The sequence below is a fragment of the Elgaria multicarinata genome, chromosome 4 (genome assembly GCF_023053635.1).
Source record: "Elgaria multicarinata webbii isolate HBS135686 ecotype San Diego chromosome 4, rElgMul1.1.pri, whole genome shotgun sequence".
NCBI classification, from domain to species: domain Eukaryota; kingdom Metazoa; phylum Chordata; class Lepidosauria; order Squamata; family Anguidae; genus Elgaria; species Elgaria multicarinata.
In genome coordinates this window covers 141,529,387-142,507,836 of record NC_086174.1, presented here as the reverse complement: position 1 = coordinate 142,507,836, position 978,450 = coordinate 141,529,387, and the positions used below count along the sequence as shown (strand labels likewise).

The window sequence follows — 978,450 nt, the reverse complement described above, 5'->3', positions numbered from 1 at the left end:
AATCTTTAGAGGAACCGTTGTGCACCTGTCCTGTCCTGGAATATGAAGAGAAAATGGTCCCTGCTAAGGTTAATTCCTATACAAAGGTGATGCTCCTGCCCCTTGTTTCCATTCAACATATATTTTAACTGTGATAGAGATCAATTTTCAGTACCAGTTGGGCAGGAAAAACAAGAATGCCACATTTTGCTTAATTGGGAGTTCAAATGGGAGATTTCTGTTCTATACTGTACTTGTTTATGGTCAGAAAACCTACACTGCAGGTCAGTCAATCTGTATACACAAGCTAAATGTTTCAGAAGCTGGAAGGGTATACCTTATGCAAGTAGTTTGCTGGCTACACACATCAGCATTTCCACATTTTAAGGTAACCTTAGAGAAACTCTGTATAGATGGGAAAGTACAGCCTTCCCCCCTCCCCCCCACACACAAATGTGTTTGACTACAACACCCACCCATCCCCCAATAGCCATGCTGGCTGTGGATTATGGGACTTGTAATCCAGGACATCCAGAGGGCACCAAGTTGGGGTAATAAATAGTTTAAACACTTGTATACACATGCTAGTAGTTATTGTCAGTTGCCGAGGAATGGGGCTGAAATGGAGAATGGCAAATCTCTTCTTAGAGCACATGCTGTTTCCCCAATTTTGGCTCAAAACTTGAAACACAGTAATGAGTTTAAGCTTACAGATGGTACAAACCTTGAATTACAAACACTTGTAAGGATTAGAATGCAAATGATTTTGAAAATTGGAGAACAGAGCTGATTTTGACAAAAGCATATGCTCAAAAGCAAAAGGAAATCAAATGCACACATTTAATTAGTTAGTTAGTTATGATAGGGGGCTCGTATGCCTTGCTCTCCAAATGCCCACAGCAGCTGACAAGATTTAAAACCACCTCAACATAAAAAGTATGCAAAAGGGCACCACAAGCAGCAAAATCTGTAGGAGTAGCATAAAACAGGTCAAATGGAAGTAAAAGGCCTACAGCGGGGAAGAGGGGAAGAGGGGGGCCTTCACCAGGAGTGTGCCAAGAAGTTATCAAACTTAGGCACCAGGAAAGAATCTTGGGGGAGATCATTCCATAATCTGGGTGCCACCACCAAGAAGCCCCTTTTCTCCCCTGGCCATACCTCTCAGATGGTAAGGGCACCCAGAGAAGGAGCTCTGAAGAAGATTTGAGTGTGCTGACAGGCACATGTGGACACAGGCAGTCCTCAGGTGGGCACAGGCTGGTCCAGAAGAAAAGCAAATATCGCATCATACCAAAACTATTCGAAGCCAAACAAAGCTAGATACTTCTGAAATATTTCAGAGGGTGCTGGCTACTTTTGGACTGTTCCTAGGACTCCCTGGAGGAGGAGGGGATTAAAATGGGGGGAAATTGTCCCTGACCCTTGGGAAGCAAACACCCCTGCATACCATAGTCCCTGCCCCATTGCTCACTAGTGCCAGTACTCCGAGCTTCCCAGAATGGCTTGAGAACCATAACCAGGAGACGGTGTCCCACAGCTGCCTGTTCAGTGGGTGGCTGAAACTGATGGTCCTAACCTTGGTCACCTAGCGACTGCTGTTCTGTTGCTTGACCAGCCTCCGGAGCAACAGGATGCAGTGTCCCGACAGATCCCCACATCCTGAATAAAGCTGTGCTGCAGGACATTCACATCTATCTGTCTTGCAGCAGTTTTGCTGCCCTTGATGCTCTGGAGGAAATAACCATGTGATCTTCCTGTGTGTCTCTGTCAGTTCATGGATGGGGCCGCTGTAGCTGGGGTTAGCCCTGTCCCTCAAGCTGAGGACATGCTCACAAACAGTCCATCCTGCACCACTTTCAGCTGCTGCCTCTTGATAGGGAATTCTGGGGACTGTTTTAAAATGTGCATTTCCCCCCCCCCCAGCAAAAGTGCACATTTTTCCCGAATTAAAAAATCGATTTTGCATACAGGAATGTGGATGAGGTGAATGGAGCTTTAAGGAGGCATTCAAAGAACCTCAATCAGGTCAAACATCACAGGTTCCTCTATTCCTATCTCAGTTATAGGAATATAGGAAGCTGAGTATCATTGAGTACGATCATTGGTCCATCTAGCCCAGTATTGTCAACACTGACTGGCAGCAGCTCCGGGATAAAGCCCCATCTAGCTATGGACATAGAGTCTTGTGCACCAATAAGCATTCCAAGTTAATAGGTGCTGTTGATGGCAGGTGGTAAAATTCCCCAGATAGTCCACAAAACCGCAGGAGAGGCCATTTTCTCTTCTCCCAGGCACTTTTCTCCCAGGCATTTAACAACATATGCTGAGTTTTTTTCTTAACTGACCCCAGAAAAGTTGTTTTAAATGGATTGTTTTTTATGGTTTTAAATTTTGTATGTTTGTTTTTAATGGTCACTGTTTTTAATCTTTGTAAACCGCCCAGAGAGCTTCAGCTATTTGGCGGAATAATAATAATAATAAGAAGAAGAAGAAGAAGAAGAAGAGGAAGAAGAAGAAGAAGAAGAAGAAGCAGCAGCAGCAGCAGCAGCAGCAGCCACATAACACCCCTCTCCAAACTCTCTGTGTGTGGATTTTCTCATTATAGTCAGTGGAGAAGAAATTGAAGGCTTCAAAAAATGGAGGTGAGATGACCCTCTTGCCTCAGCTCCTGGGTTACCCCATTCATTTCTGGGCTCCATTTAAAGCCTGGCTTTGACCTTTAAATCCCTAAATGGCTTGGGACCAGGCTCTTTGGGGGACCGCCTGCACACATATGAAAATGCCCAGGCCTTAAGATTGGCCTCAGAGAACCTGGTCGGCAGGTATTCTGTCAAGGTCTAGGAGACTGTCAATCTTAGCCCCAGAGGCAAGGCAGCCGCCTGTCTGAGTTCCAGGAGTGAACCTCCAACATCCAGCCCAAATGCAAAGCTCTTAAATGCTTAGCATTCTTAGCCTTGGAGTACCTTTGATGCCTGAGAATGCCTCTCTATGCATCTATCCTATCTGAACATGACGCATGGGTGGTTTTGTTAAGTTGCTCTTGGCAACATTTTTTTTTATTGAGGTTCATTTTATAGAGCATCTTGTTAGTCTCAAGTTCCTGTATACTTGCTGTACTTCAGCCACTGCAGTCATAATTCACTAGGTTTGCAACTCGTACCCAGATCCTATCCAGATTTCCTTGGATGCAAGGCCCACTGATTTCAATGAAACTCAGGCCTGTAGCCAGGAGTGGGCTAGGGAGGCCTGGAGCCCTGCTAAAGAAATAAAAAAATAAATTCTGCCCCCCTCCCTATAATTTTATTTAATTTATTTTTTCATGAACAAATAATTTAAAATCAGTTTACAATTTTGTCCTTAAGGACTGGCAAACCAGATGAACTGCCACCCCCCTCCCCGGCACACAATATTTTTTAGACTTACTCCCAGTAAGCAGGAATAGGGTTGCAGCCTTAGTTTAGAGTACGGCTGTGCACGGACGCCACCCCCGCTCCGGATACGATCCACAACTTCCGAATTGGGTCCGCTCCACCCTGCCTATGGTCCGCTTCGCTGCGGAGCTTCAGATCCGCATCGGAGCTCCGTTTCCCCCCCCATAGACTTGCATTGAAATCCAAATGCCTATAACTTTTTTTTTGTTAACGTTAGAAACCTCAAAATTGGCACCATGAGAGCTTCTCCATGTATCCACATTCATGCCAAGCTTCAAGCAAATCTGAGCATCCAGTGATTTTTGGGAAATATTTGAAAATCTACCACCCCATTTTCAGAAATTGGATTTACTCTGACATTTTTACAGATACAAAATTGAAAGTAGGCACCCTCATAGACACCACCTAGATCCACATTCATGCCAAGTTTCAAGCCAATCCAAGCATGCCCTGATTTTTAGCGATTTTTTAAAAATGTTTTAAGCATCATCCCCTAACCCCAATTCACACCCCTTTCGATATCTCTGTCACTGTAAATGTTAGAAACCTCAAAATCACCACCATGAGAGCTTATCCATGTATCCACATTCATGCCCAGTTTGAAATCAATCCAAGCATCCAGTGATTTTTGGGGAATATTTGAAAATCCCCCACCCCATTTTCAAAAATGGGATTTACTCTGACATTTTTACAGATACAAACTTGGAAGTGGGCACCCTCACAGATGCCATCTAGATCCACATTCATGCCAAGTTTCAACACAATCCGAGCATGCCCTGATTTTTAGCGTTTTTTTTAACGTTTAACACTCAACCCCTAACAATCTTTTTCTAGATCTCCATCGGTTTTCACGTTAGAAACCTCAAAATCGCCACCATGAGAGCTTATCCATGAATCCACATTCATGCCCAATTTGAAGGAAATCCGAGCATCCAGTGATTTTGGGGAAAATATTTGAAAATCCCCCATCCCATTTTCAGAAATCCAAATATCTCAGGGATTTTTAAAGCTGCAGACAGCTAAATGGGCTTTCCTTATTCATGGCCATTTCAAAGGAAATCCCAACATGCCATGAATTGGAGAGTATTTAAAGATAAACCTTCCACACTTCAAAAATTTACTTGGAACTTCAAGAAGTCTAAACAGGGTGAGCGCAGGAAGGACTAATCTCCTGAGTCAAAGCAAGGCATGCACAAACCGTCCCTGTGAGGCGGGCACAGAGGAGGAGAGGCAGCAGGTGGCTATGCCCCTGTAGCACTGGGAGCAAGCATGCCAGAGGCTGGTGGAGTTGACTCACAAAGCCCATCATCTAGTACCTCTCCTAGGCGCCAGGAGGGCAGAGAGGCAGGCACACGATGTACAACTAAGCCACAGTTCTATGGGGAAGCAGGCACAGACAGGCAGGCAGAGAGGCGGGCACAGGAGGGCATTGGCAGACAGGCACAAAGGAGCTGGTACCTTGCACAGGTAAGCCATCGATCTCTGGGGAAGTCAGTCCCAGCAGATCCAGCTACCCCACAAGGAAGGCTCCCAGGCAGGCGGGCAAAGAGGCGGGCACAGGCAGGCAGGCAGACATTTCTGCAGTCACAAGTAAGTGAGCCAAGGATTGTTTCCATTCCAGGCCAGTATTGCAAACCAGCCCTGTTAGGCGGGAACAGCACAGACAGATGTCTTTCGCAACCCATAACTAATAGGGGGCTAGGAGGAGGAGAGTAAACCTTTGTCTTCCAGGCACCTACTGCCTTTTCTCATGATGAATAATTATTATAAATAATAATTATAATAATAGCAATAATAAATGTATTTATTATATATTTGAAAAATGAAAAGTTTATATAAATCAAAGTAAGGGAAAAATCAGAGCAAGCTAAGCTCTGTAAGTTCTTACTGTTCTTACTGTTAATAAGTTAGCTTACTGTTAAGCTAAGTTCTTACTGTTACTCTGTAACAGTAAGAAACAAACAAACACACAACCCAAGCTAAATCCTAATCCTAATCCTGTATCTCCTCCAAAGCACAGCTGCAGCACAGAATTAACTCCTATCTCCACGAAGTCCAACCCCACAAAGAGAGAAAGGAAAAACTGTGTCTGGGTGGGTCTGCCTTAGTCCCCGCTCCAACATTGGGATTGGAGGATGCTTCACATGAGGTGATCACTTCTCATCATGATTGGAAGTTGAATCTGCCTATCATCGCTTCAAAAAAAACGTTACCCCCTCCGGCTTTTAGCTATTCAAAGCAAAAAAAATTATATGCTAATCTTTTCCGCAATGCAATCTTATGGGGAAAAAATATCCAAAACAGTGGGCGGAGCGCTTTGCGAAAAGCAGATCGATCCGCTTCTGGTCGCTTCTCTTCGCTATGCTTTGCTAGCCACCCGACTCACTTCTCCTCCACCTATAATGGAGGTGAAGCACCCCGCTCCGCTATTGCTTCTAAGAACCGAAGAGAAGCGGAGCACAGCCCTAGTTTAGAGTCCTGTGGACACACGGCCACTCATTTCAAATTATGCAATCTTATTTTAATGCAACTTAAAGTGTGGGAAGCATCTGACAGCCTCCATGTCAGAGTGAGGGAAGCTGTGCAGAACAAATGGCCTTCAATCCTTGTCAACGGAAGATGCAACTGGTATGCTACGGCAGCACACCTTAAAGCCCTATAATTTAATGTTGAGATAGGAACAAACAAACAGAGTTTCTATCTGTAAACAGTTTTGTTTTGTTTGAGGGGGCGCTGAGTAACATGCCCTCTGGTGGGGCCCCTACTAAATCAGTTGGTGGTGGATAGCTGGGTCTAGCCACCATTCTAATTTCCCATAATGCCCTTGGCATAAGACCACCCCATGGCATTATAGGAAATTAGAATGTCAGCCTGGGAAAACATCAATAAAGGAGCTTGAGAGTGATAATCAGTGGTGAGGCTGCTGAGGCCCTGGTAGTTGTCCAAGAATATTGGATGCTGATGCCAGCCCTGCTTATCCTTCACTCTCAGTTCCCTGCTTGTCTTAGCTGCTCTATATTGCAGGGGACAGATGGGATGGGAAGAGCCTGATTAATTATTCTGCAGGTAGAACTTCCCCCATGATCAGCTCTAGCGTGGTCCTGCCAACAGTGGAAACAAATTCTCTGCTTCCTATTTTAGCTGTTGCTGGTTGCCATCCAGTTACCACCACACTCCAGTCGATAGTGTCTGAAATATGATCTTGGATACTACAGTAACAAACATCATAAAAGAAGGGTTGATCCAAACAGGCCCCACTACAGAATTGTGACGATTACGGCCCTGCCTTTCATTTACAGTGGAAGATGCCTTGCAGCAGAAAACTGACCTGGTATGTCCTCTGGCAGGGAGCCACCTTCATCCAAGCGAGCTAGTGGCTGTGCAACGTATTGACTTGGCAATTCAGTACTGTATTCACACTCATTATTCCCTTTGATGTCACTGCTCCACTTGTTGTGGAGGGGGTAGGTGAGAATCTGCATTGCTCACTAGAGAAATCAAACTTAACTTTAATTTGCATAAAAATTGCGATTACACAAATGTTGAAATAATTCCAGTAAGTTGATAACGTTCCAGCATTCCTCTCTCTCTCTCTCTCTCTCTCTCTCTCTCACACACACACACACACACACACACACACACAGAGGCCTTTATGGCTCAGCATGTCATGTGAACCATTCCTAACTACGGTGGCTACATAACCACAGTTTATACACGCTTACTAGCCACTTGCTTCAAAAGGGTTAGCGGCCTAACCATGGCTTAGCGGGTTGTCTGAACGGGCCCAACATGCACGGAGACATTCCATGCAATGTGCCAGTCTAGAGAATGCAATAAGGGCTGACATTTCTTTCCTATAAGATTTCCAGTCCAAGTCCATTGCCCTCTAACTGCCCTGTGCCTTGCATACTTGAGCTGGTTCCTTTCTTCTCTTTTATGGAGGAACTAAAGGAGAGGCTCAGCAAAAGAACAGAGGCTTTTGCAGAAGGTTAAATAGCCCTGTGTAACCAAGCCAGAAGTACAGCTGAACCTTGCCTTTGTACTACATTCCTTAACCATCCCAAACAACCTATGACCTGACTTCTCTTCTTCACAGTCAGGCTAAGCAGTCATCAAAAGATCAATTCTGGGTAGCAGTAGAGAACAATTACTGGTACGGAAAACTTAAATGCAAGCTGACTTCACAAGGTTGTTTAAACTGTGTAAAGTGAGAGAAAAGGCTTATACTGAGTCAGACCCTTGGTCCATCTAGCCCTGCATTGTCGACACTGATTGGCAGCAATGGCTCTCCAAGGTTTCAGGAGTTTTTTCAACCCTGCCTGGGGATGCAGAGGATCGAACCAGAGACCTACTGCATGCAAAGCAGGTGCTCTACCACTGAGCTTTTGGAGGGTGCTTCAAGGCCGAGTGCTCCAAGCATAATCAACCAAAAGGCATTGTACCGCTACCCCACCTTTTCTTCCTTAATGGGTTTTGCAGTTCAAGTAGACCAAAGAGGAACTGAGCACACTAACAGCCCCAACCAAAACATGTTTATCCAGAAGTTCCATTTTTGAATTTTGGGGGTTGGGGGTTTGTTTCAATTTTCCCATACACACACACACACACACACACACACACACACAGAGAGAGAGAGAGAGAGAGAGAGAGAGAGAGAGAGAGAAAGAGAGAGAACGAACATAAAAATACTAGTACAATCCTATGCATATTTACACAGAAGTAAACACACTGTGTTTAATGGGGCTTACTTCCAGATCTGTGTACATAGGACTGATTTCACAAGTGCCAATCTCTGAGACTTTTTCTGTTGTTTTATATGTGTGAAAGACAGAAATGCAGCTCTTAATGTATCTGTGTCACATTTAAAATGGATTGGTAGCCACCTGTGGCAGAGGGGGCAGGCGCAAAAAAGACCCTGGGACCTCAAGCAGCTGACAGCTGCACACATGTTCCCTATTCCTGCCATATACGAAAAGTAGGATTTACAATTGCATTTAAACCTTCTTGCATTTTTGTATCTCCTGTGAAGTCCATTTTAATGCCCAATCCACTTTTATCTCCTAGTAGAACCATATACATTTTCAAATAGTCTTTCCCACATTTATCTCATTTCCTTACACTGAAGAATTTCTGATCCCAGACTCACTTCACTGACTGTCTTCATTGCTCCCCCTCTCTTCTTCTCCACCAGTAAAACTGACAAAATCTGGGGGAAGCATCTGTCGGTTTCAAAGACGGTTGCTTTCTTCAAAAAGGGCCATCTATGTACTCCAGCTGTCCCCAACCTGGTGCCCTCCAGATGTCCAACACATCTGGATGACACCAGATTGGGGAAGGCTGATGCATATCAATACTGGTGCAGATAGTGACCCAGTTGAAAATGGGGGAGAATTTTGACCCACTGGAATCTAGGCCAAAAATGTGGTTTCCAATCAAGGCAGAATCACTTCCACATGGATCTAGGCCCTGCTCCATTACATTGTTTCCAGTCTGATTAGCAAATAATAGGTGGTGGGGCTGTTACTAACCCCTCCCACCCACCTTGGGACATCAAAGTGGTACCATCCTCCAGCTGACTCTCTTGTTTGCCAGTACTCACAGTGCAAGGGCTGGTGGAGCTCTGGAAAAGAGAAGAGTGGCTTTTATCCCAGGAATACTTTTACTGCACTGGAAAGTAGCAGGTGCAACAATGCCAGAGTGGGGAAACACAGTTATTTAAAGGATCCATAGTCAAAGTCTTTCTCCTGGGTTTTAGTAGCCTTCCCTTTCTCCTCCACCCTCTCCCTGCCACTTCAGGTAAATTAAGTAGCAAAAGGAGGAAGCAGGAAGGGAAGGGAGTGAAGAGAATGTCTGTGAATGAAAAAGGCTCAGAGTAGAAAGAATGGAGTAATCAATGGGATAACATTTGTTTGTTGTTTTATTTGCTTCAGTAATAATTCCCGAATCCTTTGATAACTTCTGTAATGTTGGAAATAAATTGCTACCCTAAGGTCTGCCTGTGCCTAGGATATGACACATGTTCAGCCTCTACAACCTTTAGTACGCTGGGAAGTTCTACTTAAACTGGGAACTTTATTTTCAAACAGAATTTGGGTCTGCATTTGTAACTGTAGATGAGATATTTGTTGTCATTGTTGTTAGCAGCAGCTGTTGCTGTTCTAGAGATAACTACACACACACACATGACATCTACATTCATCTAAACTGAGTTTCAAGATATACCTATATTTTGGCACTGCCCCAAATTTACCATTGTTATTCATGTTGACAGAGCTGAACACCTGCAGAAGGATTCCAAAATATAATGTGGGCTGTTTTAGCCTAACGCTTTACTTCCCTCTCAAAATCAGGCTGTCTGAAACTGTTGGATCAATTACATGTAGACAAACTAAAGGGGAAAGAGACCAATGCTGATGCCCTCAACATGTACAGTGTTGTCTGGCAGGAAGAGGTCTGGACTGCATCCACTTGCCACATCCTCTCACTTAGGGTGACCATATGGAAAGGAGGACAGGGCTCCTGTATCTTTAACAGTTGTATGGAAAAAGGAATTTCAGCAGGGGGCGTTTGTATGCATACAGCACCTAGTGAAATTCCCTCTTCATCACAACAGTTAAAGCTGCAGGAGCCCGGCCCTCTTGACCACATACAAAAGAGGGCAGGGCTCCTGCAGCTTTAGATGTTGTGATGAAGAGGGAATTTCACCAGGTGCTGCATGCATGCAAATGACCCCTCCTGAAATGCCCATTTCTATACAACTGTAAAAGATAGAGAAGACCCGTCCTCCTTTCCATATGGTCACTCTACTCTCACCATACCAGACACTCTGTGAGTTCCTATGCCCCATATGGACAAGGGACTGTGCATGAGCATTCTTCCCAATGCATGTAAGTTCCTGCAAAAATGGATGGTACAAATCCCAAGTTTGAGCCCGAGCATCTTCAAGTAGGGCTGGAGAAGACTCCTCTCTGAAACCTGGAATGCTGCTGCCAGTTTGTGTAAACAATACTGAGCTAGAGAGACCAAGAGACTAGCTCTGCATAAGGCAGCTTTATGCATACAGAGTTTTTAAATGGTTGAGCTCTCTCTCTCTCTCTCTCTCTCTCTCTCTCTCTCTCTCTCTCTCTCTCTCTCTCTTTAAGCATGTGAATTGTTTTAAACCGGGTGATAGGCAAACTGTCAGGTAATTAAGTTTACACTGTAGCTGCTCTTCTTCCAATTATGCTTTCAAAAGACCAGAACAATTCTGATGCAGGGAAGAGTACACTGGATCCACACTGTGGCTAAATAGCTGGGACCTGCAAAAACACATTTCAGGGTTTCAGCCATCCATCCATCCATCCATGTCCTCTTCCAGGATACTCCATTCCATTTCCCTTGCCTCCTCTCCCAACAGTCAGGCAACATTCCATGGCCACTGAGCATGCTCAATCCTCGTTGGGGCATTTTGGGGGTTTCCTTCCTACAGTATTACTACTATTATCATATTTCTATCCCGTAATTTCTCTTCTTGCAAGGAACCCAAGGTAGCTCACATATTCCTCCTCTCCATATTCTTCTCATAACAACCCCGTGAGGTGGATTAGGCTGACAGTCAATGACTGGCCCAAAGACACCCAGTTAGCCTCAGGGCCGAGTGGGGACTAGAACTTGGATCTCTTGAGTCCCAGTCTAGCATGCTAACCTCACCACCATACTGGCTCTCTAAATTGTTTTGTACTTCTGCAGTCCTTGGTGTCCCCCTCAGCCTATTAACGATCCACACTCAAAGAATGCCTTTGCTGTTAGGATATAGGCTAAGGCAGGGGGGGCGGGTTGAACCTCTTTCAGACCAAACTGTGTGTCAGAGATGCTCTCAGGGGCTGCATTCCAGTGGTGGATGGAGCTAAAGGCAACAGAAGGTTGGGCCACCATCCCCCAAATGCTATTTGTTTTAGCTTAAAGCTCTTACAGTCAGTCACTAAGCCTTAGAAGAGCCATTTCGGCTTTTTAGAATTGCGGGGGACGGGACTGCAGAAATGTCAGGAAACCACCAAATGTTCCAGAGTTGGGGGGAAAGGGGAAGGGTATTTGGTCCTCTGGGCAACTCCAGGTGATTGGATTTAGCCCCCAAACCTGAGTTTCTGCATCCTTGGGATAAGGCAATGAGCACTGATTTATGGGTTCTTTCCTTTTGCAAAATTAAAGCAAATGTCAACATCTCGCTGACTAGCAGCTTCCACGTGTGTCTCATCTTGTGTAAAAAAACACTTCCACTAATATTGGTCTATGAGCCCTATTTTAGCAAAGTATGACCCGGTAGAAAGACATCAACTGCATTGCTTTCCTGCTGTAAACTAAATGCAGAATTGCAATGAATTTTCTATACTTCGTGTGTGTGTGTGTAACACTTTTTGAAAACACACGTACATACACACTCCCTTGCACACCAGTAGGCATGACATACTGACGTGGGTGGGAAAGGGTCAGTGTCACTGTAGGATTTAAGCACTTTTGTACAATTACTTCAATCACTTAAAAAAATAAATAGGTAGGCTAAAAGGTATTTCAGCACTTAATGAAAAGAGTGTGTGAGGAGAGTAAACACCATGCTAAAATGGCACCAACCACAAAAGTAGCACTTTAAAAACAATCAATTTGTGCTAAAACACCGTTTCATGCATGCTAAGTAGGTGAAAAAGCATTTCAGCACAAATTAAAAGATAGCTTTTTAAAAAAGAAAGAAAGAAAACCAACCTTAACGCATCTGTGCCAGGGCCTCGTGTGCCCCCTTGATGGGCAGAGGTTCTTGACTAGTGGGCAGCCAGAAGAGGGCCCTGTCCTGGAGGGATTCCACCTGGCAAGGTGGTGCTGTCCAAGTGAGAGCCTTGGCAGAATCAAGCTTTCGGTGGTTTTAGGAAGGAATACAAGGAGAAGAGACAACATTCCCTTCACTTGCCTGGTGGAGAGAACATTACTCTAAAGGTGTAAGGGTGAAGGTTTCTTTCCCACTTCCTCATGCATTGGGGCATGTTAGATCAGACTTGCATTTAAGCACTGGCCTGTCAGCCATGTAGAATCAGGAATTCCATGCAAGCCATTGAGCAGGTGGTGGAAGAATGATGGGCGCGCTCCCTCCCACATCTGTGCCCAGCATAGAAACCAAGTAGGCTGCTAGAGGATGGATTTTAACTTAAATTTAAATTTTACTATTTTAACTCTGTACTTTAATCTTATATCAATTTTGCTGTGTGGTTTTATCCTGGTTGTGCTTTTTATATTGTATTTTGTATTTGTGTTTTTAACCTGTTGGTTGTTTTATTATGGTTTTAATTTTTGTGAACCGCCCAGAGAGCTTTGGCTATTGGGCGGTATAAAAAAGTAATAAATAAATAAAAAATGTAGGAATGCAGACTACAGCCCACTTCATCAGAAAACAAATAATAACAGAAAGCTGCTTTAGTCCATAATTCCCCCCTCCCCCAACATCCAGTGTCAGGCAAAAACTTTGTTAGGATCAACCAAATATGCACAAAATTGTCAGTAAGCTTTTGAGGTCTCAAGATCTCTTAATCAGGCAAGATGTCACAAAAGGCAACCGAACTGGGCGAGGGTCCAAATAAAAGTACTGCCTCAATAGATTTTGGGATTTTTCTATTTTTTGTGAGCCTTGTTCCAATCCGACGAAGAGCGTAGAGATCCATGCTTAGAGTGGGATATTAGTTCCACTCCTGAACAGCAGACTAATGTTCATGCCACAGTAATCTCTTTGTTTTGACTACTGCAATGCCTTCCTTGTATAACGAGCACTGCAGCCACACTCATAGTCTCGTCTGGAATCGCTGGGATCTCGCAGGCATTTTTGCAGACGGTGCTTGTAAATAACGCAAGCGTTATTTGATTTGAGTTCACCCAAGCAAGGATTTCGGTTGGCTCCTTATCTTGCAACATGCAAACATTCAAGAAACCATTGTTATGCGCCCCTCAATTCCAAGCAGTAAGAATTTCCAGGGTCAATGCGAGATGGCTTAGTTATGGGATAAGAGCACTAGAAACGTACTGTGCTAGTAGAACTGGGCCCCAGTGAGCTGACCAGGAAATGGAGGGTGAGGAGCAGCACCATGGCAGGTGGTGGTGTGTTTCAGGCAGTGTAGAAGAAAGGATATAGCCCACTTGGGGCACCACTAGACCAAGATCCCAGGGGACAATGACTGATCCAGTCCATATCCAGGTCCAGTGCAGTCAAGGCAAGCTCAGGTCAATTTTGAGAAAGGAGAGGGAACAGATATTGGGAGCGGATGTGCATGGCTGGATGCAGAAAAAGTCAGGTTCCAGCAGGACCTGCAATGGGGAAGGTACCAGAAGCTTGGATAGTCAAAGCAGAGGGAGAGCCTTGGGTGAGATAGCCAATACCCTGCAAGACAGAAACAAACTTCAAAGGGATCTTGATAGGCTGGAGCGCTGGGCTGAAAACAACAGAATGAAATTTAAGTTCTACACCTAGGAGAAAGAAACCAAATGTACAGTTACAAGATGGGGGATACTTGGCTCAGCAGTGCTACAAATGAGAAGGATCTTGGCATTGTTGTAGATCGCAAGCTGAATATGAGCCAACGATGTGATATGGCTGCAAAACAAATGCTATTTTGGGCTGCATTAATAGAAGTATAGCTTCCAAATCACGTGAGGTACTGGTTCCCTTCTATTCAGCCCTGGTTAGGACTCATCTTGAGTATTGCATCCAGTTCTGGGCACCACACTTCAATAAGGATGCAGACAAGCTGGAGCGTGTTCAGAGGAGGGCAATGAGGATGATCAAGGGTCTGAAAACAAAGCCCTATGAAGAGAGACTGAAAGAACTGGGCATGTTTAGCCTGGAGAAGAGAAGATTGAGGGAAGACATGATAGCACTCTTCAAATACTTAAAAGGTTGTGACACAGAAGAGGACCAGGATCTCTTGTCAATCATCCCAGAGTGCAGGACACAGAATAATGGGCTCAAGTTACAGGAAGCCAGATTCTGGCTGGACATCAGGAAAAACTGCCTGACTGTTAGAGCAGTATGACAATGGAACCAATTACCAAGGGAGGTTGTGGGCTCTCCCACACTAGAGGCATTCAAGAAGCAGCTGGACAACCATCTGTCGGGTATGCTTTGAGGTGGATTCCTGCATTGAGCGGGGGGTTGGACTTGATGGCCTTATAAGCCCCATCCAACTCTACTATTCTATGATTCTATGAGGTCAGGTCTCAGTTAGGCAGGAACCCACAAGGATGGGGAGCTTAAAGCTGAAGGCTTGTTCATGTGACACTGACCACAGTTTAGCATTATGTTCAGTGTTCTGCAGATGGAAATTGTTTTAACTATGTAAAGTTCAAGCACTTTGCAAGATACCGCCAGTTCTTAGCACAACATGGGAAAAGGCCATTTTTGTTGTGATTATACCTGGGAAGGAAAAGGTTAACATACACATATGTGGAGTCCCAATGAAAACTGCCCCCCCCCCCACACACACACTAAAGTTTTTTGTCTGTTTGTTTGTTTGTTTTTAAGAAAAAATACCTGAGAGATGATTAGTGTCATGTCTAGTTTGGTCGCACATTCTTGATTTATACTGCATTCATTTGGTCACTTAGAATTTGTGTTTTCTATTTGCATCTTAAATGGAGTTGTCGGAGGGAATTGCTTTTAGAGAGAATGAGAGAGAATCCAGGGATATAGTTAAGGATAAATGCTGCAGCTACACTACAAATGCTGCAGTGTCACGACGTAAAGTACTTTATCTCAAAGTTATATGAAGTGCACCTAAGACCCTCAGCTTTAATTTTAAATAAGCATTAATTTTAAATATGTTATTTCTGCTTGCAAAAAAGGGGCAGCCAAAATCGGATTATATTTGTCAAACCCTAAATCCTACTCTTGCTTCCCCCCCACCCCCAATCCTGGTTTCCCAACTTCCTCAGTCAGTAGCTACCCCCAGTCCTTACCAAAATTATCGGCTTTAAAGAAAACCAAATGTCCAACAGCAACATCCAATAAAATTGATGGATGCTTGCTTGAAACATATATAAATAAGAGCGAGCACCTAATTTATATTTCCTTGAAAGGAATTTGGATGCTTTCAGGATAGATTAGGAACAAATACACAACATCCATCGAAATGTGAAGGCTAGGAATTTGTATATAGCAATCAGAAAGAGTCCCATAGCGATGAGTCTTATAATCTTCGCTCCTTGTTACTGTGTGATTAGGAAATGTGTTAAAGGGCCATTAGCTGGAGCGCTTACATTGCAGTATGCCAATTCCCCCCCTCCCCCGGTCTAGTTTAAGCTGAGGCTTAATGAAGCATTGTTGATATTTGCAGTTAATATTTCATCCGAATGTTGAGCTTTCCACGTAAAGCATGGCTTGGTAGGAAATTGCCATTTGTTTTTCGGCCTGTCCCATGGGGCCCTTGTGAATGAGTGAGAGGATCTACTTCTTTTGCATGGCTGGTAGTGCGCTGATTTCATTTGCCATCTGGTCACACTGTGGCTCAAGCTCTGCCCTGGAGCCAACTGGCTGCACCAGGTGGCTATAGTGGGAAGAGCCAGACCTAAATGGGAACCTTCTCCCTCTGGTCCACTCCTAGGCCAAAGGAGACCTGGCCCAGGGATGAAATATTACCTTAGCCAATCGTTACCATGCTACAAAGGTTAGCTACTGGTTGATGGAGTCTGGAAGGAATTTTAATGGCATGCATGATTTGTCTCAGCAAAACAGAGCTTTTGCCTTCTTCATAGCAATATTGGATGGATTGGTAGATTGATTGCATTTATACCCTGCCTTTTTCCCTCTAAGGAACTCAAGGCGGCAATATTTGTGGTTTATCGTTTAATTGCACTGCTCTATATTTCCTTCAGAATTTAGCATTGTAACTGCTGGAGGTATTGAGTCAGATATGTAGCCAGGATCCCTATTATTATTATTATTATTATTAGTAGTAGTAGTAGTATCCCACCTTTTGCCCAATACTGGGCCTCAAGGCAGTGTTACAAAGTTTAAAACATACATTGGAAAAAAACATTTAAAATACACAACAAAATTAAAGTCATAAACATAGATGGAGGGCCAGATTATTCTTCAAAGGCCTGCTGGAACAAACATGTTTTAGCCTACTTCCGAAACCCATCAAGGAGGGATCCAGTCTAGCTTCCCTGGGAAGAGAGTTCCAAAGCATTGGAGCAGCCACCGAGAAGGCCCTCTCCCATGTTCCCACCAAGCGCGCTTGTGAAGATGGTGGGACTGAAAGAAGGGCTTCTCCAGAAGATCTCAAAGCACCGGCAGGCTCATAAGAGAGAATATGGTCTTTCAAATAACCTGGACCTGAGCCATAAGGCAACCTTCCCCAATATGGTGCTTCCTGATTTGCTTGAATACAGCTCCCATTATTTGCAGCCATTGGCCATGCTGGCTGAGAGTGAGGAGAGCTGCAGTCCACAGAACTCGGTTAGCTATGATCAATACAAGCTGTGGCCAGTTTTAACCCACTTCAGTCTGTGCATGGTTTGGGGTCCTGCACGTCACCCCATTGCATGCACAAGCTTAAAGCAGTCATAGCTGTGCTGAAGGAAGCATGGATTCATGACGATTAGCAGATGTTTGCATTTAAAAAAAAAACACCTATATATTTTTGGCAGTTTTTTACTTGGAGACGTGTGCTAAGCAACAAAAACTGCAGTTTTGAACACACTTGCTGCTAGAATCCTCCATCAAACATAGTGGGATTTATTTCTGTGCAAGCTTGTGTAGGATTGTTCTTTAAGTTGGGTGCCACAATGAAGAATACAAGAAGAGCCATGCTGGATCAGACCAAGGGTCCATCTAGTCCAGCATTCTGTTCACAGCTGCCCATGGGAATCCTCAAGTAGGGCATTTCTGCAATTGACAAATTGTCCATCCCTAATAGATCGTTGTACCAATTTCAAGTAAATAATACAAAAATAAAATGAACTCCACAATATCCACGCATTTCGAATGACACTAAAGCGTTCTAGTGGTCTTGGGGCCATTTGTAATTTTTTATGTCTCTCCCTCACAAATAAAACCACTGAGCTTGCAACAATGTTTAGGCAAAGATAATTTATGCTGTAGCTGATTGCAGGTTAAACCAGTTCGGTTATAGTGATTCGTCTACTTGTAGAGAAAAAGAAAATCAGCCTAAGAATGTGCATTAAACAGCAGCTTTTAAGGGTTGATTTACTGGAGAATTGTATAATGAATGAGTCAGACTGGCCTATTTTAAATTATTTCTGTTACAAAAGTAGAGGGGGGAAAGGAGCAGAGCGGAGTGAAAGATAACTTCCCAACCTTGCACTGCTAGGGTATTTGTGGCTTTGTTTAGCTTGACCGAATCTTCTTAAAAATACCATGAAATTCTATCATATATATAAAAAAAACAGGCAAACAGGAGAACTTCTGAGATTATTTTTACACATGATACTAAAAACCTGGTCCTCATTTTTTTTATGCCAAGTGTGAATGTCCACATAGGATTGAAAGCAAAATAAAAACAACAACGATCCCACCATTTTAAAATTGTGGCCTGACATCCCAGCAGGTTTGATATTTGCGTTGCAAGATTATTTAAAACCTATTGAAGCCTTGTGTGCGAAAATGGAGCAGCTTTCACGTTCTGGCCAGTGAAACACAACAGTCTAGTCACCATTTCAGAGTTCTGAATGTGCTCACCGCAACATAAATGATAGATGCTTTTCAGAAGGCACAGCTCTAACTAAATTCCTTTGCAAGGGCTTCCTCCATGCTGGCATTCTCCAGACCGAAAAATGGAAACAGACATGGCTTGACAACCTACCTGCTCAGAGCAAGAACCCCTCTCCGTGTGATTTGCAAAGCTGCACACTGGGTTGAAAGCATTGCTTAGTCCTCATCCCAACATACTGTTTTATTGTCCCTTTGGTTTTACCCAAGTGCACCAACAGAACTGTCTGGAGAATAGGGAACAGCCATCTGAGTGATGAAAACTAGACCTGGGGGGGGGGGGTCAAAAGTGTGGCACCTGGACCTTTCAAGACCTAGGGAAATGGGGCTTTTCTAGGAGGAAGAAATTCAACTTACCAGCCATTAGGTAGTATCAAGGATTCTGCAATATTTGCTTGTATTAATTTTGTACCTAGCAAAATCTTCATCTTGGCTAACATAAGGACTACTATGTTTCCTTCTACTTCTGTTTCCTGCCTTAAAGGAGACCTGATTAGTGCAAGAGTGCTGGTACTAACATTCAAAGCCCTAAACAGCTTGGGGCCAAGTTATTTGAAGGAACGCCTCCTCCCATATATACCTGCCCAGACCCTAAGGTCATCCTCAGGGGTCCTTCTCTGTGAGCCCCTGCCAAAGGAAGTGAGGCAGGTGGCTACTAGGAGGAGGGCTTTCTCTGCTGTGGCACCCCGGCTGTGGAATGAGCTCCCCAGAGATGTTCGCTTGACGCCTACACTGTACTCCTTCCATCGCCAACTGAAGACCTTTTTATTTTCTCAGTATTTTAACACCTAATTTAACTTAAATTTAAATTTTGCTGTTTTAATTCCATATTTTAACCTATATCAATTTCTGCTGTGTGGTTTTATCCTGGTTGTGCTTTTATATTGTATTTTGTATTTGTGTTTTTAGACTGTTGGTTGTTTTATTATGTTTTTTATGGTTTTAATTTTTGTGATCTGCCTGGAGAGCTTCAGCTATTGGGCGGTATAAAAATGTAATTAATAAATAAATAAGAGAGAGATCCTGGAATTGTGAGTTGTTATTTTTCCACAGATAGATCCTCTGGTTGCTTCTCTGTCCCAGCCTGCCTCTGTTTAATCTGAGTTTGTTTGCATAAGGCACAATTCTAGTTTAATAAATCTGCAAGATCTCCCATGTTTACCACGTTAAGGTTTGAAACAGGCAGGGCTAAACACTTATGCCCACTCTCAAAAGGTTTTTGAGATTTATTTATTTATTTTAATAACAATTTGTTATTTACTTGGAAAGTAACCAATTCATCCATGTGAGCTCAAACAAGAGTTCTCCTTTAATACAAGATTGCATCCCATGTGTACAGGGTTTTGTGCACATGCAATATCAAGGTGCTTCTTGGGTACTGTAGTTTGGCATTGCATAAGGCAGTCTGATGTCATGTTTCATCACATCGTGTGGCTTCATTCTGATTGGTTCTTTTCATGTGGCCTGCCTGCATGACAGTGACACGTGATGTTTATTCACCATTGTCAATTGCTGGTAGGAAAATGGACCCTCTTCCTCCCTGGAGCCAGAGCTGGGTCAGCTAAAGAGATTGCTTCAAGTAAGTTTTTTGGAAGGTCAAGTTAGTAGGGCAATGGGAAATTTAGAGTGGGGGAATCTGTATACTACTTTATTGCACATGCTCTAAAGCTTACTACCAATTCTGAACTTAACAGCAAATTTGTAATACGTCCATCCAGGCTTGCTACAACAGTGAGCATTATGAACAGATGGATTTCAAGAGGCAACTAATGAAGGTATTATTTTATTGTAACTAGAAATTATAAAAAGAGGTAAGTAAAATAGGGGTTAGTAGGCAAGTTGAGATAGGAAGGTATAGACAGTGAAAAGAGAAAGATGGCCCTTTATCCCCTCCCCCATCCATCTATAATCAGAGCCGGACTATGAGGCAAATTTCCATGTCCCCACTCGGCAGAATCAGAAAGAAGGCAATGAAAACACAGCAGAGCTGGTTTACCACATCTTGGAGTCAGTGAAGTCATATTCATGACCCTTCTAAGGAGTGAAGAGGGCAGGGGGGGACACAGTACATCCAGAGTCTACATTTATCTAACTGCACGACTATCTACACAGGAAAAGAACATCCCAGGCCAAAGGGGTGAACAAAGGATTTCCCCAGATATTAGAAATAACACTGGGCTTCTTTCTGCTTTGCAATCAATTGCATTTGATTGTTTTGAACAGGAGTGGGAAAACTCATCCTGAAGTGCAATTTGGCTATTTGTTATCTAGGGGATTTCCCCTTCCTCCTGGGAACCATCTGGAGAAACACATTCTCACAGCATCCCCTCAATCTGTCCAGAGAGACGTCTGCTTTTTGCACTTTGTGCATAGGAAGTCGCAGAAATCAAGCTGGAAGGTGGTACTGAAGTGAAAGAAAATGGAGGAGCCATTGCTACTTTCCATCCATCCCCTTTAGTCCTTGCATGTGTGACACCTGGAACTCACATGTGCAAGTGGAAAAGCTTGCATATATCAGAAAAGAAAACTCAGTATGTGTTTCTGTAAGACCTGCTATTAGAAGATGATGGAAAAGGAGGAACTGGAGGCCCTGTGATATGGGGTTGCCCAAGAATTACATGTTTCTGGGTCTGCAGCATTTGCAGCTATTGAATACTGCTAGTATGTGATGTAGCAATTCACTCCCCACAATTTAGCCATTTTGCAGAAAAGTATGGCTGGTCACCATACCAAAACCTTTCCCAAATCCAAACATTTCCCTGATAGGTCTCGGTAATGTTTAGGTTTATGGCAGGGAGGTCCCATCGCTGAATGCCAGGTCTCTGAGCTACCTCCTCCACCTTCTGTAGTTTTTACCACCATTCATCCTTCAGGTAAGTAAAAAGGGTCTATCATTTTCCTTGCCAGGTATATATGGGGCAGTTTGGCTAGCAGGGCTAGGCAAAGTGTTGCCTTGCTGGCTGAAGTTTATGGGAACTGTAGCCCAAAACATCTGGAGGGCACCAATGTGCCTACCCCTGGACTACAGAATACAGACCACCTTTTTAAGTATCAGTGAAGAGAATTTGGGTGAAGTAAAGTGATCAAAGGACATCTACACTGCATAAGCATATGACACCTATTTTCCTCTTTTGATGGCACAAGGGAATTCTCTTGGGGATGGCAGCAAAAGAAGACTCAAAGCATTCTTACCTAATGCATAATTTTGAGTACTTAAAAATTATACATTAAGGAAGAATTTTGAAAAGCGCATAGTTAAACTATGGAATTTGCTATTGCTAGATGTAGTGATGGCAACCAATTTTGAAGGCTCCAAAGAGGTATTAGACAAATTCGTGGAAGGTAAGGCTATCAATGTTTACTAGTCCTCATGGCTATGTGCTACCTCCAGTATTAAAGGCAGTGTGGTGCCTATGTACACTACTTCCTGAGGAAGATGGGGAGGGGGTGCTGCTGTACTCCTGTCCTACTTGTGGGTTTCCCCACAGGTGGCTATTTGTCCACTGTGGGACCAAAATGCTGGACTTAGATAGACCCTTGGTCTGATCCAGCATGGCTCCTGTGTTCTTATGAAGGCATGTCATGGATCTTCCCAGAGTGCAGGACACAAAATAACAGGCTCAAGTTACAGGAAGCCAGATTCCAGCTGGACAGCAGAAAAAACTTCCTGACTGTTAGAGCAGTACGACAATGGAATCAGTTACCAAGGGAGGTTGTGTACTCTCCCACACTAGAGGCATTCAAGAAGCAGCTGGACAACCATCTGTCAGGGATGCTTTAGGGCAGATTCCTGCATTGAGCAGGGGGTTGGACTCGATGGCCTTGTAGGCCCCTTCCAACTCTGCTATTCTATGATTCTGTGAAGGCTTAGAGGACATACCAGTCAGGAAGCTAGACAAGAACTTTGCTGTCTGTCTTCAACAGGAACAAGCCATCAACAGGAAATGCCCGACTCCACCCATATCTACCTATGTCCAGTGCCACTTAGTGGCTAAACTGTAATGGTGCTATACACACAATATAGGAGAGGAAAGTGATTATGTTACTAGAGGAAGGGGAGAGAAGATTTTAATAAAGCAGAGGGCAATGCAAGAGAATACATTGTGAGCACAGCAGTAGGGAGGGACAGAGTGAATTGAAGCAAGATTTACCTTTTTGAACATTACATAAATAACAACAACAAAATAAGAATCTTGAAGAAAGAAAGGTTCACACTTAACTGTCTAAATTATTAATGCTCTGCAGATTTCCAAGGCCATAAAATATACATTAAAGCTACACATACTTGTTAATTGCCATTGCTGCTCAACAAGAAAGATGGGACCTCATCTCTGAGGGGGGAAATCAATGCATTTGCTAGGCCTTCACTCCAGGCCCCTTCATTTGTCACTGTTCCACAAAAAGATGGATATCATCTTCATCCAATTTCTCCTAACGGTCTTTCCTGCAACGTTTCTGTTGCCATCTGTCTAGCCATACCTGTTGCGATGCAGTGACAGAAGCTGCAGTCTCCCAGAATTGAGGAAGGAGAGAAATGGGTGAATGACAGCAGCAATAAAGGTGTTCATTGAGCCTCCTTTCCTGCCACAGGCTTTGTAGGCAGCTAAATCCTGTCCCAGACATCCAGTATCAATACTCTGGCTGGGGAACATGGGCAGGAGGGTGCTGTTGCACCATGTCCTGCTTGTTCACCCCTGGCCAATGGCTGGTTGGTCAATGTGCAAACAGAGTGCTGGACTAGATGGACCCTTGGTCTGATCCAGCATCAGGGCACTTCTTAGGTTCTTATGCACTTGAACAACCACCTATTGACACTGCACTATAGACAGGGTCCGTAGCTCAGTGATAGAGCACCTGCCTTTCATGCAGAAGGTCCCAGGTTCAATCTCTGGCATCTCCAGGTAGGGCTAGGAAGGAATCCTAACTGAAACCCTGGAGAGCTACTGTTGCCATTCAGTGTCAACAATATTGAGCTAGATGGACTAAAGGTCTGACTCGGTATAAGGCAGCTTCCTATGTTCCTAGATCTGCAACAGATACAGGTAGGACCAAAGCAGATCATATGAAAAATAATGACTTGAAGACCTTGTTCTCCTGCATTAAGCTTTCACTGCTAGGCAGTGAAATCTGAATGTGGCTATTATGCCATCTGTGAAGTATTCTATGGACCAATCCAGAATGACCGTTCACATATATTCTTTTACATGGAGCCTGTTATTGCTGGGTGTCCATAGAGACATCCGTCAGGAGAATCTAATAGGCAAGCCAAAGTCTTGACACCTAGGGCTCAGTTACACTTTCTGTTTAAGCTTGCGCAGTGTGCAGGTGTTCAGTGTGAGACAGAAGACAGTTGAGGTTAAGAAATCTAGCCTCCTTGTGCAAAAGCACTTTAAATCACAAATCCTGGCTGTGCGATGCAGTAGCCAAGCTCTACTCAGTATCAAATAGAATTGGGAAATGGTGTCGAATGCCATGGATATAGGAAGCTTCTGTTACAGTCCTGATTATTTCTTGGAGTGGTAGACCATTAATAACACATATACATTCACGTCTGCTTTTAAAAGATCTTGTCTGAGCAACGGCAAACTGCTTATTTGGAGTCAGGATTTCATCTGAAGATGTGCATTGTCTTCATATATATAAAAATGTAACAGATATACTTGGCACGCACGCACACACACACACACACACACACACATCTTTCGATTCATATAACTTGAGACACACATGACATGGGAAGGAGCACCCTGACTCAGTTAGGACTTGCAGGAGTTGGTTTCTGCCAATCTTGCCTGCGTCCCTCACTCTGTGGAGAGAGAGAGAGGTATGGAGTTTAATTAATTAAATTAATTATTTACAATATTTATATAACACTCCCCATCCAAAAGATTTCAGAGCGACGCTCAACAAATAGAATAAAAGAATAAAAGCATATTAAAAATACTTCTAAAAAAGAAGAACAAAGTTCTGATAAGACCCCAGAACTAGTAACAGCTGGTCATTCAAAGAAAGCTTTCTGAAACAACAATGTTTTCAGGAGGTGCTGGAAGTAATACAACATTGGTGCCTGCCTGCCTGCCCTCCAAAGACAGGGAATTCCATAGGAAGGGGTCCATCACACTGAAGGCTCTTCTCCTGGTGGACTCCAACCAGACTGTAGGTCCATGTGGAACCACCAGGAACATGCCTTCACATGACCTCAGCGACTGGGAAGGTTGGTTGCCTCTCTCTGCATGGAGAAGTTTCTATTATTATTTTCAAGTGGACAGGGGTGGATGATGTCACAGGAGGATAGAGGCTTCGGGGTGAATATTTTCTTTGTGCACTTGGAATATTCAGATCCTGTGGAATGAAGACAGGGACGCACATGCATCCATACAAAAGGAACCCCACAGCTTAATTATACCAAATCATAGCCATTTCTTAACATAAAGAGAGAATCATAGCGTTGCTTTCTCACCTGAGTTTCTTCATCATATTCTTCCACATTAATAGAATGAAATCCCGCAGAAATATAGATTGCCCCTACCATTTGGCTGTGCTTCCTAAAAACATACACTACAGCATTCTCACTTTTTAAAAGTATGTTTAAACCGGGGGGGGGGGGGTTCATGGCACCGAGTTGGGCTGCCTCTCTCCTCAACCCCACACTTTATTTATTTATTACATTTTTATACCGCCCAATAGCCAAAGCTCTCTGGGCGGTTCACAAAAATTAAAACCAGGGTAGCGTCAGGTAATCCCAACACCAAGAAGGGAGCATGGGGTTTCTGGGCCCCCATACAGGTCCCAGAGCCACCTCACCCCTCTTCCTGGTGGAAGGCGACCAATTGCTGGTCACCGTCCCCCAGGCTCTCACCTGGGGTTGACCCCGGATTGGTCCTATAGTGACGTTATATGGCGGAACCAGTGTTGACGTCACTCCATTTGAAAAAGTTGGGGTAAATCCTTGACTTTTTCAAAATGCAGCATCGTGGAGAAGCCTTGTGGTGGCTGCAAACCTGTGCTTGCATTGTCTAACCAATGCGGCACAGATCCACACCCACTGCAGTGCTTTCTCTGCGGTTTTCTCACTTTCCCCCCTCACTTTTATTTTGAAGGAAAAGCAGCCATGCAGGGGCCCTGATTCAGAACATGCGCCCAATCTGACTAGGGCAAACAGTGGGAGAGGGTGTGCCCCAGCAAGAATTAGTCCATTAGAGTGGCCATGTGTTGTATTTTACAGAAGACAGTCCTCTGTTTGAATGGCTGTCAGTCATGTACTTGAAGCCATCCTTTATTTAAACGAAAACCAAAAGAAGGAAGCCCCACTGGAGTTGCCAAAGGAAAAAAGAACTAGGAGCGTAGGTGATTGGGTAGTTCTGTTCAGATAATGGCCAACCACACATCTCCTGTCAACAGTAAGCAGCTGGACATCAGACCATGTGGGTACACAAGTCACCTGGTTACAGTCTTTCATATTATGGTGTCATGTATTGTATTTCTATTTAAATTATAGTAATTGTTTCTACATTTGCGTATTTAGCTAAATAGCACATGCAACTCTATGTCCTCTCTTGCCCTCTTTTTTTGTGGGGGTGTTTTTTTATGCATTTCCTCTTTTTTCTTGATGCATAAGTGGCCATCCTATAGTACATCCCAGTGACATTTCACTTGAGCATATTCAAAATGTTGTTTTAAGTAGGGGTGTGCACGGACCCCCCGCTCCGCTTCACTTGCAGATCCGCCATTTTCCGGAGCGGGTCGCTCCGCTCCGCCCCCGCTCCGCCCACTTCCGCTCTGCTCCGCTCGGAGCTCCGGATCCGGATCCGGAGCTCCGTTTTTGCCCCCCATAGGGTTGCATTGAAAGCTAAAAAAGTAAACAACTTTTTTTCCGTTGAAGTTAGAAACCTCACGTTTGGCACCATGACACCTCATGGGCGTATACACACACACGCCAAGTTTCAAGGCAATCCCATCATCCCCTGATTTTTGGCGAATTTTTGAAAATCGGGCACCCCATTCACACCCCTTGGGATAGCTCCGTCAATTTGCATGTTAGAAACCTCAAACTCGGCACCAGGGCAGCTTATCCATGTGTCCACATGCACGCCAAGTTGCAAGCAAATCCCATCATCCCCTGATTTTTGGCGCGGCTCTACCCTCTAACGCACCACCCATAACCCTAATTCACACCCCTTTAGATAGCTCCGTCAATTTGCACGTTAGAAACCTCAAACTCAGCACCATGATAGCTTATCCACGTGTCCACATGCACGCCAAGTTTCAAGGCAATCCCATCATCCCCTGATTTTTGGCGAATTTTTGAAAATCGGGCACCCCATTCACACCCCTTGGGATAGCTCCGTCAATTTGCATGTTAGAAACCTCAAACTCGGCACCATGAGAGCTTATCCATGTGTCCACATGCACGCCAAGTTGCAAGCAAATCCCATCATCCCCTGATTTTTGGCATGGCTTAACTCACCCCAAATTGTCCCATTCTACAACTACGTCAATTTGCATGTTTGAAACCCCAAAGTCGGCACCATGATAGCTTATCCACGTGTCCACATGGACGCCAAGTTTCAAGGCAATCCCATCATCCCCTGATTTTTGGGGAATTTATGAAAATCGGGCACCCCATTCACACCCCTTGGGATAGCTCCGTCAATTTGCATGTTAGAAACCTCAAACTCGGCACCATGAGAGCTTATCCATGTGTCCACATGCATGCCAAGTTGCAAGCAAATCCCATCATCCCCTGATTTTTGGCGCGGCTTAAACTTTTTAACTCACCCCAAATCAAGTCCCATTCTACAACTACGTCAATTTGCACGTTAGAAACCTATCCTTTGGTCCCATGACAGCTTACCCATGTGTCCCCATGGACACCAAGTTTCAAGGCAATCCCATCATCCCCTGATGTTAGGGGAACTTTTGAAATTTGAACACTCCAGTATGTCAGGGATTTAAAGTTGCAATTGCAGACAGCTCAATGGGGCCAGTTCCAAGGCAATCCCAACATGCCACGAGATAACCCTAAATCTTCTGGCACATTTGAAAAAGGGATTATTGAACTTGATAAAGTCTAAGTGAGCGCAGGAAGGACTTCTCCCCTGAGTCAAAGCAAGACACATACACCATCGCTGCAAGGCGGGAAGGGGAGAAGGGAGGGAAAGCAGGCAGGCAGCATGCATTGTAGTGCCGCAAGGATGGCTTGAGCACTAACGCATAGCAAACCAACCCATAAGTGGGCGCAAAGTGAGGCAAAGATGGCTGGTTATTTCTTTCTAAGCCAGCAGTTACGCCTTGAGGGGCACAGAGGAGGACGATTGGGAGCAAACCAGGCACCAGGTGGGCAGAGAGGCAGGCAGAGTAGGCGAGGAGTCAGTCCTGGCAGATGCCCCACCACAGCAGCACCCCGGGGGAGGCGGGCAGGCGGGCAGGCAGGCAGGCAGGCTGCGGGCATTTCTGGGGGCACAAGGAAGTGATGGCTGGTTTCTAAGCCAGCATTGCAGTTAGTCACGCATTGCAAACGCAAACCATCCCAGCGAGTCGGTCACCGAGGAGGACAGGCTAGCAGAGGGGCAGGCAGAGTGACATGTCATAGATCTAGTATTGGGGAGGAGTCAGTCCCGGCAGATGCCCCAACACAGTAGCACCCTGGGTGGGCATTGGAAAACGCCATCTTGTGGGTCAATACTTCCCCCACCCCATGTCCTGCAGGGTTGCCTGCCTAACCCTTGTGGGGATGGGAGATGGAGAGCTTAGAGTGGCAGTGCCAGCAGCAGCCTTCGGCTTTCCCCTGGAACCAGTCGCCTTGCCCGCCTCTTTCCCCAGCAAGATCGCCTGGTGCTGCCTATGAAGATGCATCTTCATGCTGCTGGTTCCATAATGCCCTGTCGATGAACCCCTGCTTAGGCTGAGTTTGCAGTGGCGACAGACAGCAAAGCGGGGATCCGCTCCCAACTCAAAGTGGTCCCACACGATGCTTGTCTTTCGTTTCCGTGGTGACACCACCAATTGCCCGCCTGAGCTCTCTGGTGTTGCCACAGAAACAGGGGTGTGGGATGAGACTGGGGAGAGAGCCTCGGCCTGCTGCTGCTCCTCCTCAGCCCCCACATCCTGGAGGCCCACCGCCTCCTCCTCCTCCCCCCCCTCCACTGTGCTGAGGACCTCGTCTAGGTCCATCAGCGGGCTCGTGGGCTGAAAGGAGAATGAAGGAGTTGGGGATACTCCTCCTCCTCTAATGGCACTGCTGCCACGTGCCTCTTGCAAACGGGCACTTTTCCCATTCCCACCCTCAAAAAGAGAACGCCGGGCACAAGTTGCAGAAGAGAGTGGCTCTGCCTGCTGCTTGTCCTGCTTCTGTTTTGGAGCAGTCAGCCAAGGAGTTGCCCGTTTGAGTTTCACAGGAGGAGAGGAAGCCTGCTTACTGCTGGCAGACTGAGCCTTGCTGCTTTCAGCACGCCTGCTTCCTCTTTTCATGATGACTAACAAAATATTAATACTACTAATACTATGTATAAGGTACTACTAAGAATATGTATAAGAAGAATATAATATGTTTAAATGTAGGGAAATGGGACAAGAACAATAAAATATACTACTACTAATATGTATGAGAATATACTAATATATATATATATATATATACTACTAAGAATATCTACAAGAATATAATAATATGTTTAAGAATATTACTAATAAATGTAGGGAAATGGGACAAGAAATGGGACAACCACTACTATAACAAGAACAAAATATGAATACTACTACTAATATGTATGAGAATGTATACTAATAGACTACTAAGACTATGTCAAAGAATATAATATAATATGTTTAAGAATAGGGAAATGGTGTGCGTATGCTTTCCCCAAAATGCTCAATCTGTGGCTGCCTGTTGAACTTGACAAAAGCAGCCCACTCTGTCCAAGTTACACAGAGAAGAAAAAGAGAATCCAATTTTTTTGGTATATTTATTATTTGGTATATAGAAGATAGAAGGAAACACAATCAGGATTTAAGAGAGGGGAGGGGGGAAAAGAACCAACCACTACTATAAGAAGAACAAAATATGAATACTAATATAATATGTATGAGAATATATACTAATGGACTATGTGAAAGAATATAATAAAATATGTTTAAGAATATAAATGTAGGGAAATGGGACAAAAAGTGTGTGTATGCTTTCAAAAGAAAGCTTTCACAAAAGCAGAACAGTCAGGCTTTAATACAGGGAAGGGGGGGGGGAACCAACCCAACCAACCCAAACACACACTCCAAAATTCAAAAATAAAGTTTATATTAAATCAAAGTAAGGGGAAAACACAGGGCAAACTAAGCTACAAGTCAGAAAGAAGCAAACAAACACACACACGCGCCAAACTAAACCTATCCTAATCTATCTCCAAAGTCCAAAGCAGGAGCACTAACTAACTAAGTGTTCCCTCCACGAACGCCAACCCACAAAGAGACACAAAACAGAAAGTTCTCAGGGTGGGTCTGCCTTAGTCCCCCCTCCAACGCTGGGATTGGAGGAGGATGCTTTCTGAGGAGATCAATTCTCATCAGGATTGGGAGTTGAATGTGCCTGTCATCGCTTCCAAAAAAATAAAAAAATAAATAAAAAAAACCCAAACCCCGATTTTTAAAAAAATATTGCACGTGAATCACAGTACGCAGAAAGTTGAGAGTGGTCTCAAAATGACCCCCATCCACGACTCTCTGTGCACAAGAATTTTCAGAACGATAGCTTAACCCCCCCCCCCAGTTATCCCCGATTCTTTCCCTCAATGCAATCCTATGGGCGAAAAGCCGAAACGCAGTTTGAGCCGCGCGGTTGACCCGATTTTTAAAAAAATATTGCACGTGAACCACAGCACGCAGAAAGTTGAGAGTGGTCTCAAAATGACCCCCATCCACGACTCTCTGTGCACAAGAATTTTCAGAACGATAGCTTAAACCCCCCCCCCCAGTTATCCCCGATTCTTTCCCTCAATGCAATCCTATGGGCGAAAAGCCGAAACGCAGTTTGAGCCGCGCGGTTGACCCGATTTTTAAAAAAATATTGCACGTGAACCACAGCACGCAGAGAGGTGAGAGTGGTCTCAAAATGACCCCCATCCACGACTCTCTGTGCACAAGAATTTCCAGAACGATAGCTTCAAAAACAACGTAGTTATGCGCGATTATTTGCCGCAATGCAATCCTATGGCGAAATGTTTTCAAGATGGCGACCGGAGCGCTCCGCCTGAACTCGGAGCTCCGAAAAATGGTCGCTTCTCTTCGCCTTGCTTCTAGGGGGTCCGCGGTCCGCTCCTACTCCGCCTCTGGGTAAGGCGGAGCAGGCCAATCCGCTACTGCTTCTACGCTCCTAATCGGAGCGGAGCACATCCCTAGTTTTAAGTATGCAGTCACTGATTGCTCCCAGGGGACACATAGCTATCATTGGAGGCTGGTGGCTCTGATGTTGTTGGGGCTGCGAATCCATCCTGCGTTTATAACCAGTCAGAACTCTAAAGGAGCTATTCAAGGTGCTAAACCTATTTGGGGATAGGGTTCAGCACCTTGGATAGCTTCCCCCTTTTTTTACCATCCTGGCTGGTTTTGACTGAACTTCAGAATGGATTCATATTCTCACCAAAATCAGAGCCAACGGCTTCCACTGGTAGTTATTATTGCAATATTTATATCTCACTTTTCCATTTATATCTCGTTTCAAGGAAGAATACATGCATTCCCCACTACCTCCATGTTATCCCCACAACAACTCCATGAAATAGGTTAGAAACACTTATAACAGCTGAACTGACATGTCAATCCATGACCCATTTTTTGTAAGTATATAGTAGCAGCAAGTAAATATGATACCCATAGTTTAAGACTGGATTGGAATAGAGAATTGGAGTGCCCTGTCTTCCCTAACCAATGGATAGTTGCCCTAGCATCTCTATCTGAAACTTCTATGGATCTCAGCAAAAAAAAAAAAAAATGTTTCAGGTTTATTGGACTCCACAACGCCTTTTCAATAAGGGTTTGTCTAACTTGCACAATTGTTGGGGATGTAATGCATCTAAAACTTCTTTAACTTATACGTTTTGGCAATGCCCCTTGGTTGCCCCTTATTGGGAGGAGGTCATAATAAGGATGAACTTCGTACTGAAACAACCTATAATATGGAACAATGTGCATGCCCTCCCAACTTACCTACAGACTTGGAAGTTAACACATGGTCAGCACAGATGAATCTTCAGAGCCCTTATGACAGCTAAAAGACTTATCCTACCACACTGGAAGGACAAATCCATACCTTCCATAATGCAATGGATCAAGGACTTCATAACATTATCAACTTTTGAATGGGTGTTATATAGACACAACTTACGAGTGGATAAATACACAGATATCTGGTCTGCTTTTCTTTAACACCCCCCCTTTTTAATAAATGGTACACATGATGGGAAATGATGATAATCTTATATATGTAATGTATGGGGTTCGCCCCCCCCCCCCGGATTTCATGATGTATTTTCTGTTCTGTTTTGTTAAAATTCACAATAGAAAATAAAAAAATGGGGGAAATGAAGTAGGTTATCCTGACAGAAAGTGACTAGAAAAAGGTCAACCAGTGAGCTTTATGGCTCACTGAACGTTTGAACTAGGATCTCCTCAGACCTAGTTCAATATATTATCCACTGCATTGCAGTAGCTCTCCAGAGTTAAGACCTTGGCAGGGAATTCTTTGCATGTATATCCCAGTCGAAGGTCCCCTTGAGCAAAATGGGACTTACTCCTGGGTGTGCATAGGACTGCCACCCTAATTGTTTTGCATTCTATACTCCCAAGACATTCTTTACACTCTTAAATGAACAGAAAGTGTGAAAGGAACCTTTCACATTTTAAACTGTGACCTGGAAATCAATATCCATGCAAAGCTGTTAGAAAAGCCTTCCATCTTGGCAAGGGGGTATCGAATGCTGCGTTTCTTTCCCAGAGGTAACAATTAGAATTAGGGAAATGCCACATCTCATGCTTATTCAAGTCATAGTATGAATAGCAAAACTTTTAGGGCCAAACCCAGGCTGCCACCTTTCTGAATCAATTTATAGTGTTTATTTCATGGTTGAGATAATGAGACCCTGATCTCTAGTCAAAGAAATTCTACCTGCAATCCTTTGGTGACTAATACACCCTTAGTTCAAAGATTCCAGTTCCTGCCACACAAAGGTGATAGTGTCTTAAATAGTCCTGCAGCATAGATTTGCTGTACAAGGTCTGGAAACTTTTTTTTTCTCCTGATGTCTTGTACCATTAGCATTTTTTTGCCTTCTAAAAATATAGACCTAGTTTCTCTCACCTTTCCTTTTGATAAGAACTCTGGGCGCTCTGATATCACGTTGGCTGCTTTCCAGCATACCTGGATGTCACTAATGATGCTGTGTAACAAGAACTCCTCCCTTGGCACCCCAAAACGGTGTCTTCAATTTATATTTGGATGCCATGCTACTTTTAGATGATGATGCATCTTCACTTACCCTGCTAGGAATTTCAGTGTTGAAGCAAGAACAAAAGCTGAGGATCAAACTACAAGTTACGTTAAATGCCAGGGTGTTTTGTTTTGTTTTAAATTAATACTCTGTGTGTGTGTGTGTGTGTGTGTGTGTGTGTGTGTGTGTGTGTGTGTGTTGGGGTGTGTGTGTGTGTGTGTGATTTTCATGGGGACCACAATGCACAGGTAGGGGTTGTTTAAAGCAATCCCAACAAAAATTGCACCCATGGGTCCTGTTCAGACAACACGCTAAACCATGATGGTTAAGCATTTTGGGTTAAGGATTATGGCTTAGCATGCCATGTGAACCATGATTTAGTGTGTCGTGTGAAACATTCCTAACCATGGTGGCTACATAATCACTTTTTAAACATGCTCGCTAACCATTTGTTGCAAAAGGGTCAGTCTGAACAGGCCCATTAGTATTATTCAAAACAACGACAAGCTAGAAGTAGTACGCTGGTGATACCTGCCTTAAGGACAGAGACTGGCCATTGTGTCCTCATATTGATGATGCTCACTTGAAGGAGAGAGACTCAGCATTGTGACCTCACACTGATGCCACTCACTGGAAGGAGACAATGGTCATTGTGACCTCATGCTGATGTCACCTGTCTGAAGGAGAGAGACTGGCCATTGCCACCTTGTGAATATTTCATCTACCTAAAGGAGAAAGACAAGCCAATGTGACCTCATGCTGATGCTGAAGGAGAGAGAAAAATTGGCTGTGGATCCACCTTGCCTAGCACTTTCATCAGGAAGTGATGAAAGTGATCATAGACCAAGCAGGGGGTTCATTACTCTCTTTTTTTTTCATTCTTCCATTCTCTCAAATGCATTTCACCTCCTATTGGGTTAGCCAGCAGGTCCCACTGTCCACTGAGGGGTTTTAGAACTGCCTGCTGACTTCTGCAGGCTACCTGAAGGAGCTTCTCTCTGTGCTATGTACACCTGCTCCTTTCAGTAATGAATAGGAGCCTCTGGAGTTAGCAGCAGCCACTGTTTGAGAATGAGAAGGGATCAGAAAAGCAACATGAGAACGATTGTAGCTAATCCCATCAAGAATGATGGAAAAATAAAATTACTGGCGTCATGAGCAATTGAGCAGTAATGCTGGTGAGCAATGCTCTGCTCACCCCAAGCTTGCAAGTTGCCTGTGCCATCTTCTCTTCCCCTGCTCCAAAGCACTGAAACATATTTTGTGGGCAGCAGAAGGCTGTGGTGGACACTCCTTGGGCCTTGGAAATGGACTCTGGGAACACACATCTTAGCATCCCCAATGGTAAACCAATGGTATGCACATCGTTCCGACCAAGAGGAAGGCCAAGTTGATTGTGTCTATCTCTGACATTGCATCAAGGACAGAAATGTCTTTTGATTATTCACTGGCCTTCTAGCATATTTAGAATATGGAACAATGGGCATTAATATAGGTGTCAGTTGTAAATAAGTTCCCCCTTACGACGCCCCACTAATTGAACAATTTCCTGATCAGCTGCAATTCCCCCTGGTGAAAAGGTATGTTTCCAACATTCCCTAGTTGGTGGCAATGTACAGCATTGGCCATACAAGCATGTGAGGATACATACAAGCCTGTAGTATCTTCTTTTGTCATGAGAATTTTATCACTTCTCTGCTCCCACAGATTACTGTACAGGTATAGAGCTGTGAAAAAATCCACACCACATGGAAAATGTTGTAGAAAACAGGGTCCCCATTTGCTTCTATGGTTACCAGTGTATGTTAGAACACAGTATAGGGCTATCTGTATTCACCATTAATTTATGCTGAGACCCGAGAATCATAGAATAGCTGAGTTGGAAGAGGCCTACAAGGCCATCAAGTCCAACCCCCTGCTCAATGCAGGAATCCACCCTAAAGCATCCCTGACAGATGGTTGTCCAGCTGCCTCTTGAAGGCCTCTAGTGTGGGAGAGCCCACAACCTCCCTAGGTAACTGGTTCCATTGTCGTACTGCTCTAACAGTCAGGAAGTTTTTCCTGATGTCCAGCTGGAATCTGGCTTCCTTTAACTTGAGCCCGTTATTCCGTGTCCTGCACTCTGGGAGGATTGAGAAGAGATCCTGGCCCTACTCTGTGTGACAACCTTTTAAGTATTTGAAGAGTGCTATCATGTCTCCCCTCAATCTTCTCTTCTCCAGGCTAAACATGCCCAGTTCTTTCAGTCTCTCCTCATAGGGCTTTGTTTCCAGACCCTTGATCATCCTGGTTGCCCTCCTATGAACACGCCCTGTTAGGGCTGAATGTTTGTTTGTCTGGTCACCAGTGTATGTTAGAACACAGTATAGGGCTATCTGTATTCACCATTAATTTAAGCTGAGACCCGAGAATCATAGAATAGCAGAGTTGGAAGAGGCCTACAAGGCCATCGAGTCCAACCCCCTGCTCAATGCAGGAATCCACCCTAAAGCATCCCTGACAGATGGTTGTCCAGCTGCCTCTTGAAGGCCTCTAGTGTGGGAGAGCCCACAACCTCCCTAGGTAACTGGTTCCATTGTCCTACTGCTCTAACAGCCAGTAAATTTTTCCTGATGTCCAGCTGGAATCTGGCTTCCTTTAACTTGAGCCCGTTATTCCGTGTCCTGCACTCTGGGAGGATTGAGAAGAGATCCTGGCCCTCTTCTGTGTGACAACCTTTTAAGTATTTGAAGAGTGCTATCATGTCTCCCCTCAATCTTCTCTTCTCCAGGCTAAACATGCCCAGTTCTTTCAGTCTCTCCTCATAGGGCTTTGTTTCCAGACCCCTGATCATTCTGGTTGCCCTCCTATGAACACGCCCTGTTAGGGCTGAATGTTTGTTTGTCTGGGTTATCTTCTCAGATCTTGTTGGTGTTGGTTATATGAATCTTACAATGATTTCATCCCAATGAAGCAGTGCAGATTTTGGAACGCCCTTGCACAAGGCACCTTCAATGAGCCACCTCTGTCAGAGACTCCATCATCTCACCATCATTGTCACTAACTGTAATTGCTGCTGTTCCTCCTCCTGCTCCTCCTCCTCCTCCTCCTCTTCTTCCTCCTCCTCCTCCTCCTCCTCCCCATCACTAACACTGCTTGCTTGACATAGAGCCTGTAAGCAAGTAGTCAGTGGCATCTGCTCATCCACATCACCACTGTCTGGGTCAACATGAGAGGCAAGGGAACAATTGGTTTGCAATGGTGAGGAGGAGCAACTCCAGGGGGCTCTTGCTAGTGGGTCCCTGCTGGAGTGTGGGCCTTCAGCCCTGCAGAGGTGAGTCATGACCAAAGATGTATGGTACAGGTGTAGGGCCTCTGGTTCTTTCCCTGCAACTTGACCAGGTTTGCACAGATTTTGTCCCCACATGGTCTGTGTTGACTGTGCCATTGCCATCTGGCGAACAACACAAGTAACCATCCTTCTTCCCAACAGTGAAGCTGTGGAAGTGAGTGGGGACTATCCTTGCCCCTCCTCAGCCACAATGTTGGGTGGAAAGCTGAGGATTGTTTGGTTGCTTGGAGCCAAGCCACCAAGCTGAGCATCCAAGCTGGCAAGCTACCCACCTACCTTGCCTGCAGGAGATGTTGGTAGGGGGCTTTCTCAGTCATTGCTGGATAGAGGGACTCTGAGCCCTTCTGTCCAACAGCTCTTAACAGGAGTGGCCCATGCCGGGGCAGGGGGAGCTTTCTTGGAGAAGCCAGGTAGACCCTTGGCCATGATTGTTGGCTAGCAATAAGGATGAAAGGATCTGTTTTGCTTTCTTCCGCATTCAATTAAAAAAACCACCCTCATGTTCTTTCCCGAATATGAAGAACTTTACAAATTTGGGTAAATTCTTACTTTAAAAAGTGGAAGCAAATTTCTCATCCATCTGCATCATCCAAATCTAATAGGCTGTTAAAGATGAGGAGCCTGTCACAAAAAGGGGTGGTGGCAACACTAAATCAGCACCCCAAATATGGTTGCATACACAGAATTCAAGTCTAGATTTTAAGAGCTGGGCACTCAAAGCCCTCCGCCTAACAACATAAGAAGAGCCCTGCTGGATCAGACTAAAGTTCCATCTAGTCCAGCACTCTGTTCACACAGTGGCCAACCAGCTGTCAACTAGGAACCCACAATCCTGGCTGGACAAACCTGTCAGTTATATTTTCTTCTACATTTTCTTTTAAATCTCAAGCTCTTTTCATCCTGAATATGGAGATTTTGGAGGATTTGGGTCAATTCTGATTAGGGGTGTGATCCGCTCCGATTAGGAGCGTAGAAGCAGTAGCGGATTGGCCTGCTCCGCCTTACCCAGAGGCGGAGTAGGAGCGGACCGCGGACCCCTAGAAGCAAGGCAAAGAGAAGCGACCATTTTTCGGAGCTCCTAGTTCAGGCGGAGCGCTCCGGTCGCCATCTTGAAAACATTTCGCCATAGGATTGCATTGCGGCAAATAATCGCGCATAACTAGGTTGTTTTTGAAGCTATCGTTCTGGAAATTCTTGTGCTCAGAGAGTCGTGGATGGGGGTCATTTTGAGACCACTCTCACCTCTCTGCGTTGTGTGGGTCGCATGCTATATTTTTTTGAAAATCGGGTCAACCGTGCGGCTCAAACGCGTTTTCGGCTTTTCGCCCATAGGATTGCATTGAGGGAAAGAATCGGGGATAACTGGGGGGGGGTTTAAGCTATCGTTCTGAAAATTCTTGTGCACAGAGAGTCGTGGATGGGGGTCATTTTGAGACTACTCTCAACTTTCTGCGTCGTACGGGTCGCGCGCTAGAAGTTTTTAAAAAATCGGCGGGAAAAATACCTTTTTCAAAGGGCTGAGGGGCAGAGTCAGCTCCCGGTCATGATGATCCCAAAGTTAGAGGAGGGCATAGGCAAAACAGGTAACTTGGGATTCTGGGAAACTTCTCTTTCTTCATCTGAACGGGCTTTTCCCCGTGTTTTTTAACACAGTAGCCCCACCAAATGCACAAACACAACCTGAAATCATATACTAAGCCAAGAATAAGAGATAGAAACACAGCACTGCTCCCCACCCTAACTTTGGGGAACAACTGAAAAGATGTGGTGCAAGGGGATGAGCTCCCCTAGGGCATCTCATTGTGGACGTGCCCCCACTCTCTCCTGCACTGGAAGGCCATTAGAGCCTTCCAAAGAGAGTAAAATGGTGGAGCAATGCCTATCATGAGTTGAAGTGAATGTTCACTTTTTAGTGGTGGAGCGATGCCTGTTATGAGTTGAAGTGAGCGTTTACTTCTTAATCTCAGAGCTGTTGGTGGCTGTCAGTGTCTTGAACTGGCAGCTGCTTCCCCCTCCCCTGGGCACGTCCCCCTATTGCTGGTAAAAGATAGATATAGCCTTTTTTTAAAAAATCTTCTTGCTGTTTATTGAGCAACACTGCTGCTTTTAATTCCACCCCTCCTTTGTTTATTTATTGATTTATTCCATTTTATATGCATTACTGGCTTATCCTTGGCTCACTTCCTTATGCCCCCAGAAATGCCATCTGCATGCCTGCCTGCCTTCCCTCCCTCCTCCCCTGCCCACCTCGCAGGGATGTTGTGTGTGGCTTTGACTCAGGGGAGAAGTCCTTCCTGCGCTCACTTGGAGTTTTGGAAGTTCCAAATTTTGCAGGTTTAAGCCCCGCCAAAAAACAGGGGATGATGGGACTGCCTTGAGTCTCGGCGTGTGTATGTATCCCTGGATAAGCTTTCATGGTGGTGAGTTTGAGGGTTTTTTTTAACGTGCAAAATTGACGGAGCTATGGAAAGGGGTGTTGGATTTTCATAAATTCCCCAAAAATCAGGGGATGATGGGACTGCCTTGAGTCTCGGCGTGCGTATGTATCCCTGGATAAGCTTTCATGGTGGCGAGTTTGAGGTTTCTAACGTGCAAATTGACGGAGCTATGGAAAGGGGTGTGAATGGGGTGCCCGATTTTCAAAAATTCCCCAAAAATCAGGGGATGATGGGATTGCTTTGAAACTTGGCGTGCTTGTGTATACCCCCATGAGGTGTCATGGTGCCAAACGTGAGGTTTCTAACTTGAACAGAAAAAAAGTTGTATAATTTTTTAGCTTTCAATGCAAGCCTATGGGGGGGGAAACGGAGCTCCGGATCCAGATCCGGAACTCCGAGCGGAGCGGAGCGGAAGTGGGCGGAGCGGGGGCGGGGCGGAGCGGCCCGATCCGGAAAATGGCGGATCTGCAAGTGAAGCGGAGCGGGGGGTCCGTGCACACCCCTAATTCTGATCAAAGGGCTCATCTACACCAAGCAGGATATTCCACTATGAAAGCGGTATGAAAGTGGTATATAAAAGGCAGGAGCCACACTAGTGCTTTATAGTGGTATTGAAGTGCAATGACAACTGTTGGGGCCCATGACACATTTACACCAAGCAGGATATAGAACTATGAAAGTGGAATGAAAGTAGTATATGGTATGTGTCAATGGACCCCAACAGTTGTCAGTGCACTTCAATACCACTATAAAGCAGTAGTGGGGCTCCTGCCTTTTATGTACTGCTTTCATACCACTTTCATAGTGGAATATCTGCTTGGTGTAGATGAGCCCAAAATCAAACTGAAAGGAAATTCTCACCCATCCCTAGCTAGCCCCAGGTCATGAGTCCAGTGGTCACTATTCTCTTTCCAAAGTGCTGATTCCTTGACTTGGCTTGCAAACCACTCTTCTCCACTCTGAGTATGAGGGAGCCTGGAATTATGCACCACCAGGAGCCATAAATCATGGAGAAAAAGGGAGCGTATTTGGAAAGGCCCAGACAAACGTATGCGAACGACTTCTGGCACAAGTAATTTTTGTTACAGGAATACAGAAGAGACCCCTTTGGCACTGCCAGTAAATACTGGCAATAAGAGCAATGTGATACATCACGGAGACCCTACATGTTATACAGCTCCTGCTCGGGGTTTATGAGGGCTGCCCATTGACTGCTGCTGCAATTAATACAGCCATGTCTAGCTGTGGGATGCAGTATATATAATTCATGGCTGGAGGCCCCCAAGGATCTTCAATCTGGTCTCAGCCAAGTAATTGAAGTTGGTGTCTCAAAGGTCAGTGGAAAACCGAGCATCGCTACAAGTGAGAATTATGAGCCAGCAACATCAGACTGTGTTACATTTTCAACTTCACATCTATTGATTGTTGCTTTTGTTGTGCCTCTAGGAGGTAATCTAATAATACAACCAAGAAGCACCAGAAGAAGAAGAAGAAGAAGAAAAGTCTGTGCCATGTTGACTTAACATGAGCCATTGTCTTTTCAAGTAGGTCATTATCAGACTTTGGCTTCTGCATAGTGAAAAGAAGAGAAGAGGACCAAAATTGTTCCAGTCAGATGGGATAGGTACTGGCAATATTGATACGAGGCAGTTCCACGAAGCAAGCAAGCAAGCAGTTTATTTGTGTAGCAGAAGCCATTACAATAAAACCGAACACCTAAAAATAAGAGCAAAATACACATCAATTTAAAATAATGATAAAACCTAACAATAAGGGATTACTCATTGAGACAGTTCGATTTATCACAAACTTTCCTCCTTAAAATTGCTGCTCTAAAAGCAAAGCAGGCCACCTTTTCAGAAACTTGTGGCAATCTATCCCCCAATAAGAAAAAAAATCGATCAGATTAAATCCCTAAACGAGCCTGTTTTTAAATCTTCATAAATTGGGCAAACAAGCAGATAATGTTCTTCAGGCACATCGGCTACGCATGGTTAGATGGTTAGACTGTTCATAGGGAATCTGAGGGTAGCATTCTCAGATTATAGCAGAGCTCATGGACTGAACCTTGGATTTGCAATGAACATAAAAAGGTATTTTCTCCTTTGCACTTGGAGTAGCTTGTAGTTCATTTTCCCAGCAAACAGTGAATTGGGCTCTCGTTAGAAAACACAGCAGTAGGACCAGTTTGTGGGGTTCCACTGATGGTGTAAGATGTACTGGAGAATGATATATGACGGGAGTCGCTCACATCAAACTCCATTTACAATGCAATCCTATCCATGTCTACTTACAAATAAATCACCTTCAGTTCAGTGAGGTTTTCAGCCAGGTAGAGATGGGTAAAACTGTGAAGTTTGTTTTGTCAAGATCATCAATAATTTGATTTAAATTTAATTTCTTTTTTTATTATTATTTACTTCCTTTATTTTTCATTCTTGTTGTTGGTTTTGTTTTGGAAAACTAACAAAATCTTCTTTTAAAGTTCATTTTTAGCAAGCCCATCAGTTTCTCTCAGCAAAATTTGTTCCATCCCTTTCTGCATCCATTTGCGAACTGTTCAGGGTGGGGAAAAGCTGGCATGAAAATTCATGCCAGCTTTTGTTTTTTCCCTCCCCCGTTATGCACATGTAAAAAAATTAACATTTATACACAGACTGCCTCAGAGGCTAAAGCAATTTTATGTACACTTTGCCCTGACATGGACATTTTTCTTGATTTCACAGGGTTCCCCGTTTGTTTGTTTTTCTTTTTCTTTGTTTTTAGTGCCTGATCAGTGTTTGGAAAAATGTGGCTTTCAGCATGCATCTGCTTTCTGACCCCTGCTTTGGTTCAGGGAATGCAAATTGGGTATGGCCACACAAAAATAGGAACAGAAATAAATTCCCACTCTGTTTAGTCAACCTAGGATTGCAGCTTTCTTGGCTGATTTCTTGTGGGGATACCAACTACCAGGATATTTGATCAAGTAACTTGAAAGGAAGGAGAAAAAAAAGTTGAGCAGTGCAAGAGTTTCTCCATTAGTTCCTCAGGGGTAAGTTCAACTAACACTTTCTAAAGTGTCAGTGTCCAAATGTGTTTTTATTGCTATTATTTCCCACTAAAGGCCACAGCGGGTGGGAGGGAGAGAAGGAGAGAGGGGAGGGGAGAACCAAAGATCAGCTGAGAGTTGGACTATGTGACAGGCATAGTGAAGGAAGACGGGTTGAGATAAAAAGGAACGGGGAAGACAGCTTCAATTTTCAAGGTGTGAGTGAAATGGCAATGGCATACGCAAGGAGGCTAAATATAGGAAGGGAGTGGCGAGGAACAGGCTGTCATTTCCCTCTACAGCCCCCTCTTTTTTGCTCCTCCCACATGTTATGTATAACTTCCAGAGAAAACACTTCAGAGGCAGGTTCCAGCTCCTGTCCACAATTGCTGTAGCTGGCTGTAGTGGTAGACGGCTAACCCAACAAGAATTGGGGTCATTGCTAAAAATGGTCAATGCTTGATGGAAAACAAGAGTGGGGAACTTGTGTCCCGCCCCCAAGATAGTGTTGGACTTCAAGTCCCATCAGACCCAGTCAATGTGGGCCAGTGATCATGGGAGCTGTAGTCTGGCACCATCTAGGGGAAGGGCACAGGTTCCTCACCCCGGTGTAAAAGATAAGTGGGGCCCAATACAATAGTATATGAGAAGAGAGGACAAGCGTGTGGGAATGAATGTAGCTGGCAAAAATTCACTGGGTTCCATTTGCAGTGGATGCCATGTGAAATGCAATGGGAGAGGACATCTCAGGTTCAATCCCCGGTGTCTCCAGGTTGGGCTGGGAAAGAATGTTGCTTAAAACCCTAGAGAGCCATTGCTGCCAGTCAGTGTTGACAATACTGGGCTAAATGGACCAAAGGTCTGACTCAGTATAAGGCAACTTCTTACATTCCTAAGATTTGCAAATGGAAGGTTAGGTTTGCTCTTTCCCTGATATCCTTCCACTGGCAGGCAAAGCCCTTTTTATCCAAGCTGGCCTTTGGTGCGTAAGTGGGACTGCTGGGTTGGATGCTGTTTTTATTCTGTTATTATTGTGTTTTTAATTCTGTTTCAGTGAATTTGTTTTATTATTGTTTTTATAAAGTTGTAATTAATTATGTTTGTAAAGCCACTGTTCTTGGTAGAAAGGTGGGATGGAAGTTGACTCCAGAGGTGCAGAACACCAGCAGTGCTTTGTTCTTATTGGTTTCTCCCAAATTATCCCTTTGATGCTGGATGTCTAAGATCTCTTCCTAGGATTAGCAGGCTGTTTGGGGGGGGGGCAAATTTGGCAGCTGTGAGTGCAACGAGGCAGGTAAGTCTTGTTTGCAAAACGTCAGCCCTTTCTCAATATTAGATCAGGTCCTCTGAACATTCATCACCTGCCCTGCCAGTCAGGGCTCCTGGTCACATGGAGTGCTGCCTGTCTATGTATAAGAGGAACTGACAGACATGCATTTGAATGTGAATATGGTGGCTAGAAGCCCGTGGGCACACCTTGCCATATGAACAGGGCCGGTGCTACCATAGAGGCCACTCAGGCGGCTGCCTAGAGCGCCAAGCTAAGAGGGGTGCTGGGCACGGCGCAGCACTCGGCTGGCCCAAGGATTCAGCTGGGCCTGGGCAGGCGAGATGGCACCCTGCGCCCGCCCAGCCAAAGCGAAGCCAAGGACACTGGGGTGGGGCGGCTCCACATTCAGACTTCCGGAACGTGCCCGGAAGAGAGAGAGAGAGAGAGAGAATGTATGGGTGAATGGGTTGCAGGGGGTCTTTGAGTGAATGCATGTGTTCATGCGTGCGTTTGTTTGGAGTGAGTGAAGCTGAGTGTGTGCGCGTGTGTGTGTGTGTGAGTTGGGGAGGATGATTTGGAGGTGATATTCCTCTTAAATAATGCATTTTAGACCCATAGATGTTCCTTTCCAATTTGTTTGCTATAATCAGCATGACGTATTTCTGGCACTTTAAAATAAATTTAGCAGTTTCAAGTTTTGTGCTTCTTATTTTTTCCAGGAAACATATGTTCTTAAAAATCCAAGTTGGCATTTTTTTTGGCGGGGTGAAAGTAGCTCACCTTGCCTAGGGCACAAAATAGTCTGGCACCAGCCCTGCATATGAACATGTTATCTGCTCTTCCCAGTGGCAGCTCTGTTCCTTGCCCCAATTGTTTTGCATCTCTGAATTACAGCTAAAGTTGCCTGGTGTCCTATTTTACAGAGGACGGTCCTCTATTGGAATGTGTCTTCTGTTTAGAAGAGCTGTCCTGCACAATTCCAGTTTAAAGATAAGGAACAGTAAGAACTGTTGCCTATCAACACTTAGCACCTGAATAGCAGGCTGAACACCTGGTCACAGTCATGCATAGTATGGTGAAAGTATTGTAATCTCCATAGAAATAGAGTACATTATTTCTAAATTTGTTTAGAAATTTTCTAAATTAGCACATGAAAATATTATACAAATCAATTTCCTCTTTTGCCCTCATTTTGTGTGACGCATTTCCTAACTTTTTGGTGGTACATAAGTGACGGTCCTAATTAAATCTTACACTGGTGTCTATCAACTGCACAGTAGCGATCAGAGTGCTGGTCCTTGCCAGCACCCAGGACAAAACAAAACAAAGTATAGATATGAGGCATGGATCTTTACAGATCCTCATACTATTGACAAGAGATCAATCCCCAAACCAACACATAATCATAGGCCACACAGGGTCAGGGCCAGACTATTTTGCACCCTAGGCAAGGTGAGCTACTTTCACACACACACACACACACACACACACACACACCCAAAATGCCAACTTTGATTTTTAAGAACATATGTTTCCTGGAAAAAATAAGAAGCACAAAACTTGAAACTGCTAAATTTATTTTAAAGTGCAAGACATACGTCATGCCACTTGCAGCAAACAAATTGGAAAGGAACGTCTATGGGTCTAGAATGCATTATTTAATAGGAATATCACCTCCAAATCACCCCCAACTCACACACACACGCACAAACACACTCAGCATCACTCACTCCAAACAAACACACGCATGAACACATGCATTCACTCAAAGACCCCCTGCACCCCATTCACCCATACATTCTCTCTCTCTCTCTCTCTCCTGGGTGCATTCCAGAAGTCCGAACATGGAGCCGCACCACCCCTACCCCAGCGTCCCTGGCTTTGCTTTGGCTGGGCGGGTGTGGGGCGCCATATTGCCCACCCAGGCCCAGCTGAATCCTCGGACTGGGCCGGCTCGCAGCCAACACGTGTGAGTGCTGCACTGTGCCCGGCGCCCCTCTTAGCTTGGCACTCTAGGCGGCCACCTGAGTGGCCTCTATGGTAGCACCGGCCCTAAGGCCACTTCTGTGGCCAGCGACGTGTTCTGTGATTTGATGGTGAAATTGTTGGCATCCTGTGCAAAAGTCAAGGAGCCCTAGTGCCATGGCTTGTTGGTTCTGTCTGGTTTTGAAGCATCTGATAATGGTGGTTGCTAGGGATGTTGCAGAAATCCATAACAGAATCAAATGAGTTCAGAGTTCTAGGAATTCAACCCACAGTTCCACAGTGGACCGGCATTTTCTGAGTTGCATGGATTTTGCAGAATAGCGGACCTTTTTTTTAAAAAAAAAAACACTTTCTGAAATCTTGCAAAAAATAGTTGTAGAAAAATACGTAAAATAAAAACCCATCAAAAATGTGCATTTTCCTGTACACTAAAGCATTAAAATGTGTATTGGGAGGGGTGTGCATTTTGGGGGAATTTATGCATTTGGGGGAAGAGCAAATATTTGCAAGGACAAACTGTGTAAATGTGAATTTGCACAAATTTGGTAAATTAGGAAAAAATCCAATTCTGTCAATGAGCGGCCAATGGAACAAAACGCAAATGACAATCCACAAAACACAGATGCAATGGATTTTTACAAAAGCTGTTCATTCCTAGAAGTTGCTGAGCTGTACAGGGAGAGGGCCTGTCCCATACAGACCCTTCAGCAAAGAAACAATGAAGATCCTCGGGCAGAAAACGAGGCCATTTGTTTCACAACTAGCCTAAAACGTGTGGTGGTTTAAATTTTATTATTATTGTTATTTTTTTTATTGGACACTCAAACTTTCCTTCGGTGCCCATGATGAAAATGGAGGTGAGGAGATGTCAAACAATCTTTAGTCTAACTTTCTAAAGAGTGCTGCAGAACTTTGGGGAACCCCACAGCTCCGTGGTAGAGCCCCTGCTTTGCATGCAGGACATCCCCGGTTCCATCCCCGGCATCGCCAGGTAGGGCTAGAAAAAAATCCTGCTGGAAACCCTGGAGAGCAATTTCTGCCAGTCAGTGTTGACATTACTGGGCTGAATGGACCGAGAGTCTGACTTGGTACAAGGCAGTTGCCCACGTTCCTAAGTTAAGTGATGCCCTGTATATGTTTTCCTGACACCAGCTAACTCAAAAAGCTTCAGTATTTCATTAATACTGAATATCTGCCTGGTGTGTTCTCTCCCTCTCTCACGTCTATACACTGGATAAGTCAGCTGTCGCATGGTAATCTTAATGAGTGTTGAAGTGGGAGTTCTGAGGATGTTGCTGTAACCCTTGACACTCAAGCACTGGCGTCATGTCAGCATTTTTGTAATTAAAAGGAAAGCGGCTTTGATGGAGGGCGGAATCCCAGAATGGGTTTCTGCAGAAGGATGACAAACTGACATGTTTAATACCTTTCTCCCACCTACACGCCCATTATTGTCAGATCATCCAAGAAGTGTTTGGGCTCAGGCTGAGTGTGAACACTGGAGAGGGAGAAGCGTGGGAAAAGCTGGCAGCCCACAAAGTTGGCAACCAGGCCTTCCTCTGCGCTTACTCAGAAACACAGTGTTTATGTTGCTGTGGCACTCCCAGCTGCCATAGTTAAAAAAGAGGAGCTATTTAAGTCGAGGGTGTGTTTAAAGACATAAATAAAATGTGTGCTCTTTTTCTGACAAAGAGGAATTATTCCTGCTTCCTGAAGGCAGCTTTTGATGTCTGACTGGGAAGGAGGAATTGCCTTTGGGAAGTATTGTGAGGGAACTAGAAAGCAATAGGCAGAGGAGTCAAACAGAGAAGCTCTGGGACAGTCCCTGGCATGACCTGAGAAGCTACTCCACAAAGTCAGGGGAACTCCCAAGATCAGCTTCCTTCAGTGGCTCCAATGTCAGTCAGGCAGTGAATCCGTTCCAGGTTTCAGCCAGAAATGTAAAGGAGCTATCCAAGGTTCTGAAGCCAACCCCCACAAATATGTTCAGCCCCTTGGATAGCCGCTTCAGAGTTCTGACTGACACCCAGAGTGGATTAACAGCTCCATTGACATCAGAACTATCAGCTTCCACTGGCCTCTTTCACATCTCTGGAGCTATAGTCAGAGGGGAAACAACATCAAAGAGCCACGGTATGCTAGCACATATCTAGATACAGGGGTATCTAGAAGAGTATTATGGAAATACATGTGTATTTTGCTGGCATATACTAAATACAGAAGTATGTAGAAGCATATTTGTGTATACCCAGAGGAGTACTATGCACCACTCCACTACCAAAGTCAAGGCTTCCCCTGCTGCTAGGGAACAGTGGTGTAGTGGTGAATTTTGAAGTGCAGGTGCTCATCATAACAGTCCCCATAGCCACGACCCCAAGGAGAGTCCAAAAATCCAGGCTGCTGTGTTGTTCCTTATCAATAACTCCATTCTGGTAGTTTTATCTCCACTAGGAACAGATCTCTGTAAAGCTGATAGGTCTTCATTGCCCATTCAAGACCAACCCACCCAAAAATATTGTGCAGTACAACAGGGAACAACATAACATTGCTGGGGAAATTCATCCCCCACTGCAATTGGGCTGAGGATTGCAGCCAAGCTCAGATGGAAGAGGGAATTCTGAAGGTGGTGGCAGATTATGCCAGAGCCCCTGCTAATAACAAAGAAAGTGCCTGCGCTGCATCCCTGAGCACCCTGACTCCACTTTAGGGAATGACAGCAACCGCTCTTCTTCTTGCTCTTCTCTGACCATCACTATCCTCACCCCAATCCTTTTATTAAGTAGGCGGGCTCTTCTTGGCCCTCTGCTAGACTGGCAATCATTTTCTGGGGAGCACCAGCAGTACCTTAAGAACCCTGGAGGCCCTTGAGATGCCCATGAGAAGGGTGGACCACTGCCTCCAAAGAGACAAAACTCCACAACTCTGACCAGCATTCTTCACGGCTCCATCCTATAATCTCAACATTCTGCTTATTACAATTAATGAAGAATGAGTTTGAGAGTAAGAATTGAATACATTTTGTAGCCTCCACTCAAGACCATAGTCCTCCCAAGGCCGCATACTACATACAAACAATGCAAACATGTTTTATTAAACATGAACAACTTTAAATACAATCAGTTTCAATGAAGTACAGTGTCAAAACAGCCATCATCAGCAAGTAACATGAACGTTTTTAATTAAAAGCCCGGGAGAACAGATGAAATTTTAAAACATCCAAGGGAAAAGTGGGCCAGTTACATAACAAATTTAAAACTCAGCTTTGGCTATACTTGATTCTTAGACTGAGGATTTAGGATATGTGGGATAATGTCCCTATTTCAATATGTAGTTAACTTAGACTGCAGCCCTATACACACTCACCTGGGAGTAAGTCCAGCTACGTTGAGTGAGTCTTATTTCTGAGTAGACATGCACAGTTGTTTTGAAAACACCTTGAATCATAGAATCATAGAATAGCAGAGTTGGAAGGGGCCTACAAGGCCATCGAGTCCAAACCCCTGCTCAATGCAGGAATCCACCCTAAAGCATCCCTGACAGATGGTTGTCCAGCTGCTTCTTGAATGCCTCTAGTGTGGGAGAGCCCACAACCTCCCTAGGTAACTGGTTCCATTGTCGCACTGCTCTAACAGTCAGGAAGTTTTTCCTGATGTCCAGCCGGAATCTGACTTCCTGTAACTTGAGTCCTTTATTCTGTGTCCTGCACTCTGGGATGATCGAGAAGAGATCCTGGCCTTCCTCTGTGTGACAACCTTTTAAGTATTTGAAGAGTGCTATTATGTCTCCCCTCAATCTTCTCTTCTCTGGGCTAAACGTGCCCAGTTCTTTCAGTCTGTCTGCATAGGGCTTTGTAGCCTTGCACCCTACACGTCCTCATCTGAAGGCACAGGAACATAGTGTGTTTGCCAAGCAGTCCAGCCCATGGGTAAGGCCACCCTCCAGAGTGGGCCAGAGCATAAAATAAACTCCAGTTCCCAATTCAATATATTAAAGAACAAAACAGAGTGGCTTAAATTTGGGTCCTGACTGGAGAAATCCAGAAATAGATGCTTTTAAAATGAATCATCAAACCAGCTCCCTAAACCTTCCTTATTATCAGGATCCTAAGAGTAACTCCTGAAAGTTGCTTATAGGTTGCAGAAGGGATAAGGCCCACCTGGGTTCCAAAGTTGGCTTGGTCTGGTCTTCACTTTTTGCCAGCCAACTGGACACAAAGGAAGATATTTCTTTTACAACCAAAGGTATTCCGGGGTAGTGGTGGAGTCTGGGAAGATCCATGGGAGGAAAATTGAAAGTGACCAATGAATAACCTCGGAAGATCTGATGATGTACATGATTTCTACAATACCTACTAAGTCAGTCTGGGATGCAAAGGGTCATAACTAACTTCAGTCCCATTTATTTCAATGGCTCAACTCTAAGTAGGATTTTAGTTGGATTCTACCTACAGCAATGCAAATTTTGGGGTCTATCGTGGCCTGACTGTGCCTGGAATGTACCTTGTTCAAAAATAGTTGTAGAAAGGGGAGAGGTTAGGATTTCTTACCATGTATAGAAATGCAAGTTCAGAAAGATTTACTAGATAGAAATATATAGTAATTATAGACATGGAAATATAATAATCTCATCATAGTGGGGAAGACTGTGACCAGTGACATGTGGGCTCACTCAGTCCTGCTGTCCAGGTGCTAGCTATTGATGGGCAACTTCAAGCCCCCTGCTTGTTCTTTCTTCCTATGGTTATTTTACATTCAAATCTGGCTGGAGAGTCCTTCAAATAGGGGACAATTCAAACAGAGGACTCTCCTCTGTAAACACAAGGCCACCACAGAAGATGGGGATGGAGTATGCTGTTATTCAAGGTCAATAACACTACTGGAAAGCTGAGAAGAACTACACTATGAATGGTGAAACCAGTAGGTAAAAGGAGTATTTCATAAAATTATCTGAGACAACCAGAGCACAACCATAGTTGAAAACCAAGTGGAGTAAAGCAGAGATCCCTGAAGAGAAGTCAACATATGTAGTATGGCAGCACCAAAAAGCGCCGAGGATCGGGAAACCGAAGACCTTCCTACTAGGCATGTGCTCCGCTCCGATTAGAAGCGTAGAAGCAGGAGTGAATTGGCCTGCTCCGCCTTGCCCAGAGGCAGAGTAGAAGCAGACCGCAGACCCCTAGAAGCAAGGCGAAGAGAAGCGCCCATTTTCGGAGCGATCCTCTTTCCGCGGACCGATCCGATCGCCATTTTGAAACATTTCGCCCATAGGATTGCATTGCGGAAAAGAAAAGGGGATAACTGTGTTGTTTTTGAAGCTATCTTTCTGAAACTTCTTGTGCTTAGAGAGTCATGGCTGGGGGTCATTTTGAGCCTACTCTCAGCTCTCTGCATGGTGCGGTTCGCTTGGTAGAATTTTTTAAAAAACCGGCGGGAAAAATACCTTTTCCGAAGGGCTGAGGGGCAGAGTCAACTCCCGGTCATGATCACATGATCCCAAAGTTGGAGGAGGGGATAGGCAAAACGGGTAACTTGGGATTCTGGGAACTTCTCTTTCTTAGTCTGAACGGACTTTTCCCAGTGTTTTTTTTTAAACAGTAGCCCCACCAAATGCACAAACACAACCTGAAATCATATACTAAGCCAATAATAAGAGAGCACTGCTACCCACCCTAACTTTGGGGAACAACTGAAAAGATGTGGTGCAAGGGGATGAGCTCCCCTAGGGCATGCCATGTGGACGTGCCCTCACTCTCTCCTGTACTTGGAGGGCCATCAGAGCCCTCCAAAGAGAGTAACCCGGTGGAGCAATGCCTTTCAAGAGTTGAAGTGAGAGCGTTGCTTCTTAAAAGACTGGTCAGAGCCCTCCAGAGTAGCCTGGTGGAGCAATGCCTTTCATGAGTTGAACTGAAAGCATTGCTTCTTAAAAGACTGGTCACTAGGACCAGTCAAATTGACAGATGCTTCCCCCTCCCCTGGGCACGTCCCCCTCTTACTGGTAAAAGACAGATATAGCCTTTTTTTAAAAAGTTCTTCTTGTTGTTTATTCAGCAACACTGCTGCTTTTAATTCCACCCCTCCTTCGTTTATTTATTTATTTATTTATTTATTCCATTTTATATGCATTACTGGCTTATCCTTGGCTCACTTCCTTATGCCCCCAGAAATGTCTGCTGCCTGCCTGCATTCCCTCCCTCCTCCCCTGCCCACCTCGCAGGGATAGTTTGTGTCTGGCTTTGACTCACGGGAGAAGTCCTTCCTGCTCTCACTTGGAGTTTTGGAAGTTCCAAATCCATTTTTCAAGTGTGGAAGAAGATTCATATTAGGTTGATGATCTCTACTCCCCAATTCATGGCATCTTGGGATTTCCTTTGAAATGGCCCCATTGAGCTGTCTGCAGGTTTAAGCCCCACCAAAAATCAGGGGATGATGGGATTGCCTTATTATTATTATTATTATTTATTTATTTATTTATTTATATAGCACCATCAATGTGCATGGTGCTGTACAGAGTAAAACAGTAAATAGCAAGGCCCTGCCGCATAGGCTTACAATCTAATAAAATCATAGTAAAACAATAAGGAGGGGAAGAGAATGCAAACAGGTACAGGGTAGGGTAAGCAAGCACAGGGTAGGGTAAAACTAACAGTAGAAAGTAACAGTAGAAGTCTGCACAACATCAAGTGTTAAAAGCTTTAGGAAAAAGAAAAGTTTTTAGTTGAGCTTTAAAAGCTGCGGTTGAACTTGTAGTTCTCAAATGTTCTGGAAGAGCGTTCCAGGCGTAAGGGGCAGCAGACAAAAATGGACGAAGCCGAGCAAGGGAAGTAGAGGCCCTTGGGCAGGCGAGAAACATGGCATCAGAGGAGCGAAGAGCACGAGCGGGGCAATAGTGTGAGATGAGAGAGGAGAGATAGGAAGGAGCTAGACCGTGAAAAGCTTTGAAGGTTAACAGGAGAAGTTTATATTGGATTCTGAAGTGAATTGGAAGCCAATGAAGAGATTTCAGAAGCGGAGTAACATGGTCGGAGCGGCGAGCCAAGAAGATGATCTTTGCGGCAGAGTGGTGAACAGAAACCAACGGACTGATGTGAGAAGAAGGAAGGCCAGAGAGAAGAAGGTTGCAGTAGTCCAACCGAGAAATAACCAGTGCATGAACAAGCGTCTTGGCAGAAGAGACAGACAAAAATGATCGAATCCTGGCAATATTATACAGGAAAAATCGACAAGATTTAGCTACTGCCTCAATATGAGGAATAAAGGAGAGCGAGGAGTCGAATATAAAGCCAAGGCTACGAGCTTCCTTGACCGGAGTAAGCGTAACATCATTGACAGTAAGAGAGAATGAGAGATGAGGAGAAGGTTTAGGAGGAAAAACAAGCCATTCAGTCTTTGCCATGTTAAGTTTCAAGCGACGATGAAGCAGCCAAGCTGAGATATCTGAAAGACATGCTGAGATACGATCGTGAACATCAGGAGAAAGTTCCGGAGATGACAGATATAGTTGTGTATCATCGGCGTACAGATGATATTGGAGGCCATGAGATTGAATAAGCTTGCCCAAGGGCAACATGTATAAGGAAAACAACAACGGGCCAAGCACCGAGCCTTGCGGAACCCCTACTGAAAGGGGAAAGGAGGAAGACGAGCTGCCATTAGCCAACACGCTGAAAGAGCGACCCGCTAGATAGGAGGCAAACCAGTTATAGACAGAGCCACAAAATCCAAGGTCATGAAGGCAATCTAAGAGAAGATCATGATCAACTGTGTCAAAGGCTGCAGTTAGATCAAGGAGAATAAGAATGGAATAATGGCCTTTAGACTTGGCCATAAGGAGATCATTGGCGATCTTAGTAAGGGCTGTTTCGGTGGAATGCAGAGGACGGAATCCAGATTGAAATGGATCCAAAGCAGAGTTACTAGAAAGAAAGTCAAGACAACGAGAGTAGACCGCACTCTCCAGGATCTTTGAAACAAACGGCAACAAAGAGACAGGTCGGTAGTTAGACAGAGATAGCCTATCAAGAGTAGGTTTCTTGAGAATGGGAGAGACTGTAGCATGTTTAAAAGCAGAAGGAAATGAACCAGAGGACAGAGAAAGATTAATAATATGTAGCAAGGAAGTGAGGATAGCAGGAATAAGATTAATAAAGACGCGAGAAGGAATCGGATCACAAGAACAAGTGGAAGGCTTCGAAGAGCGCAGTATTGTAGACAGTTCATCCGCAGAGACCGAAGGAAACGCAGAGAAATTTGCAGGAGGAGCTGACAGATGAGGAACAGGAACTGGAAGAGGAGCAGAGCTGGCCAGATCAGAGCGGATAGTTTGGATTTTAGCATTGAAAAAAGAGACAAAGTTATTAGCAGACAGAGAGGCGGGGAGAGATGGCGGATTAGGCTTCAGAAGAGAATTGAAGGACGCAAAGAGCCGCTGAGGATGCCTAGCATTTGACTGGATCAGCGTTGAGTAGTACTGCTGTTTGGCCAGTGACATGGCAGAAGAGAAAGAGGAGAGTACAAATTTGTAATGGACAAAGTCTGCCCGGTCCCTGGTCTTACGCCAAAGGCGTTCAGCTGCCCGGGAACAAGAGCGAAGGTAGCGGAGGGAAGAGGTGAGCCACGGTTGGGGTTGAGAAGGGCGAACTATCCGAGTTGTAGATGGAGCAAGATTATCAAGAGTTGAAGATAAGGAGGAATTAAAGAAGGAGACAGCTGAGTCCAAGGAGACAGCCGAACAGACAGAAGGAAGGGAGGAGGCTAGAGACTGGGGAAAAGCCTCATAATTGATAGATTGCAAGTCACGACAAGAGCGAGAAGCGGGACGTGAAGGAGGAGGATTATGAGTAATATTGAAAGAAACTAGGTGATGATCTGACAACGGAAAGTGAGCAGTAGAAAAGTCCAACACAAAGCAATTCCGAGTGAGAACAAGATCCAGACAGTGTCCAAGGGAATGTGTGGGTGCATCAGACCAAAGCTTAAGATCATAAGAGGAAGATAATGAGCGAAATCGTAGAGCTGCAGCATCTTGAGGGTCATCCACATGAATATTGAAATCACCCAAGATAAGAGTAGGACAGTTATCAGAGAGGAAAAAGGACAGCCACGAATCAAAATCAGAGATAAATTTTGAGGACGAGCCTGGGGGGCGGTACAGAACTGCAATCCGCAATCGCAATGGAGCGAAGAGCCTCACCACATGTACCTCAAAGGAGGAGAAGCAATGTGAAGGTGGAATGGAAAGAGGCTGGAACTGGCACAAACTAGATAATAAAAGACCCACACCACCACCCCGACCCTCTGGGCGACTAGTGTGAGAGAAAGAGAGTCCTCCAAGAGAGAGGGCAGCAGAGATGGCGGTATCATGGGCAGGGAGCCAGGTTTCAGTGAGAGCAAGGAGGTGGAGAGACCTAAACAAGTCCTGGATGACAGGGGCCTTAGAAGCAAGAGAGCGACAGTTCCATAAGGAACACGAAAAAGGCAGCTGAGAAGAGGGGAGACACCGGATAGGAACTAAGTTAGGAGAGACGAGATTGGAACGAGCCATAAGGAACAGATATGAGGAGAAAAGAATTGAGAGGAGACAATGAGAAGATCGTATCCTGAATCAGAAAGTGGCAGCGGCCGGACCGTGGCTGGGGTTTTTCCTCTGGAGTAGAAGATCTGCTTGACCGGCTTCGTGCCCACGGCTGAGAGCCACAGGCCGAGAGCCCTTGTGCGCTCGCGCCTCCAGCAGACTGGAGGCTTGAAGTACCTGAAAAGGAGGGGGGGAGGAGCAGAAGCTGCAATTCAAACAGACCAATGGCAGTTAGTCAATGTTGCTCAATGTTGCTCAATGGCTTCTCAGAGAGCTAAGTTGCTTCTCCTCTTCAAGCTGCAAACTGCAGCAGACTGGAGGCTTGAAGTACCTGAAAGAGAGGGGAGGAGCAGAAGCTGCAATTCAAACAGACCTTGTACCTTGTACCTTGGCATGATTGTTGGTCTAGGTGGCATCTGTGAGTGTGCCCACTTCCCTTTTTTTATCTGTCCAAATGTCAGAGAACAGTCCACGTCTGCAAATGGGGTGCCCGATTTTCATAAATTCCCCAAAAATCAGGGGATGATGGGACTGCCTTGAGTCTTGGTGTGCGTGTGTATCCCTGGATAAGCTGTCATGGTGGTGAGTTTGAGGTTTCTAACGTGCAAATTGACGGAGCTATCGAAAGGGGTGTGAATGGGGTGCCCGATTTTCATAAATTCCCCAAAAATCAGGGGATGATGGGACTGTCTTGAGTCTTGGCATGCATGTGTATACATCCATGAGGTGTCATGGTGCCAAACTTGAGGTTTCTAACTTTCACAGAAAAAAAGTTGTATACTTTTTTAGCTTTCAATGCAAGCCTATGGGGGGGAAACAGAGCTCCGTTCCGGATCCGGAGCTCTGCAGCAGAGCGGAGCGGACATAGGCGGAGTGGGGGCGGAGCGAAGCGGTCCGATCCGCAAATCGTGGATCTGGAAGAGAAACAGGGCGGGAGGTCCGTGCACACCCCTACTTCCTACACCTAAGGATTAGCCCAGGAAAATGGAGGGATCGTCCCTGTCTGCTCCTGGGATCCCCTGTGTGACATTTGGATGCACAGGGATGATCCCTGGACGATTTCGGGAGAAAAAGCAGGTATAGAAAAGGCCCGAGTCTCCCTGCTCCCCAATGATTAGTGCTTTTTTCCTGTTGGATGATACTTGCAGGTATAGGGTCCCCTCAGGAAGGAGTTACACCTGCTCGATGTCAGAAAAATAGATGTAGGGTCATCATGTTATGTACCTTTCTCTATATTTTTCAAGGGAGCTGCCAAGAGTTGTTTTATATTGTGATGGTAATGTATGAATATTTGTAGGGATTGTTGTCCCTTCTGAGGGGATCAACTCTGCCAAATTTCAGACCAGTAAGTGCAGGGGTGGGTGTGTATAAAAGCTGTCTTGATATATTACTATGATAATTACACTCAGCCTAGAGGTATCTATAAATAACGAACCTACCAAGTTTCAGAAGGATAGATGCAACAATTCATGTGGAAGGGGAGCTCTCTAATTTTGAGGGGTGGGGAAAGTGATTCCCATGGTTTTCCTAACCAGAGTGGGGGTGGGTGGGGAACAGCTTCACTAACTAATTGTACAAAGACACTCAAACAAACACTCAGAGAGACGCAGTACAAAGAAACACAATTGGTTTCATGAATAATTATGAGAGAACAAGTGAATAGGAAAGGGGTTTCAAATGAAATCCTAACAAACAAAAGTTGAAGCCAAGCCTCAAGCCAGAATCAAGTCAATCCACCCATCCCCAACTATTCACAAACTAAGGATCCTTCCAAAAACTGCTAGACTGAGACACACCGGAAGCCCCTGTGGTTTTTTTTTAAAAGGAAAGGACACTAGAATCAGATCCTCCCCCAAAGCACATTGATTGGAGCTGCTGGTAAAATGTGCCGTAGGATTCGAAGATGGGCATGTCAGTCACCCAGCTGCACTCCCTCCTCCCGTTGCAGCATTTAGAGAATTGAAGCCAAACTAAGTTGTCATTTTTTTATTATTATTTCAGGAGACATGAAGTCTGGACAAGCACGAGGCTGTCTTCATGGGTGATTGGTTGCGGAGTAAGAGTGTTTTCCTAATTCTACTGACAATCCCTTTGGTTAGTCCTGAGTCTGTGTTTCACACCACAAGTGACTATAATTCAGGCAGGCTGAATGAGGACGAGGTCTTAAGCACATTTACTTGTAAGTATGTTCTACTGAAATATCTCCTGGGTGCCTAGAAGCAGTATGATGCAATACTATGTGCATCTACTCAAAAGTAAATTGGTTGGTAATCTCAATGAGCTTAATAAACTTTACGCCAAAGTAAGTGTGTTTAGGATTTCAGCCTGTGGTTACAATCCTATACACAGTTACCTGGGAGGAACTCCCATTTCACTCAATGGGTAAGGCTTCTGAGGAGACCAGTATAGGATTGCACTGTTGATCTTGTAATAGAAATTACTGGACTCCACTGAATTCTAAGAACACTTTTCCAGAAAAGCACATTTGCACCAGTTGTGAATTAATATGGAGTCATGTGATATTGCACATGTATGTACCCTATTTCTTCGATTCTAAGACACACTTTTCCCCCCATATAAACATCTCTAAAAATGGAGTGCGTCTTTGAATCGCGGGTGTGTCTTAGGGTTTTTTTTTCTGTTGGTGGTACTAAAATTAGTGTGCGTCTTACAATCGTGCAGCTGATTGAGCATGACATAAATCATCATGATTGTTATGATTCATATAACAATCATGTACTTTTTCATAAGGGCACCATATTGTAGACTAATACATGGTGATCATTTTCAACTATGGAGGCATGTGGTATTGCACATGGGTGTGCATGCAGAGCCAATTGAGAAGTTTCTATTTGAGTATGGTATAAGAGAGTGACCCTGTTCAGATGACACACTGAGCCATGGTGGTTAAGCATTTTGAGCTAAACATTATGGCTTAGCATGCCGTGTGAATCAATCTAACCATGGTGGTTACCATAACCACAGTTTAATCATGGTGGCCTAACCATGGCTTAGTGTTTTCTGAACATGCCCCATGACTCATACAAAAACTGGGCACTTTTTCATAAAAGCCTAAAATTTACACCATTCGTAGACTAATATATACTGATCCTTTTCAGGTATTGGGGCAAGTGATATTGCAAAGAAATACACAGCAATTTGATGTTTTCTGAAAAGTGCGTAATTGCTGTGAAAAGGTAAGCTATGCTATTGCATGAAGACAGTGTGTGTGTGCTTTAAAGCAAAGCTAAATTTTTACTCTGATCAATGAAGTCTCCCATTAGATATATACTGAAATCAATTAGCAACACCTGTCACAGCAGAGCTAGAAAACCTTTCAAACTTCCTTGGTTAAAGCTCTCCTGAAAAAGGCCAGTAAACTCCATGAATGTGTAGTGCCACTTTTCATTCTTTCCCATGGGAAACAGTCTGTCACAGGTGTCAGAATGGAAATATATTTGAGGTTCTCCAGAAGATTAGTATTAAAGCACAATGAACGATTTGTGAAATCTGTCATCACATTTATTGAAAGCACAAACACAATACATTGTCAGTTGACAATGTTGGAGGGAACTGCAATTTCTCAGCACTGGAAAGTATCAGGGAGAGGAATGCGTAATGTGTTCAAACTAGGAAAAATGCACATTTTAAGAAATGCACACGCTAAAGTTTTAAAATGTGGATGGGGTGAGTGACAGCTGTCCGATGTTATAGGCCAGGCACAACGAACAAAACAGGAAATGTTTCCCAACCCTGAAGAGTATAAAAATACAACAACTGTGACAGGTTAGCTGGTGATGATAAAGAATATATACAAGAATATCTGATAGTATAATTTTATCTGTGCTGGCTAAAAACCAATACTAAGAAAATTGAGAAAGATACAATCTTATTGCGCTGTAATGTCCTACAATACCAGAAGTAACCTGTTCTGAGTAAAATCAAACACATTTCAACACAATGTCTCTATCAGCGGTCTGTTTCATAAAAAATGGTCTAATATGTTAAAGGTATGTCAGAGAGTAAGAAAGCTCTTACACAGAGAGACACATTTTTCAGGACAAGTTCTTTGCAATTGCAAACAAAGGGCACGGCACCTGGGAATATAAAAACAATTTTGTACTTTAAAAGTTTAGTTTCAAAACAACGGCTACTGAAATATATATTAAAATACACAGGTATTGTTATATTAAAACTCATTAATGAATGGAGCTTGCCTGACCTAAACTGACATACATACATGTTAAAGCATATGCATTATGGAATAGAAAAGCTGAAATTCATTTTTGTGAACCGCCCAGAGAGCTCCGGCTATTGGGCGGTATAGAAATATAATAAATAAATAAATAAATAAATAAATAAGGGCCTGAAGTTCTACTATAGGTAAGTAGTGCTGAGAAAGGGGTGGCAACAAAAAACGTCCCAAAGAAAAAGAAAACCAAGAAGGCAAGATGGCTGTCTGCTGAGACACTGGAAGTAGCCCAAGAAAGAAGGAAAGCAAAAGGCAACAGTGATAGGGGGAGATATGCCCAATTAAATGCAAAATTCCAGAGGTTAGCCAGAAGTGATAAGGAATTATTTTTAAACAAGCAATGTGCGGAAGTGGAAGAAGACAATAGAATAGGAAGGAAAAGAGACCTCTTCCAGAAAATTAGAAACATCGGAGGTAAATTCCAGGCAAAAATGGGTATGATCAAAAACAAAGATGACACGGACCTAACAGAAACAGAAGAGATCAAGAAAAGGTGGCAAGAATATACGGAAGATCTGTATAGAAAGGATAATAATATCGGGGATAGCTCAGACGGTGTGGTCAGTGAGTTAGAGCCAGACATCCTGAAGAGTGAGGTTGAATGGGCCTTAAGCATTGCTAATAACAAGGCAGCAGGAGACGACGGTATCCCAGCTGAACTGTTTAAAATATTGCAAGATGATGCTGTCAAGGTGATGCATGCCATATGCCAGAAAATTTGGAAAACACAAGAATGGCCATCAGACTGGAAAAAATCAACTTATATCCCCATACCAAAAAAGGGAAACACTAAAGAATGTTCAAACTATCGGACAGTGGCACTTATTTCACATGCCAGCAAGGTAATGCTCAAGATCCTGCAACCAGCTTGATTGATAACTGGCAAATAGAGGGAGAAAACGTGGAGGCAGTGACAGACTTTGTATTTCTGGGCGCAAAGATTACTGCAGACGCTGACTGCTGCCAGGAAATCAGAAGACGTTTACTTCTTGGGAGGAGAGCAATGACAAATCTTGATAAAATAGTTAAGAGCAGAGACACCACACTGACAACAAAGGTTCGCATAGTTAAAGCAATGGTATTCCCCATAGTAACCTATGGCTGCGAGAGCTGGACCATAAGGAAAGCTGAGCGAAGGAAGATAGATGCTTTTGAACTGTGGTGTTGGAGGAAAATTCTGAGAGTGCCTTGGACTGCAAGAAGATCAAAGCAGTCCATACTTCAGGAAATAAAGCCAGACTGCTCACTTGAGGGAATGGTATTAAAGGCAAAACTGAAGTACTTTGGCCACATAATGAGAAGACAGGAAACCCTGGAGAAGAGGCTGATGCTAGGGAAAGTGGAAGGCAAAAGGAAGAGGGGCTGACCAAGGGCAAGATGGATGGATGATATTCTGGAGGTGACAGACTTGACCTTGGGGGAGCTAGGGGTGGCAACGGCCGACAGAAAGCTCTGGCGTGGGCTGGTCCATGAAGTCACGAAGAGTCGGAAATGACTGAACGAATAAACAACAACAAAAAACACAACTTCTAAAATATAAGAACTGCATCCTCACATTCAAAAGATTAACTTTAGTGTGACCATATGAAAAGGAGAACAGGGCTCCTGTATCTTTGTTGTATAGAAAGGGGAATTTCATCAGGTCTCATTGACATGCATGCAGCACCAGGTGAAATCCCCTCTTCATCACAGCAATCAAAGCTGCAGGAGTCTTGCCCTCTTTTGTATCTGGTCACTCTAGTATAGCTCCTGCAGCTTTAACTGTTGTGATGAAGAGGGAATTTCACCTGTTGCTGCATGCATACCAATGACACCTGCTGAAATTCCCTTTTCTATACAACTGTTAAACATACAAGAGCCCTGTCCTCCTTTCCATATGGTCATGCTAGTTAACCTAGAAGTTTACAAGGTGACTCCAGAAGCTACCCTGGCAGGGACCTTAAAACTCTTCTCACACACAGAGGAAACTTGGAAACTTCTATTAAATGCTAAAACTACAAACACAGATGTAGGGAATGGAGCCTAATAGAGCCACAGTTAGTTCCTTAAAGAGCACCCGTCCAAAAGAAACTATTATTAGAAGAGGTCTTAAGAACACCACGGGCTCACACACACATATATATCGCGAGCTCTGTTGTTACTGGTTAATCTTACTGCATAACTACCCAGTCCATCTCTTCATTTAAGCCAACCAGAGATTTAGCCTTTAGAATATAGATCCAGAACACTTCCCACTATAGATATCTGTGGTGCAGATGCTCTCTGTGGTGCACTTTGCTCCAACAAATGCCATTGCTGTCCAAACACTCGTGAGCACTTTTGCTTTGCAGGATTGCAGCCCGGAGGCATGGTGGCAGGTCAAACAGCTGCAGGACCCACATTGTTTCACTGCCACCCCCAAGGGGAGCTGTAGTCTTCCTCTCCCTCCCATGAGGGAGGACGCTGGGACATGAGCACTGACTGAGCTCCCAGTCACTGCTCACTCATTCTTCTCTTGCATTCCCTCACATACCATTAGTAGACATCCAGATCCAAGGATGATGTGCTCCAGCTGCTAACTGTTGTTCATTATTCCCTCTCTCCTGTTTTCCTTTGCTGTCTATAGGCCTCTCTCCCTCAACTATCTTTCACATTCCATTCTGTGCTGACTATGAGTGGGGCTGTGTGGGTCTTTTCTAGTTGTCTGTTTCCTCCTCCCTCTCCTCCAGGCTGAGCACACTGCTAGCATAGGGAAGAAGAAATTTACATGCGAACTGGCCACTTACACAAGTGGGGACAGAAACATAACACTGGTATGTGCACCACCACCACCACTATCATCATAAAATATACATTTATATTAGGGTGACCCTATGAAAAGGAGGACAGGGCTCCTGTATCTTTAACAGTTGTATAGACAAGGGAAATTCAGCAGGTATCATTTGTATATATGGGGAACCTGGTGAAATTTCCTCTTCATCACAACAGTTAAAGCTGCAGGAGCTATACTAGAGTGACCCCATTTAAAAGAGGGCAGGGCACCTGCAGCTTTAACTGGTGTGATGAAGAGGGAATTTCACCAGGTTCTCCATATATACAAATGACACCTGCTGAAATTCCTTTTTCAATACAGCTGTTAAAGATACAGGAGCCCTGTCCTCCTTTTCATAGGGTCACCCTATTTATATACTGTCTGTTTTCCTGTTGGAAGAAGCCCAAGACAGCTTACATGTTTTCCTTCCTCTCCATTTTATTCTTACAAGAGCCCTGTGGGGTACGCTAAGCTGGGAGTCAGCGACTGGCTCAAACTCACCCCCTAAGCTTCACGGCTGGGTGGGGACTAGAACGTGGATCTCCCAGGTCCCAGCCCAACACTCTTAACTATTGCACCATATTGGCTCGCTGAGCAGTGGGAAGTTCCAGCTTTGTTTTCCTTTGGAATAAGGTCACTGGAGGCTTATGGTGCTTTATAGTATTTGTGTTTATTTATATACATATATGTAGGATGAGGACAGATGGAGGGGCAAAGCTTAACACTCCAATAGGCAGGCAAAATCTGCTGCTCTCACATCAGCTTTGCTACGGGAACAGCCAACATCCAAAGATGTTTCCACAGCCAATTCTGTGCTCTCATCCTTTCCATTTGCCTTTCTCCAGAGTTGCTAGTCTTGGCTTCTACAGTACACACACAGACACCTTGAGGATATCGTCAGGGATGTGGGAAGGTAAGCCCTCTTCCCAAACTGTCCCTTGATATTTTATCATTCCCAGGAAAAGAAAAGAAAAGAAAAGGTGAAGACTAACACTTCATCCCTATGGCAAATGCTTGCCTTAGTTTGCATAAGAGTCAAATGCACTTGCCAGGAGGATAAAGTGAAAGCTATGACCGCAAGCCACTGTTGCTTTGTGACGCTGTTGGCTGGTAATTTGGTGTGCAGTGCCTGGCTGATTCTTTTCTTCTTCCAGTATTTGCACCCCAGGTCATATCCCCCTTTCGAATCTGCTCGTGTTTGTTGCACATTTTGTCTCTGTATTTCACTCTTTCTTTCTTGGTTTACCCAGGTGTTGTTCTGTTTTGACGGCAACGTTGGATTTTCATTTTAATCTGCTTTGTCTCAGCCTGTTTGTCTTGTGCATTCTCCTATCCTGTTCCTTCCAAATCTTCTCCTTTTCCCAGAAGCTGCTGTTCTTGAATGCTAAGCTCCTATTGCTGGGTTCCTTGAGCCTCTCCTGCTTGGGATTAATAGTGCACTGTCAGTAGACTGACCATGTCTACTCCTACCTGCATAGCCTCTCTCAGGTTGTGATTCCTATTCCTGGCTGCCCCCTGTCAGTCTTCCTCTCTTCTTGCTTCTCCATAAGGCCTAATGGTACTCCCAATGAGAAAACCCCCAACACCAACTTAAAAGAGGCCCTGGAGTCAACATATCAGAGCAAAGTTGTCATTCCTCACAGCAGTAGTAGGAAGGAAAAAGTTGATAATAACAACCCGCCCGCCAATGACAAGGCTTTGAGATTAAAGTGCTTAAAGAAAAAACAAATCAAAAAGGAGGAAAGAAAACAAAAATAAAAATAAAACGAGCATTGAATAATCGAACTAAATTAAAAATGAATTTTAATAGATTGTTCCGCATTCTAGACATTGAAGATCAGGGAAGAGAAAAACAACCCACTGCTACAAAGAAACAAAGTAATGGGAAGTCACGTCCCCTTGGCCGCGATGACATTGGAATCTACTAAACAGGATACCTTCTTTAAAGTAGTAGACACAGATGAAATACAAGATCCATGGGCATCCGCAGTGCAAGCTGCTCAAATAAAACAGGACATAATTGTAGCTGAGAAAGGGAATGGGGAAATCAATGGACCAACGTCCATACCCATGAGGAAAGGAATATGGAACTTGCAACTTCTTGCTTCACTTTTCTTTTTGCTGTGTCTATGTCCATAGTTGCCACCTGGCCTCTCTGTCTGTCTGTCTGTCCCTCCCCCCCCCCGGCCCCGTCTCCCTCCTAATCCCTCCACAAAACAAATCTATCTGTATCTATCAAAAATTATTTCTAGGCTGCCTTTATTTATTTATTTATTTATTTATTTATTTATTTATTTATTACATTTATATAACACCCCGTAGCTGAAGCTCTCTGAGTGGTTTACAAAAGTTAAAAACAGTGAACATTAAAAACAAATAGACAAAAAATTTAAACCATCAAAAACATAAAAACAACAATATCCATTTAAAACAACTATTCTGGGGTGAGTTTAAAAAAAACACACCTCAGAATATGTTGTTAACTGCCTGAGAAAAGAAAAAAGTCTTGACCTGGCACTGAAAAGCATTCCATAATTGGGGGGCCACCACAGAAAAGGCCCTCCTCCTTGTTCCCATCCTCCGAGCTTCCCTTTAAATGTGGAACCCTCCCAAGGTGGTACACAAGATAAAAACAACACAAAATGGATACATTTTTGAAAGAAAAAGAAATCCATAAAAATCAAATCTGTGAAAAATTAGATTGCCAATTAAAATCAATAAAAACAAAACATTTCAGCAAAAACCAACGGCCTAGCCTTAAGGGAAGGCCAGTGGGAACAGGTGGGCCTTCAGAGCTTTCATGAAGACCTGCAAAGAAGGGCCTGATGAAACCCTGATTGAAGTTGATTGCAGAGGTGGGGGGCACCACTGAGAAGGCCTTGTCCATTGTACTCACTACTCTAACTGCCCATGTTTCAAGATGAAACTCTGCTGTATCTGATAAAGGGATAGATCAGTCTATTTCTGGTCTGTGATCCTTTTACGTGTATTCATTCATACGTTTCTTCAATCCCATTTCCCCATTAATGTGTGAATTTTTAAAATTTGCTCAAAAATTTGAAGGACACATTTAAATATGGATTCACAAACATATTGACTCACAAAAGACACATTTCTGGATTTATTTTATCACAAAATACATATTTGTAACAGGATGCCATTGCTTTTTTTGAGCAGCAAAGTGCCTGGGAAATTGTACAGAAGGATTAGTGTGTTTGTCCAGGAGGTATGGATCAGATCAGTTCACATAAGACTACTCAAAGGTAATTCCTCAAGCATTCATAACCTGCCTTCACCCACTGCTGCTGTTCCTCCCACTTCCTTGAAGGCCACAAATGTAAGCGGTGAAGCCCTCCTTAGCTGAATGGTATGGCACTTGTATTTTTTCTCCCACTCTGGGTGCCAGCCACACCTGGAATGCTTGCTGAACATAAAAGCCTTGTAAAAGGTGGGATGCCTGTCTACCAGCCAGCCTTCTCCTCTCCTTTGCCTGCTGCTTCTCTGCCCACACTTTGATGCAGAGATGTCCTGGTGGCCCACTTCAACAAGAGAGAAAAAGACTAGGCTCACCTGTTCCTGCATATCCTCACTTCAATGAGAACGAGACCGGGACCACCAGATCCCTGCTGCTGCCTGCCTTGGAAAAAGAGAGGCACTCTGTCCTTGAGTAGGTCCTGCAACCTGCTTCAGAAGCAAGGGACTGACCAATGAAACAGCTGGGACTGACTACTGTCCACCTAGAAGAGAAAGACTAGCCCTAGTGACTTCATCTTGAAGCTGCCTGCGAGAAGACTGTCTTGACCTATGGACACTGATGCTCTCACCTGACAAAACTGGCCAACACACCCTCAGTTGATTTCCATCTGAATAGGATACACTGAGCTCAAGTTACAGGAAGCCAGATTCCGGCTGGACATCAGGAAAAACTTTCTGACTGTTACAGCAGTACGACAATGGAACCAGCTACCTAGGGAGGTTGTGGGCTCTCCCACACTAGAGGCCTTCAAGAGGCAGCTGGACAGCCATCTGTCAAGTATGCTTTAGGGTGGATTCCTGCATCGAGCAGAGGGTTGGACTCAATGGCCTTATAGGCCCCTTCCAACTCTACTATTCTATGATTCTGTGATTCTATGACCCTGTGCCCACAAGTGCCAGGAGAGGGAGGGAGAGAGAGGGAGGGGGGAATGAATAGGGTTGGCTGAACAAGTGTTTTATTGCTGTCAGCTGCCTTGTGAAGTATTCTGCCCTGAAAAGCGGCCAAGAAATATTTTAAATATATAAATAAATTCTCCAAACACTGCCTTGAAGCTTGGCTCACCTCATATCCAGTAATGGATGGTGTCTTTTTTCATTTCGTTCAAACAAGGGAAAGTGTGCATTTTGAAAAAGATTGCAACTAAATGGGTACTTCTTTCCCACAAAATAATGTCAAAATGGCATATTTTTGGGAAAATGCATTTTTATTTTTTTATTTTTAGCACAAATTCATGTTCAGGAATTTGCAAACATTCACATTCAGGGTTGTAAACAGGACATGTTTGCATGATTTACAAACATACTTTTTGTACATCCTCAAGAGAGAGGTTGCATTCCCAAATTGCTGCTGCCATCTTCGGAGAGAAAGAGGGAGAGACTGGCCATTTTGTCACCTGATGCTGATGCAGCCTGCCTAGAGAAAGTTTGACCATGCTGACCTCACACTGATGCTGCCTGCCTAAAGGAGAAAGACTGGCCATTGTGACCTCATGCAGCCTGCCTAAAGGAGATGATCCTCTTAAAACAAGCATGGTAGGACATCCAAGCAGTTTTCAGGAAAGGATTGTACCATTTTTATTCTGCCGCGGAGCATAAAAATAAGAACTGAGATTCACCTTAGCTGTGATGAAGACTTTGAAACCCCCTTTTTTGTTTCTCTTTCTCAGTGGCTACTAGTCCTGCTGGCTATTTGCTACCTCTAGTATCAGAGGCAGTAAGCCTATATACACCAGTTGCTGGGGAACATGGGTAGGAGGGTGTTGTTGCACCTGTATCCTGCTTGTTCATCCCTGGCTGATGGCTGGTTGGCCACTGTGTGAACAGAGGGTTGGACTAAATGAACTCTTGGTCTGATCCAGTAATGGCACTTCTTATGTCCGTTCTCGTTCTCTCTCTCTCTCTCTTTATGACTGGAAATTGCATAGACTCACCTCTCATCTGGCATATCTGTAAACTTGCCTGTCCTAATAACCCATGACTCAGGCATTGCTTTGTAGGTGTGACCTTATTGTAAACACAGTTTTAAAAAAAGGTCAGAAATGAATGCAGTCCCTGCTGTTGCCTCCCGAAGCAACTGAGCTGTAAATATGTACACTTCGAACCACAGAATATATTTCTGGGAAAGGACTGCATTGCAAACATCTTGGGGACTGCCTTTTTAAAAACACACACGCAAGGCCTAAGTAAACTTGGAAAAGAGTGCAGTTACCATTTTCAAATGTAAATTGCAGGTTATGCAGATAACTTGACAGAAGGGCTTGTCAGGTGCAACAGAGACATGTGTTTGAGAAAAAGCTGAAGACCAGACACATTATTTATTCAAAATACTACATACAGAGCTCCCCTGCTCTCCTCACTCAAACAAAGAGAGGAACACTGAAGCCTGTAGATGAGGCTTCACAACTCTGGCACAATGTAATAGAAATGCCCGTTTTTCTTTCTTCTTTGTCCGCCTGCTGATTATCAGCAACAGCAAACTGCATGCACACCCCAAGTACATCCCCAAGGGAACCACTGTAAATTAACTTGTAGTTGAGCAGTCTGGAACTGAGCTGAAAAGATTACTCATTAGATGTGCACACTCAACCAAGAACTCATTTGACTCCTAATCATGCTTATTTAATTTCTACCTCACCTTCCTGGCTGAAATTGAGTTTAAGGCAGTTTATACATGTCAGATGAAAAGACCTAAACAAAAAACACTAACAAAATATATATATATATAGAAAGCCCAACTTATTAAACGCCAGCATAAATTAAAATCAAGTACCACATCTGCAGAATAAGTGACTCCACTAAATAATTTTAAAGCCTCCGAAAACAGGAATGCTTTGGCTTCTTAGTAATGGTAAAAACATGAAGGAGAGAAACATGAAGGCATGCTGATGATGATGATGATTTACTGCATATACATATATTTGAAAATATACAAGAAATACAATAATAATAACCAACAAAGCAACACAAGAAACAAAAAAAGAGAAAGGAAAAAGAGAAAGGAAAAGCAGGGAGAGGGAAAAAAAGAAAAGAAAACAATATTCCACTAAAATTCAGACAGCATATGGAGATTTAGTACACAACGTGGTCATATAAGATAATGTAAAACAACAACAACAACTCTGAGGTAAAGTTGAGGTAAACTCTGAGGTAAAATGTAAACATGGACGTTACAGTGAAAGGAATGATTAGGTTTTATGTAGACCAAATATTCTTGAAAGCTTTCGGGACTCGATGTGTGTTACTGTCTTTATTCATATATGTAATAAAGGTCCCACACACAGTGGCAAATGTATCTCTTTTTTGTTGTTGTTCTTTTGCTATACATAGCTTTTGAGTTAATTTTTCTATTAGTGCTACTTCCCATACCTTATTATACCATTTAGTTATTGAGATTCCTTGTAGATTGCGTTTATATACTGCCCCATAGCCAAAGCTCTCTGGGCGGTTTACAAAAGTTTAAAACAGTAAACATTAAAAACAAATATACAAAGTTTAAAAACATAAAAAGCATAAAAACAACAGTATCCTTATCAAAACAGCTATTCTGGGGTCCGTTAAAAAACAAACACACTCAGCATATGTTGTTAAATGCTGTAGGTCTTATTGAACTCAATGGGACTTAGTAAACGTGCCTAGGATTGCACAGTCTACTCATTAGGTGAGATTTCAAGGGAGTCGTCAGCCCCACAGACAACAAAGCCAATTTGGAGAGATAGGCTATAATAATCAACACTAACTCACCTTACTGTATGACAGCCAACATATTCAGAAGAAATTGGCTCTCTCTCTCTCTCCCCCCCCCCCCCGCCCTATAGGACAGCGGCCTTACTAGTGCCTCAGCTAGTAATTACTACACATCCTGCAAAATTTGATCATCTACAGTTCTGTAATAGGAGAGCTCCTGCCTGTGGTATGAATCCACACAATGGTATTAAATCATGCATATCAGATAAAAAGATAAAGAAATGATTCAGTTATTCACTATGGCAATTGTTGATGATGAAAACGAAACGGCAAGTCTCCTTAGGTTGGGTAAGAGAAGAGAGATCATGTCTGTTTTGTGCTGGCACAAGGGCATAAAGTTAGATGCTCCTACTTGTATGGTCAGTTTTTTTCTGCCTATGAAATTGTGCAGTATCTTCCTAGTCCTTTATTGCTACAATGACTGAACGGTACTATGGTCTTCATTCTATCAATTATTGCGGCACTAAGAACCACTCTAATTCTTAGGTCTGCCACTATCAGGATCCATTACAACATTGTTATGGTTCAGTTAGTAAGTGCTATTTTAAAGAAAATGTATTGCATGCAATGAGGTAAGGCTCTACTGTTGCTGTTTTCCCAAGAGGTAATCCAGTTATATCAGAAAGTACTTGGATATTTGTCTTCTGTGTCCAGGCGGTACATCAGATTAAAAGATGAAAAGGAACACGATGCATGAATGAAAACGTTTGTTCCATTCTCCACCCATAAGTCCTATCCTAGTGGACTAATGCATAGCTGGCACTGGGAAATATCTCTATTGAGATCAATGGCACAGCCCACTTACACCAGTGGTTGTTGTTCTAGTAATAGGGTATAAATATCCAGGCTAGTTCAAAAGGATAATCCATTATCTGGCATAAGGTGTAGTGTTGGGCATTGGCACAGATGGTTCTGAAAAGGAAGTAATTAATAGGGAATAGGATTATCAACAGCTATGATGGCTAAATAGAATCTCCAGGAGTAGACACAGGGCATGTCTAGACAGGGTGATATCCTGGGGATTGTCCCGGGATCGTCCCTGTACATCCACATGACGCACAGGGGACCCTGGGAGCAGGGAGGGATGATCCTTTCCCTGGGATATGGCCCTACGCTTCTATCCCAATTTTCCCCACGGTCTCAGGATGATCCCAAGACTGGAGGAGGTGTGGCCGTCCATCCTGGTTTGTCCCAGCTTCTCATGAGTAAACGCAAGGAGCCGGGAATCGGGCAAGGGGCATGGAGCCCTTCAGGAGCTCTGTGCCCATTGGGGGTGGGGTGGGGTGATCAGGATCAGTTTATGGTGTTTTTTTTTTAAAAAAAAAATACTTTGGCATTCGAGCACTCGTGTGCTCATTTTCAGTAAAAAACAAGCAAAAAACCAACATGGTGGCTGCGATGCTTTCCGTCCTCCTGGGACTCCACACTCCGTGTCTGGACTGAGGGGGAGGATCTCACGAACAGCATTTCGCAAAATCCTCCCCCTTCCCTCCTGGAAAGCCAGGCGGTCTAGACCTGCCCACAGCGTGCCTCTGAATACCAGTTGATTGCAGGCAAAGAGAATGGAAACCCTACTGGTGTCAAGCGCTGCTTGTAGATCTACTAGAGAGGCATCTGTTTTGCCACTGCTAGAAACAGGACTATACGGGCCCTTGATCTGTTCTAACAGGACTCTTAAGCAATTGATTTATAGAATTAGATTTGTACCCATACCTGTAAATTAATCATTTAATGCTCGATGTTGTATAGTTGGTACTAAATTATGCTGCAGATATTTAAAACGTCAGTCAGTTTTATGTCTTTTCCTGGAAATGGTCCTCAGCCAGATTTTGCAATGTTCCTAATAAATATCTTAATAAAGATAACTTTTTGATTGACTGATGATCTCTGTGGATTTTGAACCTTCTGGGCAGTATCCAATACCGCCACTGTGCTTCCACTCATTTCGTTGTGCCAGGGGGACCCACTGCTGGCATAATGGGAAGGTAGTGCTTCCTGAAACAACCCTGGAAACTAGCGGAAACACTTGTTTTCAGATTGGGACCACTCCATAGAGCTCCCCGATGTGAGCTCAGCTGACCTGCCCCATTCCAGAAATGAGCATTTTTGCTTGTTTCCAGTTGCTTCAATAACTGCTAGCAACCCATTGTACTAGTGGTGTGTCCCACTGGTGCATGGGCAGCTTTATCCATTGCCCTTCACTTCCAATGAACCCATTCCACATCAACTTCGCCTGTTGAGAATCCCCTACAAGGTTGTCATAGTACTCATTAATCTATCTTGCAGGAGACTCTGGGCCAGGTTGCAGGTCTCCAGGGAGCAGTGCCAAGACCCAGTTATGTTACATCATTGTCCTCACATGAGCTGAGAGCATACTCTGGAATCCGACAGCTGTGCATTGTACAGGCAGCTTCCCAAATGGCATGGTGCTTGGACATTGGTCAATTAGGAGAGAAAATACAGATAGCGTTAAGAAATTTTATTTGGATCTGTGATGAAAGCACATAAATTACAAGTGGAAGGAACATCATGCCACAAAATTGCATAGGATTCTTACAAAAATGTGAGTTATGCATAAAGGCTGAGAAACCAAATTATGTACATGTTAAATGAGAGGTTTTCCCTAATTTAAAGCAAATCACTATTTCCAATCAGCCAATCACATACAGTGTTTATACCAATGTACAAGAGCAACATTAGTTTCAGAGGAAGGCAAGCCACGTCCCGTTAGGTCTCTTAAAGAAATCTCTTACAACCATGATAGATTCAAAATATCCGGTGTTCATGAGCTAAAATTCATCTTAAGCTAATAAAAGAAAATGATAATGTGAAGATATCAGAAGTGAACAATGGAGTTCAGTGTAATATAATGTAGCTGTATTTTCTAAAGCAGAAATGTCCACAGTATATTATTTCCACATGTCCAACACATAACAAGGCAAATACATAAAAGGCACAAGACTCTCACATCATTGACTCCTTTTTTCATTACCTTACTTTATTTCAAGTAATATTAATGGTAAATGATATATCACTGTAAGTTTGAACAACGCAAGATATACAATATTACACACTAAACTACAACTGCAAAAAAGGGCACTGTACAGATATATTTTTTAAAAAAGTAAGTACAGTCAATGGTCAAATACAAATGTACTGAAAACCAACAACAGCTGATAATATACTCTGTCAAACCATTAACTTTTATTTCATAAATTAAAAAGTTCATCAGTATTTCTCCTAGTCTATTTGAAGCTGCACTATACAAGCATGTCAAAGAGATAGTCTTATCATTTTTGTGAATACTGCTATTATTGTATCCTACTTAACTTAAAACAAGTTTATTTAACCTTTTTCTTATAAAATGCAGCATTAAACCTTGACCCTTCCAGGTTTTTTATATTTAATGATTAATAATATTGATCTTCAAAGTGCAAAAGTAGAGTAAATGATAAGAGTCATATTCTTAAAATCAAAATGAAAGTCTCAGTTTAGAATTACGGCCTCTAAATTACTCCATATATTGTAAGCAGAATACAGTTTATGTTTTAGATACTCTTTAAACAGTGTGCAACTGTAAATTAAGTGGGGGGAGGAGAGAAATACTGTTCAGCCAACGTTTTAATTTCCCTATGTACACTTAGCATTTAACTTGAAACTTAAGTTTGATCTCTATTTATTGCTTACGTTTAAATAAAATAAGTTATTTCTACTGAACTCCTGAGGGAAAGCAAACTACATATATGCTGTTATGTATTAAAAGACTTTACTATTATAACAAAATATTACCCAGGAAGTAATTATGTTGAGCTCAAGAGGGGCTGTAACCTTTCTAAGGTTAACTGTATAAATAAACTGCACGATCGGAACTCAAGTGTTCATTTACTGTGTCCTTCTGTATATTTTTTCCCCCTTTTCACAAACGTTCCAGCTCTGAAATGTCTATGTTTTATATACATTCTGGAGATGGTGTTTCCCATGTGCAGACCATATGTTTTCTAAAACTATGGAAGAGACGTCTGCATGTCAGATACTATAGTTTTAAATGTTATAATAATTAGATCACACATTGCAACCCAAAAATAATATCTGAAAATGATACTCTTGAACCCACGTATGTATATTTGAAAACAAGATACAATACAAAATTAATTTTTGTGTGATTTAACTACTGCTTTGTAGCAATACAGGTTATCACCGATCCAGAAATATTAGTCCTTAACCCTGGAATCTTTCATTTTGCCACAAGGGAAAGCTCAGCCAGAACTTGCATGCTCTGCTCGTACAAAGGGGTCTATGCATGTGTGTCTCTATACACATCTATGTGAACTCACATCACAGATGAAGCATATACAGACATAGGTCTATGGCCTTAGCTAGACCTAAGGTTTATCCCAGGATTGTCCTGGGGTCATCCCTGTGCATCTAAATGACACACAGGGGATCCCGGGAGTAGGCAGGGATGACCTGGGATGATCCCAGAATAAACCTTAGGTCTAGCTAAGGCCTGAGTCTTGAAGAGATTTCAACTTGAGAACTTATGCTAGTGACCACAGTTTTAACAGACCATCTTAAAGCAGATGATCCTCCAACACATTGTCAACAAAGCAAGCTACTGGTACTTCAAAGCGAAAAAAGAAGAAGAAATAAAAACAAAGAAAGGACTTTTTTAAAAAAAATCAGTGCAATTATTAAGATGATACAAGCTTTCAAGGTGCAGTTACAAAGGAGGAAACAAAGGGTTAAGGATGTTATGAAAATGGTGTTTAGAATATTTTTTTTCACTGCTACTTCTCATGGAGGTCTATGCACATTTACCTGCACAAAGCACGCTGGTCCCCATGGAAAGCTCCAGACTTGAAATCTACCCATGTGAAACTGGCCAGGGAAAGGGCAGCCCTGGCCTATTAATCTACTCCATTATGCTGATAAAATAAAGAAGGCCGACAAACAACACAGAATTTCCTCACCGACGTCTCCTTTCAGAAACATGTCCTGTCCCTCTGGATGCCTTCCATATCTGAAGCTGTCCAATGGCCATTTACAAAGAAGAGATGATCTGGGGAACAAGGTGGTGACTTGTTGTGCCACAGTAAGGTAGGTACGTGGCCTTGTAGGAGTTGCTAGAGGGGTGTATCAAACACCTTTCCTGGATGATCTTCCAGCTCTTCATTTTGTAGTGGTTTATGGTTCAGTTTTCCACCATCAGATGCCAGGGAAGAAGTGGTAGAACTGTGGTCTCCATCTTCACTAATTTTGCCTTTCATTGCTTCTTGAACAAATTCCAGAATTTCCAATGGGAGTCTTTTGAATTTGTCTTGATATTCTTGATCAAGTTCAGCCTGTAACTGGAAATAATACCAATACTGTCATAAATAACGCCATAGACAACGATTGACCACCTGTGTTCAAGTAACGGGGAAAAGGACAACTGAACTTCATCCACGGATGGTGAAAGCAGGGGAGGGGGGATTTTGCTGTTTTTCCAGGCATGAATTTCAGGTGTCAGCAAATTTAGCCCAATATCATTGTGTGCAGCAGCATTATAACGCAACGATCACAGGGTGAATGGCAGCCTCCCCTAACAGCTGGAGTTTCCCCCCACAAGGCACACCCCTCTGAGTGACAATATGTGATGACACAGGGCATGTCTACACCAGCCCTATATCCCGAGATCGTTCCTGTGCATTCAAATGCACAGGGGATCCCAGGAGCAGGCAGGGACGATCCCTCCATTTTCCTGGGATAACGCTTAGGTGTAGAAAGGGCCACAGTGTCACTCAGAGGAGCATTATGGGAAAAACATAATGCTGGCAGTGGCTGAGAAAGTGCTATGTGGGCCAGCAGAAACCCTGCTGTCCCCTCTGCCAGTTCAAAAGAGGGAATGACAGCAGTGGCAAGCAAAAGGGGTCTGTGGTTTAGTCCTATCCCAAATCCCCCAATATTTAGAAGGAACTTCACAACTTTCAGATCAGGTTTACCTAAAAAAAACCTCTTGATGTTTAATGCCATCATGGAAGCTTTTCATAACGGGGAGCATGTGGCTAAATCAAAAGTAAAGAACTTGTACACAGTGAGTAAAGAACTTGTATACAGTAAGCCAATGAAATATAGATGAGTTCCACATGCATATACAAGCACAAGTTTCTCAGTTCCCTCGTGGATGTGGATCCAGTGGCTTAAAGTACTTACTGAGGCATCAATATAACTCAAAAGGTTAGAAAAGTACTGTTACAATAGTTGACTAGAGTTCAAATGTATATGCCCTTAGAAGTCCCTTCAAACATTTGGCAAACTTTTATTCAAATGTTAGGTATACTCTGAACGTTTGCATATCCCAATTGCAGTTATTTGTAAGAAATCCATCCGTCGCTGCCCTGCAATTATATATGTCGCTATAGTTGTCATACTACTATAGTATGTCATACTATATAGTTGCTATACTACTTTCAGGTATGGGAGCTCTTTCCATGCTGTTTTGTTGGACAAGGGATCCCTGAGTGTTGCAGAAGATTCTGGGGCAAATTAGGAAAAACGTCAGGAAAAACGTCTTGACTGTTAGAGCAGTAGGACAATGGAACCAGTTACCTAGGGAGGTTGTGGGCTCTCCCACACTAGAGGCCTTCAAGAGGCAGCTGGACAAGCATCTGTCGGAGATGCTTTAAGGCAGGTTCCTGCACTGAGCAGGGGGTTGGACTCGATGGCCTTGTAGGCCGCTTCCAACTCTACGATTCTGTGATTCTACTGAAAGGCAATCAGTTCACAAGGAGAACGTCCCATTGCCCGTCGTGAACTGAGAGGGGGTCCTAGAATACATTCAACATTCCCCACAGACTGCTCGTTGTAGGGGAAGACCAATGCTGTCTTTTGGGGCACCTTGCCTGCCATTACAACATTTTATTGAGGAACTGAGGACAAGCTTTTAAAAAAAGGATGGGCTCTTCCACCTCAGCGTTAGTGTTTGTGGGTGCGGCCTCAGAAAACAACCCTTGTGCAAACACATGAAGATCGTCCTGTGGATCTGGACACGTGGATCATCCTGTTTATTCGCCAGAAACAGTTTTCCCAGATGCAAAGCAGTGATAAGCTGGGAAATCTTTCCAGTTACAATAGCTGTAAAGATTCTGGCTTCAGCTGATCGAAATTAACCCTCTGGTAGCATAAAGGAAATAAAGATTTTAAAGGTTTGGTCAACTAATTCTGTATTTGAGGCCTCAACTCCATTCCCCCCCACCCCTGTTGGTGTGTGAGCTACGCCTAGTGGGCAAGAGTCCATCCCATGGCACTTCACTCTTTCCCGCGCCACGGTGCCCCTTTATCTTTTTAGCTAAGTGATGTTAATTGAGTTTGGAAACGTTTGAGAAGCATTGCCTCTGTCCTGTGAGTTGTAAAAAGGTAAAAGCTCATTCAATATCTCAAGAGGCTGTGTTGCGATTTGCTCAATTTCAGTTTCCTATATAGCTGAGCTTAACATTATATATCAACTCTGGACAATACTGGTCTTTTCCTTTTGTTGTTGTAGGTGACAGGGATTGGCCGATGTCCAAAAATGGGCTATTTCTCACTCTTCCAGTTACACTGGCTTGTCAACAAAGTTTCTTTGTGTGGAGTGGAACAGTTAAGCCTGGTTTTTTGAGCAAACTGTGCACTCTCTGTTAGAAGCATCGAACCTGCCATGGGCATGCAGTGAGTAGTGCCCAGATATTACCTGACATGTTTCCCTTCTCACCTTTTTAAAAATAAATGAGTGAGAATTTTTATTCTTTTCACTTATAAACAAATAAGGGATGGCTGGAAAATTGCTTGGAGGGCCTTTTAAAAATGTATATATCCAGCATCACCCAAACAACAACTACAAGGCAAGGATGCATAAATCCTGCTCTTGAAAGTGCTGTTTTCCACCATCATCTGTGCACAGTTGACAGCCCAACAAGCCTTGTGTTTCAACAAACAGAAGCACATGAAAAAGAAATGGCATTCTATTTGCGGCAGTCAGTACTGGAATGCAGTTCACACACCTTTATTGTTTGATAGGAAGGCGAGGGGGACCATGGCCTCTACTCTTTAAATGCTGAACACATTTCTTTTTCCTGCAGCAGAAAACATGTTCTTGTCCTTATTTCTCTCTCTCTCCCCCCCATCCCCAGTTAAGGTATTGTTGCTCTTTAATGAAGATTAAGGTGCAACAACAAAGGAAAGAAGATTATCTTATTTTAGGTGGGGGGGACCCTTCAAATACTGCAGAGTGGAGCTATGAGAAGATACAAAGCTGAAGATATATATGAAGTCAGACTTCTGATCTACCTAGCCCCGCATTGCTGAAGTGGTCCTCCAGGGTCTTAGGCAAGAGTATTTACCAGTCCTGGAGATGCCAGGACAGCGTTCCCCAATGTGGTGCCCTCCAGACATGTTGGACGAGAACACTCATTGTCCCCAACCATCATGGCCAGTTGATGAAGGGACTTGTAGTCCAACCCATCTGGAGGGAACCAGGGGACTGAACATGGGCAAGCGTCCTCACCCAAATTATGTGTTCTATGACTGAGCTATTGCTGCTTCCTTGAAGACCCCACACTAAACAAAGTTCAACATCTGCCTAGCATCATTGTCACAGAAAAGAAGTTTTCAAGAGAATTCTTTGGGCCACCTTAGGGTTCATTTCAGAAATGACAAGTAGATTAAACTCCCCCATCGATACCACACTGATCAAGGCCCTAAAACTGACTGATCCACTGACAGCTACTGACTTCATGTGATAAATGAAGAGACCTAATGAAAAGCAAGGACATGTGAATCCCTTCTCTCCATCATCACTACCTCTTCATCCATTTTAGTGCTGATATCTGTCCATCAGCTGGCCCTATATTTTTATTTGATATGACAATGTTAGATTCCAGGGGCTGGAACCATTGAAGCAAGGCACACATTTTTCATCGAGATAACTAATGAGTTCAATCAATGCTTAGGATGATAGCGGTGAAAGAGACTCTGGTTGTGTGCGACTGTTCAAGGAACAGCCTCAAACCTGAAGGCTTTCCTCCAATATAGTGGCATTCTCAAGGGGCAGAGCTGGTTATTGCAGTGGCACCTGTGAAACCTCTTTTTCTCGTGTGTGTGTGTTGGTTCGGGCCATTATTACATCAGGTTGTTCTTCAGAGGATGGACCTACAAATTAGTCACAAGCTTGATGTATCATCAAGTACATAAAAGTTGCTGCATCTTGAGTGTGATAAAAACACACCCTGAAGGCTACTTCAGAAGTTAATTCTGATGTTGTACCTTGAGTGTGATACAAACATGGCCTGAAGTAGCCCTGAAGGCTACTTCAGAAGTTACTTTTTCTGACTGAGATTAATCGTGCCATACATGCCCTGGGATGCTGTGCGGCCATTCCAATATCATCGGAAAAGTTGAACATCTAAATGAGGCTGCAAAATACATTCCCAGATATAAATCTCCTTGTCTGAATAGGCAAAAAATGTGAAATATCTTGCAGAAGGATGTTTGGGCTCATCAACACCAAGCTAGATATTCCACTATGAAAGTGGTATGAAAGCAGTATATAAAAGGCAGGAGCCACACTACTGCTTTATAGCAGTATTCAAGTGCACTGACAACTCTTGGGGCCCATAACACATACCATATACCACTTTCATACTACTTTCATAGTGTTATATCCTGCTTGGTGTGGATGTGTCATGGGCCCCAACAGTTGTCAGTGCACTTCAATACCGCTATAAAGCAGAAGTGTGGCTCCTGCCTTTTATATGCTGCTTTCATACCACTTTCATAGTGGAATATTCTGCTTGGTGTAGATGAGCCCTTTGTCTCCAGGTTAGAGAGTTGTGGTCCAGCACATCAACACTGTGGGTGGGTGGGTGGGTGGGTGGGGGAAGTGTCTAGTTCAAATCTCTGAGTAATTATTTGGCTCTTCTTTGCCTATGCCCCCTTAACTGGCAATTGTAAAAGTTCAAATGTTTGTTACGCATGTATGTTAAAACGAAATTCATATTCTAAAGCAGAACACACCGTTTTGGCTGCCTTGTAAATATGCACAGTACATGACATAACATAACTGATCTTTAGAGGGACCTTGTGCACTTTGCTTTCACCAAGTAACATTAGTTAGTAAGGCTAATTTTTGCACAGATAACAATTAAAAGACAGTTTACAGCACTTTAGATTAAACCAATCTGATTAGGGGGAAAAACAAAACAGGGAGTGGACAGACAACATTGAAAAGCAACTGGGGTGATAAATCAAGCTCCCCATTGTAATATAACTGTAGTGTCCCGACGGGGCAGCTTACAAGATTTGCATCACTGGAAACCCTGCCAGAATGATGATTTAATATAACTGCCAAGATTTTCTGTTCATAATTGTAAAGCCATTGATTTCTTTTGTGCATTACTGAGATGTTCACTTTAGAAGCAGAGATGCAAGTGTATCACTGGAGATGCAAGTGTGGAGAGCAGAATTGTATATGTGGAGATATGAGGTCTCTAGGAGGTTAAAGATACTTCTTTGCTAGCTGTGGTTTTGATTGTTTCTCATGTTATAAAGCTAGAGTGAGTGTCCCCAAAACAGCAAATCCAACACAGCAAGGATGGGTTTATGGCCCCCTAGATGCGTTATCTACAGTTTTCATCCTCTCTCACCATTGGCTAGAGTTGCTAGCACTAGTAGGATGTGGTCAAAACATCTGGAGGGCCACAAGTTGCCCAGCCCTGAAATATAGATTTCTTCTTGAAATCCTCCCTCCAGTCCTTTTGAACCCTTGCTTCTGCAATGCACTCTACATAGGGCTACCTTTGTGCCAAGTCCAGAAACTTCAACTAGTTCAAAATATGGCAGACAGACTGGTCACTGGTACACCTAGGGGTGACCACATTACACCTGTTTTAAAATCTCTTCACTGGCTGCCGATTAGTTTCCGGGCGAAGTTAACATGTTGGATCGCCTTCTCCCATACAATCCGCCCCATACACTCAGGTCCTCTGGGAAGAACTTCCTTCAGCCAGCCAAAACTAGGCTGACAGGTATTACCCAGAGGACCTTTTCCTCTGCTGCTTCCAGACTGTGGAATGGCCTGCTGGAGGAGATTCGTCAACTTAAGTCTTTTAGCATTTAGGAAAGCTATAAAGACTGTTTTCTTCTGGCAGGCCTATCCAGTGGAATTTTAGGATACTTTTAGTATGCTATTAGTATGTTATTTTAGGAAGTTTTAACAATGTATACTAGGTGCATTTCAGACTTCCGGCAACAATGTATACTATGTTTTTAATCAATATTTTATGTATCTTATACTTATTGTTGTTCCCCGCCTCGATCAGGATGGAGAGGCGGGTAGGAAATAAATGAATTATTATTATTCTCAGTTCTACATCTTCACTTCGATTATCCATAGAGATTATTACACCACAATCCCTGCCCTATTCTGCAGTGGGACAAGTGTTTGCTATCATGTTGTAGGGAAAAGAAGGCTCATGGATATAATATTGGCAAGAAGGAATGTTGGGAACAAGTGCTCTTCAAGAAGACACTGACCATGCCCTGACTTCCAACAAAGTTCTTGGGGTGACTTCCAATTTAGCAGGTGCATGACAGACAGACATTATAAAGTTGGCATGATCAGGACCCTGCTTGTGACACTTTGCAAATACGCTAGCCAGAATTAAATAGCAATAAGAGCAGCTAAGCCCCAACAAACATGGGTGATAACAAAAGCCCTTTGTTTGGTATTAACCTGCATGCCTTAGATCTATTTTCATCAACATTTGGTCCAGAAATAACAGGCGGGTTGTGAAACACTTCTAACACATGATCTACTAAGGCCTTGTGTGTATATCCTGTTTAACTGTTAGCTGTTGTATCAAGAGAGCTTCTGTATATTTAAGTAGCTGCGAGCCCTACATTTAAGAAACAGATGACTCTAACGCACTAGAGTATGTGAAAACCTCAGCAGGCAAGTAGAGATCACTTCCACTGCCAGAATAAACCAGATGGAGCCCTTGCTGAAATCCCAAACCAGCTCTTTGGGGCGGTCCCTGGAAAACTCACCTTTAAGCACGAATACAGGCACAATCTAGCCCTGGGCTCTCTAACATGGTGCCTGTAGGCACCAAAGTGCCTGCAGATTCCTCTCATCCTGATTTTACTCCCTACCCTCCTGATTTTAATTTTATTTATTTATTCATTTAAGACCCTTTTCAATTAACAAAATACTAAGGGAGAAGTTGGCAAGCTGTAAAGTGAAGTGCTGCCACCCCCCACCCCCCAGCATCCTTATTATTTGGGTTCAACAGAGTGGTTTTGTGTTTTAGGCCTGAGTTAGATGGGTGAAATCCCAGGGCAATCCCTGGGAACGTCCCTGTGTATTCACACGATGCGCAGGGGATCCCGGGATCAGGGAGGGATAATCCCTCCATTGCCCAGGGATCTTGCCCTACCCTTTGGGCCCAGTTTTTCTGCGGTCCCGGGCTGAGCCCGAGACCACAGAATGTGTGGCTGGACACCAAGGTTTGTCCCGGTTACTCACGAGGAGCCAAGATGGCACAGGGTTTCTCAGAAGCACAGCGCCCATCGGGGGTGGGGGGGGAGCAGGGATTTTTTTTTTAAAAAAAAGTACTTGAGTTTTGCGCACGAGCATTTGTGTGCATCTTCCCCTTTAAGAAAAAACAAAACAAAATGGCGGGCGCAACACCTCTCTGAGATTGTCACGTCACGTGCCGCGTATGAACAGAGGGGAAAATCTTGTGATAAAAATATCATGAGATCTTCACCCCTCTGTCCCACTAGACGAAGTAGGTCTAGCTAATGCCTTAGAGTCCACACCCCATATCTGCCTTGTACTTAAGATTCCTGGGCAAATATTTTGTTAATTGAAAAGGGTTGTAAATAAAATTAAAATCAGGAGGGTAGGGGAGCCTAGCTGGTGACAAGAGAGGAAACTTTTAGTCTCCACCACTTGGCTTTCTGGGAAATGTGTGTTTTGTGACTACTCATGCCCACTATGGTAATTGTGTGAATGGCCAAGCCCCCTTCCCCCATGGTAGCCATTTTGTGAAAGCCCTCATAGCACTCTTTCAAAGAGGTTGCAGACCCCAGATCTAGCCTACGTTGAGCTGCTTTAAGTCCCACTGATTTCAGTGGGAGAGTTAAACCCTGAAAATGTCTCGCATTGGATTTGAAGGGACTTTATTAAAGCATTTAACTTGGGCGGAATAATACCCTAACTTTCTACTACTAATTGCAGAGATGTGTGATAACAAGCAATCCCTATTTGATGGGAAAGGAAGATAAAATAAGCTTCTCAGATTTCAAAAATAGGGTGAGTCTCAGATTTGCCACTGTCCACCACTTTCAACCATTCAAGAAATAGATTTTATTCTAAAATTCCTTCAGCTACAGGATCTGAAACACACACATTATTTTATGCGAGAGCATCCAATCATTCAAGCCTCTATAACTCAGATAAAGGGTGACCACTTCAGTGAGGCAAGTGTTGGTGTGCATGAGGGATGTACGAGAAAGTTGTTTGCACTCTCAAAAGAGCTGAGCATGTCCTGTTTGAAACCCTGAACGTGAACACAAACAGAAGAACATGTTCTCTGAAAATGCTCACAAATCCTTAAGCGGGCACTCAGGTTCAAAAATTGTGCAAATTTCAGAGAAAAAGCAGTCTGAAATTGCACAATTTTAAAAGAAGTGCAGTTTCACACTTCAGTCTACGAAGGAAAGTTGCTTAACTTTGAAAAATACGAATCTATTTGTGCAATTTCCCTGTTCAATTGCATTCGATTTGTGCCATTTCCCCACCTGCATAACTTGAACAGCGATCTCAAGCACTCTCAGAAATCAAAGGAGTATTGAGCATCAAGTTGATGCTTGGGGAATCTGGGCAAATGCGAACATCCCTTGTTCGCCTATCCCTAGCGAGCATGCTTCATGTGAAATACCCCAAGACTGCTTTCCAGCTATTCCTAACTTGTGTTCGTGTTGATGGACTGAAGCGAGGCTGTGGTTCATCAGTGTTGCCCTTCACCACATCCACTACAGCTCCTCTAATAGTGAAAGTACGAATGCCGTTAGACACAAGAAGGCCTTCCAGATGAGGAGGCTTGCATTGCACAATTGCCCTGCCTCATTCACGGAATTTTAAGGGGGCTTCAGATGTTGTTGCCATCCCTTTCTAATGCTCCCACCACTTCTTCTGTCTTTTTTCCTTTCTTGCAGGAGGGAAAGGCGGAATAGCTGCACAATTCCTTTTAGATGGGCAGCACTTCTTTTTGGAAGTAATCAAGGTATAACAACACAAATTTAAGCTTTTCCATGTTCAAAACAACATGCTGCTGACTTCTGGACACATTTTTAAAGGTTTGTTAAAGCTGTCCTTTCACTATGTTCTGAACCATTTTTTTTTTTAAAAAAAGTTATCCCGAAACGTAAGATGCACCCAGGCACTCAAAGCTACTCCACAGCACGTGACTTTATTGTTGTAACCCACAAAATGTACTCGGTTTCCATGAGCTTTGTTTAACATGCAGCTAACAGTTGCAGAGAAGAAGCAAACATTTGTCCCTACAGCTTTTCAGTCTCACGGCCTTGATTCCTTTACTTAGCTTGACATTGGAATGGAACAGCACCAATTTCAAAAGCATATAAACTGCACAAAGCACACTGAGGGCCTTGCTAGACCAGGGGTTAGCGCTTGCCCCTGTGCGTCATCTGGGCCCAGGGTATCTGGCTACAGTTGTAGCCCAGTATTTCCTGCTGTCTTGGGCTGAGGCTGAGACTGCAAGCATGTAGCCCGTTCTGGCGCTTTTCCCGGCTACTGCAATTACACGCAAGTAGCCAGGAAAAGTGCTCCGCAGGACTGCTGGGCCCATCGGAGCCGGGGGGAGATGGGAGGGAATATTGGAGCCGGGGGGGGAGATGGGGGGGAGATCAGAGCGAGAGGGGAATTGGAGCGACAACTTACCTTAAGCGGTGGTGCGCTCCTGCGCATCCGTCCCCTTTAAAATGTAAAAAGAATGGCAGACACAACGGGGTTTTCATGCAGCTCATTGCGTCTGACGTGTGGAAAGGAGCGACAGCCCGCACTACTTCTAGCGCGGGCTGGCTGCTCCTCACCACCGGATTATGTGGTAGGTCTAGCAAGGCCCTGAGTCTCACTGAAACCAAAAGCAGGAGCAGAAGCCAGGGAAAGACTTAGCAATTCTAATAGGAGATAGGTATGCCTCCACCTCAGCAAGAGGGCATGAACAGCCATCTACATAACTAGTAGAGGCCTAAGGTAGCATTATCTCAAAGGCTTCCCCCCACCTACGGCATTACACTTGCCTTTATGTAAAATCAGTATACAATACATGAGGATTGTGGAAGGTGTGTTCATGCCACACAACAGAAAACAGAGTGAACGGAACCTCACATCTTATGTGTTGAAAATGCCATATGCAATCTTCTGGGTTTAGAGCCACTGGCAAAGCTTCAGGGGCACATAATGCTTGCTTCAAAGAAGTGTAGAGCATTAGGATCCCCAAACTCCTCTCAAGCTGAAATCCAAAACCAAAGTAGAGAAGAATTCCTGGCTCACACTCAATCTGCTCCCAAAGCTCTTCCCCCTGGCCCACTAAGGGCTCCATCCGATGAGCGTTTTATTGTACGCTCGTTACTGGGCCCTCATGGAGTTTGCTCACATGACGTCGTCTGTCTCCCGTGCATCTTCCGCCCCTTCTGGCCTTCCTTTCATGACAAAAAAATCCCTTGGTTAAGTCCAATGTATTTTTAAGTGCGGAATTGCTGCTGTCTCCTGCTGTGTGCAGGAGAAGCAGTGCCATTAGAACAGCAGACTCAATGGGCCTCATGCTCGTTGTGTACTTCCTCTTTTGAAAAGAGGAAGTAACTGAGGAACGAAAACGTGGGTGGAGAAGCGACGGTAGGGAGCGTGTTTGCCCCCGGTGTGATGGAGCTCTAAGTTCCCCATCATCCAATCCACCTCCCCCTTTCCTTTTAAGACCCCAACTGATAGCCATAAGTAGCCATTAGAGAGTGAAGGGGGGAGTCCCTATTCATTTCCATGGGGAGGGAGAAGGCTGCATCCCCATAAAATGCTGGTGGAGGGACAAATGCCTTAGCCCCATGCAAATCAATGGGGACAGCCACATCACCACAGAACTACAGAGCTGGAAAAGTAGTAAACCTAAAAACTGCTGGGAGGAGGCAAATCACACACACCCAACTAAGGATGCTGGAACAAAAGGGCCTTTGGTGGTAGATGGGCCTTCATCCCTCACCAGCAGTTTTCAGGTGTGCTGCCTGAGAACATTTTTTTAGGCAGGATAAAAGAATGTGGGAGAGAGACATCGAATGAATGTACCTTTCAGGTAACATTGCTTTCCTATTGGGGAATATATATATATATATATATATATATATATATATATATATATATACACAAATCCCTTTTATATAACTCCATATTTATTTATTTTTATTTATTGTTGCATTTATATCCCACCTTTTTTTCCTCCAAGGAACCCAAGGCGGCATACATAATCCTCCTCCTCTCCATTTTATCCTCACAACAACAACCCTGTGAGATGGGTTGGGCTGAGAGTCTGTGACTGGCCGAAAATCACCCAGTGGGTTTCCATGGCTGAGTGGGGCCTAGAACCCAGACCTCCTGACTCCCAGTCCAACACTCTAGCCATTACACCACACTGACAGATTGATAGATCGTTAGGCACAGGATATGTATAGGTATAGAGTGTCTTTCCAACAACAGGCACAGGAGGAAGCAAAGCCTGTGCATTGCTGCTTGAATGCTAGAGTGGCATCTTAAAATTCTTTGCTGAATAAATAGGGGGAATCTAGGAGCACTGACAGTGAAAGACTTGTGAGATATCGAAGCTCTCTGCGATGCCAGGCCAGTGACAGATGGCAGAAGCACTTCTTTTAATTGACTAGCAAACTGCAATGCATCTTTTTAAAATGGTCGCTGTCATACAGAGACATCAAGTGCTTAAAGTATACTCCATCAGCACTCCCAACACATAACAAAGGAACAGATCAACAGTGGCCTGGACTCTGAAATGCATCATCATATCCTTGCAGGCTGCCTTAGAGAAGGCATGAGTAGCAAAGCAGAATCAATGGTACCCGGGTGGTGGTGGTGGTGGGGAGATGCGGCAAGAAACCTTTAGATCCCATAGCTCATGTTTGCCCAAATGTACAAGTCATCTCCCCTGTTAGGCTTCTTCTTTCAAACACACAGATAAAATTGCCAAGCGAGACTAAACAACCTGGGTTTCAATTTGCCCAGTAGTTCTCTGAAGGGTTCTCTAATACATCATTATATTGGCCAGCTTTGGGGTGTTGGGAAGAGGGTGAGAGCATCCAGGCTGCTTTGGGGACATCAAAACTGCCTCAGAAAAACTGCTTTCTAGTACCACAAATTATCTCCAGGTTTTGCCTCGACATTGATCAAACTTTGTGTGGGAAAATAACCAACCGCACTTGAGGATATCATCTTCCGCAGAGACCTACCCTAGTAGGCAGTTCATATATAGCCTACATGTGAGTTGACATGTTCTGTCTAAACATTCTGGGAAGTCTGCCCCGACACCATTCTTGCTTTATGTCACCGGCCCTGCAAGTCTCTTTGCAGGACTAATGGTGCGACATTCCATCCACAGGAAATGCAAGAAGGGGAGTGGGGTGGAGGGGAATAACCACACCATGAAGTGGGGTGGGGAAAACATTTCTGGCTTCATCCCATGTACCTGTTTCCCTCGAATTATCCCCTACAGCATTTAGCTGTCATTGTTGTCATCGTTAGCTAAATCATACCCCAAGCGGCAGCGCTCCTAAGATCCTTTGCATACCAGGAAATGGGTTTAAGTGGGGAAATGTAAAAAATCATAAAAAATCAACGGATGACCCAAGCCGAATCAAATTTGGTGTGCTTAAAGCTCTCCTTAATATCTATTGCTGTGCCAATTTCGATGCCTTTATCTTTAAAACTTACACAGATGTAAGCATTTGTTTAATTTTTCTTTAAACACATCAAATTCTGCTCCTGTGCCCCCAGTGGCCGCTCAGAAAACAACAAATAATTCGCTCCAAAAGTAGTACCAAAATAGCTCGGGTCTTTTGCCTTTGAAGCACAGTTAAAGCAGGATGCCTGGGAGTACTTCACAATAAAAGCAGATTACAAACTGAAAAAACTTCAGAGTCCTTCACAATAAAAGCAGAATATAAACTGGAAAACTTCGGAGTCCTTTGCACAGAATTCGCAGTGATAGCACAGTATAACGCTGGTGTGATAAAGCTCTTCGACTCAAGGACTGAATTAGTTCTGGGCAAGCATATCAAGGGCCACGCACTGCTGTCACGTGACGTCAACTTGACTGCCCACACCCCTTATTCACACACTCATATGTGTGCCAATACACACCCACACCCACCCTTCCCCCACTGCAATTAGGCTTTTAAAAAGCCTGAACCAACTCATGTCACGTTTGCAATAACAATGGTTGATAAGATGGCATGCTGCCTCCCCTGGTACAAGATATTGCAGTTTTTAGGCATTGGAGGGAAAATATCCCATAATAGAAGCAGCACCGAGAGAGAAGATATCTGGCAACAAATGAAATCGACTGCTTATCAAAGATGACTGTGGGGGAAGCCTGCCATTCAGCTTGCTCTGCACTGTTGGGCAATGCTAAGCCAGAAACACACAACCACAGCAGTGATGTAGCAGCTGTTTTACTTTCAGGGAAATCCTATGCATGAGTTCAATGGAGCTTACTCCCAGGTAGGTGGGTATCAGATTAGTCAGGTTTATCAAGTAATCATTGCACTTCTCACATCATGAGTGGAAACTGATCTCACATTTATTTACTAATTACTGATGTAGTAAAAGGGTCCCGTCCCTCCCATTGATGTTCTGCTATTGGTGTTACTGGAAACAGAAAACAAAACAGCTAGTAGTGGTGTATCACAGAGCAGAGATTTTAGAAACATCTTTTCCAACTGCAACACGAAAACACACACATACGTGAAACATTTCTGGTACACTGCTAGATGTCATGAGTATTTGATGCCTTCATTAAAAGTAGGGGAGGAGCACCACAAACTACGTCAAGGTAGCAAGTACCAAAGTGGGGCCAGGAAATCCCACATGAAAAAAATTAAACTTAAATATGTTCTTGTGGATTGCTTTATAGTTCAAGATTTTGCTCTTTAAATAAAATACTGCTGGTAAATTTGGGTTTTCCCATGTCTAATTCCCCCAACCTTTTCATAATGTCTAGCAATCTTTGCCCCATCATTTCACTGTGAATTTTCCCCTACCCCAAGTTTGGATTATTGGCTGCTGTCAGCAGGTGTGGGGAAATGAACAGCTTAGTGGCATCAGGACATGAGGTAAGATTGTAGTAAATGTTACAGGAGGAGAGAAGGTAAGCACAGTTTTTTGACAGCAGTCCTGTTTTCCATTAACAGGCCGTCCAGAAGCAGAGTCAAGCAGGAGTCCAAGGGCAGTAGCATGGAGGTTCAATTCTAAGGCAGGGTTAGGAAAACAGGATGCAAGGCAGTAGGAGCTGGTAAAACATTGGCTGAGTTCAGATGACACGCTAATCAACTGTGGGGGGGGGTAATAGGAACAGAATGGGAAACAACCGTTGATTAGCATCTCACCCAAACTCAGCCATTGCTTCTAGCACTGGCTAGGCAGACACTTGAGCATGCTGAGCCCCACCCAAGCTCAGCCGCAGTACATTAGGGCTCTCTGGCCAGAACCCTACTCATGAGGAGTCATTTTCTCCTGAGGAGTACTGTTTTTGCAAGCAGGCAAAAAATGACTTCACCTGGCCGTGGTCTGAGCCTGTACCATTAGGCACTGGTGTTCTTGGGGGCAGGGTGGTAGCTCAGCATCCCCTCCTGACTCAGAAGCAGAACTTGCCACCTTTTGAGGGGGGGATCTGGGGTTTTCACTCCTGAGGGCCTAGGACCTCCTTGATCAGTCCTAGGATCCCCTGAAGTGTTGTGTTCCCCAGGGACATTTGGCCCAGAAGGCTCTAGATCGTAATCCTAGGAGGATTCCTCCAGAGGGGGCGTAACAGCAGCTGTGTCATGTTGCTCCTTTGTCAGGGAAGCTGTGCTGGGCTAAGGGTCTTTAAGCCTTTCCCCCCTGCCACTTTTCCAGTCTAAGACCTCCCATGAAAATGCTATTAGCCCCATTGGGGGTGGGCGGAATAAGACAGGAATCACCTGCGTCATGTTTATTTCAGCCCTTAGTTCTGCCCTTACATAGTAGCTTTTCCTAAATGAATGCAGGAAAGGAAATCCATTAAAAAAACTCACCCATGAGCTGTTCTGGCAAATATGTATGTACATATAATCCCCCTTGTTGTTTCTGTGTCAAAGCCCACAAATTCTCCGCTTGGTACAGAAGTATGCAAGAATTTTGCATAAACGTCCTAAATGACAGCAATTTGGAGTGCTTTGTGCAGTTTAGGAATATATATATATATATATATATATATATATATAAAACGAGGGTGGCAAAATGTGAAAGAAGTGAGGCAGTAGGTAAGAATTAATGTTTGTTTTTAAGCAGGGCTAAAAGGGGGAAATGGATTAGCTAAAGGGATGGTGTCAGAGAATATAGACAGCTGGTCTAAAAAATATTGGCTGCTGAGTTTTCTACTAACACTGGCTGCATATTTGCACACTTCTATTGAAAAACCTACTTTTGAAAAGTGGAAATTGGATGCTGAAGCTCACAGCATTCTGAGCTTTGTGCCAGGGTGTATGATGCATGCACCAAATCTGAACAGCTGTATTGTCTCTGGAAGTAGGCATTTGACTATCACACACTCACAAACACCCTCCCTCCCTTTTTGAAGAGTACTGTTTCAACATTCAGATCCATTTCTTTTTCTGAAGCGAATATCAATTCATGAGGCTCAGCCAGTATTCCAGAAATAGTACTAATCCTCTTGCCTGCAACTTTGTAAGGAAGTCTCAAAAGGGTAATTGTACTCCTGGGCATCAAATTCTCCTTTGTGGAAGGGCAGAGGATTATTCAGATGGTGTTAGATAGCTTGTTGTGTTAAAAATCAGAGGGTATCAGGCACCTTGTATGCTGTAACTCCCTCCTTTTCTTTTCTTTTTTGATGAACGGCATATCTGATGGAAAATGGTATTCCTATATATGTAATGTTTCTTTGTTTTTCTTTTTCACAATGTATTTTTTTCTTCTGTTTTGTTAATATTCACAATAAAAACAACCGAACAAGCAAAAAACAACAACAACGCTGTAACAACTCTTTCTAGCCAACAGAAAATGCTACTGATATTTCACATCATGCAGACTTGCTTTTCAGGCTTAGCTGTCACTGAGGTGATAGACTGGTGTCTGGGCTGCACCAGGTTAGGTTGCAGGTGTTCCACCATACAAAATACTTCCCTCTACGACACCACGTTGTAACATAACCAATCAGATCTGGTTAAACGGCAGCATCATGAAAGGTAAACAAAGTCTCCCATTGCACTCTCTCTAAATGGGAAAGAGGGAACACGCATTCTCCTTGACCAAGCTATATCCCCTATTTTGCCACATTATGCTGGTGGTTTCATTGCCCAGCAACAATTGTGCAGCAAGACTATTCAGCTCGATTCAAGCACAGTTATGCCTGACTCGCTGATGGAGTGGAGATTTGCAGGCAAATCCCCATTCATATTCTTGCCCCCAAATTAAATTATGTCTGATTGATTTGGGGTGTGTGTGAATGTTGATCTGTTCAACGCCTTGGTTCCCTCTTTTCCTCAACAACAAACTCTTGCAAAGAATTTTTCTTTTGCAAAAGGGCTACGGAAAATCACCAAAATTAGGGGCATTTTCATGGAGAAGGAAGCCTGCCTGCACCACCTGGGCCCAGCACTTCTTAAGGCACTTCAAATGTTTTAATATGATAGCTGACTTTACTGGCGAGAGAACAGAGACTTCTAATAGCTTATTAAACCATAAAATAAAGGATAAGATTACTGTGTTTTAAAACTTTAATACCTCTCTAATAAGTGCCATTATGTTTTTGAAAAACTTGAGGTGCCATAGAGCTTTGCAAATGAAAACTGTTCACAGTAATAAGCACCTCTTCCACCTGCACGGCGTTTCTGAGCAAAGGACTTTAAAACGGAAATACCAAGGCTTTGGTTCAATAGACACATTCGCTTCAACCAAAATATCTCTGTGTTCAGGCTTTCCCATCCATTCATGGCATTTCTGTTAAACCTCCTTTTCTTCTTTTTTGGCCTGGGGGCTGAATTCCAATTTGGGAATGGTTTGGAGGGCTGCATTCCAGCAGTCGGTAGTGCCAAGGGCATGGGATAGGGCTAAAGACAGGGAAAGCAAACTGGGCACTGCCAGATTTAATTCTTACCAATTTGGGCATTTCCCCACAAAGCCTACAAAACACAGCTCAATCTTAAGCAAGTCTACTCATGAATAAGCCACAGGGCAACAGCTCCCGTGCCTGCAAAACACACAGCTCAGTTCTATGCAGTTGCTCCCATTCTTGCAAAATCATAGAATCATAGAACAGTAGAGTTGGAAGGGGCCTACAAGGCCATCGAGTCCAACCCCCTGCTCAATGCAGGAATCCACCTTAAAGCATAACTGACAGATGACTGTCCAGCTGCCTCTTGAATGCCTTCTAGTGTGGGAGAGGCCACAACCTCCCTAGGTAACTGGTTCCATTGTCGTACTGCTCTAACAGTCAGGAAGTTTTTCCTGATGTCCAGCTGGAATCTGGCTTGCTGTAACTTGAGCCCATTATTCCATGTCCTGCCCTCTGGGAGGACCGAGAAGAGATCCTGGCCCTCCTCTGTGTGACAACCTTTCAAGTATTTGAAGAGTGCTATCATGTCTCCCCTCAGTCTTCTCTTCTCCGGGCTAAACATGCTCAGTTCTTTCAGTCTCTCCTCATAGAGCTTTGTTTCCAGACCCCTGATCATGCTCGTTGCCCTCCTCTGAACATGGACAGCTCAACTCTATGCAACAGCTCCAATGGCTGCAAAAGGCATGGCTCAGTTCTTTGCAGGGTCTTTAAAGAGTAATTGCCTTTAAATGCCCTCTTATCTCCTATCGCTGAGAGATAGCAGCAAAATAAAGTTGTCTGATGGCAGGTTCCGTGTCCTCGATGTAAAGGGCATGGGCAGATTCCCACATACACACCGCTGTTCCCTCTATTGGGTTGTGCCCTCAATGCCTCTAAGCCCCCAAACACTAGCGTGACCATATGAAAAGGAAGACAGGGCTCCTGTATTTTTAACAGTTGTATAGAAAAGGGAATTTCAGCAGGTGTCATTTGTATGTGTGCAGCACCTGGTGGAATTCCCTCTTCATCACAACAGTTAAAGCTGTGGGAGCCCTGCCTAGTGTGACCAGATACAAAAGGAAATAAATAACTAAATAAAATCCCACAAGCACCTTCCTCCTTCCCTGGCAGTAAGTGAAATAATGATAAATAACTAGCCATTTGCTGCCCTTTCAAAACACCCAAAACTTGAAAGGGCAGCAAATTGTCCTTTTCAACTTCCTGAGCTGACCCACACTGCCTAATAGTACGGCTGGCTACTTATGTTTGTATCTGTCTGACTTCTGTCTCTCTCTGTCTACACACACTTATCATCTGCTTCTTTTCCAAGGGCTGAATAAACTTTCTTTGCTCACTTTGCTTCATATTAATTTTCACTGCATATAAATTTAAATACAGATTATTTCTACTGTGCAGCAATTAGCCATAGCCTAAAGACGTATTATTTCAAAGTAGATACTGTCAAGGAAGTTTAAGTAACAGCTGCAGAAAATGTTAAATAATTAATTTCACTTAATCATAGGTAATTTCTTCATTTTTTGGTTTTGTTAAGTAATATTACCCCTACAGTTCTAAGTAAACACTTCAATTTCACTGATTTCTGATCGTTACAAGAGGGTGCAGGAAATATTATCTTGCCATCCGATGTTCTAAAGATCAACACAACATAGGAACCTGGAATGTAACATCTATGAGCCAGGGCAAATTGGACGTGGTTATTGGTGAGATGTCAAGATTAAATATAGATATATTGGGTGTCAGTGAACTGAAATGGACTGGAATGGGCCACTTCACATCAGATCACCACCAGATCTACTACTGTGGACAAGAGGATCACAGAAGAAATGGAGTAGCCTTCATAATTAATAATAAAGTGGCTAAAGCAGTGCTTGGATACAATCCAAAAAACGATAGAATGATCTCAATTCGAACTCAGGGTAAGCCATTTAACATCACAGTGATCCAAATATATGCCCCAACCACAGATGCTGAAGAAGCAGAAGTAGATCAGTTCTATGAGGATCTGCAGCACCTACTGGATAATACACCAAAAAGAGATGTTATTTTCGTTACAGGAGACTGGAACGCTAAGGTGGGCAGTCAAATGACATCTGGAATTACAGGTAAGCATGGTCTAGGAGAACAAAATGAAGCGGGACATAGGCTGATAGAATTCTGCCAGGACAACTCACTGTGCATAACAAACACTCTCTTCCAACAACCAAAAAGACGGCTTTATACATGGACTTCACCAGATGGCCGACACCGAAATCAGATTGACTACATCCTTTGCAGCCAAAGGTGGCGGACATCTATACAGACAGTAAAAACAAGACCTGGAGCTGACTGTAGTTCAGATCATGAACTTCTTATTGCACAATTTAGAATCAAACTAAAGAGAACAGGGAAGACCCACAGATCAGTTAGATATGAGCTCACTAATATTCCTAATGAATATGCAGTGGAAGTGAAGAATAGATTTAAGGGACTAGATTTAGTAGATAGGGTCCTGGAAGAACTATGGACAGAAGTTCGCAACATTGTACAAGAGGTGGCAACAAAAAACGTCCCAAAGAAAAAGAAAACCAAGAAGGCAAGATGGCTGTCTGCTGAGACACTGGAAGTAGCCCAAGAAAGAAGGAAAGCAAAAGGCAACAGTGATAGGGGGAGATATGCCCAATTAAATGCAAAATTCCAGAGGTCAGCCAGAAGAGATAAGGAATTATTTTTAAACAAGCAATGTGCGGAAGTGGAAGAAGACAATAGAATAGGAAGGAAAAGAGACCTCTTCCAGAAAATTAGAAACATCGGAGGTAAATTCCAGGCAAAAATGGGTATGATCAAAAACAAAGATGGCAAGGACCTAACAGAAACAGAAGAGATCAAGAAAAGGTGGCAAGAATATACGGAAGATCTATATAGGAAGGATAATAATATCGGGGATAGCTCAGACGGTGTGGTCAGTGAGTTAGAGCCAGACATCCTGAAGAGTGAGGTCGAATGGGCCTTAAGAAGCATTGCTAATAACAAGGCAGCAGGAGACGACGGTATCCCAGCTGAACTGTTTAAAATATTGCAAGATGATGCTGTCAAGGTGATGCATGCCATATGCCAGAAAATTTGGAAAACACAAGAATGGCCATCAGACTAGAAAAAATCAACTTATATCCCCATACCAAAAAAGGGAAACACTAAAGAATGTTCAAACTATCGAACAGTGGCACATATTTCACATGCCAGCAAGGTAATGCTCAAGATCCTGCAAGGTAGACTGCAGCAATTCATGGAGCGAGAATTGCCAGATGTACAAGCTGGGTTTAGAAAAGGCAGAGGAACTAGAGACCAAATTGCCAATATCCGCTGGATAATGGAGAAAGTCAGGGAGTTCCAGAAAAACATCTATTTCTGTTTTATTGACTATTCTAAAGCCTTTGACTGTGTGGATCATAACAAACTGTGGCAAGTTCTCGGTGGTATGGGGATACCATGTCATCTTGTCTGTCTCCTGAGGAATCTGTATAACGAACAAGTAGCAACGGTAAGAACAGACCTTGGAACAACGGACTAGTTTAAGATTGGGAAAGGGGTACGGCAGGGTTGTATACTCTCACCTTACCTATTCAACTTGTATGCAGAACACATCATGCGACGTGCTGGGCTTGATGAATCCAAGGCTGGAGTTAAAATCACAGGAAGAAACATTAACAATCTCAGATATGCAGATGACACCACTGATGGCTGAAAGCGAGGAGGAGCTGAGGAGCCTTGTGACAAAGGTGAAAAAGAAAGTGCAAAAGCTGGGTTGCAGTTAAACCTCAAAAAAACCAAGGTTATGGGAACCAGCTTGATTGATAACTGGCAAATAGAGGGAGAAAACATGGAGGCAGTGACAAACTTTGTATTTCTGGGCGCAAAGATTACTGCAGACGCTGACTGCAGCCAGGAAATCAGAAGACGTTTACTTCTTGGGAGGAGAGCAACGACAAATCTTGATAAAATAGTTAAGAGAAGAGACACCACCCTGACAACAAAGGTCCGCATAGTTAAAGCAATGGTATTCCCCGTAGTAACCTATGGCTGCGAGAGCTGGACCATAAGGAAAGCTGAGCGAAGGAAGATAGATGCTTTTGAACTGTGGTGTTGGAGGAAAATTCTGAGAGTGCCTTGGACTGCAAGAAGATCAAAGCAGTCCATACTCCAGGAAATAAAGCCAGACTGCTCACTTGAGGGAATGGTATTAAAGGCAAAACTGAAGTACTTTGGCCACATAATGAGAAGACAGGATACCCTAGAGAAGAGGGCTGATGCTAGGGAAAGTGGAAGGCAAAAGGAAGAGGGGCCGACCAAGGGCAAGATGGATGGATGATATTCTGGAGGTGACAGACTTGACCTTGGGGGAGCTGGGGGTGGCGACAGCCGACAGAAAGCTCTGGCGTGGGCTGGTCCATGAAGTCACGAAGAGTCGGAAATGAATAAACAACAAAAATGATAATAGTTCCTTGATGAATGATCAAGGGAACTTTTGATGATCCCAATAATTACAAACTGAAAAAAAGAAACAGAAAAGGCCATTTATTCTTTCTTAAAAAGAAATATTACACCTGTAGATGAATAAAATGAAAACTCCTTAATCCCTCCAGGAATTTTTATCCTAATTTGCCATTATGAAAGGTATTGAATAGTAACATAATAGTCCCAGTATTTCTAATTAATCTAAATGCTCAACATTTTATATTTCTTTTAATTTTATTTTAGAGCCGTCCAATATATTAAAATTGAACAACTCTAGATGTTAAAATATCAAACTATTATAATATAACCATATTTCTATGAGAGTACACAGAGGCATCGTACATCAGTGAGAGAATATGTCCACGGATTTTTTCCTGACAGTAAATATATATTTTAAAGTTGTAACCGGGAATTAGTATATATACGTTTGCAACTTTGCACCAAAGGAAATTGATTCAACAGTTACTCCAGTCCTGTCAGGATCATGCATAACCAAAATACAAGAATGACTAAGGGATTTAAGACTGTAGCACCTACAGTGCATTGTGATTGCAAATAAAATTCACATGTAAAGCTATCCATGAACTCAAATTAGAGTGACCAATTGAAAAACAGCAAATGGCGGAAGCCTTGATTGAATTCTACACACACCACAGAACTGTTTATGGACATTTGATATAAAGGACTGCAATAAAGTTTCCACTGCAGGTTTTACCCACCCACTGTGGTATAATATTGCAATATCGTGGATTAGCTCTTAAACTAGCATCCTATTCCTCATCGTACGATTTTGTACACATATACCTACACAGCTTTATTGGCATATGCACATTTTTACTGATTGAAAAAAAGACCCTCACATTTGGGATTCTGAATGAGGTGAGCTGGACTTCAAGGAGGCATGTGGAGAACCTCAATATCACATGTTTGCCCATGCCTAATCTTGAGTGTGTGGCACACTTCTACTAGAAAGAAACTTTGGAGAGATCAAATGCACAGGTGTTACTTTGAAAAACAGCACGTTTTCTGTTCTATTTCACTAACGTCGACTGCTTCCTATAATTATACAGGAATACCCACCCACCCACACCTAGCAATGTATAGATTTCATTCCATCATCTGTTCATTCATGGAAACAGTTTTTCCTCTATTTTTGCAATTTGTGCAAATTCACATTTGTGGACTTCAGAAATACACACCTCTGTGAAAATGCACACGTTCTCTCAAAATGTGCATTTTCATGCTTTAGCCTATGAGAGAAATGTACATTTCTGGCCAGTGTTTTTCTTTTTTCTTCATTTTAAACATTTTTCTATGACTACATTTTCATGACATTCTGGAAAGTAAAAATAAACAGGTCCACCCTTTTTTTTTGGTGGCTTATAAAAAGGTCCACTGAGGAATCCACAGGTCAGATTCAGAGAAATCTGAACTCATTTGATTTCATTGCAGATTTCTGCGACAACACATAAAGTATTCAACAACTTGACATTGGAGAGAATTGTTAAGGATGTTCAGTGCACTGCACAAATGCTACTCTGGCAATGACAGCTAGTGAAGGAATCCAAGCACAGCCGTACATGACCTCAATTGCTTCGATTCAGTTCACTGGATGTTGCTCTAGAGAGTCTGTCAACTTTTAGTAATAGCTTTTCAGGGAAGGAGGAGTTATAAAAGGGAGCAGTTCTAGACATGAACCTACCTGTACACTGTGCTCACCATCTAAGGTCCTACTCTGAGGGAAGCTCGGAGGATGGCAACAAGGGATAGAACCTTTTCAGTGGTGGCCACCCAATTATGGAATGATCTCCCCGATGAGGCTCGCCTGGTACCAACATTGTTATCTTTTCGGCACCCGGTCAAGACCTTTCTCTTCTCCCAGGCATTTAACAGCATTTAACAACATATGCTAAGTTTGTTTGTTTTTTAATGGACCCCAGAACTGTTGCTGTTTAAAATGGATACTGTTTTATTCTGTTGTTTTTATATTTTTGATGATTTTAAATTTTGTATGCTTTTTTAAATGTTCACTGTTTTTAACTTTTGTAAAATGCCCAGAGAGCTTCGGCTATGGGGCAGTATATAAACTTAATAAATAAATAAATTTAATAAATAAACAGAATCTGTCAGGGATGCTTAGGCCCCTTCCAACTCTGCTATTCTATGATTCTATGAGAAAGGGGGTGGGTGGGATTTTCAGAAGCTCCATGGTATGGGTGGAAGCTTTCTGGAAACCCACTTCATAGAACAGGGGAGGAGATTGGCCTTTCACACATACCCATCCTCTCCTTAGAGCAGACCACTTATAAAATAATTGCTGGCCTGGGCTGTGGTTACTAATAACATCAGCAATGCACATGATCTAAACAAGGATATGGGGACCCAATTGCATGGCCACTTTTGAAGAGACGGATCTGCTCATTTTGCATATGAAAATTTGCCAGCTCAAGAGCTGTTTAACTATTTGGGTGAATTAAGAGTATAGGATTGCTGCTGCAAGGCATTCCTTTGTCTGCCAAGGTACTGTGAAAAGGATGATGAATGCACATGACTCAGTATCATGATGGCACAACCCACAAAATCAGAACATAGATTGTGTCAATTCCGTAAAACATGTGTGCGCGCGCAGGGCAGGGAGCAATTCAAAGTGCATGCGTAGGTGAGAGGAGAGTGCAGAAGACTTTGCCTACCCATGGCTTCCGCACCTCAAATGGCTTGTTTTCAGCAGTTTACTCCCAATGGGACTCTAACACTAGAGCAGCCTCCCACCCTGTGAAATATGGAAAGTCTCCAAACTTGGGTTGGTAGATCCTGTGTCTTTCTCCAACCTGATAACTACATGTGTTCATCAAGGTTATGTTTGGTTTTCAGGCAGGGTAGTGAATTTTGGGAGCATTCATGTCTTAAATTGTATTTAAAAGGCAACCCTCAGCCAGGTAGCAGTACACTCTGTTTAATTCCTCAAACATGTAGAGAAGTTGCTCTGTTACTTCTAATATTATATGCCCAAATCCTGAAAACTAATACTTATTCAATACCTATCATTCTAGGTTATGTCCAGCTATGGTGAATGGACTTTAAGAAAATTTAGTGACTCATTGGGATGCGATTGAAATAAGATTTAAATAAACTGAATTAAAGGCACATTAAATTCAGATTAAAATCACTGTAATGCAGGGTTGGGGAACCTCAGGCACAGGAGCCAAATCCAGCCTTCTGGGGTTCCCCAGATGGCCACACCCCCTTCCACTGTCCCCACCCCCTTTCCACCAACCACCAATCATTTGGTAGTTTTCAAGCTTTTGTGCAACTTTCCCCCATTCTAAAAGATTGAAATCATAGAATAGTAGAGATGGAAGGGGCCTATAAGGCCATAGATTCCAAGCCCCTGCTCAATGCAGGAATCCACCCTAAAGCATCCCTAGGTAGCTGGTTCCCTAGGTAGCTCCCTAGGTAGCTGGTTCCATTGTCATACTGCTCTAACAGTCAGGAAGTTTTTCCTGATGTCCAGCCGGAATCTGGCTTCCCGTAACTTGAATGCTACTTCCTGTAACTTGAATCCCATTCTTGTGAAATCATTGAATCATAGAACAGTAGAGTTGGAAGGGGCCTACAAGGCCATCGATTCCAAGCCCCTGCTCAATGCAGGAATCCACCCTAAAGCATCCCTGACAGATGGTTATCCAGCTGCCTCTTGAGTGCCTCTAGTGTGGGAGAGCCCACAACCTCCCTAGGTAGCTGGTTCCATTATCGTACTGCTCTCCTAAGCAGTACGAAAATGATTCTCCTAAGCTATAGTCATATTTCAGCTACAATATGCTGGGTCTTTCACCCTACCCACAAGCACAGTACAGCCCTCAAACCTTCTCTGAAACTGAATATGGCCTTTGAGCGGGAAGTGGTTTCCCATTAATGTCTTGCAAATTCTCTAATGCTCTAATATCTTACAAATTTTGATTTGGTTAGTTAGCTCAAGCAAAGAGAATTATAATAAACAGTATTTTAAGCAATGATTGTTTTGCTGTTGACATGAGCCTGTGTATCCAAAGGCACAAAACTCCCTTTGTCCAGTGACAAAAATGCAACCATGCAATGTAGGAAGGGGCACAAATTGATTGTTTGAATTTCACAGCTTTGCACTAAGTAGGGTAGTTTTAAACTCGGCCTCTAGAGTTTCATACCTACTGATAAGGTTAATAAATTAGTAAGTAGGTTATTCAGGAAAGTAAGGAACATGTCCTAATATAGCAAGAGATTCAACCACAGGAAACTATAGGGAAATGTAATACTTCCCAAAGCGTGCTGTTAGCCCTGCAGGATTTGAAGGAAACGCAATTAGCTCAAATGCTTGTGAGGCTCCTTGGATGGAAGTTCGAAAACTGACCTAAGGAAGCTGATGCTATCTGGAAGAGGAGCTGACCTGAACAAGGAGCAAAAAATAACTGCCCATCTTTTCATTTGATTGATTTAGGCCTTTTGTATTTCTGTTCTGAACTGTGTGCTACAGATGAACCCTATTCGGGCATTCTATATCTGTGTTAAGTCAACAAGACGGAAGAGAACAAAAATGACAAGCGTGCTAGCACTGCCCCCACCCATGGTCACCCTCCATGAACTGGAGGGATAACTTCTAAGTACTCTACTCCCTGGAAAATCAGGGATCCGTAGCATGTGGGGAGCAGCCATGAATGATGGGTGATGAGAATTCTGGCAAAGGGCCAAGCTAGAACTCTCGTCCTCCAGTGTTGATTTAACCCAGGAGTAGAATGCCAGAACAGAGTTATTGACCAACTTAAAAATAGATCTGGGGCATGTAGATAAGGATAAACATATTGTTGGTTTGTTTCCTTTTCCTATTTGTGTATGGCCTGTGGTCGAAGTGACGTAACCACATGCCAAGCTTCTTGCGTAAGATTAGAATAAAGAATGTTTTATTGCTTTAGACTCAGCTTGCCTGAGTTTCTGCACCATTAATAAAAGATCTCTTGGCAGTCAGTCCTAACTGGTAGAGCTGAGCGATACCTGTTGGGACAGTCCCAAAGGAACAAACAGATTTGCTGGAGATATGCAGCAATGATTGTCTTTGTAGGCTCAATCAACCTTGGAAACTATACTATGGGTAAATGAATGAGTGCCTCATGTGTGGGACTGTGGAGCTGATAGGCATCCCATAACTACAGGGGAAAGCAAAGGGCCGTGCCCACCTCTTTAGGAAAAGGCGGTAGCTGCAGAGGCAATTCTGTTCTGAGAGGGCATAGCCAAAAGGAGTTGGCATCAGGTGGTGCATGATTGAAAAGCTGCTGGCCCAAAACTGTTCGTTCTCATTCTCTCTCTGGCCTTAGCTAGACCTACCTGTTATTGCGTGACGGAGGGGTGAAGATCTCATGATGTTTTTATCGTAAGATCGCCTCTGTTTACATGCGGTGCATGACGACCTCAGAGGGAGAGGCGTCATGCCCACCAATTTTTTTTAAAAGGGGAAGATGTACACAAGCACTCATGCACAAAAGGTAAGGGTTTTTGTTTTGTTTTTAAATATTTTCCCTGCTCTCCCCACCCCACCCTCAATGGGCGCAATGCTCCTGAGGAGCTCTGTGCCCCATGCGCTGGTCCCAGCTCCTCGTGAGGAACCGGGACAAACCGCGACGCCAGGCCACACATTCCGTGGTCTCGGGCTAAGCCCGGGACAATGGAAAAACCGGGCTCAAAGGGTAGGGCAAGATCCTGGGGCAAGGGAGGGATCATCATGTGGATGCACAGAAACAATCCCGGGGATCGCCCCAGGGATTTTGCCCCATCTAGCTTGGCCTCTCTCTCTCTCTCTCTCTCTCTCTCTCTCTCTCTCTCTCTCTCTCACACACACACACACACACACACACACACACACACATGCACGAATGCCAGTAAGGAATGCAATTCAGTGAAATATGGGTTCCAAACCCTTTAGGTCATGCCAGGAGAGTGAGAAGCGCCATTACTGTGGAGATATGCTAAAAGGGATCTAAACTTCTTTGTTGGGGCAATGGGGACCAGAACAGGTAGCATGTGTCTGGGCACAGGGCATGTTCCAGGGGGAACGTTTTTAGTCATTTGTATTATTTATTTATTACATTTCTAAACCGCCAAACAGCCAAAGGTTTCTGGGTAGCTCACAACAGTTAAAACCATAAAATACAACCATCTGACAAAGCCCAGTATAAAACTTTTTTAAAAATCAAAACTACAGGGGGTGGGGGGAGAGAGAAGCAGCACTAGTGTAAAGATGTAAAATACAGTAACAGATTTAATACAATAAAAGCTGAAGAACTAAAATGCCTGGGAGAATAAAAAGGTCTTCACTGGTACCAAAATGACTACAACATAATGTGTCAGCCAATCCTCTCTGGGGAGAGCATTCCACAACCACAATGTCACAGCTGAAACTATCGTCTTCTGGTAGATGTCCACCTCACTTTATTTGGCAGGGGCACCCTGGAAGGGGGGGGTGCTCCTGAAAACAATCTTTGTGTCCAGGCAGGTATATATGAGAGGAGACAATCCTTCAGGTAACCTGTCCGCAAGCACTTTAGATCTTTGACTGTTATACCAGCACTTTGAATTGGGCCTGGACATGGACTGGAAGCCAGTGAAGATCACAAAGCACTGGTGTAATACATTCATACTGACCAGTCCCTGTTAACAATCTCACTCCCCTCTTTTGGGCCAGCTGAAGTTTCCAGACCATTTTCAAAGGCAGCCCCACATTTAACACATTACAGTGATCCAGATGAGAGGTTACCAGATCACAGATAACTGTAGCTAGGCTAGTTCTGTCCAGATAAGGACACTGTTGGTATATCAGGCTCAGCTAATAAAAGGTGCTCCATGCCACCAAGGCCACCTCTGCCTCCTGTGACAATGCTAGATCCAACAGAACCCAGATCTATGAACTTGAACCTTCAGGAGGAGTGCAACCCGCTCCAGAACAGGCTGGACATCACATAGCTAGGCAGATGAATCACCCACTAACAGTACCTCCATTTGATCTGGATTCAGTTTATGGCCTTCATCCAGTCCATTACCACACCCAGGCCCTGATTCTGAACATCCACTGCCTCACCTGGATTTGATGAAAAGAGGGGATAGAGCTGGGTCTCATTCACATATTGGTGACACCTCAGCCCACTCCTCTGGACAACCTTCCCCAGGGGAAGAGCAATAATCCCTCAGCACTAGCTTCTGGAATCCACCAGCCAAGTAAGGGCAGAAGCACTGCAACACCGTGCCTCCAACTCCCAGCCCAGGTAACCTATGCAGAAGGATACCACCATTGATGGTATCCAAAGCCACTGAAAGGTCCAAGAGAATCAACAGGGTCGCTCTCTCAGCACAGATCATCCCACAGGGCAACCCAGGCAGTTTCCGTTCCAAACCCTCTCTTGCTAAAGCATGTCAAGAATTTGAAGCTTTGACCACAAAGGTTTTCCCAAAGTTAGAGAAAAGGAAAGATAGCTGGTCTGCCTGGCAGGCGGCCCAGGAACTCACTGCTCTTTTTGTCAAGCAATGGACTTTATCAGTGCCCTACAGAAGCACATTTCAGAAGCAGAAGAAGGAAGGCCCCATAGGTCCCAGTCCTATGTGCATACAGCACAGAAAATTCAGTGTGATATGTCAGTGTGTCATATGGAGAGATAATATGTTGGCTAATTCTCCTTTATGACACTCTATTCTAAAATGAAGCCCATTTGTTCTAAGAGGTTGCACCCACTACCTAAAGAAGGGGGGGAGACCCTCACTGTCATGCCATAATGGGTTCCTGAAATGCTGACTTCTAGTGGAGAGCCACAGGAAAGGCCTGAAACACAGCACTATACAGATATTTTCCGTTTCTAAGCAAGCCCCACCTCCATAATTTGATTCCATTGCCTAGCTCTTCCAGGAAACAATATAAGAGGCCCAAAGACTTTTGGATCTTTTGAATCTTTTTGGATATCAGGATCCCCTGCAACCCAAACTATGAGGACAGAGCTCCTCATTGGCAAGGTGTTTGGAATCCACTGAAAATCTTTCACCCAAGGAAGACTTGGCGGAAGCAGTAGTAGACCAAAGACAGTGTGGGGATGCCTTGATGGGGCCCCTCAATAACCCCATTTGACTTTATCCAAAACCCTGACTCAATTCCTGACTCACCTGCCTTGTCCCCCAGGTCTCCAGAGCAAAGGTGGCAAATGCAGAACTGCCAGAGGAGTGTCCATCTGGTGGCCAGATGGCCCTATTGTCACGAGACTTTTCAGGAAGAGAAGGAGGGCACTGACGTAATTGTCAATGATGAACCAAAAATGGACCAGGAAGAGGAGGAGCTATGAGGGTGTTAAACCCTGAGTCTCCTGTGGCCCTTTGTTGTCTTAACAGCTTCTCTACAGCTCAAGCTTCTATCCCACATATGGGTCATGGACATCAGGTCAATGGCAGTTGTCTTCGGTTGTTCCTGACATGCAGACTGGCTCTCCCCCTCCCTTACTGTGACTTGTTCTTTGACCATGTGCATGTTGGTGCATTGAATTTGGCTTGGCTGACTAACTGATCTATATTCCTGGTTGCACCATTCTTATGTGCTCTACCTCACAGTTTCTACCTGCTTCAAACAGTGGCTGCTCCACAATGCTGTCCAAGGCAATGGATGGGTGGGAAATGATGCCTTTCAATGTGGACTTACCATATTTGCCCCTTCCTGATCCTGAACACAAACTGGAATGCACTTTGTCACCAAAATCAGTACCTTTCCAAAGTCTAAGATGCAGTTCACACACCAAAAAGTGCACAAAAATGTGTATTTTTTTTTTGGGGGGGGGGGAAATACACATAAGAACATCTTATTCGATGGGGGTGTACATTTGGAGAAAATGCATATAAAAGTGTACATGGGGAATTGTACAAAAGCAGATTAAAAAATGCAATCTGATGTGGTATTGGAATGGAACAAACTTAGCACTGGAACAATGAGAACCAGAACAAAATCAAGCTTGACAGATTTGCCCCTCACTACCCATAGTCAATGTGTTCCTAACTTGGCTGACAATGTAAAACATCTGAGCTTTTGCCATATCTTGCTTCCACACACATATTTGGGCCAGTTCTTGCTAGTTGAATGTCTCTCATCCTTCTCATGCCACAGTTCACATTAGCATAGAGCATGGCCTTCCTGATCAAGCTAGTGCTTCATTTGTCCCTGTTACAGACCAGGGCAGCCACAGTTTTCTGTCCCCTGATCCAAGTGAATCACTGCTCTGAGAATGTACTGGTTGGAAGGCTCAGATTCCCTTGGGGTGTCTATTCATCCTTTCACAAGGGAAGTCCTCCTTAGCATTGATTTATCTGGTATTCAAAGATACCCTCAACCACTCCTCAATCGAGGAACGGGACAAGGAGGAGATAGAATCATAGAATAGTAGAGTTGGAAGGGGCCTATATGACCATCAAGTTGGACCCCCTGCTCAAAGCAGGAATCTGCATTAAAGCATCCCTGACAGCTGCCGCCTGAAGGCTCTAGTGTGGGAGAGCCCACAACTTCCCTAGGTCATTAGTTCCACTGTTGCAGCATGTGTGTAGCTGTGTTCCTCCCTCCTGGCTTACATTTGCAAGTGCATGGTCTGCGTGTGGGGAAACATCAGCCACCTCATCTCAGCAGGCTCCAGTCTGGTCGGCAGGCAGGCCAGCAACCAAGCTGCAGTGACTGATGAGGAAGGGCTAGTAGCTGGATGGAGAAAGGCTAGTAACAGCAGCAGCAAGTACAGTGACAGCAGTTGCAGCTGCCTAACTTCAACAATGGAGAGCCAGCAGCTGGACAAGGAAGCCGGTGCTAGTAGGATGGCTGCTGGAGAACTGTCCTCTATTCTGAGGGCATCCTCTATTTGAAGGGCTGCTCAGTCCATGATCAGTATAAAGACAAAACACCATCACAAGGAAGAGCTGGGACTTGAACCTGCCCATCAAGAGCAGACCCAGCTAGCCATACAGGATATCTGGTCACACTAAGGTGAGATGTACTGTATTTCTATTTTAATTATTACAATTATTTCTAAATGTGAAACTATACATATACATTAGCATGTGTGCGTTTAATACAAATCGGTGCCCTCAATTTTGGTGATGCACATCCTTTTCTGGTGATTCGCAAAGCAAGGAAAGGATTAAACAAAAAGGTTAATGATGGCAAATGAACACTTTGGAAAAAGCTGCCTTTTCAAAGGCATTCAAAGGCATTTGACCTGGCCATTTTCAAAACAGCGTTTGTTTTGTTTTCAAAATTTAACCCCCCCCTTCCCCCAATTTGGACAAAAAATGCTGTATAGTTGCTGAGGTCTTAAGAAATAGGTACAACAGTCACATAAATGCTAGGGTTTGAAAGACAGCTGCTGACCTACATACAATGTGCTGTGGTTTCAGATATATTTGCATGATACTGTGAGCAGTAGGGCCCAAATGCTGAGAAGGTGTAAGTGTGTGCGAGGACAATTCAGAACCTGCTGAAATAATGGACTTTATTTCCCATGTGTCCTTTCCTTTCCTTTTCTTCTGTAAAAAAGAGACATTCAGAAGGTCCCTGTTTGCAAGATTAGCCAGCTTGGCATATTGTATGCCATGTGTTTTGCATCTTGCATTTTAACACTCACTGTATGAAAATAAAGATGTCAAAACACAATCTGCCAAGCAAAAGACGATTCCCTCTCATAAACGGTGCTACAATTAGATACAAAAGATGACAGCACACCAGACAGAATTCCAACTCCACAGAACATATATTGTCAAACAGGACAACGTGCCCCCAGACTAAATGATGACACACTTCCTAGTATTGGCTCATGGTATTTACTATGGCTCTTATTTAGGTCTCCTTACTTAGGCAAAGCTCAGCAGTACACCTAAGGATTATCCCAGGCAAATGGAGGGGTCATCCCTGCCTGCTCCCAGGATCCCCTGTGTGTCATTTGGATGCACAGGGATGATCCCTGGAAAAAAGGCTGGGGTAGAAACAGCTGTTGTGATCCAGTAAGGGCCAAACTACATATGCTGCTCTTTCGCTCCTAGATTTTTCTTTAGTTTATAAATGTATTTATATTATTTATTTAGAGTATTTTTTTATCCCGCACCTTGACCAAAAAGGCTCCCAGAGCGGCTTACAATTGATCAGTGAAGAAGACAGTCCTAGCCTCAGGCTTATATGACACACAAGGAAAAGGGGATGGGGATGGAAGAGGGAGAAAAGAAAAAGAAATTAAGGAGACCATTCAGCAGGGCTGGTGGGGAGGTCCTGCTCCCTCCTCTCATTTCCCATTGGAGGGGCAGACCAACAGCTGCTTCTTCTTTCCCACAATGTCATGATGACAGTTAGCCCTGTTCGGGGTGCTGCTGATGGTCTCTTCTTGATCCTGTCTCCCTCGCTTCTTTTTCCCCACAGGGTCAAGAAGACCGTTAGCCCTCTGTGTGTGTGTGTGTGAGTGTGTGCAACTGAAGCAGGCTCTGAGGGTCTCTCTTAGTTATATCTGTGGAGGCTGCAAATTGAAGTGGAAGGCCAATGGGTAGGTGGGTGCCATAACCATTTCCTTTTGTATCCTTGATAAAAGTAAAAAATAAATAAATTCCTCTCCTTGTTGCTATTTGTCAAAACAGTTTGGGGTTGGACACATGAATTTTAGCAGACAACAAGAAAAGGGGAACAATTAAGGATCCCTCCTAAGGTATCAGTCTTCTTCTCTAGTGTACAGGGTCTGTGGGTACATTTTATAAGACACTAAGACTTTAGGGGCAAATAACATGGGGCTAGCCATCATATATGGTTTGGCCTTAAGAAAAGCAGAATAAGGCACACGTACAAAACAGACCTCTCCAGCAGAATGTTCAAGTCTGTTTCCTCATTGCTAAATTCCAAACACCAAATAAATAAACAAAAATAGGGTGACCACATGAAAAGGAGGACAGGGCTCCTGTATTTTTAACAGATGCATAGAAAAGAGAATTTCAGCAGATGTCATTTGCTAGTGAAATTTCCACTTCATCACAACAGTTAAAGCTGCAGGAGCCTTTCCCTCTTTTGTATCTGGTCAAGAAGGCAAGGCTGATACAGCTTTAACTGTTGCGATGAAGAGGGAATTTCACCAGGTGCTACATGCATACAAATGACACCTGCTGAAATTCCCCCTTTCCGTGTAACTGTTAAAGATAGAGGAGCCCTGTCCTCCCTTTCATGTGGTCACCCTAAATAAAAATCCTCCTAGATCTTTAGACTGTTGTGCTTGTTAAATGGTGAACTTATGCAAAGAGGTTGTTGGTTTTTTAAAAAAAATCTAGTGCATTTTTATTTTGCTATTCCCATCAAGTCATTTTTTTTTTACAAAAGATTAAAAATAACAAACCCAACAGCAACAACAACAAAATGGTATACCAAGTGTATTAAACAGGTGCAAAATATTTTTCTCTGAGGAAATCATATGAAGGATTTGACAGAAGATAGCAAGTTAAACCCATTCCTCAACTGCCATACAGACATTTATAGAAAACCTTTTATAGAAAGTCCTTCTGTTCACTGTGAATATTGTTTGCATGACTGTAAAAAATTTCCTGTCTTCAGTTTTGCAGATGTCAGCTAAAATTTAGTAGTCTTCAATCTTTTCAGCCCTAGGACATACTTTTAGTCTAAACATGTATTTTGCAAACTGACACCTCTCTCTCTCTCTCTCTCTAATTTCATGCTGGCCAGGGAACACTGGGAGCTGTAGGACTTTTTCCTGTCTAAACATGCATAGGACTGCACCTTAACATATTTGTATGGTTGCAGTCCTGTTGTTGCACCCCATCTTAGGTCAGGCTGCAAGCTAGTAGTGGGTCCTACTACATCAGCTGAAGACAAACAAGCCATATAATTTTTAAAACAGTGCTGTTTATCAAGGATAGCCAAGGATTTGAATCTCAGAATTTTGAATTTTGAATCTCAGAAGCATGGATTCTAGAAGTGAACATATTACCACTCCTGATCATGATCTTATAATTTATGTTTATTTATTTAGTTTGACCAATACACTTACTACACTTAAGGAAGTAGGGCAAAAGACAGTCAACCTCTCATACAGTCTACGACGTATCTGGTTCCTGCCACCATTAAGGAAGGACAAGATATCGTCTTTGTATATTATCTGTTTTATGTTTTTATGGCTTTGAAATTTTGTATATTATCTGTTTTATGTTTTTATGGGTTTTAAATTTTGTATATCTGTTTTCTTAAATGTTCAATGTTTAAAATCTTTGTGAACTGCCCAGAGAGCTTCGGCTATGGGGCGGTATAGGAATATAATAAATAAGTAAATAAATGGGACCTACAACAAAATGTGGCAGGGTGGAATACTCCTGTTCAGGATTCCAGCCAGTTATCTTCCAAGATAATCCATTCCATCTTCCACCTGGGTTTTGTGTCCGACCCCCTAACAATCAGTCACCATTCCGTGCCCACTGAGCATGCTCAGTCATCCTCCAAAGATATTTCTGCAAGCCTTGGGGTCCCCTAAGCCTGCTGATACTTCCCTTTCATAGCAAATGTTGCTGTTTTGTCCACACAAGGGTCCATACAGTGTGGATTTCTCCTCCCCAAGTCTCTGGTAACCTTTAGGAGGAAGGCCTTGGGGAGAGGGGAGGGGATTGTACAGGGAACCCAAGGCTCTGCAGGCCAGCTTAGGCCTGCGAGCTATAGGTTCCTCATCACTGCTTTGATACATTTTGCTTAATACCATGAGGACATTTATGCCACACACCCCCACACACACATGCATGCTATAATTGGCAGTTTCCCCCATGTGGACCTATTTGGGAAGATGCTGCTGAGTTTGTGGAGATGTCTGCCAGACTGCTTATCTTCTTTGCATTTAACCACTTCTGCAAGCAAGGAGCTGAGCATGGCCCTTCACCATATTAGGATAACAGCTTTCAAGCAAGTACAAGAGACAGAAAAAAGTACTTCTTGGTACAATACGCAATTAACTTATGAAATTTGCTACAGCAAAATACGGTAGCATTGAATCACAGACTTTAACAGGGGGATTAGATGAATTCATGAGGATGGATCCAGACTTAGTTATATTTAGAGCATATCCCTGGGACTCAAGCCAAAACTATCTCAATTTTTATTGATTTCAATATCTCTACTCTATGTATAAATAAGTCTCGATTCAACTTATGCAACCTAAGTTTAACAATGGTTATTATAAGATCACACCAAGGTTCAGAATACCAGTTCTGGAAGCAGTAACCAGTAAACAAAATGAAGGGCTATTGCATTCGTGCCCTGCTTCTGGAATCTGGCTAGTCACAGTTGAACGTAGGATAATGAAGTAGACATACTAGGGCCATAGCTAGACCAAAGGTTTATCCCTGGATCGTCCAGGGGTCAAACCAGTTCATCTGAGGGGATCCAGTGCTCAGGCAGGGGTGAACCCTGGATGATCCCAGGATAAACCTTAGGTCTAGCTGTGGCCCCTGTGTCTCTCCAGATGCTGTTGGACTGCAACTCCAATCAGCCTAACCAGCATAGAGAATGGTGAGGGATCATGGAAGTTGGAGGCCAAAACATCTGGAGGGTCACATGTTCCTCATACCCAAGACATGGTCTGGTCCTGCAGAGCTCTTCTTAAGTTCACAAGTATGTGTTTTGATTGTAAAGAATGTGAGCACATTCCCCACACAAGCATCCCTTGTTCCAAGTGACTAAGAGATATGCCTGCCTCGCTTTGTCATTCTTAACCCATTTCTGTCACTTTGTCCTCCTCCTGTTGCCCTCCCGGGCCAGAAGCAAATCTAAAATGTTGTTACATTTTGCCTGGCAACAGGGAGAAGAAATCACAGTGCTGATTTTCCCATCTGGTTGCTAAAGTATTTCCTACAAATAGTTTGGCTCTCCTTTTGAGGATTCTGGCAGGTGCTTAGGATACCAGTAAATGCTCTAACAGCTCTTCAGGACTCTTTTGAGTTGCTAATAGGGTATAAATCAACCAAGGTCTCTAGCTAGGAGCCAGTTGGAATTCATAATACCGTAGCTGGATTTTTAAAAAAGTGATTTCCTACTCTGAAACCCTGTCTAAAGATATGTAAAATGGCCTATTCTGTCTGAAATGAAAAGCATTACCATTTCAAGAAAATCAGTATCTATTAAAAAAAATCTCACACAATTCTTTCCAGAATAAAATTATTACACCAGACAATTTTTCCTTTCCATACATTCTGGCAATTTCTATATATTTATTATGTAGGATTAAATAGTAAAACAAAGTTACTGAGTTGTATTGGACATTGTGCATCCACCAGCTGAATGGCTTCCACTAGTGGAATGGATTTTCCTCCCTTCTGCACCCCACCACTCCCCCCCCCCCCCAAAAAAAAACCTGCTATGGAGGAAGGAGAAGGGAAAGCAGCATTGCATGTGAAAATCACTTGTCTGTTCGCATTGAATTCAGTGGAACAGAATTAAACATATTCTTTACTTTCCCACTTAAAAGTGATTGACTTGGCTACAAGGGTTGGCATTAAGTGTGAAATAAACATACTTTGCATTAAAACACGTATTTTAGCAATACTTTCACATCTTTACGCCTCAGATTAGCAACCTTCCCAATTCATCTCTAAATCAGGGCTGAACCGAATTGACTAGAACCACTTCTCACCCATTTCACCAACCACGAAATCAGCTGTTTCATTTCAGCTGTAGTTTGGTGGGGAGGTGAAATTATTTTTGGGACGAGAGAATCACTCTGAGTTTGGACAACACACTAATCAACCGGTGTGTGTGTGTTAATAGGAACAAAATGGAAAGCAACTGTTGATTAGCGTGTTGTCCGAACTCAGCTGAAGAGTCCTTTTTGTTTTCCCAAGGAAAACCATTCTGAATTTATGTTTGAATTTTGGGAAATTCAAAATGGTTGCCCCTTTGCATTGGAGGGCTCCATTTCAGAGGATAACAGCTAACTATCTTATGAGTTTGTTTTTTAAAATGGTGAGTGGTGGATTGTTGCTGCAGCAGCTCATTTTATTCATCCTCCAAAGAATGGGCAGTGATTGAAGTTTGTTAAAAAAAATAAAAATAAAGCCATAGTGCAGACCCAAAGTTTAAAAGGTATCCCACACTGGAGGTTGGATAGCGGGAATCAGAGATTGACAGTGCAATCCTGTGCTTATCGAATCAGAAATAAGCCCCACTGAGTTCAATAGGATTTACTCCCAAGTAAATGTGCTGAAGAACCATCAAAAAGATTAGGAAAAAGAAGGTTCAAGGAGGGGCCATTTCGCTAAACAGTCATTCAAAGAGAAATACAGCCACATGCACACATTTTTGGTCAAATTACCGTTTCTCTAATTAGGACTATTCTAAAATTGCTCAGGATGTTCTGCTTCTGTTATTTCACAGGGTTGCAATTGTCAAACGCTTTGCAGTTTGGCCCCTTACGCTGACGGTGCTTCAAGAGCCTCAGCCAAAATTTGTTTTCATCACTCAATAAATAATAACTACATTTGGAAGTACTGTGAGGTAGTTGTAAGCGTACTTACTGACAAATCATCTGTCCTACACACACACATAATTAACATCCCACTTAATTGCCATGTTAATTATATGAGATGTGCCAGAATTCCCTCATCAGCTGGGGGGAAAGTATTGCTAGTGCTAGCTTGAGGCCTCCATGACATAAATCACTAATGCAATGGAACGCAGGAGCCTGAAAGCTCTAACTTCCTAAAACTTGACCTATTCTTGCTTAAGGACAAGGGGTGGGCAACTTGAGACCTGCCAGATGTTTTGGCCTACACTTCTAACAGAGCCAATAGTGAGGAATTATGGGAGTTACAGGTCAAAACATCTGGAGGGCCACAAGTTGCCCACCCCTGCTTTAGAGGATAGGGATTTCCAGTGACAATCAAGAAAATATTTGGGCTTGCAGAATGCAACCTGTTTTATTTATTTATTTATTTATTTACAGTAGTTATATACTGATCCATATCTAAAATAGATTCCAGAGCAGTGAACATAGGAATAAAATAGTCGAAAGATTAAACGATTAAAACAGCAATTTAAAATTGTTCAATTTAAAACAGACTATCAATAAAAATGCTGGCTGGTCAGCTGACAAGGACAAGGGTGGGCAACTTGAGACCTGTCAGATGTTTTGCCCTACACTTCTAACAGAGCCAATAGTGAGGAATTATGGGAATTATAGGTCAAAACATCTGGAGGGCCACAAGTTGCTGGAAGCAACTTTCCTGGAAAAGAGCTGTTTCAGGAGGCGCTGGAAGCGTCATTGTATTGGCGCCTGCCTGACCTCCAGGGGCAGGAAATTCTAAAGAGAATGAGCTACCATTCTAAAGACTCTTCTCCTGGTGGACTCCAATCAGGTCATCGGTACATGTGGAACCACCAGGCGTATGCCCTTTAAGGATCTCAGTGATCAGGCAGGTTGGTAAGGGAGAAGGCGCTCTCAGGGTTTCCTGGTCTCAAGTTGTTTAGGGCTTTGTACACTAGTACTAGAACCTTAAACCTGGCCTGATAGCGAATAGGCAGCCAGTGCAGTTCCCTCAGCAAAGGAGTTGTATGTTGAAAAGGAGTTGCATGCTGCGTTCTACCCTAGTTCCAGCTTCCGGAGCAGCCTTAAGGGCAGCCCCACATAGGACACATTGCAGTGAGGTCACTAACGCCTGTACCACTGTGGCCAAGCTATCCCTCTCCAGGAGAAGCTGTAGTTATTGAGCCAGTGAAGCTGGTAATGGGCACTCTGAGGCCACTTGGGCCTCCAGAGACAATGATGGATCTAGGAGTACCCCCAAACTATAAACCTGATCTCTCAATAATGATATAAGGAATTTCCTTTTATGGCGTCAGATCCTTGATCCACCTACCCCAATTTAAGGCAAGCTCCACGTGGCTGAATTGTATTTGATTTTACATATTTATAAAATGTTTTTCCATGGCTCAGTGGTGGTTTGGTACTTGAGAGCTTTCTCAGTGAGCATTTTTGTGGGGGTGGGGGCAATAAATAAATAAATCTGTTTTCCTGAGAGTTCCCTCCCAGCTTATAACACTGGTACAGGCATGCAGACGGTGCAAGTGCACATGCACATTAATGCATTGCCCTCTGAGAATTACAGTTGGGTTTGCTACCCCGTGTATGGCTCAGATATTAGCTCAGTTTGTTACTTTGTGCAGCACAGCATTATTTTGTAAATGTCATGTCCATGTAAAACGAATGCATCATTTCACTACAATCAAGGGGAGTTTCCCTGAGGGCGAGGGGTGAACGTTCAAGACCTCCCGTGCATGTGCCTACAAAAGCACTTATCATTGCACACCAGAATGCTGATTGCATACATGCAGAATGTCCTATAACAGACCTTTTCTGAGAGGGGCGTCTGAGAGAAATGTCAATTGATTCCATAAGACAGCCAAGCATTATGAGCTAAAGAAAGTTGTGAACCGAATCAGGCAGTTACGAACTTTGTCATCACTGCTTGTAATGGAGAAGTTTTACCTTTTACCAGTGGAACAATCAGGGATTGAGGATAGGGGAATATGTACATGCAAAATGTAGGCTCTATTGCTGAAAGGGCTCCTCTAAGGCAGGTTTAACTTTGGGGAATGGCAAACAGAGCATCTCTAGCAGTGTATTGCTAAAAGATGAATGATCCCAGGGGAGCCATTTTGTAATTATCTTTGACAAATAATGGCCATTCCATGTGTCATGGGCATACGTATCACAAGCGTTCGAAATCACTCAAAGCATTGGTTTCCTCTACAATGGGGTATGCCATGCTTGTTATCATGCAAATTACTTTGCGACACATAGAAATGTTAATTTATATTTTCCATGCAAGAGCAGTTTTGCAAGGAAATCAGCAGCCATCTGATGTAATTTTTTTCTAAATTGTGCTTAGCAGCTTATTTTTCCTAATTACAAACCAAGTTGTTGTTTGCCAGTTTCAAGATACAGCACAATTGAGCAGAATAAATTTGTTGTCTTTTTTAAAAAACCAAAAATCTAAAAAAAAAACTAAACAGAGGCCATAGCTAGACCTAAGGTTTATCCCTGGATCGTCCAGGGGTCAAACCTGTTCATCTAGGTGACACACAGGGGATCCAGTGCTCAGGCAGGGGCGAACCCTGGATGATCCCAGGATAAACCTTAGGTCTAGTTGTGGCCTAAGGCTAATTTAAACGTTGCTTTGAGAATTTCTCTTCTCCTCCTACAGTGAACCATTTGGGGGATTTCTCATATGTGAAACACTGACTTCTCGAACATCTTTGGGGTGGGGGGAAAGCCTGTTTCATGTGACTACTTCGCTTCTGCTATATAATATTTTTCTCTCCTGAGCCTTGTGGTTCCATTGGGTTTCTCCATTCCTTTATCTGCGTGTTTCCAAAATAGTTTATTAAGGTTGCAATCCTATATACCACTTTTTCCAAACTGTTGCCCTCCAGTTGATGAGGATTTCAACTCCCATTACCCCCAGCCAGAGTAGCCAATGATCAGGCATCCTGGGAGTTGTAGTCCCAAACATCTGGAAAGCATAGACTGGAGAAAACTGCTACATACACTCACCTAGGAGTAGGTCCCATTGAACATAGTGGGAATTAGTTCTGATTAAGCACGAATATGATTGCAACGTAAGTAGGGATGCAGGAGAAATTTGGCTGGTTCACATTTTAATGCAAACTTACTTAATGTTAATGCTTTCCAAACTAATATGCGAGCTGAAATGAAGGTAGGTTTTTATAGTTGTACTTCTATGAATTTTGCGATGCAATTTGCCAATCAAAAAGGTATACAAAAAAAGTGTCTGTTAGGAGACAGTGTGGCCCCCAATATGTATTATTAAAAATAACATTAGTAAAATTAAAAACCTCCCCTACAAACTAATGTGGACAAAATGAACTTAAGTTTGGAAAAATTAGAAACTCAGCCAAACAGAAATTGATAGAATTTCCATCTTTAACCATAAGTGAATCTCTTAATCCAAATCTACCTGTTAATTCTGCCAGTATTGGGCAAAAGGCAGAATAACATCATCATCAACAACAACAACAACAATAATAATAGTAATTCTACTAACAAGTAACTAGGGATTTGTTTTAAGCAAATGGTAGGATAGAAATATTTTAATAAATATGATTCTGTAATCCACTCCCAGCCTAAGTATTGGTTAATAGTTCAATTTGCTTGAATTTTACTTTCTACTATCATTACTAGTATGCAACCCTTCCCCCATGCTGAGCAAACTTTGAATGCTCAAATTGACTTTGAAACTCTAACCTCTGCTCAGGTTTTATGCTTACCTTTTTGCCGTCCCTTTTCCATATAACACTTTGAAGGCTGCAATCCTATACACACTTACCCATGAGAAAGCCACATGGAATGCAACGGTTTTACTTCGGAATAAACATGCCTAGTATTGTGCTTTAAAACTCTGATTGCAAGTTCAACAAGGTTCCCTACAGATGAGTTCACACAATCATTTTAAATATGCCAACACACACCTGACATGAACTCCCAGTTTGCTTTTCAGCAATTCAGGTAAATGCTGGAGGTGGGAAGAGAATCAAAAAGGGGCAGTCGATGACTGCGGTTTCATAGTAATGAAGAGACAGCTGCAATTATCCTATTATAGATGAGCTGATCCTGATAGTTATTTCAGTAGTTGACATGATACAGTATAAAATTGAGTAATGTTTTTGAAATCATTGTTACATGCACCACACAGCCCTCTTTATTCTTATTAATATCATTTATTTATACAGCTCATTGTTTCAAATGTGCGATTAATGGAAGGGTTGAAATTAGCAGGCAGTGGGACTTTCAGTAAAAGGTTCTTAACTGAAAAATAATGGAAAAGCTAGTGGTAGTATGTATTTAGTAATCAAAAGATAAAAATCAGGGATTAAAACATGCAAAGGTGTGGCAGGATGGGGATTGAATGAATTAATGACTATTACGTTAGAGTTCCTAACAATATGTAAAAAATGAGAGTTGTTAGTTTTACTAGAGAAGAAAGGCAAATGTTTCACTCACTTTCACTAGTCTCATACTCCATTTCTACTTCTGTTTTTCCTCCTCTACTTCTGGTTCTTCTATGCTCTTTAAAACAAAACCAAGGATCGTTTCAATTTAAGTGAATAGGAATTACTCTAAACTAGAATATGACATTTTTACACATAAAAGTCAGTATGTTTTCTTTTTTCATCATTTCACGTAATGAACAACAAAAAACTCATTGAATACATCTTAAAGCCAATTCTTCACCATTTCTCTGGTTGGCATATTTCAGGCAACGGAACCGCTCTGTGCCTTCTATCTCGTCAAAATGTGATGTTTTCTTCAAGTTACAAATCTATATTTGAGTGCAGATGGAATAGTTTCAACAGGAAAGAAAATATCCCCCCAGGAATAATGGCAATCTTCACAGCAGAAGGTACATCTATCCATCATTTGGGTTATAAAGTCACAGATTGTGCTCTCAAGTCAAGGACAACAAAGGTTGGGGAGTTCTTAGATAGAAAACCTTCGAAGTAAACAAAATGTCGCCAGAACACTGGAGCAGCTAAATGGGAATGCCAGGCCTCTTTACTCATTAGTACTTATTTAAGTGACAATAGCAATGAAAATCAACAGAAGACTACGGCCACAGCTAGACCTCAGGTTTATCCTGGGATCACCCAGGGTTCGCCCCTGCCTGAGAACTGGATCCCCTGTGTGTCACCTAGATGAACAGGTTTGACCCCTGGACGATCCAGGGATGTCTAGCTATGGCCGACACTTTTACATCTACTTTGACTACTTAGACATGAATCTCACAGTGGAAAAAAAAGGTATCAGAATGGAACCAAACTGGCTCCATAAGCATAAATAATAATTTGTATCTTAGCATTTGCTGTTTTAAGTTGCAATTTGGTAATAAAAGAGGAAATTATATACTTCTCTAAGAACCGTTTTTCTTTCTTTCTATATTATAGACAATGATAATTTATGTTTTTCCTAACTGGCTCGGGTTCTTCTGCTTCACTGTCCTAGCATACCATAACTTAGTAGATTTATTTTTTCCAAGGTGACCTGACTTGAAATGGGGCAAATGTGGTGTCAAGCCTTGCACATTTGCCTGGGCCCAAGTTCCACTGAACCAACTGGGCTTACTTCTGAATAGGGGTGGGCAAATCTGTCAATGTAGTTTCACTTCCCTTCTCCTTTTCCTGACTGTAGGTTTGTTTCATCCTGCTTCTACATCAGTTTGGGGGGGAAAACAAAACAAAACGAAAGGTCAGCATGAACATTCAAACACATTTTCGTGCACATTTCTCTTAGTATACATGTTCCTAAGTAAGAACTTTTTGCAAGTGGGTTTTCCCTAATATAATGCACTTTTGTATGTATGTTCCCCTAATAAAAATATGTGTGTGCACTTTCCCTTAATATATGCATTCATGTGCACATTTTTGAACTATGAACTTCATCACAACATTCTGAAAAATGTGGATAGTGCTCTTGTTCATGTATAGGTTTGGGAGGTGCACACTAGGTATGTTCATATAAAAATTAAAACAGGACAAATTCATCCTCCATTCCTGGGTAGATGTGCATAAAATTTGTCTAAGGCTCATCTTACATATTCATTTTCAATGGAGAAAGGCAAGACATACATGCAAACATAAATAAATAAAATAATTCTTTATATTGAATAAATTCAGTGGGCTGTTTCAAAGCCATTCACAATTAATAACTTGTTCAATGGAAATTAAAAGTGCAGATCTTCCTGCTCTACACACTACTTACTTCGAAAGAACCCAAGCATGCTGTGTGAACAGTTTCCACTCAGGATGTTTGACACTTGCTGCTTTGTCTCCATAGAATATTCTTCACTTCTGCCCTCTGGTCTTGCCTATCAACAGAAACTCTGCAGAGTGTTGTAGGGTGTAATCCTATTCAGATGCCCATCAGCCTCCAAACTTGGAGTCTGATGGACATCCTATGCAGAGCAGGAAAAGAGCAGACACTGGGGGATGGGTCATATCCCCACTTCCCCAGACCCTGCCCCTCCCTGCCCGCATAACCATCCCCTTTCCATCCTCTCCGAAATCATTTTTGTGAGCTCAGAGAGGCAACCTGTGTGATTCTCTCTGGACCAGCTGCAGAGAGCTGGTTTAAACAAGCCAAATTTCACACGCCAACAACAAAACATGGCTTTTCTTTGTGATTTATAGCTGGTTAACAAACCGTGGTTTATTTGCAGGGATTGGTTCAGGCACAACAACAAGCCTGATTTCAACAAACCACACCATGGTTTAGCAAACCAGGCCACTGTGTAACAAACAGCTTTTTGGCTGACATTTGTTAGACTTTGTATTCACATATCGATCCTGTTCAGGCTATATGCTAAGCCATGGTGGTCAAGCATTTTGAGCTAAACATTATGGCTTAGTGTGTCATGTGAACCATGGCTTAACATGTCATATGAACCATGCCTAACCATGGTGACTACATAACCACAGTTTAAACACCCTCATAACCATTTGCTCAAAATGTTTAGCAGCCTAACCATGGCTTAGTGTGTTGTCTGAACAGGCCCATCATATGGTTCTCTTAGGGCCTTGCTAGATGAGGTGTTAGCACGGTGCGAGGCCCAGCCACATCCCTGTGCGTCCAGATGATGCACAGGGGATCCTGGGCTCAGGCAGGGCACAAACTTCCCTGACCCCGGGCTAACCAGCACCGCTTTTGGCCCAGTTTTTCCACAGTCCTGGCCTGAGCCCGGGGCTGCAAAAGGTCTAACCTGTTCCGCTGCTTTTCCCGGCTACCGCATTTACTTGCGAGTAGCCAGGAGAAGCCGTGCACTGGGCACAGCACTCCACAGGAGCGCTATGCCCATCGGGCCAGGGGGAGGGAGATCAGGGCCGGGGGGGGGAAAGAGCGGACCCAGTGGGAGAGATGAGGGGGGGAAGAGTGGAGCCAGGGGACATCGGGGGGAATCACGGCCCAGGGGCAATGGGGGGGATCAGAGATTGCGGCCGGACGGGCGAGGGGGGCATTGGACATGGCGTGCGGGCGAGGGGGGCATTGGACATGGCAGGCGGGTGGGCAAGGGGGGCATCAGACATCGTGGGGGGAATCGGGGGCAGGGGGAGTGGGGAACCCTTTTTTAAAACAACAACAACAACCCTACCTTATCGTTGGTGCGCTCCTGTGCACATGGCCCCTTTAAGCTGAAAAAAAAAATGGTCGACGCGACGGGGTTTCCTTTACCCTATTGCGTGTTACATATAGCTAGGAGCGACAGCCCGTGCTATTTCTAGCATGGGCTGGCCCCTCTACAGGCCCGGATTCCCAGGTAGGTCTAGCAAAGCCCTTACTCTCAGCTTTAATGCTGAGGGCATATAAGGTGAACAACTGTTCAAGAATTTTTCCAGTCCCTCCCCCCATTCTATCTTGAAGGAAAATCAAGGGAAAATCCATACAGTTCAGTTATTCAAAGCTAGGAATCTCTGTGACTTTCCCAAATTCCTAAGACGTGTACACACATCTGGGTTTTTTCTGGGGAAAGTTGGGTGGGTGGGTTAGTCTTCTCAAAGGAAGAAGTACCACCAGTCTGCTTTGAGTTACCTTAAGAACATATTGCGCTCCGGACAGAATGATTCCTAATGTCTTCCAAAAGTCAACAGGAAAGAGGGCAGAGATATGCCTTTCTTGAGTGGCTCTACTTAGCAGTGCACAAAAAAGCCTTCATCCAAATGATAAAGTACTTCCAATTGTGCATACAGGCCTCCTGCCATTACCAGCATTAGGAAAATGGTAAGGGGGAAGAACACAAATTGTATGAGGTAGCATTTTAGATGCGCAAAAGTGTTATTTGTGGGAAATTGCATGCATGACATTATCACTAAATACAGTCATGAGTATGAAGATGGAGGTTCTTGACACAGTTACTCAAATAAGGAAAGGATAAATAATCCTAAGGAAAAGCAACACCTGTGGTGCTTCTAGAGGGTTTAAAGTGCTCTTGCTTGCCTTATTTATAGGACTTTGCAAGGGTTTCATAAATCATTATTGTCATCCTGAAATCCTTCCCTGCTTTCCACTCCCCCACCTCTCCCTGTCTTTTCTGATATCTCGTTTCTGCATGAATGTGTGATTTAAAAACAAAACAAATCCGCAGTAAAAATCATATAAATGTACATAAACACGTTTTAACGTGTTTTCTCACAAAATGCACATTTCTACATTATGTAAATGCACTAAAATGCTACCTCATACATTTTTACCCAAACATATACATTTTAAAATACATTTTCATTTTTTTATTTGAACCCAGACCTGCATCACAAAGTTTGGAGAAGTGCGAAATCCGAAGCATATTACATTCTTATCCTCACATTAGTTCAGGAGGTATATGGATCAGGGCACTTTGTGTCAGAATTCATGAAGGTTGGGTTCCTCAAACAGCCCTAGCTAAGATGAACTAGGATGACAAGGAAAGTTGCAGTTAATAAAAAGTGGCAGCAAAAGCTTCCAAACTCCTCACAACTAGACCTGGGCCTCAGTTCATTCTCATAATGCTGAACTATGGCAACCCGAGGTCACATGTGAATAAGTGCAATTGCATTCCACAGTTGCCATAGAAGATTAAGGGGGGCAGTACGGGAGGTAACACACCAAACAATTTGAAGACTTGTAACTACACAATTATAAGAGAACGCAGCATTTGTACTGCAAAATCTATTCAATGACTAATAAACAGCCTACCTATCCAGACTACGTCCATAACCATTCAGAAGTTTGGAGAGGATATTGTAGAACTGTCCTTCTGTATGTGTCTGTGTGGGCACACCCATGTTTGTCTCTGTGTTTAATATAATCTCTGGTCATACAAGTTTTGTAAGTTTCCGTAACTCTACATCAAGCAGTATCTGGAAATAGCCAAATCAATAGATGTGTGCATGATTTTCGCAGGCACCTACTGGACAGCGCCCAAGCCATCTCTAGTAATGTGGCAAACTCCCAGACTTGCCCTTATACTCAAAAACTTTCCCTTTTAAAACTGAAGGGAAAATATCTGCATAACCACTCATGTATCCCTTAAAAAGAAAAACAAATAAGTAAAGGCTACTCTGAAGTGCCTGTTTCCTGAAATTGACATTATGACAGTTGGAGCTGAAGGGATTATGACTAGTTTAGAAGTACAAACAATCTTGGACTTCCCTCTTTAGCTTCTTGACTTTAAAAGGTCTGACCTTGACATTTCAAAAACAGTCTGATAAATGGAAAACATGGTAGATGATTGTGTATATAAGAAAGCCTAAAATTGAGCACTGTCCTTATAATTAGTTTTGCTCTTTCAAAAAATAGTACGTAACTACAACACTTTTTCATGACAGCAGGGACTGTCAAGAAATACTTTTGTAAGCCACCGTGAGAGCCTTTTTTGGCTGAATGGCGGCATAAAAATCCTTAAATAAATAAATAAATAAATAAAGCTGTTTACAATAAAATCAAACTGAACAGTTCAATACAGGATTAGCAACCAAACCAAACAATACCTTCCAAAAATCAGCAATCAGGCCAGCTGTAGAAAACTGGGACGTAAACCCACCAAGCCCTGATGGAAAAGAACGTTTAATTTACAGCCAGAGCTGCTTAAAAAATCCTAACTAGATTTCTCACTGGAATTTGGGTTCCAGGACAGGATCTACACTACTGCTTTAAAACGGTTTATAACAGTAGTGACAACTGTTGGGGCCCAGGACACACGCCATATACAGTTTTCATATCCTGCTTGGTATAGATCTGCCCCAGGTTTGATTGGGTTTGATTTTCTGAGTAGCACTGACATGTTAGTAACTGGCCATTTTTCTGTTTTTTTTTAAAAAAATATATATCTAAAATTCATTGGGATCAGCGACCATTTATTTATTTACTAAATAAATAAATAAATTTGATCTATAAGGTTATATCCCTCACCTAGAAGGGTCTCAGGGTGATGTACAATAAAAACACTAAAACATCAGATAAACTTCAAAGGACAAAGAATCAAAACTATATAATAAAATGTATTACAATTAAAGAGCGGCAAAAACATTCAATATTAAAAGCCTGATGGAACTGGGCAGTCTTTCTGCCTTCCTAAAACAAGGAAGGACCAAATATCACCTCCATTTAGAAGAAGTTCCACTATCGCGGTACTACTGAAAAGGCCCTGTCTCAAGTACTGCCCAACCTAGCCCCTCTAGGTGGTGGGAGAAATAACAGGGCCTTTGAAGAGCACTGTAACAGGCAGGTTCAAATGGAATGTAATTATTATTATTATTATTATTATTATTATTATTATTATTATTATTATTATTATTTATTTATATAGCACCATGATAAATATGACACCCAGAATTGTTTTAAATTGATTCACTGTGTCTGTTAGGGGTGGGAGAGTGTAATTATTATTAAGGAAAGTGCCATATAAATCATGTAAACATAAATTATGCCAATTATTACTCAGGCTGAGTATCAGGTTCTGTCCTGCAGCACCACCTGGTGGCCGCAGTGCACCTTGCCGGCCGCAGAGTAGTGGCAGGATCCAGGCTCATTTCATCGAGCACTCACAGGTGGCCTGATGCAGAACAGCAGAGAGCAGCCAGGAAAGGGCTATATAAGAAAGGCATTTCCACTCCAGCTTTGCCACAGCAACATGCTCTCCTGTGCCTGCTGCAGCCCGTTCCTGGCTACCTGCAATCCTGGGCCTTCTGCTGACCATGCCTTTTGCCTCTGGCCCTGCCTGGACTCTGTTTGCCGATTCAACCGCCGTCCATCCCAGCCCCAGTGTTCCTGCACTGAGGCCTTGCTGCCCATGCCCCGGACCCTGACACTGAGCTTCATTAGAATCTTCATGACTACTGTAGTTGAATTCTGCAAAGCCACACTGTTAATTTACCAATTTATTAAAAATGACATTTTGTACTTTGACAATTGCTCAGATTACAAGGGAAATCTGGGAATCCTAAAATAAACTCAAGTGCATTTGAGGCAACATCACATAAATACTAAGAAAAACAAGTAATTACATATTTTCTTTCACATTAGATAAAAAATTTTAATGAGTCATTCTTGGTTCTTTTTCTTAGAGATGAACTAGAGTGCAATTTAAATAAGCATGTTTTAGTGGTTTTACTATGCACAGATGCAACAATTTCCACAAGACTTTCAACTCTACTACTCCTTTCTACCCAATTCCAGGGAAGCTGTTTCTGTGTTAAACCAGTGTCTGTCAGCAGTAATTGAAGCTTAATCCAGGCAAGACAGAGGTGCTCCAGGTCAGTTGAAAAGCAGATCAGGGAACAGGGATTCAGCTTGTGCTGAATGGGGTTACATTCCCCCTGAAGACACATGTCCACAGCTTGGGTGTACTTCTGGATTCAGCCCTGAGCCTGGATGCCCAGGTTTCAGCGGTGGCCAGGAGAGCATTTGCACAGTAACGCTAGTGCTCCAGCTGCACCCATTCCTAGAGATGTCGGACCTGGCCATGGTGACACATCCTTTAGTTACATCCCGATTGGATTACTCTAACATGCCTGCCTGTGATTTGAGATCGTCTGGGGAAGCCCTTCTTTCAGTCCCACCATGATCACAGGCACGCCTGGTGAGAACGCGGGAGAGGGCCTTCTCGCTGGAACTCTCTTCCCAGGGAAGCTAGACTGGCTCCCTCTGTGATGTGCTTTCAGAGGCAGCAAAAACTTTTTTGTTCTGGCAGGCTTTTGGTGAATAATCTGGACATCCGTCTGTGCCAAGTACTTTTAAAATTGCCAATAATTTAACCAAGTTAATTTTTTATCTTTTAAAACCTCTTCCAAATCCTCTCTTGTATTCATTTCTCTTAACCATTCCCTTAATTTTATTTTATTTTTTTCTATTAAAACTTTACTTAATCTACTCTTTAATTACTCCGGGAAATTCTTTAGCATTATTACCGGTGATAAAGGGGAGCTGCTCGAGAGCAACTCCCCTTTATATTTACTCCAAATTTCCCAGTGAAACCTCAAGAGCGGATTACCTATACTTTCAACCCATTTTTTTTCTCCTTCCCTAAAGAATACATTTTCCAACTTCATCTCTATATTACTTGTAGTTTTATCTTCCATCCAGTCTAAATCTCCTACTCCTATAATTGCTTCCACAATATGTCTTAACCTATTAGCTACATAATACAGGTTAATATTTGGGAGACCCAATCCTCCCTTTTTTTGACTTAAGTACCATTTATTCTTATTTACCCTCGCTTTCTTGTCCCCATTACAATAATTGTTTATGATATTTTGCCAGCTTTTTATCTCTGATTCTGAAATTTTTATTGGTAACATCCTGAACACAAAATTAATCTTTGCTAAAATCTTCATTTTTATTAATGCTATTCTTCCAAACAAGGATACATTTAATCTTTTATATTTTTCCAATTTTACTAAAATCTCTTTTTTTAAACTATTTAAATTCTCCTTCTCTAAACTCTCAAAATTTTGTGTAATTTTAATTCCCAAATATCTAATCTGTTCCTTAACTCTCATTTCTATTCCCTTTCCTTCCCATTCCTTCTCTTCCTTTTTAGTATAACTAAATAACATTATCTCTGATTTGGACCAATTTATTCTTAACCCAGTAATTTCCTCAAATTCTCTCAATTGCTGTTTAATTCTTTCCATCTTTCTTATTGGATTTTTAATAGTTAGCAAAGTATCATCCGCAAACATATTCAATTTTATTTTTTTAATACCACCTATTCCTTCTATCTCTCCATCATCTCTTATTGCATTCGCCAATAATTCCATAACCATTACAAACAGGACCGGCGAGAGTGGACATCCTTGTCTTGTCCCTCTGGCTAGTCATATCTTATCCGTAACTCTGTCGTTCACTACCACTACGGCTGTATTTTGAGAGTACAACTGTTCTATTATAGCTTTAAATTTATTTCCAAAACCCATTTTATTTAAAACCATCTTTAATGCCTGCCAGCTCACACAATCGAAAGCCTTAAAAATATCCAGTGCCAAAATTCCCGCTTTAATCTTAGACTTTTTTATCACCTGTATTACATTTAAAACTCTTCCCACTAAATTATGCATTTGTCTACCTGCTACAAATCCACATTGGTCTTCCCCTATGTATTCAGCTATAAATTTATTTAACCGTTTTGCCAAAATAGTTGAATTTTTTTTAGCATCTTGATTTATTAATGAAATAGGTCTATATGAATCAGGGACAGTCAAGTCTTTATCTGGTTTTGGAATTAAAATTATCAATGAATGTTCCCATGATTCTGGTGTCCTCTCTCCTTCCAATATGGCGTTGTACAACTTCAATAATTTCGGTACTAAAAACGTTTTAAAAACTTTATAATATTCCGGTCCTAAGCCGTCTACCCCAGGTGATTTACCCACTTTCAAATTCTCAATTACCTCTTCAACTTCTCTTTGAGTTATTACCTTCTCCATTAACTCTTTATGTTCTATTTTTATTCCCTTCTTTATATACTTTTCTATATAAGCTTCCAACTTCTCTTTTTGGATATCCTTTCCCTTATATAATTCTTGATAAAATTCTTGAAAGATTTTTATTTTACCCTTCATTATATGACAATAATTCCCTTGCTTATCTTTCAATATTCCTATCCCATTCCTAGCTTTTTCCTTTTGTGTGAGTCTGGCTAGCAATCTAGAGTTTTTATTACTATTTTCAAAATACTCCCTTTTCATATAAATTAGATTTTTCTGAACTTGCTCTAAATTTATGTTCTCTAATTCTTTTTTCTTTGCTTGTATTTCTATTAATTTATGTTTATTTTTAAATTGCCAATAATCTTTCTCCAAATTCTTAATCTCTACCTCCAACTTTTCCTGTGCTGCAAGCTGTTGCCTCCTTAAATTACACATTTCTCTAATACAAATCCCTCTTGCTACTGCCTTCATGGTATCCCAAACAACTGCCCTTGCCGTTCCTCCCTTTTCATTAATTTCCCAAGTCTCTGACAGTTCCCTCTGCATTTTTTCTACCACTTTATTATACTTCAATAATTTTGTATTCATTTTCCACCTATATGCTTCTTTGTAATTCTTCCTAACTGTAAACTCTAAACTTAGCAATGCATGATCTGTTACCTTTATTACCCCCGTTTCCATTTTACAAACCTTAGTCGCAAACTCTTTTGAAACAAATATATAGTCTATCCTAGAGTATGTATGATGAACTGGAGAGTAATAAGAAAAGCCAGGATTCGCCCCACTAAGTAAACGCCAACAATCCACATAATCTTTCTCTTTTACCAATTTGTTCAATATAGTAATATTATTTCTCTTTTCAACACTAGTGGGGTTTGACCTGTCCAATCTATTATCCATAACCATATTAAAGTCCCCAGCAAAGATAACATACCCCTCCTTAAACTCTTCTATTTCTTTAAATAATTCTGTATAAAACTCTCTATGTCTCTCATTAGGGGCATAAACATTGGCTAATGTATACTCTTTGCCTTCAATTTGACCCTTTATCATAAGATATCTACCATTATCATCCTTTTTTTATAGTTTCTAATATAAATTCCCTTTTTTTAAAAATCAAAATAGCCACTCCATTTTTTTTTTGAAGTCCCCAGTGACTTTTCATAATAAACTGACCATTTTATGCGTATTTCGTTTACCCCATCGGATCCCTGGTGTGTTTCTTGCAGCAGGACAATATCAGATCCTTCTCTATTTAACATTTGTTCAATTCTCCTCCTTTTCACGACTGCCCCCAGACCTTTTACATTAAGCGTTGACATTTTTATTTTCTTATCCATATTCAACTTTTTGATATTCCTTCCGATCCCATGTGTTCTGCAACGCAAATTCACATACATAAAACACAAAAACCATAAAACCCCTTTAAATCCCTCCCTCCCACCCAATCAGACCCCCACCCCACCCCCACCCCACCCCCACCTCTTCCCCCCCCAAATCCCTGTAAATCTATCACTCTGGCCGTTGTCTACCCTTAGGGGAGGGGGGAAGGCAGTGCTCCGCCTGACCGGCAAGACCTCTATATTTTAACAAAATTTATATACTATTATCTCATAGTCAATTTATCAAGTTTATTACATCCCAGACGCCCCAGCTTCACTTCCGTTCCCACCTGCTTCTTTCAAACTTACACCATTATACAAACCCAAACTCTTCAGCAACTCCTTGCCCTGATCCAAGGAGGTTACTCTGTATTGCTTCCCACCATGTGTAAACCTTAAAAAAACAGGGTAACCCCAGGCATACTTTATTACATTCTTTGTTAATATTTCAGTTATTGGTTTGACACTGCATCTCCATTTGAGTGTTTGCTGACAAAGATCGTTGTAAATTTGCACTGATTTGCCTTTTTATTGTATCAGAGCCATAGACCTCAATTTCTTCATAACTTGCTCTTTTTTGTAGTAGCTGCCAAATTTCAACAGGATGTCTTTAAATACTCCTCTGTAGTTTGATCCTCCCACTCTATGAATCTTGTCCACCGCACAGTCCTTTATTTCCAGATCAGGCATCATTTCTTTAAACCACTGCAAAATTACTTTTCTCAAGTCCTCTCCTGATACTTCAACAAAATTCTTAATTCGTAGCGTGGATCATCGATTCTGGTCTTCTAATTGGATCAGCCTCTTCTCTTGGTCCTGAAACTGTACATTACAGCTTTTTTCAAAGACATCTTGCCGTTTCTCCAATAAATTTACTCCTGCTTCTAATGTCTTTATACTCCTGTCATTCTGTGCAATCTTGCCAGCTAACACATCCATCCTCTTGTCTGCCTTTTCAGCATGCTCATCCATTTTTTAAAAAAGTGTAGCATTGTTTGCTAATATGAAGCTCTTAATTTCATCCATAGTAGCTGGCTCCTTGCCAGCTTTTCCCGCCATCTTGTCACTCTCACTACTATCTGCATCTTCTTCCAAGGACACCTTTTCAAGGCGGCCAATATTATGATTTGAGGGGCATTTACAACGTTGCCAAGCAGCTTTTTCAACTTTTTTTTTTTTTTTTTTGGTTTTCTAATGTTCGGCATAGGGCATAAATCAGTTGCTTAATATTCCAGGTAACAATCAACACAGTCTCTCATTCCATGCAAGTAAGCAACTTTTCTCTCTCACTGCTTTCTGATGGTTAAATTTATTACCAATTGCTCGATCTACACAGATAAGGAGTGATATATCACAGCAATTTAATTCAGCAGTCGCTGGAAGAAGTCCAACAATAACAAATCTCTGGTTTCGATTTAGACTCTTCACTCCGACAGACTGATTTGCTAAGCACAGAAGCTGCGCTGATTTCCCCACTCCATATACAGATTATACTTTCAAAAAACCCATCATCACCATCAGTAAAAGATCATAAGCATTTTCATTAATGTTCATTAGAGATTCATGCCCATTTAAAGATAATTGGATTTTTGGCTGTCCCGTCTGGGAGCCTCACAAGAAATCTTACCAGTACATGGCCGTCAGGCTCTGCCCCCCTATTTATAGTTTTTAAATGTATATGTTTTAAATTTTGTAATGCCGCCTTGAGCCCAGCATTGGGCAAAATGTGGGATATAAATAAACATAATAAATAATAATAAATAATTATTGCACAACAGATATTACTCATGTATTGTGTTCAGAATGGAATGTATAACTGGGATAGTAATACTACTAGTGTGGTTGCATGTTGTACAGACCCGTAAATCTTATGAATAAAAGACATATACAAAATAAAACAAAAAGGTCTATATTACTGAGGTGGAATTCTGCTGCTATTGCATAGGCAAACATCACCAATCCATAACATAGAACACTTAATTTCTATACCATTTTCAGACAAGAAGTATGCTAAATATGGATTACCTGATGTATTAGAAACATAAGAAGCTGACACTTTGTCCATCTAAGCCTAGACAAAGGGCGCCCAAGGCAGTTTCCGTTCCAAAACCAGGCCTGAAGCCGATTGAAATGGATCTAGATAATCTGTTTCATTCAAGAGTGCCTCTGTCTGTGTTGAAGAACTTGTTGAAAATAGCTAATGATGTGATGGGGTTGGAAAATTCAGTTTGTGGATATGTGTGTGTACATTTGTGCATAAACATGTGCCTGAGTGAGTGGATTTGTGTCCAGCTGAGATGCAGACTGCAGGCAAAATTCTCTGCTTTAATGAGCATAATAGGAATGGGAGAACCAGGATGCTCAAGCTCGCTAAAATTCTCCAAACTTTACTTCAAAGCTCAGTCCTGTCCTCATTTGCAAACTGTTTTTTTTCAGTTCATTTGAATGAGAAAAGTTGTGCATTATTCCAGTGTAGAATTTGCAAACAAGAATGCAATTTCAGGAATCTGCAAACATTTTCAGAGAACATGCCTTCTTGTTCTCATTTGGGGTTGCGAATAGGGCATTTTCAAGTGATTTGTAAAGTGAAAAAAAAATCTCATACATCCCTGCATAATGATGGTGAGTAGGAGAGATAATTAAAGGAAGATCTCGACCTAAAAAGAAATTTGCTTTAGTTTTGGCAGTCTGTATAAGAGGCTATACAGCCGAGGAATGAAGATGTGGCCTGGGTTTTAGAGACAGACCCATCACTTCTAGCTATTAACCTTCTTTCTGAAGCCTTCTTTTTGGTATTTGAAGCAAGTCTGATAGTTCTGCTTTGGGTCAAATATCAAACAATGGAAACCCTTTCATTGGTCTTAAGAACACTGTAAACACTTTTATTGAACATCATCAACAACAACTACAACATTAGCTTTATTGGCAGCAGTGAAACCATAATGGTAAATATGAAATCCCAAATCAATTAAATAATTTTAACTGAGTTCTATTTGAGTTCTACCTTGCTAAGTGGATTAAACCCCCCGATACCTTTCAAAATCTAGCTACTATTCTTTCCAGACATCATCACCTGACACATAAAATCCATACTAAATTCATTATTTTGTTACTCCCTGCTTTCCTTAAGCAGGACCATGTCTGCACACTTCGGCCATAGCCAGACCTAAGGTTTATGCCTGGATCATCCAGGGGCCAAACCTGTTCATCTAGGTGACACACAGGGGATCCAGTGCTCAGGCAGGGGCGAACCCTGGGTGATCCCAGGATAAACCTTAGGTCCATCTTTTCCTCCCAAATCCCCTTCAGTTTCTCTTCCTCATGTGCCCAGCATTTCACAGCTTAACCCATTTAAACAATTCAATCTTCTTGCTTCCACTTTCACAGGTATCCAAGTCAATACTAGTGGGAACGTAAATTATGTTGTGCTAGCATAAGAAGCCTCAAGCACAACACCAATAGTGTAAAGCTGACATGACTGGTCTCCCCAGAAAGTTCATCACACCAGTATATCCTATTGTGTTGAGATAGAAGTTGCTTATGCTAATGCAATGTAATTTCCCTTAGCACTAGTACCAACTTGGATATTGACAATTATCTGCCCTTTAATTACCTACCCTTTCTGAGCTATTAAAGACATGCATGCCCCAGACGCAGCACTTGTTTTGGGCAAACTACTTGCTATGTTTTTCTCCACAATCTTAAGGGTTACACCTCCACTTATAAGCAGAAAGAAAGTTCAAATTCTCTGAATTTAACTAAATATCCTAGCTACCAGATTGACTGGACATGTGTATCTCTGGTCAACAGAATTTCTGGAAATCAAAACAGTGGGATTTTATTTTTTTAAAAATCTCATTCTTACTATGTCCTAATAAATGCAGGTCACCTCTTATGGATTGCTCTCCATGGCCCAATCCTATCACCAAGGTCACCTTTCCAGAGTTCTATTTGCATCCAGCTGACATTGATTCATGCTGCCAGATGGCCAAAGATGAAGCACAATCACTCAACACAATGTCTGACCTACTTACACACCTTACAATCTGCTGCTTAATACTTGGTAAAAGCATAATGCTTTCGATTAAACATTGAACTTCTTTTCATAGTTAGCTTAGACGTAGCAAGTACGGTTTGCATTCTGAATTAATATGTTCCAGCAGTGTAAATATGAAAATTCCAACAGTTTTCTTTTTTAATTCAGGGGTATAAGAAAGCCTGGCAAGTGAGACTTCCTTATTAGCTCATTTGTTTTTCTAAACCAGAGATAAGGAACCTTCAGCTGGGAAGGCCAAATTTCCTTCCTCTGGGCCCACCCCCTTTTCCATGATCATTTGTCATTTCCCCAGTTTTCGTGTAGTTTTTTTCCCCATCCTAAAAGTTTGAAATCCCTCTCCCATGGCTCAGTTATTGGCAGAAAGGGCTTTTGGCTAAAATACGTCCCTTTCGCCTTTGGCTTCACCCACCACTGGAATGCGAAAGCTTCTCCAAAATGGAACTCCACCCTGAGGGTGAAAGAGGTTCTGCACCCTCCTCCTAAACAAACAGAAGGGAAAGTCTGAAAATCTCCAGCTATAACCCAAGGCTACTATGCATTTGTAAGACCAAAAGAAAAGAAAAGAAAAGAAAACTTTTATTTATAGGGAAACATAAATACAAACGAACAGAGGCAGAACAGATATTCCAGGATTTATTAACCATGTACAGACCTAGTATTTTCATGAGTTTAATACCCAGTTTTTAGTGGCTAAATGGAGCCCAAATTTAGCATGTCTGATTTAGCAAATTTAGCTCTGAACTCCAAAAGTAGCTGATGGGCTGCTACTGGTAACAGTGCCATTTCAAATGGGTCAAAGCATGGCCCCCAAAAACTAAGCCCAGAGAGCTTCGGCTATTGGGCAGTATAAAAATGTAATAAATAAATAAATAATATTTGGTATCAAGTCACTGCAAAGCCCTATCAACAAACCAGTGAACCTATAGGGAAGGGCCGAAGATTAGCAGGAGAGCAGATGCGTTGCATGCCGACGGTCCTAGATTCAATCCTCAACATTTCAAGGTGGCTGGGAATGGGACCTCTGTTTAGGGCCTTGGAATGTTGTCATCCATCAGGGCAGAGAAGATGAACTAGAAAAGCCTTCCTCAACCTGGGGTGCTCCCGATGTGTTGGACTGCATCTCCCAGAATTCTGGGAGTTGTAGTCCAACACATCGGGAGCGCCCCAGGTTGAAGAAGGCTGAACTAGATGGTTTTGATACAGCATAAGGCAGCTACCTACACTCACACAACTTGTGACCACCCAAGCAAAACACCGTCCATGTATGGCAGCCCACAAGGGTCTTGATAAACTAGCGTTTTTTTCTGCCTGTCTGGGTCTGCATTGTCATGCACCTGCCAGGCCATGATGCAGAAAACATGGGCTTTGCCCAAGCAAATATACCGTTTTCCATCATGGTACAAAGTAGACAAATAGCCTTATGTTTAGACGAGGAAAATTGCTTTCACAAACCATAAAGCTGGATCTAAACCGCTCTTGTGTGGAGCTGATTTTAATGCCAATTTTGCAACTTGTGAAAATAGCCATCATTTTGCTTCACAGTGTCCTCGTCTTTTGATAGATTTTGCTTTTAAATATTTTTCAGTGCTCCCTAATGGAGGGAGGGGGGGAAGAGTGTTTGTTTTGCTAAACAGAAAGTGATAGAGGGTGGGATGCAATTCTCAGTACAACTTCAGACAAAATGTCAAGTGAGAAAAGGAATACAGGATTGAAGAGTAACTTGTTAAGGAAGAGAATGACAAGCAAATCAAAATGTTTTGCATGTGTGTGCTAAAGCCACTAATTTTCTCCTCTGTTCAACTTAGCAACTAATTACCATTGTCAAAAAAAAAAGAAGAAAAAAAGCTCGCATCAACTTCAGCAAAACTGTTTTCGAAAAAGACAATTGCATGAAGCAAATTACTCCATGAAAATATGGATGGGAGGAAAACGGCTGAGCCCAATTTTTCATGAGGTTTGTTTTCACACCATAAAGGTAACATTTCAGGAAGTGTGAAATTTACCCTAAAAGCCTCCTTCTTCGCTTGGCAAAGCACTAGCCAAGAAAGGGAGAAGGATCCCATAGGACATCACACTGTGGATTGCCTCCTAAAATGGTGTCTTAGAGTAGAGATGGAGAGGAATTCATCATTGTGAATTCAGATACAAGCTGGCCTGATCTAGCTTAAAGTGCAGATCAGAGTTTAGGCTGCAATTCCTCACACACTCACCTGGGAGTAAGCCACACTGGATTCAATGTTACTTTTTTAGACAAGTATACAGTTGTGCTGTATATACATTTCTTTGTGTTGTATACCATCTTTCGCATTTCCCAATTATTCTGACTATTCAAAACTGTATATGTGTTTAAAAATGTGTAGTTTGAGTGTGTGTGAGAGAGAGGGGGGGAGAGAGAGAGACAGAGAATAGAACTGTGCATCTTGAGAGGTCATGTTTTAGAAGGGCATATTTAGATCTGCATTTAAATGCACATTTTTATTCATATGAAATATAAAAACATGGAATGGAAGGAACGCAGGAGTGAACACTGGAAATAGTCTGATTTGTTCATCTTTTCTTTAAAGGAGCTGATGTGCAGTGCAGCCCTTCCCTCTTTCAGGTAGGATGTTAGAGAAAGACCATAGCTCAGTGATAGAGCACCTGCTTCACATGCAGAAGGTCCCCGGTTCAATCCCTGGCTTCTCCAGGTAGATAGGGCTGGGGGGGGGGGGATCCTGCCTGAAACCCTGGAGAGCTGCTGCCAGTCAGTGTTGACAATATTGAGCTAGATGGACAAATGGTCTAACATATATGGCAGCTTCCTGTATTCTTGTGTTGATGTTTTTCTATGGAATAGCCTCACTTAAAGTGGATGCAGCTTACCTGAAGGAATATGCATTACATTCAGCTATACATCACACTGCAGATGAGGTGAATATTTTCACCCTGTTCTATTCCCCCCATCAACGATTACTTAAAGGGCGGTGGGGGTTCACACATACTTTGCAGGTTGGTTCAACAGAGGTGTCGGCACACTCCACTCCAGCAGATCAGGAAAAGCAATTATTATGGTATTCTTTTTTCTCTCCTAAAGCTGCTATAAAGTCAGTGAAGTGCTAACGAGCCTCATGAAGCCTGTTCAACTCCACTAATTAGCCTTTTTTTGGCAATTTCTTTACTTTAGAGGAAATCTAATGCTAAATAATTTTCATATAGAGACCACTGGCATAGCGTGGGGGGCCCCCTCAGGGGCGGTTGCCCTGAGCGCAAAATTCTTAGGGGCGCAAAAATTTCAAAAACAGAAAGAAAGCAGTAATAATAAATTTAAATCTGTGTAGATCCAATTGTGTAGACAGGGCAAATAAACGTTGCCACATAACATTTTACAGCATTTTTCTTGTTGCGCACAGGTCAGGAAGGCCTTGCAGGCTCCATTTCCTCCCAAACGGGCCTCTCTAGCACACGTGTTGCTGCTCTGGCTACCTTCTAAGTCATCCAGAAGGAGGACAGAGCAGTGAGGCGTGTGCTAGAGAGGCCCGTTTGGGAGGAAATGCAGCCTGCAAGGTGATCGGTTATCATATCAAAGGCATCATATCAGCCATGATGCTAAATAAAAAAGAATCAGGTGCACAATGCAATGAATACGCTTCACCAGCTATTTGCTTTCCTGCAAATCCAGACATTGCTCGATACTAAAAATGATGATCTTATCAATAAACAAATTCAGAACATATGTGCTAAGTACACAGAGTTGAATGCTGCAGCTATGATAGCCGAAATAAATCGCCTTCGGCGCCACATTGTCTTGTATAAGGATGTCAATCCTGATGAGCAGATTGCTAACTGGACAGCTTTAGATTTGCTTCGGTGGGTGTACAAGAGGAAGCTGCAAGAGAGTTTGACAAACTTTGTTGTGACATTAAGAATCTTTCTAACTATCACTGTTTCAACTGCCAGTTTCTCAAAACTTAAATTAATCAAACTTGAAAGAAGTTTCTCAAAACTTAAATTAATCAAAACGTATCAGAGTTCTACAATGACCCAAAAAAGACTGAGTAACCTAGCAATATTGTCAATTGAGAGAGATTTCAATGTAGATTTCAATACTGTTATTGAAAAATTTGCACATATTAAAACTAGGGATGTGCTCCGCTCCGCTTAGAATCGGAGAATCAGAAGCGAATTGGCCTGCCCAGAGGCGGAGTAGAAGTGAACTGGGAACCCTTAGAAGCATGGCGAAGAGAAGCAGCCATAGGAGAAGCGCTTCTCTTTTCGCGGAGCGATCCGACCGTCATTTTGGATAATTTCACCCATAGGATTGCATTGCGGAAAAGATTAGGGCATAACTGTGTTGTTTTTAAAGCTACCATTCTGAAATTTCTTGTGCTTAGAGAGTTGTGGCTGGGGGTCATTTTGAGCCTACTCTCAGCACTCTGCGTGGTGCGGTTCGCTTGCTATAATTTTTTTTAAAAAATCGGGTAAAAAAAGGGGGAGAGGTACCTTTTTGAAGTGCTGAGAGGCACATTCAACTCCCAGTCATGATCACCTGATGAAGCATCCTCCAATCCCAAAGTTGGAGGAGGGGGAAACTTCTCTTTCTTAGTCTGAACAGACTTTTCCCAGGGTTTTTTAAAACAGTAGCCCCACCAAATGCACAAACACAACCTGAAATCATATACTAAGCAAATAAATAACAGATAGCAAACACAGCACTGCTACCCACCCTAACCTTGGTGAACAACTGAATAGGTGTGGTGCAAGGGGATGAGGTCCCCTAAGGCATGTGGACGTGCCCAGTGCACACACTCTCCCACCCTGGAGGGTCATCAGAGCCCTCCAAAGAGTAACCCAGTGGAGAGACTGAAGCTAATGCCTGTCATGAATTGAAGTGACAGGTAGCTTCTTAAGACTGGTACGTACTTAGGGCCAGTCAAAAATTGGCATATCCCCCTGGGCACGTCCACTTTCCTCTTACTGGTAAAAGACAGACATAGCCTTTTAAAAAAAAATTCTTCTTGTTGTTTATTCAGCAACACTGCTGCTTTTAATTCCACCCCTCCTTTGTTTGTTTGTTTGTTTATTTATTTATTTATTCCATTTTATATTTACACCCCATAGCCCAAGCTCTCCTGGCTTTTCCTCTTCAGTGAAGACAGGCAGGCTTTCATTGTGGTTCAACTCCTTATTGTTGTTTTTGTTATTATTATTGCTATTAATTACAGGGAACACAGTTGTGTTCCCTGTAGTTAAGGACAGTCTGTAAAACGAACATTCCGCCATGTTAAATGGAGTTATTGGGGGGAGGGTCAACCTAGCACCCTAAAATGAAAAATATTCCAGCAATCTTTCTGAAACGCAGTACTGCCAGAAAGAAATGCTGGCTTTACATTCCCTGGCTTTACATTCCCAATCTCAGGGAGATTGCTGGAATATTGAGGGCTGGGTGGGAGTTTAAAGCTGAAAAGGGGAGGAAGTATGTCTGTCTCAATCTGATCAGACTTTACTTCCGGGTTGGCAATTTTTTTTTTGCGCACTTATAGCGCTCAATTGGAAGCCAACCCATGCAATCCATTAGTTGGATTGCATTCCCCTATCCAGTTCATTGATGGAATGGTCTTTCTTTTTTCGAGAGAGGAAGGTAAGTGATGCTGGGTGAGGGGGGGGGCCTTCCTTGGCCCCCGCCGCTTGCAGAGAGTGGGGGGGAATTCCCTGGCCCCCGCCGCGAAAGCGGTGGCAGGCCAGGCCAGGGTGGTGGGAGGGGGGGCGATTGAGCAGTGGGGGGGGGAGAGGAGGTACTTACCTCCTTCCTCGTTGCAGGCCCGTCGGGAAATGGAGTTCCCTGCGTAACCGGAAGTGACGCAATAGCCCTTTGTGTCACTTCCGGTTATGCTGGGGACGCCATTTCCCGATGGGCCTGCAACGAGGAAGGAGGTAAGTGCGGGTGCGGTGGGGCCTTCCCTGGACTCCGCCGCTGCTGCCGTAGATCCGGCGGCGGCACTAGGCCGAGGCGAGCTTGGGGGGGTTCTTCCCCGGCGGCGGTGGCGGCTGTAGTCAAGGGTGGGCCGCGCCGCGCCAGTGGGGTGGGAGCTTCCCTGGCCCCGCCGCTGCCGCCGTAGATCCAGCAGCGGCTGTAGGCCAGGGTAGGCTGGGCCGCGTCACGCCGGTGGGGTATGGGGGTAGGCTTCCGCATGGCCACTTACCCCCTGCCGGTCACCACCCACTCCAGGCTTCGAAGCCAAGATGGTGGGGTTGGAGGCGGAGGCTTTAGAGTGGCGCACCAGAAAGCCACTTCCTGGTGCGCCACTTTAAAGCCTCCGCCTCCAACCCCAGCATCCTCATATCGAACCCTGGAGCGGGCGGAGAGTGAAGGGAGGTAAGTGAGCGTGCAGCGGGGGGGACATTGGGGAGTGGGGGTGGGGGACCCTGCCCGGGGTGTGTGGGGGAGAGGGGGGACTTACCTCCTTCTTCTTTGCAGGTCTGGTGAGAAATGGCGTCCCTAGCTAAACAGGAAGTTACGCCTTGGCCTAACTTCCTGTTAAGCCAGGGCTCGATTTACCGCCGGGCCTGCTGTCGAAGAGGAAAGTAAGTGAAGGTGGTGGGTGGGAGTGGAAGATTGGGTTGGGTTGGGGTGGATTTGGCCCTCAGTGGTGGGCAGGATCGGTGGGGGGGGGTTGGGATGCCCCCCCACCGCCTGGGCCCACCGTGGGGTGGGGTGGGGGGCTTGGCGGGGTGGTGGTGGCACTCCTGTATCTGTTAAAGATACAGGAGCCCTGTCTTCCTTTGAATATGGTCACCCTAGCCATATGGAAAGGAGGACAGGGCTCTTGTATCTTTAACACTTGTATAGAAAAGGGAATTTCAGCAGGTGTCATTTGTATGCATGTAGCACCTGGTGAAATTCCCTCTTCGTCACAGCAGTGAAAGCCGCAGGAGCACTGACCTCTTTTGTCTCTGATTACTCTAGTATAGCTCCTGCAGCTTGCACTGTTGTGATGAAGATGCAATTCCACCAGGTTCTCCATATATACAAATGACACCTGCTGAAATTCCCTTTTCAATACAACTGTTAAAGATACAGGAGCACTCTCCTCCTTTCTATATGGCTAAGGTGACCATATTCAAAGGAGGACAGGGCTCCTGTATCTTTAACAGTTGTATAGAAAAGGGAATTTCAGCAGGTGTCATTTTTAGGCATGCAGCACCTGGTGAAATTCTCTCTTCATCACAACATTTAAAGCTGCAGGAGCCCTGCCATCTTGACCAGATACAAAAGAGGCAAGGCTCCTGTGACTTTAAATGTTGTGATGAAGAGAGAATTTCACCAGGTTATGCATGCATACAGATGACACCTGCTGAAATGTCCTTTTCTATGCAACTGTTAAAGATACAGGAGCCCTGTACTCCTTTGCATATGGTCACCGGGGGTGTGTGTGTGTGACTCCGATGTCAGTGGGTCTATGAATCTGTGGGTATATGAATCCTACAATCCTATGCAAGGTTAGACAGAAAATCCTACAATCCTATGCATATATCCTATGCAACCTGGTGCCCTCCAAAGGTGTTGGACTGCGACGATCCATCATTGCAAGTCAGTATAGTATGTCCCATGGTTAGGAATGCTGGGACAGCAGGATGGGGAATGTAGGGAGGCGGCCCCAGGCAAGCCCCCCCCCCACTTACCTGCTCTGTTGTCGCTGGGCCCGGGCTTGAACTGAGCGCCCTGGTGCACCCGGAAGCAAGGCCACACCTGCAGCCTTGCTTCTGGTTGGACCCAGGGGCTCTATTCAAGCCTGGGCCAGGTGATGACAGAGCAGGTAAGAACCCACACACACCTGGCCCCTTACCTGGACCTGCTGCCACCGCTGCACAAAGTGCAGCAGCTCCAGGCAACCCCACTCCTGCCTGGCCCCTTACCTGGAGCTGCCACTGCACAAACTGTTGCGGTGGCAGCTCTAGGCAAGCCCCCACCACACCCCATCATTTACCTTCTCCATCATGGCCTGGCCCGTGCTTGAATCAAGCCCCCGAGTCCACCCAGAAGCAAGGCTGCAGGTGTGGACTTGCTTCCGGGTGGACCAGGGTGCTCGATTCAAGCCCGGGCCCAGCGACGACGGAGCAGGTAAGTGGGGTGGGCTGGGGTGGGGGCTTGCCTGGAGCTGGCGCCGCAGTTCGCGCAGCAGCGGCAGCGGGTCCAGGTAAGGGCCAAGGTGGGGGGGGCGTTCTTACCTGCTCCATTGTCACCAGGCCCAGGCTTGAATTGAGCCTCTGTTCAAGCCCGGGCCCAGTGACTATGGAACACGTAAGTGGGTTGGGGCTTACCTGGCAGCAGGGCCAGGCAGGAGGGGGGGTTTCTTACCTGCTCCGTCGTCGCAGTCCAACACCTTTGGAGGGCACCAGGTTGGGAAAGGGCTGCTCTGAACAAAAAAAGAGAAGTAGGTGGCCCTAAATTCGTCATCAGTTTTCCACAACCCCACAGTCACCTCTGCATATCCTATTCTCTATCCTGTCCTCATGGTTTATCTGCTTTGGCAGAATGAGAATTTCACTGGTACTTTCTGCCTCCTTAGGGAGGATGTGGCGTTAAGGCTGGCGAGCCTTAACTCCCCATTTCCCCGCTTTTTGGTGCTTGGTGGAAAAGTGTACGTCCTTAACGTTGTTTTATAAACCGTAGGTTTTTTGTTCATTGAATATTAATTAGTACTGCTATTATTAACGTTACTATTGTTGTTGTTTAATAATGGCTGTGATCACAGTGCAGTCAATCAACTCTGAAGCAAGGATCACAAAGCTTTACTCTTATCCTCCTAGCCTCCTAAGTTATGGGATGCAAAAGAAAAGGCATCTCTCTGTGCTGCTCCCACCTCACAGGGATGGTTTGCATTACTGGCTTTGAAACTATCCTTGGCTCACTTCCTTGTGCCCCCAGAAATGTCTACTGCCTGCCTGCCTGCCCCCCGGGGTGCTGCTGTGGTGGGGCATCTGCCGGGACTGACTCCCCCATACTAGATCTATGGCATATCTCTGCCTGGCTCTCTGCCCGCCTGTCCTCCTCCTCTGTGACCACCTCGCAGGGATGGTTTGCAATGCGTTACTGCTGCCTTAGAAAGAAACAAGCCATCCTTTGCTCACTCCTTGTGCCTGCCTCGCAGGGTTGGTTTGCAATGCGTTACTGCTGGCTTAGAAAAAAACAAGCCATCCTTGCTGCACTTCCTTGTGCCCCCAGAAATGTCTGCTGCCTGCCTGCCTTCCCTCCCTCCTCCCCTGCCCGCTTCGCAGGGATGGTTTGTGTGTGTGTTGCTTTGACTCAGGGGATAAGTCCTTCCTGCGCTCACTTAGACTTTTTGAAGTTCCAAATCAATTTTTCAAGTGTGGAAGAAGATTCATATTTAGGGTTATCTACTCCCCAATTCATGGCATGTTGGGATTTCCTTTGAAATGGCCCCATTGAGCTGTCTGCAGCTTTAAATCCCTAAGATACTGGGGTGTCCGATTTTCAAAAATTCCCCAAAAATCAGAGGAGGCTTAGATTGGCTTGAGTCTTGGCATGCATGTGTATACGTGCATGAGGTGTTATGGTGTCTAACTTGAGGTTTCTAACATGAAAATTGATGGAGATATAGAAAGGGGTGTTTGAATTGGGGTTAGAGGTGCTGCGTTGGAGGTTAAAGCCCCCCCCAAAATCAGGGGATGATGGAATCTGCTTGAAACTTGCCATGAATGCGGATGTGCCTGCTTCCAAGTTTTTATCTGTCAAAATGTCGGAGAACAGTCCATGTCTGAAAATGGGGTGTCTGATTTTCAAAAACTCCCCAAAAATCAGGGGAGGCTTGGATTGGCTTGAGTCTTGGCATGCATGTGTATATGTACATGAGGTGTCATGGTGCCGAATTTGAGGTTTCTAACATAAAAATTGACGGAGATATAGAAAGGGGTGTGTGAATTGGGGTTAGGGGTGCTGCGTTGGAGGTTAAAGCCCCCCCCAAAATCAGGAGATGATGGAATCTGCTTGAAACTTGCCATGAATGTGGATATGCCTGCTTCCAAGTTTTTATCTGTCAAAATGTCGGAGAACAGTCCATGTCTGAAAATGGGGTGTCCAATTTTCAAAAATTCCCAAAAAATCAGGGGAGGCTTGGATTGGCTTGAGTCTTGGCGTGCATATGTATACATGCATGCGGTGTCATGGTGCCGAATTTAAGGTTTCTAACTTTAACAGAAAAAAAGTTGTAGGCTTTTTTGGATTTCAATGCAAGCCTATGGGGGGGGGAAAAGCGGAGCTCGGATCCAGAGCTTCGCAGCGAACTGGAGCGGACTATAGGCGGATCAGAGTGTAGCAGAGCGGACCCAATCTGGAAGTTGCGGATCTAGAAGAGAAGCGGATCGGGGGGGTCCATGCACACCCCTAATTAAAACCAGGCAATTTTAAATAAATGTACGTACCAGTATACTAGTATTAAATTAATTTTACTTTAAATAGATCAGTATTTCCTTAAAATATAATATATGTGCTTGGGGGGGGGTAAGGGGTTCAATACTTGACTGGTGGAAGGGACTCAGGGAGTGCTAAAGGTCCACGGATTAGGGGCGCAATACTTGACTTGCCCCGGGCGCCAGTAACCCATGCTACGCCACTGATAGAGACAGATGTTGCAAATAACAGCAGAGTAGAAAGACGACGGGCAAAGGGAACATGCTCAAGACCGAAGCACAACTGTGGAACTTACTCCCCCTGGATTTTGTGAAGGACAATAAAATTAATTGGCTCGAAAAGGGGGTCAGGTAAGTTAATGAATGATAGATTTATCAGCTTGTATTAACCAAGAAGGCAAAAGAATGTATTATTCATAGATGGTATCAGCTAGGGTCAAGAATAAGAAGCGAGAGCCATTCCGCTTCACTCACTAGGTTTAAAATACCAAGTAGGCTACATGATACTTGGACTTATATACTAATAATTTTACTTTCCATTTTTTAAAAAGAAAGCACTTTAAAGATAGTTGCAAGAACCTTTGGGACCAACATGGCAGCTACTTGCCAACTATTTACAAAATTAGCCTTGTTTGTGTTTTAATTCTCTGGTGGCTGAAAGCCTTTAGAGGAGTTAAACCACCTTGTAGTAAAATTTCTGGTTTTGTATCTTTGATATAGTTGATAATATTTATGTGATAGTCAGCACCTTGGTTCAGACATCATCTACTCCTAATATTATTTATTTATTTATTTAAGCATTTTTATGCCACCATTCAGCCAAAAAAGGCTCTCACTGCGGCTTACAAAAGTATTTCTTGACAGTCCCTGCCCACAGGCTTACAATCTAAAAGACAGGACATGAAAGGAAAGGAGATTGGGAGGGAGGGGGGAGGAGGGGGAAAAGGAAAGCAAATTCAGGCACTACAATCTTAGTTGCAAAGTTCAGCAGTTACAGTTGACAGTTGGCAGCAGGAGGGAGGGGGCTCTCAGCTGGAGCTGGACCCAGGCATGGTGGAGAGGTGCCTGGCTGCTGCTTCCCCCCCTCACTGGAAACATATCCCATTTATTGAATTTATTTTCACTTAGATTGCTTGAAATTATTTGCCAGTTATAAATGAAACAGCAGAGTAAGCAAACATATAGTTGGGACTTTGCTCATTGGGACTTACTCTCAAGTAAATGAGTATCCATAAACCTCCCATAACGCAATGGACTGAGGACTTAACAACACTATCAACATTTGAATGGATGGTATATAGGTGCCACTTGCAAGTGGAATAATACATGCATATTTGGTCAGCTTTTCTTGGAACCTATGCATAACTCCCCCCCCCCTTTTAAAGAATGGTCAGAGGCATATATTCTAACCTGCAGCCACCAGGCAGATTGTCACATTTTCGACCAATTGATGCTTCCAGACTGTCTCCAAACATAGGACCGCTTGTATATTGCAATACAGCTTGGAGGTAATCAAAGTGTGAGATATCAATGAAGAAGTGATGGTGCTTACACACTTGTTTCTATCCACCTCAGTGAGATACATTAAGTCAAAACCCAACAACCTTGTTAGACATGTTCACAATGGGATACAGTAAACCAATCAGTGAAGTAAAAACACATCAATACAGACTACATTTCTACATAAATGCAGGCTAGGGTTGTGCAGAAGGTAGCAGTTATGTTTTAGTTTTTTAATGTTACTTTTAGCTTCTTATTTTTCTCAATGGCTCAAGCTGGCTCTTCGATGCTTTCTTATCTCAGAGGTAGCTGGTACCCCTTCAATGGCTCCCGTTTATCAGAGAAGTGACTGGCAAGGAACAGACAAAAATCAGTGGACAGTCATCCCATGGCCTACAATGCATTGGTGGAGAGTAGGGCTTGCCTGATGGCTCAAGGAGAGCTAGGACTTGAATTGGAGAGGATGGGAGAGCAAGAAAGAAAGTTAGGAAAACCTTGTCCGGTATGGGCTGCAATGTGTGGACATAGCAATACGTGGGCTTTGGGGCCTCTCCTTTAGCTGGGCAACAGCTGTGGAAGGGTATATAAGCCAGTTTCTCCCTCTGTTAGGCATCAGCAAGAGAGTGAAATGGTCACTTTCACACCTTTAGGCATACAGCATCAGCATGATGTCATAATGACCAGTTTCTCTCCTTGAGGCAGGAAGCATTAGCATGAGGACACAATGGCCACTCTCTGTCTTTCAGGCAGGTGAGATCTTTCTAAGGTCACAATGGCCAGCCTCTCTCTTTCAGGGAAGCAGCATCAGCGTGAGGGCATAACGGCCAGACTCCGTCTCGCTGAAGCAGGCAGCATCATGTGAGCAGCATGGCTCTTCTCTCACTGAGGCAGACAGAAGAAGGAGTTCAGTGGGCACAGTCTCCTTCTCATTGAGGGAGCATGCTGATGCAAGAGTATGGAGGCACAATCTCTCTTTCTTTTAGCGAGGTGAGCAGTAGCCAGGTGTGCCCACAGGGCCTCTCTAATATCTCTCTCACTTAACTGAGAAGTAGCCTGAAGGCAGAGAAGCAGCAGGCAAAGGAGAGCTGGAGAAAAGGAAAGGAAAGCACCCCAGGTATTGTAGGGCTCTATTTACACGGAGCAGACCAGGGTGGGTTACATGAAGAGAGGGAGCGGTAATAGAGGCAGGCACAGAAACGATGGCAGTGGCATCCCAGATAGAATAGAGCACCCGGTGGCACAGTCTGCCAGAGCTGTGGCCTGAGATGCAAACCAATAGACTGCTAGGCTGGCAGAAGAAGAACAGACACTGGCATGACACTCCAGGTATAGCAGGTCTTCAGTGTTTGGAAAGTGCCTCGTAGGAAACAGATTATGAGAGAGACCACATGGCAGCGGAGGATAAATGGAGCAGTAGTAATGGGCAAAGACAGGCCTGTCTGTCACACCAAATACACCAGGGCTTCAAGTAAAAGCATGGCTTTTTAACAAAGCCTTGAATGGTTAAATTCACTAAGATGGCAGATGGTTTTAACTTAATTGTTTTTACTGCTTTTAAATTATATATTGTTTTAACTTGGTTCATGATTTAATTTGTTTTTAGCTGTGTATATTTATTGTTTTAAACTGTATGCTTTCATCTGTATGCCGTCCTGAGATCCTAATGATATAGAGTGGGATACAAATGTTTTAAATAAATAAATAAATAAATAAATAAATAAATAAATAAAATTTGTAGCATATGCCATGCCACGGGATTTAAAAAATCTTCATCCCCCCATCAGGTGACCCTCCCTGGCAAAACCGTAGTGGCAGACCCATTCATGATGTCGATTCTAATGGGGTGTGTTCTCCATGCATAGGCACAGAGACCTTCTACAATCCATTTTTTTAGTTACAGAAATGCATACATGCACATCCTTCCCCTTTAAAAAATAATCCAGGGACAGGGAAGAAGGGGCTAACTTGACCCATTTAAAACCCGAACGGCTTGCTAGTGCTCATTTAGTGTGGCCTTCTAAGACTTCTCAGGCTCGGAAGTGCTCACCTGCTTGCCCTAAGGTACTGTGTAGGAGGCAGTCTGCTTGCATGGTGTCTCTGTGGGGAAGACACAATGGACCTTCTCAGAAACCTTATTAACAGTGAAAATGGGTTTTTTTCCCCTTTGAGAAAGCTACATAAAGCCTTGTACTGTCAAGAGAGTAATCAGCCCGTCTCCAGAGTAAGAAATCCATTTGAAAGTGTCCCAAGAGATTAGGGAGGACAGCAGAGTTAATCAAGTAGGAACGAACAACGTCTCTTTTGTGTGCAATACATTATCAAACCTAGACAAAGGTAGTTGTCACTGCAAATTTCATTCCATTTACTAATGGAAACACTTCCCTTTATAAAATGTTTCATTTTCCTGAAGGCTTTAAGATTTTATAAAAAAAAAAAAGTAAAGACAAATGAAACAAATATGCCATTACATACCAAGTGCATATCATTTTAACAGCAGGCTGCGTTACTTTCTTTTTGAAAAAACTTTTTGTCCAAGGGCTGATTAAAAGAGGTTTAAATAATGTCAATTTAGGTGGCAATAATTCTATCTTTTCACCAGAGGGGTTCTAAGCTACTGGATTTGCCTTTTTCTCAGTGATCTGGTTCAGACAACACGCTAAACCATGCTGCTTAACCACAAAATGGTTAAGGGAAAGCATTAAGGTTAATGCATCTCTGCTGTGGCACCCTGGTTGTGGAATGAGCTCCCCAGAGAGGTCCGCCTGGCGCCTACACTGTACTCCTTTTGTCGCCAGCTGAAGACCTTTTTATTCTCTCAGTATTTTAACACTTAATTTTTACTTAAATTTAAATTTCACTGTTTTAACTCTGTATTTTAATTTTATATCAATTTTGCTGTATGGTTTTTATCCTGGTTGTGCTTTTTATACTGTATTTTGTATTTGTGCTTTTAACCTGTTGGTTGTTTTATTATGGTTTTAATTTTTGTGAACTGCCCAGAGAGCTTTGGCTATTGGGCGGTATAAAAATGTAATAAATATATAAATAAATAGTGTGCTGTATGAACCAGGCCAGTGTCAGTATTAGAGCTAGGGCAGGGGTGGGCAACTTAGGGCTTTCCAAATGTTTTGGACTACAATTCCCATCCTCCTCCACCATTGGCTATGCTAGCTGATGAAAGTTGTAGGCCAACACATCTGGGAGGCCACAAGTTGCCTGCCCTATGTGTGTTTTATCCTAGGAGTCAGCAGAGCCAATGAAGGTGTCTAATGGGTTTTCCCAAAAAAGCAATGTGTCAATAGTTCCTCATTTAGATGCTTTCGAATCCACCGATACTGTACACCTCTCATAATGGGAGTCATTTGGAAGCTACTAAGATGAGGAAAGAATAGAGGATTCCCTGTTCCCAGTAACCAACATCCTTCCAAAATCAAAGAGAGTCATCCCAAAATGCTGAAAGCCAATCTGGTGCCCTCCAGGTGTTTTGGACTTCCCATAAACTCTGACCATTGGCCATGCTGGTTGGGGCTGATGGGAGTTGTAGCCCCAAAATATTTAGAAGTCAGCAGGTTGCCTACCTTGACTCATTTCCAGGTACAAGTCAAAATGCTGGTGTGCTAACTTTTAAAGCCCTAAATGGATTTGGTCCAATGTAGCTTAGGGAACACTTTCTACTCCTTGAGATGCCTTTTTCAGAAAGATCTTTGGAGGAGGCTCAAGCACCACTCCCATCCTTTGCTGAAATTAGATGAAAAGAAACAAGACTTTCTAAATAGTTGCTCCTTCTTGACTGTCATGTTCCGGTCTGAGCAAGAGCCCCTATGGCTTGCAGCAAGGCAGGGTGGATGTTGTAGCATCCAGGTGAGCTACTGGAGAGCAACTTGCCCCATCAAGGGTTGAGCCCTGACTGAAGTCCTTTATGCTTCAGTCCAGAGCCTCTTCCAAACTCCACTGCTTCCCACAAAATGGAAGCCTTAAAGCCTAGCATGCCTCCCTCGCTCCAAGAACTCAGTCTGGCCATGCTGTTGGCACTGGTCCATCAGCTCCATGAAATGTGGAGCTCTTGGAAAAGGAAGTGCTGGCTCAGTGCAGGAGGCAGGTTTGAGGGCTGCAGATGTTGGTCCACGCTTGGGGATCTCTGGCATCTTGGACTCCAGGGTCTCTGGTTCTGCAGTGATGGTTGGGCTTGGAGACTCCTCTGTTGGCATTACTGGTTGTTCAGCCTCTGAGTCCATATCCAGGTCACTGCTGATCATGGCATAGATGGGAGTCCCTACTCAGAGGTATTTGACAGTTTCGCTTGCTCCTTGCTTTAAGAAAAAGACAAACTTCCATTTCCATGGACATTTGGGAAATCAAGCCAAGGTTTTAATTTCTGCTATTAATGTTTTAAGACTGAGACACACTATTTATAACTGTGCAGGTGTGTGCAGTTTTGTTACTGTTTTACCTTGTTGTCTGCTACCCTGAAGGCACCATTTTGATGGTACACATGTCAAAGTGGATGGATGGATGGATGGATGGATGGAGGAAATGAATGCATCAATAAATAAAACCTGCTAATTTATCTCCCTGGCAGGTTCCTCATCTAGAAACATTCACTCTAACTACTGAATATCTACTCTTATATTTTGCGCTGTACCTTAATTTTTGTGAACTGCCCAGAGAGCTTCGGCTATTGGGTGGTATAGGAATGAAATAAATAAATAATAAATGACTATATTTTGCTACTCTGTGTTCTGGACCTGCATAGCTTGGTCTCCTGGGAACCAGTAATTGGATGGACCTCCCTCCAACAAAGTCCTCTCCAAGCCTCTAGCTTGTAGTTATACTTGTGTGTAATTTGCTCTTTGTTTATGTTATACAAACAGGGAGCACCCAAATGCACACGCTTTCAGAGAGCCTACATAAATGCATTTTGTTCCATAAACCCTTTTCAATCGAGACTTATACTAGCTAAACAGAGAGAAGGTTACGGAGATTACAGATAAGTGTATGACTCACTGGCAAAGCTTCAGTCATTAATCTTTAGGGAAAACATGTTGAAAGCAGTTGGTGCTTTACCATAATGGACTAAACTTTCATCACTAAATCATATGCCATGAACAGCAAGGGGATATTTTGTTGAAATCCCCCATATACCAAGCACTTAGAGACTTGCTCTCCAAGAGCTAAATTATCCATCACCACAGAGTTCATTTTCGCCAAGGCTACAAAGGCCAAGGAGCTTGTTGCTTTCTTTCTTGACAACAGAGCCTCCAAGAGATAGGAGATGTATTGGCAGCATTCTGTACTATAACAATTTACACAGGGCTTGTCATTATGGAAAGAAAAGAACCTTCGTGAAACATGGTAAGTGAATTCATCTTCAACACAATGAAGGAGAGCAGCCCAGAGCTGAGGTAGCGCCCTGGTGAGGAGTGCAGGCAGATTCACATGTTAGCACACAGTTTCATGAAACCTGCTCATCTGAGAAGGCTTACCACACATTATACTCTCCATACAACAGGCTCTGAAAACAGGCTGTCTGCAGGGGTGTGGGTTCTCTCTCCCTCTCTCTCTTACATATATGATCTTTCATTGATGATCAAATTAACTATTCAACATGACATATCTTTAATAGCACAACAAAAATGACTTCATCTTCATTGCGATCCTTTCTGGTTTTGTGTAATCACCGGGACATAAACTTATACCTCACTTGACAGTAATGAACACACTCCCTTAGATTACACAAAATTAATCCAAATAAACCAAAGCAGAGGTGCTTAGAATGGTATTAAACGTAGCCCCTATTCTCCTGAAGCTTTACTTATTAGCCTAGATATGCTAATGGCGGGGTGGTAGTGGTATGGAACTGTGCCATGTTTGCTCCCCTTCCATAAAATCATGGGTGTGTGCTTCACTTTGACCTTTCTGCTGTGCTTTCACAAAGCTCAGTTGGGGCTTTGCTAGACCTGCCGGGATAAGCCGGCAGGGAGGCGGGGCGACAGCGTGCTGATGTTAGCGCGCGCCGCCTGGGCTTCCAGACGCGGGATGCGCAGGGACGTCGGATCCCTGCAGCGTCCGCCATTTTTTTTTTTTAAGTTTAAAGGGGCCACATGCGGCCCGAAGACTGCGGAGAAGGTAAGGGTTTTTTTTAGTTAACCCCCCCATCCGCTCCTGTGTCGTCTCTCCTTCTCCCTCCATGTGTGTGTGTCTGTGCTGTGTCGTCTCTTCTTCTCCCTCCGTGTGTGTGTGTCTGCTGTGTCGTCTCTCCTTCTCCCTCCGTGTGTGTGTGTCTGTGCTGTGTCGTCTCTCCTTCTCCCTCCGTGTGTGTGTGTCTGTGCTGTGTCGTCTCTCCTTCTCCCTCCGTGTGTGTGTGTCTGTGCTGTTTCGTCTCTCCTTCTCCCTACCGGGATCTCCCCCGGCCGATGGGCACAGCGCTCAGCGCTGTGGCCAGTCCGCAGCTTTTTGCGGCTACTCGCGAGTAAGCGAGTAGCCGCAAAAAGCCACGGAAGTAGCTAGACGTTCCCCAGCCCCCGCCTCAGGCCGGGGCTGGGGAAAAGGCGCGCCACAAGCGACTTCGCTTATGGCGCGTTAGAGGAGGCTTCAGTGCGGCCTGGAGCTGGATTCCCCTGTGCGTCATGTGGAAGCACAGAAGGGAAACCGGCTCTCAAGGCACGCTAAGGCCTCGTCTAGGAACGCCCTTGGTTTTCTGAAGTTAACTCTTGACTACACCTGTTTCAAAACTCATCACGTTCTCACCTTACCTCTGGGGGAATTCAAATCCACGCCTTCTGTAGTCAAGTTCTCTTTCTGAGATCTTTTCGACATGTTGCACCGAATAGATTGTTAGAATCCTAAATTGTAACACTTCAAACTCTAGGTAAAGAATGGCATTTCTGTATGTTCTTTTGCAAAAAATTAAAATTAAAATATCCTTCATCATGAAAGCCAGGACATCGGGGCGGGGGGGGGGGGAGGTTAAGCACTGGATTACCACTTGGGAAAAATAACCAGGCAGATAAATAAGGCAGTCTAGAGGTAGCACAGATGAAACAAGCATATCAATATAAATTCATGCAGTCATTTTCACTGGTGACCAAAACATGATCAGCAGAAATACTTCATCACTGACAAATGGCGAAATCCTAATCATGTTTAGACAGAAAAAAGTCCTACAACTTGCCAGCGAGATCACATCACATCAGTCCTTTTACAACTTCATTGGCTCCCAGTCCAGGTCTGGGCCCGATTCAAAGTGCTGGTATTGACATTCAAAGCCCTAAACAGCTTGGGGCCAGGTTATTTGAAGGAACGCCTCCTCCCACAGGGGTCCTTCTCCGTGAGCCCCTGCCAAAGGAAGTAAGGCAGGTGGCTACTACGAGGAGGGCTTTCTCCACTGTGGCACCCCGGTTGTGGAATGAGCTCCCCAGAGAGGTCCGCCTGGCGCCTACACTGTACTCCTTTCGTCACCAGCTGAAGACCTTTTTATTCTCTCAGTATTTTAACACTTAATTTTTACTTAGATTTAAATTTTACTGTTCTAACTTTGTATTTTAATCTTATATCAATTTTGCTGCGTGGTTTTATCCTGATTGTGCTTTTTATGCTGTATTTTGTAATTGTGTTTTAACGTGTTGGTTGTTTTATTATGGTTTTAATTTTTATGAACCGCCCAGAGAGCTTCAGCTATTTGGCAGTATAAAAATGTAATAAATAAATAAATAAATACAACTCCCAGCATGCCCCAGCCAGCCTGGCTCCTGGGAAATTGCTGGGAGTTGTAGGACTTCTTTTCTGTCAACATGCAGAGGACTGTGCCCTAAGTAACTAACAAGCAGCACCCAAAGGCAACCTGCCTCCCACAGCACTTTCAGTCAGACAACAGCTGGCATTCTCAGACTTGAGGAGAACCCGGTGAAAGGATTAGTGCCTTGTGGCCCATGTGGCCCCAACCATCATGACATACAATAAAGGATTATTTAAACCATAATTAGCAATTTCCTCTAACAGCTTGAGACCCATAGCCTGCTGTGCGGAAAGATTCCAAGCCTCCTGCTGCAGCTCAGATGGTTGTACGTGCTCATCTTCTGCCTGCAGCTGTCAAATGTTCAAGTGAGTCTTTCCCCTTAGAGAAGCCGTACTGTGTTTTCTTCATTAATTACCACAGGGCTCAACAGCTTACCTCTAGATGACAACAGGTCGCCAACCATTGATTCTTGGAGCACGTTTGCCCATAAAACCTAAGGCTTAAGAAGCAAATACCAGCCAAGGTTTAAATAGCATCACTGCCTCAACTAATATTCTTTAAAAAACAAAATTAAGGTTTGGCTTAATCAGCTTGAATCCTATAGAGCAACACATAAAGCACCTAGAACAGGAGTGGGGAACTGGGTTTTTTCCAGATGTTTTGGTCTACAACTCCCATCATTCCTCACCGCTGACTATGTGGACTGGGGCTGATGGGAATTGTAGGCCAAAACATCTGGCGGTCCACCAGTTGTCCACCCCTGCCCTAGAAGGTAGGACCTGACACAATGGGTTTATTGCAACCAAGGGGGTTTCAACTAAACCTTAGGAAGAAGTTCCTTGACAATATGAGCTGTTTAACGGGGAACAGACAGTCTTGGAAAATGGTGGGCCCTCTTTTATTAAGAGTTTTTAAGCAGAGGCTGGAGGGGTACTTATCAGGAATGTTGCAGCAGCAGAGTTCTTGCATTGGAAGGTGATTTGATGAGTTGCTAGATGATCGATAGGGTTCCTTTCAACTCAATGATTTGATGATGTCTTTACCTCACTGCACAATTTGAATCTTGCCATTTTCCCTCCTCTTACATTCAAATACTTAGTGCTTACCAATGTTACTCGATGGATATGCACAGATTATTATTTTAATTAGTACATTTTTTTCTTTAGGAATATGTCTGTTTTGTTAAGGTAATTTAAGTCTAGGATCTTTACATAACCGACAAAAACAGTAGTTTGCTAGCATCCAAAGTAAACGCCATGTCCTGGCTCAGGCATTAACCGAATGAGCAAATCCCCCAGGCACTCATGTATGAATAAGTATCAAGCAGGCAGAGGAATCTAATTATCATGCTGAATATCACTTCAGATTGTTACATGCATCTTTTGTGACCTGTTTGTCATTGGGATAAGAATGTAGGCAATGTTGGACCAAGGATAAATTAAAAAGGATGTAGCAAGACAAATCTAAACCAAGCAACAATCACACTCATTTACAACTTGTGAAAGCCTCTTCCCATTTTCAAGACAGGAATGACACAATTCCAAGCTTGTACATGTAGCTAACTGGAATAAGGTCAACTAAATGAAATAAGTTCTTCTTTCTGCTGGTATAAAAACACGCACACACACACGCACGCACACACAATCATAAGAGCATCCACCTTCCTTTCACCCACTCAGTACTGAGCGTATTGACTCATTTTTCAGTTTCTGAGAATATCTGCACACAGTGTGGGAAAGAAGGAAAGATTCTTACCCTGAAACAAATTACTAAAATGCATATAAATATAAATGCGAGCTTAAAAAAAAAAATAGGTGGAGTTCAGTTGCTCTAATGAAATCCTGTTAATATAGGAGGAGATATCAAATATTCCCATTTGTTATTTTCAGTTATTCATCATTGTTAAAGTTTTTTAAAAAGGAATTAGAAGCATGAAAACATCAATTTAATCTGCAGGCCTCAGCCTACAGAAATACTTTAAATATTCGACCTTAGGGCACCTTACCTATGAGGAAAGGGTTTTTGGGAATTGTGTTTAGAGGTTTTTTAGGGAGGTGTTTAGAAGTTTGGTTTTGGGGGGCATTGTTTAGAGAAAGTCAACTGGGGAGGGAGTGATAGAGTTTTTAAAAAATCACAACTGGTACAGAAAAAGGGAGTAATTTCCCCGCCCACTCTCTTGTAACATCAGAAATCACTATTACTCAAATAATTTGAGTGACAATATATTCAGGACAGACAGACAGACACACCCACACACATACAAAAGAGGGAAAAAAGGAGTGCTTCTTCCTGAAATGCATAATCCAGAGATCAAGCCCGTGCCCCCTAGACAGTATCTGAGGGGTTCTGACCCACTGAAGGGTCATAACCCGCTGAGAATGTTCCCTTTTGAGGCTATAGGCAGAAAGAGCTACAACCTTGGAGCTCTTTCTGGGGAGCTCCAAGCTTGTAGGGGATTTCTCACCACCCCTACCAGCTGCTTCAGAAAGCTCCACGGGGCTTCCTGTCCTGAGGTCTGAGCTCCGTCCTTGGGAAGAGGAAGGAGAGGGAGGGAGGGAATTGCTGGTGAGAAAGAACAGGCAGTGAATCTCCCAGATCCAAAGGCCTCTCAGTTCCCATCCCCAGCTAGGTAACGTAGGCAGGATCTATGCTACTGCTTTAGAACAGTTCATAACTGTAGTGACAATGAAAATGAAAGCTCTGTGTTTTGAGGCAAGCATACAAAGTGAACTTAATGCAATTGGCTCACTCAGCAATTGTCTGCTTTGCTGCTATTTCATCTATTTTAACTATAACTGGGTGTGTGTGGTGCTGGTGGGTAATGCAATAACACTTGAAGACTTTTTTATATATAAAAAAAACCTATCCCCCGGATAATTTGTGCTGCATTTCATTCTAGCCTTCATTGGCCATTGGCGTAATGTAAAGAGTTGGGTCATGAGGCTGGCTTCCGCGTACATCCAGCCAAAGATCCTGTGGGTGTGACGGAGGAGCAAGCATATGGCACACTTTTCGGTGACACACGCAAAGGATACCATGTGATGCAACACCTCCACTTGTAGAGCTGTGTGGGGCTCTGGGTACTTTTAGCAGAAGACCAGGGGCATGTCTAAGCCTCCTGGCGTTCCGGGAGGGAGGGGGGAGGATCTCGCGGTATTCTGCTCACGAGATCCTCCTCTTCAGTCCACACGTGGCACACGACATCCCGAGAGGAAGGAGGACATCGCACCCACCATTTTTTTTAAAGATTAGGAGCTGGAGCGTACCTGCACACCAGAGAAAAAGTAAGTAATGGGCACGGAGTACTTGAAGAGCTCTGTGCCCTGTGCCTGGTTCTCGGCTCCTCGCGTTTACTCGTGAGGAGCCGGAATAAAACCGGGATGGCTGCCCACACCTCCCACAGTCTCTGGACGATCCCAAGACCGCAGGAAAAGTCGGGATTAAAACTGTCCCGGTTATCCCGGGGAAATAGAGGGATCATCCCTCCCTGCCCCCAGGTTCCCCTGTGCATCATGTGGATGCACAGGTACGATCCCGGGGCAATCCCCAGGATAAGGCATGGTGTAGACATGCCCTAGGATACAAATAAAAGTACCCAGAGAGGCATACAGAATTGTCCACGGGCTTTAAGGTTCTTATGCAAGTCCACTCTACAATTTGCCCAATATGTCCTATTGCATATTACTTCTTTGATTATGGGGAACTGAATACAACAGACACTGCCATAGGCCAGGATCCAGATAAGTACTTTAGAAGTGCCCAAATGCCTGAACGTGCCCAATGGGATTTTTTTACCGGTAATTTTAGGGGTTGGGGGCCAGCAGAATTTCGTGCCAATTTTTGGAAGTTTAGAAGCAACTTGCCATGCAACATTTGGGGTTGCTGTTCAAGAAGTACAAGCCCCAAAGAGTTTCACACACATATCCCAGATGAGCTTGTGCAGTACTCTGCACCCTCAGCTGAGTATCAGTGGTTGAGCTTAGCTACAAATCCAGTTCTCCTAAATCTCTAAGTCCTAATGCTACCTGCTAAATTACACAGATTCCCTAACAGCTACATGCTTTCATGCTTCAGCCACCATTCAACATGCATTAAAATTAATTTCCAAAGAATTATGTATAACCAACAGTAGATTCTTTCCAAGCTTTAGACTGATAATCCTGTTAGCTACTTGCACAATCATCTCATTTTAAAAGGATGAGATTATGCAAATGCATAAAACGGGGAAAGTATTTGATTTGGCACAGAGGAGAAGAATTATGTCAACAGCCCTGAGGTCTAGAAAGAGATCAATATATTTTTTAAAATTCCATCACTTCTGCACTTGCCAATTATGAAGTTTAATGAAGATTCATGTCAAAAATCATCCCTTTCCCCTGAAGCCAATGGGGCATTAAATTGTAGGGTTCCTTAATTAGTTCTGAATCCTGTGTGCATGTCATCTGAAATGTTCATGACCTTTTCAGACACAAAACTAGCATAAATTATTGATAGCTACTGCAATTTATGTATACATCATGAATATCATGTATAAAACATGTCGAACTGGAAGGTAAGAAACACCCAAACCTCACCGGTGTAAACATCTGTTTCTTTAGCCTTGCATTCTATGATATGATGAACGCATTTGGATTTGCTCTAATGGTGTTTTTTTCTTGCTGGAGGGACACTTTTCCAGTTACCTCAATCTAAGAGCCAGCTAGGAAAGGCCCGCATAGAACGAAGCAGGCTCCCTGTCCTTCTCCTACAGCTTTGACTGGGGAACCAATGATGTCAGAGGGCACGGCCCCACTCCCAACATCATGGACACGCTCCTGCCTCCTGACATCATCCTGCCCCCAAAAACAGAGCTGTGCACAGTCCCCACCCCCCAGTTTGTTTGGGGGGCTGGTTTGGAAGATCCAAATTGTCCCCGATTTGACTCAGGGTGCTTCAGGCCCAGATTGACCCATTTCAGATCTGGACATCCAAAGTGGGTTGGCTATTGTGGTTTTCTGGGTTCAAGGCCAACCAGGAGCCCATTGGACTCCCCCATCCCCACCTGCACCTCCAAACGTGGAGCTGCTGTCCTCGCCAGTGGAGCCTTCTGGAAATCACCCTTTACAGGCACTATAGTTTGAGACCTTAGACCTAGTAAACTCCAGAGCTCTCATCTTTGTTTAAAATGGCAGCTCTCATTTAAGACAGGCAGCTGCAGAATGGCTCAGGTAAGTCCTGTGGGCAGGAAGGAGCAGCAGCTCATCATTGGCCCAAGTTGGGCTGAGGTGGCCCGAAGTGCTTCAGACTGCTTTGGCCCAATATGGTCCCAATATGGATTAACGCAGGCTGAATCAGCCCCTCTTGGCTCGGCCCTACCAAAAAGGTTTCCCACCCCAAAAAAAGTTTACACAATTTACAAAGAATTATTAATATTTTTCCAAACGAAGTGTAAGGCCAAAAGACTTGGCTTTTCTTTATGGCCTGATCACAGTTATGCACTCTGGAAAAATCTTAACAGCCGCATGCATCCTGTGCCTTCAAATACCACTCACCTAAATGATAAGCAAGTTCTTCTGCAAAGTTCAAATGAAACTAACAAGAAACAGAGGCCTTAGCTAGACCTAAGGTTTATCCCGGGGTCATCCCGGGGTCGTCCTTGCCTGCTCCCAGGATCCCCTATGTGTCATTTACATGAACAGGGATGACCCCGAGACGATCCCAGGATAAAACTTAGGTCTAGCTAAGGCCTAAGACTAAAATGGAAGGGAGCTAGAAATGGTGAAATGCAATGAGGGGTACCAATGGAATGTGTAGATTTCAGATGCTGGACGTTGCCTATGTCAGGGGCCAACAAGTCCAACCTCCCTCCCAATAGCAGGAACATTACCCAAACCTATTATGATCCCTCACTTCACTAAAGAACATCATTAGAAATCTGGCTGGAAGCGACATCTAGACACCTGCGTTTGACATTTTGTGGATTTCAGCTTACTATGGTTTATCTATTTATATTTTAATTGTAAATAGTCCTGGGAATATTATACCTATAATAAATAATAAATCCATTTAGTTGAAATTTGTGCCTTCGAATGATAAGTATGGAAACCAAGCCAGCCACCACCCTAGCTGTCTGTCAGAAAAACTGTGTCCCAGGGCCAGCCCTGACCTTCTGATCTGTACTGCACTATCTGGTCTGCTCCATAGGTCTGAGGGACCAGCGCATCTGAGAGGAGGGCAGTTCTCTGCTGAGAACTATCCCCAAAATAGGTTTTAATAGGAAAGACTTTACAGGTGGCAATTTCTACTTGGATGACATGGAAGACATATTCTGTATCATGGATTCCCGTTCCCTCCGGCATTCACATATGATGGCAAACTGACACAGGACACCCAATCAGATTTCCCTTTTATTCAGGGAAATCTCACAGTGAAAAGCTTAACGGTTACACACTTCAGAAATACTTAAAGCTGATTGATGGTCAGAAAGCTTTAGGCTCCAAGATAACATACAGTCAAAATGCTATTCACTACAATAACAACCTGGTTTCCCAGTTGCCATCTCAATGGTTCCAAAAACACATTCCAAACCTGACCAAGGGAGGGGAAAGGTTTCTGATATGAACCTTCAGGCATGGGGTGGGTAACAATCTCAGGCACAACATACTTTAGCAACGGGAACTCACTGCCACCTGAATCTGGCAGAGGAAAAGTCCAACAGTCAATCCCAGCTTGCTGTGATGCTGAGCTGACCACAAACACTCAATCCACAGGAAATGCAAGTTCAAGTCTATGAAAAGCCTCACAGTACTTTTCATGGCACAGTCCTTAGAAATCCAAAGTCCAAATAGAAGAGAATCAATGTACAGAGTGCTTTCAAAGTCCCAAATGATGATGGATCCAAACAGGGAGGGATTTCGGGCCATGAGTCCAAAGATGATCCTAGCAAAGGCTACTTGCCTTTGCTCCAGCTTATAAAGGGAGGTGTGGGCCTGTTCAAAACCACTTGACAGACAGGGGCTCTGGCCCGTAAATAATGCCTGTGTCCAAACAGGGTGGCACTGCTCAGACTACCAAGATGACGCTACAGTCTGAGTGACTCCTTAAACAAGCCCCCCTTTCTAAACACTCTATCAGTTTCCCACAGAAGTCGTACAGCCCCAAGACCAAAGGAGCGGGGACGAAACTACTCCATTCTATACTTCCCCTGAGAACCCTGACAGAGATAAGCTCACTCAGATTCTGACATTCCAAACTAGTTCTAATTAAATCTACGTACAACCTGCAAGGCCTCTCAGCCTTGCAGAACCCCTATACCTGACAGTTTGGAATGGAAAAAAATGGGAAGACAACTTGTGCAGGTTGGCGTAAGTCCGTGGAATCCATTTTTTAAAATGTCCACTTGACATTCTCCTGCAGCACTTTATCTCATGAATCATGGCACCTACATCCATTAAACCTGTGTCAAGCTATATGTTTGTGGGTGTAACAAAGCCAATGGTAACACCCTCAAAGCTGCATCAATGAACGTTCTGAGTAATACAGCAAGGTGCCATAAGAAATGTGTAATAAAAGTTTTTCCATCTGATCTCCCAGCATCTTCACGAGTATATGAAGTGATCAATATATGTAGCCCTAAAAATTTGAAACTATGTGATATAGGGTGCCTTTGCTTTCCAAGACATGATCTTGTAGGAGTATCCACCTGTATCATATATTACCCCATAGGCTGATATCAGAATGACCACACCAAAGGATCAGGCCATTCGTCATGCCCACAGCATCTGGCCATTTGCCATCAAAGTTCATGGAAGAGGATAAGTCTTTTATCCCCCTCGGCCGGCACGGCATGAGGGGGAGAAGCAGTAGTTGTGGTGGGGAGGAAGGGAATAAAGGCCTCACGTGTTGCACACGTGGCTCACGTGAGGCGGGGTGGAGCCAAACCTATAAAAGCTGGTCCCGCCCCTTTCTCGGCCTCTGTCTTTTCAGCTCCCACCCTCCCTCCCTCCATCTTCTAGTACGGGACTTAGCCAGTCACTCTCTTTGAGGGGAGGGCTGAGTAGGAATTTTTCCTTTATAAGGTTTTGCCTACTCCATACTGGAGGTTTTAAGGAGGGTGGGTAAATAGGTCAATTTGTCAGCAGGATGTGCAGGAATTTGCTATCCCAGAATAGGGATGGTGACCACTCTGGCACCTTTTAGGTGACTGGCATAGCCAGAGCTCCTGCTCCTCGTGAGTTTCACGGCTCACGTGTCTGGATATGGTATGCCTTTGGAGATCCTCCTGCCTCATCTGCTCAGGGTTTTACGACTCTGCGTGAGGATGATGTGGGGCGGTCTCCCCACACTCTCGGAGAGGGGCCGGGTTACCCGACTCCTGGCTTAAGAGAGTGGCTCGCCCTTAAACCAGGCAAGCAGCCTGAGATCAGTACATATTGATCCCCACACTTTTCACATGCAGTTCCCGGGAGGGGATGAATCTCCGTTGTTGTTAAATAAAGAGGCCCTAGTTTATCACAAGCTCTGGGGTCTGCGTCTTTAATTCCATACTTCCATACTTCCTTCTCCACTCGCAATTGGCTGTGTCTCAAATAGTCAGTAAGGCACAGAATGATATAGAGGGTGTTTGAAGGCAGGCTTCAACTCAAGAGGATGATATCCTTGTGTCCTCCTGGGTTAAATGCCAGACACTAATCTTACATTGCCAAAGTACCAGTAATACATTTTCAATTCCTACCACATATTCCTCCTTCTGTCCCACAACTAGTTATAGTGTATACTGTTCTGCATAAGTAGTTTAGTGTTTTGCCACAACTCAGACAGCCTGCATTTCCTTTCTTCTGTGATGGTCTCCCCCACAACCATGACATGGTTGCTGATATTTTGTAAGTCATATAAAGGAGTTTGATGGCTGGATTCCTATGAAATAGCATTCTTCAAATACTTAAAAGGTTGTCCCACAGAGGAGGGCCAGGATCTCTTCTCGATCCTCCCAGAGTGCAGGACACGGAATAACGGGCTCAAGTTACAGGAAGCCAGATTCCAGCTGGACATCAGGAAAAACTTCCTGAGTGTTAGAGCAGTATGACAATGGAACCAGTTACCTAGGGAGGTTGTGGGCTCTCCCACACTAGAGGCGTTCAAGATGCAGCTGGACAAGCATTTGTCAGGGATGCTTTAGGGTGGATTCCTGCAATGAGCTGGGGGTTGGACTCGATGGCCTTGTAGGCCCCTTCCAACTCTGCTATTCTATGATTCTATTTTTTCATACAGAGGTAGTTTTAAAGCACTGCATAAACAAGTAGCTCCATGGAAATTAAGGTATTGATGCTTCTGTGGAAATGGGATCTTTGGCATAAATCTCCATGAAATGCTAATCTTAGCTGAAGCAATACATTGTATCAAATGGACTGAATTTTGGATAGCAATAGACAGTAATGTATATTTGAAAGTTCTTCATGCAATTAGGCATTTGAGGACACGATTCAAGGCAAGCAGTGAACTAAGGCATGATTTCCAAAAGTTCTTGAAGGCTTGTCAGATGAAGTCATAAATGTGCACTTACTGGATCAGATTTTGTTGGACTTATAAAGAACCTCATTGCTTCAAGCAGGGAAGGTGACTGGAAAGGACACCTTCAGACTACAAATGGGGGAGAAATTTGTTCAGTTCACATATTAATATGAACTGACCAAATTCACACCTCCCAAACTAATACACCAACCAGAACACAATTATCTTTTAGTTTTCATAGTTCTACAAACTTTGAAACATTCTCCAATGAAAAATACGTACATTGAGGAACATTATGTCCAAAATGTGTACATTCGGGAAGGTAGCATACAAAAATGCATATAGTATGGAAATGTGTTTGCAGAAATGTATATATCAGGGGAAAATGAGCACAAAAATTCATACAAATTCTTAAAAACGCTTATGAATTTTCATGTGGATGTTTTAGAAAAACACTCACAAAACAGGAAAGAACAAGTTTGTGCTTGACACAACGCAAACATTACCCAAAGCTGAAACAAACACATTTTACCATCTCTACTTTTGATAATGCAAAGTATTCTTCCAGTCTTCCATGAATGTCACCGCATTAATTATCTATGGTACATACCATGGCAATTTAAAAATTGTACCAATTTAAAACTGACCATCTGGATGTTTATGAAAGTTATCAAGCAGACCTTTTCATTGTGAAGCAGACTTTTCAGTGCAGCCGCTCCTGAAATGAAGTTTTAGCAAGTGATACAGAAAATTGGGAAAACAAGACTGGTGAAGCATGTTTCTCAATGGGAGCAGGTCTATCATGCAGTTTTGGCTATCAGCAACACCTTTGAACTAGTTACATGTGCTGAAAAAGGCTACTTTCAAAAAGTAGTACCCCATGAGATTGGTGGGATATAAACCAAGTGTTGCATACAGGCATAATCAAGGATCATCAATACATGATTCAAAGAGGGAATATTTACACTGCACACCATGTAGCTAAACTGCACTCTTTTCTCAATAAGGAAGAAGTCCATTCAGACAAAGCTTTGAGACTCTTGCATTTCAGGGAAAATAGCACTATAGGTAACACTGAATCCCAAAATGATAGGCTGGTCAAATAAAGAACGGAAAAGCATTGGCCCAGTCAAGAACATAAAGTGTAGTTCCAAAGTTGCATCTGCTAGTGCTAAGAAAACTTCAAGCAAAATATATATGAAGAACACCTCTGCTCAGAAAATAATGGACATTGCAACAGCAGATTCACTTGCAGACAATCTAAAATTTGATCTGTTCCCAAACAACATTTTATTTGACTCTGATGCCTTCACAACAAAACCATCAAAACATCTAGTCATTCTGTTACTAGAATGACAGAAAATATGAGAGACCTTGGATTATTCATTGGCAAGTACATCTCCACTTTGAACATGCTTTGTTGTTGATTTTATGTCTAAATTTAAGCAGACAACAGTCAGACATTGTGTTTGAATACATGTTTTGAAACTGTGTGGCACTTAGGGAGAGGGAAGAAATGTGTTCAGTTCATATTTAATACAAAGATACGTAATTTGCACTTCCCAAACCAATACGCGGACTGAAACACAGTTTTGCTTAGATATATTGAGACATCTGAATTTTACAATGCAGTTCCGCAATTAAACATGCATACAAAAATGCATGTTTTAGTGAAAATAACATACAAAAATGCATTTGGTGTATATTAGGGAATAGTGCATACAAAAATATGTCTTAGGAAAAATGCGTACAAAAAGGCATATGAATTTTCATGCGGAATTTTAAACAAAATTGCAAACTGATACCAAACAGGGCAAAACAAACATAAGGCTGGAAAAACGAGAAGCTGAACAAATCTGAAATTGACAGATATGTTCATCTCTAGTGACGGTATTTGGGATATGCTGCAGATTGACTTCATCTCCGATAGCTGTGTTGAAAACGTCACCAAAGAATGGAAAAGGCAGAGGAAGTCTGATCCTGTCTAATCCTGTACAATTAGTGATCACTGAATGTGACACAGTCGTTCCTATCCAGCTTCAGAGATTTTGTAGATTGATGCCTCGGGAGGAATCTCTCCATTTGGGCAAGGTTTGAACTTAAACATGTTGGGTTCTTTAGCATTTTAAAGAAATTTTAAGCATTTTTTTTAAAGGTTAGCTTTAGCTTGCCTTTGAAATCATATTTCTTCTGTTTTTGTCATTTATTTAGTGCCGCCTAGAATTGTCATGAGTGGCCAATGGGGTCTGGGAGCTCTGTGGACTCCCCCACATCCGCCCCCTGACCCAGTCAGGTGCTCCTCTTGAGAGCGTGGACGCCCACCGAGTTGCTTGTGAGGCCCTGGCAAGCACCTGGCAAACACCCACCTATGCCCCCAAATTGTGCACCTCCCTGTTCCTGCGTCAAAGGCGGCAATTTTGGGAAGTGCGCAATTTTGGCACACATGCAGGGGGCTACCAAGAACTCACCAGGCCAAGCTAAGCCTCAGAAGAGGTGCAAGCCGGGTTGAATGGCAGAGGCGATGGGGTGAATGCCCCCTGAGCCTGGTATGGGTGAGTCTGCCCACCCCTAGCTGCCCCCGCCCCATTTTTCCCCCTAGCAATGAAGGCTAAGCTAGAAACATTTCTTTGGAAATTTGGAGAGGATAGCAATACTTTCAGATTTGGACTTCAATAGGAATACCTCATACCAATTATACGACATGAGACATTTGATGAGCTCTGATTCTTTTGATATGCAAACCAGAACGCCATCCCTCAGTGAGTTACCACCAACATCGCCCTCATAAAGTATCTTACAGCTCTGCTCATTTGTGTTATGACAAGTGTACAAATCTGCTGGATGAAACCTTTCGGCTACATTTCTCGATGGTATGAAGCTGATGTCATGCTCTCGCCCACAACGTATTAATACATCTTCCCATTCAACTGTTTGTAGCTGTATACAAAAGTGTATAAAAATGTATCTGTCATAGAATGGATGTCTGATGTGTTGTATTTTGCAAATGTGTCAACTGTAATTCATGTACTTACATCTATTTTCATTTACATATTCGTTGTTCATAATCCTGATAATCTACTAAGAATTCACTCTGTCTGCATTATTATTATTATTATTATTATTATTATTATTATTATTATTATATTATTTTGTTAATACACAATTTCCATATATATATATATATATATATATATATATATATATACACACACATACATACGCACACACATACACACACACACACACACACACACACACACATATTCTCCAGATTGCAGTGTTATACCTTGCTGTCAGTCCTGACTAGTTGCGAGACCTAGAGAAAGCAGACTGTTCTGGGCCACATCAGGACTTTGAATAACACACTGCAGGGAGTATTCTCCCATAAGGAACTGTTGTCCCAGCAAAAGACTGCAGTCAGTTGAGGTCTTAAGAAGGCTGGCAGAGCCTGGCCTTTCAGTGGCTCCACCCCTCCTGGATACTAACTGCAGTTCATAAAAGACCAATGTCTGTTTCTGCAGTCTCTTGCTCCTTCATGGCTCAGGGACAGGAGAAACTGTGATTCTCAGAATCAGATGAAGGCAAAGTGATGCCTTCAGGCCAGGACAGTATAGAAGGGGATGAAGAGAGCTCCCCTCAGAAGTGGGGTGAGCTGTGAACTATCTAAAACCAAATCCTGAGAACCAGGGGGTTCAAACAGATCAGTGATACTGCTTTTGGAGTACAGCCAAAATTATATACTTTGTCATATGTTTTATGGGTGGAGACACCATGGTTCATGAGGTAGGTGCTGCAGGAGGACCATGTGTTCCACAATATCCAAGTGGATATATTGTAAAAACAGGTCTAGGAGAGCAACTCCATCAAGCCTCCCTTGTGATGATTTTAATTGCCATTAAGCCAGCTTCCTATATGAAGAACTGTGGGGCAGGAGCAGCCCCCTGTACTCCTGACCCAGACATTATTAACTGCTTCTCTCCTGGATCTGGTCTAGTGGGTGGGTGCATCCCTTGCAGGGAGGGGGTTGTGCTTTGCCAAAACCTGAGCAGAAATTAAGGTCTTTGCCTCAATAAGTAAAGGGTAAAAATCTGTAAGAGGTAGGGGCATGCATTCAAGTCCTGCCCCAATGTCTGGGCATGAACTTGCTTGTCAGATTCAGCATGATCAGGAACCCTGAATAAGATGTAGGGTGTTCCTTTGTTCCAGGGTGGAACAAAGTGCATAGTTAAACTATGGAATTCACTACTACAAGATGTAGTGATGGCCACCAATTTGGATGGCTTTAAAAGGGGGTTGGATAAATTCCTGGAGGTGAAGACTATCAATGGCTCCTAGCCCTGATGGTTGTGTGCTATCTCCAGTATTCGAGGCAGTAAGCCTGTGTGTACCAGTTGCTGGGGAACATGGGTGGGAGGGTGCTATTGCACCATGTCCTGCTTGTTCATCCCTGGCCGATGGCTGGTTGGCCACTGTGTGAAAGTGCTGGACTAGACGCTTGGTCTGATCCAGCATCAGGGCACTTCTTATGTTCTTAAGGTCTACATGCCAAAACCTGCTCCTGCTGCTGCTGAAAACAACTTTATGTCTTTAATGTCACATTGTAATATGGAAATCATTTTGAGAATATTTTGTTGAAAAATGGTGTATAAATATTTTAAAACAAATGAACAAACCAGATGCTTGTTTAATTTGGTCTGTATCAACCCTAGTAATGGGTTCACAGTTTTAGAAAGCTTGTGCTCTACCACACTTACAATTTGAAGCCATTCCTAACATCTATTGGGGTCACAGTTTGAACCCATTGTGACTTCTTTTCCATAGCAGACAAGAACAGTGACTGGTTCCTATCCTACTTACATATCTTAGTTTATTAATTCTATGTATACACTCCATTTCAACTGCACAGTAGCCAAAGTGAATTATGACAAAATTTAAGCAATCCATGAGCTCTCGGAGTCAACAATGATAGCAAGTTCCATCAGAGTGAAAGGGAAGCAGGGTGGGAAGAGAAACTTCAAGGTATATCCAAGTTCAGAAAGAAATTAAGGCCTTGCTCTCACAAACAGCAGATGCGGTGATAAATGTGTTCCTGGGCAGCACATCACAGACTCCATTTGTGTATGTGAAGTCACCCATTTTCTTTTATCCAAATTAAACAAGCCCAACTCCTTCAGTCTTGTTATATATGATATTCTCCAGACCGCTGAGTAATTGTGTTTCTCTCCTCTGGATTATTTCCAGCTTCTATGTGTCTTTTTTTGTTGTTGGAGTTATGACAATGACATGCTACTGCAACAAATGCGTCACCAATGCCAAGGGGAAACATATCTCTCCTGCCTTACTTGTAATGCTTCTTTCCATGTGACATTTGCATTGCTCTATATTGCTGATCAATAACCAGCTTATCAGTTAGGACCTGCAGGTTTCCTTCCTAGCAAAGAGCAGTGTAGAAAAGAGGTTTCGAGTAGTAATGTCTTTGTTCTTAGCCATCTGCTGGACTTAGTATTTAGTGCTTATTAGATGCAATTATTATTATTATTATTTCTGTTCTCCCCCCCCCCCCAATTCGTTGAAATACATTTTACTTATGATCCTGGCCTGCAAAGTCCTTTCAATCTCTCCCAATTCAGCATTATCTACACAGATGTGTACATTCTACTCCTTTTTTTAAATTATAGTGCATATATTAAATAGCTCAAGACCAACATTTATATTTTCTGAAGTGTTCGCTTTGTCATGGGAATGAAGAAGAGCGTGTCCTCATGCTCCTTCAGGCATCTATAATAGGAAACGTCCTCCTGGATTATTGAATTTCTAATATCTGTACAAGTCGGGAAGCAATTACAATTAGAGGACACCTCTAGAATGCTGGACAGGTATGCTAAAAATAGGACAGATGAAATCTCTTCCCACTGATAGGAGCTGTCTTGACATCAAGCAGTGACAGGTGAAAGACATCTAAGGTAAAACATGGGTATGTCTAAATATGCCGAAACTGTTTTTAGTTAGTACATTTTCACAATAAACCAAATCATACTTGGAACAAGAATTTCAGAGAAATTTTCAGCTGTTGCCACACAACCGTGAATGCAACACAACTAAAGTAAGAGGAAAACTGTGTTTCAGTGTCCCATGTGTCCCATGGATGTTTTGGGCTCAGCCTCCAATCATTGGAGGGAGTAATCAGGAGTGAAGGATGGGTTGGTTTGGAGGGGGTGCTTGATCCTTTCCCTATGAGCTGTTTTTCTTCTGAAAATCACCCACCATGCTGCTTTACTCTGACTGGAGAAAAGTTATGGGAACCTATATCTTTTGTCTGGGATTACAGGGAGACCAGTCAGCACCCCGGCTGTGGAACAAGCTCCCCAGAAAGGTTCGCCTGACATCTACACTGTACTCCTTCTATCGCCAGCTGAAGGCCTTTTTATTTTCTCAGTATTTCAACACCTAATTTAACTTAAATTTAAACTTTGCTGTTTTAATTCCATATTTTAATCTATATCAATTTCTGCTGTGTGGTTTTATCCTGGTTGTGCTTTTTATATTGTATTTTGTATTTTTAGACCATTAATTGTTTTATTATGCTTTTCATGGTTTTAATTTTTGTGAACGGCCCAGAGAGCTTCGGCTATTGGTTGTTATAAAAATGTAATAAATAAATAAATAAAATAAAAGATAAATGTTTCACCGCTCTTCCCTACTGCCAGAACCTCAGTCCAAATCAGAACCCTCTGAAGCTGTACCGACCCTCAAAACACACAACCACCATTAGGGCATCTGATCATCGATCTCCTGCTGTCATTTGTCCAGCTGTCCTAAATCTAATCAATACACTAGAAAAGAAACAACAGACTCCTCAAGGATGTATAATACATATCTGATAGAGATTAGTAGCTGGAAAGAGGATATGAATTCCAAAGAAAGGGTGATTTTCATAGTGCAACCCAAATGCTACATGAATCAGTTTGCACCTGAAAAGTCTTAGCCATGTATGAAATTTAAAATGAAGTGTTCACACTATATACTATATCACTGAATTAGCTTTTGTTCGACTGTTGCAACCCCCGCCCACAAAACACATTTCACTTGAGACTGGCACAAACAAGAGCCAAATAAATGATATTGGTTACCTTCCTGCCCATCATCTTTATGTTTCTTGATTTTATTCTTATCATACTGTGCATGCAGATCTGTGCAGGGCTCTGAAATAAGTCCTCGGAGGAAGCATTTGTCATAAGGATTGCCTACACAAAGAAGCCTATGTAGAAAGGCTTTCCTAAAGCTATACCACATCGTTTTATGCTTTTTCAAAAGAACCTGTACTACATAGATGGAATGAGTGCTGGGTAATTTTGTGGCGTGATGCTGAGATGCAAAGTTGCAAGAATTCATCGCTCCGTAACTACTTTGCTGAAACATGTCCACAGCAGGTGATTAAAAGAGACTGATAAAGCGTTTGCCTAAAGATGCAGATTAAGTTATTACATTAGCAGTGGCAATTTTTGTGAACCTCAGATCTGCTAAAGAAGTACCACTCAAGATCTGGTAGCTTACAAAAAAATAATGAGGAGCGAGCTGGCTAAAAACATCTAGCTGGGGGATGTGTGAAACCTGCCCTTTTATTTCCAGTTTGCTGTCATATCATCTCGCAAGTCCAAGATGTGAGGCCTTGACCCAGTTCGGGGGGAAGCTATAGCCTCTGACTCTGATTCTGAGTCAGAAGGGGATGCTGCAGAATCAGGCCCAGATGTGGGCAGTCAGGAGCCTGAAAACTCAATTCTACCAGGCCTCCCACTACCTTCCCAGCCAGGAAGGGGGAGACACAGGACACTGATATGGCCTATATATCTCCACAGCTGGGAGACCTGACCTTGATGGAGGCCACTGTTTCCTGACCAGGGGAGCCTACCATGAAAACAGGGCAACAGGAGGACATCTCTCCAGGAGAGGCTGTTCCAGGAGTGTCTCTTTTAGTGCATTGTCAACTAAAGAGGTAGGAGCAGAGGCCTCCTGTGAGGTGCAGCGATTGCTATGGGGCAGGTTTCGTGGCCAGGATCAAATGTCTGATACTCGTCTTTAGTGGCCGCTCCCCCGTATTTAAGCTAGAGCCATAAACTGTAGACTGAGGGGAGACATGATAGCACTCTTCAAGTACTTGGAAGGTTGTCACACAGAGGAGGGCCAGGATCTCTTCTCAATCATCAGGACACGGAATAACGGGCTGAAGTTACAGGAAGCCAGATTCCGGCTGGACATCAGGAAAAACTTCCTGACTGTTAGAGCAGTGCAACAATGGAACCAGTTATATAGGGAGGTTGTGGGCTCTCCCACACTAGAGGCCTTCAAGAGGCAGCTGGACAAGCATCTGTCGGGGATGCTTTAGGGTGGATTCCTGCATTGGGCGGGGGGTTGGACTCGATGCCTTGTAGGCCCCTTCCAACTCTGCTATTCTATGATTCTATGACTTTGCTAGAAACAATGCTTGGATACCCTGCAAAGCTTCCCTATGTTGTGCTGGACTCTCTGAACTTATTGGGATTCATTCTGCCAGCTCGATACAGGGCTGCTTCGAGTTTTGTTTTGGTGCTCACAAACTGAACTGGATCAAAGTCTTCTGTTGCAAACCATGAGCTGTCTGTGCTCTTTACTGGCAGTTAAAGGCCTAAACCTATTTACTGGAATCGTGGCAATAAAAGGTCTGAGTGCAAATTGAGCTTTGTCTCTGGGAAGTCAGGTCCTGACACCAGGAAAACTTCAAGGGCTATCTTGGATATCTTTGCTTATAAAACAGACAAATGTTGATGTGTGGAATGCTCCTACGCAGACTCCATTGCATTCCCCCACCCACTTGGGTTTTTGTACCTCCTGCCCCAAGCCAGTTAGCAGACCCACTGGGCAAGCTCAGTCCTCACTGGGCTGATGGTGAGGTTCCCTGCACCTTGCGGCTTTCTTTCTAAAAAAAGAAAAGAAAGATATGTACTTCAGCAAACCTTGGGGCTTCCCCAAGGTCGCCAATCCCTCCTTGTGTATGGATGGTGCTGTTTTGGCTATATAAGGCCCGGCACTCAGACAATTTCCATTGCTCTTAGTATATAATGATATACACCAAAATGTGCATCCAAACTCATATGTTCTCCACTGCTTTCAGCAGGATCTGCATCTCCCATTTTAAACCACCAGCAAGCTTGTTCAAGAGTGTGAGCTGACAGCAGCTGCTTAGGGCTTTTCCCCCCTCCCCCAATGGAAATTTGGATAGAAGGTGAGTTTAAGGTAATTATCTCCATCTGTGAAACTACAGTATTGCAGCAGGGTTCCTAATCCAGACATAAGAAATCAGAAGAGAAGACTTGAGTCTATGATTTGATATTTATATTATTCCCCCTTCCTCTCCTGCTGCGACCATAAATTCTGTGAAATGTCTGGTACCTATGATAAATCTCCAGGTTGAAAACATCCAAAAGAAGGCGGTGTCTATTTTCATGGGGGATAAATGCATTTAATAGTTTTTAAAGCTTAGATCATCGTAAGGTCATCAAGAAAAGAAATGGTCTAAAACTTTGGTTAGATGTTCTGCTGCTTTTGTTGCCTGACCCAACAAAAATCGTCACAGAAAACCGTGAATTAATGTTATATATGTGCATGGCTGCCAGAATTCGGCATCTGAAATATTGGAAACTAAACACCTGCCCTTTCTATAGGAGAATGAGAAAACAAACACAGCAAACGTGTCATTATGTCAAAATGTGTATACCTATGCCATCTGTTCAGCTGAGATGCAGAATAGATGCGGTGTACGAAATGCGTCATCCTTGTTGTGAGAGATAGTTCATCGTGAGAGCTTTTTTTCTTTTTTCTTTGCAGTGTGCCATATTTCTTAGTATTTTGTTAATTTGATTAGATAATAAAATGCTTGACCTTCTGCATGCTACAAAAACCTTTCCCATATTCCAGATAAAACAGTTCACGTTTTGCACTGCTAAAAATTGGTCAGTGCATTGCACCCTCTTCTGGTCAAAGACACTCTTTACACACTGCTGATCTATAGCTTAACCACAATATGCATCTTTATTTGCTATTCCTTAGGTTACGTTCATAATCAACAGCCTAGTCAAAAATCAGCTTAACACCAAGCTAATTTTCACGAATGAAAAAGCATGCTAGAGTTCAAGTCTCCTTACCTTGGGCTTTTCATCCAGTATTTGCTGACGAACCTCCTTGTGTTTCTCCACAAGTCTTTCCTGCCTTTTAGTTTGAGCATCTTCTAGCTGTAATAAAACGAAACAGTGTATTGCATTCAGCATGTACATTTTAGTTCTGCAGTTCCATACTGAAGTAATTCTATTTGGCATAGTGCAGTATAATGCAATTAAACGTAGTAGAATGTTTTGATATTGAAGTATTATTGGTTATTAAAGCAATTAATATTCTTAATATGAGACTTCCATTCGGTCCAGGGAAAGGGCACATGGCCATCTGGGGAACATTGCAGGGGGGTAATTTGGACTGGGGGGTGGCCCTGGCCAGACATTCTGCACCCTGAAATTCTGGCTGTGTTCGGACAACATGATAGTCAATGGTGAGTCAAGTTAATTGTCATTAACTTGACAATTGTTTATCTAGAAGGTAATTGTCATTAACTTGACAATTGTTTATCTAGGGGGTACTCCTCACACAACATGATAATAATCAACCATGGTGTGGATTTGGATCCGTGTTGAGTCGACTATTAGTCCATGGTGTGTTGACTCATTCATCCCCCCTCAGTTCTCTTACTAGTATCCCATCAGCCAATGCTGGTAAAAATCTATCCTGCCTGCTGGACTAGAGCAGCAGACACCTCCACTTTGACTGTTCTTGCTTTGCGACTCTGTGGCTGATGAAATAAGCAACAGTGGCCAAGTAAATAGCCCACCTTGCCCTCCACATGACGCGATAACCAATGGTGGTTCAACTAGCCAACGCTGCACAGCGTTGTTTGTTTGCATTGGTTATTTCAGCCAAATAACCAAGCGTTGGTTTAAAAACTCCCTCTAAACAACACAATAACCCACCATCGACTATTTAAACCACCGTTAGTTATCATGTTGTCGTAACCCAGTTAGTGTCAAAAGGAGCCCCAGGCCTTAGCTAGACCTAAGGTTTATCCCAGGATCATCCTGGGGTCATCCCTGTTCATGTAAATGACACACAGGGGGTCCCAGGAGCAGGCAGGGACGACCCCAGGATAAACCTTAGGTCTAGCTAAGGCCCCAGTCTCCTCTCGGACAACAATGGACACTTTACTAGGGAGCTGTAGCACCTGTCACTCCTGTGCTGCTACCTCTGCTGTCTGCCTCACTGTTGTAGCTGGGACCTTTGGGACAAGGGAAGGAAGGGAATCGGGGCAGAAACAGACACTTGACTTTGAAATCATAACAGGCTATGAGCAAGGCCCTGCCCAACTCATGGAGAGTCAAACCAGGGTGCTTTCTTTTATGAGCATCCCTATTCAATTTCTCATGACATCTTACTGCAATATACTGTCAGTGTCTGTGAGGAGACTCTTCTCACATCTCTTAGAGCCACTTTGTGACATCACCTTACCTTGCAGAAAGAGGAACTTGATTTTTTAAGTTTCCCAGTACCTTCTATTCCTCTACAAACATCAGATCTGAAACAGATCAGTTCATGTCTCTCATGTTCCCTCACATTCCAGATGTGATATCGTTGTGAAGGAACATTTGGGACTGCCTGCACAGGAAGGTAACATCCAAAGTGGCTCTTGTCTTGATAATCAACAGAAGATGGCAAACCAAGTTTTCAAAAACTTGAGAGCACTCTACTCCTAAAGGTGGCCTAAAACATTGTTTTAAATAAATGATTCTAAGTAAATACAAGATTTCCTTGTAAACAAGATTCTCTGTAAAAGACAAACATCACTATTATATAGGTTTTCTGTTGCTCTAACATCATTACTCTACGCAAATCAGCATAAGGACTAAAATTTGCCTTGTTAGCTCGATGCCATATGCAACTACAGAAAGTTTTACTGAACTTGCATGCAGTGGACTCACCCTTTTAATGTATTGCACCACCTCCTGAATATATGACCGAATCATTTCTGTCTTCTCCCTGGGAGCAAGATTAAAAACGACTGATTCTATTCAATTAATTTTTACCTCAGGTTATCAGTGAATAATAATGCTGATTCTGACACAAAGATGCTGCTTACACACTATTTGTACATTAGTCTAGTTTAGTAAGGGGACGGGTAGGTAATGAAATGTGTATTCTCCATTAGAGCTTTTCAAATAGTTTAACCAAAAACCACTGGTGGACCACACAAACTAAGGACTGCTGTGGGGTGTACAGTGGTGGCCAAAATTGTGGACACTTTTTGAAATTTTCATGTTTTGCAACTTTGCATGCTTATAGAAAATGTTCTGTTTAACGAAATTCAAATGTTTATATATCAGTTGAAAGACCTGATTCACGTAATACAACAATCCTGCTTCTTTTCCTGGGTGTCCAATCAACTCTTTTCTTTGGTGCCATTGCTCTATTTATGATGCACATACGTACAGTTTTAATTTGAGAAATACTTCAAATATTCACACAATCTCCAGTTGTGCTTCAGTTATGGAACAAACAGCAAAACTAACTTTCCCCAACTTGAAACATGATGTATCGCGGCTACTGCCATGTGATTGGTCCCCAGAACAAGGACTGTGATTGGCCAGTAGGGTTTGCAATTCCAATCCGCTTCTTCACTCAATCACACCTGTGTTTGTTTTTAAACTAAAGTAAGCATAACTTTTTTTGTACTGCAGATAGTTGCATTCTGCTTCTTGTATTGAATTCAGCATTCAATTCTCTTTCAATTGATATATAAACATTTGAATTTCGTGAAACAGAACATTTTTTATAAGCATGCAAAGTTGCAAAACATGAAAAATTCAAAAAGTCTCCACAATTTTGGTCACCACTGTATATGTCTGTGTGAGAGAGATTATAACCTATTGTAACCCACCTTGAAGATCGCTTAACTAAAAGGTGCGATATAAATCTTCGAAACAAATACGTGTTGTGATGCATAATCATAGTGGGCCGCATACTACTGCCTACCTCGTGATGTGATGTGGGAAGAGGAGCAACCGAAAGCAAGTATAAACAGGACTTCACTGTTTTTATTGGTTATTCAGTACGTTCTGGGCAAAAATTCAAAGTAAGAGTTAAAGACAGTACATACTCATCCACTTGGCTTCGATCCTTTGATTTCGTTTCTGTGGTTTTCTCCTGCCTCTTTTTGTCCATCTTTTTCTTCAGCTCTTTCTTTTCTCTGCAAATAGAAAACTTTTTAAGTAAAAAGAACAGAAAACAGAACAACACTAAAACTGACAGTGTGTGCCTATGCATAAGGTGACCATGTGAAAAGGAGGACAGGGCTCCTGTATCTTTAACAGTTGTATTGAAAAGGGAATTTCAGCAGGTGTCATTTGTGGGAACAAATATATACAAATGACACCTGCTGAAATTCCATTTTCAATACAATAGTTAAAGATACAGGAACCCTGTCCTCCTTTTCATATGGTCACCCTACCTATGCATATTTATTTGGAAGTACATCTCACCATTTTCTGTGGGGCTTCCTCCCAGTAAGCTTGTTTAGGATTGTAGTCTTAAAGACAACAGTTTGGTTTAGGTTTCAGAGAACCTGCAGGAACCCACCCCGTGAGTTAGAGGCGCTAGCCTGCATGAGTCTTTGCTGTTCTCTCAGCAAAGCACACTTTCTGGGGCTTCCGAAAAGTGTGCAATTCCAGAAGGCCCTAGAAAGCGCACTGTGACAAAAATGATAACTTATGATATTGTTTATATATGTATGTTTAAGTGTTTGGTTCAGGTTTGGATTTGCTGTGGCCAATTCTTTTCTTTTCAGGAAATGGTAAGTAAGTGGGAGGGAGGGGTTAGAATGCTGAGCAGCGTGAATGGTGTCGTCTGATTGGTTGGTGGATTTGAATGGAGAGAGAGGAGGGGAAGTGAGAGACAGTTAAGGAGTTTTCGGGAAGTTAGAAAAGTCAGAGTTAGAAGTTTCAGGGTTAAGGAGTTAATGAGGGTAGGAGTGAGTGGGGTTTAGAAGAAGCTTGTTTCAGGATAGTATTAAGAAAGCGAGGTTATGGGATTTGGAGGTGGTTAGTATTCCCTGGGAGGTTGAAGGAGATAGATGTATGTGGATAAAGTAGAATAATCTTAAAGTGTCTTTTAAAATCTTTTTTTCTATATGAATAAACTTTATTCTTATTTTATTTAACAACCCTGTCTGCTCAGTCATATGCATTACTTCAGGCAAACAATACACACGCACACTCACACATAAAGATGTATTATTCCCTCATTCTTTTAAAAGATAAAGAATAGGGTGGTGGCAGCGAAGGCGAGGTTTGATAAAACGTCACAGAGGCTGGTGATGCCACATGCACTTTGCCTCCCACCCCATGCACCAATTGGGGCATGAAAGTCCCTCTTAATGCAAGGTTAAGAGGACCTTTAAGGCCCTGATTAGCGGGGTGGGGGGAAAGAAACGAAATTTCACCAAGGCTGAAGAAATTGCATATTTTATCCCTCTGCTCTGGCATCAGAGTGGCCGCCAGTCACACAGTGGGATGAAAGGACAAAGAGCATGTGTCAGGACAGACCCATGCCCAACTACTCTTGAAGGTTCAATAGCAGTTGGGTGCAGGCCTATCCTAGTGCTGGGCGGGTTTGCCTGGGCCCATGAGAGCTGGACGCAGGGGATTCCGCTACCCTCGTGGGCCCAGGCAGATTTTTGCTCCAACGCTAGTTTGGTTATTTACAATGCGCCTTACTGTGACAAACCCCTACTACTGACATAGTTCAACAATGCCTCCTAGAGCATCTGGTAAGTTAGCACCCTGTCAGGCATCCTGAATAAACATATCTTATCTTTTTGTCCTCATAAATGAAACCATTTTTGACTAGGTTAACTGGTTCAAACTAGCTGAGCCTTTTGAGTTGTATTAAGAAGGGTCATTATGAAGGTGAGTCCAGCCATTAAGTAATTTTGTTTTTCTTGTTGGACCACTGACATCAGAAATGGAGGCTATCACATTACTGAACAAAACAACAATCAGTCTCTAGGGGGCCGGCTTCTACTGAACTCAGATTCCCATAAAAAGTAAGTGTGAGCTTATTCCTTTTGGAATTGTCCATATACCATATAATCACAGGCCAAGATGCTCTCTCTCAGTCCATCCTCTCTGCATATGTTCTGGAACCCAAGACTTGACTCAAGTTAATAACATGTAATAAGATCAGTTAGACTGCGTTTATTTATTTTATTTGAAATTCTATGTCTCTGTGTGTCTTTGTGTGAGTGTGATTGTTGCCTTCCTTTAGTTCCCTCCCTTTTTCCTTTCTAAATAATATGAACATAAGAAGTGCCATGCTGGACTTGGCTGCATTTTTAAAGCGAATTCTCATTAAAAACTCCTCCTTATGTGAAGGATCATAGAATCATAGAAACATAGAATAGCAGAGTTGGAAGGGGCCTATACTGTAAGGCCATCGATTCCAAGCCCCTGCTCAATGCAGGAATCCACCCTCAAGCATCCCTGACAGATGGTTGTCCAGCTGCCTCTTGAATCAAATGGTTACAATACTACTGCTTGGCGTTCTCAGAGTTTGTTCAGTTGTAGGTTAAGGTTATTGCATTCTAGGCTTTGGGTCGGAAAATCTGAAGTGCCTTTCTTGTTACTTTTCACTAGAGCTGGGCTGAAGGGAGTGACCTTGTCAATAGCTGGAAGACTAGGGTGTCTCTGGAGGTTCATCTTGACTGGAGGCAGCCTCTAAGGAATTCTTTTTCCTGGGGAATCCTTGTAAAGAAGAGGTCCACCAGGAGGAAAAGCCATCCCACTCCCAGTCCCATAACACTTACCTTTCACAAATTTCTTTCAGTTTCTTTAACTGATTGCTCTGGCATTCCTCTGCTACATCTGTCAGCTTTTGAATAAGCTAAAGGGAGAAAAACAGGCATGATACAAACTGTATGAGCCACATTTCTTGTCTGAATTTTTGGACAGAGCTTAAGACGTTCACTGGCTCTACACCCGAGGCTTCAGGATGGGAAGGGCCATTTCTCTGCAACAGAGCACCTGCTTTCCATTCAAAAGGTCTGAGGCTTGATCCCCAGCATCCCCAGTTAGCGCTGGAGGAAACGCCTGCCTGGAAACCTATCAGCCACTGCTGATCTGTGCGGACAGTACTGAGTTAGATGAGCCAGTGGTCTGACTTGGCATAAGTCAGCTCTGTAAGACTCGATTTTAAAATAAAACACTCTGAGGGCAATTCTTCCTAGCGTGGGTATAATGTCATGGAGTCATCCCCCCACAGCATCCAAATGAACCTGTTTCTCCCCTCAGACCTTTTGCATGGCTAAGAAGCACACTACAACATTACAGGGAATGGAGATCTTGGTATGTTTCCTATATTGCCATTCGGCCCTCTCTCTGTGGGCAATTTTTATTATTATTATTACATTTCTATCCCACCTTCCCCCCACTCTTGCAAGGAACCCAAGGCGGCTTACATAATCCTTCTCCTCTCCATTTTATCCTCACAACAACCCTGTGAGGTAGGTTGGGCTGAGAGTTATGGACAGGCCCAAGGTCACCTAGTGAGTTTCATGGCCGACTGGGGACTTGAACCTGACTCTCTAGAGTCCCAGTCCAGCACTCTAACCACTACACCACAGTGGCTCTCAAGCAAGTTACACAACACGAAGTGGGGCTGGTTGGCAACAAGAGCCATATTCTCTGTCTCAGCCTTGGCATGGGCCCAGCGTTGGTCTAAGACATTTTATTACCTGAGACAAAAGACAAAATCTCCCTCCCTGCTCAGTTCCACATACTGAAGCAGTCTAGACGGTCAGTGTAATCTCACTTCAACACAGCCAATGGGACAGCACTCTCTGCTACATCCTTAGGGCAGGCAAGGCAGGTTGTGTGGCACACAGAGGTCTGTCCTGCAACACCTGGGCTGTGGCTCACACACTGCTGTTCCTGGTGCCCTGCTTGTGGCCTCCTCAAACAAATGATGTAGTGCAGCAGTGCCAGTGTCCATCACATGAGCAGGGTAAAGCAGGACGCCTGCTGGAGGACAGGGCCTATGCTGCCTGCTTCGCAGCCAGTTCGTTCAGTCAGGGGCTGTTCTCAATGGTGCAGTCAATGGCACTCTGGTGACTAGCAAGGCATCCAGCCAAGTGTCACTGCTGGTGCGGCATCAACTCAGGAGCACTTGAATGGTTGGAAGGCTCAGGAAGAATGGCTGCCCCCCCCTCCATACCTGCTGCCCGAAACGGCCGCCTCACTCTACCTCATAATAGAGCCAGCCCTGCACGTATATGAGGCAGAAAGAACTTGCACCAAAAGAAGCAGAGTTTCCATGTGAACGGATGAAGCTGCCTTATATTGGGAAAGGCCATTGGTCTCTCTAGCCTAGTACCATTGTCTCTGGATGCTCCCAAATGAGGTTTTGGAACCCTCCTGCTTTTCCCCACCACTTTGTTCATCTTTTTGCTTTTCCATTAAGGAGGAAAAGACAGAACATCTGCACAGTGTCTTCCGATTAGTATTGCTGGGAGCCCTCTGTCTGGAAGCTCCCTTTGACTGCCTATGATTCCCTGGGGTCTTAGGCAGATAACTTTGTTGCCTTGCTACCAGGGATCCTTTTAACTGGAGATACTGGGTCTCGGCCCTGGGATCTTCTAGATGTAATGCATGAGCACTCCCACTGAGCTACAAATCCCTCCAAAGGCCCCACAAGAGAAGTTCCAACAGAATGTATACTATTAAAAAGCCTGGACACTGAACTGGATTTTTGTTTCGTTTTGCTGAACACATTTCCATACATTACAAATATAGTATCATGATTAATTCTCACAGAAGTTAAAACAACTTTTTTCAAGATGATCCAGCAAATCACAGCGAAAGAGCAACAAACACCCATATGTTCTCTATAATCGGCCATCTGCCGATGAGATGCACAGCAAATCAAATCACTGTCTACAGAACGTAAGTCCTGGAAACAGACATGGCCAACATATTGCCCGGAAAATATACTCATTGCCAAACTTGTACAGAATAAAGGTGTTCCTGATGGATATGTAAGTGTGCAACAGTGCACAAGCTGTAAACAAACGAGTCAGCAGTAAGTTCTAAAGAAATGGGAAATCTGTAGTTGCACAAATCTGGTTGGGTTTGTTTTTAATTCCCATGCAAAATGAACACCGAGGTGTCTAGTTAACAGGCTATTCTTCCATTCTGCCAATTCCAAGCAAAAGGCATCTGTTTGCTTAAGGGGAAAAGAGAGATCACATTTCCAGATTGCAGTTCGGCTTTCACCCATGAAGTCTCATCAATAGTGATAGAGAAATTGCTACGCTAAGGGAGCAGGCAGAAACACATTGTCCTCAGCTAGGACTGAAATAATCTACAACAGTACTACCAGCCTCCCAGGGCACGATGTGAAGGCAGATGATGCAGTAACCTTACTGAGGCTTAGTACACCTAGGTCTGGTCAATACCTGGGTAGGATACCACCTGCGAAACCTGCATGCATCTACTTTCCGGGACCATTCGTGGGGCCAAGGGAATTGCACACTTTCTGGAGGCTCCAGAAAGTGCATTTTGCCTTCCCCAACCCCTGTGCTGATCGGGGCCTTAAAGGCCCTCTTAATCTTTAATGCCCTGATTGGATGGGTGTGTGTGTGTAGGGAAAAACACACAATTTCTCCAAGAATGGGGAAATTGCCTATTTCTCTCTCCCCCCTCCCACTTGATGGGGACCTTAAATGTCCTATTAATAGGGCCTTTAAGCCCCCCATTGGGGTTGGGGGGGGTGGATGAGAGAAACACACAATTTCCCCAAGGTTGCTCATTTTTTCCTTCCACTTTAATGGCATTAGAGTAGAGGAAGAAAATGTGCAATTTCCCCAGCCATTAATGGTGGCTGCCATTAATGCAGTGGGGGGAAAGGGACAAAGGGCATGGGTCAGGGGCAGACACATGTCTGACCTCTCAAAGGCTTGAGAGCAGTCAGGTACGAGCCTGTCTTACTGCTGGGGGTCGGGTGGGGTGGGTCCACTTACCTATAAACCTGACTTGGATTGAACAGTCCTTCAAAGAGAGGCCACTTCCAAATAGTGGAGTGTCTTCTGTAAAGTAAGACACTTGCCCCCTTCTGCAACCCCAATTGGGACCCCAAAATCCATGTCAGGAAGGGTGGTGAACCAAATCAGGCCCAGGAGCCTGCCAAACATGCCTGGCGCATCAAAGGCAGTTGCCCATCCCAGGAACCATATTTTGGTGCTGCAAAAAGGGACTTGCCGAAATGATGCTCCCAAATCTGGTGGCCAGACCCCAACCCTGTCTAGATTAACCCCATCGCTTAATGGAATGTATTTCCTGGAAAACTAGATAGCAGCAATCAGCTCTGCCGCCTCCCAGAGAAACTTGGGGGTCCAGTAAACGCCTTCCCGTTGACTCCAAGAAGGCGCTGAGAGTTCTCTTCTGACCAGCACCCGACAAATGCCTTGCATGTGGCGGCAGCACAACCTCGGGGGACGGGGAAGCACCAGCACCGCCTGGCCAATGTTATGATTGAGATCCGTTGCCCCTGAGGAAGCAACCAGTTGTTTCAACATGCTTGAGCTTAATCTTATGAACTGGAGCTCCCGGTACGAGCTCGTAAAGACCCATGCAGTAGCAAAGAAGAGACCAAGCTGTTCTACTGTAGTACACAGATGGAATACTTTGGTGACTTTGATCTTTTGTACAACGAAGTAACCAAGTGTGTTAGAGCGTGATAAGTACCTCTGACAGCATCCACATACTGGGGGCAGATTGGAATGATATAAGTACCATTCAACTGCCGCCTTCTTCTCTTTCCTCTTAGCATTCCAAAGCATCTATTAACCACCTGACTGGATTCCTGTTTCAGCCCAGAGGGCTGCCCCACACAGCATGCCTGACGCAGCCAACAGTAGGAGTTGCAGCTGTAATAATAAAAGCTGCTTTGGGACAAGATATGTATAATATCCCTTTGCTGTTTATAGCTCGTGCTCTGGTATCCATTTAGAGCCCGCATAGTTTCACAGGAGGTTGTCTGGCACAAACAAGAAGTAGTTCGAAGCCGTTTTCAGTGATCTCAGGGCCCTTGTTTCAAACTTTGCAGGCTACGCTAATCTAGCCGCTTGTTCTGGAATGGGCGCTGACCATTTAAAGGACATTATTATATTAGGCAAAGTATGTTGGTTTCAGCTTCAAATCCGGGGGAGCGCAAGATCCCCAAAGAGCAGCACTAATGTCAAAACAACAAATTATGGCCCAACGTTTGTAGTTAGTTGGAGCAAATGTGAAAGCTTTGCAAGATTGTCTCCTCAATACTCACTGTACTATCATGAAAATTAGGACATGGATGGAAACTAAAATGGTCAATATCCTAATAATGCCTGCAATGCAGCGGCATTTGGAATAGTATTTACACGTCTGGTCACCCCATCTCAAAAAGCAGTTCCATGCACTTTTCATACGACTTTCCCCCATACTATTGCAAACATTCCGTTATTTGCAGTTTGTAATAGTGATAGCCAGGTCCACATGGCGCTTTAAACATAGAGAAGCCTCCGCCCAGATATGACTCAAGGTAGGTCTCCATGCAATGTTGGCATCAGACACCCACACAGAAAGCAGAGAAGCGAGAATTCTGATACATACCAATTTAATATGTGCTTGCTTCTGGTACTTTTCACTGTAATATTGCTCCTGTCGAAGATTAAGCAGCTGTTGCTGTTGCTTTTCCTTAAGTTCTATTAACTTTTGGGTCATTTCTGAATCAAGGGAGGCCAACTCTTGTTCAATTGTTGAAGAGCTGTGATCTGGACTGCCAGTTTCACTTCTGCAGAACAATATGGAGTAACAAACATAAGTCATGCAAGTTGTAATGAAACAGGACACAAGACCTTGGGCACTATCCTTAAGGTGCTCACGAGCTAGCTGGACCTACTTGTAGGCTGTGCCACAAGTAGCTAGTTCCTGAAGAACTAGGTCAGCAGAGCTCATAGAAGGGAAATGAGACTTTCCACTCATTTCTGGGGTTGCTTTAGGAACCGCTAGTTCCTGTTAACTTGCACTAGTGGCGGTTTCTGCTGGTGCAACAGAACTAACAGAGGTGCAGCTGCACTCTTGATACTGCCCCATGTTTGGATGTCAGCCCCTCCATTCACATTGACTCATACTAAATTATCTCCATCACCATACCATGCACATGTGAAGTCCTACCTGCAGACTTCCAAATTCAAGTTAGCTCACCATCTAGACATGAGTTGAACCTTTCACATTTATCAGTTACCATCTATCTAACCTAGTCCTACATGAAACATTCACTTGGGTCACAAGACCCAAGTGAATGTGCATGCACCCACCCCCCTCAACTCCTTAATTTTCTGGCATTGCAGCGCTCGCGAGTAGTATTCACATATGTTCACCTGGATACTTTGTCCAAAAAGGGTTCTTTGTGAAAATATCAAGTATTATTGTTTTGAAGAGGCAAGAATGTAAAATGATCCAAATGGAAATCACACTTTGAAGTAGGCACAAACATACCTGTGTAGTATTGTTTTCATATTGTGGAATCAGTGATAAGCACACACAAAAAATGAGAAGACAAACTTGAATAAAGACTGGCATGAATGGTTATTCATGAAGGAATGGTTATTCATCCTCCCATATGTACCTGCCTGGACCCTAAGGTCATCCTCAGAGGTTCTTCTCTGTGAGCTCCTGCCAAAGGAATTGAGGCAGGTGGCTACCAGGAGGAGCAGGGCCTTCTCTGCTGTGGCACCCCGGCTGTGGAATGAGCTCCCTAAGGAGGTTCGCCTAGCACCTAAACTATACTTTTTTAGACGCCAGGTGAAGACCTTTTTATTCTCTCGGCATTTTAACAGTCTATAAACTTAATTTTAACTTTGCTGTTTTAAATTTGTATTTTAAATTATATTTCTGCACTGCTGCTGATTTTATCCTGGTTGTGCTTTTATATATTGTATTTTATATCATGTTTTTATACTGTTGGATTTATACTTTGAATGGTTTTAATTTTTGTGAACCGCCCAGGGAGCTTTGGCTATTGGGTGGTATAAAAATGCAATAAATATATAAATTAAGATTGATCTCTTCCGACAAGCCTACCCAGTGGAGTTTTAGGATGTTTTAATAATGTGTACTATGTTTTTAATCAATTTTATGTATTTATACTTATTGTTGTTCCCTGCCTTGATCCAAACAGAGATCCGGCTAAGAATTATTATTATTATCATCATCATCATCATCATCATCATCATCATCAAATGTGGGGGGTGGCGTGGGGGGTGGGCGGACACCTTAATGGAAATGGGAGGAAATAAGGCAAATGTGGAAGGAGTCTTGCCTCTCCCCAATGACACTTTTGTACACTCATGTTTTGGAAATCGTGGCTATTATTTCAAAGTCCATAAAAGCCTCTATATCAACCAGCTCAGCTTTATCCCCTTTAGAGCTTGCACACCCCAGTTGCTTGCATCCTGATGTGAAACTATTTAGTGGCCTCCAAAGTTCACAAAACTCAAAGGTCCGTCAAAGGAAACCAAGCCAAGCAGAACAACATACAAAAGCAAAGGGGAAAAAATAATTTTCACAAAATGGAATCCGAACAACAAACTCCCCAGGGAACGGCATGATATTTTTGGCCTTGGGAAAGAACTGCAACTATAAAGGGTGAGGTGAGAAGGGGGGGCAATGAATGGGGGCATGTGAAATAAACAGAGCAACAGCAAGCTAAACAGTAACAGTATTTCAAAAAATTTAAAACCAGGCCAACACAAATGAAAAAAGCATCAGTAGGCGCCCTGACAGATATTCAGAGGTGTTTACAGCTCTACCCAGGTGTTAAGCTAGTTGCCTAGGAAACCATAGAAAGAGAGGCTAAAAAGGAGAGTTTACTTAAGGCCAGAGCTATCGCTTGAGAAAGATCATCACCAAGCATGGAAGACCGAGTGACACTTGAGCAAACATGAGAATGTCAGGCAGAAATTCAAACCTAGAAGCCCAATTGCCACCTGTATACAGTTGTGCTGTCTTGAGATGGACAGTGTGGAAATGGGGATAGACTCCTACACAGGTGAGGGAATGGCTTCGGTTCATTACAGCCGATGACACCATAGAGATGTATGCTGTCGTATGGGCTGGATTCACACAACCCAAGAATCCAGAGTTTATAGGGTTGTGCGAACTTACCCACGTCCGACTCATTAGATGTTCATCCCGTGGCAACTGTCCCCACGTGTCGGGCTGTCTTTTGACACTCGGCTCAGCCCGACGAGCATTCAGCAGCTGTCTGCCTTGCTCCCAAAATTGCACACTTCCCCCGCTGCATCAATCGCGGCTGTAAAGGCCCCATTCACCCAAGGGTAAAGGTGCAAATGTTCCGTGCATACAATGGAAGCACCAGAAATGGCGCTATTGCCCATTGCATCAATGTTGGCCATAAAGGCCCTGTTTATGCAGCAGAGAGAAGTGCACAATTTTGGCAGAGAGGGCAGATGGCTGCTGAGCACTTGTAGGAGCCTTGCAAGTCCTCGAGCAGGGGCCTGCGCTCAAGCTGCATGCGCCTGACTGGATCCGAGGGGGCCAACACTGGGGAGTCCATTGGAGTCCTGGAATCAGTCAGGTGCTTACGATATCCTGTGCTGGTTGTCATTGAATCATGAGTTGTTGCTGAATTGTGGGTTGTTGTGCTGCGTGAACCCAGCCACGTTAATAAACCACAAACAACCCATGAAGAGAATCCACGGTTTGTTGTTGGGTTGCGAACCATGGTGTTTTTTTTTATTGAGGCTGGATTCACACAGGACAACAACCAAGAACTCAACAACAAATAATGATTCAATGGCAATCCACATGCAAGCCATACTCAATCCATACTCTGGCTTGTCATATTTTGTGAATCAGCTCTTGACCTTGTCCATTGGGATCGTCTTCTAGATGAAGTCCAAATCATATCTCCTTTAGTAAGCTGTGTATGGGACAAGGCAGGGCAGACTTCCCTCTCTTTGTCTTGGTAGATGTCTGCATTGCACATAGTGCCTTTGCAGAACATGATTGTGAAGCGGAACCTGAAAGTTACTTGCAAGCGCCCCAGCCTGGTATCTCAAAGGATTGGCTGTGGTGCTTATCCTAAGTACGTTTGTTAACTGGAGGGGGCAGGGTCCAAGGTGTTACTTGAAAGCGCAGTCTGAAATCATCACTCAAACAACAATATTCTGGAGTAGTCAATTTCAGTATTAAGTATGGATGTTAAGAAGGAGGAGCTGTTTCCCCTTCAGGAGTGAAAGTAACTAGACGAGAAGCTTCTTGGAAGAATGGTTGGAGCTTTGCAATGGCAAGTGGACAACTCCTTGTTGAGCAGATCTGGTAATGTATTGGCAGGTTGGGACACTTGCCTGGAATTGGATCTACTTCCAAGCAAGCACCCTAGCCTGCCATTTCAAGGGACAAACCAATGCTGGTGACCAATCTTCCTTGGAGGATGCCTGGACTGACAACTTGGGGAGCACTGTGGGGGAAACAAGTCCTTCTTTAAATCAAGTTATCACTTGAGCTACAAAGAAATCAAAACAAAAAACAAATCTGAAACACAGAGAAAACTGTTCCCTACTCCCCAACTTTGCAAGGATGAAAAGTTATCCTGTTTTCTCCCACTTGTTATACCCTTCTCCTGTCTGATGGAGGGGTGTGTGTCTCACCCTCCCCAGTTTTGAAAGGAGGGAATACCAGTAGAGAAGAGAGCAAATGAGAATCTTCAAAGATATAGCATTAGGAGGGGGCGAAGAGAGAAATCTACTCCAAAAACTCAGGTGTCGTAAGGTTCATGAGAAAAAAGGTGCTCCAGAAGGACACAATCCTATGAACCCTTAAGGTTGAAAGAGTACCCACACACACTGCAATGCTGGAATTGGGATTCAAACCTCACAGAGGGAACTGGAAGCCGAATCCAGCTTGGTGCTTGAGGATTGTGGCAGGGAGGCAACTTCACAGACAAGTCTGGGTGGGGTGGTAGGGGGTGAGGAATGGACCACTTTAAGTTTCATTCCAGTCACAAGGAGCCAGTGGCAGGTCAACATTCTTAGATGGACAGCTATGGTGACCAGCCATTTTCCACAATGAGAGGTTTACGATATTCGCTCTAGTAGTTCAGAAGGGAATAGAGAAGTGCGCCTCCACAAAGTTCAACAAAGAACACATTTCACAGAAGGCAATCTGGTGATGCTCAGAAATAACACAACACACAAACAAGCTCACAGAAGCCTGGCAAAGCACACACCAAGGACGCAAAAGCAAGGCAAAACACACAGTATGGCAAAAACAAACTAACAATCTCTCTCTCTCTCTCTCTCTCTCTCTCTCTCTCTCTCACACACACACACACACACACATACACGCACAGAGAGAGAGAGAGAGAGAGAGAGAGAGAACACACACACAGCACAGGCAAAACACCCCCTTGCTTCCCATCACTTAATCTAGCACACACACACACACACACACACCTGTCCTGATTTTGCCATTGCTATGAATTGACAGGAGTCCTTGCAATACAGACGCCCTGTATCCATTCATACCTTATATTGTATTCATCCATACTCCATTGTACTAGTATTTCACTAGTACAAGATTAAACTAAGTCAAAAGAGATGATTTAACATAAGAGAGTGTTCAATGGTTGCATTATAAGGAAATTGAGGCATGGAAAACGTAGTGAAGTCTGCACTATTAAGAAAAATGCAAGAAGGTATAAAAGAACTTTTAAATAATTCAACAGCCTTCCTGTTCAATAGTCTTCTTAGAAAGTTTCATTTGACTGACGGGCTTATCTGATTTTGAAATGCTCTTCTGTTGTAATCTTGCAATCTATTATATAAATCTGTATTGTTAATATATTATTTCAATATTTTGTAAAGCACTTTGGGAGGTTGTATTACTCCAAAAGCAGTACATAAAATGCTTTAACTAATTTGCTATGTAGCTAAAGGAGGAAATGAAAGGATTCTGTATTGCAGGTTAGGATTGAAGGCAGTTTTCAAGTCTGAAAATATTGAAGACGATTGTTCTGAGAAATCTGCCATGTTCATATCACCAGCCAAGCATTTTGCACTTTTGGCACTGCCATGGATTTCAAACCGAATGATTCGCAGAAGCAAAACCAAGAGCAAGATGAAACAGTGCATACTGTGTGACTCAACAGTATATGATGGGAGGTAATCTATCATTGCAAATCAGTAACAGCAAATCCAGCTATTCAGCATTATGACGTCAATTACAATCAACTCACAGGTAACAGTTTTTAGAACTGAAGCTTAAAATTTATATATTTATTTATTTATTTATTACATTTCTATACCGCCCAATAGCTGAAGCTCTCTGGGCGGTTCACAAACACCAGTGTAATGTTATTCCAGGCACTCAGTTTAAGAATGATGCTTCTGCTGCATTTTATACTTTATGGGCACAATCACTCAAATTCAAAATTGCTGCCATTACAGGATGATTAAACACCTCTCTTACAATCAGCTTTGCAAGACGAATTTGAATTGCTTACTACAGCAGAATGGCAGTACCCGCCATTGCAACATTTGTTAAAATCTAGATTCGGAACCATGGCTTTTACTGCCTTGGATCTCCTTTCCTATTGGAAACACATATTGAAGCTTACCAGGTATATCGACCCATGATCAGTGAATAAATATGATACACGGGGTCTTCAGCAGGAATGGAACAGGGAATTGGAATGTCCTATTTTGTTTACTCAATGGATTGTCATTTTTGGCATTATCTGATATATCTACGGATTTCTGGTTACGTCTTATTCAGCAAAAACTTTTGTTTTGGGCCTATAGGACACCACAACAACTTTTTAACAAAGGTTTGTCTAACTCGGCTAATTGTTGGAAGTGTCGTACGGTAATGCTTCTTTTATTCATATGTTTTCAAAATGCCCAATAGTTACTTCCTTTTGGGAAGAAGTCATCAGATGGATAAATGTTGTACTGGAAAGCTCTTCAATATTTTCTGATGTAAGCATTCTCTTAAATTAGGTACTACAATATTGGAAACATAAAAGCTCACCACCTATAATGCAATGGGTTGAAGACCTAAAACACTAGCAACATTTGAAAGACTGGTATATAGGCGCCATTTATGAATGGATGTATTTGGATATCTGGTCTATCGTTTCTGAAGTTTATGTGTAATTTATACCTTTTTCTTTCTTTTTAAGAATGTTGTAGTTACTCTTGAATTTTTTCTTTGTTTTGCTTTATTGAAAATTAATAAAAAACTGATTGAAAGAAAAACTGCCCCCCTCCCGGCTTCATCTGCAGTGCCCAATAGGTGTCCTGGCCCCCTGCCACCACTAAATTCCCAGCCCTGCTGACCATACTGCTCTCCTCTCTCTCCTCCAGAGATCCTTATACAGATCATCCTTTTCCCACACATGTATATGTGTGTGTGCATGTGTGTGCCTGTGCCTGCAAGCATGCACACAGCCCCCAACCCTGCATCACATGCGGCCCTCAGAACCAAAAATGATTTCACCCCTACTATGAACGGCTGTGCGTGAGTCACTGCCCCACAATATCAACTATTTCGCCATGGCAGGGATCTGGAAGGATACTTCCAGAGAGCAGGAGTGACATCGGCCTTCAGTTCTGCTCACTAAAATGACCGTGCTATTCCAATAAAAGCGGAGGGTAAAGTTTGTTGATAAGGAGAGGAGCAAACCCAGCACAACCTACTTTTTCTTACTGTCTCTCTTAGCTGTTTTCTCCAAGACTGCCCTCCGCCGCAGGTAGTCGTTTTGGATTTCGTTATACTTTGCAGTATGCTCTTTTATAAGATCCGTGGTTTTCTTGTGGTGTCGCTTCACAAGATCCTTCATTTCTTTGTAGTGTTTCTTCTGAAGTTTGACAAATGCTTTTTGTTGCTTCAGCTCCTCAATCGTTTGTGCTTCAACTTCTGCAATAATGAGACGAAACGCTTCATTGTCGTTGGTATATGACAGTATATATTCATTGGGAATACCAAGCTTTGATGGGCCCTAAAACGCCATGCTGGAGTAGGGAGCTGAGGGGCCTAACAGGAACTTTCTGATTGACAGTTCCTCTGCCCTCTCTCCTACCCCAGGCCTCCTGATGGTATCCCATCAGCCGTTGCTGCAAAAAATACAAATCCTGGCCCTCGCTCCTTTCGCTGCTCTTACCAGAGAACTCTGTAGCCATTGGGAAAAGTCCACACAACGCAGCAGGAAATTCCATGGATCCCTCCACATAACACAACAGTTGTGCAGGAACTCTCCTCTGTATGGAGTGTTTTCTAAAAAAAAAAAACCCACCTCCACTGTGGGGTGGAGTTTTCCCTCCAGACAACACATTTCTCAACGGTGCTATAAAAACTCCACTGCGGAGTTCTAAAACCACCGTTGAGAAATGTGTTGTTTGAACTGAGCCAGTATGAATGCCGTTTGTTCCTATTTTTGTGAAGGCAGATTTGCAATGTGAAGTGATATTGGTCTTTCCTGATTTTTATCTGAGGAAGAATGTGTGATTGCAAACTAAAGTGGCAAACCTGTGTATGCTCATATAGCACTCTAAGGGCCTGTTCAGACAAAACACTAAGCCATGGTTAGGCCACTAACCCTTTTGCAGCAAATGGTTAGTGAGCATGTTTAAACTGTGGTTATGTAGCCATGGTTAGGTAACCATTGTTAGGAATGGTTCACATGACACGCTAAGCCAAAACCCTTAGTAATCATGGCTTAGCATGTCTGAACAGGGTCTAAGAGTTTCTTTAAGCTAGGAGTACCCAAGGTTGTTGTGTTTGCCTGAAACTGAATGCCCTTGTTTATACAGTGAGCAAATTCTAACCACGTAATGTAAAACAGGGGTGGGAAATGGGAGGCCGTCAAGATGGTGTTGGACTGCAACTCCTATCAGCCCCTGCCGACAAAGCCAACAGTTAGGGATAATGGAAATTGTAGTCCAATAACATCTTGTGGGTCACACATTCTTCCACTGCTGGCCTAGAGAGTTATGATACTTGCTGGGAATTCTTAACTTTATAAAACTGTTACTTAACAGTGTCTGAACTGCTGCTTACATGTTGGCTTATTTTGAATTCAAGCAAATGTAAAAGCTCCTATTTGTATAGGGTGCCTCAGTTCAGCCTTAAAAATAACAAAACGTTTTGGACTAAGCAGTTCCTTTTTTCAAGATCTGCCTGTATCAGGCAATTCCAGGGTGATAAGGCCGTACATTCTTCTTCTGATGAGTCATAATTTTGAAAATGAAGTCTTGGCAGTCTTTTAGCATTTAAGAAAGCTATAAAGACTGATCTATTCCGGCAGGCCTATCCAGTGTAATTTTAGGATGTCTTTAGGATGTTTTAATCATGTATACTATGTTTTTAATTAATTTATGTATTTTATACTTATTGTTGTCCCCGCCTCGATCCAAACGGAGAGATGGGTAAGAAATAAAATTTATTATTATTATTATTAGCGCTGTAATAGGATGTGTTCAGTAACTATTCACTCATGCTTAAAATATCCATCGTATGGCCGCTAATTCTGCTCGCAATTAACACATGTGTGATAGTTTGTACTAATATTTTGAACAAGAAGAACTAGATAAAAAGGAAAAACCATCTTGCTGTTTATCAAGATTGCACTTTTTGACACACCAAAGCACTGAATCATTGTAGAGATGCAGCGGTTTAAGATCTATGCGTTTCTTACCTGTCAGGACACTCTGAATGAGATCTTCTGTTTTTGCTGGCACTTTCACAGAACCTAGATGTAAACAACATCAATGCTTTGAGATGAAAGGACAAGCGCATGGCCTCAAACTGTAAATACGCTGGTTGTCTTTTTAAGGTGAGAGAGAACCCTTAGATTATCTCAGCAAATCCTCCTGATTAATGCAAGCTGTCAATCCTGCTCTTACACAAAAAGGCACGGCAACACGTTTGATGGGTTAGGGCATACCACAGCAGGGCACCCACTTTTGTTCCAAATGATACAATTGATGAAATGACAAAGGCCGTCGAAACAATAGCAGCAGTGATGGTTGTTTTCCCTGTTTCTACCGACCACCATTATTTCTTACCCTTCTTTATTTTTTGGTATCACTGCTTCTTCCACATATCGCTCCCCACTCCTCTTTTGCCCCCGCCCCAAAGTTTTATTCAATGCAATTGCTAAAATTAAAAAGAACACAAACAAAACTCAGTTTTCATTTCAGCATTGCCTCACAGCTGCTTCTTACAAGGCTGGGCTGCAAAACTATGGAGCAATTGAAGCCAGAGAGGAAGGAGAGGATTTATTTATTTATTTATTATTTATTTATTTATTTATTACATTTTTGTACCGACCAATAGCCGAAGCTCTCTGGACGGTTCACAAAAATTAAAACCATGAAGAACATAATAAAGGGATGATGATGGGCACCCTGGCTGGCCAACTGGCATTGCAAGGCCACTAAGCAGTAGAGTGACACCAGAGAAAAACCCTGCCAATCCTTATCAATCATGAGAAACTCGACAACATCCAATAAAGGCACTATGACTATATGAAAAGGAGGGCAGGGAATTTCAGCAGGTGTCCTTTGTATGCATGCAGCACCTGGTGAAATTCCCTCTTCATTGAAACATTTAAAGCTGCAGGAGCCCTGCCTTTTTTTGTATCTAGTCACGCTAGGCAGGACTCCTGCAGCTTCAACTGCTTTGATGAAGAGTGAATTTCAGCAGATGCTGCAGCCATACACATGACACTTCCTGAAATTCTCTTTTCTATGCAGCTGTTAAAGATACAGAAGCCGGGTCCTCGGTTCCATATGGTCCCCCTCTAGACTGTGAAAGATGTTAAGACAGGGAACTTTTTCCTTGAGCTGCCTGTCTCCTGCAAAGTCTGTGCACAGAATGCCTGGGAGATTCCCTCTCTCTCCATGTTTGCTTCTCATGTCGAAACTTCATCCCAAACCCACTGATTTTTATATTGTGTGATTCCTTCTTTCCGCCTTAGTTTTACCTAGGTGTTGTTCTGCTTTTATTGCAATTTTTAATTTTCATTTAATCTTCTCCCCTTTCTCTGCCTGTTTATGCCAGATGGGGGACATGTGGCCCTCCAGATGTTGTTGGACTGCAACTCCCATCATCCCTCACCACTGGCTGCTGGGAGTTGCAGTCCAAAAACATCTGGAGGGCCACATGTTTACCACGCTTGGCTTTACCCTATCCCTTGTTCTTCCTAATACTTGCCCTTGCCTTGCAGCTGGTGATGCTGTACGTTAACCTTCCGCTGTTTGGGTTTACTGGGCAGCCGTGTAGCTGGGGTGAGGGGTGCACTGCAAAGGCCGGGCTGAGTATTTGTGCTCCTGCAAACACACCCTCTTCTCTCTCTGCTCCCCTCCCTCTTTTCTGCCCATTGCGAGTCTTCTCCTTTCTCAGATTCTATTATACTTTTGCTCCCCAACTGCCAACTGGTCTCTGTGGGGCAGATTTCGCCAGTTTAATCCCTGCTGTATCTGAGGTGCCAGACAGTTCATGCACTCCTCTGTTCCAGCATCACTTCCTGCCATCTCCTCTCTTTCTCTCTCTTTCTCTCTCTCTCTGGGCATGGTTAGATGGGAAGGGGGGGTTTGAGGAGGACAATCTTGTAATTTTATGATCATGAGATTGTCCCCCTCGTCTACACATGGCGTGCGTCGTCCCAGGAGGAAGAGGACATCGCGCCCACCATTTTATTTTGTTTTTAAAGGAAAAGGAGTGCACGAGCGCTCAAACAAAATTGTAAGGGTTTTAAAAACCTCCTGTTCCTCCCACCCCACCCCTGATGGGCACAGAGCTCCTGAGGAGCTCCGTGCCCAGTTCCTGCGCCTCACGTTTACTCACAAGGAGCCGGGACAAAACTGCAACGGTGGGCCACACATCCCGCGGTCTCAGGATCATCCCGAGACCACGGGGAAAATCAGAATGAAAGGGTAGGGCGATATCCCAGGCCATGGGAGGGATCGTCCCTCCCTGCTCCTGGGTTGCCCTGTGCGTCATGTGGATGCAAAGGGACGATCCCTGGGATATCGCCCCATCTAGACATGCCCTCTCTCTCCTTATCTAAAAGTGAAGCCATGCTAAATCTGCAGTGTCATGTCAGAGTCTGCCATCCGTCTGCCTGCCTGCAGCCTGACAGGCTGTCTCTCAAAGCATGCCCAGGTCTGGCAAACTGTAGAAACTGTACCCCTGTTGCATCTATAGACCTCTGCTTGCCCCTATTATCTCCACCTCTTTGGCCACCTTAGGAAACTCACTGTAACCATAAGTTCTATAAAATCTGGGGCTACCTGCGTGTCAACTCTCCTCTCCTTTGCTTGCTGCTTCTCTGCCTATACGGTGCTTAAGAAATCCTGGTGGCCACTTTGCCCAATTGCTGCTGCTGCTGCCCATCTCACTAAGAAAGGGTCTGTACCTGAATGCTCCTGCTTCTCTTTGCCCCAGTGAGAATGAATGAAAGAGAGAAAGATTTTTCCCACATCTCCTGCTGCTACTTGTTTCAATGAAAGACAAGAGATATTGGCCATTGTGACCTCATGCTGATGCTGCTCGCTTAAAGGAGACTGGCCATTGTGACCTCATGCTGATGCTGCTAACTGAAGAAGAGAGAGTGGCCACTGTGAGCTTATTCTGATGAAGAGGCTGGCCATTGTAGGTGAGTTCATGCTGATGCTGCCTGCTTCCCATTGTCCTAAGACTGGGTTGCAGGAAAGAGCTCCTGGTCCATGCCAGAACTAGGTGTTCCAGGTGCAAGAAATGTTTCCAAAAGGGGCCCAAACCTGCCTCCCTGACTATTAGAGGCAGCATTCAACACCAGTAAATGTTCCCCAACTACCCACAGAAGGCACAAGGCCTGCCCACCATCTTTATGACCCTTACCAACTTGCCCGGACACTTGAGGTCATCAGAGGGCATGCTCCTGGTGGTTCCACATGGACCTATGGCCCAAGGAGAAGAGCCTTCAGCATGATGGCTCCCTTTCTGTGGAACTTCCTACCCCTGGAGGTGAGGCAGGTGCCATCACTGTGCTGTTTCTGGCACCTCCTGAAAACAGTCTTATTCCAGGAAGTATTCCTTGACTTACAGCCATGATTTTAATTGGTATTTTGGTTTGGTTTGGTTTTTAGTATAATAATGGTATTCTAATTCTTTTATCTTTTACTGTTTTAATTCTAATGTTCACCTCTCTGGAATCTGTTCCAGATTTGGAGCAGTATATGAATGTTATAAATAAATACAAAAATATGTGTCCTTGTACAGCTTAAACCTATTTGCACCCTTAAACGTTCTGCCATGTTCTATAGTTGTGTCGCCTAACATTTAGGAGCCATTGTACCAAAGGCCAAAAAATACTGGCTCAAAACAGATCTGGGCAAAGGTCTAGAAAATGGACAGCCACCATATGTAAAGCAGTCATAGGTAAGGTATAAAGCTAAGGTGCAAAGTTTCTATCCCCTCTGGAATTCACACTTCAACTGCAATGATTAGCAGGGCTGGAAGCATGTAGAATGTTTTTAGAATGTTTTAGGATGTTTTAACAATGTATATTATGTTTTAATTCAGCTTTATGTATTTTATATTTACTGTTGTTCCCTGCCTCAATCAAAATGGAGAGGCAGTTAAGAAATGAATTATTATTATTGTTGTTATTATTATTATTATTATTTCCAGAACAGGCTCAACCCTCACTGCTTTCTAATGGGTTTCTTGGGCCCACTCTCGAAATAAACTGAGAGGTTGCAAGACAGTAAACAGGACGTGCTTTTGTACCCCTCTTTTTGTCTTGGAGGCCCTGGAGATATGAGGAAGGGGTCTAGCCTTGCCCTCCTCAAATCTCATAGAACAGAAAGGTCAGATCAAATGAGGAGTAAAAAAGAAGCCAAAGGCAAGGGCGGAACCAAGGAATCGTCTGCAATGATATTATTAGTAAAATGTTTATTGAAGTGCCAGGTGCCTATGCGTTTCGAACGCGGTTGAGTTCTTCCTCAGGGCTTTATAACGTTAGTGCAGTTGTCTGCAGAAGCTGCTAGGCTAGCATGATACAGAAAGAAGTGAGATATATAAGGAAAAGAGACCGTCAATCGTGTTCGAAACGTGTAGGCCCCCTGCACTTTAATAAACATTTTACTAATAATATTATTGCAGAAGATTCCTTGGTTCCACCCTTGCCTTTGGCTTATTTTTTACTCCCCTACGGGGTTTCCTTCTTTTCGCACAGATCAAATGAGGGGAAGGTAATAAAAATAATCCTTTCATTGGATCAGAGACCTTCACGTTTAAGAGTAAGTCTAGGTCAGCAATTGTAGGAGGGGGCGTGACAGGTCTTGATCCTGCACAGGGTGTGTTTTTATTATTACCTTCCCTATATGATTTAATGAGCTATGCAGAACACTCTGACTTCCACATTCTTCTCTTGGCCCAAACTCAGAAGAGTGAAACCTGGCTGTTCCACCCACCCTTATTCCTAGCTAGGCTTTGCTGCCAGATGAAAGGTTGGAGGTCCAAACAGCTGGCTGGATAACCAACAACAGGAGCTGGGACCTCAAGCAGGAGTTCAAAGGCTTCGCATATCAGTGCCCTCAGGTGCTTTGCCCTCCTTGAGGCACTTATGAACCCCACCTAGCGAAGAACCAAGCTTCTACCAGCTGACTTTCTTTATCAGCCAATGTAGGCAGAACTCCAGTTCACAAATGGTTGGCTGCAAACCTACAAGAACGAAATCTACTGAAAGAGTACCAGAGCAGAATAGGACCAGAGCAAAAACTGAATAAAGCTGGTACCCTCACCCACCCACAAGTTTTATTCACTTGTCATGTGCACATTCTAGCCTTCCTCCAAGGCCCTTAGACTGGCAGGCACATTTTATTCTCATGACAGCCCTGGGAAGAAGGTTAGGCTGAGAGATGGTGGCTTGCTTAAGGCCACACAACGAGCTTCATGTCTGGCAGAGATATCATGTTGGGTTGCAGTCCAGCTTCTTATGGCTGATAGAGAGCAATAACCTGAAATGTAAATAGCCTGCAACCACCAGACCATTCACCACTTGCAACAGCTCTTTTGCATGTGGGAAGGTAGCAAAGAAGAGAGAGGTCACAAACACAGATCTATTCATGTGTTTCATATATCAAAAAAGCAAGAGATAGCTGGTCTTAATTCCTGTTTGTTTATTTTATTTATTTATTACATTTTTATACCGCCCAATAGCCAAAGATCTCTGGGCGGTTCACAAAAATTAAAACCATCATAAAACAACCAACAGGTTAAAACACAAATACAAAATACAATATAAAAAGCACAACCAGGATAAAACCACGCAGCAAAATTGATATAAGGTTAAAATACAGAGTTAAAACAGTATAATTTAAATTTAAGTTAAAATTAAGTGTTAAAATACTGAGTGAATAAAAAGGTCTTCAGCTGGCGATGAAAGGAGTACAGTGTAGGTGCCAGGCGGACCTCTCTGGGGAGCTCATTCCACAACCGGGGTGCCACAGCGGAGAAAGCCCTCCTCCTAGTAGCCACCTGCCTTACTTCCTTTGGCAGGGGCTCACGGAGAAGAGCCCCTGTAGATGATCTTAAGGTCCGGGCAGGTACATATGGGAGGAGGCGTTCCTTCAAATAACCTGGCCCCAAACCGTTTAGGGCTTTAAATGTCAATACCAGCACTTTGAATCGGGCCCGGACCTGGACTGGCAGCCAATGAAGTTGTAAAAGGACTGGCGTAATGTGATCTCGCCAGCCAGTCCCTGTTAGTAAATGGGCTGCCCTGTTTTGTACCAGCTGAAGCTTCCGGACCGTTTTCAAAGGCAGCCCCACGTATAACGCATTGCAGTAATCCAAATGAGAGGTTATCAAAGCATGGATAACTGTAGCTAGGCTATCTCTGTCCAGATAAGGGCGCAGTTGGTATATCAGCCTAAGCTGATAAAAGGTGCTCTTTGCCACTGAGTTCACCTGTGCCTCCAGTGACAGTTCTGGATCGAAGAGCACCCCAAACTACGGACCCGATCCTTTAGGGAGAGTGCAACCCCGTCCAGGACAGGGCAAACATCACCTCGCCGGACAAATGAACCACCCGCTAACAGTACCTCCATCTTGTCTGGATTGAGTCTCAGTTTGTTAGCCCTCATCCAGTCCATTACCGTGCCCAGGCACTGGTTCAGAACAGTCACTGCCTCACCTGGGTTTGATGAAAAGGAAAGGTAGAGCTGGGTATCATCCGCATATTGATGACACCTCAGTCCACATCTCCGGATAACCTCCCCCAGCGGCTTCATGTATATGTTAAACAGCATAGGGGATAAGATAGGGGTTAAAAATAGGGGATAAGTTTGGGGATAAAAAATTATTGTTCTAATAATTTTTGTGTTCTAACAACAGGGCATCAATAAGTTTATTCAGTTGCATTTCCCCCCATTAGAATGGTATTGTAGAAACGATTCAATATAGTCCGATTCTTACCCGGTGCTGGTTGGCTGGGAACAACCTGAGTGGATGGTTTAGGGGTGAGGGAAGTGGTGTGGTTGACTCCATTTTCAGCTGGTGCAGGCTTAGGTTCATTGTGAGCTTCTGAAGGGATATCTCCTTGATCAGCCTAAAAATAGAAAACACCTCCCATCAATATGCAAGCAGGCTGCACTCTTGTGATCAGGGCACTTGTCCAACAACTTGAACAGGGGTTCTACTTCCAAAGATGAACAGCTCTCCACAACCAGCCAGTTGTAATCACATACTAGGATTTATTCCAGCTGTAATCTAGTTAGGGGTGAGGGTATTTGTTGAAGTACCTGGCACAGAAGGAAGCTTTGCTTCAGCTTCAGAACAAATAAAAATAAAAATATCTCTATCTGCCGTTACTGATTTTCAGCTCTGATTACTTACGGTGGGGAAAGTCTTTTGCAAAAATGAAACACTTGAATTAATAACTCAGCCACTGCAGTAAATAATACACTGCACTAGTATATCAGCTTTAAATGAACACCCCAGCCTGCAATATTGTTATATACATCTGCATAAACACAGATCCATTTTAAAAGGTATGTAAACCATAGATCATGTTTGTAACATAAAACACCTAATTGTATCCATCCATAATCACACTATTTATTAGTCCTGTCAATGGGATACTACAGTAGAAACGTTTTTTTGGGGGGGGGAATCGCTTGTATCTAGATCTTTCTTCAACTTCTCTATACCCTTTATTTTATATTCCACAATAGAAAACAATGCTTATGACATCCAACCAGTTCACATAATGCAATTTCTGAATTTAGTTCTCAGGACACTATGGTTATAACATAATAAATATGGAGATTCACATATATTCTAACAGTAGAAAAAAGTAGTAACCAATGAACAGAACATGATATAGAATGACTTCTCTCTCTCTCTCTCTCTCTCTCTCTCTCTCTCTCTCTCTCTCTCATTTTCCAGCTTAATGTCCCAGCAGTGTGATTACTAATTCACCCCCAAGGCGCATGAATCCCAGGACAGCTCACCCATAATTATATTCAATAAGATAAGCTTACGTGAACAGTACCTCCATCTTTGCCGCATGCTTGGGTGAGTATGTCTGTGATGCTCAACCTGTTTAAGCATTCCCTACAACCTTTCCTTCCTTGCCAGTTCCCAATGCCCATGTTTAGAGCGCATTCATTTTTGCTACATGCTCATCACCTTACAATCGCTCTATCAGTGGTCCTATTTATCAATGTGCGTTGTGAAGATTCCCACTACACGAATGCAACAGGGCGGGAGGCATGCAGTTCAAGAACACAGCTAGGTAGTTCGTCTCCTTGAGATATGAAAATTTCTACGAGAACAACCTGTTGCCATGGTACCTCGCTGGACTAATTTCTCAGGCAGCTTTCATTTTCACTCCTTCTTGGTAATAAATTGATGAGGGCGGGGAGAACCACTTCTCAAACGCGGCAGCCGTTCATATGGATTTATAGGTGCAGCAATAGGGCAGGGAGAGAGCTTAAAGGATTACGGCATGAATACATTACCTTGACAACTGGCTCAGCGTTCACACCCATGAACATGTCACGCTACAAACGGATTTCTGCTGCACCAATTTAACTCTTCAAAAGCTACAGAATGCAATTAGCGCCTGCACATTATATCCCTTACAAAACACCTCCTCTCTTGTATGCAGTCGGTGGAAAGAAAGTGATCATTTCTTTATGCTTGTTCTCTAGAGAATCTGTTTTATAAGGCATCTAATGAAGTTAAATGGATGGATAAATCTATACTTGCTTTTGTTTGCAAGCTACTGCTGTCCCTGTAATTGGATTTCTTTCCAATCATGCAGGGATGCTGGTGTTACCTCTCAATAGGGAAGTACAGAATAAAAGGGGCATTGCTGAGGTAAGTGGGGTCTGGAAACAAAGCCCTATGAGGAGAGACTGAAAGAACTGAGCATGTTTAGCCTGGAGAAGAGAAGATTGAGGGGAGACAAGATAGCACTCTTCAAATACTTGAAAGGTGGTCACACAGAGGAGGGCCAGGATCTCTTCTTGATCCTCCCAGAGTGCAGGACACGGAATAATGGGCTCAAGTTACAGGAAGCCAGATTCCAGCTGGACATCAGGAAAAACTTCCTGACTGTTAGAGCAGTACGACAATGGAACCAGTTACCAAAGGAGGTTGTGGGCTCTCCCACACTAAGAGGCATTCAAGAGGCAGCTGGACAACCATCTGTCAGGTATGCTTTAAGGCGGATTCCTGCATTGAGCAGGGGGTTGGACTTGATGGCCTTAGAGGCCCCTTCCAACTCTGTTATTCTATGATTCTAGTGTGAAGAAGCAGTTTTTCTCTTCCATCCTTCCTTCCTTCCGTTCTTCTTGCAAAAGCACTGTGCAACAAACTTCTCTCAAAGGCAAGAGAGAAGTTTATACAGATATTCCTGACAAGGAAGGTCAGCCGTAGGATAAATAATGCCCTCGCTGAGGGGTGCCTTTGGAACCCTCTATCCCTAATACTCAGTTTTGCAGGGGGGTTATGGGGTTTATGGGGCCTGGTGCAGGTGTGATGTCCATCGAGAATGTCATTGCTCAAAACCTTGATCTCTCAGCCACTGTGCTACAGTTAACGCAAGCCAAAGTTGAAAAAGCCACATTCTGAGCAGTGGCCGTGCACTATGCCACACAGCAGAACTATCATAGGTTTTACTTATACTATTTTTAGTTTTGTTGCAACTCCCGTCTTTTGGTAAGCATTCTTTATTTTGAAATATCCATTATTTTAATCTTTAAAAATAAGAAAGAAAAGTTACAAATAAAAAGTATCCAGCTGAACTCAAACGGCTTATAATAATAATAATATAGCACTTATAGTGTTTATAGTATTTGCAGTGCTAAGAGCTCCATAATATTCCCTAAAAGTAAAGCTGTGTTCCACTGATTTTTACCTAGTACAAATGACATCAGAGCAGAAATTGGAAAAGAAACATACTTTAAAGCTAATTGAAAGATGACCATTGTTGTAGTTAGCACACAAACAACCTGTAGAACCTTGAAGGAAAAGGTTACAGATATTTGCTTTTTGCCACCCTATCTCTCTGCAGGCTGTGGATTTTTTTAAAAAGCACAAAAAAACACCGTAGCCACTGCGCTCAGTTTGATGCCCCATTCATCTCAGCTTGGTGTCCTCCTCAGCTCAGCACCCTGGGTAACTGCCCAGCTGGCCCATCCCTAAGGCCAGCTCTGCTGACAAGACACTAAGGGCTTTATCACAGGGCAAACCCCAGGATCAGCCCTGTGCGTCCGCATGATCATCCCTCCCTTGCCCCGAGATAGAGCCCTCCACTTTGGGCCCGCTTTTTCCACGGTCTCGGGCTGTGGCCCGTTGCCGCGGTTTGACCCGGTTCCGTGCGATTCCGAGTGCTGCGTCCATCGGGGGTAGGGTGAGGGAGCAGGAAAATTAAGTTAATTTTTTTAAAAAAACTACCTTTAGTGCACGAGCGTTCGTGCGCTCCGTCTTCTTTAAAAATAAAAATAAAAATGGCGGGCGCGACGCCTCTCTTCCTGAGGTCATTGCGCCTCACGTGTAAACAGAGGAGGGATCTCATGTTAATCAGAACGCGAGGTCTTCCCTCCTCCGTCGCAGACTATCAGGTAGGTCTAGCTAAGGCCTTAGATAGTAACTGCCATTGCTCATCAGCTCACCTGAGGCTGCACCTGTCTCTGCCTTTGTTCAGTGAAAAAAAAACTTGCAGGAAGGGAAGGAACATGAAGCCTAGCAATGGACTAACCAACCGCTAGCAGCTGCAGAAGTGAGAAGGGATGAAAGGCCATGCGTCCTGCCACAATAATGTAATAGGAACTGGGCTTTTGGAGTCTCTCTCTCTCTGTGTGTGTGTGTGTGTGTGTTCTTCTTTCAGAGGGACAGACTTTGAAGGATCCAGAAGGCTCAACTCCAAAAACAAGGCCAGTATACATTCCAAAGTCAAATACAGGACAATCCCAAGCAAGGAAAATCCAGAACCTAGTGTCTGGAACTTGAAGGCTTTTATGTCTGGGCCTTCGGAGATCCACCTGGAACACGGATGCAGGCGGTTAGTGCCACTGGACAAAAGGTCTACTCATGAGTAAGTCACAATGCCCTTGCAAAGGAGGCTTGCCTGGTGCCAACATTGTGATCTTTATGGCACTGGGCAAAGACCTTTCTTTCCTCCCAGGCATTTTAGAGACTCGGTTCTAGATTTTTGTGACAGTTCTTCCTGTGCATTTGTTGTTTGTATTGTATTTTATTATTTTAAATATTTGCATTGTATTTTATGTTTTTAATGTTTTGTATTGCATTTTAGTTTTTTCACTATTTATAATCTGTCCAGAGAACATTTGTTATTGGGCAGATTAAAAATATAACAAATATTAAATTCCGTATTTCTTCGATTGTAAGACGCCATCGATTGTAAGACGCACACTAATTTCAGTACCACCAACAGGAAAAGAAAAACCCTAAGACACACCTGCGATTCTAAGACGCACCCCATTTTTAGAGATGTTTATATGGGGAAAAAAGTGTGTCTTAGAATTGAAGAAATAGGGTATACCTTTACTCGTGAGGAGTCTCTATTTGTCCGGGGGGGCACTTCTGTAAATGGCAGATGGGTGAGCCTTGACCTTCTGATGCTTGCATGGTCCCTGGGGCTTGGTGGCCACTTGTGTCTTCCTCTGACTCTGTTGTGAGGTTGGGCTCAACAGCTGCCTCCCCCTCTGGTCCAGCATTCCCCAATCCACCTGACATAGTCAGGACCTCTGTGATGCTTGGCTTGGAGGGCACCCAGCCATCCTCCAAAGAAAAGTCCTTTGGGGTTGGCTGGGGTGGGGTGGGGATAGGGCCTGATAGAGGATATGCTACCTCAGAGCAACGCTACACGTTAGTCGGGGTAGAAGCATGTATTTTACATAAGCTATCTTGGGGAACTTACTGAATCAAACAGTGGGATCGATTTAAAACAAAAACCAGATAGCTTTTCAGGGTAAATTACTCAGCTGATGGAGAGACGTAGCCATCTCTGTGGCTCTCACTAAAATAATTTTCCCTGGAACTAAAATGCAGCTTCCTCACAGAAGGATTTCTCATCTAATGTTGAGATGCAGCTGCCTGAGAGTTGGATCAATTGTTTGTAGAGGGATCCCTCACCTGGCACTGAAATACAACTGCATCTTGTGTAATGCTTTTATGCTATGTATATTCATGAAACAATAAAAATTTGAGGTGGGGGGAGAAAAGAAATACAACTGCATCTTGGACCGTGCAGTAGAGTTTTCATGCATTCTAGTGCACATAAAGCAGCATGATAGCGACTTGCGTAACAGCAGAAGTTAGAGTCGCTTGGGAAAGAAAACCTTTGCGTATATCAGGCTTACAGGCTTGTGTAACTCAAAATATATAATCAGAACTCAAACTTATTTGAGCCAAATTCACAGTGAGCAAACTGAACGTAACATTCCGCAATATGGTAGGTCTTTGTTTTCCACTCTACTGTCAGCTTGGTATGCGTGTTTGGGACATTTGCAAAAACAGATGTGAGATGACAAAAATTAAGCATGAAAACCATTTTAACAGAAGCCAGGAAAATATCCATTATCTAGCAATTAGAGCTTTTTTAAAAAAATGTATGAGCTTGGGTTGTTTTCATTAACAGTAGTGGTATTACATAGGATGGGCTGTGCAGTGTGGATCTGGATTTAATTCTCTTTGCCATACATGCAAACTAAATTTGATATTAATGTCTGTGTTCTTTTGGCGTCTGACCTCAATTTTTCTAGTTTTACTTGCTGCAACGCTTACAAAAAGTGTAGGCAATCTGGTGCCTTCCAGATGTTTAGGACAATAACTCCCACAAGCCCAAGCCAGCATAGCCAATAGTGAGGTACTATGGGAGCTGTAGTCCAAAACATCTGGAGGACACCAGATTGCTTACCCCTGGCTTACAAGATGCTGGAAGCTTTGGTCAAATACAGAAGGTGTATTGTTTGTTAAAATCAGAGTGTACTTCAAGGTGGAGCTACAGTTTGCTTACCCTGTCACTTCCAGAAACACTATTGTCCCAGCTGTAAGGTGGCGAAAGTGCTGGAGAAGGAACTGAGACATTTTCCAGGAACTGAAAATATGCTATTGATAGGCTCAGTGAGGACTGTTAAGACAGGTGCTTCTCTCAACTTTGAAACTGTGTTTTTATTTATAATTGGTGTAATCAACATGGAATGTGCATTTTCTTGTGCAAGGATATTTGCTATTCATTGTTCTTTGAGTTGATGGTTTCCTGTCTACTGTTCAAAGTTCTGAGTCTAGTGGTGTCAAAAACATGGAAGTGTGGGGGGCTGAGCTTGACGGCCATGGAAGGGTAAGAATTTCTCTGAGGCTGCCGGACGGCTTAGCCGAAAAATCCAATTATCTCATCTAAAAGGGCATAAATCTCTAATGAACATTTTGGAAAAGTACTGTGAATTATAACTGATGGTGATAAGGACTTTTGTGGAAGTGAAACTGATATAAGGAGTGGGGAAATCAGCACGGCTTCTGGGCTTGCAAATCAGTTTTCGGAGTGGAGAGGGAATGTAAAATTTAAGTGTTTTTTTTTACTGCCAGATCTCTCCCAGCGACTTCTGATTTGATTTACTGTGTATCTCACTCCTTATCTGTGTAGAGCGAGTTACTGGCAATAAATTTAACCATCGGAATGTACTGAGAGAGAAAAGCTGTTTACGGGCATGGAATGAGGGACTGTCTTGTTTACTATTCGGGACATTAAGAAATTGATTTATGCCATATGCCGAATATTGGGGAAACAAAAACAAAAGTGGGAAAGGTTAGCAGGTTACGTCGTAAACGCCCCAGTAATCATAATCTCCCCCGCCTTGAAAAGCTGTCTTCGGAAGAAGAATTGCTTAGCTCTTACAGTGAAAAAGAGATGGAAGGTCTTAAGATGGCGGGGAAAGCTGGCAAGGCGCCAGCCACCTTGGCTGAAATTAAAAGCATCATGCTAAAAAATAATGAAATCCTTATTAAAAAGATGGATCAACATGCTGAAAGGGCAGACAAGCGGATGGATGAGCTGGCTGACAGGATTGTTCAGAATGACAAGAGTATAAAGTTATTAGAGGCTGGAGTAAATCTGTTGGAGAAAAGGCAAAATTTTTCTGAAAAAAGATCTAATGTGCATTTCCAGGACCTTGAGTTAAGGCTGATCCAATTAGAAGACCAGAATTGACGTTCATCACTTCGAATTAAGTACTTTATTCAAAAACCAGGAGAAAATTTGAGAAAAGTAATTCTGCAGTGGTTTAAAGATATGATGTCTGATGTGGAATTAGAGGACTATGACCTGGATGGGATTCACAGAGTGGGAGGACTAAATTATAAAGGCGCAACTAGAGACATTCTGGTGAAATTTGGCAGCTACTACAAAAAAGAGCAAGTTATGAAGAAATTGAGGTCCATGGCTCTGATACAATATAAAGGCAAATCAGTGCAAATCTACAACGATCTTTGTCAGCAAACACTCAAATGGAGACGCAGCATCAAGTTAATAACTGAAATATTAACAAAGAATACAATAAAATATGCTTGGGGTTACCCTGTTTTCTTAAGATTTACAAATGGTGGGAGGCAACACAGAGTAACCTCCTTGGATCAGGGTAAGGAGTTACTGAAGAGTTTGGGTCTGTACAATGGTGCAAGTTTGAATGAAGCAGGTGGGAATGGAAGTGAAGCAGGGGTGTCTGAGATGTAATAAATTTGATAAATTGATCATGAGATAACAATATATAAATTTTGTTAAAGCAGAGAGGTCTTACCGGTCAGGCGTAGCACTGCCTCCCCCCCTCCCCTAAGGGTAGATAATGGCCGGAGTGATAAACTTACGGGGATTTGGGGGGGAAGAGGTGGGGGGTGGGTTGGGTTGGGGTGGGTGGGGGGGAGGGATTGGGTGTGAGGGAGGGATTTAAAGGGGTTTTTATGGTTTTTGTGTTTTTATGTATGTGAATTTCAGTTGTTGAACACATGGGATCGGAAGGAGTACCAAAAGGTAGAATAAAAGTATCAACGCTCAATGTAAAAGGTGTGGGGGCAGTCGTGAAAAGGAGGAGAATTGAACAAATGTTAAATAGAGAAGGATCTGATATTATTATGCTGCAAGAAACACATCAGAGGTTCGAAGGAGTAAATGAAATACGCACAAAGTGGTTAGTTTATTATGAAAAGTCATTGGGCACTTCAAAAAAAATGGCGTGGCTATTTTGATTTTAAAAAAAAGTGGATTTATATTAGAAACTATAAAAAAGGATGATAATGGTAGATATCTTATGATAAAAGGTCAAATTGAAGGTAAAGTATATACTTTAGTTAATGCTTATGCCCCTAATGAGAGACATAGAGAGTTTTATATAGAATTATTTAAAGAAATAGAAGAGTTTAAGGAGGGGTATGTTATCTTAGCTGGGGATTTTAATATGGTTATGGATAATAGATTGGACAGGTCAAATCCCACTAATGCTGAAAAGGGAAATAATATTACTATATTGAATAAATTGGTAAAAGAAAAAGATTATGTGGATTGTTGGCGTTTACTTAATGGGGTGAATCCTGGCTTTTCTTATTATTCTCCAGTTCATCATACATACTCCAGGATAGACTATATATTTGTTTCAAAGGATTTTGCAACTAAGGTTTGTAAAATGGAAACGGGGGTAATAAAAGTAACAGACCACGCATTGCTAAGTTTAGAGTTTACAGTTAGGAAGAATTATAAGGAAGCGTATAGGTGGAAAATGAATACAAAAATATTGAAATATAATAAAGTGGTAGAAAAAATGCAGAGGGAATTATCAGAGACTTGGGAAATTAATGAAAAGAGGGGAACGATAAGGGCAGTTGTTTGGGATACCATGAAGGCGGTAGCAAGAGGGATTTATATTAGAGAAACATGTAATTTAAGGAGGCAACAGCTTGCAGCGCAGGAAAAATTGGAGGGAGAGATTAGGGAGTTGGAGAAAGATTATTGGCAGCATAAAAATAAACATAAATTAATAGAAATACAAGCAAAGAAAAAAGAACTAGAGAATATAAATATAGAGCAAGTTCAGAAAAATCTAATTTATATGAAAAGGGAGTATTTCGAAAATAGTAATAGAAACTCTAGACTGCTTGCCAGGCTCACACAAAAGGAAAAAGCGAGGAATGGGATAGGAATATTGAAGGATAAACAAGGAAATTATTGTCATATAATGAAGGGGAAAATAAAAATCTTTCAAGAATTCTATCAAGAATTATATAAGGGAAAAGATACCCCAAAAAAGAAGTTGGAAGATTATATAGAAAAGTATATAAAGAAGGGAATAAAAACGGAACATAAAGAGTTAATGGAGAAGGTAATAACGCAAAGAGAAGTTGAAGAGGTTATTGAGAAGTTGAAAGTGGGTAAATCATCTGGGGTAGATGGCTTAGGATCGGAATATTATAAAGTTTTTAAAACGTTTTTAGTACCGAAATTACTGAAGCTGTACAATGCCATATTGGAAGGAGAGAAGACACCAGAATCATGGGAACATTCATTGATAATATTAATTCCAAAACCAGATAAAGACTTGACTGTCCCTGATTCATATAGACCTATTTCATTAATAAATCAAGATGCTAAAAATTTTTCAACTGTTTTAGCAAAACGGTTAAATAAGTTTATAGCTGAATATATAGGGGAAGACCAGTGTGGATTTGTAGCAGGTAGACAGATGCACAATTTAGTGGGTAGAGTTTTAAATGCAATACAGGTGATAAAAAAATCTAAGATTAAGGCGGGAATTTTGGCATTGGATATTTTTAAGGCTTTCGATTGTGTGAGCTGGCAGGCATTAAAGATGGTTTTAAATAAAATGGGTTTTGGAAATAAATTTAAAGCTATAATAGAACGGTTATACTCTCAAAATACAGCCGTAGCGGTAGTGAATGACGGAGTTACGGATAAGATACGACTAGCCAGAGGGACAAGACAAGGATGTCCACTCTCGCCGGTCCTGTTTGTAATGGTTATTGAAGTATTGGCGAATGCAATAAGAGATGATGGGGAGATAGAAGGAATTGGTGGTATTAAAAAAATAAAATTGAATATGTTTGCGGACGATACTTTATTGACTATAAAGAATCCAATAAGAAAGATGGAAAGAATTAAACAGCAATTGAGAGAATTTGAGGAAATTACTGGGTTAAGAATAAATTGGTCCAAATCAGAGATGATGTTGTTTAACTATGCTAAAAAGGAAGAAAAGGAATGGGAAGGAAAGGGAATAGAAATGAGAGTTAAGGAACAGATTAGATATTTGGGAATTAAAATTACAAAAAACTTAGAGAGTTTAGAGAAGGAGAATCTAAATAGCCTAAAAAAAGAGATTTTAGTAAAACTGGAAAAATATAAAAGATTAAAATTATCCTGGTTTGGAAGAATAGCATTAGTAAAAATGAAGATTTTAGCAAAGATTAATTTTGTGTTTAGGATGCTACCAATAAAAATCTCAGAATTAGAGATAAAAAGTTGGCAAAATATTATAAACAATTATTGTAATGGGGATAAGAAAGCGAGGGTAAATAAGAATAAATGGTACTTAAGCCAAAAGAAGGGAGGAATGGGTCTCCCAAATATTAACCTTTATTATGTAGCAAATAGGTTAAGGCATATTGTAGAAGCAATTATAGGAGTAGGAGATTTAGACTGGATGGAAGATAAAACTACAAGTAATATAGAGGTGAAGTTGGAAAATATATTTTTTAGGGAAGGAGGAAAAAAATGGGTTGAAAGTATTGGTAACCCGCTCTTGAGGTTTCACTGGGGAATTTGGAGTAAATATAAAGGGGAGTTGCTCCCGAGCAGCTCCCCTTTATCACCGGTAATAATGTTAAAGAATTTCCCAGAGGAATTAAAGAGTAGATTAAATAAAATTTTAAGGGAAAAAAATAAAATGAATTAAGGGAATGGCTGAGAGAAATGAATACAAGAGAGGATATGGAAGAGGTTTTAAAAGATAATAAATTAACTTGGTTAAATTATTGGCAATTAGAACAGTGGACCAAAAAGTGGGTAAGAGAAAATGGAGAATGTAGAGAATTGATGAAGTTTGAGGAATTAATAGTCAAAAGAGAAAAACATAAGGGAGAAAGATCAGTGTCAAAAGGGTTAATGAGTGAAATATATAAAATATTGTTGGAGAAAGGGTTGTCGGATAGCTCAGGAAAATTGGTTTGGGAGACAGATTTGAATGTACAAATAGGACAACAGAGCTGGGAGGGACTTTGGAAACAAAGAGCGTTGAGAAATATGTCAGTGAGAATAAAAGAGAATTATTTTAAAATTATATGGAGGTGGTACCTAACCCCGGTTAGATTGAATAAGATAAATAATCAGCACTCAGCAAATTGTTGGAGAGGTTGTGGGGGGAAAGGAACGTATTTACATATGTGGTGGGAATGCAAATATGTACAAAGATTGTGGAAGATGGTATTTTTGGAGATTGAAGAAATAGTGGGAATGAAGATAGAACGAACACCAAAAGTTGCATTACTGTCACTATTTGAAGATTTTAAATGTAAAAAAGAAATTAAGGAATTGATATCGAATTTGCTGACTGCGGCACGATTGATTGTAGCTAGGAACTGGAAGATTCAAGGGGATTATTGTATTGAAGAATGGTATAAAGAAGTTTGGGATATAGCTATTAATGATAAACTGACTTGTAATATTAAATTGAGAAGAGGTATAGCTAAAACAAATGATTTTGAAGGAATTTGGAAACAGTTCCTAATATTTGTGCTTTCTAAGGGGAGTGGGAAACCACCAGCAGAAGAAAGTATGAGATTTTGGAAACAGGAATGAGATCCTGAGGTGGGGGGTGCACTTATATGTTATGTTTGATTATATTATGTAGATATGATATTATGATATTCAACATTTATTCAACATTTATGTAGTATGTTGTTTTCTTTAATTGTAATGGTGTATGTTTAAGTATTGTAGAAAATAAATAAAAATGTTTTAAAAAAACAAAAAAACAAAAAAACAAAAAAACATGGAAGTGTGTGCATTATTCCTTGCCAATGTAACCCTCTGAAGAAAAGCAACCAAACTTCATGTGTAGCATCAAAAGTCTCTGAGTGTGTATGCCTGCCTGCCTCTTTTTGTAAGGAGAAAACCCTTATGCTCTGAGTCAGAAAGTCTTGGAACCATAACTCTATGTACTGTATCTTTTCTGATAAGAGCAAACTATATTGAATGGATTCTCATTCAAAATATCGTGCAGTTAAATTTTATCTGCAGGCTGCTGAAATTGCAGCTATGATTGTATTTACACTGAAGGACAGGGCCCTAGGGCCTAACTAGACCTGCTGGCTTACGCCGGCAGGGAGGCGGGGCCGAGGACGCTAATGTTAGCGCGCCTCTCCCAGGCTACCACACGTCGGACGCACAGGGACGTCGCGTCCCTGTGGCGTCCGCCATTTTTAAAAATTATTTTAAAGGGGCCGGGTGCGGCCCGAAGACGTCGGACTGGTAAGTCCGGTTGTTTTGATTATTTTTACGGGGGGGGGGGGGGGCGAAGGATGGCAGGGTGGGTGGCACGGGGGAGGGCGGGTAAGATCGTTCTGCGTGCCGCCCGAGCAAGCAGCCAAGCAGCACTTGCCCGGGCAATGCCTGGCATTTGCCTGGCATTGCCCAGGCAAGGGCCGCTCGACTGCTTGTTTGGGTGGCGCGCGGTGCAATCTCACCCTCCTTCCCCCGTGCCACCCACCCTGCCATCCTTCGCCCTCCCCTTTCTTCCCCCCCCCGCCGATGGGCACAGCGCTCCTATGAGCGCTGTGCCAGGCAGGTCCGCGGCTTTTCGCGGCTCCTTGCGAGTAAGCGAGGAGCCGCGAAAAGCCGCAGAAGTCACCACACTTCCCCCAGCCCCGGCCTGAGGCCGGAGCTGGGGAAAAAGCGCGCCATAAGCGCATTGGCTTATGGCGCGTAAGACCAGGCCTCAGCGCGGCCTGTCTCCGGATTCCCCTGTGCGTCATCTGGACGCAAAGCAGGGAAGCCGGGTCGGAAGGCGCGCTAAGGCCTCGTCTAGGAAGGCCCCTAGAAGAAGAGTCACTCCAAAAGCTATGGCTCCACCTCTGGCAATGCCCTGCTCTGGGATTTGAGATGCCCAAACTCCAACCTCTCTCTATATTTACATGTGTTGCCATCTGGGTAAACACTGAACATGGTGGACCTGCTTTCTGAGTGGATATGCATGGTGTGGTACTGCCAACTTGATCTTGTGGTATCATAATGCAGTGGTATGCGCCTTATGGCCCTACATTTGTTTTGGCCTACAACTCCCATGACCCCTCACCATCAGCTATGCTGACTAGGGCTGATGAGAGTTATAAGCCAAAACATCCAGAGGACCACAAGTTGCTCACTCTTGTCATAGCGCCTCATCCTTCATCAAGTGCTCAAAACATGGCTAATCCCAAGGTTCTGAACAGCTGCCTATTTAAGAAGGGAATATAGATTTTACTCATCCCTTTAAAACATCCGCACTAGGGATTACAGAACGTGTCCCAGCTAGAATACACGAATGACTCCAAATTGGTATAGCAAGACTTGGCACGTAGCCTTAATGGAGAAACGAACCAATACAGTGAGATTGGGAAGAGGAACAAGATCTAAAGACACATTTCATAGAATCATAGAATCATAGAATAGCAGAGTTGGAAGGGGCCTACAAGGCCATCGAGTCCAACCCCCTGCTCAATGCAGGAATCCACCCTAAAGCATCCCTGACAGATGGTTGTCCAGCTGCCTCTTGAATGCCTCTAGTGTGGGAGAGCCCACAACCTCCCTAGGTAGCTGATTCCACTGTCGCACTGCTCTAACAGTCAGGAAGTTTTTCCTGATGTCCAGCCGGAATCTGGCTTCCTTTAACTTGAGCCCGTTATTCCGTGTCCTGCACTCTGGGAGAATCGAGAAGAGATCCTGGCCCTCCTCTGTGTGACAACCTTTTAAGTATTTGAAGAGTGCTATCATGTCTCCCCTCAATCTTCTCTTCTCCAGGCTAAACATGCCCAGTTCTTTCAGTCTCTCTTCATAGGGCTTTGTTTCTAGACCTCTGATCATCCTCGTTGCCCTCTTCTGAACACGCTCCAGCTTGTCTGCGTCCTTCTTGAATTGTGGAGCCCAGAACTGGACGCAATACTCTAGATGAGGCCTAACCAGGGCTGAATAGAGAGGAACCAGTACCTCACGTGATTTGGAAGCTATACTTCTATTAATGCAGCCCAAAATAGCATTGGCCTTTCTTGCAGCCATATCGCACTGTTGGCTCATATTCAGCTTGTGATCTACAACAATTCCAAGATCTTTCTCATTTGTAGTATTGCTGAGCCAAGTGTCCCCCATCTTGTAACTGTGCATTTGGTTTCTATTCCCTAAATGTAGAACTTGGCATTTATCCCTATTAAATTTCATTCTGTTGTTTTCAGCCCAGCACTCCAGCCTATCAAGATCACTTTGAAGTTTGTTTCTGTCTTCCAGGGTATTAGCTATCCCACCCAATTTGGTGTCATCTGCAAATTTGATCAGCGTTCCCTGCACCTCCTCGTCCAAATCATTAATAAAAATGTTGAAGAGCACTGGGCCCAGGACTGAGCCCTGCGGCACCCCACTCGTTGCCTCTCCCCAGTTTGAGAAGGTTCCATTGATAAGTACTCTTTGAGTCCGATTCTGTAGCCAACTGTGGATCCACCTAATAGTTGTTCCATCTAGCCCACTTTTAGCTAGTTTGTTAATCAGAATGTCATGTGGTACTTTGTCAAAAGCTTTGCTGAAGTCAAGATATATGACATCCACAGCATTCCCACAGTCCACAAGGGAGGTTATCCTATCAAAAAATGAGATCAAATTAGTCTGACAGGATTTGTTCCTGACAAATCCATGTTGGCTTCTAGTAATCACTGCATTGATTTCAAGGTGTTTACAGATTGACTTCTTTATAATCTGCTCCAGAATTTTCCCAGGGATGGATGTCAGGCTGACTGGTCTGTAGTTCCCAGGTTCCTCCTTTTTGCCCTTTTTGAAGATAGGGACAACGTTAGCCCTCCTCCAGTCGTCCGGCACCTCACCCGTCTTCCATGATTTTGCAAAGATAATAGACAAAGGTTCTGAGAGTTCTTCCGCTAGCTCCTTCATTACTCTTGGATGCAGTTCATCGGGCCCTGGGGATTTGAACTCATTCAAGGAAATTAGGTGTTCTTTGACCATTTGTTTATCAATCTCAAACTGCAATCCTGCCCCCTCAACTTCTGCTTCACTTTTCCCAGGGGGGTCATAGATCCGCTTTTGGGAGAAGACCGAGGCAAAGTAGGAATTGAGCACTTCAGCCTTTTGTTTGTCGTCTGTTATCAATTTGCCATTTAATATGGACTGGCATTGCTTTATGGTATATACAACTTCGATGGAATGGAAGAACAAAATTCCAAAAGCATTTACATTTTTTTGGTTGGCATAATGAAATGTATCTCTCTTGTGGTTGGTTAACTTCCCTCTCCTCCCCACCCACCCCCGACCTATAAAGAAAGGAACAAAATGCTTAAGATCTGAGGAATGGTATCTTTTGTAATAGATATATTTTGTGATATTTAAAATAGGATCACTGATTTCCTATGAGATAGGGGGAGGAGAGTTTATTTTGTTTTCATTCCTGTATGAAAATTTAAAATAAATAAATAAACAATATACAGGAATGAGAATGAAAATAAAAAAATGAATAACTCCATATAATAGCGCTTTTGATCACCATTCCTGCAAAGGAGCTACTCTAAATGCATGGCATACAACAACAACAACAACAACAACAACAACAACAACGTGAAGATTGACCAGTGCAGACATACCTTTTATATGCTTCTTTTCACATTGACTGAGGGCATCATGCTACCTGCAGTGCATCAAAGACATCCTTTAGTTACCATGATAGTTCTTGTCAAACCCAGTTTCTCACCTCTTTCTTTATTTCTTCTTCATCCTCCAGAGTCAGGGCTGCCAGCTGTTTTGCTCTTTGCTCCATCAAGTTCACGTATCGGATTGGATTGGATAATGCTTCAATGACATCTGGAAGGGAGACAGGAATTTTGGACCAAACTTTGATTTGCTGTCTATAAGGTAGTACACATGTTTTACAGAAACTGAACTATCATCTCCACAACACAAAGGCTGTTTTTGCATTTCCCTAGGCTGTATTTCTAATGAGAAATCTACACTGGCTAGAATTGTTAAAGTTTAGTTGTTGTATGCTCTTACTCACCCCGCACAGGTTAATAGCAATTAATCCCACAAACTTCAATAAAACTAAAGTACATATAGGTTTGCAGTCTAAATTGACAAGTGACACAATATAGACCAGGAATGGGCAGGAGAGAAAGTAGATCTTCAAATGTTTTGGACTTCAGCTCTAGAAGCCCCTGGTCAGAAATGCTAGGAGCTGAAACATTTGGAGATTTACCTTCTGCCTTCCCCAGCTATAAACCAAGGCATAACTTATTTATTTATTTATTGCATTGTTATAACGCCCAATAGCTGAAGCTCCCTGGGCGGTTCACAAAATAGCACTGTTTATGAGAACCATATGGTTATTCATATTATAATGTCATTTTAAAGACAAGGATAAGGCCAAGAGAACACAACTCGAAACGAACACCCTCCAGGTTCTTTGACTAATCAGGGATTTGGACTGAGATCTTCCTAATCCAATGATCACCAATGGGTTTTTTCCTCCCATGTATAACCTGCCTTGCAGGCTTGAGATACTCAAGATAATCTTAAATATCATTATTAACAGATGTGATCAAATCAAATTAGAATCATTATTGAAAACACATACATATAAAAGAGGGCAGGGAAGCTACATCAATAGTCTGACAAGAAACAGCAGACCATGGAATCAAGGAACATTGTGTGGAATCCTTGATAAATATAGTAGTGACTGAACATCACTCTGGAAGGCTGACAGCAAATTCTTATAACACCCACAGTTACTTGGTGGCTATAGAATTTATTTATTTATTACATTTCTATACCGCCCAATAGCTGGTATATAGAAGATTAATGCTGCTTGTTGCTACTATTCAATGTCTGAGCTTTATTCAAATTCAGCCCGCATGAAATAATATTTTTCTGAAGTTAAATCTGAAGTTTATCCTTACAGATTTTATACTTACCTGCATAAGTATCAGGCACATAGTCTTTCACCTCTATGTATATAAATAAGGCTGGCAGCATCAAGGGCTGATTCCTTTCATTCCTCAGGCAAATATAGTGATAACCTGGAGAGGAAAGCAGGACACCTACATTATTTTTACAATTGACAACATCAGTGCAGAATGTACAAAGACAGATCATGAGAAACTGACCAGTTGAACTCAAGGCCATGAAAACTAATATAATATCAAGAAGGAGCAAGTCACTCCCTTGATCACTGCAGGTATCCACTACAACATCCCTCTAGACTCAGAACTTTGAGTGAACCCTACTTTCCAGGGCTGCCATTCCCATAGTATCCCCAGGCAGATGCTGGGGCCCAAATGCCCCAATAGAGCTCATTGGCACCAATGCCTATTTTGACCTCTCAGTCATCGCTTCTTCTAGCTCTAGGTTGATCTGGCAGCAGCAGCTGATTCTGGGAAGCCAAACAGGATGTTTAATTTCCCACAATGCCCTAGAGCAGGGGTCCCCAACATGGCACCTGTGGGCACCTCCAATGGTGCCCGCAGAAGGGTCCCCAACATGGTGGCCATAGGCACCTGCAAAAACGTTTTATTTTTTAAAAAATAAATGTACATTGATTTGTATATACATAACATTGAAGACATATGAAATGCATACAAGCTTCTACAATTATAGATATGCTTCAACAAAAGTGGACCAAATATCTAAATAAGAATCCATTTGAACGTGCTCTCTATATGCCACCTGTTTAAATATTGAAAGCGTTGTAAGGTCCTCAATTCACTGCATTATAGGATGTGAGCATTTATTTTTCCAATGCTGCAACATTAGTCTTTTAAGCAGTCAAAAGGATGTGGATAACCCATTTACCCTGACTTTTGTAAATTTCCACAAAGCAGCTAAATAATTTTAAAGAGCATGTACATCAGTGGATATTAAAGACTGGTTCAGTACAAAATTGATCTGTATAATAACCTCTTCCCAAAAAGAAGGAATTAGCAGACATTGCCAAAACATGTCGGCTTTTGAAACGTGCAGAGAACCTGCTAACAGAGCTCAGCCCATTCACTAGCATGAAGCCCAGATTACTCTACCGGGTCGAATTGCTGATACTGGCAATATCCGATGTCCAATGAACTTTCCTCCTTCTTCATAGACTGCTATCCTCATACATGCTAGTGAAGGCAGAACAACCTAAAGAAATATATAATTTATTTATTTATTAAAAAGGGTGTCTTATGATACACTTTATGCACAAACCAGGAGTCATGAGACACCCTGTACAACAAGCAAATACTGAGAATCACGTAGGTCATTTACAATGTTGCCACAGCTAGGTCTTTGGTGGATATGCAGTGACAGACTTTGTTTGGCTTATTCAATACAGTCCGTAAGTACTAATAAGATGATCAGAAGATCTTGTCCCACTTCTTAAATATCAGAATGAGCTATATGTGAGGAAAAAGAATTAGTTTCTACCTGGCATGTACTCTTGCGATCCCTCTCTCTCTCTCTCTCTCTCTCTCTCTCTCTCTTGTCTTTTGCGGGTGGATCTGTTCTGATATCAGCATCGTGTTTTTGCTCAGATGCTCTCATTTCTGAGTCTCAGCCCCAGTCACATATGGCCTTTTAATCCTTTGGCCTTACAGCTGACTGCTTACAGACAATGCAGAATTGAGAATGGAGGCACAGGAATCCATTGACTTTGAATTCCCTGTCTATGAGCAGTTCATGCCAGCACAGGACAGAAATATCGCCTACATGTCACAAGGCTTTCATATGAAACCTTGTGGGTGAAAAAAATCAGTCGAAGCATTCTGAGGATGACAGGCAATGTTTATAAAACAGGATAGTTCTGAGGACTTCAGCATTAAGAGTCTTAATTTTCACGTTTGCAAGTCAAAATTCAGTACTCGTTTGTAGCATTGGGGTGAAAATCCACGTTGTCCCAGTGCCAGGACAGGCCCGTGCCCAACTGCTTTCGAGAGCAGTCGGGGACATTTCCACCCTGATCTGCACCCCCTTTGTCCTTTTCCCCTGCTGTATTAATGGTAGCGACCACTAACGCAGTGGCGGGAAATACACAATTTCCCCAAGGATGTAGAAAATTGAATATTTTCTCCCATCACTCTAGTGGAGGGAGAAAAGCCACAATTTCCCCAGCCTTGGGGAAATTGCGTTTCTTTCCCCCTCACCCTGCACTGATGGGGGCCTTAAAGGCCCTATTAACAGGGCATTTAAGGCGCCCATCGGTGAGGCGGGGAGAAATGTGATTTCCCCAAGGCTGGGGAAGCTGCTTATTTTGTTCTTCCACTCTAATGGTGGCGTGGAAGGGGGAAATACGCAATTAGAGTGGAAGGGGAAAATACATGATTTCCCCAGCCTTGGGGAAATCACATTTCTCCCCCTGCCCGTGCCAATCATGGCCTTAAAGGCCCTCTTTACCCTGCTCGCCCCCTTTGAATCGCAGCTCTAATAGAGGAAGACGGATGGCAAAGGTAAATCCCATGGACAATGGCGGCAGCTCTGGGTGGAGAGGAAGGGGGAGGGAGGTGAGTCCAATGGTCTCACGGTTGGTCTCATGACAGCTTTCCTGAACAAGTGTGCAGGCTGAGGGAGTGGCCCACCATGCCCCGAATCGACCCAAGGTGCTTCGGAACCAATCTGCTTCACCTCAGGGTAACTTGGGCTGATCTGATACTGCCTTGTATTTGGGCCAAGGTGGGCCAACATTAGTCCAAGTCACCTTGGATTAAGGGGTTCGACCCGAGGCAGAGCAGAGCCCTAAAAATTGCTTTGAACACTTGAAAGTGATATATATATATATCCTAAGATCTGTTGTTATTATTTTAAATGTGATATGGATATAATCCACATGTGAAAATAAACGTGTTCAACAATGCAATCCTATACATGTTCAGTGGGACTTATTCCCAGATACATGGGTATAGCATTGCAACCCAAGTAACATAGAGGCTTCAAGAAACAAAATCAAATCTTCCTCACTTCATCAAATTTGGAGTTTATATAAGGAATATAATTAATAATAAACGCCTAAATATGGAGAGTCTTGCTTTTCAGTGCCAAGTTCCTCAGGCAAACGAGTAATGAGGCTAAATCAAACAGATCAAAGTTTGCACGCTAAGGCCTAATCCAGCATTAATGAAATGAAAATAAACGAACAAAACACTTTTCCTACCCAGATGAACCAGAACTAGGGCAATGAGTTGAGGGGGGAAAAGATGCAGTGTTCTGACTTATATAAGTGTGACAACTAATAATGGCTAACCTACCTTCTTAAATACTATGGTTCCATCATCCCATACAGGATTCACAGCATTTCCTTGAGATGTCTTGGTCTTGAGAGCTTTCCTCCTTGTGTCCACAGGGAGACCAAACATATCCACTTCTACATAAGTGCCAACCTTTTTGTCAGAAAGTAACTGTCCCGAAATAATCTAGAAATGCAAGATTTAAGCATTCAGGGTGATCAGTAGATGGATCACTAGGTAGACTTTGAAACAAAAGAAGTCAGTCTATCTATCTATCTATCTATCTAGGTTTTCAAGTTATAAAGAACTCTCCATCAGACAAAAGTAGCATATATACAATATAATAACATAAATAAATACTAGTTTTCTTTTATATGCATGCCAACAGCAATAATTAGATTAGATTGGTGAGCATGGGCCTTTTCAGTGGTGGGCCCTCATTTGTGGAACTCCCATCCCAAGGATATACAGTTACCCCTTCCCTGTTTATGTTCAGACTGTAAGGAAGGGTTAATGTTACTGGGAGTGGTTCATCTTTTAATATGTTAAATTTTATTATTATGGTTCCTAGGAACTGGGCGATAAGCGGCCAGCTGCATGGGGGCGTACTGGCACATCCAGGAACCGCTTGGGGCAAGGCCGGGAGGCCTTGAGAGAAAATTAACATCTCTGTCGGGAGGTGTGAAAAGATCTTCATATGGAAAGCCAAGGGGAGGGGGGAAGGAGCGAGGAAAAGAAACTATAAAGGCTATTCTTGGGGAGGGGGGTTGGTCTGAGCTGGCTGACTTCAAGGTTGGGTGATATATGAGTTGTAACTTAGTTTTTAGCTTGCTTCTTCTGGGTTCTTATATATATGCATGTTTTATAGTTTTTAGTATGCTAATCCCATGTAACCTACCACTTATCCTGAAATAAAAATTGGTCTTAAACCTCCAAATTGTGAGCTGTGTGCGTATGTTCTGGGGATCTGTGCAAAATCCAGTGAAAAAACCAGCTTTGCTGGGGCGTGCTTCCTTTACATGGTGGGCAGCGCTGGGATTCGACACAGATCCGGAGGAACGAAACGCTGGTAGGAAAGGGAGAGTGGTGAAGCATAGGTTTGAACCCAGACTAAGCAAGGTCAAGCAGGCCAACCAAGAATGGCTCAGAATCAGGGAGCGGCAGCTCCAGGAGCAGAGTTTTTGGGGGCAACCTCTCAGGAGGGAGCAGAAGGGGAGTCAAGTCTGGCTACTTTCGAATGGGGGCTGCAAGGGACACCCAGCTCCGAAGGGGGCCCCCGGAGACGACACGCCGCACAGCTCTGGATGCCAGGTGAAGAGCGGGAGAAGCGTGGTTCGAGGTCGAGCCGAAGATGTCGTTCCCGGCGGTAATGCTGGAAGGGGACACTTTGCAGATGCAAACCCCGCAGCTGCAAGGAACACCACGGCCAGCGGTGAGGCTGGAAGGGGACTCGCCAAAAATGCAGTTCCCGCGGCTGCAAGGGACACCGCTGCCACAACCCCCTCGCCCGCCAGGAGTGGCGGGCGGAAATGGCCCAGGCGTAAGGGCCGAAGGGGAAAGTGAGGAAAGGAAAGTTCAAAGGATTTACACTGAATGTTTGGAGCTGATGTCCCGCCATCTGAGGATTGTGGAGAGAGAAAGAGGGGGAGCACTGGGACTGCGGTTTGACCGACGGGCTTTCCCCATGTACCATGAGGGGGATGATGTGGGAGCTTTCCTGGCACTCTTTGAAGACACGTGTGATGAGCTAGGGGTTTTGCCAACCCAGAGGATGAGTTTGCTGCGACCACAGGTTACCGGGACTTTGTGAGAAATGATAGCAACCATCTCTCGGGAGTTGCGCCACGATTACACACATTTCAAAAATATAGCCAAGGAGCAGTTTGCCCTCACGGAGGAACAATGACCAGAAATCCGAAGGAGACTTTCGCTGCTTTTGCCACCCGAATTATGACGGCTATGGAGGCTTGGATGGATGCGGAGGGGGTTCGAGACCTGAAGGGAGCCAAGGACTTGGTGGCTAAAGAACAGCTGTACCATCAGTTTCCTGAGAAGTATGATGCTTGGGTGAGGGAAAAGAACCCCCCAACTCTAACGGAGGCGGCGAAGATGGCGGACCGGTTGCAGGCGTTCGAGCGGAAGGGAGTCGGAGGGACCCTGAGGCAGGTGGAGAAGGTCCAGGAGAGGCGTCCCAGAGGAGTGTCAGGAGAGAAGAAGGCGGCGTGGCCTGGGAAAGAGCGCCGAGAGAAGGGAGGCGGTGCAGCGGCGTCCAGTCCCCCGGCGAGTGGGGGGTGCTTCTATTGTAAGGAACCGGGGCACCTGAAGAGAGAATGTTCCAAGTTGGCGGCCAAGCAAGCGAGCGGAGGTGGGAGCGCAGCCCCACGACCGGTGGTCCAGGCGGCGGCAGCACCGACAGCGCCGGCCTCTCTGGCCTCCAACTGGAGCGACGACAGCAAAGGAGAAGTGGCTGACCTGGAGTGGGAGTATATGCGCACCGAGGCCGCAGGGGTGGCGCAGGCCACGGAGGGCCCCAGGAGCCCCGGCCCAACGACGGCTGTTTCGATGCGGCTGGTGACCCCGGCGCAGCTTCAGTGGAGTCGGCAAAAATTCTGTGAGTGTGTGGTGGTTGATGGGAGGACGGTTTGGGCTCAGAGGGACACCGGAGCGGACCTTAGCGGCGCCCAACTACGGTAAGGTTGGGAAGGACGAACCGCTCCTACCCCGGTTTCGGTTGTGAAGTATATGCAGAATTTACAGAATCTTTTGCGGGAGGTAGGAGAGGCGGCCCAAGAGAATTTAGTTCAGGCCCAGCAAACCCAGAAGAGGTGGTATGACCGGCAGGCTAGGCAGCGGGTGTTTCAGGAAGGAGATAAGGTGTTGGTGTTGAAGCCGTTGAAGCCAGAAAAATTAGCAGTTAAGTGGGAAGGGCCCCTTGTTGTGGAAAAGAAGCTAAACGAGGTTAATTATTTGTTGGGAGACCCGGAGCGCCAACGCCGTGCCAAGGTGTACCATGTAAATATGATGAAGCCGTTCTGGGAGTGGGGGGTGCGGGTTTGCCAAGTAGGGAGGGGGGAGCCTTTGAGTGAGGAAGCCGGGCTGGATGTCTTAGCCAGCTATAGGGGGAAGGAGGGGCTGGCGGACATTCAGGTCCCGGAGGAGTTGAGCTCCCAGTAGAAGAGGCAGTTGATGCAGTGTTTGGGGAAGTTTAAAAAGTTGTTTTCGGGATTGCCGGGGCGTACGTCGTTGACTACGCATTCCATTGACACCGGGAAGCATCCGCCCATCCAGTCTCCACCTCACCGGTCAAATGGGAGGCAATTGGAAATCGTAAACAAGGAAATTGAGGAGATGCTGGCCATGGGCGTGATTAAAAAGAGCCAGAGCCCCTGGTTCTCGCCTCTGGTGCTCGTGGCCAAAAAGGATGGGTCGGTCCGTTTTTGCGTAGACTTCCGGAAATTGAATAGTGTTTCTACAGTGGCGGCTTACCCCATGCCCCGCACCGATGATTTGATAGAAACCCTCGGGAGGGCTAAATTTATTTCCACACTCGATTTGACCAAGGGATATTGGCAGGTGCCCCTAGACGAGGATGCTGCATTGAAGTCCGCCTTTTCTACCCCTAGGGGGCACTACCAGTTTATGGTGTTGCCCTTCGGGCTCTCGAATGCACCAGGAGGCTTTCAGAAACTTATGGACCGGGTTCTGGAGGGCCTGGGGGCTTTTTCGTGTGTTTACCTGGATGACGTGGTGGTGTTCAGTGACACGTGGGAACAGCACTTATCACAGTTGTCTCAAGTTCTCAGCCGGCTGCAGGAGGCCGGGTTAACTGTGAAGGCTTCCAAGTGCCAGTTCGGGAGCGGGGAAGTCACTTATTTGGGCCATCGGGTGGGACGGGGAGTGCTAAAACCTATGGAGGCCAAGGTAGAGGCAATCCAGCAGTGGCCCATCCTGCGAACCAAGAAGCAGGTCCAATCCTTTCTAGGGCTGGCTGGGTATTATCGGAGGTTCGTTCCTAATTTCAGTCAGTTGGTGGCCCCCCGACCGAGTTGTGCCGAAAGAGGCAACCAATATGTGTACAGTGGACAGAGGCATGTCAGCGAGCGTTTGAAGGGTTGAAAGGCAGGTTAAGCGAGCTCCGGTGCTCAAGGTGCCTGACTTTGACCGCCCATTTGTAGTTCAGACAGACGCCTCTGAGGCCGGGTTAGGAGCGGTGTTGTTGCAGGAAGGTGAAGGGGGGCAGCTGCAGCCCGTTGCTTTTATTAGTAAAAAGCTCTTGCCACGGGAAAGGGTCTTAGCTACCAATGAGAAAGAGTGCTTGGCTATTGTTTGGGCAGTCGGGAAGTTGCGCCCGTATCTGTGGGGGTGGCCGTTTCAGATTCAAACCGATCATTCCCCGTTGTGCTGGCTGGCCCGGGTGAAAAACACCAACCAAAAGTTGCTGAGGTAGAGTTTGGCTCTGCAGGATTTCGACTTTACTATTTCCCACATCAAGGGCAAAGAGAACGTTGTGGCAGATGGGCTATCCCGGAGCTTCAGCCGAGAGGGGGTGGAAGGGGGTCGGGTGGAAAAAACCCTGCCCCTGCGTGGGCATCAAAAAAAAAAAAAAAAAAAAGTGAACAAAGGAAAGGGGTCAATGTGTAAATAATAAAAATCGTGGTGAGTAGATGGAAGCTGGGGGGAAGCTTCTTCATGGGGAAGCTGTAAGGAAGGGTTAATGTTACTGGGAATGGTTCATCTTTTAATATGTTAAATTTTATTATTATGGTTCCTAGGAACTGGGCGATAAGCGACCAGCTGCATGGGGGCGTACTGGCACATCCAGGAACCGCTTGGGGCAAGGCCGGCTGGCCTTGAGAGAAAATTAACATCTCTGTCGGGAGGTGTGAAAAGATCTTCGTATGGAAAGTCAAGGGGAGGGGGAAGGAGCGAGGCAAAGAAACTATAAAGGCTATTCTTGGGGAGGGGGGTTGGTCTGAGCTGGCTGACTTCAAGGTTGGGTCATGTATGAGTTGTAACTTAGTTTTTAGCTTGCTTCTTCTGGGTTCTTATATCTATATTTCCTGGGCAAGGTGCTTGAGCGGGTGGTTGCAGGACAACTCCAGGCACTCTTGAATGAAATGGATTATCTAGATCCATTTCAATCGGGTTTCAGGCCTGGTTTTGGAACAGAAACTGCCTTGGTCGCCCTGTGGGATGACCTCTGTCGGGAGAGAGACAGGGGGAGTGCGACCCTGTTGGTTCTCCAAGACCTCTCAGTGGCCTTCAATACCATCGACCATGGTATCCTTCTGGATAGGTTGTCTGAGCTGGGAGTTGGAGGTACTGCGTTGCAGTGGTTCCGCTCCTACTTGGATGGCCGATTCCAGAAGGTGGTGCTGGGGGATTATTGCTCTGTGCCGTGGCTCATAAGCCATGGGGTTCCGCAGGGCTCTATTTTATCCCCTATGCTGTTTAACATATACATGAAGCCGCTGGGGGAGGTTATCCGGAGATGTGGACTGAGGTGTCATCAATATGCGGATGATACCCAGCTCTACCTTTCCTTTTCATCAAACCCAGGTGAGGCAGTGACTGTTCTGAACCAGTGCCTGGGCACGGTAATGGACTGGATGAGGGCTAACAAACTGAGACTCAATCCAGACAAGATGGAGGTACTGTTAGCGGGTGGTTCATTTGTCCGGTGAGGTGATGTTTGCCCTGTCCTGGACAGGGTTGCACTCTCCCTAAAGGATCAGGTCTGTAGTTTGGGGGTGCTCTTCGATCCAGAACTGTCACTGGAGGCACAGGTGAACTCAGGGGCAAAGAGCACCTTTTATCAGCTTAGGCTGATATACCAACTGCATCCTTATCTGGACAGTGATAACCTAGCTACAGTTATCCATGCTCTGATAACCTCTCATTTGGATTACTGCAATGCGTTATACGTGGGGCTGCCTTTGAAAACGGTCCGGAAGCTTCAGCTGGTACAAAACAGGGCAGCCCGTTTACTAACAGGGACTGGCTGGTGAGATCACATTACGCCAGTCCTTTTACAACTTCATTGGCTGCCAGTCCAGGTCCGGGCCCGATTCAAAGTGCTGGTATTGACATTTAAAGCCCTAAACGGTTTGGGGCCAGGTTATTTGAAGGAACGCCTCCTCCCATATGTACCTACCCAGACCTATAGATCATCTACAGGGGCCCTTCTCCGTGAGCCCCTGCCAAAGGAAGTGAGGCAGGTGGCTACTAGGAGGAGGGCTTTCTCTGCTGTGGCACCCCGGTTGTGGAATGAGCTCCCCAGAGAGGTCTGCCTGGTGCCTACACTGTACTCCTTTCGTCGCCAGCTGAAGACCTTTTTATTCACTCAGTATTTTAACACTTAATTTTAACTTAAATTATACTGTTTTAACTCTGTATTTTTAACCTTATATCAATTTTGCCGCGTGGTTTTATCCTGGTTGTGCTTTTTATATTGTATTTTGTATTTGTGTTTTTAACTTGTTTATTATTATTATTATTATTATTATTATTATTTATTTATTTATTTATATAGCACCATCAATGTACATGGTGCTGTACAGAGTAAAACAGTAAATAGCAAGACCTTGCCGCATAGGCTTACATTCTAATAAAATCATAATAAAACAATAAGGAGGGGAAGAGAATGCAAACAGGCACAGGGTAGGGTAAACAGTCACTGGGTAGGGTAAAACTAACAGTATAAAGTCAGAACAAAATCAAGTTGTTGGTTGTTCTATGATGGTTTTAATTTTTGTGAACTGCCCAGAGAGCTTCGGCTATTGGGCGGTATAAAAATGTAATAAATAAATAAATAAAATGAATAAATATGCATGTTTTATAGTTTTTAGTATGCTAATCCCATGTAACCTACCACTTATCCTGAAATAAAAATTGGTCTTAAACCTCCAAATTGTGAGCTGTGTGCGTATGTTCTGGGGATCTGTGCAAAATCCAGTGAAAAAACCAGCTTTGCTGGGGCGTGCTTCCTTTACACAGACAAGTCCATAAAACTTTTTATTTGGGGTTGTCTTTTGCTAAGGCTGGATTTTAGTCTTTCATGCTGACATTTTCTCTCTCCATTATTTATCTGGCTGAGTTGAGTGTGTATTTATTTATTTTCCAATGTAGATGGTTATTTTTGTTACTGTTTTTGATTTTGTGATGTATTCTAATTTTTGCTCTGTTTTGTAAGTTGCTATGGAATTAAACAAACATCCTAAATGTATGAGAAATTTGTACATGTACACAAATTGTGCAGTTGGTTGCAGCGGCTGCTATCCAGAGAGGTATGTACGCGAGTTTTTTGTAAAGGGATCTATCAGTGTTCTATTCGTTCCAAAATATAATTTGCATTTGGAACAGTGCCTGCATAAAAAGGATGTATCTGTGTGTGTGTGTGTGTGTGTGTGTGTGTGTGAGAGAGAGAGAGAGAGAGAGAGAGAGAGAGAGAGAACTCATTGTCTATTTTCAATTGACATTCTCTTTAAACAGCTTTTAAAGCAAAACCGAGGATGCCCCCCTACTGAATTTGGAAGTATTTAAAATAAAGCTAGAACTTTCTGTGAAGTCAGTTGATTAAAAAGAATAAGAAGAAAACTGATGTAGAAACAAGTTCTCTGGATAAAGCCAAAATGTGCACAGATCTAGCTCTGGACAATGGCCAAAAGTCTGCATAGATCTAGCTACATCTCACTGAAAATTATCTGCCTTCCGTTTCTGCGTTTGCAATGCAAACACAAGCATGTGCGTAAGTAAACTGAACTGTAGCCAATTTGCTTGATTTATGCTAACTATTTTCCCAGCACCGTGACCTCTACACGTATCATCTATGATCATCACAATGTAAGCTTCAGAGGATAATGCAACACAGAGAAGGAGACATTCCTGAAAATGCCTTCATGACTTCTAATTTCTAATGCTTAAAAGGGTACCATATGTGTGGTTTATTTGTGGTCATGTGGTAGCAGCTAGGGAGCTGAGATTGAAGGACATGGTGCCCTTGTGTGCTCATCTATAGGGTAACGTATTCTGTCAGTGTTCCATGCATTGACTTGGCCTACTCCTTCCCAGTGCCACAGGTCATGTTGGTATCAAGCAGGGCTTAAGCTGGTGATGGTAGACCAGAGTAAAGACTCTTCCATTCTAGCCCACCTCCAATATGTAATGAAGGGGTCACGAAGTCTTGCTATGGCTTCTTTTCTTCCAGTGCCTTCTCTCCTCCTCCAGTTTTCGGGGTGATTGCTCACTTTAAACTAACGTTGGACTTACTTTGGTCATTGGTTCTAGAGTTGGCATTTTTATTTTTTATTGTATTTATTTATTTTGCTGGAGTACTAGATTGGCTAAGGTGGCTCAACGTTGTTCTTGTTGTTTTGCCTCCCTCAGAGAAATCCCTTGCTTTTCACATTTGTAAGATTATGCTTTGATTTGCACACAAAACTGGCACTTACGTTTTGGGCAGGAACCCAGCCTTAGGGGAGAAAACACTTTAGGGGATCTCCTTAGGAATCACCTGGGGTTTGGCCACCCGTTACCTGACCAGCAAGTAAAATAGGGTTCTGCTGCACCCCAAGGGCAATAGCTATTGACTGCAGGACCTACCTGTGTAAAGATGGTACCTGCTCCATTCCACCTTCTCATGCTATGCCAGCAGGTGAGCTGTAGGATAATGCCATTATCCCCACTTATCAAATATCAGATGAGTAAGTTAATCAAGCTGTATTTGCATTCTCTTACAACCTGTGTGTCAACTCTCTTTTCTCCACTCTGGGTGCCATTGCTGCTGTTCCATTTAATATTCACAGACGTGCAGTCCCAAGCCTTTCCTTATCCTTTCCATACATTTTAAAGGAAAAAGCAGCAACCTGCATACACATAGCCTTCATAACTGATGCAACATGTGTGTTTTTTACTTAGGAATCAGGATCCAAGTGCAAAACGTAGCCTGAGAAGCCATCCTGATGTTTAATGCAGCACGGTTACTAACAGGGACTGGCTGACGAGACCACATCACGCCAGTCCTTTCCCAGCTTCATTGGCTGCCAGTCCAGGTCCGGCCCCAACTCAAAGTGCTGGTATTAACATTTAAAGCCCTAAACAGCTTGGAGCCAGGCTATCTGAAGGAATGTCTCCTCCCATATGTACTTGCCCAGACTCTAAGGTCATCCTCAGGGGTCCTTCTCCGCGAGCCCCTGCCAAAGGAAGTGAGGCAGGTGGCTACCAGGAGGAGGGCCTTCTCTGCTGTGGCACCCCGGCTGTGGAATGAGCTCCCTAAGGAGGTTTGCTTGGCACCTACATTATATGCTTTTAGACGCCAGGTGAAGACCTTTTTATTCTCCCAGCATTTTAACAGTCTATAAATAAATTTTAACTTTACTGTTTTAAATTTGTATTTTTGCATTGCTGCTGTTTTTATCTTGGTTGTGCTTTTATATTGTATTTTATATTATGGTTTTATACTATTGTTTTGAATTGTCTTAAATTTGTAAACCACCCAGAGAGCTTTGGCTATTGAGCGGTATAGAAATGCAATAAATAAATAAATAATAAATAATAAATAAATAATGTTCAGGGCGCTTATATGGAAAAAAAATGAAGTTAGGAATTGGATACGTACCTTCACAGACAAAGTGTTTGCTACTATTCCATCTACGATACTTTCAGTAAAAGGATCAAAGTGCTTGTCTGGTCTCCTCATAAATTCTGGCTTTAGCCTGTACCCACTTTTGCCATTATATTCATACATCCCCATATTTATTTGCATAGACAAATCTAAGCAACAAATAATAACATATTTCAGTATTACATGTTGTGCAACAGAAGTCGTACAGAAATTTCTCTACAGTCCCTATTAACAGTTTTCTAGCACACCGACAAAATAAGAGCACTGACATTCCACTAGAGGTCTCCTGGTCTCTTTATATGCTCATGTTTAACTTGTTGAATTCTCGCTGTAAAAACGCTGGCAGGCTCTTCGTTCCATATGCAGTACTTTGAGCTACTTTTCAGGCCAGTTCACACAGGACTCCTAAGATTATAAATAAATAACACTCTATGGGTTGGATCCAACTGTGGTGTTCCGCTGAGGGGAGCAGTTTCATCAGGAGAACAGGGAGGGGGACAATTACACACACACACACACCGCCTCTGCATTTCTCTTCACATTCTCAAAATTTGAGAATTTGAGAATTTTGGTGTTTGAGCAGCACATGGGACTACAGTGGGGCGGAGAGAGGAAAAAAGTCCAATTTCTTCCGCTAGTGCAATGTTGGCTTTAAGCATACATATCTTTCTATTTATCTATCTATAAATTTAAATTAAAATATCATATGGGCTGGGTGCAACAGTGTCGTGTTTCTCAGAAAACTCTTGCTTTCGATGGGAGGCAAATGATGAGGCTTGCTAATTAATCCACAAAGCTTTTATTAAGCAACAAACGTCTCTTCTACCTGAAGAGAGTCTAACCCAGTGTTCCCAAAGTGGGTGGTACCGCCCCCTTGGGGGCAATCGGATTGCATTGGGGGCGTTAAGAGGCAAAGGGGAGGCAGGGGGCGCTCGAGGTGGTTTGTTCCGTACCAGGAGTTTTGGTTACAGAAGGACATTTCTGATGGCTCTCCCGCACTATGGAGAGGGGTTCAGAAGCGCCTGGTTGCATTTCCAACATCATATTTGGTGGAATGTGGCTTTAGTGTGGACTGCCTACTTCTCTCCAAGCAAAGAAATCGACTCCAGATTATTAAACATGGTGATTTAAGTCTCATGTTAAGTGACTTTAAACCAGACATTGGGAAACTGGTATCACTTCATCAAGCCCAACCATCACGTTAAGAATGTACAGAATAGTGAGGTACTCTACCTTAGTTACTAAATGTGATATCTAATATTCTTGCTAAATGACTATCAGACTTTGAAAAGATGATATCACTGGATCAAGTTCATCAATTATGTTTAATTGAATAAACTAAAAAAATGCAATTCGATTTTGAATAAATATTCAATTAATTGTTACTCTTTTTAATTTTATTGTTATTATCTTCCTTAGTGGGTTGTTGAAAACCGCTATTCTGATTAATGATTTTTATAGTGTAGGGTAGGGGGCACTGGGCATGAGTTTGTGGAACCAAGGGGGTGGTCACCTGAAAAAGTTTGGGAACCACTGGTTTATCCTCTTGGAAACATCCCCCTAGGCAAAACTATGCAAACTAAGCAAGACAATTCTCCACTGAAGAAGAATAGGAAGCCACTTCCCAAACGCCCGTAACCTGAGAGTGCCTGGTGCGGAGGCAGGTTCTGGCATAATCAAACCAACTTTCTCACACCTTCCTTCCATGCCGTGCGTTTGAGCTTCTGGCGGACCCTAGCATCAGCTAGCTTGTCAGGACGCTCACCTCCAGAAGAAACCTCACTTCCCACTGAGTGTGTAGGATTTGGCCTTGAGGAGATAAGCTCTGGAGAGGGCTGACTCCCGGCTGGGGAATCGCCCATGGGAGCTTCCTCCCTCACTGGTACAGGCTGGCTGGTGTCTGGTGCTGCGTCTTCTAGTTCTGAAACTGATTACCTGAAACATCTTCTCCCAAAACAGGGGCAGTAGGGTTAGATGTGACAAACAGCAGTTCTAATGATGCAAGCCTCTGAAGAGACATTGCTACTGTAGGAATCTTCCAGTTCACTCATTATATTGTCCATGTTGGCTAGGGTGACCATATGAAAAGGAGGACAGGGCTCCTGTATCTTTAAAGTTGTATAGGAAAAGGAATTTCAGCAAGTGTCATTTGAATGCATGTAGCAGCTGGTGAAATTTTGTCTTCATCAGAAGAGTTAAAGCTGCAGGAGCCCTGCCCTCTTGACCAGATACAAAAGAGAGGAGGGCACCTGCACCTTTAACTATTGCTATGAAAAGGGAATTTCACCAGATGCTGCCTGCATACAAATGACACCTGCTGAAAATCCTTTTTCTCTACAACTGTTAAAGCTACAGGAGCCCTGTCCTCCTTTTCATATGGTCACCCTAATGTTGGCAGGAGGTAGAGCAGCTTGACAACAACCAAAGCTGCTTGGCTGGACGAAAATGGGTTGGGTGCTCTTTGCTCATTCATTGCCTGACTACATTGACCCTGTTCAGACAACATGCTAAGCCAAAGTGGTTAAAACTTTTGAGCAAAACACTATGGCTTAGTGTGTCATGTGAACCATTCCTAACCATGGTGGCTACATAACCACGGTTTAAACATGCTCACTAACCGTTGCTGCAAAACGGTTAGCAGCCTAACCCTGGCTTAGTGTGTTGTCTGAACAGGCCCGTTAAAAGCTAAATGCTGGGTGGTGAGTATGTCTTTTTTAAAGTCACCATTACTCTCTGCTTTGCTTGAAACGGAAAAGGATACCGTATTACTGTAAAGCACAGAGAGGGCATTCTAAAATCAGAATGGCCTTTTGTTTTATGAAAACAATGTTCCCAACCATTTCATAAACATTAGTCGTATCTACTGAAATCACTGCCACACCTGTGCAATTTCAAGGTTAGAAGTTCTGGTTGCTTTGTGGTTGCTGCTTTATCACAGGAGGGGAACACGGTTTTTTTTCTCACTTCAAGACCAATTTTAATTTGGTTGTGGCGGGGGGGGGGCACAGTAACACCTGCCTCACTAACATGGTTGGTTGCTACAGTTAAGCAAAGGTTATGTGGTAAGCTGCCCCATGATGCTCCATGCAGATGCATCATCACACAGTTAATTTATAATTGCCCATTATTTAGGGTAACCATATGAAAAGGAGAACAGGGCTCCTGTATCTTTAAGAGTTGTATTGAAAAGGGAATTTCAGCAGGTGTCATTTGTATATGTGGAGAACCTGGTGAAATTTCCTCTTCATCACAACAGTTAAAGCTGCAGGTGCCCTGCCCTCTTTTAAATCCAGTCACTCTAGTATAGCTCCTGCACCTTTAACTGTGGTGATGAAGAGGGAATTTCACCAGGTTACCCATATATACAAATAACACCTGTTGAAATTCCCTTGTCTATACAACTGTTAAAGATGCAGGAGTCCTGTCCTCCTTTTCATATGGTCACCCTACATTATTCTGCCAATGGTTATCAAAATCCACTACCATTTTATAGAGTACCAAGTTTTTTGACGGTTGATTACACTCAATATGGACTTCTTTAAAGTCTGCATCCACAACCATGTTCAGTACTGAACATAATGGGATCTTGACAAAGACTTTGAATTACATGAGGAAAATGGGCTCTCTACATCTAGTCTCTGATTTTAGGATTAGTATGAATTGGGCCCAATCTACACCAAGCAGGATATAACACTTTAAAATCGTTATGAAAATGGTATATGTAATGTGTCCTGGGCCTGAACAGTTGTCATAGCCATTATAAACCATTATAAGCAGTAGTGTAGATCCTGCCCAAGAAACAGAACCAAATGAACTATCACTCTCCCAAATTAATTTCTTACCGTGCATATCCATAATGCTAATTTTATTTTCCTAATCAAATATTATGCTATTATTAATAGCTTTCCCCAGATTTAATATCACCACGGAGCTGGAATGACAACTAGTGTAATCTAGTGATACGCTTATTAAAAGAACAGGTACAATTGACAAGTTTGCTAAACAAACAACAAAATCTAAGGACTAAATAAATAAACACCCTATCTTTAAAGAGCTACATTTTCAGCACTTAGTTAAAATAAACGATAGTGGTAATTTGATTAGGGCACACAATGCTTTGCATTGGTTGTACCCAATATTAGAGTAGATCCATTGAAATTAATGGGGCATACAATAGACCAATACTGGATACAATCCCATATATACAGCATATTAAAACTAATAATTTTAAGAGGCTACTGCATGCAACTCTCTACTTTTCATTTCACAAACTCTGTTCTGTTATCATCAAATTTCTCCAGAAAACATATTCAAACATTTGAGAGAGCAGTACAGCAGGTGCTTACCTACAGTTTGGAAGTTAAGAGCAACCATTTGACAGCCTGCGTTCCAGAAGAGCTGAGGCATGTAATTTGAGGAATCAACACGTGTCCCTTTTGGATAAATTCGGCTCAGCTGCATTTTATTATACCTAAATTGTGCATGGTTAAGATAAAATACAACTGGAAAAGCTACCTGGCTTGAAGCTTTAAACACAATTACTGTTGGTACATATTACTTGCAATAACTGATGATGCGACTTAATTGGTGCATGGGATGTGTTCAACAGATGTTACTATCACCTGGTAGGTAGGAAGCCAATGGATTGTGCAGTTCTATGTACAGTAGAAATGTTTGTGAGGGAAGGAAGGAAGGAAAGGACTTTTGGTTGTTCTGCTGTCGATGGCCACTAGCTGGGCTGGGACCACCCACAGACCCTGCACAATTGGTGTGCAGAATCTCAGCTGACTCATGGCACACTAGTGATCACTAAGAAGCACCAAGTATATGGACTGGTGCTTCTGTAAAGAGGTGATACACATACAGGTGCTGCAATCTACGTAATTCCACTAGCTTGAAAAAAGGGTGCCCTCAATGCACAACACCAGTGGCCATATGTACAACCCCAAATGGATTTCCATTTTATGCAATCAGTAGGTTGCACTGAAAGAAACCAGGTGGGGCTGCCAAGCATCTGATTCAGGCCTTTGACATTTTGCCAGGGGTTAGAGATTTCGAACCTTCCTCCATATGATATGAAATAAGATCCCTTTAATAAATTTCTTGTTTAACAGTTCACCTTATCTCTAGTGTTGGTGGTGTCTAGCTCACGCCTAGCCTCTTATATCAGCTGCTAGGAGGTTTTAAAGTAGTCTAATAGAATGGGTAATAATGGGAAATGGTCAGCTTGTGGAACTTGGAGTTATAGTGGTAGAGAGTTCCTTATGCCCTGAAAAAATTAGCATTTGTTATATGTAAGAAATCCCAAGGGTGGGGGTTGCCAAATGAAGGAGCAACCGTTCCCCATAGATGGGAGCAGTGCTGGGGAGAGGACACCCCCCCCACTGAGCCACTGACTGATCGTCTCCTGAAGTACTGAAACACTACTGTTTTGGAGAAGGAAGAAAACAGAAGGCAGTATCAAGGAATCCACAATTCTGAAGACACATTGGGATTTATAGCTCTACAAGTTCAACTGCCCTGTAGGCCCATGGGAAAAGAACTAGTATGCAGCTAAAACACATGCAAACATAGCTGAAGACTTAATATGTGATCAGCAAAGCTGTGTGACCAACATAGGGCACAATCTAGAGAACATTAGATGTGGCCATGACATCAAAGTGGCAAGGACTTAATTGGAATCCTAAATCCTGTTTATTTCTGTGGTCCTTTTGTCTTATAGGGTCACCTCTTTAAAGCTGAAAAGAAAGGAAAATGACTTTGGGGTATAGTACAGTGTATATACTTATGAAAAAAATGCATGGACTAAGTGCTTAAACTGGTGCTATTTACCATGAGACATAGCTTTTTTGCGATTTGCGCACCCGTTCATACGTTTCTTGTCCTCCCAGTGCAATGTATGTCCATTATGTTGGGCCCTTTCATCTAGCTGATTACCTAAAGAACCTGTCGGTGGCTAAATGCCGCAGTGTTTTCTCTAAGGCCAGATGTAATGTTTACTCTACTGAATTACTTCGGGGAAGATTTGCTAGTGTCCCATTTCAAGAAAGATGGTGCCCCTGTAGGAATATGGAAGTGGAGACAATGGAGCATATTTTTCTGTCTTGTAGCTTTTATAATCAGGCTCGTTGTTCTATAATCACCCCATTGCTGTGTAAACTGCCCAGAAGTTCAGATAAATTCTATACTAAGTTTCTGCTGGAAGACAAGTCCCCAAAAGTGTCTTTGGCTGTTGCTAAATTTCTTATAAAGGCAGCCAGGATTAGAGCTCTGTGTGTATTAGATGAAAGCTGATAATAGTCTTAATTTGCCTTATGTTTTATGTCTGAGTTTTGCCCTTGATGGATCTATGGATTGTAATAAAGTGATGATGATGATGGTATATACTTATGAAAAAAAATGCATGGACTAAGTGCTTAAACAGGTGCTGTTTACCATGTTTCTTTATCCCAAATCGAGTCCCAGTGACCACCTTCAGCAATCTCTTTCCCCCAGCCATAACTAAGTTCTTACAAGATATTTTCTCAGTTTCAAAGATACTCCACAAACTCAACAGGAGATTTTGTGAGCTGCTCGAGTGCTTTGGTTTCCACAAAGGAAGACATTTCAAAACTCTTGTTCCGTTCTGTAATTGAAAAGAAAAAAGAGAGATATGAATGGTTCTCTCCAGTTCTACTACATTATTGGTTACATGATTTTTGCCATATGTTCTTTTCTTCCTGCCTTCCACTTTAACCTGGAGAATTCTCAATATGAATTTCAGATGGGGAGGCCTTTTAAGCACCCTAACATTATGCTAAGTCTATTCCAATGGCAATGGTTGTCATAGGGCATGTCTAGACCAGTCGTTATCTTGGGGATCATCCTGGGATCGTTCCTGTGCATCCAGATGACGCACAGGGGATCCAGAGAGCAGGGAAGGATGATCCTTCCATTTCCCTGGGACATCAGCAGGCCCTTTTAGCCTGATTCTCCCCATGGTCTTGGGATCGTCCCGAGACTGCGGGAGGTGTGGGCGCTTGTCCTGGTTTTGTCCCACCTCCTTGTGAGTAAATGCGAGGAGTCGGGAACCGGCACAGAGCTCTTCAGGCAATCTGTGCCCATTGGGGGTGGGGGGGAGCGTGGTTTTTTTAAAACCCTCACTTTTAGTTGGAGCGCACATGCACTCATCCTTCTGTAAAAAAAAAAATAGAAAATGGCGGGCACGACATCCCTCCTACCTCTCAGGATGTCGCATATACATCTGGACAAAGGGGAGGATCTTGCGAGCAGAATATCTTGAGATCCTCCCCCTCCACCCCTGGTCTAGATATGCCCACTGTTAACCTGCCTCACTTAATTTTCTATGTTAATCATCATCAGGACAGAGAGCTCAGAAATCAGTGTGATTGCAAATGAGCATTTTGCATTGTCAGTGTTCACAGTTCTGGACCTCAGCCAGGGTCGTTGATTTATTATTTTATTATGCTTTTCATTAATTTAAAAAATACAAGGCAAACCAAATAGAACAAGTCCATGCCAAGCAATGGCTCAGTGTGTCCTTCCTCTAAGTAAATCTTTCACTGCAGTGCAGCTATTCACAGGTTCTTGACCTTGTCTGAACTTCTGTACTATGTTACTAAGAAATCAAAAAAACGTAAAATAATAATGTTTAAAGAGAAATGAAATGTCATTGAATCAGCTGGTCACCAGTCAGAATACACCCACACACCCAGAGACAATAAGCTCATTTATGACCACCATGTTTTACCCTGCATTGAGCAGGGGGTTGGACTCGATGGCCTTGTAGGCCCCTTCCAACACTGCTATTCTATGATTCTACGTGTTATACATGGGGCTACTTTTGAATACCGTTCAGAAACCTCAGTTAGTGATGACAAGAGAGAGGGCCTCCTCCATTGAGGCTAGGGTTGTTCCATTCTAATTAAGCCCAAGAGGAATGGTCTATTACTGAGGAATGGTTTACTAACAAGCAGGGCCTTGGTCACAAAGGAGGGCCTTCTTAGTTGCGGCTCCCCACTTACGGAATTTCCTCCTAAACGAGGCTCACCTTGCACATTTCTTTTCTCCCGGGCATTTTAGAGACCTGGTTCTCCGCAATAGGGGACAATGACCCAGCTCATGATGGACTGCTATAATTTTTATCCAGATGTATTAACGGAACTGCAATTAATATATCTCATTGTGACTAAACTATGATAATATTCTGTTATATATTGTATTCTAAGATGTCTTTGGTTGATGCTGTGGTGGATGATATTGGCTAAGACCTATTTTGGCTACATAATAAAGATGATGACCTGGTTCTCAATTTTTATGGTTGTTTTATTAATTTCTGGGTTGTTTGTTCTTTTGTATTGTATTATATTCTTTTAAATATTTGTATTGTATTTTGTATATTTTAAACTTTTTGTATGGCATTTTAGTATTTTAACAGATTGTAATCCACCCAGAGAACAATGGCTATTGGGCAAAATAAATAAATCACTTTTTGCAGGCAAACAAGACACACAGGGAGCACACGCCTTGTTTGCAAGCAGAACCACGCTCCCAGAAGCCCCTTGGGTGCCTTGTTGCCTTGCAAAAACACTGCAATATTGACGACGCCACTTCTTGATGACGCCACTTCTGCGACAAATCTGGCAGTGGCAGCAGCCAACTTGGTGCAGTAGGCATGAAGGCAAGATGAGTGGAGCCTGTTCTTTCTTCTCCTTGCTGCTGTCACTGCTCAGTTGCTCAGAGAGGGCAGGTGAACAGTCAGCACGAAGCAGCAGCAATAGCTGCATCTTGAGTCTCTCGTGCTTGGCGGTGGTGCCAGCAGGTGTTTGATGGTGCCATCTCCTGATGCCATCTCTGCTGACATTAGCCACCTACAGCAGGAGTGGGCAATGCCCAGAGGTCAGGGAGCCATACCCTGCTGCCCCCACCAAATTCGCTGCAGTGATGGCCAAAAGGACATCAGTTTTGATGTAATCTGGAACTGCAGTTCTGCTGGCTAAACAAGTGTGCGCACCCAGAACACTTTCTTTTCATGCAATTTCAGTGGCCACAGTGGCAAAGGCTGAAAAAGCGGGTTGCCTGTTACCTACCCCTGACCTACAGGAATAAGCAGTGCTGGCATTCAAAATCTATGCCAGGTAGAACTGTCATAGGATGGCCATCAGTAATGGTAATATAGTACATTTATTTGGACCAGCTAGGAGGCCCAAGAAATAAGCAAGCTTTCAAGTTCATCAAAATGCTTAGTCAAGTCAGATGTTAAAGCAACCCTCACCCGAAATGGACAGAAAGAAGAAGGGTTGGAGAAAAGGAAGTCATTGGACAAGATTTTTAAAAAGCAGATTGTAAGAGTATGAAATATGAAATGAGGAAGGGGTTACATAATTCTAATTAAGTTAGGCTGTGTCTGGAGCAAAAAGATGAAGAAGTTGCACCAAAGGCTGTAAGGAGAGAAAAACATGGTTGCTCTCTCTTCGGAAACATAAATACCAGCAGTTATTTAATTCTGTCTCTAGCACTCATTGGAACACATGGGCCCCTTGTGAGGCAGAGAGCAAAACTAAAGAAAAAATTGGTATAGTATAGTAGCAAATGTGGAGATTAATTTTAGCTAACTCTACGTGTTATGTTGAAGACAAGGAAAAACCCATTATCCAGATGCTGTTTCCAAGATACGGGGGTAGCTATCCTTCATGACCAGTAGAAAAAAGTATTGCATTTTTCAATTTGTTCCTATCAGCATGGCATTGCTATTCTAGACCTGCCTGCAATGTAGTTAGTTTCATTCTTCCTAGCCTTGGGCATACTTCGTTACAGCGACACATATCCTGAGCAAGAAGAAGCAATGGAAGACGAACGCTAGGACTCCTTCACAAAACAAGCATGAAGTAGAGGAGACAATAGCAGTGTTAAGAATGGAACGACGGGCATACCTGGAATGAAACACTATGCACTTCACCTTCCCAAGATCGGAGACATTTTAAAAATGGCTTTGAGTGTGCATCAAATCCACATGCACACAACAGCTCAGGCTGATATACCAACTGCACCCTTATCTGGACAGAGATAGCCTAGCTACAGTTATCCATGTTCTCATAACCTCTCGTTATGAAACCTCTCGCCTTTGAAAATGGTCCGGAAACTTCAGCTGGTACAAAACAGGGCAGCCCGCCTACTAACAGGGACTGGCCGACGAAACCACATCAACCAGTCCTCTTCCAGCTTCATTGGCTGCCAGTCCAGGTCCGGGCCGATTCAAAGTGCTGGTATTAACATTTAAAGCCCTAAACGGCTTGGGGCCAGGCTATCTGAAGGAACGCCTCCTCCAGTATGTACCTGCCTGGACCCTATAAGGTCCTCCTCAGGGGTCCTCCCCCATGAGCCCCTGCCAAAGGAAGTGAGGCAGGTGGCTACCAGGAGGAGGGCCTTCTCTGCTGTGGCACCCCGGCTGTGGAATGAGCTCCCTAAGGAGGTTCGCTTGGCACCTACATTATATGCTTTTAGACGCCAGGTGAAGACCTTTTTATTCTCCCAGTATTTTAACAGTCTATAAATTATTTTAACTTTGCTGTTTTAAATTTGCATTTTAAATTTGTATTTTTGCATTGCTGCTGATTTTATCTTGATTGTGCTTTTATATTGTATTTTATATTATGGTTTTATACTGTTGTTTTATACTTTGAATGGTCTTAATTTTGTGAACCGCCCAGAGAGCTTCGGCTATTGGGCGGTATAGAAATGCAATAAATAAATAAATAAACAAATAACCCTGCTCCAATGTTAGGTCCAACACACTGGCCTTAGCTAGACCTAAGGTTTATCCCAGGATCGTCCCGAGGTCATCCCTGTTGACACACAGGGGATCCCGGGAGCAGGCAGGGACGACCCCGGGATAAACCTTAGGTCTAGCTAAGGCTTTTAAAAACTCCTGTGGCATCATTTAGATACTAACTCCTATCTTCATCTATTCCCACTCATGGTGCCATCTGCAGCAGGTTGCTTCACCTTGCTACATGGTAAGGATGGTCCTGCCTCCTCTAGCTTAATAAATCTAAATGGTTCTAAATGCAGCATTTAACAACAACACTTCACATCTAAAACCAGTAAGAGCTAAAACCAGCAACAATCAGATTCTTGACAGAAAAGGAATGGCTCCTGATATTAAAGACATTTAACTTAGAAACAAACCATATTGACTTCAACAGAATTTACTTCCATGTGGATTTGTCTGAGATGCTAAACCTGAGGCTGTAATCCTGCATCCATTATGTATTCATAAACCTATTGATTCTAAGAGGGCAAAGGGATAGTCTCCACACTGACTTAGCTGGATGTAGATTTGGAAGACATGAGAAAACAAAAGAAAAAAAAGCAGAAGAGATCTGGACGAGCTGCTGTGATTGGGGTGGGGGAGAGAGGGAGCGGTGTGGATTCTGCGGAATCCATAGAATTATCAGAGGAAGATGGTGGTGTATTTCTTTCTGCAATTGCAAGAGTGTTGCGGGCTGTTTTTTTTTTTTTTTACAGTAGTCTTACTATTGGGTCTTACTACTTTACTACTAAAACCTCTTTTAGGTTTTTCAGCCTCCAGTTTGCAGTTTGAAGAGCAGCTGCTATTAAGCTCAGCAGAGAAGCTGTTGAGCAACATTGATTGGTCTGTTTGAATTTCAGCATCTGCTCCGCCTCTTTTAGGTTTTTCAGCCTCCAGGTTGCAGTTTGTAGTTTGCAGTTTGAAGAGCAGCTGCTATTAAGCTCAGCAGAGAAGCTGTTGAGCAACATTGATTGGTCTGTTTGAATTTCAGCATCTACTCTGCCTCTTTTAGGTTTTTCAGCCTCCAGTTTGCTGGAGGCGCGAGCCGAAGGGCGAGAGCACAAGGGCTCTCAGCCTGAGGCTCTCTGCCGTGGGTGCGAAGCCGGTCAAACGGAACTTCTACTCCGGAGGAAAACCCCAGCCGCGGTCTGGTCGCTGCCACTTTCTGATTCAGGACACAATCTTCTCATTTTCTCCTCTCAATTCTTTTCTCCTCATATCTATTCCTTATGGCTCGTTCCAATCTCGTCTCTCCTTACTTAGTTCCTATTCGGTGTCTCCCCTCTTCTCAGCTGCCTTTTTCGTGTTCCTTATGGAACTGTCGCTCTGCTGCTTCTAAGGCCCCTGTCATTCAGGACTTGTTTATCTCTAGGTCTCTCCACCTCCTTGCTCTTACTGAGACCTGGCTTCCTGCCCATGATACCGCCATCTCTGCTGCCCTCTCTCTTGGAGGACTCTCTTCCTCTCACACTAGTTGCCCAGAGGGTCGGGGTGGTGGTGTGGGTCTTTTATTATCTAGTTTGTGCCAGTTCCAGCCTCTTTCCATTCCACCTTCACATTGCTTCTCCTCCTTTGAGGTACATGTGGTGAGGCTTTTCGCTCCATTGCGATTGCGGATTGCAGTTCTGTACCGCCCCCCAGGCTCGTCCTCAAAATTTATCTCTGATTTTGATTCGTGGCTGTCCTTTTTCCTCTCTGATAACTGTCCTACTCTTATTTTGGGTGATTTCAATATTCATGTGGATGACCCTCAAGACGCTGCAGCTCTACGATTTCACTCATTATCTTCCTCTTATGATCTTAAGCTTTGGTCTGATGTACCCACACATTCCCTTGGACACTGTCTGGATCTTGTTCTCACTCGGAATTGCTCTTTTGGACTTTTCTACTGCTCACTTTCCGTTGTCAGATCATCACCTAGTTTCTTTCAATATTACTCATAATCCTCCTCCTTCACGTCCCGCTTCTCGCTCTTGTCGTGACTTGCAATCTATCAATTATGAGGCTTTTTCTCAGTCTCTAGCCTCCTCTCTTCCTTCTGTCTTTTCGGCTGTCTCCTTGGACTCAGCTGTCTCCTTCTTTAATTCCTCCTTATCTTCAACTCTTGATAATCTTGCTCCATCTACAACTCGGATAGTTCGCCCTTCTCAACCCCAACCGTGGCTCACCTCTTCCCTCCGCTACCTTCGCTCTTGTTCCCAGGCAGCTGAACGCCTTTGGCGTAGGACCAGGGACTGGGCGGACTTTGTCCATTACAAATTTGTACTCTCCTCTTTCTCTTCTGCCATTTCATTGGCCAAACAGCAGTATTACTCAACATTGATCCAGTCAAATGCTAGGCATCCTCAGCGGCTCTTTGCATCCTTCAATTCTCTTCTGAAGCCTAATCCACCATCTCTCCCCACCTCTCTGTCTGCTAATAACTTTGCCTCTTTTTTCAATGCTAAAATCCAAACTATTCGCTCTGATCTGGCCAGCTCTGCTCCTCTTCCAGTTCCTGTTCCTCATCTGTCGGTTCCTCCTGCAAATTTCTCTGCGTTTCCTTCGGTCTCAGCTGATGAACTGTCTACAATACTGCGCTCTTCGAAGCCTTCCACTTGTTCTCATGATCCGATTCCTTCTCGCGTCTTTATTAATCTTATACCTGCTATCCTCCCTTCCTTGCTTCATATTATTAATTTTTCTCTATCCTCTGGTTCATTTCCTTCTGCTTTTAAACACGCTACAGTCTCTCCTATTCTCAAGAAACCTACTCTTGATAGGCTATCTCTGTCTAACTACCGACCTGTCTCTTTGTTGCCGTTTGTTTCAAAGATCCTGGAGCGTGTGGTCTACTCTCGTTGTCTTGATTTTCTTTTTAGTAACTCTGCTCTGGATCCTTTTCAATCTGGATTCCGTCCTTTGCATTCCACTGAAACAGCCCTTACTAAGATTACCAATGATTTTCTTACTGCCAAGTCTAAAGGCCATTATACCGTTCTTATTCTCCTTGATCTAACTGCAGCCTTTGACACGATTGATCATGATCTTCTTTTAGATTCCCTTCATGACCTTGGATTTTGTGGCTCTGTCTATAACTGGTTTGCCTCCTATCTAGCGGGTCGCTCTTTCAGCATGTTGGCTAATGGCAGCTCGTCTTCCTCTTTTCCCCTTTCAGTAGGGGTTCCGCAAGGCTCGGTGCTTGGTCCGTTGTTGTTTTCTTTATACATGTTGCCCTTGGGTAAGCTTATTCAATCTCATGGCCTCCAACATCATCTGTATGCCGATGATACACAATTATATCTCTCATCTCCGGATCTTTCTCCTGATGTTCACGATCGTATCTCGGCATGTCTTTCAGATATCTCAGCTTGGTTGCTTCATCGTCGTTTGAAACTTAATATGGCAAAGACTGAATGGCTTGTTTTTCCTCCTAAACCTTCTCCTCATCTCTCATTCTCTCTTACTGTCAATGATGTTACACTTACTCCAGTCAAGGAAGCTCGTAGTCTTGGCTTTATATTTGATTCCTCGCTCTCCTTTATTCCTCATATTGAGACAGTAGCTAAATCTTGTCATTTTTTCCTGTATAATATTGCCAAGATTCAATCATTTTTGTCTGTCTCTTCTGCCAAGACTCTTGTTCATGCACTGGTTATCTCTCGGTTGGACTACTGCAACCTTCTTCTCACTGGCCTTCCTTCTTCTCACATCAGTCCGTTGGTTTCTGTTCACCACTCTGCTGCTAAGATCATCTTCTTGGCTCGCCACTCTGACCATGTAACTCCACTTCTGAAATCTCTTCATTGGCTTCCAATTCACTTCAGAATCCAATATAAACTTCTCCTGTTGACCTACAAAGCTTTACACGGTCTAGCTCCTTCCTATCTCTCCTCTCTCATCTCACACTATTGCCCCGCTCGTGCTCTTCGCTCCTCTGATGCCATGTTTCTCGCCTGCCCAAGGGTCTCTACTTCCCTTGCTCGGCTTCGTCCATTTTCTTCTGCTGCCCCTTATGCCTGGAACGCTCTTCCAAAACATTTGAGAACTTCAAGTTCAACCACAGCTTTTAAAGCTCAGCTAAAAACTTTTCTTTTTCCTAAAGCTTTTAAAACTTGATTTGTTCTGACTTTATACTGTTAGTTTTACCCTACCCAGTGCCTGTTTACCCTACCCTGTGTGCCTGTTTGCATTCTCTTCCCCTCCTTATTGTTTTATTATGATTTTATTAGAATGTAAGCCTATGCGGCAGGGTCTTGCTATTTACTGTTTTACTCTGTACAGCACCATGTACATTGATGGTGCTATATAAATAAATAAATAAATAATAATAATAATAACATGATCCCTACAGTGCCTATGAATGTACTTAAGATTCAGCATTGCAATTCAAATGCTATAGGCTTCCTTTAACAGGCAGCAGCAGAGGTCATAGTTCTACCCTGTCAAAATGAAACGAAACAGGACAGGCTCTCTCAAAGGGGGTTCTGCTCTAAGTAAGGAAAAGGTGTCAGCTTGTTTGCTCAAGATGCTGCAAAGTGCATTCCCAGCAAGCCCCCTTCAGCAAAAACCAGCAGGCAATCATGAGTATGGATCATTAATTTCTAATAAACCAATCTACCACAGAGGAAAAACAATGAAATGTACGCAAGTAGATGGGTTTTGCATTCCTGTTCTATGTTAGGAATGTAAATGAAGGCATTTTGCCAACAGCAATAATAAAGAAAACAGCCCCAAACCTGTTTCTAGCACAATACTGCTCTTAAAAACCTGGAGCACAAATCCAACAGTCAACCACCTTATTTTACATTAGTTTGAGAGGAAGAGTTGAGCACATACTTACATCTTTTCTACTGAAATCAATGGGACTTGTAAGGGCTTGCCTTTGACTGATTGCACCACTAACCTTTTACATTCTCATCTCTTTTAACTTAAGGGCACATTGGTACGAGCCATTTTTGGCTCAAGCATCACTCCTGATGGATATTGCTGATGTGAATTTTAAAGTCAACCCAATTCTCTATCAAGTGACCAAATTCTGCTCCTCTCCATAGCCTTAGCTAGATGGGGCTTTATCAGGATTGTCCCAGTGAGTCCATATGACACACAGGGGATCCCGGGATCAGGGAGGGATGATCCCTCCCTTGCCCCAGGATCTCGCCTTACACTTTGGGCCCACTTTTTCTGCGGTCCTGGGCTGAGCCCGAGACCGGGGAACATGTGGCCCATTGCCGTGGGTTGACCCGGCTCTGCGCGATTCCTTGCACGATGCTGGGAGGAGCGCTGTGCCCATTGGGGGTAGGGTGGGGGGGAGTGAGAATTTAATTATTTTTTTTTAAAAAAAATGTTTATCTTTAGTGCACAAGTGTTCGTGCGCTCCTTCCTCTTTAAAAAAATAAAAAATGGCGGACGCAATGCCTCTCCTGCTAAGGTTGTCATGTGTAGACAGAGGAGGGATCTCGCGATAAACACTTCGTGGGATCTTCCCTCCTCCGTCGTGGGATAAAAGGAAGGTCTACCTAAGGCCAGCATCTAATCAAGGCAACACATGTTGTGTTCACAATCTGTTTAGCAACCTCACAAGAGGAAAGGCAGTCATGGCTTCTCCCACCCCAATTCCTCCCCCTTTTCTATCATTCACCATTCTGACTGCTATGGAGCAAAATGGGAATCTTGTTTTAAGGGACTGAATTCATCATTTATGGGGAACAATTCATGGGTCATAACAAATGTTGTAACATCCCACAGTTGCATAAGTTGTAATGTGCCTTTTTATATTGGTATACATGTAGACATCTCAAATTATAAACAGAGAAACTCCCCTGTTATCCTGAGCCCTTACGAAAAAAACAGACATCCTGAAATACCTGCCAAAACGGCAGGCTGAAACAACTTTTGGCTGATCGTAAAGCACTCTGAGAACAGACACAGAATTTTGCTTTGCTAAATCCTGAATCAGATTTTGAAGACCTGAACTAAAATTGCTGTCAATCTACTACTGTCCACATGCTTATTTCTGCAGCCTAGATATCTCTGTTCAAGTAAGTAAACAAATTCTTAAGAAGATCCCATAAGATTCCATTGCCATCTCCTTGGAAGAAAATTAAATCTCTACTGGTCAGAAAAACGGAGGGAACAGTTTCATGCATTGCCAAAATGTCTGCTTCTTCTCTGAAAGCCTCTATGTAATTTGAAGGAATAGGTAACTTCCACACTCTTAAACGAACAGATAGCAGCCCTGTTCTTAGCACAAAAGACTGATGCTACAGATTTCTTAAGGTAGAAGGCACAATCAAAACTAAATGGAACACAGACGATGTTGTCAATACTTTTCATACTCACTTTTAGATGTCTCAAATGACTCAAACTTCACAGGCTGTATGTAATTCACCAAGTTTGACATTTCCTCAGTAGCCATGGCCTCACTTCCAGCTGTCCCCTAGAACAGAGGTAGACTAACATGAGTAATAGTTCTGCCAGTAATGTTAACATCTCTATCTACAGCATGAAGTTAATTGCATAATGACAGCCACCAGATGCAAACATGGAGAATCTTTTCAAGGGCTTCCTATATTTTCCAACAATAGAATATGCTTTTCACTTAAAATCCAGTCTACTAAACCTTTACCAAGAGCAGAAGGCGGTGGTTCTGTCCATCACTACTACATAGTCCCATTCTACATAAGACTTGGAACTATTGCCATGCCATTGGGTATTTACTTCCAAGTCAAATAACATTTCTAAAAGCTATGATGATGTGGAAATATATAGGAACCAATTACTTTTTAAAAATCCTGCTCATCTGACATAAGTTCTCTCTCTAAGGGACTCATGGAAATTAATTTATTTTATTTATTACATTTATATCCCGCCTTTTTTTCTCCAAGAAACCCAAGGCGGTGTACATAATCCTCCTCCTCCTCTCCATGTTATCCTCACAACAACAACCCTGTGATGTAGGTTGGGCTGAGAGTCTGTGACTGGCAAAAAGTCACCCAGTGGGTTTCCATGGCCGAGTGGGGACTAGAACCCGGATCTCCCGACTCCCAGTCCAACACCTTAGCCACTACATCACACTGACTTCAATACACAACACTGGGATGGGTGCTAGACATAAACACAAATAAGAGTCAAATCCTCAGGCCTACAAACTCAGGCTGACAGATCCTCAGACTTAGGCCACAGCTAGACCTAAGGTTTATCCTGGGATCATCCCGGGTTTGCCCCTGCCTGAGCACTGGATCCCCTGTGTGTCACCTAGATGAACAGGTTTGACCCCTGGACGATCCAGGGGTAAACCTTAGGTCTAGCTATGGCCTTACAAAAAAGACACACACGAGAAGAGAAATGGAGGGAAAAGGTAGAGATCAGTTTGATAAGGACAGGACAAAGAAGTGAGTTGTTAACAAGCATTTGCATCCAGTTGGGGCCAGACTTATCTTCTTTTGCTGTTGTGCTTGCTACCATGGAAAAGTTAGAACTGTAGTTCTTTGGTCAGTAACAGAGGCCAAAGTGACTCTCATTACGGTAGTCACACAGCAACAGACAGTTCTAAATTAATGAACTGCATATTATTATCCTTACGTTGGCAAAAGAGAAAAAGGCAGAATTCCCTCTGGGAGGGAGGGAGGCAGCAACCTTTAGGAGCTACTCATTTTCTGAACTCATCTTCCTCCTGGGAGGAGAATGGGGTGCGATGTGTAAGTAACTCTTCATCCTCTGATAAGTGACTGAGGCAAACTGCCAGTGAATAGCCAGATGTATAACATGAAAATGATAGAAAGAAAAATGAATCTGAACAGCAGGTCTCCTTTGCTCTCAGATGTACACTTTTCAATCAAACATTCCGATTTACACTTTAAATTGTTTTATCATAAACATAACTTTAAGAAATGGATGACTGAGAATCCTTCTGGTTTGAGCTATGGATGAGCTGGAAAGAGGGTAGGATGCACTTTCCACACACAAAAATTGACAGTGGTGGAAAGCACTCACCTGCACCCACCCCACACCCACCCTTTTCAATGATTTCCCAGTATTGTACTGAAGCGTGTGTGAGAAAGTGTTTCCTCGTCCAGAAGGAAGACAATGCATTGCAAGAAACATTGCCTTCCTTCCCTATTGCTTTAATTTGCCCTGAATGGTGTCATTAGGTATCCGAATCTGGCAATATGGTGTCATGACATCATTATGTGATCCCTGATTGGCTAGGATCACTTGAGGAAGAAGAAAGCAAGGGAGAAAGCAGCAGCCGAAAAGAAAAACAATGGCCACAATCAGCCACAGAGAAAAAAGTTATAGTTAAGAATAGATGCCTGCAGGGAACAGTTCATCCCCCAACATTATTTTCAGCTTGAAAAACAAAGCAGATGAATATTTCCAGACCGCTGCTCTTAATCACATACATAAACCTCAGAAGTCTAGTATACATTTCCCATGAAATTTTGCTCAATATCATTCGTGCAACCTGGCTGCTGCCTGAGCGTTCACACCTTCCCGGCTGCAGTTTCAGAGCAGAACTGACACTGGAAACCACATAAGTTTAGCTCAAAGCCTCCAAAGCGTTGCCTATCACGTAGGGCATGGCTAGACAAGGGGGGCAGAGGGGGATGATCTCGTGATTTTATGATCGCGAGATCGTCCCCCTTGTCTACACATGGTGCACAAAGTCCCAGGTGGAAGAGGATGTCGCACCCGCCATTTTGGTTCTGTGTTTTTTAAAACTCAAGATGAGTGCTCGAACACGCCTTCACCAAAAGTAAGTAATTAAAAAAAAAAAAAACCTCCCGCTCCCACCGCCCCACCCCAAATGGGCACGGAGCTCCTGAATAGCTCCCTGCCCTGTCTCCCGGCTCCTTGCGGTTACTTGCAAGGAGCCAGGACAAAACCATGACATCGGGCCATACGTCCCACGGTCTCAGGAACATCTTGAGACCATGTCCTGAAGAAGCCGGTCTGAAACCAGCCACTTTTGCTTATCTCTTTGGGCAGAGTGCCCAGACTGGGAAGCACGCCAAGAAACAGCAAACACAGCAATTAAAGAAGTAACTAATAAGGTGTATTGGTCACACAGCTGAAACAGAAATACATAGAGCAATTGCTGGTTGCTTACGCAAAACACAAAGGCAGTCCATAAAGCATTCCAGATGTCAGTGAGGGTACGAGAGAGTCACGAAAATCCATAAGCCAGTCCAGATTCCAAAGGGCAGGAGAGAGTCACGAGGTCCAAGAAGTCCAGAGTCCAAAACGATACAACACGGCAGGAACACGGCACGGTCACGGGTACACGGTCCAGAGCTTCTCCCAGGCAAACCAGATAAGCTCTGACAATTTCCTGGTCTGCAGACTGCTATCTAAATACACCAGCTCAGCCTCACAGCTGTTCCTTGTTCAGCTGGCGTTTATTAGCAATCCGCTTAGATCGACGTAACGCCTCCTTCTCTGCCCTTTGCTGTTTGAACGAGGGCACGTGTAACAAGTCTGTTTGCTCCTCTTCTAAGTCTGCACTGGATGAGGCCTCTGCTGGCTGTTGATCAGCCAAGCTGGTACTGGGTCCCGCCTGTGGCTGCTCATCCCCAGAGTCCTCATCCTCAGACAACTCACCATTCCTTACACTACTCCCCTCTCCATAATCCCCTCCTGCCGCCCTAGCTGGGCCTGGCTTGGAAGGGTAGTTAAGGTGAAAGTCCTGCACCAAGAGAGGAGCATGCACATCCCCAGCATTCTCCCAGGAGCGCTCTTCTGGCCCATAACCCAGCCAGTCAATTAAGTACTGCAAACGCCCTTGATGTTTCCGTGAGTCCAAGACTTGTGCCACTTCATACTCCTCCTCCCCATCCACTAACACTGGGACTGGAGGAGCCTTTGACCCAGCATCCGGCCTCACCCCTGCTGCTGGAACCAATAGAGAACGGTGAAACACAGGGTGAATCCGGAAAGTCCGAGGCAGCTGTAAGCGGAACGCCACCGGATTAATCTGTGCTGTTACTAAAAATGGACCCATAAAGCGTGCATCCAACTTCCGGCAGGGTCGATGCCGTGGAAGATTCCGTGTTGATAACCACACCCGGTCACCAACCGTGATTGCCGGCCCCTCCTGCCTCCTCCGATCAGCGCCCACCTTGTAGGCCTCTTTGGCCACCTGCAGCTGCTCCTGCACCATGGATTGCACTGCCTGTAATTCCTGCAACCATTGATCTGCTGCAGGAACCTTGGTAGCGGGCACCACCGCCGGAAACCACCGTGGATGCATACCACTGGTTGCAAAGAACGGTGTCTGCTGCGTTGAGGCGTGCACAGAATTATTATAGGCGAATTCCGCCAAGGGAAGCAACCCCGCCCAATTGTCTTGTTGATAGTTAGAGTAACATCGGAGGTATTGCTCTAACGTGCCATTTGTCCGCTCTGTCTGGCCATCTGTTTGCGGATGAAAGGCTGATGACATATGCGCTTTGATGTCCAAAACCTGCATCACCGCCTTCCAAAAACGTGCCGTAAATTGCGCTCCCCGATCCGAGACAATCCCCTCCGGCAGTCCATGTAACCTGAACACATTGTCCACGAACAATCGAGCAGTCTCCTGGGCGGTTGGTAACCCTGGACACGGGACAAAATGTGCCATCTTTGAAAAAAGATCGACCACTACAAATATAGTGGTGTGTCCCGCAGACAATGGCAAGTCTGTAATAAAGTCCATTGAAATCACCCGCCATGGACCCACAGGTGTAGGCAACGGATGTAGCAAGCCTGCCGGTCGCCCCCTTATGTCCTTTGCCCGATGGCACACCGGACAGCTCTGGACGTACCGAGCCACATCTGCTTGCACCCTCGGCCACCAAAAGTCTCTAGATAGTAGGTGCAAAGTCTTGTATATGCCAAAATGTCCGGCCGGTCGGCTGTCATGGCACAGCTGTAACACTGAGTCCCTACACACCCCTGCTGGCACATACAAACGACCTCGGTGATATAGGAGCCCGTCTCTTATGTGAAACGGTGCCTTGGCCCCTCCTGCTGCCTGTTCCCGCACCAACGCGTCCTGCCCCTGCACCTGGCGAATCTGTTCCCTCAAAGTCGGGGGCACCTGCGCTGCTGCAAAATGTTCGGGTCGCAGGATCGTTGACCGCACCTCCCTCTCCGTCTGCGCTGCATACTCCGGCTTGCGGGACAAGGCATCAGCCTGGCGATTTTGGGCCCGAGGAACATATTTCAACCGAAAGTTGAAACGCCCAAAAAACAAAGCCCAGCGCTTCTGCCTTTGTGTCAGCTTCCGGGCTGTTTGTAGATACTCCAGATTCCGGTGATCGGTTCGAACCTCTACTGGATACTCCGCCCCCTCCAACAGATGACGCCACACCTCGAAGGCCGCCTTTACTGCCAAGAGCTCCTTCTCCCAGATGGTGTAGTTTCTTTCTGGTGGAGTAAGCTGCCTAGAAAAAAACGCACAAGGCAACCACCCACAGTCTGCTGTACTTGCCTGCAGCAGAACTGCACCTACGGCGACATCTGACGCATCCGTCTCCACCACAAACGGTTTACGTGGATCTGGATGCTGCAAAATTGGGGCTGCCGTAAACCGCTGCTTCAGCTGCTCGAAAGCTACCTGTGCTGCCGGTGTCCACCGAAACCCCGTCTTGCCCCTCAGCAACTGGGTGATGGGTTCCGCCAGAGTCGCGAACTCTGGAATAAAGCGCCGGTAAAAATTCGCGAAACCCAAAAAGCGCTGCACCTCCTTTCGAGTCCTAGGAGACTGCCAGGACAGGACCGCTTCGACCTTGGCGTGATCCATCGCCACTCCTTTTGCAGAGATCTTATAACCTAAAAAGTCCACTTCCGTGAGATCGAACGCACATTTGTCTAATTTTGCGTACAACCTGTGCTCACGAAGTCTCTGCAAGACTGCCTTAACATGAGCATCATGCGCCTCCTGATTGGGGGAAAAAATCAAAAAATCATCCAGATAAATAATAACAAAGCGATCCAGGTAGTCCCTGAAAATGTCATTAACAAAATGCTGAAATACGGCTGGGGCGTTGCATAATCCGAACGACATCACCGTATATTCATAGTGCCCATATCTGGTCTGAAAAGCAGTCTTCCACTCGTCCCCTTCCTTGATTCTCACCAAATTATAAGCCCCGCGAAGATCTAATTTGGTAAAAACCTTCGCATGTCGCAGGCGCTCCAAAAGTTCTGGAATTAATGGTAAGGGGTAGCGGTTACGCACTGTGATGCGGTTCAGACCTCTATAATCATTACAGAGACGCAAATCCCCTGTCTTTTTGCGTACAAAGAATACGGGTGCGCCTGCAGGCGACTTAGAAGGGCGAATAAACCCCTTCTGTATGTTGGTCTCCAAAAATTCCCGTAAAACCGCCAACTCTGGTTCTGAAAGGGAATAAATGCGCCCTGCTGGTATAGAGGCCCCTGGTAACAAATCAATGGTGCAGTCATATGGCCTATGCGGTGGAAGCCTATCCGCCTCCTTTTTGTCAAAAACATCCGCAAATTCAGCATACTTTGCTGGAAGATCTGCGGCCGCAGATCTTGGAACCACTGCCACGGCTGCCTGCACCTGCTCTGGCCAACAATGTTCTTGACAATAGGGTGAAGCAAAAAGTACTTCCCGCCGACCCCATGAAATATGGGGATCATGCTGCGTGAGCCATGGCATCCCCAAAACCACTGCAAAATGTGGTACTGCTGCCACATAGAAACGTAGGCGCTCCACATGCCCCTGGATCTCCAGCCTCAACAGAGTGGTCTGGTGTGTAACTGGCCCTGATTTTAAAAGTCGCCCATCAATTGTCTCCACCTGCCTCGGCTCTGCCAGCGGCTCTAGTGTGAAATTGTGTTGGGAAGCAAATGCCCAGTCCATAAAATTGCTGGATGCTCCAGAGTCAACCATAACTCCCACTGCACACCCCTGAGCCTGCTCCTCTGACAACGTTGCTGAGACCAGTAGAGGGTCTTTTCTAGGTTCTGCATGAGGCACACCTGCCTCTGCCCCCAAAATTCCCAGGCTAGCGACCCCTCCTAAGCCTGGGAAGTCCCGTTTCCCGACAAAGACCCCTTCTGTCCTTTGGCAGGGCAGACTCGAGCAAAATGCCCCCCATGTCCACAATATAAGCACACGCCAGCCGCTCTCCTTCGCTGCTTCTCCGCCGCAGAGAGATGTGCTCTTACAGCTCCCAGCTGCATGGGCTCCTCCCCAGTACAGGGCGAGACCACGACTGCAGGTGTTGCTGCTGGCTCCACCACTGGCTGTACTCTCCATCCTGTTGTTCCTTTTTGTGCCAAACGACGAGCTGATAAGCGAGCATCCATCCGGGTGGCCTGTTCAATGAGCAGAGCCAATGATGTAGGCGGTGCTGAGCGTGCCAATTCGTCCAACAGCTCCTCTGCCAGGCCATAACGAAACTGTGACTGAAGTGCACTGTCATTCCAAGTCAGGTCTTGTGCCAGGAGACGAAACTGAGTAGCATATTCAGCCGCTGACCCCTTTCCCTGACGCAACTCCCTTATGCAGTGCTCAGCTGTTTCTGCTTTCACCGGATCTCCCCAGATGGCTGTCATTTCTTTCAGAAACGCATCCAGGTTGTCAAGCAAAGGGCTATCCTGATTGAGATAAGGTGTAACCCATTTGCTTGCAGACCCAGACAATAAGGACACAATAAAAGCTACTTTGTGCCCATCTGTAACAAAATCCTCCGGGCGGACCTTGAAATGCAATTTGCAGTTTGCAAGAAAAGTGTCCAGCATTCCCCTTTCTCCGGAAAACCTCTCTGGCATGGTTGCAAAGCATTTACTCCTACGCGGCAGCGGCGGAGGCTGAGAAGCTGCAGCCGTTGCCTGATTCACTTGCGCTTGGAGCATGGTGATTAATTGCGTGAGCTGGATCACCTGAGTAGCTAACTGCTTCTGCTGCTCCAAAAGGTTTTCCATTCTTATTTTTCTTAACAGAAAAAGTGCTGGTAAAACGTTGGTCAGAGCTTATTCTGTCCTGAAGAAGCCGGTCTGAAACCAGCCACTTTTGCTTATCTCTTTGGGCAGAGTGCCCAGACTGGGAAGCACGCCAAGAAACAGCAAACACAGCAATTAAAGAAGTAACTAATAAGGTGTATTGGTCACACAGCTGAAACAGAAATACATAGAGCAATTGCTGGTTGCTTACGCAAAACACAAAGGCAGTCCATAAAGCATTCCAGATGTCAGTGAGGGTACGAGAGAGTCACGAAAATCCATAAGCCAGTCCAGATTCCAAAGGGCAGGAGAGAGTCACGAGGTCCAAGAAGTCCAGAGTCCAAAACGATACAACACGGCAGGAACACGGCACGGTCACGGGTACACGGTCCAGAGCTTCTCCCAGGCAAACCAGATAAGCTCTGACAATTTCCTGGTCTGCAGACTGCTATCTAAATACACCAGCTCAGCCTCACAGCTGTTCCTTGTTCAGCTGGCGTTTATTAGCAATCCGCTTAGATCGACGTAACGCCTCCTTCTCTGCCCTTTGCTGTTTGAACGAGGGCACGTGTAACAAGTCTGTTTGCTCCTCTTCTAAGTCTGCACTGGATGAGGCCTCTGCTGGCTGTTGATCAGCCAAGCTGGTACTGGGTCCCGCCTGTGGCTGCTCATCCCCAGAGTCCTCATCCTCAGACAACTCACCATTCCTTACAGACCATGCGAAAAATCAGAATTAAAGGGTAGGGTGAAATCCCGGGGCAAGGGAGGGATCATCCCTCCCTGCTCCCGGGATGCCCTTGGCGTCATGTAGACGCACAGGGATGATCCTGGGAAGATCCCTGGGATATCACCCTGTCTAGACATGCCCATAAAAACTGAGCAGGAGGCAGATACAGAATTCAATACGGATATATAGAATTCAACGTATAGAGCATCAAAGCAACGGAAGATCCCATATGCCTCCAAAAAGGCCTCCTCAAACACTGCATCTCTTCAGTAAAGCTTGACAAAGCCGTTAGCAAATATCTGAAATTTGTGGCTGAGTCCTCACTATCCAGAAGGTGGCAGTACAATACTGGGTCATATAGGCAAATATGCAAATACACTTTCAAAGTCAAGTCAGGGCAATTTGTACTTCAAAATGATTCATTCCTTACTTCATCCATTGATGATTTTTTGCAGTCATCGTCATAATCGTCGTCATCATCACTGTCAATCTCCGCTTCCCCTGCACCATTTTAATTGGAAAAAGAAAGATCAATGTAGATTATTCCTCCTGATTCACATGTTAACTATTACTACAACTACCACCAGAAAAGCTTCACTTCAAATGCAATGACAGTATCAGAGGCTCAAGGTGGTGTCTTAGGGTGTTGAAATGTTTTTTCAAGCGTTTATCTATGAGCCAGATAGTCAAAATACTCCCACCTACACATTAACACTATGACGTTATTTAGCCCTGCTCAGACACCCCCCCAAAAGGCATTAAGTGACGAGGTGATCGAATAAAAAAGGATGCTGAACTGACACAGAATGCGATTTATAGCTAGAAAACTTAAAACGTTCTTTTCATTTACAGATGGCTGAAAAGTTGGAAGTAAGGAAATGCCACTGCTTTTTTTGCCTCACTGTTGCTTCTCTCCTTCCCCCAGATCTCGGAGTTTCATGTTCACTTGCTGCAAATATGTATCTTGCCTCGGCATGTAGTGGCTATACGCTGAAGCAGCAATGTCAGGCAATTTATACTATACTTTGTTACGGGGCACTGCACTCCCAGTCTGATACTCTAGCTACTACAAAACATGACTGATGGACAGGCCCAGGGGGAATCTTATAAACCTGACATCATTAACAGCCTGCAACACTGCGCCTATAGAAACATGAACGTTCATTGCTTATTGCTTCCTTTTCCCACTTAAACTTGTCTTGTTTTTGTGTGTGGTTTTTTTTACGTATCGTTGTATGCTTGTGCTATTTGTGCCCATGTTATTTTAATTTTTGTACAGTTGCTAGAGATCTTAAAAACCATCATCACCACCTGGACAGGGAGAGTAAAGAAATGAAATAGGTGCTGGTTGTAAGAACAAAGAATGTATGAAGCGATGACCTTAGATTGATATTTCCTGCTCTGACTGGCAGCAGAGCTGGACTTATTTCTCAACCGGAATGAAGTGGCGGCTGGAGCAAACGGACACCACTGAATATTTGTGACAACGTTAGAAGCCCATTCAGAATGCACCCTCTTCTTGTCCAGCAAACTTTCTCTTTAGGATAAATCTATATTTTTTAGCTGAAATACAGAAAAGCATTTCCTTCTCATGTTGAGGGGGCCCTGCTATGGGACATAAAGAAACCAAGCTAATAGCCCAAGGTTTCACAGGGAATATTTGATCATGAAGCAAAGGGAACTAATTCTTCCTAGTCCCATATGCCTGGAAATAATGAGAATACCTTTCTGAGGAGTTGATGTTTAGGGAGCGGGTGAGGGGTGGGGGTGGATCTGGCCACAACAGACATTGATCTTGTGGTGTGCGGAGTGGCTCCCAGTGTTGTTAAAAGGCAGCATTTCCTGACAAGCTTTTGAAGGGATGCTAACTAGTGAGAACCCAAGAAAAATACTGGCATGTATGACATAAAAGGAAGGATGCTGCTGTCATGGAAACACACTACAAGGAGTGAGACACATTGATGTAAGGCAGACAGGAATCACGAGGGTCGCCTCACTGTCTCAAAAGTTCAGTCAGTCTCAAGTTGGGCTATGCTGAAGTGGCAACAGAGAGGATTTGCCCCATATTATTTTCCTACATCAGATAGGTGGGCAGCTCACAACCCATGCACAGGAATCAGTCCCAAAAGCAAACTTCTAATCTCTCAAATGGTAATCAACAGATGACCAGAGTTTCTCTTGTAAGAACAAAAACTGTTTTCAAGTTATAACAAAGATAAGCTGGTATTTTATTACATCCCTCCACTCTTTCGTAGTGTGTGTGTAAACACAGAAATATGTATATAATGATTAGGACTGTGCTCGGCTCAGTTTCAGGTCATAGAAGCGGGAGCGGAGCAGACCGATTCGCCTCCGCCAAAGGCGGATCCTAAACAGGTTGAGGGAGCTATGGATCAAGGCGAAGTGGTTCGCCTCCATCCGGAGCTCCGAACGCAGGTAAGTGTGGGGGAGAGGGGGCTCACCTGGCGATGGTGGAGGAGCCAGGTAAGGGGGCAGGGGGGGCTTACCTGTGTCCGTCACAGTCCGTCGCAGGCTTCAACTGAGGCCCAGGCCTCAAAGCGGAAGCAGACTGTGGCCTGCCTCCGCTTTGAGGCCTGGGCCTCAGTTGAAGCCTGTGTTAGACTGCGACAGGTTCAGGTAAGTGGGGGGAGGGGGCTTACCTGGCTCTGCCACCGCAGTCTGGGCCACGAAGCGATTCAGGGGGTCCGTGCACAGCCCTAATAATGATATGTCTAAATGTATGTGATTCTTCATACTTTAGCAGTACATGGCATATTATTATTATTATTATTATTATTATTATTATTATTATTATTATTATGGCTACTTGAGAGGCATTCATGAAGGAGGATGGCTAGATATACTTCTGGCTGCAGACCACTACCTGGAAAACAGAGTGTTTTCTTGCCCAATGAGAAACTAATGTAATATACTTTTCGATATTGACTTGTGCTTGCATCATGTGCAGTATTTTTTCTTATACACTTCTTATTTCTTTAAAAGTGATTGCAATTTATGATAATCATCCCGACTTTTTGGCCATCTCTGTATGTTACAGGAAAGATGTTTGTGTTTTCATGTATTTTTACCTGCTCCAGGAGAGGAAGGCTCAAACCCACTAGAAGCATCACTGCATGCATTTGAAGCTTGTTCAGACAGTTTCTTCTTTGTGCTCCCATCTACAGACTTGTGGGACTTCTTTTTATTCTTCACCAGAATTTTGTACATCAGGTCTGCTGGGCTTGGAAGTGGAACACCACGTTCAAGCTGATAAAGAAAGAGACATGGGTACCAAGGATGACCCTTTAAGCAACATTGACCTCCATTTTCACATTTGCATCACTTGCCCCTTCCCAGCTTCGAATAGCGGAATTAGTATAATGAAACCCATTGTCATGTCTAGCCTTGCTCCCCCTATTTTGGAAGGTATTTCAGGTAATCAATCAGAATCAGACATTGAAGTAGAGGAGTCAGTGTCAGACACAGGCCAGCCTGTACCAGTGGGGGAGAAAGCTCTCACAGGCTCCTCACCAGCTGGTGGTGAACTCTCTCCAGGGCTTATCTCGTCAAGGGCAAATAATACAGTCAGTGCGAAGCCAACATTCTTCTGAAGAAGAGAGCACCAACAGGTTAGCCAATCCTAGAGTACATCACAGGCTAAAATGGGTGGAGCTAAAGGAAGGCAAGAGAAAGTCAGCCCGGCTCGCATCTCATTAGAAGCTGCCTCAGAACTAGTCTCTCTGAAGTTAAGGCATCTTGGGAAAAGGCTTTCCATTATTCTTGAATGGACAATTGTCTCACTTAGTTTGCATAGTTTTGCCTAGGGGAAAGTTGCAAGAGATTAGACTCTCTTCAGGCAGGAAGAGATGTTCATTGCTTAAATAAAGCTTTGTGGATTACTTAGCAGGCCTCGTTATTGTCTCCCAAGAAGGCCGGAAGTTTTTGAGAAACACGACACCCATGCCCACATATTGATATCTACCTGAAATGCAGAAATATAACATGTTGCTCTTTCTGCAGATATCTTAGTTTGGATTCCTCTCGCCAAAATATGTGATGGACTGGCATAAGATGCCTTCTGCATGTTTGAAGCCACTAACATCTCAGTTGGTAAGAATGCACATTGTTTCTGTGACAAGATGTTCTGGTAGTGAAGATTTGTAGCAGCTCATGTAGTAGGTGGTTTATTTTGTTAGCACAATAGTGCAAGGAACACAATTATTTATTTATTTTATTTATTACCTTTCTATACCGCCCAATAGCCGGAGCTCTCTGGGCGGTTCACAAAAATTAAAACCATTCAAAGTATAAAACAACAGTATAAAACCATAATATAAAATACAATATAAAAGCTCAACGAGATAAAAACAGCAGCAATGCAAAATTACTAATTTAAAACCATGTTATTTAAAATTTATAGACTGTTAAAATGTTGGGAGAATAAAAAGGTCTTCACCTGGCGTCTAAAAGCATATAATGTAGGTGCCAAGTGAACCTCCTTAGGGAGCTCATTCCACAGCCGGGGTGCCACAGCAGAGAAGGCCCTCCACTTGGCCCACTTGCAAACACTAGTCTGCTCTTGGTTTTATTCTACTTGTGATACAAAGCTACCCTACTTTTTAAAAGTCTTCAAAACTACGTTTAGGCATCCTCACTAGAACATCTTACACTATGGTTTTTCCTGGACTTTTGCTGATTGAGTTTGGTTGGAGCAGGGATAAAAGAATGGTGCGGTGATAAATTCTGAAGTGCAGATGCTCTTCATGACACTCCCAAAGCCACATCTCTTCTACAAGTCTAGGATAAAAATGAACTTTTGAGCTCTTGCCTTGTTCTAAGTTCTTCGAATGTGACATTTGGAGGTGTCCCAGCAGCAACGCAGAAGCTGTAGCATAATCAGAATCAAGCCAGCTTCTCCCCAGCTTCAGGGTTTATGTTTTGCTCAGGCTGAAATCCTATACACATTTACCTGGGTTTACATCCCATTGAACTCAATGGAACTTTCTTCTGGTAGACATGCAAAGGATTGCACTGTTGAAAAGTTCTGTCTGGAGGATTTCGCCCAATGTTTTGAGAAAGGCCTATCCACCATTTCACAACCCAAATGGGGAGGCAATCTCAATCCATTTTCACCCATAAAAAATAAAGCACAATGTTCCCCCAAATCCACCACAGCCAGCCTTTGAAAACGAAAAACACACTAAATTAAATACCTGTCATCCAGATTTAAAAAAAAAAAAAATTTAAAGTAAGTGCCAATAGGGTGACCATATGAAAAGGAGGACAGGGCTCCTGTATCTTTAACGATTGTACAGAAAATGGCATTTCAGCAGGTGTCATTGGTATGGATGAATGACCTGGTGAAATTCCCTCTTCATCACAACAGTTAAAGCTGCAGGAGCCCTGCCCTCTTTTGTATCTGGTCACAGCAGGCAGGGCTCCTGCAGCTTTAACTGTTGTGATGAAGAGGGAATTTCACCAGGTGCTACATGCATCCAAATGACACCTGGTGAAATTCCCTTTTCTATACAACCGTTAAAGATACTGGAGCCCTGTCCTCCTTTCCATATGGTCACCCTAAGTACTAAGCCACCTTCTCCCCTGGGGGATGAACTTTGCTCAGGCTGTTATCCTTACACATTTACCCAGGAGTAAGTCCCACTGAAGTCCGAGTAAACCACAAGAAAAATAATTAAAACCAACAACAATCAAATCAGCTTCTTGGAAGAAATCTTACTCACTTCTGCACTTAGTATTTTTTTTCTTTACCAGGCAGTCCTCAATTCTAAACCCCACTGGAGGATCCAGCTGCAGCCAGTGATGCTAGTGCAGTGCTGGCATGCAATCCACAAATAAGCAACTTTTTTTTACACTGCACAGACTCACCATCAGCAGAGCAGAGAAGAAGGAAAGAGAGGAGGAAGAAGTGGTGGAGAAAGGTGGGGTGGGACCGGCTAAGAACTCTCTCAGCCAGCAGCAATGGTGGGCACTGTTGTCTCTCTCACTCAGTGGCTTGGCTTGCTGGTCACAGCTTGCAAAGCAAGGAGAAGGGAAAAGGGGCCATGCCGGTTGGTGATGTCACAATGTGAGCTATTGGGTAACCGCCAGGGTGTCATCCCAGTTAGCCACAGCAGCACTACAAGCTTGGAGAAGAGGTTGCTGCAAAATTATTTTTTTCAGGGTTTTCATTGAGAACTTAAACGCCCTTGAATCAACCCAGCCACAGCTTTTGGGAGAGTCCCTCTTCCTAGATAATACCAATGGAGTCATCCTTTTGAGAACAAATAAAACAGGCAGCAAAGCAACGTAACTGTAAGGATGGTCATATTTCCTAACCTCTTTCTTCTGTGAAAGTGTGTTTCCTTTAACATATTTGTTTTAAACACCCTTCATAGCATCTCTACAATTGCTATTAAAGAAACCATGCCCATAAAACACTTGCTCTAAAAGTAAAAAAAGCGGACCATTTAAGGAGGCAGTACATAAAAAAGAACAGACAGCAAAGAATTGTCAATCAATTCATTTTCTTTGAACGTGTGACCAAATAACAAAATCAACTTACTGGGTATTTCTCAAGGGGCTCCATCAGCAAAGCATCTCCAAATATTAATCTGCAATATTCCGCCATTTTTGCCTGCTGTTTAGGGCTGAAAAGGGAAGAAAGCAGAGAATTAAACAAGGCTTATTCATAACACTCCAAGTGCCAGTAACGGAAAATTTAATATCCTTGAACTACATGAAGAAGTATAATATTCTAATCCTATCATCCTACATTGTTCTCGGTGATCTACAGTCATTATGCCATTATTCTGACTTCTGCAAAGGCTCTTGTCTCACTTTTTTAAAAAAACATTAAATAGTGCAGTAAAGGCTTCCAGTCATTTGCAGTAGTAAACAGAAAGAAGTGACCCTGACCTGCACATATACAAGCAATAATACGTGCTTAAGAGAATACAACACAGAAACATGAGAGCTACACACTAATAAAAATATCTTTATTCACTATTCCACTGCTCTTCGTTCAGTTTACATGACATTTTGAGATTCCTGCCTTTGGTTTCACAGTTTCCTCTGTTATATATTTCTACTCAGGGTCAAGACTAGAAAGAAAGTGTAGGATAAAACAATGGTGTTGTTCCCCCCCACCCCCTCCAGTTTCCAAAACATGTCTTTTTTAACCTTGAGACTACTTGGATGCTTTACAACACATGTTTGAAGATTAGCAATATTTAACAAAAATCATAGTTAGCAGACAGGAGATTCACACAAAAAGAACATATAATATAAATGAATATGCATATTAATGTCACAAATATGCAAGCCAATATTGTGTGTGTTGGGGGTTACATATTCTGTGCAAATTTTGGCTGTTGGGGGGAAAGGGTGGAACTGCATTAGCTTGTTCATAGGGATGTGCTCCGCTCCGATTAGGAGCGTAGAAGCAGTAGCGGATTGGCCTGCTCCGCCTTACCCAGAGGCGGAGTAGGAGCGGACCGCGGACCCCTAGAAGCAAGGCGAAGAGAAGCGCCCATTTTTCGGAGCTCCGAGTTCTGGCAGAGCGCTCCGGTCGCCATCTTGAAAACATTTCGCCATAGGATTGCATTGCGGCAAATAATCGCGCATAACTACGTTGTTTTTGAAGCTATCGTTCTGGAAATTCTTGTGCACAGAGAGTCGTGGATGGGGGTCATTTTGAGACCACTCTCACCTCTCTGCGTTGTCTGGGTCGCGGGCTATATTTTTTTGAAAATCGGGTCAACCGCGCGGCTCAAACTGCGTTTTCGGCTTTTCGCCCATAGGATTGCATTGAGGGAAAGAATCGGGGATAACTGGGGGGGGGTTTAAGCTATCGTTCTGGAAATTCTTGTGCACAGAGAGTCGTGGATGGGGGTCATTTTGAGACCACTCTCAACTTTCTGCATCGTACGGGTCGCGGGCTAGACGTTTTTAAAAAATCGGCGGGAAAAATACCTTTTTCAAAGGGCTGAGGGGCAGAGTCAGCTCCCGGTCATGATGATCCCAAAGTTGGAGGAGGGCATAGGCAAAACAGGTAACTTGGGATTCTGGGAAACTTCTCTTTCTTCATCTGAACGGGCTTTTCCCCGTGTTTTTTAACACAGTAGCCCCACCAAATGCACAAACACAACCTGAAATCATATACTAAGCCAAGAATAAGAGATAGAAACACAGCACTGCTCCCCACCCTAACCTTGGTGAACAACTGAATCGATGTGGTGCAAGGGGATGAGCTCCCCTAGGGCATCTCATCGTGGACGTGCCCCCACTCTCTCCTGCACTGGAAGGCCATTAGAGCCTTCCAAAGAGAGTAAAACGGTGGAGCAATGCCTATCATGAGTTGAAGTGAATGGTCACTTTTCAGTGGTGGAGCAATGCCTGTTCTGAGTCGAAGTGAGCGTTTTACTTCTTCTCAGAGCTGTGGCTGTCAGTGTCTTGAACTGGCAGCTACTTCCCCCTCCCCCGGGCACGTCCCCCTATTGCTGGTAAAAGACAGATATAGCCTTTTAAAAAAGTTCTTCTTGTTGTTTATTGAGCAACACTGCTGCTTTTAATTCCACCCCTCCTTTGTTTATTGATTGATTTATTCCATTTTATATGCATTACTGGCTTATCCTTGGCTCACTTCCTTATGCCCCCAGAAATGCCAGCTGCATGCCTGCCTGCCTTCCCTCCCTCCTCCCCTGCCCACCTCGCAGGGATGGTGTGTGTGGGGTGCCCGATTTTCAAAAATTCGCCAAAAATCAGGGGATGATGGGATTGCTTTGAAACTTGGCATGCGTGTGTATATCCCCATGAGGTGTCATGGTGCCAAACATGAGGTTTCTAACTTGAACAGAAAAAAAGTTGTATAATTTTTTAGCTTTCAATGCAAGCCTATGGGGGGGGGAAACGGAGCTCCGGATCCGGATCCGGAGCTCCGGGCGGAGCGGAGCGGAAGTGGGCGGAGCGGGGGCGGAGCGGAGCGGCCCGATCCGGAAAATGGCAGATCTGCAAGTGAAGCGGAGCGGGGGGTCTGTGCACACCCCTACTTGTTCATCTGCAGCCCAAACCACAGCCTAATTTTTTGTATTGTCGGAAAAGCTCCTGGAGGCAGGGGCTTTAATGATGGTTTCTGGCTAATAGGTGGCATATTGTTTTATTAGATACTCTGAACACTCAAATTAATTTAAATAGATGCACTGTTATGTCTTTCTTTCTTTCTTTCTTTATAGTATTTTTATCCTGCACCTCAGCCAAAAAGGCTTCCAGAGCGGCTAACAATCAATCAGTAAAGAAGACAGCCCCTGCCCTCAGGCTTACATTCTAAAAAAGACATGACACACAAGGAAAGGGTATGGGGAGGGAAGAGGGAGAAAAGAAAAAGAAATTAAGGAGATCATTCAGCAGGGCTGGTGGGAAGGTCCTGCTTCCCCCTCTCATCTCCCAGTGCAAGGGCAGACCTACAGCTAGGGTGACCATATGACCGGATTTGCCCGGGCTTTTGATGACAAATCCAGGAGGGGGAGGGGAAATCTGGATTTCCCCCCAAAGAGCAGCTCTAATGGGAATTAACAAAAATGCTTATAACTACATCATTTTTTTAAGATAAAGACATGAAACTTGGCACAATAGTAGCTCTTAGGAAGGGCTTTAGTCATACTAAATTTGAAACAGATCCGTTCATCCATTGATTTTTTTAGGATTTTTTTTAAAATTGAGGTTTTAAAATTATTATTTTTAAAATCGCCATTTTTAAAGTTAAAGAGATGAAACTTTGCACCATGAAAGGATTTAGGTAGAGCTTTAGCCACACCAAATTTGAAACAGATCCGTTCATCCATTGATTTTTTAGGAATTTTTTAAAAATTGAGGTTTTAAAATTATTATTTTTAAAATCGTCATTTTTAAAGTTAAAGAGATGAAACTTTGTACCATGATAGGATTTAGGTAGAGCTTTAGCCACACCAAATTTGAAACAGATCCGTTCATTCATTGATTTTTTAGGAATTTTTTAAAAATTGAGGTTTTAAAATTATTATTTTTAAAATCGTCATTTTTAAAGTTAAAGAGATGAAACTTTGTACCGTGATAGGATTTCGGTAGAGCTTTAGCCACACCAAATTTGAAACAGATCCGTTCATCCATTGATTTTTTAGGAATTTTTTAAAAATTGAGGTTTTAAAATTATTATTTTTAAAATTGTCATTTTTAAAGATAAAGAGATGAAACTTCGTACCATGATAGGATTTAGGTAGAGCTTTAGCCACACCAAATTTGAAACAGATCCATTCATCCATTGATTTTTAGGATTTTTTTTTAAAAAATGAGGTTTTAAAATTATTATTTTTTAAACAGTCATTTTTAAAGATAAAGAGCTGAAAGTTGGCACCATGATAGCTTTTAGCTAGAGCTTTAGCCATACCAAATTTGAAATGATTCTGGGGCCAGTAGCAAAACCTGTTAACAACAACAGCAGCTTGCAATGAGTGAAGATACAGTCAGAAAAGATATTTGAGGAAAGGGGAGAATGTAACATACAGAGTATAGCAAAACCTACAAAAGTAGGAGTGAGTGAAGTTAATTTCAGATACATTGAATCTCTCACTTGTTCTTTATGTCAGTGATTTTAACATTAAGATGTTATGTAGAACAGATTTGTCTTAAATGTGTGCTGTAAAATCAGACATGTGACCAAAATATGGTCACATTCGGGTGGGCATGCCCCCTTGGTACTGGACATGCCCCCTTGGGGGCGACCATGTTGTCCTCCTTTTTGGTTTCCAAAATATGGTCACCCTACTACAGCTCCTCCTTCTTCCGCACAGGGTCATGATGTCAGTTAGCCCTGGGGGATGGGTCCAACTGGAGCAAGACCTGATGGTCTCCGCCTGCTCCTGTCTCCCTCGTTGCTTCTAGTAATCCTTCGAGTCAAGATGACTCGAAGGATTACTAGAACCCCCAGTAAAAAGATTCTGGTTACAGGTTTCCAAAATGGGATGAAAATTAAAAGTTATTCATTTCGATGCAGAATGCGCCAATATTCAAAATAAGTTTTGTCCCCAAACTATAAATCCAAAACTTACCCAAAATAATAACATACATACATCTCAAAGGATGGATATTCAGCGTGAATAGCATTGTTCCAGGTTTGCCTGTGTCTTGATTCAGGCATTTCAGTGACAGTTTCTACAAATGCACCAGTTCCTTAGGGGAAACTTATTCATACATTCTGAAGTGCTTGAAAGCTGTTTGAACACACATTGGGTTGTATGCAAGTCCCATTTATTTCATGTATGAGAACTTAGTTTCAGATAGTTTTTAAACTGGATTTGTCCAGTTTATGCCTTTCGGACAGAACATGGACTTGGAGACAAACTGAGGTTGACGTCCATACATTTCTGAGCTTACAATGTGATTTACAGACACACACACTCAAATTTGTTTGACAGCAAGTATACATTTGACAAATGTGCATAAAAAAAGGACTTTTGGAAAATACACAAGAAAAAATGCATACTTTTGAAAAATGTGCACATATATGCTTTAATCAATACAAGAATGCACACCTTTCAAAAATGTGCAAGACTGATGTGTACATATGGAAAAATATGCACAGCAACACAGAAGAATTTTCGTAGGAAAAGAAAAGAAAAGTTTGCCATCTGATATGACTTGAGCTGGAATGAGCCTGGAGGTGGAATTTGGAGAACTTCAGCAAGCTCAAGTTTTCCTGATTCACTCATTCCTAGTTCTACTCTAAGTAGGACTAATATTAGCTACAACCCATTTGCTGCCATGCAAACAAATGTTCCTCCATGAAGCGAAAGTGTGTCCAAACCATGTCTGCCACACTTTAGAACATCTGTCTTTATCCTTTGCTGAAAACTATGATAATTAAATAGTCTCAATACTCCACATCCCTTACAATAATTATTACAATGTATCCTTTATGGAAATATTTCAGTTACTTACGAATCCACATGATTTTCAAAAGAGAGGAGAATCGGGAAAGGAGATGTCTTAAATGCACATTCAGCAATAGCTTCTATTACTTCCTAGGGGGGGGAAAGCAATAATAACAGGCATTGAGAATGTGGGGTGGGGTAAAAAAAAAAACATTTCTCTTTCTGATAAAAATGATTTAACTCACAAACGAAAGTGGTTTGATGACTTCTCACAAATACACCCAGATTTCTGCGTTCTAAATAACTCTGAAGGACTAAGATAGTTCCGCTAGCAATAAGTTAGCCTCAGCTTGATTTGTTTTCTAATCTTCAAACCTGCTTAGATGTTCTCTCAGTTCTACATATGGGAGAACAAACGGCAGCTTACACTTAGAATTCTGTCTTTGTAGGGCACAACTGTATGCCTAAAGCTATGGCTTTTATCGATTATTTTGCATAATTAAAATAGTTGTGCATTGCCTGATGGCATTTTCAGCATCTCAAAAGGTCTCCTTTCAATACAGTTCTGTCACTTAAGTTAACACATTACAAGCTCGTGTCTGATGTAGGTAGATGACAAAAAGGAATGTTTACACAGTGGGTCAGTTTGCACAACCAAAATAAGCTTATTTTGGCTGATTTAAATCATGGCATGTACCAGATGTGTGCCAGGTGTGATTTCTATAATCACCACCCAGGTGTGACTTGTCATGTCAGCCAAGCCCAAGTAGCAGGGCTTGTTGGAGAGGGGAAACCCATGAGCCATGGGGTTATTTGAGGACTGCTCCCCCTCAAACAAAAGACTCTGCTTGGGTTCGAATGGCATGACGAACTGCACCCAGGTGGGTAATTGGGCAAACGGCACCCGTACCTTATTGTCATCATGCGAACCAGGTCAGAGTCCGTCAAAGGTCAATGTTTAGAACTTTTCCTAAAGGCTACCTCTATCTTTGACTAGGGTTGACATCTGTTTATCTAATAGAGTCATCCAAACCCTCCTCGCCTTCCAGCTATCCCACATGATTCAGAATGTTGTCGGTTCAGGCTGTTTGGTTATTCTGAACTGGTCCGTCACTTTGACTTGGCCTACAGTTCCACCAGATGGGTAGCTGGGGACTTGACAAAAAGAATATGAATAGTTCTCAATAGCTATGGATGTTTTTTCTCAATGGGCAGTTTGCTTATTTATTTCTCTAGAAAGTATTTGGGTTCCCCCTCCACTCAATGAGTGCTTGAGGTAATGTATAATAAAAGTACAAAGGTTAAAATTATAAAAACGCAGAAGTCTAAAACATGTTTTAAAACCAGAGATTAAATGTAACCACAGAGAAAGGCATTACCATTAAAAGCTTGATGGAACAATACTGTCTTCACCAGCCAATTAAAAGACACTAAGGAGGAGGCTAGCCTATTTTCCCTGGGGGGCTGCGTTCCATAGCTAAGGGGCTGATACACAAATAGCCTGTTAGGAGTGCCCGCCAACCTCTCCTCTCTAGGAAGTATAACATGCAATAAGGCCTCAGACGATGAATGCAATTTTTGGGCTGGTTCATAGGGGAGGAGATGGTCCCTGGCCCCAAGCCATTTAGGGCTTTTTAGGAAAGGACCAGCACCTTGAATTGAGCTCAGAAACAAACTGGAAGTGAAAACAGTGGGTGTGAAAACAGTCAGTCCAAGAATCCGATGCAGGGTTTGTGGCTGTGTTGTCTGTTTAGCAGCGTCTACTTGCCTCCACTCTGTTCTGCTTTTGCATCTGTAAATAAAGCAAATTGTACAAAGACACCATAGCTCTGCAGCTATGTGTTGCATTGCTTCAGTAATTTTCACCCTCAAGGAAGTGGGAATCACATAACAGTTCTGATACAGAAAATGGCTTCTTCCTTCCCAAGGAGTGGCTTAACCTGTATTGCTGTACAGAAGGCAGGCATTCTATTTTTCAGGATGGCAGGAGATTGATACTATTAATTTATTCACATCTGGGAACGTGGCGATTTCCCTGTAGGGTGTGATGAGGAAACAGCAACTGTATTCATTGTGGGAAATTTTCAACAGCTCAACTTAGATAGGAAGGTATGTATATTCTCCACATCTTCCTTTTTGGATGTTTTTAAAATGTGTTATAAGCCACCTTGGAGACCTATTGACTAAGAGACAGGACCGAAATGTAACAAAAAAGTGATAAAACCAAAAAAATGATACCATACAATTCCAAAATGTTATATTATATAAGAGCTTCCAGTGTATATGTTTCTAAGATATTCTCTGTATATAACTTCACTTCTGTGTTACAATAATTATTTCCCATCTCAGAATTGTTAGCATCTGCTGACAGCCTAAGAGGGGAGGACAGAGAATTAAATACATCATTTCTTGTGGTGGGGGAGAGCTTAGATGAGCTGCCAGAGTGGAGGTGGCCAATTGAGAGACAGAGATGGTTGAGGCCTCCTTGAAAGAGGACCGTGTTCTGGTTTTATTTACGTCTCTGGCATAATTGTTAATCCATCTCTCTAGAGCCATTGAAGTAAAAGGAGTGATAGGAGTGCACATTCTAATGGGACAACTGAGAGTCCCAGAAAAGGATAGTTACCTGTTCACTATCTCCTTGACCAGTGAGACATTCCATGGGCGGTGCATCCTGAGGTTTGGCTTCCTTCTGAAGGAGCCATCACTTTAGATTTGAGGCATTTTGTAATATTATGATTAACTTATAAATAGAACATGAGTGGAGCTTGTAAGGGATGGGTGAATGGAATTGGGAATGGCCTGTCTTTTAACATGTTAATTTTATTGTTATGGTTCATAGGAAAAGGGAGATAAGCGGCCCAGCTGCATGGGGGAGACTGGTGAAGCCAGGAACCGCTTGAGGCATGTCCACCCGGCCTTGAGAGACATTAACATCTCAGGCGGAGGTGTGAAAGATCTACGTATGAAAAGCCAAGGGGAGGGGGAAGGAGTTGGAGAAAAGGAACTATAAAATATACTTTGTGGGGGGAGTTCGGCGCGGCTGGCTGACTCCAAGGCTGGGTGATGTATGAACGGTAGTTTTTAGTTTTCTGGCTTGCTTTTTCTGGGTTCTTCTATATATGCACGTTTTAATAGTTTTAGTATGCTAATCCCATGTAACCTACCCGTTTCCAAACAAATAGTCTTAAACCTCCAAATTGTGAGCTGTGAGCGTTTGTTCTGGGGATCTGTCCAAGGGCCGGCTTTTGCTGGTGCGTGCTTCCTTTACATGGTGGGCAGCGCTGGGATTCGACACAGATCTGGAGGAACGAGACGCTGGTAGGAAAAGGGAGAGTGACGAAGCATAGGTTTGAACCCAGATCAAGCAAGGTCGAATAGGCCAGCCAAGGATGTCTCAGAATCGAGGAGCAGAAGCTCCAGGAGTAGAGTTGTTGGGGGCGACCTCTCAGGAGGGAGCGAAGGGGGAGTCCAGTCCGGCCACTGTCAAGTGGGGGATGCAGGGGACACCCGGCTCCGAGGAGAGGGCCCAGAGGCGACATGCTGCGCAGCTCTGGACGCCAGGCGAGGAGCGGGAGAGGGCATGGTTCGAGGTTCAACCGAAGATTTCATTTCCCACGGTGATGATGGAAGGAGACACCTCGAGCGTGCAGGGCTTGCACCCTCAAGGAACACCGCTGCTACAGACCCCTCGTCCGCAGGGAACGGCGGACGGAAACGGCCCGGGGCGTGAGGGCCGAAGGGGAGAGTGAGGAAAGGAAGGTGCAGCGCATGTATACTGAATGCTTGGAGCTGATGTCCTGCCACCTGAGGATCGTGGAGAGGGAGAGAGGGGGAGCGCCAGGGCAGCGGTTCGACCGACAGGCCTTCCCGATGTACCATGAGGGAGACGATGTGGGAGCCTTTCTGGCACTCTTTGAAGATGCGTGCGATGAGCTGGGAGTCTTGGAGAACCAGAGGATGAGTCTATTGTGGCCACAAGTCACTGGAACTTTGAGAGAAATGATAGCCACCATCCCACGGGAGTTACGCCACGACTATACGCATTTCAAGACTATAGCCAAAGAGCAGTTTGCACTCACGGCAGAACATTGCCGGCAAAAGTTTCGACAGCTGACCAGAAACCCCAAAGAGACATTCGCTGCTTTCGCTACTCGTATGATGACGGCTATGGAGGCTTGGATGGATGCGGAGGGGGTTAAAGACCTGAAAGGAGCCAAGGACCTGGTGGCCAAGGAACAGCTCTATTGGCAGTTCCCAGAAAAGTACGATGCTTGGGTAGGAGAGAAGAACCCCTCGACTCTGATGGAAGCAGCGAAGATGGCAGACCGTCTGCAGGCATTCGAGCGGAAGGGAGCCGGAGGGACCCCGCGGCCTATGGAGAAGAGCCAGGAGAGACGTCCTGGAGGAGTGTCAGGGGAAAAGAAGGTGGCGTGGCCTGGAAAGGAGCGCCGGGAGAAAGGGAATGCACCAGGCGGCACGGCGGCGACTGGGCCCCAGGCGAGTGGGGGGTGCTTCTACTGCAAGGAGCCAGGGCACCTGAAGAGAGAGTGTCCCAAGCTGGCAGCCAAGCACACGGGAGGAAGTGGTGGTCCGACCCCTCGGCCGGTGGTCTGGGCGGCGGCGGCCCCACCAGAACCGACATCTCCAGTGTCTAACTGGAGCGACGACAGCGAAGGAGAAGTGGCTGACCTGGAGTGGGAGTACATGCGCACCGAACCCGCCGGAGTGGCGCAAGCAATTCCCCAGGGAATCCCAGCTCCGCGACGGCTGTCTCCGTGCGGTTGGTGACCCTGGCCCAGCTCCAGTGGAGTCGCAGGAAATTCTGTGAGTGTGTGGTGGTCGATGGGAGGCTGGTTCGGGCTCAAAGAGATACCGGCGCGGACCTTAGCAGTGCCCACGTAGGTCTGCTTAAGCCAGGACAAAACTTGTGGGTCGAACCGTAACTGTGACCCCGTATGGGGCGCCTCCGTTCAAGGCACCGCTGGCTCGAGTGAACATTGAATATCGGGGGTGGAAGTGAGTTATCCTCACGCATACGGAAGGGCCAGCCTTCCTTTTGGGTAACGACTTATGTTTTAAAGTTACCCAGCTCGCTGTGACGACCCGGAGGAAGGCAGCCCAACAGAAGGAAGAACTGGGGGGGAAGATCTAGCGGGCCCTTTAACAGAACCTTCCAATACCGAATCTTCCAAAGAGGGAGGGGAAGGTAGGAACCCCGACCCCACAGGCTTGGACACGCCGGAGTTTCGCCAAGAGTTACAGCTGGATCCCACTCTACAGGAGTGTCGGGAAGTGGCGGGTGGCCCGACGGAAGGGAGAGGGAAAGTGGGGACGGCTGTGTTCACTTGGGAACGGGGAAGGCTCTACAGACAGTTCTCGCCCAAAGGAGGAGGGGAGGTGGAAAGGAAACAGCTGGTGGTGCCCCAGTCCTCACGGGGGAAGGTGTTGGAACCAGCCCATGAGTTGCTGTGGGGGGGGACATTTGGGAATTCGCTGAACGCTGGAACGAGTGAGCTGGGACTTTTATTGGCCCAGTGTTGCCCAAGAGGTGTGGGATTTTTGTTCCTCGTGCGACACCTGCCAGCGAGTCGGGTTCCCTAAAGATCATCCAAAGGCCCCCCTCCGGCCATCGCCCATTACAGAGGTACCGTTTGAAAAAATGGGGGTGGATATATTGGGACCCTTTAGCCCAGCCACCCAGTCGGGGAAGAAGTACACCCTGACGTTGGTAGATTATGCCACCTGGTACGTGGAAGCAGTGCCCCTCGCGGTGATTTCCACCCCACAATTGGCGAAAGCCATGATGATGATTTTTACCAGAGTGGGGGTCCCCAAGGTGTTGGTCCACGATCTGGGAGGAGGATTTATGTCTCAATTGCTGAAAGAGTTATGGAAGCTAGCCGGAGTGCAACAGTGCACCTCCGCAGCCTATCATCATGAGGGAAATGGGCTGGTGGAATGATTCAACCAGACTTTGGGGAGGATGTTGAAAGCATATGCCACAAAACATGCAACGGATTGGGATCAGGCCCTGCCCTACCTTCTCTTTGTGGCACGGGATGCTAAAAGTGATAGCTTGGGGTTCTCAGCCAATGAATTGGTTTTCGGGCAGGAGCTAAGAGGCCCATTAAAATTATTATGAGAGGGTTGGGAAGGACGGACTGCTCCTACTCCAGTCTCAGTGGTGGCCTATATGCAAAATTTACAAAATTTATTGCGAGAGGTGGGGGAGGCCGCCCAAGAGAATTTGGCTCAGGCGCAGCAAATCCAGAAGAGATGGTACGATAGGACGGCAAGGCAGCGGGTGTTCCAGGAGGGGGACAAGGTGTTGGTGTTGAAACCGCTGAAGCCGGAAAAGCTGGTGGTTTGGTGGGAGGGCCCATTGGTGGTAGAAAAGAAGCTAAATGAAGTTAAATATTTGCTAAGGGACCCCGACCGCCAGCGCTGTGCCAAGGTATATCATGTAAACATGATGAAACCGTTCCTCGAGCGAGGGGTGCGTGTGTGCCAAGTGGGGAAGGGGGATCCCCTGGATGAGGAGGCAGGGTTAGACGTCTTGGCTAACTATCAGGGAAAGGAGGGACTAGCAGACGTTCAGGTCCCGGAGGAACTGACCCCCCAGCAGAGGAAGCAGTTAAAGAGGTGTTTAGGAAAGTTCGAAGATTTGTTTTCGGGGTTGCCAGGGTGGACGTCGCTGACCACGCATTCCATTGACACAGGAAAGCATCCGCCAATTCAGTCCCCACCTCATCGGCTGAATGGAAAGCAGTTAGAGATAGTGAATAGAGAGATTGAGGAAATGCTGGCCATGGGAGTAATTAAGAAAAGCCAAAGCCCATGGTCCTCGCCTCTCGTGCTCGTGGCTAAAAAGGATGGGTCGGTCCGTTTTTGCGTGGACTTAAACAGTGTCTCCACAGTGGCGGCTTACCCCATGCCCCGCACGGATGACCTAATAGAAACACTTGGGAAAGCCAAATTCATCTCCACGCTTGATTTGACCAAGTGATATGGGCAAGTGCCCCTAGATGAGGATGCAGCTTTGAAGTCTGCCTTTTCCACCCCCAGGGGGGACTATCAGTTCATGGTACTTCCATTCGGGCTCTCGAATGCACCGGGGAGCTTTCAAAAACTTATGGACCGGGTTCTGGAGGGGCTGGGGGCTTTTTCGTGTGTTTACCTGGATGACATGGCGGTGTTCAGTGACACCTGGGAGCAGCACTTATTGCATTTATCCCAGGTGTTAAGCAGGCTACGGGAGGCCGGGTTAACCGTAAAGGCCTCCAAGTGTCAGTTTGGGAGGGGGGAGGTAACCTATCTGGCCCATAGAGTGGGGCAGGGAGCGTTAAAACCTATGGAGGTCAAAGTAGAGGCAATCCAACAATGGCCCGTTTCCCGGACTAAGAAACAGGTCCAGTCCTTCCTGGGACTGGCAGGGTACTATTGGAGGTTTGTCCCTAATTTTAGCCAGCTAGTAGCCCCCTTGACCGAGCTATGCCGAAAGAGACAACCGATACGAGTGCAGTGGATGGAAGCGTGTCAGCGGGCGTTTGAAGGGTTAAAGGGAAAGCTGAAACAGGCCCCAGTCCTCCGAGCGCCCAATTTCGATCGGCCGTTCGTAGTTCAAACGGATGCCTCGGAGGCAGGTTTAGGAGCGGTACTGCTGCAAGAAGGTGAGGGGGGACAGCTGCAGCCCGTGGCATTCATCAGTAAGAAGCTTTTGCCTCGAGAAAGAGCCCTAGCTACCATTGAAAACGAATGCCTGGCTATAGTATGGGCAGTGGGGAAACTACGCCCGTACCTGTGGGGGCACCCGTTTCAGATTCAAACCAATAACTCCCCGCTTTGCTGGCTAGCCCGGGTAAAAAACACCAACCAGAAACTGCTGCGGTGGAGCCTGGCACTACAAGATTTCGATTTTACCATTTCCCATATAAAAGGCAAAGAGAATGTTGTGGCAGATGGACTGTCTCAGAGCTTCAGCCGAGAGGGGGGGAGCGGGAATCAAGAGGATAAACCCCTGCCCCTGCGTGGGCACAAAAGAGAGAATAAAGCACAGGGGTCAATGTGTAAAAAATTAAAACAAGGTATGGGTAGGATGGAATTTTTTAGAAATTCCATCTTATTATTATTATTATTATTATTTATTTATATAGCACCATCAATGTACATGGTGCTGTACAGAGTAAAACAGTAAATAGCAAGACTCTGCCGCATAGGCTTAAATCTTAAGGGGGGAGATGTAAGGGATGGGTGAATGGAACTGAGAATGGCCTGTCTTTTAACGTGTTAATTTTATTGTTATGGTTCATAGGAAAAGGGAGATAAGCGGCCCAGCTGCATGGAGGAGACTGGTGAAGCCAGGAACCACTTTGAGGCATGTCCGCCCGGCCTTGAGAGACATTAACATCTCAGGCGGAGGTGTGAAAGATCTACGTATGAAAAGCCAAGGGGAGGGGGAAGGAGTTGGAGAAAAGAAACTATAAAATATACTTTGTGGGGGGAGTTCGGCGCGGCTGGCTGACTCCAAGGCTGGGTGATGTATGAACGGTAGTTTTTAGTTTTCTGGCTTGCTTTTTCTGGGTTCTTCTATATATGCATGTTTTAATAGTTTTAGTATGCTAATCCCATGTAACCTATCCGCTTCCAAATAAATGGTCTTAAACCTCCAAATTGTGAGCTGTGAGTGTTTGTTCTGGGGATCTGTGCTAAATCCAGTCCAAGGGCCGGCTTTTGCTGGTGCGTGCTTCCTTTACAGAGCTAAATGGCTTAGGCACCACTTTGTAGCAGATCCATTGTGCCCTCAGCAGAGAGCCACTTGCACCCCCCCCCAAAAAAAGCTGGCTTTAGCTTTCAGCTTACTCTCTTTTTGCTTCTCTCTGTACGTCGAAGGAATACAGTTGTGGGGCGGAACTCAAAGGGCTTTCGTTGGCTCTGCCTCCAGACTCCATTCCATCTTCCACCAGCTGTCCTACCTCACTGCATAATGAGTCAGGCCAGCTGGCAGAATTCTCATATTTTTTGCGTAAAACAAACAAAACAAAAACTCTGCAAATTACAGCCGCAACTTGCACCAATTTGCACAATCTGCGCAAATGGTGCCCATGGGCGCCACATCCAATGTGTACAAATGGCATCTGTGGGTGCCACATTGGGGAAATGAAGATTTTAGGGGGGGAAATTAAGTTCCTGGATTTTGGAGTGAAAGCTTGTGGCTCAGCGTGGAAATGCAAGCCCAGCTGGGGGCTACGGAGAAATCCAATGAGCCGGATTTCCCCACGACAGCCATCTTTAACTACAGCTTCAGCCTCATTGTTCCAAAGGTGACTGCTCCTGTTCTCTATTCCAAACCCCGCCCACTTCTATTGTTCTCTCATATATACATGAAGACCACTTCCTTTGGATACATCACTGTGTCATTACCCCACAGTTCTGTTCCTTTAGGTATGTCTGGCTTTGTATGTCTAGTGAGTGCAGAATGTTGGACTGAGTGGGAGTGGCTGATGATGCTGTGAAAGGGGGGAGGAGTATAAATGTGGGTTAGTTGGTTGGTTGGGAGTGGGCAGTGTCAGTGAAGATTGTCAGTGGTGTGGAGAGTGAAAGGAGATAAGATTTTGAGAGACTTAAGATTACTGTTGTTATTATTAAAACTAGTAGATTAAGTAGGTTAACTTGAATTTGAAGTAACTAAGGTCTGTTAAACAAAAATAAACATTTAATTTTGTTTTGTTACCTCAAGCCATGTGTCTGCTTGGCTTTATCACCTGCTCTACAGTCACTATCATAAACACGTTATATATATCCTTCAGCTTATTACATACACAGTAAAACCTTTTCAGATTCTAGCCTTTACCCTCTCACATGAGGGAAAGGTTGTGTTTTACCCTACCCTCGGGTTGTTCAAGTGGTGGTGCTTGGCTTGAGGAGGGTTTGTGTGTGACAAGGCCTGGTGCGTGAGGCCTGTGTCATGACAATCACCATTTCTAGTTCTCCACTCCATTAAGGAACTATCAAAATGAGCATTAACCTTCTTTTGCTAGGCCAGCGTTCAGAATTATACTAAACAGTGGGAGGGAACTATGGAATGGTATGGGGTGGTACAAGAAGAAATTTGTAGGAGACATATTCAAGGTGGCTCAGCTTCAGACTAATGGTGTGAGGTAGGCTTGGATTAAGTTTGAAGCTTCCAGTGCCTGCAAACATATTGGGGGTACCCAATATGCTGCTGCACCCCCACTGTTTCTATTGCACGAGTGGGACCCACTGCAAGTAGAACAGGAACCAGTGCTTCTGACAGGAAGCTTGGAAAAGAGAGGAAACGTTCATTTCCAGAATTGGACAGGTCAGCGAAAATCCCTTCTGTAAATTCTGCTGACCTAGCCCATCCCAAGAATGAGTATTTCCGATTGCTGCAGAATTTGCTAGCTTTTCGTCACATCACTGGTGGATCCAGCTAGCATGGGGACAGCACTGGACACAGGCTATTGCTATGGACCTACCTAAATCCAGAAAGGGAAGAAAAAGATCAAGTTCTAAAAAAAATCCAGATTGTGGCCATTTTATTTATTTATTTATTTTGAATTGACTAGATAAAATACAGAACTCTCCTTGTATTTTACAAGGAAAACATCAGGGGGTGGAAATAAATTCCTGGCTCTTCAGATCTCAACTTCCCATATTATCTCAGTTATGAAATAAGTAAAGAATCAGGAGAAGCAACATGTATTATAGTGAGATAGCATTAGGTTTGTATCTCTGCATATGTCAAGTCTAGTTGTCACAAAAAATAATAATACCCTAAGTGAATGCCTATTGCATGGGTGGCCATGGTCAACGTGTGTGCTGATGAATGACCATGCACTCAACAACCACTAATTGATTCACACACCCTATGATATGTTATTTCTCTGCCATTTTGCTGCTTCTGTATCAGTGTGTGTTGTCAAGCAGAAAAGCAAAGTGGCAGAGAAATAACATGTTTTTGAAGTAATATTTATGCCAGTGACATCAGAAGTGTAATGGGCTGAGTCAAAATATCCTGATATTCTCCGAGAGAAATGGGTTTTAAAAAAATCAGAGAGGGGCAAGTCCACAAATTTGTGCTGGAAAAAAATAATAAATAAATAAAATGACGACATATAAAATGCCTGAGGCTTGTTGGCATTATTTTTTCAGGAGCACTATGACCGTGTTCAGATGACACGCTAAGCTACAGTGGTTAAGCATTTTGAGCAAAACATTGTGGCTTAGCGTGTCATGTGAACCATGATTTAGCGTGCTGTGTAAACCGTTACGAACTAGGGATGGGTTGAAAATCTGCCAGAGCCTGCAAGCTCGCTGGCTGCCAGGCACTCAGCCCTCTTGGGCCCTGGCGAACACGGCTGGCAGATTTCTGCCCCATGGTTCCTTTGTTGAAACGGGGGTGCTAGTCCATCCCGGAGTGGCAGGAAATGCACAATTTCCCCAGCCTTGAGGAAATTGCATTAGTCCTCCCTGCCCTGCCAATGGGGGTCTTAAACCCCCTAAGGCTTTTGCACCCATCGATGCCTTGAAGAGCCTCTTAATTTTTGCATTAAGAGGCCCTTTCCGTCCCCAATTGGCACGGGAAGTAGTAGTAGAAGGGTTTCCCCTTTCCACTCTAATGATGGCCGCCATTAGAAGAGAAGAGAAACGCCCTTTTCCTCCTCCCCTGCACCCATCAGGGCATCTTAACCTAAGCATTAAAAGGCTCTTTTGAGCAGTGATGGGTGCGGGAGGCAGGTAAGGGTACTTTCCAGGCCTTCAGAAAGTGCACAGATTCCACTGGGCACACCGTTAGTGTGGCTGGGAGAATGTGCGCACTTTCCGGAGGAACAGAAAACTTTCCCGTGCCTGTGTTAAGAGGCCCTTTCAGGCCTGGATGGGCATGTGGGGAGGGAGGGAAAATGCATGTCCCAAGGCTCCAGAAAGTGTGCAATTCCCCCAGCACTCTAATAGCGTGCCATAGGGATTGTGCACTTTCCAGAAGCCTTGGATGCATGCAATGCTGAGCACTCGCTGGACTGCCTCAGCCAGGAGAGGGCCGGCCGGGCAGCATTCAGTGAGGCTGCAAGCTCCAGTATTCCTAACTATCGTGGCTATACAACCATAGTTTAAACATGCTCACTAACCATTTGCTGCAAAAGGGTTAGTGGACTAATTATTATTATTATTATTATTATTATTATTATTATTATTATTATTATTATTATTTTATATAGCACCATCAATGTACATGGTGCTGTACAGAGTAAAACAGTAAATAGCAAGACCCTGCCGCATAGGCTTACATTCTAATAAAACCATAATAAAACAATAAGGAGGGGAAGAGAAAGCAGGCAGGCACAGGGTAGGGTAAACAGGCACTGGGTAGGGTAAACTAACCATAGCTTAGCATGCCACCTGAACGGGGCCATTGAATCAATGACATATAAGCATTTTAAAGTACAAGTATGCTAAATTAAAACGCTAAACTACTCAGTAAATGTGGACCTAGTGATGAACATGTGATTATTTATTTATTTAAATTTACATCCCACAAACCTTCAGCACATAAGTACTAGGATTAACAAGGGAAGATAATATTACTTAAACAACTAGCTAAATAGCAGATAAAACATGATCTATGTTCTGTTTCCTCAGAAATTTTATATAACGCTGTTGTTTGTCATGTTTGAGGGCTTTGTTTTGTTTTAATTTGCTGTGGTTGTTAATCTTTTCCATTAAACAGATGTTAAAATTTAACCTCATTGTTCCAAATAATTGTTTAGTATAATTGTTTTTATTACTGTACTCCATAAATGCTTTTGAAATGTGGAGATATATTTGATGTTGCGAATGTAATGCTGGTTTCATTTGCACATGATGCTAATTCATAGTTTGGTGTAACTTCGATAGGCAGAAATGAACCTGAGCAAAGAGCCTTGCTCAACGATCCTCCCTCTCCTCCAGCACAAAATAAACAAGAATTCAGTTTTGCTTTAGCAGATTCCTGGATTGTCGTTTCATGCAAACCAAGAATTGTTCAAAATAAAGTCTAATACATTAAAAAAAATCCTGCAAAACAATCCAGGGTTTGTAGATGGTTTGTTTAGCAACTGACTAGAGTTAATTTTAAATTACAATTCTTGGTTCTCCTGCCATGACAAGCCAAGAATCTGCAAATAAGAAACTCAATCCTAGTTTATTCCTTTTCCTGGCCAATGTGTGTGGGGGGGGGGGGGAAGGGGAGGGAGGAACACCATGTAAGCTTGGTGGTTTGCTTGGTCTCCTTTCTGCTCATGCATGTATCCGTAACCTATGATTTACCGTTATGTGGGAGCCTCCCATTGTTGTCATGTATAATCCTCATTGTTAGGGATGTTGTGGGTGCCTGACTGAGTTCAGGAATCCAAGTGACTCCCCCCTGTTCACCCCTCAGACCTGGTCGGGTGCCCGCAATGCATTTGCAGGCCCATGGGTCGAGCACCCATGCAGTCTGACAAGTGCCTGGCAGCCGTCCACCTTCGTCTGGAGCCTCCATTGCACACAACAATGGAAGCTCTGGAAATGACATAATTTCCCCTGCTGTGAAAATGGGCCCTTTACGACTGCCATTTATGTAACGGGGGAAATGTGCAATTTTTGGAGTCTTCTATGTGTGCAGCAATGGAGTCTCTGAAAATTGCACATTTCCCCCGTTGCAAGCCCCCATTGATGCAAGTGTAATTTCGGGAGACTCCATTGTTGCACACAATGAAATCTCCCGACGGGGGTAGACAGGTTCGTGACACCGTTGGACGCTCACCAAGTCACAGAAGAAGCTTGTGCAGCACTGCAAATGGTTGTGGCGGAGGCGGCGCCAGCGTCTGACAAATCAGACCCGGTGAGTCCGCCCTCCCCTGCTCTTGTAAGACTTATATTTATGAATTCAGTTTAGCACCCCAATTTAGCTTTCCAGGAGTTTTTCTGATTAAAAAGTCACTGAGAAAGATTCATGTCAAAACGTGTTGGGGCAAATTATACGTCGTAAGACATTTTTATTTCTTTGAACACCAGTTGCAATCTCGCCTCTATTTTTTATTATTATTATTATTTTACTTTGCTTCTTTTTCTTCTGCAACTCCATGGCACTTACTACAATGAATCTCTCCTCTATTTGGAAAATTTTATGAAAACGAAAGAAGGACTGAAATAGTATACAAGTAAATACATATTTTTTTAAATATTATGTTTTTTAAGGAATCATCTATTTGTCTACGATCGAGGGAATCATGGACGGGACGTGCATTTTAATTCTGCAGCTAGCACCATAGCCAAACTATGGTTTGCCAGTAATAAAACAGGAATGCTTCTGCCCTGAGATCCTTGTGATATAAAGGGGGGGGGGATACAAAATGTCTTAGTAAAATATGTTCATTAAATACTTCTTACTTAAAATTACTGGTAATTTTCAAATCTCTACAATAGTGTCTCCAGACAGAAAGTAGACTATTTTGTTGTTGATTTATGTCAAAATAAAGTACAAACTCATTTTACCACATCTCCCACTTCTGGATTTTTTTCCATAATCAGGGCTTATATTCTACACTAAAGTATGCCTGTTTTATCCTTCACGTATTCTAGTGAGTACATATGCCTCTTAAAATGTCAGGACAAAGAGGAGTTAGTGATATTAATGACCTTGGGCAGATTTTGCTGATGGTGGCAAAGCAGAAAGCAAGATATCTGTGACTTGAACAACATCAAGGCATGACTCCTCTTATGTTCTTATTTAGAATTTGAACTTATGCAGTCAGATGAACACACTACTACGTTCAGTGGAGCTTACATGTACACACACACACACACACAGAGAGAAAGTGCTAGAGTGTCATGATGAGCTCCTGAACTTTAAATATACCAGTACACCATTGCTGTTGCACAGCTGCTTACGTTCCCTTCAATTCTGGAAGAAGTGGCATTTCTATCAAAGGAGAGTCTACGCCACGCAGTTATCCCGGGATCAGGTCAGGAGCATCCCTGTGCATCCACATGAAGCACATGGGATCCTGGGGGCAACCAAGGACAGGCAGAAACTTTCCCGTCATAACTGCGACCTCAGTTATCCTGATTTTCCCCACGGTCTTGGGAAGATCCCGAGCTACGCGGGGGTGTGGATGCCTGTCCCGGCTTCTTCCCACCTCCTATGGCTTTCAAACCAGGCATGGAGCTGTTGGGGGGGGGGCTCCATGCCCTTTTTGGTGGGGGGCCAGCAATTTCACCATCCTTAGGATGGTGGTGGTGGGGTTGGCCATGGAATTTTTTAAAAAGAAAATTTACCTTTTCCCCCGGATCAGGGGGAAAGCAGGTAAGTCCGCGATCCTCCCTCCCCTCCCACTACACACTTAGGGGTAAATGAGCCCTAAGTGGCTTTCTTTAGATTAGTCAAGGGTGATAGTACCATATTGAGCACAGTGACTCTTTGACATTAAATATATAGGGGGAGGAGGTTAGGCGATGAAGGGCTTCTCTACATTAAAATAAAGCATGCTGCCTTACTGGATCTATTTGTATTCACTTTTTTCTCCTGGATGTGATTGGTGTCAATACACATGCAGCCATGTGGTATGAAATTGAATACTTCCTGTTCCATGGGCTCAATTGACTTTACTGAGACAGCGCCATCTGGTGGCATAATTATAGCGCAATGCCGAGATTACACATTGGGAGATGGTGTGATTTCCTGGATGTTCCTACATTATATCTGGGGGCTAATCATGAGTGTGTTATAAATTGTTCATTTAGAGAAGCTCAAAACATTTAATATTCATCTCATGGATCCATTTGTGACCTTAGTGCTGTCCATTCCCACATCCCTATAAACCCACTTCATTGTTGCTACACTTACAGTTTTCATTTATTTAAAGGGTGTGCATGGACCTCCTTCCTGTGATTCCTAAAGAAAAGAGATGTACATGTGTGCCCCCCCTCCACATCCTGTGCATGGCAAGGTAATTCAATTACTCAAGTTCCCCAGGATTGTATATTGAACTGAAAGGTTCACCTTGTGTTTCTAACACATGCCATACAGTACTCTTGGATACATTCCCATATTTCCCTCTCCACCTTAGAATCATAGAATAGTAGAGTTGGAAGGGGCCTATAAGGCCATCAAGTCCAACTCCCTTCTCATTGCAGGAATCCACCCTAAAACATCCCTGACAGATGGCTGTCCAGCTGCCTCTTGAATGCCTCTAGTGTGGAGAGCCCACAACCTCCCTAGATAACTGGTTCCATTGTTGTACTGCTCTAACAGTCAGGAAGTTTTTCCTGATGTCCAGCCAGAATTTGGCTTCCTGTAACTTGAACCTTATGTTCTCTATACCAATCCCTGCCACAGGCACACACATCGCAACCAAAGTGCATAGTTTAGCCAATACAGTCATCGCTACAGGTATTTCATTCTGAAAATCAGTTTTCACTTAATCACATAAGGGCACCCTACAAAAGTACCTTAAAGGATATTTCAGTTGTCATGGTGAATCCATGTGTAATGACTGGCTCTTCTTCAGCTGTTCGGCCTTTCCAGCAGTCCAGCTCAACACAGCGGCAGCCAGACAATAGCACTTGGCGATACATCTCTACGGAAGAGTTACCAGCCAGCTGTCCAGCTGCAACAACATAATAAAGAGCATGAAACAAGGGAACACATTATGGGCATATGCACTAAGTGCACACAATCTAAGAATAATGAAAGCTGACATCAGGGGTCCTCAACCTTTTGGGGACAATGGGCACATTTGGAATGTTGAGTCAGTGTCGTGAGAGCTTTCACAAAAATGGCTGTCATGGTCACAGAACACATATTTTCTAGAAGGCAAACTGGTGAGGCCAAGAGAAAAGTAACTTGCTGGTGATCACCAAGGGAACTGTGTTGGAAACTTCAGGCTTACATCACCCATTACCCCAGTGGTAAGAAACAAGATGACAAATTTCTTTAAGATGCATATTCTTTAAGATCATATTGTAGCTGGTGTTGAATGTTTCTGTATTTTTAAAATGCCAAGAAATATGTATGACAGCTGTTACATTTCTTGAGATAACTTCAAAGTATAAATAAACAGGCTGAGAGAACTGCACACCTTAAGTGAAGAATTATGGGTACTATGAATTGTCTTGAAAGAGTTTAACTTCTGAAAAATGTGATCAGACTCACATCATTTAAAGTTCATGGAAGATAGTTGTGACAGAAAAACCTTTTCTGTCAAAGAAAATATTACAGTTTAGCACAAAGAAGAAGAAAAAACCCTGCAGTCTCTTGTACTCCTGATGGCACCTTAGGCCTCAGAGATGAGCCTTGACAATTTACTAAAGTGTTCACAGAATTTTATGTGACACACTTTACTTCTACTTAACGATTTCATAATGATAGATTACACACCCATTGGGCCCAATCCAGCCAGTGAACCACTTTTAAGTCTCATTGATTTTAATGGGAGAGACTTAACTACATACCCAACAACATAATCCTATATGTCTACTCGAATTTAAGTCCCATTGATTTCAATGGGGCGACCGACAGGTAAGAAGGTATACAGTATGATTGCAGCATTAAGTTTAGCTGGATTGGATGTGTTGGTGATGATTTTGATGATGATGATGATGATGATGAAGAAGAAGAAGAAGAAGAACAAGAACAAGAACAACAACAATAACAACAACAACTTAGAAATAAATGCCAACCTATCTGGGGAACTACAAGGACTGGAACAAACCCAAACCTATTTTTGGCTGTATTGTGCTTCTTTCAATCAATCAATTCTAGGATTGCAGTATGACCAACTATGAGATGAACATGATGGCCCCAGGGAGAGATTTCATCTCTCTGATGAATGTAATGTGCCAAGGGTTAAAAGATGGCTTCTCTGCCAAAGGGTGGCTACATGCCAGATTTGCATTCCTTAATGGTGGACATCACGTCCTAGCAGACAAAGGGAAAAACTTTTGACCAATAGAGCATCGAATGTAATCTATGACTCATTGAGATTGTGCACCTTAACTTGAAAATTGAATGTAACTTAACTTGCTAATCCAGAACTGACCAATAGAAGGGTTAGAAAGAGACTAACACCCTCTTGTAGTCAGGGCATATATATACTGTGAGATTCCTTTGTTCTGGGCGCCTCCATTTTATGGAACCGGAGAGCGCCCCCATACTGCAGCATCGGAAGTAAATGGATTAATTGTATTCTCCATCCTCGTGTGTTTGATTGGCTATTAACACGCTGGGGAAGTGGGCCTTTAAATCCCTGGTTAAGGGACAACAAACATTAGTTGACTGAAGTTAGCTAAACAGTTAATTGTTGCTTCTTCCCTTTCTCTTATACATATCTCCAATCAATCAATCAATAGACAGGTAGATGATAGATATATGGTTGGGGAACAAGTTATGTTTGAGTTCACTAAGATTCTCTGAACATCAACTCAATGCTCGTCTCTCCTCAATTTGCACTTGTGTTCGCGATCGCTGAATTGCACAAAATGAACCTAAAAGTTGCCCCCAAAATCTCAAATTTGGGGAAATTTTCAAAGTCGTGCATATTTTCCCCATAGACTAATGCATGAAAAGGATGAATTTTTAAAGTTGTGCAATTGCGAATTCTATTCTCGACAAAATTTGCATAGTTTTCAAACGTGAGCACTTGTATGAGAATTTACAAACATTTTCGGCTAACGCATTCTTTTGCTCGACCTCATGTTGGCATTGCGGACATTGTTTGCATGTTTTGCGAGCAGAAACAAAATCTTCATACATCTAGATATAGATATAAAATTGATATATCAAAATGATAAAGTAACTTCACTGTTGTATTTCTTAAATGTGTTGTATTGATAGATTATTTGGTTTGTATTGTTTTAGGGAAATACAAGCAGTCACATATATCTTTATCACTATATTATTCATTTGTCTACTGCATTTTTATCCCTTTTTCAGACAATTATTGTCTCCCAACACAGCTCATATCAATCCTGCCATCAGGATTGCAAACTAAAAAGTCAAGACACACAAGGGAAGGGAATTGGAAGGAAAAGAAAAATCCGTTTTTCAAGGCCAGAACAAGCTGGTGAGCTATAAGTGGACATTTAAATGCATTGCAGCCCAGGCTGATCTTCCCTTGCTGTTGTTCTTGCTTGAATAGCAATTGGTGGCTCTCATTCCTTTAGCCAATAGATGGGTCCAGAGCATTCTGTCCTCTTAACTTCTGAAGTCCCAGGGCAACTGGCAGTTGATACCAAGAGTTCTTTCTGACAGGGAGGGGGAAGTGAGCTCCCTGCAACTGCTTCTACTCTGGCCAATGGATGGGGTGGGTTGGTCTCCCCCCTCCCATGCCCCCAGCTTGGTGTCTTTCCTGCCGAGCAGGGAGTGCAGCCTCCCCGTGGCTCCATGTGCCCTGGCCTGTCTATGTACATATCTAGCTAAAATAGATCCAGGAGATCTAGTCCCCACTTGGCCATGGAAACCCACTGGGTGACTTTAGGCCAGTCACAGACTCTTAGCCCAAACTACCTCACAGGGTTGTTGTTGTTGTGAGGATATCATGGAGAGGAGGAGGATTATGTAAGCTGCCTTGGGTTCCTGGGAGGAAAAAGGCAGGATATAAATGTAATAAATAAATAAATAAAATGTAAAAAATCAAAAAGGATTCTGCACAATACATTTCCTTCATACTCTCTGTGGTTTAAATAATAAACCTTGGAAAAGAGAACCAAAAATACCTGCTAAAGCATGTAAGGTTTTTGAAAATACCCAGAATGCTGTTGATTGTATTGATTTGCACCATTTAAGGGGGGGAGGGGAGGGTTGGTTCAAATGTATCCATCAAATTTTAGAAAGCCACCAATGTGAAAAGAATAATGCTTGCTTCGAAATGAAAGATGTCTGCACTTCCATATTCTTTGTCTTTTGGGGGGCTTTAGCCTGTTTTTCTTTTGTACACGGGAGGGAGTGGACAGAGAAGGAGGCAGACAGTCAGCAGCCCTCCTTGCTTGAAGGAAGCCCCCACGTGTTTTAGTTCCCTGAGCTTCAGCATCGGTACACCAGGATCTTACAATAAGTAAGATCTCCTCCTACTTGCTTTGGACTCAACAGTGGGATCTCTGAGAAAATATGCCAATAATGAGATGAACACACATGGATCAACCACATCGGTGGGAAGCTTGGTAGGCAAGAGCCTAAGGGTCAAGGTTGCTTCGTGTGTTTGGGCCCCACATTTATGTACTGGAGCATATCCTTTAGGTAAGCAGGGCCAGAGTCTGGAGCTGAGTCTGCTTGTCCTTGGATGTAAAGAGGAAAAAGAGATGGATGCCCTGGTGGCCTAGTGCTGAGGCCCCAGGGACACTGTAGTCACCCCTTATATGCCCAGGTACTTTCTTCTTGGCCATCTCCATTCTGGTGTCTGCTGCATTCAAAGGCTACCTCCTGGTCTCTTTTTCTTCCAGGCCTCTTGCTAGCATCTCTCTCCTCTCCTCTCCTCTCCATGGGGGGAATCTTTAACTCCTTTCCAGAGCATGCAGGGATGCCTGTGCATCAGCACCAGGGCACATCTGGCATGCATCCATGCAAGCATCCTGCCACAGAGCCACAAAGAGGACACCAGCAAAGTGGTTCCCCAGAGGTGGCCACTTTAATGGGATGAACACAGAGCTCTGGCCTGGATGAGTTCTGGATGAAGCTTCCATAGACAGAGCTTTAGCAATAGGACTTTCCTACACACCTCCTTCAGACTTTAATAATAATAATAAAAAAGTCACACATGGTCACATTAATTGGAAAACTATCATCTGTCATTGTGGATATTTTGGGCTTCTGAAATCCTTGACCTCCACAGCCCTTTCCTAAATCACCACATGCACTATTTATAGCAAGAGACAGACTTGGTTTCATTCTGTGCTGAACTGCCTCAACCCTCTTCGGAAGGATTGCCAGAAAGGGTGAGAAAGTCATCCGTTTCTATCAGTATTTAATCCCCTGTCTCTCAGCGGAGGGCATTCAATCTGGATGCAAAAGAGCGCAGCACGTTTGAGTGGGTTTTGATGACTGATGCTCTCCCAAGAAATATAACAGAGCACATGCTCAATCAGATGAGTCTAACGTGTTTTATGACACTGACTGAATTCAAAACAAATGTCCCTAAACAAATCCTGCCAGAGATTAATTGCGAAATGCAGGTAGGAACAAAAACTCAGAGAGGAGAAGGCATCAACATTTGCTAGGAAACAGTTGATTGAAACAACCTGTTTCAGGTGTAAAAGTAAAACTTTAGGGAGTACTCTCTGAATACTTCGTTTATCCAAATATCTCTATGCCAACTTTCTAAACAACAACAACAACAAATAAGCATTCAAGACAGCTTATAAAATCATTAAAACAAGGAATATATGAAAGTATCTCAAGTACTATATAATCCTTTCATGGAGTGGTGCCCTTGGGCTGTCTCCTACGCACGCTGGTCTCCTTGAAGTACCAAGCCCAAAACACAGAAGGAACCAACCAACTAACTGTACTGTGGAGGATTTGCAATATGTATGCATAGTCTTGATGCACACCCAATTCACATTATGGTGATAGTACCACTTGCTTATGTACCTTATTATACCCTATATCAAAATGCCATGTCCCAGATCGCTAAGTTTTAGGAAGACCTAAAGAAGGTAGTGCACATGGTGGTAACTTCAAGGCTTGACTTCTGCAATGCGCTCTACATAAGGCTACCTTTCTGCCTAGTCCAGAAACTTCAATTAGTCCAAAATATGGCAGCCAGGCTGGTCACTGGTACACCTAGGGGTGACCACATTACACCAATTTTAAAATCTCTTCACTGGCTGCCAATTAGTTTCCAGGGGAAGTATAAAGTGTTGGTTATTACCTTTAAAGCCCTACATGGTTTGAGTCCAGGCTACCTGTGGGATCGCCTTCTCCCATACAATCCGCCCTGCACACTCAGGTCCTCCGGGAAGAATCTACTTCGGTCAACCAAAACTAGTCTGGTGGGTATTACCCAGAGGACCTTCTCATATGCTGCTTCCAGACTGTGGAACGGCCTGTCAGAGGAGATTCGTCAACTTGACAGAGTTTTAGCATTTAAAAAAGCAATAAAGGCTGATCTATTCCAGCATGCCTATCCAGTGAAATTTTAGAATGTTTTTAGGGTGTTTTTAGGATGTTTTAATCATGTATGCTATGTTTTTAATCAGTTTTTAATGTGTTCTATATTCACTGTTGTTCCCCGTCTCAATCCAAGTGGAGAGGCGGGTAAGAAATATATTATTATTATTATTATTATTATTATTATTATTATTATTATACATATGGAATTTTGAAAATGACATGAGGTATGTGATTTATTACAGTGGAGGTCATAAACTGTATTCAACATCAACAGAAGTGGCAACAAAGACCACCAATGCTAGGTGAGGTATTCTGTCTTTACCCCCCAACATTGTAACAGGAACGGGGGAAGCAGGTATCAAATAATTGCACATTATAGCCTTTCCCAACCTTGGGTCCCAGATGGGGTTAACCTAAAATTCCCATCTGCCCTAGCCAATATAGTCAATGGCCGGGGATGATGGGAGTTATATTTCAAGAACATCTGGGCACTCAGGGTTAGATAAGTTTCATATAGAGGTTTACTTCCACAGAATGGGGTAGGATGTATCACTTCATATGGAGGAGATGGGTTCACATATAACACTCCATACGAAAACATTCCCTGCACATAGAAAACTAAGGAATCAAAGAGAAGATGAAGCTAGAACTCTGCTCTCTGATATGCTCCTCTTGTGTGTGTAAACAGAATTTTGTGTGTGGAGGGTTTTGTGGGGTGGGTGGGAGGTGAAGTATGGAGGAGCATTCAATTATGTGAGCCCCTATCTGCAGTCCAAAGAGGGACACATAAATATCATGGGTTAGGCAATTCCTTCAAGCACTCATAAAAGCTTGAGGGCTTTTGCAGATAGTTGAAAAAACACCTTTCCAAGTCCTGCTGTCTGCCCTGCACCAGAGGTGCAGAATCATAACTCTGCCTAATAAATCCACTGAGACATTGTGTCTCCATAGATTTGAACAGGCAAAGCTAAAGATGCCGCAGCTCCAAAAATGGCTTATGTGGGGCAAAAACCCCTCAATCTGCTCCTGAAGATCATCTTGGCCCAAATGTCATGCCTAGCCTGAAGTGGTAAAGCCCAGACATGGGTCACAACCCACAGTGAGAGCTAGGACTGGGTTTATTAGTTTGCCAGGAGGCCAAAGAAGGAGGCTTGGAGAATTTCATGTACTAACTGCACCGTGAAAGAGATGCTTAGATACCCATCAACATCCTGGGAAAATATAAGAAATCGTTGGCACAAAGTTGGGTAACGAAAGCAATAAATAAATAAATGCCTGAATGTAAGCTAAATTGTTCTTGCATTGTTGTATATATTGAAAGGACAGAGCAGGAGTGACTAAGAATTAGAGGGGGGGGGGCCTCTTCTTACATAAGGGGAATTTGTAGCTTGCCAAAACAAAAGGAAAAAGGAGTCTTGTAGTTCAAGTAAAACTCTGATTTTGGGGTGTTGGATGTTGGCAGGGAGCAAATCTGAAGAATACTGAGAGATACAGGATATTTCCCATCAGGCCCAATTTCAGGTTACATTAGAGGAGTCAACAAACACTGAACAGGACTTGGGTGAGATACTTACAGAAGGTTACCGAGTTGCTACCCCATATACTAAACGTAAGAACCTAAGAAGTGCCCTGACGCTGGATCAGACCAAGGGTCCATCTTTACCAGCACTCTGTTCACACAGTGGCCAACCAGCCATCGGCCAGGCATGAACAAGCAGGACATGGTGCAACAGCACCCTCCCACCCATGTTCCCCAGCAACTGGTGCACACAGGCTTACTGATGTTACATGCCACTAAGGCCATGGCTAGACCTACTAGGTATAGCGTGATGGAGAGGGGAGGATCTTGCGATAAGGTTATTGCAAGATCTCTCCGCCCCCCCCTCCCCGTCTACACGGGGCACGCAACGTCCCAGAAGGAAGAGGCCGTCGTGCCCACCATTTTGTGTGTGTTTTTAAAAGGAGAAGGAGTGCACGAGCGCTCGTGCATAAAACATAAGTGTATTTTTTTTTAAAAAAATTCCCCACTCCCCCCATCCCACCCCTGATGGGCACAGAGCTCCTGGGGAGCTCTGTGCCCATGCCCAGCTCCTCGCGGATACTTGTGAGGAGCCGGGACAACCCACGACGCCAGGCCACACATTACGCAGTCTCAGGATCATCCTGAGACCGTGGAAAAAGTGGAGAGGGGGGCAAGAGTAGGGTGATATCCTGGGAAAAGGAAGGGATCATCCTGTGCGGCATGTGAACGCACAGGGATGATCCCGGGGCAATCTGCGGGATATCGCCCCATCTAGCGATGCCCTAAATCGGCATAAATGCTGTAATGGAGAGCCTATCAGAGCACTCTAGAGGGTGCCTCAAAGCAAGGCTTCCATTGCACCATTGCCCTGCCTCGTTTGCAGAATTTTACGGGGGCTCCCAACAAGGTCATTTCCCTCTCATAGCCCTCCTGTGTTTTTCCTACCAATTCTTTAATCTTTTTTGTTACCGCTGGAAATCCATTAAGGAGAGAAAGACAGAAGAGTAACACAATGCCTTCTGATTGGTAGCACCAGGAGTCCTCCGCCTGGAAGTACCCAGAATCAGTTGTGTGAAAAACGTGAAGAAACTGTCCCTATTTTATCAACAACGAGGGGAGTGTGGTCTATTACGCAGTGACCATGTTTTGCTTCTAAAGGGATGGCTGTGTGTCGTGCGTGTATCTATAAGTTTAGAAAAGGATGCCTTGTTAATCACAACAGATAAATGATCATTGTCCCTTAGCTTTTGGCACTGTACAATGAGGTGCTGTAGAGTTAATCCTTCAACCTGACAACCATAATAAACTAAGACTATTGCAAAGCTGAACTCCAAATGAAAGGCTGGAAGCTATTGGGCACACAAAAAAAAGAAAAAGAAAAAGTCTGGAAAAATATTATTTTTGTGCCACCAGGATGACACTTCTTCAAGTTTAGGATGGAATCTCTTGAAATTACTTTTCTTCTTCCCGTTGATGGATAGCAACCTTGGATTATAAATGTTACATTTCCCTAAAGGGGAAAAAAGAGCTATAACATCTAAATAAATAATCAGCACTTGATGTTCTGCCAAATATGTTTTCCTAAAGGCCAGGAAAGTGGTCACTGTACTAAGAATAAATTCATGCCATGTGTATGCTTCCTGTTGTAGAGTAATACGGTTTCTTTGGGGATGCCATTTTCTTTACTTAAAAATGAACTAAGGGCCCAATTCTGTATGAGCTATAACTGCAAGCATGCCTAAATTAAGAACTATCAGCATGAGCAACAGTACTCTTCCAATAGTCAAAGATTCATTCATTTGATTTCTAACCCGCATTTCTACCAAGAAAAATGGCACTCAAGGCACTACTCTATAAATCAAAGGTGGGGAACCCGTGGCCTTCCCAATGTTGCTGGACTTCAACTCCCAGCATTCTTAACCATTGGCCATGCTGGCTGGGGTTGGTAGAGTCCAACATCTGGAGGGCCTCAGGATCCCCCTTGCTATAAATCCTATTTAATTTCTGCAGAACCACACAGCATCCATAAATCATCTTAAATTGGGCTTCCTTTAGAACGGCTGACTTCTATTGCTATTTTAAGCTATAATTGAGCACACAGATGTTATCAAAGCTTCCACTCCACTCCCAAGACGTCATCTACTTTCATTCAACATTTTGCCGGGCTATCTAACCAGGTGAGATAACAATTCAGCAGCATGTGTTTATACATTCAGCCAAACTGGGCTGTAATTAAACTAATCATACCACTCTGTTTTACTGCTCCTTGTATTGCTTTTATAGAATGAATCTATCTGAAAATACAATTGTAGCTGCTGCCACTTGAAAATAAAATCTTGCCAGCGATGGTAATGCGTACATAAAATGTAATGATTCAATCCCATTCCAAGCCAGATGCTTCAGTGTTACATGGGGCCTTGCAAGACTTACCAGAAAATCCGTCTGGGAGGCGGGGCGACGGCGCGTTACAGCTAGCGCGCACCTTCGCCCTTTTCCACATGTCAACACGTGACGGGGCAAGGGAAAGCCCTGTCGCGTGCTCTGCTGTTTCCCCCATTAAAGGGCCATGTGCGCAAGAGCGCACCACTGGAAAGGTAAGAACTTTTTTTAAAAAATTAAGGGTTCCCCGCTCCCCCTGATTTCCCCCCCACGATGTGTGATGCCCCCCTGCCCACTCGCTCGCCCATCTTCCCCCGTCTGTCATGCCCACTCGCTCACCCATCCTTCTTCCCCCCATCCCCGATGCCCACTCGCTCGCCCGTCCTTCTTTCCCCATCCCCGATGCCCTGTCCCCATCCTTCTTCCCCGCCCCCCGTCCGCCATGCCCGTGCCCGTCCTTCTTCCCCCGCCCCCCGTCCACCATGGCCATCCCGTGCTCGTCTTTCTTCCCTTCCCTTGCCAGGTCCGGCTTTTCCCCCAGCCCCTATCCCCCCCCCGTGATTCCCCCCCCCGGCTGATGGGCACAGCGCTCCTATGGAATGCTGTGCCAAGTGCGTGGCTTCTCCCGGCTACTCGCGAGTAAGCAAGCAGCCGGGAAAAGCCACGGACCCTGCTAGACCTTCCGCAGCCCCGGCCTCAGGCTGGGGCTACGGAAAAGCCAGGCCATAAGCGAATCCGCTTATCCCGGGTTAAGGGAGGCCTTAGCCCGGCCTGACCCCAGGATCCCCTGTGTGTCATCTGGATGCACAGGAGGGAGACCGGGCCTCACACCGCACTAAGACCTCGTCTAGCAACGGCCATGGTGTATGCATACAGACACACATATTCAGTAAAAGGTGGGGCATGCATTTTTTTTTTTACCACCAAATCAATGTATTCACTTTCCCTCAAAATTGTATTCTTCTAGTTAATCATCTACATGGTGAACACTCTATAATTGCACCAAACCACAAATCTTATGAAAAACAATATTTAGAGCCATCTATTCTAGAGCCAACTTGGAAAATTATACATCTGACAAGAAACTGGCAGCTGCGAATCCGGGTGGGGTTCTCCGAAAGTTTGGCTTATGCCAATCAAGAACAACTAGATACATAAACGTCAGCTCCACCCACCACCCACAAAAATATTCCAAATTAACATCAACACAAACTTATGACACTGCGAAACTGAACAGTTGCCTGGGTTCACATAGTAGTTCTCTGTGTAACAGAGCCAAGAGACTTAATTACTATTCAGTGGATATTTCAAAACATCTTAGCCCAGATGGATACTCAACCCTTAAATATCATGACTTAAACATGAAATCTGGTTACAATAAGTATAATTGCATGTTGAATAATGTTATTTGCCTTCTAGTTCTTGAGCTGCCACCCCAAGCATATTTAAGTGGAAGCAGAACCCACTGACTTACTTCCATGTAAACATTGTAAAGAATAGTTTGCAATGTTTCAAAATATACCCTCTGCGCCCATACAAGCTAAGCACATATCTGAAATGCAAACGGGGAAATGGAGGATTAAAAAAAACCCTCCATAAGGTTTTATCAAGCATTCCTAGGTCAAGACTAATTTTGCTATCCGCCTGCTGTTGTGCAAACATTCTTAACAGCTGGCTCTTGCACAGTGCTCGTACGTGTGTGTTTGCGCATGTGTTTGTGCGCTGTTTCTTTTAGGTGACCTGGTGAAATATTTAAGGGAACACCATTGTCAGGTATAGGTATGAGGCCAGCCTTGTACCTAGTAGGTAGATTTATTAGGAAATGGTTTGAGAATGTCAGATGTCTCTGCAAGCGTATCTCTGTAAGAAGTTCTCACTAGGGGTGTGCATGGACCCCCCGATCCGCTTCTCTTCCAGATTTGCAATTTCTGGATCGGGTCCGCTCCGCTCCACCTGTGGTCTGCTCCGCTTCGCTGTGGAGCTCTGGATCCAGATCGGAGCTCCTCTTTTTCCCCCATAGACTTGCATTGAAATCCAAAAATGCCTACAACTTTTTTTCTGTTAATTTTAGAAACCTCAAACTCGGCACCATGACACCTGATCCATGTATACATATGCATGCCAAGCCTCAAGCAAATCCAAGCATCCCCTGATTTTGGGGGGATTTTTGAATATCTGACACCCCATTTTCAGAAATGGGATTTGCTCCGACATTTTTACAGATAAAAACTTTGAAGTGGGCACCCTCACAGATGCCATCTAGATTCACATTCATGGCAACTTTCATGCAAATCCCATCATCCCCTGATTTTTGGCGGGATTTTTCTCTTTTAACTCACCCCAATTCAAGTCCCATTCTAGAACTCCGTCAATTTTCAAGTTAGAAACCTCAAATTAGGCACCATGACAGCTGATCCATGTATACACATGCATGCCAAGCCTCAAGCAAATCCAAGCATCCCCTGATTTTGGGGGGATTTTTGAAAATCTGACACCCCATTTTCAGAAATGGGATTTACTCCGACATTTTTACAGATAAAAACTTTGAAGCAGGCACCTTCGCAGATGCCATCTAGATCCACATTCATGGCAAGTTTCAAGCAAATCCCATCATCCCCTGATTTTTTGCGGGGTTTTCCCCTTTTAACTCACCCCAATTCAAGTCCCATGCTAGAACTCCATCAATTTTCATGTTAGAAACCTCAAATTAGGCACCATGACAGCTGATCCATGTATACACATGCATGCCAAGTCACAAGCAAATACAAGCATCCCCTGATTTTGGGGGGATTTTTGAAAATCTGACACCCCAGTATCTCAGGGATTTTTAAAGCTGCAGACAGCTCAATGGTCTTTCTTTATTTATGGCCTTTTCAAAGGAAATCCCAACATGCCATGAATTGAGGAGTAGAAAAACCTAAATATGAATCTTCTTCCACACTTGAAAAATTTATTTGGAACTTCAAAAAGTCTAAGTGAGCGCAGGAAGGACTTATCCCCTGAGTCAAAGCAACACACACACAAACTATCCCTGCAAGGTGGGCACAGAGGAGGACAGGCAGCACTGGGAACAAGCATGCCAGAGGCTTGTGGAGTTGAACCACAAAGCCCATCATGTAATACAGCTCCCAGGCACCAGGCGGGCAGAGAGGCAGGCAGAGATATGCCATAGATCTATGGGGAAGTCAGTCCCAGCAGATGCCCCAAAACAATAGCACCCAGGCGGAGGTGGGAAGGCAGGCATGGAGCAGACATTTCTGGGGGCATAAGGAAGTAAGCCAAGGATTGTTTCAAAGCAAGTAATGCAAACCATCCCTGTGAGGTGGGAGCAGCACAGAGAGAGACCTTTTCTTTTGCATCCCATAACTAGGAGGCCAGGAGGATAAGAATAAAGCTTTGTGATCCTTGCTTCAGAGATGATTGACTGCATTGTGATCACAGCCATTATTAAACAACAACAAAATAATAACGTTAATAATAGCAGTACTAATTAATATTAATAGCAACAACAACAACAACAACAACAACAACAACAATGAGTTGAACCACAATAAAAGCCTGCCTGACTTCAGTGAAGAGAAAAAGCCAGGAGAGCTTGGGCTTTGGGGTGTATAAAATGTAATAAAAAAAATAAATAAACAAAGGAGGGGTGGAATTAAAAGCAGCAGTGTTGCTGAATAAACAACAACAAGAAGTTTTTTTTTAAAAGGCTATGTCTGTCTTTTACCAGTAAGAGGAAAGTGGATGTGCCCAGGGGGAGGGGGAACTATGCCAATTTGACTGGCCCTAAATAAGTACCAGTCTTTAAGAAGCTACCAGACACTTCAACTCATGACAGGCATAGCTTCTCCACTGGTTAATCTTTGGAGGGTTCTGATGACCCTCCAAGGACAGGAGTGTGTGCACTGGGCACGTCCACATGCCCTAGGGGACCTCATCCCCTTGCACCACATCTATTCAGTTGTTCACCAAGGTTAGGGTGGGTAGCAGTGCTGTGTTTCCTATCTGTTATTTATTTGCTTAGTATATTATTTCAGGTTGTGTTTGTGTGTTTGGTGGGGCTACTGTTTCAAAAAACACTGGGAAAAGTCCATTCAGAGACTAAGAAAGAAACGTTTCCTAGTATCCCAAGTTACTAAGTATCCCATTTTCCTTATTCCCCCCTCCAACTTTGGGATTGGAGGATGGTTCATTAGGTGATCATGATTAGGAGTTGAATCTGCCTCTCAGCACTTCAAAAAGGTACCTCTCCCGCTTTGTTTACCCTATTTTTTAAAAAAATATAGCAAGCAAACTGCAGCACACAAAGTGCTGAAAATAGGCTCAAAATGACCCCCACCCATGACTCTCTAAGCACAGCGAGTTTCAAATAGTTAGTTTGAAAAACAAAAAAGTTATCCACTAATCTTTTCCACAATGCAATCCTATGGGCGAAAAAACCCAAAATGGTGGGCGGAGCACTTTGTGAAAAGAAGAGCGATCTGCTTATGGTTGCTTCTCTTCGCCATGCTTCTCCAGCCCCCCCCCCGATCCACTTCTCCTCCGCCTGTAGCGGAGGCGGATCACCCCGATCCGCTTCTGCTTCTCCGATCCGAGGAGAAGCGGATCACACCCCTAGTTCTCACGGGATCTAGCTTGCTTACTCTCTGTTGCAGCTTTGAAAATGCTGATTCTCTGAGAACTTGAGAGTGTTTGGAAAGGAGGAGGTTACTCTTAGAAGCTGTCACTCAGCATGTAGCATCACTTTGGTGGGTTGTGCTGTCTTGCTCTGTTAGCACATGGGCATAGCTTACAGGTCAGAGGATCAGTCTGTTAAGTAGCTTTGAATCGGCTTTAAATGCTGGGGCAAAGCTGAAAAATCTTTGCTAGGTTTCATTTTTCACGCAATGCTTGACTCCTTTCATGCTTTGGGTTCTATCTCTGATTGGGACTTTGAAAGCACTCTGTACATGGATGCTTTGCTATTTAGAATTTGGATATCTAAGAACTGTGCTATGAAAAATACTGTGAGGTTTTTCATAGACTAAGGCCTTAGCTAGACTGGACGAAATCCCGGGGTGAATCCTGGGATCGTCCCTATGCGTCCACATGATGCACAGGGGATCCTGGGATCAGGGAGGGATGATCCCTCCCTTGCCCCGGGATCTCGCCCTCCCCTTTGGGCCCACTTTTTCCATGGTCCCAGGCTGAGCCCGAGACCGCGGAACGTGTGGCCTGTTGCCGCAGCTTGACCCGGCTCTGCGCAAGCAGGGAGCCACACACTGGGTGCAGCGCTCCTCAGAAGTGCTGCGCCCATCGGGGGAGCGGGGAAATATTTTTTTTTAAAAAAAGGAACTACCTTTGTGCACAACTGTTTGTGCGCTCCTATTTCTTTAAAAAAAATGGTGGGCTTGATGCCTCTCTTCCTGAGGTCGTCGCGCCTCACGTGTAAACAGAGGAGGGATCTTGCATTAATCACAATTCCCTCCTCCATCACGGAGTATAAGGTACGTCTAGCTAAGGCCTTAGACTTGTATTTGCTGTAGATTGGGTGTATGTAGCTTTAGGTAACAAGATTGCTCTCCCGGAGCTAACGTTACATGCAGGGGAGTTCTTGAGCCTGAAATGTTACTTTCTCTGTGGTCATAGTAACTAGGGTCAGTTCAGTTGTGGCAGGCTGAGACTGACTAGTGTGTGATTTATTTTCTCTGCTCAGCACTGGCGGCTCAGAGCATCTCTCTCTCTGGGATTTGGTTTTAGGCTGCGGTTATGTCTCTTGAGATGTTAGCGTAATCAACGTCTGGAGAAGCTCAAATCGGAGGGTGGCTAACCCTAAACACTCACCCACCCCCAAGTGATTGCTTTAAAGATCGTATCAGAAAAAGAGCCTAAAGCTTTCTAACCATCGTTCCGGTTTAAGTGGTGTTGTTTGGAGAATGTAACCATTACGCTGTTTACCGTGTGATTTCCTCAATAAAAGAAGTCTCACTGATGTGTCTCGGGTCAGCTTGTTAGCACATGTGAATGCCAGAGGAAACAGGCATGAACACGACAACCGTTAAGCTTGAACTGTAACCTTGAATCTTGCTCACTTCAAGTGCATTAGTTTGGCAAAGCAGCCCCTCTACACATATACACAGCTGACTTTACAGACAGCTGGAGTTGTCTAATTATTGAAGCATCTTGCCTGCATTACAGGTAGTGATCAGCATCTCTTAAAAACAATAAATAAATAAATAAATAAAATGTCATTTTTTGTTTTATTAACTTCAGCCTTTTTGAAAATGTGTGCGCTGGTTTTTGTCTCCTGCCAGCTACCCTCTCACAAAAGGGTTGCATTCACATTAAAGAGATGTTAATTACATACAAAGAGGATTTCCCCCATGAGAATATAGTAAATTGCCTTACACTGAGTTCAGATCAAAATGTCCACTCAACCTAGTACTACCTAAGAGTAGGGGTGGGCAAAATGGGTGAGCACTCACCCTGCGGGCACTCACCCCACCGCTGCAGGAATCGATGACCGGAGTTTAGAAATAAACAAGAATAGATCATCAGCATAAGGAATAATTTTAAATTCTAGGTCAGCATGTACACACCCGTGAATACTGCTATTCTGTCAAATCAATGGGGAAACCGTGCATCCTTGCCTACTACTTCGCTCAAGCATGAGAAACACCGACAACCAACCACTGCTCATAAATTTTGCTCTTGGAGTCAAATGTAAAATCCTAACCTACTGCAAAAAATTCTATTGGAAAGCCAAAAGGACTCAGTGTAGCAAGTACAAATTTCCAATGTATTTTGTCAAAGGCCGTCTCAGCATCTAAAGAGACAATGGCCGCCTGATCTGTTCTATCTCTATTTAAAGCTATGGAATCCACAACTAATCTCAAATTATCAGCACCCCCCGTCTGTTTTGAATAGATCCCACTTGATCTGGACCAACCAATGTTGTAATCTGTTGCACTCTATCAGCTAAAATTGCCGCTCATATTTTAATATCAACGTTTGTTAGTGAAATTGGTCGATAATTACCACAGTTACTGTGGTCCTTGCCAGGCTTAGGGATGACATCCATTCAACCTAAGAGTAGGGGTGGGCAAAATCGGTGAGCGCTTGCACTGCAGGCACTCACTCCACCGCTGCTGGCACCCGCCCCTCACAAGCCAGGCTGCGCGAGCCTCTGCCAAGCGCTCGTGAGGCTCGTGAGCACTTGGCAACGGCCCGCGGTGGTTTGCTGCATTAATGGCATCCGCCATTAATGTAGTAGGGAGAACTGTGCAATTTCTGGAGGCTCCAGAATGTGTGCTTTTCCCATCACTCCCTTAATGGCAGCCACCATTAGCATGGAAGGGGAAAATGCACACTTTCTAGAAGTTCCAGAAGCTGTGCTTTCTCCCCTGCTCCAGTGGGGGCCTTAAAAGCCCCATTAACACCTTTAAGGCCCCCGCTGGCACAGGGACACACACATGCAATTTGCCAGAGCCTTGAGAAATTGCACATTCCCCCTGCTGCGTTAATGGGAAAGAAGGGCTAGAAGACAGGGCAGAACTACACCCAAAAGCCCTCGGGGGACTCGTGAGTGCTCGGGCATGGGTCCACACTCACAATGAGTGGGTCCAACTGGGTCCCTGAGGGCCAGATGCAAGAGAGTGTGACTGCTGTCCTCATAGACCCAGTCGGACACTTGCACCATCCCTACCTAAGAGGCAGCAGCTTCAATATCAAGGACAGTGGTGTCAGGGTCAGAGGCGTGGCCAGCAAGGCCTCAGCACAGGAACACCAGGGCTGGGATGGACAGCGGTGGAACCAGCAAACAGAGTCCAAGCAGGGCAGGAGGCAGAAGGCAAGGTCCAGAGGCAAACAGAGTTCAGGCAGGGCTGGAGGCAAAAGGCATAGTCAGAAGAAGCAGGCAGGCAGGCAGGCAGGCAGGCAGGCAGGCAGGCAGGCAGGCAGGCAGGCAGGCAGGCAGGCAGGCAGGCAGGCAGGCAGGCAGGCAGGCAGGCAGGCAGGCAGGCAGGCAGGCAGGCAGGCAAGGCCCGGGATTCACAGGTAGGAGAGCATGCTGCTGTGGCAAAACTGGAGTGGAAATGCAGTTCTTAAATAGCCCTTTCCTGGCTGTTCCCAGCTGGCCTGCATCAGTCCACCTGTGAGTGCTTGATGTTATGAACCTGGATCCTGCAACTACTCTGTGGACAACAAGTTGCACTGTGCTCGCCAGGTGGTGCTGCAGACAGAACCTGACAAGTAGTGATTTAGAAGAAGACTGGCCAATTTGGGTTTCTACATGTGGAATGCACAAGTCATGATGTCACTGGAGGAATCTTCCTCAGAGGAAGAGCTAGAGCTCCCAGGAACCCCAGGGAACCCCAGAACAGTCACTGTCACCAGACCAGAGGGACCCTGGGTCCTTGGGGGGAGATAGCTGCAGATCTGTCCATGTCTGGTAAAGGGGAAGAGGCTGAGCTCCCATGAGAAGGCGTGCTTGTTTGCAATGAAGGACATTTTAGGAGAGAGCAACTCCTCACCAGAAAATTCTAAGGTACTGCAGCTGAGCCCTGGCTGGGGCATTAAGCTTTGGTGTTGGAAGTCTTCAGGGACTGCTTAGCTAGTGTTGGAAACAGCACCAGTCTTCCAGGCCCTGTGTCTTCTACCCTGCTTCCCGGACTTTGCCCTGTGGTCAGTGCACCATGCTACCGATCCTTGGACTCCTTCTTGACTCTGCTTCTGGACTGTGTTAACGTATCTGACTGCCTAACTGTGTATTGACCTCTGCCTGCCATCTTGACCACTCCTGCTTCAAAGTCGGAACGGGTTCTTGATCTTAAACATACTCCTGATCCGGAACAGGTACCCCCACAATTTCTGGCCCAAAACTGCTCCTCCTGGGCTGTTCTTTCTCCTGAGCGTGCAGCTTGCCATAAACAATGCCTTGGAGATAAATAACAGCCCAGGAGAAGGTGATGTTGGCAGGAAGCCAGACTGGGAGCATGTTCCAGATAGCGGACTCACAGTTGATTTTTCTTCAAAATAAAATTGGCCAGTTGAAGCATGTTGTTTTTTAAAAGTGTTTCATTAAAAAAGCATTTTTATAGCGCCACCTCGCCATTTCTGGCATCATGGCGCTTTGCAATAACACATAAAACAATTTCCATTAAAAACCCTCAACCCACACCCCTCCCCCAAAGAAAAACAACTTGCAGAGGCATTTAAAACAATTGACAGTACGAGCCTGTCTAATCTCTGGTGGCAAGTTGTTCCACAGCCGGGGACTAGCCACTGAAAAAGCCCTGGCTCCTGCACATTCCAAATTGTAGCAGGGGACCATCAGGGCACCCTGCTCCTGAGAGCGAGTCTGCCAATGGTGGGACACAGGAGTGAGGCGAGCGCTCAAGTAACCAGGGCCCAGGCAGTGCAGGGCTTTATACACAGTTAACAAAACCTTGTAGCGCACCCTAACAGCCACCGGCAGCCAGTGACACTCTTGAAGCACCGAAGTGATGGAAGACCACTTTGGAAGCCCCTTGGTCAACCTGGCTGCCACATTTTGAACTGGATTTGCTTCAAGAGAAGCCCTGTATACAACAAGTTGCAATAATCAAGCCTGGAGATGACCAGGGCATGAACTGCGGTGGTAAGATCAGCCTCTGACAAAAAGGGGCAAACTTGGCGGAACAGATGTAATTGATAAAAGCAGCTCCAGGCAACAGCCCCCACCTGTGATGTCATAGTCAGGGATTGGTCAAGAATGACACCCAGGTCTCATGCAGTTGTGTGGTTTCACTCAAAGTGCTTGGCCTTTTTAAGTTTAGAAAGTTGACATCTAAGCGGATGAATATAATAAAGAATTACACATTTATGAAATGGAGCAGATAGAGCCATGTTTATTTGTCCCTCTCAAAATATCAGAATGAAACTAGTCAGTAATAGATTCAGAACAGACAACAAGAAAATCTTTTGATATCATTTCCAAAAGGCATATTGGCCGCTGGTCTGGATTGCATTAAAAGCGATTACATATACATGAAGGATGGATGCATCAATAGTCACTAGACATATTAACTAAACAGAATCTCCATGTTCAGAGAGTTAGTAGACCTCTGAGCACTGGATGCAGAAGATAAGCAGAGGATGCTTCTGTCTAAGATAAGACAAGCAGAGAATGCTTCTGTCTAAGATAAGATAAGCAGAGGATGCTTGCCTATCCAGTGGAATTTTAGGATGCTTTTAGGATGCTTTTTAGAATGTTTTTTAGGAAGTTTTAACAATGTATACTATGTTTTTAATCAGTATTTTGTACTTGCTGTTGTTCTCCGCCTCGATCAAAATGGAGAGGCGGGTAAGAAATAATTTATTAATTATTATTATTATTATTATTATTGTTATTGTTATTGTTATTGTTATTATTTGTCCTCATCACAAGGTTCTCTGGAGTTTCTACTGGGATCAGATAGCTGGGTTAGGTGGACTTCTGACCAGATTGAGCTAGGCAATTTTATGGCCTTACTTTCAAGTAAGTGGGTATAGGATTGCAGCCTATCTTACCAAAAGAATTGTAACTCGAAAAAAGAAGAAGCCATTGTTTGGCTTTTATTATTAAACCTAGTGCAAACCATGACAAAATCATTATTGGAATTGTCCACTCAAACAATATGTAGTCAGAGCCAATATCTTTTCTGACCTTTCCTGCAGCTGTTCACCTTGGATTGATGTGATCATCTAGACATGACAATATAAACTGGCTTGCACCATGTAATACATGAAAAAATATCTGTCATTATATAGGGAACAGATGATTTGAAGAAGAAAAAGTCTTTCTAACTACAATGTTCGAGTTACATAGAAAATAATAACCTTGCTCCCTAATTATTGACATTATCCTGACTGCAACAGCAAATCATACTACTTCCATCTTCCATGTGTAGCTTGAATTTAGCAGCAATAGTTATTGCTTTCAGGATCAACCATTTGGGTATTATTATTTAAAAAAATAAATCCTTCAGTAATGTTATTTTTCTAATTACAGCCTAACACTGCCTGCTGGAATACAGTGCTTGCCTATGTATTTTCACATCAAACACAAAAGGTCAAAAAGACTGACAAACACATCCCTCCACACAGAGCTGGAAGCCATTTGCTTTTTGGGTTGTTTTTCAATGACAGGAATAAATGTCACAATCCCAAAAATAAAGGCCTCCTGACAGGGTAGGTTTTAGTTTGGGGAGGGGAAATTCAAACATGAAACTCCCCACATACAGCCTGAAATGATACACCCAGGAAAAATGCTTTGCCATTTGAGTCTATTGACTTTATAATGGGCATCAAAAGATGAAGGATCTAGCTTGCACCATACTATTATAATACCTTGCTATGCAATACCATATACTTAATTCTAGATTTTTATACCTGTTTTATTGAGTCCTGCGCTGTTGATTGTTTTGCAGTGTATTTGCATTGTATTTATATTTTTAACTGTTCTACGGCATTTTAGTCTTTTTTAACTGTTTGTAATCCTGCCAGAGAGCATTAGTTATGGGGCTGATTAGAGATGTAACAAATAAAAATATATAAATACAAGCCAAGAATCTATTGGTCACATTCCAGCCAGACTAAAAAACAAGGGAGGTCTACGCAAATGGGAACAAAATGTAGTCTTCAGGACTGTCGTTCTTCAAGAAGATCAAACTAGTCCATACTCCAGGAAATAAAGCCAGACTGCTCACTTGAGGGAGTGGTATTAAAGGCAAAACTGAAGTACTTTGGCCACATAATGAGAAGACAGGACACCCTGGAGAAGATGCTGATGCTAGGGAAAGTGGAAGGCAAAGGGAAGAGGGGCTGACCAAGGGCAAGATGGATGGATGATATTCTGGAGGTGATGGACTTGACTTTGGGGGAGCTAGGGGTGGTGACGGCCAACAGAAAGCTCTGGCGTGGGCTGGTCCATGAAGTCACGATGAGTCAGAAGCGACTGAACGAATAAACAACAAAAAACAACAAGGATAGCTTGGACAACCTTGTGTTGAGTGATGAGTGATACGTCCGATTCCATCTGTCCAAGCAGAGATAACCCTGTCACTACTGCTGGATGGGTGAGAAATGGGTCTTTCCACCCTTCTACTTGCTCAGACTGCTGCTGCATTCTGAATAAGGATGGTACTGTTCTTGTAATGAGGGGAAGGCTGGAATGGCAATCCCAAGGATTCTCACTGAGCCCCTTAAGTAACAGGCACAGGCACCTCTAAACTTCAGGCCTAATTCATAACAAGCTAAACTTGATGAGGAAGCACAGGAAATGTAGACCTAAGGCCTCCCAACTGAACTGAGATGAACTGGGAACTACATTTAATGTGCTTCCTGGAAGCAAAGACCTCCCTGATACTATGGCCTCTTCCAAGAATATGTGGGAATTGCCCCAGGCTCTATATGAAACAGGGACAAGTTCCAATGAGTTAATTCAGGTCCAGGGTGAATCAACCTAAGGATGAGCAATGTTTGAATTCATTGAAGTTCTCCAAATTCTTCCTCGAAGCTAGTTTCACTTCATTTGCATTCCCAAACATGAGAGGGTTTTTTTCCCCCAATTGGTAAAAATGCACATTTTGCTCAATTGAAAAATACACGTTTAAAAATAAGATATTTTCCCCCAGACCAAAAATGTACATTTTCCCTCATAGCCTGAAGTGTGAAAATGCAGATTTGAGGGTGTGTGTGTGTGTGTGTGTGTGTGTGTGTACAAAGGTGCACTTCTAAAATTGTCCATAGGCACACTTGCACTATCGCACATATGCGCATGTGCTTGTTTTCGGAAGTATTCCCTTGTGTAGGTGTGCACTTCAAACATGAATGCAAGTTCAGGAGATGGCAAATACAATAAAAATCATGAGAATTGCATTTCTGCTCACATTCATGTTCAGGCTTGTGAGAATTTCATACATCCCTAAACCAATCACATGTTAACTAGCTTGAATTGGGCCCATTTTCAATAGAGCCCCGGGGGGGGGGGGGTTGCTCCCCTCTAATGCTAAACAAAAAGCAAGAAAGCTGACAACAGCAACAAAGACATGGATATCACAAATTATCCGCTTTTCAGAGGGAATAATAATATAATAATAATAATAATAATATTTCTTACCCGCCTCTCCACTTTGATCGAGGGGGGAAACAACAATAAATGATAAAATACATAATACTCAATGAAAACATAATATACATTGTTAAAAACATCCTAAAAACATTTTAAAAACATCTTAAAATTCCACTGGATAGGCCTGCCAGAAGTGATCAGTCTTTATAGGGTAATCTCCTTACCCACCCAGCCTTTTGTGAGGATAAACACGTTCCATACGATTACAGCACATCAGTGTTATTTAAGAAGTCAAAACAACACTTTTTTGTTCATACTGCACCTGTGAGGTAGGTGTTGTGCGAGGAATTGATAAGATAGTGAGACAGAGGCTGGCTCATATCCTCATTCAAATCCAGTTTTTCAGGTGGAACCACTCCGTTTTCCTCTCCGCTCAAATACCTCATAAATCCGTCCACTGATATCTGCCCTGGAAGAAAAAGAAATTCAAGAGTCACATTTTTTAGCTCCAAGCACTCTACTTGCAGTGTACAGGTTCATTTGGATTCAACCTCATTCCTGGAGTGCAAAACCGTAACTTATTTATCGAATTAGCAGCCGAAGGTGTCAGCCTTGATCCTATGATTACTGAAACGTTTACCCATTCCGCGATTGTGCATGTTTAGCCTGGAGAAGAGAAGATTGAGGGGAGACATGATAGCACTCTTCAAATACTTAAAAGGGCCAAGATCTCTTCTCGATCCTCCCAGAGTGCAGGACACGGAATAACGGGCTCAAGTTAAAGGAAGCCAGATTCCAGCTGGACGTCAGGAAAAATTTCCTGACTATTAGAGCAGTACAACAATGGAATCAGTTACTTAGGGAAGTTGTGGCCTCTCCCACACTAGAGGCCTTCAAGAGGCAGCTGGACAACCATCTGTCAGGGATGCTTTAGGGTGGATTCCTGCATTGAGCAGGGGGTTGGACTCGATGGCCTTGTAGGCCCCTTCCAACTCTGCTATTCTATGATTTAGAACCTTAATGGAATAAAGAGATAGACAAAAGATAGGTGCAGGTATGTTTGGACCTAAGGAACAAAGTCCAGACCTGAGAGCACTGTCCACCCCCACCCCACTCTGACAATCACTACCCTATGAGCAGCAGGTGATGGGGCAGCTGCAAACAGGTTGACCAGCAAACTTAATTTTATTCCTGTAATCATGTTATGATTATGTGAGTTTAAAATGTGAAACTGCATATGCTCACAGTATCCCTCCTTTTTTAAAAATCAGGATTAGCAAACAGTTTTGTTGTGTCTTGCTCCAACATATCACGTGTAGGAAAGAGAATTGTGTCCTTCACAACTGAACAGTGGAGGCTGGTGGCTCTACTTTTAGTGGGGCTGTGAATCCATTCAGAGTTTCAGTCAGAACCAGCCAGAACTCTAAAGGAGCTGTCCAAGGTGCTGAACCCTATCCCAACATAGGTTCAACACCTCGGATAGCTGCTTTGGAGTTCTGGCTGGTTCTGACAGAAGTCCAGAATGGATTCATAGCCCCACCAGTATTGAAGCCCCCTGTCTCAACTGCAACTGAAGTAACACACAGGGCCATCTCAAGCACCACCTCTGCTCCCCACCAAGACCAGTAATGTGGGTCAGAACATTTTCCAAAACAAACATTCTCTGGGTTTTTCCCACGGACGTGCTTTATTTTTCCACGGAAGGTTTTCCACTTCATAAGTTCGTTAGCAACAATGAATGGATGCCAACTGCAACCACGATATAAGGCAAGATTGGCAGTTTTAAAGTTGCAATTAACATGTGTGTTTTCAGGCAATTATCCCTACCACATATGTGAGAGAATGCACCTGTGGCTCTGAGATACATATACAGCATGTCTCAGCACGAAATGGAACTAATAAGCAGTGACAATGAAACTGAAGGTGCCACAGCAGTCTCAGTGGAAGAGCATCAATCGCTGCTCAATTGGATGAGTATCAAGCACACTTCTTTGGGTTGCTGGAGGGCACCAGTTTGGGGAATGCTGAATTAGTGTCAACCGTTTTCAGTACCTTTGTTTCGTTCTTATTTTTAGACAATGTAAGGGAAGGGAAGTACATGCTTTCATTTTCCTTTTAAAAATCTATTTAAAGTTGTTTTATTTAGTTTCTATTGTAATCTATCTTGTACACTGCTCCAAAATGTTGAATGGGGAGTGGTACATATAAATATTGTAAATAATATTTAATTTTTGTGAACCACCCAGAGAGCTTTGGCTATTGGGCGGTATAAAAATGCAACAACAATAACAATAACAATAACAATAACAATAACAATAACAATAATAATAATAATAATAAAGAAATTACACCTGGAACGCTCTTCCAGAACATTTGCGAACTACAAGTTCAATCGCAGCTTTTAAAGCTCAGCTAAAAACTTTTCTTTTTTCTAAAGCTTTTAAAATTTGATTTTGATCTGACTTTTAAACTGTTAGTTTTACTCTACCCTGTGCCTGTTTGGTGCATTCCCTTCCCCTTCTTATTGTTTTATTATGATTCTATTGGAATGTAAGTCTATGTGGCAGGGTTTTGCTATTTTATTGTTTTACTCTGTACAGCACCATGTACATTGATGGTGCTATATAAATAAATAAATAATAATAACAATAATAATAAATAAATAAAATTGCAATTAATTTTTTTACAAGTATTCCAATAACATAATATAATATTTGGATCACATTAATTTTGCTTTAATTTTCTCCACCCAAAATTTCAGGTCAAATACCTCTGTTCTATTGGGACAAAAAATAATAATATGGATTATTTTAAAGCTTTGTTGTTTATTTTATTTTATTTATTAAACATGCTAAATGAAATCACTTTTTAATGCTTTTCCAATTATAACTTACATTGGGAAATTTTCCAGAATATTTCCCAGTTCAAAATTTTCTGGAAAACCTACAGCACTGCGTAAGGCTATTACATTCAAGGTCTAAAATTACACAGCTGCATCACTGTTAGCAGCTAGACTGGCCAAGAACATTCCTCCCATTGGTCTATTGCAAAATTCAACTTGGCTGTGTACAGGCCAGAAAGGCAAGTGGGCAAATTACTATGAAGGCATAGCTGAGCAGAGCAGAGAAAAGAATGCAATAAGAGCAGGATTTCGTACAGTGGATCTGTAACTAACAAATATATCCTGGGAAGGCAGGCAGGCAGGGAATGTGTAAGAGAAACTTACTTAAGTCCTATGTCAAGTCATGTTTGGAAGAAATGGCTATACCTCATCTCAAAATAATGGCTGTCCTCAGCAGGTGACAATTTCAAATTCCCATCTAGTAATTGGACTTCAACTAAGTCTTGATCGACATGTGATGAAGAACCTAGCAGTAGAATGGACTGCACCACTACAAACTGTAGGTAAGGTGTCACAATACTGAATTCTTAATGCAAAATGCAATAAAATAAATAATATTAAACATTCACTGTAAAAACAAACCTAGCAATGCCGGTAAATCAGTGTGCTAGAATTTTCCTCATTGGTATACTAGATTTCTATTTACTGGGAGCTTTTACATGGGCAAGCATTAAATAGGATATCGCCCAGATATCTCCCAGATGTGGTCTCTGAAAAGGTACCATCCATTCATCACACTGTGGGCATGTCTACACCAGGGGAGGGGGAGGACCTCTCAATATGCTAATCGCAAGAGCCTCCCCCTCAGTCCACATGGGCAGCATGACATCCCGGGCATCACGTCCATCGTGGTGGCCATTTTTTAAAACACACACACAAGAACAGCTGGAGCACATGAGAGCTCCAGTGAAAATGGCAAGGTAAAAAACAACAATGATCCCTCCCCACCCCGATGGGCACGGAGCGCCAGAAGAGCTCCATGCCCTGTGCCTGGCTTCTTACATTTACTCGCAAGGAGCCAGGATGAAACATGGATGGTTGCCCACCCCTCCTGTAGTCTCGGGGTGATCCCGAGACTGGGAAATATTGGGCTAAAAGCCGTCCCGGTAATCCTGGGGAAATGGAGGGATCATCCCTCCCTGCCCCTGGGATCCCCAGTGTGTCATGTGGACGCACAGGGATTATCCCGGGGTGATCCCCGGGATAACACATCTTCTAGACATGCCCTGTGTCATTGGTAAACCCAGCCTAATTCACCCAATGCTGAACAGGAGAGAGGAGGGCAAACCACAAGAGTGAACACTGCTGCGTTATACACACATATTATGGTGCTTTTTAGGGAATGCAGAGAATAACTGTCATTTTTATCTAAGTCCACCACTCTAACTCTGCTATATTTTCCTCTATCGCAATTAAGCAGCCAATTTCTCAGTGCTGCAAATGTCACAAAAGGTGAGGGTTTGATTGCAGAACAGGAACACCTGATGTCTTCATCAAGTTTCTTTAATAAATACCACCAGGAAGGTGGAACGAAAACGGAGAAGCTTCCCACGCATGCATGTCATATAAAAGGAACATTAATGATCATATATAGTGGTAAACAATCCTAACAAATGCTCATACTGAAGTTCTACTGATGAAGTATATTGGGGCGAATTCTTCTCAAGCATTACCATCCTATTACCATCCTACATGAGATGTTTGGTTACTTCTGAAGTCCCCGATTAGCTTTAATTTAATAAGTATCATATTGTAGCTGTCCACAGAGAATAGACAACTTACTGGGGAAGTTCTAGGATAGCTTTTCACGCTCTTTGTCAAAGAGAAAAGATACATTCCTCAAAATACATGATCGGCCGCTGCCTATCATGGTGCAGATCTAATGCACTGTTATGATTCCAGTAACATCCAGAGATTATGATGCTCTCAGTGATAACACTGAAATCCTAATGGCCTCCATATGCTCATATTATTAATAGAACTTCTCACAACTCCAGTTGGCTTCCTTCCAGACAGTCAACAGTGCTAATAATAATTTTAAAAAGTAACTGAATTATGCAAGGGGGAGGGTGAAAAATGTAAGATAATTCTCCACAGGTCGATCTGCTTTTATTGAATCTGATATTATAAACTAGCAAATGGATCTGGCTTTGCATGGGTTAGAATAGCCCTCAGTTTGATACAGGGAATCCTTCAAGCTGTTACACAGGTGTCAGAGTTGGACATATTGTGCCCAGCCTGTTGGAGTGAAGCCATGGTCAATAGCACCCCTAGGAATGGCTCCAGTCAAGGGGTTCCCCTACAGCCCCCCCGAGGGAGTGGTCTGCTCACTCCATTCCCCTGGGGGTGGGTGGGTGGCTGACCCACATCAGCAGATAAGGGGCAGGTATGGATGACTCCCCCAAGCTTCAAACTGTACTGACTGTGAAGCTATATGCTGTTAGGGAGGAGTGCCACTTAGTGACTGAAGATGTCTTTGTTTATTATTGAAGACAGATGATTATGCCAGTCTAAATGTCCCTATACTGATAGCTAATAAGAGCTTCAGTTCTTCAAGGGATTCCCTGGCGTTTATATTGGCACATTGTCTTCAAATCCTGATAAGCAGTTGAACAGAGCTTATTCAGGAATGCCATTTGATGAGGACATTCAGAAGAACCCCTGTGAAATGTTCATAGTAAAGATATGTGGGAAGGGCCCTACTTGAGCCTCTTCCTCCAGGAATTTCTTTTCAGGCATGCAATTTATACTACTTAAGAGTGGCTACATCACGTGGGAAGCCTCCATAAGAAGAGACAGCTCCCTGCTGCAGATGCTTTCAAAAAGGATATATAATACAACTTTACAAAATGGTTTCTGGCACAATTAAAGGCAAACTAACCAGCTGATCTTTATTTCTTTATACAAGTCTAACTTCACAAATTTGATTAGGCTGCTTCCAAACCAAAATGTTGAGTAGATTAACTTTCCTTCTCCTTCTGCTCCTAGTAAGCACTGGAAGGTGTAATATATTTCTTTTCAATAGGGAACGTAGAAAATATTTTATATTAGAACTGAAGAGAATGCACCTACATATTTGCCATCCTTATTTATAGAAAATACAGAAGGTGTTCCTTCTTCCAAATGAGGCAATCACACAAAAAATGTCAAAATGTTATGGAAACTTAATTTATGTTTATATGATTATTAGCTTTTATGGTTTTGCAAGTTTTAAAACAATGTTAGTAACTGTTACTTCCCTGTATGTAATATAATGAAGCCTTAGACAACAAATATTAAAAATAACATTGTTGTTAAACTGGGACTACCTACACTGTCTTAAAAGTTAATATTTATGAAATTTTGCACAGTGTAGAAGCTTTCTGTTGTACACTTGCTTATATGTCTGTGTAGACACTTTACACAGCCAGCCTGAGGAGCTCTGCGCCCCGTGCGCGGTTTCCAGCTCCTCGCGAGTAACCACAAGGAGGCGGGACAAACCGCAATGCCCACCGACACATTCCACAGTTTCGGGATCATCCCAAGACCACAGAAAAAGTGGGTTATAGCTGTAGAGGCAATCCCCAGGATATCGCCCCATCTAGCTATGGTCTCAGTCTCATAATCACTACCTTAGCCTTACCTCTGCTGGGCCCTATTACCTTTGCCAATAAAGAAAAAAAGAAAGAAAAAGAAATCTATTCTGCTTGGATTACAGAACCCAGTATAGTTGTCAGAAATTACAGCCTGCCCTCTTTCTGACACTGATCAGGCTGTCTGCTTGCTTATCCCGAACTTGAAATGGATTCTTACCTATATCCAAGGCCAGGCCTAAAAGTTTCAGTTAATACTCTTGTGAGATTGGGAATTTAGACAAGAGAGGGTTAATGGAACCAGAAATATTGCTGGAAGCTTCCTTTGGGGCACATCTGTTGTGAGGGAAATGATGGGTTCATCGCCGGGATACTCAGGTGATGTGTTTCTATGGGAACTAAATGGTTAGATAATTGCTTCTTAATACAGAACAATTATGTAATGCTCTGAATAGGAAAAATACACATCCACCCACAGTCCCAGTTAAGGATGAGATAAGAAGAAGAGCCATGCTGGATCAGACCAAGGGTCCATGGAGTCCAACATTATGTTCACACAGTCGCCAACCAACTTTCAACCAGGAACCCAGAAGCAGGACACAAGATGGCAGCATCACCCTCGAGCCAACATCCCCCAGCAAATGGCATACATAGGCTCACTGCTTCTGATGCCTAATCCAGGTGTGTCTGTGTGAAGAGAGGCAGCAATTTGAGAGAGCCTAAGAAACATACTTAGAGGGGGTTCTCATGACCACAGAGAAGGAAATAAGCCATGGTGGCTTATTTCTTCGGCTGTGCATGCTGGGGGGAAGGATTTACTTGCTTTCCATGTCATGTGAAACCATTGAGTGTGGGTTGTTGTCATAGTTAACAAGCCATCCAGAACCCATAGGCTAATTTAGGTGGTGACTTGTTTAACCATGGCAGCAAGCCAACTTGACTGGATTTGCAAAACATGGAAAGCTGTGCTGGCGATGGTGATTACGCAAATCACCCCTGCCTCATCCCATGGCAGGCAGGTACAACACGGCCCTCTCCCTGCTGGGAACAGCTGTACCTATTGAATTTAGCTAGTCCAGAGGGGTGAGAATTTTGTGTTTTTTATAAAAACTTACCCAAATTCACAAATTTCTTCATAAACAGATGGAGAGTAATTGAGATAGAAGAAGAAACTCAGTGGGGAGGGGGGAAGCAAAACTGACAGGTTCATCCATCCCTAGCTCAACCTGCATATTTGCAAATAAACTCAAATATTTCAAAATGCCAGAGCCCTAATGACCTCTTTCCAAAGAAAACAAAACTGAGTAAACACTGTGGCCCCGGAACCTCTTGCTGTTCAGAGAAGTGGAGGAAAATTAAATTAGTCAATCTAGTTGGTGTTTTGCTCTTACTGCAGTCGTCTATTTTCATTTTAAATTTTAAACTTTTCTGTGTCTTACTCTGCTTGTGTTTCCGTATTACTCTATCCTCTGTCCTTCCTAATCCGTTCCCTTCCCTATTACCAACAGTGTTCCTGAAGGTTAACCTCCCACTGCTAAGGTTGCCCGAGCTGCCCTGTAATTTGGGATGAGTGACACATGGCCAAGTCGAATTGAACAATTCTATTTTGGTCCAAATGCTCTGTCAGTCTCCCCCTCTCCTTTCTCCTTTCTCCTACTCCACTTTTCCTGTGCCCACCACCTGTATCTCCCTCCCCCAACCTGATCACTGTGTGTCACACATTGAAACCTGAAGCCTTCCTGCATCAGGTGTTACAGCAGTGCTTGCTGTTATTTTGCCAGCTTTCAGCCTGACAGTTTGCCTTTCAAAGCACGTGTCTCCAGCTGTTATCCTATGATAGCTAGCGGACTGTCAAGATTCTTCTGTCCTCCACCATGATCTCTACCTCTTCTGATACCAGGTGCACAGGAGATATTTGGTGTAAAGACTCTAGTACCTGAAATTGCTTTCCTCCACCCCCCCTCCCAATCCCCTTTCCTTTTGGGTCATGTTTTTTTTTTAGATCGTAAGCCTGTGGGCAGGGACTGTCTTAAGAAATGTTTTTGTAAGCTGCCTTGAGAGCCTATTTGGCTAAAGGGCGAGATAAAAGTGCTAGAATAAATAAATATAAATAAAGAGGAAGCCTTGCAATACCTGGAGGTGCCTTCCAACTCCCTTCCTCTCCTTGCCTGCTAGACCTCAGCCAATATGCTGCTGGCCATTTCAGTGAGGAAGACATCATGGGCCACTGAGACCTACATATTTCTGCTGCCCACCTCAGTAAGAGACAGAGGCACCATTCAGAAGACACCTTAAACCACGGCTTTAACCATGGTGGTTAAGCCAGAAAGCTGGGCTGTGTTCAGAAGACACCTAGCTTTAACCACAGTGGTTAAGCCAGAAAACCTTATTCACCTTGGTTAAAGCCATGGTTTAAGGTGTCTTCTGAACACGGCCTGGCTTTCTGGCTTAACCGCCATGGTTAAAGCCATGGTTTAAGGTGTCTTCTGAACACGGCCTGGCTTTCTGGCTTAACCGCCATGGTTAAAGCCATGGTTTAAGGTGTCTTCTGAACACGGCCTGGCTTTCTGGCTTAACCGCCATGGTTAAAGCCATGGTTTAAGGTGTCTTCTGAACACGGCCTGGCTTTCTGGCTTAACCGCCATGGTTTAAGGTGTCTTCTGTATGGGGCCATTCTGTGCCACATTAGTCCTTTGCTCTGCCCCTGTGAGAGAGAAATAGACATTGTGCATACACATTTATGACTGCCTGTTTCAGCCAAAGAAAGGCTGCCTATTGGGCCCCCCCACTTCTGTTGCTTACCTGAAGAAGAAAGACTAGCCATGGTGATCTCATGCTAATGCTACCTGCTTCAAGGAAGGAGACCAGCCATTGTTACATCATGCTGATGTTTTGAGGCTGACCATTGTGACCTCATGCTAATAGTGTCTGCCTGAAGGAGAGAGTAAAAATGGCCTCTGTGCCCACATGTTGCCAATCACATTCATGAGAAAGATGCATTTTTACTCTGCAAATGCAGGGAGCAAGGAATCCTACCTTGAAGAACAATATTATGGCATCATGGTTTCCATTCATTTCCTTTGTTGAAGATTCTCAAACTTTTGATAAAATTCCAATCAATTACAATTGCCTATATTTTTTTCTGATTAATATACACATACACACATAATGACATACATTTGCACACACTCCTTTTATATGTTGTATAACCTGTGTTTTTACTTTTATTGGGTATTGAGCTCCTATTGGGCCGTTTTACTGTAGATGTTCTATAAGCATATCTGTTATAGACTAAGATTTATGATTAGCGCAAATTCCTTTGTTTCTTTAGTGATTCTGATTTATTATGTTCTTGATATTGCCTTTACTTTTTAAATTGTATTTCAAAATAAACTACCATTCCATGGTAAAAGAAAAAAAAGGAAGATGCCTTTTCATGCACTCAGGATCAGACAGGATTTTCTTAACACACTTTCTTATCGTTCTATCCTCACAAATAAAAATTTTACTTCTCCCCACTGTTCACCAATGATTTTTAGGTCATAACCCATTGCCTGCCAGTGAAAGCATCTCTCTATGTAATGTCTGCCTCCCAGTCATTCCTCTAAAGAATGGAAGTAGCTGTAGCTAAATCCAAACTGAAGATAAAACGTTTAAAAAGTTCACAAATGTCAAAACTAAAAACAAAACAAAACTGTTACCTCTGGCAAACACACCAGAGCATCATAGTCAGGCTCTATAGCATCATTCTATAGGGAAAGGTGCAGAAAAGGGCAACTAAAACGATCAAGGGGCTGGAGCATCTCCCCTATGAGGGAAGATTACATCAACTGGGATTGTTTAGCTTGGAGAAAAGGAGGCTAAGGGGAGACATGATCGAGGTGTACAAAATGATGCATGGTATGGAGAATGTGGGCAGGGAGACATTTTTCTCCCTCTCTCAAAATGCTAGAACCCGGGGTCATCCCATGAAACTGGTGGGAGATCCAGGACAAAGGAAGGACTTCTTCACACAGTGCATAGTTAAATTATGGAACTCACTACCACAAGATGTAGTGATGGCCACCAGTCTGGATGGCTTTAAAAAAGGGGTGTATAAGTTCCTGGAGGCAAAGGCTATCAATGGCTACTAGACCTGATGGTTGTGTGCTATCTCCAGTATTCGAGGCAGTAAGCCTGTGTGCACCAGTTGCTGGGGAACATGGGCAGGAGGGTGCTGTTGCACCATTTCCTGCTTGCTGGTCCCTGGCCGATGGCTGGTGGCCACTGTGTGAACAGAGTGCTGGACTAGAGGGACCCTTGGTCTGATCCAGAATGGCACTTCTTAGGTTCTTATGTTCTTATTCCCCAACCTGGAACCTTCCAGCTGTTTTCAACTACAACCTCCTAGGATTCCTGACCAATGGACATGCTGCTTGGGGCTGATGGGAGTTGAAGTCCAAAACATCTGGAGAGCACCACTTTGAGAAATGCTGCTTTATAGGAATTAAGGGAGAAGGGAAAGGGTGATGATTTCATTCCAGGAGCTTTATGAAAACAGCTATAAATGAAACTGATGCTGCATCCAAGTGAAAAACCCTTCCATACAACTGTATTCAATTATTGATAAAGCGGCAGGAGGAGCAGTTTTGTTATTTATTTATTTTATTTATTTACAATATTTATATACCACTCCCCATTCAAAATTTCGGAGCAGCGTACAAGATAAAATAAAAACAAAATAAAACACTTTAAAATAGATTTTAAAAGAAGCAAAACATACAGTGAACCATGGCTGGTTATTAAGGAAAGGTTTCCTGGAATAATGACGTTTTCAGGAGGCGCTGAAACAAATACAAAGTTGGCGCCTGCCTGACCTCCAGAGGCAGGGAATTCCACAGGAGGGGCGCCACCACACTGAAGGCTCTTCCCCTGGTGGATTCCAATCAGAGGATGGGTCTATGGGGAACCACCAGGAGCAGGCCCTCGGATGACCTCAGTGACCGGCAGGTTGATAGGGGAGAAGGCAGAGCTCTTTCAGGTATGCTGTGACCCATCTACTTTCTAGAGAAAGGCAACTACATTTCTGGGAGAAATAGGCACAGCCTCTCAGCACACATCCCTGTTACTCAGTGTCAGAATTGCAAAATCCAGCCTTTAATCTGTATGCTTTCAAAACGCAACCCGCAATAAAAGTGAAGAAATATCACTAGCAAGTCAAGTTATACTCGCCTACTCTTGTACCATTATCTTCACAGCCCCCAAATCTATGCCTGTAGTTAACCCGTATCACTGATGCTTCATTTTTATATTTTGGATTTATCGTCCTGATGCATTTAATTAACAAACATGAAGTGGTTCCTTCAGCTTCTAACTCTTTGCTGAAAGAGAACTGCTATATAAACAGTGGGGAGGATTCCACATTACAACAAAATCTTCGTTGAAACTCATAGCCAAACCTCATTAACAGGAATTTGTTGTTTATTCATTCAGTCGTTTCCGACTCTTCGTGACTTCATGGACCAGCCCACGCCAGAGCTTTCTGTCGGCCGTTGCCACCCCTAGCTCCCCCAAGGTCAAGTCTGTCACCTCCCACCAGAATATCATCCACCCATCTTGCCCTTGGTCGGCCCCTCTTCCTTTTACCTTCCACTTTCCCTAGCATCAGCCCTCTTCTCCAGGGTTTCCTGTCTTCTCATTATGTGGCCAAAGTACTTCAGTTTTGCCTTTAATACCAATCCCTCAAGTGAGCAGTCTGGCTTTATTTCCTGGAGTATGGACTAGTTTGATCTTCTTGCAGTCCAAGGCACTCTCAGAATTTTCCTCCAACACCACAGTTCAAAAGCATCTATCTTCCTTCGCTCAGCTTTCCTTATGGTCCAGCTCTCGCAGCCATAGGTTACTACGGGGAATACCATTGCTTTAACTATGCGGACCTTTGTTGTCAGGGTGGTGTCTCTGCTCTTAACTATTTTATCAAGATTTGTCGTTGCTCTCCTCCCAAGAAGTAAACGTCTTCTGATTTCCTGGCTGCAGTCAGCGTCTGCAGTAATCTTTGCGCCCAGAAATACAAAGTCTGTCACTGCCTCCACGTTTTCTCCCTCTATTTGCCAGTTATCAATCAAGCTGGTTGCCATAATCTTGGTTTTTTTGAGGTTTAACTGCAACCCAGCTTTTGCACTTTCTTCTTTCACCTTCATCATAAGGCTCCTCAGCTCCTCCTCGCTTTCAGCCATCAAAGTGGTGTCATCTGCATATCTGAGATTGTTAATGTTTCTTCCTGCGATTTTAACTCCAGCCTTGGATTCGTTAAGTCCAGCATGTCGCATGATGTGTTCTGCATACAAGTTGAATAGGTAAGGTGAGAGTATACAATCCTGCCGTACTCCTTTCCCAATCTTAAACCAGTCCGTTGTTCCAAGGTCTGTTCTTACCGTTGCTACTTGTTCGTTATACAGATTCCTCAGGAGGCAGACAAGATGACTTGGTATCCCCATACCACCAAGAACTTGCCACAGGTTGTTATGATCCACACAGTCAAAGGCTTTAGAATAGTCAATAAAACAGAAATAGATGTTTTTCTGGAACTCCCTGGCTTTCTCCATTATCCAGCGGATATTGGCAATTTGGTCACTAATTCCTCTGCCTTTTCTAAACCCAGCTTGTACATCTGGCAATTCTCGCTCCATGAATTGCTGGAGTTTACCTTGCAGGATCTTGAGCATTACCTTGCTGGCATGTGAAATAAGTGCCACTGTCCGATAGTTTGAACATTCTTTAGTGTTTCCCTTTTTTGGTATGGGGATATAAATTGATTTTTTCCAGTCTGATGGCCATTCTTGTGTTTTCCAAATTTGCTGGCATATGGCATGCATCACCTTGACAGCATCATCTTGCAATATTTTAAACAGTTCAGCTGAGATACCGTCGTCTCCTGCTGCCTTGTTATTAGCAATGCTAATAACAGGAATACTGACAGCAAATAAACGAATGTTCGCAAAGGGACCAATTTTATAAAACTAGATCAAACACACATTCTAATTTACTTTCATTTTATTTACACTGACATAATAACATGTTTATAGATTAATTTTGGTGATGTTGAGCAAGTCTGCAGTGGAATTTAAAAGATTGGATTCCCAGGGACACAAGTGAAATGGATCTTTTTTCATCAAATACACTATTTTATTATGAATCCCATAGTAAGACAAAGCATGACTAGAAACATGACGAAATTTGAATGGATAATATCGGAACATATGGTTAATACAAAGGGATTAGTTTCTAAAATCTACTCATATCTTATTGAAATAGATGCAAATACGTTAAATGGGTATTTATGGGAAGAGGATGTTGGGCTATTTTTTTTTTTTTATAAATTTTTATTTTCTACAATACTTAAACATACACATTTACATTCACATAAAAACAACAACAACAACAACATACTACATAATGTTCAATTTGAATACAAAATCTTATCTTAATAACATAATCAAAATAACCTACAAGTGCAGGTTGGGAGGGAGGAGGATGTTGGGCTATTAATAGAACAAAATATATGGAATAAAATTTGGACAACCCAGTCAAAAAAAACTATATTGACAACACTCAGGGAGAACTCTTTAAAACTGCTACATAGATGGTATATGACACCAATACGAATAGCAAGAATAATGAATACAAGTAATACAAAATGCTGGAGAAAATGTAATCAGCAAGGTTCATATTTTCATATGTGGTGGTCCTGTCCTATAGTGTTACAGTTCTGGAATATGATATTTACAGAAATAGAAAATATCACACATCAAAATATAAATCTTAAACCAGCATCAGCATTATGAACGATTTGGAAGAAACAAAGTGTACATGTTAAGTCTAAAGAATTAATAGTATTCATGTTGGTGGCTGCTCAAGGGGTAATTGCCAGAAATGGGAAAACTGAGAAATTGTTAACTTTAGAATCCTGGTATATGGAATTGTGGCAAATAGCTACGGCAGAAAAGTTGACACATCAACTCAGACTAGCTAAGGGCGAAGCTAAGACTTCTGATTTTTACACTATATGGCACAACTTTATATTATTCACAAGTCAAGGGCATATGCAGCAGAATTTGTCACAGCCCTTTTTGAAACTATGGAAGAGAGACTAATTATAATGTACAGCTATGAAGAATTACATAATCTCCAATTAATTAATAGATTCTACTCCTAACTACACCCGTAAAGAAATAGATAAAATATGCCAGCAGTCAACAATGAAAATTCTTTGTTTGTAAGTTTTTGTTTGTCTATGTATTTTGAAATTAATAATAATAATAAAAAGATTTGATTCCCCTCGTAATAAACTAAAGAAACTTTTAAGGAGCTTTCAAATCATGTGTCGACTACCCAAGTTACTACAAGGTACACATACTCTCCTTCTGTTTGTTACAACTCAGAACATAGATCCCTACTGCAGTGTTTACTATAATTTAGAGACATTTCCATACACGAAACATAGGCAGTGGAGATACGATCCCTGGAGGAAGGGGACAGGGTCAGCAGCAGACTGAGACAGCCTCTAACAGAAGCTATTCTTACATAGATCTGTTTGGCAATAAACAACCATACTGATTTGTTTGGTGTGACCTTCATGTGAATTAACTAATGATGTTGGAGGAATCCATTTGGGAGACAGAACTAGGTGAATAAGTTTATTACGGTATAACAACCAGCACTGAACTAGGTGAGTGTTCGCCCACTTGGCACCCCCAGACTCTGTTCTGTCTTCCACCAGCTGGACAGTGAGTCAGGCCAAGTGACGGCTTCATTGTATTTTTTTAAAAATTGTGCAAATAATCATTTGGGCAGAAGTGCAGCTATAAATAATACAATTTGGAAGTGTCTGCACAAATTGCAGTCACATATTTTGCAAATTACACCATTTATGGCCACAATTTTGGGGCAAATTGTGCAATTTACAGCAGCATTCTTATGCAAATTGCACAATTTTTTTTTAAAAAAACAAACCCCAAAGTTCCCGGATTTTGGGAACCAAACCATGGCTTGACTCACAAATGCGATCTGAGTCGGAGCCTTAGGGGGATCCACCACCCCAAGAAAGGAGCTCCTGCTTTTTCACCCACCATAGGTCCATGTGGGGCCTCTCTTTGAGCCCAGGTAAGAAAAGTAGCACCCTAAAATATGATCCCCTCCCCCCAAAACTACTAGGATAGATGACTGGCGAGCAGGCCTAAAGTCAGCCCCTCACGAACCTGGACAGCTACCAGTGGGGGGCATTACCACCAGCTACCAGTGGGGGGCATTACCACCAGCTATCACCATCAACCACCGTTGCTGCCTTGAGCGCCATTTCCTTGGGGAAAAGGTAGGCTATAAATCAAATAATAGATGCAAATGGCCATTGCCTCTAGGTACCACCGCTAGGCCCCTGCGGCAGCAATGCAGCACTGGCCACTGTGGGAAGTGGGTGAGGGTTATCCCAGAGGGAGTGATGGACAGCTGCAGTGCTGCCAGGGGTCCCAAGTGATGTTGACCAGCAGAAGAAATGCTAGGGGGTGGCTGCAGCAGGGGCCATTGAGGCCAGAGGCCCCATGAGTGCAGTATACCATAGGCCCACCCAAGCCTAGCACCGGCCCTGATTTTTAGCTAGGTGGAAACAGGAGCAGTAGCAATACTAGTGGCTGCAGAAGTTTTAAAAAATCTGCTATCTAAAAATTATCTTTTAAGATATTGTCTAGGTTTGTGCAAATACTTCGCATTCCCCCCACCCCACCACAAAGATTTTACATTTGGCAAAATATATTGCTCATGATAACGTAATTCTGGGTTCTTCAGATCATAGCATTAGAGCACATTGACGGCCATTCAAAAGCACAAAGATTTTTTTTTTATTCATTTCATCTTTTGTTCTATGAAAGCACATAAGCACACACATTTCCACTTCTTTAAAAGAAATATTTTCAGAGATGAAGGGGAAATTGTGCATGGTATCCCATTTAAAACACTGCTTTTGATCAAGTTGCTATCGGGCTGGTGCTCTGATCAATAAAAAAGAAGAAGAGAGAGAATAAGAACAATAAAAGGAAATAATAATTAAAAACACACAAACTGGAATATAAACTGATGCTGGGATAATTCATAAAAAAATCAGCATCTGCACTCATCAGGAAACAATATAAGAAGCAGAACCTGTAAACAGGAAATGTCTAATTAATGGCACAGAAGCCCTGAAAAACAATACGTCAACAGGACTTCGCCTGTCCACGCTGAAGAGTCTAGTGCTGCAATAGCATTTTTAAAACAAAAATAATAATCACAAATCAAATCTGGGGGGAAAAATGGGAGAACGACAAAGAAATTTGACAACAACGTAATCTGGATGCACCATAAAAAGTGAGTGATCAAATGATGACAATCCCAAAGAAAAGAACTAGTGTGGAAGCAGCACAGGCTGAAGAAAGAATGAAAGCCAAAGGCAGAGGAGGGAGTCAAGATCATGTGAAGGACTTCTACTTTACATCAATTTAATCCTTTCATTCCAGGGTATGTGATCATGTGAACAGAGATTTCAGCCCCAGACTTTAACCCTTATAAGGCTCAATAGAGAGCCAGTGTGGTGTAGTGGCTAAAGTGTTGGGCTAGGAGTCAGGAAATCTTGGTTCTCATCCCTACTCGGCCATGGAAACCCACTGGGTAACTTTGGGCCAGTCACAGACTCTCAGCCCAATCTACTTCACAGGGTTGTTGTTGTGAGGATAGAAATGGAGAGAAGGAGGATTATGTATACCGCCTTGGGTTCTTTGGAGGAAAAAAGGCGGGATATAAATGCATTTATTTATTTATTTATTTATTTATTTATTTATTTATTTATTTATTTATTACATTTCTATACCACCCAATAGCCGGAGCTCTCTGGGCGGTTCACAAAATTAAAACATTCAAAGTATAAAACAACAGTATAAAACCATGATATAAAATACAATATAAAAGCTCAACCAGATAAAAACAGCAGCAATGCAAAATTACAAATTTAAAACACCAAGTTACCATTTATTTATAGACTGTTAAAATGCTGGGAGAATAAAAAGGTCTTCACCTGGCGTCTAAAAGCATATAATGTAGGTGCCAAGCGAACCTCCTTAGGGAGCTCATTCCACAGCCGGGGTGCCACAGCAGAGAAGGCCCTCCTCCTGGTAGCCACCTGCCTCACTTCCTTTGGCAGGGGCTCGCGGAGAAGGACCCCTGAGGATGACCTTAGGGTCCAGGCAGGTACATATGGGAGGAGGTGTTCCTTCAGATAACCTGGCCCCAAGCCGTTTAGGGCTTTAAATGTTAATACCAGCACTTTGAATCAGGCCCAGACCGGGACTGGCAGCCAATGAAGCTGGAAAAGGACTGGCGTGATGTGGTCTTGTCGGCCAGTCCCTGTTAGTAACCGTGCTGCCCTGTTTTGTACCAGTTTAATAATAAATTAAATAATAATAGAGACCAATTAAGCATGTCACCATAATTGTGGACTTGCTTATAGGGAGGGGCGACAGCCCTAGATATGCCTGATCACATTAACCAACCATTACAAATGCCAAATATTTCCTTCTACCTAACTTATTATCCTTTTTAGGCTCACAGCTACTCTGGCTCTGCCAATAATCACCAATTGCACTGCTCTGAGAAGACACCAAATTTCCTTTGCACCGGGGGCTCTGACTCTTTGCAAAATGTGCTTCCATCCACGTCCCGGTTAATACGAAGCATGACTTATGAGGGATGTGGTTTATGTCAGATGCTATATTTAAAATACTACTGCATTATTAAGGTGCCTTCAAAGTGGAAAAGCAGGGCCTCCCTTGCTTCGTACTTCTACTGCCAGTATGGTCTGTTGCCTAGGAGACAGACCCATCAAATTGTATACACTGGCCTTTGACAAGTGTTTTATTGCTCTTTAGCAAACAAAGATTTAAAACAGTGAGACCAAACTGTATAAAAAATGTGTTTAACATTTATTTATTTTATTTATTTTATTTTATTTATTACATTTTTATACCGCCCAATAGCCGAAGCTCTATTGGGGGAAGATGATTGGTAAACAAGGACCGAGACGTTATCACATCTCAATTTGTGTATTTTGATAGCCTTAGTTGTTGTTTTTTTAGAATAGTACTCGCCCCAGTTCAAAAATTTCCTGAAGGTTGTATGTTGTAACAATTGTATGTTGTAACAAAATGTCTCCCCAAATTTGCGAGGACATGTACATGTTTTGGGAAAGAAAGTCAGAACACGCTCCCAGATTTGTATTCGCTGAAGAAGAATGTGTCCGAAATTAAGCGTGGTGAAAACCCAAAGACGGGGAAAGGAGTCATAGATATAACAGCAAATGCAAGCAGTATTAGTCCATAAGAAAAACTCCAAAATCCACCGTTGGCGAATACCTATTAACTTAGGATCCAAGGCAATATATTGTAATCACCTATTAACACAGATTGGTTTATCATCATTTCATCAATGTGATTGTATTTACCTGTAATCAACTTTTGGGACCTGTTTTAAAATACGCCAACTTTTATTATAATTATAGCAAAATAGCCATCCAATGACGGGGTATATGTAGAAATCTGTCCATAAAGCTGACTAGGCAATGGAGGGGAGAGGCAGCCTCAGCCACACTGTTCCCTAGCGACTTTACTTCAGCTGCTTTTCCCTTGCCCCTGATTCATATTTCTGGTCATTTGTCAGTACCGGGGATGGGAGCTAAGCAGACATATATGAGAAGAGGAAAAAGAGGATTCATGCACTGACTGGTATTTTCACAATGGCTGAGCAGATGCGTAGGCTATTTGTAGAAATTGAACTTTCTGTAGCTAATCAACTACCCTTATTTGCAAAGGCTGCTAAAATGTTCAGAACAAAGCTCCAGAAAACTTTTGCTGTTGGTTGTGCACATGGCGAACGTGAACATCTGAGTGGCTTGTTCAATCTTTTTCTTTCTATGACTGTCTCTGTTGTTGTTGTGAGAAAATGATAAGAACCTATGTTTATATTGCAAGCTGACTATGAGCCAACAGTGCGATATGGCTGCAAGAAAGGCAAATGCTATTTTGGGCTGCATTAATAGAAGTATAGCTTCCAAATCACGTGAGGTACTGGTTCCTCTCTATTCGGCCCTGGTTAGGCCTCATCTAGAGTATTGCGTCCAGTTCTGGGCCCCACAATTCAAGAAGGATGCAGACAAGCTGGAGCGTGTTCAGAGGAGGGCAACCAGGATGATTAGGGGTCTGGAAACAAAGCCCTATGAAGAGAGACTGAAAGAACTGGGCATGTTTAGCCTGGAGAAGAGAAGATTGAGGGGAGACATGAGAGCACTCCTCAAATACTTAAAAGGTTGTCACACAGAGGAGGGCCAGGATCTCTTCTCGATCCTCCCAGAGTGCAGGACACGGAATAATGGACTCAAGTTAAAGGAAGCCAGATTCCAGATGGACATCAGGAAAAACTTCCTGACTGTTAGAGCAGTGCGACAATGGAATCAGTTACCTAGGGAGGTTGTGGGCTCTCCCACACTAGAGGCCTTCAAGAGGCAGCTGGACAAGCATCTGTCGGGGATGCTTTAGGATGGATTCCTGCATTGAGCAGGGGGTTGGACTCCATGGCCTTGTAGGCCCCTTCCAACTCTGCTATTCTATGATTCTATGATTCTATGAAATCAACTGAAAGTGTTAGCACAAATACTCTGAAGTCAGGCGTGCTCAATGTAATATGAGTCTGCAGCTACTGTCTTCTATATATCCCCATTGTCTCTTTTTCTTCCTTTCTTAAACTGTGGATTCTATTTTTAACAGTAGCCAACAAGCATGTGTGGAAAACAGTGTAGATGAAGAACCTCTATGGGTTGGATGAGGCCTGCTGGCCAGAGGTTCCCTCCCCTGCATTACACTGTACATATTTACTTTGAACAGGTTATACAGCCTACACCAGAATTGAGATGTTCATAGGATCTCTCTCCAATTGCTGAATGAGAGGTGATGGGACGGTAATTGCTTTTTCTTATTAGATGTATCACTGACAGTTTGCATTTGTCTTATTGACTTTCATCTGTGCTTTCTTCAAAAAGAAAAAAGAACCCTGCAAAGCATTTGAATCATTTAAAGAAAATTCAGTGTATTGTAAATAAAACGTCAAATAGGAAAATCTCCATTCATTCACCTGAGAAAATTGTAGGCTTAGAGAAAGATCTGGGATGCATATAATGGTATTGCATGGAGGGAGTTGGAAAAAGAGTCAGTAGCCATAGACTCACAGTCATATGGGTCTGCTCCAATATCTCACTCATTAAATAACACCTACCCAGATTAATATTAAGCCTAAAATGGCCCCATTCAGAAGACACCTTAAACCATGGCTTTAATCATGGTGACTAAGGCAAAAAGTCTTATTCACCGCAGTTAAAACCATGGTTTAAGGTGTCTTCTGAACACGGCCTGGCTTTCTGGCTTAACCACTGTGGTTAAAGCCATGGTTTAAGGTGTCTTCTGAACAGGGCCAATGTCTGTGATCAGGCAAGCTCATGTGGTGAGAATTGATTCTTGAGATTATGCTGTCCAAGAGCAACTATTTACTTTATTTATAACGTTTTAAATCCCATTCTTACTTTAATGAGCTGATGGTGGCACACCCAATTCCTTCCCCTTCTTTATTTGAACCCCACAACAATCCTATGAGGTAACTGTTAGGCTGAAGGGCAGCGACTTATGCAAGATCATCCAATGAGCTTCTTGGTTAAGTAAGGATTTAAACCCAGTCTCTTCCATCCAAGTGCAAGGCAAAATTCAATAGTAGGGTTTAATCTGCTGGCACCAGACATAATCCTGGAAGTTGCATTTTTGACGAACACAAGTTCTGCACCCTCTTGAAAGACAATCCATGTAGTGTGCCTGACAGTAAACTCCCCTGAAGAGACTAGGGCATGAATGACTGGGGGCAGGTCCGATTTCTCTCAAAAAAGCTGTACTCGGTTCACCACCCAAAGGAATCAACAAGTTCAAGACACTATGGAATTACACATTCTTATTAAACAGTCCAATTATTATACAGTCACTCCCACAATGCTTCTCTTTTTCTTAACAGACTATTTAATAAGCCTTCAATATTTTAGAATAGAAGTGTATATTTGCATGGACTTCACTGATCTTGCAAAACTTAACGAAGAGTGTTCAGGTTCTAGTATTTCCAAATTGATTTTTCTTTAACCTTTTTGTTAATTTCGTCCTCAGAGCAAATTCTCACTTTTTCAAGCCAGTCCTTCACATTTGGATATATATATATATATACACACACACACACACAGTATATTTGTCTCCAATATTTCACATGCAAGATCCTGGCCACAGTCATCACATAAGAAATTAATTCTAGCCGGGAAGAAAACTGGGGATGCCCGGCCACTTGTCCTGCAGTCTTAGGATGGGTTGGGATTAAAGTGTATGGCAATATCCTGGGAAAAGGGAGGGATCATCCCTCCCTATTCCTGGGATCCCCTGTGCCTCATGTGGATGCACAGGAATGATCCCAGGGTGATCCCCGGGATATCGGAAGGTCTAGACATGCCCAGAGTTAAAGCCCAGAAATAGATTTTCAAGTCAGGATCTCAACGGTACAGGATTCAAGGCAGACAAGAGTGCAGGATTAAAAAAAAGTCCAAGCAAGAATGTATTTCAGGTAATTCAGACATTGTTCCTACCAAAGGCTCTGTCAGTGCACTGGCCAAAACACAGGGAGGGGCTGCTAGATGATCTACCCTAACAGGGGAATCTGACCTATAAGCAAGCACTACATCTGAGAGGGTGTCTCTGTTCTGCCCTCTTTAGTTGAGGCCTTAAGCTGGGAGATACCTCCGAGGTCCCCCCTCACCTGCAGAATCTCCATCCTAATCAGTTCTACGGATGTCCGTCACTGTGGAATCTGGCTCCTTTGGGGCTTGACAGATTGCTGGAGAGCACCTGACTCAACTGGCATTTGAGGGCTGAGCTGCTGGGCTTTTCCCAAAATCCAGGAATTTTTCCTGTAGGTTTTTTTAAAAAAAAGTAAATAGAAATGTGCACAAATTATGAGGCGCGATTTATGTAATTAACGGCCAAAATTAGTGTGACTCCTGCAAATTGCGCCCCACAATTTATGCACCTTTCTATTTACACAAATGCATTCAACGCAGTTCAAGCTGGGCCAACTTGTGGGGAAACAAGCTGAAGTCCAGGGGACCGAAATGATGAAAGTTTGGCAAGCTCCACTCTCCAGACAGAATCTTCTGACACCCCTACTAAGTTCTCACAATCACCGGCTGTAAATCAGAGGCTTGCAGCTTTGGCTGATAGGTTGCATCCTCCTCCTTCAGCCTACTATTAATTTTATTTTAAATTTTTATTTTAAAAAATTTCTAACCCGCCTCTCCATCCTGATCGAGGTGGGGAACAACAACAACAGCATAAAACACATAAAACATTAATCAAAACACAATATACATTGTTAAAACTTCCTAAAAACATACTAAAAGCATCCTAAAAGCATCCTAACATTCCCCTGGATAGGCCTCCCGGAAGAGATCAGTCTTTACAGCTTTCTTAAATGCTAAAAGACTGTTAAGTTGACGAATCTCCTCCGGCAGGCCATTCCACAGTCTGGGAGCAGCAGAGGAAAAGGTCCTCTGGGTAATACCTGTCAGCCTATCAAATGGAATACTAGGCAAAGCTGTGCTCCCAGGGCCTGAGCTTCCCACGACTGGACTGGGTTGTAAATCCTCCTCCTCTAACTCTGAATCAGACTCTGGATCCAAAGCCATAGGGCCCACAGCAGTGCTGGGGCTAGGCCTGACACCCACCACTGTTCTAAGGAACAGGCATGGCAAACTTTCCAAAACTGTTCCCAAACCCACACAGGTATATTATCACCTGCGTCCTGAGCTCAACATACTATATGCTCATTTCTGTGTTCCATTTTTATTTATTTTACAACTTCATTGGCTGCCAGTCCAGGTCCGGGCCCAATTCAAAGTGCTGGTATTGACATTTAAAGCCCTAAAAAGTTTGGGGCCAGGTTGTTTGAAGGAACGCCTCCTCCCATATGTACCTGCCCTGACCTTAAGATCATCCACAGGGGCCCTTCTCCGTGAGCCCCTGCCAAAGGAAGTGGGGCAGGTGGCTACTAGGAGGAGGGCCTTCTCCACTGTGGCACCCCGGTTGTGGAATGAGCTCCCCAGAGAGGTCCGCCTGGCGCCCACACTGTACTCCTTTCATCGCCAGCTGAAGACCTTTTTATTCTCTCAGTATTTTAACACTTAATTTTAACTTAAATTTAAATTTTACTGTTCTCACTCTGTATTTTAATCTTATATCAATTTTGTTGCGTGGTTTTATCCTGGTTGTGCTTTTTATATTGTATTTTGTAATTGTGCTTTTAACATGTTCGTTGTTTTATTATGGTTTTAACTTTTGTGAACCGCCCAAAGAGCTTTGGCTATTGGGCGGTATTTTATTACATTTATATACTGCCCCATAGCCGAAGCTCTCTGAGCGGTTTACAAAAGTTAAAACAGTAAACATTTAAAAAGTATACAAAATTTAAGAATCATCAGAAACATAAAAACAACAATATAAAAACAACAGTATCCATTTAAAACAAGAGTTCTGAGGTCCATTAGAAAACAAATTTAGCGTTGTTAAATGCTGTTAAATGCCTGGGAGAAGAGAAAAGTCTTGACCTGGCGCCTGAAAGATATAACAGTGTTGGCGCCAGGCGAGCCTCGTCAGGGAGATCATTCCACAGTCGGGGGGGCCACCACTGAAAAGTCCTTCTCCCTTGTTGCCATTCTCCAAGCTTCCCTCAGAGTAGGCACTTGGAGGACGGCCTTAGAAGTTGAGCGCAGTGTATGGGTAGGTTCATGTCAGGAGAGGCGTTCCATCAGGTATTGTGGTCCCAAGCCATGTAAGGCTTTATAGGTTAAAACCAGCACCCTGAATTGGGCTCGGAAACATATAGGCAGCCAATGCAAGTGGGCCAGAATCGGTGTTATATGCTCAAACCTCCCTGTTCCAGCTATCCCATTCATATTACAATAGAATCATGTATATTTTAGAGAGGACTAATTCTCATTGGCACCAAGTAGTGGACACAAAGCATTACTCACAGAAACATGTGCAGAAATTTCCAGAAAGTAGGGGTGTCTTTTCTTATTCAAGTTTCCAGGGACTTGTGCAGTCCTTGAGCTAGCATACAAGGGCCAAACTACTTGATTCAACTGAGCACATGTCTTTCTTTATATATCCCTCCTGTAAGCCCTTCCCACCACACTCTAGAGAGAACAGCTTCCAAAAAGGGAGCCACATTACTCAGTTGCAGGAGCACGACAAAGTGCCGTAAAAGGGGTGGGGTGGCGAGAAGACCCCTTTGGGTGCATTCTGCATTTTTTAATTGGATTGTTCAGGTTGGCTGGAGGCTTCTGTGGTTTTTTTACAAAGGCACATAACTGCTAAGTGACTTACAAAGCTGCGTACAGGACTTGGAAATTCCTTTTGAGGCAGTCTGGAAAGCCACTGGAAGTGCTCAAGAAAGAAAACAAAGCTACAAATGAAGATTTCGTTCAACTCTAAGATTAAGCCATTCCATCTCAGTCAGTCTCAAGAGCTAAGGTCATGAAGTAGAAGAATCAGCCTTATGCCACTAACTCCGTATCAAAGTGTGTGTGTGTGTGTGTGTGTGTGTGTGTGTGTGTGTGTGTGTATCACAAGAAATCAGCTTTTTCATCTCCCATGCCTCTATAATACTGTCATGGCATGACCACTTTAAAAAGCAAGGAAGCCCATTGAATACTTGAATGAAAATGAAACAAGAGATCTGGATTAATACAATATTCAGCTAATACTCCAGGCTGTTGCAATGCTTATCTGAACAGAATTGAAGAGCACATTTTGGCAGGAAGCCCAGCTTTGCTAGTAACGTTACTAATAAAAATTCCCCCAAAAGAATCTTTCTCGATTATGGCACATCCATTTAGTCTGAAGCCACCTGGCATTAAAACCTTATCAGCATACAGAAGGCTGTGCCATTGCCACCACTGGCATGATCAAACAGCAACATGATTTTGTTTCAGCTCAACGACGTGAGGTTGTTTTCATGGGGCATCCCCCTGCCCCCATGTCACAGATTCCAAATTCAAGTAAAACAATTCTTGTCCTGGTGATTACATTTACGTGCCCTGAATGATCTGTCCTATAAAGTGAAAAGAAACAGAAAAACTAACCCAGCCAGAATTTAGAATTTAACTATTCAGAATTTAACTATTGCAAGGCTGCCCAATCTCAAGCCAGTCAGTTGGCAATGTGATTACCTTTGAACCAGTGTGTGCTACAGTATCTCTCTCTTCGCTGTAATTTGTTCATTGTTTGAAATCAAAAACAGCATATGAAAGATAATGAAAATTACTGACCTTTCTTAGCCAAACCATTATTGGGTTCATATTTTTCAATCAGCTGCTGAACTTGTTCCTGCTTCAAAGGCGGATAAAGAATTTCATTTAACCGTGGGTCTCGTTGCTTCAAGTTTATAAATTCCATCATTTGGTCAACAGTAAGATATGGTCTGCTCTTAGCACCACTGAAAAAAGTAAAAGAAATGAAATAGAGAAAAGAAAGATTTCATAATGCATTGGAGTGTGTGTGTGTGTTTCCAAGCACCTACCATTATTGTTTTCTTATATTTCTCTGTACATGCGCAGGTTTGAGCTGTCATGCAGGAAACAAGTTATTGCACTGATAGATTTGCATTAATAGATTAGGAAACAGATGTCTACCCATGTTTCACTCATCTGAGCTCCATTCAACACCCCCAACTCTAATTAAGACCAGAAGGAATGTAGAACACTGGCTAAGAACACTGCTCCCACGACTTCTTTTCTATCTCCAGGCCTTTAGGGTAAAAGACAGGAAGGGAGGGGGCGGAGCTCAGGGGCGGAGCTCCAGAGATATTCTAGTGAGCCATTGCTGCCAATCAGTGTTGACAATACTGGGCATGATGGACCAATGGCCTGATTCGGTATAAGACAGCTACCTATGTGCCCAGTGGTGCAGCTAGGTAATGGTGTGTGTGTGTTACAAAGCCATGTGCATTATTTCAGTTGTGAAGCACAGAACTGATATTTCTCTCCCCACTCTGCCTTCAACTGCCATTCCATACTTTAAAACCACTTCCGCATTCCTCTTGTATATGAACAACAAAGCTGTTTGCCAACCCTGTGTTGTCGTTTTTCTAAAAAAAGCACCCTGAGCATGTGCCATTTTTACCCATTAAACTCACTTAAATCATAGCACCATCATGACTACAGAAATAAAATGGCGCTCTCTGGGTGGCCATTAGGAGGCCTGCATGGTTGCGGAGCCCTAGACTTTGGCCCCAAGGTCCAGCCCCAGAGGCCATGCTTGCAGCTTTCCAATGTTAGAGAGCCCCGGCTCTTAAAGTAAAAACTGTGTGCTCAGAAACTGTGTGCTCAGCCAGACAGGGCAGCAGGTGTTCTTGTGAGCTGACAGCAGCACTTGACAGCTACGCGTACAGCTTGATGTAGCACAGTTTGCCAGTCAGCGCTTTACTACTTAGCCCTGGTTTATGTAAGCTTGCTCAGCTAAATATGTAATATGGCAGGGAGCCATCTCCCCATAATGATGAACACTAGCAAGTGATGCCGATTACAGCCAAAGGGACATCTAGGAATGTCCCCATCCTGCTCCTCTCTCAATGTGAGATCCGTGGCTTGACCAACACCAACTGGAACAGTGTGCTGGAGGATTAAAGTGTCCCAATATGGACACCGACTTCCTCTAATTGACCCAGCCTCCCCCATGCCCCGTTCATTCGTATTCATAGCAGAAGACATGAAGATGCTTTCTTGAAGATCAAGACACTCAGTGAATCACACAGAACAGCCATTATCACAATGTCGTGCCTGCAGGCTAAACTCACATTTGCATTAAGATGATTGAACATCCCATTAGCACATAGCATTTCTCTTTATCCCATTTTGGCCCGCTTTATGGTGAGAAGGAACACAGCTATAGAAGCGGTAACAACCAACTTCCTTTTGAGAAAAGGAAGCGGGGGGGGGGGAGATTATTGTAGTGAACAGAAGAACTGCTGAAATGCCAGGAAATCAAACACTGGAATTCTAAGTGGGTAACTACACATGAAAGGGAAATGTGTACAAGAAAGCCCTGACTGTAGTTTTTAACAATACAAGCAGCTCCTGGAGGGAGGATTTCAAATGAATGCACGGAGATGGTGTTCAGCTCCTTCCACACCCAAAGCTTCTCTACTCCAAATCACTCTCCTTGAAATGTCTTTCCTCTCCATTCTGTTTCAAACAGATGTTTGTGTGAACATCAATGATCTCCTACATGGGTTTGCAGTTAATGTGTTATTAGCCTCAATAACAGGGACATATATTAAAGCCAGAGGGAAAGGGATACAGAAAAGATTAAATTTGCAATTACATTGCTCCAGGTGTTCCAAGGCATTAGAGGATGAAATAACAAGTGCCCAGTTGTTTGCTAATTTAATTTGTGCTGAATGGAAGCACTGATAACATCTTCCATGAGTACTGCACTACACTGTATTTGTTTTCCTGACTTCTTTAGCCTTTTGGTGGTTAGAGAGGCTGTTATCTAATACATATTGCTCCTGGCATCCTCTCCCCTACCAGTTGCCTTGCTGCTAAATTACTTTAACTGGAGTTTAAACTAGCATATGCCAGAAAGAAGGAGAAGGCCTAGCAGTCATATTCCTCTAGGAATAATTTCCTGTTAAAGTTCAAGCGCTATAAAAAAAATAGCAGCTTAGAGAAAAGCATTTCTTCATCCCCAACACAGCGGATAGGTTAAATAATAGAACTGCAAGATCCAGAAATCTCTTCTGAACTATCACAGTGTGATGCTGGAACTTGAATAATGCACCTTGCCGCTGTGAGCATAGATAAGCAATAAATGAAAAAGTGCACAAAAATGCTGGTTTCCGTCATTTCTTACAGCTCTAGGAAGATGTGGTCTATTTCAGGCCGAGGACATAGGTTGCTCAAAAAGTCTCTGTAAACTTCTGGAGTGAAGTCATCTTGAGGAATTGAATCATTCTGTAGAGGGTAATTAAAATAAAACATGTCAAGCAGTGTTTTTCAGTCTCTATGATACCACAGCCCTTTCTAAACTAGGTACTCAACACTATGACAGTAGTGGATGTACTTATAATTTTGCCTACTTCTCTCCAATGCACATAAGAACATAAGAACACAAGAAGTGCCCTGATGCTGGATCAGACCAAGGGTCCCTCTAGTCCAGCACTCTGTTCGCACAGTGGCCAACCAGCCATCGGCCAGGGATGAACAAGCAGGAAATGGTGCAACAGCAACCTCCCACCCATGTTCCTCAGCAACTGGTGCACACAGGCTTATTGCCTCGAATACTGGAGATAGCACATGTGTCTTACATCTTTTGGTACTTCACTGAGAGCCCATATGTGTGTGAAGGGCTAACTCCAGACCCTGCTTCTACAAATCCTCACCCCCATATCCATCCCCCACCCAACTCCACCACCTCGCTGGTCTTCCAGCCTAGTAAGTTACCAGTGCCTGCAACAATCACAGGCATAGGATCACATCTCTCCCTTTTTGTTGATTTCAGAGGCCTGTCAAGCTACACTTGGAAACCTTGAGTTTATAGGTCTGTAGTCAAAAAGACATGCAAAACATATGTACAACCACTCCATTCGTCAAACAATCATCTCAACGGTAGAGTTGGATTCGGGATGATGTGTGCTGGAGTTATTTCAACATCTATCTTTTCTGCAATCACCCTCCAAAAAGTGTATCGCACTATCATTGGTAATCACACTCCACAACAAGATAGCAGCTTGTCAAATATATATATATATATATATCCGTGTTGTTGAAGAAAATTAAAGAAATCACTGGTCCAAAAGATTCCCAAGTGAAAAGCGCGAGCACAAACAAAAGACACTGACCAAACATTTGACCCAACATGGCCCACCCACCCCCAATGCTTCCCTGGATCAATAAAACTGAAGCTAGCCAGATGGACTCCAATCAATCCCCTTCCTGCCAAAGCTTGTAAATCACAAGCAACATTCCTGACCTGCCATATATCTGAAAGCAGGAAAGGAACATCCTTCATCTAGAAATAAACCCAATCAGATACCCCTCTCTGAACAATTTACAGTTTCGGGACCACTTTGTTACAATTAACATCCTTGGTGTCTCTTATCAGAGAGCCGGAGAGGCACCATTTATTGCTGTAAATTTGTAGAATGAATTGTTTATGTTACTAGTTAGGTTTTGATTTATAATGTAAGGTATATGGACAAAGGGGAAAGGAAAAGAGAGGAGGAAGAGAGCTGAGAGCTGCAAACAGCTCTCGAAAATTATAAGAAATTGCTGGTGACGAAAGATGCCAGTGAGTTCAGCCTTCAGCTTGCTGAGAGGCTGTCTCCTCCTACACGTGTAGTCTGAACAAAGCTTTTCTATCGGAAGCTGCCTGCCTGGACTTTTGCTTCATCTCGACTTCAGTTAATTTCCCTGACAATTTGGTGTCAGCAGTGGGATCCATGCAGCGGTGCATTGCCCCAGGAACATGAGAGGACGAGATAAGTGAGTGCATGGCCTTAGCTAGACCTAAGGTTTATTCCAGGATTGTCCCGGGGTCATCCCTGTTCATGTAAATGACACACAGGATATTCCGGGAGCAGGCAGGAATGATCCCAGGATAAACCTTAGGTCTAGCTAAGGCCAGTATCACCCTCTGCTCCTTTCTATGTCATCCTGGTCCTTCAGGTTGCCACAGCCAGAGACCATACCCACTGCTGCAGGACTCTGCACTCTGTGCCTTGCCCCAGGAGCTTACGAGAGACAATGTGAGTGAGTGTATATCGCCCTCTGTCTCTCTCTTGTGGCCCCGGTTCTTTGGTGCACTGTGGTCGGAAATCCTGCCTGCAGGCAACTCCTGGCACAGAAGCTTTCTGATCTGATCTAAATCTGTCTGGCTGCCTAGGCGAAGGATCTCTGCCTTAAACCTTTGATCAACTATACTGATCATTACTAGAGATCCTTCATCTGAATCTGACTAGGACAGTTTAAGGCCTTAGCTAGACCTAAGGTTTATCCCGGGATCATCCCAGGGTCATCCCTGCCTGCTCCCGGGATACCCTGTGTCATTTACATGAACAGGGATGACCCCGGGATGATCCCAGGATAAACCTTAGGTCTAGCTAAGGCCCTTGTGTCTTGAATTGTTCCCTGAATCTGATTACCAGTACTGCTCCGTTTTAACCTGTTTCCCTGCCTCAGTGATGCCAGATTCAAGTACCAAAAACAAAAGACTTGTGGCTATGGAAATCAACATAGACACAGGCCACCAAAATTAGGAATAGTCACAAACCAGGCACAGAGTCACCATGTGAACAGCTTCTATTTCTCTAGGGCCCAAATTCCATTATAGGAGCTAGCCACATCAGCGACACATTATATTCAAACCACTATATATGAATGTATGTTTTCTTTCCTTTGTGGATCTTTTACTCTCACTAGACAGTAAACTCCCTTCCTGTCCCCACCCTTTAACTTCCTGCTAAATAATTGTTGCTCCATTTCCTTTAGGAATCAGAAATTACTTTACAGGAATTTCCCAGTCTTCTATCCGACTACAGAAAACAGAGACGGTAACTGGTATTCCTCCAACAACCATCATATTAATCCGAGACCTGAGAATTATAATAAGTATCTCTGATTGGCTTTCTCATGACATGCCTTTGGGATATTGACTTGATCCAGTCCCTAGACTTCGCCCTTTGCCAATTGTGAATATTCTTCACATGATTCTGAATTCCTTAAAATAAGTGTCTTCTTTTTTAACTGCAATACTGTGCTTTAGATTTAGCCCTCAGTGTCCATCCCTGACCACTTTACTATGTTTTATTCTACTGATAAGGTGTTTATTTTCATTTTCAGATTGAGGCATCTCCAACTGCTTAAAGAAATTAATGACCAAATATAAACTTTAAGCATTATTTTTTAGTGGTGGCAGGTTTCGAGTGTTTTCTTGAATTTTTTATGGGAACCAACTGTGGAGCAAGTTTAGGAGGCTAGTAAACAATCATGAAGGGACATTTAAAAAATGTTCCACTTGAACTGGGACTGTGTTCAGAACAGATTGAAACAGCGGAACAAGTTTTATTAGAATGTAAGTTTTTACAATTATATTAGGGCCCATTTTATAACCGGGCATGCCGCAAAGGATTAAGATTATTCAAAAAGTATTGTTACTCTTCCTTTTGAATTTTAACATTTTTTATCTGTATTCAGCCCCTGAAGAAGGATTGTATATCCAAAACGTTGGGCTTTTTAGATCTGTCATTAAAGATACATGCTTTTCATAGCACCAGAGAAAATCTCTCTCCCTTTCTTTGCCTGAATTGGTGCTTTCTCCCTCTCATCACAGCCCATTTTATAACCCCAGTACTTATTTCACTGTTGGAAAGGACAGTTGGATTTTATGTTTGATATCTGTTGACTGGCATAAATAAAGGTGAAACAGAACATACAGCCAACAATTTTGCAGTTGTTAAGAAGAGACGGCAATTAATTAGGGTTGTCGGAGAAACCAGTTTTGGTGTGTTTGGAACCTGGTGAGCTTCCACTGGTTCAGCTCCAGATTTCAATCCATTTTCTGCCATGGAGCCCAACTCGGGCCTTAGCTAGACATACCTGTTGTTCCGGGGGAGAGGAGGGGAGACCTTTTGTTATGAATAACACGAGATCTCACCCTCATTTATACGTAAGGTACAACGACCTCAAGAAGAGAGGCCATTTTTTATTTTTAAAGGAGCCAGCAGCGCACGAGTGCTTGAGTGAATCCAGGTCGGTGGGTTTTTTTTTTTTTTATGATTTCCCCGTTTCCCGCCCCCGCAGCCCCGATGGACGCAGCGCTCCTGAGGATTGCTGTGCCCTGTGCTCGGTTCACAGCTCCACGTGAGTAATCGTGTGGAGCCAGGAAAAGCCGCAGAAACGGGCCACACACTCGTGGTCTTGGGCTCAACCCGAGACTGCAGGAAAAAACGGGCCCAAAGTGTAGGGCTGTATCCTGGGGCCAGGGAGGGATGATCCCTCCCCGATCCCGGGATCCCCTGTGCATCATCTGGATGCACAGGGGCGATCCCGGGTATCAGCCCGAGATAACCGCTGGTCTAGCTAAGGCCTCAGTGTGCAGTGAGTTGGGCCAGTTTGTGTTTTCCTATTTTTAAAATTTGTGCAAGTTACAACTGAATTTTGTGCAGAGGTAGAGTGTAGTCATCCCACGTCCTCAAAGGCATTGCTAGACAGTGGGGCCTGCTTGGTTGATGAGAGGTGAACGATGTGTCAAAGGGGCTGTAAGAGTAAGCAAGTTCAGAAACCAAATCTAACCCACCTCTTCAGGTGGACAAGATCAGCATGAGGTTCTAGTTCTGGATTTTTATGGCTGTTTTTATCTATTCCTTTGTTGTTTTGTATTGTCTCATTGTTTTAAATATCTGTATTGTGTTTTATATTTTTAACTGACTGTATGGTATTTTAGTCTTTTAACTGTTTCTAATCCACCCAAATAATGTTGGTTATTGGGCAGGTTAAAAATATAACAAATAAATAAGGTAAGAAAGGGCCAGTCTCTCTGCTTCAGGTAGGCAGCATCAGCATAGGCCAGAATGGCCAGTCTCTCTACTTGAGATGTCAGCAACAACATGAGGTCAAAATGGCCAGTCTCTCTCTTTCAGGCAGGCAACATCAGCATAATGTTCACAGTGGCCAGTTTCCTCAGACAGGCAGCATAAGCATGGTGGCACAAGGGTCAGTCTTTTTCTCTCTGAAGCCTACAGGAGAAAAACACCACAATGGCCGACCTCTCTGAGGCAGACAGAAGCAGATGCTCGAGGGCACAGTCTCTCTTGCTCGTACTGAAATGGGCAGCAGCAATGGCCATGGGCGCACTGGCCACCAGTATGTCACACATCAAAACGGGCAGCAGGATGCAAGCAGAGAAACAGCAAGTGAGGAGAGGAGCATTCCAGATGTTATTATTATTATTATTATTATTATTATTATTATTATTATTATTATTATATTCTGTCTGATTTTATTCAGAAATAAGTCTCTGACTGAAAGCTCTACAAAACAAAACATTTATTTATTCAATTATTTAATTATTGCATTTGTATCCTGCCTTTTTTCCTCCAAAGAACCCAAGGTGGTATACATAATCCTCCTTCTCTCCACGTTATCCTCACAACAACAACCCTGTGAGGTAGGTTGGGCTGAGAGTCTTTGACCGGCCCAAAGTCACCCAGTAGGTTTCCATGGCCAAGTGGGGACTAGAACCTGGATCTCCCAACTCCCAGTCCAACACTTTAGCCACTATACCACACTGGCTCTGTGTGGTGTAGATATGACACAGTGATATAACACAGTGACAGCCTGAAGAGCCTGTCAGAGCTGGTCTCCAGCTGAGAGAAAAGTGGCAGGCTAAAGGCAGGCGGAAGGAGAGAGGCACTGGGATGGCGTGCCAGATACAGCAAAGCTTCAGGTTTCGGTATGAGCCCCCCAGGGAAGGCAGGGAGAGAGCAGATGGTAGCAGGTGGGTGATGGAGCAGCATCAGTGGGCAGAGGTGGTCATTGTCTAGCAGCCCAGATACAGCCGTGCTTCAACCTGCAGCACTTGTCTCAGGGGTGCTGGGCAGATTAAGAGACATCAGATGTCAGCTGACGGATACAGGAGCAGCAGAAAATGTATGAGTTTCGGCTAATGGGCCGTATAGAAATGTGATAAATAAATAAATAAAATGAGGAGAGGCGCAAGCTCTCGTTTGGGGAGGACTAGAAATGCTCTGCCTTGATGTGGCAGCGTTCCAGGCACAGGGGCATTTATGGAACATTAGCTCCTAGGGAAGGGAACGTATGAAGAACATGAGACAGGCGAACACAGATGACAAATAGACGGAGGCAGGGAGAAATACCATTGTAGCTTCAACTACTCCCCAATTTTACTCCTGGTTGTTGCATGCACCAGACTTCTTTCACCACCCTCTGACTTGTTACTGATTGTTAAAGTCAGCGTTAGTACATGAGGGTTACCACCCTAACCCCCAACTCATTAGCTTACATAATTGCACTCTGAGTGGGGTCCAATTTGGTGATAAAGGCAAGTCATTTGATAAGAATTGGACAGTTGCTTAACCCATAGAATTTATTTAGGTATAGCAGTAGATCAGTCAGACTCTGGTCTGTGTCAGATTTGCATTTGCTCCATTCATAAATCCATTCCATCCCAACTGTAATTTAAAAACACACACCAAATCCTCAGAAAAACATGTCATTAAATCCATATTCCAAAACACATTTCCTTACAAAAATACGCTTGAGAAATTTTCATAAATGCATTACAATTCAAGTCCGTGCTTCTAAACATATGTTATCCTTCCACATGCATTTTGGCATGTTTCTTGAGCAGAGGACTGCACTGCAACATTCAGAGAAATGTGGAATCTGAAGGACAACTGCATCCCAAACTGCACATTCATCCTGGAGGTACAGATCAGGTCAGTTTGTATCGGGACTCACAAAGGACAAATTCCTCATGCATCCCTATATAGTAGCCAAGGTCAGTAAGATAAACTTTTAATTCACTAAAATACATGTTTTTAACTAGAGTAGCATGGACTGTTTTTTTTTAAAAAAAAATGCATTTCATGCTTTAGTCAATGGGGGGGGGGAGTTCACACTTTTGAAAAATGTGCACAGTTTTACCATTCTCATGAGCAGAAAAACAGGTTGGAAACTGGAGCAAGATGAATTTCTGAGAATTTTGTTCAGCTTGAAAATCAATGATTTCTCCATCCTTACCATACCCTCTCCCCACTATTTCCCGGTAAATCCCCCCCCACAGCTGATACATATTCCTTCCTTCTATTTTGCTATACCTACCTCTTGTTCTCGCCTCTTGTTCCACGCTGCATCCGACACCCATTCTTTCCTGGCTGGTCTGTTTTTGTCACCCAAGATAATGCTTGGAAATACATACCTGACAAAGTCCTTAGCTAGACCTAAGGTTTATCCCGGGATCGTCCCACGGTCATCCCTGCCTGCTCCCGGGATCCCCTGTGTGTCATTTACATGAACAGGGATGACCCCGGGACGATCCCGGGATAAACCTTAGGTCTAGCTAAGGCCAAAGACTGAGCCACTAAATAAACTGCCTGCCATAGTCTTTGGAGGAGAGTGGTTTTGCACTTCAAGAAAACATCGTCCCATTCCCAACCAGGCAACGGTGAGTAGCCATGGGGCAAAAATCTGCCTGGGCCCACAAGGGTGACAGATGCCCCCAACGGACATGTCCAGCATTTCTCCCAGGCACTTAACAGCATTTAATAACATGAGCTGAGTTTGTTTGTTTTTAATAGACCCCAGAATGGCTGTTTTTATAAGGATACTATTGTATTTATGCTTTCTATGTTTTTAAACTTTGTATATTTGTTTTTAATGTTTACCATTTTTAACTTTTGTAAACCACCCAGAGAGCTTTGGCTATGGGGTGGTATATAAATGCAATAAATAAATTTAAAAAACCAATGTATTTGAGAATTTGCGAGCATTTCTTTAAAAAAGCATTTCTGCTCATGTTCAACTTTGGGGTTGTGGATTGGACATATTTGTATGATTTGCAAAAAGAAATGAATTTTAAAATTGTTGATTGTTAGTAGGGATGTCTGCCACTTAGGAGTCTGGCACGTTTTGAGCTCAGTGGATTTCTGTCATGTTCCCTAGCCTTGACATGCTCCATTAATCCAACACCTGCTATGCCAGGGCCTTCCAGGCCAGGGGATGTGCCTATAGCTGATTCCTCAGATGCAGAGGGCACACCTTCATTGCAGCCTTCACCACCCCATCCTGTAGGAGCCAACGGCTAAAAATCAGGCAGTAGCTTCTCTGCAGGGGTGGAGTTAACTGCAAGGCTGAGCTGATGGCCTTCATAAGGCTTTAAAAAAACATTTGTCAACAGCTGCCCTTGATTGAGTCTCAGTTAACTTGGAGCTGGCCAGGGTCCTGGAAGACCCGGCCTGGTCTAACTTGCCTGGCTATTCAGCACCCTAAATTGGACTTGCCTGGACTGGATTGGACTGGACTTGCTTGCACTTTCTAAATCCTTGCCTGTATATGCCTAGCACCTTTGGGTGCCTTGAACCAAGTCTTCTTCTGCTCACTCAACTTGGCTTGCCTTTACAAGACAAGTTGAGGTTTCCCCTGAACTCTGGGGACTTTTCCTGGGTTTTGTTTGTTTGTTTTTGATGTCAGCTACAATTTGTGCAAATGGAGATTTGCACAAATTGCAGATGAAATTTGCACAATTTGTATAAATTGCACAACTGGCCTGACTCTCTGCAGACTGAGTTGGGCCAGTTAGCGGGAAATGGATTGAAATCCAGGGGCCTGAGCTGACAAAAAAAATCAAGCTCCAATCCCCCGAATGCATTCTACAACATCCCTAATTGTTAGCCATCTCAAGCATTTCAAGAGGCAAAACTCTGGTACTGTCTCCTGCTCTCTTTCTCTCTTGTATGATTTGAAATCAGAGACTCAAGTCTTGTGACTCCACGTTGCTTCATCAAGGATGAAGCAGGAAGCATGAGCTACAGAATACTATGAAGTTAACATTGCTCAGTACAACCTAAAACTCCATTAAGTGATTTAGGGTTTGCTAAATCAAGGAACAGCCTCCCAAATGGAAGGAACAAAAACCAAGGCTTCAACCCTATATAGCGATGGACAGATAAGTCTATTTCAGTCCATGTCAGTATTACATGTGTTCATCAGTTTGTTCTATCCTATTTCCACATTCTGTAATAGATCTACACCTAGATATATCTCCACAGCACACCCTCCTAGGGAGAAAGTCTTGGTGAATTTAGTGGGATTTACTTCTAAGCTTGCTGTAAGAATCTTTTCATACCTTATATTTTATCTACCCAATTGTTTATATTATAGGTTCAGGGGCAAAAACAATGAAGCCACTAAAACAGTATCCTGTGTAGAAGCTCCACAGTGTGTTTTATTTCATGCATTTGCGAGCAGAGAATGAACTCATGAAATAAGACGAAGACAGCAGAGCTTGGGATAAATTAGGGCCTCTTTATTTAATTAGGGAAATTCTCCCCTCCCTGGATCTGTATGTGAAAGTGAGGGAATCTTAACCGCTCTTACTACAGGCCACTACCCTGCAAATAAAGGGTGAGCCACTCCATTGAACACAGGATCGGGTAAACCCGGCCCCTTTTCCAAGGTACACTTCAGTGTATGGAGGGACCCCCCTGTGTCATCCCCACCTGGGGCTGCACAGCTCCAGGTAGATGAGACAGGAAAGTCCCCAAAGGCAAACCATATCCTGACACAAGAGATGCACAGCCCCCGAGGAGCAGGACCTCTGGATTGCCAGTCACCATCAAGGTGCCAGAGTGCTCACCGTCCCTATTCTGACCTCATGTAATTCCCGCACAACCCTGAAACCCATGAATTAACTTATTTATCCTCCAATGCTAATGATTAAGGCCAGTATGAAGTAGGCAAAAACCTGTGCATCACTAACGGCCAGGGAAAATTCCTACTCAGCCCTCCTGGCAAAAGGAGCGAATGGCTAGTCCCATACTAGCTGATAGGGAGGGGGGGCAGAACTCAAAAGAGGCAAAGAAACACGCAGGGACAACCTTTATAGCCTCGGCTCTGCCCAGGCTGAAGGATGCGTGCGTGTAATGCATGTGTGCAGCATCTATTTGATTCCTCCTTGCCCGCAAAGCTGTGCCGGCTAGCCAGGAATCGGACATTTCATTGGAAACCAAACCAGACTCATACAATATATACATACTTGGGAACTGACTCCAAGTACAAAAAGCATGCCTTCAAGACTGGTTTAAGTCACCAGGAGAAAAGAATAATATAAATAGTTGATCCAAATCAACTTTTTGATCTCTGTTTAAAGTACTCCCTAAATAAAAGTGTGAGTTTAATTGATTATAACCACCATTGATTTGTAAATGAATAAAGCTTTAAAATATACCCTACATAGCATACACTATATATGATAATATCTTTGCAATTTATAGTACATGATATACTGTTTATTTAACAGTTCACATAGCCTGCAATCCTATGACCCATTACTAAAAAAAAAAATCAGATCTATGGTGCACAAAAGGGGACTGCCTTCTAAGCAAAACATGCTTAGAATTATGCTGCGAGACTTCACGATTTGTTCTACGCTGCACTGGAGTGCTAACTAGACATTCAATACACGGCACAGAAGCGGAGTTTCTGTTTCAAAACACCGATTTCTGCTGTGTGCATTTTCCAAACACACGCAAGGATATGAAGCATGGCCATTTACTTGCAGAACAAGTTGCCAGACTTGTTTTTCCTATGAGATGGAAAGTACACATTCATATTGATTGGTTGGTATGTACAATTATGAATACTAGCAACTTGTGTACTGAATTACACAGCTGAGACATTTACAAGGCATGAAATAAGATTACTACTACTTTTGCTTGAATTAACTTGTAAAAACCTGACCTGAGGACCTTACCATCTAAATTTAGACTAAGGAAGTCAGGGAAAATAAAGTATACAAATACAATATAGGAATAATAAAGGTACAAAACATGAAAGCATCACAACAGAGGTCAGCAGCCCAACCAATTATTGAACAAAATATAAAAACCAAGCCGCCAAGTGGTAGTGTAATCACTTAGCATGCAACAGAACAACGAACTGCATCTAGGAAATGGTGAATGACCCCCCTGGGAGAGGGGCTGGGCCAGCCACTTTAAAGGAGACATAGAGTGTTGAGACTTCTCCTAGAGAAAACCTCCTTGCTTTACAAACCTTTTTGAGTAAAGTGATTGACTGGTGTAGGGATGTCTGTTTCAAGAAAATCTAATCCTTTGGGGGCTCGACAGTTTTCCCTGGAGCCCCCAGATCAGCTTGCATTCATAATCCGAGGCATGGTAGTTTTTTTCATGGAATCTGGGAAAATTCCGGGTTGGTGGTGGTGGTGGTGGTTTCCTCTAATATTGACAAGTTATGCAAATTGCAGGTAACAAAACGGGAGTCCCTACTTTTGCCAATATAGTAGCAGCTACAATAGCAGTCAAGCTTCTTTGTCTTCCCCACTCAACATGCATTCTTTCCACCACCACCACCACCACCTGAATGAGAGCAATGCACTACAGCAAGTATGGATTTCACTCTGAATTGGCTACATTTACTTATTTATTTATTGCATTTATATACTGCCCAATAGGTGAAGCTCTCTGGTCGACTCACAAAAATTAAAACCATAAAGTACAATTTAAAGTATAAAACTTAATCCACAAGGTAAACGCACAATATCAAAGTGCAATATCAAAGTTCAACCAGAATAAAACTGAGCAGCAATACAAAGATTTAAAATACAGCTCTATAACATATTATTTATTTATTTATTATTTATTACATTTCTATACCGCCCAATAGCCGGAGCTCTCTGGGCGGTTCACAAAAATTAAAACCATTCAAAGTATAAAACAACAGTATAACACCATAATATAAAATACAATATACAATTTATCTCAACCAGATAAAAACAGCAGCAATGCAAAATTACAAATTTAAAACACCATGTTAAAATGTATTTATAGATTGTTAAAATGTTGGGAGAATAAAAAGGTCTTCACCTGGCATCTAAAAGCATATAATGTAGGTGCCAAGCGAACCTCCTTAGGGAGTTCATTCCACAGCCGGGGTACCAAAGCAGAGAAGGCCCTCCTCCTGATAAACTTCGCTTATCATCATCCAAGAGAAATACCCGGTAAGCCAGCTGCACATCATTTTGGCTTAGAGATTAACTGTCTTCTTCCATCTGAACCCACCTGTCACCTGACATCATAGTCTGTGACACTTCGACTGTTGTTAGTTTCAGAAGTTAGGCAGGTGGCTATCAGTGACAGCATCTTGCCTATGGTAGAAGATGCTGCTGTTGTAATGCTCCCTAACTGGTTGGATTGGGCATGTTGAGAGCCGAAAGAACATGCCATAGCTATTGTACATACAGACAGCCTACTCCTTCCAATTACATTTTACATACCTGCCCCAATATCTGGAATGAAAGTTTTCAGCTGCTAATTTAAATTTATTTATTATTGGAGTTTGCTCCACTTAAATCAAATTTCCTGGGCAGCTTACATAATTTCAAAATACATGAAGGCAAATCAAAAACATGCAAAAATATACCACTTCTGAGAATTGACAATGTCTGCAGATCATTGTGAATGACGTACTCAATTCATTTAACACTCAGCTTTTTTGAACTGAGTAATATTCTTTGATGGGACGGGGGTGTCACCAGCTGTTACTCTGTCATTTATCTCTATTAACCTCAGAGATATTTGAACAGTTCATTCATCTTTATTTAAGAAAGATCACTAGAACAATACTTGAGAATTATTAAGCAATGAAGATAAAGAACTTTTGCTGAAATACTGAGCACAGCTTGTATTTCAGCAAAAAAAATAGGTATATAAGAAACACAATGAGGAACCAGGAGATTAAAAATTCAATGCAAAAATACAGGGAGCTGGGTGGTGAGTAGTTCATAATAGAAAACAATGTGCTTTTTGCCCATGGGAAGATATGTAACCAGAATACCACAGTAAATATTGTTGTGAACCACCCAGAGAGCTCCAGCTGTTGAATGGTATAGAAATAAATAAATAAAAATGGTGCTGATCAAATATAGAAAAATCGTTTTGTAAATCAGATACAAATTTGCATTGTTGAAATACTTCAAGCCTATACAACCCATAATAAATATTCTGATAGAAGAAATCATTGCATTTATTTAATCTGCTGTTTTGTACAGTTGCCAAGGAAACCGGAAGTGCCTCTTCCAGGGTGTTGTTCTCAGCTTCCTCTTTCTTTCTTTCTTTCTTTCTTTCTTTCTTTCTTTCTTTTTCTTTCTTTCTATTCTTCAATAGAAGGATTCTCCCCTCTCCCCGCTCACAGCTCCCCAGTTTCTTGAATGGTTGTACAAAAATCCCCAACAGCTATCAAAAGTCCCACTTGACTTCATCTGTCTCCACAGCTAGGTTAGATTGTTGCAATGAGCTACCTGTGACGCTGCCTATGAAAACTGTTTTTTAAAACTTCACTTGGCAGAGCATACAGCTGTGAAGCTTTCATCTGGGAGAAGGAGGAGCGAGCACATCTCACTAGCAGTCAAAGAACTTCTACCAGTTCGTTTATGGGCACAATCCAAAATGCTGATTTTAATCTGCAAGGCTCCAAACCATCTGGGATTGTAGCATCTTTAAGGACTGTCTTCCTCCTATATGAACATGTCCAGCAGTTAAAACCTTAGTTGGAAGCCTGGCCCTGAGTGCCCCCGTTTTCAAATCCGATAGGGGTGGTTCCCAGAGCTGCAGGGCCTTCTCAATGGTGGCGCCTCGGTTGCACAACTCAATGGTGACTACTTGGATGGCTTTTAGATGCAAGGTAAAAAATGCTTTGTTTAGTTAGGCACTTGGCAGCACTTTGTATTCTTTTGTATTGTTCAACACACACACACATATGCACGCCACCTTGAGGACAATGGCTAAAAAGGAAGAGTGGAAATATTTCCAATAAATACAGCACAACAAAATTTCTGATTTTGACTATTGCTTCTAACTAGTTGCTCACTGCTCATTTATTCCTCTGTAACACTTTGGTATCAGGAGGGATATTATGTCGCCAGCAGCTTACCGCTTAATTTTTAAATCTATTTTCCTTTCTATAAAGGAAAGAATGGAGTGCCCTAATTTTCTTTTTCAGCATCCAGAGTCTTTCCAACTATTAGACCACAAGCAGCAGCTAAAAAGGGTTCTTTAGTGAGAACACAGTTTAAGCATCAATTATGTGTTACTTATTTATTACTCTAGGCTCCCCAGAGGGTGACTCCAGTTTTTCAACATCTTTTCTCTTTATGTGCTTTATTAACATTGCCTCCATTTGCTACCAAACTCTTTACAGCACTTGATGAAGGCTGTGCTTTCTTTTCATTTCTAGTTGGACATGAACAGCATCAAAGAGCAGATCCTTAACCCTCTGGATTTGTTGCTGTGGCTCAATACCCAATGACGGAGGTTACCTGCAGGATTGCCTTCTCCCATACAGTCTGCCCCGCACACTCAGGTCCTCTGGGGTGAACTTACTTCAGTCAGCTAAAACTAGGCTGACATCAGTTTCCCAGAGGACCTTTTCTTCTGTCGCCCCCAGATTGTGGAATGGCCTGCCGGAGGAGATTCGTAACATTAACTCTCTGTGTGATTTTAAGGCAGCTTTAAAGACTAGCCTTTTCCGGCAGGCCTATCCAGATCAAAGTAAAATCAAGAATTTTTAAGATGTATTGATTCCTGTTCTAATGTTGTTCCCCGCCTTGATCCAAAGAGAGAAGCAGGTAAGAAATAAATATATTATTATTATTATTATTATTATTATTATTATTATTATTATTATCATCATCATCATCATCATCATCATCATCATCATCTGGAGACCCTGGTCTAAAAAGTGGCCCACATCCTCAGAAGTGGCGGCTGTGTTTTAATTGTCCATAGCCCCATCTGGTGTAGAGATCGACAGAGCCACGTAAGAGTAAGCATCTGATTGATAATCTTCCATGCCAAAATGAGGTGATACATCAGGCCAGACAGACTGCTCCACATCATGTTGTTACTCAAGAGGAGGTAGCAGAGTGACTGCTCGAACGTAGGGAACCAGAGTAGGAGTTCTTCAACTAGACACCAGGGGCGCAGCAGACACCAATGGCAAAATGTGTTGAGTTAGCCCTGAAACCAATCTAGGTACAGGCACGGCGGTGGTGGAGGCAAACACACCCTTTGCAGACGGGCGAGATAAAGAGGTCACTGATGTGTGCTGGTATCAAGGAGAGGTGGTTTTGAGGTATCTAAGATGAATACAATGGACTTCCTGACTGTTAGAGCAGTACGACAATGGAATCAGTTACCTAGGGAGGTTGTGGGCTCTCCCACACTAGAGGCCTTCAAGAGGCAGCTGGACTACCATCTGTCAGGGATGCTTTAGGGTGGATTCCTGCATTGAGCAGGGGGTTGGACTTGATGGCCTTGTAGGCCCCTTCCAACTCTGCTATTCTATGATTCTATGACTTTTCTATCACATCTGTAATGCCAATTCTCCCAATAATAATTTTGTCATGGTGGCAGAGACCATTCAGAGTGCTGATCTCAACCTGAGGTAGGAGATCGTGATCGACCCTGATGCTCTTTAGGTCAATGTGGTCCTTCCCTCCAATCTGACAGATAATACTCTGAGTCCAGAGAGTCCAGGGAACCTTTTCGATGAAGAGCACTTTGGCTTGGAGAATGGATCAATGGATGTTGAACTCCCTGATCTCAAGTCAGAGTGGGGTCTCTTATTTCACCCTTCAAATAGATGCATCCTGGATCAGGTCCTGTGTAGGTACTGACATGACAGGCCTCTTCGGTATCGGTGAGTCCAGCAGCAGCAGTGGAGTTGGAAAATGCTGGGACACTTTGTGGCAGGATTCTCTTCTCTGTAGGGACAGTGGGGAAAGGTTCCAACTGAAAAGTTCCTCAGTTTCCTGAAATGGGGCTCTGTACAGACAAAGAGCCCATATGTGTGGTATACAGAGACCACAAAGAAGATCCTGCAATATTTCAGAAGGTGCAACAATTTCTGTGGAATGGGAATTTTCAAATTAGAGGAAGAGGAAGAAATTCATTTCCATGGTTTCTGGCATTTCCAATACAGCTGAACTTCAAAGTAAATAGATGGATGCATATTATTTATTTATTTATTACATTTCTATACCGCTCAATAGCTGGAGCTCCCTGGGCGGTTCACAAAAATTAAAAACATTCAAAGTATAAAACAACAGTATAAAACCATAATATAAAATACAATATAGAAGCTCAACCAGATAAAAACAGCAGCAATGCAAAATTACAAATTTAAAACACCAAGTTAAAATTTATTTATAGGCTGTTAAAATGCTGGGAGAATAAAAAGGTCTTCACCTGGTGTCTAAAAGCATATAACGTAGGTGCCAAGCAAACCTCCTTAGGGAGCTCATTCCACAGCCAGGGTGCCACAGCAGAGAGGGCCCTCCTCCTGGTAGCCACCTGCCTCACTTCCTTTGGCAGGGGCTCGTGGAGAAGGACCCCTGAGGTTGACCTCAGGGGTCATCCTCAGATAGATAGATAGATAGATAGATAGATAGGATCCAGTCATATACTTTGTTCAGATTAATAAGGCAAAGCATTTTGAGAGGCGTGGGTATTTTTTACGTCAAATGGAGAGGTGTGGTTGTATGATATTTAGTTTATGTACATCTCATAAAAATCTAAATGTAAACGTAGAGTAGTTGTCAAAACAGTATTTTTTTTCCATGCAATTACTTTGGGTTCTTGCAGGCAAGGCTTTTGTTGTGCAATTGCCTTGCCTCATTCACAGAATTACACTTCTAACTCTCTATGTCTTCCCACTACTTTCCCCATCTTTTTTTCTTTCCACGAAAACAAACAAACAAAATCTGTTAAGGAGGAAAAGATGGAATAGTAGCAGAAGATATTTTGATCGGTACAGCTAGGAGCAGTCTTATATTGGCCCATTTAGATCAGTGGTTCCAAACTTCTGACAGGGGCTAACAACGTACTTCTGTATTTGTTTGGAATCCACTGGTCAGTTCTAGCCCTGGCACCACAAACTGGCACACATCAGCCCTTTGACTGCAGTGGTCACAACAATGATTTTCATTTGCTTGACCAGTGTCCCACCAATGGATCCAAGGAGCTTTAAATGGCTGATGGGATTCTTGACAAATTAGAATCACCTACTTGGGATATATTTCAAAACGTTCTGACGGCACATCATTTTGGAGATTTTCTAATATGCAAGAGTGCAATAGTATATATATATATATATATATATATATATATATATATATATATCCTTCCCTTATGAACTCCTGTTATGTTTATAATGTAAAAGTCAAAGTTACAAAACCACTTTTGTACTGTTAGTAAGCAGACGGAGCTTTACACTGAGCTAAAAAGCAAATTTTCTCTTCTCCGCCTTAACATAAGAGAAGCCCTGCTGGATCAAGCCAAAGGTCCATCTAGCCCAGCACTCTGTTCACACAGTGGCCGACCGGCTGTTGACCAGGGACCCACCAAGCAGGACACGGGTGCAGCAACAGGTGTATATAGGCTTACGGCCTCTGGTACTTAAATGCTAATTGTGAAGCAAAAAACAAAAAACAGAAAGATATATTCATACTTCTCATTTTACATTAATCTATGTTTAGCTTGAAAAAAAAAGTCAAGTAAGGGGATACATTTGAAATGAATAAAATTATGCATGGTGTGGAGAATGTGGATAAGGAGACATTTTTCTTCCTCTCTTATAATACTAGAACCCGGGGTCATCCCATGAAGCTGATTGGTGGGAGATCCAGGACAGATAAAAGAAAGAAGGCCTTCTTCACATAGTGCATAGTTAAGCTATGGAATTCGCTACCTCAAGACTTAGGGCCTTGCTAGACCTACCGATAATCCGGAGGAGAGGAGGGGAGATCTCGCATTAGGAATAACGCGAGATCTCGCCCTTATTCAGGCAGGAGCCACGACAAGCTCTGGAGGCAGCAGCAGCGCAGGACCCAGGACAGGTAAGTAGTTTTTTTGTTTTGTTTTTAATCTTCTCCCCTCCCCGGCCCATTCTCCTTCCCCCCCCCGCCCCCTGCGATGTCCAGTCCCCTGGCCCATTCTTCTTCCCCTGCGCCCCTCCCACGATGTGCAGTCCCCCACCCGCAATTTCCCCCCCCCCCCCGATGTCCCCGGCCTCTGTTTCCCACCCATCCCTGTCTCCGGCCTCTGTTTCCTGCCCCCCTCCCATGTCCTTGGCCTCTGTTTCCCCCCCCCCCATGTCCCCAGCCTCTGTTTCCCGCCCCCCCCATCTCCGGCCTCTGTTTCCCACCCCCCTCCCATGTCCTTGGCCTCTGTTTCCCCCCCCCCATGTCCCCAGCCTGTGATGGCCTCTGCTGTTGAGTCCCCGGCCTGTGATGGCCGGCGCTGCCATGTTCCCCGGCCGGGCACTCAGCGGCAGAGGCCAACACAGGCTGGGGACAGGGAAGGGGGTGGGAAACAGAAGCCGGGGACTCAGCAGCGGTGGGAGCGCTGCGGCCCGTCTGCCGCTTTCCCCAGCTACTCATGCATAAGTGCGGTAGCCAGGAAAAGCGGCGGACCGGTCCACATGCACGCGGTCCCGGCCTCAGCCCGACCAGAGGCCGGGACCGCGGGAAGAACCACACTACAGGCGGTTTTGGTTAGCGCGGTGCCAGGGCAGCTCGAGCCCTGGCTGAGGCCGGGATCCCCTGTGCGTCATTTGGACGCACAGGGACGAGCACGGGCCTCGCACCGTGCTAACCTGTGGTCTAGCAAGGCCCTTAGAGATGGCCACCAATTTGGATCACATTAAAAGGGAGTTAGATAAATTCCTAGTGGAGAAGGCTATCAATGGCTACTAGTCCGAATGGCTATATGCCTATGTGCATCTGTTGCTGAGGAACATGGGCAGGAGGGTGCCGATGCACTCATGTCCTGCTTGTGGGCTTCCTGAGGGCAGCTGCTTGGCCACTGTGTGAACAAAATGCTGGGCTAGATGGACCCTTGGTCTGATCTAGCATGGCTCATCTTATGTTCTTATCTTTGCTAACAAGAGTAAGTCAAACAGGCAAAACCAGAGTCTTCCTAACTCAAAGTTATTGATATGAACCATTATTTTGACCTCTATTTTCTTCCCTGATATAGACTTAATTTGTTTCTCTGTATGCATTTTAGTTTTCATTTTTTCCTAAATAAGCTTAACAACCACGGACAGATTGTAGCATGTGTAGAAACTACTCCCACCCCCAAACATTCTTTTTGGTCTGTTGGTCTTGCTTATCCATCCTTCCAAAAAGCTTGAAGTCAATAATCAGGATTTTCTTTTTTCAAACTCTGATTGCGGACTGCCAGCTATTTCCATCTGGTTCATCCCCTTTGCCTCCTTCACTGCACTCCAAGGGGATTTTCAAAAGGAAAAAGAGAAAACCTCACAGCACTTTTCAGGCTCAAGTTTCCTCTCTCTAGGCTGCAAACCGAAATATACTTACATGGGAGGAAGGTCCCAGTGAAAGAATAGGGCCTTCTGAGTATGCATGTTTAGGATTGCACTGTTAAAGCAGCTCTCTCCTAAATCCCAATAGAAGTATTTTCAGCTGCTGGGGAGGGGGGACTTTTCAGAGGAGAGCTTCCCATCTTGTAGGGACTTGACATGATATTCAGTCACTGAATACATTCCCCTGGAATATTTACAATCCTGCTGCTGTTTTGACATATTTCCACTTTTCTACCCCAAGGCTGCTCATTGCAATGGCAGCCAATATCTAATATGAGCCAGTTACTCAGAGGCACAGCAAGACCTGCCAACTCTGAGTCACATCAGAATGTCTGAGTGGCCATTATGTACCAAGGGCCCCCCCACACACACACACACTCACGAGCTGACAAACTGATTGGTTGCATGGGACAACAGTGGAGCCAACATTTCATATTGCTTACCCTGGCAGATGGAAGACTACAAGCTTCCAGTGCCGTCTCCACACGCTTTCTGTCTGAGGAGAAGAGGCGATAAATGCTGCAAAGTAGAGAAGAAACAAAAGCGGTGAAGACCTGCAGTGGGTGCAATTTAGAGTGCTGGTTGGTATTGACCTTCAAAGCTGTAAATGATTTGGGATCAGGTTATTTAAAGAGCTGCCTGCTTCCTTATCAATCTGCCCAGGTGCTGAGGCCTTCTTCAGTGGCATATGGATTTAAGATTAAATATTTTGTCAGATTCCTCAAACTTCTTTCTTGGCAAGCAATTTTGGGAGCAATTCACACATTACATAGCAACAAAGCGAAGTGTATATTTGACAAGGAGCTACAGCTAACCATAGCTCTCTGCTGTGAATCTGTAAGAGGTATATGTCATCAAACACCTTTTGGTCACATTCACACCTTACATTTTTAGATGTACATACGCTTACAAAAATATGTTAGTTTTGTGGACCTAGCATCTAATGTGGGAAGAGGAAATGTTCGGCACAAGAAATTCCCACACTTTCAGTCCAACACATGCGGATAAATGGTGAAGTCCACATTCAAAACAAGTAGATGATGTCCTAGAAAATGTCATTGTTCTGAAATCAGAGCTGAAGAATACTAGGGCTGTACATGGACCCCCCGAACTGCTTTGTGGCCTGATTCAGAACTTTCGGATCAGGCCCGAACCACTTTGGGTTGATCCGACCCTTCTCCGCTCTGCTCCGCGGAGCGAGATCCGGAGAGGCAGATCAAGATTTTGCCCCCCCCCTACTTACTTGCCTCTGCAGCGGACAGCAGAGGCAGGTAAGTGGGGAAGGGGGGACAAAATGGGGGCTGAATAAGCCCCCCTCCCCCCTAACCTGGTTCTGCCGCCAGCGCCACATGGACTGTGGCGCCGGCGCTAGCCCCAGGTGAGCCTTCCCCCCCACACTTACCTGTGTTTGGAACTCCAAATGGAGGTGAATTGCTTTGCCTCGACCCGCAGCTCCCCCCAACCTGATTCGGATCTGCCTTTGGCGGAGGCGGATCAGGTCGCTCCGCTCCAGATTCGCGATCCAAATTGGAGTGGAGCACAGCCCTAAAGAATACTGTGCTGCTCCGCGACTTTCTCTCTCTCTCTCTACCATATGAATCCAACCCAGGGAACTATTTCGTTGGCAGTGATCAAAGAAACAATGGGTTATATCCAACGTTAGTCCTACTTAGAGAAGATCCTCTGAAATGAATGGGAGATCAGCTAAGCTAACATTGGAAACAAGTCCGAATGACCACAGTCACCCAGGCCTTAGCTAGATCTAAAGTTTATCCTGGGATCGTCCCGGGGTCATCCCTGTTCATGTAAATGACACACAGGGGATCCCGGGAACAGGCAGGGACAACCCCGGGATGATCCCGGAATAAACCTTAGGTCTAGCTAAGGCCCCAGTCTGTGTAAAAGAAATCCCATTCACTCATGGGATCAAGTGAACTTAAGTTTTCATGGAGGATACACAGCACCACCCCTATAGCCTTACAGATTCTTAACTCCTGAAGCAGAGGTTTTGTGTCTGATGGGATTAAGCTCTGTGCCTGCATCACATCAGTTCATACTGTAGTTGGGAGCTTCTCTGTACAAAATATTTCCTCCACAGGCTGAAGGGTTCTAGCTTAGCCTTCTCCCTGACATGCTAGTTCAATTCTGGCTTGCCGGGGGAGAGACAAGCCAGAGTTCTGGATTTGGATGTCATGCTAAACAGCCCAGAGACCGAGCATCCCTGAGTTGTTCAGCTGCTTCTGCTGGCAGGAGGAGCTAAGCAGGAATGATTGAGCCATGTGGACTAGTCTACTGGCTTGTTCATATCAACCTTGTGTGAACCAGGCCTGCATGTATGTGTGTGTGTGTGATTTCTTTTGTATGGAGGAACATACAAACATGTGAGCCCCCACCCACAACCTGAGGTGGGACAGCCCAGACGTAGTTTGACCATTGTGGTGAGAAGGACTATGCCAGAGTGATGGCACTGTGTAGAACGAACTTTCAAAGACCGCTTCTCTGATTAAGGGGTGCATGGAGAAATTCTATCATACTGGTCCACAAAAATAAAACGACTTTCCTAGAAGCTTTTCATGCCAACACATGAATGCAACTTACTTTTTCAAAGGGATGCGTCCATCCGTAGTGACTTGCAATTTAAGTTTTGTGTATCTAGAGAAAAGGAAAAAATACACATATAAAAAATCCTTGCAACCATAATATCAGAGCTTGTTTTGTTTTCCACGGTGCTGACCATAAAATAACCCTGAACTTTGTTCCTTTGAAGAAAAAGATTATAATCTCTCAAGTTTCGCCATTTCCAAGAAAAGCTTAATGTCTTGAAACCTCAAGCAAATTATCTTTACTTATAATGACATCTCCAAGCGCAGATTTTGAGAGAGATCTCAAATGCCCTTGGGGAGGTAAATCAAAGATATAATTTTCCTCAAACAGGTTTGTTCTATGACCTTCTTCAAGCTATGTACAGTGCACACTAAAGACCATGGCTTGAATTGGGGGCCTGAGCATGGATGTTATGACGTTCTCTTCTGGTAAAGTTTTGCTGAAGTGAGCCACCAGTATCAGTGGTGCCTTCTGGACATTCTCTCAATGCATGGGAGCCACTTACATGTGAGAAGCTCTTATGCAGCTGGGAGAGTGTTAGACTGAGCCAAAAATGTTGGCAAATGCCAATCAGCCAGAGCTTTCTCACAGAATTGGTACTTTGTGCGTGTGCAGATTCCACGGGACAGACCTGCACAATATGCTCCCAACCTCATGCTTTGGTCGTCAGTGATAAGCAGATCTCACACAGCTTGGAGAACATCGAAAGGGCACTGCTGATTGGTCAGATCAAGATGGAGATCTTTAGGTAATCAATAAATACAATACATGTTCCCTGGAACGCAAGACACTACATTTTGTTATCACAGTGGATTCATATAACCAGCTACGGTGGCTTTAAGTCCTTCATTCACACATAAGCGATCCCTATTAATGGCTTATACAAAATCAAAGGGACATATATCTGACGTGCAGTTAACCTGAAAGTTTCAAGCAACCTAATTAAGATTATGCATAATATGGTGGTATGAACACTTTTCTTTATGTCTCAAGCCATCAGGCTGAAAAGGGGAGAAAAATTGGGTGGCTGGAAATAACACAGATAATGTACGTAATTGCTGGGGAACATGGGTGGGGGGGTGCTGTTGCGCCATGTCCATCCCTGGCCAATGGCTGGATGGCCACTGTGGGAACAGAGTGCTGGACTAGATGGACCCTTGGTCTGATCCAGCAGGGCTCTTCTTATGTTCTTAATGCCTTATGCCATGTACTTCAACTCATGCAATGTCATGATTTGGAGGAACTATGAGGAGGGATAGAGGGCAATGTGTTCCCAATATTCCCTCAAATCCAGAAGCCAGCTTAGGAGTGTGCAGAGAGAGAGGCAATGAGTCATAGATGCAAATAGAATTAGAATATTCAACACATTTCAAGTCCAATACTCTCCACTAACCTCCAGCATCAAGAGATGGAGCAAATCTGCCCTTACTACTCCCCTACATGGCATATACCAGAGAGAATGGGTCAGTGACCAAATAAAATAACAGTCACTGAATTACATGGAAGAATTACGTTAGCAATCTTCTTGGCAGAGAATCCTGTGTCTAATCCAGCCAAATCACTCGGCAGCTTGACAAATACGGGTAACACAAAAGCACCTATATTTTCCCAGTGGACCATAAACCTGAATATCACCTCTTTTGCTCTTTGTTTCATCAGGATGGTTTGTAACCCATTATACTAGTCCAGTAGATTTTTCAGAATGGATTTTCCAAGACTATGGAAAACATTATTTCAAAGCCCAGTGGCGTGTTGAGGCTGGCGCTTGGGAAGATTTAGTGTAGAGAAACAGTAGACAACCATAGAAGCATCTACATCAGTGAAGAGACAGCCTACTCTTGGTATTGGGAACAAAGAGAACAGAGAGTATTTTGGATGAATTGAAGAACACTTGAGTTTTTGTTGGGACTACAACATTTAAGGCTGTTCTGAAGAGTTTAGAAAGCTTAATAGGAAGAAAGAACTACATGGGAAAATACCTGAATATGCCAACTACTCTTTTCCAAACAATTTGCCAACAGGTTCAACTGAAACTATTTTTTCTTTATACGATTATCAAATGTTAATATTTAATAAAGAATAGACATAAAAATAAAAATGGCTGCATTCTTCAAACCTAGCATCATGCTATCAGCTAACAAACTTTTTTTAAATGTTTACTGTTTTTAACTTTTGTAAACTGCCCAGAGGGCTTTGGCTATGGGGCGGTATATAAATGTAATAAATAAATAAACAGAGAAAAGTTAAGCAAGCAAACACACACACTCCCCAATGGGCTGAGTTCCTTCTCCAGAATTTGCATGTAATGTGTACTTTACTCATCATTTTTAGTGTAATTCAGGACATCCCTGAGCATCAGTCACTTGTGTGACTTCAGATAAACTTAGATATATTTAAGTATTTCCTCTTTAATGTCAGTCGTGAGGGAAGCACCTACTATTTTTGTTCTAGGATATTCTCATCAACGCCCTTTGTACTTCTGTTCCAAAGCTTTCTGAATCAACACATCATGCCTACAAACTCCACATAAATAGATTTACAGTTTTTCTCCACTGAGGGCAAAAGCACAAATGATTAAGAAGGGGAAGTTGGAAACTTGTATCGCTTTATTGTTTGACTAATAATACATAGCACACCGAAACGCCAAAGGAGATAAGGCTGAAACCCGTTGTTTATCACCTTAAACAGCAGTGCCAAGATCTGAGGTCGTGCCCTCTACAGCAGCAGGAGGGATATCTTCCCAGGTCTACCACATTTATGACTCGAGCTAGCTTGTTCTCATGAAAATGCATTTGCGTAGAGATATGGCCACTGTCATTCATGCTGTGGCGACCTCCAGATCTGAATATTGTAATGCTCTTTAATTGGGCTCGACCTTGAAAACTGTTGAGAAACATCAGCAAGTGCGAAGTGCACCGGTTTGAATGTTGATGGCCCTAGGCTGATTTTCCCATAAAGTTCACCTGTTTAAAAACAGCTGCACTGGCTACTGTCTCTGGGCCTGACTGAAATTGCTGGTTTTATCCTTTAACGTTGCACTCCTATGGTAACTTGGAGGACAAACCAAGGGCCGTAGGATACTGCAGGCCTCCTATTCCACGCTCCTTGGATGAAAACAGAACTTTCTGCCACTATAATGGCTCCGCTGGCAGTAAGGGCAAAAAACGGGTGTTCTAGGAGTGTGTTAGGGTGGATCAGCGGAAGGTTTTGATTGGCCGGATCCAAAGCCTCTCTTTCCCTAGGACATGCCTCTGAAAGGGGAAAAAAACTACATTGGCCTTGGAATTGGGAAAGTGATTCCCCTCCCCTTGGAGGCAAAGGGAGGGAAATTCCACCCCAAAACAACATCACAAGGAAAGGGGGGGGGAATAAAGTCGCTCCTCCCCTCCTTCTATTCTGGTTGGTACAGGTCTGACAGGGCTTTGGACTTGGCAGTTCTTCCACCACAGATTCTTCCTCTTTGGTAGGAACGCAATGCTCTGCGCATGTGCCTTGGGCTCGTGTGCTCCCTCTCCCGTTCTTTTCCAGTGCAGCCGTGAGGGGGAGATCACTTCCATTTTCCACCAACCAGTTGAACCAAAAACTGCAGTTTGAAGTTGACGTGTTTCCTTCAACCATGATGAAGTGGGGAACTTCTGTTCCGCAGGATGGAAGCTGTCAGAGACCCCCTTCAGTCTGGCTCAGCAACCTATTCTCAGTTCTGCACCCTATCCTTGGCCTCATCCTATCCCCACTCCACTGACCCCACTGTTTGCTGCTGCCTAGCAGTGCCATTATTTATTTATTTATTTATTACATTTTTATACCGCCCAATAGCCAAAGCTCTCTGGGCGGTTCACAAAAATTAAAACCATAATAAAACAACCAACAAGTTAAAAGCACAAATACAAAATACAGTATAAAAAGCACAACCAGGATAAAAACCATGCAGCAAAATTGATATAAAATTAAAATACAGAGTTAGAACTGTAAAATTTAAATTTAAGTTAAAATTAAGTGTTAAAATACTGAGAGAATAAAAAGGTCTTCAGCTGGTGACGAAAGGAGTACAGTGTAGGCGCCAGGCGGACCTCCCTGGGGAGCTCATTCCACAGCCGGGGTGCCACAGCAGAGAAAGCCTTCCTCCTAGTAGCCACCTGCCTCACTTCCTTTGGCAGGGGCTCACGGAGAAGGGCCCCTGTAGATGATCCTAAGGTCCGCGCAGGTACATATTACCCAACTTTGAGGGGAAAGTCCATCACAGATGAGTGGCCAGGAGGGCCCCCCTTCACAAACCAGCCGCCCCACACACTGCCCCACAACACTGCCACATTCCTTGCTACCATAGAGGCAAACAGGGCCATCCCCAAGTAAATGGATGTAACACAGCCCTCTTTTCTCTCCGCATTTTGTTTCTCTGTTACCCAGGCACTTCCTTTTCCTCTTGAATAGCTGCCGTCCAAGCCTCTGCACAGAACTAATCTCACTGTATTCAGGGGGCCTTACTCCTAGGGAAATGTGCAGAGAGTTGCACTCTCATTTTGTGTTCCTCTCACTTCTTTGAATGCCTTTTCTCTTTCATCCTTTCTTCCATTTCTTCTCTTTCTGACATACACTCACTTCTCTTTGTTGGCTTGGTTTCTGGGTCAGATGTGTGTGTGTGTGTGTGTGTGTGTGTGAATGGATAGACTACGTGGATGGATGTTAGGTTTCTGGCCTCTGGCATATGGCCTCTGGCAGCTTAGCCATGAAGGAATGCAGCCCTTGGGGTTAAAAATTTTCCCTGCTCTTGCCTTAAACCATAGTTAAACAGTAACCATAGTTTGTTTGGTTATCTATTATTCATCATTATTATTATTATTATTATTATTATTATTTTCTTACCCGCCTCTCCCTCTGGATTGAGGCGGGGAACAACACTGAATACAAAAATATAAAATACATAAAACTGATTAAAAACATAAAACCAATACATTATTCAAATCCTAAAATCTTTTAAGACACTTTAAAATTTGACTGGGTTGGCCTGCAGGAATGAGTAACTGCAGTTACTTGAAAAGGGAAGTAAAAGCTCCTGTTCTCCTTGGGCCTGCACTTGAGAGAGGAGGGCAGGCACCCGAAATGTACTGCCGCTTGTACTTGTAATATTAAACTATGGTTCTACATCAAGTGCCAATGCAGCCACTGTGTTGAAGGCAAAAGCCAAAAAGCATTTGTGTTGACATATTTGAACTGAAGGGCACCTATAAAAGAACCACAAGGCTTTCTTCTCTCCCTTCAATTTCTAGCAAATGTATTTACTAATGCTTCCTGAAAATAAAGTAATTTCCTGTAATGAAATTATGTTAATACCTGGCATGAAATGCAAAGCTTAATTAATCAAGATTGTATATATAACTTGCTTAAATGCAAATACACTGACTGTTAGCTTGTAAATCTGCACAAAATGGTTGCTAACTGGATTAATATAATCCCCTATCAATAGTGTAGCCATATGAAAAGGAGCACAGGGTTTCTGTATCTTTAACAGTTGTATCAAAAAGGGAATTTCAGCAGGTATCATTGTTATGCATGCAGCACCTGGTGAAATTCCATTTCCAATACTACTGTTAAAGATACAGCAACCCTGTCCTCCTTTTCATATGGTCAGCCTACCTATTAAGCACTTGCATCTATCTATCCAATGGCAGTTGACACCAATAAGTTTAAAATGAATGAAATTCACTTTCGAATGAAAAGGGATGGCCAAAGGCATGTTGACACCTGAAGCAGAAAATCGTAGTTGCTGCTGTTGTTGTTGTTTAATTTAATTTCTGTAAGCCTTGTGGGCTGAAATACAGGATATAAATATTTAAACACGCATACACACACAGCACTTTCTGTAGAAACAACAACGCTCTTAACAATTTCCCACCCTTTAATAAGGCCCTAGATCTACTCATTGACACAACCACGTGACTTTGCTTCATAGCATTGCTGGCCCTGGAAATGACCTCCAATATTGTACAAAGTGACAGGAATAAAGTCCCAGTTCGTACAGATTGTTTGCTTGTTTAGTGATATCTAGAGAGAGTTTAAATACGATTCTTTGTTCTTTTCAAAACTCTGAGTGGCTTATTTCTCACTGAGGCAGCAAACCTGTGTTTGGCTGTACCATTCCAGCGAGGAGCTCCTTTGATTGAATCCTCCAGCATTGGGAAGGAGGGGAGTTCTTTGCACACTGAAAGCTAGCATGTCAGGAAAAACGCTAGGTTAGCAAGCCTTCTTTGTAATAAGATGAGTTTTCTATGTGGAAGGATGTATTACTGCTGTGATACTCCCCTCATGTGAGTCCCCACTTGCAGTCTGGAGTGAGATATTACCAGATGTCCTCATTCACGCATGCACGTGGATTTGCAGATGTACACATGCACTCAAGATATCAAAAAACGTTGCCATCTTTTTCACTGGCATGGTGCACGCGTGGTAGAGGGCGGACTGCATTTTTGTCAAAAGTGGGAAAATTTCCTCCAGACCGCTGACAATTGAAGGACAGATGTTTTATTTTAGCACAAATATTTACAGAAAGAAAAGGAACGATTAGTGTACCACCTGCCAGCACAGGACCAGCAGACTATTCCTAAGAGCAGGAGTTATGGTCACCAAATAAGGGCGCTATGAAAATGGAAAGGTGGTGTTTGGAAGACCTGAGTGCAACAGGAAGAACTCCCATTTCAGTAGCAGAGGGTGGTCGTGTGAAGGGTGGAACGGTTCCTTATGCTGCCGTAGGTCCCTTGTTCATGCAGCCTGTCCCAGAACAAAAGACACATGTTGGATGTAATAGACTAGGCGCTTGGGCAGTTGTCCCCAGCCCGGTTCCCTCCAGATGTGTTGGACTGCAACTCCCATCATTCCCCACCAGCATGCTGGCAAGGAATGATGGGAGTTGCAGTCCATCACATCTGGAGGGAACCGGGCTGGGAAAGGCTGTGTAAGGCGATGCCAACAAAACTACAAAATAGAAACTCCACGTGTTCTGAACTTCTTAGCAACAGCACACAGACACATGTTTACCCCTCTTAGTGAGAAGTAGGCCAGCGGGAAAGAGGAAAAAGCATGTTTATGAAGGCGGCAGTCCATCTTCATATAAACAATTGGTAGCAATCATTCCGAGAAAGAAAAAGGAAGCTGACACACAACAAAGAGAAGTGACAGTGTTAGCAAGACGTCCTTTGTCACTTACGCTTTTTCCAGAAAAGCATCTCTTGACATGTTCTGCGCCAGCAGGTTCGTTGCCAGACTGAAGATTTCCTCTGACCATTCCTAAACAGAGAGAAAGGAGCTGCCGGTTACATTCAAGCAAGCACAGGCCAGAGGCCCAATCCTTCGGGACTTCAGTTCCAAGAAAACAGAGAGTGGGGCAGGCACTGGGCTAAACCTACTTAGTTTATATGGAAACTACTGATAAGAGGAGGAAAGTCTCTAAAAACAGGCATAACAAATGCAGGTTTACTTACAGCAGAGGTGGGGGAACCTGCAGCCCTAGGTCTATGGGCAACCCTCGGACTAATTTCATGTGGCTCCCAGCCTAAATGCAAAAGTCCTCTGCATGCAGTCACTTGAGACCTCTGGCGAGAGTTATCTGTTCCTTACTAGGCAGGCTGCTGGGCAGGAAGAAAGAGGGAGAGAAAGGGAAAAGAGAAGCCGAAAAGGCAGAAAGAGAGAAGCCGTGATCTACCCCAGGTACGTGTGGAAGGGTGGGGAGGAAAAGATGGAAGGTATGACCTGTGTTAACAGTAAATGGGAGGGAATGCCAGAGCACATTAAAGTGGAACAGAAAAGCAGTGAAATAATACCATAAATTAGGGTGACCGTATGAAGAGGAGGACAGGGCTCCTGTATCTTTAACAGTTGTAGAGAAATGAGAATTTCAGCAGGGGTCATTTGTATATATGGGGAACCTGGTGAAATTCCCTCTTCATCACACCAGTTAAAGCTGCAGGAGCCCTGCCCTCTTTTGTAGAGTGACCATATGAAAAGGAGGACAGGACTGCTGCAACTTTAACTGTAGTGATGAAGAGAAAATTTCACCAGGTGTTGCATGCATACAAATCAGACTTGCTGAAATTCCCTTCTCTCTACAACTGTTAAAGATACAGGAGCCCTGTCCTCCTTTTCATATGGTCACACTACCAAAAGCATTTATATAGTGGTTTTGCATGTTCAAAGTGCTTCAAATACATTATCCTGTAATCTTTACAACAACCATGTAAGGTAGGGCAGGATTACTATACCCACTTTGCAGATGGGAGACTAAGGCCTTAGCTAGACCTAAGGTTTATCCCAGGATCGTCCCGGGGTCATCCCTGTTCATGTAAATGACACACAGGATATCCCGGGAGCAGGCAGGGACGACCCCGGGATGATCCCAGGATAAATCTTAGGTCTAGCTAAGGCCTAAGAGTGGTTTGCCTAAAGCTACTTAGTGAGGTCATGGGAGAGGTGACTTTTGAATCAAGGGCTACATAAGCCACTTATGTAGCCCTTGATTAGCTCTTAGCCACTTCGCTACACCAGCTCTCTTTTAATATCATTAGTAAAAGAAAATGATCAGGTTCAAACATTCCTCCAACAGGTTAATGAATATACTACTTGCTGATTTCTTTATGCATGTAGCATAACACACTGATTTCCATTTGAACATAAATTGTGCAAAAGGCACCCAACATATTTCAGCAGGGATTTTAAACATACTTCAAGTAAGCACACATCTGTCCTACATTGAATGTGGAGGTAGAGGGATTAATTCCCCTGGCAAATTGCTACTCCCTCTACCCATCAGAAATATATTTAAAGAACTAATCTTTCCTTTAATTTTATGCTGAAAGCCTTAATTGTGTTTGACCGCAAGGCAGCATACAGGAAAAATCAACGTATTCAGGAAGCACAGCAAGTGACCTGGTGATTTGAATGCCTTCGGAAGAACAATAAACCTTGCTGACTAGTTCAGCTAATCAGTTTTTTAAAAAACAACAACACAAAAATGAGTAATTAATAGAAGTTAAGGGACAGGGTTCTGGTTCAGATAATCAAGAACTGATTATATCCATTTGGACTCTATGGTCTAATAGTCACATGTAAAATCTCTTTGATCTAGTAGTAATCACAGGTTTTGATTAGAAGTTCCCACACTCTCGAGATATACTGCAGTTGCGCTGAACCCATCACCGACCTGCATGCAGCACGCTCTGCGCTTGCCTCTTACCCGTATTCCCACATCTCTGCTGACAGCTTGGAAAACCTCCCTGTCATCCAACCTTGAAATCTTGGAGTTATCTTTCATGTCTCCCCCGTCCCTGACAACAGGCAGTTTTACAAACATCATCATTTTGCCAAGCTGTCATTTCCCTCCTTCCCCTCCCTGAAAACCCACGCCAAAGCTGAATTTATGCCATAACCCTAAACAGAAGGACGCTCCCTTGAGTCAGTCTCCTTGACAAAGGACCCCCTTTTCCCAAACAGCTTTACATCTGGCATTCCCAATATTGTCAGAAATCCTCAGCCATAATTCAGAACCCTCCCACATGCCTGCACTTCACTTGAACACCGTTCATGTTTCAGGCCCAATACCACTTAACAGAGGTCTTAGCTAGACCTACTGTAAAGTCCGGGGGAGAGGAGGGGAGACCTCACATTGTGAATAACACAAAATCTCACGCCCGTTTACACGTAAGGTGCGATGACCTCAAGAAGAGAGGCATCGCGCCTGCCATTTTAAATTTTTTTTAAAGGGCCAGCTGCGCATGAGCGATCAAGCGACACAAAGTAAGTTCTTTTTTTAAAAAAAGGCCTAAGCTTCCAGCACCTCCCTTTCATCAATCCTCAGTCCCCTTCTACCTTTAAACATGCTCCATGATGTGACTCAAATCTCATCGCAGTGACAGTTCAAGAAAGAAGTCATCCTTTGCTACAGATGCTTCATTTCTCATTGTCCATTTTCACTTGGGTACTGTAAACATCTGTATCTTAGCTAACTCCATTTGCACCTGCACAACCAATAGGATTAATGGAGAACTGTCAGAATTTCAGGATAATTTTGCATATTGTTTTCTGATACAGAAATGGATTTCTGTTTGTGGGGTGGGGGAAGCACCCTCTGTACAATGAGAAGAATCAGAGGAAGCATGTTTTTCACCTCTGCTAAAAAGCATAAGGGAGCTGATATGCATTGAGCTTCCTGGTGCATGTCGTATAGAGACAGCAGTTACCAAAAACCTAGTGAATTACTATCACTGAAACAACATAAATGAGAAACAGATGTTATCTTATTAATCACATTCCTCCCTACTCTGACTAACTTTCATGTCATACAGGAGGGATGTCGCGTCTGTCATGACCGCCATTTTTTTTTTTAAAAAAAACAGGAACCGGAGTGCACTTGCGCTCCAGCACAAAAGTAAGTTCCCCCCCCAAAGAGCCCCGATCTCGCTGCCCACCCCACCCCCAATGGCCCTGGACTCCCCCAAGCCTGGCCCCTTTCCTCTGCTGACCCCCACTACTCATGGGGAGGAGGGAAGAAGCCAGGCCGGGTACCCACACCTCCTGCGGTCCTTGGGATCATCCCGGCACTGCGGGTAAAACCGGGATAACTGAGGTCTCGGTTATCCTGGGGAAATAGAGGGATCATGAAACCCTGCTCCAGGGATCTCCTGTGTGTCTTTTGGATGCACAGAGATGATCCAGGAATGATCCCTGGAAAAAAGGCTGGTGTAGAAAGGGCCGAAGACTTACATCTTTATAAAAGGCCCAACAGAAAAGTCTGATCTTCACCATTCATCATAGTGATGGATGTCAGGAGCTAAACTTACCACAACAGGGAAGGAGTTCCAAAGCTGGAGTGATACTGTGGAGAAGGCAAGATGTACCTTTTTCTCCCATTACAACCAAGATACATACTTGTCAAAGTGCTATATCACCTGGGCCTGGTTTTATTTTATTTCAGTGCAAAGGGACAGACACTCCCAATGAAAAACAAAGGAGGTGATCCCTTGGGATTCCGATTCTTATCAAAGAGCTGCAGCTCATCCAGCCTTTTAGACCATCCTGTCTAGTTTTTCCAGCTTCCCAACACTAACCAACCATTTAATTAACATTGCTGCATTCAAGAACTAATACGTTCTAACTCTTCTTGTGACCCTAAGTGCTACAAAGATTAATCATGGCATATGATAGCTCAAAATACTTTTAGGGCACAATCCTGTATGTGTTTAGGCAGAAAGCAGCCCTTCAACTCCCAGGATTCCCCAGCCACATTTTTTTAAAAAACACATATCCTACTGACAGTCATTACATGTGCTTCACGAGCCCAAGAATAATTTCATTTCTAATGTAGCCTCTGTCCATTTTGAAAAATTGGAGGATTTTTTTAAAGAAGTTCTCTTTGATAAAGCTTCTTATAATTCTGGCTGCCTATACAGCCAGATTTGGCAGTATTGCCACAGATGAACGTTAATTCCATGCAAGGAAGGAAAGGCCTTTAGTTTTTACTCATCAATGCAGTCTGGAGAACAAAGCCCTTGTTCATATATGTTCAGGGGCCCCTAAAACCCTCCAGCAGTGCTACCTAACACTGGTGACTCTAGGGTGGCCACTTAAGCATCGCTCAAAAGGAGGGAATGCACCAACACAAAGGTGGATTAGTGCACCGCCTGCCAGCACTGGACCAGCAGACTATTCCTAAGAGCAGAGACAGAGAAAGAAGAGACAGAGGTGGGAAGTTGTGGTCACCAAATAAGGGCGCTATGAAAATGGAAAGGTGGTGTTTGGAAGACCTGAGTGCAACAGGAAGAACTCCCATTTCAGTAGCAGAGGGTGGTCGTGTGAAGGGTGGAACGGTTCCTTATGCTGCCGTGGGTCCCTTGTTCATGCAGCCTGTCCCAGAACAAAAGACACATGTTGGATGTAATAGACTAGATGCTTGGGCAGTCATCCCGAGCCCGGTTCCCTCCAGATGTGTTGGACTACAACTCCCATCATTCCCACCAGCATGCTGGCAGGAAATGATGGGAGTTGCAGTTTATCACATCTGGAGGGAACCAGGCTGGGAAAATAGTAGTTCTAAGCTTCTTAGTAACAGTATATTGATTTGTATGTACGTAAGCAAATTTAGAAAGATTTACTATAATTTAAATAGAAATACAGTACATCTCCCCATAGCAGGGAAGACTGGGGCCAGGTGACCTCCTGTAGGCCTGCTCATTCTGCTGATGGGAAGCTTCTAGCTCCCTCTTTGCTCTCCCGTCTGATGGTTCTGCATCTTTAAACCCAATTCGGATTGGTCAGACTTTCAAACAGAGGATGCCTTCAAAACAGAGGACTGTCCTCTGATAGCCAATTGCTTCCTTCCCAAAATTATGCTTGTCCTTTTCTAACATTGTTTTGGATTGGCTTCTGCCTATCTCACAAAAGCTTCCAACATCTGGACACCACCAATACACACTGGGAAATGTGTTTAAATAAACATCCTCAAGCATTATTTAGGCCTTAGCTAGACGACGGGTTAGTCCGGGCTGATACCCGGGATGGCGCCTGTGCGTCCAGATGACACACAGGGGATCCCGGGCTCAGGCAGGGGTCTACCCTCCCTTGTCGGTAACGGGCACCACTTTTGGCTCAGTATTTCCTGCGGTCTCGGGCTGAGCCCGAGACCGCAAGCGTGTAGACCATTCCGCCGCTTTTCCCGGCTATCACAATTACTCACGAGTAGCCAAGAAAAGCAGCAGACAGGAGCTCTGTGGCCATCAGGGCTAGGGTGGGGGGAGCGGGGAAAGCCATTACATTTTTTTAAAAAAACACTTACCTGAGCGCACAAGCGTTCGTGCACATGGCCCCTTTAAGACAGAAAAAAATGGTGGACACGACGTGGTCCTTTCTTGACCTTGTCGCGCCTGAGGTGTAGACTACGTCAAGAGCCCACGATAGTTGCATCGCGGGCTCTCCCCTCCTCACCACCGGATTATCTGGTAGGTCTAGCAAAGGCCTTACAGTTTAGCCACTTCATGGGGGAGGGGGCATGATCCTAACAAGGTGGAAGGGCAAAATCTGTTGGATAGGTAGGGTCCAATCCACACATTAGTCTGAGAGGTGCTGATTGCGACATCTCATAGAGGAACTGTCAAGGATTAAATTTCTCAAGCATCCTTTAGCCCAGCTGGCTCACTCAGCACTACCCTGTGTCAGGCTTCAGTGCTAAGCCTTCTACAATTTCCCCTTCCTTTCAAGGGTTAGTTAAATTTGCCGACCTCAAGCCATCAAACAACCAAGCTTCAGAGATGTGTCAGAAAAGCAGAAACACCCCTGCCCCTGCCTAATAATAACTAATTGCATGCAGGGCAACATGTCAAGCCACCTGAGAATACTCTGAAAGATATGCAGCAATTAAGTCAACGAAAATATAGTGATGACTCTGGGAAGGTGACACCTACTTAGAGCATGGTTCTCAAAAAGCATTTGATCCCCCAGGGGAAGCTACTATTAAGATTTTATTTATAGGAAAGGCGATGTGCTTATTCACAACCAAACAAGGAGGGGGGGGGACGGGACCCTATGCTCTCAGGGAATGAAGAATTACTAGACCAGAAAGCCAAATGCTCCGAAATAGCATAAATGGACATCTGGGGTAGTGGTTTTGTGTGTTTATGTAAGGGGGGAATATTAGCTGGTGGGGGGAGAAAGGGACCAAACACCAAGGCAAATAGTAAAAGTAACTGAAATATATTGATCAAAACCACATTCTCATTCCCAAAATTTACATGCTTAAATTGCTGACTGGTTGTCCTGAAGGTTGTCCCACCTCAGATGTACTTTAGGACTATGTAGGAGGTAACACCTGAGTTTGAGCTAAGCTTTAATTTTATGGGTTTTTACAAATCTACCTTTTAATTATTATTTTACTTATCCAGTGTTCTATTTGGGAATAACTACAAACCTTCTCAAGTTGGCTCTCTGATGCTTTCTCATCCTCCCCAAAATGGCGGCTCTTTAGTGGCTCCCGTTCATTAGAACAGGGCTTAACAGGCAGCAGGCAGACATAGCACAGAAAGACAATCTCACCAGAAGAAAGCCAGCAGGAGTCAGAGACCAGTCACCCCATGTCCTAAAAAGCATTGGTGGACTGTAGAGTCTGCCTGGGCAGAGGGAAACTTGGACTTGAGAGGATGAGAAAGAAAGTTAAGAAAACTCTGTCCAATGTGGGAACGAAAGGGCACCTCTCTCACAAAACTGGTGGGCAAAATACAGACACAGAGGCCAGTTTCTCTCCTTCAGGTGGACAGCAAAGGCAAGAAGTCTCACTGGCCAGCAGCATCAGCATGAGATCACAAAGTGTCTCTCTTTGAAGACAGCATCATCATGAGGTCACAATGGCCCTTCCTACACCGAAGGGTTATCCCAGGAAAATGGAGGGATCGTCCCTGCCCGCTCCTGGGATCCCCTGCGTGACATTTGGATGCACAGGAACGATCCCACAACAATCCCAGGATATGGGGCTGGTGTAGACATGCCACATGTCTCTTTCACACAGAGGCAGACAGACAGAAGCAGGCGCAAGTGGACTCTCTCTCTCTCTCTCTCTCTCTGATGTAGGAATATGCAAGAATATGTGGGCATAGGTTTCTCTTTCTCTAGCCATGTCTACACCATGCCTATATCCCAGGATCATTCCTACAGGTGCATCCAAATGCCACACAGGGGGTCCCAGGTGCAGGCAGGGATGATCCCTCCATTTACCTGGGATAATCCTTAGGTGTAGAAAGGGCCTTTTATTCAGGTGAGCAGCAGCAGTGTGTGGCCACTAGCCAAATGGACACCAACATATAGGCAAATGAGAAGCTGCAAGCCAGGAGAGGAGGAGAATTGGCAGGTGAGTGCCAACCCTGCTATGACACGGTTTTCTTGCTTACTTACAGCAAGTACCCCACGGTGGACTGGCACCCAAAGAGACTGAATGGAGGCAAGCACAGGAATGCTGGCAGCAAGCCAGCCATAACAAAGCAACAGTCCACCAGAGCTAGACACAGTTTGAGAGACATACTGTGGCAGGATGCAGGAGGGCAGAAGAACGGTAGGCACTGACATGACACCACTGATGCAGTGGGGCTTCACCTTCCAGGGGACGATTAGGAGAGAGCAAGAGATCAGATGGCACCCAATAGATGTGGACGTTGTTTGTATTGTTTGATACATTGCGGCAGGTGGTGGGGTGGGCATAGGAGCAATAGAGGGGAGGAGAAAGAAGAAGAGAGGGAATCTTGCAGGGTCAGGCAGGATTTGGGCAGGAAGAATTGGGAGCATAGCTAGCTAGGTGGGCAGGTAAGGATGGGAGAACCAGGGATGCTTAAGCTCACCAAAATTCTCTGAATTTCAGTTCAAAGCTCAGTTTGACTTGCTCACGCTCTCATGGGCAACCTGTTTTTCCCCCTATTCAAATGGGAAACGTGTACATTTATCTCCCATTGACTAAGGTATGAAGATGCACATTTTTATAAGTGACCCTTTTAAAAAGTGTGCATTTTTAAAAAGTGCTGATTTTACAAACGTGTGTTCAGTGATTTGTGAATATTTTCAGAGAACATGCATCCCCGTTCATTTTGGATCGTGAATGGGGCATTTTTGAGAAACTTGCAAACTGAAACAAAATTCTTCTACGTTTCTATGAACAGGAGCAGAAATGCTCAGCCTGGACTTGGAAATGTGTGACTTATCCCAAGTCATGTGGGCAGTTCAGGTAATCCCAAAGAACTGTTACCAAGAAGTTCAGCTTTGTTCTTTTAAAGTACCATTCTAGCACCCTGGTTTCAGATCTCTATTTTGCTAACTACAACCAGGACAAGAAAGTTGCTGACTTCTAGCTACATCAGAGGTGGGCAGTTTTGGGTGGTCCAGGGGGCATTTCAGCCCTCTCCCTTGACTCCCCGCCCCATGGGCCCACCTTCCTCCTTTTGTAGTGCTGAAAAAAGAATTTTAAAAATAAAAATAGCATCCCGAGTGGCCACAGAGCACTCCATGCTGTCCACCCCTGAACAACATTAATCAGCAGGCGGGACTCTCACTAGGTACGCGTAGCAGTGCGAGAGCACGGGAACATGCAAATGGATTTTTCATTATCTAGTCTAATGAAGCCATCCAGGCACATCCTGAATTGGTCAGTCCAGAGGATGGGTGAGAGAAAACACCATGACTGAAGCAATGCCACTGCTGTTCAAAACATCACTACCCATTAATGTTAGAAAAATGGAGCACACGGAAACCTGTGTCGCATACCACCTGTGCCGTACACTCATCACCCAGGAAAAATAATAATCAGATGTTTAGCAAAGTTAGGGATTTATAGGGAACACACAGCTTAGCAGTGCCCATGTTCCTGCTTCTAGTCTTTGCCAGAGAAAAGGCTAGTTAAAGACCTTCAGCTCTGCATGCTTCCAGGCCTGCACCACAGAAGGAACCTCAGTGGACAAGGACAATCTCATTATCCACAGAATCCCTCAGAAGAAGAACCACTTCTCTTCCATTTTAGGAGAGATATTATCTGCTGCTCTTCTTCTTCTTCTTCTTCTTCTTCTTCTTCTTCTTCTTCTCCTCCTCCTCCTCCTCCTCCTCCTCCTCCTCCTCTTGGGATAGCCATGCAGTGCTCTTTACATTCAGATTTATCCCTCTCTAATCCAGGATTTGCATTCTGTCTGGTAACTATTGCCCTCAGTTACAAGCAACAAATAGGCATGGCTCAACTCACAGGAGGGTTTTCTAGCAATACATTAAGGTTCAAATACTTTATGAGGCAATACATGACCAGGACAATGTCAGGCATCTTTGCTGCTCCCGGGCATTCCATCTTCCTCATCTGGATTTGGGCCTGAAAGACCCAAGAAAGGTGTGGGTGCATGGAGCCTAAGTTGTAAACATGCACAATTTGTGACATTGCGCAATATCACTATTGATCATAGGGTACATCTGTTAAGGCATCAGCCTTAGTTTCCCATTTCCTGGCTTTGTGGAGCTTGAGCCAACATGAGACAGCCTTAACTCTGGTCTTAAACAAACATACGCATGCTCACATATATAAACAATAAGCAATTTGATTTGAGAATGAACCAGTTTGGTTGCCACACAACAAACTTCAACCCAGTCAAGTAAGCTCTAATGTCCACTGCCCTCCCCACTTTGGGGCCATGGCCTTTTCCCTCTAATTCACATTGTGCCATTCCCATTAACATTAGCAACAAATTATGAAGCAGCTTAATGCCTTGGTGAAGTACCAGATTTTGAGATCTGCTTCTTAGCGAACCTATTTCTCTCATCTACAATGTGTATCGCACGACATCCCTGAAGACATTTGTCTCAATATAAGAGATGAGAGCTTCTTTTCATGGGAAAAGACAGCACCTAAATGGTCCATGTTCTCTGAGGCACTTCACCCAAATTGAAACTGACTGTGTGAAGAAAATCCCACCTCCCTGTATTGTTTTTGGCTGGAGGGAAAGGGAGGGTCCATAGCTCAGTGGTAGAGCACACGTTTTGTATCCAGAAGACTTCATGCTCAACACTCAGCAACTCCTGTTAAAAGGATTTCAAACTGCAAGGCCTTAAGACCTTGGATGACTCCTGCGATGCAGAATAGATAGTACTGAGCTAGGTAGACCAAGGGATCTGACCCCTTATATGGTACAGAGTACCAGTATAATCTTATATATCCCCAAAACTCTCTGACAGTTGAGTAATCTTAATTTTAAGTTACCATCATACAATTTTAATAAATACTCAGGATACACATGTAATATTTTGAAGCTTTGATGGGTTTTGCCTGACTACAACCCCACTCCCTAGCACTAGTAACTACCCCAGTGTGTTGCCACAAGCCATCCATTTATGCATTAACCAACTCACTTCTGCATGCTGAGTAACACAAATCAAGCTGTGCTCATTTCTTCTACCAACCTCCTCTTTTTCTCTTTCCCATCTTCGGGAAAATTCAGACAACCTTCTGTAGTGCTGCTAGACTGTACTGTCCATCGTAGGCAAATAATTCCCCCTCCCCACACAGCAAGAAGGGCTTTCTAAAGGTGCATTCCGATTAACCAGTGTGCCCTTTATGTGTTGATTTCAGCAATGGCCACATGGTGGAATCTCATGGGACCTGTGCCATTACGTCAAGCTTGCTGAAAGCTCAAAGAATTAATACTTGTAAACTGTAATGACATCTGGGAAATCTAGGCCTGTTTTGGGAAGGACACACACACACACACACACACACACAAACGGCATGGGCTCTTCCTTAACTCTACATCTTTGTGTTTCATTTGGAAATTCAAGTTGTGGGGGGGAACCTTCTTTGTTATCACATAAAAAGAAGGTTCCGAATGAATGGTACATTTGCCACTTCCTCGTGACTTCTTTTCATGCTGTTGAAACAACATTATTATTTATTTAGCAAAAATATGGCTTGCCCCTCTGCTCAATGAGTGCTCGGCAACGCACAAGTAAACAAAAATAATTCAAAGAATAAAATAATACATCAAACTACAATAAAAAGAAAGGAGTGTAAATATCGCCTTCGTGAGAATAAAACCAGAGAGCAACAATGAAATCAAAGAGCAATATTAACCATTAAAAGCTTAGGAGAACAATGTCAGCTTCACCAGGAGCCAACATAGCCACTCCAAAGAGAAAGTTCTGGGGAGCAGGCCTTTCAAGACTTTGTACGTAAGAACCAGCACCTTGAACTGGGCTCAGAAACTTCCTGGAAGCCAATACAAATGTCTTGAGACTGCTGTTATGTGGTCTGTAAAACCCATGCTGGATAACAAGCTGGTTACTGGGTTTTGCACTAACTGTAGCCTATGAGCACTCTCCAAGGGCAGCTCCACACAGAGCCTCATTACAGTAAAGATGATTGGGTCAGTCTGGCCAGATCTGCCTTCCCTGGGAAGGGGCGTAGCTGGTGCAGAAGCTGAAGTGGGCAAACACACTCATGGCTGCTGCTGTCATGTGACCCTCCAAGAGCAGCACTAGATTCAAGAGCACCCTCAAGTTATATACTTGGGCCATAGCTAGACCTAAGGTTTATCCCTGGATCATCCAGGGGTCAAATCTGTTCATCTAGGTGACACACAGGGAATCCAGTGCTTAGGCAAGGGTGAACCCTGGATGATCCCAGGATAAACCTTAGGTCTACCTGTGGCCTTGGTTCTTCAGAAGGAGTACTACCCCATCCAGTAGAGGCTGTACTCCCATCTTGAGTTGGCCATCTTGTCTGGATTGAGGCTCAGTTCGTTCACCCACATCCAGTTCCTAAGTGTGTCCAGACAATAGTTCAAGACTTCCACAATTTCCTTGGCAACATTTCAAAAGGAAAGATAGGGCTGCATTATCTCAGCATAATGGTGAAATCCAATGCCAGAATTCTAAATGACCTCCTTCAGAGGCTTCCTGTTGGTGCTAAAAAACATGAAGGAGAAAACAGAACCCTGAGAAACCTCATAGGCCATAGTGCTGAGCAATAGTACCCAAACTTGAACATCTGGGTGTGCTCAGCCAAACAGGATCAGAAGCACTGATAAACAACTTTGTAGATGTTCCATAACACCCAAGTGCCCCAGAAAGATACCATAGTCAATAGTATCAAATGCCACTGAAAGTTCCAGCTCTTAGAGTAGGTTATCCGCTATAGTGACCAAGGCTGTTTCCATCCCAAAAGCAGGCCTGAACCCAGAATTAAAATGATCCAGATAATCAAAATCACCCAAGAAAGTTTAGAACTGCATCACCACCGCCCACTCTAAGAACTTACTTAAAGGGGGGATTAGAAACTGGCCAATAATTATTCGTAGTGGGTGCAAAAGCAGCCTTCTTTAATAAAGGTCTTAGCATTATAGCAATAACAGTAGTCCAGATGAATTGGACTACAACTCCCATCATCTCCACCCAATATGACCAATGGCAACCTGCATGGCACCAAGTTGGGGAAGACTGACATAGAAGAGTTATGAAGTAGGCTAGCAAGAACTTGGAAGGAAACCAAGATGATGATGATGATGATGATGATGATGATGATGATGATAGATGCCTGCATGCAGAGACATTCACCTATTGTGTTGGAATACAATCCACAATGCATCCTTTTTATTTCGGCAATTCGCCATCAACTGACTGACAGACAGATCTTTCCCTTGGACAAAAACTTCATGACGAGCTCTTCAAAAGATGTGAAGCCCATAAGGTACATAATGAATACCCCTTTTCTTAGGGAATAATGTGTTTATATTAACGGTGTGTGTGAGAGAGAGAGGGGGCGGGGAGTTGAGTGAATGTTTTGACACCCATCTATATTTACATGGTAGGTGCTGATAATTTCCTGGTTTACATGGAAGGCTGTTCTATGTAGTTCACCATAATCCATGTTGCAGAACCCAGAACCCACTGTACCCATCTTTCCAGTTTTCTTGGAGAAACATAATCTAAAGGGAAATTGACAGAGTGGGAATGGGTGACTAGATCTCCCCTTTCCCCCCCTCAAACTTGGTCTAACACATTACACAAAATACTTCTGCCTGCAGAGACGCTGCCTATTATTCTCCAATAACCACTTTAAGAGTATGCTGATCAATTTCCAAGGGCAACCTTAACCTTGCAAATGAGCAACCTTTCCAAATAGCAAAATGGTACATTTCAATTCACCGAAACGCTACATTAAAATTATTTTCTCACCAGTGCAAGATGCCTTCTATCGCAATTCTCAAACTTTTTTGTTTGCCGCTGCTGTAGAAGGTCATAGCTTCAAGGCTCACCACCTCATTAATTTTACCTCAAGTCTAGAAAGCAAAGGGAATACTCCGAACAGAACGGCCAGTGAAAGGCTCAGGAACTGAGGATGTTCTGAATTATTAACAGCCTGAACTCCAGAATCAAACCACAAGGAAATAATGGCTTCTACAACTTTTCTTCAAAGTGATCTTCAAACTATGCAAAACTCATTATTTTCAATGGTGCTTAGACTAACTGCAGTTGCTTATTACAGCTAAAAAACAACAGCCGACCATTATTAACAGGAGCAATAGAGGGTTTTTTTTAAAAAAAGCCTAATTTATGATTAAAGTCAAACAGCCAAGTGAGTAGGCCAGTTGCAGGGCAGCAATCTGCCAGTTAAGTCACTCTTAGAAGCAAATCTCAGTTATCAGGCCACACACATTTACGTTTCCAAGGGGAGAAGAGGAGAAGATAAATGGCTCCATAATACAGGCAAGGATGACCAGCTGCTTGCTCACCATGGGTACGTGAGTGTGTGTTGGGGGATGTCTCGATTTACTACCAAGCTAATTAAAAAGCAGGTTTTAATCTATAACTAGAAAACAAACAGTTCAGACAGAAAAAGCTGTAACAGCGAAGCCAGCAAAACACTACAATATTTATCTCCTCCTCCCACAGTATATCACAGGCCACCCTTCAACCGACTCAACGTCACTTGAGGTTGTCTTAGCGATGAGCCGAGAACCCTGAGCAAATGGTAGCAGTGGCCGCTTAACAACAGCAAAACAAGAAGACCAAAGAGGGCGCTGATTTGCATAAATCTCACGTGTGCTAATTGACATGTATAGATGCAAATGTAGAAATACACCAGTGTGGTGTAGTGGCTAAAGTGTTGGGCTGGGAGTCGGGAGACCCGGGTTCTAGTCCCTACTCGGCCATGGAAGCTCACTGAGTGATTTGCGAACTGAAAAGTTCTTATATATGCCTACATTCAATATCTCCATTCACACTGGAGAAACCCCCCAAACTGGGATGAGCATTGCAGGGTGGCTAGTGGAAGAGAAGTGTGCAATTTAGCTAGCAAACATTAAAAACGCCGCTGCAGGTGTCTCGTCAAGAGGATACAGCTGCTGTTTTACTGCTGCCTCTTTGAATTGCTCTTTTAGATTTTCTATCCAAACGTGTTATGATTTTGTTTGCACTGTCATGTTGTGAGCCACCCTTAGAAATAGTCACGTTGAAGAGGGGCATATCAATCCATTACAAAAATAGAATGTGAAAACCATTGAAGTTAAGGCATTCTGCACCTGCTCTAAGACCTTCTTTATTATTATTATTCCACATAATCGTGGCAATCTTTAAGAAATTCTCAAGGGATCCGAGCACAAATTGTATTGTGCCTAATCTCCTCTGACGTTTGTAAGCCTTTATCTCTAATTCAGGTCATGGATCCAGGAAATGAGGGAGGGGACTGTCGAATAGGGGGCCACAGCCCTCTCCATGCTAGGCCAAGGGGTGCATCTCCCCAGGGATTATCAGGCAAAAATGAAAAGGAAAAAGACAGGTGTTGTGGCCAAGGCTGACTGCTATTTTAGTGTTCTATAATTTGGACTCTGATCAATTATGATTTTTTTTAACTTTTTGTTTTATTATTCAAGCATATGTTTGATTGTGATAGACTCATTTTAACAATATGGAATGTGATAGCTTATAATGTTATTATTTACCTGTTAAATAAGCGGAGAGCCCCCAGCCCCCAGGCTAAATTCATCCAAGGAGTTTCCCAATCCTGCCTACTTTGTCCCCACCGCTCTTCCAAGTCCCTCCCGTTCCTCTGACAAAATTCTGCGTGCAGAAAAAGGCTTGGTGCTCCCTGCCTCTCTCTGCACAAAGAAGGGGGCTGTGTTCCTCCAAATGGCAGCTTCTGCAAGTTGTCGGCTGCCCTAATGGGGATGGCACACAAAGCACACAAAGGAGGCACCTGACTCAGCCGGCGCTGGGAAGAATGACTGGTGTTTTTATTCAGGTGTATGTACACCCAAGTTAATATATATTATTCCATAAGATGGAGGGTATTCATTATGTATCCAAAGGGCTTCATAACTTTTAAAGTGTTCTTCACTGCCAAAATAAAAAAAAAGGATGCATTGTGGATTGTATTCTAACACGGCAGATGAATGTCTGCAGGCAGGCATCTTGAATTATAGTAATAATAGTATACTACTTGATTTCCAACCTGGTTCTTGCTAGTTCCTTCATTCTTCTGTGTCAGTCTACCCCAACATGCTTTCCTGCAGATGGCCATTGGCCTTGGTGGCTGAACATGAGGGGAGGTGTAGTCCAAGACATGTGGACTTCTGCTGTTACTATAATGCTAAGACCTTTATTCAAGAAGGCTTTGTTGGCTCCCACTATCCTTGGTAATTACTGGCCAGTTTTTAGTCTTCCTTTTTAAGTAATGTCTTGGAGCGGGTGGTGGCATCATAACTCCAAACTTTTTTGGATGTCTCCCACTAAATAAATCCCTGAATTTTAAACTACAGAACCATGGGGTTCACCAAGCTTTACCTAGGAGGTTTACAAAAGGCATGTCTAGACGATGGGATATCCCGGGGGCAGGGAGAGATGATCCCTCCCTTGCCCCAGGATAACCGGGATGGCTTTAATCCTGTTTTTTCCCATGGTCTCAGGATTGTCCCGAGACCAGGGGAGGTGTGGGCCGCCATCCCAGTTTCGTCCTGGCTCCTCGCGAGTAACTCCATGCTCATCGGGAGTGGGGTGGAGGGAGTGGAAGTTGTTTTTTAAAAAATAAAAATAAAAATAACATTGTCGCTGGAGCGCTCCTGCGCACATTTTCCATAAAAACAAAAAACAAAATGGCGGGTGCGATGTCCTCTTCCTCCCGCGCTGCATGTAGACTGAGGGGGAGGATCTCTCAATCAGCATATCGCGAGATCCTCCCCCTCCACACACCCTGGTCTAGACATGCCCACAGTTTAAGGCAGGGATGGGAGAAACTTGTTGTTGTTGAGAGCTATTTACCCACAGGGGTAATTTGTTGGAAGCTACATATCCGCAGTGGCCAGAGCCAAGGGTAGGCCAGGACACTTTCCCTCTCTCTTCCGGCCACCCCTTTCTGTGGCAAAGAAATAAAACACTGGAAACTGATATATACACACATGCTCAGACCTTATTCATTTACTCACTCACTCACAGGAGTACCAAAATTGTTATGGAAATTCCCGATGAGGTAGAAACCTGAAACACCGTACATATATAGCCAGATCCAGATGACTAGAAAAGCCAAGAAACTAAAGATTTCTTTCCTTCCTCAAAATGGGGAACAAGAAGTTCATGAAACCTCATAACTGTTCACTACTGTTTATGAGAATGCTTTTACACACATTAACCAATAAATGGTTTGTCTAGAAATATACACTGCTAATTACTGCAAATAAAGAGGAAAATTCAGAAGCACGAGACGTATCTGAATGCTGTCACATCTGTACTGCTTAAGGCCTTAGCTAGACCTAAGGTTTATCCTGGGGTCATCCCGAGGGTCGTCCTTGTTCATGTAAATGACACACAGGGGATCCCAGGAGCAGGCAGGGCCGACCCCGGGACAATCCCAGGATAAACCTTAGGTCTAGCTAAGGCCAATTACTCCTTTTCGCAGATCAAAACCAAATGCACAATTTGTCATATACAGAATAATGCAGTTTTGAAATGTGTTACATGATTTCCAAAACTCAGGCTACAGCGTGCCTTAAGATCATGATCACTTCTTTTAAATTAGAATCAGTAATGTGCCCTGTCCCTGAAAATACCAATAGACCTATAAGCCTTATCCTTGTGCCTTCTCAACTGTCCCATTTCAGTCGAGAACAGAATGTAATGATCCTTTCCCAGTTGAACCATTATATCTTTGGGATGCCATACCTTTGCAATGTCTTCCTGAGCTGCTACTAAGTTCAAGTACGATATGTTAACCAGGTCAGGGCCATACACGATTGTAAGCATCCGGTTTTCCAGTCGTCCACCTACGTTCCCTCCATCCAGATGTTCACGTAACTTTGGATCCTGTAAGGAAAAAATATTGCAAGTCATTAAAGTGTCTGCCTGTACTTTCTGAAAAACCATTTCATGCCTGGGAAGCATGCTAAGCATTTTAAACAGCATGTTAAGCATTTGTCCAGAATGGTGTTTTGGTCAGATTCATTCTGTATTGCTCAAAACAGCCATGCCCTAGCCAGTGGCCTCATTCTGTTTCTGCACCGTTGCAAATGCACTGAGATTCTCAGATGCAAACCCTTCTTAAGTGAAACAAACCCTTCTGAGTTTAAGGAAACCCTTCTGAAATCATCTCAAACGTTCCCATGGGCTTGGATCCTAAAATGACTTAAGGAAGATCCCAGAAGGAAAGTTTCCCATTCCGTCTTCCCACTACAGTCACACACACCCTCCATTTCGCTGGGTGGTGGGGTCCTTCTGAACAATGTGGGGCAGGCCACTTGAGGATGGGGGGGGGATTGCCAAAAACCGGGGCGAAGTTTTTGAACATCCCTTTCTTTTCCTTTCAAAGTCGATATCCAAGATTAATTTTACTGTGCCACACCCACTCACATGTACACATTATATCATTTCCTCCTTTATCCTTTGAGACTTCACAATTTCTTTAAAAAAGAAGAAGACTGCACTAAGTTAATGCTAGCATATAACAGTAACCTTTTCGGTTTACTGCATATCAAGCTATCATTTACTCAACTCAATATCTGCATGCTGCTCTGAGATCCCAATGATGTAGGATGGGATACAAATGAATAAATAATATTTCCCTTCAAAATGGCATTCTTTCTTTAGAAATGTCTTAGGAAAACTAAAAGAAATTCCCCTCAGGTTTCAAAGAGTTGGCAACTATAGCCCTGTTAGGGATACACCTGAATGTGTGATGGCTCAACAGATGGAGGACTCTGTTTCAGACCTTGCTGGTTCAGCTTGGCAGGATTTGAACTGAGGGGAGGCAATAACAGTGCTGGTTGTTAACCAAAGCTCTAAATAGCTTGGGACCACTGTATTTAAAGGACTGCCTATTCCCTTTCCTTCTTGCACAGATTCTGAGGCCCAGCTCACAGGTCTACCAGTGAGGTCCATCAAGTTAGTCATCACAAGAGATCGGGACTTTTCTGTGGTGGCTCCACCACCGCTGTGAAACACCTACCTATGCAGAATTGGTTTATTCCCCTCATTTTATGCTTTTAAGCAGGTTTTTAAAACCTGACTTTCACATCTGCTTTTACCTGACTAATTTGAATTTTCGCAGGCTTTTAGGTGATTATCGTTTGAAACTATTGCTGCTTTTATTTTATTTTTTCGTGTTGTTTTAGACAGGAGCAGTATCCAACATGACTGTCCATAAGCAGACAGCCCCATCCATTCTGTGGTGCAAGCGGGGCCCACCGCTTGTGCAACAGGGATTTAGCACTTCTGGGGCAAGCCCTGAAATGAGAGAGGTCCCTTTTGTGAGCCCTTCTGACCTGCCCCATTCCAGAAACTAGCATTTCCACTCATTTCGGGTTGCCTTCAGAAGCACCAAACATTGCCTTTTTACATTTATAATATTTAAAATTTGTTTGGTACTTGTTGTATTTTATGGTTTGACTGCACTGCCCAGAGAGCCTTGACTAATGGGCAGTATAAAATGTAATGAATAAATAATAAATAAAATTAATAATAAATAAATCTCCATTGTGCAAGCAGTGGGCCTCATCTGTGCTATGGAATTGGCAGGGCTAGTGGCTATGGACAGTCACCATTGCATACTGCCCACGGATTGCTACTGGTGTAGTATTTTAGGATGTAATCCTATGTGTGTTTAGAACAAATAAAGTCCTACAATGCCTAGAATTCACTAGTCAACATGCATAGGATTGCACCCTTATTTGTTGTTTATAATGGTTTTAGCATGTGAACTGTCTTCGATAGGCAGTGCAAATATATGTAAGATAAATAATAGATTTTTATTTTTCCTGACAGGTGAGATCTTCCATCTATCCAATCCTCAAGTTTATCTGAAACAACCTCTCCTGCAAAAGTGGGAAGACGGCAGTACTGAATCTCCTCCAACGCTGTGAGCCACAATTCCTAGGGCAAACCAAGAACCTAATCATGGTTTACAGAAGTGGTTTGCGTGACACTGAGCTGCCCTCAACACATCCCCGTATGACCTTCTGAAGCTCTGTAATGTCCTGACCGTTGGCCAAGTCAGCCTCGTTCTATGTCAGCCATGATGATTAATAACCAAATTGCCTTGTTTATACAGACTAGAAAACAAAACGAATGGGGGAATTTATTAAAAGCTCCAGCAATGATTTATTTTTATGTACATTTGTTGTCAGCAAGCCAGGCAAAGAGTTCTCTTAGATGCGATGCAATACTCTTTTTTATTAACCTTGCCAAACGTCAGTAATGGCTTTACGAAAGGAGGATGGGAAGAGAAACGTCTCCTACATTGTTTCGCTATTTCTCAATAACTTGGAAATAAACCAGTTCTCTGAGTCTTATGATCCTTGCTACATTTGGTTATTATTTGACTGTTTTAGTACTTTCCAGTCAGAAATGGCAAGCTGGTCAACGAAAAGAGAAAGAATGCCCTTGAGCGATACAGTTGTGAACATTCATTTGCAAATGATGCATTTGCACAGGTGCTTGCTTCTTGAGGGGTGGGTCATGGACAACACAGATGTTTGAAAACCACATGTGAATGGGTGTTCAAAAGTCCCAATACTTTTCCACAGTGAGAAATGTAACCTATGAAATACTACCAAGACTAAATCAAGCTCCGTCTGTGCAAGTTCAAAGAATGAACGGACCTCTACAGTCATCATCATCATCATCAACAACAACAACACACATACAGAAACAAGCAAGTCAGGGTAAAGGGTTCTAGCCTAGCCTACTCTCTGACGGGCTAGTTTCCTGTGTGGAAGGATTTCAATTTATTTTTTAAGGAAGGACACTCAGGGCCTTGCTAGACCAGGCGTTAGCGCGGTGTGAGGCCCGGTTTCCCTCCTGTGCATCCAGATGACACACAGGGGAATCCGGGGTCAGGCCGCGCTGAAACCTGCCTTAAGCTGGCATAAGCCCCTGAGGCCGGGGCTGCAAAACGTCTAGCAGGGTCCGTGGCTTTTTGCGGCTGCTCGCTTACTCGCGAGTAGCCGGGAAAAGCCATGGACTGGGCACAGCGCTCATACGAGCACTGTGCCCATCAGGCCGGGGGGGATCCTGGGGGGGGAGAGAGAGGGGCGGGGGGAAGGCCGGACCCGCCAGGAGAGAGGGGGGGAGAAGGCCGGGCATCGGGGACAGGGGCGAGGGAAGGAGAGCAGCCATCGGGGCGAGGGACAGAAAGCCGGGGACAGGACATCGGGGATGGCACGGGGGGGGGGAAGCCGGGGACAGGACACTGGGGATGGTGCGGGGGGGGAAAGCCGGGGACAGGACATCGGGGATGGCACGGGGGGGGAAGCCGGGGACAGGACATCGGGGATGGCGCAGGGGGGGTAAGCCGGGAACAGGACATCGGGGATGGCGCTGGGGGGGAAGCCGGGGACAGGACATCGGGGATGGCGCTGGGGGGGAAGCCGGGGACACGACATCGGGAATGGCGCGGGGGGGAAGCCGGGGACAGGACATCGGGGATGGCGCTGGGGGGGAAGCCGGGGACACGACATCGGGGATGGCACGGGGGGGGGAAGCTGGGGACACGACATCGGGAATGGCACGGGGGGGGAAGCCGGGGACAGGACATCAGGGATGGCGCAGGGGGGGAAAGCCGGGGACACGACATCGGGGATGGGGGGAGGACGGGTGAGCGAGGGGGAAGGGGGTCATCGGGCATTGGGGGGGAATCAGGGGCGGGGGGGCTTTATTGTTTTTTTAAAAAGCACCTACCTTCTCCAGCGGCACATGGTCCCTTTAAACAACAACAACAAAAAATGGCTGGGGTGTGTGTGTGTGTGTGTGTGTGTGTGGAGGAAGGCCAGAAGGGGCGGGAGGCGCATGGGAGGCAGGCAACGTTGTGAGAGGGACCTTTGAAAATCCGTGAGTGCCCAGCAACAAGTGTGCAATAAAACATTTGTCTGATGGAGCTCTATATCCCCAAAACAAAACAAAACAAAAAATTCAATTGTCTGGCACTGCTCTAAAATGTATTAAAAGCCAAGATTAAGTGACACTCAGCACTTTGGACAGAGTCAACTTACTTACTGGACAGTCTATCTGTTCCATAATACGTTCATTTCCCACCATTCCACACCTTGTTTGTCTCTAACGTGCTTTCCATTGCAAGGGAGAATCCACCAAAATACTTTCCCCTTCCAATCTCCCCAAGATGATTTGTGATACATGCATTCTCTTTTGTTGCCCCATTTCAGAAGTTAAACTCAATTATATTGGGGATGGCAGTGCTGAAAACACACCCAAAGATTGCAATGTTTTATTCATCCTTCCCCGCCCCCAAATTCCTACCAGCTTGGTGAACTGCACATTCCAAGTCCTCCTCCTCACCCTTTACTCCCAATGCCCTTAAGCAGTTTCCACGCAGCTGTCATCTCATGGCTCACTTTCCTGAACGTTCCCCGCTACTTAAAAAATATCCTTGGTGATATGTACATCTTTCTCTCAGCATCCAATTCATGACTGATCTTATTAGAATGTATTCCAGGGAAGCCCACCAGTTGTAATTAATCGATTCTTTAAAACACACACTTAAACAGATACAGAATTCTGAGGCTCAATGGTTGCAACTTCTTAAGCTTCAAGGAAACCTCAGACACAGCCGTGCATATGTAGTGTGCATGAGGCATCTGGAGATCATGGGTAACACGGCTCTCTAGATGCACCAAGAATGGGCAGTGGTGCTAAAGTCCTAACCAAAGCTGAGGTCTTTCCAGCCTGGGTGTGAAACTTTTCACTGACCCTGGTCTTGGACCAGCAACGTAAAAGGGAGGGTGGTGACAGGAAGGGTTCAATTCTGGACAGGAAGACCAGACCATGGTTTCTCCCACACTAGAGGCATTCAAGAGGCAGCTGGACAACCATCTGTCAGGTATGCTTTAGGGTGGATTCCTGCATTGAGCAGGGGGTTGGACTCGATGGCCTTACAGTATAGGCCCCTTCCAACTGTACTATTTTATGATTCGATGATCTTCATGGAGCGGGGGAGCTTTAGGCTCCACTGAGTGCCTGCCAACATCTTGGGAAGGTGATAGTGTCTAGTGGCCTTTTTGGATTCAATATGGTGTCAGTGGCTTTGCTGAAATGAGGACGGAAAGAGCAGTTTCTCTCCTTGCCACCCCCAAGTCTGATAGTTGGAGCTGGAAAAGGCCTGGATCTGCCCCATCACTGCTGATACCTACTGTTTTAACAATGAAAAATCCACATAGGAACAGAGGAAGCTGCCTTATACTGAGTCAGACCCTTGGTCCATCTAGCCCAGTATTGTTGACACTGACTGGCAGCAATGGCTTTCCAGGGTTTCAGGCAGGAGATTTTCCTGCCCTAACTGGAGATGCCAGAGATTGAACCTGGGACCTTCTGCATGCAAAGCAGATGCTCTACCACTGAGACACAACATAATATAGCTGGAAAAAAAACAGAAGTTAAACTCTTTAACAAATTAAACATACATCAGTAGTTGTACTGTGCAATCTTTGTGGGCATGGTTACTGCCAACAGCTTTGTGTCCACTGAGCGTTCTCAATTGTATTCAGGAAACCAGCAGAGACTCTATTACTGTCACCACTGTATTCAGATATCATGGTTACAACTATTTGGGAGTCCCAGACCTGCTGGAATACTATAGAATGGATTTTTTTTTTTAAAAAAAATGGAAATGGTGGCTAGTTTTGTCCAAGGGAATGCCTGTTATTTGTCCACTGGGATAATCATCCGCATGACGATCTCAAGATAGAGCCAATAGTTCAGTGGATTCCTTAACAAAACTAGGAGTTTGTGCAAACCTGTGGAGGAACTAGAAGATGCAACTCTCGTAATAGAGATTTGCCTGGCCATGGTGCCAGTCCTGAAAGGAAGGGCAGCAGAAACAAATCGGCCAGTGTGCCTTAATATACTGAACCACTTGGTTGTCTCAGTGGGCTTCAAGGCATCCTACCGCTTTATGTCTCTCATGATTGTTCTGACTGTTTTGCAGTGCTGCTGAACTACCTCCTCAAACTTTGCCACGAAGACCACAGGGTGCTGGCACCAAGCAGTGCTGGAAGACTGTTACTTTGGTAGTCCCATTTTTATGTAGCATGTATCTGCCTTATTTTAAGTGGATGACTGACTCACTGAATTCATTATCACCCCAGCTGACAAAACGGTGCAGCTATTTGTTCTCTACTAGAGTCTCCGCACAAAAAAAGATGCTTGTGGAGACAAACCAAGGCAGGAGCTGCAGGTATTTTGAACTAAATTGTCATTTTCCTCCAGCCAGCCATCGGGAATAAGGTTGTTGGTAGTATTTGTTTGTAGCTGAAGTAAATGTTTACGGAACAGAGTGCACACGGAACACTGCTTACTTAAAACTGGTATCCACAGCAATACAGACGAACCTAGATGTCTTAGGCCGTAGCTAGACCTAAGGTTTATCCCAGGATCATCCCGGGTCCATCCCTGCCTGAGCGCTGGATGCCCTGTGTAGCACTTAGATGAACAGGTTTGACCCCAGGAAAATCCTGGGATAAACCTTAGGTCTAGCTACGGCCTTGGATTCTAAAATCATTTTTATGTTTATGAAATCTGTATTTGTCAATTACACGTGAAGCCAGTGTGGTGTAGTGGTGAGAGTGCTGGACTGGGACTCAGGAGATCTGGGTTCTAGTTCCCACTTGGCCATGAAACTCACTGGATGACTTTGGGCCAGTCACTGACTCTCAGCCCAAACTACCTCACAGGGTTGTTGTGAGGATATAATGGAGAGGAGGAGGATCATGTAAGCTGCCTTGGGTTCTTTTGAGGAAAAAAAGGTGGGATATAAATGTAGAAGTAGTTGTAGTCATAGCAGCAGCAGTAATAATAATAATGGTCACCATGCTCCTAACATCAGAAAGTATGGGGAAGCAGAGGAGGGCCTTTGATGAATGAATGTAGTCATGACGGCTAATGGATGCAATTTGGGCCAGAGGCAATATGGCTCTGAATATCAGTTGCTGGGGAACAATAACAGGAGAGAGCTATAGCCCTCATGTTCCATTTGTGGACTTCTGTGGCGTTACCCCACAATTGATTATATTGTATATGTAGGCTGACCATATGAAAAGGAGGACAGGGCTCCTGTATCTTTAACAGTTGTATTGAAAAGGAAATTTCAGCAGGGGTAATTTGTATATATGGGGAATCTGGGGAAATTTCCTCTTCATCGCACCAGTTAAAGCTGCAGGTGCCCTGCCCTCTTTTAAATCTGGTCACTGTAGTATAGCTCCTGCAGCTTTAACTGTGGTGATGAAGAGGGAATTTCACCAGGTTCCCCATATATACAAATGACACTTGCTGAAATTCCCTTTTCTATGCAACTGTTAAAGATACAGGAGCCCTGTCCTGCTTTTCATATGGTCATCCTAGTATATGGCCATAGGGTGACCATATGAAAAGGAGGACAGGGCTCCTGTATCTTTAACAGTTGCATAGTAAAGGGAATTCTGCAGTTGTCATTTGTACATATGGAGAACCTGGTGAAATTTCCTCTTCCTCATCACAGTTAAAGCTGCAGGAGCTATACTAGAGTGACCATTTTAAAAGAGGACAGCGCACCTGCAGCTTTAAATGTTGTGATGAAGAGGAAATTTCACCAGGTTCTCCGTATATACAAATGACACCTGCAGAAATTCCCTTTTCAATACAACTGTTAAAGATACAGGAGCCCTGTCCTCCTTTTCATATGGTCAGCCTACCATAGCTAGACCTAAGGTTTATCCCTGGATCGTCCAGGGGTCAAACCTGTTCATCTAGGTGACACACAGGGGATCCAGTGCTCAGGCAGGGGCGAACCCTGGATGATCCCAGGATAAACCTTAGGTCTAGCTGTGGCCTATGTCTGCCTTAGTATGTCTGGTAAGTTTGGAATGTTAGAGCTGAGTGGGTGTGGTTTATGATGTAATAGGTGGAGGGGAGGAGTAAATAAGGAGAGTGTTGGGAGTTTGTGAGGGCAAGTTGTTTATTTGTAGAGTATCATAGAATCATAGAATAGCAGAGTTGGAAGGGGCCTACAAGGCCATCGAGTCCAACCCCCCCTGCTCAATGCAGGAATCCACCTTAAAGCATCCCTGACAGATGGTTGTCCAGCTGCCTCCTGAAGACCTCTAGTGTGGGAGAGCCCACAAGAAGAGTTTGGATTCTAGGGACTTCGGATTGGTGTAAAGAGAGTGAAGTGGTTGGTGTGTAGAGCGTTTAGATCAGGCTGGATTGAAAGTATTATATTTTGATTTAAAGCTTTTAAATGACAATAAACTTATTATTATTTTGTTAGCTACCAAATACCACGTGTCAGCTGGGCATTATTTACCTGCCTTACAGTTATTAAACACCCACACCAGATTCCCACAGTATATTTAGAGAAGATCCTGAATTAAACCTGTTTCCCTCATAGCTAGGGGAAAGGTTTTAATTAAGCCTCCCTCAGGTTTTCAAGTGGTGGCGCTTGGCCTGAGGAGGGTTTAGGCGACGGGCCTAGTGTAGCGGTCTTTTACCTCACAACTTCCCATACACATCTGTTTGACCCTGGTGAGAAACAGGGTACTGAGCTCAAAAGGCCTTTGTTCTGATCCAGCAGGGCTGTTCTTATTTAATGTTCAAGGCAGGTTCATGAGGTTGCAGAAGATGCCTTCAGGTTCCCAGGTCCCAAATTGATTAGGGCTTTAAATTTTCCTTATAGCTCAAATACGGCCTGTCACATTTAAGTGGCTTTGTAATATGTTCTTACTGTCCCATGTATGACAATCAACATTTCAAACAACTCCTGTCAAAATGTTACAATAACTACAGATACAAACAAAATATTTCCAAAGTCCAAAAGCTAAACTTGAGATTGCAAGTAGCATACACATTAACACAGAGGGAAAATTAAGTTGGATAAATGTTATTTATATATCTGTTTGTTTCTTCCAAAACTACACAGAAAATAACGCTTTGCTTTCTATCTCCTGTTTTCACTGTAGTTTGACACAGGCCTCCATAGGGTTTTTAGTGCCATTGCAGAATCAGAGCTTACTAACACTATATATTCGGACAATTCATTGATATTTTTTTTTATAAACTTCTAAGAAGAGCTGTCATTAAAATTGTCCATAAAGTAAAATTCAAAGCAAACATTTGGGTTCCTCTCTGCAGGATTCAAGGTAAGAGACATGGCAGTTACCTCCCCCCCCTCATGTTATCCTTTTAACTACCCTGTGAAGAAGGTTAGGTTAGCAGAGTGTGACTGACCTAAGGTCATCCAATGAGCTTCATGGTGATGAGGAAAGGTTTTAACCCAGTCCTCCACAGTTCAAGCCCAACATCCACAGTTTTTTAAAATTTTGTATACTTTTTAATGCTAACTGTTTTAACTTTTGTGAACCGCCCAGAGAGCTTCAGCTGTGGGACGGTATATAAATGTAATAAATAAATAAATTATAATCAAGGAGGAGGTGTCAAACCAACCATAGCAACAGTATCAACTCTGGTACCTCCTATATGAAATCTGAAAGACAATGGACATGTCTACACCATGCCTTATCCCAGGGATCGTCCCGGGATCATCCCTGTGCATACAGATGATGCACAGTGGATCCCGAGGGCAGAGAGGAAAGATCCCTTCATTTCCCCGGGATAACTGGGATGACTTTTAGCCCGATATTTCCAGTGGTCTTGGGATCATCCTGAGACTGCGGGAAGTGTGGGCGGCCATCCCGGCTTCGTCTCGCCTCCTTGTGAGTAAATGCAAGGAGGTGGGAACCAGGCATGGGGCACGGAGCTCTTCAGGCGCTCCATACCCATTGAGGGGGAGGGAAGCAGGATCATTGGTTTTTTTTTTTTTTAAATGACCTTTTTGTTGGAGTGCACATGCACTCATCTTCAGTAAAAAGAAAAAGAAAAAAGAAAACGGTTGGCATGACATCCCTCATTCCTCCCAGGATGTTGCTCGTGACGTCTGTCCAAAGAGCAGGATCTCGTGATCAGAATATCATGAGATCCTCCCCCTTCCCTCCCAGAAAGCTGGGAAGTGTACACATGCCCAATTTGGCCCAGTGTATGTGAAGGTAAAGTATGTGGCCTGCTCCCTTGAAATTTAATAAGGACTTTTCTCATTTAAATACTAGGCCACCAACCATTTAATGACAAACAAAAAAGTCTGTGATTAACACAAGTAATGGATACTTGTCTGAAATTTTGAAGTCACGGCCTAGTTCACATGGAACAGTAACCCAGGTTGGTTTGTTGTTTTGAAAGCTAGGTTACCATGAGCAAGACACCATGCTGGTTCATGCAACCTGATCGGTCCCGCTTGGCTCCTCCTGCCAGCAGGAATGGTGAAACAAGAATCATTTTGTCCCTGGATTGGTTAATTTTATGTCTGAATGTGGAACTCTGGCTTCTCTCTCCCCTGACAAGCCAAAGTTGTAACCCAAGAACAAACCCTGGGTTTAAAAAACAACAACCAGAACACCAAGGCCTTAGCTAGACCTAAGGTTTATCCTGGGATCGTCCCGGGGTCATACCTGTTCATGTAAATGACACACAGGATATTCTGGGAGCAGGCAGGGACGACCCCGGGATAAACCTTAGGTCTAGCTAAGGCCCAAGTGAACAAGCCATTGAGTCAAAACAGCCAACCCCAAATGTGGGGTGGGAGAAACCTGCAAAGTTTATAAATGTATCAGTTATGTGAGCCAGTTTTCTCCTGTTCAACTGGTGTAACAGTCAAACACTTAACCAAGGTTGCACAAACATTGTACATTCTGTAATAAAAATCTTTAAAATGCCTGACTTTATAATTGAGCCTGGGGAAGCATTACCAGTTGTTCTAATCTTGCGCAAACATGTCATACAAATTGTTCTTTTTCAGATTGCTGCAGCTCATTCCAATATATAAATGTGACTGTTAGTTGTAACGCAAAAATCACTGTGTGATTTGCACACGTACTAATATCCCAATTTTGGATCATGACTGCGAAACTATAATATCCACAAAAGGTCTTCTGCCTTTTCCAAATCCCCTTTCCAGCTCTGCCAACATCATCATATAAGCATCCTCCTTGGTATTTCTGACACAATTTATGAAGCAATAAAGGAGTGAACGCTCTAAAATATGGTTGAAGTGGCTGAACCCACATTCATGAAAGATCTAAAGATGTACCTCAATACTTACCAAAATGTTGCTTATACCAGTGAGTTCATTAGAATACTTTGTTTATCTTATCAGTACAGAGCATAAAATTGGAAAGTTATTTAGCATAATTGCCCATTTCATCTACTGTTGGGATTGACTGAATCCGAAGGGTAGATTGGGGGCCATTTTACTTCAATTGCAAATAAGCAAATACATCAAGGCGATCATACAGACAGTGTTGCTAGTATTGTTTTCTTCATTATGCACTCAATTGTAGATGTTCATGGCCTGTAAAACAATTCAAAGCCATTTGTTTTGAGGGTCATGAATCTGTGTTCAAACCACTTTTACCACACTGTGTGTGTGTGTGTGTGTGTGTGCGTGCATGTGTATTCGCCCTCAAATAGGGTGACCATATTTGGGAAACCAAAAAAGAGGACACCTAGTGTGTGTGTGGGGGGGAAGCAGCTTTCTGAGTCCTGCAGAAAGTACGTTATTCCCCCACCACCTTAAAGAACCCGATTGGAGTGGAGGAGGGGAAAGGATTTCATTCTGCACCACCACCATCCACTCCAATTGGGGCCTTTTCTATAATGTCCACGAATGACCCACTTTCCCCTTTAAGACCTCAATTGGAGCTCGGAGTGGGGGAATGACGTGCCTCAAGAAAGCATGTCACTCCCTCCTGCCATGCTAATGGCAGCCTTAAAGAGGAAGGTGTGTCGTTCCAGGACATTATTGAAAATTATAGAAAATCCCCCCTGACACCATGGAAAGAACAAAAACCAGGACAAATCCGGGGAAATCCTGACAGTTGGTCACCCTACCTCAAATGAACGTCCTAATCATCTGTGAACACTTATCAAGATTAATTTATGGAAACTTGGGTCCCATTCATATTTTATGTAAATAAAGACTTTCTGCAGTTGAGATCACTGATTCATCACCTTTCATTTTGGAGATACCATTACTTGAAAAGAAGATTCAAATCCTTACATAGGGTGACCATAGGAAAAAGAGGACAGGGCTGCTGTTTCTTTAACAGTTGTATTGAAAAGGAAATTTCAGCAGGTGTCATTTGTATATATGGGGAACCTGGGAAAATTCCCCCTTCATCACAACAGTTAAAGCTTCAGGTGCCCTGCCCTCTTTTAAACCTGGTCACTCTAGTACAGCTCCTGCAGCTTTTACTGTTGTGATGAAGAGGGAATTTCACCAGGTTCTCCATATATACAAATGACATCTGCTGAAATTCCCTTTTCTATGCAACTGTTAAAGCTACAGGAGCCCTGTCCTCCTTTTCATATGGTTACCCTACCTTACATGCCAAACAATTTGTAAGTCATGCAACGTATTGTAAAATATATTGTGCAATTGTTCCAATAAGCTACTGTTGTTTTGTGTTGTTTAGACAGAAATAAATGTTTGTTTGCTTTTTACTTTAAAAAGAAAAAGAATATCAAGTCCTTTTCTTGCTAGCCCTGTTTAGGCATTCATACCCCACACAATTACAATCACATGCAGGGGAGAAAAGGACTAGGCTCATTGACCCCCTCCCCCTTCATTGCATTCCTGTTGCTCATCTCCATCATCCTCCATGCATGGGAAGGGGTAACATCTACACCACAGAGTCTGCTCTACTCATTTAGGCTTCCCACACAGGGGGGTACCCAAGCAGAGCAGAACTTCTACTGCAGAAGTTACCTCTCTAGTGTCTAGCAGACAGAGTTGCATGCCAGGAACACAAGGGAGGGAGAAGGCCAATGTGAATGCCTGAACAGGGCGTCTTCATACACTCATACCTAACAACATAAGTGTCATGTCTAACCCAACTGCCCCTGTTTTGGGAGAAGATGTTTCAGGTAATCAATCAGAATCAGATTCAGAACTAAAAGACGCAGCACCAGACACCAGCCAGCCTGTACCAGTGGGGGAGGAAGCTCTCATGGGCGATTCACCAGCTGGAAGTCAGCCCTCTCCAGAGCTTGTCTCCTCAAGGCCAAATCCTACACACTTGGTGGTAAGCGAGCCTTCTTCCGGAGGTGAGTGTCCCAAAAAGCTAGCTGATGCTAGGGTCCGCCGGAAGCTCAAACACACAGGGCAGAAGGAAGGTGTGAGAAAGTCGGTTTGATTCCGCCAGAACCTGCCTCCACACCAGGCGCTCTGAAGTTACGGGCGTTTGCGAAGTGGCTTCCTATTCTTCTTGAGCAGGCAACTGTCTTGCTTAGTTTGCATAGTTTTGCCTAGGGGGACGTTTCCAAGAGGTTAGACCCTATTCAGATAGAAGAGATGTTTGTTGCTTAATAAAAGCTTTGTGGATTACTTAGCAAGCCTCGTCATTTGCCTCCCATCGAAAGCAGGAGTATTCTGAGAAACACAACAGCAAGAACATGAGAAGTGCCCTGCTGGATCAGACCAAGGGTTCATCTAGTCCAGCACTCTGTTCACACAGTGGCCAATCAGCCATCGGCCAGGGATGAACAAGCAGGACATGGTGCAACAGCACCCTCCCACCCACGTTCCCCAGCAACTGGTGCACACAGGCTTACTGCCTCGAATACTGGAGATAGCACACAACCATCAGGGCTAGTAGCCATGGATAGCCTTCACCTCCAGGAACTTATCCAACCCCCTTTTAAAGCCATCCAGATTGGTGGCCATCACTACATCCTGGGCTAGTGAGTTCCATAATTTCACTATGCGCTGTGTGAAGAAGTACTTCCTTTTATTTGTCCTGGATCTCCCACCAATCAGCTTCATGGGATGACCACAATGGGTTCTAGTATTATGAGAGCGGGAGAAAAATGTCTCCCTATCCACATTCTCCATACCATGCATAATTTTGTACACCTCGATCTCCCCTTAGCCTCCTTTTTTCCAAGCTAAACAATCCCAGTTGGTGTAACCTTCCCTCATAGGGGAGATGCTCCAGCCCCTTGATCATGTTAGTTGCCCTTTTCTGCACTTTCCCCCACCCACCCCAGCTCTTTATATAATCTGCCAATGTAAGGATCCTTTAATGCAAAACAGTGGTGGGCTGTGTGTGTCTGAAAGCCAGGCTTACACTTGCTTTAACTGTATTTCATTACTTTACGTCAAGCTAAAACTAGCCAATCTTACAAAAATAGGTGCAGTTTTGAAACATTATGTGGTCATAAGAAGAGACAAATGTGTGCACAAGTTATATTTTATAGAATATGTAATATATTCATAGGCATACAGATGTATTATGCTGACCGGTTCCATGCAATTTAATAAATATTTAAGTGTGAGCAGCATAAATATTTACAGTACTTATTTACAGCTGCCAGCATTTCTTGCATACAATCCAACTAATTAAATTAGTTTGAAGTTCACTGACTATGCTTGAAAATTTCCATTCCTTAATTAATATCTCTAAAGGTTTAAACTTGAGGTTTAATTGTTTTTGGAAGGTAACACTAAAGGATTGCCAAGTTACTTGAAGACCTGGAAGAAACAAATGACAATCAGATGAGAAATGCCAGAGCCATATATGGTGGTCCACAAATTTCAAATTTATTATAAAAGAAATTGATATAAAATTTGTAGTAGATGATTCCTTGGCCCAGGAAGGGTTTGACCTATTTGCAGGAATAGGAAAGAGCCAGGATAGAAAATTGTGCAGCCTAGGGCATTCTAGACCTACCGGGTCTAGCGCAAAAGAGGGGGGAGGATCTCACGATATGGTTATCATGAGATCTCCAACTCTGTCTACACATGGCATGTCACGTCCCAGGAGGAAGAAGACGTCACGCCTGCCATTTTGTTTATTTTTTTAAAAAGGGGAAGGAGTGCATGAGCGCTCGATCACAAGATGTAAGTATTTTTTTAAATAAATAAATTTCCCCGCTCCCCCACCCTATCCCTGATGGGCACAGAGCTCCTGGGAAGCTCTGTGCCCAGGTCCCGGCTCCTCATGGTTACTCGCGAGGAGCTGGGACAACCCGTGATGCCCAGACAAACCTTCCACGGTCTTGGGATCACCCCGAGACTGTGGGAAAAGTGGGCTAAAAGGGTAGGGCAATATCCTGGCGAAAGGGAGGGATCATTCATCCCTGCTCCCAGGATCCCCTGTGCGTTATGTGAATGCACAGGGATGATCCCGGGGCGATCCCAGGGATATCGCCCCATCTAGCCATTACCCTAGAATCTTCTTTCATTTTGGAGAGTGTTCTGCAAATACGCCTTTGCATTCAGTAATGACAGTTCATTCAAAAACTTTTTTTTTTTTAGCCAATGGCCATTATAATATAAACACAGAAAACATATTTGTAGTAATAGCAATAAATATTACTGATGTAATTATCCCTGAAAGCCTCGGACTTTTGACTAAAACTTCTCATTATAGTTTGCTCCGTATTTAAGAATTAATATTGGTATTACCCAGATATACGAACATGGCTTAATTTAATAAAATGGAAATCTTCTCTATTGTCTGTCAAACTGCTTACATACACACATACATAAGCACATTATAGGAGGGGGGCAGTTCACTTAGATGTCTGTTAGCAAATAGCAGGCACTTTATTTTTCTAGCCCCACAAGCTACTTCAAGTACATCGACGAAAGCTAACAACACATTAGAAAACATTTATGCAGGCATCAATCAATATTTACACAGGCATCAATCAATACATCATCATAAACAGGGGACCTCAGAAGACTCCAGGACCATCTCTCCTATTCAAAGACAAAGTCTAGTCTTATTTTTTGTGCACCTGCTGCAGAAACTGATGTTGGATTTGATAGTCAAAAAATGTACTGCATCAGCCACAGCAAAAAAATCAAAAATATGTATGAACTTAACAATTCTATTCCATTTATGGAAATTAAAACTAGGGCTGTGCACACACCCCGCGAACCACTTCGTGGCCCGATCCAGAACTTTCAGATCGGGCCCGAACCACTTCAGGTCGATCCAACCCTCCCCTGCTCCACTCCGTGGAGTGAGATCTGGAGGGGTGGATTGAGATTTTGCCCCCCCTTCCCTACTTACTTGCCTCCATGGTGGATAGCGGAGGCAGGTAAGGGGGGAAGGGGGGACAAAATGGGGGCCGAATAAGCCCCCCTCCCCTCTTACCTGGCTCCACCACATTTGCCACATGGACTGCAGCGGCGGAGCCAGGTAAGCCCCCCCCCCCACTTACCTGCATTCGGAGCTCCGGATGGAGGCAAACCGCAACCCGATTCGGATCCGCCTTTGGCGGAGGCGGATCAGGTTGCTCCGCTCTGGATTTGCGATCTGAATTGGAGCAGAGCACAGCCCTAATTAAAACAATAAATACACCTTGTATATTGACTTTATATGAAGCCTCGTTTTTGCAATAGAATGAGCAATAGAATGTTTTGCAATAGAATGACCCCCATGTCACCACAGCTTGGGGCTGCTAAGACTCAAGGTCCTTAGGAGAAAAGGCCTTACTTAGTGCGGAGGTGGGGCTAAATAACCTGAAGGAGGTCCATCCCCCTACTTTTAAGGCTCAGCTGGGAACTGCTGCTTGCTGGAGATACAGACAGACAAGCTTGGCTACCTTCTAGCCCACACCTAGAGCTCTCTGTGGTGCTGTGCTCTTCCTGCCTCCCTGAGAAACCTGACTTGCCCAGGACCTTGGTGAAAACCAGGCATTACCAATGACACTAAGCCTTCCCCATGCCGGAAGTAGAACAGAACACCCATGAACTCATTAGGTGGCTTTAGGCAACCCACTATCCTCAGCCCCATATCTGTAATAATATTGAACTAACTTAGTTTTAAACATGAAATGTTTATGGACAGTTTCCCCCCCCATTCCTCACACAGGCCCTTTGCTCCTCCATTTGCAGTGTGGGCAAACAAACCAGGAAGTCTTAGGCCATAGCTACACCTAAGGTTTATCCCTGGATCGTCCAGGGGTCAAACCTGTTCATCTAGGTGACACACAGGTGATCCAGTGCTCAGGCAGGGGCGAACCCTGGATGATCCCAGGATAAACCTGAGGTCTAGCTGTGGCCCTAAATTAATATAGTTTCCCATATTGTCTAAACAGGAAACAGGATAACAGCTTCAGCACATGCCAGAAAATTAAACCAAGTTTAAACCATTGTTTAACATCCTGGTTTCTTCCAAAGTAATTAAGCATACTTTCCCAGTTTGGGCAAAATAGGAAACTATAGTTAACTGGATAATTTCAATTTTGTTCACTCAATTTTCTGAGTGGGAACACTAGCTGAGTGGGAAATAATGTTTCTCTAGATGCATTTTGAAATGTGTACCGTCTTCGCTGTGAGCTAATAAAATCTCCCTACAAGAATTTTTGCCAATGAAACTGGAATGAGTCCTGGGATATGGAGCTAGCCTGTAACTACATGGGTCTTTTGTGGTAGATTAGTTCTCTGGAAATTTATTCCAACGCAAGTATTGGGAATCCAGCATTAGACATACTTTTAGATCAAAAACCAATTTCAAAGCCACTTCAAAGTCTCCTTCTGCTATACACCAGTCAGACACAACAAAGGGATGAGGGCAACCTGTCAAAAGATGACCTTTCCCACAAATCGTATTTCTTCTTGACGTCTTTGTGACCTGTGCCCAAAGGTATAATTATGGTATTTTAATTTGTTACCAATTTGTTTTACCAATTAAAAAAAACCTTTTGTGCAGAGGACTTAACTGAGATAGCCTGTCCTAAATAAAACAAATAGATGTCTCTACAAAAATAAATATTAGATAAGTATCCTTCACGGACTGTGAAGATACACAAATAATGCCCCATAACATTTTCTTAAATAAAATGTATCTTGATTTATTAAAAAACCCCACTATAAAACATTTATCAATGTATTTTCACTTCATTGCTTCTATTCACTAACAGAACAACCCTATGAATATGTGTTCAGAAGTAAATCTCATTGTGTTCAATGGGGTTATTTCTAGGAAAGTAGTCATAGGATTGCAGTCTTACAGTGCACTTCTATATGTGTCTACTCAGCTCCATTGAGCTCAACAATGGTACTTACTTTCATGAAAGTGGCTATGGGATTGCAGTCTTAGGGGCTGTCTATACATGATGAAAGCCCCAGGTTGGGTGTGTGGTGGCGTGGGGTCGATTATATGATGCAGAAGCCACTGCACAGGCATCCTGAGGCTTCCACCGAAGCAAAAAAGTTGGGGATTTATCTCAACCTTTTTGTCTGGTGTGTAGCGAGGACAGCACATCGCCTTCTGTTGCTGCTGCTCTGGGGTCGCGCCAGAGGCATGGTGGGTGGGTGGGTGGCAACCCCTCATTGGCCACCATTCACCTGGGGTGGGGGAAGCCAGCAAGCTGAATGCCTGCTGGAACACACCTGCATTGCCTCCATGGGGAAAAGAGTCTCTCTTTTGCCGGAAAGTTCTTCCTTTCTCTGGCTTCAATCCCCATGAGAGTGGAGGCAGCGGTGGCTCCGCCTCCTAGATCCATATAACCCACACACATACTCCTTTGTGTGGGGATAACAGGGCACAACCCCACAGGAGCAAAAGCATGTGGTTTGGGGGGGAATGTGGTGCTAACTCAGTGCCATGAAGATACCCCATTAGACTCTAAACACACTTACAAGGGAGTAAGCACCACTGAATGCATATATACGACCACATTGCACAACACTTTTTAAAATAGTTATTACTTCTACTATAATTATAATTCCATCACTTCCAGTACTTTGTAATATAAATAGAAGTGTTTTCTAAAACATCTGCCTCATAATCCGGGGGATAATATATCAACTGTTATGGTAACAGGTATGTACAACAGGCACTCTGAAAACAACACCCTCATGATAAAGCACCAGAATACAATTTATGATACCAATACGTAAAATTGTTTCCCAGGGAAGCCTCCATTGCTGAGATCTACCTTGCAAATTTTATATCAGGTGCAATGAAGTTTAAGTGCATATACCATATAGTATCCAGTTCACTGGGCAGACATTGTAGCATCTTCTGAGAACATGTCAAGTTGCTTATCTAAAATTAAAGTGATGGCTAAACTCAGTTCAGCTCAATTTAAAATTGTATCAGCAATCATGAGCATCACTGAAGAACACTAGGGGGGTGGGGGTGGGGAAGAGATCATAGTTCCTTTTTACATTTTAAACTGACTTGTACCATATCATGGTGGGTTGGTTCAGTTGGGAAGTCTGGGGTTAAATTACAGGGCATTTGTACAATTTGTACAATGTTTTTTCACCCCTGCCAATGTCCTGATGCAGATTGAATCAATTTCATAGGCAAAGATGATAAATGCTTAGCCAAGCCCTGGGCAAGGGGGCTTCAGGTGGAATTATCTGGGAAGGCTCCGTGACGTCCATACTGTTCATCACCCAGGAGAATCGAAAGTGACTCCCACACTCATCTATTGATGCAGCATGTTACAGAAGCTACCTGCCTATGTTAGTAGTTAGGTCAAGTTCAGAAATTAGAGCAAGCGCTCATATTCATGTGAATTGACTACAATACTGTGTTCTGTATATTTCGTTAATAAATTGTACTGCTGGTGTGGTTTGATCCAAGGGAATTCTGAATATTGTATAGTATCTCACTGCATGTCCATGCTTTAGCCAAACTACTGAAGGGTCCTCCCGCAGCCAACAATCCATCTGAGCTATTCTACTGCCCAGTTAAAATGGCTTTCCATGTGTCTTGAAGGGGAAAGATTCTCTGAAGGACCCCAGGGTACTCCAAAGCAGGATGGAAATGATTTTAAATAAATATTAAACCCAAAACAAGCTGCAGAAACAGCAGTCCTTGGGTGATGAAACATTATACAATTCCTCTAGATTAACATATGAATAAATTCTGTGTTTCTAATTGCTGACTTTTCTAGAGAGCTGAAGTATACAGGGTTCATGAATAGGAACACCTGCTAGCCAGACTCCAATGCCTTACGTCCTGTGTCATTGAGGCAGCATGTTTGCGGGCTAAACTATGCTACCCAGAGACAAGTGCCACCTTGGAAGGTGAGCTATGACCATCAGGTTGCCAAAGTAATCAATGCAACCCCTCCTGACTCTATCAGATCTCAGCTGAGGGATCCACTTTTCTGTCTGAGCAACTTTCTCCCATCAGAAAATCCTGTCAGACTGATGGTCTTCTTGCAAACTTCCCTCACAATTGTTGTTGCCAATTGAAGCTGGCTATTTCCTTGACTGGGCTATGCTGCTTTTCTCTGGCCCATTGGTCTGCTATCTGCCACTTCTAGAACCTGACCTTCGCTTGTCTTAAACCACTTCTGCCCATACGTGGCTGACAGCTTGCTCCCTCCTGATCTTGTGGGCCCTTCCTGCTATCATTTGGGGTCATGAGCCGCAGTGAACCATGACAGAATGATCAGGGCCGGATCTACACTAGTCTTATAATGTTGCTAGTGTCCCTTTCTAACGAGGTTCTCTGTATCGGTTCTCTGTCGCTGCAACGTTACTGCAGGGCACATTGTTAAATCCTTTCGTTGCTGGGTTTGCTCCGGCCACTGCCTGCCTCATTCCTAGCCAGCAGTGCAGGGCAAGTCATAAGCACACACAAACTCCCTCCCTCCCTCCCAAAACATCTTAACACAAGTCCCAGGGACCTTGTTAATTTTCCTGCAGGGAGCTACAGCTCCTTTGCAAAGAGGGGGGAAATGTTTTTTAAAAAATCATAAAAAATCAACCGATGACCCAATTTGATTCAAATTTTAAGGCAGGATGCATGGGAGTACTTCACAATAAAAGCAGATTCTAAGGTGGAAAACTTCTGATTCCTTTGCATACAATTGTCAGTGATTGCACAGTATAAGGCTGGTGTGATTTATCTGCTGTAGCAGATAAGATAGCAAACGGGGCGAAGGAAGGAAAACAGGAAGTGGGCGGAGCAAACTCAGCAGCTCTGGGTTGCGAGAGGAGAATTACCGGTATAAGGAGGCACATGAATCTGCAGCCACGCTGGAACTAAGAAACAGAACGTGTAAGTATGACTCATTTACAACATGGGAGACCCAGGGTCACGTGACACTATGCGTCACAGTAACCCATTCAAAATGTTAGAATAACACCAGTGTAGATTCCCACCAGGACTGAAGAAGACAAATATCAAAGCTTAATATATGGCATTAAAACATTTTTAAATAAATAAATAAATCTAGCTTAGCAAGCCATTCAGAACTACACATTTTACTTATTTCCCAGAAACCTGGTATCAAGTAGTTCTGCCACGTAAATACCCACACTTCCAGATGACTTCACACAGTATTTGGTATCAGTTAGGGAAAGTTGCACTTACACAAATGCCCATCTATAACAGCTAATGGTGACCATGAGTTCATTGGTAGCATCTTTTCTAGTGTTGTTATTGCATTCTGGGTGAGTGTCACTCAATTTGCTACATGTCATTTCAAGCCAGTTGCACAATTTTTAATGTAATGTATGTTCCTGGGATGCCTGTCATCAAGACAAATTTATCAGCAGATTCGTACACATAGAAAAGCTGTACTGGCTTCAGTGTTTCATTGGGAGAATGAACCATTCAACAGAAAAGCACTTTAAACATGATCATATAAAACATGTGAAAACATCATTCAAATTAAGATTAAAATGTATTTATATCGTACTCAGATCCATATAATGAACAACAACAACAACAGCAACACATTTAGGAATGAGTCAAAGTAGATGATTAAGGAAAAATGCATTTAAATGGTTGGAAGTTAGAAACAATTATGGGAAAATCCTATGCAGCAGCATGCTTTAATAATATTCTGGTGTCAGTTTTTTCTGGGCAAACACTCAAAAGGACAAGAAATACAGAACTTTCAATGACATCAGGGGAACTGTGTGGTTGTAGATGTGAATCAATGACGGTGTGACATTTCTGAACAGGTACATGACAGAAATGGGAAAGTGCAAAACACATTAATCTGCACACAACAAAAATGGAGTTATGATGGAAATAAGCAATAAAAGCCTGCAGGCAGCAAAGCAGCATAGTAAATGGCAGAAGAGAACTGGGAAAGATGATAGAAAATTTGTATGGGAAGGTAATGATGGAAATTGTTTCAGTGGAAATGGATTGTGCTATTAGAGACGTTGCAGAGTAATAGAAATGGAATGCCAACCACAAGAAAAGGGAACAAACCAATGTGCCTCAGTAATAAAATTGGATATTGGGGACCAATTCAGTATACATGGACACAAATGACTAGTTTTAGATGTGTTCTAATTATCATTTGCTACCATGCTTCCATTTAGCAAAGTCTGGCAAAGCAACTACTCATTTGAATAATGCTTCTTGCATACAATTAGGTCAGTTCCATTTACAAATATGGACACAATGGTAGCATTGATTCTAATGTTCACATTTCTCTCTCAAGTTAATATAAAAATTAAATTCCAGAGAGGCCTCAATTGTTTATTAAATATACCACTGATATGGATATGGAGAAGCTTGTGGATCCATTGAATTTGTTGGAGTTCATGGCGTCTCACCTCTTTCTAATCCATGCAACACATTTTTAGCAAACACTGCACTGCAAGAGCAGATTACTGAGATGCCCAAATCCCAAATGTGCTTTCACAGAAGTTTTCCATTTCCCAGATTGTAGGAAGCACATTTTCAGTTCAATGTTCAACAGTTAAGTAACAGAAAGAGGAGATTGAAGCTATCATTGACTCATATGCAGCAATAGAGAAACAAGGCTGTACCTTTACTCTGCTTGGGGACCATTTGCCGACATCAATGGCAGCAAGATAATAACAGCTTCATGAAGTTGAATCAGTGCCCCATTGTGACACTCAGTAATGTCAGACGGTTTGTTCCAGTGGACAAGTGAGACAGACAGGAAAATATAGCACACCCTCTGCTGCATTGGATAGTGCATTATGGCACTCTGCCTGTGAACCATCACGCAGAGTTATTTAGGGATGGGCAAGCCATCTTTTTTTCTGATCTGTGTCACTTTTGCATGCTTTACCCATAATTGCATAACTGCATTAATCTGCCATTTTTTAAATAAAAGCTCTAAAATAGCATTTTCACATATTTCTCTCAAAATATCTATTTTAAACTAGTATTTTGATAGGTTTAAAATGTCAAGAATGTTGCAACGTTCAGGGAAGTGAATCTGGTGGATACATAAATTCCAATTTACACATCAGCCTTAAAGGTCTGGATCAGGGAATTTCATACAAGAATTCACAAAGACTGAATTCCTCATTCGTCCATAGGACCGTAAAATTTTAAATGTCCAAATCATGTTGGACATCGTATCATTTAACGGTCCTTATTCATTTGTAACTGCACATATGCTGTTCATGTCCATTTCATATCCAGATAAACACTTAAGGTCAGTTTCAGATGTTAAAGAAATGCCAAATATAAGCCTGTATACAATTTATCACTTACTGCAAAGAATGCCATGTGTACAAACACTTTTTGGGGAGCCATGTGCACATTGGTCCTAGGTCCTTGCAGGCCATGGAGAACACAGACACAGTAATGCAAGCATATGCCATGCTGAACACCCACTAAATTTTGTAATAAGCGACACAATGTGCCTGGCAGTGGAAATGCAATTGCAGTACTTTGCATGAGGGCAAACAAATAATAACCCTGCCTCCCATTTTATAGCTAGGCTGAAACATTAAACCTGAAGGACTGAGTACAATCCATAGAATGATAAGCTACTGTCACACATAAGAAACATCAACAAACAGTCTTGTGGCACTTTAATAATTTAATTCATTCCGTCATAAATTGGTTAATCTTTAAAGTGCCACAAGTCTCTTTGTTGATTTTCCTGAAATAGACTGTTGACTACTCTTTTGGACTTCATTACAGATTATGGGCAGAAGTGAGGCTGCAGCTCAGTAGTAGAACACCTGTTTTGTATGCAAAAGGTCTCAGATTCATTCCCCAGAAACTCAGGCAAGCTTGGGGAAAAAAACCTGCCTGAAACTCTGGAGAGCTACTGCCAGCCAGTGTTGACAGTACTGAACTAGGTGGACCAATGGTCTGACACAGTGTATGGCAGCTTCCTATGCTCCTACGCTGCCCGCACAACAGCCGGACTCACTGCTAGGGCAATGGGGAACTAGCAGTTTTTTTAAAGGAACTAGAAATTAATAGTTTCCAAAATGGGGCAGGTCAATGGAACTCACAGAAGGGAACTTCTCTAACCTGTCCTGATCCGGACTTGTGTTTCCACTTGTTTCTGGGGATGCTTTACGGAGTGCTAACTCCCCATTGTACTAGTGGTGGGTCCCACTGGCACAACGGAATGAGTAGGAGCAGAGTGGCGGTATTGGATACTGCCGTATGGATTCAACCCATATGAAAGGGGCAGCTATTTGAATGGTGGAAGACATGGCAACGACCAACCAATATAAAATATAGGAGAGCTTACAGGTGTAATGTTTCTATGCAACTGTCTGGTACCAATGAAGCTGCTTTGCCCGGCCATCCAAGAAAACAGAATGTAGTTTAACACAGAATATTGCGAGCAGCAATCTTAACAGAACCATTTATGTTAACACGTGTTTTTTTTTTCTAGATGCATTAACTGCTGTGATATGACAATGGGTGCCAGGAATGCTGGCTTGGGAAACACGGCTACTTGACTGGTTCCCCCCCCCCCCAGAATGGAATGGGAAGTAGCCATGCCCAATAGCAACCAGGCCATTCAGATGCTGCTGCCTATCAATTGCAGCACTGTTTGTGATGATGGGGCAACATCTGGGGGAGAATATGAACCATGGCACCATGATGCAGATATTATTTACTATTGCACTACCACAACTTAATCCAGCCTTCCTCAATGTGGTACTCTTCAGGTGTTTTGGACTACAACTCTCATCAGCCCCAGAAAGCTTGGGCAATGGTCAGGGATGATGGGAGTCATGAAGTCCAAAACGTCTGGAGGGTACCAGGTTCGGGAAAGCTGGCCTAGTCTTTTAAAAGTCTGTTCCATAGTTAGTATATACTGGTGCATGTCAAGCACCCTGTGCGCTCATCTACACCAAATAGGATATTCCACTACGAAAGTGGTGTGAAAGTGGTATATAAAAGGCAGGAGCCACAGTACTGCTTTATAGTGGTATTGAAGTGCCCTGACAACTGTTGGGGCCCATGACACATACCATATACTGCTTTCATACCACATTCATAGTGTTATATCCTGCTTCGTGTAGATGTGTCATGGGCCCAACAGTTGTCAGTGCACTTCAGTAGCGCTATAAAGAAGTAGCGTAGATCTTACAGTGCAGTTCAATGCCACTATAAAGCAGTAGTGTGGCTCCTGCCTTTTATATACCGCTTTCATAGTGGAACATCCAGCTTGGGGCCTTGCTAGATGATGGGGTAGCCAGGTGCGAGCCTTGGGCCGGCCCCTGTGTGTCCAGATGATGCACAGGGGATCCCGGGCTCAGGCAGGGGTAACCCTCCCCTGGCCCAGGATAACCGGCACCAGTTGTGGCTCGGTATTTCCTGTGGTCTTGGGCTGAACCTGAGAGTACAGACGTGTAGGCCGTTCCGCCGCTTTTCCTGGCTACCGCATTTACTCGTGAGTAGCCGGGAAAAGCGGCGCACAGCGCTCCACAGGAGCGCTGTGGCCATCAGGACAGGGTGGGGAGATGGGGGGAAACAGAGCCAGGGGTGATGGGGGGAATCGGAGATCGCGGGTGCATTGGGGGGGGTTTGGAGATCGCGGGCGGGCGGAGGGGGGATTGCGGCCAGGGGGGGAAATCGGGGGCAGGGGGGAGTAGGGAACCCTTTTTTAAAAACAAAACCCCCTACCTTTATCATTGGTGCGCTGCTGCGCACATGGCCCCTTTAAGATACGAAACAAAATGGCGGATGCGACGGGGCTTTCCTTTACCCCGCCACATCGACGTGTGGATGGGAGCGGCAGTCCGTGCTACTTCTAGCGTGGGCTGGCCCCTCCACACGCCCAGATTTTCAGGTAGGTCTAGCAAGGCCCTTGGTATAGATGAGCCCTGTGTTTGCTAACGCTACTCTCCCCGTTCAGTCACCTAGTACATTCCATAACTGGGCTTCTTTGCAGCAATGAAGCATGATGAGGCATCTAAGGCAAATAGTTCAAGCACCATTTTGGCAAATACCAAAAGTTACCTCTGATGCTCAGTAAGATTAACAGCAGAGGGCTTCAATAAACCCCTATCCTCTGCACAACAAATCCATTCAAGCAATCATTTTGCTTTGTCATGTTATTGACCTGAAGTTTCTCAAAGAAGTGTAACGGGGCTTTAGTTATTTATTTAAGTTTTCATTTAATAGAAACCATACTGTTGTGTGATGCCTCTTTTCTTCCAGATTTGGAAACCAAAATTGTCTTGCCCTTCAGTCACCTTTGCTCGGCTTCGTAAATCGAGGAAGCTTAGCGTGACGTGACTTTTTCCCAGCACTGAGGTATGTTTGTTAAATTGTGTGTGATCAAGAAAAGAAATGATCCTGACAATACAATTCCTGACTAGTGCCCCCTAGTACTTCACTTTTTTCACAATCTCTTCTGTTCTTTTCATGAAAACGTATTTGTAGATAAGTGCCAGAAGCAACCTAACTGTAGCCCTTGGTAGGTTTAAAGCCTCTGCCTGACTTTGCTTTACAGCACTCACAAGAACATCTACCACAGTCTTTTAATTTCGCTTTTCAGCAGCAGACATTGCCACAATAAATACACAGCTTTTGGGGAGAACTGACACCACCCCATTTGATTTGCTCTGTGTTTTCTAGTCATGTCCCTTCTGATTGGCCTGCTTCAAGGTAACACAGCCTGAAGGTTCTCGTTGGTCTGTGAGGCCATCTTTCATTCCTAATGGCCTCCTCTACTCTCAAGCCAGATTATGTTGTAGACGCTTCCAGCAATATAGCAACTTTTTATTATTGTTATTATCATTATTATTGTGGAAAACTGCCTACTTGAGTTATAGCAAGTCAGCCCTCTCTCAGCAATTAGCACTGAGGTAACATACAGTGGCACACACAGGGCCTGCAGCATGTAAACAGTGAGGATGTGATTCTTTACTGGGCTACCAGAGTAATCTCCTGGGAACATAAAAGCAGATAGAAGTATTTGCATCAACTGATTAGCTTCAGCTTGGTTCAAACATGTACCTAGGCAGTGATGCATTTGGCGGGGGGGGAGGGGAGGGGGGGCGGAATCAGCTGCAGGCTCCTCCCCTCCACCATGAACCTGAAGCATCATTTCATCAGGGGTTCCATATGGACGCTGGTATGTGCAATGGCTCAATTTTCATGACTCTTCCCCTCAAAAGAAGGAAATGGTCAATTCTCATGATTCTTCCTATCGAAGAAGTGCATCATGTTATTTCAGGTGTGTGGTAGAAGAAAAGCATTCTTCCACCATATAACTGGGGCCATAGCTAGACCTAAGGTTTATCCCAGGATTGTCCTGGGGTCAAACCTGTTCATCTAAGTGCCACACAGGGCATCCAGCACTCAGGCAGGGACAGACCCGGGATGATCCTGGGATAAATCCTAGGTCTAGCTACGGCCTGGGTTGTTGCATGAGGAAGCTGTCTGAATTGGATCTGTATTGAAATGTGTGTACTTATATTTATTTATTTATTTAAAACATTTGTATCCCTATATCATTAGGATCTCAGGGTGGTGTACAGATAAAAACATACAGTATAAAACAATAAATATACACAGTTAAAAGCAAATTAAACCATGAACCAAGTTAAAACAATCTATAATTTAAAACAGTAAAAGCAATTTAAACAGTAAAAACTATTTACTCTTTATTAATACAGCAGGAGGTGCTATTCCCCAACATGCGATTTCAAGACATAATGATTAAAAACGACCACCATTTCCCCATAATCTATATAAAGTAGAATCAGTTTTAGCTGTTACTGAAAGGGTAACTTGAAACCACTGCATAATCATGAACTACTAAACTTTGGTATTAGTAACTTTGAAATATATCGGGCTGAGTAAATAAGTTATTGGGGGAATCCCAGATGCTGCCAATCTACGTCTTCCCCACATTTCTCTTCAGTAACATCAGCAAAAGGAACGTGTTTTGCAACATTCCATTCAACCAGTAAATTTGAGCAAGGTGGGAAACCAGAGGAAACAATGACAGAACATCACACTTCTGAGAAATTATCAGAATTTCCCTGTGTTGGACAGAGACATCATAGAAGGGGATGAAGAGGACCCTAGTCTGATTACATTGAGGGATGTGCATCAGCTTTGGCCAAAGCCCAAACTGAATCAGGCCCCTTATGACACAGGTGCTACAATATTATGAACAGTATGGAAAATGTGGATAGGGAGACATTTTTCTCCCTCTCTCATAACACTAAAACCCAGGGTCATCCCATGTAGCTGATTAGTGGGAGATACAAGACAGATGAAAGGAAATACACCATCACAAAGAGCATAGATATCACTATGGAATTCACTACCAAAAAATGTAGTGATGGCGACCAATTTTGGATGGCTTTAAAAAGGGGTTGGATAAATTCCTGGAGAAGAAGGCTATCAATGGCTACTAGTCCTGATGGCTAGGTGCTACTTCCAGTATCAGAGACAGTAAGCCTATATACACTAGTTACAACGTGGGTGGGAGGATGCTGCTTCATCTGTGTCTTGCTTGTGGGTTCCTGGTTGACAGCTGGTTGGCCACTGTGTGAATAGGGTGCTGGACTAGATGGACCCTTGGCCTGATCCAGCATGGCTCTTATGTTCTTAACAGTCCTTGAGGAGAAGCAGGCTTCCTTCCAAAGCAACCAGGACTGAAGCTGGGCTCTGTATGAAACTTTGTCTGCAATTCAGGCTTTGGAAAGGCAGACAATCTGTCTTTCTGCAAAAATCATCACCACTGTGATGTGAGTTGGGGAGAGGTAGGAGGCATAGAGTGTGGTTAAGTGAATGACAGGTTCACCTTCTAAACATAGCATGTTTTACCAACATAGTGCTTTTTAGCTTTTACCAAGAGCTTTCCAATCATTGTGCTTTGAAGGCGTTGTTGTTAAATAAATCTCTTCTTTCCAGTTTCCTTTTCCTAGTTGCAAAGTTCTGTAGCAAGCAACTAGAAAGGAAGTCCAACTTTCTTTGTCGGTTGAGGCATGGGCTTCAACTTCTATTGATCAGTTATTAGATTTTCCTGCAGTAAAAATCTATCTTTCCAACACCACAATGCTTCATTATTAAAAATAAGCTCTTCAGCAGCCTCTGCAACTAGATTTCTGAAACTTCGCAGCTTTTTTGCCTGGAGACATCTCTATGATGTGTGCCACTTTCATACAAATTGACTAAAGAACCATGTGGGAATTGAATCACTCGCCCCACCCCAAGAAATGAGCACCCCTTTCAATATAGCAGTCTTCAAATACTTGAAAGGTTCTCACACAGAGGAGGGCCAGGATTTCTTCTTGATCATCCCAGAGTACAAAATCTGGAATAATGGGCACAAGAAGCCAGATTCCAGCTGGACATCAGAAAAAAATTCCTGACTGTTAGAGCAGTACGACAACGGAACCAGTTACCTAGGGAGGTTGTGGGCTCTCCCACACTAGAGGCATTCAAGACGCAGCAGGACAGCCATCTGTCAGGTATGCTTTAAGGTAGATTCCTGCAATAAGCAGGGAGTTGGACTTGATGGCCTTGTAGGCCCCGTCCAACTCTACTATTCTATGATTCTATGATCCAAAGCAAGAGTTGCATGCATAGAAAGATGTTTACTACACACAGAAAGAGCTTTTTTGTTCACAAAGAGATGGGCATAGCACTCTCAACAGACTGCTACTCAATCAGGCAAGAGCAAAATCAACAATTAATAGCAATTATTGTGCACACTTGCAGAGGTCCATTTGTATGTGTCTCAACCACGTGTACACTGCCACGGACACTCTCTGTGTTTGCTCATGTATACATTGACAAAGCTCAGGGGCATAGGAACGTGTTTGTCCTCTTCAGATTAAAGTGTCAGCTGCACTAAAGAAAATAAACTGACCATGGCTTACTTTCAGATCAGCCGCCAGATAACTTCTACTTTGACCTTAAACAAAAATAAAACAAACATTGAGCCAGACACATATGAGGAAATTCTCTGCAGTGCTCATGGGGAGATGGGGAGAGATACACTAGCTTAGGAAAGCTTGCAGGCAGTCATTTCTTTTGTAAGTGAAGAAAACATATTATTGCAAGTATGTGGCATATCACGAGAAGGAATTTCAATGTGTATCCAGGATTTAGGAAAAGGACAGGTGGAACCACACTGCTTCTGTTTCATCCATTCGGTGATAATACTGCAGCACTGTATTGATAAAATCTTTCGTTTAAGCCTTTACACAATACCAGTTAATTCTCTCACAGAATTTAACATTATACCACGCTCATCGCACAGTAATAGCGAGGAAGGTATACTCACCCTTTGCCATTACAGACAACGGAGATCTTGTAAACAGCAAGCTTAGACTGTATGTTTTACAGCCTCACACCATGCGTAATTTATTTGGAAATACTATGTTCAATGAGGCTTCCTTCCAATTAAGGCTGCAATCCTGGGAACTCAATGAAACTTTATTCTAAGTACGATTGCACTGCAACCATGCCTCACATTGCAGCCCTAAGCAGCCCTGAGTGTGGGCCACTGGAAACCCTGGCCGAACTCCCTATCAGCTTTGCACCATAACAGAGGTTTTAGAAACGAATCAATGTGGGATTTAACTTTAAATACATATCCCTTCTAATTCAGTACATCCAGGAAATGCTCTGCACATCACTTAAAATGTACTTTCATCTTTAATGAGCATGCAAACCTTAATTACGAAGTCAAGCAACGGGACTGAAAAGTTCTGACAGTGGCTTATAACTGGCTGTCAGGCACTTCAGCATGTATATGCAAAACAAACAGCAAAAGATTTGTTTAGTATTGACAACTTTAAGTGCTTCAGACATCATGAGTCAATCCCTTGAGTGATCACTGCTGGTAGGAAAACTGTGAGAACTTAAAACGTTTACTATTTTTTTTTTGCTTTCTGATCACCCAAGATTCATTTTCTGACTCTCCTGACACGTAAACTAGAGGTAGACTTTAGCTCAGCTAAAAACTTTTCTGCTCAGCTAAAAACTTTTCTTTTTCCTAAAGCTTTTAAAACCTGATTTTGTTCTGACTTTATACTGTTAGTTTTACCCTACCCAGTGCCTGTTTACCCTACCCTGTGCCTGTCTGCTTTCTCTTCCCCTCCTTATTGTTTTATTATGGTTTTATTAGAATGTAAGCCTATGTGGCAGGGTCTTGCTATTTACTATTTTACTCTGTACAGCACCATGTACATTGATGTTGCTATATAAATTAATAATAATAATAATAATAATAATAATAATAATAATAATAATAATAATAATAGACTTTAACACACACAAACACACAATTCTTCCATATTTGTTCATTAGAGCTGAGTGGCTAAGAGACTGAGGGCATATCTAGACCTACCGGCGGAGGGAAGGGTCTTACGATATAGTGATCGCGAGATCCTCCCCCTCAGTCCACATGCAGCATGTGACATCCCGGTAGCAAGAGGACATCACACCCGCCATTTTGGGTTGTTGTTGTTGTTGTTGTTGTTGTTGTTGAAAATGAGCGCACGAGCATTCCACCGAAAAGGTAGTAGTTGTTTTTTTAAAAAAGAATCCTGCTCCCCTTTCAATGGGCACAGAGCTCCTGAAGAGCTTTGTTCCCCATGCCCGGTTCCCGGCACCTCACATTTACTCATGAGGAGTTGGGACAAACCGGGACAGCTGCCCACATGTCCCGCGGTCTCGGGATCATCCCGGGACCACAGGAAAAACCGGGACAAAAGTGTAGGGCAATATCCCATGGAAATGCAGGGATCTTCCCTCCCTGCTCCCGGGATCCCCTGTGCATCATGTGGATGCACAGGGATGATCCCAGGACGATCTCCGGAATATCGCCCCGTCTAGACATTCCCTGAATCAGGAAGTCCCTGGTTTGATTTTCACCTCTGCAATGAACTCAGTAAACTGAGGGTGGCCAGAAAATGTATGTGCCGAACATGTAAAAGCACTATACCAGGGATGTGAAGCCTGCAGGCAGAAGAGCCTGACCATTCAGCCCATGGTCTCCCTTCTTGGCCCAGCCCCTAACCATGTTTCCCTGTCCAAGAATTAGGTTTTTATTTTCCCATTGTAGAAAGGGAGGTTTTTAACAGCTTAATTGCAACATGGGGGTGTCAGGTTCTGTTCTACAGCCTCACCTGGTGGCTGCAGTGCACCTTGCTGGCCGCAGAGTAGTTGCAGGATCCAGGCTAATATCAGCAAGCACTCCCAGATGAGCTGATGCAGACCAGCTGGGAGCAGCCAGGAAAGGGCTATATAAGAACTGCATTTCTACTACAGCAACAGGGTCTTCTGTAGCCTTTTCCTAACTTTGCCTCTGGCCCTGCTTGAACCCTGTTGCTCCTGGACTCTGAATCCTGCTCGTCTCTGGTCCATGCCTTTTGCCTCTGCTTAGACTCTGTTTTGCCTTTGGACTCTGAACTCTGTGTCTGGACCCTGCCTTTTGCCTCCCCCACCCCCGCATGGACTCTGTTTGCCAGTTCCACTGCCGTCCATCCTGACACTGGTGTTCCTGTGCTGAGGCCTTGCTGCCCACGCTGTGGATCCTGACAGAGGGTGTCGCTGCTGGGGAAGGAAGGACTGATCCTCCCTGAATGCTGTAACCATTTCTGTCAAAATCACTCTGCTATGCAGGACATCAGTAGAGGCAATCAGGGCAATCCATGGATGAGGTGGGGAGGTTCAGGGCAGGCTTGGATCCACAGGATGCAAAGTCTTCCCATTCTTCCCAGAACATTTAGTTCTCTGGTTTATTTTATTTTTTTAATTAAGCATGTTTATTTTATTTTTTAAATACTTTTAACCAAGGTTTTGGTATTTTAAATTCTATGTAGTAAACATCTTTGAGTTGTCTTTTTGATTCAGCCAATCATAATCACAATCACAATACTCCCCCTCCAAAGTGGCAGCAAATCTATGCCACTGCTAGAACTGGCATAGATTAATTCCCTCCCATTGAAATCAATTATTATTATTATTATTATTATTTATTTATTTATTTATATAGCACCATTAATGTACATGGTGCTGTACAGAGTAAAACAGTAAAAAGCAAGACCCTGCCGCATAGGCTTACATTCTAATAAAATCATAGTAAAGCAATAAGGAGGGGAAGAGAATGCAAACAGGCACAGGGTAGGGTAAACAGGCAATGGGTAGGGTAAAACTAACAGTATAAAGTCAGAACAAAATCAAGTTTTAAAAGCTATAGGAAAAAGAAAAGGTTTTAGCTGAGCTTTAAAAGCTGCGGTTGAACTTGTAGTTCTCAAATGTTCTGGAAGAGCGTTCCAGGCATAAGGGGCAGCAGAAGAAAATGGATGAAGCTGAGCAAGGGAAGTAGAGACCCTTGGGCAGGCGAGAAACATGGCATCAGAGGAGTGAAGAGCACGAGCGGGGCAATAGTGTGAGATGAGAGAGGAGAGATAGGAAGCAGCTAGACAGTGAAAAGCTTTGTAGGTCAACAGGAGAAGTTTATATTGGATTCTGAAGTGAATTGGAAGCCAATGAAGGGATTTCAGCAGTGGAGTAACATGGTCAGAGCGGCGAGCCAAGAAGATGATCTTAGCAGCAGAGTGGTGAACAGAAACCAACGGACTGATGTGAGAAGAAGGAAGGCCAGTGAGAAGAAGGTTGCAGTAGTCCAACCGAGAAATAACCAATGCATGAACAAGAGTCTTGGCAGAAGAGACAGACAAAAATGATCGAATCCTGGCAATATTATACAGGAAAAAACGACAGGATTTAGCTACTGCCTCAATATGAGGAATAAAGGAGAGTGAGGAATCAAATATAAAGCCAAGACTACGAGCTTCCTTGACTGGAGTAAGTGTAACATCATTGACAGTAAGAGAGAATGAGATGGAAGGGAAGTCAGAAGAAGAGGACATGACCAAAAGGGGGAGCCACCTACTGCTCTTCTCGATCTTCCACCAAGTTGGCGTGAGCTGGATAGGGCTTTGAATATGGTGGATCCTCTTAACTTCAGTTCTCCACCCACCCACCCACTGATTGTAGGATTGTCCTGTTAATATCTATCTTTACAGTCACCTCCATGGAAGTATAACTAGGCCCCCATCTATACAACAATGGGATTGCTCCTCATTGAAAATAAACCTGAATTGTCATTGATTCGAATCTAGGTAAAGAGTGTCACACTACAGCAGCAACAGTGATTTATCTCCAGATTTATTTATTTTTTGTAGTGCAGTTATTAATGTGCACATACGAAGCAATAGAGTAGAGACGAGCAAAGCTATACATTTTATATGCAGAGCTCTGCAGATTCATATAAGAGACAAACCAGGAGGGGTGGAAAGGAATGAGGCAGCAGAGGGGGATGCGAGAGGGGGACTGAACATGTCTCCTCCCTCTGGCTGCCCGTTCCCCCCTTTTCGTTTGAATAAGTTATATCTGCAGAGCTCCCCAGAGTCATAGAATTCAAACTGAAAACGGCACGAAGGAATGAGGCAGCTGATAGGCAGGACATCAGCCAATCACTTTCCCTTACCCACAAAGCTATGCCCATATGTCAAAATGTGATTTAACTCCCCCAACGACACATAACCATAACGCGGTGCAAACTCAGACGCTGAGCCAAAAGTCGTGGTAAATCGCAACTGCGAATCTGAGCATTGTCGCATTAAAAACGTGGCGCTTCAGCAAATGGATGGCTGCATCATGTGTCCCAAAATGCGAATCTGCGCAGTTACGTTGGGGTAAAGACGTTGTATAGACATCCCCCTAGAAGTGGCGACTACTCTTGTAATCTCACAGAGTTCCAATTGCCCCTGGATGGTCTTGTTACAGAGCTCAAGCAACCAGAATTGCTAATTATTTTTGCACTATTGTTTTCTTCCAGCCAGTTGCCTTTCTTCTCAACTGGAACAGGTGACAATTCCTTGTTCTGTTTGCTCAAACAGAGCATTAAGCCTTGATGGCTTCTGTTAACCATCTCCTTTATGTTGTCACTAGGCCACAATACCTTGCCTGTTATCTGAGTATGGCAGGCTTTTAATTATTGTCTAATTTTTCCAGTTCAATTAAGTGAGCATGGAGACAATGTGTTAGCTCAATGTCAGCTGTTTTAAAATCAGCATTTTAATGGCATCTAATAGATTAATGCATTTTTGCAACATTAGATGGAATGACAAGTATGAGTTTTCAACACCCTTAATCAAACTAAGTACTTGTTTCCTTATATGACCTCCCTTGCTTCATCGCAACTCTAATCAGCACTGAGTTTGCAAGATGCAGAACTGCAGCACTCGGAATAATGTTTTTCTAAATGCTTCCAAGCAGTTCATGTGTAAACGTTAAGGAACTGAAAGGATTCCCCTCAAATCACGAAGCTTTGTCACAGATTTTCCTTTCCATTTGTAATTTAATGAATCAGAAACACAGTAAGATGGCAAAAATATCCCATTAATTAAATTTACTCTCTAAGGGAATGATTTTATCGCCCCTAGACAGGATCTGAAGGGCCATAGGATAGTACAGATTACCAGATCCAAGGTCAGACACAGCACTCTGATATCAGAGCTGGGAAGTAGAGCTCTGACTCCACTCCCCTTCGCAGCCAGTGTGGAAAGAACCAGGCCAGCTGCTCTCTGAGATCAGAAATACAACCTTCAAGGATGAGGAATGGGGATGTTTAAGTGGGTGGGGACTAGACTGGAGATGCCAGGAGATGAGCTATCCTAAGGCCTCTCTAGCCTCTTCCACCCACCCACCCGAGATGTTTTTGCTAGTCAGGTAAAAATACCTGTTTAGTGAAACAGTAGGGTGGGAGGACAGGAGGGCAAAGACTGCCTCGGACCCTCCTCCCACCTTGCATAGGATGATTGTAAGCTTCCGAATTGAGTTTGTGGGGCAAGGTAAATACACTCAAGATGAATACTATACCTCGGATAGATTATGTTCTATATCTCCACCACAATTATCTTTGAAAAGGATGTAGCTTCCAATTAAAGAGTTTGGTTCTTATATATTACTTTATATCACCAGGATATGGTCTTTTCTGTTTAGACATTTTGGTCTTTTCCATTTAGATCAGACTTTCCATCTTGATCAGTTTTGGGAACCTCTCTCGAAATGGATGGCATTAGGTTCTAGGCATATTAGAATGGATAGGGCTCCTTCCGCAGTTACTGCTATTAGAGATAGGTGGCATATAATATCACATCAATTATAGTTTGATCCTTTTTCTCATGATAAATTGATGCTATAGGGAAATCCAAATTTAAAAATTGGGAAGAAAATGTTTTTGTGGCAGACATGGATAATAGATAAAGCAATTTTTACCTTGGATCAACAGGTGGGTTCTGATCATGAGTTTTTGTTGTTCCCTGTTTGGGGGCAGGGGATATGATTTACCAGCTACGGCTGAATGGCAATACTAGCAATTACAACAATTGTTAATAACTGGGTTTAGCCCTGAAGCTGTTACAACTTCAGCATCTCCCTCACTATTGGAAATGCTTATTGAGGCCAGTCAGGCAAATTGACCTGAGATACATATCTATAAATACTTATTTTTGGTGAATAAATACACAGGGTCTTAAGCAGTAACAGTATAGGGAACTGGATTGTCCCATTTTGTCTTATCAATGGATCACCACCTTGGTATCTGTATATAATGTATCTATGGATCTCAGGTTGCACGTATTCAAGAAAAACTATTGTTTTGTGTCTATTGGAGACCACAACATCCAATAGACACAAATTGGGATTGTCTGAGTTGGCTAATTGTTGGAGGTAAAATGCAGCTATGCTTCTTCTAAATATATATTTAGGCAATGTTTCTTGGAAATTAATGCATGGTCAGCACAAATGGATTCTCTGTGCCCTTATGACAGCTAAAAGATTGATATTACAACAATGAAAACACCTCCTATAATCCAATAGATTAAAGAACTTATGTTTTCAACATTTGAACAGGTTGTGTTGTATAGATGCCACCTTTGAATGGATACTTATTTGGATATTTGGTGTGTTTCTGTTGAAGTTTATGTACAGTTCTTAGAAACCTGTATTTTCTTGTGTGTCTATATTCTATATATATATATATATATGCATTGAAACTGTATGCATTGAAACTGATATATTCAAATCCACATTTTTCTTTCTTTTCTTTTGTTGAAATTTTATAATAAAAACAAATAAAATAAAATACTAAAAGACAGAACTAGAGCACTGCTTTGCCAAGAATAAAAGACAATTGAATTCAAGTTAGGACCAAGACAGATGTAAAACACTAAACCCTGGCAAGAGGAAAATTCAAAATATGAAAATGAATAGTGGGGCGCAGGTTATGCTCGAGCTCCATTGCAACAGAGGCAAGCATATTGTTTGAAGAAATGCATTAGCAAAATATCATAGGATAACAGGACAAGAGTTCTGTTCTTTGGCATTCGGTGTGCCTCAGCTAGAAAACAGGGACATCTGATTTCAGTCGCAGTGCTTTTTGTACCATTAAGGGCTAGGAAGACAATTCAATCATTCCTAATCTGTAAAAGTGGCCAGATTTTCCTCTAATGGAAAGCCACGTGCCTGCCTCAGAAGCCCCGCTGTCTCTCATCTCGGATATATCACCAGAAATGCACAAAGGTCCAGTATCATAGGGCTAATTAGTAAGTTACATTTTAGAATGCTTCTACGTCCCAGTGGATAAGGGAATGCTTTAACAGTCAGATCCATGCCCCGGAATTAACTCTGGAGGAAAGCAATTTGACCATGGGGAGACATCCATGTGTCAGACATTTGGACAAGACATCATTAGCAGGGATGTAAAGCTAATGATGGTCTTGAACAAGACATTATTGCATTTCCAATACCCTCTAATACGATTCAAACTGGTTTGAAGAAAGCTTTCAAGTGCATCTGCCAATTGTGAATCTCTGCCTTGCTGCTAGGTTTTATTTTATACTGTAGTTTTAAACTTTTAATTTTTTTTTATAATTTCTTTTATGCTGTATTTTGTGGTTTTAATTGTTGTGAGCTGCCCAGACAACTTCAGCTATTGGGCAGTATAGAAGTGCAATAATTAAATAAATAAATCATTGATTTAAATAAGATAATGAAGAGAGAACAAGGTGAAAGCAGATATATATTTGAAAATAAAACACTTGTTTTTAAAGCTTGCTAACCAATGCTGACCACTTGGAGGAAAAACCACTCTCAATGTTGGCATCATTCAACAGACGTGTCTTCTTCAGATGGTTGGAGGCGAGATGACAAGATGACAAAGAATACTGGGATCTTTGTTTATTTTAGCAATTGTGAGCAAGGAGTCTAGGCATCCCAGGTAAATATATTTCAACCAATCCAATGAGATCCAGAACTGTCACTTGAGGCACAGGTGAACTCAGTGGCAAAGAGCACCTTTTATCAGCTTAGGTTGATATACCAACTACGCCCTTATCTGGACAGAGATAGCCTAGCTACAGTTATCCATGCCCTCTCGTTTGGATTACTGCAATGCATTATACGTGGGGCTGCCTTTGAAAATGGTCCGGAAGCTTCAGCTGGTACAAAACAGAGCAGCCCGTTTACTAACAGGGACTGGCCGGTGAGATCACATTACGCCAGTCCTTTTACAACTTCATTGGCTGCCAGTCCAGGTCCAGGCCCAATTCAAAGTGCTGGTATTGACATTTAAAGCCCTAAACGGTTTGGGGCCAGGTTATTTGAAGGAACGCCTCCTCCCATATGTACCTGCCCTGACCTTAAGATCATCCACAGGGGCCCTTCTCCGTGAGCCCCTGCCAAAGGAAGTAAGGCAGGTGGCTACTAGGAGGAGGTCTTTCTCCGCTGTGTCACCCCGGTTGTGGAACGAGCTCCCCAGAGAGGTCCGCCTGGAGCCTACACTGTACTGCTTTCGTCGCCAGCTGAAGACCTTTTTATTCACTCAGTATTTTAACACTTAATTTTAACTTAAATTTAAATTTTACTATTTTAACTCTGTATTTTAATTTTATATCAATTTTGCTGCATGGTTTTTATCCTGGTTGTGCTTTTTATACTGTATTTTGTATTTGTGCTTTTAACCTGTTGGTTGTTTTATTATGGTTTTAATTTTTGTGAACCGCCCAGAGAGCTTCGGCTATTGGGCGGTATAAAAATGTAATAAATAAATAAATAAATAAATAAAATGAGTAGCAGATAGCCAAACAGGTGCATTTCTCACCTTTTGGGTCTAGGAGAATGGCTAAGACGGTATTAATTTAAAAAGGAGATGGCTCTGGCTGTCCCTGGCAGACTTCAAATATCACATTTTGTGGACCTGGAATCTGCAGGAAAGATATGCATTTGACTATGGATGCCACCTATTTTGGCCAAGGATGTTTGTAGTTTAAAAGAAAAAGGGAAGGAGAGTGCAGTGACGCCACCTCACACACAAGGCTTTGACGCGCATACCTCCCTCAGGCTAAGCACCACCACTTAAATACCTGAGGAAGGGGTAAAAAGAAAAGTATAACCTTTCCCTTATAGCAGAGGGAAAAGGCAAGGAGGTTTGGAAAAGGCTTTTCTGTGAATATAGAAAAAACCAACAGAACAGGAGACACAGCCAAACTAACACGTGGCTTTTTGGTAGCAAAATAAAGAAAATGTTGTGGTTTACAGTTCTTAGTTCCTTCAAATTCTATTCAAATCCTGCCTATTCTTAAGAATACTGGTAGTAACCAATCTAGTAATAACAATCCTTAGTCCTTATGATCTTATTTTCACTCACTCCTCACACAACTCCTGACAAGAAATCACACAGCTAAACACATCTACTCTCCAAACCCAATCACCAACCGAACCCCTCAGACCACTCAGCTCCCCCATATATATTCTCCTCCCCCCTTTCCACAGCATCACCAGCCTCACCCACTCAACCCAACATTCCACACTCTCTAGACATACTCATCCAGTCATATCTAACGGAGTAGAAATGCGGGTAATGCCACAGAGAGCTTTTCAGATATAGTTTTGTGTGATATTTTTCCTACCCTTACTGTTAACTCAGTCAGAAAAGTTTATGCAACCAAGCTTCACAGTAATTGCAAGCAATGGCTGTAACAGCTGTAGTATATGAGAAGGTTTTGGCATAAAAAAGAGACTTAATCCTGGTCAATACTGCCCAACTGTAATTCTGACATCAACCATCAAAGGGGCTACTAAGGCCTTAGCTAGACCAGGCTATATCCCAGGGCGAACCCAGGGATTGTCCCTGTGCATCCAGATGATGCATAGGGGATCCCGGGATCAGGGAGAGATAATCCCTCTCTTGCCCCAGGATATAGCCCTGCCCTTTGGGCCTGATTAGGAATGTCTGGCCTGTTTCCACGGCTTGACCCCGCTCCGTGTGATTACTCACACAGAGCCATGAGCTGTGCACAGGGCACAGCACTCCTCAGGAGCACTGCGCCCATCGAGGTTATGGTGGGGGAGCGGGGAAACCAAATTATTTTTTTAAAAAAACTTACCTTTAGCGCATGAGCATTCATGCACTACATCCTCTTTAAAAAATTAAAAAATGGCGGGCGCAACGCCTCTCTTCCTGAGTTTGTCGTGCCTTACATGTAAATGGGGCACAGATCTTGCATTAATCCCAATGTGAGATCTCCCCTCCTCTGCCCTGGAACAAAAGGTAGGTCTAGCTAAGGCCTAAAACTCTGAAATGCGGGGATCCATCTATAGCATCTTCTACCACTTAACTATTCTGCAAAAGCCAGTACTGTAGATGGCAAACACACAAACCTTTATTACTGTTGAGGAAGCAATGTCTCCAAGATGTTAGCAGTCAAATCGCTCAACATCCACCACCCCTCTCTGCAAGCAAACCAACAAACCCACTCCACTATTCCCCACAAAATGCTGGAAAGAATTCAGCCTTCTAAATAAAATCCTAGGAATCTTGAGATGTCTCTTCTTTCATAGTAAGATCGACAATATTGTAAGACATATGTTGTTTACAGAAAAACAAACAAACAAAAAGCAAAGTGGTTCCATGTGGATTGTTACAGACACTACAGATATTTGACTTTTAGCTTAGAGAGTATGTAGGTTGAAGGAAACACGGCCAGAAACCTGGCAGTGGTTGTCATTCTGAAGACTTTAATGCTGTGTTGTTGTTTTTGTCCTGTTTGTAACTCAAGAGTTCAGTTGCAGTGGCTCAAAGATGGATATACATGAATGCATTCCTATGGAAGCACTAAGTAACCCAACAGCAGAAGGACAGCATTAAAAATAATAAAATGACACCTCCGTGGCGTTTAAAACAACAACAACAACAACAACAAAAGACAAACTCGGGGGCTCAATACATTCATGATGTTTTCTAGCAAACATCACTAGTATGGGAAAACAAGAACTCACTAAACTATTGCATTGCCTAGGAAATAAATACCTGAAACAATCTATTGAGAATGCCAGCCTTCTTTCTGGTATAGAACTGAACCTCCTTAAGGCTTGGAAGTATGGATGGGTGACGGAGATTGCTTTTAATGTAATATTGATTTCTGAAAGCACAACCCTCTCAGTTGAACATTTTCTGGTTTTCTGGCTTAATATAAATTAGGCCGAATACAACGTGAAAGACGGGACTTTTTCACATCACATTTGGTTATTTGACTGAAATAACCAACACAAATAACCAGCGCTGTGCAGAGTTGATTATTTGTGTTGAAGTCCTGGATTAGGACTGGTTTTTGTACTTTCCATATTTCTGTACAAGTCTGTAAAACCTGGAAGAAACTGAAGACTCAGCATCAGTCAATCAGCTTAAAGGTCAAGTTTGCAGGTGGACTTTATTGAATTATTGGGATGATGCAAAAGTCTAATTGTCTCATGATTGCCAATTAGTGGTGTCATCATTTGTTCAGGGAAGTGTATATAGAGAGAGATTTTGGAGCATTGTAACCAGATTAAAATATTCTCTCTCTGCTGCTGTGAGCCCTGCTGTAACGTGTATGACCAAGTGTGTGAGTATGTTAGTGTAAATTTGTATTGCCATAAGCTGTGTTATTTCTATCAGTAAAATACTTTATTTTTGTACCAAACAAAACAGACTCTGTCTTGAAGTTAATTTGGTCTTTGCTGAATTTCATAGTTAAGAACTGCTGTTACTCTGCTAATTCACTGGTATAGTGAACAAAAGGGTTTAAAATAATACCCCTCAAGAATTTGAACAACTGTTGATTATTGTGTCATGTGTTGGGCACCGTTGACTTTGTTGTTGAACACAGTTGGCTTTTTTTGGCAGCTATGGAGTCCCCTGGCAAGAGCGACCAAAGCAGTGTCTGCTGCTCTAGTCCAGCTGGCAGAACTAGCAATGGCTGATGGGATATCAGTGGGGGGACTGAGGGTGGGGGTGGGGGTGGGGAGAGAGAGCAGGGGATGTATCAATCAAACATACCATTGACTATTTATTTATTTATTTATTTATTTATTTATTACATTTCTATACCGCCCAATAGCCGAAGCTCTCTGGGCGGTTCACAAAAATTAAAACCATAGTAAGACAACCAACAGGTTAAAAGCACAAATACACAATACAATATAAAAAGCACAACCAGAATAAAAACCACGCAGCAAAATTGATATAAAATTAAAATACAGAGTTAAAACAGTAAAATTTAAATTTAAGTTAAAATTAAGTGTTAAAATACTGAGAGAATAAAAAGGTCTTCAACTGGCGACGAAAGCAGTACAGTGTAGGCGCCAGGCGGACCTCTCTGGGGAGCTCATTCCACAACCGGGATGCCACAGCAGAGAAGGCCCTCCTCCTAGTAGCCACCTGCCTCACTTCCTTTGGCAGGGGCTCACGGAGAAGGGCCCCTGTAGATGATCTTAAGGTCCGGGCAGGTACATATGGGAGGAGGCGTTCCTTCAAATAACCTGTATAACTAATAGTATAACTGATAGTCGACTCAATGCTGCTCTTAATCCACACCATGGTTGATTATAATAATGTTGTGTGAGAAGTACCCCCCTCAATAACAACTATGGGGTTGACTAGTAACCCACCATTGACTATTGTGTTGTCTGAATGCAGCCACAGTGTCTCTTCGGGTGCATTTTTATGTAAGTTTATACTGAAAAAGGTCTTACAGCCAGCCATGCTTTCTGGGGAATGTTGGGAGTTGTAAGGCTCCCCCTACCCCCAGTATAAACATGCATGGGGTTGTTTCCTTGGAAGTTTGAAATCACATCTGCAGAATATTGTGTTTGGCTGCTTATTTGAATCTGTTAGCATTTTTGATAATCTGATGCTCACAGCATGGAAAAAAGATGAACTGATGCAATAGGCACGCTTGGTGGGAACACGGGAGAGGGCCTTCTCGGTGGCTTCTCCGGTGGTCTGGAACTCTCTTCCCGGGGAAGCTAGGCTGGCTCCCTCCTTGATGGGCTTTTGGAAGCAGGCTAAAACTTTTTTGTTCCAGCAGGCCTTTGGAGAATAATCCAGCCCTCCGTCTATGTTAATGTCTTATAATTTTGTTGTGTATTTTTTAATTGTTTATGGTTTTGTTTCCCCCCACCCCCATGTATATTTTAAACTTTGTAAGGCTGCCTTGAAGCCCAGCATTGGGCAAAAGGCGGGATACAAATAAATATAATAATAATAATAATAATAATAATAATAATAATAATAATCATCTATCTATACTTGTGGTTTGTTTTTTTGTTTTTAAGTCTTCATAACAATTTTAAATCATAAACATAATGCTGGATATTTCTATTTTACTGAGAGAGAGAAAACTCAAATAGCTTAATTAACAGTTTCAGCTCTCTGTGTTACCCTGTATAAGCAGCCAAGAGATTCCCAGATAGCCATCAGCTAAAGTGCTTAATCCTGCATTATGAATGTTGTTTACTTGAATATTCCCACCACCATTTCCTGTTGACTTCAGTAGAAACTTCAAGAATAAACCACTTATAAGATTGATTCGTAACGCTGTGGACTTTTAAAAGATGAAAACTAATTTGCAAGCTTTCCACTGAGACACATCTGAGTATTTAAAAATTAATTTGCTTTGAAGATTTGAAGATCTTTAATCCTTTGATGATTTCTTAAAATTTTAGATTGGGCTCATTTTGAATTGAAAGCATAGGAAACCTTATCAAACATCACATTTTAGGTGGGAAGATAGTCTCTCTAAAGTTATGACTTTAATCTAATGCTTCTGGAATATATTCATGTGTACAATTTGTATTCTATTGCATTAATTTTATTATATGCAGACATAAAAGCAATACAACACCCATCTTGAACATTGATGTGATTTTATATATGGCATTGAGAAAATCATTGTGCTTAAAATTACATGTACAAACATGAGAAAGAGCAATAAGGATGCTGGACATTAGTTAGATGCAGGCACCGTTTTGGCAAGAGCAGCTTTAGTGTGTGAATAACCACAGCTGGGTCTTAGGCCCTTTCTATACCTAACGATTATCCCAGGCAAATGGAGGGATCATCCCTGCCTGCTCCTGGGATCCCCTGCGTGGCATTTGGATGCACAGGAACAATCCCAGGACAATCCCGGGATATGGGGCTGGTGTAGACATGCCCCATGTCTCTTTCACACAGAGGCAGACAGAAAGAAGCAGGCACAAGTGGATAGTGTCTCTTTCTCTCTCTTTTTCCTGGGGGAAAAGGCAGGTGTAGAAATGGCCCTAGTCAAGCAAAGTACCCACAACATCCATCAAAATAAATGGAAGAAATGCTCAGTGTTCTTAAACAGAAGCAAGACTGCCAAGCCAAATTCATGCTGAGAAACAATGCGGCTGGATCATTCCTCTTCTCCCACTGCAGATACTCAAGTCAACTGTCATTTTTGTATTAAGTGGCTATCAAAATTGGCAACGACACAGACAATCTGTACAAGAAGACACAGGCCTTTGCTAGACCGGGCTACATCCTGGGGGGATACCCGGGATCGTCCCTGCGCGTCCAGATGACGCACAGGGGATCCCGGGCTCAGGCAGGGATCAACCCTCCCTGGCCCCAGGATATAGCCTACCCCTTCAAGACGGCTTTTCCCCGCTGTCTTGGGCTCAGCCCAAGACCTCGAGCGTGTGGCCTGTTTCCGCAGCTTTTCCAGGCTCCGCGTGATTACGCGCACAGAGCCAGGAGCACTGCGCCCATTGGGGCTAGGGTGGGAGGAGCAGGGAGACCCAATATTTTTTTTTTAAAAAAAAACAACAACTTACGTCGCTACACCTGACATGCATCGCGGGATCTCCCCTCCTCTGTCGCGGACTTACCAGTAGGTCTAGCTAAGGCCTTAGTTAGTTAGTCCTGGCTGCTGCTGCTACACAGAAATTGTTAACCACAAACAGTATTGGCAGTTGTATTTCTGCACCTACACAGGCTCAGTTCACACATCACACCACACCATCTTTTACGCGAAACACTGTTAGAACCCAGACCATAGTTTGAGCTTCCAAACGTGAGTTATTTATTTAATTATTTATACCAAAATTTATATCCTGCCTTTTAAAGCAATGCCATCTCAAAATGGCGCACAATAATTTAATGAAAAAATGTAACCAAAAGTCTGGATGACCGCACCCAACAATTTCATGTAAATAATTAACAGCATGGGAGACAAGACTGACCCCCGTGGAACCCCATACTGGAGAATCCATGGAGCCGAGCAATGTTCCCCAAGCACCACCTTCTGGAGCCAACCAGCCAAGTAGGAGCAGAACCAATGCAATGCAGTACCTCCCACTCCCAACTCAGCCAGTCGTTCCAGAAGAATACCATGGTCAATGGTATCGAAAGCCGCTGAGAGATCAAGGAAAATCAACAGTCACACTCCCCCTGTCTTTCTCTCAACATAGGTCATCATACAGGGTGACCAAGGCTGTTTCCGTACCAAAACCAGGCCTGAAGCCCGACTGAAGTGGATCCAGATAATCGGTCTTATCCATGAGTGCCTGGAGCTGGCCCGCAACCACCCGCTCAAGGGCCTTGCCCAGGAATGGAACATCAGCTGTGTTCCTGTTTTAGAATTAATTTCTTTAGTCCCTTGCAATTTCCTCTATTCACTCAACTATAACGGACAATCACACACCCCTCAAGCACTGAGACAATATATCTGCAATTTTTCTAATGAAAGGTCTCATTGAAAGCATTCTGGAAGGAGTATCAGTAATATATTAATGGCAGGGTGTAGTGTCAGCATGACAGGACTTTTCCCATTTCAGCCATAACAATTTCGTGAAAGGAAAATATAAGCTTTTGACTAATTAATAAAAGCTATGAGCAAGCATACAATTCCTTGTTAAAAGCTTTAGTCAGTACATTCATGTAGTTCCTGCAGTTTGCCATTGTTGATGGCAAACTTTTAGAAATGTAGAAAAAGTGTTAATTCAGTCTATAAACTAGTTACTTTTTCCAGGTAAAGGAGTAGAGAGCAAAAATAAGGGTAGCTGTTAGCTCAAGCCAGAGACTTCTCTTCCAAGCTTTGTTTCTCTGTTTACATTAGCCTGGGCCTAACAGGGCCGGCGCTGCATTAGAGGCAGCTCAGGTGGCAGCCTAGAGCAGCAAGGTAAGGGGGGCGCCAAACGGCATGCCCGGAAGCCACTCTCCCACAGCAGCTCTGAGAGGGCGGCTTCCGGGCGCGCCATTCCAAAGCCGCCCGCCTGCCCCACCACCCCAGTGTCCTGGCTTCAAAGCCAGGAGTGGCTCCTGGCTGGGCACTGTCTTCGAAGCCAGGACGCTGGGGTGGGGGAGTGGGCGGGCGGCTTCGGAATGGTGCGCCCGGCCAGAAGCCACTCTTGGAGAGCGGCTTCTGGGCGTGCCTTTCTGAAGCTGGCTGGCCTCCCGGTCCCCCAACCGCAGCATCCTGGCTTCGAAGCCAGGAGTGGCTTCCGGCTGGGCACTGTCTTTGAAGCCAGGACGCTGGGGTGGGGGAGTGGATGGGCAGCTTTGGAATGGCACGCCCGGCTGGAAGCCGCTCTGGGAGAGCAGCTTCCAGGTGCTCCTTTCTGAAGCCAGCCGGCCGGCCCCCCACCCCCAGCATCCTGGCTTCGCTTCAGCTGGGCAAGATGGTGCCCCGCGTCCAGGTATGCTGGGGTAGGTGGGTGGGTGAAAGCAGCTCACCTGCGTAGAGCGCAAAATAGTCTGGCACCAGCCCTGGGGCCTAATCTACACCAAGCAAGATATTGCACTATGAAAGTAGTATGAAAGCAGTATATAAGAGGCAGGAGCCACACCAAGCAGGATATAGCACTATGAAAGCAGTATATGGTATGTGTCAGTGGGACCCAACAGTTGTCAGTGCACTTCAATACTGCTATAAAGCAGAGGTGTGGGTCGTGCCTCTTATATACTGCTTCCATACCACTTTCATAGTGCTATATCCTGCTTGGTGTAGATTAAGCCCTGATTTTAGCTCCTCCTTTTTTGCTGTCTTTACTTTATTTTATCAGTTTGTTCTCAACATTTCTAAACCCCTCTTCATCCAAATGAATTACAAGGAAATTTACAATAATAGAAAAATACAACATATTTTTTTAAAAAAATCACAATACCCTTCATGCAAACAATAACACAGAGACGCAACAAAACTCTAAAGAAGAAAGGGGTCATGTGCCTGGGCAAATAAAATAAAGGGCCTGGGCAAATAAAAATGTTTTGACCTGGTGCCGAAAAGATAATAGCATTGGTGCTAATTGAACTTCCGAAGAGGAAGTTTCTCAGTAATCCCATCTATATACAGTGCTTCTCCTTAATTTGTCTATCCACTCTAGCAGTTATTATCCTTTTTTTTTACAGCTATAGAAATAAGCCAAATTTTCATGAGTTTTGATTTTTGTGTTGAAATCTATCTGTTCAATGAGAGAGAACGTTTCGTTGGAGAGTTAGGCCAACTGCACAACGATTGAAATCATTTTTCTACCTGTCAACAAAGTCAGGGATGGCACGCCAGCTCCCTGAAGCCTTCAAAATTTATTTGGTTGTTTCAGCCAGCATGTGAAAGGGGCAACCATCACTTTCAGCTGTGCAGGCTGAATGTTTCCTCTTTCATGTTCCATAAAACCAACAAAACCAACATACTGCTCAAAAGAAGAAATGCAGGTTGTTGCCATGGAATGCATTGAGTGACAGCTACAAATCCTGACATCCTATCAAAGAACACATTCAATAGAGGTGCATTAACATTAATTTGTTAGATTCCACACGCTCACCAGGTAGTTCATAATCAATATGACGTGTTAACATATGCTCCCACAACTGTAACCAACTTGGAACAAGAAAAGAATCACGTTTACGCAATGCATGTTTATTATTAGGGATGTGCTCCGCTCCGATTAGGAGCGTAGAAGCAGTAGCGGATTGGCCTGCTCCGCCTTACCCAGAGGCGGAGTAGGAGCGGACCGCGGACCCCCTAGAAGCAAGGCGAAGAGAAGCGACCATTTTTCGGAGCTCCGAGTTCAGTCGGAGCGCTCCGGTCGCCATCTTGAAAACATTTCGCCATAGGATTGCATTGCGGCAAATAATCGCGCATAACTACGTTGTTTTTGAAGCTATCGTTCTGGAAATTCTTGTGCACAGAGAGTCGTGGATGGGGGTCATTTTGAGACCACTCTCACCTCTCTGCGTGCTGTGGTTCACGTGCAATATTTTTTTAAAAATCGGGTCAACCGCGGGGCTCAAACTGCGTTTCGGCTTTTCGCCCATAGGATTGCATTGAGGGAAAGAATCGGGGATAACTGGGGGGGGGTTTAAGCTATCGTTCTGAAAATTCTTGTGCACAGAGAGTCGTGGATGGGGGTCATTTTGAGACCACTCTCAACTTTCTGCATCGTACGGGTCGCGGGCTAGAAGTTTTTTAAAAATAGGGTCAACCGCGGGGCTCCGTTTCGGCTTTTCGCCCATAGGATTGCATTGAGGGAAAGAATCGGGGATAACTGGGGGGGGGTTTAAGCTATCGTTCTGAAAATTCTTGTGCACAGAGAGTCGTGGATGGGGGTCATTTTGAGACCACTCTCAACTTTCTGCGTGCTGTGGTTCACGTGCAATATTTTTTTAAAAATCGGGGTTTGGGTTTTTTTTTTTTATTATTATTATTTTTTTGGAAGCGATGACAGGCACATTCAACTCCCAATCCTGATGAGAATTCATCTCCTCAGAAAGCATCCTCCTCCAATCCCAGCGTTGGAGGGGGGACTAAGGCAGACCCACCCTGAGAACTTTCTGTTTTGTGTCTCTTTGTGGGTTGGCGTTCGTGGAGGGAACACTTACTTAGCTAGTGCTCCTGCTTTGGAGATAGATTAATTTAATATAGGTTTAGTTTGGCGCGTGTGTGTGTTTGTTTGCTTCTTTCTGACTTGTAGCTTAGTTTGCCCTGTGTTTTCCCCTTACTTTGATTTAATATAAACTTTATTTTTGAATTTTGGAGTGTGTGGTTGGGTTGGTTGCCCCCCCCCTTCCCTGTATTAAAGCCTGACTGTTCTGCTTTTGTGAAAGCTTTCTTTTGAAAGCATACACACACTTTTTGTCCCATTTCCCTACATTTATATTCTTAAACATATTTTATTATATTCTTTCACATAGTCCATTAGTATATATTCTCATACATATTATATTAGTATTCATATTTTGTTCTTCTTATAGTAGTGGTTGGTTCTTTTTCCCCCTCCCCTCTCTTAAATCCTGATTGTGTTTCCTTCTATCTTCTATATACCAAATATACCAAAAAAATTGGATTCTCTTTTTCTTCTCTGTGTAACTTCGACGGAGTGGGCTGCTTTTGTCAAGTTCAACAGGCAGCCACAGATTGAGCATTTTGGGGAAAGCATACGCACACCATTTCCCTATTCTTAAACATATTATTATTATATTCTTTGACATAGTCTTAGTAGTCTATTAGTATACATTCTCATACATATTAGTAGTAGTATTCATATTTTGTTCTTCTTATAGTAGTGGTTGTCCCATTTCTTGTCCCATTTCCCTACATTTATTAGTAATATTCTAAAACATATTATTATATTCTTGTAGATATTCTTAGTAGTATATTCTCATACATATTAGTAGTAGTATATTTTATTGTTCTTGTCCCATTTCCCTACATTTAAACATATTATATTCTTCTTATACATATTCTTAGTAGTACCTTATACATAGTATTAGTAGTATTAATATTTTGTTAGTCATCATGAAAAGAGAAAGCAGGCGTGCTGAAAGCAGCAAGGCTCAGTCTGCCAGCAGGGCTTCCTCTCCTCCTGTGAAACTCAAACGGGCAACTCCTTGGCTGACTGCTCCAAAACAGAAGCAGGACAAGCAGCAGGCAGAGCCACTCTCTTCTGCAACTTGTGCCCGGCGTTCTCTTTTTGAGGGTGGGAATGGGAAAAGTGCCCGTTTGCAAGAGGCACGTGGCAGCAGTGCCATTAGAGGAGGAGGAGTATCCCCAACTCCTTCATTCTCCTTTCAGCCCACGAGCCCGCTGATGGACCTAGACGAGGTCCTCAGCACAGTGGAGGGGGGGGAGGAGGAGGAGGCGGTGGGCCTCCAGGATGTGGGGGCTGAGGAGGAGCAGCAGCAGGCCGAGGCTCTCTCCCCAGTCTCATCCCACACCCCTGTTTCTGTGGCAACACCAGAGAGCTCAGGCGGGCAATTGGTGGTGTCACCACAGAAACGAAAGACAAGCATCGTGTGGGACCACTTTGAGTTGGGAGCGGATCCCCGCTTTGCTGTCTGTCGCCACTGCAAACTCAGCCTAAGCAGGGGTTCATCGACAGGGCATTATGGAACCAGCAGCATGAAGATGCATCTTCATAGGCAGCACCAGGCGATCTTGCTGGGGAAAGAGGCGGGCAAGGCGACTGGTTCCAGGGGAAAGCCGAAGGCTGCTGCTGGCACTGCCACTCTAAGCTCTCCATCTCCCATCCCCACAAGGGTTAGGCAGGCAACCCTGCAGGACATGGGGTGGGGGAAGTATTGACCCACAAGATGGCGTTTTCCAATGCCCACCCAGGGTGCTACTGTGTTGGGGCATCTGCCGGGACTGACTCCTCCCCAATACTAGATCTATGACATGTCACTCTGCCTGCCCCTCTGCTAGCCTGTCCTCCTCGGTGACCGACTCGCTGGGATGGTTTGCGTTTGCAATGCGTGACTAACTGCAATGCTGGCTTAGAAACCAGCCATCACTTCCTTGTGCCCCCAGAAATGCCCGCAGCCTGCCTGCCTGCCTGCCCGCCTCCCCCGGGGTGCTGCTGTGGTGGGGCATCTGCCAGGACTGACTCCTCGCCTACTCTGCCTGCCTCTCTGCCCGCCTGGTGCCTGGTTTGCTCCCAATCGTCCTCCTCTGTGCCCCTCAAGGCGTAACTGCTGGCTTAGAAAGAAACAACCAGCCATCTTTGCCTCACTTTGCGCCCACTTATGGGTTGGTTTGCTATGCGTTAGTGCTCAAGCCATCCTTGCGGCACTACAATGCATGCTGCCTGCCTGCTTTCCATTGATGGTGCTATATAAATAAATAATAATAATAATAATAATTCTCCCCTTCCCGCCTTGCAGCGATGGTGTATGTGTCTTGCTTTGACTAAGGGGAGAAGTCCTTCCTGCGCTCACTTAGACTTTATCAAATTCAATAATCCCTTTTTCAAATGTGCCAGAAGATTTAGGGTTATCTCGTGGCATGTTGGGATTGCCTTGGAACTGGCCCCATTGAGCTGTCTGCAATTGCAACTTTAAATCCCTGACATACTGGAGTGTTCAAATTTCAAAAGTTCCCCTAACATCAGGGGATGATGGGATTGCCTTGAAACTTGGTGTCCATGGGGACACATGGGTAAGCTGTCATGGGACCAAAGGATAGGTTTCTAACGTGCAAATTGACGTAGTTGTAGAATGGGACTTGATTTGGGGTGAGTTAAAAAGTTTAAGCCGCGCCAAAAATCAGGGGATGATGGGATTTGCTTGCAACTTGGCGTGCATGTGGACACATGGATAAGCTCTCCTGGTGCCGAGTTTGAGGTTTCTAACATGCAAATTGACGGAGCTATCCCAAGGGGTGTGAATGGGGTGCCCGATTTTCATAAATTCCCCAAAAATCAGGGGATGATGGGATTGCCTTGAAACTTGGCGTGCATGTGGACACGTGGATAAGCTATCATGGTGCTGAGTTTGAGGTTTCTAACGTGCAAATTGACGTAGTTGTAGAATGGGACAATTTGGGGTGAGTTAAGCCATGCCAAAAATCAGGGGATGATGGGATTTGCTTGCAACTTGGCGTGCATGTGGACACATGGATAAGCTCTCCTGGTGCCGAGTTTGAGGTTTCTAACATGCAAATTGACGGAGCTATCCCAAGGGGTGTGAATGGGGTGCCCGATTTTCATAAATTCCCCAAAAATCAGGGGATGATGGGATTGCCTTGAAACTTGGCGTGCATGTGGACACGTGGATAAGCTATCATGGTGCTGAGTTTGAGGTTTCTAACGTGCAAATTGACGGAGCTATCTAAAGGGGTGTGAATTAGGGTTATGGGAGGTGCGTTAGAGGGTAGAGCCGCGCCAAAAATCAGGGGATGATGGGATTTGCTTGCAACTTGGCGTGCATGTGGACACATGGATAAGCTGCCCTGGTGCCGAGTTTGAGGTTTGTAACATGCAAATTGACGGAGCTATCCCAAGGGGTGTGAATGGGGTGCCCGATTTTCAAAAATTCGCCAAAAATCAGGGGATGATGGGATTGCCTTGAAACTTGGCGTGTGTGTGTATACGCCCATGAGGTGTCATGGTGCCAAACGTGAGGTTTCTAACTTCAACGGAAAAAAAGTTGTTTACTTTTTTAGCTTTCAATGCAAGCCTATGGGGGGGCAAAAACGGAGCTCCGGATCCGATCCGGAGCTCCGGGCGGAGCGGAGCGGAAGTGGGCGGAGCGGGGGCGGGGCGGAGCGACCCGCTCCGAAAAATGGCGGATCTGCAAGTGAAGCGGAGCGGGGGGTCCGTGCACACCCCTATTTATTATACACACACCCAATATATATTTATGCTCTGAAGGAAACAGAAAGCTCTTCCTTTCATGTCTCTGAATGTAACCTTCGCGAAGCTTCAGAGAACCACATCAATATCAGATCTGCATACTCTTGACTGGGGCTTGGTTGGCTTGTTATTCTGTCAACACAACTCCCCCCCCCCCAATCCCATTTTGGGTTGGGTGAAAGACACTTTGATAATGAGTATGTGAAAAAGGTGATTATTATGGACTTAACAGCAATTTGAAAAACTACTAATTAGATACTAATTAGAACAGAGTATAAACAATGCGGATGCAGATAAAGCTGTGGGTCCAAGCATTTTGGATGCCCATCTCTAACAGCAGAGAGCCAAAGCTAGAATCCCTTTCATAGAATCATAGAACAGCAGAGTTGGAAGGGGGCTATAAGACCATCAAGTCCAACCCCCTGCTCAATGCAGGAAGCCACATTAAAACATACCTGACAGATGGCTGTCCAGCTGCCTCTTGAAGGCCTCTAGTGTGGGAGAGCCCACAACCTACCTAGGTAATTGGTTCCATTGTTGTACAGCTCTAAAAGTCAGGAAGTTTTTCCTGATATCCAGCTGGAATCTGGCTTCCTGTAACTTGAACCCATTTGTATCCTGAATTCTGGGAGGATCGAGAAGAGATCCTGGCCCTCCTCTGTGTGACAACCTTTTAAGTATTTGAAGAGTGCTATCATGTCTCCCCTCAATCTTCTCTTCTCCAGGCTAAACATGCCCAGTTCTTTCAGTCTCTCCTCACAGAGCTTTGTTTCCAGACCCCTGATCATCCTCGCTGCCCTCCTCTGAACCCCCTCCAGCTTGTCTGCATTCTTCTTGAAGTGTGGTGCCCAGAACTGGACACAATACTCAAGATGAGGCCTAACCAGTGTCAAATATAGGGGAACCAGTACCCCACGTGATTTAGTAGCTATACTTCTATTAAAGCATCCCAAAATAGCATTTGCTTTTTTTGCAGCCACATCACACGGGGCTTATATTCAGCTTGTGATCTACAACCATTCCAAGATCCTTCTCATCTATAGTATTGCTGAGCCAAGTATCCCAGATCAGCTTTCTTTTTCCTAGGTACAGAAGTTGGCATTTATCCCTATCAAATTTCATTCTGCTGTTTTCAGCCCAGCGCTCCAGCCAATCAAGATCACTTTGAAGTTCGCTTCTGTCTTCCAAGGGATTTGCTATCCCACCCAATTTTGTGTCATCTGCAAATTTGATAAGCGTTCCCTGCACCTCCTCATCCAAGTCATTAATAAAAATGTTGAAGAGCACTGGGCCCAGGACTGAGCCTGCAATACCCCACTCATTATAGACATTAGAAGACCTTTGGCCTAGGGATGTATGAGAATTTAATTCCTGTTTGCAAATCATGGAAGCATGTCCCATTTGCAACGCTAAACATGAATGTGATCACGAACACAATTCCCAGGATTATTATTTTTTTTTGCAATTTCCTAAACCTGTATTTTTATTCAAAGCTGTGCACTTGCAAATGCATGCGCTTCCAAAAACGTGAACATTTCAGAAAATCCTACCCACCCACCCCCAGAATCTGCACTTCATACTTTAGCCTATGGGGGAGAAATCCAAATTTAAAATGCATATTTTTTTCCTAATCACAAATGCACATTTCTCCCAATCGGAAGAAAAAAACACCTCCTCGCACTCAGCAATGTAAATTAGATGAAACAAACCTCTACAAAGAAACTGGAGAACCTCAATGATCAAGAACATAGCGTGTTCATCCATCCCTGTTTTGGGCATTTGATGTGCAAGCCTAAGGTGCATAGTTTTAGATTTTATTCTGGTATTATTTGTTGATTATTAAATAGATGTAATCCTAGTTTAAGCACTTCTCAATTTTTTAAAATATGTTAACTATTTCCAAATTTGTTCAGCTTGGTTACACTAAAGATTCAAATCTGAAAAGAAAACCCTCCAATACCAACCAGTACTTTGCAACAATACAATCAGCAGCCGCAGAACAGAGGCAACACTTACACTAACTAAAAACAATACTTACACCAACTAATTCCAGCGAGTCCAGTTCCAGCCCATGTATTGCATGTTGCCCAGTCCTGAATTATCACATGGCAGGCACTTGGGTATTGCACCTTTCATCTCCAGTTATCCCTATAGAGGAGCCGCAGAGTTTAGGTGGTTGTTGATGTGCTGTTTTGCACAAACCCACCTCTAGCATTCTCAGTTAAGCTGACAGAAAGGACAAATATACCGTCTGTCAGTGGTCTTAAAAAGTGGGTCATGAGATCAGTCCAAATGGGTCGTGCCAAGCTGTTGCGGCCATGTTGGGCATGGAGAAAATTGTGGGGCCCATGTTGTAGGTTGGGAGACTGAGGCCTTAGCTAGACCAAAGGTTTATCCTGGGATTGTCCAGGGGTCGTCCCTGTCTGCTCCCGGGATATCCTGTGTGTTATTTACATGAACAGGGATGACCCCGGGATGATCCCGGGATAAACCTTAGGTCTAGCTAAGGCCTGAGATAGGTCTCAGGTCTGGAGCAGTTGAAGACCTCTGCTTAGATCATGCAGACAGAAGTGAGTACGGCCTAAAAACTACTCAGTTCACCTATGGTTATACTTCATTAAATGAGAAATTTGAAATGACAGAATTATGTGACCTATGTCACAGACGCATAGATATAGTTATTCCAGGTCAAGAGATGCTTGCATTTGTGGCCAACATGGCACACCAGGGGGCATCTTGAAAATGGGCTGTAGTTTTAAAAAGCCTTCCCTCCAGATCACCTTCTCAAAAGACCACAAGCTCCTTCTACATAGATGTTAAGACAGAACTAAAATGACTTAAAACACTTGGTCTATTCAAGCCATTTTTGCAATGTCTTATGATTGCATCAAAGCTTCTGAATTAAACTCTTAAGTACAATCATAAAAACTGATCAACACCAATACCATATTCATAATAGCCTTCCTACCTGGGTAAGCACTTTGCAGGATTGGGCCATGAATGGATAGCATTTTTGTAATCCAGGTGAAGCATGACAGTGTACAAGTATAGTATACTGGATTATTTTTCTTTTCACTCATTAGAATCAACAACTCTACCTAGTCTGCGATTCATATCAATCATCAGTTTCTTGTGCATCTCTTCCTCTTACACGTCTCCTAAAATGTTGAGGTCTTTTCTTACAGTTTAATGTAATATTTATGCTAGTTTAAATTACAGATTGACATAATTATTAATCATACAAAGAGTAACATGAGACCACGTAAGCGGCAGTACAATCTATCAGATTCATGGCACCATTTCTTAACTCAGCTCAAGAGAAAAGCAATTGAAACCTATTAGTTTATCTGACATGTAATTGGTTATTTCTGACTAAATGATTACTACAAGGAAAAGAAATGTCTGAAAAAGCAATTTCCCTGAAGGAACACTCACCCTGAGAAGTGATAACATTACTCATAATCCAGACTAACTTTCCTATAAAACTCTGTCTCACTCTCTCTCTCTCTTTTGTCTCAAAACTTTTTTCTAGATGTGGATCAATACTTAGGCTGCAGCATTACTATGGCCATAGGTAGACCTAAGATTTACCCCTGGATCGTCCAGGGGTCAAATCTGTTCATCTAGGTGACACACAGGGGATCCAGTTCTCAGGCAGGGGCGAACCCTGGATGATCCCAGGATAAACCTTCGGTCTAGCTGTGGCCTACATGTTTCTTATTACTGTTTCAGGTCCAAGGGGAGTTCTCGCTATGACCTGGTTTGTACTTAACGACAACCCAGGGCTCATCTACACCAAGCAGGATATTCCACTATGAAAGCGGCATGAAAGCAGTATATAAAAGGCAGGAGCCACACAACTGCTTTATAGAGATATTGAAGTGCACTGCAGGATCTACACTACTGCTTTATAGTGGTAATGGATTATCATTAAATATGGTTAAATCAAAAGGAAGTGTTCTCTCTGCCTAACTGGCTCTGTACAACTGGTTCAATTCCCTCCTTGAAACTTCTATTCCAGCCCCAACCCAATTAAACTGAGGTTCTCTTTCTCTCTCTCTTTCTCTCTCCCTTTGTAAAAATAGACTGTGGCCGTAGCTAGACCTAAGGTTTATCCCAGGATCATCCCGGGTTCGTCCCTGCCTGAGCACTGGATGCCCTGTGTGGCACTTAGATGAACAGGTTTGACCCCAGCACAATCCTGGGATAAACCTTAGAGCTACGGCCTGTGAAAGAACAGGACTAAAGGGGTGCAGTGAACCTCAGTAGGTATAAAAGTTATATAAAGGTGGCCCACTCTATTGAGTAATTCCAGGCACTCCACTTCTTCCCTCCCTTTGAAGTAAGGGTCAACTGCGATGCCAGGCATGCAAATAGTTAACAACAGGAAAGTAAGAGAAGGGTAGGAGAAGGAAGAGGGGACTTGAGGAAGTGGGCAGCAGAGATGGAAGCAAGACAAGAAAGCGGCAATAAGAAAAGGAATGAAAGGCGCGGAGTTTCACATTGATTTGAATCAGCCATCCGGTGCTTAGCCAATATATTGGTTGCAAGCATCTAGGCAATAACGTTTACCCTCACCCTAACCAAAAAACATGAAGAACCAATCTTTCAGCACAAAACATTTGTTAATTTTCACTACAAAAGGGAAAAGATAAATAAGTTAAACTATCCATACACTTAATAATAATACTGGACCTGTGTTAATGTATTGGATCCCCCCTTTTAACCTGTTACAGTTCTTTTTTAAAAAAAAAATTAACATGTTTTCAATTTTACTGTAGGTTTAATTCTATTTTAACTTTTGTAGTTTATATTTATGTTTTAATTGTACATGTTTTAATCTTGTAAACTGCCTTGAGTCCCAGTACTGGGGAAAAGGCAGGATATTATTATTATTATTATTATTATTATTATTATTATTATTATTATTAATAATAATAATAATAATAATAATAATAATAATTGTTCACATTGTACTAGTTTAACACTATTACTAGGAGCAACCTGGATGTGTTAATAATAGCAAGCTTAATTATTTATAGGTAGTGTTTTTATCAATTTTGCCAAAATGGTATTAGCAATTTGCTCCAGAAAATAAACGTAATCTCAAAGATTTAGACTCCTGATGATTATGCACAAGCCTAACAAAGGGTCTTATTTCTGAAATATAATAACATCATGTCTAATGTGATTTGATTCTATGGATGGGTATCTAACATGCAGCATTTCAGAGTATTAAATCTTTAATGCATATTGATAAGTTGCCTGGCCAATCCATTTTGTTCAAATGAAGAAGGCAGAGTGATTCCAAAGAAGTAGAGATGCCTTCAGAGTTAATGGGGTCAGATGCTCGACACCACTTTTCTCAGCTATCCTTAGCTTAATGTGGCAATCACACATCTTTCACATCCCAAAGGAGTATTTACTCGTCTTACTTTAAAACCCTAGAAGCTATACCTGCCACCTATCATTAGGAGACAGCTGACAGCAAGAGGAACCTAGCAAACACACCTGATGCCAGAGGAAAGAAAAGTACTGTTGTATATGAGATTGCATCTCAAACACCTAAACAGACAGTTCAAGTTAATTAACATCAGTTAGCCAAAGCTGTACATTCAAGAAGACAACCATGAATATTTCCACAAAGTCACAAATTATTATGCATAATCCTAGGATAAAAACACACGCCTTTATTTATTTATTTATTTATTTATTTAATTTATATACCACCCCATAGCCAAAGCTCTCTGGGTGGTTTACAAACATTAAAAACAGTAAACATTAAAAACAAAAACAGTCTTAAAATCTCTTCATTGGCTGCCAATTAGTTTCCGGGTGAAGTATAAAGTGTTGGTTATCACCTTTAAAGCCCTACATGGTTTGGGTCCAAGCTACTTGTGGGATCGCCTTCTCCTGTACAATCAGCCCCGCCCACACAGGTCCTTTGGGAAGAATTTACTCCAGCCAACAAAAGCAAGGCTGACAACTATTACCCAGAAGACATTTTCTTCTGCTGCTCCCAGTTTGTGGAATGGCCTGCTGGGAGAGATTCGTCAACTTAACAGTCTTTCAGAATTTAAGAAAGCCATAAAAGACTGATCTCTTCCGGCAGGCCTACCCAGCTGAATTTTAAGATGCCTTTTTTTAAAGGTGTGCTGCTTTTAATGATGCACTGGTTTAAAATGTTTGAATTAGTTTTATGTACTTAATGGTGTTTTTATTTGCGTTGTACCCCACCTTGATCCAGAGGGAGAGGCGGGTAACAAATAAATAAATATATTATTATTATTATTATTATTAAATATACAAAATTAAAAAGCATAAAAACAACAGTATCCTTGTAAAAACAGCTAATCTGGGGTCAGTTAGAAACAAACTCAGCCCATGTTGTTAACTGCCTAGGAGAAGAGAAAGGCCTTAACCTGGCGTCGAAAAGATAACAATGTTGGCGCCAGGTGAGCCTTGTTGAGATCATTCCATAATTGGGGAGCCACTACTGAAAAGGCCCTCTCCCTTGTTGTCATCCTCTGAGCTTCCCTCAGAGTAGGCACTTGGAGGAGAACCTTAGATTAGGTTGACCATTTGAAAAGGAGGACTGGGCTCCTGTATCTTTAACAGTTGTATTGAAAAGGACATTTCAGCAGCTGTCATTTGTATATATGGGAACCTGGTGAAATTTCCTCTTCATCACAACAGTTAAAGCTGCCCTCTTTTAAATCTGGTCACTCTAATATAGCTCCTGCAGCTTTAACTGTGGTGATGAAGAGGGAATTTCACCAGGTTCCCCATATATACAAAGGACACCTGCTGAAATTCCCTTTTCTATGCAACTGTTAAAGATACAGGAGCCCTGTCCTCCTTTTCATATGGTCACCCTACCTTAGATGTAGAGCGCAGTGAGCGGGTAGGTTCACGTCAGGAGAGGCGTTCCATCAGGTATTGTGGTCTCAACCCATGTAAGGCTTAATAGGTCAAAACCAACACCTTGAATTGGACTCAGAAATGTATAGGCAGCCAATGCAAGTGGGTTTGAGAAAAGGGTTAAGCCACTTACAAAACCCAGTCATGGATCAAAATCTTGGAAACTATACGCTAAGGCACTTGTCTTAATGTTTGTACTATATAAGCAGTAGACATCTTCCACAGTCTCACATATTGTACTTGATTACAACTTAGCCACCAATGCACCCACAATTTTCCCTTGGTCTTGAAGCTCCATAAAGGGAAAAAAGGTGGTCAATATACTGCTAGGTAGTCACTACCCCCACAGCATCCAAAGCTTCAGTACTCCGACCTACAGAGAAACACATTAGAGAAAGACCAACGGAAAATATATGGAGTCTGTATTGTATCTATACACAGTACGTGAGACTGGAGAATATGGGGCCATCTACAGGGCACTGCTTTCACTGCTGATCCCATCAAAAACCCGCAGCATCACAGTTGCGAAGCGACAACCACTGCAAATGAACATGGATCGAACATGGGATATCCTGCCCCAAAACTTCACAGGACTGGTTACTGTGCAGGAAATAGTGACTAACAATGAGTCTCTGAAAGTATTTCCCCTCCCCCTTCTGCTCAACTCTGTAGCAATGAAATGATGCCTCCGCACACCTCTGCAGTTTTGAATCAACGGACACCCACCCAATCTCAGGTCTCAGCTAGACCTACCAGATAATCCTGGATGGAGGAAAAGTGATCTCACATTGCGATTAATGCGAGATCTCGCCCTCGTTTACACATAAGGTGTGACAACCGCAGGAAGAGAGGCGTTGCACCCGCCATTTTTTTTAAAAGAGGACAGAGAGCATGAACACTCGTGTGATAAAGGTAAGGTTTGTTTTTTTAAAAAATAAACTACTTTCCCTGTTCCTCCCACCCTACCCCTGATGGGTGCAGTGCTCCCGGGTAGGGACACATGCTCCCTGGTCTCGGGCTCAGCCCGGGACTGCGGAAAAAGCGGGGCCAAAGGGTAGGGCTGATCCTCCCTGATCCCAGGATCCCCTGCGCGTCATGTGGACACACAGGGATGATCCCAGGGTTTGCCTCGGGATAAAGGCTGGTCTAGCTAAGGCCTCAGTTGTGCTTCTTCGTAGTTGCAAAGCTTTGAATCAACAGGCTTCCCCCCTCAATCACATGTTCATAACGTGCAATGAAGAAGTCACTTCTGAGTCGACATGCAAAGACACACCCCCTTGCCCACCTCTCACTCCCCACAGTGGCAGCTGCGCCCCTAAGCCTGGGTGAAGTAGGAAAGCCGGAAATACCCAATATTGAAAGTGCACAACTGCAAAACAGTGCAGCAGTAAACAATGGAAAGGCAGAGACTGAGCCCATGTTCATAACAGTGCAGTTTCAAAGCCGCAGGGCTGGCTCCACTCCCTACTCCTGTAGGGCAAAGTGTAATGGAAGGCAATGATTTAAATCCAGATAGCCATGTTTAGGCTTCTGCTTTCACCACGCTGACGCCCCATGCCACTTCCACTTTGGCCAATCAGCACCACTTACACCAGTCTGCACCAAAGCCAGCTGAAGTCACACAGACTCCCAAACTGCACTGAATCGTCAGTGACAGGAAAATCCATCATAAACTGAGATTCGGGGGAGGGGGTGAGGACATTTTTGGGCAAGAAATGTTGCACTAGCTATGGAGAAGGCTTTGTGTCATCTGGGGGCCTTGCTAGATGACGGGGTAGCCCAGTATGAGCCCCAGGCCAGCCCCTGTGCATCCAGATGATGCACAGGGGATCCCGGGCTCAGGCAGGGGTAACCCTCCTTTGGCCCGGGATGACCGGCACTGCTTCTGGCCCGGTATTTCCCGCCGTCTCGGGCTGAGCCCAAGACCGCGGGCGTGTAGCCTGTTCCACCGCTTTTCCTGGCTACCACATTTACTCATGAGTAGCCAGGGAAAGTGGCAGACTGCGGCCATCAAGGCAGGGTGGGGAGATGGGGGGAAACAGAGCCAGGGGGGATGGGGATCGGAGATCGCGGGTGGGCAAGTGGGGGGATCAGAGATCAGGGGGAAATCGGGGGCAGGGGGAGCGGGGAACCCTTTTTTAAAAAAAGCCTACCTTTATCGGTGTGCTCCCGCGCACATGGCCCTTTTAAACTAAAAAAAATGGCGGACGCGATGGGTCCTTCCTGCAGCCCGTCCCGTCTTATGTGTAGACAGGGGCAATGACCCGCGCTACTTTTAGCGTGGGCTGGCCCCTCCTCCCGCATGGATTTGCAGGTAGGTCTAGCAAGGCCCTGACACGATCAACTTGGGAATGGAGCAGAACCAGAGTAAAAGCTCCATGTAGATGTCCCCTGTATTAATGGGTGCTATGTGAGCACTAAAAGTGTGCAGTTTAACTTATCATTTCAATGCTTTTGGGCATACAAATAAAATTGTAAGCACATTAACTCTTCTCTTAAAAAGGAAATTTTTAACTTCAACATGGCTCTATAACAGTTATTCAGCCAATCTAACAATGCACTGAAAAAACTGCAGATGCAGACATGGCAGGTTTTATTTATTTGTTAATTCTATTTCCATACTGTTCCATAGCTGAAACTCTCTCCAAATGTTAAAAACCACTGCAAATGTAGTATTTACATGTAAAACCCACAGACAGTATACACTGAGACAACACGTATCTAAAAACAACTTTGAGCAATCAACCATAACCATAAGGCAAATCTCGGACCAGATAAAAAATCATCATATGCTGTCAAATGCCTGAGAAAAGGGAAAGGCACCCAAAAGATAACAGTGTTGGCAGCAGGCAGGCCTCATTGGGGAGATCATTCCATAATTGGGGGGGGGCACTACTGAGAAGGCCCTCTCCCTTGTTGCCACCTTCTGAGCCTCCCTTGGAGGAGACACCCAGAGGGGGATATTAAATGCTGAGTGTGTGTACGGGTAGGTTCATGTCAGGAGAGGCGCCTCCATCAGATATGGCAATCTCAAGCCGTGTAGGGCTTTACAGCTTAAAAACCAGCACCTTGAATCGAGCTTGGAAACAAAAAGGCAGCCAGTTTAGCCTTGTGTTACTCATGAAAAGACAGAACACTTTTGACACATCTCTCTTAACTATACGGGCACTTCTGCAAAATATAATAAGCATTTCAACCATAGTGCCACAGGTGTCTGTGGTACTAAGACTACATAAGCAATGGGCAGATTTTTTTTTTGGTTTGGGCATTGACTACATCAAGTCAAGGACAGAAAGGCCTGCCCAGAACATGAAATGATCCAGGCTAGGATGCTTTGAATTCATTCTCTAATCCAGAGCCACCACAGGCCATTGCAGATCCTGACATGCTGAGCCTGAATTCTAAGACGCACCGACCATAGTTTTAAGGGCATGCAGCGGTAGCCGGTGCTGCAATGTCTAAACCTAGCTTCATGCCAGCTGGGAAGTTCACCCACTGTGACCTACACAGGCTTGCAGGGGAGGTGCATGACAGGAAGGTCAGGGTCATGCTCTTCAGCAACTTCTCCCAGGTCCAGGCTGCATTTCAAATTCTCACCTTCTGCATCTAGTGTGGTGTAGTGGCTAAAGCCAGTGTGGTGTAGTGACTAAAGTGTTGTACTGGGAGTCGGGAGATCTGGTTCCTAGTCCCCACTCGGCCATGGAAACCCACTGGGTGACTTTGGCCAGTCACAGACTCTCAGCCCAACTTACCTCACAGGGTTGTTGTTGTGAGGATAAAATGGCGAGGAGGAGGATTATGTACACTGCCTTGGGTTCCTTGGAGGAATAAAGGTGGGATATAAATGAAACAAATAAACAGTTATATAGGGGGAAGCCTCTGAAATTTGCAGTAGAATCATAGAATAGTAGATTTGGAAGGTCATCAAGTCCAACAAGCTCAATGCAGGAATCCACATTAAAGTATACCTGACAGATGGTTGTCCAGCTGCCTCTTGAAGGCCTGTAGTGTGGGAGAGCCCACAACCTCCCTAGGTAACTGGTTCCATTGTCATACTGCTCTAACAGTGAGGAAGTTTTTCCTGATGTCCAGCTGAAACTGTAACTTGAGCCCATTATTCCGTGTCTTGCACTCTGTGATGAATCTACACCCCTCTCCAGGTAGTGAAGATGTAGTGACCTCTGGAGTAGTCTGCTCTTGACCACACTCCCCTCTTCTGACTGGTGCCCCTACTGTGGTTTTCATGTACCCACAAAAACTATTTCGTCAGTAGTATCAATATATGCATTCCTTTCCCAATTCTTCACCAATGATTTATTTAATCAGGATTCACCCACTCTCCATTCAGGCAAAGAATGTATTGCTCACCATCCTTTCACCTTATAAAAATAAGCATACAGTATTTAAGCTGAGGTGGTTATCCAATTCATACATCCCAGAAGCATTTCATATGATGCCTCCCAAATAAGCTCTTAAAATGGTAACAGCTTTGCTGGATTTAATCCTGCATTAGCCACATAGCAAAGCTTCAGGCAGAGAGAAGATGGATTTCACAGTCCAATGCTGATCATGGCAAACTGAGGAGAAGCAGTGGACAAAGTAGCCCCCTCCACCAACTTTAATTTAATGTTACTCGAGATGTTCAATGAAATACTAAAATATTCAGAACATGTTCCAAAAACCATATTAGTGTCATACCTTTTTTAAGCCAACCAAAAGATCACCAAAATAATGTGCAAGCTTTTGAGTTATCCAGAACTCTTCATCAGGCAAGATGTTAGAAAAAGCAGGTGGAAGAGGGGGAAGGCAGGGAGGAAACCAACTTGTTGAAGTAATGGTGTTTGCTTGATTACTTCAACTTGTGAACCACCCAGAGAGCTCCGGCTATTGGGCGGTATAGAAATGTAATAAATAAATAAAATAATGATCACAAACTCAAGATTTTCTTTCATATTTTGGTTAGGTCATTTTTTTTACTGAATAAGACTACCAGAATGGACCCACATTTTATCACCCTTCGGCAAGTTGAAGAAGGGAAACTTCTTTCTTGTCGCTAATAACTGGGGAGCAGTCTGTATTTTTGCCTTCTTACATCACGATCCCAGCAAGTTCTATTTTATTTATTTATTTATTTATTTATTTTATTTGTTACATTTATATACCGCCCCATAGCTGAAGCTCTCTGGGCGGTTTACAAAAGTTAAAACAGTAAACATTAAAAGTATACAAAATTTAAAAACATAATATATATATATATATAAAAACAGCACCATCCATTTAAAAACAACAGCTCTGGGAGTCCGTTAAAAAACAAACTTAGCGTTGTTAAATGGTGTTAAATGCCTGAGAGAAGAGAAAAGTCTTGACCTGGCGCCTAAAAGATAGCAGTGAAAGGCCCTCTCCCTTGTTGCCATCCTCCGAGCTTCCCTCGGAGTAGGCACTTGGAGGAGGACCTTAGATGTTGAGCGCACTGTACGGGTAGGTTCATGTCGGGAGAGGCGTTCCATCAGGTATTGTGGTCCCAAGCCATGTAAGGCTTTATAGGTTAAAACCAGCACCTTGAATTGGGCTCAGAAACGTATAGGCAGCCAATGCAAGCGGGCCAGAATCAGTGTTATATGTTCAAACCTCCTTGTTCCGGTTATCAATCTGGCCGCTGCATTTTGCACAAGCTGCAGCTTCCGAACCATCTTCAAAGGCTGCCCCATGTAGAGGGCATTGCAGTAATCTAATTTGGAGGTTACCAGAGTATGGACAACTGAAGCTAGGTTATCCCTGTCCAGATAGGGGCACAGCTGGGCCACCAACTGGAGTTGGTAGAAAGCACTCTGTGTCACCGAGGCCACCTGAGCCTCAAGTGACAAAGATGGTTCTAGGAGAACCCCCAAGCTACGAACCTGCTCCTTCAGGGGAGTGCAACTCCATCCAAAACTGGTTGAACACCCCCCCATCTGGTCAGAAGAACCACCCACCAACAGCATCTCAGTCTTGTCTGGATTGAGTGTCAGTTTATTAGCCCTCATCCAGTCCATTGTCGCAGCCAGGCATGGGTTCAGCACATCCACAGCCTGACCTGATGAAGATGAGAAGGAGAAGGAGAGCTGCGTGTCATCAGCGTACATCAAGTACATTGTTGGTGCAATATAAATAAATAAATAAATATAATAATTCTATTTAGTCTTGCCATGCACATTGTTTAGGGGTATGAGAATAGGAAGAGAGAGGTGGGTGGGGGGACAAGAAGCTGCCCATGAAACCACTTCGGAGACAAAGCACATTTTGGCCATGCCATGTTGTGAAGCTGTAACAGGGAAGAAGTGCATCTGAGGTCTTCTGTTAGACCCAGAGAAACAAGCTGTTTTTGTTATTCCTTTTACTGACCCCTGTCACAGGATAAGCCCTGAGAGAGCATAACTTACTTAAACGGGGGTCAATATGACAGCCGCTACAGGGGGTTGGTTTCAAGTGGACACAAGATGCTACTTGAGGGAATGCAAATCAACTAAGGCAGCAGATTGCCTTGAGTCCTGGAGCCGCGGCCCCTGATTGCTGCCACCGTGTGATTTAAGCACTTTGTCACGACGTATACTCCTTCCTTCATATTTATATGGCATTAATTCTTGTCCTTGTTTGGCTCAGTAGTACCTCTGAGGTTTAACTCAGGTGCCGTTTTTCCACGGTCACGGTTGCCAGAAGGTAACCAGAGCAAATAATTCCCCCACACCTGAGCCTGAACCACTGGCTCCGACCAAGAAGATGAAATGAACTGGCAACACTTTCTAATCCGTATGCAAGATGAAATCTGTGTGATGAATCACTCATTTCAGATCAACGGGAAAAGGAGATATAGCTGAACAATTCTTTCTAAAAAATCCCTTCAGGATAGCTATCAGTCTCCTTATACTGTAGGCATATGCACAGTGGAAAGAAAGGTCCCTCTTTCCCAGCGAGAATATGCTATATCTGTGACTGTCTCTAGCAATGGGGCCACTTCACTGGCAGGAATCTGCCACCTAACCTTTCCTGCCTCATAGATCTATCTAGATCTCAAAGGATCTTGTGAGATCTGTCCTCATTCTTTTGTGGATTACTGTGTGAGTACTGGTCTGGGGGTGGGGTGGGGGAAATCAACCAGCTAAAGGAGCTGATGGAAGAAGTAGAGAGGTGACTAGGGTGACTCCGGAATTCACAGAGAAACATGCTCATCCCATTGTTATCATTAAACCCCTCCAGGTACAATTAGGCTCTTGCCTGGCTCCAGGCTCAGCTTATCCCACAGTAGAGAAGCTTCTCGCCCAGGGCTGGCCCAAAACTTTAGGCTGGTCAAGTTGTTTTGGCCCTTGAGGCAAACCCCCCCCCTCACCTGCGCTTCTCTCACTGGGAGCAAAATTACACTAATAATATGTTAAATTATGTTTCACCCAAACACAATAAACACAAAGAATGGCCGTCGGAGGGTGGTACTTTACTACCATACTGCACGCATTTCCTAAAAGGAGCCCCAAGGACCATATGCCCTCATGGACGCTCACAAAATGCCAACACAGACTAAAGTCAACGAACAAAAATGAAAAGAAAGAAAACTAACAAACAAATTAGGTGGGAAAAGAATAGAATAAACGCTGTTTTAACCATCACTAATGACCAAAGGAGAAGCTTCCCTCATGAGGCTGCCACTATGGTGGTCAAAAGGGAACCGAGGGGATCGGGCGGGAACCATTAGGGCATGCGCAGTAGATGGTGGGGGAACGATCTTAGCTATATAAGTGTCCTGCAATGAGGCTCTGCGCAGGCGCAGAGCCCATTCGTGTGACCCACAGAGACCATGAAGAAGAACTAACAATTTGCTGCCCGACTGTGATACCTGGAAAGAGCTGCTGGATGTGGCCAAATCACCTGATCTAATGTTAGGGACAGCCCTGTGCTCACCTGACTCTAGGGGTAAGTCACTTGCCAGTGCTGTTTCCTCAGCCACAGCCCTGCTCCTCCTAATACTTTCTGGAGCTGCCATAATGCTGCCAAAACCACAGTCCAGATGAAATTCAGCTGCAGGCTGGAGTTTCCCCACTCCTTCTCCAAGATGTGACCTACTTAGAAACAGAATGGCATAGCCCTGTGTCACCAGAAGGGAATCAGATGCCTCTTCAAAATTAAGCTTCCCAAGGGTAATACTTAGGACCAAGTGCCAGAGCTGCTGTCTCCTTGCACCTGAGTCAACACCGTCCCATTAATCAGAATACATCCTTTGGCCAGCTTTCTCTTGGAAAGAGTTTGTTTCTAACCGTATCCAACTCTTGTAAGCAAACAGGCCACCCCATCTGAGCCCAGTCATCATACTCAATATGGATGAAGCATTTGGCTAATCCAATCATGGATGCATCCATAATCAAGGGCTGATCTCATACAGCAATACCCGTTGGATTCTCAGTAACACCAATGGTGCTTATTCATAAGGCATCCTGGTACAAAGATCGACCAATAATTATTTATTCACGAAAATAAATTTAAACCCATCCTTCATCCTTATGGATACCAGAGAAGTGTACAATGCCTATAAATGGTCATATAAATACAAAATACAACAACATAATCAACCACTGTGGAGCAGGAAACACACGGCATGTCTACACCATACTGGTGTAGAAGGAGGGAGTGGGGAGGATCTCACGATATGATGATCACGGGATACCCCCCTCTGTCTACATGCGGCGCTCAACGTCCCAGGAGGAATAGGACATTACACCCGCCATTTTGTGTTGTAGTTTTTAATCGGAAAAGAGCACAAAATGTAAGTTGTTTAAAAAAGGGGGGGAAGGTCCCACTCCCCCCACCCCACCCCCAATGGGCACAGAGCTCCTGAAGAGCTCCGTGCCCTGTGCCTGGATACCGGCTCCTCACGGTTACTCGCGAGGAGTCAGGATGAAAACGGGACGCTTGGCCACACGTCCTGCAGTCTTGGGATCAGCCCGGGACCACGGGAAAAAATGGGATTAAAGGGTAGGGCTTTAATTTTTGTGAACCGCCCAGAGAGCTTCGGCTATTGGGCGGTATAAAAATGTAATAAATAAATAAATAAATAAATAAATAGGGCGATATCCCGGGACAAGGGAGGGATCAGCCCTCTCTGCACCGGGATCTCCTGTGCATCATGTGGACGCACAGGGATGATCCCGTGGCAATCCCCAGGATATCGCCCCATCTAGCCATGGTCACAGTAAGACAGACTAACCCCACTTAAAATGTCGGGGCAAACAAAACCGGTTTAACCTGGCACCAAAAGGATTGTGGTATCAGCACCAGAACCTCCTTTAAAGGGAGGATGTTCCACAATCAGGATGCCACAGCAGGGAAGGCTCTGCCCCATGTAAAAGGTACTTGGAGAAGACCCTCCCTTGCAGATTTTAAGATCACATCAGACTGACAGAAGGAGAGGTACTGCTTCAAATATTTGGGTTCCAAGCAATTTAGGGCTTGAAAACTTAATGCTACTGCTGTGCCGAAAATTTCTTCCACATTTTTTTCGATGATTCTCATTCAATTTGGTAGGAAAGAACTTACTTTTGAAAAGAAATCCAAAGGATAAGAAAATTTCTCTGAAATGTTTGTAGGTTGGGTTCAGGGTTCTTGCACTTATCTTACTTAGGAGGCAGCTGAGAAGCGTGCAGAAGTCTCCTGTCTTTCATAGTATAATCATCTCTCTGGCAGCCTGTAGGCTTCTTGGCTTCCCATCCTTCAATTATTATTATTATTATTATTATTATTATTATTATTATTATTTATTTATTTATTTATTTATATAGCACCATCAGTGTACATGGTGCTGTACAGAGTAAAGCAGTAAATAGCAAGACCCTGCCGCATAGGCTTACAATCTAATAAAATCATAGTAAAACAATAAGGAGGGGAAGAGAATGCAAACAGGTACAGGGTAGGGTAAGCAGGCACAGGGTAGGGTAAAACTAACAGTAGAAAGTAACAGTAGAAGTCTGCACAACATCAAGTTTTAAAAGCTTTAGGAAAAAGAAAAGTTTTTAGTTGAGCTTTAAAAGCTGTGGTTGAACTTGTAGTTCTCAAATGTTCTGGAAGAGCGTTCCAGGCATAAGGGGCAGCAGAAGAGAATGGACGAAGCCGAGCAAGGGAAGTAGAGGCCCTTGGGCAGGCGAGAAACATGGCATCAGAGGAGTGAAGAGCACGAGCGGGGCAATAGTGTGAGATGAGAGAGGAGAGATAGGAAGGAGCTAGACCGTGAAAAGCTTTGAAGGTCGACAGGAGACGTTCATATTGGATTCTGAAGTGAATTGGAAGCCAATGAAGAGATTTCAGAAGCGGAGTAACATGGTCGGAGCGGCGAGCCAAGAAGATGATCTTTGCGGCAGAGTGGTGAACAGAAACCAACGGACTGATGTGAGAAGAAGGAAGGCCAGAGAGAAGAAGGTTGCAGTAGTCCAACCGTGAAATAACCAGTGCATGAACAAGCGTTTTGGCAGAAGAGACAGACAAAAATGATCGAATCCTGGCAATATTATACAGGAAAAATCGACAAGATTTAGCTACTGCCTCAATATGAGGAATAAAGGAGAGCGAGGAGTCGAATATAAAGCCAAGGCTACGAGCTTCCTTGACCGGAGTAAGCGTAACATCATTGACAGTAAGAGAGAATGAGAGATGAGGAGAAGGTTTAGGAGGAAAAACAAGCAATTCAGTCTTTGCCATGTTAAGTTTCAAGCGACGATGAAGCAGCCAAGCTGAGATATCTGAAAGACATGCCGAGATACGATCGTGAACATCAGGAGAAAGTTCCGGAGATGACAGATATAGTTGTGTATCATCGGCGTACAGATGATATTGGAGGCCATGAGATTGAGTAAGCTTGCCCAAGGGCAACATGTATAAGGAGAACAACAACGGGCCAAGCACTGAGCCTTGCGGAACCCCTACTGAAAGGGGAAAGGAGGAAGACGAGCTGCCATTAGTCAACACGCTGAAAGAGCGACCCGCTAGATAGGAGGCAAACCAGTTATAGACAGAGCCACAAAATCCAAGGTCATGAAGGCAATCTAAGAGAAGATCATGATCAACCGTGTCAAAGGCTGCAGTTAGATCAAGGAGAATAAGAACGGAATAATGGCCTTTAGACTTGGCAGTAAGGAGATCATTGGTGATCTTAGTAAGGACTGTTTCGGTGGAATGCAGAGGACGGAATCCAGATTGAAATGGATCCAAAGCAGAGTTACTAGAAAGAAAGTCAAGACAGCGAGAGTAGACCGCCCGCTCCAGGATCTTTGAAACAAAGGGCAACAAAGAGACAGGTCGGTAGTTAGACAGAGATAGCCTATCAAGAGTAGGTTTCTTGAGAATGGGAGAGACTGTAGCATGTTTAAAAGCAGAAGGAAATGAACCAGAGGACAGAGAAAGATTAATAATATGTAGCAAGGAAGGGAGGATAGCAGGAATAAGATTAATAAAGACGCGAGAAGGAATCGGATCACGAGAACAACCCAATTAAAACCCAGGGGAAGACATTGACCTAATCTACACCAAGCAGGATATTGCACTATGAAAGTGGTATAGAAAAGGCAGGAGCTACACCAAGCAGGATATAGTGGTATGAAAGCGGTAGATGGTATGTGTCAACAGGCCCCAACAGTTGTCAGTGCACTTCAGTACCACTATAAAGCAGTAGTGTGGCTCCTGCCTTTTTTATACCACTTTCATAGTGAAATATCCTGCTTGGTGTAGATTAGGCCATCGTGAGGTAATTCCTCCCATATGTTATTTTCATATAACAAAATGCCAGCAGTATAGGAGGCTGCAGAGCAATGAAACAATGTGTAATACAGCCTTCCTCAACCTGGGGTGCTCCAGATGTGTTGGACGGCATTCTGGGAGTTGTAGTCCAACACATCTGGAGCGCCCCAGGTTGAGGAAGGCTGGTGTAATACTTGGTACACTTGCAGTGATTTGGTAAGCTCAAAACCACCACCAAACCACATTCAAAATGACTTATAAAACACCCTCTCAGAGAATGTTTTTCTCAGAAAGGTTCTGAGATTTTTCTTAGAAAAAAAGCATTAGGAAAAAAGAAAGAAGTTGTGTCACTACACTGGACAATGGTGAGCCCTACCTGTGACAAACTGTTGGGAGAACGTCTGCTACACCTGGAGAAATTTAATTGTCCCCCTGATAAAATGTGGACCACAAAGAGGGTGGTACCGTATATTTCCAGAGGCCATTTGAGCATAGTTCTAGTCAATACCAGCACCTTAAACTGGGCTAGGAAGTGAAACAGGCAGCCAGAGCCTCTCCTTTAGAATTGGTGTAATCTGTTCCACATGGCTTGCACAGTTAAAAATCTGACAGCCCTTCAACACAGGTATTTTTTTTTATAACACATGTCAAATGTACTTGATAGTAAAGGCCAGAGAGATCAGAAACTAACATGATATAAAATGTCGAAACACGCACACACATACACTTCCTGTCACCAAAAGATTTCAAGTTTTAATCAGTATACATCTAAACATGACTGAGATTATTAGACCAGTTTTACCAAAGGGAAAGATAATAAAATCTAAGGAAAACTAGCAAAATGAGCTATTCTATTAATAACATCATCATAGAAAGCTGTCAAAATGGTTTTCATTTCCCTACTGTATTATCTAATTTTATGCATGTCATTAGAGTCTTTCCACTGGGATACCATGGGTGTGCACCATTGAACATGTGAATAAAGGGGCTTGCGGAATTGGTAAAATAAATATAAATGTATTCATTTACACTATGAACAGAACATCCTTCTGCAATCTCAATCAAAGCTGCTACTTTGCACATTTCCTGATAGCAATTTGACTCATTGTCTTTCATAACAGTTTCCTGTCTCCCAGGCAAATGGGTGTTGCAGGAAATAATCCCACTGGATGTTGTCTAAGAAATAATCCCACTTCAAAGGTAAATTCTCTGAATTCTCTGCACTGCAAGTGAGTTAATTTTTCACTCTAGCAGTTCAACAATTCTTAGTAACATACCTCTAGGCTAAACTGTAATTTAAAAAGCAAGAGCTATTTCCTATTTAAAATCTTGTCTTTCCTGTGCACATTTCCCACACACATTTGGAAGTAGACAGACATTAGCAAAAAACCTCCCCCTCCCCCCACCCCACCCCCGATGGGCCAGAGCTCCTGAGGAGCTCTTTGCTCCGTCCCCGTGTCCCAGCTCCTTGCAAGAAGCCGGGACAACCCACAATGCCCACCCAATGTTCCGCGGTGTCAGGATCATCCCTCCCTGCTCCCGGGATCCCCTGTGTGTCATGTGGATGCACAGGGATGACCCCAGGATGATCCCGGGATATAGGCCTGGTCTAGCCATGGCCAGTGTCTGCAATGAGTGAAATCTTGAAAAGCTGCTATGACTACTAATCCATACACAGGGAGTGCAATAGAATGCATCTTTATTCAGACATATGTCTCTCTGTTCAATGAGGCTTACTCACAGGTAAGTGTGTATAGGGTTGCAACCTTGGTCACACACGCAGGGACTGAATGAGACTACAGATTCAGTGTTGTAAGAGAGAATGGCTAGACGTGAACATAATAAAGGCTCACCAAGAAAAGAATACTTATTGCCCAGGGGCTGCTATCTTCTTAGGAGGCTTTCAGGAATGTCAACTTATCATTAAAAACAGAAAGTCAGGATTTGAACATTGCATCTTGCCAAGTGAATGCTTGAAGGATTGAACCAGACAGCCCTGTTTCAAGTTCCTCTTCTTATAATGTACATATAAACAAATAGGTGATGCGATGTCACCAAGCTGTGCATTCTCCATCCCTGTCCCCCTGGTGGCCAATAATGTAGAGGAGGGGCAGCGAAATGCACGGTATCATGTCGTCCGTATCTTTAACACACATTATGAAGGAGAGAAGAAACTCAACACGCATTTACTTTTTAATGGCAAAACCATGATTTTAGCTCCAGCCGAAGGCATTTAGGTTGTCTCTCTGGCGCCAAAACAAATTATGGGTGGGTATAAGTGAGCATATGTGCACAAGTGCACTGTATGAGAGAAACATGGATATCTATGTGCATGTAGCATTCCAGTGGATCTCTCTCTTTTAATAAAATCAACTGCTGCCATTTTGTATGAACACTCCTGTTGGTTTTCCTACAATGGGCAAGATGTCAGCCAAAGCTAGGGTGACCAACTGTCAGGATTTCCCTGGATTTGTCCTGGTTTTTGTTCTTTCCATGGTGTCAGGGGGGATTTTCTATAATTTTCAATAATGTCCTGGAATGACACACCTTCCCCTTTAAGGCTGCCATTAGCATGGCAGGAGGGAATGACATGCTTTCTTGAGGCACATCATTCCCCCACCCTGAGCTCCAATTGAGGTCTTAAAGGGGAAAGTGGGTCATTCGTGGACATTATAGAAAAGGCCCCAATTGGAGTGGATGGTGGTGGTGCAGAATGAAATCCTTTCCCCTCCTCCACTCCAATCGGGTTCCTTAAGGTGGCGGGGGAATAACGTACTTTCTGCAGGACTCAGAAAGCTGCTTCCCCACACACACACTAGGTGTCCTCTTTTTTGGTTTCCCAAATATGGTCACCCTAGCCAAAGCATAATTGTGGAACAATTACTGGCAGGTTCTTAAGTTAAAAGTAACGTATAGGCAGTATTCAATCAGATGCAAGCAATAACTTAAATTATATTTCACTAGCATAAAGGACCTCTAGTGCAATGTCAATAGTTTTAGCTGGCTCAACAGGAGTTCCGGGGAATCCCATCATGCTAGCTAATGCTATTGGAGTTGTGCCGGAGGTCCCTTATGCTACTGCAACATAATTGAGGTTAGTGCTAGCATCCAATTACATACTGCCCTGACCATTAGCTAAAAGAGCATTTTCAAACTTTCGGCCTTCAGGAAACCCCATCTGCATGAACTTCCCTGCTGAGAAATCCCTGCATAATATAGAAGATCCTGGGGAGTGTTTTAGTGTGCACATTCAATTCTTAAGGAGCAACAGCCAGGCCCATTAGACATTGCCACAGCTCTGGGTCAACTAAAAATGCATCCAAGACATCATTGGGAGAGATTGGTGATAGTCAGCAAGCTAATTTGGGGAAAACTTTCCCCAGTCCTCTGGATCTTATAATTCAGGAACACTTAATAAATGTCTGAGAAAGAGCCCCTCAGTTCCTCCAGTTCCATTTGAAAGCACTGAACTTATAAGAAGGCAGATGGGACTAAATCCAGGCTGGTTCTCAGTCTATGAGGAAGGGAGAAGGCTGCAGCCCCCATCCTAGCTCACCCCTACCTGTTTATCCAAGATCAGAAATAAGGAAAGAGAATCCCTAAGCTCTGTTCTCTGAAAGCAAATGCAGGGGGGTCTGGTGGGCCACCAGAAATCGCTTGGAAGGCCAAACATGGGCCTTTGCTAGACCTACAGGTAAATGCGTGACGGAGGAGGGGAGAGCCCGCGATGCAACTATTGTGGGCTGTCACACTAGTCTATACGTCAGGCACGACGAGGTCAAGAAGAGACCTGTCACACCCGACATTTTGTTCTTTTCCCTTAAAGGGCCGGCTGCACACGAGCGCACAAGCAAAAAGGTACGTTTAGTTTATTTTATTTTAAAAAAATAGATTCCCCCGCTCCCCACACCCTGCCCCCGATGGTCGCAGCACCCGGCTATGCGCGAGTAATTGCGCGGAGCCGGGAACAGCGGCGGAAACAGGCCACATGCTCGCAGTCTCAGGCTCAGCCCACGACCGTGGGAAAAACTGGGCACAAAGTGTAGGGCTGTATCCGGGGCCAGGCAGGTTTGATCCTTGCCTGAGCCCGGGATCCCCTGTGTGTTATCTGGATGCACAGGGATGATCCCCGGTATCAGCCCGGGATGACCTCTGGTCTAGCAGAGGCCATGGTCCAAAGACCACACCTTTGGCACCCCTGGTTAGATGTAAACTGCCCAGAGAACTTCGGCTACGGGGCGGTATATAAATGCAATAATCAATCAATCAATCAATCAATCAATCAATCATTCCACTGAAAGCTTATTCTCTCTGAATTGAGGGTGCAACACAGCACCGATGATTTTACAATAAAATTGGCAGCGAACCAACATTGTGGAGACGAACATAATGAGAATGGCAGTCAAATATAAAGAATGTGGAGACTATTAGCTTCCCATGTAGGGTGCAATTGCTCATTTCTATGGACCCTGTAACTGTTTCAATGAAGAATGCTGCTACAAGAAAGCCAAACCTAGATGTTTGTTTCAAATAGGGCCTATTCATACTTCATCAGAAAATCCAAGAGCTCCATCAAATGTGGCACTTTCCTCCCAGTTTTTGAACTATGGAGGTTGTGATGGATTTCTACTAAAAACAGTACAGGAAAGAGCCCACTGTGGATGATGACTCAGGGCTGGCCCTGCCATTAGGGAGATTGGATTGTAGTGACTGGCCTCCTGCTCACTGCTCACCCCCTCTAGCCATCTTGCCTCACAAAGCTGATATCAAAGAGCAAGGAAAAAAGGGAAAGGATAAACAAAACAAAACAATGCCTTGGTCTGAAGAAGGGCATGTCGTGGAGTGATCAGGCAAAATGGCCCCAGCTCAGCCATAAGACCACATCCGCCATCACTGCTTAAGGTTAATGCATTCTGTTAACCATTTTGTGGTTAAGCGGCATGGTTTAGCATGTTGTCTGAACGGGGCCAAAGTTTTTGCAGCAGAAGGGTAGCAGCAGTGGTGGCATTTCTGCGACTGTGTCCGGGGCTACCTTGGACCTTGTCCCCAAATGGCTCATTGAGGAAGGGCACATTTGTCCCTGCCCAAAATAATGCATTGTGAAGCACGATGCATAACAGACCCCAACTGTTCCATGACTGGAGTACTGGCTGCTACACTTCAATCCAAGATAAAGGCTGGCGGTTCCCTCGCAGTTTGCAGGAATATCTGGCTTTTGGGGGCAGGGAGCAACTGTAGCGGCAGGGGGACAGCCCAAAGACTGCCGCTGATAGTGGCACATGTGCTCTGGCATCCATCACAATTGGCTGCTTTACACAATGGACACTTCAATCAGGTTTAGCCAATGATAAGGCCAGCCCCGATTCATCATCTACAGAGGATACTTTCCTATGCTCTATTTTAATAGACAAATAAGTCAACTAAGAGGTTATATCACAAGTTTGAATTTTTACACAAATTTAGTAGGTGAAAAATTTAAACTTGTGATATAACCACTTAGTTGACTTATTTGCCTTTTAAATAACTTTTATTTGTGTTGTATAAAAACAATTTACTTTGTACGCAGTTGTGTGCTTTTCAGCATTGCTTGTTCTTGTGCTATGTTCAACTGCTGCCCTTTTGGCTTGTTATTCGATTTTAATAGAAATATACCACTACAACTGTGGCTCTAAAGTTCAGAGAAAATTGCCACACTGAAGGTGCAACTTGTACAATACCTTTCCGCTTGCTGCCCATTTTACCACAGCCTGCCTGCCAGGAGGGCTAGCATTTAGAGCAACACCAAAACCAAAAGCAATATTCAAATAGTGCTTGACTATCCAGGCGATGCTGTTTCAATCAAATGTATAGAATAAAATGAAATAGCAGGATTCTGAAGAAAGCTGTTTTTGAAGTTAACATGGGCTTTAGCTAGACCTACCTGGTCTAGCGCGATGGAGGGGTGAGGATTTCACGATGTTTTTATCGCAAAATCTCCCCCTCCGTTTACACGTGGCACGTGATGACCTCAGAGGGAGAGGACGTCACGGCTGCCATTTTCTTTTTTAAAAATCAGAAGAAGCGCATGAGCGCTCATGCGCTCAAAGATAGGTTGTTGTTGTTTTTTAAAAATAGTAATTTCCCCGCTCCCCCCACCACACCCCCGATGGGCACAGAGCTCCTGATGAGCTCTGCAGCCCATGCGTGGTTCCCGGCCAACTGCAAGGAGCCGGGACAAACCGCAACGCCCAGCCACACATTCTGGGGTCTTGGGAAAAATCAGGCGGCAAGGGTAGGGCAAAATCCCAGGGGAATGGAGGAATCATCCCTCCCTGTTCCCAGGATCTCCTGTGTGTCATGGACACACAAGGATGATCCCAAGGTGATCCCCGGGAGAAGCCCTCGTCTAGCTACAGCTATGGTTTCTGTTTGAAACTAATGTCTAGTTTTACTGTTTTTAATGGTCATTTTACAGCAGTAACATCCAATTAAGCAGTTGCATGCTCCTGAGAAATGACTGGCTGCACCCTGCATAGGAAGCTAATAGCAGATATATTCTTCTACTAGCATTGCCATAGAGCTTAGTTACACTGTTCTACAGGTGCCCATTTCATTCCACGGAGGAATGAAGTTTCACAGATGAAGCACATAAGCAGCTGCTTTTTCTTTTCTTTTTTACTTCTGAAATAATTCCGTGATTGCGTGATAACAAAGAACTGTGATCTCAAAGAATCCGTAGCAAGGGAAGACAGATAAAAGTGTTATTTTTAACAAAGTCAAAGAATTCTCAAACACGATTCACTGTCTTCAGCTATTATATATGATGGTATAAAAAGCCCCAAACCTCCACGCCACTGTGAAAACTTTATATATTTTCCTCTGCTAAACCTGGCTAACTGAAAACATTATTTTGACCAACAACCCCCTTTCTCTCTCTATTTATTCAAATTGCCTAAACCTAAACCATACTCTTCACTTTTAAGCAGTTAGAGGTTCCACAGGTTTAGTTTTCATTGCATTACTACCGAATTCAGTTTTCTTTGAGTGAGACTATCCTGAAGGCATATTGTATTTTTGGAATATTGGCAAAATGTGAAAGCAGCGCATATAGGAAGCAAGCAAACACCACAAGCAGATCGCCAGACAGCATTTAATCAATCATCAGTTTATGGATATCTCGGAGATACAGCCACTGTCAAATAAAGAGGATTGTGCGACACAAATGCAATTGATCAAATTGATAAATGTTTTTCTACGTTGCAGAGAAATGGAAAATAAGCCCTGTTAGATGGCTACCAATTGGCCCAGCACTAGCCCATTATTTTGAAAGCCTCATGGACAAAACAAGAAGGGTTTCTTAAAACCAGAAGTGGTATTTCTCTAGCATGGCTGGTAAGCTAAAAGATTTCACACCTTGGTTAGACTAGTTCAAGGGAACACTACTAAAAATGTGCAGCATCTAGAATGTTGCTTATAGTTTTTGATGGATTAGACATGGAGAAATGAAGTAGGAATGCTAATCTTGGGCCCCAGGGATCATTTACCTGTTTTGATGTGCATTGGGGCATGGGGGGATGAATTGGAATAGGAAAGCAGTGTTGTGCTGTTCCTGTGTTTGTTTATTTATTTATTTATTACATTTTTATACTGCCCAATAGCCGAAGCTCTCTGGGTGATTCACAAAAATTAAAACCATGAGGAACATAATAAGAAAACAACCAACAATCTAAAAACTCAAATACAAAATACAATATAAAAAGCACAACCAGGATAAAACCACACAGCAGAAATTGATATAGGATTAAAATACAGAATTAAAACAGCAAAATTTAAATTTAAGTTAAATTAGATGTTAAAATACTGAGAAAATAAAAAGGGCTTCAGCTGGCGATGAAAAGAATACAGTGTAGGCACCAAGCGGACCTCTCTGGGTAGCTCGTTCCACAGCCGGGGTGCCACAACAGAGAAGGCCCTCCTCCTGGTAGCCACCTGCCTCACTTTCTTTGGCAAGGGCTCACGGAGAAGGACCCGTGTGGATGATCTTAATGTCCAGGCAGATACATATGGGAGGAGGCGTTCCTTCAAATAACCTGGCCCCAAGCCATTTAGGGCTTTGTATGTTAGTACCAGCACTTTGAATTGGGCCCGGACCTGGACTGGCAGCCAATGAAGTTGTAAAAGGACTGGCGTGATGTGGTCTTCTTAAGATAAAAAGAGCATTCTGTTCGCACAGTGGCAAATCAGATGCCCATGGGAAGCCCACAACAGGACATGATTGCAATAGCAGTCATTCATGTTCCCCAGAAACAGGCATACAGAGGCAGTTTGCCTGTGATATTGGAGGTAATATATAGCCATCTCGACTAGTAGGCATTCATAGACTTGTCCTCCATGTTCCTTCCTAAAGTGATCATGCGGCAAAGCACCTGCTGTGATTTCTTCAGGAGAATCTATGCTACATCCAAGGCTGTTGAAGGAGCTAGTGGATGGACTCTCAGAGACACTTTGCCCTCGTCTCCATAGCGACATGGATGGGGCAGCTACAACAACAATGTCGATGGAGCCCTGCTGAGCTAGAGCGGCCAGGGTTTCTGCCACTCTTGCCTTGCAACTCTGTTGGCAAGGGAAATAATCAATGGAGCCCACCACACAACACGATAATCAATGGTTGTGCAGAAAAACAACTCTGCAAACCTTTGGTTATCTCTGTTGTTGTTTTTTTGTTGTTTTTGAAATAATCAACCAAGGCCTGGTTTTTGCCCAACAGACAACACGTTAGTCATTGGGGGACTATTTCATCAACAGTAGATTAAAAAGTCCACTGTTGACTAACGTGCCATCTGAACTGAGCCTATGTGTAGTTACCTTGACACTAATGCAGTGATCACTGCAAACCAACATGGATTTGTCAAGAACAAGTCCTGCCAGACTAATCTTATTCCATTTTTCAATTGGAGAACTTCCTTAGTATACCATGGACATGCCATGGACATAATATACAGTATCTTGATTTCAGCAAAGCATTTGTCAAAGTGCCCCATGATATTCCGATTAGCAAGCTAGTTAAGTGTGGGATGGATGGCACTACACCAGGGCCAGATCTACACCAAAGAAGATATAACACTATGAAAGCAGTTTGAAAATGGTATATGGTATGTGTCAATGGGCCCCAGCAGCTGTCAATGCACTTCAACACCATAAAGCTGTAGTGTAGATCCTGCCCTGGTGAATCTACAGCTGGCTGTACAGCAAACTCAAAGCATATGCTTCTGGCCAATGGTTCTTCATCAAACTGGAGGGAGGGATCGAGTGGGGTGCCACAGGGTTTGATCAAATTTACAGGTGACACAAAATTGTGTAGGATAACTAATACCATAAAAGACAGGAACAAAATTCAAAATGATCTTAACAGGTTCGAAAACTGGGCAGACAATAAGAGAATGAAATTGAACAGCAATAAGTGCAAAGTTCTTCATTTGGGAATGAGAAATCAAATGCCAGGCGGTTACCTGGCTTGATAGTAGCGTGTATGAAAACAATCTTGGAGTTGATCACAAGCTGAATATGAGTTAGCAGTGTTATGTGGCTGCAAAAAAAGAGAGGCAAAGGCAATTTTAATTTGCATCAAATAGAAGTATAGTTTCTAAATTGCAGGAAGTAATAATCCAACTCCGCTCTGTACTGCTCATGCCTCACCTCTAATATTGTGTCCTGTTCTGGACACCACACTTGAAGAAAGATTTTGATAAATTTGAACAAGTTCAGAATACAGTGGGGCCCCTGATCGCCTGGCCACGTGAATCTCTTCTGAGGCTCGACTTGGCCCAGTGAGCACTTGACAGCTGACCACCCAACCTGATGAACTTGTGAGCTCCTGCCCTCTACATTAATGGTGGCTGCCATAATCGCAGTGGGGTAAAGTACGCAATTTTCAGAGCCTCAGGAAATTATGCACTTTACCCAACTGTCTCAATTGTGGCTGTAAAGGCCCCATTAATGCAAGGGTAATTAATGGGGCCTTTACAGATGCCATTGATACAGTGGGGTGAAGTGCATGATTTCTGGAGCTCCTGATAGTGCGCATTCCCTCTGCTGTGTTAACGGCAGCTGCCATTAACACGGGGGGGACAGGGCGTGATGTCAGAAGCCAGGGTGGGCGGTTGCCAAGCACCCACGGGAGCCTCATGAGAGCTCAGCCATGAATCTGCACTTGTGCTGAGCACTTTTGACTGGGCTTTGTGGGGCAGACACAGGGGGCTCCGTTGGACACTCAGCCAGATACTCGCAACAACACTAGTTCAGAGAAGGGCCACAAAGATGATCAGGGGGCTGGAAACTAAGTCCTATGAGGAAAGATCAAATGAACTTGGTACGCTTAGCTTTGAGAAGAGAAGACTGGGGTGGGGTGGGGAGAGAGATGATAGCATGCTTCAAGTACCTAAGGGACGTCACACAAAAGACAGCCACAACCTGTTCTCTGTCACCCATGACTGTAGGGCACGAAATAATGAGTTTAAATTACAGGATGGCAGATTTTGGTTGAACACCAGGAAAACATCCTAAAGGACAGAGCACAGACAACAGAACCAACTTTCTATGGAGATAGTGAGTTCTTCATTGCTGAAGGTATTCAAACAAAGACCGGACAGCCAGCTGAAGGATATGCTTTATACTGGACTCTCGCACTGAACTGGGGCTTGAACTCGATGGCCTAAAATCGCCCCTTCCAACTGTATGATTCTGCACTATGCCCTTGCTGGAGCTTCTTAAAGTGTGCATATCCAAGGGGAATATTCTATTGAAGAATGGTATAAAGAAGTATGGGATATAGCTATTAATGATAAATTAACAAGTAATATTAAATGGAGAAGAGGTATAGCTAAATCAAATGATTTTGAAGGAATTTGGAAACAGTTCCTAATATTTGTGTTTTCTAAAGGAAGTGGGAAACCACCAGCAGAAGAAAGTATGAGATTCTGGAATCAGGAATGAGATCCCGAGGTGGGGGGTGCACTTGTATGTTAATTTTGATTATGTTATTAAGATAAGATATTATGTATTCAATATTCAACATTATGCAGTATGTTGTTGTTGTTGTTGTTGTTTTTATGTGAAATGTAAATGTGTATGTTTAAGTAATGTAGAAATATATATATATATATATATATATATATATATATATATATATATATATAAAAAAAGTGTGCATATCCCTATTTCTCCTCCACAGGAAGAGCACCCGCAGGCTACGGCCAGGTAATTATGTGAAACAGCTCCAAGATCAAATCTGAGACTAAGTAGCATATTTGATCCTTCCCTTGCAGTAACTGTGCCACAAGTGAAGGATTTAAATTCAGAAAAGCATTGCCTTTAAAAAAAAACACCAGCTATACAGTTTTTGGTGGTCTCCATCCCTCAGTTGATTGATTTGCTAGGTTGGGGATTAGGGGGGTATTTTCTGAAAGAACAGATGGTCTCTACTATTTTTTATTTATTTATTTATTTACATTTATATGCCGCCCCACAGCCAAAGCTCTCTGGGCGGTTTACAACAATTAAAAATAGTAAACATTAAAAGTATACAAAATTTAAAAAAACATAAAAAACGGTATAAAAACAACAGTATCCATTTAAAAACAACAATTCTGGGGTCCATTAAAAACAAACTTAACGTTGTTAAATGCTGGGGGGCTCATTGGTGGGGGGCTCTCACATGCTCTGCTCTTCCCCATTTAGGACTACTGTATACTGGTATCCCATTTCACAAATATAGAGTTGTAATTATAGACCCACGCAAACTGGTTAAAACATCACAGTATAAAATGCTCTGAAAACTTCTCCTCCCAAGGTAGTCCCTCAGCTCCTTGGACCCATGTTTGTACACCTTGTTTAAAACAAATTACATGCAAAGATAAGGAACCTCAAGACGTAATAGATGAACTGCCATTTAAAACAGTGTTAGTAGTACATCATCCTAATCAATCATGCCAATTACACAGTTAATCTCTTTAATTAAGTCGGATGTGTTGTGCACGCCAGAGAAGCTCTGCATCTCAGATACAGAACCAATACGTAAACCTGGCTATCTTGAACAGAGATGCATGCACAAGTCTCTGAAGTTCAAATAGCATTTGCCTATGACTGCAATCCTGTACTCACTTACCTGGGAGTAAGCCCTGTTCAACTTGAAGGGGCTTACTTCTCAATAGGCATGTATAGGATCACACTATTAGTCCAGAATCTTAGAGGTTCCATTTAGCCATCATTGTTAATAGCCATCGATAGACCCATTCTCCATGAACACAGCTTGAGCCATTTTCAGACACATCTAAGCCAGTGGCTATCACTACACCTTGTGGCCATGAGTTCCATACCTTTGTACAAAAGTACATACTTCTGCCTGTCTAGAATCTAGAGCCCATCAAATTCACTGTATGACACTGAATTATTACGTTACAGGTGAGGGGAAAAATCCATATCCACTTTCTGTACACCATACATAATCTTGAAAACCTCTGTCATACCTTCCGCCCATTTGACAAAGGAAACTTTAGTCATTGTTACCATGTCCTAGGAATGTATTTCATAAAGGGTATAGTATGAAAGGAATTATTCCCTTCCCCCAAGCATATCTCTAAGTGTATAAACGAATAAAAGACAAGTATCTCCTTGATAATTTCTAAGATATGTACTTAGTACATCTCTCAGACAGCACCCAGGAGTCCACCTACTAAAAGTGAGTTATTTCAAGCATTCAGGTTCCCCTCAAAGCTCTTTATAGAAATTCCAATGTTTCATCTTCACCACTGCATTGAAAAGCCAGGAGTCATACAAAAGTGAAAGGGGGCACATTTGCTATCGGTATGTTTAGAAACACCTTTGTTGGTTGGTTTGGTTTTTTTGCTATTATTCTGAAACCGGGGTTTTGAGCTTTGTTTCAAGGCAACCTAAAAGCTCCTGTGGTATTAGAAACCAATGCAGGCTAAAAACCTGCATGAATCAACATACTGACATTATAACTTCTAGGCTTGACTTCTGCAATGCGCTCTACATAGGGCTACCTTTGTGCCTAGTCCAGAAACTTCAACTAGTTCAAAATATGGCAGCCAGGCTGGTCACCGGTATACATAAGGGGGACCACATTACACCAGTTTTAAAATCTCTTCACTGGCTACCAATTAGTTTCTGGGAGAAGTATAAAGTTATTACCCTTAAAGCTCTACATGGTTTGGGTCCAGGCTACCTGCAGGATCGCCTTCTCCCGTACAATCTGCCTCGCACACTCAGGTCCTCTGGGAATAATCTATTTCAGTCAGTCAAAGTTAGGCTGACGGATATTACCCAGAGGACCTTCTCTTCTGCTTCTCCCAGACTGTGGAATGGCCTGCCGGAGGAGATTTGTCAATTTAGCAGTCTTTTAGCATTTAAGAAAGCTATAAAGACTGATCTCTTCCGGCAGACCTATCCAGTGGAATTTTAGGATGCTTTTAGCATGCTTTTAGGATGTTTTTTAAAGGAAGTTTTAACAATGTATACTATGTTTTTAATCAGTATTTTATGCATTTTCTATTTACTGTTGTTCCCTGCCTCGATCAAAATGTAGAGGCAGGTAAGAATTATTATTATTATTATTATTATTATTATTATTATTATTATTATTATTATCATTATCATTATCATTATCATTATTATTAAAACTCCATAGAAGAAATCAGTTTTGTTTTTTAAACCACTGTGACTTAGGTTCACACATGCCTGTACATTGATTATTCTCCACTGGATTACTGTACACTTGGTGACTGGCAGCTCTATGTCTGAACTGACTCCATTTAAAAGCATTGCACTTGAAGAAATGCAAAGAGTAATGGCAGTTCTCTCTGTGGGCATGCTGACTGTGTTGATTCATCTCCAACATAACAACAACAACATCATCAACAACAACAACAGACACACTAAGTTTCTAAATGTGCAGTGGCTGCGAAGAAGCTGAGAAGGAACTAGATTAAAACAAATGGAGGTAATTGCCAGAATATCCAGTTGTATTCATTTTTAACATCTACATATGATTTCTTTACATCTAAAGTTTCTTTCAATGAAATTATTTCTGCACTGCTGCCACTAAATATTTTAAACCAGCCTTCCCCAAGCTGGTGCCCTCCAGATATTTTGGACTACAACTCCCATTAGCCTCAGCCAATGTTGTAGTTCAAAATATCTAGAGGGCAGGAACCTGGGGAAGGGAGTGTTAAACTATCAGTCTGATTTGAAAATACCTGATGGCATGAAACAGTCCTTATTCCGCCTCATCTAGTGTCACATCCCAAAAGGCTCTGCAAAAACTGAAAGAACTAATCTGAAAATAAGTAATATAAGCACAGCCAAGATGAAAATTATCTGCAGCTCTATGACTTTTATTCAGACAAAACCAACAGTTCCTATTATTATTATTATTACTACTATTATTATTATTATTATTAATTGCATTTATATCCCGCCTTTTTTCCTCCAAAGAACCCAAGGCAATGTACATAATCCTTCTCCTCTCCACTTTATCCTCACAACAACAACCCTGTGAGGTAGGTTGGGCTGAGAGTCCATGACTGGCCCAAAGTCAGTTTGGTTTCCATGGCTGAGTGGGGACTAGAACCCGGATCTCCTGTCTCCCATTCCAACACTTTAGCTACTACACCACACTGGCGTAATATCCTACCCCCACTTAGGCTGCAATCCTATACCCATTTATCTATATTCCATTGAAGCCACTGGACTTACTTCAGAGTAGATATATATATATAGGGTTGCACTGTTAGATTTAATCTAGATCACCATGCGTGTTGCCAAGCACACGCACAGCTTCACATGTACATACTTCGGCACTATAGTATTCAATACTGTATTTGAGAAAGTTCACACCATTTTCTGTTAATGTTTTTCTATCATCATCATCATCATCATCATCATCATCATCATCATCATCATCAAAAGGGCACCCTAAATCTGATGTTACTCTCCTGAGAAAAGAGAAGCCTTGGGTTAACTCGCCTGTTAATAATTTTACTTTAAAAAAAAGTCTGTTTGAAGACAAGGTATCACTGTCAAAAACTGAGATAGGAGAATGAAATTTGGAATGCAGATACAGGACAGATGGTCTGCAGTTCTCAGGAAGGGGGCGGAGGATGAGAGGTGCAGTCTGTCCCAAGGAACATTAACAAGCTCAGTTCAGACTGAGCTCTTCTCTGAAAGGGCCATTGGCTCCCTGAGCTCTGTCCGGGGTCCTGAAAGACCGGTCTCGGACTGCTCCTGTTTTCTAACTCAACTTTGACTGTTCATTTCTTGCCTGACCTCTCGCTCCACTCCAGGAAACGTGCCAGACTAGCACCTTCCTGGCTCACTTGCGGGCTTCATTTTTTCAGGGCTGGACTCTGAGTTATGATCTAGCTCCTTCCTATCTCTCCTCTCTCATCTCACACTATTGCCCCGCTCGTGCTCTTCGCTCCTCTGATGCCATGTTTCTCACCTGCCCAAGGGCCTCTACTTCCCTTGCTCGGCTTCGTCCATTTTCTTCTGCTGCCCCTTATGCCTGGAACGCTCTTCCAGAACATTTGAGAACTACAAGTTCAACCACAGCTTTTAAAGCTCAGCTAAAAACTTTTCTTTTTCCTAAAGCTTTTAAAACTTGATTTTGTTCTGACTTTATACTGTTAGTTTTATCCTACCCAGTGCCTGTTTACCCTACCCTGTGCCTGTTTGCATTCTCTTCCCCTCCTTATTGTTTTATTATGATTTTATTAGAATGTAAGCCTATGCGGCAGGGTCTTGCTATTTACTGTTTTACTCTGTACAGCACCATGTACATTGATGGTGCTATATAAATAAATAAATAAATAAATAAATAAAAATAATAATAACAACAACAGGTTCCTGGTTCAAATTTTAGCTCTGCCCTGAATTCAGTAGGTAACTTTAGGCAATCCTCCCCATCACACAAACACACACACACACACACACCACACACACACAATATAAGAATAATAATCAGACCTACTTTACAGGGTTGTTGTAAGCACTATAACAATATAAGGTCTGTGAAACACTTTAAATATGAAAAAGCGTTATACGAATGTTACGATCACATTTTTAGGCTAGATGACATCACATATGGCAAAAATAGGAGAGAGGTTCTCTATGTTCTGGCTATTTTCCACTTCTATCATAACTAAAGAATGGTTGCTATGCAATGTGCCTATCAGATCTTATTTCAGCTCCGAGATTCTGCCTATTGCAGACCCTCTATATTTAGCACTCACAAAATATGTTCTTAATAATAATAAAAAAATCAAATTATCATTAAACTCTGATGCATGCTAGTAAGAAATAATGGAGAACTGCAGAGGCAAAGTCATCCTTGCAAGCGACGTTGGGGTGTTGTAGTCTGTGCAATTGCATGTGGATAAATTACAATTTATCTGGTTGAGCTTTTATATTGTATTTTATATTATGGTTTTATACTGTTGTTTTATACTTCGAATGTTTTTAATTTTTGTGAACCGCCCAGAGAGCTCCGGCTATTGGGCGGTATAGAAATGTAATAAATAAATAAAAGTAATAAATAAATGTGTACAAACCAAGCACTCAGCCAAAGTGCCTAGCAACACAGCTGTACAGCATACACAATCTGTTTATTACAAAAAAACTGAGAAGCTGGGAAGTATTTGAGAGGCAATGAGTGAAATGGATCCATATTGCTTGACAGCTCCCCTTACAGCAATGTTTGGAGGCTTGATGTCTCCAATAAAATCCTGTTCAGACTCCTTCGTGCCCTTATGTCAGCCTTCCCCAACCTGGTGCCCTCCAGGTATTTTGGACTTCAATGCCCATCAGCCCCAGCCAGCAGAACCAAAAGTATAAAATGCTGGGATGTGTAGTCTAAAACATCTAAAGGGAGCAGTATGTGATGGGTAAGGAGCAGTTGAATACATAATTCTAAGCATAGATATTTCAGGTCATGTCCCCTAGCCAGTAAGTCGCCCATAGTTGTGTACAGTTTGGGTGTGGTTACTGTAGTGAGGACCACTCGTAGTGAGGACACTTTGCTCCTGCTTAGATGCATTTGCGAGTGGAGAAGGAAATATGGAATAAAGACACAGACACCAGAGCTTTGGATAAACTAGGGCCTCTTTATTTAACAACAAAGGAGATTCAACCACTCCCTGGAACTGCATGTGAAAAGTGCTGGAATCAATATGTACTAATTGCAGGCCACTTGCCTGGTTTAAGCGTGAGCCACTCTTTTAAGTCAGGAGTTGGGTAACCTGGCCCCTTTCTTATGCGACACTTCAGGAGTGTGGGGAGAGCACCCCACGTCATCCCCACGCAGAGCTGTAAAACCCTGAGCAGATGAGGCAGGAGGATCTCCAAAGGCATACCATATCCAGACACGTGAGCCATGAAACTCATGAGGAACAGGAGCTCTGGCTATGCCAATCACCTAAAAGGTGCCAGAGTGGTCACCGTCCCTATTCTGGGATAGCAAATTCCCGCACATCCTGCTGACAAATTGACCTACTTATCTGCCCTCCTTAAAACCTCCAGTATGGAGTAGGCAAGACAGAGAGGCCGAGAAAGGGGCGGGTCCAGCTTTTATAGGCTTGGCCCTGCCCCTGCCTCACATGGCCCATGTGTGCAACGCGTGAAGCCTTTATTCCCCTCCTCCCCACCGCAACTACTGTTTCTCCCCCTCACGCCGTGCCTGCCGAGGAGGATAAAAGACTTTCCTTTATCACCAGGCTGAGTCCTGCTGAGGTCCGGTTGAAATTAAACCTGTTGCCTGTTTCTGAACTGCCTTTCACTAGATAGTTGTTAGTCTCCCAGAATCACGGTAGACATGACCATACAAAACTCACTTATTTCTATCACTAATCTTCTATCACTAATGATAACTTCTATCATTATAGTGATATTATATCATTATAATATTATTTATTTATTATTTATTTATTTAGAATATTTATATACCGCTCCCCATTGAAAAATTTCGGAGCGGTGTACAAGGTAAAATGAAAATAAAAACAGAATAAAACAGTTAAAACAACATTTAAAAGAAGCAAAAACAGAGATTCAAGGCTGCATATTAAAGAAAGGCTTCTTGGAATAAAGATGTTTTCAGGAGGCGCCGAAAGGAGTACAAGGTTGGCGCCTGCCTGACCTCCAGAGGCCGGGAATTCCACATTATAGTTATATAGTGATTATAGTGATAACTTCTATCACTAATTTCTATCACTAATCACTAATAAAAAAAAACTTCAGCTTACATAGAAAACATTCAGTAATCCAGAATATTATAAGTAACACAGCTTTTAAAGCAATCATGATCTCTGCATGACTACCAAATCACTGTACATAAAATAAAATCTCTCTCCCCAGAGAATGCATTAAGAATATCTTGAGATCTAAATGTCTATCTCTCTCACCCCGCCCACAAATGTGCAATTACCCATGAAATACTATACTTCACCTGACAAAAATAATCTCCAGTCAAGACCCTCTGGCATGGGTTACAGAAGGCCACCATAGTGCTGTATTATGATGACAGCTTGCATAGTTCTCTTAATCACTGAAATAGATGAGAAGTTATCAGCATAGAACGCATGTTTGCTTGGGTTGCTAAAATTAGTGTTTCAGCAGTTTTTAGTACCTGTTTTCTTCTTCAAGTTAAATAATGTAAGGGATGTACATACTATTGTCTTAAACTTTCACTCCAATGAAAAAAATTCCACTTATTATAACATTGAAATAACAGTAAGAGAGCAATCCTATGCTCTTAGGGGACACCAGATATTTGGGTTTCCTGGTTCTGAGCTCAGAGCCAGGAAAATGTGCTCCCTGCCCCCTCCCTTGTCCCATCGAAACCAGTGTGGAAAAAACTGGGCTGGGTGCTGCTATGAGTTTGCAAACACAAGTTCGTAGGGGATGAAAATTGGCATTCTGGGGGGCGGGGGAAGCCTGAGGATGTAGGGCTACAAGGTATCCCCAGCCTCTTTCTCCCTCCCTCCCTGAAGCCTCTGCTAGATAGTCAAAATCACCCGACTAGGTAAAATGCACAGTCTGGAAACTAACAAGTACCCAGGGCACGTCCCATGCAATTGTTCCTGAAGTGTTCTTTCATTATTTTATTCAAATATTTCAGGTAAAATAATTATGGTGTACTGAGACAAAAAAATAACATGGGGTGCTTTTTAAAAAACTTTGTGGTTTACTAATATAAACAGAATACCATGTTAACTGAGATCCCTCTTGGGCAGGTGTACACAACATCATTACATTAGAATACAGATTAAAACAAAACAAACCAGCCACATAGGCCAAACACCTACACATTGAAGATGCTGCCCACAAACACTGGAATCATTGGGGATACATTTATTATAGGTTTTTGTTTGTTTTTAATAAAAGAAGATTCCTTTGTTTCCTTTTTGCATAACTCATGCTGTTATTTTCACGCAATAACCAATTTAGAAGAAGTTAGAACTTTTCAACAGCGGTTGTCAGATTTCCCATCTACTAATTATCTAAAACCCATGAAATAGCATATATATATTTCCTGGGGAAACATGAGCAGACAAATGCCGTCTGTGATATGCAAACTGACAGCTGCACAGAATATTGTGCTGTGCTTTTAGAAGACCTGAATCCTACATGGAATGGCTTTGAATTACAGTGTGAGGAGCAATCCTTCAAACACCGCACTTGGCATTCAGAAACATTACAGATTTAACCTGAGCACACATATGTATTAAGAAAGATGGCTAAATTGCTCTCAAGAGTAGCATATAGATACCTCTTCCTGCCATCTCCTCCAGTCATCTCATAAATGGAAGTTTCTTTGAAGAGGGAGATATAATGCCACAGAGACAGTAGATTAAATTATGACAAAAGCAACAGGCTGGCGAGCACATTTATACTAATCTAAATGATGATAGTTTTAATAATACTCCAATATGAGAGATAGGATTTATACTCTAATCCAAAACATGGAAACTGTCAGATCTGCTATCACAGCACAGTGATATCACAGCACAGCAGGCAATGGAAAGTTTAGCAAAATTTTCCAATGGGGCTCTAGCGCTGCTGCTCAGCTGAACAAAAGCTAGTGGCAAGAGATGGGGACATGTTACATAATATAGCTTTTCTGCATTCCAACCACTTCAAATGAAGTTGTGAATTTCTTCTTGTCTCGGAAGGTGCATTTGCATTTTAATAAGCACGTATTGTTGGTCATATTAGCCTTCCTTTTCAACTAGCTATGGGGGATTACCTATCTGTGGTTCTCTCCTACTTCTAGAGGAATATTGTTCTGGTCTCACCTTAATTGACAAGTGAAAAACCAACATTTATTTTACATTTGTTAGAAAAACCCAAGAAGACATCTCAATTCCAGCAGCATTGCTATGCTTTACCAGCACAGAAGGATTCTCATATTATTTCTGCAAACTATGATTTATCTAGTTGTGCTTCTTCCACACACACCACCACTTTGACTGTTATTTCTTCCTTTTTGAAGCCTAAGCTCAAGACTTCTATCCAGGCTAGAATCTGTTACTGTGGTCATAGAATCATAGAATCATAGAATAGCAGAGTTGGAAGGGGCCTACAAGGCCATCGAGTCCAACCCCCTGCTCAATGCAGGAATCCACCCTAAAGCATCCCTGACAGATGCTTGTCCAGCTGCTTCTTGAAGGCCTCTAGTGTGGGAGAGCCCACAACCTCACCAGGCAACTGATTCCATTGTCGTACTGCTTTAACAGTCAGGAAGTTTTTCCTGATGTCCAGCTGGAATCTGGCTTCCTGTCACTTCAGCCCGTTATTCCGTGTCCTGCACTCTGGGGTGATCGAGAAGAGATCCTGGCCCTCCTCTGTGTGGCAACCTTTTAAGTATTTGACGAGTGCTATCATGTCTCCCCTCAATTTTCTCTTCTCCAGGCTAAACATGCCCAGTTCTTTCAGTCTCTCTTCATAGGGCTTTGTTTCCAGAGCCCTATGAAGGTCCTGACCCTTCAGTAATTAGCTCAAAGTTTCATAGACTCTGATTTATTTATTTATTAAAAAAATGTTTTCAATGGACTCTGATTCTTTTATTTATTTTCAATCAAGTTTTCTGGCATCAGCTCTGGCCTAAAGCTCTGAGATGATATCTTGCTACTTCATGCCATAACAGAACATAGAGCACTGATAGAAAAAGAAAGCTTGGCCTACTTGCACAGAGTCAATATTATTTCCTGTAAAAGTTCAACAATTCCAGCAGAATCATCATTGTCATCAGTAGCTCCAGGCTAGGAATGGTCCAACTCACCTGCACCAGACTTGCATGCTGCTTCCCAGACCCCCGCAGGCTGCTCCGACCCTGCTTGGAACATGGTGTGAACCACTGAACAAGGTGCTGACATTTTGCGGGAAATCACAGGTAAGCTTTTTTTTTTTTAATGTAAATTATGAGGTTGTACAAAATGGCAACTGTAAATAGGGCCATTTACACAAAATTACGCCTGCAATTTTGTATAAGTGGCCCTATTTACAGCCACCATTTTGCGTTAAATTGCCATGAATGTAAAATGCTTACCTGTAACTTTCCACCGAATGGTGGCTTGCAGTAAGTGAACTTTCCTGAGCTTACCCAATTCGATACATGCCAAGTCAGGCAAGCACAGGGGTCCAAGGACTGGAGTCTGGGGTGTGTGTGTGACCTGGGGAAGTCTGAAGGACTTCCTGGACTACCATGACATCCCAACTCTAGGTATGAACACTTTTCTCTTGATTTGGCTAGAATCACCCTGGAGTACAAACTTTACAATACATTTGATTTCTCCCAGAGTAGCTTCCTTCTTTCCTTACTTGCTGAGTGTTCTTCAGTTGCCACAGAAGATTATTGCCAGTATAAATGTGTGTGCATATATCATTCAAGTCAAGCAATCAAAGCAACATGAAGCAATAGAGTACAGCCAAAAGCTACAGATTCATCTTCAAGTGCAGAACACTTGTCAAACATTGTGTTAACAGCAACTAATAATGTTTCTCAGTTTTACTAAGTCTGACAGTATTTTACATTGTCTGACATAGATATCAATGAATACTTGACACAGGTTTGGTATTTTCACTAGCAGTTCTGTCTGCTCATTATGCCTGTCCAGACAGCCAAGTGGGACTTCTGGGATCCACATCTAAGGCCAAACGTTTTATTCAATATCAATGAGAATTTTCTTGGTGCTACAATTTAAATATAATTTCCATCAGTGTAATTTTACACAAAGACACAGAAATTATCACTTAAATGTGGTTCTCAAATTTATACATTTAGAAAAAGAATATATTAAAGGCCTTACTGTCAAGTTATGGATAGTATGAAACTTGCATTGTGTGTAAAAGTTATATTGATGAACATTAATGAGGTCTGATGAGGCTCGCCTGGCACCCAAAATGTTACCTTTTCAGTGCCATGTTAAGATCTTTCTATTCTCTCAGGCATTTGTCAGCATATGATGAGGTTAATCAGGTCCTGGATTTGTTTTATTGTTGATTGTTTGAAATTGTGTTAGTTATATGTTGCCTGTGTTGTTTGTTTATATATTTGTCTGTAAATGATTTTACACTCAGTAAAATGTATTTTAGATGGTTTTTAATATTTGTAACCACTCAGAGAGCTTGTAATAAATGAATGAATGAATGAATGAATGAATGAATGAATGAAACTTTTAGCTGGTGATTACAAGTTTGGCTCCAGTTTGATCCTGTGATGTCCAGCTGTAATGTGAGTTATGGCACAGGCTAGTATGTATATTTACGGTACAGGTTAAATGTATTGTAGAGCAGTTTGGTCCAGTGTACTTGTGAAGTAGTCTATATCAATTTAAAAAAGAAAGCATTGGTTCTACCCTGAAAAACAGAACAATGTATGGCTCATAATGAGAATTGGTTGAAGGAATTTTGCTGCTTGAGTAATGATGGTATACACACATGCCTATTCCAGTACTGAAGCCCAGAGACATTCTTAGAAATAAAGGTGGTACTCAAGGTGAACATGTTGCTTTGCAATTCACTAGCCTCCCAGTTTAAAAAAATAATAATCAAAATTAAAATATTAAACAAAAAAACATGAGGGACAGGGCACCTGTCATAGGAGATACTGCAGACACTAAAATAATCCACCAACACCCCTTTCCTAGAGAAAAGATGCACAAGTAAAATAAAAAAACAAGTTTCAAAAAGTGTAGACATGCTACAAAAAGCAAAAGGGACCACCAAAAAGGAATACTCTGTGTGTGAGAGAGAGAAGGAGAGGGAGAGAGAGAGAGAGAGATCTAACATTAATTTTATTTATTTAACAAACAGATTACTAAATGTAGGTGTTAAATGCATTATACTCTTTAGAATTACACCAGGTGCATATTGAAGACCACTTTCTAGTACATTTGAGAAGATCAATTTTATCATATGTTGATTCTGTTCATTATTTATCTTGATTTAATTGTTTTGACTTATTTTTAACTAGTGCATTGTAATTAAGACATACATGTAATTTGTTTTATGATAATTCAATCAAACAAATGTAAATTCTTAGGCACAATTCCACCATTATTTTCTTATCCATAGAAGTCCAGGAGACAAACTCTCACACTGTCATAGTAAGGCAAGGAAACAATTCTTCATGTCTCTCCATAGCTAAACAAGTTTGTTTTCCAGGCTATACTCACGCCGCTTCAGTGTGTAGGCCAGCAGGTCAAGAGGAAGAGATCCATATGGCTCCCATTCATTAAAGACATGCTTTAATGTCCCTGGAGAAGGGCTTAAAGGAGACACCAAGGATGGTCTACACCTTGTCCCTAACATCACTGCCATGCATTGCAAGGTAAGCTGCTGGATTTATACAGAGCTGGGAGGAGGGGATTCAGTCTCCTTCATAATTCCGAAGTGTGATGTCAGAAGTGTGGGACTTATGCTGTCACCCTAGTAACAGCACATGCCACCCTAGGGAAACACACCCACCCACCCACACACAGAGAGAGACACACAACTCTGTTATTTGATTCATGTCTTCATGCCACCCTCAGGTCTGGCTGTCTACTTAACCTTTATATTCATCCATTTTGGGGTCAATGCATCCTTGACCCACCATCCCTCCTGCAATATTAAGTAGCAAATTTGTAATCACTTGCTGCTGAGACCACAAAAGAATGTAAGCAACAACTTTATAAGTGGCACACTAATGATCTAAAAAAGAAGAAAAAAGAGAGAGCTAAATATCCAAGTTCAGGTTGGCAGGGGTGCAATCTTGATGGAAAATATATTGATGGTCCAACAGAACAGAGGCTTATCTACACCAAGCAGGATATTGCACTATGAAAGCAGTATGAAAGCGCTATATAAAAGGCAGGAGCCACACTACTGTTTTATAGAGATATTGAAGTGCACTGATAACTGTTGGGGCCCATAGACACATACCATATACCGCTTTCATACCTCTATATCCTGATTGGTGTAGGTGTGTTATGGGCCCCAACAGTTGTCAGTACACTTCAGTACAATTATAAAGCAATAGTGTGGTTCCTGCCTTTTATATACCACTTTCTTACTGCTTTCATAGTGGAATATTTATTTATTTATTTATTTGTTATTTAAAACATTTGTATCCTGCCTTATGTAACTAGGATCTCCTGCTTAGTGTAGATGAGCCCCAGGTGGCATCTGACTATGAATACAACTTAAAGCTGTGGTGCAGAACCTCAGAGCTAGGGCCAAATTTGGCACTCTGGGTGTCCCAATCTCACCCTCTAGAGTACCCCTGGAATCTATGCGCCTTGTCCCTGCCCCCCACAATTGTTTGGGGGTTTCCCAGCTTTTGTGCAGTTCTGTCCTCATTCAAAATGCTTGGAATGCCTCTCCTAAGTCATGCCTCTCCTAGTAAGAGCTAAAATATGCTGGATCTTTATTTTAGGCCCTGCTCTTCTGCCTTTGGCCTCACCCACTGCTGGACTGTCGCTCCATGGAATTTGGGCATCAGGATGAAAGGTGTTCTCCACCCCTGAACTAAAATGTATCCACGTAAACTAATGAATCCTCATAATATTGAAGGAACCAAAACCCTCATTTAAATCATGCAGAGAGATTCATTAACCAGAAGAGTAGAACTATGGCAGCTGCTATTTACTCCCATCCAGAGTTCTTATGAAAGTTGCATCCCTTGAATATTGTCCAAAGGACCTTAGTCTGGCTATTAGCTCAGGCCTATCCTCTAGGGCCACTGCACCTCTTCCTACATGCATCCTCAAATGATTGTTCATGGTCATCTAATAAAGCTGAATAGTGGGAGATTCAGGACACAATAAAAGGAACTACTTCTTCTTCACATAGCACATCATTAACGTATGGAATTGGTTACCCCAAGATGTGGTGATGGTCACCAACCTAAGAGGCTTTAAGGGGGATTAGAGAAATTTGTGGAGGATAAGGGTATCAATGGCTACTAGTCATGATGGCTATATAATTTCTCTATAACTACATTCTGCCTGCCCTTGCTCTAGAACAGTGTTCCCCAACCTGGTGCCAGTCAGATGTGTTCGGCTGCAACTCTCAACATGAGGAGATGCTCTAAAAAAAGAGAAGTAGGTGGCCTGAAGTTGTTCATGTTCAGTTTTCCACAACCCCACAGTCACCTCTTCATATGATAGCCTGCTGCCTATCATACATCTGGGCAGCAGGCTATCCAGATGGGCATCTGGGCATCTAGGCATCCAGATGTTTGAGATTACAAATCCCAGCATTCCTGACCATGGGACATACTGAATTACAATGATGGGGTTGTAGTCCAACACCTTTGCAGGGCACCAGGTTGGGGAAGGGCTGCTCTAAACAAAAAAAGAAGTAGGTGGCTCTAAGTTGTTCGTCATCAGTTTTCCACAACCCCACAGTCACCTCTGCATATCCTATTCTCCATCCTATCCTCATGGTTTATATCCGCTTTGGGAGAATGCGAATTTCACTGGCACTTTCTGCCTCCTTAGGGAGGATGTTGTGTTAAGGCTTCTTCTTCTTCTTCTTCTTCTTCTTCTTCTTCTTCTTCTTCTTCTTCTTCTTCTTATTATTATTATTATTATTATTATTATTATTATTATTTATATAGCCTTAACTCCCAATTTCTGCTTTTTGGTGCTTGGTTGAAAACTGTAGAGCCTTAACGTTGTTTTGTAAACCGTTGGTTTTTGGTTTAATGAATAGTATATTTGTTGCTAATGATTTGCCCAACAAGCATCAGACATAACCTCTAATGATACTTTTTTTTCTTTTCAAAATGATGTCTTCCTAGAACTGCTTTACTGCAGGACTTCTCCATAGAGAAACCTTGTTAGTGTTGATACTATTTTGTTTTTAAAATCCCTCCAAGTCAGAAAAAGAATAAAACTGTTTTGCGGGGGGTGGGGGGAACACACACACACACACACACACACACACACACACACACACAATCTGGAAACTATCTTGTTAAATATCACACTCTTTCTTAGGTGTCCTTTTGAGGGCAACAAAAGAATATGCTTCTCTGCTTGCATCCTAGAGTAAAAGAGCAGCATGTTTCAGCTTCAAAAGAGGAGAGAATGAAATGTTCCACCCTTCTCACCTCAGGGTTATCAGTAATGCTGTATCAACCTGATTCAATATCCAAAGTTCAAGAAGGAACAGAAGCTTTTATGGCTCTTGTTGCCTAAAATATTCTGTGGTGCCACATACACGTTCTTGAAGTTCCAAAAGGCTCCTCGTTGAGTTACCAAGCCAGCCCCCAAACCTGTTTAGTTACTCTTGAAGACATTCCAGTAGAATTGTAGTCAAATATCCATGTATGACTGCTGGTGCAAACCATTTTAATAACAATAAGGGCACAATTCTATGCATATTGAAGAGAGAAAGAAATCCTACCACCCACAGCACCCTCCAACCAGCAACACTGGCTGGGGAATGCTGGGAGTTGTAGACCTTTTTATGTCCAAACATGCATAGGATTGCACCCTTAGTATATGATCTACTTAAAACTTTGCTATTTGTAACATTTTACATCAAATGCTGCCTAAGACCCTTGTCCATGTATTGGTTATCTCCCATTTGGACTTTTGTCATCTTCTTTTGACTGGTCTTCCTTATGCTCATCTCTCCTCTTTGGTCTCTCTTCACCATTCTGCAGCCAAGATTATTTCCTTGGCTCGTCGTTTTGACGATGTTTCTCCTTTGATGAAATCTCTTCATTGGCTTCCGATCCCATATAGAATTCAGTATAAGCTTCTTTTGCTGACAGTCAAAGCGTGTCATGGTCTTGCACCTTCTTATCTTTCCTCTCTCATTTCACTCTACCATCCCCCTCGTAACCTCCGTTCTTCAAATATTATGTTGCTCTCCCGCCCAAGAGTCTCTATCTCTCTTGCCCGACTTCGCCCATTCTCTCTGGCTGCCCCGTTTGCTTGGAATGCTCTTCCAGAGCAACTACGTACCACGGGTTCCATTGTAGATTTTAAAACGCGTTTGAAAACTCATTTGTTTTCAACAGCTTTTGGTATTTTAGCTTGATTTACTGTTCTTATTACTTATTACTATGATTATTCTCTTATTTCTGCTTTGTGAACCACTTCCCCCCTTCATATGTTTTAATGTGATTTTAGATTGTAAGCCTCTAGGCAGGGTATCGCTGTTTTATTTGTATATTTTGTACAGCACCAAGTACATTGTTGGTGCTATATAAATAAATAAATAATAATAATAAGCGTGTAAAACCTAGTTATGGAACTTACTTTCAATGTACTGTAGACTGTCCCTCACAACAAGTGAAGAAGTAAAAAAAAGGCAACAAGCTTTGTATTCATTGATTCAATGATATTAGTGATCCCAGGCTTGACCAGAGAACATGAACACACACACACACACACACACACACACACACACACACACACCAGTTGGAATAGGACCCAAAAGACTTCTGCTTCAACTCTTCAGTATGGGAATGATCCATCTTACTATCCCCTCTTTCCAATCAAGCTATGCAACCCTGGCCACCCTGGCCCATAGGCAAGAAACAGTTGCACTACAAAACTATGTTTATAAAGCACTCAGGCTCTCTAGCATCTCCAACATGGTGCCAGTGAGCATCAATGTGCTCATGGAGACCTCACTCACTAGGCTCCCTGTCCTTCCTGATTTTAACTTTATTTCATATATACAGTATTTACTGGGAGGTTAAATGTTTTCTGAGTTAAATGATTTCTGACACCATAGCTGCTCAGACAGGCCTGTTAACAAAGGCCAGTGGGCATCATATGTTGAAGAGGATCACTGACCTTGGCAATATATCATGTTTCTTTTCATTATTATTTTTTATTGCCAGCACTTGTCCTCTGTCTGCTGACCGACATAATCTACAAATCATGTCAGATGCTTCATTTTATCTAACTGTTCCAGTTTCCTCTATCTGATATTACAGAAAAGCAGTGGACATAAACTTACATTTCTAATATAAGTAACATCGGGGTCTGCTCCTGCTGCACTCTTCCCCCCCCCCCACAGGGCAAACTGCCATCTTGGCCCTGTGGGGAAGAAGAAGGACCGAAGGGACAGGAGCAGGCAGAAGTAACATCGGGGCCTGCTCCTGCTGGACTCTTCCCCCCCACACACATACACAGGGCAAACTGCCATCTTGGCCCTGTGGGGAAGAAGAAGGACCGAGGGGACAGGAGCAGGCAGAAGTAACATCGGGGCCTGCTCCTGCTGGACTCTCCCCCCCCCCCAGGGCAAACTGCTATCTTGGCCCTGTGGGGAAGAAGAAAGACCGAGGGGACAGGAGCAGGCAGAAGTAACATCGGGGCCTGCTCCTGCTGGACTCTCTCTCTCTCTCTTTCTTTCTCTCTCCTCCCTCCCTCCCTCCTTGACTCCTTTTCCTTGTGTGTCATGTCTTTATTAGATTGTAAGCCTGAGGGCAGGGACTGTCTTCTTTGCTAAGTGTAAGCCGCTCCGAGAGCCTTTTTTGGCTGAGGAGCGGGGTATAAGTATGATAAATAAATAAATAATAAATAAATAAATTTCTCTAGAATTCTTCCACTAACCAAGGTTTTACTTGACTAACAGCCAAACCTGAAATGTTGCATTTATTTGTCTTGTGCTTAATTCAGCAATTGAATTAAGGAAAATATTTGAGTGCACAGTCCTTCCCTGATAGGGTGACCTGATATCCTCTTTTACAGAGGGCAGTCCTTTATGTGCTTACAGAGGACAGTTCTGTATTAGAAGGGCTGTCAGAGGACCGCCCTCCCCTTGAAGATGTTTTCTATTTAAAAGGCTGATTGGCCCAAGTCCATTTTAAAGATAATGAACCAGAAGCTCTGTTGCCCATCCACAGTGTCCCCTTGAACATTGGGCTGAATAAGTAGGCATGCAGGTCACCTGGGCAAGATCTACACTGCTGCTTTATAGGGGTATTGAAGTGCACTGCTAACTGTTGGGGCACATTACACATTCCATATACTGCTTTTGTAGGGTTATTTCATGCTTTTTATTCCACATTATACAAAATACTTCAACAAATGTTATTGTGTGTCCTACAAGGTATAACTCTGCAAGAGAGAGACAGCTTCACCATGAAAGGATCCTAATAATGTGACACAAGGTGTAGATCTGGCCCTGGTCACCATCTTCTGCACTATGGTGAAAGTTTACTGTATTTCTATTTAAACTGCAATTGCTATTTCTAAATTTGCATCAACGTTCCTCTTTTGTCCTCTTTTGGGGCGATGCGCTTCCTTTTTTGGTGTGATTCATATCATAAGTGGCCACCGTGTTTCCTGTCCAGGCACACCAACCACACACACATAATGCATAGTCCCGTTTTCCTCCCAGTCCCCTGGGTATGCACACACACACTGCCCTGTGAAAAATGGGAGGCTTCACTAAATGCTCATATCCCCATGCAACCCACTCCTCTGCTTAGTCAAGGAACATGAGCTTGGAGCTTCCACATACAGGAAGCTAACTTTGGGATGAACATGCAACCCCCCTCCCCAAATTCTAAATTGATACCACATCATATGAACTATAAGAACCTAAGAAGTGCCCTGATGCTGGATCAGACCAAGGGTCCCTCTAGTCCAGCACTCTGTTCACACAGTGGCCAACCAGCCATCTGCCACAGATGAACAAGCAGGACATTGTGCAACAGCACCCTCCCACCCATGTTCCCCAGCAACTGGTGCACACAGGCTTACTGCCTCAAATACTGGAGGCAGCACCCAACCATCAGGGCTAGTAGCCATTGATAGCCTTCGCCTCCAGGAATTTATCCAACCCCCTTTTAAAGCCATCCAGATTGGTGGCCACCACTACATCCTGGGGTAGTGAGTTCCATAATTTCACTATGCGCTGTGTGAAGAAGTACTTCCTTTTATTTGTCCTGGATCTCCCACCAATCAGCTTCATGGGATACCCCGGGTTCTAGTATTTTGAGAGGGAGAAAAATGTCTCCCTATCCACATTCTCCATAACATGCATCATTTTGTACACTTATATCATGTCTCCCCTTAGCCTCCTTTTTTCCAAGCTTAACAATCCCAGTTGATGTAACCCTCCCTCATAGGGGAGATGCTCCAGCCCCTAAATCATTATACTTGCCCTTTCCTGCACTTTTTCCAGTGCTATGCTCTATACTATTACTATGTGATTTCTCTCTCTTTTATTTATTTTCTTCTTTAGCAGTCATCAAACCATAACCAATCCATCTAATGGCTATAGAGAGTTGAATCTTAGAAGAATTTCAATCAATTATCCAGTAATTGTTGTTCAGCTGTATTTTAATAACCCAAGTATCATTTTGCTTGCTTCTGATAAAGCCTCACTGAAATATATAATTTGGATCCAGTCCTTTGCATAAAAGGCACTTAAAATTTGTATGGCAGCTGCAATTATCTTCTGACTGTTGGTCAAAACTTATTGTTAGACTGACTATATTTACATAAAGTGCCATACATAATTTGTGTTATTAATATCAGATGGGCACACACAGCTATCTCAATTACCAATATATACCATACTTAAGCAGTAAGGAGCACATCTTCAGTATTCATTTTAAAAATCCAGTCTTTTATTATTAAACCTATTGTCAGGCACCATCACATAAAATGAAACATCTGTCAAATTGCCCTGTTTTTACAAGTAAGAATTTCAAGTTGTCTCACATTAATGCATTATCACACAGCCCTTATTTGACACACAGGGGGATGATTACACAACACACTAAGCCACTGGGTGTAGGTTGTTTTAAACCATGGGTTATTTGTTGATGTTGTTATGATGTTGTCGAAACTCAGTCAGGGTAGCTTGCTAACCATGCAGTTGGGCTTATTTTTCTTGAACCAGCCACCTTGAGAAGCCATGGTTTGTTGTTTGGTTGTTCAGGGTGTCTAACAAGCCACACTGCATGGTTACTGTAGCTGAGTTCAGACAACACAATAGCTGTCATGTTTTTCAAAACTTCCTGCTTTCTTAGGAGACAATGACGCTTGCTAAGTTATCAACAAAGCCTTATTTAAGCAATAAACATCTCTTCCCACCTGAAGAGAGTCTAATCTCTAGGAACTTTTCCCTAGGCAAAACTATGCAAACTAAGCGAGACAATTGTCTTTTCAAGAAGGATGGAAAGTATTTTCTCAAGACACGTTAATTTCAGAGAGACTAGTTCTGAGGCAGCTTCTGATGAGATGTGAGCTGGGCCAACTTCCTCTCACCTTCCTTTCGCTCCACCCATTTTTGTCGGCGGCATACTCTAGGATCGGCTAACCTGTCCATGCTCTCTCCTTTGGAAGGATGTTGGCTTCCCACTGACTGTGTATTGTTTGCCCTTGAATCATAGAATCATAGAATAGTAGAGTTGGAAGGTGCCTATAAGGCCATTGGGTCCAACCCCCTGCTCAATGCAGGAATCCACCCTAAAGCATCCCTGACAGATGGTTGTCCAGGAGAGTCCCCAACCTCCCTAGGAAACTGGTTCCAGATAAGCTCTGGAGAGAGTTCACTCCTAGCAGGTGAAGAGCCCGTGAGAGCTTTCTTCCCCACTGGTACAGGCTGGCCTGTTTCTGGCACCAGCTCCTCTACTTCAGAGTCTGATTTTGATTGATCACCTGAAACACTTTCATCCAACCCAGGGGGAGCAGGGCTAGCCATGACAATAACCCACCCTACAGAAAATGTCCTGCATTCAGACAACATGCCAACCCATGGTTCAACAAACGCCCATGATTCAAAACAACCTACACTCAACCACTGAATGTGGGTTACCGTATTTCTTCGATTGTAAGACACCATCGATTCTAAGGCGCACACTAATTTCAGTGCCACCAACAGGGAAAAAAGCATAAAACTCTCGTCTTGAGCAAGATCGCATGCGCTTGGACGACATCGCACGCCCCCCCCCGCCACACACGCTTTCCAAAGAGGCCTCAAACTTGTGCCGCGCTCTCTATGCTCCGCCGTGCGCCCTTCTGTCCCTTGTCCTCTCTATGCCTTGGCCTCACATCCCCCCCCGTTCTAGCCTTCGCCGCGGCTCTGTAGTTTGAGGCGGCGCTTCCTTCTCGCGCTCCGCCTCTCCCTCGTGAGCCGAGGGAGGCACTTTCTGAAGCGGCGCTAGGAGAGCCTGGCTGAGGGTGAAGAAGGCGCAGGAGCTTGAGGGTTGGAAGCGTGAGGTACGGAACTGGGGTGTTCCCCGGAGGGCAGGCGGAGAAAGGAGGAGTAAGCGGCCCGGCCTGGCAAAGCGGGGGCGGCCGGGTGGGCGGTGAGGTGGGGAAGAGGAAACGCGGAGGCATCGCCCTGGCAACAAAACGCTTGGCTGTTTTTTGGTGAGGCTTTTGAGAGAGCCTTTCTTAGGTTTTCTGTTGGTAGTGGAAGCTGGTTGGCGCCGAAGGGGTGGGAAGAAGGGGTAGATACCGTATTTCTTCAATTCTAAGACGCCATCGAGTCTAAGGCGCACCCCATTTCTAGAGCTGTTACTTTAGGGGAAAAAGTGTGTCTTAGAATCGAAGAAATACAGTAGTGAGTTGCAGCAAACAGGCCCATATGTGCACATCTCTAGATTTCTCTACACAGAATTGCTGCAGTCTAAATGATTGCCAGATTAATGTGCAAACCGAGGATAGATTTATCAGTGGCTATTAGCTATGATAGCTTGATTTAGGCTCCATGTTCAGAGGCCCCATGCCACTAAATAAGAGTTTGCTTTTGGTAGACTATTGCTTTCACGCCCACCTTATAGGAAAATTGAAATCCTTTGGCTGAGTCTAGCTGGAAACTAGAGGGAGGACTAGATGGAGCTCTGAGCTGATTCAGTGGGAATATTATTATATTATTTGGTCCACATGGGTTGGAGAAAACATGAAGCAGAATGTAACACCTGTGTTGATCTGAATGCACAAAAGGAGGGGGGCCTTCAAATGAAACTGCAGGTGTGAAGTGAACCAAGGATTCTTAATGATGGTGTATACATGCATTTCAGTTCCAACAATGACGGCTGCTCCTGGCATAATAATAATAAAAAAAGTTGTGAGCACATTGCTAATTAGGCATGTGACTTTTGAGCCGAGTATCGCGCTCAACAAAAAGTCACTCAAGTGGATTTGTTCTGTATACCTCTCAGCCTCCCCCGCACCACTTTTGTACAAAGGAACTGTGAGTGGGATGAGAAAGTTTAAAGCGCATGGGGACTACAGGAACAACAAAACGGAAAGTTCAAACCACTGCAAATTCACATGCCTTTATGAATGTAATGACAGCAGAGAACAGAAGCTATTTTGACACACACCTGGCCTTATTGTCTGCTTAACTCAATTTTACTTAGCTTCTCTGTGTGAGTACTAAAGGAGAGACATCTTTAGAGATTCAGAAAATATCATACATTTCAAAATAATAAGACATCCCTGTTAAGGTTTGGGTTAAGCACAAAGAGCCCCAAAGTAAGTCATTATTTCCAATGTACATGGCAATGCGATGAAATGGCCTCAAAGAACCGTTATTCAACATTTTATCTGCCTGGCATCAGGCGTAAAATATGACCCATATGCTTGATTTGAAATTCCCTTTGCAACATTTTACTTCTTTATTTATTTAAACTACTTATATGCCACTTCACATTGCAAGTAGTTTACATAAAGACATAAATACAATAAAAAAGCCAATGTAAAAAAACGATATAAAAATAAATACATTGCAAACAACAAAAATGGTAAAACAGAGCAGTGTAATTACACATCAGGGAAAGCCTGAGTAAACAGGAGTTGTCTTCAAGAGGTGTCTAGAGTTCGGTACAGTTTCTATCTCTTGGTCCGCACATGTGACTGCATTCCAGGGCGTGAGTGACACAATGTGTCAGAGCTTACACTGACAATATAATATTAACATTTAATTGGCAGATAGTAAATACTGGCCTGGTTTGGATGAAACCCTCTGAGATCTCACCCCTACACATAGCAAAGGAGTAAGACTGACATTCTTCCCCACCAATGCACCTATCCCATGGTGACCTATTGTCTAAAGAGCATCACTGATATCTCAGATAAAACTGACCATTCAATCGAAGTCTACATGCTGGATTTTTCAAATACATACCCTATTGTCACGTTATACCCATGAAAAGGTATTGAGTCGCCTTATAGGTAAGACAGGCACCTTGGTAAAGACAAGGTGCAACCTTGTTCCTCTAATATGTCTAGGAGTGTGACCAGAACGGAGTGCGGAAAGCAGAAATACAACTGCTATCTATCGTAATCACTACACTTTTATACGCTGCAACACCTCACAGGGGGAAAATAGAATTCTGGTAATACACGTGTATAAAATTCAAGGCGGAAACGGGATCCAAATATTATCTTACATGAAGTTTTGAAACAATGAGACGAATATTACAGAATAAATCCATTAATTATTAATTTGGCATCTGCTGCTGTGAATGAATGTAATTGGGGGGGGGGAATCCATTCCAACTTGTTGCTACAGTATCATACCAAGATTGCAGTTTTTTTTAAAAAAAAAGCTACTGTGGATAGCTTTGCATTTTATCATTCACCGCCTAACTCATTTCATTAACCTGAATAAAATGCTAACTGAAGCACCCTTCTATTGTTCAATGGAGACAGAGAGCAATAGGGAAAGAGGACTCAGTTCAGACCATGTTTTCCATCTGTTTTCCCCACTTCTGAATAATCTCCTCTCTCAAACCCATGAAATCTGAGACACTTGCTTGAAGGGCAGAACTGCTACCATATAATATGAATCCTGCAGGCAATGGATAAGTAAATAAATAAAGTTTATAGGTATGTGGTATTATGTTACTTTGTTATATTATGATTTATTGCCTTTTTTATTTATTCCATGTTTCATTGTTTTGTGAGGGTTACCCTAAAAGGCTGGGTATATATAAATAGACTAAATACTAGTTTCAGAACCTAGCATATATTGGGATCATGAATGCTGGGGAAATAAAGCAACCATTTGGCCATGATTTCTAATGAAAGTCCTCAGAACAGATGTGTCCTTGGTGAAGTGTTACCAATTCTGCTTACGTACTTCACTGATGCCCTATCTAAAAAACAAGTGGCCCAAAGATCACTTGTACATAACAAAGAGCAAAAAATATATGTAACCAATGCCTATTCAATATCACCCTTGTCTACCCAAAAGATCCTCTTCAGCCATAGTCCCCAAAACACACACACACACACACACACTTAAATCCACAAGGAGCATCTATCAGGATTCTCATTTCAGGAAGTAATGGCTAGCTTTAATTGCCACTTTCCTCAACATCCTCTGCCTCCTGCTACTTGCCTCATTGGCCAGTGACATTTTTGATGTCAACAATCCTCCCTGTCAACCTTATGGGCCTTATGTCATAATAATAAGGGTTGTTGAGCATAATTGTCTTCTGCTCTTGCTGTTGCCTGGGGAAACGCTGCAGACTCCCTGGTGGACAGACCCTTGCCTTGGCATGCAGAAGGGGACTTCACCTTGCATGTAAGTTACTGGATCCGGGATCTCTTAAGTGTAAATGCCTAGCTAGACAATATTGTTCTGTTTGTTTTTGAAAGGAACCAACTTCCTCTCCTTTTCGATTGATACTTGGGAAAGGCTAGTGCTTTATAGACCCAGATTCTGTCATGCTCACATGCTTAACATTGCTGTCAGGGCTTGGCTGCCTTACCACACTTCAACCCCTAGGAATGTGTGTGTGTATCTGAGAGAATAAGTGTGTGTGTGTGTGTGTGTGTGTGTGTGTGTGTGTGTGTGTGTGTGAGAGAGAGAGAGAGAGAGAGAGAGAGAGAGAGAGAGAGAGAGAGAGAGAGAGAGAGAGGTATCTGGCCAGGGATTAGTGCTCCGCTGCCAAAGACAGCCTGGAGGGGAGTTCCCATGAGGATGAGGGATTGAGGGAGCTCTTTCTTTGCTCAGGAAATGGGACCCTGGCGAAAGGGTGGTTTCTTTTTGCTATTTGAGAGTGGGCTGCTTGAAGTGCCTTCTGGAGTTTTCCTTTCCCCTTTTCTTGTTGTGAGTTTGATGTGGATGAGGTATATTATTGTTAGGTCTCTTAACATGAACTGCTCAGTGGATTATTGTATGCAAGTATATGTTATTATGGGCACTGGGTATTTTTAACTGACCTACTGGTATGCCTTGTGCTTATTTACATTTTGATGTGTTTTAAATGAACTGTAATTGAGTAAATGTTGTATTATAATTATCACGAGTGTGTCTGTTTGGTCTGTGAACCACTTTGAGCACAATGTATCATGGAAAATGTGGTATACACAAATACATTAACTTTGATTAACCTACTGCCCACACTTCATGTTTTCAAAGAGACACTAAGTACATCCCTCCCTGGCACATAACCAGAGCAGTTCAGCTAGTGACAAAGGAAACCATATATCCCACTATCTTGGGTGAGTGAGGAAAGAGTGATATTAGAGGACATACTTCGAGGACATACTTGGAGAGCCCTGGCTATGGGAGCGGTATATAAGTGCAATCAATCAATCAATCAATCAATCAATCAGATTGCCTGTAAACATCACCATTGACCAAAGAAGATCAGATGTTGAGAATGGGATTTGACCCCCATCTCGAAAACAGCAAACTATATTGGGAGAATTATACTAGCATCATTTTTTTAAAGGTGGGGGGAGCGCTATCATTAATAAAAGTTGTCTTACTCTTAGTGAACCTCCATAGTAATAATTCAATTTTGTGGACCGATCCGGATGCTCGCAACCACCCTAGATGTGAGGATGTTTTACTTTTTTTTCTTTCTTTTTTTTTTACAAGAAAACTTTTCAGAGTGACTTGGAATTCAGAAATGTTCACGTGAAACTATCTAGCATAAAAAGCTTTGTTTGTCTGTCTTTCTTATATGGGTTCGAGGTGTTCATGCTACTAAAGTTTCCAGGCCTCTATAATTGAAAGGATAGTCAAGCATTACCTTGGCCTATTTGCCTTCTTTAAAGTGGGCTCTCACACAAATTTAGGTTTGTAATATTTATTTATTATTTATTTATTATTTTTATATTCTGCCTTTTTTCCTCAAAGGAAATGGATGATTCATTAACCAAGGGGTGGTGGTCAGAATTATTGTTGTTGTTGTTGCATTTATATCCCACTTTTTTTCCTCCAAGGAGCCCAAGGCGGTGTGTACATAATCCTCCTCCTCTCCATTTTATCCTCACAACAACCCTGTGAGGTAGGTTGGGCTGAGAGTCTGTGACTTGCCCAAAGTCACCCAGTGGGCTTCTATGGCAAAGTGGGGACTAGAACCCGGATCTCCCGATTGCCAGTCCAACATTTAGCCACTACACCACACTGGCTCTCATACACCACACTGGCTCTCAATTATCTGAGATATATATATATATATATATATATATATATATATATATATATATATTTATATATTATATAGACACATTGGCCCAATATTTTTCTCTCATGCCTGTCAGAAATCAATTGCAGAGTAGACTGGCTCAGATTATCATCAGAGGAAAAGAAGCTACCATGGGCGACTTTTCCCTGCCCCGCAACTCCTGCTTCACTGCCTGCTATTTCCATAAAAACCCGCACTGCAGGGAAGGTTGCCATGTTATTCAAACCCAATGAGGTGCAAGTGGGAGTGGCTTCCAAACTCCCCCACAATACATGGCTTGTCATACAGTTTACAGGATGGTTTGGACGCCACCCCTGTCATGCACCTCAGCAGGTTTGGACGACCATGCCGCTGCACAGGTAATTAGGGAAATGGAGGGCATGGGAGTGGCACATGCGAGTGGACAGGGGAAAAGAAGTCACAGTGGCTTCTTTTCCTCTGATGATAATCTGAGCCAGTCTACTATGTGATTGATTTCTGACAGGCATGAGAGCAAAATATTGGGCCAAATCATCTCTGCCTATATAATTCTGACCACTTGGTTAATGGATCATCCACCTCAAATATTAAAACCCTAAATGTGTATGAGAGCCCACTTTAAAGAAGGCAAATAGGGCAAGGTCATGCTTGACTATCCTTTCAATTACAGAGGCCTGGAAACTTTAGTAGCATGAACAGAAGCTGAAAATCAGCCACAGAAACTTAAATTGAAAATTTAATCTTGTGCAACTTCATGACTTCTTATAATAGAGTTCTGAAGAATTGTGTTGCCTGTATTTTAAAACTCCTGGCTTGATCCTGAGAGAGGCATGTGAAAAGTCCATTAGACCATTAAAATGGCTCCTATGACAATTATACATGCACCCAGATGTAAATATCATAGAATCATAGAATCATAGAATCATAGAATAGCAGAGTTGGAAGGGGCCTACAAGGCCATCGAGTCCAACCCCCTGCTCAATGCAGGAATCCACCCTAAAGCATCCCTGACAGATGGTTGTCCAGCTGCCTCTTGAATGCCTCTAGTGTGGGAGAGCCCACAACCTCCCTAGGTAGCTGATTCCACTGTCGCACTGCTCTAACAGTCAGGAAGTTTTTCCTGATGTCCAGCCGGAATCTACTAAAATAAATGAAAAGTGTCCATTATTTGCATTGCTTCAAAGGCTTCGGCCTTGGAAATGTAAAGCACTGGAGTCCTGAGGTCACTATTGCAACCCAGGTCTAGGGAAGCAAGAGGAGTGTATTCTTCTCAGCTTTGCCTATGGTAATCACTGTGCCTCTCCAACGTCAAAGCTGCCACTGACGTGCCATGCGAGAATCAAAGAGAAAACCTGATAACAGTACCCTCTTTTCCAGTCTTTTACACTCCAGCGAGGGAGTCTGCTTGTTAGAGCAACTCAGCTAATCATTCCTATTTCAACCCTTCAAATTGGTTGGTGAAATATAACAGCTTTTGCCACGACACAGGCTCTGAACACGAGACCTCACGTCTGCCACCACTTATTATGGGGCAACACAGGCTCTGAACAACAGACCCGGCCGAGGCTACTCCCTGCTCAAGCCAAGCACCACCGCTTGATACGCCTGAGGCAAGGGATAAAGCCCACCTTCCTCCAAACTACGTGGAGAAAGGGGTTAAAATGGAGAAGGATTTTTAATATATATAATAATGCGCTGTGAGTTATATCTGCTTAGGTGAATGATTGTCAGAGTGGGTGTTATATGTGTAAACTTAAGATGATAAATGCCAAACAGACACGTGGGATTTTTGTGGTAGTTTTAAAAACAAAACAATCAAAATTTATTTTTAAAAGTTCATAAGCTTTGTTTCAAATAACAACATTTAAAAACCTTTTTGAAACCTTCCATACAATCCTGTCACTCTCACATTCGCGCTTTCCTTTCTCTCACACAATCACTCTTGAACTTTCTTTACTCTCAGTATTGATTAATATACTTCCACTACGTGCACACCACACTCTAAAGACACCACTCACTACACTGACTCTCAAATTTCCCAAAACTTAAGTACCATAAATCAGAGAGCACTACAGACTCTAAGAGTCCCTAACAAGTCTCCCTGGAAAGAACTCTCCATCCCCTCCGTCCTTCCCTTATATATCACTCCTCCCCGCTCCCAAGACATTCTAACTCCGCCCACTCAGGCCAACATTCTACAAACCACAGACTTACAAACTGCAGGCATACCTTTGGGAATTGACTTGTGGGGTGTAACGCCACATATTCCCCCCCTTTTTTAAAAAACCCGAGTATGGGACTGGTTTAATACCTGGACCTGTACATAGGGTTTGGGGAAATAAAATGGTTAAACATTTATACATACAATTAATAGCAATCACAATATATATACACATACAAACCTCTATGCAAATCAACGAGTTAAATGAACCACATTTTTATTAGTCCGCTTTTTGGCTCCAATTTTAAAGTCCAGGAGCATCACAATGTCCACAACAAAGTCTCACGTTATTGGTGAATTCGACGATTCTTGACGAGACAGTCCATCCGCGATGATGTTCTCCCGACCTGCCACATGCTGGATCTCCGCGTTGAAATCTTGGATCTGCCACGACCACTGCTGCAAAAGTTGGTTGTGGATTTCCAGGGGTTGCAGCCACAACAGCGCCCGACGATATGCTCGCATGATGAACCGCTGTCCCTCTACGCATGGCTTGACCCTGTCTACAGCCCAAACGATGGCCAGACACTTCTCTTGGACAGCAGAACAGCCTCTCTCTCTCTCTGCCAACCCTCCTCTGGAGTAGGCCACGAGATGTTTCACACTGTCCACTGTCTGCATCAGCATGGCTCCAACTGTGACCTCCGAAGCGTCTGAAGTCAGAACAAACTTCTCTTTTACTGCCTTTGGTACTCTTCTATCCACCCTATAAGCAGATGACTTAATAGGGGGATGGGTTCCAGTCTTATCTTGAATAAGGTAAGGTCCCTCCCAAACAGCATCGAACTGACTATTCTTCTTGGGAAAGAAGACCACGACTTCAACTCCTATTCCAAAGTTCCGGTCTTTAGCCTCTTCATCACACCAAGTTTTCTGCCTGGTTTGGGCTCCAGCCAAACCTGTGTGTGCCAGCTCTATAACTTCTTTCTTGTCATTGAATTTTTCAACTAGCCCATTTGTTTGGGGGTGGAAAGCAGTGGATGTTATATATTTGATACCGCAACACCTCCACAAACATCTCATTATATCCCAGAGAAAAGCTGAGCTTTGATCACTCCAAATTTTATGGATAAAACCCAAGCGACAAAAGATTTTAATAGGGCTTCTGCCACTGACAAGACATCAACTTTTTGAAGGGCTTCAGCATTTGGGAACTTTGTGGCAAAATCTATTATGGTCACTTGAAACTTTTTCCTTGTCTGTGTAGGTCTAGGGAAGGGTCCTACTAAGGTCCAGTTTTATTTTTAAAAAGGGTTGGTTGGTAAGGGGTAAGGGATTTAGGGGAGCCTTGACCTTGTCTCTACTTTTCTCCACCCTCTGGTAACTCTCACAGGACTTGTAAAACTCTGTGCCTTCCCTAAAAATATTTGGCAAGTAATAATTAGTCATCAACCTTTTCTGGGTTTTACCTATCTCCATGTGGCCTGCCAAAAAGGAGTCGTGAGCTAATTTCAGCAGTTGGTCCCTATATGGTATTGGTACCATAAGCTGCTTTTCAGCCCCCCAACTTCTTTGTTTCTTCTTGGGCAACCACTTTTGGTATAGGAGTCCCTGATCCCAGAAAACCTGTTCTTTCTGAATGTCACTAAAAGAGGTTTCTTGTGCTTCAGCTTTGGATCTTAAAACTTCCAAGCTGGGATCATTTCCTGTGTTTAAAGCTAACGTGGTATCAGTTTTTGCAACGTTGTTTCTTGGCTCAACAAGAAACAGCTGGGTTGCTAGGCAACTGCAGAGGCATGCCCTCAGCCTCTCCAGATTCGCTACAATTGTCTGACAAGCCTTCCACTGCTGCTTGCGAGCGTGTAATAATAAAAACTTTTCTACCTTCTAACCCCATGATATCAGTACCTAGGATTAAAGGTTCTTTTTGCCAAGAATTAACACCTAAAATACATTTCCCTGGACTCCCCTCCATGTAACCTCCATCTCGGCTACCGGAATTTCAATTATGGGCCCTGTCACAGGTTTGATGTTAATTTTTCTGTGAGGAATAATCTCCTCCCTCCTCACAAGGTCTGCTCTAATCAGAGACAAACAAGCTCCAGTATCCAGAATAGCTTTATGCTTTTTTCCATTTATTAAAACATTTTCCCACACTAATGTGGAACACTGGGAACTTTGGGTATGTTCAGCATCTTTATTTATATCCACTCTCCTTACTGAGGTACTTTTCTCTTCCCTCAGCCTGGCACAGTGTGGTCTAATATGCCCCACCAACCCACAATGATGGCATGTGAGGTCTGTATTTCCAAACATAGGTTTGGTGGTGTTTCCCGCCTTTTCTGTTGGCAACTGATTTTTATTTACCTCAGCTTCTTTCTTACCCCCATTAGGTTTATACCCTGGTTTAATATTATTTTCTTTAGGAGACTTACTGGTCATATGATAGCCCCAGTTTAAGGGAAATTGATCAGCCAAGGAAGCTGCATCTTGAGAAGTTTTTGGGTCTCTATCTCTCACCAGCAATCTTATATCTTGAGGGATTTGAAAAATTAATTGATCTTTAATCATCAGATCAACTAAATCTTGTTTGGTTTTCACCTCAGCACAGGTGATCCATTTCTCAAAATGATCCGCTAATTTGTGTCCCAACTCCACAAAAGATTTGGATGACACAGCATTAAGGCTTCTAAATTTCTTCCGGAAATACTCAGGCCCATAGCGAAATCTTTTATAAACTGCTGTTTTAAATGAGGCAAAATCTAAAGCTTCCCCCACAGGAAAACTGTTATAAATTTCAGCCAGGTCTCCCTTGATCAAGTTAGGGATAAACTTCATATAATCTTGTGGCTTTACTTCCCACATCATGGCTGCCTTTTCAAAGGTATTGAAGAAAATTTGGGGATCTTGTCCTTCAACATAAGGGGTAAAGTCTTTAGGAGATAATTTGGGAGGTCTAGCCCCTTCCTCAATTCTCCTCTGATCTTCCCGCTCAAATTTTCTCTTTTCCAAAGCAAGTTGTTCTAGCTCTAGCTCTCTATCTTTTTCTCTTAATCTTATTTCTGCCTCACAATCTTTTTTCCTCAGCCTTTCTTGTTGTTCTATCTCAGCTCTCTTCAATTCTCTATCTGCCTCTTGCTGTTCCAACTCAGCTCTCTTCAATTCTCTATCAGCCTCTTGCTGTTTTATCTTTTCTAATTCAAGTTGTCTATCAGCTTTTCGTTGTTCTAATTTCTCCCTTTCTAGCTGCAAGTATTGAGGAGACATTTCTACAGGCACTTGCCTCAGAGGATTTGCCTCAGTTTCAACTGCAGCATGAACTCTGTAATATTCTATAAGAGCCCATTTCATTTCATCAACTGACTTTCCTTCAGTTGGCAAATTTAAACTTTTACATCTGTCTGAAAGGGCATCTTTCTTCAAAGCTAAGATTTCCATTTTTATCAGACAGAGACTTAACCTTAATAAATAAAATGGTACTGGGAGTTTTCAATTGAGATCAGGAGTGGTAAACTTGATATTTTATAATATGTATCTCACCCCAGACAAAAATATCCTGTCAGAGAATTGTATCAGCGCAACCTCTGACTTAGGTAATATGTAACTTTCACAGCTAAGGACCTCAGAGGTGCTTTACAGTAACCACCCTCTGTCCTGTTTACAAATAAAATCCTTTTTGACTTCTGTCACTATAAATGAACAGAGTCTACTTCGGATCCCGACGCTGCCACCACTTATTATGCCAAGACACAGGCTCTGAACACGAGACCTCAAGTCTGCCACCACTTATTATGGGGCGACACAGGCTCTGAACAACAGACCCAGCCGAGGCTACTCCCTGCTCAAGCCAAGCACCACCGCTTGATACACCTGAGGCAAGGGATAAAAACCACCTTCCTCCAAACTACGTGGAGAAAGGGGTTAAAATGGAGAAGGATTTTTAATATATATAATAATGCGCTGTGAGTTATATCTGCTTAGGTGAATGATTGTCAGAGTGGGTGTTATATGTGTAAACTTAAGATGATAAATGCCAAACAGACACGTGGGATTTTTGTGGTAGTTTTAAAAACAAAATAATCAAAATTTATTTTTAAAAGTTCATAAGCTTTGTTTCCAATAACAACATTTAAAAACCTTTTTGAAACCTTCCATACAATCCTGTCACTCTCACATTCGCGCTTTCCTTTCTCTCACACAATCACTCTTGAACTTTCTTTATTCTCAGTATTGATTAATATACTTCTACTACGTGCACACCACACTCTAAAGACACCACTCACTACACTGACTCTCAAATTTCCCAAAACTTAAGTACCATAAATACAGAGAGCACTACAGACTCTAAGAGTACCTAACAAGTCTCCCTGGAAAGAACTCTCCATCCCCTCCGTCCTTCCCTTATATATCACTCCTCCCCCCTCCCAAGACATTCTAACTCCGCCCACTCAGGCCAACATTCTACAAACCACAGACTTACAAACTGCAGGCATACCTTTGGGAATTGACTTGTGGGGCGTAACGCCACAGCTTTCCCCAAACACACACACACACACACACTTTAGTGTTTCATGCACCAAGGTTCCCTGCAATACTAACAGTTGCATATAAGAGAAACCATTGTGGATGTCCCCAATTTTAGGGCTACAACGACAGAAAGCCACAACTGGCAGTTATGTCCATTTCCCCCTTCTATACCTGTTAACAGTTGGAAAGTTGAAGCGTGTGAGCTTGGCAACTCCTGACTCGCTTGGCTTCCCAGCCCTACAGATTACCTTGTGTGTCCATTTCTTTCCTATCAACAGTTCACAGAGTCTGATGTCTCAAAGCCAGGCAGGGGGAAACCTCCAGAATGTAAATTTCAACGTAAGCCCTATAGAGGAGCAGGGTTTTGTCCTTGGTTGCTCAGTTCTTCAAGTCCACGCTTCAAGATTGCTGTTTTCAGTACGGTTTGCTTGCTCAGCACTCATGCAGGTCCATCATTCCCCAAGCACACATGCTCCTTAGGACCTATCCAAGGGCATGTCTAGACCAGGGTGTGTGTGGAGGGGGATGGTCTCGCGATATGCTGCTCGCGAGATCCTCCTCCTTCAGTCTACACGCGGCGCGCGACGTCCCAGGAGGAAGAGGACGTCGCACCCACCATTTTGTTTTTGTTTTTTTTATCGAAAGCGAGCACAGGAGCGCTTCAACTGAAAAGGTATGTTTTTTAAAAACAAGCAAACAAAAAAACCCTCCTGTTCCCCCCACGCCACCCCTGATGGGCATGGAGCTCCTGAGGAGCTCCATGACCCATGCCCAGCTCTTCACGATTACTTGCAAGGAGGCAAGATGAAACCGGAATGGCAGCCACACCTCCCGTGGTCTCGGGATCATCCCGAGACCATGGGAAAAGTCGGGATAAAAGTGGTGCCCATTATACCATAGAAAGGGAGGGATCATCCCTCCCTGCCCCCGGGATCATCCCTGTGCATCATGTGGACCCACAGGGATGATCCCGGGGCGATCCCTGGGATAAACACTCGTCTAGACATGCCCTAAATGTCCACCTCCTCCTTATACTAGCCCCTTCCACAATCTCCTCTTCCCTTTCAGGTATCTATGTATCTTGCCTTTAGGTATCTATCTATCTTGCCTTATACAGTTCACAGTCTGGTCTATCAACTTCCTCCAGCCACTCTGCCATTTTTCGTTCTTGCTCCATCGCTTCATTACCCCAGGGATCTTTTCCCTCAGAGATTTCCAATTCTCAGCCTGTCTGTACCTTGCCAAAACATCTCCCCCTTTTCCTATGATTTACATGAAGCCCCACTTGATATAGAAGGATGTATTTTTATTTTTTTGTGATACTTATAGAGCCAACCAGATTTTCTACAAGGTTGGAGAGGCAGAGACTTGAGTATACCAGTGAGATACACTTTGGTGTGTTCGGTTCTCTTTCCACATTTTTTCCAGGCAGTGTTTAACTGAGAGAGGTCGGAACTCAAGTCTCCCTGGAAATCACAGCTTCTAACTCATGAGTGGTTGCAGTAGGGTCTAAGGAAATAAGAGGAGAGTGGTCAGGTTCCTCACTGCAGCACATGAGAGGTTTTTTTGCCCTCGTCATCAACCCAGATGCCATTTTTTTTAGGAGCTAAAAGCAACTGAGCTCTTGGATTTTTGCACCCCAGGATATTAACATCCTATTTCCTCAGCAGACAGAATATGTTTCAGCGTCACATCTGCTTAGTGCAACAGTGACGAAGATTTCATAAAATGAAATCCTCAAAGAACAATTTTCTATAGCCTGTGGGAATATCAAGTGGATGCATGGACAGGATGAGATTGCGGCTTGCTACTTGTCCAGTTATAAATTAAAATGTAAAAATATTCTACAAATGAGAAATTATATGCAGAATCAATGTGATCAAAGCTCTGTATGTCCCCGTTGCGGGAAATCAACAAACAGCTATAACCTTTTACTTTCTGATAGTGATGGGTGAACTTACCCCAAGTGAGACCATTATTTACTCAGAAAATAATGAACTCACCCATGGAGCCTCGGATGAGAGCTCTCCCTCAAATCGAACTCTGGTTCAATTTAAATGAGCTTTTGTGCACAGGCCAGAGTGGATAAAAAACAATGATTTTTTTTTAAAAAAATAAAAAATTATCTATCTAAAGATAGTTTCCTATTTAAGATACATTATAGTCCAAAGGTTATTCATCATGCAATAAAGATTAGTTTTTAATTATGTAGGATGAGGCTGTATATTCATGCAATGTTTATTTTATTTTTTTGGTAAATGAATTCCATTAATCCAGAGGTTTCTGTAAGATTATTGGGCAATTTTTCTATCTAGAAGATATTATCACAGATGCTTGGTTTTACAGTTCTCAAAACTGTGAAATTGTGTCTGCAGAGATCACAATCCCATTGTTCCTTTGCAAATCTATGTGCACAGAATCAACCCCTTACCTCTTAAGTGCTAAGTTTCAAAAAATTCAATGAATAGTGCACTTCTTTTGGGGGGGGGGGGGAGTCACATGATTAAATAGAGTCTTTCTGAGTAGTGATTTAAATTTTGATTTAAATCATGATTTTTTAAAAAACTGATTTAAATCAAATCCACCCTGGCGCAGGCAATATCAAAGTGGAACTTTGGAGCTGTGCTTTGGAGTTGCATAGTGCCTCCTTGGAGTCAGAGTTGCAGCGGTGGCAGCAATGACAAGGGAAGATGCTAAAAGAGCAAAGAGCACAACTGAAAACGTTCGAGGGATGAAAACGAGTCCTCCTGCTGCTCACAGAGCCAGAGCTGCAGTGCTGGTGATGGGGAGACTAAAAATCGGGGGGCGTAGGCGTGGCGGGAGTGGGAAACAACACCTGATTAGGCAAGGAAAGTGTTAATCTAACCAACGCAGTGTACGCACAGAAACGGCACTGCACATACTTAGAAGTTCACAATCAACTTTGAATTTAACAGTGGATTTGTAACTCGTTAAAAGGGTGAGCATTACAAAACAGGTGTGGTTCGACCAACAATTGCAAAATTCAGCAGCAGCACTACTTTTTGAAGAAGAAAAAAATGGATGAAAATTGCTAGATTAGTAATCCCTTCTAAGGGCTCATTCACATGCTGTGATAAATGCGTAGCATGCTACCGATTTTTATTTTATTTTTAACTTTAGTGTAAGTTTGTGGAACCCTGATCTGGACCAGAACTACCATGCAAAGGTAGTTTTGTACCCATCTGCAAAACACAGGAACTGAGATGCAGAGAAATCTAACAAACCCACACTGGTCTTTGGGAGGCTTAACACTTTAAATCCAAAGTGTCCTTCTGCATAAGGGAGGGCTGTTTTACACCTGAAGCTGGGTGCCCCCCCCCAGATGTTTTGGCATTCAACTCCCAACAGCCCTAATCAACATGGTTAATGGTGAAGAAAAGCTGTAATCCTTACAAGAACCCTGAAAGCTAAACCAGTATTAATCCACCACCCACTACCCACATTTTGCAGATGTAGATGGGGATTGAGGATGAAAGAGAGGATGGCTTGCCACAGGCCACCTAGTGCAGTCATTCCCAACCTTTTGTCACCCGTGTGCATATCTGGATATTTGAGAACCTGCTGTGGGCACTACCACAAAATGGCTCTCATGGAAGATGTGGCTAGTCGCATAATGGCTGCCATAGGGGCCTGTCTTGTCAAAAGAGGTCGGAGGGTGAGAAATAGTGAGGCTAGAGGCTGGGAGGGAAGGGGAATAGCAAGGCAAAGGGGTACAGGGGAGAGAAAGAGTGAGGCCAAGAGTGGGGAGAAGCAGTGAGGTAAAGAGGTGTGGGGGACAGAAAGAGTGGGGATAGAGGCTGGGAATATAGGGAACCTCAAGGGAGTGGGAGATGAGTGGGAGAAAAAGAGCAAGGCTAAGGGCTAGGAAGGGAGAGAAAGAATGCAGCTGGGGATGGAGAAGAGAAATAGCAAGGAAAGGGGTTGGGTTGAGAGAGGTTGGGAGTGGGGGGAGAGAGAGAGGGCAAAGGGGAAGTTCTAGTGCACGGAAGAAGATAGGGTGGGACAAGGAAGCAAAGTTTTCCTTTTCTTCTTGATCAGCAGCAGGTTCAGGAACAGGAAGGAAAACCTGGAGCTGTAATATTTTTCAAGGTTTTTCTTAAAAAGTATATTTTGAAGGGAGCAGAGAGTGGAGAGCTTCATGGGCACTGTTCTAGGTCCCCACGGACACTCGATTGGGGGGGGGGGCTGACCTAGTGAGTTCATGAAAGAGGTGAGGTTCAACTGGAGACTTCCTGGTCCACAACTCAGTCCCTTAGCCACTACGCTGCACAAACCCTCAATTTAAAATTGAATTGAAACAGACTATACTCCATACGTTGGAATAAAATATGTTATAATAAGGTTGAAGAAGGAGTTTAAGCTGTGGGAATAATGTTTGGCTATGGATACCCCTGGCTCATTGCAGAGGGATGGACTAAATGATCTTCAGAGGAATTCCAGCTCTAAAGCATTAGATCCATTTATGGAAACTAACTGTGTTATCCACAGTCGAAGCCTGAGACCTCTTACCCTCTGCTCTGCAGAAGTTAATGCTATTCCCAGGCAGGAGTATTGATATACTTTCGCATTTTAGACAAGATTATTTAAAATTACATCAGGAGTAATTTTATTGAAGTGAATGGGGAAACTGCATTAACAGGCATTTATTACTCATGGAAGTCTACAGTAAACCAATTACTAAAGATTGCACTTCTAGTGACATCTAAAAGATGCATGACAAAAAACCCAAAAGCTGGTAATGGAACATTGAAATCTCAAAATAGCCTTTATACGGAGGAATGTAGAAAAACCTAAAAAGGCTAATGTCCAATCTGAATTTACTATATTACAACAGATTAGATTGCTCCATTTCTGACTGAAAAAGAGTGTGCAGTGATGGCTATAGGCAGTATGCAAATACCTGCTTTTGCTCAACCTATGCTATCTGTGCTCAGAAATTAGTAGAGCTTACTTGCTTGCAAAACAGAGCAAGCCAGAAGTATCTAATTACATTTCCTGGATTTCATCATTATGTCTGTTCCTAAATCAGCATCATCACAGAACAGGTAAACATCATAACTGAGCAATTAAGATCAGTAGTTATTTGCAAGGAGCATAAGCAGAGGGGTAATTTTATTCAGAATCCTCATTTCTACATGTTCTGGCTGCAGAATGCTGTAGTTCCATGTACAGTATGTTACCAACAACATTGGCATCTTGTATCCTAGGATTATTATTGCTCCTTCTTAGTAAATTGGTTTATTCCATAGTTCTCACTGATTTTGCCCATAGTGAAAATGGCGCACACCATTTTGTTTTCATTTTCTTAAAGTAGAAGAGTGCATGAACACTCGTGCGCAAAAGGTTAGGGTTTTTTATTTAAAACTATTTTTCCCACTCCCAGCGAGGAACTGAGACAAACCGTGACTCCCGAGACCGTGGAAAAAGCAGGCTACAACTGTAGGGCCATATCCTGGGGAAAGGAAGGAATGATCCCTCCCTGCTCCTGGGATCCCCTGTGCATCATGTGGACACACAGGGACGATCCTGGGGCGATCCCCGAGATATCGCCCCGTCTAGCTATGGCCTAATACTGTCAAATCAAAAAAGTTTTTTAAAAAAACACAATAGGCAAGAGCCCTTTGCCTCTTCCTTGAATATTTCCATTTTCACTTTCACAGGAAAATCTGATTTCTCACTAGAGACACAGGATGCATCACACCCTACCTAACTGCTTCTAATAAGGACACAGAATCTCAGGTTATCTACCTATGCTTTGTCCATTTAAAAAACAACTATTTTTCTCAATGGCATTGCTAGCCTCCTAAACAGTGATGGTCCCATCCAAAATGTATCCTGTTTTATGCCTTCAGATTTTCATTTAAAAAACAAGCAAATCTGGGTTGTATCTAATAACTTCAGTCCCATTCATTTCAGTGCTTTTACACTAAATCATATTAAACACTGGGTACAACCCCCTCTAATTTAAGATTTGGTAGGTGTCTTGCAGAACATGGCTCATAGTGGATGATTCTAGTTAAGACCTATGAGAAGCCACATAAATCACAAATGATAATGGGTGGGGTGGGAAGAAAACCATATTTTAAGGTTTCATCTTATACAAACTCCCTTTTACCCGCATCCACTAATCCAAAGTAAGTGTAAATACAATTAATAAAAAACTAGCAAGTGCAACCACTGTGGCACATAATAATAGACAGCATCCCATCACAAAACGCAAAACAGTTACGCCATTCATACTGCTCATCTATAACTATGTTTCAATAATGAGAGCACTCGAGTTGTAGGCCTCACCGTTTCACCACTGTAACGTTGATTCTCAAGTGGAAGTTGAAGAAGGAGTTTATCTTCAACAAGTAATTAAAAAAAAGGTACAAATATCTCACTTCCAAATTAATATTTAACTAGCCTTCATATTCCTGCACTTTAGCGAGTTAAGCAAGCATGGAGTGGCAAGTATTTTAACGCACTGACAAAATAAACCCCAGCTTGGTACCTTATTATTGGATATTGCAAGCAGGCAAGAGAAAGTTCAATCTGATAGATTTTGCAAAGCTTGCATTTCGATGGCAGCACCAAATAACTGAAGACAGAAACATTGCAGTGAATAACTTTTAGCCCAGTAATTATCAGCCACAAGCTATTCCAGGGCATCCAATGAGCTTTCTACTTATCTGGAACTAGTGAAATATCAGCAAAGGCAAACAGACCATGAACTGCAGAACTGGAACAAGGGCTAAAACAGACAAACAAAACTCAGTATTTCAGGAGGTTTAATTGTTCAATAGACAATATCATGGGGAAAGACTAGCTTCATTTCCTTTAGGATCATCTGCCCAGAACAGGGGTAATAGTTAAAACGTTCTTACTATCTGATAGCAAAGAAACATCTGTCCACAAGGCATGAACACAGTATGTTATGCTAACCATCTTCCTGCCCTGTTGCTCAGATCTGCTATTTTTGTAAATATCAGGATTTGTTTGTTTTTAACTGCATCCTCGAGCAACTTTCTAGACCTCCTTCTTCCAAGCGGCATCATGCTCTCCTATAGATGCTACATGGAGCCATCTACATATAAGGACTTAGACACACCACTGGCTCCTTCTCTAAGCCCCAAAGGTATTTAGGCCTGGCTTATGAAAAACAAGAAGCAGACCATCAGCCCTACCCTTGTCCTAGGTTAATTTTATGATAGGGTGACCATATGAAAAGGAGGACGGGGCTCCCGTATCTTTAACAGTTGAATTGAAAGGAGAATTTCAGCAGGTGTCATTTGTATATATGGGGAACCTGGTGAAATTTCCTCCTCATCACAACCGCCCAGAGAGCTCCGGCTATTGGGCGGTATAGAAATGTAATAAATAAATAAATAAATAAATAAATAAATAAATAAAAGTTGCAGGTGCCCTGCCCTCTTTTAAATCTGGTCACAGAATAGTTGCAGTATAGCTCCTGCAGCTTTAACTGTTGTGATGAAGAGGAAATTTCACCAGGTGCTGCATGCATACAAACATCACCTGCTGGAATTCCCTTTTCTATGCAACTGTTAAAGATACAGGAGCCCTGTCCTCCTTTGAATATGGTCACCCTATTTTACGATGACCGTTCTTCATTGTAGCCATCATACTTCACTTACATATTTGGGCCTTTAACCTTTCATCAGATCATGTCTGCACACTGGTATTTCAAAAATACATGCAGGGTAGCATCAAGGGAGGGTGCTACTGGCACTTTAGATTGCATACCCACAACCAGCCTGTGATGGCTTCTCTGCACTCATAGGGATGTGTGCACTCAGATTAGAATGCTAATGAAATAGCAGAGCCAATATAGGGACAATAGCAAATAATCTGATTTAATCAAGATTAAATTTATTTTACAATGAAGAAAATCAAGTACAATTAGAAAGTGATTCTAGTTTGTTTCCTGACATACCGTAGTTAAATACAGTGAGCCGATTTGCACGTAACAAGAAGCAACGATGGGTGAATTTCCCTGTGGGGTTTCTTGTTGCAGTGCTGGCTGCCATTTTGAAAATTCAAGCCACCATGGGCCATGGGGTGTGGGTGGCTTGTTAACCTCCCCAACAACACACCCTGGCCAGGTTCTCATGTTGTGTGTTCATGGTGTGCCCCCACCACAGCTTGAACTTTGAAAATGCAAAACAGCAAGCCCTATGGGGAAATTCACCCATGGTGGCTTGTCGTTATATGTGAACCAGGTCAATGGTTAGTGTGTTTGATTTAGACCAGGAATCCTGGGTCCAGTTCCCCACTCATTGTGAAGCTCAATGAGTAACTGTGGGACAATCACAACTTCTCATCCTAACCAACTGTTTCAAGGATAAAATGGGGCAAAAAAAGCCCCCCCACCAACATTTCCTGTTACTGTAAAGAAGTGATGGAAAGAATTTATTTATTTAATGCATTTCTATACCACCCAATAGCCAAAGCTCTCTGGGTGGTTCACAAAAATTAAAACCATGAAGTACAATTCAAAGTATAAAACAAGCAACAGTATAAAAACACAATATAAAAAGTACAATATAAAAGCACAACCAGGATAAAACCAAGCAGCAATGCAGAGATTAATACAGATTTTAAAATGCAGATTTTAAACAGCAAAGTTAAAAGACTAAGATGATAAACTGTTAAAATGCTGGGAAAATAAAATGCTGGCATTGAAAACAGCATAACATAGATGCCAGGTGAACCTCTCTAGGGTCCACATTCCACAGCCGGGGTGCCACAGCAGAGAAGAATATAAAGCCTTTGCTAGACCTTCTGTTAAGTCCGCGACGGAGGAGGGGAGATCCCGCAATGTGATTATTGCGAGATCTTGCCCTCATTTACACCTCAAGAAGAGAGGCGTTGCACCCGCCATTTAATTTTTTTTTTAAAGGGCCGGCTGCGCATGATCACTTGAGCAACTAAAGGTAAGTTGTTTTTTAAAAAAAATTGCTTTCCCCTCTCCCCTCACTCTAGCCCTGGTGGGCACAACACTCCTGAGGAGCGCTGCACCCCGTGCACGGCTACCGGCTCTGCGTAAGTAATTGCATGGAGCTGGGAAAAGCCATGGCAATGGGCCTGAGACCACGGGAAAAACCGGACCCAAAGTGTAGGGCTTTATCCTGGGGCCAGGGAGGGATCCCTCCCTGGGGATCCCTCCCTGAGCCCGGGATGCACAGGGGCAATCCCCGGTATTAGCCTGGGATAACCACTGGTCTAGCAAAGGCCTAAGTGCATGGTAGAAAAAGAAACAAATTAATATATGTATTTCCCTCAATCTGACTTGACTGTGTACTCCAGTATTATTATTTTTATGCCAATTCCATTGGAAAAGTTAATGCAAAGATGTTTTTTACATGTAGAATCTATCTTCAAATAAAACTCAGGATCTGATCTTCAGCCCAAGTTTCACTTACTGCTCACGAATGCTAAAGCTCATAACATCTTGGGTAGATGAGGTACAAGATACCATCAATATAAGCAATCTATTCCAACAGCCTCTTTCATTCATTCTAAATTTTCCCATACCACACACAGGCATTTATACAGCCTTGTATCTTAAGAATATTTCCGCTTCATAGAACTCTAATGACAGCCTTCAAGCCAGTACTGAAAGTCAAGAATAAATATAAGAATCTGCCATAGTTGAGGGGTATCATTTAGCTAAGCAAATGTTGGATTGAAGATAGCTGGAGGATAGATCTACCAGCCATATGGCCAGAAATGTCATGTACTTAAGCGAAAGCTGCTCCCATTCAAATCTTCCCGCACACATTTTCAGTTTATTCCCTGCTCTGGGTATTTCACCCTGCTGAAGTTATACTGTTGGTGCTTTTCTTATGGAATTCTTCACTTGAGGAGCCCAAATAGACCAGTTTCCTCTTCACCTTTTGAAGATTAGCCAATATTGTTTTGTTCAAAAGGCCCTTTGAAGAAGATGACTAATTAAAGGTTTTGCAGCTACGGATTATACACTGTTCAGTGCTTGGCTTGTATTTTTGTTACTGTTGATGGATTTTTAATACTGCTGGTTTTAGTCTTCGTAATATTGTTATTTTTGTTTACTGAGAGCTGTCTTCAGGAGTGCTTGCTACGTTGACCTGATCTGTGTTGTCTTATCAATTATACTTTCTTGATGGTCAACACTGCTAATTTATTTCTAATATAAAAATAAAGAACTTCTGTTGTGTGAATTTGAAAATTCACTTCTATTAATCTTCAGTCACAATGCAATTGGTTTCCATTAGGAGAGTTTGATTAGCTTGATGCCTAAGAATATTTCAGCTTGACTTTCTGGATATTAATGGAATTTAAATAGACAGAACTAATGATATATTCTGTACCCTGTATCGGTGAACATCCACATTCAAATCATTACCACTTTGATCCTAGTTTTTTTGACTCGTAGTTCCCCATTGGTGTCTGAAATGGAAAACTGTGGTTTGCTGTTGGTTTACTACAGTTTCAGATCCAGGGTTTCAGCCCCTAGTTAGTAAACTGACGTTAAAGCAGACTGTTAATACATCTTTATTGCAAAACCACCATTTAGACTCTGCTACTGTGTGATGCACACCCTCCTTTTCATTGATGTTACAATAACTCCGTCTTTCCCACCCCCTTTGATCTCTCCTGGTCACATTAACCCAGTGTGTCATTTATAACCAACAGGCAGATATTAACATGAGATTTTCTGCAATGAGATGAAAGCAGCCTGGTAATTTAACAAGGAATTCCCCTCCTCCACTGGCATTCTCAGGACAGTTGCATAGTACAGCCAGTAGTTTCTGATTAATCAATTCACTAATCATGCACAGATTGGAAGGCATAATTCTGAAACCACTGCAGCTGTTGCAGGTCTTAATTTACCTCAGAGCCAGCAGATTCCCAATAAAAAAGAAATGTATATTCAAGTGTTCAGTGTAGGCTTCAATGACTGCAGAAGATGAAATTAACTTTTTACTCTCTCTCTCTCTTTTTGCTTCTATCTGCAAGAACTGATGTTGGATTGTAATGCAAATTCCTCTTCCCATCCAGCATACAGGGGAAGAGAGGTTGGATAGAGAGAAAGAGGGAGAACATGAGAGAAAAAAACATATTTTCTCCAATAATTACTACTAGTTTTATTTGATAGCTATCAAATAAACTGGGGAAAAAATTACCAAGAATGTGAAACATGAAGAGGGATGAACTGAAAATTTTCCTCAGGAGACTAAAAGATGTAGTGGTATTTCACACAATGTTGATTTATTCATGTTTATTGCTCTTTAGGCACCCTATCTTATTAAACACAGCAGCTCCCAAAGAGGAATATCTTTGCCTTTCCTCCCCAGATGACTCCTGTACTGCATCGACCCCACACACAATCAAGAGGAATAGTTGTGCTGGATCAGACCCATGACCCACTGAGTTCAGCACAAACATTTTACACAAGTGCCACAGGAAAATCTCACGACCAGGTCATAAGAGCAATATTTGACTTCACTTTCCCAGCATGGTATTCCCTGCAGACAACTGTAAATTCTATAAAAAGGAGCTGACAGAGAAAATATGAGTAAACGTGTCACTTTTCTTTTGTTATGGAAATTGTAGACAAGCAATTAATACAAATAATATATGTGTCCGTAGTTACACTTAAAATTATGTAAGAAAAGTAAAGCAGTAAAATATGAGTATTCTCTTCTTCTCCTATACATTTCCTGTATAATGTGCACATTTTGACTCACTTTACCTTTCTCCTCTTCCTCCTGAAGTGCAAATTGTATACAGAGCTCACCAATCCCAGCACGAAGAAGATGGCTAACCAGTGTCTGGAGATGTCAGACTGCAGATGGGGGCTTCCATGATTAAATGTCCCCAACACAAAAACATTTCCCTTCAAGAAATGACTAAGCCAGGGTGAGGTTCTAGCTGCACCTTCTCCTTGACATATTCATCTCCTACAAACAGGGATTTTGGCTGTAGCTAGACCTAAGGTTTATCCCTGGATCGTCCTGGGGTCAAACCTGTTCATCTAAGCGCCACACAGGGCATCCAGCGCTCAGGCAGGGATGATCCTGGGATAACCCTTAGGTCTAGCTACGGCCCAAGTTTTTAAATGAAGAGGGAAGCACTGAGTCACACAAGTCCCCACTTATACCCTGAAGTGGTATAGCTCAGACAAAGGGCTGGTTCGCAGAGAGCACCAATTTATGGTTAATTTAACAAACCAGCTTCACAACCCATGGTTTGAATTTAGCTTGTTGAGGGAACAATCCTTTAAAAGTAAAATTCTTTAAAAGTGAAATAAACACTGCTGAAATTCTACTCCTGACCACATGGGAGGAGGAAAGACGAAGCAAAAAACACAAGGCTGACAGTTTGCTCAGGTTCCTTAAGGTTTGTCTTTATAGTGTTAAACTATATTTTACATGTGAACCCTCTCAAAGGCTTACTACCTCTGTGATAATTAGGCCTTACTCATTGTCAGGATGAAGGCCGATCTCCCTGGTGTGGATTCCGAATCAGAATCAGAGGCTGAAGAAAGAGAAGACCAGCCGAAACAGGAAGCCCGGCTTCCTGTTTCAGCTGGTCTCAAGCAGTCAAGGAGGAATCTTCCCAGGAGCTTATCAAACAGGAGGCCTAGGCTCAGATATTATCTTTCCCCTCCCAACTGAGGAAGTCCATGTTTGTCAGAGGGAGAGGGGGCATCAGAATTGACAGATCCCAGAGTCCTCCACAGGGTCAAGCAGGGGAGTTGAGAGGCAGTAGGAGGTAGTCTGCCAGACTAGCCACACACCAGAAGTTACAGCTTAAAGATCCTCCCTGAAGGAGGGGTCCAGTAAAAGCCTATTGGGCACAGCGGGAAACCGTCCATTTAGTTGATAGGCAACTACCTTGCTTTGTTAGGCTAATTCAGCTTAGAGGATAGCACCTAGCATTTACACTCCTCTCAGGTGTGAAGAGGTGTCTATTTCCTGAATCAAGGTTTTGTGGATTGCACAGCAGACCTCTTTATTGTCTCACAACTCAGTGGGAGGGCTTGGAATCACCCTTCCTGCTACTAACTCTTTATAATGTCAAAGGTTGCCCTAAAATATTCAGTCAGTGATTATGGAATGTGGTTTTTTTGCAATGTTCTTGGTATGGCTAGTAGCTACTGATCTGCCTTCACTTCATCTAATCAATTAACATGATACATGCCACTTCCTAATATCCCTTCCCTCTCAAACCATGAACTGCATGGATTGATTGTGGAGAGAGAATCTGCCACACTTTCAGGGCTCACCCTGCCATTTACTTTTCAGAATGAATATGTTTTTCCCTGTCTCACCATCTCACCATTATTTGTTATCTAATACAATTCTATGGGTTATTTTTCAAGCAGGCCTTTGGAATGTAAGTGGGTCTCCTGGGTTGGACGCTGGTTTTATTCAGCTATTGTTGTGCTTTGAATTATGTTTGAATGCATCTATTTTATTATTGTTTGAATCAAGTTTTATTTGTGATTGTAAAGTGCCTTGAGAGCCATTTTTCTTGGACAGAAAGGTGGGGTACAAATAAAATAAATAAAAACATAAATATCCAACATTAGTCTAACACAAGTCCCGTTCATTTCAATAGATCGATTCTAAGTAGGACTAACATTGGAGACAACTCTACGCAGTCCTCCTTTCTAATCTACTAAAGTCCTCTCAATATTTCCTTTCCCCCCATTCTTGCACTACTCAAGTGTTGGCAACAAACTTAAGATTGCCTTCCTGAGGTCAATATCCTAGACTTGCCAATTCTGTTGCAGAAATGGCTCCCTCGCATAAGTTATAGCAGGATGCTAAGGTTGTGGAAATGGTTGGTATAATAAGCAACGGGCATTAAAAGGTCACCATGATAAAATAGCTTAAAGGTACAGAATACACAAGACTCGAGGTACGCTACCAAAACCTGATTGGTGTTGAAGAATACCCCATGACCTGCATAGCCTCAATTACACATTTTATCTGCTATTCAAAAGCAAAAGGAGAAAAAAAACACTATATGTTATGTCTTCCTTTCAGAAGCTGCCAGTATGCTATCTAGATGGATCCCTGGGTATTCATCAGTGTTTTTTTTAACTTCCTCAAGAATTATCTGAACCAAAAGATCTATATTCAAGTGACACTGGGATATCAGATATATTTCCTTTGGCGCAGTAACTACATAATGGCCAAAGCCATGGTTACCTAACAAAGCTTTGAAATAAGCTTTTGTTCGCTTAATGTAGCTGATTATGTCACAGCTGGAGTATTTCATCCAGTTTGGGGGCATGTCTTTTTGAGTTAATAAGCAAGATTTGGGGGGTAGCTAAATTATTTGAATTTAAGAGCCTTTGAAATCCAGGCATGTGAAGCAGAAAGAACTGGTTATATGAATCCCAAAGAAAGGTGTAAAAACCTTCAATAGCTTTATGTATGTTGCGAACTAATTATCCCATGAACCACAGACTTAAGGCAAAGTAGCCAACTTAAAACCAAGTCTGCAGAAGTACTACCAACTTCCCAAGAAGAAACCATGTGTAAGATGAGAATATTGAACCAAAATGTTGTCTCAGATTCCGCAATGGAGGATGTTTATGGCCAGCATAGCTCCTAAAAAGTCTGGGGAAATCTCTATAGTATTATTTATTTATTTATTTATTTATTGCATTTTTATACTGCCCAATAGCCAAAGCTCCTTGGGCGGTTCACAAAAATTAAAACCATTCAAAGTATAAAACAAACAGTATAAAAACAAGATATAAAATACAATATAAAAGCACAACCAGGATAAAAGTAGAGATGTCACAAATGTTTTCCCTAGTCCAGTTTCAGAAAAGGACTCCGGAAGCCTTACCTCAAGGAGTAGGCAAGACAAGCTTTAGAAGGCCAGAAATTTTCTTCCCCTTTGAATTAAAATCCAAGCAGCTGAAAAAATGCTGAATCAGCTTTGTTCTAATGAATGTAATGGAGCTATGTCATTCTATATTTTGTGTATGGTTGTAAGCCTCCTTGGGATGGCTTCTGCCCTGAAAGGAAGCTAAGAAATGTTTTAAATAAAATAAATAGTAAATTTCATAGGGAGAAATTAAAGGCTTTTCTACACAAGGCTGTTAATCCGCTGAATCTACTTTCGGTTTCATCACAGAATTGAGATCCAAGCACAACACCAAGAGCTTTTCCTTTCCTGTTTTTCTGCTACTTAAGCTCTAGGTGGCACTGCAGTATATCAGAATAGTGCAAATACACAAGAGGAAAAACCATTTTCTTTTGCCATTAGAAATACTGCATTTTCTCTGCTCTAAAAAAGACTTGTGGAAAATGATGCCTACAAATAGAAACAAAACTGGAGGGTCATGTTGTCCTCTAAAGATCCTGTAAACAACCACGAATGGGGAATGACAAGCACACAAAAAAAGAGAGCTCATTCCCCAAAGGACCTAGAGAGTCCTCACCAGTGTCTTTACACTGACCCTACCCTCTGATTTTGACCATGAAATTTTTTTACCGCACCCCAGGCAAACTAATGACTCCATTAAGGATGGGTAAAATGCACTGCGGAGGCAAATCATGGGGTGGGGGTAAGGGGCTGGAAAAGGTGCAAAAAGGGGGGAGCACAATTATCAAGGGGCTAGATCAACTGCCCTATAAGAAAAGGTCACCATATTTGGGGCTTTTTAGCTTGGGGGGGAAGACAAGTAAGGGGGAGACTTGACAAGTAAGGGGGGTTCTCCCTCTCTCGAACTTGGGGTTGGCCAAAGAAGCTGGAAGCTGGAAGATTCAGGAGAGATAAAAGAAAGAACTTCATCACAAAGCACCTGGTTAAACTATGGAATTCACTGTCACAAAATGTAATGAAAGATGAAAACACAGAATAGCTGCACAATGTCTTTTGATTGTTAGTGTTAGGGGCCCTATTGCTGGAAGCCCCTTAGTCAAAGAACCCTAACCAGGACAGAAAGATCCTAAATGTGAGTTGGTGGTGCACAGATCTCTCACAAGTACTGATAATTTGGGTAAAGGTTCTACAACAATATCTACTGGAAAGGCATCTGAAAATGTGTGGATGGCTATTCTGTGGTCCAGCCTGGATCTTAGGTTCTCAGACGATGGAACTTTGTAAGACAGAGAAATCCAAGCAAATCTCAAGTTGCTGTTTATTGCAGGAAGACTACTGGCTCGGTTTAGACCAAATCTTGGTCAAGAAGTGTAACTGTGGTTTAGTGAGATGTCTGAATTGCCAAACTCATGTTTTGCAAGAGACCAGCATACTAAAAAACTGGAAACTATAGTTTGATCCTTTCTGGACACTTTCTAATGCTCCTTGAATTTTACCAGCATGAATAATTACGGCCATCAGTAATTTTGGCCACCTCACTGCTCAACCCTAACTCCAGATCATTTATGTACAAGTTTAAACGTGCTGGTCCCAATGCAGATCCAAGGGGACCCCACTTCTTACATCACTCCAATGTGAGAACGATCCATTTATTCCTACTCTTTCCTTACTGATTCGTTACTGATCCATAATAGGATTCATTGTCTTATCCCATGACTATTACGTTTGTTCAGGAATATTTGATGAGGCCATCAGTAACTTTGGCCACCTCACTGCTCTATTTATTTATTTATTTATTTATTACATTTATATACCGCTCCATAGCCGAAGCTCTCTGGGCGGTTGACAAAAGTTTAAAACAGTAAACATTAAAAGTATACAAAATTTAAAAACGTAAAAACAACAGTGTAAAAACAACAGTATCCATTTAAAAACAACAGTTCTGGGGGTCCGTTAAAAAACAAACTTAGCATTGTTAAATGGTGTTAAATGCCTGGGGGAAGAGAAAAGTCTTGACCTGCTCAACCCTAACTCCAGATCATTTATGGACAAGTTTAAAAGTGCTGGTCCTTCAGAAAGTCTAAAGTATGCAATATCTACTAGATTACCTCAAGCACATGTTCGTTGATATTCTCAAAGCAATCTAAAGGGTTAGTGAGGCAGGACTTCCTTTAAAAATGCTTCCCACTGATTTACAGGAAATAAATGACCAGCAAGCTGGTCTGTACACGCCCTGGATCTATTTCAGTGTTGCACTGGCTGCTTTCAAGTCCTCTGGTAGAGAGGGTGATTTTATAGACAAGTTACACATTTTGGTTGGACAATTTTACATTTTAGATATTTAAGAATTCTTGGGTGAATGCTTTCCAAACCTGGTGATTTGTTTTTTAAAATATTATTTGTTGATAAGCCCTAGAATGCAGGAAGAAAAGCAGCAGAAGTTAGCAAGAAGTATTGCTATACCTCACCATCCCCACCTGCTGCTCTTCACTAATTGGGCTGGGGCCCTTGGCCTCCTTCAGAGGTGCCATTGGAGCCAACTGCCCAACTATCACCATCACGAACTCTTTAAATAGGCTATTGAAAGATCACATGCCTTTGTACTGTTTCCTGTTGTCGATATTGATCTTATGTAAGGTGCTCTAGGAACCTTGGCAGCTGAAGGGCAGGGTAAAAATACTCTAAATAAATGACTAATGAAGCTTCATCTCATCACCTCTATTTGATTCAGTTCTTCCAAATCTTCCCAAAAGTCAGTTCAGGCATGAGTCTCTGTCCCATATTGTTTGCACAGAAGCTGCTTCTCTGCAATCTCGTTATCCTCATTGACCAAGCTTTTCAGTCCCTTGTCATCTAATGATCCAACATGCTCCCCAGCCAGTTAACTGCATCTGATGTATTTAAAGAAATGCTTAACGTTGTTCTTAATGTTTTAAGCAATACATTCAAAACATGTTTCCCTTGCTTTATTCTCAACATTTAGTTTGTGTTTTCTGTAAGCTCCCCTGTTATGCTTTTTTCTTAAATAAACCTCTTGCCTTTTATAGTTTGGTTAAACGTGCTGGCATTTCCTGAGACTTGGTGGTACCTTTTCTAACCTGTGGCATACAGTCCATGTGATATTCTATTATTATGGTTTTAAATAACCTCCACACGTTTTGGTGAGATTTGACCCTTGATTCTCTCTTTCAGCTTCTTTTTATTAGTTTCCTTATTTTTAAGAAGCTTCCACTTTTGCAGTGAAAAGAAAAAGTACATATTCACAGCAGGAGCCCCACATACCCAATAAATAAATAACCATTGTTGCAGACTGGCAAAATATTCCTCTTATTTACCTGCCTGCCATTATTAAGTAGAAAAGAATAATCAATGATCACAGCTTGCATCTACTTGAAAAATGGACCTACAAGGGAACATTCTGCTCACACAGAAGGTACATCTGATGGTGGAACTGATATCTTCTGAAGCTGTAATACATTGATTTTTAGTCTTGGCTAGACAGCCTGGCATTCCAGGGGTGCATACACATAAGTTCCAGGATAACATCCTTGAGTAGGGGAGAAAAAGCAACACTAACCAAGATTTTAAATACAAACATACCAACTGTTTGTCATTGAAACAGTATGTCAGGTGTAAGCACTGTTTCTCAAAGAATTATATCTGGATAATACATTCTGGACCGATGTGAAGTGCCTTAACTTTCAGTGATAGCTGCCAGCCTATTCTCCCCATCTGGAGATAGCTGTCAATGGCCCCATTCAGAAGACACCTTAAACCACAGCTTTAACTATGGTGGCTAAGCCAGAAAGCCAGGCCATGTCCAGAAGACACTTTAAACCATGGCTTTAACCAAGGTGAATAAGGCTTTCTGGCTTAACCACTGTAGTTAAAGTCATGGTTTAAGGTGTCTTCTGAATGGGGCCACTGACAGGTTTAAACCTCTCTCTGCCCCCCCGGTCCATCAATGGAAACTATTGATCCTGAAACGTTGACTATTCAAGGCATCTTCAACAGCTGATTTCATCCCTTGTCCAGATAGCAACAAGCAAGATCAAATACTATCATCACACACAGTACATATTTATTTATTGAATTTATATTTATTAATTTAAATCCTTGACCACCTTTCAGGGCAAAAACCCTCCCAAGGTTTGCATGCAACAATAAAATGAACATAATAAAAGCACAGAAATATTCCAAAAACAACAACATACCACTGTAGCTACAACCCACCGCAATAAAACATAATCAGGGGACGGCCCAAATCTATATAAATAAAAATGTAAATGTCCGTTCGAAACAGACGTTATATCTCCAAAAGTTCTTCACCGATTGCTTTGAAATTTTGACACAACGTTGCATTCGAATATGCGAGCGTTGTTATGTAACTATGTTCTATATGGGGTCAAAGGTTTGTCTTAAAATCGAAGAAATAGGCCTCCTCAAAACCAGTCCTGCTGATCATTGTGACATCGCCAACCAGTAGGCCAATCCGCTGCCTCTGACTCCTCTCCTATTTGCATGTTTTCTCACAATTGGCTGAGTGAATATAGATGTCACACCTGTGACAGTTACACGTTCTGAAGAAAGGTAACTGCCAGGAGTTTCCGCTATCCACCTCACCGTAAAAACATCCTTTTTAAAAAACCAAACAATCTGCTTTACTTCATCCAAATAATGCCTCACAGAAGATCACACTTAGGTCGTCGTACTCGCGGAGCGGAAGCACTGCGACGAGAAATTGCAAATCAGACTGAGGAAGAACGGGCATCAGCAAACGAGAAAAAAAGAAAAAGAATGCCTCAAATACGTGCCAAGGAACCAGGCAAGCAACGTTCAGTCAGACTTGAGGATGCACGATTGCGAGCACAGCAATCGCGTTCTACAGCTTCAGATCTGCTTTGTTCTCAACAGAATGAACGCGACAGGCTGAGAGTGGCTGAAAGATGGCAACGAGAAACAGCACATCAGCGTCAAACACGACTCCGTGGTAAACAATCACATGATTACAATCGCCTTGCATTCCGGTACAACCCAGCTGATGATTATAGTTTGAGGCGGCATGTTCTCATCGGCACTGTGACTGAAGTGTGTCCTTATTGCAAGGCTCTTAAATTTAATGGAGAAACAAAAGGAATGTGTTGCGCTGCTGGAAAAATTAAACTGCCTCAACTTGGAGAACCACCAGAGCCATTACAAACTTTGCTTGCCGGATATACCGCAGAATCAAAGCATTTCCTATCTAACATCAGGAAATACAACTCATGCTTCCAAATGATGTCGTTCGGTGCAGAAATCATCACAGCTCCATTTATGCCAACTTTCAAAGTCAAAGGACAAATTTATCATAAAGCCGGCTCCTTCCTTCCGTTTCAAGATAGTCAACATAAATTCCTACAAATGTATTTCATTGGTGATGGCAATGATGAATTGAATGCACGCTGCGGAATTTATACCGGCATAAAAAGGTCCATCGTTTCAAAACTGCAACAGCTACTTCACGAAAAAAACAATTTAGTACATTTGTTCAAAACAGCAATTGACATGATGCCATCTGATACACACAAGATTGTTATTCGTGCTGGCAAAACGCCTGCTGGAGAACATGTGCGAAGATTCAATGCTCCAACTATAGACGAAGTGGCAATTGTTATAGTCGGAGATCAATTATGCGTGTCCAGCTGCAAAATGATCGATCAGCTGAGATATTCTCATGTCAATTGCTGGAAATTGAGAACGGAAAGGTGGCGGTTGATCTGACCTCAGGACGAATTTTATTACTTCATAACTTCTGTAATTTAGTGACGTCAAAAGAAGAATTGGTTGAAAAAGTATTTCCAAATATTCAAACCAATTATAAGAATCATCATTGGCTGAGTGAACGAGCTATTCTTGCGGCCAAGAACAAAAATGTCTACGAACTTAACAATATTATTCAATCTAACATTCAAAGCGAGGCAGTCACATACAAGTCTATCGACACTGTTGTGGAAGCAGATGAAGCATTTAATTATCCAACAGAATTTTTGAATTCACTCGATCTGCCAGGGATGCCACCGCACGTACTGCAATTGAAAATCGGCATGCCAATTATCATGTTGCGAAATATCAACCAGCCAAAACTTTGCAATGGCACGCGGCTTGCAGTAAAAAAATTAATGAGCAACGTCATAGAAGGAACAATCTTGACAGGACCTTTCAAAGGTGAAGATGTCCTCATTCCTCGCATTCCTATGATTCCAACAGATATGCCATTTCAATTTAAGAGATTGCAATTCCCAATTCGATTGGCGTTTGCAATCACCATCAACAAAGCTCAGGGCCAATCTTTAGAATTGTGCGGTTTAGATCTAGACACAGATTGCTTCTCACATGGACAATTATATGTTGCGTGTTCTAGAGTCGGCAAACCAGACAATCTCTATATCTACACAGACAATGGAACAACTAAAAATATTGTATATCCACAAGCATTGTGAAATTAAACATATTAGAAACATCCGCTTTGTCTTTTCTTTCTTTTTAATTTAACCAGACTGAGCCACAGCAACGCGTGGCAGGGTACAGCTAGTAAGCAAATAAATTTTTAGGGCCTTCCTAAAAGCCTGCAATGATGGGGCCTGGTGGACCCCTGATGGCAACACATTTCAGAAGTGGGGGAGCCACTGTGGAAAAGCCCCTCTCAAATGTAGTCACCCACTTAAATGTCATCCAATTTGGGCAAGTGAGCAGTGCTGGGCTTTTGAGAAATTCTGGGAAGCATTCTAAAGATAAGAATAAGAAAACCACGGTTTTAATCGCACACTGATTAGAAGCTATAGGAAACATCAACATGTGCCGAATTAATCTACATGTTGGCACACTTGGGAAGAGTAGGGTATAAAATTCAAACACCATTAAAACAAATTGGATTAAGCTAATGTTTGAGAAACTATTTTAATGTACTGTACTAAAGTATACATGAAGGGAGAGAGGAGCTCTCCAAATAGCCTGTCTAAACAAAATGAGTGAAACTTGGTGTAATCCAGCCAGAGGTAAGCACTTTAAGATCAACTAGTGTCAAGCGAAGAATTAACATTTCCATAATTTTTTTAAAAAAATCATTTGAAATCCTGATGCCCATTTCATTTTTCACTCTCAGCTTGTTGTTTCCCCACCCCTCTACCAGTAATGATCTGACGTCTGGAAGAACTGTTGCTGGACAAGTACGGATGGCAGCTACTGCAGACAAAGTTTTTGAATCCCACATCAAAATATATGTACCCCAACTGTTTTTATAGCACTTTGCTACTATCTATATTCCTAGATAGCAGGAATATAGCAGGTGCACGGGGAAGCCAATGTGGTGTTTTGTTCAAGGTGTAGAACTAAGACCAGGGAGACCCCAGCACAAATCTGCAATAGCCATGGAAATCACTGGATGACCTCTGCCTGGTCACTCTCTCTCGCTCTCAGGGGCTTGCTAGACCTACCTGAAAATCAGTGCTTCAGGCGCGGCAAGGCCGTGCTACAATTAGCATGGGCCGTCGCAACTATCTACACGTCAGACGCAATGAAGCCCCGTTGCGTCCGCCATTGTTTTTTTGTTAAAGGGGCTGGTGTGCGAAGGAGCGCACCACCAGAAAGGTAAGTTTTTCTTAAAAAAAATAGGGTCCCCCCCATCCCCATCCCCATCCCCCGATTTCCCCCCCACAACCTCCCCAGGCCTGCGATCCCCCCCGTCCCCACCTCCTGTATCCTGCCGCCGCCGCGCCGCCGATGTCCCCAGCCGCTCTGTCCCACTTCCGCCGCTACTGTCCCCAGCCGGCATTTCCTGTTGTCGCCATGTCCGGCCTGTGATGCCTGCTGTCGCCATGTCCTGTGATGCCTGTGATGCCTGCTGTCACCATGGTGACAATAGGAAATGCCAGCTGGGGACAGTGACGGCGGCAGAACACAGGAGGTGGGGACGGGGGGGTGAGACATGGATGTGGGGACAGGGGGGGGATCGGAGGCCAGGGGAGGTCGTGGGGGGAATCGGGGGAAGGGGGCAGGAGTGCTGTGGCCCGTCTGCCGCTTTTCCCGGCTACTCGCGCATAAGTGTGGTAGCCGGGAAAAGCAGCGGGATGGTCCACATGCCCGCGGTCCCGGACTCAGCCCGACCTGAGACCAGGACTGCAGGAAAAAACGGGCTAAATGGGGTTTCATTTACCCCATGCCCAGGGACGTTTCACCCCTGCCTGACTCCGGGATCCCCTGTGCGTCATCTGGATGCACATGGGCGAGCCCAGGGCGAGCACTGGGCTAAACCTCCATCTAGCAAGGCCCTCAGTCTAACCTGCATCACAGGACTGAAATGAGAATGAACTGGGTGGGGGTAGGGGAAATCCAGGCATGCTACCTTGAACTCCTTGAATGAAAGGCAATACTCTATTACAGTAAAGTTTCACTAAATATATATTATTTTATATATATATATATATATATATATATATATATATATATATATAAAATAAATATATATACCTTTTACTTTTGCCTACATATTTTGATTGCAGCCTAAATGCAGTCTCAGTTCCTTCCTGTTCTCCTTCCAAATATGTCTTGGACCAGTTTGGCAATCTTTTGGAATTATCAGCGTGGGACAAGCCAACCTTTTGCTTGTCAGAGTTATGGGGATTTCAAACACAAAAAGAGTTATTAGCAAGATCAAGGGATCAATCAATTGGTTTCCAATTTCAGACACACTGAAGCCTGCACGGCCATTGCCCCACCTCCATGTAAGTTCTTTGGGTGGATGTTCTGTCCCAGTTGAAAGGTCATCAGTTCCACAAACACAGCCTATCTTCACCCAGCAGCATTAGGGAAGCAGTACTAGTGAAACAGTTCATGGTTTTGTGAGGTTTATTTTTTATTGCAATTCTTTACTGGTTGAGTAGCAGCAAGCAGCACCCTTGGCAACAGCTGAAGCGCCCTCACTACATTTTCCAACCAGAAATGTCCAACAAAGTTTTATAGCCGCACTTGATCAAGATCACAGAAGTCGGAAAACTGAGTGCGCTGAAAATGTGAGGGGGGTATTTTCCTTCTTCTTCGCTTTTCTGTTTCTTTGTGGTGTGCACTTTCATGATAGCTTCAAGGTCGCTCCCTCTCCCTCTGCAGCTGTAAGGGGCAAAACATTCCGAAGCCTTTTTTTAAGCTCAAAACTGCACAGCATATGATTTGATTGTCACCCCTACTTGAAAGCACCTGCTATAGTCACACAAGCAGTGACTATATCAGTTGGAGGGGAGGAAATGGGAAAGAGAGCGGGGGGGGGGAGGGACGGGGGGGGACGGGGGATGAAGCAATTAAGACAATGATGTAAAGAGAAAGGAGGGGCTCATTGACATTAGATTCTAAGCCAAATGAGCAAAGAATTTTGGCTCATTTGCATTAGATTCTAAGCCAAATTAGCAAAGATCACCGAAGCCACCAGAATTTGAGTAAATATGTAGCTAGCTAATAGGCAGAATCTCAAGTGACATTTCTTAGGGCATTTTGCACATCTAAGCCACATTTTCACCAGCAGTCTTGCTTCAAAAGGCACACTATTCCAGCTCATTAAAGGAACTGTAAGAAAGCCAGAATACATCTTTATAGAACAAAGCCAGGTTAGAAAACAATAAATGTTTGCTTTTTTTAGTGAGTCACTGGCAATTTGAACCAGTTTGACAATGAGGCAGTACCAGCTTTGACTCTTATCATACTGTGAATAATTTGAGGGAGGAATACGCCTTTTGGAGGTAAGGTTATCAGTACGGAATTGACACAAGCACTAAGCTTACCTGTTTGTCATCTTGTTTACTCTTTAAAACAAAATTGTAAAATGAAAAGACATAATGGCAATAAACCGGTTCCCTTTCAATAAGAAGCAGAACCAAAAGCAGAGGACTTTTTGATTGACTGATGGATGGTATTGCTATACCATTTTTCTGGGGTCAACCAAAAGGCGGTTTATAGAAAGTTCAAAAAATAAAAACCCGAATCAAATAAAAACAGAGTAAAACACTGACTGAAATCTTTATTGCTAAAAGCGATAAGCCATCACTATTTAACATAGTTAGAAAAATAAAATACAAGTTAAAAGTGGAATAAAAATAGATGATTTAAAATAAAATAAAAAGATAAACAAAAATATAAGAATATAAAAATACACAATTGCATTTACATAAATTAAGAGCTCCACAGTGGGGAACTAGAACAACACATTTTACCTTCTTCTGGTAAAACATTAAAAAAAAAAACCTTTAAAACCAACAATTTAAAAAGTGAAATTAAAAAGATGTGACTTGACCCCCTTTCCTAAACATTGAGAAAGTGGGGCCCTATGGCAACTCTAACAAACCTAGTTCTTAGATGCCAAGCCTAGTTCTGGGAGGTGCCGCTTCAGGGGGAGAAACACTGTTCCAACCAAGTTATTATTATTTTTTTCTTATCTGTTCTGTTTTACTGTAAACTTGTATTCAGTATATATTTTTGAATATTATTGTGATATTGTTGATTAGTTTATTGTTAAATATTGTTGTAGTTTTAATTTTTGTAAACCGCCCAGAGAGCTTCGGCTATTGGGCGGTATAAAAATGCAATGAATGAATGAATGTTCATCAAAACTTTTGCACCTCTGCAAAAGTATGTAAGATGCCTAAACCAACCTCTCCTGGTCAGTACGATGCTTCAATTCAATTTTTCTTCTACACTCAAGTTTTTGTCTCTAGATACTATACCTGTGTGCACCTTTGGAGATATGTTCCACAGTTTCCTTCGACCTTATTTCTTTCACCAACTTTAAAATCACTTCACTGGCTGCCAATTAGTTTCTGGGTTAACCAATAAAGACAGGTTGCTTACCTGTAACTGTAGTTCTTCGAGTGGTCATCTGTGCAGTCACGCATATGGGGGCTCTGCGCCTGCGCAGGGCCAGCTTCGGAAACTTCTCTAGCTGAAAGTCTTTTAGGCGGGAACCCCTCCCCCACCGTCCACTGAGCATGCTCAGGGGTTCCCACCTAATCCCCTCAGTTCTTGAAACCGCCTAAACAGTCTCACTGAGGTGAACCACCAGGTAATCAAAAAATGACACCATAGTGGGGACGGTGGGAGGGTTGTGTGACTGCACAGATGACCACTCGAAGAACTACAGTTACAGGTAAGCAACCTGTCTTTCTTCTTCGTGGTCTCTGTGCATCACACATATGGACGAATAACAAGCTGACTACCCGGAGGTGGGTGGTGTCAGGTGATGGATGAAAATTCAACGGATTGCTGATAAGACGGCACACCCAAAGGCACAGTCTCTACGCGCTCTGATGTCCAGACGGTAGTGACTGGCAAAAGTCAGAGGTGTCAACCAGGTATCCGCTTTGCAGAGGTCCGGTATGGCAATACCTCTTTCAAAAGCTGTAGCAGTGGCCCCTCCTCTGGTGGAGTGAGAGCGCACTTTCCCCTTCAGCGGGGGGCCAGCAAGTTCATAGGCTAATTTAATAGTCTGAAAAACCCAAGCAGATATTCTCTGCGGAGATGCTTGGAGTCCCTTTTGTTTGACCCATAACAAACAAAAAATCTTAGGGATCTCCGGAGAGTCACAGTTCTGTCCAGCGTATGCAGTGTCGACTCAAGAAGAGTTGTCGGCGCAAGGAAAAAGCTTGGCAGAGTAAAATCCTGCCCAAGGTGAAAGGAGAAACAACCTTTGGAAGAAAGCTGGGTCCGGTCTAAGGACCACTTTGTCGGCATGAAAAACCGTATAAGGTGAGTCCATACGGAGTGCCGCTAACTCTAATGCACGTCTAGCAGACGTTATGGCAACAAGGAATACCACCTTAAAGCCGGTAAACGCAAATCTGTCTTTGCCAACGGTTCGAAAGGCTTGGCAGACAGTGCTTTGAGCACCACGGAAAGGATCCATTGCGGAACAAAGGAATGAAGGGGTGGAACTGAATCTTTCATCCCTTTCATAAAGCGCTTAACCAGTGGATGAGTGAAGACCGAACAGCCCTGAATCCATAAATGTGAGGCAGAAATCGCTGCCAGATAAACTCTAAGTGAGGAAACTTAAGGCCTCTTTTAACAAGGAAAAAAGAAAAGTGAGGATGGTGGAAATAGGCTCTGAAAGGGGTTTCTCATTCCTGCTTAGTGCAAAGGAGGAGTGAGCTTCCCATTTGGTAGCATATGACTTTCTAGTCGCTTGTTTCTTAGCTGCTAGAATTATGTCCCATATATCAGGGGGTAAGGATTGACAGTCTAACATTGTGGTTTCTACTATGAGGTCCAGAGACCTCAATAAATTGAGGATTACACCCACTGCCTTCGATAGCATCCTCTTCTAAGATGCTACTAGAAGCCAGTTGTCTAAATATAGGTAGACTTTCACCCTGTGTAGGCAATGAACTGCCATATATTTTGCAAACATTTGGTGGGCTGTGCTTAGGCCCATAGACGCACCCAAACTGGGACATATCGGTACCTATGATAAACCCAAGGTATCTCTGGCGAGTGTTCTGAATGGCTATATGGAAGTATGCATACTTATGTGTATGGGGCAAAACATACTCCCTTCTGAGAAGCAGCATTAAGAAGGACAGTGTGTCATCTGTAATTTGCTGGTTCTGATGCAGGAAACGAGATGAGCAATGAGATTGAACAATCCTTCACCATCGGATGGTAGGTCCTCAATCTAGTTCACAGAGTGAGACCTGCTAATCCTAGGTATGCATGCAAAGTGCCAGAGCGTGCACCATCGCTCTCAACTCACAGTGAAGTGATGACGGGTCATGTAAAGTTGCTGACAAGAGGAAAAGTTGTATCTGGACATCATAACTAGATAGTGTATGACTCTGGGGCCCAAAGCAGATGAGTATGTTCTGAAAACTCCCCTTGGGGCTAACTGAACTAATATAGAATTGGAACACGGGTGCATAAAGAAAAAGCCCCATGTCCATTACTGGACCTTATGTAAAGATTCTGCACTTTCCAATGTCAGGGCCATCAAGAAGGGCCCTTCCAGGAATTTTTAACTGTCAGAAGCAGTGCTGGGAGGAAAAATATCGACACTGGAGTTGGCTTCTCAGTACATACTGCATGAGATACAATATCCTGCACTTTATTTACCTAGTTATGTGTCTCAATACCAAGGCTGATCATCCTCAATGACCGGGAAGTGGTATAAGTCCTCCAAAGGAGGTTCTGCCCTGTGTGGGTGATGCAGAAGAGAGCAATGTTGAGACCGACTGATAGTCCTCAAAGGATTGACGGGAATCAGGTCTATTCTTATGCTCTAACTCATCTTCCCCAAGTTGATCTCCTGATGTCCCATAGAATGGGGTGGAATGGCGAAGAGCTAAGTAATTGTGCTGACGCATTGTGGCTGTAACAGCTGAGCCCTGTGTATCGGTTGCAATGACAGTGATCTCGGTTGTACGTATCCCCATCACGGTACTGAAGCCAGTATCCATGCTTGTATGGTATTCTCAGGAGACGTGGCCCATTTAACATTGTGTCCCCTCCTCTTCCAAGGGAGGGCCCCCCAAAAATGATGACATCAGACATCATGGTAATAAAACGCTCTCCATTGAAAGCAAAGCACTCAGAGCGTAGGGACTCTGGAATGGGGACCTTGCAATTGGTGGTTAGCCTGCAAGGTTTACACTCCCTGATGTGGTGGACAGATGTCCATTGGCCTTGGAGGGGAGAGATATTACATCTCACCCTCTGACATTGAAGCTGCATGCGAGATGCCCTCTTGGTATCAAGAGTCTCAGCGTTTGTACCAAAGAAGCTATTAATGTTATTGCCAATCTCGGTATCAAGGGTTCCAGCCTTGATACCGAAAAAACCAGTTATGTTATTGTCATTTTCAGTACCAAAAATTCCAGTCTTGGTACCGAAGAAGCCAGTTATGTTATTGCCAGTCTCAGCATTAAGAATTCCAGCGTCTGTATTGAAGATGCTAGTTATGTAATTGCCACTCTTGGTATCGAGGGTTCCAGTCTGTACCAAAGAAGCTATATTGTTGCCAGTCTCGGCATTGAGAGATTCATTCTCGGTACCGAAGAAGCTAGTTATATTGTTGCCAGTCTCGGTACCAAGAGGTTTCAGGCTAGGCACTGAAGAAGCTAGTTATATTGTTGCCAGTCTTGGTACCGAGAGGTTTCAGGCTAGGCACTGAAGAAGCTAGTTATATTGTTGCCAGTCTCGGTACCAAGAGGTTTCAGGCTAGGCACTGAAGAAGCTAGTTATATTGTTGCAAGTCTCGGTATCGAGAGTTTCAGTGTACTGAAGAAGCTAGTTATTATTGCTACCGGGGAGGCCAGCCATGGGGACTCTAACAGTAGTGGTTAGATCTGGCTTCCATCGAACAGCAGGTCCTCTATGCGGGTGCGTGCCTGCTGGGACAGCCCTGCGGACCTTAGCTACGCATGCCTTCGTAGCGCAATGGAAACTACCATGGCTTTGAGGCGCAATCCGTAGCGTGGCGTGCTGTATTAAGCTATTGTCGAGAAAGTCTCATAGCCTCAGTACAAAAACATCTGCCAGTTCCCTTTGGTCATCTGGCAAGAATCCGGAGAGAGATGTAATCTCCTCCCATAAAGAGAGCTTATGTTTTGCCATTGTGGCTTGGTAATTACGCACACGAAGGGATAAAGCTGTAGAAGAGTATACTCTTCTCCCCAGGCCATGCAACCTATGGCCTTCTTTGTCCACTGGTGCATTATTTGAGTATTATTGAGTTAGGTTTGGGGTGTGTAAATAGGAACGGGACAATTTAGTCTTGCATCTTATAAATATATGTTGTCTAGACTCCTCGACGTTGTGGCATAGAGGAGGGCAGCTTCCATGATTGTTGCGCTGTGCGCAGCAGCACAGGCAAATATGGAATAGCCACTGGGGTTGATGACCCACAGTATACATCATCATAAACTGGGTCATTAAATTTCTCTATAGGTTGGGATATTTGAGTCCCTAGGGATGTTGCCATTCTTTGTACCTGATCAGTAAAGTTTGCTAAGTCATCTGAAGGGGACACCACGTCTGCAGTGACCACGAGGTCATCTGGTGGTGATGTATCTTGTGAGGAGTCCGATTGGTAATCCTCCTCCGATGGAACATCCAGTCCCATGTCTGATGTAGGCAACATCTGCAATGTTTGCGACTGTACCGAGCGGTTGGTACTGCGGTTTGCGTCGGTTGCGGAGCGCGCCTCGGTACTGATGGTAGAGGCGGAGGTGGCATGGCCATGACATCCTCTGGGAGAGGTGAACGAGAGATCGTCGGAGGGTGGTTGTGGGTACTGATAATAGTAATCTAGGTGCCTTCTGTGTCTCCAATCCTCGTAATAATACAGAGAATACTGGGGAGGTTGCCAATCAGCGTAATAATCACGCATTCTTGGAGGGGACATAGGTCGTTCACCATTGGTGGCATACTGGCGACCTGAATGAGTTAAAGCCGGTGAATGGTCCTGGACTTAACCATAAGGCGACGCGTGTCGGTATCGATAACCTTTGGTATCGACTGACGGTTGCTGTGGCATTTATCAGTACTGACATCCGTCGGTATCGATGGGTTGTGGCTCTTCTCGGTATCGAGGGGGAAAAGGGCCCTGATCAGCCGAGGTATTATCCATGGATGAACCTCTAATTTCACCTTTCGAGACCGATGCCCTTATGGTAGGGTCATCAGCCGGTACCGTGATGATCCGTAATGGAGACGGTGCCGGCGAGTCAGCAATACGCTCTGTTTGCTGCAGAGGGTTCAGTACCGGTGGCGAGGATGGAGTTGCCCGTCTTGGTATCGAGTATGGTCTCGGAAGCAATAGCCTCGGTACCAGGCTTTGGAGCGATAGCCTCGGTATCGGCTTATTGGTAGTGAAATCGATAGCCTCCATATCGGGCTTATTGGTAGCGGCGGAGACCTTTGCAGTGAAAGGCTCGACATAGGGCTCCTATGCCCTGCCGCATGCCTCGGTACCAATGTGTTCGGTACCGGGCTCCTCGGTATCGACAAATCAGTATCGACGACTTTTTCCTCGCATTTATATTCTTGAGTTTTGCTCTTATTCCTCTGAGGGTCGTGTGCCTCAGAACACTCTCCCGCTCTCTTAGAAAATCTTTTGCCGCCCTTGCAGATGCGGACTGAGAGGAGGAGGAGGGGGGAACCGGTAAGGCTCACTCCGTGCTGGAGGAAGTTGGGGCATAGACTCCATTACGATAGGAGATTTGGAGTGTTGAGATGGTCTCAGTTTCTCCACTGCCTCCAACGCCTTATCCCAGAGTATCACCCGAAGGCGGTCTGAGCGGTTCTTTCTCGTTTGCCTCGAGAACTTAAACAAACACACAAGATTCCACAATGTGTGTTTCCCCCAAGCAGAGCAAACAAAGTGAGTGTCCGTCGGTTTGCGTGATCTTCAGCCCGCAAACGGGGCACTTCTTGAAGAGGCCTTGATGTGCCATAAGCCACAAGGCTAAGTAACAACAAACAAATCCTTTTTTTCTTTTTTCTTTTTTTTAATAACTAAATAGAAAAGGTTATAAAAACTGGAGAGAAAAGACAATAAGGAAAATAGAATATTTTCAGCTGAGGTAAAGTATACCACACACGAGAAGTCTCCAAACGCTATTGACCCCACAGGCGGTTGAAGAGAACTGAGGGGATTAGGCGGGAACCCCTGAGCATGCTCAGTGGACGGTGGGGGAGGGGTTCCCGCCTAAAAGACTTTCAGCTAGAGAAGTTTCCAAAGCTGGCCCTGCACAGGCGCAGAGCCCCCATATGTGTGATGCAGAGAGACCACGAAGAAGAACGTGTTGGTTATTACCGTATTTCTTCAATTGTAAGACGCCATCGATTGTAAGACGCACACTAATTTCAGTACCACCAACAGAAAAAAAAAACCCCTAAGACACACCCGCGATTCTAAAACGCACCCCATTTTTAGAGATGTTTATATGGGGGGAAAAGTGTGTCTTAGAATCGAAGAAATAGGGTACCTTTAAAACGCTACATGGTTTAGATCCAGGTTACCTGTGGGATCACCTTCTCCCATACAATCCGCCCAGCACACTCAGGTCCTCTGGGAAGGGTTGACTCCAGTCAGCCACAACTAGGCTGGCAACTGTTACCCAGAGGACCTTTTCTTCTGCCACTCCCAGACTGTGGAATGGTCGGCCGGAGGAGATTTGTCAGCTTAATGCTCCCTCTGAGTTTAAGACAGCTGTGAAGACTAGTCTTCTCCGGCAGGCCTATCCAGATTAATTTTAAACCTAAGAATTTTAAGATGTTGTGATTGTTATTTTAATATTGTATTGGTTTTATATGCTCTTTTAACTAATTTTATGTATATTTTATTTGATGTTGTTCCCGCCTCGATCCAGAGGGAAAGGTGGGTAATAAATACATGATGATGACGATGATGATGTCAGATCCTAACATCCCCTTCCATTGCTGCAATGGTTTCCTCCTTATGTCATAAAAGCTACATATATATACTCACACAGTTGTTTTGTATAAGCATGCACATTTGTGGAAAAACTAAGCCTGCACCAGAAGTTTAAAGAACAGCCGATTAAGTAAGAGAATCCATACACAGTTGCTTCTCTCTGAATTAACCTGAATGCAAAAGGAAAACTAAGAGGTGTGTTTGTGGTGGTGGTAGGGAGATAAAAATGTCAATGGCAGAACACTGATGAAGGCATGCCTTATCAGTCAAATGAACAGCTGGATTATTTGCAGCCTCACATACCATAAAATATACAGACACTTGAAGTGCTCACAGTTCCTGTATCAGCCTGATGTGTCCTGATGATGCTGTTATGGCAGACACCCACTACAGATAAACTGTTTCCAATTCAAGAGGCAACACAGCAATTCTTTGTTTATGGATTGCTCAACGTTGGCCCCGTTTTGCAAATGCTGGCTCAAGTAGAGTCTAACTCCATGGGAACCAAATACGAGTTTACTATCTGAATGGATTGCACTATGTTTTATGTCACAGAAAAACACAAGGCATCTGGCACTCTGCAATCAACAATGTCATGTTTATAAAAATATAATTTAGAAGGAATGCCAGCAGGAACTTAGCAGAAGTTAAATAAATCAGCTTCAAAGTGGTGCTCTGACACAATGGTGTCACAACGTGTATTCCCCTCCCCCATTCCCCATTATTTCCTACTGGTTTGGCTCTGTCAAATTTTATTGGGAAGGAAGAAGTTTTGGAAACAGTGAATATTTACATGGACAGTTCATAAAGGGCAACATTAGCAAGCCAACATTCATTCATTTACTGCAGGGTCAGGGTAAAGGCAAGCTGTGGCCACAGCTAGACCTAAGGTTTATCCTGAGATCATCCAGGGTTCGCCCCTGCCTGAGCACTGGATCCCCTGTGTGTCACCTAGATGAGCAGGTTTGACCCCTGGATGATCCAGGCATAAACCTTAGGTCTAGCTATGGCCTGTGTCTTCACTGATCAGAGACTACAGAATGTAATCCAACTTCTCTAACCTTTGGCAGAATCAGGTCAACATCAACTTTCTCAGCTTACGTTGCTGCACATTTGAGGGGGCTACAGTTAAATAGGCATGTCATACTACCATCTTGCTGAGAGAGAAAAACCACGATCAGCAACAGCTGAGCTGAAGCAATTAAGGCTATTTAACTATGTCAAGAGAAATTTAAGACTCCTCCAAGACCATCTCACAGATTCAAATAGTCTGGAAAACCCAAGAGTGTTGTGAAGACCAGTGATGTGGCAAGATGGGAATGTTGGGAAGTAGTGACTTGAATCATGATTAGAGCGATGTGTAATGCTAGAAATTCATTTGGGGAGAAATGAAGACATGCAGGCAGCTGATAGGGGTCACTTGTGCTGGTCCTGTCTCAGATCTCCATGCATACATGAGCCATTTTGCAAGGAGCCAACACACAAAGACCCCAATGGGCCTATATTTTGAATGTACAATCTTGACTGTGTGGTCAGGCAAGCAGGCATGACCCTTAACAGCCCCATCAGTATGCCCATTTTGACCCAAGCCTTCAGTATGGATGGTTTTGATGGCAGTATATTTTACATGTCAATAATAGCAGTTTAATTTTATTATTTCAGTTCTATTCAATTTGGAATTATAAGAATATCAGAAAAGCCCTTCTGGATGAGACTAAAGCTCCATCTAGTTCACTATTTCGTTCCCAATTGTAGTCAGATAGATGCTTCTTGCAAGTCCACAAGCAGGACACCACGGCCCTACCACCAAAATCAACAATTATGTTGGGAAGGCATGGGCATCTTTGTCCATTGCTGATGCAATTACGGTGTCCAGAAATGGCCATTGGCTGAGGAATACATCTAAACATGACTTGAGTGGTGGTTACACCACAGACTGGAACAGCTGGGCATCTTGGCAAGTGCTCCAGGATTAATATACTCAGAACAGGCCAATGAATTAGCCAGCTGTGTCCCTCCTGATCTTTTGTTGGCCTGCAGTATCTCAAGCCTACAAAAGCATGGAGTAGGATGAAGGAGGGGACGGATGCTTAGCATGGCAGTTGCTAAGCAAACTCAGGTGAATTCTCTCAATGAAGATCATAGAATCATAGAATAACAGAGTTGAAAGGGGCCTACAAGGCCAAGATGGGTGAGGAAAGGTGGCATAAGAGGATATATCATGTCATGTCTAACAGCGGCGGTAGGACACAAGGACCCAACATCAGTAGGAGAACTGTGGCCCTTGAGGTAAGCACAAGGTAATGCAGGACGTAACATTTTAGTTTAGTTTTGTTCTAAACTTAGTTTTAGTTTCCTCTTATTCTCTATGGAAGTAACCACAACCCTCCTTGTTGGTTGTCAGTTGTTTTCACATCCCGAAACACTACCTACTAAGTCTATAGTGGCTCCCATTCATTAGTCAACAGATTGGCAGGCAGGAGGTGGACACACAACACAGAGAAATGTTATCATCATTGGCAGCCAGCAGACGTGGCCTTTTCCCAGGTCATAAAAAATGTTAGTGGACAGAGAGAATTGCCTGTCTGCCTAAGGAGAAGTGAAACTTGCATATGAGAAGATGGGAGAGTAAAGGGGGGGGATCCAGAGTCTAATCCAAGGTGCAAAAGTTACCTTTCTCATGAAAGTGGTTGGCAATATGTGGGCAGCATCAGCATGAGGTCACAATGGCCCATCTCCCTCCTTCAGGCAGGCAGCATCACCATTGAGATCACAATAGTCAGTTTCTTTCTTTGAATTGGACAGAAGAAGGAGCATGTAGGCACAACCTCTTCCTTACTGAGATAAAGCATGCACAGGAACCTGCAGGCACAGCCTTTTATTGAGGTGGGCAGTAGTACCAAATGGGCAAAATGGCCGTCTCATTCTCTCTTGGCAACAAGGTGTGGGCAGAGAAGCAACAGGCAAGGAGAGCTCACAAGTGAGTTACCAAGCTACTACGGTGCTTCTACTGATAGTAAGAGCACTGTGAACAATTTGCTTCATTCTTTGCAGATGAAGTAACTCAGATCTGCCGTGACTTGGACTCCAATACTTGGGCAGGTCAGGTTGTTGTAACTTTGGCAACCAATTATCCAGTTGTCTTGGATTCATTTTAGCTTGAGAGATCTCAAGGATTTGGACTGGGTGTCTATAATGGTGATGGCTACCACCTGTTTACTTGACCCTTGTCCCTCCTGACTGATTAAATCAGCCAAACTATGACTGTTAACATGTTTAATGGATGGTATTAATGCCTCTTTGTAGAAGGGGATTGCTCGCTCTTGCTTAAAAGAGACAGAAAAAAGATCTTTATTAAAGAAACCTTCCCTTGATCCAGCAGAGTTATTTGACTATAGGCCAGTCTCAAATGTACCATTTCTGGACAACTCCAGACACTTCTGGGTGATTCTGATTTCAATCGGGCTTTCAGACAGGATATGAGGATTGAAACTGCTTTGGTTGACTTGGTGGATGATTTACACCAGTAATGTGGTTCTGAGTAGACTGGAAGAATGGGAGACTCTTGGTGTTTTTGTTTTTCTTTGAAAACGAACAGTAGGTATGTGGTTTTTCCCCTAGGTAGCAGTGGCCTAAAACAATTCATGATATGGGGAAGGAATTCAGTTAGTGTCTAGCTTTAAGTTTCTTGGAATATATTCTGACAATAAATCAACATGGAAAGCTCATCTTGATTCTGGGTCCCAGAAATGTAAGATGGAGTCTTCAGGCTGCAGGCTGCAGGTTCCTCCCAGACTTCACTTAGAGAGGAGTTCTCCATGGAGTCCCTGGTTTCTCCAGGGTCTGTGTCAGACAGGGCCCTGACTAACAAAAGATTAGGAAGGGAATCGAATAACACAAAAAGAAGCAGACTTGGAGAAGATTAAATGAAAATGAAAATCTGCAATTTAAACAAAATAACACTAGATAAAGCTAAGGAGGAATGAAGCACAGAGGGAAAAATGTTCACCCATTCAAGGCAAGGATAGTACTTGTATTTGAGGAGTGGGGGAAGAGAGAGAAGTGGCATAAATGGTATTGAAACAGCTTCCCCCAAAGGACAATATTGTGGAAAAGCATGAAACTGAACATGAGCATGTGGGAGATCTTTCTGGGAACAATTACGTCCCCATGAAAACCTCCTTTCACTGTGAAGATGTGTACTTCCAAAACTTGGGTGTGCTGCTCTTAGCCTTTCAGCTGCTCACTTCCACCAGCTTTGTAAGTCGATGATATGCCTTAGATAACCATATCAGGATGAAAGTTGATCAGTTTGGCACTGTAGGGCAAAGCCTATCACACACAGCCTTCCCCATTCTCATGCCCTCGAGATGTTTTGGACTACACCTCCCAGCATTCCATTGGCCATGCTGGCTGGGGCTGATGGGAGCTGAGATACAAAACAACTGGAGGACACCACACTTTCCCAGTAGAGTAATCCAGCTGTGGATAGTGACAATCTTACCCTGATCTGTATAGAGGTCTAGCATTGTCCAAGCCCCATGTGTGTGGTCTGCAAACACTGGATGTATTAGAGCATTTGATCCCCAAAATTAACAATGTGCAGACATGCTCTTCTTTTATAAATGAGGCACAAAAAAGCTTCCGTTTTAGCTTGTGTGTGTTTGAGTGTTTTATGACAAAGTTTGAAAGCAAGATATGTACTTAACACAGCACGAAAAGAAAAAAGGGGAGTAGCCTTCACGTAGAGTCGGTAAGAAAAAGGACCTAAGGGAAACACCCTTGGCAGAAACACCAGTACAGGTTTCATCTTAATGGAGTCATTGGCTTCCTTTGCTTTTCACCCACCAGAATCAAGCTATGCCTTGCAAGTAGGAGACAGAAAGCTCTTCCTAAAATAGAGAAAAGGTGCTGCTCCTTTTTCTTTCTTTTTTTTAAAGGAGCAAAGGTACAGGAAGCTTTGACATTTCTGTTCAACGTTTATGTCCTTGAAACACAATGGATTCTTCTCCAACTCACTGAACAGTCTAAATCTCTCTGTTTCTTGGTCAAAGGCCCTGTAACAAAACTCAGACTGAGTTGAAAAAGTTCTAAGGATCTGGTTGCCTTGTCTCCAGTGCCTCACCCGAATGTAGCAATTAGCCTGCCACCTTTAGCTTTTTCCCAGCTTTCCAAACAATGCCATCGACTGAATTGCTCCCAAGCACATCAGCCACTTAAGCTCCACAATAGGTATTTTCTTTTCCCCAAAGGGAAAGAAGTCAGATCAGCTGACTGTTTGAAAAGTATAATTATCTTCCATTAGCAGAAGAAAAGGGTTAAGACTGATGCTCATGAAGGGTTTCCCAAAGTCTTTCCCCCCACTCCTTTGGTAAAAATATCTGGCAGCAATGAAGAAGGACACACACACACACACACACACACACACACACACACATACGCACCATAGCACAGCATGGTAATGGATTTCTAAATGCAGTCAAGAAAAAAATGCTTTCCTATGAGTCCAACCATTAAATACACCCCTTGCTTTTTACCTCCAAACAGTAGCATTCAACCCTTCTTGCACAACCATTATATTTCACCAAATACCATACTGGCAGTGCAATTCAGAAGCAAGGAGGAAATCTAAATATATTTTAGGTTTCTCCCTCCCGCCCCCCTCCGCTGCCCCAATTTCAGTGATGCCAAATAATAGCATAGGAAAATAGAAGTCAATGACAGGGTTTGTACGATCAGCGCAGCCCACCGTGGGTTACTTAATGTCAGTGTTAAAAAGAAGTTCATACTATTCTGCTGAGAAAAACTATCATAATCACAGATCTAAAGGAAATATTATCATTGCTGTCAGCTGGAACACACACCCTGATTATCTGTTTTGTGATGATTCAAGTAGCATTTCCTTGATTACATTTTTTAAATTTGTTTTTTCTCATCAGCCTGCATCTCCCCACACTCCCCAGAAGTCATATATTCAGCAACAACCGCCTCACGAAACGTAGATCTGAAATAGAAGGCTACTGCAGATCTAATCCTTTCGTGCATACTTTTTTTTTTCCAATATGCCCATCTACACTAGATAAACATGCTGGACTTATTCCACCATCTGCTTCCTCTAAAACGTTTTCATTTCTAAATACTTGGAAAAAACCTGAGTCAGCCATTAGGAAATATACCACCCACCTTGAATTAGAGGTAGAAAATACTTTTTTTTCTTTGACTCAGTTTTTTCATCTCCTCCCCCCTCAATCACATTTTCAGGCACTGTTCAGAAACCATGATGCTTTTACATTTGGAGGCGGGGCGCTTCAAATGTGGGGTGGGATATAAATGCAATAAATAAGTTAATAAATAAATACAATAATCATGGAACTACATGGAACATGTGGTTTCACTGTAGCCTTAGCTAGACCTAAGGTTTATCCCGGGGTCTTCCTTGCCTGTTCCCGAGATATCCTGTGTGTCATTTACATGAACAGGGATGACCCCGAGATGATTTCATTTTTGTGAACTGCCCAGAGAGCTCCGGCTATTGGGCGGTATAGAAATTTAATAAATAAATAAACCTTAGGTCTAGCTAAGGCCTGTGTTTCATGGCCAGCTCTTTCTCCACTCAAAGGAGAAGTAGTGGTATGGATAAAGGAGGGGGTGTTATTTAACCCTTTCTCTGCCTACTGTTTGCCTGCTCAGCCCTCCCAGCTCATTTTCTACCCTACAGGAAAAACGTACAACAAACCTGCATCTTTACCCCAAAAGCTTTCTCCACTTTCTGTCCAAGTCCTGGATGGGAATCGCAGCTCAGGCAGAGTAGTGCAAGAGCGCTCAAAGACTTAGGCCATAGCTAGACCTAAGGTTTATCCCAGGATTGTCCTGGGGTCAAACCTGTTCATCTAAGTGCCACACAGGGCATCCAGCGCTCAGGCAGGGACGGACCCGGGATGATCCTGGGATAAACCTTAGGTCTAGCTACAGCCTTAGTTTTAAGGCAACAGGAACAGGAACTGTGCAGACTTTGATCTATTTATTTATTTATTTCATTTTTATACTGCCCAATAGCCGAAGCTCTCTGGGCGGTTCACACATCTAACATACAGGGCACAGCTTAGGAAAGCGCCTCGGTCTTGGGGAAACAGGAGCTGTGCAATCCCTCACCAAGCTCGGGGAAGGTCTACAACCTGAGCAAAGTTTAGGCAGAACAGAGGTCCTTTACATATTTTCTGCAAGCCCTCCCCCAGCTCATGTTACTGAAGGTAACAAGGATTCATGAACATCCTGCAGATCGCTGTGAAAGGGTGTGTGTGAGCTTTTGCCAACATTTGGTTTGATAATTCAAAAACAGGCTTGAAGGTGCTTGCAAAAGTGTCCTCCTTCGCTTCTTTCTTCCCCTGTCCCAAAAGTCAAAGGAGTTACCTCTGAAGCCTTCTCCCCACCAGAAAGGATAGGAACAGCATCGTTTATCACTAACTAGAGATTTGGGGGCTGCTCCCCTGGGGCCTTCAGAGTGCCTTCAACTAGTTGTCTCCTTCTGATGCCAGAAGGGAACCTATTGATTGGTAGATCAGGGGCGGAGCCTGTTCAGATGGGGCAGAGCCTACCAGTGCCTGGTGCAGGCAGAGAGGATGGAGCATGGTTATTCAGAGGAAGATTCTGAGGAGTGGAGCATGACTGATATGCTGTTGGGAACAAGAAACACAGTTTTTCAACGTGCATTGATCCAAATGGGAAAATCTGTCAAGCCAATCTGTCAATCTACTCTGAGATAAAACTTCTGGTCAAACCTGGAGACCCGAACTCAAGCTAAGAATCACATCTAGATTTCCTTTCCTTGATCCAGCTAAGTTGCACACCAGAGAGGGGTCTAACCTATGCTTACACCTCCTCAGAAACTGCCCATGCTTCCTTAGGGAGGCCTGATATATACTTCGAGAATTATGGGCTTGGAACGTTGTTATTTGACACATTACTGGCAGGGTAGGGCTTTTCTATCCCTGCTGCCTTTGAGCTGTGATGTCCCATTTATCATGCACACTGTTAAATACTTAGGTCTTGAATTATGCAATGTTTAGTGCAAGCAATTTACTGATGCACTGCTTTGCTGGCATGCCATTAAACTGCATCAAACAAGACCTAATGTTTCATTCCTGTAAAAATCTAGGCTGGGCAGCCTTAAGCCAAACCCACAAGGAAAACAAACAAGGGAAATAGCTTCTCTCTCAGGGTGCTAATGAAATCCTCTCCAACCAAATTCCTCTCCAGATTTTGGGGGGTTGAATTGCCTGAATTAGTTTTCAGGATAGCCACAACATGTTAGCAATCTGCAATTCTTCCGTTTTTGATTTCTGGACTTTGATGCAGTTTTCAGTTTGCATCTTTTGATCCTTCATTCTTTCAGATTGGAGATACTCTTTGGTAAAATCATATTGCAAAAAGAAAAAAGGGGGATCCTGATAGGATCTCACAATCATATCACCATCCTGTGTGTGTGTGTTGTGAGTAATGTGCATGAGACTCCAACACATGCAGACTACATAGGTGCCCTCATATAATTTATTTTGGAATCTACATTTTTTAAAGCTACATTTTGAAGGTTTGGTCAAATCAGGAAGATTTCTCCCTCTCTCTTTCTTTCAGTTAACTATGATCTGGTTTGCACATCTCAAACACCAAAGTGTTGCTGTTTTTTTAAAATCTTGGGTTGTTGTGAAAGCAGCAGAAAGCTAATGAACACCACCCAAACACTCCCTCTGCAAGCAAAAGTGGCTAAACAAGCCAAGAACATCCCCCAAGTTGTTACCATGATGTGTGAACCAGGAACTCTGGCTTGTTGTGGAAGAGACAAGCCAAAGTTGGAAGTCAGAGTTTAACTGCGAGCATCCTGGGTTGTTTAGCCACTCCCACTTGCAGCAGGAGCAATTAAGTGTACGTCATCATGCTGCCACATTCACAAAAAACAAGGAATTTAAAAAAAAACACCAACTGGACTGTTGTGACGTGCAAACCAGGCTGTGCTTCAGCTGCCAATTGTACTTTTTCTTGCAGAACAAGCAGAACTAGTGAAAGATTCCACATAAGATTCCACTGAGGTCATCCGAGGATCTGCTCCTGGTGGTTCCACATAGATCCATCCTCCAATTGGAGTCCACCAGGGGAAGAGCCTTCAGCGTGGTGGCTCCCCTCCTGTGGAATTCCCTGCCTCTGGAGGACAGGCAGGCACCAACTTTGTACTCCTTTCGGCACCTCCTGAAAACATCTTTATTCCAAGAAGCCTTTCCTTAATATGCAGTCTTGTATCTCTGTATTTGCTTCTTTTAAAATTTGTTTTAACTGTTTTATTCTGTTTTTATTTTCATTTTATCTTGTATAATTTTTCAATGGGGAGCGGTATATAAATATTATAAATAAATAAATAAGCTCCCAGGAATGAAAAGGAGTAAGCTTATTGGGTATGAGAAAGCAGCTTAGACAAAAAGAACACCAATATAAACGACTTTCAAACATTTTCTTGATTCTCAGCTATGAAATTGGAGCCTAAATATATATTATAATTATGTTCTGAAGAATATTACATAAACACTGAAACATCTGTCAAGTACACAGTGTTTTTAGCTTGACTGACAATGGTAGCAATAATTATTCACATTGCACTATCAGTACACACAGAATTTGGAAAGGAAGTCTGGGCCATATTACTCTAGCTGTAAAATTGGCAAAAGTCAATTTTTGGCATCGCTTTGGGATCATACAATCATTTTCCATATCATTAATTCAAGTCTGAACTGAAGTCCAAAACATCTGGAGGACATCAAGTTTGGAAAGGCTGCTTTAGTCGCATAGAGCCCAAGCTCTTAGCCCGTGTTTGGTTGAATACCTTGTGAGTCTTCTACCACTTGTCCCCCTAGCTGTCAGCCCAATAATTTCATTGCCTCAACTCCTCCTTAACTCAAGGACTGGTATGGGCTCTAAAGTTCAAGTAAGGGTGTCTAGGAGCTATGGGTTGAGTGCCTGAGCCATCTTTCTGTTGAAAACACTGACCAGGGCTTGCGTAGGACAGTATCGGAAGGCTTGCCATACAACATATCAGCATATGCTGGAGCTGCCCCTTTCCAGCATGTAACTCCTCTGCTGAGGGAACTGCACTGGCTGCCTATTTGCTACCAGGCCAGGTTTAAGGTTCTTGTACTTGTGTACAAAGCCCTAAACGACTTGGGACCAGGATACCCGAGAGAGTGCCTTCTCCCCTACCAACCTGCCTGGTCAGTGAGGTCATCCGAGGGCTTGCTCCTGGTGGTTCCACATGGGCCTATAGCCTGATTGGAGTCCACCAGGAGAAGAGACTTTAGAATGGTAGCTCCTTCTCTTTAGAACTTCCTGCCCATGGAGGTCAAGCAGGAGCCAACTTGGTATTCCTTTCAGCGCCTCCTGAAAATGTCATTATTGCAGGAAGCCTTTCCTTAATGACCAGCCACGGTTCACTGTACATTTTCCTTCTTTTAAAATCTATTTTAAAGTGTTTTATTCTGTTTTTATTTTATTTTATCTTGTACACCACTCCAAAATTTTGAATGAGGAGTGGTATATAAATATTGTAAATAAAAAAATAAAAAATATCAGGTCATGACAAGGGAGTCTGTATAGTCTTCCCAACCACAAATCAAATTCCTCCTGTCCAGTACAAAAAGCCATGTCAACTGTACCTCCTCCTCCCAAGTGTGTTGGACCAGATATAAGTTGAATCAGGCCCATGGTTGCCATGGGGACAATGAAATTCCAAGATGCACAGGTGGAAGGGATGCATCACACCATCTCTTATTTATTGAAGCACTCATGCTTCATTTTATTTTTACATTTATATCCTCTCTTTTCTTCATTTTCCAAGGAACTCAAGGTGGTTTACATAATCCCTCCTCCTCCTCTCCATTTTATTTCATTTTAGCTGTGACATGGGATTCTGTTCTTGGAAAGGTCTGACAACCCAAATTATCTGAGCAATGTGCAATACTATGGATTTGGGTTTACGCCAACATTTTATTTACCAAGAACACCATCAGATGATTGTTTTATCACACGCTCACTACTGCGAACTTAGGGATGTTTGCTCATCTTTTAGACATCGTCTGCCTCCCACACGCCTCTTGCTCATTTTTCCGTCACAAAATAGACCCCTTTTAATCTGACTTTTTTTTAATGGAATGTGCCACCATTTGCTACTGTGTGCAGGAAAAGTGGTGTGATATAAACAGCCCCTGAAAGGGCCACGTGGTCACTGCTGCTTCCTCTTTCACTCTCCATGTAAAAAGAGCATCACTATTGTGGGACAGCATCAGGAGGACATAGCAATGCTAGCAAAATGCAAAAATCCACCCATCTGATGATCCTCCATGTCTTCCAAAGTTTCCCCCAGCTCTGCTAATATGACTACACCTAATACAATGCATGACCACTGCATGATTTGTTGTCCTGATGTTATTGGAGATGGAAAACTACGTATTGTCAGGCTGAGATCTTAAAGACATTTACTAAAGTTTTAAATGTTTCACTGATAGCTTCATCACACCAGCGTTATACTGTGCAATCACTGCGAATTGCGAAGGACTCCAAAGTTTTCCAGCTTATAATCTGTTTTTACTGTGTAGTACTCCCGTGCATCCTGCTTTAATTGTGCTTCTTAACCAAAAGAACCGACGTATTTTGGACTCCTTTAAGAACAAATCTTTTTTTGTTCTCCAAGCGGCCACTGGGGGCACAGGAGGAGGATTTCATGTTTTTAAAATTCAAATTAAACAAATGCTTACATCTGTATAAGTTTTAAAGATAAAGACATTAAAATTGGCACAGTAATAGACATTAAGGAGGGCTTTCAGCAAAATGGATGAACCAATTTGAATCAGATTGGTTCATCCATTGATTTTTTAATGATTTTTTACATTTCTCCCGCTTAAACCCTTTTCCTGGTATGCAAAGGATCTTAGGAGCGCCACCGCATGGGGTGTGATTTAGCTAACAACAACAACAACAGCTTTATGCTATGGGGATAATTCGAGAGAAACGGGTACATGGGATGAAGCTCTGACTATAGTGAGACATACTCCTGCATAGGATTGTGCTATTTGGATAGCAGAGTCAACTTTTAAAGACAAATTTCTTTCCCTTTTATGTCATCTTAATAATCTGCTTAATGTCTGCCTGTTTTAGTTTATCCAGACAATGTGGTCTGCATGACCAAGGTAATTCAATTTTAAAAATGTATTTATTGCAGCTGTGTCCATGCAGAGAAATCTTTATTAACTGGTTTTCCTTAGAAGTCCAAGATAGCGCTTTCAGCATTTCTTTTTAAGAAAAACCTGAAAATGTGAACATCATGTACGCATGCAAATCTGGAGCATCTGCTGAGAATAATTTGGCTATTCCACAATTGAAAATCTTTTCCTTTTAGTTAAGTTCTTGTTTCTGTTCATTAATTGTGATGAGGGACATTCTACTCAGCAGGCATGGGAGCAGTGCTAATTTTGGCTCATTTATAGGTAGCTCTTTTAGGAAGAACATGTAGTTCAACGGCCAGGATAATCAGCTCTTAATAATATTTAATGGACACTGATTGTTTTGGTTGAGTATCCTCCTGCTAAACTAAGAAAGAAAGAACTGGTCTCACTTGTTAGAGAATTTACATCTTCTATGCTTGTGCGCTGGGAATTCACATAATGCAAATAGCTGTAACAGTAAGCCTACAGACACGTGAATCTCCATATACTGTGCTTGTACCAAATGTGGCTGACCAAGAATTACATTGCACTTTTCGTTTCTTTCCTACTGCTTATTGATTATGGCTTCATATGTGTGTTGCATGGGGGAGGAGGGAGGAATTAGTCCTTCACTAATGATGCATGCACCAGTTTCATGATTTACCCTTTACTACACTTCAGCCTTCTTGGACACTCACAAGCTTGGTGGTTTGAGAGCGCTTGCAAGCTTGACAGTGAAATGGGGATTCCAGTCCACACTCTTGCTCGTAACCAGGCGTGCTTCCAGAAGGTGGCTTAATGTGGAATTGCCACACTGTTGTTTGCTCACTGTTTAAGAGTGTCATCAGACGAGCATTTTATCGCACGCTCGTGACTGTCCACTCATGGTTTTTCACATGTCCTGTAGACAATGACATCTGCCTCCCACACATCTCCCGCTCCTTCTGCCTTCTTTCCATCACAACACAGAACCTGGTAAATGCGTTTTATTTATTTCTAAATGAAATGTTCTGCCATTTCCTGTTGTGTGCAGGAAAAGCTGTGCGATGAAAAAGGCCACCTAGCCATTGTTTACTTCCTCTTTTTTCCTCTGTGTGAAGAATGAGGAAGCATCATGGGACAGAAGCAGGGAGGAAAGCTCTAATCACCCTAATTGTTCTCTCACACACATGCCCCCCCCCATCTAATGATGCTCTAAGTGGGCAGCCACACAAGGTCATTATTGAGTCAAGAGCCTCCTTGCTTTCGATCTCTCCACTCCACCCTGATCACCCCACCCCCAATGGCCTGGACTCCTCCTGTCCCAGGTCCTTCCCTCTGCTGACCCCCACTACTCGTAGGGAGGAGGGAAGAAGCCGGGATGGGCGCCCACACTGCCCACGGTCCTCAGGACTGTGTCCCAGGACCACAGGTAAAAACGGGAGATCTGACATCTCAATTATCCCGGGAAAATGGAGGGATCATCCCTCCCTGCTCCTAGGATCCCCTGTGTGTCATTTGGATGCACAGGGATGAACCAGGGATGATCCCTGGAAAAAGGGCCGGTGTAGAAAGGGCCAAAGTGAATGCTGCCCTGAGATCTTATTGATATAGGGGGGGATATAAATGTTTTAAATAAATAACAAATAAATAAATAAATAAATAAATAAAGAAAGAAAGAAAGAAAGTGGCAGGAAGAAGGGAGACTGAAGAGCTCTTCACCCCTGGCTCTTCTCCACTCCTACCCTTCCCCTCATTTTTTTAAAAACCTGCACAAAAGTGTTTAGCCCTCCCCCAATTCAGATCTCCTTTGTGAACAGTTCTGCTTCAGAGAAGGAAGCAGGGAAGGGTGTTCATGCTAATGGGTATAACAGGCATATAGCAGGAGTAAGGAGCCTTTTTTGGGAAGAGCACCAAATTACCTCTGGACAATCACGTTGAGTGGCACACCACAGCAGTGGGTGGGGCCACCACCACCCCATCGCCAGCCCTGGATTCTTGCCCAGACAGAGGGGCTGTCTGCATGGGGGCACCTCCTTCCTCAACCTTGCGTTTCCCTCTCCCGGGGCAGTGTCAGATAATCCCAACAACAAGGAGTGAGCGTGGAGTTTCTGGGCGGCAATCACTGGTTGCCTTCCACCAGGCTCCACCCCAAGATTGGCCCCCATAGAGCAACTTTACATGGTACAGCCCCATGTTGATGTTGCTCTCTTTGAAAAACTTGGAGATAAATCCCCAACTTTTTCAAATCGGAGCATCATGGGGAAAGTCCCGCAGTGCCAGTGAAGCAGCACCTGCGTGGTCTAACTGACTGGGCACAAATACACAGACACTGCGGGGGCTTTCCCCGCATGCAGACAACCCAGAGACAGGCATGCCATTGACGTAAGCTCATGAAAAGATGGCTCTCTTCCCCCATGGGCAATTCACTGCCCTTTCTTATGGTGTGTGTGCGCATGTGTGCACAAGAGAGAGGACAAATAGGGTGATAAGAGCTATCAGCCTTCACATGCTGCAGGGTGACAAAGGGTTTCTCTTTGTCACTGAACGGCATGGAAAGGCAGCTGAAAAAGAGGGGTCTGGTGGGAGGGGGCATGGGGAAGATGCTGGTGGGCTGGATGCAGGGTGCTACAGGCCAGGAGGGGATCTACACTAGTCAAGTTAGAACGTGTCTTACCATTTTTAAGTGTGCGTTTGGTAGTATTTCACCACATGACGTTCAGTTCGTGACGTTTTATTGTTGGCTGTTCTCCGGTTTTTATTTTGAACTTCTCTGAAATAAGTTGTTCTATTTGGTATGATGTGGCTGATTTCATAGTATTAAATGGGTTTCCTGTAGTTCTTAATTAGCCAATCGCATTCCTGGGGGGCATGTTTATATAATTTCCATGCCCAAAGTTGGAGCTGTTTATTTTTCTTTCAAGTCTCTTTTTTGCAGACACTTTTGGTTTCACTTTTGGGAGGCTGTTGCTGGATCGTTTGTAAGTGGAGGATTCTCAGAGAGAAGAGGAAGTGGGAGGGGAAATTGGAAGATGGGGAAAAAGAACAAACAGATTTCTTTTCTTAGTGTGGCCAAAAGAAATGCATTCCAACGGAAAGAGAAAAGTAAGTAAACGTTTTAAAAACTGCTCCGTTTTAAATCATTCAAAAACAAAACGTTCAATGACTGTAAAAACATTTCATATACTAGTGTAGATCCCCTCCAGATGATCCCCATAATTGACTTACAAAGAGCTACTCCTCCTACACACAGAGAGAGAGAGAGAGTTAATATTGCTAATACAAAAAAGTGCTACAGCATAATTAATTGGATTTTTTTAAAAAAAAATTAAGTGGGAAAAGTTTTTTAAAAAATATGTCTCTGGTAAATTGGACCTTTACCTTTCATGCCCACACAGCTATGCCAAACCCTCTAGTGTGGATGGAACATAACATTATCTTGACAAAGAATAAGTGCAACGTCCCAAATAGTGTGGAAGGTCTACTGCATTCCCCTTACAGCAGAAAAACAATGGCTAGTTACCATTAGGTGCTCTCCATCCAGAAGTATCCTAAGGACAGAAGTTACTATCTGATTTACTATCAGTTCAATTTTTAAAAAGAAAAAAAAAGAAAGAGAAAAAGTGGGCTTGAGGCATCAAGCACCAGGTAATTGAAGCAAACGGTGCAGAAAGCTGATAATTTATCATCTGATTGGGAGAAATACTGCTAGGTCCATCATAGCAATATGGATATTTTACTGCTTAAAAAGAGCCAGAGGATATGGCTTAATTATTTTGTGAGATACTTCAAAGTTAGTCCTATTTTCCAGCAGAAAAAAAAGATGTACCAGGATTTAATAACATTGTTCCATTATGAAGTAAAACTCATGCTATCAGAAAATGCAAGCAGGTATCAAGTTTCTGGCTTGCAAATAAATGTGGATTTTCCAACCTACATTTTCTGTGTACATTTCTCTATAGACATTTTTCCATGGAATTAAAAGGTTGTGGAAGATTTGACCCTAAGGACAATTTTCAAATGTTGATGCTAATCTTATACTACACCAACATGCTATTTGTGCGTTATGGACTATAGACCAGAATAAACTGATTGGTTGGTTGATTAATTGATTGCTTGACTTTGATAGCTCTGAAAAAGGTTGGACCAGCTTGATCTTCAGGAGGTTAATCTTCAATGTGGTTGAAGGCTTTCAGTACTGAGAACCAAGATAACCTGTGGTTGTGTGTTGTTTTGTATCTTATGAATAAGGTTCACTGTGCAATGAATTAGAAGCACAGGAAATTGCCTTATCCTGACTCAGACCCATGGTCCGTCTAGCCCAGTATTGTCCACATGGGGTCTGTTTGCACAATCACGGGGAGGGGGAGCCACAGTGGCTGATTTTCCCCTCCGTAACCATGCGAACTTCGGTCATTGACTGGTAGTGTCTCTAAAACAGCCTATAGGTTCTGGATGGCTTGTTACCATGGCAACAAGTCACCTTTGATGGATTTGTACAATACAGCAAGTTGCACTGGCAAGGGTAAGTATGCAAATCCCCCCAGCATGCATCATGGAGACAATAAGCTACCGTGTGTCAGGATCTGTCCTGCAGCCCCACCTGGTGGCTGCAGTGCACCTTGCCAGCTGCAGAGTAGTTGCAGGACCCAGGCCCATATCAGCAAGCACTCCTAGAAAGGCTGATGCAAACCAGCTGGGAGCAGCCAGGGAAGGGCTATATAAGAACAGCATTTCCACTGCAGCCTTTGCCACAGCAACACGGTCTCCTGTAGCCTGTTCCTGACTCCAGACCTTGCCTTGCCTGACCTTCTGCTTCGCCTGACCATGCCTTTTGCCCTGCTTGAACCCTGCTTGTCTCTGGACCATGCCTTTTGCCTCTGGCCCTGCTTGGACTCTGTTTTGCCTTTGGACTCTGAACCCTGCCTGCTTATTTATTTATTTATTGCATTTTTATACTGCCCAATAGCTGAAGCTCTCTGGGCAGTTCACAAAAATTAAAACCATAATAAAACAACTAACAGGTTAAAAACACAAATACCAAATACAGTATAAAAAGCACAACCAGGATAAAACCATGCAGCAAAACTGATATAAGACTAAAATACAGAGTTAGAACAGTAAAATTTAAATTTAAGTTAAAATTAAGTGTTAAAATGCTGAGAGAATAAAAAGGTCTTCAGCTGGTGATGAAAAGCGTACAGTGTAGGTGCCAGGCGGACCTCTCTGGGGAGCTCATTCCACAGCCGGGGTGCCACAGCAGAGAAGGCCCTCCTCCTAGTAGCCACCTGCCTCACTTGCTTCTGGACCTTGCCTTTGCCTCTGGCCCTGCCTGGACTCTGTTGCTGGTTCCACTGCTTTCCATCCCGGCCCCGGTGTTCCTGCGCTGAGACCTTGCCACCCAGACCCTGACACCATGGCTTATTTCCTCCTCTGTGATCATGTGAACCCAGACACTGACTGACAGTGACTCTCCAAGTTTTCAGGCTGCAGTTCTTCCTACCCTATCTGAAGATTCCAGGGCACATGCTCTACGATGGCCTTTCCTCAGTTATCAGCCTGGTATGTATATGGAGAAAGAATATTTTTACCTTTGGAGTTGAGTGTTGTTACGTTTGAGTCACACAAAACCCACTGCAATATTCAGCAAGACTGGATTTTTCTGTGCCTCTCACAAGACATTACAAAATCATTTAACAGCCCTAAATAATACACATTACAGCCTTTTGTGAGTGTTCTCCTCCATGCGATGGTAATTGCATGGAGGGGGAGAAAAGAGCCACCCCTATTGTCCCACCCCCTGCTGGCCCCATGGCCCCATCCACAAGGGGGGGGACATGTTAAGTGAGCCTGTTGAACACATGTGGCTTCTCCCTGTGATCTGGAAACCCTTTACAGGTGCCCCTTCCAATGCATGGACAGATGGCAGTGGGGGCAAAACCTGATTTTATCCTATAATGATCATGTAGAAGAGAAAGCCCCCCAAAGGGTTTATGTTTCAATCCTTCTACTAGCAATCTTCACAATAACGTGGTCCCAGAAACTATTTTTGATCTCAAGTCTTATAAACCCAATACCCCCAACTGCAAAATTGCCAATCCTCAGACCTGGACACTTATAGACTATTTGGGTTCAGAGAGCAAAGACGTCTGGGTCATTTCTTGCTACAGCTTGCCAAATCTCATCAATTGTACCCTCCTTCACGTGACTTCTTTTCTCCTGCTCAGACACAATCAACTAAAAACGTTAGGGCTGCTGCAGGAAACGATATTGTTTCAGATGTCACATCCAACTCACGACTTTGGCTCCTCTACAAACTCCAAGCAAGGATTTAAAGGAGCTTTCCAAGTTACCCTAACATGACCCTTGGCCTTGAAATGGCAAAGTCACTGCAAGCGGCACTGATGTGCCTGAGGCCAGTCAGTAAAATGTAGCTGTTTCTCAGCTTCCCTGATTCTTGCTGCAAACAGGAAATTTGACTACAATGGGCAATTGTTCAAAGTAGTGTGCGTCTCCAGCACTTCACCGTATTTGTGTGTTGTTACGAAACAGCCACTTTCAACAAATTCTTCACTGGCAATAAGAGACTGTAAACATCGCCGCACAAAAAATTGGACTCAAGTATCATGTCGAGAACTTCCCGTCAGCAGCTGTGAATGCCTTCAACTTAGGCAAGAGCAGATCCATTATACTTGTGCCCAGCATCGCAGTATTTATTCATCACCCATCATTCCTTATTTGCTTTAAAACTACATCGCTTTACATATACAGGGCAGCTTGATATCAAACGGATTATCAGGATCAGGTCCCCACTTATCTACAGGCCAAACTGTTCTCTCACAGGCAGGACCAATTCTCAGCTGTAGGCAAGAACACGCCCAATATCGAGCAGAGCATCAATGACTTTCAGCAGTCCACACAGAAGAGCAACTATTGACACCTGTAACCTTTCCATTGTTATTTCACATTGAGTCATTGAATTGCAGATGGGATCCCAACCTTTCTCAGACTTTAGAGAATATCTTCACATCATAATTACAATGGAGTTAAGTCCTGTGTATACAGGAAATCGTCTTTTCCCTCCGCTGTGCAGCTGTAATGGTACATCGGGCCAGGAGCCATGGGGAAATAATCAAGACAAGCATTCTCTTGTGTCTAAGCAAAGTATCAAAATATTAAACAACTTGAGTGCTCACGTCACTGCAAGAGCCATTACGAACAATAAATCAATACTGGTGTATGTGACAAAATCAGAAGCTTAGAACAACTCAGGCTGTGAGTTAATCAATTTTAATTGATTAATGTTAGATGAATTGATCGAAAACATTTTGATTGGTTAAAAGGCACCTCCAATTAATCAGGCAACAGCTTTTCTTTTTAAATCATTAATTATTTTTAATGAAAATACTTACGTAAAAGTCTTGGTGGAAGGCACCATCTTAGAAGAGGTGTTCTTCTTTCACACACAGGAGGGGATGCCTCTTCTAAGGAGGTGTCTGCTGTGACTTATTCAAGCATCATCAGTCAGGTGATTGCCCTAACGTGAACAACTGGCACAATTTCCCCAGCGTTAGTATAGCCTGGCCTAATGGTCCACACCATGAGCACAGTCTGAAAACTGGATTATGGTGCAGTAGCTATTTGCGTGAACATGGTATATTTCCTGGTTTATTTGCTTACTGAGAAAATTAGCTTCTGCCTGAATGGATCGAGCAAAAGCACCATATGTCGCTTGACAGGTGATGCATTCATGAGTTCTTTTGACTACAGCGTACAGCCCTCTCTTTAGAATCTGCCCATTTGGCGTCTCTGCTGCTGAACTGCAATAGCTCAATGGAAACATTTTCATCCGGCCCTTCAAATGACACAATTTTATAGGGCCTCTTTGCTAAATCGACACAGTAAGAACGGAATAACGTTTCAGTAATTTCTTTTAGAGATTCAAGTGCCTTGGTGACTTTTTGTACACTTTCACCGCATTTATTCCCAGTTATTGCATATGGCTGCAATTCAATCACTTTACCAAGCTGTCACTGTTGTACAGTTAAAATTAACCCAACGGGGTTGCTGGATGAGCCCAAGACAAAAATATATATATATAATAATTCCTTGCCATTTCCATTAACAGTGGGAGGAAAATAAAAACAAAGGCGTGTGTCCTGGTTCAATATAAAGCTTCCAAAGGTTTAAAGTGGTGGGGTTTTGATTGAAACTGCTGTTTCAACAGTAATGGATTCTCAAATAAAAAAAGTAGATCATTTACTTTCAATTAATGTGGGAAGTGCTGGATGAAAACTTTCAAGTTATATTGAATGTTGTGTAGTAATATTAGTAATTATTAGGGGTGTGCACGGACCCCCCCTCTCCGCTTCTCTTCCAGATCCGCGATTTGCAGATTGGGCCACTTTGCTCTGTCCCCGCTCCGCCTATGTCAGCTCCGCTCCACTGCGGAGCTCCGGATCCGGTTCGGAGCTCCGTTTCCCCCCCCCATAGGCTTGCATTAAGCTAAAAAAGTATACAACTTTTTTTCTGTTAAAGTTAGAAACCTCAAGATTGCCACCATGACACCTCATGGAGGTATACACACACACGCCAAGACTCAAAGCAATCCCATCATCCCCTGATTTTTGGGGAATTTATGAAAATCAGGCACCCCATTCACACCCCTTTCGATAGCTCCGTCAATGTGCACGTTAAAAACCTCAAACTCACCACCATGATAGCTTATCCAGGGATACACATGCACGCCAAGACTCAAGGCAGTCCCATCATCCTCTGATTTTTGGGGAATTTATGAAAATCGGGCACCCCATTCACACCCCTTTCGATAGCTCCGTCAATGTGTACGTTAAAAACCTCAAACTCACCACCATGATAGCTTATCCAGGGATACACATGCACGCCAAGACTCAAGGCAGTCCCATCATCCTCTGATTTTTGGGGAATTTATGAAAATCGGGCACCCCATTCACACCCCTTTCGATAGCTCCGTCAATGTGTATGTTAAAAACCTCAAACTCACCACCATGACAGCTTATCCAGGGATACACATGCACGCCAAGACTCAAGGCAGTCCCATCATCCTCTGATTTTTGGGGAATTTATGAAAATCGGGCACCCCATTCACACCCCTTTCGATAGCTCCGTCAATGTGTACGTTAAAAACCTCAAACTCACCACCATGATAGCTTATCCAGGGATACACATGCATGCCCAGACTCAAGGCAGTCCCATCATCCCCTGATTTTTGGGGAATTTATGAAAATCGGGCACCCCATTTGCAGACGTGGACTGTTCTCTGACATTTGGACAGATAAAAAAAGGGAAGTGGGCACACTCACAGATGCCACCTAGACCCACAATCATGCCAAGGTACAAGGCAATCCCATCATCCCCTGATTTTTGGCGGGGCTTAAACCTGCAGACAGCTCAATGGGGCCATTTCAAAGGAAATCCCAACATGCCATGAATTGGGGAGTAGAGATCAACCTAAATGAATCTTCTTCCACACTTGAAAAATGGATTTGGAACTTCCAAAACTCTAAGTGAGCGCAGGAAGGACTTCTCCCCTGAGTCAAAGCCAGACACAAACCATCCCTGCGAGGCGGGCAGGGGAGGAGGGAGGGAAGGCAGGCAGGCAGGCAGCAGACATTTCTGGGGGCATAAGGAAGTGAGCCAAGGATAAGCCAGTAACGCATATAAAATGGAATAAATAAATAAATAAATAAACAAAGGAGGGGTGGAATTAAAAGCAGCAGTGTTACTGAATAAACAACAAGAAGAACTTTTTTAAAAAAGGCTATATCTGTCTTTTACCAGTAATAAGGGGGTGAGAGAGTGAGGGCACGTCCACATGCCCTAGGGGAGCTCATCCCCTTGCACCACATCTTTTCAGTTGTTCCCCAAAGTTAGGGTGGGTAGCAGTGCTCTCTTATTCTTGGCTTAGTATATGATTTCAGGTTGTGTTTGTGCATTTGGTGGCGCTACTGTTTTAAAAAAATACTGGGAAAACTCCGTTCAGAGTAGAAAGAAAAGTTTCCCAGAATCCCAAGTTACCCGTTTTGCCTATCCCCTCCTCCAACTTTGGGATCATGTGATCATGACCAGGAGTTAACTCTGCCCCTCAGCAATCGAAAAGGTAATCTTTTCCCCGCCTTTACCCTACTTTTTAAAAAATTCTAGCAAGCGAACCGCACCATGCAGAGAGCTGAGAGTAGGCTCAAAATGACCCCCAGCCATGACTCTCTAAGCACAGGAAGTTTCAGAAAGATAGCTTCAAAAACAACACAGTTATCCCCTTTTCTTTTCCGCAATGCAATCCTATGGGCGAAATGTTTCAAAATGGCGATTGGATCGGTCCGTGGAAAAAGAAGCGCTCCAAAAATGGGTGCTTCACCTTGCTTCTAGGGGTCCCTGGTCCGCTGGGCAAGGCGGAGCAGGCCAATTCGCTTCTGCTTCTACGCTTCTAATCGGAGAGGAGTACATCCCTAGTAATTATGCCATATGTTTATCTTTCAAAAAACAGTAATTCATGTGGTCAAGCTATTTTACATGGCTTCTACAGTTTCTCTCTCACCCAGATAGGGTTTTATGCAGAGTGGATTTGACTTAAATCAATTTGATTTAAATCATGATTTAAATCACTATTCAGAAAGACTTGATTTAATCATGTGACTTCCCTGCCCCCCCCCCAAAGTGCACTCTTCCTCGCTATAAGCTTAATACATATTTTACAGAACTCAGAGTTACCAAAGACTCCTTCTTGCTGGTATAATCTTAATATTTAGAAACAGATGAAGATTTCATTTTTAGAATAACAACTTTTCAGATAGTTTTACAGTTACATCAAAAAAATACTGATTTGGTTATAGTAGAGCCTTGTGTGGCGCAGAGTGGTAAGTGGCAGTTACTGCAGCAGAAACTCTCCCCACGGCCTGAGTTCGATCCCAGCGGAAGCTGGTTTCAGGCAGCCGGCTCGGGTCAACTCAGCCTTCCATCCTCCCGAGGTCAGTAAAATGAGTACCCAGCTAGCTGGGGGAAAGGTAACTGCGACTGGGGAAGGCAATGGCAAACCATCCCGCTACAAAGTCTGCCAAGAAAATGTCAGCAAAAGCAGGCGTCCCTCTAGGAGTCAGCAATGACTCAAGTGCTTGCACGAGAGGTTCCGTTCCTTTCCTTTCCTTGTGTTTCCTATTAGAAACACATCATAGATAGATAATTATGAAATTATTGCGAGGTGAACGATCTCCAGTTTAAAAGGTTAATCATTCATATTTGGACAACTTTTCTGCTGTACTTTATTGGAAGGAGAAAAATAATCATTACCTGAATGGATTAATGGAATTCATTTACCAAAAAAATTAAACATTGCATTGAATATAAAGCCTAATGCTACGTAATTAAAAACTAATCCTTATTTCATGATGAATAACCTTTGGACTATAATGTATCTTAAATAGAAAACTATTTTTAGATAGATTTTTCCTCAAAAAGCATTTTATTAAAAAAAATTAAAAAATCCGATTTAAATTAAAAAAAAACTGATTTAAATAAAATAAAACCAATTTAAATTAAAAAAATCCATTTTAAAATAATAATAATAAATCATTGATTTTTATTCACCCTGGTTTTAGGTTTAGATTATATGGCAAACATGGCCCATGTTAAACTTCATTTAAGGTTGGAATCTTATGCATGTTTAGACAGAAAAAAGACCTACAACTCCCAGCATTAATGCAACGTAGGTAACACAGAAGTTCATTATTCAATATAAAGGCAGGAAATGAATAATGAATACATTTAAGTTATTTTAAGCATTGGGGGATTTTTACAAGAAATCGTCCATGTGTTCTTTTCTGTTAAGCAAAGATTATTAAAAACTCTTAATAATCTAACTACAGAAGGCAAAAGAATAATTCTGATTCTTGCTTCTTTAAATGCAGTCAGTTGACCTGTGTGCTGACATTGAAAGAGGCATTTGTGGAGGGTACAGATTCGTATTGCTTATTTTCCGCACCAGAGGTTATTAAGGGCACAGTCCAGCCTGAGTGAAGTATGCTTTAGACCGGGGCAGCAGGACATTGCCCAAACAAACAAACAAAATCAGTGCTTAATTTTTCCACAGCAAATCTTCCATTCATAAGTTCATTAGAACCAATGAATGGATACCAACTGCATGGCAGTTTCAATGTTATAAATTAATATTCTTTAGGGAATCTATCCTTAGCAAGTATGTGAGAGAATACATTGATGTCATTGAAATACATATATGACCCTGTGTGAAATATTATTATTAATTACTATTATTATTTACATCATTTATATACCAGTCCGTATCTAAACAGATTCTGGAGCAGTGAACAATAAGAAATAAAATAGTACAAAGAGAACTAATGTGAAGTGAGGAGGAGAAAAGCCGTAGGTACTTTAATTTAATTAGGAATTTGGTGGCAAACAATTTTCAAGCTGCTGTTCTTCCTTGAAGTCAGAATAAACACTTGGAAAAGTTTCCACCCCAAACTCAGTAAGAAGCTTCTATATCCTGGCAAAGATAGGCCATTCGGAAGACCACATAGCTTTTCTAAAACGGTTTCCTCGGTTTATTACAGCATTTTAGATTAAACCTTTTACTGGATTTGATTCTGCTCCCAGAGAAAGAGCACCAGCTCGAAACATCCCATTAATTAACCGTTAGCACCCAGTCACACTCCACATGAATGCATCCTGGCTGTAAGCCCGACAGGAACTCTGCCTACTCCTCGGGGGCCTGTATAGGAGGCCAATTTGAGGTATAATCAAACCCTCATTTTAGGCTTGAGCACAACAGTTTATAAGGGCCTCCAGAAGTTAGATTGGCATAGTCATGGCTCAGCGATGATGTTTACAGTGTATGCTCTTTTCTCTCTAAGTTAACTTTAAAAACAAATAAGGAAATAAATAAAAATTCAACGTCGTCTTGATATTAACACAGGAAGACAGTCCTGATAGCACAGGTAGTATTCTTGGCTCCAGGACATCAAACATCACAGAGGGACTCTTGAGCATAAGGAGGTGAATGCCCAGAAGCTGTCACTGTAGGGAAGGTGGGGAAGCCACATCCCTTCCTCAGCTCGTAAAACAGGAAACAAAACTGGAACGCCACAAGAAGTAAACAATTGGTTCTTAAGATTCACAAAGGAGTCTTTGGAAAGGTAATTTCCTTGGCTGTAGGTTTCCCTGTTCCCACCTTACACAAACAAGGACCTTATTAAGCAGAGTTTCCATTGGAAAGCCAAGCTTTTCCCCCCAAAATGGAGCTGCTGTGTTGTACGTTGGAGAGAGCTGCTTCTGAAAACTTAGAGAAACAGACAGTTGGCAGATACAGCTTCTCATATCTAGGACTTGATAAAATATGTCACTGCCCCTGAGCACCCGAAGAGCTTCTCCACATGAGCGATGTGTTGCACGCTCTTGATCAGTCACTCACAGAAGTTTGCGGTTCCTTTTCATGATGTCATCAGCCTCCGATGCCTCTCCTGCCGTTTTCAAGTGGGAATCCGCCATTTTATAAAACCCCGAAACTGTTGTAATAAATTGGAGTCGTGATAAAGCAGCACCATCTGCTGGCGGTATAATTGAAACATATGGGAAGAAACCAGCAAAAGAAGGTGGGGGAAGCCTGTGTATTGTGCCAATTTTTAAACCCGTGAAGTCTCTGGAAGACAAAGCCTCAGTAAGGCTGCAGGATTTTGCTAAAAGTAGAGTAGCCCAAAAGGACAGAAGCTCTGTCATGGATTAAAAAAAATGGCAACCCCATTTTGAAGGGTTTAGCAAGAGATCAAATACAAATCTGAGATTATTTTTAAAGAGAGACTTCCCTAGCCATTTCTGATACAAAATAAACACCCATATTAACCATATCTGCCTCATAAGCAGCAGCTCATGTTGAAATATTGCTCAAAGCAATTGTCTTGTTAATAGCTTGAGCAAATGATGTCCTTTGGTACATTTTACTTTTTACTTAGGTAATCTTTGGAACGCTCCCCAGTACTTTCACTGCACAACTACTATAATGAAACAGTTTCTCCGTTGACCCACTGGTTTAAAACCTGCAAGATGCAAGTATGCTTAATTAATTGCTTTGGGGTCGCAGGACTTCACAAGATTGGACATGTCTGCATTTGACATTTGACACTGAGCTGAGATGTATCCCCCAGTAATCAACAGCATGCCCCTCAGGATTCAACAACATTGATACAACGGCAACTATAAGACCGTGACTTTCCAGCATCTTCTGACATGCTCCGAGCCATCCTAAGACATATGTCGATGGACTGAAACCAATCAGTTTGGCAGAGGAAAGACTGTGCCCCTGACAGCCTTGTTTTGGGAGGCGGGCCAGCTTGCTTCCAGAAAGATAAGCATCCCTTCCCCATTATAGCTGCACAGATGGGACAACCATTTCTAATGCCTCTCCACCTCCACCCCTAACCAAGAAACTGGGCTCAAGACAAAGAAAGCAAAGCATCCTTTACCTGCATCGAGCTGTGGAAAGCTGTGGTTGTCACGTTACCACATTTGATATTTATTTATATTTATTTATATTTATTTATTTAAAGCATTTTTTATAGCTCCGCCTCACCATTTCTGGCATCGAGGCACTTTACAATAACATATAAAACAATTCCATTAAAACCCTCAACCCACATTAAGACAGTTCCATTAAAACCCTCACCCTCAAACCATTAAAAGCCCTCAACCCCAATTTAAACCACCCCCTCCCCAAACTCTTGTGAAAATAAAAACGCCTTACAAAGGCGTTTAAAGCAGTTGAGAGTGGGAGCCTGTCTAATCTCCAGGAGCACATTATTCCATAACCGGGAGCCAGCCACTGAAAAAGCCCTGGCCCCCACACATTCCAATTTGTAGTGGGGGACCATCAGGGCACCCTGCTCCTGAGAGCGAGTCTGCCAATGGTGAGACACAGGAGAAAGGCGAGTGCTCAGGTATCCAAGACCCAAGCAATGCAGGGCTTTATACATGGTCAACAAGACCTTGTAGCGCACCCTAGCAGCCACCGGCAGCCAATGGAGCTCTTGAAGCACCAAAGTGATAGAAGACCACTTTGGGAGCCCCTTGACCAACCTGGCTGCTGCATTTTGAACTGGATTTGCTTCAAGGGAAGCCCTGTATACAACAGGTTGCAATAGTCCAGTCTGGAAAGAACCAGGGCCTGGACTGGGGTGGTAAGATCAGCCTCTGACAGAAAGGGGCGAACTTGGCGGAGCACATGGAGTTGATAAAAGCAACTCCGAACCATGGCCCCCACCTGTGATGACATAGGTAGGGACTGGTCAAGAATAACACCCAGGTCCCACATCTCAGTCACAATCCTTGGTCGGATTCCTGAAATAGGCAGATCTACGAGCTCCTACCTCAAATGACATAACACTGGCAAGCAATGGCTTAAACAAGAGGCACCAGTATTCCCCCACCAGCACGATTTTCTCATCCATCACCGAAGCCAATGATCAAGCTGAAGCAAGGCACAAGGCTAGACCTGATGCTCCAGGTGGGATGTGCCCACCGGGATGTGCCCAGCTGTGGATGCGAATATGGTGGGGGCAGAAATTAGCAAGCTGAGAGGATGGGAGAAGCTGCAATGCATTGGTGGGGAGATGGGTCAAGGCAAGCAAAATGACGTGGAAAGGACAGGGTGAGAGTCATGGGGCATGTCTACACTAGGACCTGGAGGGGGGAGGATCTCACGATATGCTGATCACGAGATCCTCCCCCTCAGTCTACATGCAGCACACAATTTCCCAGGAGGAAGAGGACGTCATGCCCGCCATTTTTGTTTGTTTTATTGGAAATGAGCACAGGAGTGCTCCAACGCAAAAGGTAATTCTTTTTTAAAAAAACCTCCTGCTCCCCCCACCTCACCCCCGATGGGCATGGAGCACCAAAGGAGCTCTGTGCCCAGTTCCTGCCTCCTCGCAGTTACTCGCAAGGAGCCATGACAAACTGGGACGGCCGCCCACACGTCCCACAGTCTCGGGACGATCCCAGGACCATGGGAAAAGCTGGGATTAAAGCTGTCCCGACTATCCCGGGGAAAGGGAGGGATCATCCCATGGATGGGGTAGGGCTGAAAGCCCTGAAATATCACACTCTCTCACACACACACACACACACACACACACACAGAGAGAGAACATAAGCACATAAGAATCATGCTGTATCAGACCAAGGGTCCATCTAGTCCACTACTCTGTTCACCCAGTGGCCAACCAGCTGCCAACCAGGACATCGGTGCAACAGCACCCTAATGCCCATGTTCCCTAGCAACTGATGTAGATAGGCTTACTGCCTCTGATATTGTAGGCACCTTTACCATTCATGAAATGAATGAGTGTATGGCGTCTGATACTATGCACATTTCTTTCTGGGCTCCCCGAGATTAAACAAAAATCACTTTTGTTGATATTATTTGTGGTTCTCCCCTCACTGATGTTCTCCCCCCACCCCCACTCCACACCGCTGCTTCTTTTTCTGTCTGAGAAGTAACTCCTCGTAGCATTTCAATCACGATGAGAAAATACGCCACTGAGAATTGTATCCCCTTGCCAACTGCCCATTCATGGCGTGACAGAACTGAAAGACTATAGTTCAAACAGTTGGCAGGTTTCTCTCCCTAGCTGCTGTGTGCTAAAATGCAGCTCATCACTGGATGCCCATTTAACGCCCCTGAAATTCTCGAGATCCATTCTTATAGCAGCAGAAAGCCCCAGTCTGATTGCAATGCTTAAGTTTCCATAGATGTGTAATCCGCAGGGGGCTAAATGCATGAACCAAAGGCACCACATCTCGGCAAGGCTTCAGTACTTTCTCTTTTTAAAATAACTCTGTTTTAATGTATATTTTGACCTTCTCTGAATCCCTCTCAGTACACTAGTACTGGGGTTTGGTACATGTTTCCTTGGGCTCATCTACACCAAGCAGGATATTCCACTATGAAAGCGGTATATAAAAGGCAGGAGCCACACCAAGCAGGATGTAGCAGTATGAAAGTGGCATATGGTATGGGTCAATGAGCCCCAACAGTTTTCCGTGCACTTCAATACCGCTGTAAAGCAGTTGTGTGGCTCCTGCCTTTCATATACCGCTTTCATAGTGGAATATCCTGCTTGGTGTAGATGAGCTCCTTATCATTCTATAAGCGGCTGTATCCATGGTATTCCCATGTGGATATCTGAACATATTAAGCTGCTTTATATTGGGCCAGAGCCCATTGGTTTGGCTTGCCAGTACTAGGGATGTCAAATTTCCAGAAAGTCTGAGGCCATGAAGGAAGTGAAATTCCCTCCCACCCCTCAAATGTGAATTGTTAATGATTTTGGACTTTCCGGTATAGCACAGTCATTTGAGGCTTGTTGGTACATCTGATTTTGATGTGTGGTTTGCAACATGCTGGGTATTGCTTCTCTAAACTACCCACCTTTCTTTCCGCCATTATCTGTCTTGCAATGCTACTCCTCTGCTATGGAGCTACTGGGTTGGAGAAACAGGGGGAAATGGAGTGAGTCCTGCCCACAACTTCAAGCGAAGTGAGTAAAATTGTCAAAAGGGTTTGCCTTGAAACTGGCGCAGGATCCTTTGAAGAATGAATGCCTTGATAATTTTATCACTTAAATTATTATTATTATTTATTAATAATAATTTATTTATTTATTATTTAATAATTATTTAAAAATTATTTAAAATTATTTTAAAAATTATTTATTATTATTAATTATTATTACTTATGAGAAATATGTACTGTGTGCTGCCTAAGTCTGAGTGTGGTTCAGGTGTGCACTAATATCTGGTGTGCACAGATATTTTGACACAAAACATACAAACAAGCCCTGGGAAATTCTCACTCCCGCCACCAATTCTAACAGCAGGTAGCGTGTTGGACTAGAAGTTCCCAGTCAGAACCATGTGCGCTGCCTTGGAGGAAGAGTGGGATTATAAAAGGAAAGAAAGAAAAGTTCTCTGGAGAAAGGGGTGGGTGGGTGAAATCCCAGCAGCAGCAGCAGCAGCGAATGGCTGGATGTGTGATGCTTCCAGGGCAACCACAGTGATGGGCACTCTAGCTGTCAGGCAGAAAAGTGGGCAGGGTTAAGGACTACAGAACTCTAGTGATGCAAATATCTTTGAAGGGAGGCTAACCCTTTATTGAAACAACGCAAAAACCAGTGTTCAACACGTTGCTTTATGAGCAACATCACACCTACATTTTTGTCCTGGTTTGCCCCCGCGTTATCCACCTTCGTTTCATTAGCGCATCAAGCACTGGTCACTTTCACCTGTGCATGTTGTTGTGCTATTTCAGCTCGTGCATCTTTTCACCTGGGCTGGCTTGCACTTCCTTGTATTGCTACTATTCCAGCAAAATCTCCTCTCCCTATTGCATCCTGCCCTGCCACCTCCCTTCTCCTTCACCCTGCAGTTCATTGGTGGTTGTGGTTGTGAGGGACATTGTGATGGACGTGAGCGCACTCCCTCCCCACCCTCTCAATTCTGTTTCTTCAGTCTAATATGTAAGGGATTTGGGGTTTTATCGCCAGTTTCTGGCATTTGAGTTGCGCGGGGTGCAACATCTTTCATTACACCAGCTGCTCGCAAACTGGCGCCTGGTGGCAGAAACCATTTTTTAAAAAAAATTCTGCGCAAATACAACAGTATGCAATCACAGCAGCCTGAAATGATGCAATTATGGAAAAGCAACATACAATACTTTCTCCTAGGATCGTATTAAACACTATAAGTGAAAGGGGTTGTTATTAGCAATCAGCAATTGGTGATGGATGCTTTTGGGGAACTACACAATAAATGGAAAGGAGATTTTTAATAGGAGACAGCATTGGCGATTTGGGGCTTTATCGGGTGCACCTGTTTTTGCCATTTGAGCTGCGCAGGGTGTTTATGCGCCCATGCTCCCTCCCCCTTTCTGGTGGTTGAGCGATTGGATAGACATCAGGGTGGATAGGCGTCAGGGTGTAGTTGCGCAATTCCACCTGAGCATCCGTACAGCAGGTAGAAAAAAGAGGAAAGCTGAAAGAGAGAGGGAGTTGGAGCAGTGAAAGTACGGTTGACTGTTCGTTTGTTCCACCAACTCAGCATGCGTCCCCAAGCAGAATGAGGAAAGGAATTCAAATGGTGCACTGAAGAACCACCCCATCCTCCTCTTTCATCAGTGAAACTGCCCTTCAACACACATGCCCCTAACAAAAAAAACCGGGATGTGCCGATAGCACAAGGACAGCTTTACACAGGGACGGAGGAGTGGTTTTATTGTGCATGGAGGGGGGAAAACCTGACTTTCTCCGCTCCAAAATAAGATGGAAAAAGAGGGGAAGAGGTGAGATGAATGCAGGACAGGGACGACGTCATGTGACTACTGTGCTGCAAAACCACATACCAGGCCTGGCGAGAGTGCGATAAATCGCTGGTGTGATGGAGTTCTACGTCTGAAATTATGGGTTGGATCCAGATGACTTAGAATAGACCCATTGAAATCAATGGGGCTTAAGTTAGTAATGAATAATTTGTCCCTTTATTTCAATGGATCTACTCTAAGCATGTCTAAGTCTGGATCCAAGGACCAAGTCCCCTTGGAAAAGAATGAAGTTTGGCCCTTATTTGCCAGACACCACTTGTATTAATTGTTATGTCTATCACCTAGGCTGCAGCTGCCACAAGGGTCCACAAGAAATAACATAGGAGCAGAGATAGTCAGAGATAGTCCAGCACAGGGCCCCAAAATAGGACTGAACCTCAGAACTTAAAAGCACAGGTGTTGCTTCGGAAGGAGTTTGGAGGCAACTGAGCTGTGCTTACAAGCCAAGAGAGAAAAGGCATAGTCTTGCGTGACAGAGTCCTGAAAGCCTAGGTAATAATAACCAGCAGTGAGAAGCATCTAACCTGAGACCACTGGTGTGGACCACTCTTTGGTGCTACCTGGGTGGGTTGGACTGAAAGTTGTTACACAAAGCATCAGGCCAGGCAAAAGAGTTAATCCTATTGATGTACAACCAATGTCATTGTGATGTCAATATCTTACAGTTGTATATTCCTTTTCAACCATAGGCTTGTCTATATCATTCCATCTCATCCCTGACATTCATCTCAAAAAGACTGCAGCTCAATTTTCTCATTGCCTTTTAGTTTGACAGTAGCTGATGAAGAAAACAGATTACGTTTGCCCCTTTCAGTTTTAATGCTGTAATCAAAGCACTCCATCAGTACGAGTCCTGTTTCCCCCAATGTTACAGCAACGAAGCTTCAAAATCCCTCGCATCATTAGCAAACTTGAATTCTCCACAGGCACAAATTCATTTGGGGGGGAGGGGGGCATACATCATCCAAAACAAGTGCGCTTCCAAGGAACCCCAGTCAGAGTTCTTATTTTAACAGGAAATGTGGAACCAGATTACAAAATGAATCATGCCTGCTTCTGCCCTTGAGTTTTATTCGGTTTGCTTCTGAATGAAATAAATCCTCAGGAGAAGTCTCTCAGTATTCATGAAACTGATGTACATTTTAACATTTACATCTTGCAAGATAAATCAAATAGAGACTTTGCTGCTGTGAGGCTTTCCCTTTGTTAGGGCTACTAGGATGCTTCACACGGCAAGCATACATCTCCTTTAAATTCAAAGAAGGGTTATGAGGATTTCAAAAAAAGTAACCCAGGCAGCATCAGAATTCAATAACATCTGTCCAATACATCAATTTGAGTTTAACTAATTGATGTCAATAGTCAAGAAGCAAATCTTGGCGAGAAAAAATACTGGACACATGTTAGCTTCCCTCTGAATCACAGCTCCATGTGTTTAGAATATAACAATACTAAGACTGTTCTGCTAGTCATAAGTGGAACCCTAATGACACTAGCCCTTTATTATCTCTACCACTAACATGGTACTATGGACTTTTAATACGTTTCAGGTCTGTTGAAAATAAATGCCAAGTGCTTCCAAGTGTAGCATGGTGATGACTTGCCTCTTCTTCTTCTTCTTCATCCAGGGAGCTGAAATTTATCAGTTTGAAAAGATATTCTTCTTTTTGTTGATATTCAGGGTCATACATGTATATTCTTTTTAGTCCTGCCCCCAAATAGTACATTGTTTGAAGATGGTAAAGGATGACATTATGAAAATTGTAGGAGATGGGCTCTCCTTGGACCCACTAATATTTTTATTTAGTTATGTTAAACTGAGAGTTCCAACTGATGATGTGGAAATGACCATTGACTGGCAGCTGCTAAAGGTGGAAAAGAGTTAATCCTCCAACAATTGATGATTGGTGTATGAGGGTTTGGGATATGGCCTCCATGATGAAGTTAAGTAATACAATTAGAGAGGAACGAGCAGTAATTAATTACCTTATAGAAAAAGGGAGTCTCTATTTTATATTGCAGTGATAAAGTTCAGGATTCAGTCCAATCTTATTTACTATCAGGGGCAATTTAACTGGTATGAGTTTGATTATGTTGATAGCTCTGCTTTGTTATCATTTGTATTTATGAATCAATGTAAGAAAAAACGCTTTTCTTTGTTTATCTACTGGGAGTTTCCTCTGTAATTGCAAATGAATAAAGAAATGATGGGGTTGTTACTATGGTCTTTGCTAGACCTACGGATATCTCAGGATGGAGGAGGGGTGATCTTGTGTTGTCAATAACATGAGATCCCGCCCTCGTCTACACGTAACACAAGGCAACTCAAGAAGAGAGCCATCGCGTCCGCCATTTTTTTAAAAAAGGAATAAGCACACAAATGCTCGGGTGCCAAGCTAAAGGTGTTGTTGTTTTTTTAAAAAAAATGGCTTTCCCCACTCCCCCCACCCTGTGCCCCATATGCAGCTCCCGGCTCTTTGTGAGTAATTGCGTGGAGCTGGGGAAAGCCGTGAAAAAGGGCCACATGCTCACGGTCTCAGGCTCAGCCCAAGACTGCGAGAAAAAGTGGGCTCAAAGGGGTAGGCTTTATCTCGGGGCCAGGGAGGGTTGATCCCTGCCTGAGCCTGGGATCCCCTGTGAGTCATCTGGATGCACAGGGGCGATCCCAGGTATCGGCCCGGGATAACCCCTCGTCTAGCTAAGGCCTACATAGAAAAATGTATATAACTTTAAATCAAATTACATAGCTCTGATTTCCTATTTGATCAACTTACTCTGGAACTTACTCCACTTTAGTTCAAGCATGCACTAAGGAAAAGTCCCTTTTCTTTTGATACTATACTATTTTGTGTATATTGTTCAACGTGAGCCATTAGCAGTTCAACTGTACTGCAGATGTGATGACATTAAAAGCATTTAGCTAACGTCTGACCATTTCTAAAGTAGTTCACTATGTTTAGTTCACTGTTCGCCAGAAAAGAGTTACAATCCTGAGTTACTTGGTGTCCTTGTTTTTACCAGGACAGCCATTCTTCATTCTGTAAAGCAGACAACATTAAGGTGCATAACCTCACTCCATTCCCATTCACAAAGCCCTATGTTGGCTTCTGGGATGAATTGAAGAATTCTTCTATTTACATTTCTGGGCATGAATGTGTGTAGTGCAGAACAGACTGAATTTTTCCAGTCATTTATTAAAGGATGGATCAGTTGCCTGCATTTTCCTGAATATCTCCTGGTTATTTTGTATTGTTCCAAATAAGTCTTTTAAAAAAGTCAAGTACATTGGGTTGGGACAACCAGAACAAATTGAATCTAGCTGGTGGTTGCAGCTAGATTCCCTTGCAGTCCATTGTGATGTAGGACATAAACTGGGGGAAGAAACCAAGGGGAAGTCCACTCGTGTGACGTTGGATGGAGCCCCAAACACCCGTACTTTAAAAACTGTTCAGTGTTGCATCCAGCAAAGACAAGAATAACTGCAGTGTCTTGTCATCCAGCAAAGCTATTCTGGGCAAACCCACATTTCACTTGTACACAAGTAAGCAATCCTTATAACAACTCCAGAAATGCACAGTTTCGGGTACAAGAAATATTCCAAAGTGGGCTTGGATTGGAACAGTGGAACGGCCAAATGGGGGGAAATGGGGTGATGGGGAAAACAGCTCAAGGAAGCAAAAATCCCCAATAATCCTTGACAGGGTCTGAAGGCTCCCTATGAGAGCACCCCACCACCCCAATTTCACCCCATCCCACCCAACTATTAGGGAATAATAGCTCCTACCCCCCTTCCCCCCATTATGCCCACAGTTCCATGAGGAAACAAAAATCCCAAGTTATCCAGGGGGCTGTCTATACGCGATGAAAGCCCTGGGGTGGGTGTGCAGTGGCACGGGGTTGATTATATGACACAGAAGACACCACCAGGCATCCCAGGGCTTCCCTCCGAAACTCCAAAGCAAAGAGTTGGGGACTTACCCAACTTTTTGTTCGGAGTGCAGAGAGGATGGCACATCGCAGCAGAGGCGGGGCTGGGTGGATGGCGACCCCTGATTGGTCGCTGTCTGCCCAGGGAGAGAGGAGGGGATGAGCTGGCAAACCAGTGAGCCGAATGGCTCACAGAACACCCCTGCACTCCAGGTGGGGAAAAGAGTCTGCCTTTTGCTGGGGGGGGGGCGGTGTTCTCCCAACCCTTGGCTTCCATCCTAGTGAGGTAAGGGGGGGAAGGCAGGGAGGGACAGACAGCAGTGCCCCCCCATCCTCCATATAAACCCCGCACTCGCTCCTTGGCATGGGAATAATGTGTAGCAACCCTGCAGGAGTGAAACTGTGAGGTTTGGGGGCATCATGGCACCAATGCGCAATCATCAAGAAAGCCCCTAGGGCAGGATCTGAAGGCTTGGTTAGGGTTTCTGTTATGTTGTATGAATGAGGAAGGGAAAGAACATGCAGCAGATCTCTCTTTTTACAAACCAGAGATGTGCCGTTGTGCATCAGCAAAGAATAAAAGCGCCCTTCAGAAACGCCCAGTTTCAGATATAAATTGTGGTGGACTAACACAGCATCGGAGAAACGAATCACCACAACGTCAGAGAAGCAACATAAGGCAGCATCAGAGGAGTCAAATAACAACAGAAAAGGCTAGGAAAAGCAGTGATGGGGAAGGAGATGCAGCCCCAGTTGGTGAGCATATCACAGGTATGCTCAGGATTTAATTCGGAGGAACAGAGGCTCATTGCTGAGCATGTGCATGGGACCCGCTTCAACTAAAAAGAATGCAGTAAAACTGTGATTTTCGAGGTGGAGTCAGTTGGTTAAATGCACTCTGGCCGCAATGTCCTTTATCGCAAAGGACCCAACCCTCAGGGAAAAAATCCATGTAGACAGCCCTCAAGAGGAGCCTGTGAAAAGCAGCTGGAAACAATAAAATTCATGCTTATGCTCTACGCAGGGGGAAATACTCTTCTTTTAGGAAATACTGCTATTAGATTATGCTGCTTTTTATTTTATTTTTATTTGGGTGGGGGGGCTTGCCTTTTATCAATACAAAATGCTCCTCAACAGAATGATTCCTTTCAAAAGATGCCATCATTCAAATAGCAATTTCAAGAAAGCTTTTGGGAAACTGCTCTGCTTTGCATGCATTCTGCACTTTATTGATTCTTTGCTGCAACAAGTTAACTTTAGTATAAATCACGTAAGTGTTTCTAATCAAGCTAGAGAAGCCAAAGCAAAAAAAATATTTTAAAAAGGCTTGAATATATCAAAGGATAGAAATAGTTATTGTGGCAAATAAAAGAAAGAGCTCAGGCCAAATCTCACAGTAAGGCAAAGCTGGGTATTCTTTATTGTAATGCCAGAAGGCTGCTCTCTTTAAATGCGGTTATTTTTACTAGGTCATGATGGCATGTGAGCCCTCCTAATTAAAAGTTAAATACATAGAATCGTGCATATCCACAACTCCACTGAACTAAAGAATGAGGAAATGCTTGAACATCCTCAGTGCTAAATTTCTGTTCCCAACTGACAAGTAATAAAGAAATAAAGAAATAAAAATAGAAAAGCCAAGGCTGTAGGCTTTTAGCCATCAAAAAGTGGCAATACAATCAAAATCTTTATTCAGATTAAAATTTCCCACCCCTAATTAGCAAAGCTGACAGCAAATGAAATCTCATAGTTGGCACTTGAGAAGGACCTGCTACTTTATTGATACTTTATTGGTTTCATTTTCCAGGTTACATACAAAGCTAATGCCAGTGTGGTGTAGTGGCTAGAGTGTCGGACTGGGAGTCGGGAGATCCGGGTTCTCGTCCCCACTCGGCCACGGAAAGCCACTGGGTGACTTTGGGCCAGTCACAGACTCAGCCCAACCTACCTCACAGGGTTGTTGTTGTGAGGATAAAGTGGAGAAGAGGGTTATGTAGGCCGCTTTGGGATCCTTGCAGGGAAAAAGGTGGGATATAAATGCAATAAATAAATAAATAAATAAATAATGCATGCTTGGAATATCTGGACAAAAATACCTAGAAGCTTTGCTTCTAACTGTACAACACACACACACCCCCAGCCAAATATACAAACTGCAGACACTTTACCTCTCACATCGGCATCTTATGCCATTGAAATCATGCAAACAATATGCACAGCACTTTACATAGGCTGACCATATGAAAAGGAGGACAAGGCTCCTGTATCTTTAATGGTTGTATTGAAAAGGGAATTTCATCAGGTGTCATTTGTATGAATGCAGCACCAGGTGAAATTCCTTCTTCATCACAACAGTTTATTATTGTTGTTATTATTATTAATAATAATATTTATTTATAAAGCACCATCAATTTTCATGGCGCTGTACAGAATAAAACAAAACAAGACAATCTGCCATATGGCTAACAATCTAAAATCACCGTAACAGACAGGGGAGGGAGGGGAAAAACAAATAGGGGTAGGGGACATTAAAACTAAATATAGACTAGTATGACCACGCTACGGTTAAAAAGCTTTCGAGAAAAGAAATGTTTTCAAGTGAGATTTAAAAACAGAAATTGATGTCGTGGTCCGCAAATGCACTGGAAGAGAATTCCAGGCATAGGGGGCAGCGAGCGAGAATGACCAAAGACGAGCGAGAGATGTGGAAACTCTTGGGCAGGTAGGAGACATTGTGTTATTGGAGGGGAGGGCACGGGCAGGGCGATGGAGTGAAATAAGGGACGAAAGGTAGGGAGGAGCCAGATTATGACAGGCTTTAAAAGTAAGAAGAAACTTGTATTGGATTCTATAAGAGATAGGAAGCCAGTGGAGGGATTTTAAAAGAGGGGTGACATGATCAAAATGATGAGCCAAGAAAATAATCCTAGCCGCAGGAGCCCTGCCCTCTTTTGTATCTGGTCACAGCTGGCAGGATTCCTGCAACTTTAATTATTGTGATGAAGAGGGAATTTTACCAGGTGTTGCATGCACACAAATGACACCTGCTGAAATTTCCTTTTCAATACAACCATTAAAGATACAGGAGCCCTGTCCTCCTTTCCATATGGTCATCTAACTTTACAGAGTTAGAAAAATAAAAATGGGAAACTATCCTCCCAATTCAAATAGCAACTACGGAGGGTTGCCAGATAGGGACTACGGCAGAGGCAAATGGTTAAAGCCTCTGCCTGCTGCTATTTACTTTAAAGCAGGGGAGGAAAGATAAGAACATAAGAAGAGCTATGCTGGATCAGACAGAGGGTCCATCTAGTCCAGCACTCTGTTCATACAGTGGCCAACCAGCTGTTTACCAGTGATCAACGAAACAGGACATGGTGCAACAGCACCCTACCACCCATGTCCCCAGCAACTGGTGCACACAGGCTTACTGCCTCGGATACTGGAGGTAGCACATAACCATCAGGGCTAGTAGGTGTTGCTAGCCCTCTCCAGGAATTTAACCAAACCCCTTTTAAAGCCATCCAAATTGGGGGCCATCACTACATCTTGTGGTAGCCAATTCGATAGTTTAACTATGTGCTGTGTGAAGAAGTGCTTCCTTTTATCTGCCCTGAATCTCCCACCAATCAGCTTCATGGGTTCTAGTATTTTGAGAGAGGGAGAAAAATGCCTCCCTATCCACCTTCTCCACACCATGCATCATTTTGTGCACCAAAAGGGAAAGCACTTTTGGTCCGGGGACCAAATGTTTTAAAGAAAACATTCATGCCATTGCTAATCGTGTGAACATTGTCTTGCCAGGTGTGGCTCTTGGTTTTAGTGGGTCAGCAGTTCCCCCATTCTGAGCTATGATGGAAATGCTGACAAGACTGTTGAGGTGGAGACAGAAAGCCTGGTGGGAAGAGGAATGGAATGGAGCATCACAAATGAGGGTATGGCCAATTTACTGACTGACTGGAAGAGTAACAAGTGACATTTTGCTGTCGGTCAATAAATGTATTACTTTAATAAGTAAGCCTGCATCTATTGGCCACAAACACAACATATGCAAATATCCCCACATGTTGTGGACGAAAAACCAAAGATATCGGAAGGCAAAGGCTCTTGAATCATGCCCCTATATAAGATTTGGGATTCCACGTCCAAAACAACCTGTTATTTAGAACACGAAATGTAGCCAGGATTACACTCTGCCTGACTTCTTCTTCCAATGATTCATGTTGATATATTTAGAAGGAGTAGAGGGCTCCCCAAAATTACATTTCTGGGCCTATCCCACTTCCCAAACAACAACCTTCTTTGCCGTAGATTCTTTACAAAGTATTTGGAGGTGGGGGGGAGCAGATACATAACAATCCTTTCAGAGTATTGGTAAAAAAAATGTTTTTAATATCACAGTGTGCCTTCTGCTTTGCATATGGCTTGAGAAGTCCATGAGCAGTGTTGTTATTTTTTTGTAAAGCCCTTCCTGTTGAAAAATGTATGACGACTGAGCAGAAATAATAAAACGCATAGCACATTTAAAAATGAATGTTCACCATGGGGAATGTGCCCTACACCCAACTAATGCCACTATTTCGGCTTGTTAGCACAATCCTCGGAGCTATATAAAGATTCTAGTTTCCATAGAAACTGTTGTGTGAAACTTCAGGATGTTAAGCATCCATGTTAATTTGAATTTTGATTTGCTAACTGCATATACACAGTGAATTCCAGTTTTGCAATATAAAAGGCTTAAGTCATGAGCTACAGCCTTTTGTTGCACTGACATGCCCACTCTGTACCTTGCCTCCTCCAAACGCTGGTTCACCCCAGATATACCTGGGCGCCAGGATATGCTATCCTCCAGTGGCTGGCAGAGAAGGGGTTGTGGCGGAGACTGCATGGCTTACATCAGCCCTGCAAGGTAGCCCACTGTTGTTATACACATACAGGCCGGTGAGTGGGAAGGCTGATAGAGAATAATGTATAACAGCCCTGCTATGTGTTCCTGCGTTCTTATCAAATCTCCTGGTGACTTTTTTGTTAACTTTGGGGCGTGGGGGAGCACTGTGAAATTGACTGCAGCACTGGACATTTCTAAAGAAAAGAAGTAGCAGCAAAACTTTCCAGCTGGTTTAGTGCAAACACAATTGATTGTAAACCCATTTGAATGTAAGGACCACAGTGTGTGTGTGTGTGTGTGTGTGTGTATGTGTTTAAAGTCAACCCTAAACCAGGGCAAGTGGGTGTTTTTTTAAAAAATAAATAAATAAGCACAGGCTATTCTTTCCTGGATTTAATTTATGGCTCATCCTCCTCTGCTTTTGCTTTAGGAACATGAGAACCAGAAATCTAATTCCGTTTTCGAAAGCAGCTGAGATTTCCACTTATCACATAATTGCAGGAGCAGAACCTTTTAGAAAATAAAATGTTATGACATTCACAGTAACCTGACATTTGGCCAACAAATATTCTTATAGGACTACTTAAAAACAATTTGCAGATGTAGGCATGAACGACATTTTAAGATGAGGGATAAAATCAGATGTTCATAACTCTTCTCGCTCTCTCTCTTGAAATATGCCTCACTGTTTGCTCAACTATGCTCAATAATGCAGAGACAAAACTATATTTATTTATTTATTTATTTATTTATTGCATTTTTATACTGCCCATCAGCAGAAGCTCTCTGGGCAGTGCACAACTAAAAGCCATAAAACAAGTATAGATAAATTTAAAAACATTAAAAGTTTTTTAAAAAAGCAATATAAAAACCAACCAAGTTAAAAACCAGGGAAAGCCTGTGTGAAAAGGTATGTTTTCAGGAGGCGTTTAAAAGATGTTACGTTTTCTGCCTCCAGAACCACACGAGGGAGTGTTTTCCAGAGGGTGGGTGCCGCTGCAGAGAAGGCCCGCTGCCGAGGTTCTTCATGGAGGCATTCTGTTCGTTTCGCTATTGCCAGCAGGGCCTCATCTGAGGATCGTAGTTGTCGTCCGAGTGTATATAAGGGAAGGCAGACTGCTAGGTTTGCTTTTCCCAAGCTCTTTAGGGCTTTACCATATATTTTACATGTTAAAAGTTCATTGTTTTTTAGAGGGTTGAAATTAATATGGAGACAAAGATTTTAAAGAAAAACTATGATCCTTTGCTAGTATATTTAAAAAGAGTATTTAGTCATTGTGATCCTTCACTAATATGAGTGATGCTACTTTTTGTGACAAAATAGCAAAATAGACCAATTTCCTGGATTAAGTTTTTCAGATTGTGAATATGCTCCTACAATTTGTTCCCTTGACTAAAATATCAATACTAGCAATCTTTATAGATCTGCGCAGACCTGGGGCTTCTGAGACCTGGGGTTTCCAATATGGTGCTTGTGGGCCCAAACATGCCAGCAGACATCTCTCTTTTAATTCTATTTCTTAAGCTTTTTTTATTTATTTATTTACTTGGAAACCAGCATATTGCAAAACGAAATGCTGAAATCCATCACCTATTTTATTTGGGCCTAATGAAGGGATTTCGTATTTTGGAACTCACACCCTGACTTTCTCTCTACATAGGTTCTTAAGCAAGTTTCTTTTCTTTTAGTCTCCCTATTTGCCTTCCGGGAAATGGGTGCTTTCTGACTGGGCACACCCATCATGGCAACCACATTCTGAATGGATAAGCTCACTGCCCCTCCTACCGTAGCTAATTTGTGAGTGCACCCAAGGGGCTCTCCCAAAATTTGAAATTTGCCCACCAACCCAAAGATGTCAGGGGGAAGTAACCAGCACTGTCCAAGCCCCAGCAGAACCCATCACATGTGCAATAGGGATTTAGCACTTAGGATAGGAACTGGACACTAGCAGAAATGCTCGCTTCTGGAATGGGGCAGGTTGCATAATGGAGGTCTGCCCACCTATCTCAATCCTGAAATGAACATTTCTGCTTGTTTCAGAACTTGCTCTTTGAAGCACCACAGTCCTGTTGCGCAAGTGGTGGGTCTCAACAGAATTGGCAGGAGAGCAGCGCCCCATTGGATACTACCCTAAATGAAAACGATGGCTTAATTCTCACTGAGGTCATTTCAACTGCACCTCTTCAGAATGTAAGTGAAGCCTCACATAACTAAATGTGCTCCACAGTAAACAAGCAAACAAAATGTCAGGGGTAGACATTCTCCCTGTCCTCCCTGTTTACTTTGTGGAGAGAATTTGCTTTGTGTAGAGGAGTCCCACCTGCACCCCGAAGCGACACAACCCAGCCACAAACTGACCATCTCCATAAGAACTAGGCCTCTCTGCCTGGTCTTTCTGGTTTTTCTGCAGCTACCTCCTAATCCCCCTCCTTAAAACACCCTCAAGTTCCTTCTCTTCTTGGCTGCCCTCCTATTGCTTCTGGCAGAGGTTCCACGTCAGTGCCCAAACTAGGACATTTACCCCCAAGTTGTTTATTCAGAAGGCAACTGGAACCAGTGGAAAGGCTATTATTGGCTCTGGACTGGCTCCACAGAGAATGTGTGACAGATTTTCAGCTGTACAAGAGACAGCGCAGATAATTAATATGTACTTGAATAACCCCTGGGGCCTCAAATAACCCCTGGGGCAGGGTTGCAAAAATCCCGTAGTAACTGGCATCTTTAAAATTGAGCCCGGCAACTTGGTAAGGGCAGCAATGAATACTAGAACTGTTTAGATGAGAGTAGGAAAGAACGGCAACTTCGATGTGCTCCCATATCTCCTCTTCATTTGTACTCATGTGTACAGTACACACAAACTTGCATTTTCTCCCTCGCTGGGTAATTCTCTCTCTTTTGCAAGTTAGCCGTGCTGGACCTTCCTGTGTTCAAAGAGTTTGCCTCTTCCGAGATGCTCTTTACTGGCTCTATTAGCATCTCCTGGCTCCTGTGGTTAAACACAGGGAGAAAGGGAAGGGGAATTGCAAAAAAGAAAAAGAGGAATGGTAAAGAAAACACACAGCAGGACGACAATAGGGAGACGGAAAGGAGGAGGGTAGGAAGGAGAGAAATTAGGAAGAAGGGGGGCAGATGGCAAAGCCATGAACAACCAAAACCAGAAACTGCCCAAGTTCTTCAACATGAATCAATCATTAACTTAATTTTAAATGTACTGGAAGAATCTTTGTTTTTTAAGAATGAGATTAAGGCCTCAGCTAGATCAGGGGGTTGTTCTGCAACGATCTCGCGATTTTATGATCGCGAGATCATTGCACTGGTCTACACGTGGCGCGTGATTTCGCAGCCGCCATTTTTTTTATTTTAAAGAAGAAGGAGCACACGAGCGCTTGTGTGCAGAAGGTAAATCTTTTTTTAAAAAAATAAATTCCCCACTCCCCCCCCACCCCATCCCCAATGGGCACAGAGCTCCTGAGGAGCTTTGCGCCCTGTGCGGGGGTCCCAGCTCCTCTCGAGGAACCGCAAGGAACCGGGACAAACCACGACGCCCGCACACACATTCCACAATCTCGGGATCAGCCCGAGACTGCGAAAAAGCAGGCTCAAAGGTGAGGGCAAGATCCCGGGGCAAGGGAGGGATCATCCCTCCCATCATCCCTCCCTGATCCCAGGATCCCCTGTGTGTCATGTGAACGCACAGGGACAATCCCAGGGATCGCCCTGAGATATCACCCCGTCTAGCTATGGCCTAAGATTCTTGAACCCTCCCAGCTTAGGTTGGTATCAACTCAGCTGGCACTGAACAACCATGGAGCAACTTAAGTCCTCTCTTTAATTCACTAGTAGTGGAAGACCCTAGGATGCAAGATAAAGTGCTAACAACTGAAGCACAAAATATTTGTTATTGGCTTCTACTCCTATGGGAAGCCATGAATTCCTGAGCAATCCCCAACAAGGTGGCCTTTCAAAAGGTGGAGGCCTTTCTATTTTCCCAGGCAGTTTAAGAACTCTTTTTAGTGCCTTTATTCTGCTGCTGGTTTTAATTGCTGGTTTTATGATGCTGTAATGGTTTGATGCTTTGCTAATGGGTTTATCTTGGTTTTATTTTTGCACTATGCTTTTTTAAATTTTGTTTTAATGTTTGTACATTGTTTTTAATGCATTGTGCACTGCCCAGAGAATTTGGATTTATTGGGACATTTAATAATATAGTACATTAAATAAATAAATGAATAAATAATGCATCCGATGTTATGCTGCCCAATAATAATTTAAAAATTACACACACATCTGAAGCTGAACAATCAAAGGTGCAGGGTTTTCTTTTCACCATGAAACAGCTATGGAAAAAATGTAATCTGGAGTATCCCTGTATGATGGCTGGAAGGAACCCCTGTCACCCCATTGATCGCCAGGGCTGATTCGGCTGATCTGGCTGGCTAGGCGGGTGTCCCCTTCCTCCCTCACCGCTCCATGTGTGTCCCTCCCAAAGCTGCACGCTTGGTGGAAGAGGACGACCATCCCAGATAGAAGGAGTTCTTCGTTCTTCGGTCAAGGGTATACGATATACTGTAAGGGATGCAGCACACCTAAGGGCATTTACTTAGTTATTTTTGCACGTGTGCATGGTGCTTTAAAAGAGTAACAAAGGAAAGTTATCTGCCCCCAAAAGCTTACAATCAAAAGTTTGACAAAATCAGGAAGATACAGAAGAGTGGAAAAGAGGGAGGGGTGAGAGGAAAAGGGGGGGTCATGTGTACTTATGCTTTATTTAATTAGTAAACGAAGACTAAAGGGTTGTGCCAAAGTCCTCACAAAATGATGGGTCTGGAGGAAGGATTTAAAGGAAGGAAGGAAGGAAGGAAGGAAGGAAGTGTTCTAAGAGGAAATTCCGGGTATTAGAGAAATGGCAGAATAATTTAAGGCAATGGAAGTTTTGGCCGTCCTGATGTTGTTGAACTACAACTCCAAGGATCCCAGACAGTTAGCAATACTGGCTGAGCTGTTGGGAGTTGGAAGTCCCATAGTATTGGTGAGGGGGACAGGTTTCCAACTGCTGGTTGAAAGGATCACCCCTCTCAGAGCTGCAGAGTTCACAGCATTAGAAATCATCATACCATGAGCCATGATCCTGTCCATAAGAGGCCAAGGGTGCTTTCCCTTTCTCCCCAATATTACTGGATACAAACAACAAGCTAACGCACATAGCTGAGGCACAGCACCATCACACAAACAAAGCATCTCACAGCTAATGCTGTCTGCCACTGAATGGCTGAGAACAATGATAAGAAAGGCATCTGTGCAGCTAAATAAAAACAAAATCCACTGAGAAAATAGCTATATATGCATCTTAGGAAAGCACATTTTAATACATAAAGACTTCTTTCTCCCCCACAAAATCTCTCTCTCTCTCTCTCTCTCTCTCTCACACACACACACACACACATGAGCAGCTTTTGAAAATAATGTTCTATCCACTTTTAATGTTCTCGTGATATATCACGAAGATAATAATCAGGGAGAACTAATTTGATATTTATGTGAGTCCCATAAACTGCTACTGAGAGTTTTCAATTAAAATTCTAGACTTTTAGAAAGCTTCTGGCACTCAACTGGGCTCTCAGAAAGAGACTTAAAATGTTTTAGAAAAAGCAATTACTCAGGCACACGGGTACCTGCACATGGTAGCTGCCATTTTTAATTGAGAATGGCCAAGGATGGCAACTTGTTTATATAAAACACAGGTTGATGAGACTTGGGGATTTTCCAAAGTACCACTAGGCATATCTTTTAATCTGGAATGCATACTTGCGAACGTTAATGAAAAGTTGAAAATGTAAAACAGCCATTGTCTAGGGTACATTCAAATCAACAATGTAGGTTTTCATTCAATTTGCAGATGCAGAAAATACAAAAACTATTTTAAGCAGTGCTTGTGCAAATCATCAGTGACTCATGAGATCTATAACTATTTCCTAAAAACAAATGTAATTAATATTACATTCTGATTCAGTTACTGGCGGGTGTACATCTGGGGCCTCCAATGTGGTGACTGTTGTTGACAGCAGGCTCTCTGCCCCTCCTGGTTTTTATTTTATTTCTTAAGATTGTTTAAACTATGGTTTTTTGAACTGGGAGGCTAGCATGTTGCAAAGTGAAGTCCTACCCTCCAGTGCCATCTTTATTTGGGTTCAAAAAAGTCATTTTGTGTCTTAGCACTCAGGGCCCACCTCTGCCTTTTGCATAGGTATCTGGACAGCTACTTTTCTTTTAGTCTCACCCATTTGCCTTCTGGGAAATGGGTGTTTTGTGACCATCCATGACCACCACAGTAGCCATGCCGCATGTCAGCCATTTTGTGAAAGTGCCGACAAATTCTCTCAACAATCCAAATGTGCCCCCTGACCCAGAAAGAGACCTGATTTAGACATTCTAGCTAGCTAACTGGAATGCATGTACTTGTATTGTTTCGTAGTTGCTTCCATCATGACACGCAGAAGGTTAAACGTAATATACTTTCCAACTAACTGCAAAATCAAGTTTGAACTGTATGGTTCTCTGTCCTGGATAGTTCTTAGGGCTAGCATTATAAACAAGGGAGAGGGCCTTCTCAGTGGTTGCCCCTCGACTGTGGAATGATCTTCCCGATGAGGCTCGCCTGGCGCCAACGTTGTTATCTTTTCAGCGCCAGGTCAAGACTTTTCTCTTCTCCCAAGCATTTTAACAGCATTTAACAACGTTAAATTTGTTTTTAAATGGACCCCAGAATTGTTGTTTTTAAATGGATACTGTTGTTTTTATACTGTTTTTATGTTTTTTTTAACTTTTGTATACTTTTAATGTTTACTATTTTTAATTGTTGTAAACCGCCCAGAGAGCTTTGGCTGTGGGGCGGTATATAAATGTAATAAATAAATAAATAAATAAATAAAATAAATAAACGGTAGATGAGCATATGCTTAGGGTATGTGAAGATACACAAACAGTTGCTGAGAACAAGCCCTGAATATGTATGAATAAAAAAAACAGACCCAAAGCAAATTTCTCTGTAACACAGACTGGAAAAACGAGGAAATCAAGCCCAGGTGGTGTTTGAGGAAAATCTCCAGAGGATATAGATTGACTTTCATCCCTCTAGGAAGTAGCTACCCTCATGGTTCCTGAAGCATTAAAATGCAGCTCCCTGATGATTCCATTGCCCCTAGAAAAACTGCATTCTTTTCTGCCATATCTTGCATTTTTGGTCAGAATTGCATTATTAAAAGTATTTTCCCCCAGGTGAAGTTCCTCTACCAACCAAGAGTAGTAAGAGAAATATGTGTTTGTTTATTTATATAACTCTTAACCAGCAATCCTGAGGAAGCTTACTGGTAAGTTATGTTTAGCAGAAGTCTTTGAGGCCTAGTCCAAGGTAAATGGGCTTACAATTGGAATATTAATCTGTAAAATGCTCTTTTAGTTTCTTTGTCCTCACTGCAGAGGCGATAGAACTGAAATATTTCAAGTCCATCACATCAGCCAACAGTCCACGTTGTCTTTGGTCTGGTTCTCACTGAGATAGGCCTTAGTTAGACCTAAGGTTTATCCCGGGATCATCCTGGGGTCATCCCTGTTCATGTAAAGACACACAGGATATCCCAGGAGCAGGCAGGTATGACCCTGGGATGATCCCAGCATAAACCTTAGGTCTAGCTAAGGCCATAGTCAACCCAAATCTGCTTAACCACATCAGACAACAGGAGGGGATCATACGATGGAATGCTCTTCCATACAAAAAGACACCATGTTGGGCAGAAGGCTAGATTAGAACTTATGTGGAGATAATATCTTTGCACCAACGAGCAATCGGTCATGTGGCCCTGAAGGAGTTGGGGATTCTTGAAAATTTCATTCGGTCCAAATGTTTAAGCAAACTGACCCAATTCGTACTTACAGGACTAATATCTCATTTAGAATGCAGTTATGCCTCTGCTTTCATTTTCCAAATTTTGAAATATAGTTCTCAGCTTGCAAAAAAATGTACCAAAATGTGTAAACAGAATGCACATTTTAGGATAAAATATATACCAAAACAATGTAAATTTTTGTGCAGTTTTTTTAAAACTAATAATAATTGGAAATTAATGGATAGAAAAAACTTATGAATGGACACATGTGAAATTAACATGGACCAAAAATAGATTGATCTCTCCATTCCTGAAGGTAACACAGGCCAACTCTACACCAAGCAGGATACGACACTTTGAAAATGCTTTGTAAACTTGTATATGGAATGTGTCCTGGGTCCCAACAATTGTTAATACCGTTATAAACTGTTTTAAAGCGGTAATGTAGATCCTGCCACAGTCTTAATGAGAACTAGACCATTGTTTCAGCAAGCCGGTGACACACCAAGCCTTCTGGAACACTGGACAAAACAATTTGCAGTAAGTCAGGGGCATTTACAGCTACTGAGTGAAGCTTATTATACAGCTGCATGAACAATAAGGCCCTGTTCAGAAGACATCTTAAGCCACAGCTTTAACCACTGTGGTTAAGCCAGAAAGCCAAGCTGTGTTCGGAAGACACCTTAAACCATGGCTTTAACCAAAGTGAATAAGGCTTTCTGGCATAACTACCATGATTAAAGCCATGGTTTAAAGTGTCTTCTGAACACAGCCCAGCTTTCTGGCTTAACCACCATGGTTAAAGCCGTGGTTTAAGGTGTCTTCTGAATGGGGCCTTTGTAACTTAGGCCATAGCTAGACCTAAGGTTTATCCCTGGATCGTCCAGGGGTCAAACCTGTTCATCTAGGTGACACGCAGGGGATCCAGTACTCAGGCAGGGGCGAACCCTGGATGATCCCAGGATAAACCTTAGGTCTAGCTGTGACCTTAGTAGGCTTGCTGCTTTAAAAAGGTTCTCTAAAACTTCAAAGTTGCACAAAAAGGTAGTATTTCATTCCTGCAACAATGAAAATTGTTGTTATTGTTTCTAATGGAAGCATGAGGAGGGTTTGCATGCCTAGGGCAAGGTATTTTGGTTTCTTTCTTTTTTATTATTTTTCCTCCAACAGCATGAAGACAAATCACACCTAGTACATACAAACAAAGGTATACATATAACAACTACAATTACACTAAAAATATTTAAGGGTGAGGTTAAGGTATATTTTTCTTTTGCCCTCTTCATGCCAAAAATGCCCGTTGATTTCTTAATTACCATTTATATATCCATCCAATTCAATTTTTCTTATAATTTATCTAAGTCTCATACATTGGATTCACAGAGTTATGCTTCTTTCCCCCCTTTCCCCATCTTAATACTAAAATCCACAAACAAATACATCCTTTTTCTCTGCCTCTTTCAAATGTTCTATCAAAGGTTTCCATTCCAACATAAACATAGCTGTTGACCTTTCTCTCATTATCACTGTGAGTTTTGCCATCTCTGCAATATCCATTCATCCATTGTTGGTGTTGTTTCATTTTTCCAGTTCTGTGCAAATAGCAACCTTGCTGCCGTCACCATATACAAAAACAAAATTCCCCCCTTCTCTTTTATTTGTTTGTCCATTAGTCCAAGTAAGAAAGCTTCCAGTTTCATTTCTATGTTTGTCTTTAATATTTTAATATTCATTGTAATACCGTACACTATCACGACAGCATCTAGAATGTACATAGAATAATTTCTTACCTTGGGAGCTCGGGCATGTTTCCCACAACGTGCATCCTTGACAAGGCTGACATCTAACAGCTCTGACTCCTGCACCTGATAGAGAGCGGGGAAAACACATGTTTTACTGCACTGGATGAATCACGTAATTAAATCGGTTACACCGCATTTTGGTATACAAAATCACATACAACCCAGCTCTTCTTCATATTCATAACCATTTTAAGCAGACTCTAGAGCAGCCTTGTGCCCTCCAGATGTTTTGGATGTCAACTCCCATCAGCCCCAGCTAGCATGGCCAATCGTCAGGAATGCTGGGAGTTGTAGTCCAAAACACGAGGTTGGGGACAGCTGCTCTGCATTTAAAACAAACAGGTATACTTGTTTTCAGTAATCATGAGTTATGATTACTATGGATCTGCAGGGATGACAAGATAATAGGAACATAGGAAGCTGCCTTATACTGAGTCAAACAATTGGTCCATCTAGCCCAGTATTGTTGACACTGACTGGCAACAGCTCTCCAAGGTTTCAGGCAGGAGTTTTTCCTGCCCTACCTGGAGATGCCGAGGACCGAACTGGGGGCCTTCAGCATGCATGAAGCAATCTTAGTGCCCCCATCCCTAGTATCATCTTCATATAATAGGGTGGTTCCATTGCTTCCTGTCTGGGTTTAGACCCAGAAATAATAACTTTGGGCTCAGAATCGTCAGACAAGGAAGCTCAGCAAGAGAAGGCGCACAGGTACCATCAGTTCCCACGGAGGAGAACCACAAGTATGATTTCCCCTGTTAGCCCTGCCCCCTCCCCCCATTCCCATCCCACAGCAATGCCAAGTACCCAATATCTTCCACTGAGATGAGTTGACAAATGTCCACCCCAGCTTGTAGTGTCGCCTCTATAATAATGCAAGCCACAATAGAACCCATTAAGTACCACTCCTTTAAGATTGGAGAGTTGTTCTTCTTTAGGCTGGGCTCCCCCTGAGGTGTTATAGTCTCATTGAAAATATAAATTACCCATAGATCAAATTAATTTTTAAAGCAAGTCTCAAACATGGCATTTGAATTGCAATTTTTCTAAAAAATGTAACAGCACTATACTCATTGGGGAGGGGATGTCTTATGCAGCTATACAGATTTTCTCATTAGTTCAGTAACTCTCCAAAGATCAGAGTTGTTTAAATCAAATGTGTTCTGGTATACTCTAACAATCCAGCGCTGGCAATGTTTATGGAACTGAGCATTTCCTTATGCTAATATGGACAATTAGTGCAGCTTATTTGCTCTAAATCCAAATCTGATACACAGGAGAAACATAGTAGTCAGTGCCAAATCTCATCCAATTTACTTGCCTGCATGTCGTGAAGCAGGGCTCTCTTATTGGTTGAGAAACACATTGAAGGTGAAAAGGATGTGCAGCTAGTGATGCATAGTCCCTTTCCAGGCAACCTGGTGCCCTCCAGATGTTTTGGACTTCAACTCACATAATCCATGACCATCGGCCATACGAGCTAAGTCTTCTGGAATTGGCAATCCAAAACATCTGGAGAGCACCAGGTTGCCTGGAAGGGGATGGGCACCACTAGACTGTGCTCTAGATCCTCTACATGTGCTACTTTCAAGAAGACTGCACATGGCTCAAAATATGTGATTCCCCCATGGAGTCTTGAGTCGCCATCTTGAAAGTTGCTGGACAAACATTCTTGACTGTCTTTTAAAAATTAGAACATAACATGGTCGCTCAGACTGATTTCAGAGAAAATGGATAGAACTCAGGGGTATCCAAACTTTTCCCCACCCCACCCCTGGAAGGAGGAGGAGGAGGAGGAGGAGGAGGAGGAGGAACTGAATTCCTTTAAAAATCTTTATTTTTCTTGAGGAGCCCCCCAAAAATTGGTTTGGGAGGACTTTTCAATGATCACTCTAGGATAATCATTTCAATATATATCAAAAGCAAGAAAAAGCCAAACTAACTTGGCATTAGACTCATTATTTAGCCTTTGACAAATTGTACAGTAAAGAATGCTACAAGATTCACTCAGTACAAGAAAGTTGCATATGGAAGTTCATTAGTGCTTTTAATTTCAGTGGGGTTCCCCTGAAAACTGTATTGGAAATCAAGCGAGATTATGCAGAATCAGTGTCTGGTTTGTTGTCCCAATTATTTCAATACCAGTACACCTATTTTGACATATAGCCATGTTGTTTTATAATGCCCTTTCTAACAGAACACAAAGAGAAGGTCCTTTTCCTCCAATTACCAAACATTGCCTATATCACAACGAACCTTGTTAAATCATTCCTGCATTTTAAACTAAGCTGCTCTTGTCATCTTTTGGTGACTCCCCTGAAACTTAATACACACACAGAAAACAAATTAGCCATCAGACAGTTAAAACAAAAAAACCAGAACTTCAAAATCATTCATTATGGATTTATTCAAGGGCAAGTCCAACTGAAATTGTACCACCTCATCAATTCACAACTTATTTCTTTCAGCTCATACTAGAGTTGCAATGTCGTCTTCCAATTTGGCTGACTAGGAATCTGTAATGGCAATAATGAGCTAAACATCAAAATCAATACTATCCACTGTAACTGACAGCTACCCATGCTCGGATCACATCCAGATTGAATTGGCAAGACATGAATATTTAAAATACTACTTCTACTACTACTACAACTAAATAAAAGAGCTGAGGTGTAGAAATGTTTCATTCTAAACTGAAAGTTTGTCGCCCATTTATATTTGCAGCAGAATTTCCCTCTCTATTTCTTCTCCTATTTTGTTCCTCTTCCTTTTTATACTTCTTTCTTTTTCTTTCTTTGCTATATGTTTTTTTTCTCTCCCTTAGCTCATGAGGAAAGTTGGGTGAAGGCATGTTGTTTTACTACCTATGTGGTGTACATTTGTAAAAAAATCCAAATAAAATCCAAATAAAAATCCAAATAAATCCAAATAAAAAAGTCAGTGGCCCCGTTCAGAAGATGCCTTAAACCATAGTTAACCACAGCGGTTAAACCAGAAAGCTGGGCCATGTTCTGAAGGCACCTTTTTGCCTTAGTCACTGCAGTTAAAGCCATGGTTTAAGGTGTCTTCTGAACACAGTCCAGCTTTCTTACTTAACCACTGTGGTTAAAGCCATGGTTTAAGATATCTTCTGAATGGGGCCATTGAAACTATTACTGTTTCTGATATGTTAGCACATGGCCCCTTCAGCTCTGTGAACTTGCACTGGTCTTGGCTACATAACACCATAAAGAAGAGCAGCAACTTTGCTTGAAATTGCTGGTACACCAGGCGGTTTCTTTTCTTGTAAGGGGCAGCAGAGATGAGAAGTTTGATGAATGTTGAAAGAGGTAAAGCAGATCCTACATCACCCTTTCAAAAAAAGAAAAAGAAAAAAAAGAAAAAAAAGGCCCAAATATTTGCACTGCAGAACACGTCCTGTTATATAAAGGAAGAAGTGATGAAACACTGAATTCTAAATGCTGGTTTAAAAATAAAAGCCTCCACTGTGCACTACAGAGCAAACAAAACGCAAGAGAAGACCTGTCATTGCTACCTCTAAAGCTTTAGCTTCCCGCACGGTGCTTACGTTAGCCCTTGTGCCTGGAGTTTTTGCAACAATATCCTGTAAGACATCAAGTGAAGTACTTTCTAAAGCCAGCTACTCAACGGAGCTTATAAAGTTTTGCTTTGGAGTTTTATAAATGTGTTTTGATGAGTGGTTATTGTTGGGTTTTTTATAGAGAGAGAGTTTTTAAGGCACTTTGAGCAAATGAGGATGCAATCCAATAAAAAGATTATTAAATAACAAACAACACTGACATAATGTCAAATATCATATGCAGCTCTCAGGGGCAAAAAGATTCCCAACACCACCCTACATGCAAACCTATATCCCTGCAGGGCTTCTTTTTCTCTCTTTTTTTGTTTTTTAATAAACCTTCTTCTTTCAAACTCCAGCTAAATATTCTTTTCCTATAAGAGCATTGCACAGTCCAGCCATCATATCCCTTCCCAATACTGGCTTTTCCTTTCGAGGCTGACATACCACATACGCACCACACTTGCATGTGCTGGCTACTCTTTTTTCCCTTTGCTAAAGAATCCTCTCCAAAGCGACTCAAAATCTTCCTTCTACTACCACCTGCCAAGAAGAGAGAGATTTGCTACCTAGAGAAGTTCAGGAGGAAAGAAGCAACTGCATATCAAATTAAGCTTCCTTTTTCTTCCATAAAGAGCACCATTGCTGATTTTGTACACCTAGAGTTTGTCATGCACTAAAAGCAATCTAGTCTGGCCTGAACAGGACAATTGAGATTGGGTCATGTCCCAAGGTTACTAAACAAAGGCCATTATAAGTCCCACTTAGCCTTGCTTACACAATGTATATGCATAAATAAAGTCCCTTAATCATATTCACCTCTGTGTCTACATATTGGAACAGCTGACCAGTCCTTACCTTGTTTATGATGGGGAGGAGGGAGTTAGGACACTTACGCTACAGTAGCACAAATAATATTCTGTAGGAGTGCAACAACAGCAGTTTCTTTCCTAACGGCTGAAATGAGCATCTTAAGTGATGCAGCTATGCCAGAACCACATCATTTTGCCCCCCGGTATTCTAAGCAGTCCTAATATCTCTGATTAAAACTGAAACACCATTTTTGGTCAATGAAATATTGTACCAGCGCTAGGGTGAACCAGTTTGATGGTCCATAGTGTGTAACAAACCCACCTCACAGGGTTGTTGTTGTGAGGATAACATGGAGAGGAGGATTATGTATGCTGCCTTGGGTTCCTTGAAGGAAAAAAGGCGGGGTATAAATGCAATCTATATAAATAAAAATGTAAATGTCCGTTCAAAACAGACGTTATATCTCGGAAAGTTCTTCACCGATTGCTTTGAAATTTTGACACAACGTTGCATTCGAATATGCGAGCGTTGTTATGTAACTATGTTCAATATGGGGTCAAAGGTTTGTCTTAAAATCGAAGAAATAGGCCTCCTCAAAACCAGTCCTGCTGATCATTGTGACATCGCCAACCAGTAGGCCAATCCGCTGCCTCTGACTCCTCTCCTATTTGCATGTTTTCTCACAATTGGCTGAGTGAATATAGATGTCACACCTGTGACAGTTACACGTTCTGAAGAAAGGTAACTGCCAGGAGTTTCCGCTAACCCTCTCACCGTAAAAACATCCTTTTTAAAAAACCAAACAATCTGCTTTACTTCATCCAAATAATGCCTCGCAGAAGATCACACTTACGTCGTCGTACTCGCGGAGCGGAAGCACTGCGACGAGACATTGCAAATCAGACTGAGGAAGAACGGGCATCAGCAAACGAGAAAAAAAGAAAAAGAATGCCTCAAATACGTGCCAAGGAACCAGCCAAGCAACGTTCAGCCAGACTTGAGGATGCACGGTTGCGAGCACGGCAATCGCGTTCTACAGCTTCAGATCTGCTTTGTTCTCAACAGAATGAACGCGACAGGCTGAGAGTGGCTGAAAGACGGCAACGAGAAACAGCACATCAGCGTCAAACACGACTCCGTGGTAAACAATCACACGATTACAATCGCCTTGCATTCCGGTACAACCCAGCTGATGATTATAGTTTGAGGCGGCATGTTCTCATTGGCACTGTGACTGAAGTGTGTCCTTATTGCAAGGCTCTTAAATTTAAACAAAAGGAATGTGTTGCACTGCTGGAAAAATTAAACTGCCTCAACTTGGAGGACCACCAGAGCCATTACAAACTTTGCTTGCCGGATATACCGCAGAATCAAAGCATTTCCTATCTAACATCAGGAAATACAACTCATGCTTTCAAATGACGTCGTTCGGTGCAGAAATCATCACAGCTCCATTTATGCCAACTTTCAAAGTCAAACGACAAATTTATCATAAAGCCAGCTCCTTCCTTCCGTTTCAAGATAGTCAACATAAATTCCTACAAATGTATTTCATTGGTGATGGCAATGATGAATTGAATGCACGCTGCGGAATTTATACCGGCATAAAAAGGTCCGGCGTTTCAAAACTGCAACAGCTACTTCACGAAAAAAAAAATTTAGTACATTTGTTCAAAACAGCAATTGACATGATGCCATCTGATACACACAAGATTGTTATTCATGCTGACAAAACGCCTGCTGGAGAACATGTGCGAAGATTCAATGCTCCAACTATAGACGAAGTGGCAATTGTTATAGTCAGAGATCAATCTTGACAGGACCTTTCAAAGGTGAAGATGTCCTCATTCCTCGCATTCCTATGATTCCAACAGATATGCCATTTCAATTTAAGAGATTGCAATTCCCAATTCGATTGGCGTTTGCAATCACCATCAACAAAGCTCAGGGCCAATCTTTAGAATTGTGCGGTTTAGATCTAGACACAGATTGCTTCTCACATGGACAATTATATGTTGCGTGTTCTAGAGTCGGCAAACCAGACAATCTCTATATCTACACAGACAATGGAACAACTAAAAATATTGTATATCCACAAGCATTGTGAAATTAAACATATTAGAAACATCCGCTTTGTCTTTTCTTTCTTTTCAATTTAACCAGACTGAGCCACAGCAACGTGTGGCAGGGTACAGCTAGTCTATATAAATAAAAATGTAAATGTCCGTTCGAAACAGACGTTATATCTCCAAAAGTTCTTCACCGATTGCTTTGAAATTTTGACACAACGTTGCATTCGAATATGCGAGCGTTGTTATGTAACTATGTTCTATATGGGGACAAAAGTTTGTCTTAAAATCGAAGAAATAGGCCTCCTCAAAACCAGTCCTGCTGATCATTGTGACATCGCCAACCAGTAGGCCAATCCACTGCCTCTGCCTTCTCTCCTATTTGCATGTTCTCTCCTATTTACTCTTATAGGTCATTGTGACATCGCCATCCAGTAGGCCAATCCACTGCCTCTGCCTCCTCTCCTATTTGCATGTTCTCTCACAAACTTTGCAATGGCACGCGGCTTGCAGTAAAAAAATTACTGAGCACCGTCATAGAAGGAACAATCTTGACAGGACCTTTCAAAGGTGAAGATGTCCTCATTCCTCGCATTCCTATGATTCCAACAGATATGCCATTTCAATTTAAGAGATTGCAATTCCCAATTCGATTGGCGTTTGCAATCACCATCAACAAAGCTCAGGGCCAATCTTTAGAACTGTGCGGTTTAGATCTAGACACAGATTGCTTCTCACATGGACAATTATATGTTGCGTGTTCTAGAGTTGGCAAACCAGACAATCTCTATATCTACACAGACAATGGAACAACTAAAAATATTGTATATCCACAAGCATTGTGAAATTAAACATATTAGAAACATCCGCTTTGTCTTTTCTTTCTTTTCAATTTAACCAGACTGAGCCACAGCAACGCGTGGCAGGGTACAGCTGGTAATAAATAAAATAAATAACTGTTATCATCCTTGTTTGTCATCCCAGTCTTGACCAATGAAGCTTATTGCACACATCTTTGATGTAAAGACATGAATTCAAAAGTCCATGGTGGTTTTAGGAGGTCTCACATTTCTCAATAAAACCAGTGTTCCAAAACAGGCTCCTGAGATAACAGCATCATTGTGAGATGCAGTTAAAGTTAAGTTGCAGTTCCCACCATCCCAAGTCCATGGAAGGGAGGAGGGGAACCAGTGGACTGGACTCATTATCCCTATAAAAAAAAAGAGGAAAGGTCCTGTGTTCAGTTTGTTAACTAAATATAATCCCATTTGTTTTAAGAGGTATCGGCTTCAATCCTAAGGTCAGTGAATGAAGGGAAGTTCAGAGATGATTCCCACCTCATCCGCACCCCCTGCACTCTACGTGGGGCTGCCCTTGAAGACGACTCAGAAGTTGCAGCTAGTGCAAAATGCAGCAGCTAGACTGCTGGCGGGTACATCTTACAGGGACCACATAACACCGGTCTTAAAGGAATTGCACTAGCTGCCTATATGCTTCCGGTGTTGGTAATGACATTTAAAGCCCTAAATGGCTTGGGACCTCGATACTTGAAGCAGCGCCTCTCCTTATACATGCCTGCCCGAGACTTGAGATCTGTTGGAGGAGCCCTTCTCCGCATCCCACCAGTGCAACACATTCACTATGATGGGACAAGGGAGAGGGCTTTCTCTGTTGTGGCCCCCCGACTGTGGAATGCCCTCCCCTTGGAGGCCCGACTGGCACCAACGCTGATTTTATTCTGGCGCTGAGTGAAAACATGGCTTTTTAACAAAGCTTTTAATGGTTGAATTCACTAAGATGGCACATTGTTTTACCTGTTTTGATAGTTTTACTGCTTTTAAATTATATATTGTTTGAACTTGGTGTACGGTTTAATTTGTTTTTAGCTGTGAATATTTACTGTTTTATACTGTATGCTTTTATCTGTATGACACCCTGAGATCTTATTGATATAGGGTGGGATATAAATGTTATAAATAAATAAATAAATAAATAGTTGGCTGTGGTCTCCTGAAAAGCCTGCCCAGAGGGTCCTGAACAATGTGGGAGGGGGCTGTTAGGGGAGAGAGGAGCCACCTATAACTGTATGGACTTCCACCCAATTTGGAGCAATTTCTCTTCTCCACCAGCATCCCCCATTGTTCAGGAGTGTCAGGGCTGGACTGTGGCCAGCATTCTGTGGTGTGTCAGGAGCCATAGACAAGCCTGTAGTCAGGACTGAAGTGCAATTCAGGAGTCAGGACAGAAGGGCAACTAAAGAATACAGGAACATGCCACAGCTCAGGAACCGCCCGTTGGTTGAGCAAGGCTGAACTGGAACAGGAAGTCCTCTTATAGTACTTTCTGTCAAAGAGGATCCAATAGCTACCCTGGGTGGGCGGAGTCAGTGCAGAGCCTGTGGTTAGTAAGCTGCCTACGCAGAGCTGCAACATGAAGTTTAGTGGCTCATCATACAGGACAGCCACCCACCCACCCACCCACACAAAGTCTCCTAGTTTGAGCCACTGCAGCTCCAGACCCTTGACCCTCCAGTGAGACTTTTGAGGAAGTATGCAGGGGAGGAGGAGATGGGAAACTTGCCTTCCATGAACTCCCCTCCATTCACTTATCTTCAGATCCAAGCCACTGCATCCAACACAGGCAATAGATTGTTGTAGAATCAGTAGGATTCCGCATAGCAATTCAGCTCCCATTGCCAAAGGGAATGGGCAATCATCACTGCCATTCTCACAATGGTGACTGAGAGCTCCATCACACCAGTGATTTATTGCACTCTTGCCATACCTGGTATGTGGTTTTGCAGTGCAGTACTCACATGACGTTGTCCCTGTCCTGCACTCATCTTTCCTCTTCCCCTCCCTTTTCCATCTTATTTTGGAGCAGGGAAAGTCTGGTTTTCCCCCCTTCATGCTGAATAAAGCAGCTCCTCCAACCCATATACTGCTGTCCTTGTGCTATATCAAACCATCCCATTTTTTGCTGGAGGCATGTGTATTGAAGGGCGGCCTCGCTGACAAAAGAAGAGGGTGGGGCGGTTCTCCATTCAACTGCTCAATTGTGAAGGAGGAGAGAGAGAGGGCTCCTGAACACCCCATGGAGAAGGTGAGTGAGGTCGCCACCAACCGTGCCCAGACTTGGTCCCATTCAACCCTTTGGTTCTTACTCCTGAGTAGGCATGTCTAGGTTTCCTGACCAGAACAATGTCAGCTTCCTGTTGCCATGCCAACATTGACCACAAACTTTCCCAAAACCTAATTGTAATACTTTGTCTTCACTTATACTGTTTAATATGATCTTAGGGGAAAGCATAGTGTGTTGTTTTACCATAATTGCGCAGTTTCAGGCTGCTGTACTATTGTATTTGTGCAGAATTTATACACACACACACACACACACACACACACACACATCGGGGAAAGGAGACCTTAGGGGGTGGGGCAGGAGATTTCACCAGCACAGTAGTGAAACAGGTGGAAAGATGCATGAGCTGAAAAAGCGCAACAACACAGAGATGTGAAAGTGCCCAGCATTACACTTGCTAAGGAAACGGAGGTGCAAGCCACAGACACAAAGCAGGAAAAAAAGTAGGTGTGATGGAGCTCTGACTTGCCAACCTCAAACTCTTGAAACATTCCATGACAGAGGTCAACATTCTCGAACCCTCGAGGAGCACATGAACCTCTCTGGAAAGCCAGGAAAGTCAATACGTGATATAAAAAATAATGTTCACTGAGCCGCCATCTAAAATACGTCCAGTTTTTTGTGTATCTGCCAGATGTTTTGGCTTTATGCAAAGATTCCATTCCAGAATTCCCAGCACGAGTACACAGGGATAAATAGACAGATGTGATCTTCATAGAACAGTGTGAATGTCTTCTTAAGAGTGATGTATGAAACTAAACTGTGACTCCCTGGGGAACGGGATCATGTGCGTGTCCCGGAACAGCCCTAATCTGAACATAACTATCTATATACATCTGTACATGTAGAGAACACCTGAGGCCTGCTCCTGTTCCAGCTGGACTGTCCCCCACCCCGTAGCCATCTACCATCAGCTATCCTTACAGAGAACAACACAATCTGACGTAGAGAGCAATCCTATGGTGTTTGAACAGAGCCTCTGAAATTGGAGGCTCCACTCCACCCTATGTTCCTGTCAGCTTGCCAGCAGGGCAGAAGTATGGTAGAAGACGGGGCTTCCTGTATTTTTCCTCTGTTCACAGATGGAGGGAAAGAAATCAGTCCCTCCCATTGTTGCCAATGGCAAGGATGTGCTCTTGAGCGCATCTAAATGTTTCTGGGGGATCTGGCTAATGGTTGTGAGAGGCTGATTTTCCTCTTTTGCAAGGTTGGAAGAGGCAGCCATCACAGAGGTTTCCACAGCGGCTGGGAAGGGCTTGGAAGGGTGAGGATCCACAGCTGGACCTCCACTTCCGAAGTCTCTGTCTCCAGCCTTGGAGAATGAGATCCACTGTAACCTTTGGCCCCTGGCATGATGTCTAGGGCCATAGGATTGCTGTCTTAATCAGCAATTTTCTCCAGCCAGGTTAACTCTGAAAGAGATATAGGGCCACTGATTAAAATTTGACAAATACCAAAACAGTACTTGTCCACAATCATGCACAATACGCAGTGCAAGCACCAACGTAAAACAAAAGTAACTTGGGCCATAGCTAGACAGGGTGAAGTCCCAGGGTGATCCCTGGGATTGTCCCTGTGCGTTCACGTGATGCACAGGGGATCCCGGGATCAGGGAGGGATGATCCCTCCCTTGTCCCAGGATCTCGCCCTACCTTTTAGACCTGTTTTTTCCACAGTCTGAGACCGCGGAACGTGTGGCCGGGCGTTGCGGTTTGTCCCAGTTCCTCAGGAGCACTGCACCCATCGGGGGGGGGGGGGGAGCGGGGATTTTTTTAAAAAAAAATCTTACCTTTTGCGTACGAGCGCTCGTGCGCACCTTCTCCTTTAAGAAAACAAAAAAATAGCAGGCGCGACGCCTCTCCTTCTGAGGCCATCGGGCACCACATGTAAACAGAGGGGGGATCTTGTGATAAAAACATCGCGAGATCGTCACCCCTCCGTTGTGCAATAACAGGTAGGTCTAGCTAAGGCCTCGTTCATCCTTAATTTTGGACTTCATTGAAATTTGTTCTGTTACGACACTAAGCTGGCTGAAAGCCCTCTCCTATGCTTTCACTGTTCTTCCTATGGAAGACATGCAATCTAAGAAGAGGTCAATTTCTGACGAGCAACATCCATCTTCCTTGAACACAAAGTGGCTCTCTTGACCTTTGTTTTCCCCCTTGCTACCTCTTTGGCAGATTGCTCCTGGAGGAGGCCACTGATGCTGGCATTTGCTGTTGCATTCGGAAAAATCAATAGGGCGCTTTAAAGTCTAATGTTATTTAACTCAACATGCTGCTTGGTGTGAAGGGTCCTCATTCTGAAAAAAGAAATGAACGGCAAGCAGCTATAAACAAACCCAGAAAGTCAACGAGCATTCTGAATCACTAAGCAAAACCTTCCGAGGGCCTTTTCACAGAGCCGTTCTCAGAAGTCTCCTCCACGCCCTGCGTCAGCACCTGCATGGCAGACGTCCTACGAGAGCTGGTGGTTTTACAGCTATTTCCATTACTAGAATGGCACAAAAGTGGGAGGGGGGAATGCTACGTGGGGGTCTAAAAATTCAGATGCCTAATCACCAATGGAGACAATGGGCATGTGTGTACACCAGCCATTTATCCTGGGATCGTCCTGGGATCATCCCTCTGCATGCAAATGACACACAGGGGATCCCGGGAGCAGGCAGGGACAATCCCTCCATTTTCCTGGGATAATCCTTAGGTGTAGAAAGGGCCAAAAAGAAATGATCCAGGGAACCAGCGCTTGGATTACTACTGCTTAGTATGGTATCCGATGACTCTTCACCTTCACTTTCTACTTGCTTCTTTTCCCAGCCCAGGAAGGACCCTCAGTGCCCCTAATCTTTGAGCATGCCTTGGCTTAGCGTGCTCAGAGCCAGATGTGAGCTAGCAGCAAAGGGAATCCCCACCTCTTCCGTTTGTCCCTATCTTCCTCTTCTTCCCCAGCCAAATCCCAGCAGGAACAGTAATTACAGAGGGAGAGGATAACTTCTGAAATAACAGAGCCACACGGGCACTGAAGTAGCCCTGACCTCGGTAGGCTGAGCATTATCTTAAAAGGGGGGGGGGGGTCTAATGTACTACCATTTCTGCTTTAGGCAGTCATGTTCTTCCCTGCTTCCCCCCTCCAAAAACATTCCTTTGGATAGTGGGATTTTTCTCTTCAATCATTTCTTTTCCTATACCAATCCAATCTCATTCACCACTTTTTTAACCAGCTAATGAAAATGGGAGTTTGAAAAGTTGTTCTTTTTTTTAAAGAGGGGAAGCAATAACAGCAGGTCAAAGAAGCAATAACAGCCAGTCAGACAGTCCGCATGACCTGCATAGCCACATTCTATAAAACTCACTCAATCTACACCACTGTGGCCTTAGCTAGACCGAAGGTTTATCCCGGGATCGTCCTGAGGTCATCCCTGCCTGCTCTCGGGATATCTTGTGTGTCATTTACATGAACAGTGATCACCCCCAAGACGATCCCGGGATAAACCTTAGGTCTAGCTAAGGCCTGAGAAAGCGGTATGAAAATGGTATATAAGAGGCAGGAGCCACACTACTGTTTTATAGTGATATTGAAGTGCACTGCAGTATCTACACGACTGCTTTATAATGGTACTGGAGTGCACTGACAACTCTTGGGGCCCATTGACACATCTACACCAAGCAGGATATAACATATCCAGGATATACGATATGTGTCTTATGGGCCCCAACAGTTGTCAGTACACTTCAACACCGCTATAAAGCAGTAGTGTGGCTCCTACTAAAAAGGTTTTCATTAGAAGTTGCCCACAAATATGTAGAAGTTCATTTTAATACAAAGAATTAAAAGAAGAGACACTAAGAATTTAATTAAAAGGTCCATAAATGTACAGCTTTTCCCCATTTTATCTTTAATCGCCCCAATTAAATTTCTTCTCTTTTTTGATTGTGCGGATCTAGCCAGCCACTTAAAATTCTTATTACTATATTCATATTCAAAGAAATTTCATTTTAAATATATTAGATTCCTCTGTACTTCCTCAATACTTTTTTCATCCCATTCCTTCCTCTTTGCCTGTAATTGCACGTAACTTTGCTTGTCTCTATTTTTAATATACTTCTCCGATTCTTTAATCTCTTTCTCCAACTTCTTTACTTTTTCTTCCTGTTACCTCTTCATTGTGCATGTCTCCCGTATGAAAATCCACCTCATAACTGCCTTCATCGTGTCCCATAAAGTTGCTTGAGTACATTGTCCCGTATCATTAATTGTCCAAATCTCTTTCATTTCTTTCTCAATCTTTCCAACTTTCTCTCTATAATTAAGCAATCTAGTATCCAATCTCCATCTTCTAGCAACTCTATAATATCTCTGTCTTTTGATATCTACACTAACTGAGGCATTGTGCATAATTTTAATTAACCCTATTTCAGTATTTAATAACTTCGACACTAAATTTTCCGATACTAAAATGTAATCTATTCTGGAATAGTTTTTATGCACTGGTGAGAAATATGTGTACCTTTGTTCACGCCCCATAATCCATCTCCACACATCAACCATTTCATTTCTTTTCATAATTCTATATAACTCTGTAATATTTTTACGTCTTTCTTGTGCCGTAGGTTTCGATTTGTTTTTTGATTTATCTAAAACCATATTAAAATTCCCAGCAATAATCACTGATCCATTTTGTATTCCCCTCATCTCTTTAAATACTTGCTCAAAAAATCCCACCTGGTTCTCATTCAGAGCATATACATTTACCAAGATGTATCTTTCTTGTCCCACCTTGAATCATTATAAATCTCCCCTTTACATCTTTTTTAACCTGCAGTACATTAAAACCACATTTTTTTGATATAAGTATTATTATTATTATTATTTATTTATTTATTTATTTATTTATATAGCACCATCAATGTACATGGTGCTGTACAGCGTAAAACAGTAAATAGCAAGACCCTGCCGCATAGGCTTACATTCTACTAAAATCATAGCAAAGCAATAAGGAGGGGAAGGGAATGCAAACAGGCACTGGGTAGGGTAAACAGGCACAGGGTAGGGTAAAACTAACAGTATAAAGTCCGAGCAACATCAAGTTTTAAGCTTTAGGAAAAAGAAAAGTTTTTAGCTGAGCTTTAAAAGTTGCGATTGAGCTTGTAGATCTCAAATGTTGTGGAAGAGCGTTCCAGGCGTAAGGGGCAGCAGAAGAGAAGGGACGAAGCCAAGCAAGGGAAGTAGAGACCCTTGGGCAGGCGAGAAACATGGCATCAGAGGAGCGAAGAGCACGAGCGGGGCAATAGTGTGAGATGAGAGAGGAGAGATAGGAAGGAGCTAGACCGTGAAAAGCTTTGAAGGTCAGCAGGAGAAGTTTATATTGGATTTTGAAGTGGATTGGAAGCCAATGAAGAGATTTCAGCAGTGGAGTGACATGGTCAGAGCGGCGAGCCAAGAAGATGATCTTAGCGGCAGACTGGTGGACAGAGACCAACGGACTGATGTGAGAAGAAGGAAGGCCAGAGAGAAGAAGGTTGCAGTAGTCCAACCGAGAAATAACCAGTGCATGAACAAGCGTCTTTGCAGAAGAGACAGACAAAAATGATCGAATCCTGGCAATATTATACAGGAAAAAACAACAGGATTTAGCTACTGCCTCAATATGAGGAATAAAGGAGAGAGAGGAGTCAAATATAAAGCCAAGACTACGAGCTTCATTGACCGGAGTAAGCGTAACATCATTGACAGTAAGAGAGAATGAGAGATGAGGAGAAGGTTTAGGAGGAAAAACAAGCAATTCAGTCTTTGCCATATTAAGTTTCAAACGACGATGAAGCAGCCAGGCTGAGATATCTGAGAGACATGCCGAGATACGATCGTGAACATCAGGAGAAAGTTCCGGAGATGAAAGATATAATTGTGTATCATCGGCATACAGATGATATTGGAGGCCATGAGATTGAATAAGCTTACCCAAGGGCAACATGTATAAAGAAAACAACAACGGGCCAAGCACCGAGCCTTGCGGAACCCCTACTGAAAGGGGAAAGGAGGAAGACGAGCTGCCATTAGCCAACACGCTGAAAGAGCGACCCGCTAGATAGGAGGCAAACCAGTTATAGACAGAGCCACAAAGTCCAAGGTCATGAAGGGAATCTAAGAGAAGATCATGATCAACCGTGTCAAAGTTAATACTACTGATATGTTAAATTCATTAATTACTTTCATCCAGGTGCCATCTTGTCACATGTCCCACTAGTTTGTATGCTGAACTCAATGTACAATCTTGATCCTTAGCTGCCACATTCCCCCCCCCCTTTAAACTGACCTGCCAATGGGCAATTGACTTCAAGAATGTTTTCAGCATGTGCTTTACTGGTCCTGTCAAAGAGTGACAGAACTCACTGAAGAAGAATTAAGTTGCCATCATGCAAACGACTGTTCAAACACATTTTATGAAAATCTGTCTTCATTACTCCCCTCTAAGATGCACTGTTATCAAGTGGCATATAGATTGCTATAGTGTTTTTGTACCAAAACTACACCTCAGATTTATCCATTAGGAAGTCACAGGCTCTCTCTTTTTTTTCTCATCCCAAAGTTAAAACTTTGAAAGTTGCCATCTAGATATCCATACCTTTATATTTGCAAGGTTTGCAACTAACGTTTTCCTCCCAAAATTACATGTGTTACAATTCACTCTTTAACATGCCTGAAGAAAGCCTGCCATCAATGAAACTAGCTAAGGAGGCTTTCAATGTGAAGTGTGTGGTGGTGTGTGTGTGTTTTAAAGACACCTGCACAATACATTTGAAGGCATTTTTAAATTATATTTATCGTTTGCAATAGGGCACAATATTCTCACATCCAAGGTTTGTGTATTAGGAAAACAGGAAGCTGCCTTATACTGAGTCCATCTAGGCCAGTGCTGTCGACACTGACTGGTAGTGGCTCTCCAAGGTTTCAGACAGGATTTCCTACATGGACATGCCAGGGATCAAACCTGGGACCTTCCGCATGCAAAGCACGTACTCTACCACAGAGCCAAAGCCCCTCCCCTTATTTTCCATGCCCAGTTGCAAACAACCATTAGGTAAAAGTAGCTATGCTTAACGTCCTGCTCTTTTAGTTGGTTTTATTAACCAGAAGTGTACCTGGCATTAGAGACTGGCATGAAACGTCCAAAGGCATCTGGCTTTTGTTCCCCTGGTGTAATGCCTAGAGAAAGAGGCACTATTTCTCTCCTGCAGAGAGACGCATGGGTATCAGCCTACCAGGGAGATTACTTGTTGAATGTTTGGGGTTCAGTTCCATTTCATCACTGTTTCATAAAGTCCACGTTTGACAGTAACATTAAAAATGGTTCATAGCCAGCCTCAGGGTTTTCAATCATTGTAAGCCAGTTCAGGTAACGGCAAAGATTAATGTCACAAGCTCTTACATTTGTAAGAGTTGGCAGAGTGTAGCACCTAAGAGCATGAGCTGCCTAGTTCCTCTTTTGCATTTCATCTCAGCTAGAGTGACCATATGAAAAGGAGGACAGGGCTCCTGTATCTTTAACAGCTGCATAGAAAATAGGGTGACCATATGAAAAGGAGGACAGGGCTCCTATATCTTTAACAGTTGTATAGAAAAGGGAATTTCAGCAGGTGTCATTTGTATGCATGCAGCACCTGATGAAATTCCCTCTTCATTACAACAATTAAAGCTGCAGGAACTATACTAGAGTTACCAGATACAAAAGAGGGCAGGGCTCCTGCAGCTTTAACTGTTGTTAAATTTCACCAGGTGCTGAATGCATACAAATGACAACTGCTGAAATTTCCTTTTCTATGCAACTGTTAAAGATACAGGAGCCCTGTCTTCCTTTTCATATGGCCACTCTAATCTCAGCCATCAAGTCACTATTCTCTCAACCTCACTCAGCTCCCTTGTTCCTGCAATACGAGCATGAGGATGATAATGGATGAGGATGATCTTCTTGCAAAGACCACGATGACAATGCACAGGAAGCACTTTGAACACTGTTAAGTTGCAACACAGAGCCCCTTCCTCACAAACCCCCAAAAGAGACTATCATGGCACTGGACTATTGAGAATACACTCTTCTAAACTGGTGGCTTGCTTTTGTTTTGAAAGGTCTGGTTCTTGTTCAGATCCACGTCAACTGAGAACATTTTGGACCATGTTCAACTTCAGTTCATTAAAAAAGAAAGAAAGAAAAACTAATTCAATTTCAAGATTTCAGATGACTCAGTACAGTTCACTGCTGGGGAAAGACGGAGACTTTCTTCTTTAAGTATTATTCCACAGGTACTTAAAAAAAAGAGGCAAAGGTGCCCATCACTGAAGGTGCTAGTGGCCCCTCCAAGGCAGCACCTCCTTGAATATGTGTATGTCTCAGAGTTAGCTTTAAAATGAAGTTCTCACCAAAACTGGACTGGCATCTGCTGTGAAGGTGCACTAGCTGAATTTAATGGGATATTCTGTTTCCTATTTTATATACTAATCTGAACCACATTCTGTACTTGGAGACTTGAACACCCTGTTCTCCCACATCATTTATTCCCGTTACTTTGTGTCAACTAAAGAAGAAGAAGAAGAAAGGCCACAGTTTAGAGTTTTAATACAAACTTTCAAATGCAAGGTGACCCCTATTAACAGCACTGATTTCCATAGTTTCCATATTTCAGATCTTGGCTTTTGTTGCAGGCTTCCAACTTTCAGCCTACAGGATTTTTTTAATTCCCACTCTCCATTCTATGCCTACTATTCAGCACTCCCTCCTCCGTATGTAGCACAATGCCGCTACTTGGCTACTTAGAGAGAATTATATGGTTAAGAGTTAAAATTCTATCTTAAAAGCATGCAAGATGCCATTCAAAAGAGCTTTCGCACTCAATACAACAATGCTGATCTTTGTGTTTACAAGTCATGAGCCAGGTTCTTCTTACACCAATTGCAACAATTAATTTCTCGATTGTTGCTGTGAAAGATCTCTTCTCACTGCTTATGAGTCCATGTTTTCCAAGTTTCTCTTCATAGTGGGGGTTGCAAAGAATCATTCGAATCAAATCTCAACCAGGACCATATGACTTGAGAAAATGGAGTGTAGAGATGACTAAAAACTTTGGTCAAAGTGAGCAGACTGTTGCCAGACTTAGGCCTTAGCTAGACCTACCTGTAAATCCGGGCTAGAGGAGGGGAGATCCCGCGATGCAACTATCGCGGGATCTCGCCCTTGTTCACACGTGAGGCATGATGAGCTCTGGAGGAGAGCCGTCGCACCCGCCATTTTAAAAAAAAGTTTTGAAGGGCTAGCAGCGCAGGAGCGCTCCAGCGACGGCAGATAGTTTTTTTTTTTAATTATTTCCCCACTCCCCCCCCACCCTATCCCAGATGGGTGCAGCACTCCTGGGGAGCGCTGCGCCCCATGCGCAGCTCCCAGCTATGCGCAAGTAATCGCACGAAGCCAGGGAGAAGCCGCTTCAACGGGCCACATGCTCACAGTCTTGTGCTCAGCCCGAGACCGTGGGAAAAACTGGGCCCAAAGTGGTGCCCATTACCCCGAAGCAAGGTAGGGTTGATCCCTGCCTGAGCCTGGGATCCCCTGTATGTCATCTGGACACACAGGGGCGGTCCCGGGTATCAGCCCGGGATAACCCCTCATCTAGCTAAGGCCTAAGAGAGGATGGAAGTGGAACCTGCAACAAAATGCTGCACAGTGCTTCCAGGATATGTGTGTACAGTTTATCACAGAGACAATAAAACCTCTGGAATTAAAGCTTCCAACTGAGCTTTTGAATGACTGTCTGATAAGTATGTTGTGCAGCCAAGACCATGCTCCTAGGTATCCTGACTTTGAAGTAATGCTCTTACTTCCAAGTAAGAATGCCTAGGATGGAGGGCGGATATCTGAGTGGAGAACCACCATGGGCTGTCCTCTCAGCAGCATTTTCTTGACCAATCGGTGTTTTCATCACCTTCTGATATCTTACGGGGCTCCATTCTGGCTCACAGAATCGAGAAAAGGAAGACAAGCACAAGCAGGCATGTAGGCTGTCTAACAGATAGGTCTCCCCTGTCTCACATTCTATGCCTGCCCTTGTGACGGGGGAGGTATCAAGAAGCCAGGTAGGGTAGTCAAACTATGCTCATCTACTGCCCAACTCAGATTCCACCACTCCGTTTAGTTTTGGCTTCCCCAACCCCGCCCCATAACTGCATCCTGAGGCTGAGAGGACAATGGCAGAGTGAAGAACCCATGATGGCACCTATCCATTTTGTTCCTGTGTGTGTGTGTGTTTAGTGAGGGGGGGTTGTAAGGTGACACCCAACTTCATCAGTCAGTGCTGTTCACAGCTGCCTTCACTTCATTTCTTTTTTTTAGCCACTCCGAGAGCCGTTTTTGGCTGAGGAGCGGGGAATAAATAGGATAAATATTTAAATAAATTTCTCTCTGTACACATTTCTGCATTTTCCATCTTCATTAGCCTACAATTTGAAAGAATAAGGGGGGAGTAGCACATTAAAAGGGGGGCTTCCACAAGCCCACATCAGAGCAAAGAGAAACAGCTGAGGAGCAGAGTAAGGTGTGTATACCTGCATCCTTCTTTGGGTACATTTGCACCAGTGGGAAGGGTGATTTTGGGAAATATGTCCTTCTGCGTTCTTTGGGCCTCCCCATGGCATATAGCAAACACCCCTTTGTTGGTAGTCCAGCTTTGCTTACAAATTGATCCACACAGGGACCCTCTCTTTGCTATCAGAGGGAATGATACTCATGCCTCCATGGCAGGATCTACATTACTGCTTTAAAACAGTTTATAACAGTAGTGACAACTGTTAGGGCCCAGGACACACTCCATATACAGATTTCAAACTGTTTTCAAAGTATCATCTCCTGCTCGGTGGTGTAGGTCTGGCCCATGTCATTTATGAAACATCTCTCTCTAGTGGTAAAATGATAAACAAAGTGACAGCCCCATGTGGTAGTCTATCAGCTGTGACCCCCTATATGCACTGTTACAACCATAGACACCCATAGCACTTTCAAATTCAGAGGAGCGACAGCAAAATTAGTCTTACCCAAACAGTCTGGCACAGCAGGGCCATTTCACTATCAGCATCCTCATCCCAGAAAACTTGGGTACGTCATGGTGCAGAGTGTCAAATGCCAATACATCAGATATGCTAAGAAACAAGGTTTCTCTGGGGCTCAACATTTCACTGAAGGGGTAATCCAGAGTGAAACAGGTACTGATTCCAGTTTTTTAAATTGCATTTAACTTTGGAAGAATTATGATTCTTTTAAGTGCATTTCATCAGCTGGGGGGAGCTGAAACAAGGGGGATAAACTAATTTTTTAGTTTATTTGAGTGCAATATGGGCAGCATTATGAAGCAGTTATGACATTTCTGCCTTTTCAGGTGAAACACTATGTATTTCTTCAGTTCAGATCAGATTTTCCCCTGCCTCATCTGATAATCAGATCCATATACCATTAAGTACTTTCTGTTCAGTTTTAACATTGCAAAAAGTAAAAGTTAACCCAAATATACATAATTAAGACATCCACACAAATTAAATTTATAAACATATGTTGTAGTCATTTAGCAGTGAAACACCTGCAGAAATCTGCTTTCCTCTGCAAAAAAACAAGAGAAAATTCTAATTAAAACAAAAGAGATCCACAAGATATTATAGCTAAAGATTATCATTCTGAAAAATGATAATTGTTTAGGTCCTAGCTGCAGCTAATACAGGAAAGGTTGCCTAGTAAACAACTCTTTGGCCCTTCTCATTTAATATGTTAGGGCTGAGTTTTTTTCAGAATTCCACCAGGAAAATCCTGCCTGAACACTGGAGTCAGGAGATCTTCTCTTGAGCTTTTTGCACTGCCCCTCAGATCAGAATGTAAATCCTTCACCACTTCACAAATGCAGAACTTTAGAGCCATAGTCTAAACCATGATAATATCCTTTCCAAGACAGTTAAGCACTCTCAAGATTCAGATTTTCCCTGCAAGTTGAACTTTGGCCTTTGAATAGAGTGGCCATATGAAAAAGAGGACAGGGCTCCTGTATTTTAACAGTTGCATAGAAAAGGATTTTTTAGCAGGTGTCATTTGTATGCATGCAGCACCTGGTGAAATTCCCTATTCATCATAACAGTTAAAGCTGCAAGAGCCCTGCCCTCTTTGTATCTGGTAACTTTAGTTCCTGCAGCTTTAATTGTTGTAATGAAGAGGGAATTTCATCAGGTGCTGCATGCAAAAAAATGACACCTGCTGAAATTCCCTTTTTTATACATCTGTTAAAGATACAAGTGCCCGGTCCTCCTTTTCATATGGTCACTCTACCTTTTACTCCACCATTTATCAGAAGTTGGAAACTTCTCTTTTTCTCTCCCCTGCAGATCAAGGACTACCTGGTATGTGTGTTGTTGTTTTTTTAAAAAATCTACATAGGAATTTTATCCAGCTACAGTAGCCCAGACAGAGATACAATACCGACTACCGATAGCAGTGACCTTTGGGAAGTGTTTGTATTGAAATTTCATTTTCTATTTTACAGAGAACACTTGCAAGCAAAGGCAAAGGCATGACACATATTGTATTTACTCTACTGAATAATATCCCAGCACCTACTAAGATTAGATATCTCATAGGTTAATTCCCAAGGGAGTGCAGATATAGTTACATTCACATTAAGTAGGTGATATGTAAAGCACAGCCGTAGCAGATTTTCCACTTTCTGCCATGGGTTGGGGCTGCTTCTATCAAACTATACATGTGGCCATGTCTTGAGTAGCTAATATCCAACTTCCTTCTAGAATCAAATCTGGATCCTCATTTCCCTCTAGCACCAATAACTATATCTGTGTTGACATGATTGCATCTCATTATCGGATCCCATCTTTAAGAGATACTCCCTTATCACACCTTTGCTAGAGCAAGCAGCCTTGGCTTTGTAATTATAGTAGCATCTGAGGTCAGTATAGGTTGGCAACCATCAATACCAATGTTAGATCTGTATTTCCTTAACTTACATGGTGTGTTGGCAACATGAGGTTGTGAAGCTACTTTACTAAGAGCTTCTCCATATGAGCGATTTATTGGTGATTGGTCACTCATGGAAGTTTGTGGGCCCTTTTCATGACATCATCAACCTCTGATACTTCTCATGCCATTTTCAAGCAGGAATCCACCCTTTTATAAAACCATGAAAATGCTGAAATAAATTGAAATCGTGCAATAAAGCAGTGCCATCTGCTGGCGGTATAATTGAAACATATGGGAAGGAGCCAGCAAAAACAAGGGGCAGGGGAGCACATGTACTGTGCCAATGGTTAAACCTGGGAAGACTCCGGAAGACAAAGCCCCAGTAAGGCTGTGGGATTTTTGCTAAATGTGAGGAAGCCCCAAATGAACATATTGAAGAATTATGCACAGTGACTGATCGTTGTTGCTGCAATCGTAAACATGCTAATAAGGAAGGAAGCCCCAAGTAAGCATACCTAGGATTGTACCACACTACTTCTAGTGTCTTTAATTCCGAAGAGTTTTCACAATATGTTGTTTAGGGAGTTTGATGCATGCTTGTCAAACTTTTGCTGCCCGGGGGGTTGTTTTCTCTCAATAAGGAAAAATCTCTCCACAAAGTCTCAACTTCTGCTTCAAAGCACTGCCACCACCAACATTCATCGAGTGTGACACTTCCTGTCTAGCTACGATAGGAAGCAGTTGGCTATAGTTTGCCAAGTCCTGTTTGAGGTTTCTAAAGGAATTCTGAACCTTGCTTTTATCCATTTCAGGCTTTGCATCCGTTGTTCCGCTTGCTTTGTTATAAGCACCGCGTTGTCGCCAGACACTGCAGTGCTTTCAAAACAAGCCAAAAGTGTTGACATGCGAGAGCAAAGCAAAAGAAAAATGGTTTCGGCAGTTTTGCTTCCAGGAGGTAATTGCTGAAAAAAGTTACTCTTCAGGGTTCGCCGGATATGGGGTGGAAATCTTCAAAAACAGATCATCAACACTCTTCTGGAAGAAACTTCCTAGTCCAAAACCATTTAAAACTACTAGAGAACAAAGAGCACGCTATCAGCACCACCAGGAAGATGAAGGGGGACACAGAGTGGACAAGACAAATTGAAACTTGCCTGCCTCCAAACGGAATTTTAATGGAAACAATCACAAAGAATACCAAGCAAAAGAGTCAACCCACATTCCTCTTATGCAGTCTGTTTTGCAGAGAATGGGGCTTGGTTGTTGTTTTTTACAACAGTTCAATATAACCTAGCCTGTTCTTCAGAAGAGCCATAAACTGTACCCATAACACTGGCTATACCTGCAGGTGGGCAATAGAGAACGTTTTTCACTTCCCTAGTACCAGAGCAGTCCACTGCGATCTCTGTGTGCCATTCGACACCTATAGCAGGGATGCATAATCCTTCCAGTCCTGAGGGCTGCATGTGATGCAGGGTCAGGGGCTAAATGAACACATGTACACACCCCAGCAATCTTAATACAGCTCTGGTTTGCTGCTAGCAGCAGCAAAGATAGGGCCATCTGTACGAGGATCTCTGGGCGAAGTTGTGGAGAGCCTTCTCTCCATCCATTCCCCCAGCGATACTGTCACAGATCATTCTTTCCTCACTGCTGCTGCCAGCAGGGAAAGAGCAACCAGTATCAGGATCACTGGGGGAGGGCACTGGGTGGTGGAGCAGTCGGGAATGCAATTAAGGCCTTCATTGTGCAATCCTGACCTACAGGGCAAAATAACCCAACAACATTCCATTACTACGTTGATTTCTTTTCAGAATGTAACACAGTGCCACCTTGTCAATGCAATTAACAGGAGGGTGAAGTCACGTTGCAAAGACAAAGTCCCACTCCAAACAGTAAATCTTGTGTAGACCATCCTGTCTGGGAGGGCCAAATGGGCAGTTTGATCAGGCAAGGTCCCTCCTCATGTGGAAAAATCCTATGTGCATATCGCTGAACATGAGCAGAACTCTTTCAGATATCTGAAAGTGCAGACGTTCAGCATAGGGAGGCAGGGTTAGTTCACACAGCCTCTGACACCCTCTCTCCCCTTGTCCACACACAGAGGGAGCCACTCACAACTTTAATTTGGCTTTTCCAACAGAATATTGAGTAACCATATTGGCTTCAGCTCAGACTTTCCATTATATGGCGCAATAAGGAATTGCAGGAATTATTGAATCTATTGTAAAAACGGAATATTAACATAACATCTCGCTGCACTTTGAAGCTGTGAACCAAAGTTAGCAAACATCACCAAAGTTATTCAACATGAACAGAAATATTTCTGTTGTCATATGGACATAGCAACAGCAATCAAAGTATATCAAGTTCTCACGGACGCTCTTGTAGAGCTCCCAGTTGTTAATCCAAAAATATGCCAAAGCACCAGAAGGAGCTCGCAAATCCTGTCCTACCTCCTGCTTTTAGGTACATGAGAATATACCACACAGCTGGTTAGGAGAGGCTACAAACTATGTTGGGTGGTTGAGTAGCCTTGGACTAAGTGGCATCTTAGGGTATACAGCAGCCTTCCCCATAGTGGCACTCGATCATCCCAGAGTGCAGGACACAGAATAATGGGCTCAAGTTACAGGAAGCCAGATTCCGGTTGGACATCAGGAAAAACTTCCTAACTGTTAGAGCAGTACGACAATGGAACCAGTGACCTAGGGAGGTTGTGGGCTTTCCCACACTAGAGGCATTCAAGGGGCAGCTGGACAACCATCTGTCAGGGATACTTTAGGGTGGATTACTGCATTGAGCAGGGGGGTGGACTCGATGGCCTTTTAGGCCCCTTCCAACTCTACTATTCTATGATTCTATGATCCCCTTCAGTTGTTTTGGATTGCAACACCCAGCACTATTGGCCACGTTGCTGGAGCTGATGGAAACTGAAGTCCAAAACATCTGGTGGGCACTAGGTTGGGGATGTCTAGTGTAAGGGTGGCCTTGAAGCTCCAATCCAGTTCCAGGTCCTGCAGCTCAGCCAGTTAGGCACTGCACAGAAATATTGCTTTGCACAACAAGGAAGATGCAGACTGTGTTGCTGGGGGAGGGACAGAAGCCCCATGCATTCAAGTGACACCAGTATATTTTTGTATTTAAAACCACAAGGTCCAGAACATAGCTGGGCATTGCGAGAGCTGGACCATAAGAAAAGCTGAGTGAAGGAAGATAGATGCTTTTGAACTGTGGTGTTGGAGGAAAATTCTGAGAGTGCCTTGGACTGCAAGAAGATCAAAGCAGTCCATACTCCAGGAAATAAAGCCAGACTGCTCACTTGAGGGAATGGTATTAAAGGCAAAACTGAAGTACTTTGGCCACATAATGAGAAGACAGGACACCCTGGAGAAGATGCTGATGCTAGGGAAAGTGGAAGGCAAAAGGAAGAGGGGCTGACCAAGGGAAAGATGGATGGATGACATTCTGGAGATGACAGACTTGACCTTGGGGGAGCTGGGGGTGGCAACGGCCGACAGAAAGCTCTGGCGTGGGCTGGTCCATGAAGTCACGAAGAGTCGGAAGCAACTGAATGAATAAACAACAACATGTGTTGGGGACGTCTAGAGCGGGCTTTTAAAAGGGCTGTTTCTGCTGCAGCGGCAGCCCAGCAATCGTAGCAATAAATACACAATTTGAGAAACTTGCGGCAGTGAGCAATATGGCAGAAGCCTGAAATTATTAATAATCCAGGCTCAGGAACTTGCATTTTGGTCAAGAGAAATTTTCATTTATATTTTACAACAACAAAATAACCCATCATAATTGGTGATCCTTTTACCTTAGTAATTATTGTCAAACTCAGACAACATTTATTCCTTATGAGGGCCAGTTGTTTGCTAATTAATGAAAACTCCACTAGAAATAGCAATTTGAAGTCTGCAAACTTTAATCTCTCTCAGCTATGCTTTGTGTACTAACACTTTTGCTTCATTAGCCTTGTATACAGCTTGACACTGATTTTTCATGCTCATTAGAAATATATGACTGTCAATGTAGTAGTCTCATTATAAAGTTATAAAGCACCAATAATGTTTCATTTTAATAAAAGGGCATATTGCTTATGGCATATTCAAAGGCCAGCACATCATTAATTCCTGTATGGTTTGTTTCTTACTATTGTACAGAGTATGAACTCTTTACTTAAAACAAAAGAAGTTCATAAACTTAGGTATGTGCGCAAAGACACATAATATTTGACAGATATAGATCCAGTGGAGGGAAAGTAAGAAATACCCCAGTTTTAAAATCTCTTCACTGGCTGCCAATTAGTTTCCAAGCAAAGTATAAAGTGTTGGCCATCACCTTTAAAGCCCCACATGGTTTGGGTCTAGGCTACCTGCGGGATCGCCTTCTCCCATACAATCCGCCCCGCACACTCAGGTCCTCTGGGAAGAATCTATTTCAGCTAGCAAAAACGAGATTAACAACTGTTACCCAGAGGACCTTCTCTTCTGCTGCTCCCAGACTGTGCAATGGCCTGCTGGAGGAGACTCATCAACTTAACAGTCTCCTAGCATTCAAGAAAGCTATAAAGACTGATCTCTTCCGGCAGGCCTATCCAGTGGAATTTTAAGATGTTTTTAGAATGTTTTTAGGATGTTTTTTAGGATGTTTTAACAATGTATATTATGTTTTAATTCAGTTTTATGTATTTTACCATTTATTGTTGTTCCCCGCCTTGATCAAAATGGAGAGGCAGGTAAGAACTAAAAAAATTATTATTATTATTAAATACAACATCAAAAAGATTTACAACAGATATCAGAATTATATGAAGGGCAGAGGGAGAATATAGCAATGAAAGAAAACCATTCTTAAGATTTTGCATTAAGTGGCATTATAAGCTCCATCCAGTGAGCGTTTTATTGCACGCTCGTTATCGTTACTGGGCACGAACGGAGCTTGCTCAGGTCCCTCACCTGACGTCGTTTGCCTCCTGCCCCCCTTCCAGCCCTTCTGGCCTACCTTGCGCCACAATGAAAAGCCCTCATTAAGTCCGATGTTTTTTTAAACTCGGAATTGCTGCTTTCTCCTGCCGTGTGCAGGAAAAGCAGCGCCATTAGAGCAGCGGACTCAATGGGCCTCGTGCTCGTTGTGTACTTCCCCTTCTTGAAAAGAGGAAATAACTGAGAAACAAAAACACTGGCGGAGAGGCAAAGGTAGGGAGCATGTTAACCCCCGGTGTGTTGGAGCTTTATATCTCAGATATAATAAAATAAATGGCGACACCTTCCAAAATATGCTGGAGATGTGAAAAGGATGGCCTCTCTCTCTCTCTCTCTCTCTCTCTCTCACACACACACACACACACACACACACACACACACACTCACATGACAGCAGTGCATCTGTATTAAAAATATTGATAGGAACCCACCCAAGTAATCATAACTTACAAAATCCTAATAAGCTCACAACAAGTCCTGTTAGGATGTGTCAAGTATGAAGAATGAGCATAGAGACCTTGGAGGGGATTTGATAACTGCAGCAAGACTCTCACAAAATTGGAAGAAAAATAATGGAGAAGCAGCCAGTGTAATGGTTTGGAGGAGGGGGTGGAGGGTATGTATTGATGATCCATGAGGAATCAGCTCACTCACTTTAAAGATTTGCAGAATATATACCCTATCTCACAGGATCCCTCACAGAAAAGTGGCAGCTATCCATCCAATGCTGGAACAAAATCAAGCCACAGGACAATGCCAGGTAATATGTGACTATATGAAGCCACTGCTGGTCCATCTAACCAAGTACTGTATACTGTGACTGCCGGTGACTTTCTATGGTTTCAGGCAGAAGCCCCTCCCAGCTCTGCTACCTGAACAGAGATCCCTTGTTACTGGAGATGCCCAGGACTAAACCGAGGGCATTTTGCAGGCAAAGCATCTGCTCTACCACAGACGTAAAGGCCCTCCCTAGTGTTGGCAGTGTGGTGGAAAACCAGAGGATGAAAATACTCCAGTGAAGTAATATTTAATTAAGGGAAAACACAACAAGACATTGTACAAAGAAGCATTTTTATTTAGATTCACTGGGCTTTGGAAATGTAATTTGGGATGGGAGAGTGCCATGTTCACAGTGTTTGGGGATGTCCAATTAATTTCTTTTTCTCTCTCTTCCTTTTCCTTTTACAACTGCATTGTATACTAACAAAATGCATTTCTGTGTGTGTGTGTGTGTGTGTGTGTGTGAGAGAGAGAGAGAGAGAGAGAGAGAGGGCACCTGTAAATGAGGGCTGAGCTATTCAGCGTCAGAAGTAGAGAGCAGTTTTTACCCCCATCACAGCACTGTCCCCACACTGCAGCACTTTGCTTGTCCACATCGAAGTGGAGGTTAACCATTGACTTAATATAAATAAAAGGGGCGCATCTGGTGATGCCAGTGTCTAGGATGAGCTGAAGGTCAATTTTCCTCTCAACTGTGTTCTAGATTTAAAAAAAAAACCAAAAGTTTTTAAAAAACAACAACACCTTGTCCCAGATGGAGATTCTCAATTACTCTAGAGCAGCCTTCTCCACCTTGTGCCCTCCAGATGTTTGGGAGTTCAGCTCCAATCAGCCCCAACCATGGTCAGGAATTGTAGTCCAAAACATCTGGAGGGCATCAGGGTGGGGAAGTCTGTGCTAGGCTGACAGAATACTGGCTTAGCTCCAGCCCTCTACATTTAGGGTGAGCAAATGCACCAGTTGGTGGCGGGTTAGGGGGCAGGGTTGTGTTTTTGCTGGCAGGTCCCACACCCAGCTTAAACACATTTATTTCAAGACCAGGACAGAGTATCCTCATACAGTGCTCTGTGTGTCATTGTGTGTGTGGAGAGCACCATACCTACATAGGCTCTGTTCAAATTTCACAAACTTAACATATGCAAACTGGGGATATAGGCCATGGCTAGACCAGGCCTATATCCTGGGATCGTCCCGGGGTCATTCCTGTGCATCTAAATGCATCTTATCCATTTGCCTGGGATAAACCTTAGGTCTAGCTATGGCCATAGTCTGAGGCCATGATCCTGCTTCCCCACCCTCTTATCGCATGTATCCACCCTAAAAGATGGTCTGAAGACAGGATATGAAAATCAAACATGAATTAAGTATGACAGAGGGGATTTTCAATGGCTGTGTTGCTGCCCACTGATGATATCACAGGTGCTAACTAATCGATGCCTCCAATACTCCTTCAACAATTCATGTGTTAAAATATTTCTGCAAAAGCACTACCTTGATGAAATCTGAATCCACCTCTCATCAGAAACTGTACATTTGTTCTGAAAAGTAATCTGGAAAGCCATATATTAAAACCCCTGCCTTTAGGTGCCAATCCTCCTCCTCGCATACATCACCTCTATCTCTGGGGTCCTTGTATTTACAGGGGCTATATTAGCTGCATAAAGAATAGAGGCATAGACGTGTCTGAATTAAAATGTTAGAGGAGTTCAGTGTGAGAGAAGAATGATGCTTTGCAATACAAGCGTCAAATTGATTTACATATTTAGCCCCTCAAACCTTCTTACCTAGGACCTTCTATCCTATGAATTCTACAGAGGGAAGACCTGCAGTGTACATTTAAATGAGCCTCATGCCCTGCCCTATGGAATTGGTTCTCCAGCATAGATGTGGGCATCTGGAAAGATATGTGTACAAGTTTGTTTTCTAAACTGAAGATAAGAGGGTAGCTTTGAAACCTACTCTGAATTCAGAGTAGCTTTCAAAGCCAGCCTCTTACCTTCAGTAAAGAAAACAAACACATACACGTATCTTTCCAGATGCCCACATCTATGCTGGAGAACCAATTCCATAGGGCAGGGCATGAGGCTCATTTAAATGTACACTGCAGGTCTTCCCTCTGTGTGAAGCTTTGCCACATATTTTAGCTAACTAGCTCAGCTGAGAAAGACTGGACACAGCAACTTATTTTATGAAGTCCCAATGCCTTCTTCCAGCATCCATTCTAGGAGGAATAAACATTTGGAGGAGGACAGATAGCTGATGCATCCACAAGCCCTGCCACCAACCTCCACACATTGGTCAGAACAAGTGCTCAGAGCATGCGTGTGTATAACGAAAGGCAGGTAAGAAAAATGGGGAAAGTATCCCCTGGAAAGACAGAAGGTATAAATTGCGACCTTTGGTCTGATCATGTTCTACAGTTCATGCTAAAAACAGTCACCTAATTTCAGGTTGTCACTCATCTCTATTCCCTAGCAGCAGCTTTGACCCCCCCCCCCTTCTTTTCCAGCATCAAACCAAGCTGTGAATTACGTGCATAACAGTGGTCTCCCCATCAGAAGAATCTCCTCTATTTGACCCAAACCACAAATCTCACAACCTTACACAATTTGAGAGAGAAAGTGTGCACATGTCATTTATACTGAATGGGAGTCTTGGTTCAAGTTTATGAGAATTGCAGCACATTCATTTTCAGGGACAGCAAAGACAGCTGGGGGATGCTGGGAGTTGTAGTCTAACAGATCTGGAGGGCACCCAGTTGGGGAAGTCTTCTGTAGAGGAAGTGCTGTTTAGTAACATTCAAGCCTCAGAGGTATCGCCTCTTGAGAACTATTTATCTGGCACCTTCAGCCAGAACTAACCTCCTTTCAAAAGGAGCATGAAATCTATTTGTAGCTTGTCAAGTGTGAGAGCTCCTTATATGCATACTATGCCAAAGAAGATGTCATTGCTGCAGCTGATGTACCTGCAGTCAGAAGTACTGACAACCCAGCTGTATGCTGCTCTACTCACACAATCTGCTGAGCTCAAGCACTGCCATCAGCCTCCCCTCTCAGTGCCAAATGAGAGGATGCCCCAAAGCCCTATGTATGTACGTAAAGGAGGGTTAGACAACCTGATATCCTCCAGATGTTTGGATGACAACTCTCATAAGCCATTGCCAATATGGCCAGTGGTCAGAGATGATGGGAGGGCACATCTGAAGGGCACTAGGTTGCCGACCTCTGATGCTTGTCATCTTCTCATTCAGCCCTGGGAATGTTCTTCAGCCACTGGTGCAGGAGAAGGAATGAGTGGTGATGTCATAGTTGGGATCAAAGATGGCCCAAGATTTTTTGCTCCGCTATGTGAATTAATTATTGTTGTTGCCTGGCCCATATCTTATTGTATGTTGAGCAGCATAGCAACAGCATAGCAAATGATAAAGAGTTGATTGGGATACTAGTCCCACATTCTTATTTTTCTGTGACATTTCTTTACTTCAGGGGTGGCCAATCTGCAGTCCTCCAGATGTTTTGCCTAGCAACTATGCTATGGGGGTCCACAGGGCTCTGTTTTACCCCCTATGCTGTTCAACATCTACATGAAACTGCTGGGAGAGGTTATTAGGAGGTGTGGGCTGAGATGTCATCAATAGATGGATGGTACCCAGCTCTACCTCTCTTTTTCATCAAATCCAGGTGAGGCAGTGGCTGTTCTGAGTCAGAACCTAGGCACCATACTGTACTAGATGGGGACCAATAAACTAGGGTGACCAGATGACCCAGAAAACCCTGGAGACCTCCAGAAAAACGAGGCTTCTCCAGGTCAACTGGGGCTTGGGCCCAATTTACCAGGGAAAGGCGCGATCACGCCAGCCAAGGAAAAGGCCTGGATTGGTGCTGGGAGGGCCTGGAAGGACACATTCCCAGACTTCCGGGAACACGTCCTCCAGCCCCTCCCAGTGCCAATCTACCATTCTCCTTAGGTGTAGACATGCCCTGTGTCTATGCTCTGAGCAACTGATCGAGATCAGAAAACTTTTGGATCATGTGCCCTGGAATCCAGCATATTATCACCCTACTGCCAAGCTTCTGAAGTTGCTTGGGTGCACCGCCTCTAAAGATGTGTGTAGTGACATGCTCTAAATGTCATTTACATAACTGAAGCAGCTGGCCCAGGAATGTTGATACCTGCCTTAGTTTGTTCTTCCACCCTTGGGTAAGGTGAGGGATGATGGGGTCTAATAGCTTTTCCTCTGCAGCTGAAAACACTACTTTGACAGGGAGATCTTTACTTGTTTTCTGAATTTACCTTTTAATCCCATCTTTTCTCCAAGGAGCTTAGGCTAGCAAACATGGTGCCACTCTCCCCCGTACCCACCCAGCCTGCACTCACACAGAGAGACACACACACCGCTGGATCCTTGTAACAACCCTACAAAATAAGTCAGGTTGACAGAGAATGACTGGCCTACAGTCACCCCGTGAGCAGGGATTTGAATGCAGGTTTCCCCAGTCCAAATCCAATACCATAGTCCGTATACTACTCTGGCTCCTTCAGGAATTTCACCATAGCTGCCTTCTTCCAATTGGACGGGGTCTGCCACGGCTGCCTTGGGTTTAAAACAAAAACGAACTTACAAAAGAGGAAAAGTCATGGGATGCCACCCAACTGGTAGCGTCAGCCTTAGTCAACTAGTATGCCTGCCAAGGAAACAGGATTTATTAATCTATTAAGCTCTTACTTAACTTCAAATATTTCCCTATAAGGCAGAGAGAGATGACATCTTTGTACTTCACCCATAAATCATTTTTATGGCTGCCACTACATTTAACATGCAAAACACAACAAGGTTCACCTACTCCAGCTTTTGCAGTTGAGGTTTGCATACTAACCAAGAGGTAAACAGAACACCATTAAGCATTTTAAATAGGATTGTGTGTTTTAAATGGTCAAACACATCTTTTCCAGGTCAATATTTAACAGCAATTTGCATTCAGGAACTTGAGAAAGAGAAAGTAAGACTTTGCCAGCATAAGGGAAAATCTTGCAAATCGTTCCAAAGATACCTGGCTCCAATGTTGCACGCGATGTTGCACAGTCTGATTTTTTCAAAGTAACAATGAACAGTAACAAATTTAAGCACACCACATGTGAGTCAGTTTCTTTACACTCTTTCTAATCACTCAGGCTATCTATTTCTTACAAGCAAGATTATCTGATAAAGTTATCACTCATCATCCTAACCGATTACACCATACAGTTCAGTGTTTCTTAGGAGGTTTTCAGTATTAGTGAATTCAATAAATGGTTACCATTTATTATATAAAAAAAGTCTCTACTTCTATTTGGAGTTTTTGTACCTCAGGACGTTTAGTGAATTTCTCCATTAGTGCAAGGTCCCAAATTAAGATATATTGAGAGATAATTGGTAAGGTAAGGTCCAGTTCCATGGCAAGATGAGGGGGTTGGAGGGCGACAATCTCATGGCCGCCATTTTTTGTTGTTGTTTTAAAGTAAAAGTTGCTCACGAGCACTCGAACGAAAGGTAAGGTTTTTTTAAACAAACAAACAAACAAACACCTCCCCCTCCCTCCACCCCCGATGGGCACACAGCTCCTGAGGAGCTACGTGCCCGGTTCCCAGATCCTCACGGTTACTCGTGAGGAGCCGGGACAACCCGCGATGCCCGGCCACACATTCCGCGGTCTCGGGGTCATCCCGAGACCATGGAAAAAGCGGGGAAAAGGGTAGGGTGAAATCCTGGGCCAAGGGAGGGATCATCCCTCCCTGCTCCCGGGATGCCCTGTGTGTCTTGTGAAGGCACAGTGTTGATCCCGGGGCGATCACCGGGATATCTCCTGGTCTAGCCATGGCCTGAGATTCTACCACCCAAAGTTCAGCATCAAAGTGTAACTGCCTAACAAGGGCCATTTAACAATGCTGATCAGGAGACCTGATTATAGAGAACAACATAAGTAAAAAAGATAGATTCGTTCATCAGAGTGTGAACTCCTTTGGACAGGGAAGACATGCTGTTGCATGTTCCTAAGCTTAGTTTCTGCAGAGTATGAGGATTTGGAGTTTCTTAACTCATCTTTGCTGGGTTCTCTTTCTACACTTTTAAGAGCCTGTATGTGATTAGATAAAACCATAGATAGACTGTTTTTTTCTCTCTCTTAACTTATCCAAAGTTAAACCAGTGGGATGTTGTTGATTTTACCAACATTGTGGTGATTAGTACAACACAGCAGATAAAAGCATAACGTGCCAAGTAAGAATCACCTACCAATAAATAGTATTTTTAAGTCTCTCTGATGCACACACACCAGTCAGGATGAGTTATGTCACCAGGAACATAAAAAACTGCTAGTTTTGATGGGTCAGACCCCTGTTACAGCATTGTTGATTAGAAGCCTCTTTTGTGAAGCAAATTGTACAATCTCAAGTGCTACAGGAATGATAACTCAACTACCAGTACCTAGGTTGTAAACCTTTAGACAGGGCACTTGCCTCGTCAACTTAACAGTCTTTTAGCATTTAAGAAAGCTATAAAGACTGATTTATTTTGGCAGGCCTATCTAGTGGAATTTATATTTTTAGAACATAAAAACATGTTTTTAGGACATGTAAACAACAGCTGGACATCAGGAAAAACTTCCTGACTGTTAGAGCAGTACGACAATGGAACCAGTTACCTAGGGAGGTTGTGGGCTCTCCCACACTAGAGGCCTTCAAGAGGCAGCTGGACAACCATCTGCCAGGGATGCTTTAGGGCGGATTCCTGCATTGAGCAGGGGGTTGGACTCGATGGCCTTGTAGGCCCCTTCCAACTCTGCTATTCTATGATGTTTTAATAATGTATACTATGTTTTTAATTCAGTTTTATGTATTTTATACTTATTGTTGTTCCTCGCCTCGATCCAAATGGAGAGGCGGATAAGAAATACATTTATTGTTATTATTATTAAACTTGTGAACACTACATAGTGGTTGCATTGACAAACTTAATAAGCGTTACAACTGATTTTCATTTAATAACCAGAAAATGAGTAGGTTTCAGGCCTGTACCAAGTCCTTAGGTAGGACATGCAGACACAATACACATACATTAAACTCACTCTAAGAGGTATGATAGGCAGTTGAGCACATCATTCTCAGCAGCACTGGTTTAAAGTACGTAAGCTGGGGAGTATGTGTGTCCGTGACTGAAGTTTCTTTAGATGGCCGGGCACTGCAGACTTCTATTGGGTCACCCAATAAACGTGATTGGCAATAGATTAAGGACAAGCAGTCAAAAATGCACTTCATACTTCACGTAATTATATTAGGGCACAATTCTATGCATGGCGGGCTGGGGAATGCCAGGAGTTGTAGGACTTTTTTTCCCTGAAATAAACATGCATAGGATTGTGCCCTTCTGGAATTCGATGCCACAAGAGGTGATAGTGGCTACTTAGGGCTCATCTACACCAAAAGGATATTCCACTATGAAAGTGGTATGAAAGCAGCATATAAAAGGCAGGAGCCAAATTACTGCTATATAGTGGTATTGAAGTGCACTGCAGGATCTACACTACTGCTTTATAGCGGTACTGAAGTGCACTGACAACTGGTGGGGCCCATGACACAACTACACCAAGCAGGATATGGCACTATGAAAGTGGTATGAAAGCAGTATATGGTATGCGTCATGGGTCCCAACAGTTGTCAGTGTACTTCAATACCACTATAAAGCAGTAGTGTGGCTCCAGCCTTTTATATTCCGCTTTCATACCACTTTCATAGTGGAATATCTGCTTGGTGTAGATGAGCCCTAGATGGTTTTTAAGGGGCATCAAACAAATTAATGGAGAATAGGTCCTGCTATGGCTATTGTTCTTGATAGCTATATAAAGCATACAGTTTCAGAACAGAATCTCAGATGCTGGTGGGGGGCGGGGGACACAAATGGGGAAGGTGAGATTCCAGAAACATCTGGCTGGCTACTGCTGGAAATAGTGTTCCATTAACCTGGTCCAACAGGGCTCTTATGTTCCTACATTTACCATTATGTGCTCAGAAGACATTGCTGCTTCCCTGGTATATGGGGGGCGGGGGGAACGTAGCCATCTCAATATTAGAGTGTGCCAACATCACATTTTTTCATTCAACAGAGTGATGACAATACATTCCTGGGAAACAGTACATAAAGATAATAATTTCTACCAATGGATTTCAATTGCACATGTTCCGTCTCCAGATATGGTGGTTTTGGAAACTCATTCACCATCATGTTATATTTTAGAGAAAACTATCTTAAAACAAGGCATTTCACTTGTCAACCTCATGTAAGTGGCTGTTTTCTCCCTCTACCTGCCTTCCAAGTTTGTTTGTTTTTAAAAATAACTAACCCTAATGAAGTTATTAGAGACTCATTTAGCAAGTCAGTGTGGTTGACATGCAACAGGCACATCGTTTGATGGACTGTAACCTGGGAATAACAAGGAGGAAAGCAGACACGGCAGAGTATAAGACTAGACAGAGTATAAGACTCTCACAGGGCATGTCTACACAAGGGCTTATCCCGGGGATCGCCCCGGGATCATCTCTGTGTGCCCACATGATGCACAGGGGTTTCAGGGGCAGGGAGGGATGAATCCTCCCTTTCCCTGGAATAACCGGGACAGCTTTAATCCCGATTTTTCCAGTGATCTCAGGATCGTCCTGAGACCGCAGGATGTGTGGGCCACTATCCCAGTTTCATCCTGGCTCCTCGTGAGTAAACACGAGGAGCCAGGAACCAGGCATGGGGCACGGAGCTCTTCAGGAGCTCTGTACCCATCGGGGGTAGGAGGCGGGAGCGGGATCTTTTTTTGAAAAACACACACCACCTTTTTGATAGAGCGCTTGTGCGCCCATCTTCAATAGGGGAAAAAATCCAAAAACGCGGGCGCGACGTCCTCCTTCCTCCCAGGATGTTGCGCACCATGTGTGGACGGGGGGGGGAGGATCTCACAAGATCCTCCCCCTCCCCCTCCTAGGTCTAGACATGACCACACTCAAGAATGATCTGTGTATCTCCACAACCTCAGAAGCAGTCGCTCTTGGGATGGTGCACTTCCTGGATATACACCTGCATATCTACATGGAAACTTACGATAGGATCTAACTGTGAAATTACGGTCTGGCAAAATTAGCTTAAGGCTAACTGTTTATTTCTCCTGCATGGCATACTACTATTGACTGGTGCTGGCAGCTTTCCTGATGTGCCCAAAAGTCCATTGTGTCTAAGTACTGAAACATTGGAGAACTTCTGACAGTAAAAGGTGATTCCTAATCCTGCACTTTGGGTTTCTTTCACTGGAGACTTCACTCTCCAAGCAACCACCACAAAGAGGCAGATGGAGTATTCCTTTTTGGAAACAGCACTATTCCACTGTGGACTAACCCACCCTGCTCTGTAACATCATTGTGTGTTGTGCCAACCCATAGTGCACAGCACCTTGATTCACAATGCATTGTTGTCAGAATTAAAACAATTTCTTTGTCGACTCCAGGTCTCAACACTTCATGTTCAGAATATCCACATTTCAAAATTGAAGTTTTAAACTTTTAAACTTTTATATTACACTTTATTTGAATTGTTGCGAATCGCCCAAAGAGCTTTAGCTATTTTGCCTCACTAGGTAACCCGGCATTTTCCCCAAGCTTATTCAAAATGTTTTACAAACTGTATGTGGGTAGCATGCTGATCTTTTACAAGAACAAGTCTCAAAGAGGTTTTGTTATATTTATATTCATTAACCATGAATGTGTTTGTAATTTCACCATGCGATAGCCTTTTCTGTGGCACACTGTACGGCCACAGGGAGAATAGAAGGAAATGTTCTCATTCTGGCAAAAAAGAAAAGAAAACAGAAAACAACAACAAGCAATTCATTATAAATAGACAGAGAGAATTCCATAAAATATGCTGCAACCGAAGAGAATGTCTGGAAGCCAGTCTAACATGATAAATAGCAACATAAAAATCTTGCCCCTTCCATTCCCTGTAGAGAACAAAACAGTGAGATGGGGTGCCAGAGAAGATATGTCCATCAACAAAGACAACTCAGCTCCCCCCGACCTTTTTTTAAAAAGATGTAGAGGCTCAGAAAAGCTGCTCTTTGATGTGTGTTTACTGTCCCATTTTCAAAGACGGCAAATGAGTTTTTGAAGTACGTTCGTGCTCTGTAAAAATTGGTATTGCAGGAGGAGGCCACATTTGTTAGCCCTTCATGGATGGCACATTCCTTTTTTTTTTCTTTACTTTTTAAAAGCTCAAGTTTCCTTAATCTGGCAGTGAAGAATGTAGATACATCCTCTCTGGGTCTAGGACACCTTTAAAACCATTGGATAGATGCCAAACAGGACAGCCTATTCACACTGCTTCAGAACATGGGTATTTCAAGAGTTATTTCCCCTCGCTGTGAACTTATACCTTGAGAGTGTGGTGTTCAAATGTTAGCAGGACACTCTACACATCTCAGAATATCTAATCCAAATGTTGGCTTTGATGAACAGAACTCCATTCATTCAACACTCCTACAGGAGGAAGGGGCAGAGATCATTTTTCACCCGTTCTTCTTGCTCCCTCCAGCCCTCTGAAAAGCTGCTTGGAGGATTGGGGGAACAGTGCTTGAGATGGAGGGGGCACAGGGAGAAGGGGGAATTGGAAAAAATTACATCACCCACTCATCCAGTGGAAGCTTTGGCTGGATCTCAATCACTTCCACGAACAGAAGGAATACCCGGCATCCAACCACATACTTCTGCTGGGAGTGCAGCAGAAGGACATCCAAATACAAAATGGGGCTTCCTTTGATTCTATCCATTGTATAAAAGCATTTTTACAATAAATATCCTTAAAAAGTTGTCCATAGTCAAACTTAAAGTGTTCATATAGCTGTCATTTGCTCCATCAGCTTCAATACCTTTTGCTAATGCCTACATGCAGGTTATACCACTGTTGCCTCTCTTCGGAAAGGACCATGCCACAATATGCAGGAACCGGGGAGGGGGGGTATTGTCATGACCAACTGTCATTACTCCTTTTGGTTTGGTTTACAAGCAGGGATAGTGCCAACGTATGCACTTATCTGTTTTGATATAAAAATTTAAGCCATTCATAACATCTTGGTTGTGTTACAAATCAAGCACCGTTTGTATCCACTCCTCCTGCTTGGAACATTGTTTTATTTATTTATTTATTGCATTTCTATACCGCCCAATAGCTGGAGCTCTCTGGGCAGTTCACACACACACACACAAAAAAAGAGATTGAATGACAATCTCTTCATGGAAGTCATGAGCAGACCATCCAGTTGCTTTGTAGGTACACATACAAAAGATTTTAATGTTCACTTCTTCATGAAACTTGGAGGAGGTATTCAGCCAGTATTAGATGTGATTGCAACCACTCCACCCCACCCAGAAGCAAGGGATTCACAACTTTTGCCAAGGATGCTTTTTACCAACCCCATTTGGTTCACCAGCTTCATCCTTTTCCAGAGAAATCAGAGCTAGTCCCTGGCCATGTCTAGATGAGGGCTTATCCCGGGGATCGCCCCAGGATCATCCCTGTGCATCCAGATGATGCACAGGGGATCCTGTGGGCAGGGAGGGATGATCACTCCATTTCCCCAGATTTTGCCCTACCCTTCTAGCCTGGCTTTTCCGCGGTCCTGGGCTGATCCTGAGACCGCGGAACGTGTGGCCGAGCGTCGTGGTTTGTCCCGGCTCCTCACGAGTAACCGCAAGGAGCCGGGAGCTGGACATGGGGCACAGAGCTCCTCAAGAACTCTGTGCCCATCAGGGGTGGGGTGGGGGGAGCAGGGAAATTATTATTTTTAAAGAAACTTACTGTTTCACAGACAAGCGCTCGTGCGCTCCTTCTCCTTTAGAAACTGAAACAAAATGGCGTCCATGATGTTGCGTGCCATGTGTCAATGAGGGCGATGATCTCGCGATCATAAAATCGTGAAATCGTCACCCTTTCACCTCCTCGTCTAGCTGGGGCCTCAGTTATTCATGTCTTTAGTCACTTCCAGGATGAGCTACTGTGATTCACTTTACATGGGACTATCTTCAAAGGTACCCAGAAACTTCAGGCCCTTTCTACACTGGCCTTTTCCCCCCAGGGATCATCCCTGGATCATCCCTGGGAGCAGGGAGGGATGATCCCTTCATTCCCCAGGATAACTGAGATGTTAGTTATCCCAGTTTTACCCACAGTCCTGGGATGATCCCGAGGACCACAGGAGGTGTGGGTGCCCATCTCGGCTTCTTCCCTCCTTCCCACGAGTAGTGGGGGTCAGTAGAAGGAAGGAGCCAGGACAGGAGGAGTCCAGGCCCATTGAGGGTGGAGTGGGGGGCAAGATCAGGGCTTCTTTCTTCTTCTTATCTTGTTCTTACTTTTTTTGTTCTTTCTTTTGGGCCACATGGCCACTGCTGCTTCCTCTTTTCCTCCCCGTGTAAAGAGACCGTTGCTATTGTGGGACAGAAGCAGGAGGCCATAGCAATGGTAGGGAAACGTGAAAATCCCCCCGTCTGATGACGCTCTAAGTCGCCTCAAATGTGCTTATCACAAAAAAGTGGGATAAAAATGCTAATACAATGTTAATATAAAAATGCTAATATAAACCAATAAATGATGCCCTTCCCAGGGAGACTCACCTGGTGCCAAATCTGATGTCTTTCTGACACCAGGCAAAGACCTTCCTTTGCTTAGGCCTTCCAGCCAATCTGGTTTTAATTGCTAGTTTTATTTGCCTGCAGGCTGTTGTGCTTAGGTTTTGCTCTGTTCTGCTTCTGTTGGTTATGCTGATTTTAACATTGAGTTTACTGTACTATTGTTTTATTATCTGTGAGCCATCCTGGGAATTAATGCTATTATTTTATTTATATAATTATATTTATGAAGCCTGTAGATTAAAAGAAATGTCTAAGCCATGTAGAAAAACTACAGTATAAGATAATAATTAAATGCTATATATTATCCCTGCATACAGAAAAGAATATTACTTTCCTGGGAATACTTGTAGGAAAACATTTATTTTCAGTAGGCACCAGAAACCCAGAAGGGTTGGCACCTCTCTAAGCTCTAGTGGTAGGAAGTTCCATAGAGAAGGCACTGCAACACTAATTTTAAAAACCAAAGAGCTACACAGAAGTGTTTTAAACAAACAAAAAAGAAACACAATTCTTCATTTTGTGGAGTCATTTCGATTACACTAAGTTCTTTTCCCACTGAGTTTGCATGTTATGCTGGGCCATAATGGTGTTATTATGGTGGCCGCAGAAAAGCTTAGCATGATGACTGAAAACCAGAGAGGGTTTCCCATCATGGGTAGTTTTGCACGAACAAGTCACCCTGAGAACCCATGTCTTGTAGTATGGTTGTATGGGGTGGCTTGTTCTTGGGGTGGCTTTTTGTTAGATTTCAACCCTATGTAGAGATTTTTTCATGGGTTGTTGGGAAAGGCTGGAGAGCCCTCCAGCAAGAGCACTGATGAACCCTGCCACTCCTCCTGATCTCCCTAGTGCCACCCCTATTCTCCCTCATCCCTTCTCAGTCCCAGAGTGAATTGTTTCATTTCTTTTTATAGGAATCTTGGAGAAAGGACACCGGAGAGTGTCCTGGACATGTTTGCAATTTTTTAATTTATTTTCAGCCCTGTGAAAATGCACAGGAGTGAATGGCTGCTGCTAGCATATTTTTGCAATTTTTCTCCCCGTTTTACAGCTCGGCCTTGGAATTTGCAGTTTTCCCTTCCATTGTACTACTTTGCCTTGAAATCTGCACAATTTTCTCCCCCTTTTTATTAAATTCTGCATAATTTTTGCAAACCTACCCACTGCTATGTAACCCTCATGGACATCTGACAGCTAGAGGAGGAGCTTTAGGGGTGGATGTGCTTACTTCAGGTCCAGGTTACCTGAGGAATCACCTTCTCCCATACAATCCACCCCGCACACCCAGGTCCTCTGGGAAGGGTTTACTCCAGTCAGCCACGACTAGGCTGACAACTGTTACCCAGAGGACCTTTTCTTTTGCCGCCCCCAGACTGTGAAATGGAGTGCTGGAGGAGATTCATCAGCTTAAAGCTCTCTCTGAGTTTAAGAAAGCCATAAAGACTGGTCTCTTCCGGCAGGCATACCCAGATGATTTTTAAACCTAAGAATTTTAAGATGCTGTGATAGTTATCTTAATATTGTACTGGTTTTATATGCTCTTTTAACTAGTATATGTATTATATTGTATTTAATGGTATTCCCCACCTCGATCCAGAGGGAGTACACCACTCTGAGATCTTAATGATATAGGGTGGGATATAAATGGTTTTTTTTAATAATAATAATAATAATAATAATAATAATAATAATAATAATAATAATAATATGTGAAGCATCCTTTAAAAGCCAAAAGGTGTTTGCTAGCAAGGGAAGTGCCCTTCTTGTAATTGGTCTGCTTTAGTTGCCAACTGATGATAGAACCCTGCCCCCCACACACACCTATATCAGGTTGTAAAAAGGAAATAAAAGCAGCATTTATAAATATAAGGTGTTTGATAAGAAGGGAAGTGATGAAACTGTGGATGAAATTGTCATGGACATTGACAAGAGAGGAATCTGAATATGCTTGGCTAAATAGCAGACAGATGGTCTTTCACTCTTGTACAATAATGCAAGAGAGCTTGAAAAAAGTTTTTTTAAAAAAGCTTGCAAATACATTCCCATGTTTATAATAGCTTGGGAATTTATTTCCTTTTGTGATCTGATGAGTGTTGGGAGGAGTTTCCCGCGTCAGCAGGCAACCACAGCAGACCAATCACAGAAAGGGAGCTGATATAGGAATAAGGATTTCCGCCACAAAGGCTCCTGGGATATGTCCTTCACTGCCTATAAAAAAAGACTGAGAGGGACTGAGAAGAGAACAAGCCACAGGAAGCTGCTGTGGGGGTGATCGTCTGTCAGGAGTAAGGGGCAAACAACCACCCGTAATGTCTTCTCAGAGTGGCTTAGTGTGACGCGTGAATACGCCCATTCTCTCCCCTTCCACTAGCTTTTATTTCCATTGTGCCCTTCACCGAAACTATACTGGTATTTTCAAATATTCTTATTCTCCTTTCAAAGTTCTTAGTGGCACATCCCTGCACTGAACATCAAACCTGAAATTTCTCCCTCTTTTCCTCGTATTGTGCCTGTAGTTCGCAATGCACCATCATTGCACAAGGCTATCACCATCCATAGATTCTTTCTTATTGGTGCTACACTCATCACCGAGTGGACGGCTAGCACCGAGATTCTTATGCTGATTTTTCTTGACACAACCACCAAACCCAAACACTCAAAGAAAAATGCTGCTACGCTTACAGCTTGGTAATCTAACAGTACAGTTCTTCCTTGTTATAGCACCATTATTGCAAGGCACTGAAAGAAGTGGAATCTTATCTTATCTTTAAGGTACTGAATTCAGGTTGCAATCTAGTAAGGCCATTCTCATGGCCTCTTTCGTTTCAAATAACCTTACCACCTTCAGGACAACTGAAAAGAACTATTGTACATGTAATTGCCATGGGATATCCGCTTTTAAAACAAACTCCTAGCCAGTTGCCTAGAAAACCTTGCACAATGCTATGAAAGTATCTAGGTCTATCAAGCTGTCATGAGAATAGTTAATTATGGTTGAGTCCAGGACAGATGTCTAATTGCATTGCATTTACTTTTTGTTCCTCACTGATTTGCTGCTATTCTGTACATCTCACTCACATTTAAGGTTCCTTCTACCTCCATGGTAGGCACATGTTTTGAAACTTCCCTCAATGACTTCCTTTCAGTATTTCTTCACACAGCGCATAGTTAAACTATGGAATTCACTACCACAAGATGTAGTGACGGCCACCAATTTGGATGGCTTTAAAAGGGGGTTGGATATATTCCTGGAGGCGAAGGCTATCGACGACTACTAGCCCTGATGGCTAAGTGCTACCTCCAGTATCCGAGGCAGGAAGCCTACATGCACCAGTGGTTGGGGAACATGGGTAGGAGGGTGCTGATTTGCTTTGTTGGTCCCTGGCCAACAGCTGGTGTGAACAGAGTGCTGGACTAGATAGACCCTCGGTCTAATGTAGCATGGCACATCTTATGTTCTTATGACTAGGTCCACAAATATGTTTGCCACTGCTAATAGAAAGGATTCTATCACAGACACTGCTTCTTCCTTTTTCAAAAAGCCACCTGCAACACAGGGAGGTTTCGCAAAGACACCTAGAGAGTTTCATGGTCAAGTGCGGATTAGAACCCTGATCTTCCAAGTCCCAGTCGAATACTCTTAACCATTACAGCAGTAGTCGTACGAAAACCAAGCTTTGACTGCGGAGACTTCTGAAGCCACCCTGGTAGCAAAGACTTGAGGTTATAATTGGCAAACAGAGAGGGAAGCAAGGGACACTGGCAGCCTCCCTCCATTCTAGTGTGATTTATCTCTGCTTATTGTGTACTTCGGTTTAAAAAAGGTTAAACAATTGTTAACTTTGTATCTGCCTGTTTCGAGGCATTTTCAACGATTGCACAGCAGCTGGGCCAAAATTGCCCAAGGAAGATGGGGATGAAATGTTTAATTTGGGGGTGGGGGTGGGGGGAGGTTGGATTCCCTTTCAGACAAGATGGAATATGTTTCTTCTCTTTTTAAAGACAAGTCCAACCCACCTCCTGGCCAATGCTTTCAGTTCCAGCAGACCTGCTCAGGCAGCAAAGTAGCATTTGTCTTCATTTCCAGATGCCCAATGGGGACAACGGCATGTCATTCCCCCATTGGGCATTTGTTCGGCTGCCTGAGCAGCCCCAATGTGGCTTGAAGAGGCAGCAAAAAAACAGCCCTCTGCTGCCTCTTCTGAAAGGTACCCCTTAAAAATATTTTACCCCCACCCTCAAAACGTTTCAGAACATGCTTCCCACCTTTGCAGGCTGTGTAGATAGAAGGCACTTTTGGCACAGCTTTAAATGTGTATCCTGCCTTTCCACCAAGCTGTCCAGTAACCATACAATACAAAGTAAAACACAAAATGAGATTCACAAACATTAATCAGACCATCATCGTTTCTCCTCTGGCAGCTAACCATGCGTAGGATGGAGAGGGGAAGAGCAGGTAAGGCCAGCCACTAAATGAAGAGATACACAGGTGATGGAGAAATGAGGCCAACAGGTCCTACTACCCAGTGCAATTGCCTACGGTCCCCTCTGGCCTCCTCTCCCCATCTCTGGAATGTGGGTGCATTCTCAGCAGTCAGAGCCTGGCTTAGACATGCCCTATGCTGACAATTTCCATAATGCCTTATTTGAAAAAATACTTTGGTTGCCGCTCCCGCCTTTTCCCATCATATCTGCACTGATAGCCAATTATCATCAAAGCAGCTGAGCCATATCATCAAACGCACACTTGAATTCCAATCTAAGCCTTCTATAAAACAATCATCAATCCAAAGTACTTTTTTAAAAAATGCAAACAAGAGGCATCGAGTGCAACCACATGCACAAATATATACTGGCAGTGGAGACACTTCATACCCCTTACACAGCAGATTCATGTACAGTTTAGCCTTGATCCCCTACAAGTTTAGTCCTGCAATATTTAAGTAAGACTCTTAAATATTCATCGCAACCTGCCCCTTTGAAACGGGTAGCTGTGCCCTCCAGCTCTCGGGAGGGGAAAAAAAACTCAAGAGAGAAGAAGAAGAAGAAGAAGAAGAAGAAGAAGAAGAAGAAGAAGAAGAAGAAGAAGAAGAAGAAGAAGAAGAAGAAGAAGAAGAAGAAGAAGAAGAGCCAAGAAAACATTCACTTGAGTGCCATGCTGGCTTCCAGTGAGTTCCAAAATATCCTCCAACCCTACACTCCCCATGTAACAGAATACAGTACTGTTTCTATTTTAAACATGTAATGATCCATCCAATGTGCCCGCTGGGTGGGAATGAAATAGTACCAATGGCCTGTGTATTTATAAACATCACTGGGAACTGAAGGGGGTGGGAATCTGGAACAAGAAAGGCTTTTAAAAGGCTAAATCAAGTTATGAAGGTAACTTTCTAGGTCTGAGAGGGAGAAAAAGATCTGAACTGATACAGATAGGAGCTTCCTGCCCTAACACATTAACATTACAGCAGTACAAGACATCTGTCTCTTCGAAACATCAGGAGGCAAGTACACTGAACATAAGAAAACAAGAACAAAAGAAGAGCCGTGCTGGATCAGACCAAGGGTCCATCTAGTCCAGCATTCTTTTTTCACATTGGCCCCGTTCAGACAACACACTAAACCATGCTGCTTAACCACAAAATGGTTAATGGAATGCATGTGGTTAAGTAGCATGATTTAGCATGTTGTCTGAACGGGGCCATAGTGGCTAAACAACCTGCCCATGGGAAACCTACAAGCAGGACACAAGTAGAAAAGCACCCACCAGCCTATGTTCCACAGTAAGTGGGGTATATAGGCATATTGCCTCTGATAAATGTAATAAATAATATTGGAGGCAGCATTTAGTCATCAGGATTAGAAGCCATTCATTGCTGAATCCACCATGAATTTGTCTAATCCCTTTCAAAGCCATCCAGGTTAGTGGCCATTACTACATGTTACGGTAGTGAATTCCATAGTTTAACTATGGACTGTGAAAAAGTCGTTCCTTTTCTCTGTCCAGAATCTTTGCTGAGAACCAAGAAACAAAGAGTAAGTGACTTGCATCTGGATGTCAAGTTGTCTATCCCAAAGAATGGATATCTTTATCCCTTGTTCAGACATATATGGAAATTTATTGTCAACTAAGATGAGATCCAGGCATATTTATCGTTATTTGTCTTCAAGTCTATCTCATTAAACCATGATTTGTAGTTAATATTTTTAGGTGTTCCGGGTGCAGAAAATCGAGCTGGCATGTTACCAATGCAGCCTCACTGTCCCTGGCTTCCAGAAAACCAAAACTAGACATTCTAAGATGATCGAAACCACTCAGCACATCAGTAGCTGTATAGTTAATATAACATGGACTCTGAAGAAAGGAAATGTACAAACATATTTGTTTTAGTTTTCAGTTCAGGCTCCCCATGGAGAAGCAGTGGATCCTAGATTGTGAGGTAAATATAGTAAGGGGGGGCAGGTAGAATACAGCAAATCTAATCTGGGGATGTACTAGAACACAGAAGGACGAAGACATAATTAAATGTTCAAAAATCCTTATTCATAGGAGGCTAACTATCACCAACTGACTTGTTCCAACATTCTGTGCCTGTTCTACCATTCTACGAGCTCACAGAGGAAGCATTATGACACATGTTTACTAGGTCACATGTACTTCTTACCTGCCTGCAGGGTGTTTTTGACATGGGGGGAGCATTCCACCATGTCATTCCCCACCTATATTCTGAAAATGTATATCCTCCAAGCGCATCTGGATTAACTGTCAATGGACAGCTTGGTTGTTTCCCTTCCTAAATATTCACTTGAACCTCAGAGATCTCAGATGCGGGCCTAATTCTCAGTAAAGTGATGAACCAGTGGCTGAGCTACAGCAGTTCAAACTGCAGTGCTGGCTTTCTGGACGGTATGTTCCTCCATACAAAAGAAAACCTCCCCCTTCCAATGGATGTCAAGGAGAAGGGTTCTGGTTCTTGACATGCTAGCTTTCTAAGTGAAGGGATCTATTTCCTTGTATGGAGGAACACTCCATCATAGATAGAATCATAGAGTTGGAAGGGGCCTACAAGGCCATCGAGTCCAACCCCCTGCTCAATGCAGGAATCAACGTACATGGGGTTCCCAGGTAGTCACCCTTCCAGAAACTGACCAGGCCTAGACCCGCTTAGCTTCATCAAGGTTGCAGCCTCCCATGAATCTTAGGTAGCTCTTCCCTACAGTACTACATTGCAGATATTGATTCACTTTCACCACATCAGCAACAATTACATCCATCATCAAGGATATTTTGGGCATTTTTAACATTAAAGACAACAGACATACGAAAAGTGCGTCTTAAAATTACACAGAAGTGAAAAGCTATCAAATTTGTATCCCCAGTCTGGATTTGCCTCATGTTTCTCTTTAGTATGTTTGACACTTAAATTCCTCGCCTATCCCAGAGGCTTAGAGCAGTTCCCAACGTGTTATTAGGAATGTAATACATTTTAAATAATTTCCCAAGTACTTAACCTCACTCACCAGATGCCTATCCTAAGAATGGGGGGGGGGCGGTGACTGCCTACTAATTTATTACGTATAAAGTGTGGGTTGGCACTTAGTTATATGAATCTATTTATTTACTATAAAGATATTTCACTGGGATATATCTATCATCTAAAAAGTCAAACATTATTTCACTTTAATATGAAAATGCCAGATATATGAATATAATAAGATGTACAAAGCGATGAAACCTTTGCAATGCATTATATATTACTAGTGCAAATCCCCTGTCACTACCAAGGCTAGTAATCTGAGAAGGCTTGGATAAAAATATGTTTGCAACTTGAATAACTTTATGCCTTTAAAATAAATGTATTACAAATAAACTGGCAAAGGTGAAAACAAAAAAGCTGTTCTTTAAAAAAAGAAGAAGAAGACCATTTACCATTTGAAGTTTGAGGTTGAAAATACAGGATGTAAGATTTTTCTGTCTCTTCTCCCTCTTGTGTCCTTCCAGGTTTTTCTCCTCAGCTACTCTTCCTCCTCCTCTAACTATCACCAACTGACTTTTCCTCAGCTTGTTTCTCAACATTCTGTGCCTGTCCTTCCATTGGCCCAGCAGGACAAAGCATTATGACACGGGCGCACACACACACTGTGTCACATGTTACATTACATGCACAGTGTGGGCCACAAGCATTAACCTCCCCTTTGCCTCATCCCTCCCCCTTCTCTCTTCCCAAACTGCTCAAAGCCCAAGCTTTGAACTTTTTTGAAGTGTTACGATTTTCTCAATGTCTACAATGTTTAAGCTTCAGTTTAAAATAAAAATGATCAATATCGGCCTGGTAGATCTTGAGTAATAAGGTTTATATTTTGTATCCTTATATAATATACTAGCTGTACCCTGCCACGCGTTGCTGTGGCTCAGTCTGGTTAAATAGAAAAGAAAAAAAAGACAAAGCGGATGTTTCTAATATGTTTAATTTCACAATGCTTGTGGATATACAATATTTTTAGTTGTTCCATTCTCTGTGTAGATATAGAGATTGTCTGGTTTGCCGACTCTAGAACACGCAACATATAATTGTCCATGTGAGAAGCAATCTGTGTCTAGATCTAAACCGCACAATTCTAAAGATCGGCCCTGAGCTTTGTTGATGGTGATTGCAAACGCCAATCGAATTGGGAATTGCAATCTCTTAAATTGAAATGGCATATCTGTTGGAATCATAGGAATGCGAGGAATGAGGACATCTTCACCTTTGAAAGGTCCTGTCAAGATTGTTCCTTCTATGACCTATAAGAGCAAATAGGAGAGAACATGCAAATAGGAGAGGAGGCAGAGGCAGTGGATTGGCCTACTGTTTGGTTTTAAAAAAAAGGATGTTTTTACGGTGAGGAGGTTAGTGGAAACTCCTGGCAGTTACCTTTCTTCAGAACATGCAACTGTCACAGGTGTGACATCTATATTCACTCAGCCAATTGTGAGAGAATATGCAAATAGGAGAGGAGGCAGAGGCAGTGGATTGGCCTACTGGTTGGTGATATCACAATGACTTATAAGAGCAAATAGGAGAGAACATGCAAATAGGAGAGAAAGCAGAGGCAGTGGATTGGTCTACTGGTTGGCGTTGTCACAATGACCTATAAGAGCAAATAGGAGAGAACATGCAAATAGGAGAGGAGGCAGAGGCAGTGGATTGGCCTACTGGTTGGTGATGTCACAATGATCAGCAGGACTGGTTTTGAGGAGGCCTATTTCTTCGATTTTAAGACAAACCTTTGACCCCATAGAGAACATAGTTGCATAACAACGCTCGCATATTTGAACGCAACGCTGTGTCAAAATTTCAAAGCAATCGGTGAAGAACTTTCGGAGATATAACGACAGTAACGAACGGTCTTTTTCATTTTTATTTATATAGATAACATCAACTACATTCACAATCTTAAAGTACTTAAAACGTTTCAGATTAACTATGGATCCAAATATCCTTCCATCAACAATTACTCTTCTTCACGCTATCTACATTGATATTGATTTATATTTAAAAGGTTTATCCTTCCATCCATCCTCCTCTGGGCACTGCTTTGAAGTAAACAAAAAATATAGCCAATGGCCATGGCATTTGAAGCTGATGAATACGTCCTTCTATAGCAACAATGGGTTGTATCCAATTCGTGTACCTTTGCTGATGGAAGGCTATTGGGTTGAGCAGAACAAGGAAGAGCGTGGTTTCCAGCAATTCTCTCCTCCCCCTGCAGTCTCACCCACACCATCCCAAAATATGCTGCAGGGGATTTGGAGACCTGCCAGAACAGTGTGGGAGATGGCGTAAGGTGGAACGGGGAGGGCAAAAAATCACCTCCCTGCCTGTTCCTCTGATGGAACGTCTCTACTGGGTCGAAGAGTCTTCTGTCAGCAGAGAGACATCAGTTAAATACAACCCCTTGTCCCCTATTTTCAAAACCACTTTTTAGCACCATTTTTATTAACCTCCATTCATAAAGCAACATGCAACTAGAATTTGAAGTAAATGCTAAATGACCTCAGAGACAAGAGTGCTCAGTGATAGCACACAAGCTTTGCAAGTGCAAAGCACTAAGAGCAATCTCTAGTTTAAATAGGGTGACCCTATAGAAAGGAGGACAGGGCTCCTGTATCTTTAACAGTTGCATTGAAAAGGGAATTTCAGCAGGTGTCATTTGTATATATGGAGAACCTGGTGAAATTCCCTCTTCATCACAACAATTAATGCTGCAGGTGCCCTGTCCACTTTTAAATCTGGTCACAGTATAGCTGCAGTATAGCTCCTGCAGCTCTAACTGTTGTGATGAAGAGGAAATTACACCAGGTGAGACATGCATTTTAAATTATATATTGTTTTAACTTGGATCAGGGTTTAATTTGTTTTTAACTGTGCATATTTATTGTTTTATACTGTATGTTTTTATCTGTATGCCGCTCTGAGATCTTAATGATATAGGGCAGAATATAAATGTTTTAAATAAATAAATAAATAAATGCATACAAAGGACACCTGCTGAAATTCCCTTTTCTATGCAACTGCTAAAGATACAGGAGCCCTGTCCTCCTTTCCATCTGGTCACCCTAGTTTAAAAGCTCTCAGGTTACTACTACCACTCACAGTAGAAAATATTGGGCTGGACGGACTAACGTTCTTACCCAGTTAAAGGCATTTTCCTGCGCGTAACGTAATTTAGAACACTGCAATGGTTACTCCAATATATTCCAACATACAGTTATTCTTACATTTTCTAGCCTCCTATGAATATGCCTTCAATTTTAAGACGCACACTAATTTCAGTACCACCAAAAAAAAAAAACACCCTAACACCTGAGATTCTAAGACACACCCCATTTTTAGAGATGTTTATATGGGGGAAAAGCGTGTCTTAGAATCGAAGAAATAGGGCAACTGAAGAGAAATTCAGGTCTTTGTTGTAGATTAAAAATGATACATAGATACTGTACATAAATACAGAACTAAAGTTTGGGGGTTTACTAGCAAGTGCTCTGCATGCGATACAAAATCTCCATGTTAATCCAGAAAAACTTCAGGATTACTGAGGTCCATTGTACATTTAAAAAAAGGAAGAAAAGAAAGCTGTCACAACATCATTTCTTTACAACTCTTCAACTGAGGCTAAGCCTGGTAAAGACCACTTTTGGACCTGCCCAAACACGGTGTGTTGTTGGACTACATCAAGGCCACTGACCTCCAGAGGAGGCAACATGTTGGCATGTTTCGGGTGCATGTACATGGCACCATTTCCTCAGCTGTCTGTACCAAATCGGATTAAGTGGCCAAATGCACTCACACAGGTTTCTAGCTATTCTGCAAAATGGCAAGAACTACAAAACAAAGTGTAGGGCAAACATAAAGCGTTTGGCTACGGGCCCTGCCATCGCCGTTTTGTTTTCAAAGCAAGGTGACAAGTCTCAAGGTAATCTAACCTTGCCACTTGAGGTTTCATGTCAAATGTTTGGTTTCCAAACCACAGCAGTCCAATTATGGCAACGAAATGAAACGTTCGACACACATACTTCTTTCAGCTGCTGATAAAACCATTAGGACAAATATTCAGCACAGTCAGATGGCATGCATTGCTCCAATTCAGTATACCTTCCCTGTGACATATACACTTGTTATGGATTTCTTGTTATAAACAGGAGTATTAGCCAGTGTTTTCAAAGGAAACCCATGTTTAACAGACCGCCGGTCTAACAGCTTCTTCGTTTGGTGTGTTTGGGGGGTGGGGAAAGGGAACAGCTAATATTTACATTGTACATCTAGTAAGTATACCGAGAGATATCCTGAGCACCTGACTGGGTCTCCCGCCTCTACGTCCACAGACCCAGTCAGGCGCACTCGGCGCGAGCGTGGACACATGCTCGAGTGCCCGAGAGGCCCCTGCAAGTGCTTGGCAGCCGCCCGCCCTCGCTGCCAATTTCACACACTCCCCCCCCCCCCCGGTGTTAATGGCAACCACCATTAATGCAGCGGTGGGGAAGAACGCAATTTCTGGCGGCTCTGGAAATCACGCACTTCCCCCCGCTGTGGCGATAGCGGCCATAAAGGCGCTATTAACGCAAGGGTAAAGCCTTTACCCCTCCACCAATGGGGCCTTAATGGCCACCATTGTTCCAGCAGGAGGGGAAGTGCACGATTTCCAGAGCCTCCAGAAAGTGTGCACTGCCCCCTGTTGCTTTAATGGCGGCTGCCATTAAAGAGGGGAAGTGTGTGATTTCAGCGGTCAGGGTGGGCAGGCAGCTGGCAAGCATTCTCTGGGCCAAGCCTAGCCTCAAAAGAGGCTTTCACAGGCCAGCGAGCAAGGGCGGACAGCGGCGGGGCGAGTGTCCGCCAAGGGTAAGTTTGCTCACCACTAGTATACCTGACATATACTCTACATTTGGTGGAGTCAAAGCATTTTAAAAGCACTGGCCTGGTTTGCACATCACAGTTAACCCATGACTTATTTAGCCCATGGTTTGTTGCCCTACCCAGGATTTGTCCAGCAGACAATCAAACAAACATTGGTTTGCTTTCTCAGTCCCTGGTTTTTTGTCTTCATATTTTTTTTTCAATTTTTTGGAAAAAAACCCAAAAAGGCTTCGGAAAAAATGGGGGAAAGCGGTTCCCCCCCCCCAAATTTTTCCGTTATTTTTCCAGGCCTTTACATCTCTAATCTCGACCACCCTTGGCTTAGCCTGCCGCCACGTACCTGACTGCTTGCCTGTGCTTTGACTTTTGTCTGCTCTCTTGACCTTAACCTGAACCAACCTCTGGATTGAAACCTGAATACTTGAACATTTATCTGTTTTGTTACCTTGCTTTTTGGTCAGTCCCTTCACTCAGGTCTGCAGCAGCCAATGCAGGACAGCTTAATTCCTTGTATCTGGTGACTTTCCAGTTTATTGAAGCATTCATCCTGAACCCCAACTGATATGTAATTATGAATTATTATTTATTTATTATTTATTTTATTACATTTATATACCGCCCCACAGCCGAAGCTCTCTGGGCTAAATACTGAGTTTTTAAAAAAATCTTCAATACAATGCTGGTGTCTTCCACACAACATTAGAAAATTTAAAACTTTGCATATCTTGCATTAGAAAAAAGGAACATGAGATTCACTACACTGCACTCTAATGCAGTAAAAAAGCGTTTAATAGAGTGTAATATGGGGAAAGGCCCATACGTTACCCAGTAAGAGCATTTTATAAAGCTGAAGCGTGACTCACTGACATTTATTTTCATTAGGATATACTTATTCTCTTGGATGTGCTCTGGACCTAACAGTCTTTCTTGGTTAAGCACATCCTAATTAAAAGATGTTCCAATTAAGGGAATCAGGTGACACTAAGGTAACGGGCACAATTCCCAATTACTGCAGATTCACACATTTTACTTTCAGATTGATGGGACTAGCAATGGACTAACTCCCCTTTGTGAGCTTTTGAGGAGATAGTTTGTTCTCCAAGACTTTTCTCCCAGCTTGTTACGTTGACACATGCAAGCAAACGGTGCCATGTATGTATGTCTTGTCTACAATTACCAAGGGGGCAATACGAAAACAACTACATAACACTGCCAACTGCGATCATTCTGATGTATGATCTGGCCATGATCACATGTACTTTAATTACATCCCATTTGATCTACTGTAACACACTCTATGTGGGGCCAGTTTTTGAAGTTTCTGGAGGGAGAACTCTTCAGAGACTTCAAAAACTGCTCCAGAATGCTGTGGCCAGAGGGTTAACCTGCACCAGTTACAGGGAGCACGTGACTCCCTTGTTACAACTGCTACACTGTCTACTGGTCTGTTTCTGGGCAGAATTGAAAGTTCTGGTTATGACCTATAAAGTCCTACACAGCTTGAGAGCAGGCTACCTGAAAGACCGCCTTCTCCCATATAACCCTGCCTGGGTCTTAGGATTCCCAGGAGACGTCCTTCCTTCAAGGCTGCCACCTTAAGAGGCGCATTTGGTGGCTACACAAAAGAGGGCATTCTTGGTGGCCACTCTCAGGCTGTGAAATTTCCTGCTGAGTTAGGTTCTCTCTTTCTCTCTCTCTGTTGTCTTTCTACTGGCAGGGAAACACCTTTTTATTCAAGTGGGCCTTTGTGTGTAAGCAGGGGGCTGTCTATACTCACAGAAAGCCCCAGGGTAGGTGTGCAGTGGCGCTGTATCAATTATATGATGCAGCAGCCACCTCCTAGCCATCATAGGGCTTTCCTGTGAAGCTGCGAAGAAAAAAAAGTCAGGGACTTACCCTAACTTTATTCTCCGGAGCGAGGCAAGTACAGCACATTCGCCATCTAGGAGTTGTACCTGAGCAGACAGCAACCCCTGATGGGTTACCATCTGCCCGGGTAGGAGGTGGGCCCAGCCACCAGAACCACCCCCACCCCCCACTTTTTCTGCCTCATCGTGATTAGCCACCATGACCCCATAGCAGCAAAAGCATGGGGGTTTGGTTTCCTCGCAGTGGCAACCAGCCACCTTATAGGCAGCTATAAAACCTTATAGGGTTTTATTTGTGTTTCAATGTTTTTGTTTTATTGTTTCAATCAAGTTTTGTTTGTGACTGAAAGCCACCTTGAGTGCCTTTTTTTTCTTGGTAGAAAGGCCAGGCATAAGTCTAACAAAGAAATACGTAAATAAAACAACATTTGCAAGAACACAGGATTTATGTAGAGAAAACACACTATCAGGAAAGGCTGTTCAGTCAGGTGATGTGGTCATGCAGTTCCCATCAAATCACTGAGAGTTTAAGCAATATTAAGAGCTCAACAATAAAGAACATCTGTGGATAGAGATGTAAAATTGTTTGAAGTAAATATATGAACACCTTGTCTTAAAATGTTTATTCATCATGCTAAAATAAAACATTTCATTTTCTTCATTTTGTTTTTTCAATTGTTCCAATTTTTTTAGAGGGGGGAACAAAAAAGGCTTCGGAAAACAACAGGGGCAAAGCTGTTTTTCCCCCCTGATTTTTTTCTGGTTCTCCCCCCCCCCCCCCAGGCCTTCACATCTCTATGCATGCACCCATGAACCAGTTGACTTCTGGTCTGACTGGTATTCTAGTTGAAGAACCTTTGGGAGAAATGCTGCTACATTTGTAATACAACTATACATTATGGGCTGGGCACATACATAAACCAAGGCAGGATCTACACGACTGCTTTATAACACTTTATAACGGTATTGACAACAATTGGGCTCATGACACATTCCACATACCGTTTTCAAACTGCCTGCTTAGCGTGGACCTGGCCCAAGACTGGTAATTCTGAACTCTGGAAACATCACTAGCAATGCCCCCTTTCCCCTATGCCAGAGCAAATGTTGCAGAAATCCTTCAAAGGACTGCTTTCCAGAGTGTCCATGAAGACTACTTCAGTGGAAGACGCACTCTATATCCCATTCTATGATAGCTCAGCTGCCCATCATGGAAAATGCCAGTGCAAAACGACTCCACAGACAGCCCCAGTCACAGCATTATGAACTCGTCCAAGCCACCAAGACAGCCCTTGCCTTTGATCACAGAGCAATATTAACGCAGCTACTATTTCCTCCATATATCCATCTCTGGTGAAGGCAAATATGTACCCTCTGTTTCCAAGACGACAGAGGAGGATGACATGTTGCAGGAAGGAAAAGCCAGTGTTCCAGCGTTTCGGTCTGGGATGCTGGTTGTGCATTCAAATGCGTCTTCAAAGTTAAAGCTTGGCTAAATGTTTCATCCATGAAATCATGTCCAAATTAGCAATCCCCAGTCTCTGGCTGCTTAGAATTCAGAAAGCTGGAAGAGATTGTAGACCTAAAGCTCCACCACACCTACATTTTTGTCCTGGTTTGCCCTCACGTTATCCGCCTTCGTTTCATTAGCGTATTAAGCGCCAGTCACTTTCACCTGTGCGCGTTGTTGCGCTATTTCAGCTCGCGCATCTTTTCGTATGGGCTGGCTTGAGCTTCCTCATATCGCTACTATTCCAGCAAAATCTCCTCTCGCTTGTTTTCTCTCCCGATATTGTGCCCGCCCCACCACCTCCCTTTTCCTTCACCCTACAGTTCATTCATGGTTGTGATTACGAGGGACAATGTGATGGACGTGAGCGCACTCCCCCCCCCCCGTTCTGGTTTTTCAGTCTAATATTTAAGGGATTTGGGGTTTTATCGCCCGTTTCTGGCATTTGAGCTGCACAGGATGCAGCATCTTTCATCACACCAGGTGCTCGCTAATTGGCTCCTGGTGGGCAGAAACCATTTTTTAAAATTTCTGCACAAATACAATAGTATGCAATCAAGGCAGCCTAAAACTGCGCAATTACGGAAAAACAACACACAACACTTTCCCCTAGGATCGTATTAAACAATATAAGTGAAAGAGGGGTTGTTAGCAATCAGCAATTGGTGATGGATGCCTTTGGGGCAAATATGTATACAATAAAGGGAAAGGAGTTTTTTAACAGGAGACAGCATGGATTATTTGGGGCTTTATCGGGTGCGCCTGTTTCTGCCATGTGAGCTGCGCAGGGTGTTCGTGCACTCAAGCTCCCTCCCCCTTTCGGTGGTTGAGCGATCGGATAGACATCAGGGTGGATAGGCATCAGAGCGTAGTTGCGCAAATCCACCTGAGCACCTGTACAGTGGGCAGAAAAAAGATGGAAGCCAAAAGAGAGAGGGAGTTGCAGCAGCGAAAGTACGGTCGACTGTTTGTTCATTCCACCGACACCACACACATCCCCAAACAGAATGAAGAAAAGAATTCAAATGGTGCACTGCAGGAGAACCGCCCCACCCTCCTCTTTCGTCACTGAGACCACCCCTCAACACACACATCATCAACAAAAACCCCAGGATGTGCCGATAGTGCGAGGACAGCTTTACACAATGACGGAGGAGCAGTTTTATTGCACATGGAGGAAAACAACCAGATTTTCTCCCTCCAAAATAAGACGGAAAAAGAGGGGAAGAGTCAAGATGAGTGCAAGACAGGGACAACGTCATATATGTACCACGCTGCAAAACCACATACCAGCATGGCGAGAGTGTGATAAATCGCTGGTATGATGGAGCTCCTAATCTCCACCTTTCTTCATCCATTGTTTACTGATACCTCTATAGTGACTGTCACTTCTCTAGCCCTGCCCCCAACACAAACACACACACACACTAGGGACAATTAGATGCTAATGGAGAGATAATATAAGCATACTATAAGCAGAAATATATCAGGAAAAAAGGTGGGCAGTGGCTCTGTTTTCCTGTACGTTTGCCTCTTTTTGCAGAAGCTTCAGAATTCTCAGCAGTCAGAGACTCGCTTATATGTGGCTACTTTTGATATTAATAATGTAATGTGAAGCCAGTCTGTCAATACGGATGCCTTCCATTATAGGCAATCACACAACAGGAACAGTCTTAATTTGAAATAAGATAGTATACCAACTCCACTATTTGAATTTTCATATGACACAGTGCATAGTTAAATTATGGAACTCACTGCCACAAGATGTAGTGATGGCCACCAATTTGGATGGATTTAAAAGAGGGCTGGATAAATTCCTGGAGGCGAAGGCTATCTATGGCTACTAGCCCTGATGGTGGTGTGCTATCTCCAGTTTCCGAGGCAGTAAGCCCATGTGCACCAGTTGCTGGGGAACATGGGTGGGAGGGTGCTGTTACACCATGTCCTGCTTGTTCATCCCTGGCCAATGGCTGGTTAGCCACTGTGTGAACAGAGTGCTGGAGGGGATCTACACTAGTCAAGTTAGAACATGTCTTACCATTTTTAAGTGTGTGTTTGGTAGTATTTCGCCACATGATGTTCAGTTTGTGACGTTTTATTGTTGTCTGTTCTCCAGTTTTTATTTTGAACTTCTCTGAAATAAGTTGTTCTGTTTGGTATGATGTGGCCAATTTCATCGTATTGAATGGGTTTCCTGTAGTTCTTAATTAGCCAATCGCATTCCTGTGGGGGCATGTTTATGTAATTTCCGCGCCCAAAGTTGGAGCCGTTTTTTTTTTCCTTTCAAGTCTCTTTTTTGCAGACACTTTTAGTTTCACTTTTGGGAGGCTGCTGGCTGGATCGTTTGTAAGTGGAGGACTCTCGGAGATAAGAGGAAATGGGAGGGGAAATTGGCAGACAGGGGAAAAGAACAAATGGATTTCTTTTCTTAGTGTGGCCAGAAGGAATGCATTCCCACAGAAAGAGAAAAGTAAGTAAACGTTTTAAAAACTGCTATGTTTTAAATCATTCAAAAACAAAACGTTCAATGACTGTAAAAACAACATTTCATATACTAGTGTAGATCCCCTCCTGGACTAGATGGCTGGAACATGGTTGACTGAGGCGTGCTAGGAGTTGTGAGACTTTTTTTTGGTCTAAATATGCGCAAGACTTCATCCTTCAAGGAAAGCTGTCCCAGGTGCTACCCAACTAGCATCAAAGACTTAGAGCCATACCACAGAGTTTGGAAACTCTCCGCAATAGAATAATTAGGCAAGTTAAATGGCATTGAAGAAGGAAGAGTTCAATGTCATTTGCAGACCACTCAAAGGCACAACATCACAGGCAGGATCTAAAAGGATTACACCCATTTATTTTCTATTTTAAGCACTTATATACCATTTTTCAGGTATACAACCTCCGATGGAGTTTACAGAAGTCTGAAATGATGCAGTATCAATACAACACCACAGACAGCGGCTGCAATAAAAAGAGTGTTTAAAAAGCCAGATGAAGCCATCGGTCAAACAAAACATCTTAAAAAGCCTGGACCAGTGTTGTGCACCAACATTTAAATGTCAGTTGGTATGCTAGCACTCCACAGTGTGTGAAAGAGAGATGGGCCATGGGTGTGTGTGTGTCGTATGAGCGCTATGAGAATGCAACATCCCTGCAAAAGAAACAGCATCTTGGGTAAAGATAACTAGTCAGCCCACAGAAACCAAGTGACATCTGCAAATATGTTGACCATCACAACTGTGCTTTGTATTGTCTAAAGTACAATAATCAGGGAAAGTACTGAGTCATGAGAAACCAAGAGATCCCTTCAAATTGCAGTCAGACCTGTGTGCTAGTGAACTATACACTTCTATATTGTTTGTATTACTTGCAATAACTGGTGTGTGTTTTTTAAAAAATAATCCAGCATTATGAAAGCATTGGATGCCGTTAACGATGAAATCTCTGATTTGATAGGCAGTTCGTTGACAAGCAAAACAAGTTACATACAAACCCATATTGAGCAGCCAGAGAGGTGCAAAGACTACACAAACCAAAACATTTATTTTGGGCTAGTGCAGGTGAAAAAAAAATACTTTCTTGGTTCCCCATCAACTAACAAGCCTATTTGCATTCTAAAATCTCCTAACTGTTTGTAGCTTAGTAGTATTAATTTACGGACATACTTTATATTCATTTCCTGAAGGGATATTCCCACTGACACAGCTGCACCCAGCTGAAGCACAGAATGTGCCCTTTTAAAACCAATAAAATTACACAAGAAAATGTTAAATGCCTGTGTTTTTCCTGTTTTGTATTTCTGTGAAAATGTTTATGTGGGTGGGTAATGAGCCTTAATACAATGCCACCATTTAACATTTGAAGCGCTTCCAATTCAAGAAGCAACACCAGGCTGAGAACACCAGGGCAGGAAAACAACAAGTGTGGAAAAAGCAGTTCTATCCAAATAGCCTAAAAGCCAATATTGCTTTGCATATATCAAGAACACGTAGGCTGCAATCCTATACCCACTTACCTGGGAATAAGCCCCATTGAACTACATGGGACTTACTTCTGAGTATCTAAAATTGTACTGCTAGGCCTATCTCTTGTGCCCAGGCTGTACCACTACAGATGCTAGGTGGGGGCAAACGTGGTGAAATGCTTCCATGTGGGAAGAACACATTCCTCCAGAACAAAATATATTATTATTATTATTATTATTATTATTATTATTATTATTATTATTGCTGGGTCTCAAGGAGGCATTATGAAATTTAAAACATATTTACTTATTTATTTAAAACATTTATATCCTGCCCTATATCGTTAAGATCTCAGAGCAGCATACAGATAAAAACATACAGTATAAAACAATAAATAGGCACAGTTAAAAACAAATTAAGCCATGATCCAAGTTAAAACTATATATAATTTAAAAGCAGTTAAAACAGTTAAAACAATGTGCCAGTGAGTTTAACCATCAAAGGCTTTGTTAAAAAGCCATGTTTTTACTTGGCGTCGAAATGCAATCAATGTTGGCGCCAATCACATTTAAAACCTATAAATAGAAATATGCAATATTAAAAATATATTACATATATTCCAATATTAAAATATTTAAACATTGTAAGCCTATGCGGCAGGGTCTTGCTATTTACTGTTTTACTCTGTACAGCACCATGTACATTGATGGTGCTATATAAATAAATAAATAAATAATAATAATAATAAATGTCCTCGCCATAGACAGTGGTCCCGATTATTCGCCAAAGGCCTGCCGGAACTGAAAAGTCTTTGTCTGCCACCTCTAAAGCACATCAGGAGGGAGCCAGCCTAGAAGAACAGCCAAGCTAGAACCAGTCTTCCTAGAATCTAGCTTTATATGTAGAAAGGTGGGGGGGGGGGAGTTGTATGAAGCAAAATTCTATTGTGTAAAAATATATATGTAAATTTGGGGGGGGTATTGGGGGAAATACTTGAATGAAATATTTTATCTTTCGGGATAAGTAAAATGCTTTAGAAGACAAAATTTTACTCACTCAAAATATGTAGGACAACGATTTTTTATTTAAGGTGATCAACAGCATTAGAAAATTATCATTTCTCTATAAACTGCAGACTTCAGTGATTTCCATTCTTTTAAAAGAGTAACTTGACATCCAGATATAATGCTAGCCCTTAATATCGTACAAGATTGTTTCTATCTTACCTTAAATTGGTTTTTATTTTCAACTTTTATTCTTTCCTGTTTCTCAGATGGCAATAAGCAAGGTTGCAAACCTATATCCACTTTTTATTTATTTATTTGGAGTAATTTTTCCCTGCTCTTACCCAGAATGCTTACCCATCTATAGCTGCTGTTTTTATCTGGTTGAGCTTTTATATTGTATTTTATATTACGGTTTTATACTGTTGTTTTATACTTTGAATGTTTTTAATTTTTGTGAACCACCCAGAGAGCTCCGGCTATTGGGTGGTATAGAAATGTAATAAATAAATAAATAAATAAATAGTAAATAGAGTGTCTGTTACTGCTGAGTATTCACGCATAGGATTCTTTTATGTAAATTCGATTCGGCCTATAAAAATATTTAAATAAAATTGCACATTTCATAAATATGCTATCTAGTTATATATGTTGAATTGTAAATGATGAATTTTATGTTGCTGAAGCAATAAAATAAGTTTAGAGTTAATAAAAAAGTAAATACTGCATGTATTTCAATTTCTTTAAGCATGAACTAGTTCTTCTTTCCCCAGTAAGTAGCATGATGATGTCTTGGTTTACACAGCAATAGCATTTTTGCACTTGAGCTATATAATGGCTCCGATTCCTCGTACAAGGAAGATAGAACACCTATCACTTGCCTTCTTCCACAATTAATGCAACCGCTACTTAGAGCCAAACAGACCCAATAGCTGCCATGGGAAAAATGGGAAGAACAGATACATTTTAATTCTTTCAAATGAGCTTATGTTGCTTTTGCCTTTAAATTGATAGTAGACATTACAGATAGGATTGCCAGCCAGCCATAAATAACTTGACTTTCCCACTAAATCTATGTGTCCAGTCTGTCCCGTAAAACAATGAAAAACCAGAAGCTCACTCAATGGTTTCCTTATTTACCTACTTCTTACCAAAAAAGAAAAGTTGTTCCCCCTCGATAGTAGCACTCAAAGGAACTGAGCTAACTGAAATCAGAGCATACCCTAAGCAAATGCCTTGTAGTCAAAGTGCCAAAAGGTGTCCTCCAGTATTGCCTCAAGTTTTTGTGATGTTCTGTTTTCAATGTGAAACTTGCTGTTTTGAAAAGTAAGGAAGAGCTGGCAAAAAATCTGCCTACCTTACATTCCATCTCACTTTTTTTTTGCACCTGTTCATAGCAACTGCACTCCACCTTTGATACAACACCCTTTTTTTAAAAAAAGCAGATGAAAGAGCTTCTTAATTATGTGAACCCAGCCAATGGACTGGATGGGAGCTAATAAATCGAAACTCAATCCAGACAAGACTGAGATGCTGTTAGTGAGTGGTTCTGCTGACTGGATGGGAGGTGTTCAACCGGTTCTGGATGGGGTTACACTCTGCCTGAAGGAGCAGGTTCGTAGCTTGGGGCCTACCCAGCTGAATTTTAAGACGCCTTTTTAATGGTGTGCTGCTTTTAATGATGCACTGGTTTTAAACATTTGAATTAGTTTTATGTATTTTATGGTGTTTTTATTTGTGTTGTACGCCACCTCAATCCAGAGGAAGAGGCAGGTAACAAATAAATATATTATTATTATTATTATTATTATTATTATTATTATTATTATTACTACTATTTATCCTAGAATCATCTCTTGAGGTTCAGGTGGCCTCAGTGGCATGGAGTGCCTTTTACCAACTTCGGTTGGTGGCCCAGCTATGCCCCTACCTGGACAGAGATAACCTGGTTGCAGTTGTCTACGCTCTGCTACCTCTAAATTAGATTACTGCAATGCACTCTATGTGGGGCTGCCTTTGAAGATGGTTCAGAAGCTGCAGCTTGTGCAAAATGCAACGGACAGATTGATAACTGGGACTAGAAGGTTCAAGCATATAAGACCGACTCTGGCCTGTTTGCATTGGCTGCCTGTACTGTGTGTTTCCGAGACCAATTCAAGGTGCTGGTTTTAACCTACAAAGCCTTACACAGCTTGGGACCACAATACCTGATGGAATGCCTTCCCGACATGAACCTACCCAAACTCCACGTTCAACATCTAAGGTCCTCCTCTGGGTGCCTACTCCGAGGGAAGCTCAGAGGGTGGTGACAAGAGAGAGGGCCTTCTCCATGGTGGCCCTCCAACTGTGGAACAATCTCCCTGACAAGGCCCGCCTGGTGCCGACATTGTCATCTTTTTGGCGCCAGATCAAGGCTTTTCTCTTCTCCCAGGCATTTCGCAATATGTAATGACCGTGGGTCTGTTTTTTGGTTCATTGTTTTTAAAGTTGTTATAGTGGTTTTAAATGTATTTGTATTTTGCTTGTTTTTGTGGTTTTTAATCTTTGTATATTGTTTTTAAGTGTTTTTATCTTATGTGAACTGCCCAGAGATCTTCGGCTATGGGGCGGTATACAAATGCAATAAATAAATAAATAAATAAATAATAATAATAATAATCAGAAATCATATAGTGCATACAATGACATGAACCCATCTAGTCAAATTCAAGTTGCATTGCCAACACTCTTTTTTCAGCTCTGTGCGTGCTAATGAGCATAAATTCCTGGGTTAAAACATAACTAAATAAAGACATGTTTAACAATCGCCTCTGATCAAATCACTGAAAATTGGGATTTGATTTCGAGTGCTGCAATAATGCTTGCAAAACTGAACTCCCTGGTCCAACTCCACACTAGTGTCTTCAGCTGGCCATTTGTTCAATGGGGTCATTCCTGCCATTCCAGCTCTGGCAAATCTGCCTTAGATGCAACCTTAGATGCTAGTTTCGTCTGCTAATCAGCACCATGGAAACAGACATGCCGGAGCGGAGTTAAGTACAATCAGCAAACACCAGATGAGCAGTGAATTAAAGGCTGAAGACCACAGCTGTCAACAGATTGCCTGCATTGTTTCTTATTGGATCACCTACATTACGACTAAGCTATGGTAGTTAAGCATGCTCATGCATTGGTTGGTTCATTAATGTACTACTACATTAATGTCTGGTATTAACCAATGTGTTCCTCTCCCCTCTGCTGCCTTAGCTCCCTTTGCCTGGTCCTTCTGCACAAACAACAGTATACAACCCATACCGGACATGGCTTTTTGCCAATCCACATCTTTTATTCATCTCTCATTCCCTGGATGCTGCATCTCCTCCAGCTTTTCCTCAGGCTTCTGCTTTGTCTGTGGTATTTCTAAGCGTATCCCTATTAAACACAATTCTATTTCGCTGCCTTCCCAATCACATCCCTTGGAGTGGCTTCAAGAATTCTAAAGAAGCACCGACAAAGGAAGAGTTAATTGAATTGCACTTCTCAGAGCAATTCTCAACTAATTTGCAGAAATGAACTTGGGGAAGAGAGAATGTGCAAGTCTTTGCTCAACTTCTATTGTTGCTTCCTCAAAACATGCCAAGCGGCTCTCAGCTAGACACTCTAGGTTTACAATTCTGCATCCCTTCCCAATTTTTGGCTGTTTAGGGAGGAGGAGGGGTTAAGCACAGTGTGAACTACATTTTTGGGATTGTCAAGTCCACCCAAAATGTTTCAGTGTAGAAATAGTTGGCATAGCGGGCAGTTCCTGTTACAAATGAACAACGTTTGTGAGCATGAAAGTGCCGTTAATTTGCTATTAAAGCAATCTCATTCTCAGTCTATTTCAAAGGAGAGAGAAAAATCCATTATCTCTTAGGCCAGGGGGTGGGTGGCTGTAGCGTCATGCAACTATAAAAGCTGTTTCATCACAATCACAAGATTTTTATAGACTTCATAGTCAAATCCATTACAGTTGATGCCTTATATCAGGTCTGATTTTCAGCAGTGCTATAATCACACCATTTAAAAGCCCATCTTTAAACAAGGCAAATTCTAATTTTGGATTCTAATGATCCGAAACTACTTTTTTTCTTCTTCTAGAGGAATATAAAGGCATGGGGTGGAGGGGGGATAATGAATAACAAACTTATCACAGTAATGAGTAATTACTTTGGACCTAACAATGTCAAATTGCTGGCACGTACTGCCCACTACAGAGATTTAAAATGTTCATATAGCTGAATACTCTTGGGTCAAGGATGGCTTTTTGCCCATCCTGGAACATGAAATAGCAATCTAATTTATGGTTTAAATGAGAGATGGTTTAAGCACAAGGGTCGCTATAAAAATCAATGGTTTAAGCATATTATACACACCAATTAATATATTTTATTCAACTGCTTGTATACTCCTAAAATTAGAGAGGGGTCTGGATACAAAGCCCTATGAAGAGAGACTGAAACAACTGGGCATGTTTAGCCTGGAGAAGAGAAGATTGAGGGGAGACATGATAGCGCTCTTCAAATACTTAAAAGGTTGTCACCCAGAGGAGGGCCAGAATCGCTTCTCGATCCTCCCAGAGTGCAGGACACGGAATAATGGGCTCAAGTTACAGGAAGCCAGATTCCGGCTGGACATCAGAAAAAACTTCCTGACTGTTAGAGCAGTACAACAATGGAATCAGTTACCTAGGGAGGTTGTGGGCTCTCCCACATTAGAGGCATTCAAGAGGCAGCTGGACAACCATCTGTCAGGGATACTTTAGGGTGGATTCCTGCATTGAGCAGGGGGTTGGACTGGATGGCCCTGTAGGCCCCTTCCAACTCTACTATTCTATGATTCTACATATAAGTATTTACTGAATGAAAAATTTACCCTGGTGTTTACATAACCACTTGGGGGCCCTTCACACATTATTCAAGTGAAGGGGCCACACCACTAACTTTGCCAACATCTTGCCACTTCCCCATCCCTTGCACAAGTCTATAGATGAAACATCCACGTGTCCACTCTGCACATGTAGGTTTCCACACAATCTGAAACCCCAAATGATCAGGGTTCCAGTTCACATAGGCTTCCCCCATGCAGACGTCCAAACACAATGGACTTGTTCAGGCACCATGCTAAGCCATGATTAGGCCACTAACTCTTTTGCAGCAAATGGTTAATGAGCGTGTTTAAACCGTGGTTACATAGCCAACATGGTTAGGCACAGTTCACACAACACGTTAAGCCAAAATGTTTAGCTTAAAATGCTTAACCACCATGGCTTAGCATGTCATCTGAACAGGGTCAATGTGTGGATGTTGGGGTGGGTGGGAGATGCATGGCATCAGCAATGGAGCCAGAGAAGCCGTCCTGCTGCCCCATCTATATGCTAAGCCTTCCTTCAGATGATATTACATGAAGGAAGCTACGTTGAACCAGTATTCTGCGCAAATTATCTTGGAGGAAGCATACTTTTACCACATATCACATGCAAATTTGTGACAAAGTGTGTGACTAAACTGTCATCTGTTATCTACTCTGTAGTGAAAGCAGATAAGGAATAAATACCACACACCTAGAAGAGGCACAGATGGCTTCTTTAATAGCCAAGCATTATTTCTGTAGATGTACCATCATTTTAATTTTCTAGTTTTGGCAGAGACATTTACCACCTCAGTAAGAACTATGCCTACATTAAATGGAATTACATTGCAAGTCTGCCTACCTTTACAGAACTTCTGAGAGCATCTCAGACATCTTAGTAATTTGTGCAATCGTATTAGCTAAGTGACTATCATGTGATCAATATGTAATTCTAGCTTTAATGTTGAATCTCAGACTTAATTGTCTGAACTAACTGTATCAGCACAGTGCAAAACGGACTATTACGTACATCGACCTCAGCAGTGAACAGCTCTCTATTCACATTACAAAATTTCCGATGCCATTTGTTTCCTCTAAAAGGAAGGAATTAAACAGTGAATGGTCCAAGTGCTAAATGCCAACTGCCTCCACTGCGAAGGAAAACTAAGTAGGCAAACATGAATACCTACCATAACTTATTGAAGTCATTAGATAAATAACATGCTCTACCCACAAATGACCTGAAGTAAGTGCTTCAAAATGCTGCATCCTTTGCTTATAAAGAAAAAGCAGTTTATATGTTACACCATTTTTCTTTCCATCAAATAAATTCAGCACTTAGACATCCTAATTTCATTTTAGAAAACCTCAATTAAATTGAAACTCACCAAAATAGGGGCAAAATCAGGAGTTCCAGTTTCAAATCGAGACAGGTCAACAAGAGTTAAAGTCACATCTGTTTGCAGGTCCTGGCATTAATGCAATTGTAGTATTATTAAGCCATCAGAAACTACTTCAGAAGGGGTAATGTGTTTAGGAATCCTGTCATACTGAAGGAATAACGGCTAAGGTGTACTACGCAGGCATAATTACTAAAGAGATGGAGCAAGCCGATACAATGACAAAAGTCTCTGTTTAGGAAAGGGAGGGTAGAAACCAGAACTATAAGTAAAGGTGAGGTTGCTAAATGTACTGAACCGTGTAAGGCTGCCTAGCCTAGCACTGCAAAAACCAATTCCAGTAAGACAGAGGCAACCCAAATGCACTTCAATGCAGAATGTATAAAGACCTATACAAAACATTACCTATACAAGACCTATACAAAACATTACAAAACAAATCTCAGGCTCTTACCACTTAGCATTTTGTTTCTGGAAATAAAAACACACCTCGGGCACAAAATATCACCAGAATCTATTGATTCTGCCACCGGGATGTCATTATATCCCCCAAATCATGAAACATTTGGGGGGTATAAAATGACCCCATGGATTTTTCCAAAGAAAACTGTTCTAGAGAAGCAGGCTTAAGTACTCATAGTGTTGGTAGATTGGCCAAAAAACAACAACCATGGGGGTCCATTGGTGGACATTTACTTCACCAGAGACAGATTTGACATAGGGCTAGAAAAATACCCACAAGATCAAAAGCATTAGTTCTTAGTAATAATAAAGATTTACTTAAAGTTTTACCTTGACATTTTATTTATTTATTTAGAATATTTATGTACCGCTCCCCATTGAAAAATTTCAGAGCGGTGTACAAGATAAAATGAAAATAAAAACAGAATAAAACAGTTAAAACAAATTTTAAAAGAAGCAAATACAGAGATTCAAGGCTGCATATTAAGGAAAGGCTTCTTGGAATAAAGATGTTTTCAGGAGGCACCGAAAGGACTACAAGGTTGGAGCCTGCCTGACCTCCAGAGGCAGGGAATTCCACAGGAGGTGCGCCGCCACGCTGAAGGATCTTCCCCTGGTGGATTCCACTCGGAGGATGGAGCTATGTGGAACCACCAGGAGCAGGCCCTCGGATGACCTCAGTGACCAGGCAGGTTGGTAAGGGAGAAGGCGCTCTCTCAGGTATCCTGGTCCCAAATTGTTTAGGGCTTTGTACACAAGTACAAGAACCTTAAACCTGGCCCGGTAGCGAATAGGCAGCCAGTGCAGTTACATGCTGGAAAGGGGCAGCTCCAGACAACAGCTGAGCTGCAGTGTTCTGCACTAGCTCCAGCTTCCGGAGCAGCTTCAAGGGCAGCCCCACATAGAGCGCATTGCAGTAATCCAATCTTGAGGTTACCAATGCCTATACCACCATGGCCAAGCTATCCCTGTCCAGGAGAGGCCGTAGTTGGCGAACCAACCGAAGATGGTAAAAGGCACTCCGAGCCGTGGCGGCTACTTGAGCCTCCAACGACAGAAATGGGTCTAACCCCCAAACTACGAACCTATTATTTTATAATATTTTTCTCAAATTTTGAGTTGGAAATATTGTTCTTTTGATACCACAGTTACATAGCTCTTCGTGGGTCATTGATTTTACCACTCCAGGATACAATGGAAAATGCCTTGGGGTAGTAAAATGTTCCCACAAATACGTCTGTTGCTTTTTCTTATGTGGAGAGCTTTTCTTACATAGTAGGCATTAAAAAAATGGCACACACCAGCTGTGAAAGCTGGTGTAGTGGCTAAAGTGTTGGACTGGGAGTCGGGAGATCCGGGTTCTAGTCCCCACTCAGCCATGGAAACCCACTGAGTGATTTTGGGCCAATCACACACTCTCAGCCCAACCCACCTCACAGGGTTGTTGTGAGGATAAAATGGAGAGGAGGAGGAGGATTATGTACTCCGCCTTGCGTTCCTTGTAGGAAAAAAGGCGGGATATAAATGCAATAATAAATAAATAAAATGAAGCAGACCACTCCCATCTCAGGATTCTACCTCAGCATTATGTTGCATAAGTAGAGCAGGTCTAAGATACATGCTTGCCTCCCCCATGGAGAAACTTCAAAAAAGCAGGCATAGGCAGTTGAAAGGAAACAGTTTGAAATTAAATCTTCAGCCTGAGATAAGTTGCTTGCTTTGTGCTTGAACAACTATAATGGAGCATTTCTGCAGTCAGTAGGCAGTTCCCTTACATCATTTAAGAAGTTTACTCATCCAAGTCCTTCTGGCAACTTACCATCAAACAACTAATTTTAGTTTATTGTTTCCCTATGGTTTAGGTGCTGAAGATAATGACTGTGTGTGCATGCTTACGGAAGAGTAGCCCCAAGGGATAGAAACCAACCAGGATAACAGTAAGTAAAGTGGTACAATTCCTCTTTTTGCCTTCACATGGTTATTTAAGCATTTTAGAATACACATTAGGAAACAGATGCTTTACTTACCTGCGTGCACACATTTTTCCAAAATCGATTTGTCATGTCACACTAGAAAGCAATGGGGATGCTGCGGAAATTCGAGACGGACAAAAATGAGTTTGGATTTCCAAGAATCTGACCTGCAAAATCGATCACAAATCAGCCTCCCCAGGCCACACGGAGTCCTTCCCCAGGCCATGCTTTTGGGTTCATTTTTACTTTCTCAAAATTTGCACAGATTTATTCACAGGAAAATAGAGATGCTTCTGAGACATACGCCATGCTGGAAAATACTTGCTGGAGAAGTTGAATGGACAAGACACTAAATGTTGCATACTAACAGAAATTATGTAAATTGTTGCAAACTTTTTTATGGAGTTATTTATGTATTTTTCCACATAAAGGGGGTGGGGTGGAATTGAATGTGTCTGTGAATGAAAAACACTTCTCAATCCATGAAACACAAGCAGGATGGATTTCCCAAAATCTGGACATCCCTAATAAGCAACCACTAGTAGGGTGACCATCTGAAAAAGAGGACAGGGCTCCTGTATCTTTTACAGTGGAATAGAAAAGGGAATTTCAGCAGGGGTCATTTGTATGCCTGCAGTACCTGATGAAATTCCCTTTTCATCACAACAGTTAAAGCTATAGGAGCCCTGCCCTCTTGACCAGTTCTGAAAGAGGGCAGGATTCCTGCAGCTTTAACTGTTGTGATGAACAGGGCATTTCATCAAGTGCTGCAGGCGTACAAAGGACACCTGCAGAAATACCCTTTTCTATACAATTGTTAAAGATACAGGAGCCTTGTCCTCCTTTCCATGTGGTCACCCTAACCAGTAGGTATAAAGACTGAGGTCTACACAAAGAGGACATTGCAGAAGCCATGGGCAGAATCAAACAATGCCCTTGAGCATGCAGCCAGCCCCGTCAATTCTGGTCCGCTTCCAGAAGCAAGCCGAAACTAGCAGAAATGCTACTTTCTGGAAGGGGACAAGTTAGCGGAGCTTGCATAAGGGACTCGGGCGACCTGCTCCCTTCCAGACACAAGCATTTCCACTCATTTTGGAGCTGGCCTCCAATAACGCTAAATTGTCATTCCACAAGTGATGAGCTTTCAGACCAGGATCGGTGGGGCTGGACATAGGCAAAGTGGAATCAGCAGCCGGCTCCACTAGAGGACGGGCAGCACTGGATTCTGCTCAGTTCCCCCAAACAGTGGGGCCCTGGGGGAATCACGTCCAGAACCTCATGCTTAAAAGGGGATGACGTCAATGTATGGCAGTTCTGAGCTGAGCAGCGGAACGTTTTTTAATGAAGTGTCTGCAAGGCACTGGTGTGGAAATCCTGCATGGCATCTTGAAGAACTGCACAGTGAGACATGTTACAAGAGCAGCATGGAAAAGACTTCCCAGGAATACTTGTTCTAGCCAGTTCCACATGCTGAGTGGAACGATTACATCGAACTGAAGTGGCATAAAGCGACTTGCTAGCACAGGTCGCATAAAAGGCATTTCCAACTGAGGCTGGGAAAAGCTCCTGTCTGAAACCTTGAAGATCTCCTGCCAGTCGGTGTAGACAACAGTGCATTAGATGGACCAAAGATTTGACTTGATATAAAGGCAGCTTTCTAAGTTTCCTGCTCAGGATTTAGAGTTATGTGGGCTTAAAGGGTTAGAATCATAGAATAGTAGAGTTGGAAGGGGCCTATAAGGCCATCGAGTCCAACCCCCTGATCAATGCAGGAATCCACCTTAAAGCATACCTGACAGATGGTTGTCCAGCTGCCCCTTAAATGCCTCTTAGTGTGGGAGAGCCCACAACCTTCCTAGGTAACTGGTTCCATTGTCAAACTGCTCTAACAGTCAGGAAGTTTTTTCTGATGTCCTGCCGGAACCTGGCTTCCTGTAACTTGAGCCCATTATTCCATGTCCTGCACTCTGGGAGGATCGAGAAGCGATTCTGGCCCTCCTCTGGGTGACAACCTTTTAAGTATTTGAAGAGCGCTATCATGTCTCCCCTAAACCTTCTCTTCTCAAGGCTAAACATGCCAGATCTTTCAGTCTCTCCTCATAGGGCTTTGCTTCCAGACCCCTGATCATCCTCATTGCCCTATGATAACTATGGTACGTGCAAAAAACATGTGCCTGAGTCCTGGAGCCATTATTTTAAAAGTGAAAAGCCACTTTGGGAGGAGATAAATTAGAGCAAGGGAGAGAGGGGGCATTTTAACCCTTCCTCTGCTTGCTATTTAGCCACTCCAAAATTGCCCCCTGCAATTTTGCTTTCCTTCCCCTGCCCCAAAAGGTTTTTTTAAAAACATTTTTATTGGAACCCCCTCTGACTTAAGTTCATGAAGCTGCTCTATTGTTACAGAGCGCCTGGCCTCAAGGCTTAATGCTGAGGGTAACTGGGAGAGCTAAATGTGAATGTTTAGTCCTTCAGTCGGAGTTTTGCCGAAAGGTTATAGGGGCCCTCAGTGGAAAGACAGTCGTCACACAAGCAGCACACTTGCTGTTTACGGGCAGTATCCAACTGTGCCATTCCATTAGGGCAAATGATGTTGTGCTAAGTGGAAACAAGGTTCTGATCTATGCACAAGAGAAGAAACCAACTAAAGTTACATTCTGCCAGCAGTTTTGCATTATCCTTGTGTGACCCGTTGTGCAGAATTCTGCATTCTGCTTCCGCAACCAGTTACATAACTGGTCACACTCATTGTGCAACCCACACATTGTGCAACGTGTTGGGCAACCATTTCAGTAACTCTTTGCACAACCAGTTGCGCGGGCATAATGGCCACTTGCTTGCGCAACAGAAAGATTCAGCAGAGACCGGCTAGCACTATTTGAGTTTGCAGAATGTCACAAGTGCATACTGCCAAGGTCTAAGAAATACATGATGACTTAAGCCACAGTCTCCTAGCTAAGATGCTGAAAGTCCTCTCTATAGATCATTACTACTCCCAAGAGAAACTTGGTCCATTTCAGACAAACCTTTGTTCTCTCAGCCAGAGAGCAAAATAACCTCTGTCAGAGCACAAGCATGCTGCGTTCTCTAAAGGTGACGGCCAAATTGCTGCTTTCTGAAAGGAAAGCAGTACCCTTCTTTTGGAATGTATCCAGATGGCCTCACAGCCATGTGGCCTTTGCAAACCAATTAAAGCGTTGGGTTACATTTTAAACTAGATAAAGAACATTAGGGGTGAGTCATCACATGCAGAGAGAGCTCACAGTTGGCTATGCAGGGCTAACAGCATATATAATATGGTGTTAGCCCCCCCCCCCAGCCCCATGCTGCTATTACATGTGTGTACATAAACAGATTTCAACAGCCCACTTCCATTCCACACCTGAACCTCCCCACCTCCTCCAAACATATTTATTTATAGATATTTTTATAGCACAAGAGAATGGATGTGGGATTAGATTATCAGATGTAAACAAGCAGATATGGGGTTGTGTTGAATGTTACTCCTACCTTGAGTAGACCCATTGAAATGACTGGGATTTAAGTTAGACTAGCATTGGATAAAACCTATCGACGATACCCTGCAGGCTCAGATGACACACTACGGCTCACAACCAGCCACAGTGCCCGCGTAACACTAAAATAGACCATGTGTTGTGTGAGGGTTGTTTAACCCTCGCATATCTTACACTCGCTGGGTCTGCATGACACGACATCCGGAAGCAGGGATTGCGTAACCCACAGGATGGCCACACTCACCCAGCACGCATCGCAGCCTCTTAATGGGTTAAATAACCCGCACAGGCTGCCATGTCATGTGATAAGCTACATAGTTTGTGAGCTACCGAACAAAAGGAGTAATCAATGTATAAACTTACAGCCCAGAGAAAGATGGCACGGTTAACACAATACACCATCATTTCCCTATCTATTCATTAGGATCCAGCAAAAGGAAGAATGAGTCAAGGCAAGACAGCACATTTCCCTTATAGTCCGGACTAAATCTAATGCTGATAGTTTTTCCTACACTTTCACCTTTGTCTCAGGAGTTGCTTCCCACGCTGAGATGCCAACAGGCTTCCACAAATCACTGCTCACACAATTTTGCATGAGTTCATCATAACAATTTTACAGTGATCACATGAAAACAGACGGCGCTATGGGGTGAGATTTGCCAAAATGAGCTGACTGTTCAACATGGGAAGTGAGTAGAGAAGTGTGAGTTCTCCAAAGATTGCCTTGGATTAACTTAGATATTTTGTTTTTTCTGCAGCAGCAGCAGCATCAAAAGCCCACACAAAGAAGAAAGTTTTTGGAGCCAGTACAAGGGCTGGGAAAAATTATCCCCTACCCCACCTGTCCTGGCAAGCCCCCTCTTGCTACCAAAGGATACAGAGGAGAGTAAAGCAGCTGCAGGGGCAGATTCCTAGGATGGTGTCATCATGGCTTCAGACTCAAACTCAGAAACAGAGGAGGATGAGTCAGGAATAGGACTAGGTTCCTGATACTGAACCTAAGCCTGAGTCAGAAACCTGAGCCAGGACCCTCGTGGACACTTCCCCCGAAGCCTGATTTATCTAAGGAGCAAAGCAGCTCTTGCTCCAGCACACCTGTCCAATGACACAGAGAATGTGCCAAGAGGGAGGCCACAGAAAGGACAAGCACTCAATTCAGCCCAGGGAGTTGCCTCTTTAACAATTCACTCTCTTCAGACAGCAGGGTTGGAGCCTAGGCAGGGTTGACTGGATGGAGGAACCCATAAGACAAGGATGGGCATCTTGTGGCCCTCCAAATGTTTTGGACTATAATTCCCAGCAGCTCTATCCAGTATAGTCAGTGGTGAGGGATGACGGGAGCTGTAGGCTAAAACGTAGCCATATGCTACAACCAGTATCAGAGGCGGTGTGCCAATGTACATGGGTTGCTGGAGAACATGAGCAGGAGGATGCTGTTATAACCATGTCCTAATTATGGGCTGCTCATAGGCATCTCGGTGGCCACTGGGTGGACAAAATTCCGGACTGCTCAATTAGGTTCTATGGGGGAGAATAGAAAGGAGATTTCAGGACAAATTCTGAAGCTGATGGTGAGGCACCCAGTCTCACAGCGTGATGACTGGAAACTGGGCATCCCAGCTCCACCTTCAGAATTGCCCCCTGTACCCTCTTTACCCTCCTCCATAGGACCTAACTGTGTAGACAGATGGAGGAGCATTCTCTACTGGCTCAGATCAACATCCAAGCTGGGGAGAGTTTGGAAGCTTGTAAAAACTTGAGCCTGGTTTGGGCAATGTTCACTGACATCTCTAGAACTGATTCACGAAATTTGCAAAGGACAAGCTGGGCTTATGCCCACATTCAAAACATGTATTGTATTGTATACATTGTATTTAATTTATTTACTCCCCTTCAAGCTTCAGACTAAGGCCATAGCTAGATGGGGCGAAATCCTGGGGTGATCCCCGGGATCGTCCCTGTGCATTCACATGTTGCACAGGGGATCCTGGGATCAGGGAGGGGTGATGCCCCGGGATCTCGCCCTACCCTTTAGGACCAGTTTTTCCAGTGGTCCCAGGATGATCCCAAGACCGTGGGACATGTGGCTGGGTGCCGCGGTTTGTCCCGGCTCCTCACGATTCCTCGCGAGGAGCCGGAACCCACGCGCAGGGCACAGAGCTGCTCAGGAGCTCTACACCCATTGGGGGTGGGGTGGGGTGAGCAGGGAAAGTAATTGTTTTTTAAAAAAATCACTTACCTTTTGCACATGAGTGTTTGTGCACTGCTGTCCCTTTAACAAACAAAAATGGTGGGCGCAACACCTTTCCATCTGAGATCGTCGCATGCCGCATGTGAACTGAGGGGGAGATCTCACGATGAAAAAAACGTGAGACCTTCACCGTTCCATCCCACTAGACCGCTAGGTCTAGCTGATGCATAAGACATCTGTGCAACACAGAAGCTCTTATTAACCATTTTGAACACTAAATGGTTGTAACAACAACTGTGGCAATTGGTTCCTGTTAAGTACGCTAAAGTATATCTCCCTGGGACACAGCTCTGAAAGTTACTGCTTGAAATAGGCTGGCATTGCATATATGTATGACCTTATGTTAGAAAACATATACACACACCAGTATTGCTACCTTTCCTCTCCATCCCTCCTCTTTGGGCCTGCTTCAGCCATTTTATTATGACAGTGGAGTCCGCATGCAAACTACTCCATTATTTTTAATAGCTTGCTTCTTGGGGAGATGGCAAATGAAACACGCGATTATGACAGCCACCTCCAACTTGCACGGAACAAAAGGACTTCATCGGCTGTATTTGCAATTACTAGCAATGACGCCCTGCTTCCTAACTAAGAGCTTGAGTTAATACTCAGGAAGAGATTCAGTTTATGTAGAGTGATGCCAGCTTAGCTAGTAAACTGTATATACTGCAAAACAAAAACAAGCTCTATTTCCAAATACTTGCTATCCGATTAAGAGTCAAACATTGGCTCATTCAAAGAGTGGAAGTTAATTTTTTTACAAAAGGCACAGGCAGGTGAGGGGAGAGGATTTCTGTACCCTTACTCATCCTTACCTCCATCCTTGCAGGCACTTAAGCCCAGCTCCAACACCAGAAGTGAACCCGATGGAGGAGAAAAGTCATTGACACAATACCTAACAGTGAGACAACGTGGGGGGCAGGTTCAGTTCCCCTCACTCACATGCCCCTTGCATGGTAAAACTTAGATCCATCATCCCTACTTTATACATGTATTTATTTATTTATTTATTACTGCCCAATAGCCGAAACTCTCTGGGCGCTTCACCAAAATTAAAACCGTCCAAAGTATAAAACAAACAGTATAAAAGCATGATATAAAATACAGCAGAAAAACACAACCGGGATAAAATCAGCAGCAGCACAGAAATGCAAATACAAAGTCAAAGCAGCGAAGTTAAAATTAATGTATAGACTGTTAAAATGCTGAGGGAATAAAAAGCTCTTCACCTGGCGTCTGAAAGAGTATAGCGTTGGTGAACAGGGTAGACATTGAACAAGTAATGCCCCCGACACTTCTATAATATTATTTTATTATTTATTTATTTATTTATTTAAAGCATTTTCATAGCGCCACCTCACCATTTCTGGCGCTTTACAGTAGCATATAAAACAATTCCATTAATACGTCCCTAGGAGACCATGCAACTTGGACCAAGGAGTTCAAAGCCCTGGACTGCCATGAAGATTACTGGTTGGCATAGTGTCACTCACTGTCTTCAACTTAAGAGTTAAGAGGATAAAACTTGATTGCTCTGTGTTCGCTCTATCCAAAAAGAGTTCAGCATGTTTTCACTTGAACAAGTTTCACCATATTTCTTTACGAGGGCTCTTACTCAAATTAAGCGCTGATGCTTTCTTTAGCTTCAGCACATTTAGGCAGAACTCTGCAAGAAATGTTGAAACATCAGTTTAACCAAGCAAAAACTAGCTGCATTTCATGTCAAAGCAGGGTAGGCCATTCAGTCAGCAAAATTCCACCTTTTAAGACCAGATTGCTCAAAATACTGGGTCGAAATACTCACATTTCACAACTTTTCCCCCCATATTCAATTCCAATGAACAAATTTGGGCTTAATTTCAGTGCCCTCTTTTTTCTTTTTTCTTTTTTACAATGAAGAGTACAATTAGTCCAGTTCATAAACTGGGGAAGAAAATAATTATTAGTAGGCTTACTTATAGGCTACTATCAATGTAAGGAATGATAATAACACTCAGACTTGCAAAGTTTTTTGAGGCTGCTGTGAGTTGCTGTCTTTTTTTCCTCTGCTGCTGATTTTTACAGCATATTTAGGTATTACTGTTTTCCCTTTTATGTATTGCTTAACTTCACTAGTAGATAGCACATAAATGCCTCAAAATAAATAACAATTGTGTTGCTATTTCAGGTGAAATATGTTAAGCAAGGTTAGAAATTAGTAGGGACTTAGGGCAGTATTCAGTATTCAACATCCAATGTCCTCCTCTGGGTGCCTACTTCAAGGGAAGCTCGGAGGACAGCAACAAGAGAGAGGGCTTTTTCTGTGGTGGCCCCCCAATTGTGGAACAATCTCTCTGACGAGGCCCGCCTGGCCCAACCTTGTTATCTTTTCAGCACCAGGTCAAGACTTCTCTCTTCTCCCAGGCATTTGGCAATATGTAATTAGCCTGGGTTTGTTTTTGTATCTTTCTGTGGTTTAAAATTGTATGTTTTTGTGATTTTAAATTTTTGTATATTGTTTTTAAGTGCTTTTATCCTATGTAAATCTCCCAGAGAACCTGAGCTATGGGGCGGTATACAAATGTCAATAATAATAATAATAATCTTATATAAATAAAAATGAAAAAGACCGTTCATTACTGTCGTTATATCTCTGAAAGTTCTTCACCGATTGCTTTGAAATTTTGACACAGCGTTGCATTCGAATATGCGAGTGTTGTTATGTAACTATGTTCTATATGGGGTCAAAGGTTCGTCTTAAAATTGAAGAAATAGGCCTCCTCAAAACCAGTCCTGCTGATCATTGTGACATCACCAACCAGTAGGCCAATCCACTGCCTCTGCCTCCTCTCCTATTTGCATGTTCTCTCACAATTGGCTGAGTGAATATAGATGTCATACCTGTGACAGTTACACGTTCTGAAGAAAGGTAACTGCCAGGAGTTTCCGCTAACCCTCTCACCGTAAAAACATCCTTTTTAAAAAACCAAACAATCTGCTTTACTTCATCCAAATAATGCCTCGCAGAAGATCACACTTAGGTCGTCGTACTCGCGGAGCGGAAGCACTGCGACGAGAAATTGCAAATCAGACTGAGGAAGAACGGGCATCAGCAAACGAGAAAAAAAGAAAAAGAATGCCTCAAATACGTGCCAAGGAACCAGCCAAGCAACGTTCAGCCAGACTTGAGGATGCACGGCTACAAGCACGGCAATCGCGTTCTACAGCTTCAGATCTGCTTTGTTCTCAACAGAATGAATGTGACAGGCTGAGAGTGGCTGAAAGACGTCAACGAGAAACAGCACATCAGTGTCAAACATGACTCCGTGGTAAACAATCACACGATTACAATCGCCTTGCATTCCGGTACAACCCAGCTGATGATTATAGTTTGAGGCGGCATGTTCTCATCGGCACTGTGACTGAAGTGTGTCCTTATTGCAAGGCTCTTAAATTTAATGGAGAAACAAAAGGAATGTGTTGCGCTGCTGGAAAAATTAAACTGCCTCAACTTGGAGGACCAACCAGAGCCATTACAAACTTTGCTTGCCGGATATACCGCAGAATCAAAGCATTTCCTATCTAACATCAGGAAATACAACTCATGCTTCCAAATGACGTCGTTCAGCACAGAAATCATCACAGCTCCATTTATGCCAACTTTCAAAGTCAAAGGACAAATTTATCATAAAGCCAGCTCCTTCCTTCCGTTTCAAGATAGTCAACATAAATTCCTACAAATGTATTTCATTGGTGATGGCAATGATGAATTGAATGCACGCTGCGGAATTTATACCGGCATAAAAAAGTCCGTCGTTTCAAAACTGCAACAGCTACTTCATGAAAAAAACAATTTAGTACATTTGTTCAAAACAGCAATTGACATGATGCCATCTGATACACACAAGATTGTTATTCGTGCTGACAAAACGCCTGCTGGAGAACATGTGCGAAGATTCAATGCTCCAACTATAGACGAAGTGGCAATTGTTATAGTCGGAGATCAATCTTGACAGGACCTTTCAAAGGTGAAGATGTCCTCATTCCTCGCATTCCTATGATTCCAACAGATATGCCATTTCAATTTAAGAGATTGCAATTCCCAATTCGATTGGCGTTTGCAATCACCATCAACAAAGCTCAGGGGCAATCTTTAGAATTGTGTGGTTTAGATCTAGACACAGATTGCTTCTCACATGGACAATTATATGTTGTGTGTTCTAGAGTCGGCAAACCAGACAATCTCTATATCTACACAGACAATGGAACAACTAAAAATATTGTATATCCACAAGCATTGTGAAATTAAACATATTAGAAACATCCGCTTTGTCTTTTCTTTTTTTTCAATTTAACCAGACTGAGCCACAGCAATGCGTGGCAGGGTACAGCTAGTAATAATAATAAAGTTCTTCTAGCTGTTCAAAGTGCTTCACATCCATCACCTTGTTGTAATCTTTATAACGGTTCTGCAAGGTAGGGGATGGTTATTACCGGCATATTGCAGATATGGGGTACTAAGACTAGAACAGTGAATAGATTGTTCATAGCCTTTACCAAATTTGGGTCCCCAGATATTGTTGGACTACAACTCCCATTGGTTCTGCTGGACTGGGAGCCCAAATTCGAGAAAGGAAAATGACTTGGTGAGTTGATGGTAGAGGTGAGATTTCATCCCCATTTTCAGTGCTGGGAAGGGTACTTTAAAAAGTGTGAATTCCAAGGGTATTATCTGGATTAAAAAACACACAAACAGCAAACAGCTTTTTTAAAAAGCATGTGCATCGGTGTAGAGAAAATGGGCTGGAAGAAAAAGTGCGAGCAATGTAGTTGCCCTCACTGACGTCAATCCAATTGGCTACGTGAGTCCATTATGCTAACATGTTCACTATGTGATTCTGGATTCATTTGGCTCTCACATCATGAAAAAGCTTTTTGAGTAATAAAATAAAATAAAGAGAAGCAAAGCAGCAATTGACTGAGGAGTGATGGCTGTGAGCAGTGCTAAAAGAAATATGTGAAGGAGTGTGGAAAGTAGGGTTGTTGGTTTTTGTAAATGAACCTTTCAAAACGACAACTTTCACATCAAAAACTGAATGAGATGGGGGGGAAATTGGTGGATGCAGCCACATATGTAAAATTCCAAAAGAAAAACCCTAGTTCTCTGCATTATAATAATAAAAAAACAATTGCTTTTTATTCATGCAAGCTTATCTTTTCTACAACTCTTGCTCAATCAGTGCTTTAGCATAAAACGACAAGAGTTGTGACTTGTCACTCACACTCACGCAACCTTCCCCCAAAGACTGGTCAACAGTCTGGCAAATTGATCAAGCTCAAGACACACCACATTCCATTCCATGGTGGAGAGGGGGAAGATACCACAATACACAAGTATGGAAGAAATTACTCAGCTGAAAAATAGCACCCCATTCTAAGGTTTTAAAAGCAATTGTTTTGTGACCATCACTTGATTTAGATTGTGGCATTGCAGTATTTATTCGTCAGGACCAAAAGTTTACAAACTGCAAATTAAGGGTGTCCTGTGCCAAGAACTGGCTTAGCGAATGCCACGTCTTTGGAGGCTCAGAGCCTGGGAGAGGAGGCTCAGAGCTCCAGAGTGATGCTGGCAGAGTAAGAATAGAGGCCAAACAGAAGAATGGCTCCTCAAGGTGCTAGAACTGGCAGAGATGGCTAAATTAATGGCATTTAGTAAAAGAAAGAGCAATAGCTTCTTATGAAATGGTCTGGAAACCTCTTATTGACTACCAACAAGAATTGCAAAAAGATGGTTTATTTGTATGTGGATTTTTTTATATAGACTGTGTTTTTGTCTTTATTATATGCAGTTGCTTGCTACTAATGTTCTTCCGATATGGCTAACTAGAAATGATTGAGGTTTGTCGTCTGACATGAAGATTGCTCTAAACAGAAGGAAAGGAACCTCTTGTGCAAGCACTGAGTCTTTACTGACTCTTGAAGGGACGCCAGCTTTCGCTGACATTTTCTTGGCAGGCCTTTTAGCGGGGTGGTTTGCCGTTGCCTTCCCCGGCCAGCTAACTGGGTACTCATTTTACCGACCTCGGGAGGATGGAAGGCTGAGTCAACCCGAGCAGGCTGCCTGAAACCAGCTTCCGCTGGGATCGAACTCAGGCCATGGGGAGAGTTTCAGCTGCAGAAACTGCTGCTTTACCACTCTGCGCCACACGAGGCTCTTCTAAATGGAAAATAGCCTTATGTATTTGTGGTTATTTTAGTAGTTGTATGCGTTGTGATGTAGTTTGTATAGTTTGTATTATTATTTTTATCTTTCCCAGTGTGTCTTGTTTTTGTAGAAAATAAATAAAAGTATTGAGAAAAAAAGAATAGAGGCCAGTTGGTGCAGGGAATGGCACCTGGTTGGTTAAGGGAAATGCTTGACTACACATGATGCCTCAGGGTGGATCATGAGGGACACGGGAGAGCAAAGCAAATACAACATCTCTGGAGCTAAAGAGAAAATAGTCTTATCCACCATTTATTCCTAGAGACCTGAGGTGGTGGCTAAAACCATGAAAAATCTGGTCAAACCTTGAGACCTGGCAAACCCTAAAACTAGCCCACTTGCAAACCAAGGCCTTAGCTAGACCTAAGGTTTATCTCGGGGTCGTCCCTGCCTGTTCCCGGGATATTTACATGAACAGGGATGACCCCGAACGATCCCGGGATAAACCTTAGGTCTAGCTAAGGCCAAAATCTGAACACTGAAAACCTTTCAGAGGTATATCAGTGTATATCGTAAGCATTATTTGCTTGCTTCTTCTCCGTTTTCAACTTTTCCTGTCGATATTAACTTGCTAAGCACACCCATTACCACTCAAGCCAGTCTATTCTAGGCTATTTTGCAACATTCAACATTCCTAAAAATTCTTAACTCCATCTCAAGCCAAGCTGAGAAATTTGAATAATTGCAATACTTTGATTATTAAGCATCTCTTACCTTTTCCCATCATAGTATTTGTGTTTATTCCATATCAGATAGTTTTCTGATTTGGCTTGTTAGCACTATGATCAGTTCAAATGTCAGCAGAGATCATTACAAATCTGTCTGGACCATGGGTTCTCAACAAGGGGGGGGATTTTAGGGTTCCTGGGAGGGAATAGGGACCACTACTCAGCAAAGTATGATGTCCTGTAGATTATGTCTTCCTACACATGTATTTAATTTTTGTGAACCGCCCAGAGAGCTTCGGCTATTGGGCGGTATAGAAATGTAATAAATAAATAAATAAATAAATAAATATTAAAAACGTCCCAGAAAAGTGTCATGTCGTCTGCAAAAGCCAGGCCTTTGCTCTCTTTTCCCTCCCTCCCTCCCAATCCTAGAAGTTTCAAGCTTCCCATTTAAAGGGGCAACACAAAGCATGGGAGCAGAGAATGTAAAAGGGGCCATGCTTTGCGTTGCCCCTTTAAATGGGACTAATATAGAAAAATATAAAAGATTTTCAATATTATATGTATATTATTTGGAATGCACCTTTTGAGTTAGACTATCTTGGGAAGGGGGGAATTATATTCTGAACAATGGTGAAAGGGGGGAATGGAGCAAAAAAGGCTGAGAACCACTGGTCTGGACTTTGCAGGAAGGTGTACTGCCAGTTGGTTCAAGAGGAGCAACCATCTCACACTACTGAAACTGGAAGTTACCTTTCCTTTACGCATGTGTATCTAACCTGTGTCTATAGCTGCAAAAGGAACATCCAAGATACCATATACTGTATTAAGATAAGCTGTACAGCTATTGCTTGTTAAACATTTTCCACCTTGGAAATACAAGATGGAAATTATTTCCAAGAAGCAGAAATACAATGAGTGCTACTTGAAGGAGCTTCAGGCCACAGCTAGACCTAAGGTTTATCCTGGGATCATCCAGGGTTCACCCCTGCCTGAGCACTGGATCCCCTGTGTGTCACCTAGATGAACAGGTTTGACCCCTGGACGATCCAGGGATAAACCTTAGGTCTAGCTATGGCCTCAGTCTAATTATAAAGCCATGCTTCTTTTCCTCCATGCAATTTATAAGCTTATGTCAGTGCTGACACATTTCTTTGTTATGCAATTGGACGGCAGGATGTGTATTACTAGGACACCTACATAAATATTAAATTGGGACACTAATCTTATTTCTGCTGCAGTGTATTTCCTGAAGTGGCAGGATCAGATTGTGCACGTGTGCGTGTTTTAAAAAGAGAGCCTTATTTTAGTATGAGAGAAGGCTTTGAGACATTAATTCTGATTCATTCTGATTTGCCATCGGCTGACATTACCAAAGGAAATGAGTTATAATTTTGACACTACTGCTCAACTGGTGTATAGCCTAAGGTTTCCGGGAAGGTTAGAATGATGCATTTTGTCCACCTCAGTAATACAGATCAGCTTAAAGACCACTAAGTGAAAGACCAAGCGTTATCCCTATAGTATTGGTCTGCCTAATTAATGGCAGCCAAATATAGGGAATTGGTCATTGTGACAGCTAAAAACTAGCCCACCTAATTGCCAAATTGCCACTATGCCCAATTAGAAGCTAGCTATTTGGTTACCATAAATTGCCGAAGCCACAACTGCTGCTCCTAGTATTTGAAGCCACAGAAGTCGAAGTCAGAGGCACCAGTCAATCAGGCTAGCTAATTTCACCCAAACAGGAGGTACATGCTTTAGCAATATTGCTAATGTTTTGTACCATGAAAACCTAATTTCCAAAAGAAAACCATGTGCGCTGTTTTACACCGGCATGCTCTAATTCTTGCTTCCAAAACCACGGCAAGCTCTTGCCTTCCTCTAGTTCAGCCTACCCAAGTTACTGCTCACAAGCTCAGAAGCTTTCCTCTAAGTAGTAATTATTCATTTTAGCAAGGCAATGCTGACATTTCCTTTTTATTACATTTTCTATGTATTTGGTGCTGTAGCCACTCTGGCCCATTTTATTGTGGGCCCACACAATAAAATGGGCTAAACAAATTCAGCCAAACAAAACTAATTAGCCATAACTATTTAAATAATTATGGGGTTGTTGTTATTGTTGTTGTTGTTGTTATTGCACTGGCCTTATTTTTTTAATAGCTGATTCTTATTTATGGGTAATTTTGTTTGAAAGGCTTTTGCCCTTAAAAGCAGCCTATACATTAAAAAAAAAGAAAAGAAATAATTATGTCCCAGGTAAACCCACTATGCCTATTCAATGTGTTGTTCAACCCTTCTGACGTATTCAGTGTCATATTGTTGGGGGGCCAACCATCTGGGATTCCACCTCCCTGGACTGTTTCCAGAAAAGAAGTATCAAGCCAAAATACAAATGGTGTGTCAGCTGGTTCCCTTAAGGGCACATGTTTGTAGGCACTCTGCCCAGCTGCTGGACGTTGATGTTGCTTTTAATGCAAGTCCTACACTCTAAATTCCTACAGTGCCATTTAATTGAATTGGCTCTGCTACTTGCCAAAACAAAAATATGCACAAGTTCCAGATACTATACCGTGCACTGTACCTATGAGGACATCAAAGTGTGTTCCGCTAATTAACGTAGACTTTACAGTAAGCATTTTCTGTCTTAAGGTGAAATGGTATACTCTGTGCCTAGGCACTCTTTAGCACCAATTACCCAACTAATGCTTAATTGAACTATCAAATGCTCCCAGCAGCAGGAGAAATCCCCACATTTCAGTTGTAAATATTCAATTTCATTCAAGAATACTGGACATAAGTTGTGCAAAAGGACATGAGATGCGGTATTATGTATTTATTTAAAATATTTCTAGGCTGTCTTTCAGGGTAGGAGCCCTTCTAAGGTGGCATTCAATAATAAGATATAAACATCATCATCATCATCAATGTGGTAGTAACAGCCAACTTTCCATAAAACAACACATGCCACCATAAGGCAAAACTATAACAAGATTGCAGCTGCAATCCAATCTGATAAAATATAATCAGGGAAGGCTAGAGCGAAATAGTAGGTTTTCAGGGCCTTCCTAAAAGCCTGCAATGATGGGGCCTGGCAGAGCCCCAATGGGACACTGCTTAAAATGCCTTCTTTCGTGTATTCACCCACCTAACTGCCCTCAAAGGTGGACTAGTGAGAAGGGCCTATCTTGCTGATCTTTAAGTGTAAGCAAGCAGGAGGACCCAAAAAAGGGGGTAGTAGTAAAGTTGTGTACGTATATGTAAATGATAAATCAGTATATTTACAGATGTACACACGTCCAAATAAATTGGCATATGCAATTTCCTCTCCTTCCTGTACATTGATCTTAATGTGTGGGCAGGCTTATATATATGAATGAAGGTGGTCCTCCATATAATTTGCTCCCAAACCATTTAAGTCTTTGAAGGTCAAACCAGCACTTTAAATTGGGCTCGAAAACACACAGGTAGCCAATACAGCTGGCACAATATAGGCATCATGTTATTTGATTGCCTTATCCTCCCCAGTGCATTACAGTAGTCCAGCTTGGATGTCACTAGGACATGGATAATGAAGGGAGGAGACTTCCGGGAAAATGGCGTTGGAGGCTGCAGTGCTGTGTGAGTCTCCGCGACTCAATAGAATTTAGTTTAGAAGTTTTACTGTTTTATTGACCTATTTTAAGCAGTTTTATTGTTTTATTGTTTTACTCTTTCAATTGTTTTTAATTGCTCTTACTGCCTCTGCATTTCCAGCTTGCAGTTTTGCAGCTCTTGACGTGCTGCCTCCTTCCTTGAACTGCAAACTGCTTTTTACCAAGAATTTAATTAACACTTGGCAGCTTTCGAGTATTAGTTGCCACTCCCTGAAAGGGGTTTTAAACTTTTTAGTAGGGTGGACTTTTTTAGCTTGCTTACCTCTTGGTCATTTGACTGACCATGAGAAGGAAACGAGTTTTATCACCTCCACAAAATGCAAGTAACGTGCCTCGTGCCAAACAGTGCAGGCTCGACAGTTTTATTGCTCGTCAGCCTCCTCATGCCGTCTCTGCTGCTTCTCCGAGAGATGAAATCACGTTGTCTAACAGATATGCTCCTCTGGCCGAGGGAGGTGAAGTTACCGGTGAGTCTATCTTAGGGGACGCTGGCGTTTCTCAAACAAACCAGCCAACTGGCAAATCCACGGAAAACTCCCAAAGTGAAGCCTCTTCCTTTGAATTACTGGCTGAGCAATGTTTTCTAACAGCGAGGACACTCCAATCGATTAGTTCTAACTTAGAAACTGTGCTTAGCTCTTTAAATAAACTGTTGACGTGGCTCCCAGAAAAGCTTCTCTGCCAAGGCATCCAGGCTCAACCTCCACCACGCCCTCCCCGCTTAGATCTGGTCTTCAAACCTCACTGCAATAATGGAGGCTGTTTATCTACAGCCTCCAATAGTGGACCAGATATTGGAATAATAGAGCGAAAAAATGGTGGCCTAGTTCTTCAGCCCTGCTCGATGGTTATAGATGTACATCCCTATGGAGGACAACACCCATTCTGGGCATCAGTTCAAAGTGCTAACTTAAACCTCAAATGGCTGCTAAATATTCAGCCATCATATTTGTTGGCTGTGGAACTACTTTTCTCTTCACCTGTTTATAAGAGGTACCTATTGAAGTTTACTAAACCTACCACCCCAAATTTACTAATGAAGGAAAAACTTTTTCTGCACACTGTGGGGATCTACCCATCACGGCTTTTTAAAGATCTCCAGGTTAAACCATTAATATCCATCAAAAGCCGCTCTAATTCTACCCTCCAGCTGCAGTGTAATGCCCCCAAACTGAGTAGCAGCAAATCCATGGCTTTTTCAACTGCGGTGACTGAAGAAGTAGATTTACCACACAAAAGCTTTATACCATCCTCCTGCCTACTGTGTGAAGACCAACCTCAAAGCATTCAGCAATCTCCGAGCAGGCCCTCCGACTCCCTTATCTTGGAACAGGAACTGTCTCCTGATTCACCTCATTCGGGGGTGGAGGGCGATTTCTTTTGCGCTCAGCCCTTGGTCGAAGGGCAACATACCATCTCTACCCTGCAAGATCTGATAACTTTTGGCCAAGACACTCCTGTGAAAGTTGACAATGTTCGTCCGACGTCGTGCCTCTATCCAGGAGTGCTGCATGCATCGGTGGGGAGCAAGACGTCATCCATCCCATCCTGCCAACTGCCACAGCTGTCTGGAGGGCCACCCAATGCTAATCAAGTAGGGCCGACATCAGAGTTAATATCGCCCAGTATCATCGATTCCGACCCACAGCTTCCATCGAACCACATGACAGCAAAAAGGAATGGCTGCATTCAGAGGGACATGGATGGATCACTGATCGGGATTACCCCACTGGATTGATGCCAGTGGCCCCAGGGTGATTCCTACCTCAGGATCATATCCTGGAATATTGCAGGCTGGGCAAACAAACGTTGGGATAGCTGCTTCTGTCAATATATCTCTTGCTTTGATGTGATCTTGCTTCAGGAAACTTGGGCCATGGACACTGTTGTTGTTAATGGATTTTCCTCCTACTCTTTGAATGCTCACCGGGTAAATAAGAAAGGCCGTCCAAGGGGTGGCCTTGCCATTCTGGTGTCCTCTTCACTGATAGCTAAGGTTACTGAATTAGAAAACTGTGAACAACTGGTGTTTGGAATTTGCTTGGAAATTAATGCTAGTCACTTTATTTTTGTGAATGTTTATATCCCTCCTGCTAAATCCAATGAGCAGATCAAGAAACTCTGGCATAAAGTAGAGAGCTATTTATCCACTCAAATTATTAGGTTCCCTGATGCATATTTATATATTCTGGGTGACTTTAATGCCAGGATTGGCTCCAATAACAACGATCTAGAAGCAAGATACCCTATCTTGAGTGAACTTAGGGAAAATCGAAATTTTCCACACAGAAACTCAAAAGATCAGTTTCTGAATTATGCTGGCTTTTGCCTGGCTCAACTTCAGCTCAGTCTGGATTTAATTATTTTAAATGGGGTGGACCTTTGGGAAGGCTCAGGTGAATTTACCTTCTCAAATTTATTTGGTTCAAGCACAATAGATTATGGGCTGGCATCTAGAAATGCCTTCCAGTTAGTTTATCATTTTTATATAGGTACCAGAACCTGTAGCGATCATCAGCCTTTAACCCTTACTTTATGTGCCCCAACTCCTAATTTAAGACTACCCCATACCCATTTAACTGATGTCCTGTTTGAGTGCCCACACAGAATAAGGGTAAAATGGTCTGATAAATTAAGCAGTCTTCTAGAGGAAAGATTAAACTCCAATTCAATAATTCGATTAAGATCAGCAATTTTGTGCAAGGAATCGGCTGCATCCTCTATAAAAGCATATGATGATTTAATCGACTCCTTCCAAGATGCTTTAACTCATGCAGGCAGGTCAGCCCCAGACAATACTGCCCCTACGATCTATAAGGGCCCTACTTGGTTTGATAGAGAATGTTACCTGAAGAAAAATGAGTTAAGGGAGTCTTATATAACCTACAGAAAATCGGGCTACAATTATCTCCCTTCGACCTATTTTCAGCTAAAAAAGCAATATAAGTCCCTCATAGCCCAAAAAAGACGCCAAGCTGAACGAAACTCCTGGTCCCTGCTGTTAAATGCCTCCTTAAATAATGATTCAAAAATGTTTTGGCAGATTGTGTCGGGCGCCTTACGATCCAACTGCCAAGCACCCAGTTGTACAATTCCAGCTCCGGTCTGGGAGGATCATTTCAGAGCCATTTTTACCGACCCAGACACTATACAATCAGCTCAGGTTGATATGCAGGATGTCACTTTCTCTTCCCTCCCCCCCTGGAATTCAGTCTCTAAGGAGGAAGTGATTGAACTAATCCAACAACTTAAAGGGGGTAAGGCACCCGGCATAGATTTTATCCCTGCTGAATTTATTAAAATCAATCAGGATTGGTGGGCCCCTCTGTTAGCCGCTCTTTTTACCGTTATAAATCAATCTGGCAAAATCCCTGACAGTTGGAGACACGCAATTGTGGTTCCGATATACAAAAAGGGACATCCAAAGGATCCTGGGAATTTTAGACCTATCAGCCTCCTCTCAATAATAGGCAAGCTCTATGCTCGATTTCTATCTAATAGACTAACTGACATCCTCGAGGCCAATAATGTTGTCACGGAGGCCCAAGCTGCCTTTAGAAAGAATCACTCCACTTTTGATCATGGTCTGATTCTTTTTCACTTAGCCGAGAAACATCTTAAGTTTCTACGTAGCAAACTGTTTGTCGCCTTCATGGATCTGAAGTCCGCTTTCGACTCCATCCCTAGAACTAAACTATGGGAGAAATTAGATAAAATCCTGGTGGACAAAAGACTTCTTAATCTTATTATGGTTCTATACAGCGACAGCAGGATGCAAGTTAGATGTGGCACACAGGGACAGCTTTCAAATGAAATTCCTATGTCTAGAGGAGTAAGACAGGGCTGTATCCTCGCACCTACACTATTTAACCTATACATAAATGATATTGAGGAGGCCCTGTCTGACCATGAAGGACACTTGCCCAAACTTGGCGCAAGGAAAATTCCTATTTTACTTTACGCAGACGATGCTGTTATTCTCTCCCGCTCTAGACCTGGTTTGAAACATCTTTTAATGAAATTCTCCAACTTTTGTTTGACCAACGATCTGAAAATTAATTTTGAGAAATCTAAAGTCATGGTCTTTGAAAATAGATTTTCTCAACGTCGGTGGTCCCTTGATGGGCATATCCTGGAACAGGTGAAAATTTTCTCTTACCTGGGGCTGCTATTCCACCATACCCTGTCCTGGAGTGCCCATAGATCGGCCACCCTTAATAAAGCTTCAGTCAGTTCAGCTGTAATAACACGCTTTTTCTTTACTAAAGGGGGAATGTTTATACCGTCTGCCATCAAAGTGTTTAATGCCAAGTCTGCAGCCCAGCTTTTATATGCCTCCAATATCTGGATAGGGGGATTAACATCTGAGATAGATAGGCTGCAGACAAGGTTTTTGAGGACCCTTCTTCAACTCCCAAAGTGTGTCCCTAATTCGGTACTTTTGTTGGAAACCGGGGAAAGCTCTCTTTCGCTTAGGGCTTGGTGGTCTGCCTTAAAATTTTGGATGGAAGTTAGTCTTTTTGGGAGGGGCTCAGGTCTGCTTCCCTGTCTGGCTCAGGACAACTACGTGAACAGCTGGTCCAAGCTTCTTGCCAGGAAGGCAGCTTCAATAGGTCTCTCCTCTTCCCTCCTCCTTAATCTGGGCTTGAATTTTGCTTTTAAAGCTATCAAACAAAGACTGTGGGATATAGCCTTCTGCGACTTACGTGCTCGCTCTCATGTCTCTTGCTCTCCCAGTGCATTGCACATTCATTACGTTGGGCCTCTTCAGCTGGCTGACTATCTAAAGAACTTGTCGGTCGCTAAATATCGTATTGCCTTCTCCAAGGCCAGATGCAATGTTTACTCTATTGAATTACTTCAGGGCAGATATGCTGGTATCCCTTATCAGGAACGACGGTGCCCCTGTAGGAATACGGAAGTGGAGACGATGGAGCATATCCTTCTGTCTTGTAGCTTTTATAATCAGGCCCGTCATCTTATGATTACCCCATTGTTGAGCAAACTGTCCAGAACTTCAGGCAAATTTTATGTTAAGTTTCTGTTGGAAGATAAGTCTTCAAGTGTAACTTTGGCTGTTGCTAAATTTCTTACAGTGGCGGCCAAGATTAGAGCTCTTTGTGTATTAGACTAAAGTTGATAATAGCTCTAATTGTATGATTTCATGTCTGATTCTTGTGTTTGGTTGTTTGTTGTTTGTTTGTTTTCTTTTTATGGATCTATAGATCGCAATAAAGAAAGTAAGTAAGATAATGAAGGGAAGGTCTGTCTTCTTCAGATAGGGCTGCAACTGGCATATGAGCCCAAGCTGGTAAAATAAACCCCCGGATACCACAACATCATGAGATTCCCCAGTTAGTGAAGAGTCCATGAGGAGTCCCAGATTACTCACTTGGGTTTTTTTTAGGGAATGCAACCCCATCTAAGACCAGTTGTAAGCCTTCATCTAGAGTCATTGGTTTCCCATCCCACAATATGTCTGCCTGGTTTGGATTAAGTTTCCTCTTGTTCACCCTCATCCACCTCAAAACAGCTGCCAGGCAGTGGTTCAAGAATTTCACAGCCTCCCTGGGATGAGTAGATGGAAATGAGACACAGAGCTGAACATCATCCACATACTGCTGACCCTTCAGCCCAAACCTCTTGAGGACTTCCTCCAGGAGTTTCATGTAGATGTGAAAAGGCATGGGAAACAGAATGGGACCTTGTGGCATCCCACAGGCTAGAGACTATGGAGTGGAACAGAAGTCTCCCAGCACAACCTTCTGAGACCACTCCTAAAGGAAGGACCAGAACCACTTTAACACCATGTCTTCTAAGCCCAAATCAGATAAACAATCCTTAAGGATACCAAGGTTAATGGTATCAAAAGCTACTGAGAATCCAGAAGTACCAACAAGGTTGCACTCCCCCATCCATTACCCAGCATAAGTTCCATAACCAGGTCTAAAACCTGATCAGAGTGGTTCTAAATTATCAATATCATCCATTACTGCTTGGAGTTGTGAGGCTATCGCACATTCCAGCATCTTGCCCAAGAATGGTAAATTTGACACAGGGTGGTATTATTATTATTTTATATTATTATTATTATTATTATTATTATTTCTATACCACTCAATAACCAAAGCTCTCTCAGCAGTTTACAAAAGATTAAAACCATAAAAAAGCAATATAAAACACAGTATAAAAACCATTTAGAAAAGCAATTTAAGAACCTCAACAATAACATTTTTGGTAGTTATCCAAAACCACAGGATCTAAATTTGGTTTTCTTTCAAAGCTATGGGAACTTCACCATCCCTCAACGAGGCATTTACCACGTCAGAGGTCCAGGTATCCAGTCCAGCTCTGGCAGTTTTCACAAACCAAGATGGACCACCACCTAAAGATGAAGTAGTAGGCCTCAGTTCTCCAAGCAGTTTGTTCATGTCCTCAGGTTGCACAAGCTTAAAGGTATCCATCTCACGACTAGATGGTGCACTAGCCCCATCCATCTCAGACTCTGTCAGAACAATGGCATCCAAGTCAGCACGAATACAAGCAACTCTATTAGCAAGATGTCTAGCAAATTGTTCTTAGAGGGCCTAGGAGAGTTCAAGTTATTCTATTCTAGAGTCTGCACTGGAGTCTTTTTGTCACCCAAAAGAGCTCTGCTGGACAACACTGGGCAGATGCAATGGTAGTGGTGAAGTACAATCTCTTTGTCATTATCATTGCCACAGAATAAGGTTGCTTCCTTGTGTTCAACTGTATTCACTACAATTCTTCCACCATTTGTACTCTAATCATCGACACACTTTTCATCATCTTCAGCTCCTCAGAATACCAAGGACATGACATGATTCTATAACTAGATTGAGGACATTTGGGAGTGATCATATCAATATCCCAGGTCACTCCATTACTCCAAGTGCTGACCAGGGCTTAATCTACACCAAGCAGGATATTGCATTATGAAAGTGGTATGAAAATGGTATATAAAAGGCAGGAGCCACACGACTGTTTTATAGTGGTATTGAAGTGCACTGACAACTGTTGGGGCCATTGACACATACCATGCTTTCCTACCGGTATATCCTGCTTGGTGTGGCTCTTGCCTTTTATATACCACTTTCATGCCGCTTTCATGGTGCAATATTTTGCTTGGTGTAGATTAGGCCCAGGCCTTGGCAAGACTGCCACCTAAGCCTGCAGGAGAATCCCCAAAAGATCTCAGGAATCCATCCAGATTCATCAGCATCCAGAAACAGATGACCAAACTTTGTCCCCCACTCCTCTGGTAAAACAGAAACGGTGCAATAATTTCAATTTTGTTTTGTTTTTTATGTCAGCTGGGTCAAACAGTGGCTTGTTTAGAAGGTGTATTGGAATTACTTCCTTAAGAATCAAATACAACATAAAAGCAATACAAGAAAGAAAACAATAAAAGTAGCAGATAAAACCTTAAAACAGATTAATAGTTCCTTGTCTGACTATATTAGTCAGACAATTAGTCATTAAATATGTTAATAAATTACAAGTTATCTTGCTTGTAAGGCTTACAGTAAACTTGTAAAATATGTACTAATTACCAGGCAGGAAGTGGTGTAAGCCTGTTGCAGGAAAAACAACAAAGCATCTTGTAGCACCATAAAGACTAACAATTTTGTCATGGAATAAACATTCATAGACTGCTACAGCCCATCCTGAGTTCCAGCATTGCTGGAAGTTGTAGGACTTTTTTCTTATCTAAACATACATAGAATTGTGCCTTAAACAACAAAATTGGGGTGGGGGAGAGATAGGGTCCAATATAGGGTGACCATATGGAAAGGAGCACCAGGCTCCTGTACCTTTAACAGTTGCATAGAAAAGGGAATTTCAGCAGATGCCATTTGTGTGCGTGCAGCACCTGGGCCGGATCTACACTAGTCTTATACCGTTGCTAGTGTCCCTCTCCAACGGGGTTCTCTGTATCGGTTCTCTGTATCACGGGGCACACTAGCGTTACTTACGTTTAGCTGCAACAGTACTTCAGGGCACATTGTTCAATCCTTTCTGTTCTTCCTCTTCTCTGAGAGTAAGCAGAGCTGCTCGGTTTGCTCCGCCCACTTCCTGTCTCGTTCCTAGCCAGCAATAGTCATAAGCATACACAAACTCCCTCCCAAAACATCTTAACACAAGTCCCAGGGAATAGCCTGAATGCATAGGAGCCAGCTACTTTGCTGAAGCTAAAATGGGATGGGTCTGGTCAGGGTTTGGATGGGTGACCAAGTTGAAAAGTTTTAGCAGCAGCCCCAGCTGTTGAGATTATTTCAAACACACCACTTAAGCCCCGCTGATCATGAGTTTTGGACTGGGAGCAGAGACCCTTGTTAATTTTCCTGCATGGAGCTACAGCGATGCTTTGAGCACTGCTCAGCTCCTTTGCAAAGAGGGGGGAAATGTTTAAAAAAGAAATCATAAAAAATCAACCGATGACCCAATTCGATTAAAATTTGGTATTTGAATTACTGTGCCAATTTTGGTGTCCTTATCTATAAAGCTTATGCAGATGTAAGCATTTGTTTAAAATCCTGCTCCTGCGCCCACAGCAGCGGCTCGGGCAAATCTTTTGCAAAAGGAGCACAATTAAGGCAGGATGCATGGGAGTATTTCACAATAAAAGCAGATTCTAAGGTAGAAAACTTCTGAGTCCTTTGCATGCAATTGTCAGTGTTTGCACAGTATAACGCTGGTGTGATTTATCTGCTGTAGCAGATAAGATAGCAAATGGGGCGAAGGAAGGAGAACAGGAAGTGGGCAGAGCAAACACAGCAGCTCTGCTACTCTCAGAGAAGAGGAAGAGGAAAATTACCGGCAGAAGGAGGCACATGAATCCGTAGCTGTGCTGCAACTAAGAAATAGAACCAGTAAGTACAACTCATTTACAACATTGGAGACCCAAGGTCATGTGACGCTGTGCGTCACAGTAACCCATTCAAAACGTTAGAATAACATCAGTGTAGATTCCCACCTGGTGGAATTCCCTCTTCATCACAACAGTTAAAGCTGCAGGAGCTATACTAGAGTGACCAGATTTAAAAGAGGGCAGGGCACCTGCAGCTTTAACTGTTGTGCTGAAGAGGAAATTTCTCCAGGTTCTCTAAAGCAGTGAAATTGTCTAAATTCTGATTCCAACTAACAAGGTTTTTTTAAAAAAGACACCCACCCACTGCAACACACACACACCACTGTAGCAACACAATAGTATACTAACAGTGCAACCCTGTAAATATGTACCCAGGAATAATCTCCACTATGGGACCTACTCCCAATTAATGGGACGTATTCCCATACGATTGCAGCCTAAAGCTTGTTAACATCAAATCAATGCATATGTGAAGGAACACATCCCAACTCCGGCTTGCTATAATTTCTTTACAACAAAGCAATGTTTATTCTCTTTATATTGCTGCAATTTAGTATATTTGTCTTTCCCTGTCCTTTCAGTTAACTTCATAGGCTAACTGGGGAATCTCATAGGCTTTCAAAAAACGCAATATTCCTGAATTACTTTGTGACCTTGCTATTTAGATGAATAAGCTTCAGATCAGGGTCTATGTCAGCAAACAGAGCTTTTGAACAGTACTGCCAAAGGATGTCAATTGGCCATGCCTCAAAATGCATTTCTTGTTTTCTTCCATATATTACCTTGTTTATCTTTCTATGATTAATAAAAGCAATAAAACAATAATAATAATTCAGAACATTTTCATTACGTCTTAGCTATACTCCAATCCACACTACAAAATAAACTTTGAACTGTTACAGTGTTGACCATACCCCTCTCACCTGTTTGCTCAATATGTGCAAGTCCTATGGACATAAAAGCTCCACCAAGTGTCCCCCAAGGGCAAACTTTGACTTGTACATAAGGAACAGCATGTGTCAGTAGGTCTGTTATGTTCACTATGAAGGAATTACTCCATTCAGAGCAAATGTCTGTAACTGTTCCAAGATGTAGGGATGGTTTTTTGTTTTTTTGGCCCAACCGGTTGGCCATATATGAGTCAGAAAACAAGCCATTTGTCACATGGTGCTGGCAACCTAGTACCTGTGCTATTTTAACTACCTTTATGTTTCTCTCTATTATTATGCTTAGTGTGACACACACAGGAAAATTCTGCCTGTTGGTAACCAATTTGTTAACCCAATTACTCCATTCTGATCTTCTAAAATCTCTCCAACTCTGGTACTTTGCCCTGCCTTCCCTCTTCTTGACAGCTCAGAGAACTAAGGCTGCTTCCTAGATGAGTCAGCAGCAAATGTATTTTTGACACATCACGTATATGCTATGTATCAGGGAGCAACAGCCAATCCCAATTCTTTGGCATGTGCACTTGTTTGCTGCATGTGGTGGAAACATGTGTGCGCCAGCTGCACGCAAAACATAGTGTGTTTCAGCAGTATTGTAACGTGTCAAGCAACCCTAAATGTGAGAAATGTAGCTTGAAACCCTGTGATTTCAGCCAAGCAACCACGGCATGAACATATTAATAAAGATTTCAAAATTCAAAAAACTATTACCATAAAACACATCAACTACTCTATATGTTTCAATACAGAAAACATTTTGTTCCAGGGCACGCTTGCACAGAAGGCTTCATCGTCTATTAGGACAACTGGAAAGTCAATGAATTTTAAATACTGCAGGTGACTTTAAAATACAACATTTGCAATAATTAGCATGTAGCAAGCTGAACCTCCTGTTTAAATGTCTATTTTCCAAAGAGCCATTAACTCAACACTTTTGGATAGGAAGTGCAGCTTGTCAAAGGTATCCACAGGGTTCCAATGAATGAATCATTCAGCATTTTAATCACCAAGTAACATTCTTGAGGCTATCTGATGACCTTGCTCTCCAGTAGAATATCCACTGAAACATTATTGCAGTCATTAAAAATAATTCATTTAATTAAAATTGCTAATTTATCAGATGAGACAGTTGTGCAAGTCTTGAAAGGATTGAAATTAGCTTTAAAGAGGAAGTTATCCACATGCCCATTAAGTGAAACTTTTTAGAATAGGTTCTGCCAATAAATCATAAACAAGGACAGAAGACCAAGTACTTTGTGCAACTCATTTACTTGTAAAACAAATCTTGGGCTGAATTGCAGTAACGACTTTAACAATATGGTTATTTTTGCAATTGCTACACTTGCTTGAAAGTATTAACTCAAAAAAGAGAGAGAGAAAGGGAAAGAGAATATATACAGGGTCCAACATAAAAAGGCATCAGACACAATGGGCTCTGTATATGCAGTGTTGCTGTAGCATGTGTTGTGTGAACCCAGCCATACTAACAAACTGTGATTTGTTAACCATGAACAATCTGCAGTTCACAACCCAACAACAAACCACGGGCTCGTTAGCATGGTTTGTTAGCATGAGTGAGTTCACATAACACAAAAAAGCAACAATTCAACAACAACGTATGGTTCAGTATCAACCTGGGCCTGATCTACACCAAGCAGGATATAACAAGTTGAAAGCAGTTGAAATGGTATAAGGAATGTGTCATGGGCCCCAACAGTTGTCAATAATGTTAAAAACCATTATAAAGCAGTAGTACAGATCCCACACTGTTCTCTGACTTGTCGCATTGTGTGACTCCAACCACTGCATAAAATCACGGAAAGTTCCCCTTTACTCTCATAGGGGCTAGTTCAGATGATCAAATCTTGGGTAGTAAGCCAAAGTATGGACAAGACTTTTCTCCACTCATGCAGCCCCTTTGCTCCATGTTTCATACAATCCATGATTAAACCAGGAGGACTCCAGTTAACCATAGTTTCCCATTTTGCCTGAACCAACTTCAAAACAAGCCTGGATATTAAATCAACTTCAAACCATGATTTAATATCCTGGCTTGCTCCAATGCCGGTAATCACAGTTCACTGGATTTTATGAAACAGGAAACTATGGCCATAGCTAGACCTAAGGTTTATCCCTGGATCGTCCAGGGGTCAAACCTGTTCATCTAGGTGACACCCAGGGGATCCAGTGCTCAGGCAGGGGCGAACCCTGGATGATCCCAGGATAGACCTTAGGTCTAGCTGTGGCCTTAGATTAATTGTAGACTTCCAGCTTTGCTTGCCCCACACCACAAGGGGAAGTCCAAAGGGACTGCATGCATGGCAAAAGGCTTGTTCATATGTTGTCTAATTAAGCTGCGAGATTATCATTCAAACACAGTCATAGTGTAGTGTCTGCTAAAATGATTTGCTGTAATAGGAAGCCCTGGTTGTCTGAATCCACCCTTTCTGCCCTACAAGGCTCCTTTCTTCTTGGCTGCTTATTCCAGGGTTTTCACATGATTAAAGACATGATATGAATCAATTAGTTGGTTAAATCTGCTTAATATATGTATGTGAATTGCAAAAAAGCAATAATCCTGAAGCAAATAAAAGCACACACCTTGTTTTTTTAGATAATGCACACAACACCTGGCAGCAGGCATTATTTTAGAAGATGTCAATCTTAGACGAGGCCTTCCTGCATGAGAAAGAAGGGGGAATGCCTCTTCTAAAATGACACGTGACATCCACAATATCTGTTAGTATTTATATTAAAAATAAAATGAAATGTGTTGCCTGATTAATTCAAAATATAAAGTGACTGACTGACAAAACATCACAATCCTAACTTTCTCAACAGTAAGGAGTACTTCCATATATAAAGCCACAGCTGGTATTTCTAAACAATTAAAGCCAGTTAAGTTAATCCAATACAAAACACTGACCATCAATATCTACATTATCATTTAGTTTTAGAGAGGGAGAGAGAGAGAAAACTATTTTGGTACTTATGGGTATTTTTAAACTTTATTTAACTTCCCACTCAACTATAAATTTAGAGTGTGGAGTTCTTTGCCTCCTTCTGTATTCCAGTCTTAAGGAATTTCAACAGAATGTAACTTTCTTTCTTTCCTAAGGTTAGTGCAGATGGCCTTAGAATTGCCATTTCAAGCTACAGACAGATGGCTAACTATCCTTTTTCTGGGTAGAGGAGTGCCTACAGCTGCAAATTACGTGAATCCTCTGATATCACAATTCAAACTATCATACACTTTGTCCAAAGCAACTGATTGGCTCATTTTAACAATAACTAAGGAATAAACCAACCGAATTCATCTCCAAAGTATCATATACTACAGGGTGAGGACTTGGCCCTCCACATGCTACTGGACTCCAATGTCCATCAGCCTCATCAGGGATGATGTGAATTGTAGTCCAACAACATCAGAAGGGTCAAGATTCCCCATCCTGATATAGTATATGCATTGCCTGGGATAGCCAATAACATTTTAAACATTAATTAACTTTTAATAGATAATTTGATTCAATTTGATATTCATACTTTAAAAACTTAATGAACTTAACCTGAGAACAGCTAATACTTTTTTTAAAGAGAGAGAGAGAGAGAGAGAGAGAGAGAGAGAGAGAGAGAACTTATTCTCTTTCCCCACATACCCCATTGACATGGATTATTTCTTATCGAGACATTGTACATTCAAGAAAGCTTAAAAATGTAAGTCTCATTGGTACTGTGAAAGGTGTTTAGTTTAAATGCCATGTTGACATTCATTTCAACTGAGCATCACCAGCTTCAGTCTCCCATGGCTCTTACCTGGAAGGAAAGCCATGGCAGGTTCATTCTGAAAGGCAAGCTATGAGCTTGCTTTGACTACCAACTAAATAAAACTTATTTACATTTTTAAATCATCAGATATAAGGCTGCGAAGGCATGTTTGTGTGGCTGGCAGGGCCCTAGCGGGGGCCCTGAAGAGTTCCAAGCAGAGTGCTTTCATGTTCTCCCTTCTGTCAATTAAAGGCAGAGGATTTTCAATCTTTGATTAATTCAACCTTGCTGCCCTCTTCATAACCGGCAAGATTTATGCATGGATCTCAAGAGTGGCAAGTGAAGCAATGAAAGGGATGGGAGCAAAGCCAATCCACAACTCATCGCAAAGATGGCAGTGGCTCTTCCAACAGCGTATGCATTGCCTTTTAAAGCTCTTTTCATGAGGCTGCTCTGTTGCTAACTCCAATAATTTTAAGAGCTAAATATTACTGAGTGATGGTGGTAAGCTCACAGGAGTTACAATGTATTTTTTTTTTTTTTTTTACATACCCATTCGCGTGACAGGAGAGGTTCTCTCTTTTTGGAGTGAGTTGGAAAGGCCAGGGTATATCAGCTTTAACTGCCTGGCTGCTGTTCTATTTCTATTTCCAAAAATAGTTAAGCTGTTCAAAGGGATTCACAAAAGCACCCTCATATTAACACCTTTCAATGTTTGTCAGAGGCTGACATATGAAAGATGGCTCGAGAGAAAAACTAATCCAACACGAATGTAACACCAATAAAAAGGCATGGAATGATCTGTATGTTTGCAGACAAGCGAAAAGAAAGCGGAGCAAGAAGAGTCACGTAAAAGGATGTTATGAACAAGAAGATATTAGCCCAGTTCAGTTGTAACAACAAACCACTGACCTGGTTCGCATGTTCAAAGAACCCATGTTTAATTAACCATAGGTTGTTTGTGAGTATGCGGGAGCGAATGAGTGGGAGCGAGCGGGCTTCCACCTACTTGCCCACCACTGCTTTGTTAAACAAGCCAGTTTGGGTTAAAACTCTCGGTTGTTTCTCCCTCTAAGCTGTCTGCAATTCTTTGAAGAACTATGGCTTCACATTTAAAGCAGGTTAAACTGAACTGATATGAACAGGGCTTGATTGGGCTGAACTGCCTGAATAATCTATAATAATATAAGAGTATGTGTGTCTGTCTATCTGTCACTGCCATAGTTCCAAGACTGTGAAACCTAGACACAAAAATTTGGCATGGATAGTAAGGGGACCCTTGGCAAGTGCATATCAACATTATTATTTTTTTTAAAACATATTCATTTTAATTAACATTAATGCATCCACGTGTTTAAAGCCTGCAATAAAATCTCCAAACACTAGGGCCAGACTTCCCTAACCAGCACAAAGTTTTATAGTAGACCAAGGGACAGTGTTATAGGCCTGCCCCTCCTGCTAGCTGAGGGGCGTCCCCCCCTCTGGGAAACAGTGTAGGAAGATCCCTCTCTCAGGGGCTACAGGAGTACACCACGGAAGGCGCTGTGTTAGGGGTGCCAGCAGGTATGACCTCACTCACACATGCAGTACAATGTGTCCAACTCTGATAATCCCGTACATTTGCTTGCAGCCTTCACTGTATCAATGCCAGGGCTATTCTCATCCATGCAAAGCCCTGTCCATTCACCAGTATATAATAATAAATACTTAATATTTATGCGGTGTGTTTGAAGGTAATTTGAGTTATTTTGTTATAAACCACATCATAAGTCAGTAATATTATTCCAAGGGGGTGGGAGGGGAGCTAAGACTGAGAGAAAGAGTTGCTTGCCAATGAGACAAGTAACTGCTTGTTTTCCAAACTTGAACAGGTGTATCTGAGATTCACCAGATCAAGAGAGAAAACGACGGTTTTAAAGGACAGGCCCCACTCAGTGACGGTTTTGCAAATCTTTATCAAGTGCTTTGGGCTTCAAGAATTAAACTATATGGGACGTGGTCCCTGAAACTTCCCTCAAGTTAGACAACACAAATATGGTAGCAAAGAATATTTATTTATCAAACAGTCTATGGGAATAACAAGCTTTAGGTAAAATGAGGCAGATCACAAACATTCTTAAACTTGCGTGTAAGTTACAATCATTAAAAGTACAATGAAGATAGTAGTAAGCATATTGATAACATAGTAAACACTAGGTTCCTCTCAATCGAACAGTCAACATCAAAGTTTCATATTTACCTAAATGGAAAGCATGATGGGGGCAGCCAGCCTAAGCATGTATGATGGGTTTCTCATTCTCCCAGGATCTCTCTCCCTAACTGATGAAACCCCGGTCTTTTATAACCCTTTTGATGTCAATGACCTCCTCCTAATTTTCAGACCTGGTCATACCACCATTCCCATTTTTTTTCAATGTAGCCTGGTCAGCCACTGATACCCAGTAACACCCAGACAGAAGTTTCCCTGCTAAGTTAAGCTACATGCTGTTTCCAGCACTTGACCAATGCATTCATGGCACCAAGGGTCTCTTTAAGGGTAGTCACTTTAAGGACTTCCTAATACATAGCTCTGTCTCTTGTCCACTATGCTACAGCAACACTGTAGGCTGTAGCCAAAAGGTGGGTGAGTGGGGAGGTGGGTGGAAAGAGTCAGGGATAAGTTGAGCCATAGCTAGACCTAAGGTTTATCCCTGGATCGTCCAGGGGTCAAACCTGTTCATCTAGGTGACACCCAGGGGATCCAGTGCTCAGGCAGGGGCGAACCCTGGATGATCCCAGGATAAACCTTAGGTCTAGCTGTGGCCTTGTACTTCGAGACAGTGCACCCTTAATTCAAGTATGTAAACACAACACATACACCATGTGAGTTTTCTGTTCTGATCAGCAGCACAATATTGGTGCACTAAAAATAATATTAAATTGTTTGCTTTCAGATCATAATCCACCCACCCACCCCGGCCTGGGAAGTATATTTGTTTGCTCTATTCAATCAAACTAAAAACAACTTCCTCAGTGATCCATCCGGCAAAGACAACTCAGCATGATGGCTTTGCATAACCACTAATGACCCTAACAGGATATTGCTGTTAATAACTACTGCTGGATTTTTAGGAACCAGGTGAGAGAAATACATTTATTTCCATTGTGTATGCAAGGCTTTTTTCGAAAGTCTGCTGCTAAGAACTGTCAAGGCTTTTTGTCTGTCATGAACTGAAATCAATTAGTCTGCCCAGACATTAATTTGCCCTATCTCCCAGGTGGGTGTATTAATCAGTGCTTCAGCTTCAAGATAGCAAAACAATGAACCTAACCTAGTTGTGACATTTACACGGCATGCACAGAAACTCTGCCTGCAAGCTTAAGTATCCATATAAGAACGGGATCATAAGAAAGAGAAACATCCAGCACCTACCAAAATTCCCATTATTAACTCACATTTTACATTCCCTGCGCTCCCTTATAACCAATTAAACAGAAAACTTTATATATGTTCATTAAAATACCATTTTGATCTTCTTCAGGGCTGGCCGTAGCATGAGACATATTGTTTCAGATGGCAGTTTGGGAGGGGCAGCAAAACAAGCATGAACCCATCACCCCCACCTGCCTAAGACCTTTCCGCATACCTGCAGAATAATCACATTCCACCCCCACCACAGTGCTGCCAACTGCTGCTGCTTGAGCTTCTGCCACCAGCAAATCCTTGGCTGGTCACATCTTGCCACATCATGGACCACTGTTATCATACTGCTATTGTAGTATCCCTCAGGCATAGGGACCATACGGGTGAGCTTACCTGCTCAGCCTGCCACTTGCCCCTAGACTACCAGGCAATAACTTCAGAGTCTTTTCCTTGCTGGATTCCTTTATTACTGAAACCTCCTAGAACAGTGACACTCCAAAACCCTGTAGCAAGGCCCACACCACCAAGTGGCTGAAACAGAGGCCCCACCCAGGCCTTCGATGAGGACCTGGAGACTAGCTGCTACAGGCCTCTTAAAGGTACATACATCCACATATCACAGCTATAGCCATGCCACCAGCAGCAGCCTTGTTGGGCAACCGATGGCCAGGACAGCACAACTGCTGCTCTCAATGGTGAGAGCAGCAGTCATGCCCAACCAGGCACCCCATGACTGACATCTGGCTACACCAGATGGCAACTGGAGCACCAGACTGAACAACAGCTGCCCAGACAGACAAGACCACATGGGGAGAAGCCTTATATAAGCCTCCCCCCAAGCCTTGCTTGACCAAGTGTTGTGAGACATAGCAAAAACCTCTCAAGACTTCACCAAATCTCATGACACTTAGCCGCGAACCTGGCAAAGTCTCGTGAGACGTTGGTGAAGCCTCACAGGAACGGTGGAGAGTTGTGACTCAGGCAGCAGAATGTCTTGGGCTAACCCTACCCATAACACATTTTGGAAGAGCCAATAGCATTCTTCATTAAAAGTATATCAGATTAAGGACGGGGGTGGGGGATAGAGAAAACTTGCCTGAAACTATGGAGAGTGACTACTAGTCACAACAGACATTATTGGGTTAGATGGACCCAGATGAAAATAAAGCAGTTTCATGTGTGCATTTCATAAAAGATATCATTGGACTGCAATAGGGGTATACAAGGATTTTGTTCCTTTTCACAACTCATGTGAACATGTTCTGTTTACAACCCCAAATGCGAACATGAGCTGCAATGGGGGGGGGGGAAATGCAATTTTGCGAATTTGCGTCTGTATTCAAAAGTACGCACTTCCACGAATCCACATTTTCATGTTTTAGTCTAACGGGGGAAATGCACATTTTCAGTTGGGGGGAAAAAGTATTTTTAAAAACACGTATTTTTCCAATTGGAAAAATTTACACACTTTTAAAAATGAGAGTTTTTCCTGATTAGCAAAAAAAAAAAAAAAAGACATCCACATCTGTGAATGCAAACAAAGCAAAACATGCCTCAAGGAAGAATCCAGACAATTCCTATCCCTACTTGAAAACAGATTCCCCCCCCCCCCCGCCCATCTTAAGCAGCATATGTCTGATTTTCTGGTTTTGGTTTTGGTGTTGGTAGTCTTAGCAAAAACTTTTAACAGTTCCAAGGTAGTTCCCATATGGTTACTGGATGCCAAGCCTACCATGAGTTTTAAGCTTTTTGGTATGACCCTCAGAAGACCACTTTTAAGCCCATTCCATCTACATACATCCTTAATGCATCCAAAATAGCCTGCTAGAGGCCTTTGCTAGACCTACAGCATATTCCGGGATAGAGGAGGGGCGATCTTGCATTGTGAATAATGCGAGATCCCGCCCTTGTTTACACGTCAGGCAAGGTGACCTCAACAAGAGAGCCGTCACGCCCGCCATTTTTTAAAAACTTTTAAAGGGCCGGCTGCACACGAGCAACGGAAAGTAAGTTGTTGGGTTTTTTTTTTAAAAAAATTGATTCCCCTCCTCCCCCCACCCTGCCCCTGATGGGCGCAGCTCCCGGCTCTGTGCGAGTAATCGCTCGGCGCTGGGAAAAGCCGCGGAAATGGGCCACACGCTCATGGTCTCGAGCCGCAGGGAAAAGCAGGGCCAAAGAGGTAGGCTATATCCCGGGGCCAGGGAAGGTTGATCCCTACCTGAGCCCATCTGGACGCACAGGGACGATCCCGGGTATCACCCTGGGATATAGCCTGGTCTAGCAAACACTATAGAAAAACAATAGTAGGCAACATATGACGCAAGGCAAAAACATGATGGTGCGTGTGAGTGGGTATATCAGCCTTCCCTAACCTGGTGCCCTCCAGGTGTTTTGGACTACAAATTCCACCATCCCTGACTTTTGGCCATGCTGGTGGGGCTGATGGGAGTTGTAGTCCAAAACATCTGGAGGGCACCAAGTTGGGGAAGGCTATTGTGCGTATGTGTGTAGATGAAGATATAGATAGCCATCACTATGTTTGACTTGACAACTAATTTATTCCTTGAATCGTGACCCATTCCTTAATAAAATTTTGCAACACTAGGGATCCCATGGCAACAACCTACTTATTGTCTGTCTGGAATGTAATAGGGCCAGTGCACATCAAGTCACCTCCATTATAAATGCAGAAAATGGATTTATAAAAAGCAAACGGAACTCCCCGATAAAAGTGATGGATGAAAGAAGCAGTCAGGGTGAAAGGCGATTAGTTATCCATGTAGCTGCTGCTGGCATAGTAAGTAGCACTTTTGTTAACACTAAAAACAACAACACCAAAAATAAAATCAACCCCAAATCGTGCAGATGTCACAATCTGCTAAAACCAATCTGGAAGAGGCCAACTGGTGGACACATGCCTTTAGGCTCTGAGTGAAACAACTCAGCTTCCGCTTCTACTATCCCATGTTGCCACAGTAAGCTTTTTGAGAAAAAGTATTTAGCATCTGCTAAAGCCCCAGAGAAGACAAGGAGAAACGGGATTTTTAAGGTAACAGGAACTGACAGAGCCTGCATCCGTCCTCCACCTGCCAACATCTCATGAGTTTACTTCCCCCTGCCAGTTAAGACAGAGTACCTCGCCGAACTTGAATGGCATTTTCAAATGAGATGCTACTAATTCTGCCGCCAATGCTGGAATAGTAGCACCCTAACTGAAAATTGTAATTAGTTTTGAATTACACCATTTGTGTTTCTGGTTTGCATCAAATCAAGGTTCCTTACCCTTAGGCTGAAAGAAGCTGCGATATGTTTTTTAAAAAGGACTCACAGCACATACTGTACTCTGAGCCTGCCTGCGCAATGGAAGACAGTCACACCAAATGTAACAGCCCATCAATCTTGCCTCTCTCCGCCCATGATGTATCTCTCCTCCACCACAGGCTAGGGGAAGGGAACCATGTACCCCAAAGCAGGGGGCCTGAGAGAAGAGGCTGCTCTGCTTTCGTCTCAGGCACCAAGGCCATAGCTAGACCTAAGGTTTATCCCAGGATCATCCCGGGTTCGTCTCTGCCTGAGCGCTGGATGCTGTGTGTGGCACTTATTTATTTTATTTATTTATTTATTTTATTACATTTACATACTGCCAAACAGCCGAAGCTCTCTGGGCGGTTTAGAACAATTAAAAATGGTAAACATTAAAAGTATACAAAATTTAAAAACCATCAAAAACATAAAAAACAGTATAAAAACAACAGTATCCATTTAAAAACAACAATTCTGGGGTCCATTAAAAACAAACTTAACGTTGTTAAGTGCTGTTTAAATGCCTGGAAGAAAAGAAAAGTCTTGACCTGGCGCCGAAAAGATAACAAAGTTGGCGCCAGGCGAGCCTCATCGGGGAGATCATTCCACAGTCAGGGGGCCACCACTGAAAAGGCCCCCTCCCTCGTTGCCATCCTCCGAGCTTCCCTCGGAGGAGGCACTCGGAGGAGGACTTTAGATGTTGAGCGCAGTGTATGGGTAGGTTCATGTCGGGAGAGGTGTTCCATCAGGTATTGCAGTCCCAAGCCATGTTAGATGAACAGGTTTGACCCCAGGACAATCCTGGGACAAACCTTAGGTCTAGCTACGGCCCAAAAGATTCCTTCATTTTCATGAGCTGGTAGAGGTGGAAGGAGTAACACTTGTGCCAGGGCTGATGGACAGAAGGAAAAGGTGGATCAGCAGGTCCAGGCAGGTTTTTGGGTAGTCTGTTGCAGCTAAGCAATAATAAGTTGGCCAGGAAATGCTGGGAATTGTAGGGCTTTTTTCTGTCTCAACATCAGGGCCGGCGCTTCCATAGAGGCCAGTTAGGCGGCCGCCTAGAGCGCCAAGGTAAGGGTGCGCTGAACGGCGCACCCGGAAGTCGCCCTCCCACTCCCAGAGCTGCTCTGGCCGAGTGAGGGCACCTTCCTGGTGCGCCGTTCCGAAGCCTTCCGCCCTGCTCCCCAACGTCCCTGGCTTGGCTTCAGCTGGGCGCCTGCCCAGCAGCCAAAGCCAACCTGGGACACTGGAGGGCGGGGATGGGCAGCTCCATGTTCTGACATCCGGCGCGTGCCGGACGTCAGAACATGGAGCCATCTGACCACCCTCCCCCAGCTTCCCGGCTTGGCTTCAGCTAGGGGCTCCCAGCCAAACCCAAGCCTGGATGCTGGGGGAGGGGAAGGAACGGCTCCACGTTCTAACTTCCGGCGCACGCCGGACATCAGAATGTGGAGCCGTCTGATTGCCCTCCCCCAGCTTCCTGGCTTGGCTTCGGCTGAGGGCTCCCAGCCAAACCCAAGCTGGGACGCGGGGGGGGGGGGGGAGGAACGGCTCCACGTTCTGACTTCCGGCGCACGCTGGACGTCAGAACATGGAGCTGTCTGACTGCCCTCCCCCAGCTTCCTGGCTTGGCTTTGGCTGGGGGCTCCCAGCCAAAGACAAGCCGGGACGCTGGGGGGGGGGGGCGGTGAACGGTCAGAATTGGAGCTGACCGCCCACCCCACCGCAGCGTTCCGCCAAGCCAGGAGGACTTCAGGCGAGGGACAGGTAACCTGTCTCTGCCTACCTGGGTTGGGGGGGATACGGTGGGGTGTGTGTGTGAAAGCAGCTCACCTTGCCTAGGGCGCAAAAAAGCCTGGCACCAGCCCTGCTCAACATGCATAGGACTGCATCCTTAAGAGATGTAGGCAGCATGGGATCGAAGGGCCTTCCCCAACCTGGAGAAAGCTGGGCTAGGAGTAATCAAAAATCTATTTTAAGATGTCATCAAGAACTTGATGGGCCCAAAATATTAAGGATATATACAGAGTACCCCAAACCTCAACACGTTTTTTGGAATAGAAGCTCTATTGATTTATTGAATTAAACTTTGTTCCCAGTTATAGCACTTACAATTAAGATGATCAGGGCAATACATCCATAACTTTTGATGCCTTTCAAATTAAACTGGGGACACTGAGTTATTCTTAATCTCCTGCCTTAATCCTCTTTTTCTGGGTTTCCATGGAGTCTAAAACCTATAACGAAACTCTTATCTGCCACCCCTCTGAGTATTTCCAGGCCCTAAAATGTCTGTTTCATTCAAACACTTATGTTGTAGTAGTAGTAGTAGTAGTAGTAGTAGTAGTAGTAATAATAATAATAATACATTTATTTGTTACCCGCCTCTCCCTCCGGATCGAGGCAGGGCACAACACAAATGCAACATCATACAACTATTTAAAACATTTTAAACCAATACATCACTAAAAGCAGCACATCATTAAAAGGCAACCAAAAAAAGCTGTAAAATTCCAGCAGCATATTAACCAAAGCAGGCATAGGTGGGTGGAGTGAGAGTGGGACTTAAAAGCACCTGATTACAGTTATAAAGCAAAAAAAACCAAAAATGTATTTAAAAGAAACCAGAGGTTACATGGTACTAAAAAAATTATTCCAAAAATGGCAAAATGCTCACTTTTTATACTACCAAAGTCTTTTTTTGCCAGGAGGGACCCCAACTAAGCAGCAGAAAATATTCCCTCATTGATCTTATTCTCAAAAATGGAGTCAAGGGCCTTAGCTAGACCTAAGGTTTATCCCGGGATCATCCCGGGGTCATCCCTGCCTGCTCACTAGATCCCCTGTGTGTCATTTACATGAACAGGGATGAACCTGGGACGATCCCGGGATAAACCTTAGGTCTAGCTAAGGCCAAGGACAAATCCTCTCGAAACAAAGATATAGGAAGTTCATGCCATGATTGTCAAACACCAACTGGGACTTCTTTAGACAAAGGCTGCATCTGCAAGTGACTTCCGCTCACGAATCATGGCTTAATATCACACAATGCACTGTGCTAAGCATGCAACCAGTTCATTCCTCCCTTCAAGAGAGCAGGTAAAGAAACAGAAAAGGGATAGATTTATGTGATGTGTGAACCTCAGATTATGGTACCCAAACAAGCCAGAATCATAAGCCAGCTTCATACCAAGGTTTGTTGTTTGGCTACAAATCCTGGCTTATTGGGTGCAGTTAACCCTAATACTAGATCTGGATGACATGCAAAGGGTACTTCACATATCCTAGCCTACAGCATAATCTGCCAGGATGTAGCAACATCTTCTAAATACACTCACATGTGTCTCTACATTCTGGAAATTCTCTAAACTGAATTAGTAGCATGTAAATAACAGGATGCTGGAGGGATTGGAGGGTTTTGCTGTCAAGTGACAGAAGTTGATCCACAAAGGAAATTAAATACACTCACATACAATCAAAGCAGACTGATGAAAAATAGACTTTTTAAACCCTTAGAAAGATGGAGCCAGACCAGCTAAGTTGACAAACTTTATACAAGTCCAGCCAATTTCCTTCACACGGCTAAATGCTTGAAACCACAACAGAAAATGCTTCCATCTGTTGGAGGCCTCTGCTTTTGCCATTCTCCCCTGGACCATCCAAAGGCATAACCAAACTATTTATACTATTGATCAAAATTTTGGAATATGTTCTAGAATACATTTAAACCTCACCTAGTTAGAAGAGACAAACAATTATCTCCCTACTATCTCCTTTTCTACAAACAAATGTCTAACATGGGCTACACTTTTCTCATGGAAGTCTACTTTATATATCATGAATTAAGTGGGTATACTGTGCTTAAAGCAACTGAACCTATTTCACCATGTACACACAGCCGAATAGAGTAGTCCCTTCAAGCATACAGTATTCAACAGAATTGTCTAAAGTAACTCTTGGTTGTTTTAGTAGTGCTTTGCTGAAATCTTTTCTTTTTGATGAGAAATTAATCATGCTAACACAATAAAGTATTATTCGTTTCTAACGTATTCTTTACGCCCAATGGCAGCTGAGAAAATGTTTATTGCAAGCTTCGCTGAACAGCTGTACTAGGGATAGAGAAATAACTAAGTTGCAGACTGACAAATACCAAATGGCCTGCTTGCATTGGCTGCCTGTACGTTTCCAAGCCCGATTCAAGGTGCTGGTTTTAACCTAATAATAATAATAATAATAATAATAATAATAATAATAATAATAATAATAATAATTTATTTGTTACCCGCCTCTCCACTTGGATCCAGGCGGGGAACAACAGTGAATATAAAACACATAAAAACTGATTAAAAACATAGTATACATGATTAAAACATCCTAAAAACATTCTAAAATTTCACTGGATAGGCCTGCCGGAATAGATCAGTCTTTATTCCTTTTTTAAATGCTAAAAGACTGTCAAGTTGACAAATGTCCTCTGGCAGGCCATTCTACAGTCTGGGAGCAGCAGAAGAGAAGGTCCTCTGGATAATACCTGTCAGCCTAGTTTTGGCTGACTGAAGTAGATTTTTCCCAGAAGACCTGAGTGTGCGGGATGGATTGTATGGGAGAAGGTGATCCCGCAGGTAACCTGGACCCAAACCACGTAGGTCTTTAAAGGTGATAACCAACACTTTATACTTCGCCCGGAAACGAATTGGCAACCAGTGAAGAGATTTTAAAACTGGTGTAATTTGGTCATCCCTAGATGTACCGGTGACCAGCCTAGCTGCCATATTTTGGACAATTGGAATTTCTGGACTAGGCACAAAGGTAGCCACATGTAGAGTGCATTGCAGAAGTCAAGCCTCGAAGTTACCAGCAAGTGCACTACGGTCTTTAGGTCTTCCGGTCTTACATGGCTTGGGACCACAATACCTGATGGAACGTCTCTCCCGACATGAACCTGTCTGAACACTATGCTCAACATCTACGGTCCTCCTCCGGGTGCCTACTCCAAGGGAAGCTCGGAGGATGGCAATGAAGGAGAGGGACTTTACAGTGGTGCCCGCCCCCAATTATGGAACAATCTCCCCAGCGAGGCTCACCTGCTGCCAACATTGCTAACTTTTTGGCACCAGGTCGACTTTTCTCTTCTCCCAGGCATTTAATAGCATATGTTGAGTTTTTTAACTGACCCCAGAATAGTTGTTTTAAATAGATATCGCCTATCCTGGTATGTAATCTGTTTTTATGCTTTCTATGGTTTTAAATTTTGTATATTGTTTTGTACTTTGTATAATGTTCAGTGTTTTAATCTTTGTAAACCGTTCAGAGAGCTTCGGCTATGGGGTGGTATATAAATATTATTATTATTATTATTAATAATAATAATAATAATATTAAAATTTTAGGCAATATAATTTTCTCCAAAAGCAGTTTCACATTTCTAATATGAATTTGCCCATGCTGCATACAACTTCTTTCTCCAATATAAGGTTAAGTGGTGTGTGTGTTTTGGGGTTTTTTAATGGCATTCTAAACCAGTTACTTCTGGTTTATTCTTGCATAAATCCTCCAGTTCCTAATTTCTCCTAGACTGGATCAAACCTGAGGGCCCAAATTGCCAATAACAGAACTGTTTTATCTAATAAATCTCGTTAGCCATGACATTATAAATATTTTAATGCATTTATGGTGTTTCAGATATTTCACTAGAAAATATCAGTCCATTAAATGCCAAATGGAATAAAGGGTTAGGTTTTGTTGTCCGTAACCATATGGTCCACAGCCAAGAGTCCTCACCACTGTTGATTTTGTATTTTCCAAACCACTTCAAATCACTTCCACGTGATTGCTGCTCCAAGCTGTGCACTTGAAATGTAGAGCTGCTTAGCATTTAATTGCCACCCATTTTGTTGAGTTTCCATGCTACCACATGATAAGCGGCATAGAAATAACCTGTACAATGTACACACTGAATTCGTCATTGTTACAGTAACTGAGTACAGCAGCCACCATGGAAGTAGTGTTTAAAGTGGCTTTTGTAGAGAATTTATTATGTTCTTTATGATCCCAGAGATTTACTAATCTTACCCTAATTGCATGCTTCTCTCAAAATTCCCAAGCCATTTTGCCAGCAGGAACCTCCATAATGACTTGAATTTTGCTTTAGGCACCAAATGTTGCTTTAGGCGAAATTCAGCATCCGCTCTAGACTATTGTGGCTAAGCCAGATTCCTCAAAAATGTCTACGAACATGTGGTCCATCTGCCTAGAGCGTAGCCTTGTGTTTTAACCTATGGTAGAACTCAGGTGACTGAAACTGTCTCTATATTTGTCCCATTAACACATTACCTATATTTGTCCCATTAACACAACCTTCTGGATAGGTTGTCTGAGCTGGGAGTTGGAGGTACTGCGTTGCAGTGGTTCCGCTCCTACTTGGATGGCCGATTCCAGAAGGTGGTGCTGGGGGATTATTGCTCTGTGCCGTGGCTCCTAAGCCATGGGGTTCCGCAGGGCTCTATCTTATCCCCTATGCTGTTTAACATATACATGAAGCCGCTGGGGGAGGTTATCCGGAGATGTGGACTGAGGTGTCATCAATATGCGGATGATACCCAGCTCTACCTTTCCTTTTCATCAAACCCAGGTGAGGCAGTGACTGTTCTGAACCAGTGCCTGGGCACGGTAATGGACTGGATGAGGGCTAACAAACTGAGACTCAATCCAGACAAGACAGAGGTACTGTTAGCGGGTGGTTCATTTGTCCGGCGAGGTGATGTTTGCCCTGTCCTGGACGGGGTTGCACTCTCCCTAAAGGATCGGGTCCGTAGTTTGGGGGTGCTCTTCGATCCAGAACTGTCACTTGAGGCACAGGTGAACTCAGTGGCAAAGAGCACCTTTTATCAGCTTAGGCTGATATACCAACTGCACCCTTATCTGGACAGTGATAGCCTAGCTACAGTTACCCATGCTCTGATAACCTCTCGTTTGGATTACTGCAATGCGTTATACGTGGGGCTGCCTTTGAAAACGGTCCGGAAGCTTCAGCTGGTACAAAACAGGGCAGCCCGTTTACTAACAGGGACTGGCTGGCGAGATCACATTACGCCAGTCCTTTTACAACTTCATTGGCTGCCAGTCCAGGTCCGGGCCCGATTCAAAGTGCTGGTATTGACATTTAAAGCCCTAAACGGTTTGGGGCCAGGTTATTTGAAGGAACGCCTCCTCCCATATGTACCTACCTGGACCTTAAGATCATCTACAGGGGCCCTTCTCCGTGAGCCCCTGCCAAAGGAAGTGAGGCAGGTGGCTACTAGGAGGAGGGCTTTCTCCGTTGTGGCACCCCGGTTGTGGAATGAGCTCCCCAGAGAGGTCCGCCTGGCTCCTACACTGTACTCCTTTCGTCGCCAGCTGAAGACCTTTTTATTCACTCAGTATTTTAACACTTAATTTTAACTCAAATTTAAATTATACTGTTTTAACTCTGTATTTTAACCTTATATCAATTGTGCTGCGTGGTTTTATCCTGGTTGTGCTTTTTATATTGTATTTTGTATTTGTATTTTTAACTTGTTGGTTGTTTTATGATGGTTTTAATTTTTGTGAACCGCCCAGAGACCTTCGGCTATTGGGCGGTATAAAAATGTAATAAATAATAAATAAATAAATAAAATAAACCACCTGCAGCTTTAACTGTTGTGATGAAGAGGAAATTTCACCAGGTTCTCCATATATACAAATGACACCTGCTGAAATTTCCTTTTCAATACAACTGTTAAAGATACAGGAGTCGTCCTCCTTTTCATATGGTCACCCTAGTTAAAAAAACTCCTGCCACACAACACGATAACCTCCGATGGGTTAAATAACCAACCGTCGACTATTTAAACCACCACTGGTTATCGTGTTGTCTGAACCCTGTCGCTGTCTCAGAAAGCCACATCTTTCTTTGTGTAGCATTCTCAAAAACCTTCAGAAACCCTGCCTTGTTTTTTCTAGTAAGTACTTCTGCAAAGCCAGCTGGGCATTTAAACTCATTTCTTTCCCCTCTGTTGGTAGTAGCAGAGGATTGATCGATCGCTGAGCCAAGTTTCCAAGAGTGTTGATTTTCATGTTAAAGTCAGCATTCTCACAGGAAACTTTTCACTGGTCAGCTAAGCCAACGGCACGAAGAACAGCTCAAGCAGAACTGGCTGAAGTTCCCAAAGGTTGATTTTGACGTTTTCAGGATCTGTGACGTCCAGGACACAGCTCAGGGAAGCTACTGAGCCTTGGGAATAAAAAATGTTGTACAGTCTCTGAGCTTGTCTGACTAAACTCAGGGAAGCTCACTGACTCAACTAAACACACACATTTTATTTATTTAAAGCATTTATAGACCCCGCTCTTCAGCCACAAAGGCTCCCAGAGTGGCTTACAAATCAATAAAAATCAAACAATCCCTGCCCTCAGGCTTATAGTGTAAAAGACACAGCACCAAAGGAAAAGGGGAGGGGAAGGGAAAAGGAAAACAAGAATACCCAGGCACCAATTATATACTAGCCACTATAATGCGGATGTAATACTGCATGGCTGCAAAACAACCAGAAGTTGTTGGTCACCATGCAACTGGTAACAGGCTGCAGGCCTGCCTAGCTTCACCCCCTAGAGTCCTGCTTTACGGGGGAGAGCTTACAATGAATACTTAAAGGGACGAGGACCAAGTTTTAACTTTAGCTTGGGGAGCATCCCTAATTTTGGTTAGACAAGCTCAGGGATTGCAAAATTCCTTTGTTCTCAGATCTCAAGAGCTTCCTTGAACTGTGCTAACTCAGCCATAAAAACTAGCTTGTAGACTTGTACCTTATGTCCAGGACTTGGATGAAAAATGGACAGAAATTTCAAGGGAGCAATGAAACAGCGGTACTTTAACAAAGGCTAACAGGATGCCAAAAAACACTGTTTTGAGCTCAGCTGTAAGTAGTCCAAGATACACAGATGACTACTTTATGCGGCTGAAATAGAACATGAGGTTTTACTATTGGCTTTTTCAAGCTCATGCAACTACTGTAAGCAAGCAATGTTTTCAGCTGCCATTAGTGAAGATTCTTAAATACAGTATAACACATATATTATATGGAATATTGTCTTTTAGGATACTATTTATAAAACTCGTTAGCCAGCATTCTTATATACATTAAATATGTTTTATGGCAGCATGTAATTTGAGTTACATTTTTTTAAGTCAAAGAGAGTTAAAAATAGCAGCCATTTTCTAGTGCATGTCTAGATTTGCCATACAGTTATTCCACTTATATAGCAAGTTCTCTGAAGTTCTGTTAGCAATTATGGATTGTTAGCTTATACTAGAGGGCTTGCTTTATGGATTTTAAAGCAAAGTGAACCAGTGGCACCATTTAACTCGATATTACATAGTCATTCAGTTCCATCAGAAGGAGGCTATTTAAACTTGAAGACGATTACAAATAATTGTGACAACGGACTTCCTAACCTGGAAGAGGTCTTATGACATTGATCCAGTTTGTACATAATGACTAACTATGGGTTAAACAAGCTACAGTTAGGGCTCATCTACACCAAGCAGATATTCCACTGTGAAAGTGGTATGAAAGCGGTATATAAAAGGCAGGAGCCACACTACTGCTTTATTGAAGTGCACTGACAACTGTTGGGACTCATGACACATACCATATCATGCTTTCATACCACTTTCATAGTGTTATATCCTGCTTGGTGTAGATGTGTCATGGGCCCCAACAGTTGTCATTACCACTATAAAGCAGTAGTGTAGATCCTGCAGTGCACTTCAATATCACTATAAAGCAGTAGTGAGGCTCCTGCCTTTTATATACCACTTTCATACCACTTTCATAGGCCACAGCTAGACCTAAGGTTTATCCTGGGATCATCCAGGGTTCACCTCTGCCTGAGCACTGGATATCTGTGTGTCACCTAGATGAATAGGTTTCACCCCTGGATTATCCAGGGATAAACCTTACGTCTAACTATGGCCATAGTGGAATATCCTGCTTGGTGTAGATGTGTCAATGGGCTCCAACAGTTGTCAGTGCACTTCATTACCACTATAAAGCAGTAGTGTGGCTCCTGCCTTTTATATGCCACTTTCATAGTGGAATATCCTGCTTGGTGTAGATGACCCCCATGTTGGGGCAGTACAGCAGAGTTCTGAGTTTACATGTTGCATCAAACAACCTAGGAACAGGGCATTCCTGGATTGTTTACATGTGAACCCAGTCAATCTGTCTTTAGCTGCTTACATTTCAGTTGAATTGGGAGTATTAGAAGCACTAGCATATACACACAGAATGTGGCAGAAAAAAATATGACAGCAAAGAGCCAAGTAAGTAGAATAACTGTCCTTGGTTGAGACTAAGGCCTTAGCTAGACCTAAGATTTATCCCGGGATCATCCCGGGGTTGTCCCTGCCTGCTCCCGGAATATCCTGTGTGTCATTTACATGAACAGGGATGACCCCAGGATGATCTCGGGATAAACCTTAGGTCTAGCTAAGGCCTAAATCTACAAACTTGTTGGCAAAGGCAAACCTTGACAGATAACAGCTAAATGAGGTGCAACTCACCAAAAGGATCAAGAGGCCCAGTCCAGGCAAAGAAAGCACATTACTAAGAAACATACTGCATTCGTCTGCACACCAGAACAGCCAGTTTGTGACGAAATGGGCTGAAATAGTTTCAAAGGCTGAAGCGAACCTATATCCAGCTCCTTCACAGTAGCCAGCCATGACACCAGACCAAACATGAGGCCTCGGTGGCCAACCCTCTCAGCAGTATCTTTCTGCAATTGCTAAGTGAGCTATACCAGACCCGGGAAATCACTAACCAGTTAGCCTTTTGCACTGCCTCCCACCCAGGACGAATGACATACCCTGAAATGCTCTCAGCACTTAAGCAACTCCATTAGAGCGGGGGTGATAGTGGTGTGGAAATCTGGTTTTTGTCAGAACTCATGAGTGTCTTCAGTCATGCCCTGGATCCCGTTATTTATCACAATATGGTCCACGTTAAGCACATTGTTTGCTGCTCCAATACTTGGCTACAGAGCCAGCTGCCCTCTATCACTATTTAACAAATAAACCCGCCAAACGTTTCTCAGGCTACATCATGCTACAGTAAATGAAAAAGCTGCTAGCAACAAACGAACAAAACCCACCAAGCAAGTACTGCTTTTCCTGTAACACAGAGTAGCAGGGATAGGGGACCTCAAGTCTGGGGACCCAAATCTGGCCCTCCATGGTTCCCCAGATAGACACGCCCTTTCCCCCAGCCCCACCCCTTTCCACCAACCACTGTTTGTAGGGGAGGGGGTGTTCCCAGCTCTTGTGAAGCCCCCCCCCCCGGGTGAAGGACAGGGGTGCAAACTTGTGCCTCTAAACCTCTTGTTGCTATGGGGTGGTAAAATCTGTGCCTATGTATGATCTATGGCCTGTTGTTTTAAATTGGCTGTGTCAGGCTTGGGCGGGGAAGGAGAAAGTTGGTGGCTGCCAGCCAAGGTCATCCCTGCCTCGAACCAGGCTCACTCCCACCAGCACCTGGAGATTATCAGGGCGATGGACAAGCTAACAGGATTCAGCTGTGGGAAAAAGAGGGGGGCTGGCCCCTCTGGGAGGGGGTGGGCAAAAGTCCGGGAAGGGCACGGGTTGGTTTGTTAGGGTCATGGGACCAAGGGTCCCAAAAAGAGATGAAAAGGTCTATGAAGAAAGCCCTGCATCTTCCTTGGAGGTGTGCCCGTATGTCAAATTGGAAGATCAGGTCCGAGGTAACCAAGAGAGGGGTTACTCGGAGTTAGAAAGGTTTTTTATGTTTTAAACGTGCGTGGGTATCCTGGAGAAGGCCAGCCATTGTTTCAGCTGGGTGTGGGGACGTATGACTGTTTCTTGGGGTAATGGCTAGAGACTAGAGCTTTTCCTCCCCTTCTTTCCTCACTCCCTCTTTTCCTCATCTCCCTTTCCCCTTTCTTCCCCTTTCCCTTGTTAAGAGGCTGTTTTACTGACCAAGGCCTTACGTGTGAGTTTTAGTGATTGCAATAAAATTGCTTTGGTCCCTAAATGCGAGTTTGTATGTTATTCCCTGAATCTCTGACTCGTCCCGGTTGTGGACAAGGTTTGGGAGGTGGATTGCTGAGAGTTTAGGACATTTGATCCAGGAGCCTACCCTGCAGGGTTGTCAGGTGGACCCTGACATCTGTTACATCCCCCATTCTAAAAGCTTGAAATGCCTCTCCTAATGTTTAGTTACTGGCGGGAAAAGTGTTAAGCTAAAACCTGCTGACATTTTTTGTATTTGGAGCTCCTCCACTTTGCCTTTGGCTCCGCCCACCACTGAAATATGGTACCCAAGACCTTCTCCTAAATCGAACTCAGCCCTTGAGTTGAAAAAGGTTCCCCCGCCCCTGCTGTAGAAGTGGTAGAAGAAGTGCTCACGATCTCAGGACATCTTGTATTCCTCTCTTCAAAGTAGAACAACCCATCTGCAGGCAGTTTTCTTAAGCCAACTCAGAGGATCAAGAAGCTAGAAGGCATCCTTCCAGGATCAGCATATTTCAGTTCCAGAGAACAGGCAGCTGTCCGACGATGTATTGTTAAGGCATTAAAAAAAGGTATTAGAATTAAATGTTGAGTCCCTTACACGGGAGGGAGGGGAAATGTAATATCCCACCTTAAATGACTCACAGCTTCAGTCAGTAATGCTAATTAACATCTGCATTCTCTAGAGGAAAATTAAATGTGTCATGGAGGTGACAGCCTTGCTACAGTGATGCACAGCTGGCGCATGGTGTTATAAAGAGGAATCTCATCCAGTTTACAGTGTCACACAATTTAAGGAGACTTGCTATTCTTGCTTTCCCATATTACAAGTTGTCAGGCACTGAAAGAAGCCACACAATATTCTTCTACGGATAGATTGCTGTTCCATAGTTGGTGCAAAACTAGCCTTTCACTTGCTTGCCATCCCCAGTTCAGCTAGCAAGGTTCACCACACCTTGATTAAATGGGTCTCCTCCTCCCCCATTTTGCCACCCCTTTTGGAGGAAGATAATTTGGTTCAAGCATTTGAAGGAGGAGCAAAAGGTAGGTGAAACTGACCAGCACTGCACCTTCTGGCAGCTCACTGTGCTATGTTATTATTAGCATTATGGCAAGGGGCCTTCTGGGTAAAAAAAAAATGGCAGGTGCCAGCAGCCACTGGGAGCACTGCCATCCCAGAGCAAAACAACTGCAAAACACATAGTAGCAAAAGAAAGGGGGAAGTTTTCTGGAAAGTTCCCAGAATACTGGGAAGTTCCCACCCTTAACCCTAAGGGGCAGGAAACTCCAGAACAGTCCAGTGAGAACTGAGTGTGCTGAACCACTGCCCACAGCAATGGAAAACCAGATAGGAGGGGGTTTGAAATAGAGTATCCTGGAAGAAGGCATGACCGACTGAGTGGAACACTGAAAAGGAGCACTCCACAGTGCAACATTTTGTTGTCCCATTTCCTGCCTCGGTCTTTCATACTGCGTAATGCGCCAACCCTTTTATAATTCTGGAACTACTTGTAATGCACAAGCGTTCCACAGCCGTTAAGACTCCATCAGAGTCAGTTACAATGAGTTACAAAAGAGAAGTTAGAGTAGGATGCGCGAGAATATAGGGCAGCGGGGAGATACACTTTTTAGTTGTTTATAGCCTCAGGGTTTATTATTATTATTAAAATGTTGTGAGGATGATTGGTTAATAAGATACATGTTTATTGTTCAGTAACACAATTTTTATTTACAAGTTCTCAAAACAACCAGCTTTGTTCCTTCCATGCGTCTGAAGTAAAAATTTCTAGCCAAAACTCTCATGCAAATCTTGACAAGTGCAAGATGTTCAGGACCAAGACATAGTTGGAGCCAGCTGTTCTCCGGGCTTTCAAAAGCTCATTGGTACAGAGCACAGCTAATTCTCAGTCCTCCCTCCATCACCAATTTATTCCTATACCTCCAGACTTTATTTATAAACATTTACTTTTTTAGCCATAAAGCAGTCATTCACTGGATGGATGCCCAACTGACTGATCATGAGAATTACGGGAGGTGAATAACTTCCACAATTCCTTTAATTACAGAGGGAAGTATCCAATTCTGCCACTGTCCTCATGGGAATGACCACAGGAATGACCACTAACACGCTTACTATCACTTGCAAGTACAACCCAAGAAACTACCTGAAACTACCACATCCAGAATGGGACAACTGAGCAGAAGTAGTGGAACAGAACTCCACTGAGATGTCCCATTCCAGAAGTGGTCATTTCAGGAAGTTTCTTACTAGAAAGCACTACTTTCATGTCAAGCTAATGGTCATTCGCACTAGTGCAACATGTTTAGAGCTGGCGGACAGCCATCACTGATTGCTTCTCAGACCCCTTAACAAGCTTTGTGTTTTACACTGACAAATAAGCAGTCAGCTTTAGGTGTTCCGATTAAGCATACAATGAATACATCCAAAGGGAATGAGGACAAGCTCTAACCCTCTCCATTTCCATCTTCATCGCCCTCCAAGTGTTGAGGATGAACTTCTTTTTATGCACCTAAATAATTTAGATCCCTGGAAAATCAGGTTTCTGAATGATGTAAGGAGCCCACATGAATACAAAAGGCTCCCAGCTGCAAAAGTTCATCCTGGGAGGCAGGGGAACTAGCATGTGTTCACTGCACATTGTCGTGTTTCTCAGAAAGCTCCTGCTTTTGATGGGAGGCAAATGACGAGGCTTGCTAAGTAATCCACAAAGCTTTTATTAAGCAACAAACATCTCTTCTGCCTGAAGAGAGTCTAATCTCTTGGAAACTTCCCTTTAGGCAAAAATATGCAAACTAAGCAAGACAATTGTCCATGCAAGAAGAATAGGAAGCCTGTTCTCAAACGCCCGTAACTTCAGAGAGCCTGGTGCGGAGGCAGGTTCTGGCGCAATCCTAGTCGGACCGACTTTCTCATGCCTTCCTTCCACTCCAGGCATTTGAGCTTCCGGTGGACCCTAGCATCAGCTAGCTTATTGGGACACTCTCCTCTGGAAGAAAGCTCACTTCCCACTGAGTCTGCAGGATTTGGCCTTGAGGAGATAAGCTCTGGAGAGGGCTGACTCTCAGCTGGGGAATCGCCCGTGAGAGCTTCCCCCCCCCCCGCACTGGTACAGGCTGGCTGGTGTCTGGCGCTGTCTCCTTTAGCTCTGAATCTGATTCTGATTGATTACCTGAAACACCTTCTCCCAAAACAGGGGCAGTAGGGTTAGACACGACACACATTTAACCAGAATGTCTGGGTGCAGAAACCATACACAATCCCCTGTGAAGTACTGTAAGCTTACTCACAGGCCATTTCCAGAGGGTTAGCTTTGCTAGTCTTTTGCAGCAAAAACAACAAAGTACCATGTGACGTCTTAAAGACAAACAGATTTGTAACGGCATAAGCTTTCGTGGACACTGCCCACTCCATCAAAAGCACAATGTTTATTTAATAATAATAATAATTTATTTATTACCCGCCTCTCCACTTGGATCGAGGCGGGGAACAACAGTGAATATAAAACACATAAAAACTTATTTAAAACATAGTATACATGATTAAAACATCCTTAAAACATTCTAAAATTCCACTGGATAGGCCTGCCGGAATAGATCAGTTTTTGTTTTGTTTTTAAGTGCTAAAAGATTGTCAAGTCAAGTTTAGCATTTTATTTATTTATTTATTTATTTATTTAATACATTTATGTACCGACCCATAACTGAAGCTTTCTGGGCAGTTTACAAAAGTTAAAAACAGTGAACATTAAAAAGTATACAAAATTTAAAAACCATCGAAAGCATAAAAACAACAATATCCATTTGATAAAACAACATTTTAACCTGAAGTTGGCAGATTTCTATATACATGTCGTGAGGAGCGGGCGGAGATATAAACTGTGTTGTCAGACGGAATTGAAATGTAAAAAATACAGGGAGTGTTGATCATCTTAACAGTTGCAATTCACAATGATAGGAATCATTGCACTGGCAAGATGATTAACATGTGCAGGGTAAAAACAGCAACAACACTTTGTTCTTTTTCAAACCACAGGAAAGTTGAATCTGCTGATGAATTCCAAGACTGTTAATACTGCACCAAACCCCACATGTAGGGACTTCTGTAGCTAGAAGCATGAGACTGCTTTCATGTTAACACTCATCCCATGAAACGTGGAAACGTATAAGCCAGGCTCCAAATGCTGAGAATTCAGAAGCTCCCTCAAGAAACAAGCAGGGAAAGCAGGATGGGATCATAAGCATACACACAGGGAAGCAAGAGCTCTTGGCTGCCTTTCTCTACCCAACTTTTATTATCTCTGCTGCATCTTAACTCTCCTTTACTGGATGTTTGGTCCTAAAGGTTAAGAGGGGAAGAACAATAAAAACACAAAGAGAAGCAGTAAGGATCAAATGGATGGATGGATGGATGGATGGATGGATGGATGGATGGGGAAAGGCTACTTATCATAGAATCATAGAATAGCAGAGTTGGAAGGGGCCTACAAGGCCATCAAGTCCAACCCCCTGTTCAATGCAGGAATCCACCTTAAAGCATCCCTGAAAGATGGTTGTCCAGCTGCCTCTTGAAGGCCTCTAATGTGGGAGAGGCCACAACCTCACCAGGCAACTGATTCCGTTGTCGTACTGCTCTAACAGTCAGGAAGTTTTTCCTGATGTCCATCTGGAATCTGGCTTCCTTTAACTTGAGCCCATTATTCCGTGTCCTGCACTCTGGGAGGATCGAGAAGAGATCCTGGCCCTCCTCTGTGTGACAACCTTTTAAGTATTTGAAGAGTGCTATCATGTCTCCCCTCAATCTTCTCTTCTCCAGGCTAAACATGCCCAGTTCTTTCAGTCTCTCTTCATAGGGCTTTGTTTCCAGACCCCTGATCATCCTGGTTGCCCTCCTCTGAACACGCTCCAGCTTGTCTGCGTCCTTCTTGAATTGTGGAGCCCAGAACTGGACACAATACTCTAGATGAGGCCTAACCAGGGCCGAATAGAGAGGAACCAGTACCTCACGTAATTTGGAAGCTATACTTCTATTAATGCAGCCCAAAATAGCATTTGCCTTTCTTGCAGCCATATCGCACTGTTGGCTCATATTCAGCTTGCAGTCTACAACAATTCCAAGATCCTTCTCATTTGTAGTATTGCTGAGCCAAGTATCCCCCATCTTGTAACTGTGCCTTTGGTTTCTATTTCCTAAATGTAGAACTTGGCATTTATCCCTATTAAATTTCATCCTGTTGTTTTCAGCCCAGCACTCCAGCCTATCAAGATCACTTTGAAGTTTATTTCTGTCTTCCAGGGTATTAGCTATCCCACCCAATTTTGTGTCATCTGCAAATTTGATCAGCGTTCCCTGCACCTCCTCGTCCACATCATTAATAAAAATGTTGAAGAGCACTGGGCCCAGGACTGACCCCTGCGGCACCCCACTCGTTGCCTCTCCCCAGTTTGAGAAGGTTCCATTGATAAGTATTCTTTGAGTCCGATTCTGTAGCCAGCTGTGGATCCACCTAATAGTTGTTAAATCTAGCCCACTTTTAGCTAGTTTGTTAATCAGAATGTCATGTGGTACTTTGTCAAAAGCTTTGCTGAAGTCAAGATATATGACGTCTACAGCGTTCCCATGGTCCACAAGGGAGGTTACCTTATCAAAAAATGAGATCAAATTTGTCTGACAGGACTTGTTCTTGACAAATCCATGTTGGCTTCTAGTGATCACCACATTGATTTCAAGGTGTTTACAGACTGACTTCTTTATAATCTGCTCCAGAATTTTCCCAGGGATGGATGTCAGACTGACTGGTCTGTAGTTCCCAGGTTCCTCCTTTTTGCCCTTTTTGAAGATAGGGACAACGTTAGCCCTCCTCCAGTCATCCGGCACCTCACCCATCTTCCATGATTTTGCAAAGATAATAGACAAAGGTTCTGAGAGTTCTTCCGCTAGCTCCTTCATTACTCTAGGATTTATGGCTCCATAATCCCTCCTCATAGCTTACATGTGTTTAATTTGGATGTGATGAATGTAAGAAGAAACCAGCCTCTCAGATCAGGATAAGGGACTGGGATACCCCTGGGAACTTTGCTGGTACAACACTCACCCAGGCAGAAGTCACAAAAGCTTCATCTACCTCAGCAATGGGGAACCTACAGCCCAGGGGCTTAATCCAGCTGGAAGAGGTTCCCCATCTGGTCTGTGGATCCTCCCTGGATTCCTCCAGGGGTTGGGGAATTGACCAAGCCCTGCCCCATGAAGGAATCCCTGCTGTTATCTCCAATCTTTTCCATCTCACTTATACTTTAAGCATTTTTTGCCCTTGCATGCTGGGGTCATGGGAACAATGAAAGGGTGTTCATTGTCAGTGATGTCCTGACAATGATGTCAGTGAAGTCCTGGGAGCCCTAACCCGTTGCTATTTCTCCCATGATTTTCTATTATTTTCTCATTTTTAAAATTATTTTCCTTGTATTTTTAACTTCTTTTTTTAACTTGGCATGCTGAGGGTGTGGGAACAATCATGGAGTAGCGGTGATATCCCAGAAGCCCCCTTAATTTTAAATTAAGTCTTTATTATTTTAACCTAGTTTCTTTAAATTTGCCAGAGTAGAAAAATGTGGGTTCACAGGAGAGCTTTAGCACTGTTGTATCAGTCAGTCCACCCTCTCAATCCTGTGCTTTGCATTCATGATCCTGAAGCCACATGTCTCTGAAGTTCATCTGCCTGCCACTGGCTCTGCCTACTGTGAATCCTGGCTCCACCTACAGTTGTTGTTGTTGTTGTTGTTGTTGTTATTATTATTATTATTATTATTATTATTATTATTATTATAGCACCATCAATGTACATGGTGCTGTACAGAGTAAAACAGTAAATAGCAAGACCCTGCCGCATAGGCTTACATTCTAATAAAATCATAATAAAACAATAAGGAGGGGAAGAGAATGCAAACAGGCACTGGGTAGGGTAAACAGGCACTGGGTAGGGTAAACAGGCACTGGGTAGGGTAAACAGGCACTGGGTAGGGTAAAGGCAGTTAGCTGCCTTGCCCTTTGCCCCACCCACTAACCACTACTGCTCCCCTGCTTATGTCACTCTGGCAGCCATAAGGTGCATGAGGAGTGTGGTGAAACTGTGTGGCCTTTGAAAACTCTCCTCCCTAAGATCCAGCTAAGTTTTTAACAGCATCAAGGACAAAGGACAATTTATTTATTTAACATATTTCTTGGCCACCTTTCAGGGCAGGAACCCTCCCAATGGATTGGATGTCCCAAAGAAGCTGGTCAGAGTCCAAGTACTAATCCTTGAAAGAACATTTGTATAATATTGTTTGTGTTAAAGGCCTTTTACTTAAATTGAAGATTGCTAAATGTTAACAGTATTGGCTGAAGTGTGCATAAATGTACTAAGGTGTCACCATGCACACTCCTAAAGGTACGGCACAACAATTGTTGTGTTAATAAAACTGATCAAGCCCCAAACATTTATCAGAAAATGCCCTTGTTCTAAACAACTAGGTAAACTTGTCAGTGTGATGCGTCCTGCCCCCCTGTGTCGTCTCAACTTCACCTGAGACACCCACAAGCTACCTGACAGGACTATCCACAGCACTAGCACCCAGGACCACTTTAATCCCCCCCTGTGCTAATGACACGTGTGAGGGTTTTGGCCTACTGTTGCTGCTCCTGTCTCGCCTTTATTCTTCAGGCTCCACAGCCCAGCAACCTAGCCCTCAGTTTCCCATTCCGCTGCCACCATTAATTGTTTTCTCCTCAGACACTCCTCCACAAACCACACCAGTTATTTGTACATATAATTTGAACTTATTAACTTAAGTAAATGCTTGTACAAGTTTAATTGTTTCCTCAGTGCAAATGCGTATGGTTACAAGGTTCTCAGCGTATTGGTTTCTGACACCTCTTTATTACAACGTTCCACTATAGAGTCCTAAAATCATCTACTTCACAGAATTCTAACCTACACACTGTACCTCTCACTCTCACTCTCACATACCATCTCATACCACCCCCTTCTCTCACTCACTTAACTATATATAGATACTTTTCTCTAGTTCCTCCCACTCTTACTCAGCCAATCAGCACTCCCCCTCAACCATCCAAACAACACTCAGGCATTCAAACTCCCCCCTTTTTACAAATTGGAAGTACCTTGAGGCCTACTTATTTCCTGGAGCCTTATACATAATATAAACAATAACTTTGTATATATATTTACGTTTGTAGCATATAAGGCAGCTGAACATCACAGTCAGTTCCTTAACAATTTCCAATTTCTTTTATAATTTACTGTTTAAAGTAGGCATACAGGGCTGAGCTATATAATATACATCCTCTCCTTAATGCCCAGTGTTCAACAAACACAAGAGACACACGCTAGCCATATGTAGGCATTCAACCTGCTCACACGAGAGCTAAAAGTGGTAACGGGACTTGGGTTCACCCACAAGAACCACCCCAAACATCCTTGTCTCCAACTTTCCCATACTGAGTAGAAAGAACTAGAGACACCCCCTGCAGACCTTCCACCGCAACACAGTAGGGATAGGGGCTGTGATGTTGTGGGTGGAGTTTGCATGCATGCCTACGCCCCTTCCCCGTGGTTTAGCTCTCACATCAACAGGATGAACACATTCATCAGACATACACTTCTGCATTAGAAGAGGAGACCTGATACGTCAAGCCCTAGTGAAGCAACCTAGGGATGTATGAGAATTTTGCTTCCATTCACAAATCACTAGCAAATGCCCCTTTCACAAATGCAAATGTGAAGAATGGGAGTGCATGTTCTCCAAAAACATTCCCAAATTCCCAAACTTGCATTTGCAACATGCACACTTTTTAAAATGTGCAATCTTAAAAATGTGCAACCTTACAAAACTTTAAAAGTGAGGAACTTTAAAGTGTGCGTTTAAAATAATACACCATTTTTAAAATGCACACTTTAATTGTACATTTTTAAAGTGGAACATTTTTAAAAGTATGAATCAAATTGTGTATTTTCATGCTGTAGTCAATTGGGGGTGGTGGTAAATGCACACTTTTCCCATTTGAACAAACCAAAAAAAGGAAAAAAAACAGGTTGTAAATGAGAATGGGAAAGAGTCAAACTGAGCTTTGAAGTAAAGTTCTGAGAATTTCAGCAAGCCCGAGCGCCCTTGGTTCTCCCATCCCTAGCAACCTCTGTTGCACAGATTTTGGTGGATGAAGAGGAAGGTGAACCTCGATCACACTTCCTCTGTCCACTGCTCCTGAGAATGTTTCTTTGCCAACATCCTCAAATATTGATGACCCCTCCCTCCCCAGAAACTCCCTCATCCCCCTTTCACCATCACACCAACACCAAGGGCAACAGAAGATATACCAGCCACATCACAATGCACACCCTAGTGTTGCCCCTTTAACGGGGGGTGGATCTCCTCCAAGGAAGAGGGTCCTTAAATACACTCCTCCATGCAGAAGTATTTCAGCCCACAAGTGGAGCAACATCCCAGGTTCCCTTCTCTCTGACCTGGGCCCTGCTGATTACTCCTGGCTCTAGTTTCCAGAGTGCTGTCCCAGGTCCTGATGCTGGGTTAGCCCTGCATGATCCTGCCTGCCAAGCTCTGCAAAGTATCCATAGCCAGGACTGCAGCTACTCCACAACCTGGCCGCTAGACAGTGGCTTCATTCAAACAGGAGACACACATATATTCAGTGCTAGCTAACTACCCACCTTGCCACTTCTCCCATCCTGGCCAACAGTCAGGGATGATGGTGGTTGTAGTTCAACAATATCTGCTCCACTGCATGCTTAGGGGGGCATCTTTCCAGTTAAGGAGAAGACAAAAATGTCCTTCCTATCTCTAGCTTTTCAAAGAAAAAACAAATGCCTATAACTTACATATTGTGCACAGCTTACTTTTTTGTAGAAATGGTCAATCGCTTAAACAATAGGTGTTTGGATTTGCAATCCACTGACTATTGTATCTGAATTGACCATGGCTGCAACAATCCTAATACATATTTGTTGTCTCTAAGCTTTTCAGCTTATCTGAAGAAAAATGAATAGCTATCATTTGTTTTGTTTTTTAAAAAAGAAATTAAGCTGACATTTAAAATGCACTTTGTTTCAAATATTATAAACGTCCTTGCAAAAGCCAACTCACTGCTGACATTTACTCTGCTGTAGAACAATTTGAAAGGATCATGACATGGGAGGAATAGTTCCAGTACTTTCATTGGTCAATGGTTAAGAGGTGCCCTTCATTAATGCGCTGGTTCACTGGCAAGATTGGTGTCAAGCACAAGGCTAAATTTGCAGTCTCAGTGATGGACTTGCCCTCTGGTAAATAAAAGCACACATTGCATCAGTCTCTTAGTGACCAGGATACAGACCTTAACCTTATTATGTACTGTCTGTCAAATACTATGAAGAGCAGATTGCTTCAAGGTATTAGGACAACGTGCCAAATGTCAACATCACCAGCCTGAAATTCCAGTTTAGGCAAAAACATTTAAGGCACATTTTAAGCTAGGATTGGTTGCAACATACATACTGGAACATGCCAGTGAAGACCAAGCCATCCCAACCATATGAAAACCCCAAAGATTTCCTCTTGCTGTATCTTAACCATATATTTTCTGCTAAAATGCAACTCTGAATCATCCTACCCGTGTGTTCCTTCCTAGGGTTGTATGACAATTTGGGGTTTGCTCACAAAACATGCAAGCACGCCCTATTCGAAGTGCCAAACACAAACACATGTCAGCTGAAAATAGTCACAAATTGTTGGACATCATCATCTTATTCCCAATTCTCAGTTAAATTTGCACAAATTTCCTTAGTAGACTGAATCAGATCCATTTTAGTCTATGGAGGAAATTTGCACGAATTTTGGGAGATTTGCACATATATCCTGTTCAATTGTTGCTTGATTTGCAGACGTTTCCCATTCACACAATGCAAGCAGTGATCACACACGCAAAAAGGAATCGGGCACAAAACAAGCAGCAAGGCGATGTTCAGTGAATCCTAGTGATCTTGAACATTTCTCATTTGTTCACCTTTGTTTCTTTCTACCTTCTATTACTAAGTCATACCATTCCAACTGTCACTACACACCACTCATCTCTGAGTAGCATAAGCTAGGCATCAATTGGGGAAGCTATCACCTCCATACCTTGCTTGCAATTTCCCAGAGGTATCTGGCTGACTGATGTTCAAAATAGCATAATGGGCTAGATGAATATCATTCTGAGCTATCAAACCATTAAAAAAAATGCACCCCAGTCCCACATGGCAAATTCAGAATGCATGCATATTATTTATAGTTTAGGCCAAACACTGTATAATCTGTGAAATCTGTTCTAAAAGCACTATTTGGGTTGCAATTGCTTGGTGCAGAGGTTATGTTTCCTTGGGGAAGAATGAAACTGTACAAAGAGCCATACCACAGATCAACCTAATTCAGCATCCTACCCAGAATAGCCAACCAGTTGCCTCCATGAAAATTACAAGCAGGCCCTGGAAATAAAAATAATGCCCTGACATCTTTGCCTCTGAACAACAGGTATGCAGAGGTACACTGCCTCTGAAGCCTGAGGTTCCATTTTGCTATCATGACTAGTAATTGTTTCCTCTGAATTCATCTAATACCCTTGCTAAGCTCAGCTAAGCTGATGGCCATCATATTGAGTGGCTGCAACTAATTCCATTAGGGTGCAACCCTGTGCTCCATGGGAGAGCATCCCAGGGTCCATAGGATATTGCCAGACCTTTCTCCTTCAACCGCAGACACATGAGAACTGCCAACAGAAGCCTCGTCATTTGGGTGGCAGAAAGTTCCAACACTTCTATTAGGCTCTGACAGCTGCAAAGGGAGGATCAGGTGAGGCCATGAATCCACTGGATCCAAGTCCCTCCCATTCCCCAACAAGTGGACGAAACTGCTCCAGCAATGGGAAGGAGGTAATTTTGGGAAGTCAGGCACAGCCGACAATAAAGAAAAGAATTCACAGTAAAGAATTCACTGCCCTAGGTGGGCAATGAATTTGGCAGAAATTCTGCTGTGGGTATTCTCCAACCCCTCCCCCATTATGGATTGCCCTGCCTCTTAAGAATGCGCACTGTGAAAACTTTCTCTTTTGTCTACCTCTAATCTACTGACCATTAATTTTATTGGTTTATACCACAGTGCAAAACAAAAAAACAGCCAATGAGCACACCACGAAACACTCAACTGCATCCATGCCTTGGCTGTTTTGCAGTGTATATAACCTTCACGTTAATATTCCACATATCCAAGCATAATCCAAACTGCCATCTTGGTCCTGTGGGGAAGACGAAGGACCGAGCGGACAGGAGCAGGCAGAGGTAACATCGGGGCCTGCTCCTGCTGGACTCTTCCCCCCCCCCACAGGGCAAACTGCCATCTTGGTCCTGTGGGGAAGAAGAAGGACCGAGGGGACAGGAGCAGGCAGAAGTAACATTGGGGCCTGCTCCTGCTGGACTCTTCCCCCACACACACAGGGCAAACTGCCATCTTGGTCCTGTGGGGAAGAAGAAGGACCGAGGGGACAGGAGCAGGCAGAAGTAACATCAGGGCCTGCTCCTGCTGGACTCTCTCTCTCTCTCTCTCTCTCTCTCTCTCTCTCTCTCTCTCTTTCTTTCTCTCTCCTCCCTCCCTCCCTCCTGGACTCCTTTTCCTTGTGTGTCATGTCTTTATTAAATTGTAAGCCTGAGGGCAGGGACTGTCTTTTTTGCTAAGTGTAAGCCGCTCCGAGAGCCTTTTTTGGCTGAGGAGCGGGGTATAAGTATGATAAATAAATAAAAATAAAAATAAAATAATATTACTTCATCAAAAGATTTTATGTTTGACTTCTTCTTCTTACCTTTGGCACTTTTTCAAGACCTAAAGCAGGGATTCCAGTCTGTACAGTTTGGAAAAAGAGTCTCCAGATGTAATTTGAATTTGAACAATGTGATTTCTGTTTTGGCACAGAATCTCTTGCACAGAATTCTACCAGCTCTGCTATTATTCTAATTTTGGTGCAACTAGTCCTACAAAGTGCTGTCAGACCTGGGTTGTTTCTTCTTTGATGCTCCCATTGTTGTGAACTGTCCAGAGAGCTTCAGCTATTGGGCTGTATAGTAATGCAATAAATAAATAAATAAATAAATAAATAAATAAATAAATAAATAAATAAATAAATTACAAAGCATTGCCAAAACATTCAAAAAGCATCAGCTTCACTGGCTTCCAGTCAATTTCTGAGCACAATTCAAGATGCTGGTTATGACATCTAAAGCCCTATAAGGCTTGGATCCTGGGTACTTGAAGGCCACCTTTTCCAACCTGAATGGCTGACTTGGTACTTCACCTCTTAAACCATAAAACAGCTAGTAATCTCCAACTTAGTACAAAATTGCTTTAGAGTGAATATGGCCATTCATATTGTCTATTACTCACAGAAATACCATGCTGACTATTTATGACATGTTGGATTTATTACTGTAGGTTCATCATCTGTGTTTTATTGGAGCAACCTTTTCCCTCCAGGATGTTTTGGGAAACTAATGAAATGCAGCTGCAGAGGCTTTTACAGAAATCATGGTTTAATGTGGTCCTTGAATATTGATACGGGTTTCATAAGAGAATGATTATTTAGCTTCTGTCCTATAGCAACTGTTAGTAAAGCAAACCAATTTAAAAGTTAGCAGCCTAGCCTAATTGTCCAGCTTTGGGGCATTATAACTTTGGTTACTTTGGATGAGCCCTTATTCTCAAAAGGAGTACAGTTGATCACAATAGATTTGCAAAATCCTTATGAAAATGCAAACAGCTACACGCATCCTTATCTTACAAATTTTCCTATTTGCATAAGAATTTGAAAGAGAGAGTGAAACTTAAACAGCAATAAAGAACTAGGTAAGACAGTACTGAGATGCTTCAAGAAACATTAGTCAAATAATAGATCTTAGAGAAGAAGTTGGAGGAAGGTGGGAACTGCCCCACACTTCGAGAGTAACTCAACAAGGCACAACATGAGGGAGAAAACTAATCAGTTATACCAAATAGGGAGACCAAGAAGAGGCCAAAGGTGAGAGAAGAGCAAACAGGGCAAAGAAAATTAATAGTTTTGAAGCAAAACAGGTTGTATGCATTTGGTTGTACTTTGCTATGCACAGGCTTTAGGAAAGGTTATTACAAATGGGCATAGTACTGACAATGGAACTGCAATAATGGAACCAATACTGACAATACCAAGCTCTACGCCATTCTGTGACAAATGCCACAATCGCCATTTAGATGTAAAGTTAAAAGGCTTATTTCCTGGCTGATGAAATCCCACAGCTTCCAAATTCACTATATAATATTTAGTTGCCATAAATATATAGTTGCTTTGTAGAATTTAAAACCAAACTACTAGATTGAAGGATTCATCATGAAAAAACAGCACCGGATTCCTTAAGACGTATTCATAAAACATAACTACTTGTTCAGCTCTCCTAGCCAAACTGTCTTGTGCTGCCAAAAGGGACTCATGCAATACTAATACCTTCTGTTCTCTTATAGTTGATATCATCACGCCATCCTGAAATGAGCTTGATCACAAACTACTTATTTATTTATTTATTTATTACATTTTTATACCGCCCAATAGCTGAAGCTCTCTGGGCGGTTCACAAAAATTAAAACCATAATAAAACAACCAACAGGTTAAAAGCACAAATACAAAATACAGTATAAAAAGCACAACCAGGATAAAACCACACAGCAAAATACAGAGTTAAAACAGTAAAATTTAAATTTAAGTTAAAATTAAGTGTTAAAATACTGAGAGAAGAAAAAGGTCTTCAGCTGGCGACGAAAGCAGTACAGTGTAGGTGCCAGGCGGACCTCTCTGGGGAGCTCATTCCACAACCAAGGTGCCACAGCGGAGAAAGCCCTTCTCCTAGTAGCCACCTGCCTCACTTCCTTTGGCAGGGGCTCACGGAGAAGGGCCCCTGTAGATGATCTTAAGGTCCGGGCAGGTACATATGGGAGGAGGCGTTCCTTCAAATAACCTCACCCCAAATCGTTTAGGGCTTTAAATGTCAATACCAGCACTTTGAATCGGGCCCAGGCCTGGACTGGCAGCCAATGAAGCTGGAAAAGGACTGGCGTAATGTGATCTCGCCGGCCAGTCCCTATTAGTAAACGGGCTGCTCTGTTTTGTACCTGCTGAAGCTTCTGGACCATTTTCAAAGGCAGCCCCACGTATTACGTATTGCAGTAATCCAAATGAGAGGTTATCAGAGCATGGATAACTGTAGCTAGGCTATCTCTGTCCAGATAAGGGCGCAGTTGGTATATCAGCCTAAGCTGATAAAAGGTGCTCTTTGCCACTGAGTTCACCTGTGCCTCAAGTGACAGTTCTGGATCCAAGAGCACCCCCAAACTACTATGTACACTTACCATACATGGTGAGGCTTAGCGGTCTCAGCCATAGTGGGGAGCCTATATTTGGTTATGTGAAAGGATAGGCAAAGTTTACCTCTGCACTTCAAAGAGCTATGGTTTAGCAAGTACCATGTTTAGTATGCTGTAGCTTCATGCCCTGACACAAAGGGCTTAAAACCAACTAGTCAGGCCAAATCATCCTCTGGCTGTTGCAAATTGGGTGGCAAGCAGAGGGGTTGTGCCCTACCATCTCCCCCCTTTGAATTGCATATACATCCAACCCCATTTTCTCAACTCCAAGTCGATTCTAGCAGCAGTCCAGCAAGCAGACCAAAACAGCACCATGGGAGGAGAATTATACTGCTGATGGTGGGGTGCATGTAAACATGCATTAGATATTGAGTATCACAGAGAGCAGGCCTGTAGCCAAGATCAAGGGTCTGTGCTGTATGCTCTGAAACACCTACTGATTGCTGGAAGAAAGACCACTTTTCATTTAATCTGAGGCAATGCCACTGGCACACTACCAAGTTTCCGTCTATAATCAGGATGGGTGGAAAACAGATTTTTCTAACAAAAACAACCACTAAGATTCTCAGGGCATTGCAATCAGAAGCAGACGCTGAATTTCATGCTGGCAAAGTTACTCATACACATAATATGCAACATTAAAGACAGCTTCGACAGTTAACACAATCCAAGCATCAACCTGAATCCAGCATCAAATGAAACCATGAATGATTTCAACATGTCCCCGATACAGAACGGAGAATAGCCCAGATGTTGATATGAGCAACAAAGAAGATAAACATAGAAATACACATAGGATATCTATAGCTTCAAGGCTGGCTCTCAAAGAAACTGAAAACAAATATAAATGATCAACCAGGCCATCCTGACTCAAGACTGACATCAACTGGGCCACTCTCATAAACCAAAGCTTTTAGATTAAGTCCTTTAAATTATTATTAAATTTCAAACTCAGGTGTAAATGCCAACTTTACTTAATTGGAGTTTAAAAGAGCCATCCAGTCCATTCAACATAATCACCAATACACTTGCATTTTATTTGCTAGGTGCTGCTTTGGGTTCAAGAGAAAGATAAAAGCAATTAATTTTAAAAATAAATAAATATAAATATAAACAATTAAAAATAAAATAATAAACTTCTACAATCCAGACCACTATTCTGTTACTCCATTCAGAGGCAAAACAAACACAGCGTATTAAAACAGATCTGAAGATAAGGAAGGACCAAGTTCAGGCAATGTTGAGTTGGTTGGCAGTGAAACAGCACAGCAGGCCCACCACTGTCCTGAAGATGATGGAAAATGTTGTAGACTTTTGAGGACTCATTAGGCAAAACAAAAGGTAAGATTTCTTCTTAGACAGAGGGTGTTTGGAGGTTACAAATTTAGGAAGTAGTCAAGTAAAAAGATGGCATATCCATTAAAGTCCTTATACAACTGTCTAATCCTTTTGGTCGACACACCAACTTCACAACAATACAAATCTGGGAGAAGTAATTGCTAAAATCTCACAGAACGGTTAAATAGCCTATTAAATAAATCAATACACTGCCGTTTCCACCTAAGTCATTGGAAGCAACATGGTTTGGGGATTTCAATTCAAGTACTATTCCTCTTGGATGTATGAGCTCAGATGTTGCCATTTTTGTTATTTTTATTCTTTCTGATGTAATTTTTTTTTATCTGGTTGGCTAAATAAAGTGCCTTCTGTAGAAGATTTACATGTTGCTGGCCAAAAAGGCTGTTTATTCCACAAGCAACTTTTGCTTGTTGAGTTCTGTGAAGTTTAGTCCAACAGAAGTTCCCATCTATCCTACTTGTTTGTTTTCCTGCCTTTCTGCCTCAAAGAAGGTAATAAAATCAGGATCAAAAACAAAATCTTTTAAAATGTAACATAAAAAAACAAATAGATTAAAAGCAGAATTAAAAAGACAACAGCAAAAGCATTAAGCAGCACCATCCCATTAGAAAACCCTTCAGTCACAAATCAGCCTAAATGCTAAAGGTGTGCTTGAATAAAAGCATCTTTACCATCCTAACCCCCTTTGGCAAGGAGTTCCAGACCCTGGGAGTATCCACAGAGAAGACCCTATGCCTATGCCTCATTTATTTACTTCAACAGAATAGAAGCCTCTCTTCTTTAGGCTTACCACTTAGGCCATAGCTAGACCTAAGGTTTATCCCTGGATCATCCAGGGGGTCAAACCTGTTCATCTAGGTGACACACAGGGGATCCAGTGCTCAGGCAGGGGCGAACCCTGGGTGATCCCAGGATAAACCTTAGGTCTAGCTATGCCCCTAGTGTGTTACATCCAAAGTATGCCACCTGTAAATTTTAGTAGTGCTGACACTAACTATAGGTTATGGAATTGCCTATGGATATATGGACTGTTTTATGTCCATCAATATGAAACACTTCAGGCTGGCCTCAGAGATGTGGGGGAGAGGATTTTTGTCAAAAATGTTTGCCTTAACGAATTGCTATTAGCCAGTGTGTTTCACTATATTGCCAGAGGATTAAGCAAAGATGACGCAGCTTAGAACCTAGAATTTTCACCCACTGCATCACTGTCAAGTCTCCACCAGGGAATCTTATTTTTAATTTGCAACTTGCCAAGGACACAGTTGCTGAATGAACTTTTTGCCAAACACATTATTCCTCTTCATCTCACATTTTTTGAACTGCAAAGCCACCTTAAATCAACACACTAAGTGATCTGGGGGGGGGGAATCAGAAAGGATGTATTCCTCTATCAAGCGAGAAAGAGTTTATTTACTATACATGTTCATAAAGTGCAAAATCTAGCAATTGTTCCATTTTGGGCTGACATTAGTTTCCAGTTATGCTATCAGCACTGGAAGGCTGAGTTAATGTTTAAACCAGCTGCCACACATATATGCATACTCAAGCTGTCAAACATTACCCACAGCTAAATTATGCTTCCTATTCACCTCCAGAAACCAGAAGTAGTAGATGCCTTATGGAAGGGAAGCACTGGTGATAGAGCTAATGATTACTCAGGCCTGGCTGATTTATTGAAGCAATAAAGTTAAACAATACAGCACAAACCCTGTATCATTCACTATCACAGCCAACACCTGCTTATATGGACCTATGCCAGCTCTCAGCTGTTCAACCTGTCACTGCAGCATCTGTTGCATGCAGACCATGTGGTCCACAATGACGCCACCCCATACATGAGAAGCTCCATCCATTTTAGGAGGCCACTTACCATTTGAGAACAGGAGGTTGGGGAACGCTTGGTCCTCCAGTCTCTGTCTGAGTCCCCAGATCTGGCAAAGCCCTCTCTATTTATTTATTTATTTATTACATTTATATACTGCCTAATAGCTGAGGCTCTCTGGGCAGTTCATAATCAAAACCATAAGATAAAGCAAATCAAAACATAATCTAAAGCTTTCAGAGTTTAAAATACCATGTAAAACCAAAATAAACCCAGCAGCAGTTACAGCCCAAGAACAGCCTGTGTGAAAAGCTGTGTTTTCAAGCCACGTTTTCTTAAGGGATATTACATTATTTATTTTTATTTATTTATTTATTTATTACATTTTTATACCGCCCAATAGCCGAAGCTCTCTGGGCGGTTCACAATCCCGAACCGCGCAGGCGAGGGTGTTCCAAAGGGTGGGTGCCATCAAGGTTCTTCACGGCTACAGAGAAGGTCCGCTGTCAAGGTTCTTCATGGCGACATTCCATTTGTTTCAGAATAACCAGCAAGACTTCCTCTGAAGATCTTAAATATCATCTGGGTATATATAAGGGAAGATGGTCTGCTAAGTATCCTGGTTCCAAGTTGTTTAGGGCTTTGAAGGATAATAACATAACCGTGCATGGGCTCAGTATCTAACATTCCAGAAGTGGCTTCCATTGGATCCCAGTACTGCCCAGTTCTAGCCATGCATTATTTTGGCCATGCAGTTAAGTGAGTGGCCAAAATAAAATAGTATTAAACTGTTTTAGTTTAACTTGCAAATGCTGAAGCTCCAATCTTAAGAATCTCAAGTGTAGTTCTCTCTGATGATTATCGTAAATGGGGGAGGGGGGCATACATATTCCGCACATTCAACATAGAAGGGCCACCAACCAAAGACATAAACCTATGAAAGATACAGTGAGGACATCCTGCACCGTTAACTACTAATCCTGTTGTCACTGCACCAACATTGCTATTCTACGAAGACAGTTATTATTATTGTTGTTGTTGTTGTTGTTGTTGTTGTTGTTGTTGTTGTTATACACATTTGTTCTTCTTTGGGCACCTAGAGATGGAGCAAATAATAAATTTATTATTCAAGGCAGCAGGCCTTGAACACAGTAAAAAAAAGGGGGACTCTCAGGGTGTGATGGAGATATCCTATTTGGTTGCACAAAACAGCTATATAAAATTATAAATTGTCCTCAGATTGCCACAAGAGCATGCTGATAATCCAATTCTACAAAACGTCAATGCTGCAAGGCAGCCTTACCCAACCTGGTGCCCTCCAGTTGTTTGGGATTTCAATGCCCATCAGCCCCAGCCTACATGGCCAATGTTCAGGAATGCTGGGAGTTTATTTATTTATTTATTACATTTTTATACCGCCCAATAGCCGAAGCTCTCTGGGTGGTTCACAACAATTAAAAACCATGAAGAGCATAAAAACAACCAACAAATTTAAAACACACATACCAAATCTATCTAAATAAAAATGAAAAAGACCATTCGTTACTGTCGTTATATCTCCGAAAGTTCTTCACCAATTGCTTTGAAATTTTGACACAGCGTTGCGTTCGAATACGCGAGCGTTGTTATGTAACTATGTTCTATATGGGGTCAAAGGTTTGTCTTAAAATCGAAGAAATAGGCCTCCTCAAAACCAGTCCTGCTGATCATTGTGACATCACCAACCAGTAGGCCAATCCGCTGCCTCTGCCTCCTCTCCTATTTGCATGTACTCTCGCAATTGGCTGAGTGAATATAGATGTCACACCTGTGACAGTTACACGTTCTGAAGAAAGGTAACTGCCAGGAGTTTCCAGTAACCTCCTCACCGAAAAAACATGCTTTTATATCTCCGAAAGTTCTTCACCGATTGCGTTGAAATTTTGACACAGCGTTGCGTTCGAATACGCGAGCGTTGTTATGTAACTATGTTCTCTATGGGGTCAAAGGTTTGTCTTAAAATCGAAGAAATAGGCCTCCTCAAAACCAGTCCTGCTGATCATTGTGACATCACCAACCAGTAGGCCAATCCGCTCCCTCTGCCTCCTCTCCTATTTGCATGTACTCTCACAATTGGCTGAGTGAATATAGATGTCACACCTGTGACAGTTACACGTTCAGAAGAAAGGTAACTGCCATGAGTTTCCACTAACCTCCTCAACGTAAAAAAAAACCTTTTTTTAAAAACAAACAAACTGCTTTACTTCATCCAAATAATGCCTCGCAGAAGATCACACTTAGGTCGTCGTACTTGCGGAGCGGAAGCACTGCGACGAGAAATTGCAAATCAGACTCAGGAAGAACGGGCTTCAGCAAATGAGAAAAAAGAAGAAAAATGGCTCAAATATGTGCCAAGGAATCAACCAAGCAACGTTCAGCCAGACTTGAGGATGCACGGTTGCGAGCACGGCAATCGCGTACTACAGCTACAGATCTGCTTTGTTCTCAACATAATGAACGCAAAAGGCTGAGAGTGGCTGAAAGACGTCAACGAGAAACAGCACATCAGCGTCAAACACGACTCCGTGGTAAACAATCACACGATTACAATCGCCTTGCATTCTGGTACAACCCAGCTGATGATTATAGTTTGAGGCGGCATGTTCTCATTGGCACTGTGACTGAAGTGTGTCCTTATTGCAAGGCTCTTAAATTTAATGGAGAAACAAAAGGAATGTGTTGTGCTGCTGGAAAAATTAAACTGCCTCAACTTGGAGAACCACCAGAGCCATTACAAACTTTGCTTGCCGGATATACCGCAGAATCAAAGCATTTCCTATCTAACATCAGGAAATACAACTCATGCTTCCAAATGACGTCGTTCGGCGCAGAAATCATCACAGCTCCATTTATGCCAACTTTCAAAGTCAAAGGACAAATTTATCATAAAGCCGGCTCCTTCCTTCCGTTTCAAGGTAGTCAACATAAATTCCTACAAATGTATTTCATTGGTGATGGCAATGATGAATTGAATGCACGCTGCGGAATTTATACCGGCATAAAAAGGTCCATCGTTTCAAAACTGCAACAGCTACTTTACGAAAAAAACAATTTAGTACATTTGTTCAAAACAGCAATTGACATGATGCCATCTGATACACACAAGATTGTTATTCATGCTGACAAAACGCCTGCTGGAGAACATGTGCGAAGAATCAATGCTCCAACTATAGACGAAGTGGCAATTGTTATAGTCGGAGATCAATCTTGACAGGACCTTTCAAAGGTGAAGATGTCCTCATTCCTCGCATTCCTGTGATTCCAACAGATATGCCATTTCAATTTAAGAGATTGCAATTCCCAATTCGATTGGCGTTTGCAATCACCATCAACAAAGCTCAGGGCCAATCTTTAGAATTGTGCGGTTTAGATCTAGACACAGATTGCTTCTCACATGGACAATTATATGTTGTGTGTTCTAGAGTCGGCAAACCAGACAATCTCTATATCTACACAGACAATGGAACAACTAAAAATATTGTATATCCACAAGCATTGTGAAATTAAACATATTAGAAACATCCGCTTTGTCTTTTCTTTCTTTTCAATTTAACCAGACTGAGCCACAGCAACGTGTGGCAGGGTACAGCTAGTACAATATAAAAAGCATAACCAGAATAAAACCACACAGCAAAAATTAATATAGGTTAAAATATGAGATTAAAACAGCAAAGTTTAAATTTAAGTTAAATTAGGTGTTAAAATACTGAGAAAATAAAAAGGTCTTCAGCTGGCGACGGAAAGAAAACAATGTAGGTGCCAAGCAAACCTCTCTGGGGAGCTCGTTCCACAGCCGGGGTGCCACAGCAGAGAAAGCCCTCCTCCTAGTTGTAGTCCAAAACAACTGGAGGGCACCAGGTTGGGGAAGGCTGCTCCAAAAGAAGAGTGGAGAAGACCTATTATGTATATATTCACCCTGTTTTTACCTAGACTTTCAAAAAATAGCAAGTTGTTGCTCCTCATGGACGCTACATTATAAAATCCAGATGTCATCAAACCAAAATGTACACACATATACTGCAACCAAAATGTACATGTGTATACTGCAACCAAAATGTACACACATATACTGCAACCAAAATGTACACACATATACTGCAATCAAAATGTACACACGTATACTGCAGCAGCACTGCTAAAGCTTCTGAGGGCTTGGCTTTCCTGGAGTACAACTTAAAATGCTATGAAAATCAACAAATCCATCTCATTTGGGACAGTGCTAGGACACAACATCAGTGTGTGTACCATGAGCAACAATGCCTTCAACAGTACCACCTGCACATTTCTGAACAGGTTGCATTTGTCTGTATACTGCCTCAGTATAGCTGGCAAAATATTGCGTGCAGCTCAATGGACTTGGAAGGCAACTCTCCTTATTTCAAGCTCATAGCTGTGTTTGAAATCTAATCTGTCTGCCTGGGTTTATACAAAGACCACAAAATGAAAAGCTACCTAAGCATGATGCTAGTCCCTGGAGTTCCAGGCTTCCTGAAGAGGCAGCATCTCTCCAAATACCGCCTGGAGATCCATGCCCTACTTGGGAGCTGCCACGAATGTCCGATTGGCTGCTATCGGAAACGGAACAAATGGTGGACTAGGTGAATCTTGACCAGCTTTTATTATGGATTACTTGCAAACTGGCAAGTTCTTGAGATTTGCTGTGCTGTACTTTGAGACTGTTAAGATATTCCATGCATGTGCATTACCTATTCTATTTGCCTTTCATCTGTGTTTACTGCCTTCAAGTCACCTGAGTAACACCAAAGCAGATTTTACAGCAGAAAGACTCTTGACTGCCTTACCTAAAGACTAACTGGATTAGGGCAGTCATCCCCAACCTTGTAATCCAAAATTTCTGAAGAGCACAAGTCTCAGCATTCCTGACCACTGGCCATGCTGGCTGATGGGAGTTCAAGGCCAAAACATCTGGAAGGCACTAGGCTGGGGAACCCTGTACTTCAGAAACAAAGGCTAAGCTTGGTGAATGCCTTCTCTAGTACGAACATGCTAACTAACCCCATGATGTTTTGCAACATTCATTTGTTCTCCAACGGTGCACACCTTGAATTCTATTTTGTTACGAAGGAGGGTCCAACTGGTACAACTCTCATTTTATGGTGATTTGTTTCTTTTGTACTCTGAAGAAAAGCACACAACCCATTACACAGAAATCAGTCTTTCCTCACATGGAAATTTAGGGCAATTATTACATTTTTTCTCATGATGCAACAAATTACAAGGTTCTTTGCTTTTTTATTATTATTATTAAAGCTGTTCCTTAAATGCACGGAGCTTAGTAAAGAATTTTCTGAACAACTCATGCATTTCAATAGAACTCATTGTTAATAAAAATGAACGCTTGAAGTACAATAGAACTCCACATTTAATCTCCATCTTGTTCTTCACTTCTGCATTATAATGGAAAACCTTTCTAGCATCAACTTGTCCAGGTGCAATTTTCTTGTGTTCATTTTATTCTCTAAAAGCTCCCCTATCATCACGCAGTGTATTTAACACACCATGTAGCCTAGATATAGTGGATTTCATTCTTTTGCCCTAACATTTAATTACACAAGTGCAAATGCTCAGAGCTTTCTCTCCTATAACCATCTTAACTTTCCCACCTCCTCCCTTTATTCTAACAGGTAAGTCACTTAGGAGCCTGACCCAATCTTTGTCATCAAAAGCCATCTAGGCAGAGTATAATTTGCTGAAATGGACCACCATCCTCTTTCAGATGGAATTCTGAGGCAGAACACAAAACATTTTCACTGAAGAACAATGTTCTTATGCTAACATGCCACTAGCCTGAAGCTTGAGAGTTATTTTACAGACTTATTTTAATGTTTTCAGGAGCTATGTCAACTGCCACCCTAGGCAGGTCTTTGCAATCATTCCATTTGACATATTTCAACTAGGTTTCTAAGCAGCTAAACATCATTTTGCTGTTCTCATGAGGTAAGACAAAGGCCTTAGCTAGACCTACCTGTTATCCCGCGACGGGGGAAGGAAGGTCTCGCATTGTATTTAACGCGAAATCCCTCCTCTGTTTACATGCGACAACCTCAGAAGGAGAGGTGTTGCGCCCGCCATTTTTTCTTAAAGGGCCAGCAGAGCATGAACGCTCGTGCACAAAAGGTAAGTGTTTTTTTAAAATTTAAATTAATTTCCCCACTCCCCCACCCTACCCCCGATGGGCGCAGTGGTCCTGAGGAGCGCTGCGCCCCATGCGTGGCTCCTCGCGAGGAATCGCATGGAGCCGGGTCAATCCGCGGCAACCGACCACACATTCCATGGTCTTGGGCTCAGTCCAGGACCGCAGAAAAACCAGGGCCGAAGGGGAGGGCGAGATCTTGGGGCAAGTGAGGGATCATCCCTCCCTGATCACGGGATCCCCTGTGCGCCATGTGGATGCACAGGGACGATCCCGGTGTTCGCCCCAGGATAAAGCCCTGTCTAGCTATGGCCAAAGAGGCTGTCTGCATGTTGCCCTTACTACATGGACACCACCATTCCCTCCTCTTCTTCATTTCCTATCTCTGTATACAAGCCATTGGTTTCATTTCCTATCTCTGTATACAGACCATTGACTATCAGGCCAGCTGGTGAGCATAATATTTTCTCTTTAAATATTAACAGTCATCACTAGTGGTGGTGCATGTTACAGTTGTGTGTGTGTGTGTGTGTGTACAACACATAAATTTCCATGTACCTCTGCTAGGCTGTTCTTCATCACTAGCCAAAGAGTACCATAATATTATTTCAAGCTACTATTTGAAATTATTGCAGTAGAGCTCTTGAGCCACTTCTCAACAGAGAAGCTGTTGATGTCAATAGCTTCTCAATGCACTTAGTCTATGCTTCACAGGTTCACAGACAAGGTAAAATGCAGTTGGGACAAACTCTGACCAATCTTAGGTGGGATTCTTAAAAGCCTGTCACCAGCCTTCCCCAACTTGGTGCCTTCAGGATCTTCTGGACTACAACTCCCAGCATTCTCGACCATTGGCCATGTCATGGAAATTAAACTGGTTCTTTTACCTAATGCCCACAGATATAAGAAAATAGATTTATAACACATACATCATAAAGTTTATATCTTCTTGCTTAATTAAAACCTATTTTTCTATTGTTACACTTGCTGCACTAGCTGCTGTTGAAATAACATGTCATAAGATAGTTAAACCGTTGTGAGATATTTTGTAAGGAAAGCTAACTACAATTAGGAAACAGATGGAGATGTAGTTCCTGTAGCTATTACAATACCCATTATGGTATTTTAGTCAGCGAAGTACCTGAACTCTGTATATGTCTAGGTGCTTTGCTATCTCATTGGTTGTTGTGTTGCTGAGCTGCATTATATATGATGATTTGGTGTATCATGATTGGTAGGAAGGTTCTGCCATTATATCTGAAGGAACCTGACCCTATAAAAATGTTAACCTTTCCTGAAATTGTTGGGCAGTTCCTCAAACTGCCACCCTGCAGCGCTGCTTGTAATAAACCTTCTAAAGAGAGAGAAATTGTGTCTTGAGAGTCTGTGACCACCACTCAGCGAACCACAGGGACCCGTGGTTTCGGGTTCCACCACAATTTGGCGACGAGGATGGGATGAGTGGTACACTGGAAAGCCTCTGCTTCATGGAGACCTGGCACAGGAAATCCTCCAACATGCGCACAGATCAGGTGAGTAGGAACCACATTAAAATCCTACAAGAGGAGGGCTTTCCTTGGTTAACTCTCCCTGTGGCTCGAGATTTCTAGCGGTAAGTGTCATGTAAAGTCAGTGACACCTGTTTTAAGGCATTCTCTTTCATTAGAAGAAGAAAAAAAAACTTGGGAATCAGAGATAGGTTGCTTGAATGTTAATGGCGAATGGTGGCACTGGGAAAACCCGTCACTCATAGTGCGAGCCCCACTGGGCCGTGACCGCTATGACATTGTGCGGCAGGTCCAGTTGCCACGGAGAGAACGGATGAAGGATGAGCAAGTCAAATACTTGGGAACTTGTGTTTTGATAAGACCTCGTGGAGACGAGGCAGGACAAATTTGAAGTCAGTTATCCAAAAGGACAGACTGGCTGGTGTAAAAACGCTCTAAGACCTAGGCATGCGGGGGTTCCTCTGATAAGGGTCCTAAAAGGTTATTGTGGTCCACAGTGGACCCGGTTTGGGTAAGCCCTCTAAGGAGGCACCAGGAAAGACCTGGTTTGTGTAAGCCCTCTAAAGAGGCACCGCCTGGTAGCGGCCAAGAAAATAGAAAAAGAGGAAACAGAGAGAAGAAGAAAAAACGAGAAAAGAAAGAAAAAGAAAAAAGGGGGGAAAAGAAATAATTAGCTGAAAGAGCTCTCAGATAAACAGATCTTAATAGCAGAGACACACATTCCACACAGGAACATTTTATGTCTGTTTGTTTGTCCTTTTTCCCTACCCCAATTCCCATCATGAGCCTGGGAAATAACAGGACTCCTATATAAGCCATACCTGTGTTATGTGTAATGTGACATGTCTGAATGAGTTGCCCTGAATGAGTGGACCTCCTTTCCTATTATCCTCCACTTATGAGCTGTGCCAATCAAAACTCTGTCTATTGTGCCTTCCCTTGCAAAGGGACAGTGTCGTTAGGGGGGTGAGAAAGGCACAGACACCCTATTTTAAGTCAGTCCTGTTGTGAAAACCCTGTGAGTTTGGGCCAAAGCCCAGAAGTTGCCACGTACGAAAGCCCTTCATGTGCTTGAGTGTGGTAGTAAGAAACAGTGTGGTTAGATTAGAACAGAAGAAATAGCTGGGGGGGGGGGGTTGTAAGTAACCTCAGAGTGTAGAACAAAAGAGATAATGGGAAGCTCCGGGTCAAAAACAGGCAGCCCAGAATCTGAAAAAAACCCGTTAGGGAAAATGTGCAAGATCTACAAAGATCGTATGCCATCTAAGTTGAATTTAAAAAGATTAGTGGCTCTGAGCCAAGACAAGTGGGCAATTTTTACTAGAGATCAACCTTCATTGCAGTGGCCTGTAATAGGAACATTTGAACCTGAAAGACTAATGCACTTGAGGCATTAATTAAAAAGAAAAAACCCTCCCAGATGGATTACTGGTTTCTTTGGGATGATCAAAGATCAAGATTGCAAGTAGAGAGTGTAATAGCCAGCCAGAAAAATAGCTTGAATCTGCTTAAACAGAAGTTGGGACTGTCAGCCAGCCAGATAGCATCAGCCCCTTTGATGCCGCCTCAGTATGACCAAGCGCTGTTTGCAAGCACTTCTCACATTATGCCTGGACGGCAGAGTCCACAAAGTCTACATGGCATTGGTTATGATGCCCTTTTAGATCCTTCAGAAGAAAATAGAAGCAATCCCAGTAAAATGCTCCCTGTGCGCACTTATCCAAATTTTGCTGATCCAAACCAAGCTCCAATCAGAGCTTACCAGCCCTGGAGCTCCTCTGATATTTTGAATTTCAAACAGAGATTGCCAGCCCTTAGGGAAGACCCTGAAAGATTTATTGAAGAGCTTCAAAATTTAGCAACATTGTATAACGCTACAGCGTTAGATCTTGAAGATCTGTTGAGAGTGGTCATACCTAAACATGATTTTGATAGAATTATAGCTGTGGTCAGGAACCCTATTAACAATGCACTTACAGCCTGGCCAGCAAATCCACAAGCAGGAGAAGTAGCTTTGACAGATGCAGACCTCCAGCGAATGAGACAGGAAAGCGAAACATTGTGGCAAGCAATTCGACAAATTTGTGGCAAACACATAAATATGATTGCCATTCGAGACACAAAACAACTTAAAGATGAAAGCCCCAGAGCTTATCAAGCCCGTCTAGAATGTGCTATTAGAAAGCATTCTAATCTAGACCCAAGCGATCCACAAAACGCCTGGCAAATCACTGATTTGCTCCTAAATGGGTTTCTCAGCGAAATTTCAGGGAAAATTAGGACTGCAGTCATTGGGTATAGAGAGGCGTCGCCAGAGGAAATCTTGCGTGCCGCCACTCAATACTGGGATGACATGCAAGAAAGAAAACTGATGAAAGAAAATTTAGAAACAAAGTTGCTCACGTTACAAATAGAACAGCTCCAGAATCAAATCCTACCTTCAGAGGATGTAAAGGAAACACTTTAGCCTTGATGAAGTAGCTTGTAAAGAGAAGCCACAATATATATATATATATATATATATATATATATATATATATATAAACCGCAATTAGTCATTAACCAAAACTCATGCATTGGGCTTGCTTACGCAACCACTAAAGCCAAAAATAAAAGCCAGTAGCATATTACTCTGCACAGCTGCACAAGGATTTCCACTTTGCTTCCGAGCAGTGGCTGCTACCGCCCTGCTTGTAGAAAAAGCAGCTGATTCGGAATTAGGACACAATTTGTGAGTTAGAGTTCTGAATGCACACCTAGACAAAGTGTGCATTGTCTGGACAGAACTGAACTGAGCATCTAAAGTGTTGGACTTGGAGTTGGGAGATCTGGGTTCTAGTCCCCACTTGGCCATGGAAGCACACTGAGGCCTTAGCTAGACCTAAGGTTTATCCCGGGATTGTCCCGGGGTCATCCCTGTTCATGTAAATGACACACACGATATCCCGGGAGCAGGCAGGGACAATCCCGGGATAAACCTTAGGTCTAGCTAAGGCCTGGGTGACTTTGGGCCAATCACAGACTCTCAGCCCAACCTACCTCACAGGGTTGTTGTTGTGAGGATAAAATGGAGAGAAGGAGGATTATGTACTCCACCTTGGGTTCCTTGGAGGAAAAAAGGCGGGATATAAATGCAATAATAAATAAAAATAAATGTTGGGAAAGCACCTGACTAACATATGACATTTCTACAAGTTTCTAGTTAGCAGTGAGGGGCTTTGGAAAAGATCTACCTGTTTTGGCGATCAATTAAAAGCAGAGCAGAAACTAGGTACTTTATTCAAGCAAGACGGTCAGTAGAAGTTGTCATAGAACTAGAGCAAGTGTGGGGAAAGCAATGACCCTACAGATGTTTTTGGATTCCAAATCCCATTGACCATGCTATCTAAGGCTGATGGGAGTTGGAATCCAGCAACATCCAGAGAGGCACAGGTTCCCCGCCCTGTACTAGAGACCTGCAGTCCAAGATATGGCAGAGTAGCCTAATTCTATTCATGATACGAAGATCCATCTTCCCTAGTTCTCTCAATGCCTTTCTAAACATTTTGCCCCTACAGATTCCCAGTTCTAGTTCCACTGCCTACAAAGTTGATTTGCTTGTGGGCTCCCTTCTTGGTGACTGCATCATTGCCTCTTCCCCATTTATATGACAACACCTGTTTAGCTTTTTTTCCCCATTTCACATGCTCCAAGATTGCCAACATTTTTATTGCTAGGATAATAAAACGAGTCAATGCTTACTTCCTAAATAGATGCATCAGGAACCAGGCTGCTAGCAAGATTTTGTGGAAGCTCTAATCCCTAGCGTGACCTGTTGGGTCAGGTCATGATCACCTACTAGTTTATCTACAAGAAACATTTACTGCAGCTCTAGCCATTGAGAGGTGTGTGGGTGTGGGTGTGTGGGTGTGGGTGTGATCTCGTACTAATCACCAGTGATGTCACAATCAACGTCCAGTAAATGCTCAAGACACTTGTTCACAGTCTATTAAAACACTGCTGTGTGATATTTTTGCCTACCCGTCTCACCTGAATACTGTTTAAAGGGATACAGAAACTGACAAAAAATATTTTTAACACAGCCCCAGACAGGCAGCACAACCTCTGGGTCTCTGAAAAGTTAAGCACTTGCCCAAGAATTATAAGCAACCAATATCCACTCGATGCATAACCCACCAAACTGGCCTGACATTCTAGTGGTAAATGCTGTTACCTTTAGGGATGCTAAAGGATTTTATTTGCTCTACGTTTTTAAGCAAACTGATATGGTCCTACTTCCTAGACTAAAACATGGATCAGAAAAAGGTTATCCTTCCATTTTTGCATTTCTGATTTTTACTACAGATCTCAGCTCAAAACGCATATTAAAATGTGTAATTTAGGTTAGAATGTGTATAAAAACAGATATTTTAGAACACATTAGAAACTAATATACATTTTAATGGTTTTTTATTATTATTATTCACAGGAACAGGATGGGAAAGCCTTATGAATGAACACATGTGAAACTGATATGGACATGAAACAGACTCATCCATCCATCCTTAGCTGCCAGTAGCAAGTACTAAAATGTGCCAGTGGAGAATAAGTGGCTATGAGCTGGGAATTCCACCTTGACCATGAACTCAGGTGGTGTTCTTTGGCCAGCAAAATGACCGAGAGTCAGGAATTTCCTAGATGACGCCATGTTCCACCAGGGTCAGGAGGTACTCTTTCTCATCGATATGAATTAAGGATCACTGAAATAATGTATGAAGCACTGTGAACACTTGCAAGAATTGTTATGTTGCCAGAGAAGATTAATCTGGATATAGGTAGCACAGAGTGTCATTGGGTATGCTTTGGAAATGGATTCTATTATTTTGTGATCTACAGCTTACACTAGTTTATTGATAGGCAAAAAGAAGCTTGACTTGACTGGGGACCATGGCTGGCAGTTTCTCATACATGGTAGTTTAGATCTACAGCACATTTCATTGGGTCAGAGGGGATGGCTGTGCCATCAGCCCAACACGGCTGTGTTGTAGGTAATAAAGCCCTCATTGGGACAACGTACCATCCAGTTTTTCCATCCTCAGTTGCTTATACTGTTGTTTTATATTATGAATGGTTTTAATTTTTGTGAACCACCCAGAGAGCTCTGGCTATTGGGCGGTATAGAAATGTAATAAATAAATAAATAAATTATTGTGAAGCCTACAGCTGCATATTGTGAACACAGTCTCATTACGGCAAATTTTTAGAAATTGACTCATATGGATGTTCCTGGGTGACTGGTTATAAATAAAATGTAACCTATACTGTCATGTTCCTGTAGTCAGTACTGGGGGATGGCAGTTTTTGCATCAGCATACAGCCTCAAGCAAATTCTTCTTCTAGCCATTAATTACTGCAATACATCACCCTAAATATAAGCTAACAGACACATTAGACTTAGTGACAACAATGCAGTTTGTATTGGGATAAGCAGTTTGCACATAGGGAGCTGCTTCGGCGGGAGTTTCACAAATGCAAAAACCAGCCTCTCCAGCCTCTCAGCCCAAATGTAACAATTTACAGAAGGGTAATAGCCATGTTATTTTGTTGTAGCAAAAACAACAACAATGAAGAGTCTGGTGGCATGTCAAAGACGCATTTGTTCGTTTTCAAGGTGCCCTAAGACTCTTTGTTATTTTAACCCCAAATGAAGTCTAAAAGTACTAGCATTTCAAATATATTTCAGAATAAACCCAAGCCAGCAAACTTTGCTTACTGACTGCAACCTGGCTTTTGGGGTGTGTTACAGAGATCGGAGTGGGAAAATGTCAGCAATAAGTCTATCACCTGAATAAATAATTTAAATTGATTGTGCTGCCCTTTTAATTGATCCATTTTTTTTAAAAAAATCAAAATATTGAATGGCACATGTGAAAACATATAGTGTAAAAAGTGAAAGGGACTTCATCACTGAGTGAAACCTGCTGACGTGTTGTTTTGTTCCACAGTCTACTTTCCTCTCTGTGGAGGGACCTTACTGTCCTTGGGCTAAAAATTCTCCACAGGGTTTCCTCCAGTTCACCCCACCTCACGGATTAGAATGCATTTAAAAGTACGAAACAAAAACAGTTTTGCTTACTCTGATAGTTTAGGTGCTTCAGGCTATACTTCCACTTTTTTACCTCATTGAGGGTCAAAAGCTCTCAAAGTGACAAGTGACATTGTGGAAGGAAACACAGGAAAAATGCATCAAAAAGAGCTCGAAAGGAGCATAACATACAAAGAAATATCATTGTTTTTCAGATTTTGCATAGAAATGAAGATGTTGATGGAAATAGAAATTTTAACCTAAGGGATTTCCTCATTTGTCCTGTGATAAATCAGCCTTAATTCATTTTATTGTGGTAGCAGTTTCGGCATAAAACTATGAGTGACATCTAGCTTTGTGGGAGCAGACTTTTGTTTGTATAACAAAACTTTTCCTTCCACTCCTCCAACCTGAAACACACACACACACACATACTTGAAAACTGCTGAAGAACCCTCTGGAGCAGTTTTTTTGGAGGGTGGCTGGGTGGGCAGATTGTCTATTCTGCTAATGGATGCTATAGCAGACACCATTGGATATGGACACACTTCCCTGTTGGTTTATCAGTTCATTGGCAGTTCAATTTCATGAAGAGCAAATATATGTGAGGACTGTATCGCAGCCATCACTAACGGGGCACAGGACGTTCACCTGCTCCCGTGGTGATCTTAGCTCCACCTCTCAGTTTTCCCAGAATATTCCTGACTGCTGTTGTCGCGGCTTTTCTGCCTCTCTCACTTCCATTCCAAAGAACGTTTGCGGTGTGCTGACCCCTTTGTGAGGTTGTTGCTGTTTGCAGCAGGTTCCGGGCTCAGCGGACAGTCAATCAGCTATGAGGAGCGTGTACATGGGTTTTGGAGGTGTGTGGGTGTGGACCTGTCCACCACTTTCCACCATATGTTTTGGATGGGTATTGGTGTGTTTTACCACTGAGTGTGCTTGGCTTTTTTACAAACATATCTCTGCGCAGGAGTGTATATTCGACAGAGTTCATATACCTCCCATGTGTTGGTGCATGTCTGTATTCATGCACATCCCTCAAGAATCATTAAAAAAATCTCTGCCCTGCCCACTTCTACTGATATATTTTTATTTATTTATTTATTTATTACATTTCTATACCACCCAATAGCCGGAGCTCTCTGGGCGGTTCACAAAAATTAAAAACATTCAAAGTATAAAACAACAGTATAAAACCATACTATAAAATACAATATAAAAGCTCAACCAGATCAAAACAGCAGCAATGCAAAATTACAAATTTAAAACACCAAGTTAAAATTTATTTATAGACTGTTAAAATGCTGGGAGAATAAAAAGGTCTTCACCTGGCGTCTAAAAGCACATAATGTAGGTGCCAAGCAAACCTCCTTAGGGAGCTCATTCCACAGCCGGGGTGCCATAGCAGAGAAGGCCCTCCTCCTGGTAGCCACCTGCCTCACTTCCTTTGGCAGGGGCTCACGGAGAAGGACCCCTGAGGATGACCTTAGGGTCCGGGCAGGTACATATGGGAGGAGGCGTTCCTTCAGATAGCCTGGCCCCAAGCCGTTTAGGGCTTTAAATGTTAATACCAGCACTTTGAATCGGGCCCACACCTGGACTGGCAGCCAATGAAGCTGGAAAAAGACTGGCGTCCTTTTCCATATATATGTGCAAGCACCATAATGGGGCAAACGTGCTCCCACAACAGCACTCCTGTAATTGCAGTAAACATCAGTTGCATGTGCCCCGTGAGCTCCGATAGCGGAAGCGTGGAAAATTCAGAAGCAGCCCTCTTCCACTGCGAAAAGGCTGCAGGTGTAGATTAGGCCTCTGTCTAAATGGTCCATGCAGTGTTGCTGACTAGCCAACTACAACAGAATAAAAAACCTGCTGCTGGTTCTACCATGCTCCTCCGAATCCAGGAATGCTAAATTTAGAGCTTTTCTGAGGCTGTAGCTAGACCTAAGGTTTATCCCAGGATTATCCAGGGTTCGTCCCTGCCTGAGCGCTGGATGCCTTGTGTGGCACTTAGACTAACAGGTTTGACCCCAGGACAATCCTGGGATAAACCTTAGGTCTAGCTACAGCCAGTATGTGGACATCCTCTTATTCCACTTCTGACAAGCTTCATCAAACTTTAGATGTTCCCATGACAATGTGAGAAAGGATCTCAAAGAACAATGGGTTTCTATATTGGCTGAAGGGACTGCAAATAGACAGGGAGAGGGCCACGGCAATAATCCTACAGGTCTTGTGTTGGGCAGGCTTGCCCCAAAATATACTATCAAATGTCTTGTATTAAAAAGGTATTTTCCATGGATTTGTTGAGTTTTAGCAAATTATTGCTTGGCCAAATGTCAGGATGACTTGTTCCAAGTTCTACCTGATCCGCTTTATATTGTGAAATGGTGGCCATGACACAGTTGCTGGAAAGTAATGGATATCAAGTTTTGGAACAGTATGAAAATTTGCTCATCCAGGAAGTGTACATTAGCTTTCACTGACAACATCCATAAAAAATTATGCCAGTTCAGTTCAGTGCTACTCCTGTCTCCCAAATTGTATTTATCATTAAATAGCCCTGAGAGTTACGATGACATTGACATGCTCCTTTAAATATTGAATATGGCTGTCATGGTGTATGAGCAATTATTTTTCTATCCGTTTTAATCTGCCTGTTCATTGTGTTGTTGGGAATTAAAAACAAACTTCCCATGGAGACATTAAAAATAACCTCCAACTCTTGTGTATGGTGTACACTCCTGTTCCATAATATTGCCACTAGAGATGGACAAGTCTGTCCAATTCCTGTCAGTGACACTTTTACATGTGTTCACTCATAAATCTGTGTTGTTCTGTTCTATCTGCGATTTTCAAAATCTGTATAAAAATGCACAGTTAAATATGCATGCCTAAACAATTTCTTTTCAAAACATACATTTTAAATGCATTTTGATACTTATTTTAATCTTTTCAGGAACTGCGAAACCCAATAGATAACTAAAGTTCCAATCCCCATATGATCTTAGCACATGCAGAACAGATCAATTCATACTGGAATTCACAAAGATCAAATTCCTCAAACATCCCTAGATGCCACTAAACGATATATGCTATTTTCACAAGAAACACATGCCGACATCCTTATTTCAAAATGGATTATATTCCCATAAATTTGTGCCCTATTTGTATTGATCAGAGATTCTAATTCCGTCAGGTCCTAATCAAATTAGACTTTGATTACCAAGATGAAACAAAGCCATGTGCAAACGATGATATTTTGGATTCAGAATATATATACAGTTGACAAAGCAGCTCTCTGTTCACACTGTCAATACTCTGCCTTCCCCCTGCAGAGTACAAGAAGTAGTTCCCCCAGGACTGGCAAAAATTCTCCAAGCTGGCCATGTGCATATTGCCCCTTGGAGCGAGACCAAAGCATAAAGCCTGCTGGATGCCCCCCTCCAGCTCATGAGCTGACAGGCAAAGTCTCTCCCCCCTATCAGGAGCTTACAGGCCAAAACACACATATCCAGGAGAGGGGGGTCTCTTTCACAAAGTTGCTTGAAGAATCACAGGCTGGGAAATCAATCACCTCTTCTCTGAGACTAAGGCCTCAACATTCCAGCTCCTGAGATGGGGAGATTCTCTGCTCTTCAATGAGAATCAAGGTGTGACACCCTTATCTCTTTCACTTCATGGGGTAATTGGGCAAAGGCTTAGCAATGTGGAATTGTTGACATATAGAATTGTACTTGCTTGGAACTAATTAAGCAGGCCGTGTCAAAAGCCTACTTAATTAACCATAAAGCTGTCGATTAAGCCAAAATACACAGGTCTCTAACAGCACATAGGAATGCTGTGAAGTCCACCTTTTTGCTTTCCAACCAACTCACTACACATCTATTTTGTACTGAGTTAATTTAGAGTGTAAGAAACGGTGAATTTGAGCACTAATCACCCAATGAGAACATGGAATGTTTTGTCAACATACCATCGTTCCGAAGGGATTCTGGGTAATAAGAATGGCAGCCATTGGGAGGAGCACTGCTGTCACCACCATCGGTAAGTTTTGCACACGCTCTCCCTTTCACCCATACCTTAAAAGAATCACCAGCACCTCTACTTTTGCAACTTGAAAAGTTTGAGCAGGGGAGATTTTGGACCATCCCCCAAAAGATATGACTCTTTACTGAAACCCAAATGAGAAAAAATTGACATACAACTAGGGATGTAGTGAGCACCCGAAATGGGGGTGGAGTCTAACAGACTCCATCCTGCTCCCTACCCTCCTGATGCCAGTCAATGAGCACCGCCTGGTTCAGTGCCCCGAAGCTGCCCATTCCTCGATGCAAGCTGCCATTTTTACACAAGATGGTGACTCCGTAATTTAATATTTTTAATGTTGTGCAAAATAGCTGCCGTAAAGGACCATTTCTGCAACATTAGAGGCATAAAGGGCCCTCCACACTTCTACAAAAGTGGAAATGGCCCTGTACGGAAGCCATTTTGTGCAACATTAAAAATACAAAAATTACGGAGCTGTCACCTTGCATAAAAATGGTGACGCACATCAAGGAGTGGGTGGCTGCGGGGCACTCCCAGACTGCTCACGAAGCCCTCCAAGGACCTGTGCAGCCCGGTGAGCAGGGGAGGATGGCAGCAGCAACTCCATGAGCCAAGTGCAAGCGCAGGTGGGTTGATCCATCCCTACATAGAACATGCAGTAGACTGGGCCACAGCTCCATAAACAGCTTTACACATAAACAAAATCAGAAACACAAGGATATTGTTATGCAGGCTATAACTGTCTACTTTGTACTGCCTTCACTGGATTTTTGGTTGTAGTTTCCTCCACTCATTATTTCTGCACATTGTGGATCCCTTCCAGTCATATTGAAGGTTCTTGGCTCCAAATGAGTAAAAAATATGTGCCTTATAGCCCCAAGCATTTCAATCACCAGGGTGCAAAAAACAGGATTCTGACAAACAAACAAAAAACTTCAATAAATGTTGCATAGAATTTTTAGCCCAAAGTCAATCAGATTACTGACTACATAAATCAATGGAGGAAAAATTAATTCCTCTGTGGAATACAAATCATTTTCTCTGCACATTTTTCCAGCTCGCCCAGCGGCCTATCAGTAGGAAAGGACATCTTCTACATTTTCTTGAATATCTGAGTAGAATAACTAGAAACTCCTCTAGTTATAAATCAGTATCTAATGACAGTAATGGACTGGATGAGGGCAAACTGCCTAAAAACAGGCCAGGAGCCAGTGAAGCTGCTGTAACAAGGGAGTCACGTGCTCCCTGAAACCGGCTCTGGTCAACAGTCTGGCTGCAGCATTCTGGACCAGCTGAAGTTTCTGAACAGTTTTCAAAGCCACCCCCATGTCGAACACATTACAGCAGTCTAAATGGGATGTAACTAAGGTCATAGCTAGACGGGGCGCTATCCCAAGGATCGCCCTGGGATTGTCCCTGTGCATCCACATGATGCACAGGGGAGCCCAGGAGCAGGGAGGGATGATCCCTCCCTTTCCCTGGGATCTCACCCTACACTTCTAGTCTGCTTGGGCTGATCCCGAGAATGCGGAACGTGTGGGCGGGCGTCGCGGTGTGTCCCGGCTCCTCGCAAGTGACCACAAGGAGCCAGGAGCTGGGCACGGGGCTCTCCTCAGGAGCTCTGTACCCATCGGGGGTGGGGTGGGGGGAGCTGGGAAATTATTATTTTTTTAAAAAAAAAACTCACCTTTTCCACACAAGTGGTCCGTCCCCTTTAAAAACAAAAAAACAAAATGGTGGGCATGATGTCATGCACCGCATGTAAACTGGGGTGACAATCTCGCGATCATAAAATCGTGAGATCGGCACCCTACTACCCCCCTCGTCTAGCTGAGGCCTAACACATGTATAACTGTGGCCAGATCAGATGTCTCTAGGAATGGGTGCAGTAGGCGCACTAGCCTCTGCTGTGCAAACACTCCTGGATCAGGTTCAGAGCTGAGTCCAAGAGTACATCCAAACTGAGAGTATGAGTCTTCAGGGAGAGTGTAACTCCACCCAGCACAGGTTAAAGCCCTATTCTCTGATCTGACTTTCGCCTGATCGAAAGCACCTTTGTCTTGTCTGGATTAAACTTCAATTTGTTTGCCCTCATCCAATGCCTTTGCACTGATTAATATATCCACCCAACACCCACATCAATTAATCAAAGGAACTTGTCCGCAGGTTCCCTCACCTGCACAGAAATACATGTCCATGAATAAATAGTCCACTAATACTGAGCCTGAGCAGGAAGCAGCTGGGAGTCATCATGGCAGCTTGCTTGGGGCCCAGCTTCCTGGTATGCACCACACATGGGTGAGAGCATCCAGAGCCTTAGTGAAGCCTGGAGCCAAGCGATAGCTTGAACGTCATTAAGTTAAGGAAGTAGTCCCATATTGTATGAAACTGCAGTGACTCTCAAAAGAATCTAAATATCTCATTCCTAAGCATCCCCTTAATGGCTCTTTTGGCACACCATCAAGGTCCCTTCTGGATACTAGTATAGACTTTGTGCCCCCATTTGCCCAGAACGTTTCCCTTTGTTTATCAAGGCTTAGGGCCAAACTATACGAGATGTGATCCATGATCAGATCGTTCGATGTTTCTGTATTTACAAAAATGCAGCTGCAGGGGGTTCTGCTTTTAATCAGAGCAACGGCATTCAAGGAGAAGAGTTTAAGCCTTTTCCCCTGCAGTTTTCTTGATATGTGACCCCAGCCCCCCAGAAGTTGCCAGTAGCCCCACAGGAGAAAAATAATACAAGTATCTCATAATAGGTACTTCAGAGAGCAATTTAGGCTAGGAGCACTGTACAGGGGGAAGAATTAGCCCTCCACCCTCCATCAGTGCCGCTGCTCCAAGCCAAATCAACCCTCTCCCTGCTCCACCTCTAATGGCTTCTTATAATTAAAAATAGAAACATTGGGAGAGCCAGTTACCGATTTTTCTTATCATTTATATCCCACTCTCCTCCTGGAGTCCAGTGGTAGAGCACCTGCTTGGCAAGCAGAAGGCCCCAGGTTCGATCCCTGGCATCTCCACATAGGGCTGGGGGCGGGGGAGGGGGAGAGAATCCTACCCAAAACCCTGGAGAGCCTCTGCCAGTCACTGTCACCAGTACTGAGCTAGATGGACCAATGGTCTGACTCAGTACAAGGCAGCTTCCTGCATTCCTTGTGCTACCAGGTCTCCAGTATCTTGTGTAGTTTAGCACTTATATTGAACACAAAGGCAATCGAGAAATAGGAGATAGGGACATTAAAAGCATTGAGAAATGTGTTTCAGACATGCAGGAACATGCAACCTGGAGGCCAAGATCATCCTATTCTATATGGGTTGAATATGAGAATTCCAAATCCAGAAATGCTACCCAATGTTTGTTCATCAACACGCGCCAAGTTTGTACCCAGCAATGCCGTGCCGTCTTCTTGTCACACTTATTTAACTTAGCTTTCGGGAGACACCAAACTGAAGCTTAACGTTTAAATCCGTAGCTCAATAATGTTTCCTTCCCTTTCTATAAAGCCATGGACGTTGTTTACCCAGCTGTGAAATTGCTTTCTTTATGGTGAGGGGACAAAACAAAGCCATGTTCCTTATCCTGAGTTCGCCTACCTCCTCCAGGTATGATGAGCTAAGAACCAACACAGATAAATATTTATATCAAGATGCCTCTCATGCCTCAGCTTTCCCCCCACCCCAATAAGTTACATTATAAGCAAATGCTGGCAAAAGTACAAATTCTTCCTACAAGCCTTTTCCCCCCCCAACTAATCTTTCAATAGCTGTCACCACTGATTGTAAATAAACATTCAGTTTCTAAGCAAAGTTTTCAGGCAGCTGATCTTTTCTTGTTTTTCTAAACAAAGCCTTTTAGGATACATTTCAGCAAATACTTCTAAAGCCATCGTTATCACCTAAAGAGCAAATACCTTCCTTGACCCTTATAGACTGGGCTGTTTTGCACAGTGATGATCCGATTGAGATTCCTGTATGCCAAAGCCCTGAACATACACCCACACTTTTAGGTATTTAAGCATTAGTCAGGAATATGACAACGGTACTATAAATACACATACTTTATAGCATTGGTTATACTTCTTCTTTTTTACAGACACAAGGAAATGCAAAGGAATGTTTTAATACCAGACTATGTACACACCTGAAGACTTTCACAATGTTCATAACTAGTGCCCAACCTTTATCACCCCATGCTACCTTCAAAAAGCCAACTTATGTGGTTACAGGTATTGTGAGATCCTTCTCACTTATCAGCTACCGTCTGTGTTTTGAACCTGGCTTGTTCTACTGCAGCCTTCCCCAACCTGGTGTCCTCCAGTTGTGTTGGACTACAAGTCCTATCATCCCACACAGCACATCCAACGGTCATGCTGGCTAAGGGTGATGTCCATTGTAGTCCAACGTTGCAAAGGCTGCACTAGAGTATCAATAGCCAAAAGGTCTTTTTATCCAGCTAGTTCCATTTAACAGCTAAGTTCCAATTAGCTGTTAATTGGAACTGAGTGGGACTCTGGAAACATCCTTACGCACTGTGAAAATGATCAGAACTCCCTAAACGGCGTTCTTAACCCTACAAAGAAAAAGCACAGGGTTGTCAGTTATGCCAGCAAACATATTTGATCAGAAAGAGGAGCCGCTACAGAGGGACCTCAAATATGTTAATGTATTTACCTTATTTTGGTCAGTCCAGTACAAGAAAAATCCATGTGGGTCTGTCCGGAGAAAAACGGATGTCACACCAGTGGAATCCTGGCACAGAAAGAAAGCACAAAGGATTAATGCATGACACGATTCCTAGCATGACCCATTTGGAGTTCGAGCCATTCTAATTTAATAGGAGTTTGCGTAACTCATGCAACAAAGCTAGGTAAAAAAAATGGTACCCTTCAAATACACAACTACAGCAATGCACTTTACTAGCTCTGTTTCCCCTTCTCCCCCCATCCATTTCTGAAGATAAAACCTTTGTCAGCATTTATTTTGAATCTTACTCTAGATGCTCCCAATACCAACTGAATATACGATGGCTAAATTACTTTTCTCTCCGCTGCCATTCCACCCTCCCCAAACCAGATGTACTGTATCTTGCAATATGAAAGTATTTATTGTGTGCTTTAAAACCTTCCAGCTCTTCACAACTGCTGGACAAGATCAGCTGTCAATGGCACTGCAACCCAACACCTCAGAAGCCAAGCATATTTCAAAGCCAAACATTTACGTTTCCTTTCCTTTTGGGGATGCAGTCTCAGACCTGTAAACATTTGGTGAACCCCCTACTTGTTCCATTTATTTTAGAGCTGATTTCTACAAAGCAACTGTTTTGTTATTATCTCCCAGCTCTAATCTCCTTGAAGCATACAGCAAGTTACGTACGTGTTTTCAGATTTTTTCTTCATATGCATCCTTATGCTACACTTTTTGCAGTTATGCCTACAGTCTGCTGCCCGTTATATACATCGTTTAAGCAGTACCATTTCGCAACTGCTTGGATCCTGGATTCCAGAGCTGGTATACAGCCTTCTTAAGGGACAGGAGAAGCTCAAGTATATCCCTATTTCGAACGTCTGTCTTGGGCCCCCCCAGTACAGCTCTAGAAAGCCACAGAGCCATAGAACTGCCACAGGTCTTCCCAATAGCCAAGTGGGGACATTCCCACTTGGCTCTTATATTTAACATGTACATGTTATATACCAGATGTGCTATTTGACATATACATGAAACTGCGGAGAGAGACTATCTGGAGTTTTGGGGCTCGATGCCACTAGTATGCTGATGACAGCCAACTCTAGCTCTCCTTTCCATCTAAATCCAAGGAAACTCTTCTAGTTCTAAATCGGTGCCTGAAGTTGGTAATGGACTGGATGAGGGCAAAGAAATTGAAGCTTTATCCAGCCAAGTATTCCTGGTTAGTCAAAAGACAGTTCATGGAGGAGTGCTGGATCGGGTTACACTCAGGCTCACCGTTTGGGTGTGCTCTTGGACTTGGCCCTGAACCTGAATACCCAGGTCTCGGCAGTGGCCAGGGGTGCATTTGCATAGCTGAGACTAGTGTGCCAACTGCCCCACTACTTAGAGACATCTGCTCTGGCCATGGCCACACATGCTTTAGTTACATCCCATCAGGACCACGGTACTGCACTCTATGTGGAACTACCTTCGAAAATCATTCAGAAACTTCAGCTGGTCTGGAATTCTGTGGCCAGAGTGCTGACTGGGGCTAGTTAGAGGGCCACACAACTCCCTTGTTATAAAAGCTTCACTGGCTACCAGTCTGTTTCCAGACAGCATTCAAAGTGTTGGTTATGACCTATAAAGCTTTCTACGGCTTGGGAACAGGCTACCTGAAAGACCAGCTTCTCCCAAAGGAGCCCGCCCAGCTCCTAAGATCTTCTTTTGAGACCATTGCCTTCAGAGGCATGTTTGGTGGTGACCTGAGAGAGGGCCTTTTCCTTGACAGCTCCCAGGCTGTGGAACTCCCTCCCAAGAGAGGCTACATTTTCTCCCTCTCTGTTGTCCTTCCGCCAGAAGCCAAAGACAACTTTATTTAAGAAGGCCTTTAGCCTGCAAGTGGGTCTGATGGCGTGGGTAATGTTTTTAATCATATTGTTTCTGCAATTGTTATGTTGTTAATGTTTTGTAATGTATTGTTTTAATTGATTTTAATTGGTTCTGAGAGCCACCTTTAGTACAATTTTCTGGTAGAAAGGCAGATAAAATAAAAGAAATAAATAATGACATTCTGGGAATAGTTCTGGATCTATTGGCCTCAGATCTGTTGCCTCCTCACTCCCCCAGAAAGCTCCAGAATTGAGCCTGGTAACTGCAACAGTGTGGAGTTGATGTAGGTAATCCCCCCTGCCACGCCATGGATGGTTTCAAGGGACAGGAAATTCAGAATTTTGCAAATCCACCGGGCATGTTTTCAGGAAACACCCCTGCCCCCCTCCTACCCTAGCAAACCAGCAGGACATTCAAAGTGGTGGATTGTCCACCATTCCTTCCACCCACTTAGGATTGATCTGTTATTGAGTTTTCCTAGCAGGTAATATACAAAACAAAACAGAACATTCCGTCCATCCCTGTAAATAACAAAAATACTTTAAAAATACCCTCTTCCTCCTTGGCTGCCAATTTTTATTTTTGTTCACTTAGCATTTAAAAAAAGCACAATGGAAAGCAGTATTTTCTGAGACAATTTGCACAAATATATAGTTCTGTACTTATTTGTCCCAGTTCACACAGGTTCCTTTTCCAAATATTTGATGACGATTATCGGCCAGCAGTCTTCCTTAATTGCTGCATGAATTTGTCCACTATTAATACATCTCCCAATTTTAGCTCCCTTCTATAGGTGTTTTGATACATTTCAATGTTTTACCCTGTCATTAAGTAAGCAGCTGTTAAACAAAATATGAATTAAGTACTCATAGAAACATTTCACAGCCTAAGCATTAATATACCCCGAAAATTGTTTAAAGGGTCAAAATATAACTTGTATTTTGTGGTTTTAATAATACGAGTTTGCACCAGCTTGCATCTGCATCTTAATACCTCCCTACCAATGATGAATGCATTTATGTTCCTAGTTCTAAAGCATCACTTCCAAAGCCCAGTTCCTGATATGATGACAAATACATACACACTGTGGTATCCAATTAATCTCTCCTGCCAAAGGAGCAGCTTCCATCAGCAGGAATGAAGGTGATTTCCCCTTCTGCTTTGCGCCCCCCCATGCCCTAAAAACCTGCACTGGGGGACCTTCCGAAGCAGATTGGAGGGAGGCCAGAGGAGTAAGAGGAGGAGAAAGTCCTGTTTCATGAGCAGAAATCTCCTCGCTCCACATTGGATTTCACCCTTAACCTTAACTGAGATCAAAAAGTGTTAGGATTAACTATTTTTAAAACACACACACATATTCCTTAACATTTACATAAATCAAGCTGCTTAGGGTGCATCACCATATTATTATAGTGGGGCCCCAATTATGGAATGATCTCCCCGACAAGGCTCACCTGGCGTCAACATTGTTATCTTTTCGGCGCCAGGTTAAGACTTTTCTCTTCTCCCAGGCAGGTAACAACATATGCTGAGGTTCTTCTTTTTTTATCTGACCCCAGAATAGTTGTTTTAAATGGATATTGTTGTTTTTATGCTTTTGATGGTTTTAAATTTCTGTGTATTTGTTTTTAATGTTCACTGTTTTAACCTTTGTAAACCACCCAGAGAGCTTTGGCTATGGGGCATTATACAAATGTAATAAATAAGTAAATACTATCCAATCCTCTTCTGCAATTTCTGTTCCATATATTCAATTTGGACATTTACATTTTTTTATTATTATTTTACTATTCCTGGAGTAATGTCCAGTCTATCTGTAAAACCAGTTCTCTATTCTCTGAATTAGCCTCTTTCAATAAGCATTCAAATGAGATTACTGGCCTAGTTACCTGGAGGAGGAATAATAATAATAATAATAATAATAATAATAATAATAATAAATTATTTTTCTTCAAGTGGCTTTGTATCTGCAAGTACTTTAGCCAAGATAGAGGGGTATTTGATGATGACTGTTGTAGCCTGTCCAGTGGTAGAAAATCATGGTTATGGTATAGGTTTATAAAGAGTTTTACGATCCCCTTTAATCTAGAATGGAGGTTGGTTAAATGAAAGCTCACACTGAAAGATTCAGTCCAATATGAACCAGGCTAGTGATGATGTTCCTGGGAGAGGGGCTTATGGCATGTATCCCATATCTAAAGTGTAGTGGCTATATCTGGGTGTTTATTCAGATCCACAGGTCTGCTTTGCAATCCATAAAATAGTTTTCCAATGAATAAAAGAGGCCAGATTTTGCTCAATTTGAATCCAACTTCAGAGAGAAGAGATCCATCCCCATTTTATTGTACGTGCCAGCTATGAGGCTATATGATAGTACAGGAGATTTGGCACTGCTGCTATTCTGTGTTTTGTTTTTCTACATAAATGTTTGCACTTGAACCTCATCCATTTTTCCATTCCAGATAAAGTTTAGAAAATAATTCTGCCATATTCCCAATTGCTTTTCTGCAGTATATTCTGGGAGTGTTAGAAATAAATATAGAAAACATGATACGACTATCTAAAGTAATGCTGCTCTCTCAAACCAAGGAAATATCCTTCCTTGTCCATTATGTCAAAACATTTAGCATCTTTTTCGAGGGTGGTGTGATGTTGGTTTGATACACCTGTGTAGGTAATACTGACTCCAAAAATATTTCAGCACGATGAGAGACATACATCTTGAAAAAATCTGACTTCTCTCTCTCTCCCTCTCTCTCTCTCTCTGTATATGTGTTTGTATGTGTGTGTGTGTGTGTGTATATATATATATATATATGAACACTTAATGAAGCTTATACAACTGCTCCTTTGAAACGGTTTTACTGCCTCTTTTCCCTTTGAACCATCTAGATTTTCTCTGTGCTGCTGCCATACAATGTGTCTGCTGTCTCCTGATTGGCTATACACCCCCTTAAGAGAAATTCCAAACTTTGAGAGAAGTGCTCATTCTTTATTAATGTCATGTCTAACCCTACTGCCCCTGTTTTGGGAGAAGGTGTTTCAGGTAATCAATCAAAATCAGATTCGGACCTAGAGGAGGAGGCACCAGACAACAGCCAGCTTGTACCACTGGGGGAGGAAGCTCTCATGGGCAATTCACCAGCTGGAAGTCAGCCCTCTCCAGAGTTTACCTCCTCAAGGCCAAATCCTACACACTCAGTGGGAAGTGAGCTTTCTTCCGGAGGAGAGCATCCCGACAAGCTAGCTGATGCTAGGGTCTGCTGGAAGCTAAAACGCACAGAGCGGAAGGAAGGTGTGAGAAAGTTGGTCCAACTAGGATTGCACCAGAACCTGCCTCCGCACCAGGCTCTCTGAAGTTACGGGCATTTGGGAAGGGGCTTCCTGTTCTCCTTGGTCGGACAATTGTCTCACTTAGTTTGCATAGTTTTGCCTAGGTGGAAGTTTCCAAGAGATTCGACTCTCTTCAGGTAGAAGAGATGTTTGCTGCTTAATAAAAGATTTGTGGATTACATAGCAGGCCTCGTCATTTGTTTCCCATCGAAAGCAGCAGCTTTCTGAGAAATACGACAATTAAGCTTTCTAGAAAACAGGCAGCTTAAAAAGGGAATCCCCACTTATAGTTTTCCGATTTCCTGTAAGGAAGAATGTGGTTTCAGGTCTTGTTGTTATTGAAGCCTTTCCAGGGACAGATCTTGGAAAATCACCTTAGGTTGCTCATCAGACATGATTACTGCTTTAATTCTGTTTTGTTTTAGTATGAACTCCTTGTCCTTATGGTTCCAAAATTTTACAATTATATCCCATCGAGTGCCAGGTGCTTGCTACTCTCAAGTAAAAACTAAGTCTGAGCACACTCAATCCAGGTGGCTCTTGAGGGTAACTCCAGATCAAACACAGAAGTAAGCCATTCTGCTATGAAAGCCTCTACTGACATATCTTGCTCTGAGCCATCTTTAAATCTGCCAAAATGCAGGCTACAACATCTAGAGGGGTTTTCAGCCTAATCCAGTTTGTCCTTGAGACATTGATTTGTTCTATGGAGCTTTTGGAAGCACTTTTCTGTAGCTATTTCATTGTATAAATTATGTTCTGCACATTTTCCAAGACTCTCACCTTTTCATTTAAGTCCTCCACTGCCTGCTTAATTGGAGTTAACAGAGCTTTTAGCCCACCCAGGTGAGCGTAATTCCAGTTCTGACCTAGAGAGGGCAACAAAGCCTCCTTTTGGTCTCTCCTTGCTCTATTCAGTGCCTCCAGGCACCATTTTTGATTCACCCCTTCCAAGAGCCTCACAATATTGGCCCTTCCAGCAGATGCTGCTCTAGAGGTCATGCCAGTACATTTGGGGGCATATTTGCAGGACTTGGGCAATTTAAGACATGCTGGAGCAGAGCTGTGGATTCAGCCCTTTATCCAATTACAGAGATGTCATTTCCTCCCACCCATCCCTACATCCATCTTGAATGAGTTGTGCTACCCTCTAATGCCTCTTCAAATGTTTTCGGAAAGCTAAAAGCCCATGCTACTCTCAGCTTCTTCTCCTTACACCTTCCCTCTCATGCCCAAGGATGCGAAACTGGGTGGTGTTTGGTGACCAATCTGGCATATCTGAACTAGACAGGGAGGCTCCACCATTACAGCCTCAATTGAATCCTACCTTTAGAAAACCAATCTGATGCAAGACTTGAGAAGGAAACATTTTGAAATAGGGCCAATGACTGCTACAACATACTGCTGTCAGGCCAACTACTTTTTCATTTTCAATTTTATTTTAAGTATGGAGCTTATACCACTTGTGTAACTGTAAGAACATAACATAAGCACATAAGACGAGCCACGCTGGATCAGACCAAGGCCTTTGCTAGACCTGGTGGAAAATCTGGGGGAGAGGAGGGGAGGCCTCGCGTTAAGAATAATGCGAGATCTCGCCCTTATTCACACGGGAGCCGTGAGGAGCTCTGGAGGAGAGCCGTCACAGCTGCTGTTTTTTTTTTTTTTACTTTTAAAGCGGCGGCAGCAATGCAGGAGCCAGGAACGGTAAGCAGGGTGTTTTTTGTGTTTTTTTTTTTTTAAAAAAAATCTCCTTCCCCCCCCCCAAATCCACGATCTCTGATCCCCGCCTGCCCACCCGCCCACCATGTCCGATGCCCGCCCGCCATGTCCGATTCCCCCCTCCCACCCACCCGTGATGTCCGATCCCCATCCCCCCCTGGCTCCATTTCCCTCCCCCCATCTCCCCACCCTGCCTTGATGGCCGCAGCGCTCCTGTGGAGCGCTGTGCGCCTCCACTGCTTTTCCCGGTTACTTGTGAGTAAATGCGATAGCCGGGAAAAGCGGCGGAACGGGCTACACACCCGCGGTCTTGGGCTCAGCCCGAGACCGCGGGAAATACTGGGCCAGAAGCGGTGCCGGTCATCCTGGGCCAAGGGAGGATTACCTCTGCCTGAGCCCAGGATCCCCTGTGTGTTTTCTGGACACACAGGGGCCGGCCTGGGCCTCGCACCAGGCTAAACCCTGGTCTAGCAAGGCCTGAAGGGTCCATATAGTCTCACACCACACAGAGGCCAACCAGCTATTGATCAGAAACTTACAAGCAGGACATGAATGTAACAGCACCCTCCTGCCCACGTTCCCCAGCAACTGGTGTACATAGGCTGGAGGTAGCACATAGCCATCGGGAGGAGGAGCTATTGACAGCCTTCCCTTCCAGGAATTTATCCAACCCCTTTTTAAAGCCATCCAAATTGGTGGCCATCACTACATCTTGTGGTAGCGAATGCCATCGTTTAACTATGTGCTTTGTGAAGAAGTACTTTTATCTGTTCTGAATCTCCCACCAATCAGCTTCATGGGATGACCCCAGGTTTTAGTATTTTGAGAGAAAAATGCCTCTCTATCCACTATACTGAATGTGAACTTAAAATTAAGCTATATTTCATGTGTGTTCTGAGTAAATCCCTGACACAGCTAGGTCTCATTATACTGAGCTATAAACTGCACTGAAAATCAGCTAAATGTCTAAGCCTCATGGAAAACTTCCATATATAAACTAAGTATTCTTAGCTTAAAACTTCAAAGACCCTTAAGAATGATGTACACTGGACTCGGAATCCCACTATTTTGTTCTGTAGAAATTTGTAGACAAGCCCATCCCCATGGACTTTTCCCCATCAATCCCAATCAAAACAAGAACAGGCCAACTCTGAAGCTGAAAGCCGCATATTCCATACAATACCTAGGTTGCTTTTCAATTGATTGCATGAGATCAGTGGTAGCAGCAGGTCAGATTTCTAGATAAATCTCCTGTTGTTGTTTTTTTAAATATGGCACCTCAGGCAGCCCAAAATATTGAAGTTTATGCACTCATTCTAATAAAACTGTCCCCTGCACCTGTTGGATTTGTGTTCCTTTTTCTATTTAAAATAGGGGGGAAATGCCCAACTGCCCAACATAGTATATTAGACCTGTAAGTAATACATAATTTCTAAGTTTGTTTCTTGTTCTCCATCAGCTAAATGACCCAGAGAAAAAGAACGTTGGCTTTTTAACCCAAGAGTGATTTTGCAACTTATTTACCATACACGTAAGTCCCCATTTGTCACTCAGGAGTTAGCTATCAAATGTTTGTGTTATATTTAAGAAATATGCCTTCATTCTTAAAATAAATCATGGAATACGTCCTAACGTATAACTGTTTCTGGCTGCATTTAAATGCATTACTTTGCACATGTCAATCTGCCCATCTACATTACCATGTTGAAGGCATTGCTATAGGAAGCCAGTACAATCTAAGGTCTGCAAACCGAATGAGACTTCCTCCCTTGGATAACTGCAAATATTTGCTCTTAGTGTCTCTTTCCAACCCCTTTATGGAACATTGAAATCTGCCAAGCCCATCAAAACTGAGAATGGAGGTGGGAGAATGCCTGCGTTACAACATATGCCCAACTTTTGCAATCACAGCCAATAAAAAGTCAGGTCAGTCAGTTGAAGTCCGGTTCTCCCAAGCGTATCGCAGTATTCAAGGCTGCCAGGTGTTGTTGGTTTTTTTCATTCTGTTGTACTCAGCCAGCCATGCTGCAATGCTCACATGTCTCAGACACTCCTTCACTAGTTTGAACTACTAGAAAAGTTAAGGCCTTGTTGCCACTCATCCGAAAAATAAGTTAAAGGAGGAGGAGGGCAGAAATGGAAGGGGCATTAACAGTAAAAAAAAATAGCTGTAGGAAAAATAATTTATGGATAATCAATTTAATTAATCACACCTCTTGCTAGCTTGACAGGCTCCTACTACCTGTCTATAACTGGGTCCATACAGATGTGTTTTTTCTGATACTGAGAAAAACTTGGTCATTTTACACTCAACATAGGGCTGGTGTTAATAAATGTTTGGAATATAATTTATGAGTATCTATTTATAAAGTAACTATTGGCTCATCTACACCAAGCAGGATATTCCACTATGAAAACGGTATGAAAGCAGTATATAAAAGCAGGAGCCACACTACTGCTTTATAGTGGTATTGAAGTGCACTGCAGGATCTACTTCTACTTCTACTTTGTAGTGATACTGAAGTGCACTGACAACTGTTGGGGCCCAATGATATATCTACACCAAGCTGGATATAACACTATGAAAGTGGTATGAAAGCGGTATATGGTATGTGTTATGAATACCAACAGTTGTCAGTGCACTTCAATACCAATATAATGCAGTAGTGTAGATCCTGCAGTGCACTTCAATACCAATATAAAGCAATAGTGTGGCTCCTGCCTTTTATATACCACTTTCATACCGATTTCATAGTGGAATAACTGCTTGGTGTAGATGAGCCAATAGTTACTTTATAAATAGATACTCATAAATTATATTCCAAACATTTATTAACACCAATCAAGTGTATTTAAGATAATTATAGACAGAATTTGATACCATGATATTCTTTGACAAAGGTTACTACAAGAAAATAAAAGAAAAGAAAAGAAAACCTACTATATACATTACTGATACAAATGTCTGCTAGCACACAAAAACATCCAAGAATGAGTTAAAAATAAAACAAACAGATTAGATAGTACATAAGACCAAGTTTCATATATTTTCAAAAGTCAATGATTTATTAAATAGTAAAATAAAAATATATGTTAATTTCTCTATCATGATTACTTTTTCCAGTATTCAATAAAAGGTTTCCATTCCTCCATAAATTTGGGGATCTGTTGTTGTCTGCCATCCCTCAATCTGATTACTTCACTGATTTTAAATAATTGTGCAATTTGCCAAACTTTAATAAACCATTCTTTAAATACAATTGGCTTTCTACTTTTCCAGTTCTTAGCTATTATCATCTTTGCTGCTGTCAACAAATCTGATATCATCGGCTGATGAATTTTTGGAACCTCGGATTGAAAAAGCTCTAACATTGTTTTAGAGTTAAGAGATAAATTATATCCTGTTATTTTAAGAACTTCCCTCTTAACTTGTTTCCAAAAATCTTGGTCTTTTGGACACATCCACCACACATGCCAAGGGCATCCTGCATACACAATTACCTTTTCTCTATATTTTATTTAATCTATGACATGTTAGATTCCAGTAGTAAATTAGTTTATAGCCATTTTCTTTTAAGTTAGCACAGACTGAGTTGGTCATTCATCTTGTGAAAACTATTCTCCATTCTTCTTCATCTACACCAAGCAGGATATTCCACTATGAAAGCGGCATATAAAAGGCAGGAGCCACACTACTGCTTTATAGCAGTATGGAAGTTCACTGCAGGGTCTACACTACTGCAGAATATAACACCATTCTCCATTCTTCTTCATCAATTCTTGCTTCTATCACTGGGTTCATCTACACCAAGCAGAATATAACACTATGAAAGTGGTATGAAAACGGTATATGGTATGGGTCAATGGGGCCCCAACAGTTGTCAGTGCACTTGAATACCGCTATAAAGCAGTAGGGTGGCTCCTGCCTTTTATATATCACTTTCATACCTCTTTCATAGTGGAATATCCTGCTTGGTGTAGATGAGCCCATTGACTCCCAAAGGGTTTTAGAGCACTCACCCTTCTTTAAATCTTGATCTAACAGTAAAGCAGGGTGACCATATGAAAAGGAGGACAGGGCTCCTGTATCTTTAACAGTTGTATTGAAAAGGGAATTTCAGCAGGTGTCATTTGTATATATGGAGAAGCTGGTGAAATTTCCTCATCACAACAGCTAAAGCTGCAGGTGCCCTGCCCTCTTTTAAATCTGGTCACTCTAGTATAGCTCCTGCACTTTAACTGTTGTGATGAGGAGGGAATTTCACCAGGTTTTCCATATATACAAATGACACCTACTGAAATTCCCTTTTCTATGCAAGTTAAAGATACAGGAGCCCTGTCCTCCTTTTCATATGGTCACCCTAAGTAAAGTATATATTTTTTGACAGTAAACCCTTAAAACTTGTTCTCTCAATCAGTTTTTTTAAAAATTTAGATAATTCCATTCTTAAGGTACCTGTCCTAAACTGAGTATTTATTCTAAAGTAAAAATGGAGGGCAGGAGAACTGACATAACAACTAGACACACATTTAAAGTAATGTCCAGTTTGGCCTCAGATGAGATGCACACCTGTGGTGATACAGAGAAATGGTACACACTATTGAGTCAAGAGAGGAAAAGGAAGGGTGTTTTAGCAGAGCTGTTCAGATAGCTGCGGAGGCACACAAAGAGATCATGCTGTGAGCTACAAATAGAAAAGGGAGTTAGCAGATTGGTTAAAAAGAAATCATTGCATTAAGGTCCTAACAATAAGTCTGTTCCAAATTAACATAGCTGTATGAGCTTCCTGCGTTAGTAAAATTATAGAAGTAAGCCCTTGGAGAGATTTGGAGTTGTACATAGCTGCCTGGTTAGCTGCAAGCGTGCTCATTTAGGGGGTGTTTCCACAGTGGAATAACCCCTTTGTGTGGTGTTTGGTCTATATGGACCCGCCTCATGTGGTGCAGAGCGGTAAAGCAGCAGTTTCTGCAGCTGAAACTCTCCCCACCACGGCCTGAGTTTGATCCCAGCGGAAGCTGGTTTCAGGCAGCCGGCTCAGCCTTCCATCCTCCCGAGGTCGGTAAAATGAGTACCCAGTTAGCTGGGGGAAAGGTAATAATGGCCGGGGAAAGCAACAGCAAACCACCCCGCTATAAGACCTGCCAAGAAAACATCAGCGAAAGCTGGCGTCCCTCCAAGAGTCAGTAATGACTCAGTGCTTGCACGAGAGGTTCCTTTCCTTCCTTTGGTCTAGAAGAGCATACAAGCGGCAAGCCAAAGAAAGGGGCTGATAATGCCAAAGGAAGGAGTTTACCTCACATCCCTCATGGTAATAGCTGATAGTTGGCATTGGCATGTTTAGTTAAGTTACCCAGCACCCATTTTCAACCCCACAGTTTCAAACAAGCTGCAGCCTGAACATTTGTATTGCAAAAGGCACAGGACGAAACCAGGTAGCAATTAGATTTGCCAGGTCTTGCAGAGTACTGTCTGTACACGGTCTGCTTCATGCAAACACACTGAGTATAACCTGACAAGCTAAGCAGTGGGGATCAGCATGCATCCTATGTGGGTTTCCAATGCGTCGTACTCCGTAGTTTTGGACAAGTAGCTCCTCCCAAAGACTGCTTCACATGTTTTCCAAGCAGAACACGTCCAAACTTATGCAAGGACTTTCCCAATCTGTGGGCAAAAGATCTAAAGTTGCCTGCACCCTTCCACCCTATCCAAGCGCAAAACGATTTGCCTGGATCGGAGACATTATGCACGAAGCAGCCCTATTGTTAAAATGAATATTAATATGAAATGTCTGCTTGACATGCAAGCTGCCTCATTCGTGGTCCTACAGTCTCTCCTCCTGCTGGCCTGTTCTCCGCTTTGTTAGTTAATAAATACACATCCTTTGCCTTCTGCCGGAGCTGCCGCCAGCATTCCCCTGCAACAGCTGTTTTGCAATCAGCTGAAATTAGTCATCTGCAATATGCTTCCTTTTGCCCACCACGGTTTGTTGCCCTGTGCTATCTGGCACGAAAGATGCTACAGACACGATCTTCCTTTGCTTCACAGTATGAATGATACTGTTGATAACGTATGCTTCCATGATAGAATAAACATGTTCCTTTAAATGGTAAGAGTCTGCAAGCTAACCGCTTGGACTTGAGCTCTGGGCTGAAGCAAACGTTATTTCAGCAAATACGTAATCCCAAACCCACGTTTCCAAAATTAACAAGGATACCGGGGGGTGGGGTGCTTATGTGAGAGGTGTGTTTCAACTGTTGTGTTCCCCACTCCCGGTTCACTGCTCTTTCCTCAGCCCAGCTTCTGGTTTCAAAGCCCTTCTGAGGAAAAGTATCCATTAAAAATGGTCTTAGGGTGGTTGTGGAGGGGTCATTTGTAAGAGAACATCGGCAGGAAGGGGAAGGGTTAACCATTGCCTCAATTCTCTCCTGCAAATGCCCCCCCACACACACACACACAGGCCTCAGCTAGATTTAGCAGTCTAGCAGAACAGAGGGGTGAAGATCCCACAATATTTTTATTGCGAGATCTCCCCCTCTGTTCACACACAGCGCGCGATGACCTCAGAGGGAGAGACGTTGCACCCATCATTATTATTTTTTAAGAGGCAGCAGTGCACGAGTGCTCATGCACAAAAGGTAAGTCCTTTTTTTATATATATAAAAAATCCTGCTCCCCCACACACATACCCCGATGGGCGCAGGTCCCAGCACACGGAAGAACCGCGAGGAGCCGGGACAAACCGCGACACCCGGCCACATGTTCCGCAGTCTTGAGCTCAGCCCAAGACTGTGGAAAAACCAGGCCTAAAGTGGAGGGTGAGATCCCGGGGCAAGGGAGGGATGATCCCTGGACTTCTGTGCGTCATGTGGACGCACAGGGACAATCCTGGGGATTGCACAGGATAAAGCCCCTTCTATCTAAGGCCACACACACACACACACACACACACACACACTTGTGTTATGAGAGCACCATGGAGTGAGGAACCCCATGTTTTCCCACATAAAATCTAGCTCTATCTTCAGTATCAATATTTATTTATTACATATTATTTATTAAAATTTTCCTACACCGCCTTTTACTCAGATTCTCAAAAGTACCAGAATATATGGATCCCTGAGGGCCATTTAGCTGAGCAAAATTTGTGGACTGTTTTATTTAACACCTGAGGGTAGCAAGGACAAGAGGCAAAGCTGGAAGAACGTCCCTGAAGTCAGAGTATTTCAAAGCACATACACACTCCATTTAGCTATTATTATTATTTCATTTTTCCTTACCTTTCCAGACTTTAAATAAGATCAAGTCACCTGACTGAACAAAATATGTCTACGACTATTTTTAAAGAGCAGTTCCATGATTTTTGCATAGTTCCACCCTCAGAGTTGGGTGTTATCGCTATCTAAGAGAGAGGGAGAAATTTGGGCAAATAGCAGTAATCCCTTGAAGTACTCATTCCCATAGATTTCAGTGGCAGAACATTAATTGCCTTGGCCTCATGAGTGCACACTGGGAGTTGCAACATGTCCTCAGGGATGCTCCATGCGTTAATCAATGGTGCTTTGAGCACAAGTTGCTCAACACAACACAATTACAGTACAATAACATTGTGTTTTAGATTCCCTGGAGCTCAACTATTAAAGAAACTATTCTACAGTTATAAGTTTAAAACACGATTGAAGTCTTTCCGGCAGAGAACAAATGAGAATGAGGTGGTGTACAGAAAGTCTAGAAAAGCATGGACCCCCATCATAAACCTTCCAATCTGTTGCCTGTATTGTCCCTGTTCAGAAGACCCCTTAAACCATGGCTTAAAGCATGGTGAATAAGGCAAAAAAGATGCCCAGTTCTCACTAAGGTGGTTAAACCTGTGACTGGACTGTACCACTTCATCATATAGGTTGTTGTTGTTGTTGTTATATAGGTGAGAGCAGGGTTCCCATGATAGGAATGCTCCTCCATGCACAATGTCCTCCCTCCACTTAGAAAGCAAGCATTTTTGGAAAAAAGGCCTCCCCCCAACACACCCTGCAAATGTGCTTTTCCACACAGAATTCATTTCTTTTACAATGGAACAGCATTCCATCATGTAAGCCTCAAGGAGTTTGCACTTGAAAGCCCCAAGTAACAGAGCTACTTGTGGGTAAAGGGCTTCTTGAGATCAGAAACTACATGCTTGTATTTGGATCTTGGTGGGACCAGAAGACGAAACTACATAAGCTTTCACTTGAGGTCTGGTAGCTGCTGAGACAACACATGTTGTTCATCTTCCAGACTCCTGCAAACTGGCTTACCTGACTGCTCTACTTGATGACTGATCTAGCATGCTGCTGACTCCTGCTTGTCGGACTATGCTTGTTTCAGGACAATTTCACTGTGCTTGACCATGGCTTCACTCAAGACCTTGCTCTTAAGTGTACCCTTGTTTTTGATTGATACCATTGTGTTTCTGGCTGTAGTCTGCTTTTGACCGTCTGTTGATTTGCTGTCCAAGGACTGAATTTTGACCTGGCCATAGCAGAACAAATGCATATTTTTAGATACATGCCCCCCATATCCTTATGTAAACACACTTTCATATACACACACACACACACACACACACACACACACACACTACATGGAGTTGGAGATCTGAGTAGCAACAGTAAGGCATAGGAAGTAACTTACAGATGTATTCATCTCAACTCAATAGCTTATGGCTAAATTTAATTTGGCTGCAGCTGTGTTGTTATGGCTCCCAAAGATGCAACTATCCAGATACCTCTAAACAACTTTTAAGAAATATCTAATCCTTAGTGTCCATTAATTGACATTTGTATTTGTTGACAGTCAATTTCATCTGTATATTAAGTGAACAAAGGAGTTGATAGTACAATTACTGAACTAGTTGGAGAAAAATCTTACCTTTAATTTCAACCACAGTCAAAATATTCAACTCTTTGTTATATTTTAAACATGAAATCAGTTTATAGAAAATATCTTCCAGACACAAATCCAATTTCTTCATCTTCAGAGCAATTTTATACACTTTTACTCAGAAGTAAGTCTCATTTTGTACAGAAGGGCTCACTTACTAGTAAGTGTGTTTAGAATTGCAGCCTTAGTGTATTGAGCAAGCAGCAAATTGAAACTGGTATACACCGATAAGGAACTAGAAGAATAGCTAAGAGTCAATGTATCTGTTCTTTGTAGGCCCCAGGTTCAAACTTCAGAGGTGTTTAACAGGACCATAATGTTTGACGTATTTGCAGTAAGCATCTGCTCACCTAAGAAAATACTGAGATTTAAACTATATTTCTACTTTTAATCTACATCATCAAAACCAAATTATATCCCAACCCCTTACCCAGGACAAGCATTTGACCTACAGACTCCAGCTCTCTCTTGGAAAATGAGTACCTTGGTGTATATTATTTACTAATATTGTATTTTATTCCGCCTCATGGGTCTTTTTCTCTGCTGAAAAACAAACATTGCTCAGAACTCAAACTCCAAATCCAAGCAGTAACTACATTAATCTTGGAGTGGGGGGATGGAAGGAAGAAAATCCGAATAGGGAATCTAAAGCGCACCAGATACCTTGGAATAGAAAGAACTTGGTTTGTTCCCAATGGTAGCAAGCCAACCCATAACAGTATAATGCCATATCCACAAAACATGCCATTGTTGTGAGAACATTTCCCACTTGTTGAACATGTCCTGCTCCTTTCCCATGTGCAACGTACCAGTAGATGTATTAATACTTACCCAATAAGGCTGCAACGTTTGCTGCAGATACTACAGTACCCCAGGATACTGTAGTATCTGGCCCCTTGCCCAGGCCCCTTGCTCCTCCTTTTTTTTAAAAAAAAGAAATCCCCCCTTTAGTAAAAGAATAAATGCAAAGACTCAAACGAAGAAAAGAAAACCACATCAAGGTTAAGTCTAGTTGTTGACAGAGGGTGGTACATTTAACTTCTCCTCCCCTTTACTCACCACACTGTTGTTTGTTTTGTTTTTACGTTACAGGCAAAAAAATGGGTGGAATACATTGGCTGCTTAGAGATTTTTTTAATGGTTTCTCATAATAGCACATTATATTTCGAATTTAATTCCACTCAGAAGTAAGAACCACTGAGTTCAATGGGACTTGCTCCCAGGTAAGTGTGTAAAGCACTGCAGTCTTAAGACGCAGTCCTATGCATGGTTAGACAGGGGGGAAAAGTTCTACAACTCCCAGGATTCCTCAGCCAGCCTGATGTCTGGGAATGCTGGGTGTTGTAGGATTTGTTTTTGTCTAAACATAGTCTCTTTTCCATAGAGCTTCTTCAGGCGGGGAGGAATCGTGTTTCCCTCCCATCGCTTTGCCTCATGCTGCTCTCTCATGAGAGAGACGAGCAGCTTTCTCTTCCTTCACACGCTGAAGAAAGAGGAAGTAAACAAAGACCACGTGACCCATTGAAGAGGGTGTTTTTATCACGCTGCTCTCCCTGCACACAGCAGGGTGCTCCTCCCTGTAGGAGGAAAAAGCAGATTTTCCGGGGTCTTTTTTATTTTTAAGGAGCAGGAGTTGCAGAGAAGGCGGATGGCATCGTGAAAAGGGTTGCGGAAATCCGTGAGCACCCAGTAAGAAGCGTGCTATAAAACAGTCGTCTGATGATCCTCATAATCTGAGGCAAGGCTTTGATAGATGTTGCTGCATGTTCCTGATTTGTATATGAAATAAAACCCTGACTTGTATAAAAATCAGACGTTTTAACTTCGCCTTTAGCTAATTTTAGTTGATACATTAATTTTTCTGCCATGGTTATTTGCCACACCACGGTGTACCAGGTTCAATGTTAATGGTTCTGCAGTTTCCAATGTTTAGCTATTAACCCTATGAACTGCCATCAGCAGGAACATGATTAATTCCTTAGATGTCACTTCTGCATTTTGTTTTTCACATACTTTTAATAGAATCAATGCTGGTTAAAAAAAAAAGAAAAAAAAGGTTACCTTGGGTGTCTAGAAACCTCCAGCCAAGCAGTCCTTCGCCTTCCCCTTGCACAGAACGCCTCTCAGCCCCACATGGGCCCAGAGCAGTCTTCAAAGGAAAGGAAGAGGGTGGGGGAGCTGTGTGTGTGTGGCAACGTGGAATGTGGCTTTGGGTGTCTTTGTGGGTAGTGAGGGTATGTGCGTGTGTTTGGGGGGAAATTATCTGAATCTTCCTGCTTTGGAAAAATAAATTGTGGGGAATTCATTCCCAAAGAAAGTATTTAGTGTCGATGTGGGGAAATTGCCTTGCCCCTCACACACATGAACACACAGCAGCCATTCTGCGATGGTGCCCAAGACCCTTTATCGAAATATGTCCAAGAGCCCAAAAAGGTTGGAGTTCCCTGCAACAGGACATGGAATGCTGGCATACTTCTCATAAACAGATCCATTAGCCCCATTTTAAGTTGAAAGCTTGCTGGAATATGTTTCTTGTTATATCTGTCCTGACATAACGAGAAACACTACGGCAAATACGCAGTGCTTTTGCAGGGATTTCTCGTTCCTCTCGGGAAATCTCCAACTAGACCAGCTGACTCCATATGGAGAAAGGCATGTACTAGGGCAAACATCTGCCCAGGAGACCTTTTTTTTCAGATTAAGGATCAGTGCCTCATCTAAATAAACTCACTTATATATTACACTTGAGGTGTAAGGTTCAAAAGGCTAACAACAGGCATCCCCAACATGATTTACTATTAACTGGGAATCTGCGATAGACATCATGAAAGGGAGCAGCACAGGATGTAGTAATACTTGAGCAGGGTGCAGGTGTAAATTGTTCCCTACGTACCTTGCATCTTGTACACTGGCTTTTCCATCAAAGCTAATCAACTGTCAGGTCTTGAAAGTGCTATAACAAAATGCAATTCAGGTATTATAGCATTAACACCCCTGGTACTTTCCAATTCCAAGTATGGAATGGGGCGGGGCGGGGTGTTCAATACGCTCAGTGCTGTTGCACCATGTCCTGCTTAAGGCTCCTAGTTGACAGCTGGTTGGCCACTATGTGACCAGAGTGCTGGACTAGATGGACCCCTGGTCTGATCCAGCAGGGCTTTTATGTTCCTGCCAGCCAGCCAGACAGACAGACAGACCCTCTTCCAGGAGACTTGATTCTATTCCTTCTCCCTCCAGTTTTCTGTCCCAAGCCACCACAACCCAGACACTCAGCATTTTGTGACCCCTAAACATATTCGGTTCTCATTGGGCTGTTTTTGTGTTTCCCCCCACTGTTAGGCTTTTTCCTAAAGATGTTTTTGTTCTTCAGCAAAGCTTGGGGCTTTCCCAAGCTTGTTGATACCTTCAACTTGTCATTTTGGCTACCTAAGCATGCACACTTATAATGAGTTTGTAGTTAGTGTACGTGATAAGCTTATTATAAAGCCCCCTAGACCAGGCCTAAATCCCGGGATCCTCCTGGGATCATTCCTGCGCATCCAAATGACACACAGGGGATCCCAGGAGCAGGCAGGGACGACCCCTCCATTTGTCTGGGATAATCCTTAGGTCTAGCTAAGGCCCTAGACCTAAGGTTTATCCCAGGATCATCCCTGTTCATGTAAATGACACACAGGATATCCCGGGAGCAGGCAGGGACAACCTCGGGATAAACCTTAGGTCTAGCTAAGGCCTAAGAGAGGATGAAAAACCACATTACAAATCTTGAGTTGTTTGTATTGCAGTTGAAAACATGTCCAGTTGTTGTATGTAGTGTACAGGTAGGGTTTTTTTTGTAAGAGTTTTGAGAAGAGTCAAGTCTATTTGAGGTGAGGCCCTTGAATATGTGAAGCCTTTTCTGTATGCTTACTTACTTTAAAAAGAGAAAACAAAAGATGGGAGCACTCAACGTTCTCAGGAAGCATTTCCCCTTGATGCAACGTGGTGATTTTCTGTAGTTACTCAGTGGTGACTGAAATGTACTGTCGAGGCACTCAGGGGCATCTATTCTTACTTCATTTGTTCCAGCATTAAGCTCTGGCATTGAAAATAGATTCTGAGGCAGAGCCCTGGCATAAATCACATTGGCCGTTCTGCTACTTTTGACCTGCACAAGGTCCACTGCTGCTAAGAACAAACACTGTGCTATTCACACCTTGCAGCATGCTTTTAAATATCCCCAAACAGGGTATCCTTACTCTGTGCCCAATGTGCAGGAAATGCGTTCACATTTCATTTTATGTGCTGATTTACATGGGAATTTAAAATAAACTCCCTCCCTTTTTGCTTCTGTCTCAAATTTCAGGAAAGGGTTTTGCAGAACTACCAGGGTAAATCTCCTGTTCCTTCCGTTACTGTTTAACTTCCTATTAACTTTGCCTTACTGACCACTCCTCTCTCTCCACCAAAGCATAACACATGAAATGCTCAAGCAACAATCTTTTCCCATCTGCGTTTTGTACACTGTGCTCAGCATATTTCTTAAGAAGAACGCTTCCAAAAAGATTTTGTCTTGGATGAAGGGCACCTATGCCGTAGCTAGGCCTAAGGTTTATCCCAGGATCATCCCGGGTTCATCTCTGCCTGAGCACTGGATGCCCTGTGTGGCACTTAGATGAACAGGTTTGACCCTAGGACAATCCTGGGATAAACCTTAGGTCTAGCTACTGCCTTAGTTACTCTTATACGATTTCCACTACACCACCCTACCCCAAGCTGATGCCCTCCAAATGTGTTATGCTACAACTCCCATCGTAGCCATGCCAGCTGGCAATGATGGGAGTTGTTGTCCAACATTCTGGATGGCACCAGGTTTGGGAGGGCTGCATATGACACCCATTCCACACCACCCCAAACAAGACATGATCGTAAACAGATCTGTCTATCCCCCCTTCCCCTACTATTCAAATAGCAACTATGGGGAGGAATTATGCTCCCTCCACCCCACGCTTTTTTCCCACCACCAAACGTGCCTCAAAGGTGCCATGTACTGCAATGGGACTTTCTAGGGCAAAGAGCAACTTCAGAGGAAGATGATTTGGGGCACAAAACTAGCATGGGAGAAAGGATTAAATCCTCCTCCCTACACACCACAGCCCCAATCCCAGATCAGCGGGGGAGGGGGGCACGGCTGTTACTTTAGTAGAGGAAAATCTAAGAAAGACGTGACATGTTCAAAGTCATGTCTAGTTCAGCCTTCCGACCATGGCTACAAGTTATATTTGTCAAATAAAAATTAGCCATTAGGCTCTGACTGTTGAGAACTTTGATGCTCCTCCTGAGACAGACAGAGAATGCTGCAGTTGACTGTACAGCTGCTGGCCATCTTATCTCTTATCTCCTTTAATAGTTAAATTGTCCTTAGGGGTTGAGACTGGGAGAAGCAAGGATAATTAGCTGCTAAAGGAGAGGGACAACAAGGCAGAAAAATGTGGCCAGCAGCTCTATGATTCCCCGCCGATGTCTCTGCCTGTCTCTCGGGGAACATCAGAATTCTTAACAATCCGTGCCTGGCTTACATCTGGCTACTTCTGATGTAACCTTCAGCCATGCTCCCTCACTGTGCTTGGTGTGAGGAGAGCAGTACTACTATATATGGCCCAGTTGCTGTTGCGTATGCTACAGTCCTGGCTTGCATTGGTTTGTGACTTCTCCCTGCAGCCTCCTCCTTCTAAACAAGGCCCACCAAAAGCCATCGTGAGCTCTACATTGGTCATTTTGATACAACTTCACCAATACCCCAAATCCAGCAGCCCAATGACATGCTCAATATCTGTGCTCACTAGCCTGTCCATTTATCTTCCATCTCTTTGGGTAGAAAGGATGCATAATAGCTTCTAGCACACTTGCTGTAAGACTGAGGCCGTTGCTAGACCTACCTGATAATCCGGTGGTGAGGAGGGGCCACCCCGTGCTAGAAGAAGCGTGGGCTGTTGCTCCAATCCACACATCAGACGTGACAGGCTGCAGGAAAGCCCTGTTGTGTCCGCCATTTTGTTTGTAGTGTTAAAGGGCTGGGTGCGCAGGAGCGCACCAGCAGCAAAGGTAGGTCTTTTTTTTTAAAAAAAAAACCGTTCTCCCCGCCTCCCCCCTGCCCCGACCTCTCCCTGCCCCCCCTGGCCCAATATCCCTGCCCTGACCTGATGGCCAAAGCGCTCCTGTGGAGCGCTGTGCCCTGTCCGCCGCTTTTCCCAGCTACTTGTGAGTAATTGTGGTAGCCAGGGAAAGCGGTGGAACGGTCTACACGCTCGCAGTCTTGGGCTCAGCCCGAGACCGCGGGAATTACTGGGCTACAACTGTAGCCAAATACCCCGAGGCAAGGGAGGGTTACCCCTGCCTGACCCCGGGATCCCCTGTGCGTCATCTGGAGCCCGGGGTTCACCCCAGGCTAAACCCTGGTCTAGCAACGGCCTGATTCTCCCTTATCACACTTGTTGTGGATTTTTAAGCACGTGCAGTTATAGAAGGACCACCATAGTAATTCTGCACAATCTACACAATGAGATCAATGTACTATGCTAGCTGTTGGGAGAAACAAACTGAAGGAGGGGGAGGTAAGGCACTGCACACAATCCCACTTGGAAGACAACCAAGTGTGGATATGGCACAAGGCATGTTTGCAGGCAAAAGGTCACCAGTTCAATCCCAGCATTGCCCTTTAAAAAGGTCACAGGCAGCAAGGTTGCAAACAGAGCCAGTGTCAATGAAGACAAAGCTGGATGAGATAAATTAATAATTTAATTTATTGGGAGGAGCCATCTCAGTGGTAAAGCACATATGGGAGGTCCCAGGTCTAATCCCCTGCCACCTACGATGAAAGAATGTTAGGTAGCAAGCGTTCAGAAAGACCTTAGGCCAAGACCACAGAGAGCTGCTGCCAACCAGAGTAGGCAACACTGGGTTAGATAAACCAATGGTGTGACTTGTATAAAGCAGCTCTAGAGGTTCATATGAAAACTGATCTGCAGCCACAATGCTCAGATCTACTGTTTTGAAATTGTAATTGTTCAGAGATACTATTTCTGTGTAGCACTAGTGACCTTAGGGTTATTTAGCTGTGAAGAGGTGAATTTGCATTCTAAGCAATATCACATATTTTATTCAGTGTCTTTGGAACTCAACAAGGAACATTTCTCATGTAGCATAATGATTTCTCATGAAGCCTTCTGCTCTTCATCCCACCAGAATGATGCTGTAACATGTGGGAGGTTGTGCCCTCTTGTTAACAGATGGAGGGAGCAGCTAGCTAGCTCTTATATTACAGACATCAGTTCAGTACATTTCCCCATTGGAACATAAATTCCTACAGCTGCACAAGGAGGGGAACACAAAAGCAAAATGAGTGAAGACAGGCAACTATGATGGTAAAGCAGAGGAGTATCTTAAAGTACTGGGGGCAACAACAACCTATTAGACAGAAGAGGAGTCTAACCAAGGCCAGATCTACTCCAAGTAGGATATAGCACAATGAAAGTGGTATGAAAGCGGTATATGGAGGCAGGATCTACACTACTGCTTTTATAGCAGTATTGAAGTGCACTGGAAATTGTTCGTCCATGACACATGCCATATACCACTTTCATACCGCTTTCATAGTGTTATATCCTGCTTGTAAATGTGTCGTGGGACCCACCAGTTGTTAGCGCACTTCAATATTGCCATAAAGCAGTAGTGTAGATCCTATCCAAGTTTGGACAATGGGGACATAAACCTCTCAGGACTGGTTGTCTAGCTCCTGTGCCCAGTTCCTCTGAAGGTTACAAGAGAACTCAAGGTTACATTTCCATAAGCATATAGCGGTCACTCCAAATCGTCTAAATGTTGCACTTATTACTGAACACATGGGGTTCACAGTTTTTGTGAACCGCCCAGAGAGCTCCGGCTATTGGGCGGTATAGAAATGCAATAAATAAATAAATAAATAAATAAATAAATAAATAAATAAGAATATCAGGTATATCACAGAAATCCTAATATAAGATCAACTATACCTGATACTTAGGTTTAGCAGATCAGATTTTACATTAACCCACCCACCCAATCTCAACATGCCTTATGGACCATGGCACCCAACTCGGACTCCCCTTCAGAATCTAACTGGTGAGAGTTTACAGAACACAAAAGGGCTACATCTTGTGTTGGCCTTTACACCAGAGTAGCCCCTAAAGATGCATGTTTAAGGCTGCAATGCTTACTTGCAGCCTCTCTCTCTCTCTTTCTCTCTAAATGATTAGAAGTTCTACTCTCTCAGAGAGGGCATGGACCAGAAGCTCACTGTTGTTCTATCCAGACACTGCTCATGACTGGCTCCAGCAATCTCTCAAGATCTTAACACTGCAAAGAGATACAGGAAAATAAGGGTGTGATCTGAGGGCACATGATGCAGCCATCTTGCTGAATCTATGCAGGCTTGGCTTGGGTCTGGTCATCAGTGGCTAGATGGAAGACCACTTAGAAACCCTATATTTGCTGCCAAAATAGAAGAGGCAGGAAAAGCAAAGGACCTCTGAATTATCCAAAGAAATGGGGGAAGGATCTGGGCATTTCCATCACAGAAAAAGTGTGGTGTTGGATAGGAGAAAACAGGTAAAGTATTGATGGCAGACAATTTGAAAGAGAACTCCTGTTAAGACAGTGCATCAATGGTATTTGACACCATATAAATTGGAGATGATTTACAATTTGATCCAAGATCATTGCTGTTATATGTGGAAAAATTCATGCAGATTATATGCATGTGTTTCAGAACTGTGATAACTGCCTTTGGCAGAAAATATTGTATTAAATTGAACAAATTACAGGCTATAATATTCCAAAGGAATCATTAAGAATATTATCAAATTATTTGGAAGGATGCATTTTAAGATGTCTGGCTGTTATTTTAATAATGTATTCGTTTTATATGTTTTAATCAGTTTTATGTATTTTATAATATTTTTGTATTCTATGTTGTTCCCCGCCTCAATCCAGAGTGAGAGGCGAGTAAGAAATAAATTTATTATTGTTGTTGTTGTTATATAGATAATGTTGAGATGACTACAAACAACAGCATCTAAAATGTCAATTGCTATTTATTTATTTATTTATTGCATTTTTTATACCGCCCAATAGCCGAAGCTCTCTGGGCAGTTCACAAAAATTAAAACCATTCAATGTATAAAACAAACAATATAAAAGCATGACATAAAAAACAATATAAAAAACACCACTTCTCTCAGATTGGTCCCATAAGATTTAGGACATTGCTATAATGCATAAACTTACATATTATGTTCAGGCTCATGAAAATCAAATGTATGAAAATCCATTTATATTGAAGTGGTCAACGTTTATTAGTTTCTAGAATAATAAAATTGAAGATGATATACATCTCTACTCATTGTTTACATTAGTATAAGGAACCAATGTCCTTGGTAGTTCCTTTGCTTTGTTTTTGTTTTTTTAATTTAAAATAAAGTTGCAGCAAAGTGACCGGCACCAATGCAGCACATTTACAGGAATGCATGTATTTAATACCAGCTACTTTATTTAGGGTGACCATATGAAAAGGAGGACAGGGCTGCTGTATCTTTAACAATTGCATAGAAAAGGGAATTTCAGCAGGTGTCATTTGCATATATGGAGAACCTGGTGAAATTTCCTCTTCATCACAACAATTAAAGTTGCAAGAGCTGTACTAGAGTGACCAGATTTAAAAGAGGGCACCTGCAGCTTTAACTGTGGTGATGAAGAGGAAATTTCACCAGGTTCTCCTTATATTCAAATGACAAGTGCTGAAATTCCCTTTTCAATACAACTGTTAAAGATTCAGGAGCCCTGTCCTCCTTTGCATATGGTCACCCTTTATTGCCACGTCTGTTCGTGTCATTTTACAATGTGTAATCATTTCAAGATTATATGTGTGTGTGAGAGTGATGCCGTTTTGTAAATATTTTCTTTCTAAAGATACATTAATAAATTTGTTTAAAAAATAATTTAAAAATTCTACTAAATAAATAAGTCAAACATTCTCAGACATGATCTAAAATTTTAAACACGTTCCCCCCCTCATAGCAATGGGCTTGCAATCTGGTCTGGCTCCCGTCAGACCCTGTTAAGTTTACTCATTACCACCACCTCAAACACTCACCCATTTTCGAACCCTGAATCTGACCATGTCACACTGTGAGGCATTTAGGCACTGTGAGGCAAAACACAGTTTGAACTCAGAGATAAAGGAAGAGGCCCATCACCGGAGAGGAAGAGGAGGGGCAGTCACCATGGCAATTAGGTTTTTGAGGCCTTGGGTTATCATAAATGTCAAAAGCAACTTCCTCCAGGCGCTTTGCAACTTCTACAAGTTTAATATGTTGAAGATACCATTTTATATTCAAGGGGCTCTTCAAACTTCTTCAGGCATTCCTCCATGTGTTCATTGAACGGGGAGGAATAAGGCCAGCAAATGCAATCCCCCCTCCCCTTCTAAATGTTCACGGACTGTGCACGGACCCCCCATTCCGCTCCGCAACCTATCCACAAATTCCAGATCGGGTCCGGTCCGCCCCGCGTCAATCCGCCTATGGTCCGCTCCGCTCCTCTGCGGAGCTCCAGATCCGAATTGGAGCTCTGCAGCAGCGGCGACAGCAACAGCTAAGTCCCCCCTCCCTCCTTACCTGCGTCTGCCACGGTCCGACAGCTGCTTCAACTGAACCCGAGGACTCAGGTCTTCCAGTTTGAGTCCTCGGGCTCAGTTGAAGCCGCTGGCAGAATGCGACGGACTCAGGTAAGACCCTTCCCCCCTGCCCCCTTACCTGGCTCCACCACCGTTCCAGCATGGACTGCGGTGGCGGCGTCAGCTCCAGGTAAGGCCCCCCTCCCTCCTCCTCCCTTGCGTGCGTCCGTCGCTTTCCGGCAGTGGCTTCACCTGAGGCCGAGGCTCAAAGCAGAAGGGCAGGCCGCAGTTGCGGCCTGGTCTTCCAGTTTGAGCCTCAGCTGAAGCTGCCGCTGGACCATGACAGAGGCAGGTAAGCCCCCCTCCCCTCTGCCCCCTTACCTGGCTCTGCTGCCGGCGCCACACTGACTGTGGCAGCACCAGGTAAGCCCCCACTTACCTTTTTTTCGGAGCCCTGGATCAAGGAAAAGGATCCACTTGGGTCTCAATCCTCTTCGCCTCGATCCGCAGCCCCCCCGACCCGCTTCGTCTCCACCTTTGTCGGAGGCGAATCAGGCCGCCTTGCTATTGCTTCTACACTCCGAAGCGAAGCAAAGCACAGCCCTAGTGAATATATCAAGAAGGGTTTTGCATTGTCTGCTCCTTTTTTCCTGATTAGGTGTCGCCTCCCACAACTAACTCATCTTTCATTTCTCATTTCAGTGTTGCAAGGTTAGCTTTGTTATACTTTGAGCAGATGGTGTTTACTTGTGCTACCTTTCTGCATAGATTTTAGTCTCTTGTGCGATTGCAATCACTTCCCCCTCCCCAACCCTGCATAAAATACCATTAATAGCCATTGTTAGCCCTACCTTCCATGAACTTGTCTAATCCCTTTTTAAAGCCTCCTAAAGGGCTGCTCATCACCACATCTAGTGGCAACAAATTTCATGAAATGTAAACATTACTTTAATCTACCTCTAATCAATCCGTTTTCAAAGAATGATCCAAGTGCTAGGATTATGAGAGGGGAAGAAGAAAAAACCACTTTCCCTATCAATTTTCTACACACCTATTATAAAACCTTCATCCTGTCCCCACTCAGTTGTCTTTAAAAAAAAAAAAACTAAAAAGCTTAAACACTTTAGCCTTTCCTCATTGGGAAGGGGCTCCAACCCCCTGATAAGAAGATTGTATCCTGAAGCACCATCTTCTAACTTGCATTTGCCTTAAGAGTAGTTAAAATTACTTTGTTACGTTCTTCTTCCTGCTCCCTCTGGTTTTGCTACTTTCCCAGAACCTGATCGTTATCAGGCATGTTTATCCCTTCTAAGTTTCTATTTTCTCTTGGCATCTCTTAGGATATAGTAGCATGACAAAGTCACTGGCTGGGTTCGGATGACACGATAAGCGACGAGGGGTGGGGTTAAGAGTCAACCATCAGTTGAGTTGCTGATTGTGCCATCTGTCGAGCAACACACAACTGGCAGTTGACTATTTTGCCGGAATAGTCTATGGAGAAAAACAACAGGATGTTCTGTTGAGTATCCCGGCAACCGTTGCCTGGGGGGCTCCATTGATTATTCTCCCCTGTCCACAGATTTGCAAGGCAAGAGTGGCAGAAATCTGGCTGCTCTAGCCCCACAAGGCTCTATGGGAAAGAGAAAATAATCCTGTGCCAGAGAGCGCTTCAGGAGCCCCAATCCCAAGGGGATAGTCTACCTCAAGGGGATAGAAGGAGCCCTTTCCATCCCCTCCAGGCAATTCCCAAATGGAGTCCCTTGGTGGGGCGATCAGGGCTCCCAAAGTGTTCACTGGCTCTGGAACATGCCATTCCTGGGTTGGGCGCCACCAATTGCGCCACCCCACATGTTGCCAGGGGCGTGTATGTTCCAAGCCCCCCCCCCAATCCAACTGGAGATCACCTCAAGGGGATAGAAGGAGCCCTTTCCATCCCCTCCAGGCAATTCCCAAATGGATCAGGGGAGCAGGAGCTGCAGGAAGCCTAGCAGCTTCCTGCAGGACATAAGCCATCCAACCATGGGAGGCAGCCGTCTATCCAGATCAGCATGTCAGAGGAGCATGCAGCGGTGGGAGCTGCTAGTGTCACCAGCAGCTCCGGTTCCTGTGCGCTCCTCTTTTGCGCCAACCTCCATCGGAACAGGGTAAGGGGTGATGTTTTTGCACCCACTCCTTGCCCTGTCCCTATGGAGATCACTGTGGAGAAGGTGTTGTGGGGGGGGAGGCCAGTCCCAAACCTCCTGCTTCTGCAGCAGGGAGGCTTGGGACCGGCCTCCTTGTGTGTCAGGGGCTGTGATCCCAGCCCTGGCGAAGGCTCCACCGCCAGGCAACCCCAGGCACCTCGCCTCCCCTCACAGGGGAGACGCAGCATCCTGGTTGCCTAGCAATGGCAGCATATGAATCACTTCTTCCTCTTCCTCCAGCCCTGTCTCCTGTTGACAGGCAATGGAATTCAGCTGCCACCAGGAGCCTTGTCTCTCCTTCGATCTCTGCTCCTCCCCCCTTCATGGTAGCGCTGGTAAGGTAAGGACTAACCAGCGCCGCCATTCGGTGGGGAGGAACTGCCGGTGCGGGTGGCGGGGGGAGAGATGACAAGTCAACTGAGAGGAAACATTCCTTTTCACGGAGCGGCACTTCCATGTCGCCCAAAGGCACACACGGATTTCCTGCCTGTCAAGTGGACTATTTCCTCTCCGTTGACTAACATTTTGTCTGTTTCTATCCTGTTTTGGGATGCCTGCTTCTGCTGTTCATTGACATTAAGGATAAAGGCTGGATTGAGGGCCAGATATAGAGGTAAGCGACAGAGAAGGAGAGAGGAGTAGGCAAGCACACGGGCAGGGAATCTGCAACCCTCCAAGTGTTGGAATACAAATCCCATAATCCCTGACCACTGGTCATGGTGACTGGGGCCGATGAGAGTCCAACAATATCTGGAGGGCAGCGGCTTCCGCCCCCTGCACTAAAAGAAGAGCATTGTCAAGACACCTCTTACACAGAGGTTAGCTTCATTTCTCTCTAGCGCAACTGGGATGTAAACAAACATATCAGACTCCAACCAAGTTTGGCAATTATTTATTGAATGGTTGATTTGATTTGTACCCTGCTTTTCTAGCCAAAATGGTACTCAAGGCAGCTTACAGTCACTGATAAAAACAACAATAAACAAAATTAAAAACACAACAATTGAGCAAAACACCATTCAGCTCAACAGACCCACTCAAAATTGGCTTGAAATAGATCTAGTGCCAATTTGACATAGCTACCACCAGTTGGTTTCAGATTTGATAAACCACGGATGCATACGCTTCATATGGACCTGAATGTTGTCTTTTAGCCCTTAAGAGCCAAACTAGACATGACAGATAGGGAACTGTGTTTGAATCTTACAGGGTGGGTGGGTCATATTTGGTTAGGACAGCAGTGCAGGTAACGGGGCAGGTAACACCCACAACTGCTTCCCCAATTTCTCCTGTTCCCTCCAGGTAAGTATTAGATGTAAAGGGCAAAACAGAGAAAGGTATGATACTGGTACCAGTGTTTCTCTCTCCACCACCACCCGCCCCTCCCCACACCACCCCTACAGGGTTAACAGCAGCTGGAGGGTGTTAAACTATGGGTGAAAGCACAGGAGGAAGAGGTTAAGTTGTCCTCACTTCTCCCCCATGTTTGCTTTTAACCAAAGAAACAGATAGCAGGAGGTGCTTTCACAGACCTGCAACTCGAGTTTGGCCTTAAGATGAGAATGAGAGAATCGTTACATATACATCAATTGCTTTTATTTATTTGAGAGCTTGAAACTATTTGTCTAGTTCCCAGGGCCACTTGTATCCAAAGCTCTTTACATTTTGAGAGGGGCTGGATTTTGTTCTTTGACCATACGAAGTGAGGCAACACTTCCAGGATTTAACATCAACACAGCTTCTTCCATTGCTTGATGCTGTGCCAACAGCATATACAGAATGAGGTGAGGCAATTTAGGCATACTGTTTCTAAACCTTCTTTTCAAACAACGACTAGCCTGTGACCTGCCTGCAATATCTGAAGCTGGTGTACTCAGTGATGGAACAGCTGTCTGCAGACATTAGAAGATTCATCCACAGAAGACTTTGATCTAACCTTACTCAAGTCCATGACAATCTGCTGTAACTCCTTGAAGGAACAGTAATTGCTTAGACACTATTGTGCATATAGAATGAGTCTGCACGTCTATATATTCCCAAGTTTAGGTATTGATATAATTGAGGGCAACCTCATTTTAATAATAATAATAATAATAATAATAATAATGATAATAACCTGCCTGCAAACAGAGAGACTTATTGAGGCAGCGTCTTCGTGATACCGAACAATGGAAAAATTTGTTTGCTACAAGAAAATTACACCATTGGTATGACTGCTTTCCACCTAGCCCTCCAAATATATCAGCATTCTAGTTGCAAGATCTAACAATTCCCAAATACAGAAGAGCTTTTTCAAGTGCACAATTTAATGTACTATTCTTAGCATTATTGAGGGTTGCATCAAGAGAATGCCACTAGAAAATCGTGTATGTCCACATGAACATGGCATTAAAACACCCACTCATGGACACTTGTTTTGCTCCTTTTGTAGAGATTTACAGAATTAATCACTCCACTATAAGTATCTTTATCAGGATCCTCACCCTTGTATGTATCATTCCTCCTTGTGACCCGAGATAAACTGATGACAGCAAAGTCCACAAGATTTTTGTCCGCCACCATTAAAATAAGGTCTATTATGGTGCCGTGACTCTTAATCTTTTTGTTTTTATAAATGTTAGTTAGGCAATCTTATTTGCTCAGTAGTATTTTATATTTGATGCATTTTATAGTTGGTATAAATACATTTTATAAGCACAAAAAACAAGGCACTAACCTTAACCAAAAACAGATAATTAAAAGAAAAGAAGTTAAGGATATGATTATAAATTATAAATTAATACAAATGAATTTAAATTATTAATACTTCCAAAGAGCCCTCTTTGTCATTTACAGATAAAGTAATAAACTAAAAACAGTGCTCATTTGACACTGGCCATACGCGTTTCGACGTTTGTCTTCGTCAGTGGCCCAATCACTAAAAATATACAGAAAGACATTTACTAGTGCCATAGATAGAAGCAGAGGAATTTTATCTTATTTTCTTTTCCTGTTTAAGTAACATAAAGGGGTTTGTTTTGTGTGTGTTTTTGGACCTACCTAAGCTGTAGAGCACTCAGAACTATTTTTTTGAAATAGCTCATTTTGGGGGGGAAATAGTTCTGAGTACTCTACAGCTTAGGCACGTCCAAAAAAAACTTTGTGTTATTTAAACAGGAAAAGAAAATTCGATAAAATTCCTTTGCTTCTATCTAAGGCACTAATAAATGTCGAAGACAAACATCAAAACGCGTATGGCCAGAGTCAAATGAGCACTGTTGTTAGTTTATTACTTTATCTGTAAATGTCTAAGAGTGCTTTTTGGAAGTATTAATAATTTAACTTCATTCGTATTACATTTTAATTTACAATCATATCCTTAACTTCTTTTCTTTTAATTGTAAATACATTTTATAATTCGTAGTTTGACGATTTTATTTGTTCTGCTTTTTTCTGCATGATTTATGAATAGCAATTGATTTCAGGTGGGGTGTGTGTGAGTGTTTCTGTGTGTTTTACATGGAATCATGTTTTGGTCCAGAAGGCCCCAGTCCTTAGTATCCAATGTGTAGGTACAAGTTACTTTTAGTGAGGGAAATGTTCAAATGTTCTCAATAAAGCTCTGACCTCTACCAAAACATGCATTCTGTTCACTAACTTCTCAATTCTTGAAGTAAACAACATGCTTGATTTGCTCTTCTTATTTTTATTTATTTATTTATTTATTTATTTCATTTCTATACCGCCCAATAGCCGAAGCTCTCTGGGCAGTTCACACCATACACCAGGGTGGATAGACTTCAGGCTTATTGGGTCTACTTGGATTTTTAGTAGAACCCCAAGATCCACCAACCAGAGCCAGGTACAAAAGACACGCACCCCATCCTTTCATTCGAAGTGTCACATTCTGAGCTTTGAAATTAGTTTTCTGTATAAGAACTGAACTGAGTTGAGCTCACAGTCCTCTCACACAAAAGTCTATTCATGGTTACCCCAAGCTTTCTTCATTCCAGCAGCCTAATTTAGCAGGCAAAAGTCATTTTGTTGTTGCTATGGTTGAATGGTTGGAAATCAGAAACCCAATCTACTGAAAACCAGCGAGAAATCTACCAGTAGATGCTACTCTGCGCACAATGAAAGGGCAAAATGCTACACACGGAAAGGGCAAAATGTATTTGAGTACTGCTAAATGGTTGACGTATCATTTCTACCCTTCCTATAGTCAAGTAAATTATTATGATTAAATCCATTAAGACAAGATTGGGCAAACTCAGACCAATGATCTCATCCACTGAAGAGACATTCCAGTAGTACTGGCGTCTAGGGCTGGGTCCAAACCACTCTGGATCGATTCAGACCTCTTCCGAACCGATCCAGAGGTCTGGATTTCCCCCATAGACTTACATTGGAAAAGAAAAACACCTATAACTTTTTTGTTTTTCAAGATACACGCATGTAACTGGGCACCATGATAGTTTCTACATAGATCCTTATTCATGCCAATTTTGAAGTAAATCGAATCATCCCCTGATTTTTAGATCCGAATTTAGGGGGTCCGGATCGGCCCGATCCACTCCGGATTCGGGGATCTGGAGCAGAGCACAGCCCTAGTGGAGTCTAACTTAAGTACAAACTCAATCACAGCTTTTAAAACTCAGCTAAAAACTTTTCTTTTCCCTATAGCTTTTAAATATTGAGTTTGTTCTGACCCTATACTGTTAGCTTCACCCCACCCGGTGCCTGTTTACACTTCCCTGTGCCTGTTTGCATTCTCTTTCCCTCCTTATTGTTTACTACAACTTTATTAGATTGTAAGCCTATGCGGCAGGGTCTTGCTATTTACTGTGTAATCTGTACAGCACCATGTACATTGATGGTGCTATATAAATAAATAATAATAATAATACACAGCAGATGGAAACTGGTGCTCATTACTCCCTGACCAGGATGAATGCAAGGTGCTTTAAAAATCTTCGTTAAGGGAACATATCCTTCCTTGACACCTATAGTAGATAAGAAATTAACTATTTCACTGATCACCAGTAATTTTGTTCAGAATCTACATCTTACAGTGCTTGCGATGCAATGTTCTTCTCAAACAGTTATACATTTGTGTACCTTAAGCGAACGCTCAATTCGTAAGCCTTATTGAAATTGCAAGTTCTCTCTCAGATTCCCCCCCCCCAACATAAATACCAGTTAGAAATACGAAACTAGTGCAATATCTTCCCCTGTTAAAAGGGCCTATCAGCGCTAAAGCCCCAACGGAAATCCTTTTGATCTTAAGCATTTTAACTGCTGCCTGTGCGCCTGACTGCTTTGCATTATCACATCAAGCCAGCAAGACCAAAGATACAGAATCAGAGCGTTACTGGGAACAGCCAGTCTAAGATTAAACTGAGCTGCATACTTTGTGCCTTTCCTCCTATGTATGTGGAAGAATATTTGTACCACTGTTGAACCCAGAAAACCCTCGGAAACAGGTCATGAGGAACGAAACTGAAGCGCCTGTTGCCTTCCGAATTTCAGCTATAAGTGGAAAAGAGTGTCTATTCTCTCTTTTTTCTTCTTTTTTTGCCTGAGGATCTCTACTGACAGATCCAAATTCTGGAGATATAATAGTGTAGGGGGGAAATCCAAGTTCAAGAGCAAGCTCTCTTCACCACAAGGAATAATTGTGTAATCGATAGTATCCAGCGGGGCCAGCCTCTCTACAAAGCTATGCGCATAGAAATCTCGGATGTCAGACAGGTTAGGCGAGAACACTTCTTCCTAACATGCGGGTTTTCTAGGTGGAGGATTTGGAGGTGGGGTGAAACAGAGGGAGATTCAGTCATGTGAGCGAGCCCCCGACTTGCAGCCTGAAGTGATACAGCACAGACACAGGTTGCCTATGTCAGTGCGAACACAGCTGCAGTGTATTCCTGCCTGTTCCTAAGCCAATTAAACAAGGATCATGTATGGTACATGGGGTGAGGAGTGAGGGGAAGATTAACATTGCAAATAGCTGCTAGATACTTGAATCAGAGATGCACTCCCTACAAGTATTATTTTCTATCCTTAACTTTAGCAAGATCTGATGGCAAGATGCAGAGACACACGCTTCTTAGAGAAATAATTTCACCTTGCAACGTTTACCTTGCTGGGGGAAAATATGGAAGGTAATGGCAAGAAATAAATGAGACTAAACCAGATTTTAAGTATGCTGTCAAATATTCCTCACGCACCCTTCTCCCCCCACCCTTGCCGCCAATTCCTCCATTGCCTATCTTAAATTGTATGCTCCTTTGGAGCAGGGATCTATCTAGTTTTGCCTATGGAAATCTAGAGCGCTCCATACACACTGCTGGCACAGCATGTATCCACAAATAAAATAAGCTGGAAATTCTATCAAACAAAAAGTATAAGGCTAACTTATGAAATCAGCTTTCGGCAACCCGGGACTCTTCAGATTTAGGAAGCTAGGAAGCTGCCCTATACGGAGACTGACAATTGGTCCAGCTAGCCCAGTATTGTCAGTACTGACACTAACTGGCAGTCGGGTCTTGAAGTTTTCAAGCAGAATTTTTTTTGCAGCCCTACTTGGAGATGCGCAGGATCGAACCTAGGACCTCCGACATGCAAAGCAGGTCCTCCACCACGGAGCGGCGGTCCACTGAGCTACTGCAGTCCAATACACCTGGCGCGCACCTAGTTGGGGAAGGCTGAGCCAAATCTTGTGCTGAAGAACACAAAAGCTGTTTTATGGCGATCACGCAGTGTTGGGATGACATTTGTCAGTTCTAGATGGAAGTTTCACATTATTCACTTTGATGCATTTATATCCCCCCCCCCAAACACACACACACACACACACACTCAAGTATGGCACATGCTTTCCTTCAACACAGTTCTCAGCCGCTCCTCTCTATCCATGTAAATGCATTGAGTCGCTTGTTGCCAAGGGTAACTTCACGGGAGCCAATGCCAGTGTTTCACTACAGAAACCCGTCCAGCTCCACCTTCTTGTTCCACTCCCAACTTTTAAGGCTGCCGGCACCCACATTCCCCATCCCATCCACTCCCCGGAGCCTCGACTAGTCAAGGTTAAACCCATGTGTCACCCCGGCAGCCCGGCTCCTTCTCCTCCGAGTCATCCATCCATCTTTTTAGAAAAACGGATATTGCCAGATCCCCACCCCGGCTGCAGCCTTGAAGGCACCTTAGAACCTCTGCCTTCCCAGAAGCAGGTGCAATTTATGGGCATGGGAAGCTTGCCTTCTGCCAAGTCCGGCCATCTATCTCGCCCAGTGTTGCTTGTTAGCCCAACTGGCAGCAACACCGATCCCAGACCTCTCCGGAAAAGGTCTAGTTCCCAGCCCGGCTAGCCCAGCACTTCTTAACCGGAGGTGACCAGGATACGACCTGGCATCTCCCTGCATGCTGAGCCACTGAGCCACGGCCACTTTGGAACCTCGGCTTGCCCAGAGCCGGCTGGATCCAAGGGATCTCTGCCCAACCGGAGGCGCAAACCCTCAGGACACGGATGCCCACAAATCGGCGGCGTGCGCTCTTCCTCGCAAGGCATCACCCCGCACATGCCGCAAGCATCGAAATCCAGCCTTCCCCGAACCTCGCGCTCTCCAGATGGGTCGAACTACGCCTCCCCACCACCCCGGGCCGGGGGGGGGGGGCTGGGAAGGGTAGGAACTGTAGTCCAAGGCATCTGGCAGGGGAAGGTTGCGCCGATCCATGAGTTCTGCCCCTTGCGCAATTCTGCCTGCCTCCCCACCGCACCCACCCCGTTCCCATGAAAGGTGAGGCGGGCAAGGCGGAAAGCGAGAAGGAGGTCCGCGCTCCATAAACTTACATCGTCCCACTTGACGAAGGTGGTGCCCTTCTTGAGGTTGTCAGAGACGCGGACCGGCAGGAGCTGGAGAGCGTGGACCCCTGGCTGTGCCCCAGCCATTGGCAGCAGCACATGGAGGCTTCCCGCCGGAGAGGGAAGCAGGCGCGGGGGGTGCGGGCTTGGAGAGAGGCAGGCAGGCAGGCAGGCAGGCAGGCAGGCAGCGGAGGAGGAGGAGGAGGAGGAGGAGAAGGAGCCGGGAAGGACCAGAGCCTGCCGGGATAGTTGCCCAGCTCGCTTGTGCCGCCGAGGAGGAGACACGGAAGAGCAGCCGCAGCCGCTGCTACGACTGCAAAGCGCCGTCGGCGAGGCGAGGCGAGGCGAGGGCGAGAGACGCACGCGGTGCCTACAGCGAGGAGCCGACCGTTCCGTGGCACATCCTATATAGCGAGAGGGGGGACACGCGGGCGGGCGGGCGGGCAGGCGCGCTCACACACACACACACCCGCAGGCGCGCGCGCGCGCTCTCGCTCAAGCTCCCTCCCTCCCTCCTCACTCCCATACACGCTTCCCGCTGCTCATGCAAATGCCGCCGCCCTCGCTTTCCTTTCCCGGCTGGCTGAGCCGTCCCAACTTTTCTCCGCGCTCACGGGGTCCGCGACGGAGGCAAGAGAGCAGCGCCACCTGCCGGCCGAAGGCGCAGCCTGCGCCTGGCAAGCTGCGGCAGCTTCTTCGAAGGCTCTCGCCCCCTCTCCCCTCCGCTCCCCTCCCCGTTGGAAAGGACGAGCGCTCCCCGAAAGGAGAAAAGAGCCGCTGGGCTGGACAGAGGGATAGCCCGCGATGCACAGCCCGCTTTCAAGATATTGTATCACTTCCTCTGTCATATATCTCACACCATCTCCTATTGCACATGGAGGCTGGTGGTTCAGGTTTCGGTAAGGCTGTGCATTCACTCTAGGTTTCAATCAGAACAAGCCAGAACTCTGAAGGGGCTGTCCAAGATACTGAACCCATTTGGGGAGGGGGGTGTTTCAGCGTTCTGTTAGCGTTCTGGCTGGTTCTGAGTGAAAGCAAGGATGGAGTCACAGCCCCACCAAAATCGGAGCCACCAACCTCCACTGTTATATGCTAGACCATGCTGAGCTCCAGCCTCACTCGTCTCACACACTGCATTACAGAAGACACAGCCTCTAAACAGAAAGAGCCAGTGTGGTGTAGCAGCTAGAGTTTCAGTCTGGGAGTCGGGAGATCCGGGTTCTAGTCCACACCCGGGCATGGAAACCCGCTGGGTGACTTTGGGCAAGTCACAGACTCTCAGCCCAACCCACCTCACAGGGTTGTTGTTGTGAAGATAAAATGGAGAGGAGGAGGATTATGTACACCGCCTTGGGTTCCTTGGAGGGGAAAAAGGCAGGATATAAATGAAATAATAAATAATAAATAAAATACAAAGAGCCCTGTGGCACCCCACAGTTATTGTCTGTGGTGTACATTTTCTTGCAACGCCATGACTTTTGTGGGCTTGTGTGTTGCCTTATGTGGAAGCAGATCAAACGGGCCAAGGATTTTCATGTAGCCATTTTCAGTAATGTGGCCATCAAGATTTTGTTATTGCCTTTAATAGATCTGTGCACATTACCAAAACTGATTATTTCAGTCAGGTACTGATATAGAACAATTTAATTCCTTGCTTTTTTTCTCTGTTGTGTGTTTTTCCTCCCCCTATCTTTAGAGGGACCTATACATTTTAGCCTGCAGGGCAAATGGCAGCTTCCCAGTCCATAGCAGGGACAAATTTGGATCAGGAAAACTAAGATGCCAGGGTCTGCATCTCAAAGTCGGGCTCTTAGCTGCCACCCACTTGGTGCCTTACCTCCTACACCAAGCCTGCTCTGTTTTTATGGCAAGTCTAGTGGCCTGGGCACCACCTAGGCTGCAGTACCAGCCTGCCCGAGCCTCCAGTCAGCTGACTCACCAAGGGCCCATCCCAGGGCAACAGCCACTGGCAATTCTTATTTAGCTCCCACTCTTCAGCTTTTCCCCTTTCTGACCATTGCCTTGGATCTTGACCTCTCTGTGACTTTGACTACACAGTAGCTTGTGTCCCTCTTCTTTATCATGTTCTCCAGCCTTGACCTATCCTCTGGCTCCAAAGAGGCCTCAGAGGCAGAGGAGACTCACTCCATTAGCCCACCGCCTGCTAGGCCAGAGCCTTCGATGCCAGAGGATATGCTGACTCCTCAGATACAGAGGATGCTTCCCCATTACAGCCTTCACCACTCCCACCCTGTAGAATACAGTGGCTCTCTTTCTCGGAGAAGAAACAAACTGCTTCTCTGAGGAGGTGGAGCTAACTGCAGGACTTGAGCTTCTTCAGAGAGCCTTTGACTGTCTCTGAGTCAAGAGCTTAACTCAACTGTGGCCACAGCTAGACCTAAGGTTTATCCTGGGAATCATCCAGGGTTCGCACCTGCCTGAGCACTGGATCCCCTGTGTGTCACCTAGATAAACAGGTTTGACCCCTGGACGATCCAGGGATAAACCTTAGGTCTAGCTATGGCCTGTGTCTCATCTACCTTGGAGCTGGCCAAGGTCCTGAAAGACCCTGACTCATTAACCTGCCTTGCTATTCAGCACACCAAACCTGAATTGACCCAACCCGACGCCACAGGATTTGATCCCACTTGTCCTGACTTGATGCAATGGGACTTGACCCTACTTGACCTGACCTGATTGGTTGTGACCAGACTTGCTCCAGTGGAGGTCTTCCATTGACTCTCCGTTCTTGTATGTGCCTTGCTGGTTTCAACACCTCTGCGTGCCTTGAACCAAGATGGGTCAGGACATTATCCTTGTTTGCTACTCCAGAACACAACCCTTGCCTGTTTTGGACCACACACCCACTTCCTACCCTTGTCTAACAAAAATAACAGGGAAAGGAAGGGTTAAAAATTCATAGTGAGAATGTCCTCATCCAATTCAGGGGGCCCTGCAGCTGCATTTACCATCCTAGTGAAAGATCTCTGTGTAACATCCCATTTGGCCCTAAGGCTGTGATCCTATACAGACTTACCTGGGAATAAATCCCATTGCAATCCATGGTACGTACATCCCCATAAATGTGCATAAGATACCACTGTCAGGGAGGGAGACTTTTTGGTGGTGGCCCCCAATTATGGAATGCTCTCCTTGCTGAGTTCCACCTGGTGCCAACTTTGCCATCTTTTTGGTGCTAGGTTAAGCCATTCCTCCAGTCCCAAGCATCTGATAGCCTATGATGAGGCTTTAAATGTCTGTGTTTTATCAGACCTTGGTATTTTATTGTAACAGTTTTCAATTTTTGTATGTTAAAGATTTGAAATTACATTCCTATGTATTTTAGATTGTATTTTTTGTGGACCGCCCACAGAGCTTTGGCTATTGTGCAATACAGAAATTCAATGAATAAATGAATGACTGTCAGTCCATATATCCTGAGTATAGAAAGTCCACAAAAAGCTAATGCCACAGGAAGGGTGCTGTCCTACATGTGTTTAGACAGGAAAAAGTCCTAAAACTTCCCCCATTTAGAAATGGAGGTGGGGCTGCACACAAGTAGGGAAACCAAATGATTGGTGTTTGGGGAAAGGGGGCGTGGCCTTCTGGGTAACCCTGGGGGGAAAGTTTTGGGCCCCCAGCCTGAGGTTTTACACCCCTTTTGAAGTCCAACATATCTGGAGAAGGCTGTTAAGAATGGATCTATGTACTACTAGCTACAAATGCCAAAGTCTCAGATCCTTTTCTCCCGCATGAGAGAAGTTGTTTGCCCTGTGTTTTATTTCAGTTGCAATAATGACTATGGTCATTATCACAAGCTATTAAACAAACAATAGCATTAAAAGAAATACCCCCATCCCCAATTTATTTCCAAGACTTGTTCCTGGAATTTGATTTTTTCCACCTTCTCTTCTACCGTGCTGCCATGTGTCTGTGCTAAGGATGGCACTCCACAGATGAGTGCACTGAAAATAAGCAACCCCTTCCCCTTTTTCTCCTGTAGATCTTCAGTGTCTTCTTAAACAAATGGTCCAAATAGCATATCAGCAAAACTTCACCTAGGTATATTACAACTCCTCTCACGGCCTTCAGAAGATACATCATGCAATACCAGTTGCTGCCAAGCACAAATCAATGCTGTAGGTTGTTTGCAAGGTAGCCACATATGCTACAACCCAAATGAAAATCCATGCCTTCCATTCGAGGCACAGGCTTGTTCATTCTCTTCAAGCTCATTAAGGGGGGAAATGTTTGCCTGACTTCAGCAACATATCATAATCCATTTTATATCCATGTAAGGAGGGGGGAAAGGTGCATTGAAGGTACTCCCATTACTTCTTTCATATAATCAATAACTGCAGCAATAATGTCTACATAACATGAACACATAAACACATCTTATGGTTTTGCACAAAGAAAAAGGTGAGCATTTTAGTTCTGTGTTGGAAAATACTAGTGCTGATTTTTTTAAAAAAAAAAGTATTGCAAACACAACACAGCAAAGCAACAGCAACTTACTGTTACCATTTTTGGGGTCATACAGCTTTTCTTACCCTCCCAATGCCCAAGCTAAGACCTTTTTTGAAAGATCTTGCTATACTAAAGATTAGACGTGTGCTCCGTTCCGATTAGAATCGGAGAATCAGAAGCGAATTGGCCTGCTCCGCCTTGCCCAGAGGCGGAGTAGAAGCGGACCGTGGACCCTTAGAAGCACGGCGAAGAGAAGCGCCCATAGGCGGAGCACTTCTCTTTTCGCAGTGCGATCTGATCGCCATTTTGGAAAATTTCATCCATAGGATTGCATTGTGGAAAAGAATAGAGGATAACTGTGTTGTTTTTTAAGCTATCTTTCTGAAACTTCTTGTGCTTAGAGTCATGGCTGGGGGTCATTTTGAGCCTACTCTCAGCTCTCTGCGTGGTGTGGTTCGCTAGCTATAATTTTTTTAAAAATCGGGTAAAAAAACCAGGAGAGGTACCTTTTTGAAGTGCTGAGAGGCAGAGTCATGATCACATGATCCCAAAGTTGGAGGAGGGGGTAGGCAAAACAGGTAACTTCGGATACTGGGAAACTTCTCTTTCTTAGTCTGAACTGACTTTTCCCAGTGTTTTTTAAAACAGTAGCCCCACCAAATGCACAAACACAACCTGAAATCATATACTAAGCAAATAAATAACAGATAGGAAACACAGCACTGCTACCCACCCTAACCTTGGTGAACAACTGAATAGATGTGGTGCAAGGGGATGAGGTCCCCTAGAGCATGTGGACGTGCCCAATGCACACACACTGTGTCCTGCCCTGGAGGGTCATCAGAGCCCTCCAATGGTTAACCAGTGTAGAAGCAAGCTAATGCCTATCATGAGTTGAAGTGGCAGGTCACTTCTTAAAGACTGGTCCCTAGACAGGGCCAGTCAAATCGGCACAGTTCCCCCTCCCCCTGGGCACGTCCACTTCCCTCTTACTGGTAAAAGACAGATATAGCCTTTTTTAAAAAAAATTCTTCCTGTTGTTTATTCAGCAACACTGCTACCCCTCCTTTGTTTGTTTATTTATTTAATTATTCCATTTTATATTTACACCCCATAGCCCAAGTTCTCCTGGCTTTTCCTCTTCAGTGAAGTCAGGCAGACTTTCATTGTGGTTCAACTCCTTCTTCTTCTTCTTCTTCTTCTTCTTCTTCTTCTTCTTCTTCTTCTTCTTGTTGCTATTAATATTAATTAGTACTGCTATTAACATTATTATTTTGTTGTTTAGAAATGGCTGTGATCACAGTGCAGTCAATCAACTCTGAAGCAAGGAGCTGTCTGCAGCTTTAAATCCCTGAGATACTGGGTGTCCGATTTTCATAAATTCCCCCAAAATCAGGGGATGATGGGATTGGCTTGAGTCTTGGCATGCTTGTGTATCCATGGATAATCTATCATGGTGCCAAGTTTGAGGTTTCTAACATGAAAATTGACGGAGATATCGAAAGGGGTGTGAATTGGGGTTATGGGTGGTACGTTAGAGGTTTAAGCCCCGCCAAAAATCAGGGGATGATGGGATTTGCTTGAAACTTGGCATGAATGTGGATCTAGATGGCATCTGTGAGGGTGCCTGCTTCCATTATTTTTATCTGTCAAAATGTCAGAGAACAGTCCATGTCTGAAAATGGGGTGTCTGATTTTCATAAATTCCCCAAAAATCAGGGGATGATGGGATTAGCTTGAGTCTTGGCATGCATGTGTATCCATGGATAATCTATCATGGTGCCAAGTTTGAGGTTTCTAACATGAAAATTGATGGAGATATCGAAAGGGGTGTGAATTGGGGTTATGGGTTGTGCGTTAGAGGTTAAAGCCCCGCCAAAAATCAGGAGATAATGGGATTTGCTTGAAACTTGGCATGAATGTGGATCTAGGTGGCATCTGTGAGGGTGCCCACTTCCAATTTTTTTATCTGTCAAAATGTCGGAGAACAGTCCATGTCTGAAAATGGGGTGTCCAATTTTCAAAAATTCCCCAAAAATCAGGAGACACTTGGATTGGCTTGAGTCTTGGCATGCGTATGTATACATCCATGAGGTGTCATGGTGCCAAACTTGAGGTTTCTAACTTTAACAGAAAAAAAGTTGTAGACTTTTTTGGATTTCAATGCAAGCCTATGGGGGGGGGAAAGCGGAGCTCCGATCCGGATCCGGAGCTCCGCAGCGGAGCGGAGTGGACTATAGGCGGAGCGGAGCAGAGCGAAGTGGCCCGATCCGCAAATTGTGGATCTGGAAGAGAAGCGTATCGGGGGTTCTGTGCACACCCCTACTGGGTATGTTCAGTGATGACTAAAGGCACTACATGCAATGTCATTTGACACTCTTTCTTATAGGTTCATTGTTGCTTTGGCTTGCAAGTTGGCCTGGACATTTGTTTTAAGTCAACTTTGTGCCACCAGCATGTCCATTAGAGTTACAGGGTAGCTACCACAAATTACTATGCATACTTGGGCGCATCACTGGTAACTTTTGAAAAAATGCTTACAATCATTGCAGTCTATTGCTCCATATTAGCACCTTGATTATTCATCACTTTTCCAGGGAGGGGATGAAGTAAATAATGCAAAGTATATACATACATAACTATATATTTTTAAAGGCACAGTGGTAAATGAGTGCAATTTATGCGCCTAGCATACCAGTTACAACACACCAGTGCATTTTCCTTGTGTGTGTGTGTGTGTGTGTGTGTGTGTACGCTTTGTTACTTAGAATCACATGTCATGACATTTAGACATCTACTCAGAGTGGCAGAATATCCTGGGAATTTGACAGCACTAATACAGAAGAGTGTTAGAGTCAGGCTTCACACAAATGTCTAGCAAAACTTTATTTGGAGTAAGAGATGTTTAAATAAACAACTAAGAATAAGTAGGGGGGAAACGAGATGCACAAAGACTGTACAGTGGTCTTAAGAATGTCATATTTCCTGACATTGTCACCCTTATCACAACATTGACAACTTCATATAGCTTCCCATGTTCTACATTATTTCCTTCATCTTGGAAACACTGGTGAACACACTGTGGAAAGTGGTAGTGGAGTTCTAGTAGCCTTCTATTTAACGATTATATCTGCAATCAATATTAAGAAAACTAAGCTGTGGTCAGCAAATAGAAGTTAATAGGCAAGACGTAATGAAATGCCATTCCAGTCACTATGTTGAGATCTGCAGCTTTAGCTTTACGGATGGCACATAAATGATGTTATTTTCATCTACCCAATGAGTTTCTGAAGTGAGCACTAAAATATCCTAGCCAGAAGCAGCACTCTTTACTGAGCAAGCATTGTGCTTCCGCTATTAAGAAGAGGGGCCATTAATCAGCAAATCCTACTGAAAAATAGATATCCTTGCACACAGTATCTCCTGGTTCTGAATTTCATTTGCATTCAGATCTTAAATCAGTTGGGTAGAATTCAGTTCATGCAGTGTTGACTTCTCTCTTAACCTCTTTTAGTTTAATATTTTATACTACTCCCACATGTCTGTTAATAATGGGATATTTTCCCAACCTTCCTCCTCCTCTCAAGAATAAGGCCCAAAGCATCAATTCATCCAATGTTATCAGACATATAAAGCAAGGGCTGGGGTGAAGGAGTTTGCTTCATTTATAGATCAGCCATGGCTGGACTCCAAGGCCTTGCTAGACGATGGAGTAGCCCACTGAGAGCCCCGGCCTGGCCCCTGTGCATCCAGATGCCACACAGGGGATCCCGGGCTCAGGCAGGGGTAACCCTCCCTTGGCCCAGGATAACCGGCACCATTTGTGGCCTGGTATTTCCCGCGGTCTCGGGCTGAGCCTGAGAACACGGCCGTGTAGCCTGTTCTGCCACTTTCCCAGGCTACCGCATTTACTCACGAGTAGCCGGGAAATGCGACGGGCGGCGCGCAGCACTCCACAGGAGTGCTGCAGCCATCAGGGCAGGGTGGGGAGATGGGGGGGAAACTGGAGCCAGGGGGATGGGGGGGAATCGGAGATCGCGGGGGATGGGGGGAATTGGAAATCACGGGGGATGAGGGGATCAGAGATCGTGGGGGATGGGGGGATTGGAGATCATGGGTGGGCAGGGGGATCGTGGCCAGGGGGGAAATCGGGGGCAGGTTTTTTATATATATATAAAAAACCCCTACCTGCCGTCGCTGGAGTGCTCCTGTGCTGCTGGCCCCTTTAAAACTTTTTTTAAAATGGTGGGCGTGATGGCTCTCCTCCAGAGCTCATCGCGCCTTGCGTGTGAACGAGGGCGAGATCCCGTGATAGTTGCATCACAGGATTTCCCCTCCTTTAGCCCGGATTTACAAGTCGGTCTAGCTAAGGCCCAAGACAAAATTTGGCTTCTTCCAGGGACTTGGCTTCTTCAGTTGCTATTCCCCTCACTTCTTTTGTTCCTCCCTTCCCAAAGCAACTGAGGGAATTGTGGGAAAGAACAGGAGTATCCATATTGAGAAGAAAATGAGGAAATAATACTAAGCATTACAGCTGTGACCGGTTTTATCTCTAGCTTTGAACTCTACCTTTATTTCAGCTGTTAGAGAAAATACTTGGAAAACAGCGTGTAATATTCACAGTGCTATGTATGCACCACTCTTTGTAAGCTCAACGCTTGTGGGTTGTATCTAGTCCCATGCATTTCAATGGGTCTACTCTAAGTATGACTGCATTGGATACAACCCTACGGTGATTCAGAATGATGAGGCCTGGGCCAGATCTATACCAAGCAGAATATAGCACTATAAAAGCAGTATATAAGAGGCAGGAGCCACACCAAGCAGGATATAGCACTGTAAAAATGGTACATGGTATTTGTCAATGGGCCCCAACAGTTGTCAGTACACTTCAATACCACTATAAAGCAATAGTGTGGCTCCTGCCCTTTATGTACTGCTTTCAAACCGCTTTCATAGTGCAATATCCTGCTTGGTGTAGATCTGGCCCTGGTCTTCTGTAAACCTGAACAGGAAATCTGCCAATCACATGGCAAAGGCTCATGCTTTGTCCTTGACAGTTTACACCAAGTGTAAAAAGCCTGTATGCTTTCACTATGCAAAGTGTTAATGCAACTTTCAGATCCATAAAGTCAGATTTGGCTTGAATGGTGTGTCCCCCACGCCACTTCAGCACAAAGTGGTCAAGCACCACTGATTAAGCCATATGTCTGATATTTATTGAAGCTATTTCAAATATTTCTCCAAAGTCAAATGCTTTAAGCTTGTGTACATTTCCAAAGCTGTATGACAGCGTGGTAGGGCCATCATTACCTGCATTGCATTGCATATATGCAAGGATCCAAGGTCAAAGTTCCATGCTTCACGATGAGCCTGGGGAACACTCTATCCTTCCTCCCACAAAGGGAACAAAGGCCAAATCTTGTATGGCTTTTGTAGCACCTATTGGCTAGTGCACACATGGGGTCAAATGATACTTTCTCCTCTATCTCCAGACACTTTAAGACCACACAGGCTTTTAAAGGGAGAACAAAGAACTGTTTAAGCACCAACACTCCATAGCAACATTCTACAGCTTTGCAGTGGCTCTCATATTTCTTAAGAACTATTCACTCAGCACAGTCTCTTTTCCACAGCTTACATCCCCTGGATTTATTTTGAAAAAAATATTTATTAGTCTTTGCTCTTAGATTTTCTGCAATGGTCCAGTATTGAAGTCCAATTGTGCATTCTGGGTTTGATGCCTCTTTCAGGTTTAATGAGTCCTTCTCTATATTACCATATCACAATTTGTTAAGGAAATGCACATTTTCAACTTCTCCAAATAGGACATGAAAGCAAAAAAAACCTAATTAAGAGTAGCTTCAGGCAGTGTCTTATAGCTTCCAAACAAGTTAAGGATGTATGCACATGTGCAAAATCCCTGACCTATTTACAAACTTTGGATTCATAATTTGGTCTAGTACATTTTGCCATCATACATCAGTGATGTCCAAACGTGAACACAGACCTCTACCTACATGGAGCTTCAACAGATCTCTGCTAAGGCCCACTGGCAGCAGTATGCTACAGCTCCACTGTGTGGGTGTGTTCTGGTCATGCTGTTTGCCATCACATAAAATCACCCCCACTCATGCAACTAGTCCACTGTAACGATGGCCGTAGCTAGACCTAAGGTTTATCCCGGGATCGTCCCGGAGTCATCCATGTTCATGTAAATGACACACAGGGGATCCAGGGAGCAGGCAGGGATGACCCCAGGACAATCCTGGGATAAACCTTAGGTCTAGCCCAAGTATCAACAGGAGTTCTCCCTGCCTAGAGGTCATGACCTCTTTATCACCAGCCTGTGAGCACAACTGGCTGATTTCTCATTCTGAATCGTTTTGCCAGTCCAAGCAGAAGAGGTACCACCAGAAAGCCCCTCTGTAACCTACCACTTTAGAACAATTCCCCCAGGTGTCTGTGCCCCTTCTGGACTCCAAATGCCCAAAATATTGGTGTACTACTTCAGCACCTAGGGCCATGTTCAGTATCTAGAAGTTATTTTCCATCTTTCATATTTAGTTCTGGGTTGAGCCTCCATCCAGAAAAAACTAGGACAACAATTTGAATGTCTGGGTAGCAGTCTTTCCCCTGGGCTAGACGGACCAATGGTCTGACTCTATATAAGGCAGCTTCCTATGTTCTTAAGAGTTTTATTCCAGCACATCTGGAGGCTGCAGTGTTGGAAAAGGCTGGTGTAAGTAAACACCTCTCCTTCTTTGTAAGGAGAGAGAGAAATGATTCGGATGCATTGGGGCCAGATTCCACCCTTTGGATTTGTTGGGGCACAGATTCCACAGAATTTCAAATTGGTGGCCCTTTGCCAGAGTCTCCCATGGAAACGTTTTTGTCAGGGTCTGATAGCATTAAGGTTTGCTACACAATGGGCCCATTCAGATAGCACACTAAACCATGCTGCTTAACCACAAAATGGTTAATGGAATGCATGCATTCCATTAACCATTTTGTGGTTAAGCAGCATGGTTTAGCGTGTCGTCTGAACGGGGCCAATCTCTTGGAAGACAAAAAGCTACGAAGAAATATTTCCTCCCTCTGGTGCCTCCTCACTCTACTGACCTGGTGCAAACACACTTTTGTGAACCAAGCAAGCAGCAGTGCACACAGTAAGAAAACAATGTGAATTTAGGAATGAATGAGAGATGACAAAGAAACAACCAGGAATCACCAGTAAAAATGCTTGCACTGTCCTTTATAGGGGCAAAGATTGCCATGCCTATCAGACAGAGCACAGAAGGATCATGAATGCACGTGGGCAAAAGCCAGTGCAATTGCTGCTTGGACAGGCAACTAAGTGATTGAGGATTTGGAAAAGTAGGAATAATTTCCCCAGGGGTTGCAGTAAACAATGGGGGGAAGTGAAGAAAACAAAACAAGGACTCACCCCATCCTCAGGCCATGTTTCCATATACATTTCCCTTGCACATATTTGTCCTGGCAAAGTGATGGAAGGGTAGGACGCTAGGCCTTCATCGCCCGGTGCCTTGACCCCTGATATTTTAGGAAGCAGAATGCTTTGTTGTCTTAGAGTGAATTGTTAGATACACTAGTGGTTTAGTAGCTGTAAGAAAGCTAATTTTTAAAAAAAGAAAAATTAGCGTAGCAAAAATGGCTCCTATTGAACACTAACATTAAGCGTTTTTGCAGCACACAGAACACAGTTTGGGACATGCTGCATTACTCATGTACACTGGAGGCTTGGGGCATTTAAATACTTTAATAGATGTTATAATATGCAATATTTATATTTATATGTCATATTTTAATATGTATTATATTAAATATAATACAAATACATAAGCAGAACATAGTGTAGGTGTACAAGCAGACAGCACAGCTGTTAATTATGCTTCAGATTGCCACAGAGAGGGGAAAGCCCCTGTGCCCCAAATTCAAACTAACTGCAACTAAACTCTTGGTTCTCGTCTCCTCTATGATTAATTATTTCCAAGCTACAGTATCTCTCTCCTTCTCTCCCTCACCTTGTACAACATTGGTATGAGGCACGACCTCTGTAGGTGAATTTCCCATTCACAAAACATCTATGGTTATGAAACATTAGCATTATTTTGTCAATATCCTGACCATTCATTCACTGTAGTCCAGTTGGTGTATCCTTGTGTAATAATATCACTCTGTCGGTAGGGATGAGAGAAACAGCAATTTTCAAGCTTGCCAAAATCCTCCACTTCAAAGTTTGTTTTGTCTTGCTCCCATTTTCATCTTCAACCTGTTTTTCAGTTCAATCATGTGGGGGAAATGCATATTTTGAACTGGAAAAGTGCTAATTTCTCTGGATATTTTTCAAAAGGGTGCACTTAGAATCATAGAATAGTAGAGTTGGAAGGGGCCTACAAGGCCATTGAGTCCAACCCCTGCTCAATGCAGGAATCCACCCTAAAGCATCCCCGACAGATGCTTGTCCAGCTGCCTCTTGAAGGCCTCTAGTGTGGGAGAGGCCACAACCTCCCTAGGTAGCTGGTAACCTTTCCCCCATTGACTAAGGCATGAATTTTTTTTTTTTTTTTAAAAAAGAAGAAGTGCATTTCAAAGTGTGCATTTTTTTACAAAAATGATTTTTAAAGATGTGATTGCAAATTCAGGACAACTGCAAACATTTCTTGAAAAAAAGGTGCTCCTGATTGCATTCGTGTTTGGAAACAGAAAAAAAAATCATGTACATCCCTACCTGTCAGTAGCAGGTATATGGACAAGGTCACTTCACCAGTGGGATAATCTTTTTTATTAGAGAATATTTGAAGTGATGAGCTAAGATATAGACAGTGAAGGAGTTTATTCCCAGGAAACACAGATGCATGCATACAATATTTTGTTGGGCAGCAATAACAACTAGTATAAAGTATGGCATACAAGGCCTTTTTGTGGGGGTGGAGTGACAGATCTAGCGAGTCTGTTCAGTCAGTGTCCAAAGACAGAGAGTGGGTCAGGCTCATTCTCGCCTTGTGTGTGGCCAGTAGGGCTGAGACAGTCTGGTAGTGTGTCCTTGATGGCAGGGGCTCTTCTTCAAGGATCCTCTGAAGATAATTCTCTGCATTGGTCTACATGTCAGGGTTCCAGAATGCAAGAATGGTATATAATCATGGTTCTTGAAGCACAAGGTTACACACAGAGCAAAACGTAGAATAAAAATGGTGTGCTGTGGATAACAGTGGGAGGCAAGATGGAGTAGAAACTTTGGGTGTGTAAGTCCTTTTCTGGAGTTCTGCATTGACAGGTAAGAATTAGGGGTGTGCACAGACCCCCCACTCCGCTTCACTTTAAGATCCGCCATTTTCGGATCGGCCCGCTCCGCCCCGCCCCCACTCTGCCTGTGCCCACTCCGCTCCGCTCGGAGCTCCGGATCCGGATCGGAGCTCCGGTCCCCCCCCATAGGGGGGGGTTACCGGGCCCTGCCACCATCGCCGCCCATGCGGCGACGGCGGCAGAGCCCGGTAAGGAGGAGGGGGGCCTTACCTGCCTCCGTCCGTGGTCCGTCGCTGTCTTCAATTGAGCCCGTGGTTCCACCAGGAAGTCTGGTCCACAAGTGCTGCCCAGACTTCCTGCTGGAACCACGGGCTCAATTGGAGACGCTGACGGACCGCAGACGGAGGCAGGTAAGGGAGAGGAGGGCGGGGGGGTTACCAGGCCCTGCTGCCGTCGCCGCATGGGCGACAGCGACAGCGGCAGGGCCCGGTAAACCCTACTTACCTTTCCGGTGGAGCTCCGGATCGAGGCGAAGGATCCGCCTTCACCTCGATCCTCTTCGCCACGCTCCGCCGGCCCCCCAATCCTCTTCGCCTCCGCCTTAAGGGCAGGCGAAGCCCCCCGCTCCGCTACTGCTTCTCCGGTCCGATTAGAAGTGGAGCACATCCCTAGTAAGAATGCATTCACTTGGATGGGGAGTTGGACATCTCCCAGGCTTCTCCTGTAGGTGGGGGGGGCATCCTTTAAGTATCTCTGAGCCCTCCAGCTTCTTTGCTATCTCAGGGTCCAGGAGGACTCAGCATCCACCTCTGGGGAAATTCATTGGGCTTGTCTGCAACTGTGGGTTGTCTCTGGACTCCATCCTGTTTGTGGGTGGTCAAAGGCTGAGACTCATTTCTTCTTGGGGTAGGAGGGAGCAGGCTGTGGGTTGCCCCCTCTGGGAATAGTGAGACAAGCCTGTGGGTGCCTACAACAGGTCTTATCTTTCAGACTGACAGGTTGGTACTGATGCCAACTCTTGAAACTGCCCGTTTGCCCCACAATGGACCTTCACGTTGGACTGTTTCAAGGGATAACTCAGAAGCCACCCAGGATTTATCTAGTGTTTTGTTGCACAGATGTTCAGAGACTTTTCGTTGCTGATGATGCTCTGAAAGGCCTTCACTGGCATACATTTGCTTTAAAGTGTTGTGTGTGGGTGTGGGTGGGTGTACGTTCCTCTCTCCTAAAGACGTTGATCCTCCTGGGCAGTCTTGTGAAGGCTGAATTCTTACACTTTTTCTTGAGAGCCTAAATGAAAGGTGAGGTCTCAAACACACACGGTGTCAATCATAAAGGCCCAGCTCAAGCCCCTTGAGTTCAGCTACCGCATGTTTACCTGCTGGTAGGCTGTCAAAGAGAGCTTGAAGTCTGATATTTCTAGTTCAGCTGGGATTTCAGGAGGCCAGAAATATTTTCAAATTGTTAGAAGAGTCAGGGGAGTTGACTCTATCAAGACTGCCTGAGGCGTTCTATCAGCTTGTAAGGCTTGCTAAATTGGTGAGCCACATTCAAATACCACAGGCATTGCAACAGATGTGTTACCTCCAAATTAGTCCCAAGATCTAATTAAGGCCAAGGAAGTCTTAATGTAAGGCTATCAATCATTGGGCCCTTTGCAGTCTCCAGTATGGCCCATAGCACCTCTACCCCACCCCCCACACAAATTACTAAAGCCTCTTCAGAGCTAGGAAGTGGATGATAGGATAGGGTGACCATATAAAAAGGAAGATAGGGCTCCTGTATCTTTAACAGTTGCATAGAAAAGGGAATTTCATCAGGTGTCATTTGTATATATGGGGAACCTGGTGAAATTCTGGCTTCATCACAACAGTTAAAGGTGCAGGAGCTATATTAGAGTGACCAGATTTAAAGGAGGGCAGGGCACCTGCAGCTTTAACTGTTGTGACAAAGAGGAAATTTCACCAGGTTCCCCATATATACAAATGACACCTGCTGAAGTTTCCTTTACAATACAACTGTTAAAGATACAGGAGCCCTGTCCTCCTTTTCATATGGTCACCATATGATAGGACAAAGGGACTGATCTGGCATGCTTCAGTCTGTTCTACTGATCCCTTTAAATTTGCAGCACAGAAATCAAGGCAAACTTAGGGAGGAGGCTGTCTTTTGGAGTAGAGAAGAGTGGAATTTTGAGTTTGCCAAACTTTGAAGGGGTAAGTAGAAAGGGGACTTGGATGAAAAGGGACCTGCAGCTTTGGGGTGGGTGTTTGCACCAGCAGAGGGAGCAAGTGACAGGGTAGAATTTTGGTAAAGGAACTGCAGGACTTAAGAAATGGAAGAGGGGCATTTGGGGACTTGTTGGTGAGACTATTTTTCATTTGTCATGTATTCATTTGAAGCATATTCTTATCTTGCCGAAAAGTCTCCCTGAGTGGCTTACAAACAATAAATAAAACAAGACAGTCTTTGGAGGGGAGGAAGGTTAGTGTAGGGTGGGTGGGTGGGTAATACTAGGGTGATCATGTGGAAAAGAGGACAGGGCTCCTCTATCTTTAATGGTTTTATTGAAAAGGTAATTTCAGCAGGTGTCATTTGTATGCATGCAGCACCTGGTGAAATTTCCTTCACAACAGTTAAAGCTTCAGAAGCCCTACCCTCTTGACCAGATACAAAAGAGGGCAGGGCTCTTGCAGTTTTAACTGTTGCGATGAAGAGGGAATTTTACCAGGTGCTGCATGCATAACAATGACACCTGCTGAAATTCCCTATTCAATACAACTGTTAAAGATACAGAAGCCTTGTCCTCCTTTCCATATGGTCACGCTATGTTTTGCACTTCAACTCCATTGAGTTTCATGCTTCTGGTAGCAACATGCCCACAATACAGTATCCTTCTATTTTTCAGCTCTGATATACAGAACTGCTGGGTATTCCACATCCCTAATTTCAACTACTTGACAGAGATCCCTGCCTTAATAACAGTTTGCTTTTTCCATGGAAGTAGCCTAAAGGTCAGCACCAAGGCAACAAACTTTGAGTGTTCTTTTTCACATGAGTCACACATTCTCTAGGGCTCATACTTAACTATTTTAATTTTTTAAAAGCAGGAGAGAGAGGCATTATCCCTTTGTGTAAAAGCGTGAAGCTCTCACTGCCCTAACAAGTTTGAGTTAGTTCATGGAAAGGTTAGCCGAGCTCTTATTTTAAGGAATCCAGTTCCCAAATGAAAAACCCAGTAGTACAAGTGACCAAAAGACTTTTGCGGCTTTTAGCATTTCAGCCATCCTCTTCAGAGATTATTTTGCCCTTCCTAAGGAGGCATGTGAGGCAGAGACTAAGGATGCTTCTGGCCAGAGGACTGCTCTATGCAGAAATCATTGTGTAAACATTCTGTCTTTTCCTCTTTAATGGATCTTCTGTGGTAAGAAAAAAGGTGAAGTGGCAAAAAACATGGCAGGGGTACCAATGGTAAACAACGGCATCTGGACCCCAGGTAAAAGTCAGCAAATGAAGCAGGGTGCACTGGGTGATAGGACACAAAAAGCCTCATTTGCAAATATCCAGAGTGTCTGGCCTAGGTTTACGCTGTAAGCATAACAGCTGAGCAAGGAGTTAAACCATGGTTTCCCTGGGCCTAGTGCAGCCCTCTTAATGACTAAACCATGCAGGCTCTCATTAAAATTAGCTGGGGTCTGTTTAAGGTAACCTGCAAACATTCAAGCTCAAATTAGACATTAATATAAGAAAAAAGGTTAACATGGCTCTCTCTCACTTTTAAGCCAAAGATCAGCCCAGGCATGTGGGGAGACTGTGGGGCTATGGGGGGCTCCTCTAAACAAGCGATTTATTGCATGCCCATGATTGTCCACTCACGGAGGTTTTCAGGTTGATTTCATGACATTGTTAACAACCGGGATGTCTCCCACTGAATCCTCCAAAAATCCCAGGATAAAAAGAACCAATTTTAATGTGGTAATAGCTGGGAAACAGCAGGATCTTCCACCACTAGATGGCATTGTCTTAATAGAATTCATTGGAACTGAATGGAAGGGAAGTATTCAAACCCCTTGTTGCTTCTTTCCTCCCATGTGATTCAGCCCATAACAATCACTAGGGGTGTGCACAGACCCCCCACTCCGCTTCACTTTAAGATCTGCCATTTTCGGATCGGCCCGCTCCGCCCCGCCCCCACTCCGCCTGTGCCCACTCCGCTCCGCTCGGAGCTCCGGATCCGGATCGGAGCTCCAGTCCCCCCCCATAGGGGGGGTTACCGGGCCCTGCCGCCATCGCCGCCCATGCGGCGACGGCGGCAGAGCCCGGTAAGGGGGAGGGGGGCCTTACCTGCCTCTGTCCGTGGTCCGTCGCTGTCTTCAATTGAGCCCGTGGTTCCACCAGGAAGTCTGCTGGAACCACGGGCTCAATTGGAGACGCTGACGGACCGCGGACGGAGGCAGGTAAGGGAGAGGAGGGCGGGGGCCGTTACCGGGCCCTGCTGCCGTCACCGCATGGGCGACAGCGACAGCAGCAGGGCCCGGTAAACCCCACTTACCTTTCCGGCGGAGCTCCGGATCGAGGCAAAGGCTCCGCCTTCACCACGATCCTCTTCGCCTCCGCCTGAAGGGCAGGCAAAGCCCCCCGCTCCGCTACTGCTTCTCCGGTCCGATTAGAAGCGGAGCACATCCCTAACAATCACACCAAAGAACCAGAAGCACAAAAGCCCCAAGTAAACAATGTGATTTCCCTTATTTTATTTTATTTCGTTGCATTTATATCCCGCCTTTTTTCCTCCAAGGAACCCAAGTTGGCATACATAATCCTCCTCCTCCTCCTCCTCCTCCTCCTCCATTTTATCCTCACAACAATAACCCTCTGGGGTAGGTTGGGCTGAGAGTCTGTGACTGGCCCAAAGTCACCCAATGAGCTTCCATGGCTGAGTGGGGACTAGAACCCGGATCTCCCAACTCCCAGTCCAACACTTTAGACGCTCTGTGAGTCAACACAGAGGAAGTGCATGTGTAGAGGAGCTACTTAACCCTTTATTCTGTTCCTTTTCAGCTCATTCCCCAGCTGCTTTTTCACCCACACGAGTAGAGAGATACCTTTTCTCCCAATGATGGAAAAGTAACACAGGGAGGGTAATTTTAGAGCTGGAAAATGGTTGAATGCAAAAAAGGTAATGAGGATTTCTCTTTCTGCCCTTCTTAGCTCAGACCCAGTCTGACTAAAAACAACAATCATATACACTCACTGACATAGAGGGAGACATATGCATACAAAACTGAAACATGGAACTCTACATTGTTCTGGTTCAAAAGGAATGCAAAGATTATCTGCTTTGGTAAGCTGAGGTATTAGAAAACCTGGTTGCCACATTTATGCAGTGCCCTGCTCACTTGCCTGCCCGCCTGCCTGCCTCTTAAGAAGAAAGCAATTGTAAAATGGTTGCAGGCTTTCAACCTTTTTAAATGAAAACAGTACTTTGTTCATTTACCCCTTAACAATGATAATGCAGGACGTATCTGATCATAAGATCCGAGATATTGTGTTTGGTGAAGATGCCAAAAGAGATTCTGAATAAATAAAAAACTGTAAATTTGCTATTTGGTGTACCAAAATCAAAACATATCATAAAAGGGCTACTTATTTGCGAGAATTAACATTTTTCCCTGTAAGGCATGCTTTTACCCAGCTCAGATTTCAAACAATGCCCACTGAGTATCTGGCTGGAAGATTTTCTAATAGACCTTAAAAAAAAGAGTGCTTTTTCATATGCAAAGCAGGACATATTGAAGATCATACATTACATCCTATACCATCCATTATATAATTCACCCAGGGCTAAATTAATTCTCCCTTTCCAGACCACCTTAGAAGGCCAATCAGACAATTTTAAAAATTAGATGGCTGTTGGCTGATGTGAACAAATTCGTCAGCTATAGGATAGCTTTATTTGCGCTAGCTGCAATAAAAATAAGAGCAGCCTTTCTAAAACCATACCACTGTCAAATCCTAAGGGGGTTAAACAGAAGGAATGTTTTAAATCCTGATCATTTTATTATATTATTGTATCAAATGTTTTTCTCTTTTATACTAGTATGCTTTGTGTTTGTATTGTGATGGTCACTGGCTATAGACAATAAAATCTTAAGAGAGGCTTTGTGCATTTAAAATAAAAGGAAGTAGAGTTGCCCGAACATAAGAGCATATGCCTCTAGTATAGTAAAATGCAGCACATTGCACCAAACACATTGGCAGTAGTGGCCGAAGGAGGCAATACACTTTTAAGTGTATTTGGTTATGTTTCAAGCCTAATGCTGCAGTTGGGTAAAGGTGTGTGTGTACGCGTGTGATTTCCCCCCACTTCCCAGCACACAGAAACTGTCAAACTAGATTGTGTCATTCTGGAATTATTATTCCTTTCCCAAAATATACCTGTTATCATCCAGGATCAGCAGTTTTAAAAGTAGCAGAAGGTTATTTTGCCCTAATGGAAAAAGGCAAGTCTGAATAAATGAAGGACCTGAGTTTGCACTGTTATTATACTGCAAAGGTGATTCTAGAATGGCTTAGGAAAAATATATCCTACAATCTATATAAATAAAAATGTAAATGTTTGTTTGTTCCTAATCTAAAATCTCCGAAAGTTCTTCACCGATTACTTTGAAATTTTGACACAACATTGCATTCGAATATGCGCGTGTTTTTATGTAACTATATCATACATGGGAACAAAAGTGTGTCTTAGAATCAAAGAAATAGGGTATATAAAAGCCCAGAGGCCTCCTCCAAGCCAATTATGCAAATAAGAGAGAAGTCATTGTGACATCACCAACCAGTAGGCCAATCCACTGCCTTTGCCTTCTCTCCCATTTCCATGTTCTCTCCTATTTGGCGCTATCTAGCAATGTTTCTCGGAACTGCAGCCTTCTATGGAAGTTCCAAGTTCTGAAGAAAGGTAACTGCCAGGAGATTCCGGCCTCGCAGAGGGGCTAAAACCCACTAACCTCCTCACCACACCTGTGACAGGTAAAAACATGCTTTTTTGAAAAACAGCGCCATCTGTTGGACTTAAAAGCAACACATGCTGGTCAGGCTGGAAGATACATAAGCAGCAATGAAGCTGTATGGCGAATTCTTTCATTTCCCATACATGAACGAAGTCCAGCTGTTGTTCACTTAGCAGTACATCTAGAAAATGGACAACGCGTTTATTTCACAGCTGCAAATGTGCAACAAATAGCCCTGAATCCACTGGCTACAACGTTAACTGCTTTCTTCACGTTATGTCAAAATGACGCGTTTGCGAAAACACTGCTGTATTCGGAAGTGCCTACGCATTACACATGGAATGCGAGTAGAAAATCATTTGAAAGACGCAAACGAGGAGAGCGAGTCGACGGACAACCTGGCATATTCTACCCTGTGCCTGTTTGGTGCATTCTCTTCCCCTTCTTATTGTTTTATTATGATTTTATTAGAATGTAAGCCTATGCGGCAGGGTCTTGCTATTTTGTTGCTTTACTCTCTACAGCACCATGTACATTGATGGTGCTATATAAATAAATAATAATAATAATATTCAAAGAAACTATGATAGGCAGACTGTACACCATGCATCCCAACCAAGATGAATGCTTTTTTCTTCGCATGCTGTTGGTAAATGTGCCTGGTCCAACGTCTTTCCAGCAATTGAGAATTGTCAACGGCGTTACACATGCCACTTTCCGCAGTGCATGTCAAGCTCTGAATTTCTTGGAGACCGACCGACATTGGGATGTATGCATTAATGACGCATACAACGCGTCACATCCAAATCAAATTTGTGCATTGTTTGCAATCATATTGACCGCCTGCTCTCCTTCATCTCCAACACAGTTATGGGAGAAATATAAATCGCACATGGCTGAAGATATTTTCCGTCAAATACGCAAGGAAAATTCAAATATGAACATGGATTTCACAGCAGAAATCTACAATGAACTGTTGATAATGATTGAAGATTTGTGCTTAGAAATCGTGAACAAAGTTCTCAAACAATTGGGAATGCCATCACCGAATCGATCTGCTCCTGCTTCGTTCGATGTAGAATTGCGTCGTGAACAAAATTACAACACGGGTGATCTTTTGTCGTATGTGCAATCAAATATTCCTAAGCTAACGCTTGAGCAAAATGGCATTTACGATCAAATAATGCAAACTGTCAATAACGGGGTTGGAGAAATGTTCTTCTTAGATGCGCCAGGAGGAACTGGTAAAACGTTCCTAATTAGATTGCTTCTGGCAGCAATTCGATCCCAAAATGACATAGCCTTAGCTCTTGCGTTGTCTGGAATAGCTGCGACATTGCTACCAGGTGGAAGAACTGCTCATTCCACTTTGAAATTGCCATTGAACATGCAATTCATTGAAACTCCCACGTGCAACATTTCCAAAGCATCCAGCATGCAAAAAGTATTGCGGAAATGCAAACTTATTGTTTGGGATGAATGCACAATGGCGCACAAAAAATCGCTCAAGGTTCTTGATCGATCATTGCAAGATTTGCGTGGAAACATCAGACCATTTGGGAACGCATTAATATTGCTTGCAAGAGATTTCAGGCAAACATTACCTGTAATTCCTCAATCGACACCAGTGGATGAAATAAATGCTTGCCTGAAATATTCTACTTTGTGGCGACACGTAAAGACGTTAAAATTAACTACAAATATGCGTGTCCAGATGCAAAACGATCGATCAGCTGAGATATTCTCACGTCAATTGCTGGAAATTGGGAACGGAAAGGTGCCGGTTGATCTGATCTCAGGACGAATTGCATTGCCTCATAACTTCTGCAATTTAGTGACATCAAAAGAAGAATTGGTTCAAAAAGTATTTCCCAGTATTCAAACCAATTATAAGAATCACGATTGGCTGAGTGAATGAGCTATTCTTGCAGCCAAGAACAAAGACGTCTACGAACTTAACAATATTATTCAGTCTAACATTCAAAGCGAGGCAGTCACATACAAGTCCATCGACACTGTTGTGGAAGCAGATGAAGCGGTTAATTATCCAACAGAATTTTTGAATTCACTCGATCTGCCAGGGATGCCACCGCACGTACTGCAATTGAAAATCGGCGTGCCAATTATCATGTTGCGAAATATCAACCAGCCAAAGCTTTGCAACGGCACGCGGCTTGCAGTAAAAAAATTACTGAGCAACGTCGTAGAAGCAACAATCTTGACAGGACCTTTCAAAGGTGAAGATGTCCTCATTCCTCGCATTCCTATGATTCCAACGGATATGCCATTTCAATTTAAGAGATTGCAATTTCCAATTCGATTGGCGTTTGCAATCACCATCAACAAAGCTCAGGGCCAATCTTTAGAATTGTGCGGTTTAGATCTAGACACGAATTGGTTCTCACATGGACAATTATATGTTGCGTGTTCTAGAGTCGGCAAACCAGACAATCTCTATATCTTCACAGACAATGGAACAACAAAAAATATTGTATACCCACAACCATTCTGAAATTAAACATATTAGAAACGTGCGCTTTCTCTTTTCTTTCTTTTCTATTTAACCAGACTGAGCCACAGCAACGCGTGGCCGGGTACAGCTAGTATAGAATATAATCCTCCCAGAGTGCAGGACACGGAATAACGGGCTCAAGTTAAAGGAAGCCAGATTCCAGCTGGACATCAGGAAAAACTTCCTGACTGTTAGAGCAGTACGACAATGGAATCAGTTACCTAGGGAGGTTGTGGGCTCTCCCACACTAGAGGCCTTCAAGAGGCAGCTGGACTACCATCTGTCAGGGATGCTTTAGGGTGGATTCCTGCATTGAGCAGGAGGTTGGACTCGATGGCCTTGCAGGCCCTTCCAACTCTGCTATTCTATGATTCTATGAATGTGTTTGAACAACAACAACAATGAATTGGGAACAGTTTCAAAATATCTGCTTTGGGCAAAAGAAAATTGGATGGAAAAGGGAGCAGATTATTATTGTTGTTGTTGTTGTTGTGAAATGTCTTAGGCGTATGGAACAAAAACACAAAAAAACAAATCCTAACATTTCAGCGTGGGAATAATTTTTATGGCTCCATTAGGAGTTTTAGTAGGGGCTGATTTGGAACTCTTATCAGCTAACAAACCCTATTTTATACTTAAGCATTAGAACTTCATGCATGGAGCTGTGGAGGTTGGGGTTCCCTGAGGCTACAGACACCTCCACTTTCTCTTAGGCTTGGCCTCTTGGCCATCAAAATGGGACTTATGCTTTCAATAAGACTTGTTGCACAAAGTCAAGTACCCTAAAGCTTACTGTAATTAGCTGCACAAGTTTGATGCGCCTATTCAGTACTTGATTTATTTGGCTCGTTGCTGCGACATGTCTACCTAGGGAAACCTGCTAAGGCAACTGAACAATCCAGTGGGCTGCTGAATTTCATGTTCTTGCCAACTGCTTTGCAAAGCTAATCTTGTAATCGCATGTAAATCCAGGCAACAATGACACAGGGTGATGCAACATAAATATCAGGAGTCAATGGGAAAATAAACGCTTTGCTTTACAGTAGTACTAGCCAGGTAGCTGTGGCAATTGCTCAACTGGGGAGGAACAGTAAATTGGAATGCTCTGTGTGTGTGTGCGTGTGTGTGTGTGCGTGTGTGTGCACATGTATGTATGTCTGCTATAGAGAATAACAAATTAAACGATTCAGACAGGAATCCTAGACAGAATGAAATGGACCTACCATCTAATAGTAGGATGTTGTCAAAAGGGAAAACAATATATCTTGCCCTCAGCCTTCCCCAAAGTGATACCCTTCGCATGTTTTGGACTACACCTCCCAACAACCCTGACCATTGACTATGCTGTCTGAGGCTGCTGGGGGTTACAGCCCAAAACACATTTGACTTCTATTGACTCCGTGCCTAGGGCAGTGGTCTTCACTATTTTTTCAAGCAAGGGACACTTTAGCTCCAAGCACTGCCACTAAGGGGCTTTTCTTTGGCCAGGAGGGGTGGTGGACTTTCCTCCCTCCCCCAGTCACCTGTGCACCAGGCTTCACGTCCCCACCCCCTTCCATGTCATACAAGTAAGCCAGTCAGTCGCCAGGTAAATTCCAACTGGCTCAAATGGTTCTCATCACTGCTCTACTCAGTGCTGCAAAATCTCCCAGTGCAGATCCACGTTGCGCACTCTCACTCATGCACTCAATTTCCCCTCCAGCACCTGCACAGTGCACTACAGCAGCTAGCCAATCATGTTGCTCTTTGTCTCGTGGGCTCCACCCCCACCACAGCTAATTGGTTGATTGCCCCTACATGCTCCTGCATCTTCCTTCCCGCTCACCCCCACCACCTTACAGCTGACAATCCGCAAGTCTCTTCACTCAACCACCACAGCCTCATCTGGAAGTCCATATCACAGCACCTGGCCCACCACTGAAGTGAACAAGGCAAAGGTAGAGAGCTCCTGCTGTAGTAGAGGTGGGTGGCTCTGATTTTGGTGGGACTGTGAATCCACTCTGGGTTTTAGTCTGATCCAGCTAGAACTCTAAAGGATCTATCCAAGGTGCTGGACCTATTTTGGGGGGTTGGGTTTAGTGCCTTGGATAGGTCCTCTAGAACTCTGGCTGGTTCTGACTGAAACCAAGAATGGATTCATAGACCCACCAAAATCAGAGGCACCAACCTCCACTTCCCTGCTGAGAGTGTGTAGCTACTACACACACAGAGAGAGAATGAGAACACTGGCCTAGTGCATCATCTATAATTAATCTCCAGCTTTGCTCATATAAGAGCTACCATGTTTTCTCTTCACTTCTGCTCTGCCTTAGGGACCCATGTGTTCTGATTGCTGCCGGAGACAGATATGAATAATTACTGGCATCTATGCTTCAAAAGGGAGGGTGTCTTGTAGCTTCTTTATACCAGTCTGCTTTGGTGCAACCCCCGGCCTTTTGTACTTGGCACAAACAAATTTGATTAGTCTGCATAGAGCTTCCCAAGTCACCATCCTAAGACTGCTGCCATGCACACGCACATATTCCAAACAGGGCTTCCACATACCTCTTAACAGCAACATATTAGCTTCTTCGCCATCTTCCCCACTCCTTCTGTTCAACATCCAGCCTGAAGAAGAGTTCTGTGAAATGCAAAGACTCTTGCTACTTTGTGACTATCAGTTGGCCCCATTACTTATTATGCCAATGCTGCATTTTGAATTTTATTAAATATGCAGTTGATTTGTATTTATTTGTTCCTTGATTTATATTCCGCCTTTTCCCCTCTTGCAAGGAACCCAAGGTGTCTTCCATGGTCCACCTCCTCTCTGTTTTTATCTTCACAACAACCCTGGGAAGTAGGTTAAGCTGACAGTCAGTGACTGGCCAAAGTCATGCCGTGTGCTTCATGGCCATGTGGGGATTAGAACCCAGATCTCATGAGTCCCAGTCCAATGCTCTAACCACTATACCACACTGGCTCTCAGAGTGCCCCCAAATAACCCCAAAACTATGTGTTCTGCATCATCCTAGGCCAGATCAATACCAAGCAGGATATAACACTTTGAAAGCAGTTTGAAAGCGGTATATGGGATGTGTTATGGGCCCCAACAGTTGTCAATGCACTTCTATAGCATTATAAAGGAGTAGCGTAGATCCAGCCCAAGTCTCTCCCTTCCTGCTTGTCCATTCTCAGGGTTTCTCCCTACCCACTGTTCCCACCGTCACCTTGCCATCGGTATCTTCTTCTCCAGATTCTAAACCTTTTGGTCACTTCAGTGCTGTAAACCAGTCTTCTCCAACCTGATGACCTCCAGATGTGCTGTCTCAGACAGACAGCATGGCCAACGGCTAACTGACTTAAGTAGGGTGGCAACAGCAGGACTACCACCATACAGATACATGGTTAAAAAAACTGGATCCCAAAATGCATATTTGGGCTAAAGGTGGGTCCTAGGTCTGAAAAGGTTGATGACTCCTGCACCGGTACATTGTGCTAAGTGAATTTGTATCAGTGGTAGCCAAAAGGGCTGGGATAGAGTTGCTTCAGAGCTGGCAGGGGGAGAGGTAGAAATGACTGTATGGAACAACTGGTAGAACTGGGTATATTTTGGGAAAATTCGAATTGTATGTTGCCTAGAGCAAAAGGAATGAGTCATATGGGGCAGAGTGAAATAAGCTATAGAAAAATCATGAATGCCATTACTTGTGGTGGAGGCTGTGGCAGACAGCAATTTAATAAACAGCTAAATTGAACAACGCAGAAGATATTCCTGGCCTAACTTGCCCGAATTCAAATCAGAAATGAGTATTCCGCTCCAGCAGTGTAATTGCATCAGTCAACATTTTTATATTATTGAAATGAAAACATTCATGAAACTAACAGGATGAATATATATGGAGAAGAGGCTAAAAATAAAGATAACAGAATAGAGCTACTATACAAAGGGAAGATGCCGTCTGAAGACTGGAATGTCTGTCCATAGTGGGGAGGGAAGGCATCAGCTGGCAGATACTGGGAGCAGCCTACTAGAGTTGGATGCAACTCTCTCAACCACTTTCAGTTTGTGCATGGGTTCTGGAAAAGAAGGAGATGGCACAGTCACCTCCATTGCCACTTCAAAGTGAGATACTGGGCCTGCTCCTGCCTTTTCTGGTGAATGAAGAGTGATGACATCTGGTCCTCACAAGTGTGGGACACTATGGGTCTGGCTAGACGAGGGGGATGATCTCACGATATGATGATACTGATATCCTCCGCCTCAGTCTATAGGCGGCGCGCGACGTCCCAGGAGGAAGAGGACATTGATGGTGCTATATAAATAAATAATAATAATAATTTTGGTTTTTTAATCGAAGAAGAGCACAGGAGCACTCCTGCACAAAAGTGAGTATACTGTTAAAAAAAACACCTCCCGCTCACCCCACCCCACCCCCGATGGGTACGGAGCTCCCAGTTACTTACGAGGAGCCGGGACGAAACCAGGACACTGGCCACATGTCCCGTGGTCTCGGGATCATCCCAAGACTGCAGGAAAAGTCGAGATAGAAGGGTAGGGCTGTATTCCTGGGAAAGGGAGGGATCATCCCTCCCTGCTCCTGGAATCCCCTGAGCGTCATGTGGATGCACAGGGATGATCCCCGGGATATCGACCCGTCTAGACATGCGCCATGAGGAATGGATGAGTCATGCTCCTCACCTCCATTACCAGGGCCAACGTCAAGGGTAGGCATGGCCAGGCACCTGCTGAGGGCCCACACCTTGACAGGGGCCCACTGACAAGAACCCCCTGGAGTTGTTCCTCCTCTTCACCATTTCAGCCTGCTTTTTCTCCTGCCTCTCTCTCTCTCTGGCTCAGACAGTGGTGGTGGTGAGAAGGAAGGAGGAACAGCAAAAGGCCTACTTGCTCACTGGCTCTGTGCCTGTCAAGCCGGCCAGTGGTAGCAGTGATGAGAAAATGGATGAGGAGCAAGAGCAACTGGTAGCAATGATGGTGAGAAGGCAGTCTTGCTGAGGGAGGAAGCCCACTGAAGGTACTTCGCCCAAAGGAGCCTGCACTGCTGGTTACCTTGTCCTGTGCCCACAGAGAGAGGAAGAAGGAGCCTCTTCCACACACCAGCATTTTATAAAGAAGCTTTGAAAGATAAACATGTGGCTGTAAACAAAAGGGAAAGCAAAAGCAAAAGGAGAAGTGCATCCAAGGCAGGTCAGGAAAAAGGAGAAACAAGTTCTTAGGATGCAAATGTTTTTATTACAAAGCCCAACACGTTTCAGCCTGTGTTCTCTCAAAGGCCTTCTTCAGGGGGCTGCAATATTAAAATAGAATAGAATAATCACAGGGCAACACACACCCTTAAAATGAGTTTGTATATGAAAAGTTAATTAGGTACAGGGGCCTATGCCAATAAGTAAGTTCTAAAAAAGTATTGTTGTTGTTATTATAATTATTATTTGAAGACACTGTATACATATCAAATTACTGCCTTCCCTTATGTGCACCTGGATGACAGCTATGATCCTTAGAGGAGGTCCGGCTGCCCATTCCAAAATGAACAGAATGTCTCCATGAAGAACCTTGGAGGCAGGGCCTTCTCTGTAGCGGCACCCACCCTCCGGAAAACCCTCCCTCGTGTGGTTCGGGAGGTGGAAAATGTAAGATTTTTTAAATGCCTCCTGAAAACATAACTTTTTACACAGGCTTTCCTCTGGATTTTAACTTAGCTGGTTTTATATTGCATATTTTTTTTAACTTTTAATGTTTTAAATTTATCTGACACTTGTATTTTGTGGTTTTAATTGTGCACTGCCCAGAAAGCCTCAGCTAATGGGCAGTAAAAAAATGTAACAAATAAATAAATGATAAATAAAAGGGTCCTCAAATGAGTGGGAAGGATGTGGGGGAATCCTCCTGAGAAATTTCACTCCTTACCATAATATTTGCTTTTCCCTTCCATTAGTTTGCTGTAAGGAACCCTTGCTGGCAACTTGAGCAGGATAGACGGGACAAAATCAATAAACACGGTGAAACGGCAGGAAGCCCTGAGCCCAAGCAGCAGGAGGGCAAGTCATTCCTTTTAGCCACTGTATCTCTAGTCCCCACGCTCCGATTCCTTGGTATTTTCTTTTAATGCTGGCTTTGATGTAATAAAGCTAGTATCCACATAGCCTAGCTGCTCAATTTGTATTTGAACACCTGCAGAAAAGGGCCCCCATGAAGTTGGAAGCTCTGTACGGCAGACGACTTCCTGTTGCCAGAGGCTAGTAAAAGTGATAAATGCAGTTTGAGAAGGACGAAGAAATCTAGATATATTTTCCATGCACCAGAAAGTCCAGTTCCTTCTAAATTACTTCTAGGAGATTGCACAGCCTGTAGGCCTATATTACTGTCAGGAAAGGGATGCATGCGTATTACAGCCCTGATTCAGGGGAAACCACAGACTTTGTTTATCTGGCTATGAGGAGACTGACAAGGCATTTCCCGGAGTGCCAGAAGCAATTTAGCCTTTCGAGAAGTTAGCATTTGTTTTCACAATTCGTTTTGCCTCCCATCTGCAGCGTAGCATAGGACAGCCTTCCTCAACCTGGGCAGGATCTACACTACTGCTTTAAAACAGTTTATAATAGTGACAACTGTTGGGGCCCAGGACACACTCCATAGACAGTTTACAAACCGTTTTCAAAACGTCATATCCTGCTTGGTGTAGATCTGGCCCTGGCACTCTCCAGATGTTTGACAACAGCTCCTTGTAGCCCCCAACCAGGGGAAGAGAAAGACTGGCTTAGAATGTGCATCCTTAGAGGGGAGCCAAACAGTGGTAAGAGACAGAGGCCACGGCTAGACCTGCTGGGTCTACTGCGACGGAGGAGGGAGGATCTCGCGATATGGTTACCTTGAAAAGATGCCTCTTTACACCATTTCTCAATGCCAAGAGAATGGGGGCCAACCTTAGTATTTGAGGAAGTGCATTTGGTGGGCGGTGCCATTTTGTCTTTCACCTCAGGCAGCAAGACATCTTAGGTCAGCCGTGGCCACTGCCCTCTAGGAGGCCCCATGTCTGTGAGGGGCTCTGGCAGGGGAGGCTGGTGGCGCTGGTTTCAGTGGGGCTATGAATCCATTCTGGGTTTCAGTCAGGAGCTAAAGGAGCTTTCTAAGGTGCCGAACCCTATCTCTCAAATAGGTCCAGCACTTTAGATAGCTCCTTTAGGGTTCTGGCTGAAACCCAGAATGGATTCCCAGCCTAACCAAAATCGGGAAGGGGCACCAGTTTCCACTGCATTGTGGTGAACATTTTGCAGGAAAGGTACAGGGACCAATGGTACACACAGGAGCTGAGGCAACCCCTTGCTTCGTGAGGGGGAGCAGGGCAAATTGCTTCAGTTGCCTCACCTCTGGGCAACGCTGTGCTGTGTAGGAGACTTAAAACCCACCAGTAGTAAACTTTTATCTCTTGTCGCATATGGATAGAAGCCCTCAAGGTGGACATATAAAACATCTGTGCTTTGTTTCTTTTGTCTCGGAGTGTATCTTCATAATTAGGTTAAATTGCAATAAAATTATTATATCCCAGAAGCTTCCTGCCAAATTTTGGCAGGCTTATTAGACTTCTGGCACCAGGCTGGAAAAAATTAGGGAGGACTTCGTGTTCTCACTCAGCACCAGTGTTTAATCTACCGAGTGAGAGGAGTCAAGCTTTATAGACACCTGACAGGGAAAAATGGGTAAATGAGACAGGTATAATTTACCAGCAAATGTACAAGGAAATATAATCATACAGCAACTGCCGGCATAGGAGTATCAGAAGGAGTTGGATCAATTACAGGATGAGTTCTGGCAAAGGACTTGTGAGTATGTGGACTGGAGAAATCTGGGTTCAAATCCCTGCTCTGTCACAAAACTGACCTTAAGCCTAAAGTGTCTTTACTAAAGGGTTGTTATGAGCATAAAATGAAAACACAGAGTAAGTCCACCCTGAACTCTTTGAAGAAAAGGCAGAATATAAAGGTGATCAATAAAATAGTGCAGCTGGATCTTTGTACGTTGTATTTATGTACAGTGTACACAGGAGGAACCATAGTTCAGTGGTGGGCACCTGCATTTCATAGAGAAGAGTCCCTTGCATCTCTGCATTTAAAAAGTGAACCCAGGTGACTGTGGGAGACCCCGGACATTCACTGTTGTCATGGATCAGCAGCGCCTTGTTCCATGAGTGGAAGAGAATACAGGGAAAATAGTGTGCCCCACTCTTCAAGGCTGGCCCTCAGGGCTGGTGCTATCATAGAGGCCACTCAGGCAGCCGCCTAGAGCGCCAAGCTAAGAGGGGTGCCGTGTAGCACAGCACTCACGCATGTTGTTGGCTGTGAGCTGGCCCGGGCTGGCCTGAGGATTCAGCTGGGCCTAGGCGGGTGAGATGGCGCCCTGCACCAGCCAGGGACGCTGGGGTGGGGGTGGGCGGCTCCATGTTCGGACTTCCGCCCGGAAGCCGCCCTCCCAGAGCTGGGAGGCCGCCGCTGCCAGAAGAAGAAAAAGCACGTGGCAAGCTTGACCCTGGCTCAAGCCAGCCTCTGCCTTACTCCCGAGGAAAGAGCACCGGGTCACCTCGCCTCTCTCCTCAAACAGGCCGCGATGTCCAGGAAGGTGGGCAAGTGGGACTCCCTCTCCCTTCCCCCAGGAAAGCTAGGGACTTGTGGACTCCTCGCAAGGCAAACTCTCCTGCTTCCCGATCCTGTGCGCTTGGATCAATGGGACTTGCATCCGAGAAAGCGTTGCACCGGGAGGCACCAGTGTGGCCCGATCTGCCTATGCATCCTTACTCAGAAGCCTTATTCCGAGTAAACATGCGGAGGGGATCAGGACACCAGGATGCATAGAGGGTTGCGTTCGCACGGAAGTAAGTCCCAGTGAATTCCAGATGGCTCGGTCCCAAATCGAAGTGAGCCAGTCCCAGCTCTCCACTTGGCACACACGTTTGGACTTCCGCGCAATTGGGGGGGGGGAAGTAGCTCACCTTGCCTAGGGTGCAAAATAGCCTGGCACCGACCCTGCCATTGGGCAGAGTGAAGCAACTGCCTCAGGCAGCAGTAACTAGGAGACGGCAATGACAGCTTCCCAAGCCATTCCCCCATTATTCCCATATATAACCACAATGTGGATAGATTAAATATAACTGTTCCCTGTGACTGAATCTGAGGAGTAAAGGGAACCAGCCACTAGGGAAAGCCAAGAGACCAACTAAGAGCTAGACAGTGGCAACACGGGATGAACCTGTGGACATAATACATAGGGTGACCATATGAAAAGGAGGACAGGGCTCCTGTATCTTTAGCAGTTGTATTGAAAAGGAAATTTCAGCAGGTGTCATTTGTACATATGTAGAACCTGGGGAAATTTCATCACAACAGTTGGTGCTCTGCCCTCTTTTAAATCTGGTCACTCTAGTACAACTCCTGCAGCTTTAACTGTTGTGATGCAACAGTTAAAGATACAGGAGCCCTGTCCTCCTTTTCATATGGTCACCCTATAATCTGGACTCAAGTTTTTGTTTCTTCTTGGACAGTGCATAGATCTCTGAAGAAGGGGAACAGTTCTCAGAGATCTTGCTGTTCCTCTTCAGGGTTTTGTGCAAAGGTCTGCACATTCATCACACACAAATGAATGGGAGGACAGTGAGGGGCCAAAGGAGAATAAAATATCGACCAGACGGGTAGTCTTCCTTCACAGCCTGTAGGTGTTCAGCCTTCAAAAAGCTTTGCCATCAAAATGACTGCAGCTGACCCTACCTACCCTTTGCAATCATGAAAAAGCATGGAGATATAGGTGCTTCCGGGATGCTTGCATGCATAAGAATCTAGAGACTGTTTTCTTGGTTTATAACTTAGTTCAGCCATCCGCAGCCTGGGTGCCCTCCAGATGGGGTGGACTACAACTCCCAGTATTCCCCAGCCTGATGCTGGGGCTTGTAATTCAACAAATCTGGAGGGCACCAGACTGGGGAAGTCTGGCTTAATTGGTGCAAAGTGATTTAGGATGCAATCCTATGCATGTTTAGACAGAAAAAAAATCCTACAACTCCTAGCATTTCCCAGCCAGCGGAATTGTAGGATCTTTTTCTGCCTAAACATGCATAGGATTGCACCCTTATTCTGCAATTCCATGCAGAATTACCTGAGAGTAATCCCCATTGAACCGAATGGGTTTTACATCCAAGTAGACAGGATTGTGTTGGTATAATCATAATTATGCGCAAAGTAAACTGTGCATTTAAAAGCGCTGGCACAGCTCCGCCAAATAATCGTCCCTTCTTTGCCAGAACCTGTGTTTACGCTGGAAGGAAGTAATTCCAAGTATTACTTAGAAGCAAGCCCCACGGTATTATGGATCCAACACCTTGGAAAGAGTACTGGGGGTTACGGCCCTAGCCGCCTCCCCATTTGCTCATTGACGCCTGAAATCGCAAAAGCAATGGACGAACCCCGAAATCTTGGGGTTGCTTTGAGCAGAACTTGCGCTCCAGAATTCTTCAGGACACAACATTTAGTTGAAGCTTAATACGGTAATCAACTTTTCGAAGCTGCGATTGTATTCTGAGCAGAACAAACTCGCCCGCACCCCAACTTCTCTGTTAAGAGTCTTAATAGATCCTTGGTGCGTCCATGTGCAGCGCAAAAGTAGTGCGACAGATAAGAATCCATACAAATACTCAAAATTCGATAGTATTGGAGCTGCTTTTGCTAGTGTGGAGGGGATGCTGGGAATTGCAGTCCATCTGATCTGGAGGGCACCAGGGTTGTGGAAAAGGGGTTAGCATATATCCTTTATTGCACGTGCTTTGCAAAGGTGCTAGGATAAACTTTTTTGTTTGTTTGCTCTGTACTTTTTGAATGGTGTCTTTTATTCAAGAGTATATAGATCAAGCTACAAAGGGGTTAAGTAGGATGACCATATGAAAAGGAGGATGGGGCTCCCGTATCTCTAACAGTTGAATTGAAAGGAGAATTTCAGCAGGTGTCATTTGTATATATGGGGAACCTGGTGAAATTTTCTCCTCATCACAACCGCCCAGAGAGCTCCGGCTATTGGGCGGTATAGAAATGTAATAAATAAATAAATAAATAAATAAATAAATAAAAGTTGCAGGTGCCCTGCCCTCTTTTAAATCTGGTCACTCTAGTATAACTCCTGCAGCTTTAACTGTTGTGATGAAGAGAAAATTTCACCAGGTGCTGCATGCATACAAACATCACCTGCTGGAATTCCCTTTTCTATGCAACTGTTAAAGATACAGGAGCCCTGTCCTCCTTTGAATATGGTCACCCTAGGTTAAGAAAAAATATTGCGAGGAGGTTTAGGTCCTATACTTTGTGGCTGGCAGAAATTCAACAGGTATAACCACCCCACCCGTAAAATAGCTTTGCTTTTTCTTTTCTTCTAATCTCCTTGAATTGTCCCTAATAAAAGTTGTTACGTGTGTGTTGCTTTTTAACGCAGGAGCCCTGCTTTTCATTTCAAAGTGCCTTGCACTCAATTCCTACACAAAGCAACGGTCGCCATAAATCCTGGCGAACTCGAAAGCTTGCAGCCTATTGGGTGAGACGCTGGTTTAGCCCTAATAATAAAAAAATATTGCCCAGCCCTAATATAGATGTTGGGATGGATTCCTAGAGCTTTTGACCACTCTCCTCGTCCCCGCACATGGCGGAAGCCACCTCATGGGAACCGGAAGAAAAGGGTGCTGCGTGGCTAGAGCGGGACTTTGGCCCCCTTCTTCCTTCTCGCGCTTCTTTTCCTGGCCTCCCAAGATGGCGGCGGCTCCTCTTCAAAGCGAGGCGGGCGGGACGTCGCCTGGTTCTCGCCGCGCGGGTTGGGAGAGGAAGCGGCCGAGGAGGAGGATGACAGCTCCGCTGCTGGTGCTGTGGGGGGCCGCGGCCGCCGCCTGGGCGTCCCTTGCCACGGCTTCGGCTTCCCTGGAGCCCGAGGAGGCGGAGAGCCGAGTGAGGGAGCTGAGTGGGAGCAACTGGAGTCTCCTGCTGCAGGGCCAATGGATGGTGGAATTGTGAGTAAGCCCGGCCAGGCCAGGCCCTTGGGCGCTGCGGGTGCACTTTAAACGTGCGCAGGAGATACAATTCCTCCTCGTGAAGACCCCTCAAGAAAGCCTCCCAGCCCAGTGGATTCCGGCTATATGTCTTACTTGAAAAAACGAAGGAGGAAGCAAAGTTCTACCTGCTATTTTCTGTCAACGACTTGATTTAAATTCGGTGCTGTTTTGGTTTGTCTTGGGTGGGTGGGGGGAATGCATAACATTTATGAAAATTAACTAAAAGTGCACAGGAGGGTAGGTTGCGTGCATGAATTGGTGCAGAGCCTAAATCCAGATTCATGGTGCACTGGGGACTCATAGAATCAGAATAGCAGAGTTGGAAGGGGCCTACAAGGCCATCGAGTCCAACCCCCTGCTCAATGCAGGAATCCACCCCAAAGCATCCCTGACTCTGAACTCTCCCACAGGTCTTGGGTGTGGCTGCAACGCTTTCGGGTGTATTTGGGCTCATGTTTGTGTCTATTAGTCACTAGTAGCTGCTGATTAGATGCTTGATTCATTTGACTTGATTGTGTGTGTGTGTGTGCATTTGTTCTTCACCTAGTACTGTGATACAGCTGCTGCCTCTTGCTTTCTTAAGCCCTTTTGGCCCTGGTTTGTAAAGGAAAACAATGTTTTTTCCTTCTATTTGTACTTGGGGTGTAATTAGGGTGACCATATGAAAAGTTGGACAGGGCTCCTGTATCTTTAACAGTTGTATTGAAAAAGGAATTTCAGCAGGTGTCATTTGTATATATGGGGAACCTGGTGAAATTCCCTCTTCATCACCACAGTTAAAGCTGCCCTCTTTTAAATCTGGTCACTCTAGTATAGCTCATGCAGCTTTAACTGTTGGGATGAAGAGGGAATTTCACCAGGTTCTCCATATATACAAACGGCACCTGCTGAAATTACCTTTTCAACACAACTGTTAAAGATACAGGAGCTCTGTCCTCCTTTTCATATGGTCACGGTAGGTGTAATGGCATTTAGAGCTTTGATAGTCCTTTGGAGTACTCGAAAGTGCTTTAGATATGTTCTCTCCCTCTCCCTCTCTCTTTTAATCCTTATGACAAACCTGTAGTGTAGATCACTATTATTATTCCTGTATTGCACATCAGAGGTGGGTTAGCTGAGGAAGGTGGTGGTTTGCAAAAGGTCACCTATTCAATTCGTGACGGAGATTAGATTCAAACCAGGGGCTTCCTGATTCTTAGTTCAATCTCTGCCACTGTGCTACATCAGGTGATCTGTGCAACTTTCCATGTAAATGATCCCTTCCTGCATCTGACAGAATAGGTTAGGGCCAATGAGAGTGCTACATGGTGATCATATTGAGAAGGCCTCCTTAGTGCAAGCAGCGGAGGTACAGCTAACTCATTGAAAACAGAGCAATGGACAGTTTTTGAATGCTAACAAATTTACAATAGGATGCTTGTTATGTAGTAACTGTCAACCTTACCTCAATGTGTCAAATGCAGTTTATATATTTATATGTAATTGAAGCATTTTTTTTACCCTTTTCAACTGAAAAAAGTCCTCAGAGTGTCTTAGAGAATCGGTAACTAGACACTCCCCAGACTCAGGCTGAAATCCTAAAATATACAATAGAAAAGGGATATTGAAGGGGAAAAGAAACCCAGGCACTAGACCTTACTTCTAAAGTTATAGCAACCAACTACAGTGCGATCAGAGGATGAGTCAAAAGTAGCATGTCTCTCAGCACGGCTTGTGGAGTGGCTCTATTTCCTTTATCTTCCTCTGCTGCAGCCTGATGGAATAATTATTGCCAGATGACAGTTAATGAAGGAAGGAGAGAATTGAGTTTGTATGAAAGCTCTGCTGAAGTATTGTAAAACCAACCATCAAAATTGGAGGACTGTGTAAATCTGGTTTCCATTCCTTTAAAAAAAATATTGGTCACAACTGAACAAACATTCAGAGAAATAACTGTTGCAGTGTAAATACAAAAGCCTTGCATGAAGAGCGAAAGTCTTGTGTGCATTCAATATTTTTTTTTACCCAGGAGGCAGATGCTCTTTTGACACAGGTCTGTAGCAATAATGGTCTGTGAGTGTAGAAGGTACACAACTTAAGCCATGTTCTTGATTCCTTCGATCAGGGACTATGAATAAAATCTAGTTGGACTGGCCGGATTTGAGTTTTCACAGAGCAATATTTTAAAGTATTGGCAGTGGCTGTAAATTAGAATCCTAGGCTTATAGCAATGATGGATGCAGGTGGGTTTTTTTTAAAAAAAATACAGTATTTATTCCTGGATAATTCCTAGAAAGTTGGTACAATACAAAAGCTGGTATTAAATGTCAGTAAATCCTTTGGTAAACTTGAACTCCTGTTAGTTTACTTAGCACATAAAGAAAATAAGAGTGTTGACAGGCATGTTCCTAGTTGTAAGGTGTAGTATTTCCTTAATCGCTTTTTATTTCATTATGTCAAAACTGAATAATTGACCTTTGGGAATCCAGTGGGGCTTTCTAATGAACTTTTTAGGTATTGTTAACCTCCAGCAGCATAATTTTCTGACCCTATGTAATGGAGCTGCACATGTTAATAATTTTGTCAGAAAACAGAAGGTGTGCACTGCAGATGGAGAACATATAATTTAAGACCATTACCCTCGAGCTGAAATGTTAAAATAGGGGATATAGTCTAAAGACTTGTAAAGTAACAAAAGTTTCCTTGGGGCGACTAGCAAATGTGTGCTTCTCACATGATAAAATTAAACCTGGAATTGCTCCTAATTCATTATAGCTGTGTGAGTGTCATTACTGAAGCTGCAATCCTATGCACATTTTGTTGGGAATAAGTCCCATTGAACTCAGTGTGGCTTACTTCTGAGTAGGCATGTATCCCCTCTGTAGATACGTAGTGGTAAACTAGATAGTGCATTCTCTTTGAAAACTACCTCCTATAGTGGTACTCCTACCTAATCAGATTCAGCATTGTTGACACAAAATGGTTAACTATGCTTGAAGGTCAATCTAGGCAAGAGTGGAATACTTCAGTTCTTCTTGAGATACACAGACACATCCTCAAACATTTATTCCAAAGTAGAAGCCCCTACTGTGACCAAAACATGTTACAGGGGACATACATAGACCTGTATCTCTCTAGTAATATGTAGTTGAGAGAATGTACACTCTCTTTTTTTGTTTGCTTCCTATTTCACTCCACCCTGTTAGGAGCACATCATGCATTATTCAGCTGCATGTTACTGAGAAAATGAACATGTCTGGCCCTGTATCATGGAGCTGGGACCTGGATTATAAACTTTGCTAGAAAGATGAGTCCCTTTATATCTTGGCCTTCCCTCCTAACAAAGTTGTCTTGCTTATCTTAAAAGTGAATATGCTGTATAAGTTTGAATTGCTTTTGGTGGAACAGAGTAAGATGTTTGTGTTCTATTTTCCCCCTTTAAATTCTAGGAATACATAAGGTAAAACTAGCAGATTGCATAAGTGGTTGGGGGCATGGAGGAGAGAGAAGGACTGGGTTCAGACAACACAATTGTCAGCAGTTGATTAAATAGCCAACCATTGACGATTATGTTGTCTGGCAAGCCTTTTCCACACCATGGTTGGTTATTTCCATGAAATAACTAGCACAAATATGGTGTGCATTGGTTGATTATTGTGTTGTGGGCTCCATTGACTATTTCACATGCCTACAGAGTTGCGGGGCAAGAGCGGCAGAAACCCCTGCCACTCTTGCCAGTGGGGCTCTATAGGCATGTGTCAGCCATCCTGGGAAGTGATTGTGGCAGCCCTTGGGTGGTGCACTGTGATCAACCCCTCCACACGTGCTTCCTGGGACATGCATGTCCCGTCCCTGGGTGGGGCACCGAGAACCGAGAGGGGGAGGTGCAAGGATCTTGCCTGTGTCTGTCAAGATGCTTGCACCCTCCCTGTTCTCCCCAAAGTGGGGGAGAATGAGGAGGGGGTGCAAGGATCTCTCCTGCAGCTTGAAACCAGCTGATATAAGAAGACCTTTACTAACCATCTGAAGGTGGGTAAAGAGGGAGCCAAGTGGATATCCACAAGGAGGGAGTGCCCCAGTCTTGGTCCCACCATTGAGAAGCACCACTTTGTACTCACCCACCTGATCTCTTATATGGGTGGGACAGAGAGGACGGCCACCAAGGCTGATCTTAAAGGTAACCTGCTCCTAAACCATTTAAGGCTTTAAAGGTCAACTACAGCACTTTAAACTGAGCCTGGAAACAAATGGCCAATAAATATAAATATTTTAAGATCTGAATTATGTGCTTCAGATGTCAGGTGGCAACCTGGAAGCAGTATTTTACGCCTGTTGAAGTTCTGGGGCTGTTTTTAAAAACAGTCCTATGAAGAGAACATCCAGTCTAGAAGTAATATTGAAATAGTTCAAGAAACTATAGGTTCTTGATATTGAACTTTCCTCTCTTGTGTCTCACTTAAATTATTCTAATATATTGATGCTGCTTTTAAATCAACTCTTTTAATGTATTTCAGAATTAGTTTTATTGTATTTGCTTTTATTATGTTTGTTGCTTGAAGGGTTTTGGCTATAGGGCGGCTTAATTGAATGAATAACAGACTTAACAGATAAGGAAGTGTATGTTACACTTACGTCACCTTGTCATTTTCCTTAGCTATGCCCCGTGGTGTCCTGCATGTCAGCAGATGGAATCAGCGTGGGAGGCTTTTGCAAAAAATAGCAAACACCTTGAACTCAGTTTGGGCAAGGTGGATGTCACTCAAGAACCTGGTGAGTAAAAATTAGGTTTTTCATTTATAACTGATGAATAATAGAGGAAGGAGGGTATAATATGCCCTTCTGAGACAATATTGCCACACTTACCTAGCTTTTTAAGCTACAGGCAGCTGTTAAAATTACCGTAGTTAAATCTTTGTAGATTAAAAACTGAGCTGGGAGCACGGGTGGCTACTATATTGCTATAGGAGTTCTCAATAACTGTCACTAGTTCCTAGCTGTTGCTCTTACAGTGTTTGTATTATCCATAGAACTTGAATATAAGGTATACTAAATAGCCTGCCTGAGGAGACTCATTAGCTTGACAGTCTTTTAGCATTCAAGAAAGCTATCAAGACTGATCTCTTTTGGCAGGCCTATCCAGTACAATTTTAGGATACTTTTAGGATGTTTTTAACAGTGTATGCTATGTTTTTAATCAGTATTTTATGCTTGCTGTTGTTCCCCGCCTCGATCCAATCGGAGAGGCGGGTAAGAAATTATTATTATTATTATTACTAGCTGTACCCGGCCACGCGTTGCTGTGGCTCAGTCTGGTGAAATGGAAAAGAAAGAAAAGCGAAAGCGCACGTTTCTAATATGTTTAATTTCACAATGGTTGTGGGTATACAATATTTTTTGTTGTTCCATTGTCTATGCAGATATAGAGATTGTCTGGTTTGCCGACTCTAGAACACGCAACATATAATTGTCCATGTGAGAACCAATCCGTGTCTAGATCTAAACCGCACAATTCTGAAGATTGGCCCTGAGCTTTGTTGATGTTGATTGCAAACGCCAATCGAATTGGGAATTGCAATCTTTTAATCTCTTTGCAGTTGGACACGCATATTTGTAGTTAATTTTAACGTCTTTACGTGTCGCCCCAAAGTAGAGTATGTCAGGCAAGCATTTATTTCGTCCGCTGGTGTCGAACGAGGAATTACAGGTAATGTTTGCCTGAAATCTCCTGCAAGCAATATTAATGCGTTCCCAAATGGTCTGATGTTTCCACGTAAATCTTGCAATGATCGATCAAGAGCCTCGAGCGATTTTTTGTGCGCCATTGTGCATTCATCCCAAACAATAAGTTTGCATTTCTGCAATACTTTTCGCATGCCGGATGCTTTGGAAATGTTGCACGTGAGAGTTTCAATGAATTGCATGTTCAATGGCAATTTCAAAGCGGAATGAGCAGTTCTTCCACCTGGTAGCAATGTCGCAGCTATTCCGGATGACGCAAGAGCTAAGGCTATATCATTTTGGGATCGAATTGCTGCCAGAAGCAATCTAATTAGGAACGTTTTACCAGTTCCTCCTGGCGCATCTAAGAAGAAGATTTCTCCAACCCCGTTATTGACAGTTTGCATTATTTGATCGTAAATGCCATTTTGCTCAAGCGTTAGCTTAGGAATATTTGGTTGCACAAATGACAAAAGATCACCCGTGTTTTAATTTTGTTCACGACGCAATTCTACATCGGACGAAGCAGGAGCAGATCGATTCGGTGATGGCATTCCCAATTGATTGAGAACTTTGTTCACGATTTCTAAGCACAAATCTTCAATCGTTATCAACGCTCCATTGTAGATTTCTGCTGTGGAATCCATGTTCATATTTGAATTTTCCTTGCGTATTCGACGGAAAATATCTTCAGCCATGTGCGATTTATATTTCTCCCATAACTGTGTTGGAGATGAAGGAGAGCAGGCGGTCAATATGATTGCAAACAATGCACAAATTTGATTTGGATGTGACGTGTTGTACGCGTCATTAATGCATACATCCCAGTGTCGGTCGGTCTCCAAGAAATTCAGAGCTTGACATGCACTGCGGAAAGTGGCATGTGTAACGCCGTTGACAATTCTCAATTGCTGGAAAGACGTTGGACCGGGCACATTTACCAACAGCATGCGAAGAAAGAAGCATTCCTCTTAATTGGGATGCACAGTGTACAGTCTGCCTATCGTAGTTTCTTTGAATATGCCAGGTTGTCCGTCGACTCGCTCTCCTCGTTTGCGTCGTTCAAATGATTTTCTACTCGCATTCCATGTGTAATACGTAGGCACTTCCGAATACAGCAGTGTTTTCGCAAATGTGTCATTTTGACATAACGTGAAGAAAGTAGTTAACGTTGTAGCCAGTGGATTCAGGGCTATTTGTTGCACATTTGTAGCTGTGAAATAAACGCGTTGTCCATTTTCTAGATGTACTGCTAAGTGAACAACAGCTGGACTTCATTCATGTATGGGAAATGAAAGAATTCGCCATACAGCTTCATTGCTGCTTATGTATCTTCCAGCCTGACCAGCATGTGTTGCTTTTACGTCCAACAGATGGCGCTGTTTTTCAAAAAAAGCATGATTTTACCTGTCACAGGTGTGACATCTATATAATATAGGTCGAGAAACATCGCTAGATGGCGCCAAATAGGAGAGAACATGGAAATAGGAGAGAAGGCAGAGGCAGTGGATTGGCCTACTGGTTGGTGATGTCACAATGACTTCTCTCCTATTTGCGTAAGTGGCTTGGAGGAGGCCTCTGGGCTTTTATATACCCTATTTCTTCGATTCTAAGACACACTTTTGTCCCCATCTATAATATAGTTACATAAAAACACGCGCGTATTCGAATACAACGTTGTGTCAAAATTTCAAAGCAATCAGTGAAGAACTTTCGGAGATTTTAGATTGGGAACAAACGAACATTTACATTTTTATTTATATAGATGATGATGATGATGATGATTATACTCAATAGGCTAGAAATCAAAATGGACCATTACGTTTGGGGATTAGTTCCATATATAACATTTATTTATTTATTACATTTTTATACCGCCCAATAGCTGAAGCTCTCTGGGCAGTTCACAAAACATAAAGTGGTTTTATTGTAAAGTTCATTTATTAATAAGTTATGTTATAAGTGGTTTGTTAAATGGTTGTTGGAGATTATGTCTAGAAAAGCAAAATAATTTATATAGAGAAACTCCACTGAAAAAAGCTCTTTCCTCTCTAGGTGTAAGTGGTCGATTCTTTGTTACTACACTTCCCACTATTTACCAGTAAGTATCTTATTACTACTTCCTGAAAGTGGAAATTATTTGCTATTGTAGTAGAAAATCTGTGTATGATGGGTATGAGAGGGGTATTGTTAGGGTAAACCAGGTAACAAAGTAATGAAAAAAATTGGCCCTCCATTAATTTAACCGTCTTAGAGAATTTAGCAAATTGAGATAATGGGACTGTTTGCATGACATGAGAGCCCACTGTGGGTTATTTAACCCATTATTTTTTGTTATTGGTTATACCTATATGCCCCCACCATGAACCATTTAGAATATTCTACCCCCAATTCAGGGTTGCCGTGTTGTGCAAACCTGGCAAGCATGACTTACGTGAGAATTAAATAACCCTCATGTAACTCATGATCCGTTTTAGAGTATATGAGGACTGTTTAACCTTCGAATAACCCACACTCACTGGGTTTGCATGACACAGCAACCCACAAGTGGGAGTTGCATAAGCAACCTGCAGCCCACGGGTGCCACAGCTTGTCAGGGGTTAAATAACCCAAAAGAAGCCATGGCATGGTCACTGTCTTTGTGGAATTATAGCTAACGCTTTGGGTCAAGATTTTTTTTTGTATGCAGATCGAGAGGTATTTCCACTGCTGTTTGAGACTGATAGCAAAAGAAACTTTTAAAATAAAGTAAGTGGGAAGAGATGAGGCAACAATGAATTCAAGCAGTGTGCTATAGTGAGGGAGTAGCAACCTGCCACTGGAACCACAAGTTCTCATGCTCTGCCTACAGGGAGTGACAGTTATAGCAATTGGATCCCTTTGGGATTTATTTATCAGATTCCTTGACTAGTCATAAAAATGGGTAGGATAATTTACCTAGGATCTGAATTTCAGGTTGGAACATGAACTGGTGGGAAAGATGATTAAGTTTTCATAAGAAAACAAAGGGCTGTTCCTTCCCCTCACACGTGGTGGTAGGATAGCGAGACGGCTTTGCGGGCTCATGTCTGTCCCTTGTATGTTGCTAGAATGCATAGAGAGGTATGGAGAATGGAGGTATGGAGTATAAATAAGAGGACTTGCTCGTCTGCCCTCCCCTCTCAAGATTATACTTAAAAACTATTAACAGTGTACTTGCAACAGCATGACAGTTCCTTCTATATAAGAGGATTAGGTGTTTCACTTTTAGACTCTGCAAAATAATTGTGCTGTTATCTGTTTTCAGTGCAAAGGATGGAGTTTTTCGCAGATACCGTGGCTCAAGGACTGTGGAGGAACTAGAGGTTTATATCCTGGAGAAAAAGTGGGAAGCTGTGGAACCTGTGGCAGGATGGAAATCCCCATCATCTATAGTGTAATTACATTACAGTGCTTTGTCTTAGGCTGGAATTACATGTCATGATAACTGTGGCCATGTTTGAGAACTGCAGCCATCCACTTCATTTCCTTAATATTTAGGACTGCTTCCTCCAATCTGGTGCCCTTCAGAAATGTTTTGAACATCAGCTTCCATCAGTCCCAGTCAGCATGGGCAATGTCCAGGAATGCTGGAAATTGTAGTCCAAAGCATTTGGATGGCACCCAGTTAAGGAAGGTTGATTTAGCATGACTTACTATGGCTTTGTGCATTTTTCCGGCCCCACATATTAGCTACCATTGGTAGGGAATGTGCAGTGCTTCTGATATTATGAATAGCTAAATGACCTTTGACATTATGGGGCGAGGGGGATTTAAACATGTAGTCATTTTGGGCAGTAGGAGTTAAATATATTAATCTCAGGCAATCAGTTTTGGACGATAAAATATGATGGAATATGCATGAGTAATGACATACGAAGCAATTTTAAGATCCGAGAAACTGGTTGTGAACTATTTGTGAGGATTTATAATACACTGTATGAAACAGTGTTCACAGTTTGATAAGAAATTTCTGTTAAAGGCCCATGAAGTATTAACATATAATCAGATGACTTAGCCTGGTATTTGGAGCACGAGTGCTTCCAGATGGAAGCTTCTTAGTGCTACCAATTAAAAGACATTGTGGAAGTGTTCTGTCCTTGCCTCCTTAACAGATTTTTTGGTGGAAAGAAAAAAGACTGTAGAAGCGGTGGGAAAGCAGGACAGTTACAAATAGGAGATTATGCCTGGGCACGGTAATGGACTGGATGAAGGCTATTAAACTGAAACTCAATCCAGACAAGACGGAGGTACTGTTAGCGGGTGGTTCATCTGTCCGGCGAGGTGATGTTTGCCCTGTCCTGGATGGGGTTGCACTCCCCCTAAAGGATCGGGTCTGTAGTTTGGGGGTGCTCTTGGATCCAGAACTGTCACTTGAGGCACAGGTGAACTCAGTGGCAAAGAGCACCTTTTATCAGCTTAGGCTGATATACCAGCTGCGCCCTTATCTGGACAGAGATAGCCTAGCTACAGTTATCCATGCTCTGATAACCTCTCGTTTGGATTACTGCAATGCTTTATACGTGGGGGCTGCCTTTGAAAACGGTTTGGAAACTTCAACTGGTACAAAACAGGGCAGCACGTTTACTAACAGGGACTGGCCGACGAGAACACATTACATCAGTCCTTTTCCAGCTTCATTGGCTGCCAGTCCAGGTCCGGGCCTGATTCAAAGTGCTGGTATTGACATTTAAAGTCCTAAACGGCTTGGGGCCAGGCTATCGGAAGGAACGCCTCCTCCCATATGTACCTGCCCGGACCCTAAGGTCATCCTCAGGGGTCCTTCTCCGCGAGCCCCTGCCAAAGGAAGTGAGGCAGGTGGCTACCAGGAGGAGGGCCTTCTCTGCTGTGGCACCCCGGCTGTGGAATGAGCTCCCTAAGGAGGTTCGCTTGGCACCTACATTATATGCTTTTAGATGCCAGGTGAAGACCTTTTTATTCTCCCAGCATTTTAACAGTCTATAAATAAATTTTAACTTGGTGTTTTAAATTTGTAATTTTGTATTTCTGCTGTTTTTATCTGGTTGAGCTTTTATATTGTATTTTATATTATGGTTTTATACTGTTTTATACTTTGAATGTTTTTAATTTTTGTGAACCGCCCAGAGAGCTCCGGCTATTGGGCGGTATAGAAATGTAATAAATAAATAAATGTCTGGAGCCTCCCTAAAATTCCATGAATTACGCAGGGTGACTGTACAATATCATGAGAAATGATGCAATATTTGTCATGGAACATGCAAGAACACTTAATTTGTTGAACTTTAAACATTATTTAGCATTGATATAAATTAGATGGTTGTTCTTTATTAGGATGCATGGAATGGCAGGACTCTTCCATTTTTCTGGATGGATCAGGGTGAGTAAACAAAATGATTGACATGTAAAAGTTTTATGGGTGATGTGTATAAGACCGCTTTTGAAAGGTCCCACATGTTCCCCAGTAATCCTACAGCATAAGAAGCTTGTGCTAAAATTAAGGGTTTAGATCAGTGTTTAATGGTGATGAAATGTGAGCTAGAGCTCCAACCCATTGAAATATTTTTGTAGTGTCCGAAACTTGATTCATACTTAGTAAAACTAATTTCCCTGGTGTATCAGGTGGTAACTCTTGATGGAGGCGTGATTTGAACATAGAGTTACCATGTCCAAAACCCTATACTCTAGCTGTTGAATGGCACTGACTTGAATGGCACAGCTAAAGTGGCTAGATTTTATGTAGCAGCCATAAACCATCATAGAGAGGTGATAAATTAACATTGTTAAATGCTCTACAGATGGGTTTCTCCTGTTTATGCTTGTATATTTTGACTTTTAATCTCTCAATTTTAACTCTATTTTACTATTGTTGCTTGTATCTGTTTTATTGTTCATTTGTTCTGACAAGCTGGCTGTTTGCTGTAATAAACGATTGATTGGTCTAAAAAAAATTTAACACAGAAAAATTAAAATAATGTAAACAACTAAAAGCTATTCAAGTAAGCAATATATTCCCTACTAGACCCGTTCAAAAACAGCAGACATGTATCATTAAATGCCTGGGAGTAGAGACTGGTCTTTACTTGGTGCTGAAAAGATGCCAGTGTCGGCGTTAGGCAGGCCTCAGTGGTGAGCTCATACCATAGTCGGGGTTCACCATTGAGAAGACCCTCTCCCTTGTTGCCACCTTCTGAGCCTCCCTTGAAGATGGCACTTGGAGAGAGGCCCCAGATGTTGATCGTAGTGTCCAGGTATGTTCAGGTCAGGAGAGGCGCTGCGTCAGGTATTGTGGTCCCAAATTGTGTAAGTCTTCATAGGTTAAAGCCAGCAGCTTGAATCAAGCTTGCAAATGTACAGCAGCCGGTGCAAGTGGGCCAGAATTGGCCTTACATACTCAGAGCTTCTGGTCCCAGTTATTAATCTGGCAGTCACACACCTTTTGCACAAGCTGCAGTTTCTGAACAGTATTCAAGGGCAGCCCCAGGTAGAGTGCATTGCAGTACTCTAATTTAGAGGTTACCAGAACATAGCTAAGGGTGTAACTGTGCCACCAGCCAAAGCTGGTAGAAGTCACTCTGTGCCACTGAGGCCACCTGAGCCTGAAGTGACAGATGGCTCCAAGAAAACTCTCAAGCTATGAACTTACTCCTTCAAGGGGAGCGCAATACCATCCAGAACAGGTTGAACACACTCCATCTGATCAGAAGAACCAGCCACTAACAGCATCTCAGTCTTGTTTGGATTGAGCTTCAAGTTTGTTAGCCTTCATTCTGTCCATTGTCTATTAGATGTATTAAGTGGGCAGTACAATTTCCAATCTGATTTGACAGCGTGGTGGCACTAATGTAGTGCAAAAAGCTGCATATATTTTATTTATCATTTATATCCTGCGCCTTCAACATAAAGCTATGCATTCCAATGGTGAGTAAGAAAGTAGTAAAGAACATTAAAACTACAATAAAACATGGAAAATAATAAAATAAAGCATAAAAACAAACACAACAAAGTAAAGAGGCCACGGTCCCTTTATAAACAAACAAAAAATCAAAACTGAAATTTTTTAACCTTAATGATTTTTATAAGCTGGAGAAAACAGAAATGTGTTTTCCTGGCACCTATATGAGAATAATGATAGTGAAGCATATATTTCCCATGTTTAAGCAGCATGGTCTAGCATTGCACAGTTTGGTTATTTATTAACAACCCTACCACGTATAACATATACAGAATGTGCGCTTTACCAATACCACATGTAATTGCAGCCTTAAAACTGGGAAGTCTCTGAACTATTAAAGCTAGATGAGAAACATGGTTCCAACTTCCTTAAAAAGAAAAGAGTGCAGTCTCTCCTGTGTTAAAATGTAATATATCAGTGAATGTGTATACTTTGCAAGCATCTATGAAATATTTGCCAGCTTTGGTTGAATGGTTGGCTGTAAAACTACAAGTGAAGGAAAGTGTAAGGCAGTCTTCCCCAACCTGGGGCCCTCCAGATGTTTTGGACTTCAACTCTCATCAGCTCCAGCCAGCAGTGCCAATGGCCAGAGGTATGAGAGCTGTAGTCCAAAACTTCTGGAGGATGCCATGTTGGAAAAAACTGGTGCATAGACAGTTCACCACAGAGATACCACTTTATACCTGTAGAATATTAACGAATAATAGTTTTCAACTTACAACGGATCATGCTGAGTGCAACTTTGTAATGCTTTGCAGAGAGGATTGAGGGGAGAGATGATAGCACTCTTCAAATACTTAAAAGGTTGTCACACAGAGGAGGGCCAGGATCTCTTCTCGTTCCTCCAAGAGTGCAGGACACGGAATAACGGGCTCAAGTTAAAGGAAGCAAGATTCCAGCTCGACATCAGGAAAAACTTCCTGACTGTTAGAGCAGTACGACAATGGAATCAGTTACCTAGGGAGGTCATGGGCTCTCCCACACTAGAGGCCTTCAAGAGGCAGCTGGACTACCATCTGTCAGGGATGCTTTAGGGTGGATTCCTGCATTGAGCAGGGGGTTGGACTCGATGGCCTTGTAGGCCCCTTCCAACTCTGCTATTCTATAATTCTATGAGGTAAGCCTGTTAGTCTGTTGCAGAATAAATGAACACAATTCTGCCATCAGAAATGGTAAAACTTTTTTTTTTAAAAAAGTGGGAGAACATTTCAGCTTTCCAGGACACTCTGTCACATACTTTCAAGTAGTAAAGAAACTTCCAAGTGACATTAGGTTGAAAGACTGCTGTGTTACAATTCATCAAGGTATTCAATTCTATTTCCTTGGCTTGAATTGGATTAAAGATTTTTTTTAATCCTGTGTATATTGGCTTATCCAATGCTAGGACGTTGTGTAATCAGTAACGACTTTTTTGTGAATTATCATTGTTAATAACTTGATTGTCACTGACTGCTTTCTGCATTTTATTTCTCTCTCACCTCACCATTTACAACCCCCATTTGTATATACACACTTGTAACTCAGGATAGCATTTTGTGCAACTGATGAGGTGGACTGCAGTCTGCAAAAACATATGCCATAAGTGTTAGTTTATAAGGTGCCACATAACACTTTGTCTTAAAAGTTCATGAAGAGCATCAATTGTCCGAATGTCATATCATGCAGTAGGAGTTAGAGGTATTCAAATTACAGTTTTCAATGCAAGCTATTTATTTGTCTTCTTTACAGCAAGTCCACAACTACTTAACAGGCACACTTGGAATTCACGTCTGGGGTTCTTATGCAGTCTTCTTACTAGCCACCATATTGATTGGTCTGATCCTGGGTCTGGTAAGAATGTAATTTTTATACTAATGAAAAGAACTACAGAGAACTGTTACTGTAGATAATCTAGGATCTCTAAAGTCTTCATGTAAAATCCAGTGCCACTCTTGGCTCCGTTAGTGCAGTGACCACAACAGGCAATCCAAACAGACAGTGCTATAATAAATGACTGTTGGCCTTTAATATTTGCTTTGTACTCAAATGGGGTATTGGGTTGTCTGTAAATATCTGGATGTTTGTAACTACTTCATCTATTCATGACTCCGTAACATTAAGGCTCTCTTTTCATCCAGCCGTTCATCACAGCGAACAAGTTGCGCAGAAGATGCATGGGAGGTAGAATGCTGACATTTGAGTGGGGAGGGAGAAGGGGCAGAGGAAGAGTAGCCCTTGGGGGCTGTGGAGGGGGGGGGGAAATAGAAGTAGAAGTCTCTATGGCTTATTTCTCTGCACCCAGCCCATGATGACACAGGAAATGCCAGAAAAGCAAGTGCAAATGCTGGCTCAGCACAAAGCCAAGGCACTTGTCCATTCTGTTCTTATGACAATAGATAGACTACTCCAGACAAGAATACCTTTTAATATGTTACAATCCAATTCTTTACATGTTCTCAGATGTCCCACTGGCTATAGTTGGACTTACTTGAAAGTAAACATAAGATTGTAGCCTAATGAACTTGTGGATTGCAAACCCAATTAAATCTGAGTAACCCTTTAAGAGATCATTTAAGCCAGAAACTGCTTGGTACTCTATCATGCACTGCTCAGGGGGAGCTTTATAAATTCTTATGGGAACAATCTACCCTCTCCTTTTCCCCTTCCTCACTACTGGAGGGGTTGGGCATGTTTTACCAAGTTAACTAGGGTTGAGGGACTGCTGACTGGCTTTGTCCCTCTTCTCCAACTCCCAGACTCCTTGTGGGGTCAATTCATTCTATATATATTAAATGTACTTTTGTTAATCTCAAATCCTAATGTCTGATCCATTTAAAACCTTGGCTAGCTTGACTAAAACATATAGTTCTTGCACTTAATACAAATAAACATCTTATGGGTTTTCTGTGGCATTACCTCTTACTGTAAGCAATTTGTCATTACGTTATTTCCTGTGATCTGTAGTTTACTGTTGAGCTCCTTCATTCTTTTAGTAGGGATGTGCTTCGCTCCGATTAGAAGCGGAGAATCAGAAGTGAATTGGCCTGCTCCGCCTTGCCCAGAGGCGGAGTAGAAGCGGACCGGGGACCTGTAGAAGCACGGCGAAGAGAAGCGGCCATACGTGGAGCGCTTTTCTTTTCGCGGACCGATCCGATCGCCATTTTGAAAAATTTCGCCCATAGGATTGCATTGTGGAAAAGAATAGAGGATAACTGTGTTGTTTTTTAAGCTATCTTTCTGAAACTTCTTGTGCTTAGAGAGTTGTGGCTGGGGGTCATTTTGAGCCTACTCTCAGCTCTCTGCGTGCTGCGGTTCGCTTGCTAGATTTTTTTGGAAAAATCGGGTACAACAGCGGGAAAATACCTTTTTCGAAGGGCTGAGGGGCAGAGTCAACTCCCGGTCATGATCACATGATCCCAAAGTTGGAGGAGGGGATAGGCAAAACGGGTAACTTGGGATTCTGGGAACTTCTCTTTCTTAGTCTGAACGGACTTTTCTCAGTGTTTTTTAAAACAGTAGCCCCACCAAATGCACAAACACAACCTGAAATCATATACTAAGCCAATAATAAGAGATAGAAAAAGCACAGCACTGCTACCCACTCTAACTTTGGGGAAAAACTGAATAGATGTGGTGCAAGGGGATGAGCTCCCCTAGGGCAAGGATGTGCCCTTGTGCACTCTCCTGTCCTTGGAGGGCCATCAGAGCCCTCCAAAGGTAAATCACTGGAGTGAATGCCTATCATGAGTTGAAGTGATCGTTTGCTTCTTAAAGACTGGTACCTAGACAGGACCAGTCAAATTGGCAGATGATTCCCCCTCCTCTTGGGCATGTCCACTCCCCTCTTACTGGTAAAAGACAGATATAGTCTTTTAAAAAAAATTCTTCTTGTTGTTTATTCAGCAACACTGCTGCTTTTAATTCCACCCCTCCTTTGTTTGTTTATTTATTTATTCCATTTTATATGCATTACTGGCTTTGAAACTATCCTTGGCTCACTTCCTTGTGCCCCCAGTCTGCTGCCTGCTTGCCTTCCATCCCTCCCCCCCTGCCCACCTTGCAGGGATGGTTTTTGTGTGTCTTGCTTTGACTCAGGGGAGAAGTCCTTCCTGTGCTCAAGTTCCAAATCAATTTTTCAAGTGTGGAAGAAGATTCATATTTAGGTTTATCTCTACTCCCCAATTCATGGCATGTTGGGATTTCCTTTGAAATGGGCCCATTGAGCTGTCTGCAGATACTGGGGTGTCCGACTTTCATAAATTCCGCAAAAATCCGGGGATGATGGGATTGGCTTGAAACTTGGTGTCCATGTGGACACATGGGTAAGCTGTCATGGGACCGAAGGTGAGGTTTCTGACATGCAAATTGACGTAGTTGTAAAATGGGACTTGATTTGGGGTGAGTTAAAAGGTTAGAGCCCTGCCAAAAATCAGGGGATGATGGGATTGCCTTGAGTCTTGGCATGCATGTGTATCCCTAGATAAGCTATCATGGTGCCGAGTTTGAGGTTTCTAACATGCAAATTGACGGAGCTATCGAAAGGGGTGTGAATAGGGTGCCCGATTTTCAAAAATTCCCCAAAAATCAGGGGATGATGGGATTGGCTTGAAACTTGGCGTCCATGTGGACACATGGATTAGCTGTCATGGTACCGAAGGTGAGGTTTCTGACGTGCAAATTGACGTAGTTGTAAAATGGGACTTGATTTGGGGTGAGTTAAAAGGTTTAAGCCCCGCCAAAAATCAGGGGATGATGGGATTGCCTTGAGTCTTGGCGTGCATGTGTATCCCTGGATAAGCTATCATGGTGCCGAGTTTGAGGTTTCTAACATGCAAATTGACGGAGCTATCGAAAGGGGTGTGAATGGGGTGCCCGATTTCCAAAAATTCCCCCAAAATCAGGGGATGATGGGATTGGCTTGAAACTTGGCATCCATGTGGACACATGGATAAGCTATCATGGTAGCGATTTTGAGGTTTCTAACGTGCAAATTGACAGAGCTATCGAAAGGGGTGTGAATTGGGGTTATGGGTGGTGCGTTAGAGGTTAGAGCCCCGCCAAAAATCAGGGGATGATGGGATTGCCTTGATTCTTGGCGTGCATGTGTATCCCTGGATAAGCTATCATGGTGCCGAGTTTGAGGTTTCTAACATGCAAATTGACGGAGCTATGGAAAGGGGTGTGAATGGGGTTCCCCGATTTTCAAAAATTCCCCAAAAATCAGGGGATGATGGGATTGGCTTGAAACTTGGCATGCATGTATACGTCCATGAGGTGTCATGGTGCCAAACTTGAGGTTTCTAACTGTAACAGAAAAAAAGTTGTATACTTTTTTAGCTTTCAATGCAAGCCTATGGGGGGAAAAAACGGAGCTCCGATCCGGATCCGGAGCTCCGCAGCAGAGCGGAGCGGACATAGGCGGGGCGGGGGCGGAGCGGAGCGGCGCGGCCCGATCCGCAAATTGCGGATCTGGAAGAGAAGCGGAGCGGGGGGTCCGTGCACACCCCTATCTTTTAGGCATTCTAGAGTTTCTCTTGAAGATACTGTAAAATGCTTTTTGCAAGTGTCAGTTTTTAATTACTGTTGCGGAAGTTGGGATGTCTAATTCAAGTGAGCTTTTTGAAGGCTAAAATTAGTTGATCTATTGAATTTTGATTTTTCTGTCATTTGTGCTTAATTTAGGAAGGGAGGAAGCTCAGCTTTCCTCTCATTTTTGCTCACATGGAATGACATGTAGAGATCTGAAACCCTGCACCAAAAAAAAAGAAAAAAAAAGAACAATTCTAGAGCTGGGGAAGTGACTGGAAATCACCTTTCCTTGCATACAAGGGGTGGGGGTATGCAAGCCTGGAGCTTGTCATGGTGTATTCTAACATTCTTGTAACACTAAACCATGGGTTAGTGTTGCATCTGAATACAGCCACTAAATTTATATAATGTTTTGGGGTATTCAAAGTTGGTTAACATGTATTATCAATATAATCATTACAACAATCCTGTAAGATAGTCAGGAGTATTATCCCTATATTGTAGTTAGGGGGTGAAAGTCACTTAGAATCATAGAATAGAAGAGTTGGAAGGGCCCTATAAGACCATTGAGTACAACCCACTGCTCAATGCAGGAATTCACATTAAAGCAGTATTTAACAGCATATGCTGAGTTTTTAACTGACCCGAGAATTGTTGTTTTAAATGGATATTGTTTTTATACTTTTGGCGGTTTTAAATTTTGTATATCTGTTTTTGATGTTCATTGTTTTAAACTTTTGTAAACCACCCGGAATGCTTCGGCTATGGGGTGGAATATAAATGAAATGAATAAATGAAATAAATAAGGCATACCTGACAGATGGCTGTCCAGCTGCCTCTTGAATGCCTCTAGTGTGGGACAGCCCACAACCTCTCTAGATAATTGGTTCCATTGTCATACTGCTTCAATAGTCAGGAAGTTTTTCTTGATGTCCAGCTGGAATCTGGCTTCCTATAACTTAAGCCCATTATTCTGTGTCCTGCACTCTGGGATGACCGAGAAGAGATCCTGGCTCTCCTCTGGGTGAGAACCTTTTAAGTACTTGAAGAGTGCTATCATGTCTCCCCTCAGACTTCTCTTCTCAAGGTTAAACATGCCCAGTTGTTTCAGTCTCTCATCATAGGGCTTTGTTTCCAGACCCCTATATGATATTCGTTGACCTCCTCTGAACCCCATCTAGCTTGTCTGCTTGCCTAAGGCTACCTTGTGAGTTTTCTGTATTGGACTGTAGACTAGATATCCTGATTTGTACCTTCGCCACTATGCTGTATCATTTCTTGCTCACACAATGCTTTGCTTTGCTAATCTATTGCAAATAAAGATTGGATGCCAAGACTTACTGAGAATTGGAACAAGCAAGGGCTTGATTTCAGAACAATTCCATCAGTATTCCGTATTTTAAACTTCACAAGAGAAGAAGGATTGATAGAATTATGCAGAGCAGTTTTGTTTCAGTATAAGATATAATTGGATGTAATTGAGAAGTAACTAAGTTTAATGTTCAAGAGAACTGATTGCATGTAACTGAAGAGTTAGAGAGGTTAAAATGCTACTTGCTAACTTAAACTTTGAAGGCGTTACCTGCAAAGCATGTTAACCTTTGGGCTTGTAAAGCCTTTTATTGGTTAATAACTTCTGGTGGAACTGACCATAAATTTAGACAAGAAAATCGTTGTGCCTTTTGTAGCTGTTCACCTTTTCATCTGACGAGCCAGAGCAAGAGTTGAACTTGTTAAACAAAATTAAGGTATGAATATATAGGCATCTAGGTTGGAAACTTAACGCTGTAATCATATGCATGTCTACTTCCTATGACCCAGGTAACCTAAATATATAGTAACCTTCTCAAGCATTTCCTTTGGGAAATATGGTACTAGCTAACTTGAGGAAAGTTTAAGCGAAGCTTGGCCAAGCAGAACATGCCACTGTGTGCGCAATTTGAAGCATTTATCTTCACAAGAACTAGCAACAGCACAGGATAACATTCATAATTGGCAATTGCTATAAAAGCTCAAGCATCTGAACAGGTTTGAATTATTTAAGATTAAACTAAAACTGTGCTCAAAAATATGGCCCTCATAACTTTGGTGAAATTATGGATATGTATCACTAAGGTATAGAAGCCATAACAACTGAAAGGATAGCATCTAGGGTTGAAGAATTTTGACTCTAATTGGGGAGCTTATGGGCTGTCTTTGTAATTCTTTCTTTCTTACTTTCTTTCAGATATTGGTTTTACTTACAGACTGCATTTATCCACCCAGGTCCAATGAAGAAGCTTCTGGTAAGTGTATGATCAAGAGCTGAAGCTCAGTTTACAATTTGGGGAGTTATGTCATTGTGAACAAGATCATTCATCATGACAGGCAACCTAAAAGTAATGTCTTCAGCTGATTTGGTAAAGTTTAGTAAGTTAGGCACAGTTTTGTTTTGTTTTAATGAAAGCTATAGTACTACATGAGAAGCTGGGTATCAACTCATCATACCACATGTGATGTTGGGCCCTTGGAGAGGTATCACTTTACTATTACAACCAAGCCTAGAGAGGAACTGGATGGGCAGAAGATATTTTAAAAATACCCTTGGTATCATGGGAGTAGTAGTGGCTCTCCCACACTAGAGGCATTCAAGAGGCAGCTGGACAACCATTGTCAAGTATGCTTTAGGGTGGATTCCTGCATTGAGCAGGGGCTTGGACTCGATGGCCTTATCGGCCCCTTCCAACTCTGTGATTCTATGATTCTACGATGGCAAAAACACACTGGAAATGTTTGAAGAGCACATCCTACCAAGTGTGAAGTGGTGTGGGTTTTCATATGTTTGAGATGAGTTAGAGGTAAAGAATTTGTTTAGACAATTGGGATATTTAAAATTTGTGGCAGATCAGCACTCTTCTCCTAGGGCATTACCACCATTTCACCTCTGATCCACAAAAAACATAATATGTTACCATTGTAACTTATTGCCACCCCAAAAAAGTGAGCTGAAAACTACAGCCCTATTTTTTACTACGAGAGATTGGTGGTTGTCTAACTAAAGAGGAACCAGCAACGTTTCAGGAACCTAAACATTTCAAGGCTAAAAAGATTATTCTTTTTACATTCTTTATTGTGATAATTGATACTTAAAAGTGTGTGTGAGATGGGGGAGAGGTTGGGGTTTAATGTAAAGCAACATGTAAAGCAATGCTGTTAACCTATAATCCATTAGCAAATACAGAAAACATACAATTTGCTTCCGTGCAGAAAAAAATAAGACTTAAAAATATATAGGAGAACTGCTAGCAGTAGTACAATGTAGGCTGTTGAAGGAATGAGCTGGAATTAAAATCTGATAGAGGTTATAGATTAATAAAATGTTTCATTTGACATACAGTACGATTGTGTTGAGTTTATTCTTTTACCACTAGAACCAAATGATGATAAGACAGAAGAGCAACAGGAAATATTAGAACTTACAGCAGGAGAATCTACTGCAGAAAAGGGTTTGTTTGATGGAGAAGATGAGGAAGATGGAGAAAATGAGTCTCGGGACAACTCCTCAAATGACTCTGCAGTTGAAGGATCTGAGACAGACGATGACTTGGAGCACAAAGATAAAGTAGAGGAAAGCTCTATAAGGCAGCGTAAAAGCCAGGTGGAGGCTGGTGGACTATAGTGCAATTAGCTATGTATGTACTTTATCTGGACCAAAGAAGCATTGAGGACCCTCCTTGATTGCAGCTGAAGCCAAACACTTGACCTGTAAACTGTAAACACTTACAGCTTAGATCCATGTTTTGTGCCAGAAGGCGACTGTCTTTGATTTTGAGGCCAGTATTTTTTAAAGTTCGTTCTGGAAGATTAAAATTTTATGTTGAGTTTATACACATGACAATCATACGCAATTTGTATTTTATACTGGATGTAGGGGTTGATGAGATGCTTTATCTTTAAGCAATGGCATAAGCAAGGTGAAATGTGCATTCTGTTTCTGTGTTTCAGTATTAGGTGCTGACAAATCTTAGTGAATCTAATACATACACTGCTTTTTATTGGTGCAAGCTAATCAGGTATAGAATTGAGGCTTTTCATTAAAAATCCATGGTAGTTCCTCAGTAGGATTAAGGCTTCACTCTTGAGTGTACATGCATATACGTGCAGTGTTACATCACATTTGAAATGGCTAAGTGCATCAGTTGTATAAAAGACGTACATCTGTCTCTTGCTGTGTTAGTATATAATTGGCTTCCATATGGATTGCCCAAACAATTGTCTGAAAGGTGAATATCTTATTCCCTAGTTTGCTAAGCACGCTTAAGGCTCTTCAGGTTACTCAAGGCATCTTGGATCATGTTGATGCTCAACAAGCATTCCAGTGCAAGTGGATCACCAAAGTGCAGAGAAAAGAAATAACAACACTTGGTTACTTATTCCTTAATTAAAAGAATTGCTGATATCTAAAGTGGGTTCTAGATCACTTATTCCTGATGACCAAAATACTCAATTGATCCCAAAGGGTTTAAAAAGGCTGTTGCAACTACCTGTTTAAAGCTTTTGTTTTTGTTTGACATATTTAAAAGATGACTATTAGTTTCTAAATGGTTAAGAATGTTTACTAACTTTATACATCCCATACATTTTTCAGTACAGTATAGATTTGTAAAATACACTTTGAATGTAGCAGTATCTCTTGTTACCCCATGTACAGACTGTCTTCAATGCATTGGGGTTAATTAAGTTTACAATGTGAAACAAAAGTTCAAAACAGTGTTAACATCTCTATATAGTGGCACAGAATTGGATAGCCAAGAGAGTAAAGAATCTAGAAATTGAATGGCAGCTCATTGTTGGTGGTCAACTTCCATGGTAAGAGATTAAGGCTAAACAAACAATAGGCTTAAAAGTAAATAGTAGTAGTAAAACAGTATACTTGCAGTATTCTGCATAGTGTCATAAGGCTCCTTTTGTGGCTCTTTACCAGTAGATGACCTTAATTTAAAGTATTTTGTAACTTTTCATTGCACTAAACTATGGAAACTTCATAAGCCCTATGCTCTATCTGCAGTATACAGTTGGCTCAGTAGAAGATGACTTTAAAATAAGTTGAAGTAAATGTACTAGTTGCATCTTTAATATTGCTCAAATAAATCCACTGAGAAGATGCATTCCTAAGAAACTATTAAACTGCCTTTATGCACATGCTTAATCTGTTACAAATATGCTAATAACTTCAGTTGATTCTTCAAAACAGAACATAGTTAAAGGAGTTCACTGAGAAGTTTAAATAACTTATGAATGTTTGCGTTGTACATTAAGTGCACTTTTCATGTTACTAAAAGTGCCAGTGAACTAACATGGCCACTCTTCTTGATTTGATTCTGCAAGCATCCTAACACAATGCCTCAGTGGTGTGACCAAGCTTATTTTCTAGGTACATGATGAAAGATTTGAGCACTGGATGCTCCCATGTTCCTACGAAGGAAAGATAGAACATAGCTAATCCACTCCTATTGCTTTGAGTCTGTCTTATGTGCAGTCTTACCTCATAAATAATAAAATGCTGTGCATACATTAACAGAATTTTCATGTCTTGTAAGACCAGTCACAAAGGCAATACTAAAATTGTTTACTAGTAGTTGTAATCTTAAGAAGGCATGTTTGTAAGTAAGTCGCATTGAATTCAATGAGGCTAAGTTCCAAGTGAACTAGTCAAGGATTAAATTGCCATGATGATCCTTCATGCAGTATATTTGTCACTGCCATCTTCATGAAGGCATTCTCAAGTTTGTTGCAACTTGGGGTATTAGGCTTGGAATTGTAGCCCTGTCCTCGTGATTATTTCCATTACAGTGAAGAAAACTTGCTTCATCGGTTCTTCAACACTGCTGTTCTTCGTTAGAAAGTTTGCTGTCAGGATACAGATATGGGGATTTATAGTATGTTAGTTTAGGACAAAAATGGCACTCCCCCAAAGAATGCTATTGAAGTAGCACTGTTCAATGCATGTGCATGTACACACACAAGGTGAAGTGTTGTTGAAATTATGGTCATATTAACCACTATGTATAAATGCATGTGGTCCACAGGGTTGCTTCAGAGGGTTTAGCTTGCATGGATGACTTATTTCTAAAGGTGCCAAGCTTTCAACAAGTGAAGAGGACTAATTCATTTAGAAATGTTTATGAGTTGGTGTCGGGCAATCGAACTACTTTGCTGTTATTTGGAAACAAATTATTCTGGAAAAAATGCAATATTATCAATTGTGCTTTTGAATGTTTAGTTGAAACAGTTTAGTTTGTGACATGGTTTTTATGCAAAACAGTTTATACTAAAAATGCTATTTCCTTGTTAACTATAAAAATATTTATTACATGTCATGTGTCCATTTAATTTAATGGTGTTAAAAATATACCTTAACATCACTTTATTTAATTTTTATTTGAGGGATTTTCATTCTGTTCAACTATGTCCCAGTTTATCTTCAACAATGTCCCAGTTTATCCTGAACAAAAAAATGTTTAATGTAGGTAATATATAGTTCTAATTATGATGGCTATTGATAACTTGATCACACAATTCTAGATTACACAATTCTAGCTAATACAATTATAACATAATATTTTGTTATTTCTCTGTATAGCAACTCTGCTTGGCTCCAATAGAATCCACTTTGCTCGCCAAGTGTAATTTGCACTCTTGAAATGAGTTTGTTTGCTTGTGCCCTGAGGATTCCAGATAGGAGATTGAGACCCCAATGTATCCAACACTGCAGACAGACATATCTACAAGCGCCTACATTGGTGAAACTGGTGAATACACCGAAACTATCCTTTTGTTTTGAAGGCAAATGGAAAGGGTTCTGTTTCAGCCTTTGTGTGAAGCCAGCAAAGATTCAAAGGACACTTGGGGTGTAGTTCCTCAGATCCAAAGGTTTCATAGCAGGTTGCTGCACTTGCAGGGAAACTTGGCACAGCGACCTAAGTCAGGAATATTTAGCAAAAACTCTTGATGAAGGTGGCTGTATCAAGAAGGCTGACCCTACCTGTGCTGGGAAAAGACTTTTAGACACTTCATAGAGGAGGATCTTGAGTTTAAAGTTCCACAAGTGTTGGTTTGCTTGATTATAAACTGGGTTCGGTTTCCCTCAAAATATGCCTAACAATGCAACAGACTCCATTTTGTTGCTGCTGAGTTTTTGGTCTTGCACAGCTAGTTAGTTTCTTTAGTTAAGCCTGTATTGTCACTTGGGGCCATGTAGTAGTTTTTTGCTTAAAACAAGCAGGTATGTGACAGAGCTGTCTCCGCTTATTAACGTGGTTGTAATACTGTACTTGGTTTGGCCAGTGTGTCTGCTAATGACCCATCCTGATCGAGTGTAGCAAACTCCATTCCAGATGATTGACACGTTATAATTCAATGGGTGCTCAAGAATGTTTATGAAGCCCTTTGGTTTTTATCATGTGGTGCTTTCAGTGGTAGTCAAAGTTATTGCAAAGCCCACAGTTGTTTGGCTTCTGATAGCAGATAGCAAGTACTGCTAATCCATATTCTGCATGTTACTCCAGTTGCTTACACCAACTGAACAATATTCAAAGAAAAGCTCCATTGAATTCAATGGGACTTGCTCCCAGTTAAGTGTGTGTTGGATAGAATACAGCCTTAGTGTGACTATACCCCTCAGCTCAGTGTTGCCATTTAACTCAAGTTTCTCTGTAACACAGTTCGCTCCTAATGTGTAGCCGTATCCCAGTGCCTCTTATTTTATTTTAAAGCAAAGCTTCTTCCAGACGATGGAATTTTAGAATTGTAGTGGGGATACTTAAATGTTTCCTTGTTCCCAGTCTCCCTACCCCCTGCACCCCACCTACCCAACCCCCAGTGGTATCTCCACCCACAGAATTTCAGGTGAGTTTTTATCCTTGTATGCTTTGAAACCTGTGACGAAGGGAGCCACTTGGGGCTGATTTGAAGGTATGGGATAGCTGCTGACTAAAGACTTGAGCACTGCCTCCTCCTCCCCCTCCTTGCCCCACCACTTCTTGGCTTTAAACACTCTTCTAGAATAGCTCTGCTTCTTAAATGTGTGAGAACACAGCTATACATGGACATACATAATATTTACTTAGCCCCTAAGAAACTGGAAACTGAGAAAAAGTAGGTGAAGGAAAAATAGGCTTGAGGGGGAAATGGCAGAGGTGAGTGAAGGAGTTGGGACAAGCTCTAGAAGAATCTTGCTATGCTTAATATCAGGAGGACATGTATGCGCTAGAAGCTAGTGAGGCAGGGTAAAAGAAAGGTGGGCAAAGGAAACGAGACCAAGAGAAGTGGTGTGATGAGATGCAGGGTCCTGAGGAAACAGATTTGGGAGTGCAGGAAGGAGTCGGAGCTGGAAGTATGGAGGAGCCAAAGGAGAAACCTGGCCTGTGTCAAATGTTCGTAAACTCTGGGTCTTATACATGTTTTGCAAGTAGGGAAGGGACAGATGATGAAGGGATGTTTGGAGAACTTGGGTTTGTGGACAAAAGTTCCTGGATCTAGAGCAAGAGTGGCTAACCTTGGGTTGGGGAACACCTTGCCTCACAACCACTTTGCCCCTGCTGCTTCTGGGTTTGCCACCGCAACCAAATTTGTGGCAATTTTTAAGGGAAACCAGGTGTGTGGAAAGCACACATCTTGTTTGCAAGCAGAATTGTGCTTCCGGGAGCATGTTTCTGCTTGCAAACCAGGCATGTGCTTCCTATGCCTCTTGTTTACTTGCAAAATTGCAGTGATTTTTGTCACGAATGTCATGAAACGGATGGAGACCAGCCTTTCCAAACTGGCTCCCTGGGTGGTGACAGACTACAATACCTACCATCTCCAGCCAGCACGGCTAATGGCTAGGGATAGTGGAAGTTGTAGTCCCACAAGGCTGGGAAAAGCTCAGGCTGTTCTACCTTTTACAAGCTGCATTAGTACATGTCATTCTGTGGGGTTGTGGCTTTTGGGTCTCCCTTCAGCACTGTGACATGACAACATGAAGGGAGCAATGAGGGCCCAGGAAGGGTGGTAGAGAGAGTGGCTGAATTTCACATTGATTTGAACTAACCAGCATACAGGGTTGATGCCAAGGTACCTGCTGAGGCCCCCTGGCAACAGCCCCCTGGACTTTGCCCCTTCTGTTCACCATTGCAACCTGCTTGTTCACCTGCCTCTCACTCTGGCCCAGACAACTGTGTTGGTGATGGTGGTGAGAAGGAGCAGCAGCAGATACTACTGCTTATTTGCTCCTTGACTCTCTGTCAAGTGAACAAATGGTAGTGTGAGAAAGGGATGAATATATTACTTTTTCAATATTGCAATGCTTGGCATAAGGAAAAACATAATTAATGGCTAATAAGAAATGCTATATGGAAATATAATTAATGGCTAATAAGAAATGCTATAAGGAAATATAATTAATGGCTGATACATTACTAAAGGTCAGCCCCAGCCCAAAGCAACATTACCGCTACCGAAGCATAACCAAGAGGCAGGAAAATACAGCAGGTGCAAGGACTGTTAGGACTGTTCAGTTGAAGAGAACAGCACAGAACTTGTGGTTGGACTTGTGGTAAGGAGAGGTGATAAATAGAACAAAACCGAAACAGCAGTTGAGACACATCTGTTGTTTTTGAACTTATGACTTTGTGGTTACATGATGGGAGGAGGGCATAATTAAGAGTGATTAAGAGGGTGTGCTTATAGGAAATAAAAGCCTAATATGGACACAAGTAAATAGAAATGGGTGGACTATCAAATAAGAGGGGCAGAGGAGTAAACAGAGGAGGAGCTATCAGGCATACCGGGATAGGCTGTAACCCCTGGAGTCTCTGACCAATGAAGAGACGGGAAGGACCACTTCGGCCGAGCTTAGGGTATAAAATGGCTTCGCATCAGCTTGTGGATGTGCCTACTTTGCTTGAGCACCCAGACTTGCAAGTTTGTTCAATAAAAACAGAGTGTTAATTTTCACCATTTTGTCCTTGAATCTTCATTTCAAATCGTGTTTCTAACAATTTGGGGGCTTGTCCGGGATCCAGCCATCACGGCCGCTGACAACCGGTGCCAGACACAGGGAGGACCCGTCTTGCCAACCTCTGGCAGTCCCCCTGGGGACACCGGGGGTCAGTAGGGTGACTGGCAAAAGTCCTGGATCATTTGGACTGGTGAAACCACTCAGGGAATCAACAGTAGGTACCGCGGTGACCAAGCAACTTCGTGCACGAACCAAGGTAAGAAAATTGACTATTAAGTATTGCCTTGGTGGTTGGGAGTGGAGTGTGTTGACTGATGTTTGAGATGTGCCCAAGGGGTATGAAGTGAGTGGGAGTCTCAATCCGCGGTTCCGTTTGTCTGTGAGGAAAACGGCCGGAGACAGACGAAGTGATTGAGAATTTGACTGTTGAGTGACACATTCACGTCTTGGGTTGATGGTTTGCGGTTCACGCTTAGCCCCAAATATTGGGTTGACGGTTTGCAGTTCGCGCTTAGCCCCAAGTTAAATCCACAGCCCGGGTAGACGGTTTGCAATAATTACTTAGCCCCGGGGTCCATAATGGGAAATAAAATGGCCAAAAATGGGAAAGGACCATGTAATAATGAGTCCTTGGCCCGTGACTTCCCTCCTGATAGTCCGTTGGGGAGGATGTTGAGATCCTGGGAATATTTATCTTGTACAAGAGGGAACGATAAAAAGAAAATGATTAAGTATTGTTGTTTTGAATGGCCAAAGAAAACTATAAAGCCACCTACTATTTTTTGGCCAAAATATGGGTCTGATGAAGCCTGGTTGTGTCAGACTTTAAACATCATGTTAACAATAAAATTCCAGGATCACAAGAAGAGTCTGAATATGTTGGATGGACAGTGATAATAATGTGCAATTGATGTCCCTAAAAATCCACAAGAAAGAGACCTATCAAAATACCAAAGACACCTGAATTTAGATGGGAACCCTTAAATTGTCTGCCTCCTCCTTATGTACCTCCACCTAATCAAGCTGGGGGCATAGTGGCAAATGCACTTCCCCCTAATCAAGCTGGGGGTATAGTGGCATATGCACTTCCACCTAATCAAGCTGGGGGCATAGTGGCAAATGTACCTCCACCTAATCAAGCTGGGGGTATAGTGGCATATGCACTTCCACCTAATCAAGCTGGGGGCATAGTGGCAAATGCACTTCCACCTAATCAAGCTGGGGGCATAGTGGCAAATGTACCTCCACCTAATCAAACTGGGGCCATAGTGGCAAATGACCCAGAGGAGGAGGAAGACAATGAAACATATTTAATAGAATTCCCGGAACTAATAAGAGAACCAAAGACCCAACCCAAAACTCTAAGTAAACAGGAACATAAGTCCTTGAGTAAAGAATTAGAACAGTTAAAGACAGATGTACAGAATCTTCCCTTTCCAAATGGGTTTCAGGACGGTCAAAGTGTCAGATGAAAAGATACAGTCAAAGAATTTCCTCTAAGGGAAGTCCCAATTAGAAATGGAGAGATTGGGTATGTAAATAGTCCTCTCACAAGTACAGAAGTAAGAAATTTTAAAAAGGATATGAAATGTTTATTAAGTGACCCAGAAGGATTAGCGGAACAACTAGACCAATTCCTGGGTCCTAATATTTACACTTGGACAGAATTAATGTCCATTTTGAGTATCCTGTTTACAAGAGAAGAAAGAGGACTAATCCGAACAGCCGCTATGAGACTCTAGGAAACAGAACACCTTCCAGGGGTAGGCATAGTGAGAGCAGAGGATAAATTCCCAAATGTAAATCCTACATGGAATAATAATGTTGTAGTTGACAGAGGTCATATGTTAGACTTGAGAAATCTGATAATAAAAGGAATAAAGAATGCCACACCTAAAAACCAGAATTTCTTGAAAGCATTCGAGATACAACAAGAGAAGGAAGAAACTCCTGTTTTCCTCCAGCGCCTAAGAGAAAGAATGACGCAATATTCTGGATTATCTCCAGATGATCCAGTGGCACAGGGTCTTTTAAAAATTAATTTTGTCACTAAGAGTTGGCCAGACGTGGCTAAGAAATTACAGAAAGTTGAAGGATGGAATGAGAAACCTCTCGAGGAATTATTAAGGGAAGATGGAATACCAACTAGGAGAATCCATTCCCCATCTAGGTGGATAACAGAGGGAAGAAAAGGGTGGACCACTAATATTAAATTAGGACCACCCAAAGGTATGATCATAGTAATGAAAAGAAAATGCATTCAAAATTGTGCTAACAAACAATGTAACCCAGTCCTACTAACTATAAAGAACCAAGCAAGAGTGACGAATAGTAATTGGACTTTTGGAATGGGAATCAATGGGGGTCCCGAGGGCTGTTGTTTCAACATACAAATTGGAGGTCTAAAACAGTTAGCTGGAATTACTATGCCAGTTATACAACCATTTAAACCTCCAACATATAAACCAGAAGAAATAAAGTTAGTAGAGATTAATGACTTACGTCAAACATTTGAAATAGAAACAGGATATGGAGAAGTAAGTGCCTGGTTGGAATGGGTCAAGTACACAGCACACAATTTAAACAGAAGTAATTGTTATGCTTGTGCATCAGGAAGACCAGTGGCTCAGATGGTCTCTTTCCCTTTTGGATGGAGTGTTAACCAACAAAGCATGGAATGTCTAATGGCTCTTTTTCAAGAGAAAGAGGCTTGGGGAAACAAATCCTGCAAAACTCTCAGCCTCCTCTTCCCGATGGTCAGGCCAAAGGATTATAAGAATCCGCCAATATTCTCTGCCACCTCTGGCAATCACACTGCCTGTCTCTCTAGATGGGTGGGAGAGAATGCCAAGAGTGTGGGGACACTTAAGTCCTGCACTGAAGTACTTAATGTAACAAACCATACCAATAGCCAAAATTACTCCAGTTTAAGATTAATTAGAGCAGATGTTTGGTGGTTCTGTGGAGGGAGACTCCTGAGACCCAGTCTGCCTCCCAATTGGTCTGGAACTTGTGCTGTGGTACAATTAGTAATCCCTTTCACCCTGGCATTTGAGAAGCCACCCAGAACAATAAACAGAAACAAGAAAGATACAATAGCAACATCATTTGACCAAGGGATATACATAGATGCTATTGGAGTACCCCGAGGAGTCCCAGATGAATTTAAAGCCCGAAATCAAATAGCAGCAGGTTGGGAATCTATTCTTTTGTTCATCACTGTCAATAAGTGTGTATGATGATGTGGGAGGATTGAGTGTTGACAGTATGTCAACAGACGGTGATCCTGAGGACAGTAAGAGTGTGAATGTTCCAACCGAGGACAGTGAGGGTGACTACATAAAAATAAGAAGTGTTCCAATCACATGTGTCCCAATTAAGAAAAGACCTTTATATACTGGAGTGAAAAAGACAACACAGAATAAATAAAGAGGAGGGATTGTGAGAAATGGATGAATATATTACTTTTTCAATATTCCAATGCTTGGCATAAGGAAAAAAATCATATAATTAATGGCTAATAAGAAATGCTATATGGAAATATAATTAATGACTAATAAGAAATGCTATAAGGAAATATAATTAATGGCTGATACATTACTAAAGGTCAGCCCCAGCCCAAAGCAACGTTACCGCTACTGAAGCATAACCAAGAGGCAGGAAAATACAGCAGGTGCAAGGACTGTTAGGACTGTTCAGTTGAAGAGAACAACACGGAACTTGTGGTTGGACTTGTGGTAAGGAGAGGTGATAAATAGAACAAAACTGAAACAGTAGTTGAGACACATCTGTTGCTTTTGAACTTATGACTTTGTGGTTACATGATGGGAGGAGGGCATAATTAAGAGTGATTAAGAGGGTGTGCTTATAGGAAATAAAAGCCTAATATGGACACAAGTAAATAGAAATGGGTGGACTATCAAATAAGAGGGGCAGAGGAGTAAACAGAGGAGGAGCTATCAGGCGTACCAGGGTAGGCTGTAACCCCTGGAGTCTCTGACCAATAAAGAGACAGGGGAGGGACCGCTTCGGCCAAGCTTAGGGTATAAAATGGCTTCGCATCAGCTTGTGGGTGTGCCTACTTTGCTTGAGCACCCAGACTTGCAAGTTTGTTCAATAAAAACAGAGTGTTAACTTTCACCATTTTGTCCTTGAATCTTCATTTCAAATCGTGTTTCTAACAGTAGCAACATTAAGAAAGTGGATGAGGAGCAATAGCAGCTTGTGACAATGAGGGTGAAAATTAGGGGTGTGCACGGACACCCCACTCCGCCCCGCAGGCCAATCCGAAAATTTCGGATCGGCCCGCTCCACTTCGCGCCACTCCGCTCCTCTTCGCCGCGGAGCTCCGGCTCCAAATCGGAGCTCCGCAGTGGAGGGGAGTGGTGCCAGGTAAGGCCGGGAGAGAAGGGCGGGGGGGGGGGGGTTTACCGGGCAGAGCCCGGTAAGGGACCAAGGGAGAGGGGGGCCTTAACTGCCTCCGCGGTCCGTTGGCTTCTTCAATTGAGCCCGCGGTTCAACCAGGAAGTCTGGGCCGCAAGTGCGGCCCTGACTTCCTGGTTGAACCGCGGGCTCAATTGAAGAAGCCAACGGACCGCGGATGGAGGCAGGTAAGGGAGAGGAGGGCGGGGGGGTTACCGGGCCCTGCCGCCGTCGCCGCCCGTGCGGGCAAGGGACCAAGGGGGAGGGGGGCCTTACCTGCCTCCGTCTGCAGTCTGTCGGCTTCTTCAATTGAGCCCGCAGTTCAGCCAGGAAGTCTGGGCCGCAAGTGAACCGTGGGCTCAATTGAAGAAGCCGAGGGACCGCGGACGGAGGCAGGTAAGGGAGAGGAGGGGGGTTTACCGGGCCCTGCCGCTGTCGCCGCATGGGCGACAGCGACAGCGGCAGGGCCCTGTAAACCCCACTTACCTTTCCGGCGGAGCTCCGGATTGAGGCGAAGGATCCACCTTCACCTCGATCCTCTTCGCCACGCTCCGCCGGCCCCCCAATCCTCTTCGCCTCCGCTCCGCTTCTAATTCGCTGGTCCGATTAGAAGCGGAGCACATCCCTATTTTTGACTACAACTTTCATTCCTGATTATTGACCTTGCTGGCTGGGGCCCATGGGACTTGGAGTCCAAAAAATCTGGAAGGGCACCAGGTTGGGCAAGGCAGAACTAGAATTTTTCTCCCTGATGTGCTAGTTTCCTATCTGAAGGAATTTTAAAGGGACAGTATTCAAATTGATTTTCCCCTGCCCCCACCCCAAGACTGAAATGCTACAGTCCATTCTATCGCCTCTATATTCTGCTCCATGTGCAAACCCAACCACAGATAAGTCCATCTGTCTGATGGATTGCTTAAGCTCATGTCACCTAAACTTCAGATGTGTTGCAGTTATTGGGACGTATCAACTGTCCAAATGTACTTTTATGGTTTTTTACTTTGCTCTTTGTTCCTTTGGTTGATGATCTGCACTAGGCACATGCGCTCTTTTGACGAATATAGGACATGTCAAAGTCCAAAGCAGTTGTCCAGAAATGTCAATAGGGGGCTTATATATTACTTGGTTTACTTTATGTAAAAAAAAAGGGGGGGTCGAAACAAGAAAAAAGAGGCTCCTGAACTTTGCTTTCATTTAATTATTAACAGGCAAAAAAACAAGGAAGTCTAAATGATCTAAGAAGTAAAACAAAACTCAACCTGCATCATGTCTGAAAGACCAATATGCATTGCTGACTTTGAACAGCTTGCAAAAAAAAATCTTCGAAAATCTGTGTATGATTACTACAAGTCTGGGGCTGATGATCAACAGACACTGGCTGAAAATGTAGCTGCATTTTCAAGGTATGTAAAGGTACAAAAGTTATCTATTTCATAATTGCGTTACAACTTAATTTAAAGTGGAAACAAGGAATATCAAGCATTGAAGTGCATCTGTGATGGTGAGTTACAGTAAAAGTAAATGGCCTGTGGGCAACTTTACTGTCTGTATGGGTGATGCCCAGCCATGGTGCTTTGTCGGTCTGGGTGAAACTGAATTAACTTTCATCTTGAATCTTAGCCTTCATCATGTCAGTACAATCAAGCTGCATGTGCCTGTGATTGGAGACCAAAGTTCTGACAACTGTGCTTTGTTCAAAAAGCAATTGTGCGACTGGCCTGTTTCCCTTGCATCCATCTAACCAAACAAATTACTGAGTCCAGATGGTATTCTTTTGAGAGTTCTTAACTCAAATGTGAAATTGCTGTTCTTCTAACAAAACAAAAAAATGTAACAGGTTCCTAAGACCAGTCTCTCTACTAGAAGACTCGAAAGTGGCTAACGTAATGCCTTAAAAGGGGGGGGGGGTCCAGGGGAGATACAGGGAAATACAGATCAGAACTTAACTGTGATGGGTAAATTGGTGAAAAACATTAGTGAAGATAATCGCGCATGTAGAAGGATAAGTCTTGCTGAAAAAGAATCAATATGGCTTTGGCAAAAGTCGATCCTATCTGACTAACTTTGTGGAGTTCTTTATTATTCATTTATTTCGTTTCTATATTCCTTAATAGCTGAAGCACTCTTCTTTGAGCGTTTCAATAAACATGTGGGTGGGTGATCCAGCAGACATTATTTAGATGGATTTGAAAAGATGTATGACACAGTCCCTCACTAAAAACTCCTCACCAAACTTAACAATCATGAAGTAAGGAGATAGGTCCTTTATGGATCAGCAGCTGGTTAAAAAACAATTATTTTTAAAAAGCAAATAGCTTCCCAGTCTGCTATTGGTTTTCCCTTTTTTGCGGTTGCAGCTGTGGGTGAACGGCCAACCCTTAACTCTCTTGTCACCCATCTTCAAGCTCCAGCATCATGCCTTCCTCCCTCTTTAGCAGAGTTGAGAGCAAGCCCAAAGCAGAGAGCCACAGCACTCAACTGTTGCAGCCAAAACCAGGTGCCTGCTATTCAGCTGAAACCTCAGAACGAGCCACAGCTGCAGTAGGGACAGCTCATTTTCTCAAAAGTGCCCACTCATAGCTGCTGACAGCAAGTTAGCTTGAGAAGAGATGGTGGAGGAGGAGGAGGAATTAATAGAAATCACATGTAAGGGAAAGCTTTGGAGGTCAACCTATGGGCAAAGGGAGCTGAGAGCAATCAAATGGAATATGATACTCTTGTTGGAGGGATCTTCCTCCAAGTTGCTAAAGCTCCCTGAGACAGATGCAGTCATGAAGCCACCTCTGTCAGGAGACCTGGGGAAGCCTGGACCCTCACGGTAGAGGAACATGGTTTCCCCTCTTCCCTGTTCTTCTCTTTGCTTATTCTGATGAAAAGAAATATAGATATGCTGATCTGTAGGTTCTTCTATTGCTTCAATATAGCCCACTACAAAGAAGATGGGGGAAGATGCTGATTTTAACAAGCACAGAGTCAACGCAGATGTATATACAAGGATGAAATCATGACATGCTGTGTCTGTCAAATCTTGCATTCCTGCAAATACCATTTCTTAAACTTACACTTAAATTGTTGCACTTTGGTTAGCCCCAACAAATAAGTGTGCATTTTTAGAGGACTCAGGCCAACCAGTAATCAATTGTTGCTTGCCTGAGATGACTTGATTTGGTAGGCCGTGGGCTTCGATTCTTAGTAGAGCAGTGCACCAGTTCAGGTCTGGATTTGAATTCTGAACTGAAGCGGGATAATTTGGGTCTGGATCGGTCCAGATCCTAAGTGGCTGTGGATTGGTCTGAAGCGGGTTGGATCAGGTTCGAATTGCTTTAAATCACTTTGGACTGATCTGGATGATTCAGAAGCCCAACCACCGGCAGGCTGGATGGCTGGCCTCATGCTTGCTGAGCAGCTTCCTCCATTTGCAACCCACACCCCAGATACATCCACTGAGTGCGCAAAGTGGGTCAGACTGGGTTGGAATTGGCTGAGGTGGATCAGGGCTGATTTGGAAACTCTGAACTGGCCTCCGACGTGGTTGGGGGAGGTCTGTGCACAGTCCTAATAATCAGTAATGATATCTCATTCCACATGAAGGACTAATGGTGCCTGAGGCTCCATGGTTTCTTCAATGCCCTAGCATTGCAGGAGACTGAAAGCTACATGGTCTACTGACACATTCCTCATTCTTCTGCCCAACAGACTGCTTGTACTGCTTCTGAGTTCTGTCACACCCTGTGAGAAATGATTAAGGAAGTGTATCCTACAGTCAAGGCCCAGATTGCTCGTTGTCTGTCTGGCAAGTTAATTGCCTTAAGAGTTGGAACGTTGCAAATATGGAAAGTGAGAAAATCACATGCTTCTGTCTCCCCACCCCGGCCCAATTTCTCCGGAAGTTTAATTGGCAAATCGCAGCCACAGAGACAGTTGCAAAACAGAGATCTACAGATTTAATGTGCTCTGTCTGTGTTTTGGGGATTGTCAGGCATCTCTAACTCTGTCATATAACATGGTGCACCCCCAGATTAAATGATCAGGTTGAACTGGGTGAACTATAGAATGCTGGATAAAGAAAAAACGTTCAACAGCTTAGCTGATGATATTTCGCTGCCCATCCTTTGAGCACTCCCTGGCAGAGTCAAATAACTTACTTTGGCAGTACTGTAGTGGCATTTCCCCCAAAAGCTCAGGCTGTCATTTCAATTAAAAGCTTCAAATACGTTTATGAAGATAAAGGATTCATGGGGCTGAGTTAATGGCAGCTGAATCATAACGTTCACTGCCTATTCCTTCCACCCTGGATTTCATTATTGGCAAGCCCACAAAATGGCATGAAAGAGGTACTAAATGATCTGTTATCGGGTATGATTGATTACTATTTCTTCTGTGCTCTTTCATTGCTTGCCCACACATACAGATCAGCAATTACATTTAATATGAATTGGGATGGTCAGGTCTGTGGTTTATGCATGCAATTAAGAAATACTTCTTTATATTGTTGATGATTTAGCCTTGACTGCAATGAGCTCAATGAATACATTTTTTGAGCACTCTCTTTCCCTCCCTCCCTCCCTCCCTTATTAATACTTTTTATTTTTTTGTGAACTAGCTGCAATATAAATACCATAGATAGCATTGGCTGCCAGCTTTGGTGGCTTTAAATGGGGGTTGGAGAAATTCATGGAGGATAAGGTGATATCAGTGCGTACTCTGATATGGATTATAGATCTCCTCCGGTATTGGTACCAGTATTATGTCTGAACAATACCAGTTGCTGGGAAACACGAGTGTGATGCTGCCACTGTCTCCATGTCCTGCTTGTGGGTGTCTCACAGGCATTTGGTTGGCCACTGTTTGAACAGAATGCCAAACTGGATAGGCTTTTGGTCTGACCCAACAGGGCTCTGATGTTCTTACACTGTAAGTACAAAAACCTATATATCCTTATTAACATACTAAATACTAGCAAAACAACTGTTATTCTATTTTAACTAATAGGATAACTAATAACTAAGAAAACATTAAATCAATATAACACACGAAGACTAAATAAATAAATCAACTAAAACTATTGAACGTGCTCTCTCTCTACCACACATTCTACATTAAATATAGCTATTTTGCATTCATAATTCCTGTAAGACAGGAAGGCAGAAGGTAGACTGGGATCTATTAGTAGATCTCTGGGTGACTTGCAGTAGCTCAACAAGGATTTCTGACTCCCAATTGTCTAACAATAGCAATGGTTAAAATTTGGTTGCTGAAAAAGAATGCTTGAGGGGAAATCGGAAGGGAATTTGGGTGTGGAGGACTTGTGAGTATGCTTCTGGTACTGATCACAAAACACTGTTCCTTAATTATGTTATGACTGCCTGCACCCGTTTTGCACCTGGCTCTGAGTGGTGGCTTCTGGGTTCTAGACAAAACAAAATAGATCCCACATGCCTGAAGTCTGTCTACTGTTATAAGATACTTCAGCCAAGTGTTAAATGAATGAAACTGATAGATGTTCAAGTTGTACTTAAACATTTGGGGTACTACCACAGAAAAGGCCCTGTCCCATGTTTCCACCCAATTACTGTCTCTTGGTGGTGCGACATACACCAGAGCTTCTAAAGCACAGTAAATGATGGACATTTAGGGCAGGGAACCTGTGATCTGTTGTGCCTCCCAATCCAGCCCGTGGCCTCTCCTCTGCTCCCTTCCTACACACACAACACTGCTGCTGATTTTATCCTGGTTGTGCTTTTGTATTGTATTTTATATTATGGTTTTATACTGTTGTTTTATACTTTGAATGGTTTTAATTTTTGTGAACCGCCCAGAGAGCTTCGGCTATTGGGCGGTATAGAAATGCAATAAACAAACAAACACAAATTAGGCATTCAAAAAGCTTCTGTTGACACCAATGAAGACTTTTTCAACGCTTAATTGCCTCATGGGGGGCATTTTGGTGTGTGTCTGTGTTTATGTGTAGGATGACTCCGCCCACCTCTGGTATGTGACCCCTGGAAGGTTCAAAAAAGGGAATGTGACTTTCAGGCCAAAAAAAATAAAGGTTCCCCACTCCTGGTTTAGGGCTTTATAGGTAAGAATGAGGCCCTTGAGTTGAGCCCAGAAACAAACTGGAAGCCAGTGCTATTGATATAATGCCTGTGTAATATAGCCTACAAAATGCACCATAGAATGCAACCTAGCTGCAGCATTTTCTGTCAGCTGCTGTTTTCGAATACTTTTCATGTCAGCCCCATGCAAAGTGCCTTGCAGTAATCTAAATGGAAAGTAATTAAAGCATGAATCACTGTGGCTAGACCAGTCTTCTCTAGGAAGTGGCACACTAGCCAAAGCTGGGCAAACCTGTCCTGATCACATCAACCACCTAGACACCCAGCAGCAATGCCAAAGCCTGGAGGACCCCCAAGCTGCAGACCTGACCCTTCAGAACAGACTGTTATCTCAATCTTGGATTGCTTTGTCTACTGAGCATAAGAACCTCCTCCACCTTGCCAGGACCGTGCCTGGACTGGGCCTCAGTTTATTAGTTCACATCCAAGCTATCATTGTGTTCAGACAATAGTTCTGGACTTCCAAAACTTCATTGGCATCAGTTGGAAAAGAGAACCCCATAAGCCAGCAGGCCAATCAGTAATTCTCCAACATCACTTACTAAGAATATTAGGACTGGACAGGCCAAATAGGACTGGAACTGCTGCAAAATGGTACTCTTGAGTCCCATGTTATTGGCTAAACATCGCAGAAGAGTACCATGGTCAAAGCATGGTACCACTGAGTGATCCAACAGTACCAATATGGACACACTCCCCACTGTCCAGTTCCTCCCTGTGGTCCAATTCTCAGGGTAGGTCATCCACCAAGGCTGTTTCCATCCCTAAACTAGGCTTTGAACCCAAATTGGAAAGGATTAAAATAATTCACTCCACCCAAGAAAAATTAGAGTTGATTTGCAACCACCCCACTCTAGGACAACAATGAGGAGGAGGAGATGATGATGATGATGATGATGATGATGATGATGATGATAATATTTGGAGATTGGCCAGTAATTATCTAGGATGGTGGGATCTAATGATATGATGTCCCACTTGGGGGCTGAAAAAGAATCCTAGAGGTGTAGATGGGGTCTGTTTTTCAGGTAATAATGCTTCTCTCCCAAAACAAGAGATGATCACTTTGCTGTATTATCTCCAAATTAGTGTGAAGGAAACTAAAAGAAGACATCCCTCCAATATTCTTGGCAGGTAGAATTTTCCTCCAAAGTCACATTCAGCCAGATCCCTTGTTAGAAAATACATTTCATGATGAGGTCATGGTACTGTGTGTGGCCTGACAACGCTCCAGGAAATCAATTTAAAATCTCTTCTTTCAGCGTTTTAAATTGGAGTGAGAGAAAATAATCAAACCTCTGATAACCAGTTCTGACACATTGTATCCCTGACTTCCCAAAAGCCATCAGAAAATAAACTGCCCTTCACTGACGCAACACAGGGCCAATGACAGCTTGTTTACCAAAGTTGATCACGCAAAGCATGTCATAGCTTCCCTGCAGCTGGATGCCAACAAGGTCATTGAAATGAGACTTGCCTAGCTTTTAGGGTGGTGGAGGGGAGGATGCTGAAGTTCCTGAAAGCATCTTATGAACAATTGTTGCATCAAGAAGGCATGGTTGGGTTTAGCTGTTAACTAAAATGAATACAAAAAGGTGCTGATGGATGCTTTGTTGATAGCAACATAGCAGCGTTCAATTATTTACACATTTTTGTATGTTTCAACATAGGTCACTATGGTTCCACTACTTAGAATGTCATCGTAAAGCTTAGACATAGGTCCTTTCTACACCTAAGGATTATCCCAGGAAAATGGAGGGATTGTCTCTGCCTGCTCCTGGGATCCCCTGCATGTCATTTGCATGCACAGGGATGATCGGGGGGGGGGGGGGGAAGGCAGGTGTAGAAATAGCCATAGAGTAGGCCAACACTACCAATGAGGCCATAGATGAAACGGTCTTTGGGGGACCTAGTCCAGCTGTCTTGGCACCCAGGGCTGTGGAGTCGGCACATAAAACCTCCGACTCCACGACTCCGACTCCGCAGCCTTGTTAGCACCAATGCTCTCTAATGTAATTGTCCAGTTCCAAGAAGTGTGATAGGTTATTCAGAGTGGGAAAGTTGGAGCTCTGTTGGTTCTCTGGACTACCCAAGTCGGCAAGCTTGGGTAGTCTGTGAGCCATTCAGTAGATGTGCTGCCTCTGTGGTACACGGAGTGAAGCATTAGATCAGAGAGGTTGAATGCCTTTCAGCCCAAGTACTGGATTCAATTCTGGAGAAGCTCCCTGGGGCTACATTCCAGTGGCGGGAGGGGCTGAAGGCAAAATGGGGTGGGGCCAAAGGAAAAATTAGCATATTTCAGCTTAAAAGGTCTTCTTGCCAGTAACCAAGCCTTAGGAGAAGCATCACAACCTTTTAGAATGGGGGAAAAGCCACACAGAAGTCAGGAAAGTGCCAAACAGTCAGTGGTTGTGGAGAAGCAGTGGGCCTATTTGAGGATGCCAGGAGGGCCAGATTTGGCCTGTGGTCCTGCACCCCTGCATTAGAACCTGGCCATTTGAAAGTCCAGTTGAAGATCTCTGGTATCTGGCAGCATTTAGCACTGCTCCATATAACTTGCTTTCACTCTAGACAAAAGCTGGAAATGGTGCATTGGCAATGCTTCTTAAAACTTCCAGATTCATGCACTTCCCATCCAAGTTTTTTAAACATATGCTTTGGATAACTTTACATGACCTGAACGTTTTATGTAAGAACTGGTTTAAATTAAAACTGAGGCCACCAGATTAGGGTGTTTGCAATGTGAGTCTTGTATGCTGCACAAACTTTAATTTTATGATGACTGTCCAGCTGTTGAGCTCTCCATTTCCATTCATGCCAGGTTGAGACTGTACCCCCGGATGCTGAGGAATGTGTCTGCCCTGGACCTGTCAGCTTCTGTGTTGGGGCAGAGAGTCAGCATGCCAATATGTGTTGCAGCCACTGCAATGCAACGCATGGCTCATGCAGATGGAGAAACCGCTACTGCCAGAGGTGAGTCGTGACAACAGAAAGATTTCTAAGAAATGAACAAGAGTGGGTATTATTCAGTGAAGAACCCAGAAATGAATTCTTTCTGGCTGAAAACACCTTATGCTCTGCAGATTGATTTGACTGTTAGAGACAATTAAGCCTTAGTTCTAGCCAAACATTGTTTAGCTAATTAATGCTGTTTGTTCCAAGTATACAAAGGGAAGCCATTGCTAACTTGCATGTGCACTTAGTCATCAGTAAGGCCTGAATTTCTGTATTTTTATTTGGCATGTTACACGGTACTTCCCTTGGAAAGAAATTAAAGGATATTATTTCATAGCAATTAAGGCCCATTGGCTAATTTCCCACTGCCCACTTCTATTTGTTGATGTTTCACATGAACGATGATGGATAATGGATAATGTACAGAGAAGTGTGTGGAGTTCACGTACAATTAATACTGCAGATAAATGGAATAGTTTAGTTCTGTGCTGGAATAATAATTGTTGTCATATAAGGTTGGATAGAATCTTAGAAGAGGATGACAATTCTGGTTCTTTTTCATAACAGATTTGATTGTCTTTGTTAGAAAAGGAATGGGGGGTGTTGTTTGTAAAATAGCAGTGTGATGCACATACACACACACACACCAGTGGCAGCTGATGCTCCCCCAAAGCATCACTGCTCTAAATTCTCCACATCTGAACTGTCTAACTCGGTTTACTCCCTGTGGCTCAGGGTGGATTTTTCACGCTAATGATCCTACTGTGAGCGCTGCAGAGGGCTTCAAAGAGGTAATCTGAGAAATTCTCACTTCAGGACATTGGTTATTTTAAGCAGGCAAAAGCTTCTGAATGTACTTCCCTTTCAACATACCGATAGCATCATTCTGATGCTATCACTAACATTAAAAACAGAGAGACGTAAATCAGCAGAGATATAAAATGTGTTGGTTATGAGGAAATAACCAACGGCTCCCCCCTCCCCTGTCCATTTCTTTGACTCCCACAGACCTAGAAGACAACATGACTCCAAAGAGCCCGCTGCCAACCCTGGCCTTGCACAATCCCAAGGTTACTCAGTCATGTTCACTGAGCTCGCTGTCCTCATTTCGCTACTTCAACCACAGGAATCCGTTTCGAAACCCTCAACCCCTTTTTGGACCCCTTTGTTTGATCCACAGGAATTTTGAGTGCCTGACGAGCTAGTTCCCTCTGGTGGTCAACCGAAGTCACAGTACTACCGTTGTAAAATTGCAATTGTAATGACTGATGCTTTAGCAGAAGTGAACAAATCTTCTAGGAAGCCTGCATGAATGTTATGTTCAGTACTGGTTCCATGGGTTTGAGGGCCCTTGGATAAGATATCCTCAGTGGGCTCCTTTCCCTCATTAAGTCTACCTTCCCAACATCATTATCACCAGCTGTTTCTTGCTCCTCTTCTTTACCATCATTGCTAATGCTTGCTTGCCAAGCAGAGAGACGGTACTTAGGTAAGCAGTGGCATGTACTGCTCTTCACCACCACTTTGTCTGGGCCACAGCAAGAATATGCAGGTTGCAAAGGTGCAGAGGAGGAACAAATCCAGGAAGCTCTTCTCAGTGGGCCTCTGCTCGGATCTGAGCCCTCAGGAGGCGCCCAGAGATAGCTGCCTTTTACTTTGGTCCTAGTTATGTTGTTATCAGCCACAAGGCAATGAGGGACAGGGCCTTTTCGGTGGTGGCCCCCAGACTATGGAATGATCTCCCTGATGAGGCTCGCCTGGCACCAACGCTGCTATCTTTCTGGCTCCAGGTTAAGACTTTCCTCTTTGCCCAGGCATATGGTGGCACATCTTAATCACCCACATGTTTAGTTTTTTTAATGGTTTTTATTGTTTTATGTGTGTATGTTCTATGTTTTAAAATTTTAAATTTTGTATACTCGTTTTAATCTTAATTTTAGAATTTCTCTAAACCGCCCAGAGAGCCCTGGTTATGGGAGCGGTATATAAATGCAATAAAGAAATAAATAATAAATAAATAAGGTGAATGGGGTATGACATATATTTGTCCTTGATATATATTTGTAGACAGAACAATTGGAAAAATCACAAGTGCAGTTGTACTGGTACAGGCCCTCATCTTTCGAGAAGTGGGAAGTTCTGGAGGCAGCAATGCAGTGTCGAATTTCCTTTGCATGAGAGAGCACAGAAGCACTATGGCATGAGAGAGCAGATGTTTTGCAGGCACAAGGTTCCAGGTTCAGTCCTTGGCATCCCTGGGTAGGGTTAGGAAAGGTTCTTGAAGAAGCCTCTGCCGGTCAGTGTCAACTATACCAGGTTGAATGGGCCAATGGTTTCACTCAGTATAATGTTCCATATATTTATTTCTTAAAACAGGCAGCAAATCCCCAGAGGGAGAGCCATTAGCCACTACACCCCATAGTACTTTGCCTTCACTTAATTCACAGTTCTTCCCCATCTAAACAATCTATCTCCAAAGTGCTGTTTCTCTCTTGCACAAACTCTTGTGTGTGCATATGTGCGCTTGGCTGTGTAAATGCTAGCTGAATGGGCCTTCCATGGCCCTGCTGATAGCATTGCCAGGATTTCTGCAATGCTGATTTTTTTTTACTTGAAAAACATCCCTAGCAGGAGACTCTTCTCTAGCCTGGCAGCCCTTCTTGAACTCCCATGAGACCACATGACCTGACCCTCTCCAATAGGCATTCAGGAGAAACTCCTGGGTTGCAGAAGCTTCTTTGTCAAAAGCTTCTTTGCAAAGAACAAATGGGATTTTGGAGGGTTTAGGAAAAATGCTTTTCTTGCTTGCTCTGTGCTGTTGCAAGGAAGAACAGTTTTTCTAAACCTCTAGAAGCCCCAATTGCTTGTGCTTTGCAAAGAAGCTTCTGCAGCCCTGGAATCTTTCTTGAATGCCTATTGGAAAAGATGAGGTCTCCTGGGAGTTCAGAAAGAGTTTCCATGCTTGAGAAGAGTCCTGGGCTACTGCAAGTGCAGGGAGTGTTTAAAAAATAATAATTAGAACAATCCCTCAGCTACCACCTATACTTAAAACGGTAAGCTGAAATCCTGTCCTCAATTCCAACGAAAAAGTTATTCAAAATTCTCCCCTTCCCAGCCTCTTTTGCCAGAGTTGTCATTTCCCTCCGCCCCCCTCCCAAAATGAAAATGGAAGAATCAAAATGTTCAGCAGAGCACTAGGATCTCAGGGTAAAGGGCCAGAAGTAATGAGCAGCTAATTCTCCACACAGCCCATTCCCAGCCTTCTCTGTCATTGTAAAGTTCACACCATTCCCTTTCCCCAGGATGTTCTTCCAGTCCTAGCATCTTTCTCTGAGAGTAACAGAGATGGGCTGCAATAAAGACATCATCATCATCATCATCATCATCATCATCCCCTCTATTAGTGAACCTGGATGGTCTTGTGCCAATAAGTTTGGAAGCAAAACAGGACCAAACCAAAGTAAGATAGGAGTTACTGTTTACTCAGGGGAATCCTTATTAATGAAAAAGCAAATGAATTTGTAGATGTGTAAATTTTAAAAGACAACAAGCCAAGACAAATATGCCAACCAGGTCCAGTGTGCAGTGAGTTTTGGGAGGTACGGAGTATTGGGGCTTTCAGTTAGAGAAATGTCCAATCTTCTCCTCTTCTTGTACTAACTTTCATTTTCTACTGTTCCTGTGCCCACCAGCCACTGCCTGGTCTCTCTCTTAATTTGACCCTTCTGGGACACATGCTGCAAGTTGAGGTCTGACTGCATCTTGGTTGTGGTGCTATCAGGTGATTCATGACCAGTGCCTCTCCACCACTCCCCTGCTGTGTGTGTATGCTTCCCGTCCTCTCAATCTCCCTACTGTGGAGCAGTTGCTGAAAATGGAAGCCCCATGGTATCTGGGATGCCATACCCGCTGTTCTTTGGTTTGCCCGTCAGGCAGGGTCTACTAGGTGTTGCCCTGATGAATCTAGGGAGCTGCCAACATTGCTGTGCCCCGATATTGTGGCACCAGCACACTCTAGGGCGCTTGCTTTAAGTAGAATGCTCAAAATAGTTGGGGTGCCCACCTACCAGTCCTCCTTCCTTGCTTGCCTTTTCTCTGCCTACATGCTGCCTGGTTCACTGAGAGAGAGACTGGCCAATATGCTCCTATATTGATGTTGCTTGCCTGAAGGAGAGAGACTGGCCATTGTGACCTCATGGTGCTGCTGTGTTGCCTGCCTGAAGGAGAGAGACTGGCCATTGTGACCTCATGCTGCTGCTACTTGCCTGAAGGTGAAACAAACTGGGCAATGCATCCTCCCTTGAAAAAGTGTGCTTTGGTGCCTGGTCCAGACAGGGGGGTTCTTAGTTTTTCTACTTACTCTCCTTATCAATCCTTTCAAAGTCATGGTTCACATCTCCTCAGGGCAAAAGAAATCATTGTCCTCTAATGCATTTTTAGGAGATAGGATGGAGTTAGTTATTCCCTTTGTGAGAAGTGAAAATAAAATGTTAAAATGTTAGCACCTGCACACCCCTACTCAGCACTTCAGGTCCAATTTGAGAAGGAAGTGATGGTAAGGACTGCTAATAAAATCCAAATACTCCTGATAATTAGGATAATTCCAAGCCTGCCAACCAGTGTGTGAATTGTGATTTCTGTATACAGTGGGCTACATGAGAACTCTTGCAAGATTTAGTGTGGGTTCTTTACTGTTTACTCGTTCAGGTCTCAGTCAAAAATTGATAGGGTCTATAAGGATTCTTAGCCTTTCTCTACTGATGAGCTCCTTCGATGGCGTGCGCACATACACATATTTTCAAGCCCTCGTTCTGAGCAGTTACTTAGATAGTGTGGAAAGAGTATTATGTATGATCTATGAAAAATAATTGAGGGTCAAGTAATGCTTAACCCGTATTAGAAATCATTGCTGCAGACAAAAAAGTGCCTATGCCACACACACACACACACACACAGAGGAAGTTGTTAGAAATGACCATGTGTCAGTGGCTCCTCTCACCATGTGGACGTCTCTGGTTGATGGTTCAGAATCTCTGCCCCAGGCAGCCTCCAGGAATGTGTTTTGGGAGGTTTTCCTCCTTGCAGTTGTTAGGAGTGTTGCATGTGCTGAGGGGATTTCAAATGCTCTGCCCCCTGCTTGGAGCCACTACCATGTAGAGGAATTTCCAGAAGGTGTCTATGGGTGTGCTGGAATAGGAGCAACTGGGCATGTTTAGCTGGAGAAGAGAAGATTGAGGGGAGACATGTTAGTACTCTTCAAATACTTAAAAGGTTGTCACACAGAGGAGGGCCAGGATCTCTTCTCGATCCTCCCAGAGTGCAGGACACGGAATAATGGGCTGAAGTTACAGGAAGTCAGATTCTGGCTGGACATCAGGAAAAACTTCCTGACTGTTAGAGCAGTATGACAATGGAATTAGTTACCTAGGGAGGCTGTGGGCTCTCCCACACTAGAGGCCTTCAAGAGGCAGCTGGACAACCATCTGTCAGGTATGCTTTAGGGTGGATTCCTGCATTGAGCAGGGGGTTGGACTCGATGGCCCTATAGGCCCCTTCCAACTCTACTATTCTATGATTCTATATGTTGTATGTAAAGAAACATGCATAGATTTCTCCCCAAAGAAAATAAGTTGCTGGTAGGGGGTACAAGCCCATGATTTAATTTAGGAAATGAATTAGCCATAAAACAGTTCCTATCATTAAGCAGATGTTCCACATGGTGGAGCTCTAATACCTTTAATAGAAAACCGTCATCCTCATCAACTCAAGGGTTATTATAATGACCATCATTTGGGTTAGATAGTTCTGGTTAAGTGGCAGAGTTGTGTGATTTCTGCCCAACAGGGAGATAAGAAGTTCCCGAAAAACTGTAAGTGGGATGGATGAATGACTGGGATAAAAAGGAGGTGAAAATAAATGTGGGGAAAGTCCTACCTCAATGTTCTAATCCCAAATGTCTCTTCACCACATGGAGGCCACTGTGTTTGGCTCTCTGAGCAGGGACTGCGATGCTGCAAATGTGCTTACCATGTGGATGGTTGCAATTGTGAGGCAGATTCCTTTGAAGATGTGTACTCTTTGGATCATGTTGGTTAATGAAAGTAAAAACTTTCTACCTCCACACAGAAGATGCTCAGGGAGCAAGAGCATAAAGCATTTTTCTGCCAGAAACATGATGGGCATCCACAGGATCTGGATGGATATCTGAGTACCTTGTCCATCTTGCCCAGTAGGGGTAGCCCTAGGTCAGGGACGATGGCATTCTGTAGTGAAACTTTGGCTTCGCTACCTAACAAATCCTAGCTGCTTTTGGTGGGACAGTGACTACATATAAGAGTGGAGTTTTGTGTGAAAGGACTTGTGAGCTTGGTTCTGATACTGTTTTTAAAAAACCCACCCTGTTCCTTAATTCTTAGTGTTATGTCTATCTGAGCCCGTTTTGCACTTGGTGCTCTAGGTTGCAGTCAAAAACAAAGCAGATCCCACTAGTCTGAAGCCTGCCCCCTTGTGCCCTGAATTGTCCCTGGAAGATGCAAGGAAGCCTGTTAGACTGATCATGTGGTCCAGAAATCTGCCTTCTCCTGGAAGTGGGATTTTATGCGTTTGGTTAACAGTTTTCTCGTGCATGGGCAGAGTTGATAAACTTACTTCTGTGTATAGTGGAGGACTAGAATTTTGCCAAGACGTTGAAGGTGCTCTGACATGGATGTAATAGGACCCATCCTTGTGTGCCTTCAGCTTATATATATTTGCAGGCAAGGCAAAGTATGGACAGGAGCAGGACTAGCGTAGCATCACGCCATGGCAAAGCCAAATCTTCCAATTTATTCCATGAAGCCGTGGAGGTGTTCAGTTTGTAGCTCCATTGCTAGTCAACCTTGCAGAAAATATTAAGGCTGACTTAAACAGACCAGCATAAATATTTAAAAGGGCTTCCCCCACTTTTTAATTTCTTTTATAGGGGAGTATCAATTACTAGAGTAAAGTCATGGGCTTCCCTTATTTATGATTCCATGGCCACCTTGTATTGACAGTAGCAGTTTCTATTTACAAGGAAAGTTTTGATGAATGCTTATAACTGCTGAAATCAAGGCAAGGCCAACTGAAAACCGCTCTGCCAGTACAAAGACAGTAACACTTTTAATTGCTATATACACACAGAATGGCGTAATTGAAAAGTTCAGGGGATATATCTTTTTTCCAGCTTTTAAAAGAAACTTAGGTACACAGGAAGCTGCCTTATACTGAGTCCGAACCTTGGTCCATCTAGCCCAGTAATGTCAACACTGGCTGGCAGCAATGGCTCTCCAGGGTTTCAGCCTAGATTTTTTTCATTCCTACCTGGAAAAGCTGGGGATTGAATTTGGGACTTTCTGCACTCAAGGCAGGGGCTCTACCATTGATCCACAGTGGTAGCTCTCTGCTGATTCTGTATCTGGTTCTCTGCTGGGGTCCTGTGTTTAGTTTGCAGGAGCTAATTTAATCTCTGCACTTCAGCTTGCAGATCAATGGGAACGGGGATGATGCTGAGTTCATGGTCGACGTCGTCTATAGAAGAAGTCGCTCAGGCAGCTCCAAAGGCAATTCGTTGGTTGCAGCTGTATATCTATAAGGACCGTGAGGTCACCAGGTCCTTAGTGCAGCGTGCAGAGAAAACTGGCTACAAAGGCATTTTTGTGACTGTGGACACACCATTTCTTGGGAAACGCCTGGATGACGTACGCAACAAGTTTCAGCTCCCTTCGCATCTCAGGTATTTATGGGCATTGGTCATTTTTCACTATTTTTCAGTAGTTCTGCTCTAATCCCACACCTAAACACCATGGAGATGCAATAGGCCACTCAGTATGGCTTTGTTTACTTTCCCCCGCTGCCACCAATCTTCTCTGCTAAAAGTAGGTGACAACCAAAAATATCCAGGAAAGGATGACTTTACATTAAAGCATATAAAGAGGTTTTGTTTTTTTAAAAACCAGTTTCAAACAGGTAGTTTGTAAGATGGCAATCTTACAAACTATCCTTAATGACTCAAACTCCTTAAAACTGTGCCTCCACTGTGGTTGTGGAGTGATTCCTTTAAGAATGATGGATCTTGGGTTCCCTCTGTCAGCCATGAAACCTTTGAATTGCTAGCCATGAGAGATGGCTCTAAGGCAGCGGTGTTTCAGCCCAAGGGGGTCAAAGGCAAAAAGCATGGGGCAAAATAAAATAAAAATACCAGTACATTTTTGCTTCAGGGTGTAATCCTATGCATGTTTCTACAGAAAAAAAGTCCTACATCTCCCAGCTTTACACATGTGCTGGATTGTTTGGCAAACGTGCTAACCTGGTTGCTAAGAAGTTTAAAGGAGACTCTGTCTTTATTCATATTTAAAAACTATGACCTGGACACCCATGTATCTACTGCATATTAATATTCCATAAGAATTAACAATAATTATATATAATAATAATAATAATAATAATAATAATAATAATAATAATAATATATGATCCAGTGTTATCTCTGAGGAATATACACAAAAGGGTGTCTTGTATCCCCTTCTACCTTGCAGAGTTGGAGCTGCCACAGATTATATATAAAAACTGGCTTTTTTAGGCATTCATGAGCGTTGCTTTTTGGGTGGGATGGGGAAATTAAAGCTATGTTCAGTTTAAAATTAATACTGTCTTGTCCAGCTGAGTTCTCTTAAAGGGTTTTGTTTTCCTCCCCTAAACTTTAGAATGAAAAATTTTGAAACAAATGACCTGGCGTTTTCATCCGAGAAAGGCTATGGCGAAAACAGTGGCCTCTCTGTTTATGTAGCGGAGGCAATTGACCCATCGATCAACTGGGAGGATTTGAAGTGGCTGAGAGGACTGACATCACTGCCTATTGTCGCTAAAGGCATCCTCAGAGGTTTGTTCAACTGCAGTTAGAAGTGTAACTGCTGAGGCCTATTGGAGGAGGCTTATTTAGAACTGGGACGCAGAGCCTCAGGCCTGGGGGGCGCGGATCCAACCCTCCTGGGGTCGCAAACTGGCCTTTATGCCATGTGGTAGTTTTCTTGCTTTTGTGCAGTTCCCCCTCCCCATTTTAAAAGGTTGAAATGCCTCTCTCAAGATTCCGTTACTGGCAGCAAGAGCTTGAAATTAAAATAAGCTGGTATTTTTGGCCACTCCCCTTTTGTCTCAGGCCCCACCCACCTTGGAATGTGGCCCTCTAGAGCTTCTCCAAAATGGGATTTGGCACCTTTCATTGAAAGCGGTTCTGCTCTCTTGCCGTAGAAGGTCACAAGACAATGCAGAGGTGATTTTTGATGGCAAACAGAAGCTAGTGTGTATTTGCACCATGTTCTTTTTCTATCTAATTGCATTAGATCCTTCCCATGGGCTCTGTTGTCAGAAGGCATCTGCTACTTCCACTTTGTGTCCCCCACGCTTCTTGGCTCAAAATACCTCCATTTTGTTTGGAAAGGGTAGCTAGCAAAGATCTAGCAAGCCAGGACAACATGCACTTGAGGTTTCCTACCAAAACACTCCATTATAACTTCCCCTCAGCATTCCTGACCATTGGGCATGCTGTCTGGGGCCGAAGGGAGTTTATTTATTTGATAGGTTTATATACAGCTGACTATATATATATATTTTTTTAAAAATCTCTGGTTTTAACCACTTGGAGGGAACCAGGTTGGTTGCTCTGTTGAAATGGATTTACTCCACACTGTAAATGCTGGTGTGGGAATTCCCAAAACATTAATGCCTCACCTTCCTCCTGTTCCTAATCCAGTCAAAGCAATATTTGATCACCAATGGCTCAGAGCTCTGAGATTTCGGATGTGCTCTATCAGAAGTGCTTTAAATATGACTGAAAGCTCAGACCCGCTTCCTTTATTAAGCAGGAAGAGATTATAGTCTTTCTTTTGTTCACCTGAAAATCAATATTCTAGAACAAGACTACTCTACTGATTATACCACTTCAAGGCTGGCATTCTATACCTGCTTACCTGGGAACTCAATGGGACCTACATCTGAGTAGACATATATAGCGTAGCCCTGTAACTGTTTGAGATTCCTTGAACTGAGTGTGTCTTCTAAAGGTTTCCCATCTGTCCTCCATAGGTTGCTGGCAGACGCTCTGCCTGATTAAGTTTTCAGAGCTCCCATCTGGATGCCTGTTTTTGCATCTCTAGACCCCTGAATTCTAGGCGATTCTAGAAGAGGTCTTGCTGGAATGAACGTAGCCAGACCGTGTCAGGAATCTTCGCTTTGGGTGCCCTTCCCCCCGCCCCCCAATACTCCCACTTCTAGTATACTCCACCCAGCATAGCCTTGGTATGGCCGAGGAAAGTCCCTTTTTGCTGGTTTGCCTGCGGGGATCTACACTACTGCTTTTGAAGCGCTTTAATACAGGTTTTGAAACCTGTATATGGAGTGTGTCCTGGGCCCCAACAGTTGTCAAAACTGTTATAAAGCGCTTTAAAGCAGTAGTGTAGATCCCCCCTTGGATTCATGTGAAGGATTCCTGTTCTGGTGTTTTGGATGGAGCATAAACCCTAACTCTCTCTCCTGCCGGCCTTTCATTGTCACTTCTTCAGCCACCTCAGTTTCTCCACCAAATGCCAAAACTTCACCTTGCAGCCTCTTTGGCTTGCTGCTCTGTCACTTCTCCCCCTCCCATCTCTGGGACAGCCTTCACCATTAACTAATGGACTGCCTTTTGTTTTCTTTTCTTAATAAAGCCCCTTTCCTTGAAAGGCTGTGTTTGGGTCTGTGCTGCTTCCTCCCAAGTACCTTAGAAGGGCCCTCTGCTATCTGGACTCTGGACTGTTCTCCTATCTATTTGGGCTAGTTTCTGAGCCAGCTCTACTGGCAGAGAGCAGCCTGTCCCTTGTCAGAACCGATCTAGACCCACAGTGGGGAAAATTCCACCCAGCACGTGAACTAAATCTCCCGACCCCCCACCCCCGGCGAGTTGTCCGTACTTCAGAAAAAGAAATGTACAGTTTTTGTTAAATCTGGTCTGTCTGTGTCTCACAGATTGTCGGGCGTCTTTTGTTCCATTGTCTACTCCTTGATGGAATCAGATTGTTTTACCAGAATTTCATTCTACTTGTGCTAATGTGCACATGTACATTATTTAATGTGAATTAGCACTAATGTGCATTAGTTCAAATCTGCTCCAAAAGTGAAAAACTGGTCCACTGGTCCATAGAACCTCTGTGTCTCTGAAATAGGGTGACCATATGACCAAATTTGCCCAGATTTGCCCGGGTTTTTGATGACAGATCCGGGAGGGGGAGAGGAAATCCGGATTCCCCCCCGCCCCAAAGAACAGCTCTAATGGGAATTAACAAAAATGCTTATAACTCTGTCATTTTTTTAAGATAAAGACATAAAACTTGGCACAATGGTAGCTCTTAGGAAGGGCTTTAGTCATACCAAATTTGAAACAGATCCGTTCATCCATTGGTTTTTTAGGAATTTTTTAAAAATTGAAGTTTTAAAATTATTATTTTTAAAATCATCATTTTTAAAGATAAAGAGATGAAACTTTGTACCATGATAGGATTTACGTAGAGCTTTAGCACACCAAATTTGAAACAGATCTGGGGCCAGTAGCAAACCCTGTTAACAACAACAGCAGCTTGCAATGAGTGAAGATACAGTCAGAGAAGATATTTGAGGGAAGGGGAGAATGTAACACACAGAGTATAGCAAAAGCTTCAAAGTACAGCAAAACCTACAAAAGTAGGAGTGAGTGAAATTAATTTCAGATACATTGAATCTCTCACTTGTTCTTTATTTCAGTGATTTTAACATTAAGATGTTATGTAGAACAGATTTGTCTTAAATGTGTGCTGTAAAATCAGACATGTGACCAAGGCTATGTTCGGGTGGGCACGCCCCCTTGGTGCTGGACACGCCCCCTTGGGGGCGACCATGTTGTCCTCCTTTTTGGTTTCCAAAATATGGTCACCCTACTCTGAAAAAGCCAGTCTGTTGCGGAAGGTGGAGGTCGGATTCATAGAAATCAGAACTCATTTCAGTCCGTTGTGGATCTCTCTGACATCCATGTTCAGGAAGGCTTTGTGACCTTGAACACAGAGTAGTGTGCACACGTGCTTAGAGACATGCGACCTGAGCAAGCATGGTATCAGCTCTGAGATGTTTATAGCTGTTTTCCTAAATGGTTTGATGGATTAAAAAAAAGGCCAAATGGAATAAAATGACATTGTAAACATAGGCTGTGGCTAGACCTACCAAGTCTAGTGCGACGGAGGGGGGAGGATCTCGCGATATGGTTATCGTGAGATCTCCCCCTCTGTCTACACCTGGCGCACAACATCCTAGGAGGAAGAGGACGTCGCACCCGCCATTTTGTTATTTTTTTTAAAAGGAGAAGGAGCACACGAGCGCTCAAACGCCAAACATGAGGTGGTGTGTTTTTTTAAAAAAATCCCACTCCCCTCACCCACCCCCGATGGGCACAGAGCTCCTGTGCCACATGCCCAGGTCCTGACTCTTCGTGGTTACTCACGAGGAGCCGGGACAACCTGTGATGCCTGGCCACACGTTCCATGGTCTCGGGATCATCCCGGGACCATTGAAAAAGCAGGCTGAAAGGGTAGGGCGATGTCCCAGGTCAAGGGAGGGATCATCCCTCCCTGCTCCCGGGATCCCCTGTGCATCATGTGTGAACGCACAGGGACGATCCCAGGGCATTCCCTGGGATATCGCCCTGTCTAACCATGCCCATAATATGTATTTTTAAAAAATCTAAATATCCAAGCTACACAATAACCGGTCCAAAATAAATAAATAAATAAATAAATAAATAATAAGTAAATAAATAAATAAAAAGGACAGGGCTTTTTTTGCAGAAAGCCACCTGTGAAATGCCTATTTGTTAAAGAGGTACCAAAGGCTGGACCAGGGAAGGAGCAAAATGTTGATATAAATGGCAGTTGTGCCTCCTTGGCTTTAAAGATGCAAACTGAGTAGTAAATGAACGTTTTACCAGCCTCATTGTCACTCTCAGTATTGGAAAGTGTAAAAAAAAAAAACACCAGTCAAGAGCTCATATAGATGTATTCAGGAAATTTCAGTGCCCCAAGGAAGAGGACTATTTATAGGCAGAAGGCATTGAGCAGCAGTTTTGGTTTCCCCCACTAACAGATTTTCTGCAGTAAGAAAAAAGATGGAAGCTGTGGGAAAACACGGGAGGGATATGAGTTGAAGGATGTCCTCACCTGGACCCCCTGTAAAATCCTGTGAATGAGACAGGCTGATAGCAGTATAATTAGCCTCATTTGGAACCATTCCAGATAGATGGGGGGGGGAAATGGATTTGCCCACCAACAATATAGGCTGTCTCTACACAATCAATTTAGTGCATGCTCATGATTGTCCACTCACGGATGTTTGCGGGTCCCTTACATTAAGTCATTAACTTTCAGGATGTCTCTTGTGCTTTCCCCCAGTAAATCTGTTCTTAAAAGAAAACACCCCTGGATATCTCGATTCTTCTGAAATATTGCAGGATTTCCTAATGTGTGCGGCCAAAGTTGCACTACAAAGCACTCACTAGAGAGGGCGATGTCCCATTCAAGTATATGAGCACCAAGAAGAGGGGAAGTTTTCAATTACAAACCACATAGTCAGCAATTCAAACCACATGGTCTCCCTTCTCTTCCCATATAATACAGCCCATTACAAAAAAAGCAGGAAGCATAAAGCCCTAGTAAGGCAACATGATTTAAAGAAAGCCTGGGTAGAGACACCCATGGTTTTCCTTGTTCTAAAGTATTTTGAGATGGCTTGATCATTGCAAAAGTCCTGCTCCTAATAGATGAAAAATACTGGAACTGGATTGTTGATATGGATTAATGCAGGTGCCTGCAGTTTTGGACTCTCCTTCGGGATGTGGGCTGTCATGATGAGTGCCTGGACTTAAAAAAAATTCAGCGTACCACTGTGTGTGTGCTGTGTTAAACACACACATGCATATAACACAGAGCCTATTCAGGCAATACACATGCATAGCAAAAATGTTCCCTGTTATCCCTTTTTTAAAAACCAGGAACAGCGTGGTCTTCAGCAGTTTCATGCTTCAATATAGCCTTCCCCAACCTGGTCCCCTCCAGATGTTTTGGGTTACAATTCCCAGAATTCTTGATCAGTAGCCATGGGGGCTGATGGGAGTAGAAGTCCAAACAAGCTGCTTCAATGCATTGAAAGGGATGCTTTGTTTTATAGCATGATATCACTCTTTCTAAAGGGTTATGGTTTGTTTTTTGAGAGGGATGGGTGGGTGGGGGCAGGCTAGAGTACATCTCCTTGCCTGAAATGAAATATAAGGTTACCTTAACACTGGCTAAGGTTTGGCCCAGACTGCTATAATAAATACATAGGAAATTTCATTCTTTTTAAAGCAGATTTAAGAACTGACATTGGCTTGCAACTAAAGTTGAGAGCAGATGTGATAGGATATGGGTATGTTTGAACTTGCTCCACGCACTGTATGTACAGACCCATGCATTCTTCTCTGGATTGCATATGATCTATGGAATTACAAGGCCTCTTTCTTTCTCTGTAATTAATCCAAAGCCATTCGAACATCATGAAGTGATTAGATTAAGTGCACGGATGATTGCAGTTACCATTAATTTGTGTCTGCAATAAATCTCTCCACCAAAGAGCTGGTTTCGATGGAGATGTGAACCATGGGATGGATGCTTATCAGCTCTTCCAAGGAGGGTCTTATTTAGAGCAATGCATGATACCCTTGACTTGGGAGACAATCAAACTATTAACTTTCACTTGGTTCTAGGTGTCACTATTTAACATAGCCCTGAATAGCACTCCTTATGTAACCTCCTTCTGAAAAGCTGGTCTCCATTCCGTGTGTCAATTGAAGATTTTTACGGATGTTTCCACAATGACAGCTGCAACTTGTAAAGGCCCAATGCTTGTTTTTCTCCCCCAGCTGACGATGCTAGAGAAGCCATGAAGCGTGGTGTAAATGGAATCTTGGTGTCTAATCACGGCGCGCGCCAGTTGGACGGGGTTCCAGCCACTGTAAGTACTGGAGGAACGATTTAGAGTTGGTCATGGAGACTGACAATTATTTAAATACAGCAATGGCAATTAAGCCATTTTTATTTTACTAAAGCGAGAAAATATGTGTGGCTTTCAAGGGTGCTTTAGTGCTCACATTATAGATGTGTAACTAGCCTATGTTTTTTGGAAAACCAGCTGAAAGCAGAAACATTTGCTGTGTTGTGTTGGCTTTTGTTCTCTGGGCATTTTTCTTATAACTGCAGAAATTTCTCTTTATTTATTTATTATTTATTTATTTAAAACATTTATATCCTGCCCTATATCATTAAGATCTCAGAGCGGCGTACAGATAAAAACATATAGTATAAAACAAATATACACAGTTAAAAACATTAAACCATGATCCAGGTTAAAACAATATATAATTTAAAAGCAATAAAAGCAGTTAAAACAGTTAAAACAATGTCCCAGTGAGTTTAACCATCAAAGGCTTTGTTAAAAAGCCATGTTTTTACTTGGCATCAAAATGCAATCAATGTTGGCTCCAATTGGGCCTCCAGGGGGAGGGCATTCCACAGTCGGGGTGCCACAACAGAGAAAGCCCTCTCCCTTGTCCCATCATAGCGTATATGTTGCGCTGGTGGGATGCGCAGAAGGGCTCCTCCAACAGATCTGAGGTCTCGGGCAGGCATATATAAGGAGAGGCGCTCTCTCAAGTATCGAGGTCCCAAGCCGTTTAGGGATTTAAACATCATTACCAGCACCTTGAATTCCGACCGGAAGCATATAGGCAGCCGGTGTAGTTCCTTTAGGACTGGTGTTATGTGGTCTCTATAAGATGTACCCGCCAGCAGTCTAGCTGCTGCATTTTATATAAATAAGGATTGTTTCCTGATTAGCTCTTAGCTAATAAAGGGAAATACTATTAAACTTTGGGTATATTTTTTAGCAGTGTTAACCTGAATTATCTTTTTTAATGACATACTAATCCAGTCTGTCTTACTATGCGTCCGTTACAAGGCATAAAGCAGACAGTGTGGCTGGATTTGGTTCAACCTGGCTAAAGATAGCAGAGCTATTTCAAATAGTTTGTGCAGAGGAGATGCAAACATTAATGATAAACACACTAAACCTATCCAGAATCTCGGACCTGATTCCTGTTGATTCTTTAATATTCATACTGCTTTGCTTTTGAAAAATTGAGATTTGATTAGCTCCTATAAAATGCTTTCAAGCACAGTCTTTTATTTATTTATTTATTTATTAAATTTATATACCACCCCATAGCCGAAACTCTCTGGGCGGTTTACAAAAGTTAAAAACAGTGAATATTAAAAGGTATACAAAATTTTAAACCATCAAAAATATAAAAACAACAGTATGAAACAACAGTATCCATTTAAACAACAACAGTTCTGGGATCCATTAAAAAAAAAACTTAGCATATGTTGCTAAATACTGTTAAATGCCTGGGAGAAGAGAGGGGGAAAAACAGCATTCAATGTACAATTTAAAACTATAATAAATACAAATTAAAATGCGCACCCAATAGTTGGTCTTTTTGTTTGTTTGTTTTTTAAAAAACAATCATCTGCTCACTTGAGCATATTTCTATAACTTAATTCATCCTATAATCCATAGCTATTTCTAATGCAATCCACAAGAGAAACAGTGCAATGGACAATGGTCTTTCTGTTGCCCATGCTTCTCATGTGCCTAAGGAGGAACTTTTGTGTTTTGCTTGATGGGGAGATGTGGAACGTCTTCATCCAAGGGAAGTTTCTGCATTGCCCTGCTCAGAGGCTGTGCAGGGGGTGGAATTTAGTCTCATTCTGAGTAGCGTAGGCAAGGATGAAGACAAGGCCAGCGCTACCATAGAGGCCACTCAGGCGGCCGCCTAGAGCGCAAGGTAAGGGGTCATCGAATACCACACCCAGAAGCTGCTCTCCCACAGCAGCTCTGAGAAGGTGGCTTCTGGGCGCACCGTTCCGAAGCTGCCCGCCCGCCCCAGCGTCCTGGCTTTGCTTTGGCTGGGAGCCCACCCAGCCGAAATGAAGCCATGCCCTCCCCCCCACTCCAGTGTCCTGGCTTCGCTTTGGCTGGCTGGGTGCCCAGCCAAAGCGAAGCCAGGATGCTGGGGCGGGTGGGCGGCTTCGGAATGGCACGCCCGGAAGTCACTCTCCCAGAGCGGCTTCTGGCCGGGCGTGCCATTCCAAAGCCACCCCACCCCAGCATCCTGGCTTCGCTTCGGCTGGGCAGGTGAGATGGTGCCCCGCGCCCTGGTACGCTGGGGTGGGTGTAGGTGGGTGAAAGCAGCTCACCTGCCTAGGTCGTAAAATAGTCTGGCACCGGCCCTGGATGAAGAGTTACACACTAAATACCTGGAGAGTCAAACTGATGGATTATATACAACTATGTAAGCCAGTGTGAAGGTAGAGATGGATGGATCCGAAACTTGTTTCTGAAACAAGTTGTTTCAGAAACATCTTGTTTCTGATGCATGTAAATTTTGCATAGAATCATAGAATAGTAGAGTTGCAAGGGGCCCATAAGGCCATCGAGTCCAACCCCCTGCTCAATGCAGGAATCCACCCTACAGCATCCCTGACAGATGGTTGTCCAGCTGCCTCTTGAAGGCCTCCAGTGTGGGAGAGGCCACGACCTCCTTAGGCACGTGTTCTTCAATAAATCCATTCCATTCTGCCATCCTGTTTTTGTATTAATTTGAATTTTAAACGTCTGCACAAAAATTAGTATTTCAGTACATATTCTTTTCTCAGAAAATACACACTTCTAAAACTGTTTTCTCTCATAATACACACCAGAAACCCCATTTGTCCTGAGATCCACTATCCCTCACACCTTGCAAGGGCTGTGACCTTATAGTGCAACTTCCTTCTCCCTGGTCACGGCAACCTCTCCGCTTTTCCAGACAGGTGTTGCTGCAGCCAGTGGCCCCTTTCTGGCTCCTTTGCAAGAGAGAAATTCTTGAAGTGAGAAGCAAGCACAGATCTGCCTGAGACGGAGGTTATGAAATAGAAAATATTTGCATGGCTTTATGAAAGCCATAAAATAAAACACTGTAGACAATTTTGGGGCTTGCCAATCAAGCAGCACAATTCTCTACATGTTTACTTGGAAATTCAGCTCCACTGTGTTCAAGGGGACTTGCTCCCGAATAAAGGTTCATAGGTTTTTAGCCCAGTACATTTGATTCTTAAACTACTAGGCCTTGGAATGCTAACCCTTTACATTTTTAGGTAAAATGTCTGAAACCTGCTCTGAAATGAAAGGACACAGTAGGCCATAAATATATATTTTTAAAGAATGAAACACTGGAACAAAATCAAGCTTCATAACTTCTTCATGTGGCTAGAGAGACCCAAACCTGTTGCAATTCTTCAAATGTCACCTTTAAGCTCATTTCGATTCATTTCAGATTGCAAGCTTCATTCCCCCACCCCCGCCCATTGTGCCTATTCATGCCTGTTTCCTCAAATGTACACCTCATCTGTGCAGTTTTGAAATGTCCTCATTCTTTTGCCGTTGATTAAAGTAATTTTGTGCACATTTTTCAAAAGTGTGCATTTTCCAAGCGCATTACCTTTTGGTTCCGTGAATCCCATCACAGGCTGAGAAATGTATGGACTTTTGCGCGTAGATTGTGTTTGGGTTCATGTTTGCTTCCAGGAAGAGTGAACTGGGTAAATTCTGGTCAAAGAGGAATTGAAATGAATTTTTCTTACATCCCTACATAGAATGATGAGCTATTATATAATGCTTAACCCAGAACTGTCTGCTCTGGCTAACAGCAGCTCTCCAGGGCTTAAAGGAAGAGATGTTTCCCATCAACTGCTAACTAAGATTGTCCTTTAAAATGTAGATGCCAGTTAGAACCTGGGACCTGGCGCATGCAAAACATGTGCTCTATCACTGCGCTAACCAAGTTTTGTAATAAAAGTAGCTATTTGGAGACTGAGTGAAACTCTTTGGTTCTTGAAACCCGACTAAATGACTTAACTTAATTTTGTTTTTTGAGAACAAATTGAGTCCAAACGAGTGAATGTTTCCTAGTGTCTAGTTAGATTGATGAAATGTGTCCCTTAATTATGGCTTGTTGTCATACTCATGTAACAGCACTTGGCACAAGATGTCTGGATGGGAAAGTGAGCCCTACATATGCTGAAGTGGAACCAAAGTATTTCTGGCAGCCAAGCAAAACCCAAAGAGGAAAAACAACCCCTTTTATTGTGTGCCAGATGACTAGAAAAACCTCAGTTGGAATATACAAGCAAATTGGACTTGCAAGTTTTGATTTTGCCTTCAAAGAAATGAGTCTTGTCCCTGCTTGTCTCTTATAGCATCACTTTCTGGGTATAAAACATCACTTTGTGTACACACATGTTCCTTTGCTGTCTTACACATCAACATATTAGGCTTTGGCGAAATTGTGGCCATCTGATTTAAGACTTGTAACTCATCTGTCATTGCTTTGTGTCATGTCCAATTATGATCCTGAGCAAGTAGCTGAATTGTTTGACATGTGCTGAATTGTTTGACATAGGTTTTAGTGTGCAAAATAAGCTGATTTCATTGGCCAACTAGAATGGTTCAACAATGCCCATTCTCCTAGGAGGTGATTATTTTGCCTTGTTCCAGAGAGGATATTTGTTATTCTAATCTGTGGAAGTTTAGAATCGAAGGCTTTTTCAGTTTGTTCGGGCGATACGTGGAGTAGCTTTGTATGTATTATCTTTGTTTGAGCTATGGTGTAGTTCAGCCTTTCTCAACCTGGTGCTTTCCATATGATTTGGACTACAACTCCAAGCATCTCTTACCATTGACCATGCTGGCTGGGGTTGATAGGACTTGCAGTCAAACACATCTGGAGGGCACCCTATGTAATATTCTCTCTCAAGAACTACAAGTCCCAGAGTTCCTTAGTCCACACTAGCATGCACACGGGGGAGGAGCCAACAGGGTGTGGCAACTGATTGGTAGCAAGAGAGAAGGATGAACACTGTCATAATCAAGGATGTTGAGAATTAAGGGACCACAGTGAGAGTCAGTAGTGCTGTTACATGCCATCAGAATGCAGCTAGGGAAATGGGTGATCAGCCAGAGTATGTGCAGAAGTGCTTTCTGCTCACCCATGCCGTGGGTCTTTTTGGATGTCTGTAACTGGAGCTTTAAATGTGTAGCTTTTAAATTAACATTGGATTTAAATCAGCTTTCCTCAACCTGGTGCCCTCCAGATGTTTTAGACCAACACCCATCAGCCTCAGCAAAGATGGCCATTGGTCAGGAGTGGTGGAAGTTGTCATCCGAAACATCTGAAGGACACTAGATTAGTGAAGGATGGCTTAAAGGTTCACATACAGCACGTGAACACAAAAAGGACAGTTGTTAAACCATTCAACTTCTTGCCTAGTGTTTAGAAAATGTTTACAAGGTGTTCCTTCTCTTTCTCTCTCTCTCTCACCCCCCCCATTTTACAGATTGAGGTCTTGCCCGAAATAGTAGAAGCTGTAGAAGGAAAGGTGGAGGTGTTCGTAGATGGTGGAATAAGAAAAGGCACAGATGTCCTCAAAGCCCTGGCCCTCGGAGCCAGAGCAGTGTTTGTAGGGAGACCTGTGCTCTGGGGTCTTGCCTCTCAGGTAATTGAATAAGTACTGCCGTGGTTACTGGAAACAAGAGCAGATCTGTGCATTCATTTTTCAGTCAGGAGGTTTCCTTGAAGGTACGGTGCCAGATCTGTTGTTGCATACTATGCGTAACTACACATGCTGAGTTGAAACAAGGGTCATCACCATTTTGTAAAATGGAAGTTACTATTTTGTGAAACGATTCTCCCTTTGCAACCCCTCCTCACATTTGGGCAGTCTTCAGAGTACTACTGGACAAAGGCAAAGTTCACAACCTTTTAAAGTAGCAATTGCCCCATTAATTGAAACCTTGATCAAAAGTGGAACTCCAAACTTATAAAAATCCTCCCCAATATTTTCCTTATGTGTTCATTCAATACGATGGGGGGACACTGAGGATTGAACACTAGTGTTCAGTCAATGCTGCACCCAGCTCATGTTTGACTTCCTGTTTGAGACATAAATTGAAGAAGCATGAGAAACAACCTCTTTCATCACTCTAGAATAATCCCTATTATCTATATACCATACAGGTTACATCTATAGGGGCCCCATTCAGACAACACGCTAAAGCATGCTGCTTAACCACAAAATGGTTAATGGAATGCATTCCGTTAATCATTTTGTGGATAAGCAGCGTGGTTTAGCATGTTGTCTGAATGGGGTCATAGCTTAACTTCAATATCATACGAGTGGACTTACCCTTGCTTCCCTTCTCCCTGCAGCCCTCCTTTGAATCTCCCTAATCTGTTCCCAGAGCAGATTGAAGGGGTGCACAGGATTTTGCAGGGTGGTGGTGGTGTAGTTCTGCTTGTATTCTCTTCTTACATTAAAACTCTAGGTTGTTTCTCCCTCTACACCCAAGAGTTCCAGGTTTTGCACATCATGGACAACAACCCAGGAAGTGGGTGAGTGTTTGGGAGCCAATATGTTCGCTTGCTTCTATGTGCTCCTGGACAATCCATAGTTAACAAACTGTGGGTTTGTTTATTCTGTGCGAACCGGGTCAGTATGTTTTACAGCATCCATATGCTTTTGTATGGTGCCATTCTAGCCAACTTAATCTGTATGTACTAAAATATGGTAATATAGGGTAACTGATGCTCAGTATATGCCTTGGAGAAGAGAAGTCATTACTAGTGCTATGCCAAATATTTCCTTTCTTCCACTTTTGGCATTTCATGGGGAGAGCGGTGGGGGTGAAATGAATACTCTTGCAAAAGAGGCTGGGAAGGTGAGAATTTTGAAAAACTTTCTCCTTGGGGAGGAGAACAGAATTTCTGCTTACCTTTTTAAGTGTGGCTGAGGAGTCTTCTTTCTATTTTTATTTTTACTTTAAAAGCACCCCATGTACTTTGAACAGGACAGACCTCTTTATAGAGAAGTTTCTCTAGTCTGGCAGCTCTTTCTGAACTCCCATGAGACTATGTGACCTTGCCCTCTCCTATTGGCATTCAGAAAGTGCTTCTGGGCTGAAGAAGCTTCTCTGCGAAGCAAGAGCAAATGCAGCTTTTAGAGCTTTAGAAAAACTCTGTTCTTTCTTGCAGCAAAAAACAACAACAACAAAAGCTTTTCTAAAGCTCAAAAAATCCTTTTTGTTCTTGTTTGGAGCAGCCCAAGAAGACTCTTTGCAAAGAAATTTCTGCAGCCTGAGTTCTTCCTAAATACCTATAGGAGATGGTAAGGTCACGTGGTCTCATGGGAATACAAAAAGTACTGCCAGGCTGGAGAACTCTGTCTGTAAAGAATCTTGTCTTGGGGACATTCTTTTTTTTAAAAAAATTATAAAATGCTGGAGGAATTTTTCAAGTAAAAAAAGCACACGCATATACAAAATTAGAAGTTCCTTCAGCTACCTCGCAAACTGAAAAAGGTATGTTTAAAACCTGTCTCCTTCCCAAAAGAGAAAAAATATTCAAAATTCTACCCCTCCCTGCGAAAGAGGCATTAAAAACAACACCTGTTTAACAGGACGAGAGAAAAAATCTCAAAGTTGGGGGGGGGCATGATTTGGCATAGCACTAGTAATTGCACCTTGAACCAGGACCATTAACCAACTTGTGGGCACCCAGACATATTGTTCCGTGACCCAAGTGGAGCGCCCAATGGAATTAAACATCGAACCTAGGAAGGTTCATTCCTGGCTGCACCTTCAAAACCAGCGACAGTAGCAGCTGAAATTTTCAGTAGGCTGGATTTAAAAACAAACAAGTTTGTCCCATTGGTGTTTACTAGATATGTCTGATACCTTATCGAGGGTGTTGCCTGCCTTAAAATTGGAACCACAAAATCTATGTTTATGTAAAATGTTTTCACTTAATTAGGGTGAAGAAGGTGTGAAGGAAGTCCTTCAGATATTGAAAGAAGAGTTCCGCTTAGCAATGGCACTCTCTGGTAAGTTGCAAAATATATACCTGGATTTTTAAAAGTATTTTTATTTTTATTTATAATATTTATATACCACTCCCCATTCAAAATTTTGGAGTGGTGTACAAGATAAAACAGAATAAAACACTTTAAAATAGATTTTAAAAGCAGCAACATGTACAGTGAAGCATGGCTGGTCGTTAAGGAAAGGCTTCCTGGAATAATGACGTTTTCAGGAGGCACCGAAAGGAATACAAAGTTGGTGCCTGCCTGACCTCCAGAGGCAGGGGGGGCCACCACGCTGAAGGCTCTTCCCCTGGTGGACTCCAATCGGAGGATGGGGCTATGTGGAACCACCAGGAGCATGCCCTCGGATGACCTCAGGTTGGTAGGTGAGAAGGCGCTCTCTCAGGTATCCTGGTCCCAAGTTGTTTAGGGCTTGTTTTCTCTCCTTTTGTATGTCATATTGGGATGCTCCTTGAAATGCAGGGACAGCCCATAACATGGAAATTAGAGTCTTGCACAGTGGAACGTTACATAAACTGCCTGTACTACTTAATGATTTGTGCCTCATGCAAAGTTCTTTCCTATCATCTGATCCTTCTAACTGGAAATGCTAGATATTGAACCCAGGACCTTTTCCATGGAACACCTATGCTTTGCTACTGAGCTGTGGCCCATCCCCTTTGCACACTTCCTTTCCATTCAATGGAAGCCAGTGGCTCCAAATCCATTCTGGGTTTCCGTCAGAACCAAGCAAAACTCTAAAGGAGTTCTGAACCCGATCCCTAAAACAGTTCAGCACCTTGGATAGTTGATTTAGAGTTCTTGCTGGTTCTGAATTAATTGCTGGGTAAAGGGGAATAACACCAATGGAAAATGGAGAAAAAAGAGGCGAGCTCTGGTGCTATGTACGAATGAGCAATGAACTTTTTATTATTTCACGATGTAAAAAGCTCTGAATTAAAATCAGAATGGATTTACAGCCCCACTGAAGTTGAATCCACCAGCCGTTACCATTTCCATTATAATAGAACTTCAAGACACTTTCAAAAAAGTCATTAAAAAAACCCATCTTCAATAAAATCACAGAACATCACAAATGAAGGGTCAAACTACCATATTTCTTCGATTCTAAGACACACTTTTTTCCTTAAATAAACAGGTCTAAAAATGGGGTGCGCCTTAGAATCGATGGCGCCTTAGAATCGAAGAAATACGGTAGATGCAAAAAGACTCTATTCCATTAAAAAGGGTCTGAAACATCCAGTCTCCTTAGCTTTATTGGTTTTAGAAAGCTGAGCAAGCAGGGCTTTCTAAAATTGCTTTGCTGGCTGATTGGAGCCTACAGCGCGCCCCGTGCAGCTCCGGCCCTCGTCAGCCGCGTGCCAGGAAGACACGCGGCTCCAAGAGTCAGGAGGCTCACCGCCCCCAAGCACCGGTTCCCCCCTCCAGCCACCGCGCTGGGAAGCGCGCGTCCCGCCTGGAACCCCTCACGCCCGCGGAAAAACCTGTGCTGCTCCACCGAAGCTGCTCTCACGCGGCAGCTCCAGCTCCATTCGTCTCTCTCCTCCACGTGCAGGCAGGCAGCCAAAAGAGGAAGTTCCTGCAGCAGCCGCGAGCCGGGAGGAGGAGCTGGGAGGGTAAGCGCCTGTTTTTTGCTTACCCCTAAGCTTCTCCCAGCTCAGTGGCCCCAAAACCCAGCTCTTTCTAAGAAATTATCATAAAAGAGGTTCAAAGAAATTTATTTTTTCTTCAAATCAAAGCTTTTTTTCCCTGTTGGTGGCACTGAAATTAGTGTGCGCCTTAGAATCGATGGCGTCTTACAATAGAAGAAATACGGTAGATATAACGTTAAAGATGTCTTAGTATTTAACATGCAGGTTTTCTAAAAATACAAATAGAATTAAATGGGGAAGGGGGCTGATCATTATTGCGATCAGAGCAGGTATGGAGAGGGAATTTAACCCCTTCTTTCAATGTTGTGATCCTGAGGAAAATTCCTCCTCAGAAGTTGATATTTTCTTTGGGTGGTGGTGGAATCCCCCATAAAGATGTAGTGATGCCCACTTGATGTCTTTGAGGAGGGCATTCCGTGGACCAGTGCCACCTCTGAAAAGGCCCCGTTATCGGTTGCAAAATCATTAGCCTCTGAAGGTGGGGACACTAGAAGCAGTGTGTGTGTGTGTGTGTGTGTGTCTAATGCTGACATAAGAAACAGAGACAACAAGAGAGAACAGCCCTTTAGATAAAATGATTGGAGTGCCCATTTGGGACAGATAATCATTTTGAACTAAGTTGCTTTTTTTTCTTTTATCATTTCCAGGCTGTCAAAATGTGGAAGCCATAGACCGAACATTGGTACGGAGAGATCAATGGACTGCCTCCAAGATCTAGCTGTGTTGCTTGCCTGAGCTGAAACTGTCAAATTGATTGCAAATTATTTATCCTTTCTTGTCGAGAAATGGGAATCGTTGAGTGAATTTAACTCTCTGATGCAGGTTTCAGTTGGATCAAAATGAAATGTCCTTCTTGCTCAGTCTTTGAAACTCAAGACCCTTTTGCAAAAGTATCAGATAAGTCAAGGTATCATTGGAATGCCCAGAGTAGACACCATCTGTCACAGTAGTTCTAACTTTCCCTCCTTTTTTTAGCCAGTGTTTAGCAGTAGTGTAGTGGAGGCAGGACTCGCAGGCCCGATCTACACCAAGCAGGATATAACACTTTAAAAACGTTGTGAAAACGGTATATGTAATGTGTCCTGGGCCTGAACAGTTGTCATAACCATTATAAACCGTTATAGGCAGTAGTGTAGATCCTGCCACTGACACACAGGGGTGGCACTTTTCGATTTTCAAGGATGCTGAAGCCATCTGCCACTCCCGTCAGCTCTTTAAACGTGTGTACACAGAGCTACACTGAAACCTAGTTATAGCATCTCATGGAGTCATTATTGCACTTCAAATTCTGAATAGTCTCTGTTATTGCTTTCCTACTGAGGCACACCACAGACTCCTCCAAACCCTTATCAGTTCTACATCAGGCCTTACATTTAAATAACAACAGTAATGATACATCAAAAATAAGAAATAAAAATAAATCCTGAAGACTCATTTGTTCTAGTTTGCACGTGGTGTGCGAAAAATCATTAGCTGCTGCTACTGGTGTGTGTGTTTAATTGTAATTGTATGCCCACATTTTTATAGTGTGAAGGCAATTCACCCTGAAGGGTGGATTAAAAATGTTGTCGTCATCATCATCATCATCATCATCAACGATAGCCCATATGTAAGATGCCAGCACAGAAACTGGAGGGAGAGGGGAGTTAAACAAAATGTTTCACTTAAACATTTTGGCAATTGTGAGGCCTATTTAAACGATTGCCCTCTTTAGGTTAAGAGAAATAATATTATCACCACTGCTTTGCATGGTAAAAAGAGAAGAAACAAAATTACCGCAAATTCTACAGAAGGTCTTAAAATCTTTAGAGCTACATCGATGGAAGCTTTAGGAAGTGAAATCTTTTGGTTTGGGGGAAAGGAACTATTGTGATTAACCATATTTCCATTTTCTATCATCATCGTCAGTGATAATAGAAAATGTCCAGAATTAAGTCTTCGAAAATCATTGCCATTCCTCCAAGAAGCTCCAAATGGCATACAAATGGCTTCTAAGAAGTGTTGTGTTGTTAATTTTTAATTGTATTTTTTTTAAGAAAACAAAACAAAATCATAGATTGTGTGTGTGTGGAGAGGGGGGGAGGTAGCTACATTGATCTGAATGAATATATATATATATATATATATATATATATATATATATATATGAAAACACAATTTTCTAAGAACTTCAAAAAAGGCGCAAAGAATATCTGTGTAAATATCTATTCTCAAGCGGTGTCTATATACCACCTGTTCAAATGGAATGTCCTCAATCCATTGCATAATAGAAGGTGAGCAGTTACCTTTCTAATGCTGTAGAATCCATTTTCGCTGACTAGGAAGCAGGTAGATCATTTCAGAGTGCAGGTACATCAGTAAATATTAAAACCAACTACTTTAATGGGATGTATCTTTTGCATAGGCACATCTTAACTTTACTACTTAACTCTTTTATCTTCTTAAATGCAAATTCCACATCTCCATAGATAAACTCTACAGCAACGTTCAGCCATGCTTTTTAGGAGATGGGGCGCCTGGCCTCTGTGTTTAGCTGTTTGCCAAGAATTTCTCTATCAAATGGGAGTTGCTGAAGAGGTAGCAGCCACTGTATGGAGATCGAACAACATCAGAAAGCCAATTTGAAATTCTTTCGTTATTTCTACAGAGAGCAGGGGAAAACTAAAACTAAGTTTTAAAAATAAAAATAAAATAGCAATCAATGCAAAACTGATCACACATCAGGGGGGCCTTCTCAGAATCACAGAATCATAGAAGTTGGAAGGGGGCTATAAGGCCATCGAGTCCAACCCCCTGCTCAGTGCCAGAATGACCTCAGTGAACAGGGAGAAGGCATGTCCTTAAATTTTCTTGTCTTAAATTGTTCAGGGCTTTATAGCCTAGCATAAGAATCTTAAACCTGGCCTTGTAGCAGCTGGGTAGCACTGTATGGCTTTCAGCAGAGGTATTATATGCTGCTATGGAGTGGCACCTGAAACTGTTGGGTTTCAGGTGCACTAGATGTAGCTTCCAGACCAGACTCAATGGCACCCCTTGTAAAGTGCATTGCCGCCTTGAGTGCCTGCACCACCATGGCCAAACTAGCCCCTCTTGATAGTTGAATTTTCCTTAGGTCTTCCAAATGGAGCAAAAGCAGAGCATCCCCTCTCTGCTTACCGCTCCAGGTAAAGCTGGTGTAATTTGGGTGCCTGTGATAAGAAACATCACACAGGGGGCAGACTGCAGTTTTGGAATGCAACACAGCTGGACAGTGGCAGAGAGCTGAGTTTCGGGCAGCACTAGAAGGTGGGCAAAAGTGTTCGTATTGCGGAAAGCTCTGCCATCCCTGTTCAGTGGGAGGATCATATTCCCACCAGCAAAAAAAGAAAAACAATGATTTGCCCAACATTACTGTTTGGACGGAATGAATGAGAGGAGAAGTTTACAGTCATGCACTGCACATGTGATAAGTGTCATGGTCCCAGATGTCATGTCACCATTGGAGTCATCTTCAGAGGAGGAGCCACAACCATCAGAGCTGGTTGGCCCCTCAGAAGACCCTGGCAGTAGCCAAGATGATCCGGGACCCTCAGGGATGAGGCCTTTGAATCTGTTTGCTAGAGAAGCTGAGAGTTCAGAGGCAGAGGAAGATGCTGGACCATGACCTAGCCCCCGAGAACACTGGCAGCTTAAAAACCATGGGAGGGTGGTTGCCAGGCAAAGGAGTGCTTGCTTACTGAAAAGGAGTGCTCGTAAATTAGTTTCTTTTCATGAGGAGGATATCTGATAAGCCTCTGATGAGAAGCAGCTGAGTACTGGGTGGGGTTCTCGTAGCTTTAGCTATAACAGCACTCACTTGTGAGCTGCTGGAAACTGCCTCTGCCAGTTCCAGTATCTGCTACCTGGCTTCCCGTGCCTTGCTCTGTGATGGATGTTTGTGCTATGGACCCTTGGACTGCTTCTGTACCAAGTAATGTAGCTGATGGATTGACTGTGCTTGACCTTCTGTTTGTTACATTTATCCACCTGTTGCCTGAGGCCTCCAGATGAGAAAAGGTCTACTCACACATAGGGGCTTGCTCACAAGGAGGACTGTTTCATCTGAGGCTTGCTTGTGGCTTTGGACAGCTTCTGCATAAAAACAGCAGTGTAAGGCTGAGAGAGTTGTTGGAAACAATGTCAACCAGACCTTCCTAAATCCAGCTTTCCTTGTCTCGACTCCAGACTGCTTCCTTGTGTGAGTATTTCTCGACTGAGCTCTGACGCTCCCCTGCCTGCTCCTTGTCTGCTGTGTTGTATTGGGACCTTGTTGCCTGTGACCTGGACTGTTGAGACCTTGCCTTTTGCCTGATCCCTGTTTGTGCTGACCACCTGGGATCTCTCAGATGCTTGAACCTGCAACTGCTAGGCTCAGACTCTGGGGACATAAGAGCATCTATCTGTGGTCTGTAGTGGTAAAAACTAGACACAGGTTGCTCATCTCCATGGGGAATGAGGCAATATGATCAGTTAATGTTTGAGTGCATGAGAAATGGCATTTGTGATCCCTTTGTTGAACTTGCCAAATTGTAGTTTAGGCCCCACAATGCAAATACTGTTTGAGATTAATTTCTGGCTTGAACGTCTCCTTCCCATCAGAGAGTGTTGTAGTAGTTCAATATCTTTTGCTGACAGTTTTGAGAAGCCCTTGACACTAAACAATAATGGGACATAGGAGGAAGTCCAGCTGGGGTGTGATCTGGAAAGGCAGATGCAACCAAACGCTTGTCTCAGTTCGTAAAAATTCTCCACTTTATTTACTGTGACTTTTGGTGAGTTGCGTGGCAACTCAAAGTTGTGTGTACGAAGGCTAAACAAATGTTTCTCCATGTGTAATGACGTGTAATTTCTATTGTTTACTGCACTTACCAGAATTTGTTGCAGTGTGGACTTGGTTGCATGTCAGCTCCAGAAAACATCAGAAAGTGCTTATTTTAGGTAATATAAATTCAGAGATTGGATTGCAATATCGTGCGTCCGTGTGCTTGGGGGTCTCATTCCAAATTTGAGCCAAAGGGATGTCCATTGCTTAGCCCAATTTAGCTCGAGGGGAGTTCTCCTATGTTCTGGCTGAGTAGCAAACATAGTCGGAGAGAATTGCTCTGTGTCTAATGAACAATTTGAAGGTCATTGTCAGAGTGAGTTTATAGGTTTGTTGTCCCATGTTCTTTTAAACCCAGAGTTGATTGGCTTACTACGATGTTGATGAGCCCCTATGTATTAAGAATGGCTCTTACAATTGATATCAAGCTGAAGGTTAATGGAGATAACATTTGTTTATTAACTTCAGCCAGTTCAACACTCTGATAATTAAGTGGAAATTACAAAGTTTTGCAACAGCTTATAAGACATTGTTGTTGGGAGGAACAACCCAGAAGCTTGGGGGCAGTGCTCCTTTGACCTACTCTGGAGGACAGGCAGGATAAAAATTTGGCTGTGATTGTAGTTTGGAGTGAATAAGGGCTCTGGGGAGGGATTCCCAGCAATAAAGAATACTTTAAATATACCAGAAGCAGAAAATCAGCTAGGGACACAATTGGAACATTGGATGGTGATGGAGTTAAGAGTATTGAAGGAGGACAATGAGATTGCAGAGAAGCTGAATGAATTCTTCGCATCGGTGTTCACTGCAGAGGATACAGGACAGATGCCTGTGCCTGAACTGATGTTTTCGGGAATGGAGTCTGAGGAACTGAGGCAAATAGTGGTGACAAAAGATGGAATTCTCAAACTTATTGATAAACTGAAAACAAACAAATCATTGGGCCCAGATGGTATCTATCCTAGAGTTTTCAAAGAACTCAAATATGAAATTGCTGATCTTCTAACCAAAATATGCAATATGTCCCTAAGATCAGCCTCTGTATTAAAAGACTGGAAGATGGCCAATGTAACACCAATTTTTAAAAGGGGATCCACAGGGGATTTGGGAAATTACAGGCCATTCAGCTTAATGCCTGTTCTGGGTAAATTGATTGGAAGCATTATTAAAGATAAAATTAGTAAGCACATAGAAGTACACAGCTTCTTCAAAGGTAAGTCCTGTCTCACCAACCTTTTAGAGTTCTTTCAGAATGTCAATAAACATGTAGGAAGGGGAGGACTTCCAAAGGCTTTTGACAAAGCCCCTCACCACAGATTCCTGAGCAAACTTAGCAGTCAAGGAATAAGAGGAGAGGTCCTCTGACAGATCACTACCCGGTCCAAGAACAGAAAGCAGAGAGTAGGAATAAATGTTCAATTCCCCCAATTGAGGGAAGTAAATAGTGGGGTCCCAAAGGGATCTGTATTAGAAGCAAAGCTTTTCAACTTGTTCACAAATGTTCTGGAATTAGGGGAGTTATCCTATCCTCTGAGAAAGGGAAGGCTCTTTCTCATGACTCTTTTCTGGAAACCCCAGGGCAAGGTCTTCAGTCTTCTGTGTCCATTTCCTCCCTCCCCACCCCTCTCTATCTGTGTGAGTGTGATCTATGGGACACAGACCATCAAGAGGCTTTAGTTGAAGGGTTTTCTGTCCTCCACGCAGTAGTGCAGCTAGGTAATTTTAGACCCTGAACTTTGGACAGACATATGTTCTGATGTGCACAACGAGCACTTCTCTTCTGATGCCATCCATGACCACTCCGTGCTTTATAATGGCTTCTCCATTCCTGATACATTGCAGCAAAAGAAAAGGAAAAAAAGCTGTTTGCCATCCCCAATGAAAACCCCCCGAAAGAAATACTCTGAGCATGTTCAGTTTTTCATTTTAATCAGAATACCATCACTACAGGAAGGATACTGAATTGAATAGTGCCAACCCCAGGGGGCCCTAGTATGCCCACGCTAGTTCAAGGGCTGGTGCTAGGCTGGTTTCCCACTGCCCCATCACCTGCTGCTTTCTTGGTGGTCATCTGTGGGGGCAGGGAGTGTGCTGTGGGGCCCTGAGTATCTGCCCCAAAGTCCAGTCCTAGCTTGAGCCATGGCTTCCACACAATGAAGATCCCATCCATCAGTCCCAGAGTGACCTTCATCTTACCTCCTGGCACTGAGCTCTTTTTATTATTATTATTATTATTTTATTTTTGTCACCTGAAGCCAAACTAAACACAAGAGCTCTGTTGCAAACTATTCTTTAATGTTACCTTTCCCAGAGTACCAGAAAAGGGTTATGGGCGTCGGTGGAACACACACCGAAAAACAAAAATGCCACTTACGTGTGCAACTTGTTTGTCTGACTGAGAACTTCTGAACGCTCCTAAACGGGCTTGAGTAACTCCCTTTTGATCAATGAAGCAGTGTGGCTTTTCTTTTTCTTTTCTCCCCTCCCCCCCTTTGGTCTTGTCGGATATGCAAGATACTCCACGATGAAGCAAACCTGTGGAAGTAGGCAGGAATGGCTGTGCTTGTTTTGGCTTCCTTGAATGGCTTTCAGCCTGAAATCAAATACTGGGCACATGGGGAATGCTGGCTTCTGAAGTCATGATTGTCCTCTGAACCTCGTCCGAAGGCTCTCGCTTCTTTATAGAGCTCCTTTTCATGTGAAAACTTGGCTTTGGGTGACATGGAAGCCCATTTGTAAACACTCTCATCGGGCACACAGAGAAGTTGGCTTCCTAGAGTGCTCTTAGAAAGCTAGTTGAGCAGTATTGGGGCACTTTGTCACGGGCTCATCCACTTCACTCTGCATGATGTCAATAAATCAGTTGCAAGTGTTTCCTCTTCAGAGTTGTATGTTCTCTACTGTTGGTTATTTATTTATTTATGGCCTTAAAAGTGATTTGATCTCTCTCTCTCTCTCTCTCTCTCTCTCTCTCTCTCTCTCTCTCTCTCTCTCTCTCTCTCTCTCTGACACATACACACACACACACACACACACACTTGCACTTTTTTTGGTGATTGCTTGCAACCATTCCCAGACTCTCACCTCCCATTTCCCCCCCCCTTCTGCTACAGTTTCATTGGCCAATTCCCTCACCCCTCCACTTCTTTCTGGCTCAGTGAGCCCAGTCAATCAGGGATCATACATTGGACAGGATGACATCAGCAAACGATGTAGCTGATCAGATTTACCTCTTTGGTGGTTACTATGGGCAGATGAAGCCCATTAGAGTGAGGGTATGGCTTCCTGTGTGAGTCACATGGGTGATTCAAGCCAATCAGAAACCTTTCTAAGAACAGTTTCTCCGCCCTTTTTGTAGTGAGACCATGAAAATCTTTTGAGAAGGGGTCCCACTTCAATCTTGACTGGCATTTTCATGACAGCCCCTCCACCCCCATTTCATCTTAGCTCTCAACAATTTTGAACCGTCAGGAGATCCTTTTCACTGTTTAGGTTAGGCCTGTGTATTACTTTCTCTCCTTCCCCTATTTCTTGCCAAACAAAGAGGGGAGAATGATCCTGACATACAACACTGAGGCCCTTTCTACACCTAAGGATTATCCCAGGAAAATGGAGGGATTGTCCCTGCCTGCTCCCGGGTCCCCTGTGTGTCATTTGCATGGACAGGGATGATCCCAGGACGATCCTGGGGGAAAAGGCATTGTAGAAATGGCCTGATAGTCCTCTGTTTTGGTCAGAAGCAAGCTGCAGATGTGTACTTGCTTTCCAGCATGTACTGTTCTTAAAATGCAGGCTTGTAGCTGGGCTTTTCAGATGCACAAATGCAGGTGGTTAAGAAATAGCCTTCTGATGTGGGTGGGGGGGATGAAGTTTGGGGTGGGGGGAGGAGGAGGAGGAGGAAGTAAGTGCAGTGGAGGAGGAGGAGGAAATCCCAAGGAGGTCCTGGCACTGCATTAACAACTACCCTCCATCGTTCACTTTTGAAGTGGTGCTGTGTGTTAGTCATTTGTGAAGTATTCATTGGCTTGACATCATGGGTGAGCCAGAAGGTGTCTTAAACTATTCTACTGCTTTTGAACTGAGATGGTTGTCAAACACAGTTCTCAGTTAGTTTCCCTTAGGCTGCCTTGAAAACAATGAAGCACTAAAGTAGTCTGGATAGTCAGGGAGCAATCCTATGCCACCCCCAGGTAGTCTGTGGGGACTATAACATAGTTCAGATTCCTGGATCCAAGGTCGGAGTTAGTGTTCTGAGCTTGAAGCCAGTAATCTGAGCTCCTTGCCCCCTGCCTCTCAAATCTCGGAGAGGAAGAAAAGCAGGTGTGCTGGTGGGCAGGGAGGGGATTGGGCAGGCTGGCTGACAATGTATCCTCAGGTCTCCCCAGCCTCCTTCCTTCCCCCCCCCCTGCAGAGCCCCAGCTAGACAGGTGAAAACACCTGTCTAGCTAAAAATGCAGTGGGAGTAGTGTGGAGGTGAAGATCACCTCCACTGCTCCTCCCCTTCTGCATTGAATAGCCATAATCCTCCAGATTCAGAGGCTTATGACCATCCTAATAGGATTGCACCCTCATTTACTTCTTTAGGAGCCTGGGGTTCATAACTGGCAATGCAGCTAGGACTTGCTTGGGTTGGAATAGTTTTTCCTTCTTGCCTTGGAGCTGACACCATGACGAACAAGATCACTGGAGGGTGTTTTTCAGAAGATGGAGAGAATGAGCTTTGCCTTCTCGATGGCTTCTCTCAGGCTCTTGACATCCCTGCCAAGGAGGCCAGGCTAGCTCCATCTTTGTCCTTCTGCAAGTGGACAAAGGCATTTTTATTCAGACAATCTTTGGGCTTTTAAGCTGACTTATTTGCTGGTGTCGGTTTTAACTGGTGGGTGCCATTAATTGATTTATTAATGTGTTTTATCTTTGACTTTCAAGGCCCCAATCTCCATGGGAATTTACTGCGGTTGCGCTTCACGCGTCGGTGCAACACATGATGTTACCCCCACTCTGCAGCAACCACGGGTTTCAAAAAGTCAATTTTCACAAAGTTGTTTTGTGATGGATTTTTCCTTTAAGATGGCTTCTATGTGGTACCATTCAGGAATGCGCCCTGTATACCTGAATTGAATGCACATTAGTGTCTGTGGCCCTACACAGTGCTTGTTTGATGTTGCATCACCATAAGTGGGCTTTATTTATTTTTTCTCAACTCAGTCCTTCATACCGGTGCACCTCCATATCTACAAAGGCGCACAACCACTCCTTTGCAATTTCGTATAATGGCAGATAGAGATTCAGTGAGCAAGAGCTGTGGAGTTCCCTGGAAATGCTTAGAAATCCTAGATCTCCTTTTCATGGGGGTGGGGGGGTGGGACACAGAAGATACAAGATCAGCTTAGATGAAGTCATAGGAACATAGATTCCTATGAACTCATTTCTCAGGAAACTGTAAATTGGGGACTCAAGTGTGCATGTATCACCTACCAGAGCAGACTCCTGCATGTGTGCCAACCAGTGCAAGAGTCTGGAGTAGAAGATATGCCTGTTCATTTGTTTGTTTACAGCAGTCATGGAAACGTACATGCGGATCTGAACATGTGCGGAGGACAATTAAAACATTGGCTCAATGTAAATGCAACATTTATACTGCCGTTACATTGTGTATGGCATTATATAGCAGGAGTAACTGTGTCACCGCCCTTGGTGACTCCATGCACATATGCATCAAACAATGCTGTTTCCTCTGCTGCTTGGGCAGTAGCAGTGTTCCCCCTCTCCAAGAATCTGCTGCCTTAGCTGGCAACATGTGCAACAGGAGGAGTAAATCCGAATGGAGGGAAATCCAGCTTTAAACTGAATTGCTTCAGAAAGCATCTCCGTGTAGATTGGGCCAAGTTTGTATTTGATTCTTGTTCATCTCCTTGGGCACCATTTGTAGAGGAATTTAATAAGTAAAGAAATAATATTTGTGCTTGGTTTGAGATTTTAACAAGGTGAAATTGTTTGGTTACTGATCTTCCCAACGTGTAATTTGACTCCTCTGTTTATGTCATAAGGGATGCCTTCCTTTTTTCAAGGCACCTCCGTCTTCGTTTGTGATGGCCTTGGGGTGGTTTGATCTGAGAAGCTGGTGCGTGCTCCTCTCTTGCTATGGAAAAGGCCAAAGTGGCAATTGGATTCTTAGTTCCAATCGGGGCTGGTAGCTTTTTGTGCATCAGCATAGTTTCACCTGAAGTTTTATGGTCTCAGATGGAGCACTTAAAAAAAGCAAAACATTTTCATGTTTCAAAGACTTTAAGGCAAACTTCAATGAAGTGTGATTCATGTGTTTTCCCAGTGCAATGTAGTTTCTTCTGACAGCGGCAGGTGGTTAAGAAAGCAGCATTAAGGGACACGAAGCAGTTGCTCTCCTGTACGATAAGACCATGTAAACGTCTGTTTTTCGATTCAGGGAGGGGGAAGCCTTGAAGCTTTCACATACCCAGTAAGAAACCAAGGTTTTGAGCTGCCAACATTTCTTCCTATTACGTCAAGGGATCACAGAGTTTAAAGCTTAGTCAAAAGTCCTGTGTTTTCCCCTCTCCTTTAATCCCAAGGCAAATGTTAGGCAGACAGCACCTCTGCTTTGTGCATTAAAAACCTGACTGAATTTGAAAAAAACCCCAAAAACTTGCAAGTGCACTTCGGGGATTTTGAAAAGTGCCATTTGGCTGTGAGCAGACTCTGGGAGCTGCCATTCTGCTGGTGGGGTGTGAGGGACGGCTGCCTGGCCTCCATTCATAGCTTTGCTGCTACTGCAAAGATCAACGGGTGACTATTTTGTTATCTCTGGCAAAAGCCGGGAAGGCAAGCGAGGGGAGGGGGGCAGCTCAAGTTAGGCCATGGGTTTTGAACTCAGTGGGATTTCTTTACCAAACCTTTCCATGCGTGAACAGTAGCTGCTGAACAGAGTCATTGTGTGGAGACCCCTGCACAGGAAAACAAACTTTTCAAAACTCTGATCATTAGCACCTTGGACTTTGTTTGAACCTTGCTCACTTATAGAGCTCCGAAAGGAAAGTCCCCCCCCCACACACACACAATCAGGTGCACTGTATATGAAGGTAATGTTTTATTATGTGATGAAGAGCATAAAATTACATGCTCCCTGCTTCCCCAAACAGTGAGGAGTTCCCCAGGCAATGCTACAGGCTTTAATTTCCTTTGAAAGAGAGAGAGAAATGGAGACTTATGAGATCTTTGTAATGTTTCTTTTATTTATAAATAGATGAGGCAAGCAAAGCGTTAGCAGAGCCAAAGGGGGCTCCAAGCAAGGCAGGAGATTTGCTGTTGCACTTCGGGACTCCAGAGTAGGATGGCCAGTTGGGCATCACCAAAACAAAGGGGACGTAGATCTTCATAATATTTGGATATACCAATTTATATGTACAGATGAAAATTCAGAAATAACTACTATAATTTAAATAGAAAGACAGTGCATCCGACCATAGTGGACAAGACTGAGCTTTTCTATGGGAGGTATTTGCTGTACGCTTGTCATTCCTTATGGTTGTTTATGAATTCTTTAGACAATGTCATGGATCACCAGTTTTGCTTCTGTTCGTAAGCAGTACTTTCTGTGAGGTTTTTTTAAAAGCAGGGAAAATGGGGTCTTTAGTCTGATGGTGAAAGAAAGCGTGATTTCCTCTTGTGCTTTTGGGCTATTCCGCTATAGCACATTGCCACCTAGAGGATATGTAGCACAGAAGCAGGAAGAGGAACACTCTTCATGTAGTGCTCAGACCTCAATTCTGCAATGAAATTGAAAGTAGATGCAGTGGATTAACAGCCCTGTGACCAGATGATCGCATGTGCGCCTGCGAATTCAGCTGTTGCTCAGGTGCTAACTGTTGATGGACAACTTTAAGGCCCCTGTGCTCCCTCCGTTCTTGTGGGATCTTAAAACAGGCTTTGGACTGGATCGCCCCTCAGATATGGGACACCTTGAAATAAAGGACAGTCTTCTGTAAAATGGACAGGTAACCGCTCTCCTCCAGGGAGAGATCCAGTGTGGTGTAGTGGTTAGAGTGTCAAACTGAGAGTCAGAAGATCCGGGTTCTAGTCCCCACTTGGCCATGGAAACCCACTGGGTGACTTTGGGCCAGTCACAGACTCTCAGCCCAACCTACCTCACAGGGTTGTTGTTGTGAGGATAACATAGAGAGGAGGAAGATTGTGTATGCTGCCTTGGGTTTCTTGGAAGAAAAAAGGCAGGATATAAATGCAATAATAATAATAATAATAATAATAATAATAATAATAAATAATGGCTTCACCTTCACCCAGCTCACATTGCACTTGCTCTCTCTCTCTCTCTCTCTCACACACACACACACACTTACACACTTTCTCTCTGACAAACTGCTGTTTCAATCTGCCAAATGCTCCTCTGAGTCCACACCTGTAGGTGCCTTTTCTATTCAGGAAACATCCGCAGCCATTACTGAACCACAATGTTGTTTTCTGAATGGTCCTCACTCCCATCAGGTGTTATTGTAGGCCAGCCTTCCCCAAGCCCGTTCCCTCCTGACCTTTTGGACTTCAACTCCCACCAGCCCCAGCCATGTGGACAGTGGTCAGGAATGATGGGAATTGTCATCCAAACCTTCTGGAGGGCACCAGATTGGGGAAGGTGGATGTAAGCAAAACTACAATGATAAACCCCTTCACAGTCATCGTTCGCGAAGCAAATCCCCTGCAGTAATCCCATCTTAATGAGGAAGGACCAGAAAATAGAAAAGCAGAGCTGCTGGGTTCCTGGCAAAATAGTTTTGAAGCCTGATGTCTTGGCTTCCCCATCCCCCATGAACCCACAGTCTACACGGATGCTGAAGAACATGGACAGAGCTCTTAGCCTGCCACCAGGATATGTGGCTCTCCCTTTCCCATGGGTGGAACAAGTACACCTGAGCCCAAAGTTACCATTTTATACTCAGAGCTTTATCACACCAGCGTTATACTGTGCAATCACTGTGAATTGCATGCAAAGGACTCCAAAGTTTTCCATTTTATAATCTGCTTTTATTGTGAAGTACTTGAAGTTTTTCAGTTTATAATCTGCTTTGACTGTGAAGTACTCCCAGGCATCCTGCTTTAATTGTCCTTGAAAGGCAAAAGGATCGCCGTATTTTGATACTAGATTTTGAGCGTATTATTTGTTGTTTTCCGAGCGGCCACTGGGGCACAGGAGCAGGATTTGAAGAAAAATTAAACAAACGCGTACATCTGTGTAATCTTTAAAGATAAAGACATCAAAATTGGCACAGTAATAGATATTAAGGAGAGCTTTAAGCATACCAAATTTGAATCGGATTGGATCAACCATTGTTTTTTTATGATTATTTTACATTTCCCCCCTTAAACCCATTTCCTGGTACGCAAAGGATCTAGCCGCCTGGTAGCAACAACAACCACAACAACGGTGACAGCTTAGCGCTGTAGGGGATAATTCGAGGGAAACAGGTACATGGGATGAAGCTTACAGCCTACTAATCTGAACCTTCAAATACACTAAAATAAGTGCAAGTTTTTAACAAAATATCTCAGTCTTTCCCCTGCCCCTGCCTGGAGTGCTCCCATTCAGGCATGTGGCCAGCTTGGAACAGGAGGTTCGTAGAGTGGTTTAGGACTTCAGGGTGGATTTCGTTTACGGCTTTGGCAGAATCCAGGAGGAAAGGGGAAAGGATGCCTTCTTTCTTTCTCACCCTCCTGAGTATTTTATTGCTACATAGCAGGGCGGGTAGTGGGAAGGTGATCTGGAGAGTGGTAAAGGGCCAAGGTTTCTCTTTCCTACCTCTCCTTCCTCCTGAAACATCCCTGTATAATGTAGGGAGAGGACCTTTGATTTTTAATTCCACATTACACACACACACATCCTAATCTTCCCCTCCAGGATATGTACTACAAGCTCTTAGGTGCTTGAGCCTGCCAATGTCCTCACCCCACACCAAACACTCCAGATTCCCCCCCCCCACATCTGACACCCCAACATTCAATGCATCCAGGAAGCTCACAGATGCTCGTTGGACTGTTTTGGGGTGTTTTGAATTAGTTGTGTATGGGTTTAAGTTTACGACCACACACTTCCCACCCCAAGTATGCAGAAATCATTGCCAGACTTTTGGATGACCTGGTTTCACCCCCAGACTGACAAGCTGCTCAACCACCTGGATTCCCCCAAGTACGAGGAGATACTTGAGTCAGAACCAAAAGTTCTTGAGCAAAGCTAGGCTAGAAGGACAGCAAGGAAGGCATGACTTTTTGTCAAGCATCTTCTAGAAAATTCTTCTACACGTGGACTAGCTCTTGCCCCACTGTCTCGAAATGGGAATCCTGATTGGCTGCTGTATGTCCTGTTGAATGGAACCTGACCTCCTCCTCAGAGCTAAGCCTCAAGGTAGATCCATCTGTCAAATCACATTAAAACCTAGAAAAGGCAGGAAGTGCTTCCCATCACAATGCCCTTCCAATAACATGCAGCTTTACTGCCCAACTCTAGACACAGAATTCTTGGAGATCAGGTCCCATTTTAGGTTTTTGGTAGGCTTCAGAGAACCATAGCTACACATTCCTAGCACACTGCTAAATAAAATGCCGAGAAGCTATCTCAAAGATCTCTCTGGCATTTCTCCAACATGGGCTAATGACATCAGTTGCTATAAACTACTTGCTTCCACCAGGATGAATTATTTAAGTGGTATCCTGCCGGAAGAAGTAATTAGCCTTGATTCTGTGGGTGTTCCTGCAGTCCTCTTTGGCTGACAAGTAAACCCAAATGAGTGGATATGGTTCTCACAAGCAGCTCCACATGAGGATGGGCTAGCTGCAAACCACACCTGAGATGCTTGTGCCTTGTAGGGGCTGCTGTGATACCTGCTTTATGAGGATCATCAGAGCAGCATGTTATTGCAACTGGCCACTGACGGTTCTTTGTGGGACATTTTGACAATGCAGTGACCTTGCCGCGCAGCTCCTGCTCAGTTTGCCAGTTTTCCCATTTCAAAATAAGGAAACCCAACTTTTTCATAATAACTCGGGATTTGTCAGGATTTCCTGCCACGTGCAGGAAAGTTCCACTAGAGAGGGCACTGTTTCCATGGCTGTATTGGGGGCATGTGGTTTCTGCACACTTCCCTGGGTAATTGGAGCTCGTCCCCAATGCAGAAGTGAAGTGGGGAGCAGAGCAACGATACTAGACCATCGATACTAGATCATCTACAAGGGGTCCTTCTCCTTCTGCCAAAGGAAGTGAGGCAAGTGGCTACTAGGAGGAGGGCTTTCTCTGCTGTGGCACCCCGGCTGTGGAATGAACTCCCCAGAGAGGTCCACCTGGCACCTATACTGTACTTCTTTCGTCGCCAGCTGAAGACCTTTTTATTCTCTCAGTATTTTAACACTTAATTTTAACTTAAATTTAAATTTTACTGTTCCAACTCTGTATTTTAATCTTATATCAATTTTTGCTGTGTGGTTTTATCCTAGTTGTGCTTTTTATACTGTATTTTGTATTTGTGTTTTTAAACTGTTGGTTGTTTTATTATGGTTTTGATTTTTGTGAACCACCCAAAGAGCTTTGGCTATTAGGCGGTATAAACATGTAATAAATAAATAAATAGACTGAAGGGAAACCGACACCTGAGATACTTGTGCCTTGTAGGGACTACTGTGATGCATTGCTATTAGGCATGTGCTCCGCTCCGATTAGAAGCGCAGAAGCAGGAGCGAATTGGCCTGCTCCGCCTTGCCCAGAGGCGGAGTAGAAGCGGACCGTGGACCCCTAGAAGCAAGGCGAAGAGAAGCGCCCATTTTCGGAGCGCTCCGGTTTCCGCGTTCTGCTTCTATCGCCATCTTGAAACATTTCGCCCATAGGATTGCATTGCAGAAAAGAAAGGGGGATAACTGTGTTGTTTTTGAAGCTATCTTTCTAAAAATTCTTGTGCTTGGAGAGTCGTGGATGGGGGTCATTTTGAGACTACTCTCTGTGTGGTGCGGGTCGCGCGCTAGAATTTTTTAAAAAACTGGTGGCAAAAATACCTTTTCCGAAGGGCTGAGGGGCAGAGTCAACTCCCGGTCATGATCACATGATCCCAAAGTTGGAGGAGGGGATAGGCAAAACGGGTAACTTGGGATTCTGGGAACTTCTCTTTCTTAGTCTGAACTGACTTTTCCCAGTGTTTTTTTAAAACAGTAGCCCCACCAAATGCACAAACACAACCTGTGAAACCATATACTAAGCCAATAATAAGAGATAGAAACACAGCACTGCTACCCACCCTAACTTTGGGGAACAACTGAAAAGATGTGGTGCAAGGGGATGAGCTCCCCTAGGGCATCCCATGTGGACGTGCCCTCACTCTCTCCTGTACTTGGAAGGCCATCAGAGCCTTCCAAAGAGAGTAACTCGGTGCAGCAATGCCTATCATGAGTTGAAGTAAGCGTTCTACTTCTTAGCGGTGGAGCAATGTCTTTCATGAGTTGAACTGGCAGCTGCTTCCCCCTCCCCTGGGCACGTCCCCCTATTGCTGGTAAAAGACAGATATAGCCTTTTTTTAAAAAGTTCTTCTTGTTGTTTATTCAGCAACACTGCTGCTTTTAATTCCACCCCTCCTTTGTTTGTTTATTTATTTATTCCATTTTATATGCATTACTGGCTTATCCTTGGCTCACTTCCTTATGCCCCCAGAAATGTCTGCTGCCTGCCTGCCTGCCTGCCTGCCTGCCTGCCTGCCTTCCCTCTCTCCTCCCCTGCCCGCCTCGCAGGGATGTTGTGTGTGTCTGGCTTTGACTCAGGGGAGAAGTCCTTCCTGCGCTCACTTGGAGTTTTGGAAGTTCCAAATCCATTTTTCAAGTGTGGAAGAAGATTCATACTCCCCAATTCATGGCATGTTGGGATTTCCTTTGAAATGGCCCCATTGAGATGTCTGCAGGTTTAAGCCCCGCCAAAAAACAGGGGATGATGGGACTGCCTTGAGTCTGGGCATGCATCTGGATCCCTGGATAAGCTATCATGGTGGCGAGTTTGAGATTTCTAACGTGCAAATTGACGGAGCTATCGAAAGGGGTGTGAATGGGGTGTTGGATTTTCATAAATTCCCCAAAAATCAGGGGATGATGGGATTGCCTTGAGTCTTGGCATGCATGTGTATCCCTGGATAAGCTGTCATGGTGGTGAGTTTGAGATTTTTAACGTGCAAATTGACGGAGCTATCGAAAGGGGTGTGAATGGGGTGCCCGATTTTCATAAATTCCCCCAAAATCAGGGGATGATGGGATTGCCTTGAGTCTTGGCGTGCGTGTCTATACCTCCATGAGGTGTCATGGTGCCAAACTTGAGGTTTCTAACTTTCACAGAAAAAAAGTTGTATACTTTTTTAGCTTAATGCAAGCCTATGGGGGGGGGGAAACGGAGCTCCGATCTGGATCCGGAGCTCTGAGCGGAGTGGAGTGGACATGGGCGGAGCGGGGGCGGAGCGAAGCGGCCCGATCCGCAAATCGTGGATCTGGAAGTGAAGCGGAGCGGGGGGTTCGTGCACACCCCTAATTGCTATAGCCAAGATCCCTGGAGGAAAGAATGTAATATACATCAATATATGAGCTCCTTCAGATGGGGGAAAATCACATTTCCCTAGTGTACCCTAGTGCAGAAACCTACAAAGGGAGTATGAAGGAGTATGCACTACAGAAATGGCTATTATTTTCTTGCTCGGTCTCAAATACCTGAATTGTAATGGGGTGGAAGTCTAAAGTCTGAAGCGAGCTGGTACTTTGGCCGGGGTCAAGAGTGCTTGTTAAAATGCTTGTATTCTTTGTCCCTAAATTCTTTTTCTTTTTGCTTAAGGAGACAGTGTTTCGCAAGGGATAGGGTTTGAGAAAGTTCTGTTACACCTTCATTTATGTTCATTCAGGCTCTTCCCTAATCATATAATTAGCCCATTCATCGAAACTGCCATGGTAGGGGATGACATCAGGAGTTAAAAGCAGGGGACGTATTTTTCCTTTCTGTGCATCAATACTTGAAATGTGAACTTCTTGGCTTTCCCCCTTTTTACTTGGTGGGAATTCAGGCGGCTTCTCTGCCCCCTCTTTCAAAGATGACATATTATAGTGACGTTTTCTTCTTATACGGGCTATTTCAGACAAAAGTGGCCCATTGGGGTAACCAGGCATAGGGAGGGGAGGAGGAGAAAAAGAGGGAGTGAAATGCATAATAAAACCAGTGAAAGGGTATGAAAAAGGTCTCAACATCTTCTTTCTTTTGCTGGCTTGTGAATATCATCATCATCATCTTAAAACCAGTGAAAGGGTATGAAAAAGGTCTCAACATCTTCTTTCTTTAGCTGGCTTGTGAATATCATCATCATCTTAAAAGTACACTGATTCTCCCTGGAGGTCCAGTATTTGTGTGTGTGCTGTGATGGGTCCATCATGTTCTTTCCTGAGTTTCTGAGTCATTTTCCCAATTTGCTTGAGTTGCTCCCTCTTCAGGGCCCCCTCACCTCTCTAGGGCACTCCTAGAGCAGAACCACAGAGAACTGGGATTGCAACTCTTCCCTCATAACCTTGGAGACCATAAATCAGCTGCAAAAAGCAACTTTTAGTGAAGTGCATCAACATTGCTTTTAAAAACAGTTCTGGCAAAAGCTAACCCAGAAAGAAAAGCTGGTGTGTGTGTGTGTGTGTGTGTGTGTGTGTGTGTGTGTGTGTGTGTGAGAGAGAGAGAGAGAGAGAGAGAGAGAGAGAGTGAGTTTGTGTGTGTGTGTGTGTGTGTGTGTGAGAGAGAGAGAGAGAGAGAGGGGGGGCGAGGGAGGGAGGGCGAGGGAGGGAGTGAGGGAGTGGGGAGAGGGAGAGACGATGAAGAAGAACTACAGCCTTGGGGGATCTACACTACTGCTTTAAAGCGCTTTATAACAGTTTTGACAACTGTTGGGGCCTAGGACACACTGCATATACAGGTTTCAAAACGTTTTCAAAGCGCTTTAAAAGCAGTAGTGTAGATCCCCCCTAGTGATATGCAACTTGGTGGGCTTTCGTGTGATTCAGCCCTGTAAGGCTGTGTGGTTCAAAATTTCTGCAGGGTGTCATTGAATGGCATGAGGTTCCCAAACACATTTGCTTTTTAATGTGAATGTAGGGAAGGGGCTATTTGCAGGGTGGTTTCAGAAGGATGAGCTGATATCCTCACGCCCCATTGATTTTTCTGCTGAAATTTCCTATCTGCCTCTGTTGCCCTTTACACCATCAGGGGTTTGGGAATCCTGTTTGATAAGCATCACATGTGCAATGGCATATGCCACGGCTGCCTCCCTGGTCGCCATTTGCCAGCATTCTGCAGGGTGCTGCCTGCACAGGCCTCTTCACTCACCAAAGCTGTAAGCCAGGGGTCCTCAACCCCCGGGCCACGGACCGGTACTGGGCTGTGGCCTGTTAGGAACCGAGCCGCGCAGGTGAGCTGCTTTCACCCCACCCCCACCCCAGCATACCTGGGCGCGGGGCGCCATCTCACCTGCCCAGCTGAAGCGAAGCCAGAACGCTGGGGGGCGGGGCGGCAGCTTTGGAATGGTGTGCCCAGCCAGAAGCCACTCTGGGAGAACGACTTCCGGGTGCGCCATTCCAAAGCTGCCCGCCCGCCCCAGCGTCCTGGCTTCGCTTCGGCTGGGCGCCCACCCAGCTGAAGCAAAGCCAGGATGCTGGAGTGGGGGTGGGGCGGGCTTCCCAAAACCATCCCCCTACCCCCCCTCCCAGTCTGTGGAAAAATTGTCTTCCACGAAACCAGTCCCTGGTGCCAAAAAGGTTGGGGACCGCTGCTGTAAGGGACTGGCCGGGTTTGGATGATCAGAGCAGGAACTAATGCAGCATCGGTTGTTTCCCCTACCTGTGCTGGTCACGTGACTGGGATTACCCTAATTACTCATGCTGCAGTATGGATTGCCATGGCCAAACCTGGTGTGTTGTGAATTTCACCCACCCCCACAACCTATTGGTTGAAGTAGGGCTTGCAGAGTGGATGAAAGTCACTATGCCCATGCCACACATTGGGTTCGGACGACACAGCAACCTGCAATGTGGTGTAGGTTATTAGTGTAATCCTGGTTGTTTCTCCTGTTGATTGTCTGAACCCGGCCACTGTGGTGTGTGTGTGCGTGTGTAGTTCCCTTCCTGAACTCTAATCAGAAAGGCCAACTTGGCTCACCACAGCTGGATCCACCCATCTCTTGCTAATCAAAAGTAGGAGCAGAGTGAGTATGACCTGAGAAACCTTCCCTTTGTCAGGGTGTTGGAAGTAGCAAGAGAGGAAACTGAGTCTAAAGCCTCTCCTGGCAAGGCCTGCTCAGAATTTAGAGGATGGGTGGGAACTGGTGGCCTTCCAGATGTTTTGGCCTAGCGCTCCTGCCATCCTTCACCATTGGCTATGGTGGCTGGCGTGGATGGAGTTGTAGCATCCAGCTGTTGTGGCCTACAAGTTGCCCACCCCTAAATTAGAGGAAAACAGCAGGGAGTAGGTGGGAAGGCACTCTACCTGGCCAACCAAGAAACATGGAAGACCCATGGGTAAGGGAAGAGGGCTGTGTGATAAGAGGCTAGAGTAAGGGCTTACCCTGTTCTTGCATTTCTGTTCCCCATATTAAAGCAAAGGCATGATGGCAAGCCAGCACTGCCCAGGTCTAGCTCTTCCAAAAAAGGAGGAGCCCAAAGAGTTGCATCCATATAATTGCAGCTCTTCCTCCCTCCAATCTTCTCTCTTCAATGATACTCCTTCTATCCATTTTATCAAAATAACTCTGTGAGGAAGTTGGTTAGGCTGAGAGTCAGTGACTGGCCCAATGTCACCCAGTGAGCTTCAGGGAAGACTGGGGACTGTAACATTATAAAAAAATTGCTGCATTCAGCTTGAATGTGGTTTGCTTCCTGGGAGGAACCAGGAAGTACCTAAGGGTAACAAACACTGTTTCTGGTCTGGTGAGAGAGACTTCAAAACGAGATAGCTCTGTACAGGAGCCTTTGTTTAAATAAAACATGGAAGTCTGTTTGCAAGCAGCGTCCACTTGAATCTGTGGGGTGCAGTCCACCCACTTTGAAACAGGGACTAGAGCCCAGATTTTTCAAGTCTCAACACTGTAATCACTAGACCACACTGTCTCTGTTGATATTTGATTTCCAACTCTTCTCTGTGCTTTTAGGCTTAAACCAAAGCAAGAATATGTAGCTGCACCCTAAGGCTGTTGAGCTTTTCTATAAAAGGTATTTGTTGTGTGCTCAACATTCCCTTACTCACAATTGTTTATGGGTTCTTTAGACGAGGTGTGACCCTACAGTTCTGCTTCTGTTTGTAAAAATCAAGGTCTGCATTTTTTTTTAGAACGGGGAAAATGGGGTATTTTTTCTGAAGGCGAAAGACAGTGCAATTTCCTCCTGTGTATTTGTGCTATACCACAGTGCCACCTAGAGGTTATGTTGCAGAAAAGCAGGAAAGAAACACTAGTGTGATGTTCAGATCTCAATTCTGTGATGAAACTGATAGTAGATACAGCAGGTTAACAACTGATTAACAGACTCATGTGGAAAAGCTCTGGATTGCCTATCCTGAGCGTATGGTGTAGTGCAAGAGACCTGGAAAACAGTCAACATAAATTTGGCCACTGAAGTAGAAAACAGCTCAGGGTTGCAAAAGCTACAGGACTGTTGCTGTTTGCATTCATTTTCATTTTGTTTTAATTTATTCATTCATGTTCATTTATTTCAGTAGCTAAAGCCTTCTGGGTGGTTCACAAAAAGTAAACCCTAAAATACAACATGATAAAATACCATATAAAACTATTAATATGCACAAAATTTAGAAGTTTTCAGAGTGATAATGCTGTGACTCTGATTCTTTCTGCTTTGTTTGCTTCTATCTACCCTAAATCAGCCATCTACATAAAAAAACATAAGCTTCAAATTAGGGATGTACAAAATTCCCCTCAGAAAAAATTCTCTCACCTCACCAAACCATTTTGGCTTCTCTTTCAATTCATCAGATATTTTACCTGATGAGAAGCCTCCAAGTTTCCTCTGAACATTCCAGCACCTGCTTGATCAATAGAAATCTGACACCTGCAATCCTATGCACACTCAGCTAGGAATAAGCCCCATTAAACACAGTGATACTTAGAGCAATCCTATGCATGTTTATAGTATGTGAGAAGCTTTCCAACTGCTTTGTCATATATAACACCGCATAATTATGTGGCTAGGTAGTTAGATTTTTCAGCATTCTGCCATTACAAAGCTGGAAAACTGTACTGATTGTCCTGTATATATATATATTTAAAAACCAATACAATTTGGGCTATTAGCATGGAATTTGGCACAGAGAATCCATCTTGTGAGGGAAATAATCTGACCAAAATTTCAAGAACCTCCAAAGAAGAATGGCTAAAGTATGACAATTTAAACATTTCCCTTTTGAAGTGCAGGGCCCCCTCCGTTTCCTGCCATTTTGTAGGAAAATACACAGGCAACATTCTGAGCTGCTTTAATCCAAATTTATAGAACCGAAGAAGAATGGAACTTCCTGAATAGGAGATAGGAGCAGGAGGCTGCTGTTTCTGGCCAAGGAAAATAATGGCACTTGATCTTCATCCCATTTTTCTTTCGGAGTCTCAACACTTATGAATCCATGTGCTCTTTCTGGGGAGTTGTGTTAAAGTGAATTTTTGAGAAGCCTTGCTTTTAGCCTTGTTTTTACATCTTTAGGGCAGGGGGTGGGAAGCCGGTAGCTCTCCAGATGTTGCTGGACTAAAATTTCTATCAGTCCTTGCCAGCATGGCCAACTTATCAGAGATGTCAGGAGCCCAACAATATCTAGAGGGCCATAGCTCTTCTTCTCCTGCTTTAGAGTGTGGCTAATTATTTGTCCTCTGTTGGAGACTTTAAGGTTGTCTCCAGGAGGCATTTATTGAGTAAACAGCCTTTACTCATGGCTGTTTACATCTTCTTTAGATGACATCATGATCCTCCAGTTTCACTTCTTTTTTTCAGAGCTCTCGGGGCGTTTTTTAGAGTGGGAAAAATGGGGTATTATTTCTGACTGCGAAAGAAGGTATTTTCCTACTTGCGTAATTGTGATTTTCAGCTACAGCAAGTGCCACCTAGAGGCTGTGTAGCAGAAATCCAGGAAAGGAAAAGCTCTTTGTGTAGCGCTCGGATCTCAATTCTGGGACAGAACCAGAAGTAGATGCAGTGATTAAGAGTCTCAAGTCGAAAAGCTTATGGGGAGAGGTATCGAAAAATCCAACTTGATTGCCAGCTTTTAACTTGAACAATGAAAAATGCACAGATTGGGCCGCCTTGCCTGCTTGGTGAAATTACCGGTCTGCTACACCTCAAAAGCACTGTGGTCGGCAGAGATCGTAATCCATCAGTTGAAGTTGTGAGACGTGTGTCTACAAGCTTAGTGCCCTTAGTATCCAAAAGGATTACATTTATTTCCTGTCATCCTCAAGAGGTAAAAGCTCAGCTGCACAGCTGTTTTTGTTGTATTTCAAAGCTGTAAATTTGAGTAATGAGCACAGATAACTGTCTTGCTCTCAGCATGGCACTGGCAGGGTGGCTGGTATACGCTTCACTCCTTTTTATGTGCAGTGCGTGAACTATAAGGAAAAAGAATCAAAAGAGTCTGAAGTTAGGGCTCTTTCTTGACGGTTGTAGGGCTACTACAAAACTCTTCATTTTTGCTACACCGAATCTCTGTGTAACGAAAGGGAGAGAAACTGAATAACAGCAATATGTTTTGATACACAGGCTTGCATTTTGCTGTGTGTTTGTATGAGGGGTACATGCTAAAGGTGCTAAAATATTTGGCACATTTTTTTATCCTGAACATTGCTTGAATTCATTTCATGAGTTACCCTTTGGGCTAAAGTACACACTGTATTAAATGTGCAGTGTGTAGCAATCCTAACTTCTTCTTTTTTTAGTGTAAGTGTGCAGGGCTCTGATCTGGATCAAGACTACTGTGCACAGGTAGCAGGGTTAAATCTTTCCACGCAGCTGTTCTCCAACCCCACCAGGTGCAGGCAGGCAGAAAGAAAGGCTTCACTGGTGCCAAGGAAGCATTTGTTAAAAAATTCTGAGTTGAATTCCACAGGTGTAGCTGACAAATATTTTTTAGACTTCATCAATTCAAATTTGGAAACTGTACAGAATCTCAAGTGAATGTACACACTAGATTTTACATTTCCTTCCATTTTTTAAAATACATTGAGGGAGGATCACTGTATTAACTGCTATTAGGCATAATCACTAAATGAAAAATTCCTGGTCAGATGCTAGGACCAACTAAAGGATGTGTTTTGCCCTCTGGCCCAGTTTGTAGCTTTCCAGAGGTGTCAGGCTGATGTCGAGGTTTAGAAGAATGGATTAGATGGACCTTAGTATGGTTCAGCAAGACAACTAGATTCTTATATTCAATAAACTAAAAACCTATGGTTTACAAAAAAACTACGGCACGAGGTTGGGGAAGGGCTGCTCTAAACAAAAAAAGAAGTAGGTGGCTCTAAGTTGTTCGTCATCAGTTTTCCACAACCCCACAGTCACCTCTGCATATCCTATTCTCCATCCTGTCCTCATGGTTGATCTGCTTTGGCAGAATGAGAATTTCACTGGTACTTTCTGCCTCCTTAGGGAGGATGTGGCGTTAAGGCTTGTAACTAGTAGCACTGGGGGTTTCTACAAATACACAGGTCAGACTACAGCTTTGCCCTCCATGGCATTGTGTTCTGTATCCCTGGCCAGGCCTGAAAATCCATGCTGTAACATTGCATCTTTTGGGAAGAGGGTTATGTAAAATGCCCCCAACTTGTAGGTTCTAGGGGCCAGCTGTATTTGGGGGCAGGAAGTTGCCTGGAAACATACATTTCCAGTCCACTTTCTAGACAGGAATAGACAGGGAATATGTATGTTGGTTAGGAAACCTCAGTTATCTGTAATCCCATTTATTTTATTTTTTTGGCTTCTGACTATTTCTTTACTAGCCTTTGGCACAGGAAGGAAGGGTCATATGCAAAGCTTACATCTCAGTCTGACAAATATTTCTTGACTACAGCCTACATTGGCCCCATGAGCAAAAGTATGTTCCTGTCTAAGGATCCCGTCTTCTGAGATGTGTTAACACCATGTTGCCCTGCTTTGGCAAAGGGCTGCTTTGAACGTTGACCACAGGAAGCACGCTGAACGAAGACATGTTGAATCGGAAGAATTTTATTGAAACATGACACACTTTGAAATGTTTGCCTGTTTAGTAGCATCGTACTGACACCTAACAAGATCAGTTTATGACTAAGCCTGGTGTGACACAGCTGTTGGTGTGTGCAGCCTTCACATTTTTATTTTGAGACAGGACTCCAAACAAGTTCCATTCTCTCCTGAGCCTGAAACAGATTTGAGTTGTTATTGGCTTTGCAACTGACATTCTCCTGAGCCTCTCAAAACTAAACATGCCCCAAAAGTTCATGAACTTTACCAAAGTTGTTTGTGTCTCCTCCTCCTCCTTCCTTTAGACAAACTGGTGAAACTGGCTGTTATTGGAATTCATGGACAATGAGGCTTTGGGTTCCTTTTTGGGAGGGTAGGCCTTCAGCTACCAACCTTTGTAAGGCCACACTGGGAACTGAATAGCTATTGAAGCAAGAGAAGTCCAAGTTGTCCAGGAAGTGGTGTGGATGATTCAGTGAGTGGGGGCATGCATCTCTCATGGCTACACTGAATAAGCAGTCTGGTGCTGAAGGCCACTGAAGACAGGAGACTGGGGTCATAATGTTCCTTTGCTTCCATCCCTTTCTCTTTGTGTGCGCCAGAGACGCAACTGAATTGACCAAAAGTAAATATTACAAACATCGATTGCCACATGATGACTTTTAGCCACAAAACAGTCACTATTGTGAGGTGGTAAATTAAGTATGTCTAACTTCAGAAGCCAGGGGTATACTGGAACAGCTGTGTGGTCATTTCAGTGAAAGGATATCAGAAAAAACTTAAGAGGTATGGGTTGTTGTTTCCTTTTGAAGTGATAGCTGACTGTCATGTCAGTGTGGTGTAGTGGCTAACGTGTTGGACTGGAAGTCGGGAGATCCAGGTTCTAGTGCCCACTTGGCCATGGAAATCCTCTGGGTGATTTTGGGCCAGTCGCAGACTCTCAGCCCAACCCACCTCACAGGATTGTTGTTGTGAGGATAAAATGGAGGGGAGGAGGAGGAGGATGTATGCCACCATGGGTTCCTTGGAGGAAAAAAGGTGGGATATAAATGTAATAATAATAATTAATAATAAGCTCGCTTAAATATTGGTATCAAAGACAATGAGGCCACCTAGGAAGACTCAGATAAAACCAACATCAGCAAAGAGAAGTTCCTCTCCCTCTCTCTTTCTGTGTGTGTGTGTGTGTGTGTGAGAGAGAGAGAGAGAGAGAGAGAATATGTAGATATGTGAGATTGTGTTGTGTCTGTATGTGTGTTCATATACCCACACGCTCACTGATACATATACAACCCTCAACAGTTTTTGACGCACTCACCAGTACTCACGCTTACATACAAACTCTCAGATGCATTGACTTAACAGCCTTGATGGTGCATTTGCAAATATATTCACAGACCTACTCAGAGAAACTAACACACATTCATTTCCCCACACACTCACATGCACACAGACCAACACATGGACATCAAAATACACAACAACAACCTTTTGTGAGGTGGCTTATAACCATAGAAGCGCATAACCATAAAAATCACAACACAATCAGTAAATCAAAATGAACACACAACCACCCAAAAAACAAATAACAGTGCAAGAACAGTGAAGACAACCCCACTAAAAACCCCAAGAATAAAAGCAACAGCAAGAAAACAATATATACTACATTTAACATGCCCGGGGAAACAAAAACATTTTTATCTGGTACAAAAAATATAACAAAGTGGGTGCCTGGAAGACTGACATTTCATACTGAAGTGAGTCGCTCCCAGAAATGGTTACTTGTTTCTTTTTTCATTAAAAAAAAAGAAGCAAACAGATCTGGCTTCATATGATTTGGAATACCCTTGCAATGAAGACTTTAAGCAAACTTAGAGCTTCTCTAAATGAGTTACTTATAACATGTTCATTTCTGGCCACTCACAGAAGTTTTCAGGTCAATTTAACAACACAGTAAACAAATTGGAGGTCTCCCGGAGTCCCCCTCCCCACTTCTTCCATTTTAAAATGCACCACTGATAGGCTGGAATAAACCCCAAATGACACAAAATTGGCATCAGGTCAAGCTGACATTGTGCTATGAACCTGCTGAGGAAGGACTTTAAGCAAAGATGGGTAAAATGCCTCCTTGCAACAAAGAAAGGCAGATCTGATCCCCATGTGTCTACTCAGGAGTAAGTCCTGTTGTCTTCAATGGGGCTTACTCCCAAGTAAGTGTGATGAGGGTTGTAAACTTACAGCAAAATCTTATTTCTGCTCAGAAGTAAGTCCTGGCTTTTCTGGGGGCTGTGAGGAAACAGACAACAGGAACCCCCCTCCTTTGCACACCTGCCACATAGGGAAGGAGGCACTCCCTCTATTGACCTGTGTCTGCTGTTTTAAGGAGCCCTGGGAGCTCTTGTTGCCCCTCTCCTCCCGTGTAATCCAATTCATATACATCATGCTAAAGAAAGAGAAAGGGGGGGAAACAGGATCTCCCTGAATATAGAGTTCTCAGATAGCTGTTAGAGGATACATTGTGCCCGCCCTGACTGAGTGAAGCCCCACCCACTGGCACCCCCAGCCTTGGCCCCTGCCCTGGTGTGCCCCTATAGCCCCCTGAGGGAGGGGTCTGTCCACTCCATCCTCCTGAGGGGGGCTTTTCTACAGCAGGGGGGTGGGGGCAGGCCTATTACTCTGTCCCTCAACCTATTTAATCGCTCCGGCTTCAAACTACCCTGCAAAGCTATTTACTTACTAGGGAAGTCTGTTTCTAGTGGCTGATGATGTTACTGCAGGTTTCAACCACATGGACACATTTAAATAAAATAATTTGTTTTAAAATCAAAATGATCCCAAGGTGCATACCTTAGGGTCCCCTTAATATGTATGCCAAGTTTCAGGTGTGGTCTTGGCACTGACGGATGAACTAATGCACATTGGTTCTTTGCAAAAATGCTTTCTGAAAAGATACATACCATGGACAGGTATGTATCTCTCTCTATTCTAAAATAGATTTTTATTTGAAAGTATTTTGATCTTGAAAAGACACAAAAAATGTGTATTACATATTTTGTCCACCTGACAATGATCCCTAATCATAATAATGAATACAGCCTTTGGTTTACCACATCTGAGTGCTGCTTTTTTAGTTGACAAAGTGGAGGTCAGTGAAGTCCTATTATTGAAACCACTCATCTTCAGAGAAATTCTTGTCAGTTTTGAGTAATGTTCTTTTGTATTATTTCTGGCTACCTTGACCATTTTCCTACATTATTTGGCCTTATTCAGATGAGAGTATCGGTCTGTTCAAACTAAGTTTCCAGACATGGGCTGTACAGACCATTAGAGGTGCATTGATAGAGTTATAAAGAAATCACTGAAGACTGTGACTCCATCCTTAAGCCTCAGTGATAAACTCTAACAGCTCCAGACACTCTTGGATGAGACTGATTATCTGGATCCATTTCAGTCGGGTTTCAGGCCCGGCTTTGGCACGGAAACAGCCTTGGTCGCCCTGTATGATGACCTATGTCGGGAGAAGGACAGGGGGAGTGTGACTTTGTTGATTCTCCTTGATCTCTCAGCGGCTTTCGATACCATCGACCATGGTATCCTTCTGGAACGTCTGGCTGAGTTGGGAGTGGGGGGCACTGCATTGCAGTGGTTCCGCTCCTACTTAGCAGGACGGCTCCAGAAGGTGGTGCTTGGGGGACATTGCTCGGCCCCGTGGACTCTTCAGTATGGAGTTCCGCAGGGATCGGTCTTGTCCCCCATGCTGTTTAACATGTACATGAAACCGTTGGGTGCGGTCATCCGGAGTTTTGGAGTGCGCTGTCATCAGTACGCTGACGACACGCAGCTCTACTGCTCCTTTTCATCCTCATCAGGTGTGGCTGTGGATGTGCTGAACCGGTGCTTGGCTGCGACAATGGACTGGATGAGGGCTAATAAACTGAAGCTCAATCCAGACAAGACTGAGATGCTGCTGGTGGGTGGTTCCTCTGATCAGATGGGGGGTGTTCAACCGGTTCTGGATGGGGTTGCACTCCCCCTGAAGGAGCAGGTTCGTAGCTTGGGGGTTCTCCTAGAACCATCTTTATCACTTGAGGCTCAGGTGGCCTCGGTGGCACGGAGTGCTTTCTACCAACTTCGGTTGGTGGCCCAGCTACGCCCCTATCTGGACAGGGATAACCTAGCTTCAGTTGTCCATACTCTGGTAACTTCCAAATTAGATTACTGCAATGCCCTCTACATGGGGCAGCCTTTGAAGACGGTCCAGAAGCTGCAGCTTGTGCAAAATGCGGCGGCCAGATTGATAGCTGGAACAGGGAGGTTTGAGCATGTAACACCGATTCTGGCCCGCTTGCATTGGCTGCCTATATGTTTCCGAGCCCAATTCAAGGTGCTGGTCTTAACCTATAAAGCCCTACATGGCTTGGGACCACAATACCTGATGGAATGCCTCTCCCGACATGAACCTACCCGTACACTGCGCTCAACATCTAAGGTCCTCCTCCGAGTGCCTACTCCAAGGGAAGCTCGGAGGATGGCAACAAGGGGAGGGCCTTTTCAGTGGTGGCCCCCCGACTGTGGAATGATCTCCCTGATGAGACTCGCCTGGCGCCAACATTGTTATCTTTTCGGCGCCAGGTCAAGACCTTTCTCTTCTCCCAGGCATTTTTAACAGCATTTTAACAGCATTTAACAATGTTAAGTTTGTTTTTAATGGACCCACAATTGTTGTTTTTAAATGGATACTGTTGTTTTTATACTGTTTTTTATGTGTGTGTGTGTGTGTGTGTTTTAAATTGTATACTTTTAATGTTTACTATTTTTAAATGTTGTAAACCGCCCAGAGAGCTTCGGCTGTGGGGCGGTATATAAATGTAATTAAGTAAATAAATAAATAAATAAATAAATGCACCTTGTGTAAGATCACAATTTACTTTGTCTCAAAGCATAGATGAGTTTTCTACTCTTCTATACCTTGCTTTCTCCTTTGGGTCTGCCATTTCCATCACACAGATGGACTACCCAAACACAATAAATTGAGATTAATATTTGGCTGAGACTATTTGCATTCAGTTGGCTATTATGGAAAATGGATCAAGTAACAGACCAGTCTTTCAATTCTCCACAAACAAAAACTTGGTTAAGCATTCAGTGAATTGCATCAAAAGGTGCCCTTTGGGGTGTAGAAGGCATCTTCTGCTCACAGAAAGGCTGTTTTACACCTCATACTCCAGCGTTGTACCAGAAAAAGTGAAATAAAATCAAAAGCTGCTGTTCTGCTTGTGAAAGGGCTCCCACAACTTCATGTACAAGCAGAAGCATGATAAATGCTGTAGAACCCACCTGTTACAGCACTTGGTGAACTCTTGGGCGAGCGTTTGTGGAACATCAGTAGAGGCTATTTTCCTTTTACTTTTAGCAAGGATAGTGGCTTCAAGCTTCTTTTGCTGTTATCTCATAACTATTTGGAGATAAGAGGGTATTTAAAGGCAATTAACCTTTAAATATCCTGCAAAGAATCAAGCTATTGCAAAGATTTTGAGCTGGGCATTTTGCAGGCATGAGACCTGCTTACTTCCTAGTAGATATGCAGAAGTCTTGACCTGCTTACTTCTGAGTAGGCTAAAAATGCTAATAATCACATTTGCCCCCACCCACTCTGCCTTTGGCTCTGCCCACAGATGGAATGTGCTGTCCCCCTGAGATCTTTCCTATTTTGCAGTTTGATCCTCTGGCTCAAAAAGGCTCCCCACCCCTGAGCAATAGTTATTTATATACAATCCAGCATCCAGATGGGTGGGATAGAGCAGGTATCAGGAATGTGCAGTTCTCTAGATGTTGTTGGGATGCTGGATATTCCAGTGCTGAGGGATCATGGGATTGGCGGTCCAACACAATCTGGAGGGCCATATGTTCCCATCCTGGGATAAGATAGACATCTCAGGCCAGGAATTGTACCTCAATTTAGGCCTTTTCAGAGGAATAGGGTGGGAAATGTAATTCCCATTACTTTCAGAGCAAGTGCATAGGTGCACTCCATAGATAATTTATATGATAGATGATCTTGCTAGGCTGGAGCACTGGGCTGAAAACAACAGAATGAATTTTAATAGGGATAAATGCCAAGTTCTACACCTAGGAAAAAGAAACTAAATGCACAATTACAAGATGGGGGATACTTGGCTCAGCAATAATACAAGAGAGAAGGATCCTGGAATTGTTGTAGATCACAAGCTGACTATGAGCCAACAGTGCCCAGGCACCACCAAGAATTAGTAACACTAATGGGTTAGCTTTTATTTTACTTTAAAAATATTTATATCCTACCTTTCCTATGCTCAAGGCAGCTGGGTTGGATCCAGGCTTAGAGTAGACCCACTGAAATCTGTGCAATTTAATTTAGTCAGGAATAACTTGGTTTCAGTGGGCCTACTCTAAGATGGACTAGGTCTGGATCCAACCCATTACATTCACATAAAATCAATAAGCACAATAAAACATTCATCATATCAACACTAACACCCCCTCCCCATTAAAACAACAGAATGGATTGCACTGTGTATGGGAGCTTGTTCCGCAACTTGGGCTGGCCCCCCTGAAAACTAACTGGAAGCCAATGGAGATGTAGTATAGCATTATTTTAAATAAAACAATACATTAATTAAATACATTTTAGCTGATAAGGTAGCCATTGCCACTAGTGATTTTTTTAAAGATGAAACTCTCTTAATATGATTTTCTTCATTCTCTCCTGAGCCCCTTTAACTGAGAATAGTTCACCACCGAAGATCATAATTCTGCTTGGAATACGAACATCAATGACTTGCGTTGCTCACCTTGTAGTTCAAGATGAGCATTGTGGCCCATTTAGCTCAGACTTTAGAAGACCTCTTGCTCTCCTTCCTACTGCAGGGAGAGAGACCTGGGGCTTGTCTAGATGGGTGCTTTCCCCGTGGTAGCCTTGGAGTGGCAGGAGGTGATTTACATGACGCAACCGCCACTCCAAAAGTGATCCAGGGGCAAAGCCCCAAAGCTCTGCTCAAAAAAAAGTCCGGCACTTACCCTGACTTTTTTAGCTCGGAGTGAGACGATGATGGCATCTGCTGCAAGGCGTGCCACAGCCTATGTCGACCACTGATTGGTCGCCATTGGCTGGGCAAAGAAGGGGGTGGACCAGCAAGCCGAAAGGTCGCTGGGCCACCTCCGTTCCTCTGCAGACCCTTGTTAAAAATAAAATGAAATAAAGAGGGGTTAGATATTCTGCAAGGGAGGGAGCACCACGTTCCTCCCCCCCCCTTTAGCTGTAAATGCGACCCTTCGCATTTACCGCTTAAAAAACACACAACTTAGGCCAATATAAAAAACAACAACACGTAACCTTGGAAGAGGGGGAGAAGATGCTCCCAGGTGCCCCTGAACTGCCGTGTGTGTGCTCGGGTGTGGCGGTGATAGTGGCAGCACATTCAGGAAAGCCTGCAATTGCGCTCCTTCCACTGTAGATGGTCGGAAGGAGCACCAATATGGCGGTGCGCAGATCCAACATCAAGACGAGGGCCTGGTGCACACAAGTTTCTGCCCATATGCTGCTGCTCCTGCCTGCCTCAATGAATGAGAGCGACTGGGCATTGTGACTTCATGATGCTGCCTACCTGTAGGAGAGAGACTGGCCATTGTGACCTCATGCTGACGCTTGCCCCAAAGCACAGACAGGCTGGCCATTGTGACCTTGTGCTGATGTTACATGCCTGAAGGAGAGAGACTGGCCACTGTGACTTGCCCCAAAGCAAAGACAGACTTACTGGTGTGATCTTGAATGATACACATTGATCCTTGCGCCTTCATGCTGATGTTACTTGCCTAAAGGAAAGTGAGTGCTGTTTCTGAACTTCCTTTCTTACTCTCCCATCCTCTCTTGGCTTCAGGTAATGTTTTTAGATCTTGGGATAACTACCTTCTGACTCTGTTTTTTTTAGTAAGGTCATCTCTCTGAGTTGTTGACCCCAGCTGTTAGTGAGAGCATTTCAGTTGCCTGCCAGGCATTTTGTAATGAAAGAGGTGCCAGTGAAGAGTTAGGACGCAAGCACTATTGATAGGGTGCAAGCATTGGTTTGTGCTAGCACATCAGTAGTGCTAGCACACGAAGACTATTAGATCTTTCCAGGAAAGATGGGTGACCAGAATGATCCCTTGTCCACTAGGTATTCTAGACCTCTGGCCAAATGAGTCTCAAAACTATACCAATCCTCTTCATATTCTTTTCCTTCTCTATTCTGCCTCTTAGAGCCTCAGCCAGAGAACAAATGTTACCATCAAAGCATTCTGGCTTACCCAAGAAAAGCTCTGTCCTTTTGATTGAACACTTACATTGAGCGGATAATGCAGCGTATGTGAGGTGGTGCACAGATAAGATAAAGGTTATCTGGGGGTATAATGGATGAATACATACATCAATCTGAACTGGAGAGTGAACTTTACCTATTTCTCTTTCTGAAGGCTACTATTCTGATAATTGAATTGAAGTTCAAGTCTGTCCTAGGCATATTGTATGCATGCTGCCCTAGGTTAAGAGACAAATTGTTTTCAGTTGCCTTGAGGAAAACAAATAGTGTTCTATGTTCAGTCTAGTTCTATTCCATGGCCCGGGCTTCTTTTAATTTTCCATGATGCCCTATGAGAAAATGGAATATAGGCTTGTTCAGTATTAATGGAACCAGCGGCAGTTCTTCAAAATGATGGATGCAGTAATTTCCCCCCCTCTGTGGCAGGAGTTATATTTCTCAGTGACACAAGAGGAAAGAAACAAACACTTAAGAGGAGCGAGAATCCTCCAGTTCTTTCAAGATGCATTGGTATTTCCAGAGCTCGGGTATTTTTTCTGCCAGAAGTAAATGTGACCTAACTTCAGGCCTGGCCTTTGTACAGAATCCCCATTGTTAAAGATGTGACTCTTAAGTACTGTAGCAAAGATGTGAATGGGCAGATCATCAAGCAGGCAGGTCAAAGTTTGTCTGAGTTAAAACAAGGCTTTGGACAGACAAGCTGGATCCTGTTTTCTGTCTCTTGAGCCATCTATTCTTATGTAGCCGCCAGTAGCATATGTTTAAATGTAACATTTTACAGCTCCCTGTCATCCCAGTTTTCATAGAATCATAGAATTGTAGAGTTGGAAGGGGCCTAAAGGTCATCGAGTCCAACCCCCTGCTCAATGCAGGAATCCACCCTAAAGCATATCCTACTGCTTGGTTGCCATGGTTTGCTTAAGAAATGGTACTTGTAACAAACTAAATGCAGGGATTCACATGAAAGGACATGTTGAAAGCATTTTTAGAAGCGGTGAAAGGTAACTTCTAACATGAGGTTTTGTGCTCAGGCATGTATTTGGTACACAAGCATCTTTGAGCTTCTCTAAACGAGTGATCCATAGCACGCTCATGACTGGCCACTCATGGAAGTTTGCGGGTCGATTTCACAATGTTGTCAACAAACAGGATGTCTCCCACAGTCCCCACTCCTTCTGTTTTGAAAAAGATCAGAGTTAAGCTGGAATAAGCCCTTAATGGTGTGAAACTGGCAGTGTCTAATGCTGGCATTGTGCTATGAACTTGCCAAGGAAGGACTTTCCTTGCTATTGGAAGGAGAAGAGGTACAATGCCTCCCTGCAACGAAAGGAGACAGATCTGATCCATCCCACCAAGGGCACCCCTTTAGTTTCAATGGGGCTTACTCCCAAGTAAGTGGGCCACAGGGACTTAGAGGATGCTATAAAACCACAAGAACAAGACCCTTCATTATGCTAGATCATAGTTGTGCTAGGTTTAAATCCACTGTGATCCTTTTTAATTATTTTTCTTCTTTCATTTGGTTTGTGCTAGTAGTTCCCCACAGGTCTACTCAGAAGTAAGTCCCATTGTGTTCAATGGGGCTTACTTCCCATCAGACAAAAACAAAGCTCCCCCCCTCCTTTGCGCACATTCCAGGAAGGGAGGGAGGCGGTCCCTCGATTCAAATGAGTCTGCCATTTAAAGGGGACCCGGGAAACAGCCGAATCTTCTGCCTTGTCGTGCCTCTCCTCGCATGTAATGTAGCCCATATCAATTATGCCAAAGAATCAGGAAGCACAACAGTTCTAGGTAAACAACACAATTTCCCTTCATGTAGAAATACTCTGTGTCTACTGCACCAGCCATGAAACACTCCTGTACGGTCAAATTCCAGCTATGCCCTTGAAAAATACATGCAAGTGGGGGGCCTGATATGGCTGCTGCTTTGAGGTATTTTGAAAAGCCAAGGTTTATACAAGCATGCACCCTTCAAACTTCAAGGGCCTGCCATTGCCTGTAGCAGGGGTAGGCAACTTTGTGGCAGCTGGTTGCCTACCTTTGGCCCATTTATTTATTTTAAAAAATTTCTTGGCCCTCTCAAGATGGCTTACAGCAATAACATTGATAAAAACCGGTTAAAATGTTAAAAGTGATAAAAACAAGAACACAGTAAAATGGCAACAACAATAAAAGCTAACAATAAAACCAGCAAAAACAACAAAGGAGATGACAGCAGCGGTCATATCAAGAGAAGAATAAGGAAAAATAATGTTTTCAAGGCCTTCTTAAAAGCCTGCAAGGACAGAGCATGGTGGACACATGGCCTGTGGAGGACACACTAATGTTTCAGTCTTGTGATGTTTGTTGGTTAAACTGGTAGTTCATATATATATATATATAGAGAGAGAGAGAGAGAGAGGCTATTGGGTGGTATAAAAATGCAATAAATAAATTATTGGAAGAGGCTAACACACTTTTTTCATGCACACTCTATGGCAATGCCTGGGAGTTTGTTGTACATTGATGGTGCTATATAAATAAATAATAATAATAATTTTATAGGATCTAGCGATAGCTCTATGTGAGGCATTAGGATTGTTGCTTGTTGCAGCAACTTAAAACAGTATATTCGGAAATCTGGAGCTTATCTTTCTCCTTTTGGTTGGGAAGAGATTATACCATTCAGCCTCACAGTACTTGATTTGTGGAAGGACTTACACAAACTGGTTAATAACCATTGAGTTTTCTCTTGTAGTGTATGGCTTTGCCCACTTACTTTTTCTGGAAATCTTGTTCTGCAGACATTTTTAATGTGGTGCACCTGCTCTCTGCTTGCTGGCCTCCTCCAGAGGTAGAGTGGTGGATAAACTTAGTTTGTGATTGGACAGGATGGCATTTTGATTTCTAACAAATCAGTCTTAAATGAATTCTGCCCGCCAGGCCATGGAAAGACTTCCAGACTGGTAAGACCACACATTTTGCAAGCGTTTGAAGTCCCTCAGTTTCCACCATGGCTTTGGGAGATTTATAAATGTGAGGCACCCTAATTACCTTGCAGCATGATGTCTTCTCATCTGTTGATGTCTGGTGCCCCAAATGTCAGAGATGGTCTGATGAAACTCTATAAATCTGCAAGCTCACAAAATAATTTACATTGGTGATGACAGCTTTAGAACTGTGTTGGCAGAAGGAAAATTAAGAAAAATGAGCAGCTTCTCCTGGCCTTCAAGCTTCCATGTACTTAAGATTTAGCAAAATGTGGTTAACCATTCAGGCTTTTAGTAAACCAGACTGGTTACTACTTCTGTCTTTCAGATGGTATAGGGCCTGTTAAGGACCTCTTAGGCATAAACTACATGAAATGCTCAGTCACGTTTGTTTCCCCTACCCCCAACTTATTAAAAATACTAAAATCAGCTGTGGAGAATGATCTAGCACTGTGAAGCACTGTGATCTAGCACTGATCTAGCACTGTGAAGCAGTGCTAGATCAGACCAAGGGTCCATCTAGCCTTGAACCCAAGTACCATCAGTGGTCACCTAGACGCTTCCAGGAAGTAGAGCATGAAGGCAACAGCTGCAATTGGTGGTGGAGGACCAGTGTGTCAGATCACGGGCTGCTTAACCCTGTCCCCTCCCACCATTTCCTCCTGCTCAACATTACCCCTAAACTATGTTTTAACTCCAGGGGAAAAGATACTGGGAAGGCTGGTTTGATTTAAACAATGGCAGGAGGTGAAATGGATACTGTTGTTTTTATGTTTCTGATGGTTTTTTAAATCTTGTATACTTTTTAATGTTTACTATTTTTAACTGTTGTAAACCACCCAGAGAGCTTCGGCTGTGGGGCGGTATATAAATGTAATAAATAAATAAATAAATAAAATGTTGAGCAGTCCAATCCCCCCTACCCCAACAATCTGGTTCTCTGCCCTGCAGCTCTTAGCTTCTTTTGGGGAGACAGTGAGAGAGACTACATGTGACAGAGCATCGTATAATTCGAGCCTTAGAATAAAGAAGGTTTCTATGTGCTGGAAACATGCAGACCATCGGTGTGAAGTGAAGCTGAGTAGGTAACCACCATAATCGGCTAATTTAGCTGCTGCATACGTTCAATGTAACATTGCTTCAAACGCATTACAAATACCTGGCTAAGAGCCACATCCTGTGAAGGTCATTCTGACTATCCTTTTGATTTGAAAAGCAGCATCAGCTATAGTTCCCCTTATGGGTTCTTTTTAAGCTATGTTTGGAGATATGCAGCCTTTAAATCAGGAAAAAAGCATCTTTCACCAGATGCAATTTGAACATACCGAGAGAGAGAGAGAGAGAGAGAGAGAGAGAGTACAAAAGGAACCATAGTTCCCCCCCCTTCCAAAAGCATAATAACATGCACAGCCATGCCTGACTTTACTGTGCACTGCTTGACAGAATGGCAAAGGAAATGAAGTAAAATAAAATCAAGGAAATGGGAACTGACTTATTTTCATGTCATGTAATAAGCTAAACATTGACCTTATGCATCTTTGAGCCACCAGTTCTTCAGCGCCTTCATTAAGCATGGTGAGAAAGGTGGTTTTGAATTATCTCAGTTTAGGGCTGATGAGATTAACAATTGATCCTTGCTTTTAAATAAAGAAGGACATCACTGTTACAATTCAGCATTATACGTTGGATAACCAGTGGAATCAAAACATCTAAAATGGCAGTCAGTACTTCCAATATCATGCATAGCAAAATGTGCTTTCCAAAGCTGAAAACATAATATTTAGAAAGGTTGGGACAAATAATGTGAGAAAGGAAGGGCTGTGCTTTCCCCTTTCTGTGTTGGGGTGGTTTGGGGCTCTGTCTGTGGAGAACATTATATGAGTGGTTAGACACGTGGGAAGAGAATCACCTGAGGACAGAATCATAAAGTTGGGGAGGGTCTTGTAGGCCATCCAATCCAAACTCAAGCGAGGATAAACCAACTTTATGATTCTGTGATAGCTCAGTGGAAGAGAATGTGCAGGTTCAATTGCCAGTGCTTCAGTCAGCAAAGGATGGGAGGTGGCGGGGGGAGGCAGGCTGTGAAAGACCCCTACCTGCCACAGTGGCCAATTGGAGTAATTACTCTACTGCAGCCTTCTCCACCTGTTTGGGTCTTCAACTCCCATCATCCCCAGCCAGCATTGCTGGGAGTTGTAGTCCAAAACATCTGGAGGGCACCAGGTGGGGAAATCTGGTCTACTGGGCCAGATGGACCAATGATCCGGCTTAAGAAGGCAGCTTTTTATGTTCATAGGACATCTGTTGTGTCCCCTCTTTTCCCCTTTGGACTGGCTCAGGGGTAGAGCACCTGCCTGGCATGCAGGAGCTCCCAGGTTCAATCCCTGGCATCTCCAGGTAGGGCTTAGAAAGAATCTTGTCTGAAACCCTGGCGAGCCATTGCTGCTAGCTAGTATTGACAATAGCGGGCTAGATCGACCCAGGGCCTGACTCAGTATAAGGCGGCTTCCTGTGTTTCTACAATTTCATTTGTTTTAAAACATTTATGAACCCATGACAGGCAACAGATCTTGGTCAGCATAGTATGTGGTATGCAATGTATCAGCAGGGCAGCAAGGCTCGCTTGAGCGTGGGATTAAAATTCACAGTTCAATTTACAGTGGCACGTAATTGTTGAAACATACTGCAGAGTGGGTATCCCGCTCAAAGAGTTCTCTTTGTGAAGCCCACTGTGATTTTTGGCTGCCGGGAGGCAAGTGGGTATGCACAACAAAGCTCTTTTTACTAGTCAAACGTTTACAGTGCAAACAAATTCAACTATGCCTTACTTCAAATTGAAAATGAACTGACCAAAATTCCATTCAAGTGTCCTTATTGTTTGCTTTCTTGTTTCCAGAGGAGATTGGAATTTTGCAAGGGAAACACTATAGGAAGAAAGGTGATCAGTACAGGAAGGTAGCGAAATTTGCAGAATTAGGATTCCTATTCACTTAATTCCATTTCTAACCCAAGAGATTTGTTTTAGATGGAAGCTGCTGTGTAGGTTTATTTTATGTCTCCAGTGTTCAGGGAGGCATGTACTATGGAATGTAGGATGCTGAAGGAGCATGCGCTATCAGGCTTAAAGGACAGGGGCATGAAGGGGTTGCTCTTTTCTTAAAAGGAAGAACAAAAGGTGGTGGTCGTGGCACAGCGTTTATGGAGTCCAAGGAGGGGAACTGCAAGTCGCATCATTCCTCTCATTGGCTACGCTGGCTAGGGCTGAGGTCAATTGCAACCTGCCAACATCTGGAGGGCCACATGTTCTCCACCCCAGATGAAGTCATGGGAGTATCCAAAGAGCTTCACAGATACCATCTCACGAACCTTGTATGGTAGGACAGAGGCAGCATCCCCATATTGTGGGTGGTGCATTAGGGCTGACAATGAGGAGTTTGCAGAAGGCCACCTACTGAGATCATAACAGGGGCCCCTCTAGTTCACAGTGTTGTGTTTTAGCTGTAATGCTGGTAGAGGGAATGTTTGAGCCTGTAGGTGCAGGCAAAAAACTTCAGTGTTCCATAAGCAGTGGAACAAGGGGCATAATGAGTTCAGGAGGCGGAACATAAGCAGTGTTCTTATGGTTGTGATAGATTGAGCTGATTCTCATATACTTCTTGGAATCATAGAATTAGGAGAGGACTTTTAGGCCATCTAGGAAATCCAAAGCTGGAGCATCCCCAACACATGGCTGTCCAGCCTCTGCTAGAAGACCTCCAGCGAGGGAAATCTCACTACCCCTATAAGGTAATTGGTTAGATCAGAGGACATCAGCCATAACCAGCATAGCCAATGGCGTAGGGTGATGGTACTTGTAGGCCAAAACATCTGGAGGGCCACAACTTGCCCAACCTTAGGTTAGACTCTTAACTCAGGGGTCTTCAGTGTGATGTCGATGGGCACATACATGGAATTGTATACATCCTTAGCAGTGAATACATATGAAATACATGCAACTTTCTGGGAATTATACATCTGCTTCAACAAAAACATATCCAAATTTTCCATTATATCTAAACACCACCTTTTCAAATATTGAAAGCATTGTAAGGTTCTCAATCCATTGGATTATAGGAGGTGAGTGTTTACCCTTTCAATGTTGTAATATCACTCTTTTAGCTGTCAAAAGCCTTAAGCTCATTAGATATTCTTCTGTTTTCTTTGCCCTCTGTAGACTTCATATAAGCATAGAGTTGGAGGGGCCTACCGTATTTCTTCGATTCTAAGACACACTTTTTTCCCTAAATAAACAGGTCTAAAAATGGGGTGCGCCTTAGAATCGATGGCGCCTTAGAATCGAAGAAATATGGTAGATGCAAAAAGACTCTATTCCATTAAAAAGGGTCTGAAACATCCAGTCTCCTTAGCTTTATTGGTTTTAGAAAGCTGAGCAAGCAGGGCTTTCTAAAATTGCTTTGCTGGCTGATTGGAGCCTACAGCGCGCCCCGTGCAGCTCCGGCCCTCGTCAGCCGCGCCAGGAAGACACGCGGCTCCAAGAGTCAGGAGGCTCACCCCCCCAAGCACCGGGTCCCCCCCCAGCCACCGCGCTGGGAAGCGCGCGTCCCGCCTGGAACCCCTCACGCCCGCGGAAAAACCTGTGCTGCTCCACCGAAGCTGCTCTCACGCGGCAGCTCCAGCTCCATTCGTCTCTCTCCTCCACGTGCAGGCAGGCAGCCAAAAGAGGAAGTTCCTGCAGCAGCCGCGAGCCGGGAGGAGGAGCTGGGAGGGTAAGCGCCTGTTTTTTGCTTACCCCTAAGCTTCTCCCAGCGCAGTGGCCCCAAAACCCAGCTCTTTCTAAGAAATTATCATAAAAGAGGTTCAAAGAAATTTATTTTTTCTTCAAATCAAAGCTTTTTTTCCCTGTTGGTGGCACTGAAATTAGTGTGCGCCTTAGAATCGATGGTGTCTTACAATCGAAGAAATACGGCAATAGAATCTTTTAGATGCCTTCATTCATTTAATCACTAACATTTCTATACCACCTAATAGCCAAAGTCCTCTGGGAGGTTCACAACATGTTAAAATGTAATATCAAACCCTTTACATACAAAAAAATGTAAATCGATTTGAAGCAGTAAAAAACTATAAATGATAAAAACTACCAGGCCCTGCTAAAACAACGAACATAAAAAGTCTCATCATATGCCATCAGGGAGTAGAGGAAGGTTTTAACCTGGCTCTGTAAAGATGACATTGGTATCAGATAAACATTCCAGTTCTGAAGCCTAATTCTGTGGCTCAGTGGTTCAAACTGCTACTAGTTCATTGAGATATTGGGCATCTTCAGATGGGTGTTTTTTCATGTGATCATCATGGTTTGGTCACGGGTTTTCCCGTGAGCTTTACATGACGCTGTCACCATGCAGTTGTCATCTCAGGTTTCCCCTGCCTTTTCACATGATATTTTGCTATGGGGAAAACACAGTATTTTTGGCAGTCGTGCGATGAAACCGCCATCGTTTCCCCATGTAACCCTTCCACCGCGCTATGTCCTGCTTTGTGTGGGCGGGTGTTGGGCGGTGCAGCGTTGACGTCAGCGCTGACGAGGATCACTTGGGAGTGTCGCCTCCTGCCCCTCTGCTCCTGCTCACCTCCGTATTTCAGGAATGCCTAAACAGGTGGGCAATGGGGAGGGGATGCTGGCTACAAGGGACGTGAGTACATGCAACCCGTTCCTATTTAATCCCCCTACTCAAACGGGAAAAATCTTACTGTTGCTTTTAGAGCATTTTCAGACGGTAGGGAAAGCGCATGGCTGGGAAGCACAGTCATCGCTTGTAAAGACGCTCTTACAGGGACAATACTGATTTCCATGTGGGGTTGGGGGAGGCAGACCTCTGAAGATGGAGACTTCTGAAGATGGAGACTTCTGAAGTTGTGAAGAATCAGCGCTTAGCAATGTGATGCGGGCTGCTCTGCACGTGTTGCTCAGAATTTTTTTAAGCCCTTTCTATTCAATCCCCAAGCGTGCACACACAGGAGAGAAGTTAACTCCCTTCAATGCAATCCCCTCTCCCAGGGTATACACAAACAAGAAAAATGTTGCTGTTGCTTTTACAGGGACATAACTGCCTTGCACGGGAGAGGGGCAGATCTCCAATGATGTAGACTTCTGAGATTGCGAGGAAGTGTTTCATTTCACACCAAGAGAGGGGAGGGGCCAGGCCAGAGGGGTGGACAACCGATAACACCGTGCCAGGGTCCACCCACCCTTGCAAATGGCATATAGTGTTATGCATAAAAAGAAAAACGGCTGTATGAAGACCTCGTTTAAATCCTGAAAAGAATCCAGAACAGGAAGAAGTGGTAAATCACAGGAGAAAACACCTGATTGAAGATGCCCATTAGGAGACCTTGGTTCAAATCCACACTTGGCCAGGGAGCCAAGTAATGAATAATAACGACTCTCCAAAATATTTGGAAAACTGATCATGGCTTTTGGTTGCCATATGAAGTGTTCCCCCCACACACACTGTATGCTTGAAGTAAAATTGGGCAGGATGGAGAGAATCTTAAATGCCTCCTGAGACCCAGTCCTCTTTTGGGGAACAGCCCTAGCTCAGTGGTAGATCATATACTTTGCATGCAGAAGCTCCCGGCACCTCCAGTTAAAGGATCCTCAGTAGCAAGGCTGGGAATCATCTCTGGTTCAGGTAAGACAGCTTTATATATCCCTTGTTCACCCTCTGAAAAACAGGCCAAACATCTGCTTTCCAATGTTTCCCCAATCCCAAATCAGAGGTTAGAAACTGGAAGATTTCCACATCTTTCTTTTCCTCCATGACGCGTGGTCCCCCTCCTCAGGCATTTTTCAAACTGAGCAAAGACTAAATAAAAAATGAGTAGGAGGCAGCCAGCTGGAAGCCCAAGTGCCCTTTATTTATGGGAGACATGGAGTTCTCAGAGCTGCTGCTTCCATGTACAATACTGGGCCGAGATGGAGCTTTCTGGATGAATTGAGTCAGCTTGAGAGACTATGAGCTCCCTTCAGTCGGGGCGGTGGTGGTGGGGATCACGTTCCCTTACTGTTGTCTCTGAAGCTGCATCTCTTCCGCTTCTGTAACGAGCCACAACTACACGGAGGGAGAGAGCAGGAAGAGAAGCAACCACATGGCTTTTACCGCTTCAGTGCAGCTTCAATGGCACAGCACCCTCTAGTGGGCATTTTATAGTGGGATTTCTCCTGCACATGGCAGGAAATAGTGACGCATATCAGAAGAGTTGGCTTTTCTGAGCCGTTTTTTTAAATCACTAAAACCAGGAAATGGAGCAGGAGACACGCAGGAGGCTCACAGAGTTGTCAAAATGACCCACAAAGATCTGTGAGTGGCCAGTCGCGAACGTGCGATAAAACGCTTGTCTGAAGAAGCTCTATGGCTAGATGTATACTACTTCTTCATAGCAGTATTGAAGTGAACTGATAACTGTTGGGGCACGTTACACACATTGCATATTCCACTTTCATAGTGTTATTGTCTGCTTTTTAGTCCACATCCGTAATGATTTGACACAAGGTGTAGATCTGGCGTAAGTGAGAGATTGCCCCATGGACACTTTACGCTGGCATGGAGAGATACATCAGTTCAACCAAATCTGTCATTTCGCAGAGTTGCTTCTTTATCTATTTCTTTTTCCTGAGACCTTTTATGTCATAAATCAAAAGAGCCCTGCTGGATCAGACCAAGGCGCGATCTAGTTCAGTGTCCTATTTCCCACACTGGCCAACCAGATTCCTATTGGAAACCCACAAATGGGACATGAGGTCGACCTCACCCTATTGCTTGTGTTTCCCTTCAAAACTGGAGGTAGGATATACCATCATGATTAGTAGCCATTGAGAGCCTTCTCCTCCATGAATTTGTCTGATCCTCTTTTACAGCCATCCATGTTGGTGACCACCACTACATCTTGTGGCAGTGTGTTGGCTGAAGAAGTGCTTCCTTTTCCTTGTTCAAGCAGGAAATGCCTTCACCTTGTCTGCCACAGTGAATCTCCAATACATCAAAGTTCAAACAAGTTCAACAGACTAAAATTCTTGTTCGTTTCAGTTTAAAAGACATCCAGCAAATGATGAAAAACTTCCTGAAACTTAACAGGGACAAGAAATACTTCCTTTTTATCTGTCCTGAATCCATGCATTCAGCTTCATTGGATGGCCCCAAGTCCTAGAACCATGAGAGAGGGATAAAACTTCACTGAAGTTTTACAAATTGTTGAACTTGTAATCCGAGTAAGAAACTCCTGCCTCAGTTAGTATATTCAAAATTGCTGCTCAGCTTTTGCTGATGGCCACCAGAATTTGATGCTGACATGCCGGCTGAAGCATCTCATCTTTGTTTCAGTTAAATTTGCTTGAGCCCTGACAGGCAGTAGAGCCCAGTGCAAAGAGCAGAAAATGGCTACTGTTCCCTATGGTCTGTTTTGAGCTGTGTCAGAGAATCAATTTAGCTTTCCAAGTAAGACCACCTGCTGTTTGTGTGTGCATTTTGAAGGGCTCCCAAGGGCTACTTGAAACCATTCTCTCTTTGAAGGGCTCCCAAGGGCTACTTGAAACCATTCCCTCTTTGAAAACACTTCTAGGTTAAAGATAAAGAACCATAAGAACTGTTGCCCAACCAGTTCACTGAACAATAGACTGAACCGGCAGGTACACAGGGTCACCTGGCTTCCACACTATGAGATGTACTGTTTCTGTTGTTGTTTATTCTTTCAGTCGCTTCCGACTCTTCGTGACTTCATGGACCAGCTCACGCCAGAGCTTTCTGTCGGCTGACGCCACCCCCAGCTCCCCCAAGGTCAAGTCTGTCACCTCCAGAATGTCATCCACCCATCTTGCCCTTGGTCAGCCCCTCTTCCTTTTGCCTTCCACTTTCCCTAGCATCAGCATCTTCTCCAGGGTATCCTGTCTTCTCATTATGTGGCCAAAGTATTTCTACTTGAATAAAAATCATTATTTCTAAATTTGCAGCTATACATATAAATCAGTGTATGCATATTTTATGCAAATTGGTATCATCTATTGTCCTCTTGTAGGGTAACGCATTTCCTCTTTCTTTTTTGGGGACAATTCATAAGTGGCCATTCTTAGTTGAGACTTTTTGATTATGCTAACAAGCCCTATGTAGGCTTTCATATCTCTTCCTTCAGCAACCATCTTTTATTTATGGGCACATTGACGGGTTCTTGTGAAACTATATTGGCTGAGTGTTGCCTGATAACTATTACAAATCAAGCTATTGTAAAGCCTGTAGAAATCTTTAAAAATGTTCCGTGCGTGAGTGTTAAAATAGCAAGGATTAACAACTGTACAAACAACTCCTGTCTGTAGCTGAAGTCAATTAATGATGAAATAGTTATGGAGTTTCTGCTTTGTGCCAAAGGACTAAGATTTCAGTCCAGATGCATTGGCTTTAATTAGTTGTTCGTTTAAGTGCAAAATGGGGGTGGGAGGGGGTCGGGTAGCTGCTCCAGCAATTAAGGTTTGAGTTTTGGCAGGACCTTCAGGACTTCCATTAGTTTAGTCAAATTATGGGATAGCTTGTACTTGGAACAGCTGTCCTTGTTAAAAAAGATCTCTTTAAAAAAGTAAACAATGGGGTTATGTTAAAAAAAAAGAAGAGGTCTCAGCTGCCCCTCATTAACATGTTTATTAAGGAAACAAGTTAACCAAAAAAAGTGCAGGGTTTTCCCTCCCCGAAGACATCCATCTAGAACTAACATGATCTTTTTACGTATCATAGGCCACCATCTCAAGAACCTCTCAGCTATTTCCCATGCCTGGCAGGGGCTTGGAATGTTTCCGCTTTGCAAAGTGCCCTTCCTTTGAAGAGAAACGCAGGCGACGAAGTGACAGCCCAACCTAGGGGAAATGAGAGAGATGCAGCCCCACAAAGACTCCATGACATGTAACACTGATCTGGAGGCCGAGGAAGAATTGACTGATAGGAGGGGGTGCTCAGGCCTTACCCCTTCCTCCTGATTAATCTCTGTAAATTTAGGGCTGTGCACTGCCTCGGGCTGAATCCCCGAATCTGAGGCGAGGCGGGCTGATTCGGACTACTTAGGCCCGGATCCGAGTTGGTACTGGGTCAGCCCAAGGTGCCCTGAGGCCGAAGCAGATTGGTACCGAAGCCTCGGGGTGTCTCAGGCCAATTTGAAGCAGTGCTGGGCTGCTCTCCCCCCCCCCCCGCCACTCCTCTTTATGGCCACCATAGTTTACGGCCATAGATATAGTAAAAACAGAAATCTTCCACAATCTCTACTTTAAATCGCAGTCTGGCTCTCTGGGAGGAGGTCATGATTTACAGGTAAGTCTGGGCGGCGATGGCTCTAGGTTGTAGTGGGGAGAGATAAGGGGGGCGAGGGGGCTGTGAAGGGGGGCGAGGGGGCTGTGAGTTGGGAATGGGGAGTCGGGAGTCCCATGGCTTCCAAGTTGGGCTTGTGGCTGGTTTCCTTTGGCTGGCACCCAGGAACCTGCAAGGCCATGTTGCTTCGGGGGGTGGGGGAATCTCGCGTCGGTGCTGAGGTGAGGCAGGCACCTCCCGAAGTGCCCCGAGTCAAATCACGGCCATTTTGGAGGCTCCAAAATGGCCTCTGAGGTGAGTCGGCGGGGCTGTGCACAGCCCAACTGTAAATGCCCCCAATTAGGCTCTGAAATATTTTTCCCTAGCCAGGCTCCAGAGTCAGAAGTGAACTGGCTGGAGGACAGGGGAATGAATTGTCCTTGGGGGAGTGGTTGGCTGATGTGAATTGCTGGGTACAGAATGGGGTTTTGCCTGTCCCCTTGCTATCCACTTGTAACACTGTGAAAGAACTGCTGGATTCAGCCTGAGTGGGTTGTGCATCCTGGGAGGAAGCAGGACGTGGTTGAAGGCAACTCCCACTGCTTCTGGGCTGAGGAGAGAGAGGCCACAGCTTGGGGAGCTCTGGGGAAAAGGCTTTGTTTAAATTAAACTTAGGTCTGTTTGGAAGGCAGAGTCTATATAAGTCTGTGGGACAGTTTCCACCAACTTTGAAGCACCACTGATTTCCTCCTGCATTATAATTAAGGTTGGTGAGAGCATTTGACTGTGTTCGCGAGGGCAGTGGAACCCCCCCCCCATAATCTGGCCCTCATGCACCCAGTCAGACATGCTTGGTGTGAGTGCGGACCCATGCCTGAGCACTTGCAATCCCCCCACAGGCACTCGAGAGCATGTCTGCCCTGACTTCCAGCCCTTTCCCCTCACTGCATTAATAGTGACCACCATTAATGCTGCAGGAGGAAGTGCATGATTTATGGAGGTTCTGGAAATTTTATTTATTTATTTATTTATTTATTTATTTATTTATTTATTTATTTATTATTGCATTTATATCCCACCTTTTTTCCTCCAAGGAACCCAAGGCGGTGTACATAATCCTCCTCCTCACCATTTTATCCTCACAACAATAATCCTGTGAGGTGGGTTGGGCTGAGAGTCTGTGACTGGCCCAAAGTGACCCAGTGGGTTTCCATGGCTGAGTGGGGACTAGAACCCGGATCTCCCAACTCCCAGGCCAACACTCTAACCACTACATCACACGTTTCCCTTCCTGTGCCCCTATGAGGGCATTAAAGGCAATGCAAGGGTAAAGGTTTAGCCTTGTGGATTCTTGACTATCGGATTGTTTTAGTTTGCTGTTCTCAGTTGTTGCATCTCATTATAAAATTGTTCACCACCTTGAAGGAGGGTTGACACTTGAAGCAGTATATAAATAGTTCAACAAAAATAAATAAATAAAGGAACTGTTGGAAGAATGAATGAATATACGGAGAGAGCACTCCCTATCTTTATTCTAATCATGCCTTTGGGAAGCTGATGACCCTTATAGGCAGCTCAAATAGACTTAACAAACTTCAACAAAGATATCAATATGTAAACATAAAGGGTTTATGTTTTCAGGGTGTAATGATACACACACACACACACACACACCTCTGCTTGAAGCCTGATCATGCAAATTTCTTTAGTCTTATAAACAGCTGGGTGGTCCTGAACAAGAACATTTACGAGTATTATGGAAGCCCTTTTGTGAAGGATTAGCACTTGCTGGCAGCAGTAAAAGATTAGGCAGAAGAAGCTGTTGCATCCTCTTCTGTTAAATGTTCCATCACTTACAGACAGTGGAGCCTGATAGTGACATGAGCCTAATGGTACTTATGACTAGGTATGTGCTCCGCTCCGATTAGAAGCGTAGAAGCAGGAGCGAATTGGCCTGCTCTGCCTTGCCCAGAGGTGGAGTAGAAGCGGACCGCGGACCCCTAGAAGCAAGGCGAAGAGAAGCGCCCATCCGGTTTCCCCGGTCCGATCCGATCGCCATCTTGAAACATTTCGCCCATAGGATTGCATTGCAGAAAAGAAAGGGGGATAACTGTGTTGTTTTTGAAGCTATCTTTCTGAAAATTCTTGTGCTTGGAGAGTCGTGGATGGGGGTCATTTTGAGCCTACTCTCAGCTCTCTGCGTGCTGCGGTTCGTGTGCTAGAATTTTTTAAAAAACTGGCGGGAAAAATACCTTTTCCGAAGGGCTGAGGGGCAGAGTCAACTCCTGGTCATGATCACATGGTCCCAAAGTTGGAGGAGGGGATAGGCAAAATGGGTAACTTGGGATTCTGGGAACTTCTCTTTCTTAGTCTGAACGGACTTTTCCCAGTGTTTTTTAAAACAGTAGCCCCACCAAATGCACAAACACGACCTGAAATCATATACTAAGCCAATAATAAGAGAGCACCGCTACCCACCCTAACTTTGGGGAACAACTGAAAAGATGTGGTGCAAGGGGATGAGCTCCCCTAGGGCATCCCATGTGGACGTGCCCCCACTCTCTCCTGTACTTGGAGGGCCATCAGAGCCCTCCAAAGAGAGTAACCCAGTGGAGCAATGCCTATCATGAGTTGAAGTGAGAGTTCTACTCCTCAGAGCTCTCGTGGTGGAGCAATGGCTTTCATGAGTTGAACTGACAGCGTTGCTTCTTAAAAGACTGGTCACTAGGACCAGTCAAATTGGCAGCTGCTTCCCCCTCCCCTGGGCACGTCCCCCTGTTGCTGGTAAAAGACAGATATAGCCTTTTTAAAAAAGTTCTTCTTGTTGTTTATTCAGCAACACTGCTGCTTTTAATTCCACCCCTCCTTTGTTTATTTATTTATTTATTCCATTTTATATGCATTACTGGCTTATCCTTGGCTCACTTCCTTATGCCCTCAGAAATGTCTGCTGCCTGCCTGCCTGCCTTCCCTCTCTCCTCCCCTGCCCGCCTTGCAGGGATGTTGTGTGTGTCTGGCTTTGACTCAGGGTAGAAGTCCTTCCTGCGCTCACTTGGAGTTTTGGAAGTTCCAAATCCATTTTTCAAGTGTGGAAGAAGATTCATATAGGTTTATCTCTACTCCCCAATTCATGGCATCTTGGGATTTCCTTTGAAATGGCCCCATTGAGATGTCTGCAGGTTTAAGCCCTGCCAAAAATCAGGGGATGATGGGACTGCCTTGAGTCTTGGCGTGCGTGTGCATCCCTGGATAAGCTATCATGGTGGTGAGTTTGAGGTTTTTAACGTGCAAATTGATGGAGCTATCAAAAGGGGTGTGAATGGGGTGTTGGATTTTCATAAATTCCCCAAAATTCAGGGGATGATGGGATTGCCTTGAGTCTTGGCGTGCGTGTGTATACCTCCATGAGGTGTCATGGTGCCAAACATGAGGTTTCTAACTTTCACAGAAAAAAAGTTGTATACTTTTTTAGCTTAATGCAAGCCTATGTGGGGGGGGGGGGGAAATGGAGCTCCGATCCGGATCTGGAGCTCCGCAGCGGAGCGGAGCGGGCATGAGCGGAGCGGGGGTGGAGCGAAGCGGCCCGATCCGCAAATCATGGATCTGGAAGAGAAGCGGAGCGGGGGGTCCGTGCACACCCCTACTTATGACAACAAATGTGTGCTTCTTAAGACCAGGTCTTATATTCCAAGGGCTTTCCAAGAGGCAGCAGCGGGAGGCGAGGTGTCTTTTCAGCTGCCTATTCTTTTTATAGATAGACTGTTCAGATGACCTGTCTCCCTGAACTACCCCTTCGCTAGGAGAACCACACATGCCAGATGTGATGGCTACCAGATTAATAGGAAGGTAGTTGTGCCATTAGGAAAGAATGGAATCCCATATCCAGGTCCAGAAAGCAACTGTGGTGCAGTGGTTAAAGTGTTGGACTGGGACTCAGGAGATCTGGGTTCTAGACCCCACTCGGCCGTGGAGCTCACTGGATGACATTGAGCCAGTCACTTACTCTCAGCCTAACCTTCCTCACAGGAAGGGGATGAAATTGGGGATAAAATGGAGGAGGAGGATAATCATGCATGCTGCCTTGGGCTCCTCGGAGGGAAAGGCAGGATATAAATGTAACAAATAAAATCTTTTAGTGCTGCGTTTCAGACATACACACCACCTTTCATCATTTCAGATTTCAGAATGGTGTATGGCATAAAACAAATATTAAAAACAAACAGCAGAGATAATGAAGGGGGAAAGCCATGTTGATGCTAATTGAGTTATCTGCAGCATTAGGATGATTAGAAATATAACTTTTTCTCTTTGGAGAATGGTGTAGCATAATAGTCCAAATTGCAAAGCAGGAAACATCAAGTTTGAATGTTGTCTCTATCACAAACTCATTAGAGATAGGTGTAGGCAACCTTTTCAGGGCCTGTGGGCACCTTTGGCAATTTGAGAAACTGTCGTGGGCACCACCACAAAATGGCTGCCATGGGAGGTGGGACAAGTCCCAAAGGACCAGTAACCTGCCCATATGATTGTGTACAAGGCAGATGTGGGCTGTGAGCCACAATGCATTAAACAACTCCTTTGAACCCACACTTTTCAGTGTCTCTCCCCCCCCTTCTTCTTTTTCTTGGTGGCTGGACATGTCACAGACGAAAATACTGGTCAGCAGCTGCCTGATGTCTTCATTTGCTAAGGATGTCTCTGAGCCCCTTCATGTGAACCGCCCAGAGAGCTTCGGCTATTGGGCGGTATAAAAATGTAATAAATAAATAAATAAATAAATGTAGCCCAAAGGTATTCATGGGAAATGAAGCTGTCAGGAGCTGGAGTCCCTCACTTTGCTTACAAGTGATCCTAGCTACCAGTAAGAAAATGTGTTAATATTTTCTTTTTACATGGGAGGGTTGGGACACCTTGGAGAGTGCCAAGAAAGGGGTCTATGGCATATTGGCACCTGTGGGAACCATTTCCCCTGCCCCAGCATTAGATAGCCTTAGATAATCCCCCCTCTCTCCCTCCCTCCACCTCAGGGCTAAACTAGATGCTACTCCCATATGTACCTGCCCGGACCTTAAGATCATCTACAGGGGCCCTTCTCCGTGAGCCCCTGCCAAAGGAAGTGACGCAGGTGGATACTAGGAGGAGGGCTTTCTCCGCTGTGGCACCCCGGTTGTGGAATGAGCTCCCCAGAGAGGTCCGCCTGGCGCCTACAGTATACTCTTTTCGTCGCCAGCTGAAGACCTTTTTATTCTCTCAGTATTTTAACACTTAATTTTAACTTAAATTTAAATTTTACTGTTTTAACTCTGTATTTTAATCTTATATCAATTTTTGCTGTGTGGTTTTATCCTGGTTGTGCTTTTTATACTGTATTTTGTATTTGTGCTTTTAACCTGTTGGTTGTTTTATTATGGTTTTAATTTTTGTGAACCGCCCAGAGAGCTTTGGCTATTGGGCGGTGTAGAAGTGTAATAAATAAATAAATAAATAAATAAATAAGTTAAATACATAGCATACAGCTGATCCTCACCAATACTATTTTTTGATCTTGAAGTAAGCATGTGAGACCCTTAACCTGATCAGGGCCACTGCATGAAAGTAAGGGATATTTAAACTTTTCCACCCAGCCACATTTCCCCCTATATTCCCCCCCAAAAAAAAATAGGGGCTAAATAGCACTAACTTATTTTACAGAGTCAGTGTAAGGATGATAAGGAGGGAATACATGTGAGTAAATTAGAACAGGGGTGGGCATAAAGTAGATCTCCAGATGTACTTCAACTCTGTGGACTTCTACTCTCATCCTGAACATGGGCCAGGCAGGCAAGGGCTTATGGGAGTTGAAGTCCAAAACATCTGGCAATCTCCCTTCGGCCCAACCAGTATTTAGACTAGTCAAAAGCACTATACAAATGCTAAGTATTTATAAAATGGCTGTCAAAATAACCAGAGCAAATCCCATTCACTTGTGGCACATGGAAGTGAAATAGGTTTCTAAAATAGCTGAGAAGCCCCTTTGGCTGAGCCATCTTGCCTAGACTTTCCAGCTGCAGTAGGTTGCACAAAGAAGAGCACATGAACTTTCCTTAAACGATGTTCATATAAACATGTTAAACAGAAGCCATCTGGATCATCTCACTGTGTTTTTCACATCCTTGAGCAGTGTAAAGAGTCAAGCCAATCTGAGGGGGTCTAAGTGCTCAGGACAATCTAATGTTTCATATTAAGTGGGCTAAAATGTAGGGTGACCATATGAAAAGGAGGACAGGGCCCCTGTATCTTTAACAGTTGTATAGAAAAGGAAATTTCAACAGGGGTCATTTGTATGCATGCAGCACCTGGTGAAATTCCCTCTCCATCACAACAGTTAAAGCTGCAGAAGCCCTGTCCTCCTTTTCATATGGTCACCCTACTAAAATGCGAGTTAGGAAAGCCTCAATCAGATGTCAAGGCATTCCTCTCTCTTCCCCCTTGATTTCTGCTTTACCACCATCTGCAGCTCTTTTCACATTTCTGCCAGGGTTGCCACAACTACATCACCTTCTTTGGTAGGATAAGGGCATGTCCCCGTTTTGACAATACCTGCAACTTCTTTGTTTGTTTGCTTTATCCAATTTGCATAATGCCCAACCGGCAGTTTGCAATCTATATAAATAAAAATGTAAATGTTCGTTCAAAACAGACGTTATATCTCTGAAAGTTCTTCACCGATTGCTTTGAAATTTTGACACAACGTTGCATTCGAATACGCGAGCGTTGTTATGTAACTATGTTCTATATGGGATCAAAAGTTTGTCTTAAAATCAAAGAAATAGGCCTCCTAAAAACCAGTCCTGCTGATCATTGTGACATCGCCAACCAGTAGGCCAATCCACTGCCTCTGCCTCTGCCTCCTCTCCTATTTGCATGTTCTCTCCTATTTGCTCTTATAGGTCATTGTGACATCGCCAACCAGTAGGCCAATCCACTGCCTCTGCCTTCTCTCCTATTTGCATGTTCTCTCCTATTTGCTCTTATAGGTCATTGTGACATCGCCAACCAGTAGGCCAATCCACTGCCTCTGCCTCCTCTCCTATTTGCATGTTCTCTCACAATTGGCTGAGTGAATATAGATGTCACACCTGTGACAGTTACACGTTCTGAAGAAAGGTAACTGCCAGGAGTTTCCACTAACCACCTCACAGTAAAAACATCCTTTTTAAAAAACCAACCAGTAGGCCAATCCACTCCCTCTGCCTCCTCTCCTATTTGCATGTTCACTCGAGGCTCTTGATAGATCATTGCAAGATTTGCGTGGAAACATCAGACCATTTGGAAATGCATTAATATTGCTTGCAGGAGATTTCAGGCAAACATTACCTGTAATTCCTCAATCATGGCTTGGGACCACAATACCTGAAGGAACGCCTCTCCCGACATGAACCTACCCGTACACTGCGCTCAACATCTAAGGTCCTCCTCCGAGTGCCTACTCCAAGGGAAGCTCGGAGGATGGCAACAAGGGAGAGGGCCTTTTCAGTGGTGGCCCCCCAACTGTGGAATGATCTCCCCGATGAGGCTTGCCTGGCGCCAACATTGTTATCTTTTCGGCGCCAGGTCAAGACTTTTCTCTTCTCCCAGGCATTTTTAACAGCATTTTAACAGCATTTAACAACGTTAAGTTTGTTTTTAATGGACCCCACAATTGTTTTTAAATGGATACTGTTGTTTTTATACTGTTTTTTATGTGTGTGTGTGTGTGTGTGTGTGTTTAAATTGTATACTTTTAATGTTTACTATTTTTAAATGTTGTAAACCGCCCAGAGAGCTTCGGCTGTGGGGCGGTATATAAATGTAATTAATTAAATAAATAAATAAATAAATCGACACCAGCGGACGAAATAAATGCTTGCCTGAAAAACTCTACTTTGTGGCGACACATAAAGACGTTAAAATTAACTACAAATGTGCGTGTCCAGCTGCAAAATGATTGATCAGCTGAGATATTCTCACGTCAATTGCTGGAAATTGGGAACGGAAAGGTGCCGGTTGATCTGACCTCAGGACGAATTTTATTACCTCATAACTTCTGTAATTTAGTGACGTCAAAAGAAGAATTGGTTGAAAAAGTATTTCCAAATATTCAAACCAATTATAAGACTCACGATTGGCTGAGTGAACAAGCTATTCTTGCGGCCAAGAACAAAAACGTCTACGAACTTAACAATATTATTCAATCGAACATTCAAAGCGAGGCAGTCACATACAAGTCCATCGACACTGTTGTGGAAGCAGATGAAGCGGTTAATTATCCAACAGAATTTTTGAATTCACTCGATCTGCCAGGGATGCCACTGCACGTACTGCAATTGAAAATCGGCGTGCCAATTATCATGTTGCAATATATCAACCAGCCAAAATTTGCAACGGCACGCGGCTTGCAGTAAAAAAATTACTGAGCAACGTCATAGAAGCAACAATCTTGACAGGACCTTTCAAAGGTGAAGATGTCCTCATTCCTCCCATTCCTATGATTCCAACAGATATGCCATTTCAATTTAAGAGATTGTAATTCCCAATTCGATTGGTGTTTGCAATCACCATCAACAAAGCTCAGGGCCAATCTTTAGAATTGTGCGGTTTAGATCTAGACACAGATTGCTTCTCACATGGACAATTATATGTTGCGTGTTCTAGAGTTGGCGAACCAGACAATCTCTATATCTACACAGACAATGGAACAACTAAAATATTGTATATCCACAAGCATTGTGAAATTAAACATATTAGAAACATCCGCTTTGTCTTTTCTTTCTTTTCAATTTAACCAGACTGAGCCACAGCAACGCATGGCAGGGTACAGCTAGTCCTAAATAAATCCCAAAGCAACAATAAAATAAATACCTAAACAATAAATATAACAGATTAAAGATTAAGTGCCTGCAAGGATTGGCTGTGGCTCAGTGGTAAAGCACCTGCCTTGTATGCAAAAGGTCCTGGGTTCAATCCCCAACTTCTCCATGTAGGACTAGGAAAAATGCCTGCCTGAAACCCTGGAGAGTCATTGCTGCCAGTCGGTGTGCCGACAATACTGGGCTAGTTGGACCAAGGGTCTGACTCAGTATAAGCCAGTTTCCTATGTTCCTATGTAAGAGGAAGCTTTTAACCCAACATCTAAATGTAAGCAGTGAAGATGCCAGGTGGAGCTTCCTGGGACGGCTGCAATGGGAGGACATTTGCTGCACTGCCAGCCACAAGCATTTTGCTACTCTTTAATAAATAAATAAATAAATCTTGCCACACAGTTCAGGCATCAGTTCCTGCCTTTGCCTTTCCTTCACACGTGGTGCCGCCTGAAGCAGATCGCTTCACTCATTTGCATCGTAGAGCCAGCCATGGTTAGTGGATATGTTGGAATGACTCTGAAGGAGGCTCTCCTTCTGTATGACTGGGATCTCTGCAATTGATGGGGTGCCTGTTTGCACGTTCAGAAACTGGGCACCTATGCTTGCACATCCATGTGATCCGTTCAGACCTTATGGAGAATGTATAGAAGTCTAGGGGTGGGGTCAGCCAGTGCAATCCCCCTCCATCCATTCTTCTCAAGATGTATTAATGACCTTTAAACATTGACGTAATGAATACACTTGATAATCACAAACAATGTGAATAATCGGGCCAACTGTTGTGTGCCTCCGTTCTGGGTCTGACAGCCCTCTCCTGCCTTCATTTCATTGTTCTACTTTTCTTAACATGGAGATGGCCTTTCTTCCTTTCAGGTTCTCATTGAGAATGAAGAAACAGGCCCAATGGTAGTATTGGCCTTGGGAACTACAAATGCAACTCGGTGAGCTGAGCATCACAAGATGTACCACCACCACCCCAACGTTTCTGCCAGGAAATTCAGTGTACACCAGCTCCCTCCATTGGGGGAGGCCAGTGCACAGTGAAGTGCTCCAACTGTCAGCTCAGCTGGGGATGCTTTGCTCATGTCAGCAGTGGGAGCAGCTCCTCCCCATGCTCACTAGGTCCCCCACTGCCTGCATCCCATGCTGTTATCTGTGATTGGAGATACCAGTGGGGAAGTTTCTGTGAAGTGCCTGCAAGAGAAGCCCCACAGTTCAGCAGTGATTGCTCCTGGCATGAGGCTTGGAGCCCCATGCTGCCCCCTGGAGGAATCCCTGAAGGCACCATGGCCTGGATGGGGAAGCTCTGCAGAACAGAGACTCCCCTCCCCTGCTTTGGTTGAGTCCCTTCTCCAAGTACCTTTGAACCTTTCTACATGAGTCTTTTATTGTGCATTTGTGATTGCTCACTCACGGTAGTTTGTGGGTCCTTTACACAACATCGTCATCCTCCAGGCCCTCTCCCTGTCTTTGCAATAACGTAGCCAGATTTCCTTTCTCCCCATCACTAAGGAATGTGGTCTGCAACAATGTCTAAAAAATTGCATATTTTGGTAGTTGCAGCTAGGGAAAATCTGAGATAAAGTCAGGATGGAGGTACAAGAGCTTAGTTGGAGTTCTGCAGGCACCTTTAGGGTGCGACCCCCCCTTGTGAAAGAGTATCTGCTGAGTGTTAATGCTGTGAACCCCCATCTGTGCTCAACCTGTATGCATGTGCAAGTCCACCACATATCACAAAAACATTGAAAGCCTCCAAGACCTCCTTCCAAGGAAACCAAAACCCTGGGTAACTCTCACACCCCTGGAGTTCTCACTTATTGGGGTATAACAATATATTCTAAGTGAGCCCTTTCTAGACATCACCCTAGCAGCTGCATTCTGAACCAGTTAACATTTTTAGGGTACAACCGTCTGCATGTTTAGACAGAAAAGAGTCTGACAACTTCCAGCATTCTCCAGCAGCAACTCCCAGCATTCCCTGACCAGTTGTCGGACTCTTTTCCGTGAAAACATGCAGAGGATTGCACTCTGAGACATTTTTCAAAGGCAGCCCATCACATATAGCTCATTATAGTCATCTAATAATGGAGGTAGGGCTCAGGGCTTTCTGTTGGTTTAGCAGTTAACTCACTGGATGTGGTGAGTTTTTAGGCACACGGAACATTTGAAATGTCGAGGACAGGTTTGCAGGAAAACTGCTTTTTGAGATATACATTTAGGACATATTTTAGAGCTTTTGTTGATCACTTCCAAATGTCGTACCCACAGAGCTAGCCTAGGCCGGTAGGGGAGAGCTAGCCTATTGGTATTTTGTTTAAACCATTTCGGCTGATTTATTGTCTGGCCCAAATTCTTCGACAAACCCTCAAAAGACAAGCAATTCCCTGAATCCTGATTTTGTGGTTTGCGGTAATTCGCCAAAGTTTACTTTTGTGAAACTTATTAAGATTTCCATTTTGCAAACCTGTGAGTAAAACAAATAGAATAGTCCTAGTTTTTCCAAACCAACCATGTTCTCCGTAAATTGGGTACTCATTTCTGTTTTCACAGTGTTATGAGTTTCCATGAGCTATCCATATTCATTACAATGAGAGAGACTTGGGTGTGGGTATTAAAACAACGTTGACCTTCACAGAGCGCTTAATGAAACCCATAAAATAGCATGATCTGAGGTGATATCTGTATATAATTCTCTGGGATGGCTTGATTTCTGGAGGGTTACCAAGTGTTTCCGGGTGTCCTTGATGCTTCTCAAATAAGGGCATCACCCAAACAGCTAAATCCTTGTATTGCTTAAATCTGAGCACTGCAATATGCTCTAACCTTGACTTCTGTTACAAAACAGAAAGGTTATCCTCCAGGAAGCAGTTAATTTGCCAGGAATCTATTGTTGCTTGACACTCACCATGGGCTATGAAACAGTTATCCTGTTTCACGTCACAGCTCAGAATACTGGTTTTGCCATATAGGGCCTGTTCAGACAACCTACTAAGCCAAAGTTAGGCCGCTAACCCTTTTTCAGCACCTGGTTATTGAGCATGTTGAAACCATGGTTATGCAGCCACCATGGTTAGGAATGGTTCACAGGACACGCTAAGCCATAATGTTTCGCTCAAAACACTTAACCATTTGCGTGTTGTCTGAACAGGGTTAATGAGCCATATATGTCTTTACTATCTCAGACACTTGTCAGTCTGGGCTCTCCTAAGCCCAAGGAGCCATCAATGTCAGGAACTGTGATGGATCAAAATGGGTGACAAGCAAGAGGAAAACCCAGATTGCTGCAAGCCGCTTGGACTTTTGCTGCATCCTAGTGATAATCAATGAGGCATCTTGGTTGATGGTGTGCATCTGATGATAAGGATAAAGGAAACATCATACTTAATATGCTAAAAGGAGCTGCTTTATACTGAGGCAGACCATGGCTCCATCTAGCCCAATATTGTCAACACTGACTAACAGCGGCTCTCCGAGTTTCAGACAGGAGTTTTTCCAGCCCTATCTGGAGATGCTAGAGATTGAACCTGGAACCTTCTGCATGCAAAGCAGGTGCTCTACCACTGAGAATGTGTCAGCTGAAGTGTGTCAGAGTGACTTGTGTAAAGATCTGCCAAAAAAGCAGAGCTTCCCATCTGCACTTTTCCCTAGACCAGGGGTGGGCAATGTGTGTCCTCAGGAGCGCATGCAAACTCCCTGGCCATTTTTTGCAGCCGTCCCTGCTCCCAAATTTGCTGTGATGACAAAAAAGCAGTAGTTTGCCAAACACCCCACTCAAGCAGCTATTTTTCTTTAGCACAATGCATGCAGGAAGCGCACACCTTGTCTGGAAACAAAATCATGCTTCCAGAAGCATCCTGGGGGCACAAGGCATACACTCCCTGTGTGCCTTGATTTAAAACAGAACTGCCACTTTTTTTTTGCTGCCACCACACAGCTGAATTTCAGCAGCAACTTTGGTGGTGTGGCAGGGAGGTGCCCCCAGTAGTATCTGCGGTCGTAATGCCACAGCCACGACCCTCAGACTTTGCCCACACTTGCCCTAGGTAGATCATGAGCTATGTAAGGTGGAATAATCTACATGTCCAACTATATGCTCCATTCTCAAACTGTAAATGATAGAAGGATACAATTCTATCACTGATCAAAATAAGAAGGGTCATTTGTGGGTAGTCATTTTTCCAGGAAAAGTATGACGCAGCCTGGAGGAAGATTTAGGCAGGGAATTTATTTATTTATTTACAATATTTATATTCTGCCCCCTATCTAAAATAGAAATGAGTCCTTTTCATGACATCGTCAACCTCCTGTGCCTCTCCCATCACTTCTTCAGCTTCATTCTGCCATTTTTTTAAACTTGCCAAAAATGCAGTAATATCACCATCGAAGAGGTGGTGTATTTCCAGAATTGCGCAATGTCACATAATATTGTAGTGACATCTACTGGCTGTATAAATGAAACATAGGGAGCACATAGGAAACGTCCCCCCACACACAAAGAGGGGGAAGTACATGTATTGTATCAGTTGTTATCTCATGAAGACTCCGAAGACAAAGGCCCAGCAAGGGGGTGAGATTTTTGCTTCATGTAAAAAAGCTCTGACTCTCTGCAGGAGCCGGGCAGTAAGTAGCTGATCAGAATAGACATAGAATTGCAACACCACTGTGCAGGCCAAGCAATTCTAAGGCTTGGTGGGAGCTTGGCATAGTTCTTGTTCTTCTCTTGCCTTGCCTACCCAGTGTGCAATCATTCTTCCTATTCAGGGAATACTAGGGAAGGCACTGAGGTTGCGGACTACAATGTCTGTAATTCATTTCTTATGAGACAAGTCAGACCCGTGTACTCTCATTGCAGCTTTAGTTAAGAATGGGTGGAGGTCTGTCTATTTCTGGTCAATATGCATTCATTCATAAGTCTGATTCTTCCTGTCACCACAACAATATGCATTGAAATATATACATGATAATTTGTATACAAATACTATTCAAACATAAGAAGAGCCATGCTGGATCAGACCAAGGGTTCATCTAGTCCAGCGGTCTGTTCACACAGTGGCCAACCACCTGTCAACCAGGGGCCGACAAGCAGGACATGGTGCAACAGCACTCTCCCACCCATGTTCTCAGCAACTGGTATATATAGGCTTACTGCCTCTGATACTGGAGGTAACACATGGCCATCAGGACTAGTAGCCATTAATAGCCTTCTCCAGGAATGTATCCAACCTTCTTTTAAAGCCATCCAAAAAGTTGGCCATTGCCACATCTTGCGGTAGTGAATTCCATAGTTTAACTATGGGCTGTATGAAGAAGTACTTCTTTTTATCTGTCCTGAATCTCTCACCAATCAGCTTCATGGGATGACCCCATTGGGCTCCTGTATTATGGGAGAGGGGGAAAAATGTATCCCTATCCACATTCTCCACACTACGCCTAATTTTGCAGGTCTCCCCTTAGCCTCCTTTTTTCCAAGCTACAGAATCCCAGCTGTTGTAACCTTCCCTCACAGGGGAGATGCTCCAGCCCCTTGATCATTTTAGTTGCCCTTTTCGGCACTTTTCCCAGCTCTATAATACCCTTTTTTAGGTGTGGGGACCAGAACTGTACACAGTATTCTAAGTGTGGTCACACCATGGATTGGTATAAAGGCGGCATGATACTGGCAGTTTTATTTTCAATTCTTTTCTATTAATGCCTAATATGGAGTTTGCCTTCTTCACAGTGGCAGCACACTGGGTTGACATTGTCATCGAACTGCCTGCCACAACCCCCAAATCTCTTTCTCAGTTGGTAAACTGCAGCTCAGATCCTATCAGGTTATACTAGAAGGTGGGATTTTTTTGTCCCAACTTGAATCATTTTACAATTGCTTACATTGAACTGCATCTGCCATTTGGATGCCCACTCTTCCAGCTTGGAGAGATCCTTTTGGAGGTCCTCACAATCCCTTTTTGCTTTAACCACCTTAAATAATTTGGTGTCATCAGCAAACTTGGCCACTTCACTGCTCACTTCTAATTCCAGATCATTTATGAGCTAATTCTAGATCATTTATGCCTTTGACATGTGCCTTTGATTATATTTTCTCACAAAACACACATTTGTTGGCCTATCGTTCAAAATATATCTAATACTAAACTTATTTTATTGTAAGATGTGCATTTGGAAATACATTTCAGCCTGTCTTTTGAGCCAAAAACTGTATTGCAAAATTCAGAGAAATCCAAAGGATAATTATCTTCTGAACTGCACATTACTCCAAAAGGTGAATTCACAGTGGAATTTAATGATCAGATTCCTCAAGTATCCCTGGGGTGCTGAGTTGGCACCACATTCACCCAAACCCCATCGCTCTGGCTGGAAAAGTTGGGATAAATCCCCAATTTTTCAGCTGCACATTGCTGGCACTTTGCCTCGGAGTGGCTTCGAATCTGAGGCTGTGTCATCTAACCAATGCCGTGCAGATTTGGAGACACCCCGAGGCAAAGGAGCCATCCAAAAAGCCCCCCCCCCATTGCTAGGAGCAGACAGGCATAATCTGCTTGTGTTGCTGCTCTGAGGCTACTGAAAAGTGGTAACGGCACCCAGCTTAAATGAGGGCTAGTGGTAGTTATGCATTATTAGGTCACAAGGCGGCTTGATTTAAATCATCAAGGAAAAGGGTCGATTTAAGTCAATGATTTAAACCAAGTTACCTATGGAAACTTTTTCATGTATTTCTTAAACAATAGTGCAAATCAGATCACTCAGCCACGTTAATTTTTTAACTAAATGGAGTATTATTTACTGTGTTTTATTCTTACAAGCAGTCTTTGCATCTCTTTGTTTCACTGTAGTTCGTATCTATTTATTTATATTTATTTATTACACTTATATACCACCCCCATAGCCAGGGCTCTCTGGGCAGTTTACAGAAATTCTAAAATTAAGATTAAAACGAGTATACAAAATTTAAAATTCTAAAACACAGAACATACACACATAAAGCATTAAAAACCATTAAAAAAACCTAAACATGTGGGTGATTAAGATTTGCTGCCATATGCCTGGGCAAAGAGGAAAGTCTTAACCTGGCACTGGAAAGATAGCAGCGTTGGTGCCAGGCAAGCCTCGTCAGGGAGATTGTCCATAGTCTGGGGGCCACCACCAAAAAGGCCCTGCTTTCCCTTTTTACTATATAGAAGGAATGTCTTTATGATATTCCCATATAGGTATTACTTATGACCAGCCCGTATGACAGTTTGAGATTAATAGCACAATCCTATACATTTCTCCCTGGGAATAAGTTCCATTGAGTTCAATGGGCTTACTCCCTGGTAAATGGGTATAGGATTGGAACCTTAATTTGAGAATGCAGAAAGATGCACAATAGATAATTTTGCTTTTTGCTTTTTCTTTCCAGTATAGCTCCTTTCTGGTTCACTCTGTCTGACCATACCTTGCCCTCACAAAAGCAAATCAAACAAACCAAAATCAAACAAATAGCAAGCAAAACTGAAATGCCCATGACTGATAGATCAAAGCAAGTTTTGATAGTTACTGGGTGGAGAAAAACCTATTTTTTTTTTTAAAAAAAAAAACACAAATCTGACTTTTTTGGATTTTTTTTTTAAGCATCGATTTTTTTTACCAACCCTGCTATATTGTCTTTCTGTCTTAATTAACTCCTCTGCCTTGCTTGGCCCAACTCCTCCACACAGAACAGCAACAATCGTACCTAGCCTGTCAGAGAACCTGAAAGCCCAGAACTTTCAAGAAGCAAGAAGCTGGTACTTAGGCTAGACAGAGCCATATTCATGAGTAGATCACTGCGTTTTTGGTAGATAACTTCATTTTTAAGATACTATATTGTTATCATGTATATCTGACTATGATAGTTTCAATTTCTTAAATCCTATATTATTATGAGTGGGACATGTACAATGTACAATTTAATTAATTGCTTATTTATTTGTACTTTTAATAAATTATTTTTATATTATTATATTTATAGCCCCATCTTACTTTGCTGGCCCTGGGAATATTATTGTGTTCACAGTGCTGTTCTGTTTTACTGGTCTTGTGACCATAATAAATTATTCTATTCTATTCTATGATGGGATTTAATTGTAACTTTGTCATTTTTTAAAGTGAGAGAGAAATTTAGAGCTTCAACAGATGGGGGGAAACCATGGTTTCCTGCCATCACTTCTCCACCCACACTTCTGTCACACAATACTTCCTCAATACTTCCTACGGGCTTCAAGGAAGTAAATAGGGATGTGCACAGACCCCCCCAATCCGTTTTGTGGCCTGATCCGGAAAATCCGGATCAGGCCCGATCCTCTTCACGCCGCTTCGCCCGTCTCCTGCTCCACTCCGCGGAGCGAGATCCGGTTTCTCTGCAGTCGCTACATGGACGGCGGCGGCGGCGGCGGTGCAAGATAAGCCACACCCCCACACCCTTACCTGTGTCTGTCATCACGGGCTTCAATTGAGGCCCCGGCTTGAAGCCGGAAGAGGCCTCGGCCTTCACTTCCAGCTTCAACCAGGGCCACAATTGAAGCCCGCGACGAACGCAGGTAAGCGTCCCTCCTCCCTGCTCCTTTACCTGGCAGCGCCGGTGCTGCATGGATGGCAGCACCAGCGGCGCCAGGTAGGCCAGCCCCCCCCACCCCCTTACCTGCATCTGTCACGGGCTTCAATTGAGGCCCCGGTTGAAGCTGGAAGAGGCCTCGGTCTTCACTTCCACCTTCAACCAGGGCCTCAATTGAAGCCCGCAACGGACGCAGGTAAGTGTCCCTCCTCCCTGCTCCCTTACCTGGTGCCACCACATGGATGGCGGCACCAGCAGCGCCAGATGAGTCCCCCTCCCCCCCACTTACCTGCAGGCAAAGCTCCGGATTGAGGCTATCCTCTTTGCCTCGATCCGCAGCCCTCCCTGACTCTCTTCGCCTCCGCCTTTTCCGGAGGCGAATTAGGCTGCCTCGCTCCTGCTTCTCTGAACCGAAGAGAAGTGGAGCACATCCCTAGAAGTAAACAATGACCACATGGCCCATTCAGTGGCCATTTTTATCATGCCGCTTCTCCTGCACTCAGAAGGACATCATGGCAAGTTCTGTTTCTAAAATTAAATTGGACTTACCAGGATCTTTTTTGTCACAGAAAGAAGGCCAGAAAGAACAGGAGATGCATGGGAAGCAGACAGCATCATGAATAGGACCTGCAAAAATCCATGAGTGCCCAGTAACAAGCACACTATAAAACGCTCATCGGATGACTCCCTTAGCATTTTATTTATTTTTTAAAAATAAATGATTTATTTTTTAAATATCCATTTTTAAAAATCATTTATTTTTATTCACTTTGTTAGGACAGCAGTAGCTTGGGTGTCTCATTGCTGCAGGATCAAGCAAAAACCCAAATTCCAATCGCTATTTCTTTGTCAACAAGCAAATGGTTAAAGAAACCTATAATAGACAACTTCAAAATTTGAGACATTCCTAAAACCTTTATGCATCAGACATTTCCCCCTCCCATCCCAAAGTATTGTGGAGGATGAGGCAGTTGGGTTAACCACTGAAATGAGCTATTTTATTTGACGTGAACAAACAAGGTTTTGATGGGTTTGGTCAAAGCGGTTAACAAATACCGAACAGGCCCTGCTGCTTCATGCTATTTTCTCAGGATGAATGCATGTTGAGCCTTACTTGAAAGTTTGTGTAACTTTCTAATGAAAACTCTCCGGTTATTTTTCAAAGCTTTTTTTTTTTGGAGGGGGAGGGTGGGGGGGTGGTAGGAGGTGTGTTTGGGACAGTGTGTGTATCTGTGGGACACACACAAATCATATGTACAAAGTGGTTATGCAGACTTTAAAATTCACAAACCATTTGGAAACCTTCCCACTGAGAGATGCCAGCAGTAAGCCATATGTGCTATTCAGATCTGAAAACACAATGAAAATGCTTTGTGGTTCGCAACTGGTCGCAAAGAGTAGATGAAGCGTACCGAAGAATTTCTTCTTTTGTAGAAGCATACGTGAGTATGTTATTTTGAGGTTGGAACTTGAAAGCATTTTTTTCTCATTTCTCCCCCAATTCTTTTTTTTTTAAAAGCAAAAATTAGTTGTATATTTTCATGGATAACAATTATCAGTTGATAGCAATTTACGAGTTACATTTTGGATGGTTCCGGTGAACCACATCCCCACCAAACAGTTTGCCTAGTCAGCAAAGTCTTCTCAGAACAGATGCTCACAACATGCTTTTCTCAGGCAGAAGAATGTGCTGGATTTACTTGGTGTGAATCCAGCAAAGCTCATTCCTCAGTGAGTGGCAAATCTGTTACTGAGACTGAGGAGTTAATAATCTGGGCCAGATCTACACCTCATGTCATACAGATATGAGGCCATCATGGTGATGCTTTAGCCCTCTTGCGCATAGCACACACAGTGACATCTGTTTTGGATAATGAGGACTAAAAATTGGGAAGTTATGCTAGAAAATTACAGAATGCCTAATGTGTCGTTGGAATTATCAGTGTGCTTCAATACTGACAAAAAACCCCACTAGTGTAGATCTAGTCATGTTTACCTATGCCAATCCTGATGAAGCTGAGCTTCATTGGAGAGCATCAAATACTTGATGGAGTTGTGTTAGCAACTGTCCCTGTTGCATGTATGACTGAGTGTGCACTTTCAGATATGCAACTTTGACACTTGAAGGGATCTTCAAGTGCAGCTGCGCAGATACAGATAATAAAATTTTAAAAATGGGGGGAGGAACAGGCCCCATTCCTCTCCTCCCCCCATGTTTTTATTATTTATTTTTTACAGAGGCACGGGCTGTTCCTCTCCTCCTCCTCCTCCCCCCCCATTTTTTATTATTTTCCATGGGGCACAGGGCTCTCCTGAGCTCCTGGAGGTCCACCCCCTTCCTTGTCCAGCCCATGATGACCAATGAGGGGGCGCCATGGGCTGTGTCAAGCCTCCCTTGCCCCAAAAGATGAGGTAAGTGCCTGACTTTTTTTCAGCGGAGTTTCTGCCCCCCCCCCCCCGCCCTGGATGGCTTCGCAATGGCAACTGCATCATGTAGATGACCTGCCCCTACTGAGAATCCACCCTGGGGCAAACCCTTTGTGTAAACATGTGAGCACCCGATGAAGCTGTGAGCCCATGCGCTCTGGAGCATTCAGGCTTGTAATCTTGTAATGAGGCTGGGACATCTGGAGAGTAAGATAATTGTTAATTATGTTTGGAGATAATTGCAAATAAAAATGCTAATATAGAAACCTGCCGGCCAGGCACAGCACTGCCTCCCCCCTCCCCCTTTAAAGTAGATGGCTGGAGTACTAGACTCACGGGGATATGGGGGGGGGATTAGAGTGGGGGGGTGGGGAGGGGGGGAAGGTAGGGGAGGAGGGATTGGGGTAGGAGGGTGGGGGTTTTATGTATGGAGTTTGTGTTTTTATGTAAGCAAGTTTGAACTGCTGAGCACAAGGGATCGGAAGAGATTTCAAAAGGGTGATTATGGATAAAAAGATAAAGGTATCAACACTCAATGTTAAAGGTTTAGGGGCAGTCGTGAAAAGGAAGAGAATAGAACAAATGCTTAATAAAGAGGGATCAGATATTATAATGATCCAAGAGACACACCAAGGCTCCGAGAATTCGAATATGATAAAATTAAAGTGGCTAGCCTATTATGAAAAGTCATTAGGGACATCAAAAAAAAAATGGAGTGGCCACTTTGATTTCAAAAAAAAGTGGGTTTACATTAGAAGAGGTAAAAAAGGATGATAAGGGTAGATATCTTATGTTAAAAGGTAAAATTGAGGGAAAGGTCTACACTTTGATTAATGTTTATGCCCCAAATGAGAGGCATAGAGAGTTTTTTATAAAGTTGTTTAAAGAAATAGAAGAATTTAAGGAGGGGTATGTTATATTAGCGGGGGATTTTAATATGGTTATGGATAATAAAAGAGACAGGTCAAATCCCACTAATGTTGAAAAGAGAAACAATATGACTATATTGAATAAATTAATAAAAGAAAATGATTATTTAGATTCGTGGCGCTTACTTAACGGGAATAGGCCTGGATTCTCATATTTTTCCCCAGTTCATCATACATACTCCAGGATAGATCATATATTTGTTTCAAAAGACTTTGCAACGAGGATTTGTAAAATGGAAATGGGGGTAATAAAAGTAACTGATCATGCCTTGTTAAGTTTAGAATTTACAGTTAAGAAAGATTATAAAGAGGCATATAGATGGAAGTTGAACACAAAGATATTGAAATACAATAAAATAGTAGATAAAATTCGGAAGGAACTGTCGGAGTCATGGGAAATTAATGAAAAAGGAGGAACAGCTGGGTCAGTCATTTGGGACACCATGAAGGCTGTAGCAAGAGGAATCTGTATTAGAGAAACATGTAGTTTAAAAAGACAACAACGTGCAGAACAGGAAAAGTTAGAGATAGAAATTAAAAACTTGGAGGAAAGATATTGGCGAAGTAAAGATAAATATAAATTAGTGGAAATACAAGCTAAGAAGAAACAATTAGAAAATTTAAATATAGAAGAGATTCAAAAGAATTTAATGTATATGAAAAGGGAATATTTTGAAAATAGTGATAAGAACTCGAGGTTGCTTGCCAAGCTCACACAAAAAGAAAAAGGGAGGAATGGGATAGAAACGTTGAAAGATAGCCGAGGGAATTATTGTCATGCAATGAAAGCTAAAATAAAAATTTTTCAGGAATTTTATCAGGAATTGTACAAGGGTAAAGAAATTCAACAAGAAAAGGTGGAGGAGTATATTGGAAGGTTTATAAAGAAGGAAATAAAATCAGAATATAAGGAGTTAATGGAGTCAGTAATAACTCAAAGAGAAGTTGAAGAGGTTATTGATAAGTTAAAAGTGGGTAAATCACCAGGAGCAGATGGTTTGGGTCCAGAATATTATAAGGTCTTCAAAGATTGTCTAGTTCCAAAATTAATGGAACTTTATAATAGGATATTATCAGGAGAGAAGATACCTGAATCATGGGAACATTCAGTGATAATTCTGATCCCAAAACCAGATAAAGATTTGACTAATCCCGATTCTTATAGACCTATTTCTTTAATAAATCAGGATGCTAAAATTTTTACATCTATTATGGCCAAACGATTAAATAAATTCTTGGCAGAATATATAGGAGCAGATCAATGTGGGTTTGTGGTAGGAAGACATATGCATAATTTAGTGGGTAGAGTTTTAAATGTAATAAATGTAATAAAAAAAGCAAATATTAAGGCAGGTATTATGGCATTAGATATTTTTAAAGCTTTTGATTGTGTGAGCTGGCAGGCACTAAAGAGTATTATAGATAAATTGGGATTTGGAAATAAATTTAAAAATGTAATAGAACAGCTATATTCCCAAAATACGGCGGTAGTGGTGGTAAATGACGGACTTACTGAAAAGATACGACTAGCCAGAGGAACAAGACAAGGATGTCCGCTCTCGCCGGTCCTTTTTGTAATGGTTATGGAAGTTTTGGCGAAGGCACTAAGGGAGGATAAAGAATTAGAAGGAATTGGAGAGGTAAGGGAAATAAAGCTAAACATGTTTGCGGATGATACTTTATTGACCATTAAGAATCCATTAAGAAAATTAGAAAGAATTAAATATCAGTTGAGGGAATTTGAGGAAATTACAGGGTTAAAAATAAATTGGTCTAAATCAGAGATGATGTTGTTTAACTATACTAAGAGGGAAGAAAAGGATTGGGAAGTTAAGGGAATGGAATTGAAAGTTAAGAACGAGATTAAATATTTGGGAATTAAAATTACAAAAAATCTAGAGAATTTAGAAAGGGAAAATTTAACGAGGTTAAAGAAGGAGGTACTAGAGAAATTGGAAAAATATAAAAGATTAAATTTATCTTGGTTTGGGAGAATAGCTTTGATAAAAATGAAGATATTAGCTAAAATTAATTTTGTATTTAGGATGTTACCTATAAAAATATCAGAAACCGAGACAAAAAGTTGGCAAAATATTATTAATAAATATTGTAATGGAGAAAAGAGAGCAAGAGTGAATAAAAATAATTGGTACCTAAGCCAAAAAAAGGGGGGAATGGGTCTCCCAAACATAAAATTATACTACGTAGCAAATAGATTAAGACATGTTGTAGAAGCAATTATGGGAGTAGGAGATTTATATTGGATGGAAGAAAAAATTATAAGTAAGGTAGAGATGAATCTGGAGAATGTTTTTTTTAAAGATGGAGGAAGAAAGTGGGTTGGAAGTATAGATAATCCACTCCTGAGGACTCAATGGGAAATTTGGAGTAAATTTAAAGGGAAGCTGCTTCCGAGCAACTCTCCCTTAGCACCGATAATAATGTTAAAGAATTTCCCAGAGGATCTAAAGGGTAGATTATGTAAAATATTAAAAGAGAAAAATAAAATAAAATTAAAGGATTGGGTAAGAGATATTAAAACAAGAGAAAATATGGAAAATTTGTTAAAGGAGAAGAAGCTATCTTGGCTAGAATATGGTCAATTAGAGCAATGGAATAAAAAGTGGATTAAAGATAATAGAATGTGCAGAAAGATGACGAGGTTTGAAGAATTAGTAGTAAGTAAGGAGAAAGGAAAAGGAAGTAGTATAGTTTCAAAAGGATTAATGAGTGAAATATATAAAATATTGTTAGAGAAGGAGTTTAGAGAGAATACAGAGAAAATGATTTGGGAATCAGATTTGAAGATACAAATAGGGCGACAGAGCTGGGAGGGACTATGGAAACAAAGAGTGTTGAGAAGTTTATCAGTAAGAATAAAGGAGAATTATTTTAAAATTTTATGGAGGTGGTACCTAACCCCGGTTAGATTGAATAAGATAAGTGATCAACATTCAGCAAATTGTTGGAGAGGATGTGGGGAAAAAGGAACGTATTTACATATGTGGTGGCAATGCAAATATGTACAAAGATTATGGAAGATGGTGTTTTCAGAAATTGAAGAAATAGTGGGAATGAAAATAGAACAAACACCAAAAATAGCATTGCTGTCACTATTTGAAGATATAAAGTGTGGAAAAGGAACTATAGAGCTGATATCGAGTTTGTTGGTTGCAGCACGATTGATGATAGCTAGGAACTGGAAGATCCAAGGGGAATATTCTATTGAGGAATGGTATAAAGTAGTATGGGACATAGCCATTAATGATAAACTGACATGTAATATTAAGTGGAGAAAAGGTGTAACTAAAATAAATGAGTTCGAAGGAATCTGGAAACAGTTCCTAGTGTTCGTGTTTACTAAGGGAAGTGGGAAACCACCAGCAGAAGAAATGATTAGATTTTGGACTCAAGAATGATCCCGAGGTGGGGGGTGCACATTTATGTTAAGAATGAAGATGTTGTAGAGTGATAAGGCATATGTAATAGTTTTTGATATTTGTACTCAACAATTATTCAATATGTATGCAGCAGATATTTGATGTATTTTTTTTCTTATTGTGTTAGTTTCAGTTATATTTTGGAAATGTTTATCTATGTTTATATAGTGTTGAAAATGAATAAAAATTAAAAAAAAAAAAAAAAAGTAATCTTGTGTAAATGGGGCTTTTATGGCCGCCATTTACGCAACATGGGAAATGAGCATTTTCTGGAGCCTCCATTGTTGTACACAATGGAGGCTCCAGAAGTTGCACATTGCCTAACTTGTATAAATGGCAGCCATAAAGGCAGCATGAACACGCCATGGCCCAGCAAGCTGGGTCCTGGGGGGCAGACACAGGGGAGTCTGCCTGACTCCTGGACACAATCGGGTGCTTGCAACATCCCTAGTTGTGTGAGTAGAATAGGCTAACTCAGCCAAGGGCAGGGTGGGGGAAGGACAGGTTTCATTGCTATACAGGCTTCCATGGGAGTACTTGTGGCTCAAGAAACCCCTGGGCTCTGCTCCAGCCAGCTGCAACCAGCAGTGTTTCCAGATGGAGGTGTCCCAGTGCTAAGAATCAGATGGCACTGTGCAGCAATTCCGACTTTTCTTCCTTCAAGTGCCATCCTACAGGATTGATGCTTGTTAGATGAGGGGCTCTATCCAAAGCCCTGCCAGCAAGGACCAGTTAGAACAGAAGGAATGGTAGGCATTAGCGTCTCCTGTTCTTCTGATACACATTTTGAGATAGGCAATCCTCTGAGCTCATCTATTTCACCTAGCCAAGAGGCTTGTGGACCTGGCAGATCCATGCCTTCTCTCCCTTCATTGCACGGCCCTCTGGCTTGCCCCCTCCCCACCCTCTTCCAAGGTCACAACACTAACCTCAGAAGAGGAAGCCACTACAGAGTTTTCTGTGGTGGGTAGGGAAGATCCATAATAAGATCTCCTTCTCTGCAGTTGGATCTATGTCTCATGCTGTGGAGCAGGAAATCTGCAGCATTGCATAGCTCCTCAGACACTGTCTAGGGGCCCTAGGATTTCTCAAGAAGGACCTCAGAACAAGGATTTCTTGGGGAAAAACAAAATGGCAGCTGCTCCGATTCTCTCCTCCTGGCAAAAGAATTTCACCTCACATCCAAAATGTAGTTGAAACATCTGATTTCGAGGGGACTGAAATGGCTAAGAAATGCTCCTTGTCGATTTGGTACAGTCCTAAGAAAATGTTAAAGCTATGAGGTACCTTACATGTCATCTGTCAAAGCAAAGACTCTGTGGTAAGGTACCTTATATCTAAAGTATCTCTAATCAATAGCTAACCAGTCTGCTATTTGAAAATACCTGCGTAAGAGAATAGTACAAACTCTTTGCAAAAGTGGGATAAAAAGGTACATATACCTGCATCTACAAATAGTGAGGAACGGTTTCTTTTGAACATCTTGCTTCTCCACAGATTCTCTAAACCTTTTGCCTCTTGTTGATTGCTGGTCAATTCTGAAAGAAAAAGCCAGACTTTGCTTGTTCAAATGCTGATGTTTGGGCAACAATGATTGAGAGAGTTATTTAAGTTGTCTCAGGGTCGAGCAAAGATGACAACTCAAACTATGTCTGCAGATGCCAAAGGAGTTAATAGTCTGTGTAATGCTAACTTTTCTAAATTCCTGGAATTACTGTGGTTTCAAATATTTTTGGTATTCTTACTTTCGTCGATTCAAGTGGTTGTCAGTAAAATGCTGCGTTTGTGCATATCTCAGCAAAACCTTGCACGTTGACTCTGCATATATGCGTAGAAGCAAAATATCCCATATAGAATATCTTGGGGCTGTGCTGGCACTGGACCTTGTATGCTTGGGTTGTAGACTTTTGTGTAATTTCTCTCAGAATTGAGATCCGATATCAATACAAGTTTAGATGAATTGGGGTGGGTGGTGGGGAGAAATGGGAATCTTTGCGGAAGCTTGTTTTCTTTTCTTTTTTGACTTCTTCAAAATGTCCTGAAACCCTACTGCTGTCTGCTTTATTGAGAGGGATAAAGACTATGGATCCAATTAACTAGTTAGGTCCAGCTTGGTGGTAGGAAGGTGGACTTCTGGGCCATCATCTGTGTGTGACAGAGTGCTTTGTGCCCATATTGTTTTCTTCAACTAATTAATGCAACTGTGAGACTTTGTTGATCATGTTTCTTCCTAATTTAATTCTAAAGACAGCTACATACTAAAGTGCCTTACATGCCTTATGACTGGGCTGAGAGCACAATCTAGCACATGTCTGCACATATGTCCATCCCACTGAGTTCAATGGGACTTACTCCCATGTAAGTGCACTTAGGATGGCAGCCTCAAGGTGTGTGGATTAGGCTTCCCTTGCCCCATGCCATATATGCCTTCTGGATTTCTGAGAAGAAGGATTGCCAAGAGATTTGAGATGAATAACGTGCAGTTGGATGATGTCTACATCCAAAAGAAAAGGAATCCCCTCCATGAACACACCCACCCCACCTACATCATGATGCTGACATTCAGGGGCTGTCAAAATGTTGACCCCCCCACAGCGAATTGGCGCTGTGGTGGTTATATGACACAGCTGCCAATTCACTGCCACCATGGGACAAAGAGATGGAGATGAGCACAGCAGAAAAATCAGGGACTTACCCCAAGGTTTTTCTGCTGGAGCAAAGGTCAGCATGGTTCTTCTTCTGCCTGTCCTTGCTCTGGCGCCAGGCATGGCGAGCCAAATGGCCATTGGACAGCCAGCACTGCCTCCTGTGTCAGGATTCCCTGATGCCACCCCACAGCTGCAAAAGTGTGGGTTTCTTTTCTAACCATAACCTCTCGTTTGGATTACTGCAATGCGTTATACATGGGGCTGCCTTTGAAAGCGGTCCAGAAACTTCAACTGGTACAAAACAGGGCAGCCTGTTTACTAACAGGGACTGGCCGACGAGACCACATCACGCCAGTCCTCTTCCAGCTTCATTGGCTGCCAGTCCAGGTCCGGGCCCGATTCAAAGTGCTGGTATTAACATTTAAAGCCCTTAAACGGCTTGGGGCCAGGTTATCTGAAGGAACGCCTCCTCCCATATGTACCTGCCCGGACCCTAAGGTCATCCTCAGGGGTCCTTCTCCGTGAGCCCCTGCCAAAGGAAGTGAGGCAGGTGGCTACCAGGAGGAGGGCCTTCTCTGCTGTGGCACCCCGGCTGTGGAATGAGCTCCCTAAGGAGGTTCGCCTGGCACCTACACTATATTCTTTTAGACGCCAGGTGAAGACCTTTTTATTCTCCCAGTATTTTAACAATCTATACATTAATTTTAACTTTGCTGTTTTAAATTTGTATTTTAAATTTGTATTTTTGCATTGTTGCTGTTTTTATCTTGGTTGTGCTTTTATATTGTATTTTATATTATGGTTTTATACTGTTGTTTTATACTTTGAATGGTCTTAATTTTGTGAACCGCCCAGAGAGCTTTAGCTATTGGGCAGTATAGAAATGCAATAAATAAATAAATAAATAAATAAATAAATAAATAAATAAATAAATAAAAGCAGGGGCACCCTAGCACTGTCAAGATAGCCCCATAATAATTTCAAAGTTATTTGATCCAGAATAAAGCTTGGCGGGTTCAGGGGATGAACCCAGCCAGCTCTCATGCCTTTTCAGTTATATTGTTATTTTTGTGTTCTAATGTTTTACTGTTTCTAATATTCTTTTTTATTATTGGTTTAAGTTGGTGTTGTTTTAAATTGCTTTGCAGCGCCCTGACGGCTTTTGAACAAATAAGGCAGTATATAAATATTAATAATAAATATCCCTTGCTTCTGGTTACTTGCTGAAAGTGATTATATTCTTAAGACTTCTATAATAATGGCTCATTGAAAGTCCTAATTGGCTATAGTTTAAATGTTCCATCATGGTTAGATGATTTTTCAATATCCTATAATGATCCAGATTCTAAGTACCCTTTGCCTTGTTTTCTCTCAATCCATCCCCATCCATTCCAGATTCCTGTAGGCTTTTAGTTAATGTTTAATCATAGAATATTCTAACCTTAATGTTCTTAATATACAGTATCACAGTGTCATTAATCACAGCATTACATACACAAAGAACATCTTGTCATGTAACACAAAGTGATGAACCATGTACATTTCTCACATGAAGTGAACTGAATCAATCAGTACAGCCATGCCTAGCTGGTTCACCAACTTTGATTGGCCTAGGCTAGAACCAAAGTCACTGCAGTGGCAGGTTCACAGCTGAGCTATAGCCCTTACCCAGGGAGGAAAAGGAGGAAACCATCATTTTTCATATGAGTTCTTTGAGTTATTTCTCTGGAGCGATCAAGTTTCAATCTGGTTTATGGCCTCCATACTCTAGAGGTCAGTGTTGTTGCAAAGTTCAGCTCAAACCTGATGATATAATCAATGCTTTACCAAAATGATTCTGGAGCCAAGTCATGTGATCTGAGGTATTTGGCTGTTGTTTGGTTCATCTTAATCTGGAATTGGTTAACAGTAACCAAAAAGCCAAATAACCATCTGATGTGTTTCCGGTAGATTTCGCTCAACCATATGTCTCCCATAGAACCAGTAATTAAAACAGGACATTTGAAAAGTAGCTGTGCTTTTGTGGTTTTAACTCTTTGTATTACAGATGCATCTTCAAGGGTTTTGAGGATAGTGTAGCCACACAGCAAGGTCAGAAGCCATTACATGCACTGATCTACCACTAGATTGTTATCATGTATAGATTCTCAGGGCAAGGAACTGACTGCCAAGGCTATGATCTGGACTAATTCAAAGGTGATTTGGCTGGTGTTTGTGTGTTTAATCTTGCCAAGGCTACGGTTTGGGCATCTTATGGAGAAAAAATGCTCATGTGTTCCTAGTCTTATTGGTTTGGGTTTGGACAAGAAAGGTCTAACTATTCTAGAAGGTTGCAGTACCTCTCCTTGGGCTGAGTTGCTGGCAGTAAGAGCTTTAAGCTAAAATACACATAAAAAAATATTTCAAGCCCACCTCTTTAGCTTTTTGCTCCACCCCTTTGCATTTAGCCCCATCTACCACTGGCATGTGGTCCCTGAATAAGGTTCTCCAAAATTTAATTTGGTCCTCAGGCTGAAAGAAGTTTAATACCCATCACCTGGTTGTTAAAGCTGTAACCCAGAAACTGAAAATCTCCAGAGACAACAGCCAAAGGCTTGGATTCAGCCTTTCCTCCTGCCAGAGGGACCACTCACCATGCAAAGTTTTGCTCAGGATGCTTTGTCCAACAGGAGGGACTCGAACTGGTCTTCTCCTTTTCCCTCCCCCCGCCCCCCACTGCCCTGCTATCCTGAGTTCCACTATTTACACTGTTCTGGAGGATCTCCCAACCCTCCATAGCAGATTTTGAGAAACAGGATAGGGGACTGCAGGGGAAGGACAGAATTGGAGAACATGGTCTCCTCCGCTCTTCTGCCAGCAGAAATACTCTGCTGGATCAGAAGCCTTCTGTGGATAGAAGGAGCCCTTCAGTCTGTGGGAGGCAGGTTCTGGATCTTGCCCAATGAAATTAGTTAAGGAAGATTCAAAATCAGAACACCAGGGTGGTTTTTTTGGGGTGGGGTGGGGTAATGTACAAGAACCTAATACACAGTTTGCTGAAAAATACCTTTTCAACCACACTGTATTTCAGTGACAAATCATTCAAATGACAATCCCCGGTTCATTTAATTCCCTGCAAAAAGCAACAACAAATAGATCTGGAAGTCCACCAAATTCAGTGGAGACCAAACCCAATGAATAGCTGCTGGATAGCTAGTCATATGTGGCATGATGTGCCAGTTCTGGTCCCTTCCGGGCAAGACACCATGGACAGTGTTATCTAACATCCAGATTAAACTACTGCAATGTCTTATATCTGTTTCCAGTACAATTGGTGCAAAATGCAACAGCAAAATACTGACCAAAATTGTCCAGGTAAAATACGAGCTTCTATATACAAGCATTTCATCACGCACTCGTGACTGGCCACTTGTGGATCCTCACTGTGTTCCTCCTGCTGGTCTTCCACTATTTTTTCATTGTAAAATAATCCTCAAAAAATGCAGTTCTTCTGAGCTATAGCGACATTTGTTGCTATTTCCTGCTGTGTGCAGGAGAAGCTTCGCTATAAAATGCCACTAGAGGTCGCTGCTTGCTTCCCCTTTCTCCCCTTTGTGATTCTTCTCGTCCCTATTGTGGAAGAGAAGCAGAAGCAAGAGCAATGGTAAGGAAACGCAATTCCGCCCTTCCCCATCTGAAAAAGCTCTATACTGGCTTCTTGTCCATTTCTAGGCTCAATTCAAAGAGCTGTTTCCAACTGTTTCCAGGTGGCTTGGAACCTTTGTACCTAAAGGGCTGCCTTCCCAAGTATTAAAGTAATTACAAGTGGCCCAGCTGTAGATGTCCCTATTGTGGAGGCCAGAGAAAAGTTTTTTTTTTTACTGTTGGCACCTGAACGTTGGAAAGTTCTCTTCCAGGGCTGCTTGCCTTGCGCTTACTCAGATATGTTTCAGGTTTCAGGCCACTTCATTTTACCAGGCATTTTACCTTATTACTAAATGTTAATACTGCCTTTCTGTAGTACTGCTTGCAGTTCTACAAATCCAGATTTCTAAATGTTCCTTTGCTTTAATTGCACTCTTTTAAAAGATGCCCTTTAAATAGATAAAATATACTTCCCATCTGTAATGCACTTTGGATCTCTGGAATCTTGGACAATCCCGGCATTTTATTTTTAATTTTTTTTAAAATGAGGGTCTAGTTCTCATGGTTACAGTGCCATTAGAAAAATGATAATTTAATCATAAAGGGATGATCAGGAAACATAGCATTAAATTTGTGTCAAGCTTTGATCATTTTCGTTGTTGAGAGAACATGCGCTTTTTCAAAAACATGCACTTGGTGTTTTGTTTTTTTTTTGTTTTTTGTTTTTAAATACTACAGCAGCATCGTAGAATACTTAGAAGCTGTTGACAAGTTGTGGCTTGGTTAGCATCTTCACTTTAAGACAACATTGACATGATGCAATTAAATAGGGCTGACATAGCATACTTGCTACTAAATGGTCTGAGCGGCTTTGTTTGTCACCTGATAGTCTGCCCACCCTTACCCCATTGTTTTACAAGGAATACAAACGGGACGTCCATTGTGTGTGTTGTGGTTGTGGTTTCATTTAGTAGCCAGACTGTGCAGGTTGTTTGTGGTTTGGAACTTTCCAGAGTGACTCTCCGAATGTGTAACCTCTTCCAGGTGGGAGTAGAAGGGTGTGAGAGTGGTATGTTGGTGAAGAAATGCAGTAGAGTCATTGTGGTTAATTTAGGGTGGATGCAATGGAAATTCATATTTTCTCTGTTTCTCCCACCATGCCAAGAATTCCATCTTCCTGGCAAGCTAATTATAATAATCATATTAGTGATAACTGATACACTTAAGTTTTCCAATGGGTCTGACCCCAATCCCAGAAAAGCCAGGATTGAAGGGTGGGCAGGAGTGTGGATGATGAGGCATTTCTGTATGGTTGTGGCTTAAGCACGAACTATGCTGTTTGCCAGTACAATTGGTTAAATATTATTGCTTTTAGTAGGCTTACTATGGATGGTCTTGAGTCATCAGATTTTAAATTTGGTTTGCTCACATTGACCTAGCCCTAGATACTCTACCTAGATTCTGCACCAATATTTCATGCTGATCCACTGAAATGATCAAAAGCAAATGTTAATTACTGCCAGCTAAGAAAACAATGTGTCCAAGGGCAGCATGTGCATATGTATAGTGAGAATAGCAACACTGCTGCACAAAGGAGATTACCCATCCCAAATGTGAAGTTTGAAAACAAGATGGTGGTGAGCCAAGCCTGATTTTTGGCATTAATGGTGCAACCTGAAATGTAAATGAAAATCATTCATAGTCATTCTGAAGTTCATGGGAATGGCATGTCACAGGCTACCTAATATCTTCAATTTTTCCTGACGTAAGTTTAGATTGGATGTTCACAATGGGGCTGTTCAGATGACACACTAAGCCATGGTTAGGGTGCTAAATCTTTTACAGCAAGAGGTTAGTGAGCGTGTTTAGACCGTAGTTATGTAGCTATCCTGGTTAGGAATGTTTCACACCCCCAAATAAGGCTTCGGGAAAAAATGTCCCCCCCCAATCCCCCCCCCCCAGCTTTCACATCTCTATTCCCTCCCCAGCCACAGATACTCCCAATGCCCCTTGCAACGTTCCTGAATATGCTCAGGAACATCTATTGCTGTTGGGACACATGGAACTGTAGTGTGTGTGTGTTTTACTAGGGCTGTGCTCCGCTTCTCTTCAGGAGTGAAGCGGACTGATTTGCCTCCGGAAAAGGCGGAGGCGAAGAGAGTCAGGGGCTGCGGATCAAGGACAAGAGGATCGCCTCAATCCGGAGCTCCAGATGCAGGTAAGTGGGAGGGAGGGGGACTCATCTGGCACCACCACCACGGTGATGGCAATGGAGCCAGGTAAGGGGGCAGGGAGGAGGGAGGCTTACCTGCATCTGTTGCGGGCTTCAATTGAGGCCCTGGTTGAAGCCGGAAGTGAAGGCTTAGGCGTCTTCCGGCTTCAAGCCGGGGCCTCAATTGAAGCCTGCGATGACAGACACAAGTAAGGGGTTGGGGGGTGGCTTACCTGGCGCCGGTGCCACAGCCACTGTCCATGCAGCGATGGCTGCGAAGCCGGGTCTCGCTCAGCGGAGCGGGGGACCAGCGGAGCAGTGCGAAGAGGATCAGGCCCGATCTAGAGTTTTCAGATCGGGCCATGAAGTGGATCGGGCGTCTGTGCACAGCCCTAGTTTTTACATAGAATTTGTTCTTATCAAACAGCAGCCCCCTGTATACACACGACAAGTCTATTTTGAAAATTGTGGGCTGTTGAGAAAGAAAAGTTGGGGAAGGGGGTATTGTTGAAATGTCACTGGCTACCCTGATGTATGTATTAACACCTTTTAAAAATTTGTGGACCTAAAGTAAACTGGATTTTATGTATTTATCTCTATCTATCTATCTATCTATCTATCTATCTATCTATCTATCTATCTATCTATATCCTGCTTTTTTTTAACACACACACACCAATTAACCCTCAAACAGCTTACGTCCAAAACTTTTAAATAGTAAAATATCAACATCCAAACAAGATCAACAAAAAAATTTACACTGCTGGAAAGACAAATATATCGTTTTGTAGCTTGAACTCATAAAACAAATGTCAGCAGAACAGAAAATAATGTGCACAGAGAACAGGAGCAGTCCAATCTGAAAGGCCATCTTGAAGAACCAAGTTTTGCATTGGTGTCTGAAGACCTATAGTCTGGTGTTGGGGCTTGGTGGTCCTCACTAGTGAGGGCTACATCTGAAAAAGCTCTGCTCCGAGTGGACACCCAGTTTGGTGTCCCATCAGTTGGTAGGGGTACACTGATCAGGGACTTAGAGGGGTGGTACAACGAAGGGCAACATATAGCAGAGCTAATAGCACAGGCAGATCTACTAAGTCATGTGCTCTTCAGAGGCTACAGCCTCCTGTACAAACCTGTATTACTTAAAATCTTTGGGGCAGTATGGTTTGCTGATGCCACCCTAAGATTGGAAGCTTTAGCTGTTCACCTATTTGTGGCATAGTCCATCTCAATATGCTTATAACGTGAGAGGTTTTCTGTCCATGGTTAGGTTCAGCCGATTGCCGCCGCTAAAGACAATTGTGCAAACGTGAGTGTATCTTGGCAGTATCAAGTGGTGTAGCTTCTCTTGGTCCAAACTGAATGTGTTATGAAAGGTTACTTGTAAACACTTCCCTGCTACAGGCGGTTTCTTCAAGTCAGATTGTTATGGGTCAAATAAATTAAGATGTTTGTCTTTCAGGAGGACGTTCTACTCGCAAAGAGGAACCAACAGCTCCTTCCATGGGAAAAGGTCACTCAAATGGAAACGGCTTTGACATGGTCCCCTTGTTATAGATACCCCTTGAATGCATCATAAGCCTATGTAATCCTTATGAAATCTGCATTAACAAGGTGACACATTGCTTTGCTTCCAGATCCCTCTACCTCCCACAGTTAACCATTGTTCTGTTTTCCATCATAGTTGTACCTGCAGGCTTAAGTGAGCTGTTGAATCATTGCTTATTACCCCAAGATTTTTTCCATGTGTTAGTTTGTTTTCTTGCTTAATGTTCATCATGTACTATGTTTAGTCATCTCTCCCACATGCTGAAGGATGGCTGTCTTCCTTTACCATGGACAGATCCAGGCCTTAAAACAGGAAGTAATGCCTGCTCTCTTTGTATTTCCTCAAAGGCTGCAATGGAGACAGGAGATGTTCAAGGCAGAAGACTTCATTTATTATGTAATAATAGAAAGTGGCATTTTTCCAGAAAGGTTTGGTAGGGATGAATGGATTTCTCCTGTCCTGTTCCATAGATTTTGGCTGAGTCACACACTGTGCTCTCTCTGTTTTCTGGTACTTATGGAACTTTTCTGGCCACTGTGTAAGCAGAATGCTGGACTACTTAGGCGTTTGGTCTGGTCCATCATGGCTCTTCTTATTTTCCTATGTTCCTAAAATAATCGGTGCGAATCATGTATGTGTCGATAAGAACGTAAGAAGAGCCAGGCTGAATCAGACCAATGTCCTATCTAATCCAGCATTCTGTTTGCATGGTGGCCAAGCAGATGCTAGTGGGAAGCCCACAAGTAGGTCATGAGGGCAATAGCACCATACACTCATGTTCCCCAGCAACTGGTGTAGATAGGCATATTACCTCTGCTACTGGAGGAAATATATCCCTCATGACTAGTAGCTTATCCTCCATGGATTTGTCTGATTCCCCTTTAAAGCCTTCAAGGTTGGTGGCCATCACTACATCTTGTGGCAGTGATTCAGTAATTTAACTATGCACTGTGTGAAGAAATATTTCCTTTCGTCTCTCCAATGACACTATAATGATAATGCCATTATAGCTTAGACTTAGTTGTATCTCGGAGAAATGGGAAGTTATGCTGCTATGTTATCATTTAAGAGACAATGACCCAGTGAGCACAGTGAGCTTCATGGCCATGTGGAGACTTGAACCTGGGTCTCCCTAGTTCCAGTCCAACACTCTAACTACTACACCACATTGGCTCTCTATTACACCATACTGGCGGTCCAGTGATCACTATTCAAAGTTACAATTAACAACAAGTCTCCTGAGGTTAAAGTTGGACCCTGGGTGTGCAAAGGCTTAGGGCCATTGCCTTGTGTCGTCTTGATTGAGCTGATCATCTTTATCCTTCCTGATAAACAGAAGGGTGCTAATTTTATGTCTCTTGAGTAGAATCCTTCTAAAAGTTTAGGTAGCAAAGAAAAATGCAGGTGGACCATGCCCTTCAGTAGGAGTTCATGTACTGCAAAACTTAGGTGGTCCTCCTATACCCGGAGGTCTTTTTCCAGAATTCCACTTCCCCTGCCAGATGCCTGTAAGGAAATCCAGTGGTTGCTCCAGCTGTTGTATGACCACAAGAATCTCCTGATGATTCAGGTCATTTAATGTGGACAATATAAAAAAGGTGGAGATAAAAAGAAGAGAAACGGAAACAAGATGTTCTTTGCCTCTGCTTTGTTTCATATCTGCCAAATCAGTCCTTAAATGGGTCATTTTACTGGAGTGATTTACTGAGATCATAAAATGTTTGTAGTTGGTTAATGGACATTCCCTTCAATATTTGGGCAGGTTGTATTTAATTGTGAATAGCATATGGATTACCTTTTCTTTTCACAGTTCTACGAAGGTTTAAGTCCGATATTTACGTATGCACGCACTCACACACGTGATCCATGGTGGTTGTGAGGAATCAATGTTTGCAGCCATCCCAGAAGGAGGCAGACATGCAAAGGATGCAATTTGCATATGGATGCATCTTGCATCATTGTGATGCTGAGGGGTTGAAGCTTAACAGGCTATATAAATCAGCCTCACTCTATCCACTGAAACTATTTTTCTGGCACCCTCCCTCCTTTGAGTAGCTGTGGTACAAGCATTGCTGCTTGCTGAGGGGCCCAGTAAGATTCCCCGCCCCCTTGAGACTCCAAATTGACCTGGGGGAGAGAAGTGGAGAATTTTTTGTCTACTCTGTGCTCTAGGGAGGTCATTGACATCTAGGTATTAAAGATGCTTAGTTGCCTCCTCATTTGATTTCAGATGGTCTGTTTAAAGTGATGCACCTGCATTTGAGCACCTTGGTGGATCACATGTGTTCTGTCCTAAATCTGGAAAAGGGGATGCTCTAGACCAGCCTTCCCCAGCCTGGTGCCCTCTTCATGTGTTGGACTGCAATTCCCATCATTCCTCACCAACCTTTCTGAATTCCGTTCACTGCTCACCATTGGTATCCTGGGTTGTTGTAGCTGGATAGGCTCATGGTATATATTCAAGATTGACACTCCCAGTCTTTCTTCCTTTTTACTCCAGTGTGCATCTTGTTTCAGGCTATCAGTGGCTACTAGTCCTGATGGCTATATGGATTCCTGCATTGAGCAGGGGGTTGGACTCGATGGCCTTGTAGGTCCCTTCCAACTCTGCTATTCTATGATTCTATACCTCCAGTAGCAGCGGCAGTAAGCCTTTGTACACCATTTGCTGGGGAACATGGGTGGGAGGGTGCTGTTGCACCCACGTCCTATTTGTGGGTCCCAGGTCGACAGCTGGTGGGTCCCTGGTCGACAGCTGGTTGGCCACTGTGTGAACAGAATGCTGGACTACATGGACCCTTGGTTTAATCCAGCATGGCTCCTCTTAAGTTATTTTACTATTCCAAATAAAATGATTGATGGCTTTGGGCATTTAAAACAAAACAGGGCCATGTCTATACAACAACACTTTGCCTCCTGATTCCCCCAAGGCCCTGCTATCTTAAAAATAAAATTTTATTTATTTATTTATTTTAAGGGAGAGGGAGCCGGGGGTAGAGGAGGAAACAGCAGAGTCACCATGAAGACCCAAGCAAAAAACACAGCACCAGGGGTCATATGGCTTGTTGAGCCCACTCCCTGCCCTGCATTCCTGCACCACTTGAATCCATCCATAGCAATGCCCAGTACCTTAACCCAAACCAAGGGCAATACTGTCAGACCAAGAAACAGCATGGAGACCTCGGAGCAACTGAAAAAGTCATGGTGAAATGACACCATGAAACAACACAGTTTCGTGGGCAAAGCCTGATGTGGCTGCGAGTTGGCAGCTGCATCATATAAACAATGCAGCTGCCACTGCACAGCCACGATGGGGTATGCAGGGCATATAGACTAAACCCCAGGTATGTTCCAATTGTTGTAATACCGGCAGGTGACAAAGCCTGTGTTTGGGAATTGAGTTGTTCCCCCCCCCCCCCCGTGCTGAAGTGCTCTGTTCTTTATTTGTACACTGAGGCTGCAATCCTAGGCCTCATCTACACCAAGCAGGATATTCCACTATGAAAGTGGTATATAAAAGGCAGGAGCCACACCAAGCAGGATATAGCGGTATGAAAGTGGCATATGGTATGGGTCAACGAGCCTTAACAGTTTTCAGTGCACTTCAATATCATTACAAAGCAGTAGTGTGGCTCCTGCCTTTTATATACCACTTTCATAGTGGAATATTGTGCTTGGTGTAGCTGAAACCCCACTTACACCACTTGGGAGTGAGCCCCATTGAACTCAATGGAACATGCTTGTGTGTAGACATTCATAGCATACTGCTAATGAACTACTGAACAGGACTAGGAATGGATGTCCATGTAATAAATCATTGTGTATGAAGTGGCCCCTATTCAAAGGGTATATTAAGGTACATGGGCTTTTTTTTTTAGTAAGAGCATTTTATGTAGAATTTTATAAAGTTACAACTTCATAAAATACATTATATTGTTTTTCACGTTTACTGTCTTTTAAGTACATCTGTTGACCATAAAGCAGAACCTTATTAAATGACATGAAAATGAAAGACTATCAACCTTTAATATTTCAGGACCAGGATGGTTGTATATCCTATTTTAGAGATGACAGTCCTCTATGTGAAGGCACCCTTTATTTGAAGTGATTCCAGTCCAAGTTGGGTTTAAAGATAAAGCACCATAAGAATGGAGGGCAAACAGGGACCTCGAAGTTGCCTATCAATGGTTAACATCTGGAGAGGAAACTGAGGTTGCAGCCTTCCCAACTATAGCAAGATGCATTGTATGTCAATCTAAATTCTAAATCTGCATGCATATCTTATACATATAAAGCAGCTAGTGCAAGTTTCATGCAAATCAGTGCCCTCTTTTAGAATCATTGGCTCTTTTGGTGTGATGCGTACGTGGCCACCCTATTCAAGAAGGAAGGAAACCATGATGCTATTCTATCTTCAGCATTATAAATCCACTGAAACATTTAGGTACACACATTTTGTACTTAGTATGCAACCGCTTTTATTCCCATTGTTTTTTGTCCTGGATTAACTTGCAAATGTAGTCGTTATGGTTGTGTCCCATCACTCAAGACAGGAAAATTTTCTGTAACCCTTCAAATACAGTCAGTTGCAACAGGAGAGTTCTTTGACATATTGCATTTAGCATATGGAAAACGATGGCCAGGGGACCAGCGTTTGATGTGTCCACCCATATATTTGTGTTAGCTGATGACATGATTGTAAGATTCCTAGTGGCTTGTTGCTAGATCATCTCTACCCACAGAAAGGATTCCTGGATGTGATATCTCTGAATGTACTTGTTGGCATGGTGCATATGGTGTAAATAGCACTTTTTGTGGTCCATGGTGGAACTGGGACAGATTTGTGTCTGACCAGCCTTCCTGGCTTGAATATCACTTTTGTGCTGACGCTGAGTTTGCCCAGGATCGTGGCTTTCTGAGGCCTAATGCAAATGTCTCTAAAAGTTTGGCAGGCCCTCTTCAAGGCTTCATGGCGGAACTGGAGAAAGGGATATAACAAACACATCCAGGACATGGGGGATATTTGTGAATACCACAATGTAAAATGGTGGCAAGGTTTTCTAAGTGTATTGTTTACCTATGGCATATGATGTCAATTAGATGTTTGCTTTCACTTGTCCTCTGAGAATTTGGGGCTCAGAAAAGCCATTGAAATGATGCTAGTGGCCTGATGCCAAGGTTTTGTCTGGTAAATTCCAATGCGTTCCTACCCTCACAACTTGTCACTCAGACTACCCAACCAGCAGACTTGTGGGAGACTCTATCCTGTGTCCACCCCCCACCATTCCTGCTGGGCATGCTCTTCATGAATCTCTCTCTCTCTCTCTCTCTCTCTCTCTCTCTCTCTCTCTCTCTCTCTCTCTCTCTCTCTCTCTCTCTCTCTCTCTCTCTCTCTCTCTCTCTCTCTCTCACACACACACACACACACACACACACACACACACACACACACACACCATAAGAGATATCTAGAGACAGAGGCTCTGTTGCAGCACAATGCCTTCTGCATGTTTACTTAGAAGTAAGCCCTACTCAGTTCAGTAAGGCTGACTCCCATGTAACAGGGTGGGCCAGGCTACATATTCATATGGAGATGGTGAATAATGCATCTCTATCTCTCTAATCCCCCCTCCCCAAGGTTGTCATAAAAACTAAAAACGAATCACCAAAATAAAAACACTAGCAAACAATCATTCCCATTAGCATGCCCTTAAAAACATTCTTCATCCCAGGACAAATTACCACCAAGCACTTTGACCGAGCATTAATAAATATACCTCAAAATCCAAGTTAGCAATCTAAAAGCCAGGAATGTTCTTAATAAAACGGTTCAGTCCAATATGTAATACAAGATAAATGGGTCATAAGAACCCATTTGAAAGCCATAATTGATGGGACTGTAAAAGGAAGCACGCCCCAGCGAAGCTGGCTTTTCCACTGGATTTTGCACAGATCCCCAGAACAAACGCACACAGCTCCCATTTAGAGGTTTAGGACCAAATTTATTTCAGGTTAAGTGGTAGGTTACATGGGATTAGCATACTAAAACTCTAAAACTATAAAACATGCATATATATGAGAACCCAGAAGAAGCAAGTCAGAAACTAAGTTACAACTCATACATCACCTGCCTTGAAGTCACCCAGCTCAGAACAACCCCCCTTCCCAAGAATAGCCTTTATAGTTTCTTTTTCCCTTGCTCCTTCCCCCTCCCTTCGGCTTCCCCTACGAAGATCTTTCACACCTCCGCTTGAGATGTAAATTTTCTCTCAAGGCCGGCCGGGCCTTGCCCCAAGCGGTTCCAGGATGTGTCAGAATGCCCCCATGCAGCTGGCCGCTTATCACCCAGTTCCTAGGACCATAATGATAAAATTTAACATATTAAAAACGAACCATTCCCAGTAACATTAACCCTTCCTTACAGGGACCAGCCACATCTGTCTTGGAAATGAGTTCCATGAGACTGGGGCCACCTCTGAAAAGACCCTGTTTCCATTGCCCACCAATCTCACTGATCTCAATGGTGGCCATGTGAATGAGACCTCTGATGTTGATTATTGGGCATGGGAAAGTTCATTCATATGGGGGGAAGGCAGTCCTTCCAATAATCCAGCCCACCACTAGAATGCAGCTCCCAAGGGATTCTCCAAAATTGAATTGGACTCTCGGGTTAAAAGAAGTTCAACACCCCTGATATAGATGTTAATCAACATAAGGGACATAAGTAAATCCTATGGCAGCCTGTATGTGAACACTTGGGCAGGATCTACACTACTGCTTTATAATGGTTTATAACAATATTGACAACTGTTGGGGCCCAGGACACCCTCCATGTAGTTTTCAAACCACTTTCAAAGTGTTATATCTTGCTTGGTGTAGTTCTGGAAGCTCAATGGGATATGGTGGATGCATTAACATAAATCTCATCTATGTATTGTTAGCAATCCTTTATTAAATTACACTTGATCAGTTATTTTAATGATGTAAATAACTAAGCTCCCCTGTTGCTCCTACTGACAGTGATGTCCGAATTTTGTGAAATCCATTCCGCGTGCATTTCGCGATTGTGCAGTGTTGTTTTTCTGGCATCTGTTCACAGATGGATTCAATTTTGTGGGGTTTTTTTTCTGTCATGCAGAAAAATATGCAAACAATTCCATAAGAAAGTTTGCAACAATGTGCATCATTTATGTTAGCATGTAACATTTAGCTCATTGTGCCCCATTCCATTCGACTTTCCCCCCATGTATATTTTCCAGCCTGGTATATGTCTCAGCAGAAATGTGCATATTTTCTTGCCAATGAATTTGGGTAAATTTCAGGAAAGTAAAAAAGAAGACGAAATAAATCCAGAAGTCCGCGGACTCCATGTGGCCTGGGGGAGGCCAATCCACTGCAGATTCTGCAGGTCGGATTCTTAGAAATCTGAACTCTTTTTACCTCTCTCAAATTTCTCCAGCAACTCTAGTTACCTAGGCAGGTTGTGGGCTCTCCCACACTAGAGGCATTCAAGAGGCAGCTGGACTACCATCTGTCAGGGATGCTTTAGGGTGGATTCCTGCATTGAGCAGGGGGTTGGACTCGATGGCCTCATAGGCCCCTTCCAACTCTGCTATTCTATGCTTCTATTCCTATATCAGTTTGTGCTGCTTGAGTAATCTTTGTTCATTGCTGGGTTGGGCTGTATCCTTTCCATCTGTTAAATATTCTAGCTCCAATCTTCTTCCTAACTAGTTAAACCACATCTTCTGATCTATGTGTATTTGTTGTTGGGATGAGTGTCATGCTGAAGGTCCCTTTCCTTGGACCAAGTGATGCTCATGTGTTGTGCTGATCAGAGGAAGTTTATCCTCCCCCCACCCACCCCCCAAAAAAACCAAGTGAGAAGGAAAATGTGGTTGAACCACAAGAGATTTGAGGCAGAAGATCAAAAATAGAGATGCTAGAGCATGGGAAACCAAAATAGCCAAACCATCTGGGAAGAGGCTTCTGGGCAAATGGAATTGAAAGCTTCTGTGACCACGATCATGGAAGTCTTTCTGTTATCTTACATGCATTTTTGTTAAAAAACAACAACAACCAAGGTCATGATTTGGTGCATAGCAATGGTTACATCTTATTTTCTCAAGGACGGTTGCTTAGCAGCTGTTAATTCATTTAATCCGTGAAATCAAGGTCTGTTATTACAACATCAGTGATTCAAAATTAGTACCAGTATTTGTCCACAGCTAGTGAAGACTGAAAAGCTTAAGGCACACACAGAGGCACAAAGTGCCCAAGGCCACTATCTTTTTTCCTTTTTTTTTAATATGATGATGCACATGGCTATCTATGGATGGAATCCAATTGGGTCCTTGCACTGATAGAAAGGCATCTGCCAGCAGAGGGAATCTCTCCCCCCCCCCCCCCGGTAACCACTTCCACCCTCTAAATCTGCTCCAGAGTGTTGGGGGCACCCCAGAGCAGAAGGGGTGGGCAGAAGGGGTGCAGGGTGGAAGACAGGATGGAAATGGTCTGTTGCATGAGCAGAAGTTCACTCATGCGATATTGGATGGAGACTGCCTAGGATTTGAATACATCAGCTATAATTTACTGCTTCAACCATACATCGAAAATGCCAAACAAAGAATAGGATGCCAGATAGAAAGTTAAATGCATTCTCTCTTTCCCTCATTGAGCTAGTGGGAAATTCTGAAGTGTAGGAGCTCATTATGATGGTCCTCCCTGCCACAACCCCAAGGAGATGCCAAAAATGCAGGCAGCTGCTTTGGACCACATCAACAAACCAGTTCTAGCAGTTTTAATTCCCAGAACGAGCAGATCCTTTGTAAAGTTAATGTTCTTAATTGCTCATTCATGACCAAGCCACCCAAAATACTTTGCATTACAACTCAGAACACGATATGGTTTCTGGGAGAATTCATTCCCCTCACCAGCTACCATGAGGATTGCAGCCAAGCTCAGAGGGAACAGGGACAACTGAGGGGGTGGCAGGTGACGTCATTCTCCACGGTCATCAAAAAGTCCTGGCCCTTCGACCCTGCCTGCCCCAACTCCACTACACCACTGGTTATAAAATTTCTAGCTTCTTCAGGGTAAGTAATTATTTATTTTCTGCCTGCTAATTGCTTTACCAACCACTAAATGCAGGCATGTAAAAAATCACACAGTCCGTCATCTGACTAAGATTTGATTTCAACATTTAGTTGGTTGCATGGAAAGCATAGGCCAGTGTGGTGTTCTGTACTGCCAGCTTCCTGTGTGGATGGATGGATGGATGGACCGGCTTGGAAAAACTGCATATATGGGGACTGGAATGGCCAATTCAAATGGGATGTTGGCCACACAGAACACAGCGTAGACCCTCTAGACAAGCACAAAGTGCTTTTTGTGCCACCAGCTTCACATGATTTCACTCTGGCCTCATTCTTCAGATGCTCCAGCATCGGCTCATTGGAAATAGCACGAAGTTACGAGCCCAATCTCCTGTTTTGCCACACAGTGGCAGTAAAGCATAGGATCGGGCACCGAGGTCTCATTTTCAGAGCAACGGGCCACTTTGTCAGTGCCTTTGCTGTTGCTCTGGGAAGCAGCAGCTCTGGAGGGTGGTGGGCAGGAAGTAATTATATGGGACAGGAGAACCAGTGAGATGGGTTTTTTTTTCTAAAGTAGCAATGTGGTGATACTGTCCCCTAAGGGCTATGGGAGCAATATCATCCACTAACACTGATTCATAGTTCTAAAAAGTGGATGGTGGAGAGTAGACAGCTATGAAAGGCAAATGGACTGGAGCTGGACAGATTGGGGGAAATGAATAGTATATTCTGAGTACCAGAGACCCATGGATGTGATGAGTTCATGAGTCCACAACAATTACGCTACCCCTAGGCTTGATTGGGCCTCTTCAGACAACAACATGCTAAGCCATGGTTGGGCCGATACCCTTTTGCAGCAAATGGCTAGTAAGCGTGTTTAACCTGTGGTTATGTAGCCACCATGGTGAGGAATGGTTCACACGACACGCAAAGCCATAATGTGTAGCTCAAAACACTTAACCACTGTGGTTTAGCATGACATCTGAACAGGGTCAGGGTCTAGCACGGTTTGGGATGCCACCAACGGCGTGTACTATATGAAAAGCTCAACTCTCAGAAGAAGCCATTGAACAATTTTGTGTTTTCTTTCTTGTGTTTGGTCCTGCGCTTGGGTGAAAATTCTTACTTGTTGAAAGTAAGTATTAGGTCTGATCTCATAGCTTCTGACCTCTGCATGGTTTTTCTTACCTTGATTGTCAGTTTTGTCTGTGAATATAAAGGCTACCAAATGCTTAGTTGCCTTCACAAGTGATGAATCAGTCATTCTGATTTCTTTAAATTACATAGTGCTCTAATCTCGATATAAATGCAAATCAAAAGAAGTGTGAAATTACATGCAGTTTAATAAACAATACCTACTGTTCATTGTTCATTGTTCATGCGTAGCTTGGGGGTTCTCCTAGAACCATCTTTGTCACTTGAGGCTCAGGTGGCCTCGGTGGCATGGAGTGCTTTCTACCAACTCCGGTTGGTGGCCCAGCTATGCCCCTATCTGGACAGGGATAACCTAGCTTCAGTTGTCCATACTTTGGTAACTTCCAAATTAGATTACTGCAATGCCCTCTACATGGGGCAGCCTTTGAAGACGGTCCAGAAGCTGCAGCTTGTGCAAAATGCGGCGGCCAGATTGATAGCTGGAACAGGGAGGTTTGAGCATATAACACCGATTCTGGCCCGCTTACATTGGCTGCCTATATGTTTCCGAGCCCAATTCAAGGTGCTGGTTTAACCTATAAAGCCCTACATGGCTTGGGACCACAATACCTGATGGAACGCCTCTCCCAACATGAACCTACCCGTACACTGCGCTCAACATCTAAGGTCCTCCTCCGAGTACCTACTCCAAGGGAAGCTCGGAGGAGGGCAACAAGGGAGGGGGCCTTCTCAGTGGTTGCCCCACGACTGTGGAATGATCTCCCCGATGCGGCTCGCCTGGCGCCAACGTTTTATCTTTTCGGCGCCAGGTCAAGACTTTTCTCTTCTCCCAGGCATTTAAACAGCACTTAACAACGTTAAGTTTGTTTTTAATGGACCCCAGAATTGTTGTTTTTAAATGGATACTGTTGTTTTTATACTGTTTTTTATGTTTTTGATGGTTTTTAAATTTTGTATACTTTTAATGTTTACCATTTTTAATTGTTGTAAACCGCCCAGAGAGCTTCGGCTGTGGGGTGGTATATAAATGTAATAAAATAAATAAATAAATAAATAAATAAATAAATAAATTGTTGGGAGGAAAAGCTGCCTTTGGTCCATTCATTTTCCTCTCTTGTTACAGTAATACCCAAAGACTACACTTGAGTATACCTCCAGCCCCAGGCCCCAGAAATGACTACCCAGAAAGCAGCACATAATTGGGGCAGGGGCAAACAGTCCAGGCTTCAGCACCTGGGCTGGCATAGGCATGCCAGGGTCCACTGGGGCTTACGTGGCTCACCATATCATCCTTTTTTCTAGTGGAGGCTGGTGGCTCCAATTTCAGTGGGGCTGTGAATCCATTCTTAGTTTCAGTCAGAACCAGCAAGAACTCTGAAGGAGCTTTCCAAGGTGCTGAACCCTATCCCCAAAATGGGTTTGGTACCTTGAATATCTCTGTTAGAGTTCTGGCTGGTTCTGACTGAAACTCCAAGAGCAATCACAGCTCCACCGGAATTAGAGTCAACAGCCACCACTGCTTTCTTCTAAAGGTTTAAAAGAAAATTCCAGGGAGGGGTGGCCAGACACAGGGCTGGTGCTACCATTAGGCCAACTAGGCAGCAGCCTAGGGCACAGACCCCAGAGGGGCGCAGTACTGACCTTCAAGGGTCGCAGTTTTATGCAAATTAACTGTTTTAAGAAAAAACATAATAAAAGGAAAATATAATAGTTCAGAAACTCTTCTTGAACAGCTGAATTGAAGTTGGCAATTTTTGGCTTGTGGTAGTACAAGTACGTGGTTACAGATGCTCATTTTGTTATTTTTATTTCAATATATATATATATATATATATGATCCCTGTGTACAATGTCTTTTGCAGCACCAGGGATGCAGAAGCAAACTTTGTTTCACTCTTGTTGTCGTGATGGTGCTCTTATTCAAGTGATTTTGGAACGCAAAACTGCACATGCTCTGAGTGCTTCTCTTTGGGGAGGAGCCGTGGCTCAGTGGTAGAGCACCTGCTCTGCATGCAGAAGGTCCCAGGTTCAACCCCCGGCATCTTCAGGTAGGGTTAAGAAAGACTCCTGCCTGAAACCTTGGAAAGCCGTTGCTGCCAGTCAGTGTCGACAACACTGGGCTAGATGGGCCAAAGGTCTGACTCAATAATATAAGGCAGCTTCTTATGTTCCCAAACATGTCAGGCATGTAGAAGTAATTGCAAAGTTGGCAAAACTTACATCAATAATTAGAGAAAAGTCAACATCTAGGTTTATAATCGAATGGAAAACTCTTATAGTCTTTTTGCGGGAACTAGAAAAAAAAGATTTGTTTGTGGATTCAGTGAATAAGAAGAAAACTTTAAGGTAATAGAAAGAGGGGAACTTTCCTTTTTTGAATTATAGAGTAAGAGAAATATTGTTACATATCTTTGCTGTGGAGAAAATTGGAAGTCCATTTTAATTTTGTATGTTTTTATCATTGTTCTTGTGGCATTTGCTTGTTTGTTTGTTTGTGTTTTGAAACAATAAAATACTTAAATAGAAGCAGTTGTGAAGCATGGAATGGCAGGGAAGAGAGAAGAGAAATGTTAAATGCATGCTACACAACTGAAGTAACACTCGTGGCCATCTAAAGAGGGAGGGGGGTAACCAGATACTGCCCAGAGAGCTTCAGCTATTGGGCGGTTTAAAAATGCAATAAATAAATAAATAAAAGAGGGCAGGGCTCCTGCAGTTGTAAGTGTTGTGAGGAAGAGGGGATTTCACCAGCTGCTGGATGCATACAAATGACTCCTGCTGAAATTCCCTTTTCTATACAACTGTTAAAGATACAGGAGCCCTGTCCTCCTTTCCATATGGTCACCCTAATGTCTTATTCCCTAATACAAAATAGGTAGGGATGGCTGTGGTTATTCAGTGGTGAGGGAAATGCATTCCCCAGTATTACTTCATGGTTTGGAATTGAAAACTTCCTTTCTTGGTAATGCTCTATGTGTTCAATAAAACAGCACCATCTAGTGACTATATTATAGCACTAGGTTGGCATTACACCTTGCCAATATGCTGTGTATATATTTATTTCAGCTTATCTCTAATCATTTTGAAAGCAGGAGAAAGCAGGAGAGACGCTCTGGAGGTTGGCGATGTCATGTGAAGGACCTGTGTGCAATAAATCACGAGTGTGCAATAAATGGCTTGTGTAGTGAAACTCTCAGCTACAGGTCATTTCTGTGGTCACGCTTCTACATCAGAGTTGTTGCACCTAGCTTGTTCATCCTGTCCTTGGAAGGTGAAGAGACCTGCAGTCCTGGGGGGGAAGAGAGGAAGGATTACAGAGCAAACCAACAGAACATACAACTACCGGCAGTCTGGAGAGTTAAATGTGTCAAAAGGTTAAGAGAACAGCCACGGTGACATAGTAAAAACCTTTTCATTCTTGAAAACAAGGACTGAATCTGGGACCTCTTGCACAAGGGTCTCTGTATCCTTGCTCATTCGAAGTTAGATGTTGCTTGTCTGGCGTGCAAATTTTAGGCTGGAAATGAAACACCTCCCCACCCTACCCCTTTCTTAAAAAAAATAAAAAATAAAGAATCAAGACCTTGCATTGCAACGTTTCTTGAACTCACGAGTGGTTCCTGTTTTGCCTGACATCATACTTGCTGAAATGTTGGGTTGAGATAATCATTGTAGTAGAAAAACAAACTGGACGGCAGGCAGAAGAGAATGCATGCCATCCAAGATCTGGTTAGAATGGATGAAAAAAAACCCTCCCCAATTCTGCTTCTGATATGTTGGCCACCATGAAAACCTGAAATGGTTTGAAGGCAGTGGAATAAATGTCAGTGTGTCCTCTTGGCACACCGTATTTTTCCAGCTTTGGGTTTTTATTTTTTTTTTAATTATTTTTTTATGTCACTTGGCAAATTGTGTACATGTGCAGGGACTCCATCAATCATAATAATGTAGCATGTCACCCTTCCAAGGAGGGAAGAAGGCCAGCTACCTCCTTGAAGTCTATATGTCATCCTCCGAGGCTGAATGCGTGAAGGTAATTGAAATCTATTTTATCTTACCTGCCGTCACTATTTCTCATAGCAAATATTATTTGAAGGAGCTGGCGTAATATTTAAATTTGTGGATTAGACAATCGTGATATTCAGAGGTAGAAAACTTCAAGCACATTACCTAATATAGAGGCGGGTGGCAGGCGTTCCTTACTGGTGCTTTGCTAAGTGTATAATTTGGGGGCGAGTGATAAAAACAAAGTTTTCCTGCTAATGAAGCATGACTGCACCAAAGGAAATGGAAAATAAACAATTAGGTATTAATTTGGGGCCACGGGCTGTTACTTTCTCATCAGGCTCTTTGCCAGCATAGTAAAATAAATCTCTTTCCCTGAAGGAGCAGAAAATGGCGTACCTTTCAACTCCTGCTGTTTTATTAAAACGTTCTGGAACAGGGAGGCTGGGGAGAACTGGGGGTTACTGCTGGACATTCAAGTATAAAGCAAGGAGGGTGCTCTGTGCAGCTGTTAGGAGGTGGGAGTGACTGGGTAAACAAGGGTGGCCCTCTAGATGTGTCGGCCTACAGCTCCCTCAGCCTTTGTTAGCATAGCCAATGGTGAGGGATTGTGGGCATTGTAGGCCAAAAACATCTGGAGGGCTGCATGTTGCCCACCCTGGTTTACAGTATTATGTCAGTCCTAGATGGAAACAACTTCTTGTGCTGTTGGTTTTCTGCTGAGAGGGTAGTGTTATGAAGGTATTAACTTGGATCCAAAACTACCCTTCCATGCACCCGAAGAGTGTGTGTTTCTCTGTGTGTGTGTGATTTCATCCAACTCTCTTCCTCATCTGCATCCCCCTCCTGCACCCCACATACCACACAGTTTTTCAGGGTCCATGCTGAGTTAGGTCAAAATCTGCGCTCTATTGTGGCTGTATGGGCAGAGTGAGAGAAGGCTTTGGCTCAGTAGGCGTGTTTTGGCTTAACACCACTTCTTTCACCGGCCTAATGTTATGCTGGCAAAGGGCAGAAGTGGTGTCTGTAGGAACTTTTGGTCTGAAGTCCGGCTGTCTATGTAAGCATGCCTCTTTGTCATCATTCTTTGCTGGCCAAACCCCATCCCTACTGAAGGAAGCTATGCAAGAGCTGGAAAGGCCATAGCTCAGTGGTAGAGCATTTGCTTAGCATGCAGAAGGACTCAGGTTCGATTCCTAATAGCTCCAGATAAGGCTGGAAAAACTCCTGCCTGGAATTTGGAGAGCTGCTGCCAGTCAGTGTTGACAATACTGGGCTAGTTGGTCCCATGGCCTGACTCAGTATAGGGCAGCTTCCTATGTCCCTCTGTTTTCCCCCTGACATAGTCCCACTGTCGTGGTGCAGCCTTCCCCAATCTGGTGGTGGTTATTATTATTATTATTATTATTATTATTATTATTATTATTATTAATTTATATAGCACCATCAATGTACATGGTGCTGTACAGAGTAAAGCAGTAAATAGCAAGACCCTGCCACATAGGCTTACAATCTAATAAAATCATAGTAGAACAATAAGGAGAATGCAAACAGGCACAGGGTAGGGTAAAACTAACAGTATAAAGTCCGAACAACATCAAGTTTTAAAAGCTTTAGGAAAAAGAAAAGTTTTTAGCTGAGCTTTAAAAGCTGCGATTGAACTTGTAGTTCTCAAATGTTCTGTGCCCTGCAGATGTTGTGGACTCAACTCCCATCAACCCCAGCCAGCATGGCCCAATGGTTAAGCATTCTAGGAGTTATAAGCATCTGACTAAGTTGGGGAAGGTTGCCATGGTGGGCATACTGTAGTGTCTCTTTACACCCTGGTGGTGGCATGGAGACAAGATGCATGGGACCTGTCATGGCTAACCCTACTGCCCCTGTTTTGGGAGAAGGTGTTTCAGGTAATTAATTAGACTCAGATTTGGAACTAAAGGAGGAGGCACCAGACACCAGCCAGCTTGTACCAGTGGGGGAGAAAGCTCTCACGAGCGATTCACCAGCTGGGAGTCAGCCCTCTCCAGAGCTAATCTCCTCAAGGCCAAACCTGACACACTCAGTGGGAAGTGAGCTTTCTTCCGGAGGAGAGCGCCCTGACAAGCTAGCTGATTCTAGGGTCCACCGGAAGCTAAAACGCATGGAGCGGAAGGAAGGCGTGAGAATGTCGGTCTGGCTAGAATTGTGCCAGAACCTGCCTCTGCACCAGGTTCTCTGAAGTTACAGGCTACCTCTTCTCCTTGGTTGGACAATTGTCTCACTTAATTTGCATAGTTTTGCCTAGGGGGAAGTTTCCAAGAGATTCGACTCTCTTCAGGTGGACGAGATGTTTGTGGATTACCTAGCAGGCCTTGTCATTTGCCTCCCATCGAAAGCAGGAGTTTTCAGAGGAACATGACGGGACCTAGACCAATTCCTACAGCACTCCAACCAACGTAGTCAGCAGTAGTGCAGGCATTAAGGGCACCCCTGAGAGACCCACACCCCAGCAGGGGGCTACTGGTAAGAGCCCCCTGGAGTTTCCCTTCCTCTTCACCATTACAATCTGCTTGTCCACCTGCCTCTCACTCTGGCCCAGACAATGGTGGTGGTGAGAAGGAGGAGGAGCAGATGCCACTGCCTATTTGCATTCTGCCTGTCAAGCAAGCAAGTGTGAAAGAGGAGGAGGAGCATTAGCAGCTGGTGACAATAGCGGTAAGAAGGTCGACTCACTGTGGGAGGGAGCCCACTGAGGATATCTTTTCCAAGGGCCGTCTAAAAACTGGCACTGGCACCGGTTGGAACTGCTGCAAGTTGCACAACAACTTGTTCTGGGGTATATTGAATCCACATTTCAGTAAATGTTTATAGCTAACTATTGCTGTGAAAGTGAATCGAAATCCTATGGAACTGCAAGCTCAATGAACTAGATGACAACAAGGCACACACATTTTTCTGGGCATGGTCACTTTAATGAAGGGAAAGCCAAACCCAAATAGAAGACAGTCGAAAACCCTGCTCCAAGTGGGTGTGGCTGCGTATTATGTGTGTCTCATGTTTGAAACAGACCTTGCAATGGGTCATGTTACGAACCCAGGCTGCCACCTCATCACACCATTGGTAACAAATGAGTCAAAATATGCTTTTTCTTCAGCTTCCATACATTCATGCATCTGGCCATCAAGGCTCTGGACCACGAAAGCTGATGCCACATAAAATTGCTAGTCTCTAAGGCTGCCCATCCCTGGTGTAGAACCTTTTCCAGCCTGAGGGTCAAATTCTATATTGGAGAAATCCTTAGAGGCTGCATTTCGTTGGATGGGGCTGAAAGCAAAAGAGGATGCTCCTCAAACATATTTTAATATTTGGGAAAGTTTGATAAACCTATGTCACTGAAGTTTCACTCTGCTCTCTTTTCTTCCCTGACCCAAGGTTACAAAGAGAAGATGAGGTGTCCGTGACCATGTCTGAACAGATTAAGAGCTTAGAGCAGAAGTCCTCAACCTCTTTGGGTCAGTGGGCTCATTTAGAACTTTGAGAGAGTGTCATGGGTGCTCTCACAAAATACATATCATGAAGGGGCATGCTTTTTCATAAAATGGCTGCCATGGTGGGCATGGCCAATCACAATACACTCATTTCCCAGAAGGCAACTGGTAAGACTTAAAGGTAACTTGCCTGAGAACTCAAGGACAAGGCAGAGGTGGGGGCTGAAGGCCAAAATACAAACCACTCTTTTGAACCCAAATAAAGATGGCACTGGAGGGCAGCACTTTGCTTTGCAGTATGCCAGCCTCCTTGTTAAAAAATAAATAAATAAAAAATTCTTAAGGAATAAAATTAAAATCAGGAAGGGTGACACATTAGGGACCCTACAAGACAGGACACGTTGGCCAAGGACTCTGCCAGTACAAAGGGGAAAACTGAGCTGAATTGGGGGCAAAGCAAGTGTTGGGTGAAAATTATTTGTGGATTGATATCGCTGGGTACTTTAAATGTTTAGTGTAAAGGGAGGAAGTGCATGTACGAATGGACCAGGTGTGAAGGGTGTTCGTTCTTCCGGTCAAACTAGTGTGCCCTCGAATGTATTGGTTAATTACAAATCTACTTTTCTCCTCTCCTTCATAGCATTCAGCACCATGGCTAGAGTATGTATAACTGAGGAATTTAGAAATAGCAGGCCATCGAATATAATTTGGTTTGTGATGGTAGACACAACATTAACAGCTAGGGGTGTGCTCTCTGCCCTGGAATTATCTGGTAACCATGAACATCCACGGAGCATTTGATCTTCCAGAGTGGAGATTGGCTGCTTCTGAACCCATCAAATAACATCAGAGCAGATACGTGCCCAATCGGAGATCCTAACATCTCTGAAATTATCCTAGTGTTTTGTGTGTGTGGTGTGTCTAATTGAAAACCTTCCAATAAGGAACATGGCGGGGTGGGGTAGTTTTGATAATTGATATTGACGTCTGTGGCTAACCAATTAGGAATTGCCACAGCGCACTCCCTCCCTGTTCTGTTCTCCAATTGCAACGTTTGGTGGAGGTAATGCCAATTAGTGAGATTAGGGGGTGTTTGTTTGCAAAGTGAGATTTGAAGAAGGAGGAGGAGGAGGAGGAGAGAGAGATCTGGTTGCGCATTTCTGCTCGGACTCATAGAAGTCAGCCACAGTGTGAAAGTGCTGCTGGGCTGAGTGAGTAAGCTTCTACTCCTGAGTCAGGCAGGTTGTTTTTCAGCTAAACTATTACTCCAATTGGCTGGCTGGGCTTCCAGTGCAGGAGGGGAGGTCCTCGTCATCCTCCTCCTCCTCACAGTGCATAGCCTCCGACAGGGAAGCTGTTGTTGCCTTGACCCAACTCGTTCCAATACCCAACCAACAGTGGGGGAGAAGTGCCTCCTCGTCCTGCAAGCCTCCTGTCCTCTCTGAGAATGGGCAAGCTATGTGCTGCTGTTGTGGCATTTTATTAATAAATATATATTAATTATTATTGTGCTAAGCACTTCCTGCTACTTTGTTTCCTCTCCCTTGCCATACAGATCAAGGTACAAGCGGTGCCCGAGAGGACATTTGAATTCGAACTCTAAAAATTCCCGATAAATCACCACCTGCAGGGACCTGCCCCACAGTTGGCCTGCCTAAAGCTCTCTTTAAAAGCTGTCACGGTGCCAATTTTCATGTGTTTCTCTTTAAAACTGAAGGAGCTGGGAGCATTTCTGTTAATTCCCATTGACGAGAGTGTACCGTTTACCCGAAAATGGAGCAGTTTCTCATCAAACTATCAGGTAGAGCAGAGAGAGAGACCCACTCCAGAAATCAGGGCAGAGAATCACCTCTACAGAGTTCTGGCTTTATTTATTTATTTATTTATTTATTTATTTTATATACTGCCCCATAGCCGAAGCTCTCTGGGCGGTTTACTGAGGGGACTGCTTGTCCACGTACACAGACACACACAGAGGTCACAGAAATTCATAGCTGCTTGCTGATTCTGCTTTTAATCCAGATGGCAGTTATTCCCTCCTCCCATTCCCCCCCTCAATATTCCAAGTGCCACATTATGAGCTTCCATAGGCTTTCATTAGCAATACAATTTTTTTAAAAAAA

The 978,450-nt window shown here is 43.3% G+C and overlaps 3 protein-coding genes and 1 non-coding gene across 8 annotated transcripts; 3 read left to right on the top strand and 1 right to left on the bottom strand.

Moving 5' to 3' along the window:
* Window positions 1–72,807: 72,807 nt before the first annotated feature.
* On the bottom strand, window positions 72,808–775,037 carry PLCB1 (phospholipase C beta 1). 5 transcript variants are annotated; one of them, XM_063125315.1, is made up of 33 exons: window positions 774,894–775,037; window positions 738,334–738,411; window positions 577,968–578,042; window positions 378,700–378,840; window positions 361,205–361,284; window positions 353,998–354,051; window positions 351,843–351,918; window positions 332,114–332,214; window positions 329,530–329,696; window positions 303,922–304,068; window positions 280,974–281,131; window positions 264,550–264,632; window positions 259,142–259,226; window positions 255,669–255,846; window positions 253,010–253,080; window positions 244,236–244,332; window positions 233,645–233,729; window positions 231,451–231,575; window positions 227,099–227,253; window positions 217,504–217,668; window positions 215,305–215,404; window positions 214,204–214,308; window positions 212,988–213,097; window positions 196,930–197,062; window positions 190,160–190,213; window positions 188,163–188,382; window positions 181,051–181,231; window positions 176,214–176,290; window positions 173,511–173,600; window positions 172,336–172,393; window positions 170,461–170,547; window positions 116,261–116,326; window positions 73,555–73,643 (listed from the first exon to the last, which is right to left on the bottom strand). In XM_063125315.1, the coding sequence occupies exons 1-32, from the start codon at window positions 774,990–774,992 to the stop codon at window positions 116,285–116,287; spliced, it is 3,477 nt and encodes a 1,158-aa protein (XP_062981385.1). In that variant the 5' UTR covers window positions 774,993–775,037; the 3' UTR covers window positions 73,555–73,643; window positions 116,261–116,284. The 5 variants fall into 5 exon arrangements, with proteins under 5 accessions (XP_062981384.1, XP_062981386.1, XP_062981387.1 ...); XM_063125314.1 differs by lacking the exon at window positions 116,261–116,326 and having other exon boundaries at window positions 72,808–73,643; XM_063125316.1 differs by lacking the exons at window positions 116,261–116,326; window positions 577,968–578,042; window positions 738,334–738,411; window positions 774,894–775,037 and adding an exon at window positions 547,468–547,812 and having other exon boundaries at window positions 72,809–73,643.
* A 34,902-nt stretch (window positions 775,038–809,939) lies between these two features.
* On the top strand, window positions 809,940–833,978 carry TMX4 (thioredoxin related transmembrane protein 4). The gene is made up of 8 exons (XM_063125493.1): window positions 809,940–810,193; window positions 814,869–814,984; window positions 817,988–818,033; window positions 819,219–819,347; window positions 821,264–821,309; window positions 824,613–824,714; window positions 830,620–830,677; window positions 831,803–833,978. Exons 1-8 carry the CDS (start codon window positions 809,940–809,942, stop codon window positions 832,048–832,050), a joined length of 999 nt encoding a protein of 332 aa, XP_062981563.1. The 3' UTR covers window positions 832,051–833,978.
* Window positions 833,979–843,999: 10,021 nt separating this feature from the next.
* HAO1 (hydroxyacid oxidase 1) lies at window positions 844,000–878,034 on the top strand. The gene is made up of 8 exons (XM_063125313.1): window positions 844,000–844,196; window positions 851,734–851,885; window positions 859,365–859,620; window positions 860,591–860,766; window positions 866,836–866,927; window positions 872,408–872,566; window positions 874,879–874,948; window positions 877,248–878,034. Exons 1-8 carry the CDS (start codon window positions 844,060–844,062, stop codon window positions 877,316–877,318), a joined length of 1,113 nt encoding a protein of 370 aa, XP_062981383.1. The 5' UTR covers window positions 844,000–844,059; the 3' UTR covers window positions 877,319–878,034.
* A 38,296-nt stretch (window positions 878,035–916,330) lies between these two features.
* On the top strand, window positions 916,331–916,399 carry TRNAA-GGC (transfer RNA alanine (anticodon GGC)). The gene has a single exon. It is a non-coding gene; the product is annotated as a tRNA-Ala (tRNA).
* Window positions 916,400–978,450: the final 62,051 nt, after the last annotated feature.

Bases quoted from the DNA above. Each gene is read 5' to 3' on its own strand.
- PLCB1 (XM_063125314.1), bottom strand. From the start codon at position 774,992: ATGGCTGGGGCACAGCCAGGGGTCCACGCTCTCCAGCTCCTGCCGGTC. The intron at 329,697-332,113 runs GTAAGAAATGAC...TACTTTTTTCAG, and splicing joins GACCACATCTTCCTAGAGCT to TGGTGCTAAGAGCAGACCAT. The intron at 264,633-280,973 runs GTACTTTTGTAG...TCCCCCCCCTAG, and splicing joins CAACTGAAATATCCTTTAAG to GAAGTAATAGAAGCTATTGC.
- TMX4 (XM_063125493.1), top strand. From the start codon at position 809,940: ATGGCGGCGGCTCCTCTTCAAAGCGAGGCGGGCGGGACGTCGCCTGGT. The intron at 819,348-821,263 runs GTAATTACATTA...GTTCTTTATTAG, and splicing joins AAATCCCCATCATCTATAGT to GATGCATGGAATGGCAGGAC. The intron at 821,310-824,612 runs GTGAGTAAACAA...TCTTCTTTACAG, and splicing joins ATTTTTCTGGATGGATCAGG to CAAGTCCACAACTACTTAAC.
- HAO1 (XM_063125313.1), top strand. From the start codon at position 844,060: ATGTCTGAAAGACCAATATGCATTGCTGACTTTGAACAGCTTGCAAAA. The intron at 859,621-860,590 runs GTATTTATGGGC...CCTAAACTTTAG, and splicing joins CAGCTCCCTTCGCATCTCAG to AATGAAAAATTTTGAAACAA. The intron at 866,928-872,407 runs GTAAGTACTGGA...CCCATTTTACAG, and splicing joins TGGACGGGGTTCCAGCCACT to ATTGAGGTCTTGCCCGAAAT.